The following is a 1,153,433-nucleotide window of genomic DNA, read 5'->3' on the forward strand; positions in this document are numbered from 1 at the left end:
CAGAAGTCATGGCCATTCTTAATGCCAGGCCATTGATTCCAGTGTCAACTGACTCTGACAATCCTTCAATATTGACACCTGCAATGATTCTCACTCAAAAGATAACTCCAGTGACAGCGCCTCCAGGTGACTTTGATCATAAGGTTCTTCACAAAAATCAGTGGAAACAAGTGCAGTGTCTGGCAGAGAGCTTCTGGAAACGTTGGAGACAGGAGTATCTGGTGACTCTCCAGAAACGTCATAAGTGGACTGATGACAAGCCAAACATACAAGTAGATGATGTAGTTCTGATGAAAGACAATCAGGCTAAACGGAACGACTGGCCAATTGGACTTGTGGTAAAGACATTGCCTAGCAAAGACAACAAAGTCCGCAAGGTCGAAGTTAAAGTTGTAAGGCAAGGAACAACAAAAACCTTCATCAGACCCATCTCAGAGCTTGTTTTTCTTATGTCTAAGGACTCATAAAGTGATGGACATTCTGATACGTACTAATACTGTTTATAAATGTAATTAGTGATTGATTGTATATTTGTTTGGTTGATTAATCTTGGAGTAATTAAGATGTTGCTAGTGGTATAATAATATACCAGGCGAGGAGTGTTCCGCCCATCGGCGTTTAGTTCGTTTCCTAGTCGGACCCGTTTTGGTGACGGACCTAGTTTCGAGCCGAGCTACAGCGCTGAAATCACCTACGAGTCTGCGTCATTACAGAGTTTGGTCAAATCTTTGTCTGTAAGTAATTTTTCGTCAGAATTGTGGTTTCTGTATGATGCATATGTTTACATTTAAGTAATGTGTGTTATTACATTCGTGACTCTTATTAGTTTCATCGCGTAGGCTCTAGATTGAAGTCTTTTGTTTTCCGACTCACTGATTTATCTGCTCAACAACGAGCCGCGGTGCTTCGCCTCAGATTAATTAGTTGATTTATTTACATCTGTTGATTCATATAGATTATACAGGTAACAGTCTAGCAGATAGTTTGGTGTTACTGAGGATGTTTGTTTAATTTCTATGCAATAAGAACGTCTGTAGTTTATTGTGTAAAAAAGACAACAGACGTTACACTTTTGTAATGTTTATTTTCTGTTTACTCTTTCAGTCTTACAGACTTAAATGAGGAAAAAACTTGAGAAATAAAACTGAGGAAGAAAAAAGGCAACAAAAGATAAGACATCAATCCTCAACAAGATTTACGAAGTTTCTCTTCATTGCTGTTAACTATCTGTCTAGCCGTACAAATCAGACGTCGTACATGCGAGGGCAGAATAATGGTATTGAAGGCCGAGCTGAAGTCCACAAATAAGATCCTTGCGTAAGTCCCAGGTTTGTCAAGGTGTTGCAGAATGTAATGCAGTCCCATATTGACAGCGCCATCCACAGACCTGTTTGCTCTGTAGGCAAACTGAAGAGGATCCAGCAAGGGTCCAGTGATGTCCTTCAGGTAGGCAAGGACCAGTCGCTCAAATGACTTCATGACCACAGACATGAGTGCGACAGGTCTGTAGTCATTAAGTTCAGTGATTTTGGGCTTTTTGGGGACGGGAATGATGGTGGAGCGTTTGAAGCAGCAGGGAACTTCGCACAGCTCCAGAGATCTGTTGAAGATCTGTGTAAAGATGGGGGCCAGTTGGTCAGCACAGACTTTTAGACAGGCAGGTGAAATACCGTCTGGTCCTGATGCTTTCCTAGGTTTCTGTTTTCTGTTTTCTGAAGAACTGGTTCACATCCTCTACACAGACTTTAAACGCAGGTAAAATGGTGAGGGAGGGAGGGGGTTGCAGGGGGGGAAGGTGAATGTGTGGAGTGCAGATCAGAGCGGGTGCTGGGTGTCAGTCTGGCCTTTTCAAATCGTTAGTAAAACACATTCAGATCATCAGCCAGTGTTGATTCTCCACATACTGTGGGGGTGGTGTCTTGTACTTGGTGATGTTCCTTAGACCAGTCCATAATGACGCCGGATCGTTGGCTGAAAGCTCTCTTCTGAGTCCGAGTCCATAATCCATAATAACCAGTGAAAAAGTGAATTTCCTGTTGTTTCTCACATCAAAATCCAGCCACATGTGTTTAGAGCTTTTCTGGACTGTTTTGTCTTGTAAACGCTGCTTGATCTGTGCAGATTTCTCTCCTAATTCAGACCAGAACACTTTTTCACTGGAGGAAGCGTTATTATGGACTTGTATTTTAGTTAAAACATCTTAATGCTGGATGTGTTTGAGCTTTTGTCTTCTCCAGATGTTAACTGATGGACTGGAGTGGTGTGGATTATTGTGATGTTTTTATCAGCTGTTTGGACTCTCATTCTGACGGCACCCATTCACTGCAGAGCATCCATTGCTGAGACACTGATGCAGAGACACATCTCTACAAACCTGATGAACAAACACACTCATCCTGATCTCAGATGAACTGAGAATAAGCACATTTTTATCAAATTATAATTTTTTTGTGAAATATTCCTTTCATATAAGATATCCGAAAAAGTCATGAAACAGAAGTAGCTACAGATTTCTTTTGTTCCATGTTGTGAAGTGTAACGGATTTATTAGAGAAAAAAAAAAAAAAAACATAGACAGGAACTTGGTTCTATCCACCAGACTAAATGATTGGAAAAGTGATCATGAGCTCAAACTATATATAAAAAAAGCCTATGCATGGATGCATCATTCACAATAAGATCTATATGGAATTTCCATTATATGCCAACTTTAAGAACAATGCAAAATTATTAAACCATGTAAGTGCAGTAAAACTGAAGTGAAACTGGTTTCTCCACAGAAACACTCTGCTGCGGCTGACATCACTTCCTCTCTGTCAGAGGACCAGGTTCCCGAGGCGTTTCTGGTGATGGTGCTGATCCAGTTTGGCACCATGGTGGTGGACCGTGCGCTTTACCTGAGGAAGACCGTGATGGGGAAGGTCATCTTCCAGGTCATCCTGGTCTTCGGCATTCACTTCTGGATGTTCTTCATTCTCCCAGGAGTCACTGAGAGGTAAATGACTAATGATATCATTATTGATCCTGTTTAAAGGGATAGTTCACCCAGAAATGAAAATTCTGTCATTAATTACTCACCCTGATAAGGGTGAGATTAATCACTCTGAACCTGTAAGACCTTCGATCATCTTCGGAACACAAATTAAGATATTTTTTGATGAATTCCGAGAGCTCTCTGGCCCTGTATAGACAGCAAGGATCCTAACACGATCAAGGCTCAGAAACGTAGTAAGGAGATCGTTAACATAATCCATGTGACATCAGTGGTTCAACAGTAATTTTACGAAGCTACGAGAATTCTTTTTGTGCGCAAAGAACACAAAAATAATGACTTTATTCAACAATTTGTCCTCCACGTCACCCTATAGCGTCATTTTGGAGAGTATCACATACGTAAACAATGTATTCTGCGTATATATGTGGATATGCTGTTTACGTTGTTTACACTTTGATCTGAACGTAAACAACGTATCCATTTACATACATTATGTATTTGATACTCTTCAAAATGACGCTATAGGGTGACGCGCAGCAGATGAATTGTTGAATAAAGTCATTATTTTTGTGTTCTTTGCGCACAAAAATAATTCTCGTAGCTTCTTAAAATTACGGTTGAACCACAGGATGTCACATGGATTATTTTAACGATCTCCTTGCTACGTTTCTGAGCCTTGATCTTGTTAGGATCCTTGCTGTCTATGGGAGGGCCAGAGAGCTCTCGGAATTCATCAAAGAATATCTTAATATGTGTTCAGAAGATGATCGAAGGTCTTACGGGTTTGGAACGACATGAGGGTGAGTAATTAATGACCGCATTTTAATTTTTGGGTGAACTATCCCTTTAAAGAAGCTGGAGGTCATCTAACGTGTGATTGGATTTGATTTCCTAGGCGTTTCAGTCAGAACACAGTTGCCCAGCTCTGGTACTTTGTGAAGTGCATCTACTTTGGTCTGTCTGCCTATCAGATCCGCTGCGGTTACCCCACCCGCGTGCTGGGCAACTTCCTCACCAAGAGCTATAACTACGTCAATCTCTTCCTCTTCCAAGGGTAAGAAACAAAGCTGGACTCCATACGTTACAGTGTGTTCAGCCTCAGAGACTCTGATCCTGAGATTTACAACATATTACAGTCATTCTTCATGTGGAATATACATATACAACATTTGGAGCGAGTGTGTATAATACTTCTATTCATCAATGACGCATTATATTGCGCAAAAGTGACAGTAAAGACATTTATAATTTAGATTCGAAAAAAATGCTGTTCTTTTGAACTTTCTATTCATCTGTGAATCCTGAAACAATATTGAGCAGCACAACTGTGTTCAACATTGATAATAATCAGAAATGTTTCTTGAGTAAATCAGTATATTATAATGATTTCTGAAGATCATGTGACACTGAAGACTGGAGTAATGATGCTGGAAATACAGCTGCAGATCACAGAAATAAATTACAGTTTAACTCATATTCACATAGAAAACAGCTGTTTTATATTATAAAATTATGTTGTAATATTACTGTTTTTACTGTATAAATTCTATATTTAGGCAATTTTTTTATTAAATTTATTGAATATTTCTAAATGATAATGGTTAAATAGTTATTGTCAATTATATTGCACAAAAAGTAAAATAAAATCATGTCTGGTAATCAAGATTATTGTCATTTTATTTATTTGTTTATATATATTTTTTACATTAGAATTCTCAGAAATCATGATCATGAATAAAATACGATTTATTGTGCAGCCCTGTTTTCAGTCTTTTTAATATCGCTGATGTTTTTGTTCATAAAAGCCATAGGCCAACTAAGGCCATGTGTTACAGTGATTTTACCACGGTTAACAGGGTTTTAGGCACTCTGCTTTATATCATGTCTAGCACTTACCCATCATAAAATCACTGTAATGCACAGCCTCTTATTACTTTATGCCAAAGAATGCCTAGATTTGTCTAATTTTCTTTCAGTAATAGACTTAATGTGTATAATACATTTTAGTCCATACCATACTTGGTTTGTGGTGTGTCAGAAGCGCTGGAGTTCTGATGAGTTCATCTTTCTGACCGATGCTCAGGTTCCGGTTGGTGCCGTTCCTGACGGAGCTGCGGGCGGTGATGGACTGGGTTTGGACCGACACCACGCTCAGTCTGTCCAGCTGGATCTGTGTGGAGGACATCTACGCTCACATCTTTGTGCTCAAGTGCTGGAGGGAGTCGGAGAAAGTGAGACTTGCTTCCAATGCATCTGTCCATCAGTGGCTTGTCAAACCTGCATTCAGAGTCAAGTCAAGTCACCGTTATTTATATAGTGCTTTTTACAATGCAGATTGTCTCAAAGCAGTTTACAGTATTAACAGGGAAATAGTGTGTCGAAATAGTGTGTCGTTCTCCTCTGGCCAGACGAGACCAGCAGTTTAATTCTAGGCTGCAGCAAAGTCAGATTGTGCAGAGGACTCATCTGGTTCCCGTGGTCTGGTCCAGACTGGATGGGGTGGTTACGGTGTCCTCGGAATAAGGAAGAGACAGAGTAATATTATCGTAGATGCCATTCTTCTAACGATGTAACAAGTACATCGGGTGCTATGGGAAGTGTTCCCGGTTCCGGTTGACCTAATTAATGCAGCCTAACAATCTTTTAACGGATTTGAATAATAGAAGCGTATTAGTGTGTTATGTGTAAACCAGGTTAAAGAGATGGGTCTTTAATCTAGATTTAAACTGACAGAGTGTGTCTGCTTCCTGAACAGTGTTAGGTAGATTGTTCCAGAGTTTGGGTGCTAAATAGAAAAACGATCTCCCGCCCGCAGTTGATTTTGATATTCTAGGTATTGCTTTGAGATCGCAGTGGATGTGAAGGACTGTAATGTGATAAGAGCTCGCTCAAATACTGAGGTGCCAAACCATTCAGGGCTTTATAAGTAATTAACAAGATTTTAAAATCTATACGATGGTTGATAGGGAGCCAGTGCAGTGTTGACAGAACCGGGCTAATGTGGTCATACTTCCTGGTTCTAGTAAGGACTCTAGCTGCTGCTTTTGGGACCAACTGTAGTTTGTTTATTAAACGTGCAGAGCAACCACCCAATAAAGCATTACAATAATCTAACCTTGAGGTCATAAACACATGAATTAGCATTTCTGCATTTGACATGGGTCAAAATTTAGATCTGTTTTTGAGATGGAGAGATTGCTATCAAATAGCACACCAGGTTCCTAACTGATGACGAAGAACTGACAGAGCAGCCATCAAGTGTTAGACAGTGCTCTAGGTTATTACATGGAGGTTTTTGGTCCTATAATTAACTCTTTCAGAATTTAACAGTAAGAAATTACTAGTCATCCATTTTTTTTATATCAACTATGCATTCCGTGAGTTTTGCAATCAGGATTTACGGGGTGTTTGTGTGTTTTCAGAGGTATCCTCAGCCTCGAGGACAGAAGAAGAAGAAGGTGGTGAAGTATGGGATGGGAGGGATGATCGTGATGCTGCTCATCTGTATCGTCTGGTTTCCTCTGCTCTTCATGTCTCTGGTCAAATCTGTGGCTGGAGTCGTCAACAAACCACTAGATGTGTCTGTCACCATCACGCTGGGCGGCTTTCAGGTACGGCGATAAACTGCTGCTCATAGAGACATGTCTGCAAGAAGTCCACTCAGATCAGGGGAAAAATTAAAGCTAAAATGAAAACAACAGCAAAAAGTCATTACTTTAAATTATGGAAGCCCATTTCCATCACAGAAAATAAATAAATAAATAAAAAAGGAAATTTACAAAATATCTTCATGGAACATGATCTTAATATCCTAATGATTTTTGGCATAAAAGAAAAATCTATAATTATGACCCATACAATGTATTGTTGGCTATTGATACAAATATACCTGTGTTACTGATGACTGCTTTTGTGCTGCAGGGTCACATGTCTGTGTTTTGTCTGTGTTTTCTAGCCCATCTTCACAATGAGTGCACAGCAGAATCAGCTGAAGGACGTCACTGACAGAGATTTCATAAGCTTCATGAATTCATACAGACACATTCCTGTGAGTCACTCTCAGTGTGACGGTTTGGAGAAGCGTGTTGTTTTAGAAGCACGCCGCTCTTTAGAGCTTGTGTAATGTGTTAAGTGTAGTACAATCTCTTCCCAGAATGCACTGCAGTTCTTGGAGGCATATACGGCAGAGGACGTGACTGTGGCCGAGCTGGAAGGAAGCTCAAACTCTCTCTGGACCATCAGCCCACCCAGCAGGAAGAACCTGATGGACGTCTTGAGCAAAGAGGACCAGTTTCCTGTGACCATGTCCTGGAGCATCCAGAGGTACAGATCCAGTGCATCACCTGGGGGGATTGCATCCTAAAAGTGTACAAAAAGCTACAACCTATGCAAAAATCCCTTTATATATCCCAGTCAGGGGAAGATTGTGCGTACGTGGATCTCCAGCCCGTCTCCTCTCCGAAATCACCAGATATGGGGCTTACAACGCCTAGTTTTACTATGCATAACCTCATCTGCATATCATTATATGCATATTCCCATCCACGTGACACCATGTTTGACACCATGTTTAACACCAAAACATTAAGGAAATATGAGATATGGACTATAATGCCATTTGTGCCATAAACATTTATTTTTATTGCCAAAAAATATCCAGTATCCTTATGTTTTATAATAAATATATGAAAATATTCATAAAAACAAAATGGTTTAAAATAGTTCTCAGATATATTTTAGAATAGAGTTGATCTCATTCTCACGCTTGGTCTAGAACAGGGTTCCTCAAATCAATCTGCTGCAGAGTTTAGCTCCAACCCTGATCAATCTCACCTACCTGTGATTGATCCTGAAGACTCTGATTAGCAGCTCAGGTGAGTTTGATTAGGGCTAAACTCTGCAGGAGTGGGCCAGATTTGAGGATCCCTGGTCTAGAATGCCCATACAGTGCAGACATATTTACACCAAGTTTATTTTTTATAGTAATATTACAACATAATTTTACAATGTAAAACAGCTGTTTCTATGTGAATATGTGTTAAACAGTAATTTATTTCTGTGATGTGCAGCTGTATTTTCAGCATCATTACTCCAGTCTTCAGTGTCACATGATCTTCAGAAATCATAATAATATACTGATTTGCTCGAGAAACATTTCTGATTATCAATGTTGAACACAGTTGTGCTGCACAATATTTTTGTGGAAACCGTCATGCATTTTATTTTTCAGGATTCACAGAAAGTTCAAAAGAACAGCATTTATTTGAGAGACAACTTTTGCAACATTATAAATGTCTTTACTGGCACTTTTGATCAATTTAATGCATCCATGATGAATAAAAGTATGAATTAAAAATATTAATAAAAAAACTTTTTGATTAGTAGTGTATATTAGAAAACCATAATCATGTCCAAAAAATCATGGTAATGGTCATTTCTTCTAGTGCAGTTCTCAGGTACATCGCAGTTTCATCTTTAAACACTAAATACATCCCATAATACTTCTCTCTCGTGCAGGAATCTGAGTCTGGGAGCAAAGGCTGAGTTTGCAATGGACAAACACATCACATATCTGGACATGAACACTAGACAAGAGCTGATAGCGTTACTCAATGGAACCAGAAATAAACCTGTGTAAGTACAAATTCAACATATAAATCTTGCATTACATACATGAACATGGACCATATTAATGCTTATATTTATGGTCCATGTTCTCATTTACAGGGTCATAGAGAAAGTATTTCCCTGCTTCATTCGAGCACCGAGTGACTCAAACGCCAAACCAGTAGATCAGCTTTATACAGGTAATGCAGAATCAATATGACTTTTCTCCATGAATACTGACGCCACCTGTAACTCATCTCATCAATCCCTCTGTGCCAGATGAGGGTTATAAGAGCATTCTGCTGGACTTGGAGAGGTCTCACAACGGCAGTGAAGACATTCAGGAGTGGTGGATTGTGGACCAGCCATCGGCAGGGAAGATCCACATGAGATCCGAGCTAAAGCTGGAGAAGAAGAGAGAGGCAGGACTGCAGCTGTATGTCTTCAGTGATAAAGTCAGTCCTCCCAGCCTGGGCTTCCTCGCAGGTTACGGGTGAGTCATGGGATACCATCCCAAACATCTCTGAGCATGCAGTTAAATCATCACGTATTTTTGTAAAATGACAGATTTTGTGGTTGTACCACATTGACCATATTATGCAATGTTAGATGTGCAGTTGTCATGCATTACAAAAAAAAATGGAGAAAACTTGTCAGACTTTCATAAGACACAAAAATGATATACAGAAATGACAAACAATAGGTGGGATTAGTATTCAGGTACAAAATAGTCTTCACTGTATATTTTAAATATAGATTGATCCTTAGTAAAGCTAAAGTGAATCAGTCAAGATCAGTGAGTGATTTGCTTTGTCTTTTGTTGTTTGATTAAAGTGCCCCTATTATGGGTTATGAAAGGTTCATGTTTTGGGAGTCCACAACAACAGGTGCATGCAAGGTCAAAAAACACTTTCATTGTCTTATAATATGCATTTATTTTTATCTTATTTGCTCAACGAATCCCAAACGATTCACTCAACGATTCATTTTTCCAAATCCCTCCTTTGCAGTGATTGGTCTCATTTTCATTTCATTGTGAGTGCAGTGCTGCTTTGTGTACAGCGTTACCAGGAAAACGGCTATTTTTACAATGTTGTAATGATTTTCAAAAATCCATAATAGGGACACTAACATTAAACATGAGAGAAAACATCCTGCAAAGTTTTAAATCTGAAAGTGCACCGTGTATAAATGTATTGTCTCTCAAAAGAAAGAGTCGACTCTGAATCATTGAAACGAGTCGTTTTTAAAACTAATCCCAAGCCATGTTGACCTCAACATCAAACATTAGCATATTGCCGCCCACTTGAACCTTTCATTACCCATAATAGAGGCACTTTAATGACAGACAGCATCAGGATTATTAGGCTGCTGTCACTTTAAGACCTATCGCACAGATCCAAAATACTTTCCGTAGCTGTCTACATTCACTTACAGTCTACGGTTTTTATGTGAACACTCGCCAAAACACATTTTTACTCAAGTGCGTGATTACACGCATCAGTCAGCGCATTGAGGTTTTTTTTGTGGTTTGACTTTTGAACATGAAGCATTGTATTATTTTCTCATTCATGCATGTTTATCTCACTAACATATCAATAACTTTTTACAATTATTTTGTGGTTAAATGGCCATTTATGCAGGATTCCAAAAAAAAGTGATATTGTTGATTATCATAAGACTTGATAGATTCCTTGGATCATTCCGATACCAATTATGCCATAATCGGACAAACTTTGGCCACCATTTTTGAAAACCTACTTTTTCGAACTCCTAGACCATTTCTCATATTTTCACCAAATTCGAGTCCGATCATCTTCAGACCATGCCAGCAAAAACCTATAGATTTAGTCAATAGATGAATTGGTTCTCATTTACCGCATCAATGAATTTGATGGCATGATGCCAAGCTGCATCTGAGACCACATCAATTCAGTAACTGGACCTATTGGTCAAAAATGATAAACCATTAAATCAGATCACTAGTCATTGATGATTTTTCACCATTTTGACTAAAATAATCTCAAAATGTATCTAATTACTTGTTTTGGTTGGTGTTGTGCTTCCTGCCATGCTTGGGTCCTCATTTTGTCTTGGCCGCTTAAAGGATAAATTCACTTCCAGAATCAAAATGACAATTTATTCATCCAACATATTCATGTCTTTTTCTTCTGTCGCAAAGAAATTCAGTTTTTTTGAGGAAAACATTCCAGGATTTTTCTCCATATAGTGGACTTCAATGGAGCTTCAAAAGGCTTTACACTAAAAAGTGGATTTTGTTTAGAAAATTACCGCTCGTTTCATTAGATAAGACCCTTATTCCTGCATTAAAACGGCATTTTGGACTTTCAAATTGATGGCCAGCATTGAAGTCCACTATACAGACAGAGATCCTGGAATGTTTTCCTCAAAAAAACTTCCCTTACTCACTCCCATGTCATCCAAAAAATTACCTGCTGCTTGTTGATTTTGTGCTGTGTTTTGCAATCTCGGATGCAGTCACAAGTAACGCCTCACTGTGTCTCTTGCAGTATCATGGGGCTCTACGCATCCGTGGTGCTGGTGATTGGGAAATTCGTCCGCGAGTTCTTCAGCGGCATCTCGCACTCCATCATGTTCGAAGAGCTTCCATGCGTCGACCGCATCCTCAAACTCTGCACCGACATCTTCCTCGTGCGGGAAACCGGCGAGCTGGAGCTGGAGGAGGACCTGTACGCCAAACTCATCTTCCTTTACCGCTCGCCAGAGACCATGATCAAATGGACGAGGGAGAAGACCAAATGAGCCTGCTGGGATTGTCGGAAACCCAGAGATCCCAAAGAAGGATGCGCTTCTCGCAGGAAGGCGACGTTAAGACTGTGAGACAGAGACAAACTCGTCGCGAGAGGGTCGACTGCCAGTACAATGTGACCTACAGGTGAAACAGCTGTACCAAAGAGCCCTGATTCAGAAGCTGCCACCTGTCTGTCTGGAGATTGGTTAGTCTCGTATTGTGCAATATGCTGTCCTGGTAGCTGGCTGTAAACTTGAACAAAGGAGACGGTGACTGAACACTGGCCACTTTTTTCTTCAGAGAAACCTGGACCCAGAAGTGCTTGGGTTTGTAAGACTACGTAACATTGAAATCATGATCTATCCTCGCTTGATCTTTAGGCTTGAACGGAGGACTGAAGGGTTCTCAGGAAGAGTATACGCTCATCAGGATATCACTTTACTGACACGTCGGTGGGATTGTGGATCAATATCATGAGCATAAAGCACATTCTGGAAACCAACTATTGTCTTGTCCATCTACCTGTTGCACTTTTAGTTTTTGTTAAATGCATTTCAATGACCATTTTGTATGCATAATCTACAGAAACTCAGAACTAAAATATGCAAAGATCACAGATTCTCTTTATTCAGTAGTGTTGTGAAACCATGCAAATCCTTCTCCATTAAAACACAAAATAAACTAAGATTGAGTTTCTCGTGTTCAGATAATCTTAAGGTATTTCATGCATTTATAAACAGCATGCTGCTTCATTTTCTCATGATGCTCCATATGACAAGACTAAGCTGAGTGGAATAAGTTTAAACAATATTGAAGCTACAAACACAATGTACAGTAAATACATTCCCTCTTTTGGTAAGGCAGGCACTGTTATTTAATTTCCAGCATATAGAATATATGTAGTATAATTTAAAACAATGACTTGTGTAGTATTCCAGCACTACTCAATGTTTGAAATACTGTAATATAAAGATTCACCCACAGAAGGTCCCACTGAACCGTAACGCTGTTTGGGTTTTTGAAGCTCGTTTCCACCATGCTATTATTTTTTAATCTCACAATTTGGACTTTTTTTTCCCTTTGCAATTTGAATCTCTTTTAGTAGTTGTTTATTTGACTAATTTTTCATGGAATTCTGAGTTTAAATCACATTTCTGACATTTTTTCCCTTCAGAATTCTAAATTTTACATCTTGCCATTCTGCTATTCTCTGTTCTTTGGTTTTGTTTTTTTAAAGGCATTTGAGACTATTGCACAATTCAGACGTTTTTTCTTGCAATTGCAAGTTTATACCTCAAGGTTCAGACTTTTCTTCTCAGAACTGCAAGTTTCTCTCAATTCTGCATTAAAATCTTGCAATTCTGCATTTGTCTTCGTTTCTTTAGAAGAAAGAGCTGAATTGTGAGATAAAGTCTCAATTACCTTTATCAATCACACGGCAGAAACAAGCTTCCATATGGGTTTGCCTGAAAACACTTCAGAAAACAAATTGACATTTTAGCACGAGGTTTGGAAGGCAAACCTAAATAAATCTGCAAACTTAGAGGATTATGTTTCATAAACATGCTGCTTACATGTGAGGCCTAGCATGGGTGCCGTAAAGAAGCTTTTCTTCTCCAGATGACTTCTCTCTCCTTACCAGTTCTGACAGCTTCTTGAAACGCAAACCCCTCCAGTACAGGGATATAATGTTTAGGGCTCATGCTTGCACCTTCATGGAGGAGTCTGAAGCAGCAGATGAGGAATATGTTTGGTAGAGCTTTAACAGAGGCCTCCAGCATACTCATCCTCCTCTTCCTCCGGCGGCGCGGCTCCAGAATCTCCGCTGGCAGCGGTGGCTTTCTTCTTCTTCCCTCCTCCAGGCACTATCAGGCTGATGGCAAGCTTTGCATACTGGAGAACAGGCGAGATGACACATCAGTGAGCAACAATGCTGAATGAAAACCAGCTTCTGTCAGCGAGTCGTTATGAAATCGGTATGGCATTGATTTCAGTCATGAGCACATTAACAGTTTGTGTTTACACATCAGACCTGTTTATTATTCAGCATGCACTCGGTCTGCCCTGATGACTGACTGAAGCATGTGAACTTAACTAGCTAATATGAAAGAGATCATTCACAGACTGACGTCTCATGATACAAAAGCACAACAATCTGTTTATTTCTAATGGCTGAAATGATGAATTATGACTGACATTATAGAGGGACTGAAAGGAAATAAACTACTGAAGGGTGGAAAACTGGAGACGAGGTGCAACAGACTCTCTCTACACTACTGTAATATGCAAATGACTTTGAGGTCATACCTGCCAAATTCTTGAAAGGGTGAGTGAAACAAATAGGAGATAATGAAAAGATTAGAAAGATTGAACAATGTCGATTTTAACCCTGAAAAAAACAAAAATAAAAAAACTGACTAAAAACAGTAATTATAAGGTAACTGTGCTCTGATAGAATTAATAATAATTAGTGCCGATTAATCGGAAGCAAAAGCTCACAATTGAGCAGCGTTTGAAAAAAAAAAAAAAAAAAAAAGATATTTGTGGCTGTAGTGTCTTGCCTTTAATGTGTTTACTTGATGTAATTTTTTTCAATACAAATAAATAAAGCTACAATTAATCGCATCCGAAATACTGTGTGTATTGTGTATATTTATTATGCTGTATGTGTGTGTCTTTTATATATACATATGTTGTGAAAATGTTTACATATAAATTACATTAATATAACTATATACACATGCAAATACATCATATATAAATACAAACATGCATGTATATAGTTAAGAAAAATGTGTTACATTTATATATTAAATATATTTATATATGCATAATAAACATACACAGCACACACACATAATATGTAAACAAACACTTATTTTGGATGTGATTAATCATTTGACAGCACTAATAATAATAAAAATGTAATAACCTTAGTTTGTGATTTTTTTTTTTCAATACAAATAAATAAAGTCACATTAAAGGCAAGACACTACAGCCACAAAAATATATATATATTTATATTTTTTTTCAAACGCTGCTCGATTGTGAGCTTTTGCTTCCATGACATGTTTTCTTTCAGACTAGTGCAAAATCATCCAAAATACAGAAGCATTTATTTCATTAAAATTGATCTATTTGCTTCTGTGGATTTCAGTTTCAATAAATCTCTTTAACAGCGTTTTCTCAAAATGAATCAAATATACACTTACATACCAAAATTGACCAGTTATCGTTCTATATTCTTAAGGTTTTTACAGAGGGATGTGTTCATGTCATTCGCCTGGTTTTATTATTGCACTTTTATCTATTTGCATCTGTAGATATCTTTTTTTTTTTTACCTATCAATATTGATGGGTTTCACTGAGGGGTTGTTCATATATTATACTATATATCATATCATATATATCCTGATTTATAGAACATTTTATAAAAAAAAATAAAATAAAAAAAAAAGTAGTGAATTTTTTTTTTTTTTCTGTCTGTTTACAGTATTTTCTGATTCATTGAATAATAAAAATAGAAATCCAAAATCACCTCTGTAAAACCTTTTAATATATCAACAAAATTAAACTACTATCATCAAACTGACTTCATCCAATCTTCAGATTTCTATTCTGGAAATGTATGCAAATTAGTGCATTTATAATTAAACAATGCCTCATTTGCAAATACAACTTTTCAGAAAACGGGTAATATAAAACAATTGCCTTATTGTGTTGTGATTAATGAGCTGGAGAAAATGCAATGAAATGTAGGAGTTAATGTCGAGCCTGTAGTGACTTGCCTTATAAAACACACAGCAGATATTGTCGTCTCTGATTTAGCTCAAATTAAGTTACATTAAATGAAGCCTCTCAGAAAGGTTTAACTAGATTTGGGACCAAATATAGGTTACAAGTTATTTGCCTTTAATAAAATAAATATACAATTTTTCTATTAATGCATTAACTTTGGCACCTTAAGAGGTCATTTTAATATTTTATCTAATGAATAACAGGTTCTGCCTCTAAAGAAGAATTTGTGCCTTTGCAACTTAAAAAAAAAAAAGAAGCACATTATTCATATTCAATGTATTCTAGTCATGGAAACTGATGAAAATGGCACATGCTGGGCGACTCACGTCGTTGTCCATGTATCTGAGCAGCGGTGAAGTGCAGACGCGAGACACCTGTTCCTCGTCCTGCTCATCGTAACCCTGCAGAAGCTGCTCCATGGCCAAGCAGTCTTCGCTCCCGCTGAATCCTGGGATACTGTAGCTCTCCCGCACACACCGGTCTGCCGCCACATAGTCTCCTCTGTGCAGATGCACCAGCACTTGTGCGATGGTTTTCTGAGCACAAACACAGGACACAGTCATGTGTGGTAATGCACCTGTGACCGCAAGGCTTTTACAGCTCAGTAATAATGACGCACCTTGAAACACGTCGGATAATTCTCGATTTCCTTATACATGTTCTTCTCCTTCTGAAGGGACACAGCAGCTTCGTCAAACCTGTAATGAGCATCATTCATCTTGTATTAAACTAATTACATTTACTCATTTAGCAGATGCTTTTATCCAAAGAGACTAACAAACGAGGACAACAGAAGCAATCAAAATCAGCAAGAGTGCAAGTGTAAGAGGGTAAAGCTTTTTTAAATAAATAAAACAAAACAAGTAGATAAAACAGAAATATAATAGTGTTAGAGGCCCAAGTGTAGAATGAACACAGTTTAACTACAAATTACATTTTAGTACAAAACCAAGTCAAATCAATGCATCACATGAACAACAATCACATGAACAAGAATCTAGTCTAATTCACTCAGAACATGCTTTTCACTGATATTAAATAAAAAAAAAAAAAAACTAACACTAGCTTTTCTACTCTTTTTGTATTCTATGTACAATTAACAAAAGCAAAAAAGGCCTCTAACACTAGCTGCTTCTTTTTCTATTCTATCCGTTTTCTGTATATTTATTATATAATAACAAATAAAAACCCTTGCTATGTGTGGTGTGTTAAGCTGAGACTTATAGCACTTGCGTATCATTCGATTGCTTCCATTGTCTTCATTTGGAAGTTGCTTTGGATAAAAGCGTCTGCTAAATGACTAAATGTAAGAGACAAGTTGTTTATCTTTATTACTATTATTGTTTTTAATACAAACTAGATGACTGATTAAAATGAAAATTCAAGTAAGAATAAAGCAGCAATTACTTCTGTTGTCTAACAAGCAGTCTGGAGGCTTTGCCCACGAGCTCCACAGCTTGCCGCAGGCGCTCCTCGTTCTGATAAACAGAAAACGACAGGAATGTTAGCTTGTAGCTGGTCATAATGTGTGCGGTGTTTGCTGGAGCCGTCACAAACCTCGAACACTCCTGCTGCCTGCTGGTACAGATTGACTGCTTTCGCCAAATCCAGAGGTTCAATCAACCTGCAACCAACAAGATCAAGGGCTCGTTAACCTCCTACAGCTCTCACATCTGCTCTGACGCTGAAGCAGACAGTGTTCAGCAGTAACTACTCCGTACAAAAATAGTTAAAGGCAACCAGCTTCAGCACATTTTTTAATTTTCTCAACTTTTTGTTGTATAAACTTAACACAACCAGTTGAGAAAACTCAAATCTGCTGAAACTGGATGTCTTAAATGTTTAAGTTTGTTTAAATTTTTTTGTGGTTATATGTAACGGAATTATGTCATTTAATTACAAGATAAATGTAATTGTAATCAATTACAGTAACTGATAAAAAAGTGTGTACTTAAATAACAGTTACTTATGAAAATGTTAAGAATTACAAAAGGGGTTACATCTGAATTGGATTCACATACAGGTTTAACTGATTTCTTTCAACACTGACTGCTCTAAAATAAGAGACACCAGTATTTCAGGAGTTTAGGACACACGCTTACTCAACTCTTTTATTTCCTGTTTGGATTCATGTATCTGCTTTAGCTTAGAAAAAAACAAGTTGATCTTAAAAAAATAGTGTTAGATGCCAGTGTTTCCGGTCATAACTATGCAAAGATTTGATTTCAAAAATATTACATAGCTATTAAACTATTTCTTGGGTAACACTTTATTTTAAGGTGTCCTTGTTATACATATTACATGTACTTACTATTATAATAACAATTCATTATGTATAATTACATGCGAGTAACCCTAGTAATCCCTATACCTGCTTTACAGGTTTTAAAAATGACTTAACAGTTAAAAACATTAGAAATTTAGAAAATTGATTCAAAAAGTAATCAGTTGCATTAATAAAAGTAATAAAATAATTGCACTTCTTATTGCTTTTTAAATAGGGTAACTTGTAAATTACTTTAAATAGGGTAACTTGTAATCTGTAACCCATTACATTTCCAAAGTAACCTTCCCAACACTGTAAGCAGGTTTGTGAAGCACACACTTTCCGGCTCGGTCGAGGGCCATGGCGGCGGTGTCTGGGGTGCCGTTCTCCACGTACATCACGCTGGCCTTCTCTATGTACTGAATAGCCTCAGGCAGCCTCTGCATGTCCTGTGATAGAACAGCAAACACACACACACACATCTCAATCTTTACTCCCTCTCATGTCATTTCAAACAAATATACATGCCTTAACGACTTGAAGAAAATGCTCTGCTATTGTAAAGTTTGGTGCATAGTGCTGGGTAGATCAGTTATAAATTGTATTTATTTTCTGATTTATGATGAGGAAAATTGCAAATAGTAACCTAATCTATTAAATTACACATTTTAGACTACTTTGATTACTTTTGACCTAACTTGTTTATTACACTGATTTGAATAGAATAATCTTGCACCATATTGATATAAAAATACAAAGAGAAAGAACATATACTCATTTGTTTGTTATCAATAACGAAGTGCAAAAACAATGTTGGGGTTTCCCAAATTGGGTTCGTAAGTTATTAAAGCTAATAATTCATTAAATCATAATGTAAAATGCTTAGTTATATAATTTATAAGTATTAATATAATGACGATATAAATAATATTAAATTATGCAAAATTATGAACAGCATACTATTTTTTTTTTAAATATATATATATATATATATATATATATGCGCTGTCAAACGATTAAACGCATCCAAAATAAAAGGGTTTACATACATACATATATATATATATATATATATATATATATATATATATATATAAATAAATATAAATACACACACATTCAGCATATATTTTGACCATATTTACATGTATATACATTGATAAATTTATATTTTATATAAAAAATATTTTATATACAAGCATAACATTTCTCTTAAATGTATTAAGCATGTGTTTGTATATACACATTATAAATATACACAGTACACATACATATATTATGTAAACAAAAACTGTCTAGATCCTTCTATTCTGAATAACTTCCATCCCATTTCTGTTTTGCCATTTGTCTCAAAGGTTTTAGAAAAAAAAAAAAAAAAAAAGAAAAAAAAAAGTGACCAACTGCAGTTCTTTCTAAATCGTAACTGTATTTCAGAAATGTTTCAATCTGGTTTGAAATCTGCTCATAGTACAGAAATGTTAAATGACATCCTTTAGCTACCGACTCCGGTGATTCTGTGGTCCTGGTTCGTTTAGATTTATCAGCAGCATTTGATAATGTGGACCACTCTATTCTGATTTCCAGATAAGAGTCAGACGTGGGCCTAAAAGGTACGGTCCTTAAGTGGTTTCAGTCATTTTTATCTGACAGAAATTGTGTGTCAAATTGGGTAACTTCTCTTCCCCTGTTGCTCATCTCACCTGTGGCCTACCTCAAGGCTCAATATTGGCACCCTTTTTTTTTTTCCTGTACATGCATCCTCTGGGTTCCACTCTAAGAAGGCATGGGGTGTCTTTTACTTTAAATCTGGCTAGGTCAAAACATTTTAACATTAAATAAAAGGTAAAACAGAGGTGATTGTTTTCAGTCCTACTGATCATTCTCAGGCTACCACCCTAGATCTGGGCATCTAATCGGCCTTCAGATCTTCTTGTGTGCGAAATCTGGGCATCCATTTTGATAAGTCATTAAAATTGGATAAACATCTCTCTTCTGTAATTGGTTCCAGTTTTTAACCAACTCCGCTTGCTGTCTAAAATCAAACACTTTTTAAATGTTACAACTTTAGAGATGGCTGTCCACGCTTTTATTACTTCACGCTTAGATTACTGCAACTCACTATATTGCAAGTATACAAACATCTCATGATGGGTAGAGGCAAAGAGCTGTCCCAAGACCTTCGCAACAAGATTGTTGTGCTTCATAAAATGGTAGTGGTTACAGACGGATTTCACAACTCCTAAATATTCCTGTAAGCACCGTTGGGTCCATTATACGCAAATATAAAGAGAAAACTCCACCATCAACCTGCCACGCAAAGGAGCTCCTCGAAAGATTTCTGATCAGGGAGTCAGAAGGTTAATCAGAAGAGTAATCCAAGAGCCAAGGACCACTCGGAAAGAGCTACAGAGAGACTTGGAAGCAGCAGGTACAGGTGTCACAGAAAACTATAGGCAATGCACTCCACCGCCACGGCATCCATGCACGCTGACCTCGGAAGGATCCATTTTTGAAGAAAAGGCATGTTGAAGCTCATTTGATGTTTGCTACAAAACATTTGGACAACCCTGTGAATTACTGGGAGAATGTAGTCTGGTCAGACGAGACAAAGATTGAACTTTTTGGCAATAATACCATACGCCATGTTTGGAGGAGAAATGGCTCTGTGTATGACCCTAAACATACCATACCAACAGTGAAGTTTGGAGGTGGAAGCATCATGGTATGGGGCTGTTTATCTTCTCATGGTACTGGCAGAATCCATGTTATTGAAGGGAAGATGAACGGAGCCATGTACCGGGAAATTCTTGAGGTGAATCTGTTACCATCCGCCAGTATGAGGAGGATGAGACACGGATGGACATTCCAGCAGGACAATGATCCAAAACATACTGCTGAGGAGACTCGGTCAGGAGGCCCAGTCAGTCACCAGACTTAAACCCAATAGAGAATTTATGGAAGGAACTGAAGATCAAGATTCACAAGAGAGCCCCGTGGAACATTCAAGATTTGAAGACCGTCTGTTTAGAAGAATAGACCAGAATCCCACCTGCGCTGTGAACGATTAGTTTGTTCATACAGGAAGGGTCTTGAAGCTGTTATTGCAAATATTCAATATTTTTTAATCTGTGTAGATTTCTTGAGTTAATACCAACATCTGGTCAAAATTTCATGTGAATTGCTGCACTGGAAATGGGTTTAATAAACAATTAGTTCAAGTGTTGAATACTTATTTCCCCCACTGTGTGTGTGTGTGTGTGTGTGTGTGTGTGTGTATATATGTACACACACATATGTATATATAGGGGGGTGGGGGGATAAATTTTAGTCAACAGCAAATTTGAATGATTGAAATGCAATTTGATCTCCAGAATCTCTTAAGAAACAATCAACCATCACTCACTTTCAGCATCATTCCTGCCTGCTCGAAGGCCCTGCATACAAACACTTACGATTATAACAGAGCAAATTCATACAAAAACAATGATCTGCACAATTAATAACCAGATATCTGCAATCAAATGAATATACTGACTTGGCAGCATGAAAGAGACTGGACAGTGAGTCAAGGATAAAGAGAGTGACATGTTCAGATGAAATGAATGCAGATGAATAATGCAGAGGATACGATCTGTGTTGGCTGTGGGCCTCTGCTTCCTGCAGATAAGCCTCTTTCGCCTGCTCCAGCTGCTTGGCGTTCTTGAAGGCGACAGCTGGAGAAGAGCAGATGATCAGAAAGCATCATCATGAGCTCAGATCAGAGGACATAAAGAGCTGGACTCACCTGCTTTAGCATATTCTGATGCAGCACTGTCATAATCAGGCTTCCACTTCATAAAGCTGGTCTTTAAACTGAATTCAATCAGATTCACATCGTATTATACCGTCACTATCTAAACATTTCATTCCAGCATGGATTAGAACTGAACATTTACGCATTCCTCCATTATTAAAGTGTGTTGTCGTGTATATAATCTTCATAAATAGGTTTTAATGATCATTTTTCGATGAGCTGGAGGATCGTTTAAACAGTCAGTTTATATAAGCAGTACTTACTATTTCTCAGCTTTAGCGATGTGCTCGTGAGCTTCGTTGATTTTTTGCGCCATTGTGTTAAATAATAATCCCTTTTATCATGAGCGACTAAGAGAAATATATATAAACAATAAAGAGTCGGTTTGTTGCGGATCAAACCGTGTTGTTATCACCTGATGATGACGTTCACTTCCGGGTCATCTGCGCACGTCACCTTGCTCTCTATCCGCCTTTATTCTATATTTATGCAAAGAAATTTTAATTATATGCTATCTTTAAAACGTGTTATTTGTACTTATTCACACAAAAGTAAAATTATGTCGTTAACATTTACATTTCGCAAGGTAATTATTATATTCATAAACAGAAATGTGCGAAATGCATACCAAAGTGTCTATTTTAAGCGAAGTCTCTAATGCATATTAATAACAAAAAGAGTCTCATACTGAACATTTCATGGAGATTTTTATTTTTTGAATATGTCCTAAGGAAAAAGAAAACGTTTGTTAAAAACTATTGTTTAGTTGTTTCCGTTTTGTATTCATTTAATATATTTTTATTTTATTGACTTATTTTTCTCCTCTTAAACAGTGTTCTACAGTTTAAGATTGCTCTTATATTTTGTGTTCAATAATTCTTTGTTAATAATAATAAAGAGCTCGAAACTGTGTTTCTGTCGAGGTGTTCGCAGAAGACTTTTATGTGACGCAGTCCATCCAACAACAAACCACTTTAAAGCATTCTCCAGCTGTGATTGGCTGTTCATTCTGACCGTTGAGAAAAGTAACAGTTACCACGTGACTGCTTCCGCTCATCATAACCGAGTCGGACCATCTTCAACAGCTAATTAACATTCGGAAACTGATGAATGAAATTAACCATTATTATTAAGATTATGACAGCTGACCAATGACTTGTTTTTGCTGCATTACAAGACCACATTATATTATAAACGCTCTACAAACAGCATTTAAATTAATATTTTGTCAAACACAACTAGACACATTTAGTGAAAAACTAGGTTTACATTATTCTTCACTTAACTATTTTCTGAATCATGGTTTTTAGATCGAGCAGCTGATACATGTACACTTATAAACATATTAGATTAGAGATGTACATGAAACACAAATATACAAATAATTAAAAAACCAGTACATATTACATGGTTGGCATTTCTTTAATAAACATTTGCCAAAGGAAAAAAACCCATCATACAAAAAAGACATTGCTCATCATCTGGTGGTCTGCTGAGGAACACAGCTCTGATCCGTTCACTCCTTCAGTAGATTCACCAGCTCACCCCAGAAGTGCTGCCAGTCTCTCTGGACTCCCTCCAGGCAATTTACCCCCGCGACAGAGCCCATAATTACTGAACCATTAGAAAGGAAGAAAAAACCCAAAACAACTGACCAAATAAGGGAAAGAAGAAGTAAAAAGAAAACGACTTCCATTACTGGTCATGTACGTGTGCAGATACAGCACAATCCTCCAGCTCACCTTCGCTTGTTTCCATCTACTTTATTCAGTAGTGCAAAACATCATAATACTAGTCTGTCCTTACGCAGTTAAAGCAGACGCTAAGCTCATTAAAACACTTACCCTAGCACGGCAAGTGCACTCAAAAAAGGTACAGTTTTAATTTAAAAGACAGCAGTAGAATAGATTACAAAAATCAATCGGAGGGGAAACGAAAACAGCTCTATGAAATGGTATGAGCGGGAAATGCAAAAAATTCCCATCCCAACAGTTCGTCCCTCCAAGCTGTTCCTCGGGTTACTTAGAAATCTTACAAATCGAGTTCTGAGACTCTTAGTGCTGGTCGAGGGCAACTGCGTGCGTCTTTTAGACTGATGATACTCGGCCGACTTTGAGCAGTTTTGCTTGGGCGCTTTCCCTTGAGAACAGGTAGCACATTTCTATCTGGATACTTTAGATCAGTCGTGGTCTCACCTGGGTGCCCCTTGAGAGCAACATTAGAGGGATAGTTCACCCAAACCATTAATTACTCACCTTCATGTCGTTCCAAACCCGTAAGACCTTCGATCATCTTCAGAACACAAGATATTGTTGATGAAATCCGAGAGCTCTCTGACCTTGCATAGACTGCAACGCAACTGAAATGATCCCAGATCCAGAAACATAGCAATAAAACAGTCCATGTGACTGAACCTCAATTTTGCGAAGCTACGAGAATACTTTTTGTGCGCAAAGAAAAGAATAATAGCATGTATGCGCTTTATCCTGAACAAACAATGCTGATTAATGTTGATTATGTTCTGGGGTATTCTCAAAAATGTTCGAAGATGAGATAAGATTATTTTAGTTTTCTTTGCGCGCAAAAAAAAAGTATTCTCGTTGCTTTGCAAGACTGAAGTTCAGCCACTGATGTCACATGGACTGTTTTATTGCTATGTGGGTTTGGGAACATTTCATTTGCATTGCTGTCTATGGAGGGTCAGAGAGCTCACGGAGTTCATCAAAAATATCTTAATATGTGTTCCGAAGATGAACGAAGGTCTTACGGGTTTGGAACGACACGAGGGGGAGTAATTAATGACAGTATTTTCATTTTTGGGTGAACTATCCCTTTAACCGAAGTTGCCCGGTAACATTGCTCAAAAAATTCCCTCGTGTATCATCAGCTGTAGTCTTCCTTTTCTGAGGCGTCTGGAAGTTCGTCGGGATCAAATCAAAAAGGGAGTCCTCTGCCCCGAAGCGCGGCCGTGTTCACGTGGGGAACGTACCCGAGCGGAAGGGATTGGGATGGAGAAGTCCAGGCTTGGCCCGGAGGGGGAATGGAGGGGGGCGGAGGTCCGCTGTGATTGTACTCGAAGCGATGGTCCTTGTCTCCGCTGAACACCGCGCCAGCTCCGTGAGCGAAGGCCTCCGGGCCGAGAGGCGGCATCATGTGGCCGAGGTAGCTGTCTGCGAAGCCGAAAGGCGGCGGGGGGCGGCTGAAGTCCGGCTCCGGGGGTCTGGGAGCTTCTCCTGGGGCTGCGGAGGACGGAAGAGCCGGATTGGTCTCGGGGGCCTGCCGGTAGTCCAGGTCTGCACAGGGAGGCGGTTCTGGAGGCTCTGGGGGTCTCTGGTCTGGCGGGAGAATGGAGAGAGGCTCTAGAGGTCTGGAGGACGAGCCGCCGACTTCAGCTACTGTGAATAACACAACCACAGACGTTTATCAGGGGCTGCAGCACAAATCACATACTTTCCTGCTGTATAGTAGGCGAGGAGCAGTATGCATTACATTTACACTGGTGGCCAAAATGATTAGATCACTAGTATTTCCAGCAGCTAAAAATGGTTTTAAGTCAGTTATTTCATTTCGATTAATTGTGCAGCTCTAGTTAAGACATTACCTGGAGATACAGGGCTGGGCTCTGGTGGCGGCTCCGGTGCGTTTGAGACGCTGCCCTCTGCCCCCTCGAACCCCATGACCTCTCCCGCCGCTCCTTGCTGGACTTTAAGGAGCTGAGCGAGGAGCATGGTGACGGCGGTCTGCGTGGCTGCGGCCGAGGCCTCTCCGTCGCTCTTGCCCAGCGGCTGCGGGGAGGGAGGCGAAGGCGGCTTGGGCATGGGTGGTGTTCGGGGCGGCTGAGGGGGTTTGGAGACTTTGGGGAGCGGAGGCGGCTCCGGGGGTCTGTCAGACTCCAGCGGCCCAGGAGGCAAAGCCTGCGTCAGCTGCTGAAGCGTCTCCGGGTTCATCTTCGAACCCATGGTCTGGGCGAACTGGGCCGATCCCACCGGAGCACTTTTGGACTGCAGGAGGTTCAGAAGCACAGCCAGCTGTTCTTGAGTCAGTTGTGAGTTTGGAGCTTTGGAGTCTAAAAGAAAGAGACAAGTGAAGATTGAATGGTTTTCTCATTACCAAGTGAAACCTGAACTGACTCAACAAAGAGAAACAGGCTGGGTCAACATTAAACTTAAGCAGTTTAAACTGGTTTAAAAGTCCAAAAGTCCGTTTCCATGTCTGCAACAAGACAAATACTAGCTTAAGGCTGGACTATACTACACTAGTGATGTCCGGTTCATGAACTTTGTTCTGAACTGGTTTCTTTTTGGAGAACTGGATGAACCACGTCACCAAATCAGACTGTAGCAGTAGTAATGTATTTTATGTAATGTTATGTCAGCATCTTCGGCTATTTTCAAGGCAAAAACTATAAAAAAAAATACAAGAATAACAAATACAATAAAAACCAGCAAAAATTATACTAAACTCTTTAAGCGAGTTCACTTCATAAGAGTTTTCTACATGCATTAAAAGCTGGACAGAATATTTGCCAGAAAGGGGAATCTTGCAAAACATGCATCGAGTAGGGTCTTCACCTTTAGGCAAAAATGCATGACATTTACATATAGTCATTTGGCATGAGTCAGTCTTGTATCCAAAATCGTACTGAACGGTTAAGTTACTCAATCAAAACTCACTTTCAGCCGTACCTGACAGTCTCTCAGACATGAAATGAGCCACAATACCAGTGCATATGATCCCATGATGCCGTTTGCTTTAGAGATGTAAAACTTCCATGCTTCTAATCATTATTTGGTGCTTCAATAATATAGAATAGAATAACAGAAATGCATATACATTATATAACTGCGTGATTACTTTAATGAATTGCTTTTTTTAACAGTTCATTGAAAAAAGAAGTTGCTCACAGAAAAGGATCTGACTTCTCATCACTACACGACTTGTGCCACAATTTAAAATCTGCGTTAATTAACCAAACAATCCAAGAGCCAGTCTCCAGGCTTGGGTCAGGCAGCGTTGACAGATGTGTGTAATGCATGATGGCCACAGACTGATTCTGTAGCTTCAGACTATGATTCCACACAGTCAGAGGATAATCAACGACTTATATTTTGAGCTGATTTTAGAACACACTGTTTCCATTTGTCATGCATCTGCTAATGAGGCATGTTTCTGAAGGAGTTTTTGGATTTGGAACGAACAAAAAGGTTGCTACTGTGTTATCCTCAGTCATTTAGCTTATGACTCCCAGTTTTTCTGTCTAACGGTTTACTATGTCAGCAGGTGAATGATGCCTAGTGTCAGATTTACCAGTGCAAACCCTCTTATGGCGTTAAAGAACTACTGTGAGGATTTAAAGACACGCAGTGAAACATTAGCGATGAAAAGGCTAACACTAATACAGTTTTGCGGCTGACCTTATAGCAAATGCATTTGTTGTTTTTTCCTTTCGTTTTAAAGCCATACCATCTTCTATGGCTACATTCATTGCCAGGTTTAGTTACTCAAAAAAAACAATCATTTTTTTCTAAAAACCCTTCAGACTAACCTTTTATTTACTTGGCTAAAAACCTTTTTAAACAGAATAAAACAGACTCCTCAAAAGGGCAGAAGAATCACATTCTCAATGGACAGTGGATTATGACAAGATTTTTATTTTTCCTTTCAGATGCAACATTTATGGGAGGAGAGTATTTAAATTAATCATGCAAGGTGATTTACAAAAGAGTATCTGGTGCATGTCTAGAATGTGTGACAGACACAAAACGAGCAACAATAGGAGGATGTGGGTTCCTCGAGTGTTTGTGCTGATGTTCTTACCCAGCAGGGCTGCAGCGGCGGCAGCACTCGGCCCTTTGTGTGTCCCGGCGGCTGGGAAGCCCTGTGGCGTGTTGCTGCGGCTGTCGTCCAGACCCAGCTCCTTCCGAGGGGCTTTGGGAGCGGTCAGCTCTTCCGGCATCTGCTTCTGCCGGCGCCGTTTCTTACTCCACAATTCATGGCAGTCCTGCCACAGAGGCAGACTAGAAAGAGAAGAAACAGAGGCGGTATCAGATCACAGCACAGAGAATCAGGTGAAAAACTCTCATCTTAGCTGCTCGCATAAAATTCAAGGCATTGATGTTTGCCTTCAAAACCACCTCTGGCTCTGCACCGCTTTACCTAAATTCACTGCTTCAGACTTATGTGCCTCTAGAAGCTTGTGTTCCACACGTGAACGGCTCTTTATTGTTCATCCCAAAGAGGCACAAATCACTTTTACATTGAATGTTCCCTCCTGCTCAACTCAATCCCAGCAGTCTTTAGCCATCTTCAAGAATCAGCTTAAAACACATCTCTTCCATCTTTATTTGACCCTTTAACTCTATTAAAGCACTCTATTCTAATTCTATTCTTTAAAAAAAAAAACTTGCCCCTTTTACACTTGCACTATTAATTTACTGCTTGTTTTCATTAAAAAAATAAAATAAACACTAACACTAGGTTTTCTATTGTTTTTGGATTCTATTTCTTTTCATTTATTGTACAATTAACATTAGCAAAAAGGCCTCTAACACTAGCTTCTCTATTCTATCGGTTTTCTTTTTATTATACAATTAAAAACAAATAACCCGTTGCTATGTGTAGTGTGTTAAACTAACAGACTTGTTATAGCACTTCCATATCATTGTTCTGTTGTTGATTCTGATTGCTTCTATTGTCCTCATTTGTAAGTCGTTTTGGATAAAAGCATCTGCTAAATGACTAAATGTAATCTAATCATGTTTGTTTGTTTAAATCGCCATCTAAGAAAAGTTAAGCATAGACTAAATTGCCTGGACTTAAAAAAACAAAAAACAAAACACGTTTAAGTTTAGTTTATTATTGTTTTAAAGTGTTTTATTTACTATTTTTAAATAATAATAATAATAATAATTAAAATAAATTTAACTGCAACTTTTCCTATATAATAATAATTATTATTATTATTGTTTTTAAAAAGTTAAAAGCAACTGCAAGTTTATATCTCACAATTAAGACTTTTTCCCGAAGAATTCTGAGTTGCTTATAATATCTTGCCGTTTTTTCCCCCCCGCCATGGAATATAAAAATGAATGAAAATAATTCTGGTATAAATGGAAAACAATTGGAAAAGTAAAAGTTAATGATAAAAGCAAAAGCAACAAAATGTCATACTCGGGTGGGGGCATCTTGGCTGGGTCCACGTCTTTGAGGAAGTCACTTCTGAGAGCTTGTTCTGCAGTGCAGCGTTTGCTCGGGTCCAACGCAAGCATATGGTCGAACAAATCCAGGGCCGTCAGAGGAATACTGAAACATTACAATGAACAGACACTGCTAAAGATATCACTGACACTTATAGCACTTAAAGTTAACTAGAGAATACATGTTCCTTTACGCCTCTAATGCGTCCTTCAACCATATCATATTGACAAATTAAATGCATATGAACACCAACATTACCACTGCAAATTAGAAGTTCATTCATTTGAAAAAATCATGGGGGAAGCAAATAAGTTATGAAGAACAGCCTTAAATCTCGCCCCAAAATACAATACTTCTATTGTCTTCCCACCAAAAATAACAAGCTCATATCACAATTACAACACAACTCAGATAAAAACTTCCCGGGAGGACTCGAAGGCAACATAAGAGTCAAATAAAACAAACTCATATCCATATACAGCCTATACCAGTGTTTCTGCAGGCTTTATGATCATTTGTAAGACCAAGTAAAGACAATAAGGAATAAATTGAATGGAACACAATATTCAATACGGTCTCTAAATGCAAATGTATCAGCAACACTGAAGTTTGTAAAAGCAGCAGATATCCATTACTTTTTAATTCATTTTACAAAAATACAACTACTGCATCACACAGCAAAGAAACTGATGTTCTTATTAGTACCTTTGGCTTGTCTTCCAGATCAAATGTCTAAAGATTCTTAAATTAAGGTACATTTAATTCAGAAGCAAAATGACAAAAAAGAAGTCTTGTTTTATGAGAAATTGATCAAAATTAGTTTGAAAACAAGAATGTGTCAATGGCCTCAGAAAAATCAACTTAATACAAAGTTTTCATTCCCCATTGACAGACATTTATTCCTGTTTTAAGCATAAATTCACTTCATTTTGTTCAGTTTCTCAGAAAAAAAGACCATATTTAATTTGCATCTTAATTTAAGGATGTTTAGATATTTTAATTGAATATTGAATATCTGAAAAAATACTAGTGCTGTCAAAACAATTAATTGCATCCAAAATAACAGTTTGCATGTACTGTGTATATTTACTATGCACATAAATACACATGCATGTATATATTTCAGAAAAAATTACTTTTATATATTAAATATATTTATATTTCATATAATTTATATGAATATATACATGTAAACATTTTCAAAATATATGCTGTATGTGTGCGTGTTTCATATACACACACACACACATACAGAGTACACACATTATGTAAACTTTTTATTTTGGATGTGATTAATCACAATTAATCGTTTGACAGCACTATAAATTACAGGGCAGTTTTTGCAGTGCATGCAACATTTAAAGCCGAGATTTAAAAGACTTTCTGCTCTGATACAAGACCTTTTTGGCCTTACTTGTGAAAGGATGAGTTTAAGACTTTAAGACCTTTTTAAAACCCGCAGAAACCCTGTATTATTAATTTAACCCTTTGTAGTCATGAGCTGCAACGCCTTTTAAAACAGACTAAACTGGTTCCATTCATTTCTGATTACTCACAAAGCAAACTCTTCCCTTAACCTCCGCCTGTACTGTTTCTTTGGTTTCATGGTGTTGAAGTAGGGCAGCTTGATCACGTCTGGCCACACAGCGGGACAAGGGCTGCCACAGATACGACTGGATTGGACACAGATATATAGGTCAGCTGACTGCAAAACGGGAACATCCAGACAGGATCTCCAACCACACGTGGACAGTTTTTCTTACCTTATGAGCTCGAGCTGCGCCAGCTCCTGGTTGGCCTGAAAGATGGGCTTCTTTGTGAAAAGCTCTCCCAGAATGCACCTGTGTGACATGGAGGGTTTAAACACCTTGAGGAGGTGGAATCTGGAGTGATTTCTCTATTAATAGCACAGCGTTTCCTCACCCGCAGCTCCACATGTCGATGGCGGGCGTGTACCGCTCTTCTCCCAGCAGCAGCTCGGGCGGCCGGTACCACAGAGTGATCACTTTATTGGTGTACGGCCGACTGGAGAACGAATGCACAGGACAAGTTAGAGTCTGCTCAGATTACACAAATCATAACTGCTTGCTGAATCAAGTCAGGACGTTCTGTGGCTTCACAAATGGAGGTACGTACCTCTCTTCAGAGTTATACAGACGAGCCAATCCAAAATCTGCCAGCTTGATCTGACCCCTGCAGGACAGCACACATTCACACAATCAGATGATAGATTTGCCATCATGTGAAAGTTTGGAACACAATGATTTGTGAACCTGGACCACAAAACCAGTCATAAGGGTCATTTTTTTTGCAATTGAGATGTATGCATCATCTGAAATCTGAATAAATAATCTTTCCATTGATGTATGGTTTGTTATGATAGGACAATATTTGACTGAGATACAACTATTTGAAAATCTGGAATCTGAGGGTGCAAAAAAAATATAAATATTGAGAAAATCACCTTTAAAGTTGTTCAAATGAAGTTCTTAGCAATGCATATTACTAATCAAAAATTAAGTTTTGATATATTTACAGTAGGAAATTTACAAAATATCTTCATGGAACATGATCTTTACTTAATATCGTAATAATTTTTGGCATAAAAGAAAGATATATCATTTTGAGCCATGCAATGTATTGTTGGCGATTGCTCCAAATATACCTGTGTTACTCATTCATGACTGCTTTTGTGCTGCAGGGTCACATTTGGAATGATGGTGGTGTATTTCCTCATTCATATCTGAGGGTGATGTTACCATACTTAAGCCCATCTTTAAAAGAACCTAGACCACTTTAAGTGGACCAAAAAGCGAAAGAACCCAGATCGCTTTGCATTCAACCCATTTCTGGCTTTAAAAGCGAACTCGGTTTAGTTACATTAGTTACCAGGTCTCAGTCCACTTTCCATTCACACCCTTGTTTTTAGATTCTGCACTGTTATACAGTTTGCGAAATTCCACTGGAAAAATACAGTCATTTGACTAGAAATCCATGCAACTGGGAGAATAGCCAGAGGGTGAAAGATTTCCTCAGGGAGATTTTGCTCGTGTTCAAGTTGGTCATGTGATTATTGCTTTGACCAACAGCAGACAGTGACTTCTGTGTGAAATAGTCATAAGCGGCACTATAATTCACTCTTGTGTTGAAAACACGAAAACGCAAGGTTATGAGATGAGAGTTGAGTGCCGCTTCGTGTGCGTGACTTTGCAAAAGCCAACGTCAAACATGTCCATCAAGTGCATGTTTCCACAGAGAAACCAATGGAAAAGCAGTGCAGTGGAATGCAAAGAACAACTACTGTATGTTTGATATCTTCTTTCATTTACTGTTAATAATCACCTACTGCTGGTGTTATACTTTTAGTCATTTTGAATATGACTGAGTTGACATCTACACTTAGAAACATTTAAGATTATATTTTTTGCCATATCACCCAATCATAGTAGAAAGGTAAAATCAAACTTTTAAATTAGTGTTACATGACTACAGAAAAATAGAGAAATAGAGCTGTGGCATTTCCTTTTGCCAAAAAGATATTACAACTCCAATGACCACAATGCACTGGGCTTGACAGTAACTCAATATCAATATATAATCGCAATATCATTAGTTTTTTCAATAACGGTGATATGATTTTTAAACATTTCCGATATTTCATTATATATTACCAGCGTTTCCCACACATTGACTTATTTGTGGCAGCCATAATAATCAACACTGATTGCCACAAATAGATTTTCCAAAAGGCTCTGTCAGTTTGACTTCATTGAATAAACATGAGCACTGCACATTTCAAAATCAAAACATGGCTCGAATGTTTTATATGAATGTCTCTGAAGAGAACCGACTGTCTTCAGAAACGTTTCGATGGCGTTATCATTTTATCTGATAAATCTGCGTTCACGAGCGCAGCGCTGCTGTACAGCCGTCATCAGGAAAACCACTGTTTCTGCCGCTCCAAAAGCGCCTCCTGCTGGCAGAGAATGAATCTGCATTTTCAATAAGCCTGTCTCCAGCAACATGTGTTTTTGTTGTTGCTCACTCTTTTTTGTGTTTTCTGCATCAACTCTGAGCACTTTTCATATTCTGTATCCTGGCTGAAGCACTTTTATTGTTTAAAGTTAAAGATACTGATATTAATAAGGTGAGTCTGAAGCTGATGATACACTTTTTGAGCAATTTTGCCATCAAGGGGCAACCAGGAGAGACACAGGGCCCACGACTGATCTAAAGGATCCAGATAGAAATGTGTTACCCATTCTCAATAGGAAAGTGCCCAAGCAACAGTTAAAAAAGTTGCCCCGCGTATCATCAGTCTGAGAGGTTTATGTTTGTTTGTCCATGATTTTTTTGTATGAAGGCTAAATACAAATAAAATGTGAACATTTATTTGTACTATTTTCAAAATATGATATAGTTTTAGAGGAGGAGGTTTCATAGACTTGGCAAATTCATTTTTCAGAAGTTTGTAGGAACAGACATCTGTTGTTGGTGTTCTTTTGAGGCTTTTTAATATTGTTCATATCGATATCGGAACTATCGTATCGACTGAAATTAAGAAATATATTGTGATATAATTTTTTTTCCAAATTGTACAGCCCTATACATCCCTTATTCTGTTAACTTCAAAAAACTAGAATAATCACTTTAGCTACTCCTGTGCCATTATTTTCTCTGCATGGAAAATTGGGTTTATTTTAAAGGGGTCCGGGTTCATCTCACTCACATTTAAGCCGAAATTCTTGTGAAATGATCCCAGACGCTGAAAACAAACCCAATAAGAAACACTGTGACTCTGGTGTGCACTGACTTGTTATTGAGCAGGATGTTGGAGCACTTGATGTCTCTGTGCAGGAAGTTCTTCTTGTGGCAGTAATCCAGTCCTTCCAGCAGCTGCCTCATAAAAGACTTGATGTGGCTCTCGTTGAAGTGCACAAGGCCCGACTCCAGCAGGCCCATCAGATCGTGGTCCATGTACTCAAACACCAGGTAAAACGCCCCTGTGAGATGAAAACACAATTATCACACCAACACAGCGAGGAGAAACTCTGAGAGCCAAAGGATGGGTCATTTCCATGCGATACCTTTGTCGTTCTTGAAGTCTAAAGCGTCCTCCTTGTCAGTGACTATCTCCTTCATGTTGATGATACTCTTGTGGTTGAGCTGCCGCAAGATCTTGATCTCCCTGATGGCTGTGATAGGAAAGCCCTCCTTTTCGTTGTCCAAACGGACCTTCTTAAGGGCCACCAACTCAGCTGAATAAGCAAAACCAGAAAGATAAATTAGCTGCATTAAGTGATTAATGGCCTCAGAATGCATTCGCATTCAAATTAAGGTACTTCAGCACAGACTAGAGGTGTACCCAGGACTGTTTTTTCAGTCCCACTTCCGCGAGGTTATATTCCGCACCCACCCGCTCCCTCTTTGTTCACCCGCTGTCCGCTTAGAATCATTTTCTTCCCAACCCGACCATTCCCGCTAAATTTAGATCTCATTTACAGAATCTCACATTTAAATTTCCACTACTAAAAGAAGGAGAGATAGGCTAACAAGTGTAGTCTGCGCAAAATTGTATTTATTTTATTCGTCTTGTCAAGAGTGTTGAATTTATTAAGTCTTAATTCTTAAGAAAGACACAAAATTCGTTTAACATTTTGCTGCCAACACAGTATGAAAACAAGTGTCAGAGAAAATAAAATTGTACAAAAATTATTCCTTATTTTTATTCGTCTTGTCAGGATACAATTAATTGAACATTTACAACACAATAGGAAAAAGTGTCGCAGAGAAAGATAAAATTAAATGAATACGACATCTGTCCTTTAAAATTATAGGCTAAGCAAAATATACACAAAACCGAGTTGAACGTCCTTCAAGGACAGCTGCTCCATCTTTATTCTGCTCTGTCCCTCATCACAACCTGCCTGTTCTGTCTGAGGGCCGTATATTCACCACCGGTACAGCCAGCTCTGAGGACCATCATGCAGATGCTGCGCGTACAGACCCAACAAATAAACAAAGCACTGGTTCTTGCATGCAGCGCGTGCATAACAGTCCTGAGTGCAGGCTGTACCAGTGCTCAATAAGAATAAAGCACAGATATGCTGTTCTGAAAGGACAACAGGATATTGTTAGACCGCCCGCTCCTGTTCAAATAACACCAGAGTAACCAACCGCTACTGCGTTTTATTCAAGAATTTAATCTGGTGGCCAAAATGATAAAAACACTAGTATTTGCAGCAGCTAAAAATGGTTTTAAGTCAGTTATTTCTATCTTTTGCTGTAGTGTGTCAGTATGAAAGATCAGTTTACATTTCCAAACATTAATTTTGCCATTAACTGTAATAATCCAGTGAGATTTTTGAGATCTGATCTGATCATCATCAGTCTGTCTGGAATGACATGAAGAAACAGAACAAACTGAGACTAAATCCAGAAGAACTGTGTCTCCAAGACGCTTCAAGAAACCTCCTGCAAAGCTCCTGAGAAACTCTGCTCAAGTGCACCGAGGACAAAAGCTGCTTTAAACACAGAGGATGCTCACAACAAATATTGATTTAGTTAATAGAAGTTAATTGATAAAAGAAAATCTATTTTTGACAGCATCCTCATTTTACAGCATTTTTACACAAGTGCCTAACTTTTAACAGCTCTGTAGCTTTGCAGGAGGTTTCTTGAAGCGTCTTGGAGACACAGTTCTTCTGGATTTAGTCTCAGTTTGTTCTGTTTCTTCATGTCATTCCAGACAGACTGATGATGATCAGATCTCTGAGTGGAGCACAAAAATCTCACTGGATTATTACAATTAAGGGTGAAATGAATGTTTGGAAATGTAAACTGATATTTCCTACTGACACACTACAACAAAAGATAGAAATAACTGACTTAAAACCATTTTTTAGCTGCTGGAAATACTAGTGTTAATAGTGGTTTGAGAACATCTTACCAGTGTCTTTGTCCTTGGCTTTGTACACCTGTCCATAAGTACCTTCTCCAGTGATCCCAATGATTTCAAACTTGTCAACGCACCGCTTTCCCCAGTCTATCTCCGTCTCCTTGATCTCTCCGAAGCGTGGACCACATATTCTGCAATGCAACAACAGATGATGTTTAATGTTGCTAACTTGAGTAGATGTTGCAGGAGGGATTGTTTGACTACATACTTTGGTCTCTTCCGCGGGGTGGCCGTCTTTTTGTCATCAGGCGGGCTGTGGGGCGAACCAGGGGCGATGCCCGGGAGCTCTGGAGGAAGAGGGAGGTCTGCGAGGAGGTGACGGGCTTTCCTTTGGGGTTTCTTCTTCCCTGTGATCGCTGAAGACTCCTTCAAGATACTGGTGATGCCAAAAAGAAGCCATCAGTGGAACCATTAAAAAAAAAAAAAAGCACAATCCAACAAAGTGTGAATCCAAGGTTTCTGCAGGTCCTTAAAAGTCTTCATGAATTCTTCCACAAATTAAGACCTTAAAAAGGCCATGAATCAGAGCAGAAGGTCATGGCATTATATGCCACATGCACTGCAAAAAAGGAATATCCTCCACAGTATTTTTGTCTTGTTTTCCAGTACAAATATATCTGAACATCCTTCACTCAAGATACATGTACTTGAGAAGTAAAATGAAGATAGCTGGTGTCTTGTTTTCTGAGGAATTGAACAAAACTAAGTGTGCTTAAAACAAGAACAAATATCTGTCAATGAGCTATGAAAATGAAACGTTGAATATCTGAGCCCGTTGGCAGATATTTGTTTTTGTTTTATTAATAAACTCACTACATTTTGATCTGTTTCTGAGAAAACAAAACTTCTAACAATTTTGCTCCTCAATTTGTCTTGATTTAAGAATCTTTAGACATTTGCTCTGGAAAACAAGAAAAAATACAGAGAACGGACAGCAATTTTTCAGCAGTCTGGTCAGAAGATATAGTAAAAGTTATTTCCATGTTTTAGTTATGCTGCTTCTTTGTAAAATGAATTAAAGGAAAGTTGTTAGAAGCTGTATTTTCAAACTGTTGCTAATACAACTCATTTTCAGCTCAATCGTTCACATTTCCAGAATACACTGAACTCAATGAACACCATCTCTATCTATCCACTTTATCTTTCCCCTTGAATTGTCTTCACTTGGTCTTAAAGAGGTCTTTAAAAAATTCTTAAATTGACCTTCATAAAACCTGCAGAAGCCCTGGTGAACTAGAAAGCAATGAGAAATATTCAGATGCAGTGCACTCAAAGATCAACGTTGAAAACAAACCTGTCGCTTCCATCCAGATGATCCAGGTTGTTGGCTGCCAGTAGAAGAGAGGCTACAGCTGGAGCAGCTGCTTTCTCTCGGTCCTTGTCTTTAACCTGCATGGACTGTCCTCCTTTCTTTTTATCCTCCTTTACCTTGGCTTCTCTGCTAGTCTGTGAGGTGTCTGAGCTCCTCTTGGCGGGTCGATCCACAGGAGACTGCGGCTGACTGGACACTGGGGTTCTGGGGCCTTTCTCGGACACAGGCGGCGGTGAGGGAGGCCTGGTCTTCTTGGCTGTGTGGTTGGTGACGGGGGTGGGCTGGGGAGCGTTGGAGGACGACGAGGAGCCCTTGGTCGGGGTAGAGGCATTGCTGGAGTTTTTGACGCGGGCTGCTTCGGCGGCCTTGGCTTTCTTCTGCTTGCTGAGCTCGGCGGCCAGGCTGCTCTTCAGGGTCAGAGAGCTGGGGGACAGACTGGAGGGCCGGCTCCGGGACCGTGAGTGCCTATGACGGCTGCGTGAGCGAGAATGACGCGAGGACTGGAACGGGCTCCTGCTGCGGGACTTTCCCGGCCGCCTGAGAGCAACAGCAGAATTAATTCATGTCAGGGTTCCAACATTTTCCATTTCAAAATGCCATACTCAAATTCCCAAACCTCTCGGACCATATTTAACAAATGGTTCATAGTGCATTATATGTGTCCCTGGAGCACAGAAGCAGTCATGAGTAGCACAGGTATATTTGTAGCAATAGCCAACAATACATTGTATGGGTCAAAATTATACATTTTTCTTTTATGCCAAAAATCATCAGGATATTAAGATCATGTTCCATGAAGATATTTTGTAAAATTCCTACTGTGTATATAATTTTAATTAAATTGTGATTAGTAATATGCATTGCCAAGAACTTCATTTGAACAACTTCAAAGGTGATTTTCTCAATATTTAGATTTTGCACCCACAGATTCCAGATTTTCAAATAGTCGCATCTCTGCCAAATATTTATGTATAAATCTCCATTTTAAAAAAATGAACCCTTATGACTGGATTTGTGGTCCAGTGTCACATATTTGGTATATAGTACAGTCATCTAATTATTATTTTTTTTTCCCATTGATTTTCTCTACGTGACATTAACATACACTTTTACATGCACACAAGAAACTTTTTTTGCATGCGTACACATTACAGTTTCTGTTTTTATATAACCTGTTTCCTTTGTGCATCACTGCCATCTTACTATAAATAAAACGAGCGCATGGATGCACATGAATTAATGGAAATCTACTTGCTCAAAATTTGGCTTTTATTATGACAGTACCTCTAATATCAAGGCCTAATGTCCAATTTAACAGATCCTCCGTGGCGGCACAGAAACTGACACGAAATGGACTGATGGCATAAAAATTGCCAAGTTCAAGGATTTATAAAAAAAAAGTCTGGTTTTTGAACAAATCTCTTGAAAGAATGATTCAATGACAAATGCACATCTTTTAACAGTCACTTGTTGCCACCTGCTGGCATAAATGTAATCAATTCAATCTTTATTTGAAGCTTCAAGTTACTTTTAATTGATTGATTGATTTATTTATTTAATCTATTTCGTTTGCTACCGTAGACATTAGTGTTTTCATCTGAACTGCAAACTTTTATCCCAGTACTTTTATTATAATTTAAATATTAGATGTGATTGTACTCGTCAAAGGTGTAATACATGTCAAATAATCATTTAGGCATAAGATTGCGTCGGTGTTTGAATCAAGAGCAGTCTTAATTAATCATGCAGCTCTAACTGACAGCCAATCAGAATCCTCCCGACTCCAGCATCTTGTGGCAAACACCAGAAATGCAGCGTACATTTATGCATCATTTATGCCTCACATATGCACAAACTGCATCATATTAGACATCACTGGCTGTCGTGTCTTAACCGTGCAAAACGCAGGAGGTTTGAAAACGTGGGAATGGAATTTGAGATCTAAGCGGAAGGGACTTTTTTTCTACAATAATGATTTAAGTGATGAAGTATATCAAGCAACAGATCACTGACAGCACTGCTATCGCCGGATATTGAGAAATCTGAATGAGAATGACTGATATCTGATGCTTTGTTGTTGCAAACCGAAGCCATTGTGAAAACCCCTTCACTTTGGTCTGTTCCCCACACACTGACAATATGGTCAGTGAGTCTTACTGACTCATTTCATGAATCTAAGTTTACTATATTTGGAGCTTGAAAGCCTGTGTTTACTGCGTGTTCATTTTAAAAATCAAATTTTGTGTTTTGCAGTAGAAAGCCATATACTCCCTACCATTTAAAAGTCTGAAATCGGACAGTTTTTTTTAATTAATACTTTTATGGAAGAATGCATTAAATTGATTAAAAGTGACAAAAGAAAAGTCTTAATTACTATTTCAAATTAATAATGTTCTGTAGAACTTTGTATTCATCAAAGAATACCAGTTACTATTAGAATATTGTGCAGCACAACTGTGTTCAACATTGATAATAATCAGAAATGTTTGTTGAGCAGTAAATCAGTATATTATTATGATTTCTGAAGATCATGTGACACTGAAGACTGCAGTAATGATGCTGGAAATACAGCTGCAGATCACAGAAATACATTACACTTTAACAGAGATTCACATAAGACAGTGATTTTAAACTTAAATTGATTTGAATATATTTCACAGTTCTTGCTTTAATCTTGATCAAATAAATGCAGCTTTGGTGAGCAGTAGAGACGTCTTACAAAAACACCAATCTCACAGACCCCAAACCTCTGAAGGGTAGTGTGTGTGTTCTGATCAACATGAGGGTGGGTAAATGTCAAAATATCATTTTTGGGTTTCCTATTGATTCAATGAAGAATAAAAAACAAGTGGCAAATACTGTGCATATCGCAGTGCTACACCCATCAGTCGCTCAAGATGGAAAACATTAGACACGATGGTTTCTTTAATCAAAGACAATACTCAACACACAGATCAGATAAACGTGGGTTTCCTGTACTTATGAAACCACTTACCGAAGGCTTTTTCCTTGTTACAATACTAGTTGCATTTAAGTGATCTGAGAGTCATTAATCAATAAACGGAGAGATAGAACTAAATGCTTAATAACTTGGCTGCTTATATAGCCTCTTAAGACCCGAGAAAAAAGGTTTAGAGCATTAAAAATTCTGTAAACTTTTTTTTTTTTTTAAATGATATTTCATTCATAAGTTATGCTATGTCTAGGACTAATAGACATTATTAAAATAAACAGACATGAATGAACATGTATATGCAAAACATTAGATTTTTTTTTTAAATCACCAATACATTTTTAGTTTAAATGTATTTTTTTTTACCAAACTTTGTATAAAGATGATTCTCAACTATGTTATAACAGAATGATTTGATATACCATTTTTCTTTCTGCAAAATGTGTGTAAAATGGCCATAAATGGGTTTTCTCCTTATATACAATGCAAATCTAATTTGCATATTAATGTGTTTTTGGGGCAACATGTATTGAAAAAAGAAGTTTAATAATGGGAGTAATAATTGACAAGATTTTCATAATATATAATATTTCATAGAATATTGAAATATAATTTATTTCCCTATTCATTTGTTATGTCTCCCAAAACCCGTAATAAACTTGCTTTTAGTCCCGGTGTCCTCATATCAGGACATGTATGAAATCAACGTCCTGTTTCCTAACAGAAAGTCATATTTTGATTTGAAACCCCATAACATTTTCCTGAGATGATGATTAATGACACACAGTTTAAAAATGAGACAGATTTAAATGATTACAAAATATTACCATATTTCCATAAGAGTGTCACTAAATTAATATCAGACATATTTGAAGACCAAGGAGAGGGAGTCTCCAATCAAACATCCAATCGTTTGGTATCTCTGAAAAGCCCTGAATGTGCTCTGTACAGGACATCCAGACTTACAACTGTGGCATGTATCGTCTAAAGGTTAAAACGTATATTTAATCGCCAAACGGGATTTGAAAAAGAATCGCACATGTGCCATGCCTTCATCCAAAACAGCATTTAATGCTGAAACACTTGTAGACTTTACTATTAACAAACATGAACGGGAAATAATCCAGTTTATGATCACTGTCTGTGCTATTTGGTTGTGCAATCATCTGACAGCAGATGAAGCCACATAATGACGGAGTCAGCCAATGAAAATATATAATTTGCTTCTCAAACCGAGATCACACTCATGTTTATAATTACAACCATCATCACGTCTAATTCTGCCTGAGCCAGTTATAAAACTGACTTATGACGCACAGTTTTAAACTCATAAGGTAGAAAGCAGATGCTAACGTCACAAAGTCTAAAGCTTCAATGTCCAGCGTGTTGCTCAAGCCTCGGGCAGCACCCTGCCGTTATAAAGCCTGCGATTCACGTGAGCTCAAGCACCACGGCACACGTGTCTGCCTCGTTCTTCATCACAGCGTGTGGAAAGAGTCAACAGAGGGTGGAAACACTACTTTAAGGTCAAACAGATCCAATCAAAATGTCTTCTACACTTTTGTGCTGACTATAACTAAAATAGTAGAAACAAATAAATGGTCTTCATAAAGTCCACAACAGTCAGAAAACAGCACTTCTACTGATATACTCATTTCAGATGTTATATTCAATTTGATTTAATTACACATTTTATAGGCCTCCCGGTTTCAAATTTAGAAAAACAATGTGCAAATCATACAAAACAAAAACAACTATATACAGTTTAATGTACTTCTGGGAATGCATTTGCATCTGACAAAGAAAAGCAACAATCACAAGCTGTTATAAAAGCACAATAATATCCTTCTTATAGTTTCAGCCAATTAATAAAAGCATGGTATGGGATACAGCTTCTACCAAAACACCACTTGTATTACAGTTTGTTAACCTACTATTGTAGTAGTAATGGATATTTAACAGTTTAATTACCTTTATTTTAAATATATTTATTAACGTAGTGGCAGTAAATAAGTTTACCATGGTATGGATGTGTAATGTAATCCTTATACAAAAATAAATATATAAAGACAAATATATCTCAAATAAAATAGAAGTCACTAATACAATAATTATAATCTGCATTTACAACATTTACTTAAATTCATTTACATTGATTAGCAAAAAAATAATGCCATTTATTAAATTTTTTTTTTTTTTTGATAAATCACTGATACAGTCCATCCGTAAACATCAAGCTTGTTTCATTTGTATAATGTCTGCTATTGTTAAGTCTTCTGCCATTTCAAGAGCAGCCCAGAAGGAAATCATCACGGTTTGTGTTCAGGATAAAGCTGATTATGTTGATTACATTCTGGGATACTCTTCAAAACGGCGGAACTCTGGGAAAAGCATTATTGAATAAATAATTTTATTATTGTTTTCTTTGCCACAAAAAGTATTCTCTTAGTTTCACATGGACTGTTTTAATGATGTCCTAACTATGTTTCTGGACCGAGGTAGGACCCTTGCTGTCTATACTGGGTCAGAAAGCTCTCAGATTTCATCAAAAATATATTCATTTGTGTTCCGAGAAATTAACAAAGGTCTTACGGGTTTGGAACGACATGAGGGTGAGTAATTAATGGCAGAATTTTCATATAAAATATAAATTTCAAATATAAAAGAACACAAGGTCGACTGATATCGGAGTGTTTTTGACCGCCGATTGGAAATATATCCAAGATATATATTATATGAGTTAGCCAGACTATACATTTGAAATCATTTGAAAATGAATTAAAAGTAAATGTGTAAAAAACATTTATACCTTAAGATGACAAAGTATTTCACAAATAAATAAAATATTTAATAAAAATACAAAAGGAAGTAAACTGTAACCAACAGGGCAGTAGGTATTCGGGGATCATAGTTTTTTCAAATAAAGCCAAGGTAACACTTATTTTACACACAGCACAGTAAAAAGACATCTTCAAAGTAAAAGCCAAACTAAAAACCGATGCCGATATTTGAAAAACGCCAAATATCGGCCGATATATCGGCCCACCACTAAACAAGAGCACGGATGCACTCGGCCGCTTCCTTACCTGGCGTCTGGACTGGGGCTCGGGGACTTCCTGTAGGGGCTCCTGGAGCGGGGGACCTCGCTCTGCTCGTAGGGACTGTGTGACCGGCGCCAGTACGGGCTGCTCGGGGACCGCTTCCTCTTACTGGAGTACGAGCTCGGAGACTTCGACACGTTATAGGCACCGTACAGCTCCGAATCCCGAGAGTAGCAGGTGGAGCTCGGAGACAGCCTCTTAGCGGGGCTCCTCCTGGAGATGAACGGGTAGTTAGTGTTCGGAGACTGGTATCCGTAGGAATACGCCGTCGCGAAGGGACTAACGTTATCCGCCGCCTTGAAGCTCGGGCTGCTCTTCCAGTAGTCGTCACGGTAAGCTTGCGGCGGTTCCCTGTACGCGGAAGGAGGGTCCTTCTCGGATTTGGACTTGCTTTTCAGCTGCTTTGACTCTTTTTTGTCCGCTTGGGCCGCGGAGGAAGGCTTCCTGCCGTTACTGTCGTGATTTCTCACGCCGCCGCGGGACTTGAGCACCGAGTCCCGTTCTCGGTTGGACCGGTTCCTCTTCATCTGCTTCTCGTCTCTCCTCCGAGAGGAGTCGTCGTGCTCGCTTCTGCCCGGGGTGAAGTCCTGGAGCTCGGCTTCGCTCACGGACGGCGTGCCGGTTCTGGGTGACGGGCTACCGGAGAATCGCTCGGACTGCGAGCTCACGTCGTCGTACTCCACTAAAGTCCGAACATCCCCGTCGTAAACCAGCGCCTGCTGCTGCTTCTCCCAGCCGTGCTTGTGCTTCTTTCTCCGGGAGGAGGAGGACGAGGACCGCTGCTTCTCCCGGTGCCGCTCGCGGCGGCTCTTGCTCCGCTTCGCCTCCCTCTGACTCCTCTGTGACGGCGGGCTTCTCCCCCGGCCCTCGCGGGGAACGATCTCTGGGTTCGGCATCTAATATCGCTCTCGTCTCAGTCCCCGGTGCTAAACAAAGCACAGCATCTGAAGCGCGCTTTAAGCGCTATTATAGCACAGCTAGCGTCTGTGTTCCCATCCAGATCGCATTCACTCATCCCACATCAACCGGAGAAATCCCGAAAAAGCCTCGGAGAAGTCAATAAAAGCTTCGGGTTGTGATCCAGTTCCGCGCATATGATGAAGAGAGAGTTAGCCAGACTATGCTAACTTAGCAGATCCGCCTCACAACAGCCGTTAAATCCGCTCCATGGCTCGGGTAGCGCGGTCCTCCCGGTGACGAGTTAAAAACGGCTCGTTTTCTGCGCCTGGAGGGGTTTCCAGGGGGAAGATCCCATCGAAAACGATAGTTAAATCCACACACACTTAAGCGGGGCTCAAACTTCTTGTCGCCTCTCACACCGACTCACTAACAAGGAAGTAGCACGCATGCAGATCAGCGCGGAGTTCAGCTCGGCAGATTCAACACGATGCAGAAAATCATAAATTCCGTTTAGTCCGGAGAGATGCATTTACGTGGCATCTTGTGTCTAAATCGCATCTCAATAAAAATACGAAATAAATCAGCTGGTTATGGGACTGAATTAAGCAGTGATCATTCAAAGCACGAAAACAAAAGTAGCGAATCGAGCGCACTGTGCCGCCAGAAGGCCTTTGCTCTCCGAGGCCTTCAATCAGAGAAGATTTGCACTTATTAACTCCTAAACCTGGTAAACAGCAGAGGGCGCCACCACGTGTCTCCTTTTGTACCTGCGAGGCTTTTGTGTGCATGCAACAGATGAGAAAAGAAAGTTTATCATTCTGTGTTAAAGTACGTGTTGGTGGTTGATCTCGCGCACTGTATGTTTATATTGTTCATCAGTCTCTTGTAAAACAGTGCTTTTCCTTCGGTCTCTGCTGCATAAAAGGCCAGATGATGTTGTAATTGAAATAAACCTGAAACGTTACTCAACATTTGCTGATTAGAAGGAAACCCTGTCATTGATAAGCAGTCACTGCAATAAAGCGATTTTATATATTAAGAGTTTTGCAGGTCAAGACATTAATGATTTTCAGTAAAAAAGTCAATGCAATACAGGATATGATTTTAATGAGCATTAACAATAGTTCATAATTAAATAAACATCACACACAAGTTAATAATTCATATAAAAAGCAATGCAGGAAAAAATAACACTTAGAGAAAACATACTTTCAAAACAAGTAACAGACCATAATAAAAAGGAAACAAAATCAAATTACAAAAATTAGATTGCATTTCATTATTTTTTTAAATTTAGAACTGATTTAAATTCTTTAATTTAGACAAATTAATAATGACTAATGCCTAATTACTGCATATTTAAAGACGTAAAACTAACTGAATGAACTGATATTTCCATTAACTATGGTTACCATTTCATATTTCATAAGGATTGTTGTTAATAAACCAAAATAACCTGACCTCAGTTCTGCGAGACCAAATATTTTTATAAGAGCACAAATGATGTTGTAATTTATTATTTATTTAAATCATTTAATTGAGACGATTTCTTTCTCGCAGCCAGTTATACTGTGATTACCATTTCATGGTTTAAAAAGGGTTTTACTAACAATACAACAAAAGCAAACTGGACCACAAACTGTTATCAAAGCACAAATAATGTTGTCTTTTTTCATTTATTCAAATCATTTGATTTAGACTATTTCATTTCTGTCGCTTCCAAATATTACCTTTATAGTCAGAAATGCAGGAACCGTGAACTTAAATGCAGATCATTACTTTATAATATAGGTTATAATATAATATTATAATATAGGTTTATAAATACTACAGACAACTGAAATAGCTATATATTCTCTATACTTTATTTTGTAATTATAATTGTGTATTTTTATAACAGAACAACCTTCCCTTTAAAATACACATAAATCCAGGACACACACACACACACACACACAGCCCATGCTGCACACTGCACACACGCACACGCACACACACACACACACACACACACACACACACACAGCCCATGCTGCACACTGCACACACACACACACACACAGCCCATAATGCACACTGCACACACACACACAGCCCATGCTGCACACTGTACACACACACACACACACACACACACAGCAGATATAGCGCCATGAACAGGCAGGAACACAGCTGTGTTTGCTACTAAAGCCACGGCCTCAGTGAGATACACTATCAGTCACATCACAGGAGGCTTTGTCTTCATCTGCTCACAGTAAACTACATGTTGGCTCCTCAGAAGAGTCATTTTTGCTGTAGATCATTAGTGAAGATCATTGTGCGATGACAAATAAGAGAACTGATCACTATCCCATGCTGGAACCACCATCATTTATTCATTTATTTTTAAATGTTGCAATTAAATTTAAGTGATAGACTTATGTTTGCTCCCCCTTCAAGTTTCTAGAAGAGCTTTGAAAGTCATTTCTAAAACAGTACGCCTTCACTTCCATTTCACAAGAATGACTGCTTATGATTAACTAGATTATCTGGCATATATCATTTTTTTCTTTCTACTAAAATACAATAATACAGAAGCTTGCTTTTAAAAATGTTAATTCTTCAGATTTTTATTATTCCTGAGGATTTCAAGATATAAACCTGGAATTTTGAGTTTACATCACGTATGTTTTTAACCACAAAATAAACCAATTTAAAACAGGGGGGGGGTATCTCACAATTCTGAGAAAAATTGTGAGAGAATTGTGAGAAAAAGTTAAAAAGTCAAAATGACTTTTTATTTATAAATATGGCTGAAACAGGCTTCCATACAATACTGAGGTATAATGAAGATAAATAACATTCTCGTGAAGAATAAAGCACATTTAAATTAGAAAAATTTATTTTTTTTTAAATGGCTGAAATAAGCTTTCACATTAACAGTACATATATAAAAAAGCAGGATGAAAAAAAAACAGTCACTTGATTGATATACATTAAAATGATTACGACTGGAACCATGGGGCAGGAGCGCACAAGCCGTCCATATCCATATGTTTTGGAGTTTCACATCACATATGAAAAGCATACGATTGTCATCATACTCCGCAGCACAACTAACATGCCACTGACGTCCATCGAGAGCCTCTGTCCTGTTCTTCTAGCTGCCGCTCTGATTCTGAAAGTCAGACACTAAAGGAACCGGACTCAGTAAGAATGGGTGAGTGTCACATTCACAATGGACATCAAGGCATCAGGAAGTCAAGCACACTAAACCACTGCAGCCAGAGGAACTTCCTGTTCGCCCACTGCTTCTGACAAGTTGCTTGGATTAAGGAATTGAAAAAAAAAAAAACAGTAACTGGTTACTGGTGTAACACAAATCTCATCGCTTGTTAGTGTACTGCAGGTTTTTTATGCATAATTATTTGCTTAGCCACAAACCAACAAATAAATTGACATGTTTTTTTTTTTTTAACAGTGCATCATTTCCCATAAAGCTTGTCTTTTTTTTTCTTTAAGGCCTGTTAATAAGCTCCACTTGTGTGTTTTCAGTTTTTAAAGACCCCTCAAGTCAATAAAGTGTTTTGTAATTTAAGTAAATGGAGTCATCCAGCACCGTTAAAGTAATAACTCACTCATTTCAGCTTTAAGGCTAGAGACCCTGCTAAAGAAGACTTCTTTACACCGGTATTAACATGCTTTTCAGGTGATCCAAACATAAATGTAAAACCCTTGTTTTAGTAAGTTTTTTTAAGGAAATCAGTACTTTTATTCATGAAGGATGCATTAAAGTGATCAAAACTGACAGTAAAGACATTTAAATGTCTATTTCGCATAAATGCTGTTCTTTTGAACTTTATTCATCTGTGAATCCTGAAAAATAAAATGTATCACGGTTTCCACAAAAATATTGAGCAGCACGACTGTGTTCAACATTGATAATAATCAGAAATGTTTGTTGATCAGTAAATCAGTATATTATTATGATTTCTGAAGATCATGTGACACTGAAGACTGGAGTAATGATGCTGGAAATACAGCTGCAGATCACAGAAATAAATTACATTTTAATATATATTCACACAGAAAATTTGATTTGAAATTGTAATAATATTTCACAATTTTTTATCAAATAAATTCAACCTTGGTGAGCAGAAGAGACTTCTTTGAAAAACATTAAAACAATCTTACTGACCCCAAAGTGATTGAATCACAAAATATTTCTGGCACCTTTGTTCAGCGGTGTTTAGTTTGGATCACCCAAGACTGATGTTAAAACCAGGTAGAGATGTGTCCATTATAATAGAAGGGGCAAGTGAGGAGGCCTGAGAACTCATCCAACAAATCTGACATGAACAAAATAAAATAAAAAGTGCTCAAATCTCTTGCACAGGAAGTTTTCATATGCAAGTCCACAGACCAATAGTGTCCTGTGCTTTCAGACAACATTAGTGATTTGACACTGAGAGTCACTCTACTGCATGAATCTATGAAATCACCTGTATCAGCCTTCATCTAATCTGACACACAAACACCAGGAAACATCGCAGATGAGGATTAGTTGGCAAAAATATACAACGTACAGGTACATATGCAAAAGGAGGAGAGTTAATGATCACAGACACTATAAAATGCAACATCTTTCACGGATCCGCTTGGCCAGACTTTTTCTCTTCTTCTTTCCGTTCTTTTCCTTGCTGTCCTCCATCTTCCTCGCGCGAATTTCCCTCATGAGGTCAAAGAACACCTGCAATCAAGACACTATAGCATCTTGGAAAATGTATCACTTTAATACAAGCAATTTAGAATTGAATTATCAATGAAAAAATGAATTTGAAGTCAACATTAAATGCTCTTTCCATCACATTTCCAAGTGAAACAGGATCCAGGGTTCCCACTCCTTCATGAAGACCAGATTCAAAGACTTTAAGAACCATTTATTTTATATCAAGCACCTATCAAATTCACACCCCAGCATATGTAGCGTCACGAAAGACCTTACAGTACTTAATATTTCACTTAACATTTACATTACACATTTCAAGAGTAATAATGTTTTGAATGTGTAGGTTTCATAAATTAAGACCGTTTTGAGCAGTCGTGATCATAATTTAATGAAATCCGTTTAAGTCAATGCTGGTAATATTCAAATACAATTTCTAAAATATTGATCAAATATGCATCAAAATGGTTTTGCTGTAGTTCTTGTACAAGATTTAAATTTGAAAGAATTTAGCTATTTAAATTAATAAAAAGTGGTTAAATGTTGTAATAACACGGTAAAACCAGTTAACATTAAAAATTTGCACAGAGACGTTACTCATTAATAAATAAAGTCAAGTCAAAATTATTGTGTAAATCACTTATTATTGTAAATCCCATTTTTTCATCTTTGACCTCGAGGAATGCAGCTGCTCAAAACTTCAATATTTTTTGAACATTTTAAACCTTGTAAATCTACAAATCTGCAACAAAAAAAATTATATAGAAAAGAAAAAAGAAAAAATAGGACTTTCTATTTGCTTTTAAGCTGGAAAGCTTTTCACTAAACTGTTTTTCTTATTTTTCCAAGTTCTTCATGTTCTCCTTAGCTCCATGTCGCAGTAAGTTTTGGGAGCTCATTTTTAGTCCATCTCCTATCCTGAAAAGTCTGTCTTGCAGAGATTGACTACAAATGAGCTCCTAAGACTTACTGGCAGCTTCTGGAAGATAGATTCTTCAAACGGTGGATGTGGCGCTGGTCTTCCAAGAGTCTCCCTCAACTTATCTGTCTATAAAGCCTTTACAAAATGAGTCTTCATGTATTTCACAACACTTCAGCATGTTATTCTTATTAAGTGAGGGTCATTTTTTACCCAAGCAAAGTCTCTGAGAACCTGACACATTGCAGTTCTGGAAAATGATGGTGCTGGAGACTATTTCCTGATGGTTTCACACCTAATTCTTTTGCAGTTAACATGCGTCTTTTCTACTCCACCTGTTTTTATCTGACCCCGCTGACCCAATGAGCATTTCGCTGACCAATGGTCAAGCCTTAACTTTGCAATTTCTGTATTGCATTAGTTTTGAATATTTCTCACGGGGATTTAATAATTTTTGACTTTTCAGTTCAAATCTTTTTGTCTTATTTCATCTGTAAAAGAAAACCTGCCTATTAATATGAGGAGTTTTACACTTCCAGCCTTCATGGACAATTATATATCACTTATAAATGATTAAATACAAAATGAATAGTAGCTATTAAGATAGATGTGGTTTGGAATTGGTAAAATGTGCTTGGAAAAAAAAATCTGATCAGAATATCAACGTGCGTAATAATTAGGCTGTAAAGATGTGCTCACTTTACACAGAGTGCGCGATCGCAAAACCGAAAGTGAACTGCGAGAGCTCATTCAAATGCGATTTCAGTACCCCACAACATATTGATAGCGCAAATATGTGGGGGCCTTGAATCCATATGTCTGAAATGCAAGAAGCGTGGGAACCCTGAGGATCTTGAATGAGAGTAAGATGGATTTGTGACGTCACCCAACATGGAAGTTGTTTTACCGACAGAACAAATTTAGACTGATAAATCATTACAGAAGACATTTTTTAGCTTAAAATACTGTGCACTGATTAAATGTGTACAATAGTGCCAATATTGTTTTCATGTTGCCTTGATAACACTTATAGTTTACCAAAAACAGAAAATGTGCTCATCCTCAGGCCATCCCAGATCAGGATGAGTTTGTTGACGAGGAAGCGTTATTATGGATTATAGACTCGTATTTTAGTTAAAAACATCTTAATGCTGGATGTGTTTCATCTTTTGTGTTCTCCAGATGTTAACTGATGGACTGGAGTGGTGTGGATTATTGTGATGTTTTTATCAGCTGTTTGGACTCTCATTCTGACGGCACCCATTCACTGCAGAGCATCCATTGCTGAGACACTGATGCAGAGACACATTTCTACAGATCTCATCTATATCTTGGATGAGCTAATATATATTGTTTTTAATTTTAATATCTTTTAAATATATATTGTTTTATTAAACATATAGCAATTGAAGCCCAAAAAAGTAGACAAGTAGGTTAAGAATGCATCCTTAAAACCCTTTAGAGAACAGGATGTAGTTTCAATAGCATTTAGACAGTAGCTGCCAACCTCTACACTAGTAAACTATCCATTCAGGCTTACAGATCTGGTTTTGAAGTACTGACCTTGTCTACGTTGGCGCGGGTTTTAGCAGACGTCTCCACGTAGCAGACGCCCCACTGATCCGCTCTGGCTTTGGCCTCGTCGGCGCTCACCTGTCTCCTGTCCTCCAGATCAGACTTATTTCCCACCAACAGGAAGGGGACGTTCTCGTCTTCCTTCACCCGCAGAATCTGCTCTCTGAGTGAGAGATTATCGTTAAGTAGGGGTGTAACGGTACACGTATTCGTACCGGAAGTGTTCGGTACGCATGTGTACCCAACAAATCATTATATTTGACTTTACCTGATAGTGATGTCTTAATTATTTAATGTATACGTTTAAATAAATATTTTATGAAACAAGTTATGACTCTGTAATTGATTATATTTCAACAACAAATAGAAATTGTATAATTTAGAAGTTAATTTAAAAAGAATTTACATATTTGCATACATTTTTGAATTTTTTATTTGAGTGTTGATTATTATAGTTAAAAATAAATAGTACTTGAATTTAAGTTTGTCTGTTAACTGTAACCTTATAGAAGGGCTCCCTATAGTTTAGACTTTAGAATTGTAATAATAATTGAATTTATTTAAAGAAAGTGCAATTTGTTCAGTAAACTATTGTTAAATTTAAAAGAAAAAAGCTATTTATATTTAGTTTTTTTTCCTCCTGCAGTAAAAAATAATAATAATTATAATATAAATAAGAATGCCTTCACAAAAATGTTTTTGCATTTAAACTTTAACCAAATAACTATTTAGAGTGTCATTACTAAATAAATAAATAAACCAGTAGACTAGTCACTCATTGGAAACTACCATAATCAAGCACTGTGGCCAAACCCTAATACAATTAGACAAAAAACATCAGGGCATAAATAAGATCCTCAATTAAAGAGCAACAGTTTAAGTCTACAATCAATGCAGCTCTTTGAAATAAGCTCAGCGCTGTAAATCACCTGAAATCAGCAGTCGCTGCAAAAGACTCTAATTCAGTGATGGAGAAGACGCAGAGGAAGCCCTCGCCGCTGCGGAAGTAGTTATCCCGGATAGCAGCATAGTCCTCCTGACCGGCCGTGTCCAGAATATCTATCTGCACCTCCTCGCCGTCCAGAACCACCTTCTTCCTGTAGCTGTCAGCTTTCGTGGGCTCGTAGTCTTCCACAAACTGAGCAGAAGAAGGTGGGAGATGTAGAAAGTGTTTGCATGTGAACAAATATTGATATACATATGCTGATTGGGATTTATTTAACACATTTATGACCTTTAACCGATAAAAAAAAAAAAAAAAAAAACTTCCATAGGGCCTAATAACAACTAAAATATTTAATATATATTATATAATCTAAAATAAAACAAAACATGTAACATTTATTTCTTATACATTATAATCAGTGTTATTTTAGTCTTATTGAGGTGCTACTATAGACTTTTCACTTTAATTTTAGTTAGTAGCAATTTTTATACAGATTGTTTTTATTCATTTATTTTAGTACATCAAGTTAAAGTACATGATAAAGTATTTGATTTTAGTTTATATTTATTACATTTTATTAAATCAAGTAACACTTTTTTTAATCATTTTAGTTTCTGTATTATTTAACTCTAACAACCCTGATTATAACATAATACAAATATTTAAAAGATATCTTTTTTACACCTCAACATCTGTTGTTTTTAACTGAAGAAAATATAGTTCTTGAAACCTCTGAAGTCACAAACTGAATTGTGGTTTATTTAAAATCAATTCTCCCAGTTTCTATAAAAACAATTTAAAATCAAGCAGCTTTGTCATAATTACAGTAGAAATACTGGGAATTTTCACATTTCTGTTTTGTGTTCCCAATTGATCCAAAAGCAAAATGAGGAAAATTCCATAAGTGTTTCTATGACTTTCTAAAATAAGAAAAAACTAAAATATATATTGAGGCATTGATTACAACTGTCAGAAGAGAGAAAGATGTGAAAATGGTCTATATCATGCTAGTTAGAGCTCCCAAATACAGTTCTCAAACTAGCTAGGAACATTCAAGCTTTATTGAGCTACAGCCTGCTTTAACCAGGCTTAACCAAGATGCAAAGGTTGATGCTCCTGGTCTGCAGCTGATATATTGCCATCTGGACCAGCTATCAACTGTAGAAAACCTGCTATCATTTTCCATAACAGCAAACTACAACACTGACATGAACAAATTACATTTGTGACCCTGGATCACATAAGGGTCAATTTTTTGAAATTGAGATTTATGCATCATCTGAAAGCAGAATAAATAATCTTTCCATTGATGTATGGTTTGTTATGATGCAACTATTAGAAAATCTGGAATCTGAGGGAGCAAAAAAATCTAAATATTGAGAAAATCTCCTTTAAAGTTGTTCAAATTAAGTTCTTAGCAATGCATATTACTAATCAAAAATGTGTTTTTATATATTTAGGGTAGGAAATTTACAAAATATCTTCATGGAACACGATCTTTACTTAATATCCTAATGATTTTTGGCATAAAAGAAGAATGGATCATTTTGACCCATACAATGTATTGTTGGCTATTGCTACAAATATACCCCAGCGACTTAAGACTGCGTTTGTGCTCCAGGGTCACATATTAGCATTATTATGACTTCTGCAGGGGAAAATCATTTTAGTAATGTGTGGAAGGCATCCTCACCTCATCGTACATGAACTGCAAAGTTAAAGCGGACTTTCCCACGCCGCCGCTCCCGACCATGATCACCTTGTGAAGAGCCAGCGAGTTCTGGCCCTTGGGCTTGGCTGCTGCCATGATAAGGATTGCTGCGGGGCCGGACCGGGAGGAGAGCTGGGAGGTTCGTGGGTCGGGGAGGCTGTGAAGATGCTGAAGGGCAGTTTGCTCCAGAGAAGATCATGTACTGCTCGTGTGTACCTGGATGAGATGAAGAAAAAAGGTTCACATCTCTTTCTGTAATATTCTACTGATGCTTAGCCAAACTTATCACTGCCGTTCACTTAAAACTACTTGCTTATGTTCTCCTGACTAACCTAACGCTTTCAGAGTCAAGCGATTTAAGACATTAACAGTGACAGATGAACTCCATGCATTTCTGTGCGTCTGGGTCAGTGTTGTTATTGTTAGCTAACACCAAAACTAATAAATATTGATTTTGTTCATTGAAATAAAACAATATGTGGTGAAAAACATAGAAAAGTTGCCTTGGCAACTAACCGAAACAAAACAAGGGGAAGTACTAATTTTAATAAAAATTAAATGTAAATAAATTAGAAATATAAAAAAAATAAAAAATAAAATAAAAAAGACAAAAGCACATAATAAAATTACTAAAACTTAAACTAAAATGAAAATTAGAAGTTGCCTAAATAAAATAAGCTGAAGGTGAAGTACTAATTACTGAAATAAAAGGAATAGAAAATATTATTTAAAAAACAGAAATAATATAAAATAGGAGTACAACAAATACACAGTACACATTACAAAATGACTAAAACTTAAAACTAAAATTAGAAATAATGCCTTTGCCTGCTTTAGCTTATTTTGAGTAAGTTGCAAAGTACTAATATTATAAAACATAAATAGAATATATATAGAAAGTATATAAATAAATATATATATATATATATATATATATATATATATATAAAATGACAAAAGCACACAACAAAATGACTAAAACTTCAACTAAAAGTAAATAAATACTGAAAATGTAAGTAATAAAAGCTAATAATTCAAAATATCAACATATGCTATAATAGTATATAAACAATACTAAAATAACAGAAGTCTGGGTGGGGTTACAAGTGACTGACGGCTAACATCTGAAATACATCACAGCAAAACAATCCTGAAGCTGGATCCTCAGGTTACACATCACTCCCAGTAACATCAGCTAGATGCGTTTCTGTTGCTTTAAAGGTCCAGAAGCATCAGTTCTACAGAGAATACACAGAGACGACTCCCAGACGAAGACATCCATAACACTAGTGACCTAAAGCTGATCCGAGCAAAGCATTGAATGATTCATAACAGGCGGTGTAATATGAGTCTGTGTGTGTACATCAGTACATATGAGCATATTATATATGTGTGTGTGTGTGTGTGTGTATCATGTACAGTGACAGGCCAGGGCTGGGTCTGCTCAACACAACAGCTTCCACATTCAGTCACAGTCTGCAGGTTCAGTACAGTACACACAGAAAGACGTGGGAGATATGATAATATATGACTGATTTCACCTCACTACTCACGGGTCATGTTTCTTGGCACACTGTAATCCAATGATTATTTTGAATATGAACAATGATGCTATTCTTTATGAGTGCTAGTCTATGGGAATAATGCAATTTCATTGTGTATACCATAGTATTAGCATCTGTTATTATGCTATCAGTACTTTTTGTAAGAGTCATTTGTACTGTCTGCTCTCTCTCTCTCACACACACACACACACACACACACACACACACACACACACACACACACACACACACACGTTCATTAGCTTTCATCTATTAGCACCCGGTCTGGATTTAATATGATAACGCCTTCGGCTGCATATGCTCCTCGGCTCAGTGCTAGATCTTACCGGTGTGTGTGTTCGGTCAGCTGACGGTAATCCAGAGACACAAGGACTGAGGAGATTCCTCTTCCCGGATCTCTGTCTGTCTCTCCCGTTACTGCAGCCTCCACATCCCGAACAATGTCATCAGATCCGGACCTAATGTGCTCTCAAACCGCACTTCCGTCAGTATTTACCGCGACTGAAGCCGGTCTCCGTGATCTCAGTCAGCTCTGGGTGTGTGTCGCGGATGATGATCCCGGTAGACGGACGGGTCACGTGGATCCGCCTCTGTTTTCCACGCGAGCGGCTGTCTGCGCATGCGCACTCCCTCCAGCCTCAAGTAGCGCTGATTCAGGCGGGAATGTATTACCTTGGAAGGCGTTTGTCTTTCAAACACATTAAAATGCGCAAATTCACCAACTTTTTTGTCATCTGATGCTCTTTCTCCTAATATGTTTTAATTTGAAGTACCATGAGATTTTAAAATATTTATCTTAATAATGAAGTACCACATTTGCATGTTCATGGTTCTCTGATGTTGATTATGGTCACATGCACGTAGGCCTACGTTTTTGTTTTTTTTCTCAGCGTTTTATTTTGATTCATTATTTGTTTTAATTTAACATTTTAATTATTAGCTTTTCATTAAACTCATAATCCCCCTGCAGTTCCTTCCCAAACCTTGGGGAAACCTTGACGTAATATAATATTTAATGCACTTCATGTTGATAAAAACAAATGGAATATATTATTCGTTGTATTTTTATATAAGTATGATACAAGACGAGAGCAAAGCTCCTGTGGTGAGACGATGTGCTTATAATATTGTGCAAAAGAGTCTGAAATACATGAACAGCTTTGACATTCTTATAAAAATCTCTTTTTTGTTTTCCACGAAGGAAAGACTGTTATACAGGTGTGGAATGACATGAGGCTGAGTAAATGACACGCATTGTTTATACTACTTAAATCCACATTGCACATCAACCCATATGGAAGAGGTCAAGTCTGGGTCAATTATTGCACCTTAAGTCCAAACTTAAGTCTCACAGACATCAGCCTCAGATTCTTGCCATGATGTGCGTGCACAAGCTTCCAAATCTATTCCAGATGTGTAGCTTAAGACCGTTGCGGATTGCATAAATCAGTGCCAGAATAATATGCAAACAGCAGGTCACTCTCCAGAAAGCTGATTAAAGGGGTCATATGACGTTGCTAAAAAGAACATTATTCTGTGTATTTGGTGTAATGCAATGCGGTTAAAGGTTCAAAAACACATTATTTTCCACATACTGTACAGTATTGTTGCTCCTCTATGGCCCGCCTTTCTGAAACACTACGATTTTTTTACAAAGATGTGTGTTGGTTGGAAAGTCACTGCAGGATATGCTTGGGGTTATATTTTTGTCTCAGAACATCATTCCTCAGTGCTTTCAGCATTTCAACACAGTATTGTTGTGGTGAAACAAGCAGGTGAGGAGTATTTTTCTTTATAGGAGAAAACAAAAGGAGACGGCAGAGTCTGTGAGCCAATCGCACAATGTCTTCAGAAGATCAACGAGGCGCTCAATGGTGAGGATGTCCTTGAATTCAACTCTAACACAGTTCTGTGAATAAAATGTGTTTTTCTCTCTCTTATATTTCATGGTGGTATGTGTTTTGTCTGTAGTGTCTTCCTTGACGGCAATGGTGTCCAGACTAGAGATGATTGCCAAGCAAAGAGGGTTTGAACTTTTCCTACACACAGATATTGCACTTAGATTGCGATATTCAATATTTTTTTTTATGCACAAAATGAAAATTAATCTATTTTCTAAATGCATGTTATTCATCTTTTTGTGAATGCTTGATCCATGCATGATTCAGTGTGTTTTTTTATTGAGCTTGTAATTTTTAATCATAGCTATCCAACAACTAATGGATTGAATCAAGTCTTTGTCCTACATTTTGTTTGTGCAATTTAACAATGTTAAACCAAGTATAATTTTAAAGTAGTTGTGGTTTGTTTTTGTTTTTATTTTTTTAAATGGATTTTATTTATTTTGTCTCGCCCAAAAATCACCACAGTTGCTGGCATGGTGTTAAAAAAACAAACGACAAACACTGGGACGTACTTCACCATACAAAAGAAAAGATCTGTCGTTAATTGTTACATTGGGACTTTAAGCTGTCTACCTGGAGATGAAGTCAGAACTAACTTGTACAACCAATAGAAAAAGTGTGGATTATCCTGGAAAACCTGTTTGAACACAGTCATTATTTTTGCATTTCTGCGCAGTGCAGCTGACATAAACTACGCCTTTAAAGCTGTGCTGAACTAATCGTTCATCAGAAGTTTCAGTATTTTAGTATTTTTTCAGACTGTGTATTGACATAGACATCCTTTTTTGCGTTCCTCACAATTTAATACTTTGTCAATATTTTAAAACCTTGGATGAGTTTCAGATTTCATTGCTGTTCCCTCTGTGCAGCTGCCTCTTTTCATTTAAGCTGACAGACTCCTGGTTTTTGTAGATTGGGGTCACATATGAGCCCCACAGAGACGGTGTGCTACCTGACAGCAGACCTGTTTTACATCGAGGTGGTGCTGCTGCCGGGGGGAAGAGTGGAAGATGTGAGGATGGCCCATCACGGCGAAGCTCCTGCGGTGAGAAGATGTGCGTATAATATTGTGGAAAAGAGTCTGTGAAATGCATTAACATGGTTTGGTTTTGTTTGTAGGCCAGCTCATCACTCCTCCAGTTGTTGAGGTGAATTAAAATGTTGGAGTTGGAGTAAAATGGTTATCGTATTCCCGCAGGATGAAGAAATTTCAAGAGTTCTCTCGAAAGTTGGATGATCTTGCTTCTTTTTCACAACATCCCAGAAGACAGGTATTGCCTTCTGGTATCTGATTAATTAATCGTGATTAATTGCATCCAAAATAAAAGTTTTTGTAATATGTGATTATACTGTGTATATTTATGTGTGTGTATATATAATTCACAGACATGCATGTATACATTTAATAAAAATGTTGTTTATATATTAAATATATTTATATATAAATTATATACATGTAAATATTTTCTATGCATATACTGTATCTGTGTCTATATAAATGCATAATAAAAATATGCAGTACACACACACACACATGTACATAAAAGCGTTAATTTTGTATGTGATTAATCATTGCCCAGCACTAATTATGAGGTTATGGTTTATACTGCTCGTATATTTCTGTAACGATGAGTGTTCTCTGCCAGTGATGTCAAGAATAAAATCTACGCCTCTCTTCGGCACCTGGAAACCGATCTCAATTCAAAATATCCCATTTAGGTGTGGGAAACTAGCACTAACACCATACATGTTTCTCAAGATGAAAGTCTGTTATCATATAATGCACTGAACGTCTCCTCTAGGTCTTTGAGAGAAAGTGCTCTTCATGTTGACCTCATGAACGGTAGGATTGGGAACGTCCAGCCAGGCAAAGAGGGTATGCAAGAGAAACGGCGTCAGATCAGCATGTTTAATGTGAAATATTAAACTGTTCTCTAATGTCTCCTTCCTCACAGGAACTCCAATGACAGTCGAGTACTACATTAGTCCATTAGATGTTCTCATGGGGTTGTCAGACACCGGTATTAAAACAGTAGGCACATAACTTCTAATCCACTATTTTTGTATTTATATATTGTTACAATTATATTTATAATTATGTACAATATATATTGTTACAATATTGTTAGTTTTTGAATTGGCTTTTTTCGCAAGGTTTCTTTAAACTTTTTAGTTTAAGTATTAGTCATTTTTTGTACATTGTAATTTTATTAGTTTTTTTTTCCCCCTTTCAGTTTTAGTAATTTTAGTTGCCATTTCATTTCTGTTAGTTGCCAAGACAGCATTTTCGTGTGTGTGTGTGTGTGTGTGTGTGTGAGAGAGAGAGAGTGTGCATGTTTATGTGGTTTATGAGGACACAAATGTGTATAATGACATGGGTATGACAGAGGTATTACAATATGAAGGTGGTTTATGAGGACACTGCCTATGTCCCCGTAATTCAAAAGGCTTAAAAAACATACTAAATGGTGTTTTTTTGAAAATCTAAAAATGCACAAAGTCTCCTGTGAGGGCTAAGTTTAGGTGTAGGGTTGGTGTAGGGCAATAGCACACACAGTTTGTTCAGTATAAAAACCATTACGCCTATGGAGAGTCCCCATAAACCACAAAAAACAACATGAGTGTGTGTGTGTGTGTGTGTGTGTTCAAATTATTAATTGCATCCAAAATAAGTTTTTGTTAACATAATCTATGCATGTGTGCTGTGTACAGTATATTTATTATGCACGTAAGTACACATATGTGCATGTATATATTTCAGAAAAATAGGTTGTTTATATAATATTTATTTATAATATAAATGATATAAATATGGACATTTAAATACATGTATATATTTTTCAAAATACTGTATGTGTGTGCATTTATATATACATAATATACACAGAACACACATTATGCAAACAAAAACATTTATTTTGGATGAGATTAATCACGATTAATCATTTGAACACACACACACACATATATATATATATATATATAATAAAATATTTAAAAAATATTTTTTTCATTTTACTAAACAGGTCTGAGTCCAATCAGATAACTAAAATACCCAGTGGCATCAGTTTTACTTATTTTAGTACATTAAGTTAAACTTCATTAAAATGAGAAGTTGAAAAAAGTACTATATTCTAGATATTTATTTTTTCAGTTAATATTTAATTTAATTATTTTTTTTTTTTTTGTGGTTTTAATTTTGGTCTCTAACTAAAATAACCCTGAGCCTTCTGCTTTGATGTGTTTTGTATTGAATATAGGTGAGGTTAGTGGTGGGCAGATTGCTCTGGTGACAGTGGGAAGCAGTGACGCCTCTCACAGCTGCAGAGGGAATCGCTGATCTCTTGTCCACCTCAGGTCGACTCTCTCAGGTGAGTACTGGACTGTTTCATACCAGTCTTTAGAAACTGTGATTTTAAATTGTGTTGGTGACGGATTTGTGCTGCTAACACAAAAGTTGCAGGCTCAAATAGAGACTGAAAAGGAAATGGGAAGCAGTTGTGCCCTGAACAAATGCTTTTGACCCTTCACAATTCCCCTTAACACCAGTCTAGCTCTAGAGAGAAGAATGAATGGTGCAATATTGATTTTTCTGACCCTTATTATACCAGCCAAGATTAAATCTTCTTCTTTTTTTCTTCTGTGCTGTAGGTTTCCAGTGTTTCAGCCGCTCACTGAATCCTGCTCTGAATTGCTCCCTGCCACCTTTCTTCTAGAACTACAGCCGCCGTTACCCGTGCTTATTTCCTTCATAGACAAAATGGGCAGCGTGCATCATACGTTGAGACATTATGGTTGAACTATATCATGTACCGATGCCAAGTAACCGGTCTCTAAACATTACTCAGATCGAGTTATAGCTGAGAAACCCCAGCAGGTGGAGCCTCTACCTCAACTTCTCATGAAGACCAAGAGCTCCTGGACCGAAGGGGTTCAGTTTGTTGTGGTCTGTGAAGTCATGTAAACAACTATGTTTCCCATGATAATTACATATAGTGCAATGAGAGATTACGGGATAATCAAAAGTTTTGTTTGTTTCATTACTAGCTACTGTACATTATTTGAACTGTACTTGTCATTCTTTGCTGCTAGATGTTTATTTTGGGAACGCAAAAGCAGACGTTCATTAACTTGCTCCTCTCTGTTTCGGTCTTATTTACCTTGGTTACTGTCTTTAATGTTTCTCGGCCATTGCCTGTCTCCGAGTACCACAGTTATGTGTTCCCTGGGGCCGAATGGGGCCGAGAGTCCTGGAAAGGAGCCTTAATTCACACAGTCCCCTTCACGCACCCCGGCCACGTCCCTGCCTTACTGGATCTCCTTCGCCATCAGTCTGCCATCAATGTCCTGCTGGCAAGCTGCTTCAGTGACCACAGCCACCACATAGGTTATTAATACAGCTTATTCATGCATTCAGCTGGCAGTAGACTGGCAGCACATTCTCTGACTCAATTGCCGTAATTTAAGATGGAGCTTTTGCCATCTCACTTTTCATAAACTGTAGATGCTGGCTTGCTGTATGACCTGAGATGTGAGATCCTTCCAGAATCGGACCACTGCCTTTCTGTTACATTCAGCCTCGATGATAACATCCACCTGGCTGTTCGTAAGGACCATTACACACTATATTAAAAAATATGCATTATGTGCAGCAGATTATGCTTCACATTCACTATTAAGCAAATTCATTGCATGCTGTCTGAAATGTTTTGCATCATATTTTGGCACATCTGGAATGCTGTGGAAGCTAGTCAGCATATGTACAATATGAAAATGTAATTTTCTGTGCTAGTTCAGGTGACGGTGGTGGACTTGCATCAGATGAGCTGCAGACTTCTGATGCCTGATTTTGTGGATCATAAATTGGACAACTACATATCCAGGGTCCTTATGCGGTGCGTCCAACATCTTGCATCACTATTGCACATGCTCACTACTTAGGATGTAATTTTTGCATTTGATAACTATTCTGTTAACCATATCAACAACAAACTCAAACCTTAAAGGGTTAGTTCATGCAAAAATGAAAATTTAATCTAGATTCATAAGACGTTTGAGAAACAAATGAAGATATTTCAAAGAGATTTCCGTTCCTCAGTTGAAAGTCAATTCAGCCAAAACTTTAACGTCGTAAAGGAAATCCAAATGAATTGTTTAATCCAGGTCTTCTGAAGAGACATGGGCACTTTATATAAGCAGATTTATTTTGGGCTTTTTTCACATACAAACATTGTGCACTGATCATAGTGCCTCTGAAAAACTTTGAACAAGTTTGAACAAAAAGGAACTTTTTTTTTAACAAAAGTCTTGGGTTTGAAACAACTTGAAGGTGAACATGATGGCAGTTTTATCTGTGAGCTATCCCTTTAAATAAAAAGAGGTTATGGACCGACGTAACCCTCTGAAAGCCCTGCAGATTTCCACAGAATTTAAGCACACTCCTGTTTGCAGAGTCCAGACCTTCCATGTTTACTAAATATTTAGCTTTCACCTTCCTGTAAGTGTGTAGTGCTCTCAGATTTTATGTTCTCTCAGATATTCTGCAGATTTTTACCCCAAAATGCCCAGAAATTGTTAATGATTCAAAGCGAGCCTTGTCCCAGACTGCTGGTTGTTCTCTGGAAACTCCCTCTGTTCATGAATCATCCTTCACCCATTTGATTTTCTGTCCAGATGCATGTCCATTCCCATCACGATGAGGGCCATACGCAGGAAAGTGGCACCTCCCTCCTTACCTGCAGCCGACCCAGAGTCCTCTTCTGCACTGATGGAGATCACTGATCAGTCTGTTCCTGAAATCATCAGCACCTTCTGCCTCCGTCTCCCTTGAGGCCGCTGAGGATGACAGCATGGCTTCTCCTCCTCCAGGCTACTATCTTATGTCTGTTGCTGACCCAGCGGCTGATAATGTGAATACAGATGCAACCAGTGGACTTTCTGCAGAGCTTCTCTAGTGCGACGAGAGATTTTACTACAGAGAGTTTTAAGAGATTTCTTGCACTATTTTAGACTAATCTTAAATAAATCATTAAATAAAAAATTAACCTAAAAATAAGTGTTATCTTAAAAGCTTATAGAAAGCGATTTTATCTGACTACAAGAAATCAGAGCTGTTCCTGGTCATATTGTGCATGATTGATCATGCACTTGTTGCATTTATTTTAAAGAGGAAAAAATACTTGTTTCATTATTCACTGAATCACAGAATAGTCTTTATTACTAAACAAACTGCAAAATGCAGCATTTTTAAAGCAGCTGGCTAGTGGTTGTCTATGGGACACCCTTAGTATTTCTGTCAGGGTCCAAAATTAATGTGTAAAAATCCGCTTTGGCAAGTATTTGCGCTTGGCAAAATAATGCTTTAGATTCTCCCTGTGGTTTTCCAGCAAAAGAGCCTATTTTATCTGTTAACTCATTCCTACAATTTAAATCTGCTTGTACGGTGTGGTCCATAGATGTTATTGTCATTTCAATGCTTGAGCTGCACAGTGAATTAATCTAATTGTATAAAATAAAACAATTAATACATGTAGCTTCAAGGAACTTCTCCGTATGATAATGTGAAGCACATGCAAAGCATCCAAGTTCAGTTAATACATTGACAACTCAAATAAGTGTCCTAATAATGTAATGCATTACATTACTAGTTACTTGAAAAAGTAATCTGATTTCATAACTCTCTTTATTTGTAATGCATTACCCCCAACATGTGATGTGATGACTGACACATTGTGACAGGTTTTTTTTTTTTTTTTATGTTATGTTATGTTACTGTTATAAGGGTATAAAGCTATTAATAAAAGTTGCAGCAATAATAACTGATGCATTACTACAAATGCTAACTTTGGGGAGCCTGAAGCATGAACCTGGCTTTCTGCTTCTGGTCAAATTTCTCTTCAAAACTGGATGTTTTTTGTTGACTTTAATGATTTGAACCCCATCCTCCAAAAGGAAGAAAGCTTTAATATGACTAAAGGTCAGATACTGAAGTTGCAACATCTGAGGTTTTAAAGTTCTCTCCAAATCTCAGGTTTCACAGCCATTTTCCAAACCACATTTTGAGCAGCTGGCTCAAGGCTTTCTTCCTGTTGTTTTGCTATCACATCTGCACATGTGTGTCTGTGTGTGCCAGCCTGCATCAGTAGAGCCCCAGAGACAGGAAGTAGATAGCGTTCTTAGGTTGCAGAGCGTTTGGCTGTAAAGGCTTTCTCTGGCTTGGCATTTGACCTCAGTCCAGACAGCCAACAGACCGCTGATTGGTACCATGCAAGCCAAACAGACCAGTCAAAAGTAGACGCTAAAAGTTCTCTCAAACTCTGTTTCAAGAAAAATAACTTTTGTGCAACTCAGCATGATTTACAAACTCTGCTGTTTGATAGATGGAAAATAAATTAATCCATAATTAACAACAGCCATTTGGTATTTAGAAAGATCTTTATAAAACTGTGTGGTCCGAACATGTCATTAGTCCCAGAATGAAGTCGTAAGATCTTCAGCATGAGTCTATTCACCTTGATAAAGAGAGAGATGTTGATGTGTCCACCCATTCAGGGCCACCAGCACAAAAACACTCAGCACTTGCAAACAATAAGGAACTCTGTGTTGTCGCTACAACATAAAGGTCACAGGCGTTTACTAATTGATGGGAGTTTCATGGAAGTAATTCCTAGACTAGAAAACCCTTGTGTATGATTCCTGTTTTGTTCAGAGTAAAAGGCTTCCGTTAATAGTCCCAAATGGCTTTATTCTGCACAGGAAGCCTAACTAACAATAGAACACACAGTAAGGATGCAGACTAGCTTGGTTCAAAAGGAAACATGTTGTGCCACTGATATTAATATATTATTTTATTAATGGCCCCTCGAGTATAACACAATTCTGAAATGCAGCAATACTCAATTCAGTTTATTAATCCAAATAGTTTATAAAGTGACAAACGTGCTCGCAGATGCATCTGCATGTCTTTGTCTATTGGATTATTGTCTTTCAACTTGGACTACATTCTCACAGAACTACTAATTTTACTCTTCTAAACCATTCTGGCAATGCATTTTCATCAGATTTCAGTGAACATGAAGTCAGTTTCCCACGAGTTCTCACGTGGCAGAACCTTGATGACCGCAAAGCACATGTGTCCCTGGAGCACAGGAGCAGTCATCAGTAGCACAGGTATATTTAGCCAACAATACATTGTATGGGTCAAAATTATACATTTCTCTTTTATGGCAAAAATCATTAGGATATTAAGTAAAGATCATGTTCCATGAAGATATTTAGTAAATTTCCTAACATAAATATATCAAAACTTAATTTTTGATTAGTAATATGCATTGCTAAGAACTTCATTTGAACAACTTTAAAGGAGATTTTCTCAATATTTAGATTTTTTTGCACCCTCAGATTCCAGATTTTCAAATAGTTGTATCTCAGACAAATATTGTCCGATCCATACATCAATGGAAAGATTAATTATTCAGATTATGTATAAACCTCAATTTCATAAAATTGACCCTTATGACTGCTTTATTATATGTGAACCTGGACCACTGGTTTTGTGGTCCAGGTTCACATATAATAAAGCAAAGGCATTCATCAGGCATTCAAAAAGGTCTAAAATTTGTGTCGAAAGTCTTGAAAAAAAAGTCATGAAAAATAATGAGATTTATTGGAAGTTGCATTCTTAAACTTTAAAACATTGCTAAGACATTTATGCATAACATCGGCATATTGTGTCATTTTCTTTATTTGGTCTTAAAAACAAGTCTCGAGTGCTACTTGCGTATCTATAGGCTTTTATTATTTCCTATGCCCGAAACACTATAGAGAGAGTGTGTGGTTGCTGGATGCTCAGGAGGGTCTCTTTAAAGATGGTCCAGCCCCTCGCAGTGCAAGTGAGTTCATGGTCAGTTTCTCGCAGCTTCTCTACAATAATGCTCATTTTCTCAGCTTCTGCTCGTTCTGCTTTCCGTTATAAAGAAGACGCTGTCTGTTCCCAGAATGGAGCTATATTTTGTGCGCATGAGGACTTATTTCGTGTGATCTCACTGCTTTAGGTTTGCTATCGTGAGGAGAGACTATGTGTTCTTCAGGATGGGTGCGAACAATGGCAAACAGTGTGGAAGTGAAGGTACGTGATCTCCAACACCTAAAACACTTCACTTTCAGTACAAATGCTGCTTTTTAGTAACTGGCGTGGACTTTTAGTTGTCGGAATAATGATACGGAGCTGCCTGGAAGAGTTCTGATGATGTGGAAATGTTTGTTTTGGGCAGCTTTGTTGGTTTTAAATATTTGTAAAGTATTCACGAATAAATGGTAGCCTAAGGTGCACTAAGAGCGAAATCGTGCTGTTGAAGATAAAGTAGGCTGATTTTAGTAACACTCATAAAGGTAGGCTATTAAAACAAAACTCATCCTGAGAGCACTTGTCTCTGTAAGGCGCTGTAAAACAGCAGAAAATAGCCTATTTCTTCCAGTTGGGTGTTTTTGGGGGCGTGGTTGCCTGGAAAACGTGCGTCAATCGATAGTAAACCACGCCCACAACAATATATCGACCACGCCCACTTCAACTAGAAAGATACAGACCACACCCACTACACTAAAAAAAAGTTTAGCAACTTAAAATTAAGGCAACCAGCTTCAGCAGATTTTTGAGTTCTCTCAATTTATTTTTGTAGGATATTCTCAACTTTTTGTTTTATAAACTTAAAATAACAAATTGAGAAAACTCAAAAATCTGCTGAAGCTGGTTGCCATAATTTTAAGTTGCTAAACTTTTTGTGTGTGTGTAGTGGGTGTGGTCTGTATCTTTCTAGTTGCGGTGGGCGTGGTCACTTAATTTTAAGTTAACTTTGTTTTTTTACAGTGTGGTTAATACATGCAATAACACCTCTGTGACAGATACAACACGAACAAGGCATTCCCTCCTTTGCCAGTTGTCTTGGATTTAAGTCTATTTAATAATGAAACTTTGTAGTACCCTACTTTTACAGTTTTTGAAGCCAAAACTTGGTTCTTCCAACAAGACTCTTATTTTAAATTGCTAACATCTTTCTGTTAAGGATTTTTGTACAGTTAGTAGCACTGCTAGTTTTATTTCATATTTTGAACCCTTTTTTATTTAATATATTCTGTTTTCATCTTAGATCTTTCATCTGGCATATTAGATAAAGCTTTAGTAATTTTGTTGTTTTTTGCCTTTTTTTATTCGATTTTTGATGTCTATGTAGTTTCTATAATTTAGTTTTTAGATTTTAATACATCAAGTTAAGCTAAATGAAACTGAGAAATGTTTCCTTGGCAACTAGCTGAAATTAAATAAGTTTGTTTTTTAAACATTTTATTTATTTGAAATAATATTTGTATGGTTTAGTTAATGCCTGGGTTAGCATCTGCTGCTTTTGACAAGTGATCATGACACATATTCTGAGTGCCCATGAAGCAAATAAGCTTCTACTACTGGGACGAATGGAAATGCAAACAGATAACTTTTTCCAGGTATTGTAGTCTTCCTAATCATGGGAAATAAAGGGAATAATCGAGAATCATGTTTGGTAACAGTAATCATGTGTGTAACCACAGAATAGTGTTTGTGCAGTTCTGATCCCAGAAGTAACAGCTGATCTTTACAAACAGTCTTGAGCTCCTCCACCCCTGTATAATGGAGCTGTGCAGATGTGTGTACTTTATGTAGTTTTGAGTAAAACTCAACACTTGTGGGTGTGTGAAACTGCTCAAAGTCAGCTCTCTCTGGCTTTGTTTACATCTGCCATTTATATTAGTCTTGTGTGATTTGATCAGAAGCGGTCATCACTGTGTCACCACTTGTGGATTGATTTAGTGTGCAGGATGTCTGATTACCTCACCATAACCCTAACAACTCAAGCTGTATATAAATTGAATAAATCTCTTGTTTTAACTGAGATCAGCACCTGTGCTGTGTCTCTCTAATTGTAATAGACCACCAGTTAATGGATCTACAACTGCGTCTCTATGCTCCCTCTACACATGTGTGTGCCTTCAACACGCTTGTTTTTTTTAAAGAGTGTGAAGCAGTTACTATGGAAACGTAATTTGATAAAAAAGTAATTTGTTACTTTTTCATCTCACAATTCTGACTTTCTCACAATTGAAAGTTATGCACTTGCAATTCTGACTTTTTTCCTCTGAAATGTGTTTTTATCTCACAGTTTTGATTTATAAACTTGCAATTGTGCATTATTATCTGGCAATTCTGAGAAATGTTAAATTGTGAAATGTAAACACAAATTAGTGAGATATGAACTCAGAATTGTGAAACATAAAGACAAACAATTCAGAGAAGATAAAAAAGTAATAATTGCGAGAAATAAACATCAGAATTGTGGAATAAAAAGTCAGAATTGTGAGTTTATATCTCCCGATTCAGATTTTTTCTCGTACTTGAGAGAGATAAACTCACAATTCTGTGAAAAAAGTCTGAATTGTGAGAAATAAACTTGCAATTGTGAGAAAAATAAAATAAAATAACCCTTTTGATTCCACCAGTGCCAGAAACAGGCTTCCATAAATGACAGAAATATGAGTTCAAATACACAGTGGGGTTTTTTTTTCAGACCACTATGATCTAAGCAGGTGCAAAGTATTTTTGTTAAACAGATCATATTTATGCTAGTACAACTGGCTACATTTTTACTCAAAATGAACTTCTTGCTCACTGAACTGTTTAAACACAATATCTGTTTCCTGCAACTGTACAGAATGTCATAAGGTATTAGTGCAACAGCACAAATGTCAAGATGATATTGCTTAACCGATATCATTCTGGCTCTGTAACACTTTTTACTGCATATGAAATGCACAGATATGCCTTATGCATCTGGGAGTCTGCAAACTGTTCTTAAGTTTGACCCCGATTTTGAATTTCTCTTCAGGCCTGGCAAAATTCTCCTTGTGTTTTGCATAAGCACAGGACAGGAAACATATGAAAGCTTTTGAGAAGTTGTTTTCCAGACCAGAAAACAATTATGTCTCCGTTCAGCCTTGGCTCTTTTGAAAACTCAGTTTCTGCAGCAGCTCATGGTGATTTCAGCTCAGTGGGAGAGTCAAGCGACATGTTCATTAAACTCCCTCACCATCACCCTCTGGAATCAGCAGATGAATATGTATCCCTGTCATTTAGGATAATTACATATCCTTAAGAAAGGCCTGAAGTAGTGAGCCTCCACTGATCTTTGACCACTGAAACACACCTGGAGAAGGACATGGACATGGCACAACTATGATATATTATAACCCAAATACAGCCATTCCAAACAATATTTTGCTGTAAAACAGTAAAAACAAGCTTCCCCCTAAAATGTGTTCACCCTCAGGCCATCTGATATGTAGATGAGTTTGTTTCTTCATCAGGTTTGTAGAAATGTGTCTCTGCATCAGTGTCTCAGCAATGGATGCTCTGCAGTGAATGGGTGCCGTCAGAATGAGAGTCCAAACAGCTGATAAAAACATCACAATAATCCACACCACTCCAGTCCATCAGTTAACATCTGGAGAAGACCAAATCTGCGCGTTAGCTGCATTTTTGGGTGAATTATTCTTTTAAAAGCCATAAACTATGTGGCATCCAAAAATGATTTGGATAAAATCAGCTGTACTATTACCATCGTTTGTTTGCAGATGCTACTTTGATATTTTGCTTTGCATTCGTGTCCATATGTGTTTTGTGCCACTGGGCAGATTGTCTTTTATAAATGCAGAGCCTGTATTGTCTGTGAATGGGTATAAATCAAGGCAAATGTGGGAATGTGTGCTTAGGACAGTCCTTTTCATTTAGTCTCCATCTGGAATACTTAGGAGGATTTGAAATTTCCATCATGGAGGAAAAGAGCTCTAATATGACTTATGGATTAGGGTCATTGGATCAAAAGCAGGACTGGCCACTCAGGCCATGAGTGATGGGCCGTTTGTGAAAATTCGAAGGAAATCTCCTTTGTCATTTCTCCCTTTACGTGATGGGAAATGGCTGTGCTCGGGATGGCAAGCGACTGACAGCTTAATGATTCAGATTTATTTTCGGAGTGAAGCAGAGCTCTTTTCTTCCTAGTTTAGTAGGAGAAAGTTGAGACTTTTGGATTTTCCAGCCGTCATTTTTACAGGTCAGAGTTCAGTTCAAGTTCAGCACCCGTCCAAACGCAAAGACGGATCTCAAATCAATGATCTGGTAGTCTTAAAGGACGATTACACTGAGAATTATTAAATTGCTGTACTGTTGGTTGCTAGTTGCCGTTTCAGCTGAATCTCACTGTATCTATCAGGTGACGGATCTTGTAAACTTTAATGTGTTCTCTCTCGCCCACTGGAAGTTGTCTTGTAGCATTCTCATCTGCATATTTAAAGACTACAGATACAATTTTGGTAAATGATGAATGTTCATAACTTGTTCACACAAATTAGGTGGGTCATTCTCAAAATACGGTGAGAATCATGCATTACATTAGTCATGAAAAATATCTCGTCTTAACTTAATGAACAGTATATAAAATATTTTAATAAAAAATATGAAATGGTTTGGCCCTACATTGTTTTGCATTTATTTATTGTTTGTTTGTTTTACAGGGTTGAGCATTAGTGCAAGGTCCAACAATTGTGCGTTTTTTTTTTATTATAAAGGTTCATTTAAATCACTGTTTATTGTTTAAATGAAAGATTTTGATTTAAAAAAATTATATTGTACTGATTTTAATTTGCTCAGTGTGTTTTGAGATGATACTGAAAATATTATATGAGAATTTGCAACTAGTGTTACTATGGCTACTAAATCTTCAATTTATAAAATAAAATAGTTATGAAATAATTGTAAAATAAGTGTAAATGCCTGATAAAGTCAATGGAACTGAGAGTTTTAATACTTTTTGGAAACTGAGATAGTGTACAGGACATATATATATATATATATATATATATATATATATATATATATATATATAAATACACACACACACTGGACCACATAACCAGTCATGAAGGTACATTTTTTGAAATTAGGATTTATACATCATTTGAATAAACAAGCTTTCTTAAAATATTAAAGTCTTAAAATCAACATTTTGAGAATGACCAATCTCTGCATTAATCTTTGTGCTGAAATTGCAAATCTGTCATCATATCGTATATCATATCATACTTTATACATTTTAGGCCCCGTTTGTATGCCATACATAATTTTTCGGTACTGAGTTGATAAAATTGCCTGTAAAACAGTATAAAAGCAGATCTTTCAGCAAATATCTGTGGTTTTAGCTCTTGATTCTGAGTAAGAACACTGCTGTGTCTCTTTTAACAGCAAAGTAATACAGTTTCATCATCCATTTTGATTAAACTGAAGACTTTAAGCTTTGTGAAAGCTTTGCCTAGCAACATCATAATAACAGCGCCTGTATCTGGTCGTAATTCAAGGCGTGCAAAGCACATGGGGTCCACTTGACGGATGAGTCACATGAAGCAGATGTTCTGGCTCACTGATGTCACTGCAACACGTCGTCACGCTGCGTTCAGTGCAGCTCACGTTATTCTGCTGCTTTTCCGTCGTGACCGAGGTGATAAGAGTTCATTGAGTCATTCAATGCATCAGCGGTAATCTGACAGCTTGTTTGAAAGACCTTCACACAACAGCTTTCCAGGGTGGATGTATGTTGGCAACATGTAAAGGGGCGTTCACACACAAAGCGATTCGCAACGACCAACAATACAGCAACTCGGTGACCTCTTTATATGTGTGAAAAGAGCGTTAGAGAGTGTGTTTATTCCTGTGTGCATGTGTGTTAAGAGAAACTTGTGTACAGAGGGAACGGTGTTTGTAGGATGAAGGCTGTGCTCTGCTCGCATGGAGCTGCTTGTGGTTCACGTTTATGACCTGACAGAGGATGACGTGCCATAAACCAACCCTGCCAAATTAACACACACACTCACATCTTCTGCTACAGAAAGCTAGAGCTTATCCAAGGACTTCAACTTCTTAATGGCTTGCTTAATGTTGTCAAATGAAATATGGCTAAGAATGAGTCTGATATTCATCACATTATGCAATTAAAATTGGTTTTACCGGAAAGGCTAAGCTGGGGTGTGCTTTCCGTGCAAAACCCACTGCTTAAAGCTACAGTCTGTAACTTTTTTTGGTTAAAAATGATCCAGTGTAACAATATTAATAATTTGCACGGTTTGATGTGATATGAGCTAACCATATCACCGTTTTAAGATTTAATCACTATTGGTAGCGCGATTTATTGTAATGTTTTTCCTCAGTTGGTCAGAACAAAAGTGGCAGATTGTTACTTACTTAATATATATTTGGGTCATATAATCCAAGATGTAGGCTAGAATCTGTGATTCCTAGTACAGTAACCACACCGGTGCAGTGACTGACAGCCACACATACACCTCAAAACATTAGTTTCATCTGTGCTGGAGCATTACAACCCACGTAATGAAGATAATTGTGCAAATAACTGCAATTGCAGGTTTCAAACAGAGATGGCGACAAAGAGGTAAAACTTACGGACTGCAGCTTTAACTACCATAACACAATTCATTATTGAAGAAGTTAACTAGCTAGTCATGACTATTACTAGAAATCATAGCAAGTAGGTCCCACATCCATTGGTTTAATAATGACATCTCGCTCGTCTAATAACTTCTGCGTATTAATCTGTTCAAGACTGAATTAATGTCAGATTATTGGTGTAAATAGCAAACTAGAAGTACTAGTGCTCATTTCGAAAATGTGCACTCTTAAATTTGCATATATTGTTACTTTTGGATGGAAACCTTGCATGACTCACTACTTTTGAGGAATTGAGAAAATCCCTGTGTTTTAAGTAAGTCAGTAAGTGCACTGCATTATGTTTTTATCAGCTTACAGGTTACACAGTGTCTTGTAGCTGTGTGGGTGCTCAGTTTTCCTGTCGTTGAATACATTTAGACAAAATCTCATGTTAAAAAGATGAAGTGCTATGGAAAGGTTTGACAGCAATTGCTAGACTTAGACATTCTTCTCCTCTCCTCAAAATACACAAAACAGCCTTTACAGACAAAGTGTTTCTTGAGTAAAGAAAACACTGTATTCATTTAAGCAACCAGTTATTTAATGTCCATGCATCACAAACAAGCACAAGCCATCTCCAAACTGTGTGGTACTGTGTGGTCATTCAAGATGGAGGCAGGGTGGAGATGAGGTTTTCTGATAGTCACAAGATCTTTTTAATACTTTTCATAGGATAAATATCTGTAAAACTGACAGACAGATAAATAGAGTGACGAAACAGCATTGACTGATGAAAAAAATGTCAAAATGTGAGGTTTCTGCCTGACAATGACGATATATAATGAAAGATATAGATTGTACTGCATGTTGGCTTGCTTAGTTTGCTCAAGAGCGTGAAGTTCACGTTTACTAACAAGAAACTACACTTCTAACCCCAGATCGAGGGTTGTAATTCAACCACAAAAAATTGAGAAGCTGTTTGGAAATGTATGTTTGAATTATGATTTCAGGAAACACAGAATCATTGAACTATGTTGGAATCAATGCAATTTGCCAAAAATTGGCAATATGAAAAATATTAAAGACTCATGTAAAAACAGAAATCCACTACTGTAGCTTGTCAGAACCTAAATATATATATAAAACATGTGACAAATTGAATAATACCCTTCTATTTTTATTATTTCTATTGTTTTAGGAATCAGTTTGACACATATGTTCAAAATGAGCACAGACGCTAAATGAATACTTGGAGTGATTATTTGCACACTAAGGTGTATATCTCACAGTATTTGTACTTGGTGCAAGTAGTATTTATTGCTATTTGTACTTTGCGTTTTTTTATGTCTGGTTCACCAACTCACAATTATTTTCAGTGCTGCAACAGTCTAGTAATTAAGATCCAAAAAGCAGTGGATTTGCCTTGGATGATTCAGAAGACATATTTATGTGTTTGACAAGGCTTTCTGTTATTTAACTGACTCGAGTGGCAAGTTGGTGTAAACCTATGGGACAGTCGGTTTGACCCCAAGACAAAAGTTGTAACGTCCACGTTTCAAAACTTTGCATGCAGCAATATTTCGATCAGTTTGTGAACACAACAAGGGGTTGAGTTTTGCTGGTGAATAGCATGGCTATGATGGTCTATACCAGCTAGGCCGGCACCAAACAAGCACTTACTCGTGCCAGCCAACATGGAAATTCATGCAGTTCAGGCACTTAACACTGGCTTGTTCCTGCGAATAGGGAACCATAATCTTAAGGGTGGTGGTAGTGTTGTTGATTTATGTCTGTATCTCCGTTCCAGGCTGTGAATGACCACACTTTTATTACAACACCAATCCAACATTCAGATCCACACATTTGAACTAATGTACAACTATTGAACTTATTCGCCCTCTTAAAAAACCCCAAGCTGTCATGAATGGTCTCCGCTCTTTCTCTTGCACAGTGGCCAAATATGTCCTAATGTATAGATAAATCAGTCTTGGAGGATCTTAGCGAAACTGCAAACTCTGGCAGTGTTGGAGATACTAAAGTAATTTCTTCCATCTATTGTTCCAGTCACGGATATTGTCTTGGCAGGAAGATGTAAACCGAAGGGTTTTGCTCAGCTTCAGTGCGTTCCTGATGAGCACTGAGTAATGAGTTCCTCTCGAAATCTTTAATCATGAAAACCTCAGACCTCACTTTGGATTTGGAACAAGAGGAGTTTCCTTGCTTTCGGTAATGGTTCAGCAAGTGAATAAGTGATGGGGCCAAAATGTCCGATCGTACTTTTATTGCATCTGTTATAATATTGACTTACAGTGGGAATCGTTGCACCCCACCCTTCTGTGAAACTGCACACCAGCTGGCCGATGGAGCTGACCGTACAGATCTCGAATGCACACAGTCAAGTATGAGCTCGACAACACTGTATTCACAAAATGTTATTTCCTTCTTCCCTTCTGTCCCAGGCAAGGGTAGCTCCAGTATCTCCTCCGATGTGAGCTCCAGCACTGATCATACGCCCACCAAAGCTCCCAAGAATGTGGCTACCAGTGAAGGTAAACCATCTGGTCTTCATTATGAGCCAAAATGCCTGCTTAACTCCCATTCGCCCTTCCTTTCTGCCCTCTCTCTCTCTCTCTCTCTCTTTATGAAATGCTTAACTTTTAGGAGCGAACTCATGTGCTCGTAGGATAACCTGGAAATTGAAAACAAACTTGACATTCCCATCAGAGCGAACTCGTGGGCCGTTTGTCTTGTGAGCGAGCGGAGAGGAAAAATCCCCAGGGCAGGTTAATATCTGGATATTAGCTGCAGGACCGCAGAGCGTGTGTGGCTGTTTTTCTTAGAGGCTCTCTTGAAATTAGGAAAACATCACTGAGATGTTGTTACATTAGGGTGGTGTGGATTACACCCTTTGCATCCCTGTGCTGTACTGTAAAAACAGCTAATAAAAAAGACAGTAAATCTGTTAATCCCAGTTTCGCTTGGCTTATGCATCATAGCTTCTCATGTTCTACAGGACCTCCCCCGCAGATATATTCCACATATTAGATTACTTCACTGTTGTTTTGTAACATGATAGGACTAACGATTACGGCGTTCCTTTTGTGTTCCTTTCCATTACGGCTAACTATTTGATCCGTGTTGTTATATTTATCAGTGCATGTTTAAACAAACTCGTTCATTTATTGGCTCCATAGCCTTTTTAGTTTCATTAGCGTAAATCTTGTCTGCAAAAAGCTTGTAAATATTTTTACTGTGGCGTGGGATCTCCGTCTGAGAACTGAGCTCCACCATCATCTCGCCGCCAACCGCATACGTATGTTGACGAAACGTTTATGCAACGTGTTTTTGTCTCTGGACTATATAATGCTTTACACAATTTACTCCAAGCTCAAGCTTGATTTCACACGTCATAGCATTACAAAACGTGTCAGAGACTGACTGATAATGCAGTGCATAAACCGTCTTCATCTACGGTCTGTTCTCATTTACATATCAATTAGAAAAGAAAAGTGCTGAGCACGTTACTGTCAACATAGCTAGGTCAATAGTTAACGTTTCTTCAACTGTCACCAAGTTTATAGATACATGTAGTTAAAGTTAGAAGTTCATACCTAGCTGTTAACTTATTTTACTAGCTAAGGTAGTTAAACTTTTGACATGTTTGTAGCTAGTGAAATGAGATAAACTGTTTTTATTTTTTACAGCTAATTAAGTTAATTAAACTGTTTACATGTTTATAGCTAGTTAAGGTTAGTCAAACGGTCTTGTTTTTATAGCTAGTTAAAGTTAAACTGTCTACATTTAGTTAAACTTTCAACATGTTTATAGCTTGTGAAATTAGTTCAACTGTCAACAAGACTATAAAGCAAGTAAAAGTTAGCTTAACTGTTTTCTTGTATATAGTTTATATTTAAGTTAATTAAACTATTAATTTAGTTAAACTTTCGACCTGTTTATAGCTAGTGAACTGTTGTTAAGCTAAATAAAATAATGCAAATGTCAATTTATTAAGATTAAAGTTCAACTGTCAACAAAATGACAGTTAAAGTTAGTTATTCTGCCTTCATGTTTGTAGCTAGTTAAAGTTAGTTAACCGGTCTATTATTATTAGTTAAACTATCAACATGTTTATAAAGTTAATAAAACTATTGACATGTTCATAGCTAGTTAAGGTTCAGTAAGCTAAATTTAAATACCTACCGTAATAATATCATGTATCATGTGTTTTAAGAGCACACACATTTGAAAGGGACTCTATCGCCCTCTTGAGTACAGGAGGTTCCTTACAGGTTTTTTAAAGAGTGTGTTTGCAGGCATTTAGACTAATTTACATGAATCTGTTTTTATTTTCATACTGCGTTGAGATGCGTGCTTAAATCTGACATTTAGTTTTAAAGTCAGTATGTGGTTGGGCTGCACCACAGCTCCCTGGAAAGCTGTTTTCCAGGTTGGCACTGTTCTTGTTTCGCTGTTGTACCCACCCTACTCGAGCTTCATGCCAGGGAAGTCGGGTCCAACTCCATATTGTCCCCAAATGGGGCATCTGGTGTGTGTGAAACAGAGCGAGCCAGGTGCTAATAGAGTGCGACCCGTGATTATGGTTGTAGTCGTAGTATTTCACAGTTTCTTGGCTCAGACAGGTGGAATAATGAATATCAACAAACATTTCACTAAGCAACGCCTGGCATTAACGAGGGCGACATAGTGTGCGTGTAAAGCTGTGGTTCAGTGAGGGTAACTTAAACATGAGGGAAATTAAAATGAGGTTAAAGTCAATATTAAAAGCTATGATTAGATGTTTAAGCTGTGTGAAAAACTTGGAAACTCTTGTCCCCTAAACTTAACAAAGAAATAATGTGATCACATAAAAAAAGTTGAAATGTTACGCACACGGCACTGGCCTTTATACATGATAGGGAGCCAGAGAGGGAACTAAGGTATAGTTGCTAAGGAACTAGCCGCTGTTTAAAGTCAACATGAAGCAGCATTCGCATGTGAAGATTTTACAAGTGAATATTCAAGAAGATAAAAAAGGGTGGAACTTTGATTAGGTTGTAAAAAGATGGGTGTCATCAAAAAAAGTCAACATGAAATCAAAACTGAGCTTATTTTCCTGTTTAAGCATTAATCACATTAGCAAAAAAAAAAAAAAGATTTAATTTTTTTTTTTTTATATTTAATTGTATTATTATGTAGCGTATCGAAAACAAATATCCTGAATATTTAGCTCAGAATAAATTAATTTAGCAGTAAAATTCTTCAGTTAGAGCCTATAATCATTCTCATTTATGGTAAAGTATCTTTTGTTGTCTTTGGTGAATCTATATACACAAACACTCACACACAATGTAAAGACCTTGAATCCCTCTATATTTATGCCTTCAGGGAAGGATGGAATCCACTTGTGTGGGACGGTGCTTTCCACAGAATAACAAACACATGCGAGTGTGTCTGAAATGTCAGGATATTTCATATTATCAGTCAGGAGACTGTTTGGCCATGTGTGCTTTCTCCAAGAATGGATATGCCACAAACACACATAATGCCTGGACCAATGACAAACTCTTGGCATTGTGAATGTCCAACTTATACACAGTGGGAAATCATATATGTGTATGTTGTGAAGGCAGTTCACCATATTTTTTCATTAATTGAGACAGAACTTGCTTTTATGGGTTCTATTAAAAACATAATAAATATAAATCCCATGATTGCATTATATTTAAACAAGATCCCACGGTAGTACAGGGTCTAAAATAAACACAAAAGAAAAACACACAAAAAAGGATTAATATATGCATATTTTAATGCAATTATACCAAACACAATTTCATGTCTGCAAATGGTTAATAATGCCCAGCTGAGCTTAACAGGGAACATATTGTGCTCTAAGCAGTATCACTTTCTTCTCTATTTATCATTGAACACTGACTGGCTTTCCAAACTGTGGGAAAGTCTCGACCCAAACCATTAAAATGCTGAGAATGTCTTGTGCCAACCATCCTACCATCACTCATATAGTTCTGGCCTCAAGGTCCATCAGTTTTGGACCTTGATGAATGTAAGAAGGATGATGCTCCTTACTGGTTGATTTTGAAACACTGAGTGCTTCTCAGATCCAGTGCTGTCGAGGTTTGGTAGCGAACACACATTTTAAACACCTGCAGCCTTCATCTGTTTTCCACAATCTCTGAGGCATCTGGTTGTTCAGCTGGAAAGAGGAACAGTAGATAGACCACCCTCGCTCATCTGAACTTCAGCGGATATTTGAGAGTTTATTTCAAAGAACACCATGACGCTAATAAAACCTCTTTGAGCCTACAAAAGATAATGCTCAATGGAACATCTCAACTATCTTCCCATTATATGGAAAACACTTAAAAGTGGGACAATTTTCTAGTGGCGCACAGTGCTTTGCCATCTTAAAAGGAGTCTCCTGTCTCTGTTTTTCAAGAGAAATACAACACAGATTTCTCAGCTTACGAATAGCTCAATTTAGCTCCTTACAAATGGTCAATATGAGAGAGAATTTGACGAGGTGCTTAGCTAAAGTAGTTAAAATGCTCACAAGTCCACATTCCTTATTTGGGATGTGGTTCAAAATATACACTATAAGTTCAGGCCTGGCCTAGGCATGGTTGTCCGTGGATAGTTTTCTTTGGCTCGCCGTGTGTTTGAGGTGTGGTTTCACTACAGATTGTTCAAGGACGAATAAGAGCTGTTAGCACAGGAGGATTATTAACCCACTTTGTGGTGCCACTTGGTCGGGAATTAAACATATTTTTCTACCTCTTTCAAAGAGTCGTATTGAAGTTTTCTTTTTAAAGACTTTAATGTACTATGTAAATATACTGTGAATTTCAGAATTGAACATTTCCTCCCTAGTCCAACAGGACCATTTATCAGAGATTCGGCTCAGTCACAGATTAATAGGCTACAGCTAGTCCTAAAAAACACAAGAAGATTCTGTATTTCTTATCTAGAGTAAGATATATTGAAATGTCGTCAAATTTTCTTATTTCACATGCCAAGAGTGCTTTACATGAGGTACTAAAAATGAAAAGGTTCAATTTCAAGGGTCAGACCCTAGGAAAAAAGTAATATATTTAAAATACATCTATTTCATACCAAGTATATGTTTAGTTGGACTTCTGGTCTACTTTCACACAATTAAAGTGCATTAAGCACATAATTAGTCAATTTAGCAGATTTTAGTATACCAAAAGTACAACTGCAAGGTATTTTTATTAAGTACATAAATATTAAAATGTAGTTGTAGTGTACTTGGCATGAAATAAATGTATTTCAAATACATTTTATTATATTTATTTTTCACTGGTGGGGGAGAGACAATATGAAATAAAATCTGAGAGAGTTAAAACTTTCAAACTTTGAAAACTATGTCAAACTTAAAGCTTTTAAAACTAATTCAAATTGAACTTAACTCTTAAAGCTTTTTAAACTGCTGTCTAAAAATCAACATAGAGTTTGCCCTCACAAACCTTTTATTCAATAATAATTTTTTTATTATTACATATAATAGTTACATATATTGAGTGGTCCAGTACATTTATAGTGTTCCGATTATTTCCATTTGTTACTGTAGTGATCATCTTTTACTGTTACTCTGTGTAACTTACACACAGGGAGCAAAGCGTAAATCCTTCCATATATTGGAATTTCCTTAGAACAAGTTTATCTGAAATAGACGGACGTTCCCTTCCTCAGACAAATGCATGGAGGAATTCCCAGCAGGACTCATCAGCAGCCTCCTCCTGTGCTGCTTCTGCAGGAGTGATATGTGGACTCGTGTTTCTATCTCTCTGTCCACACTGTGAGGTCAACGGAGGTGAAGTTTAACAGTCCGAGGTCTGCAGTATTCAAGCGTTCTCTCTCCTCAAGGGCTCCTGTCATTAACAGTTATTTGTAAACCTCTAGATTACTAACATTCCCTCTTCATATTTTTCTCATCATACAGAATTGCACAATGTGTGAGGTGTCATTGTCAATCTTCTCGTGTGCAGATAATAGAAGCATGAGTGGAAATTTGTTATACTGGGCTTCAGAGACCTGTACTAAGAAGTAATGGGGTTTTAAGTGAAGCCAAGTGACAGCACTGATTACTGATGGCTAGCACTAAATAACAGCAGATTGGACAGATCAGCCCAAGTAAAACCTATTAATCAATTTCTCCCGAATCAGACCGACTGCATTGCCAAAGACTTTCGGCCTATTGCATAAAGAGAGACGTGGGAGAGTACGGCAGATTTATTTAGCTGTGGATTAAACGGTACAATACCACAGTCAAATGTCGTAACTTAAACCTGGCGTGCAAGAGTGTGCGGTTTATGCAGAAGCAGTTTGGTATATCTATTTCTTTGGGACATTTCCTTCATAGATCATTGGGAACTGGCTACAGCGTTCTATGATGCAAACAATTATGGAATCTATCTTCCGATGGTTTGTTGCTTATATTTCAAATGCTAATGTCTTCAAAAACAGTTAAATGACAATGTTCTCATTCAAACAAAATTTTAATAAAAGCATGTGTATCTGTTTTGTTTGTAGTGGACCAGCATGATTAATGCAAATGTGATATTGCTTTAATATAGCAGTTCAATAAACAAGAAGTTAATATTGAGTAACTTACAATTTTGGACACAAAATACATCTTTCTCCATCAACGAAAATGGGTTTTAATGCATGATCAAATCAAGTGAATTATTCAACGACTCACAGAGACAGTTGCTGAATTTGGAACCACATACTTGCATACTACTCGTAATATTTTTGCCATATCATTATATGGCAGAAATAGTAAGAGTACAGTAGTATGCAGGTCCGAATTCAGCAAATCATTTATTTTGTTCCTGAACGAATCAGTGGTATTAAATGAATCAGTTGAGTCAATGATGACAGTCAATTGTCTCCACCTACTGGCGTAATGCTTAAAAATGTCTTGCACATATTCAAGATACCCTGCTAATAATTAATACATCAAATATAAAACTAGGCTTGAAGGTAATGTTTAGTCTGTAGCCTTACTAGCCGAACTTGTCTAATGTTTCTTGTTTAAATCTGATTTGTTTGTATGAAGAACAACAGTTATAACATATATTTAATTATACTCTTTTTGATGTTATCTATAAATGTGTGCTGCTATATTTGTACTGTAGTTGCATTTTTTTTGTGGAACAATTTCTATGTGTGCATTCTTAAGATCTGTTTCTGTCGAATTGACCCTAACAAACTCAACTTCATAACTCAAATTCTACAAACTTTAATCTTTAAACAAAGATTAAATGTGTTCATGTGCATGAATGAATGAGCCTGCCATGTGGGTAATTAATCTGGCATGAAAAACCGTTCACTAGCGACTATCCTGAGCAGTCGCATGAAAGGAAATAGATGGGGAAAAAATTCAGCTTTGGGATTTTAAGAGTTCTCCAATAAATATCTGTCACTGGCAAAACATCTACTATAATAGAAAGAAATATTAGCTCAGCATACCGTAATATAAGCACCTTTTTTGTAGTCCTCTTAATTTGCTTCTGATGGACTACAGGTGTTGCTGATACAATTTCTCCACCTATGTATGTCTACATTAATCCGGATACTGTAACGGGGTGAACGAGACGTGAGACGTGCGGATCCATTTGCAAGGCTTTTATTCAGAGATGTGGTCATAAACACAGGCTGGGTCAAAACATCGGTAAACAAGTATGGCAAGGGCAAGACACAGAGTAATCCTAGGGCAAGCGTGGGTATTTGATTGGCGAACGATATCCAGAGGGTTTGAGAAGAGGGGTAGTCCGATAACTTGAGCAATAATCCAAACAAGGTATAAACAGAGTCTGAACGGCGAGACAAGGGTTAATCCAAGGTACACGCGCAGGAATCAAGAAACGTGGCTATAAACAAAACCTAAATTTAGACTTAGAAAACATGGAAAGGCTCCGTAATGTAGCGATCTCTAGAAGAGCGATAAACACTAGACAGTACTGGAACTAAACAAACACAGACTAGCCAGGCAAAGCAGCTACCACTAGGAGAGTGATAAATGCAGAATAATACTCGGCGATCTGTGAAAGGAAGTCCATGGTATAAGTAGGGTGTGTGATTGTGTGATAGTTCTCATGTGTGAGCGTGTGATTGAGACAGCTGGGTGTACTTAGTGCAATCAGCTGTGTATGTGGAATCAGTGCAATGGATGATGGGAAATGCAGTCCGGTGTAATGCGAGGTGTGAGAGTCAATATGATGGAGAGACGACCTCTTGTGGCAGTCGGACAAAAGACCACGAACCGGATTCGTGACATTTGAAAACTGTATTTCTGTTTTAAAACACACTAGCGTTTTCAAGCATTTTCCAAAAGTTTCTCATCCACACTGAAACATCAGAAAGCATTAAATTTGTGTACATGCTTAAGCCTCAAAAAAGCTCACTGAGACGACACAGACTGAACAGACATGATCCGTTTTAATGCAATTTTATTTAGGAAAATAACTCCTCATTCACTGACGCGTCTCGGTCACACTCACTCACGATTGTATGTCTTATCGCAACGGCCCTCATCATGTTTTGCCGCAAACAGCAATCACGAGTAAATTTTCTGTCATCTTTGCAGGACTGTGATATGAAGTGTACAAATGAACACATCTTTCGCAATAGTGAATAGTGAAAGTGAATAGCCCCTAACAGGCAGATATCTATTGGTGCAATATGTGTCACATGAATAAACATGCATTATTGTTTTCAAAAGCCTCTGTTTTCACAGTACACACTACAATAAGAAAAAAAGTGTTTTCAAATTTATCCACTTCAAAAATCTCCATTTTCCTTGACAAAAACTTTGCCTCTGTGTGGACGGAAGGCCAAAACTGAGAGAAAAAGATGCGTTTATAAGTGTGGACAAGGCCCTAGACTCATGACCAAGTTGTTTTCATTTCCTGACATGCGCACAGGGTAAACCCAATTGCTTAATTATATGTTATTGGGTAGAGCAATCCACAATTTTAAGAAATTTGTGATAATTCCCTGCTTTATTGCACCAAGCAATTTCAAACTTAAAAGGATACACAACCTTGTGTTGTTCCAGACCTGTATGACTTACTTTCTTCTGCAGAACACAAAAGAATATATTTTGAGGAACATCAGAGTCCAAACAACATTGAAATCCATTGTATGGATAAACACACTGAGACATGTTCTACAGAAGTGAGAATGTCATATTGGTTTGGAATGAGTAAATGATGTCAGAACGTTCATTTTTGAGTGAATCAATCTCCAGACAGCCGTTAGCTGTCAAGTTTGTATTATGAATGCACTGGGCAATGAAACGTAAAGGCTTCATTCAGTCAAATTTGTGGTTTTGGCTCTCGTGCACCTGGTTCAGTCAAGAATCGAACCTTATGTTCTCTGTTTCACCTAGACCTGGAGTTGTGTTTGGGCTCTTCAAAGGAGGCACCCTGTTGGTATGAACTTCTCAATCATTAAAAACACAACTGTAAAAATATGTAACTCCTTTCCCTCTGATTGAATCATCACACGAGCAGGAGCTGGGTTTTGACGGAGCCAAGTTTTGGTAGAACTTCACGAGGCCTTACCCTTTCACAACGTATGATTCAACACCTCTCCGTAGAGGAACGCAATTTTAACTGTGAGGTTCCTAAACAACAAACTTTTACGATGTGCTTGAGGATAATAGTTCATGGAATGTTGGAGCGTGGCTTTCTCTCTGGTTAAACCGGAATCTACGGACCGAATCTGGACAACATAGCATTACCTCATCAATCCCTCTCTTTCCAAATCAGAGGGCTTAGTCAGTCAGCCCTCCAGATGTCCATGACCACATTACAGCAGTTGCCACAATTTGCTTCTTGTCATAACTATATAGTGCAGGGGGCCTTCCCAGAACATCTTGCAACCCATTATGACTGTTTGTCTGTGATTTGTGTGATCTGCGAGTGTTTAACTGTGTCTGCTGTGCACATGTCTGGTAGATGTCATTAAGTTTCAATCTTTAATATTCCAGGCAAGTTGCTCAATAACTTTTGATAGCCTGTATTTCAAGGTGCTAAATGATACTGCAGTGCCATGATGGAACTCGGATGGAGCTTGAGATGTTAAACCAATGATTAGGTGTAAAATGGACCAGATCTGCTGGACTGGGTCTTGAATGGTGAAATACAGCTTGGGAGGGATGTAAAACATAATAGTCTGGCAGTAGTGTTGCTTTTGCCCTTATATTTCTGCTGCATGTAAAGATCTATGAGCTGTGGAGAGGAGAATGGGATGGATTGAATGTCCTTGCAGCAGATTTTGTAGGCCTTGGAGGATGGAGGAGGTCCTTTGGGTATTTTTGTTTTTCTTGGTGAACTCTCCAGAAGGAGGACAAGCCCTGCTCGCACATGCTCAGTAAAGACCCATTTCCCCTAGAGTCTCCTCTATTGAGGATTTGAAGGGAGATGCTGACTGTGTTTCAGTGAGGCCTTCATTGAAGACCTTTTTCCATGTTTCTGTCTCAACATCCAATTATTAGCTCATACTTATAGAAGTCCTCAAATCATGCAACTTGTTAAGATGACGTGCTATTTCTTCTCTAAGTAAATAAATTGTGCCAGGTGTACAATATAATTGGCAGAAAAATCCCATAGACTTGCATTGAAGACCTGGATATCCTAGAGACTTGAGTGAGGACCAACAGAACACCTTAAAAACTGCATAGCAACACTACAGCAGCTCCTTAAAGGGGTCATGAACTGCCTTTGTTTTGTTTAGTTTTTTTGTACTGTTCTCTGAGGTCCACTTATAATGTTATCAAGATTTTTGCATCAAAAAACATCGTAATTTAGAAGTAATAGGCTAGTAGTAGGTTTTTAACCCCCTCATCAGAATGCTCTGTGTGAATAGGCGTGGAGGATTGTAGACTCAGAAGTAAACGCCCACTGATATGACTGGCTAACCATTGTGTATGATTGACAGCGTACATTCCTCATAGATGGATGCTGCTGTGATTTTGATCAAAAACCCCCAAAAAAGTCAATACATATCAAACGATCCGTTTAACAGACAAAGCAATAGAGATCACATAATGAAAACAGTTACTCACACTCACAGTTACGGCAAAACGTGTTGCGATATTACTGTTGGATCCTATATAGTCTCACAGCATTGTCTTTTAGTTTCAATCTTTCTGAAAATTCGGCACCAAATTGTGCCTTGTTTGTAAACGAATCCACGGTAAAATGAAGTGAACAAAGGGCCTAGGTTCTTACTGATGTTATCTGGAACTTCATTAAAAATAAAGTTCATCCACTCTTTCCTAACATTGGGATCAGAAGGATTGCAATGCAAAGAACGCTTTCCACAACTTGGCACTGCACAGCGTCTTGTTGTCTTCAGAGCATCTTTATCGTTTGGTTTCTGCACAGACCTGCACATTCACCTCTCTTGTAAACACTATATGGGTGGGGCTAACAAGCCGTGATGTAGAATCGGTGGGCGGGGCTAAACAGGCTGCGATGTAGAAGCAGGTGTTGATCTTCTTCTGTGGAGGTGGTGTTTATCCACGCTATTACATCATAGAGTAGAACATTCCACAAGCTGTCGTTTTCGCAGACTGGCTTCAATAAAAACTGTCTTTAGACTAACAAGAAAGTTTTGAGTTCTGAAACTTATAGGATGTTTTTATAGTACAATGACCTCTTATATGTCAAAAGATGTCAGTCCATGACCCCTTTAAGGCCTGTTCACATCAAGACAAAAATTTGGTGAGGAAATTCACTCTGAAAACTGGCCAACCAAAAGGATTTGCACTTTATTGCCCAGAGCTGCTACTGCTACTGAAAACTGTGACTTGTGGCGTTCACAAACAGACTGTTTTGCTAAATGACAGTGAATAGCAGAGGAAGAATCTAGAACCGGCGCTCTTGTTTCTATACTCTTGCTTCTGTATTTGGTGTTGTTTAATAGCGAAATACAAAAATCTGAATGGCTGTTTGAAAACATGTAAATACTGTTTGACTCCCTTTTTTCTCTGCAATGAGAAAGTTGTGCAGGATTGCTTTGTTTACCAGAGTAACTGGGGTAAACACTGTAGTAGTTTTTTTTCTATCAGCGCCACCTACTGTCAGAGAGTGAATTAGCATTTTCATTAAGTCTGTCTGATGTTTTTTAACTCATTGGCCTGAATGAGTGAAAATCAAATTAAACTTATGTGACTAACATTTGTGTTTGTATGAACTGGCCTTTACTTTCATATTGGCAGTTTTTTTGTTTTATTTATTTATTTTTATTTTTTGCATGTTCCTGCTTGTTATGAACCAACAACAAGTGGTATTAGCTTTCTTCGAGGCACTTACAATGGAAATTGATGGGGCCAAATATTTAAAGCTTATCACTTTTAATTAATTTTAAAACAGACTGTCCTCCTCCTATAGGTCATTTGTCCAAGCAGCTTATTATTATGACCTATATTTATGTTTTAAAGTTAAGCACCCTCTAGCTAGTGTAAACATAATGACAGTGTCATCAAATAAGGTATGACTGTTGTTACCAATGATAATGCAGGTTCATTTAAATGCAGTCTGTGGACTTTTTTACCCACCATTTTCCTATTTCCGATTCACAACATTTACATTTATGCATTAGGCAGATGCGTTGGAAACCAATTTACAGTGGGTTCCCTAGTATCAAACCCATGATTGTTGTACTGCTATAATGCAATGCTCTTCTTGCACTATAATGCTGATAAATGTGCAGAATGCATGAATAAGAACGTTTCTGTGGCATGTCCTGCTGTCGGTAGGGGCACTAATTTAGTAAACGCTCCTATAGGTTGAATTTCAGGGAAGTGACAAACGTTGTTTGGGTGGGAGGACATTTTGTAATAGCACTTACATTAAACATACTTGACCAGTAAAGCAGTTTTAATCATAATTACAGTCATTTTGAGTTATAGAGTTTTAGGCGACAAAGATGTAAAACTAGATATAACTTTAAGCAGAGTAAGTGATGTTTTCACACTAAAATCATCTTAACGCATTGTTTACGTGTTTTGGCTATACTATTAAAACGGACCCCATTCACTTCACTTGTAAGTGCTTCATTGTAACCTAGATTTTTATTTTGGTAATCAACATTTTGCCAGAAGTGCTATTGATTAAGTTTAACTTGTACTGAACCCAGGAATATTCCTTTAATGAGTTAATTTACTGTAGAAACCATTTTAAATCACTGCTACACCTACCATTTATGTCCCAGACAATGTACTTCCCTCATTTTGAATAAGCGGCGTGTCTTAGCCAATATCAATTGAGTACAGAATAGTAGAGTGTTTCTCACACTCTATGAACAGCTTTCATTTGGCAGCACTGCACATGTGGAAAGATCTGATGGAAAGGAGCTCATCAAAAAAGCACTTGAACGGCGCTGCTGATGTGGATCGTGTGCATTAAGCTACTGGCAGTGAAACACCGGCTGCCCTTCACACACTTGAGTCATCTTGGCTCCAGAGCTTTAACTCATCACCAGACTCCCTGAAGAATAACTTAACTGATATTTTACTGCTGCCTGGACCTTGGGAAATTAGTTTTGTAGAGCCAAATTTAGCCTCCCCCACTCTCTCTCCTTCATCATCTGCATTTTTTAATAATTACCACTGACTTGTTCTGTTCCCTGCTCTATCATTCAGTTCTGCCGTCCTGTATTTCCTCACAGTGGGTGCAGGTGATAAGTTTCACAGAGAGTGTATTTAGTGCTGTTTGCGAAGGCTAGAATCACTATTATTATTGGTCACATTTAAGGTTCGAGGTTTGTTATTTGCTAACCTTAGGTATTAAACCTCATCTTAATCTGCCCACACTGTTTGTGATACTGACATGATTGATAGGAGAAGTCTTCGGTTGCTTTTCTAAGCAGTCAGATCAGTAGTTTTCGCCTGGAGGACAATAAAAAGGCTTATTTAGATGACTTGAGATGAGATCAGGAGCTGGATTTACAAAAATCTTCTTAGGAAAGAAGTGAATTTGTTCCTTAAGAGAAACGTTTGAACATCTTTATTTATTCATTCATTTATTATTGCTATTATTTGTTTCAAATTTGAAAAAGAAAACGAGAGGCTTTGGTGTTTTAAATAGTTATTTATAACCTTTTTTTAAATCTGCCTTTTATTTTTTAACACTTGTGCTGTGCTGAGAATTCTCAAAAATCTTTTAAAATCGCTTGTAAATCTCTTGTTATGCTATTATTACCATATATCGTATTCAGTTTTTTTTTACCAACTTGTGTTCTTTCAATTAGCACAGGTTTTGTGTTTCTTTTTGGAGCAGATTGATCATAGGCCTCATTGATCTGAGCTTACGCACTTCAGTTTTTAAGTGAAAAAACATTATTTGTGGATAATTTTGGCAATCTTCGGTCAAAAACCGAGGCCTATGATTGATCTGCTTCAAAAAGAAACACAAAATCTTTACAAATTGATAAAAAGCTTGACTCCAAGATTTGGTAGTAAAATAGCTTAAAAAGAGGCAATTCTTTGTAAACAGTTATGTTTGACTGGGAGCACCACAAGTGTCATAAAGTGGGGGAAATCCTTAAAAAAAGTCGTTATACTCTGCGTGAACAAAGTTAGTAAGTTTTAGTCCAATGTGATAACACTAAATAGCATTTTTGGGGAAAAGAAAATCCTTTCCAGATCAAACTGACATGTAGCACATGAATGTTTTGTGAATTTGGCTCCAGATTATCATTGAGACTTGGAATGGACTAATTAAACTTGGGCCAATAATCAACCAGAAATGTGTTAAAACATTCAGAGCACCTGATTTTGTAACGCAGGCCGTAAGTCTTCATCCCATTACTGTTCAGTTGCTGTTCCATTCAAGAACACGCAAGTGCAACGATGTTAATTATCTTCAGCACTGAAGGCACGCGTCAATGATCACTTCTTTTAAACCTTTTGATCGGTGCTGTTTTGTCCATCACTGGGGAATATGTTCAGCCAAAAGCCCTCGCTGTGGTTTCCCACTTGAAATGCTTGAGCTTTGCTTTGTCCAAGCTGAAGACCAGATGGTTAACATGTTTCTCTGATATCTCATGCCTGTGGATTCCTCCACCATATGCAGACTTTGGCAGTTCACATCAAGGCCAGTCAGCTGGAAGAGATACGAGTCTTATTATACATCTTATTAAACAGCTTGGAAAAAGTTGAGAAATTGGCCAAGTGTGAAACATCATACGTGCTTCCGAAAACTGGCCTACAGATGAGCAGTTTATAGTCAGATAGCATTGTACCAGGTTACTTCCCATAATGATTTACTGTGCTAAACATATAACACTTTTTCCAGGCCTGAAAGATGTTTTGTCTGAATGGTTTTGGCTGTTCCTCTGTGTTTTGTCTAGCGTGTGTGTATTTGTTTTAGTTCTAAGTTTAGTCTACGGTTGGCAATTGGAATTGAACAGATAGTCCGGCTTTGATTACGATTCCAAATCCAACTCTGTGAGTAAAGTTGATCTTCTTTCTGGCCTCTAGGCTTTGGATCAAACAGGAGAAAGAATGTGAGGCCAGCCACAATTCAATTGAAATTCATTTGGAAAAATGGACGTTATTAACTCTGCCTGCTTGGCTTTATATGGAACATTCCTTTGATCAGTGACACGTGTAATTATAGCTTATTAACTGCTTATTTGCTATCAACAGCTAGCAGTGGATCTTGTTTTCAGAGGCTTGTATTTATTAAGAACTGTAAGAAAGGTTGCAAAACTATTAATTTCTTTGTTCCAGTGTAGCTTGAGTGTTGAGAGTTAAATGCACTAATATGCTATTAACCCAAGCAGTTCTCTCTCGTTCTTACTGTATGTAGATGTACGATTCATTCAAGCAAATCAGTTCTTTTAGATAATTCATGTAAATGAACAGACTCAAAAATGATTCATCTATATGCAAAAGTCACTGCACTTTAGGTCTTATTTGTATCTTATTTTTTATAGCAAAATATTTAGTTATTACTGTTTTGTCTAATTAACGGCATTAGAATTAATAAATTCATTGTAGTGAAAGAATTAGTTTGGATGCACTGAATTGTCTTGTAGTTAAACGGTCTGTTTTTTACTGTTTTCCATTCAAATATGTTCAGTATACAATAATATATACAATAAGGTTAGTTATATAAATTATAATAGTTTGTATTAGTTGTATTTACCAAATTATTAATTTAGTTGTGTACATATACCATGTTTTATTAGTTTATTAATACAATTAAAATAAATAAAAAGTAATTATTTTATTAATAATTGGTTTTACTGTAATGCTGCAATATTCTATATTGCAAATTTTGCATGTTAAGCAGACCAGTTATTGTTAACAAAATCTTTTTTTATTAATTGAAATAAATGGATGTTCAGTAAAATATAAATGTTAAATGAAAACCTAAAAAAAAAAAAAAGCTGGCTCTGATTCTAACTGAAATAAAAAAGGTTTGTGTTGAAGTGCACTACTACAATTACTAAAACTAAAATAAAAATTAGTCTCAGTAAAGAAGATAAAATGACAAAAGCAGTATTACTCAAATGTGAAAATTATAATGAATACTGAAAATATAAAAATCAAGCTATTTCAAATTCTACAATAGTATATAAATAATACCAAAATAATACTGGAACAGACTGTTAATACACTCAAAGTCTGTTCAAAAAGGTACTAATATACACCCTTTAGGAGTAAATAAAGAACTAAAGTGTACCTTTTGAAAAGGTAGGCTTTTATACCTTTATTTTATAAGGATGTATTTCATAAGGAGTTCCCTCTATAGGCAACTTTAAAGAGCAAACAGATCAAGTAAACTTTCATATATAAAGAACTGATTTAAATGTCATTGTGGCATGACAGACGTGTGTTGAATTGCCTAAATGACCCGCGGCGTAAGAGCGCCAGAGCGCTGTGCATTATGTCTCACGCTGGGTTTCAAGAAAGCGGTTCATTTAGCATCAGCGCTCCACGGTCAGCCCGAATTAGCTTGGGGTCAATACATTGCCTAAACATAGGACACATCCATAAACACTGGATTCTGGCCGAAGTCTGCTCCATTATTTATGGAGTGCTTGAATAAACACATGGGCTTGTGGGACCAATGGTCATCATCATTTTTGTTTTGTACAGGAATCCCAAGTATGAAAGCCAGTGCTCTGCTGAATAGAGCCAGGGCTTTGAGTGGTTTGGATATTTGATGGGCAGTTTGATAATGACCCATTACACCACAGCGGGAACCAAACCTCCCGGGACTCGTTCCAGCTGTGTGCACCAAATCCATAGATGCTGACTGTATTGCACGCTATGTGTCCCTAGGGAACCACAATATGAATGGACCACCCAGAACCGCCGGATTGGTTGCAGAGCAAAGCAGGGGATCTAGCAGTGAATTCCCTCGGTGCCGTTCTCGAATGCTTAATCTTTCACGGTGTTTTCCTCTTTAAGCCTGAAGCTGATTGACTCTGTGAGCCGCTGCTGCTTGTGGCCGCTCAGAAAGCCTGTACTGAAGGTCACAGGAGGAGTAATTCAGAGCCCTTTCTGTAAAACCTGTTTACTCGGTCTGTCAACTTGTCCTGCAGAGGATTTTTAGTGCCGTTGCACAATCAAAACAGGCCCTGGTTTAATATATTGATACTATGCAAACAGCTCGGCCTGAGTGTATTTATAGAGGAAAAGTGGGAGCCGTTCCACAAATACCACAGTTGTCACAGACGCAGTACTGGAATAGCAATCATAAGAAACGAATGCATCAGCATCATTGTGCCAGCTGTTACAGTCTCCATTTATTCAGACTTTCCAAAAGAAACATGTTAATATGAACTAATAGATGAGACACTGGAATAGATTATGATAGTCATCATGTTAAAACAGATGCTATATTAGGAATTTTAAGGTGGAGTGTGTGCTGCAATCTCAGTATATGTCACAGGAGGCGCTGTAGTCAGCTTTAGTCTGTATTGTCTTCCTCTATGGTCAGCAGAAACCACTGCTATAAAGCAGCTCATCTGTGCATCTTTTTATCTCGGTGGACTGAAAAGAAGAACTGGATCGGAGGAGGTTTCCTCATCAAAGAAGGCGGAGCCACAGAGCCACACCCACCTATTACATAATCACCACAGACCAATGGGAGGTTGAAGGTGTATATATATACTGGCCGGAGCACACTTTTACATAAAGTTTGCTGTTTTGAACTGTCAAAACAAACTCCAAACAAACTTTGTTTTGGCCTGAATTTGTTGGAAATTATATCACACCGATTTATTCTCATTCAAGTATATTCAAGCCTTCCCGAAAATATATATTCAATAAATATTAAGCTACAATATTTAATGTATACTGAAATGTTACAGAAGAATATATTGTGTTAATATATTACAATATATATAATATTACATAAAGAATTGCTACTTTTCATATTTAGATTTTTTTTTACTTATATGTTAATTATACAGTTGTGCTCATAAATGTACATGCCCCATGCAGAATATGCAAAATGTTAATAATTTTAACAAAATCTTGAAAATTGCATGTTATTGTTTATTTGATACTGTCCTGTATAAGCTATTTCACTTAACAGATGCTTATTTATTCTCCACAAGACAAAATAATAACTGAATTCATAAAAATGACCCCGTTCAAAAGTTTACATACCTCTTAATAATCTGTGTTGTTTCCTGTTGTAAACTTTTTGAATTGGATGAACAGGGTAAATTGTACTTATTTTGTCTTCTGGGAAACATTTAAGTATTTATGTAGCTTCTTAAGTGCAAAACCAAATGAAAAAAATATGATCTTTAAACAAAATAAGAAAAATTTACACATAATCATCCTGTTCAAAAGTTTACACCCCCCCCCCCCAGCTCTTAATGCATTGAGTTGCCTTCTTGAGCATCAGTACGTTTATTTATTCATTATAAATGTATTAATTTATTAATTTTGTAGATATCCCGATGATGTGAATTATTTTGGCCATGATAATCGTGTAGTGAAAAGGTGATGTTGTCGCAGCCCTAAGTCTGACCACGAAACTCCTATTTGGCCTAGAAAAGTCATAAAGTGAGCAAGCATAGTACTTTTTGCTTTTGGCATGGCATTTAGGGGTGAAATAGATAGAAAACAGAAAGCATTACATCTGCATACTGTGTTTCTGGCCTATGTGGCCTCGTTGGACTGGCAGAGAGGAACACTTTAAACTGGACGAGGCATAATGGATTGAGTCTGTGATCTGAACCCAGTTTGTTTTTATTTATCTTGGATCAGTCTCGTAATGGTGTGGCCCCGGCTGAGTGTGTGTCTCTGTGAGGGTCTGGAGGGGTTTCGTGTAGCTGTCTTCTGTCAGGCCGAAGACATTTAGCTCTCTCGAGAGTGAGAGTCTGTGTATGTCATCATGACCTGGCCGTGAGTCAAACTGATCTCAGGTCAAGTCTGGAATACAAATCTCCTCGACTTACTGCACTTGCAAATACACACACACGCAAAAACTACAGTAACACACAAATCTGCACAGCAGAGGGCTCTCACATGAAGAAGAAGGGAAAGGAGTCTGTCTGTCCCTGAACATGCTGTAAATCACTGTCGGATGACAGTCATGTGGATGACCACTGTCTGGAGCAAAAGCATTCAAAACAAAATTAAAGTCATAATGTAATTCATCTGAAGACTAGCCCTCGGTACACTGAACTCGACTTTTATTATAACCGATGGCATCTGATTCGCAGAACCAAAGTCAATAAGATGCCCTAAAATAACCAATGTACTGTATGGGTCAATGCCATGACACTCCCCTGGATCCATTCATTAAAATGCATTAAGAAAAGTAAGTCATATGTACACTAAGTTCAATGCACCTTTTGTGTGATGAAGGTGCTTTAAATGTCAGATTTTTAAAAAAACTCAAAAACAGTGATTTTAAGAGCAACCAATTCAGCGCAAAGCTGTTTACATTCACAGCGATGTAAAACCTGTTCATCATTAAAACCAGCAGATGCATTAAAAGAAGCAGTATTAACACTCTTCTCAACACAGCTTCAATCTTTAAACGTCCCCCATACGGGCCACCATATGTAACCATCGGCTTTATCGGCCGAATTACATGGATTTTATTTTTTATTTTTCATTGTACTTACATTTCTTGCCTGGTTTCTTTCAATACATTGCTGGTGGCTTCCTGTGATAGTGCCACATTCATAATCATTGAGCTTTTTGCTCCGATCCTTGTACTGTAAATGTTTGTGTAAGGAGTCTGTGTGGCTGTACATTGGATTTTAGGCTCCTGTTGGTGCATGTAGCTAAAGTAGCCACATCTGTAAATTAGAAATGGAGGTTCACATACTTTTGGCCATATAATGTGTATTAAATTCTTCTTGCAGCGCTTCATCTGGAACAAAAAATATACACCGAAGACTGTTAATGTAGCGTTTATAAATACAATCTTGCATGCAAAAAAATGGCTTGCAGAGGAAAATTCTGCTTGGACTAATCCATCATGTCAGTGGGCTCTGAGCCACCTAAGCTCCTTCCTAAAGAAAATTTCCTGTAGAGAAAGCATCATTTCACATAAACCCTCACTTCCTCAGAAGAACCATCCTGAAGCTTAGCACAGAGCTATTAATCGAGATTTTAGGGACGGGAATCCATGAATCCTAAAGACAGCCTTTGGAAATGTTTTGCTCCCATTCTCTCATCCTTTGTGCTCATTCTTGTGGAGGAGGCTTGACAAGGACGTGAAATAGAGAGCAAGGGAAGACAAGAGCTTAATATAAACTGTATTTCCCCTTAATATTTCTCCTCATTATCTTTCAGTTTATGACTGGCCTATGAACCAGTTTCCTAAATGGAAATGTACACAGTAAAACTGTTCAGCCCCACACTGACCTAAGGAGAAAAGATTGTAATTAATCATAAGTTAATGGAGAGACATCATTTAAGTGCTACTTTGTGATTTATAATTTATATAACATATTATATTGCTATTTATTTACGTATAATATGTGCTCCCTTTGAATCTATGTGGAATGAATAAACAATGAATTTAAACCAAGTACAGTCACATTAGTGACACGCATTAGTCACTTTCACAATTGCATGACTTCCTATTGAAATTACTGGATTTTCTCCATGAAAATTCAATCAAAAATGCAAATTCTGTCATCATTTACTCACCTTCGTGTTGTTTTATACATGGATTTCTTTCTTCTGTTGAACATAAAAGAAGATATTTTGAACAAAACTGTTGACGGCAGCCATTGACTTCCATAGTATGAGGAAAAAAATACCGTCAACCCCTTAATTACCAACATAGTAGTCAGCTTTAGAGTAAAAACAGTCATTTTGCATTATGAATGTGTGATGTTTCATTTGGTCTAGAAACATCCTAACATCTTGTCAATCCAAGTTGAAAAAAAAAGTAAAAAATTGTGGTTGATGTTGCTTTTGAGAGGGTCATATGTCATGTTGGAAATATTATTAAAGAAGCTTTGCAGAAGTTTATACAAAGCAATTACAGCACATTGAGTCTAAGGAATCAAACCCAGGACTTTAGTGTTGGTTGTGACTTGTTTTATAGCTCAACATTTTGAGCTAAACCTTTTTAGTTAGTAGTTTGTGTCAAATAGAAAACAAAACTACATGCAAAGCAGCGCAGGGCAATCCACGGTTATGATGAGATCTAGCAGAGGACTCTAAAGCTATCTACCGTGCCACACAGACTCCCTCTTGATCTTTTACAAATCAGTGAAACATCTGCGAAGAATGCAAGCTTCACCATTAATGCAGACTCAAGCGTGGCAAGCCCTTCAAGTGCATTTGAGATAAACTTGACACTTTTATCAGCGTCCAATAACGAGACAGTTTTGAGAACAAAGAGCCTGAGAGCGTCGCTTGAGTTAACACCATTTGTGCTAAACCTGTGTCTCAAACCAGCTGATGGCTTCCATATTTGAGATCCTTTGAGCTTCTAGACATTTATTGCATCATCAGATTCTCTCCTAACAAGAATCAGGTTCTCTTTTACCTTTATACAATAACTTACATTCATTTAAATGTTTATTTTGAGTAAAAGACAATTCTTCTGTGAGAATACTTTGGTCGTTCTCAAATCTGACACGCATTTGCTTTAGATTTGAATCTCATTGACTTTTAATGTTTTTCAAGAAGTCTCTTCTGCTCACCAAGCCTGCATTTATTTGATCCAAAGTGCAGCAAAAACAGAAATATTGTGAAATATTTTGACTATTTAAATTTTTAAATAACTGTTTTCTATTTCAATAAATTTTCAAAAGTAATTTATTAGTGTGATTTCAAAGCTGAATTTTTAAAGTCATTACTTTACATGATCCTTCTTATCATTAATAATTCAATCATTAATCACAAAAAAAATATATATATTATTATTATGTTGAGTAGATTTTTTTCAGGTTTCTTTGATGAATAGAAAGTTAAGAAGAACAGCGTTTATCTGAAACAGAAATCTTTTGTAACATTATAAATGTCTTTATCATTACTTTTGAACAATTTGAAGCATCCTTGCTAAATGAAAGTATTAATTTCTATAAAACAAAAATAAATTACACTGACGTCAAGCTTTTGAATGGCATAGTGTATAATGTTACAAAACTTTTTATTTCAGATAAATGCTGATCTTTGGATCTTTTCTGTTCATCAAAGAATCCTGAAAAAAACTGTTTTAAATATTGATAATAATAATAATAATAATAAATGTTTGTTGAGCAGTAAATCAGTATATTAGAATGATTTCTGAAGATCATGTGACACTGAAGACTGGAGTAATAATGCTGAAAATACAGCTGCAGATCACAGAAATAAATAAAAAATATTTCACAATATTACTGCTTTTGCTGCATTTTGGATCAAATAAATGCAGGCTTATTGGCGAGAAGAAGAGAACAAAAAATCTTACTGTTCAAAAAGCTTGGACTGGTAGTGTAACTGAGATAAAGACACGTGATTTTTCTTTTTCTTTCAGATTCGGACCTAAGCATGAGGACGCTTAGCACTCCTAGTCCCGCTCTCATTCTGAAGTCAAACCCTCCTCAAACAGTCCCAAACGGCCATGAAACATCTTCTACGTCTTTTAACGTCACTGGCGAAACAGTGGCGCTGGTTCACCCGCCTCCAGGCACTCACTCACGGCCTTCCAAAGTCCCTCCCACCGCCCTCATCGATGCCCTGCCCGATCCCGTGTTATTACAGGTCCTGTCTTACCTGTGCACCCCTCAGCTGTGCCGCTGCGCTCGAGTCAGCCGCCGCTGGTATAACCTGGCCTGGGACCCGCGGCTCTGGAGCACCATCCGTCTGACCGGAGAGCTGCTGAGCACTGACCGGGCCCTCAAAGTGCTCACCCATCGCTTGTGTCAGGACACTCCCAACGTCTGTCTGACCCTGGAGACGCTGGTGGCCAGTGGCTGCCGGAGGCTGTCTGATCGAGGGCTGCGTGTGGTCGCTCAGCGCTGTCCAGAACTACGGCGTTTGGAGGTCGCAGGCTGCTATAATGTGTCCAACGAAGCAGTGTTTGATGTGGTATCCCAGTGTCCCAATCTGGAACATCTAGACGTATCAGGTAATATTGACAGACTTTGCAGTTGAGTGAATCTCGTAAAACCTGTCAAAAACATTTGAAAAAAGAAAATAATTCACTCCTGTTGAAAAAAGGTAATTAGAAAAAAATAAAGCCTATTTCAAGACCTTTAAAAAAAAAAATCATCATTAAAAAAAATGCATCATTAAATAAATTATGATTTAAAAAATTTGTTGTGGCAATTTTGGCTTTTCAGCAGGGCATTTACATTATGGTAATGAGAAATTGTGTTCAAATAAAAATCCATGGTCCTTAATTTATATTAGTTTTGTCTTTTGATTTTGGGGTGAAACATGACCCCTGAATATTTCTTTGCGTGAATGTCATGACATTTGTCAAGAATATGTGATAAGAAAATATTTTATTCCAATTAAAAGGGAAAATTAGAAATGACATTTTATAAGAAAATTAAGCCTACTTTAGGACCTTTATTTTACCATATTTATTAAAATTAATTTTAATTCTCTTAGTGACAAATGTTGATATATTATGTCAGTATTCATTATATATAATGTATTTTATAATATGTAATGTATGTGCATCATTAAATAATTATGGTTTTGAAAAGGGGTTGTGGGAACTTTGGCTTTTCAGCAGGGAATTTATATTACAGTAATGAGAATTGGGAACTTCATTAGAGTTTAGAGTTTAACTATATATATATATATATATAAAATGGTAATGAGAATTCGGGTGAAAATTTAAATGAAAAAAAATGGCACAGTGCAAACAAACAAACAAAAAATAAATGAAACGTAATGCAAATTATATTTGTTTTTTTGACTTTGGAGTGAAATATGACCTCTAAACATTTCTTGATGAGATTCACCCAGTTGCATGTTTATTTATTTTTAGTAAATCTCATACTTAAGGTGAGATATTATATACTGTACCACTATGCCTCGCATTGTTGTAGATGTCCATGAGATTTTTAAGATTCACAGAATTCTAAGTATTGCACCACAGGTGCATTTATTGTATGTTTATTTATCATATGCATTTGCACGGCACATCCATTACCTGGTCAACGAGTAAAACATGCTATGTCTTGATTATTTTCAAGAGCTTTTGTGATGAATTAGCTGCCATTAAGCATCAGAAAGCCATGGTTGGTTGCGGATTTATTCAGGGAGTAATTCAAAGTGGTGAAGTTTTTCTGGGAAGGCTGGGAAAAACATTATGGGATCTAGGAATCACTGCCAGTCTTTCAGTCTTTCTCTGGGGGAAGGTGAGGTCCGCTCAGTTTTGAAAGATGGACTGCTAACCTCAACCAAAGAGCAAGAGTCCGTCTGCTGAGTTCATCGTAGGAGTCACACACTGTACAGTTATTCATCACGCAGAGGGCACAGCATGCGTTCTGCTTTCCACAAGTAATACGCGCTTTGTTGCAAACGTTTCCTAAATTTCTTGCAGTTACATTTACTTTTAAAAGCAGGTGGTATAACTGTAATAGGAGCAAAAACAGATACTGCCTGGTTTTTGTTGCATATGAAGTTTCTGGGTTTTATTTCTTAATTATTTTAGTTGGCCTATATTCAGCATTTCATTCATTTACCTCGATTTGAAAACCTGATGTAGACTCTAAATTTCAGAATTTGAAAGTAATTTTATTAGACCGTTTTCCTGTTTCCCATGTGACTTTTCCTTTTTCTCAGTGGTCTCTGCAGTTCCAGTGCAGGATCTTGATTTATTGCTTGATAAAGGATCAAAACAACAGGAACTGATGCTCATACTAAGGCTTTTATATAAGACAGGACGAGTAAATAATGTTCCCCTGTATTAAAAGGTCAGTAGTTTAAACTGTCCAGTGGACAGAACACAGCTTATAGTTATAATTTGTATTCATTTAGCATAATAACCAGGGGTGCACATACGTTTTTCAGCCTGGAGCACCTGGAGATTTATTTTGTATTTTTATATTTATTTATATTGTGTCACCCATTAAATACAACTATACAAATTAATTAATAATAGTGATTATAATATTATTTCACTTTATTTTTAAATTTTTTTTTATAAAATAATAAACAAAATAATAAATTGATAATACTCTTATATTTGAAAATAAAAAGGGAATATTAAATAAAAATACAAATATTTTATAGTAGACCTAAAAATAAAATGCTAATATTTACTTATTTTTTAATGAATTTTCATCATTTTCAAACATAAAATCAGCAAGCTTTTATTTTGGTGGTTTGCCGGCAAGTAAGTATATGAGCTGCCAGGCTTAGCGCTTCTGATTGAAGAGTGTCTGTGAATGAAATGTCATTAAATCTTTTTCATCGTGCTTTGAAAATGGCGCGGATAGCCTAGATTGAAGGTTTAAGTTTGAATAGAAATCTTATACAGTATTACAGTTTGACAATGTAAAATGGTAATGTTCATGGAAACAGCTTGTCAACCATGTCGGTATGCAAATGAGCAGTCTGAACTTATTTACACAGCGCATTTTTTATTTTGGTCGCGCACCTGCGTACCGCTTATGTGCACCCCTGACTTCAAGCCTAGCAACATCTTAGCAGCCACCCAGAAATCTCTACCAAACAGCAATGCCCATTTATTTAATTTACCTGATGTCTATTATTTTTAATGTCATGAAATGTGAACATGAAACATGAAATGTAAATTGTTGTTTTTTTTCCCAATGCATCTTATTGCACTTATTTTGAACCAATCATCCATGCATGTTTCATTTAAAAAATAAAAAATAATCAAGTTTATATTTTTCAGTTATAATGTAACTCGATCTTTCAAAAAACAGTATGTTGGACTCCAATCAATGTTCGCTCAAACCCTGCCCCTTTCTGATAATCAACTGCAAAATTTCATTCAAGTTCTGCCTTCATCCAATCAACAGTCGATAGACAGAACCAAGTCCCTGTCATACATTTCTTCCTTTTCAATATTCCATTTCCCTTTAATATACAGTATGTATATTAAAGGCCAAATCCGAGGCCATGGTCCTCAGTCGGAAAAGGGTGGTTTGCCCACTTCAGGTTGGTGGAGAGTTCCTGCCTCAAGTGGAGGAGTTTAAGTATCTTGGGGTTTTGTTCACGAGTGAGGGAAGGATGGAACGGGAGATTGACAGACGGATCGGTGCATCTTCTGCAGTAATGCGGTCGATGTACCGGTCTGTCGTGGTGAAGAAAGAGCTGAGCCGCAAGGCGAAGCTCTCGATTTACCGGTCAATCTACGTTCCTACTCTCACCTATGGTCATGAGCTTTGGGTCATGACCGAAAGGACAAGATCCCGGATACAGGCGGCTGAAATGAGCTTTCTCCGCAGGGTGGCTGGGCGATCCCTTAGAGATAGGGTGAGAAGCTCGGTCACTCGGGAGGAGCTCAGAGTAGAGCCGCTGCTCCTTCACATTGAGAGGGGTCAGCTGAGGTGGCTCGGGCATCTGTTCCGGATGCCTCCTGGACGCCTTCCTGGGAAGGTGTTCCGGGCGCGTCCCACTGGGAGGAGACCCCGGGGAAGACCTAGGACATGCTGGAGAGACTATGTCTCCCGGCTGGCCTGGGAACGCCTCGGTGTCCCCCCGGAAGAGCTGGAGGAAGTGTCTAGGGAGAGGGAAGTCTGGGCATCTCTGCTTAGACTGCTGCCCCCGCGACCCGGCCCCGGATAAGCGGAAGAAGATGGATGGATGGATGGATATACAGTATGTCACAATATGGAAGAAAAGATCTGTCGCTACTCTGAACTCTATTCAAACTTTTTTTATTTGTCAAGCCAATTCATTTGTTAAGCCTTGACGTATCAAACACTGTTTCCGGATCCAAGACTCTAGTACATTTCAGTTGAAAATGTTTTATATTGGCACCCTTTCTGTTCAGACCTGCTATAACGGTAATGCGTGGGATCAGACTTAACAACCAGATATTCAAAGTTTGTCCTAAAGAGCTTAACCTTTCTATTCATGAACTGTGATTATGATAATATCTCCTCCTTTTTCCCAAGGCTGCCCTAAAGTGACCTGTATCAGCCTGACGGAGGAGGCGTCTCTACAGCTCACACCTCTACATGGACACCAGATCGGCCTGCAGTACCTGGACATGACAGACTGTGTATCACTGGAGGACGAAGGCTTGAGGACCATTGCATTTCATTGTCCGCGTCTCACACACCTCTACCTGCGGCGCTGCAGCCGGCTAACAGACGAGGCCCTGCGACAGCTAGCACTGCACTGCACCGCTTTACGTGAGCTTAGCCTCAGCGACTGCCATCTGATTGGAGACTTTGGCTTACGTGAGGTCGTTCGCCTGGAGGGTCGCTTACGCTATCTGAGCGTGGCGCATTGTATGCGCATAACAGACGTTGGACTGCGTTATGTAGCACGCTACTGTCCGCGGCTCCGCTACCTGAATGCGCGGGGATGCGAGGGGCTAACAGACCAAGGTTTGAGCCACTTAGCTCGCAACTGCCCCCGATTGCGGTCTGTAGATGTTGGACGCTGCCCGCTGGTGTCAGACGCTGGGTTGGAAGTGTTAGCACGTTGTTGTGAAGGGCTACGAAGGCTGAGTCTGAGGGGCTGTGAGAGTTTGACAGGGAGAGGGCTCATGGCGGTAGCAGCGGGATGTCCCGAGCTGCAGTTACTAAACGTACAAGAGTGTGAGGTGCCACCTGAGGCACTTCGACTGGTCCGACAGCACTGCAGACGCTGTGTAATCGAACACACCATACCTGCTTTCTACTGAGGGGACAGGTTGGGGACGCCAGAGGTGTCGACCTCTGAAAAACAGATGTTTATACTTTTTGCATTCCTACGACTGCCTGATGAGATTCAACAAGGTGGATGTGTCTCAAAACCTAGTGCAGGGGTGCTTAGTCCGGGGGTCACCAAACTTGATCCAAACTTGCCTCAACGCACCTGCCTGAAAGTTTCAAGTATACCTAGTAAGACAGTGATTAGCTGGTTCAGGTGTGTTTAATTAGGGTTGGAGCTAAACTCTGCAGGACACCGGCCCACCAGGACAGAGTCTGGTGACCCCTGACTTAAGGCCTTTCCACATTGAGCGCGATGAGAAAAAGCGAATGTTGCTTTCACACCGAGCGCGAAACGAATGTTTGCCTTCTGCTAATTCATGCCTGCACACTAGGGGACACCGACCAACAATGCATTTTTTCTTCATGTAGCGTATGCATCTCATGTGGTTTACATCGTCCGCTGCTCAATATACAGCATTAAATTAAGATAAATAACTTGTGTTTCTTCATCAGAAACACAAAATATCCATAATGCTTACAAGAATGCATCTGAAATAATTAGAGGTACAATTAGCATCAAGCTACATTGAAAATGTATGCAATTATTAATGTTTTTGCTCAAAACCCACTTTATATCATCATCGAGTGCTTGTAACAGCTTCCGATTGTGATCTAAAATGGATTTTGATTCTATAATAGGCAGACATGCACTCTTTGCATGTTTTATAATGGACTGATCGCTTGCCATGTGTCATAAACATCCTTTATTGTTAAAATAAATACCACGAGCTGCACAAAAACACATACACCGTGAACACACACCCGGAGCAGTGGGCAGCCATTTATGCTGCGGCGCCCGGGGAGCAGTTGGGGGTTCGGTGTCTTGCTCAAGGGCACCTCAGTCGTGGTATTGAGGGTGGAGAGAGCGCTGGACATTCACTCCCCCCTCCTACAATCCCTGCCGGCCCCTGGAGGCATACCAACAGTATGCATTTTGGCTGTCTCCCTTATCTGACCCATGAATTTCAGCTTGGGAAACACTAGTCTCCTGCCTACTCTGGGGTCTCAAACTTTGCTCCTAGTGGGGACACTTTTGTAAAGACCTTGATAAACTTGTTCAGATTTAATTTGTTTAATTTGGGTTGGAGCTAAACTCTGCTGGAAGGTGGCCCTCCAGGACCAGGATTGCACATCTCTGTCGTAGTGAGTTGACTTGCTGTATACTGCAATTCTGGGGCAACTCAGGTGTCAAATTCTGGTCATAAAGACCCATCTTCCTGCATAATCTAAACCTAAGACACCTGAACCAGTTAATAAAGTTCTATAAGATTACTAAGAAGCTCTGGACAGGTGTGCTGGAGCAGGTTGGAATTAAACTTCAGGATGGAGGCCCTACAGGAGCGAGGTTTGATATTAATGGACACATAAACAGAATCTTAAGCCTAACCTTGTAACTGATTGAAGATGGAATTTATAGGCAACAACATCAGTAGCAGTTACATGTCATGCATATAGTGCACTGCACATCAGACTGACACAACATTGGAAGTAGCATGTTAAATGAAGGTCCTTCGGTTTTGAGACACATCTAGTGCGTAATGTTGCTTCTTGCAGAGCTGTACCACACTCTTGTAATTAAAAAAACTACATGACATATAGCATAATATTTATCACATGAAAGAGATGCATTATTGTCACTGTACGTTACCAGTAAGCTGGTGTAGCCTAGGTGTCTGAACTATGTTTATTTGGATTGATTTATGTTTTGTTTTCTACAAAAGCTATTTAGCTGGTTGTCTATGTCCAGAGTCTGTCCATTACATGATTAAATGCAAACTTTAAAACTTTTAATAATATACTACTTGCTTTTTCCAAAGAAGTGGTGAATAAGATGAAATAATTTTCTTTTTTGGTGAACTATTCATTTAGTTATAAAATCTACTAGTTTTCTTCAGAAAACTGATTATCTGATTTCAAGAGACTGTCTTGGTTTAAAATATGGGCATTTGCACTTTAAAGGGCATTACTGACAATCTCAAAATAATCTAAAAGCCTTACGTCTTTTATTTGATATCCCAGATAACGCTAGTCAAGGGTTATATGAGATTTCTAAAGGTTTAATTTTGTGAAAGCAATATGTTGCTGCTAAAAACACTCAATAAAGGTCTACTTATTTGAAAGCAAATGTTTTCTTTCATTTGTTGTATCTATGAAGAATTAGGAAAGTGACAAGACATATGCAAACAAAGGAAGGTTCCTATGGACGATGTAGTGCAGTGAGTAGTGACATGACCCTTGGAAGAAAACCGCTTCCAAACAGGAATATTGAGGCATCCAGATGTCAGTTCTTTGAGAGATTAGCTTTGAATGAGATCTATCTTTAAGAAGATCCAAAGTCTAGCTTGTTAACACCAATGAGCTCAGTGACACAATGGATTTCCCCTAAATAAATCCTTAGCAAGAACCATCAACAGCTGTACCTAAGAATATCTCGAGTACCCTCATGATAAACATAATCATAACTTATTTCAGTTGTTAGTATGAATCACTACTATACAAACAAACAGATCATGAAATGGAAAAGATGAAATCAATTACTCAGCGAGATGGATGGATGGTAAATATGTGGTTGTTGTTGTTGCAGCTGAGTCACACAAAACCTCATTTTGCTTGCATGGATAGAAAAAAACAAAACAATTTGTATATTAAAAAGTGCAATAGACTACATAATGTAGTGTTGTCAGTGTGCATGGGTAGGAAAAAAAATATCCGTTTATATATTAAAAAGTAACGTGCTGACATGCCAGTGCTTGTTCATTAAAGAATAGTACAATAAGTAAGAGGCTGTATCTAATATAAAGCTAATCAATTCGCTGTCATGTGGTTTTTCCACGTGATCACATGGTCTGGTCTCCCAGTGTCATCTGTAAATAGAGGAAACAGCCTGAAACACAGCTTAGTGTGTTGTGTATATAGCTGCCAGCTATTGTTCTGTGGTTATAGTCTACAGTGTTATGGATGAATCGGGCAGTGCTGGTACAATAAGTCCACTCTCACTGATTCAGTGCTGATTGTGTTTCTGTCTCTCTCTATCACTGCAGTTTGTCCTAGGCAGCTGTTTATTATCTGCTGATGCCCTCTGTTGGTTAATGTCTGTTTCTGCACTTAATTTACTCTCATAATAGAGTACTTGTATACTGCTTCCATGTACAAGTATTTATATGTAAAACAACATACAGTGAGGGACTATAATTTGTTACATTGTTGTCATTAAACCTCTTTATGTGGCATGTTTATGTGCAACGAGTGGCAGTCTCAGAAATTAATATGGATATTTAGCATTTTTAATTCAAATTCTTATAAAAAATGCCAACTTTAGGTAATCCAGTCAACTAATGAGTAAGGAAAGAGATGTTAAAATTCATAAAAAAAAAAAAATCCATTCATAACACTCAGTCGTGCTCATGTGGGAAATAATGTTCTGTATAAAGAGTTTTGTCATTTTATTACATCTTAGAAAATCCTGCTGCATAGGATTTTCATAGAGCAAAAATGTATGCTATTCTGCATTAATAATAATAATAATAATAATAGCAATTAAATGACATTTTAATTCAGAAAAGCATGTTTTTTAATGTCCTATAATTCTTAGTGTTTTTGTTATAAGCACATGTATCAGTAACCCTAAAAAATGCTAACATAAACCTTTTTGATGTCTACTAAGTTTGAAAGAAAGACATGATCACAGTCTTTTAGATTTTGTTTTAATAAATAAATTCAAAATTGCAATATTGAGAAAGCCAGAAAAAGGCACTTAAAAAAGCTACTTAAGCTAGTAGATAGGGTGTTGTGGCAGGCCATCGTTTTATCCTCCTTCAGCTTGACATGTATTACGTTAAGCATTCCTGTAGATTTAAATGACTGCATCTCCTGATTACATTCAGTTAAAATAATTCAAATAAAGGGTTGTTGTACATTTGAGCATATGATATGAACATTTGAACACAAACTACACTCCAATTCCTCTTCTTTTTAATTTTTTTTCCAGATAATTGTCTTAACAACTGATTTTAAATATGCAAATTGCAACATTTTTTTTTTTCCTTTAAAATATACTAATTGAAAACATATTTGAAATCTGTAGGTATCAATAACTGTGCTCATTTCTAATGAGCGGTTTAAGGACATTTGGCTACAAACTACAGGATATCACCTGAATACACTGATACTCATCAAGAGCCACATAATAATTCAACAAATAATCCTTCATAACATAAAATACACAGACATTTTCAGCTGAACACAAGACATGTACCATAATGATTTTCTAAGAGCAACAATAAGTGGGAAATAAGTAGCAATCACTAAAATCTAAGATGTTTTTGGCATGTAATGCAAGATGCGTCTGACAGTAAATGAATATGCATAGATTATTAGCATATCAAACCAAACTTACATCAACCCCAAACATTAAAAAATAAAAATAATATATACTGGTCAGATAGTTTCTTATGCCAACATATGACTGATGAAGAAGTTTGAAAGCAGAAAGAACATGATAGAATATAAAAAAGAAATTCATATGATGATTTTAAATGGCATTTGATGAGTTTTTGCAATTTTTGGGGTGGGACTCAAGGATCCCTTTGCACCGCAACACTTGATGCAAAGGCACAAATATCTGTTCAGTTTGAAAAGAGCGAATGTGTGAATGTACACAGGGTTTAAAAGAAGAAAAACTGATGTAAATAAAAAGACTATACAAACTGTACACGTTTGCAAGGGACGAGAAGCAGCCAGTCCGTCATAAAATACTGCTACAAAGCTACAATACTGTTCTAAAAGAATGACATACAATGAGGAAAGTAAACTATTTCAAAGAAACTGAGGATATCTGCAAACCTATCCCTTCCAAAACATTCTCGCGAGTGATACCCATGTCCATTATTTGCCTTCATATTTGGGGTTGATCACAGTTGTGACGGCACTCTTGTAGATGGGGTTCTCTCCCTGAGAAACACACAAAAATCAGATTTTAAAACGAAGAAACTAATATAGAGCACAATTCAACTTCAGCGTCTCATCTCAATGCATTTACACCCCAAGAAAGTGCAATAAACCTTGAATTAAAGAGGTAACAATAAAAATCAACACATGCAGCTATATATTACTCATATATATTTTGATGAACATATTAATATCCGGTGAAGAAAACCAAATTATTAAGTGAAACGCTCATTAATTATGACACTGTCAAATGCTCATGCTGTAGCTGATTAGTGAGTTATACCATAAACACTTCACTTTATAAATATGTAAAGATTTAGTTTCAAGGATGGAATATTATATATATATATAACAAACAGTGGTCAGGTGGTCAGACACACACACACAGAGAAAAAAGGCCATGCAGAAAGAGGAGAGGTATACAAACTTATAGAGCCACAGCTTTACGTCCATAGTTTGGGTTCTTGAATTTATTAACAGGGCTCTTGTAAATCGGATTCTCTGTCTGAGAGTGGACAGGGACAGACAACAGAGCAACCACAGATGAAGCAACAGAAGAGCTCAAATTATGGACAACAAATGGAGAATAAAAAAGGATGGAGATCATAGAGAGATGGAAAGAAGATTTCATGAGCATCAAGGGAAAAGGAGCCAAAGCATGCATATGGAGTATAAATGAAGATGGAATAGAAGGTTTAACAAAAAAAATAACTGCATAAAACATAGTTAAACTCGGAAAAATAAATAAGGAGTCTTTTATCCTGTCATCTGCCACTAAAAACCTTGTATTTAAGTCTGTAGTTCAATTTCACTTTGATTAACTTAATTCAGAAATCAACTATTTCTTATAAATTATTATATAAAATTGAATAATGTATTAACAATGAATCTTATAAATTAGAATGCAAAATATTTAAGTAAATGTATCACTTTTTTTGATAAAGTTGCACTTTCTGTTCTAAACACATCCTAATCAGGTTTCAACAACGCTGAATAAATACCTTCAACACTGTCACACCGCACTCCCTTGTGTTTTTGAACTGCACTTGCCTAAGATTTCCCTTGTGAAACAAATACACTTCTGCATACGTTAGCCTATTTATTATGGCTAGTGTGAACTGAACGTAATATTTTCAGACACTGTCGAACAATGTTATTTGCAATTAAATGAAAATGTATTACAGATGAAATGTGTATTACATGCAATTAGTAAGTTTTTATATCTTTAATGTCATAATTATTTCTATTGCCTTTGAAATATGGTTAAGTGTACAAACATTAATGTTGAACTAAAATACTTCAAACACATTTCCATTGAAACATGAATGTCATGTATTTAAATATATTTGTAATTACATAGTTGTAATTTAGTACATGTAATATATATTAACCTTAAATATAATGTTGAATAATACTACAGTTAAAATTATAATTCAACTTATAAAATTATAATTAAAATCAAGTGTATTTCTTTAAAGCATGACTAAAAGATGATTAAAACAATGATTTAAAATGCACTTAAATTGTGCATTATTTGACATTATTACAAAAGTGCGTTAAACAGTCATGAAAGTGTCTCTATGTGGTCTTTTATTTCATTAAAATTATGTTATCTGCAAGTACAGATTTAAAAAATATACTTTTGGGAACTGAAGTACACCATGTTACAGGTTTTGTTGTTCCTTTCTGTTTTTGCAGGTTAATTGGATCCACCTGTTATCAGTCACCAACTGGATATTTAAGAGAGCTGGATCCTTTGTGAACACCATCCTGCATTTGAGCTTGGCTGGAGCTTTTATCAATTTGAGTTTAATTCTGTTAATTAGTGCTCATTCAGTACAATTAAGGGCATTTCTTTTTCACATGTGCACACAGATGTGCTCAGAAAGCGAGCCAGCAGAGGGCAGCAGTGCATCATCCTGACTGAATGACCGCAGCTGCCCAAGACACACCCAGAAAAACCAGGCCCTGAAAATCCAGAAGCCTTTGCTTTACTTCCACAGCTGCACTAAAATCCAGACGGCGCACTTGTAAAGAGGAAAACCACACTTCTGATGAAACAATCATGGAATTTTGGAAAGATTTTGGAAAAACTTCAAGTTTTAAAGCACGAGCTCAAATAAAAGATTTCTTGGTCACGTTTAAAAGCTTTATTTTCATACCGTGTCCCACTTGGCGTTCATCTTCTCCTTCTCAAACTTGGCGAACTCGCGGCGGTCGTGAATGATCATGAGCAGCTTCCAGATCAGGAGCAGAGCTAGACCAATCAGAACGATGCCTGTGACCACGCCCGCTACGATGGGAATGATGTCAGGACCCGCCGGACACTCTGCCAAACCAAGCACACATCACTTCAGTAAAGAGGTCATATGACCATGCTAAAAAAGATCATTAGTTTGTGTATTTGGTGTAATGTGATGTTTACGCAGTTTAAGGTTAAAAAAAACACATTGTTTTCCACAAACCATACATTGTTGCTCCTCTCTGTCCTGCCTTTCTGAGACGCATTGATTTTTAAAAAGCTCATCGTTCTGAGAAGCGCGGTGTGCTCTGATTGGCCAGATATCCGGTACGCTGTGATTGGCCGAATACCTCAAGCGTGTGACGGAAATGTTACGCCTCTTACCATATTTGGAAACACGCAGCGTCTCCACGACAACAATACTACAGCTTCAATACTACAGCTTATCTCTTTGGGTTTGAGACTTTAGTCTTTGCAACTTTACGGATCTTATATGTGACCCTGGAGCACAAAACCAGTCATAAGTAGCCAAAAATACATTATATGGGCCAAAATTATACATTTTTCTTTTATGCCAAAAATCATTAGGATATTAAGTAAAGATCATGTTCCATGAAGATATTTTATAAATTTCCTACCGTAAATATATCAAAACGTCATTTTTGATTAGTAATATGCATTGCTAAGAACTTCATTTGAACAAACTCCGATATTTAAACCATGGCTCTTCTTTGTGTTGATACGAAGCCTCACCTAAAGTCTCCACCACATGGACCTCCTTCTCCGTGTTGTTGACGGCGTAGGTGTAGTAGAACCAGCAGTCGTTGGCGTCTCTCTCCTTGCAGTGCATGAGGGGGAAGGCCTGCACCGGCTGAGGGAGTTTATCTCTGTCCTTCACCTTGATGAGGTTGAAGTAGCCACAGTCTCTCTCACAAGTGTCTTTCTTCTCTCCTGTGCCAAACGCCCGGCACTGCACGCACTCCCTGAGACAGAAAAGCACTGTTAACACCACGAGTTCAAGTGTGGATTGTGAAACTTAGGATGGTGGGGTTTTTTCCACACAGCTAAAGGCAGAGATATATAAACGGTAGCATTGCATTCCTTACAAGCTCTGCAAAGAAACAGGGCTGATATTGACAAATAATGACAACACTGGTCGGTAACACTTCATTTTAAGGTGTCCTTTTTACAGTATAATTATACATTTAAGTACACGGTAGGTAATATTAATTAACTACATGTACTTATTATATGGCTAGGGTTAGGATTAGGGTTTGGCTTAGGGTTACTTGCATGTAATTATGCATAATTTATTGTTATTATAATGTAACGTGTAACAAGGACACCTTAAAATAAAGTGTTACCAAAAACTCTACTAAATGTACCACAATAGTTGCCCATAGAGCAAATAATAACAATACAAAATAATAATGAATACAAATCTGAAAATATATTTTAAAATATTCAAAAACTGGCAAAACATTTGATCACATTGCAATCAATTACAGTTATTCACATTGAAAAAAAGGTATAAATTGTAATAATATTTCACCATATTGTGTTTTTATTTTTATTTGTTCATTTTTAACAAGTGAAATCACACTTTTACATATCTATGTTTACCCAACTAATATCTAAAGAGGTACATTTCTGTTTACATCAAAGGATATTTGTCATTCTTCACCCTAAAAATAAAAGAAATATGAAACTATTTTGAATTTTCTTTTTTTATTATGACTTTGACATTCTATCATCTTTAATATATGCTATAAATAATTGTTTGAATAAACTGAGTTTAGTTTATATATTTTAAAAAACATATTTTGCAAAATGTATGTTAAGATTGGGAATGTACTTTCTTACCACTTGCAATGCATTTTATAATATATTTTGGCATTTGAAGATTTAAACTAAAATATTTTAAATTTGAAAAAATATATTTCATAAGCTATGCTGTTTACACCATATATGACCCTGCAGCACAAAAGCAGTCATCAGTAGCACAGGTGTATTTGCAGCAATAGCCAACAATACATTGTATGGATCAAAATTATATATTTTTCTTTATGCCAAAAATCATTAGGATATTAAGATCATGTTCCATGAAGATATTTAGTAAATTTCTTACCATAAATTTCATTTTTGATTAGTAATATGCATTGCTAAGAACTTAATTTGAACAACTTTAAAGGTGATTTTCTCAATATTTTGATTTTTTTGCACCCTCAGATTCCAGATTTTCGTATAGTTGTATCTCAGACAAATATTGTCCAAACCATACATCAATGGAAACTTATTTATTAAGCTTTCAGGTGATGTATAAATCTAATTTTCAAAAAATTTACACTTAAGACTGGTTTTGTGGTCCATGGTCACATATATTATATCTAGAAGAAACATATATTTTGCTGTGTAAGTGGTAACCAGCATATGGTACGTTGTGCTACATTTCATCACTGAAGCGGTGCATGTACTGAATGTAGTTTATGTCACAGATGTGTGCATGTTCTCCACTGACTTGTGCTCAGTACAGACTCCGGGGCAGGTGGGGCAGATCTCACAGGTGGGCCCCTGGAACTTGGGGTCGGTGCACCTGCAGGTCCCGCACTCACAGATCCCCCGGCCGTTACAGATCTGCTTGTTGGAGGCCAAGCAGGTGGAGGTGTCCAGAGAGCAATCGCAGGCGCTTCCCGTGTAGTTAGCGTCACAGATACACACCCTGCACTCACAGTGGCCGTGCCCTGCAGGAAAAACACCACATTAGCTCATTTAATCACACATTTTTCTCAGACATGAAAATATCAAAATGATGTGTCATTAGTAACCCCTTGAAATAATAATATATATATTTTTTTAGGGGGGGTTATGGAAATGTGTGTGTTTTACAGGATCATGTGTATACTGAAATTAAATGATTTCCGCAGTCTTCAAAATTCTTATACACCCCAGCCCAGTTATTAACCCATTTTAAATGGTTTCATCACATTCTATGGTTACTATTATATATAAAAAACCTTATACAACACTGAATAGGTATACTAAGATAAAAAAAATAATAATTATTGATTGCTTGCATAAATTGCAGTGACTGCTCTAAAATATGAGACACCAGTGTTTCAGGACAGAATAGGACACATGTTTATTCGAAAACTGTTTTATTTCCTATTTGGGTTTATGTGTATGCTTTATTTTTTTAAGATGAACTGTTTTTCCAAGACCTTGTTAGATGCCAGTGTTTCTTGTCATGAATTGATTTCAAAAACAATATCATAGCTATAAACTATAATCTAAAAATCTAAACTATAAAACTAAATCTGTATTTAACGATCTCAAAGTAAAAAGAGGTGCTAAAGTCTGATTTTGTGGTGGCTGTGCTTTAAATTAAATGATTATAATCCTAATTCAAGTGATGAAGGATTTGGAAATCAGTGATGAGCTCTACTGTAAGGTGAACCCTGCCTGCTTTAAAAGTTTGAAAATGATTCACAGCTGAAAACATTAGAAATTTAGAAAAGTATTCAAAAAGTAACTACTACACTACTAAAATAGGGTAACTTGTAATTTGTAACCTCCAAAATAACCTTTCCAACACTGCCCACCGGTCACTAGCCATCAACATATTTACTCAGTATATGTCCACACTCAACAAAACTGAATAATTGTGAATTCATATATTAATACTAGACACCTTAAAGATCATGTGGACCAAAAATATATTTCTCTCTGCCCTTTCTGCACTGTCTCTGCGTGGGAGAGAACCAAAAAAGGGTGAATTGACACTGTCTATAAATACTATTTATGTCTTTTCAAATTAAAGAAGAGTCAAACCGTCATCTGATGTCTGTCTGATTATTGCATAAGAAACCACAACGCAGAAAACACCGGTTACATTTTTGGTCACTATTGTGACCGGTGGGATTAATAGGTTAACCACCTTCATCTGCTCATTTCAAACAGTCTTCCTCTGCTACCCAAGCTGCTTTTCTTCTATTAACGGTCTGTCGAGTGATGTATTGGTGATATGCATGGTCTAAAAAGAAACCAGCTTGCTGTTTGAGTACCTCCGCAGAGTTTATTATTGGAGCGGTCGCAGTTGAAGTTGTCACACTCGCAGAATTTGCCGCTGTAGCGTTCTTCGGGATTGTCCCTCTTCTTGCACTCGCAGGTGCCGCACACGCACTCGCCGTTATTGCTGCAGATGTCCGTGCTGTTGTCCTTGTGGCAGTTCTTGTCCAGGTCTTCAGTGGATACTTCGTCTTTTCGACATTCACACTGCCTGCCCACACGTCCCTTATTGCACCTGAGAGGACATGGAATACACAGCTCACATTTACTCACATAAAGTCTCTCGCTTATATGTTTATGGGTCAAAGACGAAAAGGGGTTTTCAAGCATCAAAACAATCAAAGTTTAATTCAGCTTTATTATATTTTCTGTGCATTAGAGACAGCAAGGATCCTAACTCGATCAAGGCTCAGAAAGGTAGCAAGGAGATTGTTAAAATAATCCATGTGACATGAGGGGTTCAAGGATCCTTTCTGTCTGTGGGGAGCTCTCGGAGTGCATCAAAAATATCTTAATTAGTGTTCCGAAGTTTTTTGGGTTTGGAATGACATGAGGGTGAGTAATTAATGACAGAATGTTAATTTTTGGGTGAACTATCCCTTTAAGCTGAGTATTTGCAATTTGCTTCACCTTCCAGGAAAACACATTAGATGTAATTTATTTGTGTTTTTCTGAGCAAACGCAGGAGTGTTATGTGGTCGGTCTCACCTGCAGGCTCCACACTCAAACGTCCCGTTGCCGTTATGACACATGTCACTGTTCTTGATGCCGTGTTTGTGGCATTCACACTCGCAGATGAAGTTGAGCAAGATCTCCACCTCCTCGGTGAAGCCCAGGGGCTTGATTTTAATGCTTTCAGGTTTGCCTTGTTTGGGGCAGCCTTGAGCCGTGATGTTAATGGTGAACGATACCTGGGAACACAGTGGAAACAGAAAACAACTCAGAAACGACAGGCTGGCGGTTTCTGCTGTGGATGACGGATGATGCATTTGTGTTGATGTGGCTTCACCTCGTCTCCGATGGAGATGTTAGAGCACCTCCTTCCGTTCTCTCCCTCGTTCACCACTCCGTTCTTACAGCGGGATTGATAGGTGATGGTCACTCCTTCAGGAAGCTTACTGTTCTCAAGGATCACCTCTGAGGAAAGAGACTGAGAGAAAACAGAAATCAGGCCAGTTCCTTTAAAGACGGCAGATATTTCTAAAGAAACTTCATCCACTCACATTGTAAGCATCAATAATGAGATTGATAACATTGCTGGAGTTTGCAGAAAGCGTCCCCACTGCAGACTTTGGGATCAGGTTTTTAAGTTCCTGTGGAAAGAGAAAAAAAACAAAAACAGAGAAAAACATCCATGGATCTTCAGCAAAGGGACTCGGGGTGTTTGTTTTACAACAGTCCTGTTAAACTGCAGGCAGGAACTAGAAATTATGACCTTGGCGTTCGGATCATTCCAAGCTGGGAAACTATTTTGGGCTCGTGGCTTTCCAAACACAGAGAAGTTGGATTCAATCTGTTCGGATGCCTGTGAGTCTTAGTCTCGCAGGGGTGAAATATTTAATATGGAATTTCATATTACAATTCATCCATTTGTAACACAATCTTGTCTCCAGCGTTGGCTCTTTCATTATATATATATACAGTGCTGCTTGAAAGCTTGTGAAAATGTGAATAATTTTAACTAAATAAGAGATATCATACAAAATGCATGTTATTTTTTATTTAGTACTGTCCTGAGTAAGATATTTTAGTTTACGTTTAGTCCACAAGACAAAAACGATTGCTGAAATTATTAAAATAACCCCATTCAAAAGTTTGTGAACCCTTGGTTCTTAATACTGTGTGTGGTTACATGGATGATCTATGGCTGTTTTTCTGTTTTGTGATAGTTGTTCATGAGTCCCTCGTTGGTCCTGAGCAGTTCTTCAGAATAATCCTCCAGCTCCTGCACATTCTTCAGTTCTCCAGAGTCTTTTGCATATTTGAACCCTTTCCAGCAGTGACTGTCTGATTTTGAGAACCATCTTTTCACACTGAGGGTAATTGAGGGACTCAAACACAAGTATTAAAAAGGTTCATTCATCGATGCTCCTGAAGGAAATTCTATGTACTGCCTTTCAGAAGCAACAGAATATTGCATATCTCCCGGAAGACAAATTAAGTACAATTTACCTTGATCTTCAAATTCAAAAACTTTTCACCCCCCGGCTCTTAATGCACCATATTTCTCCTTCTGGAGCATCAGTGAATGTTTGAACCTTTTTTAATAGTTGTTTTTGAGTGAAAAGATGGATCTCAAAATCATACAGTCACTGCTGGAAAGGGTTCAAATATGCAAAAGATGCTGGAAAACTGAAGAATGTGCAGGAACTGGAGGATTTTTCTGAAGAACGGTGCTCAGTTGAACTGTTATATATTTGAAAATATATATTTGATTTTATTCCTTTTTCAAATTTTTGGCTGTATGGGATGATTTGAGTACTCAGTCATGCAACAACATGTTATGTGCTTACATTTAATACTTTTATGATTTGTGAGCATTTATGATTGGTCCGAATCCAACAAGCACCACAAAGTTTCCTACGTTTAGACTAGTGTGGAAAAAGACTACAGGCCAGGTGGAAACTTTTACAAACTGGCCAAATAGAGAAAAAATCTCACAGGGAAAGAAACTACAGTTTCAGACAGAGACAAATATGACTTTTTGCTCAGACACACACACTGTTCCATATACATCATTACAATAATCATCTGCGGACCTACTTTGTAAACAGGCTGAAACTCCTCTGTGACTGCAAAGATGGTCTGGATGTTGTTTTCACTCAGTTTCTGAACCAGGTGGGCGATGGACGGGTAATCCTAGTCAGGAAAGGAAATGAAAGCTCTGCTAAATCTGTCAAACATCCCATAGTCTGCTCTGAAAATCACCTGAAGATATCTTATACGTACATAATAATGGCTCATGGTGTATATGTTGTTTTCTAAGTGGCATTTCCCATCATTGGGAAGCACGATTCCACCTAGTTTGCCATCACCGGCAAAATGGAAACCTGCGTCTGTGGAGAAAACTAACAAACGAGTGACGTTTCTCCAGCCGATGTGCTCCTGAGAGAGAGAGAGAAGAAAAGGACGACAGAGAAAAATGAGGCCAAGGAACACAAAGAGTGAACTGAAATTCAAAAAAAACAAATTACTGTAGCATTTCAATTCTTCCACTGAAAATAACCAAAAAGGGACACATATTCTCAGTGCATAGTAAATAAACGTCCTCAGTGATGTTGTTTTCCACTCACTCCACAGACAGCCACTTGCATGATGGCATCAAACCCCCCCTCAGGTGAGTCCAGGTTGCCAGATATCTGCTGATTTCCCACCAGAGTGTTGAACTGCGTCCCGTTGCTGGTGAGTTTCAGCACGTTCTTGTAGCTGAAGGGGCTGGTGCAGTTTTGGTCCCCTGTGCAGGGGTTCAGGAGCTTGGCTGGAGTCGTGCTGATATACGGCATCACCGTCTTCTCCACAAAAGAGCCGAAACCTATCCGGAAATGAGCAAAGCAGCATCTTAGCTTGAAATGCATGCCTGCTCTTATCTCCTTTGGCAGTGTGAGGAAAGTTTTGATTATGTCTTATTTAATTATAGGTTATAATAACGTAATATTCTAAGTCAAGGTTTTCGTAGCAGGTTAAAATGAGTCCATAGAAAGTAGACTTGTGTGTTTATTTACTCTGTTTCACAGGTTTTCAGCGTTTTATCAGTTTTTATCAGTGTTTATCAACAGTTGTCTTACTAACTAAACACACACTTAAAGGCCTCGCTGCAGTTTTCCACCAAAAGGAGTTTAACATTCGAAAGTGAAGAATTTAGTATTGTAACATGTTGTGAAAAATAAAATTATTATGATCTAATATTAATTTTCTAAAATACAATTGTATTACAATAGCATATATCTGTCTTCATTTTTTTACAATTAGTAAAATTATTATATTATATTAATTCTAAAATGTTGTTAGTGAAATGATTATCATATTGCAGTTCAAATTATAATCACAATATATGCCAAAATAATCACAATATTTTTTATGACCAAATTGTGCCCTATACTTTAAATAAATAATTTCAAAATAAAATAAAAGTTTTGTTTTGATTGGATAAGACTCTCACCTATTCTGAAATCTGAGGTGATCTTGGACATTTCCTTCATCAGACTAGTCCCTAGGTTCTTGACGTTCTCCAAGTCATCCTTCATGGAGTAGGACAGGTCCATCAGGTAGTACAGGTCTATGGGATAGTCTTCGGCCCTCTTGAACTTCAGTTTGATATTCTGAGGTTCCCCTACAGGAACAACACAAAAAATCCATTAGTATTCCCTAAATTACTTGGACAGATCGATAAAAAGCAACAAGGATTTCAGATTGTGAGTCGGCACCAGATCTGAGGTTGAGGCTGAGTTTCTGAGGCTGGATCTGAGTAATGTCCTCGGGCCGGAGTTTCTCTGCTCCTTTCTTGCGGTTGGTCACTGCTTTGTTCTTGAGGATCCTTTGGCTCCCGTGAGGGTTCTCGATCTTGGCGGCGGCGCAGCCTCTCTTTCTGAGCGACTCCAGCTCATCACAGCGCGCCGACGTCGGCTCTCCCTGCTTCAGAAACACCTGGTGGACAGTAAATATCACAGCTGTAATGCTTGTGTGTATTCAGCATGTCAGATTATTTGAAGATGTTGATGAAGCAGTGAACAACACAAATGCATTGTAAAAATTAAGTTAAAAAAAAGTTGTAGTTCTTTAATTTTTTTTTATTTAATTGCTACTTTTGTTGTTTCTTGTTTCCTTCAACATCTGTTTGTGATGAATCACCTTGGTTTATTTTTTTATGAGTATTATTACTTTAATATTGTAAAATATTATTGCAATTTAAAACAGCTGTTTTCTTTGTGAATATGTGTTAAACTATAATGTATTTCTGTGATCAAAGCTGTATTTCCAGCATCATTACTCCAGTCTTCAGTGTCACATGATTTTCAGAAATCATAATAATATACTGATTTACTGCTCAACAAACATTTCTGATTATTATTAATGTTGAAAACAGTTGTGCTGCTTAATATTTTTGTGGAAACTTGTCCTTGCTGAAATAAATGATTAATTTCTTTTAAAAAATGAATGGTTGTGTACATTTCTCATAGAAAACATTAAAGAAATGAAACACATCCTATAAAATTTAAAAACCATGAACTGTCAGAATTAATTTTTTATTTTTTTTGCAAATATTACAGAAACACTTTTTTTTTCTGAGAATGTCTAAAAAGAGAACATTCTATAGAATAATATCATCAGAGTTAATTAATCTAAAGAAATAACTGTGTTATGACAAATTGATATTTAAAATTCAGTCATGGAATACACTTAAAACTTTCAAATGAATTTAGTTATTTACATGATATTAACATAGTTAATAAGACAATATTAATATTATCCTCTCTGGTACCTGCAGTACTTGTTTGCAGGGTTATTATAGTTAGCTAAAACTGCAATTAAAATGATAAACAAATATTTCCATTACTTGAAATACAATTAACGTTAACTGAAAAAAAAAAAATACAAAAAAAAAACTATTTCAGCTAGTTGCCAAGACAACAGTTCTCATTTTATTTTAGTTTAACTTAATGTTCTAAAATAACAAAAACTGAAATGATAATAGTATCTCAATGACACTTGTTTGTGGACTTGATGATGCATGGAAACATCTCGATGCTTTATTGATGCTTGACATTTCTTATAAGGACTGCTATAAGGAATCTCAAGCATCACCGAGATGTTTCCATGCAGAAGCAGTTGGAATGAGGTTTCCTAGCATGAATGGAATGACAACATTCATCCGTCATTACTGTTTCCCGGCAAATCTGCCAAACCTATTAATATCTGATGTCTTAGTTTGAGTCATTTTGTTTGGCATTATGTCTGTTTGGTCCTGCAGCACCGGCAGGTTACTTAATATTAACCTCCTGTTTAGGGATATACTGTATAAAAACAATATCAGACTTATAATCATGCATCAGTACAGCTCTGATTAGTCAGCATGAAAATGAATGTAATTCTGCATTGATATATTGTGTCAATAAATGTGTTTGGAGGGTTAAAGAACAGATTGACCATGGTATTTGAATGCTACTCACTGCATCAGTGCACCATCCACATTTAGCCCCCACTTGTATGCATTCTCCACAGGATAAAGCGTTGGCTTTGATGCAGTCGTTGCCCTCTGCAGAACAGAAGAGACGGAGAGCATTTCACATCTACAGCTTCGATTCATTTCCATCACTCCGGCTCGTTGTAATTGGAGCCAGAGATGACTACTCTATGTTTTCCATTATGGATAATGCTCCGACCGCGCTGGGTGGAGCGAGCTCTGAGTAATGACTTCAGTATTTAACTGCTTGCTCTGAAGAGAGAACGATTAGTTATCCTCATGGAAACCCAGAGCTTATTAATTCTGACCGAGTCGGACGGAGTTACAGTCCACTGGACAGAAATACACTGAATTAGCATTAGAAACAACAGCGATCTGAGAGTTCATCACATTACCTTGCTGTGCGCTGCTGCAACAAATCATCCCTAATAATGTTGATATGAAAAGTAGCTTCAGGTCCATCTACAACAAAAACACAACAAATATAAGCAGTGGATTCACTTTCAAAACCAGCAGTAGGCTAACAGTATAAACTGTTGTATAGAAATATATGGTTATAAATATATGATTTAACTTGACTGAATCAACCTGAAATCATTGGACTATATGACAATAACAAAAAAAGGGGTAAAATGAAAAAAGTAGACCCTTAGGATATCTGTGACACGGTTTCACTGTTTACAGAGCATTACCATGGTTTTTGGAGATAATGTTAATACCTTGTTTTATTTTCTTTCTTTTTTCTACATGCTAATACCATGGTATTTTTATAAATATGTTTCACTACTATATAAATAGCATTCATGACTATAACAATCAATGATGAGTACTTAATGCTTTTGATATAATGCATTGTTGGAGAAACGTCATAGCTGTTTCTCGAAAACACTGGAACACATCCAACTACAACTGATGTTAATGAGGCAGTGCAGTGATTACTTCTGTTAATTAATCAGTTTGAGGTGAAGATTGTTGCTGTAAATTACATACATGGCACCTGAGGACTGCTTCCATATTTTTGTTTTCTGTTATTTTGCAGGTTTTCTTACATCACTCCAGGGTTTCCCGGTGGTACTAGACTGCAAATGCATATGCACTTTAATTCTATTAACAAATTAAAAGACATAGAATGAAATGTGTATATGCATTACATGTTAGCTTGCTTATTTGCTCAAGTGCATGATCTATTTAAGTCCACATGTCACACTAACAAGAAACCAGAGTTTGAGAGCTTTAGTTCAACCACAGAACTTTGCAATTTTTTTTTTTTTATGTTCTTGGAACTTTGTATTCAGGAATTACTAAATCTTTGAACTATGTTGGTAACTATATAACTTAATATAACATAACTCACGAAATCACGTATTGTTTGAGTTTTCTGCTTTTGGTTCAGTGTTAATCAATTAGTCCCTCTTGTTCCTAATGTTCTCTCTCGTTTGTCTTGTGTATGTATACTGCTAGTTTTGTTCAGTTCTTTGTCTGTTTTCATCAGAGTACATTTACCAGTTGCAACTCCCCTTGTCTTCACAACCTCACTAGCTATGTTTCCATTCAAATTGCGAATTTAACTTAACAGAATGCACAAAATTGGAATATGGCATAAAAATAAAGCACTGTTTCCATCCAGTAAGACAAAGAGACCAAAATAGTCACTCACTGATAAACTGGTGCCAAATATCACTAAGAAAAAGGTAATTTGCTGCAGTAGGACAAGTCACTGTGGGTCTTTTTTCATAGAAAATAAATTGCTTGCATCTCAGAGCATGCAGGTGAAATGCAATAAATGTGGTCATGTTTTATCTTGCTTTCAGTTATGTTATGCCGTCCCATTGTACAAAGTCACATTACTTTTTTAATGTGCATTGAGGAATTTATTCAGTAAATGTGTTTCCATCTAGTTTATGTGCAAGTTTTCTCATCGGATAAAAAATGCATCCATCTCAGTTGAGCACATACATTTTTTTATGTGAATTTTTTTAATTTATGCCCATCTCGGTGTTTCATGCAGCTTTTTTATGGCATATTCCAGAATGTACATATAAATAGGTTTTACTGCTCATATTTTCAGAATGATGACCTTGAGTTCACTGGAGGTCATAAACCTTCATCACCCAACAGAGCTCATCTATTCTCAGCTCCTGCAAGAGGAACCGCTGGGCTGATTTAAATACCGCCTCTCAGATGCCATTCCTGGGTAAGAGTAACCATCATTCACCGCTCAGAAATAGTGCTGACTCCTTTAGGCAAAGGGTGCTACTCGAGCGGACAAACAATATCTTTAAAAACTCAACTCAGTAGAATACTGGAGAAGTACACTGTAAATAAATAAATAAATGAATGAATGAACAAGTATTAGGAAAAATACAGACCAGCTGTAGAATAAACATTTTATTATTTTCTATTTATTTTATTATATTTTTTAAATATTTTTGTCATTGTGACTTATTTTTATAAACAAACAAATTAATAAAGTATTAGGAAAAATACAAACCAGCTGAAGAATACATATTTTATATTTATTTTAGTATATATTTTAAATATTTGTCATTGCAACGTATGTGTTTTTTACCATGTGTATTTTGTCCAAGGATATGTGACCCTGGACCACAAAACCAGTCATAAGTTTCAATGTTTGAAAAGCTGAATAAATAATGTTTCCATTGATGTATAGTTTGTTATGATCGGACAATATTTGGCTGAGATACAACTATTTGAAAATCTGGAATCTGAGGATGCAAAAAAATCTAAATATTGAGAAAATCTCCTTTAAAGTTGTTCAAATGAAGTTCTTAGCAATGCATATTACTAATCAAAAATGAAGTTTTAATATATTTACGGTAGGAAATTTACAAAATATCTTCATGAAGCATGATCTTTACTTAATATCCTAATGATTTTTGGCATAAAAGTAAAATGTATAATTTTGACCCATACAATGTATTTTTGGCTATTGCTACAAATATACCCCAGCGACTTAAGTGTAACTGGCTTGATGCAAGACATGTCTGATCCCACTACCTCTGCATTCCACATTACGTCAATGGCAGTACCAAAGAAATCACAAATATAACCAGTGCTGGAAATAAAAAAACACCCTTCTGCTCATGTGGGGCGTCCAGGGTGAGGCTGAAATGGCTTTTACTTCCTTGCTGAATGTAATGCATGTGGTTTCCATTAAACTCAATGGGCTGAGATGAGGTGGCTTAGAGGAATTCCTTTCTTTAAACGCTAAAGCGAGCCACTGTGGGAACTGTGGCAGCCCAGATTAAATCACAAGTAACTTGGTAACACCTCTGAAAGTTGTTAGGCTGTTGTAACTCTCGTGTAATTCAGTCAGTGAGTTAATAAGTGTGTGTGCATGTGAAGAAACGGTTCCTCTCAGTGTGCTGTTTATACACCCAGTGTGCAGACAGCATGTCGGGCAGAGCGACCAGATTAGACCGCATGTCTCTGAGCGTTTAGCTCTGTGAGGTCACACGAAACTCTTCCCGTTACACTGACTGCAAGGGTACGTTTACATGACAACGATGTGCTAAAAACGGAAAGGTTTTTCCTTTGCATTTTGAAAAGTTTTGCATACAGATGGGATCCCCATTCAGACGGATCTGTGAAAACGCTGTATTACGCATGCCAGGCCAGTAGTTTGGCGATACCACTTTGTAAAGAAACACTATACGCAAGCACATAATATGCACACACATGATGTTACAGTTTTCATAAATTCACGTTGTTATAGTTTACAAAGAGAATATAACCATATCTTTTTAAAAAGAAATAAAAACTTGCACATTGAAACCCATTTTCAAAAGTGCGTTGCAGGCCCCCAAAGCACTGTTGTCATGTAAATGAACGGCCAAAAGGCATAACATTTTGTTAAAAGTGGTGTTGTGTAAACACCCCCTAAATGACAAAAATTCTAGTATTTTCTTATTTTTTTACACAAAACATGCCTTTAAAGGGCATATATTTCAATAAACAGCAGGTTCCCATTGTGACAACTAGCCCCAGAGTGTCCTTTAATACAAATATAAAGTGTGCATAAGCCTTATTCTGTTCTCTAATTTTATTTTATTTTATTTTTTTACTAATTCAATGTCAAAGAGTCAGTTAAGTCAATACTTATTTTTCATTCATTCAGCCCAGGTTAGTTTAATATTATTGATACACTATTGTAGTTTTTACTTACATTGTGATGTAGGTTTTATTTGTATATTGTTTCGTTTTTAGTGATTTTGTTATGTGCTTTTGTCATTTTTATTAGTTTTTTTTAATGTAATATTTATACTTTATTTCAGCTTTATTTCAATTAAACAAAAATGTTTTAACAGTTTTAGTGTTGGGTAACAACAATAACCCTGATCCAGCCAAGAAAAACACATGTTGGTTCCTAATTAAGAGTGTGAACATAACACAACTTGTAAAATACCATATAGGTGTAACTAAAAAAAATAAATAATAATAATAACATGGCCATTGCTCTGTTTCTGTTCAATGAGGTTTCAACTCTGGACTCAGGAATGCTGGGGGAGGCTAAACAGAGAGCATCATGGGAATGATATTGCTATCTCCACAAAGCTCTGGTAAAAACTGTGGTCCAAGACACAGATAGTGCCACAACAAGACTCAGCTGTTGCTGAAAGTTTGTTCTTATTTACCAGAAGTCAACTTTCTTCTGATCCTACTGTAATTTTCTTTAGCTTATGAAGATAGCACAAAGATAAACGCAAAAGCGAATAATAAAAAAACACTCAAGAGCGACAAAAAGGAGCAAAGAGAAGAACAGGAAAGGGCGGCCGTTCTCTCCAGGACACTGAAAGCGCACCTCCAGTCCAGAACGAAACTTGCGTGGAAAGCAGAAACACCTCTTTCTTCTCGGCTCTCTTCCCTGTCTTTTCCATTCTGGACTGGGAATGAGGGATCAGAACTAATGCCCACGAATGCCCCATTCAACCTCTGTCCTGAAACAAGGCCCAAACACAACCATGAGATAATGTCCCTTTAAAACACGGGAGCGTGTAATGAGCTCCAGGTTTAACAATCCGCCTGCAGCACTGAAGAAAGTCTGCTTGAGAAAGACTGCTTCTGTTGCTCATTTAAAGATTTATTTTTGGTCTTCTCAAGCACTCGGAAATCTGCTTCTAAAGAGAAGCAGATTTATACAAATTATATATTTAGGGGCCAAGCACCGAAGGTGCGTAGGCACCTATTGTAACCGTTAGATTTCTTCTTATTATTCTTCTTCAGCTCTTGAGTCTATGGCAGCCCATAGAACCGCTTGCGGGAAAGTTGTACAATTTGGCACACTGATAGATGATAGTGCCAATAGTAACCACAGCAAATTTGGAGTCTCTAACTCGAACTCTCTAGCGCCACCACTTGTCCAAAATTTCATGCTAAGTCCAACAATATCCAATTTTCCCATGTCAGCTATTTTGGGCGTCGGCCATGTTGAATTTTGTAGTAAAATGCTATATTTTACGAAAGCATTGACGTATCGTTAAGAAACTTGGTATGGATCATCAACACGATGCCCTGAAGGAGCCTGAGAAGTTTCGAGGCAGCGCCACCTAGTGGTAAAATCAAATATTCACATGCTTATAACTTTGGGTGGGGTTGACTTATTTTCACGGGAGTTACTTTCTTAGACTCCTGAATCCTTGCCGAGTCCAACGATAATCAAACTTGCTAGATTTTGGCTCATGGTTTGTACTACGTTGCATTTTAACGCTTAAAAAACATTTGCCAATATCTTAGAAACTGTTACTCCTATCGACACGAAACCACCATAGAACATTCTGAAACATAGCGTCCTGATTGAACACTCCAGCCCAATTGCCAAAATGTTGATAGTAAGTGGCACAAAAATGCAAACAAAGTCAACAGTCAGTAATTTTTCATCTACTCATATACAAATATGTCTATAACTCCAAAACAAAATGAGATATTTTCATCAAATTAGAAACACATATGTATGGGCACACTCTAAGGACACATAAAAAAAAATGGTGGGAGTGTGCCTCTTGGTGGCGCTATCATTGAACAAAACATGAAATTGCTATTGACTATAATAAAGTATTATGATATAAAATGCTATATTTTACGAATGCATTGGTGTACCATTACAAAACTTTATATGTACTATGGAGACCGTGACCTGAAAGTACTCAAAAAGGCTTGAGACAGTGCCACCTTGTGGTTAAAAGTTACTATGAAATGTCAAATAAATGCTAATAGCGTTCTGTGAATTTTGCCAATTGTAATGAGACTGGTATTAATAGATTCCTTGGGTCATGCTGAGAACAGTCATACCAATGTTGCTATAGTCAGCCAAACGTCCTCTCTGCCCTTTTTATTTTATTTAAAAAACATACTTTTTCGAACTCCTCCTAGACCTTTGGTCCGATTTTCAAAAACATCGAATCATATCATCTTCAGACCATGTAGACAAAAAGTTATGGATTTTGTGTTGATAGACTAAACAGTTTTCCCATACCACAACAACGAATTTGAGGCATGATGCCAAAATGACACTTGAGGCCGTATCTCTGCAATGCTTTGGCATATTGACACCAAACCTTGTGTGTGCCATTGTCACCTCACACCGAACACACCACATCGATTTGATAACGGTGCCACCTGTTGGTCAAAAGTGAAAAGTCATTCAATTGCATTACTAGTAGTTTTAAATGATTTTTCGGGCATTTGGACTATAATAATCTTAAAATGCCTTAAATGACTAATTTCTGCAGTTGGTCTAATGCTCCGTGCTATGCTTAGCTCCTCATTTTGCCGCTGATGTGCTTGGCCCCGTCATTGCTGCTTGCAGCTATATTTTATATATTGTTACTGTTTTTCTATACTACTGTTTTCCTACATATGCCCATGGACTCAAACTCATGCAGGATGGCTCTTCCCTTGTTAAAGAGAAATGCATTTTAGCATCTTTTAAAAAAATAGTAGTTATTACAGAAATAATATACTTGGGAATATACAGTACTAAGTGAATGTAATGTTTTTAGACCTTTAAATGCATGTTAATTGCAATTAAATGAATATTTATCATAGATGAAATGTATATTAAATGCAATTACCTGAACTTTAGAGTGCTTTTTGTCCCATTTAAATACATTTTCATGTGTAATTTTATTACTTTTATTAATCTAAGAAATATGGTTAAATTGTAATACAGTATGGGTTATATATTACATGTTGTTAATTAATATTATTCACTAAGTCGTGGCCTAGTGGTTAGAGAGTTGGACTCGTGATCCAAAGGTTGCGGGTTCGAGTCTCCGGCCGGCAGGAATTGTAGGTGGGGGGAGGGAATGTCCAGCGCTCTCTCCACCCTCAATACCACGACTGAGGTGCCCTTGAGCAAGGCACCGAACCCCCAACTGCTCCCCGGGCGCTGCAGCATAAAATGGCTGCCCACTGCTCCGGGTGTATGTTCACGGTGTGTGTGTGTTCACTGCTGTGTGTGTGCACGCGTGATGGGTTAAATGCAGAGCACGAATTCCGAGTATGGGTCACCATACTTGGCTGAATGTCACTTCACCTCACTACTTAAATGTACACAATTTATGACAAGGACACCATAAAATAAAGTGTAACTCTACAGCATAATTATACAAATAAGTACTGAGCATTATTATTTAACAACATGTATTTACAGCATTAGGGTTAGGGCTTGTTTTATGGTTAATTGCTTGTAATTATGAATAATTTACTATTATTATTACTATAGTAAGTACATGTAGCATGAAACAGGGGCACTTTGAAATGAAGTACCGAAACTTGTGTATGTATTTAAATAATGTATAATCATGCATTTAAATAAATTTTTAATTACACATCTGAAATGATATAATATTGAATAACTCACTACAGTTAAAAAAAAAAAAACATTATAATCAAGTACATTACATGAGTCTAGTATGTTAGTCAACACATTAAAATGAAATCTCAACAAAAGTTTGTAATATTATCAGCAAGGGTAGTTTAAAAAAATATATATACTTAGATATAGATATCTGAGGCCCTACTTTTGCTGAAACATGACTATTTCAGTTTTCTTGTGAATACAATAGATTACATGCATGCTGTAAACCAATATTAATAACCACACACCAATATTTTAAGTCAAAGAGGTTCGGTTGACAAAAACTTTGAGAATCCCTGCTGTAAACAATGCATTTGCAAAACTGACCTTACGCTTGACTTTCAAACAACAAAATCGATTGTGAATATTGTTAAATATCTAAAAGTAACGTTCTTTCTATAAGATGGACCTTTAGGGGAATATTGACCATGCTAATGGTCGAGTTCAAGCCCATCCTTCACAGTCATACTGGATCAATACCACTTTCTGCTGTACTGGACATTACTTAGACAACCACAATTCAACAACGACACAAATAGAACAAGATGTATGTAATCACCAAGCAGCAGAGAGACACCAGCACAAGAAACAAAGAGAGATCATTCATTGTGCAGGCTACTACTAAAAGCAACTCTGTTTTTACATTTCCAAATATAATGTGATCATCCTTTACTCATACAAATGTAAACAACATGATGATACGGTTTTTTGGCCATTGCTAAAAGTGTTCAGTGAGGTTTTATTTTAGTATGCTGCTACATGGTTCTGGGTGTTACTGTCACAAGTCAGTATGATAAGGCTTGGGATTTTTCTCATTCTGTCATTTTGAGTTAACACCTCTAAGAATAGCTAATCAGTAGCACTACAGAAACTGCCTGCAATGTTCTTATACTCGAGCTCAAGCAACTGGCTTGATGCTAAAAGTCATACAAATATAAATATCTGCCATTTCTGCAAAGTTACATTACATTGCATCTTAAATATTTTCCAACATGTCTAGTGGGTGGTAATAAAAGCACTGCAGTTTTATCCAAAACAGATGTGAAATGGTTTATTACACTGGTTGTTGTACATTTTGTGGCAGTTTGGAAAAGAAATGTCAGGTAAGTGGTGCTATAATTTGTATTGTGCCTGAAAACAATGTACTTTCTACACTAAAGCTGACATAATAAATGTATGCATAATTACATGATACATGTAACCAATAGTGTTAACTTAAACAAATGTGAAATAATGCATTTGCTGAAGCAACCATGTCACTTTAGCTTGTTTTTAAGTCTTTAAGCTGTTTTTTTATTACTTGTGATTCAAGGACGTTGCATGTGCAATGCTGTACCAGGTGAGCTATTGAGCAGGTTTACTACATCAGAAAACCTGGTTATGAGATGCAAACTTCAAAATGTATTAGTTTATAAGTCATGTACTATGGTAAAATTGTCATAAAATAGTATTGTGCAAGGAACCACGTGAAAATAAGTCTTTATTAATTAATAATCTGCCATTGTATTCATAATTTGTGAAAAAAGGAACTGTGTGAAATGCCACATGTTTTTTTATTTGATCCCTTTTGGAGTTTTTCAAAAATGTAGGTATAGGCATGTTTTTTCCAATGATCTTGGGTTGAATATATGGTTAAACTCATCTAGCTTGGTTCCACCCTCAGCCCAACCTCTTCATTTTCATCTTCTCCACCCTCTGTAGTCAACCACAAACTCTACCATCCTCCTAAAAAAACATTGCAGGAATCCCTAAGATGTTTGACCAGAATAAAGGCTTCTCCGCTAGTATCAATCAAATGCACCCCAAATGAATCAAATTGAAGGCTGGGTGAGAGTTAGACTTCTATAAAAGCTTGCACACATATAATGCACTGACTACACTGAGCATGATATATTACGCCTCTGAGACCTGAAGCTGGCAGTACAGGGTTCAGGGCCATCGTAATGTTACTGCTTCTGCCTGACTAGTCCCTTTTAACCGTTGTGTTGTCTTTACAGGAATCACTCCTATATCACACCGGAAACCATGCAGTTTGGCAAACAGCCAGAAACCCCTCGCAGTGAAGCCCTGCCCATGAAAACCAAACCACCAGGACCTTTGTCATACCTACCATATATATATATATATATATATACATACCACAAAACCAGTCATGAGGGTCTGTTTTTCGAAATTGAGATTTATGCATCATCTGAAGCTGAATAAATAATCTTTCCATGTATGTATGGTTTGTTAGGAGAGGACAATACTTGGCCGATTTTTTGATTGCAAAAAAATCTAAATACTGAGAAAATGGAACATGATCTTTACTTAATAACCTAATGATTTTTGGTATAAAAGAAAAATTAATAATGTTGACCAATACAATGTATTTTTAGCTATTGCTACATATGTATGTATGTATGTATGTATATATATATATATATATATATATATATATATATATATATCCATACATACATACATACACACACACATATATACAAGCAGTTGGCATTGAACATATATGAATACGTTTAATTGAGAAATGTGCAATAAATTAACAAATGAACAATTTTATGTGCTGTTTCTCTTTCATAGTGAATCCCCTTCAGGTTCGAACTGATCTGACTCATATTCCACCAGGTCGATGCATCGCCGAGGACAATCACATGATTTAAGTGGTTGGAAAATGACGCAGTCACATGCTCATCTATCATTTTTATTATTGAATATGAATGAATAATTCACTGTAATGGAGGGGCTGACTCAGAGGACAATAACACTTCTGAACAAAACCTTTCAGTTGTACAAGGGTAAAGCAGTTCAGTGCCAAGCCAACAGGTTACAGCGGTACAGTTAAACTTAGTTTTAATTAACTGTGTCAACACTGAACTACAATCTGTCTAACATTTATTAATGTAGGTTAATGTTTATTGCTAAATACTATTGTTCATTTCAAATTTATGAATTTATTGTTTATCCATAGTTTCTTGCATTAACTAGCGTTAAGCTACAGACCCTGGTTGTAAAATGTCACTATTACAGGCGTAGCAGAGCTGTCAGTGTCTCGGTAGATCGGGAGGCTTATAATAGTTTAGAGGAAATGGACGGTTTTATCTAAGATCTGTATTGGTCTCTTGGTCAGTCTAATTTTGGGCAGTAAAACAAAACTGAACAAGTAAGGTGGTCGTTATCACAAATCATAAACCAACAGGAGATGAGGACTGTGACATGAAACATATACATACACGTCACACACATTATCTATCTTGTGACACAGCTAAACAGGATACAAGATGTAGAAGATGAAAGATGCAGGGAATTGGTTTCCTGGGACAACAGTAATAACTCATTTTTATTTATTTATTTAAGTATTTCAAAACTGGAGACTGAACCTCTGACTAAAACTTATGGACCTACATTTTCATACCATAGACAATAAAATGTACAGTATTCATGTAATGACAGCAAAACTTATACGTATTTGCAAATGCACAAATTTAGCAAGTCCTTATTTTTTTTTAATCAAATATTTAACTCAATTGCAAATAATTGGTTGAAATCAATGTTGTTGACTATCACGAAGATTATGTTTTCATTCGGCTTTATTAAATTCAGTTTACTCATTTACTGAAATTGAAATTATATCACTTAATTCTGTTCAGTCTTCTGGTGCAAACTTGTTTCAAAGGATTACATGGTAAACAAGACTACACTTTAAAGCCTTAAAATGAATAAAAATTCTGTAATCATTTAACTATAATTATGTAATATTTTATTGCAGTTTTCTGAATGTGTTATAACTCAAAAAATGACCATGAAATTTGCCCAAAAGGCAACATTAAAGGATCATAAACAATCTTTTATTCTTACACTGTAATCCAAATCCACATGAAGCCATCAAGTTTTTATTCAACGATCTTCATCTACAACCTCAGTAGCAACTCTAAATCATGCAATCTTCAAAAATTATATATTTGTCGCCTCAAGAATTGTTATGACCAATGTATGTCATCACATGATTTTTGGTTCTCATGGGACATGTCATATTTCATATTTCAGGTGGATATTGTATGTATCTATATAATGGTGCATGGTTACAAATTATTGCCACTGTACATTTTTTCTGCCTATTAGGTTTTTTACATTTATACCTACAAAACTGTGAAAATGTAGCAATATAAATATAATTGTGATGTAAAGGTTTTGTAAATATTTAATATTTCTACTGTTTACTTTTTAGATGCTGTCATTCCTTCCATATTTTAGGTTTCAGCATCCATCACAATATACATAAAATTTATTAATTAATTCCAAAAGTATGTTTGTGTAACTGGTTACATATAAATACCTATGTATAAACAATGAGACTAGACTGAATAATTCTATATGCAATGCAGCATTCTCCATACAGGAACTTTCTAAGTACAAAAGCCCTATCTTGTTGTTCGGAGATTGATTTCTTTCCAGTCATTTTCAATGTGAGATGAATGACTTCCAGTGACATTAAACCGATCTGAAAGTAGTTCACATGAGGGCATATGAATTAAGATTAACCTTCCTGTTTGGTGAGAATTTATCTCAGATGAGGAAGAATATAATGTCTCACTTTGTAACTGGTTTTCTTTTTTTTAGCAGATGTGTCCCAATGGTTCTGCATTTCTACCCACAGCTGTACAACACCAGCTGTTCACTGTGCACAATGGATTCAAAACTTTCCCAAACTAATGTTACTACAGGCCATCTACTTACCCAAAGACCGACCTTAACAAACCTATTCATGCTCATTTTAAAAGTAAGAATTACGGTACACCTTAAAATTTAAGCTGAATGATGTAGCTGCTAACATATGGAAATATTTAGCATATAAGCATTTACTGCAAGCACTTCGTGTTCTATTCCCTTCACTCAGCATTTTTACCCATGACAGACTGGCAAGAAGAGAGTTGAGAGACCAGCTACACAATACTGCATAGACCACATGCCACTGCAGGTCAATTTCAAGCTAATTTACTGTGTGACCTCCGCTGGCTCACATGAATACTGCTTACATTGTACACCGGCAAAGAAAGGTTCTTTCACATTGGCTGACCGGTAAGAGCAATGAGAACCAAGAGCAGACGGCTCGAAGGAAATAGGGAGGGGACAAAAAGTAGATCAGATTAGACAGGGTCCTGTTTTCCAGACCAACATCAAACAAGAGATTTTACCAGTGGAACTGAGATAGACACATTCTGAGCTCCTTTATCACAACATGAAAACATACATTTGAGAACAGAGTTTAAAAGAAATGTGCCCACAGTCACAGATTGCAATCCTTTATAAGCCAAAATACAAGCATTAATGAATACCGAAGAGGAATTATCTGAAAAGCCAAATGTAAAGAAATGTAAAGCCAAAGAAAATTTGAGTTCCTCCAATCATGTGTGTTTCAAGATTTAAGTCTGACATCTTTACAACAACCCTACAATAAAGAATCAGACACTGAGAACAACATGCAACCTTTGTGAGAGGAAGACATTTTTAGGCAGCACAATATGGTCTACAAGAAGAAACAATATCAGAAAATGGGTAGAGAAACTAAAGTGTATTAGTAACGGGAAAAAAAATTTGTATTTCATGAAAGATAATTATCCACCCTTTCCTCATGAGCCTACAGCATTTTAAATGATGGGAGGCACTTCTGGTTTGGTCCTGAAACAAATCACTTTAATTCATAAGGGAGCGCTACAAATAATCCTTTTCTGTCAGTTTGACTGAATGAGCTGTTCATTGTCCTTCATGTTTTATTTTCAGAAGTCAGGAAAATATTGCAACTCTTGGTAATTTAATGTGACGTAATATAACAAGAATATCTATGGCAAGAGCTCTTTTCAGTCTGCTGAAACCAGCGGCGGACTGGCCATCTGGAGCACGATGAGCACCGGGAGTTTTCCCGGTGGGCCACTGTACAATGTGGGTCGGCCCATCGTGTAAATATAAAGAATGGATTATAGTAAATGTATGTAGCCTATATCCATCCATCGGCCCAGGTGAATGGACCACGCAGCCCATTTGAGTTAACCGCAGCGGCTCAAAAGCGCTCGCCAGTGTCAAAATGTTTTAGCCAATCAAATCGAAGAAGACTGTTCACACTTCACAGAAGCTGAGCTGAGCTGCCCGGCTGCAGCATTTGATGTGAGCTGAGGTAAGATGTAGGATAAACATGATGAGACAATTTAGCAATATTTGCCAATTGTTTTCAAAAAAATGTTAAACGACAGACATTTATTTTCAGGGATGCAAAGTACTACTGGCCTTTTCGAATTTCTCAGATTTAATGCCATTTGCATTATTTGCCACAGTGTACAGAAACATTAACGTAGCCATTTTCAGCCGACATAAGATAACAGTGAATTTTTGTATATAGTTATATTTCTTACGTAATTTCACGTGTCTAATTGTTTTTTTTAAAAACTATGAAAAAAAACTCAAATTCTCAAACTTACTCTAGAACAACGTAAATCTGCAGACTTTCGCTTTCAAGTGCCGTGATTAGGAAAGTTATTAATACGAAATTTTAATGTACATCTTTAATGGTTTAATGTTTAAATGTTTTTTTTTTCTGTAATCAAAGCTGAATTTTCAGCATCTAGGCCTACTCCAGTCTTCAGTGTCACATGATCCTTCAGAAGTCATTCTAATAAAATGATTTGATGCCCTGCTGATTTTGTACGTTTGCCCACTGACAAAGAAATGATTTTGGTTTATTTGAACAGTGAGAGACAGAATAACAACAAAACAATCCAGAAAAACGCATTTCAAAAAAGTTATGAATTGATTTGCATTTTAATGAGTCAAAAAAGTATTTGACCCCTTCGCAAAACATGACTTAGTACTTGGTGGCAAAACCCTTGTTGGCAATCACAGAGGTCAGAGGTGTTTTTTACTTGGCCAGCAGGTTTGCACACATTCAGTGTCTGTAAAGGCATCTCTCTCACTGACTACTTCGTCCCGATCAGATTCAAAATGGTCAAAACATGATCTACATATATATGATCTACATTTTCTCTGATCCTTCCATTTATGCCGATCGTCTTGTATTCGGACCTGTAAGACCCGAAAGTCCCATAACTCATTCAGGACATGCGCTAAGGCTTTCCTTACTGTAATATACCTAGAACACGGATTTCCGTAAAAACTCGTCAATGGCGGGGATGCGCTGTCTGTTAATTGACGAGATATCTCGTCAATGGCGGGGAAAGAGTTAATGTGCTTCTTCTTCAGCCACTCCTTTGTTGTAGCCGTGTGTTTTGGGTCATTGTCATGCCAGAATACCCATCCACGACCCATTTTTAATGCCCTGGCCCTGTCCATCATCCCTTTGATGCAGTGCAGTTGTCCTGTCCCTTTATCAGAAAAACACCCCCAAAGCATAATGTTTCTACCTCCATGTATGACGGTGGGGATGGTGTTCTTGAGGTCATTGGCAGCATTCCTCCTCCTCCAAACATGTTGAGTTGAGTTGATGCCAAAAAGCTTGATTTTGATCTCATCTGACCACAACACTTTCACCCAGTTCTGCTCTGAATCATTGGCAAACTTCAGACGGGCTGCACATGTACTTTCTTGAGCAGGGGGACCTTGCAGGCGCTGCAGGGTTTCAGTCCTTCACAGCGTAGTGTGTTACCAATTGTTTTCTTGGTGACTGGTCCCAGCTGCCTTGAGATCATTGACAAGATCCTCCCGTGTAGTTCTGGGCTGATTCCTTACCGTTCTCATGATCATTGAAACTCCTCGAGGTGAGATCTTGCATGGAGCCCCAGTCCGAGGGAGACTGACAATTATTTTGTGTTTCTTCCATTTGCGAATAATCGCACCAACTGTTGTCACCTTCTCACCAAGCTGCTTGGCGATGGTCCTGTAGCCCATTCCAGCCTTGTGTAGCTCTACAATCTTGTCCCTGACATCCTTGGACAGCTCTTTGGTCTTGGCCATGCTGGAGAGTTTGGAATCTGATTGATTGATTGCTTCTGTGGACAGATGTCTTTTATACAGGAAACAACCTGAGACTCCCTTTAAGAGAGAGCTCCTAATCTCAGCTCCTTACCTGTATAAAAGACACCTGGGAGCCAGAAATCTTGCTGATTGATAGGGGATCAAATACTTATTTCACTCATTAAAATGAAAAATCGTTTTTTGGGATTGTTTTGTTGTTGTTATTCTGTCACTCACTGTTCAAATAAACCTACCATCAAATACCCCCCCCCCCCCCAATTTGCTACTTGATTATTTTCAATTATTATTTGTGCTCAGTTATTAATAATTGTTCTTGTTATTATCAATATTGAAAACTGTTTTTGTTTTTTAATATTTTTGAGGAAACTGTGACATTAACTTTTTCAGGATTATTTGTTGAATACAAAGTTAAAGAACAGCATTTTTATACATAAATAATTTGTAATAAGTATATCTTTGTTGTCAATTAAATCAATTTAATGCAACCTTGTTGAATAAAAGTATTGATTTTTTAAAATCTTACTCCAGACTGAATGGTGATGTATCACATTTTCCACAAAAATATGAAGCAGCACAACTGTTTTCAACATTGACAATCAGAAATGTTTCTCGAGCAAATCAGTATATTATTATGATTTCTGAAGATCATGTGACACTGAAGTCCGGAATAATGATGCTGAAAATACAGCTGCAGATCACAGAAATAAATTATTATTTTTTCTATATATTTGCAATATATATAAAATTGTATAAATACAAAATTGATAAAAATACAAAATATAAAATATATAAATATATAAAAATAAAATTATATAAATGTAAAATTGCTCTGTTGGCTGTGGAGTCAAGACATTTGCAGATATTATTAAAAGATGAATATGAGACAAAACTACATAATGTCACATTTTATTATTAGCCGTTTCAACACATGTTTTACCAAATAAAAAGAACAGCACTTTTAGAGTCCATCCCTCTATCTGATGTGAGCATAAGTATTGGGACAGTTGAACATAAGGCAGATATAAAAGATTAAAAGCTATTATTTAGTTGCAGATCTCTTGCACACAATCACAGCAGTGAGTCTGTGACCCATAGACATCACCAGACTCTTGCTCTCATCCTTTGAAATACTTTTCCCAGCCTTTAATGCAGACAATTCCAATTGTTGCTTGTTTTGGGGAGTTTCTGCCTTTACTCTCCTCTCCAGCTGCTGAAATTCATGTTCAATCTGATTTAAATCTGGAGATTGACTTGGGCAATCTAACACTTTCCATTTCTTTGCTCTTATAAATTCCTTGACTGAACTGCAGGGTGTTTTGGGTCATTGTCCTGATGCAATATGAAGCACTTCCCAATGAATCTGGTGGCATTTTCTTGAATATTGGTAGGCAAGATGGTTTTGTCCCCTTCCAAATTCATTCTGCTGCTGTCATCATACATTAAGTCATCAGTAAAGTTGAGAGGGCCTGTTCCAGAGGCAGCCATGCATGCCCATGCCATGACACCACCTCCACCATTTTAGTTTATCTTTTGGACATTCCTTTGGAATTATTGCACTCATATCAACAAGTTATCACCCCTTAGTTATTCTAAATCGAAATGAACTTTGCTTCATAGTAATGCCGCTCCTGCACCGCCCACCACCTGAGCGGCGCCAATAGGCTACTCTCAGAGCCGATTCTCCCTATATATGCAGAATACGCAAGCTGCGTAGGGCCCCCGAAACAACTGGGGGTCCCCTTGCTTGCAAAGATGTTTTAGTTTCTTTTTTGAATTTGGCCAGCGGTTATGAAAACATGAATAATCATTTCTTTAAATGTGGTGCGCTGTCACCCTCTCTACGTAAAAATCAGTCAAATCATGTAATATGAATGTGGTACAGTCTCTTGCTCAAGACTAAAAAAAAAAAAAAAAACGAGCTGAAAGTGTACCAAGCCGCAAAAGAGATACTGTTTCTCGAGCGTTTTCCGTGAGCGCGTTTCATCCGTTCTTTCAGAGGATGGAGAGTAAGGTTGACCACTTGGTTGACCCACTTAAGTGATTACCAGCTTGCATCAGTTGCTTTTATAGTGTGCACCTATACTCTAAAAATAACGGTTATTTTATAGCAACATTTTTTAGTGTTTGGGTAGTTTTTGTGTAACGCAGCTCCTATAGGACAGTCGCAACAACCCAGCGTTTGTGTTTGCAATGAGTGCGAGCAGATATATATTCTCTTCGGGTGAGAGCAGTTGTCAGTGCTGCTGACTTATTTCTTTGGCCAAATATAGGTTTGTTTCATTTAATCTATAAAAATGTAAACCATTTTATTTTATGCAAAGCCAAGTCACCTAAACGATCTTTTTGCGACTATTAAATGTTTTATTTTTCCTTCTAAAATGCTTGTTAAACGAGTTTAAATGGAAGTTGTATAGCCTAAACGGTAAAATATATTGTATTAAGAACTGTAGGCATATTTGACGAAAATAAAGGCATTTAGGCAATAAAGAAAGAAAGAATATATAAAAAAAAAAAAAAAAAATAAATGAAAAACTACAACAAAGCGAAACCAACAGCACCTAAATAAAATAATCAAAAACAATCGTTTTCTAATCAATCTCAGCATGCTTTAATTTTGTGTTGCTAGTGGTTTGCGTCAATAAACTTAAAATGTCTTTGGGCTGCGCTCTGGAAGTGTGCTGTTAATTAGCTAAACTTTAATTACTAAAACTTAAATTAAAACGGAAATTAAATTGTATAAAAACTATAGGCTAGAAAACTGTTCACAAAATAAAAAATTAAAACAAAACTGAAATTTATAGGGAAAACTGAAAGCAATATTATTTTAAAAATGAATTTAAAAATGCAAAACTATAATAACCCTGACCCAAACGTCTTTCATTGGAGAAAGGGGATGAGATGATTGGAATTCGGAGGTGCCGGTGTAGTGCTGAATTCTGACCCCTGCCAGATTATTACCCCCCTATTGTTAGGTTTAGGGTTAGGTGTGGGGGAGGAGTTAGGATTAGGGGTGGGGTTAGGATTAAGCAATCAGGTAGCGATTTCAACGAGGGGGGTAATAATTTGGCAGGGAGTCGAAAATAGGCACAACACCGGATCCGTACCGGGTTTGTTCAGATTAAGCCCTGAGTACTAATAGCTGTACAGTACACACACCAGCTGTTTTGCGCTGCTCACCGGGAATTTTGCGCTGGCCCTGGTTGCTGGTGGTTTCCAAACTCTTGATTTCTCCATGCCCTTTGTTCTAACTGACTTCCTCTTTTCTTTTAGCATCCAAATTGCTTGCTTTTCTCTCAAAGTCAGCTCCCTCGTCTTCATCCTGGTTTGTGTGTATCATCATCGAATGCAGGATTCAGAATACAGAAGTAATGTATATAACTGATACGACACATTCCCTGCTTTTAATATCTGAAGAATTAATGCAGCAGGACACAGCTGATCACTTAGAAAGACCTGTGAGGCAACTGCTCCAATACTTATGCTCACATCAGATAGAGGGATGAACTCTAAAAGTGCTGAACTTCTTAGCTGCTAAAACATCTGTGTAATAATAAACTGTGACATTCTGTAGTTTTGTCTCATATTCATCTTTTAATCATATTTGTAAATGTCTTGACTCCACAGCCAACAGAGCAATTTTGTCTTTACTGTTCCAATACTTTTGGAGGGCACTGTATATATAAACTCTTGTCAAGCAATTGAAAGGCACAATAAAAACAGTCCACATTCTGCACATTCCAAAATATTATTTACAAATTGGCATATACACAAGGAAAGACAAATTATAATGTAAAGAAGTATGACAGTCATTCATTAATGTTAATGATAATATATATATATATATATATATATATATATATATATATATATATATATATTTTTTTTTTATTTTTTTTATTTCTGTATTGTTTGATATTTGTATATTAAGTGGTGTTAAAAATAGCTCTAATAAGCTCTAATGGTGGGTTTATGGAGTGGTGGGCTGCTCTGTGCAAAAGTCCAGGGCCATGTTGAAAGTAATTCGTAATGCTTTTACACTTTTAAATGTTGGATGGTTGAAGAGTGAGTAATCTCACCTCATTGTACTCAGTTTATTATTGTGTTCATAGAGCAAAACTTTTACTGATTACTTACTGTTTAGTGGAAGCTACTTCCATTATTCATGCAAAGCGTCATGGGGTGAAGGAAAAAGGTGGACATTGGTTTAGAATAACATAACTAAACAATGACAGAATTTACTTTTTTTTTTTAATCCTTTAATCTGTATTTTATATTTTTTGAATCCATGGATTCAGGGCCAAAGCCTGGTTCACAACGACTGCCAAACAAGGTCTGGAAAACAATGACTGGATCCGTTCCTATGAATATTTTTACTAAGATCAGAACTGACAAGAGTGCTTGAATAAGACTAACACTAAAGCATTATTATCTACATCCTACACAAGAAATGCACCAATGGAAAGTTTGGACACACATTCGACAAAATGTATGCTTTGCATGATCTTCAAAGAGCTTTTGATCTAAAGTATATATATGAAATGAGTTTTGTAGAAAAATAAGCATATGAATTTTAACATGTTGGACCAGACATGTGTCCAGCATGAATCAAAACGCCAACACTTTCCTTTGCATTTGCACTTAAGCTTCACAAGAAAAACTAACCACTAATTTAAAGTTAGAATCATGAGTGATACCTTCATATGCAAAACTATTTTAAATAACCAACAAAGCAGAAACACATCACAGGATTGTGTATTCATTCTCAGAGATGACACAACTGCTCAGCACTTATCTGTCAAAAGGAGTCGCTGGTTAAAGGTCCAACAATTCATTTTTTTCTGTCTAGCAGTTGTTGTGAAGGTCAGAGGTCACGTACTGTCAGCGAACAGATGCTACTGACCACACATCTGATTTATTCCACCTACACTGAGTCTTACGCCATTTACTTGATTAAAAAAGCTCCTCTGCTGTCAGACGCAAGGTTGTTCTAAAGGACAGAGTAGCCAGACGTCCTCTTTAGATTAAATAAGGATGTCACTGCATCCAATGAATCAATGCAGACTGTTTCCTGGAGTATTGACGTTTCAAAGGAACATGTCAGCTTTAGGAAGCAGACTTGCTTCGGTCATATTTGAGAAACTGATTGTAGACAAACCATGACAGATATCTTTTGTGTGTGTTTCTCTCACTCATGTTCTCCATTTGTGTCCAATATGAACCCTAGTTATACAGTAAAAGGAGAAACGTCTGTAGATACAGTATACAGTCATTCTGTACAGTATAGTTAGTCCAGATAAACACCATGGGCTGTGTTTAAATACTGGATAGTGGCTAGATGCATTTACCTAAGAAAACAGATGAGCAAATCCATTACATAGTCATGTAAGCTATTAAGCTCAAAGTACTTCTTTTTGTTTATTTCTCATTTCATTGCTTATTTATACAATGCCTATGATTTGAAAACTAATTCTACGATTTTTCAAAGTCCAAATAAAGTTCTGGTCACACTTTATTTTGAGGACCAATTCTTACAATAAACAAAACATTAACTATGACTTTTACCTCAATAAAATCTTAATTTGCTGCTTATTAATAGTAAGGTAGTTGTTAAGTTTGGGTATTGGGTATGATTAGGCATGTAGAATATGTGCTTTATAAGTACTAATAAACAGTCAATATGTTAATAATAGGCATGCTAATAAGCAACTATAGTGAGAATTGTTTAAGTAGAAAAGTGTTACCCAAGTTCAACATGAAACCTACCGCTTGAGCTCTAGATTTGATTGTAAAATGACACTTTCGATGTTATATGTGTCCCTGGAGCACAAAACCCACAAAAAAGTCGCTGGGGTATATTTGTAGCAATAGCCAAAAACACATTGTATGGGTCACAATGATGATTTTCTTTATGCCAAAAATCATTAAGACATTAAGTAAAGATCATGTTCCTTGAAGATATTTTAGCTACCGTAAATAGCACCGTAATACAACATAATTATTGATTAGTAATATGCATTGCTAAGAACTTCATTTGAACAACTTTAAAGGAGATTTTCTCAATATTTATATATTTTTTGCTCCCTCAGATTCCAGATTTCCAAATAGTTGTATCTCAGCCAAATATTGTCCTATCATAACAAACCATACATCAATGGAAAGATGATTTATTCAGCTTCCAGATCTAAATTTTTATGACTGGTTTTGTGGTCCAGGGTCACACATATGTCATAGTTCTTTTTTTTTTTTTTTTTATTTAGTCTTGGATTAAGAAATACAAATGTGGAAATTAAATACTACTACTACTAATAATAATAATCCGTATTAAAAATAAAAATAAATAATAATAACCACTTTAAATAACCCTCGACTCACAAAATGCTAATAAAGATTATTCTCCCAAGCCAGAAGTGTAACTTAGACGTGCTGCTTTCATATTGATATAAAAAACAGATGGAACATGAAACAAAACAACAGAAAAAGTGTCCTTCGAACCTTTCCCCCCAGTTGTGTGCTAGAAATCCCCAAACAAGTAAACAGCCAGTGATAGGGTGTCTGTGAAAGGCTTTAGGAGTAACCTAACAGAAGATGCTTTTATAAAGCTCCTAAAATATCTGCGAGACGCCACACATTTCACTCACGTCTGATTTAAACACCACTTTACCATGTTCTGTACAAGAAAACCCCGATGAAAATGCGTCCTTTCATTCAGACGGTAACTTTACCTTATGGCTTTTATTACTAGTTTTCTCTCTTCACTTTCGAAGCCTCATAGGGGTCTTTTGTCAACGTGTATCCTTCAGTTTCTCTTTAACCCTTAAAGAGCTGCTCTTAAATCCTTCGGTCAAAACAAATCACGCCAAACAATCCATTCTGCGTCCATCTGCTGTGAAATGAACTACTCCTCAAAGTCCGCGTTTATCGTCGACGTGTTTGCGCTGAGAGAAGAGCTGATGAAAAACTATGAGGTCAGCAGACGCTCACACAGGCCCCGCCCCTACAGGAAATACCTCCTGACGTCATCCGCTCTGCCTTATGACGTCACGAGCCCTCTCAGTCCAACACTCAATAAAAAGTACTTTTTTCTTTAAGTAGGCCTACTAAATAACTCAAAGAAAGTTCAAACGATTAGATTATGAATGAGAATGCTGTTTGTTTGGTTATTAAAGTGTAATCCCTATATTTTATGAATTGTTATTATTTAATTTTATTGATATTTGTTGTAAAAAAAATGCATAAGATGAGAAGGTACACATTTGAAGTAAATATGTTGGCTACATGCTATTTTCAAAGGAGATAAAAAAAATGGATTGATTGATTAATTTCCCTGTTAAGACCACTTGATTCAGAAACAAGTAGTTATACTGATCAGTGTTATTTTAGTATTAATGATAATATGGTAATGATACTACTGATATTAATATAGTTTTTATTAATATTTTGAATCAGTGTTTTTATTTTTTATCATTTTGATTTTAGTTAGAAAGTTTTAGTAATTTTGTTGTGTGTTTTTGTCACAATTCTATATATATATATATATATATATATATATATATATATATATATATATATATAATAAAATTATAAATACTATTTTATATTATAATTATAATATATATATATATATATATATATATATATAGCATAATAATTATATATATATGTATAGCCTAATAATTTTATATATATATATATATATATATATCACAGGTTGCCACTGGAGTCCTCCTCCACTCCTCCATGATGACATCACGGAGCTGGTGGATGTCAGAGACCTTGTGCTCCTCCACCTTCCGTTTGAGGATGCCCCACAGATGCTCAACAGGCTTTAGGTCTGGAGACATGCTTGGCCAGTCCATCACCTTTACCCTCAGCTTCTTTAGCAAGGCAGTGGTCGTCTTGGAGGTCTGTTTGGGGTCGTTATCATGTTGGAATACTGCCCTGCGGCCCAGTCTCTGCTTCAGTATGTCACAGTACATGTTGGCATTCATGGTTCCCTCAATGAACTGTAGCTCCCCAGTGCCGGCAGCACTCATGCAGCCCCAGACCATGACACTCCCACCACCGTGCCTGACTGTAGGCAAGACACACTTGTCTCTGTACTCCTCACCTGGTTACCGCCACACACGCTTGACACCATCTGAACCAAATAAGATTATCTTGGTCTCATCAGACCACAGGACATGGTTCCAGTAATCCATGTCCTTAGTCTGTTTGTCTTCAGCAAACTGTTTGCGGGGTTTCTTGTGCATCATCTTTAGAAGAGGCTTCCTTCTGGGATGACAGCCATGCAGACCAATTTGATGCAGTGTGCGGCGTATGGTCTGAGCACTGACAGGCTGACCCCCCACCCCTTCAACCTCTGCAGTAATGCTGGCAGCACTCATACGTCTATTTCCCAAACACAACCTCTGGATATGACACTGAGCACGTGCACTCAACTTCTTTGGTTGACCATGGCGAAACCGCTGTATGGTCTTGGCCACTGTGCTGCAGCTCAGTTTCAGGGTCTTGGCAATCTTCTTATAGCCTACGCCATCTTTATGTAGAGCAACAATTGCTTTTTAGATCTTCAGAGAGTTCTTTGCCATGAGGTGCCATGTTGAACTTCCAGTGACCAGTATGAGAGAGTGAGAGCGATAACACCAAATTTAACACACCTGCTCCCCATTCACACCTGAGACCTTGTAACACTAACGAGTCACATGACACCGGGGAGAGAAAATGGCTAATTGGGCCCAATTTGGACATTTTCACTTAGAGGTGTACTCACTTTTGTTGACAGCGGTTTAGGCATTAATGGCTGTGTGTTGTTATTTTGAGGGGACAGCAAATTTACACTGTTATACAAGCTGTACACTCACTACTGTACATTGTAGCAAAGTATAATTTCTGCAGTGTTGTCACATGAAAAGATATAATAAAATATTTACAAAAATGTGAGGGGTGTACTCACTTCTGTGAAATACTGTATGTAAATATATATATATAAATTCTATTTATCATTTTAGTTTTAGTTATTTTAGTTGTTGTTTTTTAGTAATTATTTGGTTATCATGCTAAAATAAAACATTTGTATATATTTTATTCTAGCAAACATCTTATTTCAAATTTAAATTTTAGTTTCCATTTAGTCATTCAGAAAGCTCACATGATTAAGGGAACTTTCTACTCTATTAAGTCAAAAGGAAATGTACTTGTCATCTATTAATATTAATAAGAAAATTAATTTATTTTCGGTCCAGTGGTGTTTTGAGGTCTCTCATGTTTCTGGGAGACATTCTACAGTTCTTCAGCCCTGAGTGGTAAATTAAAATAATATATATATATATTTTTATAATATTATACTAGTAATATGATAAATTAATTTGATTAAAATGACTAATATTGTACTGTATGTTGAAGTGTATTAATGTTCCTCCAACCGCTGTAACAATAGTATCACTCTGACTTCAATAACATGTCTTGTCTTTTTTATTATAACTGTATTAATGGTACAGTTTTAGCATCTATACAGGTTTTTTTTTATTTATTTTTTTTACACCAAATAAGAAAACGTTGATTCATATTGGTATATGAGTTTTGAAGGACACTGCTAAAACTGACTCTCTATAAAAATATATCTTTAAATAAAGTATAACTTCTAAAGAAAAGGGAATAAAGAAGAGAAGTGAAAGTCTAAGGGAGAGAACTGACACAGAGAGAGATATTAAAAAATCTGGTTTGAAACCAGGATTCATGTTGAAAGTATTGGGTGGCTGCATTATTAAAAGGAATGATGGAAAATGATCCTGTATTGTGTGCAAAAAACAGACCCAGAAAACCTTGGTTGCTATGATTACATAAGCAGAAGAAAAAGAGACGCCCAAAAGAGGCAATGCAGCTTTCGCAATGAACTCCTGCCGGAATACTGAAATACTTCACAGTCTGCTGTGCATCAGATAGAAACGGAGTAAAAATGTTGCAGGTTTTAAGATGAAATACCATATTAATGTGTATTATTTGGACTGATAGTTATACATTTAAATCATATATATACACTGCCCCCCAAAAATTTGGAAACGCCCTAGAAAAGTGGGATTTTGGACAATATTGGCATGAATCCTTTTTAATTTGTGATAATTTTGCACTGATAAGGGACAACACAAACTACGAAAACATGTTTTATTACATAAACAGTTTATACATAGAAAAAAGTAAAATTTTCGATTAATCAAAATATATATGTATATATTGCCATTATTATGTTTTATATATATATATATATATATATATATATATATATATTAAATTGTCAGGCAGAATAAACTGAAATAACTTTGTTTTAGATTTTAGGACCAATAGGGTCTTACTATCACATGGCTGATATAATAAATCGTCTTTTATTCAACTTTTTTACAAGTAGGGTCTAACACATTTTTAGATGAAATTCTTCACTGACCTAGTTTACCATAGTACAAGATACAGCAGCTCAATAACATATTTATCATCTATTGTGTGTCTATAATGATGTTATAAATTCAAGATACTAGAGCTTTTGAGGGTTATTGTGTTATTGCGAATACAACACTGTCCTCTAGTGTTGATTAATGCGAGTTACATGATCATCAGTCTTAGAAAGTATATGAAAATTATTACTTTTATTAGAATATTATTCTGGTTCTGTTACATATTAAACATATTAAATATGTGACAATGGTGTTTTTTTTTTAATGAAGTAAGCATTTTTAAATGCCCTTATATTTAGACATAAAAAAGTCAGATATTAAGCTTAAATAGGCCTAAATAAATCATCATCATCATCAAAACCACCAAAACCTTGGAATGATATAGGTCTACCTTAAAACAACAGATGTCATTTTAAGTAAAATTACTTATGTAGGGCCTGAATCTAATTTTGTATTCATATTTTGCACCATTTACGAAAGTATTTTTTTATTTTAAACAAAAATATTTTTTGAGCCAATTCCAAGGTAATAGATCTATCTATCTATTTTGTTTATGATCTATATTGATTGATTTACTTTAAAACTAAATGATTTAGCTAAATGTGCATGAAAAAACTTTGAGGAAATACATATTTTTCCCATGCTTCTGTGTGTGTGTGTCTGTTTGTTGCCCCTGAGCAAAGAACTAATAGATTTCAGAGCAAAGCTTGTGTAACCAGCTATATATGTTTTTTTTTTTATTAAAGCTGTTTTAACTGAAAGAATGCATTGAATTGCATCTTGACTGTCTTCATGTTGTATATCTCAGCGATTGGTTTTGTTTTGGTCGATAAACTGGAGCCTTGAGGAGCTGCTGTGTGATGAAAGAGAGCTTGTGTTTAATGCTGGATTCACCTGCAGGCGTCTGCTTCAGTCTCACACACAAAGAAACGCTTTGGAGAGTTTCAGAACACAGGCTGGGTCAGCTGGCACAAACACGGTATGATCTGAGTCAAATATCAAATCACACAAATGTGTTTCTGATGGTGTTTATGTCAATAAATAGCAGTTTCTCACTGTGGCAACTTACCCTTGTGAAAAAGAAGTACACTTTAACATAATAAGTAATATACTTTAAAAGAATGTACTTAAGTACAAACTGAATGTAATTAAATCATTAAATCTGGAATCTGAGGGTGCAAAAAAATCTAAATATTAAGAAAATCGCCTTTAAAGTTGTTAAAAATGAAGTTTTAATATATTTACGGTAGAAAATTTACAAAATATATTCATGGAACATGATTAATATCCTAATGATTTTGGGCATAAAAGAAAAATTTATAATTTTGACCCATACAGTGTATTTTTGGCTATTACTACAAAAAAAACCCAGCGACTTATGAATTTAGGTATTGGGTGAATTAAGAGATCTTAATAATATGATCATACAGAATAAGGCATTACTATGTGCTCTACAAGTACTAATAAACAGCCAATATGCTAGTAAAATGCATGCTGATAAGTTACTAGTTAATAGTGAGAATCGGTTTCTAAACTAATGCATTGCCATTTTCAGTAATATACTTCAGTATAGCTTTTTAAAAATATACTTTTAAGATTTGAAGTTGACTACAAGTGCACATTCAATACAATTAAGTGCACTTTTCCCCCCACAAGGGACTCTAAATAGTGTGATGCCCTGCTAAAATAACAAGCATGTTCGTTAAACTGTGTCTTTTTCCTATCAGTAAAATGCTCAAAAGCATTTTAAAGGCATGTGTCTACACAGTAATTAACTTTCAGCCCTGAGAAATATTTACTGGAGTTCTTCAGTGATTACATATGCTCGTTATTACTTGAATTAATAAGCTGTAATATAACTAATCAAATAAATACAGAGTAAGTTCACAGACATTGCTATCAGATTCCCTGTAGTTTGTGCTTGTTAGAAACATACTGAAATTGCTGGTGGATGATGGACACTTGTGTGCCTCATTTGAATACATTCAGTTCTTCTTTTGCCCTCAAAAACATGAAAAGTGTACATTTATATTATGTAAATATGTCAAAAGGACACTTTAAACACTGGCTAGTGCTTCTCTTGTCATCAGGTTGCTCCTGTCTTTACACCTGCATGCTCTTTGCACGTCATTCTGATTAAAATCTATAGCTAAAAAAATGAACAAAAGAAAAATAACTTTTTCTTTTCAGAACACATTTATTGGAGCTGAATCTTTGGAATGTCATTTGATCTGATTTGATCAGAGACAGAGCAGATGTGGAGGAGATTTTCTTTCGTGATGCAGATGTTCGAATACAAAACATTGATATCCATTTTAAGGCCTTGCTGTTTGTTTTTATTCATTTTTTTCCTTCCTACAACAGCAACGTACAGAGGCAGTATTGAAAATAAAAGTTTTCTTTGCTTCCGCATCTTCTTGTAAAAAAAAGAAAAAGCAAAAAATCAGCACAAAATTTCAACGACAGTACAAAAACCAAAAGATAACCGGGATCAGGTAAATGGGAGCTTTACTATAGGAAATCTGTATACCTTTTTCAATAATGAAAACATCTCGATAATTGACCATTTCAGAATCGTATTACATATTCTGAAACTATAGGCTATTAAAAAAATGAACACTGTCTTTTTTATTTCAGTTGTCTTTTTTACAAATGAATGCTATAAACACATAAACTTCATCAAATATATTGATCAGTGCAACATTGTTTCTTTTTCGTTAATGCTACAGTATGCTTTCTCACAGCATCCCGACTGAAGCCAGTCGCCTTTATACAGCTTCAGCTGACACACATGTAGCATCGACACGAGGAGTCATGTCTTCGGAAACTACCGGAAAGAAACGGGAAAAACTAAGTGTTCGCCACAGTATACAGCACAGTACATGAACATACCGAGAAACCTGTAGAAAACATTAGTATTGTCAGCAGTGAAGCCCTGTTATCGGTTAAACTACGTGTGTACGGCATTGCTAAAATCAGACCCATCCAGCAGTCCAGAACCCAACGACGATGAGATGAGATGAGATGAGATGGTCTCCAGACGTCTCGTGAGAATGGGTTGTTGCGATTGGACCCTGCGGTTTGAGGCAACAGTCCTTTGGTACAGACACAAGGCCAATGCCAGAATGTGTGAGAATAGCACCACTCTTAAAATGAGAGCTTTATTCAAGACCACATGCATTCAAGCTCCACGGACGGTGAAAGAAGCGCTTTGATGAAACCCCAAATCAAAGCAATCAAGGCAATGATGATCAATTATGTCTTCTCTTTTTTTTGGTATGCTGGATAAACAGACATTCTGAATGTGATTATAGAGGATATGATGATTACAAATCTGTAATCCAGGTGAATAAAACTCAGCTGAGCCACTGCGGACGCCTATGAAATGCATTGTTTTGACATTGTTTTCAACATCTGTTTTGAACAAGGGCTGCATCTTTTGGGAGCGTAGCAAAATAACCAAACAGGACGGAAAAAGCACACGTTTCACTTTCACAAAACAGTCAGACGATTGTATTTACAACATACAACCCAAGAAAAAAGGGAAACTGCAGCTTTCTTTTTTGTCCTTTTACTCGTTTCTTTGAAAAGGGCATTAAAATATATTAAAACTTATGTACAATATGCAGGATTTGTCAACATTAAAGCGCTATGAATTTACCGGGATTTGTTTTGCAGATTCGATCGGGAACTAAAGGGTTGAAAACACCAAGAAAACAACAGAGGAGGCCAAAAAAAGATGTACCAAAGGCACTGACTGAACCATACCCAGAATGCAACAGGGCTGGATGATTTCCACCCCCTTTGATCCTTGCCCTACCATGGGGTATTTACCTTCCCTTGGCCATATATGGTTCATTTGTTTTTTTGTTGTTGTTTTTTTACACACATCTCCTTAAAGCGCAAAACAATCTTTTAAAATAAAAATAAATGATTTTTTTTCCTCCTACCAAAAAAAAAAAAAAAAAAGATAAATACTTTATAACATTATTATATATTGGTCTCAACACCAGCATCCGATTGTAAAAATGATCAACCCAAAAAAATAATAAAAAATAAAAATAATAATTTCAATCATCTGTACATATTTTTATTTTTCATTTTGTTTTGTTTTTTTTTCCTTGTATGCAATGTTTTGTACACAGTGTCCCCTACTGGTAGGTTCCGTTCACTGCAGCTCCTGAGAAAAGCATGGCTCAGTCCCAGACCTCCTCCTCCCATTGGTTCGCTGAACCACAGAGCCTTGTCCTCCTCTAACCGGATGGCATCGGCAGTCCGTTTTAGCCCCGCCCTCCCTGAGGAGAGGTTCCCTCTCATTGGTCGGCGCCTCACGCTTCTGAGTACGTGTTCTGTGAGTTGAGCTTGTCCTTCTTTAACTTGACACCGTCCACCAGCTCAAAGTTATAGTTTTCCAGGGCGGATAAGTTCCTGTCGGACATGCCGCTGTGGGAGCAGGCGCAGTAGAGGACCACGCCGCAGATGGCGCCGAGGAAGACCCCCAGCGCGCTCATGGCGATGATGGTGATGAGGATGGGGTCCAGCGTCTTTAGCATGTTTCCAGCACCACTGATCTCGTGGTTCTCCACAATCTCTGGGAAGTCTGTGATGTCCACGACTGGAAGAGAACAGATCAGCAAGCCTGTTTTAGATATTGCTTTTGGATTTTATGCAGTCAAACCAAACATTTTTTGATATTTTTTACTAGTGGGTGCCCCTGTTGAAAAAAACAGCACATGCTGGTTAGGTATGTTTTAAAGCATGGCTGCTGGTTTGTGCTGGTTTAAGCTGGTTCATAGCTGGAAATGTGCTGGTCCTAAGCAACTAGCTCCTGCTCAGGACCAGTTTTAAAGCAGCACATGACCAGCTAAAAACCAGGTTAAACCAGCACAAACCAGCAGTCATGCTTCAAAACATACCTAACCAGCATGTGCTGTTTTTTTTCAACAGGGGCAGGGCACTATAGTTCATTTATGTAAGTGAGGATAGCAAAATAAAATGAACTGTGACATATTATATCTCAAACGTCTTCATACAATGGACTACCAATACAATTTGGATGCATTATATTTGAGAAAGCCACTTACTGATTTCATTGAAGTTGTCTTCAGGTAGAATTGGCTCTGCTGGGACATCTGGGTCTATAAAAGGGCAACATAAAACAGTCAGGAAATGTACATAATTCAATATTTTCATCTAAGTCAGTGCTTCTTAACCAGAGGCCTCAGCATGCTAGGGCCACAATATGGCTTAAAATTATTTAAAATGAGACAAACCAAACTTTAAAATCCACAACATCTAAAAATCAAACTATAGGTTAAAATCATATTTGTAATTTTAATTTGTTCCCTGCCATTATATTTAAGGACCAAGGTTGTCATGATCTTGGATATATGAGATAATTTTTAAAAAGTGATTTCTAGAAGTAAAAGAAACCAATAAGTAATGTATTTTTTAATTTTTTTTAATCATTAATATTTTTAAATATTTTCTAAATATTGTATTGGGAAGAAATAGCTATTTAGGAGTAAAATGAAATAAATTATAATAACATAATATATATATAGAGTGTAAACCCAGTTATTGAAGTAAGACAATTCTGGAATTTTGAAATGTAATTATTTTAATGATTGATAAATAGTTATTCAAATATTTTAATATATAGATCTTCAGCGTAGCACCATATTTAATATCTGACAGGAATGAAAACGAGGCTGTGAGTGGTTGAAGTACTGTACATAAAAAAATAAAAATAAAAACTCTATAAAACTGTTAAAAGTTAGGAGTTGTGAAAATGATCTAGGACTTTCTACAGTGTGCACCAGTGTGCAAATGTATGTTTGTCCTTCACAGCCTCATTTTCATTCATATTCACTTCAATATGGCGTCTAACCGGACTTGTGTCAGTAAATAACAATTGTTAAAAAATGAGCAGCTTTGTCATTACAGCAGCAGTAGCAGAAATATCCCAAACCACAGGATGTATGACACAGTCTTAATTCATCTCAGTGTATTTTGCACTATAATGGGTTCACTGACTCACCCTTGCAGTCGGCCATGTTCAGATTGTCTAAGATCTTGATGTCATCCACAGCAATGTCTCCCCAACTCTTCCTCTCCACTACGCTTTCAATTACCACCTGAAATAAAGACAAACACCAACATTAAATGTGAACTATTTGTGACCCTGGAGCACAAAAGCAGTCATGAGTAACACAGGTATATTTGTAGAAATAGCCAACAATACATTGTATGGGTCAAAATTAGACATTTTTCTTTTATGCCAAAAATCATTAGTTTATTAAGTAAAAATCATGTTCCATGAAGATATTTTGTAAATTTCCCACCGTAAATATATCAAAACTTCATTTTTGATTAGTAATATACATTGCTAAGAACTTCATTTGGACAACTTTAAAGGTGATTTTCTCAATATTTAGATTTTTTTGCTCCCTCAGATTCCAGATTTTCAAATATTGTCCTATCCTAACAACCCATACATCAATGGAAAGCTTATTTATTCAGTAATGATGTATAATTTCAAAAATCAAATTTAAAAAGCTGACCCTTATGACTGGTTTTGTGGTCCATGGTCACATATTTAAAATGCAATCAATGTAAATCATAACACATATACACTTATCTCCTTCTTTCAGTACCTGGTAGGGTTTATTGGAGTGGGGTATGAGCACGCGGCCCTCCCTCCATCGGTTGCCTTGATGACCGCTGACCGTCCAGAGCAGGACATCAGCTAATCCCTGGCTGCTTTCTTTGCGCTGTTTAATGTGTAGCGTGCCGATGTGAGAGCCAAACATGTGATACCAGAAGGACAAGCACAGGTCCGAGTCCTGGCCCGACACGGATGGACTCACTAACCGAGCCACTTCTGTTTCCTGAGCACCTGTTGCCAGTGTGTAGATGAAGTTCCCTGATCCGCCTACAGCAGACGGAGAGAAACCATGTGAGCTTCAGATGTTTCACACTTTCCGTGCTGTGAGGCCAACGGGTACAGTGTTTTTTTTTCTTACCAGTGTGGTCCATGTTTGGGCCGGTGTTTAGAGTCGGCGTGCCGCTGGACTGGATCTGCCACCTGAAACCGCTGTCCTCTGACATCCAGCCACAGAATGAAGGATCACTGGCCCAGCCAAAGTCACAGGCAAACCACAGGAACGCTACAGAGAGAACACACAGGGAAAGATTATTAACATATGCACTATTATATTTCATATTACTAAAGCAGTGACACACACAGAATATTATTTTAGAATTATTACTTTTTATATTTAATAATAATACTAATATTACTATGATATTATTTATATTAATGCATTTTAATATAGAACAATATATATTACATGATGGGGGAAAAAAAAGCGCACCACCATTCAAAGGTTTGGCTTGGAAAGATTTTTTAATGTCTCTTGTCCTCACCAAAGCTGCATTTATTTGATTAAAAATACACTAATATAGTGAAATGTTATTACAATTTAAGATAACTATTTTCTATGTGAATATGTGTTAAACTGTAATTTATTTCTGTGATCTGCAGCTGTATTTTCAGCATCATTACTGCAGTCTTCAGTGTCACATGATCTTCAGAAATCATTATAATATACTGATTTACTGCTCAACAAACATTTATGATTATTATCAATGTTGATTATTATCAACAGTTGTGCTGCACAATATTTATGTGGAAACAAGTATATATATATATTTTTCAGGCTTCTTTAACGAATAGAAAGCCCCAAAAAAACAGCATTTATTTGAACACTCTCAGAGCTGTCACTGGGATGATACCTTTTCGAAATGTACTTTTGGTACCTTATTTACTCCTAAAAGCTGCATATTGTTACCCTGAATGTTCATATTAATATCTAAAGAGTATATATTAGTGCCTTTGTAAATTCTTAAAAAAAAAAAAAAATTAATGACCCCAATTTTCTAACGCAAAAACAGATAACTAATTAATCTCAATCAAACTGCAGTCGGGTTATTTTGATTAAAAAAGAACTAACAAATACAGCTAACTAACACAATAAAAACATGATAACATAATTAAAAAAACAAACATGATTTTTGAAAAATAAAAAATCTGTTTTTGCAAATAAACTCTTCATATGATAACATTTGAATGTTTTGAAGCTACTATGTGATTGATTGGACTCCACAAATCTCCAAACTACATGTTTTATATCTACTGTCCACTTGATGGCAATAAAGAGTTATTTTAAAAGCAGAAAACACCATCATTTAAGCATGAGCATTTCCAAATCCATTCCAAATTCTGTCGTGCCTAAGCCAAATCCACATTTATACACCATATATAACTAGATCTTGAGCGAGAATACAGAGCACACGAAACAATGAAGCTTTGAAACTGAGATTGACATGAAAGAAGGAGGGAGGGATTTAACAATGTTAGATTGAGTGAGAGATAGAAAGCCAAAGAGAGAGAAAGCATGAAGAGCAGAGGGAATTGAGACAGACAGAAAAGCAGAAGCACGTCTAGGATGTCAGCTACTCCGGTGCCTGCACAGACTCAGCGCTGCTTTTCTAGACAGTTTAATAAAGCCAAGCGCTCCGCTCCCTTAATAATGCCAGGATTCTCCATGAGTTTCGCAGGGTATTTGCTCACTGAATGCAAAGGAAAGAATTTCCCATTAAAAGCCGCAGCTCAGGCATGCAGCCATTGCTGCTTCAAAAAATGCCAGTTTCCAATTAAAAGTTATTCCTTCTTTTCCATCTTTAAATGGATTGGGGCTGTCGCAGTGGAGGACAGTGCAAGGATACGTTTCACCGCAGTCCAGAACGTTCTACCAGTTTTGAATACTTGTCATAGCAAATAAACCACATCCAATAATAGAAAGCGCACACATCTACTCAATGTTAAGCAGCCAAGACCACACACACAAGGACACATGCTTATTAGGACCTTCAATCTATTCAGTTGTGTTGCTGTTTTGCTGTTGTGATGAGACTCAGACAGGGCCAAACAGACACACACACACACACACACACATACTGGCTAATTAGACAAGGTCAGTTAAGGGGCATTTCTCATTTGCCCATTAGTGAGCAGTCTTGAATGGCTAATCAGTCATTACGCTGAATTAGGGACTCTTTATAGATTTTCACAAGAACACTTCAGAAACGAGATTACATACTCATCTATGAGTTTACACACTTATAATCAAATGGCCTCAACAACCAAACAGAGAACTAAGAAAACATACATATTTCTGTAAAAACGGCAAAAATGTTCATGTTTTTCTGAAGAAAATTGTTTACTGGCCCTCATCAAATACAGTACATCATTTTTTGTTTCTGTTGTTCAGAAAAACAGGTAATCCTGCATGAAACTCAACAAATATTTGAAATGTGTCCATTATTCGGGGAAATGAGCTACAATTGTCTTACTTCGAGTTGTCTGTGCACATTGAACTGGGATAGGAGAAAGTATGCTAACACTGCAAAAATGACACGCCGCACCTTTAAGGGAGTATGCATTAGCACAATCCTCGATACTTAAATAAATTACAGATAGAATTAGAGGTAAGTACCTTTCTCACCTGGAACGGTGCTCGTCTCTGTGGTCGTCTCTGGCGCAGCGGTTCCACCTGTAGTGTGGACACAGAGAAGGCCATTAGATGAAAAGTTAAAGTAAGACACTGGCTAATATTTTATTTGGATATTATCAGGAGGTAAGGATCTGACTGTGCTAATTCCCCTCTTTGTATTTGCTTAGCATTTTTAAAACGAGCTTTGCCGGATGAGACATGCAAATACATTTCTGTTCATGTGGAACCTTTACTTTAAGCGTTTAGCAGAGGGGAGCGTAATTCTGAGCAACACACACTCTGTGAGACTGCACTGAAGTGAACACAGGAGATTAGAGGCAGAATTTATAATGTAGTGTTAGTATTAGCAGCTGGAGAGCAGAAGAAATTTTAATAGTTAAACGTGAATACCAAGGTAAGTGCAAGCTAGGTTGGAATGGAGTATTATTAGTAGTAGTATTATTAGGAGTAGTATTATATTGCTTTTTTTTGTTCTTGCTGGCAGAGGCTATTTACACTAACGCCACCCACCAGTAGGGGATTGGGCTAGTCAACACTACAAAAGATGATTGTATAACATCAGCTCAAGTGGCGTAGACTGGAAAAGCATGTGCAAAAGTCATTTTTCACATGATCAACCTGGGTTCGAATCTGCATTTTGCCAACCTTTTTTTTTTATTTTTTATATCACATCGGAAAGACATTTATTTTCAATAAAAATGAAGGAAATAATCGAAACATTGAAAATAAAGTATTGGGTAGGGTTAGGGTAGGTGTAAGTAGGGCTTATATTATCCCAGTAAGGTGGCATCTATTTAATAATTTGAATTAAAATTAGACAAATCACTGCAGATTAGCGTCACGCAAATGAGGGATTCAGAAAAATGAATCGTTGAGTGAAACGTTTGGGAGTCGTTGAGCAAATAAGGTAAAAATAAATGCATATTATAAGACAATGAAAGTGTTTTTTGACATGTCCACCTGTTGTTGGGGACTCCCAAAACCAAAATATGAACCTTTCATAACCCATAATAGGGGCACTATAAATTCGGCTTACTACACAGTATATCCTGTATACTGCTCACAATTTTTAAATGTATTGTATGTGAAGCAGTATGTAGTATTCAATGATAATGGACTATTTAAACTGTACTGTAATATGCTACAATGTTATGACATGACCTTGCAGTTTTACATTAGTGCGAGGCATTACCATCTCAGAACTAAATACAGTAAATTTGCATTTTTAATCCAATTTTGTATAAAACGATCTTAACTTTTGGCAGTCCACAAAGTAGAAGTTGAGATTGCATTTGATATCGCTTGCCGTTCATTCATCACTGTCTGGCTTTTGTAATGAAATGGAAGGTCAAGTGGAACGCATTTGGCAAATGTAGTAGGTTATTTCAGTATTAGATGCATGCAGAACATTTGCATACCATGCACAGTATGCTGTTGTAGTAATATGGTAAGTGTGGTTATATGCAAAGAGATTTGGGGTCATAGTGTGAGGAGTGATTAGTATTAGCATTCCCAAAAAAAGGCGATTTTTGCTGATTTTTTCGGAAGCGAGGGAGGCAGTTAGTCTAGTGGGATTAGCATAGCAAAAGGTGCAAGATGCAGTAAGTAAGGGTGCAGTCTCTGCAGGCGGGTGTTAGCACCTGTCTGGTCGTAGTCATCACCTGTTCCACTATGGCAGTTGGCCTGGTCATCATCACACTCGTCCGATGGTGTTGTGGAGGAAGCGGCTGTAGTAGGGGGCACTGTGGGAACTAGAGTGAGAGAGTCAGAGATAGAGAGAAAAAGATACTCATTCATTAAAATACAAACTGTGACACAGCTTTCACAAAATAAAGTGACAAGTGATGAATCCCCTTGCTTCCCAAAAACCATGGGTACATTTTCATCATTTGTAAAGGTGATTACTGTAAGTCCAAAACCATGTACTACTATTTTTTTGTACGTCCTTCCACAAATCATCTTAATGATTATGCTCTTTCTGTAGTCTTTCCAAGTCTGTAGCCCTTTGATACGGGCCTGTGCGTGACTCTGGCTGCAGGGTTGAGGAAGTTATGCTCCACCCTGGGCCGGTACAGCTCGCTGAAACTGCTGTGTCCTCTCATTATGGCTGCCTGTGCCCCTTTGGATGTGGCCTTTGCCTACATCTGCCTAAAGCCCTTTGTTTACTCTGAGCTTGTAATGAGCTGCCCTTAAGCCTGTAGGGCTTTCCCGGGATAGAAGGAGAGGAAAAAATGAGCAGGGAGGGAGAAGGGGAAACAGGAGCTGTAGTGGAAGTTGCGCGGGTGAACTGAGGGTATTTTAAAGAGAGTCTCTAAAGCAGAGGGGTCACAGCATGGTCACCGTGCCGGCTCTGGACAGCATTGTTGATCGCATCGCACACTCCTGCTAGGACTTAGCGCCCTGCTGTTAGGAATGCATATGGGTTTACTTGTTTGATTTTGAGGGTTTAGCTAAGACAGAGACAGAAATGGGGTGCATTTAAATACACAGTGTTAGACTGCATGTGCTGGCATTAAAAGTGAAAACAAGCATTATCATCCGACTAAAGCTCCCGGTGGGATGCTGTGGCTTACACAAGTCTCACAGTCGCTCAGAAATACAATATGTAAATCCACTTAACGCTGCCTCAACAGAAAACACACACACACCCCATCAGAGCTAAACTAATTCAGAAAGAAAGACAGAGGGGAAGACATCAAGGACCTTTCCGTAATCCTTCAAGGCAGGTGGACCAAAGATTATCTCCAGCTGTGAGAGGCCCTGTTACTTAGGAGTGTCATAGACCCCTGGTTTTCTGGGTTGGAGACATCCTTTGATGCCGCATCTGCGGGACAAGTAATTATGAAGAAAGCTAAGCCGTACCCTATCCTGTCCTCTTGAGTGGAGAAGTCCAAATTCAATCAAATAGCATCTGTACTATAAGACCACACACTTGAGGACCTTCAAACTCCTTTTAGATCAAAGGTCTATAATTTTGTTTGTCTTTTGTTCACTTGCTTTGGACAATATGTCTTTGGCTTGCTGCATGATTGCCCATTATGTGTATGAATCGCTGTTACTTTGAAAACGATTGATGGAATAAGCAACACGCTACACTAGCCTAAAGTTACACTATTTTGAAAACAGCAGAGCAACTTTTAATGTGACTGAAAATGTAGTTAAAGGGATCGTTCACCCAAAAATGAAAATTCTGTCATTAAATATTCACCCTCATTTAAGACCTTCATTCATCTCACATGGACAATTTTATGTCCTTTCTCTGTTTCTGGGCATTAAATGTTGTAGTTCCCTTGCTGTCTATGGGAGGGTCAGAAAGCTCTCGGATTTCATCAAAAATATCTTAATTAAGTTACGAAGATGAAGGAAGGTCTTACGGGTTTGGAACGACATGAGAGCGAGTAATTAATGACAGAATTAAAATTTTTGGGTGAACTATCCATTTATGTCAGTAGCGTTCCTACTTGAGTGCTCCTCGGTAGTGGTATGAATGTGGGGTTATGTGTGTGTCTGTGAATGAGTTTTCAAATTACCTTCCATTTCACAGCCCAGGAGTTCCAATCTAAGTCCCATCCCAGCAGGAGTGGCTCTGTCTGGGTACACCCTAACAAAGCGTGTCAATATAGGCGCCACTGTCCTCAATGCTGGCGTGTCATAGTTCAAATTCCCCTCAAATATCTGCCAAGAACAATGACAATAGTTAGCAGTCAAGCAGAGAAAGAGAACTTGGAAAGACAAAAATGGAAAAAGATAAAAGGTGAAAGCATTATTAAGAGTATCCCAAAGTTCATCTGACAGGGAAAGCAAAGAACAGAGCTTTAATGAAAGAGAACGAGTGAGAGGGCACGCAGCTCACAACTTTCTTAACTCGGGCACTGCTGTATTTCTAATGCAACAAAGCACTAGAGAAAAGAAAGTCTTCAATTTTACTTCTGACATTGTACGGCTGAGCTAGCGCAAAAAAAAAGAAAAGCTGCGGGCTAACACTGTAGTCTATGACAGCAGGATGCACAGGCTTTCAAAAGCATCTGCCTTTGACTTCACACTTCTGAAGCCTTAAAACCCAGACACAAGGTACAGACAGAAAAAAGATAGGAAAAGCGAAAAGATACTCGCCAGAGGTAACAAAGGTACAGAACAAGACAAGAAGTCAAGAAAGAACATTAATGGCCATCAGAGCTAATGTGTCTCCTTTTGTCCTTCAAACTAAGGTAGAGATATAAGGGTTTTAAAAGGGGCCTTCTAGGATTGATATTCCAATCCAGCTTTTTGATAGGGGATAAGGCACATAGTCTATGGTCTACAAAAAAGTCACGCATTTCATGTATTTCACGTTCTGTTTAATTTCTTTTGAAATTTGTCTGTTTTCACTATGATTGCAAATGAACATTATACTGCTTTTTTGTTTTGGTATTATGATTGTTTTTAGGATTAAGATCATTAGTAGTATTGTTGAATGCATTTGGGATGTTTCCCCAATATTGTGCTCACGGCATTAGTCTAATTATTATCATTCTGCACTCTGTCCATCTAAAAGGCTTCGGGAAGAATACATTATAGCTCCATGTTCAACTTTCACATTTCCTAAAATCAGGCTAAACAAATCTCAGACTAGCACTTAAGAACCTATAGTGATTCAAAACTATTCTAAATGTACATCCAGTTTATGTCTAACTACCTTCCAGCTTGCCTATATCTTACCTTGGGCTTGTTGCCAGTTGCATCCATCACCATTTTCCAGTCAGATCCATTGTTGCTGTAGCCCAGCCGAAACTTCTTCATGAATACCTTGTTATCACGGTGTTTGCCTCCCTGGATGATCAACCCTCGGACCAGTTTCTCCTCACCCAGATCTATCTGCAGCCACTCATCCGCATACGGCTGGGGCTGCGGCAACAACGTCCATCCCGAACGGCTGGTCAGCAGACGGGCATTCTCTGACACCCAGGTGCGCTCGGTGTGGGACGAAACTGTGATCTGAGAGTCTGCGATAAGGCCTGAGACCATTCCCAACATTCCGGAACATGGGTACTCTGTTGAAGGACAAAGAGAGTATTAGATTCAAGGAGTTTCGAACCCTTTACTAGTGACTATCCTGAGAAGTGACATGAAAATCAGCAGACAGAGAAAAATATATTTGCAGTCAAATGTACTGGCCATCAAATGAGAAAGATAATTTTGGACCAAGATTGTGTAGTTTTTATCACCCACCAGCAGGGGCTAACAGGGCCATGCTAACCAGCCAAACCCTGATCCCTTGGTTAGACTGTTGTCTAACCTGCCACTGCTGTGACAAAACAAATGTACTATTATTTGTCATGCCAATAAAACACATGGACGCCAAGAAAGAGAGGGTTGTTTGAGAACATACTGGAAGAGTTGAATGATAATTGAGGGACGTGTCTACGAAAGATTAGGTTAGCTGTGAGTGGCTGAGTCTGAGAGGAAGAGAAAGAAAGGAGAATAAAAAAATTATGCTGGCTGATAAACCTGGTAGAAAAGGTCACATCTCAGTGAGCTAGGAAACATTCTTACCAACAACCTAAAGAAGTCACGGGCCATAAAGAGGCAGAACAAAGAGAGAAGGAAAGACATTCTTTGCACAGGAAAGACAGATGAAGTGGACAGAAGAGATAAGAAACCTCTTGTTCTCTTTGTTTCTCTCTCTCCATCTTCCTTTCACCACTGACCTTGTGCATTAACTCCTCTGCCTCTTTTTCTCAAGCTACCTAATTAAAACCATTCTCTAGTGTATCTACCTTTCATTTCTGAACAGTTTCTCGCTTTTATTCTCAATTCTGCTCCACTCCTCTCAGGGAAGACGTGGCCTAATGTTTAGAGAGTCAGACTCGTAATCCAAAGGTTGCGGGTTCGAGTCTCCGGTCCGACAGGGATTGTAGGTGGGGGGAGTGAATGTCCAGCGCTCTCTCCACCCTCAATACCATGACTGAGGTGCCCTTGAGCAAGGCACCGAACCCCAACTGCTCCCCGGGCGCCACAGCATAAATGGCTGCCCACTGCTCCGGGTGTGTGTTCACTGCTGTGTGTGTTCACTGCTGTGTGTGTGTTCACTGCTGTGTGTGTGCACGTTGGATGGGTTAAATGCAGAGCACGAATTCCGAGTATGGGTCACCATACTTGGCAGTATGTCACTTCACTTCTTACCTTCCTTTTGTTTTTAATATGCTTTCTTATTCACCTTCCTCAAATCTATCCCTTCATCCATTTTGTAATCTGTCTTGATCTCTCCAAACTGACTTCCTTTGTTCCAGCGTTGATAATAGGATTTTTCACGCTTTGCAACTTGTAGGCAAAGGCAGGTTGAGTTTGATGGAGATTATCAGACATGCAGCACTGACCGACTGACTGTGAGTTGCTTGTCACGACTTCCGTACCTTCTCCGATGCAGAGGGATTTGTGACCTGCCAGCGATACCATAATCTATGATCAGCACCCGTGGAGCAGGAAAGCGTCAGAGACAATCTTGGACTAGTCACAGATGAACCTAATGTCCCATGAAATACCACCAGAACAGTTTTCATTCACAACAGTGCCTTTGTACTGATGTAGGGAACTTCCTCTGTAGTTTTGAAATGGAAAGAGCACTTGTCTGTGACCCCCTTCAAAAACTGCAGAGAATCCAAATGTGAGTTCCAGTCTCCTAAAACAACAAATGCTTGTGACTTTGATTTTTCCAGTGTTTGTTTATAGATGTACAGATGGAGTTGGGTTTATTGTAACCCTGCCAAATTTGGAAAATGTCTCTGCGTGTAATTTTTGCTATATGCGTGCCAAATTGTTTTGGGACCTGAATGAAAAAGATCTCCACTGAGGTGGTTGGACCTCAAAGTTTGGAAGTCAACCAAGTTTATTTTCAATCCACTGGCTGGCACTGTCATCAGGACCTGTTTATGGGTCTCAGATGGGGATGCATGGTAGAAGCTCCTGGTGTGGTAGACCCTGACAGACACACCCTGAGGGTGGACTGGTCCATGTGTGTTGCGTGTTTCGTCTGTTGGTTTGGTCTGTGCACAGCACATAAAGGCTGGATGACCACACACACACAGATGGTTTTATTTACAAACAGCGGGAGGAAGTTTATTAATGGACGTGTGGATGTGGAAAGCCTATGAGACCTGAACTGTGCACAAGACCACCTCCTAACTGCCAGCAGGCATCCTCTTTTGGCAGTGTCAAGGTACAGTGCTTACAAACACAGTGCCCAGGAATAGAGTTTGCAGCAGTACCTTGATAAAACTGATATGCACCTTGGTGAAGTGGTATCTGTTGGTACTACCATGGTACTTTTAATACTTACCATGGTAATGAATGGTTATCATATTGGTACAAGTACATGGCCTGAGTATATGCCTTGGTGCGACCATGGTAAAATGGCAATATTATCACTTGATAATACTTTGGTACCTTGATAATAGTACTTGTACCTTGCTGCTAAAATGATAGTGTTTCTGTGGTACTCATCAGGTACTTTCAACGTTTTTGGACATGTACCAAGATATTCTTGGTAGTAACATGGTAAATGTGCAAAAAAGTGTCAAAGTATATCCTCAAAACATGTTTAACCTTGTCCAAAAAACATACAGTAGTAATACCATGGTACTCGTTAGTAAGATTCTTGGCCGCATCATCACAAGGGAGCCCGATGCACACTGATGATGTCACTGGGAGGCCTCCGCTCTTGTGATGTGTTTAGAATGCAGTCTGTACACCCATCCAAAACACGACTGCAACAGCTGCGCTCCAGAACTGCGGTGAACCGCACACATACACACACACAAATATACAACCAGTGCTAAATCTGTGTACACACACAGATTCTAAAAATAAGCCCCTATGCATGTTGAACTTAAAGCTGATAAAAGGCGCATGATGGCAAACACACTTGCCCTCCTCCTACACATATGAGGAAATGTTCTCAGTGGGGAGGCGCTGATGATATGAAAGCCTTTGCAATCAAAGCTCTGTAGGGTGGAGCCATGCCAAAACATGCAGATGAGTATGCAAATGAAGACAGGGCCAGCTGGGCCTGACTGCGGCCGGTGGGTGTAGATCTCGCCGTGTGCAATAGCATGTGCAATATGTATATCTGTGTGTGTGTGAGAGAGAGGCTGAGAGGATAGAACTCAGTGGAGGAGGGTAGAGGCAGAATTGGGGTAGAAGTGGAGAGGTTGCAGCAGCAGCCGTGCATGCTGTGCACGGCATTCATTTTGAATGAAGTACATCCAAACGTGGGGAAACATGAATACACGGTCCTTTTCGTTGACGTGAACACTTGGCTATAACGCAATAGCTCCTCCAATATTGCACATGCACGGTTCGCACATGGCTTTCAGAGGCATGAATAAACACTTCTCCATACGCCTGCCTCCAAAGCAAGCAAATCGTAAACCATTTAATTGAAAGATCATGATGGAGTGGTGTGTTGACAAAACACTGCTTCTGAATCTGAATTAACACTCTGCTTCTAAACATTTTTGATGTATGCCAGTTGTGCCGTTGACAGATTGTGTTGGAACCAACCTGAGATTTTGCATCCATACACCTCGAAGCGCAGGGCGATGCCGGCTTCCCAGGAGTAGGGTCGGATCCGGAGGTATCGCGTCAACGTGGGCTTGGGGAACATGGCTTTCGCTACATCAGTAGGGTTGGTGTTGCCTTGGAAAATCTGACAAACGAAGAACAAACACATTAATTATTAACATGGTTTGTTTAGGCGAGCCACCAAGGACAGACCTTTGAGGCCTGCGACTCACCTAACACTGAGAGAAACAGAGAGATATAACAGGAATGTGTTTCGATCAGTGGCTTGAAATGTGACAACCTAAATAGAGCCTGAATTAGATTATCTCTGGAGCCAACTGGATAGCAATACAAAGGCCACTTTGTGATGTCAGAGTCTGGGTTACAACTAGTGCTGAATGTTTTTGACGCTTCAGTTACACAATGGTTTCTGTTGTTGCAACAGACATAGCGATGAATCAGATTGTGTTATGTCCATATGCGCTGATTCTTGCTGACAGCTAGCACATGTTCTCTGTGAAGGGAGGCTCTGGAAATGTGTCGAAGGAAGACGCAATTGTTACAAGAAAGACAAATTAAAGCAAAGGCAACATGGTGTTCATAGTATCTTGTTTCACAGGTCACTATGTAAAGGTCAACAGGTTTTTAAGTACATCTTGAAAGAGCTCTCTATTACTTCCTAAGTTTCTGATTTTTTTTCTGAACTGGGAGGAGAGTTAAGAATGAATTGCACTTGCTGGTTTAGCACCTGATTTACTAAAATAATTATGTAAATTTGAATGCTATTGACTTCTGACATGTTGGGTAAAAAGCCCATAAATTATGTAAGATTGTGTCCTCAGTGATCAAAATTTTCAATACACAATTCTTAATAAGAATTTACAATTATTTTACAGTTGTTTGAGCATTGTTGTCTTTTATTCAGGATCCTTACAGATATTACTTCAAAGGAACAATCAGGCATTGCTAAAGGGTGCCCAAACCCACAGTCTTAATTCTTGTCAATGTTCCTTGTTACATACATATTCTATATTTATTTTAATCGCTTAAAAAACCCTATTAATCATTTTGCTGTTGCCACCAAGCAAGCAACAGGTCAATCTAGACCACTTGCTACAGTGATTTTACCCAGGTAAAGGGGGTTAGCCCTCTAAGAATGTTAAAATCCCTGCAATGCACAGCCTCTTTGTCAGCATACTGCTTTAATATCAGTACGTTCAACACAATTCTAAACTAGACGAGATCAAACTGTAGGCTGTACAGGATGGCCAAGTGTTGCTAAGCCCCAGTCAGGGCATACAGCCATCCGTCTATCCCAGAATCCATGCTGCTAATCGTGTCCCTGGGCACTACTTGTCAAAACGTGTGTGTCTGGGAGGGAGACACATGAGGAGCCATCCACTATCTTTAAATGTCACGCCAATGCTCTGCTCTACTGCTCTAAGCAGTAAAAAGGCTTTCCTTTGTGCAACAACCCCGCAGCCGAACTGCTGTTTCAGCAGTCTGTAAATGGGCCCTCACCTCACAAAAGCACTTTAGAGCCAGGCAGACAGAAACAAGGCACCGCACCTTAAAAATGCAAGCTCTAAAAAGAGAACAGTGTACTTTAGTTGAGGGTCGACACAGAAATTGGGCCTTTGGGTATATTTAAGCTCATTGTTACTTCCAGGCATGAAGATGTGTACATACATAGACAGACAGACAGACACACACACACACACACACACACACACATACACATACATAAGTGTCTAATTGGCTTGCTGAGCTTGACAGGTCTATTTCAAAACTTATATTGTTAGAGTCTGCCAAGCAGACATAAACATGCATATGAGCGCATCTTGCACTCACAAATGAGTAAAACAAAATAATAAACTTCATACACTGGAAGTATCTCAAAATCTACGAAGCTGCCTACAGGGAGGTAAATCTTGGTTGAGGTAAATCTCACAATGCCCAGTTCACATTTCTGACAAAAATCAGGTGAAAATTAAAATGAAATTGCATTTTGCAAGACAAGTTGTTTTAGAATAATTTCAGATTTTCATTGTGACTATTCTAATGAATTAAAAAAGTAATAAAGTAATTAAAATATATCATGTTTTTTTTCACATTCCAGCTGATTTGTTTCTTGAAATTATGAAATTCCTGTAATAATTTAAATTTGGGGAGAAAAGGTAAAAAAAAAAAAAATTTTTTAAATTTGTTTTTATTTTTCTGATTTGGCATAAAATATGATCTGGACATGTTCTTGACAGGTTTTATGAGGTTCATTCAAATGCTTTTCATTTTTCAACTTGTCTTGCCTATATGATCCACAAAATGCTGTCTGGGTAGGTAGCTCACTAGGTTTTAAGACAGAGCCCATGTGTCAAATGTAATAGGCACGTCTTCCTGCAGTTAACTTTTCTGTGCTGAGGGACATATCTCACCCGATGGCTAATCGATCAGCTTCTCCTCGGTCCTCATTCAATCCTTCACGAGCGCAAGTGCATCCAACCAGCTGCTCAAACACTCTAAACCTGGTAAACCTTCTCCTTCTCTCACTCTCTCCATTTGCCACTCTCTGTTTATTAACTCTTTTGTTCTTCCTTTCAAGGAAAAAAGCCCTACCACAAATGTTGACATCATTCCTTAAAGGGAAAAAAGAAAATCAGTCACACTACTGTGGTGGCTTTGGAGTTGGAGTTTAAGAGTCTTTTAAGAGGCTGGATTAACATACCACACTGGGCACATAATGGAGTCAGAGAAACACAAGCCCTGCAGAACACATGAGCGTTGCATTCCCGTCTGGATCTGAAGCATGGATTGGTGTAACGGAGGCACACAGTGACAGTGCTACAATACAGGAAGGTGTTTACAGGGCTTCCTGCCAAGGAGTTCTGGAAATGTACCTAGTTACAGATTACTTCCATGTTAGGCTGAGAAAATAAAAGCTTCTTTATCGTTTAGCGGAAAGTGATCTGTACGAAACCAAACTTGATCTTCTACCAGGACTGTCTAACACTATTTCATTGTTATATGAAAATATAACATTTAACTGTTAACGGAATGTTCCAGGTTTAAAACAAGTTAGGCTTTATCAACCACAGAAAAGGCTTTCGACTTGTTGCCTAGTTTAAAAAACAAAACAAATAAAAACTGTGTTTATACTGGACATCTACTGTATAGGTCAAGGCATTTCAGAGAGTTAAAAAGCATAAATGTGCACGCTGTATTTTTGTTAAAGTTCTTATAGCAATTCTTCCATATGGCTTTTTGTTTCTGAGACCTGACATGCTAACATTGGTTAAATCAGTGGTTCTCAACGAGTTTCAAGATTACTTAAAATGATTTGAAATCCAAAGCCAAAAAAACAAATAAATAAATACATACATATCTTAATTGACCCCCTCAACAGGTTTGATTGATTGATTGATTGAATCATGGTTCCCACTGTCTTGGAAAACCAGGATATATGAAAACTGTAATTTGCAAACCAGGAAAAGTCATGTAAATCAATAACTTCTTGACATTTTAAATACATTATGTTATGCCAAGCTCTAAAATATTTTATTGGGTAAAAATTGACAGTGAACACATCTTTTAAAAATCCAATCCAGTAAATCATGATCAGAAATCATAGGGCTTTGAATATTGTTGTGGACAATGGTGGATCTTGAAGTCAAAAAGGTTGAAAAGCTCTGGGTTAAATCAGAAAAGGGATGCATTGCATCTTTAAGAAGGATCATGAAAGGAAGCAAATAAGTCACCTTCTGTTTTGAGCCATCCTTAATAGTTATCCAGTCTTCTCCATTTGAGCTTACATCCACCTTGTAGGACTTCACATAGTATTTCTTGCTGGTCTCTTGAGAGATGGCTCCCTGTGTGCCGATCGCCGAGACAATGCGCAGGAATCCAAGATCAACCTGAGGAGAGACGGAACAATATTACTCCTATATTACTCCGAACAGAGGGAGTATCACTTTAAAAGTGGCTTATCGGGTGTCACATATTGAGCTCATAAGACCCCAGGTGAATATTAGAATGAAAGATTAATTTTAATGAATCCCAATTTAATAAAGCATATTCGATGTGACGATTTAATTTCCTGAATGGGAGACAAGAGCTTATTGGATGAGGAAGGATATTTAACTTCAAGAGACTGTGTCGGGGAGAACAAAAATCGTTTGAAAGGAAACGTGTATTTCAGATGTGTGCCGTATTGAAAAATGAATGCTTCATAAAGAAGTCATGAGTTGTGATGTCATTCCCGTGAGTGTGTCTGAGAGAGGCGGTCAGGAGAGTGTGGTCAGGGGTTACTGGAAGAGAAAACACTGTGGACAGAGATGTGTGTGATTTGGTCAATTCCAGGATTATCGGAGCTGTAATACAGAGGATAGGACGTGTGTGTGTGTGTGTGTGTGTGTGTGTGTGTGTGGGGGGGGGGGGGGGTTATCTCATTTAATATCTCATTTTTGTTATGCAAAAGAAAAAAAAAGGAGAAAATGGAGATCTTTGAGTAGGATTCAGCCATTCGCTTCCACAGCATACTGAGCAAATGGACAGTGAAAAGTGCCAAGCAGAGGTTTCTGGAGAAATGCTTTAGTGCTCGGGGAGGCTAAAAATCCTGTCATAATCTGAAACTGATGGCATCCCATACAACATTTTCAAAAAATGTCACTGGTTAACCAACATTTACAGAAGTGCTAAGACAATGTCAGCGGCACATAAGCGTCAGAGCTAAAACTAGCTAAAAATGAAGGATAACATCCATGTAGTGGATCTGTTGTAGATACTCTAATCACCAATACCAGATTTTCATTAAATATCATATTCATTTTGTACTCAACATGAACTAACATAATGGTTTTGCTAGTCTCAAACTCATTTATCTTAGAAGAGCTAATTGCAAACTCTGTCTGTTCCCTATTGTGCAGCATAACTCAGTTCAATGATATTAACAATATAAGGTCTTTGTTTCTGAAGTCTGCTGAATGAGTGCTGATCTGATCTGGCTGTGCTAAAATATACATGGCAGGAAGATAAGAGAGCTGTGGAACAGCCAGCAATTTGAGATCAGAAAGCTTGGCTGGAGAAGAGACAGTCTGGATCAGTTTCCCTCACACCAGCTGATCACAGATCAGAACTAATGAGCGCCTCGTGATTTATTAACCACTTTCTGCTTCAGAAAGACAAAGAGAGGGAAAAAAGGGTAAAAGAAACTAGAGCAATAAGAAACTGAAGAAAAAAGCGAGCAATTCCAATACATTTTACTACAGTAATCCTTCATATACTGTATATAAGCCTTACAGTTTTCCCAAAGAAAATATATTTCCTTATATATTAATGATCAATATATTCAATTATTCAATGCACGTTGAAAATATATAGAATAACAAGTTCAAACTCCCTCGTCTTCATCCTGGTTTGTGTGTGTCATCATCGAATGCAGGATTCAGAATACAGAAGTAATGGATATAACTTATACGACACATTCCCTGCTTTTAATATCTGAAGAATTAATGCAACAGGACACAGCTGATCACTTAGAAAGACCTGTGAGGCAACTGCTCCAATACTTATGCTCACATCAGATAGAGGGATGAACTCTAAAAGTGCTGAACTTCTTAGCTGCTAAAACATCTGTGTTGAATCACCCAATAATAAAATGCGACATTCTGTAGTTTTGTCTCATATTCATCTTTTAATCATATTTGTAAATGTCTTGACTCCACAGCAATTTTGTCTTTACTGTTCCAATACTTTTGGAGGGCACTGTATATTTATTGGATATGTATTATTTTATATTTTTCAGTATTACAACCAGTAAAATATGAATTTCTACAAAAATTGTGATTGTTTCAAACAGGTTTCCTAAATACTCTCCCTGTCTGCCATTGGCCGACATATAAGTTAATTCTGCTTTAAACCATTCACACCATTGGTTAAGCTGTTGCTATGCTGGTCAAGATTCTTCAACAAACAAAGCAATGTTTTAAATGCAACACAGAATCACAAAGTGTATACTTTCCAGAGAAATGAACCTACGAATGACTTACTTAAGCTGTCTCTGCTTATTAAACTAGGATAGGAAATAATATTTTAACAACAAGAAGAAAAAAAAAAATCACACACTTCACCTTTAAAAGCAAACAGTACAAACAGGAGATTAAGGGAAAGCCCCAGTTCCTCATGGGAACTCCCAGGCTGAGAAACTCCACTTTCTGTTCAGAAAACAAGCCATTCCAAAAGTGTATCACACTTCCTTATAAGGAGACAGGCCAGACTTGGCTGTGGGCATTTCATCTGAAAAATCATGACCACAGAAGCAAAAACAATGATGAATATTTTTACAGTTGAAACCACACAGACATTTGAATTGACATTTGAGGATATTTAATTTATTTTTTATTTAATTCATTATTTGACAGGGACAATAGACAGTCAGGAAACCCAGAATTAGCTACAGAGCTAAATTTCATCTGCTGTCCTTTGGCAGGAAAATACAAAAATTATTGGCAAATCTGACGTTGCTAAATTATTATATTAGTCACTAGTGTGACTATGCAGTTTTATAACGGTCAAGCCAATTTAAAGTCTGTTGCAACCACTGTGAGAAAGAGTTCAAACTGGAATCCATACGTCTCCAGAGGAAAATGTGTCCTCAAGCCAGCTGACTCTGCAAATCATATTCTCTGCTTGTTATTTTGAATTCTTCTCTATTTTTTTATTGGATGTTGCATTTTGTTTAAGTGTCTGAATATATCCTACTCAGTAGACTAATAAAATAATGCAGTTCTCATTATATCACATCCTACGATCTAAAATGTGAAATTAAATAAAAAAACATTTCGTGAATTTATCCTGCTGGCAAGAACCCAAATGTAACTACGTTTTCATAATTATGTCATGGGAAAGTCTGGTATGTTGAAATTTGTTAATTTTGCACAGAGTCCATCTATGAAGTATGGACCTCAGCCTAATTTTTCAGAGCTAATTAAATTTACAAAGAGTGTGTGTTTTTATTACACCAGAGCCTGTGTGTGTGTTGAAAGGGACAGTTCTTGCCTTGCCCTTGGCCTGCATGGAAGGAAGTGGCAGAAATCTAGTGCAAAACTCACTGAAGCTTCTCGTGCTAATTGCGTTGAATTAAACAAGCGTCAAACATGTCTGCCTGTTTCCTAAAGCTGTGACAGTTGTGTTCATCCTAGCATGGGCTTGTTATGGTGTTTGGTGGCTGTTTATTTTGCTTTGTGTGCTTGTAGGAAGTTGATTACACAGGATTTTTTTCAGTGTTTTTCTTAAAAAAATTAGTTGTTTGCATTTCTTTGTTTTCTGGTCTGCAAAAATAAAGCATTGTGCAATAACATTATTCTCTATTCTGTCTATTTTCCTGTCTCTTTCATCCTTGTCTTGCATATTAGTGGACAACAAAAATCCACAAATTGGTCAATCATTAAAACCACAACTGCTCTTGTGTATCTAAGGCTCAAACACCATCTGGTGCAGGTTAGCCAGGAGGAACTAAGACGTTGAGCAGACAGATGCGCGACGGCCCAGTCAATGCAAACACAAATGTGGGACGGCAGGTTTCGCAGGGCAAAGTTCTACTTCATCCATCAAACCGCGGCTTCCTCCCACCATCCCATCCCACGACACCTGGTTGCTCCGAAAGCTCCTCTAAAATTCCATTAACCACAGGTATAATTAATTCACATTTTCATGAAAATTGTATTACTGCCAGCTGAGAGATCTATAGGCTCCTCGAAGACCTCACATTCATCACCCAATTTACCTAGTGGAATTAGCTGGAGTTATTTTTAGAACTTTTTTATCATTTTTAAAATTATGCATGTGCCTGAACGGTGATCATGTGCTTTTCTTTTCTTAACTTAATCTAATAGGTGGATGGTTTGAAAGTGTAAATAATAGAAATAATATAGAGAAAATAATATAATTTTTATCATAGCTGAGGAGATGAACCCTGACCTAACAAAAAAACAAGAGCTCCTTTCTTTCAACCACCTGTGATATAATGGTCACTTTTAACAATCCAATCAGTTACAGACTAAGTCCAACCCAGTTTTTTATTCTCATTAAATACACTGTTTCACTTGGAAACCTATCACATTATGTGTGTAAAATATGTTACGAAAGTTGCTTCATTTGATATGCTGTATGGTTAAATTTTGGAGAAAATTAGCCAGTTTTATTATAGTAAAAGTGTAGCAACCATGTTTTTTGTCAGACTCATTACCATTTGTATAACCACAGTTCAACTACAAATACCATGGTTAAACTATGGGTAGTGCAAAAAAAAATAAAAAAATTATTAAGTAAATAAATAAATACATAAATGAATATATAAAAATTGTTAATTTGCGGTTACCATGGTTTAACTACAATTTTATTTATAGTAAAACCATGGTTAATTTTCACGAGGGAACAATGGTCATACAACTATATTTCCAGTATGGTATGAGACAGGTCTGTTAACACGATGTTCAAGTCATGTTTTGTTGATATTAAACACAATAAGACAACAATAAGCTCACCGATGACAAAAGAACATCCTTTCCATCTTAGAAATGGATTTCCTCTGACATGAATTTAGCATAAATTCTATATTGCAAGCCTTTGGACCTCTTTCACATTAGCAGAAGAGCTTAATGTATCCAACATACACCTGGATCCATATTTAATTGCGAAAATTATATCAAAGAAGATATTTTAAATGCTTCAAGCTAATTACATGAAGGCACTGAAGATGGTTTAAACTCTAAGTCATAAGAATGTACCTAGCGCAGGTGTGATGCTAGCAGGGTGGCCTAGCTTGACACCAGCTCTGCAGGCTTTGTCAGTAGAGACTCTCATGTTAATTACAGTACCACTGTCTAATTACTAATCAGCTGGCAGGAGAACAGCACCCGTCTCAAAATAGCAGCAGCTAATCCTTTAATTGAAGAGAGAAAAAAATCTAAGCTAAACAATGGAGAGCGGACATAGCTGCATCTAGATGACCATCGCTAATGGAAAGCATATGTGGATAGGCAAACAGGATATGGCCAAGTGCGTTGTTTCTGGAGTGACATTTCACCCCTAAGTCTCCCTTATTCTGGCTCTTTCCCTCGTTACATTCAACTTTCCTTGATGAATATACAGACTAAGAGGAATGTTTTTCTCAGAGGAAGTCTGCAATTAGTGCCTGCTTGATGGCGCTGGAACTCCGACCTGTTTTTGTAGCAAAATGGGTCGGCGACTTAAGACAGTGGCACAGGGGATAAGAATAAGAGGGTGGGGTGGAGTCTCAATCATTGTTTCCATCTACGACCCTGGCACATTCCCTCCTCACCTCCATCAATCAAGCTGACGGCTTCCCGTTGAACTGGCCGACACAAAACCTGGTTGGCACGCTACAGTTTCAGACTTGAAAACATCGTCTTTATTGTTTTGAACATACTGACCTCTTGTCAGAGATGTTTTAATGAACAAAATGAAGGTAAACATCCTCTCCAGTGATGTGAAGCAGAAAAGCCCTCGCATCCCTGTGAATCAAGCCCTGATCAAAGCATTTAGCAGAACAGCAGGACAGACGTATGCAGCAGGTTTATAAATGAACCGCTGTGTATTCCAAGCACCACCGCATAAACGCAAGGGCCTGATGCGTTTCGGTAGACCTGAGGATGAGAATGATTGTGAGGCTGAGATTAATGAAACAGAACATGATCTATAATGAGCAACTTCTATTCAACCATTAGGACCGAGACAGGGGCTTTCAACTATTGACAGTTGACTTTTTCCCAGATCAAAATGCATAATTCATAAAAGTGCTTTGATGCTCCTGGAGTGGATGAGCGTGCATTTATTGCATTACATGCAATACGCCACATGCTGCATTGATGTCTACCAAAACAGGATCTGTTCTTTGTTATGCCAAGCTCTCCACGGGACTGAAAATCTGCCGTCCATAAGAACCTTCGCAGCGACTTTTGTTTTAGGGTACGATCTTCTATAAATCGGAAGTCTTTCCTTGAGAGAGAGTCGAAATGTGTTGTACAGATGTAGGTATCTCGGCTAGTCACGCTTTAACACGGTCTTCCGATTGAAACCAGACCGTATCCATAAACACAATACACTGGAAGTTTTCAAAACCAGATCCCCGTGTTCTGTAAGACTTGGGCCCTTCTTTCATTCATCATACGTCTGATAAAGACCTTAACAGGCATTTGGTTTTTTTAGTATGACAAAAACCCTTGTAAACGGACAAGCCTCTGTAGCTCACTGGCTTAGCTCAAGATCTCCTGACCCTCGACTAATTATCAGGAGTGGCAAGCTGGGAGCATTAGACCCTGAATCTAATTTGAAGCCGCATTAAGATGCATGACAAACGCTGTCTTTTTGACACCTTCTGGGTAGAAAAAAAACCTGCAAGAAATGGGGATTTTTAACAAGGAAGTACCGGGCCTCTATGAATAATATAAATGTCGGCTGTAAATTACATTCGAGAGTGTAAATGTAATAAATAATGAACTGATAATATGCGTTGGAGGACACAGGAGCGAGTTGTGCGTGCCAAGTGGACTGCGCCATTAGATGGAGAAATACTGTTGTGGTGGGTCATGTTGCTTAATGGAAGCGAAATGAAGAATTCCACTCTTTTAATAACGCTTGTTATAATTAAACTCCTCCACAAGTGCCCGGCACGAGAGAGAGAATGAGCGCAGGATGTCTCCAAATTATAAATCATTCATCCTCGGCAGGGTTCCGCCTTTGTTCCCTTGGAAACAGATGTGCGGGGTTCAACTTTGACATCTGATTGGCGGAAAGGGATTTACAGGGGCACGGTACATGGGGGCTGAAACAGAATATGTTTGATTTGCTGAAATTTCTTCCACCAAAAAGAGTACCCTTCCTCTAATCAATACCCTTTAGAGAATTCCAGGCGGCTGCAAAATTGGGCTCTCTTCAGCTCGATAATGCACTGTGGGAGGCGAGTCATTTAGGGTTTCATTAATATCTGAAATGACTAAACAAGTTCAGCAAGCCAAGAGGGTGAACAGTTGCAAACTCTACTTAATTATCCTGAATAAAATATGAAGTGGCAACTGTGAAATGATGTGGAACCGATTGGTTTGGGTGCTAGAAGATAAATTTTCTCTGATCTTTTAGACTCATTTAAGTCACATAAGTGGAATGTTTCTTTTTCTGAAAACTTCTCATTAGTTGGATATGAGATAAAAGCACAACGGCATGTCAAAACCGCATGTCAAACACTGATAAATATACTGTCATCTTATGAACATGAGAATCCTTGACTTAAAGTGATAGCCTGTAAAATGAGAAGAGGCTAATTATTGACTGCTTCTCAAAGAACATCCTGGAAGAGTGTTAGGATAGTTCATTGTGCTCTGTACAACAGTCCCGATCAATACCATATTGACAGAGACTGGTAATCTATAAGCATAATGAGTCCATCTAAACAAAGGAGAACTTTGAATTACTATGATCAAAAGCACTGGAGAAATCGGCAACAGTTACAATCGTCAACTCAATCAGACTCTATATTGTATCTTCAGGGCTCTACTTGTGGAATTTCTTCCTAAATCGTGGGTCAGAATTTGTAGCCAATGGGGGAGAACTTGTCTCCAGTTCCTCAGGAAATGCGTACATCTCGCTTTTACATCGAAAGGAAGAATTAAACATTGTGGTTCCTCTTCTCTGCTAAGTTGAGGCACCTTCCTCTAATTCAATTAGTTTCTGGTTTAGAACACAGACAATATTTTGACAGCAATAAGGAAAATATGCTTAACAGACCTCCCCTAGCAAATACTTGGCTTTGGGTCACGTCTGTTATTGGCCTCCTGAGGAGTCTCTCTGGCCCAAACTGGCCCAGTCAGGCAAAGATTATAAAACAAGTCTGAGTTTTGAGGGTACCCTTGAGGTTTGGGTCACAGAAAAGCCTCTAAGTGCAAGAAAAGGCCTGCAGAGGTGCTGCGATGTTTGTGTAATCAACACAATGACTCCTGCCAAGAGTTTTTCACAGATTCATGCGACTGAAATAGACACACGCAAATAATCTGTTGTCCATGCCACTGTCCTTGTGTGTGGCCACATTCCTTAGAATAAGTTTCAGGTTTCTTATTGTCTCTCGGACATTAAGATCATGTTAGATACACCCAGATGCATCTCATAGACAGTCTTTGTTAAGGTTACAAACATCTGTTGGCCAGGACGACTCACTGGGGCCAGAGCGAACCAGTTCATTTGGGTTTTAACATTCCATGGCTTTCAACCAAAGGGCAAAATTCAACAGATGTTGCTGCTGGTCTTCAAAAAAGTGCCAGTGGCAAAAGCATGCTGATCGAAGTTGAAGTCGAACTCAGCTAGAGAAAGTTTCTAACTCAAAGACCATAAAAATGTGTAAGGGGGGTTTCAAACTTTTCGTCTGTAGACTCAACTTCTCTATTCTTCAAAAATATCACAGAAGTTTCTATTCTCTGCCAAGGACAAATCCCTCCATTGCTCATTCATAATAGACTGCTATCTTCAGTATACGCTTGTAAATCGTACAGTACCTGGATCCATTCTTTGTTTGAGTCCTCCGCAGGGGTCCAACCGTTCTCAGGGTTGGTGAGTCTAGATCGTTCTGGAGACCAGCTGGGGTTGTACTGGGATGAGGCCATAATTTGGTCGGAATGGATTTCCCCAGTTTCCATACCCAAAGGCTCGATGCAGTCAAAGTCTGAGGAAAGCACAGAGAAAAAATGGGGCAGGGGAGTCATTAAAATGTCATTTCATGAGCTAAATAAAGAATACATCAGATCACGACCCAAACTAAGGCCTTCCTCTCGGGAATGGGCCACTCTGAGGCAAAGTACCATAGGTTTCCATCTCTTAGCACCAGAATAAAACATCTGCACTTTTCTTTCCCACAGTTTAATGGAAGCACTGTGGAAAGTGTACCACATTAAGACGCAAACCTTTATTCATAAAACATTCAGTTTAAGCTCTTAAGTCCATGCAGCGAGAGAAGTCTTGAGGTTCATAAAAGAAGTGCCTTCTGAAGGTGCACAGTTAAATGGCACACGGGAAGTCCATTTCCCTAGCATCAGCATTTGGAGGAATGTAAAGTCAGAGATGCCTCTAGCATGACTGTGTTTTCAGATGAAAGGAAAGCAGGTTGTACATCACTCCTCATGCCATGCCACCCAGGATAAGGGCATTGCTGATTGTTTTGTGACATTATGGGGCAGTCGTCTCGAGGCATGCTAGCTGTGTGTCTGAGACGAGCAAAGTTCATGCTTTGACCCACAAGGGTCTTTTTCCAGACGCTTCGGCACAGAATTTAGGACTCAAGACAGTGAAGGATGGGGAAATGTTGAGGCTGAGGTGGGAGACATGCTAATTTATTTACAACAGGTCACACACTCCAAACAAACACAGTTTTAAATGTAAGAAAATGCATGTTGAAACAGGGTGAGCTCGTATTCCCTAATATAACAGCGAAAGGTTCAACGGGTCAGATAGACACATAAACAAACAACACAGCCCAAACATCCAGGCCTAAACACACGTAGCAGATGGATAAAGCATGTGTGTTAGATAGACAGTAGTTTTATTTGTTTATTCACACTGAGCCATACGCGCAATTCTGAAAACCTAGTGATCTGCCAAATGTTTGCTACTGTCTAAGAAACTTATTTTTGTACAAATTGTAAGGCAGCATTGCATTTATTCTTTGTAAAGTAACCAATCACAGAATGCATTTTGAAAAATAATCAGAGAGTTTAATTGTCTATATAACTGTACATTTATTTCAGGATGGAAGAGTATCAATACTATTTTATCCAATATTCTTACAAAAATATACCAGAGTAACAATTAGTGTTGCTTTCATCAACGAAAATTATGACTAAATATCGTCGTCAACAAACCTTTATCACGTGACGAAAACGAGACGAGATGCAATGTAAATGCTGGTCATGTGACGATGACGATAACTAAATATATAATGCAATATTGTTGACGAATAAAATCGAGACTAAATGTGGTTTAGAAAATAAAAACTATGCTAAAATGTCTCTTCATTTTCAAACGAAAATAAACGAAAACATGTCTCGTTTAGTCGTGTTATTATTATTATTTTGCAGTATTTCTGTTTCCGGTGTCTCACTTCAGGTCGCACTGCGCAGACGCAGACGACGTCACTTCCTCAAGCCCCACTCGCGGCATTATTTAGAAGACGACAACAAAGTTAAGTCTGACACAGAGAAAGGGACCGATGGCCGGCCAGCCGGGGTTCGTCTTTGGGAGATGTGTGTGTACTTCTAACATGTTTGGTTGGTAAAATAAATGTTGTAAATTCAAATCAGAGCATCTTCCGTGTCTGGAATGGATGTATTCTTGAGTCTATAAGGTAACAATAATATAATAACCTTGTTTGAAATGGGTTTGGCTAAAAGAAAATTTTGGTTTCGTCTATGCTACTAGGTACTTATACTATATTGACTGGGTTAAATAGAATTGTATTACTAAAAAGAGACTAAAATACAATTTTCATTGACTAAAACTAGACTAAATGTCATCAGTTTTCGTCGACTAAAACTAGACGAAAATAGTCATGGATAATTCTGACTAAAACTAGACTAAATGTCATCAGTTTTCGTCGACTAAAACTAGACTAGACTAAAAAGAGTGTGAACGTGACTAAAACTAATAAAACTAAAATGACAGCTTCACACAAAGACTAGACTAAAACTAAAATTAAAACAGGCTGCAAAAACAACACTAGTAACAATAGATGTTTTCAAAATATCAACATATTGTAGAAATTTGTAAAAGTATTTTTTGTGCGCATTAAAAAAAAATCACTTAATTAGCTTAGCAACTCGTGCTAACATTAAACTCAAAATCAAAAGTGATTATTGAGTCTTATGTGCTTCTCATGGATTTCTCTCTTTTACCCTTGAAACCTCAGCTCAACTTAATCTTAACATTACTCATTCTCTTTTGTTCTGTTTTATCTCTCTATCTCTTCAAGCCATCTATCCACTTTCCACCCTTTCATTCTTTAGAACAATGACTGAAAACAACCAGATCTCTCGTCTGATTACATCTGGCATCCGTCACTGTTCGGTCTGACTCGGCAGAGACCATAAATCTATGATGGTTCACTGACAAAATCCTTCGCATAAAGACTTATTGCCAATGGCGATCTCCTTCCTTCCTGCAAAGCACAATATACTGGTAAACATGTCGAACTGCGAGAGAAGCTGCCACAGAATGTAAATTTATGGAGCCAATAAATAATTGATAGACTGCGACTGTTCGGCAAAGCCCCTGCTGAGAACACACTGAATGTATTCTTGAGCATGAGCTGGGATGGCAGAGATGTAGTACACACCTTGATGTATTCTAAGAGCTCAAGCTGAAATATAACATGGTACACCAGTTCACAACATTAATGGCAATATGCACTTTATGATATATACAATATGTATCGACCTTAAACTGGTATGAGCTGCAATTATACTGGACATTTGTGTTGAATCACAAGCACCACTACTTGTCATGTTGAACAGGTATGTTCTCAAGGGTAGGTGACATAGGTGAGAAAGACAGATAAAGGAGGAGTAAGAAAGTGTCTAAGGATAGATTTGAATGCATAGCGTGATTGCAGGTGAGGGTTGGTGGTGTGTTCTGAAATTAAATGTTTAGTTGGAGCATCTCTTAAATTGGGGTGAAGAGGTGAACCCTCTGGGTGAGCTGGTTTGGAAAAAAAGAGTAAACCAATCCCCATAAAGCAGGGCAGATGGGTCATGACTCTTAATACAATCACTTAATGAAAGAGAAACACAGCTGAGCGGGACGTGGTGATTTAATAACTTCCCATGTCATATCATGTGGTATTTGCATGTGAATGTGGGTACACATCTGTATATGGGTTTATACCCCAATCAACAGGGTGTGTTTCAATAACTTTGGCTAAAAACATTCTCAAAATAAAGTTCTCATAATGCCCTTTAACCTATATTTTCATAGAGATCATAGATATCAAAGATATCATAGTTCACAAATTTAGTTGTGTTTTTTTTTCAGCTTATACTAACTAAAGCTTGACGTTTTTTAATAGTTATTATTATATTTTAGTAATTTCTAGAGGTTTTTGAAGTAATTTTGTTTTGCCTGCCTTCATTCATCTTCTAAAACTGATAGAAATTCCAAATCTCATAGAACAGGCCTCTATCACTTATGGAGCACCAATTGTGTTTATTGTGCAAGTTCAATGGTTCGCAGTATAACAATTTGACATTTTTTCGCAAGACAAGTTTATGTAAAGTTTGTGTTTATTGAACACAAGATTGGCATGCTGAAATATTTAATCGCACAACATTACTGGTTGTGTGATCTTAACATGGTGATCCATGTTATGCACAATAAACAACCTCTTCTAGGATGCTGATATGACTGGATACAATTTAGTATGCATTTCATGAATTATTTCATACTTTAAACATTGCAGTATTGACTTACCGTCCGGGACTGTCCTTTCCAGCACAGTAAAATTAGCTGAGAATCCCTCTTTTGCAATAGCACTGTCTGTGTTGATTGTCAAAGCCAAGATTCCAGTGTAGGATATGATACGTCCTGGAGTATTTTGTCCACAGTATCTGCCAATGTATGGACCAACTGTGGAAAGAGACAAAGATAGAGGAAAGAGAGGCTTGATTAGATGGGTTTAATAATCTACTATTCAAGCCATTCTATCACAGCTGTAGTGTATGAACGTCAAGGACAGAGTGATTGGTTGACCTTGTATAACTGCATTGACTTGACAAAACATTCTCTCTACACCTTGTTGTTGATGGAAATGAAAAGGGCAGTGTCTGTTTTGTATGCGTCTATGACCTTGGGTTTGTTTTCAGTGGCGACCATAAATTCCTGCACTTATTGTTCGTTCCAGGGCCACTTTAATGTGACTTCCCAGAAGCCACTTTAAAAGAAAAAACGAGTAGGAGTTGGAGGGGACAAGAAGGAAGGAACCGAACACAACTAAGGCTGTAAATTAAGAGGTATGCAGTACATTCAGATGATAGAATAAATGCTTTGAAGCTGTATTGAAAAATAACTTTTCATACTATATGCACAAGTCTTTCCAGGTTAAGGCCACTTTTAAACTTTGGTTTAAGCAAACTTGTACCATGGTAGATTGCGGTGCTAGAATGTAAAGGCAAGTTTTTTGGCAACAGACAACCAATTATAAATGGCCCCAGTGCTTGCCTTATTAATTATGCATGAGCTTTGTACAGCCGCGGAAACTTAAATTACACTGAAATTACACATTTTTGTGCAGTTTTTGCACACAGTCAAAAAAAATACAAATAAAAAAATTAACCTCGTAAAAATGCAAATAGCAAGATTAATACAAGGTTTACAAATATACATGAAATCTCAAAACCTGAGGAAAAGGACTACTTACTGACCCAATGCAAAATAAGAACCATACAAAATATTAAAGATCTGGGATTATGTTAAAATTTACCACAAATTACTGAAATATTGGCTTAAGAAGAAACTGTGATTGGCTCTTTGAGAAGATGCCCATTACAGTTCAAGAGATTAAACAGATCTGCCAGCTTTGTGTGTGTGTGTGATTATATAAAACAGATCTATGGGTTTACACGAATCTTAATCTTCATAAGAATTCATAGAAACAGGTGCATCCAAGTGTGCATAAATGTGTGCGCTTGTGTGTTGAGACAGCTCTGGGTGTGGTGAACCATCCGGATTATCTGCATGACTCAACAGAGCTATGAAATTTTAAAGAGCCTCTCCATGAACCCATCCAGCATGTCTGTTCTGGTGGAGGAGGAGGGGGCTTTATAAACCTCTGCCAGGCTGTGACTGCCTCAAAGTGGCGGCCAGTGGGTGATGGAGGGGTGGGCTGAGGGCTCGAAGTCATAGAGGCTTCTGTCTCATGCATCGCAGCCTTTCCACACTAATGGACTTATTGATTGGTGTGGCTCCACAGGTAATGCAGCTAGTGTCTGAACCGTAGAGACGAGTTACACAGAGGCCCTAAGGCACCAGGGCCTTCCCTTTAAAGTCTTGTCTTCAACCTCCCTATTGGCTCTTTCTCTGTCGCCGTGCACTTGTGGGACACCTTTTTTATTGTAGATTTTTCAAGAGAGGCTGTTGGGTCTAAAATAAAGTATGCAACCTTTATCCCAAAGTTCTACTTTCCTCAGGCCTACATGGATTTTGGATTCACAAAAGGCTCTGTAGGTTTAGTATCGAAACTGTAGGATAGCATCATGCACAAAGTTGTACACACCCCTCACTTCTAGAGCTTGCTTAAGACACCAATAAGAGTGCAGCATTCTCAGCACTTTTTAAAGAAATAGTTCACCCAGAAATGAAAATTCTGTCAGCCTTAATCATAATTAACTTGTTCCAAAGCTGCATACTGTTGCCGTGGAACACGAAACAAAAATTAACGAAACCTCAAATAAACAAACAGCATAGGACTTTCTGCTGATTTCCTTCAAAATCCTTCCAGAAAATTCCACAAATTTCGATGATTGCAAATTCTGTCCGGACCTGCCCACCAAAGACTTTCAAAAACAAAAATATGTAAGCAGATTTCCTTTCATCATAATTGCGACAATAGATTCACAACGTATCCTCGGACGAATGCTGAAACTAATTATAAAAATTTTAACTGATGAGGAAGCTCAAAAGGCTCGGTCTCAGATCAAAGGTGTCATTTGTTCACGGCTTCTCTCTTCCGTCAAGACAGAAAAAAGTCGATAATGAAGCTGAATAAGACCTCTGGTCCTCGCAGACTTCCTTCCCGCTTTGAGCTAAAATCTTCCTGTTGGGCTTCTGGGTGTGTATATGCAGTTCAAATACACACGCACAAATAAAAACTGTAATTATCTTGGAGAACAAAATATTTCTGGTGTTATGACAACAGTCTACATTCCAGAGTCCCTCACCCCGAACTGTCCGAGACAAACCAGTCTAATGTCCAGAGAGAACAGCTATTAACGGGATAAAGAGCTCTTACTAACATGTTCTCAAATACTCTTATACATCACATTTGTGGATGTAAGAGTATGTGTGCGAGTCCAAATACCTTATCGACACTTGGCCATGGCTAGGAGAGGTTAGTTTTGCTTGTGAAACACAGCAAATGGATTGAGGTCAGGCGTCTGTTCTGCCCTAGAGATCAATCATACGGCATTGTTATTTAGTCATAGCATCTGGCTTATCTGTTAAAGGCCGTTTCCAGAAAGCCAAATATGAGACCCTCCCAATTACTTTTGCTCTGACCACTGTTTAGTTTCATTTTCCAGACTGCCTTCTTAAGTATTGAACTGTGTTATATTGCAATGTATGCATCTTGTTAAGGAAAGGTTTGCTATTACTTTTCTATATGATCAGATTTACAATATTGAAATAAACCGGTGCCTGTTACTGTGGCAGTATGCTCAAAGGAATGACATTGTACTTTATTTAAGGTTCATAAGCAGTACCTTAAGGGTACATATTACTACTCTAAGGTCCTAATATGCACATTTTAAAGGTAGATGAGTCACAAAGTTGACCCTTCAAGGGTCCTGCCGTGACAAGCTGTTGTATCCCTAAAGGTACAATTTTTGAAAACATTTTTGACAGCGTAGAAAAATCCCCTCCCAATCACCTAGTACATTGTGTTGGTGTGGTTTGCATAGGAAACTCACGTTTTCTTCAGAAAATGTAAACTCTATTTTACATTGTAAAGATCTAGTATACATACATTTATAATACATACAGTTATTTGATGTCATGTCATGATTGTGTAGATTGAAGTTTATTGTTGCTGGTCCTTTGAAGTGTGAGTATTTGAGAAACAATGTGCAAACATTATCCACTAAATGATCTTTTGTTTCAAACATTCATATTTTCCTGTTTGGAGCAACAGATCTCTCCAATGACTCACCTCCAGGGAAGCCGTCCCAAATCTCCAGGCGGTCGTAGCGGCAGAACACTCCAGTGGGTGGCTGCGTGTCTGGCTCCAGCTCAAAGCTCTCGAACTCCAGAACGATCTCCGACATCTTGGGAGCAAAGATCATGAACGTGCAATCCAGGTTGTTGGGGTACTTCTCTGGAAAACCCGGCGACTTGATGACTCCGCCGCTGGAGGTGAAGTTCCTGGAACATTCTGGACCTGAGGTGGACACCGAGAGGAAGGAAAAAGTTAGGATTTTTTGTTTGTTCACTGAGGCAGATGGAGTAGGGGAAAAAAAAAACATTGAAGAAAGAACATGGTGGTCTGTGTTGTTTTGCTCGATGATTGCATGCTTTATGGGCCGTGGTGGAGGCCCACCCTGCTCGGGATATGGCTGCTGCCTGATTTCTTGGGTGTGTGGGCTAATGATGAAGACGAAAGGAGACCAAAAAGAAAGTAAAAGCGCATATGAGCCTGTACTTATTAAATGTTTCATATGCACTCTCTGCTGTATGGTTGGTGCTTAAAACAACACAATTAAGAAATAGCAAAATATGCTCATCATGCTTTATAAAACTCCCTTCCTCCACCCTTTAGAAATGCACACGCACACTTTTATATCAGCAAGTCAAAACATTTACCCAGAACTCCCTGGTGGACTAGTTTGTTGATGCAGTGTGTTGTTGAAGTTCACACATATATCACTACTTTGCACTTACACGACGGTCGCTCAGCTAAAGCTGTTGTGTGATGAATAGGCTCAGAGCTCTAAGAGTAAATACTCGCTTGTAACAGAGTGATGCATATAGGATCACCTCTGGATCATCAACACTGAAATGTCAACATTACGTTAGCACTGCACCTAATGTAGTGTGGAATCTCGTGGTTATTACTGCGGGTACAAAAGTTTAAAGATCATGAACCAGAACAGAGATGACAAATAATTATGTCACTGTGGCTAAAAACCAAACCCATATAACTTACTTCTTAAAGCGGAAGACAAAAGGGCAAGTCTTGAAGAATTGTCAAACTGCTTTCTTGCGCAAAAATTGGATGGGGACCAGGGTGCATCATTAAAGTGGTCTGTACACCTTCTGTTCTAAATAATCTTCTGAAGCCACAGATCAAAACTGAACTCATTGCTCATTGAAAACCTCTCACTTTTTTGTTCTATGAAAGAAAGAAAGTTAAATGGGGTTTGACAAAATGGAACATAAATAATATCAGAATTTTATTTTTAGGTGAACTACTCCTTTTTAAATATTATAAAAGGACAGTCTAACAAACAGCTCTCCAAAGGATGGAAGAATGGTTGAAAAAAAAAGAAATTTTCCGCAGCTTTAAGGGATGTTGAAGAGCATTTTCTGTTATTTTGGAAACTTGGGTGCATAATTTAATGTCATCAAAAACTCTACTAAAAAAAACCTGTTAACTGCTTCTTTTTATCTTTCTTTTTTATTTCTTTCCCATTTTTCCTGTGCTCTAAACTAAATGACCAGCACAGGAATTTGAAGCTAAAGTGAGTTGACATTTAGTGCACTATTGGTTGGTTTTTGAACAGCAGGACATAAATTCCACACTTTTAGTCCTTTCACAGAGCTTTACAATTCCAGACATTTTATATTACATTTTCTATCATAAATAAGAAAAAAAACAAGTTGTTGCAGTCAGTGAATGTGACCTTCCCAAACTCTACAGGCTTCAATTCTAATCTACTGAAACCTAGGGTGTCAGCAATTACACATGAGGAGGTGTCACACGGACAGGACAGGGTAATTGCACAAACACTTTGGGGTTTAGGGTTGAAAGCTGCCAGTTGAATGGTCAGCAATCAATGTCTCTGAAACTTTCCAAGTTGAAATAAAAGTTACTAGGCTTAGCAGACTCATAAAGAAATTCAAAGGAACTATTTGATGATGGAGCCAAAAACTTTCAACTTTCATCTTTAGTTTTTAACAGTTGCATAAGTTCCAGCAACAGCAGATAGACACACTCACTTCTGTAGACTATTCTTAAGATAATCTTCTGACAGAGGAAACAATTCTGTGGCTGTTCCACGGGCAAGAAGGAATTGTATTTTCCTTTCGCAAGATAAGAGCACATTTCCTCTTCACCAATTCTCACTCTATTTATTTATGCTATAACATTATCTTTTTAGCAAAACAAACCATAACATACTCGAAGCAAGACCATGAAAGCAAATGCATTGAATTCCGAAATATGTCAGAATCCATTTCGATGTTGCATCGACAGCATTGCCACAAAGGGACACAATAGTGGATATTACTGCTCAGTTTTCTTTTTAGTTATTTAAGTTTAGGTGGAGCAACAATCTGGAAAAATCTGTTCGAGTTAAAGTTTGCTAAACTGTCAAAACAGTAGCTAGCGAGCTAGCTATCTGAAATTTGAAGGTCGTTCCACTGAATACTAATGCAAGAATACATTAAGTATTGTTTACAACGTGTTATTGGCACACTTATGTAGTTTTAGTGCCTCTCTGTGGATGACTTGAATATAGAGGGTGAAATAAAATAGAGAATTGTTGGTCCATTAACTGTGTAGCTTCACGGCTCTTGACTGTGACTGGCTTTGTAAAGCTTCACTGCTGTTTACAGATTGTGGTGGGATTCTTTGTGTATATGTGTGTGCGTTTGTGATTATGTGCGTCTCATATGGATTCAGAGACATGTCGCTATTGACGCTAACCACAAATGCTTAAAACCTCCACACATTCCCATGTCTCTTGCTTTGTTTCTGCAGTTATTTGCAAGTAGTTGGGAAAAAAACTTTACAAGAGAAAGTCTGGGGCAAACTGAGATGAGAAACGGGAGGGAGCTTCAAGCCTGTAAACTCAAGCCAAACAAATAAAGAGCCATCCAGCTTTCTCTCTCGGTTTCTTCCAGCTCACAGCCACAAATACTTTCAAGTCGCTCTGAACTAAATTTACACTTAAACACCAGAATTTATGAGAGAGTAGTGAAGTGGTATTGAAAAAACACAGGCTTGATTCATAGCAGCTAAGCGCTAATTCTGACATTAACGGCTAGCTTTTGTACGATTTATTTTGCTTTTCCGCACTAACGTATATGCACAGGGCTTATCTTTTCAATGCAGTCAAGTGGCTGAAGGCTTCGCCTCTGTGGAATATGCTATTTATTTAACAGGCCAGAGGCAATGCTTGTTAAAAAGATTGCTTGCAGGTCTCCCCTTAGTGCAAACAAACCCAGCAAAGTGTCATAGATTTAATCCTCATGTTCTGTTGAGATTTAACTTTACTGTTGTTACGTTTGGGGACCCAGAGACCTCAGTGATGTATATCTAACAATACAACATGTCTAAACATTGCCGTCATTTAGAAATTAACCTTTTATCTTTAGTTCTGACATAATCAAAACCAGACATTACTTAAGCTGTATCCCTCTGTTTTAGACATTATATCTGAATCAGTGTTGTTTTTGTAAATTAAAACTGCTATACACTACAGTTTCTGTTCATTTAAATAAAGTTGGAATTCTATATACAGTATATATGCCTTGAAACTAACCGAAATAAAATAAGTTTAGGTACTAAACTACTTAGGTACTAAAATGACTCAAACTAAAAATCTAAAGAAAAAATATTTAAAATAATATTAACACTATTAAAAATGTCAAAAGCACATAAGACATTATTTAAATATTATTTTTAATTAATTTAAATAAATACTATAATAGTATTAAATTAAACTAAAACACTCGTATTTGTATCCAATCTTGTAAATGCTAATATTTTTTGTAGTTTGTGAGCTACACTGCACACAGTATTGAAAACATGAGCTGACACAGCTATGGTAACACTTAGAGATCTATATTACTAGATCCCTTGGCATACGACAAAGTTTGTGTAACACTGAAGCAGAAATTAAATGGCTGGAGGTGTTCTGGGTCTAGTGAGCTAATCACTGTTGTTTATATTCCATATATCTGCAGAGAGAATAATTAATCTGGACACACGCATACACACACCTTTCCTTGCCGTTGGCCCCTGTGGCTACGCTAAGACAGGTTAATGGGTGCGATGAGAGTTTGAGAAGCAAAATTTGGCCACACTTTCCAACAAACATTAATCTGGAGCTAATCTAACAGCTGTGGGGTTACCCTGAACACACAAACACGCACACTTACAATCTAAAGTTGCTGATACATCATTTAGCCAGCACGGCTGATGGTTCCCCCTGAGAATGAGAACGGGCAATGCACAGAAAGACAGTTTCTGCCTTGGGTTTCATTAACTCTGAGTGTTAATGTAGGGGGGTTTATTTAGAAGACGGGCTTGTAGAATGACATGCTTGCCGTGCCAGATGTGACCTATGCCACTGGCCTGTAAAAAGCAACTAAACTTGTAAAAGACAACTAAACTGGACACAATGAACAAGCTGCCTTCATCACGCAATCCTTGCCCTACTGTGTTGACACAGGTGCCATCGTAAAGACGTTCAGATAACATCTCAATGATGAATGGCCTAGCTAGACATGAGTTAGTGATGATGATGCAGACTTTCGGCATGACTAGAGCTATTTCAGTACACACATGGGTTCATTGGAAAAATGTGCCTCTATCTACATTTCACTCCAAAAGCATACCTATATAGGGGTAAACGTACCTATTAAGCTCACCAAAATCGACATTGAGACATTTTTAGTGCACAAGATTTTGGTTTCGGTACAAAAAGTTGTTAAAATAAAATATTAATCTCTCACAATCTCACACAATATTTAATTTTAAAAGACAAAAGAATTTCAATTAAGATATACATAATTAAATGCAAAAAGTCTGGCTGTGCTTAATGGGTACATTTGTGTACCCATTAAGCACATCCCTGCTCCCATTAAGCTCACATCATGTTTTATTAAAAATTTGTGTTTATTTTAAAAAAGCTTTTTAAAGAATAATTGAAAAATGTTTTATTTGAAGTCAATCAAAATAAAAAAACAAAAAAAATACACAAAACACTAAAATCAAGCAATAGGGCATTCAGTTTGATCAGTTATATATTCATAGTGAAATGTCATTTAAGCACACTGCAACATCAAGACTAGTCCATGTTCAGCTAAATAACACATTCAAAAATTAAATAAAACACACCAATAAAACATTGCATTCAATGGGATGAACACAGAAACAAAGCGCACATTTCTGTGTGAGTTTGTTGTGATCGGAAGGGATTTAAAGTCTGCTAGTGTGTGATCCTCAGTCATTTAGTGTGTGATGGCCAGTTTTCCTTTTAAAAATTTGTTCAGATTTTAATAGTCATGTAGTGTATTCCAGCCTTTAGTTGCTTTTTTCCTGGACATATATGACAGGTTTCTGATGGACAACATGCCTCTTTCATCTTTGGGCATAAACTACAGTTATGTCTCAATTTTTATCATCTTAAAGCTGTTAAAATAAGTTATTAGACATTTTATAAAAATTAACTTAAAGTGATAACCATCAGTTAATATTTAAAGTCTGTTTATGAAGTATTTACATAGATGGTTAATGTGGAAGAGCTTAAGGAGAGCACACTGAGCTTAATTGGAGCAGCAACAATTTTTAATAAATTTCATGAAATATTTATTAAAATGACAAGCTCCTCTTATGATGAAAAAGCTTATGAGGAGTTACTCGAGGTGGTTACTCAGCCAGTCGATCGATTACATCTAGACTGGCCGCAGGAGCAAGAGACCCCCAAATGCTCAAAGTTAGACGACAGATATCTGTCGGGTGGCCGGGGGGAGGGGCCTCAGCGACGGTCTCTCCCCTTCTTCGGTGATCTCCATGACGAGGTAACCCATTCATGGAACAAACCGTATTCGTCCCGTGTTTTTGTGCCATCGATGTCGATCTACTCGACTATCGTTGATGCAAAGGCACGAGGCTATATGATGATGCCCCAGATTGAAGAGACGCTCGCGGGCTATCTCTCTCCTGGGAGCTCATCATCATTAAAGAAGTTCGCCTTCTGGCCTATTTGGCAACGCCGTTAACATCATCGCCACTAGGTTCCGGGAGGCAAAACGCTAGGAGGAGGCGTTTGTGAGGTTTCTTCCCCGCCGTGCTCAAGAGTAGGGACCGTCGGCCACCCGGTCCCGACCAGATCTGGTTCCTTTTAGGCGTGAAGCACAAAAAGAGAGTGTGGCGAGCCGAGCACCCCCTCGTAGAGAATGGGGTGCGGCTCGCTGCGCTTCACAGTCCGCCTCAAAGAGACCGGAACTGAGGAGCATCATCTCCTCCAAGAAAAAGTCCTGAGCCTTGCGCGAAAAGTTCCAACAGAGAATAAAGACTCCTTCCTGGCACCCTCAGGAGGCCGTTGTTCAATCTCCGTCGCCACTGGTGTTTTCGTCTCCAGCGAAATGTTACGTGTTCGGTTGCTTCCTGCCACGTTTCAGGACACCGCACATCTAACATCCCCCCCATCAAAGCGAAGTGTCAAAACTAGTGCCCCTTTCAGAGAAGCTGGCAGCGTGAAAGCTACTGCCAAATATCTCTCCGTGGGTAGAAAGGACTTTAGAGAAAGGCTACAGGATTCAGTTTGCATATCGGCCTCCGCGTTTCAACGGCGTGGTCTCCACTTCCGTGAAACCGGAACGAGTGTATTTGTTGACACAGGAATTGCAAGCTCTGCTGGACAAAGGGGCCATAGAACATGTTCCCCTGCCAGACAGAGAGTCAGGCTATTACAGCCGGTATTTTCTGGTTCCTAAGAAAGATCGGGGGTTGCGTCCAATTTTAGATCTTCGCGGGTTGAACCGCTACCTCAGAACTTACAAGTTCAAAATGTTGACAATCAAGATGATTGTGTCTCAGCTCCAATCGGGGGATTGGTTCGTGACAATCGATCTCAAGGACGCATATTTTCACGTAGAAATATTGCCACAACACAGGACGTTCCTGAGGTTCGCTTTCGGGGGCGAAGCTTACCAGTATCGGGTTCTTCTATTCGGCCTAGTTTTGTCACCCCGCACGTACACAAAATGCATGGATGCAGCACTGGCTCCTCTGCGACTCCAGGGCATCCGCATTTTAAATTACATAGACGACTGGCTGATTCTGGCACAGTCACAAGAGTTTGCGCTTCGACATCGAGATGTCGTCCTAGCTCATCTCAAATCTCTGGGGTTGAGACTCAACGCCAAGAAAAGCGTTCTCTCTCCTGCTCAGAGGACATCGTACTTGGGGGTTGTATGGGATTCAATCACGATGCAGGCACAGCTGTCTCCGGCACGCGTCGAATCCATTCTAAACGCCCTAAAGAACATCAAGCTAGGTCCTTCGGGGGCTGAGGTTCAGGAGTGGCTGGAGCTGTCTTGGCGGGCTGCTGAGTTGGCGCAGACTTGGGGCGACCAGCAGCAGCAGACGAGCTGGAGCGTTTCGGGAGGAAGTGCCGCATCGCCTGAGACGACTTCTGAGCCTCCGTAAATCGCTCTGCAAAGCCCTCCACAGCCGGCCCGAACAGGCTGTTGGCTGAAACTGGAGCATTGAGGAAGGGGACCTTATCAGCCTCCTTCATCTCCGTCAGCGTGAGCCACAGATGATGTTCCAATACTAACGCTTGTCCAGCCGCCGAGTAGGCGCGTCCAGCGAGTGCAGATGTAGCTCTGCACGGCTTGGACGGATGGTTTGCCCTCGCCTTCCATCCGATGGCCGAGGGCGGGCAGAGATGCGTGGCCACGGACTCATCCAGAGGGGGCAGGTGCTCGTATCCCTTCTCTTCGGCGCCGTAAACGGAGGTGAGGGCGGAGGAAGCAGAAGATCTGATGCGACACGAGTAGGGGGCGCGCCACAATTTAGTGAGCTCTTCGTGGACTTCTGGAAAGAAGGGGGAAGAGCGTTGGCGGAGGGCCTGCTGGCGCCCCAGGAGAATCCACTCATCCAGCCTAATACGAGATGGCTCCTCAGGCGGAGACCACTCGAGCCCAAGCTCACATAATCTGGGCATCCGAGCTGTCAGTTTATTCAAACATTGACTTTGAATTGGCAATCAATTGTTGAAGCTACAGTATTAAGGTGTGCTGACCCAAAAATCTTTTAAAAACCTGGGCCAAGTTTAAACAAGTAACCAGGCGTCACAGCTGGCAAAGGGGCATGTCTGACTTTGACATGTATATATTGCCATTATTATGTTTTATTGCTGGTCTTCAATGATAATGTCGTTACTTTAATGTATTTGCACCAAAATATAATAAGGATTTATGCTGGTATCGTCCAAAACCACACTTGACAGGGGTGTTTCCAAACTTTTGGAGGGCAGTGTATATGACTTTTCTGATGTAGAAAACTTGCTCTGTAGCGCACCCGGTACAGCATTGCACTTGAAATATGGAGTACTTGTGTAAGTCCCGTGAAACACGTGGCATGGTTGCTTCAGAAAATGTTTTTATCTTATGTTAATGTATATATTAATTTCAAATGCAAGTATTTGATTTCTGAGCTGATGTGAACTTTGCCAGATTCACACTAATCTATTTCATATAAAACTAAAAAGTCTTAGACTATTAAAGCCACTCTGAAAGTGATGCGAGAAATGCAAGAACCAATGTAATATCATTTTGCATTAGCATGTTTTCTCAATGAACCTGGGTTGGATGCACAAGAAGAGCTCCTGTTTACCTGAAAAGAGAAAGACCTAAATCTGTTTCAAAAGATCAATAAAATCTGCAACAGTAACATACAGTTTGATTTTCATTCCTACAGCTGCCATAAGCTGTTCATCTTTCTATTAGTGGTGCATCTCATATGGAAACCCGTTTTCACAAGGTAAATGCAACATTATCTCTCACCTGTAATTTCTTATTTATTCTCACAGTTACCTTTTGTTTTTTACTCAGAGGTGGAAACAGGCTTCCACAGTCCCCTCCTTCTACACTGACTCTGAGCAAGGATAAATTACTTCTCCATCCTTCTATCCCCCACGCCTTCCACCCCACTTGCAAAACATCAGCTTCGCTTCTCACTTGATGTGGCTCTGAAAATTGCAGAGCTGTTAACTAAAAACGCATGTCTCCTTCAACCCTAAGAAAGGCCATTTTTGGGAAGCCATGGCAAGGCAGGATGACATGATAACTACAGACTCCCCTTCTTTACAGATGGGATACACAAGTTTCTAAAAATCATCTAAAAGCCCCTTGTTAAGGATGGTGTAAGGGAACTCTGAGAGAAAGAACATGGTGTCTGTGAAACCATAGCGGTCTGAAAGCCCCCTGAGGACAGCTCTTCGTTAGATATCCATGCTGTCCAGTGTGGGTTAGGGCTAGGGTCAGGCTTGATTGCATTCATAGATAGCTGTGGTGGAGAGATTCTCATCTCTTATCTTTCCTGCTGTGTGTGTGTGTGTGTAGCTCCCAGGCTTTCTCGCCCTCTCTTCACCTCATCTTCTCTCCCTCACTTTCTTTGTCACCTTCACACTTTTTTCCTGAATAGATTCTTCTCTACTTTTGTGTTCTCTGTTTATTCTCTCTTTCTCTTGTAGTCTTCACATTAGCTCTCTACTCTCTACCCCTCCTCTTTACTTGTCTATTATTCTTTATATGCATTCCAAAAGAAGAAATATTACATATTAAAGCTTGGGAGCATTTTGCTACTCTGCTACTCCATCCGTCTTTGTTTTGCATTACTGTAACCAAAAATATCTATCTATCTATCTATCTATCTATCTATCTATCTATCTATCTATCTATCTATCTATCTATCTATCTATCTATCTATCTATCTATCTATCTATCTATCTATCTATCTGTCTGTCTGTCTGTCTGTCTGTCTGTCTGTCTGTCTGTCTGTCTGTCTGTCTGTCTGTCTATCTATCTATCTATCTATCTATCTATCTATCTATCTATCTATCTATCTATCTATCTGCTGTTGCTGGCATTATATAAAAGCACTAAGCCACTCAATATGCATGTTAAAGTGATTTAACCACAGTTAAGTGGTGTTCTTAAGGACAGAACAGAGTAAAATCACTGTAACACATTGCATTGCATCTCTCGTTGCTAATTGCTCTAAAAGCATATATAAGCAGCTAAAGTTGAAGATGCCTGTTCTGAAATCAGTCTAGCCATCTGAGAGTTCTATAAAACTCACAAAATACACTGTGTACCTTTAATTAGACATTCTGCTGTACTGCTGCTTCTAGCGATTCAGCCCACACGCTGTGGATGTGTGTGAAACCTGCTCTAATCCACAGCTTACCTCTCCAAATGTAGCAGCAGCAGCTTGAAATGAGTATAATCTCATTTTAAGCGGTGTTACATTCTTATAATCATCCCACATTTGAATAGCTGCACACCTGTTTCAACACCTGTGTGTAATCATTACTTTTACTTGTATGTCATAAACACACTGATCAGACTGTGTTGACAAGGCTTTCAAATCAGTTTCCCTTTCTTTATTCACCATCCGTCACTCTTCCTATTGCTTTTCACATTCTTCCCTTTGCTTTCTCACTGTCCTTCTCTGTCTTTAATTGATAAGGCTGACGTACGCTCTCCAGAGTTTGTGTAGTCACAGCAAATTCCCATGTCCTGGACTGCAAACAACAGTATTTTTTGTTTACATGGGATCCCGTGGCCCACCCATGCTGATAAACTAAGAGGGTTTTCTGGAGGAACACACCCAGCGCGGGGGCGCCCATTCTGGCCGAGAGCGTCTGCTCGACCCCTTGACTGCACAGAGTCGATATGTTTCAGACGTCTTTGCTCTCTCCAGAGGAACCTTATTTCCAATCAGACACATCAAGAAGATGAGTTTAAGAAAACCAGCACTGAGATAATGGAATACTGTGGGAGACTTATTGATGTTATTGATGAGCCAAAGTGTGTGGAGGTGCAACAGGGGGGATGGGAACCCAGAGGAACATCTATTGCTCCAGGGCTGCTCTTTTATAACTCAGGAGTTCTCAACTGCGTTCTGTGAAATATCAACTTTGTCTCGGATTTTTCTCCTGAAAGTATAATAAATAATAAAAATATCAATTAAAATATGTTAATATATGTTAATATATGAAGAGTTCATTTGCAAAAACAGATAACTCTGTTTTTAACAATTTTCAAAAATCATGTTCTTTCATCGTGCATTCCAATTAATCTCAATGAAACTGCAGTTGGGTTATTTTGATTAGGTAAAAAAATAACTAAAAAAATACAGCACAACTAACACAATAAAAACACGATAACATGATAAAAAAAGATTTTTAAAAAAAAAAATGGCAAAAACTCTTCACATGAATAAATTAAGAAATATAATTTATCATATACACTAACATTCAAAGGTTTGGGGTCCGTTTTTTATACTTTATTCAGCAGTGATGCATAAAATTAATCAACAATTGGAAATGTTTTCTTTCTACGCATCAAAGAATCCTGAAAATTATGTTGAACTGTGTTCAGCATTGATAACAATCAGAAATGTTTCTTGAGCAGCAAATCAGCATATTAGAATGATTTCTGAAGATCATGTGACACTGAAGATTGCTTTGATCACAGAAATACATTACAGTTTAACAGATATTCACAAAGAAAACAGCTATTTTAAAATGTAACAATACTTCACATTATTACTGTTTTTACTGTATTTATCATGCTTTTTAACACAGTTTGTGATATTATTGACATTTCTATAAAAGTCTGTCACTTTATAATCTCATTGATGTCTAGGAATTTGTGATTTTTCTTTTCTATGGGAATAACTACACACAAACGGACAATAAAGATTAAAATAACCCCCCCCTGGATCATCCATCTCACCATGAGGTCACACTCGGGATAGCCCAGGGTCAGTATTTGTGTGCTGCACCTGTCCGAGGTTATGCAAACACGCTTTCTCTCTCACTTTCTCTGAGTCTCTAGCCCTACCTCAAACACAGGAAACAGATCTGAACAACAGGAAATTTCTGCTTATTGCCGTGACATCTCCAGATAAGACCAACGGTCCCTCAGTGTGTATCTGTGTGTGTCTCTGTAGGCCAGACAATGCCAGAACGAGAGACCCTGAAGGTCTACAAGTCCACGTTATCAACTGATCTTTTCTCCTCCAGCAGCTCTCCCACCGGGACTGACAAAAAGAAAACAGAAAGTGCTCTCCCTCGCTTACATCTCTCCTTATATGGTTGTTGTGCTCTCTTACAGTAAATCCCTACATTGCATGTATCCTTCTTATTATAAAACGATAGTTATGGCTCTAAAATCCACGATGGGGCTGTTGTAGCTTATATTCACCTATCACTTCGTTTTTTTTCTACTCACCCGTTTTGAAGATCTCGTAGCGGATGGAGAAGCCAGCGCCATGAGTCTCGTAGTCAGACACAAACTTGATGAAGAGCTGGTTCCCAGAGGACACCACAGGAGAGGGAGCAATCTTCCCACAATACTTCCCGACCAGCTGGCCACTCTCATCCACTCCATCTCTCACTTCCACATAGTCATATCTGCACAGAGAGAGAAACACAATGATCAGTTCAAATAAACATTAACACTGTGCACTTTGTACAGTTTTTAGAAAGTTGGTTCATTCAGTTTGTTTCAATGAAAAGGTTCTGAATATTATTACTTGCATTTTAAATATTGTAAATATTTTTGCTTAAAAAAATGATTTTTTGAAAACAGTGACTAGGTAGTGAATGTCTGCACGTGATAAAATTTTTATAATTTTGTCAATCACACAAATATCAACATCTTAGCTACAAACAAACACATGCACAATAAACTGGTTCAAAACAATCATTAAATCTTATATTTAGGTAGTGTTCCTAGACTGTTCCTGTGTGGCATTTTATGCAGTTTGTGAGGAAAATAACAACTATTTTGATTAATTATATATACTGTTTCAAGGAATTTGTTTCAGTTAAACGCAATAAAAAAAAAAAAAAAAAAAAAAATATATATATATATATATATATATATATATATATAAAATTATTTTTTATAATTTTTTTTTTATTATTATATTGATTCAGTCAATATAACATAACAGTATAACAATAATTTCACTGGGAATTAGTAGCCAGCTTTGTGTGTGATTTGCCCTGGTAAAATGATAAATACAAAGAGGTAAGCACAAACACATCTTAAGTGCCAAGGGGACACACTGTAAACCTTACTAGCCATACTAACACACACACACATACACACACACACACACACACACACACACAAACACAAACACATGCATGCTCCAGTTCTCTTCAAAATAGAATTTCAACCCTAAAGCTATTGGCTTGTGCCGCCACATAATTGAGTTGGCGACAGTTTGGAAGACTGTTGCACAAACGGCAGCACGTGCACACACAAAAACCCAGGTGCACACACACACACGCGCTAATATTGTGTCTGTAATACAAGACGAGAGTGGGTGGGTGGTCCTGCCTCAGCCAGCGAGCGAGGTGGGATGAAACACTAAAGCTGATGTGAATTCTACACTGTTTTAAGTCTGTTTGGACAATACGCTCCACATTCTGATATAATAATGCCGAATTTCAATTGGGGGTAGGCTCAGCGTGGAATATGATTGACAGCAGGGTCTTGTTTCCATGGCGTTTAATCACCCCTGACACTCTTAACTGCGGGAACGATGGGAGGAAAGGAGAGCAAAGCATCATGGGGAGTAGAACGTTCTATTTCTTTTCAAAGAATTGCAGTTTGGTTTCTCCAAGCTTATTAGGGATGCATAATATAAATCTTGCTTGTACATAATATAATTTCATTATCTTGAGAGGAGTATTGAAATACTAATATTCATACTGCATATATACATTATTAATCTACACATTAGCCTAGATATGCATCAGAAGAACTCCCCGCTCAAGAAAATGGTCTATTCCACCTGCCACACATTATGGGAGGAAATGTGTGAAAATTTAACGAAGGTTTTGCAGACAGCAGAATGTGTGTCTGTGTGTTAGTGTGTCCAGGGGGTTTTGGGAGGCGTTAAAATTGGGGCGCGTCTCATACTGTGCATTCAGTGATATAAAGGTTGGTTTGTTTCACACCGTTGGGGGTGGCATGATACCGTATGTGCTCGAATGGAAGGGACGGAATATGAGAAGCGTGCCGCTCTCTGAAATTGGGTCCCATGAGGGGGCGGTAATGTAGAGATGACTTCACCCGTGTCTCTCCGCTTGGCTGGCCTGATAGAAGAGGCCTAGAACTCCATCAGTCACAGCAGAAGAGAGTGCCACTGCCTTAACGCTACATATAGACTGAAAATATGTTTAAACTGACAGGTAAAGAAAGTCTAAACACTCTGCAAAAATGCCACACAACTTACTGTACTGTCACGTAAATATTCGAATGATGAAATCATGTGCATTTATTAAAAAATAGGAAAAATAGAGCACCCTTGTAGACCCTTATGATTGTTTGTGTATGCTATTAAGTAAAGAAAAAGCAGATATTTTAACCTTCTGGAAAAGGTAAGGTTAGTTCTTGTTAATTGTTTGATTTGTATTGCATTTTTTAAATTTGTCAGTGACCTAAATATCAACATAATACAAATAAAATCATGTGCAAACACATAAACAGAACCGCTACTCTTTTCAGACAGCCTTTGCTGCTCACATGACGTTTGCAGAGCAATGACCTCACTCTATTTGGCTTGGGTCTACTGTTTTATGCTTGGTGCCATTTTTTTTTACGTCGTTCTGTTTTTCATTCCCTGCCCTCTTCCTCTTAAGGCCAGCTGTGGAAACAGCGCTCCTGCACCCACACAAACAAGCTCTGTTCTCCTCTTCTCCTTTATCAGTCTGAGCAGGAGACCTCAGTCTACCTTCAGCCCCATCATGGTACATTTACACAGGAATGCAGCCAATGCACTTACACTTTTACTCACTGCCTTTACGGCACAGTGGCCATAAAAAGCAGTCATTAACTCTCCCAAAGACTTCTTTTGTTTTCTGTCATCATTCTGGCTTGCCTAGTATTCTGGTGAGCTTGACTTACTTAAGTTAGGTCAAATGATGCTCTGAGAGACTGTTTTGTTACGATAAGAGGGGAAGATGAAGAGAAGAAACGCTTAGAGTGATGGTTATGCTGATCGTCAACAACATTTTGGCGCAGTTTGGACATAGACCCGTGTATTCAAGTCTAAACATGTTTTTAGAGCAACATCCTTTGTCCTCAAATAAACATAGACTTACCCGATCACTAAAACCCAGAAGGAAATCATTGTTTGGTGAGAATCTTATTCAAGGCCCCACCCTTAACTCTAAAAGAAGAATCTGATTGGTTGATAGGATGGTTGTTCTTGACATAGACATTACTTTCCTTTCTGGTGCCAGAAAAACTTGATATTTAGGCCTCAAATTATGCATGTCTTCCCATTTGCGACAGGTTTCATTACACTCTCTTCACAGCCATAATAAGAAGTTGTGGCCTTTTGCTGAGACTACACTAATTACCCAACAGTCAGTATATGGAATTATGTTATCAAAGCATGCACTTAAAAGTGTAAGGTGACATTCGGGAGAGGGCCTTTGTTTAGGATGGGTTAGGACTGAGATTAAAACTTTCTTTTTGATTTTAGGCCTTGATTTATTGCTACACTCTAAAAAAATGATGGGTTAAATACGACACGGTGCTGAGTGAAATATGAACAAACTCAGCGATTAGGTTGTTTTGACCCAGCAGTTGGGTTAACCCAGCACTGTTTAACCCAACCTTCTGGGTAGTAACCGAACCGCTGGGTGAAAACAACCCAGTTGCTGGGTTTGTCCATATTTTACCCAGCACTGGGTTATATTTAACCCAGCAGTTTTTAAAGTGTAGGGTAAGGATTGGTTTATATTTGTTTGATAGGGATGTTATTCTAGTTTCAACAAGTATATTGCTTCAGCAACATGCCATACTTGAGTAAAATGCATTCCTATTACAGACAGATGTGTGGCCAAGTTGCTGTAAAATGCTAACCAAATTCACTCTTTTAAAAAAGGGAGTGCACTTTGTTGTAAGTCAGAGATTGGTTTGAATACAACTTGCAAAGATGTTTTGGTGCGGTAATGTGTGAAACTCTTTGACAGGAGCATCCGAGCTCAAGATGGAGAGCATCAGTCTTGTTCAGATCTGTCTGTTCTGCTCTCCCTTTCCTCTTTCAGCAGGTAATTTCTCCCTGCTCTTATGGCTTGCTGAATGATACCTCCACCTAGAGACACACACACATGCAAGCACAGATTTTCTCTCTACTTTAAATCCCACCTAGGTAAACCCAAGCGTGACCAGACCTTTGAAAAATTGATGCAAGCGTTATCCAGCAAATATTTGGGGATTTAAGAAGTCGTTTCCTCCTCAGTGGTGCCGTGAGAATCAAAGGTGTGTTATCGGATTTCAGCAGTCTGTCACATAATCACAGTCACCGTTGCACAACCATAGTCACAGCGGAGGTAACATTATACTGTACTACAAGCTCTCCTCAAGACATCCTTTTCGCTGAGGCTTTGAAAAACAGCAGGCTTCTCCTGCCTTGCACATAAAGTCTTAGCACATTCGGAAATCTTGTTTATGGCATTTTTTAGTCAAGCGCGGCACTTGTTCCCTAACACAGATGGACCTTGTAAAGCTGGAGTGGGAGGTATTAGAATAAGATGCAGATGGAACTGCAGTAGTCGCCTCAAGGCCAGTGCTGCTCACGAAAAAAAAAAAAAATCTTTAAGCATTCTAGCCACATTCTCATTTCTGTTTTTAAAGACTACTCAGTACAGGCTGTGCACAGTTTCATACCATTCCACAAGCTCAGAGGATCCTGAGTGCCAACTTGGCCCTGCTAATCATCTGCAGGGCATTATGGGATTGACTGCAGAGGCCATTTTGCATTTGGAGAAATACTTTTTTCCCAGAGAGGTCTGTGTAGAACAGTATTCGCTAATCTATTTCTTTGGGAACTTGCAGGGGTCTGTAACTGCAAAATGGAATTCGCCGTTAACAGATCAAGAAAAAACAGCAGGGACCGATTTTAAAATGGAGTTTGGACCCTGAAGCCATGAAAAGAGGTGTAAAGCATTCTCATCAAGTATAGAGTCCCAATTTCTCAGACCAGACACCTCTCCACCCGCCCCAGGTCTTAAACCACCTCCTCGCTCCTCCCGGTTTCTGCCTGCTTCATTTTACGACCCCAGAAGAGACAGCGGACAGATTGTTTTTAATGCATTCCCCTCCTCTCGCTGTCTATCTTTGCCCTCTTCAACTGTTCAAAATATTTTGGCCTATACCAATGGACTGTTGTTAGGGATTGTGAACCTTCATGAAGTCTCTGAGGCCCCTTCACATACACACACACACACACCATAATAGTGGTGAAAATAGCCTGCGAATCCAAAGGGGAAATTAAAACAAAAAGAATGAATCTAATTCTCAGAGACCTTCACTTCGCTGCCTTGCAATGTTAACAGACAATCCTGTCCTCAGGGATAGTAATGGCTACGCAATCCAGAATGGTCAGAAGGGAAAGGTAGCTCTTATTTGCATGTCTGGGGTTAAAACAATCAACCACAAGCTAACAATTTATCACAGACTCAGGGTTTGATAGTGTCTGTTACCTACACCCCCCCTAAGCATTCACAGAAACAAAATATGACCAAGATGACGCCAATATCTGGCATGGTTTACAATAGAGCAGAAAACTTTATCTATCACTATAGGGAAAGATTAGGTTCGACGTGCCCTTTTCAAAACAATCACTCCTTTCTTATCTCATCCTTTGAGATGGAGATGGCTGAGAGGATATACAATTCATCGTTGTCCTCAAGAAAGTGTAAACAATAAAGCTGTACGCTGTTGAGGGACTCTGACCCAAACATCATGTGCAAAAAAACACCAACAAACTGTTACATAGATGCCCAAGCCGAACAAGGTTAACATTTCAACGAAGGAAGCTGGATTTTTTTCTATTTTAAACATCAAACCTTTAGGGGACAAGATAGCAGCTCGCTCACCATAACTGTCTACTGTTCTCCATAGTATGTGACAAGAGTTAACCAAGCCTACTGTAATGGGCTCCTGCAGCCGCTAGCTGCGTTTGGAACGATAATAACCTCACTGCTGTCGCTCAAAATGTTGGCGAGACAGACCAGAGGTTGGGACCAGAGTCTGTTACAACAGTACAGAGAATGAAAACACTCCCTGATGGAGTTATTAGCTTACATGCGACTGTTGCAGCGTGTAGAGGGAGGGACCATGACTTGAGGCTATGGCTAAGAAGTTAGCCCTGAGTTTTATGATAACTGAGTAACGACTTAGTGGTGCTTTTGTTTATTTTTTTACTATATCTTTTGACTGGATGAAACAAGTTCTGTTGAGAATGACATTCTTTTTTTGTCTCAAAAGAAGACAGTGCGGTATATGCAAAGAAAAATGAGAACTAAATCTTGGTATGAAAGTACCTTTACATAATGCACGTGTGCTGTTGACCTCCTGAACTGTTTCCAAATTCTTGCCAACATCAGAATTAAAAAAAAAAAAAAAAAAAAAAAAAAATCCAGGTGCAAATAATGCCTATCCAAATTCCACCTTTCATCCTTCATGCCTAAACCCAAGTGATTAGAGAAGCACCATTTAATAATGGGTAGCACAGAGTGCATGTGGTGTAGGGCTGGCAAAGGGTGTGGACATGTCAAGCGGTTCAGTACTTTTCAATTCCATGAGAGTAAATTACTCCAACCCAGCCCCAGTGTCCACAATTGTAGAGAGGTCTTAAGCATTATGCTTAATCTTTTTGAGACATATTTTTAGATGCTAATCAATTCTGAATGGGTGCAGTGCAGGACACCATGCTGCATGCTTTCATAAACGGCAATTATGATTAACATTGATGGATTTAGCGTGTCCGCTTTCATTAGCACTGCTAATTAGGCTGTTCAGAGAGACACAGATTCCCAACAATCACATTAATGAATTCCAGTATTTTGAGGGAATTATTGTGCATTGCACTACTAGCAGTTTCTCTACAGTCTTTAATATTAGGCAAATAACCAGATGAAAGAGGTAGCAGTAAAGGCTGAGAAAGTATACCATAAGGTACAAGATTGCTCTTGCAATTTCCACTCTTGAGTGCAATCACATTTGACTACCGTTAGCAAGCTTTCCATTTTTTGTTTACACCTCTGAGAAATGTACTTGTTCTTCCTTTTAACCAAATCCAAACTTGTTGGACATTCATTTTTGTCAGGGAAAAGTAAAGTGGGCCACAAGACAAAGAGGACACTGTGCTACCACTCCATTATTAATTCTCCTCTACAACAGTGCTCGTCAGCAAACAATTATGTTTCCCCTCATTCCATCATCTGTCATTATCCATTAAAGCAATTTTGCTGGAAAACAGAAAGCTTTATGGGTTAGAATTCGAAGAAACACAGAAGGCATATTAGACCATAAAATGCCCTCATTTAGAATCTAACATCCTGTTCTCGTTGGAGGAAGGAGCAAGAGCAATTAATTAGAGTTCTGCCCAGGGGGCAAAATGGCTAATATGCATTTACTGATTAAGTGAAACACATACACTAAGCGAGCCACAGAACAGACCTCGGTTAGGCTACATCACAGTGCCACACTTCTTCGTTAATGTAGAATTCCCAAATGATCCAATAACACAGCTGAAGGAGCTTGAGGAAGTTTAGTCTTCAACCAGTATAGGGCAGGATGGATATCTGTGTATCATCCACTGAAAGGATATGATGAGGAACTGCACTAAACTGGCTTAACTTTACCTCAGAGATTTAACCTGAGTGTAGCAATGACATGGTGGAGGAAGCTGCTGCAAAGCTACTGCAGTTCAGGAAAAATAAGTTATTAAATTTGCTAGAGCTAAACGATGTTGAAATTTAACTGTGGAATTTTACAAAATGTATAACCATACAGCTAAGGCAGTACTTAAACTGTGGGTACACCCAGTCAACCGGTGTTTCCCACCTTTGTGCTGCTGCTGATTCTGCAGTGGTAGAAGGTGAAGTGAGCCTCCTCTAATGAGGACTAAATTCATTCCTATTATTTGCAGAGAGAATCGGGGTCAGCTTTAAGGTAATACCTTTTGCTATGCTAATTACAATACTAATTATTTGGAGATATATAACAAGATCCCACAGGCTAAAATGTCTGACCCATGTCACTAGTCCAACAGCAAAAAAGAAAAAGAACAGACAATTATTATAGATGTTTATCTAAGTGCGTTATTCAATAAAATAACCCACAAATCCAATTTGGCATAGCCATAAACTGATGACAAGGATATGACCTAGTGACTTTCAGAGTAGGGTTAAAATCAGACACAAATGACAACTGTGCATGTACAGTATGAGATAATGAGCTTTTGTAAAGAAAACAACCATTATTAAACTCTCTGGCCCAATTGCATCCAGCAGTCTAATACATACTCTCAAATGAATAATTAACATAATACTTAGGGAGGTCAACTAGAGGTAAACCAGTGGGTGGCATCCATGAGTGAAAGAGAGAGGTAGACAGAAAGAGACAGATTGAGAAAGTGTTACAGGCTCATGGATGAGAGCATGAGGTCCCCCAGGTCTACGTCCTGGGTCACTTGATGTTTTCCCCTAATGTCTCGTGTTTCTTTCAGAGGAAAACTGTGCTTATATCTGCACTGGGAGTAATTCAATTAACTTGCTTTCCTTGCGTTTCTTGCCCCCTCTCCTCTCCTTCACCCCCCCCCCCCCCCCCCTTCCTCCAGGCTTGTACAATGTAGACAGCAGATGGGGGCAGGGAATGGATACAAAGTGCTGCCTTTGACCAAGTCAGCATTATATCTCATGGGAACAGTGTCATGGTCAACAGTGAGACAAGGAATTTGGACACACACACACACCCTTTAGATGCCGATTCTTGATTACATAAGAGGAAGGAGAACAAAAGATAATTCTTTGCTTTGTCAAATCTCTGACATTTGTTTCAACATCTCACAATTAGTTTCCTTACTATTTCTGTGTCCTTATTCATTATCACATACATTCTCACTTTATCTCCTTCCTTTCCGTTATCTTCAAAAAGGAAAGCAAGTTCCTAGAATTACACACTCCAGAGGGCACACACTGAGACAGCCAGGTGGTGTGTTGTTTTCTTTCCATTGCAATTCCGGTGCATTCTGCTGTGGCCCGGGCAATGTGCTTGTGTCAAAGTGTGTGTACGCATATGTGTGGTGTCTTGTCGCGCGGCAGTTTGATCAAAGTGCTGATGCCAAAGTTTGGAGGGCAAAATGACCTCTCTATTCACAAACCCACGCTGCTGCTGCCAACTTTGAGACCTTGTGAAAGATAATTAGCTCAGTATGCATGCTATGACCAGCAGACCTGCTGGAAACTGGAGGAGAGGAAAGGAAAGGAGGGACTGACAGACTTAAGCTGGCATCAAGGCTGAAACATTACGAGACCACGAACATCCCACCAAGGGGTTGATTTAAAAAAAGGTCAGTTTGCAGCTTTTGAGACATGTGCTATTTAATTGCGAATTATAGTGTGAGAAAAGTACCACATTCGCACACCAACAAACCCCCTAAAACGAACACTAACCTGCTGAAAGACAAGACCAAGAGAAAAGCAAACAAAAGGGGCGGGCGAGCGGCATGTGATCTGCCTCAGCTCAATCAGAGAGCCTTTGCCCCATTCATCACTGTCTCTTTCCAGCCATCAAACTCACTACCAACACTGTCGCAGTGAAAACAAAGACGGACGGCCCTCGGCTGCACTCAAACTGGAGCAAACAAATAAGAATGAGGTGAAAGTTAAGTTCTTGAAACAAGATCTCACAGCCTAAATTTACAACAAATAACACAACAAAGCTGAAAAACTCAATTTGCCATCTTATCGTTGGGCCCAAGTGTAGCTGAACCTTGTCAAACCTAAATCCCCATCCAACTGGTCCCTTAAGCTCAGAGCAGTGTGGGCTGAACCATAGCTGGGCAGGAGCCCCATCAATCAAAAATAAAGGGCCATTTGCGGCTACGGCAGCAAACTAAACAAGGCCAGCATGTGCAGACATGGTGCATTAGCTCTCCAACAGGACCACATCAATTAAAGCTTAGGCCCTTCTGATGTTCTCTAGGGGAGCTTAAAAAACCAGGTTGTCTCGAATCAAATCTTTAACCAATCTTGCTGAGAACCTCAACTCTTGGTTCTTAAGCAGTGGTAATTTCCCCTCATTCACTCTCTCTCTCTCTCTCTGTTTCCCATAAGTTCTCAGATTCCATATATGGGCCTCTGAATGGAAACATCTTTCCCTATTGCTAATGAGCTTCATCTAAACAAAATTAGGGATTTATGTTCCACTGCAACTTTACATGTGTAATGCAGCAGCTCAGATATGAAGAAGTTTTTCTTTTTGTAGATGATTCCTTTTTCCTGCGCTGTCGTATTTCATATTGCCATTGCTAAATAACAAAGATATATTTCACACTTAAGGTTACATTTTATAAGACAAAATATTTATGCCCATGCATGCAAGATAAGTCATCAATATGTGTGGCTTTTAAGACTTTCAATTTAATTTTTTAGGTGTGCGCTAACATACTGTACATATGGCCTCAGAACTATCTGACATTACCTGAATGCCAAGTGGTGTTCGACAACAGTATTCCTTTACAACAGGCTTTCTTACCTACTTTTTAACATATCACAAAGTAATATCTTCACATCTTAATGCAGTGGTGAAATGAACAAATTGTTCTTTAATCATGCAACTTGTAAAGCTCTACTGAAGAACATCTGAGCTGGAACAAAACTGAAATTAGCAACAAGATTTACTCAGCTGATATACTCATGGTTCACAGCAGAAAACAGAAACTTCCATATTGGGAAACCTGTTCTGTGTGGAAAGCTGAATAAACCTTTGTCAGATTCTCTTTAGAATCTTCATCATTCCTCTGTTAGTGGGAGAATTTTGAGATTTGCTTCTGTGCTTTTCTGAAGCAAGGGTGGAGGTTTGCTACAACTTTGTTAATTCCTAATTCATTTTGGTTACTCCTTCTTCTGAGCACCATTTATCCAACTATAACTTTTTCATCCTGTCCGCCCTTCCGCCTCCTCCTCTTCATCTACTCACTTTCTAACACTCTCTTCCTTTTCTTCCCCACTTCCCTACTTCATCACTCTCTCCTCCCCTCATAGATAAGCTCACGCTGAACGGCGAAGTGCCTAGGTTTTCTGAGAGAGAGACAAAGAGCGAGAGAACGAGGAGGACATGAATCAAGCCAGTGACAGAACAGCAGGGAGGACAGCAGATGTCACTGAGAGAGAGAGCTTTTCAATCAGCCTGTCCTTCCAACACTCGGGCCAAGGTGAGGCGCTTTAGCAGCGGAAAACCCCTTGCCCTGACACACACATGCAGAAAGATTCCCACCGCTTTAATCTTTCTCATTAGCCGGACCACTTTACAACCTCAAGTTCCTCAGTGTCATGCGAGAGGGTTAGAGGGCCAAGGAGAAAATGAGGTGATGAAATGCATGCCAAAGAGTGAAAATGACTGTGGAAAATACAGAACAACAACAATTGTTTCAGAAATATAAAATGAATGTGGAAAGCACTGCTACTGGACATACAATGCAACATTGTTGAGGTCTCCTCTAAAAGGCCTTTTTCAATTAGATGGCCTAATAATGACTGTTTACAAACAGGTTTTACCAAAATACGTCATTGGTCGATCCAATAAATAGCCACATCCCAAACTCTCGTCATTGGTTAAACTGTTGCTATGTTAGACTGGTCAGGATTCTCAAACAAACAGCAATGTTTTGAAAGCACCACAAAGCCAGAAGGCAATCAAACTTCAGGAGAGAAATTACATATATCATCTTTTTAGAGCTCAGTTTTTCTCAACAGTATGTGGGCATTATTGTGTATGTTTTTCAATGTTTATGCCTCATTCTCCATCTGGACTGGCTTTAGTAACACCACCTCACGCTTGTTCCATATGACAGCTGCTGCCTCCTTTCCCTGTACCCAGAATCCAGCGCAGAGCCAGAACAAATGTGATTTAGAAGCAGTCTAGAGACAAGAAACAACCTCCCAACACAGCAAACTGCTCAGCGCGGTAGCGAAAGCCCCTGCTTTACAGTCTGCTTTCTATCTGCTCGGCGACACAAAGCACATCAACCGTAAAGGAAAAAAATGCCATCTTTGTGAAATGAAACAGGAGTGGTACACCTGTTTTAGGAACACTGAGTTCGACTCTCTGCGTCTGTGCCTGGCCCAGCGCTGCTTTTGATCCTATGATTCCTTCCCTGACCCTCCCTGAGAATAGATCGCTGTGCTTATGTTTGTTAACAGGGGCCATAAGTATTTAAAACAATCTCTGTCAGCCCAAGCCTCCTCCACAGCCCAGAGGTCAAAGAATTCCCTGCCTTTAAAAACCCTCATCGTTGAGGATGAAAGGAGGTCCGTTGCATTCCATACTTCTTTGGTTTTCCCTTCCGTGACAACTGCTGATGAATGTTCATGCCATACGGCTCTCTCTGTGTTTATTCGTTGTGGAGGAGTGGAGAGGGCCAGCGTTGGGTGTCTGGAAGAAGCAGGGAGAGTAACGGCCATCCCAGCCTGGCTATAGAACCTCTCAGTGGGGGAGAGGAGACCCACGGGACCCCTGCTTCACTGGAGCCCATGCAAACAATGGATCAAGACCCTGCCTGAGTATAAAGGCCGTGTTGATATTTAAACACCGGTGAGGTCTACCGTTTTACCCTTTCTCTTTTCGCCTCGGTTTGTCGGCCACAACATTATTTTACATCAACAGCAGGGCCTCTGAGCAAATGAATGGTAGCAGAGCCATTGAGTGTGTTTCTATATGAAATAAACCCATAGCTAAATCAAAAGCATCTACTGTTAGAGTCTCCATGACTAATCAGTTTTGTCTTAGTCTCCGAGCAACACAGATACAGGATGTGTGGTTTGTTTGGCCAGCCAAGAGTGTATTTGCTCTCTCTGCAGGACATGTGGCACTTTGTGGGCTGACCCAGCAGGGCGGCGCTGAAGGTTGGTCACTGTAAAGCTGTGCTTTCAGTCTTAGGGTTAGCCAAGGGCCTTCTAGTGGCCTCCTTTGGGACCAATATTGTGCAAGAATTCTCTCAATGTCATCTTGACTATTCACAAGAGCAAACACATGCACAAATCTAAACCGACCGGCCATTGTTGTGCATTCTCTGACTAGGTACAAAGAATATTACTTCAAGCAGTAAAGCTTATCTCTTTTGAGAGCAAAGCTACACTCTGTCCTTTGCCACGTTTCAACAATTCCTCCATCCAATGCATCCCCTCACCGCGTCAAGACAGGAATGTAACAATCGGGAGGAAATGTTTCCAGTTTTTGTTTGGTCAGCGGATTGGGGCGCATCAATGATTCATAGTGCTGTCAGAGGAATGTGTTATCAGGAGAGGATGGCCTCTGACACAACACAGTACACACACACAGAGAGACACACACTATGACCTCACTGAAGTCCATCTGCTTTAATAACAGTAAATACACCAGTGTGACAATCTACAATGCTGTCATCCCTTTTTTTCTTTTTCTTTTTTTTCTTAAAAAATGTGCAGTCCGGCCAGGTCATTTGATCAAACTGGAAAATAAATAAATTCATATATGTAAATATATATTTTTTAAATAAAAATAATAAATGATATTTATCTATATACACAATCAAAAGTAAATTTTAAAAAATCCTCTCTCAATCTGTTCATTTGTTCCAGTCACAAACAAAACCTTCCAGAGATCATCATACACGTGCAACACCCAGTGTTGACTCGGATCCGGCAGATGTTTTTTTTTCACAAGTGGACATGAAGCATTTCTTGTTTGCTTTGTTGATAACGGACATGTTATGCTGAGCATGTGCGTTCCATTTGTTGCTAATTAGATTGCGAGCGGCGCACTGAAGCGTGTGTTGTAGCTTCCCTCGCTCGGCAGTCCATCTGATAAAGAAGCCATTTCGGCCATCAACAGTTTCCATTATGCAAGAGGCCCTTAATGTGTGTCCATCTGAATCTGGGAGTCAAGAAAACACCCCCTAATCTGCAGAAACCAGATCCACCAAACAGATGTCTATCTGGTCTCCGAACTGAATTAGCAATAGAGGTGGTGGGGAGTCAAATCTCTGTGGCTCATAACTTTCGGCCAATCGCAACCGAAATTACTAAACAACTTTAAATTTGTTTGAATGGCTGTTCTCCACAGCAATTTAAAATGATAGATTGAAGTGGAGAGATTATAGAGTGGCACTGAATGCAAGTGAATGGCATATGTTGCCTTGGGGGGAAATACAACCGCAGCACGTTTTAAGGAGGGGAAGAAAGCCCTGAAGCAGAGTTTTAGCAGAAAACGCAGTGCTGAGGGCACGAGTGTGTCTTCAAGTTAGCACTTAACATAACTTGTACTGCTATTTTATGAACCATGACCACATGCAAAGGCATAATGCAAAACCAAATTATACAAAAATCATTTCGGAGTTACGCATGAAGCCAAAAAATTACTGCAAACTCAAAAAAAGCAAAGCACAAAATCACATTTGCAATCCACTTATATTGCTCATTAGGTGGTTGCATGGGCTGAAAATAAGAGGAACTAGTGATGACAGACAAAAATAAAAGTTGTTTTAGGAGTGGAGCAAGCTAATATATTTTAATAGATCATTTTAAAGACATTTGGATTAAAGAGCACTAGTGAATCAGTGGGGGGGGGGAGCTGGTATCCAGTGCAAAAATTACAAACAGTCGGAAGCACTCGATAATCCTCAATTGTTTTCCCTACAACTTCATAATCCTAAACAGTTCCCAGCACACTTTAAAGAGCTCATGTTAAACTCGTTTCTATCCTCTGACTGCCTCGGGAGCTAAACGTGCAATTCTTTAACTTGGCTTGTTCGAACACAGGCAAACCATTGCTGGATAATTTCATTAGGAGGGCTCATTATGTCCTCACCATGTGTCTATCCACACTCCATTCACTCTAAGTATCCCCTGGTTGGGTATTTGTGAGTGTGTGCGTATCTGTGACCGGAGGGGGGTCTGGTCGTTTCTGGGCAGCGAAACCTGAACTCTCAGAAGAGACCCCCTATGAGCAGACAGCGCGGGGTCATCTGGGGCTGTAAATCTCTGTAGGGTTACAGAACCATAAAAAGGTAAAGATCCTGATAAACGGTGCCATTAATACGAGGCATTCAGCGAACACAAAGGACTCCAGGCGGAAGACTATCTGGGTGGAGGGGATACAGTAACAGAGTCGGCCACACTCTGACAGTACAATGACGTCCCTCAGACCCGCCAGCACAAACAAAGGAAACAGACGGAACGAGAAGGAGAAAGAGAGGAGCAAGAGAGGACTGGACTCAGTGGAAACAAGCTGCAGCAACCAAACCACGTGTCAACTGTTGAATCATGAAGTAAAAATAAAAAAAACTAGCTGTCAATACTTTATTGTTTCATCTTTCGGCATGACAGATCTGCCAGCACAATGTGTAGAGGAAACTCCAACACGAACAAAAGTTGACTTAAATTGTGTTATTTTTAACACATTTACACAAACATCAAAAAATGCTTTTGGAAAACCTTAAGGAAATCAGCACTAACAGAAACCAAGCACACATGAGGCTCTCTGCTCCACACCAGCTCAAAGTCTTGCAGATGCTTAAGCAGTGCCAGCAGGTGGCGCACCTCCACACTAAATAGTGAACACTGAACACTTACTTGCACTCTCTGTCTTCCAGGTCAAAGTGTGGGTTGAAGTTGATCAAAATCCTCTGGTTCGGTCCTGGAGCTGTAATCACCCATGTGCATTTCTGAGATGGGTAGTAAGACACCGGATAACCGGGTGAAGTGAGGTAATTTGCGCTAGTGATTCTGATATTGTCCCCACATTTGTCTGAAAGAAAAGCATAGAAAACTTTGATTCATGCTGTACATCTGGTCACCAATATACACTATGTTGTGTTTTGGATGATTGTCCCCAGTATGGGACCAGGTCCTTCTGATCAACCAGCTGCTCAATCCGAGTTTCACATGTTGGCTTACAACCAACAATGCACAGCTACAGTGAATACACAGAGTACTTACACTGATAAGAAAATGAAAACAGTTCTAACATGATTTTCCACGGCCCAAATGCATTCCATGTTCATTGTGACACTGTCTTGAATGGTTTATTTTTGAACACCTAATACAATAACACTACTGTATAGTTTGACATAAGAATGACTATGCCGTTTCTCTCCAAGCATTCACTAAAACAGAGAAATTCTCCTCTAGTCATTTCTGACCCATTTCTAAGCACTAAATACAGGCTTGATATTTTCGCCTACATTTAATGTCATTATGTGGGAGGGAAGCATGACCTTTGTCTCCCCCATATTTTATTTATTTGCTCTTTCAACCACTCCACAGCTGATCAACACTGAATTTCATCATATTCATCAAAAACAAACAAACTTAAGGAGCACCGCATGGCTCACAGTCTAACGGAGATGTTTACATATAAACACCAACTTTATATTTAATAAACACCAACACATTCAGACAGGAAATATGAAAGGGCTTCAATGTAAAACTGCCAGCATAAAATATATGTAATTATGCCAAAGCTACTAAAGTTATTTAAGTGTAAAGAATTATTTCAGGCAAACTGTTTAAAATTTGGTCTAGTAAAGTATAATGCATTAAAAAGTGCAAAAAATGACTTTATTTGTGATTTTATCGTTAGAGGCTTTTTTGTTGAGGTTAATATTGTTGAGAGCGATTCATGACCCTATAATCAGTCTTAAAAACACAGAATTTGTTATGATCAATCATTATTTTAATTCATAAATGTACATTATACGCATGATTATCTACACATGAGCTCATAAAAACTTAAGTGACAAAACCACATGCAAGTGACCCCATGCAATTTCGCTTGAAGCTTTCTAGACTTTATTCCTGACAGACATGATACACATTATGTGACTTTATGTGAATTAGCAAAACACGCGGACGAGTGCGCAAACAGGACTGAAAACTGCATGACTAATTACAATAAAACATCTACAATGGCCTAGTAAATAATACTTTTCCCAAAGTTTATAAATATTGTTAAACCTTTATTTAACTAAACTTATTCACGACAATGGGGCAAAATTATTATTTTTAATTGCAGTTCGTAACATCAGACCCGTAATATTACAGTTAGGCGTCATATTCCCTGAAATAATGTTAAAATCTAGTCTCCCAAATTTGGCCGAGATTAGAGTCAGTAACACAAAACTTCTTAGACGGACAGAAAACTTTATGTAGCACTCTATAATAACTTTTTTAATAACACATTATTAATAAAAATAACATAATACTCAACTAATGCGTAGTTAATCTATATTAAAATATGAATACAGTATTTATGAAAATATAGGTTACATTAGATTTTGAAATATTTGAAAGCACGTTAACGTTGCTTTCATCTTTTAAGAAATATAACGCAATACGCTATAATTTTTCATTATAATAAATGTAAAATAATAATATAATGTAAAATAATATATTTTATAAATATTCGCCATTTGCTAAACATTAATATTATTATTTGAAGTTATTATAAAATATATCTACCACGTGAACACATTTGACCACAATCAGTGCGTTTGTTGTACAGCGCAGAAACAACCACAACCGAATATCGGAGCGGTTACAACGATCTGGCCATGCGGTGTCCGAGACAGGCGGCAGGTGAGAGCAGGTGGCCAGGCTAATGTCGAAACCCCTCATTTTTAGGCTTTCCCCATCTAATCCCAAGAAAAGTCATTTAACACCCCGGTGACTGAGTTTCAGTTGACACTCACCATTTTTGAAAGCACTGACTATGAGAAAGATTCCCGTAAAGAGGATCAACACTAATCCACAATGCATCCTCGATTCCTTGAGTTCTGCGTGTGAAAATAATATAAATTTGAAAAATGAAGAAAAAATAAAATCCTTAAATAGTCGTACAGGGGTAATTCCTCTCGTTCGGAAGGAAGGAAACCAAAAGAAGGCGTAAAAGGGTCTGAGAGCTGTGGAAATGCGGGGTTTTGTGCGTCTTCAGGTCGCTTGCATCCTGCCATTCAGCTCCGGTTTCCTCTGCGATCTCCCAGCCGCGCTCCTCTCTCCTTTGCCATTTCCTTCAGCCTGTTAAAGAATGACAGAAAACACGTTGCAGCTCCGCGAAATAGACGCGCAAACGGGCGTAATCCTGTGCGTAAAGTGGGCGAGGGAGATCGCGTGTAGCTAGAGTTTGGCTAAAAGTGGCTTGGATACGCGAATCAGCCTCCGCGTAGTAACCCGGCGTTCTGCTTAGTCTCAAAATCTGAGTGAGGAACACAAACATCTGGCGATTGGCTTTGCCATAACAGCGTCTTAAACAAGGGATACACCCCCTAAATTACGCTTCTCTTCTTCCTAGAGTTTGTTGCTCTGCCGTGTGCCAGACGCGCAGGGGATTCTTATTGGTTTGATTACACATATGCAAAGCCCGACCTATATGGAGCCCAACCTCTCGTATAAAAGAGCCCAGAGACCTCGGTGAGACACTGTCCAGCCCTCGCGCGCCGTGGAAGTGTGGCACGGGTGCTGTTGTCCTCTATATCAAGCGACGAGTGAACTTGCTGACCAAAATAAATAACTACATTCAATACAATAACACCAGACACTTTTAGCTCTCAAAATGAGAAAAGCACAAAGCCGCTGTGTATATTTCGCATACGGAAACCGTTTCAAATAAAGCACAAAACTGTAAAACTGCCTTTTATTTGATCGATATTGCTTCTCATTTGAATCTTTTCTATCTTAACTATAGGCTATTATTTTAGTATGCATTTTCATGTCTTTGCGTAGCCTATTTGTACACATGCATGCAAACACAAAACGGAAGACGAAACGAACATTATAGTCACCACCAGCATGAATACATGCAGATGTATTATTATTCTTATAGTTGTTACAATGCAATCCAGAACTTCGTTCAATATTGCACAAATCTGATTGATAGGAGGATGTATTATACAAATATGGGAATATGTCCATATAGCGGCAACCTGCTTTTTTCCTTTAAGGGTTTATCACACTGAAATCTGTTGCAACCACGTCTTGTTACGCTGCATGGTGCCTTAAAACGCGCGTTTCATCCATAAATGCAAACACGGGCACTGAGCGAGGGGACTTGCGCGTTACGCAGCAGCAGTAGCCTATGCTATGCATAGATAAGTTGCATGGTCGCATCGATTTCGTTTTCGTGCACAACGGTGTCCTCGTTTTGTCACTTCAACCGAATCCTTTCTGCTTAGACAAACAATCAGCACTTGCCTACAAGCTGTCAAATCCGTTAACGTCCCGTAGCCTATACAGTACGATCCGGTGACCGCGATCGCCCAGCCCGTAATGTTCTGCTGCGCTACAGTCCCCTCAAATCCATAAACATCAGCTTCGGAGCCGATCGCGTCGCCCTCTCCAAATACGAGTCAGTCCTCATTTCCAACTCCGCTTGTATCCTTCATTTGGCTCTGCAGCAACCAGCCACCGCGAGGAATCACTGAGAGCAGTAGCCTATAGAGTCAGGCTGAAATCTTCCAGTGAACGTGCAGTCATCCACAGAGCTCGATACCAAGGGACGGGTCCGGAGAGAAGGCAGAAAGCGCGCTTCATTCTTGAGGAATCTCAGAGAAGTTGCCTCATGCCCATCTTAATTGTTCCACGAGACTAGCAGTCAACTGAAGGAACATTTCTCGCAAAACAACCCTAAATCACAATCATTTGCAGATCATATCACAACAAAGCCTGGAGTTCACATTAAAATGCATTTTGTTTGATATTTCATGCCTTTCTGAACCATTAGCAAAAGTGGACCATCAAGAAGTTGTATGACAGATTGCCCTTATCAGGAGATAATCAAATGTAACAGTCATTCATAATTGTCACAAGGGTCTTTGTGATTCTGAGCGAGCACATGATGGAAGATCCACCCTACAAATGATTTTATAAACTAGCTTTTTTAAATGATTATTGGATTACAAAAGGATTATTTTGTTGAAAAACCACATTTAGGTTACTTTCTTGCGAGGGTTTGTTTTAACCACCATCTCATCTTAACATGTGGTGGGACACCTGTAAAGGCTTAAGATCCCGAATTTATATATATATATATATATATATATATATATATATATATATATTGTTTTTCTTTTATCATAAACTATATGATGATCAAATGGACTCGGTGGAAACTTTGAAGGAGCTGGTTAGAGAAGGTAGACCTTATAACAAACCAGATCAAACTTTCCAATTTAAGTTAAAATAAGTTTTACTTCAATGTTTTGAAGTTTCAATTTGTCTTAGTTCTTTATTTTACAGTCAGTCGTAAGGATTATGGTAGACAGTGATTTTACCCCATAGCCCAGGCTTTTATATAATTGTTTAAGTGATAGTGTTACAACATTGCGCGCTCTCTCCTACATTATATATTAATTTTTACAGTGGCAGCATTACATTACGGATTCAGAACAGAATATTATCTGACGCTATTCACCTGTGCTCATATCAGGGAAATGAAAGTAACTTTGATCAACTGCAAGCTTTATTTATTTATTTTGTAAACTACAAACTTTGTGACTGACAAGTCGATTTAAACTTCTCTTTTTGATTCTATTAAATAGCATCCTATAAAAATTCATTGAATCGGATTTTATATTTTCCACTAGCTAAATCTAGAAGCTCAATCAGAAGTTTTCAAACGCTGGGAAAATATCTCGTGTGATATGTGGGGCTTTGTTGCGCGAATTCTTCGCACTCCGGGGTCAGTGTTTTCATTTGAGACGCCTGAGAGACACATGCCTTCCTGACGGCCCCCGACCGCAACATATAACACACAAGCGGGCTCCACCTCGCAGAGGATGAGGGACCCGGGCTGCTGGACGGAGGCTCAAGCCGCTCAGCTATGCTTTGTCCGGAGGACCAGCACAAGCAGCGACGCACTACTGTGGGGAAGGGCTTAGCTTATGAATATTAACTAGGTCACGCTGACGTTGCTTGGTAACCGCTCTGGAGCGTCCAGTCACGTATTCTAATTAATATTTATAAGTCAATACCTTCAACATTGCAAGGCTATGGTCGAGGAGCAATACTAGTGTACTTCTTACTGCATCTGTGCCACGTACAGAACTATAGAAGCCAATTTCTACCACATTAGGAAAAAAATATATCCATGCTTTGGTAAATCACAATTAGGATATAAAAAGTTAAATTAATGAGATATGTCAAAATTATGAGATACTAAGTCATAATTATGAGATAAAGGTCAAAATTATGGGTTAGGAAGCCACAATTAAAGATGTTAAAAAGTAATTTTATGAGATAAAAAGAAGAAATCATGGATTAGAAAATAGATATTAATTCATAATTAGATGAAAAGTTAAAATTATCAGTCAAGGTCACAATTTCAAGATGCTAATTCATGATTATAAGATAAATTATGGGTTGGAAATATATTTTTAAGATATTAGGTCAACATTATGAGATAAAAAGTTAAAATTATGGGTTAAAAAGTCATTAAGATTCTAAGTCACAATTATGAGCTAAAATGAAATTATGGGTTAGAAAGAAAAAAACAATTAAGTTTTCAGTCAAAATTATGAATATTAAAAGTTTAAATTATGGTTAAAAATAATAATATGCTAAATCATAATTATGATATAAAACTCAGAATTATGGGTTAGAAAGCCAAGATTTCAAGATGTTAAAAAGCCTTTTTATGAAATAAAAAGTAGAAATTATGTATTAGAAAATGTGAAGATATTAATTGAACACAATCACAAGATGAAAAGTATATCAGTCAAGGTCACAATTTCAAGATGCTAATTCATGATATTATAAGATGGATTAGAAAGACATTTTTAAGATATTAAGTCAAAATTATGAGATAAAAAAGACAAGATGGAATAGAATATGGAATAGAAAATGGAATAGAAAAAAAATAAGTATTCAGTCAAAATTATGAATATTACAAGTTTAAATTATGGTTAAAAGTCATAATTATGAGATAAACGTGAAATTATGAGATAAAAATGATTTGAAAATGATCCATGAAAGAGTGCATGTTATGCATTAATAAACAGTAATATCAAACAGCAGTGCGCTACACTGTCGCATCACCTCAATAAGACCTAAAAGAATTTCGTTATCGTTTGATGTTTGGCAGAAGTGTTGACCTCACTGGTTACGCATTACAAAGATCACATGTGGCTACATTTTTCCAGTTCATTGACCTATTGTTGTTCTACAGAAAGGAAGTGTAAATGCATTGCTCAGCATATGCTAATCAGGCACCACTGAAGGGAACTCAGATGTTATAAACAAATCTACTTCCATTGTGATTGCGTCAGGGTCATATTGACTATCTCGTGAATGCATTCTTTGCAGAAACCCAACATGCATTTAAGTGGGAAAACACACAGTATGTCCATTTAGTCCATTTTCTGATAAGATTTAGAAGAGCACTCCAATTTAAGCATTCCACACCCAGGCTTCAACAACGATCTGTTTCTTAAACAAAAGCACCTCATCAGTTTATGACCAATCACTATTAGGAATCTCTGCCACTTCTGCGGATGGTACAGGAGGAGGGAGAGCGAGGCAGCCTTTCTATAAAATTGTATTTGACTAGACTCTATTCTCTAGGGGGTAATAAGGCTCTATAACAATGAGAATGAGTAATTTCACAGAGTATAAGGCTGCCATATCTAAAATGGTGGTGGTTTTGCAGGAACAATGGAGAGTCCATTTAACAAATTTGTTCTTTCCTGTCCTGAGTTATCTTTCATACATTCCTGAGGAATAATTAGCAGCGAACAAAAGCACACATTCCATTTGTCTGAGTGCATTTGGGCTCAGTTAATGCATCTTTTCTTTCATTTCACAAGTAACCACTCGAAAGGCAAAAATAGGCATTCATTTGATTATTACGAACCTAGTATTAATTTTGCATATTAATTGAGAGTGTGGCAATATATTTGGGAAAAGCTGGCATTACCACAAAACGGCCACCCAATTTGAAACGTTACTAGTTTTCTGAATTCAACCTCTTAATAAGTCATGATAATTTTAGCCTCGTCTCTAAATGAGAGGGTGTGTCGATTCTCATATCTCTTCTGCCAATGCTGAAGCCACATGAAAGACTTGGTTTGTTTATTTTTTGAGGTTTTGGGCCGCTATTGCTAATAAAATAGCATTTACCGCATAAAGTCTCTAATGTTCACTTACATCTGGGATGAAACGCTGCCATAAAAGCTAATATAAGTGACTGTCAGACGGCATTGGCATGAACTGGATCTGCATGCATGACCTCTGGGTATTCACAAATGTTACAATTTTAGACAAACTTTCATAAAATTTCAAAAGACCACAGTCACTCTTGCTACAATAAAACAGTGGTAACGGTAAATATTCGAAATGCTTTTTACACTGTTTGAAGCTGATCCAATAACTATAGCATTTTGCAGAAACTAGGTTACCACGGGAAGGGCAATTGCTTCAGATATCATACTGAGATTATGTTTGACTTTTTGACTTGTAAATTTTGCACCAAAGGCCATTTATATGTCTACGCATGTTGTTAAAGTAATTATGCATCCAAAATACCAGTCAGAATCTAGTTTTAAGTTTTAGTTACACTTTTGGCAGCTGTAGGTGATTATTTGCCTCAGAACACTTCACACACACATAGACGTGCACACAATAAAAGTTTTTGTTTACATAATAAATATACAAAGCACACACACATATATTATGAAAGCAAAAAACTTTTATTTTGGATGCAATTAATCGCGATTAATCGTTTGAAAACACTATTCTTAATAAGCAGGTTGTATTAAAATGTACGAATGAGATTGTGTGAATTCAGGGAATCATAAAATTGTTACAAAAGGATATTGTACTATAGTTACAGCTTAAACTGCGGCATGTCTCCAGGAAATATCAGAATCATTTTCTTCCAAGTCCTGTGCACTTTATTTGATTCTAAATACATTTCTGTGAGAGGTTTGTTTATATGTGCGTGTCTATGTGATCTGAGAAAGGCAAACATCCCCAAAACTCATTTAATATCACAAACTTTCAAGAGCAATTTTAAGGCCCCGTGCTTCATCAGAGCTATCAGTAAAATCCACACAGTGGCTGCTGTTCCCTTTCATCCTTTCAGCTTTTTGCTCTTAGCGTACATGCAAAGTCTACTGAGAATCCCTTGATTAGAAACAAGAAGAAAAAAAAACTTCCAGAGTCTATTGATCCACTGGGACCCCGACAGATCAAGACGAAGAGCGGTGCTCACAAAATCAGGGCATCCTGAGAGAAAAACAGCCGAAATGAAGGGAAGCGTGAGCAGAATCTGCTTTGTTTTACACCGCAGAACAGTGCCATTGTCATAGTATTGCAGCAACAAGGAGCTTCCTATGTATCTCACAAAGGAATAAATGTAAAAGATACACGTTTCACTGCAGTAATGCTTCTCAAATACTGTCTCAAATGACCCGAATTTGTGATGGAGTTTGTCGGCAACATGCAAACTTTGATGCCTAATGAAATGATTCATTCTGAAAGGAATGATCAGCGCTCAAAGGATCCATCCGAGGATTACACTGCAGACGCTTCACCCTTCCTTTAATTGGATTGCCGACACAGCAAGTCAAAACCTCACATGAAATGGAGACTTCTTTCATTGCACCACATTTCAGCATACTTGTCGACATTTTCTGCATATGAAAAGAGGCAGACGGCATGAAATATTCCAGTCACACATCCATATGCAAGAGCTAAAACTCAAAAGGAACTTCATAAATATCGGAAAGCGAGAGCTGCACCTGACAGAAGACTCTGAGAGAAATGTTCTGTTGGTGGATTTGTGCTGAGATGAAGCAGTATCTGCTCAGATTGAGTGAATGTCTGGGTTTTTGTTGCAAATCCGTCCCACTCGGAGTATGAAGCATCACTTTTGTGAGCATCGGCCTTTGAACGTTTCCCTCGTGGCGGAGACAGAGTCAGGCTGCAAATGAGACGGATCCCCTTTTGATCTTTCTTCAAGTGAGAAAGAAATGGGTATGATATTTGGAAATAGACAAACTCAACTTATCTCCTTCACTATGTAAAAGAAGTCTTCTTGGCTTCATATTAGACTAAGACCCAGACCAATACCAGACCCTTTAAGAAGAGCCAGACCAGTGCAATAATTTAAGGCCCATACATTTACATTTATGCATTTAGCAGATGCCTTTATCCAAAGCGACAAATGAGGCAACATTAACTTGAAAAGCGCTGCACTACAAAGTCTTACAATTGATATGACAGACAGAGACAGATATCACCTAACAGATATGAAAGACAGAGCTACAATAATGAAAGAATAGTTTTTTTTTAATCTTTTTAAATAAAATAGTTCAGTGTTTTAGGACTGAGAAGATAAGTGTTTGTGGAAGAGGTGTATCTTTAGACCTTTAAATATACATAAAAAAGTGTGTACTGAATAAATACTGTAAATTATTAATGATCATATATAAATATAAAATAATATAAAATACATTATCAAGTGTGTTCAGTATGCATTTCTAAATATATTTTACATAAATATATATATATATATATATCTGTGTGTGTGTGTAAAATCGCAAGAACAAAATATAATAATAATAATAATAATAACAAGTATTATTGTGGTAAATTAAGACACATCGCACCATTTCTGATACCAATAATATTTGATATTAAAATAAATTTGGTGTTTAAACATGCTTTTAAGTTTAAAGACAATGAGTAATGAGACCCAGAGCACGTTTATGCAGACTTGAGTGATTTTAATCCAAAGATCAGAAGTGACTAATGAAAGCATGCACAACTCCCATTGTCTCAAGTCAGCATGTGTTTGGTCAATAATTATCACAACAGGTGGCAATGCTTGGACCCCCTGCTGACCACATCTTACGGGACGGTGAGACGGGGGTCTGCTGGAGACCAGCTCACAGCCGACACAGAGACAGCAGTCTCCGACATAGAGCACAGGAAAGCCCCTACAACAGAGGCACAGCTCAGATAGTGAAGATTAACAGATACAGGAGAGATTAGAGCCTGGAATATGAGAACAAGAGCCCCTCCACCGCGGGTGTGTAAGGACCAGCCGGAGCACAAACTGTTACACTTGTGTGTGTGTGTGTGTGTGGGTGTGGGGGGGGTGTTAAGGTCAAAGGTATCAGGCTAATGTTTGATCTCTTCCTGTTGGGCTATGTCAAAGGGTCATGTGACTCAGCCACTGTTTTAGTATGAGATCACTTACATGAGATGGAAAGATAGCTTGATGAAATCATGGGTTCTTTGTGTGTGTGTTTGTGTGTGTGTGTGTGTGTGTTTCTGTGTGTGTGTTTCTGTGTGTGTGTATTGAGTAAAACAGAGGTAAATGTGATTTAAAGTTGACCTCCAACATAGAAAGAAAGAAAGAAAGAAAGAAAGAAAGAAAGAAAGAAAGAAAGAAAGAAAGAATTGTATGCAATAGACAATAATGATTTAAATTTTTTTATTAAAAAGTACATAATATAAATTGGGTTTTGAAGTGTACTGATAGTATACTTTCCCCTGGTTTCACAGACAAGGCTTAAACCTAGTTCTAGACTAAAATGTAAGTCTGAGCTGTTTCAACTGAAATAAACTTGCTCTGACTGATCTTAAAATATACCAGTGCCTTTGTTTTGTCTCAAGATGCACCCCAGTAATGTTTTTTTTTCTAAGCATGTTTATAAAAATTACTTAAATGTCCTAATTGAACTATGGCCTAATCCTGGTTTAGTCAAAGCCCTGTCTGTGAAGCCGGGCCTTTATAACTTAAACTACTTTTATATATACATTTTAAATCATATACTCTATTTTATTTTACAATTTTAAATATATATAAATAATTTATATTAACTGATTTATTTATATTTAAATACATTTATATGTATTTATTAACTTATTTATTTATATTTAATTTTACATTTACTTTTATTATTTATATTAATTTATTATTTAAATGTATAATTTCATAACACACACACATATATACATATACATATATATATATAAATAAATAATACATGTAAATTTAATTTAGTTTGAGCATTATTACAATTTAAAATAATATTTATAAACTGTAATTTATTTCTGTGATCAAAGCTGTATTTTCAGCATCATTACTCCAGTCTTCAGTGTCACATGATCTTCAGAAATCATAATAATATACTGATTTACTGCTCAAGAAACATTTCTGATTATTATCAATGTTGAAAACAGTTGTGCTGCACAATATTTTTGTGGAAACCGTGATATTTTTATTTCCTTTCATAAATAGAAAGTTCAAAAGCAGAACATTATAAAAGTCTTTACTGTCAATTTTGATCAATTTAATGCATCCTTACTAAATAAAAGTATTAATTTCTTAAAAAAAAAACAAAAACAAACAAACAAACAGATATTGACCAAAAATTGTTAGTTCATTAAGACTAAAATGTAAGATATTTAAGTTTATTCACTGAAAATATTTCCTTGCTTCGTACTTTATATTTTATGGTGTATCAAGACGCATCTCACAAATTCTGATGTCAATAATATCTGATACTCAAATAACTTTGGGTCAAATATGGCACATTTGAACGGCAAACGTGAGCGTCAACAGGACGACTTGAAGCTTTGACAGCCCTAAAAACACACAAAATAAGCTGTTCATCAAACAGCATCTCTGCCAGTGTGTCTACAGTTCCTGTCACAGCGGACTGTGAGAAAATACAAACGCCCTGAAAAATAAGACAACCAGATAGACAAATAAAGAGGGGCGGACCCTCCTGTCACTGCGGCCGAGCTCTCACACACAAACACAGGTTATCAGAAAACCCAGCGAGTCCTCAGAGAGCCGGCGCTTCTATCTTCCTCCGTCTGTTTGTTGTCTTAAGGCCGGTGCAGATTGGATGTCACAGCGTAATGTCAGAGCGGTTGAGGTTTGAATATGTTTCAGCCGTCTGTCTATTATTTCTCAGCCTCGCTTGACTTCCCACACAGATGACTTTGCAATACTAATAAGGGTGTCTTTAAAAAGAGAGTCAACTAAGGTTGAGGAGAACAAGAGAGAGAGTCAGAGATGCTTCAAACGAGTGAGCAAAAATAAAAGACGGAGAAAAAAATAGAGGCGGGTGGAATAAGTCTGATTAGGGCTAAAGGTCACTCAATTGGTGTGATTTACATAGTGAAGGCCCTCCGGCTTATTTCTCAGCTGTTTCTGTCTATGTTCTGTTTGACTGATTCATTCCCGCACAGAAAGCCAACACACTCTGGCCCCCGTACAAAAGCAACAGCTCCTTCTGCCATCCCCTCGTCAAATTTTATGCCCAATTATGAGACTTGTGACAAGTGAGGGTGTTTTACAAAAGCCCAAGTGGATTAGGAGGAGCCACGTCGCTGTCTTCAAAGGGAAGCCATATGGTCTGAGAAATTGGTACAAGGTCTTGGTGAGCTTCTGTCAAAGCACTTCTTGGCATTGAGACTATCAGTTTTGCTTCCAACAGTATAGGCTTACATTATAATAGCTCAGACACTGTGTTCAAGGCTCTGTCCCAAATGGCGCACTTGCTTGTTTTGTCCTTTCAGAACAAGACAGTAGGACGTCCCATTTGTAATTTTATGGTTCAGAAGGGTGCTCCTTTACATCTACAGTGTGCCCTTTTGCGAAACACAAGACCACTAGCCAGCAGTCTCTGTGTCACTGCGTCTGTCACGGTTCATGGGTCTGTGTGTTCATCTTGCTTCGTGTGTATGTACGTATCACTCAGTAGCTACAGCTGGCTGGTTAATCAGAGCGCACCAGCTGCAGCTCGTTGCGCTGCCTATATCAGGCTGGCGTGTTTAGTGTGTGTTGTCGGTTCGTTAATGTTGTCTCGTTTCTTGTCAGCCCTCCGGGTTCCTGCTTCACGATCCACCTGCACTGGACTATTCTGCACTCACCTGGGATTTACCCGCACAGAGTTGGATACTCTTCACGATTCTACAACGGATTGTCTGTTCCTGGTTGTTACTAAATAAACCATTTGCACTCGCTCTTGGATTCTCGACTCATCCTTGTGACAGAACGAACCGACCTATTATGGATCCAGCGAGTGCGGCGGAACTAAGAGACTTTCTGGCTAGCAACAACACCCGCATGGAGCGCCAGGAAGAGCAAATGATCGCCACGGGGCGTGCGGTCCAGGCCCTGGTTACCCAGGTTTCTGAGTTAACTACTCAGTTTCAGCGTTTGAAGGTGGAAACCGCTTCGGTTCAGCAACCGCTCCCGTCTAACCCTCCTGTTCTTGTGGATCAGCCTGTCCGTCCAGCCGAACCTCGTCTCCCATCTCCAGCCTTTTATTCCGGGGAGCCCCAGTTATGTCGTCCTTTCCTGGCTAAATGCTCGCTCTATATTTCCCTCCAACCTTCATCATTTCCCACTGAGGAATCTAAGGTGGCTTTTGTTATCACGCTGCTCTCAGGACGGGCAGCTAGTTGGGGAACTACCGTGTGGGAGCAGAAGCTTCCGTGCTGCTGTTCTTTCCAGGCATTTTCTCAGGAGCTTAAGAAGGTGTTTGATCGCGCTGCCTCGGGCAGAGAAGCAGCGCGACTGCTCGCGGAGTTACGTCAAGGGGAACGCACCGTAACCGATTACTCCATTGAATTTCGCACGTTGGCTGCGGAGAGTGGCTGGAATTCGGAAGCTCAATGGGACATGTTCTTATTTGGGCTTTCTGATGCCGTGAAGGACGAGATATATGCATCGGATTTACCCACCGGCGTGGATAAAATCATTGATCTGGCCATTCGGGTGGATACCAGGTTGCGGAGGCGGGGCCAGCAGACATTCCGGGGACCTTCGGTCTTTCCACACGGGCACTTTTCATCACTCCCTGATGAGTCTGTATTTTCTCCTCTAGATCCAGAGCCCATGCAGATGGGCAGATCTCGTCTGTCACCGCAGGAGAGGCAGAGACGCAGGGAAAGGGGTCTGTGTTTATATTGTGGTGCTGCCGGTCACATCGCCCTACAATGTCCAGTAAAAGCCAGTGCCCGCCAGTAGGTAAGAGGTTACTGACGGGTGGAATTTCATTTAACAGATCCTCTTTTTCAGCCACTCATCTTCCGGTAAAGCTGAAGATGCAGTCTTGGACTCATGATTGTGAGGCTTTAGTGGACTCGGGAGCAGAGGGTAATTTTTTAGACATTGGTCTTGCCCACAGCCTCAAGATACCTGTGATGGCGCTCTCTCAACCTATCTCTGTGGTAGCGCTTAATGGCCAATCCTTACCTTCAGTCACACATGCTACTGCCCCTTTAAGACTCATTACCTCTGGACAACACTCAGAGAAAATTGACTTTCTCCTGACTGACACTCCCGCTGCTCCTGTGGTCCTGGGACACCCCTGGCTCAAGCTCCATAATCCCCACATAAACTGGGGCAAAGATGCTATTCTCGCTTGGAGTGATTATTGTCATTCTTCCTGTTTGTTGTCTGCATGTTCTCCTGTGTCTGGTTCTGTGTTTCAGGATGAACATACGGACCTGTCTAACGTGCCATGTGAGTACCTCGACCTGAAGGGAGTGTTTAGTAAGTCTCGGGCCGCTTCTCTACCTCCGCATCGTCCCTATGACTGTGCTATAGATTTATTACCAGGGACGTCTCCGCCTAAGGGCAAGTTATATTCGCTTTCCACTCCGGAAAGGGAGGCTATGGAGAAATATATTTCTGATTCTCTAGCAGCCAAGATCATCCGTCCCTCTTCTTCTCCAGCTGGTGCGGGTTTCTTTTTCGTGAAAAAGAAGGACGGTTCTCTCCGTCCCTGTATTGACTATCGGGGGTTGAACGACATCACGGTTAAGAATACTTATCCTTTGCCGTTGATGTCGTCGGCTTTCGAGCGTCTGCAGGGGGCGTCATTTTTTACGAAATTGGATCTCCGCAACGCTTATCATTTGGTTCGCATAAGAGAGGGGGATGAATGGAAAACTGCTTTTAATACCCCCAGGGGGCACTTCGAATATCGGGTTCTTCCTTTCGGTCTGTCTAACGCCCCCGCGGTTTTTCAAGCACTCGTCAACGATGTGCTGAGAGATATGGTAGATCAGTTCATTTATGTCTACCTGGATGACATACTGATATTTTCTCATTCTCTCCAGGAACATGTTCAGCACGTCAGGCGAGTGCTTCAGAGGCTGTTAGAGAATGGGCTTTTTGTCAAGGCGGAGAAATGCGTTTTTCATGCACAGTCTGTTCCCTTTTTGGGATACATCGTCTCGGCTGAGGGGGTGCGCATGGATTCCGACAAGGTTCAGGCTGTGGTAAATTGGCCAACCCCAGATTCCCGCAAGGCCCTGCAGAGGTTTCTGGGCTTTGCCAATTTCTATCGGCGTTTCATTCGCAATTTCAGCCAGCTAGCCGCCCCTTTGACTGCCTTAACCTCTACCAAGACTGCCTTCAGGTGGACCAGTGCAGCAGAAGCTGCATTCTCTAAACTCAGAAGCTGCTTCGTTTCAGCCCCCATCCTTGTTGCCCCTGATCCGTCCCGGCAGTTTGTGGTGGAGGTTGACGCGTCAGAGGTGGGGGTTGGTGCGGTTCTATCCCAGCGCTCCCTCGCAGACGGCAAGGTGCATCCTTGCGCGTATTTTTCTCATCGTTTGTCTTCCGCCGAGAGTAATTATGACATTGGTAACAGAGAGTTGCTGGCAGTCAAGCTGGCCTTGGAAGAATGGCGTCATTGGTTGGAAGGTTCGGGGGTTCCTTTTGTCGTTTGGACCGACCACAAGAATCTTGAATACATCAAGTCGGCCAAAAGGTTAAGTTCTAGGCAGGCCCGGTGGGCTCTTTTTTTCGGTCGATTTGATTTTTCTATTTCTTACCGTCCTGGATCTAAGAACATCAAGCCAGATGCGTTATCCCGTATTTTTGATCATTCAGAGCGCCCGTCTTTTTCTGAGCCCATTGTACCGCAGAGGGTTTTTATTTCTGCGGTCACCTGGGAAATCGAGTCGAAGGTCCGCACGGCCTCTCAAGGGGTAACGCCCCCGCCCGGATGCCCACCGGGTCGTTTGTTTGTGCCAGAGAGATTAAGGTCCGAAGTTATCCGATGGGGTCATTGTTCCAAGGTAGCCTGTCATCCTGGAGTTAATCGTACCATGTTTCTCGTTAAACAACGGTTCTGGTGGCCAGGTATGGCTCGTGACATTCGCCTTTTTGTTTTGGCTTGCTCAGTCTGTGCTGTTTCTAAGTCTTCCAATCGACCCCCTGCTGGACTCCTTCAGCCGTTGTTAGTTCCTTCGAGACCCTGGTCCCACATTTCGCTAGATTTTGTTTCGGGCCTCCCCCCCTCTCAAGGTAACACGGTGGTTTTTGACCGTGGTGGACCGGTTCTCGAAGGCAACCCATTTCATTCCTCTGCCCAAATTACCCTCTGCCAGAGAAACAGCGGTTGCTGTCATTGACCACGTTTTTCGCATACATGGCCTCCCGATGGATGTGGTTTCTGACAGGGGGCCTCAGTTTGTTTCCAAATTTTGGAGAGAGTTTTGTAAATTGTTGGGGGCGACTGTTAGTCTTTCTTCTGGTTTTCATCCTCAGAGTAACGGTCAGACGGAGAGGGCCAACCAGGATTTAGAACGAATGTTGCGATGTTTGGCTTCTCAGAATCCCTCCTCTTGGAACCAGCAACTCTCATGGGTTGAGTACGCACATAACTCGTTACCAGTTTCTGCTACGGGCCTATCTCCGTTTGAGTGTAGTTTAGGGTACCAGCCACCTCTTTTTCCGAGTATGGAGTCCGAAGTCGCGGTTCCCTCTGCCCACGCCTTTGTCCAGAGGTGCCGCCGCACCTGGAGCAGGGCCAGACAGACCCTCCTCCGGGTGGGGACGCGCACCAAGGTGCAGGCCGATCGCCACCGGTCGAAACCTCCCGTTTACGTCGTGGGTCAAAAAGTGTGGCTTTCTTCTAAAAATATTCCTCTCCGATCCGTCAGTAATAAGCTTGCTCCCAAATTTATTGGCCCCTTTACTGTCACTAAGATTATTAGTCCGGTGGCAGTCCGCCTCAAACTTCCTCCGGCGTACAGGAGAATTCATCCGGTGTTTCATGTATCCAAATTAAAACCCGTTTTTCATTCTACCATTAACCCGCCTGTCCCGGTTCCTCCCCCGCCGCGTCTCGTAGATGGGGAACCAGCTTATTCGGTAAAACGTATTCTGGACTCGAGGCGGAGGGGACGAGGTTTTCAGTACTTGGTGGACTGGGAAGGTTACGGTCCTGAGGAGAGAAGTTGGGTTCCTGCTGGAGACATACTGGATCACTCTCTCATTGACGAATTCAATCGCCAGGTAGGTTCTCCTGGGAGCGCCAGGGGGTGCTCCTAGGGGAAGGGGTACTGTCACGGTTCATGGGTCTGTGTGTTCATCTTGCTTCGTGTGTATGTACGTATCACTCAGTAGCTACAGCTGGCTGGTTAATCAGAGCGCACCAGCTGCAGCTCGTTGCGCTGCCTATATCAGGCTGGCGTGTTTAGTGTGTGTTGTCGGTTCGTTAATGTTGTCTCGTTTCTTGTCAGCCCTCCGGGTTCCTGCTTCACGATCCACCTGCACTGGACTATTCTGCACTCACCTGGGATTTACCCGCACAGAGTTGGATACTCTTCACGATTCTACAACGGATTGTCTGTTCCTGGTTGTTACTAAATAAACCATTTGCACTCGCTCTTGGATTCTCGACTCATCCTTGTGACAGCGTCAAGCTGTTAGGGCTGACAAGTCGTTTGGAACGGGGCCTAAAGAAGCATTCACATTGACAGCGATTGGCAGCGACAACCAGAAATATTTGTTTTTAAATAGAGTTCAAATTTTGAGGAGTCGTGAGTGACAGTAATCGTTGCTGATGTGACAAATGAGCAGCAGTGCGATTCAGAATTTGGGTTAATGACATGACTCTCATTTCTTTCTTTTAGTTTATTATAATAAGTTAGTTATAAAAAAACTTAAAACTGCAATGAATTCAATGCACCTCTTCTATGATGGGAATGTTTTTAGTTTCTGAATTAAAATTAATTTTGGTATTTTTGGTGACAGATGTCTTAATGAAAAAAAAAAAAACTCTCAAAATTCTCAATTACAGTATACTCTCATGACTGTGTTTCAAAGTGTCTAAAAATATCAGAAAATATATATTTTTTATGACAAGGCAAGGTTAGTTCAGGCTGTAATATGGTGTGACTCTCCAAACACTAAATGATATTTATGAAATAACAATTTATGATATTTGTAAAAAAAGCAAAAGATACTTTGAAAAGTACACCACTGTTCAACAGTTTGGGTGAGACTTAATGCTTTTGAAAGAAGTATCTTATGGTTTCTAGGCTGCATTTATTTAATCAGAAATACAGTAATATTGTAAAATATTATTACAATCTAAAATAGTTGTTTTCTAAGTGAATATGTGTTAAAGTGTAATTTATTTCTGTGATCTGCAGCTGTATTTCCAGCATCATTACTCCAGTCTTCAGTGTCACGTGATCTTCAGAAATCATAATAATATACTGATTTACTGCTCAACAAACATTTCTGATTATTATCAATGCTGAACACAGTTGTGCTGCACAATATTTTGGAAACTGTGATACATTTTATTTTTCAGGATTCACAGATGAATAGAAAGTTCAAAAGAACAGCATTCATTTGAAATATAAATTGTAACATTTTTATTTTTACTTCTAATCAATTTCATGTGTCCTTGCTGAATAAAAGTATTGTTATTTAAAAAAAAGGAACCCAAACGTTTGAATGGTATGTTTTCAGGATGATTTTAAGGCGTAAGAAAACTATAACATTACTTTACTTGAAGGTTACATGACATGACATTTTCAGTCATTAACTGGTTTTACAAAAAACATACAAAAACAATATGAATAGAAACATTACTATGTTTTTAAATAATTGTTTCCTCTTCTTTATCATGGACACTCTTGTCACTCAACTAACGGTGGAAGTCCATACAGTGTAGCTCAAGTAATTCACTGCTTGTTACAGTCAAATATCATTGAGTTGGAGCACCAAGTATTAACAAAACTCCAGTAACTTTGCAACCTGCAGTGACTTAATTGTTATCCACCTCAGAGTGAGAATACCATAAAAGGTGTAATGTACAAAGAGGCGTCTGGCTGTTATGTTCATCTTAAAGGAGTGAATGATTGACACAGTGATGCATTTGACCCTTTCTGACCCCATTTGTTTTGCCCATTGTTCTCTGATTCAGTGATACATCTCTGTCTGTGTTATCTGTCTAGACCTGCATTCCACTAAAGTGCGTGTGTGTGTAGTGTTGACTTTGTAGGGATCTCTGAGACAGTGGCCTTGTTAACGATACATTACCTTTTCCATGAGAGATACTCGGAATCGACGCCACGTCGCATCAAGACACAAATGACGATAAATGTGACCCTTTGTTTTGCAGATCAGCCCATGTCACGGTCATCTCAGAGAAACGCAGCTGTGACAGTCTCTTAATTTGTCTTTCTCCTCATCGTTTGTACTCCGGTCATTGAATGACCCACCAAACATGGCTTTTATTGATTACTTATCGCACGGCCCCTGACAGTGACACATGGCACCACCGCTATCATTCTGGCAAAAGGAAAACACAACTTACGGTAATGTATGTCTTACATATGTCTGATGAGCTGCGGACGAGCGTGATGGATGTGCTGACCTCCATTATGGATAAACTGAAGGCTGCTCTGGTTGATGAGAGCTTGTTGCGTTTCATGAGGACATATGTGAATGTACATTTGTCATCCTTGAACTCCAATGTATTTGAATGACATTAGTCATTTTGAAATAATAATGGTAAAATCTGTAGTAATATTTGATAAAATTAAATATTAGGGGAATAGGCATGTTGGTCACATACCGTTATAATTACCAGTGATCGCGAAGGCAATATTGTTCAAACAACCCAGGCCAACACATGGTTTTCTCCCCCCCAAAAATAAAATTCACTAAAGGATACTTAAGAAAGCATGGAAGCAGAATGTCTGAGAAACTGTCTTAGTTACCTCTTTTTTTCCATGTTACTGGAACATATTGTAAATGAAACTTGAACACATTACTTAAGGGTAAACATAGCCACGCAAGTTTGTTTTCTTAAGATGGATGTCAGAGAACACTGTTTTGATAGAAATGCCATGCTGAATCCTTTGTTTTAAAAAAGTCCCACTTTGCTTTTATAAGCTAAATTACCTGCTAATCATTCGGACAGTGCTTTGGACCTACTCTGACAGACAATTTCTGCACAATAACAACTGAAACTGAGATAAAATGAACGAGAGTCTTTAAACCTCGTTTGGCTTTGAGAAACGGTGGATGTTGTGCTTGGCACAATTAAAAATGGCATTTGGGATACTGACACTGGAATGAAACGGTGGAAACCCAAATGTCAGCTGGCCGCAGTCGCCTGGCGCGGAGCGATTCTGAGAGAGAAGTTGTTGGGATTCTCTAGCGGCTGCATTTATTCAGTCAGCTTATCTGCTGGACATTTCACTCTGACACCGCCACGGACCAGACTGGGACCCGACTGAGAGAGGGCTTTTGTTATTGTCAGCCTTCCAGGGACCGGGCCCTGCTTATCTCCTGCCCGACGGTGCAAAAATAAACTCGCTGTCAGAAATTTGCGCCAGCGGAGAACCAGTGGGAGAGACGAGACCTTCAAGACAGTGTCTTCCCTGGAATTGAAGTCGAAAGGTCATGAGATTTTCGGCCAAGCTATAAATGCATAATTTGTTTCAGATGTAACCTTACTGGTGTAATGCAGCCTACAGTCATTATGCCTTTAGTGTGAAATGAATATCTATGTGTTTGAGGAGAGGAATCCAGAATTATTTGCTTCTGTAAAAAAAAAAAAAAAACATTTTGACAGACCGAGACTGACAGAATGAATAATATTTGTGCTTTTACTGTCCTTAAATTGCTTCCCAATCAAAAGTCCGGCTATCCTACTGTTCTTTTAGGTGCTATTAGTATGGAAACTTTATGCTGAAACATTATTTTAAGAGGCTACCAAATTCAGCTGACAGATTTTTAAAGTAATTGTTTTGGAAATATGTTTGAAAGACTTGAAATGTCCCATAATGGAGGGATGGGAACATTTGAACAACCCAAATTATGTTTTTGTTTCTTTGTTTGTTTTTTCTCAACTGGATTTAACGCATACTTTTATATGAATTACATTTATATAACAAAATAAACTAAATAGCTATAAAGTCACAGAATAAACAAATACTGTTGACAGATAAAATTAAATTATTTTCAAATATACAAAATATATTTGCTAAAAGTAAAAAAACAAACAAAACAAAACAACAACAACAACATAAAATTATATAAATATATTTTCTATCAATATAAATTTTTTTGGCCTTATATATATATATATTTTGCATGCTTTATATACTGTAATGTTCTGAATGAATGAAGGATTAGTGCCCCTGAAATACATTTTAAATATATATTTTAGTATATGAAGTTTGAAATTAAATATATTTTCAATTTCAAATATATATTTAATTAAGCTTCACTCTTTAAGAGATACATTTAGTACAAATTTTATATATATTTTATCCATTTTGTTATTTTATGTATTAATTTTACACAATATTTTCTCTGCTAGTTTTTACCTTGTGTTCTTTACAGAAGCTAATGTTTGCCTGACAGACTAAAGCGTTTGAAAACACAAACACTAGATCCACTGCAAAACCACAAATGAGTTTTGAAAGATAGATAGCATTCGCTAATTGAGTGTGAAAGTCTCTCACCCGACAGTTTGCAGTGAAGTTTTACTCCTTGCGAGTCCTGTTCACGGCATGCCGCGCTACGCTCTTACAGCTTACAGCGAATTACCATGTGCTGTCATAATTACTGTACATGATGAAAATCACCCAGAGCTGCTGGAAACACGTCTCAGGCAGACTGGCAGATTCCATATACAAAATAAGTGAAAAATAGCAGATGCGGAGCCTCTGGAAACTGAATTCACTCAGAGCTCAGAAAGCACCCTGCTGGAAAATCCACCCAAAACTGGGTCAAAACTGGGCCAACAGGTTGATTAGCTGGAATAACAGCTCGTAGACATGATTTCAAGCTAATAGACTGCCATGAACCAACAACAAATCAGCAACCATATTCCAAAAGGCAGACTAAACACCTTTAAGAGCTATCATTCATTTATATACCACTACTGTCACGAATTGCAAAAATAATGACAAACAGCTTTCCCAAACTCCTTTATGAGCTGGTTTTCATCACAATAACTCAAGTTCATGCATGCAACAGCTCAGATATTATAAGAGTGTGTAAGTACATGTGTGTTTGACAGGGTTTGATTGTAGACTGACTGTCTCACTCGTCCTCCCCGTCAGACCGCATGACTCTGAGAGCGAGACGCTATCAGAGGACCTCCATAAAGTGCGATGCTCACTGCTGAAAGAAGCAGATCAAGAGGGGAGGTGGAGGGAGAAGCGGATGGGAGGTTAGGGTGGAGGTTGAGGGATGCTAAAGCGATGAAGGATAAGTGCGTTATATATTTTCTAACATTTTGCTTAGGTAACATTCTTTTAAAAAAGCTGATAGCAAGTATTAATTTACATTTCAGCATTATTACATTTTGCTTAAGGGACAAATGTACATGTTACATCGATGATAGAAGGCATTTGTGGGTCATTGTCAAAAAAATATTGACTTTCTTTAGTTAACTCTGAAGTTTCTTCCCAAAAAGATGACTGTAAGTATTTATTTACATTTTGGCATTATTATAATACACAAAATATGTTTGCTCTATGTCATTATTTCACAATCATCACAATTCATATTAAAGATTTCCAAAAATGGCAACGTCTAATTATGACTAATTATACATTACACAATACATATATATTTTTAAAACAAAAATAAGCTAGCATCAAACTTTATAACACATATATATATATATATATATATATATATATATATATATATATAGAATATTATTTATATTTAATATGAATATATAATAAAATATATATAATAAAATAATAAAAATGTAATAATGATAAAGCAACTTACAATACCCACATTTGATTTTTTCTTTCTCTGAACTTTGCCCCTGGAACTACTTGTTTTTTTATATATATATGTAGTAGTTTTTAACACATAAGAAATAACCTAAAATGGTTATTTTAGATTATTAATGACTTATTTTGCTTTACATACTGAGATGACCGAACACCTGAGAAGAGATGACTCCAACCCCCCAGAAGACCTCAGAAGATGCTAACCCTGGAACAACATATAAAACTACCAAATTTGGATTAATCGCAATGTTTAATCACAAAATTTAATTGCAACGTATAATCATTGCAGTTAATAGTGTTCACCGACTGTTTGATTACGTGTTATTTGTAACTAACTGCATGATTCTTACTGTATATTTCTGCCATAGTCACCACTAATAACCTACTCCTGAATATAATATAGAAACTTAACATTTTGTGTAAAGCTGCTTTGCAACTATTTCTATTGTGAAAAACACTATACAAATAATCTAGAACTGAACTCAATGGAATTTAACATATTTGTTCACATAAATAATTATTATTTTTTTTTCACTAACATGGATACAAGCAGGCACACACACACAAACATACACACACACACACACACACACACACACATGTTGGGTTTCCATGTTTTATGGGGACATCCCATAGGCGTAATGGTTTTTATACTGTACAATCTGTATGTGCTATTGCCCTACACCAACCCTACACCTAAACTTAGCCCTCACAGGAAACATGCTGCATTTTTAGATTTTCAAAAAACTTTATGCTGTATGATTTATAAGCTTGTTTCCTCATGGGGACCAAAAAATGTCCCCACAAGATTAAGATTTACTGGTATTACTATCCTTGTGGGGACATTTGGTCCCCAGGACGTGATGAATACCAGGTGCACACACACACACACACACACACACACACACACTCACACACACACAGACACACACACACACACACACACACTGTATTAAAAATAAATAAGTAAATAAATAAATTTCAGTAATATGGATACAGGTACAGTTAGGAAAATAAACAAATAATTTTTAGTAACAGATCAAATATATTTTATATATTGTTATTCAAATATACTTATTTTGCATCATCATCATCATCAACAACAATATAATAATAATAATAATAATGTGCACTTGACTGTATTGACTAAATATCTAGGCAGAAGAAAAGGAAAGCCAATCAAGAGTGTGTATGATTGCATGCCAAGATTCCTTCATTTGATCCGCTCTCTTTATTAAGTCTCTGTTTCCATATACTGTTTTCTTATTGGATTCCCCTGCGTGCGCTGAGAGCTGCACAATAACATGATCTCTCACTCAGTTTAAATGCCACAGAGCAATAATGACTTTCCACAAACACATTTTAAATATCACGTCTTCCTTTCAATACCATAATAAAGTGCAGCAGAGTGATCTTCTGCTCGATGGACGCAGAGCCAAATCAAACAGATATGATCTATATTTATTTACATAGGCTAAGCTTGGGAAAGGAATCTGGGGAAAATATGAAGAAACTAATTTAATTTAATTTCAGAGACAATTTAATTTTTTCGTTGGCAACATAAGATGTTCATTACAAGACAGAAAAAGAAAGAAAAAGTGTGTTCAGCACTAGGTTATGTGTTTCAATCAGTTCCATGTGAAAAATCTTTCTATGTAGCTGGTAAGTAAATAAATCCTTCAAAGTGCATTTTAAATATATGTTGTGAACAGTTAAGCAGTAAACATACTTTTACTTTCAACATTCATATGCCAAAATATATTTAAATGTATTTCAGGGGCAATAAAATAATTTCCAATCTTAGTTTAGATTTAGGCTTTTTCTTTTTCTCCAAACGTCATATGTGTTCACATGTGTTATAGACAACAAATCAAATTCTTAAAATGTGTCATGAATGTATTTTCTCAGGTTGAAATATATGGAAGGCAAACAATATTTGACAGTTTTTTAAACTGCTTCCACACAATCTGTCCTTGTCACACAGTTTCTGAAAGCTGAGACTCAAACAGCAGAAGCACACACCAGATCTACAAAACCAGACACTAATTCTCAGCCTTTGACTGTTTTCAGTTTTCAATTGCATAAAACATTTTTTGCAAAACACAACACACAATTCTCTATGTAGCACACACAAATCTAACAGGAATTAATATTATGGCAAAGGTGTTCGCAAATGTTTGCTTTTGAGACGTGTTTTTGAAATTATGTGAGGCATTTTGCATTTTCTGTGTGCAATTCTTAGTTTTGTGTGTTAAGTTTTGAAAAAAGGAGGCAAAGTTTTGAAAACGTGTGCAAGCAATTAAAAAAAAACAATTGTAAATGCTCTTAAAATATACCAAAAATATATTGTTAGAAAATATTTACATAAATATATTTTAAAACATGTTTTTGGTCATTAAAATATAGAGTATTTAAAAAATATACGGGACAGTTTTCCCCTACTCTACAGAAGCAATTAGACACATTTTCACCCCCAGATAAGATGACAGGAGTTTGAAGCGTAGCAGTCATGGATGAACTCATATCTGCTAGTGACAGATTTAGCAATGCGAGCTGATTAGCTTTGTTTACTCGTGCCGTATCTGTCCCGTCTCTGAGCCCGGTCTGTGTTCTTATCTCAGTCTGTTCTCAGCTTCTGTGAGGAGGCCGGCGGCTCTATCTTGTTCTCGTAAACATGTTGTAACGTGTTCCTCATCACACCGTCCCTAGTTAATGGTTAATGGAGGGCTGGGAGAGCCCCTCAGGACGCTATTAGCCGAACCCCAGTCACAGATACATTCCTGCAGCCTCTGGGAGAGAGATCTGGCTTTTTATGGCGATAGGAGGGCAGATCCGTCATAACCCGGCCTGGGAAAGTGCCAGGAGAAAGAATTGACACGGTAACAGACCGACTTAACGCATACTTTACAACTGAAACCCCCACTGTGTGCTGTTTTAAGATGAATACTTTGGTATGAGTGAGCAAATGTAGTACAGTACAAAAATGTGGAAAGACACAAACCGGCACACTTTACCATGATTATATATTTGTTAAAGGTTTTTAGTTAGACACAGCATAAAATCTAATCCCCCTAACCATGGTAAAATCACTGTAATGCATGGCCTCTTCTGACTTATAAAATAGTGAGGCAGTGTATTACAGTGAATTTACCTTATCTCACAAGTTTTTGGCAGAAAACCTGTTTGCATTGTTAGACTTTCCGATAAACATCATTTACTATTTTAATTTTTTTTTTTTTTCCCTAGTGGGCAATGCAGGCACACACACACACACACACACACACATAAATGCACACATTTTTTAAATAAATAAAATATTTATAAAATATTTAAATGTTTAAACTGAGATTTACCTTTAACAGGGTGTGAAAATAAATAAATAAATAAATAAATAATACTGTTATACTAATGCACTTTCTAATGAATCCGTTGAACAAATCAGCAAATCAGACTAAATCTCTGAATAATGGACTGAATTATTCAGGCAACTCTCTTCCTCGTTAAATGAACTCTACACGTTCTTAGGCCCAGTCGTACAGTTCTCAAGTAACTTTGTGCATTAGTATAGAATTCTGTTGGTGTGTGTAAACAACATTTGTAAATCAGCTATTTTACACTAAAAGTTATACGGTCAGAAACGTCTATTTAATTTTTAGAAAATTAAGGGCATGGGCGAGGAAGTCTGTTCAATAAACCTATTCTGCTGTCTATTATCTAACAAATCTCACAAGATTATTCCTTGATGACATGCTTCTAGTCTTCCCAGTGTTGTGGTGCTGGGAAAACTAGAGTATCACGCAGAAATGAATCACGCACATATGTAGTGTGTGTGTGTGTGTGTGGAGCGGGCGACGGATGGATGAGGAGGTGGGGTCTCATCACTCCAACTATTCCCATTTGCTTCTGCAACACAAATGACACCCTGCCGGCAACTTCATGATTACGTCAATTTGTTTGTCTTTGTTTTGATGAGCCCAGCACACACACACACACACACACACACACACACACACACACACAAACACACACACACACACACACACACATACACACGATGTCATCATGAGCCGCAGCCTGTGGCAGACTCAATCTATCAGCGCTCTGGGGGAATATTGGTGTCTCACTGTTCTTCTAGAAGAATCCGTCGTTCTTCTTTCTCCTGAATATATGCAAGCAATAAATACGACTGTAAATATTTTGGCACGTTTATGTTACTTTATAAGTAAAGGAGTAGCTCAGCCAACAATGTAACTCAGGAAATATCTTCTTTCATCTTTGACTGCTTATTAATTATTGAACAATTTTAAACACCAAATTTCATAGTGAGAACCACTGATGTCTCTTGTGACTGTGTGTCAAGCTCAATAAATATCTTATAATTTAACCTTTTTATGACATGGCAAGGTTAGTTAATGTTTTCAAGTGTAATGTGATGCAACTTCCCAAAAACATGAAAAAGTTCAGCATCATTACTCCAGTCTTCAGTGTCACATGATCTTCAGAAATCATAATAATATGCTGATTTACTCAAGAAACATTTCTGATTATTATCAATGTTGAAAACAGTTATGCTGCTCAATATTTTTGTGGAAACCATCACACTTTTAATTTTTCAGGATTATTTGATGAATGGAAATGTCAGAAGAACAGCATTTATTTAAAATAGAAATATTTTGTAACATTATAAATGCCTTTACTGTCACTTTTGATCAATTTAATGTTTTTGATGAACAAAATATATATGTATAATTTTAAAAAGTCATTGCAACATCACACAAATACTGTACATCATATAAAATATTATTTTTATTTCTGTCCTCTGTTAATCCAAATTGATGTTTTCCATAAAGTCAAATCACTGTTTCCACTTAGCAGACGTTACTGATGTAATTGTGTTTCTCTGGTGCCTTGATGTGGAGCGAATTACTGCCGCTTTGCATCTGATGCAATTTTCTCATGGACTGCTCAGTAAAGCTGAGGAGGAACCGCTTGTCTGACCTCTCAGTGCACTCCAGAGATGCTCTCCTGCTCAGTGACAGCCCAGGGTTCACCACGGTATGCTCAGCATCCAATCAACCAGCAGCTAAAGCCGCTTCACACACTCGAGAGAGAGAGAGAAAACAGCTATCATGAATCTTGTGGAGCCATAACATTTGTGTGCGTAATGCGATGTGCCACTTTGAATGGGACGCATCTGTTGACTCCTCTGGGAAGTGTCGCAGGGAGAGAAATGCACGCTTGATTACAGAATACATCTAAAGCTCGGGCCTCTCATCTCGCTCTGTCTCGCACAAAACACGTATGCAGATGTGCTCTCTGATTTATCTCTATGACTTCTGTTTTATCATTGGCACTGGAAGGAAAAGTGATCAAAACTGAAACATTTGTCATCATCTGTATCTTTCTTCTGAGGAACACAAAAAGAGATGTTTTAAATTATGTTTATGATGTTTTTTTTCATAAAGTAAAAATGAAATTGAAATATTAAAAAGCATCACACAATTAGTCTATATAACTCACTGTACTCCGATTTCTGTCATACATGCTGTTATACATGCTTTGATGTCAATGGCATCATGCTCTTGTGATAAATAAATGTATGAATATGCACTTGTAGTGTACTTCGAATCTTAAAAGTACATTAAAAAACTGTACTTAAAGATAAGAAAATATTATAATATAAGGTCACTTAAGTGTATTTAAAGACTTTTTCTTAACCAACTTAAGTACACTTTTATAGTAATGACAAAATAAACATTTTACTTTTAAACTTTTGGCATGCTTTAGTACACTCGTTCAGATAATTTATTTAATATAAATTTAAATTTATTTTAATTCATTTAATATGATTTTACATTCTTGTACACACATAAACAAACAAACAAACAAATAAATAAATAACATTCAACAAATAAAAATTACTTTTAGTTCACACTTCAGCACTTTTTTGAAGTATACTTCTTTTTCACCAGAGATTTGAGGACCATGTTAGAAAGATTTATAGCATAAATAACAACTTAAAGGCTTCGGAGGATGTTCTTAATATGAGAACATTTTATAACACTTATGATTTTTATTTTATTTTATTTTTTATTTTTTTTAGATGAGCAGCATCGTTTTCACTGTATGGAAAAGAACAGCGTGAACATTGTTCAGAATCTCTCCTTTTGTGTTCCACGAAAGAAAGGATGGATGGATTTGATGTGACATGAGGACGAGTAAATGATGACAGAATTGTCATTTGGGCTTCAGAAGACCTAGAACATTGTGCACTAGATACATTGACTGCTTTTGTGGTGCTTTCTGTCAATTTTTGTGCTTGATCGCATCTTTTTCCATTCACTTTTATTGTATAGAAAAGCATAAATAATCTTTCACCCATTCTCTTTCGTTTTTGAAGACAGAAAGTCATATGGGTTTGGAACAACATGAGGGTGAGTAAATAATGACAAATTCAAATGTAAATCTCTTTAAAACAAACTTTGGCTTTCATGATGAACTTGGCCAGTTTACTCATAACGCTATCTATAAGACAATATTATTCTCTGCATTCGGATATAAAGAATTAATTCAGACAGAGAACAGAATAATTCCCTCTTTTGTATTGCCTCCCCGTGTTTCTCTCAGCCGGGTGAGGTGGTGTTTTGATGGAGATAATTTCTCTCGCCCCTGGAGGCCCGTGCTGTTGTGTTGTGGCATTAGGCATGAATTGTGGTTCGTTCCAGCAGATTATTAAAATTCTTAATCTCTTCTTCTTTCGCCGCCTCCCATTCAAATGGGCTCGGATCGTCTGTTAATGTGCAATTCATTTCAACTTATTTCTCTCCTGTTCTCGAGAAATATCACTGGGACTTCAAATCATTTGAATAAGAGGGATCTAAATTTGTATGTCTTTGTTTCTTTTGGCCTTTTTTTTGGCTTTTACCTGCGACTTCAAAAAGGAAGGTGAACGCTTCAACTTGTCTAATTTAAAGTCTCTGTGACTTCCACTAATAATCCTGTATAGAACATTACTGGTCATTTTCTGCCTGGATATTACCCTCTAAAACCCAATGTAATGTGTGATTCAAAATGAGAGTAAAACACCTGTGAAAATTCCTTTATATTAACACAGTACTTTAGGCCCTATTTGTATAGACTTGTTTAGACTTTAAACAAACAAACATAAATAAATAAATAAAAATCTGTAGAAAAAGGGATAATATCCGTAAATTACCAGTACATTTTGTGTTAAATTGACAGACATTTACTTCAATCCCAAACACTACCAAATGCAATGCATAATTACAAATATGGGTAAATACCTAAAAAAAAAAAAAATACAAATCAACATGGAATATTCCTTCATGATAACACATTGCACCTCAATGGCAGCAGAAGTGTTTTGCAATTCAACATGAACACAATCAGAAAACAGAACAACAGCTGTCACTGGAGTAGAATCTTTTCAAAAGGTACACCTCTGTATCTTATTTACTGCTTAAAATGCACATTAGTACCTTAAAACGTATATATTAGTACTTTTTGAAAGTGCACTACCTAACAATGTTTTTTAAGTATATAGTCGTTAAAGACACCTAATATAAAGTGGGACCAAATATTTTTTACAGTGTAAGGAAGCAGCCAGAGCACAATTGCAATGCGCTAGAAAGCACCATTCACACCTTAACATCATGACGACAACGTCTGCACAGACAAAAAACACTAGCATTCTTTAGAAAATGTACAAATCTTGTTTCGTTTGCTTGGTCCAAGCTTTGACCAGGTTTTTAATTATACTGTCATTGAGGAGCAGTTGAAAGACACTTTGCGAAGCCGACCAGATAAAAATGTTGTGTCAAGAGTTTTTAATAATCAGGAGCCCATCTGTGGCAGTCTCCAGCAGCTGTGAGCCGAGACCTGACACACACACACACACACACACACACACACACACACACACACACACACACACACACACACACACCTGCCTCCACTGCATCACATTCTTCTCATTCTTCTTCTCAGATCTGAGTTTCTTGCTAATGTTGTCCAGGTTTGGCCATGGACTTCAGAAATACCATTTTCTTGAAGGTAACTGGATATCTGAAGTTCTTCATTCTCCATTCTCCCACTGAAAACCCATGATGGGTCAGTATATTAGGGATCAATTCTCTCCGCTCCAGATTAACCCTTGACCTCCATTTGCAAAGCCTCGAGGACTTCCTCAGCATAAGGTAAAGGTGTCACATGAGGTGATAATGTGGATCTCTATGCAGACTGGAGTACGAGCAGCACGCTTGTTCCCAGCTATCACGAGTTTGGACAAAGACAGCGCTTGTCTCAGAAGAGTTTTTAATGCACTGCAGGGATTTGACTCCTCTGCAGAAAGCTGCTTTAGGAGGTGTTCAGCGACATCCTGAAGTCTTTAGCCGAGCACAGTTATCTTCTGGAAACAGTCATGAGTTTAAAGCCGGCTAATCCTGACTTTGATTAGCATTCTCCTCTGTTTCACTCCTCACCTGCCCTCTGTGCAGCATCTGTCCCCACCAAACACTCACTGACTCTCAACAACACGTCTTCAGCTCACTAACTCATGCTTCCAGTTTGGCCTGTTCATTAAATAAAGAAAAAATGAAAATCTGTCTGTCTGTTTGTCTGTCTCTGGACCTGTTTCACATGCTATATAAGTATAATTTAGTGCTGTCAGATCAATTAATCGTGATTGTTTACATAATATACTGTGTACATTTACAGTATATGTGTATATAAACATGCACACACATACGTATATTATTTACATATATTTCTTAAATATATAATATAGTTTGTATTATACATAAAATTAGCTTTAAGTTTAAATTTTAGTTTTCATTTTAGTTTCATTTCAGTAATTTTATTATGAGCTTTTGAAATTTGTACTATTTTATTTTATTACTTGGGTTTACATTAGTTTATTTATTTATGCTTGATTTAGCTTCAACTTGATTATAGTTTTTGACAAGAAAGCATTTCTACATTTCATTTATTGTACTTTTTGCATAATATTTATATTTTATTTTATTTCATTTCAGTTTTATTTCAATTAACAAAAACATTTATAAATAGTTTCAGGTTCAGTTAATAATAACAATCCTGTTTTGAACTGGAAACTGCTAAAGCTGGTGGAGAGGAGTAAAATTATCTAATTAACAAATATTTTGCTCTATTCACAATATTATTCAATTATATTTTGTGTAAAGAGCCTATTGTCCTGTATCTGAATTTGGTTGTCTGAATTCTCTCAGTGCTACAACCGCTTTCAAAATCTTCAATTTCTTCATGGCATCAAAGATCCACAACAGCAGAACAGTCCTGTATTTTCAGGAGGTGTGGAGGTTATTCGCTCCCCTGAGCTTGGAAATATTTTTTCTTCATTGGCATGACAATACGCACAAAAGAAACAATTATTCCATATCTCCCTATTGAAAATGACTTTCCATGCGTTAGCTAATTAACCACATCCAGCAGGTATTAATGAGTGCTTTGTTAAGCGCTATTACAGTGTTGCCACACTAGTGGCTCTTCACTCGATGAAGAGCTGCTGGCTTTATATCAGAGTAATGGAGCCAATCATTGCAGAATCTGTGAAGTTCTTTAGTGTATTGGTTACAGTCTCTCTTTTAGACAAAGGGCTGGTTAGATATGCTCAAATACAACGACAGATTGTACAATATATCCCATAATACCAGCCTGCTTCAGCGGCGCTGTCTATTTGTCTCTTTGGCTTAAAGGTAATCAGGTATGATGGAGCTGGCGTTGAGACGCAGAGCGGGACAGAAGCAAAACACAGAGGAAATTGGCTCATCTAAAGAGCATGTTCACATGATTACATGATTACCCGATGTGTCCTTGTATCTGTTTGTCATTTGGAAGGAGAGGCAAATCATCAAAGTGGGCTGATTTAGTAGTCATAGCCTCTCTATGAGATTGTTCATCCTCCAGGCCATAGACTGATCTCAGAGATACTCGCAGAAAAATACATTTGTTGCTGTCAAATATATTCTCCTTGAGATGGAAGTTTAGCTAATGTATATTTATTTGTTGTGTATTACAAGACAAATCCAGCATTTTTTTTTTCTGGTTTTCTCCAAAACTATCATGAACAAAAGGCAGCATTTATGTGATCAAAAATACAATTAAATTGTGAAATGTTGTTACAATTTGAAATAACTGTGTTCTATGTGAATATCTGTTAAAATGTAATTTATTCCTATGATCAAAGGTGACTTTTCAGCATCATTACTCCAATCTTCAGTGTCACACGATCCTTCAGAAATCACTCTAATATGCTGATTTACTGCTGCTAAAAAAAAAAAAAAAATCTGATTATTATCAATGTTAGAAACAGTTGTGCTGCAAAATATTTTTGCAGAAACCAAGATTTTATTTTTCAGGACTCACAGATGAATAGAAAGTTCTAAAGAACAGCATTTATTTGAAATAGAAATGTATATTTAGATATAATTCTATAAATGTAAATAAAAAGCTGTAATGCTCAAAGCAAGAAGTAAAATAAACCTTTCAGACATGCATTGTTGGAAATATATTTACACTACCAGTACAATAATAATAATAATAATAATAATATATATATATCCATCCTGTTTGTAACATTCTGTTTATTGTTAATTTAACCTCTACAGGTTAATGGAGCTTCTGTGAAGTAACAATAATATCTTCATCCATATTCATATTCATTCATTGACTTATCAAACTCTCTCTGGAACCCCACAAAGAAACCATTTACTTTTCGTAAAACACATAAAAGTACAAGAGCAATTGAACCAATTAACTTCACTTCCAGAGCTATTGTCTGTTGAACTCTGGCACATTGTGTTCACTGTGCCTTTGGATAGCATTTAACTGCACATTAGTGCAGCTTTTGATTCCTGCAGATTCACACAGGGAGTGTAACAATGTGGATTTGTTGTGGTTACCATGGAGACGATCATAGACCAATGAATTCATATGGCATCATCTCGTGTGATGCTGTACTGACAAACAGAGCATCCTGAATCATCGCTGTTTAGGGCACTAGAAAACAGATGGTGTCTGATTCAGTGGGAGGACCTCAGTCCCTCCTACAACTGTGAGAAGCCAGTGCTGCAGTAATAGTGCTGAGGAATGAGCCGGAAATATCTCACTGTCCCACACAAGAGACACAGACTGTTAACTAATACCCTAGTGAAAAAAAGAAACCTGCCTGATTTTACTGCTTGTGCACTTGTAGAGTACTTCAAATCTTAAAAAAAAGGAAAAAGCGCACTTGTAGTTAATATAAAATTAATTAATGAAATAAAAGAAAAAAATAAATAAAACATTGAAATATGTGGCATTTTAAAAAGTACATTTTTTGAAGTAGAAAGACTGAAATAGTGTTTTCTTGTAACAAGTACTGTATTAATCTTTAAAACACTAAAATATCATTATTTATGTACTAAATTGCAACTTTATCATCACACATGTGTACTTTTAAAACATTTAAAAACCTGACATACTGTCAGATTTTGTCTGGCTGTGTCTCGTGTTCCCCCTCCTCTCGTGCCCATGTTTGGTCTTCCTGTTCCTGTCCTCGTTCCATGTATTTATCAGTTCATTAGTTCCAGGTGTGTTGTTAATTATCTAGTTTAGTCTGTCCTATATAAGCCCTGTGTTTCCTTTCCTCTGTGTCCAGTCTAATCGTCATTCAAGTGCTTGTCTTACCTGTGCTCCACGGTTCCTGAAGTTGGTCATTAAAGGATATGCTTTGGTGAAGAACTCCTTGTCGCCTCATTCCCTTCCTCCGACACACATTCAAGTGCCCGCTTCTCCCGAGCGCCCTCAAGTGCCCGCTCCTCCTCAATGGCCCCCAGAGGGGAATTTCCCCAAGAAATTTTGTTTTGGGGGGGCCATATGGTCACGGCCTGTGTGGCCAGGCCAAGGGCCAAGGCCACGGAGTTCCCGGATCCGCCTTGGCCTCCCGAGTCTCCAGTCCCGCCATGGCCGCCCGAGTCTCCTGTCCCGCCATGGCCTCCCGAGTATCCTGTCCCGCCATGGCCTCCCGAGTCTCCAGTCCCGCCATGGCCTCCCGAGTCTCCTGTCCCGCCATGGCCTCCCGAGTCTCCAGTCCCGCCATGGCCTCCCGAGTCTCCAGTCCCGCCGTGGCCGCCCGAGTCTCCTGTCCCGCCATGGCCTCCCGAGTCTCCTGTCCCGCCATGGCCTCCCGAGTCTCCAGTCCCGCCGTGGCCGCCCGAGTCTCCTGTCCCGCCATGGCCTCCCGAGTCTCCAGTCCCGCCGTGGCCGCCCGAGTCTCCTGTCCCGCCATGGCCTCCCGAGTCTCCTGTCCTGCCATGGCCTCCCGAGTCTCCAGTCCCGCCGTGGCCGCCCGAGTCTCCTGTCCCGCCATGGCCTCCCGAGTCTCCTGTCCCACCATGGCCTCCCGAGTCTCCTGTCTCGCCATGGCCTCATGAGTCCCCAGATCCACCGTGGCCGCCGAACTCCCCTGATCCGCCATGGCCGCCAAACTCCCCTGATCTGCCATGGCCGCCGAACTCCCCTGTGCCGCCATGGCTCCCGGTACGGTAGCCCTGCCCCCTGATCCCTGGAGGCCTCCAGAGCGCCTTCCGGAGGGGGGCGTAATGTCAGATGTTGTCTCGCTGTGTCTAGTGTTCCCCCTCCTCTCGTGCCCATGTTTGGTCTTCCTGTTCCTGTCCTCGTTCCATGTATTTATCAGTTCATTAGTTCCAGGTGTGTTGTTAATTATCTAGTTTAGTCTGTCCTATATAAGCCCTGTGTTTCCCTTCCTCTGTGTCTGGTCTAATCGTCATTCAAGTGTTTGTCTTACCTGTGCTCCATGTTTCCTGAAGTTGGTCATTAAAGGATATGCTTTGGTGAAGAACTCCTTGTCGCCTCATTCCCTTCCTCCGACGTAATGTGACACATACAAGTTTCAATAGTAATTACATTACATTTTAGTTTACCATAAATGATGTACATTTAACAATACGTCAACCATATTTCAAAGACAATAGATGCAATTATGAAATTGCATACTATTTACCCTCCTTAAGTGGATGAAAAAGATACTTTTAAGTTCAAATAAGTGCATTGAATATGAATTTAAACTATAATACATTTTAATTTAATTGTAAATGACATTCAACATTCAGTTCTTCAGTATATTATTTTAAAGCATATTATTTATGTAATAAGTAATGATAAACACATTAAACATGTAATGTTCTTCTTTTCCACATATGCAGTGCATTCAAAGATTGTCATTTGTTTATTTTCATTATTTTTAAACCCACATGATTTTGTTTCTTCTGTGGAACACAAACTAAAATATTTTGAAGCATATTCACGCAACATTTTTTGTTATTACCAGCGAATATAGAGGATCAGGCTCTAAAATGGACAAAGAAAAGCATTGTCCTGTAGCTCGAGTAGTAGAGCTTGCAACAAAAGGCCAGGGTTTCGATTCCTAGAAAATGCATAGAGAATGTAAATGCTTTGGAAAATGCATTAATGTAAGAATCAGAGTGAAGTCAATATTTAATGACTCTTTTCCTTCCCTATTCTAATTTTCTTTTTTTGTGTATACTATTACTTTAAAAGGGAGAAAAAAGATGAATAGACGGCACAGTTATCCTGTATAAGCGGTGAAAAGCAAAGAGTTGGAAAGGCTCGACTCTATTCATATCAGCGGTGGAGTAAGAGACAGATGAGCTTTGAAAGAATGTTTGTCCTTCAAAACTTTCACTCCCAAAACTAATAATTACAGCTCGACAAAACACCTGCTATCTCTCTTTCATTTCTCCAGCTTCTTCAGAAAACACTTTTAATTAAACCTTCCCAATGTTTAATAAGTTCAACACAGGCACAAGACCACAAATCACCTCAGATAAGATTACATTCTGGCAGTTACAGTCCTGAAAAACCAGCTTAAATCCGTCTACTGGGGTTCTCTGGTCTCTCAGCTCTGGTCAAGCTGACAAAAAAGTGAAACTCCTTCAAAAACAGCAAACCGGCCTAACCAACCAGGCTCAAGACCAGCTCAGACTGGCTTAAGGTTTTTTTTGTTTGTTTATTTTTTTAGCAGGGTATCCACTAAATTTAGTTTAATATGCTGGCAACGACGCATAGGAGGGAGTCTCTACTTTCTGAAAACATCCCAGATGGGGTTTTGAGTGTTTTTATGTAACGTATGGAAGGGAAAGTGTTGCGAGGCCTGTGTTTTTTCTTTCAGCTGTTGAAAGTCTGCATTAAAAGAGCAATAAATCACCAGAGATTGTTTCTCACCTCAAGGAAACTCTTGCTATTTCCAGCACTTTTTTTTTTTTTTAGATTTTCTGGCAAAAAATTCTATTGGGTGGTGCCTTTTTATTGTTCCTATACGCTTCCTCTGAAATTGGGAAAGAATCCCCCTTGGCCATTTTGATAAAAGGGAAAGAGCTCTATAGCTTTCCATATCTTCATTTCTTAGATCAATGTGCTTGTTTAGATATAGATCACACAAGAGGACGGTTTAATTTAGTTGGATTGTGTTTTCTTCCTTCCTCCCCTCAGCCGTGTTTCTTCTTCTCCTGAAAAGCAAATGCGTTTGAGCTGATTTGAAGAGTGTATTTTGACAATGAGGACTGATAAATATGAGGCGTCACATCTCACGTCTTTGAATAGATGTGTGAGAATCTCCATTGGAGTTGTCATATTCATCTTAAAACAGCTCTGTCCTCTGTGTATCCCTGCCGATGCTATCTGGAACAGAACAAATGCGCTTCCCTGTTTTATTTCAGCGTGGGCTTTCATCTGTGCCTGGTCTTATCTGAGCACAGAGAGGAAAATGGGAAGTGTTGTGACATTTATCTTACTGCGTATGTCTTCTCTCTTTATCTCTGCTGTGGAGATACTGTACTGTAAGTGTTTAGAACAGCAGAAAAAATGAAGATGGAAATAAGATGCAGGCCCGCGGAGGCTAAAGTTTCTTCAGTGATGCTCTAAATGAGATGTATGCACACAAAAGCAAGCGTGTCATCTTGTTGTGTTGTTTCTGAAACATATGGATTGATTATAGCTTCTGGTGGTAGCTTGTTTTGCGTGGTTTCTAACTAATCAAAGCTGATTTATGCGGTTGATCAGATGGACTTCCAGCAGGGTCCAAAGAGGTCTATAATGGTGCATTTAATGCTGGCAACAAGTGCACCTGGGAAACTCATACCTCCAAGTTGGGCGCTATTGTGGTAAGTCATGCATTTAATATGGAAACATAACAGGGAAGTGACAAAAAAAAAAAAAAAAAAAAGTTGTGAGCAGTAAACCCAAATAACATCACATCTATTCAAAATGATGAGAAATGTTAATTTCTATCACTTATTTGTGACCCTGGACCACAAAATCAGTCTTAAGTAGCACAGGTATATTTGTAGCAATAGCCAACAATACATTGTATGGGTCAAAATTATCGATGTTTCTTTTATGTCAGAAATCATTAGGATATTAAGTAAAGATCATGTTCCATGGAGATATTTAGCAAATTTTCTACCATATATATATATAAAAAATTTATTTCTGATCAGTAATATGGATTGCTAAGAACTTCATTTGGACAAATTTAAAAGCGATTTTCTCAATATTTTTTTGCACCCTGATATTCCAGATTTTCAATTTGCTACAGACTTAATTTCTGCTCATGGATCTCCATATATACACTGATCAGCCACAACATTAAACCCACTGACAGGTGAAGTGAATAGCACTGATTATGTCATTACAATGGCACCTGTAAAAGAGTGGGATATATTAGTCCACAAGTGCATAATCAGTTCTTGAATTTCAGGTGTTCAGTGAAAAGATCTGAGTGACTTTGACAAGGGCCAAATAGTCATGGCTAGATGACTTGGTCAGAACATTGCATTGCAGGTAAAAGTACCACCGAAAGTGCCTACAATGGACACATGAGCATCAGAACTGGACAATGGAGCAATGGAAGAAAGTTGCCTGGTCAGATGAATCATGCCTTCTTTTAAATCATTTGGATGGGCGTGTGTGCTTCATTTACTTGGGGAAGACATGGCAGCAGGATGCACCTTGTGAAGAAAGCAGGCTGACAGAAGTAGTGTTATGCTCTGAGCAATGCTCAGCTGGGAAACCCTGGGAACTGGCATTCACGTGGAAGGTACTTTGACACGTACCACCTACCTAAAGATTGTTGCAGACCATGTTCACCCATTCATTCCAATGGTGTTTCCTGATGCCAGTGGATAATACAGGATAATGCATCCTGCCACACAGACGAAACTGTGTGGCAGGAAAAGTTTCTTTTCTGAACTCTACAGTGCAGCTCCTGGCTGTATTGCCCCGGGCTTCATGATGAAAGCTAACGAATGGAGTCACTAAATCTCTTTTCTATTGCACATTTACACACTACAGGCTCTTGGAACAGCTGTAAAGTGTAACTGAAAATAAATAAATAAAGATAAATTTGATGCATGCCACAGTTTGGGTCGAGGACAATTCCTAAATCTTTTTGATTGAATTCAGACGGCGCTAGAAAGAGGCTGTGCATTACTGGAGACATTTAGAGTAGCGGATGGTAGGCCCCATGCAGTGTCTGGAGCACAACGTCAAGCTTTGCTTTGAAGACTGGAAGAAAAACAGGATGATTTGATAACAAGAGAAGCGACTGGGGAAAGAAAGAGTAAGGAGTAAAGTGGGAACATAACACGGCGTTCACATAAAGGAGATTGCTGGTTGGAGGGATGTAGTGTTCTTTCATGAGATATTTATCATGATGTCTTTGGATTCAACATAAAAAAAAACGGCTGAATTAGCATAGCCAACAACATTCATCTTGTTGTCATTTCCCCAAAGTCCAAAAACTCTGGTTTGAGCTTTCTAAAATAAATAGCTTAGTCACCCATTGCTTTTGATAAGTTTGAGTGGATCCGTCCTTTTAGTTTAAGTGTTTTATTTAAAAAAAATAAATAAATTCCATTAAGGGCTTCTGGTTGTGTCATACCTTTTTCGAGTGCTGAGAAACACTTTAGCTATGAGGTAAATCATGGAAACCGTTCTCTGAGTGTCACTGTTGAGTCACTTCAGGATGTTTTCTTGGAATCAAAGGAACATGATTTTCATGAGAACTCGCTGAACTCATGATCAATAGAAACAAAAGCCTCGTGGCTTCCTGACTTATTGCTAATGTCAAAGAAAATGTCATAAAAGGTCTAAAAAATGGAACAAACATACTGTTTTAATGAAATGAACAGCGAAACAAATAGCCTGTAAGACGCTGTCCGTTTATATGGAGAGGCTAACGATATTGATGGGCCTTATCAGAGAGACAGAAGACAGTCTAATATATAGCGAAAATGTCATCAGTCCAATCAGCACTGCCATCTACTCGACTAACACTGACTGACAGCTCGAGAATTAATTGTACTCTGTGTCAGAGCCTCATCTGCCCATGAGTGCATTGATACAGCATGTTTATTCCTCTCGGTCTCTAGCTGATAACATACAGAACTGCTGGAGCTACAATTCAGTGACTGTCTTCACTGATGAAGCTGATCGGATAAGAGGTGAAACTTCTTCAACAGACCAGCCTTATACACCATGAATATCGATACGTTGAGTAATTTTTTAAATTTTTAATGCCAATTAAGGAACCCCAAATATGACGACCAGCCTGCCAAGGACGCTTCATATAATATAAAGGCAGCTGCATATTTTAAGACCTATTTGCATTGTGTGAAGGAAAAACAGTAAGTGTAATATTATAAAGGAAGGAACTGGTGTCCCTCAAGGCTCTGTTTTGGCCCATATTTTATTTATTATTTATCTACTACCACTTGGTCACATTTTTAGGAAATATGGCATCAGTTTTCACTGCTATGCTGACGACACCCAGCTTTATTTGTCTTCTAAGCCAAATTATACCCTTCTTTCTTCCTCTCTTTTAGGTTACTTAGAATAGATTCAATCCTGGTTTTCACGTGATTTTCTTAAGCTAAATACTGACAAAACAGGAGTTCTCCTTGTTAGTACAAAATCTAACTTGTCAAAATCCAATAGCTTTTCTCTTTCTGTTGATAACGCTATAATCTCCCCCATCTACTCAGGTTAAAATTCTGGGTGTCGTCCTTGATAGTACTTTATCTTTTGAAAAGCATGTGAACAATACTACTCGGTCTGCGTATTTCCATTTATGGAACAGTCATCTTCTTCCATTTCTCACACCAAATTCAACAGCTATTCTTGTACATGCTCTAGTTACTTCATGCATTGACTATTGTAACTCCCTTCTCTTTGGGCTACCCCATAAACTTCTTCATAAACTTCAATTGGTCCAGAATTCAGCTGCTCGTATAATTACTAGAACCTCTTCCTCCGAGCATATCATGTAACACTGAAGACTGGAGTAATGATGCTGAAAATACAGATTTGTTCACAGAAATAAATTACATTAACAAATTCGCACAGAAAATAATATTTCACAATATTACTGTTTTTACTGTATTTATCATCAAATAAATGCAGCCTTAATGAGCATAAAAAACAACAACAAAAAATAAAAAAAATCACACTATCCCATATTTTTTAATGGTATTGTAAAAGTTTGTTTATTCATTATATAGGTAATTTATTATTATTATTATTATTATTATTATTAATTTATTCATTTATTTACTAATTTTTGCAGTTTGAAGTAATATTTTTTTAATATTGATATATACATAATATTTATGATTTAGAATATATTTGAATCCTGCTGAAGACCTGCTTAATCACCAACACTTTCTTTGTTTACCAGCAACACCACAAAGACTATGCTGGTTGACCAGCTTCACTAACTGGTTAATTTGCCAGACCAGCAGCAAATGTTCACTAATCGGCATAAACTATCCAAGACCACCAAAGACATTTTAGCAATTCACTTTATCTGTTATTTGAAGCTTAACATTGAATACAGTGTTTGCAACACACTGGAGCTTACTGGGATTTCTAGTATAGAAACCATAGTTACATTAATCAAAGCATGATAATAAGGAACTGTGCATAGTTTTACCATTGGTTACTATGGTCTTTGTACAAATACCACAGTTGAACTATGGTTGCTATGTAAGAAAAATGGCACGTTTTCATAATGAGATAAGAAAACCTTCAAAGACTTCAGTAATTAGCATGTTAACTAGTGTGAGGCTGCGCTGGTCCATCGGAGGTTGCGGGTTCCTGGTGAGGAGCTTTTGTCTGAGATGATTGGCAGCTGCAGCAGGGCAGCAGATGGCTGGGCGGAAGTCCAGGGTGGAAGTCCAGGGCACAGGAGACAAGATACCTTGTGTCGCCCTGAGCACCTGTGGCCCATTAGAGGCAGGCAGAAAAGGACATGGCCTGTGCCTCCTACAGCTCTGCAGTCCTTGTTCCACATCATCACAGCCACTGCAGAGACATGAGAGAGGGCTGTTAGAGAAGCACACCTGCGGCTGTGTGCACTTGTGTTTGATAAGGATTTGAGCATGACCTTCCACCAGAAAAAACTACAGCATTCCTGCTCACTGTCATATGTTCTGTGTGAGTTCTGGATGCTGGTAGGCTGGTGTTCCTAGCAGGTTTCTTCAACAGCTTCACCGTGCAACATTTTTTGCTGATGACCAACAATGCTACACGCTTAAAAATAAAGGTGCTTAAAAGGTTTTTCACAGCGATGCCATAGAAGAACCATTCAGTCAAAGATTCTTTAAAGAACCATCTCTTTCTTACATTTTTATAATCTGAAGAACCTTCTTTCACCACAAATAACCTTTTGTGAAACTGAAAGGTTCTTTATGGAACCATTTAGACAAAAAAGTTTCTTCTATGGCACCGTGAAGCACCTTTATTTTTAAGAGTGTATGCATAACCAGCACTAAACCAACTCAGACCAGCATAAAGGTTTATGTTCTATCCTGTTTATTTTAGTAAAAACAGTCTGATTTTATTAGTACTCAAACATAACTTATTTTTGTAAAATATTTTGTACTTTTGGATATACACTAAAATTTACAATATGGACATACTGACAAACATACACGTATTTAGCTATGCACAACTTTAGCTTCTACATTTATATTGCAAATATAATCATATAGTTACATTTTTTACTATTATTTAGATATTTCTGAGCCTAAACTTTACAGTGAGAACTATTTTAATGCATAGTAATACAGAGAATACAGAAATGTTTTTTGAATTAATTAAATGATGAATGATTTTTAATTCATTTTAAGATGCTAAAGTTTACACCTGTAAAAGGTAACACTTTATTGTAGAGTCTCTTAACTAGTTGCTTATTAGCATGCATATTGCTAGAATATTAGCCATTTAGTAGTAGTAATTAAGCACATATTAATGCTTTATTCTACATTGCTACATCTCCTTAAAATTTACAATGTATATTTAAGAGAAAAATACTGTAAAAAAAAAAACAGCAAAATTAATTTTTCAAAGGTAATTGACCTTTTCAAACAAGGTAAAAAAAAAAAGAAAAAAAAGAAAAGAAAAAAAATCGTGCAAATGTGTGTAAATTTAGTATAAAACACTTTTTTTTTTTTTTTTTTTTTTTTTACAATTTTTAGGAAAGGTGGAAAGGACGTGACGTGTGGCGATGTATGGTGACCCATATCTGCAATTTTAACCCATCCAAGTGCACACACACAGCAATGAGTAGTGAACAAAGACACACACACACACACACACACACACTGTGAACACACACCCGGAGCAGTGGGCAGCCATTTTATGCTGCGTTTATGGAGCAGTTGGGGGTTTGGTGCCTTGCTCAAGGGTCTCACCTCAGTCGTGGTATTGAGGTTGGAGAGAGCGCTGGACATTCACTCCCCCTGCCTTAAATCCCTACCAGACCCCCTGCACGACTGCATCCGGGTTATTATAGGTAAAAATTAGTGTATTAAAAAAAAAAAAACCTTAGAAAGACATTCCCATATTTTTACAGTGTGATGAAATCCTTCAAATCTAGTTGAATATGGCACCAGAAAATTGACAGTAAATAAAATAATTATTTTGTCAAATTAGGTAAATGTTAAATAAATGTGATTGCATTGAACATATTTATTAATTAATCTTATTGATTACATACTATAATATCAACCTATTAATTTCACCAATTCAAAATTCTATGTACCTATAATTGTGTAATAAGTTGTTTCTATAGTTGTTCATATGTAAAATGCTTCTGGTTTAGATGCTGTAAGTACATTAATGTTCGCTGCAAATGCACGGAAAAGTAAATACAAACACCTATGATCACATTGTACAATAACAATGTAATAACTTTTGCAGCCCCTTAAACATTAACAGGCACAAGCCATCATGTGCCTTTCTCTCTGAAAGCTTCACTGTTACCTGCCTATAAGTGTAAGATGGTCTAATCACAACTTGAGGTCAGGGTCTGTCCATGAACATCAAATCCAGCCCCAAATGCAAGTCACTCTCAACAACACGTTCAGCAGGCTTTTTACTGCACTGTTCTCATTCCCCTATAGACATCGAAGAGTTTGTGAGTGTAGATGTGTGTAACTGGCTCTTCAAATGGCGCATAATGACAGAGTATCTCCTTGCGTGTGCCATGTGGCCTTACAGCCTCTCTCCTCTCGCCTTGATGGAGTTGCGGGTGTCTGACCGAGGGCAGAGCAGCATGGCACAAAGGAGATCGATAATGGAGCAGTTGCATTACTCCTGTTGAACTCCCTCTGCATCACACATTTTATTCAGTTCATCCCTTGAGGACCTGCAGTGTCTGACCTTATACCAGGAAGAAGGACATGTGGATTGCAGGCATTTGAAAGACAGAGAGGAAGAGGATGACAGAGAGAATGTGTCAAAGAAACAGGTCGGCTCATAAATTCTAGATTTAAAGGAATAGTTCACCCCAAAATTTTGTCATGTCACTCCAAACATAGCTAGTATCTCACTTCTGTGAAAGACAAAATGAGATGTTTGGCAGAATGTCCAAGCTGCTATTTTTCAAATCATTTTTCAAATAGTGATTTATACTGCTAAGCTCAAAAAAAGGACAGAAACACAATCAAAGGGCAATAAAAGTGATCGCCATGACTTGTGCACTATATTTCAAATCTACTGAAGTCATATGTTAACTTTGTGCCATAAACAGTCCATAATTTAAGTCAAATGGTGACATTTCTGCGAAATAATATGTTGGTTCTTGCATGATTCGCAAAAATGTCATAGTGAAATGTCCAGTGAGCGGCACAAAAAGCCACTTCAGTTTTAACCCGAAACAGATGAAGGTGAATCTGGCAACTTCAGTTCAGAAATGAAATGTCCAGTGAGTGATGCTAAAAGGTTAATGCTCTATCGCATTTGTACGTAAATGACGTAGCGCCAACACAAAACCTTATCCTAACCCTGTTTAGGCATGTGCTGATTTGTTAACGTGTTTTGAGTTTGAGCTCCATCAAGTTGTTTCTTTATCGTCTATTTTCTATCTTAAAAACAATTTTATACACTATAATTTTTGTTTCTATAATGTGTGAATATATCCCCTATAGCATTCTAAAACAAAACCAATCAGAGCGCCTTGTTATCACTAGTTTTATTTTGATTTCTCGAGTCTGCTATTAGCTTATAGCCCGTTAGCATCGGCAGCGTGGCTGCCGCTAATCTCGCTTACATTGCTAATACTCTATTCACACACATTACCATTGTTTCACTGTTACTTGCTTTAAATGGTGGATTTGTGTCTACCTTTGAGTGCAGGGGAGGACACATTCGAGCTGCATTCGGTGCAGCTGGAGCTGGAGGCCGTGGAGAAGCAGATCTGCGACCTGGTGGAGAAGCAGGCCCAGCTGAGAGAGCGGAGAGCCGCGCTGGAAACATCCCGGGCTGATGCTCACAAGTTACAAATTTACAACTAGACGGATGCACTGTTACGTCCTCTAAAGTCAAAAATCTGGGTGTTATATTAGACAGCAACTTGTCCTTTGAAAATCATATTTCCCATGTTACAAAAACAACATTCTTCCATCTTAGAAACATTGCCAAGCTTCGAAACATGCTTCCTGTTTCTGATGCAGAAAAGCTAGTTCATGCATTCATGACCTCTAGACTGGACTATTGTAATGCACTGCTAGCTGGTTGTCCTGCATCTTCAATAAACAAGCTACAGATAGTCCAAATGCAGCGGCTAGAGTCCTTACCAGGTCAAGAAAATATATGATCATATTACCCCCAATTTTACAGTCTCTGCACTGGCTACCTATTCAGTTCTGTATCATTCATCATCAAAATATTATTACTTGCCTTTAAGGCCCTAAATGGTTTAGCTCCTGCGTACCTAACTCGTCTTCTATCACGCTACAATCCAACCCACTCTCTAAGGTCGCAAAACTCTGGACTCTTGGTAGTACCTAGGATAGCAAAGTCCACTAAAGGAGGTAGAGCTTTTTCACATTTGGCTCCCAAACTCTGGAATAGCCTTCCTGATAACGTTCGGGGTTCAGACACACTCTCTCTGTTTAAATCTAGATTAAAGACACATCTCTTTAGCCAAGCATTCACATAATGCATCTTATAATCTTGTACTGCAGTTATATGTGATCAAATGTACATTATTATTATCTTTAGCTTGGGTTGAACAAATCATTTTTGCTTAGATGGAACAGCAGCTACGCTAATTATGTCTCTATTGGTTTCTCTGTTGATTAACATCCCGTGGTAACTAGGAATTACAGAAGCTTCAGTCTGGATCCAACCCTTAAATGATCTGAGACGACCTCAGAGGATGCCAACGCTCAGACAACATACAGAATTACCAAATTTTGCATAAGTTAAATATATTAAGGTTCTGCAATATATAAATATATTGTGGAAACTTAAATTCCTGTAGAGCTGCTTTGCAACGATTTGTAAAAAGCGCTATACAAATAAACTTGAACTTGAACTTGTTTACAAAAGCAAACTCTTACCCAAGTGCTCTACATCGCAAGTGCAATTCTGTACCGGGAGCTCATAACATAGTATTGGGTAAGGAACTGTGTGAAAATAAGTCTTTATTAATCAATAATCTGCCCTGTTATCAAAATGTGTTGCTTGATTCTAACAAACATGATCAAATTACATAAATGTGATTTGAGGGCAGCGGGAGTAAATGATTACAACATTTTATTTTTTTGGTGAAGTTATACTTTCAATTCAACCAAAATAGGATATTTTGATTACACAGATTTAAAGTGCTATGGTCAGTAAAGTTACATTAACTCTTTTATGGTCTTTTAATATCCAAGTATAGCTTTCCACAGATGTTGTGGTGCTGAGGAACTGTCTTCCATCATGTAGACATAAGGAGAGGATGAAGGATTCAGTCAGTTTGGCAGTACATCACAGAGGAGGGCCAGTATGCCATAACGTTGGGCCACTAAACATGGGAGTAATAAAGGAAACCATTGCTTCTTATTAGGGCCTCTGTGAGATGACTGTGGTTCCTCTATCCTCTTCGAAAATGAGAAAAACTAGTGATGGATGAACCTGTGTTGTTACTCAGTGAGAGAAAGAGAAATATAAGCCATGTTTGAAACTGAGAGCAGCCAAGTTACTGCCTTGCTGCCCAGTCAGGCAGCATTTTTGTAAGAAGGTTTGTTCCAGAAAACTAGTTTTCAGGCACCATAACATTCATCCGGTGATTTAAAACAAATTCAAGTAAGTTTTACAGAAATATTTCAGGTTCAGTACAAGTTAAGCTCAATTAATAGTACTTGTGGCATATTGCTGATAATCACAAAAACATGTTTCCTCTTATACCTAATTTTTTGTTTTAAAAGCAAAAACCTTGGCACTTACAATGGAATGAGGCCAATCCATAAAAGTTAAAATAATTTCAATAGTACAAGAAAGTTCAATATGCATGTTAACATGATTTTAGTGAAAAAAGACCTTTTCTTTGATTTAAACAGGTTTACAGCTCATATACACCAGTTTTAACAGAATTAATGTAAGTGATTTTATAAAGTTGTAACATTCACCTTTTCTTTTATATTCAGAATCAGAATCAGAATGAGCTTTATTGGCCAGGTATGTTTACACATACAAGGAATTTGTTGTAGTGACAGAAGCTCCACAGTGAAACAGAAAGACAGTAACAGGACAGGACACAGATAATAAAAGAATAACAACAATTAATCAAAAGGCAATGTACAAAGCAGCAGAAACACAATTCTCTACAAATTGGAGACAATTCTCTACACATTCACTTCCATTGCAAGATGCATTTTAAGTGTATTTTTTATTTATTTATTTATTGGTGGCTTCTTTTGTGTTTGTTAAAAAAATAAACTACAACAACAACAAGGGACAAGCTGAATTTATATATGTTTGTGGTCATCAACATTGTCACTGTTGCTGTGCAACAATGCTGTTGATTGAGCTCAACTCAAGGCTATTTCTTTAATCAAGGGAATATTTAATGACTACAATGCTTATTTCTAGGTAAAAATTAATCATAAGTTTTAAAAATTGTGATTAAATATTCTATTCAATATTTCCATCAATTGCAGAACCCCTCACAAAGGAATGCCTCCTATATTTTTAAAGAGAGAAGTTATTATATAGAGCTTTGGAATTTGCTGTTTTTGTTGTCTGTCTCACTTAAATTGAAATGATCTGTGTAAAATTAACCCTCCACACATACAGTTTCCGATATTATACAGCAATGCATTTTGGCTCCTCTACTTTTATTCCATGACAGATGATGACACGCGTGTCAAATCCCTCATCATAAATGTGGATGTCTTTTCACAGATAAAATGTGGTTTTATTGTATTCCAGTATGCATTTCAGCTCTGTGAAGTTATTGCATACATGAAAGAGTTTGCAAAAAAATCCTGCGATCTCACTTTCCAAAGGCTGAGTAGCCTATAAGCAATTTATTTACAGATGAAGGATAAAGAATGCAGAGGAGCATGAGACAGAGCATGAACTTCAGACGCTTCGCTTTGGCGTGTTTGATTAAAGGTAACCTGGAGGAGCTCTACTGCGTCTTAAAGGTCCTCCAGAGGTCTTTCCTTTCATCTGCATGCAGATAAACAAAAGACGTCGGCGCATCTACATTCGGAGGTTAAGTGTGTGCTTCCCTGCCCTTGATCTGAGACAGACGTATTCGTGTATCTGCATTTAACAATGTGTTTATATGTGGGTGTTAGTTCACGATTCAGGGGAGAATTTTGAAACATGCTGAATGCATTATGAAAGGCTCTAGGGAGCTACTTGAGGATTTTATGGGAGATATCGAATGCACTGTTGGCAATATTTCAGTGTTTTAACTTTCAAGGTCCATATGTTTGGAGCGTGTCTACAAGTTATTTATTTCCTGGTAAAAATAACTATATTGTTGTACGACTGGCATTTTTAATTCATTAAAACAGTCAAAATCAATATACAGAGTCTGATTGACAATCTGCAGGAAAACTAGACAGTTTCCTGAAGAAATTATGAGTGCTGTTTGTCTATGCAAAATTCACCACAATAATCCAAAGATGCGAAATGTGGTTTTAGAGCATTTTTACAACGTTGTAAGTGATTATTTATTGCCTCAAGTCAAAAGAGTCTTATTAGTCATGTCAATATCCCAAAATGTGAGAAACAAGTTGTAAGTCAAAGTTTACAAATACAAACGCTAGAACTGAGTAATTTGCATTTGCATTGCATTTTTCTTGTTAGTAGACTAGTATATGCACCAAAAAAAAAAAAGTATTCAATTTTTTTTTTTTTTGATAAAATTGCTTTGAAGGCACGATCAATGAGTTCCACTCGTTTACTTATTACTCTTGTTATACATTTATTTATTGTGTGGAAATAATTTATACAGCAAAGTTGCTTTTTTCCCTGCCAAATCTGATTGTGTCAAATCAAGCAGTACTTTGATCAGTCCTTAATTGGTGAAAAGAGCGAAAACAGGAACTGTATTTGGGCTTTGTGAATGCAGCAGACATATGGGGCCCAGATTTATTTGAATTCTTTCCTTTATGCATGCTTAATTGGCAGAGGAGAAATGGCTAATTAATGCCGGTGGAGTGATTAAGGACACAAGGGCTACAGCTTTCAACCTGTCAATTAAAAAAAGCCCAGCCATCAGCCGTCTCCTGACACAATGGCAGCGACTGGCAGGAATATTCCTCCGCTGGTTAAAACAGCCTGCGGCTTTCACAGACTGATATGTGTCAATGTAATGATAGTTTATGAGAAATTGAGTTTGTGCTGACACATGTTAAAGGATATTACATCAAACTAACTGAGAAAGCACTTAATTTCTGTCTGTTTGTGGAGTTTATTTATGTACTCTTGAAGATACGGCAGTAGACTCAAATCAGGCCTATTCGTATTTCACTATTTGTCAAATGAAGAAGAAATGAAATTGAGAAAAATGGAACATCTGATGCTCAGAACGATGCACCTGATTGCACCTGAGACCAGAAAAGGAGGCTGAAAGAAATTTTCTTATAAATGGATCCTTGGGGCACAAGCAGGTTTTTATGTGATAAGGAAGATTGATCTTGACAGTCTGGTCCTGTTCCAAATGGGACCTCAAGCTCCTACAGGTCCTTCTCTGGCTACACACTTTGGTGATGTACAGTAATGCCACAAAGAACGTTGGGTAGATGTTCACTGTTGATCCAGCATCAGAACAGGCATTCTAATGTAATGCCCAAATCCATTAGTCAATGTGTTGGGAAAATTTTAAATGTAAGTACGGCAAAAATATAATAACATTCTAGATATGTTTTCCACAAACACTTATTGCAGTTCATATCCCTTTTACATTTAGTAAAGATTTTGTGAATTAGTGATCTCATTTATACGTTTTCATGTGATCTGTTTCTGTTTAGGTTTAGGGTCAGGTCTGGACCTTCAAGGGATATTTTACCCCAAAATGAAAATTTGCTGTGAAGTTACTCATCCTCAGGCCATCCAAGATGTAGGTGACTTTTTTTTCTTCAGTTGAAGAGTAAAGAAGATTTTTAGCTGAAACCGTGGTCCTTGGATTCATAAAATACAAGTCAACGGCTGCCCGTCTTTGTGTCTTATGAAGCAAAACGAAGGTATTAATTTTGTGTTGCCATATGTTTTTTTTTTTTTTTCTCAACTCTAAACGTGCCGGTAGCCATTGACTTGCATTTGAATTTTCATTACTGATGAAGAAAGTCACCTACATCTTGGATGGCCTGAGGGTGAGGAAATTAATAGCACATTTTTGGATGAACTAACCATTTCATGCTTACTTAAATTCTACACTATTGTATACCAAATCTTATGAATTTGACAAAATCTAAAATATTTCTGTTTTCTCATGAGATTGGTTTGTTTTCCAAATAGTTTTTTTCTAAAGGAAGAAAATGAAGACTTATAATAATTTGTGGTTTATGTTATGTTATTATGCAAATGAATCATTGAACCAATTAATTGAAACGGACAGTCTGAAAATGAATCAGGCTTCTCATTTCTCCATTTTAATGAGGTTTAAATAAGATGCTATTACAAAAAAACAAACAAAAAACAAACAAACACTGCATTTGTTTTATGAATGAGGTCCGTGAGTTATTCACACCACTGATATATTAAAGCGCTCTAACGAATAATACACCACCATCATTCAAACGTTTCGAGTCAGTAAGACTTTTAACATATTTTTGTATGTAATCTCTTCTGCTCTCTGAGGCTGCATGCATTTATTTGATTAAAATACAGTCAAAACAGTAATATTGTGAAATATTACTGCAATTTTAAATAACTGTTTTTATTTTAATACATTTTAAAATGTAATTTATTCCAGAATTTTCAGCGGACATTACTTTAGCCTTCAGTGTCACACAAGCCTTCAGAAATCATTGTAATATGATGATTTAGTGCTGACAAAAGATTTATTTTTATTATTAATGTTAATGTTAACTAATATGTGACCCTGGACCACAAAACAAGTCATAAGGGTCAATTTTGAGAAATTGAGAATTATACATTAAATGAATAATAAGCTGAATAAATAAGATTTCCATTGATGTATGGTTTATTAGGACAATATTTGTCTGAGATACAACTATTTGAAAATCTGGAATCGGAGCGTGCAAAAAAATCTAAATATTGAGAAAATCTCCTTTAAAGTTGTCCAAACGAAGTTCTTTGCTATGCATATTACTCATCAAAAATTACGTTTTGATATATTTACGGTAGGAAATTTACACAATATCTTCCTGGAACATAATCTTTGCTTAATATCCTAATGATTTTTGGCATAAAAGAAAAATATATATATATATATATATAAATAAATAAATGGTGTATAGTTGTTTCTGCACAATCCATTAGGATATAATATTTTAATGCACAGATCAACATAATATATTATGTTACATTATATCACATATGAAAATACATATAAATGTATATACACTTAATAAATCTGATCATTATCTTGATTTTTATTCTGCATTTAACAGTCCACATAAACCGCCCAGTGTAGAAGGGCACATAACTCAGCGGTGGCCAGCGTGACCCGTCTGTCTAGCAGCAGCTCCAGCACACTTTCAAGAGCATTCTGCTCCTTCCTGGTTTCCATGGCAACCCAGCGAGAAGGATGGTGTACTTTACAGCGGGATGCTTCTGCACAGAAAGGCTTGTTTACTGGCAGCGAGGGCCACTATATTTCACCGGCGTGTGTGTTAACGCCCTCTCTCATTCGCTCTCCTCACATCTGTGGAGATGGACCACGATAATTACAGTCTCCATGGCAATGTCATTATGATTTTTTTTTCTCCGCTCTGTTTTTGGAATTGAACATTTGTAGTTATGACTATTATCTTCAACAGGGCATCTGCCTTCATGTGCCCTCAAATGTAATTTCCACATAGGCAAGGACATCAGAAAATAACATCTGTCGAGCAATTTGCATTCTGTTTGTATTTTTCTCATTGGTTATTTATTTTCCTATGAATTGTGTTTAATGGATTGCTGGCTGTATTCATAATGGATGTGGTTCTCTGAAAACATCAGTTCAGATGGTTATATGATGCTTGCTTGTGTACACCTATATTGTTAGTTTCAGACGCTGGCATTAAATACGCAAACTAGTGTTTTTTTTTATTTTTATTGTTCAAACTGTTCTAAGATGTTCCAATATGATAATATGATAATATTTTACGATAACAACAATAGGCAATAACAATAGGCACATTTGTGTCTATTTTTATACTTCAATTAAATATCTTAAACCTCGATTAAAAGGATAGTTCAGCCAAAAATGACAATTCTGAAATCAGATATTTCTCAGAATATCGTGTTTTTGGTTGAACTATCCCTTTAAGTCTCTTGTGGTAAAAAAGATCAACTTCTAAACAACCCAGTGTTCCTCAGGGCAGCCTGACTCTGTGGGAAATAAATCCAGGCTTGTGTGCACGTCAGATTTCAGTGCTGATTACAACTTATGTTCAACACTCAGTCAAACAGGAGTTTCCTTTGACCACAGCAGAAACAAAAAGTAAACATTAAAAATGGCAGCTTGTTTAAAACAACAAAATATCCTTAGTTGTACTGAATCACTCTGAATACATCATCTGAGTGCAGTGCTGTTAGGACTTGATGACCTGATCTAGCCTGAGAGATTTAGCCAAAGGACTGAAAGATGAATCTAAGTATAAACAGTAACACTTCAGTTTAGGGACACTTATTAGCATGCATATTACTAGCATGTTGGCTGATCATTAGTATTTATAAAGCACATATCAAAGCCCTATTCTCATTGACCATATTCTACATCCCTTAATCCTTAATCCCATACCTTTACAATTACCTTCCTAACTCTTAATCAGCAGCAAATTAGGTCTTAGTTAAAGTCAAAAGTCATAGTTAATAGTTAGTTAATAGTGAGAATTGGTCCCTAAACTAAAGTGTGACTGTACATATTCCTATGGAAGCTTCTTTACACCACATAATGAATTATATAAATGGAAAACAAAGAAAGAAAGAAAGAAAGAAAGAAAGAAAGAATGAATAAATAAATAAATAAAATGAAAGATAATTGTGATTTTTATCTCACAATAATGACTTTTTTATATATATAAACTTGCAAGTACAAGAAAAAATATCAGAATTGCAAGACGTATATTTTTTTCTTCACATTTGCAAGCTTAAATCTTGTAATTCTGTATTTTTTCACGCAATTGCCTGTTGAAATCAAACAATTCTGACTTCTTTTATCACAATTTTGTGATATGAACTCAATTACGAGTTATAAAGTCCAATCCTTAAGGAAATAAAACTGAGGTTTGTCACGCACACTCGCAATGAGTTTATCACGCAATCTGAAAAAAAAGTAACAACTGTGAGTTTAAATCATGCAAAGTCAGATTTTTTTTTTTTTTTTCAATTCAGTGGCAGAAATAACCTTCCATATATTCCTGACCGGGGCTAGCACTATGAATGTTTGTCTGTTGTGAGTGGACACTGCGAGGGCTATTTGACTTTGTGAACTTTTGAACCCTGCACAAGGGGCAAAGGGGAAATGTAGACACAATAGCTCTGTTTGTTTGTAGCACTTCAAGCTAATGTTTAGTCTATTTAGCCTTTCGGGTGTCTTTGGAAGCACATCTGCTTTGGGTGCTTTGGCTGTGATCAAACAGTCAAGGAAGCATCTTTCATTCAATTCATAGTCATCTAGATTCATTAAACTACGGAACCCGAAAGCTTTTGATGTTTGACTGAATAAGGAAATAAAAAAAATAAATAAAATAAAATCTAAAATCTTTTGAATGTGTAATTACATTAATTTGCACCAAGTGGCCGGTAATGACATATTTTGATTCAGCAGCAAACAATTTACAAGCAGTAGTGTTATTAAAAAGCACTTTTCCCCCAAACAGCCAGGTGTTTCTCTGCCCGTGTCCTGCCTTGACCTTGGGTGGGACCGTTTTACACCTAAACCCGTTTCTTTTGTCTCCCTAAAAAATGGTACCAATTAATGGATGGCTGGGATTGGAGGGTTATTTTTACGGATGAGGGACAAACAGGAGGAAGAGGAGAAAGGAAAGAAAGAAAGAGGACATTTTGAAAGAAGCCACAGGGGTGAGGATTGAAAGTGGAGAATGTCCCAGAAGGTCAGGGATAATTAGAGACACTTTAAGACTCAATGCACAGCCCCCAGAGGACGGACACACACTCTAACAAAGACACGCTCACACACGCACATATCAAAGCTCTCGAGACAGGCCTACAAATGGACCCGGAGTGCACCACTCTCTAGCATTTATTTTGGCAAGAACATATGACACCTGGGGTATATATGATGTCACTTAGGAAACAATACTAACTAGTGCACCTAGACAATAAAAATATTAAATATGTCCCTTATTTACATACATACATACTTATTTTTATTTTTTTTGGTAACACTTTAGTATATGGACCAGTTCTCACAATTAACTAGTTGATTACTAGCATGCCTATTAATAACACATTAGAAGTTTATTAGTACTTCTAAAGCAAAGCACATCTTCTGCATGATCATAGTCTGCGTCCCTAATCCTACCCAATACCTAAACTTAACAACTACCTTACTAACAATTAATAAGCAGCAAAGTATGAGTTTATAGAGGGAAAGTCATAGTTAATGGTTTGTTAATAGTGAGAATTGGACCTTAAAATAAAGTGTGACCTTTTAATATTTTAGCTATATCACCCTGTAATATTCACTAGAACAGAATTCCCATTACCATACAGCCCAGTTTTGAGCATTTTCTTATATCACTCCCAGAAATACATGAATTGCACTGTATAAACCTAAGTTATAATAATTTGTCTTCCTACAAGGACTAATATTTCTTCACTCAGCCAAAGCTGAACACAAACAATAATGTATCCCTGAGGTCTTGACAGAATGTTTTTTTTTGCTACACATTTAATTACGTACAGAAAGTAATTTTTTATTTTTTATTTTTTTCCTGAAATCCTATTAGCGTGATTGCTTGCAGCTTGGCATGCTACAACTGTCATGACAGACCTTTCCATTAATGAGTGTGATCTTAGCAGAAAGACTGAAAGTAACACAGCCATGGGCATTAGCACCTTAATAGGGTCCAAATGTCAGGAATGATAGCAACCAGCTCGGTAACTGCATTGGGTTTTATATTGTTTATTTATGCGTGTGAAAATTAATTAACCAACTCAAGGAGACATGCCACATTAGGTGAGCCAGTAAAACTTAAATACTGTTCAGAATCAGTCTGACATTTTGACATTTCATTTTATGATCAAAAAGCCTCACCTTGCATTAAAAAAAAATCACTCTTTTTTTGTTTTGTTTCGTACTTTTTGCCTTGTCATTCAGTGTTAAGGGACCGTCCAGGCCTCAGGTTGGCAAGCTAACACAGTTACACAGTTAAACACGTCTTGAATGAACCCAGCAGACATGGGTTATTCTGCAGCCTGCCAGTCAAACGGTGACCGTGACATATCCATTAGACAAGTAATGCCATTGCTCTCAGAATCTGATGTGATCCGGCACGAGTCGACACCCCAGACAGCCCTACAATCTCATCATGTGTCCGCTGCGCCGACAGGAGCAAATCTGCAGGGAGTGCACCCGAGCAACTCTCCCAGTTACCGGGTAAATTTGTTAACTGTAATCTTCCCTCATCACACGAGTGATGAACATCCAGGCAATAGAATGTGACACAGGGTCACTGTGGCAACCTGCATCCTGTTTTCAAGGTTATGGAAACTTGAACAAAACGACATCGCTCTGGGATCCGCAGAGACTGGATATTAAGTTCTGTTTTTGTTGTTTTGTATGTTTCGCAGGTCAGTTTATAGCAGTTAATGAGCTCTCTGACATTAAGTTGCCAGGGACAAACATCCAGGCCAGTGCGGCCAACTTGCACTATGTAAGTGCATGGATCATTGTATGTAATTGCCAAGACTTATTTAATTTAAGATTAGCGTTTTGCATGTAAAAGCAACGGCACATGGCATGCAAATATCAACTAAATGTCACATTCATTAGGCAATGAATAAATCCCTGCGTTTGGTGCCCCCAAAGCCAGCCAGCTACACATGCACACATTTGCAAACACACACTCAACCTAGGTCTCTCCAACAAACAGTTTTGGGTTTCAATTAGTATTCTCCCTCCAGAGGTCCATTTGTGAATGCATTATGCAACCACATCGAGTTTTATATTAATGTATGTGTGGGCGTATGTGAGTTGCATTTAATAGACATTGATATCTTTAATCAACATTGATCTGTAGAAGTGCCATTATTATGGGATGTTGATTCTAAACGGGACTGCAATCACTGTTATATATACATCCCACGCAACATACTAATATATTATATTTTACACATAGGGTTGAGTCAGAATGGCCCAGTTAACAAAAATTTGTTCTAACTCCCATTAAGTTAATGAAAACATTTTTGAACGTTCTCCAGTTTTTTAAAACGTTATTTTGATTATGCAAATGTTAAGAGAACATTCCATTTTATATTCTTTTCAAACATTTGAATGTTCTCTGTCACACTTTATTTTAAGGTCCAATTCTCACTATTAATAAACCATTAACTATGACTTTTGCCTCAAACTCCTAATTTGCTGCTTATTAAGAGTTAAAGTAGATGTTAAGTTTATGTATTGGGTAGGATTAGGGATGTAGAATATTGTCATCCAGAATATGTGCTTTATAAACACAAATTAACACGTAATATAGTGTTACCATATGTTTATTAGTACTCTTTATTAGCACATATTAATGCCTTATGCATAACCATATTTTAGATAATTTAATCTTACCCAATACCTAAACTTAACAACTACCTTACTAACTATTAAGCAACAAATGAAGAGTTTGAGGCAAAACTTGTGGTTAATATTGAGAACTGGAATTTAAGATGAAGTGTGGGCAACGTTGGTTTAAAACTTTGAGAGAACGTTCCTTGTTAGCTGGGGATCATCCAACAAGACTGAGAGTTAAGTGAGTGAATTTATCTAGATGTCTTTAATAATTCTGTTTGCTTTGAAGGGAATGAATTAAAAGACAACTTCTCTGAGAGGGTTTTAGCCTCTGACAGTTGAAGGTTAGCCTACTAAACCGTCTCTAAGAAGTTTCTTCCATGTTGTTGTTAGTCCTTTTAGATTTCCAATCATTTAGTCCGTTTAAATCCCATCCTTCTTCAAGCGAGTGCCACATCTCAAAATCCAATCCACATCTGATGCATAGAACTAAGCCGCCATCCTACATTTTCCCCCATTACACTCAGATGTACATCTCATTATGGAAAATACTACTTCCATTTCATTTTGACTAGTACCATTGCAGTTTAAACTTCAACATATCTTGATGCATAGTCTGTATATCTTGAGGATAGTTGTGTCCATCACTAGAGTGTGTGAAGTTTTGCATATCTATGGTACATTCAAACTGTATGACAATATGAACTCAATGACCCCTCCCTGTCTTCGATTTCACCTCATAGTGATCACAACATGTCATCGTAAAACATTTCCTGCATTGACAGCACTCTGTTTCCTGAAACAATCTTCCCTTCCTTCCTCCTTTCCTCCCAGGAGGACCACGGGTGGCTAGGCACCACACCTATGTTTACCTCACCACCTCCTGCTCCTAGCCTTGGCCTTGACCTTTCCCCCCCAGGTGCCTGTCTTGTGCCGAGAAGGAGTGACGGTGTTATGGACCCCTTTCTGGGTCCTCTGAGTGCTGGCAATTAGTTAAACAGAATCCCGAAGGCTGCCAAAGCCATCTGTTCCAACAGGGGGACAAAGAGGGGGTCTCACACCTTTTAATGGGCCTAAAGTGTTCGCCTGCCGCAATTAGTCCATGCACCACATGAGGCTGGAGATGCCGTACTGGGCTCGGCGTGAGGAAGGGTTTGTGAGGGGAGGAGAGTTTACATCACGTTTATCTCACTCCATGTCTAAAGATTAAAACTGCAAAGCCAGTCACATGGGGCGATTGTTGGTTTACTGCTAACATGTTTGCTATCTCACAATCTGAAATTTGTCCAACTTAAACCTGCTGCACCGGAGAAGGACTGGTAGTCATAAGCAAATGTGGCATTTTATCCAGAATAATCTTACTTGGAAGCTTCAGAATATAAATAATTTCTGTGGTCCGATGCTTGACCGAAAGATCTGAAGTTTGAGATCAAGTGCCATCTGTCTCTCCATTTGCAAGTCCTATAGAGTGCTGCAGGTACAGTGTGGTGTAACTTTGTAGGCCATAAAGGAATTTGGTGTCACCCTAGTGTCACTCTCAGACGTGACGTCCACGCATAAGGCACATAAAACGGAAATCACTTAATTGGTTAAATTCTATAGGATTGCTGGGTCGATGTGTCATGTTCTTTAACCCAGTGGGCACCTTGGTATCAATTTGTCATCAAATATTAGTCAGGACTTGATCAAGATGCTGTAACATCATTTTAAATTCAGTTTGGACAGCAATTTCTTCCAGGGGTAATTTGGTGAAATCAGAAAGTTAATCCCACACTGAAATTGGTTTAATGTAAGTCAACATGTTTGACGTTCAGTTTACATCAAATCAATGTCATGCCAAGTTTTTGATGTCAGTTTAATTTGCATATTTGACCAGTTTTTTTTTTTTTTTTTTTTTTAACGTCAGTTTTCAACATCAGTTGCCCATGGTCTGCTTAGAAACAAAGCTGTTGTGGTGCAAAACCCCTTGATGGAAGAAGAAAGCCATCGTGTTTATAAAGGTGACAATGATCACTTATCAACTAAATGCTGGATTTTCAAAAGTGTGTCAAGCTCTGCGTCACTGTTGCAGTAAACTTGCACAATGTTCCTGAATGAATTATTGGTCTGTTATTGTAGAAACATGGAGCCAACTGTGATTGGTTACTTTATATGTTGGTCAGAGGGTCTTTTGGGCAGTCCTTGGCCAACGAAAGCTACAATGGAGATCAGATCTTCTGCTTTCAAAACTAGTGGGGTTCCCTGGGTTCCCTCTACAAAAATGCATTAGGATTGTTTCTATTTTACAATTTAATTTGTTCAGCGCCATAGGATCAGCTTATGCCATACCGACCGTTAGGTTTAGGGGTGGACCTTCATGCTTTTTTTTTTTTTTCTAAAAATCATATTAACATTGTATAAATTCATAAGCAATCACCACCTCATAGTTATGTTTCTCACAATATCAGGTTGGATTTTTCCATTGGCTTTTTGGATTACAGCAGAAAATAAACTCAAAATAATTATTTTGCTTTTTGTTCATCAAGATAATCTTCACAAATTAACATCAATTTTGAAGCCTAAATACATTCACCAGAAGAAAAAAAGCTAACGGTAGGCTGTAAACGAACTACACCACGGTCATATGATTTGACGGACACATAAGCAAAATTTGTTCAATTTAAACACTTTTATAGTAGAAAAAAAATTAAATCATGAGTGAGGTATTTTATGTCATAGAATAAAACATCAAAATATATTGAACTTGTGTTAACCACAGACTTTTTTATCAGGCATTTAACCAAACACCTGTTACAAAAAACAAACGAACAATAAAACCGGATGGAGTCCAGCTCTGGAAGCTCCAAAACACTCTAAAGATCAAACATTGATGTACTGCAGATATTTGGAAATCTAAGCAATTCTCGCCGCTCACCATTCTCCAATAAAGTTTTTGGACATTGATAGGTGCTCTTTTATATGCTAATGACATTAATTAGGGGGCGTTTACAAGGCAGAGACCTGAAACCATTCAGCTGTGCACCATTTCAAGATCATTTGTGACCCTGGACCACAAAACCAGTCATAAGGGTCAATTTTTCGAAATTGAGATTTATACGTCATCTGAAAGCTGAATAAATAAGCTTTCCATTGATGTATGGTTTGTTATGATAGGACAATATTTGTCTGAGATACAACTATTTGAAAATCTGGAATCTGAGGGTAAAAAAAAATCTAAATATTGAGAAAATCTCCTTTAAAGTTGTCCAAATGAATTTCACACTTAGCAATGCATATTACTAATCAAAAATTAAGTTTTTATATATTTACAGTAGGACATTTACAAAATATCTTCATGGAACATGATCTTTACTTAATATCCTAATCATGTTTGGCATAAAAGAAAAATCTATAATTTTGACCCATACAATGTATTGTTGGCTATTGCTATAAATATACCCCAGCGACTTAAGACTGGTTTTGTGGTCCAGGCTCACATTTATGCTTTATAGATTCCACTTCTAGAAGAGAGGTACGCAGGTTTTTTGTGTATATGTGTCGCGGTCCTACTCCACCCGCTCCGAGCGGGATTGGAACCGCGGTCTCCGGCGTGGGAGGCGGGCGCTCTAACAAGGAGGCTAAAGGCCACGACCTCTAGCGTCAGTCGCTAGAGCGCCACTTGAGATCGGGGAGTGAGGTTTAACCTGCACAGCACTTACCCGCTGGCCTCTGCTACATATGTTAGTTTCTCTGAATCTCATGCACATACATCTGAAAATAGATCTTGGCTGTAAGATGTTTTCTACGCAACAGTTTATAAATGAAGCCTGGGCTTTTATAGGAATAACTTATGCAGCACATACTATAAACCTTCAGATTTCAAAACTTTTTAACTTTTTTTTTTTTAACTAAAGTAAAAAGGCTCAATTCAACTATGAAGGGAGAGCAAACCTAGTGCTCGGAGATCCCAACATTTTTAGTTTAACAACACAATATGAGGCAGGAATATCCTTTTATTTCACGAGACATGATGTGTGATAATAAAAGCCACGTGACAAACATCCCATAATCCTGGCCTTGGCATTCCATCAACAAGATTGGTCGAGGATTGGATGGAGGAGCTACAGAGAGGAACGTCGTGATTATTGCTGATGAGAGAGAGGCTTGGTATTGATCAGCGTTCGAGTGCTGGTCATGGTCCATCATGAGAGCGCACTGGCTGGGATTGAACATGGTTAGGCTGGTACGGTATTTCTAATAAAGAGACCTTTTCATTGTTAACCACCCCTGAAGAGCGGTACTTACACTTGATTTGATTCTGGACCCGAGGATACTGATACAAACTCTACAGCATGTAGCAGAAAAATCAATGGTACTGTGGACCTCATATAAGATGAAGAGGGGGAAAATAATGTAATGGGATGATAAATTAATGAAAGGAGTCTGCAGTATGTTTTGAACTTTGAGGTAATATTCAGACGGGTTCCTTCCTCAACTAACCTTTTATATGGAGGATATTTTCCGACTGTACACTGTACAGCCATCAGAGAGTCTATACAAAATCTGAACACCTAAGCAAAAGTTGTTCTGGGAGTAAAACTACCTAAAGGGCAGAGAAATGTCGATTCGGTGTTGAGGATGTTGATGGTGTTTAGTTTAAAGGTGAAAATAAAAAAAAAAATGGCAGCTTTCTGCTTCCAAGGTCTTTGCTTGCTCTAAATTCCAAAATTCCACATTGACCAGAAATCTCAGTCCTCAGTTATGGGTTGGCAGGATTCTGACAAATGGGTCAGATAATATCTAAAATAATCTTGGCGTTAAATTCTGTAAGCATTTTCTCATAATGTATCCCTCAATCTCAAATTGATCTGGGCGCTATATCAGGGTCTCTGGCTCACACGTCTGTTTGCACACCGTACGCCTACCTTGAGGTGATGGGTTCGAAAGAGGCCGGCATTGACGCATGGGCCTGGTGTGAAATGAAACCGTTTGGTTGGGATTAGAATTCTGGTTGAAACAAATAAACTGCTAATTATTTTTATGCAAAGGATGATATGTTTCATCTATATCACTTACAAAATCACACTAAAGCTAGAATAGTGGAAATGCTACAAGTGAATTTAGAAATCACTACATTAAATCTGCTGTAGAAACATTAAATCTGCTGTAGAAACAAGTATATTGTTTGCTGTTAGCATTAGTAAAATAATAGTAAATAAAAGTACTCAGGATGATTTATTTATTTATTTTTATTTCAGAACATTTTTTACGTAATTTTATGTTCCCTTTTAAACATTGCTTGCAAATCTCTCATTATGTCGTATAGTAATCATTGGATTCAATCTTTTAATTAACTTTTTTTTTTTTCAACTAGAACAGGTTTTTTTGTGTGTCTTTCTGGAGCTGATTGATCATAGCCCTCATTGTCTGAGCTTATGCACCTCAGTCAAAAAAAAAAAAAAAAATATATATATATATTATTTGTGAATTTATTCACAAAACAATAATAATGAATGAATGAATGAATTAATTAATGTGCATAAGCTCAAATCACCTGTGCCAATTGAAAGAAAACTAGTCTGAGATTGAGTTCAATATTTAGTATTAATATAGCATAACAAGAAATGTATAAGCTGTACATTTTTGAGCACCAAAAGTTTCACAAGGTGGGGAAAAGAAATCCCCCCAAAAGTACAAACAATAACTAAATTGCTGTGGGGAGTTGTTATAGTGTTTGTGAGCAAAGCCATTAAGCTTTAGGCCCACACAATAGGATTAACTAGTATTTTTGTGAAATTTTGTGAATTTTTGTCTCTGTGTCAAAATGACCAGAACACAACAGGAGGGTTAATAAAAGTTGTATCTTTCAAGAGAACAATTTTTATGCACAAATGCAAACAGTTCTATTAGTATTGCATGCCCTCAGCTCTTAAAGGGAAAGTGCACTTCAGGAAATAGTGCTCATTAAGGGTTAAATCTTTAGTCTATTGCTGTCTGTGCAATAGTTCTGTATGATAATCAAAATTTAAAAATACGCAGTAAAACAACTGAACATTTGAGCTATTTGTTTAATAATAAATAAATCCATTCTCTCCTCTGAAGAATGCGTAGTAATGCAAGCTTTCGTTCGGATGGTCTCGCTGCATTTTCAGTGAGATGTGGGCGAATACATTGTGCTTGTTCACACTCTCTCAGCGTACAGGCTGTAGTTTCATGCGATTTTTCTTATGCACAGTTTTTGGCAAGATTCAGCCTACTTTGTATTTGTCAGCAAAATCTTCAATAAACCTTCCAAGGGAGTTGGCATGCCTCCACTGAAATAGCATCCTCATCTGTTATGACATAAGGAAACATATCTGCATGTCAATACTCATCCTGAGTGTTATGATATTTCTGATGGTGTTTCACTTTACAGAGTCAGTCGCTGGAGGGTATATTGAATAAGAGCACTAGTAAGGGGTCAGTATTGCCTTATGAGAACAGATCTGTAATGAATAATGTCTATGATTCCCAGAGCAGTGAAGATTTTAGATAAGAATCTAAGAATAAATTTATCTTGACATACGTTGGCCAAAAACACAGTCCCATATGACCCCTCCTGGTTATAGCATTCCACACTGAAAACATCATTCTTACTGCACAGGGAAAAGCGATTGTGCTCCTCGATAGGAGGGCAATAGAAAGGGAGAACGGAGGAGAGAAATGGAGAAGAAAAGACTGGCTGGCACCCCTTTGCGCTCTCTCCTCCTCACCCCATATCTCACCAAATGGCTCCTCCAAACATTGTCCTTTCACAGACTAATAATAGTTCAGTGTTCAATTCTCCAGCCTCTTTGGAAGGAGAGAGGGAGACAAAAAGAGCGAGAGATAGCGGTGATGATGGTCTACAAGCATAGGGATGATACATCTTGAGGAGGGGGTAACACAGGAAATAATTTGGCCCCCATCTTGAGGATCACACAGTGAATTGTGGGGCCAGGATCCTGGAGAGCTGGTGAGGGGGGCTGGTGGAGGAGCTGAATGCATTTCACTCTTTATGCTGTTTATCAGGATGGGACAGAATGATACAGCTGTACTAAATAACACACAATTGTGCTGCTTCAAATCTCGCGAGCTGCCAAGCCAGACAGCATTTTAAAACATCACAAGTACACGAAGGCTTTTAAAAAGCCTCTCTTTAGTCATTTTCCAATGTCACGTTTCATACAAAATAAGAACTGGGATTTGCTATCTCACATGGCAACTGAATGCTTGCATTTGATCTGTGACAGTAATTATAATATTTGATATATACACACACATATTTATATAACTTAGTTTTTCTTTTTGTATTTTCAGTTTTCTTTTTATATTTTGTATTTTTAATATTCATATTTGTATTTTTTATTGGTATTGCTGTTTTAGTTGATCAAATACATACATACATACATATATATATATATATATATATATATATATATATATATATATATATATATATATATATATATATATATATATATATATATATATATATATATATATATATGCATATACATATTATTATAATTATTATTAAGTATAAAAAAAAGCTTATTTTTTTCAATGTGCAGAAGCTAAATTATGCATTCTATTTGCTTAAACCCCTCCTCAAAAAAACTGTATTTTAACACGACGAGGTCCATCGTCCTGAAGTCAATGGGTTTTTTGAATGAGCTTTTGATAAACGGATTTGGCCTGATGTCTGCAATGGAGGGCTCAGAGAGACTATTCTACTCGAGCTCCGATAGCCCTCCTATACACAGAAGGATAAATAAAATAAATATGCATAAAGGAGGAGATGGGGAGGTGGAGGGATGCCGAAAGAACTATCAACAGAAGTGGTAAGAGGCTGTTTTTATACTCTGATATTAATTGGAAGATTAGATGGGCGTACTCCTACTTTTTACCTCAGACTATTGTATTTAGGCTTCAAAATTAATACATTTGAAGATTATCATGATGAGGAAAATGTGTAAGAATCATAAAAATATGTTCATTAGAGTAATTATTTTCTGCACAATCCAAAGGCCAATGGCAAAACCCTTTTTTTTTAGCTTTCTGTTGAGGGAACCAGGGTGATGCAAACATTCGAGTTGACCTGCAAAAATGCTAAATCCTGGCATGCTCTATAGCAATACAGGGGATATTTAAATAATGAGACAGGCAGATACTTAATTTTCTACTTTATATTCAAAAAAGGACCTTGGTAAACACAGATGAAATGTGACATAGTAGGGCATCTGAATGAGAAATGAGTATATCAAACATGTAGAGCAGATGGAACTAGAGAAAGAGCGAATGGGACGCTCAGGACCTCCCATGTTCCCTCTGTGTGAAAGAATGCTCATCCAATAACTGCTCTCACTTCAGCATTCTTTCTCACTTTATTGCACTTGCAATCCAAGACAAACAGTGATAAAGCCAAGGTAACCATAGATACGTCCAATGCCCCCTCTTCTCTTTCTTTTTCTCCAACACCTTCAGAATTTTCCTGCCAGTGAGTGTTTTTTTTTCTCTCTCTCATTTTCTACAGCTCTTCAAGGTCATTGAAACATAGGGTGCTGTAGGATGGAATTCAGTGCCTATTTCTTATTTTGTTTCTTGGAAAGAACTTTTGGTTTTAACATAATATCTGGGCACACGACACATTTGGTGTAGTAGTTAGTGGCGCTTCCTACGGCAAACATCAATGGTAAGTTTAATACCTAGAGTTAGAACAAAACTTTAGCATAAGCATTAAACTTTATTCGTGTCTGCATGTGTGTGAGCCACGCATTAATGACTCAAATCATGCATTTCATTGAGGACAGGTGTGCGGTTATTTTTATAAGATGCCCAACTAATGATTTCCTTGTTGGATGATTAAACAGTGACTTACACTGCTATTTAAAAGTTTGGGGTCTGTAATATTTTTAATGCTTTAGAATGCAAGCTCACCAAGGCTGCATTTAATTGATCACAAATACAACAAAAACATCAATATTGTGAAATATTATTCAAGTTTAAAATAACTGTTTTCAAAGGAAGCCCCTTTCCTCCACAGAATAAAAAAATAAAAAAGGTTAATTGCGACTTTTTATCTCACAATTCAAACTTTTTATCAGAACTGCATGAATTAAACTTGCAATTGCGAGTTATAATAAGTCAGAATTGTGCGACAAAAACTCGCAATGGCAAGAAATAAAGCCGGAATTGTGAGATATACAGTTGCAATTTTGATTGATATACAGTTGCAAACCATCCAGAACACCCTAGTAACTGCATAGCAACATACTAAAGTGCTTTTGCAACGACTCACAACCCTTTAGCATTGCAGTAGCTTTTATTTGAGCAATATAAAATGCGGTATATAAAATTATAGTTTTGGTTTGTAAGTCAGCGGAATTGTCAAAGCCACATCTTCAAGGTACTTATTATGAAATATGACATTTACGTTCATAAAACACACAAACGCTACATCATTAGCTCAGTAACCTATCGTGTCTTGTAAATAACAGCTTTATCTTGACAGCTGTGTGTTTGTACGGCACGCTCCGGCGTTTTATCATGTGAAGGGGACGTTTCTTAAGCACTTAAGCGTAGGGGACATGCCTGGATGATTGACAGACTAAAGTAGAGCCTCATGCGGTGTTTTTTTAACTTGGCATTATTCCTGTTGCAGGGGTCAAAGGTCATCACCCAAAGGAAACACAAAGCTCTTTCTTTGAGTGCACATTCCTGCAGTCATTTATTTAGAATATACCTGTGGAGGCCAGAATATTGTGTCTAAAAATCCAACATTTGGAGAAGGTGAGTGAGAAAGAAAGAGAGAAATGAAAGCTTGCTCTGTGGAGACTGAAGGTCAAAGGTCAAGTCGTACCCTAAGGAGATACACGACAAGGATGTGATGTGTTTTCACTCACCGCCCCACGTTCAGCTGCCCTTTCTGAAGGTTTTGCCCTAACTAATTTTGGGGTAAGGGTTAGCCATGTCTGCCAAAGGTCTAGATGACTTTAGCACCAGAGGTCAACAGTGTTTCCCGTGAGGTCTTGGGTATTACAAAGCAATAAAGTTGTCGGTTTTCTGGAGGGAGAACTCACTCCAACAGCATGCATTATGCTCCCCTCTGCCATGATGAAAATCAAAACATAACCATATCTGCACTCAGATGAGAACGTTTTCAAAACAGCCCTTGTTTTCTAGTTTCGAGTTTCAGAGGGTGGTGACAGAACATGTCTCGACCGTGAAGCACGAAAGAGGTCCGTTAGATGTGAATAAACACTTCAATCTGAACATGACTGGGCTTGCTGGCTTTTGTTGGTATGGATTATTTGTGCTTAATTTCATCCAAAATGGTTTCCAGCATAATACGCCGATAAGCTGAAAGAATCAACAGCCTAAACAGCTGAAACACAATTCTGGAGGTGTCAAGCGCTGCTATGCAGACTGAATTTTGAGAGTCCTCGGACATGAGATAAATAAAATACTATTTTTACATTTTCTAAAGAAAATATGAGAGAGGCTTGCCTGGGAAACATGATGCTGGATGTTGGTTGCTAGGGTGTTCAAGTCTCTAAATGATTCAACTCTCTAGAAATGGTTAAGTCTAAGGGTTAATTCATTTTTTTTCGTTTTGCAATGTGAAAACTGTACGCTCCCATACAGGGGAGTGAAGAGAAAAAATAAAAATAAAAATCTGGCCAAAAATATATTTGAAATATATAAATATTGTAACCAGAAAAGTTCAATGAAATATATTTTTGAAATCAAAAATATTGATTTTGACATTCATATTCCAAAATATACCTCAACATGTATTTCAGAGGCAAGCAAGAGAAAATACATTTTCAAAATTATAGTAGCTTACATTAGGGTTCATGTAATTTTATTTAATTGTATTTCATTGAACTTCACTGCTTACAACATATATCCTCTATGGGGGTGTAGAATACCTTGCAAAATGATGAAATTAAATTAATGTGGATGTAATAGCCTACTAGAGATCAAAACTTAATTCATAATGACTTGATGTTTATTTTTCTTCATATGCACACACACACACACACACACACACACACACACATATATATATATATATATATATATATATATATGTATATATATGTGTAAATATACTTTGAAAAATAATTTCACACATTACACATAAAAAAATTACTTTTTTCCCCCTTTCTTTTTGCCATACGGGCCTTTATATAAGTAATAACATACTTGAAAACCTGCATGACTTGAGAACAAACGCTGCTGCAGGTTGAATTATATGCTGAGGTTTAATACTCTGATGCAAATGTGTAAAATAGTAAGTATGCACAATTATAACAGTGATATTTGCCTTGCATACTTAGCAAGCACCACTAATTATAAAGTTGTCAAACATTTAACTATTCATCTTTGCAGTTGGTTAAAGTCCTGCTGATTTTAACTGGAATTCTAAGTATATTTACTACTTGGCTGCATTTTTAAAAGCAAAATCTAAGCATTATTGAGTAATTGATCTCTTTGTCATTAGCTATGCAAGGAGGACAAGAAATACCTCCCACATCTTTAATTCAAACAAGCTCTTTGAGGCCGACATAAATGATCTAAACAAACAATCTGATTGCCTTTCTTTCAACACAACATGCAATCGCTTCAGAATTAGTTATGGAGAAATGGGTGTTGCTTTTACTGTCAATCTTGAAAAGATTTGCACTTCTTGGAATGGCTGTATCATAACTTATCTTTCCCCCAAAAAAGAGATTTGAGAATGTGTATTTACAACCTGAACCAGTATCTAAAATCTCTACATCAGTTATCTTCATTCCTATCTTCCACTTGATGTGCTGCAGTCATCTAGCTATGATGTTTTGGGGAGTATGAACATGTTTCATCACAGTCCTGAATGCTCTGCTTCGTGTGAAATGATTTGTACCCAGGGACAAAATTAACCCTCGCCAAGCACCAAATGTGGCATTAGTGAGTAACGAGTGTTTGATTTGGAGAGGTTTGCTTAAAATATGGTGCAACTCTCTAGTGTTTCTAAAGTACAAATGTCATGAGCAGTCAGGAGATCTGTGATCACGTTTCAAATGAAGGGAAGACTATACACATTACACATACTGATAGCAATATTGACTATTTGATCTCTTCCCAAAGTTTGGGATCTGGACTCTGTGAACATTGTCCTGACCTAACTGTGGGTGGTATTTGGCCTACATGTAGAGCATATTTGACACCTTCACATTCCCAGCATTATCAATCAGTGCAGGTTTATTGAATCTGATCACAAAGATGGAAACATCTGTTGTTGGTTAGACTGAGTGGTAGATAGCTTGCAGTGTGCTTTAACCAAGTGATCTGCAGTTAAATGCAGCTGGCTGATACTAAAAATCCCATTCTGAAGTGACATTCGTACATTCGGCGAATTTTCACAGATGAAATCCAGTTATTTCAATAGGAACTGCAGATTCACCACTTTGACCAACAGAAAGCTGCTTAGACTGCAAAGACTTCTTTGTGAGCTCTGCTTCATGCATTGCTTCTCTACTGACAGTGGAGCTTTTTGGGTTGCAGAATTTCACTATTGTAGCTAAACCTTAATGCAATGAACTGTTTCACTCTCTGCATGCATTCTTTGAAATATTTGTTTCTTAAGCGCAGTTGCACAAGATGAGAGGCTTTTGAAATTCACACATCTAACAACTTGCAAAGGATGTGTTTTACCACATGCAAATTTGGTTTTAAACAGTTGCAAAACATGAATATAGAAGTTTACTGAATTTCCAGTGGGATGAAATTCATTTCAGCATGACTCTATTGGGATTTATTAGATAATACAATTAGAGACATTAAATACATATTGAGGAACGTTGAAATCACAATGTTTGTGAAAAACATCAGTGCACAAACATCAAAGCTGAAAGTCAAAGATTGTGTTGTTTAATTCCAAAAGGATAAAACATAAAAAAAGAGAAAGTCTCCCTTCAGCGACTCTGGGAAACAGTTCATACACACCAGCCGTTAAGGGTTACTCACAATGCATACTGAGTTCCTGAGCTGGCATTAATGGCCATGTAAAATTTAATGAGGCACTAAAACTTTATACTGTTATTAACAGAGGGAAATACATTATTATATGACTATCATGCAAGGCTACAACTATTTGCATTTAAAATAAGCAGTTTAATAGTCCACCAGAGTACATGAACACCCTTCTATGGCTCTACAATAATCACAGATTTGTCTGGACATCGTATCACTAGAGCCCACACAGTATCTGCATTTTGTCACATTTTATGTGCTGATTGTGGGAAAAAATATAAACAGAATCGACTTAAACTTGGTCAAATATGTCAAACAGACCATACATTACTTACATTTTCACTAGCTGAAAGCATGATAAAAATAGCATGACTATCAATTTATTTGAATTCATCCTAAATTTTACTGTATTTTTAAATGCATTTTTGAAGGAATTTTACAATTCCATTGGGTTCACCGGTTAAGATACTCATGTGAAAAGTGTACTTGAAAACTTATATATATATATATATATATATATATATATATATATTAGTAAATAATACGTATATTGTTGTACTGTAAAGTACACTTCTTTTGATGTGTTGACAACTAACATACTAAAACTCATGTAAAGCACTAGATTTTAATTTAAACTGGGTGAGTGTTATTCAATATTACATATACAGTTAATATATTTTAAATGTACTAAATTACAATATCAAAACTGTGTGTAATTATGTAAATATATTTATATACACAACATGCAAGTTTCAATACAAATGACATCACAGAGAAATATTTGTTAATACATTCAGCAGTACACTTAAACTGTATTTTAAAATTACATAAAAATACATATTTAAGTCCTGCCGAAGTTCATCTAATAAAATTTTATATAAATGATAATACATTTTCTACATAAAGCTATATAAACTATACAATTTTATTTAATTAAAATTAAGCATCTTAAACTATATATTTAGTTCTCATTTAAGTATATTATTTCTGTAATAAGTGCTTGTTTTATAGGTATGCTAAAGTGTACTTCTTTTTCTTTAGGATATACCTTAAGTGCACTTTTGAGGGGCCTTTTTACATGTAGACTTATAGTGATACTTAAGAATTATGTGAGGTTTAAGACACTTATGCCAGAATTACATTCATTGCATTAAGGGTGGGGATGTGTATGATTTTGTGAATAACAGATATTTAATTAGATGAAAGTCTGCCAAACTTTATGTAGGCTGAGATGTTGTACTGGGTTCAATATTAGCTCGTGTATCTCCTCATAACCACATTGAACAAGACACTGGCAACAAGACAAGTCTGTACATGTCCAGTTAAATATCTGCTCTCCTGACAGCGTGTACTGCGACCTTGTGGTAATGTTTTTAAAGTGATGAATTAGATCGGGGAAATATGATGACAGCATCAAACACTCACACAAGACTTTGACACCTCAGTTGCTCAACTTGGTCATTTATCACTGTATCTTGTTGTCTCTAAAGCAACATAACTTTTACATATAGTTTTGTCAGATAAGAGACACTAGCATGTTTCCACAGGCCACATCCATGTTTACATTTACATTTATTCATTTAGCTGACGCTTTTATCCAAAGCGACTTACAATTGCTATATATGTCAGAGGTCGCACGCCTCTGGAGCAACTAGGGGTTAAGTGTCTTGCTCAGGGACACATTGGTGTCTCACAGTGGATTCGAACCCGGGTCTCTCACACCAAAGGCATGTGTCTTATCCACTGCGCCATCACCACCCCATGTTTGAACTCACACGCTCACTGAAGACCATCTAGCGCAGATGTAAATAACATTCATATTCAGTTGACCTAAGACCAACAGTTTTGCTGACTTGTTAGTGAATGTCTAAGAAGTGATTGTTCTCTATCCGTGCGTCTCATAATCAGCAGCTTACGTGCGAGTTTGCGGAGGACACACCAATCAGCAAACGCTGCGTTTCTTACATAATCCGACATGTTTCAAAAGCCAGAAATTGCTGATGAGGCTTGCATATAGAATAAAAATAACAAAGAGATTTTCCGGCCTGTTCTTGAAGTTTGCTACCTATTGTATGTGTGAATTCTTGACAGCCTGTAATTTCCCTTTGCTGTGTTTTTAAGCTCAAATTTACACTGCATCAGCAATCTGATGACAAGCCTTCTGTTATTCTATGTAGATGAGTTGTGAAGCAGCAAGACCTTTGTTTAAAAAGAGCCTTTATTGCTTCTTTTGTTTTGGTTTGTAATACTTCACAGTTTACATGACACTTTACATTTCAAGGCAGATTTCATGTTGGATTTCCACTTTTTATTTTACACCTTCCACAATCCTACATGACAGACGGTTTGGAAAATGGTTGTATGGATGTCTTATGTTTACATTTTAATTTATTGATTGGAACACATAATGAACAATGTAATTATTTCATCATACACACTGTTCTGATAAGGTAAACATAGTGAATACACATTTTGCCAAAATTATGATCGAAACTGAGTTTCGTTGTCTGTGATTTGTCTTGTGACAGATGGGTTTGACTCTATGCTCATACAGAGAAAAATTATATTTGTGTGAACATTTATATTAAATTAATATAAAAATAATTTTTATTTTCAGTGTTTAAGTTACTATGGCCTATGTTTTGCTTTTATTGGGCAGTAGTGGAATCCAAAAACCCACTTATAATAATAAATATAATAAAACAACATCATTTTTATATATATATATATATATATATATATATATATATATTCATTATATAATAACAAAATTATGTTCAAAATTTGGTTTCGAGACTGCAATTTATCTTGTGACAGATGGTTTGGCTATATGCTCATATTCAGAGAAAATAGAGCATGAAAACCATCAGATTAAACAAACTTGAAGAATTAAACAGAGAGAATTAAAAAGTTTCTAATGTCATATTTTTCTCAGTTTCGGAGTTAATTTGCATTGCTCTGCTTTTATAGGTCAGTTGTGGAATCCAAAAAGACATTTTGAATTAAAATGTATTTATTTATATAAATTATATATATATATATATATATATATATATATATATATATATATATATTTGACAGTCTATATATTTAATGTGGTCTTTTATATTCATCATATTTATATCCTTTCATAACAATGTAGGCATGGAAATATGGAAATAAGAGAAGCATGAATGTCTGATGTTAATAAAAAAGCAAGATATGGATATCATTAATGCAAAAATGATTTCACATTAAATTGGTCATGACATTATATTTGTACTGAGGAACATTTCCTCATGACCTCAACACTTAGGAAGTGAGTCTTCCGCTCGAGCCATTCAATTCTTCACATCACATCTGTTTGGTCTTGTGCAACTCTAATAGAACCTTCTAGCCTCTGGCCGTAAAGTCTCACTTCCTCTACTGTCATTTATCAGCTTTTGTTCTCCATTCAGTTCTTTAGCCCCATTGAAGCATCTAAACCAGCTGAGCTCTTGCATTTAGCCAAAGGTGAAGACCAGAATGAAAAATCACTTATGAGATGTCTTTGATCTATCAAACATTTCTACAAGACAGAAATGAGTTGCCCTAGTCTCCTTCTCCTGAGAAAAGGGGCCAATATTTCCCATCAAATTCTCAAGATTATGTGATCTAATATTGCCCATATGTCCTGGCCGGGGTTTCTAAATTGGCTAAAATGGTCAAAGCAATGCAAATACATGTACATATAATATATGAGGGCCGTAGAGCATGTCAATAGGAAAACAAAGCCAAAACCTAGACATTTTTGGCAATTTAGAAATCCCAGTCAGGACATGTCTGCAAAAAAAAAGAGGATGTATGGTTACCATGCAGTAAATGAAAGCTTTGCTGTCCACATTGATTTGAGTGAGCTCTACATTCCTAATGCAAGGCAACATTTTAATTATAATACACATATCCATTCACCACACTCGCTAATTTTATCTTTATTTTCTCATTTCTAATTTGCACATACTTGACCTGTACATACATAGTTGTCTATATTATATATTGTGTTTTTGCTGCTTTGCCTATTTGGATATTTGTATATTATTCCTTTATTATCTGTGTCCTGTCCTGTTGCTGTCTCTCTGTTGCACTGTGGAGCTTATTCTGATAAAGCTCATTCTGATTCTGATTCTGATTCTTTTTGTCTCCAAAGGAATTTTAAGAGAAAGATCTGAGACAATGTTGTTATTTAACTGCGAACTCTATCACATCTCTATGAATGAGCAAGAAAATATTCATCTCAGAACCAAAAACCAGTTCATATGCACCTGGCAATGACGACATGTCTTAGCAAATCTGTAGACAGACTCAAACTGGTTTGTGATGGATCATGCATGTGTAACTGGGTTGCTTTTTATCATATCCTGTGAGAGATTGTTCTAGGGCATTAAATCACTGTGGCAACATGTTTTGCATGTGATAAGCTTTTGTAATTCATGAGGTTTGCAAATGGTCTGAAAGCAGAGAGAATAATTCTTGTGATGTCAACACAATTTTTCAAAATCCATTTTTATGTCTCAACTGCAAGGATGTTGTAAGCCACATGTCACCCATCTAAGTAAATCGTCTTTAAGCCGCTGTATTTTTTGCATGCTTTTTTGTGTACCTGCTACCTGACAGATATCATTGAAATTTGTGTCCTGAGAAATAGAATTAGGCTCTGTGACAGACCAAGATTCTGCAAACACCCAAACTAATATAAAGAATTGACAGAATAGGCTTCTTTGAACTTAGGCCAGTAAACAACCACCTAAAACTCTCTGGAAACCACCTAGCAACCAATGAGTCCACCTTTTCTACTGCATAGCAATACTCATCATCATGGCGGCGACTTTTGCAGAGGCCTCACTCACATTTTTGTTCAGAAAGTCGTATTATTTTTTGCAATTATGTTTAGTGGAACTACTGGCACAAAAACAAACCATGTTCATTGGAAATAAGTGACACTGCCTACATTTCTGCAAAACCTCAAATACATTGCACAGGTATGGATACATTTCACTGCACTTTTCAGACTACATATCTACAACAGGCACTATGAACTATATAACTTTTTATTTTTCCATTGTAAATGTGAATTTATTAAACAGCATGTCTTTATGAAAAAAGACCCTACACTAAGCATAACTAATAACGGCCTTTGAGCTCTTTTGTGAAGTCTCGTGACCTGTGTTTGCAATACTTTGCATTGCAAGTGCAATACTGCACCAGGTGCACTACCGAGCAACTTTACTGCTGGTTAAAGTCAATATGGTAAACGTATTTTGATGTCATAACATAGTATTGTGCAAGGAATCACATAAAAATAAGCATTTATTAATTGATAATCTGATCTAGTAGTCATTATTTTTGTGAAAAGGAACGTTGTTGGTGGTTTATTGCCACTAGTTATATAAAGACTTAAAGGTGCAGGCTTATTTGAATTAAGCCAGTAAATAACTAGCTAAAACACCCTGGAAACCACCTGTCAATTGCTTAGACCACCTTGACAACCACAACATCATGGTGATGACTTTTGCAGGGCCCACTCACATTTTCTTTAGAAAGTAAACATTTTAGCTTCATCCTATGAGGCTTTGAGCTATTTTATGAAGTGTCATGACTTGCTTTTCACAGGACTTGTACACAAGAGCTTTGCATTGCAAGTGCAATGCTGTACCAGGTGCGCTACCGAGCAACTTTACTAACTCACAAAAGTCATATGTATGGAGCTAGTTATGTGGTGCAAATGTAAAAATGTATTATATTACAAATCATGCTCTGTTAAAAGTGTTATATTGTGCAAGGAATCACACAACAATATGCCTTTATTGATCGATAATCTGCCCCGTAATCATAATTTGTGTTATAAATAAGTTTATTTCAACTAGACTCTGCAGTGATATATATGTACAAGTGTGTTTTGGCAGTTTTGTAGAGATGTACTCATGTATTTCCAAAGGGTGTGCACAAAAATCTCCTACAACAACCACTGTAGCACTATCTATATGTCTTCCAGAGTTTTGCATCATATTCTATAGACTCTATTCTAGCAGTGGCAGGAAGTCAGTCGGTGGCCAAGGGGAAGTAACCCAGTTGCAGTCATCACAGCCGAGCTCATTATGTAACGCTCAGAGACCCACTGCAGTGACACATTAACCTTACAATCCTATTTTGGTTCACGGCCCTTTGTCTGCACGTCTGATTACATTTTAAATGCAGCTACAGAGGCAACACGTTTCCTCCATGTTGCTACTATTAGATTACAGCCCCATGAAGCATTAATGCAACATTACAGCAATGTGCTAATGAAGGTGTGTTGTCCCGTGAGGGCTTCCATAAGCAACTAGAGATGACAGAAAATAAATAAGTATACTATAGGCAAGTAGGAACACAGAACGACAGGATAATGCTTTGTTTAAATGAATCCCGGGACCAGTATGCACAAGGAGAGCAGAATATCCAGACAAACTCATATATTGTATGAGTTTAAAATCTCTTTATGAGAAAGTTAATATTGTGTGTAATACTGAGAATACTATCAAGACTGCCAGCTTTGTGTTATTTGCAGCCTCTATTAAATTCAAAGAGTGCTTGTAATAATGTTTCATGATGTGAATTTCAATGGCTGAATCCTAATTTGCATACTTCAAATGCACACCACAAGTAGCCTATGTACTTCCCTGGTGATAAGAAAGTAGTATGCAATAAGAAAGTATTCCAGTGTTGTCTTTAGCAATTTATTACATTTATGAGGATATTTTATGAATAAATAGATTAATTGAAAAAGTAATAATTTATTATTAAATAAATAATTGAATATATATATTGTTTTTTTATTTAATTTTTACATTGATTTAATATTGATTCACTTAATATTGGTACATTATTTTTTTATATTTATATGAAATTAATATTTTAATATCTGTTTTGAATGACAATTATGAGATTGATGATGTGATGAGGGGTCCCGGGCCCTGTGAATTTAACCAACGGCCCTGTTGGGATCCACTCATCACAGTCTTGCATATGATTTAGGCTAGTTTGTGAATTGGGACTTGACTGATGTTGCACAAAATCAAGATTTTATCTAATTTGAAATGCATGGCCTGCTCTGCTCCCCAACTAAGCTAAGATTGGTTCCAACTTCAAGCGACACCCACGGATCAATCAAGAGTCTGTATTTACTTACACTTCTAAGGAACCGCAGGTGTATTTTCATCCACGTAATCTGTGCATCAACAGGCGCGCCTGCCTGCGGAGAAAAAACAGAAGCCAACCCACCTGAGAGAGTTCTTCTCATTTCCATCGGCCAAATTAAACAGCGACTGCCAACATAACAACTCTGGACAAGTTCTGTAGCGCACAATACGGCGGGACGAGTCCCCACCTGTTTCCTTAGATGAATTCATGAATGTTTCAAAAGAATGCTAATAAGCGTGACCAACAAACAACTGTCTTCTCGACAAAATGACATTATCAAAAGATGCCGGCCGTAGTCGTAATTAAAAGGCACTGTACGCGGAGTCAAACGAGAAGAGACAAGCTGTTTCGTCTCTCGCGGAGGAGAAAAAGGCCTCCCTTTTCTTTTGTCGCCTTGCTCTCTTTCAAGGAGACAAGCGAGGGAGTCGGGTAGATCTCCTTTTTCGCAGTTTTCTGCCTCAGATGAAAGACTCAAAGCCTCGCGTTATCGCAAACACACACATTCAGTTTGGCAATCTACCGTTACAGACGTACGGGCAAATATTTCTCGCTTGGCTCCTGCTTCCCTTTTCTCTTGCTCTCTTTCTCTCTTCCAACTTTACCCTTTCTTTTCCACAACACATCCTCCTGTTCTTGTTTTTTAAATGAATAGTTCACCCAAAAATGAAAAATCTATCATTTATTCATGGTCATGTTGATCCAAAACCGTTTTTTTCTTCTGTGTGGAACACAATACGAGACATTATAGATATTCATATTAACGACATTTGCTGTGCTTCTACTTGAATTTCTTCACACAGAGCTATCATATGACTTCTGAACACTTCTGAAATCAGCACATAAGTCACATCACCCACAAATCAGTTTACAAGTTTGGAACAACATAAAAGTTAGTAAATAGGTCTATGGCAGGTTAATTAAATGTTAATTAACCTGTCATAACCTGTTTTTATCAGAAGGAAGATTAATTCAGGTTGTACATTTTCATGTGGTGCAACTCAGGGTTATTATAGTTTAACTAAAACTGAAACTAAACAAAAAAATACTTGAAAATTATACACACACAAAACAAACATAAAAAAGGACAAGAAAATTAATAAAACTAACTAAAATTAAAATTAAAACTGAAAATATAAAATCAAAAACTGATGTAATGTAATAAATGTAAGTAAATCAATTAAATTGCAGGTCTTACGTAAATTAAAAAACAATCAAACAAATAAATAATCATTATCACAAAAAAAATAATTATGACATGTAATCTGACATGTACGTATGTACAAAGTAATTGGGCTAAATAATGAGTTTTATCTTTTCTAGAGCTGCTTTACAGCTGAAATTGAATTTGTTTCATAAATGATTAATTTTACACATTAACACTTATGATAACACATCATTTGTATTGATGTGAAACTGCTTTGAAACAATCTGCATTGTATAAAGCATAAATGTGAACTGACTTGACATACAAGAAAAGTGTTATTTTATTACTTAATGGCTAAAAATATAGCATTCTTAGAGTAATTAGATGTTAGATTTCTTTGAAAATGTGTATATTTTCATCAAAACAAAATTCACACTTTTTTTCCATTTTCTTTTCAGGGACACATTCAGATTTTATTTTAAATTGTATTTATTTATTTATTTTTATTTTATTTATGTATTTATTTTTGATAAGCTGTTCCTTTAAATGTTTGATTTTCTCTTTCTTTCAGACATGGTGTGAATAAAGCACACATTCCTCTGTGTTTCATAGGAGGTCTCAGAGTCAACACGGCCTTCCTTAGAAAGGCATCCTGGAATTCCACTCATCCAACAGCCATTCCTTCAATTCCTTCCTGTCATTCAACGCAGCAGACATTTCCTCTCATTTATATTTTGATTTTATTAGTTTGCACATTGGAGATGATCCTTGACCTGACAGATGTCCTTTGTGTCTTTAATGAAAGAGAATTTTTCCCACATGACTCCATTGAGTCCTTAATGAATGTCAGAGATATCTGAAGGAATGTAGTCCTTGTTTGGGCAGATGATAATGGAGATATAGGCCAAAGTGAGTTATCTGAATTGCATATATTAATTACAGATTGATGGTTGGTGAACGAGCTGCTCCATAATGACCTCCCAAGGGCTCCTTATGGAAATTCTGCAGTCCTTACAAAAACAACATTAGATCTTGGATCCTCTGGGTCTTACACACTATAATACCGCATAAGCATCCTTGGTAAACAAGCCTCTGAATATTCACGCTTGGTCAAGCGAGTTTGCTTATCAAACTTTGGATTGGGAGCAATGCAGGGTCTTTGATTATTTATGAGGGTATAGTCATGGTGAAGAGAGAAAACACATAAATTAAGGCATCATATTATTATTATTAAGATACTGTACCTGAGTGGTTTTGTTGGTTTGCGCAGTTATGTTATTTCTGTGAATGGTTATTACATTTATATCAGAGCAAGCAAGCAAGCAATCAATAAATCAATCAATTAATCAATAAATACAATTATACATATACCATTTATTCATGTTTGTTTTTATTATATTATGCAAATTATTTTGTATTGATTGAATTGCAATATTTGGCCAAAACAGTGGTTGATATTTGTGTATGTTACCGTTTACACTTGTGCCATTTCATATTTTGTATAGCCTATATTAGTATATGTATACTATACTAATGTATGTTTAGTCCATGTGTACACTGGTCATGGCTCAAGACACCACATCTAAGAATGCAAAGATATACTTGTGTTCATTCTGGACTTTTGCATTTGCATTTTATTGTCTCTTCAAACTGTTTCCAAGCAAAGCCTCTTACAAGAAACTGCATATTTTGTCAGCAGGTAGCAAACGGTATACTTGTGCAGAACGGCATCACATGCTGAGAGCATGAAATTCACTTCTAAACATGGTGCGAAAATTTATCAGAAGAACTGTCGACTTCCAAGCGACACAACTGAACCGAGACTCCAATTCCTTGCTTGATTTAACTATGACCTTCAAGCTGACAATGGCTGTCGTGACAAAAAAACAAACGGAAAGCTTCACCCCGGTCCGAGTTTGATTACACGAGTGATTTGTGGGAGCTGTTTTTCATATAAGTGGATGCAGATGTTGGCGGGAGAAGTATTGGCTGGAATTATCAGTCCATTGTAGCATCTGATGACAGAGTAGGGATCTAATCAATACCAACTCCACGTCAGTCTCCATCAGTCGACGCTGAGCGGTAGCACTCACTAGCACAAGGACCGTTTTCTCTTGATTGTGATCAGGACTCGACTCACACCCAGTCTGAAATACGGCTCTCCAATTAAACAACCCAAATGTGCTCACTTCACTGTCTCATCCTATCAATATCAGCAATCAATGGCCGTGACAGCACTAATTATTCGAGAACGATTTTATCACGCCACTGAGAGAGTTGTAAATGAGAGAGTATAAATCATTCAGAGAGATAAAAATACACCGTTTGCCTGAAATATCTGCTTAGTTACTGTTTGTAGCAGGATCATCAAGAGTGACACGAGGTCAAGTTCATTTTCCATGTTTATTGTGAAAATGTAATTTTTATTCACTCTTCAAACCACCATGTAATCATTAACAAGTTTTTGCATTGCAAGTCAGTTCAAATTACATCAAATATAATTTGTTACTATGCATATATGGGGAAAAAAATCACGGACTAACTGAATTCACAACCTAAATTTAATCAGTCAATATATTTTCTGGCAGGAAGTGAAATTGATTTTGGCTTCTAGAACAGGAACACACACACACTCGTACCAACACTGCAGTCTACTGTAGGATACTGTCCGTCTACCTTACTCATGAACGAATCCTTACAGTTTTGCAGAAAACTTTTGTATGACCACTTGAAATATAGTGCATGACCACTTTTATGATATTATTTGGTGCTTTTATGGAGTTTGACAGCCCCATCCCCTCTTTTTTCATTGTACTGAAAAGAGCTGCCAGGATATTCACCTAAAAATTCACCTTTTATGCTCCACACAAACAATAAAGTCATTCAAGACTAGATCAACATGAGGGAGATCTATCTCCTGTGAGCTTTGTTTGTGTGTCCTTTTTCTTTACTATGCCTCTGTAAAGCACTGTGAATTATTATTGTGTGAAAACTGATATTAAAGCTATTAAAAAAAGGTATTTGCGACTTTTTAAACTCACACAAATTCTGCATTGCAAGATATCAATTCAGAACTGAAAGAAATAAACTTAGAACTGAAGACACAAATGTAGAAATACAACATTTAAATGCTGATTTGCAAGATATAAACTCAACTGCAAGAAAAAAGTCAATATTGTGAGATAAAAAGTTGCTATTACTTTTTTTTTTTATTCCACAGTGGAAACATAAAAACAGAATTGCAAGAAAGACACAAAAATGCAAGATATAAATGCAGAATTACAAGAAAGTCAGAATTCTGTCTTTATATCCCACAATTCTGAGGAAAAACTAAAGACAAAACAAAACAAAAAAAAAGGGACTGTTTATTAGAGAAAATAAACTCACATGCTTGAATTGTTATTTAGCTAACAGTATTTGACAGCAAGTACAAACTGGCTCTGCTGACTTGAAACTGAAGTATGTAAGTTTTGCATCACTAGCACATTTTTGCAGCAGAGTTGCTAAAATAATGACTGTTTTCAAACAGGTTTCTGAAACACTCACGCTATCAGCCATTGGTTGGACAAAACAGAAAGCCCCGCCCCAGTTACATGCCATTGGTTAAATTGTTGCTATGTTAGGCTGGTCGGGATTATCAAACAAATAGCAATGTTTTGGATATGTCACAGAGCCACAGTGTATAGCCACACACTATCTACTATCTATTAGAGTAGTACTAAGAAAAACAACAACAATGCACAATACACAAATCACCTTTAGGGACTAATGTACAGACACACTGAGAGCTTGTTATATACAGGCAATGTGAAGGCTTGTTAGCCATGTTTACAGCTGTAGTTATGCAAATTACTGTGTTCTCTTATTTATGGTTTGTAACTGTGGTTTTTCTTGAGTTTGGTATGCAAGACCACACACACACACACACACACACACAGCCTAAGGGACTGAGATACAATTGATATTCACAGCATAAAACTGGAAGGATGTCATTAGCGAATGGCTTTTGAATAGTACACTTCTACTTCTACTGCCCACATATTTCAGTGTACATCTATGTGAATAAGTGGATAAATAATTCAGCTTACCCAGGCAACACTTCCTTGAGGACACCATACAGCAGAAAGCGAGGTGATATCGGCCCGATCCATGGGCTACAACACTGTACTGTAACACAACCACTCAGCTGTGAATAATGAAGATGAAAGAGCTTCGCTGGAAGTTTGCGGTTGATGAAACTTTGATACTAGCTGTTTAGTAGTCTGTGATGAAGTCCAAGTGCACAAAGAGAAGTCATTAAAAACATATAACACTTAACAGCTGATATTGCTTACTACTTGTTTTCTAATCAGCCATTATTCTGCCTTCATAATTGATAGATTTGCAAACATTTTGTTGTGTTTGTGTTCATGAAAGAAGTCAAGCAGTGAAAGCTCTAGATGTTAAATTCAGATTTCACGTCATAAAATGTGAATTTGAAGCACTATTGTGCCGTGTTGAGGCCACCATAGAAGATCTGCTTGGTTGGATGAGCATCAGCGTGTCGGTTTGACGTCACTCTTCACTTACTTCACGTCTGCTGTAGCCACTCATTACGTGGGCTGTACTCTGTTTATCAAGTGATGTTTGTTGTAAGTTCAATACCAATTTTAGCTCCGTTTCAGAACCTCACTGTTCAGTGCAAACGGATCCACTGCAAATAATCATATAATTTACTTTGACAGGATGAGTCATTAAAGTGTGTGTTTGCAGATCATTGGGTTTTTCTGTTTTGTTATGCAAACATATTATATATGGACATATGTTATGTACATATATTACATATCCATATATAAAATATATTGTCATATGAAGTAAAAACCCATTAAAAACTGTCAAATGCATTAGCATATATATTAACACATATCCAGCTCATGTAAATATGTATGTTTAAATATGTGTAATACATTTTAGGACAAGTATATTCATCCTGCCAATACAATAAATATAAAGAGATAGTCAAGGAATTTAAAGAAGAAGAAGAATATATATACACACACACACATAGAATATATAATAAAACATTAATGTACATACAGTTTTTTTTGGTATGATGCTTTGATAAATGCACATACATACCATACATAAATAAAATATATAAAATCATCATATACTATAGATATTATTATCATACGTACATATACAAATTTGCTTATTAATAGTTAGTAAGGTAGTTGTTAAGTTTAGGTATTAGGTAGAATAAGGTCATGTAGAATAAGGCATTAATATGTGCTTAATTACTACTAATAAATGGCTAATATTCTGGTAATATGCATGCTAATAAGCAACTAGTTATGAGACCTTAAAATAAAGTGTTACCACAAATTTTACTAACAGGGTTTATATATGTTATAAATGTATATCTTCATCTACCCATAATGTACATATGTGAATTTTGTATATTCCCTTATAGGTACATATACTGTATATGGCAATATCTTACTCTTATATTTGGCAGTATATGCCATATATTGCATTAATGTATGGGTCAGTCTGAAAAAGACAACAGACAGTGTGCTTTTGAGATTTGTTCACTCATTTTGATCAACAATTTCTGATTATTTCACAAATTATTTCACTGGATTACACATGGAATCTCACCTTTTGTTGCTTCTAATCCCTGTTAAGATCTATTACATGGTGGGTTTGTAAAATAAAGGCAGCAAGTAACGATAAGCATTCTAAATGATCTGTCTATGTTTTTAAAACTGAAAATGACAGAAATGCTACAGTAATGCATCTTCTCTAGCACTATGTAAAAGCCTTATTTGTGTCACAGTCACCAGTTGAACCGCACTGCATTTCCCAGCATCCCTCTTGCCACTCACCTGCACTCCATCATAATCACTCACACCTGACCTCCATCAGGGAATCCTCCTCACCTGTTGCCACTAATCAAGCTCCCTATAAGACTGCACTCAATCCATACCCTCATTGTCTGGTCTCGAGGTTACAAGCTCTTCGTCTGTCTTATCACTTACCTGCTGGATCCATGTGGTTCTGTGGACATCTTCCTCCAGTTGATTCTACTAAAGGGAATGATAAGGACGATTGATTCCTCAGTTTATTGAGCTTCATTGAAATCTGAGTTATTGCACTTACATGTTGAGGTTGCCTTCAGTTTGATTAATAAAGAAGCTCTTACCTTACTCATCCTTGTATGTGTGACAATTTGGAATATTAAGTGCAACAAAATATGTATTTGTGCATGTCCAAAGTAATTCAACATAAGCAATTTAAGTAGTTGAAAATTGAAGTGACTGCAAGTAATTTTGCAGCAAGAACTTTTTACCGAATATAAATAACAAATGCAACATCCGTCTCGCGTTCTATGTTTTGCAGTTCATTCATCTTCAGTTTTTCCAGATGAAAATAATATTGTTTCTCACAGACTGTATATATGGATATATTTCTGAATATAAAACCTTTTTTATAAAGTACAAGAATAATCAAATTCATGTGCATGTAAACATAATCAGATGCAAACTGTACAAACTGAAAAGTACTTTAGTAAAGGAAGCCGTTGATGACATCTGCACAGAACTGTATTTCACATGTTTCTAACTGAACACACGCTTTCCTGTCTGCCTGTCTTCTTTCCATCCATGCAGTACCACTTAAAGCACGCCTATCCTCTCTCATCCCTCATTTGTATCTCCTCACAGCCTGCCTTTTATTATCCGTGCCTGGAAATATCAGATCATAGGAACGCTCAATTACGGAAGACACTTTATTGTGGTTGAGACTTTGGCCTGACTAAACCTGCATTCCTGCATGCCCATACTAACTACATCATTGCCCCCCCCCCCCCCTCTTTCTCTCTGTTTTCTCCCTCTATTTCTCTATCAGACCAAATTTCCGGATAGAAAACACTATCATGACAACCCTTCAACCGTGAGACGTTGTGGTCACACAGACTGTGTGCTGCTCGTGGCAATCTGTTTCCAATGATCCACACTTATCAGATGACTTTAGTTTGCTCATATGCCTTGCATTTTCCCATCTCTGAACACAATCTGGCACTCGGTGGGGCACACATCTGTACTGTCAGTGATTCTGCTTTGTTGGTGCAACTCTTAAAAGTATTTAAAAATAGTTCACCCAAACGTGACCTCAGCCTCATGTCATTCCATATGACTTTCTTCTTTCTATGAAACACAGAAAATGTATTTTGAATGTTTTTGACTATACAGAGAAAGTCAATGAGATCTGATACAACACTGGACCAAAATGACTTTCACTGGGTGGACTGACTGACTGAATAAAAGCAAACACAAAAAAAAAAAAAAACTTTTTTTAAAACAAAAAAAGGGTGGAATTTTTTATAATTTTTATGGTAACCAAACAGTTGATGGTAACCATTGACTCCCATATGGATGTCAATGGCTATCGTCAACAGAAGAAAGAAACTCATACAGGTTTGGAACAACATGTGAGTAAATGATGGCAATTTTCACTTTTAGGCGAACTGCCTCTTTAATGAAATAAAAGGCCACTTAAGTGTAACTAAAGGCAGTTCACTTTCTCTGTTTCTTAACACACTTAAAGGGTTAGTTCACCCTAAAATTAAAATTAGTCCAAGTTTTACTCACCCTTGAGGCATCCTAGGTGTTTATGACTTCCTCCTTTCAGATGAATCCAATCAAGATTCAAGATCAATTCAAGATTTTTATTTGTCACATACACAATTATACAGAGTATAACCAGCAGTGAAATGTAGGTCAGGTCCGCTCCAAGGACAGTGCAATTATATAGAATACAAAAGCACTGAATGTAACTAAATATTAAGAAAAAGAAAAGTAGAAAAAATAAAAGAATAAAAAAAAAAAAATATATATATATATATATATATATATATATATATATATATATGTGCAGCGCATGCATGCGTCAGTCTCGCAAAAACTTTTGTACAGCTAAGAGTGAACACTACCACCAGATTGATTTTGTTAGTGAGAATATTTTTGAATATAACTCCGATTGGATTCATCTGAAAGAATAAAGTCATATACACCTAGGATGCCTCGAGGGTGAGTAAAACATGGACTAATTTGAATTTTTTTGGTGAACTAACCCTTTAAGAACACTTTTAAAAAGTGCACTTTGCATTAATTTAAAGGATTTTATAGGACATTCTAAATCGGTGTTTTAATATGTTGTCATGCTTTAAAGATGTACACTTATTTTTATGTGTTGAATGGCATACTAAAGCATATGTAAAGTACTTGATTATCATTTTAACTGTAGTGTTATTCAGTAAAAATTCATATATTTTAAATGTGCTAAATTGCAACTTCATCATTAAAAATGTGTAATGCAAATATATTTAAAAAAAACAAAACATTTTATTTGTTCAAAAATGTCAGTTCAGTTAAAACATATTTCAAAGACAATATAAGTAATTATGAAATGACAAAGATGTACTTCAAATTCTACTTAAGTGGATCAAAAAGCACTTAAGCATTTAATATTACATTATAATATAGCACTATAATAAATTTACATTAAATATATTTATTTCTGTAGTAGTACTCTCTTTAAAAGTGTACTTGTATTAAAAGATGTCACCTGAGAAGTGCTGTTTGTGTGCTAAATTGATTTGGAACACTTTAAAATCATGTCATTTATGAGGTTCTGTATCTGTGATTTTGCTATTCTGTATGCAGAACAACACAAAGCATCTTCTGAAACAGAGCTCAACAACAGAGAGAGTCAATGCAAGCGTATTTATGCTCACAACTTCTGCAAACTTTCATATCTGGGTCACTGGGAACTTATTAACTTAATAAACACCGAATTGATTAAAAATAACTTAAACAACAAATCAACAAAATAACAAAAATAATGTATTAATTAACTTGTCAGAATGAAAAATAAACAGAAAGGGATTCGGCGGCGGTCCCAGATGACTCCAAACCACATTCCAGCATCAAAGGAGAGAGCGGAAAAAAAGAGGCACGATGGCAGACTTGAGTTTCTGGGTTACAAATTAACAATGTAAATATCTTTGCTGTTAGCAATTATACATGCTTCCATCTGTGCATCAGGCCTTTCCTCCCGCTCTCTGTAGTTCTCATCATGTGCAGGGTCCAGACCTCTCGCTCACAGGAGTTACAGTTCGTTCTGCTCATAGAGAAGGCGAGGAGAGCGGCTCTTCTGTGTCATTAAACTTGTTTGGCTAATTCAACGAGCTAGGCTAATGAGAAATTCTAATTAATATTCTCATTAGGTTTTTTTATATAATTGCCAGCACCCTCTGATTATGGAGCAGGAGGGTATCACACACGACACAGGCACAGTAGATAGCAGATAAAGATTACTGTAATGTTCAGCCGCTAAACAAGTTCAGCTATCGTGCTAATTACAATATGCTTTGATGATAAATACATGCCTTCAGTCGACTCATTAAGCTCCACGGCGGATTATTTCACGACCTGCGCAACGGAACTGTGTGCATTTGTTTATGCATATTTACTGTTTGTTTGTGGGAAGGGAGGATATTTACAGCAAGCAGGAACACAAAATGTGTTTATAATAATAAAAAAATTATAATAAATACTAAACTAAAACCAAAATGAAATTGTACTTAAGTCCCACTTAAGTAGTTTCGTACTTCTATACTCTTTGAAAGACAGGTAAAGTGTACTGACAAGCATTTATGGTAACTACAATACACTTTAATGCAATTTCTATTGTGTGCCATGTATTTAAATATATTTAATCACTATTACATAATGGCGAACGTTTCCATTTAGTACATTGAAAATTAAAAAAAAATATAAACAAACTACAAACTACTGTTAAAACTACAATCAAGCATGTGATTTAGTATGTTAAATCAACACATTAAAACGTTTTAAAACTTCATAAAAGATTATTAAAACATGATTTAAAGTGCTGTTTTTTTAAAAGTGTACTTAAGTGTGTTAAACAGTCATGCAAGTATTCCTCTTTAAATATACGAGGCCTACTTTTCATTAATATTATATTATCTGCAAATACAGTTCTTAAAAATATAGACTCGAAAAACATTGCAAATTCACATTCAATACAATTAAGTACACTTTTTCACATTTACATATATACGGAGCAGGATGTTAGAGCGCTGGGATTTGACTTTGGGATGGGTGTCATGTCAATCATCACGGCTACGGAAGAGAAAGCTTTTATCACTTGTTGCTTTGTTCCAGTAAGTCTGATTCGGTTTGTTCAAATCCCTAACCTTAAATATAAGAAACTCTATTAGTTACCCTTGTCTAATTAAAAGCATTTTTTCTGAGCTAAAAGAATGAATGTGAGAGGAAAATTGTGCCTTGAGTAAGAGTGAGATAATGAGACTGGAGTGTGTCAGCGGTGAAAGGCCTTCCTCTCCCGTTCCCCTCTGAGCTGACACTTGATTGACAGCTGACGGCAGCAGGGGTCCAGCCTGCAGGAATGAGTCTGGACACAAAGAGCCCATTCCTGGCCGAGAAAGAAAGTGTGTATTGATCATGCGCATGGGAGTTACTCGTGGTTGGCCATTAGATCACATCGGTTTAGACAGAAAAGAGTTAGGCCGGTACGGTATTTTTTTAATAAAGAGACCTTTTCACTGTTAACCACCCCTGAAGAGCGGTTCTTACACTTCATTTGATTCTGGACCCGAGGATATTGATGCAATCTCTGCAGCATGGAGCGGAAAACTCATGACACTGCTCATAAATAAATAGCAAAATTCTCATGTGGATCTTGGAAAAAATAAATAAATAAATAAATGCAGGAAAAAAATGTCTACTTGTTACTTGCCATTCTTGGTAAATAATTTGACTATTTACTAGCCATTTCTGAGCAAAAATGATTTCAAGTAATTTTTTACAGCATTTTCCAGAATAGATCTCAATCATCTCTCAAACTATGCTCCAGTGTTATTATTATTTATAAACTTTTATAGTATATAACAGTACAGTGCTTATTATAAAATGTTTAGTTTTCATTTTTATTTTGAGTTTTATGAATGCTATGTGCTTTTGCCATTTTCTTTCTTTCTTTCTTTCTTTCTTTCTTTCTTTCTTTCTTTCTTTCTTTCTATTTGAATATTAAGCTTTTTAGCAGTAATATTTTTAATATTTTTTTATTGTACATTTGCATTGCTACACTTAGATTTCAATAAGATGTTTTCAATGATTTCAAAATTAAACAAACAAACACTTAAAATTTACTGTAATGAATCAGCAGCTGTGGTTGCCAGAATTTTATTGTAAACATTATGGTAGCAACATTTAAGGCTAAACAAATTTGAAGCAAAGTTATTAAATGAAACATAACTGAGACCTCCATTACAAAAATAAACTAGAGAACAACTAGAGAACAAAAAAATATCCTATGGATTTGGATTCAAAATCAATAAAACAAATATCTAACTTGTATTGTGCCACATGCATTAACTTTTACTCACCAACAACAATTTTTGCCTCAATTATGGGCTTAATCGGTGTCAGGATTAGTGTTTTTCTTATTTTTTAATAAGCTGATTATTTAAGTTTCTCGTTCGGGAATGAGAGAGAAATTGACCCAAATTTAAAACACCATCGAAAGATATATGCATAAATAAATAATGGCAAAAAAATTAACTTTGCCACATTAATGATGATCCAGATCACTTCTTAGTGATTCATTCTGAGCAAATGCAAGATCTCATCCAAACTGCCCACACAGCACCAAGCACTGCTTGCGTTTTCACTGCAGAGAAAATTCATGACTCGCAGCTGAGCAAACTCAGTCAAATGACAGGCTGTCAGGTCACGCCTGACGCCTGCCAACCCCATGCCCAAATGTGCCATTTCCAAATGGTACAAGTGATACCACGGCCTGCTCCTTGGTGCTCCGATAACGGCAGTAGCATGGGTTCATCATCAACTCCCCATACCCCGCTCCAGACCTCCTCCGGCTGTGTGTATGCGTGGAGCTTCATCATACAGTCAGCGAAAAACAGATGGGCACTACGCACTTCATCTGGACACCGGGGAGTCGCAGGCACCCTGATAACACCCATGGAAGAGAGCCAAGCTTGGGCTCCGCTCCTCTGAGAAACGGCCTGAGCTTGTGCTGAAGAGAGCAGTTGCTTTGTTTGTATTAAAGATTAAGTTCAAATTTTTAATTGCTTTTTTGTGCAAGAAGGTTCGATCTGTGGTGGTAATGGCACAGTGGATAAGACACATGCCTTTGGTGTGAGAGGGTGTGAGAGACCCGGGTTCGAATCCACTGTGAGACACCAATGTGTCCCTGAGCAAGACACTTAACCCCTAGATGCTCCAGAGGCGTGCGACCTCTGACATATATATAGCAATTGTAAGTCGCTTTGGATAAAAGCGTCAGCTAAATGAATAAATGTAAATGTAAATCTCAGAGCTGTCATTAGTCTGATTTTACAGCCAAAATAAACTCTATGTAGACAATAAACTGTGAGCCGAGCCACTTGTATTGAACAGGGCTCAAAGCACGGTCTGCATTTTTTGTCTGCAACTCTAAATATTTTGTCCATTTGCATTCCCTGTGATCCAATCCTGTGTTAAATTTGTCTGCTGCTTTGTAGTTGCACAGCATACAAATAAATGAGTGTATTTTGGGGAACTGTATATTTTTCTTGCTTATAGTTATAATCCGTTGAAGGTTGCGTTAGGTTATCTTTCCTCTATGCTGCAAAGCTGTCCCTTCAAATGCATTTTGCTGCTTTCTTACGTGCCGATTGTGCGTGTGTTTTCTGTTTATCTGGTCCGGTGTGTCAGTTTGTTACAGAGGCAAGCTGTTCTGCATTTGCCCTAATACACAGTGCATAAATATTGGATTAAATAAACAAATCCAGGGGCTAAGGGGATGAATGGTATCAGAAAGTGGGCCTCTGGAGCCAGGAGGAACGCTACGGTTGTACGGTTGTCGCAAGCTTGGCACATGAAAAGAAAACGAGGGAGAAAAGAGAAGGAAAAGAGGGAGAGAAATGAAATGGCGGCTAATCCCCCGTAGCGTTATCTCTCAGGTGTTTTGAAAGCTTTGCCATGTGGAAACTTTGAAACCAGGCCAAGCTTTCATCTGGAGTCTAGGGTGATAGTCTCTTTCTCTCTGTCTGTCCGCCAGAGAGAATCCCGCAACACACTTGGCAATGACCTCAAATAACATTCATGCACTTATAGAAGAGCTCATCTTCATAAGAAAACAGTGAAACAATCAGCCTTTAACAGCTCATTAAGAGTAAAACCGCCTACCAATTATTGACCCACTCTGTAATCCACATATTTGCAGTATTCACTCAGTCATGCATATGCCTCACAATGAGCAGTTTTGAATATGTAATATTGAAGCAGTAGAACACAAGAGGGAGTGAGTTATCACAGCTGATGTCATCGCTGTGATTTCATCAAAGAAAAATGATTAAAGGTGCCATAGAATGGAAAACTGTATTTACCTTGGCATGGTTAAATAATAACAGTTCTGTACATGGATATGACATACTGTAAGCCTCAAACCCCATTGCTTCCTCCTTCTTATGTAAATCTTGTGAATAAAAAAGACCACTGAAAAATAGGCGAATCAGAACATAACACCGACTGTGACGTAACAGTTGGGATCACTACGCCGCCAACATTTGCATATACCTGCCCATGTTCTAGGCCAGCGGCCAGCAGAACCGTCAGACGTTCTGCAGGTATTGTAAAGAAACAAGCGAGGACAACAGCGAAAATGGCAGATAATGGAAATAAATAGGCGTGTTTCCATTACTCTTCAAATTGCGCAAATTGAAATTGCGTATTGAAAATACGCCTAATGGAAACGCATCAATTTCGCGAAAAAGCCCATACATCGCAAAAAAGTTTTTACGCTCGCATGAGGTGGTTTTTCAGGCAATGCAAAAAAGGAATAATTCGCAAAAGTGCAATGGAAATGTTTTTTTCGCATTTACAGGTCACATGGCGTATGTAAATTGTCATATGATCATTCTTCAATGTTCTGTAACCTACAAGAAACACTTAATACGTGTCCGCTCTCAAGTATAAGGGGCTTTGCCTGCCATTCATGCTTAGACAATTTACACTGCACACATCTGCGGCGCAGTGTCACCAGAGTTGATTTCAGCCACTCTAGTCTATGCTTGTGTTTATATGAGCCTCACCGCGCACGTTTCTGAAGCAGCTCTCCATGCTGCCTTTGTAAAGATACATGCACACGCCTCCTTTGATTAAATATAGCCAAAATCCGTCAAAGTCCCATCAAACTCAGTTGCCATGACTTATCGCGAGAGGAAAAACAAATAACATGTTCTAATAAAATAACGTGAACCACTAAAGGTACATGGTTAGCTCCTTGCTAGCGGTAGCCTGTTACATTACAGTACATAAGATTTCACTTACCACATAAACAGAGTAAAGAGAGATGACTGAGGATGATGGCGAATGATCTACAGATCCTGAGCACCACTGTCACGCATTTCTGAACTTGTAAGATGTGTGCTAAGTACTGCCGCTCCATAGTATAAACAGAGTTCGTGCAATCGTGAATCTCGAAAGCGAAAGTGAAACTATAACGTGATCAACCGATCGTTCAAAAGCAGTTTCAATGCCCCGCGTATTAATAGCGGCTCCCTGATGTCCGCATATTATATACAGTATAATTACCCAACGATATAACTGCGAGAGAAAGTACTGAAATATATATTTTCCTCCCTGTGTTTCCTTCTTGCTGTGAGCTACTGAAATGAGCAGCACTGTGAAACAGCCAATCAGAGCAGAGCTCAACATTGAGCTGCACTGTGAAACAGCCAATCAGAGCAGAGCTCATTATTATTCATGACCCTTCCAAATAAGCCGATAACAGACCATTTCATTCTAGGGAGAAATCCTAGGGTTGTAAATGGACATGTATAACCGTTTCTGGAGATTTTTTGCCGTTACCTAAGCCACATACCTTCTATGTAGATATCAGAGAACAATTTAAAATATTGTATCAATGCATTCTATGGCACCTTTAAAGATATTCTCAAAAATACACAGCCTGAGTATTCTTTTCTTCTAAAACAATTCATAAAATAAAGCATTTTTGTCTTGTATCTACAATTCCTTAAACACGTAGTTTCCCACACAAGCTGTTAGCATGAATTTTGTGTAAAAAATCTTTACCAATTTGGTGTAAAATTACATCCAATTTTACAATTTAGTTACAGTGACAACACAATGCTGTAAACCCTAAAATGAATGGAAAAAACCTCACTACTCAAATAATATTAAAGTTTTAACATTAAATCTCCAATGTCTGCTTAGAAATGCTCGACAAATTGGCCCAATTTACTTAACTTTGTTTGTTTAGAGCTTAGTTTGTATTGATTCAGACTGTTTGCACTGTCAGCAATTTATAATGACAAAGTGACCAGAAGTCATTCATTTTCAACAAGAGTGACAGAGACCATCAGCAATCCAACAAAGTTCAACTTCATGCAACTATAAATGGGCTATTGATCCACCAACTGATCCAACAGTAGTATTAACTTCTAGAAACTATTCAGTAGTTCGACCTGTAGCAATTGAATTGTCAACGTGAATGCCTAGAAAATGCCAGCTTAAAATTTTATTTTTTTTGCCACTCTGACTGACCGCTGAATATGTGTGGATTTAGCCTAACAGTAAATGTCAGCACATCCGGTTGGTGACCTGAGCTCCTGTGCTTCGTAAGCTTTGTTCTAGCAGCGAGTGGGGTGAGTAATTGTGTTAGATGGTGGGCTTCTGTGCAGGAATCGGTGGAGTGCCATTGTGCATCAGGTCTGAGAGAGCACTGAAAGAGAGCTGACAGTCTCACCCCAGGATAACTGAATGCCTCTTCCCTCTGAAATGACTCTAATGCTCCACAGAGAGAAAGAGACAGAGCCACTGGCCTGGTTTGTCAGCTTGGATGACCTTTCATTGGGCTCGCCAATTTACATTTTCAATGTGTATCATCATCTCTCTCTCATCTCTTTCAATTCTTACATATCATTTTATTTGTAGCAGCAAGGTGCCCCAAGGGGAAATGTTCAGCCCTATGTCATTCCCACTAACGCTTAGATGGGGTGGTGAATAAACCTGGTTATTTAAGCTATATCATGCAAGTAAAAGTGCTGTACTGAATATAAGCATGGCAGTGGAGTGGTTCGACAGCAATTTACCCTTGCCTGCTGAAAACAATGTAATCACTCTAGGTTTTTGCCTACAGAGCAAACAGGTCTGTGGATGATGCAGTCAACATGGGACTGAACTTCATCCTGCAGCATCTGGACAGACCTGGGACTTATGTGAGGATCCTGTTTGTGGACTTCAGCTCCACTTTTAACACCATCATCACAGAAACCCTTCAGAACAAACTAACCCAGCTCTCCATCCCCACCTCTGTCTGTCAGTGGATCAACAGCTTCCTGACAGACAGACAGCAGTTAGTAAAGCTTGGTAAATTCACATCCAGCACTCGTACCATCAGCACTGGAGCTCCTCAGGGCTGCGTACTCTCCCCACTGCTCTTCTCCCTCTACACCAACGACTGCACATCTAAAGACCCCTCTGTCAAGCTCCTGAAGTTTGCAGATGACACCACACTGATCAGCCGCATCCAGGACGGTGACGAGTCTGCTTACAGACAGGAGGTTAAGGAGCTTGCTGTCTGGTGCAGTCTTAACAACCTGGAGCTTAACATACTCAAAACTGTGAAGATGATTGTGGACTTCAGGAGAAACCCCCCTGATCTTCCCCCACTCACCATCACGAACAGCACTGTGACTGCAGTGGAGTCATTCAGATCCCTGGGCACCACCATCTCCTAGGACCTGAAGTGGGATATTCACATAGACTCCATTGTCAGATAGGCCCAGCAGAGGTTGTACTTTCTTCGCCAGCTGAGTTAGTTCAACCTGCCACAGGACTTACTGAAACAGTTCTACTCCGCCATCATTGAATCCATCTTCTGCACTTCAATAATAGTCTGGTTCAGCTCATCTACCAAATCTGACCTCAGAAGACTACGGAGGTTAGTCCGGACTGCTGAGCGAATCATTGGTACAACCCTCCTCCCTCTCCAAGAGCTGTACTTATCCAGAGTGAGCAAAAGGGCTGGTAAAATCCCTCTGGACCCCTCACATCCAGCACACTCCCTCTTTGAACTGTTACCGTCTGGTCGACGCTACAGAGCTCTGAGCACCAGAATGACCAGACAAAGAAACAGTTTCTTCCCTCAGACAATCCATCTCATGAACACTCAACAATAAATGTGGAACACACAACTATAATACATTATCCATTCACCACACTCGCTAATTTTATTTTTATTTTCTAATTTCTAATTTGCACATACTTGACCTGTACATACATAGTTGTCTATATTATATATTGTATTTTTGCTGCTTTGCCTATTTGGATATTTGTATATTATTCCTTTATTATCTGTGTCCTGTCCTGTTGCTGTCTTTCTGTGGCACTGTGGAGCTTCTGTCACTACAACAAATTCCTTGTATGTGTAAACTTACCTGGCCAATAAAGCTCATTCTGATTCTGATTCTGATTCTTATGCGTAGCAGGCTAGTAGTTGGCGATGTAAAGAAACACTACACGTCTGTGCACATTCCTGTCGAATGAACACATAATGCACATGCACATGACTTCGGCATTTTGAAAAGTTGGCATTTTTGTAGTTTACACAGGGATGTTAACGGCATCATTTTCGAAAACTTGCATGTTGAAACCCATTTTCAAAAGTTTGCATTTTCAGAACCCCAAAACACCATTTTTGTGTAAATTAATGGCCAAAATGTACAAAAAGTTTCAGTTTTTAGTTGAAAGCAGTATCGTGAAAATCAACTTTACCAGTTTCTTTAGTTACTTTACCAGCAATTAGCTCTTTTAATTAGAAGGCGGGACTTATTCCGCTATATGCATTGCACTTTCTCCTATTCTTAATAATGTCAGTGAACCATCTTGGTGTATATATAAACCCCACTCGGAGCTCCAGGCAACACCACACTTCCACTCGCATACTTTGGTCTGGAATGCAGTGAACAAAGAAAATATGTGAAACAAACAGTGAAGAGTCTTAAATATCGGGACTAAATATCAGCACTCTTGGAACGCCTCTCAGACAATCACATAAGTGCTAACTGTTGCATCATACCTTTCCACCGTAATCACCTAGAACCTAACCTTTATATTCCCCAATCATTTTTACAATACATAAAATATAAATGTATTGTTTATTAGGCACTGGGGCCTAATTCAGGCCTGGTTCTTTCCAAGTATATTTACTTTTGGGGTTGGGTTGCGCAAAGGGTCTTGAAAAATTAGGTCTGGCAACAAAAACTAGACCAGGAAGCCCGAGGTCCTGGAACTACCCCAAACAGCTGGCTATCAGGTGTCCATCATGTTTAACAGTGGACTAGGACAGTATCGAGTGGCACTCCCTGGTTTGAAGACAGTGTTTTATTAGATCTGTGTGTTGAGGCGTCTCCAGCTGCCCGTGTAGAACAGCTCCTGCGGGGCCTTCGAGGTTAAACCCCCTCTTGATTAATCACACAAATGTCCCTCTACATGCAACATTGGTCATCGTGTTCCATATTTTCAAATGGTAATGGGAGCAATCGTTTAAGGCGCAGCACTGGGTGCCATCAGTTAAGCGAGCCAGACGAGTAATGGCCGCGACTGTGGAGAAACACAGATCTTAGTGTATGTTTCAGCCGCAAGTATGAATTCAGGTGGCTTCGTTTTTAGGGTGTATAAATCACAAAGAGTTCAAATTTAGCTTCGAGGGGTTGACGAGCATGTGATGTGTATTTGATGACTCTGTGTGAAGCTTCAAGGGAGAAAAGCCCTGTCGTGTGGCAGAGGGATGTCCTCTCTCTCTGGTACCATTAGCCGACACCGCTCACCATCTGCTCTAGCTCGTTCAGATGCTGTACAGCAATGCCTTCCCAAGTAAGCGCTAAGTCACTGTGACACCATACAACTCCCACATTAGATCACATGAAAGACGGAAGAGAGAGAGAAAGAGAAAAAGACCTGGCAACCTGCCCCCGCAAGCTACCTTCTGTAGCTACTCCACTACCTGCGGCCCCTGGTGAATTATGGGAAATCTGTGAGGCCAAATGAGATTCTCCATTTCAGCGACTTAATTTATTGGCCAAATCCGTCAGCCCTCAACCAATCACAGAACACCTAAAACATACAAAGACCTAAGCTGTGCCAGAGAGAGTAGAAAGAGGAGGAGATGAGCCAGTTGTAGAAAAATGAATGAGCATTTGCAGCACTCAACCTGACGGCTATAGGAATGGATGTTTTCTTTTTCGATTTGATGAAGGCATTGTTTGGTATTTTGGTCTGCCACATTGACAGAACTTCTTTTTAGCCTGATTTGAGCTAAAGGAGCTACATATAGCTACAGTGTATTGTATAATTTCTATACTATTATAGCATATGTGTGTGTGTTTTGAATTAGTTTTTTTTTTTTTTGTATTTTAGTTTTTCATTTTTTTATGTTTAAATTTGAATAAATTAGTTATTTTATTGTTATTTCTATATTTATATTTAGCTTTTTTCAGTTTTAGTTGCAGACATTTTTGTATTATTAATTGTTTTCAGTTATATGGAATTCAAATCAAAGTCAGTTAAATATAATTGAAGTTGAAATGACAGCTAATGTGATTATATTTAAAAATTTAAGCAACTGAGCTTTTATTTTATTAAATTTATTTTATTTTTATTTTTTGAAAATCACTGCCTAGACACATTGTCAAAATGGCTGCCAAGTGAACCAACTTATGCTAAGCTTATGCTAACTGTCACACCATCGAGTCTCTTGTCACACTTTTGAATCACTCGTCAAAAATCGCCCATTTGATTGAGTTTATTTTTTGAGATTTATATGGCCTGGAGAAATCCAACCCATGAATCAGAGTGCAGAGTTGCAAAGACCATTGAAAAATCAAGGCATCTGCAGCAAGCTAATCCCTAGCCTTCTTTTGGAAGGACCAGAGTCTCCTTAGGGCCTGCTGAATAACATCCAAGTTTATCAGGGAGAGGGACTCGACGCAGAGGCTGAGGAGAAGCAAATATGGGCAGTGTGGAGGAGATTGCCATCAGGACAGAGAAAAGAGATAAGTCCTGCACGACAGAGCCGGCGCCAGGGCACCTTTATCAGGGAGGCATTTAAATTTCTAGGGGGGGCACAAATCACATTGTGTGTGTGTGTGTGTGTGGGGGGGGGATTGCACGCTGTGTGTCATTGTCTCGGTGGGAGTGGGGGGTCGATTGCACAGAGCGTGCAATCTGTGATCGCGTACAGTTGCTGACGCTCGCTAAAGCGTGCAATCGCTTTCTCATGTGCGCTGTTTTATCGGTACTTTCGCTTTCAAAATGGATCACGTTCAGCAAGGAGGGGAGAGGATGGAAAGTGGGGGGGCACAGTAACTCGTTTGGGGGGGCACGGCCTGCGAGTGCCCCCCCTAACCCTAACCCTGCTGCATGAGAAGCCAGATAAGAGTGATTGGATGGGTGTGGGAGAGACAGAGGGGTCAGGTATGTTTGGGGATGGGACGCGTCACATAAGGTGATGATATTTGAGACCTGGAAAAGGTTAGTGAAGCTTGAGAAGGAGTGTATATCATTGTATATAAGTATAAGAGTATATGCTTAAATTAAAGCATACTGATGACGAAAAGACAATATAAAACAATGCAATACACTTTTGAAAAGAAAAATGAGTAATGAATATAACGGTTTCCTATAATCCAAGGATAGTTAATAATGTGTGGTACAATGTGAGCTGCAGCCTGTAATTTAAAGTGCTTTACTGGTGGGTCAGTTAACCCAAACACATCCCATAATCAGATACTTAACATAAATGTACTATTACAGCTTAAATCTGCACAAAATGATGCAAAGGTTGTGAAATGTTTAGTTGCTAAAATTGTTTTTGTCTAATAAAATTAAATGCCATTTTAGATTTAAATTGTCTAAAATGAATAAATACAACAAAACTGACTAAAATTTTAAGGAAATTTTGTAAAAGACAAAAACTTTGTCTAAAACTAAAAACTGTAAAAATTAAAACATCCTAGCAATTGTTTAGAGTGTGTGTGTGTGTGTGTGTGTGTGTGTGTATACACACACACACACACACACACACACAATTTAAAGGAATAAAAACTAAAAAAAATATTAAAACTAAACACTGTAATAAATAAATGAGTAAATAAAATAAAAATCTAAAAATAAAAGTTGTAAAAAGTAACAATACCAAGCAAACGTTTAGAATACCCTAGCAACCACTAAGAAAAGGTAAAAAGGTAACTCAACTCTCCTGTCTTGCACAAGGAAATCAGTTAAGTTTATCAGTCAGTGCAGCAGCAGAGGACTGACAGTCTGGTAACACAACCAGGTACAGATATTGCATTTGAAAATATTGCAAAAACTCCCAAAGCAGAAGCATCCCTCTGGATTCCCCCTCTCCCCTCATGCACTCCCTCAGACTCTCTCACTCTCTTGTTCTCCATCGTTATTGCCCTATTTTTTCCTTTCACTGTCTGCCGGTGGTGGTGAATGTCAGAGAAAGAGCCTGTTGCTCTTGTCATCTGTCAGCAGGACTGCTTCACTCCTTATCACTCTCTCCTGACTCAGGACCAGTGCAGCGGCCAGCAGCAGGCCAGGCTCCTCTTCCTAAAAATAAATCAGCTGTTGTGCTGGCGGGTTTGGATGTAGAGTAGCAATACAGAAATACTGAATGGAGAGCAAGACAACCCAGAAACAGTCATTTCACACTTTGCAAAATATATTTTGCTTGTGCATTTGGCATTTATCCACAGCAAGTGAAGGCATTTTTCTCCTATACTCTTAAAATAAAAGGTTCCTTACTAGCATTGATGGTTCGATGAAGAACCTTTAACACATATGGAAACTTTCCATTCCACAAAATGTTATTTATAGTAGAAAAAATTGTAACACTTTATTTTAGGGTCTCTTAACTAATTTCTTATTAGCATGCATATTACTAGAATATTAGCCATTTATTAGTGCTAATTAAGCACATATTAATGCCTTATGACCTTACATGACCTTATTCTACATCCCTAATCCAATACCTAAATACCTAAACTTAACAACTACCTTACTAAGGTAAGTGTTTAATAAGTGTTTCCTATTCTAAAGTGTTACCGAAAAAAAATGACATAAACTAAAATAAACACCATTTTGGAGCCATTATTTTTTAAGTGTTGGAAAAAAAAAGATTTCTAATATTTTCAAGAGATATCCCATTAATGTCATAAACTGTGCTCAGATTCACACACACACACACACACACATATATATATATATATTATTTTTTATTTATTTATTTATTTTGTTTTGATTTATGCAATGAAAGTAGTATCCAGTGTTGTTTTGGACCCCGTTGAATTTCACTGCATGAAAACAGTTATAACAGTAAATATAAACAGTATATTAATCGTAAATACATATTTTTGTATTATGTATGTATATATATATATATATATATATATATATATATATATATATATATATATATATATATATATATATATATATATCTTCTTTTATTTGATCTTAAAAGAAACATTTTTTTTCCTTAGTTTGAAAAACATTTTTAAAAAAATCTAAATAATTTTTATTGTATTTATTTTTTACTTTAAAGAACCTTAAAAAGGTTCCATGGATGTTAAAGTTTCTTTATGGAACCATCAATGCCCCCCAACAACACGAGGGTGTGTAAATGGTGACAGCAATTTCATAATTAGGTAAACTGTTCTTTTAAAATGAATGTAACAGTCCATCTGAGCTATGAAAGACAAACATTCAAGCAATAAATTGTCCTCGGGTTTGAGTTAATCTAATTCGTGAAGTTGATTACTAGACAGCACTTCTTCAAATGCTATATCTCTCACTTTCTCATATATGTAAGTACTCAAGACGATGCATTCACTCCATGTAAAGCGCTCCTTCAGGAAACTACTCTTACAGAATTACTCACTCTAATCCAAACACAACTCTGAAAATCTCAGCGCGCTGTGAAAACCTGCTGTGAACTCTCTCGGGCTGCAAGGAGGTACAAACCCGTGGCAAGCGGCGTGCCGAAATGAGAAACTGATCTACGTGACACTTCTTCATTCTCACAGCCACCATGGGATGAACAGGCAAAGAGAGGAACAACAGAAATTACATGAAAGAGCACAGCTCAAGTGGAGAATAAAGGACGAGGCACAGCTGCCAGTTGACAAATCTGATAAGAAAAGCCTCAGAGAACACACTGAGAAACCAAACATGCATTTAGCTCTACAAAGATGCTCCCCAGTCATTCTCCAAAACTATCTGCCCAAATCAGCAGCGCAGATGAGTCTCCGTGAGCGAAGACAGGCGTTAGGGGGAATTTACTGGATGGAGCCACAGATAGCAGTGTTCACTAGCACAGTTACCAATTTTGTGGGTCAGTTCTGAATGTTAGGTTGTGAAATACAGAGCCCCTGGCTTTGCATTTTGACACTCAAGGTACCCCTTTAGCATCACTTTTCGACGTGGAGGGTACTCCATTGCTTTCAGTTGTTTGCCTTAATTTAATGATTTGCATGAATTTGTAAAAGTAAAAATGATCTTATATAAATTTCTGTGTATAAATGACCTTTTTTAACAGAAATTTCTGTTTTCACTGGAGCACATAACCCCACCCCTTCCTTAAACCAACCCACTTCTGAACAATATAAAACGTGTAACAGGCAAGTAAAAGTACAGTCACGGGTATTTATTGCAAAAACGCGTATGCAATAATGGCAATATTATAACCCGATACAGTATATAATTTAATCATGACGAAAAAAAATTTCCAATGCCTTTTGCATCTGCATATTGACGCCAAGGGTTTCTTATTTAAAGGAATGGAGGAAAAATTACGCTAAAGGGGTACCCTGGGTGTTAAAAAAATGACACCAAAGGATCCTGACCAAGCGTCAATATGTGACGAGTTGGGAGTGAGAATGTGTCGGAAAAGTAGAAAAAAAATAAAATCAGATTGGTCTTTTTATTGATACACTGAATACATTTTTTTATTGCACTGAATAAATTATTTATAATTACTGTGTCTGCCATGTTGGACGTACTTTTTCCACAATTTATGGCAATGCATTATGGGATTTCCTCAATGGGGAAGGATAGATTTGATGCTGCTTTAGAATTTAGACAAAATATCTCAGAATACAGAATTAAGCACGGTGAAGTCCTGTGTGATTTTAGTATGATTTTACTGTGGACAAGTGGTCATTTTAGCCATGTCGTTGAAGCTTATGTTTGGAATTCCTTCATTTCTTCCTCGTTTCTGAATTGTAACAGCTGCATAACAAAGTCCTTTCCCTCTGATCTGAATGTCGGTTTTCATCTTTAGCTTTAATTGTATCTTTTGTAATGCTATGCCAAATGCTATGGCCTTATCAAACACATAGAGCAGAGTATTTATAGAGCAGTCAAGTAGGTTCTTTTTTTTATGTCCTCCACTTCCTCAGCTCCCAAAGCAAGGCCTCTCTTATGTTCTCATCTGTTTTGCATTGGATTGAGTGTGGCATTTTGGTCACGTGTAATTCCAGCTCGACTGATACAGACTGTCTAAAGCTGCTCGATGTGATTGTTTCTCTCTCTGCTGGATCAGGCAGATTTGGTTTAATCAACTCATCCTGGTCTGACGTTCCCATGGAGTCGCACTGGAGAGCGGGCCAGGTGCTGTGATTCGCAGTCTTATTTATTAGCCAGACTTGATCAGTATTGAAATTTATTCTGCTGCCACAGCTGCTCTTCCCACAGCCACTTCAGCGAAGAGTCCCAGAGCAGCGCTCCTTTCTCTCCTCTTCCTCTTCCTCCTCCTGCTCCTGCTCTCTCCCTCCCGTCTCTCTCCTCCTCTTGGCTCTCCTTCTCTCCTCCTCCTCATTTTCTTTCCTCCACCCTCACTTTCCTCAGCTGCTAGACATGCTTTCTCACGCACTGGCTAGTCAAACTTTTGTCTGTGATTCGTTTTAGAAAGCAGGACAAACTCTTTTAAGAACAAATGATCAACAATTGTCTCATTTATATCTTTAAATTTCTCCTAAGATACATGCTCCCTCAGTTTTATTTATATTTTATGTATTCATTTTCTTTAAATAATGACTGAATGCATATATCAGTGACTGGCAGTAAAAAAAAAAAAAATAATTAAGTTGAATGAATGAATGAATGAATGAAATACACTGACCACTAGCAATACATCAATTTCGGATGGACTACACTGAACTAATAAATATCCTTACAATTTAAGCATCACTCTTACAGTTTAATCAATACCATACTAACATACTAATAAAGTGAATTATATTTAATGACCACATGACTAGCGTTAAGTAACTAGATAATATTTATCATATTAATTTATTAACCACCCTCATTTCACTCAAAACTCATATGATCACAAGGGACAACTGTTAAGTTCAGTGCAACTGTACTTACTTACAAAATAAAACCGAGCAAAACAAAACAAAATAAAACATTGAATAAAAATAATGAATCAAGTGAAGTTGCATTTGAACATGACAGCCATCCCTGGAACGGGTTTTTTTGAAAAAATAAGTTTTGAATGGTATGAGGGTGGTAATGAATGTACATATGGTACATATTAAAAATGTCAAAATAACTTACCTGCCTATACAAATTGCATGATGTGTGTAGTTATGAGTTGTACAATGAATTTTGAGAATACAGCAAAATTGAAAAGTATCTTCTTTTTTTTTTACTGCTATGCTTAGTTAATTGTGACTTTATCTCACAATTCAGTTTACATCTCACAATTCTGATCTTTTTTTCCTACAATTTTGAGAACTATAAATTTAGAATAATGAGGATAAATAGGATAAAATAGTAAAAATAGGAAGGGAGCAAAGTTAACAAAAATACAGTGTAATGGGAACTGATGGTCATCTCGCTCTCTTGAGTTTCTTTTCACTTTTCACTACTATGTCATATTCTCATTTCTGACATTTCTGATGTCACACTGTGTGCCAAGACCTCCATTTCTGAGTTTGCACCTTTCACACCTCCACGTCCCACAATTCAATCTGTTAGTTCACTCCCTCACACTTCCTCTCACCGCTCCCTCGTATTTACAGCCGTCATCTCTCGCTGTCTTTCTTTGTTCCTCGTTTCTCTTTTGTCTCTCGGCTCACTCACTGATTCTTCCGCTCACACGTTTGCCATTACAATCGAACCTCACGCTTTTCAAAGAGAACATCAATGAGACTGATGCAATCCTCACACAGCGTGTCAGAATCACCCTCTTAAACCAAATTAATCAACAACGGAAGATACCTGCGCTGTCATCGAAACATGTGGAAATCAAAGCCGTCTGTTGTTCAGCCAAGCGACAGCGTTTGAGGTTGAATCTTCTAAATGGCAAAGAGAAGGACCGTCCCTTCGATCTCGCTTTGAGAAGAAGATGCATGATTCAAAATAAAGCAGATGTAGATGCAGGCATATGGTTTGCAGGTGTACATCGATGCCTAACTAGAGAGTTTTAGCTGGAGGCCTGCCAGTTTGTGAGACTTCAAGAGACTAAATACTGTCAAAATAAGCTACCATCTCATCAGCGCCGGCATTGAGGCCGCTAACCATGTTTGGCTTCTCTCTGCCACAACATCCTTTCATCCATTGTAAGTGGCAACAAAAGACCCAATTCTGTTGTCATCTTTGTGGGAGAGGAGGCTATGAATGAAAACGAACCACTATGAGAGCAAAATCCCTCATATCGTATTTCGGCTCCTGAGAACGGCTGACAAATGATTACATCAACCTACCAGCATCGTGGAGCATGAAAAACGCCCGTCATATTATTTTGCCTTATTACGGTGCAGCTCCTCGGTGCTCAGGCTGTTTCTGATCCAAACTATTCTGTGGCTTCAGCTGAGAAAATACAGCGGCCCGGCCAAAATAAGCAACGCTTGCCTGCTTTTCAGCACCGCTGGCTGGAACTGACAGTCAGAGACCCTGCCCATGGAAAACATCAGGAGAGAAATGAAAGAGGAGATCTTAATGTGTAACTCACAGTTCAGAACATTTCCCTCTTATTTCCTCTTCCATTTATAATTTTTAGCGTCCAGATATACACATGCATAAAAAGGGTGAGTTTTGTGGTCCCAAAGTCATTAAAATAAAAATTTAATAAAATAAAATATGCAATTTTATAAAATAATCCAAAAAATAATGGCATTTCTGTAGTAAATGTACATTTTTCTAGTAATTTTGTGCCTAGAGCTTAAGTGGAGAATAGGCAAAGAATCTGTATCCAGGATATATTTCAAAATAAAAAGGAAAGAAACCATATTTGACTTCCCTGCGAGAAACGCCAGTGCTTGAGAAGCAACAAGAGTTTGAAAAATATTTTTGTCAGAGTCTATTTACACTGTGTGCAAATAGCCGACCTTGTGACCTTAAGGCTATTTTTTCACCTTCAGCCACCTCACACAATTTACCTTTAGTACTAACAGCATATCACCTCTATTCACATTTTGTGTGTTTAACATCTTTTTACTATTTGCATTTAGTGAAAACAAGATGCTATTTCAACCTGGGCATAAACAGCATTTACTATAGATGTTAAATAGATCAATCACAAATCAATATGCAAATAAATGCAAAGGGGAAAACAACCAGGATTAGTATGCAAATTTTATGATATCGCCACTATTATTTACATGTTTGTTGCTGAACATTCTACCAATATGAATAAATGGGTGCTTTTCAAACTATAAAGTGTAAAGCTGTGAAAATGTGAAAACATGTCACATCTAAGACTGTAGTCATCTGTAGGTTAAAGGGTTTAAAGACAAATTAATTGAACAAAAATGTGCTTATCTTGCAAGCACTGTAATTACATTTTGCTTAAAGAAAGTCATTATATATCTCGCCAGTGCTGTAGTGTTTTTAATTTATCTCAAAATAATAATGTATTATTGGGGAAAAAGTATGAAAATGTAACGAGAAGCATATTTGAAAATAAAAGATGTATAATATATACACACAAAATTTACACACAATTGTTGAAATATTTAAATGAACTGTTAAACACATAATTAAATTTGACATTTTATTTCACAATTCAGATTTTTTTTCTCATACTTCTGACTTCTTTTCTCAGAACTTTTATTTTATTTTATTTTATTTTATTTTATTTTATTTTATTTTATTTTATTTTATTTTATTTTATTTTATTTTATTTATTCATTCATTCATTTATTTTTTGGTGAAATATGACCAGGATACGTTTTTATGAAATTTACCGGAAGATTCTCTTTTTTTTATTTTAAATCACACTCTCTTTTTGATACACCCACACGGACACACTCGCGTTTAAACATTTTCATGTGATTAGCTGTCTGCTGAGTGGCTGTCGAGGCAGAAGTAAAGTGTATTAATTATTGCCGCACGTGTTTGGAATTATTCCCTTAATTGAATCCAGACAATTATCATGACAATATACGCCTCATAATACAGGTATCATTACATGTTCTCAGTGTAGTGATAGATATGCTATTGAATTGCTTCCATTCATTTACAGGCTTTAGCTTAATATATTGGAACTGCAGAGCAATTCCTTCAAGAGTCTGATAAACTGAACTCCCATAAACCCGCGGCGCTCAAACCCAAACCGGGCCATCCGTCATAACACTCCCGCCAGTTCTGAGGGGGAAAAGTAAATACAAATTTAAAGAATGCCACATTGTTTGATGTGGTATTGGCTTCTAACTTAAATTAATTGGATGTTTTGTGCTTTTTCAACCTTATTCATCAAAACTTATGTTTCATGTGAGACCAGATCCAAGAGAACAGCCTTGAAAGACCCGCACACACTAACCGGGCCAAACCTACCCAATTTTGCAGCTATCATTTGACAACGACTGGGCCAAATTATCATAGCTCTATTATGATGTTAGCGCCGTCATATTCTTTTTCCCCATTTTGTAAATGGAAGTAGCTGCTTTCATGTTGACCTTGCCACCATCAATTGATTCCGTCGTTTTGGGCCCAGGTCTGCCAGGGGTTGTCTGCTTTTATTAGTGCGCTTGTTGCGAGATGAGGGCCGGAACCAGACAAGCATGACACTCAGCAGCGTGAGGTAATTCCTCCCAGCTTTTCTGAAACTCAGCTAATGGCCTTTGACAGCTTCTCAGAACGGGAAATGCAAATGAACAGGGATGTTTCCACACGCTCTGGCCAGTGACATCAAAGAGAAATCGTGGTAATACTGGAACGAGATGAGAGGAAATGTGCATGGACGGTGAACTTCAGGGTCTTCAGGGGATGAAAGGAAGAAGTAGGCCAGAGAAGAGATTGGAACACCAGCAGACCTTTACAAAAATGATTTAATATGGTGGTACTAAGGTATAGTGGAGACTTTAAATAATGCTATATGATACTTTGATAAATAAAAGGTTACTGAATTATTGCCATACTGTATATCATTGCTATTTACATGATACTTAAAATAACTCCATGTTATTAACTGTGTGTGTGTGTGCGATTTTAACATTAAAAGACTGTAGAAATGTAATGTTAAAGGCTATTAATTGGTTATGTATCTGTTTTATCACCCGCATTATTATGGTGGTCATCTGTATTTTTTAATTTTTTCAATTATTGTGTGGCACCATGTCCAAAAGTGCAAACTTTTCATTCTGTCAAATGTTACCACTATATAACACACCATGGCCCCATTTGAATGATTTTGCAGCATGATATTACAAAACTCTTCATCTTGTGGCACCAAGGATGTACGATTAGAGATTACCTGGAGAAAGGTCTTTTTTTTTAATCAAATGTCTGATTCATTTTCATTTGTATGAAAGTCTTTCAACAGCAGGAAACGCAAAAGGCTTTTCACACACACACTCACTCATCCTCTTACACCTGTACACACACAGCTGCTCACAGAGCCCAGGTGCACAAATAATCAATCAACCCAATCTAAAAACTAAACACACTTTATATGTGACAGGTTAATAGTTTGCAATTAAACAATGTTTAGTGTTTAGGAACAAGTCATTGGATGTGTTCAGACTGTTCAGCTGCTTTTACTATTGCTGCAGTATAGAGTATAGTACATATCCGACATTATGCAAACTTTCTGTATGCATAGAATACATGGTTGGCATATTATATCTGCTAAGATAAGCAATATGCAATGCTGAAAACTGTGCAGTATAGTGTATTCAACAATGCAATATGCTTGATTTAATTTAAAGTCAAGCCAAAAATTATTCAGACACCAGCTATAATTGTTGATATCTTTTTACTAGTGGAACTATAGGACACTATAATTCATTTATGTACGCGAGGATAGCAAAATAAAGTAAACTGTGACATATTCACCCAAAAATTCTTCATACAGTGGACTTCCAGTAAAACTGATAAAAATGTATTCAGACAACTGATCATTTTAATTGCTAATGCAACCTTTTTACACCACAGACTGAACAAAATGAAGCATTGCTTGATAATTGGCTTACCTAAATTGGTGATATCTAATTGTGCTCTTTTCAACATAATTCATTACATACCTTTCTATCAAAGTTATCTGACATTATCAAGATGAATTTGTACTGACACAGTTTAACTCTAAAGTTCTTGTCATATTTTATTACCATTTTCTAATCTAAACTATAGCCAATAAACCGTGATAATGTGAGAAATGTTGAAGGTGGATTTTGGTTTGACTGTATTTCCAGTAATAAGAATAAATCAGTACATTTTAGACATTAATATTAAAAGCTGAATTCACACTAGCATACTAGTATAATATTCTCTCTTAGAAACTGTATTAGTTTACCAAGTTTTACTCTTCTGAGTGGCTGTTTGCACACATGAAGCTTTGTTTTGATAGCAGCAGCTAGTTTTTTTTATAAATTCAACAGTGAATCTGGCATAAAAAACAAGTAGCTGAAATTTCAGCCTCTCAAAACAACAAATATTTTATGCACTTTCAACTTATCATTTGTGTAGCTCTCTGCCAGCGCTGGACTCTCTCTGGAGCTTATCGACTGACTATGACTGTGACTTTGGCTGGATTTGTTGCCCAACATTTCCAATTTGTTCACACTACACAGTTTTTGGACCATACACTCCAACCCACCTGCCCACTGTTATTTCAAGAATTTTCACAATGGCCATGTGCCGCCCTTGTGCAATTTTTAAAGCATTTATGCCCAATTACAGAAATGCAAAGGGCTGGGAACTAAGTATCTTCGACCCCTTTACGGCCAGTGATATTAAAGTGAGCTATTGAGGAACAATGCAAAACACATTTGCAAATTAATATGCCATAATGCATTTTACGGTATAGACCCAATGGAGTCTCTCTTTAGTGGCTTTTGAGTGGACACCCTTAATGATTAATTCAAAACAACTAAAAATGCATAGAATGCAATTTCAACAGCACAAGAACATTCCATTAACCGAAAAATTCTCTTTTTGAGCTAAACGGCCACAAGATCCAAAGCAAGGTCCCTTGAGTAGTTCTAGCACTGTAAAAACATTATGGGTTTGCCCCGAAATGGGGCAATTACTTCACAAGTCAGCTAACACTCCAGACTGGGCCAACATCATTCGGACAATCAGTACAAGCTTCTATTGCACTTGCCTTCAAAAAGCTTATAAAACAATATCATTCTGACAAATGGCATGCTGGTATTCATAACAAATGTCTCTAAAAGGTTAATTTAATGCTAGTTTTGCATCAGTCAATTTATGTGCAGGACTTTGTTTTGTTATGTAACTCTATTGAGATATTTTTCATTTTGGGTTGAGGTAACATGCTTGCTACGCATGAAAGCCAGTCATTGTCGAGGAAAGACTCAATATCTGCTTTGCTTTGCCATGCTCTCTTTTGCACTGCTACTTCTTTACCCCATTCCCTTCATATTGGGTTGTTTTGTGAGATTGTTTTAAGTTCCACTCCATTACCATCCCACCCGCTCACATCTTCAAGCGAACACGCAATGAACCCCCAACAGGAAATCCATTGAAAACCTCCAGCTGAGCTCTTCCTGAAAGAACGGGCTGATACAGCCATCAAAAACCCTTCAGCTGAGCTGTGGTGCAATGATATCGTTTGTGGTTTCTATTGAGTCTTGAAACTCATGGGTGATGCAAGTTTGAATCCAGATGTGTCCCAATTTTGAAAAAGTTTTAAATACACCTAATTGTTTCATAATCTCCTTTTAAATGTGACATTTCAAATGGAATGTTAATTATCGTTTTACTCAAGCCCCAATAGTAATTATACTTGTAATTATAGACCGTCATTGTTTTTTTGAAGCTTTTAAAAGGAATAGTTCACCACCAACACTACCACCACAAATAAATAAATAAATGATGCAAATGTACTCATCCTCAGGTCTTCCAAGATCAGGATGAGTTTGTTTCTTCATCAGGTTTGTAGAAATGTGTCTCTGCATCAGTGTCTCAGCAATGGATGCTCTGCAGTGAATGGGTGCCGTCAGAATGAGAGTCCAGACAGCTGATAAAAACATCACAATAATCCACACCACTCCAGTCCATCAGTAAACATCTGGAGAAGACAAAAGCTCAAACACATCCAGCATTAAGATGTTTTAACTAAAATACTAGTCCATAATTCATAATAACACTTGCTCCAGTGAAAAAGTACTATGGTCTGAATCAAGAGAGAAATCTGCACAGATCAAGCTTTATCTTGAGGAGACAAAAGCTGTGTGTTTGTAAGAAACAAAACCTTCATTAAGATGTTTTACCAGTCCATAATCCATAACACTTCCTGAATCCTGGATGAATCTTAACAACAAGAGTCTAAAACTGATAATAAAGACGAATCAGTCTGAAACACATATGAACTTCATTAATTTTATATAAAATAGTCTTAGCTTGACATTTATATATAACCATGTCCTATTGTATGTAGAAATCTCACTCTGTTATGTCAAAGCGGACATTCAGATTCAAATATTTGAGTGGGTTTTTAGAGAAAACTGTTCATTTCAACCACGCTTTCTGTAAGGTCTGGTCGAATGGAAAAGAAAAAGCAACTTATTCCTCACAATAATGATATCATCCAGTAATCTTTCAACCTATTCCTAACGGTGTGAAATGTCTATTTTCTATAATGTTTTCATCACACACGTGTTTTTCTGTATCATATAGTTGCTAAAGTGGGCAAAATGGGCTACCACATTTAGCAGGTCTTGACAACACACATTAAATAGCTAGTTCACCCTAATTTACTCACCCTCATGTTGTTCCTGTGAGACTATCTTTGGAGAGACATAGATGACTACAGAATTAAACTTTTTGGGTGAACTGTGCCTTTAAGAACTTGCTTTCGTCCAACTGTTTTCAAACAGGTTTCCTGAACACTCCCGCTGTTCTCGTTGGTCAGAAACACAGATAGCCCCGCCCCCACACTCACACCATTGGTTGAGCTGTTGCTGGGTCAAACAAACAGAATAAGCTTTCATAGCACCACAAAGTCACAATGTTTGGAGAAATAAACCTAATAATAGCTTGCTTCTAAAATCCCTGGAGATTAATCAAGTATAGAAGAAATAATTATGTATTTTAACATAAAGCAATAAAAAATACACACTTCACCAGTTCAATCATAGGTAGCCATGATCTGTGCCTCACTCTCATGAGTTATATGAGGACAAACATGTACACAAACCTCACAAAGACTCTAAGTACTGGTCACACAACAACACAATCTTATGAATGCAGCCTCGAGATTCTCTGCGATTCCACATTCATTTGGACTTTGCTTACATGTGAGACCGCGCTCACCCAGTGCTGCGGGGGTCATCGTCTGTCCAGCAGAGAAATCTTTTGCCAAACAGATGCCACGCTCGTGGCTTTGAGAGGGGGACACGGTCGGTCAGTGGCTGCAGGTGCTGAGACCAGCTGTGTCCCTCCAAATCACTCCAACTGGAGATGCTTGTGAGGTTTGGAGGATTGCTTATCACTGAAATAAACACTCAATATGAAGTCTGAGAGGCAAAACAAACCTGAGGCGCACACAACAAGAGAATCAGACACCAGCTGTGTTTCTGGCTGGAATGGGTTAAGATGTAGTAATATATCATTTGTTCATTTTTTAACCTTAATTATTTTAAGGGCAGGGGATTAAAGAGGAATTTAGAAAGAACTGACAGCAACTTTTTGTAGAAAGGCTTTTTAACATCCTAACAGTAACCAACAGTTAGCAATGCCTTCTGAAATTATAATTGTAAAACAATTATCACACTCCGGTATTATTATTATTTTTTTATCATTGTCAATGTGCCAGTGTTATTTTAGTATAACTCAATTATATTTTAAAGATATTATATTTTAATTTATATTAATATTTTGAATTTATTTTTATATTTGTAATTTTGAATTTTTATGAATTCTGTCATGTTTGTAATTTTTACTTTTTTGTATATACCATTATTATTATTATTATTATTTAGTATTATTTTTCTTAGTTATTATTAGTGCTGTCAAATGATTAATCGTGATTAAATTGCATTCAAAATAACAGTTTTTGTTTACATAATATATGTGTGTTCTGTGTATATTTATTATGTATATTTAAAGACACACACATACAGCATATATTTCGAAAATATTTACATGTATATATTTATATTCATATAAATTATATAATATATAAATATATTTCATATATAAGCGTAACATATTTTTCTTAAATATATACATGCATGTGTGTGTATTTATATATACATGATAAATATACACAGTATACACACATATATTATGTAAACAAAAACTTTTATTTTGGATGCGATTAATCGTTTGACAGCACTAGTTATTTTACATCAAGTTAAACAATTAAAATGAGATCGATTGCCTTGGCAAGTAGCTGAAATAAGTTAAATTTTTTATGTTTTATTATTATTTTATCTATATTTATTTTCAAATAACATTTATTTTATTTTAGGTAACGCAAATTAGTTTTTACGGATTTATTTTTCATTAACTATAATAAATATGTACTGTACACATGCAGATTAACATCTTTAGCCATTGCGTCTTTCCAGCATCTTTCGCCTTGAGAGTTCAGGTTTGAAAAAACAAATAGTTTTAACTTTTAAAAATGCTTGTCATGTTTTGTCCAGCTATTTTTGAATGCAAAAATGCATCTTTTTTCTATACTCCTACAAAAATCACAATCTTAACCAAAGTAGTGGCATATTTTCTTACATAACGTGACATATAATAGATTATCAGGGGAAAAAAAATGCAGGCTGGGACTGTTGTTCTGTCCATCGGTTGTTGATTGGATGGATGTAGATCTTGAGGTCAATTTTAAGAAAGGGGCAGGTTTAAATTAATTAAATAACTGGAGAACTCTGTCTTTTGCATTGGACAATCCAGTTATGACTACAAATTGATTACAAATAAAACCTGCAACATAATACAAGGCTTCCTCAACACCAGTCTGTTCAAACAGCCCACAGACTAGAAGCTCTTTGAACATCGCTAGTTTATAGTTTCTCTTCCATTTCTCAACATACAAGGACATCATACATTTCCAATTCAAAAAAGGGGGTCACGTTCATGGAGCAACTGTAAGAGGTTCTGTAAAGGGGCACGTGGTCCAAGCTAAAGATGGGATAATTAGGCCGTCTGTGCTGTATGTTCAAGACCACAGCCAATTACACAGACACGGCCAAGAGAGGCAGAGAGGAGGATGATTAGAGAGCACAGGACAACACAGAAATCTCTGAAAAACATGGCAGTAATCACACAGGCTGGAATCACAGCGGTATGTCATCTGTGCTCATCTGAAGATGCCTCTCCACACAGACAATCAGCTCTGCATTAAGAGGGACCGACCTCTACAGCGGGACTCGCTTCTGCGTCACCAAGGCAACTAATTTGATCCGTAAATAAACAGCTGAGGACTCGGATCATTTATTTTATTTATTTATTTATTTATTTTTAAAGCAGACTCTGTCAGAATATCATAATGGCTTACAGAGGAAATTATTATTATTATTGTTGTTATTATTAACATGTTAAAAATGTTTACAATATTTAAGAAATGTTATCAGGACTTTTTGTCCCTTGTAAAAAGGAAGCACAGTACATTTTTAGAATACATTAAAAAAAGAGAACTTAATACAGAAACAATACACTTTAATTGCAAAATATATATATTATAGTTTAAATGTATATTAAGTGTGTGTGTGTGTGTGTGTGTGTGTGTTTTGACCCACTTAAGTAGGACTTGATTACATCTTTATATGCAATTTCTGAATTTATTTCTATCGTCTAAATATTATTAAAGTGTACTGTTGAATTTACAGACAAGCATTTATGCTAAACTAATATACACTTTAATGTCATTTCTACTGAAACTGGTATGCAATGTATTTTATTACCTTTTTTTTTTTTAAAGTAACAAAGTTGTCATGTAGTGCATTTAATATTAACTTTAAATTAATATCAAATAACACACTACATTTACAATTATAATAGTACTTTACATGTGCTTTACTATGTTAGTCAACACCTCTGCTTTAAAGTATGACAAAAGATTATATTATATCATATTATACTATAGTATATTATATTATATATTAATGATTATAATTTAGCTTAAAGTAAAACATAATACTTTACTTAATTACGTAATTATTACAAAAATACATTTTAGTCGCCTTTTCCATTATTATATTATCTGTATTTATTTATTTATTTATGTTTGTTTGTACATTTTTTGTTCTGTTTTGAAGCCCATATACAGTATAACCTACATGTAAAATTACATTCTTTAAAGTTTTGTTTCTTTGCTATTCTTCAACCAGTTTTCATTTAGATAAGTGCAGATAAGAATGACAGGAACTGATGGGCAAAAGGGGCATCACTCACATGAGCAGCACAGATCTAGATGAGCTCTAGACCATGTTTTCTCTCCTCCTAATCTTACAGGAACAGCTGAAATCCACATCCAGGGGCTGTAAATCCAACCAAATAAAAATAACAGTGTACAGACATAATCTCACTGGAGTATTATGTGAATTAAAACTCCAAATTGGCAATAAAATCTGTCAGCTGAAGTCCTTTAGCAGATCTGTGTTCTCAGTCTGTGAGATTAGTGAGAGGAAGTTAATACCAGACCACCGGCTCACACACAAGACCATGAACACTCATTGTATGTCTGGTTACACGAACACCTGCTGGACTGAAGTGCTCTGAAAGCCTCATAAGAGTGTCTTAATGGTTTCCTCCACATTTTTGGCATGTCATTTACAGTGGAAAAATGAAAAAAAGTGTACAAAAAAGTAGTGATTAACCTTTCACATGTGAAACGTACATTTTCTCCTTTGTATTTTTTCATTTCAGCTGCATAACTATAATTATCTCAATTATTTTTAATTTTTTTCGTCTCAGATTCTCAAGAAAAACATTTCATATATACCTAGTACCATGTTATTACCATCTGAAAAAATCACTGTACCATTTATTGAGTTCATGATGAGCAATAGAATTAGTAATGCTTACCTTGATAACTACGAGTTCAAATTATCAGCATGTTATTTTTCTTCTCAAATCTCTTTCTGTTGCTTGAGGTATGAGGTGAATGAGTTAATCTAAGATGGCGCCGCAGATGGCAGCTATTGTGCATTGCTCTTCTACTGTTTTTGTTTGTTTTTCCTGTTTTTTGTTACTCAAATACGATCAGTTTTACCAGGGATGATCTGCTGAACATTCGGCAGAACACAACACAAAATCTTTTACCGGATTTTGACTATTCGGACGCTTTGCTGGACATTGTAGTTGGTGGAGCCGTAGCTCTGGTCAAACGCTTCAGGAGGATTTCGAATGCTGTTACCTAGCATCCATCTGGCGAATCTCAACAAAACGGATGAACTCCTTCTGCTCTCCCGGACAAACAAGGATTTTTCTAACTCTGCTGCTCTGTGTTTCACAGAAACCTGGCTAAATGGCGACATACAGGACAGCGTACTACATCTGGCTAACTTCCAGCCGATCAGAGCAGATCGCAACGCGGAACCACTGGGGAAATCGCGCGGCGGCGGGACGTGCTTTTACATCAATGAGAGGTGGTGTACAGATGTAACTGTGTTAAAGAAGATGTGCTGTTCAGATCTAGAAACGTTCTTCATTAACTGCAAGCCGTTCTATTCGCCGCGGGAGTTCTGCTCGTTCATTCTCGTGAGTGTCTACATTCCACCGCAAGCGCACGTGAGCACAGCTCTACAGAAACTCACTGATCTGATCACAGAGATTGAGCAACAACACCCGGACTCTCTTTTAATCATTCAAATCTCTCCCGCGAACTGCCAAAATACAGACAGCACATCACATGTCCCACCAGAGACAGTAATATACTGGATCACTGTTACACAGCTATAAAGGACTCATATCACTCGATTCCACGAGCAGCTTTAGGACTTTCTGATCACTGTTTGGTTTCTCCCCCCACTCACCATCATGAACAGCACTGTAACAACAGTGGAGTCATTCAGATTCCTGGGCACCACCATCTCTCAGGACCTGAAGTGGGACAATCACATTGACTCTATTGTGAAAAAGGCCCAGCAGAGGCTGTACTTTCTTCACCAGCTGAGGATGTTCAACCTGCCACAGGACTTACTGAAACAGTTCTACTCTGCCATCATTGAATCCATCCTCTGCACCTCAATAACTGTCTGGTTCAGCTCAGCTACCAAATCTGACCTCAGAAGACTACGGAGGGTAGTCCGGACTGCTGAGCGAATCATTGGTACAACCCTCCCCACTCTCCAAGAACTGTACTTATCCAGAGTGAGCAAAAGGGCTGGTAAAATCACTCTGGACCCCTTACATCCAGCACACTCCCTCTTTGAACTGTTACCGTCTGATCGACGTTACAGAGCTCTGAGCACCAGAACGACCAGACACAGGAACAGTTTCTTCCCTCAGGCAATCCATCTCATAAACACAGAACACACAACTCTTTTATTTATTCACCACACTTGCCTAGTTTTTTATTTATCATTTTTTTTCATTTCAAATTTGCACATATCAGACCTATACACACACAATTGTTTATTATATATTGTGTTTTTGCTGTTTTGTACATTGCTTATTTGGATATTTGTATTATTCTTTATTACCTGTGTCCTGTCCTGTTGCTGTCTCTCTGTTGCACTGTGGAGCTTCTGTCACTATAACAAATTCATCGTATGTGTAAACATACTTGGCCAATAAAGCTCATTCTGATTCTGATTCTGATTAATTCTTGTTCCCTCTGCCTGATTTTTCTCATATGGCTCTATACTTCATCTCATAATTACGGCCGTAAACCCACCTTCTCTCTCTGGGACGTCTGACGTTACTCGAGTGAGTATGAGAGCTGGCCGGATTTAAAAGTGTGAAAAAAGTGTTACACTCTAAAGGAAAAAGTATAAAATGGGCTGGAAAACACATGAATCAAAACAGCAGAGCATGATAATATGGAATTGATAAAACATCTGGCTTGGAAAGCAGAGAGGAAGTGGTTTGTTCAGACAGGTGCACATGCTAATGCTAAAAACAAAACTTGAGCCAAAACATTCAAAACAGACCTCACTTCACTACAGATCAACAGAGTTATTCAATGTTAAATGAAAATTATCCTCCCCTTTTAAACATCTACAACGGTAGTACCATGGGATTCTTTGAATTACCTTTGAATACATACCAGATTTGTAAACCATTCAAACATACATAGGCCTACAATACAAAAGGTCATTGTTTGAAATGCCAGCTACAGATAATTGTATTTCATTTAAGTACATTATTATTCAATATAATACAATTTATATATATATTCAATTATACCCTGTAAAAAAGGAAAAAAATGAAATAAAATAAAAAATACTAGCAATTTCTGCCCTTTTTTTTCAACACAGATACATTAAATTGATCAAAAGTGACAGTCTTTTGAATATTATATTCATCAAAAAATATTATGCAGCACAGCTGTTTTCAACATTGATAATAATCAGAAATGTTTGTTGAGCAGTAAATCAGTATATTATTATGATTTCTGAAGATCATGTGACACTGAAGACTGGAGTAATGATGCTGAAAATACAGCTTTTATTCACAGAAATAAATTACAGTTTAACACATATTCACATAGAAAACAGCTGTTTGAAATTGTAATAATATTTCACAGTTTTACTGTTTTTTTTCATCAAATACATGCAGCCTAGGATTGGAAAAGGGTCATTTACTTTACTAATGTAATTTACTAAAATAAATGTACTTGATATGCAGATGTATAGTCAATAAGAGATATATTTTAGTTTTCAGTAAAAATACTGTGGATTTGGCCAATTCAATGCAAATAATTCTTCAGTTCTGAATTTTACACCACACTGGTAAACACTAAAGTATGAATAAGGTTATAATTCAGTCGCATGGTATATTTCTCATGTCATTACTGTACAGTCACACCATTAGCCGAGATCTGTCGATGAAGAACTGTATGCTTGTATCAACCTACACAAGCCTTGCGTCTCTTTTTAAGCAGCCTGAATTAGCATTCCAACAAAGAGATAAAAAAGTAAATAAATAAAGCGTTGCGGCCTGTCTCTGTTTCCAATACTGAGATTCTGACAGCCCTCATGTCTGATTTTAATATGAAATACAGGCTTTGACATGATAAGAGCAAGAGATCTTCAGAAATTGGCCTCAGACTTTGCAGTCTGTACTCTCCAGACAAACCGTGCATAATGGCCTGTATGTTTTCCATATATTATACACTCACAGGTATTAGAACAATGATGTTTACTCACGAGTGCCAAGAACAGTAAATGCCACTGGCCTCTGCAGTGCTTCTGTAATATGAGGCTTGTTTTGTGTAAAGCAAAGCAGGATGATGAATTCAGAAACATAAACCTGATTTACTGTGGCAGCAGTGTTTGCAAAAAACAAACTTAGCTTGAGTGTGTGAGGTCACTTTAATGTACTTCAGGCTTTTAAACTTAAATATGGCTTGTAAACTTAATGTCCTGTCTGGAAAAATTGCACTAGAGCTGTGCTAACTTTGTAATTTGTGAAGAGGAAAGAAGGAAGCTTTTGAAAAGTTACAGCTTTACATGTGTACTCACTGTTTTTGTAACCTTTAAATAATGTTATAATTATGACAAGAAAACTGGATATTTAAACAATTTAGACACACAATTTAGACAACGTTTTTATAACGTAAATTTGTTACCTGAGTTTGATGTTAACTTTTGAATCTCTGCCTTTCATTATCATACCATATAGGTGTACAGTATATCCAGGTGGTCTGAGTGATTCATTCATGAATGAGACTGACCCAATGATCTGGATCCAGTGATTCTCGGGGTTAGTCATTTTATAATTGAGATTAATAAAGATGGTCAGCAAAAAACAAATTAGATTTTGGCCTGTTAGGCTATCAAATGACTTAAGAAGACTTGGAATATGTCATAGAAATCTATTGAACAATGTTATGATATTTTATGCTGCTTTTGCAATTCTGCTGAAGCTCAAACTCTCCAGTTCACATCCATTGCTACTTCATGGACAACAGTGATTGGGACATTGTTTAAAATGTACAAGCAAGTCATATGGGTTGTCATTGGCAAGTCATATGTTCTTATTGGTAACTAAAACTAAAGCTGAAATAAAATAAAATATAAATATTAGATTCAAGAAAAAAAAAGTAAAAAATGAAAATTACAAAGTTGCCTCGACAACTAACTGAAATAAAATAAGCCGAATTTGAAGTCATGAAATTACTGAAAATTAAAACTTAATTAAATAAAAATGAAAGCTAAATAAAATCACAAAATAAAATTAAGCCTGACTAGAATTCAAATGAAAACTGAACATCTAAAAATAAAAGCTAATTAAAAATATTATTAAACACAATTATAGTATATAAATAAAACAATATAAAATGAAGCTTCATTAAGGTAATTAAAATTAACTTTAAAATGAACTTTAACTTTAAACAAGTTGCATTTGGATTTATGCTTAAAACAATATAAATCAATTAGTTAGCACAATTTCAGAAAGTATGGTTATTTTACATTTTTACTCAAAAGTCTTTTGAGGCAACTGTTCCTTTAATAGTGGCTATTTGCAAACGGACTGACTGCCAGAAACAGTTCTTTAGTGGACTCTGAAGCCCTTGTGATGGTCCAGACCTGTGTATAAATATAAGCTAACTGTCAATCGGTGACTCTAGATGTCTTTGAAGCGTCCTGCTTGGAATTAGCGATAAGCTATTTTGACGGATGGGTTTCAGCTCTGTCCTTGTAGTTACACAGGTGTTCAAATTCCAGCCTCCCCACAGAGCAGAAGCGCGGGTTATGGATTTAGCGGGCTGACACTCGGTATAAATGCCCCGCTAACAAATGCTAATCTTGTTTGAGGAGCTATGTGAAACTGGGCCGGTACTAAGAGATAGAGTGCCTGTCTTTCACTAGACACCTCAGCTTTCGTTCCAAAGGCAGATAGTCGCATGCAACACATGCTAGATATTAATAGACACGCGGGTGACAGGTACACGTCACTGCCACTAGTGGCTTGATGAACAGCTATGGTGTTATGGCAAAACTGACACTGGCATGCTGACACTTTCCAGTGTTTGTACACAGTCATGAACTCTGCTTATTTCCATCTGTCATATTCTGTTGGCTACTTACAAATAAAGAGTGCATTTATTTACATAGGTTCCTATGATTTCCGGGATGAGGAAAACACGGACGGAATCGCAAAATCCAGTCATAAAAATGGAATTTACTGTATAATGCGGAATCTCACAGAAGTTGTCAAATTTGGAATGAATAAATCAGAAGTCAGTAAACTTAAATCAAATGGCGATATGGACTAGTCTGTGAATATTAAACTGCAAAAATACTATTTTACTATGAATCCTGCATGTTCTGTGTGTCTCAGTGTATGACTGGCACAAATGTGTGGTTTCCCCTACTTAAGCATGCATGAGGACATAAATACATGAATAATATCTCCAGAACTGCTCTGAGTGCCCCTTCATAAACAGTTTACATTTTATCTGAGAAAAACTACTGCCATATCATACACACAAACACACACACTAACAAAACTCATAGCAAAACATAGCAACACGTCAAAATTGTGACAGAAATATCTATTGTAAAGTAGAATGTACATCTTACTACTACTAATAATAATTGTATTATTATTAAAACTTTATTTTTAAGGAATATTAGACAAATATTCTTTCATGTTTTAATTTTAACAGTAAACACGTTTTGCAGCACTTTTTATACAAATAAATAAATGAATACAGGGTTTTGTTTAATTTTCATTTATTGAAAGATAAATTGTTTTATGCCATCATTTGATTACCAGAAAATAACAATGATGATGATGAAAATAAATAATTTGAGAAAAAAATATAACGTATTTCACAGGGCCCTAATAAAATGCTTTTTAATTAATACATTTTATTTAATCATTAAAAGAGAGTCTGGAACAATTAAAATGGGGAAAATGGAGTTTGGATGAATGAATGAATGAATAATTTGGGGAAATAAAATGGATTTCAAAGTGCCTTATTTACATCACTGTCACTGTATGGAAATGCTATAACTAAGTTAAGTCTTTACAAACTCAAACATCCTCACAGGTGTTAAGACAATAGGCTGTTGAATCTGAGACCTTTAGGAGGCTTGAGGAGCAGATGTTCTCCTATTGTTCCTCTGCATTATGACGTCCACAAACCCGAGTAAGGGTCTGCCATCAGCCCACTAATGGGGCAATGCTTTCAACACGTCACATAAACTTTCATTAGCAGGGCCTCTTGGTCCAGCCACGAGCCACTTCTTAGTTCAATTAAAAGCATTACTGCATTGAATGCTCAAAGAGTCCAAGCATGTCGTGAAAGTTGGGCGTCTGGAACCATTCCTGCGATTTGATTAGGAAGGAGATGGCCAGGAAACGTGATACGCCATCTCATATCCATCGCAAGACAAAAAAGGATGCGAAGCAGCTGGTTCAGAGTCATAAATTACAATTATTGTTTTGCCAGAAAGATTTGAGCAAGCCACTTAGCGTCTTTCAGTGCGTCCATATGGTGAGATTAGCTGGCCAGCGTTGTTCAGGAGCTACTTTTGGAGAAATTGCATTATGGCAGGAGGGAAAGTTTTGTGGTGATGTGGTCCAGGATGAAGGCTGGATGAAGCTTGATAAACATCACAAGACCTCGGATTCCACCACTGTCCATCTTCCTGCTGAAACGTCACAGTGGCAGGTTTGGTTTTGTCAGGGTTGTTAAACTTCTTTGTTTCCTTAATGCCTTTCTCATCTTCCCGAAGTGTGAAATTCAAGGATTTTCTCATCCAAACACCCCTGGCACATTGAGTCTTTGGGGTCACAGTTTGCTTCTCTCGCATACATCAGATTGTGTTTTAAGTCATTAATTTACCATGTAAATGGGTAAGTATTATCTGGTATGACCTTCAGAGAAACAAATCATTCAGCAGTTAACCATTTTCAGTGATAAAGCAAACCAATTTCATTACATTTCAGCAAAAGTTGTCCATTTGGATTTTAAGTCACCACTCGCAGATAATCTACCTCTCTGCCAAAACTCTGGAATCCATTTAGAACAGAGTTGAGAATGTCTAATAAATCTCAGTTCTCTTCCTGAATCTTAAACAGGATGCAGAATTGTGTAAAAGTAAAACTGAATTTATTTTTTACTAGAAAAGCAAGACAAAAGTCAAGACTTTGAATTTTAGCTTGACAAAGCCTTGTTCCCAGCTAACAAAAACATGTGTGTTTAGTATTTCAGTTATGAAATTGTTATTTCTAAATGTTCTCTGAATGTTCAAAATGTCAAGTTTTTTTTAAATATTATTATTATTATTATTATTATTTGTTTTTTTTTCTTGGTTATGCAAATAGCAGGGAAACATTCCATTTGATCATTTTGCAAAAATTATGGGAATGCTACTTTTGAATGTTCTCTAAACATTCTAAAAGAAGTTGTAACATTTAAAAAAAAAATGATAGATGAACATCCAACTAAAAAGTTCCTGAAAAGAAAAATAATATATATTTTTTTAGTTTTTTGTGAAGGGAAATTGTTGGCATGACAATTATCCCTCATTGATTAAGATTAGCTGTCAACAATTTGCAATTGTGTCTATATAAGTGTGGTGTTGCCTTTTTGCCTCATGAGCAATGAAGAAAGCATGGGCTGAAACGTCTGCTCTCTGGTCTGGTTTTAATACATTTTGCACTTTTGCATTTGAAAAATAAATAATTGGATTTCTGTTAGACCTTTTTTTTTGCAGTGTGTGGACAAATTTAGCTACCTATTGGACTAAACACTTTCTTTCTTTTTTTTTTGTTCTACGCACCTGAGAACCTTTATTTTGTTTTTCCAGAGTGCACACAATTCCTACTTTATAAGAAAAATAGGAAACATGTTTCTTATTTAGGTACAGTGCTCTCTTTGGTATTCACTTGATTCAGTAAAGACATACATTTTTATGTTTGCCTAGTTCTGTAGATATTCCTGTCTGAATAAGTCCTACAAGTAACTTCGCAGGCATCCATGTCTGGATTTAATGCACACATCTCCGGTGTCCTGGCCAAATTCCCTCCACTGGCCCTTGTCTATCATGGCCTCCTAATAATCCCTATACACTTGATTGGCTCAATGACTCTCTCTCCTCTCCACCTGTAGCTGGTGTGTGGTGAGCGCACTGGCGCCGTTGTCCTGTGGCTGCCGTCGCATCATCCAAGTGGATGCTGCACACTGGTGGTGGTTGAGGAGAGACCCCCCCCACATGATTGTAAAGCGCTTTGGGTGTACAGCAATACACAATAAAGCGCTATATAAATGCATCATTCATTCATTCATCTCGTTGCATTGGGAGATGCCAATCATTCATGAAATTTCTTGGCTTGTTCCTTTGAACTAATGATAAATAAAAAATGGTAGGAGGACTCAAGTCCCACTTGAGCTGTCTACACATGCTCCAGGTTTTGTAATTTGCAATTAGCCAAAGTGTCCAAGTCTTAATTTGATTCCAGCCAAACTCAATTGGCAACTCATCCTCTTCCAGACTTTCCCCATCTAAAATGACGCTTTTGAGATAGCAAGAACCAAATGAGCACAAAAACAAATCCTTTTACAGCATGACAGAGAATGTCTCAGTGAAACGAAACCCTCGCATGTGTCCTAGACTAGGAATCCTGATTCCGCCACTGAAATAAAAAAAGAATAAAAAAAAAAAGTTAATTGTGACTTTTTGTCTCACATTTCACTTCAATTTTTTTATCTTTCTGCTATTGCTAATTTATATCACGGTTTTGAATCTTCTCAGAACTGTGAGAAATAAACTCAAAATTCTCAAAATTCAATTCTCGAAGTCCAGTTCTGACTTTACAACTCGCAATTGCTTGTTCAGAAGATATAAACTCACAATTGTGAGAAAAAAAAGTCAGCATTTTGAGATAAAGTCACGGTTACCTTTTTTTTTCACTTTTTATTCAGCAGGGCAAATGGGCTTCCATACCAGACAGTAAAAAAAAAAAATGCAAAGAAATTTTAAGGAAGTGGCGGTTAAATGAGGATGGAAACCTCTGAAGCAGCTCAGTTATGAGTTTGTGGAAAGAAATAGGCCTGTTTGTCGTCTGGTTGACTCATCCATTCACACAAAAACATACACAAGACACGATTGTCTCTAATGTGACCAGAAACCAGAGAAAAGTGGGTTTTGGGTTGATATTACTGGAATATCAGTAGACAACAGGTTGTTTTCTTGTCTGTGGTTCTGCTTTAGAGAACCGCTCGTGAGCGAGTGTAATGTAACGTGACCAGAAACCAGACCTCAGACCTACAGTAGGTCACAACCACTTATGAGTGTTTCTCCAGAGAAGAACCACAGACAGAGAGTCTATTGTCAGCTTCTGTTCTAAGAAAATCAGTCCACAATCACAGCACACTTTCCACTTCTTATAATGTTTTTAAAACAATAAAAAGCTTGCATTTAAATGTATGTGTGGTTAAAGACAAGTAGTACTTTCATATTCTGGCTGCAGTGAAACTAGGCATGTGTTCATGCATCTAAGTCAGTTGGCCATCCTCAATACAAAGGTCTACCTGCAGCTACGCAGCTGTTATTGAAATAACTACGTAGCCAGACAAAGGTTTTTTGAATATTAACTATGCCAACTAAACCTCAAAAACTGATGATACTGAAATATGAAGCACCAAACACTTTTCCACCACCAGACTATATCAACATGTTAAAAACCACTCATCTAACATCTTAGCAACCGCATTGCAACGCCTTGCCAAGCATTTAGGAGTCCATTTATCCAGTACATTGTAAGATGTGAATATACATTTTTCAGCATGTTTTCACTGGGACTTGAACTCCATATTTGCATTACTGGCGTCATGCTCTGCTTGAGCTACAGAAATGAGGAATGCACAGTCAGGGACCACTTTAAAATATAAAAATCTAGTTATTCTCTTCTACAGAGCCATGCATAAACATGCACACTTCCATCAAACATCCGGCTATTTCATTAAACATTATATTTCAGCATGGCCACCTGGCCAAATGAGTCTGCTCTGAGCAGTGGGAATTCACAAGAAGACCAATTATAAAGTTGGCATTCATGCAGAGCATAGGTGAGACGCTCCAAGACTTCAACACACTGCCTCACACACCACAGTCTCCATATCTGTGAGTTTCACCTTAACACAATTGACAACCCACAGTTTTTATGTCCAGCCCTCAGATCTGAGCTCTGTAATGGATTTAGTAGGTTTATTCCTAGTTTAGTCCAGTTTTGTTGATGGCTAGAGACCAGAAGCTGTTTGATTCTGATGTGTCACTGAGATGATATATTGACTTCTCACCTTGAGAGATGTTCAGATGAAACAAGCGAAATCACATCAAACACATCACCATAGCAACAAATGCAGAGCACTGTAACACATTCACCTCAAGCATGCATCCCTGAAATAATGTTATTCAAAATACAGCTGAAGTGTTTGTCTGATGGACGCAATGAGAAACACATACGAGATATGATGCAAACATGAACACATGACATTATGCTTCCAAATGAATGTACTCATGCTTTATCTACAGTGTTTTACATATAATGTGCACATTTACTGTGAATTTTCTGTCATGGAATTTAACGATGAATATGCACTACCTTTCAAAAGTTTTTTATTTTTTTTATTTTTTTTTTAATGTTTTTTAAAGAAGTATCTTTCGCTCTCCAGTGCTGCATTTATTTGATCAAAATACAGTAAAAACTGTAATATTGTGAAATACCATTGTAATTTCAAATAGCAGTTTTCTATGTGAATATCTGTTCAAATGTAATTTATTTCTGTATTTTCAGCATCATTACTCCAGTCTTCAGTGTCACATGATCTTCAGAAATCATTCTAATATACTGATTTGCTGCTCAACAAACATTTCTGATTATTATCACTGATGAAAACAGTTGTGCTGTTGAATATTTTTGTGGAAACTGATTTTAATTTTAATTTTCCCAATATATATAAATGTCTGTACCATCTGGAATGGAATGTATGGAAGCCCGTTTCCACCATGGAAAATTACAAAGGTAATTGTGACTTTTTAGCTTGGAATTTAGATGTTTTTTGTTGTTGTTTTTATTTATTTATTTATTTTTTTGCATAACTATGAAAAAAAAGGATACCAATTTTAAGTTCATAGATATGTTGTTGTGAGAAATATAGTCAGAATTGTAAGAAAAAAAAAAGCAAGAAGCTTGTGAAAACAAACTTCTGATGAATTATTTTCATTTGTTAATTTTGGTTATTAATTTGTTGATTTAATTTTGAATTCTTTTTAGTACTATTTGACCAAATTGAACAAGCAGATAACGAGATCATATGAACACATTGTTGCATGCTACAGTTAAATAATGCATTGGTGGTATTACTTTTAATACTGAAATAGTACACAGTATGCAGTATATGGTGTTAGCTAGTATTCTTGCTTGGGTAACAGGTGTTGGCATGTACACAGTAGCTCACAGCACAAATCCAGCCAAGCAGCATCCATTGATTGCTGTGATTAATTAGATGACAGCTGTCAGGGCTCAGGCTCCCCTCTCAGCCTCTGAAAATAAAATATAACTGCTCCAGGAGAGCAAAAAAAGAGTGAACATGTTTATGTTTGTCCAGGAGAGAGTGAAATGAAGGCAAAAAATCAATGTATGTAAAAACAAAACACATACTCCCTTCAATTTCTGTATTCAAAAGAACAGCAGCGCTCCCAATTAATGATATCTCTCCTTTCCTCTCCTCCAGTCTGCGGTTTCTCTGTTCTTTGACCTGAAGGCAGCTCACAAACTGATAAATGAGCTCTAAGCCCGAATCAATTGATACAACAACGGCAAAGCAGCTTGCTTGGATGGTTATCGTAACACAGTACAGAGTTGTTTTTATGAGATATTGCATCTCCACTCTAGGTCAATGAAACCCGCCGGTGCTTCGTTTGACTGGATTAATCTTTGCTTCGAAAAACTGATCATTGGGAGATGACAATGTATATCAACGTTAAGATCTGTGGCTCATACGGAAGCTCATTGCCGACAAAAGTTATTTTTTTAGATGGCGCGATGGCATACAGAAAAGGCAGTAGACAGTTCTAATCAAATGTAATAGTATTCGCTGTTGTATGTATAATGTACATGTAATGCTTATAAATATAAGTATGACATCAGATTGTTTTCACCAGGACTTGAATTGGAAAACCTAAATTCACCAACTCAATTTAAAATAAATAAAGAAAAAATAATAATAAAATAAAGAAAAATATTCAATGCAATTAAATAAATAAATAATTCACCGCAAAATGATTTGATTAATTAAATTTTTTTTATTTTCAGTTTGACTTAAATTCTTTAAAAAAATTATTATTGCTATTTCAAAACCCAGTAAACCCCAGAAGCTGCAGACACATGGATATTTATGGTTTCAGGGTGTTAATTGTGGACAGGTGCTTTCAGTCGAACCGTACAAACAGCCTGGTTCCAGCCCTCTTTCCTTGAACTGTAGTAGCATTGCTCCTTCCAAAATCTGGATTAATGTTGTCCGTAATTAATTATGACTTTATTTGTTGAAACACAACAACAAAGTCACTCTTGCTTTGTTTCTCTGATTATATGGTGTGTAATTCCTGGATGCGTCAAGGCCTGCAGTCATTGGTTTTCATTATTTTAAAATGACAGTGGCGACACAGTATTATTGAAATAAGGACTGTGAACACGGCAAGGACATTTAGTTATTATTCTTGCATTGAATTTCATTCTGACAAAAGTTCAGCTATTAAAATGAAACATGCATTGTGCCTTTGCTTTCATAAAAGTATTTTGAGAAGGAAAACGACGTATGTGCTGTACCTTCGAGAACTGCAGTTCATTGCCATGACACTGTTTACTCAATATGCGCTGAATGGAAATGAGAAAGTGTGCTTTCATCTTCGTTTTGAGGTTAAGAGTAAAACGATGCACAGTATAAACCATAATTTGCAGTCAATACAAAATATTCACTTATAACAAACACTTTGAATGCCTTTCTTTTCTATGAAGTCAAAATGATGTTAATTTCTTTTTAGCTACTTCTTGATTTCACAGTAAACATGCATTCTTTCTGAATAAATTACAAGACGTTGCTTTGCTAAAGATACAAGGTCTAATAAGCAAAAATAAATAATAGACCCTTTTCACAGACTATGATGATGCATATATTCAGTTATTAACTTTAATATATATATATATATATATATATATATAAGTTTAGTGTACATTTATAACACTATACATGTGTTTTCTTACATTGGTATCTTAGAACTTATAGAAATGATCATAGAAATGCTTTCTTGATAGTTTTAGATGATAACTGTAACCATAAACCCATTAATAATCTTTCTAATAGGCTTAAATCAGGTTAGATGCCATATTGAATTTAACATGGATGAAAATGAGTCTGTAAAGGACAGACTTACAGTCGTACAATAGCACACATTGTATAAAGCTCCTAGATCACGTCATTGGATCCATTTAGGAATTTCTCCATCGTTGTTTTGACCAGAGACATTAAACTAAGGTCTGTTCTACAAGAATAGGTAAGTCCACACGACAACAGTAACGATACTGACACAGAAGAAACAATATAGTTGGAATCACTTTTTAGTTTCCAGCAGATGAACAATAAAAAGTTGATATATTTGTATAACGCTTTTTATGATACAAATCGTTGCAAAACAGTGGGAATATATAATATTTATATATTGCAGGACCTTAATATATTTAATCCCGTGGCAGAAACAGAGAAACAAATGTGTTTCTCTGGAAACACATTTGATATTATCGAACTATTGTTCTATAATATCTTATTATTATAGAACAATAGTTCTGCCCGGACGATAACACGGAGCCATATAACTAATATCAGTAATACGCAGCATGCACGATACAAGGAAATGATCAGTAACATCGTCACTTGAGGTACGATATCTATATCGGTAAGATCAATTCCATGCGATATAATTAAATCTAGCGTATGATTAAAACGATGAGTGGGCCCGGTGACGTTTTGCTGGACTCCAAAAGAGTTTATTAGGTCAGTAAACGCAAGTCCTAACGCATCATTTGTATTATCAACGTGAATGTTAAAATCTCCGACAATTAGCTGTTTATCAACATTAACCAATAGATCTGAGAGGAAATCTGCAAATGCTTTTAGGAAATCTGTATATGGCCCTGGCGGTCTATACACAGTAGCCAGAGCAAGAGATAGGAGAGATTTCTTTTGCATATCTAACAGTGTAACATTAAGCAGAAGTATTTCGAATGAGTTAAACCTCCTGTATCCTGTTTTCTGAGTAACATTGAGAATATCACTATATATTGCCACGACCAGTCTGACGGGGCTCATGTTTATAACAGTAGCTTGGTGGAGTAGACTCATTTAGACCAAGCCAGGTTTCAGTCAGGCAGAGTACATCAAAATTATTATCTGTGATCATTTCATTTCCAATAACTGCTTTGGATGCGAGTGATCTAATACTTAGGAGCCCAAGCTTTAAAAATGGTTTTTGTTCATTTATTTCTTCATTTATTTTTGTTCATTTTTCTGGTTTAATCACGATCAGATTTTTTCTAGATCATGCATTAAATTTATATTTTGACCTCGCTATTTGGGGAACATACATAGTCTTTACAGATTGGACAATGCGAGTACTTCTATCTTTTAAGTGGGTAGAACAAAAGTCATCATAGCAGTTATTTGAGAATTGGCTTACTAGTCAGATGGAGCGTAGCGTCCTGGAGATGACAGGAGTTCCGCTCCATCATCCACTTCCTCTCCGCCTGTGCATAGAAACACACGGAGTAGAGGTGGTGGGAGTGTTAGCAGCGTGCTGTATACTTACCCCGGACATGTGAGCATCAGCCCGGGATGTTTCCAGCGCCGCTCTCCGCTCTCTCAGCTGGGCCTGCTTCTCCACCAGGTCGCGGATCTGCTTCTCCACAGCCTCCAGCTGCACCGAATGCAGCTCAAATCTGTCCTCACCTGCACTCAAAGGTAGACACAAATCCACCATTTAAGCAAGTAACAGTGAAACAATGGTAATGTGTGTGAATAGAGTATTAGCAATTATCAAAAACATTGATAGCCAATCAGAATCTACTTGACATTAAAGAGCTTGATGATTTAAAGCGGCAGATGCTAAAATAGTTGAGACCAGAACACTATCGTCCATTGGTGTGGATGCTAATTGTTATCTTTTTAGTTATCCTTCTTGGTGTGAATCATTTCTGCAGTCAATAAGCATAAAATACACCCCCAAAAAACATACTTCATGTGTGCACACAGAAACAAACCATCCTCCCTTACTCATCTCTCTCTACAGTCATTGTTCTATTCATAGTCAGAAGGCTGATTCCAAACACGTAACCTAAACCACCCACCCTCGGCTCCTAGTCTAACGACGCCAACTTCAACACGTAAGATGCTTTACTGTGTAGAACAAGCACAAAATAGCGACATCCCCGCTGCTAAACTGCATGCAGGGATGCTCTCCTGACATGACAGCTATCCCCCACAGTCTATTAAACATATCCTTAAAATCAGAGACGCTTTTCTTCAACCACGTCCCGTCATTCCAGAGAACAAAGGGACTCAGTGCTTGTCCTTCCACCGGAACATGAAAAGAAGAGCTGGCGATTATCCCTCTTACTCCATTCATGTTTCGCATTATATTGGTGCATTAGAATGCACCTCAAAAGACACTTTATCTGTGTAATAAGGCACGTTGAATGAGAGATTGCCCCCTCTCCTCCTCTCATTTCATTATTCATGAAAGCGTCTCTTCAGTTCTTCCAGGTCACTCGCAATTTATTTCATCCAACCCATGGATAACGCAGAAAAAGACGTTTGTTGGCAGGAAAATGGCCTCCCGTTTCTGATAGTTATCAGGATTAGCGTATTCATTAAGCTCTACTGGAGCAAAGGTGGTTCCTGTTTGGGGAGGATGACCCTCGGTTAGTCATTGACTAGAAAAGCGCTTATCCTTTTTTAAATGTCACTTATCATTAAAGACGGAATCGCACAATGGGAATCCACACCAGCGATGAGAGTCAAAGAGGAATGGCAGACAACAAAGGGGACAAGAAGCCTGTCTGCGCCTCTGATGCTAATTCGACCTCACCAAGAAAACAAGGGTGGAAAGAAGAAAAAACGAGAGAAATACGTATCAACACAAAGATTTATCTCGCACCGGTCTAATCTCGTCCTCGAGCGCTACTTCTAATCAGTTTCAAGGCGCCCCAAGATGCTTTCTTTCTTTCTAATATATATATATATATATATATATACACACACATTATTATTTTTATTTTTTTTCACTTTCCTACAATACAAATGATTTGTGTTGGGCTGTGAAGGGCATCGCATCAACTACACTGACACAAACATTAAAGCGGGCACGTTTTGCATTCCCCCTTTAACGGAAGTTTAAGTTGGAAATCCATCCAGAGAATTATGATAAGTAGTTCCCATTGGCTCAATAGATTGCAACAGGAGCCAATCACGAAGCAGGAGAAGAAAGAAGACCAGTAGTTATGTCAAGCCTGATATATTGTATGAATGGCAATTACCTCAATCACTTCCTTTTTACATAAAACCATGAAGCCAATATAAATGTGCTTCACGGCTATTTGTTAGTAATCTGGCTTCTGTTCGTTTGCTCATTACCGGTGCTCACTAAGCTGCAGCACCGCTATGGCTTATACTTAAAAGGATATTTTGTCAAAAGAAAAAAATTAAAATTTCATTATTTACTCACCCTCATGCCATTCCAAGCCTGTATGACTTCTGCTAAACACAAAATAAGATATTCCAATGAACGTTGGGTCCCAAATAACATTAGAACCCACTGATCCATTGCATGCTGAAAACAATCTGCAGATTAAAATAAATAAATAAATAAATAAAATAAGGTGAGTAAATGATGAATTAATGAAAATGTTTTTTTTTTTTTTTTTTTGTTAACTATGACTTTAAGGTTATCAATTTAAGAAAAATAAATAAAAATAAAACTATAAAATATGATAACCAACCTACAATTAAATAGCTACTTTTAAAATTAAGTTTAAGTGAGACATAAAAAAATAAGTCGCAGTTCTGTGAAATAAATGTAAATAATTGCCACAACTGTGAGATATAAAGCTGCAGTGTTTTGTGCATTTATTATTATTAAATTTTATTTCGAACAAAACACAAATATATATATATATATAAAATGTATATACATTGTATGTACACACACATACATGCACATATATACATATAAACAACAAATTATTACCAAATTAAAGAAAGACGTTATACATAAAGTGTCCGAAAAGGAGTGGGATGAAGCAAAAGCTTATTTATAAGAAGGCTTTGCTCATGCCACAATAAAGAAGTCTAAAATGGATGTCCTTTATTTACACAGCTATGGAAAAATAATTGTGATTTATTTTCAGAGATGGCAAAGGTACACACATCCTTTGCTCAAGTAGAAGTACAGATACTCATGTTAAAATATACTCTGGTAAAAGTAGAAGTACTGACTACCCTTTTTTACTCAAGTTAAAGTAAAGAAGTATGGACTCTGAGATTTACTTAAGTAAAAAGTACCCATTAATACTGCCTGTTTAGTGTCACTTTGAGACTGGTCCTCATGACATACTGACACATTAATACAAAAAAAAAAAAAACTTGCATTTAAAATTTTGTTAGATAATGAATGAATGTTTCAAGCCTGAACAACCTCCATGTAGAACAGGGCAGGACTGGAACAAAATTTCAGGCCGAGAAATCTCTTTTTTACTAATTTTCTTGTATCGGTCACTTTTCCCATCAACCATCTACTGTTATGAACAGAACTGTCTCCACATTGTTGCAAAACAACCACCTCATTGTATTCTGTTTGCAATGACATAACTTTATTTTAGTTCAATTTAAAGTATCACATTATGACCATGTGTTGTTTTATTTAAAAAAGACTTAAAATATTATAGATATAACAAAATTATATTTACTTTGCAACCATCATAACAACCGCTTAGAACAACTTAGAGCAATATAAAGCAAAGCCCTGACAACCACCCTGAACTTTGGACACATATATCCAATGCTTTCGACAAAGACAGTTCTATACTCTTGAAAATCATTAAAATCTACCTCATGTTAAATCTACCTCATGGTCTTGGGAGTGTGACTCATAACGAACCCTCTTCATAAATCGCCTGAAGAAAAAGCCTCTGATGATGTTGTAACCTTTAAAATCTGCAGAAACACACAGCGCTTCTTGTCTGAGAGGTCCAGTGTGTCTTTAAGGATGCCCTGGACAAGAGTATTTGAGGTTTTTGGCCTTGAACGACTGTCTGTGCTGCATCAGCTTGGCACCTGATCGTCTCCATCCAACAGAAAGCAGTCAAGGTGAACCACGCCACACGAGCTCCCAATTAACCCTCTCTGCTCGCAGGGCCCCTCTCAAACATTTATCACACCGTTTCAATTAAAGCGGCTTAATAAAATGATTAAATAATCATTTTCATCAGCTGGGGTTTAATGGAACTATATATTCTTGTTAGACAGGACACGGCTGCGGCGAACGCATGGCAAGCGTGTCATGCGGCGAGGCGATTGGGATGTTTGGTTGTGGCAAAATGCAAATTGGGGAAATTACCGTGAGGTGAGAAGACGAGGAAAACCACAGGGAATGGAAATGACTTTGTCTATGGTCCGGCTGGCATCTCCGAAGACCTGCGCGAGACCCATTTAATGTCACTCACATGTGCAGACAGGATGAACGTGTGCTGACAGAGGCAGGAGGAGAGGAGGCTACGCTTCAGCAAGCACTGAGCCGTGAAAGGAGAACCGTGCCACTGTTTGTTTGTCGGGGGATGGGCGGCGCTGGTTAGGCAGTCGATTAGATGACGGGTGGGGAACCCTTCATAAGTGGGTTAAAATTAGAAATATTACTCCTCATTGAGTTTTATGGTGCCCCTGGTGGGTCGTTCATCACGCTTTGCCCCCTGACCATATCAACCGATAATTGATATTAAAGAGGCGCTACTAATCGAAGGCTTTTACCGATCAGCCCTTGATTCGCCCGCTCAGTGAGGCCTGCCACGGGCAGCTGATAGCTTTAGGGACTGGGGGTCATTATTTTTGCCCTATTATCCTAGTCAATGCCCCCCTCCTCTGCAATTACTCAGTGCTCCTGAACGCCCTCGCTTCATTCAGCTGCCATCCAAATCACTAGTGTTGGGAGGTGGTGCTGTACTGACAAGCATCAGACTAGATCTTGTTTGAATCTGGGTTTTCAATTCCTCCCCAAAATTCCATCGACACTTAGACAGATGGCTCTTTAATATTTACCCAGAAGCATCTATCTATCTATCTATCTATCTATCTATCTATCTATCTATCTATCTATCTATCTATCTATCTATCTATCTATCTATCTATCTATCTATCTATCTATCAAAAAAAGGATGGTATATAATTTGTGGATGGTATATGTTTTTTTTTTTTTGCTTAATATGTACTTTGTATTTATTTCTATCTATCTTAGAAATTAGTTATTTTAATGCAGGAATGCATTCAAATTATCTTAAAGTAATGTTATAGTAACAACATGTATAATGTTACGAAATATTTCTGTTTCAATTAAATGCTGTTCTTTTGAACTTTCTATTCATAAAATTGAATTGAATCTTTAAAACATAAATGTATCATGGTTTCCACAAACATATTCAGCAGCACAGCTGTTTTCAACATTGATAATAATCAGAAATGTTTCTTGAGCAGTAAATCAGTATATTATTATGATTTCTGAAGATCATGTGACACTGAAGACTGGAGTAATGATGCTGAAAATTCAGCTTTGATCACACCAATGAAATTAACATTTATTTATCATTTTTGACCGACACTTTAATTATTTTAAACATAAAAAAAAAACTGGACTTTTAAGGATGGTGTATAAAGTTAGCCTATTAATGTTTAGCTTAATTTGCACTTGTGGTTGTGAAGGTCTGTGTCATGAAAGTTATTCAGTGAATTAAATTGAGTGGAATTTTTCATCAAATCCAAACCCCTTCATTTTTGGATCTTTCACAGAACACCAGCTGCTCCACAAATAAGTAATGAAATTCCGACACTCGCATCCAAAAATGTATTTTCAAAGTTTGGAAAGCATCGAGGGCCTGGTGTGTGCCGTTTCAGTCTGATCCTGGGATGCGTGAGAGGTGAGATCTTCCCCGTAGCGCTCTGCAGTATCCGTGCTCCACTCTTCCTGCATGGATTTTTAGGGGAAACCAGGTGGTGGGCTTCTCTGGGTGAGATGCTGTTTGTTCAGGCAGGCTGACAGTCTCTCCTGAGAGCCCATTGCGTATCTGAGTCAGACCAGAGAGGAGGTGGAGTGATTGGAATGAAAAAAAGAAAGATTCAGGTGGCATGGTGTCACTTGGGGTGGCCACATAATGAAAGAAAACGTGCCGTCCTCCATCTGCAATGCCCAGGATGTTTTATTCACAATAGCGTGTGCATGTGTGCGAGTGCAGATTCATCCCAACGGGTGGTTTGATAGCACCCATTTTGCTATTGTGTGTGAATATGGCTGCAGCTTTCTTTGGAACAGGATTGTGCTTTATAAATTGAATTTACACATCTTCAATATGGCCATTGTCATGAGTGAGGCCTTGGTGCATTAGTATGAATTACTCAATAACCTTTTTATCACACAATCCCAAGCAAGCGCTGCGAGGTGAATGACTGCTTTAAAGGTGCACCTTTTAAATGCTTTATCGCTTTACTGATAAAAACATAAATGGGTTGGAATTCTGTGGAATTTGAAATTTCTATTTTTGTTCTCATCCGCCTCCGGGCCAATGATTTATCCCACACCAGCTCCTGGTATCCACACCTGACAATTAATTGCCAGTTGCACAACAAACCCGTTATCGCTATTCATTTTAAAGTGCTTTATGTCCCTGTCACTGTGATCGCATGCAGGTTTATACGTTTTTGCTTTGTCCGATCACCAAAGTGTAAGTAGGATCCTCTCCTGTCTGATTAACAGGGCATAAATATACTCGTGCATGAGCAATATGTTCTCCTGATTCATCATTACATGAGTCACATTGAAAGGCCAGTGCTGATGATCACTCCTGCACTGCATATTGTGCTTTTCTCATTGCACAGTTTCCTGTAAGACATTTTTTAATCTCGATTTGTGCAGACGAATAGCATCTCATATGTGCTATCAGATGCTATTTCGAGGATTTGGAGACAGATTTCCATTGCTAATATTTTGGCTTCATCTTACATCATATGTTAAACCAATCTTCTAGTTGTCACCCTGGAAAAGCATGAACAAAAACTAGAGTAGAGTTTCTGTTGAGAGCCTTCGAACCATTCCTTACATCACAAATAGGGCTAGCGAATTGGCTCAAATTATTTATTACATGCGATCAAAAATATTCAACCCCCTTGACCTGCAAGACATTTTGTTACCGAAAACATTATTTCATGAAAACAGTTTAACAACATCATCAGTAAACTATTATAGACAGTTTATTAGTAGGATTTTTGACTGATCCTGAAATTGTAAAGTTGAAAAAATGGCTCTGAACATTCATGCACAAAATTATTCACCCCCCCAAAAGTCAAATTTGTGGAAGAATCTTTTCTTTATAACCTCCCATTAACACTTCCCGTAAGTGCTTTAGAAGCTTCTGAGACCTATCGCAATCTAGACCCATTCAGAAAAGCTTTCAGTTCATAAACTTTGGTTTTTATTTTTCTACTGCTTTCTTGAAATTTCACCAAATATTTTCAGTGGAATTTAAATCTGAGGACTGAACAGGCCACTCAAGAACATTCTACCACCGATCCCTGAACAAGCTTTAGTAGATTTGGATGTGTACTTCGAGATGGCTGTCCTGTAGGAAAGTCCATTGATCAGCAAGCTTCAGTCTCTTCACCAAAGGCATCACAATCTTTGCCAAAATGGCCTGATACTTTAAAGAAACTGTGATGCACTTCATATAGTCAAGAATTCAACTTCCTGCAACAGTAAAGCACCCCCTAACAAGACAAGTCTACTTCAGCGTTTGACCATGGGAATAATGTTTTTCTGCTTATAAGCCTTGTCTATTGTGGACCAGGTATACTGGTGATACATGGGTCCAAAAAGTTCCACTTGAATCACATCACTCCATAAAACATTCTTCCAGAACTCCACCAATTATTTTAAGCATATTCAAGTCGGCCTTTTATGTTATTCTTGTTATTTGGCTAGGTGTCCTGACATGGCCAAGAATTTGTCAAAATTAGATATTCACAACCAACAGTTGCTTCACATAAATAAAGGAGCTCCTGAGAGCTCTCCAAACAAAAACCAAGAACAAAAAGAGCATTTAATATCTTAGAAAGTGCAATGAAGTCATTCATCTTTCCGTTGCACTCTCTTTCTCTGGCTGAGATTTCCCAGTGGTCGGCAGCTTGATGAAGTGCCAGCTTCCCTGCCCATTACTCCGAGCGCTGGCCAACCGTCTGCACGTATGAGTGTCCTCATCTGTCAGATAGCAACGCTCAGGCCTCCTGTACACCTGCATTAACATGCGATTTCAGTGATCAGATCACAATAGGATTGCACTTGAACACATTGAGAGCCAGGTGCAAATGCATCCAATCTCTTTACGATCACTTTGGAGGAGCATTAGATTGCAATCCAGATATGAAGCGCATTAAAACCAGGTGTAAAGGAGTCTGGCTTCTCAAGGTCAGATGGTCTTCTGTAAGTACAGGTGATCCAGAAAGCCTGGTTTCATTGCAGATCTTGCTACTGACTAACTTGCTCTTCTTTCATAATCAATAGAGTGAGTCAGCTATATTACATAGAGTTATGGATTCTGAACATATATTAAATTCATCCATTGTTTACGGATGTCACTTTAAATCCTAATGAATTATGTTTTAGTTTTAAAGTGATCTTTTCTGTGAGCTTCAGGTATGTAGTACGTGATCAGGAATATTTTACCTTTTAATGCAAAGCGATCAATTTCAATAAAGTATGTCAAGGCTCAGAGTGTATTAGAGAGAATATTCTGCCAGGGTTTTTGTTTCTTTTTGTCTTTGTTGGCTCTCCCAGAAGCTGTACTCAGAGGTAATATCATTAGTTCCTGGCAACAGTTTGTTGTAACATGCTTGAAAAGAAATGAAGATTAGTGCAATGTTTGGACTCAACTGCTCTTAGCATTGATATGAGTCAGTCGTCTTCTTCAGCTCTCATTGTAAAGGTTCACACCTGTTCAAGACACTCCCATGCCTGAAGCATCCAGCACAATACAGTACTGTCTAATGATGCATAATTCTTTAATGACTATTTTCAGACAAAAGACACAATACTATAGAAACAGGAGAAGGCCAACATTCCAGTTCAAGAACGGCAAGTCAAAATCTTTTATTTCTGCTTTGAAGACTAGTACTGTTTACAGCTGTATATGATTATGAACTTGTGTTTACACAATATTGATGTGTGTATATATGAAAAAAAAGAAAATTCAATATATATTGGAAGTATGGAAGTGATGATGATGATTGACCAAAAAAAGTAAATAAATATAATCATAACTGAAACAATAAGATGTACTGGTATTTTTTGAGCATCATTTTAAAATGGTACAAATGCAAACCAAAATACATTTGAAACATTGCAACACATGTTAAAAATATAAATGTATTCCACCAAAAGCGACACCTCAGCATGTAGGCCTTTTAAAGCAGGGGATAACAGGCTATTGAAAGTCTCCTTTCTGACTTGGCCAAAGACAGTGTAGAGTTATATAGTGGCCAATAAAATTCTTGCAAGCTATTGGTCAGCATTCCAGTTTATCTCAATGGTAGTTGCTCGGCTGACACATCTAGACTGAACCGAGACACGGAGATTTGGAAGCAGTGTTAGTCCTCTATACTGAGCAAGACACAGATTTGCTTGCACTTTTAGTTCTGTCTTATGTCAGAGCCTGTGAGAGCTGCATTAACGTGCCTCTCTGAGGGTTTTGAGTGATGAGAAACTCTTCTCCAGCACTTCAAAGTATGATTTAATGGAATTAGCCGGTCAATAGTTAAGAGGCTGGGGAGCGAAATGTCAACAGATCTCATCAACAGAGAAAGAGTGAGGAAAGAACTGAGAAACAAGGGGACGTTACATAATCTATTACATTAAGACTGTGGGTTAGTTCATCCTCTGACTTTCATTTGACTGCCTGACAGTGCCTGAGAGAGCGCTCGTAATTAAAAAGGGTTTTGTTCGCCCCTTCTCTGCGGTATTGTACATCCGACGCTGCTAACACAATCACAATCCTAGACGATTGCCCCTAAGTACACAATGTTCAACTGTGGGGAAAAATGAGTTGATAGATGTGATTCTTTTTCAAAGGAATGTGAGAAGAGGGAAAGGTTGAGTTGTTTGTGCTTTGATAGCTTTGTTTTGCAGCAGGAGTTCTTGAGTTCAAGAGAACTGGTGGAAATCAAAGAATCTCAGTCACTTTCATCGCAAATTCTTTTGCAGATATATTCATGGATAATACTCGAGGACAAAATTAACATTCGACACACCGCAAATGTGAGGGAAATAGTCTTTGGCCAGTAAATAAAAGAGTTACAGCTGGTCTGTAACATTGTTTGTTGCTTTTTAAATCTGATAAGTCAAACTAATCAAAATCAAAATACATAAACGCTCAAAGAAATGTAAAACACATTTGTATTTCTGACTTTTACCTCAAATTTTACCACCAAGTGAATTTATGAGAAACCAAATTGTATTTATTATTTCCAAGACATTGCATGCTCGTAGTTTATTTCGCACTTTGATATGAAATGATATACACAGGCTACAGCGCACACCGGCGCCTTTGAGGTGCAATTGAAGAGCACGCTAGGAGACCAGTACCGTTTCCGTGTAATGCGGTAGCCATGGATTCTATTTACACTATGTTAAAATAGCAAGATTTTCTGCTATTTATACTACTTATTGCAAATAGTGGCAATTATCTGTACCTCAGTATTGTAGTATTTTATAAAACAGTACGCAATAATAATGTATTGAGTGTAAATTATAGTTTTAATCAGTAGCAGCTCCTGGCCGTAAATTTAGGTGGGGCAGATTATTTTGTAAACTTTATATTCTGATCTCTGAACACAACATTTTGGCAGAGATGTCCTTGCGTTATCCTGTGGGTGGTAATATTGATTGACAGGCTCGAAGTAATGTTAAATGCATAAAATTCTGCATAATAATTGCCTTAATATAGTATTGTTGATTTAGAATGTTACTGTCACACTTCACCAGGGAGCAAGAAACGAGGAATGCACATATCACGAAACTTTAATAGCCCAACAAGACACACCTGGAGCAAATTAACACAATCAGACTGGGGAGAAACTGGGTCACAGGGAGCACATGGGGAGAAAAACCCACACAAAACAGTCCATAATCCTGACAGTTACAAGTTGTGGAGCAATTCGGGCGAGGAAAGAAGATCATGTCCATTCACAGAATAAACAAAACAAACACAACCGAACCATATAAAGGCTATTCATGTGAGCACATTTAACGGGGATTTAACATATACCCTACTTTGTTAATTTGATCCATTTTTCCACACAGAAAAACAAACAAATAAACAGACATGACAACTAGTTACTGACCTGATGCAGACACAGCTGAAGCGGATTGATATCGTCTTGCTGGAGCAAGGATCACGTAAGGTAACGTTAATGTGAAAATAAGTGGGGCAGTCTCAAATCTGCCCCAATGGCTCTCAATTAGAGCGCGCTGCAGTTCACCTTTTCACCACAGATTTACTTTGCAAAATTGTGGGGCGCTGTTGAGCTCGGGAGGTCTCAGGCACTGTCTGCCCCACTTAGTATCATGTATACATGCCTGCTAAAGCTATGCGCAGGATTTTAATATATACTGCTTACTTTTATGGCTTAGAATAGTATAGAAAATCCGAAAAAATATTTGTTGCAGAATGCTGAACACATTTACAATTTATCATTGATTCAGTTTATATAGAGGTCTATGTTTTGGATGAATATTTTGGTGGGGCTCTACCCCACCTGCCCATATAGATGAGCCGCGCCTGGTTTTAATTCAAATTATTAAATAGATGCCACCTTATTGGGACAATAAAGCCTACACCTATCCTAACCCTACCTGATACTTTTATTTTCAACTTTTTGATTATGTCCTTAATTTTTATTGAAAATAAATGCCTTTCTGATGCAATATGAGATTTGAAAAGGGAGAATAGTTAGGTTAGGCAAAAGGTGAGCTCGAACTCGAGTAGATCGCATCAAAAAGCACGCCATCTATGCCTGAAAGCAATACTGCATGAGCGTCTTTTTTTAGTGTTGACTATCCAAATCACACGTTAGTGGGCGGAGTTAAATAGCCTTTGCCAACAAGGCGGGCTATTTTACACTTAGTGCTATTTTACACTTAGTGCTATTTTACACTTAGTGTTCCGATACACACACACAATTTTCTATCGTTTATAATATATATCAATAAAGATTTATTTAATTCATTTTGCACCCTGTCAATGTTATATTCTGCAATGAAATCCATCAGTAATCATAGTAAAACAATTAAGAATTATGACATTGTTTGTCATCAAACACACTGCATTATTACAGTATTACTTTGAAACACGACTCTTTGTAACTGAATGTATAGCCATTTAAATAAAAAACATCTGTTTCAGTCTGGAAAACGAACGACTGTCTGTTTTTTCCTTTAATTAGATATGATGTCTTAATCTACGTACAATGGCCCTTTACTGCAATTATAGTGTATTTTACAGAGACCAAACAGAAGGTAGAAAATTCCCTCAATGCCTGTTGACTCTGACGGAAAGCTCATTAAAGACAGCGCAAATCTGTCGTTTTTAAGTAAGACTTTTCCTCAGGCCCCTTGAGGACAGTAGCGCTGTAATTCATCACAGCCACTAATTATACAAGCTTTAAGTCAAAGGGAAATAAAAAAAAGAGGAAAAGAGTATCACAACGGAAGTGAACGGATGAAAGAAGCATATGGCGGGAACTGAGACTGCTGCCGTATGATTAGAAAGCAGGTTTCTCTCGCAAGGAGGAACGAGAAACTGAGCTATTTCTGCTCTCTGTTCCTGCTTCCAAGAACATGTGTATCTTTAGAAATGAGACATAAAAGCTTCGAACCTGAGACAGCGTTTAACCCCGCTTGATTTTTCGAATTTCATCAACTTCTTTTTCTCAATCACAGTGACGAACTTGATTGTTTTCTGCCAGAGAGGCAGCAGTTGTCATGGAAACAGAGTTTGGCGCGCGAGGATTATTCACAGGTCATGATGTCAATGACGCAGGGAGTCGAATGATAAACAAGTGATAGTATTGTTATTGTAGTCGTCGATGGGTGCGAGGCTCACAGACACATTTACATACCAGGACGACGAATTTAGCGAAGAGTAAACCGCTAAACAAGCTGCCTGCTAAAATAAAAGGTGAAGCACTCTTTGTTCTTCTTCAAATGAGGCTTTAACGCTCTGGTGCCTGTTTCACAATGCACACAAACTGTGATATGCATGCACACAGTGACTGCGCGTGGCCTGATACTTGTTTAAAAAGCAATCTTGTGGAAAAATCATCTAGCTTATTAGTTAAATGAATGAAAAATGAGTCGGGTTTATTCCATACGCAGGTCGATACGCACTTGATATAAACGTGAGCTCTCATGCATACCGCACCTGCAGACGGGACCTTATTATTGGAGAGGAGCTGGTGAGCCCATCAAAACAGCGTTTAGGTGACAAAAAAAAACATTTCTCAGCTGAGAGATTTTCATTTTCAGCATGAAGTCACACAGTGCCGTCCTATTAATTAATATCCAAATTGTTTATTTGGGCTATGCAAAAGTTACCTCTAATTATGCAATTAAATACACAAATTTCTATGAGGCTCATGAAAATGTTCAACACGACTTTTAGACACTATTAAATTTTGATACTGTTGAACTTGGTCTGATATTTATTATTCACAAACTATACAGCAAATTAGGGGGGATGATTGCAACTCTCCTCTAACCACAAATAGGAATAATTACTTAAAAGTTCTGGAATCACTGCTTAAATTAGTTGAAATGCAGTGGAAAAAAGAAAGACTAGATTGCTAACACACTATAACTGATTCATTTGGCCCAATTTTCCAAACCATTCATACAGTTCTTAAAACAAAGACACGTTTCTCAAAACTTTTAACACATTTCATATGTTTGCACACACGTTCCAATCTGCTCAGTGTTTTCTGTAAAACTCTACACAAAAGCGCCATCATTTTGCACAGCTTTAACCATGTTCTCATTCAGAAAACACAAACACACAATATAATTAACTCAAGCATCAAAAATGAACTCAAACAGCACACATTTATCCCTCTGTGAACATTAAGTAGCAAAACAGATGACACACAAGTCAGAATCTCAGGATGATATGCACAAGAGCACAAGTGATTGTGTGTTTTGGAAAATGAATCCTGGTAGTGGGAGACAAAGAGGAATAGGAGGAGAAAAGAAAAATGAAGGGGATGAGATACTGATGAAATACAAAACACTATAGTTGACCATGTTCTTCTGCATGGACTGACCATGAGGGACGATGGCCTACAGGCTCAGCTACAGGGTTTCAATATTACTTACCCATACAATATAATTACAGTACATAGCAGCAGTACTTCAGATGAGAGAACGTTCATTATTCTGTGTACAGTAAATAATGTAGCACATGCTGTACACCCTCAAACTCATTACTGTTGAATTGATTTGTAGCCAAGTAGTCCTTACATGTACTCTGTTTTTGCAGAACTGAGAGATGACTGTCCAGGGGAGGCAGATAAATCTTTTTTCAGAAGACTAAGAAACTGCTATAACAAATAAGGATACTATCAATACTGTAATGCAATTTTGCTGAGGATGCTGAATGAATGAATAAATTAATTAATTTATTTATTTACAGTAACTGACAGTGTATTCCAGTGTGTGTTTACTGTATATTCTGTTGTTTGGTCTTTGACCTTTTCTCTTCTAGTGCTTTTCATCTACTGTAAGATCCCTTTGCAGTCATGTAATGAAAGTAAACTTTTATTGAAATCTATTGCTGAATTTTACTGTATCAGCACCCCTTTATTTATGACATATACTGTAACAGACACTGACTAGCAAAAGGATTCCTGTTTCCCAAAAGCAGGTTTTGAATTGAATTGAATTGTTCTCTTGGCAGGAACGTAGTCTGAGTATTTGACAGGTTTGTGTGTCATCTGAGGCCAAAGTTTGAGCCTGACAAAAGAGAACATGTTTTTGACTAAACTATTTGATTTTGACCTGGAAGTTTGAAGTTTGCACAAGTTAGTGTTTAATTTTGAGATTGTGTTTATAGTTGTGAGAAAATGGTGAATTGTTTCATGAATTGTGTGTTAGCAATCAAGAAAAACTGTAATAAAAACTATAATAGTAACTGATCGTGAGTGCCTCGGTATAATCCAGTTTTGGGCTATTTTTAAAGAAAAGAAGAGGCAAGAACAAATGATAGATTTGTGGTAGTTAACTTTGTCACAAAAACTATTCGACTGAACGGTCCTGTGAATTCTTCCTTTAAAGTCTGCTGTGACGTGTACACAGAAACAGTCTAGCTGCTGACAGAGCTCTCAACAGGAGCACAGCCAGACATGCGCTGATATCAGAAAAGTGTGAGTTATCAGCACCAAAAGAGTAAGAAAACTACAGCTGCTGATTGTGGAAAATGAGCCAGGTGTTCCAGCAATGCACAAGATTACAATAGGCTACAGTTATATTAGTGTTAACTCATACACAGTCCTTAATATAAAGCCCTTTGTCCACATCCACAGTCTTCAGTTTGGCTGAACGTGTGTGTGTGTGTGTGTGTGTGTGTGTGTGTGATGAATACAGAGTCTCACGTTTCTCTTTGTCAGCGGACAAAGTGCTCCAAGTAGCTGTTTCGATCACTTTGCTCTAAGTCAACAGAGCCCAATGAGATCTGTCAACATCTTCATTACCTGAGTAAGGTGAAGCACTGCATCCACTTATAACACAATGACTCGGGCTGCAATGTTCTCTTCACCTGAGCTGCTGAAACTGCACATCCACTTGTATTTATGTTTGCTCTGAACACCCCTCACCAAAGTCCTTTATAAAGCAAGTCAACGCCCTCCGGGGAGCCAATCCCAGTCATATGAGAAAACCTTAACATTTGCTTGAATGGGGTAGAGAAACAAAAAAAGCAACTCTGCTTATGTTTTAATGACACGTTAAATACGTAATATAATGTGATACAGCAAAAACTTTTTATTTTAAATCTTAAATTTTGCCTTAACTGAAAAAAAAAGTAAATGTGACATTACCATTACTTAATGTATTTAATGAATATATTTATTTAAATTAAATGTTCGACTATTGATCGTTTTCTGTAATTGTTGTTAATAAATTATAAACGAAAAGAGTATGATACTTTGCAGTTTAGGACTGTAAAATGTTAAATATGATGGCTTTTATAAATAATTTCAATGGATAAATAATTACTGATTTAATCCTCAGAAATTATATATGTACACTGCAAAACCTGCGGACACACACACAAATAAACTTAGTATTTTTGTCTGGTTTTCAAAGTACAAATGGGTAGCTGACAAATAAAAATTGGACTGTGTCCTATGGGGTGACATAGCAAAAATGTAGAAAAAAAAAAAAAAAAAAAAACTTAACATACAAATAACATGAGAAAAATGTATCTTAACAAATAACAAATAGCATGAGAGAGGTTTATCTTCAATGTTAGAGATTTTTTTTTTTTACATTTTTGCTGTTTTTTTTACATTTTTTTAGGACACATTGATACGTCGACTACCCATATATCTAAAAGTTTTTGAATTAATATAAATCTGAATTGAAAAGCAAAATAAATGGCTTATTTTGCTCAATACAAGCAAATGTTTTTGCTTAAAACAAGAAGAAGAAAAAATCTGCCAATGGGGCAAGAAAAGCCATCATAATTCAATGAGAAAATCAGATTATTTTTCTTCCCCTATTGGCAGATAGTTTTCTAATTTTAGGTAAAAATCCACTTGATTGTGATTCATTTTTCAGAAAACAAAACTTAATATCTAAAGTCATAATGCTTCTCATGGAAAAGTGTCTTTAGAATTAATAATGTTTATATATTTGTAAAGGAAAAGGAGACAAAAATTCAGAGTTTCCCATTATACAGCTTCATTTATGTGCCAGTCATATGAAGTTATAATATTCCCAAGGTCTTGCCTTCAATTCCCAGGGCATGTGCAAACTGATAAAATTTCTACAGCTTGAATGAAATATAAGTTGCTTTTTTATAAAAGCATCTACCAAATGTGCAAATGAAGCCGTGGTATTCAATTTGTGCACTTTACCCTTGGTTGATTAGCAGATATGTAGCATTATACACAGCCATGACTTTTGTGGAGAGGGAAAAAATTATATTTGTAGTAAAATATAGTGGAGTGGAAAGATCTCTCAAAATGAAGTCTTTGTCATTTCAGTATAACTTACAAGGCCACAATAGACCTTTTACTCTAACCCTCCATTTGCAAAGCCTACAATAATTATAAAGTCCTCAATTACTGAACAGTAAGAAATGTAAACATTTATTCATTTTCTCAATGCATTTAATCAGCACGCAAACCTGGCACTTAACTGCAGCCCTGGTGTGACATTATCTCAAACAATTGAGAGGTGAGAAAAAGACATATGCATTCTCTCAGGTTTGGCTGAAAATTAATGACATAACACAAGGAAGGTGGGGAATGTGGGATGGGGGTTGGGTGTCTGCGTTTCTCAAGGTACAAACTCATTATTTAGCATTTAAAGCACTTCTCTCAGTCTCGTTTTATCTACTGTTTCCTCATATGAGTGGGGGTTGTGTGAACATTTATTAAAACATGGCAATGCTCTCAGGGCCATTGTAATCACTCAGTGCCTGCCTCTGTTTATGTACATTATCAGCTCACTTTAGCTCTGTTCCAAAACATAGCGAGCTGGTTTACTGTCTACTAACAGCAGACAGCTTCCTAACAATAATATGATCTTATAAAGAACACTCTTCTTGGGCAAGGACACTATGTGCTATACAAATACACAAAAAAAAAAAAAAATGGTTTTGTGCCACTGTTCGTTTTACTCAGATATTTTTTTTTTTAAACAACTCAAATATATTTAATTTTCCTCCAAAACACGATTGTATTGTGTTTAATTAACAAACTGTTTAATTTTCCATTTTACTTAATTATCAATCGTTAAACTAACGTAAAGTGTTTAATTTTGCCATTTAAAAAATACTCTGGTGTGTCATTCAGTTACTTTTTGACCAATAATGTAATTTATCCCTCCTGGATGCAATTTAAGAGAAGACACACCCGAACCTTAGCCAAAGAGTATCTTCTATACTCTTTGCCTGAGCGGCGTTTGGATGAATATGTAAATATAATTGTGCGCTTTCCTCTCAGTAATGAAATAAACACAAGAACTGACAGCGGGGAGAAAACAGCAGTTAAAATGCATCTGATTACAACGATTTGGATGTCTGATGAGCTCTAAAGTACAGTACTCCAGTAAAGTCCAGTCGCATCATGTTTATTAATATAATGTTAGTACTTTATGCAATAGCCTTAATTCAAGCGGCTTTACGGTATTAACCATGTCAGTGTTGCTTTCAGTTAGAATTACAGCTTGATTTTCTGTTATAAAGCTGCTCTCCAGTGTGGAGCTAGCTAATGATAAAATATTTTTAAATGTATTTATTATTAAATTTATGTATTAATCTTTGTTAATGTTGGTTAGTAAAAATACAGTTGTTCACTGTTTATTCATGTTGGTTCACAGTGCATTTACCAGTGCATTTTGTGTTCAACAGAAGAAACAAATGCATACAGGATTGGAGCGACCTGAGGGAGAGCAAATGATGACGGAATTTAAATTTTTGGGTGAACTGCCCCTTTACTTATTTGTTTCCAAACAATGTGTTTAATGCTGCTGTTAAATAGAATAGAACAACTCTCTCTCTCTATTCAGTTAGCTTTACTGGCATTGCAAAAGCACATTTTTTTGCAAAAGCATGCAGAGGAGAAGAGAACATATACAACAGTGTAATTTGGAACAATACATCAATTGAAATAACATTTGAACAAGTAATATTAAAAGAATGACATTACAATATATAGATACATATATGATATAGTAAAGGTTGTGTAAAAAGATGATTTATGTATTTAACTAATAGACTGAATAACTGAAATCAATATTATCTACAGTCATGTGGTTGGTTTGGTGTGAGTTAGCCATATATTTACTGGATATTGGTTTCTTGGCTGTGGCTGTCCCTCAGGAGTTGGCAGGCTGCTATAGATCTTGCCGCTATATTTGCACATTCAGATTTTTCACCAAGAATGAAGGTGAGTTTTTCAGTTGGGGTGCAATTATTAAATTGGGGAAATATTTAGTTTATTTTGGGATAGTAGTGGTTTCTGATGTTTAGGTACTTTGGGCACTCTGTGAGGAAGTGCAGCTCTGTTTCGATCTCTCCCAGACTCCAGTGGGAGCAGATTCTCTCCTCACAGGAGAGCCATATCTGTCTGCGCCGGCTCGTCTCTACGGCCAGACTGTTCTCGCTGAGTCTGTGCATAGTCAATGTTTTCCTGAGTTTCACATCAGTCACTGTGCTCAGGTAGCTTGCCATGGTGTACTCTCAATTTAGTGCCGAATAACACTCTAATTTGTGTTGGTTTTTGTTGGTGTTTGTCCAATGGGTGATGTACTTGTGTTTCTCTGTGTTGATCTGTGTGGGCCGAATGATTGAGAGTGTGTGTGAGTCCTGAGTCAGTCTCAGCACTAGCTGAAGGAGGGGACTCTTTGTGGGGTTCAGCTCTTGGTGTTTTATGGCTTTATAATGGTATGTGCTGGAGTCGCTTGTTTTTAGGTGTTTCCAGAATTGCATGGCTCTTTTTTGAATGTTTAGAAGGAGAGGGTATTGGCCTAATTCTGCTCTGCATCCATTGTTTGGTGTTTTTCTTTGGACTTTCTTTTACAAAAATCTAGATGTAGAGTTTCAATTGGATGTTTTTCCCAATTTACAAAGTCATGTTTTATAGACAGACCCCACACCTCACAATTGGCATATATAATACAATTGGTTCAATTACTGCTTTGAAAAGTTTGAGCCAGATTTGGATTGGGATGTCAATTTTAATTTATCTTTTTATGGCTTAGAAAGCCCTTTGAGCTTTCTCTGAGATCCTTCACAGCCAAAATAAAGTTACCTGTTCAGCTGATTTTTAGGCGTATGTTTTTGTGTTTTCAATGGTTCTGTGTGATCGTGTGAATGTGTGTGTTAGTCCCTGAGGTCTGGAGCATTTCTGGAAGATCATGACTTTAGTTTTTTGGGGGTTGACAGTCAGGGCCCAGGTCTGACAGTAATCCTCCAGCAGATTCAGGCTGTCCTGAAGCCCCTCTTTAGTGGGCGACAGGAGAACCAGGTCATCTGCGTAAAGAAGACACTTTATTTCTGTGTCATGTAGCGTGAGACCTTGAGTAGGAGACTGCTCTAGTGTATTAGCCAATTGATTGATGTAAATGTTGAAGAGGGTGGGATTTAAACTACATCCCTGTCTCACTCCACGTCTCTGAGGAAAATATTCTGTTCTTTTGTTCTTTTTGTTTCACATTGACTGGTTGTGTACATTGTTTTGATCAAATCATAGAATTTCCCCCCTATTCCTCTGTTAATTAGTTTCAGATATAATCCATCATGCCAGACAGAGTCAAATGCTTTCTTGAAATCTATCAAACAAGCAAAATCATTTATTTTGTTTTGATGTACATATTTATCAATTAGTGTTTGTAGTGTAAAAATGTGATCAGCAGTTTGACATTTACTCAAGGCATTATGTTTCATAAGGAATTCTAACAGTCTTGAGTTTAAGATGCTACAGAAACCCTTCCCCAGGTTACTGTTCACACAGATGCCTCAGTAGTTGTTGTCAGTGGCGGAGCCAGAGCCAACAACTTTTTTCAAACCCCATCATTTTATTTGCTACTCGCGGTTGCTGATGCTGATTTAAAAAAAATAAAAATTGTGTTCGCCGGCAGGTGCGCAGTTTTCAAACGGACGAGCAGAGGACGAGGGATGGTTGCATGCAAGATACCAAACTTCACCGAAGATTAAGAAAACATAAGTACGTTTTTAAGGTTTAGCATCAGGGTTGTTTGCCCCGAATACATTAATACACGCATATACAGTACCATGCCGTGTGTACGTTACAGTATACAAATGTTCTAGCTAATGTAGTGACAGGCCACAGCTGTCAGTGTTCAGCGAGCTAACAATTGGAAGGTAGGGCGCTATTACGCATCTCCTGAATGAGTAGGCTAACGTTACCTCCAGATCAAAACGCAGGCAAAGAAGAGCAGAAACAAGCGATATCATAATGCGATCACTATAGGACTGTGAAGCTTTATGGGTGTAGGGTGTTGATGGACTCGATCTATTGTGTTTTGATCATCATTCTGAATCTGATCTAGATAGTCTTTGATAAAAATGCGATTTTCTCAGCTTTTTGCTCATGTTGCTTTTTATGAAACTTTATCAAAAGTGTTGATAAAAAAGGATGCACGAAGCTAGAATAAAACAGATTTTTTTTTTTAAAGCACAGGATCTGTTCTTTCTTTTGATATGTTCAGATATTCATACAAAAAAATATTCTGGGGTGCCATGCAATTGTGAAAATTACCAAAAACGCTAATGGTGGCTGACAATTATTATTTTTTTATGCTGGTGAGAAATAGTTAAGATAAAAATGTTGGTAATTGGATGATGATTAGAATATGATTGGAATCATATTTTCAATGTGTCATATTTTTGAAAAGGGTCAATTAAAAAAGAAAGGGAGTGATATCAGAGTTCTTTTTAAAGAAGCACAAACAGGCAGATCAGGTGCAAACAGACCCCAGCCCTTGCATCACCACCAAAACTGTGGTTACCAACATGCTTTAAAATATCTTCTTTTGTGTTCCGCAGAAGAAGGTCATACAGATGTGGACCTTTAAAATGTTGGTTCATGTGTGTTCTTGTTGATGTCTGTGGCATTTATATTGTGATTATACATTAATGGTTCTTGTGTTATAAATAGATGCATCAAAGGAGGACACAGATACCTCTGGTTCTGAGCAATACAGTGAACCAGAGCTGCCAGGAGATGTCATGGAGCCCCTTCCAACTGCATCTAGCACCAGATTTGCTGTTCCAAAAGGACCAGTAAGCCAGACCTTTACTTTAAACTACACAGTTTAGTTAGCAGCTGTTAGTATCTAATCTTGTGGATCCCTTAATTATACATTTCCATTGAGATTTGGCACATTATTTAACATTATATTATTATAATATTATTTATTTAGCATTTTAGACATCTCTAGATCCAGAGAAGAAGGTCCAGTACAGCCATGTTTAAAAACATTTCCCAGAACTCAGCGTGGTACTAGGAAAAGGGCTTTCAACAGCTCCTGGTATAAGGACAATTCATGGCTTGAATAGTCTGTGAATCAAGATTCAGTTTATTGTTTTGCCTGTAGGCATTTTTCTCTGCCCAATACACCTGAATCTGCCTTCACTTCCCAGTCAGGATTTTGTAACTGGAAAAAAGCGCTGTTTAAAGATGCTGGGTTTAAGCTCCATTCAAAGACAGAGCATCATATAAATGCTATGTATGCCTGGAATCAGCATAAATGGGCTGTTAACAGCAACTCGTCGATGTTAGATCTCATAAATGAGGACAGGAAAAAGAAAGTGGAGGAAAACCGTACCTACATTAAAACAATTGCCGATGTGCTACTATTAACTGCCACTCAAAATATAGCACAGAGAGGTCATCGTGAGTCTTATGACTCTGACAACAAAGGCAATTTTTTGACAATCTTGGAAGAAATAGCAAAGCATGACCCTCTCATTAAGAAAAGCCTTAATGCATTTGGCAATGCTAAGTACACAAGCCACCAAATCCAGAACGAAGTTCTTGAGGGGTTAGCTGAGATGGTACAAAGTGAAATAATCAGTGAAGTAAAAGAAAGTTAACTTTTTTGCTCTTCTGCAGAAGGTTTATAACTTTGTATCAGGCTCGTACGTTCATCTCCAGTGGCTTGAAGTTCAGAAAGAGCTGTATCCACAGAAGCAGCCCAGGGAATTACAGAGACGTACAGATGTAAGGTGGGCATGCAGATACATGGCATGCCGTAATCTGAGGGAAAGGCTTCCAGCAGTTCTGAAAGTGCTACAGGAAATAGCAGATGAAAAGAGTGGTGATAGATCAGTGGAGGCAAGGGGAATTCTTTCTCAGATAGACGTACATTTCATTGGGCTTTTGGTTACCTTCTGTAAAGTGCTTGGTGATGCTAAATGTCTTTCTGATATACTCCAATCAAGTTCTCTTGACCTATCAAGGGCTGTGGATCTAGTAGGTGCCCTTACAGACACATTACAGAACTACAGAAGTGAGGATGCATTTGGAAAGCTATGGAAAGAGGTTGAAGAGATTGTAGAGCACTGCAAAATAACTGTACAAACAGTGTGTAAAAGACAACCTAAAACAAGCTTAAGATTTTGTGACTCATTGATGATGACCACTGTAGGACATAAAAATAGTGACCAAAGTGATGGCGAGAGCTTCCAAAGAGCTATATTTTATCAGGTACTTGACAGTATCACAGCTGAACTGCAGAAGAATTGTGAGATAATGCAAGGGGTCCAGTCTCTCAACCCAAAGAGTACAACATTCTTGAATGAGGAGCCTCTGTTTGCCTTTGCTCAGATATACGAGTCAGATTTAGAGGACCTCAAACATGAGGTTCATCAAACCAAGCGGCTTCTTGATAGGAGAGAGAAAAGTGGAAGTGACAGACCGTCAACTCTCCTTGACTTTGTTGTGTTTCTAGAACCTTATAAAGAGGTCTTTCATGAGCTATTTCGACTTTGTAAGATTTCTGTTGTTACACCAGTCAGCACAGCTTTAAAACTGATTAAACCCACCTTAGGACAACAACGGCTGATGACAGGTTAATTCACATCAGAATTCTCAGTGTTGAGTCAAGGAGGGCACGCTCCCTCAACATGGATGAGTTCGTGAAACATTGTGCCAGTTCTCATCAGAACCGCAGAATTATGTTGTATTAAATCTTCCTAGGATAAGATTTGATATTGATGGGCGCTAAAATTGTTACAATTTTTCAAGTACATGTCTGCTTGATGTCTATATAATTATATAATTAAAACTTTTTTTTTTTTTTTTTTTAAATGTGAGTTTTTTTGTAAATAAACGCAGCAGTTCAGAACAGACACATGTTACTGTATCTTATCTCCTTGGTGCTTCAGCTTTGTTTTCTGCAAATATTTTGGATGTTCAACACTTATAGACACAAACAGAGTGACCCAATTCCTTCCACTGTGTGGTGTGTGTGCGTGTGTGTGTGTGTACCCCCGAAAGTAGCAGTGGCCACCCCCTGGCCACCCCATGTATAAAACTCTAGTTCTGCCACTGGTTGTTGGGGTCTAGTTTGTCTCCGTTCTTGTGAATGGGGCTGATGAGGCCCTGGTTCCAGATCTCAGGGAAGAACCCTACACACAGAACATCATTGAAGAGTTTCAGGATGGCCAGTTTAAAGCTTTACTCTGTGTGTTTCAGCAACTCGTTCAGGATGCCGTCAACAAGAAAGCCTTGGGCTCGAGGACCTGTAATTTGACTTCCAATTCTTTCATTGTTATGGGGAAATCTAAAGGGTTTTGGTTTGTTTTGATTGATTTTTCCAAGATGTCTAGTTTTTTAATTATTTCGTTTTGATCAGAGTTTTGAATTTTAGTTGAGCTATATTATTTTTGGAAGTGATTCTTCCATAACTCGCCATCTTGTATAGCCAGATCTTCTTGATTTTCTCTCTCTCTGTCTCTCTTAAATTCAATTCAATTCAATTCAAAATTGTTTCATTGGCATGACTGTGAATGATACAATATTGCCAAAGTGTAGTATGCATGTACAAAAAGATTAAATAATAATATAATAACAATAATAATAATAAAATTAACATTGCATTAATAGAATGGGACTATTATAACATCTTAGAAGAACAATGTGTTTAATGCTGCTGTTAAATAGAATAGAACAACTCTCTCTCTCTCTCTCTCTCTCACTCACTCTCTCACACACACACACACACACACACACACACAATTTTTTTAGATGTCAAGAGGTTTATGAATGGGACTAAAGCTATAAAATTGCCTCCTCTGATTGCAGCTGTTAAAGAAAATAAACAATATCCATCTCGCTGAAGAAATTCATTAAAGAATGCCGTAAATCGACACTATAAAAATAAACTCACATTCATTACATAACTTCAGGACCCCCATCAAGACTCCCCATGAGGTACAGCTCACATGATAGCTGTCTCTGTAAGAGCCTGTTCAAAAGGAACAACGGAAAAACAGTGCAGATTTACAGTATATCGGTGTTATAATAAGTCATATTGCAATACATTCACACGTTTATGCTGTTTCGTGCAACTAAAATTCCCCTACATCGTCCAGCAATTTCTCGCGCTATAAATCTGAGGGGATTTGATGTGTAACACAGAAATGTCAAATCAATATAATCAGAGAGAGTTTAAATGAGTAGATCACACTGACACAGATCTTTCATCTGCAGTTCTCTGTGACAACTCCAAATGATTCATATTTAATAGCCCATCCATTTCACTCTTCAAAGGCTTGTCACTGGCTTCACAAGTGGCATGCAAATCATCTCACTCCTGGGTTTTATAACAAGCTCTCCAACAGAGTATCTCTCCATCGCAGATATAATCTAATCACCCTCTCATACAGAGATTCATTCAACGTAAATGTGGACTGGTCCCTTTTATAAATGTTATCTTTTGGAAACGGGGCGGGTGAGATCTGGCAGTCAAGGTGAAGCTGGAGTCTCTGGTTTGTTTATAGAGGTGGGTGATGTGTGCAGCGTTGCCAGATTCTCTCACAGCCGCGGCAGGAGTCTCACAGTGACTCGCTGTTGTGTCTGGATTTTGGCCATCTCAAACTTTCCGAGTGGAGGATGGAGCGATCTACACTGGAGGTGACTGACGTCATGCTGTGTCGCATGTCACACTAGAAGGATCAAACCAGCATGCTAACAATGAACTAACTCACCTTGAATGGGAATAATATATGATATTTCTATTGCATATAGACTGGTGATCCATGCAGGGTGTTTCCCTGCCTTCAGCCTGAGATGCTGGGATGGGTCCTCATAGGACAACTGAGATGGAGAATGGATGGATGGGTATGGATATTGCATATAGATGTGATTTAAAACAAAAGATGATGTAAACTTGTAGGTCTGAGGACGGAAACATCAAACCTGTTATAATTTTTTTTTTTTACAATCAATCAATACAAATTATGGGAGGGGGGTGCCTTGCTATTGATGAATCAACCTGAGTAAATGTGAACAGAAAAAGTGTATTTCTCTTTAAATGTAAATAAAACAATTTTCTTTCAGTATGACTGGCTTTGTCTGTGAACTGGGTCTCTGTCCATTATAACTGGAGTGATCTACTTGTGTTGTGCTGTGTCCTGCCACAAATACATTCACTGCAGACCTGGCATATCTTTCTCACTGACAAATGCGGAAGCACAGATTGAAAGTCGCCCAACTTCCATGTAACCCAGGCTGATTTTGGAGATAACATTGGCACCTATGTGACATATGCGCCTCAACAGGTCTGAGTCCATGTAAACCGATATCAGTAATCCTCGCTTATAATTCATCTCTCCTCAGTCCAGTCGGCAGTCCATAAATATAGTGTCACTGCAGGAGTAAATAATGCATTATCTGCTGCTGCCATCTCAGGAACAGAATGCAGCCGTCCATCTGTTCATTTCAGTGGAGGTCATTGTAAATGTACAAAGAGGAACAGGATTATGGCAAACTGCTGTGACCCGCTTACCTCCTAAATAACTCTATTTTGCCATCACAGGATATAGATTGGTTACTTAATAAGGGAAGTTCCCTATTCTTCCTCTCTCTCTCTTGCCTTGCTAGAAACGTCAACTTATGTTTTTGTCATCTGAATGTTCTGTAAATCATGGGGAAGCGAAAGCCTAAAAACAAAGTTCATTCAGTAAATGAAACACAGATGGTTTTAATATTGCATCTTGTAGCACTTGTTCTGCACGTTTTCAGTAAAATATTTGTATAACAGAACATGTATAGAGAGAGAACAGCATTTATTTTGAACATTGAATATTTTGTAACAATACAAATGCCTTTAATGTCATTAAATCATTTTTTGGCAATTTTTTATAGTTAATGAATTATACAATATTACAACAAAATTAAAACATGAATGCTTCCCTTAATCTGCCATTTATGAAAACTATGTTCCTGTTCAAATTTTTACTTCAAATGTTTATTACAGTTATACAGTAAAAAAAAAAACTAATATATATATATATATATGTGTATGTATGTAATTTTTTTCAGGATTCTTCTATGAATGGAAAGTTGAAAAAAAAATGCATTTATTTGAATTATTGTTTTTTTTTATTTTGTTTTTGTTTATTTATCAATATAAATGTCTTTACTGCCACTTCATCAATTCAATGTACCCTTACTTAAAAGTAATAAAATAATCTAAGTCTAATAAAATAAAAAATAAATAAAAGTATTAATGTTTTCTTAATGACCCCAAACTTTTGAACGGTAGTGTTTGTCAGTGTTATTTAGTTGTTAACTTGATAGTTTGTACACAAATACGTTGTTAGTCACTTCAGTTTGAAAAGCATAATTCACAAAAAATGAGTGTAAGTGTTGAACTAGGTGCTTGAAATTAATATACAAAACCAAACGTAATTGAGTTTTGACTGACTGAGATCTGGCTGTGACAACTTCCACACGTCTAATCCGAGTAACACTCCATAAATATGACAAATTATAAACATAAGACTCCTCACACAAACACTTTGCACACATACGTCGCTCACACAACAATCCTGAAATACCAAGGATGGCGAGAGTCTCCTGCAGGTGTGTGGAGCTCAAACACAAATTCATCACATAGGAAGAAGCGTGAACAATCGGGCAAGATGTGGGGAGAGTGGAGCTGGAATGACTTGCGCTCCAGCTGTGAGGAGGTCAGACAACTTTTAATTCTGCAACCAGTGGAGGAGGAACACACGCAGGCCTCCATCCAGTTCCACATCTCCAGCATATATTCATTTACCGTGAATTACCTTGGAACACCCCCCTGGAATGTCTGCTAATAGTATTGACATTGGCTGGGAACTGAGCAAAAATCATTTAACACAGTTCTACTTTACAGGCCAGACCCTTTCTGCACAAAAATAAAAAAGGGTAGTATGGTAACGAATTGAAGCTGAAATATATTTTAGCCTGCTGCAGAGTGATATGTCACGTGTCCCAAATATTAAAGCTTTTAAATTTCCAGAAAGGCAGAGGTTGCAGGTAAATGTGGAGCGTCCCAAGGAGACGAACTGATATATGAGCTCTTGAACCACTGTCCTATGCTGAAATAATTTCACAATAAAAAAGGTATAGATAATGAAATGCATTATGTAGTTTCACATTATCCATTTTAATTGTATAATTTTAAAGGGTGATTGGTATATTATTTTAATGTTAAAATACGTTCTTATTTCCCAGTTTTATATGCAGAAACAGCCATACATCATTCATAGATTGAATTTGTTGTTGTTATTGTTTTTCTTCACAGCAAAATCAAAATCAATGTTCCACACTTACAGTACCTGCCCAATTGAAGTTTGAAGTGTATTTATTTTACTGCTTAGCAATACTGAGATTGAATTATAGCAGAAAGTACATTGAAAGATAAAATAAGAATACTAATAAAATAAATGATGTACATTTGCACACACATACGTCTATCCATACTTAAGCAAAATATACATCCATTCACTCACATAAAGATAAGAGTTATGAAACATACAAATGCAAATGCAGAAACGACCCTAAGCATCAACATTGCATGCATTGAACAGTCTTATGCCAAGTCTGTCTCCCTTAGCCATGTATGTACATTAACCAAAGCATTTGTGGTGCTGTGTTTAGGCAGATAAGCATACTGATTGTTGCCTTCTTTCAGAACTGTTGGCATAGTTTCCTTCAACACAAACCTCTCTTGTATTTTACCGATATGGGTATTAAAAATCTCCACTTTTTTTCTCAATATCCTCAGCTTCATACATATGGGACCGATCTGTAATGGCCATACACGGAGTAAGGGCTTGTCTTCCTTCTTTGCTAACATGTCGACCCACTGTATATTCCCTCTTCTTAATGCATGTTTTAACCAATGGAACCATCAACACTGTGCAGTGATCACTTGAACCAACTGGAGCAAGCACACTTGGAACACTGTAGTTGGTATCAAGATTCGTTATGATCAAGTCTAAGGTAGCCTTTCCTCTGGTGTTTTCCTTAACAAGCTGTTTAAGATCTGGATGACAGCTAATGATAGACTTGATAGGTAGTTGATTAAAGTCTCCACAAAGGATTATGCCAGCTTGAGGTGATTTCACCTTTACTGCATCTATAGTGCTGATAAGATAATCTATAGCTTCTTGACGCAGTTCTTTGTCGTTTGCCCAATGTGGCTGATAGAATAATTCAATAACAAGGGACAAGACTGCTCTGGGAAGTAACCTTGGTCTTAGTTTTATCCACATGTATTCTATATTTTCTTTCTCCAATTCAACACATCTTCTTTTGTAGAGATTACTGGATACATAGATAGCTAGGCCACCTCCTCTCAGTTTTGTGCTTGAAACGCTATCTTTCCTAAATAGTTCATAACCATCAATATCCAGGGTTTCATCTGGGATATTTCCATGTGCCCATGTTTCTGTGACACAACCAATCTCGACATCCTTTGTTCTCAACAAAAGTTCAAACTCATCTTTCTTATTAATGAGTGATCGAGGACTACATAACAACAGATGTGGTAGATCATAGGCAGTTATATCCTTGGATGTTGTTACTTCTATTAGATTATTCTCATTTAGTTTTTTGGGTTTTATATTGTGTGTCCCAAGAGGCCTGTGTCCAATAACAGTGCGAATCAGTCTTTGTTTACCTTGTCCACCTCTGACTCCTCTTGTCTTTTTTTTTCCTCCAACACAAAATTTGGTTTTCCACGAGCTTTGAGATGGCAAATATGAGGCACATTCCCTGAGAGTCCGTAAAAAATAAGTTGTTTATGTCACTCTCTTTGTTGTCTCCATTCCAAGTTGGTGCATGACAGACACTCCATTAAAAATAAAGGTCCAATAAAAGTTCAATCATAAAAATAGATTCGTAATAAAATGTATTGTTATTATCTAAAACCAAAGCTCCATAAAAAAATATATGATGGCAGATATTAAGTTTGATTTTTGATAGATTGTACTCCCGGTTAAAAGAAACAACAAAGGCAGGCAGCCATCTTGGGCGCCAGATCCCAGATGTTTAGTGAATGCTGATCGTGTGATAAGAAACCAATTAATGGTTTTTTAAGCTGATAATTTTTTTTTAACGAATTGATTTTTGATCAATATTTGCATTTTGTTATACAAACAGTCTAAATGCACTCCTTCTTCTTCTTTCGGAGTTTTATGGCGGTTGGCAAACCAGCTCAAATGCACTCCTTGTTGAGAAACTTGACTGTTATAGCACAGCTCCACCAATGGCAGGAGATTGGGGGCGGGGTTATCACATCATCCAGCCAATGGTAAGGTGGGGGGAGTGTTCAGGAAACCTGTTTGAATATAGTCATTATTTTTGCAGTTCAGTTTTGTGATGCTGGCTATATTATAGGTATAAAAAGAGTCTACGGCATTATAAGAGTATTGTAAAAAAATGTTTCAAAGCATCAGAATACAATTGTGTGAAAGATCTGAGTAACTATTTAAACAATTCTTGGATAAATGTGTAAAGGGCCACCTTGGAGACAAGTCTTTAGAAACGCAAGTCACACAAGAATCTGAGGCATTTCTGGACTAAACACTTCCTTCTTGTTATCTCCAGGTTTAGTTACTCTACAAAAATTACCTGTCACATTCTGTAGAGTTTGTATAAAATAATTTTAAACAATCTTCAACAGAAATTGTATCCACACCTGCCAGGTTTGGCTGCCAATTGTTCTGGCCATGAAACTGGATTCTGTAATATATCATTGAAATTATATTTTGCCACTCCAATGACAAAGGAATTATCTAGTGGAGTGTCCTTGAATCAAAGTTAACAGCGCAGAGTATCGTTTTCATCATATACAAAATTAGAGGCTGTTTACATGACCCAGTTTTCAACTAAAAATGGGGATAATTTATGTGTTTTGGGTGTTAAACACGACAGTGGGGCCCATTTGAAAATGGGTTTCAAAGTGCATGTTTTAAAAAAAACAAAGCCATTATTGTCTTTGTGTAAGCTGTAAAAAAATATCTTTAAAAGTGATGATGTCCTGCATCAATGCACATGTGGTAACACTTTATTTTAGGGTCTCTTAACTAGTTGCTTATTAGCATGAATATTACTAGAATATTAGCCATTTATCAGTACTAAGTAAGCACATATTAATGCCTTATTCTACATACTTAATCCTACCCAATACCTAAACGTATCTACCTTACTAACTATGAATAAACAGCAAATTAGGAATTTATTGAGAGAAAACGTTGTAGTTAATAGTGAATAAGTGTTCCCTATTCTAAAGTGTTACCGCACATGTATTACATGTTTAGTCTATAGGCAAATACATGCATAATACAGCATTTATAGTCAATTTCGTGGCTCCAAGTGAGTGGGGAGTGTTTTGACAATGTTGTCTGTACATGAAACTGCAAAAATGTCAAAGAAAAACTGTTTTTAGTACACTGTTGTCATGTAAATGTACCATTTTTCAGTGTCCTGGTATTTTAACTCATGCATTACTGTACAGTTCTTAAACACTTAACAGCTAACTGACCTGTAGCTCTACCTAATTTACTCTCCAAAGCCAAAACTCACACTTTTCTCTTAACAAGTGTTAATTTTAAACCTTTACATTTATATGATATTATCCAGCCCACACAGAACATGCAACGTTTCTGCATTTTCTGCACTGATTTTGTAAATGCTTACATATGTTAAAATGTGTTAATGAATCAAATTAGACTAAATGTACCATAATCGAACATGCAAGGGGACATGGGGCGCATAGAACTGTGTTTCCAATTCTGCGGCACGCGGAAAGCTATACGTGGGCGCAGATTTCATTTCTTGCTGGCCATAACTCCATCTGCTCCTCCTGTGAGAAGCTATGGTGTGACTCAAAGGTTGTTTGCCACCATGGGTGATTAACAACACAGAAATGCAATTACACTAATGTTTGTTGTCCATGTACTCACTTTACGCTCAAACGCTCCAGCAACGTGGGCATAGTTCACTGTATCTGGCAGCAACAGTAGCGACTGTCTACGAGTTTCCGATAAATCTGCATGGCTGCCACCCAACATCCATAAAAACCCTTCACTTCTTTTAATTGCAAGTGCCGGGAACAAGCGTGGCATAATTCCTCTTTTGTCAAAACTTTCTTTGTCCTTTTCTTGCGATTCTCACAGGAAACTACTGATACTCCTCCAAAGCAGTGAGCGCTAAAGGTAAGAGACCTGAATAAATCATAGTTGTTTCTCATGAGGAAACAAGCCTAGACCCTCTCTTCAGTCAGCGACAGCCTTTGAACTAATCCTTGCAGACCTACGACTGATTATTTATTCATTTGTTTGTTTCAACAGTACTCTCATTATTGTACCCACATCGGCCTGCGAACATAAGCAAAAAGCTGTCGTTCTATGACTGTCTCGCCCTTTCTCTCTGCACACATCGGTTTCAGTGCCTTGTGAAAAGTGGGGAAAATCCTAGTATGACACATGTTGGAAAAAGAAACCTTTCAAATTATGAGGGCAAATGAATAATGTACGCTCTCATCCTGAGCATTATCGAGTTCAATGCATTGTATCTGTGCCAGTGGCTTATTACTGGCTTAAGATGACTGGGAAGGCATATTGTGCGGGATTTGTTACTGGAACACAGGCTGAGCTCTCAATGGCTCTGATTGAGAACATGAAGTCTGCAGGCTGCCCCTTAAAAATGTTTTTATAAGGAAAGGGCAGAGCAGATAAGAGAAAGACACAGCATCGCTGATGAATAAGACCTTCATTTGGAGAGTGGAGAAGATAGCATCGCTGCTTCTTGGAAGATGGCTGTACTTCTGGGAAGAGGGAGGGCAGCAGGAGCTCTTTTATAATAGAATACTTCTCTGAGTCCCGCTTCCCTCGCACAGCAGTAAAAGGCTTAAATTGGTCAGTCCTTTCTGATCAGTAGAACTGAAATTTGATTCAGACGGACTTCCAGAGCAAACAAACAAACAGCTGGAAGTGAGCCGCGAGCTACGCCACATGATTGAACGGGTACATATGAGGTAAAAGACGACGTTCCCACCTAGGCATTAAATATTCTCACTAAACCTGAAATGCAATACCACCCAAGTGGACTTACTGTGTTGCTGCCAAACGCACAGACGGGTCTTTCCAGGTTTAGAAATGTGAGAGAGTAGGATCCAGCCAAACGCACTGATTGGTCTTGAGATGATGCATAATCAGCTTCACTGCAAATGATCCTCTGAATTTCTAATGGAAATCAGAGAAGCTGATAGAGATCTTGCTACTTTTCTGTGCCCAGCCATGCTTTTGTTGAAACGAAACATTAAGGTAATTCAATAATACCCAACAGAAAGACAATAACCCAAGCATATTTTCTAATCTGATATTACACTTAGGTTTGCACATTAAATCTCTCTCTCTCTTCTTTCCCCCCCCCCAAAATGCCCCAATCTTAATTTTAAGTGGTTTGGAAAATGGATAAATGTGTGAACTAATATTGAAAATTAGACAAACCGAACAGGTATTTTGAAATGCAAAACATTAAATGTCTCTTATGGGTAAATACTTTTGGATAAGCCAATGAAGAGACAAAATGTAATAAAGTTTAGTTAAAATGAACTTTGGACATCTGGGAAATATGCAATATTTTTATTAAGGCGTTTTATCACCATTTAGCTTTAATACAGCTTCCAGCCTTTTTAGAGTAGATTCATACAACTTTTCAATAGTCTCCAGTTGAATGTTTTCTGTGAAAACATCTGCCAGTTGTTTCAGAGATGATGGAAGAGAGAATTGGCTTCTCTCTCTCTTTTCTCCAAATCTGCCCACAGTGGTTTGATAATATCATCATCCAGTCTGTCTGGAATGACATGAAGAATCGCAACAAATGAGACAGACTAAATCCAGAAGAACTGTGGCAACATCTCCAAGACGCTTCAAGAAACCTACCTTAGCTGGTGAAAATACTAGTGTTCTAATAATTTTGGCTACCACTGTATATTCACATAGACATTTTTTTTATGCAGCTCAATTCGGTGTAGAAAAGCAGAAAAACAGTCTATGTTTAGACAGGTTCTATAGTAATGACCATAAATGACTGCTGTCTGCATTCGAACAAATCACGACACTCCCATACTGGCCTGAGGACAGCAGTCATTTCCATTGTGTTAGATTCTCATGTTCATAAAGAGCATATCTTGGAATGAAACTGCAATTATACTACGTTCATATGTTTGGCAGAATAGCAGAGTCTTGCTCCGTGGCGTGCTGTGTCATAAATCAAACGGCTCTTAATTATGGGAGCTGAATGAGTTGACAGAGGCCTGATGTGGCCTGATCTGTATTTTCGATACTGCCTGGCACTTTTATAGCGACTAATAATGGAAAACTCACTCGGAGTGGGGAGGAGAGATTCGGGTGGCCTAACAAGAGCTGGCGATGGCATTGACAGTTCTGACCACAATCAGTCTTCAGGCGCTAGGAAGCTTTTAATGTGTTTAACACACCTCCCAGCTTCGAAGCTCAGTGTGTGTATATTCCTGCATTAAAAGTGATTGCGCTGCCAGCAGAAATGAACAGTTTTCTTTGGTCATTAGAGGTTTGGTGTGAAAAATGGTACAACGTTAGCACTAGCTTATTCAGTGAGGAAGCATTTAGCACCACTGGATGCTTATTTGGGTTGCTCTGCGTATTGACGATAAGCCTACGCGATCATGCATGCAAGGCATGATAAACATGCCTTTGAAAAGCTCCCGGTGACACTAGCTAAGCTAATCTCTGTGATTATAGCGGTATCCATTACATGCTGCTACTTGAAAAAGCAGTTCAGGGTGTGCTCTTTTTTGTGTTGACAAAGACCAGCCTCAATTGCAAAGAAATATTGTGGTGGAGGTGCTAAAGACAAGTCTCAAATACCTCCTGGCTTGGGCTAGCATCAAACTAATAAGCAACGGGTTAATGATACGCACCTCTCTAATCAACAAGCGACCTTCTGTAGAACGTAATGACAGCCTGAGGGTATTGCATGCACCCTCGATGCCCTGACATGTTTACTTGATCTCCAAAACAGACGTCTTTTGTAGCAAGTGGAGGCGAGACCCAGTGGAGACTACAAAATGGCTCTAGAAGCCAAAGACTGGCTGCCACACTATCAAACCCAATGAATAAAAAAGATGCAGCACCGTTTTAGAAGGAGGCCAGAATCATCATTTGAGAGTGTATAAATATATATAGAAATCAGCAGAGGTTTTCTAATACGTTCAACATGGCCAACATCTGGATTGGGCACATTTGATGCATTGCTTGTAGGAGGGCAGCAACTTCAGTGGCTTTTGATTGTGGGTGGACATTTCTGGAAGACCTCACAGCCGAGGGGTTGTTTAATTTCTCATTTGCTGTTAATCCATCATCTCTTACAGCTCGCTGCCTGCTGATTGGTCCAGTTACCGTAGTGCAGGGACTACAGAATAGTGTAAATTTGTGTTTGTCTTTGTGCCAGAGAAAACAAACACTTCCTCGGAGAACGTGTGTGAGCTGTGGAAAACCGGAGACTGATCACACCCGGGAGAACGACTGCTGCGTGCCTGGAGCCGAAGAACTGTGTGTTCAGATAATATTGGAAAATATTGGTATTTCTGACTAATTCTATGTGCTTCTGTGACTGCTAAATATAGGACTAGGAGATTTTATGAAATAAAATACAATAATTAGTCAAGCGCTGTTATCTTAAATTGGTTTAATTGCTTTCAGGCATTCAGAGAGTTTATACTGTACTTTTGTTGTGGAAAAAAGATCATAATATCCAAGGTGATATAATTCATATTCATAGGTAGAGCGCACACAGATTTTCATGCACAAATGTGGAAATGCACAATGTCAACTTTTGTGCAGTGTCTTGGATGTAAGTCATCATCTAGCAGTAAATGGAGAAAGAACATTTTTAATAAACAAAATCTAGATGGAAGAAATATTCATAGTCAATTGCACTCTTTGTGTGCCTGAATTTACTATTCGTTCAATTTAATTAGTTTATGCATGTATGTGTGTACGCACGCGTGTGTGTGTGTGTGTTGTTGTTGTTCCCTGCGGCTGCCCCCGCTCCCGCGCTGCAGCAGCAGCCTCCACCCAAGCGGTGCCGTGGAGCCACTCGTAAGCGGGGTCCCCAGCCCATCCAGGCCCCTGCCAGAGGGGCAGCAAAGCCAAGAGCAAGAGGCCCTAGGACGGGCGACCCGGAGATGGTTGGGACTGCTCTTCAGGAGACGGTGACTGCACCTCTCCTTCCCCCGGAGGAGGGCCGGGTGGTAAATCCTTTGTCCCCTTTTCTTTCTGTTCCGCCCAAATTTTCAATAAAAGAGCAGTTTCTATCATCTCCGGGTTCGAAGAGGGCTCGGAGAGTAGTGGGAGTAGCAAAACCTCTCCAATCTCGTCCATCTCTTCTATCGCCAGCGGACAGCCTCGCACAGTTCGAGATGGGCACCCAAACCTCTCCTGCACCCCCTGTCCGACCGTGGAACCAGGTAAGTGTTGCACAGCACACACAGACCCCGCTATGGGCCGCCTCCAAAAGAGAGCCCCTGAGCCACGTCCCTGCGTTCCACCTCGCTGCCCCACTGCGGGTACGCCTACGGTCCCCTTGGTCCCACTTGTGTGGTCTCTGCGAGTCTGGTTAGCGCTCCCCAGTCCATCTCGCTGGCTCATTCGGACCATCAGGCTCGGCTATGCGATTCAGCTCGCCCCGCGTCCCCCCAAGTTCAGAGGTGTCCACTTCAGTGAAAGCTGTTGATGCCCATGTCTTGCGTGCAGAGATCGTAGTGCTACTGGCGAAGGATATGATAGAGCCGGTCCCTCCAGCCGATATGAGGTCAGGGTTGTACAGCCCTTACTTCATTGTACCCAAGAGAAGAGGTGGGTTACGACCGATCTTGGACCTGCGAGTTTTGAATCGGAGCCTTCACAAGCTACCGTTCAGAATGCTCACGCAGAAACGCATTTTCGAGTGCATCCGTCCCCGAGATTGGTTCACAGCGATCGACCTGAAGGACGCGTACATTCATGTCTCGATTCTTCCTCGACACAGGCCGTTTCTGCGATTTGCGTTCGAGGGTCGAGCATATCAGTACAAGGTCCTGCCCTTCGGGCTGGCCCTGTCTCCCCACGTCTTCACGAAAGTCATGGAAGGAGCCCTTGTTCCCATGAGAGAACAGGGCATTCACATCTCGACGACTGGCTCATTCTTGCTCAGTCTCGGGAGCAGTCTCGAGAGCGAACACAGGGATTTGGTGCTCAGTCACCTCAGCCAGTTGGGCCTTCAGGTCAACTGGGAAAAGAGCAAACTCGCCCCAGTGCAGAGGATCTCTTTTCTCGGTATGGAGTTGGATTCGGTCGAACAGTCAGCACGCCTCACAGAGGAACGTGTTCAGTTGGTACTGAACTGCCTGAATGCATTCAGGGGCAGGACAGCGGTCCCACTGAAACTTTTTCAGAGGCTCCTGGAACATATGCCAGCCGCAGCGGCAGTAACCCCGCTCGGTTTGCTTCATATGAGACCGCTTCAGCACTGGCTGTGTCGTCGACACAGTTGCTGGACCCCACTGATGCTGCCGCTTTACCTGTTCGGCTCCTCAGCGAAAACCTGAAGATGCAACGCACCTGCTGCTCATTATATACCCGCGCTGCGAGGTGAGCAGCTGCTGCATATGATTGCATGCCAATGTGCATTGGCTCGTTTAGTTACACTCGAAGCAGATTGGCCTCTCTAGCGAGATTCCTATTCGTCGGTCAGTCCGACGTACGTCTCCGTTCCCTCCTTCAGCGAACGAGGGATACCTATGTAACCGAGATGTTGTTCATACCTAAAAGGGTTTGCGATTCAAAAAATAAAATAAAATAACTGTACTATTAGGGGTAAAACATTTTACTACTGGTGCAGTTCCCTTAAAGGCACAACTTTGTACCTCATTTACTCCTAAAAGGTGCACCCTCATATTGTACTCTAAATGTATTAATATGCACTCTGTATTAGTAGATAAGACACAAAGTTGTCCCTTTAAGCTTTTGTAATGTGTATTTTTTGTACATTTCTTCTCATAATGTACTTTGTCCGAAAAATGCAACAAATGCCTCTCAAATACATACAGCTGTACATCTAGCTGTTTTTACCAGTGCCATTGAGATGCATAACAGTCACGCACCTCAGGTATCATAGACCTCCTTGGTACAAACATCTACGAATTCTAATGAGATCACGCTGAGTATCAGACAGAGAAGTGGACCGGTGCCAACCTATAAACTTTATCTACTGGCATATCAAAGACAGATTTACCACAGCTGTAATATCACAGTATGGGGTTCACAATGTCCACTTCCCATCAGACTCTTCCACAAACATATTGAGGAGCACATGCACTCTTAAAACATTACCATATTAAAGTTACAATCACAGGGAAAGAAGTGGCTGGAAAAGCAGATGGTCGCGTTTTAAGCAGCTGATATTATGCAAACCGTGACCTGAGGCTTGCCCCCATTTACTTCTCTTTAATTGGCAGACGAGTGTGTTGTGCCAGACAACCAGGTGGCAAGGTAACGCTCCTGCATGTTACATCCAAAGAGAGAATTATACATTTATTTATTTCTCCTCAACCTCTCATAAAACAGGCTGCTCTTATGCACACTAAGCGCTCTGTTGATCATGATTTATTTAGAGAGTAGACAGACGACAAACCTCCCTTTTATGCGAACCATCATAATCTTAGATAATTAGCTGTAAACCATCAGAATGAATTAAAGGTCAACTTGTAAATGCTGCACATGCAAAATTATATATTATTTAATATTAATGATAGTGAAACAACTGACAGTACTTTTAAGTTATTTTTAACGATTACAAATGCTACCAGGTTATAAACTGTTTATACCAGGCTAAACTGTTATAATTAGAGCTCTGTTTGAATGAAATTAATTGCATGATATGCAGATTAATTTATCAAATAAATCACACTTAACTGCATATCAAAATTTACTTTTAATCAAAGGCCCCTGATGATGATAATTCAGACATTAATTATTGCAGACAATACATTTTCAATATATTGTTAGATTGAATGTATTCCATTTTGAATAATAATATTAATACTGAATTTATATATATATATATATATATAACATATATATGTATGTTCCATGTCAATAATGTTCCCTAACTCTGGCTACAAATCTGTCGGTCGTGAGGGTAAAAAAGGACTAATAAGGAATACAACAGACTATTTTTAGCAAATTTGTTCATGCTCACCAAGGTAACCTGGACTGCTACCTAGCATGCACAATGAATAAGAAGCAACAACCCAGCACTTTGAGCCATTGATTAACTCTGATTCACCCGGCAGTGTGCTACACTAATAGCAGCATACCATCTCAATGACCTTTAGCCCACAGAAGCCTTTTCAGGTCAAAGAGAAACCATTTTCCTTCAGAAATTGATCACATCTGATGAAAGACCCACTTCAAAAAGGAAAAGGTTCAAAAATTAAGCATCAGATGGGAAATTAAGTCCAGTTCTTTGGCGTATGCTAAATTAAGACTTTTCCTTTTGAAGAATTCCATTTCCTTGCATGATGAAATATGCTCCTCATCACTGAGTAACATGTTATCAATAGTGAGCTTCCTGAAACTTCTGAAGATACTTCATCAATCATCTGGAGACTGTCTTGGTCCCTGGAAATGAGTGGATTGAATCTTGGCACAATTTCATAAAAATGTTCTGAAGCTACTGCCAAATATATAACATGCAACATCTGCATAAATGTTGCCATTTCTTTTAATTTTCCAGCTTCTTCTTCTCATAAATCATAATTATGGCATGTTGTTTGGTTTTATACAGTACAAGGTGCTTCAACGATTATAGGCTACTATGGTATTTACTATGGTATTTATGGTAAATGCATAAGTAATAGTTCTGTACCATGGAATATTTTAACATACTTTGGTGTGTCCATCTGATACCATCTGTATACTATAATTCTGCCACTATTTTGAAGATTAAAAGGAAAAGTCGCCCAAAACTGAAGATTCATGTACTCTCCCTATGTCATAGCACTGTAAAGAAAAGAAAAAAAAAAGAAGAAACACTCTGTACCACGGTGTATTTTGACATACTTTGGTGTGTTCATCTGATACCATCAGTATATTATAATATTTTGAACATTTAAAGTCGACTAAAAATGAAAATTCCCTTACTTTCTTCATACTTTTGTCATAGCACTGTAAAAAAATTATATGAACAAGTCATGGCAGCTTAGGTTTTTATATTTACTTTAACTCACCAAAAGTTGAGCAATTTTAACTTTTTTTATAGGTTGTATGAAATTCAACTTTAAGTCAGTTTAATGTAAATTAAGTTGAAATAACTTATACCACCAATTCTGATTATACTTAATTTAAGGCAGCAACTGAACAGTTTTGAAGTAGAAGAGATTAATGAATTCCTTCATGAACTATATATGCAGTATTTTGGCAGATTCTTTGGAACAGACAATAGAATAACATCCTAAATATTTCAGAGCACAACCTGCCAAGTGTCATTTCCACATCTAGCGACCTCCAGACTCCACCCGGCAGCGACAACTCAGAACATAAAAGAGTCATTCAGATGTCAGGCGCATGCTAAGAAAGCACTGCACAGGCAGTGTGGTTGTGTGAGTTAGCAGGGGATCTGGATACGGAGGGCATGTGAGCATGCCTTGTTTCTGACACGTTTTCACCTCTCCCAGGGCCTCCGGCAGTAAACACTTTAAATAAATGATGCCTTCTGAGATTCTCATTGGCTGCTTCATCGGCTGATTATTGCCACTCGCTATGCTAGCTTGTTTATTTATTTCCTGCTAAAGGTGAGACAATAAGTTCCGCCTGCTTTCTGGAATTTACTTGTAATGAAAAGGTCCTTGGCAGCTGATTAAAGTGTTTAATTTAAGCATTAACGTAATCATAAATAGTGCAGAGGGATTCATAAGACAATATAGCTTTCAGCATAAAATTGCAACATGGGAATTTATGATCTTGTGTAATTTTGATAACTTTGTGGCATATGGTCAAATAACTCAATAAGAAATCATCTTGCTAGCGGTGCTTGTTAAAGGCATGAATCAGTTACTTTATGGTTAGTGGTTTTCATGGATGTTTTTCAGAAAATGCGAAAAATCTAGTTTACATTGGATGCTGAATTGTAAAAGGTACATTGGGTTTCCTGATGTTTCCTGGTAAAGAGCTTGATGAGTGTTTCTGAAGAGCATCAGGACACTGTGTTTCTATCTATTCATGGAATTTGTACTGCACTTTTTTAAATGTTTTAGATGACTCAGCGCCATTGATTCCCTCTATTTTCATTAAAAAATGCCTGCAAAATCCAATTTTGCCTGCTCCTCAAAATGAAATTATAAAATTAAGCCAAGCATTAGCACCAGTTCGTAAACCCATTTCCCTCCTTGCCTCAACTTAATTGCTGATGGGCTCCATGCATTTTCAGCCATTTAGGTAGAAACAAATTTGGCAATAAACTCTGTGAATAAGAAGGAATACACATTACTATGTGCAATAAACCCATGTTGTTTTCCCCCAAAGGGAAATGAAACAGGGTAAACAAACAATAACTCAGAGGGAAAAAGTGAAGAACTGTGGGACAGCAGAATTCATAACCATGAATTCAGCTGAAAGCTTTCCGTCATAACCCTGTTGAGTCAACGGGCCCCTACAGGCATGGTCCATATTAAGAATTTTTTTTTTTTTTCTCCAGAGAGCTTATTCTTCATAAGAGGCGCAGCACTCCAGAGAGAACAAACCACATGAGACAGGAAGTGTTGAGACACCTACTATGCCTGCAATTAATCCCCTGAGCCACTGATTCAATCTGTTGTCGCCCTCCAATATAATACAATCAGAGAGCATTGAAAACATATAAACACTCTGGTTTACTCTAGGACAGCGGTGTGGATTTGTTTCATACAATATGTGTCAAGTGTGCAAAAAGCAAGGAAGCAAGGTAAAGTGAGTTTGGGTGTTATTCCCTTACAAAACAATATAGTGTTCTGGCAAACTTCTTGCCAGAAATTTAACTTAAACTTTGATTTGCAGCAGGTATAACAAACTTTAGGTGACCAGTATATCTAATTTTTGTTCACTTGTGCTTCATATTAATTCATATTCATGTTAAAATCACAAATCTGTAATATGTGTAATTACAATATATAAAGTTTAAATACAAATTACATTTAAAGTATTTTTTTTTACCATAAATGCTTGTCAGTACATTTTGCAGTACTTTAAATACAAAGACAATAGAAATCGTTATAAATTTACATATAAAGATGTACTTAAGTCCTACTCATGTGTTTCAAAAAAAGCACTTTTAACTTCAACGAATTGCATTTAATATACATTTAAACTAACACATTTCCATTTAACTGCATTCAACATGCAATTAAGAGTTTACATTACACTCATGTGCACTTAAGCACATTCTTTAAAAAAAATATTTTTTCTGTAATAAGTAGCCTACTCTTTTTAGTTATGCTAAAGTGTACTTTTACACACAAGCATGTCTTATTCAACCTCATGTTGTTCCAAACCCGTGGATCTGTTATTGTGTTCAGTGGTACACAATTGTGCATTTTAGATTCAGGGCCTCACATTTCAGGCAGGTTCGTTTCCATCTCCTGACTGGCTCGTGATGTTAATAAACTGGCAGATCTAGCACACTCTCTCACCAAAAAGATGGATGCAGATGTAGCTTGGCTAGCTCCTCTTCTCTGATTAGATTGTGTTTGAGGTCTCAGGTCTGCGTGTGCCTGCAGAAAGCAATATCAGAGGACATGATGTGATGCACAGACAGACACACACTCCATATTTAATCTTATTGTGTTTTAGAATGTTAAATTTCATATTTAAATGGACAGATTTACATACAATAATTTTCCAAAAGCGGGGGCATATAGTCTGAAAGGTTTCAAACTGGGCATGCACTCTTTGTTGAAATGACTGCAACCCCCATTTACAACACAATACAACAAAATCTACCTTTGACTACACTGAATATTAAATCAAATGATGTGGAACCCTTCCTGACCTTTTCATATCCCGACAGACTACTAACTAACTTTGCAATACACTGGAAAGTATTTATTTTAATGAATCTTCACGGCATGCCTCTTGTAATTATTCGGTTGTTAGCCCAACTCGCTTCATTGTTCATGCAGACTTTAAGGTCAACAACCTTATTAAAGGTACCGACTAATTTGAATAAGACCGTAATTATTGTAGAGAAAAAGAATTCAATTAAAACACCAACTCAGAGGACAATAAATAATTTTCCCCTGACAAGAATTGAAAGTTTATTTGCCAGGCAATTCGGCAGTTAAAATCATAATTGCTTTTAAAATATTCAGAGCATGGCACTCAATACGTCTAATAAACCATTCAAGATTAACTAAATTAATACACAAACAACATGCCAGTTTCTGCCTGCTTAATGCAATTGTTTCACTCTAAAAATACAGTACTGTTCTCTCTCCGTGCGTAAAATTTATGAGGATATTCAAAAAACAAATAAGGTGAGACAGGTTGCAGATATTTTAAGGTTCATTTCAAAGCACAACACGACACATGCTGTGCATACATAATGTGCGTGATAAGGAAGCCGTAGCGCCGAAGGGATTGAGAAAGAGAAGCTTAGACTAAGGAAAAGTGGTTGAGCTGCTCTCCTCTCTCTCTCCTACTGTCTGCCTGCAACCGATCCTGCCCTCTTTCTCCTTGACAGTAAGTCCCTGGCACCTAGTCAGCACACTGCCATCCCAGACAGAAAGAGAGAGAGACCGAGGAGGAGCAGACAGTCCTGTTATTATCTGTCGTGTCTTCCCACCACCTCCCACACTTCTCCTCCTCCTCCTCCCTCCATCCCTGCCTATTTACTCCCCTCATTGTAGCAGGTTAAAGCGAGAGCCGTAATCTTCAACCACCCAGCCAGTCTGTCCCCGGCTTCAAAGGGAAGGTCCAGATAGGTCTGGGATAGAGCTGGGCTATCTGCTAACTTTCTCCCGTCAGCCTAAGGAGATAATCATTTCAATCCTGCCTGGGAGAAACGTTTTAATAATGCTGTAAAGGTGACGTCTGCCCACCTTATCGGGAGAGGCATATGCATCGAAAGGAGGGTACGGGCACAAAGCTGGCCAAAAATACAGAGAGAAAGAAGAGTAAACTGATAAATAGCCTTGTTCTGTCTTGGTGGGATATTTTGTCAGTCCTCTGTCATGTGTGTAATGTGTTCCTGCCTCTTGTTTCCATATTTGGTTTGTTTCCTGTCCTTGTTTAATGTGATTATTAGTTCATTCTTGTCCAGCTGTGTTTGTCTCATTATCTATGATTATCCTGTGTATTTATAGTCCTGTCTGTTCAGTTTGATTTTGTCTGGTCTACTCGTTACTGCCCGGTGTTCCTGTCTGTGTCAGGCTTGCCTTGTCTTGCCCTGCCCTGCCCTGCCTTGTTTGGAGTCATTAAAGACTGTTATTTTGAGTTTACTCCTCGTCTGTGTGTTCCTGTATCGTCCTTGCTGTGTGCACCGTAACATATTTGTGATATTAAAATGTTTTGTATTTTAAATAGTTGACAACCAGGAATTGTGTCTCTTTCTTCTCAAATCAGTATGAGCTTCCATGCTTGTTAGTACTTCTTAAAAGTGGTCTAGATTAGGTGAGAGTAAAACTTGAACTTGGTTAACCATCATGGTTATACTCTTAAAAATAAAGGTTCTTTATTGGCATCAATGGTTCTATGAAGAACCTTGAAAATCAATGGAACCTTTAAAATCCAGAATAGGTTATTTATAGTTGAACAAAGGTTCTTTAGATTTTTAAAATGTTCTTCTTTTAGGAACCATTCACTGAAAGGTTCTTTTGGGAACCAAAACACCAAAAGAAAAACACTCTTTTGGAACCTTTAATTTTAAGTGTAGGGTGACCAAATGTCTGGGTTTTGGCTTTGTTTTCTTGTTGACTACACTAAGTAATGTTATACTTACATGTCAACTAACTCTCATTAGACTATGAGTAGATTATCTGCTTCTCTTTATTGTATCTGCTAATTATTTATTGTGATGCTCTCCCAACAAGACTATACGTTTGCAAGTACGTCAACTTATTTGAACCCAAACCCTCAATTCTTAACCCTAACTCAAGTAATACTATAATAACACTCTAAAGAGAGTTAGTAGGCATGTAGGTGCAACATTACTTATAGTCAACAGAATGTGTTATATGGAACCATCAAAATAAAGTGAAACTGGACATCTTGCTGGTTAACCTGGTTAAGAAGGCTTGTGGGCACACCAGTGTACAATTACATCTTACACCAGCGCAATCCCTTTTCAGCAAAAACTACTGTCAAGAAAAAATTTTGTGAATACAGTTAGTTTTGCATCTGACCTTATTGCATACACATTTATAGAAATGTCCCTTTTAGATGCAAAATTTATGAAAGGGTATTTAATTAAATCACACAAAATCCGTTCTTGATAGATTGCGTTGGTTATTATAGAAATGAGCTGGCTGTGTCTGTGTTCTTTAATTAGTGCATTGCTAGTAGATCACCTGCAGAAACTTATATATATATATATATATATATATATCCAGTAATTATGAGTGGCCATGGACAAGCCTTGGACAATTAGTAGCCAAAAGGACTGTAAATCCTGTTTTTATGCAATGCAACTCCAGGCTCTCTTATTATATGCAAGGACAGTTCCTTTGCAGCAACCTGGGGTTAAATGCCTTTCCCAAGAGCACAGTGGTGACTGGCACTCATTACCAGACTTAAGCTTTACCCACTTCATCACGCCACCCTGAAACGTCTCTGAATACCACAGCAAGGATGATTCATGGTGACTTTCCTTCCTGATATGCCACAGTGACCGCAAGACGTTCAGTAGCCATAAATACCTTCAGTGCATGACACATCCGCACCTGCAGAACCCTGTGTGTGCCTTTCATGTTCTGAGATAGATGGACACAGCAATCCTGCATTTCAAAGGCTCGTCCAGAAAGCTTTACACACGACCTATACGAGGGGTCGCGGGTCACGGGCTTGATGTATCATAGGAGCTGCTGCCATTTTATTTCTGTGAAGTTATGAGTCTTTTTCATTCTAGGCCAGAAAGAGAAGTTGAAGGTGACGGTCGAGGCATTTCTCAACCTCTACAAAATGACTTCATGCGCTTTGTTCTTTCTCCGAGATTGACCACATGGATTGAACTCTGTCCAAAACATTCTATTCCAAAGTGGAAAAATAGTTTGCACTGGAAGCAACCAAGACTCAGGGTAACTTGGACATAAATGCGTACACTTATGTCATTTTCACACTAGAGCTTTTGCTGCGGACCACTGTCAGATGTTTACACTTTTGTAAAGTGTAAAAGCTGTTTTCTGAAGAAGTGAAACTCTCTGTCATGTCCAAAAGACACAAGAGCTGTTCCCTTTGTATTAAGCCTAAAACATAAAACAGTGATAGTTCACATCAACCAGTACTCCAAACACAATTACTAGCTGATAACAGCTATCAGAGATGTCAACATAATGATGAACCACAGCAAAAAGCAAAACTTTTATGGTCTTCTTTTTTTGGTTCAAGTGAAAGCAGGGTGGTGTGTCAGAGAGACACACAAAGATATATACTGATTATTGAAACCAGGTGAAAGAAAGGACAAAGCAGATGTGTCTGAAAACTATCAGTGCAGACACTGAGTCAAGTGCCACAAGCCACTTGCTACATCGTTCCTGTAGTAAAGCAAAGCGCTATAACACCAAGGTCTTGGGTTTGATTCCCAGGGAATGCATGAAGTGATAAAACTTAAAACTTAAAAAAAACACATTTTTGAACAAATTCAAGCCAAATCGAAGTTCATTTTGAGTCTCTGGACTTCAAAACAGCTTATGTTTACTTAGCTGGTAAACCTCTTTGAACTCCCATTGGTCCATGGCCATTATGTAACAGATAGGTGTGGCTCTGTGGCTCTGCCTACTTTCACATGGAAATGTTCTCCAGTTCATTTCTTCTGTTCAGTCCACCGACATAAGACGTTCGTGAGTAAAAACATCAACACGCTAAAAAGTTGCTTTATAGTAGAAACTGAAGTTGCAATTTTAATTGAAAGGGAGGCTGACACTGTTTTTTATATACAAACATGTTCTGTCTTGATTTGACTGGAGTGCAGAATTGCACAGATAACTTCGCTATGATCAGATGCTTTCTGAACCACTGTTTTCTCAATACAGTCTTTTTTTTTTTTGTGTGAACAATTTTTATTTATTTTTTTCATTTAAAGGCAAACTCAAATACATGAAAAGAAAACAAATAACACATGAATACAAAAACTACACATCAAAGAGAAGAAATAAGATAGTAGAAGACCAGATAGTTGTAATGGACAATGGTCTGCATGATTGTTCGAGGAGAAAAGAGCAAACAACTGAAGCAGAAACAACATAATTATCAGTGGGGAGAATTACTTTTCACAAGGGATGTACAGGCAATTCTGTCAGCATTATCATCATTTCTGTCCAAAATGAAAACATTTAAATCTCTTCAAACAGTTATCAAAACACCCCTAGGAGAGAGAGCGGGAGAAATAGAGTATGTGCTTTACATACATAATAAAACGGAATTTTGTGGCAAAACATGGAAATGATCTGTAATTTTTATCCCATTGCTTACTATATTTATGTTTTTGGCCAGTGTCTTGTTGGTTTTTGTTGTATTGCTGTTGTAAGACCTTTTGAAATAACTGAAATCATTTGGCGAATTCATACAGAACTGTAATGTGGTCGAGAGCTGCCTGGAACTACTTTCGCCATGCGTTTCCCTGAAAATAATTGCACACCTTAGAACGTTCATTAGCCAATCAGAATCAAGCATTCAACGGCCCCGTAGTATAATGTCTAATAAGTGAACTGAACAAATTTATACCACTGCAAATTAATTAACTCAAGTCTGCCTTTAAAAACCCATTAACATAAAGAAAACCCACCCCATAAAACTTTACAGACTGGGGTGAAAACCCCAGGCTGGTGCCCTCCCCTGTCTTAATCAGTGACAGTAACATGACAGCCAGTACCATTCTTTAGAACACCGCCTTTAGCCCTATTGTAATAGAACAGAATAACTTCGAATTCACACAAGCAATAAAGTGGGGTTAAAAAAAAGAGCATGTATACTCTCTATAACAAGGAAACAAACATAAAATATAGCTGCAAGCAGCGATGACGGGCCCAAGCCGTCAGTGCATACGCCACCCCGGTGGCATCGATAAAACGGTGCCCAGCGAGCACACACATCACAGTAACCCTCTGGCAGTTTGGTTTTAAGGGATACGGCAATTAAAGGGTTAATCCAAACCATCAACTCTGTGAAACACACACACACAGAACAACATATAAAACTTTATAACTTTGTAACACTTTACAATAAGGTTTCAGTTTTTAACATTAACTATATTAATTAACATGAACAATAAGTATCTAGTATTTATGGTACCACTTTCTATGAAGCCCGTATTTATAACACGTAATAAAGGTATTCTTAAGGCATTATAATGAATGCATAATGCATTATAAATAACATAAGTAACTCTGCAGTTACATATCAACTAGCAGTCATGAGAGTATTAGTAGTGCGTCTGATGAATATACTGTATGCTAACACTTTATTTTGATGGTTCCTCAACAGACAAACTGAGTATAGGATACTTTGCAAGTATGTGAATATTCTACCTACCCTACCTAAGTCTACTAATAGAAATAGTTTTATATAAACATCCATGCACTCAAGAAATGTCGTAAGGTATTTATAGGCAGCTACAAATGATTTGTTCTCGAGCATATATATAATGTTTAATAATTGTATTTTTCATACTTTATTAATGATCAATTTAACATTTCTAACATTTAAAAAATTCTTTATTAACATATATTCCTGTTGTAAGTCATGATTAAGTCAGGTAGTTATAAAACATTTAGCAGTTGCCAGCCATCTATTTGTGTGAGCTCATCTAAAGTGAGGACTATTTATACCTTATAAAGCATTTACAAAGCAGATTTAAAGGCTCATTTATCTTCCAAACAGAAAAGTTAAACACAACACAGAGGGATACTGTAACGGGGCGAACAAGACGTGAGACATGCGGATCCATGTGCTAACTTTTATTTATAAACATAGTCAAGACACAGCCAAATAGATATGGCATGGACAAGACACAAGATAGATCCGGGCAAGCGTGGGTCGACGATCGGCGAACAATATCCAATAGGGCAAGGCAGAGAGATAATCCAGGTACACAAGCAATAATCCAAACGAGATGCAAACAGGGTCCAAACGGTAAGGCAAAGGGTGAATCCAGGAAACAGGGGCAGATATCAAAACACTAGAAAAGGCAAGGCAAGGCTATAATCACTGAGAGGGCTCTGTAGAGTAGCTATTGCTAGGATATACGAGAACAATACTCGGCATCTAGCAAAAGGAAGCCCATGGTTTATAAAGCCTGAGTGATTAGTGTGAACAGTGAAGTAGTGAAGTGCAAGAGTCCATGCAGTGAGTGGGTGACCTCTGGTGGTGATTAACCGAAAATGCATGGACCAGATTCATGCCAGATACAGAACACAGAAATATTTTTTCACGATGCAAAAAATGAAAACTTTACACTTGATAAAAAAAAGAAAACTAAACCTCTGCAATTTCATTGAAAAAAGCAAATAAATACAAATTAAAGTGTACAGTTGTACAGTTTCATTTTTTGCATCTTGAAAAAATATTTCTGTTCTGTTTCCCTCTGTGTTGTGTTTGTTTATTTTTTCTGTTAGGAAGATGACTGAGCCTTTAAATCTCCTTTGTTATAGATATGCCTAATAAATAAAGAACAAGCCATTTATAGCTGTATTTAAAAACTGCTTACTAATGACTATTAATGTTGCCACAATGCTTTATAAAGGATGAACTATTTACTAATGTTTACCTAATGATTCATAGCATGCAGTTATTATAAAGTGTTACCATATAATGTATTATAATTGTTATGATTATTCATGAGATTTTATAACACATTATAAGGTTTTTTATAATCCATTATACATTCACTATAATGCCTTAAGAATACCCTTATAATGTATTATAAATACGGGCTTCATAGAAAGTGTTACCGTATTTATTAGTGTTAGTTAATATTCAAAACTGAAACATTATTAAGATTTAAAGTTTTATCTGTTAACATTAGTTAATGCACTGTGAATTAACAAACATTTTGATTAACTAACATCAACAAACATTAATAAATTCTGTGAAAATATATTTTTCATTGGTAGTTCACGTTAGTTAATGCATTTACTAATGTTAAGAAATGAGACCTTATTATAAAGTGTTATCAAAATCTTTAATGATTTATAAGCATTTTTTAACAATTTATTTTTCCATGAACTAACATTAATAATTTTTACTAATACAAATAAATGAAGTAAAAATGTATTGTTCATCCTTAATGTTATTTGTGAATTAACCAATGTTAAAAAACTATATTATTTAACTGTTGTTAGTTAACATCAACAATAATGATATACCATTTATTAATGTTAATTAATATTAAGTCCAAAATGTATTGAAGTGAAGTGACATTCAGCCAAGTATGGTGACCCATACTCGGAATTCGTGCTCTGCATTTAACCCATCCAACGTGCACACACACAGCAGTGAACACACACACAGCAGTGAACACACACACACCGTGAACACACACCCGGCGCAGTGGGCAGCCATTTATGCTGCGGCGCCCGGGGAGCAGTTGGGGGTTCGGTGCCTTGCTCAAGGGCACCTCAGTCGTGGTATTGAGGGTGGAGAGAGCGCTGGACATTCACTCCCCCCACCTACAATCCCTGCCGGCCTGAGACTCGAACCCGCAACCTTCGGATTACAAGTCCGACTCTCTAACCATTAGGCCACGACTTCCCCAATTTATTAATTTGTGTTAGTAAAAATTATTAATGTTAGTTAATGGAAAAATTATTGCTGTGTGTATTAATACATTATTAAAATGTAAAGTTGTATCTTTTGAACATGACTATTTTTCTAACATTAAAAAGATTAATAAATGCTTAAAAAAAATTGTTCTTTGTTAGTTCATGCTATCATTGAAGAATTAACATGCTGTAAAAATATATTTTTCATTGTTAGTTCACGTTAGGTAATGCATTTCCTAATGTTAAGAAATGAGACCTTATTATAAAGTGTTATCAAAATCTTTAATGATTTATAAGCATTTTTTAAAGATTTAAAAAAACAGACACTCTCTCTCTCTTTCTCTCTCTCACCCACTGCCTCAATCCACACAGTCACTCACACAGTCACACCCACCCCACCCCACCCCCACCCCTCACTCAGTAGCAGGCTGGCAGGATCTCTCACTCAGCAGCATTATATCAACTCTCTGATAGTTTTTAAATTTTCTCCTCTGCATAGTGTATTGTAAATTCATGAAATTAATCACATATCCTCAGACTGTATTGTTCTGTGTATGTAATTTTTTATGAAGTGTTTGGAAGCTGCTCTTAAAAGATAAAAAAAAATAAAAAATTCTCTTTTTTACTGTAACTTTAATAAATTGCCATTAAATCATCGTTCAAGATATCCTAAATCCGTCCGCAATTTAGCATCTTCAGTATTTTGGCATCATGAGAAAAAATGTTTGGTGTGATTTACGTGTTTCTGCTTTGAGGAGTATGAATTTGTTTACAGCCCGTTTTAAAAAAAAACCCACATTAAAATAAATATAGCCGACGTCCTGTTGGTCGTAGCTAATGACTGTAAATTAGAAAGTTGTCCGGATTAATAAGAACAATTTATGTACCGAGTTTGGTGTCTGTAGCTAAAACTAACCCCCCCATTTTTGACAAAAGGTGGCGCTATAGAGTGCCTCTTCCACGCCCGTTTATGAGCTTTTTCCAGTGTCTAACTATCATTAATACTGATATGTGTGTTGAGTTTCATGACATTCTAAACATGTTATCTGCCTCAAAATCACCAAAAACGAATTTTCAACTTTGACACGTTGCCATGGCAACATACTTTTAGATATCAATATTCCCTCCACAGTTTTACATCGGCCGTGTTTTGACATTATTCTGGTGAAGTTTGAAGCAAATCGAGTAAAAATAAGATGCTGAATTCAAAGCATTTTGAAAACGACACACTTCCTGCAGCCAGTTGGTGGCGCTATAACTTTCAGTCATAATAGTCACATCTATCCGATCGACATCATACAACGAACAAATCACTTAAGTTTGATCAACATCATACAATGTATGTGGACGTTATTAGGCATTTCCTGGGTCTCATTTTTCGCCATAACTTCATCGCCTCGCCACGGGCAAACCGTTCGACATATCAAAAATATCTTCGCAATTTAGCGTCCCCAATGTCCTGAGATCATGTTCACCGAGTTTGGTGGCAATCGTATGGAAATCCTCAGAGGAGTATATCAAATTCCAGAGCATGCGCTTTTTAAACAGCCCTGAATAGCCGACTTCCTGTTGGGCGGAGCCTAAGACATGCTGCGCGGAAGTTGTTCGGCTCAATGAGTTCTATATGTGTACCGAGTTTCATATGAATACGTGCAAGTATGTGTGAGCTATACATCACGTTTTCTGACAATTTTCCAGGGGGCGCCGTAGAGCCCCTGTGCCACGCCCGGGTCCCAGCCTCAGCGGCGTCCTAATGGCCGCAGGTTCCAATGTGCGTGCCAATTTTCAAGAGTTTTCGGGCACGTTAAGGCCCCCAAAAGTGCCTGGATGATTGAAAAAAAAAAAAAAAAAAAAAAATCCTTAGGGGAACAATAGGGCCCTGCGCCTTACTGGCTTGGGCCCTAATAATTGCATCATGTATACTGAAAACTGTACATTAGTGATACCAAGTTTCCTAGCTTACATAAAGAAACTGCCAGTAGCCGATTGTCACATGAAGTTCTAGATCAGTAAATCAGAAGTCGAGTCACTCGATAATATCAAACCCTTATGCCACGTCCATCCCAGGAGAATGAGGAGCGGGAATGGAGCTCAGAAATTGAGTGCATTAGTTTGGTCTCATCGTGTTTCATGACGATCTTCAGCATAGCTGGATACTGAAGAAACATCTGCAGACCTGCCTCTTTCAATTCCTTCCATATTGAACTGAAGGAACTCCGCTTCTTTGCTGTCACGGGAGAGAAGTCGGGGAAAAAGCTCAACATCGCACCGTCATTAGCTTTTTTGTTGTTGTAGCGTAACAGTTTGAAGAAGAACACTCGCGGTTTGGAGTGATCCGTTTGAGCTCTGGAGTAAACTCAATGCGCACATTCGATCTCAATATCTCTGCCCGCAAGTGATGGAATCCAGATCGGCAGCGACCGTTTCAGAAAGCCAATTGGGAATCCTTCTCGGCCCCTTCAGGTAGACCCAGCAGCCGGAGCTTACTGCGTCTGCTGCGGACCTGTAAATCGGTCACCTGCTGCTCGAGGGCATCTAGACGGCCAGTGTGTTCGCCAATCACTTTTTTCTGCTCTGTCTGTTACCCAATTAAAAATCAACATTAGAGCATATATTCTGGATTGTAGTTATGTGAGAGGTGAATTCGGTGCGCATTGCTGCTAATTCAGCCTTCAAAATGTCCTCAAATCGCTTTATAGTGATCGCCGTATTATCTTCCATGTCAGCTCGGCCTGCCGCGGCCGCTGGTTTTGTTGTCGTCTTACTTGGCGAGGATGATGGTGAAAGATAAGAGAGTTTCCGACTGTGTGACATCTCCAGATAACCGACAAACGAGAAAACTACCCCAAATGTAAGAAAAGAAGATGAACAACAGTAAAAGACGGGTTATATACAGAACTCAGCTAATGTGCGACTTGGCTCATGAAAGCATCACATGATCCCCCCGCAGTCATTTTTGATGTGCATTTATTTTGTTATTGAGAGGAAAGCATGCACTATATATTCATATATTCACCTAAATGTCACTCTCAGTAGCGTCGGGATGTTTACTAACAGTAAACAGGTTTGGGGCCTTTAGTGTAGACATCGTATTTTTGTATTATTTATTTTTCCATGAACATAACCCTGTAACATGTTACTTTACTTCCAATAAATAAAGAAGTCTGTTAAAATTAAATTGTAACCCCAATGGTGCCGTTTAAGCACCGTATTTTGTATATCTATAGTATTGCACATCAATTCACACTACCTTTTTTTCATAAGTTACTAGAATCTCTCACCAACAGAATGAGATAAGACACGCTTGGGTTATCAATTCAGTTTCCAGCTAAGCAAGCCTCAGCAGCAACAGCATATGTCAGACCCTTAAACACAATGAGACAAAGGAAAATATTATTCTAAATAATGCGGACAGAAACCTAGCAGGTATGTCTCGCTAACCATACAGTTAACTAGCCAACAAAACCAAATTTGAGAATGATTTTGAAGCGCACACTGATCCACACACACATTTTCAGTGTCTATTGACTGTGATGGAACCACCTACCATGAAGCAATTCTGCAGCCGTGTGTTTTCTAACTCAAGGACAGAGCGAGCTCTAACGGCATGCTGGGGAGGAATTACAAGGCCTGGCAACAGAGAATGAAAAAGTCACATTTTTTTCTAAGACCCTAGCCATTTTATAACATTTTTTTTCATTTTTTTTGTGTTGTTTAGTAAAGATTTTCTTTGTGTTTGTGAGAAAATTATACATTGAACTGCAGATCTAGTATCTCAACCCTGGATGTTCTCCTCAGGGTGACAGATGGAGTCTCTAACTCATCTATTCATCCTCCCACACATGTAATAAACACTGAAATGTTGTCATTGGATACCTGAAGACACTGATTATCAATGTAGTGTACATGCATTCCTTCAAATAGATTGTGTTGAATTTCTTTTCTAAATCCTGTCAATAAAACCATGCGCTGAATTATCGGTTCTCTGTGTTTTGCAGAGTAGCTTTATATTGGTAATGAATTAAAAAAAAAATCACATTAAATATCCAAATGAGTAATTCACAGATAATGAGGTGTGAAATAAATATTGAATGCTTGAGTCATCCACAACCAGCATCTCTGCGAGTGCCAATTTCCATACGACGCGTAAACATATGAGGTCGAGACAGCACATATGTGATAGAATTTGACGAGGTTAATGTTTCTATGGCACTTAAACGTTATTACTTTTCTGCTTTTAATCACCATTTCAGTTTGTTTTTGTAAGCTGAAGGACAAGTTGGAATTATTTAAGGTACTTTACATTTATGTTCATGCAATTGGCAGACACTTTTAACCAAAGCTATGCATTTTGTCAGTTCATGCATTACCTGGGAAATAAACCAATGACTTTGCTGTTGCTAGTGCCAAGTTGTACATTTTGCGCTGTAGAGTCCTAAAACCTGAAAATGAGTAAGCATTTTTAAGATACAAATTCCCATGTTTTTTAATGGATATTTGGTTACAAAAGGCGGCTGCTAACAAGTATTTAAATGGTACCACAGAAGTTGTCATGAACATTAACCATCATCACCCTGAACTCGTCTACTTATTACTCTCTTTCACAGCCTCACTGTGTTTATATTCACACTCATGCAAACTATTACAGTACTAGGTTGGTATGCATTGGCAGATAAGCAAATAAGTAATGCAACTTTAAAATTTGAAAATGTATTACTAAAAAATGTATTACGAAAACGTGTTGCGACAAGGACAAATCACAGGTATCACACACTGGATGCGTCATGTTCAATTCAAGTGGTGGCCCAAAAACTGTTTATTTAGTCTGGTTAACAATTGCATAAAAATGATTAGCTGAACATAAACTAATGCAAATAGATGGTAACAATCATGACATTAAACATTTGGGTTGGACTTGTGTGTATTTCTATCACATTGTTTTAACCGGTTGTTCAAGATTCAAGATTTTTACTGCTGAGATTTGTCGGCAAACTGTTCTCCACTAATGCAGCATCTAGTCAACAAATTAATTACGTCATAATGACATGAAAACATGTAGTGTTTTGTGTTGTATATGTATGGTTTTGCTGTCTGTTTTAAATCTGCATCTGAATTGTCAGTCAACCTTTACAAACCATTGTAACTCAAACTTTCAGAGATTATTTATTAATTTATTATTTTTCAAATATAGTGTAAAGGAGTTGTAGGGAGGTTAATGGTGACGACGTTGAAGTGGTGACTGTGGTGTAGTTAGTTTATAGCCTACGTTTAGCTTTTTACTTCTGGTGATTCTATTTATACTTCAACATTCATAAAAGTTGAGCATGATGAATCATACAATTTTGCTATTCAAAGTGCTTGTTTTCTGCAATAATCTAAAAGCCAGTGGAGAATTCCTACTGGGTTTTTGTTGACTGTCAGCTTCCGGGTTGGCATGTAAAAATCATTGCTACTTGTTTTATACATGCAACATTCCTTTAGGTTCTGTTGATCAATCATGCAAGACTCGAAGCATGTTTTGAAATATACAGGTACTTTTCAAAAAATTAGCATATTGTGATAAAGTTCATTATTTTCTGTAATGTACTGATAAACATTAGACTTTCATATATTTTAGATTCATTACAACACAACTGAAGTAGTTCAAGCCTTTTATTGTTTTAATATTGATGATTTTGGCATACAGCTCATGAAAACCCAAAATTCCTATCTCAAAAAATTAGCATATTTCATCCGACCAATAAAAGAAAAGTGTTTTTAATACAAAAAAAAAAAAAAAAGTCAACCTTCAAATAATTATGTTCAGTTATGCACTCAATACTTGGTCGGGAATCCTTTTGCAGAAATGACTGCTTCAATGCGGCGTGGCATGGAGGCAATCAGCCTGTGGCACTGCTGAGGTGTTATGGAGGCCCAGGATGCTTCGATAGCGGCCTTAAGCTCATCCAGAGTGTTGGGTCTTGCGTCTCTCAACTTTCTCTTCACAATATCCCACAGATTCTCTATGGGGTTCAGGTCAGGAGAGTTGGCAGGCCAATTGAGCACAGTAATACCATGGTCAGTAAACCATTTACCAGTGGTTTTGGCACTGTGAGCAGGTGCCAGGTCGTGCTGAAAAATGAAATCTTCATCTCCATAAAGCTTTTCAGCAGATGGAAGCATGAAGTGCTCCAAAATCTCCTGATAGCTAGCTGCATTGACCCTGCCCTTGATAAAACACAGTGGACCAACACCAGCATCACTGGCTGTGGGTACTTGACACTGGACTTCAGGCATTTTGGCATTTCCCTCTCCCCAGTCTTACTCTAGACTCTGGCACCTTGATTTCCGAATGACATGCAAAATTTGCTTTCATCCGAAAAAAGTACTTTGGACCACTGAGCAACAGTCCAGTGCTGCTTCTCTGTAGCCCAGGTCAGGCGCTTCTGCCGCTGTTTCTGGTTCAAAAGTGGCTTGACCTGGGGAATGCGGCACCTGTAGCCCATTTCCTGCACACGCCTGTACACGGTGGCTCTGGATGTTTCTACTCCAGACTCAGTCCACTGCTTCCGCAAGTCCCCCAAGGTCTGGAATCGGTCCTTCTCCACAATCTTCCTCAGGGTCCGGTCACCTCTTCTCGTTGTGCTGCGTTTTCTGCCACACTTTTTCCTTCCCACAGACTTCCCACTGAGGTGCCTTGATACAGCACTCTGGGAACAGCCTATTCGTTCAGAAATTTCTTTCTGTGTCTTACCCTCTTGCTTGAGGGTGTCAATGATGGCCTTCTGGACAGCAGTCAGGTCGGCAGTCTTACCCATGATTGCGGTTTTGAGTAATGAACCAGGCTGGGAGTTTTTAAAAGCCTCAGGAATCTTTTGCAGGTGTTTAGAGTTAATTAGTTGATTCAGATGATTAGGTTAATAGCTCGTTTAGAGAACCTTTTCATGATATGCTAATTTTTTGAGATAGGAATTTTGGGTTTTCATGAGCTGTATGCCAAAATCATCAATATTAAAACAATAAAAGGCTTGAACTACTTCAGTTGTGTTGTAATGAATCTAAAATATATGAAAGTCTAATGTTTATCAGTACATTACAGAAAATAATGAACTTTATCACAATATGCTAATTTTTTGAAAAGGACCTGTATATAGCAAACATGACAGTATAGGGTAAAGTTGAAGAGCCACCTGGTTGGTGAGAGATGTTCATTTTGGAAGCAGCTATCCAGGACGTGATGTCAAACACTGTGTGAGCCTCGGGCCTGCGTTGTCCTTGCATGAGCCCTCAGTATGAGAGGGATATAGAGGAATATTTTTATTTAATACATGACAATTTCCTATTTTATCCCCATATTGTGGGACTGGAACAGGATCTGAGCAGGTCTCTGCATACGTTGAACCCTCTGGAAGCACTCTAGAGGAATTTTCCTTCCACATCAGAGATTGCCGGGATAAGCTTGTGAACTGTTGGATTTCCTCATCTCTCGCAATCATCTCTGCATCTCTGCTAAAAATACGAGGCTGGAAATAACCAGCCATTTTCAGTCAGAGAACAAATGTCGTGAAGATGGCTATTTATCAGAGAAGATGGAAGATGATGAAAATAACTGCTTATTGAAAATTATTTCTTTTTCAACGCAAGGCTCCTGATGATTAGTTTTATTTTGTTCCTAGCTCCAGGAGTCATCATCTTGTTCTTTTTTTTTTTTAGAAATGAATTTTTATATGCCTCTCTAAGGTTTATGTGAGAAAACCTCTCCCTAAATTATCATTTTGATAGCTCTCAGTTTAGTAAAATCCATCTCCATAATCTCTCTCTCTCACGCTGATGGATACAGCAGTCAGCAGCGGCGGGATGGAGGATATAGCTCAGCCAGCCTCCGTTAAGCCTCTTGTGAAAACTTCCGCTCTTTCCAGCCATTCCTGCTCCTTAACCCCTCCTCCAAGCAACCTTCTGGCTGATGCTGTGGTCACCATCCTCGCCTGCAGCCCAGAGCTCATCGCTTCCCATCCCAATTCACCCAACCCTTTAATCCCTGCAAAATCCCATGGTGAAATGGAACCGGAAAAACCACCAGTCAGCCGTCTTTCCTAGCAAATCCTCCTCTGCTCTTCCTCTTCTTCGCAGCCCCTGGCCAACCGTAGAGGAGACGTAACGGAGAAACTCTTGAGTGACAGCGATGCTCCTTGCACCTCCTCATTTAAACACCAACGATGAGGGCGATGTGTCTGTGGGGTGCTGGAAAAACATGTCTATCGCCTCCCTTCTGGGCTCCAGGGCCCCATAATTACATTTTCACAGGCATGTGAGCAGCTTTCTGTCGACGCGTCAATCAGATTTTGATGGAATCCGCAAGAGGACAAATCATAGCCGAGGGAGGCCTGTGTCCTTGAGTTTAGATACAGTCCATATCTGAGGGAAATGTGGCTTAATGATGTTTAAGGGAATAGTTCATTGAAAAATGCATTCACCCTTATGTCGTTCCAAACCTGTATGACTTCTGTCGAACACAAAAGAAGATATTCTGAAGAATGTTCATGCTGCTCTTTTGCTTACAGTGAGAAAATCGAGAAATCCTCAAAAAGCCATCTTAATACAATGCATGGCCTGTAAGTATTTCAAAACCATAAAAATAGCTTTGTGTGAAGACCAGACCAAAATTTAAATCGGTTTTCATTAAAAATCGTTCCTTCCGCCACGGTTTCAAATCATGATGTTACTTAAGCCAGGACTCTTTTTGCAGGTCTCTGTATTTTGTGCTCAGTATTAAATGCCACGCACCAGCAGTCCTCCTCCCAGAACATCTCCCGGGACTCTCCTTTGCATGTTTCACAGACGGTAGACTCCCTTTACATGCTTAACGAAGCTACAGAATGTGTTTGGAATGTCAATGCATGGTCCCGGGGCTTTGAACATGTCACATTCTCTCAGATGCCGTGCAATATTCTATCAGTCATATCATGGAATATTGCATGCAGTGAGCTCACATGGTACATGACGCATTTGAAGTGATATTTCCGCTGTGTATTTATTGCATTAAGCCGCAATACAGAATCAATACAATGTCAGACAAAATAAATTACGGGGGATCAGGGGTGTTTTTGCTACCAGTAAATAAGAATAATATTTATTTTGATGTCATGGTATCCTATAGGGAAACTTTCACACATGTTAAAATGTTCCATATGTTTCATATCCGATCTTTCTGCACAGTTCACTGCACATGTACACATGTAAAAACATGCAAGCTCAAACCCTTACCGATGCTTTTTATTTCATTTCCTGTCTTGGGTCTGTGTTCATATGTATCGAGGTAAAGAGCTAAATATTTCTAGTAGGCGGGTTTATTTGGGTGAGGGATTGACACTGTGAAATTGCATGCAGTAGTGAGAATGAGAGCTCACTTAAGGGTGCCAGAAACAGAGATGTGGGAGAGGGTGGGGCCGGGGACCGAGAGCCAGGGGCCACTGAGGTGTGACTGGGTCCTGCCATGCCATCAAAACCAGTGCCAGAAAATACTAACAATATTACACAATGCTGCTGAGACGAGTGATGCACTAAAACCACTGTTGTTTACAATTATAGTGGCTAGTTAAATGTGTAAACATTCTAAGTCTATATTTGGATTAGTCTATCTATTTATTTAGAATTTAAAAACCCAGCAAACCTTTTTTTGGGGGGTGGGGAGGCGGGTTGCTTGCATGTGCTAACTGAATGAAGAGTCGTATATTTTCTAAAGATTTAAAGATCCAAAAACTTTATATTTAATTAAGGTGCCATACACAAACAAATAAATAAATCATTCGAACACATTGGAATTGCAAGACAAAAAAATCAGAATTGCAAAATATAATCTCAGAATTGTTTTATATACATCTTGCAATTGCAAGAAAAAAGTTGGAATTATGAAATAAAAACTTGCTATTACTTTTTTATTATTATTCTGTGGCAGAAAAAAAAAATATAATGAAAAAATCTAAATTATGAGTTATACACTTAGAATTGTGAGAAGTCAGAAATCTGATTTTAAAACTAAATTTTCAAAATGGTAAAAAATAAAAATAAAAAATAAAAGAATTGCCAAAATAAATGAATAACAAAAAACTGCAAATAAAAACTTTACAGCAAATGATGTAATTTAGCAATAATAAAAACAAATAATAATAATAATAATAATCACTATATTATATGGTGATTACAGTGATTCAAAATAAAGTACATAATTAATATAACGATATAATATAATAATATAAAATACCTGACAAATTATACATTTTCAATTGACCTTTTCCATGTCCACAGGCATCTAAGATCAGACATTGCTCAGTTTTACTCTAGCTCAATTTTTGCTCCACAGCACTAATGCTTTTCCATTTTATTCTTGAGTCTTCTTCTCATTTTTGCCACCTTTGTGCTGTTTCATTTAGGGGTCGGACCCTTTCTGTGAGGGACGTGATTGCAGCCCATGCTGAAGTGCTCTGGGATCACCTAATGAATTGTCACCCGGTTTAACATGAAATCATATGAAAGTGAACCCAGAGGCCATTAAAGCACTTTATGTGAATCTAGTGCCTTCAACCCAACAGTTCCACAGCAATCCATTCATCTTTGTTTTGAAGAAGCAGTTCTCTCTCTCTCTCTCTCTCTCGAGGCTGAGCCCTAAAGCCTGTTCATGGCTGCTGAAATGCAGAGGACACTCAAACTCTTTATCACAGTCTTATTTAATTATTAGTCTTCAGATGAAGTAGCAGATGGGTGCAATTTCCTAATTGGATTTATGTAACTGTCTAATCAAAATTGAATCGCTCAGTGATACGCCGCATGCACGACCTTCACGTCAACTTCGTTATATCTGCAGCACTAACTGATGAGCTATTAACTGAAAAGCTAATACTTTTTTCCTCCACTTGCCCTCAAAAAATGGTTAGAACTAGCAGGAGATGATGTGCTATCCGAATTATCTTTGTTTTATGTAACACTTTTAAAGTCGGTATACACTGAACAATGGAAACGAACAATGTGTTTTTAGTGATTGAATTAGCTTGCACAAAAAAAAAAAAAAAAAAAACAGTGCTCGTGCCGTGAGATGCAATAAAACAATGATTGTCAAATAGATTGCTTTGGATTATTGAATGGACAAATGTTTGGGGTCGGAAAGATTTTTGTTGCTTTTGAAAGAAACCTCTTGATAGTGATTAATTTTATTAAGTGATCAGAAAATATTATTTAATTGACTGATATCGCCAATTTCAATATATTTTAATTTGCTTCTATGTATAAATTCTAAATGAACGAAAATTCCATGTGGGAGGAACTCACAAAGAACATTCGCATTAATGAGTGAGTATTACACTCGAAACGTGATTTCATGCATCCGGTGCAAACTAAATTATTAAAGGAGATAAAAGAATGAAACGCCACAATTATTATCCCGTTAGCACTCTCCTGTCTCCTGAGGCAATCATCTGTAATTTTCATGCCAAAAATAAATAAATAAACAAAACATTACCAAACATGGTTGTTGTCCCAAGCAGCAACCTGAAATCACAGATGCATTTGAGATATGAGTAATAGGCAGATGAGATATATTTCCTCCCATCAGAACCTGTCATTATTTTCCTTCACGGCGCACAAGATGATGGTGTAGCATCAACTCTGCTGATGAAGTCCCTGAGAGCTTTATGATTTATATCATACAATTATATCGCTTTGCAGGCACATCTCCCTCGCTGAAAATCAAATTGCTTGCTTACAGACATTACACAACTGATGTTAATATTATTAAATTTTTCTAAACATAAACTTGCATCAGTTTTAATGGCTCATATAGTTGACGCACACCTCAGCTGTAGGAGTTTATTAACTCTGTTTGTGTAGCTCGTGCCTTGAACAGCATTATTGATTGTGTACCATGCAAAAGAGAAACAGGTAAACTCCATCCGTCACCCAGCGATGGCTAGTAACACGCATCTATTTATTGATTCTGGAAGAGCAATCAAATGGGAAGAGTATTGCATTGAACAGTTTGCCTGGCCGGAAATGTTAGGGCTGTATATGACGGCTTGACAGTTTAATCGACTGATTATTCCAGAGGAGTTGTTTTTAAAGCGGCGTGGTCAATCCTCACAGCGCCGTCGGTCGAAGCTTAATGGGTCAAGACTTGGGAAACAGATTAAATTACATGCTGGCGACATTGTGGCTCTCATAACAGCTGTCATAATTCATCTCATATCCATTATAACCAATCAGATTGCTAACTTGTGAAATTTATGGATGGATTTATAGAGCTAGTGAGCGTTATTGATTACCAGCAAACACTGAACGTATCAAATGTAGCATAAAAGCCCAAAATTAATATTTATCTGTAATTTGAAAGTCAGACGTACTTCAAGTCAATACTTAAACGTAAAAAACAAGATCTACCAAAAAGGTGCTGACACTATTCACTCCCCGCATTGAGAGAGGTGAAACTGTACTGCTATTGACTACTGAAAGGTACGGTGACAACACCACTCTCTGATTTGTTATACGAGCCTGTAATCAATAATTGTACAAAATATGATGCTCTACAAAATGCAATTTCCAAGTCAACAAGATTATCTCATTGTGAATGATTGAGATTGGGTTCTTTTCAACCACGCAACACACTTATCTCTGCAGTCGGGTTTCAAACGGAGACCCAGTTCTATTGGTTTAAACAAAGGGTGGTGCTCACACATGCATGCAATGTGAATGATACCAGTACAAAACACTGTAACAGTTTCCTGAGGTTCTATTCACAAACATTGATCTACAGCGCCAAGCACAACTGAGGTAAATGACTTTATAAGATGATAGTTTTTAGTGAATCAAAAGAATACAGTGCAACCAGAGTCACTTTTACTATGTTTGCTTCACTTAAAATAAACCCTGGCGCAATTGCTCTGTTTGTGCAATTCGTTTGAATACGTGTGATCTATCTGGTGCGCACCAAACACTTGCAAACGAATTCTTGTGCAGTTCGAATGAAATATGAACGCAAGGATCAAGCACACTAAAAAGGCTAAAATGTTTAATAGCACTTGTTTTTTTTTTTCTTCTTGTAATAGTCGCAATGCTTTCCATTACAGGTGTCTGAACCACATCTCTTTGTTTGTTTGTATGACAGAGGAATTCCTGCTGCTTCGACAGATTTCATAAGCTCTTCACAGATTTTGAGCTGTTAAAAGTATCATCATATTTACACACATTAGCCCCGCACACAGCATTGTTTTGGATGTTCAGCAAGTTTCGTCACAAAAATATATGTCATAAGTCTTAAGTTCGGTTTTAAAAATGACAGCGACCCAGGACCAAATGCATCATTTCCTTTTTGTTCCGGACCAAAAGAACTACGTGTGTGAAAGAAGTGTGAACACACCCTTAGTGAATCAAACTACAACCAACGGTGAGACCTAAATCACTGTAGTCACTGACTGGCTGTTCAGATGAGTTTTGCCAGAAATATGTTTGTAAAAGAATATAAAATATAATTTTATCTGAATTTACAGCAGCCATTACGGTTTTCAGTGTCACATTTTTCAGAAATCATTCTAATATGCTGATTAGCTCAGTTATTATTAATGATCAATGGATGTTATATTTATCAATGTTTGAAATTGTTTAGTTTTTGTTTACTCCTTTAATTGATTGATTGATTGATTGATTGAAACCATGCAACATTTTTTCCAGGATTCTTAGATGAACACAAAGTTAAAAATAACAGTATTTATTTGAAATTGATTATTTTATTTATTTATTTATTTTTGGGATTATAAATGTATTTACTGTCACTTTTGAGGAATTTATTGCAAAAAAATTGTTCAGTATTGTTGTTTAAAATATTAAAACTATCAGTTTTTGAACAGCATTCAGGCCATCATAAATAAATAAATAATCAATCTTTTGGTAATTAATTAGCATTTCTTTTTTCCAAATAATAAAATGTTAATATAAGTTTTTTTGCATTATAAATGTCTTTACTGTCACTTTTGAAGGATTTATTGCAATTTATTATCAATTTTTACTATTGCTGTTTAATGTATTAAAATTCAGCAAAATTTAAAAGAACAGCATTCATGCCATCATAAATAAATAAAAAAAAAAAAATCAATCTTTTGGTAATTAATTTGCATTTCTGTTTTCCAAATAATAAAATGTTAGTGTAAGTGTAAAAAAAAAAGAAAAAAAAGAAAAGAAAGAACCAGAGCCAGAACCAGAACCATTAGTATGTGTACGATTCCCATCCCAACTCTGTATTGAGCGTTTCAAAGAGCAGCATGTCAGTCATCCATCTCCCCATCAGCAGCCGCTCCGCCTCCGGCACCCGAGATGGAGGACAGGTGCGGTGAGGTCACTGCCTTAATGTTTTCATTCCCAGTACCTCCATCTTTGGTTCTGGGACTCCCCAGTTCCTCATTTCCCATTATAAGCTCTCGCGTTCTCGCTGGAGCTCCTACATTCTTCCATCCGTCGTCTCTCCTTCCATCACACGCGGGTCAGGCCACAGGTCCCATATAACGGAGCGGAGCCGCTCTTGCAGCGTGCGCCTGCGCTCTGTGTGAAGTTATTGTGTGGAGATCTGTTCTCCCTGAGGGACAGTCGCACAATTTACTTTACTCAACGCACACCTTATTGTATCATACTGTGGCCCTGCACAATCAAGAGAGAGGTCAAGCTCTTGGTCACACAAACGTTCATACAAACACCCAAAAATACGACTGTAGGCCATTTATTTTATGCCATGCTCCACATGAAGTCAGAAAAGAGTACTCTAGGAGGAGTTGAAATTGCCAACCTCAAAGCATTCAGTCAATCAGATGTCATGGACAAAAAGAAGCAAAACAAGACGGTGCCATGACTCACAAAAGACAATTTCATTTAGGGATCCACTGATGCACAACCACTTCTTCTAAATATCACATCTTTCCGTTTGCTTTTAACTTTCTCATAATGACTTTCTCCCCAGGCATGTGAGTGGCTTCTATCTTGGAAATAGTGCATCTCGCTGGTGATGCATCTCGCTGAAGTGATTTTGGAGGTCATTCCAATTGTTATTGAGCAAGAGGTGGATAAGATTTAGGAGTTTTAATAGGGGTGTGGCTTTGTGATTAGGTTTATGTCATACATTCATGTACAAATTTTCACAATTTCGCCGTCTTGTTCAAATTATTACGACTTCTCATGGGATCAGGTTCGCTCAAATAAACAGATTAATGTTTGAGTCTGTGTTTACAATTCCTGGGAATTCAGCCAATGATTACATGGGATACAGACACGCATACACCCTTCCACTTTAATATGGACACAATAGTTGAAGTGAACGTGAAACGGCATTCACAGCCCATTTCATTTCTATGTACGGAAGACCGTTTTTGCCACCAAATAAATATAAAAAAGGAAATTGTGACTTTTTACCTCACAATGCTGACTTTTTTTATTTCTCGCTTATACTGACGAGCTTATATCTCATAATTCTTTTCTTTTTTTCTCAGAACTGTGAGATATGATCTCACAATTGTGAGTTTCAAACTCAGAACTGTGGTATATAAGTTCGCAACTGCAAGAAATAAAGTCAGAATTGCGGGATTTAAACGTACAATTCTGGGAGAAAAGTCAGTCGTTTTTCTCTCAGAATAGACTTTATTACTCGTAATTGTGAGAAAAAAGTTTTCCTTTTCTTAGAATTGTTCAATATGCTGTACACTCTCAATTGCATGATATAGCCTAAACTTACAGTCATGAGAAATAGTCAGAACTGCAAGATGTAAAAGTCAATTCTGACTTTTTTCTTGCAATTGCGAGTTATAAAACCCAATTCTGAGAAAAAAATACAGAACTGAGAGTTTATATCTCACAATTCTGACCTCATAACTCGCAATTGTTTAATATAAAATAAGAATTGTGACATATAAATAGGCAATTGTGAGAAAAAAAGTCAGAATTGTGTGGGGAAAAATAAAGAATTGAGAGACATAAACTCCCAGTTGGGAAAAAAAGTTCATATATCGCAATGCACAATTGCAACTTAATATAATGAAATTCTGACTTATGAGTTTATATCTACAAAAGTCAGAATTCTGGGATTACTGTAATAAGTCACAATTTACCATTTGTTATTAGGTGGCAAAAATGGGATGTATTTCAGAGAGAAAAAGCATATTCAACAAGCAATGGAATTGATTGGATGGTAAAAACTTGAAGGGCTTGGTAAAAACAAAAATTAGCACGCCATCAAGACACCGATGTAATGGTAGCAGCGACAGATCTTTCTTCTGAATTGTGCTGTATATCCAAGTAATACAGATTAAAGAAAAAAAGGCGGTTCTGGTTCTATCCATTGGTTGCATATCTTAAAGTGATTTGCAGAGGATTGTAATAAAGGGGCAGGATTTATTAAACTTTTTTGAAAGGAGAAAAAAAAAGATGTTTAAATATCATGCATGCACCAATGAACTGAGGGAAAAAAAATGCTAAAACAAAAGGAGAGGAATTAATTTTCATAGCATTTGACAAACTTACATATGCTTGAGCAAATCTTTCTCCTCTAACCTCTCTGTTCTGCCCCAGTGAACAAGACCTCCTAAAACCAAGACTACACCAGATCTTTACAAAAACTCAAAGGATTAATTTAACACCAGTCTGAGATAGCAGACAGCAACAAGAGAGCAAATGTCTCTTTGGTTAGATTAATTGCTCAGTCATTCCAGGAAGACTCAGATTATGGGATTTCCCAACATGAAGATTTTCTTCAGAGGAGCTTTGGTTGATCTTTTTATTCCTTCACTCTGGCAGTGACATGGATATGCCTTCACGTCTACTTGCATACATAAATGCATAAATACCCCGACTTCAATAGTGGCAAGCTTTATTTCCAAAGACAGGTGGGATAGAAAGAGATATTTGTAAAATTAATGCCAAAAGGATTCACTTAATTGTTAAACCTTACATTAATAAACAGCTACATCTGAGAAGTGACAAGAAGAGTATTGGACTGGATAAGCATTTAATTAAAGAAAACTCAAGACATCTTTCGCATTTAGCTGAATAAATAAGTGTGTGCATGTTTTGAAATGTGTCAGGTTTCCAACACAATTTAATATTACTTTGTGTACAGTGTCTACAAACTTTAATTAAAGAGAATAATCTAATTACCAACCGCATGAAATGAGAATAATTGCGAGCAAATATTCTGTTGATCAATTTTATTTCTTGATAAGATGTGAGAAACAAGAATTCCCTCAATGCGAGAGGGAGATTACTACGAGAACAAAACATGCTGCCAATTTTGCATTCATTCTTTTGTTGTTTAGCGCAGTTCAAAGAAAGAATTTCCATTTCAAAAGAGTTTGAAATGTGCGTTACACCACGTCCAGACAACAACACAAAGCACTGTTTTATTCAACACATTGAAGACAGCCATAAGTTAAAATAAGGAAAATGGGCTGTGTGATAAAAAGCCAAGGCTGTTTGGGGGAAAAATGTACATATATTAAATTAAATCTGAAATGTAACCCTTGGAAAAAGTGTCAGTTCGAATGAAAGTCTATCCACACGTGTGGCCAATCACAAATCTCTGTTTGTGGTCAGAAAGACTTGAGTGGGATATTAGCATAGGAGAGCCAAATACCTCAGAGGTTTTGTGGACAAAAAGTCGGTTATTTCAAAATCCAAACTCATTTTGTTTTATTTAGTTTTTCCATTTGTTCTAATGGCCATTGATCCAGTCTTGCGTCAAACCTGCCGTTATTGTATACCCATACGCTTCCAGAAACCAGCTGTACTTATGCTAAACAGAAAAATCATCTTTATTGGGTCAGAATGATTTCATAGCTTTTGAGGACATCGGTGATTACACATCCTGAAGAACAAAGATGTAGGGGTTTATGGGAAACCCCAAAGGGGAATTTCACCGTTAGCCAAAAGCCAGCGCCAAACAAGCTGTCTGCCTGACAAAACAGGTCAAGACCAGAAAGAAAAAAAATAGCTCCATCCATTGAAGCCCTGATATAAATTCATTACAGGCTAACTGGAATATGGATCACATCTACATTTGAGAGCATATGAAAAACACTGATGAAATACCTTTGAAAAACACAGGATGAAATACCTTTTAGGAAGCTTATACATGCATACAATAAATAAAAGGTATTTCAATTATGTAGCTCAAGAAATTCTGGGGCAAATTCATTAAACAGATTGTGTGTGTGCATGTGTATGTGTGTGTAAAAAACCTGCATTTCATTCACTAACCATGCACAATCCAGTTAAACCAGAAGTTAAATGTGCTAAAATAATAAATCATAGGTTTTTTTTTTCCGTGCTAACACACCTCTTTTCTGTTTAAATTGGACTCGAGTGAATGTATATAGGTGTATGGATGATGAAAAATCAGGCATATAACAAGACAGATGGTGCAGTGCAACACACTTAAGAATGTATCACTTAGCATTTAGCATTTTATAAATGTCCAAAGTATACTTCAGTTCTGACACTTAACACACATACGCATAAAGTTGAAGCATAGCCTTTCAAATTATACTTCACTGGATAACGCAGGTGGGGACGGTTATCACAGATTTATTTTAAAAAAAAAGTCTTTGTTTAAACTAGAGTTGTGTGTATCTTTTAAATGAAGTTCCTAAACGTAAGTTAGGGAGGACCGAGCCCATATAATCTTTCAATCAACAGCCAGAGTATATAAACAGCTGCTTACCTCTCTCCAGTCTCAGCTGTTCCATCATGCCTCCACCTCCCCAATCTCCACCTTCTTCTTAGTCCCTGGGGGGTATATCAGACCTCGAGTTGAAGCTGCTTCATCAAGCCCCTCATCAGTGGACAGTAAGCCAAATAAGTTTACTCTATTTCCTAATGATTATATGGGCAAACAAACTCATTAATCTATCGTTGTTCATCTGTTGCCCATCAAATAATGGGTCAAAAAATTGTTACAGTAAATGCATTATGCTGATAATGAAATTTACATCACATGCACTATAGGCCTACCCTAATGCAGTGCTTCCCAAACCTGTCCTGGAGGACCCCCTGCCCTGCACATTTTGTATGCCACCCTTATCAGAAACACCCAATTAATGTCTTGCAGCCTCTACTAATGAGCTGAAGTTGAATCAGGTGTGTTAGATAAGGGAGACATACAAAATGCGCAGGGCTAGGGGTCCTCCACGACAGGTTTGGGAAGCACTGCCCTAATGTATGCATGTATATAAAAAAATAAAAACTTTCGGCTTTAAGGTGAAATATATAGTTTGGAACTTGTGTCACCTCGCATAATTACAAAATAAAGCATAATTTCAAACAACCTTTGCAAATGATCCTCCGATACCACACTTTGTATAAGGTATAATATAAACCTAATATAATGTACTTACATCAAAAAATAAGTACAGTGTACTTACTGTGGACATATTGTATTTCAAAACACTTTTGCTGCTATTGAGGTGGGATATGGGTGAGGTTAGGGACAGGTTTGGTGGTATGGGTAGGTTTAAGGGTGGGTTAAGGTGTAAGGGATGGGTCAACAGTGTAATTATAAAATGTAATTACTGAAATTAATTACAGATATAATTACATATAGGTATTTTTAAATATATAAGTACAATGTAAAATCATGTACACAATAAGTGCATTGTATGAAATTATTAATTTCAATAAGTACATAGTAGTTAAGGCCACCGTGGGACCCAAAAACATTTTTTTTTTTTTTAAGCATTTAGCTTACCTGTCAAAAAGAAACTCTGCAAGTTTGGTGTCTCGATTGATACTCAAGCATTCTATCACATTCCTTCATCTTGTAAAAACACAGCCAGTGTTTACTCTTGGTTTACCCCATTGTGTATCTCTTTGCATATTTTGCAAGTCTTCGAATTTTGGTTTGCACTTCTATTACTGAATCTCTTTTTTTATTCCTCATGTAATGCGCCACCCAGCTAAACACCCTCTGGCTCAGCCGGCTACAGTAGCCACGCCCCTAACTCTCTCTATTGGTTGAGCTGGAAAGAGACTGAGCTAAATGGACCACTCTAAAAAAATTTGATGGCGCCTGGGAAGCTCAATAAATCATGGGAGAAATACACCCATGAATGACATACTTATAGTAGTCAATGAACAATTCACTTTTAAGAGAATGTATTTTAATATTTAAAATCTTACAAACTTCACCTTTAAGGTGCATATGATGTAGTGGTGCTGTACAGTGGTCCCAGTAAAGTATGAAGCGTTGTTTGTCAAATGAACATGGTGGCATGAGTTTGTGGACCACTTGGGTCCATCTGCTTTTTGCCTCTGGTTTACAGAGACTGCCTGAGACCCATAGATGTCTGGGGTGGACAGATATATAACTAGGCCAGGAGTGAGGCTGAACACAGAGGTTAAAATCAGTGACATTTTGCTACAATTTCACAGTGCATTTGGGCAGGAACGAGCTCCAATCCTTATCTATGCGATGCAGCCCACATGTGTGGAGTCTTTCTCTCTGCGGACTGACTGGCAGTCTTCACACCCTCCTTTATAAAGTTCATTGAGTACGACCTCTTCTTCTCACCCTTGCTTCTGCACACCCTCAGAGAAACACACATGAGTTTACCCTCACGTGAAGCCTTATTTGAGTGGGATGGAATGGTTAAAGGATGTAACCTTACGCAGATGGAAACCACTTCCGTCCTTCACATCTTCACAGCAAGGCCCTGAACAGGTTCAAACCATTACAGGTGACTCTCGTCAGGACCTATGACCTCAAAAGCGAGGAATCATTGAGAAAAGATGGGGTGGGTAGACAAACCAAAGGAAAACAAGAAAGCGAGTGAGGAACATGTGGGTCATTAGCGTGTACCAGTGCATCTGCTTTTCATATCAGCACACTTGCACTACGACCAAAGGAGCCTCTGAGGAGACCTCAGGTTAAGACCACAGAATATACATGTGAAATCAAATCCTCATATTGACAGCACCGGTCTGCTATTGATTCTGGAGACCACAGAGGTTTATGGGATGTTATGGGGCCGGTGTGGAAAGGCGTTTTAGACTCACCACATAAACACTACGGTGTGAATAACGACAGAGAATCTTGCAGTCCCAGACACGTTTACGGGCCCCGCGAGGTCACCAACCTCTTACTGCACGCTCCGTTAAAAAGCTGGAATCGAGAGGGATATTACGCCACATGCAGAGAATACTGTAGAACGATTTAAGTGAAACAGCATATAACCATGGCAACATGCAGATTTGTGCTGCTTTGTTGTTTTGTTGTTGAACTCGTGCTGCACAATGGAATATCATTTCATACCGAAGCAATATGCATGCTGTATGTAGTGATGAAAGAATCCAGGGAGACACATTGTCATGTGAGATTAAACAATTGTTGTGCATTCCTCAAGATAGATAGATTATTAGATAATTCATTATTAGATAATTCAGATGCCACTCAGCATTAGTTTGGCAGTGAGTATGAACTGATACAATTTATTGATAGACCTTCTATAATTTCAAGGGGGAAATAAATACATAAATAAACATCCATACATGTATAAAAAATAAAATAAATATCTATATATTTTTTTTCTTTCAGTTACTTAAGTAACAGAGTTTAACTGAATCTTCACCGTGTAACAAATTGAAGAAATGGAAAGACATAATTTGCTTGTTTCTTCATAGTGCTATAGAAAGGGCACAAATAATGACATATTCCCAGGATAAGAATTTTTATAGTGGGACAATCATGCAGCAACGGCTGCACAAAAAACGTTTGGATGTTTTCCGTAATTCAGGTACGTTTCTATTTGTCCCCCCAACAATGAATTGGATTTTAACTCAACACAGAGGTGCGGTGTGGCGTGGGTTCACTCAGAGGGGAGGATTTGAGTTCAGACTCAATACACGACCACTCTGAGGTTCAGGCACGGGGCCGCTGTGACTAGGTAAGTGTTGTGCCAATCTACACCTGAACCCCACATAGAGTGACCCTGCTGAGCCGGGACAGGTTATGCTCCCCGTTTCTGTGTTTCACTGGCGTTTGCCTACCCCACTTCCCTGCTGCTTTCCTTCAAGTTTTCTTGACATGACCCATGTCTATCTTTAGACGCACACACACACACATACACCCCCTCTACAGGCTCAAACAGATGGATCTTTTCAATAGGCCTCCCTTTTTCCAGCAGAACAACTCTTGGCAATTTCTCTGAGAAACAGGGTGAGAGCCAACATTCCCAAAGCCACTCTCATCCGGACCTGAACTTCATAAATTCCAGCATTGTCTTTATCTCCATCAAAGGCATTACACTTCCCATTAGAGCACTTGCCAGCCATGTCACAACCAACATTAAAATGATATATGGGATCAGAAATAGATTCAACCGAGGGAGGAAAACGGATGCATATTTCTTCCGATTTCTTTTTCTGTTCTCTTCCACACCTAAAATGTGCTCGCCATACCAGGAGAACAAAGGTTAAAATTCTCTCCTGCTTGGCATCCGGCATTTTTCTGTTATCTTTGACACTGAAACTCAAAGTTTGCCAAATAGATCATCAATCACTCTTTTTCATGTTTGCCTTTTTGCAGAATTTCAAACCAAAGGACAGTTTCATAATCTCCACAGAATGCGATGAAATATTATAGAGATATTTGGGTCAGTGACACAATGCTCATTATTTTGTCCATATCTAGCCTGCATTCATTAAAACATTAAAGCTACACCGTACAGTTATTTATTTATTCATTTTTTAATGAACACAATTTAAATAATGAGTGAGTACATAATAAAAAATAAACATTTTCCAAATCATGTTTTTGCCTTACCCTACAACACTTTTCTAAGTCTATAATGATTAATTATCATTTAGAGTTGCCTGGCCCTGGACAGATTTCCCCGGAAACTTCATACTTTTTTGCCTACTAATAATACACCCTAAAAGTGAGTACTCTTTTTGTGATGAAAAACTAGATACTTCTGAGTGTGCATCAGAAGAGTAGGCAGGTTTTGGGACATACTACCAGGCCATAAAATCGCATAATTATATGCATTCTGTAAACTGGCCTGTCAATCATCACTCTGTCACATTTAACATCCCGGTAACACTTTACAATAAGGTTCTTTAGTTAACATTAGTTAACTACATCGGTTAACATGAACTAACATTGAACCACACTTCTACAGCATTTATTCATCTTAGTTAATGCTAATTTCAGCATGTACTAATGCATACTAATAATATACTAATGCATGCACTGTGAACTAACATGAACTATCAATGAACAACTGTATTTTTATTAACTAACATTAACAGAGATTAATAAATACTGTAATAAATATATTGTTCATTGTTTGTTCATGTTAGTTAATACATTAACTAATGTAAACAAATGGCACCTTATTGCAAAGTGTTACCAAAGTGTTATCCCCATACACACTCCACGTGTTATTAAATTAAATTTACACATTCAAATAATGATTTCCTACCATATTGGAGAGAGACGGGGGGAAAAAAGGATGGGCCAGTCGTTGGTCTTTTATGTGGATTATACTTTTTTTTCTTCATAATGATGCATTTAAGGGTTAATGGCTAAACCTTTCTACTGGTTATAAAGTATCTTCTTATTTGTAGGATCCACACTTGTAAAACTCACCTGTAATGGTAGACCATGCAAGGACTTTTGGCATGCTTTTTCCAACATACTATACTTGCAAATACACTTACTCTAGTCTCACATACTATTTAGGGTGGATGTTATGCACATGGGGTGCAGGGATGGTGTGTTTTTACGTATTAACGCAACCTACACTACACTTTTTATGCAAAACTGTTTTTATCTATTATGAGCAATCAGATGACTCTTCATAATGTCAAACAGCCGCTCCACCAACACTGGCGCACCTCAGGGATGTGTTCTCTCCCCACTGCTCCTCTCCTTGTACACCCAAGACTGCACCTCTAAAGACCCCTCTGTCAAGCTCCTAAAGTTCACAGACGACACCACACTGATCGACTTCATCCAGGACGGCGACGAGTCTGCTTACAGACAGGAGGTTGACCAGCTGGCTGTCTGGTGCAGTCACAACAACCTGGAGCTCAACATGCTCAAAACAGTGGAGATGATCATTGACTTCAGGAGAAACCCACCTGCACTCCCCCCACTCACCATCATAGACAGCACTGTGACTGCAATGGAGTCATTCAGATTCCTGGGATCCATCATCTCTTAGGACCTGAATTGGGACACTCACATTGACTGTGAAAAAGGCCCAACAAAGGCTGTACTTCCTTCGCCAGCTGAGGAAGTTTAACCTGCCACAGGAGCTGCTGAAACAATTCTACTCAGCTGTCATCAAGTCTGTCCTGTGCACTTCAGTAACTGTCTGGTTTGGCTCAGCTACAAACTCAGGGAACAGAAGATTACAGAGAATGGTTCGGACTGCGGAGAGGATTATTAGTGCTCCCCTGCCCACCCTCCAAGAACTGTATACATCCAGAGTGAGGAAAAGGGCTCAGAAAATCACTCTGGATCCCTCACATCCAAGCCATCGCCTTTTTGAAATTTTGCCATCTGGTCGGCGCTACAGAGCCCCAATTACCAAGACAGCCAGGCACAAGAACAGATTCTTCCCCCAGGCAATCTACCTTATGAACAGTTAAATTTTCCCCAAATTATGCAATAAAAATATGCAATAACCTTATTAATTTGTTACCACCTCCATCCTAGTACATCCCTGCATCTCATTCTATTCTATTCCATTCTATCATCTATAGCACAACTATACATACAATTTATTTATTTTTCAATTTATTTTTCAATTTTTGTCTATTTATATTTACTTATGTGCATTTTTTATTCTCATCTTATTTTCATTGTGTGTGTGTTGTTGTTATCTCTGTGTACTGGAAGCTTATGCCACTAAAACTAATTCTTTTTATTCGCAAGTATACTTGGCAATACAGCTCTTTCTGATTCTGACCAAATACAATTTATTTCTTAACATGTAAAACATTAAATTAGCACCAACTACTGAATGCACTTGCATTGACATTAATTTCAATTAATTGGTGTAACTGTAATAATCATATAATATCTCATTAAAAATGTATATAAAGTTATTTACAATAATTTATTACTTAAAATTGTTGTAAATTATTAACTTTGAAAAATCAAAACCAACATTTAATAAATAAATCATTAATTGCATAGTGTTTCAGACATTTAAAATGGTAACATGGTAAAATTATATATTTTGACAAAATCAAAGTTTTTGCCAAATCAAGGTCGGTTTTTGTTTGTTTTTCCAAATAATAATAATAACCAGTAAAGTAGCTGTGATAAAATGTTTTTCCTTCTTCTCCTTAGTAAAAGGTATTACAGTTAAAGCATGCTCATCACAAATTCCATTTTAAAATAATAATAATATTAATAATAATAATAATAATAATAATAAACAATAATAAAATGATTATACAGTGGTGTGAAAAAATTGTTGGCCCCCTTCCTTATTTTTTTTATTTTTTTGCATGTTTGTCACACTTTGTTTCAGATCATCAAACTAATTTAAATATTAATCTAAGATAACACAAATAAACACAACATGCAGTTTTTAAATGAAGGTTTTTTTTTATGAAGGTAAAACAAAATCCAAACCCACATAGCCCTGTGTGAAAAAGTGCTTGCCCCCCCCCCCCCCCTTTGTTAAAACATAACTGTGGTTTATCACACCTGAGTTCAGTTTCTCTAGCCACACCCAGGCCTGATTACTGCCACACCTGTTCGCAATCAAGAAATCACCTAAATAGGACCAGCCTGACAAAGTGAAGTAGACCAAAAGATCCTCAAAAGCTACACATGTTGAGATCCAAAGAAATTCAGGAACAAATGAGAAAGAAAGTAATTGAGATCTATCAGTCTGGAAAATATTATAAAGCCATTTTTAAAGCTTTGGGACTCCAGCAAACCACTGTGAGAGCCATTATCCACAAATGGAGAAAACATGGAACAGTGGTGAACCTTCCCAGGAGTGGCCGGCCGACCAACCAAAATTATCCCAAGAGCACAGCGACGACTCATCCAAGAGATCACAAAAGACCCCACAACAACATCTAAAGAACTGCAGGCCTCACTTGCCTCAGTTAAGTTCAGTGTTCATGACTCCACCATAAAAAAGAGACTGGGCAAAAATGGCCTGCATGGCAGAGTTCCAAGACGAAAACCGCTGCTGAGCAAAAAGAACATAAAGGCTTGTCTCAGTTTTGCCAGAAAACATCTTGATGATCCCCAAGACTTTTGGGAAAATACTCTGTGGACTGACGAGACAAAAGTTGAAATTTTTGGCAGGTGTGTGTCTCATTACATCTGGCGTAAAAGTAACACAGCATTTCAGAAAAAGAACATCATACCAACAGTAAAATATGGTGGTGGTAGTGTGATGGTCTGGGGCTGTTTTGCTGCTTCAGGACCTGGAAGACTTGCTGTGATAAATGGAACCATGAATTCAGCTGTCTACCAAAAAATCCTGAAGGACAATGTCCGGCCATCTGTTCGTGTCCTCAAGCTGAAGCGAGCTTGGGTTCTGCAGCAGGACAATGATCCAAAACACACCAGCAAATCCACCTCTGAATGGGTGAAGAAAAACAAAATGAAGACTTTGGAGTGGCCTAGTCAAAGTCCTGACCTGAATCCTATTCAGATGCTGTGGCATGACCTTAAAAAGGCGGTTCATGCTCAAACCCTCCAATGTTGCTGAATTACAACAATTCTGCCAAGATGAGTGGGCCAAAACTCCTCCACAGCGCTGTAACAGACTCATTGCAAGTTATCACAAACGCTTGATTGCAGTTGTTGCTGTTAAGGGTGGCCCAACCAGTTATTAGGTTTAGGGGGCAAGCACTTTTTCACACAGGGCCATGTGGGTTTGGATTTTGTTTTCCCTTCATAATAAAAAACTTCATTCAAAAACTGCATGTTGTGTTTACTTGTATCTTTGATTAATATTTAAATTTGTTTGATGATCTGAAACCTTAAAGTGTGACAAACATGCTAAAGAATCAATATGCAAATCAAAATCCAACACATTTTTTCACACCACTGTATATTAAAATATTACATTCATTTTACTTGATGGTTAAGCACTCAGTCTTTTAAAATAAAGGCAAACAAAAGCATTTACTGTAAACAGAATGGAGAAACTTTTTATTGAATATAGATTTGATATGTACAGAGAAGCTTTGTGTATATTTTGACACATCAGGTAAAAACTTTGTGTAAAAACCATTTTCACTGTGCATACAGGAATCAAATACCATAGTACCTACGACGTACATAGACAACAAAATGTCATACAAATACATTAAAATGTGCAGATTAATCTTTGCTTTCTTTTAATGATTAAAACAAATGCTGTATGATCAGAGAAAGACAAAGGAATACAATAATTTCATTTTAAAAATATATGCATTTGGCGACACGTTAAACTTTTAACATACAAAAACATCCCTCTTCACAGGCACTTCCCATCAAAACGTCTCATGTATACAATGTGATATAAAATAGTAGATAAGCAGCCAGCACCAAAAAAATAAAAATACAGCTGCTGTTCTGGAAATGTCTATTTGTAGATACAATATTAGAAGCACATCGTGTTGTACCACAGAACCCAGAACAATTTTGGGAGGAAGTACCGAAGTCAAAGAAGATTAGAGCAGATATACTGAACATTTTCCACAATGAATGGAGCCGAGACAGAGCGAGACGCCAGGAAGAAACTCGGAGGAAAGTACATCGGTCAATAGGCCTGTCTTTCCCTTTTGTGAGAGCTTATTGAGCTCTTTTAGCTTTAGCTCTGAAAAATATGGCCAAGTGTTTCATGTGCCTGCCAAGATACAGTTCATAGACAAGAGAGAGTAATGTTACAGGCACTGGTGATACACAATCCCACACACACGTATCAAAAAACATACAGCACACATAAGTCGCATGAAGTTTGTTAGAATGATTTGGATTTTTGAATGACTAGTTAAAAGCCAGCTGGATTTAAAGGGATAGTCGTGGAAAAATGTACTTTTTATCATTCATGATGATGATGTTTTGAAGAATGGAAACAGACAGTGGCAAGCTGAAAAAAAAGTACATAGTCCAATTTTATCGTAGATAAACATGATTTTCATTACTAGGTGAACTGCTCCTTTCTGGACTGTATCCGTGGCTACTGCGGCATGAGCTGTAACCTGAGCTTTGTTGTGTTATAGTGGAACATGCGAATGAGCAACTGCCCATTAACCTGTGCGATAAAACACTAAAGTGCTGAACAGAACTAGTTGAGCCGCTGAAACCAAAGACAGTTTGTATGAAGGCAAAGGTCAGAGTCACACCCACACTTACAGGGTATAAATGAAACACACACACACAAGCACACTGCCTGGAAGCCACACGTATACAGTCTTGATAGGAAGCATTGAAGTTAACATGTTCCTGGTGTTATTATGCAACATCCAAAAAAAAAAAAAAAAAAGGTTACATCGTCTTTCATCAGAATGTAAAACATGCTCCACTTTTAAAATGATTTTCCATTTTGGATGACATCATCAATCCCTCTTATTTTTAAGCCCCTCCCCTCCAACCACTTGTCATAGAATACATTTTCACAATCACACAGATTCCTGATGAAGAAAATTTTGTTTGATCTCATTAGCTATGTTTCCATCCAAAATCGCCAAATTAACTTATGCACAAAATTAGAATATCGCATGAAACATTTGAAAATTTAACACTGCTTACATCAATGAAAGTTTCTGCAACCAGGGAAGCTTACATAATAAATGACTTGCGTCTCAGAGCACACAGACAAAATGCAATAACAAATGTCATGATGCTATCTTGCGTAGGGATACCTGATGTTTTAGAACACAATCATGTGAGGCACTTTCAGCGGTTATTATTCCAAATCATTTTGATGACAAGAGTTTGGTTCAGGCATTTCAGAATGACTAAAACAACATTTGAGATGGTATGTGATGAGAACGATGTGCTGGTTAGTTTAGTCATGCAATCACATGCACTGTTGAGACAAAGCCACATTCATTTTTTGAAGTGCACTGCATAATTTATTCGTTAAATGTGTTTCCATCTTAGTTTATGAGCATATCTTCTTATCGGATAAAGAAATTATACCCTTTTTATGTGCATATTTAGAATTTATGCACATCTTGGTGTTTCCATCCAGAAACACCATTATTTATGCGATATTCCAAAATTCCCATACAAATAGGTGGATGAAATCATAGTTATTGAATAACATCGCTTCATGTTGACTTAAAAGGTACAGTATGTAATTTATATTTCTACTAGTAGCACCAAATCAAAATATTTGCTCTTTTGGAAGTATTTTAAACAAGTTTAAACAAAAGAGAATTTACTAATTCCTGAATTTCTGTACATTTACAGTACATGTACCATCTTAGTAGTGGAGGAACAGAGGCCACTAACTCAAGGAAAAAGCAGAAGAATCAATTATGAAGTGGGTGGAGATGGGAGGCGACACATGAGGAGCAATTGAGAAGTATGATGGGTTAATGGGGGTTTCCATAGCAGACAGTTGGAGGGTTGTGGGGTCATAACCTTTCTGCACTCTATTAGCTGAGTTCAGCTACACTGCTGAAGTACATGGCCTTAAAACACACTCGCACTGAACACATACTGTGCACCTACACCCACAAAACTCTCATTAGTGTAATGCATCAAAATGCTCATTCTCAGTGAAAACAATGCAGATATATTTAAATTGTAAAATATCTATACAAGTCGTGGGAACAATTTTTTGCAACAATCAATGCATCTACAAAAACAAATAAAAAAATCTTTATAGACTTAGAAGCAAGCTTCATTTTATAGCTAAATATTGCATTTTTTTCTTTTGATTTTGTGGTGAAATATGACCTAGACATGTTTCTGACAGGTGTAGTGAAATTTACCCACCTACTTGTTTTTCTCAGCACACTTGACAAAAACAAGATATGTAGGTCAGAATATGGTGGAAACAACCATGTAGAAAAGCCTCAGGCGACTGTCATGTGATTGTCAAGAGTACCTAGTGCCACAACGTCAATGAATTCAACAAACACATACACATTTGTCAAAAGCAGGAATGGGAGATGGATAGTTGACAAAGCTCTTCAGTGTGTACAAAGACTCCATGCTCTAGAGTAAAAAAACGACAACTTGGCAACCCTCAGAAAAACCTCCTAAACCAGTTACCCAGAATCCTCCATGTAGTTTCCATGTTATAGCCCTGTCTCTCTCCATTCAATATTATTGCTGTCATACAGTTTTTCCTACAGTTTTGATCTCTCGTCTCAGGAGTAGAAGGGGCGGCCCTTCTCAGGGGTCTGTAGACGGTTGAGACGGGCGAGTTGAGTGGGCGAGGGTGGCACGTCTTGTCGGTAGGGGCCTTTGGGTGGAGCAGGAACAGGGTTTTGGCTTGAGGTTGGTGTCTCCTCCATAGTAGGTAGCTTGGTTTTAGCCTCCTGCTCCTTTCGTCTCTGTTCCTGTCTCAGGAGCTCTTGGGTCTCGAGGAGGACGCGAGCGTTCAGGCCCGTGGCGGCGGTGCCCAGGTAGCCGTTGGTAGTACGGGATCCCTGGTAGCTGGAGTACCGCGGATTCTCTTTGGCAGACTGAAAGACTTCGCCGGGAGGATAGATTTTATCCCAAGAGTCTTGAGACACGGTGCTAGGGTTTTTACGTGGTTGTCTGTGAGGAGAAGAAAAAGAAGGTTAACACTTTATTTTGATGGTCACTTTTGAACATTCTGTTGACAATAAGTAACTTTGCACTAGTGCTGTCAAACGATTAATCGTGATTAATCGCATCCAAAATAAAGGTTTTTGTTTACATAATATACTGTATGTGTGTGTACAGTGTATATTTTTGCATATATAAATACATAGACACATACAGTATAAATATTTAAAATATGTACATGTACAGTATATATTCATATAATTTATATTATATAAACATTTTTAATATATAAACGTATAATTTTTCTTAAATATATACATGCATGTGTGTGTATTTATATATGCATAATAAATATACACAGTACACTGTTACATGTTCTGTTTTAGTTGTTTTGCCATGTCTTCCGTTGATCCAGTTTCCCTGATTAGTTAATTAGCTTCACACCTGTTTCTGTTCTTCCTTGATTACGTTCAGTTTGTCTGCTATTGTATGCGTTACACCATTCCGGTCGTCTTGCGTAAAGCTTATTGTTTGATATACCTGCCTGCCTTGTCCTGTTTTGCCTTCTTGGGAGCTCATGTAACATACATACACTATATTATGTAAACAAAAACTTTTCTTTAGGATGCGATTTAATCTTGATTAATCGTTTGACAGCACTAGTAAAATCTAGACCCGAGAGTAGGCTCTTTTGACCTGGTCTAGTAAGTAACCATCTAGAAACCATACAGTAAAGTATACCGCAGACAGCCTGAAAATTAAGGCCAAAATCAACCTGGTCTCATGGCATAAACGTACCTGGCTTGAGGCACTTTTTAGCGAAACAGTTTTTACGTACCTTACTGCACGTTTCACCGCAGTTTCTCAAGAGAAATGTCTACTGAGTGGCGCTAAAACATGGGTTCAATACGTAAACCCTGGCACGTTATTATTATGTTGATAGAGGTACGTATTGCTCTGTTTTTATTACATTGCCTTAGTATGTATTGCAGCGGTTCAGAATTCAAATATCTAGGGACCATTGCTAAAAATGAATGCTCTATTGTGTTGGAAATATACCTATGCCTACACCAAACCCTAAAACTACCCGATAGTGTTGACAAATGCAAAACTGATATAAAAATGCATTTGTTGATGCAACCATGCTATTTGAACTTCCTTATATGCAGATTTGAACTGTTTTGTCGAACCGGAGCTCTTCACCTCTCAAGTACGTCTTCGTACTCCACGAGCTACCGAACAAACCTACTGTCTATGAAAACCCATAGATATGAAACTGGATATGTGTGATGCTAACGTTCAAAAGGATCAGTTTCCAAATCTCCCAGCATATTAATATTGTTTTGAAGTCATAACATGATATTCTTCAAGTAATTGTGAGAAAATTATGCTTTATTAATCGAAGCTCTGTAAATTTGTGTGAAAAGGAATAAAAGGCGTCTGAGTTTTACTGCCTACTACCTTTACTACTTATTGGTACGTATTTCACATCTCGCTTAAAAGTGCCCCCAGGTACGTTTATGCCATGAGACCACGTAGGCCAAAATATTTTGATTGTCCCCTTGTGGCTGGCTGCAGTATATGTCATAAACCCTGCCCTCTCTATGTAAACGAATTGGATGTCAGCTAAACAAAAAAAAATCAAATTTCCCTTCAAATAAATTTTACCCAAAGATGGTTTCTGTCATTTTAGGAAGTTCTTATTATGCTGGTGTTTTCAAGTGTGTGTTTTTGTAATAAGTGTGGTTTTATTTGATGCTATAAAAACAGTGTGTGGCATCACGATTGTGTGCTCACGATCAGTTTGTGAAAGTTTTGGGACATTTTGGCTTAGTTTTTCTACAGTGGAATGAAATAGAGACATATCAACTTTTTTACAGTCTATAGTAAAATCTATGGTAACAACCACCTACAACACGCTATAGCATTTGGTGGCATGTTGTCCAAGAAAAGCACCAGTCATGTGTGTTCTCCAGAAAGTGTAAAAATCTAGTTCAGTGCTGCACAAAAAGAGTTAAACACTGTTTGAGACCAGTTAGCGTACTTAACATCAAGAAAGGAAATAACAGGTTCCTTCAATGGCCAATCAACTACTAGACATCTGACAGACCACCAACGTCAGATCCCTTTCTTGCCTAAAGGAACGAGGGAAGAAATATCCAACCTACAAATTTCTTTGTCAACGTGGTGGCCATTGTGAGGGGTGTCCACTCAGACTGTGTCCATCTTCTCTCTGCTCTGTTATTAGGATCCATTAAGTGGGAATGTGAATGTGCCACATCCCATCGCCTCATGGCTAAATGAAGCCCCACTCACACCTCAATGGCTTTGCACACTTAAAAGCATGCGTGTAAATGTGTACGCGCACACTTCTTTTGGGATTCACACAAGAAAGTAGTGCTTTCAAAAGAAGGCACACAATGCTGTAGTATTGTCCAGAATTCAGAAAGCGGTGGTGAAATAAGGGGTGTTTACATTTTTTATCACTAGAATGATGCTAGGGGTGATTGCTAGGTGGTTGTTTACTTGCCCAAATCTAAAAAAGCCCACATGTCTATATTATTACGGACCTTAGAAATGGGTTGGGTCACTTTTTCAATATAAGTCACCAGTTTTATTGATCGCAAGGTGACAATTGTAAATTTGATTGCTAAGAAAAGTAATAGCACACCTCTCCTCAACAAGCCACACAATTTGAGGCATAATTTGTGTTTGTCCCCGAAAGAGTATACAACAAATTACACAGAAAAATTTAATACTTATGCTTTGAAGTTTAGAACAAACCCCTAAGGTTTAGTATGAACAAATATAATAGTCATTTTGGCCTAGCAAAGCAACACTGTAGTTTCATGCACTATGGGTCATATTGTTTGGATAATAAATAAAAAATCAGTGGGGTTTGAAAAGGAATACAGATTACATTCCTGACCAATTGTGTGAAGCATATCATTTAAAGTCAAAGGCCATGAACATAGTATTTTCAAATGCGTAGAAGGTGAAATTGAGTGGATGCCAATAAAACTGTGTTGATTACAGTACATTGTTGTATTTCATACAAAGAGCAGATCCCAGCAGAACACAGAAAAACTGAGAGAAACACATGGCACTTCTCACAAGAGGCAATGGTGTTAGGTAAAATCTTCTTGCTCTTACAGTGACATCTGCACACTTGTTATTGAAACTATTGAGAAAATGGTGACTAATTATCACCTTGAAACACATCTTATATTTCTAAAAGACAGCTAGAAACTTCATTACAACATTAACAAATCAATATTAATTAAATAGATACAATACATTTTTATAACTCTTATTAAAGTAGTTAGTTCCGGTCCTGGATGATGACACCATCAATGTACCATCCTGAGATAAGATACTCAATATATCTGGATTTTTTCATGCCATATTGTGAATATAGTCAAGGCTAAAGGCTGTTTTTACCTACTGCATGATATGTAGTATATGTTAATATGTAGAGACAACTATAAATGAAACATTTGTATATTAAATTCCTTAAAAAAATTGAAAACACAGTGGCGCTATCAAAACACTGCTTCTAATGTTTGAGAATCCCGACCAGCCAAACATAGCAACAGCTCAACCAGTGGTGTGATTTTGTGGCGGGGCTTTCTGTCTGTTCAACCTATAGCAGACGGTGAGATTATTTGTGAAACCTGTTTAAAAACTGTCATTATTAAGTTTCATGCCATATTGTGAATATAGTCAAGGCTAAAGACAGTTGTTAGCTACTGCACAACAGTGAAATGTGTCATATTTTTAAGTTTAAATTACACCTATTTCAAGTTAATAAATAGATATAACTATAAGTAAAACATTTGAAATATTTGAAATCCCGACCAGCCCAACATAGCAACAACTCAACCAATGGCATGAGTGTGGGGCGGGGCTTTCTGTCTCTTCGGCCAATAGCAGATGTGGAGACTATTTGGGAAACCTTTTGGAAAACAGTCATTATTTTTGTAATTCTGATGCCAGTGGTGCAAAAACGGCACACTTCACATGTAGATAAAATTATGTGAAACGATAAGCATATCTCTATGGTAATGTCATATCACAACACAGCTAAAAACATTAATGACAGAAGTATTTTACTCATATATATTTATTTATTTGGTCTCACTTTATATAAGGTGCCCTTAGTTACTATGTACTTGCATTTAAATTAATCATTTGGTACAATGCATTTATTGTGTACATACATGTTCTTACATCATACTTATATTTTGTAAAATATCTATATGTAATTACATCTGTAATTAATTTCTGTAATTACACTGTTGACCCAGCCCTTCAACCTACCCATACTACCAAACCTGTCCCTAACCTCACCCATATCCCACTTCAATAGCAGAAAAAGTGTCTTGCAATACAATATGAACACAGTAAGTACACTGTACTTATTTTTTGATGCAAGTACATAGTTGTAGTTAAGGCCACTTAATATAAAGTGTGACCATATATATATATATATATTTGTAAGAGCTAGTGTTATTGAGTATCTGAGAAACAGCTGGTGTGCATCACAGTTTATCAAAAGGACAACAGCTATGCACACAGAACAATATTATCTCAACACCTTGAGTAATGTTTTCTATTTGTTAACAGGAAGCAGAACGAGAAGCTGGAACGCGGGACCTGTCTCTTATCTCTGTGAGTGTTGCCGTATTATAACGTGCAGCTGTTGCGCTCTGTTTCACATGACTTCTATTACTCCAATCAGCATACACTTCGCTTATCTGCCATTTTATGTTCCTCCCTTTCTTTCTCTGTAATCCACCTCTCAAAAAAGAATCCCTTCATTAGCCAAGTGCTAAATCTGAATCTACAGTGTAAACACATAGTTGGATCCCTGTTAAAGCTTGCTTATAATCCACAGTCTGTCCATGCGTCTGTTGATTAATCCACGTTGCGTTATGATTGGTGGAGGGACGGCGTTCCAGTAAGTCCTTACATTACTAATGAGTGTGTATCTCTGCCAGGTCCTCCAGAGGACAAGGGTCATTTCACACCAGCTTGACCCTGCTTGACCGACGGTATGAGATTATGAGTGGAATGCACATCAAAGGGCCGCTGTCCGTGCAGAGTTTCCCCAGGGAAAGTGTCAAAGCTCCGGCAGGAACCAGTCGGCGGATTCCTCGTAAAGCCGGTGTTTTCGTCTGAAGTTCGCTCAATATAGACAGTGACCCTGACGATGCTTAAGGCAGTGAGAAATAGAGGAAGCTGATTGGTTCAATTGATTAACTGTCATTATGTCCACATAGTGTGGAGTATTGAATGTCAACCTCTCTATCGACTCTAGGACTTCCTCTACTGTCTTGGGAAAGAGAAGGGAAAAAACGATGGACGAATCTGGGTTTTCTGATGCAAGGCCCCCCTCTGTTCTGCGGTGTGCACTGGGCTTTGTCATTGCTTGAGGGGGGACTAATTCTGTAATTGTACATATATCCTGGTTACACCATTCCCAAAGCCAATAAAAACAAGCGCCATGCATGTAGGTTAGACCGCACAGACTGTAGACATTTCCCAATAATTCCAGTTCAGAATACCCACATAACACAATCTTATACTTAGGCAAATTGAATGGCATTAAAATAAAAATAACATGTATTTATGTTAATTTATGTACTGTTAAGACTCAGGGTTATAGACTTGAACAAATGCTAAACATAAGCAATAAAGATTAAATGCATTTTTTTGGACTTCTTACCTCTTATCCCATTTAAAATACAATGCAAATTACAATTTTTTTGCTTATAAATTTTTTTACCTATGTTCTCCTAACACCCATTAATTAATTCAATAAATAAATAAATACACTTAAATTATTAAATCATTTAATGTTATGTAATTAAAAATAGTATTTTATTTTTCTGTACTCTGTACATTACTCCGGTCTTCAGTGTGACATCCTTCAGAAATGATTACAATATGCTGGTTTCTTTTCTTTTTTTCTTATTATTCTTATTGTTTTCCAAGATTCTTTGATGAACAAAATATCTGAAGAATAGCATTTAATGCATTCTTGGTGAATAAAAATATCAATACATCATTATATTATTAAAAAAAAAAGACCCCAAACTTTGACAATAGCAAAATAAGCTTATTTTTTTCTGTTATTACACTGTTTAAACTTCTGCATGAAACTTGCAGTTTGTACTTTAAATTGAGCAGTTTTTTTAAGAAGTGTGATCACAAATTTAATAAAGTGATCAGATTCACAATTTTTTGCTTGGCTGACAAAACGGGAGAATGTTTTCAGAGACTTGGCTTCAATGTCAGCCTTCAAGATTTATTTTGTGGCTAACAGACCACCTTAGCAGAATCTTGGCAACACCCTTGCACTGTGAAGGTGACTTTTTAGCTGGTACGTTTTCAACAGAAAGCTTAAAAATGCAGTTTTTCCTGCTGTGCTGTAAATAAATATACTGAAATATTGAGTGAAACTTTATCAGCAGTGCCTGCAGTTCCCCACCCCTGTCAGTTAAGTATGTAAAGCTCTAATGCAGGATTTTTTCTTCTCTTGTCTGTTGGCTGGATGCTTTGCATGAACTGAAGCAGATTAAGAAGATACCAATGCCTGCAAGTAGAAATGCTGATATCAAACTCAGCCCGCAGGCAACATTCTAAGCTTTATTGACATTTATGACAAATATGCAAAGAGGAGGGGAAGAAAAAAGAGAGAAAGTGAAGAAAGCAGATAAAACAGATGAGGAACGGGGCCGATATCCATCCGAAAAAGGGGGGCCCTATAGACTGCGGTTGCCAAGATAAACTTCCCTCAACAAACAGGTTCTCGGGCTGATCTTTATTAGGTTTAGGAGGGGCATGTGAGCATGAAGACAGACGCTGTTGCTGTTCTGAAAGCTTAGAGCAAAGACAGAACCGACCACATGACAATGGGATGACTTCAGCGGAGAAATGCCACTGAGGTCAGACAGAGTGTGAGAGACGTGGAAATAAGATTGCACGCATATTTGGGTTATGGCTGATTTATTAGCATGAATTTATTAAAGTATTACTTTTCATTGCTTTGCTCTAGGCGATCCGGCAACTTATGTACTCTTGTTTAGGATTTATTACTTGAATATAAGGAATACCTTTACAAAATGTAACAGGGAATTATTATTATGACATCATCATAACGGTATGATTTTTTCTGTATTATTTACATGGTACAGCAAGGTCAATGTCTCGCAAAAAAGACATTAAAATTATGCAAGTTAATAATAATAACAAAACTATTATTATTATTTATTATTATTATAAAATGAATGTACATATGCTAATAAATTTTTATTTTATTTTATTTAAAACTACTTTTTACTTTTCCAAAGGTTATGCACAAAAAAGGGCTTCAGGGCAAATATTGTTAATTTAGTGTTATTGTGAGAGACAATGTGTGGTTGACAGATCTGAGAATCTGAGATATTTTGTGCAGTGATGTCTCTGTGTGGCTTCTCTTACCGCGGTAAGGAGTTGTATTGCCTCTGGGCTTGAGTGAAAGCGTCTCTGTCCTCTCTCTGTTTCTGCATTTGGTCCTCCACAGAAACCGAGTGCCGCCCCGTCGGTGTATAAGAACCCGTGTTGGTCTGAAATATGAAAATACATTTTCCAGTTACACACAAATATTATACCAACAGTATAAAGCCTTTTAAAATAGTGTGTTTGACAGAAAAGAAAAGTCATTCAGGCAGAGCAAATGACAATGCTTTTACGAAATACAGGCTTTTCTATATATTCGTTAATGATGCGTTTAGTCACTGATTATGTATAGGAAGGTGTTACACTATATGTTTGCACTGACCGAGCTAACAAGTGTACAAAATTTAACAAGCGCAGCATAATTTTACAATTCACGGTCAGGTGGGGGTTTTATAATTGTTGAGGGGCACTTGATCACTACCGATTCTTCCAACAGCGCAAGGTGTGCTAATGAGAAACGTGACTACCACACCCGAACGCAATTAGCCTCGAGTGCACTTGTGCTACAAACTGCTGACATCGCAAAAATGACAAATGCTGCATTAATGCGGCGAGGCGAACGTTTCAACGATTCACAAGATGGGAAAAACAAAATAATTAAACATTACGGCTATGGTTTAACTGCAAACTGGAGAATCAGGCAATTTTATCCATGTCTGATGAAGGCCGAGCAAAATCCCTTCTGAGACACACTTTAATAGCTAAAGGCCTGGTAAATTTCTTCGCTGGCAACATATTAAGCCAAAAACAGAGAAAAGGAAATGCTTTTATTGCGAGCTAGAAGCAACAATGAAGTAATTATTCACAGTGAGATATTTTAATGAGATTTGGACAGAGAGGAAACTGCAGCAAGCAAAAATCAGGTAGGTAGGTGTGTGTGTGTGTGTGTGTGTGTGTGCGCTCTGATATGCCACTAGCCCCATATAAACTATAGATAAATATGGTTGTCAATCCTTTTCTGTACACACACACACACAATCTCACTTTCAAATTCTGACTTTTACCTAAAAATAAATTAAATCATCAAATACCAGTAGCAAAACAATAAAATTACACAGTACTAATTTAATCTCATTTTAATTTAATTGCTGTTCTACCCTGCATGTAGAGCCTGATAATTTAAAGTTCATCTGCAATCCTTATAAAACACATGAAAGCATGACATTTTCATGAGATCTCCAGACAGCACATGCCACTTGCTTCCATTAATCACACAGAAATTATAATTTTTTTCCCCCCTCTTTTTCAGACACAGAACAAATACAACAATACGAAGCCCACCTGAACAAACAAAAAGTGGCCTGATAGAGAGACAGACATAATTATGAAAAATTGACCACATCAATTCTGAGCAAGTAAGCATGAAACAGCTGGACGGCGAGGAGAACTTGCCGGTCCCAGACTTCCAAATCATGTATAATTGTTACGATTACCGTGCGGCATGACCCGTAGCCTTTAATATCAAAGACGAGTTGGGCTTGCGGTGCACAGGGGGGGGTCAAACACCCACACACGCTCCATGTGCAACAATGTTTACTGCACTATATGCTCAACCACTTCCAGAAACCTGCTCCGACATATGGAGTTAATTTTAGAACTGATGCACTTGACTGGGTGAGTGCAGGAAAAAAAAGAGATAAAGAAAGGACATAAAGCAGGAGGGGAAAATAAGAGAGGGAATGGAAAATGAGTATGTCATTCTGGAAAAATGTATCATAATTAGCAAGTTATGACAACACTAAGGTGTATGTGTCTCAAATTAAAACAAAGGACAGGAAAATATACAGAAAATTTGAAAGTGAAACAATAAAAAGTGAAAGCTATAGCAGTGTTGCCAAGTCCATGATTTTCTCATGAAATTGGGCTACTTTTGTACAGTTGCCGCAGGTTTTTTTAGTCCACGGGTTGAAGTGAAGCTCCCCAAAAATGATTTTAATAGTCAATTTCTCCTGCAACCCAGTTGGTCTAGTTTTGAGTACCATTGAGCTGGTTTTGTTATGCAGACCTGGCAACTCTGAGCTATATAGACACATCATTCCACTCATCCCTTAGAAACTTCACTTTTCTGCTTGAGTGCTTGTACACCGAGGAAGGTTCATCTAAAGTATTTAAACCCAGAAACCTCTAGCAAGGCTCTAGTAATGACTTAGAACACCTTAACAGCATAGAAACTTGCCAATAGGACTTAGAACACTTTAGAAATCGCCTACCAACACATTAGAAACCATCCAAAATACCTTACAACAGCATAACAACACTCTCATAACTACTTAGCAACACATTAGAAACCATCTAAAACAGTACAAGAAAACCCCAAAAACATTACAACACCCTAACAACATTCAGAGCACCTTAATTATCACATAGCATCAGTTTAGCAATCTCCTACCCTAGCAACTGCACAGCGACACAATAAAACACCCTAGTGACCACTCAGCAACGCTCATGCAACCACCAAGAACACCCTAACACCAGCAAAGTAATGCATTAACAACACTGAGAACACCCTAATAATCACCTAGTAACCACCTGGCAACATCCTAGCAACCACCTAGGACACTCTAACAACAGCAAAGCAATGCAATAAAACTCTTAGAAGAAAGTAATAATCACTTAGCAACACCTTAGCAACAATCCAAAACACCATAACAACAGCACAGCAACCACCTCAGAAAAAAAACAGCAAGCACTAACAACACTGAATAACATCCTCATAACTACATAGTAACCCCCTAGCAACATCCTAATAACCACTTAGAAAACCTTCAGAAACCTGCTAGTAACTGCATAGTAATCCACTAAACCACACAGAATACCATAATAATCCCCTAGCAACACCGTAGATATCTCCCAGAACTCCATAAACATGACCAAGAAACAGTTCAAAAACCTCAAAAGACAAAAAAAAAAACATAGTAACACAAAAAGACCCACAACACCCTAATAACAACCTAGCAACACTTTCATAATCTCCCAGAATACCCTAGCAACTGCACAATAAAATGCTAAAATACCTAGAACACCCTAATAATGACATAGCAACATCTTAGAAACCAACTCAATCCACATTAACTGCAATTAACACACTAAAACAGCCAGAACACCTGAGAAACCTCACAGAAGACCCTAGCAACTGTATTAAGGACGCCTTAAAATAAAGTGTGACCACCAGTTTAGAGAAAGCTTTGAATTATCAACCTGATATTTAAATATAATTTTTTTTGCAGCAGCATCTCAGACCTAAAACAAGTATAAAGCATTAAATGTGCGAGTTCAGCTCAACATTCAGAACAGATATAGTCCCCACATCCCCTGTAGGTAATCTCAGTTTTATCATCTAGTTCTAAATCTGGTGAACATGAAGGGATATATAACAGTAGGAAGGCAATCAACGTATATTTCACTGGAGGGACACTAATCTCGAGCTGCAGTGGATTTATCTACCCACTGTAGGCTCATTATCGTGTTGTGTACTTCTTTTCGCCTACATGCAGCCATTGTTCCCTGAGCTTACGGTGTGTTCCTGCAGCATTGAGAGATAACCTCGTCCAACCATTGGCTGCAGAGGGTCGACTGTACAAAGACACGAGTTCTCTGATTCCACACTGTGGAAATAACGCCTGGTTTCATAATCAAAGAAAACAGGCTGGTTACTCTGAATCCTGAAATCAATGGCATTCTTTCCAGTTATGAAGGCTGCCTGAATGCTTGCTAGTACTGAGGTCCTTGTAAAAGCGGGGAAAAGCACGTAAATACGGGCCTAATGAAAGCATTTGTGCGCGCGTGTGATCCAGGCACCGACATAAAACTTCCGTCCCTTGTGTGGCCTCCAATCGTCTTAACAAAAGATTGATTTTTATTGGTTGAGACAGGGCGGCAAGCCTCTGGAAGGAACATGCTCTTTATGACAAACATCTGGAAAAGCCCCTTTGAAAGTCATAGTGAGAAACGCTGGGCGTGATATACAACGGAAGCATAACAAGACACGTCTAATTGTCTATTTACCGGTCGAGGTCTGTGACAGGTTCTGGCCACGGGGCGATTATCAGCGATCTGGGTTGGCAGCTCGTCGTCGCACATAAAAACCTGATGACGGGTTTCTTTCAGTCCTCGGGGGAATTGTGAACGCTGAGAACACACCTTAATCACTGTCCTAATGTGCGCCTCGTGCTGTCAGAACTCATGCTGGGTTTGAAGGATTATCTGGGGTGTACTTACCCATTTTTCTTCATAAAGAAATGAGAGGCGTTTGATGTAAAGTTGGGAGTTTTGCCACATAGCTACATATTTAAAAGGCAATCAATCATTGTTTCATGCCATTTTGATTTTCTGTTGCACTTGAGGGATACTTCTGAATGGTATTTATAATCAAAGCTATAAATAACAGCCGGCAGGCTTTCAAATGCTAAAGAAACCTCCAAAACGTGCTGAGTACCTGTAGCTAGTTCGTCATACAAATGTTAATTAGATAATTGCTTTTCATAGCCATAAAAAAAAATACTGTGCAAAAGGCAAAATTGTACAGTGATGGCATCAAATGATAATAGCATACCATGATACTGTATGATTATCATATACCACTGTATTTAAAAAGTACTTTAAATAAAAATTCAGAATACCACAGTATTACCATGTTATTTGTGAAAGAAATCAAACAAACAAACACAGCATTATTGGAATAAACGTGGTATAAAATGTTGCATTACTCATTTGATGTTGAATAAGTTTTCGGTTGTGACACCAAAAAAAATCACCCCAAAAAAATTCTAGATGCTCTCAGAGAAGCTTTGTTGTGACAGTTTTATAACGTCATTATATCAAGCTTATGGCAGCAGGATCAACAAGACTGTTATGGCTACAAATGCCTCCCTTGCGCTCTCTTACCCTGCTTAACCATCATTCTCTCAACCTGCTGCTACGATTGACGGCTGTATATTTCTACAAGTCAACAGGACCACAGCGCTCGTGGGCCCTCTCAGACCCTAAATCAATGTCAAGCCTGTTTGCATTCACTTTGACGTAGTGTGTGTGATTTTAATGCAATCCAGGGATAAAACACCTGGACCACCTGATTCTTTGGGATGTGAAAACTTAGCAGTTTTTAGCAGAACCGTAACCACCGTAGACATTGGGATTTGAATACGTAGTTACATTCCTACCACACACCTCTCCACTATTGTTTGACACAAGCTTTTAGTGCTGCAATAACCATTTATTGGTTGTGTCGGCCCAACATGCCATACAATACACAACACTTCAGCCGGAGCAATTTTAGCATGATTTTTCCCACCTTTTCAAAGCTAGAATGAGTTTTCCCACACAAAAAACTACCACCAACATGTGCCTGTATTTCAACATCCCCTTGATACAACTTGGGTCCAGCAACGATGCCGTCGAAAAAAGTCATGCTTGACATATAATCCGCAGTCTTGAGGAAATTCACCCTGAAAGACTCAAAGGCATTCCCTGGGTCCCACCTAACATGTTTTGTTATTTGAAACCAGTCCTGTTCAAACTGAGAAGCCGACCCGTCAGCCGTTAATACAGTAGCCTTGAGACACTCGAGGGAGGGAGCGTACTCCATTACGGGAAATGTCTCTAGTCTTTAAACAATGTAAAATATAACAAGCAATTAGGTGGCTTCTAGCTTAACTCCTCTGGTTCGGCACTGTGCAAACAACAGGGCTTTTACTTCCTGTACTAGAAGCCCAGACAATGTGACACCATCAGGTACCAAGAGAGGTTTTGATTCATTCATACTGCAAACAGACTAGCTAAGGCTATGTCAAATAAAACCTAGTGCATGTTTCTAAAGTCTAAGTATAAAAGCCGTTGCTCAGGAGACCATGTGTACTGCTGAAGTGAAACACTCACTTGAGATTTACCTGCTGTCACAACTGGGTAAAAATTAACTGTTATTAAGTATATTTATTAAATATCTTTCATTGGCAGTGATTAAAAACCCATGCACAGACAGATCCGACTTATTTCAATAGACTTGGGGCTGAGCACTTTTGATTTGAGCCAGTAAACAACCACCTAGCAACATTTTAGCAACCATCTAGCAAACCCCTCCAGCACACCTTCGAAATCACTCATAACACCCTAGCAAATACCCAGCAAACCTTCAAAATTATTCAGAACACCTTAGCAACCACTCAGAATATGCTTCCATTACATTTCAGGTTTCCATTACAGATTTGCAATATGTTTATAAATGTTGATAAAAAAAACCTATTGAGAATTGATGGCGTTTCCATTGTCTGATGTTATGCGGCTAAAACGTAATTTTTCCCTCTCACAATAAGTCAAAGCAACGAATGTTGTTAGGTTTATGTATATCTCAGCTACCGCACTAACCATTATTTTTAATCGAATGAGACATATGCGTGTATGTTTAATACAGCAGCGTGGAGGGCCGATTCTGGGACGCTTCTGAAACGTGCCGTGGCGCAGCTGGTATAAACCAAAGCATTGAGTAGAGTGGCTGCGATCAGCTCCTGTTGCCGTCTTGGAGCTGTAATGCAGTGTAAATAAGGAGTTATATAAGCATTAATGGCAAGGAAAGCCCTTTATACATGAGAGCAGCCACGTATAAGGTATTTCATGGAGGTTATAGTACATTAAAGGATGATCATGTGAATTTTACGTATGCTAGGTTGCCTATAAAAGTGATCTATAAAAACTGTTTCCATTGTATTTTTGCGATATATTGCTTTTCTTAATTGCCCTTTTTTGTGTTTCTATTAGCCGTATTTTCAATTCGCACAATTTAAAGAGTAATGGAATGCGGCAAGTGATTTTGCAACGACTAGCACCACTCACATTTCATTAAAGTTCTAGATTTTTGCAGTTCCATTTGCTGCCACTAGTGGTACATAAATTACGTGCTTCAAGCGATTGCATTTTCATTATGCATCCATCTTTAATCTTTCTGTCTAAGATGCAGATTTTTTTTCTCTGCCCTGATCTGAGTGAAACAGAACATTAATGCATTAATTGAGTTTAACACATTCTAATCTCTGTAGAGCTATTCAAGACCTGAGACGAAAATGGAGACCAAATATGTGTCAGAGAAGACAGGGTCAGAGAGCTGACCTCTAATTTAGGAAATGGCTCTATTCCTTGAGGTAATTAGGCTGTCATATTTTAAAATCCTCCTCCATACCCTTAACAGGAAGTCATAGGACAGGCCACCATGTCTGGCTCAGGCCATTACAGAGAAATGAACTTTGACCCCTTGCAGCTTCTTTCCCAGCCTCTTGAGCAGTGTATATTATTTTAACTTGCTGATAAAGATAAAATAACGGCTAGCCTCTAACCCCAGTTAATAAAATGAAGCACTGACTTTCAAGGACACAATGTTAAAACACATTCACCTCTGTGCAGACCTAACAAATACAAGCAAGTTTGGGGGCAAATAAACTGTGAGATGCATTTGTGATATGCAAGCTTACAACAAATGCACTATTTTCCCCCACCTCACAGAACAAACACCATTCATGCATTATCTGAGATCCTTGACAATATCTCATAATACGTCACCCTTTGCCCTGAACACCAAACACCAGGGCTGACTTAAAAGCTGTGACTCATTTGGGAGAGTTTACATTTGCTGGCCACATACATCATTGACATTGGCTCATTTCAGAAAAGTAACCATTACATTCCAAAGAAAGAAATTACAGTACATTTATGTTTTATAATGGTCACTTTCTGAGATGAGAGACCCTCGATGATGTATGCAGCCGACAAATGCAACCTCCGGGGGGTGAAGCCTACATAATGAGATGGGAGAGCTAAAGTGTTTCTTTTGCAGAGGTGCATGCTGGGAAGCTTTAAGGGTCAGGGCAAGGGTGCACATGCTAAGCTGAGGTTTATCCAGTAGTCTTGCACACTCACCCTCTGTTGTTGTTGAAAGCTGTAGGATCGACGGCGGTCATCAGGTTCTTCCTCCTGCTTGGCCTGCTGGAACTCATGTCGTAGACGCTGTATCCGGTCATGGTTGCTGTGTGCCAGTCGGCTGCTATAGAGGAGAGAGGAAAAAACAATCATAATCCTCATTTTATGACATGATCGACATGAGAAGATCAAAGACCAGATGGTACACTACAGGTGATAGCACTTGAATAAGTTACAGTACAGCTCCAATGCTTATAAGAATACAGCTTGTTTCCTGAATCAATAGCACAAGCATCATTTGAGCCCATGTGCCCCTATCCATTTTGCTAAATTACACGTACGGACACAGTCCATTACTTTTTCCACATTTGGCTCGCGCTCGCCGGCATCTTGAGAACATGAAACGGACCAAACGTTTCCGCAAAGGACTCCCCAGTGAACCATGGCCAATGATACATGTCCCTCCTACGACAGAGAGTCAAAGGCCCACAGCTCAGCCCCTTGCCCCTTTAGAGAACTCAGAGAGACTCATTTGCATTCCTTTCATTAAGAGCTGGGGAAAGTGACCGTCAATAGGAATCAATACGCCTCGTCCCGCTAATCAAGCCCCGCTTTTTATCTACTCCACCACACGGGCTGCTGGTGACAAACCCCTCATTATGATACAGCATCCTGTCTGATAATATGGCTAATTTATACAGAGAGCGAGCGAGGGAGAACTGAGGAAGGAAATCTGCAAAAAAGGGGTGAAAAAAACTCATTGAGAACACAAAGACGTAAAACATTAAGCTTGCAAAAATATGGAACACCGAGAAAAAAAAAAGAACAGCATACGGATCGGCAATTCAGCATACGGATGAATTACAGAGATGTCATCTCTGTGGGGAGCTGATACAGGTGGCTAAGCCTCCATTGACGCTGATAACTTATTTAAGATGAGATGTCTGGTCTAAATGTGCTCATAATTGTAGATCGCAAGCAGGAACAGCCCACTGACTGAAATGGCCACTCCGACACATTGCCAATCACCCTTCATTAAAACTGCAGCTAAATGGCCTGCCATAAAAACCAAATGGAGCCGAATGAGAATCGTATGAGTGGTGATGACTGAACATCCTTGTTCTGTTGTTCCATGCAGCCATTAGAATCAATTGTATTAGCTTTACTTCATTTAACGCCCCACTCCTATATTCATATGTGGTGGTGGAAGAGCTCGAAGACCATCAAATGCATTTGCAAGGCGGAGAAAATGGAAGTGTTGTAAATTAAGCAAATCATTGAGGCGTATGCTGTGTGCATTTACAGGCAGGTAATCTACTTGCTTTTTAAGGAACCAAATCTTAAATGTGTCCATTAAAATAGTGTACTCACCATTACCAAGTAGAATAATCCACTAAAACAGGCACAAAAAAGCGTTTCAAATAAATTTTTTAAAAGTGAGATGCTTTTTAAATGCCATTTGATAACTTATCATAAAATGTGCAAAGTGTATCATCTTCATCCACTGACATTTACTGACATTTTAGCAAAAGTAGAAACTTGAAAAAAAAAAAAAGCTGTTCTCAAAGAAACGTCAAGCGGATGAAGGCTAAATGAAGCTAAGGATGATACATTTTGAAGAAACTGCATGCGAGACATGTCTTTGCTGTCTTGTATACTTCAAATATTATCTGAGTGTGTGTGAAGAGATTCAATTGCAGTAATCGTAGACATTTGTCATAGACAAAGTTTGTAGACTTTTGATGACCACTCTCAGCTGCAACTTCCACACAAAGCACTCAAAGCCTGAGAAAAATAAACAAATCACTCGGCCATTACCGCACATCTGTGAGGGGAAATTAATTTGGCCATTAGCTCCTGTAAACGTGTGATTACACATTAGCATCGGGTGGCAATGCGCCTGGTGTCTATGCTTGCGGCAAGAGAAACGCTAACAAGCTTTGAGCAGTACAGAGGAAACTGGCAAACAAAGCTTTGGTAGAAAGAACAATAGACAGTATATCTGCAGATAAATACGCTCTAGTCTTATTCATGACACTGTTTTTCATTAGGAACTAATGAATAGTTTAGATGTAAACTATCTGCAGTAGCATGTAACAGGCATGGCTAACAAAGATTTAGCCGTATGATTGGATTATAGCTTGTTTTTCAGGAGACGGTGGACTCCAGTCTTGACACTAAACCATCATTCTACACTCCTATTAAAGCCTGTGTTGTATCTATTCCCTTCTTTATCCATTAGGAGATGAACAGGGATGGTTCCATTAGCTTAATCCTCCTGCCTAGGAACAGTCTTGCTCTGAATCCTCTGACTCCAAAACAAACAGCAGAGATTTGGTCATAAATGCCTAAGCGAGACCTTGGAAAGGTTAAAGCGACCATAAGCTGAGTCACTCATTTCGGTAACCAGCTGAGGCTTGTGATCAACCCATTAAACAAACCAAATGACCAACCTCCAAAGATGTTCCATTGTGTTTAAAGAGGTCCATTTAGAAAATGAAAAGTGAACTTTTACAACCACAGATGTGGACAAGACCACTATGAGTCATACAGAAATAAGGAAATTACAAGATTGGCAAACAATTAAAACAGGGAATTGTTGTAGAGGAACCTAGCTGAACCAGATCAAATCGGTATACTCATGAAATGAGGTTCAAATCACATAATGCTATTAGATGAACTAGAGAACTTAAGACCACATAAGCAGCAGTTCAATTACAATTGGTGTCTTTTGGCAATCTGGTATGAAATTTCTGCAAAAGTGGCACTGAAAAATTAGCAGTTGGAATCGTAAAAGAGTACGCATGTGCATTAAGTGATGGCGGCCGCCCATCTCGTTTACTCTCCCTATTCAATCCTCACTTACAAAAGAACACCAATCTTTCTATCTGTTCGGTGGAGTCCATGAACACTCCAACATCACCGCGCATGATTAGTCTCAGCGCATACTTGACATCAGGTGTCTTGAGGGTTATAAATACCTCCAGGCATGCATCAACGTCAGCCACGGGGCCCAGCTAAACAAGACCTCACAAAGACCGGCAGAATTTGCATCAAAGCGGCAACAATTAGAACAAATGCACCCATAAGCCAAACAATGGAGGTGGGCGAGGAGGCGGTAGAGTATGAGGGGAGGATGATGAGGGATCGCTTTCCCCAGCCTCGTGTTTATGCATCAGATTAAAGGTCAGGCAGTATGCAACTTGAAGCCGGCTTAAAGTACGGGCCCATGTTATTTGAGAGATAGCGCACAGTCAAGCCTCTCCTCCTGGAGACGTCTTCATGTTTATTTCCATCTCTCCTCCCTAAAGAGAGATTCAAGGGGGAAACGGTCTGACAGTAAAGCAATTAAAGGCAGAGGAAGATAAAATATCCATATGCCACCGCATTTAACAAGCCAGCAGTTTCATTCTCCCAATACAATGAGACTCATTCAATATCTGTCTGTGTGTTCTGACTGAAAGGTCAGTTTGTGATTGTCCGCACCCGGTTTGCTCGGCCTTTCCCCCTCCTTTTCTTGTTCGTTGTATTCATTTCTTGTCTACGCACACCCTTTCCTGTTCACGTCTCTCTCTCAATATGCTGAATAACACCTTTTGCCTGTTTACTTTCCGGCCCCAGAAAGCAATTTCTCTGAAGACAGAAGGTTATTGTTGCAGATTAAAGGCTCTGAATCGAGTGTGATGCATGGGTAGCACTGACATCAGAGGCATCTGACTAAACAGGGCTCCTCACCTGTTCTTGCTCAGAGAAAACTTGAGGTGGCAGTACCGAGATTATGCCTCGTTAAAACCATAACGGAAGGAGGGAAGCAAAGAAACCAAAGAGGCAGAACCCTACTGGGAGACATCAAGTGAAGCGATCCAAGTTATTACCATGTGCTTTATGGATACAGTGCTCGCAGATTGGCAGAGTGATCTGGTCTAGAAGTAGAATGTGGAATGCTATGGGAATGGAAAATATGAATGAATCTAATATTAAGTCTGATGTTGTAAATCTTTCGCTTATAAACTCTGCCGAGAACCACCTGGGATGCTGACATATGACTGTGCTTGTTTCTTTGTGTGTCTTATCTTTGGGTTGGTCATGATGCACTGGAAAATCCAATAAAAAGATAATTTACTCGCTCTCATAAAATTTCAATCCTGTGTGATATTCATTCTTCTGTGGGCAATTTTTTAAAATAAAATAAAATGCAGTGGGGTCTATTGTTGTTGAGACCAACAGCAGGGTGAATAAACAATGACGGAATTTGACTTACTTTCAACATGGTTTGAACATGTTTTAGCTGGTCAGTAGGTGGTCCAAGCTAGTCTAGATAGGGCAGATGGACTACCAGCTGGTTTGGACCTGGAAGACCACTTTGGTCAACCTGATTTATAACTGGTCCAAGCTGGTCATTTATTGTCATTAACTGATTAAATGGACTAGTAGTCCTGGTTTGAACCCGGTAAAGCATTTTGGTGAATCTAAACCACCTTCAACCAATCAATTAACAGTTACCATGTTTAAAAAACACTACCTGTCATCACTTTTTCCCATCAAGGATCTCTGGTCCTATCTCCAATGTGAACTTGACGCAAACTTGTGGTCTTGTGGACTTGAGATGGCTGATGCTTGTCTGTCAAATTTGCAAGAATGTAACATCCTGTTGACATTTTATGTTGGATAACAGTGCCTAAGGCCTTAAAGCGGCATTTGGGACAGGGTCTACATCTCAGCGTCTGGATTTAGATATGCTGCAGCCATTCTACTCTTATCAAACAGTGATAAATTCAACTTTACATATTTTCAACAAAACAGAGTGAGAGAGAGGAATACACATTGTTGATTCCGAGTCTCTGCTGAATACCCAATTCCTTTTATAAGATTGATATTCTGTCAGACTATCTGGTTTCTTTCCATGTCCTCCAAATCTTCATAGGAGATATGAGAGATGAAAAGAAGGGTTTGCTGGTGCCCTCAGTCATATTGCATCAACTCAAAGCTTAAGTCATATTAATTCTATACCCCTGCGGACTCAATTCCCTTCAAAGACTGTCATATCTATCAGCTCCCTTCATAGATCAGTACAGACGGCATGGACAGATTAAATCAGAATTACTGCTGGTCATTTTCAGGGATAAAACGAAAGTTAGCTTTTTATCATTCATCTATAAAGGAAATCAATGCACATCACACAATCTGCAATAAAACACAACAGGGCCCAGGCGGACTCAACAACAGATTGTGAACGTAACTTTCTTTGGTCCGCTGAGTTTGAAGCCGTTTTATTCTTCACACATTTGTGTTAATGCAATCTCTATCTTCATCATTCTTCTGAGTTTTCCTTTCTTCATCATTGCCTGCTTGCCTTTGTCTCATTTATCTCTTTTAAATTCCCACAGCTCTTCCTTTTCCTCTTGATCGCTTATCCATTATAGCTGGTGTGGTGCTTTCTTTCATTTTATTGCACTGTGAGGCCTGGCAGTGAATCAAAGTTTGACCAGTTCACGTTCTCGTACTGAATGAGTGACAGGTGCAGTTTGACAAAGGGGGTGATAATGCTGCAGGCTTAGGGGTCTCTAACTTCACCCACGTTTCCCCTGACTGATGTACGGCTGTGCCCCCGACAACCCCATGTCCTCTGCCAAGTGCCCTGCTCCCAGAGGGGTGCCGCTACCTAATAAGCAGCCCTGCTGCGGATGAGAGACGTGCTTTTGTTCCTGTTTCCCCCGTTCCTGTTTCTCTCTGTAGCCTCCAGTGCTCCTTTCAGAGATACAAACAGCGTGACAAAGAAGCGGGCTGGCCCGATTAGAGAGGCTGGAGATTCATGTATGTATGGCGTAGGGGCCCTTAAGTGCGCGGCGGGGTTCCTGATCAGTGCGCTTGGACCCCTACTGGGAAGTCTGAGGTGGAGCCCTGGTTTCTTTCCGTATGTGAGCACCTACACACACCTTAGATGTGGAGGGCTTCTGTGAGGAATAAAGAGGAGATAATAAAAGCACAATGAGGCGGCAAAGAAATCTTTCATTTCTAAAATGTGCACAGACAAATTCTCAACCAAGCGTTCTTCACATATATAACTGAGGATGTTCAAAACTGCCACGACTGTGAGACACTGACAGAGACAACACATTTGGTTTCACTGTTCTCGCCGACATGCCCTCTCAGTCTCTTTTCAGTTTGAGGGTGAGACTAAATCTTGCACCTGTTCCTCAGTGTGAGAAAGTTCTTTAGTCTGGCTAACATTCAAACGCAAATCACACAGGCAAGCAGACAATGGCAACTGCTGAGAGTAAAACTTCACCGGGTTTCGTGTCTTAACACTTATTTTGCATAGTAACACTTAACCTGCGGCTGAATTATTTAGTACTTGAACTCGAAAAACAACAATCCTGGAGTGTTGTGCATGATTGCTACAGTTGGCGTTTGCTTACTGGTCCAAGTCAAAGGTGCTCACCCTCAAGTCTCTATAGCTTCATTCCCTGCTGCAATGCAAGTCTATGGGCGTGAAAACTAGATGTGGAAATCACAACTAGAATATCACAATAGACAAGCAATAGCACTCTATTCCTTAACAATCCACATGATTTGATGTGTCAAGTCTGTAGCACAAATGGGATGAATTACATTCAAAGTTAATTACATGGTGTTAGGAATTTGTTCAAACTATACATTTTCTCAGGTTGCACTTGATTCTTTTTGGTCGTATGCCATTAGTGTTGACCAGCACAACAAAGAATGAATTCTTCAAAGCAACCTCCCTTTTAATTTTTTTAAAAGTTGCTGAAACACAACATTCACTAGAAACTTCTAAAGGCATCAACATCTGAAACAAGCATAAAGTGCCACACAAATGTGAAGAAAAGGCCAGACAGAAGGAGAAACTTCAAATGGGTTTCAAAAAAAGTAACATAACAACAGGAAAATGCCGATTCCAACACAATGCATTCCCATCCGCCTAAACTGGCAGTCCAACTTGTGCTATAAAGCCTTGGTCTCCACACCAGAACAGCTGTCAGTAATTAGTAGTGATGATTACAAAAGCTCTCTCATTGGTGTAGATAGCAGATCGTGCCCTGGCCAATTTAATTGCGATTACTTCCTGTTATAGCTGTTGGCCACACCCACCAGGTCTTGCCAACACTGAACCAACAAAACATGTAATATCAGTATTTCCTAATTCACTATGCTGTCTCACGAGGAACACTCTAAAACTTGACAGTCGGCCAAAATATTGGAGAAGCACCACTTTAATCTGAAGATGTTCCGGTAAACAGAGGTATTTGTCTACAGCAACACCAGACCTTTATCAATTATTAAATCCAATCCATCATACTCCTGCGGGGGCTCGGCAATCTTACACATTTATGGTCAGTAAAACCAAAAAAACAAGCTCCCTCATAGACAATAATGTATAATGACTTCAATCCATAAAACATTAGGCTATCTATGTGAAACACAAAGAAAGCATAATTTTATGACATAAATGCATAACTAGATTTTTCAAATTATCTGAAGTACAACTGTATACAACTAATTCATTTGAACTTTTTTTAGGAATCCATCGCTTGCTGTCTTTTTTCAAACATGCTAATGAGAAACCCCAAACCTGAGAGATGTTGATCTCAGGTTAAACCTCAAAAGAAGTTTGCGTCTTATAATGTAGTTCTGGGAAGTGAGCATTAGGGCAGTGGTTTGACTGGCAGCTGCAGACTCCATAAAAAGAAAGATGAACTTTGAAGTTAAGGCCGTTAATCCAGTATCATTGATTGGTTGCTGCTTCGAATCTGAGAGAGTGGCAGAGAGCTTGCCTAGGCTGTTCAATGTATTCAGGGCCTGATACACGTGTCTAAGACCTCACAACCCTTCAGTCTGCCTTCACCGAGGTCTCAATATGCCACTCTAGTTCATTAATCTCAGTCACTGCTGCAGGTGGGGAGGGACACGACTAATGATTCAGACACCGTTAATGACTGCATATTTCAACTGACTTTGAAGGACACATCTCACAATGAATTTAAAACGCCAGCCATTATTGTAATTAGATGGCAAATTAACAACTATATTTCAATGTTTTCTTTTAATTCAGAAAGATCTTGGTGGTTTCAGTTCTCCTGAATGACAAGTGGATAAATACTGCAAATCTTGATGGAGACAGACTATATAGATAAACTCTGTGACCAGTTCATTTAGACTTCCAAGTGGATCTGAACAGGAGCCTATTCATAGTGTTTCTAACAGGAACAAAATTAGCACCTTAGAAGGAGAATGTAATGCATTAGTCTTTGAAAGCCACCATGGTGGGGTAGAAACCAGGAATAAGAGAGGACCGCAGGTTCTGCACCTCCTCAAATATAAACATGTTACAAGAAAAGAGTGAAAGAGTAAATGGACACATCATGGCATCATCATTTTGAGAGCCATGTGACCATCCCAATACAGCTGCTCAGCTTCTTCTCACAACTGCAACCGATGACAACAGCAGCAAGACTCCAGTCTCTAGAAGAGGCGACATGGTCACTTAAACCACTGCAGACTCCAGCTGTTCCTCTCCGGCTCATCTAAATTCCATCGGCCACTAACTGAGGAGTCACATTTGGATAGACACTCTAGCAAACCGAGAGAGGGAACCAAGCTTTTCTTCTAGAGAAACTTATCCGGACCACATCACAGGTAAAAGAACAAGAGAAAAATACTGAACGGAAAGATGTGGAAAACACAGCCTACATGAACAAAGAGAGTGATTGTTCTAATGCATGAACTAATTTATGCCCTTTTTTTACATAAATACAAGCACGCATCACCCATTTCAAAGTGGTAGTATTTCACTGGTGTTGAAAACTCTAAGTACCTTTTCGCTTTAGATTTACACCCATCTGACATCAGTTGAGCAGCGGCGGGTGCAGATGGGAGGTCATATTTCATCCCGGCCGACACGCACCATAATCAGGCTGCAGTTGGCAATTAGGTTGCACTTAATGCAAATGGATCGACTAGAAAATCAGCATGTGAATGGGCACTAGCCATCCGCTAGCACTAGCTTATTACACACACCGTTGACCTCACTCTCAAAAGCCCCTCTCCAGATGAGCTAACAGACGCCAGGGCACCAACCCATCGCGGGGAGGTGGAGATCGGGTTTCAGAGGTGGGTAACTCGGGGTCCTCACCGACATCGCGCAGCGGCGTATTATTTGACATCTGTTGTACGAGTTAGCTGTGTGATTGAATCTGTGAAAGGGATTATCTGGCCGATCTATTGTCAGTCATTCCTGAAGCATGATTCCTGGCGGTTTACGTTTCATGGCTTCTTCAGAATATGCAGGACAGATTAAATACACAAAAAGTTCATGCATTAGGTTGAAAAAACACAGAAGGAATCAGAGCTAATGCTAACACATTTGAAATGTTAATGGTCGTATATACCAGCATGTGTTAGTAAATTATTCACATTTTTTCCATCAATTTTTCTCATCTTTTGCTATTTGTTTTTCCACCTTTCCCAAGTACCGTGTCCTCATTAATAAACTAAGAAAAAAGGATGCCAAGCTGGAACCATCTACTCAGTGTCACTTTATGCCATAACAATATTGATATAAAGGAGCATTAAGAATAATTAAAGAGCTTGTTTTTTGTTTTTGTTTTTCATCTTAAATGCAGAGTCTTTACAAGAAATGCATGTATGTTTATTTATTTGTACCAGAACAAATATAAATATTGAAAATATGCATACATGTGCCTTGGATAATTAAATTATTGTAATCAGAGCTGTTAATAAAATAAAATGAAATAAAATAAAATAAAAATTTTACTTCAATCATTAAAATGGACAAAATTAAATTAATATGACATGACTAATTGTCAATAATGACTTTTTGTTTTTAAATGTCAACCAAAACAAATATAAAGATAGAAAATATACAAATATGTACCATTAGGATAAATTATTTATTATAATCAGAAAATCAGAAATGATGATAAGTGATTATTTTAAATAAAAATAAAATTCACTGAAGTCAGAGTAAAATAGACAAAATCAAATGAATGACAATGACAAAAAAATATATAAATAATAATAATAATAATAAAATTACCTCGAAAGTATGTGAATGTATTTTGTTTCTGTGTGTGTCCAACCCAGTTATCCACAATATTGAATGAGAGCCTTAAGCCCCTTATGGGACCCCTCACAAGGGGTCATGGGTCATGACCTTTAGTAATGGCCATGCTACTGATGAACAAAAAAAGCTCTGACACGGGCCATCATTTCAATTAAGTTTTCAATGTTGTGTAATAATCAATGCAAGGTCAGTAGGTTGGCATATGCAGACAGATGGCACGTAAAACAGACAGAACCCTCTTTTCTCAAAGCTAAACAAAATCAATTCATCTTCACAATCTTTCATTTTATGGACTTCCAATCCACATTCCTAAATCCAGTTGCTGCTTTCCCAAGCAATGTCGCTCAGTGACAGGAAGCGATTGTGTTTTGAATGGTCACTTCATGGGCGTTTGGCATCTGACGGCATATATGAAGAACCCAATAACTGACAGGTGGGATGGATAAAGATGGATGATTGAAGCGAAGAGAGCGGACAGAGAGAAAATGAGAGATTTAGACATCATATTGACGACCAATCCGCTGGGCTATACATATGTTAATGAGCTCACCCTAAATGACCCCGGTATTCGAATCACAATTAACTGCTGACTGTGGCATAGTGCAAGTCCTGTCATTGTAATGATCTATGGTTGCAAGAGGCTCTCAGTCTTAATGAAGACACATTATAGGTTCAACCTAAGAGGTCTTTTGAGAACACAACCAAAAGGCCATCGCAGTTCTGCACGTGCACATCCAGAAGAAACTATCAGCCATCAATCAAGCATAGGATGTGAGACAAAGGGACGGCTAAATGAAGCCACAACGGCACTATATAAAACATACTCTCATTTCATACTAAATACTCTTCAATGTTGATTCAAAACACAAGAAAAAGCAAAGATAGAGCAGTGGGGGGCTAAGAGATTACCGGGATGAATATTAAATTATGTATTATGATGGGTATGTGTTTATTTGTCTTTAAATTGATTAGTTAATTTTTATATTATATGGCTTAATTTATAATGTGTTGGCTATTATGATGTATTTATTTGCAATGTTTGGTATTGTTTGGTGATGCAGCAGTTCCTCTGTTAAAGACAAAACAAAAAATAAAAAAACAAATGATGTGACACTAAATTATCATATGACTTTTTAAAATGGTTGTAGGTTAAGTAAATAAATACATGTCGATATTTAAAAATAAAAATATTAAAAATAATTTTAAAATTTATGGGAATTAAATTCAGTTAAAAACTGTGACACTAAAGTACCATACTATTGTTTTTAAATGTTTGTAGAGAAAAGTGAATGAATGAATATTTTATGTAGGAAGGAACAAACTAACTAACTATCTGTCTAGTATAATGGTATGCAATGTATACTCTACTCAACAGTACAACCTTTAACATGCATGGAACCTTCTTTAGGGAACCAAAAATGGTTCTTCTATTGCATCACTGCAAAATCCCCCTTTGGGAACTTTTAATTTTAAGAGCGTGTGCTAGAATTCTATTCCAAATCTAAACTTTGCAGTTTTTAAGAGAATCATGGCATTTATATTCTTGATTATCAGACATGAAAGGGTTGCGTTTATAGATATGACATTCAGAGTAATTGGAGTTATGGATATAGTCTCCAGATCGAGAGTGAAAGCGATACAAAAGGAAATAATGGGAAAGTGTCACAGGAAACTTGTAAACCTGGAGCGACTGCTGATTAACCAGCTTCAGACTGTTCAGCAGAAAGGATTAGCCAGCTATTAGTAAAAGACACCTGTTATGACGCTCGTGTCTTTGTATAAAGCGCTTGCAATGGTCTGATCATTGTGATGTAACAAGATTTTGAGGAGCTTTTCAAAGAGCCATACAATGCATGCCAAATACGCTCAAATCAGAGGTCAGTGAAGCTAACTGCCAGAACAGCTCAGTCAATGAGACTGAGAAGATGGCCGACAGCCAACATCTGTTTCTCAACACGGACGGCCAAAAAAAACACCCACCACCAAAAGGCCTGAGAAACTTTCAAAATACCCATTTAAGCCGCAATACCAAAGTTGTTTCTGCCAAAGCCGAAGGATTAGAGGTTTGTAACTCTAGAAGCCTAGCGGGCCGCTGGAACATGCAGATATCTGACGAGAGTTTCCACACTTTTCATCGACGGGCTTAATGAGGGTGACAGGGTGCAAGAGAACGAGCCGTCCGACTGTCATCGTCTGAGATGGAAGCGTTTTCGCTGCAGGTGCTTTATGCGCAGCGACTGAAGGAAAGCGAAGAAAAAAAGCGAGGATGAAGTTATCTGAACGAGGATCCCAATGTAATCTCTACTAATCCTTCACCCATAGTCTCACCACAGCTGAATAAAGAGAAACTCCAGCTATTCCCTCAGGTTACCAGACAAGCGCATTCTGAAGTTCTCTTTAATTACGGTTCTACACTTTTCAACTCAACCCGGTTACTCAACAGCGATGATGAGAGCAGAAAACTTCTGGCGCGCTTTACAGTCTCGAGCAGTCCTACTTTCTGTGCAGAAACAGCTTCTTCTATCCCTGGAGGATCTTTCGTATTCTCTCTGTGTTGCTCTCTTTTCATCTCTTTCTCTTCGGTTATGTAACGGCACCCCATACTTCTCGGATTTGCTTGCTTTCTTACTTGAGCAGTGAGTCTGCATGCATGCATTTTACAAAACCGCCAACAAAATGCAAACATAATGTGTTTAATTTGTCCCTAACAATGCATGTTTCCAGAGTTAAATAATACTTCTCCTAAAATTTGGATCAAACTAACCTTTTAGGTAAACACTTTATTTTGATAGTGCACTTTAGACATTCTACTAACTAGAAGTAACCTTGCAACTACATGTCAACTAGCAGCCATGAGAGTATTAGTAGTTTGTCTGCTTAATATCTGCTGTAGAACTGTTTTTGCCCATATAATACATTTCAGTCACACTTTATTTTAAGGCCCAATTCTTGCTATTAACAAACCATTAACTATGACATTTGCCTCAATAAATTCCTAATTTGCTGGTTATTAATAATTAGTAAGGTAGTTGTTAAGTTTAGGTATTGGGTAGAATATGGTCATGCAGAATATCTGCTTTATAAGTACTAATAAACAGCCAATATTTTATTAATAGGCATGCTAGTAATCAACTAGGCAGAATTGGTCCCTATACTAAAGTGTTACCTACGTTTCAGTGTGGCCAATGTTGTTTTAGACACAACTGATTTTAATTGGACAAAAAACACTGAATAACTTCTTTAGCATGCGAAAATAATAGTAAGAGATTTGGAACAACACAAGCAGGAGTGAAATTAAATTTTTGGATGAAGTAATACAAGTAATGTGGAGGGGAAAAAAGGAAACCAACAAACAGTGAAATGCCTTGTCAATAATTGAGGTCACAGTCAAAACATTATGCAAATACATGAACAAACGCTTCTAGCATTGCTCAATTTCCACATAGAAATGGTTTAAAAATGGGACCGTGTGGTTGCGGTTTCCTTGCCAAGAATTTGGATACTGGCTTAAAGCTTGTAAATTTAGCATTTCGCTCCAGCATTCGTGTAAATAAAGTGTCTGAAAGAGAACAGTCACTCCTCAGGTTGAGCTCAACAGCGATGTGAGTGATAAGACAAAAACAGCAGATTAAAGTCGCTCAGTCAGTCTGTGACTCCCACAGACCCAGACAAGCTGAGGAGGATTAAACCAGTCGTTGATACTCTGACGCTTCACAAACAAAGACCAAACAACTGTGAGTCCCTTCCAGATGGCCAGTAAATGACCATGTGAAAACACTCAACAAACACACACTGCGGGGGTATTTGGGAACATGGGCATGTGTGAGAGGCTTTTAATTAAACCCACTGTTTACTAAATACCATTAGCCACCCAATACAATAGGACGAGTTTATTGGTAATGGCAAACCTACTTGGTTACCAGATCTCATTCAGGTGTGATTGGCAGTTAAGCCAGGTGAGAGATGAGACACATGCCCTGCAGCTAATCTAGTGGTGTAACTGTGGTAACTGGATACTGGTAGTTTTAGGGTGACTCTAATGAAGGGTCAATGGTCCAAAACACCTGGAGGGAAGATGGTGTTAACTCGGAAGGGGAGGAATCCCATTGTGGGGTGCGTTTCAGAAAAGCATCGTTAGCTAACTATGGTGGTAAGTCCCATTGAACTCTATTGGTAACGACGTAACTTGCGACCATAGTTGCTTTTGGGAAACGCACCCCTGTATCGTTTTATCTACTCCAGTTTTGTTTATTGGCAAGATGTGCAATTTTTCTGTTTTCATGTCATGAATTTGTCCTATATGTTAAGAGGAGTAGCCGTTTGTAAAGCCGAATCAAACAACACATACACTACCGTTCAAAAGTCTGAGGTCGGTAAGATTTGTTTTGGTCATATTTTGAAAGTCTTTTATGCTCAACAAGGCTGCATCTATTTTATAAAATACAGTAAAAACAGTAATATTGTGAAATATTATAACAATTTAAAATAACAGTTTTATGTGTGAATATGTGTTCAAATGTAATTGATTGCTGTGATCAAAGCTGAATTTTCAGCATCATTACTTCAGTGTCACATGATTATTCAGAAATCACTCTAATATACTGATTTGCTGCTCAAGAAACATTTCTGATTATTATCCATGTTGAAAACAGTTGCTTTATGTGTTTTTTCTGGAAACTGTGATGCATTTTATTTTTCAAGATTTTTTTATGAATAAAAAACTTCAGAAGAACAGCATTTATTTGAAACAAATATTTTGTAATATTATAAATGTTGTCACTATATGCAACAATTAATAGTCGTAATAGCATTCAGATTATTAGGAAATGGTGGGTCATTGGGCGGGAAAAGAATCTGAACCAGACTCAAACTTGTTAGCATGTGCTAACCACTATGTTAAGTTTTTATCAAAATTTTCCCCCAGTAAATCTTTTCTTTATGTTAACAGGAGCTTTCACTTTGACTTTGTTGTCCTCTCTTTTCAAAACAAATTAAACGATTGCACATTTCCTCTTCGTCCAGCAATTATCACTCAAACAAATTGAGCCCATTCTGTCATTGCGTCCTGACATCTTTAAACAATGACCGTGTTTACATCACAGTACAAATTATTATTAATCGCCGAAGTCAGACCACCATACCATATTATACATATGAAACAGCTCAAGAAAAACAAAACAGGCCTGTTACACATTCATATCTCGTGTCAAAGGTTGACACAAACAGACCGTATATTATGCATATGCGTAAGAACGTCTAAATATAGCTTTTCTTTTGATCATCGCTGTTCACATTAATTGTCAAGTCTACAGAGCTTCAAACCTCTGACGAATTGAACCAGATCCACCGTAAATACTGTATATAGAGTCTTCTTCTCCAGTTTTCATTTTCCTTCCTTTCCTTCTTTTCCACATTCAGAAAATTCAAAGTGACTGATGAGACTTCCAAGGTAATAGTTTTCATTTCATGCTTTCAGGTCTGTGGTTTGGGAGGCCAGCCAAGCTCAGATAAATCATATTTGGCTTAAATTAAAAGCCATTATCACCTTTAAACAGCCTGCCTGGCGGTCCCCGACACAGGTTGAGGTGAACTTCACAGCGCCTGACCGCTTCCCTGTAGGGCTGATACGACTGAGGAACAGGTCTCGGGTCAGTTCAGCCAATGAGCTTAGTGTACACAAGAGTCACAAATGTGAGTCAACACGGCCGCAAGGCGACAGAGATAGGGAAAGTTCAGTTCAAATGCTTTCACATAATGACCTTCCTTTTGTTTATATTCTTCATACGTTCTTAATATGAGATGTTAATTCAAATTAATCAAATAAAAGTTGTTTTGTCTTCTTAATCTTTAAAAATCATTAGAATTTGCTACATATCTTATTCTACAATTACATTTAGCAGACATATTTATCCAAAGTGACTATGATATACATTTTATCAGTTATTGCTTTCCCTGGGAATCAAACTAACAACCATATTTGGGAATCAAACCCATGACCTTCCCAGGGATTCGAACCCTTGACCATCCCTGGGATACAAACCCATGGCAATCCCTAGGAATCAAACTCAAGAACTTCCCTGGGATTTGAACCCATGACAATCCCTGGGAATCAAACACAATAACTTTCCTGGGATTCAAACCCATGACAATCCCTGGGAATCAAACACAATAACTTTCCTGGGATTCAAACCCATGGAAATCCCTAGGAATCAAACACAATAACTTTCCTGGGATTCAAACCCATGACAATCCCTGGGAATCAAACACAATAACTTTCCTGGGATTCAAACCCATGACAATCCCTGGGAATCAAACACAATAACTTTCCTGGGATTCAAACCCATGACAATCCCTGGGAATCAAACTCAAGAACTTCCCTGGGATTTGAACCCATGACAATCCCTGGGAATCAAACACAATAACTTTCCTGGGATTCAAACCCATGACAATCCCTGGGAATCAAACACAATAACTTTCCTGGGATTCAAACCCATGACAATCCCTGGGAATCAAACACAATAACTTTCCTGGGATTCAAACCCATGACAATCCCTGGGAATCAAACACAATAACTTTCCTGGGATTCAAACCCATGACAATCCCTGGGAATCAAACACAATAACTTTCCTGGGATTCAAACCCATGACAATCCCTGGGAATCAAACTCAAGAACTTCCCTGGGATTTGAACCCATGACAATCCCTGGGAATCAAACACAATAACTTTCCTGGGATTCAAACCCATGACAATCCCTGGGAATCAAACACAATAACTTTCCTGGGATTCAAACCCATGGAAATCCCTAGGAATCAAACTCAAGAACTTCCCTGGGATTTGAACCCATGACATTTCCTGGGATTCAAACTTGGCAATTGGCTGAAATAAAAGTTTTTATATTTTATTTCAGTTAATGTTTATTTTATTTCAAGTAACTAATATGTTTTTAATGGTTTTAATTATTAGTTTCAGCTTCAGATTTAGTTAACTATAATAACACTGAATGGAAGTAACAATAGATATTTTCTTTTGTATTGTGATGCACTTCAGTGTAACAAATTATCAGAAAAGAAAAAAAGCAGCAAGAAAATCAAACACATGAATGAATTAATTCATAACACATTTATAACTTAGTGAGAATTTAAAGAATATTTTACACGGGGAAAAATAAGAGTGAACTAGAAAAGTCATAACTGTCTGAATGGCCATTTAAATCAAACTCCAACGAGGAAAAGAAATCTAGAGATGTCAAAATCATCACTGGAGAGTTCGTTTTGAAATCTCCCTTTTTTAAATTGCTTTCTTCATTACTCTTCCTCTTCTTCTATATACATATGCCAAATCACTAGCAAACACATTTATGAACGAATTACTGGGAAAATCCACCTCTGGCATTTGTAGAGGATTGGGAGCGATGTAAACGCCCCACATTTACACATGAGGAGGAATCAATTAAAATCCTCCACTTCAATTAAACTAAAGATAGAGCGACAATAAAAGTGATTAATCGCACACATTATTGTTCTGCTGGTTATATAATGTGCACGTGCGGGTGAGTATGTTTGCGTGTCTTTAGAAGAATCACAGATTTGTGGCTCTTCTGGGGGTTGTTGGGTTTTATCGTTATGTATCCCCTGACTATTGAAGCATTGGAAGCCCGTGATTTCAATTCTGGCAAGTGTGATTTCTCTAACATATGTCTATATTTGCACATAGCCGTTATGATATCCCCCCTGAGAGCTGGAAAATCTGTAAAATAGCGTGTGCCGCTTAATGCAGTGTGGATGCATGTGATTTTTCGACTCTGATACCGCCGGTTCAGTAACGACATTCAGAGACTTACAGTAATAGGCTAAATGAAGTGACACTGTGAAACGGCACTTAGAAAAATGAATAGCGGCGATTCGTCCCTGCTGTTCTGCAGCCTCAACATTATCTCTGACAGGTCGGAAAGAGGTGAGAGGCTCCAGTCTGCACTCACTAAATAACCATAAACCGTAATAGATCAAATTATTACTGATAGCACAGGGCTGGTGGATAAGGTCACTTCAGAGCTGCTTGTGCTGTCATTCTGTCAATCACAGGAAGGCTGCAAAGATTAATAAATAGTGAATAATGACTATTATGACATGTCTAAAGTCAATATCATAAGCTCATTGCCAGTGGATGTTGGTTTGTATTATATAGCCAAAACCAGTAGTGCCATACAATGTCAAGGAAAAACTACCTAAAATGATAAATATGGTAAAATATGTAATGCGTGTATGTATGTATTTATTTATTTATTGTTTGTTTGTTTGTGTAAAATTCTATGAATATTTTATCTGTACCTTGATATTTTACTGTCAAAGAGATATTATTGTTTTTATAGTTTTTATTTTATTTATAAATTTTATTAATAATTTAATTTTTATATTTTCTGTTTTCATTTTAATTCAAGTTAAAGTTTTAGTCATTTTGTTGTGTGTTTTTGTCATTTTGTATTTTTATTTTATTGCACAGTATTTATTTATTTCCAGTTTTAGTTATTTTAGCAGATTGTCAAAATAAAACAAAATAAGAGATGTTGCCTTGGGAACTAGCTGAAATAAAGTAAATTTATGGTTTACTTTTAGTTTATTTTAGTTTATTAATAATTTTTATTGTATTTATTTTTATAGCTTTTAATCAATATTTTTCATTAGTTTTATATTTTCTGTTTTTATTAGCTTTTAGTATCTTTGTTGTGTTTTTTTTGTCATTTTTTTTATAATTTTTAATGCCTATATACAGTAGTTTTAGGTTTACTAAACTATAATAATCCTGGTCTGTATTGCTTACTCTAAAAATATTAACTGTATTTTAATAAAAGAATAAAGTAAAAAATACTGTAGCTATGTATATCATTTTCAGAAGACCTCTAGAATATTAATTATATATGGTAATATTATATATAAAATAGTTATGTTTTATTGTTTTAAACAAATGTCGCAAAGACCCCAAGAAAGTTTTCTTGCTTGTGTCGATGTATTCCAACAGGAATTTGTCCAGCAAATAGAGGGCCATATAGACAAACAGACATGAACTAAAAGTCAAAACTTTTGATTTCATGATGCCTTTAAACTAATTTATTTCAATGTAGAAAATCAAGTCCTGGGTTTTTTGACTGAAACTATCTCTGGTCAATTTGCTACAGCTGAGTTTTTCTTACATCTCCGTCATGTTTGCATGGCATTAAGATCAGTATCTGGTCTCGCGCACATTAAATCCTCATATCACACGCTTTTTTATTCTCATGTGAGCTCCGGGGCCTCCGCAGATTACAAGGTTGATGGGAAACAAAGTAATTTATATATAAGCTAATATATCGAGATAGCCAACTTCCCTTTTAATTAAATTAAATTGCATTAAACACCTTGGCTGAGGAAGAGCGAGGTGAAAAAAAAAGCTTTCTGGTCTTCATTGAGACGTGAAAGCGAGGTTCGGTCGTAGGATTAACGATCGGCGTTAAAAGAGAACGACTTTCACACTGTCATCTGTTCCAAAGTCACAGTGAAGAAGGACATTGTGTGAGCGCACGGAGACTGGAGAGGCCTTGAGCGCTGCGGAGGTGGCACAACCATATTGTTTTCTGGGCTTTTCCACCACCCCACAACACAGAGCGAGCATTCATAGCCGACTGAACGGCCGTTGAACACCCTTCAAATAAAGAGCGAGTCAAATAAATCGCCCTCTGAATGGAGATAAAAGAAGCAGTGGGCAGTAACGCTCTGATTTATGTATTCTTGCGAGGGTTGCCTCACTGCTATGGCTACGAGAGCCGAGGTCACATGGGACGGGTGAGGGGTGTGACAAATGGATATTTAACCTCTCGTTGCCCAATATTTCCCAGCGGCCTCAGCAGATGTGGCGCGATGCTGCGTCAGTGCTTTATTGGAGGCTAATTTGGATCCGCGTAGCTAAACAGAGCGTTAGTGCTCCCATTGGAGCATCTTCAACTGTTGTAATAAGTGTCATAGTAATTTTAAAAAATGCAATAGCACAAACAAATATCTTGCTCTGAGTTACAGTTGAACTCTTGAAACCTACTTTGCATATGTTGTGTGCACTATCTAGGGATCTTGCTGGCTGTATTGTTCCTGCCATATGGAATCTGTTTCTGACCCCGTCAGTCACCCAGCTGCCACTAACCAGACAATAATTATGATCCCAATTACTCAGCTAAACATCCCCCGCTCTGGGTAATGACTCTGCAGCGGGGGAGGGGCTAAACAGACTGAGAACAATAACGCTTCATCTGCTGTGTGTAATAACATCTTCAGACCAAAATGTTATGAATGTATTGCATGAGATTTAATATCTCAGATACACTACAGTTTAAAAGTTTTAGGTCAGTTAGATATGTAATATTTTTGAAAGTCTCTTCTGCTCACCAAAGCTGCATTTATTTGATCGAAAAACAACAGTAAAATTGTGAAATAATATTATAATTTAAAATAACTGTTTATGTTTTGAATATATAGTAAAATATAATTTATTTCTGTGATCAAAGCTGTATTTTCAGCATCATTACGCCAGTCTTCAGAGTCACGTGATATTCAGAAATCATTCTAATATACTGATTTACTGCTCAAGAAACATTTATGATTATTATTAACATTGAACACAGTTGTGCTGCCCAATATTTTTGTGGAAACTGTGATACATTTTCAGGATTCACAGATGAATAGAAAGTTCAAAAGAACAGCATTTATTTGAAAGAGAGAGATTTTTCGATATATATTTACTGTCACCTTTGATCAATTTAAAGCATCCTTAAAAGTAACAATTTCTTTAAAACTGTATGTTTCTTGTAGGTATGTTACTTTGTCTCAGATGGTTTTCCTACATTCTCTTTCTTTTTAATTCCTATAAAATTAAAGCGGATGTCATAACTCTATAAGAATTTGATGAGAAATGTTTGCGATCATTTTAAAATCTCAGACTGACTGCAAACGTTTGTATCTTTGCAAATTTGAGGACCCTTTGAGACTTTGTTGAAATCTCATTTGAAATTCAGGAGAGGAGGCCGAGATTACAGGGATCTGAATGACAGAAAGAAAAAAAGAGAAAAAGCAAGTGTCTTCATTTAATCTCGCTGGTGTCTAAGAACCCAAAGGGATATTAAATAGATCTTCGTTTGTGATTTTTTCTTTCTGTTGGAAGGTGAATATAAGCCATTGACATGCGGAAAGGCTTTGAAATCTCGCTGATTTCTGTCTTTTGTATGGAATGGAAATGACAGAACTTTATCTGTACTACAGTACAATTAAATCAGCGGTGTTAAACGAACTCCAACCGAGTTAAATGTACTCCCACAGAGTTCAATTAAGTCACATTTTGAGTTAATTTAACAGCAGAGCTTTTTCTTTGTCAAGGAGGAGTGCACTCTCAGATCAGAGGAATGATGGAGGTTAAGCAGTCGAGCTCCTCGGGGGACGGAGGAAGTAAAGCAGGTGGCTGGAGGAAAGACACGGCGGGAGGCAGGTGACGGTGTCGACTGTCAACACCTGCCTGATGCTCTGAGAGGTGCGGGACGTCTCTGGAATAACATACAGCTGAGGAAATTAATTGAAATACACGTGAGCTTTCCAGTAAAGAACACAAGAAATGATGTCAAAGCTCTTACAGGTTTATAAAAACTCTGTTCCAGCAAGAATAAAATAAACTGCATCAAATATGATTGCAAAAATCACTCCTACTGCAAGCTGCACTTCAGTCAAACAGATAGTCCCGCCCCCAAACTCACGCCATTGGCTGAGCCAGAGTCCAGTTTGTTAATGTCTATCTGCACTAAATGTGTAAATAGTACATCATGTGACACAGTCATGCACAGCCAGACACAACATTTCATAATAACAACAGTTTTCTATCTGATTTAGGCCATGAATACTTAGATTGTTTCTCAAAAAAAAAAAGAAAAACAAATTCTAATGGGAGTGGGCTCACTTGCGTTTGTGTATCTATTTTTAAATAAATAATTACAGTCTTCATGAGCAGGAGAGACTTATACAAAAATAAAAATAAAAATCTTACCAACCTCAAACTTTGAATGGTAGTGTACAACTAAAAAATACTGAGCAATTATAAATAGTTGAAAATATGGGTAGTGTATCAAATTTGACACAATAGCCAAAAAAAAAAAAAAAACTTCAGAATCAGCTTTTAAAAAGAGGGGCAACAAAGCACAGAGACCAGATGTTGGGCGACATGGGCATCTGTCCCACAAACCCTCAGCAAGCAGACGGCAGCATGACAAGAGCACAGCATCAAAGGCACACAAATCACACAGGATGGTCTCGGGCCAAGCATGCGTCTAACAAGAGGCTGCTAGAGAATGGGCTGCACTAAGACAGCCGAGACGTCATTTAATCCCCATAATGCATCACTGCAGCACACACAAGACCTGCACATCACCTTTTTTAACAGTGTGTTGTTTCTGCCTCCGCTCTGCAGAGCATCTCGCTCCGGTTTCATACCCATAAACCCCTGCGGTTTGTGTCATCTGTACCGCACATTAATGTGTCATGAGGCTCACGCTCCAGAGGCGCTAGTTATCAGAAACACACTCACGCACACACACACACGAGAAACTGCAGGCGGAATCACACTCACAAACTGTGCCTTCCTCGAGACGAGTAACATTATAACAGACACGCACACAAACCGCCGCTGACATGATGATTATTAAAACTCTACCAAACTCCAAGATTACCTCTCTTATTTCTCCATTTCCTATCGTTTTCCTCCTAATGGGCGGGGGGGCGCGGGAAATGTGAGGCGCACACCAATCTCCTTTCCCTGAAGATTCAGTCTTTCCAAGTGCAGAATGTTCCTTCAGGCTGTTTTGCACAAATCCGTTTTATAAAACTGCTGCTTTTTTGTCTTATTTTTTCCTTTTGTGTAGTATTGCCATAAGGCACAGTGAGGGAATGAGGGTGAGAAATATCACATCATGCAACGAAAAAATATAAAATAATCTCTTTCGGCGGGCTGCATTCCAGGTAATGAAGTTTGCAAAGCATGAAGGCGGCACAAAAAAATATTGCAGTAAAAGGAGGGTGAAACACAGACATCTACCCTCGTGGGTTAGAGGCTTTCCCTTTTTGCCAATGCTTTTGAAAGCACAATAGAGAGGAAACGAAGGAATTGGAGAGGGACAAAACAAAGGCATTCGATTCTGCATTTCCCACATGAGCACCAAGACGCAATCTCTTGCTATAGCACACAGACATAATTTCAGGGCTCTTTCTGTCTGTCAGGGCTGCACTGCATCAAATATGACTAGCAAGTAGGCCAGTTTCATACATTGTGTCTCACAAGTGAGCCCTGTTTTTTAGAAAATAAAGGGGATTTAATATTACAATTAAAACATTGAAGACATATTTTATGATTATTCCTTAAAAATAAGGTTTTAATCATTTTAGTAGGCTATTATGTACATTCTACTGAATAATAGGAATATATTTCTGCCTACAATGTCTGCAATTGAAACATGAACTTTTATTTTGACGGGTTGCCGTGAATACCTTTAGATTTCTGTGTGTATATGATATGAGGATAGTTTTACTCAAATGAAACGGTCAAATGCTCATGAAGTGACTCTCAGAGCAGTTCTGGAGATGTTGTTCATGTAGTTATGTCCTCATTAGTGAGGCGGCAGACGTTAATATCACTGCAAGCCTCACGCGTGCTTCTGTATGAGTAGCAAACAAAACCGTGCATATGCGCCATACATTAACACAGAGACAGGCAGAAGTCATATTTGAATAGTCGTTTTGCGGCTTAATATTGACAAATACTAGTGGGAGTGGGCTCACTTGTGTGTGAGGGTACGTTTGTGTACCTGTTTTTATATACCGGTGGGGACTTAAACCTGAATACACACAGACTCATGGGGACTTATGTCATGGTGAGGACCTAAATTGAGGTACCCACGGGTAAACAAGCTTATAAATCACACAGAATTAAGTTTTTTGAAAATATAAAAATGCAAAAAGTCTCCTGTGAGGGCTAAGTTTAGGCGTAGGGCTGGTGTAGGGCAAAATAATATACGGTCTGTAAAAAGCATTATGCCTATGGAAGTCCCCACAAGGATAGTGAAACAAATGTGTGTGTGTGTGTGTGTCTGTGTGTGTGCGTGTGCATCGGGGCGGAGCTCCGCTGTGCGCATACAGAGTGCGCGAATGTAATGTAACATTAGAGACAGAAATAACATGACGTCATGTAAATAAGACAGATAACGTAAGGGTATTTAGTTTGTTTAATAAAAGAACAAGGTAGACCTGTTCTATTGTAAAGGTAACTTTAAATGACTGTTGTGATCTGCTGCTATAGAGAAAATAAAATAAAATTAAATTAAATTAAATTGACCTTAAAGGGGGGCGGGGGTGTCGTTGGGAGGGTGGGCCGCCCTCCTCAGATAATGGCAGGGGAAACACTGAAGTGAGAAATTTTAATTCTTTTTGCACAAAATTAGCTAATTTCAAATTTGATTCCTGCTACAGGTCTCAAAACAGTTGGGACGGGGGCATGTTTACCATGGTGTAGCATCTCCTCTTCTTTTTAAAACAGTTTGAAGACGTCTGAGCATCGAGGTTAAGAGTTTCTGGAGTTTTGGTGTTGGAATTTGGTTTCCAGCTGCTGAAGAGTTTGTGGTCTTCTTTGATGTATTTTACATTTAGTCATTTTTTAGTTCAAAGATGTGCCAAATTTTCTCTATAGGTGAAAGATCTGGACTGCTGGCAGGCCAATTCAGCAACCGGACTCTTCTACTACGAAGCCATGCTGTTGTAATAGCTGCAGTTTGTGGTTTTGCATTGTCCTGCTGAAATACACAAGGCCTTCCCTGAAATAGATGTCGTCTGGAGGGGAGCATATGTTGCTCTAAAACCTTTATATACCTTTCAGCATTCATAGTGCCTTCCAAAACATGCAAGCTGCCCATATCGTATGCACTTATGCACCCCCATACCATCAGAGATGCTGTTTTTTTAACTGAACGTTGATAACACGCTGGAAGGTCTCGCCTCCTCTTTAGCCCGGAGGACACGGCATCCGTGATTTCCAACAAGAATGCCAAATATGGACACATCTGACCATAGAACACTTTTCCACTTTGAAACAGTCCATTTTAAATGAGCCTTGGCCCACATGACACAATGGTGCTTCTAGATCATGTTCACATATGGCTTCCTTTTTGCATGATAGAGCTTTAGTAGGCATCTGCAGAAGGCATGGCGGATCGTGTTTACCGACTGGTTTCTGGAAGTATTCCTGGGCCCATTTAGTAATCTCAATGACAGAATAATGCCGATGAGTGATGCAATGTAGTCTATTTTATATATATATATATATATATATATATATATATATATATATATATATATATATATATATATATATATATATGTAGCAGAGGCCAGCGGGCAAGTGCTGTGCAGGTTAAACCTCACTCCCCAACCTCAAGTGGCGCTCTAGCGACTGACGCTAGAGGCCGTGGCCTTTAGCCTCCTTGTTAGAGCGCCCGCCTCCCACGCCGGAGACCGCGGGTCCAATCCCGCTCGGAACGGTGCGAGTAGGACCGCAACATATATATATATATATATATATATATATATATATATATATATATATATATATATATATATATATACATATATATATATATATATATACATATATATAAGTATAGTAGTTATGTAAAAAAAATATTGCGATTCAGCTGTAAAAAAATACAAAAAGTAATAAATATATCGAGGTTGAGTTTCAGTCATGTCTTTCATTAGAAGCACTTTTTGACCGCATGAAATCTGCACTGTAAATCGAAATGTATTTAATCTCTTCTTCCTGGAATTTGCTATTTTCATGCACAAATGAGTAAAAAGAAAAGTTCCACTATTCTTTAAAGGAAGAATATGAAGTAGCAATAATAACAGTGACAGCTGCTAATGGAAGTGTGCCATGGATTTGAGAAGATTAGCCCGGCTGAGTTAAATTCCGACTCCTCAAGCAAGACTTTCCTTCATTACAGAGGCAAACTCCTGTTTTATTTTATTCTACAAATTTGATTGGCATGCAGAGCAGAGATTGGAGCATGGTGGGCCAATTTGAGTAAAATTTCCTCCAGTATGTCGGGACAAAGACACAGTTGGAGGCATCAGGTGAAGTGAAATTCTAGCCTGTGCTTTCCCCTCAGTGTTCATTACTCTGCCATTGTTAATGCACCGCAAGTGTTCAGGAAACTTTTGTTGGAAACGGCGTGTTCTCGAAGCTGGCATGCAAAAAACAAGATAATAGGGCTACTGGGAAGATTCAGAAATACTAGAATACGAAACACTGACACTGATTCTGTGTCTTCAGGAGGAGTGATGGTTCAGTGTGTATTTAGGTGGGATTGACGTGAGACACACACTCGGCACAAACAGGCACAGAAACACTGGGTTAGCCACAGACTCGTGTCTATAAAGAGTTCAGTTCACAGTTGCTGAGAAATAAGTTCATTATTCCTCCTTCCCATGTTTCTCACTCTGTGTTTGACATTTTGTCTCACGTGCACAGGTTGGTTCTTCAGTGTGGAACAGTATGGCATTGGAGTTACAGCTGTTTCTACTGCAGGTGAGAAAATATGCAGAATATAATTCTAGTGATAAGTCAACATAAAATAACTTTTGCAAGCCATTTTTCTTAAACATTGTGAACTATTTCCAAGAAACAAAATGGTAAATGAGAAAAATGAAGGGCAGGACTGGACTTTATTCATCAGGAATTAATAAATTCATACAAAGTGAGGATTTCATGCATGGTGGCTGGAGGGTTATTATTATTATTTGAATCACTTTTATCAAAAATAAACAGCAAGGCACCAAAACATTATGATAAAAATGTCAACTAAGCTTACCAGACATTAACATATACCTTATGGGGGAAAAATAAACTGAAATAAAATCAATTAATACAATACAATGCAATAAAATAAATACATTAACTAGAATATTTAATTTATTCAAAATTCCAAGCCATTCTAACCAATTTCCAGTAAATTCATTTTTTTTTTAGTAATTTAAACAGATTAGTAATGCACAACATGGCCAGGACAGTCAATTTCGATTGTATGTTGATTTGTATGGTCATATCATGTAAAACAAGATTTTAGTTTTGCATTTTATTTTTACCTGCTTTCTTGTATTATTATTTCACTGTCATTTTATTTTCTTGCAGATGAGTGCCTGGTAAAATTCTGATATATAAATTACTGTTTGATGACAGCATGATTTCCTGAAAGAAGACTCTTCTGCCCACTAAGGCTACAATTACTTGATCAAAAATCAGTAAAATTGTGAAATATTATTGCATTTCAATATAACTGTTTACTATGTGAATATATTGTATATCGTTACTCCAGTCTTCAGAAATCATTCTAATATGCTTCTAATTTGCTGATTTGCTACTCAAGAAATATTTCTGATTATTATCAATGTTGAAAACAGCTGTGCTGCACAATATTTTTGTGAAAATTAACATATTCAAATCTTAAAGATAAACTGAAAAAAAAATCAATCTGAATCTACAGAATATTCTGTCTCAAATTAAATGTCAGAGTGCAAATGTGCACACACACACACACACACACACACACACACAGGCAGTTTCATTTTTCAAACCCCGACTCTCTCTCTTTATCTCTTTCCTCTTTCAAGTGTTGTTCCCCAGCATTCTGTGGCTTGTGAGCACAAAGGACTACAAAAAATCCCAGTTGCTAAAGTGTTAACTACAGACAATACCATTAAAGATCAATAAATGCTAAGCAGGTTAGAGACAACACAAATCACACATTTCAAAACTATCGATGTCACAGCCGCACAAGGCAAAGCGGAATTACATGGAATGCCATTATGCCCTGTAATTCATCACAATTGGAGGTCTTTAGATAATTAGAAGCATTGATTGGTCGGAGAGCTCGCATGCAAATAGCCGGTCCATAGCGAAATGGAGATGGAGTAAATCATGTGTTAAAATAATACACCACAGTGAGACGACAGTAAACATTGATTGATAATTATTTGTACTATCCCATCTGGGGCAGAGGGAAAGGGGCTTCTATTACAGTGTAGAAAATCAATGAAATTGGAATACGCCTGTGAAATGATGCTGGCCATCTCTTTCTGTTTTTTTTAAGTCTGCCTTAAAGGGGCCATGAACTTGACTGGTCTGCAGAAAGCCAAGTCCTGATCCCAGCTGAACTCCTCTGGTGTGACTTTATATGCAGACCTTGAGCCAAAAACTCATCACCAAACACCAATGACTAGTACATAAGGGTACTGTCATTTTAGACACGTCTAAAACTGTTGCAACAGAGATGGAAATACATTTTTTAAATACATGAATTATGTTTCCATCTTTGTTGTCACAGTTTTGTTAGTGCCTTTTTCTGTTCTAAAGAAGGGGGTGTCCCAACACTTTTGTCCTTATAGTGTCTGTACAAGTCATTGGTGTTTGGTGATGAGTTTTTGGTTCAAGGTCTGCATTTAAAGTCACACCAGAGGTGTTCAGCTGGGATCAGGACTTGGCTTTCTGCAGACCAGTCAAGTTCTTCCACACTGACTCAATCAATCATGTCTTTTTGAACCGTGTCTTATACACCGAGGCACTGTCATGTTAGAATAGAAAAGGGTCCTGTCCAAACTGTTGCTATAAAATTAGAAGCACACAATTCCCTAGAATATCATTATATGCTTTAACATTAGTCATTTCCATGAGTACAAATCTTAAAGTAGTCAAACATGTTCATTAGAAGGGATGACCCAATACTTTTGACAATATAGTGTATATATATGTGTTTTCTCTGCAGCATCATGGGTAATGTAGTTTTTCCATCAGAGATTACTCTGTTAAGCATGATTATTTAAAACATACATTAAAATAATGTGAACTGATTGCTTCAACAAAAGCATATACCATTGATTAACAACCTCCGAGCTTACAGTAAGCCTGTCTTTGAAGGTTTGTAAGTTATTGTTAAAAATCAGTTTCCCTATGGAGAAAATGAGTGGCAGTTTTACTTCCGTGGAACCCAACTGTTGCTGTTTGTGGGCAAATATATTTGCATATGACTGCCTCCACAGCAAAACCTCAATGAATAGTGATACACTAACACATCATCTCATTTAGTTAAAAATTATGTGAATCATATAAATGATACCATATTTTCAATTCAAAACAGCAAAATCACTGTAGTTTGCATCACTGGCTATTACTATCTTCATTTGACATTTCTATCGTAAAACAGTTGCTCATCTTTTATCTTACCTTGCTCTCTTTCAATGTTAAACTGACGCTTCGTGCTGGAATTCGTGCTCTGCTTCTGTGAACTTCGATTTGTTTGGGCATCTTACTCATTTTGACATTGACGAGCACTGTTAGACCAGACAGGCCTAAAAATGTAACTTTTAAACCATTTTTCCCATCATCCTAACAGCAAACAGAGCGCTGAGTAATGGAGTGCAGCAGATCACTGCAAGAATATCAAATACCGGGGGAACAATTTGTCCATTTCTGAATATAGGGGAAAATTGTCACCCATAATGTCTCTGGTGGTTACAGCCCTGATTTAATGATTAGGCTTGCTCTCATCTGAGAGAGCCCGTAACACAACCACATGTCTTTACAAAACTGACAGAAAATTACTTTCCTTTCAGAGAACGAGGAAAAAATTGACCTCTGCTCCTCTGATGTCTGTGGCAGATCTATAATACCTCGCCTTTGTCTGCCGTCTTCGCCGCGCCAAATACCTTTCTGCGCATTTACGAGGTCACATATTTTGTGTGTGAGGGCATGAAATGAAATCCAAGCCAAACCGAGTTGATGTCTCCAAAGATAATCTAAACAGATTCAGACAAAGCCGTGGCGAGACGGATGGACAGAGGGACGGCTGTGTGTGGCGGTTTAAAGAGTGGCAGAAGAGAAATAAAGCGGGAGACACACTGTTGGATGAGGCGGGTCGCTGGCCTGTGAAAGCCTCCGCTGAAGCGTGAGAGGTTAGGGGGCATTTAGAGGGGTTTAAGCAAAGCTCTTCGGCTCTTGTTCAATCTAATGTCTTCTGGAGGACGGAGGGTTTGGTGATAGGAGGAAATACAGATATGAAGAGGGAGAAAGACGGTAATGGCTGTAAGACGCGCATGGAGGTTCTCACACATGGTTGGACTTTCTGTCAGTGTGACGCGTCTGAACCCGCTGAACTGTGGACCGAGGGCATCGCGCTAAAGTCATGACGTCACACACAGCACCAAAAATGTTGAATTAGTTGCATTCTTACATACTTGGCATTGCTCTCTGCTTCATTTTGGCCTTGCATGCAAAATCAATTCAATGGGTTTTGCATTTTACTTTACAGCAGAAAAATGCACTTGATTGCGCGAAGTAATGTGTGCACGTGTAGAGCTATATTTGTGCTTGTGTTTGATTGAGTGAGAAATCAATGGTACAGCATCCATTAAGAGGAGTTTGTCATGATGTCATCACTGCACCTTACTTCACATACTATCTGTTCTAAACAGTCAGCAAGATTGGAATTAACGTGGCCCAAATCATCAAAAATGCTAACAGGGTCCAAATGGTGTATTAATACTGGTAAAATGATATTTAAATAAAAAAAATTATAATAATTATCTGTACTGTGTTAGACTAACCAAGACTTGTAATAGCACTTGCACGTTGTTGCTCTTTTGTTGGTTTTTGATTGCTTCTTTTGTCCTCATTTGTAAATCGCTTTGGATAAGAGCGTCTGCTAAATGACTAAATAAATAAAATAAAATACTGTTTAGGTAAATTATAAGTTTAACACAATCCATGACAAAAAAAAAAAAAAAAAAAAAGCTTATGATGCAACTTTATGATGTGGCAATTTGACTCAATTTGTCTTTTAAAGCAGAAAGACTGAAATAGTACTCTCTTGTTAAACATAATGCATATCTTTGTTTTATTTATTTATTAAAGGGGTCATATGATGCGATTTCAAGTTATCCTTTCTCTTTGGAGTGTTGCAAGCTGTTTGTGCATAGATAAGATTCCTAAAGTTGAAAAGACTAAAGTCTCAAACCCAAAGAGATATTCTTTATCAAAGTGAAGACTCTGCCACGCAGCTCATTTAAACACACCCCCACATGTCTACGTCACTGTGTGGGAAGATTTGCATAACACCGCCCAAACGTACACGCAATGAAAGAAGGTGGAACTATTATTCTCGCTGTAGTGTTGTTGCTGCTGCCGTCACCATGTCCTGGAGACACACTTTTATTCACTTTTATTCTGTGTTTCGTTGTGAAAGCCAAAGTACTTTGTTTGGGCTTCCAAAAGAGGACACAACTAGAAATCAGTGGTTCAGTTGTGTTTACAACACTGTTCCAGAACAGTTCAACCCAAATATTAGAGTGTGTGCAGCGCATTTTACAGAGGACTGTTTCCTGAACCTGGGAGAGTAACGTTAGCTTACAATGCCAGCTGTGCACAAAGGCTGTTTCTATAAAGTGGGGCAATTCCAACTTTGCAAGGACAGTCTGGCGCTTCTGACTCTCAGCCTGTAAGTATGTTTTCTTATTTACAGAATTTGCCACTGACTATTCAAACAGGAGTTTTGAGCAGTGTAGAGTAGAGCTTGTTGTTTGTTGTTTCTCTGATCACAAATGCAGACATGGTAATATTTAGGTGACGCGTAAAAAGACAGTATAAATCATTATATTAATGTCCCCACAGGATGCAACAAATGACTCGTTTATAATGGGTTTTATTGTTTTTGTCTTATAAATTATATATTTAGTACAAACTATAAATACAGCATTGAATTTGGGATGCAGTCAGCGAAGTCATAAAATATAAGACCAAAGTTGTGAAAGGCCATGAAAGGCCACGAAGCGGCCCTAGAAATTATTGTTGCTATGGTATTTATGTATACATTTTTTATAATTATGTTTGATTACCAACAGAATACTTAATTTAAAATTTTAGGAACTGACAAATTGCGTTATGCTGCAGTCATATGACACATCAGAGAGCTTTCAGTCGCTGTGGGAATCCAAGTGGACATGTAGAGACATTAAAGCAGATCACAGAAGCGTTCCTCATGACTTATGTTAACTATCAAACTGTTAGCAAAGCTCTCTGGACATGCTGACAATTAGAGGCGTATTAGAGCTCATTTCAGCTCGTTGAGTCTAATCACACACTAAAACAGTCTGAAGGTCGCACCGCAATCACAGATTCAGGGATCAGGACGCTCTGCTTTACATCAGCCTGCTTTTGCTAAATCAAACCAACAGTTTAGGGATGTATCTTTAATAATCTGAAATTTAGCCCGCTGAGCCAGAAAAGGCCTTTATTTTCTCCAGACCTGATGGCTGTCAGTGGTTTTATGGTGTTAGCGCTGTAGGTAAGGTGAAGACACACACACACACACACACACACACACATATATATACAAACACACTGCTGTGTCAAGATCTGAGCACAGACACAAATGCAAAAACATGAATATTTAATAATGATTTTAATGTGCTTTTAATTTGGCTATTAAAGTGTCTCTGATTTCCACTTAAGTAGAAAAAATATGACATTGCAGTAAGTTTAATTGAACATTATTAATACAGGTTATTTTAGTATGTTTTATAAGAAAATACAGCTTCAGCCTTTCTTATTTAAAAATGTCATGTTTAATTCAATATTTTACTTGCAATTTCAGAGTAAAAATTGTTTAAAAAGTAAAAATAAGAAGTTAATATTTTATATTATATGTTGAGTGTATATTTGTGGGTATAAAATGCATGATTTTATTATCTTAAATATGAACTTATTGTTCTTTTAAATGAGTCTTTTCAGTTAATTATTTGAATCAGTTAGTCCTTATTAATTGTAATTTCACGCAAAAAGTAACCAGTACAATTATTTAAAAAAAAAATCTGTTGTGTTCTTTTTGTTTGTTGTATTAATTTTTCACATTTCAGTATTTTGCATGTTTTTTTTCTTTGTTTTTTTTAATAGCAATTCACTAGCAATGTTATATTTAAGTTAATGTTTTATATTATATATTGTAGTTTAATATTACATATTGTATTGTTTTTGCATTAAATATTTTGAATCCAGTTGATTGAATTTATTTGAATCAATTAGTCATAATAATCATAATCATAATAATAAATACCTTTAAAGAATTTCAAAGCTTTTTTTTTTTGGAAAACATAACGTTAACAGACATGCATGTTTTGTCTGTCACACCGCTCCTTTCCTGAAACATTTCAACAATCTTACTTTGGGTCTCAATATGAGAACAATTTTCCCCATCAGCTTTAAATGTGTTTCTCTGTTTCCTGCAGAACCGTCTCAACTACTTCCTGTGTGTTTTTCCATTTCCTCAAGGCTAAACTTAAATGTGTCTGACAGGTAGATATTAGTTATGCTTGTTTGTACTAAAATACATAAATACTGCCATCCAAAAGTTTGGGATCTATCTATCTGTCTGTCTGTCTGTCTGTCTGTCTGTCTGTCTGTCTGTCTGTCTGTCTGTCTGTCTGTCTGTCTGTCTGTCTGTCTATCTATCTATCTATCTATCTATCTATGTCTGTCTGTCTGTCTGTCTGTCTGTCTGTCTGTCTGTCTGTCTATCTATCTATCTATCTATCTATCTATCTATCTATCTATGTCTGTCTGTCTGTCTGTCTGTCTGTCTGTCTGTCTGTCTGTCTGTCTGTCTGTCTGTCTGTCTGTCTGTCTGTCTGTCTGTCTATCTATCTATCTATCTATCTATCTATCTATCTATCTGTCTATCTATCTATCTATCTATCTATCTATCTATCTATCTATCTATCTATCTATCTATCTATCTATCTATCTATGTCTGTCTGTCTGTCTGTCTGTCTGTGTTAATATTATCATTATTATTATTACAGTGTATTAATTTTTGCCAAAACATTTTTATACAGTCCATGAAAATTTGCACGTAGTGACTTTACATGTTGATGCAAATTGTGATTTAACTAAAACAGACTATTTGAACTTTACACACACACACACACACACACACACACACACACACACACATATATATTTGTAAAATTCTAATGTTCTAATTTTACTTCTAATGTAATTTCTGTCTAAATGAGAAAGATGTAAGAAACTTAATAGGCAAATAAAAAGCACAATAAAGCCTTGTTTATATAAAAACATTATTTTTTTATTTATTTTGTGTATATGTGCTCATTTCAAATTTCCAGTGCTACATGCAACATTTGTATTGTATTAACAAATGCAGCAACTACAGTATTTTAATGAAAACAATGGTAACTGTGTTAAAAACCAAGCTTTTTCTGTTTTCTTTACAGGTTTATGTGCAAAATGCTCTTCAGCTAAAATCTGCGGTCAGGAACTCGAGCTGAGACTGGAAGCCAAATCTCAGGAAGGTTATTAAAGCGCTTTAACTGTGGGCAGGCTTTAAGACGGCCTTCAACCTGAGGACAGGTTAGATGGAAGTGTCAGAATTCCATGATGGAACTTCAAAGACGTGTGTGCAGAACGAGAGAGACCGGCTTAACCTTATCTCCATCTCAACACAGCTCTATGCTGCCGTAATCAAGCCTGCAGGACCCCGGAGCCCCGGCGGAAAGCTGGCTAAACTGTTATTGTATCCGGTCAGACCTGGCCAGACGAAACGCACAGGAAACCACACTGAACCCAGATCAATAGACATGTCAACAGATAATCTCATTCTCCTCATCTCCCCTGGCCGCTCCTCACACACACACACATGTTCACATCCAGTACACTTTTAGACGTTCTGTGATGTAAAACCAACTTTTCATTTCATTAATGATATGAACATTCAATAACCCTAACTTTTCATTAAGGAGGTTAAGCTGGAGGTGGCCAAAGAATGACATTAATACAAACAAAACTGAAATGACTGAAAATACCTCGGCTTTTTAAATTTCAACAAACAGCAGAAAAGAAAACCAAAAATCAACCAGACATTTTCAAAGTTTTGCACAGAGTCTGATTCTCAGCATTATTTGAGGTGGAAAGAGAAATGCTTATTTCATTCTGTATGAAACTGCAAAAATTTCATTATTTGCCCTCAGAAAAAATAAAATAAAATAAAAAAAGATTTAGAATTTTCTAATAAAGATTTCAAATTCCTTCTCTTGGGCTTTTAAAGTTAGATTTGTTATAAAACCCAAAGCTGAGTAGTGAACCAAAATAAATAAGTAAAATTCAATTAAATAAAATCAACTCAAAATATTAAATAAATTATTAATTAATTAATCAATTAATAAAAAACAAATTAATCAAAAAAAAAAAAAAAAAAAAGAGCAAAAAGGAAAACGCATAGCACTGGTATGAAACTCAAACTGATGTTCCAAATATTCAAGTGTTTATTTGGACTTTATTGTCTTGTTCCAAATGTGTTTTGTCCATGTTAGACAATTTTAGAATATTGCCATTTAAAAAAGATGATAATAGTAAAATAAATAAATAAAATACATTAGCACAAAGAACAAAGGAAAATGCAGAGCGCTGGTGAAACTCAAACTCAAACTAATGTTACAAGGATTAGTGTTTATTTATTTATTTTTTACTTTATTGCAAATCCCTTTTGTCCATATTAGACAATACTGCCATTTATAGAGATTATAGAATGACATTAAAGCTAGTTTTTGTTTGTTTGTATTTTCAGTCATTTTCATTTTTTTTATAACAAATCTTAAAAGACATCAGCTCTTTAATTTCAAAAAGAGCAAAAAGCAAAACGCAGAGGTATGAAACTCAAACTGATGTTCCAGATATTAAAGTGTTTATTTGGACTTTATTGCTTCATTCCAAGCCTCTTTTTTCCACATTAGACAATTTTCGAATATTTAAATATGTGGTGATATTAGCACCCAGTTTAAATACAAATACAGCTACTAAATAAATAAATAAATAAATAAAAAACTAGCAGAAATGTTCAATAGATTGTTGCACACAGTCTGATTTTCAGTGTTATTTGAGGTGGAATGAGAAATGCTTATTTCATGATTTATTCTTCTATTGCATTATTCCTTCAGAAAGAAAAAAAAAAACAGCTTTAGCATTTTCTAATAAAGATTTCAAATTCCTTCTCTTAGCCATTAAATTACTAAAAGTATTTTCTTTTCTTGTTATAAAACTCAAAGCCAAGCAGTAAACAAATTTCAATCATTTGTCTTTTTTTCCCTTGACATCATTTTAGTTCATATTTTTAAATGTTTTTCTACAAGCAAGTAGATCAAATTGCCAGTTATTTTTTTGCACGCTTGTCTTTGTGAATTAATTCAAATAAAATAAGAATCCCTGTTGTTTGAAGAATTCTGTATTATAAACGGAGGCTAATCTTTGACTTCAGAGCTCTGGTAAATGAAAAGATCGTATCTGCTCTCTCATAGCTATTAAAATGAAAATGACATTGAATACAAACTGGCTTGTCTGCAGTGTTAAACAGGAACTGCTTGTCGCATGAGCAGAGCGTTAAAAAAATCAACTCAAAAGACTTTGAAAGACTACAATTAAATGCAAATGTTCCCTGCCAGCAAACAGGGTTTCAACAAGACTTTAGTCTTGAAAATAGACTTTCTGTTATGAAACAAGACTGATGATTTCAGCTAACAGAACTGAAAAATTTAAAAAATCTGCTGAGTTAGATGAAGCATTTGTGTGAAATAGTTTGGCCATTAGGGGAAACAGGCTTTGAAAACTTCAGCTTGAAACTAGAGCTCTGAGTGCATTCATTTACAGTATCACAGTCATCTGATAGTTCTCAATAAAATAAATAAATCATAATCATCTGCTTATATGCATGAATATGTGTCATCTGAGAGCAGGATAAAGAGAAGAAAAACAAACTAAATTGATCACAGTCTCAGATGTAAATACAAGTCCAGGGGCATTTCTTCTACATTTCATCACAAACAAGCTGAGCGATGAAATTTGTCACAGAAAATATATTTTTCTAGAGAGAGAAAGAATATAAGCATAGGCTTAAGAGCTTATAAGCATAATTATTATTATTGTTGTTGTTGCTATTATCATTATTAGTAGTACTAGTAGTATAGTTCAGATTTATTTCTATATTTTAAAGAACCTTGGTGGACCAAAATAATATAACACTTATTTATAATAACAATTAATTTAAAAAGTTTCTTAACACCACATGACAGATTTGTAGTCTGTGAGGAAAATGTAAAAACCTGTGTGTGTGTGTGTGTGTGTGTGTGTGTGTGGGGCCAGTCTCTCTCTTTTCCCTCTGGGCAGTACAACTGAATAAATGTGTCCGTTTTCATAAGCTCAGGTCTGATTTATTGAGCGAGGCCAATGACATGACCAACTTTCATTTATTAGCTCTGTGACTCCCGATCTATACACACCTAAAGGCATGTGTCTCTCTCTCACTCACACACACACACACATGCACGCACACACAGGGCAGCTGCTCTGACTATGAGACACGCTGTATCTCTCAGGAGTGTGTTACTCATTTAATATTGTCTCAGCAAAACGACAAACAGGCGGTTTAGTTTAGGTGGAGCGGTGAGATCTGGGTGGGAAATACTCCAGGCTATGAGATCTCGACCATCACAGAGTGATAGATGAGCTGAGAGAGAGGAATGATGGGTAAATAGTGTCTGAACTGGGCTGTGAAGTCCATTAGCAGAATGATCATTAGAATTAGTATAAACAGGGCCACTGTGATGTTATAGTCTACCATAATTAAAGAAACAGCTCAACATCTATTGTGTATGATAGCTTGGTGTGAGGAACGGTGTCACTAGACCTTTTGACTAGATGTAAACTCAGAATTGCAATTCTGTCTTTTTGTTTCCACCACGGCATAAAAAAAATAAAAAAAACTGTAATTGTGACTTCTTACCTCACAATTCTGACTTTATTTCTCACAATTGCAAGTTCATATCGCACTCGTCTTCTCTTCTCAGAATTGTGAGTTTCTCTCACAATTCTGACATCTGAATGTTTTCTACGTTTATATCTAGCAATTCTGTATCCATATCTAGCAATAAAATTGTATATAAAAGTATAATTGTGAGAAACTCAGAAGTCTGAATAACCTACAATCCATTGTATGAATGTCTTGTATTCAGTGATGATCAGCTCTTTATTGCAGATGCAGCTTGTAAATGACCATATATCCATTACAGCATTAGTTTTTCTCGATTGCTAAAACACTATAACCAGGCTTTTGAACTAAAATTTCAAAACCATAACGCCATTTTTCAAAAAGCGCACCTATTTCCCTAAACTATGAACACTGCTCCCCTGCCAAAACTCTACACAAATCCCTTCATTTCTCAGCACTTACACCATGTGATCATTTAGAAAGCTCTAGCATTCAATATTGTTCACTCAAGTGCACAGTTTGAGCTCAATTAGCACACAATTACCCAAGTGGAAACACTAGGAGTCAAAATGTATCACACACCAATCAGAGCCTTCGATGGATAAATAAAAGGGCCAAAGTCAGTTCACAGTTTTTCAGTTTTCTCAGATCAGAAATGAAATTCTCAAAACTACATGTTCAACCTCCACATCATCTAGTCACTTTTGCACATCATAAAACGTTTCTCATTCACGCGACTGATTATGTACATTTGTCTGCCGTTTCCTACATCATCAGTTACTATTGTCATCATGTTGCTGAAAATCTATTATATAGTTCTCTGTGCTATAGTCTTACTCCTCAAAACCTCAGGTCATTAGTTCATTGATAGGCCATTAAATGCAACATGGTTAATCTAGTTGTCATAAACTGTCAAGCATATTTTCTACACATTTGTGACCCTGGACCACAAAACCAGTCATAAGTGTAATTCTTTTTTTAAATTGAGATCTCTACATCATCTGAGATCTGAATAAATAATCTTTCCATTGATGTATGGTTTGTTATTATTGGACAATATTTGGCTGAGATACAACTATTTGAAAATCTGGAATCTGAGGGTGCAAAAAAAATCTAAATATTGAGAAAATCACCTTTAAAGTTGTTCAAATGAAGTTCTTAGCTATGCATATTATTGATAAAAAATTAAGTTTTGATATATTTACGGTAAGAAATTCACTAAATATCTTCATGGAACATGATCATTACTTAATAACCCAATGATTTTTGGCATAACAGAAAAATTTATAATTTTGACCCATATTTTTGGCTGTTGCTACAAATAAACCTGTGCTACTCATGACTGGTTTTGTGCTCCAGGAGAAATGAAGGAAGAGGAAGAGGAGGAGCTGGAGAGAGAATACAGAGAGGAAGAGGAGGAGGAGAAAGAGGAAGAGGAGGAGGGGCAAGGGCAAGAAGACAAACGGTCTCATATATTTTAGTTGATGCGTGTCAGGGTTGGATCAGGCATGTGAGAGGATTTTACCCCCGCTGCCTGGCCAGGGCCAATATAGCCTGTGATATTGACGAGGTTCTTTGGCCTGTCCCAGACCAAAGACGGGATGCTGGGGCAGAATAATTAGCCTTGTTTTTGTTTGCTGTATTGTACTGTACTCTACAGTACATTAAATTAAGGAATAAAACACTTGGGGTGTACCACAAGCAACACTTATTAAGGGTTTTTATAGTATTGTTTTGAATTGATCTCATCAGTGTGTAAGACTGTGTTGTAGTGTGTGTGTTTTTGAGTATATGTGTGTCATGTCTGAGAGCAAAGTTTGGTTTTTCAGCAAGATTGAGTTGTTTTGAATGGAGAGCTTCATTTCGACGGAATATAGGAAATTTGGGAAATTGAGTTAGAGGTTATGGATTCGTGTTTAGAGTTTCACTGATGAAAAAGAGGCACAATTTCAAGAAATGTGCTTAAGCAATCGAGAAAAACGGTAAACAAGAATATCCAAATATGTGACAGCAGTACTGCTGAAAGGCTAGAAACAGCCTTGGAAATTGTTATTCAATGAAAATCTTCATGTTTCACCAAATCTGCTTGAAGTGTATCTTTTCCTATTTGATGTTGTTGTATGGAAAGAAGCAGCACAAATATTCAGCTGAACATTCTGTGTGCTTCACGGAAGAGAGAAAGCCATATAGCTTTGGAATGACAAGGTGAAGGTGAGACATAATTTGAATTTTTTTGGGTGAACTATGTCTTTAATTTTTTTCATGTTTGTGTTATACGAGTTAAAGGAGAGAGACGTGAGAATTAATTTTTGACACATTTGCAAGGATCTGCAGAAGGAAAGGGAGACAGGTCACAAAACAGCTTGGCAGAACTCAAGCTGTGCCTGCTCTGATTGGCAGAGGTCTGGCTCCTGCTCCTGGGTGCCCGGGCACTGCTGGAGAACAGGTTCAAAGAACCAGATGTCATATGGGGGGAAAAAAATCTGCCTAATTTATGCATGAAGACAAACACACCACACTTCCTGTCTCGAAATGATCATTCTGCGTCTTCTCATGTCCTCCTCACACCTCTACGGTTCTGCTGCAGCGTTCAGGTAACATGCTGGAGATGTCTGAAGCACGTTTTACCTTTTCATTGTTCCCATCACGCTCCGTTGATCACATTATGTTTCCGCCGGCATGCCACACTAAATCGGGTGACTGGGCTCCTACCACAAAGACGGAGTGTGGAGCAGAGCACCCTCGCCTCCCGCGGGACCGAACCCTCGCGTGTTACGCCTAACGAGGAAATCCAAACATAACCAACCTCATTAATTTCTCCTATCAAAAGCTCCTCGCCTGCCGAACGCAGGTGCTCCAAAGTCTTCTGCTCCTCGTGGAAGATCAAAACCGGCTCGGCTGATTGATAGCAAACACTAGAGGAATGCCAGTGACTATATAAGAACAGAGGAGACATTGGCACAGTGATGAAAGCGACTGGGAAAGAAGTACGAGAGGCCGTGATGCTATCAATAGTGCCAGATCAACAGATGCATGCTGGGAGAAAGCACATCCTGGGAAAAAAAAAAAAAAGCAAAACAAAATAACAAAAAAAGCAAAGCAAAGCGAAAAAGTGAAAGCAAAGCAAAACAAAGTGAAGTGAAATGCAAGGAAATTTTTCAATAAAGCTGTTTTACTGTTCATTTATATTACAGTTTTTCTCGATTGGTTTGGCTCATTTCTTGAAACCGAGATGACATTCTCAAAACCATAAGGTCATTTGGCCAAACAGTCTTACAGTTCTGCTCAACATTATAGCTCACTAGCAAAATCAAATATCTTTCCCCAAACTCTTCTTCCATGCTTCAAAAGCAGATTCCTTTCCCATATAAAAGGTCAGTACAGTCAAAATAGCACAGATCCTTCTCAATTGCCTTGGCACATGTGCATTCATTTAGTGCTTTTGTCAAAATAACCTGGATGGTTTAGCACAACACCATGGATCCCCTGCAAAAGCTCATCTCTCTCCCAAAACAGTTTATCCATGTGTCAAAACTAAATATCATTCTCATATAAATAGTCAATGCCCCCAAAATGCATTATACCTTTGGCATTGTTTAAGCACTGCAAGTCAAAATGCTTAGACGTTTTGTCACTGAGGCACAGGTCTAGCAACAGAATACCACTATGAATAAAACTAAAAGATTTTACAGTAAAATCAGCCTCCAATAAACCACTCATACTCAAGGAAACTGTAAACATTTTTATTCGTACAAAGAAATGTTAACATTAGAGAACATACTGTGAAAAGAAAACATATACAGGATTCTGTAAATGTGAACAGTTATAAACACAAACAAAAAACAAAAAAAACACAAAAAAACTCTAGCCTTCCATACTGTAAATAAAGTTTCAGAACTATAGTACAGTAATATTTTCAGTGGTCGCCATTGTCACCCTCTCTTTCCTGGCCACCATCCTCATCCTCCTGGCCATCGACGCGCTGCTCTCTGTTAGGCCATAAATTCTCATCCACATCGCAACGGATATTTTCTCTTGCGATGCAGCGAGGGAAGAAACGGCGTGAATGTCTCAACCATCCCCTACATTGATCCCCTGTGATGTCCTCACATGCAGCATCCATTGCATGCAGCAGGGCCCTCTGGTCTTGAGCCTGATGCTCATACACCCTCCACCTCCAAGCTGAAAAAAACTCCTCAATTGGATTTAGGAAAGGAGAGTAAGGTGGAAGAAACTCCATTAGCATCCGGGGATGGGTGGTGAACCAGGTTCTGATGCGTGGGCCACGGTGGAAGTTCACATTATCCCACACAATGACATAATGTGGTAGCTGAGGTCCTTCTTCACCTCTCTCATTTTCCGGGATCAGATCAGTATAAAGGTGGTCCAAAAAATTTAGGAGCTTTTGTGTATTGTAGGGCCCTAAACTGGGAATGTGTGTGGCCACACCTCTTTCTGATATAGCGGCACACATTGTTATATTTGCTCCTCGCTGGCCTGGGACATCCACAGTGGCTCGGTGGCCAATGATGTTACGGCCACGCCTTCGACCTTTGGCCAGGTTGAAGCCAGCTTCATCAACCAACACTAGGATGTGAGGGGTTTCGTTGCCTTCTAATGCCATTATTCTCTACAATAGAATAAAAATAAATCTAATCAGTCAAGTAGAGACAGATACTGCAGGGAGGATCTAAAGTACTGTAAAAAGAGGGAGTGAAAAACTGAAGACAATTTCTAGGCAAAATGCTCTAGTCACACAAAGCTGGATTCTGAAGGTAAAAAGGATAAAGCAAAACAAAAAAAAGTGGTAACCATGTCTTACTGTAATAGTGTTACAATGATAGACAACCAGTAGTTGACTTACATGCACATACTGGTACCGCAGCTCTTTCACTCTGTCAGAGTTTCTCTCAAATGGTACCCTGTAAATCTGTTTCATGGTCATCTGATGTTTCTTCAATACCCGGTCTATTGTGGAGATGCTGATAGAGTTTATATTTTGGAACATTACATTGTCTAGAAGGATTGCATTACGAATCTGTCTCAGTGTGATGGCATTATTTGCAATGACCATGTGCATATTTCTCGTTCTTGTTGTTCATTTAGAAGTTTTCTTCTGCCACCCACTTGAGGCTGTCGTCCAATCCTAGACATACAAGTCAAAGGTCAACACTGTAAATTTGTTACAAAATGAGTTACCAATGTAATTGTACTGCTGTTTTATGGTACTAAAAGTGTGATGCACTGCACAGTGACTGGAATACTATTCACAGTATTTTCTCCATTTTTTTTTCTTTGTCATTTTTATAGTATCATATAATATCACATGAAGATATTACAGTACTCTAGGCCTACACACACACCAACACTGAATAGTTCAATAGAATAGTTCTGTACCTGTTTTCCCTGCGAAAGGTTTGGATGATGGAGGAGACTGTAGACCGAGGCACATTAGGCTGCACTCGGCGACCTGCCTCTGCCATTGTGAGGCGATGGTTTATAACGTGGTCAATAAGGGTGGCCCGGATTTCATCTGGGACATCATGGTGCCTCCGTGCTCCTCGGCCTCTTCCCCCTATTCCTCCACGCATTCTCACTCCTCCTCTTCCTCTTCTTCTTCCTCCTCTTCCTCGAGCAGGAAGTTGCTGTTGTACTTGGCGAGGTGCTTCCATGTTCACACTGCAAATGAAACTGGCCCCGGGCCAAGCTCTGTCTATATACTTTTGGCAGCAGTCATAATCATAGACAACACCTGTCAGGTAACTAAACAAACTGTTTGATTAGTCATCTGAGATGTGGGAAACTGCTCCTTCGTTAGTTCTAATTTGACCTGATTGATTGTCAAGTACTGTCATAAATTTATCAAATGTTCCAAGAAATTCTTTCATGGTATTATATCTTTGACTAATTTTGACAGTTGAACAGACAATTGTGCATATGATGACTTACACAATGAAACCATGCTGATATGTTTTGGAGAGAGTAACCATTTCACTGAAAAATCAACTAATCAGTTTAGATCAGCAAGATCTATTTATTTGGAAAATGTGCTAAATGTGGGCTCATTGTGCTAACTGTAGCTACTTGTACATAATCATTTGAAAAAAAGCACAGAGTCACTTGAGACATGTACTAAAGCATTTGCAATTTGATAAAACCAATGAAAAATGACATTCTGTTGTGAACAATTGCAAGGTGGTTTGGAGATTTGTCCATGTTATTTTGAGAATGTCATCTCGGTTTCAAGAAATGAGCCAAACCAATCGAGAAAAACTGTAACACGCACACACACAAAAAAACCTATTGCCTGCCAAATCAGTCATATGGTACAACCAAATAAACAGAACCAGAACATATATCATAGTCAGGAGCTCTAACGGCCCTCATGATTGTTTGTCAAGGTCAATAAGTCCTAAAATATTCGATTTGACATTTTTATGACAAGGCAAGATCAGTTCAGGTTGTAAAATGTCATGTAGTGCAATTCATCAAAAACATTATATTTATGAATTAATAATATACTTGAAAATATATTTTAAAAGATTTGAATAATGATTAAGATGTGTACACTCACATATAAAGTGGCTGGGTGACTGTTTGATGAAAGCATATCCTGAAAAGAACTAAGGCTTCCCATGTTAATGTTGGACAATAAATGAGCTACACAAGCAGACTTACCTGAGACTTTACACAACCTTACGGTTTACCAGCCTCATTAACCACAACTTCACACTTTAACCCACATAAAAGGTGGCTGGGAAAGCAATGTCGACAACCTCGAATTACATGATGGGAACTACTTAAGCAGGTCTCTGGGTTGTAGACGAGTTCAATGAATCAATGAGTTTCTTGTTTTTGCTAACATGGCATTCCCTCTTTTCCCTCTTTTTGCAATTGTCCGACAAGGAACTTTTGTTTTGCTCTGACACATCTGAACTGATTACGATGTAAACTGACATCTGTGACACCGATGACATACAGCAGAGGCCATAACCATACTCAAACAAACAACGTGCCGACTAATGGCACGTTTAATGTGCGTCAAACCACTTCTGAGGCCGTCTTCAATGCCATATCCTCACACAACAGAAGCTTTGCTTGAGGTCGCGAACACTTGAGGCCATAAATCCCCTCCTTCTGAATGACCGCTCTTCTTACAGCGCTCACACAGAGCAGCTTTTGTGTTCTCATAACAGCAGTGGACGTCGGGTATCAAAGTCCCTCCCTGACCCTGATACGTCCCCCTCATCATCTCCTCAGACACAAAGCGAACCCTTCAGATTCACCGCCGCTCATGCTGATGATGTCACAGTCGGAGGATCTCTGGTGGAAGCTGATTGGCCGAGGTCCCAGCAGCCATACTGTCGAGAGACACAGTCTTGGAGGGTTTCTGCTCATTGCCTGAAGAATAGACAGGGAACTATAAATAGCCCAGTGAAAGGGAATGGAGGACGGAGAGATGAAAGATGTGAGACCGCGTCTACATGGGAGGAATTGCAACGTGTGAGGTTATTGTTGGCAAAGCTGTCACACAGGAAGTGGAAAGGGCCTTTCGGTCTTAGATGGCCTTGTTGAATGAACTAAAGATGATTAGTTCTGCTCTGTTTTTCACAGGGGTTAACAATTTTTTGGAACCAGAAGCGTAGGCTGAATTTTCTATTGGAAGAAGCAAAAACAGAAAAAATAAGGGTGGTCCAACAGGATATGGATAGATCACCCAAAAATGATCATAAAAATCTTTAAAGTAAAGAAACAGTAAAGAAAGATTTTTAGCTGAAACCCTGGTCCTTGGTGATGCATAAAATGCACAGAATAGAATAGAATAGAATAGAATAGAATAGAGGCTGGTTGCATTAACAATTCAGCCTGTGTTTTTGGTCTTATATCATTCCACTGACAATAAATGGTTACCATATTCATATACCATGGTATTTACATGGTGCTCTAGACTATTTCAATGAATCCAGAAAATATATAATACTATAATCCACTATAATACTATGCTTTTTCTATGTAAGCACATAGATTTTGGTGCTCCAGAAGAACATTCCAGATGTTATCAGGTTTCTGTTGCTGACTACAAATGCACTGCCATAAATATATTGTATCTCTACATGTCTGAGCACAGTGATCAAAACTGATGGAGGATGAAAAGATGAAGTTTAAATCCAGCCAAGATTACGCCACAGCTTATCTCTCTCTTATCTATGCATCAGCTCACACTGCCAGAAAAATAGAAGGAGAAAGACAGATAGAGAAACAAAACACGCTGAGGTAAAAAGTGTTTGCTTTACTAAAATCAACAAAATAGAGAAACTGAGAAAAGCCCTGGTCCTGCTCATCTATGACTGATCAATTCCAAACATCTGTTTCATCCCACACTGCAAGAAAAAAAAAACAGCAATACAAGAAAAATGAAGGACTTAAGACAGTTGGGACAAGAGGAGGAGAAAGGAGAGAATGTCATGTGATTCAGTTGATACCAAATACCCCACAAAAATGTGTTCAGCTTTGCGCACACACACACACACACACACACACACACAGAGAGAGAGAGAGAGAGAGAGAGAGAGAGTTCCGTTCTGGCATCACCTCCATCTATCTGATCCTGATTCAATCCGATATAAAGCCCTCCTCGCCTATGAAACCTCAGCAGAATTTCATCCTCTAAACACACTCGCTCTTCAGCTAGTCCATAAAACCCAGCTCCTCGCTGACTACAGCTACTACCCCAAAACCATTATTAAAAAAATTGACAAAAATCGAAAGGACACTCATGATGAATCTCTAAAAATACATTTTGACCTTCAAAATAAACGACCTAGGTTACGTATGTAACCCAGGTTCCCTAAGGGAACGAGAGCTGCGTCCGAAGACGCTATGGGAACGCTCTCAGCGTCATTCCGCTCTGAATATCATATGTAATCAGTCCAAATAGAAGGGCGAAGCGTCACGGGCGGGGTGACGTCACGGCCAGGAAGTATATAAGCACGTGAGGCGGCGCCCGCGTCAGCTCCATGTCATGAAGCAAGCGCTGGCAGAGATGCCGGAAGTATGGCTGCGAGACGCAGCTCTCGTTCCCTTAGGGAACCTGGGTTACATACGTAACCTAGGTCGTTCCCTTTCAGGAACGTCGAGCTGCGTCCGAAGACGCTATGGGAACGCTATACCAACGCCTCCATACTGACAAGTCCCTGTCTGTGTCAGGACAAAAAGGACAGAGGAGCCTGGAGTGGCTCGGACATCAAGGTTGTAAAACCTCGCAAAGGTCAGGGGCGTGGACCATCCAGCAGCGTCGCAGATGTCCCGTATTGGGACACCTGCCCAAAGGGCCTTTGAGGCCGCCATACCTCTAGTTGAGTGCGCTCTGGCTCCCAGCGGATGGGCAAGCCCAGAGGCCTCGTAAGCAAGATTAACAGCATCCACAATCCACCTACTAAGAGTGGGCTTCGTAGCAGGAAGACCCCCCTTAGGCGGACCATAGCATACCAGCAACTGGTCCGACTTTCTCCACAGGGCAGCTCTCGTCCGCCAAATCAGCCTGTGAGTCCCACGAGCGCAGCCGCCACTCTGCCTAGGCAAAAGCGGGGCCAGCACCACGCGGGGAGCTCACAAAGGCTCCCTTATCGAAGAGAGCCCTCCGAGTGCGAAGTGTACTCTCACAGTGCGGGCAGTCAGCTCCCTCGAGAGCCGCTGCCGCGCGCTCCGCACTCGGGTAGATCACGCACAGATCATGTGTGTCCCCACTGGTAATGTAACACAGGCAGAGGACTAGCACACCATCTGAAACGTGATCTAGGATCGCCCCCTGTTTTGGTCTTAGCTTTAGGGATGTCTACTTTCTTTTCTCAGGACATACAACACTAAATAAGACTCACAAAACAGATATGGACTGACAACACACAGAGCGCTTGCTGAATGACAGAAAGCTGACGCGGGAGCCGCCTCACGTGCTTATATACTTCCTGGCCGTGACGTCACCCCGCCCGTGACGCTTCACCCTTCTATTTGGACTGATTACATATGATATTCAGAGCGGAATGACGCTGAGAGCGTTCCCATAGCGTCTTCGGACGCAGCTCGACGTTCCTGAAAGGGAACTCCAATGCTACTCAACCCTAAACAGAACCACTAAATTGGCCAATTATGTATTGATTAAACCATTTAAAGAAAGACAAATCCTCTCCAAATACAGTTGAAGTAACCATGATTTAGAAATGGAGAGAGGAAGACACAGACAAACATGGACAGAGCAAGAGCAGATGATCTGTAGACACTGTGATCTACAGCAAATAGAGGACGAGAAACACTTTCTGCTGATTTGTCCTAAATATCACAATGTGAGGGAAACATTTCTCCCCAGATTTGAAGCCCTGATCCCATCATTTACTGCATCATTTCCCATCAACAACTTAGTGATACTGAGAAAATGCCCTTTTTACTTGGAGAAGATGATAACACAGCCGCACCAGCTCCTAAATATGTATTAACCATTCACAATGTTAGATGTTAGACATGATTAACTTACTTTATATTTTCATTTATTTAGATGGATTTTATTTATTATTATTTATGTTGTTATTTATGTTGTTGTTGTTGTTATATATATATATATATATATATATATACATATGTTAATGCTTTGGCAACATTGTGTTACACAGTCATGCTAATAAAGCTGAATTTAATTAATTGAGAGAGAGAGAGATTTCTCCTCAGTAACAAACTCTGAAACACCACTCAAACTCTTTCTGCTCTCTCCTCCTTGTTCAGCTCTGCTCCAGGACGTCCCACACCTGGAGACCACATGGATTAACACTCTCTCCCTCCATCCTTCTCTTTCTCACCCCTCCAACAGCATCTGTTCGGTGAGAAGTGTCTGTCTGTTTAGAGTCAGCATCAGCCTGCTCTCATATGAGCCTGGGTTTCTGAAGCGCGGCCTTGTTTCCTCTTATCAGTCATGTTTATGTCTCTGTCTGCTACAGCTCAGGCCGCTCACCTGGTCAGGGCCATTAAACATGGCGAGGGGACGCATGTGATTGATTGACAGATGTTTTGATAAGGCCGGTCACAGGGTTGTGTTGTGTGTAAATAACAGCAAGGCTGAGGTCTGTGTTTGACAGAGAGGCCAGGTCAACACCAGCTGCCCTTGTGAGGCAAACCTGGAGTGATATAAAGCTGCTCAAAACTACCACCATCCACCGTATCTGCTGGGTCTGCATTATACCAAAATGGGAGAAATTAAGAAACCCTATTCTATTGTATTCCATTGTGGTAAAATACTGTTGGTTGATATATTTATTTATTTTACGATGGTAATGAATATGGTAAGAAAACAGTGGCATGGTATATCAAAATGTCATATGATAGTTATTGTTGTCAGTATTATACCTTTTAGCGACATCTAATATTAATATAAATATTTATATCTCATCTATGTGTTGTGTGTGTTTTCTTATTAATTTTAACAATAATATTGTTTTTGTGACCTCTAATATTGTATTCCTAAATCTATATTTGGAATGTCATAATGTAAATTACATAAAATATGGAAAATTATAGTACCGTTATTGTATCATGGTATTACCAAGGTAATGTTGCACCTTCCAAACAATATTGTGGTGGTCTCACAAGGTAATACTATGGTCATTTGAAATGGTAGTCCATGGTGCTTTGTGTAAAATAAATAAATATATACATATATGTTTTAATATTTAAACAAATAGTTAAATATTAAATTAAATACTTAAATACATAAATGAAATATTTTATAAATATTTTTAAATTATGTTAATGTAAATAAAAAAAATATATATAATATTAAAATAAATATAAACAATATAATTTTTTTAATCAAGTAAATAAATACATAATTAATTAATTGGATAAATACATGTAAATACAAATAATTATTTTAAAATATAATAAAAATATAATACTACTATATAATTTATTTAAATAAAAAGAAATAAATAAGCAAGCAAGTAAATGAACAAACAAAGTATGCCATAGTACAATAAGGTCAAGACCAAGGTACTATACTGTGGTACTAAAATTCATATAGTATATACACGGTACTCCAAGGTACCGTATTTTTCAAGATTTACCGCTCCAGATGACTATAAAACATGGTCAAACCAGAATAAAACTAGGGTATAAGTGTGAAATTACCCTGGTGTTCAAGGAAAATAGTATAATTTACAAACCAAAGTACCTGCAGTTCATCCTGTAAGGCACATGTAGCCTATCACTATTCACAATCTCACTTCCTTAAAGTATTGTAGCGTCACCGTAAAGGTCAGCTCTATGTGACACATTATCATCAGTTTATAATTGCTGCATATAATGCAATTATAATGTCATTTTAATATATCAGGAGAATTATTGAGATCATCACCCTTCATTTCAGACCAATATCATCAACTTTTTTGTGTCTTGATCGTCTAAGACGTTAAAGAACTAGCTTCCGCGGCCTGATCGTTCGACAACAGGTTTAATTATATTAACCCACCGTGAGGAAAACACTGGGACGGCGTATCACTCTCGAACATAGAGATAAGATGGGACAGGAGCGATACACCTTCAGGCTAATTAGCCTTGATTCATCAGCTCACGGTGACGAAAAGGGATAATTGATTTCCGAATTAATAATAGAGCTGCAGATGAGATGCTTGCCTCGGTTTCTTTAGCAGGCGCCGCCGCGTCTGTCTCGCTCTTTCTCTTTCCCTCTCATGATAGGTATGATAGCATCACTCGCATAATAATGACCGGAGAGACTCAGAGATGAACACGCATCTGAAACCAGCCTAGAGGTACACACAAACTATATCTCTGCTTCCAAAGACAACGAGGGAACTCCTGAATGAGCGAGTCTATTAAATAAGTGTATTAAAGTTAACAATCACAACTTTCACAACATCAGAACTTTCATGTGATGCACTTATGAGTCTTCATTGAATTTGGAATTGACTTGCTAATGAAAAATGGGCATTTCATACTGTCATGCATGCCAGAAGAGCAGCTGCCATTATATTTTATAAGCTGTTCTATTCATAAGTTATTATATTTTATAGAGAAATTACAAATATATTGGAGTAATGTGCATCAATAACACCAGGAATGTGCAATAAAGGAATAGTTCATTTAAAAATGACAGTTCTGTAATTATTTACTTGCAGTAAGCAATATTTGAAAAAGGCTTTTGACCACAGTGTCGGCCGAGTCCCAAAACACACTTGTAGCCAATCAGCAGTAAGGGGGCATGTCTAGTAATGATAGAGAGAAGAGAGCGCTCAATCTGAGTGCACAGACGGATATTAGCAGATCATCTATAGATAGAGAGAAATGGCAGATGAAAAACGAGCAAAATATCAGAGGAACAAATCCCATTCTAAAGCCATTTTCTGTTAAATATATAGAAATATTTTGAAAGACATGCATTTTGTATTTCAAATGGCAGTTCATACTGAAATCTGTGATGCTCAAATAAATAAATAAATGAATGAATAAATAAATATTTTTATTTTATATTTTACATTTTATTTTTATTCTATTTTATTTTTGTATTATTATTATTAACACTAAATATTGTTCAACACATTATATTGATATTATATCAATATATTAATTGCATTAATTCGTTGTAATAATACTATCAACTTAAAATATTATGAATAAATACAATTGCATATTCATCTTTGATATTATATTTATTTTTCAAATTATTAGGTATTATTAGTTCATAGTGGCAGTTCATGCTCCCATATAAGTTAGAAAAAAAATATTATTCTACATACATTATATTAATAATATATAAATATATTATATTGCATACATTAATATATTAATACTATAAACTTAAAAATATTATATATTTTTTTTATATTATAAACTTCTAAAATAAAATAATCATAGACTTGTATATATTTTATTATATTTGTATTAATCCTGTCAAATGAGTAATCGCGATTAATCACATCCAAAATAAAAGTTTTTGTTTACATAATGTGTGTATACTGTGTATGTTTATTATGTTTATATAAATGCAAACACATGCATGTATATATTTAAGAAAAAATGTTATGTTTATATATTAAATATATTTAGATATAATATAAAATATAATAATATGAATATATAAATGTAAATATTTTCAAAATATATCCTATGTGTGTGTGTATTTATATATACATAATAAATATACACAGCACACATACATATATAAATGTAAACAAAACTTTTATTTTGGATGCGATTCATCGTTTGACAGCACTAATTTGTATTATTTTATACTAACTGTGGTTGTAGATTTTTTTCAAAATGTTTAGTGAATATACGCAAATAGTTCAACTGTGATTTCATGCTGACTTTAAACCAAACTTTTCCCATCAAGTGAGGTTCATGAGGGAAGACGTTTAGGAAAGTAAATCTAGGCGGTTTCTCCATCAGAGCGCACACAGCCTCCTCCAGGCGCTGCAAACATTCGCCTACGCCAAACTGCCTGTCAGACAAACATTAAAATACCCCAAATCTCCACCACACCTCCACCCTTCCTGCTGCGACGGGCCAGACTCGCTCTGGAGGAGCTCAGCGTTTGATCAAAGAGCCGAGTCTCAGGTGAAACTCCTATTTACCCACGGAGAGAGAGCGAGAAATATAAAAATCAGCATGTGATTGCTCTTTACTGATCGCTCGCTCACTCGCTCCTCCTTCTCTCCGTCTCTGACCTGGTTTCAAACGGCCCAAGGGAGACGGGATCCCATTCCCAAATATCCTGCCACAAATTCCCTGCCAAACCTGGTTGATAGCAATAAAACGCAATAGAAAAGGGGAGAAAATCATGTTTGATTTATAAATTGCAAATGAAACAACATTGAAACAAATTCTTCTCGTTTTCTCTTATTCTTTGATATTGAGGTCATCACTCTTGTGTATGAGACGTTATAGGCGCATCACGGCTTGTTTGTGTCGAATCAAAGTGGTGCGCTCTTTTGTCTGAACGCTCGGACCAGATCTCAGACGCGCAGATCGAATGACGAAAGCGCTCCTTCATGCAGATGGAGAGACGTCTTCTTTATGATGTGGCCTAATGTATATGACTGCGCGCCATTATAAAGCTATTAAAAAAGCTTAGCTTCATGCGGCTTCCTCCATTCATCAAAAAAGCAATATTGTTAGAGCGATGTGTTTTGTTGCCAAGGGAATCTCTTTGTGAGAGATCTCATTTGTCAGGATTCCCGTAACAGGTCGAGATGCATTTCAAGCAGGTGCTGGAGCCGATTTCACTCCAGGTGCCAGGAGAAAACGCCCAGCTCTTCTTTCAACATCGCGCCAATGGATTTTCGCCATTTCTTGAAGTCAGCGTGACCCTGTTTACTTCCCTAATGCACATTCCTGCTCTTTGATTCAATGGTGAATATTTTACTGAAAGGGAATATGAGCGCATTTGCAGTTGCCTTTCAGCAACTTGTGATAGCTTGCTGTGTTGGTTTTTGGCTGAAGTCACCAAACTATTATTTTTTCTCAATGAACACAGACTTTGATTTGACCCACAATACAAAAATGAGATGTCGGAAATACTGGTAAACCTAAGATTGATTGATTGATTGATTGATTACAGTTTTTCTCGATTGCTTAAACACATTTCTTGAAACTATGCCTCGTATTCTCAAAACACGAATCCATAACTTATTTCCCCAAACTTCCTATATTCAGGTCAAAATTAAGCTCAAAACAACTCAATCTTGCTGAAAAACCAAACTTTGCTCTCAGACACGACACACAAACAGTCAAAAACACACACACTACAGAACAGTTTTACACACCGATGAGATCAATTCAAAACAATACTATAAAAACCTAGTTATCGTGTCGGTAATTTGGCCAAGGCCACCAAAATATAAAGTATTTTAGTTGTTTTTTCACCATGACTGTAGAAAACTGTGTAGTATTACCTGAGGCAAACTATGGCAACAGTTTAGATGCCAGTTACTGTAGGCCTACTGCACATATATCCATTTCAAAAGTACAAATTTACACATTACTGTATGTGGGATATTGATTGAAAGAGACTGTTTGAATTATTGAGGATATGGTTGATCTACCAATATTTAGCTGCACACTTAAGCCGTTGTAAGGCCATGATTTACAACATGGTCCACAATAGTGGCCCTAATTTCATCTGATATGCACCTCTGTCCTTGGCCTCTTCTGCCTCTTCCTCTGTTTTGCCTGTGTACCCTTCCACCATGCATTCTTCTCGGCTGTTGACCCTGATCGTTGTCTGGATGTTCATCCATCGTCAGAACTCTTGTGTTGTCCTCTGTCTATATGCTTTCCAACTGAAGATTGATGAGATGCAGCTATTTCAGAGAACTGGTTTACGTATAATTGGTTGATCTATATTCTCTTCATTCGTGAGAGTCAAGATTCACTTGCACAATTCATGGCAAATTTACAAAAAGTCTAATAGAAATGTGTAGAAAATATGTTTGACAGTTTATGACAACTAGATTAACCATTTTGCATTTAATGACGATGAACTAATGACTAGATGTTTTGAGGGGTAAGACAATAGCACAGAGAACTATACATTTTGAGCAACATGACAATAGCAACTGATAATGAAGGAAACCGCAGAGAAATCTACATAATCAGTTGCATGAATGTACCAGAGCAATCACAACTTGTTCAAAAGAATGAGAAACTTTTTATGATGTGCACAAGTGTGGAGGTTGAACAAGTAGTTTTGAGAAGTTCATTTATGATCTGAGAAATGCACAAAAGCCACTGAGAAACACTGTAAGCTGACTTTAGCCCTTTATCCATCGAAGGCTCTGATTGGTGTGTGATACATTTTGACTCCTAGTGTTTCCACTTGGGTAATTGTGTGCTAATTGAGCTCAAACTGTGCACTTGAGTGAACAATATTGAATGCTAGAGCTTTCTAAATGATCACATGGTGTAAGTGCTGAGAAATGAAGGGATTTGTGTTTTGCAGTAACAGTTCACCAAATCTGACTCGTGTGTTAAAGCAGGGGAATAGTGTTTATAGTTGAGCTAAATGGGTGTGCTTTTTTAAATATTTTTATATTTTAATATTTTTATAGTGTTTTAGCAATCGTGAAAAACTGCGATTGATGGATGTATTTTTGAATACCCTCAGAAGACAACTGAGAAACTGACATAAAATGCATCATTTGTATTTATTTATATAATTCCAAAATAAATGTATTACATTTAGGATCTGTTCAGCTTTTTATTATTATTATTATTTTTTATTATTATTTATTGTAATAACAATTATTATTATTATTATTATGTTGTTTTTGTTGTTTACTGAGAAATGCGTAATTGATGAAAATGATAAATCACGATTTATTAATTAATCACTATTTATTATTATATTATTATTATTATTATTATTATTAAATAAATAAATAAATAATCTATCAAGCTGTGCTTTTTGGTAAATTATTTTAAATCCAAATATCCTAAAAACTGCACCCAGATTTCAAATACAATCAGCTGATTTATTAAAACACGTCACGATAGCCCACTCATTCAGTCATTTATGAACTAAATACATGATGTTACAGACACTCTATGAGAACGCTGCTTCATGTTGCCTTTGCAAACGACGGTGTGATGTTTGTGTGTGCAGCGGGTTCAGATGAATAAGTTTAAAGCTGGAAACCCTTCAGAGAGCGAGCGATCACCAGGGAGCTCTTATCACAGAGAGGAGCGCAGAGCTTTCCTGGCCTGTAATGAGCCTCCCTCACACTGCACATCTGCCAGCACAGCCAATCCCACGAGATCATGCAGTGATTGACAGCTCCTCAGGGCTCCTCCCGCTTCAGCGCTGTCTCAATACAGAGATGCAGAGAGATGAAAGAGATATACGCGAGGTAGGAGACGAGGTAGGCGAGATGCAAAACAGAGGCATGCAGAGAGCATTCTGGGAGAATTTAGCTAGCTTTCTACTGACATTGATTAATATTTAAAATCTGTCATTTAAAATCCACCATGAATGGATCTGTTTCACTGCCATCAGATACACTTGGTTTTTGTAAATGTAACATTTCTCTCCCAACAACAGGATCCACAAATAATTTGTTTCCACACCTAGCTACTAGCTGGAGTAAAATTAACAGGCAAAAATAATTCTTACCAGCCATGAAATGCATTTTGCTGTATCCTTTTATTATTATTATTATTGTTGTTTACTGAGAAACATATTATTATTAAAATAATAATCAATAACAACCAACCCCATATATTCCCATTATAGTGTATGTGTATATATATATATATATATATATGTATATACACAATCAGCTGAAGTGAGTGCAGAATGAGACGGGCGGCTGAGAAAGGGATAGTGATGGAGAGGATGACTGAACATCACTCCATCTTTCTGCCCGAGGCCCAGTGAGAGGCCGACTCCCCCGGGCACCGAGAGTGCTCCTCTGCCCCGTCTGCCAGCCAACACCCACAGGACTGACTTTGATGAAGGGCACAGCTTCTCCTAACCACTTAATTGATGTAGGCAGAGGAAGACAAATAGAGTTATTAACAGGGTTTGAATGAGCCGAAACGATCCGAACGGCTTCAAAACTATTGTTTGTCAATCCAATCCATCCATACATGCTCCAGTCCGGTTTTTATAATCACTCCAGAATCACTACTAGATTTTAGGTTAACTCACATCAAAAACCCAATTTAACCCCTGGTTATTACAGAGATCTCATTTCTCAGATCAATAATATGAGAAACGGGTGTGAATATCTCACCGAAAACCCTTTTAACTGTGTTTATTACGAATGCAGCGCTAGCTCTTTCATCTCTTTGTAAACAGCGCTGCTTCTTCGCTCTTACTCCTCCTCTTCCTCAGCCGCTCTCCCTCTCCGGTCTCTTTGAATAAGCTGATTAAATGAGTGTGATTTGGTGAGCGGAGGTCTGGGCAGCGGCGGTGCTGGAGCTCGGGCCCCTCCGCATGAATATTAAGTGTGTGTGTGGGATTTGTGTCTGGGGTCTGAAATTGGAAATCACAAGTTTGACTAATCAGCTCTGAGCTTCTCTTTCAGTCTGCCTGTGCACTCGGAGGAAAGAAGGAGTAGACTGAGAGAGAGAGAAACAGAGCAGGCTGTGATGGAGTCTGTCGTTTTATAAGCAGAAAATACAGAAGTTGGGTGCTGTGAAAAGCAGCACACCTCTGGAGAGAGGTCATGGGAAGGGGCGGCTCTGAGACAGAAACGCTGGGATTGGTCAGTTCAGAACATTACAATATTTCCCATGATACACTGCACGATAAAACTGACCGGGATGATCCGGGGGGAGCCCAGCCATGGTCCTAAAAAACTTTAGTGATCACTGTTTTGGTGGAAAAACAGCTTGACTAACATTATATGAGGGTCTCAGGGAAATAAATAAATAAAATATTTATATTACATAGTAACCCTTCAGATATCATAATGCATAATGCAAAAATAAAATAAAATAAATAGCATGACAGCATGATAGTTTTGGCACTTGATTTATAACATAAGCATACCATAAAATATATAATTAATAAGTACAGCAAATGTATTATGTATAATATTATGTATTGAGTATTATGTACAGTATACTGTAATAAGGTGGGTACTGTATAATATTGGGTCTTAAAATAATTGTTCATAAAACCAGCATGCATAATTATAATAATAATAAAAGTGTATATAGTGTAAATTGATCAATTTAAGTGCTCAATGTTTTGGTGAAATAATAATAATAAAAAAATTAAAATAGCCTGACTAACGTTACATGAGGTTCTCAAAAGAAAAAAAAAGGAAAGAAAACAAACGAACAGACAGGAACCTTTAAATTATTGTTTGCCAAAAATGCATGTATAATTTTTATAATCTAAGGCAAAAATTATTTTAGATGGAAAACAATCCAATATGTATGGTGAAGCAATAAGTATGCTGAAAATATAAAATATATATATAATATTGATTTGATATCAATTGCTAATAAAAAATGCATTCATATGTTATGATGATTAGGAAAAAATAAAATAGTTTAGTGTAAAGTGATCAATTTAAGTGATCACTGTTTTGTTTTTGGTAAATAAATAAATACACAGTAACCTTTAAATTATTATTTGCAAAAAATGCATGCACAATTAAATATCTTCATAAAAACTGCATGCATAATTATAATAATTATAAATAAATAAAATTGAAATAGTGTAAAGCACGTCACACTGCTATCACCGCTGCGGAATGATGTCAGCTGCCCATATGATTCAACTATCAACGTTTTATTGAGTCCAATTATGATGACGGGCTGGAAAGTGTTGGAAATTAATCTCACATATGACCCAAAGTTTAAGGGCTGGTTATTACTGCCAAAGCCTGGGAGACACATTAGCTTTAATATCAAAAGCCTTTTTACATGTCAGCGATGGAGAAAACATTTTGAACGCTCTGGAATGTTCTAATAGTGCTTTCCAAGCACATTCGAAATCATCTGAAGTTCGATATTTGCCCACACACCGAGACAAACCCACACACACACGATTCAATCAGTCTGGAGAAAGACAAAGCATCGCTTGCGCTAACAAAGAGCCACAACTCATGAATATCATAACGGGGAGCCTTCGTCCTCGTCTTCACACTCGCTGTGTCTAAAGCTTTACAGGTAGCATCTCAAACAGCGCTCGGCTCATCATGCATTTATTCATTGTCTGCCGGGACAGATTATGAGTGAAATTGAAAAATGCGAGAGGAATAAAAGAGCAACAGTGTGTGTGTGTTTTTCAGTCAAAGACCACCTGTACTGCCATCAGCCCTGAGAGAGAGGCTCTTTATTGTTACCTGTGCTCAAACACAAAAGAAACACTGCGGCCCAACAGCGTCTCTCTCTCCTCCTAAACACATTTTACTGTAGCGGGTAACTCATTTTAAGATTTCTACCAAACTCCACAATGCATCTAACATCTGGACCGTTACATATTTCTGAGTGAAACACAATATTCAATGGGACATACAACTGGATGGGATTTTTGTATTTTTTATGCTGACAACTAAATTAATGGGACAACATAATATATTATTATAAACATAATATAATTATTTTTCATATAATAAGTTATTATAACAATAAGCATTACTTTTTACAGCATTTATGTATCTCAAAGTTAATTCATGCATGTTCTACATATTTCAATTTCTACAAATTGACTACTATATTAGTATATATATATATATATATATATATATATATATATATATATATATATTATTACAATTTAAAATAGCAGTTTTCTATGTGAATCTATGTTAAAGCAGCCTTGTTAAATAAAATATTAATTAAAACAATTTAGAAGTAATGAATTTAGAAATATAATAAAAAATACAAAAGTTTGGGTCAATAAGATTTTTTTTATTTATTTACAGTAATTAACATTAACCTATAAATGCAGGTTTTTTTTTTTGTCTATTTATTAATTAATTCAAGCATTACCTGATGTTATAAAATTAAACCTTACTGTAAAGTACACTGTAAAAAGTAATAAGTTGACTTAACTTAAAAAAAAATTGAGGAAACCCCTTGCCTTAAATTGTTTTAAGTAAATAATAATTAAAATTGAACCTAACAATTTACTTAATTGTTTTAATTATTATTTATTTGATAATTTTAAGGCAAGGGTAGCAAACTCAATTTTTTTAATTAAGTCAACTTATGACTTTTTACAGTGTATTACAAATATTTTAATATATCATACAATTAGTTAATTTGTTGTTTCAAAGGGGAGAATATGTATTATTTTCCTTAATTTTATTATTTATTTTATTGTATTGTTTGTACTGATCAGTCATCACGCACAATATGTTCCAAAACAAACCCTCCACAAGCACAATTTCTCAAAGTTACTTTTTAGGGTAAGTTCAACACAACAATAATGTAGTAAAAATAGAGAAGTTTTCTCTATTTCTCGATTTTTTTCAAAGCTTGCACTTTGAAATCCGTTTGCGTTTTCAAAACGCCGTTGCTGTATAAATGAATAGCCGAAACACAAAAAGTTGATATTTTTAATGGAAAACAGTGTCGTGTAATTTCGAAAAGTGTCAGAATGCGATTCAGTGTATTGTGTATGTGTGCTAGAGTATCAGTGTAAACCATCTACAGTCAGTTTTCTCTTTCAGGAGCTACTTCCAACAGTTTAAAGACAATCATGCCAGGTGAACACACCTGAGAATCAGCACCCAAAAACTCACGGCTCAGTGCACAAACGTCAGCTGACGTCTCTGACCGGCTGTAAAAGCGGATGGTTTAATTGGCACTGTGAGCAACAGTAAAACACAGCTATTAACACAGCAGAAAACAAAGCAGAAATTAGCATGTGGAGGGTTTATAATGACAGACGGCCCCCCGTGGCTCTTAATGCTCCATCATAATATTGCACATAGGCCTGTTCTCTTGTCTGTTCTGCTTTTATCCGGGACAGACAGCGCTTCAGTAATGATTAGGCCTGTATGTGTATGAACATGAGTCGACTATCTTTGAGGTTGATGGGAGGAAAATATTTTCCAATGTTACTGCCTGAGGATTTGCAAGAGGTTCAGGTCAGTCGAGAGCAATTCGGTTAGCTTGATTTCATTAGAGCGCTGCTGTTATTAGCTCTCCCGTCCCATAAACAAATCGCCAGAGACTGAAATCATAACATTTCTGCTAGAAAACAAGCTTTTTTTCTTTCATTTCCAAATTTAGTGCTTAGACCTACTTGTAGACCTCTGGCGTCGACAGCAGATAACATCACTTGGCCATCTTAGGTTGATTTTGTTAACCCACTAACGTGACTTTTTACTTAATTGGTGCCACAATCACATGTTTACTAGGCATTTCAGTGGAGCCTCCGGTTGAACTCGTCGTCTCGACCCAATTCCCCGATGGAGATGTCTTTTTTGCAGACCAGGGTCAGAAATTAACTTTTCCATTAAGGGGCAATTATTTTTTTACCTTCCTAAAGGGCAATTTTTATAATTACCTCATCAACCATTAAATGTATGGATGTTTTTCCAGTCATTATTAAATATATTTGGAATCAGGTTGTAGCAATACAGAATTAATACCTGACATTGATGAATCTATAAACTGCCCCAATAGTATAAAACTGTCCTGATATTTTAATATCAATTACAAAGTGATAAAATAAAGCATATTCATTTATCTGTTGGACCTTTTGAGCAATTGCTTCACCGCCACCATCACTTATTCTGGTACATTTAGCATCCGGCTCATATTGGGGATATGTTAATTTCAAAACATTTTCATCATAATCAATGTTTTATTCGCCTATATATATATATATTAAAATAATTTTTTTTCATACTGCACTTCAAATCCATTAAAATTTATTGACATATCACTTAAGACTAACTGATATAAATTTATAATTAAACTTTATTTGGAGTATTTCTTTAATGCACAATGCACATTTCTTAACTGTATGTATTTTAATATCACTATTCATAAGGATTGTATGATCACTGTATCATATCAGTAGTTAATGGAAGATATTTAAAGTGCACCTGAAGTATACTAGTAATAGTTCCACTTTAGCAAAATCAAATATACTTCAGAATATCTTTAGCTGGATTTATGCACCACTTCCACACAATTAAAAGAGCATTAAAGACAAAATTAGTTGTTCCAATTTAGCAGACTTGAAGTATACCAGTTTAGCCACAGCCATGTCACCCTGCAGCCCAAGACCGGTTGCCCACTGAAGCTAAGCAGGGTTGAGCCTGGTCAGTACCTGGATGGGAGACCTCCTGTGAAAACTAGGTTGCTGTTGGAAGAGGTGTTAGTGAGGCCAGCAGGGGGTGCTCACCCTGCAGTCTGTGTGGGTCCTAACGCCCCGGTATAGTGACGGGGACACTATACTGTCAAAAAGCACCGTCTTTCGGATGAGACGTTAAACCGAGGCCCTGACTCTCTGTGGTCATTACAAATCCCTTGGCACTTCTCGTAAAGAGTAGGGGTGTAACCCCGGTGTCCTGGCCAAATTCCCTCTACTGGCCCTTGTCTATCATGGCCTCCTAATAATCCCCATCCACTTGATTGGCTCTATGACTTTCTCTCTCCTCTCCACCTGTAGCTGGTGTGTGGTGAGCGCACTGGCGCCGTTGTACTGTGGCTGCCGTCGCATCATCCAAGTGGATGCTGCACACTGGTGGTGGTTGAGGAGAGACCCCCCCACATGATTGTAAAGCGCTTTGGGTGTACAGCAATACACAATAAAGCGCTATATAAATGCATCATTCATTCATTCATTCATTCAAAAGTAAGTTGCAGGATATTTTTATTAAGCACATAAATATGTAAATGTATTTGTAGTATACTTAGCACAAAATAAATGCATTTCAAATACATTTTAGTATATACAGAAAGCCAATAGCAACACCCTAACAACCATCAAGCTTTCACAGCTGCTTCAAACTTTCATGCTAGGCTTTCTCAAGGCAGCCTGAAGTTTGTCTTGACGAACCTTTTTATCTCGGTAAACCTGAGGGGCATTTTTGCCCCAAGCCCCTGTTAAATTTCTGACCCTGTTAAACTTAGTGCTTGACTAGACATTGGAAAGCTCAGTCTATCTTTGTTTTGTAGGAATCAACAGCAGCATCTCAAATGAGGTCTTCTGAGGAGAGTTTGCCAACCGCCAAGAGACAACAAATATATGAACTCTCCAAAAGGAGCATAATAACACCGAATCCCAGTACTACAAATATATCCATAGAGACTTATCCCTTCATGACTGAAACACAAACTCTTCCTCATCCCGAAGCCAAAGCTGTTGGCAAACAAATGGAACCATTACACTCTTGACAAAAGCCGTTCTGCCTAGCAGTCGCAATCATTTGTAAGTGGCGATAAATCCGTCTCTTTCCTCCCAAATTCCGCCGGTGCTTTAATCAGCTGAGAAACATGTTCTTTCTCACTCCTCTGATTCTACAAGCTCGCACCCTTTGAATTCCAATGGGAGTTCTGCGTGATCCGATTTGCAGCTGTGGGTTTGTCCAGAATAAGGGATTTGATTGACAATGCCGTGAAACAATGAGAGAAAGCTGAGATACGCTTCAAAATAGCACACTAATTCCATTCGCTCAGAAGAAGAACTCAAGCCGCTTGGTACAGCGGTGGGCAAGGTAAATTTAATTAAGCCCCGATAAACAGCCAGTGGGTTTCAGATTTGAATGAATAAACTCGTCCAAAACAACTAGACCTAACTATGAGATCGACCCAGATCACTTAACCCTATATTGCATATACGTTACACTTATTTTCAGTATTTAATACATGGTTAACAAGGGAAAATGTATATAATAAAAATAAATAAATGAATAAATACATTAAAAATAATAAACATTTTAACAAAATAATGTAATCAATTTACCATTTTACAAATATATTTCATGTTGTCTATAGAATTCGACAACAACAATCTTGATTTAATTTATGAATTGTCACGGAACTCAGCATTATTATCGATTCATAAAAAACAGATCTGGAATTATCCAATTCTCTCTCTCTCTTCAAAAGTCTTTGTGGTTAGTTTGAATCCTTTCATGCGTTCTAGGGTTAAATTAGCTTAAATGAAGAAATCGGAAACTCAACTTCAGGTAATTTCCTTAGGTTCTCGTGAAAGGCTAAATCAATCAGTGCAGTTTGGTTCTTTTCCCTTTGAAACCTGAAGCAACCACTTACAGCCATTTGTTTATGGTAGACCTCCAGTGTCGTCCAAATTAGATTATGTAGATACAAAAATATCCATTTCTAACTCATCCATCTGCAGGGCAGATGCAGCTTGTGTAACCGAGTCTATTACTAATGGAAAGAAATAGCGAGCGGGCCTCACCTGTCTGTTTGCACCTTGTCAAAAGACCTCGATGGAGCCAGCAGTGTGTGTGTGTTTGGACTGACAGAGAGAACAGAGAGAGTTGGCATACATTTCTATATTTTGCATGAGAACTAGCTAAATTCTAGCCAAGTTCTGTGCAACTTCAGCCAGTTTGTGAAGAGCTACGTCTCACTCGGTTTGTCCCTTCCCAGCCCAGAGCCCGGGGCCCGGGGTCACCTTCACAAATCCACACCTGCCAAGAATGGAGGTGCCTGGCGGAGGGGGCCGGACGACAAAGATGCCAGCGGGACAATGAGGGCCAAATCACACAGGGTAACATGCCACAAGAGTGAGAGACTGAGAGAAACCATACAATAGAGACAGACGACAAAAGGATAAAGATCCCTTTAGTGCATATACGTATACTAGGGATGTGCGTCTCATGACTCAGGCCGATACGATACGCATCTTGATGCATAGCCAACTAAACGATACATTAAAGATACATATGAAGCAGGTACCAATGCAATGGAGAAAATATGATCACTTTTCATGCCTCAAGGCCTGTTTCATAAGACAAGTTAACCAAATAAGCCAGGCTTATTTCATTCAGTCTGACTCATTGTCAAATGGTGGCATAAAGCAAATTTAACATAGGCCTAGATCAAGCTTAGTCACTGTGGCAACGTATGCTGGGAAACTAATCTGGTCTAAAGCCGGCTAACTGTCTGAGCTTCATAACACTGGCCAATAGGAACACAATGATATTACCACTGACTCACATACCATTATTTGACTTTTTTCTTTTTTTTTTTTTTTACAGTTTCTTACCATGCAGCCTTTCTCTCTGGTTTCATGACAGCTGTAACTTTTATAGTTTGCAGAACAGATAGCAGATCATTAGAACATTACAATCTAAAATTGCTATTAAAAGCATTAAAATAACTGAATTAAAAGTTAAAATCACTGAACTTAAAATGAAAATAAATGAAAGAAAATGACTATATTTTAACTGCTATAGGAAACACATATTAACTCATTTGAGTTTAGCAAATAGTGCTGTACTAGCTTACATTTGATTTACCTTTTACAATAGTCCTTTAGAGTCACTGCTATCATAAAAAATACACTTATATGTAGGTTTACAATTCTACAAAATACACATTTAATGTCCAACAACAAATATTTTATCAAAATGTATATTTTACTCAGAATTATTGCGCTCCGTCTGTTTAGCAGCGCTCGTTGCTCTCGCGTGCCTTGCCCACTCCTGACAGCAATATGGATATGTTTGCATGACTTTCTAACATTTACAGATGAAAAATATACCTGTGACACGTCAGTTATGCACTGAGGAAAACACAACGTCTCAAATTGCATTAAACAGCACAGATATATTCGCTGTTTGCCATGAAGGATCGATTTGATCCATGATCGACATCAAGGTCTGCTTAAGAATAAGCATGCACAAATAAGTGAGATTGTGTGGATTTAATCTGTCGTTTATGGAACCGCTTTAGCCCCGATTGATTTGTTAGGTTATTTCAAGTCAGGTTTTGGACTTTAATCCCTGCTTTTCCTCGGGTCTCAGTGCTGTTGTGATTCGTCATATTCACGCGCAGCGGTGATGAGAGAGCACGCTTGAGACACAGTTTAGAGAGGAGAAATCAGTCACAGATTATTAGTCACCTTCTAAATAATAAACGTATAGCACATCCACAAGTAATTATATATAAATAAATCGGTTTTTACATATGCAAATATGTTAGAAATGATGCATCGCGATATAAATACCAACTTGTAGCCGATGCACCGAGCGAATCAGGGAATCTTCCCATCCCTAATACATACATACATTTTTATAATCATTTGCATTTATAACTTTGTTTATAATATAATTATTATTAATATTATATGTAATATATATATATATATATATATATATATATATATATATATATATATATATATATACACACACACACACACACACACTGTACATAACATTTAATAAAATGCCACAGGGAAGGAGAAAAACACTTATTTGTGATCATTTATTAAGATAAATCATTGCAACAGTGTTTGAATAAATATTTAGTACTACTATACTATACTATACTGGTGTTTTAAAAATTATACCTCAATATTTTTGATAAAACTGAAAATATTCCTTGATATTTGTGCATGTTTGCAAGAAGTTCAATTAAAAACAACAAATAGAACTAATTTGAATAATGTTAAATATTGTATAATATTACAAAATATTCAATAATATTGTTTATTTTTCATAATAAAAGTATAACATTTATGACAATTGTTATAGAAATATAAATGCATATATAAATATAATTTTAATTTAAAATACTATTAAATATAATTTAATATTAAATAACACAATAAATTGCCACAGTAAGTGCTATGAACATTTTTGATTCATTAACACAACTAACTGAATCAGTGTTTTGAATCAGTTCCAAAAAACTTACTTGAGCAACTAAGATACAAATCAAACTTTCAAATATGTATTTTTCATACTAATTAGATATGGTATTAAAATATATTTTAGCACATAAATAACTATGCAACTAGATTGTTTTTCTTTACATTTTATGCCATGCATAATCCATACTGTATATGACCCAGCCTGAAACTATGAAACATGACTTCAGCACACAGCACACAGATTCCCTAACAGACAAGAAACTAAGAAAAACACAAGTCTACAAATGTGAAACAGGGAGAAAGCAGCTCTGACAATATCAAACAAACAAGAATAAGATCTGCAGAGAGCAGCCGGTGGATGAGCAGAGAAAGAGAGGGAATAGATAAGACAGCAGGAGAGAGAGAGAGAGGGGGAATACTGGAGGAAATCTCAGATCCTCCATCACACTCCTGCTCTCCCAATCACATTTATTACCGCCGCTATTTCTGGGGAGGTGTTCGGGACGGGAGAATGAGAGCCTGGATGTTATGCTAGCTGAGGGATCCGTGATTACGTTAGCCAATCGGGTTATCCATCATATGAAAACTGGCGAGACGATCTCAAACATACAGTAGACGACAGAAAATAGAAAGAAGCGCCGGTGACCCAGAAAAGGCCATTACGGAGAGATATCTAATATCTAAGCACAGTCTCTCTCTCGCAGACATATGAGTGTGCATTCGTCATGGAGTCACGCAGGGTTAAAGATGTGATCTTTTTGCCATCAGGAATCGAATAAATTCCTCTCTTGATCCTATTTGCTTTTATAACGTCCCGAGGCAAGAAGAAAAAACTCGTCTTAGCTTCTTGGGCACAGTTAATTGCATTTTAGCCATTATTTGTACCACAAATGATGCAATTTTATTGGCTGCTTTATTAAAAATGCTCTTATTGTCTAAAATAGGCATTCGTCATTATAGTTCACTTCCTGAGAACTAAAAAACTGTTTTTATTTTAGTTTTTCAAGATTGCTGCTTTCATTGACAAAGGCTGTGTTCAGAATAAAGTACTAGTATGTACTGCATACTGCATACTATAAAACAAAAAAGAGTACAATTTTTGCAACAATACTCATTTTAAAATGTAGTATGCTACGTTGTCACATGACCTGATTACAAACATGATCAGTTCCATGAGTGGTGACTTAGAAAAATAATTAAAAAAAAGCTTATTAATGGTTATTGTGCATATTGAATTTAATTTTGTATAAACTATATAAAAATCATACAATATCATTAAATTTTATATAATAATAATAATTATTATTTATTTGTAAATTTGTAAACAAATATTTATACGATATAATTACATCAAATTTATGTTATATGGATATACGTATAACTATTATTATTAGTATTACATTTATAAATGACAATTAAGAAAATGTCATGTTCAGTTTAAGTATAGTTATATTTAGAAGAAGAATCCCATTCAGTTCTATGAGTGGTGTCTTGGTGTTTTTAATAATTTAATGTTTTACTTTACTGTATTTTATCTAATAAATACTTTATATATATATATATATATGCATAATGATGGTAATGCCATGAGAGAGTGCTGTAAAGATTCAATGATTAATTTGAATAAATCATCAGAAATAAGTATTCCAGTCAAACTATATATAGAGTCTGAAGCTCGTTGTCGTTAGATCGTTGTCAAGTGAGTTACCAAGTGAAGAGCACATTAATAATTCCTGCACTTATATCTACCGCCATGTCTGTCTTTGTCCAAAGCAAACAGTGTTAATAGAGCGTAGAATTAGTTTTAAAATGAGTGTAAACTCATTGGAGCTGTGTGTAATCAGCAGTGCTTCTGTTTGGCCTCTGCAGCCGCAGATGAAGTGAGTGTTTGCTGGGACTGAATGTGGGACGATTATATTTCATCTGGCAGAGCCACACAATGCACGCAAGCTTTCATCTTCCTGCTGCAAGTTCATTAAAGCGTCTTTCAGCGTCTGGTTTGAGACACACAGATCAAACACACTGTACACGCCTCTGGTTTGGTGTGTTTGCATACGTGTGAGATGAGCCCCGTTCCTCGCAGCCTGTTTGCTTTCCTAAATGAATGTAATGGTGCAAACGGAGGGGAAATTGCTCGCCTCTCGTTCCATCTCATCCCGTCCATCCCAGAGAGGCCTCCCACTAAAAAATTCAACTGGACCTGTCAGATAATTCACTGGCTTTTCGCCTCCAAGTCTCCACAGACTATCAGCACACACAGCATATGATAAGGCGACACACACACACACACACACACACACACACAAAGCTGTGTTAACACCACTGTATTATCACTACAGCACAGCAGCAGACACACACTCATGAAATGAGCCCATACGACTGAATATGTGTGTGTTTGTTTCCACACAACAAAAACTAAATTTTCTTAAGTAAAAAATCGTTTCCCAGTAAAATATATATTTTTAAAGTAAAATCAATAAAAATGCCCCCCCCCCATGATTTATGTATAAATGATATATTATTTGATTCATTAAATTCGAAATGATTAAAAAAAAAGAATTAAAATAATTATTAAAAAAATCCCTGAAATCAATTAAAAAACTTTTGCTCATGATTTAAGCATAATTCATAATAAATTATATTTGATGTATGAAATTAAGAATTCATTCAACAATAAGAATATAAAAACATCTTTAAAATATTATTTTTAAATCTGAATATATATATCTATATATATATATATATATATATATATATATATATATATTCAGATTTACCTATAAATGTGTTGAAAAAAGAAATGCATGACAAAGAAAACATAACCTTTCACACCTCCGCCAGGTATGAGACATAACTTAATCCTTATTATTCTTTTGTTTTTGTTTTTCAGCCATTATCAGCCTTTATACTGGCAATAAAACGTTTGCCAAGCCACATCTCTTCAATCCCAGCACACATTTACCCAACTATTATCAAAAGCATTTCTAAATAAATACAACAAAACATTTTCTTGCGACCTTACATGAAGTATTATGACAAAATGCATTATGAAGAAGAATTGGACTGTTCTGCAGGTGCATTAGAGCTAATATTAGCATCATTCTACATAAGACTGTAGATGAGATTATTAGTACACTTTTACTCAGCACTCACTTTAAACCACCATCGAGTGTTTGTTATAACTTCCTTTTGCAATCACGTGTATATATACACTTTGGGCGGCCGCGGTACATTATAAAAGTAGCCCAAAAAACTGCAACCCATGGCTCTGTAATTTTTCCCGTGACTGTATTTTCAAAATAGCCCAATTGTGCGGGAAAACCGCAACCCTGGCAACACTGGTTCACTGTACTCTTATCACATATGAGTATACATATCTCTCGCTCTCTCTCTCTGCGTTCGCTTCACTTTCGTCTAGCTAAAAATGAATGCTCTATTGTGTTGGAAATATGCCTATGCCTACACCAAACCCAACCCTAAATCTACCCGATAGTGTTGACAAATGCAAAACTGATATAAAAATGCATTTGTTGATGCAACCATGCTATTTGAACTTCCTTATATGCAGATTTGAACTGTTTTGTCGAACCGGAGCTCTTCACCTCTCAAGTACGTCTTCGTACTCCACGAGCTACCGAACAAACCTACTGTCTATGAAAACCCATAGATATGAAACTGGATATGTGTGATGCTAACGTTCAAAAGGATCAGTTTCCAAATCTCCCAGCATATTAATATTGTTTTGAAGTTATAACATGATATTCTTCAAGTAATTGTGAGAAAATTATGCTTTATTAATCGAAGCTCTGTAAATTTGTGTGAAAAGGAATAAAAGGCGTCTGAGTTTTACTGCCTCTAGTGTTCATTTCTTATGGAAACTGCAGTGATATGTACTTATTGGTACGTATTTTGCGTCTCGCTAAAAAGTGCCCCCAGGTACGTTTATGCCATGAGACCAGGTAGGTACTTTTCATGATTTAAGCATAAATTATAATATATTATTTGATTTATTAAATTAATAAACTTAAAAATTAAGACATATAAATGCCATCCCTTGACTTTTTGTATGTTTTCACTGAAAAAGTACTTAAAAAAGGTGTAACAAATATAAAGAGGACAACACAGCTCTAGAAGCATCTTTCTTTCTCTTGTTTTATTGCTACCAACAGACTCGGTATGAGCTGCATCTCAGCGGGAAGCGTCCGTAAGCGAGCAGAGGAAGCAATAAGCGGCGTATCTGCCAAACGTTTTGCTGCTGATGTAAGCAGCTGAAATTACCGTAATCAAACGCAGCGCCATTAAGACTGTGTGCTTGAGACATATATGAGATTTTACTTTCCCTTGGGCTTAATGAAAGAACAGAGTAAACATTCACGCACACCGACATATGCAGCACTTCATCTATTTACACATCAATTATTAACAAAGAGTATTTAAACAAGTGCGCTCCAGCGATATAATGGTACTCTAATTGATTTAAGCAGAGAAAAAAACGACAATAAATCAAATAAAATCACCACCGCGATTAAGATGAGTTTGTAGTTGTACATTAATTAAGGTGAATGTATGCTGTAATGCAGCAGAGCTGTGGCTGCGTTATTGAGTAAGGAAATCTCATAATCACATTAGTAATGGAGAAGAAAATGTGCCTTTATGACAGAACGATAAAACATCAGAGAGAAAGTGACGTCTGCACTTACAGTACACTGGATACAGGTTTCTGATGGATTCAGACGCCTCTCATTTCATCCAACATGTTCCCCGTCTATTAAACACTTTATTATTGAATAGTTTGCGTATTTGATAATCCAGTTAGTAATCAGTAACATCACAACGGTCAAAAAAAAAAAAAAAAAATCACAATCCAGTTCACTACAGTAAAATAATGTATTTGGTTCATATTTGAAACAAACAAACAAATAAATAAATAGAAACATTTCATTTCAGCATTTTTGTGCCATTTTAATTTAGTTAAATTTAACTAAATTAATTATAGTGACTAAAAACTATACTGACAATAAAAAAAATATATATATATTATATATATAATATATTATACCATTTTATGATCATTTTATGAAAGACAACAAAATTGACAGAAAACACACAAGAAAATTACTAACTTTAACTGTAGTTATAACTGTTTAAAATTAATCTGAAAATATAAAGTATCTAAATAAAATCGAATTCTTAATATTAAGTATACCAATGGTACTAATATAACACCATTTTCTTTTTTAATAAATAAACCAATCAATCAATCGATCAATCAATAAATCAATAAATCAATAAATAAATTAGTTTACTTCCAAAATATGAGAGAGACTTTAAATTATTTTTGAATTCAAAAATATAAAAATAAAATAACATAACATCAAATAAAATAAGGTGCAGACTCCCTATTCGGTCTAGTAATGAAAGTCGGGCAGCGTCAGCAGATCTGAGACAGTAACGCAGCAGGATCAGTGTGAAAGAGTCAGCACAGAAACCTGAAGAGCTCTCGTCTTCTGGGATTATGACCTTCCAATTATCATTCCCACAAGCCCAAAGAAGGTACAAAATAAAGAAGGTAAAAGGAAAAAGCACAAAACCAGCAGCTGCTAAAATTTTATCAACAGCAATTGAGCTACTTGCATTTCATAATCCAACTGAAGCGGAGCGCAGCGTCAGGACGGACTGGATTTAGAGGAGGAGAGGTGAAGAGAGACCATGCTCTCCTCTCGCTCTCATCTCGTCTCACCTTGACTTGCAGCAGCTTAGAGGATCTCGCTCTAATGGGAGCAGCCGTCAATCAAACCATGTGCATCAAAGAGGTGACAGTTTGTTTCACGCTCCTGAAATATCATTCTGCGTGACACCGACAGCTCAGAGCTCTCCACTCCATACACAACTCCAGCACAGCTTCTGTCTGAACACACAGGTCCTACAGTCCTGGCCCCCTGGAGAGCTTCATACTGAATCACGGCCGTCGTTCTGCGACGATTCACTTAAAACCGAGAGCTACAAGGCTAAGCTAACCAGATGCTAAGACAATAGACTTTAACTCAACACAAAGAATAAGGCCAGAAATACAGTACATTCACAATAATGACAAGATTCAATGCAATTCTAATTTAAGGCGTCATGCTTTGATTCTAAAATGATTCCTGTCTTTTGCACATCCTGTGATTGTCCGGTTAGGTTCAACTATGCTCATATTTAAAGATTCAGATCACACAAACAAACAACCCCACGCAACAGGGTTATTATCAGTAATGGAAACAATTAGATTTTCATAAACTGGCGTGAAAATTATTTTAAAATAAACAAACAAAACAAACAAAAAAAAAGGTCAAACAAAACAGAACAAAACATTAATAAGACTAACTACAATTAAATTGAAAAAATAAAATGCAATTCAAATTACTAACTAAAACTATAATATTAAAGCAATGATACTAGAATAACCCTATAGTCAAAGATCTTAAAAATAAATAAATAAATAATAGAACTAAATGCACAAAAATAAAATGAAAGCATAAATAAATAAAAATATTCACTGTTTATAAATTATATTACTTAGCACATTAACATTAGCAGCCCAAAACAAACAAAAAATCAAAATAAAATGAATAAAAATCAAAACCTAGATAACAATAGAATAAATATAAATTAAAAAAATTATAATAACAAAACTAACATTTAAAATGTGACAATAAAAACCAAACCTAAAGAAATCATTAGATAAAGATGAAGTCTCTCTTTTAACACACATTACAGGTTTTACTGAAAATAATTGGTGCATTTTAATACAAATAGTATTTTTGTTTTTTGATAAAACAAAAATTAGGTAACCTTTTAATTCACTCTCTTTTTTATTTAAGGATCTAATAAATTTAAGGCTGACGTCTTATATTTCAACCACTTGCCGTATCATTCCACGACCCAATTAACGTGTAATAAAAAAAAAAAAAGTCGTGACGTATTGTCAAGTATGGTGACCCATACTCGAAATTGGTGCTCTGCGTTTAACCCATCCAAGTGCACACACACAGCAGTGAGTAGTGAACAAATGCGCACGCACACACACACACACACACACACACAGCAGTGAACACACACACACCGTGAACACACACCCGGAGCAGTGGGCAGCCATTTATGCTGCGGCGCCCGGGGAGCAGTTGGGGGTTCGGTGTCTTGCTCAAGGGCACCTCAGTCATGGTATTGAGGGTGGAGAGAGCGCTGGACATTCACTCCCCCACCTACAATCCCTGCCGGCCCGAGACTCGAACCCACAACCTTCGGATTACAAATCCAGCTCTCTAACCATTAGGCCACGACTTCCATGCATGATGCATGAATCAAATCTTTTTCCCAACCCGATTTAAAAAGCAGAAGAGACACTTCTGTAAGTTTTGTTGGCTGAGAGGTGGACGCCCAAGTACAGCATATTGAACGGCTGTGCTTCCATCCCTAATAACTTTGTTTGAGCTGGTATCAGATTGATCTGAAATGTAGCGTGACTCAGGACTGTGAGATGTGAGGCTCATTCACAGATCCTGAACCCGCTTCAACTGCCTCTCATTCGTTCAGAGGGGACCGATCAAACCCCGCTAATAAAGCAGGAGAATCTGGATAATGGAGCCTGGCTTTGGAGTGACTGTAAAACAGACGAGAGCGGTGTGTTCACTGGCCCCGGCCCGTCTTACAAACCTTTTACAGGCCAGAGAGCTGCGACTCTCCACGCTTTACTGCCGCTCTGACCTTCGACTGGGACGCTGTTAAAGGCAGACGAACCGGACCCAGACATTTGGTAATTGTCTGATTGTATTTATTCAGCTGCAGAACGGTGAGATAAAGAGGTTTTTCTGTTTCCGCTGAGGGTTTTCGCCTGAACGTCCTCTTCTATTGATGCATTTTTGGCCACGAAGAGAAACATAAAAAGGCTTTTATTGACTTTATAGACACGGGTTGTTGCTGTGTCGACAAGAAGTAGATGAAATCACATGCAAATGTTCCCAATCCCAGGCTACTGATGGGTGAGATGCAAGAGGTTGAATTTTGCCCACAAGCCCTCTGTATGTATGTATTTTTTTAGAATGTATAATAATATATTTTGATAATATAAAAAAAATATATTATGAAAATATATAATACAATTGATTACTTTCAGTATCCAATATCGTCATATTTTATCCTAAATAAATAAATCCATACTGTACAAACATACATATTATTTGATCTATCTTTTTTCACTGCATGCAACACGCTTCAGCTTGTATACCATGGCAGCACCACAATTTTTCATCACTGAAGCCTGTATCCAATAGACTCCACCGCACTATAAACAGCATCCAACATCATCATGGCGTCACCTTTTTAATACCAATAAATCAATGGCATGTCTATTGGCTGTGGCTAATGCACTTGGAGGCCTTGACCAGGCCAACAAAACGGATATTTATTTGAACATGCTGGAAAATTAACGACGCATTCCTTCAATGCATTCCCTCTTTCTTTTTCCATGCAACAAGCCTGAAAAGGCACACAGGTCACATGGAAGTCAGGCAGATGTGTGGCCGCCACCAGAGTGATTGGTGATGGTATATAAAGATAGCTGGGAAGAGAGAGTGAGTTCCCAAACTCAAATCTCCAGTAAACAGCAATGAAGGAGGAGGAGGGCTGTGTTACGCCAGTCGCAGATTTAGCCTGCGGCGTGTGAGAAATCCTCTGCTCGAGGCCACAGCGCACAACATCGCCTCGTGTGCTCTGAACTCATCGACTGACTGACAAACTCAGACCGCATCTCAAGAGCTTTGAGCTGTGAGATGCTGCCTGTGAATTGTTCGTGGGACAGAAGTGTTATGAGGCTTCAGGCTGCTTCTCACTGCTCAGACAAATGCAAACAGGGTTAACAGTGATCCAACAAACAGCACAGCCACTGGAGTCAGTGTTTGTTAACTTTCGTTGAGGGAGCGCCAACATGCCTGAAGATCTGAAGATGATCTTTTGAAGAAGATTCATGACATTCTAGCACATACTCAATAAATGTAAACAACAATAACAACAACAATAATAATAATAATAATAGGTTATAGTAAAGGTTATAATAAATAATAATAAAGGTTAATTGTGGTTGATTTTACTTTATAGTATTACATAGTATTACAGAATTTCAAATTATTACTTTGAGTATCTGATAATAAAATACTCTCATGGAAACATATTAGCGGCAATTTTCACCCCAAAATTAAATTACATTAAATTAAATTAATAATAAAGCTAATTTGTGGTTGATTTTACCTTATTATTAGTATTGTAGTATTGTAAAATGAATTACTTTGACTATCTGAAAGTAAAATAATTTCATGGAAACATATCCATGTCTAATTCCCCCCTAAACATTTAAATAAATTAATAAATTAATAATAATAATAAATTATAAATGTAAGCTATGGTTGATTTGACCTTATTGTTATCATTGTATTATGATAATGAAATATATTATCTGATAATAAAATAAATAAAGTTTAAACAAACAAATAAATAAATGATTTGTTTTCTCCCCCTAGTGCTATGCCTAACGGACAAGAAAAAAAAAAAGATGAAAAAATGCTAAAATAATGTCAGAATATTAAACAGAGTATTATATATTTCTTTTGATTTTGGGAAAATAAATGAAATATGCCTTTTTTTGTTTTCTGTTTTAAACAAGATTCTCTTCCGTGGATACAGGCCTCAGTGGGCGGCTGTGATTGACAGAATTTGAACAGACCCTCGCTGAGCTTTATCCACTTCCTGTTCTGTGCACTTTAGACAGGAAATCCTCCTCTCCAATGTTATCTACAAAGAGATGAAATCTAGTTTCCTCTGTGACGCTTCTTTAAGAGAATAAACACTTAAACTTCCAAGAAAACAAAAACTTTTTCCTCTCTTCCTAATGAGCTAAAGTTGACGCTCGCTCAAGGACTGTTTATTCCAGGAGCCTGACACTATGAAACTTCTATTAGCTTTCATTTAGAAATGCAAATGTTTGTTTGGGCTTTGTTTTGATTCACGGAGGGAGTCGGGCCTTTCAAATGGAGTGATGCAACTGTCTAGAATGTGAATGCATTACGCCGTTCACGCAGATTACAGCCCTCGCACCCAAACGCCAATGAAAGTGTGCAATTTATTCCAGAAGCGCGACAACAAATATTACAACGTATTTCACAAAGGCTTGCTTCTAAGTGATATGCAAAGCAGTGTGAAGCTCCAAACTCACTATTTAAAATATACGCAGGATGATTTGCATGTAATCAGATGTCAAGCAGGTGCGTTTGCGAAAAGGCTTTTAACTCTGCTTTCTGAAATAAGCATTTTATTTTTTATTTTAAAAGGTGAGAAGATTCAGTAAACTATACTCTTTAAGACCTTCCATAGGTTTAAGACCTTCCATATGCAACTTATAGTTTAATAAACGTGTTTATTATTTCACGCTGGAGAGCAAAGAGTTCAAATGAGTATATCTGAAGAGGAACAACAAGCTAGGAATATGTTATAATTTAGATAATCTTAATGTCACAGACTGTGCTGAAAATATTTGTGGGTATTTAGCTGATTAATAAACAGAAAATGGGCAGGAATTCATTACAGTATTTGATCAAGGGGTTTTGGTTGTAAGATGTTGTTAGCTCAGATTTCGTTTCAGTAATGTGATATGAATTTCACACATTTCTAATTTCTCTCTAAATGCATCTTCTGGGGTATTTGTATATGTGTGTCTTTTCTTATTTTCAGACAGAACAGCTGAACATGAAAAGCCTGTATCATCAGCCATATATGAAACATTTATATGAATCCTGAAGGACAGAGAAAGGCATTTGTTTTCAAGCAGCAAAGTTTGACATTTACTACATCAGGACACTCTGGAGTGAAAGATGCGGAGCAGAAAAGTCGGTAATAACATCTACCAGTGTCATAAAACAAGCATTTCCACATCGCTTTTTTATTTTCTCTTGTATTTGATTGTTCTCTTTGTCTAAACAAAACAACAAACTATACTCGGCTACTAACATAAAGCTATACTCATAAAAAATCTGATGCATTCTGTGCAGATTTTTTGACAGGTGTTGTACCTGTATGTTTAATAACACATTGCATTGGGTTGTGTTTTATGGTTGAAGGAAATATCCTTAAATGTAATGGAGAATGTACCAGTAGTTTTCTGCCAAGACATTATCCTTTTTTCCATTTTTTTTTTTTTTTGCAGATGATGATGATGATGATGATGATTAACTAAACAGTTACTGAATAATTATTCAGACTTATAATTCATACTTATAATGTATTCAGGGTCTGAATACTTAGGACCATGTGATATTTCAGTTTTTCTTTTTTAATAAATCTGCAAAAATGTCAACAATTCTGTGTTTTTCTGTCAATATGGGGTGCTGTGTGTACATTAATGAGGAAAACAAATTAACTTAAATGATTTTAGCAAATGGCTGCAATATAACAAAGAGTGAAAAATTTAAGGGGGTCTGAATACTTTCCGTACCCACTGTACATTTCAAATAATGCATAATATTTAACAAGATTATTATTATTATTATTACTCTTATTATTAATTACAATCGAAGAGTTGCCTCGTAATCGTAACCTCCTCATATTCACACTGCGGCCGAATGGCGGGGTGTCAGCGGCCGGTGGGAACGCTCCTGCTGGGACAACAGCAGTTGGTAACGTAATAATCCCCGTCCCACTGCATCCTGGGAAAGGTCACACAGCCTGAGTGACACCTGTCAATCACTGCCTCTGCTTCACGCCACTGACGAGCCAATTATCCGCCGCAGTAATAAACCCACAGAGAGTAATTACTGTTTAAGACAGAGACACGCTGGCCTTTAGTAGAATTTCCATAACTAACCGCTAACTATTTAATAATCGCTAGAGGAACAGAGCAATCGCGGCGGTTCTTCAATGTGAATACAAAGTGACTTTCCCTTAGTTTTCATACACTGATGGATGTTTATTGGTGAATTTGTCATAAATCCCGTAAAACAAGCCATGAATCTGGAAGCTGGAGAACAGTGACAGCACAAAATGAGGCGTTTTGGAATATATACTGCTCCTGTATCTCAGAAAATACTCTCATTTCACCTCAACAAATGTAGGTCAATCCTCTGCATCAGATATTCAGTATCAGTAAAACACCAGAACGCTGACATCAACAGAGAAGATAAAAGACACTGAAACAACTTCTCAACTCTAACTGAAGACACAAACTTCTGCAACTTTTAGTCCATGTCTGCATGCTTTGATGCCATGCTAGTAAACTTCTAAAAGATGACAACTTTTTAGCACAATCGTTCTCAAAAAGAAGAAGAAGAAATAAAGATTAATCCTATCCTCAGTTGCATATGCATTTCAATCTTCCTAAACATTAACACCACCAACTAGTTGCTTTAACAAATAGAAAATCATGGTTCTGTGGACCTTTAATGCAAACCAAAGACTAAAGGATGTTGGGAGTACATTCCACAAGATTTGTTTGTCTACTTGAGTATAAAGTCCTGTTTTAATGTTGCATGGTTCCTTTTACACTCCAGACACAAATGACTATTACTGTTTCTGAAGCATCTATTTCGTAAAACAGAGACCATATATTAACACTAAACCGTTTGAACTTTCAAAAGATGTATCATTTATTGACATTAATAATATTTTTAGACAGTAGCCTATAGTGTTAAATGTAAACAAAGTGACCCAAACTTCCTGTTTCTCCTTGTGAAAAACAAGTGTGCTTAACTGTATTAAAAGTGTACTTTTAGTGTACTTCAAAACTAAAAAGTATATAAAATTAAAAATACTTATATGGTATAATACTAATAAACTGAAAGGTCACGTAAGTGTATTTAAAGAGACACTTGACTGTGTTTACCACACTTAAGTATACTTTCAAAAACGGTTCTAAGAATGTGAAATTAAAAGTCTTAGTAGTGCATTTTAAATCATTGTTTTAATAATAATGTAAAGTAATTCTTTTGATGTGTTGGCTAAATCACACCTGCAGTGTGTTATTCAATATTACATATAAAGTTTGTATATTTTAAATGTACTAAATAGCAATTTCATCATTACACGTATATTACAAATATATTTAATGCATGATATACAAGTTTCTAAATAAATGACATTTATAGTTTAGTATAGCATAAATGCTTATCAGCACATACAGCAGTACATTTTATGTTTTTTTTTTTTTTTCAAAAGCACTCTAAAGTTCTGCTAATTGCAGCAGTTTCTAGTATAAAGTTGACTTTTCTTTTCCTTAAAAACCCAGATGAATTCTGTGCACGTTGAGGGTGAATCTGACATGATCCGTGATAATAAAGGAGCCTGCTGGTTATTAAATTTTCCCATCCAGAGAATTATCAATGATTTACCTGTGCTATAAAAGCAGCCGCTGGGACTCAGGTGAGAAATCTGATAACACTGTTTGTTTGACTTTCATTTTTTTTTCACACTGCAAAGGGTGGATGAAAACAGCTTTTCATTTTCCAAACTTTCAGACACAAACAAACATAAAAGAAGAACATCTTCTATCAGAGAGGTCTTCAGAGAAACTTCTTTTTTCTCAGCACAATAAAAGAAACTTCAAAAGTGTTGGTGCGCTTCACCCTATCCAACCTTACAAAATGAAAAATATTTGACAGTGAGAAAACACACTTTAGCTTGCATTATGCAAAGCTTCGGAAACACACAGCCAAGGATGCGTCTTTCAAGTCAAGAACATGTCAAGGCATGTCATTGTCCTGTTACATCAGCCAAGTATTACTTAACCGCTCTGAAAAACACTCAAAATCTCAGGAATAAAGCAGCCTGTGCATCACGTCACGACGATTCTGAAGAAAGTGAAGCTGTGAGCTCTTACCTGTCTGCAGATGTTGGGCGTCCGTTGCGGGGCTTGTTGACTTGTGCGTAGAGAGCCTCTAAAGGCAAGGCCTGGTCTCTGGGGCTCTGCGGATGCTCTGGACCGGGGTTATGGCTCAGGTCCATGCTGCTGTCCAGCGACGAGTCCAGAGAGCCGATCCCGGCGTAGGTGTGCTCCTCGTCGGAGCTGAAGTTTCGGTTGATGTCCTGGATCTCAGCGTAGTCTCGCTCTCTGGCCTGTCGCTCTCGGAGCTCCCTGGTCTTCGCTTGAATTCTACAGACACAAAACATCATTTGAGGTTTAGATGTGTAGTGCACACTCAAGTTCAATTTCAACATCTCTCTTTTCACATTGGAGTTTTTGGATCCATACTATCATATATTCATGTCATTAATGCCAGTACCACCACAGGCACTAGTGCCAGCTGTTCAATATTGTAAATAAGTGTTTTATTTGTGTGTAACATCAACACTGTCATTGAACTGAATTATATAAACGCTGAACTGACTTTAGCTTGTCTTATATTAAGTTTATTTTTCCTGTTTATTACTGTGAAGCTGCATTGAAACTCTCTGTTTTGTATAAAGCACTATATAAATAAAGGTGGTTTGACATGACTTTTGTGAATATAATAAATCATTCAAAGATGCACAATTAGAACTAATACATACATAGAGTACATCTCTTTTATAATTAATATTTTGGTTTGTTTGACTATAAAAAAAAAAATCACAATTATTCAAAATAGAAGGTACAGCAATTTGGATGATCTAAAAGGATCATCCAAATTACACCACCTTCTATTTTGAATATATATATATATATATATATATATATATATATATATATATATATATATATATTTTTTTTTTTTTTTTTTTTTTTTTTAGTGAAGCAGTAAAAAATATAATAAAAATATAATAAACTTGTAAAGACTTGTTTGTTAAATCAAACAGGAAATTATATCATATAAGGTGTTTTAAAATATGCTTTAATATATCTGATAATATGGCAAGTTAGGCAAAGTTGGTCACGGCACATTTTCAAACTCTCAGTTTGACCCCGTACTCTAGTGTGAAAATGCCTTATGGGTTACACCTCGGGATTCATTTCCACCTTTGGGTTTCTGCCCTCAAAAGCACCATCAAAAGCAATAGCAGTTGTATAACAATATATAACATTTATTACAGCCATGAAGAGCCAAAGCTTTTATGTGCAAACGCAACGAATTGTAAGACAGACCTCTTGGTCTTGTTGAGACTCCCTACTGCACGGAGAATCCCTGAGCTCAGGACCCCTGCCGGCATCACGGGCTGCTAAACGCCTGCCAAGCCTGCTTTATTCCTAGAAGCCTTTCACTACTACTGGAGTCCTCTAAAAGGAAAAGGAAGTGAGACCGCTGAGGCCCCGTTCATTCGAGCCTCTACTTCTAAATCGCTCATGGTAAAGGTTGCGGCCCCTTCCTTGAAGAAGCTTGTCAATGCACAGATCCCCTAAAACAGCCAGTGGGGAACCTACCCAAGAAGAAGGGAGTGATTTCTTCTTCACATCACTCTGATCTTCCGCCAACCGCCTCTTTCTGTCTTCCCTCTTTCTCAGGAGTTTTTCAAAGGCCAGGCCTGGTGGTCTGAACTGAATGAGTCTTTTTGTGTCTAATAGACCACATGTGTCGTTGTAAGTGCTGTTAAGGGAAAGGAGATCCTCAGGAATGGGAACGGTGGTGGAATAAGAGAAAAGGCTGGTGCGGACAGGGGAAAGCCTCCTGTAGGGTGACCTCTGTTTTTGGTACCCACCCATCTCATCAGATCCAGATGGGCTCTGGGACTCCAGGGATGCCCCATCACAAAAAAACTGAGCATTTTTAAGTATTTAAGTGCCCTACCTCCTCACCACCCCAGGTCAGAGTTGACCTCTCACCCCTGACATCTATCTGTCAGTTGTTTGATTGACAGCAGTCCCGGGCCAAGAAGTGATGTTGGATTTTCCCAGCGAGACTGAATGTTTCCACGCTTTCTCATAAGTGCGATCTAATTTACCAACAATGAGCGTTTTCTCTCTGTCACAGGCTAATGCAATTACAATGCCACCGACTCTCTCTCTCTCTCCCTCTCTGCATCCCGCTTGAGGAAATCCAATTGGCTATGTTAGAATTGTGCGCATTTATGACTCACGGTAATAGTCTGGGAAACACTTGGAAATCAACATCAGCATTTTTTCATATGTGTGTGTGTGTGTTTGTGTGCATTGTGGGAGTTTTAATTTCCCCTTCTGTTTTCATCCTACCTTATGGTTCATCGGGTTCATCACTTGAACTGTAAGGATGCACCGATATATCGGCTGATAATCGGTATTGGCCAATAAAAGCTTCTTCCGATTATATGCTGTTAGTCAAAGTGTGTCAGACTGCAACTCATACTGTGTGTAAAGAAAATGCCTCTCGTGTTGACTTTAGGGCTGTCAAAGTTAACGTGATTATAACGCATTAGCACAATCGCAGTTAAAAAATAGCAGAGCGCAGGTTCTGTTTGACCATATGAATTACTCATAGGTTAAGGGTTGCCAGGTATGCACATTTTCCCTTCACCAAACATTATTTGTAGCGCGGCTCCCATCAGTCAGTCGCAAACAGCTTTGTGTTTTGTTACTGCTGATTAGAAAAAAAGTCTCAGCTCTCAAGTTCGGTTCATTAAATGTGGCGTGACAGATCACTGTGGCACTTCAGTTCAAGTGCAAGTGTCTTCAAATTTAACACAAGTTGTTGTGCAAAATAAACACGGATGAACGTCAGAGGTTGTTGAAAGATACAGTACAACTTACTGAAACGTATTATGTCTTAAATAGTTGTATAACCACGGAAAGACGTTAATAAAACAGAATGTGAACAACATGTCACATAACATTTACCTCAAGATATTACCAGTGTTCACAGCTGGTTAGTTAGCTACTAAAAAACTCTAGAGAGAAGTTTATGTACTGCCATTTATATGTATTTTGCTTACAAACATTTCATTTTGATTTGAGTGTGATTATTATATCAGAATATAAACTGCAGTTGAATATACAGTGATAGTTTGGGGTCTGATGTTAAAGTGCCCCTATTATGGGTTATGAAAGGTTCATATTTTGATTTTGGGAGTCCCCAACAACAGGCTGACATGCATGCAAGGTCAAAAAACACTTTCTTTTTCTTATAATATGCATTTATATTTACCTTATTTGCTCAACGACTCTAACTAAAAATAACTATTAATTTTTTCAAATCCCTCCTTTGCATGATACTAATCTGCTGTGATTGCTCGATTTCATTTAAAGCAGTGTTTGTTAACTTTTAATGCTCCACAAGTGGCACCTAGTGGCAAAGAATGAATTTGCATTTTCATTCAGACCAACGAGAAAATCAAGTTTTCCCAGGTCTGCGGGCAATATGCTAATGTTTCATTTTGACGTCAACATGAAACGACTTGGGATTCGTTTTAAAAACGACTCGTTTCAATGATTCGACTCTTTCTTTTGAGAGACAATAACTTTATACATGGTGCACTTTCAGATTTAAAACTTTGCAGGATGTTTTCATTCACTTAGAGCTGTGTTACACACTGCCTGAAAGATAATTTTCAAAAATCTATAATAGTTATATAATTATAGCCTCTAATATTATAGTAATGTACCAAATGAGAGGGTTTCCTATATAGTTTTGCAATTAAATTTCACAATTAATTACAAAGAACTGGCAAGTAACACTGAATTAAACATGACATTTTGAAGTAGAAAAAAACAAAAAAAACAAACAGAAAAAGTTTATTTATTTTAAAATATACTGTAATGATCCGTTTTATTTACATTTTTCATATTTTGTACAAATGTATGAGTATCAGTAGATGTCATTCTGAATACTCAGCTATTGGAGAAATGTAGTATCGGTGCATCTCTAGTTACAAGTTGTTTCTTTCATATTTGAAGGTTGATATCTTGTGCTGGCGAGGCCGCTGTCCACTTAAAAACTGATGTCACCTCGCTGCCAGTAAAAACCGTGTTATGAAAAGTTACGGAAACTCAATAGGAGGACGAGGCCTCCGGCGCTGTGCCTGTAATGGCCAAATCAAATCTGCGAGAGCGCTATCTGTGTTTGAATGAGGTAATGAGCACACTGAAGTACAGGTCCAGTGTAACCTGCCCCCTGGAGTACCAGACTGAAACTCATTTAGTGCGGTGGCCTGGGGAGGAGAAGTGCACATGTGGCTCTGTGTACGACAGAAGGTTAACTTCAGGTTGAAAACCAGCACGATGAAGACACTGGTCTGGCCTATGAGATTCATTTAACACCCTATCCTATAACCATCCACGATGAAAAATCATTGCAAGGCAAGGCATTTTGTTTGGTTTCTATTTTTATTGTAGCTCACTGGTAGATCCATCAAAAGTGTTACTACTACTACTACACAGTTAATATTTTGAAATATCTATTATTTTTATGTTTTCAGTTTTTATTTATATTTTAGTTTATGTGCAATTTTTATTTTATTTTTATTTCTAATTACATTTTCTTGAGTTTGTTATATTTTTAAATGAAAATTAAATTTCAGTTACTGTGTCTAACATGTTTTTTATTGATATAATATTACATAAGATTATATATGGAAATCAATGTGTCTAATTTTCCTTTAAGTTATTGCTTTTCATGTACTATTTATATTTTATTTTATTTCAGCTTTATTTAAATTACCAAAAACATTTTTTTTTCATGGATTTAGTTGCTGATTGTGAACAATGAAGAACAATAAATAGTTACAATTAGTAATATTAATGATTAAAATAATACAATGTAAAGTTCATTATAACTGTAGTTTATATTAGTAATGTAATGTAGAAACTTGTCATGTGCTTCTCTGAAATATACATTGATTCTGACAGGATGAGGCACTTGTGAAGCCAGATTCATAGCCTACTTTGTATAATAAACAAATTAAATGTAATTATTTATAATTTTGTGACTTCATGCAGCACTTTCACTTTCCACGAGGACAGGAAAAAATGACTTTGCACTCAAAACTTGACATGAATTAGTTTGACATTATGAGCATTATGGTGTATCAGTATCTCTGTCTGTGTGTGTGTGTGTGTGTGTGTGTGCATGCATTGAACTATGACCATAACCGTGTGTGTCTGTGCCTCAACTTCTAGCTAAACCTGTTTTGAATTCCCTCTTCCACCTTTAGTTCATTACACAATTAATGGTCCAGTGTGGTGTTAATGCAGGACACAGAAATAGCTGCACTGAGCACATTATTCCTGCTCTCGTTTCCCATTCCTGCTTTCTCGCTCTCTCTGCTTTCTCTTCAGTGCTCATTTATTGCAGTTCTTTTTGTCACAGCTTTTGTCTTTTAACAGAAACATTATGGAAATATATTCAGTGTTTCATTTTTCTAAATTTTTGCTCATTTTACTCCTACTAAAATGTCACATGATTTTAGTCGAAGAAAATAACTTTTTAGTTAATGTTAATGAGCGAAATAACTAAAATGTCAAACTGTAACAGGCCAATCTATAACCAAATTTTGGAAGAATACATTTGGGGGCCTTTTTGAAATGTTGAAAACATTTAATAATCATCTAGAGTTCATATAGAGATGATCAACACAAAATACAACACATGGACACCTTATCTCCTCGAATAACACATTGGCATACTGAAGTATTAGCTAGTTTATAATGTAAGTGACTGGTTTGTGAATTCTATATTCTTAGGATAGTCTTTAATATCTATATTCCGTTTATTAGAGACCTTCACCTCATATGCCTTTTCAGCAAATTTAAAGATCACATAATTGCTAAATTCCAAGAAAAAGGCTCCAACAACGCCTGTGATGAACTTCCTGATGCATCATTCACAAAGTCACATGACAAGCACACGGAAGACTGATACTAAAATTATAAAAGTGGAAGAGAAGAGAGAAAACATCAAAATATTGGCAAGAGGGAGGAAAAACTCACCAGTGAGCTGCGATAAAACAACAAAGAGAGAGCAAATCCCTCTTAGTGACTTTCTGGGCTCAAAGCTAATTAGTGTAGATTGCTACTATATGCATGTGTATGTGTGTGTGTGTGTGTGTGTGTGTGTGTGTGTGTGTGTGTATGTGTGTGTCTGCAGGGAGGCAGAAGAGGCACAGCAGAAAGAAAGATAATAATGTTGTGTTTGTCTGTCAGGATATATTTAGATGTAACTCCATCTACATGTCGTTATCTTTACCAGAGCAAGAAAAAGTTAGTGTTAAACTAATGAAGAGTTTGATGCTGTGATTAGATCACATCTGTCCAGAGTGTCAACGTGTGTGTGTGTGTGTGTGTGAGGGAGGCGTTATGGCAACATATGGGTCGTCATGGCAAATCCGGGGTTGTCTCTAGGAAACAAGCGAATGCAGAGAAGCAAAACTCATAATTCAAAAACAGCTCATTAGATGCGATCCATCCATACAGTAATGCCATGCAGGATGATTTATTTAAGTTTATCAGAGCTGAAATGCATCCAAATGCCAAGATGCTGTCAAGCGTGCGGTATGCGCTCCGTCCCGCGGGGTCAAAGTGGACGTTTCAGGGAGGAAATTAGTCATTGATCACAGCCTGATATAAACACAAGATAAGGACTGAGAGATTTATGAACTTCTTTGAAGAATGTACAAGGTTTTGCTCTGTGAGTAAGAGATGGAGGAGAAGTTTGGAAGTGAAGCGAAATGTTTTGAAGCGAAGCAGGAAAGATCACACTCCGGTCCGCCTGCAGTCCTTCCTCTCCTCGCTGAATAAATCACACTGTTTATCTTATGACACCGCCAAATTCCAGACAGACGCAGCCAAAGCACTCCCTCCATATGTCTAACAATGTTTAATTCAGGTTAGAGAGAGAGTGAGATGTTCACATCGATGGCCGCCAGGCAGATCTTGGGCTGGTAGCTTTTAAGTGTAAATAAGGTAACATGCCAGTAATCATCTGTGTTACTTGTATTTTTAACATCGCTTCTCGACGCTTACAACTTATCTATGCAATTGTTATGCAGGCGATAACGTCCTCAGCCTCCAACCGCATACATGCATAGCTGTTAGAGGAATATAAATGTAATTACAAACATAATCTGGTCCACAATCAGTCCTGAGATCTGCCTTTGAACTCTGGAAGCTAATTGGTCCAGTCAAGCGGTGAACTGTTACAAAAGGCTTCACAAGATAATGAGCTCATTTGACAAAGCAGAACGACAATGCTAATTATTTTGTAACAAAATTACCGCCACAATGCGAGGGGAAAGATCAGCTGTGGTTACGAGTAACACGCATTAATGCATCAAAAAATTAAATTTATGGAAAGCCGAATGATATCCAGTGTAACATGAGATGAAACATAAAACACAAACATTGATGTGGGGTTGTGAAAGGTTGATGACAAAAAGTTTGGGAAACACTGTATATGGTAGGTCTTTTGGCTTGGAAAGTTGGCGCTGAAGTGCGTTCCAAATGTTATTTTCAATCCCCTTCCCTGTGAACCTTCAAAGCTGATGCTAAGGGCTAAAAGAAAGAGGAAGCTAGCTGAGATATCCACTGTTGATTATAACACTGCCTTTAAAGTCTATCAGGAACCCAAACAATCCGGGGGAAGCGTCGCTGGAGAGTGGAAAGGAAGTCAGGAAGACAGAGCAGAAACAGAGGTGCGCTAATCACTGATTAGCCACTAATGGAGCAAAGAAGATAAACTAACAGCCATGCTAATCTACTTCAATGAAGAATCTGGATAGGATGAGTTTACCAGGTTCTCATAATGTTTTCATTGGGCATTTTTGCAGTGTGTATAAAGTCTGATCAGCCAAGTGTAAATACACAGAGGAGGATGAAAGAGACTGATGTATCTTTTTGCTGGTGTGGTGATTTGGTGCCCACACACTCCTTCCCATGCACATGCTATAAATGTCCCCCTGCCATGGTGGTCCGCTCAGTCAAGTTACATATGGTGGACAGGACTGCAACCATGCAACAGGCATAAACAAGGCCTCATAATGGTCACCGTGTTCCTGCAGAAATGCAGGCGGGAGCTCCAGGCTCTGCTGATGCCCTTGATGAGGGATGAAAAATTTGGTGTGTTGAGGACTAACGAAGGATGGGAGGCAGTTGGGGGGGGCCACGCAGCTGCTTACAATTTACTCAATTGTGACAAAAACAAATGCCACTGATGGCAACACTTCATCAACTTCACTCCAAATCACGCCTGCGAAGAGCAGTGCTGCTTCTGAGCAGTTTTGCATATTTTTACCCCATAATTCTTTTCCTATATGTGATACAGTGGCTCCCAAAAAGCCATTTTTTAAAAATGTATTGCAATTACTTATAACCAGCTGGTCTCAAGGTCATCTGGTCCTCATGTTCACAGATGTGCCCTAGCACAGTAACCACGTTACACTAGTGATTGACAATCAATCTACTCTTATTTTATTTCAAACCTAATTTTGTCCTTGAAAAAGTGTGCTTGTGCTATTTGTCATTTAAAATAAATGGCACCTGGTTTGATATTTTGATATCTAGTGCAATGGCATTCATACATTTTAAGAGTGCAAATGCTTTTTGGGGACACTGTATGTATGCATATAGTTGAACACAAAAACAAAATGAAAATTCTTCCAAATATGACTTCTTTGTTCAATGGAACATAAACTGGCAACATATACTGTAGGTTCATTGGAAAACAGTGCCTCTACTGGGCCTACATTTTAGCAAAACCTCAAAAACATACCAAAACATGCAATTGTACACTGGAATGAACACTAGCGGCAGTAAAACTAACAACTTTTATTCCTTTTCAGATTATTGATTAATAAAGACTTGTTTTCACACAGTTCCTTGCTAAATACTATGGTATGAGCTCAAAACACTTTTACTGTAGTGCATGGTTTGTAAGATAATACCTTTGATGTTTGCATCACATAACCAGAGCCATATGTAAACTTGCTCAGTAGCGCACCCGGTACTGCACTGCGCCTGCGATATAGAGCACTTAGATATGAGTTCCGTAAAACACAAGTCATGATAAAAGAGCTCAAAGACTTGAAGAAGCCAAACAAGATGACATGGCTGCTTGAGCAAATGTGTTTTTATCTCAAGTTTGCTTTTGTTAACAATATCGGTTAGGTTTATCGTAGGGTTTAGTGTAGGTGCTACATTATTTTCGAATGTGCCACCCACCAGACATTTGTGACCCTGGACCACAAAACCAGCCATAAGGGTCAATTTTTTGAAAATTGAGATTTATACATCATCTGAAAGCTGAATAAATAAGCTTTCCATTGAAGAATGTTATGAAATGACAATATTTGGTCGAGATACAACTATTTGAAAATCTGGAATCTGAGGAAGCAAAAAAATCAAAATATTGAGAAAATCTCCTTTAAAGTTGTCCAAATGAAGTTCTTAGCTACGCATATTACTAATCAAAAATTAAGTTTTGATATATACAAATTACAAAATATCTTCATGGAACATGATCTTTACTTAACGTCCTAATGATTTTTGGCATAAAAGAAAAATCAATAATTTTCACACATACAATGTATTTTTGGCTATTGCTACAAATATACCCCAGCGACTTAAGACTGTTTTTTTGGTCCAGGGTCACATTTCATTTCTGAACTGACGTGATATGTAAAACAAACAACTTTCACATTCATCTGTTTCTGGGAAAATTTCACGAATTTAGCACTGGACATTTGACTTAGAAAGCGCTACAAAACGTGGAAGATGCAACGTAATATATATGTATATATATATATATATATATTAGGGGTGGCACGGTTCGCGGAAAAAAACCGAACCGCACGGTTCTCCACACACGGTTCGGCACGCGCTAGGACCGCGGTTCAACTGAATTCTGACAACGCATGTGGTTTGTTATAAATAACACGTAAAACAAATAGGGTTCGGCTAATGTATGTTTCTGTTAATGGATGCGCATTCTGGCTTCCCAGTACATTATAACAACAGCGATGAGAAAAAAAATAAATAAATAAGTGGACAAATCATTCACTCTTGTTCAATGCGAGTGCCGTATGCTGGAATATGAGCATTTATTCCGTCATCACCCGGGTGCTGATAGCGCGCGCACAGGTGAGACCTGAACAGCACACGTTGATATCGGTGTTTAGACTAAAGTCATGTAAGCTTTGCCAGCTCAAATATTTAAGAGCCAGAGGACGCGAGGACGCGAGCTCGCGCGCGCAGTGAGAAGATTTGTGCGTGCGTTCATCAGAAGCGCACAAACCTGCGCCTCAGAACGCGCGCAAATATGAAGCTTGTGTTTTAATGGATAAATTCACACAAAATTCTGTCAAAATGCCCGTCTTGGTAAGTATCCTATAGCAGACATAGCCGGCTGGGCGTACAGTATCAGTGCTTTCTCTTAAAGTGACAGTTAATATTAAATAAACAGCAACAACAAAGAAATCACTCACTGCTCTTGATTGAATCGCTTTTGTAACTTTAATAAAGAGTAATCTTTAATTTATACAGTCAAATATGCAATGCTGTTTTACCTTTGATTACTTTAATCATACTTCAATTTCTGTACCTAAAAAAAACCCTGAAAATCACTGATTATTTTATTTGTATCTTTACTCTATTGTATTTTTATTTGTGCTGTTGCTTGTAGTTAAAGGTCTGCTTTTATTTGTGTACACTCACAATGAAAACAAAACAGATTTTATATAACATGTAATAATATTTAGCATTTTCACATCAAAATAAAAGAAACTGAGCAAAGTAGATGTCTTTTTTTTCCCTGTTGTACCGAAATTGTATCGAACCGTGACCCCCGAACCGAGGTACGTACCGAACCGTGACATCTGTGTACCGTGCCACCCCTAATATATATATATATATATTATTTTTTTTTTCCAGAAAATTCTGACACAGGCACAGTTTTGTTCCAATGAGCTTGTAAATGGGGCTCAGAAAAAGACAAATAAGGATGCCATATATACATCAAGCATGTGCATATTCAATTAAGATGCATTTAACATTTTCACACAGCTTGTAATCAAACAAAATGCGCCAAGTTTGAATAGTTGGAGGTAGAAAGTTTGTAGAACAGAGGAGATTCAGATATTTAGCATAGAAAAAGGACTATTCTTCATCAACAGCTGTTTTGCTTCAAATTTGACAATATACCACTAAACCTTCATATTGTGCTCAAATCATTTTGACCTGGAGAGGATTTTCTTTTTCCCAAAAATGATAGTTTATGTTATAGCATTGGACTAAAACTTACTGACTTTGCTCACACAGGGTTTAACAACTTCCCCAAAAATCAATCAGAAAGTGAAAAAATATTTGTATTTTTTTTCCTTGGAACTGATTGACCGTAGGCCTCATTGTGTTTTTTTTTCTTCACTCAAAACTGAGGTGGATAAGCTCAGATCAATAAGGCCTACGATCAATCAGCTCCAAGCCGAAGAAATATAAAACCTGTGAAAACGGAAAGAAAACGAGTTAACACAAATATATTCAACCCAAGATTTGGTGATAATATAGCAAAATGAGAGATTTACAAACAAGACCGATTATTTTTGACTGGGAACACCAAATTAGGTAAAAGATTTTCAGCACAGAGCAAGGGTTGCATCATACCAACTACTTTTATGGTGATGTTTGGTCTTTTTCTGAGTTTTTTGGAGAACCAGTGGTCAATATGATTTTTGCAGAGCAGCAAATCTACTTTGTGCTCCACAGACAAAGTTTTTTTGATGTTGAGGAAATGATGACATAATTTATACATTTGGGTGAAGTACTACTTTAATATCATGCCTGTCAAGGCTAAAACTAACAGCAGAAAATTATTCTGGAAGAATTAAGTCATCCAGTTTACATATGCCAGCTATAAAGCCAGAGCTTCTGAGTCATAGATGAATTTCATAAACATCCTTGAGGGTCAGGTGCGCTAAAAAGCAGGCTGTGCCCTCCCTGCCAGAAATAGATAGGCTAATGGTGGCACGTTATGAAAATTAATCTAGCCAACCTTTACGCTGCCTTCTGCTTCTGCATCACTAAAAGCCCCTGTCAAAACGTCAAGTCGAATTAACGATCGGTCGTGTCAGGAGAGGGCCGGCTTTGGCCGCGGCCCATCTCGCATCCTCTTCTTCCCGTAGCCCCGCGGCTTGTTTTAGCGCTGCTGGATACATCACCTCCAATAGCCATCAGCGGCACCTATCACCTGATCTATAATTTCATAAGTGTGTAGAAATGGCCTTGTCCCTGCGCCGCATATAATCAATCAAAGCCCCTGCTCGTGCACATATATGCGCTCACACACACACACACACACACACACACACGACTGTCTAACCTGCGTGTAATAACACCCCTAAAAATAAGGCTGTAATTGATTTTCCTAGCTGTCATTCTCCCTGGTGAGAGAGTTTGAATATCGCATCACCACGTGGCGGCCGGGTAGATTATTATTATAACAGACCGATTTCCCTCAAGGATTCTTGCTATCAACTCAAGGAAAACAGCAGAGGTGAGAAAAGGAAAAAGAAAGATAACCAGAAAAAACAAGAGCAGCGTATAGTAACTAAACAATACCGAAAAGGGCAATGTGGGAAATATGAAAACCTTCCAAAAACAAATACGGACAAAACGCGAGCAGGGTTTAGCAAACGCCGTGCAGCCGGCCAACACTTATCTCCCGACGTTCCTGCCGCTTTTCCTGCCTCTGAGGGCCCGAGGTGGTAGACGTATAAGAGCGGGGCCCTGGAAAGCCTGCTGTCTTTGGGGCAGAGCTGGCAATGTGTTGGGCTCGCAGCCAAAGCCTGATTCCCAGCCCACGGTGGAGTGTGTCAGAGACAAGACAAGCGCTTAGAACTGCAGTTCAGACGTTGCTTTAAGTGGACGCAGGCTTATTGTCATCGCAGGGCCTGAGCCATGCTTCTGCCAAAGACGGGATTGTGCCTATTGTTACATTTCAATTATGCAGCATCATCAACAGAGGCTTGACAGCAAAGTTTGTTTGTTTCGTGGCTGTATGGTGTGAAGGCCGGTCCAAACACACATTTTAAGGGCTTTTTTTTACATATACAGTGTATTGGCTGAAAGTGATGTCCAGCCTAGGAAAATGAATCTTTGCCCTTTATGCAAACATTTTATTATTAAGGTTTTCATAAGCATATTGCATGGTTGTGCTGGGAGCGTAAAACTAATGTACCAGTTGTTTCATTTGTAATAATGTGAAGAAACAAATTCTGCCATATAAATAAATAAATAAATAAATACATTAAAGAATAAACATGCACATCACACATTAAACTTATTGAGTACAGCCCTGGAAAATGGCTTCTGTGATGAAAAACAAGGAGAATCAATGAAATATTAAATATAATTTTGTATGATTGTTGCTTTTCTCACATTTTGTACATAATAAAATAATATATAGTTTAGAAGAAAAAAAATGTATTAGAATTTAAAAGAGCTCTTTTCTATGTGAATATATTTTCAAATATAAATTTATTAATTCAAATAATTCAAATTTTCATTATCATTACTTCAGTCTTCAGTGTCACATGATCCTTCAGAAATCATTCAAATACACTGATTTGCTGCTCAAGAAAGATTTCTGATTATTATCAGTATTGAAAACAGTTGTGCTAATTCATATTCATTTGATATATAAACCCATATTTCTATTTAAAATTGCTGCTCTGCTGTTACCCATCTTTGTGAGAGGAAAAGGACATCTGCCAATAAGTAATATTGCTAATAATTTGAGAGACAGGAGGCCAAAATGACAGTAACTAAAATAGAGAAGAAAAAAAAACCCATCCCTTTCATTCAGTCCCTCAATAAGGGCCTCCATTTAGTCCGCAGCCCAAAAGAACCTCCATTATCAGGTCCGTTCCTTCCGTTCAAAAGCACAAAAGAAACAAACAATCCATACGTGATCAATTTAATGTACTGTTATAAAAGCTCTCAACCGTTTACAGCAATGACATCTAAGAGCTTTCCCAGAACTTTTACCTCCCCGGACCCCATTTACTTAATTAGACAGTTTGCTAATTTCCCGGGCAGCGGTGGTTAATTGAGAGGCTTTTTACGCGGATCGGGATGCAGCCGCTCACCTCTCCTGCTCCAGCCTCATTCTCTGCATCTCCTCCTCGCTGGCCTGAGTTTCCTCCATCTTGCTCTTGCTGGACCCCTTCCGCTCCATCTTGTCCCCTTGCCTCTCATCTTTGCGGTTTTTGCCGAACCTGCGGCAGCGGAGACAGAGTGTGGGATGAATTCAGACAGACTGCTTGTGTTTAAGGTGGTTAGAGGAGTAAAGCGTTCTCTCTTTTCAATTAGAGCACTGGAATACCTAAAGGAAATTCAACTGTCAGAACATTTGACATCAAGGAGAGGAATGGCCAGGTATGACAACACATCCCTTCACATTTCCACAAAAAGAATGCAATATAAAAAGTATCATCTTATCTTATCTTAAATAACACTACTTTATGCATTTAAATAAAGTTGCACTGAAAACGTCTGTCAATAATAAAACAGGAAATTGAGCCACAGTGCAGCTTTATGGAATCAATTCCCACTTATTTCACCAGTAAAAAATAAACAAATAAATCCATCCATCCATCTGCTGTTTGTCTGTCTGTCTGTTTATCAGGGTTACAATGAGGCATTTATAATGGAAGCGAATGGGACCGATTTGTAAATGTTAAAACACTCACTGTTTCACAATGTGTATGTAAGCATAATTTTATTGAAGGAAAAATCTAATAAAATAAGAATATACGTAAGTGGTGATTCTGCCTCATCTGAAATGCCCTGTGTTTGTTTTGAAGTGAGGGGAACTAAAATACAATTTGTTATAATGTTTGCAAATGTTTTTTCATTTATCAGTATTTTACATCAATTTCAAATGTTAAAAAAAAAGCTAATTATAATCCAATATGACTAATCCATGTGTTTTTGTTTGTTTGTTTTTTTCCCCTCGACACTGCAATTTTGATCCGGACTTATTTATTTTTTTTTTATTTTTTTACCTTAATAAAATTGGCTCCATTCATTTCCATTGTGAGGGGTTAGTTAAAATACTTTTAAAAATATATATTTTATTTTATTTTGGCAATCAACATTCAGGCATGATCACGATCATGATCATTAGCTAAACTTTGGCAAAATTTCACAGCCAAAGAAGGTCCATGTTCAAGCACTGCTTACTTAGGGTTCATGAACTCTTACCCTGGTTGGCAGTAACTTTAAGGAATTAACAGGAAGTGAGTAAGCAGAGCTTCAGAGATAAAGTTTTGTGCATAGGCCTATATATATGTGTGTGTTATCAGTCCCCAAAGACATTACCCAACCGACTTCCTCAACCATTGTCCCTTCCTGATTCAAATCTTAAATCGTTGCACTGTCCAGCTTTTGGACAGGATGTGGTACAGACGGGCTTCTCAGTCAATGGAACAACACCGTGTCATTATCAACAGCTGCCTTTGGGACCCGAAGACTCCGAGGCATGTCTGTGATGTCATTTCCTGTGCACATTAGTAGCTTTGGCTGGAGGGAAGATTCGGATTTTGGTCCGTCTTCCAGTCAAAGCAAGACTCCTAACATACGTTTCCAATAATTCTCAGAGAGTTTTATGCATGTACAGAATTACTGGGGGCGATAATCACATTTTGTACAAATAAAGCAATAACAGAGAGTGTGCAAATCCGTGTGGCGACAATATGAATGAGTGTCTCCAATAAAACCACATTTCCATTCGATGAAAGTAATCATTTTCATTGACTAAGTTGCTTTCTCACGACGCCTCCATTCAAGTACGAATGTGCATTGATCATGAAAATCATTTGATTACCAAACAAAAAACTCACTTCAATAGTCAGCGAATGGATGTGTGATGGCACATGCCCTCCATTTCCCCAAAATCCCATTTCTACAGCAAACTAACCACCGTAACTCCATGTTTATTTTCTTAACTCTCTCGCCAAGGTTCACCGGAGACCACGAGAACACAAACGTTCCCCCCAGACTCAAGAGAATTACCTCAGACGGTTGATGTAGAGCCACCGGACTGAATATATTCAAGAAATGGGAAACCCTTTTCCCCAAATATGTTTATTGTTCTACTTTCCATGGGCTGCTCCGGCGCTCTAAAGACCTTCGGTCAAGCACAGGATTGTGGGAGATATTCTCTTTTGGTTGCATAAGCTTTGAAAAGCCAAACTCTCGGATACTGTACATTACCTGATTAATTAATCAACAAATGGCCCGGGTCTAGGCGTAAAAGTCCACCGCACGCATGCTAATATCAGCGAGGCTCGATCTATCACTGCTCTCGCTGACAGCCTGCCGTACATCTCAAGGACTTTTTCATTAACTCTCCTTAAATAATCTTCCTTTTCAGCACGTCCCTTCTTAAAACCACACGTGGAGAGATACGCCGAGGATTTCAGAAATTAATCTATTTCAAACTTGGCTTGACGTCAGTGATATTAGGGGGAGAGGCAAATCTGGATATAATTCGATTATGAATATGGATTTAAAAATGGAAATTTTGGATATTTACACACTGTAAAAAAACTATTTCTGCAGTTTGTTATCCCTAATTAAAATTCAACATTAGAATAAGTAATAATGTGTTGGTTCAACTTAAAAAAAAATTTTAATGTTCATGATTGAGATAAAATTATGAGTTTAGTTGTTATTGTTAAATAAAATGACTAAAACTTTGTTCATTGAAATAAAGCTAAAATAATAATAATAACTAAAACTTGAAAAAAAGGAATAGAAATGTTGCATTGACAAATAACTGAAATAAAATAAGTCAAAGCACTAAAATTACTAAAACTAAAACTGACAAAAATAAATGAAAGCTAAATAAAAATACAAAAAAACAAGAACTAATAAAAATATAAATCACTTAAAATTATGAAAACTTTAAATTAAATAAAAACTGAAAACATATCTAAAAATATTAATAAATATTAGAATAGCATATAAATAATACTAACATAACAATGCCTTCAAACCATCTACTGAGACGCTCTTTGTTAAGTTGAGTTTGGTTGTGTTTATATATTCTATAAGCCAAAATCCCCAGTTATCTGACACTTTAGGATCTGAAGAATCAGAATCTGTTTTTGCTGCACATGGACATCTGAAATGAACAGGACTCTTCTGTGATCTGTGCGGCCAGAGCAAACGATCTGAACAATCACTAATAGCTTCAGCAGTATTTTCTCGTCTATGCTACACAGAAACAGAACAAGCTACATGGCAGAGACATAATTAAGTGGTAAATGAATCAGAGACAGCACAATACACGGAGACAATGTTCTCTGTCCTTTTGTTCTCCAGCTGAATGAGCTTGAACCAGTGCTATTGGTTTTGGCTGGCGCTGTGTTGGCAGAGCTGGCAGTGAGACGGGCCTTCAGCGGGTCACAGTCAATGTCACCCGTAATAACGCCAGAATCTGGACTCAGCGGTAGGTGAACAGTCTATTTGTGGAGAAGTTTAAAAGCTGTTTGCTCGAGCCCTCGGGTCAGATTACCACTCACTCACAGGATCCCACCGATCGCACAGGATATAGCGCTCAAATATACAGCCACAAATCCAGCACTTTTACAAACTTACAAGGCCTTAATATCCACATACTGTACCAATGACCTAGCAACTTCCCACAACACCTTAACAACCATTTTTCGAATTGAGGGATAATGCTGGAGGATGGCATCCCCCTGGTTGAAAAAAAAATGACAAAGCATCCCCTCGGTAAAACCACCATCCCACATTAGATTAATAATGTGTATTATGTAAAATTTATCATGCAAATAAAATATTAAAATTCTCTACTTATGATAATTCACGAACTAAATAGTGGCGATTGGCCAAATAAAAATATGTAGGCTTAATATAACAAGCTGCTCACAAGCGGAAGCAAGTTTTTATTTTATGCCAAAAATCATTAGGATATTAAGATCATGTTCCATGAAGATATTTAGTAAATTTACTACCATAAATATATCAAAACTTCATTTTTCATTAGTAATATGCATTGCTAAGAACTTCATTTGAACAACTTTAAAGGTGATTTTCTCAATATTTAGATTTTTTTGCACCCTCAGATTCCAGATTTTCAAATAGTTGTATCTCAGACAAATATTGTCCGATCCATAAATCAATGGAAAGATTATTTATTCAGCTTTCGGGTGATGTATAAATCTCAATTTTGTAAAATTGACACTTATGACTGTTTTTGTGGTCCAGGGTCACATATGTTATTGTGCTGTCTGCGTAACTATGAGGGATTGAGAGACGATAGCAGAGCTGACATTAGCCTATCGAGTCATCGACTTTGCAAAAACCAAACAAAAACACTTGAGAGTCTTGAGAGTCCAAAAGCATTCACTGCGCGATGAAGCCTATTAGAATACAGTTAGAACGCCCTTATAATTCATAATTCAAGCAATGAAAGAAAAAATACCAATGTACTGTATGAGTTTATGTTTTTATATTCATTGCACAAGCAATGTACTTTTCTGAATATCAGCAGCACATGTGTGCAATCACAAATGTGCTATTAATTTTATACAACAGTTACAGTGCATAGCAACTTCCTTCCTTGAATGAATCAGTTTTTGAACGAATCGAGTGAGCCAGTGATTCAACCATCCATTCAGTTTCTAATTGAATCAGCCACTTTGAATGAATCGTTTGATTTGAATGATTCAATAAATCATTTAGTAAAACAGGGACTTACTGACAGCTGCTGGCGGTATTATTGTCATCATTATTTATCATGACAGACCTAAACCAGCCAAGGTGCCAACAACTACAAAAACACATTTAGCAAAATATTGACCAAAACTCCTCCATTTCAGGCCCCAGACGGAAAAAAGCTTATAAATAATAGTCATTTAATAAGGCTAATTTTTCATTAATTTTGTAATCATTATGTAAAATTACCTACAGGACCACCCCTGCCCTGCCTTTTTGTGAGTAGGATTGTATGGCATTCTCACACACACACGCACACACACATACACACACACGGCCACTGACTTCATCATAAAGTGTGGTCTCCAGTATCCAGAGCACAAAAGTACAGTTTAATGGGCCATCACTAAGCATCTCTCCCCTCTGCTCCTCTGACAGCCGTGAGTAATGAGCACCTAAACACCTGCCGGCTTCAAACACACTCACACACACACACACACGCCTGTGCATGAGAGAGAAAGAGAGGGGACACTCCACATCACACACACAGAGACAGACACACACACACACACACACAGTTACACGCGCACGTTTGTTTTTCTATCACGGCAGGACCTCCCATACACTTCTGCTGCTTAAACCAAACACATTATAATTACTACACCCTTCCCTACAGCTTCTGGCATTTCTTACATGTGAACTACGACATTTGCTATGTTCCAAACAGCACAGGAATAGTGTATTTACACACTACTCATCCTATTTTTGTACTATGTAGTAAGCATGATATGCAAATTTAGTAGGTCAAACAGGTATTCGACACAGAAAGTCTGTATACTGTGGGCTCTCCTTGAGTTTCCATTATCAAGAAACTGATTTTAACTGATCTCCTTGACTCATTAGTTGACTGAACTACCAATACGTTAGACATCTGTGACCCTGGAGCACAAAAGCAGTCATAAGTAGCACAGCTATATTTGTAGCAATAGCCAACAATACACTGGCTCAATGGGTCTATGGGAAAAATTATCCATTTTTCTTTTATGACAAAAATCATCAAGACATTAAGTAAAGATCATGTTCCATGAAGATATTTTGTAAATTTCCTACCGTGAATATATAAAAACTTAATTTGTGATTAGTAATATGCATTGCTAAGAACTTTATAGGCGATTTTTGCTCCCTCAGATTCCAGATTTTGAAATAGTTGTATCTCAACCAAATATTGTCCGATCCTAACAACCATACATCAATGGAAAGATTATTTATTCAGCATTTATGAAAAATTAGACAAAAACTAAATTTAGACTGAATAAAATTGGTGTAGAAATTATTTTCAATCAAATTTTGCAAGTAATTACAAAGAAAATAGTAAGCAACACAATTTATTAAATGTAAAATTTGAATTAGAATGATTGGAAATGTATTTTCTTGTAGAAGACTTTCATTCACAACATTTTTTTTTTAAATTCATATATACACTTGCATTCAAAAGTTTGGATTTTTTTAATGCTTTCAAAAGAAGGCTGCATTTATTTGTTCAAAAACACAGTAAAGACAGTACTATTGTGAAATATTATTACAATTTCAAACAGCTGTTTTCTCTGTGAATATCTATTAAACTGTAATTTATTTCTGTGATCTGCAGCTGTATTTTCAGCATCATTACTCGTCTTCAGTGTCACATGATCTTCAGAAATCATAATAATATACTGATTTACTGCTCAACAAACATTTCTGATTATTATCAATGTTGAACACAGTTGTGCTACTTCATATTTTTGTGGAAACCATCATACATTTTATATTTTGAAGATTATTTGATAAATAGAAAGTTGAAAAGAACCATTTTTTTAAATAGAAACCTTTTTCAACATTATAAATGTCATTTGTGATCAATTTAATGCACCCTTGCTGAATAAATGCATTAATTTCTAAAAATACATAAATAAATAAATTAATTAATTTAATGAAATTAAACTTATTGAACCCAAAATTTTTAATAGTATTGCATGTATTTTTCTCAAAATATTATATATAAAAAATAAAAAAGTACACAAACTGAAACCATGTTTCTCACAGCACAATACTCCATTCTGCACAGTATCCGTGTATTCTGTTCTAATCCTACAGTATCTATTATTTAGTCATGCTATGTTGCTGTTTCCACACTGGGAGCACGAGGAAGGTCCACACAATGGAGGTTTTCTCAGTTTCTACTATTTTCTGTTTCCACAAGGTTAGCCAAAGGACCATATGTACACAATCACACTCCAATTACACCCTCAGCACAGAATCAGAGATTCTCAATCAAGGCCTCGTACTGGAGTCACTGCACCCGTCACAGCACGAGCCAATCGAGCTTTAATACTCAACAAAATGTGAGTTTACCCAAAGGACCATGCTATTATACTCAACAGCCCACGTCTGCGGCGGAATAATGCCATCTCCTCAATCACTCGTTCATCTCTGTCACCAGCGCTGTCAAAGCTAGCATTTGACCACACAAAGCAATGCATTACAATGGCCTGTTTACACTACAGAGACGTGACACGGGACGCGGGACGCATGTGTCTACAGCAATTTATGTATCGCATTCCCAACCCAGTCTGCTGTGTGAGGACCTTTCATGTGAAAATATGCACTTGATATTGTAGACTAAAAATTATTTTATTAAAAAAGGGTTCAAAAGAAAAAAACAAATATTGACATTGATTTTTACTTCAAATAATTTATTCATTTATCTAAAAAAACTGCAACTTAAAAAGAAAGCAATTTAATGCATTAAATTGTTGTATCAATTATTTTATTTTAAATAACTAATTGTATTTAAATGATTAAAAACAGCAAGATGGATAAAAAGAAAATTTAAATGCATTATTTAGTGTGATCATTTTATTTTTAATTATTTATTTAAATAATTAAAAAACAACAAGTTAAAAAAAGAAAAAAGTAATGCATTGAATAACTGGGATTAATTACTTTATTTTAAATAATTTATTTTATTTGTTCATTTTAGCAGGTTAAAAATGTAAATTTTAATGCATTAATTTAGTGTGATTCATTATTTTTTAATAATTATTTCATTTAAATGATTACAGCCAGTTAATAAAGAAAAAGATGTAATGCTTTAAAATGTTCTGATTCATTTTAATTTTAAATAAAGCATTTCATTTAAAAAAACAGCTTATTAAATTTGATTTTAATTTAATGTAGTGTGATTAATAGTTTAATTTTAACTATTGAATTTTATTTAAATTATTTAAAAGTGATAAAACAGCAAGGTAAATAAGCATGTAAATATGTACATAAACATGCCTTTTTCCCCTAAAATCAGGGCAGTTCAAGCTTGACAGACCTAAAAAATTGCCTTTTTATTTATTTATTTATTTATTGTTCTCCCAGTATTGGTGTAAGCTCATTTAACCAGCTTCACGATGGAAACATCAGCTTCCATTCACTGCTGTCAGTGACATGGTTTATATTCTGATTTACGTGGATGATACCTCAGCTGTATTGATTTAGAGAGCAGTAATGTACTACAACGGCTCCAGCAGACCCACATTATTGTGTCTAAAAGACAAGAGGTCTGACGTTACGGTCGTAGACGGACAGACGGACCTGAACCCTGACGCTCTAAACAACAGGACAGGACTCTGTCTTCTTAATGTGTCCTGTTTGGCCTTTATAGCAATGGCTGAAACTGCCGGTAATGCTCAGAGGTAAGTTGTGTTCCCAAACACTTTAAGCAGTGAATGCCATAAGAGTCTTGCTTTCTATGTTGCTCCTACAGTAAGTGAGCGGGTCGTTAAGCAGCTAAAGAGCAGCAGGTCAGACGAAATGGTGTCCGGTAATACGACGAGCCAGTCTCTCTATAACAGGGCTACCATGAAGAAATGAAGCATACCATCAGTCTGAGAGTGTTACCATCACTATCGCTCCTTCCAACTACAGCATCTACAATGGCATAAGACAATACACCTTTATATTAAAAGGGGACAGATATTCAAAAAATAAAAAACTAATGATAACGAATCCAATACTTTTGCTAATTTTGGGGTACAGAATCCAAAAATAGTGTCTGTTTTGCTCAATCGTGTCAAAATATGATGCATTTCGTAGCATTTTTTGCTTTTGACAAATCATTTGTGCATTCTCTCTTAATCAGCAGAAAAACACCACAAACACGTGATTCCTGTCTTTTCCTGAGCAGAAATCAATTCTCACACCATTTATACCTGTATGATGACTTTATTTTATACCTAATCCTGATTTTGAGGATAAAATTATGGTCAGTGACAGAAGAAAATGCAAACGTGAGCCGGATGTTTTCTGCTGCATCTGTGGGTGTTTCCCTGCATCCAAACAGAAAAAAACATGTTTTGTGAAAAAATATATATATATTTTTTTTTTTCAGTTGGTGGCAATTTTACTGCATTAAGTTATTGGGAATAATTTTATTTTAAATAATTTATTTAATGTAAATTTTTGAATAAAAAAACTACATGATAAAGTTTTTATTAAAAAGAATTTATGATATAATCACTTTTTGTCTTTTTGTCTTTCTTTTCGCAAAATATTTCAGCAAAAAAAAAAGTTTAAGTTATAGAGTTGTTTAACAACAATAATAATAAAGGCAATAACAATGATAGTAATAATAATAATAATAATATACATGGTAGAAAATGCAGCTAATTTTTTGGATTTAATTTTTTTGAATGTCTGAATGTCCATAATGCATTCAGACATTTTTGTTTTTAAGATATATATATATATATATATTATTTTTTTTTTTTTTTTTTTTAAATGTATTTATTTATTTTATTTTATTTTTTTCTCTATGTCAATTGTCATTAGGTCTTAATTCATAGATGACATTCACCCAGACATATAGTTTCACAGAAAATAAAATCTTCAGTTGTTCTGGTGCGCCTTCCATTTTAAACAGCCCTTCAGAGCAAAAGCCGGGGCTGTTCTGCTCCTACGGCGAAGCCCGGACAGCCGCATGTAATTTTAAAATCTCCTTGTTAGGGTGGAGAAGAAGAGAAAGCTGGATCTGTCCGCTCCTCCTGTTCCTCGTGTTCTAGTGGCAACTGGAGGATGTTCACTCAAAGGCAAAGAAAGGCAGAAATCACAGCCAGCATTTTAAAGACGGCTGGTAATATCTAATTAGGAGGAGAGAGACAAAATGAATAAAGGAAAGTGCATGAGTATCAAGTGCCTCTCCAAATTTCCCTAGCCTTCAGTACTTAGCCCATGTTAATGGGAACATCATTATTTTACGCCCGAGTCACTACACCGCCGCCGTTGCCCAGGCGACAAGCTCTGTTGTTTATAGCGATGTTATGTACCAAAGCTGGCGATTATGCCAGTCCCCACGGACCTCATTATCCCTGACCTCTAACGCCACACCGCCATCCACTGACAAACCCAGCGTCACAGGAGGTGCAAAAAAAGATGACGCTTTTTAACGGCAAATGAAGACATTGCAGCCTTGAGGCTCCTCCTTGGCAAAGAAGATGTAGGATTGACAGACACTCTGGATCACACACACTCAAGCGTCATTCCTCAAGAAGGATGTCGAATAGAAAAAGCGAGTTGGCATCCAAGCATCGTTATTTCTGTGGTCTGAATTAGAAAAAAAAAAAGGCAAATTAAAATCTTGGTTCACAGGGTTAACTGTGAAGGGCACTTGATGAATATATTCATGATATCACTGCTGGAATCCGGAGGGGGTTGCAATAGAAAAGTTATTTTACACATCCTCTGTGTGTGTACATGTGTATGGACATCATAAATATATGCAGCTTTAACCAATTTACAGGAATCCCTAGAGGCCAAATAGACTGAAGGGATATTGGTCACAGAAAAGGAGAACAAAACTGTTCCAAGAGGAAATACCATTGTTTGCAAGGCAGCAAAACAAGAGAGACGTGAAACACATGTAGGCTACAGATTTTGGTTACCAAGGACACTGGTCAAATATATACATTTTTGGCGTACGATATAATTTTTATTACAGAATATCATGACTGGCCAATCAGAAGCAAGTGTTCCAGAGTTGTGTAAAAATAAATAAAATATGAAAAATATGTAAAATGCATTGGTTTTCTTTCTTGCATTTATTTTACAACTTTTTTTTCAATCACAATTTGGTATGCAATTATCAGAACTATGTAATCATTGTTGGTTGGACTGTTTAGGTAAGCTTGTTTTCCGGCACGGAAATATAAATAAATAAAGGTATTTACAACTTTTTTATTTCACAATTCTGACTTTCTCACAATTGTGAGTTTACATCTCACAACTTGTACATTCCTTCTCTAAATTGCAACATTACATCTCGCAATTGAAAGTTATAAACTTATAATTGTGAGTTAACATCTCACAAATCGGACTTATCATCTCAGAATTGCTACTTTGCAGCTTGCAATTTCAACGTATAAACTCACAACTGCACATTTATCTCTCTTAATTCTGAGAAAAAAGTTAGAACTGGTAGCTGTAAGCTCAACACTGCAAGATGTAAACTCACAATTGTGAAATATAAACTTATAATTTTCAAACTCAACATTGCAAGAAAAAAGTCTGGATTGCGAGATAAAAACTCATGACACATTTATTTTTTTATCCTGTGGCAAAAACAGGTTTCCATAATTGTTGTTTGAAAACAAAATAGTGCTGACTGTACTTGAATTGATTAATCGCATCCAAAATAAAAGTTTGTGTTTATGTTATTTGTGTGTCTGTACTTTGTGTGTGTGTGTGTGTGTGTGTGTATTAATATATAGTGACACACACACACACACACACACACATAATGTCAACACAAACTTTTATTTTGGATGTGATTAATCACGATTAATCGCTTTGACAGCACTAAAACAAAACAAGTTGTATCTTCGATTATGTATATTCAAGCTTGAAAAACAACCACAATTTGGTATCCAAATATATTCAAGAGGGAAAACTGACTGCAATTTACAAAAAAAATGATTAGAACAATGTCATCATTATCTTTTACAAGTGGAAAAACAACAACTCCAGCAGTATGTTGTAGTATGTACAGTATGTTCAAGCTGAATTAATTGAAGAAATCAAGACCAGTCGGAAGGAATTCAAAGGGCTGCTGCTTTGCAAATACTGCAATAATGATATGCCATAGAGCATATGAGATTCAAACCGCATTAGCAAAAAGCAAAAGTGATCAAACATGGAAGCTTGTGGGAAGTGCATGTGTTGAATGTCATGGAGGGAACCGTACGGCACTGTCAGCTACTCTGAAAGAGTCATTAGCTTTTGCACTGCATAGAGACAGAACATGATTTTAACATATCGTTAGGCTTCTCAACCCTTCTCTCTCATGCATTCTCTCTCATCTCTGCAACTCGTTTGGATCTGACACCTACTGTAACCCAGCATATTTCACACATGCCTGTGTTAGCAAGAAACAGGCAAAAGACAACAGTTTAATGTTCCCTATACATCATCATGAGAAATCTCTAAAGAGTGTGATAACAATGACCAATAATCCATATTACAATTGCTCTTTTTTTCATCCAAAACACAAAATTTAAAAATCTACTTTGGTTCTGTAATATAAGCACATTGTGATCCAGTAAGAGCAAAAAAAATCTACTCATGTCTATATTCTTATTCAATAAGAATACAGGCATTTTGTTTTTGGAAAGAGTGTGTTTGTGTGATAAATGTGTCTAAATTAGTTGGGTGAGATCGCAGTAGCACCCTATGTGACATATACAATACTTCCTGTGTGACCTCAGAAAGCGGAGACAATCCATGACATGAACACAAGACAGAGGAAAGGAAACAGAAGAAAGCTCCCACAGGAGTAATGTGCCAGCGTGTGTGACCCAGATATGCCACCTCACAGTGCATACTCAATGGGACAGTCTGATCACAGACTCACACACACACACACACACACAGCCTCGGGGCAAGACAGGTGGAGGAAGGGTTGCTTACCTCTGAATCACATTTTAATGATGGGTCATGCCTGTGCCTCTAAATACAGCATGTTTCATTGCATATAACTGTGAAAAAAAATATTTTGTGCCCAGGAAATATGTAGTGCAATTATATGTAAATTTAGTTATGTATGAGCACGAGACGACAACAACAGCAAAATAGTTGAATATATGAACAAAAAATAGCTGTAGTAGTATGGTGGCCATTACTTGCATGCATGCCGTTTTTCTCCTTTTTGCAACCTTGTACAATCACCAAACCATCAGCGTCTTTCTTTTCTTTTTCCCCTCCCTCCCTCACTTCTGTCCTGTCCTTTCCAGCCCTTTCTTTTCATCATCTCCCTAGTGCCATAGAAATGCCCAATTACAACCTCCTGAAGACAAACGAGTTCAACAACTAGTACTTAAGGCATCATCAGCCTGGGAACAACAGAAGAGAGGAGGGGGAAAAAGGAAAGGAATCTGTCATTTACCGTGGAATCGAAAACATGTACCTGACAGGAAAGATTGAATGGCGAGTTTGATCGTAATTGCCTTCCTTTGAAAGAAATGATAAATAGCTTTCACACTGATGATTTGATACCAATCAGAGTGGAATTATATGTATCTTCTTTATTCATTTTTCATCACACGAAGCACTAAAAATGGTCTGAGAATGACAGAAGAGGAGAGACAACAAAATTAAATGTGGAGAAGAAAAGAGTAAGAAATGAAGATGCTTAAGAACCCATTATTGCCCATGTTATTCAAAATGACAGCACACACACATCTAGTGCTCTAAACCAAACAACCAACCAATCACCTAAAAAAATATTAAAACAACCTCATAATGTCTAGTCTATGAGGATATATAATTTTGTGGATATCTGTGATGGCTTTAAGTCCGTTCCAGAGGCACACCAACAGTATATATTTTTGGATGTCTCCTTTATCTGCCTAAATAGAAACAAACCAAGAGTACACACCTGATTCAAGTCATCAGCTTGTTCCTAAGTACAGTGTTGGGAAACATTGCCTTAAGATGTATTGAACCCTTAAATATCCCCTTAAAGGAACAAATCGCCCAAAAAATACAAATTTGCTGAAAATGTGCTCACTCTCAGGCCATCCAAGATGTAGATGAGCTTGTTTCTTCATCAGATTTGGAGAAATGTAGCATTGCATCACTGTCTCAGCAATGGATGCTCTGCAGTGAATGGGTGCCGTCAGAATCAGTTGATAAAAACATCACAATTATCCACAAGTAATCCACTCCACTCCAGTCCATCAGTTAACATCTGGAGAAGACAAAAGCTGCTTGGTTTGTAATAAACAAATCCATCATTCAGACATTTTAACTGTTGCTTCCGTCTAAAACACGGGTCATCTGTCCATAATTTAGCTTTTTCTAGTAAAAATGTTGTCTTTTCTGAATCAGGAGAAAAATCTGCACAAATCTAGCACTGTATACAAGGAAAACAGTTCAAAACAAATCTGTGGGTGGATTTTGATGTGAGAGGACAACAGGGGAAGGACTTTTTCACTGAAGGAAGCATTATTAAGGATAATGAACTCATATTTTGGCCAGAAGGTTTGAAGTTACAACGTCTCAATGGATTTATCTCTTACAAACATTTGACTTCACAAGACATCAATTGCCTTGACTGGACTGTAGTGGTGTGGATTACTTGTGGATTATTGTGATGTTTTTATCAGCTGTTTGGACTCTCATTCTGACGGCACCCATTCACTGCAAATCTGATGAAGAAACAAACTCCTCCACATCTTGGATGGCCTGAGGGTGAGTAAATGTTCAGCAAATTTACCCCTGGTTTACCAACTAAACTGAAACTACAAGTCACCAGTCCTTTTCCCAACACTGCGATACAAGGACTCCCAACTACCTTCAGGAGGGCAGGTCTGTCATCTCCCTTAGTGTCATGTCGTTCTTGCTGTAGAATAGATGCCCTCATCTGTCTTGTCTCTGAAACCTGAGACTCTAGCGTGAGTCTGGATGCAGGTGGTAAAGCCTCAGAGAGTACAGTCAGCAGTCTTTGTGCTAAGTGTGTGGCTCTTTGCCAAGTTCACAACAGATATCCACCCATCTATAGGTAACAAGTGGAAAAGTTTGGCTATTCTTATAGCCAACAGTACCTCCTTCAAGGCTGGGTTGTGTAGCAATAGATCTTCTTTTGGCCAGAACCCCAAATTTAGTTCCAAAGAAAAGTTACTTTTCATGGTTGCAGCCTTGATCTGTAGAACAATGTTAGTCCTGCCAAAGCAAGTGTTTCAATATTCATTACAGACAAATGATGATCCCGTCCCAGCTCCCATTAAAAGTCCAATTAATATTTTCCCCAAAAAAGATGGCAGCCCTGAATTAAATCTTGATTATCTCTCTGAGGAAATCCTTGAATATTACTGCGCTCCCATATAACCGTTCACAACTCAATTTTGCAATCCCTGCATAAGATTACAACAGGTCTCCAGGATTTCAAAAGTTGTATTACTTTTCTTAGCGGTGTCAGAACTTTCTGTTGGCAAATCTTGGGAAGGGATCTCATCCAAACACTTTCCTGCAACACCTCAGCATGATCCACACCAACATCACCATCTGTCCCAGGAAATCAGCCAAAGCAGATCTGCTATAGGACTATCAATGTACTTTTGTTCAGCCAGTCTAATACTTCAACCTTTGTTTGAAGGTTTTGTAACATTTCACTTCTGCTCTTGGTGTCTAAAGTTCTCTGCAGAATATAGAAGGAGCAGACATCTATTACCCCTTTTCCACCAAAGCAGTTCCAGGTGCTAGTTCAGAGCCAGTGCTATAGCTGGTTCTTAGTTAGTTCGACTGGCGAGCCCTTTAAGAACCGGTTGCTTTTCCACAGGCTAGAGAGCCAATATAGAGCCAGGGCTTACGTCACTGAATACGTTTCATGTTTCGGATCACTAGCGCGGCACAACAGGCATCTGTACAAAGCATCAGCACCACGCAGATCGATCGATCGGCACACAACACACTAAAGCACCGCAAGAGCGATCCAAAATCATAAAGAGCCGTCTGCTTTCCAGTCACTCCCGCAGCACCCCGATATGCCTGCGGTCCGCACAGCGCCGATCTATCCCGAACAAGCCTAAACAAATTATCAGCAATGGGGGACGTTGCGTTGCTATTGATGTTCATGGCTTTGCGAACCTACATCGGCATCCAAACACGGTGAATGAAACGTGTTAGCGTTTAGCTGCTATTTCAAATATGGCGGTCCAAGTTTCTGTTCGTCTTGTTGGTCACAGTAACCCCAGCCCCTGACGCAAGTGGTTCTTTTTTCTAGCCCAGCAATATTTTGGTGCTACTTACGAACCGCTTTTCCTGGTTCGGAGCTGGTGCTTTGGATGTCGAAAAACAAAGAACCAGTTTGAAACTAGGCTCTGGCTCCGAACCAGCACTGGAACTGCCTTGGTGGAAAAGGGGTATATGTCTCCTGATCTCCTAACGAGAACACAATTTGCCATCTCTTCTCAGATGAAGCTCCGTGGATGTGTTTAGCCTCTACCTCTTGCAAGTTGTTTATTGTAAGAAAAGCAATACCTAACTCAAACCAACTTAACGTTGAATAAACCTTAAATTCGAACTATCCAAGACTTATTACAAGTTCACACGAAATGAAGGTAAAATCTCATAGCAAGGTGTCAATAAGAACATTATCAGGGTGTAATAAACAATAATCAGTTTGAGATCTATCTCATAACAGGATGGAATCCTGTAAAATATCTAGAAGAAAGAAAGAATATAAACTGCAAGTGAGGCTTTCACCTTGTTAGCATCTCTTTCGCAACCCTTTCTCACTGCATGAATATGTTCCTTGAGTCAAAACTACTTGACAACATAATTTCCATGTCCACATCAACACATTTATCAAAGCTCTGAAGGGAAAATGTCCAACCTCAAGACTCTTTCATTCCTTTACGGAGTACAGATTTCAACTGCTGGCACATTCAACTACTGTTTATTATCTAGTGTATCATTCCCTCATCAGCAACCTCTGACACCGCATCTGCCTCGTCATCTCGCTCCCCTCCTGATATTATTCCCTCTACTGTTTTGTAATTCTCTGACTCCCTCTCAGTGTCTCATTACTGTCATCCCTATAGTTGGGCTCTTTTCTGCCAATTTTATTTACATTATCTCCACTTACTTTATCTTAACTGTTCAACTCCCCCACATTCATATCCACTTCCTTACTTTGGCTCGGTGTCTGAGGTTGTGGCCTTTCACTGCTCCATCTGCTGTAATTTTGTGGTTGTGTAATTACCATTCGGATTGCTATATTCCTCTTCAAGCGGACAAGATATCTGTTTATGACGCAAGTCGCAACATCGGAAACACTGAAAGCTCTCGGTTCACAAAACTCTCCTGGTAATTAACATGGAAAGACACCATTAAGGTTTCATTAGACGCGCTCAGAAACACACATACTTGTCTTGTGAATGAAAGGACATGTTCAAGTGCAGCACTTTTGCATCTCGCTAATGGAGTGTTTTTGACAGTGCTTGCAATCTCTCATGAAATGTTATGCTATCCATCACAAGTTGAGAGTACAAAGACATCTTATTGGCACTTCACTGCAGTAACTCAAGATAAATATTCTCCTTCATTTGATGCCCTTCCATTCCCATGAATGTACCTCATACTCAGTGGTCACTTGCTCATCTCCCTAAATTGTTAAATGGCTAGTGTTATCAGACTTGTTATCAGGGTCTGCAAGCTGAAACTCTAATAATTTGTTCTTTCTGGCTTCGTCTTACGCCGTCTCTAGATCCCGTCCTCCATTTGTCTGATAAAAGCTCTCACAATGCTCTTCACAAGCTGTCTTGTTAAGATTATCATCGTCCCGAGGGACGCAGTTCACACAGCAAAAAGTGCCGTGCTTTTACGCTGATCAAAACAAAGTAACTCTCAATGTAACTTCAGCAGATCAGAGCTCTTAGAAAAGCAGCAGTCTGTTGATCACAGCAATAATTGTGTTTTAGGCTCTTATTCAAACCTGAGAGCAAATATGCCTGAACAAACCCTGTGATATTCAAGTCCTGCTTCTCTGACAAAGCCTTTACAAATTTGAGAGATAGACAGGTGTTTGGTTTCAACTTTGTCCAGATTTATATTCCTTATATTCCCTCTCTTAGTACCTTGTTGACACAAAGGGACTGGAAACCGGATGCAATGACACGATAGCTCCAAATGCAATTGCACCTGGTGGTTCTGTGATGGGCAGCCAGTGGTGTATGATCGCTTATATGAGGTTTGAACAGAGCGGGCCTCTCACTGAACTAGGGCTGCAACAACTAATCGATAAAATCGATTATTATCGATTATGAAAATCATCGACAACGATTCTCATTATCGATTAATCGGGTCTGCCCAAAGTGCACGTCCAACTTCAGCTGGTTAGTCAAATTACGGCACTGAATAATGCATTTCTATGGACAAAATGCATCTAAAAATAGTGGAGGAAACAGAATGAGATTCTGCCGGAGAAGCACGTGATCCAAGCTGCCCAAAACATGATAATTCTTTATTTTAAGCTTTAAGTTAATGCATAAGAGTAATGGCTTGCCCTGTCAGGCGCTTTGACAGATGCGTGTGCGTCCTCAGCGCAAAAACGTTCAGTTTACGGTCATATCCTTATCTATAAATGCCACAAATTCACGCGAGCATATCCATTTTTGCATAAAGGTCCGTCCTGACAGTCTGTGTTAAGTTTAAAATACCGAATGAGCGCCGGCGCGGCGGGCACGCGCACGCGCGTCAGACGGACAGAACACAGTAGAGAGGGAGACAATTAATAGGCTTTTCAGCGCAAACATATCCATTGTGCTGAATTATCTGTTGTTGAAAGTTAATTTAAGGTTTAAAATAAATTAAAATATTTTATGAGAGTAGGAACTTTAAAGGGATAACAGTGTGTAATTGTCTGTCTGAATATAAACATGAGACGCTCCATAACGGCCTTTTACAGGATAAAGAAATGACGAGGTGACTGTGATCAAAGTAGTTCCTGCAGAACATTACTCTTACCTGTTGGTTAACACTGAGTTTGTGTTTTTATTCGTCTTTATTATTATCTTTATTATTTTAATTTTTAATAGAGGTTTAAACTATATTCAATTTTTACAATGCTTAACAAATTTATGTAAGTTTTTTAACAATGTGTTTATGTAAGGTTTGTGCCACTGCTGCTCTAAAGTAACAGTATTGGTGATAACCAAAATCATTTTTCGGCTTTCTGTACTGGTTAGTACTCCAATATGTGTAAGCTCTTTAGTAACAGTAGTAGGCTATTTTTAATGCTATAATATCATTATTGCTGTTATCTATGAAAGAAAACCAGAGCACTTATTTTTTCTTGTATTTTTTATTTGAGTATTTTTTTTTTCGCGATACCCAATTGCAGTCAAAAAGTACATAAACAATACCAGGAAGAATGCAAGCTGTTATGAGGCCATTTTTTATTATTATGTCTAATAAATGACAATAACATTTTTAAATTTAAACAAATTTTTGACAAATTTCTAAAATATGTTTTCTCTTTATTATGATAAGTGGTCTAATAAATTAAGCACTGTATGTTTTCATAGCATTCAGTTGTCACGTTTGTTTGAAGGACATTGGGCAGAATGTGGAATAGTGTTTTTTTTGGTCAATATTTTTTTAATCCGATTAATCGATTAATCGAAAGAATAATCGGCCAACTAATCGATTATCAAAATAATCGTTAGTTGCAGCCCTACACTGAACTTCTTGGCTAAATCTCTCATTTCAAAATGCACAATGATGAGCAATCACCCCATGAGTGGCATAATGCATGCTTAATAAAAGCTTCTAAATTAAATTTCAATCATATGTAATGGGAATCTCTGTTATATCAATTACTTTATTTATTTGATTGGGTCTCCGAGAGCTCATCTTCTGGAAGGCGGCTCTGGTTATACCCCAGTGCACCCTGCTGTGAGCGGAGGCTGTTTGATTGGCAGGTGGATAATGGAATGGGGGGGGGGGTAGAGGTGAGAATATCTCCCTCCGTGACCCCTGAAGGAAGCCTGTCGATGAATCAGTTCAGACCACCACGGCCAGGACTATTTTAAGAGAGATATGATATTTACACAGCCCTGTGTTAAGCCTGCTGAGGGACGGTCTCACTTCTTTTGTTTTAATTTCTTTTCATTTCAGGAGGTCATGACACAAACAACACCCCTGTCATATCGAGGAAACAGATGGGTGACACCACCCGAGGTTCTGGCATTTTGACAAGTGATCACTTTGCAATATCTCAAGTCCTCTGTGTCTCACTTCCTGTTCGCTGTCACACTCCTTAAAGGTGAAGTGGTCAATTATTTGATTATGTTGCAGGGAACTATTTGGTTGGCAGCTAGTTATGCAGAAATGATGATACTGACAAAGTATAAATGCTTGATACTTTTACGCATTTAGCAGACACTTTTTACTGCCTTAAAAAACAGGAAATTTTAGATTTTACTTTACTTTGGATTTTAATCAAAATATAAGAAAAAAAAACACTGCAGCATATTAATAATGAACAAACAATGTTTTAGGAGAAGAAAAATCTAGTCAGAATGTGTAAGTCACAATGAATGTGCAGCTTCTGTAACAGCACACTACAACACGCCTAAAAAGACAATATTGTATTACAATAGCATAGCCATTTTATTTTAGTAGTGCATATTTTGACAAGGACTATAAGTATTTTTGGTAAATTGTAATAAGTTGAAATAATTATATAAAATATTTTAATATTTGGTTTATCAACTTTTTCAACTTAAATTTTAATCAGAATAAGATTAAGATCTTGACCTTAATTAACCCTCTGAAGAGCTACTATTTTTGACTGAAAATGTTCACTTTTTTTTTTTTACTTCTTACTTCATAAGTATAGCACAGAACTTGATACACACACACACACACGCATAAACACACACACACACACACACACACACACACAATTATGGACATGACTCAAAAAAGTTAAATGGTCCTGCTTTTCATTTATTTATTTATTTTAGCCTTCTAGCTATTTTCTCACAGTTGTAGAGTAAAAAATGCTTTGGAAAATACTTATTTCATATAAAATTTGAAAAAAGTTTTTTGTGCATTTTTCATAACAATATTTTTTAAACTTCTATAACGTTTTATTTTTAGCAGGTAACAGGTAATAAACAGATTACAACTAATGCATAAATATATTTTTGTGCTATAAAATACCATAAAATACAAAATTAACTAATATATAGTACATTTCATAAAAAAAAAAAAACAATCTGTAATTTTTGACCACAAGAGGAGTACCAGAGGGTTAAATTAAATTTGTGAAAAGACATCAAAGGACCTAAACCAAAAACTGTGTACAATTTAACACAGTTTGTGTCCTTTCAGAAATATCTAGACTAACAACTGCAGATATTATGACCATTTTCCACAGCTCACATCAATCAAAGTTTCAGTCATTACATACGGCAGCTTCATTTATCTGTGACTGAGGTTGATTATGGTGAATGTAACTGGTGTGTTGTTCTCCAGTGTTTCCATAATTACCTCTTCATGGTAAAGAGTTCTGTGTTTACGTTAAACTAATGAGTGAGAACGTACTACTTTGGAACAATTTGAGGGATCTGGCTGTGCAAATGGAAAAGCATATAAACGCCTACATCATGCATCTAAGCCCTATGTACTGAAAGGTCCCATTACCCACAATCCTCCCCAGCAACATGTGCACTCAACAAGGGAAAATAAAGATGGTTGGGGGGAGGCATCTGCGCTCTTCCCCCTTCGGGTCCCTGAGGCCTGCTGTCGCTCCAGGCTGGAGGTCGTGATGGGAGTTCAGGATGGTGCTACATGGAGGTTTGAAGGTCAGTGAAGGGGGAAGGGTCTGTGGGGTGTGGATGGAGTAATTCAATGTTAGAGGGCATCAGGATTAGCAATTGCATCCTATTAATAGTGTCCACTAATGCAAGCCGTAGAGGCATGTCTGCCCCTGAGCCAAAGTTGCCGTGACCAGTCGCGTGAAAACAGGAGTGGTTTTCTTTATCTCTAACACTCCTCCATGTGCCCCAGTTCACTCTGATGCACTCATTTATGTCTTTTACTTCTGCTTCCATCCCTTATTTCTCCACTCTTCCAGCACATACTACTCAAGCCGGCCATATCTTTGATTATGTTCAAATTCATGTGCAATTAATTCACAATTAATGTGATGAATTAATTGGCACATTGTGTAATTAATTAGAAAAAAAATTAAATAATTTTAACATCAAATATATTTATTTTTAAGATAATAAATAACACAATATTAATTTATATATGAATAAAATATATTAATTTGAGTTTGGAATAATATGAAGGGTGAGCTTTCCTTTTAATGTCACACAGAGATCAGGTGCAGTGAGCCGCCTGACATGCTAACATGTGGACACATCAACAGGCCTTTACCGTTAGGAGCTGATATTAAAGGCCGGGTCAAAGAGAATGTCAGACACGTTTATGGTGCATGTATGATAAAGCCTGTAGGACAAGTGAAGATGAGTGGCATCTAACCCCTTTCAGGTCATTTGTTGAATGCTTGCACGCATGTCGCAGTTCATGACCTATTCATTCGATCCATGTGCAGACAGCATGACATCTAACACCCATAGATATAAAGCTGCCTCACGCACCAGTAAGATTTACATCAAGAGCTGCCATTAAGCTACAGTAATAACATCAAGCACGCTGCTGTCAGATTGCTCAGCTGTTTGCTAAGGCATTGGTAAGCGCTTGTTTGGGTGTTCTGGGTGGTTAGCTATTGGCCCAAAACAGTTCACCATTAAATCTATATGATATTATGGTCCTGGCCTCTAGATACAGCAAAACCCTTTGAAAAAACCCTAACCCATGAGTATAATAATAATAATAATAATGTATTAATTTGGAAGCAAATTTTATAAATACTATAACGTTTTTACAAGTGAATTCTATAGCACTTTTTGACAAGTGAAACAAACAAATAAATAAACAAATAATGATATGGCGAATAAAGTAAATTATATACTTTAAATTAATTTTGAAGCTTAATTGAGAATGAATACAAGAAAACTTTTTCTTAAAGTGAAATAAATCAACAAACAAATAATAATAAAAAACAACAATATGGTGAATTAAATAAATAATAATAATAAAAAAAAATTAATAATAATAAAGCGAGATTTTGAACCTTTAAGAGTGAATTCCAGAACACTTTTGACAACTAAAACAAATGAATAAACACAATAACAAACAAATAAATCTGCAATGATATGGTGAATGAAGTAAATTATAGAACTTTTTAATTAAATTAAATTTAGCACCTTTATTGAGAGTGTATTCTAGAACCTAAAAAAAAATCTAGAAAATGTATTCTACAACCTTTATTTGGTGAGTGAATTCTAGGACACTGGATTCTACAACTAAAAAAAAAGATTTAGTTCAATTGTGCTGCCTCCACTTTCCTGGTCATTCATTCAGCTGTTTAGTATTTCTGGATTAGGGATTTCTCTATCGTTCTTCTTTGATCACCTCATCTCTCTCTTCTCCTCTCTTCCTCCCTCTGTCTTTCAGCTCTGATTTTAATGCTCTTCCAATCAGTGTGTCCATTAAGCGCAGAGCTCATCAGTGCACGTTTACTCACGCATGCAGATGAGCTCCAATTGCAGTGTATTGCAAACGCCTCAGAAACCTCTTGTGTGTGTGTGTGTGTGTGTGTGTGTGTGCTCCATCCTGAGATGGAAGAGATAAAAACGTGAAGGGCTACAGTTAAATGGGCCTTGAGAGACTGCAGAGGAGTGTGTATTGAGGAAGTGAATCTGTATATGTGTGAACAAAAACACAATAATAGAGAAGAGGAGTTGAATGTCAGTAATCCATATTCTCCTGGCAAGTTGTGTGTATGAGCGTGTGTGTGTGTGTGTATGTGTGTGTATGTGTGTGAGTGAGTGATCTCCTCAGTGATGGGAGTTTCTGATGGCTCTCAGAGGAGGGGTAGATGTAATGAGAGTGAAGGAGGATGCTGCTGCGCTGCGTGAGCGTCTCCGCTGGGGTCCAGACCTGCGTTTCAGTTCTTAATGAACATTCACAAGCCTTCCCACTCCCTCACTAAATGCATATACATTTCCACCTCTGACTCCTCTGCTATTGAGTTAATTTGACCTCCTTCCATCTATAATTGTTGGTGGGTTTGCTAAGTAGACAATATATTACTATTCCTCCTATTAGAGTTACAGCTTTGAACATAATCATACGCTTAAGTATTAAATTTTGACATGTCACTTGTCAGCTTATGGAAAACTGCATTATTAGTTATTGATTAGGATTGCATTGATAGAGGGACCTGGGCTATATATAGCCACCAGAATTATCCCAAACTTGACCAGAAATGAGAAATCTGAAAGAACAGATTGCATGGATGATGTAAATGCAGCTGTTTTCAATGCAAATGTTAATTCTTACATTAGGCTACAGTCTTGTTTGACTTATAACTTTCCCTAGAATCAGAAATTGATTAAATTTGGTATGCATCCTCGCATGGCCTAGACAATCCGTGTGTACCAAATTTTGTGAACTTTGGATTTTGCGTTAACAGGATACAAGTCAATTTAGTCATTATGTGCAACTCCTGAAAATGTTATTGGCTCAAATCTGTGATTTAACAAATCAAAATTCTTTTGACAACTTTTTGTCAAGGTCGTCTATAGATGATATACGCCAATTTTCACACAAGTTGGATGAACAGCAAGGAAAGACTTCAAAAATCGAGCCCATATGGTTCCTGAGACATGGAGAAATATACAAATATAGAACTTTTCACTGTTTTCACCTGTTGGCAACTCCCAAAAAATGGAACACAACCTCTTCTGGGACAATTTTAGGATAAAAAAAAAAAAAAGAAGAATAAAAACAAAAAGAAAAATAATTAGAAGAATAAAACCAGAAATAGGGTTCCAAGAGCCGAGAGCAGGGGTTGTGAAAGCTGCCAGCAGTGTGTGATGAAACACCTGAAGCTCATTCTGCCTCATCACTGAAGCTGTAAATCTCCTTTGGGCCAGCATGCACTAAGCATGGACCAGGTGTTCTCAAGGTCTCAATACGACAAGAGTCTGAACAGCCTGAGTGTGATGAGTACACCACAACCTTGGGTGACCTCCAACAATGTCCAGCATTACAGCATGTATACCATGCGCTTCAGCTCTAAAGCAACATGTGATGAATAGTGGACGTGGTTAACAGCCAGCGTTGATTGGTGGGGAGCATTACTTTCAAAAAATGCAGGGCTACAATATTGTTTTTTTTTGTTTTTTTTCTACAAATATTTTGTCACTACAAATAACATCTACAACAGTATTACACGCTCTCAGAACTACAACACCCATTATGCTCAGACATATTATAACTCCTATAAAGGTAAGGTGACATTAGCAACATTTCCCGTGCAAAACTATTAATTGTCAATAGCATTGAGATTTATAAATAACAGCTCAGTGTTCAGTCAGTTTCAAACCAAGCAGCTTTTCTGTTGGTCAGAATGGCACATTTGCATGTCCAACTTGAACACGAGCAAAATCTGTGTGATTAATTTTTTCGCTATTTGTATTCGACTGGATTTCACTCACAAAATTTCACTGAGCAAAGGTAAATGTGCCTGTAAGTAAAAAATGAGAATGTGGGACTGGATTTCTATTTGTTAGTATTAAACTTCAACATGCTACTTGACATGCTACACCTAAAATTAAGGTGGTTGTTTTGCCAGGCAAGTATCACTAACATTAAACAAACAAATAAAATAACAAATGTCTTTCTATAAGTAACAATTGTGTTTTGTTTTTCAAAATGGGACATGGGTATTTGCCAGTAAATAAATTAAGCAGAAAAGTAATGCAACACATTTCTACTAAATGAAGTAAAAACGCACATATCTACATGTTGCAGCTTATTGTGAACGATTCATCCATGTGTGGTGTGGTGATGTATGTCAGACTTCTTCAATCAATCAATGGACTACAAACTCGCATACATTTTTGAGTGAAAAACCAATATCTCAAAATCCAATGAACAACCCATTGGATAGAACCAATTCCTCACCCTACAAACGATAATCTGAAGCACTTGAAATGTACGTCACAATACTGAAGACAAAGCTCTGTCTGTACTTCCATTTCATCACAACTCTGACATGCTGAAAATTTGATTAGTACCGAAAGTATGCAACATGCGTTAATCATAACGTTACACCAACAATTGTACCCCCACTACTAAACACTGATTAAAATCAATGCATAAGTCCTCACACTCCTATTGCTAATTAATTAATCAAATTCAACTCAAAACACGGGCTACAACCTAACATGTCATTATGGACTAGTAATTGTCCGTTGCATTCATTTTACAGGACAAAAGAGTGCTGGAGTGGTGGAGCACGAATCAAGGGGCACTAACCCTTTAGTGCTCCTGAAACATGACCTGGAAACACTTGTCGTTTTTATTGTTCATTATGGAACAGCATGCAATGCACTATGCTAACTAATCCCATTACGCTAATCCGCCTCAAAACAACGTATTGTGCAGATAAGAGTGTGGATAATTTATGCAGGATTCAAATGAGCACCAAATCATAATAATTAATGGAGGCCCCAGCTTAATTAGCCTGGCATTGGGAAACGCTTCCTGCGTTCTCAACCAAATGGATGCACGACCCGTTATTTCAAAGAGCCCAGAGGGGCAGGAGACAAGGGAAGCACCTTTTCATGATAGCAGCCCCCAAAAGTGTGTTATCTGTACCTGACTCGTCCCTCTGGAGGAGCTTTGCGAGGAGAAGCAGAGTAAATGTTAATCCTCCAGATGGATTTATTTTCAAAATTAACCGATTCTGCATTTGCCTCGACCTCTTTGTAGGGTGAAGTTGGCGGCGAAATTTCGCAAATCAGTCACAGTTGGGGTGACATTTAACTAGGCAACAAAGCTGTTTACAGGAACACAGAAGCTACATGTTTGCTGCCTTGCACATTAATGTGAATATTTCAGAAAAGTTTCCAGTCCAGCAATTACCAGTGATGAATATAAGCAGGAAACCTATGCATCGATGAATAAAACATTCCCTTATTAAAAATAACCTCCATGTAAACTGCCTCTGGCATCAACAAATCATAGCAAGAGTGTGGGTCAAGGTAAAATAAAATAGAAAAGAAAAGAATATTTAATTAAATATAGCAAAATTTATAGTGAATTATATAACAGTAGTTCAACTGAAACCACAGTTGAAGTATGTGGTTAATAATAATAATAATAATAATAATAATAACAACAACAATTAAATGAAGGTGGTTGTTTTGCCAGGTAAGTATTACTAACATTTTCAGTAAAGTAAAGTCATTTATAGTGACTTATTTAACAGTAGTTTAACTGAAACTACAGCTGAACATTTTCAGTTCAGTTCAGTTCAATTCAATTCAATGCAATAAAATAAAATAAAATAAACCAGGGAGTTCCAAATACTTGTCACGTTACATCAGCACTAGATGAAAAAAAGTGATTTGGGCACATAAGGCCATTCACTCTACCTGAACATGTCGCCCAGGCCCTTCAGCACGCCTTTCTTGGCTTTGCTCTTGTCTTTCTTGTCCTTCCCTCCTCGCTCCTTCTTCTTGTCCTCTTTGCTGCGTCCTCCGTTCAGCTGTTTCTCGGTGTTGGAGGGTGGGAGGGTGAGGTCCGTGGCTGTGGAAATGGAGTCGCGGCCTGATCGTGAGCTCTCCTCTGTATCTTCTTCCACTGAGATGGTAGAGAGAGACAAACTAACATGAATGTTGAACTCAGACTACATGTAAATCACTGCAAGCTCTTAAGAAAGAGCAACAATTAATCACACCAGGTTAGGTTTGCTAAATAAAACCAAAAACAACAAACTAGCAACCATAATAATAATAATAATAATAATAGCCAGACAAGTACCACTAACATTTTCTATAAATAATACAATTAAAAATATAAAATTAAACAAATAAATTTAAATAAAATGTCTAGCAATTTGTGCAACTGGAGCTCAACTGATACCATAGTTTCACTGATAAGGAATTTGTGCTAATGTAGTATCTCAAAGCAGAAACACTCAACGGTCTGACTTCTTTAAACATTGACTTAATGAGACATCATCTTCGAGTCCAACCATATCTAACTGAGGCTCATGAGCTCCTCATCTTGCCTGACTCTCTTTTCATTTTTCCTCAGCAGAGTTTTACCTCAGAGGTTGCTCAATCTGAAGGAACCCCATTATCTTTTTGCTTCTACAGGGTCACATCTTCCCACCACAGTTCGGCGGTCTCAAATTCAGTTACTCAGGAGCAGTGAAGGAAGCCTATTAGCGTTATTCCTCACTGACCCAATAAAACTAACAGAGAAAGTGAACTTAGAAGTTCAAAAGGCTAAAGTGCACCAGAAGAAGCCCGTCTTCTGTTCACCTCACCGCTCTGAGCGAAGTATCTGCAGTACCACATCTATAGCCTGTCTCAACTACTGCAGTTTTTTGACCATCGATTACTGTATAATAGTTTCTCCTGCTGAAGCCGAGGTCTAGACCTCATGCAGTCAGAATATAAAAGCCCTGGTGTTTGACTGTATGCTTTGATTGTATAGAAAAGAGCAGACTGAATGTGTTGTGTTGGGGGCAACGCATTACAAGGAAAGCAAGTAACGTATTGTGATTACTTTTTTTCAAGCAACTAGTAAAGTAACACATTATTTTTTAAATTTACAAGAAAATATCTTTTTCATATTTTCCCATGTATTGACTGACGGCTCTCCGGTTGTCATGTTGAGAGAAATCGGGAGTCAGTGCAGAGGAGTTGTGTGCGCTGTGTGAACATGATCTTACTGTAGATCTAGACTAAATGTGAGCATGCATTTACTCATCTAACTCGTGCAAAAAAACATTCAGTATTCCTCAAAATTAATAAAAATTGGAACTCAGAATATTACACAAACCTGCCATATTTAAATGTTAAAACAAAGATATCATTTATGTATTGAATGCCATTTATTTACCAATATCTTTTCTGCTGAATTTCAATAAGTTAATTCAACCATACTAATAAGCAAAAAATTACCTTAGATAAGCATAACAACTGTTTTTTATTGCTAAAGTTTTGATTTTTTATAGCAAAGACAAACAAGTCCAGCCCAGATTTAAAAAAAAAGTAATGCAAAAGTAACACAAAAGTAATATAACACATTACTTTCCATAAAAAGTAACACAATTAGTTGCTTTTTACGGGAGTAACGCAATATTGTAACACATTATTTTTAAAAGTAACTTTCCATAACACTGCTGAGTGTGCTTCAGAATAACTCTTTTTGTGTTCCAGGTTTTGTGTTTGGCGAATATTTCAGAAAGAATTGCTTTGCTGACAGAGTATTTTATCACGTCACCACACTATTAAGATGTTTACTTGGAAGACAAAGAGTTCATCTCTTCTAATGGACAAGCCGAAGGAGGATCATATTCTCAGAGCACTCTTAACATCTGATAGCCCATGAATTTTGTAACGCTGATTTTATGGATTCCAGTCAATGGGATGATGTGTTTCATTAATGATATATTAATGCAAGTACTTTGATGCTGTTTTGGAAAAGCGAAGCGACTCTCTGTGGGAACATTTTATTTTGAAGTATCGTTTGCAATGCTAAATCATTCTCCACCACCTATCTTCGTGATACGTCGCATATCAGTATAATCATAAGGGACCGCAGCTGGCTGATATTGCTCATTTCCATTTCAGCAAGCATCTGATTACAGCTACTGTCTCCATTCCTGATGGTCTGGACGTGATTAATTTGTCACTAATTGTAAGTTTAAAAACGCTCAGAAAGGAGGAAAAAATTAGAGGGCACTAAAAGCAAAGTGCTTTTGAAAAGAGCGATGTAACGGGGGAGATGTGGCGCTGGAGACAGATGCCTCTGTAATTAGTGCTTATTAATAACCAACAAATCTCTGACGTGAGTGAGAACTGGAAGAAAGGCCTCATGAAAGCGAGACGGATATTTCAGGGTTTAACGCTCCTTTTGTTTTATTCACTAACAGTGTTTTCTGTCATTCTGCCATCTACTGAAACAATATCCGATGGATCAGCATAAGACAAGGAGTTTGTAAAATCATTGCACTGAACAATTATAGAATTCTTTTTTTAATAAATCCAAACCTTTTTCAGCTCAGGAGACGATAATAATGCTAACAAGGTTTAGTTGGATATCATTTTCATCCCTTTTTTGTCTCGCCGGCTGCTTATCTGATGGCTGAGAGCAAAGGCGACCAAGCTCAGATGCATTCAGCAATTAAAACTAGCCTGAAATTAGTCATTGTGGACATTTCTACATCTTTTCATGCTGTCATAGAAATGATTCTGGATAGTCTGAGTATCAACGAATGTTCAAATATTTAATTCTTGCCTTCAGAATGATTGAATCTCAGGAGACCCAAAGAAAAATAATAGGTAACTTTAGACATTCTACTGACTAGAAATAACTCAAGTCATCTTGGAAATAACTTTCGTTAAGCCCAGAGTTGGCGGAGCGTCGGTAAGAAAACATGTCGGATGCAATGGATGAAATTATTAAAAGCATTATTTTTTGTCATTTACAATACAACTATATTGTTGCATCGAGGAAAAAAAAAAGAAGAAAATATTGTACAATTATGAACTTTCATTAACTGAAATATAGAGTTTAAAAATATTACGATTAAGATTTTTTTTGAAGAAAGGGTGCATCCATAACTTTCGCCGACCAGAGTGATATAAACACACCTGACATTGAAATAATGAATTGTCAACTCGTAAATACAAACTTCCAAGCAGGTGGAAGTTGGCTACATTTCAACTAGCAGTCATTACCATTAGAGCATTAGTAAACTGTCTGCTTAATATCTGCCAACACTTTATTTTGTTGGTCCGCCAACACATTTTACTGACTATAAGTAACTTGCAACTATGTATACACTATAAAATCCTGGGTTATTTTTTTTAACCCAAATGCTGGGTTGAGCCTTTTGGATCTTTTTTTTGGGGGGGTTATTTTTTTATAATGTTTGGGTTGTTTTTGGGTTGTGAGTTATTTATCACGGATATTTTGCATCCTCTTCAGGAGAGAACATTTTAAGTGTCATCGAATTGATGCATTTCTTCAGAAAAATACAGTTTTGTGTACAATTTTATTTTATCCATCAAATTGTTACTGTGCTGTATATTGTTTGTCAATTTTATGCAGCGCAACATACAGGTGCGCGGTGTGAATCACCTAAACGAATGTCGTGTCGGTCTTTCTGCGTGATGGAAAAGTCTGATGCTTTGCATGAAATAAACTATTTTATTCATAAAGATACAAAATATAAATACTTTGGATGTTAAAATATGTCCTCAGAGTTGTTTACTGTAACCCAACCCAGATTGGGTTGTTTTTAACCCAGTGTTTTATACCGACTTATTCCACTAACCCTAACCTAAGAGTCTACTAATACTTTAATGAGAATTAGTTTACATGTAGCTGCAAATTAATGAGAGTTAGTTGACAAGTAGTTGCAAAATTATTTCATTTATTATCACATGTGGACGAGAGAGACACATTCCTATTTGCACCTGCTGTTTTAATTTGTCTTTCAACCACTTTCCTGATTTCTTTGTGGGATCGACCAAAAACACATCTTAATAGCAGGTGAAAACAGGTCCATAGTTAGTAGAATGTCTAAAGTGGACTATTGAAATAAAGTGCAACCAATAACACAGGGAAGAATGCTTCTCATTTATAAACATCCCTATTAACTTGAAAAAGCAGATTCATGCCTATAGAGTTGCAGTAAATACAGCAGTGATTTCACAGATCAATGGCCTTTTCATAAAAAGGGTTATCACAGTAAGTTACAGTTCTACTAATTGTTGACTGAAATGTAAAAAGAAATGAATTACGGTAATTAACGGGAAATTTCAGCTACACAGGACTGAGTGGTAAATGTTTTGACATCGCAATCAAAAGGCATCATTAGTCGTCTCCTTTTGACGTGCCACGGTATTCATTTCTGCTTTAGAACGCCGATCACTTCTAATGGAGTCTTGAAATTGGCACTCTGGCTAAAAACCCGGTGGGAAAAAGAGCCGAGTGCATTTAAGTCTGATATTTAAAAACATAAAACACAACGAAACACAGCCCAACTCATTTTCCACAGCTGGATATCTCCCAGTGACACATTTTTCCTCGGGTGATGCCAAATTCACATTTTATGTAAATAAAAGTGTCTGTGTGGAAAGAAAAAGCCTGCCCTTATCTGTCAACTTTTGACTATTAACCTCAGTGACAGGCACAGGCAGGTTCCTCTTATCTAAATTGAAAAACAGAGTTATTTGAATATTGGAAGACGAGAAATGCAATATGCTTCTACCGCTGAATCTCACGCATTTGCCCTCTATTGCTCCGCCGAAGAGATAAGACAGTATTTAGCCCAATGTGGACATAGCTTACAAGAACAAAGCGATTGAGGGAAATAATTTGACTCTTTTGAAAAAAATTCTGCTTGCTTTTAATGGAATCTTTTAATGGAGAACAAAGGGATGGCGTGATTTTTCCCCCGGCAGGTGTTATTAAATAGACAGTATAGACTGTCGGACAGACTCATTCGGAAAAAAAAACAGCACTAGGGACTAACACTGTATTACTGACCTCAGATCGCAAACCGTGTGAAACTATATGTTTTATCACTTCCAGTTAAAAAATGCAGTACTTGTCAAAAGTTTGGAAACATTATGATTTTTAAATGTTTTTAATGAAGTCTCTTCTGCTCACCAAAGCCTATGTTTAGAACATTTGAACAAACATTTGAATGGTAGCATATCATGGTTTTTGCATAAAAATGGTTTTCAGCATTGATAATAATCATAAATGTTTCTTGAGCAGCAAGGAGGATCATGTGACACTGAAGACTGGAGTAATGATGCTGAAAATTCACCTTTGATCACAGGAAAAAAATCAATTTGACAATTTATTAACATAGAAAATAGTTATTTTAAATTGTAATAACATTTCACAATATTACTGTTTTAAAAACCATAATGCTTCCAAACGTTTGACAAGTACTGTGTACATATTTTAATTTGAATCCTTGCTTATTATGCAAGAAACCTTTGCAATAAAATATTTTAAAATGGGTTAATAAATTAAACAATCTAAAATATGAAAAGAATACAAATCACTGCTGCAAGCAATCAATGAACCATAAAAATGAACCCAAACGCATTTAGTAAATCACTGAGTCCGCGAACACTGAGAAATACCCATTTAAAACCCAGGTCCCATTAGAGAAAAATGCCCAGCGAGGACGTCTGGAAATTCATTTGGTCATGGGCGAAATGAATAGTGAAAGTTATACACATGCTTATTGACTGTTTATTTCCTTTCGGGTCTTTGAGGGAAGGCCTGACCTACTTACAGCAGGAGGATCTCTTCTGCTATTCTAATCTCCAGAATAACACAAGACGTCCTCATGAGACCCGCTGCCTTGTTTCTCTACTGAGCGCTGTCTATAAAGTCAACCTCAATTGGCGGGCGTCTCGTAATATTCTGGGCCAGTCATTGTGCGAGACAACTGATGAAATTGGCATTGATATTGTGTCAGATCGCCTTTACTGTGCCTGCGCAATTATGGTAATAGCTGTGATTACATGAGTTGCCATTTTCAATATAAAAAGAAAACAGGAGGTTAAGAAAGCAGATGACGAGGCACAGGCCGGACTAAATAATGATCAGACTAGACTGTTGCGTTCACATACACAAGTGTTTTTTGTTCATGCAAAACTCACCGCCATAATGTTCTGCAGCATTTTATGTGCTGTTTGCTAGACTACAAGTAACACAATGCTTTAAGTCATAATCTGTGTGTTTTTAATGCATATGTTTACCTTGCTTTACATCAAAACTAGGCTGTAATTTTAGCACAACTGTGGCAACCGGCCCCTAATTCATTTCGAGATTAATACAAAAAATGAGGACCTTGAATGATTCACTGTGAGTCTGGTAATGCAAATGTGAAATTGAAGATGTATCATAAATTATTTTGACTGACTCATTAAAGGAACGAAAAAAGGTTCATAAGAATCTGACAAATCAGACAACTCAGCTTGCACCACGTTTGTTGCCGCACAGAAATCACTCGAACAAGACTGAGATTATGTTGCCATGCAGCTTCCAATGGTTGCTATGGTGTTACCAGAGTATTTAGGGTGATTTTTTTTTGCTGTTTCTTACTGGGCCAAGTAAAGAGCATTACTGCATCCCAGTTCGCCTACTTACACTGTTCTAATAGTATGTACTCTTTTTGTGAAGAAAAAGTACATGTGAGTGTGTAGCAGAATACACACCTGACAATCATCGTCACAATTAAAATCCTCCATATTTAGTTTCATTTAATTTCCTATCATATTGGAGAACAAATCCCCAAAAAATGTGAAAACATTGCGCTCAACCAATATTTAGGGTGCGTAGATCGGTAACAAACTTCAAATGAAAAAAGCAGGATCTGCACACACTCATAAACTTAATGTTTTTAGATTTGTATTGTACAAAAAGCACAAATTGATCATCACACATTCCGGCACTAGGCCTTCCTCTGTACATTTTTTCTCAATACTTCCACAAAAAGAGTTTTTGGAGTTTGTTTATTTGTTTGGATGTATTGATTAGGGATTTTTAGTCTTTTAAACGCACATGTAATGAGAGTTTCCACCTGATGATCATTAGTCCCAACACTTCCTTTTAAAACAGGGGGGCCTAACCCTGTTCCTGGCGATCGACTGTCCTGCAAAGTTTAGCTCCAACTCTAATCAAACACACCTGCCTTTAATTTTCATGCGATCCTGAAGACCTTAATTAGTTGCTTCAGGTGTGTTCGATTAGAGTTGGAGTTAGGTTAGATACTGAAACAAAAACGTTTTTCCTTTGCATTTTTTTAAACGTTTCATGTATAGACGTAAATATTGTCAAAACGAACCCCGTTCACACGGATCAGCGAAAACGATTAAAATCGCTGTATTATGCATGCCAGGCCAGTAGATGGCGATGTCACTTTGTAAAGAAACACTACGCACCTGCGCACATACCTACAGACCAAACATGTCATATGCATGATATCACCGTTTTCACAAATTCACGTTTTTGTAGATTACACGGAAACGATAATGGCATCGTTTTCAAAAACTTCCACTTTGAAACCTGTTTTCAAAAGTTTGCTGTTGTCGTGTAAATTTACGACCAAAACACATAACATTTTTGATGTTTTAAGTTGAAAATAGTGTCATGTAAACGCCCCCTAAATCTCTCTACTTATCCGTCGGCCTCACACATCCACCATGTTTGTAGTTTTTTAACACTTTTATTTGTGTTTGTAGTTCTAATCGAATCCGCTTCCAATACACAATGGGTTGTGGCCAATTATTAGCCACTGCACTTCGGATTTTCAAAGGAAATAGTAAACCATCCCTGATACTCATTTCAACATACATAAATATTTAAACTCATGATATCTTAGTCTCTAGATATAATTCAAATCTCTCCTTCAATATAAATCTACATGATTTTTCTCCAATACTTACACGTCTCCATCCCCTCGTCATCTTCATCGGGGTCGACTATGGCCACACCTGGCTTGTCGTAAGACTTGTCGATGGCCGCCCGGAAGCTCTCATTGCAGCCCCGCCCCCTGATGATTTTGGGGCGTGGCCTGTGGAACGAGTCTCCGTTGAGCGTCGCCTCTGCAACAGCTGTCTGGAGGCTCTCCAAGGAACTCGACTTCTTCAAACCCAACGACGGTCCCACATCTCGCGTTGAGTTGCCTTGGGGTGGAGAAAGAGAGAGATAGAGTAAAGAAAACATGCCAGAAAGAGAAGAAAAAATAGGCTGTCTCACTTTTTTCCGCAATAAATCCTTCTCTCCAAATTCACTTCTATAATTTACATCCCTCGCTGAAGACAAATGTGCATATCGGGGTTACGTTTATCTGCAGATGGAGGGTGAAAAAAGTGTGCTAAAATAATATGGAATATAAATGGCTCCACTGGATGCAAAGTGAGGTGTCAGACAGATTATCCGTCTTGCATCCGTCACATTTTTAACTCGAGGTCATTTTTGCCTCTTTTTCCCCAATGTGTATGTGTGTGTGTGCGAGACGGTGAGGGAAAGAGCGCATAACTCCTTTCTGTAGTTTAAGGCACTGATGGATGGCCCAAATATGAGGCCCATTATCTTCCCTGTGTGGTCGTGGGAGGAGGTGGAGGAGAGGATGTGGAGAACAAGAGGGAGGAAGAGCAAAAGCTTGTAGACTAAACATGCTTTGAGACTCAGCCCGTTCAGATCCTAGCCGAAACTCCCTCAACTCGTCTGCTTAATGACCTTTTCATGCATTTAATCCACTTGTTTCTCGTTAAGGGTTCCTCACAAAGACACAGCAGGCCCACACTTCAAACATGCACCAGTACGGAGACAACATTAATCCTGCTTATGGAATCCTGTAGAGGAGGAATTCTAGAAATGCCTCAATGGGAGCGAATGGGCTTGGCTGCCCGGGTCAGGGATTTGCATGTATGTGTGTGCAGAGCACAAAATGAACACCACATGGGAGTAAAAAGTGGCTTTGGAGAGCGAGAAAAAAAAATGTCTCCTTTCCTTGGAACATAACATGGTTTAAATGGAAATAGATTTTTTTTTCTGTGTATTTATTTAAACATTTATTAAGTATCTTTTTTAAATCTCTTAATTTAAAAGGGAAATTTGGTGTAGAAGTAACTAAAACATGTTTAATGAGTAAATTAAAATTCAATGTATTCTTTAACCTATTGTGTAATGCAATATAATTATCTCATCTTATTATGATGCTACACAAACACTTGCACTGATTGAGAAAAATACAAGAAAAACAATAAAATAATATAAAATAAAAACTAAAATAAAAATGTCACACACATCACAAGTTTGGAATAATTAAGATATTTTGTTTATGTTTTTGAAAGAAGTCTCACCAAGGCTGCATTTATTTGATCAAAAATGTGGTAAAATCACCAATATTGTGAAATATTATTACAATTTGAATGAACTGTTTTCTATTGTAATATATGTATGTTAAACTGTGATTGATCAAATCTGTATTTCCAGCATCATTACTCCAGTCTTCAGTGTCACATGATCTTCAGAAATTATTATAATATACTGATTTACTGATCAACAAACATTTCTGATTATTATCAATGTTGAATGTTGTTTTGTTTGTTTATTGCTCATTAAAAGTATAATAAACAGCATTTCTTTGAAAAACAAAATAAAACAACCAAAATAAAATAAAAGCAGTGAACCTTACTGACCCCAAAGTTTTGAACTGTAATTTTAAAAATACACTTTCATGGCCAGTATAATATTAACTAAAATACTAAATATTGACAATTAAATATTTATGGCGAGTAAACATTCTCAATTCATGTTCAGCTGACTCATGCGGTACAAAGCTAATTTTGGATCCCATGTACGTGTGAATTCGTGCTTTGAGTGTGTGTGTGTGTGTGTGTGTGTGTGTGTGTGTGTGTAACCGTGCAAGCCATTTGGAACAGACTCTGAAACAGTTGCCAAGTACAAAAAATTATCTAAGCCACCTGCATGATTGGATAAAATAGTCTGTGTACCTCTATCAATAAACCTTGATAAATGCCAGCATGCACTGCTGCTTTACACACAGGCGTACACAATAGTTTCAGTGATATATGATACTGCTGCACAGCACATAAAATCTCTCAGATGAACTCTAGATGATGCATTAATGTGAGTCCAGCTGTGTGCATCTCACTGAAATGTATAGCGCAACGGGTCGGCGAGCACATGCTCTAACACAATTAGCATGCAAATGATATATAAACAAACGTTAACCAACAGCAGCGCTACAGTTCTCGAGAGCGTAGCCGAGGCTGCCGTTTCTGTTTGCTGGTGTAGCGTAAACGCGTCGTTTCTCGCTCGAAGACCATCACGTCAGATATTGATGGAAAATGTGTCAGCTGTGATGCTGAAAATACAGCCCTCAAACTCTAGCGTTTAGCGGTTCTCCCGCTTGGACAGCTGTAATTATTTTTCCAATGGCTGCTGTTCTGTGTTTAGATTTGGCTAGTGAGGTGAGACTCGGGCACTGGCTGCTCATTCTGTCAGTGAACGCCTGTTTAAGGGCCTCAAGAGCAGCGACCCCGAACCCAGGGTCAGCAGTGAGGATTGGTTTGAAAATATGGGTCAATGAAATATAAGAGTGCTCATTAAGAAAAAAAAATGTTTGTTTTATTAATATTATTAAAAATACATTATTATTATTATTAAAAAACATGAATTCATGTTGGTTTCATATGGTTTTGAAAAACATTAAAAAAATTATAATGATTTAATGCTTCTAAAAATTTTATGTGGAATAATCATAACATAAAAAAATAAATAAAAATAAAACGTGGGTGTACGCATTTTTTACATAATATAATATGATATAAATAATAACATAATTTATATTTGAAATATATAAGGTGTGTGTAACATTTATTTATTTATTTCACCAGATGACATTTTAGCTAAACTTGTCATGTCATAAAGATAATTTTAGAGAATTACTCAACTAATTTTTTGCATGCTGGTCATACCGCATGACTTGGACTTGGCAAAATATCTTTACATATTTTTTCATATAAAAATATATTTATTTATATGTTTTATTATTATTATTATTATTTTATGATATTAGGACAATTTTATCACCCTAAAATTATAAAAATAAACAAACTCTGAAAAGAAAAATATGCTCATGGTAGAAGATGTGCATTCAAGTCATTGCATGAATTAATTACATATAGAGCATATATATATATAGAGAGAGTATATATCTTTTTTTTATTTATTTGAATTGTTTTTAATTTTATTTATTTACTTTTTGATACTTTTTAACTTTAAACTTATTAAATTAAACTGATCAGTTAAAGTACACAAAAATAGCCTCACATCACTAACTCATATAGAGATTACAGATGCAAACAGAGCTGCAATCAGTGACGCAGGTTCAGGCACATTTAGGATCTCGAGAACTTCCTGGAATTGATGTTTGCCATTTCAGTAGACCTTAAAAACTGGTTTTCTATATATACGTGAACGTCACATATGGTGGCACTCTGTGTAAACATAGCTGTCTTTCAGTCTCTCTCATTCTCGTTCCTCCTCTCAGATGATGCGTTGAGCTGGACCCGATGCTTTGGTCTTTCTCCTAAAAACATCTTCCCTCCATCTACAGCACGCTGAGATTTCTGACTGCTTTCAGACGCTAAATGGAGCGTTTCTGCCGGCCGCGGAGCTCACAGCCCATCTTCAGCAGGAGAGACGTGAAGCAAAACAGCCATTAGCTTAGCAAAATAAACCTCCAACATCATAAGAAAACAATTAGAAATCCATTGCCTCCGTCTGAAAGACGAATGCTTTAAACATTGTTCTAAACATCAGTATAAGAGGACTGAACGCTTAGAAATGATTCCAGGTGATTTGAGGTAGTAAACCAAACCAGAGCCGACACTGTTAGCATTCGTTCACAGCTGTTAGCAGCTTCTGAAGCCAGGGATGCTTTATAACCCTCCTGATCCTTTAACCAAACAAACCAGCGCTGCAGAAGCTACTGATTAACCTAACCAGTGCCAAACCGGTGACTGACCTCATCCAGAACAAAAAACTGAACCATACTGAGCTGGCCAGAGACTTGCTTTCTCGATATTCATGAAATCTTTCATTTTCAGGAACAGTAAGTCACCCCAAACACAGACGGACACATGAATGACTTTTTGAGGGACATTTAAGACTCAGCAAACTGAAACTGTGTCTGTCGGTGTGAGATTTCAAAAAGTTCATTCAAAACTGACAATTCTGCTATAATTTGTCGTTCCGAATCCATGTGACAGTGTTTCCTTTGTGGAACACAAACATAATGACAATAATTAAGGTTGGGATTTGTTAAGCTCCAAAATAAATAAATAAATAACAATGAATAGTTACAAAAAACATATAATAGTAATATAAACAATATAATAGTAATATAAAAACAACTAAGATTTATATAAATTTGGGGTCTGTCAACTCCAAAAATAATAAAAAACCTTAAAATAACAATAATATATAGCGTAACACAAGTATCTATGCAAGTATCATAATTATATAAAAATAAACAGTGTTGAAAATGAATTAGCACCGGGGCTTCAAAAAACAAACAAAAAAAACACTAAGATTTTTTTTTTTATAATTTAATGTAAAAAAAATATAAATTAACAGTGAAATTGAACAAGCACTAGGGCTATGAAGCTCCAAATATGATGGGAAAAAAACAGCATGCAAGTACCATAAGAACACGTAAAATAACAATATAAAAATAATGCTTGTAAAATGATAACGTAAATGCAAAATAGCATAAAAATAAAGTGAAAACGAATGAGGACTGGGGCTGTCAAGCTCCAAAAATGATTTAAAAAAGCACCATAAATGTACCATACGAATAATTAAAATAACCTAAAAGAAAAATATCATTAGTAAAAGTATAATACAATTGTCATATTATTATAAAATTATTAATTAAAATAAATGAGGACAGGGGTATCAAGCTCAAAAAATACCCCAAAATACTCAAAAAGTACCATAAAAAGGTAAAATAACTTAATATATTAAATTAATATTAGTAAAAGTATAATACAAGTATGATTTTTATGTAAAAATAACTAAGCGGAAATAAATGACAAAAAGCACAATAAAACGATCTATGGGACTTTGCACAGTGCTCCTGATTTTGCTGAAGCAAGTCTATCCAAGTTTTGTGTGAGGAACAGACTGAAATTGTATTTTTTTAGAAAGAAAATCACCTTTTCTGCTCCACAGTAGTCAGTCAGTCATGCAGAATGACAAAATATGTATTTCAGACTAAACCTTATTAATAAAGGCCTCAGACACCAGTTCTCATGTCCACCTGTGTACTAATGCAGACCATCTCATCCCACTTCAGCTCTCCTCTCTGATGAGGCACGCTGTATCTGTGTCTGTCTCTGTTTGTTATTAACAGAAATGAAAAAGGAAAGAATCCAATACGTCTGGCACGCATGTGAACTAATATCTTGTCCCATATGCTGGAGAAGCTCTTTAATCAGCAAGCTCCTCATAGCATGTGAACACGAGGCTTTCAGAGCTTTACACACAAATCTGCTACAGTGAAGAGCAGGACTGGTGCACGGCAAACACTGCCGGATCCAGCAGATAAAACTCACACAAATGACATCAGCATCGCTCTCAGTCCTGGAACAATCAAACCGCACAGCACTGAATCTCCTCTGAGCAAAACACGGCACGGCTCATAATTGTGTTTTGTTTCTTTTTTATCACCAAGAAGGATTTTGACGTGCAACCCTCACCGGATCAAACGGCTGTGATTCTTATCACGTCACATACACTAGTGTTATTTTCATGATCTCACTGCATTTTTTATCTACTATTTTTCATCTAGGTGAGAAAAAGTGCAGTAATAGTGGAGTCTAGATGGTAATACATATCATGGTACTGAATGACTTTCATATTCATATAGCATTCATAAAGCACCATGGTACTGGTATTTTTGCGAGTACCATGCAAATACCATGGTAAGTGAGTTTCAGTATCATGTACAGCACAAAAAACACATAAATATTAGTGCTGTCAAACGATTAATCACATCCAAAATAAACGTTTTTGTTTACATAATATATGTGTGTATACTGTGTATATTTATTATGTATATATAAATACACTCAGCATATATTTTATATATCAGCATATAAACACATACAGCATATATTTTGGAAATATTTACATGCATATTTCTATAGTTATATTCTTATATTTTATATTAAAAATAAATATATTTAATATATAAACATAACATATTTTTCTTAACAGCACACACACATTATGTAAACAAAATGTTTTATTTTGGATGCAATTAATCGTTTGACAGTACTAATATATATATAGATATATAATTGACTTTTCTTAAATTATAAGATGGCACATTACAAAAATACATGGAATAAGACCCCCCCCCCCCCCCCCCAGCATGCATTGAACCGATTAAATAATTACAAACATTTTAAATAAGCTGAACTTTTTATTTTACTCTATATTTCTATGATGCTGAAAACTCAGCTTCAGGAATACATTACATTTTTACAATATATTCACATAAGACCATTGTTTTAAATAATATTGATCAAATAGTACAGTTTTGATTGTATTTTAATCAAATAAACAGTCTTGGTGAGCAGAAGAGATTATACTGATCCTAAAATGTAAAAAAAGATGTGTATAACACACTTACTTAACAAATATTACCTTGGTATCGCTATAGTATACTAAAATAAATAAAAATCATTATACCATGGTACTTTAAGTGGATGCAGCGAGACATAACAACTGTGAAGATACAGCTATATCATAAAGTGCCTTTAATTATTGAACCCTCAAAGGCACCTCGAGCACTTGAGCAGTAATGAACACAGCTAAATGAAAGCAGTGTTCCAGCGGTGGACGATGCTGTGACCGTGCTATTGTTAAGATATCTTCATGAGTGATACTTGAAGAAACACAAGCCAGCGTTTGCGTATGAAAGCGCCATCCATTGCATGTAATTTATTCAGCCATTTGTAATTTTATGCATCAACTTAAAAGGGTTATTAGGTTAAAAATAGCTCCGCGGCGGCCAAGGAGGTTTCGTTCTGCTGTGTCCAGGAAGACTGCAGGAGTCTCGGGGTTAGATCCCCCTCCATTCCCGCCTGTCCAGGTTGTCCCTCGCTCCTCTACATCTGTCATAATTAACCTCTAAAGCCGCGAGCCAATCAGTCAAGACACTTTCATCTGTCTCATCAGCGTAATGATATCAGTGATGCTCAGAATCTGCTGAGTCACTTCCACATTTCTGCTCAGTCAGAGTCTGACATCACTCACTGCCACTTTGAAGGTTGTAAGCAAAGATGTCTTGGATGTTGTGACTTTATGTTAGCCGCTCTCCGTGTTTGAGGTTTATTAGGTGATGAGAAGCCTGAGCTCAGGCTGGAGCTCTGGTAATAAAAGGAAAGGTGAGCACTGTAGTTTCACAGCGCAAAAATATCAACCGCTCAATCACAGACTCACATTACAGCCCTTCATGGTAGAAAACAGCTTCTGGTGGTGTTTCATAACAGTTTTATCATATGAACACCAACAGCCCTAACACTGAACCTCAAGTACACTCTTCATCGCCACCACACCATTAATGTGTTCCTTCAGACGCATATTATACATGGCATTATTATTCATATTTTTATTTAATTTTATATTATGATTATTTAATGTGAATTCATTTAATTAATGTGCTATTATTTTGAATAATAATATTTTGACTTAGTATCTTCTTCTTTCTTTGTTATTAAGACAACTGAGCTTGCTTGTCTCAGTAAGTCTGAGTGAAAACAACAACATTAACTGAAATAAAATATTTATTAATTTACTAATTTGTTTATATTGAGTGATTGATTTCAAGTAGTTTCCAAGACAACATTTCTTATTTTACCTTAATTTAACTTGATCTACTAAAATAACCAAAACTAATATATATATAAAATAAATGAAATCATTACAAATGTTTTCAACTAAAAGAAAACAGAAAATATAAATATAAAAGCTAAGGTAACACTTTATTTTAAGGTGTCCGTTACACATTATATGTACTTACTATTATAACTACAATTAATTATGCATAATTACATGCAAGTAACCCTAACCCTAACCCTATACAGTAGTAAGTACATGTATAGTCAATTAATATTACTCGGTATTTAAATGCATAATTACACTGTAACAAGGACACATTAAAATAAAGTGTAACCAAAACTAATTCAAAATAATGGTAACACTTTACAAAAAGATTCTGTTTGTTAACATTAATTATCAATGGGGAAAAACACATCTAATTAATTTATCAATCTAAGCAAATATTAATTTCAACATTTACTAATACATTACTAAAATCAAAAGCTGTATCTGATAATATTATTTATTAGAGCCAAGATGAATTAAGTAACAGTTGTATTTTTATTAACAAACATTAATATGTACTGTAACAAATGCACTGCTCATTGTTAGTTAAAATTAATTAATGCATTAACCAGCATTAACCAATGGAACCTTATTGTAATGTATTAGCAAAATATTAATGAAAACTATATAATAGCATCTCAGTGAAACTAAAACAACACAAACAAACACACTATCATTTTACACTGTTTAATAATAAGTTATGACTGACAGCTAAAAACACTCTGCCCCAATGGAAGATGCTTAAGCACACTTTTACTAGAAAAATAGGTTGCGAACTGTAGAAACAGTGAAAGCAAGTAGACAATATAAGTAAGAAGTGTTTGAGTAAAGGAAGATGTCCAGCCATGACTAATATGTAGATCCTATTTAAACGTGCATATATTTAACATGCAAATCCTCAATACATTGCATTTTCTTTCAAGGATATCTCATTTAATGGAAATAAAAAGGGTTGTGAATAGTACTCCATGTTGACTTTAACACAGAAAAGCTTAGACTTTTCTGACAGAATGAATTTTGGACATAACATGCCTCTGAACCTCCATACATCTCCCAGCATGACTATGTGCTCCCTGCGCTGTAACTGAAACTCTCTGCTCCAGACGCCTGACATTGATGGATTAATTGCAGTAAGCCAAAGCAGCCCGTCTGACTTTGAAGAAAACACAATTTCAGCAATCTCTCCTCACACACACACACACACATACACGCATGCGTACATACATATACACCTTTGTTTCTTTCCCCACTCCAACAGCCCTCGGCATAATTAATGTTTTGTTCCATCAAAGTCCCTCAAGAACTGGCAGCGCACTTCGCTTTCCAAAAAAGTTGTTGCCAAAACGTCTATTTAACACCATGGCATTTCATTTCAATGGAAAAAAAAAAAGCAACACCCTCTCTGATTTGATGGCAATTACTTCAAATGACTTCCTTAACGAGCACAACGCACACAGTAGTTTAGTTAGATTGATTACTAACAGTTAACAGCAGATAGGAGAGTCATGAAGTCAAGGGGGGGGGGGGGGGGGGGGGGGGGGGCGTTTGGAAGGGGTTTTCCAAGCGCAGATTAAACTTGTTGCTGGACTCATTTCCACCATCACCGGTGGTCTCGTGTCATTCATTTGTCCTTCTAAGAATACTGCGGCTCTGTTCCAAAACCTAGCGAGTCGCCTTGCTGTCTACTGCCTACATAGGGAGTATCTTAATAATAATGGAATCTCATCTTCAAAATCACTACTCATTCTAAAAGAGTTTGATGTTAGCATGTTGCTAAGCTAAAAACAAATACATACTCGGTAAAAGTGACTATTTTTTTATTAGATCAATTCTTAAAGCAATGCTATCTGTGGGTAGTTGACAAATAAAAATTGAACTGTGTATGGTGTGACAGCAAAAATGTAGAAAAACAAAAAAACAAAACTTAAATAACACGAGAAAAATGTATTTTCATTCTTAGAGTCACAAATAGCATGAGAGAGGTTTATCTTCAATGTTAAGGGTTTTTTTTTACATTTTTGCTGTCACACCATAGGACTACCCATATACTATTCAGTATACATGAAACAACGCTAGTCTGTTTCTCAACTGATTTTACATTAGCATGTTGCTTATCTAAAATCAATTAAATATTGGGTAAAATTGGCAATTTTTAATTACATCAATCAAAATTAACAACGTTTTCTATACTATTCAGTATATAATGAATTGATTGAAATACCCCATAACTTAACCAACTACAGTTTAACCATGGTATTTGTAATAAAGGAGGATCATATATATTTATAATATCATAATAGCACTTAAATATTTAACAGCACATAAACACTGGGAAAAGTAGGGCTTTATATTGAGAATAGTCAACTATTAAGGATCTATTATAGTCAACTGTTTTTTTTTTCACTATACTCCCAGTGCATTCTGGGAATATTTCTTGCATGAAAGGATACACACAATGCTTTAGATTTTAAACAAAGTGTAGTAAATATGGCGGCAACATAATGCAGCTGCTGACTGCTTTACTAGGTTTTGAAACAGCTCTAGAGATTTATCTGAAAAAGTGATCTTTTCAAACACCATTAGAAGTCCACCAAAACATCAGCGTGCCCAGACACACAGAGATCCGGAGCGTGTATGAGGTTAGTGTCCCTTACCTTCTGTCCACTCTGTGCAGGGAGTGAGGTTAAACTCGCCGGCTACTGTTAGGGAGGCATAAACAATTATGACTGGTTAATTCAAGACATTCCCAGACCCATGCAACTCATTCCATTACAGATGTTACTTGACATTTCCAAAGGCCAAACCGAGAGGCATGCAAATCACTCTGTGAAAGGGAGACGAGACGTGAGACACAGACAGATGGTCAAAGTGGGAAAACCCATGAGATGCTGAGAGAGAAGGACAGAACTGAATGAATTATCATGCCATAACATTCAAAAGCATTGGGCAGATATATGTGTTAAGAGGTTTTAGCTCCATCTACCAGGTGTCAGCTATTCCTTTTTGTCCCTCTCGGTCTTATCACACACAGGGTAGAAACTATGAAGTCTGTTTTTTTATTTTCTGTAATTTCCTCCATGTTTGGCTCTCAAATCTGTCTTTAGACTGTTACTGGAGATTGTCTTCCTCTAAAAGCCTGAGAGGAGCAAAAATATATACTCAACCTGAAGGCAGAAATGGCATTTGAAGAAAATGACTCATCAGAACAAAGCACAGGAATTGAATTGAATTGAAAAGTGCTTCTAATGAGCAGAGAGGAGAGGGCTTTAAATGGTGCTCGTTTGAAACGGACAGTAATGTCCTGCTCTAAACGCATTTCATTTATTTATTTAAAACTGGGGAAGAAATAAGCAAATTTCTCAGACTTTCTCATATTCTGTTAAAGGCAGCTATTTATCAATCTGTCTACCAATCAATCTGTCTATCTATCTATCTATCTATCTATCTATCTATCTATCTATCTATCTATCTATCTATCTATCTATCTATCTATCTATCTATCTATCTATCTATCTATTTTTATCTATTTGAACATTCATTACAATTTTTGGGTCTGTAAGATATTTTAATGATTTTATGAAGTCTTTAGTCTATTACTTTATTTAGTAATATAATGGTATATTTTAAAATAACTGTTTTCTATTTGAATATATTGTAAACTGTAATTTATTTCTGTGATCTGCAGCTGTATTTTCAGCATCATTACTCCAGTCTTCAGTGTCACATGATCTTCAGAAATCATAATAATATGCTGATTTGCTGCTCAAGAAACCTTTATTATTATTATCAATGTATATATTTGCAGAAATAGAATCATTTCTAATGTAGTTCATCACATTAAGTATGGACATCATCCCATAAAAGTCGGAAAACTTTTGCGTCTCAATTTTGAGTAGTATGTTCTTAAATACTAACTACCTTCAGTTTGTGCCATCTTTAACCCTTTAAGTATCCAAAACACTGTATATTTGTGGTTAGTGTGTACAGTACTGTATGCGTGTGACATCTGAACACCGAAACTGATGCACGTGATACACCTCAACTCTCATATCCAGAGTCTAACTCTGTTAAAGCTCGATGAGGCACTGAAATGGGTCTTATCTGCTGCCAAAAGACATTCCCTTCTCTCTTTTTCTGTGCTATATCACCTTCCACTCATTTCACTTTTGCAAGAGGGAGAGGTGTCTCGAGAGTCTAGTCTGGTGTTGAGCGAGCGCGGCTTGGTCCGGTCTCAGGAGGCGCTGGTCTTGATGTTGTCTAAGGGTAAAGAGAGGAGGAGGAGGATGAAAGCGATGTTTTATCTCCTCCGATTAGCTGTGCGGCCATGCGGCAGAAGCTCTGCGTCTCCTGAGACGGGCCGCTTTGCTCTCAACAACCCTGACCTGTCCTTGAGTCCCTCAAACCCACCTCAGAAGGCCTACTCTGAGAGATGAGTGATAAATACGTTAGTTAGGAGAGAACGGGATGCAAAAAGTCAGTTTTAGCCATCATTTTTAATGTTTAGCAACTCTCTGTGCTCTTTTAAGTTTGGTGAAGTCTTTACTGTGTCTGATGCTGTTAGCTTTAATGTCAAGCTGCGCTCGCATTCGCACCCCGGCTGCTGGATTGCAAAGCAACAGGAAGCAGCAAGGCAGGGCACAGGAAGTGGTTTGGGGAGTGCTAGTGTTGAGCGTGAGGTTACCTAGGTCCATACTCTTCGACTTGTGACTCTTGATGATCTCCAGTTGAGAGGCATCGCTGTACTGTTTGGTCCGCTTTTCTGACATGCTCTGCCGGCCGAACCCTTCCCTCTGAAACGAGCCGTCCATATCTGCGTCTGAACCGAGTATGCTGAAAGACAGGAGAAATATGAGCTTTCGTTTTATTATTTATTATACAATTAGATTGAAATTACTGAAATATTATTATATTAAATGGTCAACATAAAATTAATCAAGGAACGTACATACACACATAAAAATCAATCAATCAACCCTGTCTTTTTTAATGAAAATATTAGCATGAAAAAACCTGCATGATAACAATAATCATAATATTTGTATATTTATACTGCTAAAATATTATTATAGCAATTGACTGATAAAGAAAAATAAATAAATAAACAAACAAACAAACAAATAAATAGCCTGCCATTGTTTTTATTTTATAGTGTTAATAATAATAATAATAATAACCTTTATTTTTGTTCTCACTGAAAAATGTTGGTAACCTGCATAATTAACAACAATATCTTCTTTTTATTATAGAATTTGATTGCTATTACTAAAGTATTAATATAATAAATTATTTATCAAGAAACATTAAAAAAACAAACAAAATGGAAATAGATTTGAAGACAGATTGGCATGAGATTAACACACGGCAGAGTTTTAGCAGTTTTCTCCTTCAGTCCACATCAGACTCAGCTCTACTCCAGCAAACTCTGTCCAGTAGCTCAGTTTAAAGCACACTGGTCCTCCAGCCTTGCGGCGACTGTGTCTAAACAATAAACAAGTCCTTGGATCAGACCTCCATCACTCCCTACAGTCACAGCAGCTCCCAAACCCACCGACAGAAGCATCCCCTCAGTGCAACAGGAGGACAAACACATGAATGATGCATTATGCCTTCCTACTTCATAACAAACACACACTCTGTGTCCCTGGGAGAAAATAAGGACATAATGCATCTCAGACATGAGATCTGGATACTGAAAGCAAGTGTTTCCAAACAGAATATAGACAGAAACGGAGTAAAAAGCAGCAAGGACAGCATAGACGGACTGGATGACATGGAGGCCAAATGTAGAGATGCAGAGACTCACAACAGGACTGACAGAATGTTACACTAATGACCAGAGAAAACACACTGAGACTTTACCAACTTACTGAAAGACTCCTGCAATCTGCCCTGAAATACACTTTGGGTTTGAGCAACCTTCCTTTATTGATGTAAATACACAGACACCACCAGTCAACACAAACTGACTGACTGTAGAGCTGTATATCTTTACGATATCTTAAGCAGAGTTTTAAAATACACTTGAGACTCAAGGTTCTCACTCACGATTCCCTCATCAGAAACAAACAGAGGTATGCAGAGATGCCACAGCTTTCCTTGGGATTATAAAATCCATTCGCTGCCCTTGTTCCTGTGAGCCTCCCACTTACAAACATCACGCACATCACATAAAACCTTTCCTTTTGTCCCCACGTTCCTCCTTAGTGTTTGAAGTCACGAATGCTTTCACTCGGAGTGAGTTTCTTGCCATTCACAATTCTCCGCAGAGCGACAGGAGCTCTGATGCAAATCTGAACTTTGAGAACAGCATGAGAGCAAAACAAGCTGTGAAGGATCCAAACGAAGTTCAGAGTAAAGAGACTGGATATGAGCGCAGTAACCGCTCTGGCCTCAGTACTTAAGACTGCTGTGATGTAAAGCGTTTGCTCCACATGTAGATGTGTAGGATGTGTTTTATTAGCGAGGGCAGACGGGTGTGTTGTTGGTATTGATCCTAATCTTATAATGCTTTATTAGATGCATGCCGTCTAGCAGATATCGACTGGATGAACGTAAACGGAGCGAGAGACAGAGCGCTCACCCTATACTTTAGACACTCAATTCTATCCAAATTCTCTTGTAATTATTGCTGTTCTCTCTCTTCTAGCATATTAAACATTGCAACTCATACACACTGGTCTAAAGGTCTGATATACTTCATGTGAAACGAAAGACAAGAACAAATAAGAGCTGACCAAAACAGAGTTCATTTGGAGTTTGAAACATTTTTCTGGATAAGTTTGCAGTAGCTGGTAAACACCCTCATACTCCCATTGGTCTGAGATGATTATGTAAAAAGTGGGTGTGGCTCTGTGGCTCCGCCTTCTTTGATGTGGAAATCTTCTCTGGTTCATTTCTTCTGTTTAGTCCGTCAATGTCAAACGTCCATGAGTGAAAACATGAACAAGCTGATTTACAGTAGAAACTGAAGTTATAATGTTAATTGAACATGACACTGTTTTGCCATGTTTAATACTGTAAAGCTGCTTGCTTTAAAGCAGTCTATTGTATAAAGTGCTATAAATAAAAGTGATGTGACTTAATGCTTGGAGTACCAAACTGCAAACATGCTGCAAACATCTGCATTGCTGTGATCAGATGCTTTCTTAACTGCTGTTTTCGCACCACTTCCATGTTTGTGTTTAATATGTTAAAGAGCGGAAAGTGTGCAGCACATAATTACATATTTTGTCAATCAAGTGAATCAAAGCAGTGTGTATATAGTATATTGCTGCAAAGATATTTTACATTTCTTTTTCTCCTTTATTTTAATTTTATGGTGTTTAATTTAATTTAATTTTTGTATTATTTATTTTAAAGAAAGAGTTCAGCCAGAAATGTTGTCCATTTCACTTTTGTTATTCCGTGGAACACAAAGTAATGCATTTACAACAAATTTGAAAAACTAAATCAAATTTCACTAACCAAGGGATGGAAAAGTTATAAAATTGCCATAATTGTAATCCATGCAACTTGTGCTTAATATTGCAACTCTTCAGGGGCCATATGATAACTTTGTGTGAGTTTCTATCAATAATACTTTTAGTTTATTTTTCTATGACTTTATTTAATTTTATCTACCATTATGTTAAATAAGTTGACAGCACTTTCGTTTTAATAAAAGCCTGGATATTCTGAAAAAAGACAAAAAGAACATAAAAGCACCATAATGGTAGATAAAATTAAATTAAATTAAATTCGTATTACTGTAATGCAAAAAAGTTTGAGGAGAAGAGTGCTCAATCATTAAAATAATATTAGGATTAAAAAAAAAAATCTTAAAACAATTAAGCTTTGTTTTCTTTATTGCATTTCTGAAAGAAATCAAGTCACTTTAGAACAACATACAGCCTTCTGAGATGAATCTGAAGTCCAGGATGGTGGAGACTCCAGAGGGTGGAGTGTGAAGCACATCTGGGAGGTGTTCAGCACACACACAATGAGCTCGAGGAAGCAGCAATGTGTTGAACATGCAGAAACAACAGCGCACCGCTGTGCAGTCTTAATATTCATATCCAACAGGGATCCATTAGCATTTGGAGAGAGGGGAATGTGTAATTAAAACAGTCGAGCAACATATCAACACACATGAGATATGACTTCATTCGCCTTTATGAGACACTGTACACCGACACATGCAGTTCTGTGCATCTCAGCTGTGTGCAAACACAAACTACTAATGCATACAAATGAACTTCTTAACTCAAGTTAAATCACAAAAAGTCTCTCTGTCAGCTATGATGCAGACCTGAGACACTCCATTCCACTCCATCTCACTCAATTAGGCCATTAGAGACACATCCAATTAACTCTGGCCAGACTGCATCTCTGCTAATAACAAGAAGCAACTGCCTTTAAACACACAACACCAAAACCAAAGACAGAACTGCTGGAAACTAAAGAACAGAAGTCTGAAATGAAAATATTTGCTGTATGATTTGTCGGTTGTGGATTAAATTCAGTCCTAATTAGGCAAAATTAAGTATCATTGAGATACTATTGTAGTTGCTATTATTACTATAAATTAGTTTTTATTTGAAAATGTTACCTATTCATTTTACTTTTAGTTGAAGTTATAGTGTATAGTCTATATATACTGTAAAAATAAATAAACAAATGAATGCATGAGTAATAAATAAATAAATACATATCACAAAGAAGAAAAAGAATATTACTTCAAAATTCCATGTTAATTTAATGCTACTTGCTATTTCTTTATTATTGTTTGTTAAAGTTACTAGCAATTACTGAGTGAAAATAGTTTTTCGTCTTTTTTTCCAGTATTTTTAGTTATTTTAGTAACTAAATGAAAATGAAAAATTAGATGTGTTGCTTTGGCAACTAGCTAAATGTAATTTTATTTTATATTTTAAATTCATTTTATTTATAAGATTTTATTATATTTAACATTTTACTTAAGATTCGTTCGTTCGTTCGTTCGTTCGTTCGTTCGTTCGTTCGTTCGTTCATTCATTCATTCATTCATTCATTCATTCATTCATTCATTCATTCATCCATTCATCCATCCAGTCATAGTTAAAGTATTGAATCAAAGGTCAAAGCCAGGCAAAGAGGTAAAATGTTGAGTCACATTATATATGCTATTACAGAGAGCTAAAGTATTTTAAATGAATGCCTGTGACCATGAAATGAAGAAGATGTAATGAAAATAAAATAAAATGAAATGAAGAGACCAATTACATTTTTTTAATTATTATTGTATTCGTGTGCACACACAACAAATTCCAATGTATTATACTGTACGGGTCATTAAGAGGATGAGTGACATTCAGAGCTGTTAAGGTGAAGCTGATGTAAGTTCACCTGTGACCACACATCAGCTGAATTCTATATTAATGCACAAAGAAACTACTGCATTGCTTAGCAACTATAAACAGCCTATAGTAAAGCTTCATTCTTTACTGAACATCTGTTTTTTTCTTTTCATATGGAAAGCCATGTACTAGCTATCTAAAACGCACTGCAAAGTTATTTATATGTGCACATGTGTGTGCAAAATCTAATTTATTTTAACGTGTCTTTGTTTTGATTGCACAGCGTACAGAACAAATACAGAATAATATTCATTAACAACATGCACTTACTATAGGACTAGGGTTTGGTTTAATGTTAGTTCTTGTAATTATGAATAATTTGCTGTTACTACTATAGTAAATACCTGTAACAAGAACACATTAAAGTGATTTCCTAATTTCTTATTTTTAGTTCAGTGGAGAAATATTGCATGGTCCAGGTTATGTTCTTGACAATGTTCGTGAGATTCATCACCAAAATCATCCCATGGTCAAATGACTGTAATGCATGGCGACTTATCGCTCTACCTGCATTCATGAACACACCTCCAGCAAACATTAGACTTTATTTAATGATCGTTATTACACTGCATGTACACTGGAATGGCTGCTTGTGGTTCAGCTCTAACTAGGTCACTTTATTAATGTTTGTAGTTTGGCCCTGCTAAAGAGCCATTTATCTTGAGAGGAGCCCTACTAATGTGTTAATGAGAGATACGCTTCTGTGTGTGAACCCAGAAAACTGCTGTGAGACGCCATCCTTCACGACAGACAGAGAGAAAGAAAGAAAGAAAGAAAGAAAGAAAGAAAGCCATATGTATGCTTATGTTTATAAGTAAAAGTGCAGTAATTCTAATGTGGTTTCTCAAATCATGATCAGCAATCACAATTTTTATTTAGAGAAAAAGAAAAGAAAAAGAAAAGAAGACAGGACAGGGATTAAAAAAAATAATCCCTAAGATTATAAATAAATAAGAGTGTTCTAGAATACACACTATATACATTTTAGTCAGTATCCCACAATGCAATGTCTCTGACTTTATTTTTTATTTGCAATGTGGCAAATGAACCATAAGCAATATCTGTTGTGATTTTTATTTTATCAGTGTGTGATGTTCCTGTGATTGTGCCCTCCAGTGGCCGAGTAACATCTGGATTCTTACATGTGTACTGTATGAATGTACAGCTGAGGCGATTAATCAGTGAGAGATATGCATGTGTGTCTTCTGCTAAATTAATTTTGTCATAAATCTGCATGAGAGTATAAAACAGAGAAAAGACAGTGGTGTGCTTATAAGGCCTCTTAGACATGAATAATTCAGACTAACCCGAGGCAGTGCTGTATCGCACACTTCTGCCAAGTCTCTCTGTGTTTGTGTGTGTGTGTGTGTGTGTGAGAGAATGACAGCACTGCTATGGCTTCAATCCATGATGACAAAAACGTGACATCACAGACAAAACACACACAACATACAGTAAGTAAATTAATTCATTAAAAGAGAGAGAGAGAGAGAGAGAGAGAGAGAGAGAGAGAGAGAGAGAGAGAGAGAGAGAGAGAGGAGAGAGAATGAGACTGGACCTGAAAGGTTTTGTGGGAAAGTGTGCAGAGAGACTTTTCTCATGGGACTGAGAGAGAGATTGAAAGTGGACAAAAATGAATTGCTCAAGTCACTTGCTTTAGGAGCCTCTTTTAGCCTAAGGAGCGTGAACTGGGACTAAAACACACACACACACACACACACACACACACACACACACACTCACACACACATTCACAAGGCAATGAGCTACTGTATTCAGGACTGAACAGCACCAAACAGCTAAACGGTTCCCACAGTGGCCAATAAAGCATTCACACACAGGTAGAGTCTGCAGCATCTGAATGAATGATGAATAATGAGCAGGAGGAAAGAAACAAAAACGAGGTCTAGTGTAACAAATACAGCTTTTCCACAAAAGAAAGACAGAAAGAAATGCATCAATTAATGAATGTATGAATAAAATGTTATATAATAATAATAATACTTTATCAATAATAAATAATAGTAATTTATCAACCATTTCCGTCAAATTAAGTCAAGTCAGTCACACTTGAAACTAATTTGTCACTTTTTCATATTAAGAGGGATTTAATACAATGCATATCCTTACTGTAATTAATAAAAATACTACCATACTAGCATATGAAAAATATTAGAGTTTGAATATGAACAACAATTTTTCTGTGCTATCTGATCATATTAACAGAATGTATTATATATTTATAACTGCAGGTAGATCCACGCACTTATGTTATTTAAAAAAAAAAGAAAGAAAGACAAAGAAAAATGTCCAGACTGTGCTGAGCTGCATAGACCAGATGCATTATTAAACACACATATACAAGACATGATCTCCAAACACTGATGGTGCTCGTGCTGGGACGGGACAGCTGTCACCAACACCACAAACACCTCACCACAAGCACTTATCCAGCAGCGCTGTGTGCAAACATAACGGCTGTGACAGACCAGATATCACAAAACATCATCTGAGCTCAATCAATGCACTCTGAATCACTACAGCATTTAATTACCCATTCAAAATGACTCTGCGCTCACTGTTTGTGCTTCAAAGAAACATTTTAGGGTTCAAAATCAGGTTTTGTTTTTGTAGTTTTGATGGGTTGATGTATTAGGTGAGGCGAGATGGCCGGTTGGTTTATTTATTTAGTGTCTATATAGTTTTTACTATTTTTATCTCAGTTTTAGTTTATGTTCAACAGCAAGTTAAACTAAATGAAAAAAAAAAAGTTTCCTTAGGCAACTCCTTGGCAGAAATAAGGTACGTTTTTTAGTACTTAATTTCAGTTAATGTTTATTTTGTTACAAGTAAGATTTATTTATTTATTTTTATGTTTTATCTATTTATTTTGTATTATTTACTTATTATTTATTAATATTTTGTATTAATTATTTATTTTATTTATTATTTATTTACTTATTTACCTTACTTATTTTATTTAAGTTAACTATAATAACCCTGCTTATTAAGTACAATAATATAAACCATATTTTATTATTTTTTAATATTACATTTTATTTAGAAAAAAATATTTTATTAATTTATATTTACTTTTATGTGTGAGTGTGTGTGTGTACATATATATCTCTACAGAACAAAAATAATAAATCAATATATTTAATTGTTAATTATAACATTATTTTATTATTTGTGTTTAATGGGAAACTTTTATTTCAAAAATGTCCAAAAATAAGGTCTCAACAGAGCAAGCTGCACAAAGTGACCCACTTTTAATAGGATACTGATATGACTGAAGTCTTCATTTAATGTGAATTTTCCAAACTTACGATTGTGATTACTTCTTTATCTGCAGAAATATTACTGAGTGCACCTAAACCGATCGAAATATGTGATATACTTAATTCAACCCATTAATGTCCCGATGATTCTGCGGTAGGTGATAACGTTACCTTTCGTCCTGTATCTGGACATCTGTGGGCCAGGATCCTGGCATTTCTGTCACAAATCCCATGTCATCGTGGGAGCTGGATGATGATTGGTCAGACAAGCGGGCAGGAAGAACAGGTGGCCTATCATCTTCAATGATGACTGTGTCGTCCTGGGGCATATTCACAGTGGGGGACAGCTGGTAGTGACCTGAGACAGAAGGAGCATGTCAACATTACGCTGGAAAAACCCACAACTGTTTCTGAGATCAGACAAACTGGCTTTAAACGACCACAAAAAGGTGACTCAAATCCACTCGAAAAATGTAGGAAGTAAGGTGTACACTCAGATATGACCAAACTGTCCCATATAAACATTTATGTACTGCAAAAGCAACAATTACATTTGTGTCTGAAACCAAAACACAGGTAGAAAAAAAGTCACTTACTGTAAATCAACAATCCCTAAAAATACACAAAGCAGACGGAGCGTAAACGAAGATGTTTGAGCAGAACAAAAAGCACATGTTCACAATTAAAATGAGGCATTTCCATCCAAACATGAACTCCTGGAGTTCCGCTGTGTTTCGTTCAAAGTACATGTATTTCAACGACAAGTCATTTTGTAACTTTAGCAGCTTAAGAGCAATCAAATGTAATTGCTCCTAGACGAAAAAATAACCCTGGCGTCCACCCAGCAAAAATAATACTGAGATTGAGTTTCTGCTTAGCCCAGACAACAAAATACTTGAGCAGAAATAAATGAGTGTTTATGTGTTTTGAGTCGTTACGCCAAGTGCGCAGCGTCTGAAACGTGCAGCTTTAGCATGTGATAACTATTAATGAACACTTCAAGATTGGTTGTATGTTAAACATAGGTCACGTAGGGATTTTACCTAAAACAAATTGTAATTCAGGAGAGGTCAGACTCTAAAATTTAATTAAACATTAAATTAAATTAAATTAAATTAAATTAAATTAAATTAAATTAAATTAAATTAAATTAAATTAAATTAAATTAAATTAAATTAAATTAAATTAAATTAAATTAAATTAAAAAATAAGATCAGTTTAATAAAATAAACTAAAACAAAATATAAAGTAAACTAATCTAAACTAAAATAATAAAATAAAATCATTGTGTACTATCATGTATGTTTTTGATTAAAATAAACTAAAATACAATAATTAAAAAATAAAATATTAATAAAAAAAATTATTCAAATAAAAAATAAATAAATAAAGATAAATTAATATATATCATATAAAAATATTAATTAAACTAAACTAATAGTTGTGTCCCATCATGCATGATTTTAATAAAAATAAATAAATAAATGAATAAAATAGTTTACCTCATTTTGCACCATCATGCATGCTCATCATGCAATTCTTATTTTTGACTGTCATTAGACACTGTAGCCTAGTGGTTAAATATCTTGACTGCTGATAGTTCATAACCTTTAGGGCAGATCACTAAATCACAAAAGCATTGTGTCCTTGAGGAAATCAACTTTAGATCACTCCATAAGAGCGGTTTCTGTTAATAAGTATATGTCATTTTGGATTAATCATCACCAAAATGACAAATCTGTAATTAGTAGAGTCCATTAGAGAAGCTTTGTCATGTTAATTTAGTGCACTGGCATCAAAGCGTACATGGTAAAAGGCCTCGTGTGTGTGAATGCATACACAGTCCTGAACGGAAAATGAACAGCATGAATCTTCAGGAAGTGAACAGAACTACAGCGCTGACCTGACTCAGCTTAACTTAGACTAATCAGACATTAAACATTCTGCTGCGCTAAACTTTCATCCTGTACACATGACAAAACATTTACAAATATTTACAAAGCTCAGCTTGAGGAACTTGAGGATGAGCAGCGTTTTAATTTGAGACGAGACATTTAAAGCCCGTTTCCAGCATCGCAGGGGTGAGATATGAAATCCGAGATCAAGAAACTATAAGGAGTTTCATTTGATTTCATCAACACGACTGACGAAACATTTAGAAAATGCAAAGCACTGGTGGCTCTGGAGCTCTCAAGGTCGCCTGGACGTTTACAAGAGGCCTTGATGCTCCTGGAGCACAAGAGCCCCACTGGAGATCCACGAGAGGTTCCAGACCCCAGAGCTTCCATCTCTGAGCAATCACCCATAATGCTGGAGAAGCAGTTACCGAGCGGTTGCATCAGCGTATCAAAGACAGTCTCTCTCCGCAGTAAAGCCACACTGAGCAGTGGGTCAGGAAATAAGGGAAACTTCTGTCACTGGTGTGCAGATACTGTACCGGCATACAAATGAATGCATGTGTGTGCGCAACTGTGAGAACTTGAATTTCACACTAACTGAGGCGAGAAGACATTTATACATGTGTGCACACCAATATATTCATAGAAACATATGCACAGTCACGCTCAATAGCAGAAACTGCAAAAAAACAAAAAAAAAACAGCCAAATCCCAACACATGACTGCAATAACAAATACAAAAACCTGAGGAGAAAACTGTCGGATACCACTGGGCCAATGTAAAAAAACAAACAAAAAAATAATTAATTAAAAAAAATCTTTACATAATATATGAGTGTAGACATCTTAATCTACTTGTAATAATCATTTATTTTATTAATTAATAATCATTATTTTCAAAAACATTTTCATATATATATATATATATATATATATATATATATATATATATATATATATATATATATATATATATATATATATTTCAATGATTTTTTTAAACAAATATTATGCTGTATTAATTATAAATATCAATGTTTTTGCTTTTTTTCTGCATATTTCTGCAAGTGCACAATTTTTCCAAATACTGATTTTTTTTTTCCAAGTAATAACACAAAACTAAGTCAAACTACTTTGAAGAAACTTAACTGAGTGAATAATTAAAATATATTTTTTGTTTCTTCATCATGATATCAGGACAGTACTATATCGGCTTGACATTTTCACTTCATGCCTCAAAAAAAAAATAATAATTCAGAAAAATTCAGAAACTTAAAAACAAAAAAAAAACTTCATGGTCAATTAATAAATGTAATTTAAATTCAAAAATGTACTTTTTTCAAATGAATTACTTCACAATTAAAATTCCCGATGAAGGTCATGAGACCGAAACGTCATTAATAAATATTTTGATACTTTTTGCATAGATAGTGTGCAGGATTTGTTTTTTTTCAAATGAATTAAAAAATTATTAACAAATCTGACCCTATAGCATATTACATTTCCAGAAACTGGCAGTGACCAAAATTAAATCCACGTGAAAAAAGAAATAAAACTAAATAAAGATAGGATCCATACACTTAAAAGTGGCAGGCTGTCCATGCAAGGTCATTTTTTTTCTCATGCAGAACATGGTTTTAATTGGCTTTACTGCTGAATACAGTCATGTTCTTACATTAAATGAGGCCTTTCCTACAGGTTTTTTGACACAAGTGCTGACCTCCTCATACAAGGAGAGTTACTCTTGGCTATGCTAAATGGCATAAAGACACCTATAGAAATAGCCACTGTGACACTGTGAAAAGGTGAAAGTCTTTAACATGGAAGATGAAAACGCTGCGATCACAATTCTGCTGGGGTTGACTAATTGGCCAACCGTTTTATTGAGATTATATCCCCCGTCCAGCCACTTACACTCATGATTTCATGGTGAATCATAAAATTCTGCCTAAAAACGGACCTCTTAATTGCAGGACAAGAAAAATAGTGAAGGCATACTTGGCTTATTATACATTAGTCTCCGAGAAGAGAACAGGAAATCGGTAACAGAGGAGTACAGAATTTCAATCGCCTGATTTCTAATGATTTTTGAAGGCACAATGAGGTACCTGCTCAGTAAGGAGTACCAAAAAATCTCTGCAGGATGTTCTTGAGAATGCTTTGTTCTGGTGGGAAGGTGTTACTGACTGACAAATCCTGCTGACATCTTCTCAGCACCTTGTCTGGATCCATTATCTGAAGTGTGGATGAGAGTGGAGGCGCGATATGAAGAGTCGGGTGGGTTAAAAGTAAGACTAATTGTCGCCGTCTTAGTGCTGATGTGGCCCCTACGGTGCAAAAGTAACTTTATTATCCGCTTTAACAACCTCAAGAAACACACTGCTCCTCTAGAATCGTTTACGACAATATGTAACTTCATATAACGCAACCTAAACAGGATGCATTTTGTCTCAAACCGGATGACCGAAGCAAAAACAAAAGACTGGTGCTTTACCCAAAAGAGCTTTCCTTACCAAACACATCATGCTTTTGTTTAATCGTGAAGATTGCTTGCATCCCGAGGACATTTGATTCAGGTCATTTGAGGATCAAGGCTATCATGTGCGGTCTTTCCCAGACCGTTGGGTCTCATGAAGAAACTGTTTGTGTTTGTAACTGTCTCTTCTCTTTAATCTGCACTGAATTCTGCTTGCAGGTTGCTGATGGCATGGTGGTGGGCTACTGTTGTTCTGTCATGCTGCGATCAAACGACCCCTCGCAGGGTCTCTCTTGCTATAACAAATAGACCCCCCATGCTTGTTTGCTGGGCCTTGAATCAAGAGATTGTGGGAATGGACTGATTGGCGTACAGAGCAGCATTGGCCCCCCAAATCAGGGTTTGAACAAATAAACTTGAATTAAATCAGTTCCTCGATGGTGCATCCAGAATGACAGAGGGCAACAGATTTCCAGAATGCTCAACAGAGGGGAGCTGACTTTGAAGAATCAGTCATCAGAGGACCATAAAGGCTATCCTGCTCCTAATTGTATTTCTTGTACATCAAGTGCAAATAAAGCAGAGTCAAACCTTAAAATAAAGCAACTCTAAGCTGCAACATACTGTTGGCTCATTTGAAATGCATGCCTTTAAATACATTTCTGCAGAATAAAAAAAATAAAAAGTACCTATACATACGAATCACTGCAGTTTGCAGTTGAAATGAACACTAGAGGCAGTAAAACGCCAACAACTTTTATTCCTTTTCACACAAAGTATGATTTGCATGCTGCAAGATTTGAAAACTGTCACTTTTGAACGTGTCGTCACATATACAGCTTCATATGCATGAGTTTTCTAACTCCGTAGGTTTGCTTGGTAGCTCATGCAATACGGCATTGCACTCGAATGATGAAGTTCTCAACAACACTCCTCGGATATTTGAATCATGAACCACCGTAATACATACCCGAAGCAGCGTAATACAAACACAGCAATACATTCCTATATTCCTTGATATTCGATCTAAGATGGCGCCGCAGATGGCAGCTATTGTACATTGCTCTTCAGTGTTTGTACTGTTTTTGTTTGTTTTTCCTGTTTTTTGTTACTCAAATATGATCAGTTTTACCAGGGATGACCTGCTGAACATTCGGCAGAACACACCACAAAATCTTTTACTGGATTTTGACTATTCGGACATTTTGAACGGATGAACTCCTCCTGCTCTCCCGGACAAACAAGGATTTTTCTAACTCTGCTGCTCTGTGTTTCACGGAAACCTGGCTAAATGGCGACATACAGGACAGCGTACTACATCTGCCTAATTTCCAGCTGATCAGAGCAGATCGGGACGCGGAACCACTGGGGAAATCGCGCAGCGGCAGGACGTGCTTTTACATCAATGAGAGGTGGTGTACAGATGTAACTGTGTTAAAGAAGATGTGCTGTTCAGACCTAGAAACGTTCTTCATTAACTGCAAGCTGTTCTATTCGCCGCGGGAGTTCTGCTCGTTCATTCTCGTGAGTGTCTACATTCCACCGCAAGCGCACGTGAGCACAGCTTTACAGAAACTCACTGATCTGATCACAGAGATTGAGCAACAACACCCGGACTCTTTTTTAATCATTCAAATCTCTCCCGCGAACTGCCAAAATACAGACAGCACATCACATGTTCCACCAGAGACAGTAATATACTGGATCACTGTTACACAGCTATAAAGGACGCTTATCACTCGATTCCACGAGCAGCTTTAGGACTTTCTGATCACTGTTTGGTTAATCTTATTCCGTCCTACAGGCAGAAACTTAAATATGCAAAACTTGTATTAAGAACTTTTAAAAGATGGACTAATGAAACAGAGCGGGATTTACAAGCCTGTTTCTCTCTCACTGATTGGACTGTTTTTGAAAATGCTGCCAACGATCTGGACGAGGTCACAGAGACTGTAACTTCATATATCAGTTTCTGTGAGGATATGTGCATTCCTACCAGGACTCATCTAACTTACAACAACGACAAACCATGGTTCACTGCAAAAATCAGACAGCTCCGTCAGGCCAAAAAAGATGCTCACAGAAAGGGGGATAAAGTCTTGTATAAACAGGCCAAATACACATTGGAAATGGAGATCAGAGTGGCAAAGAGGAATTGTTCTGACAAGCTAAGGAACAAATTCTCTTCCAGTGATCCTGCTTCAGTGTGGAAAGGTATGAAAGATATCACCAGTTACAAGTCACCATCCCCCAGTGCTCTGGAGAATCAACAACTGGCAGACAATTTGAATGTCTTTTACTGTAGGTTTGAAAAAACAACCCACACCCGCCCTGAACACCTCTCCACACAACCATTAACACCTCCAGCAACCCCCCTCTCCCCCACAACTACAATTCAAATCAGTGAAGATGACGTGTGCCAGGTCTTCAGAAAGAACAAAAGAAGGAAAGCACCAGGCCCAGACGGTGTGTCACCAGCCTGTCTGAAAATCTGTGCTGATCAGCTGGCCCCCATCTTCACACAGATCTTCAACAGATCACTGGAGCTGTGCAAAGTCCCCTCATGCTTCAAACGCTCCACCATCATCCCCGTCCCAAAGAAACCCAAAGTTACTGGACTTAATGGCTACAGACCTGTGGCTCTAAAGTCTGTGGCCATGAAATCATTTGAAAGACTGGTTTTGGCTTATCTAAAGGACATCACTGGACCCTTACTGGACCCCCTGCAGTTTGCCTACAGAGCAAACAGGTCTGTGGATGATGCTGTCAATATGGGACTGAACTTCATCCTGCATCATCTGGACCGACCAGGGACTTATGTGAGGATCCTGTTTGCTTTTAACACCATCATCACGGACACCCTTCAGAATAAACTGACACAGCTCTCCATCCCCACCTCCGTCTGGCAGTGGATCAACAGCTTCCTGACAGGCAGACAGCAGTTAGTAAAGCTTGGTAAATTCACATCCAGCACCCGCACAATCAGCACTGGAGCTCCTCAGGGCTGCGTTCTCTCCCCACTGCTCTTCTCCCTGTACACCAACGACTGCACATCTAAAGACCCCTCTGTCAAGCTCCTGAAGTTTGCAGATGACACAACACTGATCGGCCTCATTCAGGATGGTGACGAGTCTGCTTACAGATGGGAGGTTAAGGAGCTGGCTGTCTGGTGCAGTCTTAACAACCTGGAGCTGAACACACTCAAAACTGTGGAGATGATCGTGGACTTCAGGAGAAACCCCCCTGCACTCCCCCCACTCACCATCATGAACAGCACTGTAACAACAGTGGAGTGATTAAGATCTGGTCGACGCTACAGAGCTCTGTACACCAGAACGACCAGACACAGAAATAGTTTCTTCCCTCAGGCAGTCCATCTCATGAACACTTGACAATAAAACGTGGAACACACAACTCTATTATTTATTCACCACACTTGCTTAGTTTTTTTATCTAATTTTTTTCATTTCAAATTTGCACATATCAGACCTGTACACACATAATTGTCTATATTATATATTGTGTTTTTGCTGTTTTGTACATTGCCTATTTGGATATTTGTATTATTCTTTATTATCTGTGTCCTGTCCTGTTGCACTGTGGAGATTCTGTCACTATAACAAATTCCTTGTATGTGTAATCATACTTGGCCAATAAACCTCATTCTGATTCTGATTCTATTCACGTAACAAAAACGTGTCAGGGTCACATTGAACCCATGTTTTAGCGCCAGTCACTGGATGCTTACCTTTGAAACTGCCACAAAACGTACAGTAAGGTACGTAATAATGGTGTTGCATGTATGTCGAATGAGCCTGGGTTGCTAAGCTGCTAATACAAGTAAAATGTAGCTGAAGAAACTGGTTGGCCATCATGGTTTTTCTAGTGAAGCTGGTTGAACATGGTGGTCTTGATGGTCGAGCTAGTTGACCTTGGGACAAAACCAGCATGGCAGCATCCAGAACATGACATGTGCCAATCACCAGAATAGTTTTCAAGATGGATGAGCTTCATAAGGACCAAAATGTATCTTTATCCCACATTTTGAGCACAAATTGAAAGGTAATGCCATTGGACTTCTGCAAGCAGATGGAAAATAATTAGCAAGCTCATACAGGCCAAGTTACCAGTTTCATTTATTTAGCTTATAGTGAGGAAAAGCTTTTGATGAGTTGGTACATTGAGTTTAGGTTTTTTCAAGAACGTCTAAATAAGGTCATTTGAAATCTGGGCTTCACCGAACAGGCTTGTGGGAACATAAAGGTTTCAGTTTCCTTCAGTCACTGAAAAAAAACATAATTCAACTTTGTGTAATCCAGTAATCCAAAAAATCCAAAAAAATGAAAGAAATAGGCCAACATGTGGTATTAATCACAACCTCACATGTATTTAGGAACAAAGTCATCAACAATCAGTTAAAATTTTCCCAGAAGCGGGGGAGGGAGTGAAAGCCAAGTGTTTGTCATGAATGTCCATCTATAGTGACTTGCTGTGGTCAGGGGAAATCCAGAGGGTCATCATTGAAATAAGGGTCTTTGATGCAGTATGTTTTTTAAAATAAATCTTGCAAAAGTACAGAGCACAATTGACATTGTATTGCATCATATGTGTTGGCAACATTAGCGCAGTCACATTTGATTTGAGTTAGGTTATTTGAGAATGGTCTTATACTGTAAACACAGGAAATCATGAAAGGAATAGCCTCAGCCATTAAAACAACAAAGCTCTGCATCAACTCCCTGCCAAAATAATACTAATTTAAAAAAATAAATGATTTGCTGGTTTAAGCTGGTTTTAGGTGTTTTTAGTTTAGCTGATCTCCCAGCCTGCCCATAACCCAGAGCCGGCGCCAGGGCACCTCCATCGGGGGGGACTTTTAAATTTGTTAACGGGGGGGGGGGGGGGGGTTGAGTTGGTGGGAGAATTGCCCGCTCTGTGTGTCATTGTCTTACCGGGGGGGGGGGGGGTTGGTGGAAGAATTGCACGCTCTGTGTGTCATTGTCTCTGACGCTGTTGCTGATGCTCGCTAAAGCGTGCAATGGCTTTCTTATGTGCGCTGTTTTATCGGTACTTTCGCTTTCAAAATCGATCGCGTTCAGCAAGGAGGGGAGAGGATGGAAAGTGGGGGGGCACAGTAACTCGTTTGGGGGGGCACGGCCCGCGAGTGCCCCCACTTGGCGCCGGCCCTGCCATAACCCCTCTAAAACCAGTGAAAAATATCAATACAACCACTTTGGAAGTTGCCAGAAGGTTGCAGGTTCCAAAGCCACAATACTGTATGTTCCATGAATTATCGTTAGTGTGACAATTCAGACACTTAACCTTGTGTTGGTTGACAACATTAGCAAACTTGTACAGTGGTTCAACCAGTAGAGAATAGTACTAGCTTCGTCAAATTCACAGGTTCGATTCCCTCGGAAAGCAGGGACTGATAAAAATGTCTACCTTGATATCAATGTACTGTAAGTCGCTTCGGACAAAAGCATGTGTCAAAACCCACATTATGTTATATGAATTATCACTACTGTGACAATTCAGATACTTTATCTCTTAGCTAATTAGTCTTAACCATACGTTGCTTTGGTTAACAAAATTCAACACTGGGCAATGAGAAGGTCATGGGTTCGATCCCCAGGAAAATGCAATAACTTATAAAATAGGTTCCTTGAATACAATGTAGGTTGCTTCAGATGAAAACATAAATCTGCCAAATGCATAAATGTCAATTACAGTACACCCCTGATTCATTAGGCTTGTATTATACTGGATATCATTTAGACTTGATCATTAAAGTTATTACCGTAGACCCTCTTTAAACTAAAAACAATAAAACTGTGAGAGAAAAGTAGACTCCCTAAGTAGCTTCCTCTGTCTTAATGAGACAACTGAGCTAGTTTGTCTTTCACAAATTTTGACAGTTCAGGGGCAATCACACAAACATGCTCTGAGAAAGACCTAACTGAAATCCAGATGGGATGTTTAACAAAGCATCCTTTGTTTGGATGAATTGAAGCACAGCATTAGCTCAAGAAGTATGAAATATCACCCACAAGTGAATACACTATAATTTGTAAGCAAAATCTTACTTCACTTACCCTGGTTTTATAATCACTGCTGTATTGCACAACAAGAAAAGTAAAAAATCAGCTTTCACAAAGTCATGACCTGAAAAGTTTTCCTTTACACAAATTATAGCAAAAAAAAAAAAAAAAACTCCTTTCCCCTTTCAAAAGCATTAAACACAGCAAACCATTAAATACTGCTAAAAGCTAAACTGCTCCAAAAATAGTGTTCTTGGCCAGACTGCAATCTTGTATTTAGGCCCCGTCCCAACTAGCGCACTTGATGTAGATTTGAGGTCTTGTGTTCCTTGCTGCACGTGCATATATATATATATATATATATTTTTTTTTTTTTATTATTATTAATTATTTGCATTTATATATAGTCAAATTAAAATACCCAATCCAAGTACGGGTCAGGGGGATTCAATTTATTATGTAATTTTTTTTTTAATCATGTTATTGTTTTATAACTAATTGCAGTGAATTAATGTGTTAATTGACAGGCCTATTATGTACACATGCATTGTTTTTGTGTGTGTGTAATACTCCAGAGTTCGTGTCCCAGAGCAGTGTATGGCACAGCAATATCACAGGTCACAGGTGGCCACAGCCACCAGAGCAGGTCTTCTTGTTGTGCGAGTGATTGGGTCTCTCTGTGGTCACTCTATAAATCTGTTATCTCCCATCAACCCTCCCACTGTTAGCATTACAGCTCTCATTATCCTGTAGTCTTCATCAGCAGATTAATACAGCGAGTGTGTTAATCTGACAGGCGCAGACAAACCAATTAAGGGAAGCCGAGGGAGGCTGAGGAGGCGCTGTTAGCGTGATGCAATTCCCAGCATATCTTTGTCATTCTAGTTCTGGTACAGTGCCATTCACAAGAGAGCAGAGATCCATGGAGAAACATTCCTTGAGGAAAAGAAGGTCACAACATCGAGATTCATGCAGGGAAGTGATGAAAGAGTCAAATACTAAAAGCCCAACTTCTTGGCTGATGTATCTATGTCTGTTTATAGATTATATGTCTGCCCCAACTATAGACTGAGCAATACAGCCAATCGGCTTTGGCGAGGATATGAAATTTGGTTTGTCAAAAGTTTGGTGTCCCTTTATTTTTTTTTTTAAAGAAATCAATAATTTTATTCAGCAAGGGCACTTTAAATTACAGTACAGATATTTATAATATTACAAAATATTTCTGTTTCAAATAAATACTGTTCTTTTGAACTTTCTACACATCAAAGAATCCTAAAAATGATCCTAACACTGAAGAAATGGAGCATATATTTCAAAAACATACTGACCCCAAAGTACTTAACATTGGTTAATAATAATAATTTGGGAAATAATATAATCACAATATAAACTGCTATAATTATTTTAATAGATTTTATTTTCGTCCTTTTAAACAATTTTTATTTTTTTTAATCAATCGGAGTCAAATAAAATTAGAATTAAAATGAGTGTAAAGCGATAAACGGAATTAAATCCACTGAACTGCATATTTTACCATCAGAAGTTTAGCTAGAAAGTCCATAGTGTTAAAACACTCATGGTGTTGGGCTAACAAAATGACAATGTTAGAAAGAAAACGACGATTGATCTTTTAGTTTGAATATGCTGCTGCAACTGACTTGCTTTTTACACAGTTTGCTGCAAAAACACAATAATTACCAAGGCACATTTATATATATATATATATATATACCCCCTTCTAATGAACATGTTTGACTACTTTAGTAATTTCTATGAGTACAAATCTTAATGTTAAAGCATATAATAATATTCTAGGGAATTGTGTGCTTCTAATTTTATAGCAACAGTTTGGACAGGACCCTTTTCTATTCTAACATGACAGTGTCTCTGTGTATAAGACACGGTTCAAAAAGACATGATTGATTGAGTCAGTGTGGAAGAACTTGACTGGTCTGCAGAAAGTAGTCAAACATGTTCATTAGAATACTTTTGGCAATATAGTGTATATATATATATATATATATATATAAAATGCTCGTGTAAAATAAAGTGAGAAAACACCTGTTTAAAACATTAATGGCCTGTAAATGTTGCAAAATTGTCCAGCCATTAAGAAGTGAAGTGAATTTTCACATTTACTTTGCAAAGTTGTTCCTCCACACTCTTCAGCTCCTGATGCTGACCACGCATAACCACCATAAAACCCTTCCATCCCTTCGTTCTGTCCATTCTTTCATTAACAGGTTCTTTGCAAAACAGCACGTCCAGACGTAAGCGAAGGAATCTCAATTTGCCACACAGTGTGACTTTCCTCTACCGGCTTAACTTTCAATTTGGACAAAATAGTGCTCACAGTGAGCACGAATGCTAATGCACCTCACGTCAAAGAAATTACTGTCAAGAACTTGATTATTTTTTGTACTTTTCTTAAAATAACTACTCCTTTAAACAGTCTATCCCTCCGAGTCTTGGCCAAAAGAACCAGGAAAAGAGAGATGGAAAAAGAAGAAAACGCTCATTTGATTCAGCCCAAGACGTGTATCAGCCACCTGCTGCATTATACCTTGACAAGTAGCCTGTGTAGTAGCGGCTTGAGAGAGACGGATTCACACTGCCAGTTAGATTGATGTGAGGCTGAGTGTATATGCTACATCTTCACACAGTTTCACAGCCGCCAACCCTTCCCACTGACAGCCACCGACAGCGCCGCCAATCAATCTGACTGACGGCGACTGCGGCCAATCAATGTGATGGCACTATACTGTCAGATTAATAGCCCCGCCCATCACTCTGCCTCACAGGCATGCTCTTATGTCTTTATATTAGAACAGATACTAAACAGAAAGTGCATTAAGATAAAATATTACAAGATTATATTTCACGATTCATTCATTTACAACCTAATGTATCTGTGGTAGAACAAACATCAGAGACGGCACATGAACAAACCAGTTTAACTTTGAAGCAGTTACGTTTAATCACTAATTCAGCTGAAAAGACAAGCAACATTAGCTTTACTGTTAATTAGTTTTATGTTTGAGGAATAAAAAGTCTAAAGAAGATAATTAGCACTGTGATATATGAGATTCCAAAGCATTTTCCTCATGTCGGCATCTCCTTCAGATGAATCAATTTTGTTGTAGCATTCCACATATTTGGATAAAAGTGCCTGTCAAGTGACTAAAAGTACTTTCAATATTAATATTAAACATATACAACAACTGTCATAACACAGCTGCTATTGCAAGCCGAATCACTAGCCAAACTATAACACTATAACATACAATACTGACGTATTTTCAGCATTTAAATGTACAATAATGATGCACTGACGACACCTAAAACGTAAGTTATTTACATATGAACAAGTTACAAATGCAGTCTTATGAACATTGAATTTGTGGCATTAATTGTATTATTATTGTATTCAGTTGTCATATCACTGGCATTATGTTTTCAATTGCATTATTAAATTGCTTACTTATTTACTTAAGAAATTATAACATTTTGTTCTATTCTGTGTGATTTCTGCTGCCAAAGTGTTTCGAAGAATACACAATGTTCACCAAGACTAAACCCTTAAAGAGTGAACATTTCCGCAATCGTTTAACCATTACTTTTCATGTAATATTTACTTTTAATGTTTGCCGTGGAACACAAAAGGTGTTTTCTCCGACATGCTGTGACTGACAATAGAACCAAAAAAAAAAAAGAACCAAAAACGCAACATAATTACAAAAGGAATCAATTTAGTTTGATTCAATTTAGGTTTAGAGGTAGGAGTGGGATTAGCGACTATAAAATCTTTTTAATGCTATTTTGTTACTAAATTGGTCATTTCCCTGCATATTTCAGTCTATTACATTTTATATTTTTTTTTTATTCGCTATAAAATGGGTAGAGGTTTAGGTTTGGGGGTAGGTTAAGGGGTCTAACAATCTTAATCGCTTATAGATAATATGATAAAAATGCATTGACACAAATATCTTAATGATATACACTGCCCTCCAAAAGATTGGAACCGCCCTAGAAAACTGGGGTTTTGGACAATATTGGCATGAATCCTTTTTAATTTGTGATCATTTTGCACTGATAAGGGACAACACAAACTACGAAAACGTATTTTATTACATAAACAGTTTATACATTGAAAAAATTTTTTTTTTTGATTAATCAAAATATCCAGCATTAGCAGTTATTACAGCTCTGCATAATCTGGGCATCAGAGCTGTCAGTTTATTCAAACATTGACTTTGAATTGGCAATCAGTTGTTGAAGCTACAGTATTAAGGTGTGCTGACCCAGAAATCTTTTAAAAACCTGGGCCAAGTTTAAACAAGTAACCAGGCACCACAGCTGGCAAAGGGGCATGTCTGACTTTGACGTGTATATATTGCCATTATTATGTTTTATTGCTGGTCTTCAATGATAATGTCAAGTTACTTTAATGTATTTGCACCAAAAAATAATAAGGATTTATGCTGATATCGTCCAAAACCACACTTTGCCAGGGGTGTTTCCAAACTATTGGAGGGCAGTGTAAAAGATTCGTAAACATTTTACGTTTTTTAGCTAAAATATGTAGCAATTTGTACGTTTTAAACGTTGAAACAAGTCCAAATTGTACGTTTCAGCATCAATAAAAACATACAAAATTGTATGTTTTGTGCTTGTAAATGTTATGTACTAATACCTACATATAAACAATGAGACCAGGCTGGGTATAGCACTAGTACAATTGTAGCTGAATTACACAACTTATTGCTAACTGAAAGCTGACCAAAACCCCAAATCAAATCACTAGCCAATCCACTAATTAAATTCAAAGCTAAACTACTACTCAAAATCATAGATGAATCACAAGCTATATTGCTAGCTAAAAGCTAACCCTATCTGAAAACGTTACTTCTGAATGTTCTCTTAAAATTCAAAAAGTCCCAATTTTTAAATGCAAATAAATAATAAAAACAATGTCCAACTAAAATGTTTCAGAAAAACGCTCCATGAAGGATGTATAAATAATGTGCTAATGTTTTGATAATGTTATTAAAGACCCAAATAACTTTACACAGACATTATATTCTAAGGTTCCTGGATGAAGGTTTGTTCATAACTTTAAGAGAACATTGCCAGAACGAAGGCTTCCTGTTAGCTGGGCTGTTAGCCAAAATCACACGGACATACACACTTCACAGAGCTTATAAATGTCACAAATGATGACCTCAAAATTACCACTCTCACAAAATACCGTGGTGTTCATTTAATCCATAACGTTATAATGTTATTATGTATTATACATGTTAATCCAAAATATGGCTTATTTTTCTCATTTTATTGATTTTTTGCCCTGTTCAAAGGTACTTTAAATGATTTCCGGGAGTAGTCTAAATGACTACTTCACGCTAAAATATTCTGCCACTATGATTACCTCAAGTGCACAAGGCATTCACTACTTTAATGACTGTCATTCAGAGATAGATTCATTCAGAATATTCCTCAAAATGTCTCTCTATGGGCAGAATATGGTTAGTGAGTCTCCAAGAGGCACCAGTCACAGAAACTTCGTTTTACACAAAGTACTATTAATGCACCCATATAAGCCATTTTTTGGAGCGAGCCTTGGCCACAGTGCCTATTTACACTGTTTAATGGGGCTAACCTTTCCCGTCACACACTTTAGAGGTACTTCTCTCTGGAAATCAACAGTTGTGAAGGGCAAATTCAAATTGGTACACCCCCTCCCCTTAAATGAAAGGAAAAAGTCCATCTGTGTGTCACTTTAACTGTGTTTAACGTGTAAGTGAAGTGACATACTGCCAAGTATGGTTACCCATACTCGGAATTCGTGCTCTGCATTTAACCCATCCAACGTGCGCACACACAGCAGTGAACACACACACACAGCAGTGAACACACACACACCGTGAACACACACCCGGAGCAGTGGGCAGCCATTTATGCTGCGGCGCCCGGGGAGCAGTTGGGGGTTTGGTGTCTTGCTCAAGGGCACCTCAGTCGTGGTATTGAGGGTGGAGAGAGTGCTGGGCATTCACTCCCCCCACCTACAATCCCTGCCAGCCCGAGACTCGAACCCACAACCTTTGGATTACGAGTCACTAAGAGCAAATTGAATTTACAAGGCAACAATAATCCAACATCTACTGCATGGTATACTTTCCTTTATCTAGTCTTTTTTTTTTTAAATAAGAAATATTCTACCATTATGTCCATGAGCTTCTCTCCTTGTTGAACTTTATCTAGTCACATAAATTTTACCCATCATCTACCAGTTTATATTTATAGCATTTTAGTCCTCTGAGTTTTCTCTCATTTCAGTCTGTTTTCAAGCTTTAAAGTTTCATTCCTCATCCTGGCCTGTCATAACAGGCATGCGAGACGACATTATCTCGCTAACCTTGTAGCTCAAACCCTGCCATGTCTGCTCCTTCCTGAGTGACAGCAAATATGTCTGAAATGAGTTGTGGCTGCTGAAGACTATTCTCCTGACAGTGATGCAGCACGCTTTGTCAGTCAGGTCTCCACCTTGGTCCTTTAGAAAACGACCTCTGACAAACGCGACAGAGTCCATACATTAAGGTCCGTCCTCATATCCTACAGTGCGTAAAGTTACGTGACAGACATTCTGTCATTCAGAATGTCAGCAATGGGCTATTTAATGTGTGATGTGTTATTGTTGCATTTTTCACATTTTTACAAACAAAAATAATGTGTCATGCAAGTTACAGACAAGTGGTGAAACAATCCTCAGGAGCACGGTGCAAGTTTATGAGATATATGACAATGTGTCAGGCCTACAAAAGCTGAAGCGTGCCATCTTCCCTCAGCTAAACTTTCTCAAACTTTTGCCTTTTTACTTTCCTCCGGAGTAGATGTACAGCTAAACTCTCTGAAGTGCTGCATTTTGAGAAGTTTTAGAGTTTCTCTGCACTGGCGCTGGGTTTTTGAAAGAAAGTGTCGATGCATACATTGGTGCAAACCAACTAGGACAGAATGAGAAGTGAAGACAAAAAGGAAAAAAAAAGAAAGAAAAAAGGTAAAAGACTGATAATAAATAAACCAATAAATAACTGCAATAATCAGAATCAGAATCAGAATGAGCTTTATTGGCCAAGTATGTTTACACATACAAGGAATTTGTTGTAGTAACAGAAACTCCACAGTGCAACAGAAGGACAGCAACAGGACAGGACACAGATAATAAAAACTAAATAACAACAAATAGCCAATAACCAATGTACAAAGCAGCAAAAAAAAAAAAAAAAAAAAATGTATATATATATATAATATAGACAACTATGTATGTACAGGTCAAGTATGTGCAATTTAGAAATTAGAAATGAGAAAAATAAAAATGAAATAAGTGAGTGTGGTGAATGGATAATGTATTAGTTGTGTGTTCCACGTTTATTGTTGAGTGTTCATGAGATGTATTGACTGAGTAAATAAATAAATAATCATTTTAAATATTAATATGTATCCCTGATATTGATATTTAATAAACGTTTTTGTCATTGACTCCAATTCCCCGTACCTGTGGCTGATTTCACTCACAGGTGTTTCCCATTGACTCTGACCTATTTAAGCTGTTCCCTCAGTTACCTCATTGCGAAGTCTTGTCTTGCCATGCAAACATTTCCAAGCGTTTCCTGCATGTATGATTCCCTGTGTATGACCTGGACTGTTTACTGGACTCTGATTCTCTGCTGCCTGCTTATTCTGATTCAACCTGCCTTGTTATTCGATTATCCTGTGTGTTTGCCACCAGCCCTGATCTTCAGCCTGAACTCTGACTTTGATTCTGCCCTACCTACGTTGTGTTCGAAGCTCGTGATTGAACTCTGCCTGTTTGATTTGCATTCTGTTTTAATAAAGCTGCACATGGATGCTAAAGTCACTGACTCCTCGTTACAGTTTTATTATTATAAACAAAATAAACTTTTAATAATAAATGCATTTCTAAAATATTGAAGCTAATGAGTATCATTGTTATCGATAATAAAATAATACCTTTTTTTTTTAAGCACCGGCAACAACAATAATAATTATTATTATTCTATTTAAATATATATAATTTTATTTATTTTTTTAATAGTAAGTTTCACCAATACATTGCTTAATAAAGACATATTAAGTGTTGGTGGTAGTAGTAGCAATAATAGTAATCATTTAATTAAAATAATTTAATAAAACCATCATTTACCGTCCATACTGTCAACAAAAATAATAAAATGGGGCCAAAACAAAGAATAATGATTAAAAAAGGTAGAGGGCTTAGCAGGTGCAATCGGCCATCAAACGCCTTTGTGCTGAATGAGAAGTCATTGACTTACTCATCGTCACACTGTGATGTGAATGCATTTAGTATACAAGGTCAGAACAGGAGGATGGAGAAGAAATCGAGGGGTGAAAGAAAAGCAGGGGGATGAGGAGGAGGAAGAAGAGGGTTTGCGTCAGGTACTAAAGAGCTTATTGTTCAAGATTGTTCGATTGTGAAATGACAAGCATGACGGTGAAAGGATTGGTCTGCCGATTCCAATTGTCTGGCAGGACTAGAACTAGAGCGGAGTTTGAGAGAAATCAGGACTGACTTGAAAGAGTCATGCTGGATGAGACACGGGGCTTGAAAATGACATTAACCCCCATTTACAAAACCGCAGGAGCATGCTGAGTCTGGCTGGGCTGAGCCTGCGTGTGTCCGGCTGCTCATTCATCTGTGCATTTAAACCGTATGTGTCAGGTGGAAACAGGTGGAAATGGAAACAGAAGGTCAGGACATATACTGACAGCGCGTGTGCATACATAGTCTTGCAGAGCATAAAAATGACTATGACTTCAAAGCACATGTGAATTGTCCCTTTTTCTTTTAATGAAATAATTCATAATTCACCAGATATAGCCCTTTGAGCAAACAGGTGAGCTCAAGGACATCTAGTTAACCAGGCCGTGTGTCTAACAAAGTATGTTTCCCTGCATTTTTAAATATTGTATTTTGTGTTCAACAGAAGAAATAAAGTCATACAGGTGTGGGACTACCTGTAAAAAGACCAACTATCCCTTAAACACATGAAAAAAATAAAATAAAATGTTATAAACATCACTATCTTTGCCAAATCAATTATATCCTCTTGGAGCCACCTGGAAACTACCAGCAGACTGATAAGTCATTTACAAACTAGATAAAAAATAAAAATTAGAGTTAGCTGATTTGAGAAAGCTCTGGCCATTTTTGTGTGAAATGACAGGGCTATTTGAGTGTTTTTCTTAACTTACCCATCATTCTACCCATCATGGGAGGTCGTGGGGTGTGGTTGTCATCCAGGCTCTCTCCGGGACACAGCGACTGAGAGATCCGTCGCTCATGTTCGTCTTGTGGAGAGTTCAAAGGTACAGGCGGGCTACCTGGAGCCTCCTGGGAAGGAAAGAAAAAAAAATACACTTCTTTATACTGGCTTACTTTTTAATCTTTCCGCTGCTACTTTTATTGAGCCTTTATAGAAAAGTGTTTCTTGCTGTAAGCACAAATGTCTCTAAATTTTGTCATATGTAACAAAAACCACAGAACAAGTAGTATAAATTAATTTCTAACCCCACTAGTTTTGAACAATGAAGACAGTTGTTGCACAGCTTGTAGAGTACATCTTCAGTGTCTCATCCCCAGGCACTAATGGTAACAGTAGTTACTGTGCTCTTTTGACTAGGCTAGTGAGTGTGGTCTGATCTCAAGTCCTTTGTGAGCTCTTATGTCCTTAGCATTATACATTTCCCTCATGGTAAGTCTGATCGTGAGAAGGTTGCACTTTCTCCCAAAGGAACTACTCCTGAAGGAGGCTGTGTTGAGATGAGGGTCTGTAATATTCCTCTCCCATTCTTACCACCTGGGTTCTGGCAACTAAGAAGACCAAGGTCCAAGGTCTGTTTTTAAACACAGCTCATGGCAACAAGCCTCAAGGGAACTTTGGGAATGCTTACAGTGAAGCAAGGTATTTTATGTGCTTCAGCATGTGATTGAGTGGTTGCTAGGGTGTTGTCAATAGTTGCCAAGCATTTTCTTTCTCGCCCAAGTCATCCATCATTCTACTTATCCACCCATTCATTAACTAAAAACAAGCCTATCGCAAGACATCTGGTAGGGGGGGCACCTGGGGTGGCCAGCCAAATTTCAGGGGGGGGGCGGTGCCACCCCTGGCCACCACGTAGACACGCCCCTGCCCAGGTGTGTAAATTAGGGAGACATGCAAAATGTGCAGAGCTGTGGGTCCCCAGGAACAAGTTTGAAAACCACTGATCTACTCATCCCTCTATTCATCCTTGCTTCCATCCATCCATCCATCCACCCAATCATCTATCCATCATCATTCTACCCATCCATCCACTTATCCATCATCATTTGATTTATAGTCCACCGGGAAAACATTACAAGTCTGACAGCTTAGAAATGTAGACTCACAATTTTATGTTTGTAACACAAATGGTACAGGGCACATTATGCATCAAGGTTAAATACTTGTCGGGTAGAGGTTTGTGCACATCTCTAACTTAAATGTTAGTAGTAATAACAGTGATTACTACATTCCCAATCATGTTAGTAGTAATAACAGTGATTACTACATTCCCAATCAAACACATAAGACAGTAGTTCTGACTATGAGAAAATACAAGTGCCTAAGAGTCAACTAGAGTCAAGTAGAGAGAGAGTTGCTGGTAAACCAATGATTTGAGGTGAGATGAACGTCATGCTCTGATTAGCTAAGGATGGGGTATGAGATATTAGTTAACGATCAGGTAAGCTGTGTGTGCCCGGATCCTCTCTGTGTTATTTTCCCATGCATACCAGAGGAGACATACTGTATGGAGGAATGAGTCTGATGTCTTCTGATCAATAGCAACCAAAAATTATTTTGAGAATCCAGATTCATCCTGGACAGCAGGATGCAGATCACACAAGACATATCTTACTCAATCTGCTCAGGACGTCTGTGGCGCTGCGGTGGGGACAGCAAATTCTGTATTCGGGAGGGAAACTATCAGACTGTTTAATATAGATGAGATGTTTAATGAAGTCTACAGCTGCTGACTTATCTCGCTGGGCCTGATAAAACAGCACGCATAGAAGGGGTCAACGCAATTACAACTTCATCCGACGCAAGTGCAACGGGCAGCCTGAAAATAAACCGCTCAGCCTGACTCTCCTCAATTAGCTTTTCATTACAAAACCAGGATTTGTTTTATGAACCTTTGTTGAAGTCTGACAGTCATGACAGAATGAGAGGAAGATAAAAACGAGATGAGGAAGTATTTCTTAAAGAAATTAGAGGGTGATTGGTTGAAATGATCTGCTTGTTGGAGACACAGATCTTTTACGGCACAGTGTTTGGGAGGGAAGGGAGGTGAACAGTTATATAATAAACCCATTTATTCTGCCTACTCCAGGCGTAATCTCACCTAATCTAGTGTTTACTCAAACAGGATTAGCCATGTGTATTAAAACACCCCCATCTAGTCTGTCTTCCTGTGAGGCTGTGATTGGCAGTCTGCATGGCTAGTTTGTCCTGCATCTGTCATTCTACCTATCCATCCATCAAACCTCCACCATCATTTTACCTATTCATCCATCCATCTGTCCATCCATTCAGCATTTTACCTATCCTTCTATCCTTCCACCCAGCCTTCTACCCATCCACCCATCCATCAGTCTACCTATACACCTATCATTTTACATATCCATCCATATATCTATCCATCCATCAACCATTCTATCTATCCATCTATCCATCATTATACATATCCATTATACCTACCATCATCCATCCATCCATCATTCTACCAACCTATCCATCCATCCATCCACCGTTCTACCTATCATTCTACCTATACATCTATCTACCCATCCATCCATCATTCTACCTACCTACCTATCCATCCATCTATCTGTCCATCACTCTATCTAACCTTCCAACCATCGATCCATATAACTATCCATCATTCTACCTATCCATCCAATCATCATCCGTCCATCCATCCCTCTATCATTTTATCTATCCTTCCTTTCATCCATCCATCCATCCATCCATCCACCTATACACCAATCATTTCACATATCAATCTATCATTCTACCTATCCATCTATCCATCATTATACCTATCCATTATATCTACAATTATTCATCCATCCATCCATCATTCTACCTACCTATCCATCCAACAATTTTCTGTCCGTCCATCCATCCTTTTAACAATTCATCCATCCATCCATCCATGCATCTTTCTACATATCATTCTACCTATCCATCTATCCATCTGTCAGGATTATGGACTGTTTTGTGTGTTTTGCTCCCCATGTGTTCTGTGACCCAGTTTCTCCCTCATGTTGATTGTTTAATTTGATTCCAGGTGTGTCTCCTTAGGGTTCCCTCGTTATCCTGTCTTTAAAAGCCCCAGTCCTTTCAGTTAGTGTTTGTCGGTCCTTGAATTGTCTTCCCAGCCTGTGATCTGTGTTACCTTCTGGATATTAAAGACTCTAATTGTGAATTCTCTGTTTCCTCGTCTCCTCGTTCCCTTGCTCCGTGTTCCCTGAGAGAACCGTGACAGAAGGACCAACCGAATACAGTTACCTCTACGTCTACCCTCCGTTTTGTTTCCGTGTTTTACCCAGTGTTTTTGTTTCCATTGTCCCCCATAGATCCCCTTGTCCGGACCGAATTCCTCCTCCTCCTGCTGGGGCAGGGGGACCGATCTCTGGAGGACCATACGCGACTGGTCCTGTTGTTAGCTAACGTCACCAGCTACCCGGACGACGCGCTACTACAACACCGCGTGCAGAGCGCTGTTGTCCGAAGATGGTCCTCGAGAGGATTTCGCTGCCTTCGTGGAGTGGACTCTGGTGAGAAACGGATCGCCCCTCACAGTCTCTCATGAGGATGATCTCGCCACTCCAGACCCAGAGCCCAGCCCACCATCTCCCTGCAGAGCGGAGCATCAGCCCGAGCCCACCGATGACGGAGAGCCATTCCCCGCTACGATCAACGAGCCAGTGCCAAGCCGAGCAACTGAGCGGAAGATCGTTCAAGAAGTTGAGCCCAACAGGTCAGATCAGGTCAGATCAGGTGCGAGAGCCGGCGTCAGAGCCCACCCTGAGGGAGCCAGCCGTGGACAGTGTGAGCGCGGAGTGGAGCTTCGCCCCCTGCAATGTGGCTGAGGGTGAGCTGATTATACATCTGGGATTACTGGACATGGAGGGGGATCTGATGGACATGGAGGGGGATCTGATAGACTGGGAGACTGATCTGGAGATCGAACTGCCCCCTCTCCTCTCTCCGTCATCCTCGCGGGTCCCATCCAGCCCTCCTTCGTCTCTGGTTCCCTTGTCCAGCCCTGAGGGGGCTCCCGATTCTCCAGTGCCCACTCCTCGAATATGCCCTCCATTGCCCGCTCCTCTAAAATGTCCACCCTCTTCTGCCTCCTCCACCGCTGTCGTCTGGCAGCCCCTCTGCTCTCCCTCAGCCCACCATCTTTACGGTGCGCGCCCCGTGGGACTGCCATCCTCCAGCGTCGCCAGAGTTGGAGTGTCCCTCTCACCTCTGCCTCCAGCCTCCGAGGCCCGGACTCCGCCTCGGCCCGTTGACCCAGCGGCTCCAGCTCGGCTCCTAGCTCCCTCGCCTCCACCATCACCCGTCGATCCACCAGCTCCACTGGGCTCCCTCGTCCCTCTGGCTCAGCCTTGGTCGCCATCGCCTCTGGACTCTTCTCCTCTGACTGCGCGTCGTCGCTCCGTCCCACCGGCTCCTTCCTGCCGCCAGCTCCACCTTGGTCCTCAGTCGCTCCGGCTCCGCCGCAGATCTCCGGATCTCCGCCTCGGTCACCAGAGCCCTCGGCTCCACCCTGGCCCCCGAATCCTCGGCATCCCCCTGGCTCGTTGGCTCTCTGCCTCGGCCTCCTCTTCCACCTGCTCCGCCACCGGAAGGAGGCCATTCCTCCTCCATGGCTCCTCCCTCCCTCGGCTCCACCGTGGGCCACCGTCAGGGTTGCGGCCTGGGTCCAGCTGTGCTCCTCCTGCTCCAGGTCCCTCCTGTCTCTTCCCTGGCTCCTCCCTCCTTCATCGCCCCCCTGGTCTTTGTCTGCCGGACCCCTCCTGGGTGTCTGTCCTCCTCCTGAGCCGCCTCCTAAGTTCCCACCCGCCCCTCCCCTTTGAATGTTTCTACGGTCCGAGGACGCACCTTCCGGGAGGGGGCGTAATGTCAGGATTATTCCCCATGTGTTCTGTGACCCAGTTTCTCCCTCATGTTGATTGTTTAATTTGATTCCAGGTGTGTCACCTTAGTTCCCTCGTTATCCTGTCTTTAAAAGCCCCAGTCCTTTTAGTTAGTGTTTGTCGGTCCTTGAATTGTCTTCCCTGCCTGTGATCTGTGTTACCTTCTGGATATTAGAGACTCTAATTGTGAATTCTCAGTGTTTCCTCGTCTCCTCTTTCCCTTGCTCCGTGTTCCCTGAGAGAACCGTGACACCATCATTATACCTATCCATTACATCTACCTTTATTCATCCATCCATCCATCCATCATTCTACCTACCTATCCATCCAGCCATTGTCTGTCTGTCTGTCCATCCATCCTTTTAGCAATACATCCATCCATCCATCCATGCATCCCTCTACCTATCATTCTACCTATCCATCTTTCTATTTATCTATACATCCTTCCTCCTACCCATTCATCCATCCATCCATCTACCTATCCATCACATTCTACCTATCCATCCATCAATCATTCTACTAGTATATCCTTCAGAAAATACACACACACACACAGACACACAAAAAAAAAAAAATTGTTATGGAATAAATGCAACAATTGAGCACTGGTCTTTTTCATATTTTGCCTTAACCATGATAAAATCACTATTATACACAACCGTGTATTCATATTTTACATTAAAACACATTTGAGAAAATCCTCTCTGACCTTGGATGGCAGTGAGAATCTCCTTGTCTACATAGCAGCATCATATAATCATTCTAATCCTTTCTCTAACACACACACACACACATATTTCCAGACTGGGCTGGCCTCCTGATGCTGTTTATGAGGTCTTAATCCAGCGCCCCTCTCCCCCTCTCGGTCTGTAATTACAGGTCTTAAGCTGTCACATGCAGCCTCTGCTCTGTCCAGCTCTCTCTAGAGACCCAGACAGCCTCATTAGCCCTCTATATCACATCTCTCCAATCCCATTCTCTCCCTCTCCTGGCATTCATTTGCCCGACTGTATAGAGAGCAGATGAACCCCTTTCTATGGTAGATCTGTTGTCCTCTCCCACACATTTCAGTCTATTTTTCAAGTGGATTATGATGGCTACAAGCGCCCGAGGCTGTGCAGCTGTGGGTTGAACTGCTCAAATTTACCCTGTGAATACTGTGCTTTTGAACCAGTGACAATTTATTATGTGTCCCCATAATGGGTGAATTAATTCTCTCAGTGGTGAGAGTAAAGGTCTCTGCACACTGAGTCCGAAATTTTCGTCTGAAAGTTTCACACGTTAAAAATAAGTACAACCTCCCATTGTTTGCACACTGCCTCCGAAACGTTCGTCCGGCAAAGTTTTATTTTTTTTTCGATTTTCTGCGTTTTCACATCTGTAGCATGCATTTTGATATGAAAGGATGGGGAATACGAAAAAAAGGGAAAAACGCATGCGAAAATTTTGGACTCAGTGTGCAATGGCCTTAAGGGCACTGAATGGGTACAACTGCTTTAGTCAAAGGAGCCAAATTCTACACATTTAAAGTCCACATATAATACAGCATTAGTCAAGGTTCCTTGAATCCAAAAAATTGCAATTTAGTTTTCCCTGACCATTTAGCATTAAAAAGGCAGTTTTTTTGTTACTGTACCTCTAGGACTTCTTTATGTAAGTGACCTTTATTGTGATTGGCTAAACTAAGTCACCTGTGTGGGACCATTGCTTGAATACTAGACATATGCTGATATATAAATACAGGCCGTCACATGATAAAGCACCCATTCTTGAGGCATCTACAGCATGACCGGAGGGAGAGGGATATGAACAGATCAAAATTAGTTGTTCATTAAAAGTATCAAATTTTTGTCCAATTTCAGATACATACATTTATAATGTTTACATAATGACATACATAATATTTATAGATTTTATAGATTCACAGGACAATGGCACCAGTGCGCATATAATAAACATAACATATTTAAATATCAACATTTTTATTTTATTGTATTATTTATATATTATGTTTTGTAGGGAAAAGAGTTTGGAAATACATCAGTTTAGTTAAGTTATTATTATTATTATTACTACTACTTATTGAACTGCATTTAAAAAAATTTTTAACATTTTTACCGACAACAAAGAGCAAATGAAAGTTACGCTGATCTCTTCGGTACACAACTGTCTCTGTTCACCTTGAGAAGTGTGAGTGAGTCAGATTGAGTGGCTGTCATGACACCTAATCTGCACAATGCCACTGTGCTTTAGTACACTGCCCTTTCATTCAATCAATTACTTTCTCAGGTGCATCAATTGAGTTTCCCTGCTGAGTTATAAGTGGATTACAGAGAGCGTCTTCATTCGGAGCCGGGCTTCTGCTCCCTGGACAGCTCCAGTCAAACAAACCTGCTTGTCCACACACCCAGCCTTTCCTATTTCCAATTTCTTTGTGGCACAAAACTACATTTCCCATGATGCCTCTGTCATCCTCATGAATCCCAGTCACAGTGATATGACATCAGTAAGTCACCGTGAGCTCAAGTCATAGCGGTCCATCAGAGAGTAAATAAACTAATGAAGTACAGATCCAGAAGTCCTTCTCTTATTGCCTTAGCGCGTGTGGATGCGTCCCATCATGACCCACTTCGCCCCATGGAGCGGCAGTCTGGCTCAACGCTAATAAAACCATAATTTAGCAGTCAGGCTGATTGATAGCTCTCTCAAGACACAATCGATCAGACCCTCATTTCAGCAGGATGGTTTTCTGTAGCCAGCATGGCACTTCCTTCCTGATGTCAGCTCTCATGAACGTCATGTGGACACAAACCACATGGGCTGTTTTTATGCACAGGAGGCACTTTAGCAGTAAAAAAAAAAAAATCAAGATACACTGTTTTTCATAATTGGGGATGAAGTTTGATAAGAATGCTAATGAACTAGAGTCTAAAGTTGCAATTACTAAAGCAGAGAGTATTTATTTTGGCACTCATTAACAGATTACAGAACTGAAAAATTACTTCTTGAAGGGACAGTTCACCCAAAAATGAAAATTTTGTAAACGTTTACTCGCCCTCAAGTATTTCCAAACCTCTATGAATGTCTTTGTTCAGCTGAACACAAAGGAAGATATTCTGAAGAATGTGGGAAACAGAGCAGTTCTGGGACAGCATCGACTTCCATAGTATTTTTTTTCCTATTATGGAAGTCAATGGTGCCCCAAAACAGCCTAGTTACAAACTTTCTTCAAAATATCTTCCTATGTGTTTGGCAGAACAAAGAAATTCATACAGGTTTTGAGGGTGAGTAAATGATGACAGAATTTTCATTTTTGGTTGAACTATCCCTTTAATGTGTTTTTAAATGGATATTTTTGCTGGACTAAACAGAACTAAACATTATTAAAACAAGATACATTTATATTTGAAACCGCACTGATACTAACAGTTTAATACAGCCATATTGTATCTTAAGTATAAAAGTATACTTTGTCTTAATGTACTGGCAGAGTTTTCACTTATTTACACAGAATAATAAAAAAAAGTTGCAGAAAATGTGCTCAACCTCTGGCCTTGCAAGATTAGGATGAGTTTGTTTCTTCATCAGATTTGGAGAAATGTAGCATTCCATCAGTGTCTCAGCAATGGATGCTCTGCAGTGAATGGGTGCCATCAGAATGAGAGTCCAAACAGCTGATATAAACATCACAATAATCAGTTAACATCTTGTGAAGCCAAAAGCTGTGTGTTTGTAAGAAACAAATCCATCATTAAGACATGCTTTACTTAAAATTATTGCTTCTGGCCAAATATTATTAATTCATAATGCTTCCTCCAGTGAAAAAGTCCATTTCCTGGTTTCTCTCACATAAAAATCCACCCACATATTTGTTTAGAGCTGTTTTGGCTTGTAAAGGGTGCTTGATCTGTGCAGATTTCGCTTCAAATTCAGACCAGATTACTTTTTCAATAGAGAAAGCAGTATCATGGATTATAGACTTGTATTTTAGCAATTACTAAAGTTTTGAAATTAAAACAACTTTGTTTCTTACAAACACACAACTTTTGGTTGTTCAAGATATTAACTGACGGACTGGAGTGGTGTGGATTATTGTGATGTTTTGATCAGCTGTTTGGACTCTCATTCTGACGGCACCCATTCACCACAGAGCATCCACTGGTGAGCAAGTGATCTAGTGCTAAATTTCTCGAAATCTGATGAAGAAACAGACTCATCTACATCTCGGATGGCCTTAGGTTGAGCACATTTTCAGCAAATTTACATTTTTGGTTAAAATAAAAGGGGCAAAAATCAGCCAGCTCAGTGACAAAAAGTGTTTATATATTAAAAAAAAAACACATCCAACAGCAAGAATTCTGCAGCGATGCTTCTCAAGCACATTTATGTAAGTAAATGTATCTACCAGGTGCAAAATAGTGTCTCAGCTCGGTTACGCAGCAAAAACGCTGTCCGTATAAAAGCACAACGCAAGCATGTCGTTGCTTTGCTCACTCACTTCTTGTTCAAATAGTGTAAACCAGGCTTCAGTTGCTGTGCTATACTCTACATTTATCTCTCTTTCATTGGCTGGCATTTAGAGCAGACCGCATCAAACATCTACCAGTTACTGTACACCTCCACGGAGAGTAATCTACAAAGCTCTTTGCTCTTATAAACTCCTTGACTGAACTGCAGGGTGTTTTGGGTCATTGTCCTGATGCAATATAAAGCACTTCCCAATGAATCTGGTGGCATGTTCTTGAATATTGGTAGGCAAGATGGTTTTGTACCCTTCCAAATTCATTCTGCTTCTGTCATCATACATTAAGTCATCAGTAAAGTTGACATGTTTGCTTCCCATTACTTAGATAAAGGTTCATCTTTGTCTCATCGGTCCATAAACACAGTTCCAAAACTCTTCTGGCTCACATTTGTGCTTTTTTGCAAACTCTACTCTTGTCTTTCTATGTTTGGTGCTGGTCAGAGGTTTGCATCTTGCTGTGTAGCATCTGTAATTCTGTGTCAAAGTCTCCTGAGGACAGTAGATTGTCAGCTTTCTGGAAGTTGTTGCTGATTTTACAGACACGTTTTTTAGGGTTCATTTTCACAGCTTTTATGATTTGTCTGTCATCAACTACTGTTGTTTTCTCAGCCGATCAGGTAGTTGTTGGTTGCTGGTGTTGCTGGTGGTTTCCAAACTCTTGATTTCTCCATGCTCTTTGTTTTTGCTAGAGCTCTAATTGACTTCCTCTTTTCTTTTAGCATCCAAATCACTTGCTTTTCTCTCAAAGTCTGCTCCCTCGTCTTCATCCTGGTTTGTGTGTGTCATCATCGAATGCAAGATTCAGAATACAGAAGTAATGGATATAACTGATACGACACATTCCCTGCTTTTAATATCTGAAGAATTAATGCAGCAGGACACAGCTGATCACTTAGAAAGACCTGAGAGGCAACTGCTCCAATACTTATGCTCACATCAGATAGAGGGATGAACTCTAAAAGTGCTGAACTTCTTAGCTGGTAAAACATCTGTGTTGAATCACCCAATAATAAAATGTGACATTCTGTAGTTTTGTCTCATATTCATCTTTTAATCATATTTGCAAATGTCTTGACTCCACAGCCAACAGAGCAATTTTCTCTTTACTGTTCCAATACTTTTGGAGGGCACTGTATATATATATATATATATATACATATACATATACACAGTTGAAGTCAAAACTTTACATACACCTTTCAGAATCTGCAAAATGTTAATTATTTTACCAAAATAAGAGGGATCATACAAAATGCATGTTATTGTTTATTTAGTACTGACCTGAATAAGATATTTCACATAAAAGATGTTTACATATAGTCCACAAGAGAAAATAATAGCTGAATTAATAAAAATGGCCCCGTTCAAAAGTTTGCATCCCCTTGATTCTTAATTCTGTGTTGTTAGCTGAACGATCCAAAGCTGTTTTTTTTTGTTTAGTGATAGTTGCTCATGAGTCCCTTGTTTGTCCTGTACAGTTAAACTGCCTGCTGTTCTTCAGAAAAACCCTTCAGCTCCCACACATTCTGTGGTTTTCCAGCATTTGTGTGTATTTGAACCCTTTCCAACAATGACTGTATGATTCTGAGATCCATCTTTTCACACTGAGGACAACTGAGGGACTCATTTGCAACTCTTACAGAAGATTCAAACGCTCTCTGATGCTCCAGAAGGAAAAACCATGCATTAAGAGAACCTTTGAACAGAATGAAGATGAGTAAATTTTTCTTGTTTTGCCTAAATATCATATTTTTTTAATTTAGTACTGCCTTTCAGAAGCTACAGAAGATAGTTACATGTTTTCCAGAAGACAAATTAAGTTAAATTTACCTTGATCTTCAAATTCAAAAAGTTTTCACCCCCGTCTCTTAATGCATGCTTAAAAGCTCAGTTACTCTGTTACATCTCTGTTACTGTTGACTTACAAAAATTATAAATAATGTATAAATACAAAAACTATAAATAACATAATAAAAAGCTAAATAAAATGTTTTAGCTCAATGCTATTTTTGCATTGCTAGTTCCTGACTGAAGCGTAATGACAGCGCTGTGTCACAGACGAACACAAGCCAGTTTAACAGCACACTAGAGGCGCGGGAAAACTAATTGGACACACTCAATCTGGGGGAAATGTATTAATTTCTCATTTCAATAATCCAGCACTGATAGGCTCAGATGCCGACCTTTATGAAGAGCAGCATACGCTTCCTATTACTCACAATCCTCAGAGGCTGTCTTTGAACACTCTGGTGAACTTTGATAACTTCATACGAAACATTTATAATAGTATAGTATAGAATAAGTGCGTTAAATACTGAAAGCTCCATTTCTGCTTAAAGTTTACTAAAATAAATATTGTTTTTGTCCCATAATTTTACTACAACAGCGGTAAATCTCAAAGTAGAGCAACCTGATAAGTTTTAAAGTATTTTAAGAAATTAATTGAATTCAAATGACTGCAAGACTTTTAATTGCCTGGGAACTTATGAACTTATATTAATAGAAAGCGAAAGCCATCGATTGGAATCGCCGCCTCTCTGAAGCTCAGCCTCAATTATTGAACTGAAGAAGAAAATGCAATGACCAATAATACATCACATCATTATCTGGGTCACGACAATCCCTTATGAAGAACATCACTGCTTCAATTACCAAAGGCAGTCTGAGAGATAGTCGAGATTCTCCCCTTCACTTCTCAATCTGAAACCCATTTCAGACAAGAGCGTTTCACTCAAGTCAGCGGCTGATTATTAAACCCTTCATTTACAGTTGGAGCCTGACAAAAATCAGGTCACTCTCTCCATGACAGGCCTTTCCCAGATCCATCGACGAGCCCAAAGAGAAAGTGCCTTCAGTCAGAAGCTCAAACTGTACAACTTTAAATCATGAAATGCCGTCCTAGACAGCATTTCAAAGCTGCTCGAGATACAAATGCTGCTCCAAAAGGTTGGAAGAAATAATGCTCTTAAATCTCAAGATGTATCATATGAATCTGAAGACAGCTATAGCCTCATCTCATTAGTATTCGTACATAAAGTTTAGATGTATAGTTTTATAGACAGTGACAGCAACTAACATATAAAAGTATTTACTGTATGTACGCTCAGATTTAGAAACATCAAAAAAAACTTTATATTTCTACAGAAATGTCTATTTAATATATATATATATATATACATCTATTTCAGTTTTAGACACTTTATTACCTCAAAATAAACCTGTTTTATCACCTGTTTCAGCAAGGTTTTATCTTCTATTTAATTTTTAGCTTTATTTCAATTAAGTCTATTTTTTAAGTGTTTGTTTTAGTTAACAATACAAGCACTACTCCAAGTGTGAGTATATTTGTACGATTTTTTTATTTCAATGCATGTGTCTATATTAAGTAATAATTACATGATTCTAAAATTGGAAAGTTTAGACATTGGCAAAACTCAAAATGAGTTGAATATAGCACCAGAAACTTCACAGAACAGAATAAAGAAAAGTTAAATGTGATGACACTGAGCATTTTTAATTATTAACTTAAATACAGTTAAATACAATGAAATCAAAGTATTAATCCAGTAAATTCAATATTTTAAAAGGATTCGTGAAACATGTGCTTCTAATGTGTTCGTACATTTCAGATGTATATGTTTATCATCAATCCAAACATATAAAAATGTATTTTCAGTAGAACCACACTTTACATATGAATACCTGCTATTACTAATAAGCAAATGAACGATGTATTTTGGAACAGAGCTTTTGATTGACAGTGTAGGACATCGATTCACATTCAGGACTAGAGACATAATGTGCTTCTCCCAAACATAATTCCACACACACACACACACACACACAGGCCAGTGGACAGTGATGGATCTTATTCATTTTAATGCTGGCCTCTGTTTTCCAGCATTTGCTGTATGACAGTAGCAAAGCGCCAGCTGTCAGAGAAAGCAGCGCCGCACAATCTCTGATTCCTTCAGTGGCCCCTGCAATCTCTCACTATCCATCATTCTCCTCTTCTTTCAACTTTCACTACTCTTTTTTCTTATTTCAGCTTTCCCTCTCTCTGAATGCCATATCAAAGCACAATTTATGGTGTATGTTGGTACACAGCGGGAGCCCGGCTGTACTTCAAAGTTGGATGAAAAGGATGAAAGCAACTGTCCTCATCTTTGTTTGAAAGACAGATAAGAGCGACCTTGAGCCCAGGCGCTCCTGAAGGCGACGGGTGACCTTGGTTGGGACGAGAGAGAGAGGATGGATGGGACGTGTGTGTGTGAGGGGGACAGAAGTCAGCGTGAGGTCTGCTGCTCTCAAACAGGTCCAATCAACTCCACACTGCCGCTAATAAAGGCTGATCTGAGCGCAGCAGTGTGCTCTTGGTGTGTGTCGCGGGTTTCTCTGTGTGCATCCGTGAATGATTACAAAATACGTTGTATTTTAGTCAGCTTGTGAGTTTGCAGGAAGAGACAGACTTGGTACAAAAGGTACTACTATTTCTTCTCTCTGTTGTGCTGTCTTCACTGGATGCACGCAAATACAAATACAGCACGAGCGGTGCAGTCAGATTCACCAACAAACAAGGCTGCCTACATATGACTAAAGGCTTTGATGAATAGCAATGTGTAAGATGAGTTTTAATGTGTTTTCTAACCCCGAATAATTTTTTTTAGACTTATTTTATAATGTTTCACATTCCTATCACATCAAGCTTTTACACAGGACACTTTTTACTAGTCGGATTTAACAGTGAATTGTCCTGAAGTGAGTGGCAGTCAGCTGAAAATATTTTACAATAAATGATTATTATTATTTAGATTTTTTTCCTACACAATGTATGTTTGACATGAATAAAACATTGTAATTATTATTGCTACTTCCATATATATATACACTACCATTCAAAAGTCTGAGGTCAGTAACTCTGTTTATTTATTTATTTTTAGTTAATTTTATTTTATTTGAAAGAAATTCTTATTTTTATTCGGCAAGGATATATTAAATTGTAAAGACATTTAAAATGTTACAAAATATTTTTATTTCAAATAAATGCTTTTCATTGAACTTTCTGTTCATAAAAAAATCCTGAAAAAAAAATGAAGCAACACAACTGTTTCCAACATTGACAATAATCAGAAATAATCAAATTAGCACATTGGAGTGATTTCTGAAGGATCATGTGACACTGAAGACTGGAGGAATGATGCTGAAAATTAAGCTTTGATCACAGGAATAAATTACAGTTTACAATGTATTGAAATAGTTTAAATTTGAATAATATTTCACAATACTACTGTTTTTACTGTATTTTTGATTAAATAAATGCAGATTTGGCGAGCAGAAGATGTGGTTGAAAAAATCCAATGGATAAACCAATTAGAGAGTTTCTGGATTGTTCTCCTTCCAAAACGTGCTTCAGCACAAATCTGATCAATGTCTAAAATTGTGCCGCTTCATCATAAATTCAAACATTTCTCATCAAATAGTGCAAATGATCTGAGCTACAGGATCCACTTTCATTTTATAGCGCTGTACTCTTACTGAAAGCCATCCATTGCCTTGTTACTGTCTATTTTTATTTCTCCCAATAAATTAAGAAAAAAAACATCCGAGACTAAGCTGATATCTAAAAGAACCATAAAGGAGACTCTATTAAGTCCCTTGAGCTCTGAAAGAGCAAGCTCTGAGCAAAGACACCCTCCTCTGGGAAACATCCTCTCGACTCGAAGCGAGACGCCAGTCGTCTCATTTCCATAAGCAGCCATCATTCTGAATTTCATCTCCTCCTAACGCAGTGCCTTCAAAGCGCCTGTCGTATATTCTTTAGAAAGATAAGTGTTAGATTACACTTTCAGATGTTATGACTCTGTGCGGGCAAAAAAAAGAGTGAAACATAAACACACATCCAAAGGATTGCATTGGGGAAAGAGGGGGGATGGAAAAGACGGCATTTGAAGTTGATATTTGATATTTCATACTGCCATCTGTTATCAGTATAAATCAGCATGAGCATTTCAGCGGTCAAATTGCTTTCGATCGCAATCCCCCGTGTCACTTTCTCTCACACTCTCCGTCTCCTGTGTCTGTCTGATAAGAACTAGTCACTTTAATTCACTTTTTCTGCAGTCAAACTTCCCCGTCCGCACACACTACTCAGCCCAGTCTGTCTGCTCAGACAGCCGCTCCCTTCATCTTTATGAAGGATGAAAGTCATTTCATCAGAATTTAAGGGCCTGCGCTGAACTATTGGAAAACTTGGTACTGTATCTGGTTGCCATTTTAGTGCAAGTCTCTCAAATCACCATCAGCACTCTCACATCTGTAAAACCAACGCTTGTGGTTCCTTACGTCATGCAGAGTTCAATCTTTCAATTTATGGCACACTATTTTTCCCAGCATTTTGACAAAACATACTTTTCAAATTCATCCTTCGGCTTTCATCCAAATTTGGGTCAGATTATCGTCAGGTCGTGTTGGGCAAATATTAATAAAACTTTTTTTTAATACACCAAACCATTCACATGCAACGAATCCAAACAAATATGTTAGTTCGAGAGGATGCAAAATCAGGAAGACTGAATCTTTGGAACTGTATTGAAATGAAAACCTCTCGGTATCATTGCTACAGTACCCTTAACACACAAGCAGTTTGGAGACACACTTTGGTATAATTGGGCCTAAACTCAAGCTTCTTGTCCTCCTACATTCCTGATGTTTGAATGATTGCTGAATAACAATGATCAATTTCCCAAGTTTCATGATTTGTCACTCTGAATAAGTCTGATAACATTTAGTGAGGTTAATGCTTAATTTGGGCTAATTTGAGGAAATTATTCTACACATTTTATAGGAAAAAGCATTTCTCATGCTGGCATGTTTTTGCAGAAATATCCTTCAACAGACAGACACAAGTTGTTTCTAGTAAAATGAAAGCAACAAAAACAAGAGACAAAAACTAGTACACCCCTGTGAAAAATAAATTCTTTATACTGATTTGCATATTAATTAACTGCAATATTAAATTGAATTATCTGAACTTTAGAGTGATCTTATGTCCCACTTTAAGTACATTGTACATGTCATTTCATAATTATTTCTATTGTCTTTGAAATATGGTTAAAGTGTACTAACAAATGTAGGGTAAACTAAAATATACTGTACTTTAATGTCATGTCTATTGACACTTGTGTCGCATATTTCAATATTTTTGTAATTACACATTTGTAATGATGAATTTGGAATTTAGTAAACTTAAAATATATTAACATTACAATTAATACTAAGTAACTACCTGTTTAATCAAGTACTTTACATGTGCTTTAGTATATTAGTCAACACATCAAAGTCAGTGTACTTCTTTAAAGTACGACAAACAATTATTCAAACTATTAGTTAAAATGTACTTTAAATGTAAAACTTTTAATTTGGCATGAGTAGAACGTGCATGAAAGTGTATTTCTAAGTACACTCGAGTGGCCTTTTGTTTCATTAATATTCTATTATCTGTAAGTACAGTTATTAGAAATGTTCTTTTAGATCACATTCAATTCAATTAAGCACACTTCTTTTTCCCAAGGGCATGTTTGGGAATTCAAACCACAGTTTAGAGCCAAATAATAGGATGTAAACACAGATCTGTGGTTACTGTGCGTTACAGACAGTGGATACTGACCTCTCCCCTCCCTGCGACCCGCCGGGCCACGATCAGCTGAATCATGCCTCTCTTGTTGCCCTCGATGGACATGGACTTGCGGAGGGTCTCCATCGCTTCCTGATTGGTTTTCTCCAGTAGAGACTCTCCATTAACCGCTATCAGCTGGTCATTTATCCTCAGCCGCCCATCCTGTGATTGCACAAGCAAGAACATATTAAAAGTTATGAACATTAAAACAAGTATGAGTGATGAGTCCCGTAGCCAATCAGAGAGCTGCTCCTCACCTTGCAGGCGGCTCCTCCAGTGATTATGGACTTGACGAAAATGCCCAGGTCAGCATGGCTCTCTTTAGATCTGTTGCCCTTGACGCTGACCCCTAACCCGGCCGATCCCGAGTCATTGAGAGGGATTTCAAACGTCATAAACTCCTGCGTTCCATCCGGGGTCAAAATTAAGTCATCTTGCTCTTTCTAAAGAGATAAAGAGTAGGTCAAATGATATTAGTTAAACATAGAAAGTGTATTTTTTTTTTTTTTCAATATTAAAATATTTTTTCACAATTTAATATGCATCTAAAAATAAGCCACTCATTCTACCAATGCATATGAACACTGTGTCTGTAGTGTTTTCCAAAGCAACTCAATCAGCCCAGCATAGCAACAGTTTAACCAATGGCATGAGTTTGGGGCGGGGCTTTCTGTCTGTTTGACCAATGACAGGCAGGGAAAGTATGGAAGCTTGTTTCCATCATGGTATTAAAAAAAAAAAAGGTAATTGTGTCTTTTTCTCTCACAATTTAAACTTTATTATCGCAATTCTGAGTTATATAAAAAAAAAAAACAATTGTGAAAAAACTTGTTTTGTTTCCATCATAGAATATTTTTTTTCCTCAAAATTCTGACTTTTTTATTTTTTCCCCCTAAATTGCAAGTTTGCAACCCCTACATTTTGCAGATCCATTTTGTGACATACATGGTGTATAAAATAACATACCTCAGCTTTAATAAAAAAACAAAAGTGCATAAAGCTAAACATAACAAAAGGAATCAAATAAAAACAAAATTCTTTAAAAAAAATAGTTTTGTCACTTTATAAAGGAAGGATGCTCACAGTAGTTAAATATGATAAGTTTTAAACCATAATTTCGGCATATTTTCTGCCAAGGGAGGCAAACTAAAAATATTAATCAAAAACATCATTAACAGGACAGCATCCACTCAGCAGGTGCTAACACAGATCTCTATAGTAACCATTGTAAACGTCCTGTTTAATGAGTCATGCACTGAAAAACATGATACATTGAATTTACTCATTTTTTTTAAGGTAAGTGGTTGCAATCAATTTATTTGAGCTACATTTAAATAAATTGTACTGAAAGTTAGTCAACTAAATTTGATTATTTAAATGTAGCTAAAATAAATTGATTGCAACCACTTACCTTAAAAAAAAAAAGAGTAAATTCAATGTATCATGTTTTTCAGTGCATGACTCATTAAACAGGACGTTTACAATGGTTACTATGGAGATCTGTGTTAGCACCCGCTGAGTGGATGCTGTCCTGTGTTGACAATCGAATCACAGCGCAGAGTCAAACCTATCATATATAGGCACCTGATGGAGTAAAATACAGAAATACATTTTCATATCACTATATATCTTTTTGGACATATTTCAACCTAGTAGATCATCTTGGTCACAGCTGACCAGCAAAAATCCAGCTACTGTGTTCCAAAATGAGCTTTTTTCCAGCAGGGAAGTCATTAAAAGGTGATTCACTGGGGAAAAATCCACTCTGTATAACAGTTTTATACAAAGCAAAGGTAAAGTGTTTTAAGAAAGGTTCAGCACACACACACACAGAGAGCTGAAGAATGCCAGGTGCTTGGCTTTAGTCCAGCTGCTGAGAGCAAAGAGGCTGGAGACGAGTTATAGAGATTCAGCCAAGCATTCAGGTGAGGCCCCTATCTCTCCTTCCTTTCATAATACACCTCACACACACACCATCATCATCCCATGCACGAGCAGTTGCTATGGCAACGCAGGTGTCTCTCAGCAGACAACAGCAGCTCTCAGGTTGAGAACCAACATCCAGGTGAAGACGGCGGGAATAACACACACGGCGGCGTCATCCGCGGGCGCTAACGCAGCGTTCACGCGTGTGATTTTCACCCAGTCATTTAGTTCCTGTCACACCGTCAACAAGAACGCAAAAAGACCACAGTCTTTCAGACTGACACAATGAAGAGCCTTTCATCGGCTCGCTCTCATTCCCCTAGAGAGGCCCGGCGGCCGGAACTGATATGCATTATGGATAGAAACATGAAAAAGACATCTTTCTGAGTTTTACTCCAATTCTCGCCTTTGACAGATAACACAGTTTTGTTGGTTGTTCCGTGGCAACCGAGAAATAACATGTCAAGCACTTGAAGGAGTTTCCAGAGCTGTCGGTAAAGACACAGAGCCTCATCAATTACAGTTTTATTTTGCTGGGCGGGTTATTTAGAGGAGTTCAGATATATAATAATCAGAGACTGTACTTATGCTTGTGGAAATTACAACACTGTGTTTCTAAAAGAATGTGCAGTGATACATCGAAAGGAATAAAAAAAGTTCCAGATTATATCCATCAATCAATCACTCAAAAGTGAAACTGATAGACAACATCCACAAATGATCAAATTCAGTTATCTATCAGCCTTGTCATAACCAAACAGCGAAAACAACCAAACGAATAACTGACGATTCAGACCATTTTAAAACACTTTTAACATTTTCTTAAGAAACGTGTGTGCTGCTTGTCTGTCCGAAAAATGCCATGGCAAAGCAAGAGTGTAAGTTTATTAAGACTTGGAATTGATAAAAAGAAAGCAAAATAAAACAAAGCAAAGCAAAGAAAGTGAAAAAAACAAACAAACAAAAAACTAAGCAAAGAAAGCCAAATAAAGCAAAGCAAAACAAAACAAAGCAAAGAAAGCAAAACAAAGCAAAGATAAACAAAAAAAAAAACAATGCAAACAAAGCAAAGGAAAACAAAGCAAAGATAAACAAAGAAAAGAAAGCAAGAAAGCAAAGAAAGCAAAACAAAACAAAGCAAAGAAAGCAACAAAGCAAAACAAAACGGAAGTAAATGAACAAACAAGAATGAACAAAAGACTAATCATTAAAAAATCTATAAAACAAAAGAAACAACTAAAGAAAAAAGGAAACAATTAATGAGCAAACTAATCTGTTTGCGAAAATAAACAAGTTTCCTCACTGAGTTGCACGAATTTAGATATTATTCATGTCAGTAGCATAATATGGGGCAAACTTAACTAATTGTACTTACTTTGATACTCAAAGCAAAGTAGAGCAAAGTAAATGATCTACAAGTCTGAAAACACTCTAAAGGTGTGATCAAATTAGCAAAATTTTGGAAAAAGTTTGATTGTCTTTTGTCAATAGGGCATTGATGTATGAAGCACAGTTCAGACAAAAGTCACCTTTAAATTAAACGGCTTTCTGTTCTCCACTCAACAAGGTGAATTTGAGTTACCAACTTGAACCCATTGCAAAATCTGCATGCAGAAATCTTTCACCTTAAAACAAAACTCCTGAGCTCTACCATGAAGCTTCAGTATGCCACGTAATATTGAAAGAAGCACTGTACCTGCGCTACAGGTGGCTTAAAACCACATGTCTTGGTCACACTGAGTCTAGGTTCAAGGATCCCCAAGCTGTGAGTCTGAAAAGCTAAACAGCTCCAATTCTCTGGCCCCAAAGTCACTGTGAATTTTGATAATATGCAACAGCTTGTTTGAAGGTCTGAAATTGTGTTACAAACAGCTGGTTCATTTTCACAAGCCTTCACAACACTGTACATTTCTTTCACACAGTGACAGAGGAAAAACGCATGACTTTATAAAAGGTGCATCCAGCTCAACCTGGCCCATTGTGCTCGGGAGTAATTAATTCATTCATAAGCTGACTGGATGGTGTGCATTCATTACAAGCTTTTGTTTCCAGAGTGAGCTTGAATTATACTGTCAGTGCACAGACAATGAAGAGAACAGCCCATGAGAGATAAGACAGTGTCTGAAAACAGAGAAAAAAGAGCAGACGTCTAGCATTCACTCTTATACTCCACTGGGACTTTCAGACAGATTATACAGAAATAAAACAAGAAAGAAAGCAAAATTATGAGTGAATGAATGAATGAAAGAAACAAAGAACAAACAAACGTTCTAAAAAATAAATAAAAATATCCCAACTTATGAAATAAACATACTTTCAACAGAACAGGCTTCCATGCTTTTATCTGTCTGTATGACTGTATGGCCACCTTTCTTTCTTTTTCTTTCTTTCTTTCTCTTTCTTTCTTTCTTTCTTTCTTAAATTTACATTTTAATTTATTTCTTCTCCCGTCCTTAATCCCTTTTCACTCTATTGTTTTGTTTGTTCTATTTTGTGTGTTTGTTTTTGTTACTTGTTTTTTTTTCTTCCAGTTTGTTTGATGTTTTTTTTTTTCACTGATTTGTTTTTTCATTCTTTTAGCTAATTGTTCATTTTGAGGGTGTTTTTGGTTTGTTTGTTCATCAATGCATTCTCTCTTTAGTCTCTCTTTTAAAAAATAAAAAATGTAATTGTGACTTTATATCTCACAATTATGACTATTTTTCTCAGAATTATGAGACATAAACTTGCAATTGTAAGTAATAAAGTCAGAAAGATACTGTATAAATGCCCAAGTCAGAATTGTGAGATATAAACTCATAATTGCAAGGAAAATATCAGAATTATTATTTATTTTATTTTTTTCAGTAGCAGAAAAGGGCTTCCATACGAAACAGAACAAAAGTAAAAATGTAACAAAAATCATACATTTATGAAATAAACACACTTTCAAAAGAAAAATAATAATGAACAAGCAAACATAGAAAATCAAAGGAAAAACACCCTCAGAATAAACAAATAACAACAAGAAACTGAAGATAAAACAAACAAGCTGAAGGACAAACAAAAGACTAAGCAAGTAACAAAAATGAAAAAGAATAAACAATTTAACAAACAAACAAAAGAAAGAATAAACGACATATCAGAGAGAAGGAAGAAATGAAGGAAGTAAAAGGAAGAATTTAACAAGTAAATGTTGCTCTCCAGACAAGAAAGAAAGGAAGAACTAAAAGTTAAAAGCAAGCAAACCAAAAACAAAAGAAAACAGACAAAATACAAATAACAAAAAGAAAGAATGAACAAACAAATCAGTGAAAGCAGGAAAAGAGGAAATAGTAACAAAAAATGCAATGACCAAACTTGAGAAAAAATAAACAATGTAATGGAGAGAGGGAGGGAAATGAAAATATACATATTGCTCTTTAGCTTCAAACTGCTGTCGAGGTTTGAAACAATTAGCATGGCTGAAACTTTCTCGCCCGAATGGGGCAACGACATAAAGGTCACTGGAAATGAATTTAAGAGGCTAAAAGAAATCAGTCAAGTATGTAATTGCAAAGAAGGCCTGTGCATGATAAGTATAGAAACATGAAATTTCTCATCACTGTTTCTTTGGCCCGCCACCTTCTGATAAAGACTGCATATTAAACACCTCCGACTAATGCACATTCAAGACTTTCAGGTACAATTAGACCTGAAGACCCGAGAAAGAGAGAGAGAGGAGATTAGATGAGACAGTCAAAGCTTCGAGAGGAAGCGAGGGGCGAAAGAACTGTCACAGCTCAGCACCTAAAGCGAAGGTGACACGAAGAGCCGGAGAATGAAGTCAAACACCTCATTTATACATATTTTCACAAGGAACCAAATCTCAATACAAGGTCAAAAGAATAAAGTGAAAAATGTCAGCAACATTGCAGGGCTGCATAATAATGGTTAAACAGTTGATTATGATTATTCGGCTCAAAAATACAATCATGATTCTTCTCATTTTATTTCATGAAAGACTGTTATTTGAGCAAAATCTTGCATTAAGCTATGAATAAATTATAAACTTTAACATAACAATTTTCTGTAAAGCTGCTTTGACGTGTATTGTAAAAAGCGCTATAAAATGAATTTAAATGGACTTATGAATGACTATATCAGCTTAGCACACTGTGCAGGTTGTATTTTAAAATTGATCATGCAAAGTGCTCAGAGTTAAGATCAAAGACAGTAAAAGTAACGAGAAATTAAATGCAGATTAAATAATCGAATAAACATATCTAGCTCAAATAATCTAAATAAGATTCAAAGCATACAATAAACAAAATTATTTATTTTATTTTTTTTGAAGGCCGTTAATGGGAATTCTGTAGCTGACGGCTGTGATTAGATGGAAAAAATAGGGAAAGTTTCATTCCTTTTGGGTGGGTTTTGCATTGGCATTGGGCTGGAATATTGTCTGGGACCTGGCAACCCTGCATATTGCAGAGAGTGCGTCTGTGCATGGTTGCCAAGTTGGGAAGATTAAACCACTGATCAGAAACTGTATCGATTTATGAAAAATGCACTGATTGGAGGATTTAAACTCTTAAAATCTTATGCTTAATAAATCAATATCAGCAGAAATCCTGATATTTATTAAAATACGATGCATCCTACAGCCCACTGCCTTCAGTGTGCTGATCTTATTTTGATTATACTTAATAAGCTGACAATATGCCTACAGAGGAAGTTATGTTTTATAACAGGTCAATATTTGATCATTACCAGCTCTGTGTTGTACATATAAACGCGTATGTGCTACAAGGATGACAATGCGTTGAGACCTAACTGTGCTTGACTACACCACATGCTCTCAGCAAGCTCTGCCTGTCCCAAAACTACTCTAAACTAACTTGTTTACCAGTGCTGTACAGTGACAGAGCAGCGGCCGCTCCATATGAACAGCTAGGCTAATTGCTGTCACAGCTGAGAGAAAATGTGCTAAACAAAAACAGGTGGCAGCTCAAAACTGTTTTGTGAAACGAAAAAAAAAAAAAAAATGCTAGCAGAACACTATTGTCTTCCAATGCACTTTGCGACATTAGGCTTAATTATGGAAGTGCTTGGCTTTCCCAATCTGCAGCCGCGCAAACTGGCACATTTTAAATGTGGCCCATAAAAGCGCTCGTGAAAGGAACGGCTGCTCATCTGCAAACTGTGGGGAAAAGAGAGGGAGAGAAGGGGAGAAAAACAAGGGAACGATTTCAGGGGAGTAAAAAGGGTTCGAACAAGCAATTGAACTTAAGCGTGCCAGTCTGGCTAATGGAGACGGGTAAGGTAATTTTCACAGTAGGGATGCCAGGCATAGTGCTTAAAAAGAGAGAGCGACTCCTCATGCTCGACTATCCTAAAAAAATGGGCTCGGGATGAAGAGGAGATTGGGATGAGCGGTTAATGGATGTCGCATTTGCAGCTTGGCAGGTTTTCTGACCTGCTATGTCAAAAACTGGGTTTATTCGGATACCTTCAAGACATATGCATCTGTTTTGAATTCTGATTGTAGTTTCAGACTTTAAAACATGCCTGATTTTCATGCATTGCCTGTCTAGGGAAAAAAAAAACAACTAAAGAACAAGCAAACAAAAAGAAAGAAAGAAAGAAAGAAAGAAAGAAAGAAAGAAAGAAAGAAAGAAAGAAAGAAAGAAAGAAAGAAAGAAAGAAGAATTTAAATATAAAATTTGCTCTCAAAATTTCACAATCAATCATATTAATTAGTATATTTAACACATGTTTGTAATTATTTTGATTATTTATATTATTTGATGTGGAGAACAAACAAACAGAATAATGGTGCAAATTCATAAAATAATGTGTCACTTTTGTGTCAGTTATTTTACCTAAATCATTCTGAATAAGTATATTATACAAACCTTATTCAGAACTTTCAAAGACTTTCAAAGAGTTTTTTTTTCTTTTCTTTTCTCAATGAATAATAACAGTGACTGCTTTAAGGGTCTTACAGTACTACATTTTCTCGGCAGGTGTGAGAGTGCCAAGGTCCTAGTGAATGTGATAATTCATTCGCCATTAAAAAAACCCGAAAGACTGCCAAGTTACAAATAGATCCTGATAGCTATCTTGGCTCAGAAACAGCTCCGTTCCCATGGTACAGAGCCCATTTTGCCGTCACGACATCTCTGTTGAAAAGCTCTGGCCAACAGCTGCAAGGACAGCGACAGGACCGCAGGTCTCACATACGCAGAAGCTGTGGAGAATTACCTCACTGCCACTATGACAAAGGCTTAAAGGCATTACAGAACTTTGAAAGAAATATTTTTATATCATATCCACTTTTAGAGACCCAACATGAGCTCCTGAATAAAGAGGAAACTTCATCTGAACGTTTGGTCATCTTCTTAATAATCTTCTTAAAGAATCTGTGTGTGGAGAAGGACAGGATGCGGTCAGGGTTATGACAGATGAAACCAACGGGCTGTAATTTGGGACAAAAACGTGGAGACACACCCATTAAATAAGAAAGGGGCTAATTATCTTAATCAAGCGGGATGCCCTCCTGCCCAAGCTCACTTCCTCCACCGACCGTTGCTATGGAAACAGTCAAATGGGTTGATAACACAACAGATCTGGACATCAAATGACACGCCAAACTCACATAAGAGCGTCATTTGTGCTTCAGGGGCGGCTCATCAGCAATCAGCACAGAACAACACCTGTCTGCAATCAACACATCCATCTACGAAACAGTCCACCAGGTTTAAAATCACAGCTCTGGCAATTATTACAAACCTGGGCAGAGCTGTGGAAACGACATACAGTTCAAAAACTTTCATTTAAAAGAACTTCTCCCCCAAAATCTGTACATTTGATGACAATATACTCACTTTCAGGCTGCCCAAGATCAGGATGAGTTTCTTTCTTCATCAGATTTGGAGAAAAGTAGCATTGCATCACTGTCTCAGCAATGGATCCTCTGCAGTGGATGGGTGCCGTCAGAATGAGAGTCCAAACAGCTGATAAAACATCACAATAATACACAAGTAATCCACACCACTACAGTCCATCAGCTAACATCTTGTGAACCAAAAGGCTGCATGTTTATAATAAACAAATTAATCTTTAAGACATTTTTAATTTTAATTTCAAACTGTCGTTTCTGGATTAAATACAAGTCCATAATCCATCATAATGTTCCTTCCAGTGATCAAGTATTCTTGTCTCTCACATCAAAATCCACTCACATATTTGTTTAGAGCTGTTTTGGCTTGTAAACAGTGTTTGATCTTTGCAGATTTCTCTCCTGATTCAGAAAAGTACGCTTTTTTTTTACTGGAAGAAAATGGATTGTGGACTCGTATTTTACCCAGAAGCAACCATTTGAGATTAAAATTAAAAATGTTTGAATAATGGATTTGTTTCTTACAAACACACAGCTTTTGGCTTCTTAAGATGTTAACCGATGGACTGGAGTGGTGTGGATTATTGTGATGTTTTCATCAGCTGTTTGGACTCTCATTCTGACGGCACCCATTCACTGCAGAGCATCCATTGCTGAGCAAGTGATGAAATGTTACATTACTGTATAAAAACTGTACACCATGCTGTACACTATGACATCATGATATTTGCACAATTTTAATTTGCCTTATTTTGTTTACCTGCTTGCATACTTAATGGATATTGTTGTCTTTCTTGCACTTTTATCTTTATAAATGCAATTAAATCAAGAATGGAAGAGAATTCAAGTATTTTAAATGCATTTCAAGTTAAGCTTCTTTTAACTTGACAATCACTGAGCGAAACGCAAAACAGTGAGATGCACTGCAACAATCAAAAATGTCCATCTAACATTTGCATTTAGAGCAACGTAAAAAATATAGTGTAGATGGACACAGCATTTGTATACAACATAGTAGTCCATTAGTTCTTAAAAACAGTAGGTAGTATGCCAGTAACACACCAATGCTGTCTGTGTTTTAAGGCTACCTGTGAATGATTGCTATAGCTCTCGGGCAATCAGAGGCACTTGTTGAACACGAACAAACATACTTCCTTCTTCCCACAGCTTACAAAAGAGCTCTCTCAACAATTCCCATCAAAATATCCAGCAATCTCTAATTTAACAACTCTAGTCTAGTCTCTAGTGTTCAGGTAACATGCTGATTTGATTTCTTCCCCCTTTGAGTTACTAAACTTTCCCACATCCAGTGAACAGATTAAAAGCAAATATGGATGCATGGGGAAATAAATGTCGATGACCTTTCTATTGGCACTAGAAAAGAAGAGTGTGCAAGTGGGAATATACAAAGTGATTCTGAGAAATGAAGATATTATCTGCTGTGAATAATTGCAACCATTTGAGAAGAAACAAAAGTTGGATTGTTGTTGTCGTTTCCTAACAATTTAACATTCACAAAATCCTTCCAAACCACATTTAAAAATAGAAACGCTCTTCAGTGAGAGAAATTGGAACAAAACAGGAAATGAGCAACAATATCTCAATAACAATAACTTGCATAGTTCTGAAACAAGTTCAGAAAAAAAACAACTGATTTTCAGATGACTGGCAAAACGGGCATCACTAGCAGGATATCAAGCCAACTCATCAGCCGTATTAAAATAGAACCTGTCACACATTTGTCTGGATCTGGCCTCAATAGACACCATAAATCCAACTGTCAGTATACATCGGCGTTCAAATTAATTGCGCAATTAAGATTCTCTTAGCTTGGCAGATCCAGCCTCTAATGGATCCGTGAAAAGTCTGAACTGGTCATGAAGAGGAATTTAATGTAGTGTTTAATTACTGTTCTGTGCCGAGCTGAAACGAGTTTCCCGTACACCCTGTCATCTGGACCGTTCTGGGAGATTTTGGATTGGACTGGCGCAGCCAAGAGCATTGACGAGTTGCAGTTATTGTATGTTTGAACAAGGCAACAGTCATGAGCATCAACTCCAGCTTGGAGAGAGCTCCAATTGACTACAGATGGGTGTATTATTTGAACGTGAATACAAAAAGCTCATCGTCATTCATAGGGCTATTTTCAGTGAAGCTGAGCCATAAAATGATGAATATGAAATAGTTTCAAGAGTACAAAAAAGCTTTGAGATCAAGTTTTCCAAACAAACCAACTCAAAACTTGCTCTAAATTTCATTCATATCTGTCAAGTTTTCCATGAAAGAATTCAACAGGGTCAATGGAGACTTCCTGCAGTCAAGACTAGGGCTGTGCATTTTGGTAATTTGGGTTTATCAAGTGCTCTACCGATAAATCAGCCGCAAGTATTTGGGGTGAGCCATGAGTGCACCATTTTATATTGCCAATCTATGTACAATAGCATTAGATAGAGAATTAAGATTTTGTGAAAGGTTGAACTGTGAAAATGCCTCAAGAACCATGTTTTCTATTCCATTCCTTGCAATTAGTTACATTCCATCTACTAGGGATGTGCATAACTACATATTTTCAATATCAACTAGTTGGATGTTTGCCTAAACCAGGGGTGCCCAGCCCTGTTCCTGGAGATCTACTTTCCTGCAGAATCCAGCTCCAACCCTGATCAAGCACAACTGAACCAACTAATTAGGATCTGAAGGAGCGCTTGATAATTACAGACAGGTGTGTTTGATCAGGCTTGGAACTGAACTCTGCAGGAAGGTAGATCTCCAGGAACAGGGCTGGGCACCCCTGGCCTAAACAAAGCCCACCTCACTAGTCAATTAGTTGAGTGTTGGATTACTAGTCTAGTAGTTAACCATGGCACATCCCCACAATCTAGCTGCTTTCAAATGCAAGAATATGACTATTAAGCACAAAGGAAGTCACAATGTACAGTGTACATTCTGGGTTAACAAAAAATAAGTAAGTAAATAAATAAAGCAAGCACAAAAACAAAATAGAATCAAATCAAAAAGCAAAGCAAAGCAAAACAAAACAAAGGAAAGCAAATAAAACAAAACAGAGCAAAGCAAAGCAACAGCAAAACCAAAACAAAAGCAAATCCGAACAAGGCAACCCCATGTGTCCATCCCTACTCAAGACGCTACCAGTTACTTGACTCAACATGCAAATGTCAATCAACACACCTTCATCTTTAGCTGAAGCTTTGGAGGTAATTCCTATTCACTCTTATTCCTTTGTTTCCTTCTACCTGGGGTTACTGATGATTTCACAATAAGTTATTTATTTTACGGAGGGAAGGAGGTGATATACAATCTCTGCTTATCGCTCTGGCTTAGCAGCGGTTGCAAACACATGTATCTTCTGAGCGTTCTCAGCAGTGCCCACTGGGAGATCAAAAGGAACGATAAATTGTGGCCAGTGCAGACCAGACAGCCGGCAGAAGAGCTCAGTGGGCTTTTTGTTTACACGATGGAATTGCTTGTGTGTGTGTTGTGTTGTTCTAATGCTCTCACGCCACCGCTGGCCACATTAGTGTGCCGGATAATTGCGTTTTCTGACATGAATAATTCAGCAGCAGGGTGTTTGTCAGGCCTCGGAGTGTGTGTCTCACCGAAGTGGCAAGGTAAGATTTCATCAAGTGCAGGATGTCTGTCAAAACACGTTTGCTCCCTTGCAGCTGTTGTCAGTTCTCTTTTTTCCCGTCTTTTCTCCACCGTGGAGTTTTTGATGGCTCCCCGAGATGCCTATCACATCTCTCATTCTTTCCCTGTCTCTCCATCTTCTGGCCTATCCGTCTCCCGCTGAGTCGCGCTCCCTCCCTCTCCTCCCAGATCCTCCCACTTTCATCATTTCTCCTATTCCTTCACCCGCACTGACTATCCAACGCTCCTCTGACATCACTTTTTTCAGTTCTGAAGCACAAATGAATGGTTTATATTCAAGGCTCTCTTCCAATTTCTGAAATAAACAAACCTGATGCAAATGTTAAGATGGCAAGGTGCTCCATAGTCTCAGACGTCACTGCCGTAGAGCGCCAACAGACTGTTTGAGGCCAATTTTATGCATGCGGCACACATAATGAAGCACTTGCACAATCCAATCTGATTAGCTTTACACAAATCCTGAGCATTTGTGTATACAGGAGTTTATTGAACTGCAGAAAACAAAGCCCTATTTACAAGTTTTCAGACTTCTTCAATGGCCCACTTCCAAAGATGAACGTGTTGATAGATTTGCCAACTTGTTCTCACTCCCAACTCGTCACATATTGACGCTTGCTCAGGATCCCTTGGCGTCACAAACACATTGGGTACCCTTTAAGCGCAATTTTTTCAATGTGCAGATTACTCCATTACCTATTATTTGCCTTGTTCGTCATTTCCAGACGCACTTAATTCTCTGCATGCATTTATAAAAGTAAGCACCTAACCACAACCACAAAAATAATTCTCAAAAATATGTAACTCGTAACAGGGCAGATAAAAGTACAGTCACAGAAATGTATTGCAAAACTAACCAGAAAACAGTATTAGTATTATAATCAACTGATGTTATATTCCAAGTCTTATGAAGCCATACAATATCTTAATGTGAGGAACAGATTGAAACTAAAGGCTTTAATCGCTCATGTGGAATTGTTGATGTGTTTGTGATTTGAACATTAAGGCTGGGGACGATGATAATTTTTCATTCATAATTCCTCATGCAAATTATTCATTTGGCTTCAGAAGTCCTTGAATGTTTGTCATTTTTTAATAAATTGTGACTATATTTGCATACGTCTGTTATATCCTTTGTTTTATATTGACAAATGGTAAGGTTTACGGGTAGCGGTTGGGTTAGGTGCTCAATCTAAATGGAGTAATTGGTGTAATGTAAGTTATGCAACTAAAATTACTGTAGATTTTTAAATTGAAAATTATACTGTATGTCATAATGGAATTATACCCCAATATATGATTTCTTGACAATATATTTCCAATGCCCTGTCTGTGTATTGATGTCAAAAGTATCTATTTGAAAGACCTAGAGTACCCTGCATGATGCTAAAGGGTTACACGGTGCATTAAAAAGTGATGCAGAGGTAAAGAGAACTGGTCCCCCATCTGAGCCTGGCTTCTCCCAGGGTTTTTTTCTCCATTTCTGTCACCTGATGGAGTTTGGATTCCTTGCCACTGTCGCCTTTTGGCTTGCTTAGTTGGGGTCTGAAAAACACTTAGCTTTCAGTAATTTATCGAAATGACCACAGTGACACCATCAGATGAGAATAAAACTTGATATCAGTCGAGGTACATCACATCGGCACTAGGTGGGAAAGGAAGGGTTGTAATCTGTACAGCAAGGACTTCACTAAGACTGACCCAGAAAGGGTCAAATTTGTCAGCGAGCCTCAATCTACCTGTCAGGAGTAGCAAACCAAGTAACAACTCAGTTGTTTAAAGATCAGTAATCTCGTGAGTATCTGACACTGACCATGACACAAAGCACTTTGAGTGCCACGTGACCTATAATTGCACTCAACTAACACCAGCCCCTCAGCCACACTCCAAGGACAGCGCTTCATCGATTCTGTCTCAACATTCTCTTTGGAGTTCACTGAACATGCCCATGGTGCGGCCTCCTTCTCTCACTTCTCTTTCTCTTTTTCTCTAAAGGGCGAGGGCCGGCCGGGGGCATCAAAGCTCATTTTTCTGCGGCTCCCTCAGGACCAGACTTCGGCTGTGAGCAAAGGTTAAAGCTGACGCCCCTATCAATAAGTCACTGCCTCTGCCAGCCTGCATTTGACGTTCGCGCTTTCGTAAAATGTCTGCAATTCCCTCGATGCCTCAGAGGCTAATCGCATGCGTGCAGACAAATGAAAATAAATAAATAAGATCCCTCAGCATATTAGCGGTTAGCATTGCTTGTTTTTATGTCCTGTTTCATAAAAAGGGCTCAGTTCTGTTACTTTCTCTACTGATGTCATTATAATAATTTGACGTTAATTGCATTGTGTATTCGAATATCATAAAGCATAGACTAAGTACTTTGCTGTGTTGGTTTATTAGACTGTAACCTGTCACTGTGGCAGAGTGTGTCACTCAGTCTTTTGATTTAGAACTTCCCCGATGATGCATTAATAGTCTGGCACTGTGATTGGCTCACATGACAACGTTCCCATAGCATCATATTAAACCACCACGCTCTCTCTCCCTCACGCAGACCTACAAAATAGCATCAATAACCCTCCGCTGTCCTCTCTCTCTCCACTTTATTTGCAATAACTGTCAGCAGTAGAGCAATGCGTTTGTAATTTGATTTTTATGAACATACTTGTATGGATTATTGAGATCCTTTAATGCCTGAATGGGGTGCATTGAAAAGCCGAAGCCTCCTGAATGTTAATGTGACAATAAGAGTAATGAAGCGTCCAACAGTTTATCTCTTCCCTCGCTTTCTCTCTTCCCACCCCTGTCGTTCTGATGTCTTAAACTCCAAATTTTAAGGGGGAGTTGATGAGAAACGAGGTGGAGCGGGAGACTTGGTGAAACTGTGTCTTCATGATGGTGTCTTTAATCAAATCTTGCCGGAGCCAGAGAAAGGAAGTCAAACCTCATCTTCACCCGCTCTCAATCACCCCAAGCTTAAATAAGTCCAAAATCAATCAGCCTGCGTTTGAACTCGCTTGCGGGGATGTGTTTTTCAAGCCTCTATGAAGATGCCGCACATCAAAACATGCTGGACTCTTCAATAGGTTCGGGTGTGTACTTTATGGTATTTGGTATCCTTTTAAGATAAATAGCAGATTCCTTAACACTCTACAACTGGGTGACAAAGACATAGTCCAACCCAGTCCTGTGGTGACTTCTCTGAAAAACTATGTTGTGAAACTTTCAAAATGGAAAGTCTAAAAGCATGTTCAATTTGATCTAAAATAGAAAAACATGAATCTGGCTATGTTTTATTATGTTGGTCGTTGTATCCATCATGGCATTTCAGAAATGAACCATTCTGTAAGTTGCGCTAAGTGAACCCCCCCCCCCCCCCCCCCCCCCCCAAAAAAAAAAACCCCATAGAACCAACACTAAAATGTTAAGCAAATGTGAGATAAAAATGCATTTGCTGAAGCAACAGTGGCTTCTTAGCTTATTTCTACAAGTCTTTAAGGCTCTTAAAGACTTATTGTGATTCGTGTTTAATGCAACTAGTAAGTGCAATGCTGTACCGGGTGCGCTACAGAGCAAGTTTACTACATTAGAAAAACAATATATATGGAACTGGTTATGCAATGAAAACTTCTAATTGTATTAGTTTACAAATCATGTGCTATGCTAAAAATGTTTTGTGGTCATAACATAGTATTGTGCAAGGAACTGCATGAAATTAAGTCATCATCAATTGAAAATCTGCTGCTGTAATCATAATTTGCATGAAAAAGAATAAAAGTTGTCTGTGTTTTACTGCCACTAGTGTTCATTTCAGCTGGAAACTGCAGTGAAATGTGTGTAGGCCTGTAAGTAAGTTTTTGGATTTTTGCAAAAATGTAGATAGAGGCACATTTTTGCAATTAGCCTGTCTTGACATAGTCCTACTGAAAGCACACGATGTTGACTGAGTCTGTATTGCAATTCTGATAGGAGACATAGTTACCTTCAAAATCAGGTAGCTAGTAGCTAACAATTTAATTATCTTTAACTAGCTATAAACATATGGACAATAACTAACTTGCTCAGCATGATTCTCTCCTTGATCTAAAAGGGCTACAACTGACTGTAGAAGAAAACCATTAGCTCTCACTATGGTCAGCTTATGAATGCAACGCATGCTTGTGGTGCATTCAAATTTGTCTTCGGATGCATTTTGCAACAAATCAAACTTGCATAGCTAGAAGCATTCATATATCAGGGTTTAGACTTCAAAAAAACCTGCCTGTTATCAACACTGCTAAGTGCAAAGGAGGAATGTACCTGATGCTCTTAACAACAGATCATTGAGAACCTTCAGCACTGACTGAATACAGAAGCATCTTTATGGAATGTTGACCAAGAAAAAAAAAAAAATCTGCATACAAATGTCAAGGCAGCCCGGAGTGCATCTGCACTCCTGAATTATCTATTATGGAAATAATAATGACTTCAAAATGAGTTAAGGCGGGTGGCAGATGCCTCTATGGCACACATGTGACCTAAATAGGCCCGAGAGTCAGGGAAAGAGTTGAAGAGGCCATTTCATGGTGCTATATGAACTCTGTGTGATATCGAGAGACCATTTATGGCTATTGTTAAGCCATTTTAAGATGGTTGCACATTTAGGTGTGTGTGTGGGAGTTTGAGTGTGTGACTCACCACTTCGCGGGGCAGGAAAGTGTCCTCTTGTCTGACGATGAGAAGACCTACAGTGCCTCCCATAGGAGTCGAGCGCAACAGAGCCACAACCTCCTCCTGAGTCTTACCATTCAGATCCACTCCGTTAACCTACACCCACACAACACAGAAAACATCACAAACATGAAGATCTGACAGCAAAAGGCAACAAATCCGTTTTCATCAATGTATTTTTCACCATTTTTTTATTTTGTAAACCAAACACAAAAATTTCCAAAACATTTTTTTATATACTGTATATATATATAGAGACACACACACACTATAATGGTCTCTATGTTTTTCATCCGGTATATATAATTTGTTTTATTTTAGTTTTTTTCAACTAACATAAACAATTCTTAAAACTATTTTTTAGCATATATAATATATTTTAGCAAATATAACACATAATATTCATATTATCAGAAAACATATAGTGTATACTGTGTGTGTGCATATATATATATATATACACACACACAATCATTGGTTGATTGGTAGAACAGGTTTGAGCATCATATTAAAAAGCTTGACCTGTGTAAATGTGGCGCTGCTGTCAAATATGACGTTACAGAGTCATCTGAAAGCGTGTTTCATGAAGCAACAAATAAAACCTGAATTATATTCCGTGTAATTATATCCGATCAAGCATTACAATTAATTGCAGTGCATCATTGTGACCATGACAACAGGAAGTACTGTCCTGATATTTCTATGGCAACATAAAGGCAAGGGGTGAAACGAAAGCACTCTGAAAGGCCTCGACTCCATTAAAGCGATGAATCAGGGATTGTTAAGCCAAATGGATGACGTTCTGGCTCCACGGTAGCATCTGGCATGTGAGCCTGCAGGTGTCCTGCTCCATTTCTAAATGAAATGGCCATTGTTGATTGGCTGTCACTGTAAATCAGCCATCAGCTTGAGTTCTTTTTGTCCATTCTCTTTTATTAACATCATTTACTTTCCCAAACTAAAAAGGAAAGTGCTTCTCACAGGGGAGAGAGGAAAACAATGGACATCTTGCCTCCGATAGACCAAGCAGAAGGGACTAAAGGGGGAAATCCTCCGGAAAACAAGTCGTTGGATCTTTTGTATGACACGCAAGATGTTTGTTGGGTTTTTAATATAAGAAAAGCATGAGAAAAGCTGTATATGGTGCTGAATGTAGAGGAAGCTGTGAACAGGAAGAGGAAGTGAATGCCGTGTGATGTGACTCGTCGCTCTCAACAGCCTCCAGGTTTTCTCACCTCGAGCAGCCGGTCTCCGGCCTTCAGACGGCCGTCCTGGATGGCGGCTCCACGCGGGAGGATGTTCTTCACATATATGGGGGCGGAAGCACCAATCGGGACGTCTCTGGAGGTGATGCTGAAACCCAAGCCCTCCGGACCTGCAACACCAAAATAACAAACAATACATGTGTAAATGAGCCGTAGAGTCTGTCTGTAGACCAAACAATGACAGTCTGGGAGGATAACCTGACCTTCTTAGCTTGAAAAATGTCACTTTTTTTACACCACGTTTTTATATTTATTTATTATTATTATTATTCTCTATATTTAATTTTATTTAAACTTTTCTTGAAAATGTTTTTTTTAAGAACTTTCAAAAAGGCTTCTATTTTTGTATTTTCAGTTTTCATTTTCACTTCATGTTAGTTTTAGTTTTATTAGTTTTGTTATGTATAATATTATGTTTTTTGTTTGTTTGTTTGTTTTTCACAAGATTTGGAATATCTCCTAGTTGGAAAGACTTTTTTCTGTTTCCATTTTAGTTTGATTTAGTAATTTTGTTATGTTTTTCTTTTTAAGATTTTTTTTATGTTTAGTTTTTAGATTTTTTTTTTGTTTGTTTGTTTTTTTTAGTTTTCAATTTAATGTTAGTTTAGGTTTTAGTAACTTTGTAATGTGATTTTGTAATTTTTATAAATTAATTTAGATTATTTTTTTATTTTAGTTATATCATATAGCCATATAAAATAAACATCAATATAAAAATAAATGTAATAATTTAAGTGTTTTAAATTTGTATTGGATTTATATCTTTCTTTATCTTAAACACTCTTATATACTCAGAAATGTTTTTCTGAGAAAGGCTGCATTTTTCTTAATTAAAAATGCTAAATATTATTACCGTTTCAAATAGCTGTTTTCTACATAAATGCATTGCAAAACATCATTTATTTCTGTGATCAAATGTGTATTTTCAGCATCATTACTCCAGTCTTCAGTGTCACATGATCTTCAGAAATCATTCTAATATACTGATTTACTGCTCAACAAACATTTCTGATTATTATCAATGTTGAGAAAAGTTGTGCCGCCCAATATTTTTTGTGGAAATTGTGATGCATTTTATTATTATTTTTAATTATTTGATGAATAGAAAGTTCGAAAGAACAGCATTTGTTTATAACAGAAATTATTTGTAACATTTTAAATGCCTTTACTGTCACTTTTGATCAATTTCCTTGCTGAATAAAAGTATTCATATCAAACGTGTTGCAAACGTTTCATGAATTCTATATTTGACACGGATTGCATATCGTCCGCAGTAAAATTACAGTCCTGCTCAAGTCTACTGTATCTAATAACTAATCTGAAATCCATCAGATGGATATTTTTGTCTTTTAAGGTTATAGAGGAAAAAAACAGTGTTCCATGACCGCCTGTGTGCACAAATACAAATTACACAGGCAAAGCCCAAGCATATGGCAACACAGGCCACCCTAATTAAACGTTTCAAACCCATCTGTGTGCACGGCATAACTGCAGCGTGACTTCAGATTTAGCCTCGTTCGTTTCAGCGACACACGCTTTACAAATCTAGCGGGCCCAAAACATGACATGCTCGGGTCGTCACGCCAGCTCCTCCACAACGCACGCTGCAGACATTTGCTTTTCCTCATTCAGAAGCAGGCCAACTCCCTTCAAACACAGGCTTTGAAGGGTCTTGATGTGCACATGCATCAGGCAAATTGAGCTTTACAGCTCGCCACAGACGTTAGTAAATCCTGGAAAATGTAGTTAGGGGCTCAGACGCGGGATATGCACAGCAGTTTGCTCCCTGTCCACAAAATGACCTTTTTGGGAGTGCCAAATGAATACGAACAGGCAGATGCAGGAGAAGCGCAGAGAAAGAGTAATGGTCGGGACTCACAGGGATCAGTAAGGTTGACCTTATCATCCCAACAATGGCTGTAATGGTAAAAGAAAAGGCAGTGGGGGAGATAGAGAGACTGATAGGCCGGACACATATTTTTATCTGGAGACACATTTGTAGCCCTCAGGACTGTCTGCGTTCACTTATATCATATCTGGGATACATCGTGTTCATGGGTTGTGCCCGAAAAGCACTTTTTCAACAGGTTAAATGCAATATTCCAGCATCAAAGCAAGTTATGCTCAATAAAACAACACTTGTGGCATAACAACACAAATTTAGTTCAGCTTGTGCCTCTTTTTGTTAATAACGAAAATGAGGGACTTAAGACTTTTCAAATTTTCACAAGCAAAATCCATTCATTTCAACAGAAATCGGCGCAATATGGAACTTCACATGGTTTAAGTTAGTCATGTTGACAGAAAGCTGCTTGGTTTAAAAGTGGTTTCTTCTCTTCATACAGGAGACACACTAATAACACTAGACAATGGACATTTTTTGCCCATGAAATTTCAACAAAATGTGGCTAAAGTAATCACACCTTTACAGGAGAAGTGAATGGGGCTGATTTGTAAATATTAAAATGCTGTTTCAATATTACAGCCGCAAGATGAAAGCAATATGCATATTAGTGTGACTTCAGTGGTTAAACTTTTTTAATTTTTAAGTTATATTCAACTTTCCACCTTTTTTTTTCTAAGACATGTCAGAAATTATAAAGACTAAAAATTATGATTTAAACAACTTTACAAAAATAAACACATTTACCAGAAGAATTAATGCAATATTTTTTTAATAAGCTTTACATTTCTGCTACTCTGAAAATTGACCCTACTCATTTCCATTACGTGACATTTTTAAATATATATTTCCAATTTGTAAACATTAAAATAGTATCAGTAATAGTAATAGTTTCAATAGTAAAATAAAAAAATTGCCATGACATCATGCCATAAACCCTAAATTACTAAGAAATATATAATTTAAATCAACTTAAATAGCATGTTTAAAACAAGTTTAATAGAATAATTAACGCAAGTCATTTTATAAATTTATTAGCTTCATATTTCTTCATCTCCATTAATTCACTTCCATTGTATGTGCCATTTTTAATCATTAAAATACTATTTCCAATTTGTAAACATTAAAATACAGTTTCAACAGCGCAGCTACAAGATGTAAACAATATGCGTGTTAGTATGATTTTAGTGTAAAAAAAAAAGTTGATTAACGTTTTCTGTGTAGTTATATTCTATTTTACTTTTTTACTATGGCATCATCATGTCATACACCCCAAACTACTAAACAAGCAAACAACTTTACAACTTAAATAACACACAAGTTTCACAGAAACGTTTAATACTCATAAGCTGCATACTCCAAAACTGTATTTCTCTCAAAGCTTTATGTTTGTTAAGGTGCTGGGGTAAATGTTCCAAGACGTATTGCCAGAGCCAGGAGAAGTGAAGCCAGACTCAATAACCGAAACCCCACCTGATGCCTCCTATTAGATAATTACTACAATCAAACTTTCGGCCATTAGGACATTCAGTTGTTAACTGATTACAATCAAGTAATTACAGTGACAGAACACAAATAGCCCCGCACTAATTAATCACGGATGTGGCACGGCCTCTACTCAGATATTTTGTTTTTCCTTTTGGATTATGTGAGAGAACGATAATAAAAATGTTGTCTTTTTAACTGTGCCAAAGTCTTAAAGCTAAAAAAAAGTAAGGCAGTACAGAAAATTACAGCTTGAGGAAGAAATTAGGAAAATGTTCTCTGCAATCCATTAATTTATAAGGGATTGAGAGAGAAAGAGGGAGGAAAAGACAAATGAGAGAGAACGGTGTGGTCTTAGACCTCTTAAAATACTATTTTAAGAGGTCTATCACAACCAAAAAAAAGAAAAAGATAAATGGACTAATGGAAGGAGGAGGAAGACTCTTTAAATGAGTGAAGCTCCAGTGGGAGAACAGAAGACCCTACATCCACACGGTGGAGAAATATATCATATTTGTCTTATTTTCCATTAAAATATCTGAATACTGTAAAAACAGGATAAAAGTACCTTTTTTCCCCTGTGAAAAAAAGGTTAAGATCATCCCCTTTTGACCAACCAACACAGACAGACAGACAGACAGACAGACAGACAGACAGACAGACAGACAGACAGACAGACAGACAGATAGATAGATAGATAGATAGATAGATAGATAGATAGATAGATAGATAGATAGATAGATAGATAGATAGATAGAAAGAATGTATTATTATTATAATCATTATTATTCAACTATATTTAATATGGTAATAGAATTAACATGTAACCCAGGAACACAACTTGAAGCATTTAAATTCAACGAGAAAATAATTGGAAAAAGCAGGAGGTAGATCTCAAAAAAAAAAAAAAGCTTAGGAGGCATAATATGATATTTTTTTACATTACATTTTGACTGATGTGTTTAAAAAAGTCTATAAAAGCACAAAGTTTGAGCTATTCAGCGCTACAGTCACTTGAGTATAAACAGCATTAGATGCATTATTTTATTTCAGCAGTGCACCTGTCACTGAATCAAACTTGAATTTGATATAAAGACAACATTGTTTTTCATAAATCTAGAAGTTGTTTTTTTTTATTTGTTGCTAGTAAAGTGCCCAGAGCACATAAATCTCTCAGCTGGCACCGACGAACTGAAGGCAAGCTGAGAGAGCTCTGATGGACCGAACAGGCTCGACGAGGGTCAATAGTTCCAAAACTGACTGGAAACAGGAGGAGACGGAGAGCATCCCGGGCAGAGAGCAAGCCTTCGGTGTTTGTTAGAGCGTGTGCTGGTAAACGCTGAAGGATCTGCTGGATGTAGCCTGTAACACACTCAGCTCAGTCCAGCACGCGTGCCAGAACCACAGCACTCAACATCTGCTGCTTGTTCATTCTCTGTCCCTCTCTACATCCCTGCCAGTCACAGAAGATGGACTGATACTGAAGAGTGTTTGGATTCAGGGCTCCTGCATGCACTAGTGTTTTCCAGAGAGGTCTGCTAGTCAGGGGTGTGTCCCAATTTACATACTACCCACCCTACATAGTAAACAAGATTAGAATATGTGTGTCCTGAATACTATGAGGTTTACGTTAAAAACAGTATGCCAGATGGTGTAGTGTGTGGTAAATCTCTGCATATTTATGCATGCTTTCATAGGTAATATTACCCACAACCCCTTGAACTACAGAAGAGTTTGTGACAAGATTTTGAATTAATTTAGTTTAGAAAAGCGACAAAGACTGAGAGTCTGAAGCTATCACAGCTGTTTTTAAATATTTTAACCTAAAATTTAACTGGATGCATGCTAATGGAATATAAAATAAAATAAATAAATAAAATAAAATCATAGATAAAAAAAAAAAAGTAAATGGGAGATGTTGCCTTGGTAACTAACTGAAATTAAAAAAATATATATATAAAAAATATAAAATTATAAAAATATCTTATACATGCACAGACAGCTACATAACACATTAAAAAAATGTATTGCATTATATGACCCCTTTAAAACATAAGCCATTATTCCATTTAATTAAGATTTAAACTATAATGCATTTTCATTTAATGGCCATTAACATGCAATTAAGTGTCTGAAAACATTACATTCAGTTGACACTTAAGTATATTATTTCTGTAATAACTACTGTTTTTGAAAACTATGTCAAAGTGTACTTATTTTTCACTAACTAGGATGCATCCCAGTACTACGACAATACTAGATACTGGAAGGACAGTCAGTTGAATTCTCTTCTATAAATATCACAGCCCAAAAAGACCACAAACACACATTATGCTGTTAAGTAACACCTAAGAGACACTCCAGCATGCGACAGCTAAAAACTCCCTCTTTCACCCATGCTTGTCTTTTCAATTAAAGGCTAGCCCTCCCCAACCCACTCCATATTTCACACCACACTGAAGCCCGGCCCATTTGTTGTCAGGATTTAATTGTGTCTATTCCGCTCGCTCTCCTGCTGCGTCAACCTAATAGATGCCAATGCGACAAGCTCGCTGACAAAGAAACTTCTTTTTGCTCTTTCATTTAAACAAGCCGGAGCGTGTGATTACGCCATCTCTGAAACCAGGACAGGGTGACAGAGGGGAGGGAGAACAGCATAAGAGAAACACAAAGTTTCGTGGCTTGACGTTCTAGCGTTTTCTTTCAAAAGCCACCGCTAGTCGAGATTAGAGGCGCTGCTGCATGTGCAGTTATAGATATTCCTTCGACGTCTTGGTTTATACATAATCATGCATGCGTTTGTGTCTGTTTGTGGTATCTCTGATAGACATTTCCAGTTGTCCCGCGGTGTGAAATGCTGAGACGCGACTGCCGTGCAGAACAAATGGGATTTGGAGCCGTACGTGAGTCTGAGAGGAAGCTGCATCCGCACTTCCTGACAACAGCAGATAGAGTCCTTTGAAGTACTAACTGCATTAGTTACACAATGCTAGTCGCTACAGCGGAAAAGATACACCGCCGTTCGCACAGATAGCATCAGCTATTAAAACAGCAGAAAATAGAGGCAACTTCAGAGGAAAACAAACAAATAAATAAGTAAATGCATGCATGCTTTATGTTATTTTTATTGCAAGGGCGTTTCGATGAATAAGGCAACAAGGCGTCTCGTGTGAGTGCATTTCTTGCATATACAGTGGCGAAAAGCATTTGACATCAGAGTCTTAAGGTCTTAAGGATTTGCTTATTTTACTTAAAACAGATCTTAATGTGATGCCATAAAATGACATTCTAGAGAATTGTGTGCTTCTGAATTTGTTCCAGTATGATCATTATTAAAATCAATGGTTTGAAATTAAAAGTTCAACATGCATGAGTGTGGCTTCACATTCTATTTGCCATATCAGTGTTGCTGTTGTTTACTAAAACAAAAACTAGTGATTAAAATAATGCTATGCATAATGCCAGAAATAATGCTTAATAATAAGTTGAAGTACTAAAATGATTAAAACTGAAATTGAAATAACAATAAAAGAAAGCTAAATACAATAGTAATAAATAAAATGTAATACATTTAATAAATGAAAAACATAAAATTACTAAAACTTAAATTATAATGAAAAGAGAAATTTTACAAAATATCATAAACATATTAATAAAAAATATTAATACTGTAAAAATACATAAACAATACTAAAATACCATGCATTTAACTTGTTTTCCAGACCAACAAAATTACACACAAGTTATTTATTTGTTTGATTCTTTGTTTAAAATATCTTTTTCAGAGAAAAATGAATGTTTTACTTGGCCTTTGTTTGTTTTTCTAATATTTTGTTTAATTAAATGTTGCTTTCAGCTACTGTAGCAGTAAGACACATTTTCCCACATTTATATTAATTCTATAAAACACTGCAGATTTGTACAAGTCCACAAATAGCATCTGGTCCGACCCATCAGCGCTCTACCAAATCTGACACTTTGGGATATTTCACTTAACTAGGTAAATGCACTCATACAAGAGCTCATGTAACCTTGAAGCGCTGCGAGTCAGTGTGATGAGACTTGTGTAACCATACCTTTCCTCAGCTGGACGCTGAACTTGCGGCCGATCTTTTTAGAGTAGCCCACGGAGGAGGCAGCACTGGTGGGTCTGGAGGGCTGGATGGGGCCCAGCAGGGTCTTGTTTGATGGGATTGCTAGGTGCGGTAACGTGGGATAGCCCAGGGTGGATTCGGCTTTGGACATTCTCCGCGGGCTGTAGTCCACACCTCCTCCCACCAGACTGGCCCTGTCCTCGTGGCCCAGAGCGGCCTGAAGACCCAGCTCGTTCTGAGACAGCAGCTCGTATTGGGCTTTCTTCACCGCTGGAACCACATGGAACAGGATGAGTGGAGAACGCATAGCCTGTCTGAACAAATTCTGGGCCCTGAGGGGAGACACACACACACACACGTCTCAGTAAGGATGTATCTCGTTGTCAATTACTGAACAGGCTCATCCTAAGTACTGGGGTTGTTAAAAGCAAAAGAGGTCAAAAGGTCGGCTTGCTTAATCGCTGGCTAATTGTACTAGTACAGTTGGAAACAAGGTTAATTCACATTATCTGCCATTTCCATAATCGCAAAGCCTTTGGGAGGAAGCACTGAAACGTATTAGAGGCAGGAAGCGGGATCTGTTTTCATAAGTGTGCCACATGGAGGACAAAAACTGCAGTCCATCAGACCTACAAGACAAAGGAACACTAAAAAACCTGGATTAGTTTAAATCAATCAATCAATCAATCAATGAAGTGATGATGTATATGATGGAGTGGTTTAGAAGTAACTGATGCATATTAGAAACAAACGCTCTTTATTTATAGTATACATTTATTTTTTTAAAGGAATAGTTCATGTAAAATTAATTCATTTATTTATATTCTTTATTTACTCAAAAAACTACATAAAGATATTCTGAAATGAGTACATATACTATATATAACTTAGACAGTCCAGCTCAAAAAGTCTTTTCTGCTCACCAAGGCTGCATTTATTAAACAGTAAAACTATTTAAAATAACTGTATTTTAATAATAAAATGTAACTTATTCCTTTGGTCAAAGCTGAATTTCCAGCATCATTGCTCATCATGTAATATCATATACTTTACTATCACTTTTAACCATCCTTGTTGAAATAAAATAAAATAATTAAATTGCATTACATTAAACACAACCAAACAAACCAAATTTTAATTTATTCATCATTGTGATGCATCTTGAAATAGCAAGTATTAAATTATACAAGCGAGATCGAAAACCATGGCAAAAGCAGAAGATTTTTAGTGAATAATAATTTACATTTCAGTCTGTTCCTCACATAAAGCAATCATATGACTTATATGACAGCACACTTGAAATGACTTAAAATACATTGCACCAATTGTATGCTTTTTGTCAGTTTTGGAGATTGGAAGCTGGAGTTTAAAGCAACATGAACATGAGTAAACAATGCCAGATTCTTCATTTTTTGGTGAACTATTCATATAAAAAACCGACAAGCACATCGGGACTGAAGGTTAATGCTGATATTTTGCATATACTGTAGATAGTTTAATCCAGAAAACAGCAGAGGAACACGAGCTCCGCAGTCATGTACGCAGCTGTGTACTCCTTTAACATAAAAACCAGTGAGTTATTTCCATCTCAATAAACTCTTCATTAGATCAACCTCTGAGTCTAGAGAGCAAACAGCGCCTCACTTTAGGGACGCCCATCTATTTTTATGCAAATGTAGCCCCGCCCGCCTCCAAACGAACGAGCAGATGAGCGAAGCGGTGACACGCGGCTAATCACGCGACTCCCTCTGTCTGATTGAATAATAAATTACATTGCGTTAGATCAACCGCTGATAAATATTTACCCATGCAAACAATCCAATAAGATTAGAATATCGTTATGAATTATAACTCCACATGGAGCACAATCAAGAAACAGAGGGAGCGAGAGAGAGCGAGATAAAGAAAACATCGCCTGTATGAATCCAGCAGCTGTGAGAGAGAAAAAGACGACGACGCAGATGCAGATTAAAATGTTACTCTCTTGTGAATTGACTTTGCATGGAAACCGCAAGTTTGTTTACAGATAACTAATATACCGAACACCCCGAGGGATGCCAATATATACCAAGAACAAAAGGCCCTAATATCTAATATGTATTACACTCACATTATCGACCCGATGTGTATGTAATTCACAAGGTCGTGTTTAATCCTTGACCCGTTGGGTTCGTGTATTTGTACGAGCGGCGAAAGCTCGCACGCATATATGGTCTCATGCAAAAATATAGCCATGCAATTAAAACATAATAATGCTTTGGGACACTGGGGAAATTAACTTGTGGTGTTGGGTTTGTGTAAGCGGACTGAATGATGTATGTAAATTAGTTTTAGATGAGATTATGAATTATCCCGCAGCTGTGCCCTTTCTGTGCCCTGTGACGAACCCCAGCCATTCATTCTCCTGTTGCAGCAGAGTTTGCTCTCATCTTGCCACGCACAATCATCTGGAGCAAGCCCAGCCATTCAAGACTGGCCCAAAGGAAGCTCTTGATGATAAATGTGGAAGGAAACTCTACCGACAAGCAATATTCTTATCTTTTCTCTTTCTTGGAGTTGTTTTTAGGACCCTATGAAATATTATTTCCCAAATTCTGATTTTTTTTTTTTTTTTTTTTTGCATGTTTTCCCTGCTTTTATTTTTCTGGACCACTTTTTTCCATTGTAATTTTTCTGGACTCTGTTTTAATGGTTCAATTAAATTGCATTAATCGAAAAGCATGTCTAATTAATTGAAATCATGAAACGTACACAATTTACCAGCAACTTATTAAAAGCAAAAAAATAAAAAATTAAGGCCATATGAAATACACTTAATTTTTTTCTCTAATTCTGTTTTATTTTTCACCAAATTCTGTTCTGTTTTCCATTAGTTTTCTGGATTCAATTTTAATGGTTTCATTAAATTGGAATAATCAAAAGCATGTCTAAATAAATTATTTTATTTGAAAAAAAAAATTATATATATATTTTTTTTTGTGTGTGTTTACATTTGTCTGGTAAATCAATTCTGGTATATATTTATTTTCTGGTAAATATTCCTTGAAAATAATGTTTTAATAATAATTTTATTATTGTGATATGGCGATAGTTTTTCTCAAAAGAAAACGTTCATGAAGTGAGTAGTTCTAGAGATTATATTCACGTGTTTGTGTGCTCATATATTGAGGCGGCAGAGGCTGAAAACAGTGAGCGTCACGTGTGCTTCAGTATGAGTGTAGTAAACAAAACTGACACTAGTCCATATTGCACGTTGATTTAAGTTTGCTACTTTTGATTTATTCATCCAAAATGTGGCAAATTCCGTGACATTCCACGTTATACAGCAAGTTCCATTTTCAGTACCAGATTCCGCGATACTATCCACGTTTTTCGCATCACGGAAATCATAGGGCCCTATGTTTCTTTGTTTTGTTTTGTTTTGTTCTTTTTACAAATTTCTCAAATACAGCAGATCATATGTGAGCTGACAGATATATTGGATAAGGTTTGTCGTGATATGCCTTACAGCCAGAGGTGAGTAGAAAATATGTACTTTTAAGAGTAGATGGGTAATTTTACACCAGACTCAGCCTCAGACCACTGAATGTCTGATGCATAAGATGGAGAAAACACACAAAATGAGAAACACCTGATTGGTTGAATTCTACAGGACTTCTGGGACTCCTTATGACTGAAGATGAAGTTCTTGAATGAAGGATTTATTGGTCTGTTATTGTAGACATTAACTTTATATCTGTACGCCGCTAAACATGATGCTGAACAAAAGAGACTGTTATTGGTTGCTTTACATGTCAATCCTTGACCAATGAAAGCTGCAACAGGGTCCAGACCTTCTGAAGCTCTAGCTAAGTGAGATTCATTTTACACTTACTTGAGTTCATTTGTACTGACAGAAAATGACTTGTATTACATTAAATTGGGTTAAGTTGCTTTGTTACTTTATTTTAATGCATTAAATGCTAATAAATGAGTAGATTATTTCAACAGCACTTTCTCTTTGTACTAGGGCATGAGTGTTTCGCAAATGAATCAATTCTCTTCAAAAAAATCAAAAACACCCATACCTTAAATGTTTTGGTTCAGAAGATTTTAGAAATAATAACACAATTAAATCAATCATCTATTAAATATATAAATAAGTGCTGTCAAATGATTAATCGTATCCAAAATAAAAGTTTTTGTTTACATAATATATGTGTGTACTGTGTATATTTATTATGTATATATAAATACACACACATGCATGTGTATATTTCAGGAAAATGTTATGTTTATATATTAAATATATTTATTTATTTATTTAATATAAATATAAACATGTAAATATTTTCTAAATATATACTGTATGTGTATGTATTTATATTATATTATGCAAATAAAAACTTTTATTTTGGATGCGATTAATCGCAATTAATCATTTGACAGCACTAAAATAAATCTAGCTGATAGTGATTTTAACTCTTTCCTCACCCGTGTTTTTTTTTTTAGCCACCCCAGCATTTTGATAATTTTCATAAAACTTTTCATGGCCCTCAGAAAATGTTTTTGTATGAATATCTGAGCATGCAATATGTCAAAAGAAAGAAAAATGGGATTGCTCTGGATGGGATTCTGAACGATCGATCGCTTCCATCAATACCACCAGAGCGTGCTCAGTCCTAAACCACTTCCTGGGTCGACCATTCATTTGGTAACATTAGTCAGTTTTGATTTATATATTGTTTAATGATCACGTTATTTTACATATGCATCCGCTTACACAAGCAATCGATTGTTTCTGTTTCTTCTTCATCTTGTTTCTAGACATGCAATACTCTTTCAGAAGATGTGTAATAGCACCTCCAATCACATAAAAGAGAAAACACCGCCAATGTGGGAAAGAGTTAATGTCTGATTGTGGGTGGACATAAGTTCATATATTCAATAATGACAGACAGGTTTTTGCAGGTTAATTCAAATAAATAGACATTTTGAACAGAGGAGGAAGTTTTGAGCTATAAAAGTTCAAGTTGAATAGATTATCACACTGCATGAACCTTCAAGGAATTCAAGACAGATTTGTAATCAACCTCACAATAACCTCTACTTCTGCAACTGATCCACGGACAACTTCTGTAAACTTTAAACAGAGATGTTTTGCTTTGTTTAGTTCGAGAGAGATGAGATGAAAGGCTGATGGCAAGACTTTCAAAGCTCTGAGGAAAAGTGAAAGCTCATGAAAGTGTGGAAAGGACAGAGGTTGAAAGGATAAAGCATAAAGACGTCTCTGCGTCTCCTCCAGAGAGGGGCTTACTGTTCGAATCGGATGTTGCGCAGGTCTGCGTTATTAATCCGGACGATACAGTCGTTCTCCTGGAACAAAGCCTCCTGCTCCGCCTTCCCGCCCCTCTCCAGCCTCTTCACTAACAAACCAAGCGTCCTGGAACAGTCACAGCAAACATTAGTGACATTGAGCTCCGTCTCAGCACTGTTCCCAGATCAGACACACCACACATTACTGTCAGAGCCTGACACAGACGCACAGCTTCAACCATGAGCTAGCCAAGCACGCACAGTTAGCTTCCATTTAATGGCACTATGCAATTAAAATCAATGGATTTTAAATATAATGCAAGCTGTACATGCTGTTTTGAGGGTATTGTGAGGAATCAGAGGCCCCTGATACAATCATGTACTATGGTGAACACAGCTTCCACAAAAATGCCCGTTTTCATTATTATTATTATTATTATGTTGCTGTTGTTATTATTATATTTAATGAAACACACACACACACACATAAATTCAAATTATTAAATGACCATTTATTATAATTATTATTATTATTATACACACCAGTAGTTACTACTCTTACAGAAAATATGGTATTTTTTATAAAGCTTCTCCTTCAAGCAGGTTTTGTCATTTCTATAAGTTGTCCATCATCAACAACAACAACAATAATAATAATAATAATAATAACAATTATATTAATAAATCAAGTTTCCAGTGTTTTTTGTATTAAGAAAAAAAAATAGTAGCATTATTTTGGTGGAAACTATGGTGATCATAGTAAAAACGTAAAACTAAAAACCCTATATTTACAATCACATACAAGAAAGCAAACCTGTGTGTCCTCTGCATCCTGTTATGAAAAGATTAGACCGTCAAGAACATATATATTTCATATTCAAAAAGGATTAAATAAAGGATAAGAGTTAGTGATAGACAGCGCCGTGTCACCTTTATCAAATCTAGAAAGAAGCAAAAAAGAAAACACATCCCATTGATCTTGAACTTTTGAAACGTTTCCAGCTCCTAGCAGCTTTCTTTCAACTCAATACATCAAAAAGGACTTTCTGACTTAAGCTGACTTTGGCCATATGGATTTTTTGGCACCGTTCTCAGACCTGTGTTGGTTTCAGATCCAGAGCGCTGCGGCCCCTAATCAACAAACCCTGAGACGCAATCATGTGAAATACAGCGTCGCATTTGATGGGTTTAAAAAGCAGAGGAGATCCTGATATAAATAGAGCTTATGAACTCTTACCACTCCCCGAGGCCTGAGTCTGTTACATCAGCAATCTTCAACAGCAAACTTTCACTTAAACAATACATTAATAATAACAAAGTTTAGGAGCATATGTGTGTGTGTGTGTGTGTGTGCTGATGGCAGCAGGCAGGAAACAGATCCTTAGATGCACAAACAGCAGAACCTGACTTATACAGGTGATGTGAGGGAAAGAACAAATAAGGTATAAATACTTTGAGTCTGCTGAGAAACAGACAGATGGACGAATGAATGCGTAGCTCAAACTCTGCTTTACGGTGTAGTGGACAGCTGTGATTGGTTTGGCTGTGGTGAGTGTATGGTGTGGTCTTGTGAAGTAATTACACAGCTTGCACTTTGTCTTCATGATCTTGATGTAAAGCAGCTGTGGGGAAGAGCGAGGATTAGTTCAGCTCCCACCGGACTGATGGACAATCTGTAGACGCTCATTAGTCATTAGTTTAAGACAGAGACTCTAGGTGCGGTCACACTAAACTTAATGTGTGCAAAACGAGTTCAAAACACGCAACAAATATGGCCGACAGGATGTGCTCTTTAGTTCTGTTGTGAATTAAAATCAACTATAAATGATAAACATTAATACCAAGTAATGAGGATGCAAGATATATCATTAACCTACAGTATAATACATCAATGTTAATTAATTAGCTTATCTTTATTTATTTATTCACTTAAAGTTTGATCTTTTAAAATCCTAGAAATGTAATAATGCTGTTAAATGACCTTGATATAATTATGCTTTTTGCACTGTGCACTATATTGAAGTGATGCCATTTACTTGTAGCATTTAAATTTATTTTTTTTTTTTCTAGTGTTGGGTTTTAGTTTTTAGTGTCACATTTTTAATTTATTTTATAGTTTTGTTTATTTACATTTACATTACATTTATGCATTTAGCAGACGCTTTTATCCAAAGCGACTTACATTGCATTCAAGTTACAGTTTTTACATTTTATCAGCTCTTGCTTTCCCCGGGAATCGAACCCATGACCTTGGCGTTGCTAGCACCATACTCTACTATATGAGCTACAGGAAAGCTATTTATTTAGACAAATAATCTATTTTGATGAAATTTTGGTCATTTAATTTAATTTTGGTTATCATTCACAATGTGAAATCGCATCTTCAAACGAATTTCAATTCTTCATATTGTACTGTACAACCTGTAATGCTTAGAATGGTCAAATTAACATTAGTTTTTAGTCATGAGATGAAATTTATTATCAACTCATTCCTAATTAAATCATTACTTACTATGTTATCTGTGACAAGTTCGATTTTGTCCAGTTATCGATTATCAATCATAACGTTAAATTAAATCTGTAAATGAATTTCGATTTTTCAAATTGTAGAATTTGCAAGATTATTATATCTCAGTACTGGCAGAGTATTTATTCAAAAGTACGCGTTTTCCAATCAAAGTAAGGACCTTTCGGCTGGAATATAAGTATTCGAACTGGTATTTAGCCTATGCAACCCATTAAGTCTCCCTTAGTATATCACTTGACAATGCAGTGTAAACGAAATTTCAGAAATATACAGCATTTGTACATTTCATTTCCATATGCATGTGTGTATATATACATATATATATATATATATATATATATATATATATATATATATATACACTCATACATACTGTATTATATATGATTATATAAGTCATGCATCTGAACCAACATTTTAGTTATATTGAGTGAAACCAGACTTGTACAGTCATCTGGCTCTTTCTGAATGGTTTTAGCATAAGCAGAGTGGCCCAGAAGACTCAGTGAGAAGGAGACCACCTGTTCTTATCCACTGTCTTTAATTGAATAACAGTGCAGTCAGGATCCATTTACGCCGAGCAATTAGACCCTGCCTTGTTTGCGGTGAACGCTGGTCATGTGATGTGATCTCGTTACTGAAGTCGTGTTTGCACAGGACTCCGCGTCGAAGTAATTTTCTGAGATGGCACGCGCCTCACGCTGTTGGCAGAGAGAAGACGCTGGTCATTTCAGAAGCTGACACTCTGAGCCCTTGCCGTCACCTCCGTGCCCTCTATCAAGATGCTAATGAGTTAACATTCAACACCTCCCACCAATCACACGAGACGAGCTGATGAAGTCGTTACAGACGTGTTGCTGTGGAAGTGTGCCATTGTGTTTGGGTGAATATAATTGACAGTTCTGATTAGTTATTAACTAAAGTATCAGGTGTGTGACAATTTACAAGCCTGAGATTCATTCAAGGACAAGACAAGGACAAATTACTACAGAATGTGAGCAGAAAAAATGTGGCAATTTCTGAAAAGATGCATGCACTCATACTTTCATTTCATACTTTCTTATGTTTATAGCAGGCTGTGCAATAAATGTTATAGAATTATTAATAATAATAATACTACATTTCATTTAAAAATAAAATAATTTTTAAATATCCAATTACTAATATATATAAATGATATTTAAAATAATAATAATAATAACAATAATAATAATAATTCAAGTTTATTTACAAATAATAGTAATAATTATATTATTGTTATTATTATTAACAATAATTTGTAAATAAACTTTACTTCCCCAATAACTAATATTTAAAAATATATATTGTCAACACTGACACAATAACAACAACAACAACAAAATATTGTTATTATTAATAACAATAATTTGTAAATAAACAGAACATTATTATTATTATTATTATTATTGTTGTTGTTGTTGAATTTAGTGTGGCTATCCAATGAAACTTAAGATCAACCATCAACCAGTTTTTTCTTCTTTCATAAACCAGCATCAAATTAGGTCTGAAAACGGTGCACTTTTACTGCATATAAACAGCTCTCTGCAAATCCCTTTATAGTCGTCATTGACTTGATTAGAACACTTTTTCATTCATTTGCACCTTCCTTTTATCAGTTTGCATTTCTTACCACAGCTGACCTTGGATCTTGTGAATGACCAATAATATGGATGAGCTTTTAGTAAGATTGGGTGAAGCAGTTTAGACGAATTGACTTGGCCGGATTGAGGCTTTTCCTATTGCAATATAGCTACCTAATTTATTCGCCGCCACGCCCCGCGTCCCCTTTGTCCTTCTGGAGGGGAGCAGAGAGTTCAGCAGTGTCCCATTCTGTTCTTTCTGTGGCCTTATACAGAATCTGAGCTTCTGTAGCTTTGCTGTCATTATTCAGCTGGAGAATGTGGTTATAGAAGTCCCACTCGAGAGAGAGCCATACTGTCAATACGTCCTTGAGGAATGATGGAAAACCAGTTTAAATGGATGGTACATGCTGAGGAATAAAAGTGAACTTCTGCCTAGACACCTTGAGGGAAACTTCTCGAGATATGAGAGAAATCTGAAGGATGCAGAGGACACAACTGAGGATTACAGGCAAGAGCTTCTTGAAAACACAACAGGCCAGTCTTAAAGGAAGAGTTCATCCAAAAATGAAAATTTACTGTTAATTTGCTCACCCTCAGGTCATCTAAGATGTAGATGACTTTTTTCTTCAACAGAACTACAAAGAAGATATTTAGCAGAAACCGTGGTCCTTGGTGATTCATTAAATGCAAGTCAATGGATTACAGGTAATAATGCTCTAAAAAATGTTCAGTTTCTTGCACAGACCAATCGTTTCACTTCATAAGAAAATGTATTGCCAGGAGACACAGGGATTAATTGTGTGTTGCCTGTGTATGCTTTTTTGACTCTAAAAGTGCTGGTAGCCATTGACTTGCACTTTATGAATCACCAATGAGCATAGTTTCAGCTTAAAATATTCTGTACTTTTCTACTGAAGACAAAAGTCACCTATGATCTTGGATGGCCTGAGTTAGAATACATTAACAGCAAATTTTCATTTTTGGGTAAACTATCCCTTTAAGAACAACACTGCAAGGAAGGAAAAGATTTAAAAAACACAGTCTATGGAATGAGTTGACAAGAATAAAATGAATTCAGTGAAGACAATGTAGCTTTGTAGAGCCTTACCTTCTATCTCTGGCACTGAAAGGCACCACGTGGATTCCTAGCGGCCCACCGACATTGGACACCTCAACCAGCTTCAACATTTCACTAGGGACATTGACAAATGAGGGCAATGAGAGGAGAAACAAAACAGAAGAACCAAGTAAACAAAGAAAAGGCAATACATAAAAAGTTTTGAGCATGACAGAGCAGCTATGAGCTGGAAGCTAAGGCTAGTTTAGATCCAGCCCAGCATGAGTCCATATATAACCCCAGGGGCCATTAAGACACACGGGTCGATGGAGGACTCAAACAGACACTTCAATTAAGTGATTAGGATCAGATTGAGGCCTGCAGTGGGCCGGTTCTGGGTTTTTAACAGTCAGGGAGTGCACACTACACCTGTGAGAGAGAAACATGTGGCCAGAACGCATGGGATACAGAGAGGACAACAAACATCAGGAAAAAAGATGAGCACATGAAGTGATGAGGTGCTGCGGTCTGTTAAATTGCTATCTTTTCCAGATAGTTGAAGGCTAGATCACCCAAAAATTTATTTGTACAATAATAAATAAAACTGAAAACAAAACATTACTAAAATGGTAACTGAAATGAAAATTAAAATGAAAAAATAAAAATAAAAACAGTAGAATATTAGTAAATAGTAATACTATCACAATTATATATATAAAAAAAAACTTCTGCCATTGGGCAGCAAAAAATGATAGCTCCGCCCCAAACTCTTGCCATTGGTTGAGCTGTTGCTATGCTGGGCTGGACGAATTCTCAAACAAACAGCTGTTTTGAATATATCACAGAGAGACACACTTTGTAATTAATCTATAAATGTTACTTAAGCTGTTATAAAATGAAAAATAAAGACTTCAATCTGTTCCTTAATACATTTCTGATTACTTCAAATATATCATATTGTTGGTTGTGTGAACTCCTTTTAAAATATTTTTTTTTGTTGCTTGACAGCCAGTGATCACAGTTTTTCAATGCATGGGAAAAAGCAGCCTGTACATTTTCCTAAATATCTAATTTTGTGGTCAGTTTTTTTTTTTCCTGAGTGAACTCCCTGAGATGATTTGTTAGCTTTTGTTAGTTGTGAGAAAGACAGAACGTGAATCCCGAATCATTTTTGGTATTCCTGTGAGGACTCACTCGAGTGAAGCTGATTCCACACAGGAATCTGCTCTTCCCACCGGCTCTATCCTGCCGTTCTTCCCGTTGCCTGCTCTCTCCTCGTCTTCTTCTTCTTCTTCTTCTTCTTCTTCCTGTGGAGCACCAAAGAAAAATGCCGTGAGTCAACGGTTCTGCCTCAGCCGATCTCTGGCTCTCTCTAATCGAATTAAGCGACAGATGAGCTGCTGTTTTAAATCAGGGTGACTGTGAGAGAACGGCCGTGACATCAGAGCGATGGCTGTAATCGATTATTCATATTCAATCAATCAGTCTGGGCTCGGGCCGCGCTCAGGTCTGCTGCTAAAAAAATAATAATTAAATACTGCTACTAAAAAATATATTTATCGTTACTAAAACTTTAAGTAAAATTAAAACATTCAAAATATTAATAAAAAATAGAACACTATCTCAATAATAATAATAAAATAACACTGCAAATATCAAAATGGCCAGGCTGTCCTATAGCATACTGTGAACATGCATAACCAAGATTTTATAGCTTTGCATGAGAATAAGACACCACTATTCATATACCTATATGATTAAACTATATATTCAATAAAGCAAACAAACAAACATTAATGCATATGTAAAAGGGCCCAAAGATTAACAAAAGCCCCTTAATCAAGTTTATCCAATGACAACTGAATATATTCCACACATTAATTCCACTCGAACCTTTGGCTGTGGATCATTTCCAAAGCCAAGTGAGTGTCTAGACACGGGCGAGAATTTGCAATGGTTTGTTAGCCACGGATATTAATATCCCAGCGGTCTCACCCTTAACCTTCCCCACTCACCAAAATGTCAAGCACATCTAAATAAGCGCTTCTCCGTCTTTATATGGAAATGCATTCAGTCTTTTCAGACAGTCACCCTCCACCACACGCATCCGCCAGTCTGAAGAGGATGACTGAGTCCTATTTTCATCTGTCTGTATTTTGTTATTGTTGTAGAGGTTAAAGAATGAGTGGAGGTTATGAAAATTTTATTAGCAAACCTGGGAAAAAGCGGCAGCAGGTCTGTTACCTTATTCTGGTGAAAATGAGTCAATTGCCTCTCCAAACACAGTCAATGGTTTCGCTACTCGCCACCCAATACAATGATTTTTCTGCTGAAATGCGCGAGTTGGTGTGGAAGAGCTCTTAATTATATTTGATCCAGAATATTCAATCAAACCTTCTCACCCACAGCACTGAATTAAGAATTATTGCATCAATTTGAGTCAGATTTCCTCATTTACAGGTGTATACATCTCACTGATTTTTAGTCTGTATATCTGAAATTTGATATCTGATATATTAGCATGACGGTATAATAGTTTTAAAAAAGCCATGTTTAACCCCAAAATAAAAAGAAAAGTTACATGCTTTTAAAAAAATATATTTATTTTTATTTTTTGCATTGCATTGTTTACCCCCAATTTCACTGTATATTCATTGCGAACTTCACTGCCATTTCAACTTAGTATATTTGAATATTAAATTCTATGATTATTGTAGGTTAAATGTTGTTTTGTCCTTATTCCCTATGTTTTCCCTCATTGGTCCTGTCTTGTCATGTTTAAACTACAAAATGATCCAGGACTTCTACTGATGTCCCCTAAACATGACATCTTTGTCACTGACTATTATTACAAAAACATGAAAAATAAATAAATATATTGAGTATTGGTGAAGTGAAAGTTTCATGAGACATGCAGCTGTGCTGGAGTGTCTCCATTCAGCTGTGAATTCTGCTGTCTGCAGCCAGAGAATGAGCTTATTAGCAATGAGAGATAAACTGGAGCGGCGAGGGCCGTCACATCGGACCCTGAGAGTCGGTGCAGGCGGGTGAGGAGAGCAGAGAACGGTCCCTGCCACAAAGTCACTCGCACACAACACAAAGTGTCACTTTTCCTGTGCTGGCGGCGGTAATGACGGACGAGGCTGGATGCCAGAGACACTCCATTGTCCGGTTCTGAACACCTGCCTGACGCCAGCTCCAATGAAAACTCCTGCATCAGCCCACCACAGGGGGAAAAGGTCATTTACTGGGCATCCCAGAGGAGAAGATGGACATCAGCCGTAAGGGATGAATCCACCGCTTCATTCGGGTGCTTTAGGGCTCTGCTGATATGTGAGTGTTTGTGTGCGTTTGTGAGTTGGGTGAAGGCCAGAAGCCACTCAATGCAGCAGTTACAGGAAGCCAGAGGTTACAAAGCTGGCGATTAGACAGACAGTGCATTAGATTATTGTTCCTGGCAGATGCAGGAGGTCGGTCACATTGAGAGACTGCTGGCTTGTGAGGAGCTGGAGGGAGAAAGTTTTCCAGAGGGAATTCAGACTATAGGAGGTAACGGGTGATATATCCAGAATGCTGGATGAAATCCAAACAGAGGCCTACCGATGCCTCGCTGGAGGGCTTGAAGGTCACGTCTGTGGAGACAACCAGCGTCTGACCTCCAGATCAACCAGATAAAATCAGGAAGGTGATGGTGGTGTGACATGACAGTTAGTGACAGGAGTAGAGGTTTGGCCTCTACCATTGTGTCTAAGGTCGAATTTACACACAGAGAGCGCAAGAGTTTGTATATTGCTACCTCAGTCACAGCCTCAGTTCATCTGATGCATGCTAGGGGTGTAACAGTCAACAAAAAAAGATGTGTCGGTATGTACCTTAGTTTTGAGTGGTTTACTGAACAAATTGTGAAGCTGTCTTTAAAAAAAATCTATTTGAATTACATTTTCTCACATTATCTCAATTACAATATGATTACATTATCTACTTGCACATTACTATAATATTAAAGGTTGCAATCAACAACAGAGTCCAAATGATTAAATTCAACTGCTATTTATATTTAGATAGAATAATAAGAAAATGCAACTTCTAAATTGTAAAATTAAGTTTCTACTTCAATTTTTCTAGTAATCACTGACACGATGGATGACATAACTTGTTTTTGAGAATTTTCTAATAAAATGAACAAATCACAAAGTTTTATTCATGCATCAACTGAAATAGCATAGACTTAAAGATCAATCTTGGGATTTAAGAATCGATACGGATTCATTAAAATAAAGATACACAAAACTATGAGTTTCAAATTAGGTTAAGCACGTGCATTGAGTAAAACAATGTTGTATTTTTTCAGTACACCTGCATACCGAACCGAAAGAGCGTACCAAAAGGTTTTGGTATAAATACAAGTATCGTTACACCACTAATATACACAGAACAGAAAAACAGCAATTCCAGTTTCCAATCTAAGGTTAACACAATATGCACCCTATACCGGAAGAAAATAAAATGTAAAGTAAAAAACTTTATGAAGTTTTTGTTTTTCACAGCTGGATTTGGCAACCATTAAAGTTTTATTTATCTCTTAGTAGCAAGTTAAATACATATTCAAGTGCAAAAGTGCATATTTCATTTAGTTTTTTTGTGATAATAAGTAATAATAAGCTTCAAAGTGGAACTTTATGTGAGACTGCTACAAAAGCAAACACAATTATTTTCCATTATCCTCACCAATGTTCTCAGGAATAGATGGAATCTGGAGCGAGAATATCTTCAAATCTATACGCAAACATACAGCTTTGCGTTTTTAACCCAGAACTGACCGAAGGCCTATTTTCTTGTCCAGCGTAAAGTGCGGGAAATGTGTCATAAAGAAAATATAAGGAAGCGGGCAATTTGTACAGAGTCTCTCAAACAATGACTATCCAAATATTTACCATGTCCAATAATAGTGACCTCACTCAAGTTCCTGACAATGTACAAAAGTTGGTAATTACCTCCAGCGAAACACGCCCAAAAAACAACACGGAAAAAGCCAAACATAACAAATTAGACCGGCGTACGAAATACTACAGCTGTTCAAAACTTCTCATGTCTGGTTGGAGAAACTAGTGACCCTTACGAGGAGCCGTTGTGGTCAGAAGGTGATACTTAACTGAAACCCAATGAGTTTGTTTGATGTGGAGAATTTAAGACAATAAAGAAATGGAAAAATCAAGGTTCAAGAGCCAAAGCGTACTCAAAAAGTAGGCGTTGCCCAAAAAAATGGAAATGAAAGGCCCTACTGCGGGCGCCACAATGCACCATTATAGTACGTCTGTCCCTCAGAGGCATCTCTTATTACCTCAATTAGACATTTAAAAGAATTAGACTGATTTAATTGAACGTGACTTCACATCTTTCTCTCAAACACAGGGTCATCTCATCCCACCGTTAAAGAAAATCTCCATTACAACAGTCAATGGATCACACTACTCATCATTTTCGAGACGCTTATTTGTATTTGTGTTGGGGAAACAAACGCTAAAAGGACCTAAATGATGACTAAAGTCATTACCGGACATAAAGCTGACCCACTACTGTAATCTACTTATACGAACACTACCCCAGTGCGCTTGGTTTGTGCTACTGTTTATTTGGAGTGTCAAATGAAAAAATATAGCCCATTTGGTATAGACATTTCATACACTTATCATGTCACAGGGGATATTAACAGGCGACTGTGAAATCCATTAATGCACGCCTGTAATCAGGCCTCGTAATACATCTGTCATCTTGCACATTGATTAAATCTTAGATTAACTTGTTTTTCATCCGAGTATTTTTCACGTCCTCGATACGGATAAAAGAATCTACCCATCAATACAAACAAACATCAACAAAGCAACAAAGAGAAGCAATAATTGCAAAAATTAATCTTTATTTCTCATTGTTTAAAAGAAAGACTTGTTGACTGGAAGTAAATCAAATTTAATTGATTTTTTACTACAAAGCACTGTGACCAGCGTTGGGGAAACTTACTTTTAAAAGTAAAACATTAAAATATTGTGTTACTCCCTAAAAAAGTAACTAATAGCATTACTTAGTTACTTTTAATGGAAAGTGATTCATTACGTTACTTTTATGTTGCTTTTTCCTCATTTATGCTGGGCTTGCTTGTTTGTTTTTAAAATAGAAAGTTATAATTTTTGGAAAGTTACTTTTAAAAGTAAAGCATTACAATATTGCATTACTCTCTAAAAAGTAACTATTTGTGTTATTTGTTTTAGTGGAAAGTAATGTATTAGGTTACTTTTTTTCACCTGGGCTACTTGTTTGTTTTTAATATTTAAAAGTTATATTTTGGGGGAAATGTAAAAGCCATTTTACACCAAAAGTGAAATTCTGGTGAAAATGATGAAAGTAATTCTACATTTTCAGCTATTTTTTCTTCAGCTTAGGATGATTCATTGAATTGGATCATTGAAGGTCAGCAGCAAAGACATTGGTTAATAAAATGGGATCAAATACATAAAGTATATTTGTGTTATTTAACATTTAATTATTGCAGGTTTGCATTTGACTTTATACATTTTGAGGAATACTGAATCTGTTTTTGTGCGAGTGAGATGAGTAAATGCATTTAGTTTAGAACTACAGTAAGCAACATGTTCACACAACACCTCTGCACTTACTCCCGATTTCTCTCAACATGGCAACCGGAGAGCTGTCAGTCAATACGTGAAAAAACAAAGTAACTGGCATTACTTATTTCAAAAATTCAGATATTTTCTTGTAAATTAAAAATTAAAGTATTTTTTTGCATAACTTTACTAGTTACTTGACAAAAGTAATCTGATTACATAACTCACATTCCAAAACATGGTATTATCACATAATAGGCGAATAATTATATACCGGGGTTTGTTTGTTTTTGTGACAGCAGTGTGATTCTCAACAGCCTCAGCCTCTGTAATATGACATATATATCAGCTGCAGCATCTCTCCAGCAATTATTATTTGTCTCCTGTGGAAATCGGCTCAGCTGTTTGGCGAGAGATGAGAGCAGTGTCGGAGGCCTGTCAGTTGTGTGTCAGACTCTCGGGTGCACCTCTGCTGAGCGAGGCGGTAATATTTCTAAGTTTTGAGCCCATGTTCAGACACTTTCATATTCCCCTGTAATGGCACCTGTGGGTCAAGAATGAGACTTCAAAGAGAGCCGTACTCGTTCTGGGGCAGTAAGGAGTGAGTCAGCTTATCTAACGCTTTTATTTCAGACAAAACAAGCTCGGCACATGAAAAAAAGTGTTTATATAATGTTTATAGGTATATGGATGCATGTGTGTTTATGTGAGTGTAATACACACACACACATGTATATCAGTTTGCGCGTGCGTGTGTGTGTGTGTGTTGTACTCACATAAACATACACATGTATCCATATACCTATAAACATTATAAAAACATTGTCTGTGTTAACATTGTCAGTATTTAAATTGTGAGTGTTAAGAATAACTAAACAAAAAGCACAAAAGAAAACACAAAAAGAAAAGAAAAAAGAAAATAAAAGAAAAAAAAAGAAAGATAAAAAACAAAGCCAAACAAAACATACTTGGCAACCAGTTCAAGTTCAACTTGAACTTGAACTTGAACTATATCTGAACGCTCATAAACAAATCAGGCAGCAGTTGAAACCTGGCATCTTGTAATCCAATGAGCAAAGTTTTATTTCCGCCACTGCATTTCAGCTCTTATTTCCCCTCGCTTAAATCAACAAAGACACCAGCGCCTTTAAACCTGTCTCCCCTTTGTTTTTTAAGACACCGCTAATGGTGTATAAAAGTTTGGCTCGGCCGAGGAGTACTTTGATCAAATTAAAGGCAAACAGGTTCTTAATGCTATTAAGTAAATTAAATCAGATACGTGAGCTAATTCACATTTGTCTAGATCAAGGAGAGCAGAAGTTCGCCAGAGTGACCCGCAGTGGGACACGGGACAAAATGTCAATGTCCCTCTCTCTCTCTCTCTCGCTCTCCCACTCAGTCACCGAATGCATCTGTACCGAATACATCATCTGTCAGTTGTGATTTCATACACGCACAGGCATATCTATCAATGCCACGGCACGCTTCGGTAGGGCTGCAGTATCGTTAAATTGCACATTTATTAAATTAGGTCAGCTAATTATGAGGGTTTAAATCAATAATTTAGTCAATAATAAAACCTAAAGCAGGCAGTGCCTTTAACTGGCATGCCTTCATCAATAACCACAGGCAGGAATACTTTCTCATATCCCACACCGAGGTTTAAGAGCGCATGAATTATTGAAAATCAAGTTATCACTGCCTGCATTTGTCTGGAGCCACTTTTGAAGTGATTTGCTGGTTTAGTCAGAGTTGTTCTCTTTGTGAGGATGTCCACTGATAACAATATCGCAAGACCATAAGAATATTCCCAATATTCAGCTGAGTGACCGATATCAGTTTAATGTATAAATCATTTATTAATCCATTATATATACACTCAAATTAATAATAATAATAATAATAATAATAATAATAAATTATGCAATACGTATTTATTATTTTTTAAACAATTATTTCAATTATTTTAAATAATTGGTAATTATTTATAAATAATAAGCAATTATTTAAAAATATTTGAAATAATTGTTTAAAATAATAAATACAAACACTCCACACACAATAAATTATTAATAAATTAATAAATTAGCATCTGTATAATTAATTATTATTTTAAATTGTTTAACATAACATTTAAAGTATTTATTTATTTAGCAGTACTTTACATCCATATAGTATGGTATTTAAATAGTATTTCTAACATAGCATGCTATTATTCTTGGTAGAGTTATGGTAGAAAATTGCATTATCACAGTACCATGTCAAAAAAATCAATTTTCATTTCATTTCATCATCAATACCATGGTACAGTAAAACTAAACCCATGTGACAAGTTAGACCGAAGCACATTCTCCTGATATAGAAACAGCTACAGTACCTCTGAAATGCCCTGAGCTGCACATCTCGCATACTCATGACTGCTTTTCCATGATTAATCATAATTTAGAGGTGATTAAGAGGGAGGATCGTCCCACTAACTCCGTATGGAGCTATTAATCTGGCTCTAAGCCATGAAGGTCATTGAGCATATGTGTGATTACAAAAAGCAACAAAAACCTGAGCTCATAAAGACATTAGCAGAGATTGTGGAATAAAGTGGAAACAGAACGGCAATTCCATGAGTACTCCAGAGAATGATTTCACAAATGCTGAAACACACCAGTTCTTTTTAAGAGGTATATAACACCTGGAGAGAACTGGCCATTGGCATCCACATATACATCTCAACGCCGATGTAAAGTCGGCCATTTCTGCTCAGCCACGTTGTTTTAAACTTCATGTTGTGTTCTGGTCATTTTGACCTGGAGAGGATTTTCCTTTTCCTGAAAATGCTGGTTAATGTTATCAGATTGGACTAAAACTTATTGACTTTGCTCACACAGGATATAACAACTTCCACCAAAAAAACTGGTTATTTTTATACGTTTAGGTCTTTTAGGTAGCTACAACAGTATGCAAAGTTTATTCAGTGTCTAATGTGAGTTTTAATATCATTTTTGTGTGACCTTTCTAGCCACAATAGTAATTTCCCTCGGATTGTGAAAAATAGGTTAAAGGAAACATGAACATTAAAACTGTAAACTCAATGTGAACAAACAAGTGTATTCCATGACAAAGATGGTAACAGTCACTCATTATGTACTTTTAATAATGTTAAAATGATTTAATATTTCTGAATTAGATTATGTACTTCTCCAGTATATTGTGAGTGCAGTGCGCTTGCAGATTACGACATGGTGCTCCCAGTCAAAGAATGACCTAAAAAAAAAGTAAAAAATGGTTATAAATTTCTCATTATGCTATATTATCACCAAAATACTGGATTCAATCTTTTTTTATAAACTTTCAATTGGCACTGATTCCAGACAAAAACTGATGTGCATAAATTCAGATCAATGATCAATCGGTTACAAAAAGAAAGACACAACCTGTTCTAATAGAAAGAAAACCTAGTTTTTATTTTTATTTTTTTTAAGAAACAAGTAGATAGAATAGAAAAAAGAAAGCTAGTGTTAGTTTTTTCAAGAAAAGCTAGCAGTTAGAGAATAAATATGCAATTGATAGAGGGTCAAGTGTGTTTGTGTTTTTTTCTTTTTTTTTTTTTTTTATAAAAAGAAGACAGATACATAAAATATAATTAGAATTGAGAGTGTTCGAGTTAGAGGGTCACATAAAGATGGAAGAGATGTGTTTTTAGCCGTTTCTTGAAGATGGTTAAGGATTCAGCTGTTCAGATTGAGCTGGGCAGGTCATTCCACCAGATGGGAACAGTTTATGAAAAAGTCTGTGAAAGTGATTTTGTGCCTCTTTGGGATGGCACAATAATGCATCGTTCACTTGCAGAACGCAAGCTTCTAGAGGGCACAGCAGTCTGAAGTACTGACTTTAGGTAAAGGGGTGCAGAGCCAGAGGTGGTTTTGTAGGCAAACATTAATGCCTTGAACTTTATGCGAGCAGCTATTGGTAGCCAATGCAAATTGATGAATAGAGGTGTGACGTGCGTTCTTTTCGGCTCATTAAAGATTAATCTTGCAGCGGCATGTTAGACTAATTGTAGAGGCTTGATGGAATTGGCCAAGAGAGCATTTCAATAGTCAAGTCTGGACAGAACAATAGCTTGAACAAGGAGTTGTGTTGCATGTTCCGAGAGAAAGGGCCCGATCTTCCTAATATTGTATAAAGCAAATGTGCAGAACCGGGTAGTTTTAGCAATGTGGTCTGAGAAATTCAGCTTATCATCAATCACAACTCCAAGGTTTCTGGCTGTTTTTGAAGGAGTTATGGTAGATGAGCCTAACTGGAAGGTGAAATTGTGATGAAGCGATGGGTTTGCTGAAACTACAAGCAGTTCTGTCTTAGCTAGGTTGAGTTGAAGGTAATGGTCCTTCATCCAGCAAGAAATGTCTGTTAGACATAGTGAGATGCGAGCAGCTATCGTCGAATCATCAGGATGGAATGAGAGGTAGAGTTGAGTGTCATCAGCATAACAGTGATATGAAAATCCATGTTTCTGAATGACAGAACCTAGTGATGACATGTAGACAGAGAATTGGTCCAAGAACTGAGCCCTGAGGCATCCCAGTAGCTAGATGTTGTGACTTGGATACCTCACTCTCCAAGATACCTTGAAGGACCTATCTGAGAGGTAAGACTCAAACCGCTAGAGTGCGGTTCCTGAGATGCCCTTTCTCAATAGGGTTGACAGGAGGATCTGGTGGTTGACTGTATCAAAATCAGAGGACAGTTCCAGCAAGATAAGTAATGAAGACTTGGAAGCCGCTCTTGCAAGATATACAGTATATGATATATAAATATAAATATAGAGTGGACTATACATTTAATCAGTTTGTGCGTCATACTGTCCAGTGAATCATTTTGAACAAATTGAGGTTGATGAAGCTAATTTTGGTAGATTAACACAAAGTATTTGATTAGTCTAATTGTTTGCAGCCCTATGCAGTCACTGGCACTATAATCTATTGTTTTCCAGAGCTTAAGGGTTTGTGTGTGGTCTACAGTCTATTCCTTTCTTCTGGAGCTCTGGAGGCGGGATCAGAGGAGGCCGTTGGATGTGTCTGTTTCCCTGGACTCAATGAGACAAGTTAATTGATGGGAAGTACAGCTGGCAGCATCTGAATCCAATGCATGACAGCGAGGGAACATGGATATTAATTCCTTTGAGCAAATGGCCAAAACATAGCTATTACCAAGCTCAATATAATAAGTTTTCTTTTAAACTTTCAGCCCATTTCTGTGTTCAAACTGCAAGAAAAAAGGGCAATGAACATCAGCATTTGCTGCGTTTCCTGACATATGTTGGCAAAACTCAGCAAGGATACTATTATTCTTTAGGTATTGTTTCAATCAGTGTGGGAAGTCATGTCGACGATGTTCCCTTCTCTTACAAAAACGCCATGATACTGCTAACCTTCTTATCCAAATGTTTGCACCCACTTGGCAACTCGGTTCACTTCCTGTGCAGCTCGGTCTGTACAGGAAGTCTGCTCATTCGAGTGTCACCACTTCATAGGAAGAATCTTTTAAGTGCCAAGTTCATTGGCTATATTGTGAAGCCGGGCCAACAATTGACCTATCGGTAAGCCCCTCCCTTCAAACGCAGACTAGCCAATGGCAGTCAAGTATCAGTTGCATGGGGAGCGGAACTCGGACATCTTTAGGTTTCAGCGCCATAGAGAAACATTGGAAGATCTTAAAAGAGTCTTTTAAAAGTCTTTGAAGCGCACCGGAATTCATATGAAGCATAAAACAATAACTCAAAGTACCACAGCAGGTCCAGAAAGAAGTCAGCCATAAAGTGAAACACCATGAAGACTATTAAATCTACACAAACTAGGAAAGAAATGAGTACTAAATGATGTTATAATAATTTATAACACTATAAATGACAAAACAATACAACTGTTTTATGAACAACGCAATTCATATCAGGTTCGATGTAGTTTCTGTTAAGTTCACACACAGTGTCATTGTTACGGGATTTAGTGGTTGTGGTAAAAATAAACAAAGTATCACGAGAACGAATTAGCATCAACACACTTTCCTTTAATGAACGTTACATAACATTAAATAACATTCAACTCAGGAAAAGACAAAGGGAGAACTGAGGACTTATAAAGGAATAAGAACAAAAGAGCAAACAAGATGATTAATACAATACAGGTGAAAGGAATAAACGATGATTAACTAAACTAGGACAGGAAAAACCAAATAAGGGCAAACAGGAACTAAACGGAAACCAACACGCGACAGTCATCAGATGCCTGTAAATATTTTTTTTAGACTTGCAAGTTTTTCCTAACATTTCCATTTGTGTTCCCCAGAAGACATACTGTCAAACGGTTTCTTGTGTGAATTTTCATTTTTGGTTGAATTAACTAATAATTATTAATAAATAATTGTGTTTATTTAATTATTTTAAAATACAATGTGTATTCCATCAACATACAAATATTATACTATTTTTTTTTTTTTTTTTTTTTTTAATACATCTGCATGACATACTAATCATTGCAGTTCATGGCTTTTCAGTTGGTGCTTGAGGAACAGATGGTTTAGCTGTCAATCATTTTACAGTACTGAACTGTAACCATTACAATATTTATCATACCAACAGACCAGGTGTACCATCGCTGTACCATTTAATTTATTTTGTTTATTGCATTTTTTTTAATTATTTTTTGTAAGCATGTCAAAGGCCTCACATTTTGCTGTCTGCATCAAATTGCATTGACTAAAGTGATATGATATGCAAAAAAAAGGATATTAAATTCAAATAAAGTGTCTACTTTCATGTGTTAAAATAACTTTTGTAAAAACCAAATGTCAAAATATGGGTGAAATAATTTTCCATCATTATTCAATATAACATACATGTCTATGTAAAAATGAAACAGAATTATTCTGTATTCTTATTCTGTACTTACTAAAAATATATTAAGGAAAAAGTGATCCTTCTAAATTGTATTGTTTTATATGATTAAAAAATGTCTTTTTGATAAATGGGTAAATAGTTGTTTGAAGGACAGCAGTAAAAAAAATGGCAAATAACTAAAATGACGATTAATTAGTATTTTATAGTGCTGCACTGCGATCCTTAAATAGAGTGTTTTAATTTCATCTAATGATTCTTGTCCTAAATATGCCAACAATATTTTTTGGCATTTAAACTATATTGTTATACTGAATGGTATCTTCTATAAATCACGGTAAAAACGTATGATAGTCATGTATGATGTGATATATGATATGATGATTTTTTTATGAATTTATGTATGTATGTGTGTATGTATTTATTTTTTTACTCCAAAAAAATATAGTTTTGATGTCATCAATATCCCAATATTAATGGTTTAGTCATCAAATATATTTTTCATGGCAGACTTTTATTTTGAAATAACGACTGATTATTGTTATTCATGACTTTTAATCTGGCGCTTGAGGGACAGCTGGTTCGGCTTTCAATCATTTCACAGCACTGAACACTGGCAAAGGCCTCATACTGGTGGGAACGAAGTCTTCATCGAAAATAACACCATGTGATGCACAATTTACTTTTGAACAGCATCTAGCGATGCATATTCATCCCTGCATTCATTACGCTTCACCTGTGGACAGCCAGGTTATGGAACTGAGGGAATCCCCACTCTATGGAAACAAGTAAGCCCACCATGCGGTCCTCGTCCTGCAGAGATCAATTTGTGAGTGATTTCATTTCCCACAGAAAGAAATAAGCAGACAGACCTTCCACTCAGCCTGCATCGGCATTTCACTCCTTTCTGTCAATTCGTAGATGGCCACTGCAGACCTGCATTCAGAAACGGCTCCTTCTGCTTTTCTTCGCCACTCATGCAAATCAAATGCTTTTCTCTTTTCTCTAAATGAGCAGAAGGACTCCTCCTGGCCTTCATTCACAGAAGTAGAGCTGTTTACAGTTGGCCATATTCCTATGGCAACTTAAAAGCATTACGCTCTAATGGAAGCAATAAAAGAACGAAAGCGGCCTGTTGGTACGATGGACACGGACACTGTGGAGAGGACTCATTTGAGACAAATGACTTGAAGCAAAGGAGACACTCGCATTATAAACTGGAACCGAGAGTAGAAAACAGCAAAAAATAAATAAAAAAAATCACATAAATAGGAATGAATTATTCAGGAAGGCTGGGAAATCGGATACTGACAGTCTCCAAAGTCTATCTTCCACCTCATCGCGTAGCTGTCATCCAAATAAATGGCGCTAGAGCATTTAGTCTAATAGGTGTGGAAGAATACAGCCCTCTTAGCTTTCAAAAATGTGTGAATTTTTTAAGACCTCTCGCTATTTTCGTAAACGCGTCTTCCCTCAATTACCCCCATTTTCTGGGTATTTAATCGCGTCCAGGTGTGGATCGCTTGGCTGGAGAGAGAGCAAGAAAGGGGACGCCACTTAACGCCAAAATTGTCTTTTAAAGGAAGTTGTCTGTTACAAAGGCAAAACCTTTGATGGATGTTAGCGCTTTTCAAGCATGGCTAACTCCCGCAGTCCATCAACAACCGAGCTTGGATCAAGTCCAGTCTATTTGTGGAGAATTGCCTTGTTTTACTTTCATTCACAGTTTGTTGCACCATAGTCATTTACATGGCCTCTGACAGATCTAATATGAGCACTGGAGTAGCGTAACCCCACATCTTGACTTGCCTCGCAGCTTTCGTACGCCTCTTCATACGGTTCCCCACCTCGGATGTGCCCTTAGTGAAACAGCAGTTTTCACCACAGTGAGGTTCCAAATTCCCCAAAGTCATTATTGTCTCCTGCTAAGTTGCCCCAGTCTGCTAGGATTTGTGGGTAATGAGCTGGCAACCGGGCCTAGGCTCAATTATTCTCACTGAGGGAGTGATTTCTCACTCTGTAGAGCAGAGCACAAAGTGCACTCACTAATTCTAATCAGGACATAACACACTCATAATCACCCGTGTGGAAATAAAAGAGTGGCTGAAAAGAAAGAGAGAACGTAAATAACGGTGAAATATGGACAGGGTTGCCATGTTGTGGAGGACAGACTCATGATTACAGGTAAAGGAAGATGTGCTTTGTGTTTTGTCAGCATGACCGGTGCAAAAAGTTTCACACCATGTCAAAGATAGGCCTAGATAAGCATCCTTTATTGATCCCTGAGGGAAATTCTGCATCATTGCATAAAAACATGACCTGATTAGACTTAGACAATGTTGTTCAGTCAGAACTTTGAATATAGATAGAGAAGGTAGAAAAGAGGATTGATATAAAAAGTGTGAGTCGAGATGTCATTCATGAAACGCAATTCGGCGGTTGTCAAAATGTTTTACTTTTGGGTTTGTACAAGTAGAAACTCCTAATGAACTACTGTACCAGAAGTCTGATCATGTGACTTTCACTGTCACTCTCATTGGTAGTTGCCGCATTTCATTGCTGCTCATTGCATAAAGTTTCTCAACTTTGTTGCATCGCCAATGATCACCGTTACTCTTGTTGCCTAAAATTGTGTTGCCTAAATTTTTTAGCCTAAATCTATTGCTCTCCTGCTACAAATTGCTTTCCTTTACAAAGGAAGTTTGGAAAAACTATGTTTATGCTGAGACAGAGAAAGACGCAGAAGCAAATTATATCTTGGACTAGAAAGTGGAAAAATGGATAGAGACAGACATGTACAAAAGCAACAACAGCAGTCATATCTTCAGACTCGTCTCTTTCTCCGCTACCATGCTTTGTGGTGAAAGTAAATTCTTGTAAGGAACCCCAAAATGCCTCTTTCTCATGTACAAATGAGATAAGAGACGTGCATCTAGACTCGCCAGAGAGCTCAGTCCACTTCTAAAGAGAGAGAAATTCTGACTGAATGCGTCCGGACTGAGCGAAAAAGAAAATAAATTGTGCTTCTCTGGATTGCAGTGAGCACAAAAGGTGCAAAATGCATAGCCAATATCTGTAAAAGCTTGCATCTTAATATAGCTTTCCTTTGGCTGTTCTATTCAGAGCCAAGCAATTGTTCTGGGAGTTCAGACAGACCAAAGAACTTTCCAGACTGTTTTGATCCATTAGAAATGCGAATGTCAGAGAGAAAGTTCCCAAATGGCTGTGTCTGGTGGTCTATTATGATGTAAGACATTCATTTATGCAACCAGAATTAGGACACAAAACAGTCTGGAATAAATCTGCATTACACATACTAGTAGGACATATAGGGGACAACTCCAGGAGTAACCTGATAGAGTTAGCAACTTTCCAGTTCCCCGCCTTAAGCTTTAATACAACACCACTCCAGATTGGTGATTTGGAAGCTGACCCTTTTTAAGTGTCCGAATAATTATCTGAAATGAAACAGATCACCTACAATTATTTAACAAGTCCAAGTAAGTCAAGCAACGCCCTTGACCAGCTCCACTAAATCCCAGGCAGGAGCAGAAACAAAGGAACTGTGTTATGACATCATCACCACACTTCTAACCTGATGCACATACTAAAATGACACAAAGACTTCCCAGCTGCGATAAAGAGGTAAAGAAAACAGCGTGTTCTCAGTTATCACCACAGAGGTACATGGGAACAAAGGTCACCTTCTACACGTATCTGTTCTGGGTCACTACGGTGAGGACAGCTGCAGAATAGATGGTGTAGACTTGCAATGAGAAATTCTGAAAGTTCATTTTTGTCATTAATTACTCAACCTCGTGTCGTTCCAAACCCATAAGACACAAATTAAGATATTTTTGATGAAATCCAAGAGCCTTCTGATCCTCCATAGGCATCAATGCAACAACCATGTTCAAGGCCAAGAAAGGTAGTCAGGACATTGTTAATAGTCTATATGACGTGTGGTTCAACCTTAATTTTATGAAGCTACGAGAATACTTTTTGTGCACAAAGGAAACAAAAATAACAACATTATTCAACAATTTCTTCTCTTCTGTTCCAGTCTTCGACGCACGTTCACAAGAGTACCACGGCGCATGTCTATGGAGGGTCAGAAAGCTCTCGGATTTCATCTAAAATACTTTAATTTGTGTTCCGAAAATGAGCAAAGGTCTTACAGGTTTGGAACGACATGAGGGTGAGTCATTTCTGACAGAATTTTCATTTTTTGGTGAACTATCCCTTTAAAGTAGCAGTTGGTTTTATCCAGGCTCATTTACCCGGCTGACCAACTGGACGAGTGGCTATTCAGAGACAAAAACAGGCCACACAAGTTTAAGGAAGTTAAGCTAGTTTATGGAACAAGGGAGCTGGTTTGCTGCTAGTCTAATCTTGACCAATTCCAGTCAGCTAGGGCTACCACCAAATGTGTTCAAATTCTCAGCCACAACCTCAAACTGGTTTCTAGGAAGGTTCTGTCACTTGCTTCCAGTTGGAGTAGCATGAAAAGGTCATGTTTGGGCCAGTGGTAGCAGGTTAATGGATAAGAATGGTTTCAGTTCGCTAAGTGCTCTCCACAGGACAAGCCTGGATGCGTTGTGAGGAAAGCTTTTCAGAAAGGTCGAATGGTGTCAGCTGTGGGCCTGGGGAACGTGAGGAGCCCAAGACATTAGATTAAGGGGTTAAAGGTCAGACTTAATGTCTACTTCACCAACCTGTCCCTCAGAGATTAGCTGAACTCCGCTATGAGTCTCACTGACACCTAGACCGTCACATTCAACAGCTCTTAAACTCAAAGACAGGAGACGAAGGGGTGAAATTGTACTTGAATGTGTGTTTAAGAGAGTCGGTGTGCCAGAGAAGAAATTAAAGCTAGATCAACAGGTGCTTCAGCTCAGCAATACTGAATAAAGCTTTAACTAATGTGTTGGCGATGGGCCTCGTTTGGAAATCTCTGAAGCACTTTGCAATGAAGCTTCATAGGAAAGTGCAAAAGAAATGTGTTTTATTTGTTTACATGGATAAATGGAAGCCAAATGAGTGCGAGGGACGAAGCCAGCAGGCAGGAACAAGGCAGATAGTTAATTACGGTAGGCTGAGCTTAGCAGTGTCTCAGGTTGCATTGTCTGGGTTTCTTTGTAGGAGCTGCTCTCTGGTGGGCTGCCATTTGCACTGTGAATAATCACAGTGTGTGTGTGTGTGTGTGTGGTATAATGGGAGAGGCCTTTCAAAGGAGCCAAGGGAAAGAGGGTTTCTTCTATCTGCCCTTTTTTCTTTGTTTCTTTCCTCCTGGATGAGGGTTCAAACAGTGAGATCAGAGCAGCACCTACAGGCCAGGTTTGCTATGCTTGCGGCGAGAATGCATGTGTGTTACTGTTGCACACACACACGGTGAGAGGCAGCACATATGAGAAGGAGGGAAAAAGTAACAACAAAGAATGTGAAACCTTCCGAGGGGGCGGAAGAATCCCTCATCTTGTCTACAGAAATTGGCGAGAGGGAACAGATGAATGAGAAGGGAGAGGATTCATTTTTCGAAAAGAGTGGAAACAAAACCTGTGGAGGACGAGCAGAAAACAAGACAGAGTGTGAGAACGCAGAATCCTCCAGCCACAAAACCAATCCACTATTCCTCTGTCAGGAAGATGAAACGCAGAGGCACTCTGTACTGTTTCAGCAGGATGTGAGGCAAATCTATACCTCAGACTCTCCGGTATCCTTCTGTATTGAGGGAAAAGAGAGTTTTGATGAAGGGTGGTTTGCTGTTTGGGCAGTAAATACAGCAATTAATTAGCTTCTGTAGAAGTGGAGTAACCCTAACGATTACTCCCAGTATGTGCCACGGACATGAATGATACTTTCCCTGTTTCATTTACCAAGACTGTGGAAGCCTGCCACAGTTTCATAATGAACCAGATTTTTTTTTACACTTCTCATAATAACATAAAAGATCTCTAGCATTGTTTTTGCACCATTGTTTTTGTCAAAATGGTTATCATTCGAACTAAAAACGTAAACTCAATGTCTTAGGGTGCTGCATGTTTCAGAGTGAAGCGAGGCGCCGTGTTCTTTTACACGTGAGCAGATCCAATGTTTTCAACGTTTTTTGAGTTTAATGTGCATTAGGGAATGCAACATGTGCCAGTTGCAGTTATTTTCACATTTTCACATAATTTCACTAGCTAGTGAAAAAAAAGCTTGATGGTTTAGCACTTACTATTAAGACATAAGTATTGTAGTTTTGTACTGTGGAAAAATATATTAAAATACTCAAAAAAATGTATTTTCTTTTCTCTTCTTCTTTTTCTTCTTATTATTTTACAAAGCAGTTGCATTACAATAGTACAATATTTCAAATCAATGCAAAGTCTTTTTTTTTGTTTGGTCACTGAAAGAGGTCTGAGCTCTTAATATTATGCTCAAAGTCCACCAGATTGATGCATTTGTAAAATGTACAACATTTTTATTTTGTTACACTTTATTTTAAGGTGTCCTTGTTACAGTGTAGTTATACATTATGTATAGAGTAATATTAATTAACTGCATGTACTTACTATATGGTTAGGGTTAGGAATCGGGTTTGGCTTAGGGTCACTTGCATGTAATTATGCAAAATGTATTGTTATTATAATAGTAAGTACATGTAACGTGTAACAAGGACACAAATAAAGTGTTACCTAATCAGTAACAGTATCAGTAAAAGCATTTTCCGCCCAACAGCAGTGTTGTCATTATGTCTGAGTAAATGTAAACATAATGGTTGAGAACATAAGAATGCATTTTCTGGAAAATATTGCATTCAGTTCTAACATCTTGAGTATTAACATCTGATAGACATCATAAATGAGTTAATTGACATGCATTATTTATCATATATGTTTTGTAAACATCTGTTAATGTCTTTCTAACAGGGAGTGCTTCAGTGATGTATTGCAGATATTCAAACACTTCACAAATTGAAATATGCCCATGCTGGGAGCTGATGATTAATTTCTAATGCTGCATATCTAAAACCTGTCCCATTAAATACCAAATTTCTTCAGGTGCACTCTGCTGGTTTTGCTCATTATACCCATTCAGCGTTTTTCACGTTCAAAACTGAATTTCAACAGCAACTTGACGTTAGTAACCTCCATTACCTGAGAAATGTCTCTACCTAGACTGATCTTACACAATGATGGACCAAAGAAAACCACAAAAGCTCATATAAGAAGTTCTGAAGACATTTTTACAACACAAAAAACTAAATTACAGCTTAATAACACCTTGTCCACTTTCATTACATAGAAATGGCTAGTAGAAAATTGCACTTAATAATAAAGCATTGATTTGCCGGCCACTTGCAGTTCTTCTGAGAAAGAGTAATTCTTGAACAATTTCTAATTTATTACACAAAAATGGCATTCTATCTCCATAATCCAACTCAAAAGTCCAGCTAAAGTGTAATATTGGTCATGTACAGAGCTTCATTCTGGGTTAACATAATTCACAATATCTTATAGTGTGGTATGAATAAAATGAACAGACATTGAAGCTGTATTTCCACTCTTGAATAAAAATGCAAACATTCATTGATGAAATCCTCAAATCCAGTCTCTCTTATTCCAGAATAAGGAGACATCATGACCTTGCCGCACTTTGCATTACCCGCAAATCCACAGCTGAAGCCTCACGCTGCCCTCTTCCTGCCCAGATGGGTCATCTCTAATTCATCACTAGGGAGAGGAACGTTTTAAAAATGAAAAAGGAAATGCCATTCTAACAATCCCCAATGGAAAGACACAGCAGCACCTCGCTGTTAGAGCACCAGGTGGGAATGTGAGAGACCGACACGTCAGGATGCAATTAAAAACATCAGGATCAAACCTGTAACACAATCTGAGGTTCTAGTGTAATATACATCATTACAATCATGCTGACGCAAAGCAAGCACTGCTTTGTGAAAGACAGCAAAGCTTTCACTGAGTGTTGGAACAGAACGTCCTTTTCAGGTGACCGTGCGAAGTGCTCTCGTAGGTTTGCTTCACTGCTGTGGTGTCTTTAGAGAGGTCGACTCAAGTGGGTGAGAGCACCAGCACAGTTGGGCTGTTTGAATCAACATTGAGTCTTAAAATGCATTTCTTCCGCCTCTCAAGCTGTTGAACATTCAACTAAATGGAAGGCTGAAAACACTCAGACATTCCTTACCTCTACACAACTGTTCCTTTCAGAGAAAGGTGACGGCCTGTGCTGTGTCTATAAGGACAGAGTGTTGTATCTATGACGTAATCATCAAATCTTGTAGAGTTTAAAAAAATAAATAAAATAAAACACAGGCAGCAACAGCAACTCCATGTGGCATATTCTGCACAAAAACTAACACGAGAGAGACATGACTCAACAAACTCTATGAACAATTACTTCTACATTTAGCCTCAGTGACCAACGCAATTTTCGTTGAAGTGCAGTATATGTAAATTGTACGAAAATGAAACAAAATTAATAAATTGAAACATTAAATAAATAATAATAAAAACAACATAAAAATCAATTAATTACCACAACAAGACAAGGTAATACTGATACAGCTAAATGTAGGCCCATTAAAACATCTAGAAATGTTTTATTATAGTATACTAAAATATTTACTGTAAATAATAATGTATATAATATACTAGGTCTGTCCAATAATGGTTAAGCTGATGTCTTGAATGTCTTCCTTGCCTGTGCTACGTGTGTGTCCTGCCTGTTCTACCCCTTCGTATGGATTATTAAAGACTATTGTTTCTGTTTACTCCTGTGTCTCCTCGTTCCTCACAGTAGTGAATTGAAACAGAAGACCCCACCCGTTTTTTCCCGTTTTTGAAAGTCTTTTGTATTCCTGGTTCTCCCCGCGGCCATGGAAATAGCCGTGTTTTCTTCTCCACCCTTGCCCGCCGAGATCTCCCATTCGTAAAGTACGCCCGAGAATTCTGCGAGCTGCCCACGACGACATCACTGGACGACACCACCATCAATTCTCTGTTCTGGCCCCAATCCAGAACCAGCCCGAAGTGAAGCCTGCCAGCCGTTCCGCAGTCATTCCCCTAATTTCCCCCAATATTTTTTTTTTGGGGGGGGCTATAGGGGTCCGGCCATAGGGGCCAGCCCAAGGGTCGAGGCCGGCATTGCCTGTTCCTCCATGGTGCCCAAGCTCCCTGTTCCGCCATGGCCCCCTGAGTTCCCTACTCCGCCATGGCACCCTGGACTACCTGATCCGTCCTGGAGGTATTCCCCGTGTCCCTGTCCTGCACCAGCCTCCAGGGCGGATCAGGTAGTATTGTTACGGGGCGGGACACGCCTTACGGGAGGGGGGAGTAATGTCACATCCATTGGACTGTTTATGTTGTGTTTTCCTCCCCATGTGCTCCATGACCTAGTTTCTCCCTCTCTGTGATTGTGTTCATTGATTCAGGTGTGTCTCATTTATCCCTCGTTTAGTTTAGCATTTATAGTGTGTTCTGCCCCATGTTTCCTTGTCGGGGCTTGAATGTCTTCCTTGCCTACGCTATGTGTGTGTCCTGCCTGTTCTACCCCTTCTTATGGATTATTAAAGACTATTGTTATTGTTTACACCTGCGTCTCCTCGTTCCTCGTTCTTCACAGTAGCGAATCGTGACAATATATCACAATTACTAATCACGACTTTTGTCATTTTTATTTCATCTGAATTACTGACTGTATTACAGTATTTGAACGTAATATCTCAATAGAGACTGCTAAACACCATTTGCCAGTGTTTTGCCACATTTTCCACATTACACATTTGTCAGTGTTTTCAGCTCATTAGAGCTTTTTCAGTAATGTGTACATGCCAGGTTGGGAGCCATGGTTGCCAGGTTGGGAAGATTAAGGAACCACTAGGCAAATATATAATTCTTTGAAAATAAATAAATTAATACATTTTACCGGAACCACAATCTGGGAAAGCTTGTGGAGTCTAGTAACCAATGCAAGATAAAGTCAAATAACAATGAAAAGTTGATGAATATGCATAAACCAAGAGAAGCAAAAATTGTTATCATGATGAAAATACCATTTACCACACAGCACTATAATATAAAAAATATAATATAATAATAATAATAATATAATTGTGCTCGACAGAGTAAAAAAATTACAAAGAGTTTCCTACTATCAGTTTGCTATGGAAAAAGATTATACCAGAGATTTTAGCAGAAATATGTAGGCAATACGTAGGTATAAGACAACAATTCAAAACTACAACACAAATGTTTCTTACACATAAATATTGAATAACATGGAAACATAATTAATATACTGTCATGTATTTCAGATAAATTAACAGTTATTTAATGACTGACACTGAGTACCCTGTTAACTTTGTTGCATCATTCACTTTTAATTCTGAGGCCTCATTCTTCCCCGTTCACAGTTTCCAAAGTGAAGAGGGAATATTATTTAAAAGTTTTCTGTTTCAAGTATGGTAGTGTCTATTCATCGAGTTACACTGTTTAATGATGCTTTTCATAGAAAAGAGGAGAAAGACTGGGAGAAAGCAACTAAAAGTGATTCAAATGAAAGAAAAGTCTCCTGACGAGTTGTTAAAAATGCATACTTTGGCATGCCTGACATGGTAAATAAAGAGAAAATAGCCAAGCTTAATTAAGTAGCTTACTCAAGGTCTATAAAAAAAGCCACAACATTATGCAAATAGAATGGAGGCAATATCGAACTGAGGCGGTTGTGAAGAGGAAGGCAACTAAACAATTAGAGCCAATAAAAGTAAAGTGGAAATGAAAGATTAAATGGATATTTAAGATGGCAATAAAGACATAATTGCTGAGAACTTTGTGATGAGCCAGTAGAGGCAACTATCATACTATGAGACAGACTGAGTGAATATAAAACATGATTATTGTAAACATATTCATATGACATATCTTTACAGTAATAAACTAAAGAGGTATTCACAAGCTGCATTTGCAGTCATTGATTCAAATCAGTTTGATTCATTGACTCAAACCACATAGATTCATACTAATTTACTTTAGTATAATAAAAAAAAAAAAAATTCATTTGTCTTCTTCTTCATGTCATTCCAAATCAGCATGACAACATTTTTTGGTGGAAAATAATTTAAATCACATCTAACTAAAGAGTTATTCACAAGCTGCACTCACAGTCATTTATTTAAACCAGTTTAATTCATAAAAAATGTTCATTAGTATAATTTGAAATATAAAATTCATTTCTCTCCTTCATATCATTCCAAATCAGCGATGACAATATTTTAGGTGAAAAATCATTAAAATCACATAATTAAAATACATTTACAATACAATACTACCAAATCGTTACTAAAAAAGGGAGGTGAAATATTAGCGACACTAAGTGTGTTTGTGTGTGTGTGTGCATGTTTATGTGGTTTATGAGGACACACATTTGTATAATGACATGGGTATGACAGAGGTATTACAATATGAAGGTGGTTTATGAGGACACTGCCTATGTCCCCGTAATTCAAAAGGCTTAAAAAAAACATACTAAATGGTGTTTTTTTGAAAATCTAAAAATGCACAAAGTCTCCTGTGAGGGCTAAGTTTAGGTGTAGGGTTGGTGTAGGGCAATAGCACACACAGTTTGTTCAGTATAAAAACCATTACGCCTATGGAGAGTCCCCATAAACCACAAAAACCAACGTGTGTGTGTGTGTGTGTGTGTATGTGTTAATGTGCTTGAATAGCAACAGAAGCTCTGCATCTGTCTTGAGATCTCTCTGTCACTTCAAATAACCACTTCCTGCTAAGAGAGAAAATGAGTGGATTGGGGATGGAAAACAGGCAAGGAGAAATGAGAAAAAAGGGCAGAGGTGCTACAATGGCATAGCTTGAGAAAGAGAAAGAGAGAGAAAGCAAGCAAGAAGCGAGCAATGCGGGGCGGGCAACAGACTGGAGGGTCAGGCTAAGCTGTAATAGACTGAAGCTCAAATGAATGAGTCTGTCAGGTTGAGCCCAGGCCTTGACTGACTGCTCCTTTCAACCCGCCAGCAACCCAACATCCAACCTGGAGGCTCCTCCATGCAAGACGACTTCCCTAATGATGATGCACGACTCTCTGTGCCACGGGCCCTTGAGGTGGTGGTGGGGGGGGGTTTCTTTGTGAGCCAAATCAAGCTTCTGGGGAATGAGAAGCCGCGACCACCTGAATTGCAAACAAGCAGATGAAACTTCTGTCGCAGTCTTTTTAATGGGCCAAAGAAAGAAAAGTGTGGGGGAAAGAGTGAAATGGATGCTGGCGGTTCGAGAAAATTGATTGTGAATTACCCGCAGCACACCGGGCGCCTCAAACATCTCAATCTCCTTCCTCACCTCTTTCTTTTATTTTTCTCCTCTGAGTGAGAGGGAGAGGAATTCGAAACACCTCCCACACTCCTTTAGACGGTTTCACCGATACATTGACAAAAGAGCTGGATTTCAAAGACACTCAGCATCCACGTCTATGGAGACCGTGGCCCTCGTTTTATAAGGTTAGTGAAATCCTCATCCAACAGTGTCGTTTTATAGTATTTTTTTTTACTGTGTGCTATATTCAATAATCTCCCCTTGACTCCTGAATCCACTTTTAACTCAAACAAAAATCCCCAATAAAAACAAAACTGCACACGTTTATAGATCAGCGCAGTTTACTAGAGTTAAGAGGCACTTAGGAGCTGGGTATATGCGGATGAGATCTTGAAAAGTACCTGTTCTTGACGCTCAAGCCATCGGTCCACCATGGGATGGTTGGCGCTGAGGGAGGAGCGGGCGTTTTCTCTCTGAAACTGGGTGGCCCAGGGGACAACATCACGAGGCAGGCTGCGGTACGCTTCCAGACCTCTACCCTGGAAAACACAATGAAGGTGATGAAAAAGTAAGTTTACACCTGGTTTCTTCACCCAAAAATGAACATTCTGTCATCATTTACTCACCCTCATTAGAAAAAAAAACATTATAACACTTCAACAAAGGCTCACTGGAAAAAAAACATGCCTCTACCTACATTTTGGCAAAACAATTCACTATATGTGACCCTGGACCACAAAACCAGTCGCTGGGGTATATTTGTAGCAATAGCCAAAAATACATTGTATGGGTCAAAATGATTGATTTTTCTTTTTTGCAAAACATCATTAGGATATTAAGTAAAGATCATGTTCCATGAAGATATTTTGTAAATGCCCTACTGTAAATATATCAAAACTTAATTTTTGATTAGTAATTATTTTATTATTACCTTATTACTGTTTTTGTGGTCCAAGGTCACATATTTTCCAGTTGAAATGAACACAAACAACTTTAATTCCCATGCAAATGATGCGAAATGGGGCAGATTATCGATTAATATACACTTATTTTCACATGGTTCCTTGCACAATACTATGTTATGACCTAAAACACTTTTACCATAGTGCATGATTTGTAAACAAATACATTTTCATGTTTGCATCACATAACCAGCTCCATATATATGCCTTCTGTGAAATAGTAAAATTGCTTGGTAGCCCACCCGGTACAGCATTACATTTGCATTGTACTCAAATACGGATCCTGTGAAACATAAATCACTAGAAGCAAAATAAAATGGTATGGTAGCTACAGCATGTGTTTTTATCTCACAATTGCTTTTGTTAACACTATTGGTTAGGTTTATGGTAGGGTTTAGTCCATTATTTTCAAAAGTGATAGAGCATTAACCTTTTAGCTCTGCTTATAGGACATTTAATTTCTGAAACGCTGCAATATATACTGTTCAACAACCATTGCTGCTTTCATGTTCATTAGTTTCTGTGAAAACAGAACACCCCTTTAGCACCACTCACTGGACATTTTACATTTAAAGTGCTGTAAAATATGCAAGAAGCAACTTAATTTTGCAGAAATGTCACCAGAAGCATTTTTTTTTTGTTCCAATGACATTGTGTTGACTTACTTTCTCCTGTGGGACACAAATGAAGCACATTGTGATCCAAACAACATTTGCCCAATAGACTTTTGTTATATGGGCAAAACAAAAATTTTTCCCCCTTTTTTAAAGCAAGACATTAATTTAGGAATTAAAAAAGCTTAGTTATTACACCAATTTGGTTTTAATAACACTGATACTAATTTACTTAAATTTGTAGTGTATAATACTGTTATACCTTACTGAAACTGTTCTCCAGATTAGAGTCACTGTGTGTACAAGGGAAGCTCATCTTGGATCTGAGCCCCACAATGATATCATTCAGGCCACCTAAATTTAGAGGGCACACTAATTTCATTTCTCACTAATAAGGAGCTCCCTTGCAAGCTACTAATTCACACCGTTTTTCTAATGTTACGCTGCATGTTTTCACAGAGGTGAAATCAAACAATGGCTCAAGTCAAATCTCAATTTGAAGAGTTTTTTTTAGAGCAAACCTGAAACAGGTTATCCTGTGACACAGGGGGGCTTTAGCCTAGAAAGCCTACTGAGCGCCATTGCTCTTGACTAAAGACCTAGTCTGAGGAATGAGGAAGAAGAATAAGAGTTTCCAGTTATAGCATGAGCCAGTTCATAATTCGACACCAGACAAAAGTGGTTCCATACAGTGAAGTGATTTTGATGTTCCTGCATGGTAAAATGATCTATATAGGTAATTCTGACATTAAACAGCAGGATAAAGATGAGGAGGAAGAGACACAGCAAGGAACGTGAAGACCAACAGGTCAAAGGCCCAAAGCACGGTGAAGAATTTATAAGGTCAGCCTTATGAATCAAGACTTCCCATGAAGCATGTTGTAGTGATTGAGGCATTTGCCTACCTTGGCAAAGCATCCAAATGCAGCAGGAGGCATACAGGTTTCTACAAGTTCAGGAAGAGATACTGAGAGACAGATGTTACGCTCCATATGAGAAAATGTCCATGAAGGCCAAACATTACTTCATAAAAACATGGCACAGGTTACATTCCGGCCAATATGGAGGATCTAATCTTAGATTTCATTCTAGGAATCAATGACATGAATAACAATTTTGTTAAAAATATTACAAATATTTGTAAAATAAAAAAAAAAAAATGTGGTGTGACCAACATACAGGTGGGAAAACACTGTAAACAGGAAATGACATCATAGAGACTTCTGCAGACCCTAATGACTGTCTGGTTAAGAAGTCAATAAGTTTCTTAAAATATCAGATGGTTTGCCTTTATTTCACAGCAAGGATAGCTCAGGTTGTTAAATGTCATGTAGTCAAAGCTTAAAAAATAATACATGATATTTGCAAAAATAAACAACCTAACCTTAAATTCTTTCTTTATTTAATTAATTAATTCTACTTTTACTTTGATGGTTACACCACATCTCATTTAAGCTGAAATTGTTTGAAATGATACATGAATACAGAGAACAATTCTAAGAACTTGGCTTATGCATTTAACATTTTATATTTAAAAGAGTTTTTTTTTTTTTTTTTTGCTTTAATTTATTTTGGACAGTCATTGACCCACAGACCAGCAAGTCTTGACTAAATTATTATTATTATTTAAATTTGTATTTGTTTAAATCAGGAGATTCAAAAGTTTAAATATATACAGGAAGAGCCATGGAGTTTTGGAGTGCAGTTCTCTGCATATATAAGCCTGAAGGCAAAATGAAGGCAAAATAATACAATTCTCCTCAGCGCCTGCTATTCTTACTTCAAGGTGAGCTAACACCTTTATGTTCATTTCACCAATTCACTGGTACTAAAATAGAGCGCATTTATATTCAATGCCGCTTATCGTCATCTGACAGTATCAACCAAAAACAGACCTTCCAAGCACCTCAAGCTTTTCTCATGACATCCCAAAAACAACAATCAAGAAATAAATGATCTGCAGAACGAAAGGTAAAAATAACAGCGTAATTCTTCTGCTCTGCTAAAATGAGAGTGTGGTGTTTGGATTATGGAAGAAACCGACAAGCAAAGTGCTTTTAAACAGGATTACTAGTGAATGCCATGAGATGCGCTAATCTCATCGCGGGTTGCGGTGTCACATTCTGAGTACTCCATCTTTTCTCGCTCCCTCCCCTTTCCTCTTCTTTTAATTTGGAATATTGCTGTTTCAAAGCACTGAAGGCTTGTCATTGCTGCAAAAGAGCAGCCATTTTGCAAAGATAATTGGCCTCTTTTTCATTGGCTGCCCCAGGGAAGCTAGGGAGGAAAACACAGAATGTGCCTCTTTTTGATTCATTTAAAGCCAAAGGCACTGACCATCGCAATGAGGCCCGAGTCAAGAGGGAAGCAACAAACAAAGGACACAGATCCCATTCTTCTAACAGCGAAGACGTATGGTTCCATAACCAAGAGAGTTCCAGGTCAACAACAAACAGTGACAACAGGCATTGAGAGATTCTCAAGATGAATGAGACGGGGCAAAGGGAAGTCACTTCTTACAAGCTGCCCTAAAAATGCTCCAATTGGTGCTTCAGTTTGTGAAAACATAATGGAAAAATAATGTCCTCATAAGAATTTGCAGAAGTACAGAAACAAATCTAAATGTATCAAATTAAAGTAGTTATGAACACTGCAATGAAAAAGTTTGGATGGATGGATGGATGGATGGATGGATGGATGAGCAGAATGATGGGTGGATGGATGGATGGATGGATGGATGGATGGATGGATGGATGGATGGATGAGCAGAATAATGGATGGATGGATGGATGAGCAGAATGATGGGTGGGTGGATGGATGGATGGGTAGAAAAAAATTATGTATGGATGGATAAGTAGAAAAATGGATGCAAAGACGGATGGATCGATGGATATGCAGACTGATGGTTGGGGGGGTGGATGGATGGATGGTTGGATGGGTAGGAAAAACGATGTATGGATGGATACATAGAACAATGGATGGAAAGATGGATGGATGATGGATGTATAGGTAGAACAATGGATGAATAGATGGATGGATGGATAGATATTACTCCTCATTTCTTGAGGTAATTCACTTAAGAAATTAGAAATGTGATATGTGTGCGTGTGTGTGTGTGTAAAAATAAAAATGTAAAAAAATGGCTGAATGATACTGTGATAGTAAGAACTGACCTTTTGCTCTAGGCTGTTGGTTCCGCTGATGTTGCTGACTTTCAGAAAGCCTGCTGTGGTGGACCAGCGAGTGGGGTTCGTACGAGACGGTTCCTCTGGCTGCAGCTGGGCTTCGGGCAGGCCAGCCAGAGCCGGGTCACTGCTGCGGCGTACATGCAAGGGCATGTCTGAAACAGAGAGAAGAGAGAGATCTTGTTAACAGCATATTTTCTCACTTTCTTCACTACGGTACAGTAAGACATCCTTCACACATGGCCACAGATAACAAACACAGCAATTCAGCTGATTTTCCTCGATTTCCTACAGAAAGGCCCTTTTCAGTCCCACAAAAGTGTGACAGGGACACAGTAGTACATTTCTGTCTGACACAAAGCCAGTTCCTTTGTGTCTTGCAAAGAAAGGTGGTGGCAATAGGACCATTTAGCTGGGCTTGTTCTGTGACACGCACGCACCACACACGCTTTTGAAAGAGATGGGAGAGGAGAGCCAGAGGTGTCCCTGTGCTGCAGCGCTGTAATGGGTTTGAACTGCAGGGCAGGTGGGGGGGGATTAGTCAGATACCAGCTCACACTTCCTGTCTCACACAGCTCAGATCGCCGCCGCTCTGGATTCGAGGGTTCTGTGCTTGTGGTCGTCTACAGAGTAGACTTATTTCTACACCTTTTTATACATTTTGATAGCAGCCTCTACATTTAAAGCATTACATATTAAAAATGTCTGATAACAAAAGACAATGAAAAAAATGAAAACTCTTTCACCTTCAAGTCATTTCTCGATTTGTTTTATACTGTGTAATACAAAAAGTGAATTTCTGAAAAATATCCTGCTACACTTGTCAATATAATGAGAGTACAGTAAGTAAATATATTCTTAAAGGTCAACTATCCCTTTAAGAATACCGTCATAATACATTATTCATGTTTCATATAAAGTGCTCCAATTTATGACCATCATACAACATTTTAAACCACTTCAGAGTAAATTAGCCACAGTCAGTGGCACATTAGACCTGAGGGAAAAAATAAACACCCCCAGGAAATCTTTCCCTGACAGAGCATATTTGTTTCCCTTGTTAGGCTCTGTACCATGCGTTAGCTATAGCAGTGCAAAAGTAAAGTGTTCACCTGTCATCTGCAGTAGCGTCTGAGTGTCGACAGGCAGATTTACTGTTAGTGTCTTGCTACATGGCAGAAACTCTGAGCACTCTGAGCAGTGGAAATTTCTCAGCTCTCTGGTCTCTGGGTTTATGACTCGTTACGGGTGTATGTGGTACATCCATAATTATGCAAATGTCCCAGCAACCACCTGTCATCCCTCGACAACGTCCTGCCGCAGCATATGCCCATATTGCGACTACCATCTGATACCGTGCACATGCATATGCAGCTCACAGGAAGTCCCAATTTTACAGACGTAGATGTTTCGGTCAGGCTACAGCTCACCACATGCAGTCTCAATGAAAACAGAACCGTGAAATCTGAATAGCTTGAGGCCGTACAAAAACACTCCGCAGACCAAGGGAGGCCCTATTATTCAATTACGAACTGAACTCAATAATGATTTTAAATACACTTCCTTTTGTCAGTGGTCAGTTCACATTCTGTTCATGGCTCTAATGATGAGGCCCCTCAGTCGAAGTGTAACTGTATAACTCTAACCTATGTCTGGGATTACATTCAATAATTAGATTAAAGCCAAGATGGCTGAAAACTCACAGAGATGGGTCTCAAGAAAAAATAAAAGATCAAATGACATCCAAATACATCGTTTTAGTCTCCGTAAAATTAAATTACATATTACTAACGTCAAACAAGCAATAACAAGAAGTGACATACGGATTGCAGATAATGGGAGCGGGAACTAATAGGGCTTTCAGAGAAGCAAAAAACTAAATCAAAAACAATGTTTTATTGAATGCGACATGGTTGTTGAAGTCAGCCGGATCGCATCTGATCAGCAACATCAGGAATCTGTGCAGAAGTGTAAGGGAAGCCAAAAGATGTCAGTGGAAAGTCAGGAAATGGTGGGAAATGCTCCAATCTTCAACAAATATGTTAAATCATGTAGATGATCAAGCCTGAACGAATCCATGTGGAACCTCATATTTTTCGGTCCAATATTTGGTTCATTTTCTTTTTTTAGTATCCCAACATTTCTAATTTGAACACATATGCGATTTTAAGCAGCGGATTTCTTTGAATATATTCAGAGAGCAGGTGGTTGCTCATCTGATGCATGTGTTCATATTCTTGTTTGATTTCGTTAAGAACCTAATCACAAAATCTTTGAAGGGAATTAAACCACATGCTAGTCTGCAACATGTCGCATTATTATACTAATTTGGATAAATGCTTTTCATTTCCCCGCTTGCTCATGATTTCCTGCTAAATTAGTCTTCAACTATTCACATGCAAAGACAAAAATATCTGTGTCTTAAGCCAAAACTTTGTAATTCAATTCCTGTATCAATACACAAACCATCTGAAGCATCCAGAAACTTTCTCATGCTCAAACAAATGATACTCGGGTGGAAATCACATGAGTTTAAAATATCTCTGCATATTTTAACATGAGAATATTTCTGCATATTTTTAAACAATGAGGGCATGGATTGCAGAAAGCATGTGACGCTGCTTTCACAATATTGCTTTTGTTGAACAGCCCATCTAGTGAGTACACACAGAGGACACACAACCCCGTTTTATCCCTTTCTCGCACCACTCCAGCCAATATGGGCTCCTAATGTGTGATCGGATTAGCTTTCCTCCACCAGAAATTGGCTTCCTCTGCGTTTAATAACCAAGACGACCACTTAAAGGCCTGTACCCATCGATCTCAGGTGTGTTAGGGGTATGGCCAGGGCCTCTAATGAGACCAAGGACCAATTTCAGCTCTCCATGGAGGATTATGAACAGAGGGGGAAACACAGGCCTGCAAACAAGCTAGACACCAAAGATGGAGTTAAACTCACACCCTCTCAGACATCATATTTACATCTCTAATCCATCGCCTCACGTTGAGGGCCACGCGGTGGAGATTTGTGGATTAGTCTGTAATTAAGAGAGAATATTCACTGGTTTCTCTATACAAAGCCATGATTCACAATTCTCAAAATCGATGAGATGGCACTCTCTTGAAACGTAGATAAGACTCTGAGATACGTTATCTTTTGCATCGGAAGACACCCACAATATCATCTCCAACTTTAACTCGTTCCTCTATAAACCTTGTGTTTTCCGCTTCGCTGAGTTGGCACTAATAACATGCAATTTACTTCTGACTTTTCAAACACATGGCTCTCTAATATATTACTTACTGCTTCCAATCATTTAAATTGCCCGTGTGTCCATTTTGTCCTTGCGGGCCAGTTACCTGCCAAAGGAAAGTGTCCCTGACTGGCTGCCAGTAGTGGGTAATGGAGAGGACGGGGAACGCTGAGGAATACTGATAAGGCTGTGGACGAGGAGGCAGTGATGAGCTGAAATAGGTAGGCCGAGGCTGTAATTCCAGTTTCATCTCCCCCCCCCTTCTGTCACCTTTCATATGCTGCTAATGAAATGATTGGCCAAAGCAGGCATAATTTTACAGATTTCTTTGAATATTACAAATACGACCTTGGTTTTCTGATGGATAAATATTCCGTGTTTCATGGACTGACCAGCGTCTGAATGGTTTGTGGGCCGAGGAGTCTAATTGAAGCGGTTGAGTTAATAAAATATGAAATAATGTCTTTGCTGGAACTCTTTTTAAAGAGTCAAGTGTCACCAGAGCATCCATATTGATATCTCTGGAGGTTTTGGCAGGGACCTCTTTCAACTATATCTCAACCTACATTTGCATTTGCCACCAGGGTACAAAAAGTCTTCCTAAAAGAGGTAGCTTGGCTTTCAAGTTGGGGAAAATAGCCTGGAAAATGTTCAAAAAGGAATATCTTGGAATTGGTTTAAAAAGGAAGCGACATCAGATGACTGTCGCCTGCTGATCGGTAGGGCAACTCTCAATTTAGAAGCGGCTAATCTTGAGTAGATCTCAATGAGGCTGGGATTCGGTTTTTGTATACGCTGTGGGTTTTTCTCTCTTGGGAAGAAAGTAGGAGGACTGTAGGGACATGCTGGGAGGATTCTGAGGCAGAGCGAGCGTCCTGCTTGAGTGCTGGAGCATTACGAATGGGCAGTGTCCGTGCAGTTCGCCACGCTGGAACGTGAAAGGTTTCAGGCTGTAAACAGACGGGTGAAAGACATGATAAGGAATGAAGAGTGAAAAAAAAATGTCTGACTATGAATGTGAAAGATAAGGGAATTCAAGGACAGAGAAAGATACTGAAGCCATCTGCAACTTCCGGAAACACCTGTCACAATTCACCCTTTGTGAAGCCGCTATAGCCACTAACATTTACCCTCATCAAGGAGGGATGACTAAATGGCAAATGAATAGCTACCCACACACAGGGATGCACAAAATACCAGTATCATATCAGTTATTAGTCAATGTTAGAGATTTGTTGTATTTATAACAGCCGATACTGGATATTTAATTGTACATGCTGATTTATTTTAGGTTTACATTTAGATTACATTTGCCATCATTTAACCCGCATTCAAAAATGAATCTTTAAGCCTGTGAAGCATACTGTTTAATATTAAAAATTTCTAAGGTCTTTACATGCTCACACTTTGCTACAAAAAAGAAAAACTGTTGCACATAATCTACTACATGACTTCTGTCATCTGATTGATAGTTTATTCTTTCTTAGCAAGTAAAAGGCCTTTTAGTATAACTATAAAAACATTCCCCTACAGGCTTTTATGTAAGTAGTTTGCTATAGTGGTATAAAAATCTCACTGATTTACATTACAATCATCAGAATACAAGATATCATTACAAGATATTATTATTTTTGGTCATATAAAATATGATTTTTGCTGAGTAAAATTGAGGTGTTTTTTCTTCCTTCAAGTCTGAGCTCCATATTCTCACTATAACATACTATATGAGACATAAAATGTAGCAAATATGATAAAAGAAATATGTACCTGTATGTGTTATATATTGTGTCTAAAGGTAAAATAAAATAAATAACTAAAAAAATACTTTTTGTCTGGCTATTATTTCTCATGCCAGTCTTTAAAATGTTAAATAGTACAAATAAATAATAAAAAAATCATTAAATAATAAAATAAATAAAATTCATACTTCATTCAGTATATTATAATGTTGTGATGCCTACATTCTTGTGTAACATTTAAAATGATGATGATGATTATTGTTGTTGTTGTTATTTTTATTGTTTATTTAGACAAAATAGATTAGAATTTTAGTAATTTAATGGTTATCGCCATCACATGAAAATATTGTCTTATTGGTATCGGTCAGAATTTTACGAGGTGTTGCACCTCTTGGTGCATTCATTATAGGAAGCCCAAGGCTTTGGTGTTGCTGTACATAATCATTCCTGATATTCTTTCTTAATTCAACAAGTAGTAAGTGTTTGGGACAGACTTTGGAGAGCTGGACGATTAAATACTGTCTAGTCACACAAGTTTAAATATTAAATTAAGTTCAAAATAGATCCAGAAATTCAGGGTCACATCCCAATTAGAAATACACATTTACACAAGTCTAAATGCAAACTAATCTAAAAAAGACGACTTGACGTGTAATATATGTTTTATAAACCTACTAAATCAAAGTCGGACATAAATCAACATATACTTTCCGTACAGTCATAAAAAGAAACAGTAATGCTTTCTCTGGCTCTCTGAAGGGCAACAAACACTCAGCATAAATGTTAACTACACTAAGCGTGCGGGGAGGATCTGAGGAGTATAGCATTAAACTGAAATGCGTCTGGTGGAGTTACTGCTTCCAGACGGGTGGATTTTCTGGATGAGAAAGACCAAAGAAGGAGGCATGGAGACATGGACAGATATAACCATCAGACAAACAAGGATAAAGTGGAAAATGTACGTATGAAATGAAAGGGATAGGGAAAAGGTCTGGAAACTCAAGCCTGGATTTCATGAAATGAATCCTGACTCATCTGGGTCGACGTTTCCCACATGCTGGGGACAGCAATCAGAGAAGCACAAGGGAGAGCAATTAACTCAACACCGAGCGGCAACACCCCAGTGTCACCAGCAGGCTAGAGGAGAAGAGTGAGAGCAGAAGTCCCTGGAGGAGCGCTAATCAGCTAACCAAACATTTCTGCTGAGCTATAAGCAGCACTGCTCCCATAATGTAAATACCATGAAAGCATTCTCTCAATGCTACAGTGACCTGGGGTGCGTTTCCCAAAAGCAAATATGGTCGCAAGTTATGTCGTTACCAATAGAGTTCAATGGGACTTACTACCATAGTTAGCTAACGATACTTTTGGGAAACGCACCCCTGGACGGAACTTTTGATATAGTATAGTATGTTCACTTTGTTTCAAGATAGATGGAATGAAATGCATTTCAAAGGAATTGGGAATTGATTGGATAATGAAAAGTAGATGTTGTGTACCATAACAAAGCCAGACTAAATGAAAAAATTGCTAAAAAAAAACAAACAAAACAAAACAAAAAAACGCCCAAATATCTACTTTAAATCAGCTACCTTTTAAAAGTTTAGGGTCTTTTTTTTTGTAATTAATAAATAGTTGTTTTTCTTTTCTTTTTTTTTCTTTTTTTTTTTACAAGGACACATTAAATTGATAGTGAGAGTAAAGACATTTAATTCAATTTCAAATAAATGCTGTTTTTCTGTTAATCAAATAATCCAGAAAATGCATTAATTTATATGTATTTATTTTGAATGCATGTATGCATTTCTTTCCTATTATATTAAAATACAAAAAGGTCATTTTTAAATTGCAAATTTCACAATATTACTATTTTTACTGTATTTTCTATTAAATAGATGCAGCCTAGGTGAGTGTTACGGGATTTAGTGGTTGCAGTAAAAATAAACAAAGGATCACGAGAACGAAGTAGCATCAACACACTTTCCTTTAATGAACGTTACATAACATTAAATAACATTAAACTCAGGAAAAGACAAAGGGAGAACTGAGGACTTATAAAGGAACAAGAACAAAAGAGCAAACAAGATGATTAATACAAAACAGGTGAAAGGAATAAACGATGATTAACTAAACTAGGACAGGAAAAACCAAATAAGGGCAAACAGGAACTAAATGGAAACCAACACGTGACAGATATCGCGGGGCGGGATCAGGGGATTCCGGAAACCATGGCGGGACAGGAGACTTGGGGAGCCATGGCGGGACAGGAGACTCGGGAGGCCATGGCGGGACAGGAGACTCGGGAGGCCATGGCGGGACAGGAGACTCGGGAGGCCATGGTGGGACTGGAGACTCGGGAGGCCATGGCGGGACAGGAGACTCGGGAGGCCATGGCGGGAATGGAGACTCGGGAGGCCATGGCGGGACAGGAGACTCGGGAGGCCATGGCGGGACAGGAGACTCGGGAGGCCATGGCGGGACAGGAGACTCGGGAGGCCATGGCGGGAATGGAGACTCGGTAGGCCATGACGGATCCGGGGACTCGGGAGGCCATGTCGGATCCGGGAGCTCCGTGGACTTGGCCCTTGGCCTGGCCACACAGGCCGTGACTATATGGCCCCTCCAAACATTTTCTTGGGGAAGTTCCCTTCTGGGAGCCATTGAGGAGTGGGCACTTGAGGACGCTCTGGAGGAGCGGGCACTTTTTCTTAATATTTGTATTCTATCTAATTGCACTGTCCTTGGAGCGGACCTGACCTACATTTCACTGCTGGTTATACTCTGTATAATGGTGTATGTGACAAATAAAAATCTTGAATCTTGGATCTTGAATAAGGGCAAACAGGAACTAAACGGAAACCAACACGTGACAGTGAGATTAAGAGACTTATTTCAATAACATTAAAAAATACAATTATCCAAATAATATTATTGAAGTGCAGGTCATGGCACATGGGGTTATTTCAAGTTAATTAGGACTTTTTTTTAATTAGGAATTTACATAAATTCACCCTATATAAGGAAAATACAGAAAATACAATACTTCAGAATGATATTTTGGTCAACATTATGGAAATGTGTCAGTCTTAAAAAAATATTAAGAAGCACAACTAGTTTCAAAAGGTATTTTAAAATGTAAACTGTAAATCAACATTTCAAACTATAATATATTTCACAGCATTATTGTTTTAATGTATTTTTGATCAAATAAATGTAGCCTTGGTGAGCTTGTTTCAAAAGCAGTAAAAACTCTAATTTGGTTAGCATTATCCAATAGCCCACACAACCTAAGTGAGATCATTGTAAAAGGAAAGTTGTTGATGCTCCAAACATATTTGCAATTCCATTTGGTGCCACTAGTGGTGCAGAAACCAGTAAGCTGAGTGGAGAATGACCAGCCGAAGGTGAAGAATTATGGGGCGAAAGGGCCTGGAAAAGGTCACCTCTGGTCAGATGAGTGGGTGCAAGTGTTTATCTGTGACAGAAACATCATTAAACATGAAGAAAAACTACTCAAAGATAAGCACAGGCTTCACTTTTCCCACTGCCCACAATACTATGCACAACTGCATCAAATAATGATGTTGTCTTCAACACGGTCCAAAACACCCATTTGTAACTTTCCCAACTCCACCTTTTATTGTGCAGCACAGCATCTCAAACGCTGCCTGAAGATGCTGCATGACCATGGGGTCCGTCCTTGTGGTCTGATTAGTTATTGAAGTTATTGAACTGAAGACCCAATTAGAATAATCCCTTCTTCTCGGTGTTAGTCAGAACCACATGTTTGGACGCACCGAGGAGAACAGAGAAACAATGAAAGAGGGAGAGGTGGGAAATTCCAACTGTACTGCTGACAAATGAAAATCCACAGAGGAAGAGTACGAATAACAAAGACAAATGTTAAGTTCAGACACACAGACGTTAGTTTAATGAGCAGATGTTGTAATTTGGAAGGAGATAATGTTTCAGTCTGTTCTGAGATTTCACCCTTGAAGTTCCTTTTGGAAATAGTATTTTAGCCAGTATTTGGAGCATGAAAGAGCAGTGAAAAGGGAAAAATGGGAAATACTGCATGATGGGAATATGTCACCGTTTAGCATAAAATATTGCATAAAACAAAAAGGGCAGCTTTTTGCTAACCAGCTAGTTAAAGCAACATTTAATTATTAACATTTATTTTCAACATACTGTATATGGACAGCATCTGAGGGTCCACTTGGACTTACTAATGTAAAAACAATTGAGAAACATGTTTACAGTAATGAACGTCTAGCAGGCAAGTGGAGCAGAAAGTTTAAAAGCAACACTGTTAAAAGCATTTATATTAATTATTAAAGCAAAATAAAATAAAAAACTGTTATTTGAATAGTCCAGTTGTATAAAATGCATTTTGTTGAGGAGAGACTGTGATCAGAGCTTGGTGATGTCCAATCTGCATAGACCTTTGCTCCATTAAAACCAAGGCTATCTAACAGTCAAGCACAGCTAGAGAATCCTATGCATGAGTTCATATAGACTAAAACTGATCATACTAATAGAACAGTTAGTATAACTGTGAAATATTCCTTTAATACAATAATAATAATAAAGTATAATAATGCAATATTCTCCTAAAAATGAAGTGAGAAGATACATGTAGAAGGAGCTCTGAAGTTCCACTCTTAAAAATAAAGGTTCTCTCTTGGCATTGATGGTTCTATGATGAACCTTTAACATCCATGGAACTTTCCATTCCACAAAATGTTCTTTATAGTTGAAAAAAGCTATTTACACTAAGAAAAACATGGTTCCTTTAAGAACTGCTCACTGAAAGGTTCTTTTGGAAGCCAAAAATTGTTCTTCTATGGCATCGCTGCGAAAACCCTCTTTTGGAACCCTAATTTTTAAAAGTCTATCCAGCTTCTTTTTTTTTTTTTTACAATGCAAAAGTAAGCAGTTTTCTGTGAATGTGTGAGACTTCAGATTCTTCAGCCAGAAATAACGAGAAGAATATCAAAGTCCAGTAAAAGGTCAAAATGCTTGCGCTACAAGCCAGTGTGTTTACAACTGGTTTAACAAACAGTGTGCGGGTTCAAGCAGCATAACAAGCTGTTTTGTACAGCTAAAAATAACTGGAAGTGAATGACAGGAAGCCAGACATTTTCCCGTTTTTACAGGAGAAATCAGGTGGATAGAGGAGATAGAATAACTGTGAAATACAATAGTATAATACTATTATAATATAGCCTAGTATAATAATACAATATTCATCTAAAAGAACTGAGAAACTGCATGTACAAGGCACTCTGAAGTTTCATTACACTCTTAAAAATAAAGGTTGCTTATTGCCATCTATTGTTCCATAAAGAACTTATAAAGGGGACTATTATGCAAAAATCACTTTTATAAGGTATTTGAGCACAGTTGTTTGGCCGCAGTGTGTGAAAACACCCAGCCTGTAATGGTACAAATCCACCCACTCATTTTTTTATAATCTAAAAAAAATCATAGTCTCTCAGAATGAGCTGTTTCAGATTCTCCCTCTGTTCACGTCACCGAGGGGAGAAAGTCTCACCCATTAGTGATGCTGCCCTATAGACACAGCCCTGAGTGAGAATAGCAGCTGAGGACACTGTGGTTAAGTTTCATTGTCTAAGGAAATGTCCTGGAAAAAATACGTGTAGGGATCAATACCAATGCTTCGTGTGTGAACTTCAGCTCCAGACAAAGTAAGTTTCATGCGTTTGTTTTCCAAATTGCCATTCTGAAAGAGCTTCTTGGCACTCTGTAAGGCTAATAATGCTAAAGCTACCATTGTCTCTGTCTGTTTTCACTGATGCTGCCCATGAATGATCGTGAATAGGAATGTGGTAGTTAAAAGTTGTTGAGCTCATAATCACTAGTGGGTCTTATAAAGTTTGTGATAGCATGCCATGCACCATGAGACCAGCTATGTTGTTATTTTTATCGTGCTGTGCTCCCCATCTGTGTAATTCATAAACGCGAATTTATTCTGCACAGTACAATCAGATGACTAACTTTTAAACAGAGTATGTTTTCTGTAAAGATAGCAGGCTTGTACGAATCGTGGAATGTTTATTTGCAAAGGCTAGCACTGCTAATGGAGCAGGAGCTCTTGAAGCTCCGTCCTCTTCTCCGGAAGCTCATTTACATTATAAGCAACCTACTCCAACTCAAAGCGTTTTGGCTCATACCTTAAAAGCGGCAATTTTAACAAGCTATAAAAAATTATCTGTCGGGTATTTTGTGCTAAAACTTCCCATACACACTCTGGGGATATCAGAGACTTATTTTACATCTTGTAAAAAGGAGCATAATAGGTTCCCTTTAAAATCAGTGGAACCTTTCTATTGGTTCTTTATAGTGGGAAAAAAAAAAATATTTAGATTTTCAAAATGTTCTTCACACTAAGAAAAACATGGTTCTTTTAAGACTCTGTCTTCTTTTGAGAAGCAAAAATGATTATTTTATGGCATCAACGCAAAAAGCGTCTCTTGGAACCCTGAAATCTACAGTAGAAAAAGGCTCTTTAGATTATTAAAATAATCTTAAGTAAAACTGTTTTTTTTTTTTTTTTTTTGGTTTTTAACAAAAATTGATAACTGCTCACTTGAAGGTTCTTTTGGGACTCCAAAATGGTTCTTCTATTGCATTGCTGCGAAAAGCCCCTTTATTTTTAAGAGAGTAGCTGTGTTTTGTTGTTAGAAATCAAGTGAAATACTTGTAATGGACCAATCAATGGCAATGATCTGTGTTATAATCACACCAGCTGCCAACAGACAATAGATCCTGCTGAGGACAGAAAAATCCTTGTACATTTTTGATACCATTTATGCCCCCAAATGCCATCTAATTGACTTTAAACTTTAAAGTAAGTCAGTATAAATTAAAATTAGTGTATTTTAGTGAATTCACTGAAATACCAACTATATCCATAATGCACATGATCTTAGAGAAGAATTGAAGTATCTGTCACACTTTATTCACTAAATTCAACACTATTTTTATTCAAACCACATCTTCCAGCATCAACAATCATGACTAAAACTTCACACAAAAAACTTCAGAAGCTCAAAAAGACAATATTTTCCTCATTTCGTAAAGTAAACGCTAGTGGCAAATACATTTTTGCTCCTCAGAGAGTGACGGCGAGGGGAAAAAAGCCTTAAATCAACACAAAACTAAATACATTGTGTTTGCACAGGAGTTCCTCTTCATACATTATTTCAACTGACAGGCACACATTTCTGCCAGAATGCAGTATTATGCTCTTCCGGTTTCAGCAAAGGAGAAACTTAAGCAGCGTGACTTGTCAAAACTATGAACATTGTTGAATCAATTCAGCTTTCACATGCAGTCTTGAATCCAGTGTGCACATCGACAAAAATAATAACTGCAGAATGGTCAAGGGAAAATGTTTCCTCAAGATCAAAGCAACGATTCACGAGCCAAAAAAAGCACTCGCCTTAATGATCTGTTGGCCCCATTGTTTTTTTTTTCTTAAACGTATCAGTAAAGATCTGGCCATAGGGAGAGTTCACCTATGATAGAGTGCTATAATAAGACGGGAGGGTTAGCAAGAAGTCTAAAACAAACAGCACTTAAGAGTTTCCCGGGCGAGACATCGACTCCCAGGAAATTCCAGCGAGATCCTTATGGTCTTTCTCATCTGCAGCGGCTGCTTTATCTTATGAGGCTGACAATACGTGGGTTGAGTCACCTACTCTCAAAATTTCTCTCTCTCTAGCTGTCAACTTAATTTGCAAGAGATAGAGCGTTTCAATTAGCAAGACATTTTTCAAAAGCAAGGTCGATGATCTCTAGAGTCCCGCTCTTCTCAAATGTGAATATATGCCTCTTTTTTGCCTTTATTCGACATGATGTTGTGCTCTCAACACGTGACATCCCATCGGCCCTCATTGTTTCCCGACTTGGCGTAGGTGGCGTGTGGTTAGCGAGGGAAACACAGCCTCCAGACATGAATCCAAAAACATCATTCCTGAGACTCAGTGATGCCAGTATGAGCCCGAGGCTATGGCCGCCCAGACTCAACTACGCATGCAAATCAACCCTCCAATTTACTAACACTTGACAAGACAAGCAATGATATGTGACTGCTAGCCCACGCTAAGGACGCTTATACACCAGAGGATGCTCTGACAGGGAGCTTGACTAAAATAAATGCATAAGATCTTTGGTAAAAGATGAGTTGGTATGGAATCAAGTGAGCTGGACTTCAGAAAGCACAACTGGACAACACAGACGCCGCATAAAGAGGAGGGAGACCTTCCACCGTGTTATCAGCGTTCAGTTCAAAAGCCAGCATCTCTGATGGTATGGGGGTGCATAAGTGCATACGGTATGGGCATCTTGCATGTTTTGGAATGCACTATTAATGCTGAAAGGTATATAAAGTATTTCAGCACAATGCAAAACCACATATTGCAGCTATTACAATAGCATGGCTTCGCAGTAGACAGTTGTGGACAGTGTCCTTGAAACAAAAAGGTTGAGAAACACCGATCTGGAAAGTAGAACACTTCCAGCTCTCAGCAAAATCTCAAAACACCTTAAGAGATGCGGCTGCCCATATTTAGACTTGGACACGGACCATTTCCATTTAATCTGAATGTGTTAAGAGGCTAATATATCATTTTAATGGCAGGACTTGCATTCAAAAGCACAGAAAGACAGAAACAAAGTTTGGGAACTGGCAGAGTCAATTTCCTGTGATGCATATCCAAGCGAGGCTGAATAGAGAACGGAGTGTACCGCAATCTAATCACAGATCATTAGCAGATTAATGAGAGTCTGATTAAGCCGATCCCCGGTTCTGACCCTCATACGACTAGAAAAAAAAGACAAAATATGTAGAAAACTTTCAAAGAGCAGAGGAGACATGTTCACTATAAACTCTAATGAACTCCAGAGTTTTGACTTCTGATGCTTGTGCGTCTTTTTCTCAACACACAAGCACAAATTATGTGGGTGTTTTATTCTGACAGCACCATGGGAATCGGCAGAACGAAAGCGATCCCGCCTTAGTTTGCATTCACAAAGTTGATCCCACTGAAGTGAACGTTGCTTTGTAGTCAGCCTTTGAATTAAGGGCTTGAAATGTACCATGCCCGATGAATGCAGATGACTGGGTGACATTGCTAATGATCCACCACGTGTCTCTACTGAAGAGCTGAGCCACGTGGCTAACAGACTGCTGCTTTCTTTCGCAGGAGTTGACTTGAGCATGCTAGCGCTGAGGAGGACGAGGGAAAGGAGAAGCCGGAGGTGGAAACATGCACTGATACCTCGATCGATGTTTTGAGCAAGAGAAACAATCAATGAAAACATCAAGAGTGTTTGCAAGGTTAGAGCAGACGGTCCCGCAAAACAACGTTGGATCTGACCACAGCAATGCTTCAAAAACAATCAAATCAGACAAAACAAGACTGTTATCATCTAAGGAGGCCGAAGAAAACCCGTGTTGTTTACCTGTGCAAAAATCAACTATCTGGGTCATTGTGCGGGTGTTTGCTTGTCAAGACAAATGTATTTATATTGCACTTTTCATAATAGAGTGTAACAGTGGCTGTTGACTTTTTTCAGAGGCGATGCTTCTGGAAGTAATTATTCCATTAATTTTTCCTGGATTTTAAAAAAGTCTTCATTTAACTGCTGTGAGCCATGAACCAAACCAACCAGCTACAAGGAGAATCACAACAGTACAAACTTTGATTGGAAGCAAAGGTTTTTGAAAACTGGACAAAAGACAAAGGTACTAAACAAAGGTACCTACTGCAATCCCATGAACCATTGCGAATGACAATCAAATTAAAAATGAGAAATATACAACTATCCATTCTACAACCCGAATTCCAGAAAAGGTAGGATGTTTTCTTTTTTAATTTGAATAAAATAAAAACTAAAAGGCTTTCAAATCACATGAGCCAATATTTTATTTACAATAGAACATAGATAACATAAAAAATGTTTAAACTGAGAAATTTTTTAATTTTATGCACAAAATGCACAAAATTTTATGCTCATTTCGAATTTGATGCCTCCTACAGGTCTCAAAATGCTGAAGAGTTTGTGGTCATCTTTGACGTATTTTTCATTTAATGTTGCGCCAAATATTCTCTATAGGTGAAAGATCTGGACTGCTGGCAGACCAATTCAGCAACCGGACTCCTCTACTACGAAGCCATGCTGTTGTAATAGCTGCAGTATGTGGGTTTGCATTGTCCTGCTGAAATACACAAGGCCTTCCCTGAAATGGACTTCGTCTGGAGGGGAGCATATGTTACTCTAAAATATGTTACTTTATATACCTTTCAGCATTCATAGTGCCTTCCAAAACATGAATAGCTTCCCATATGCACTTATGCACCCCCATACCATCAGAGATGCTGGCTTTTGAACTGAACGCTGATAACAAGCCGGAAGGTCTCCCTCCTCTTTAGCCCGGAGGACACGGCGTCCGTGAATTCCAACAAGAATGTCAAATTTGGACTCTTCTGACCATAGAACACTTTTCCACTTTGAAACGGCCCATTTTAGATGAGGCTTGGCACACAGGACACGACGGCGCTTCTGGACCATGTTCACATTTGGCTTCCTTTTTGCATGATAGAGCTTTAGTTGGCATCTGCAGATGGCACGGCGGATTGTGTTTACCCACAGTGGTTTCTGGAAGTATTCCTGGGCCCATTTAGTAATGTCAATGACAGAATCATGCCGAGGAGTGATGCAGTGTCGTCCGAGGGCCCGAAGACCACGGGCATTCAACAAGGGTCTTCGGCCTTGTCCCTTACGCACAGAGAGTTCTCCAGTTTATCTGAAACTTTTGTTAATTTGACATTGAGGAATGTTGTTTACGTACTCTTTCACAGAATGGAGAGCCTCTGCCCATCATTACTTCTGAGAGACTCTGCCTCTCTAAGACATCCCTTTTATGTTAAAGACCTGATGTCAATTAACTTAATTAGTTGCTAGATGTTCTGCCAGGTGAATCTTTTCAAAATGTCTTGCTTTTTTAGCCTTTTGTTGCTCCCGTCCGAACTTTTTTTGAGACCTGTGGCAGGCAACAAGTTTTAAATGAGCTCATTTAGTGGATAAAAGTGTAAAATTTCTCCATTTAAACATTTATGTTATCTATGTTCTATTGTGAATAAAGTATTGGCTCATGTGATTTGAATGTCTTTTTAGTTTTCATTTTATTCAAATTTAAAAAACATCCCAACATTTCTGGAATTTGGGTTGTAAGTTGTTGATTGTATAAATTAAGTTTATTGCAAAATATGCATATATATACAAATGTGTCAGTGTTTTGAGTGCATGGGGAAACCGTCTTGATTACTCAGTTGCAGTGCTTTATGCGAGTGGGTGGAGCTTTGTGCTCATTGCGAGTCTGATTGGTGTATTTTTTCTCTGCAGCATTATGGGTAATGTAGTTTTAACCAGGAATCCCACTGTAAAACATAAGTTGAAATAATGCAAACTGATTGCCTCAGAGCTCACACTAAGTCTGTCTTTAAAGGTTTATAAGTTATCGTTAAAAATAAATTTCCCTATGGAGAAAAACACCACAGTTTCAAAGCACCACAGTACAGATTACAATCTGGTACTATCATGATACCATTATGGCATTTATAAACCCAAAAATCAAACAAACTTCACTGGTGTACAAAACTTGTTCCCAAAGGATGTTTTTGTCACACCTCATTAATAAATGTTTCCCCGTGTTTTACTGTGTAAATGCTTACAACTATCAGCCATAATAAGCTTTAGATTAAACTGTGGCACTTTTATAGCTCTGTGACTAATAGTTTGAATTAGGTAAGCTTTCCGCCCACTCCAGTGTCAAGGCTAAACCGGGGTCTCTGTCGCTCCCCGCGCGTTCATTTGTGTTAGTGTCGCTAATTGAGCAGGGTGGCGTGATGAAGAGAGGACACAGCTAATAAACCACTGTTACAACGCGCTAACAAAAAGGCACTTCAATGACAAAGAGCAAAAAGTCACTTGCCACAGGCACGCAGCTTGATTTTAGCAGGGTAGTTTCAGGGCATTTTGGCGTCTGGTTGGAGGTCCGTTTGGCATGCTTGAGGGCTAGCCTGATTAGCATGAGGAAACGTGATGGTTGGATCTTAAGAGAAACTTTCACAATCACAAAAAACAAAACAAAACAGATGGGCAATCAAACACATTCGGCCATGCATATCAGTGCACTGATTCTGCTCTTGTTATTAAAAGAACGAAAGATGATGTCAAACCTTTGGACCAAAACAACAAAGAAGAGAGTGAGGCTCAGCGAGAGAGAGTGAAAAGTGGTGAAATTAGGTGATGTGACAATTAGCAGTACAAGCCAGGGTTATTGTAGTTAATTAAAACGAAAACTGAAAATAAAGCTACAGATAAATAAAACTATAAAAAACTGTATTGCTACCTAAAATAAAATTGAAGATATATATATAAAAAAAATTAAAAAAATAAAAACTTCAGCCAAGGCAACATTTCTCATTTCATTTAACTTGATGTTGATGTACTGAAATAACAAAACTGAAAAAAAAAAAAATTATTAATTATTTTTTTAATAATTTCTACTTTTTACGTTTTAAGTTTTTAAAAATACCGAAATAGCTCTCTGAAATTGTGTAACATTTTCTCATTTAGGGTCATGAACATGCCTGCAAAGCGTGTACTCTTTGATGTGGTGTGGAATGCACATACAAAACTTCTATTTTAAGATTATGATGTTACCCGGGTCAATTTGACATATTTCATTGTTAAAGGCAACTGCACAGACCCAAAATATAACCAATGCATTTTGTTATTTTAGTTTCTAAACTACCCTCTGAGGGTGTTTAAATGTATGCATTTGACTTAAACTGCATTTTTCATGGTATTTTTTCTAATGTAAGAGAAGTATCACATCCGAACATTATGCATCATGGACATACTTTAGTTTTTACTAAACCTTGCAACCGATCAGACCATAAAGCAACATCCTAATAGCACACAACACCCCAGGATCACAACATGAACAACTGACAATGTCTTCAGATAATGCAAACATCTAGCTAGAATGTGAAATGCTACTCTTTCATTAATAATAATGGCATTGTGTGGAGTGCTCATGTCCTCCTAATTACTTCTACCAGACCACAGCAACAGGAAGCGAGCGAGGGACGTGTCCCAGCGGCCAGCCACAAAACAAATTGATTATATAAACGTTGGCCTGCCCGCAGGTGTCTGCACTTTTCACCGCAGGCAATCTCCTAATGGCTGAGGATCCGGCGTGTCATCGCCGTCACTGCATTTATATCCCCTACCCCTCACGAGATTGCAGCGGCCGACAGGCTGGAACCTCCCCGTGGATTGTCTCTGGGGGAATATAGCAATGGACAAACATAAAAAAAACATCTCTGAGGTTTTATTACTAAACAGCAGGGCGCCGCAGACCAGGAGGGTCATTTACTGTACGTCCTTTTTCAAAACTGCTCTATTTTATCATGCTTTCTACCTGGTGTGTGTGAAACAGAAGGGGGCCTTTTAAAGGTAAAGTTCACTCAAAAATACAAATTATGTGGTTATAAACCAACATGACTTTCTTTCTTCTGTGGAACACAAGCAATATACTTCACAGAATGTTTGTGCTCTTCTTTTCCACACGAAATATAGCAAAATAACACCATAAAATGTCCCTTTCATGTATAGAAACTTTGTCACAATCAGTCACAGTCACAAGACATGAAAACTGACGGTATTTGGCCTTAATAATATCAAAGCTGGGGCAAACATGTCAACAGAGAAGCTTAAGAGACTTCTATCAAAAGCATTAAAATACCTTACTAACCAAAAACGTTTGAATGGTTGTGTATTGCACACAGATGCAAATACAGATGGAGATTTACAGAGAAAATGGCTGAAATGTTAAAATCAAATGATATCCCTATTAATTTTCATTACTTGCAATTCAGCAATGTGAACATTTCACCCAACATTTATTTCTGACTTCTCATAATAAGTAACATCAAAATAAATGCAAAGATGGCAGAATTCAAATTTTTCTGTGAACCTTTCCTTTCAGCATCTTGTTGCATGAGATGGTTACATAAGCAACAAACAACTAAAAAGCGGTCTGCCCAAGTGCATGATGGGATGCACGGAGCGAGAGCAGACTCAGTAATGAGGGAGAATGAAGGCGCTGGTGAGAAGGATACAGGGGCTGCTGTGGAGATTTACTGAAGCTAAGCTAAAGAGATCCAGGCCGTGCGATGGAGAGAGGCCGCATGTCAGCCGGCGAGCCCCAGGGTAGAGCACCTGAGCGCAGCACACTCCCCTGCTAATGAGTGCTTGCCTCTCTGAGCCCACCAGGGACGTCCCCCGCTCCACACGCGCTCCACATCTCCCTGCACACTACAAACACTTTATAAATATCAGCCAGCGCTCCGAAAATAAATCAGACAGACCAATAGCGGCGCACCATCATTAGGATTCAACACCAGCCGATGGTGTCGTAACGCTTTAAAGTTTTCTTTCTTTCTCTCGACTTTTTGCAAGATTATGCTTCGGTGTCAGGCAAGTCAGACGGACGCCTGATTCTGTATAATTACAAGCAAATTACATTCATTACCATAATTTACATCTCATCACCAATCCAATTATTAGTTGCCCTGACCTCTGCTGAAAGATTTTTTTTAAATAATCAAACGTAGGGGAAGAGTTCTCGTTCCCTCTTCTCTTACTTTGAAGAAGAACAATCAATGCAAATTCAGAAAGACTAAAAATCTGAATGTCTGTGATTATATGCTTCAGCAGCCAAACTCAAGGACCGTCGCGCCGCTGCCGTAGCTATGATTTTGTGTTATTGCTGGAGTAATATGCTCATCTCCCTTCTCCTGAGGTCCCGGCATGATTTTGGCATATAGAATATGGCATATCAGTAATCTTGGCATGGTAAATGGAAAGCTGATAAGTCCTGTGTTGTAAAATGCTCTAAAATGATAAAAACACATATATATATATATATTCTTGTAAATGCAATGTAAATGCAATTTTTAAATCATAATGTAAATGTAAAATGAACTAATAAAGGTAAAACCATAATTAAAATAGATTTTTTTTTTTGTGTGCATTCGTTTCATTATAATGTAAATTCATACAAATTTTAAGCTTAATTCTTGATGTGCACAGACCCAAAATAGGATACAAAGAGAAGTAATGTTCCAAAACCTAATGCACTATCCTGCTGCTTTTAAGCAAGTACCAATCATGGAAAGTTACTTAAATGTTTCTTTTTCAAAAGTTCATTCCGATTGCACAATATTCCAATAAGACTATTTCCCACACCAAATACTGGGTGAAAAATTCCTTCTTAATTAGCTAAAACCACACTGAATGTAATATATATATTTTGTTGTTTGTTAAGTTGCATTCTGGGATTGAAGGATACATACTGAATCTGGTCAAACTGAAGTGCATGATGCATGAGGACGGAGCAGCCTTGGTGTTTGGAGTGCTGTTTTGGTTGGCAGCTCAATATGTTTTGGGTTTGTTTGTGTCAGTATCGACTAAAACTAGGTGAACATAATGTTCTTATACACGGGTCAAAAACAAGATATAGATATATATACATAGAAAGCATGTTAAATGCAAGTAAAGTGTCTACTTTAATGTTTCAAATAACTTTTGGGAAAAAAAGTCAAAATATGGGTGAAATTAAGTGAAATGATATGGGTGAAATGATTCCATCATCATTCAGCGTAACAGACATATTTATGTAAAATGAAACATACTTATTCTGACCAGCACTTATTGAAATATATAAAAGAATAGGCCTAAGTGATCATACTACACTTTATTCTATTTAAATGATTCTTGCTGCTAATGGGTAAAACCTAGTTGTTTGAAGGATCATGGCAAAGATTTCTAAAGATATAAAATGACACTTACTGTAATTAGTATTTTGTGGGCTGCACTGTTATCCTTAAATAGAGTTTTTTAATGTCATTTAATGATTCTTGATCTAAATATGCCTGACAATATATTTTGGTATATGAGCAATTGTTGTTGTTGTTTTTTTCTGTAAATCATGATAAAAGTGTATAATACTCACAATATAAAATATTGCGATACACTGTATATATTACAATATAAATGTATAATGCAATACAAACATAATATATTATTATTTATCAATAATAATAATCCCAACAGAGCATTCATTCTATATGCTGCAAATTTTATATAAATATATAAAACATATAGGCCTAATAACTGATTTGTGTGAACTGATTTTGCTGTCTGTTTATTCTAGTTGATAGAACTCAGTACAACACATGGAACATGTGCACAGGATCATCTGCGGTGTATTTTGGTGTAATGTTGTACAATGTTTTTCTCAAACACACACACAAATTCCTGCCAGCAGCGGTCATATGTTCTGCTTTAATTCACACAACAGGTGTGCTCGACTTCAGATCTCCCTCAGCAGAAGCTTAGAAAGCACAACAATAAATAAAATCAGTGGTTCAAATAGACAATAGAAGAGCCTGGTAACATGGGAACACAATCACCTGTAGTACTATCAGTGTGTGTGCTCTGGAAAGACACCATGCAGGACAGAAATAGAGGTGGTTTTCTTGGAGAGTAACACATGGATCAGTTCACTATTGCTCCTCTTCTGCTAACATCATGTTTCTATGCACACCACATCATAATATTAGAAACACATCCACATTCTCCAAAGCTTTATTCTTTATTCAATCACAAAATCAGGGCTAACTAATATATATTCAAATGAGGCTGTATGATGTGAACTCTTGAGTGTGTGTGGATCAGGCCGAATCAGAGCTGTCACAGTTAATCAGAGCTGTAACCTCTCTTCTCTCCACACCTGACTGAGTGTGTCTCGCTGTTCTCTAGCAGCGCTTCCCTTGACGATTTCACCTGCCCACTCAACCCCGCCTTCCTGTCAAGGTCAGTCCCCATACGTCCAGTGTCAAACACAACTTTAACAGAGCACACACTGTGCTCTATGAGCCCACACACCTCCTCTCCTCAGACAGCAGACCACTGACTGAACTACAGTTTATAAAGAAACAAGCTGATTTGTGACAAGGCAAGATTCAGGATAGTTTTTCACAACTTTTACTACTGACGGTGGTTCACAGCAAGCAAACAAACCAAATATGAGAGCAGCCTAAATGTGTCTTAACTCAAATCAGAATCTTGAAAATTAGAAACAAAATCAATACACTGACGAATAGAAGGATCAAATAAGAATTGAGAATCAGCAGATTCAAAATCAGAAACAACATCCACAGACTGATGATTAGAATTATCAAATCAGAATCAGTACTTTCAAAGTCAGAAGATTTAGATTCAGAACAGTTATAATCAATTGATTCAAAATCATTAGGAAAAACGACAGATTGACAGTCAGAAGAATCAAATCAGAAGATTCAGATTTAGGACAATGAGAATCAGTAGATTCAAAGTCGGTATCAAAATCAGCAAACTGACAATCAGAGCAAACAAATCAGAATCAGTACTTTCAAAATCAGAAGAATCAAATATTCAGAATCAGAATCAAAACCAGCAGACTGGCGAGCAGAAGAATCAAATCAGAAACAGAAATTTCAAAAACTGAAGATTAAGATTCCAAAAAAATCTGAATTACTATTCAAATCAGAAAGATTCAGAACGACAAAAATCAGTAGATTTAAAACCAGAATCAAATCAGAGTAAGTACTGTAAAAAACAGAATCAAAATATTCAACCTCAATAAAATTCAAATCCAATGCTTCAATTCAATCAAATAAAACCACAATGCTTTATCCTTATCATGTTCTCATTCGGTGAGGATCGTGGGTATTTGCTGATGGAAATGTGTCTAGATAGGACATAATGTAATAGAGTTTGAATGGGACAGTGACTCACTGGTCCTGAGGGTGGATGGGGTGACCTCGATCTCACTGGTGGTCTGGTAGGGCTGGAATGCTGACAGGTTGCTGGAGTTGAGCTCCCCCGTGCTGAAGAGCTCTGGACTCTGGGTGCCTGTGGAGCTGGCGCTGGTGCCGTCTCCGCCATGATGAGGGTCCTGCTCCTCGTACACCGCCACCAGCTAAAGACAGACAAACAATTATGTTAATCACACTGCTTGATCTATTTGATATAACAATGTGTAAATACCCTACGATGGACCACCTTCCTATAAAATAATGCAACTAGAAATGTTTATGTATACAGAAGATATTTACTCTTTGGAAAAACAAAATTGTGATCAATCTCACGATTTATGACCAGTTTCTCTCCTTTTTTTACTATTTTTATTTTTTATAAGATACCAAAGCCTGCAACCCAAGAATTAGTCATCAAGAAACACAACTCTATCAATATTCATTTCATAGCTCTATACTGTGTGCTGTATGTCATGTATGTGCCTCTGTTTATTTAAAGGGATAGTTCACCCAAAAGTGAAAATTATGTCTTCATTTACCCACTACTTGAGGGTGTCAAGTAGTTCCAAACCTGTTATGAGTTTCTTTGTTCTGCTGAACACAAAGGAAGATATTTTGAAGAAAGTTTGTAACTAGGCTGTTTTGGGGCACCATTGACTTCCATAATAGGAAAAAAAATACTATGGAAGTCAATGGTGCCCCAGAACTGCTCTGTTTCCCACATTCTTCAGAATCTTTGTGTTCAGCAGAACAAAGACATTCCTACAGGTTTGGAACTATTGAGGGTGAGTAAATGATGACAGAATTTTCACTTTTGGGTGAACTGTCGCTTTAAGCACATTTAAGAATAAATCAAACATCTGATAGTCTCCAGAGCTATGAAAGAGCAACCTGTGAGCAATAATATTCTTCTGGGTCGACTCCTATTCTGAGAGAAAGTGAGAAATTATGATTTATACTAAGATACATTTGAAAAGAATAGTTTTATTAAATGGTGAGCACATGCACTATGGAAAAAATGGTTCGAAGGCCCCCCCCCCCCCCCCCCCCCCTGCACTGCATAATGCTTCAAAAAGGAGAAAATTGCATAGAGGAGTTAGCGGGGAGGTTAATTCATCAGCTTTTGTCCTGATTTCTGCCGACATTAACGGTTCGCACATCCACCAGAATAAATGGAACCAGCAAGTCACATGCAAGCCAACACAGAGACGCTATTGTGTGAAGCAGTTTGCGTCTGTTGATTTGTAAATGCTGGTGCTCTATGGTTTACATTTTCCTATTTACTCCTCGCTAGCAGGCAGAACTGTGACCAGGAGCCCAGTTAAATTTCTCTCTACTGTCTTTCTCGCTCAAATGGTTTATGATCAGTCTAATTTAAAGTGACCCCTCATTTGTTTCTTTGGCCCAATTAAAGCATGTCAAATAAATGCCCTTAAGACAACGATGCAGCCACTGCACTGACAGACTGCTTATCACCATGACCACTGCTCGTCTCGCTAGAGACTGCCTTTCAGAGCCCCTTTTGGCTCTAAATATGTCTCCTTGCATAGATCGTGTTAGGAAAGAAAGAGAACTAAACGTTGAGAAAATATCGTCCAAAAATAATCCTAATAATATTTAGCATCTGAATAGCTGTACATTCTTGTCACAAATCTCTTGAATGACAGTTCTTGATGTTTAGATGCATGTCTGTTTGCTAATTGTGTGGCTCAGTCGTTTTCCGCACACAGTCCTCAGTTGGAGAGTCACTTCAGCCTGCACTCGTAATCAAACGGGGTATTTGTTTATAAATCACACAGTATTTATGGGGACTTAAGAGGCCCGTCTTTAGACCTAAATGCACTGAAGCTCCATGAATAGCCAGTAAACTGCAGTTTTAGCTCAAGAGTCCTCGCGGGGGGGAAATTGACAAAAACACTGCTTTTGAGAGGGTCACCATGTCCATTTCTGTACAGTGGCTTCAGGTGACCACAGGAAGATCTGAAAACTATTCTGTTCAAAATCAAAAGAATAAAATTCAGGATCAGTTTCAAAACCAGAAACAATATTGAGAGATACAGAATCAGAAGAACTGGAATCGCAATTATACAATTCAAAATCAGCAGACTGAAAAAACCGACAAAATTGAAATCAGTAGTTTTAAAATCAAAATCAGCAGTTTCAGAAGTAGGGATCAGTGCTGGGTACGTTACTTTCAAAAAGGAATTAATTACAGTTACTAATTACTTAATCAATATTGTATTTAAATTACTTTACTAATTAGTCTGAAAAGTAACAGTTACTCAGTAAGTAACTTAATTATTCAAATCGCTAATTAGGCTACAGTGCCCTCCATAAGTATTGAAACAGTAAAGAGAAAATTGCTCTGTTGGCTGTGGAGTCAAGACATTTACAAATATGATTAAAAGATGAATATGAGACAAAACTACAGAATGTCACATTTTATTATTGGGTGATTCAACACATAGATGTTTTGAAAATAGAAAGGCAAGATTAGAGTTTGCAAAAAAGCACAAAGGTGAGCCAGAAGAGTTTTGGAGCTGTGTTTATGGACCGATGAGACAACCCAACACTGGTAGGGATGGATGGATCAATAAATCAATCAATAAATCATCATATAAATAAAAAATCCGGAGAATCAGAATCAGTATACATAGATTTAAATCAAAATAAATGCTTTAAGTAGATTAAGAATCAGAATCAGAATCAATATCAGTAGAATCAGAATCAAAAGAATTGTAATCAGTAGACTGAGAATCTGAAGAATCTGAATCAGAAAATTAAAAATTGTTTCAAAATTGGAATCAGTGGATAAAAAAATTAATCAGTAGTAGATCACTCCTTTTAAAATCAGTACATTAAGTAAGCCAAAGAATCAGGACACATAGATTAGATAGATTTGTTCATAATAAATACTTTAAGTAGATGCAGAATCAGTCATTTTAATTTCGGAATCAATATCAGTAGATTCTAAATCAGAAGAATTGTAATCAGAAACATACACAATTCAATATCAGTAGACTGAGAATCAGAAGAATCTTAATGAGAAAAGTAGATTAAACTACTAGTAGATTTAGAACTAAAAAACATAACTTCATTAAAATCAATATATTGAGATTTTTAATAATCATAATACATTAAAAACAGAAAGAAAATACATAAATAAATAAATCTTTAGAAACAGATTCAGAATCAAATTTTACCTTGCTGTACTTGTATATACACAAATGTGCTCATTAATCATTTCATGGTGTGTACTAATAATTAGCATACTAAGGCCCGGTTTCACAGACAGGTCTTAAACTAAACCAGGATTAGGTCATGGTTCAATTAGGACATTTAAGTAATTTTTATAAACGTACTTAGAAAAAAACATTACTGGTGTGCATCTTGAGGCAAAATAAAGGCACTGATATATTTTAAGATCAGTCAGAGCAAGTTTCTTTCAGTTGAAACAGCTCAGACTTAGATTTTAGTCTAGGACTAGGCTTAAGCCTTGTCTGTGAAACCGGGGGTTAATCAAACACATAAGTGAAGACTTTAGTTGAAACTGCTGGAACTCAAAACTCACTTAACAGTCTAAACCACCACTAAACCACCTTTTATTACTAGCATATACAGAAAAAAGTCCAGCATATGCCTCACATCCATGACTGTCATCGTTATCCTTTTAGAGAAAAGCATAAGCAAAACAGAAATGACAGTAAAATAAAGTTTCATGTGACCTTCTCTGAAAAACAGCTCCAGTCTGAGGCAAAGAGATTGCAGGGTTTCAGAAGCATCCACAGGCCTGTTATCTTAAGTGCACAAATTGTTCAAGAGCTGTTTTTGTGCTACAGGCCCAGTTCAGTTCTGCTCTATCACAAATGTGCAATACAATACTTCAATTTCCATCCTTAGTTGTTGTTTCTGTATATGGACATAAGAAGATAAGAATGGACGTGCCAGAAACAGACACTGTTTGTCTGCACTTGTTTTGAAATGCTAATGATGATGGTTACAAATAAACCATTGACAAATATGGGATGACGGATCAGTTTCATGTTTTGGTGCGAGACGTTTGTGACAGGAAACCAGAAATGTAAATAAATGCTAGGCTAAAATGTTGGGCGACAGCCAATCCCTGTGAGGTGACATCCATCATTAACAAGTCATAAAGTTTCTGGTGGATTCAGAATTATAATCATGTTGTTACATATTACCATATTTATTTCACATTTTTAAAGGCAGTTTGGATGCTCTTATACCTTACACAGTAAACCCTAATATGTTAACACAACTCAACAGTTTTAAGGTAATTATGCAGATCATAATACTATAATCTTGAAGTTTTGTAACAATTCCACGTCTTTTAACCACAGGCTCTGCTCTTCAAAACTGCAACATAACAGGAATCCTTATAAATCTCAACATAACAGAACATTAAACACCAATACAATACAACTCTCCCTATATTAATATTGTGCAAAAACACACTAAATAAAACTTAATTTCAACATTTATTCTCTTTATACAGTTGGGCTGTCACAATTTTATTATTATTATTATTATCAACATTGCAATTTTGACTTTAATCACAGTTTTGGCACTTTACTAATCACATTTTACATTCCTAAATGCATAAAAACACCTTTTACAAACCTATTGCAAGTGTTTTACTGAAAGAAAATATTAAATACAATTTTAAAAATCATCTAATATGTGTAATATGTGTTCTTTTTTGTTTGTTTTGTGAAGGCCTTTTGTGGAGGTTAATCAAGCCAATAAGAGACTATTAACTTATTAACAAATGTGTCATTAAAATGTCAACAAATGTATCAGGTAAAAAACAAAAACAAAACAAAAATGCATAGACACAGGTTCACGAACTCACTATGATCGCCCCCTAGTGGCGAACTACTGAAATTTTGAAAAGGTCTTGAAAATGTTACGATATAACGAAGCCCCGCTTACTGATTTCCCATGACTTTTGTGGATTGATACACGCTCCGAATCACTGATTTGAAACAAATGATTTGCAAATTTTTCACGAAGCAGCACTTCAAAATCATCCATCACTAGAACATTTCACTTTTGTCTGGTTATGAGCAATAAAAATCTCTTTAATAGTTGCATAATCTCTGAACCACGAAAGAGCTCGTCAACATGGGCGTCTATTATTGTTGCCGTCTTCAGTATTTTATTGTGTTTGTCGCATTTGTTTTTCATTTGTAAACCAATGGATCGAGTCACTGTTGCCACCTTGTGGACAAACTGATTAGTAAAATACACACAAAAACCGAAGTATACTTCAGGATTTAGTCACAACTAACAAGTCCTATAATGCACGCTGCAGGGTCATCCATTCATTATCAGAGTGTACAGGAAGAGGAAAACCCAAGGAAAGAAATGAGGTGAATCTTCCCAATGCCTTTCATGTCTTTCCCCTTTGATCTCGAGGCTTCCGCGGTGGGAAGTGTCAGGTGATTACAGCAGGACTGTGTGGATCTGTTCCATTAACTTTGACAGTCAAGATATCGTGTGATCTTTCCAGGATCGACGAGGACATTGTGATCGGCAACTATAGGATGAATCAGAAGTCGACATCGACATGTAATGGAGACAACTAGACATTAGCATAAGCAGAACACCGTCGTGAACTTCAAAAGCCTTTTTGGAGCAGGATGGATCTCGTTCAATTGCTATCGAGCAAGTCATTTTGACCTTAATAGCTGCGACGGCGAACAAGATAAAACCGAGACATTCCCGCGGCTATGCCTACAATTACGACACAGATCTTCAAATGACTCTCCCGAGCCGCCAATTTCCTCTGAGCAGACCTGCTGAGGATTAATAAAGTTTTATTCCTCATCAAATTCTCACCTCCAAACTACATTTCAATGGGAGCATGGCAGGGATTTTTATGCCTGAACCATGAAAGTGGCCCGGCCGAGCCTCTGGCGGTAGTATCACACACAACCAGAGAAAGCTCAAAGTAACTCACCTCAACTTGATTAGCCGCCGCAGCTCAATAGACTGGCTTGCGGGGGAAATGTCCAACTGGTCGGATAAACAAGCGGTCAAAGTTTCATCAGCTGTCAGGGTTTTTTACTTTGTAAGTGAATCCACACGGAGCTCAAGGCTGTGGGATTAATGAAAGTGAATCATTTGTGTGAAACCTCTACTAAACTCCTCTGGGCTATAAAAAGGAGTCTTACAGCGCAAAAAACTCTGTGAACTCATCACCGGCTAAAAAAAAGAAATGTTTTAGACTTGAGAAATCTGAATCAAGTGAAATAAAGTAAACAAACTACAAACACGGCAGCACCACGACGTATCAAAGGGCTTCAACGTGAAGCAACGTCCAAGCTTTTGGCCTCTGGCAACTCAATTAAAGTTAGTTAATATTTTATTAGAATTTATGGATGAAAGTAAAAATATTTATTACCAAGACGGTAGAAAGTAAAGGGGATTTTGAATTAAATAATTGCGTACACTTCAGTAATGCAGCTATTCCACAGCAGAAACAGAAACAGTTTTGAAGTAGCTCACGTTTGAAAGTCTCTAAAATCAACAAAATGCAAAGCATGCTGAGTGTGTAGAACGAGGCCAGCTCATGAATGCCATTCGGTTACAAACAACAAAACACATCTGCTCGCAAAACAATCATCCGCATCGCATATTCATTTGCACCAACCTCCTAAACTCCATCGGATAACAGCATCGCCAGGCGCTTTAGACTTGCCAGGAATTCAAGGGTGGTTAATTTAATGGGCTTCTAATCGAAAATTGTCAATGGGAATTGAAGTTCAGTCCAAATGGACGGTCATCAAAGAACATATGGTGTGCACTGTTCAGCCAAAGGCCTTATGTTAGTTGTTTGCAGCAAATTGCAACAGGTTTTAACCAGGTTTATTTCTATTATGCAAAAGGCTCTAAAATCACTTCTTTTTCATTTGCCCAGCATTTATTTCACCAATTACGGATAAAACTGGACATTAAGGAAACAACACAAAGCACTTTTGTAAAAGATGAGAGTATGAATGAAAACGGACAAAATGAACTTATCAACCAAAGCATCCAACTTTTACTACTTACGGAAATTGCTTCCAAACTAGCATGACATTTCTGTTCTTTCACAGTAAAATGCCAGCAGAAATGTAACAATGAGCGGGTTATATGATGGAACATACAATTTATGACTCTACAACCAGTGTCAACCTCTTGAAATGATGCCATAGCGTTTATACTGCAGTGAGAAAGCTCAACAGCAAGAAGTGAACTATAGTCTACTCTGCTTACTGTCATGAGCTCGTTGTAGACTTTGTTGACTATAAAGAGAACAATTTAGTTTTGACACTTCACACTATTTTACAACATCTTAAACCTTGGCTTTTCCACTTATATTTATGATGCTCTGAAACTTTAGTGTTAAAATGTAAAGAAGAAAAAAAGAGCTGTTTTGGTATGCATCACTGGAATGACATGTGATAAACTGTCTGGAGTGACATGAAGAAACAGAACAGACTGAGACAGACTAAATCCAGAAGAACTGTGGCAATGTCTCGAAGATGCTTCAAAAGCTACAGAACTGTTAAAAGTTTTAGGCACTTGTGTAAAAGAAATGCTGTAAAATGAGGATGCTGTCAAAAAAGAAGTCATAAATAGATTTTCTTTATCGATTAACTTCTATTAACTAAATTAAATCAACATTTGTTGTGAGAATCCTTTGCATTTAAAGCCTTTGCCCTCGGTACTGTTACATGTCTGTGTCTTCCCGTGACCTAGTTTTGCCAGTTCTGTTTAATTAGTCATTGAGTTCACCTGTCGAGCCCTCGTTATCTGCACTATATTAGTTCCTGTCCTTTGAGTTTGTCGGTTATTGTTGATGTCTACATGTTTGTGCAGCCTGCTTCTAAGATTTCCTTGTATCCTCTCCTTGGATTATTATTAAATGTTTGAATTTAGATATTTCTCCTTCGTCTTGCGCCTTCCTCAGCACAACTCGTAACAGGTGCACTTGCGCATAGTTTTTCAGGGAGCTTTGCAGGTAGCTTTCTTGAAGCATTCTGGAGATGTTGCCACAGTTCTTCTGGATTTAGTCTGTCTCAGTTTGTTCTGTTTCTTCATGTCACTCCAGACAGACTGGATGATGACCAGATCTCTGATTAGAGCACTGGCTGTTTTCAGACAAAAATCTCACTGGATTATTACAATTAATGGCAAAATGAATGTTTGGAAATGTAAACTGACACTACAGCAAAAGATAGAAATAACTGAATTAAAACCATGTTTTAGCTGCTGAAAATACTAGTGCTCTAATACCTGTGTGTGTGTGTCTTGTGATATTAAACACTACTATGCTGCAAAAACCTTTTATATAAAGTAGTAAGTCAAAGTTGTAAGTAACGCTCACCCTGAGTTTAATGTTTTCTGAAGGTTTTTTTTTTTCTCTTCACAGAACTACTAAACCAACCAAATAAATGTGTATTTATGTATTTTGTTCACTGGTTTATAATATAGTATTATACAAAACCATGAAAAATATATTGCTTTATTAAGAATTAATATTATATATATTAGTCATATGTACTATATAAAATATCAGTCATACCACTAAAATACCATTACCATGGTATTTGCATGGTACCTTCTAAAACGTATCATGGTATTTCCATTACCATCATTTGTCTAAAAACTGCAATACCATGGTACCATCATGTCAAATCAAATATATAGTTATACCAGGGTACATGGTAAGGAATATGTTTCTTGGTCTCTCTCTCTACTGTCTAAGAGAAAATGCTGAGCATTTGTCATCATTTAGTTGCAAGGGCATCCATAAAGGACTGATATTTCATTTACTTTCCTCCTCTGAAAGGTTACACACCATCCCGGTACCGTCCCATTTCATTTTAGCCTCAGATTCTCCTGCCTATCTCCACTCCGTCCATAAATCAAACATCCATCAAACGATCTTACACCATTCGTCAGTGACACTCCAAACAAGAAGTGAGACAAGAATAAGGTTTTCTCTCACGCTTTTTGTAGAATAACTCCTGTTATGTAAGAGATCCTGTTAAGTCGGGAGAAGCAGAAACTTTAAGGTCACGCAATAAAGTCTCAGTTGAAGGTCTTTGAGGCGAGGCTTGGGCCCGTTTCTGTCACGCTTTACTGAACTTTTCTCATCACACTTCAGCCTTTGAATATTTCATTGTTTTATCTATCCATTATTTCGGTAGCCCAGGCCTTCCTCATGCTGAGTGCTTAAACCTGTTCTGCTTCTCATTAACAACATCCAATATTCAGACAATAAGTCCAACCCTCTCGCTCCAAATCCCCCTTGTGTCTCACCTTAATACATATTTCAAAAGCGCTGCCACATGGGGAACATTCACAGCGTTCCTGCGCCTGGTTGGGAACCTGACGATAGCACCGAAATTAGCTCGAAACGAGGCAGCGTGATAACACTTGAAAGCTAAATGTAGCCTAATTCCGATGACAAAACTAAAAACTGATGCAGTCTGTTGACCTCTATTCGCCGAGACAGATATGGTGAGACAGGGACTTTTTGCACCTGAAAGTGATGATGAAAAGAAAAATAGAGCGAGTTAGCTGAGGAGGTGGGGAAGGCGGTGTGAAAATACACGGCGCAAGCAAAGTTTAAACAGATTAGAGACTCATCCTTTCAAATCCACTTGGCCGAGATTTTCTGCGCTGGCCTTTGAAGTTTCTCTTGAGCTGCGCGAGTCGGGGGAAATGAATTCATTCGCCGTTTTACGCCTGTGTTGCTGCTACCTACACAGTGCTGACAGAATGTAAAAATTCCAATAAGCTTTGCTCCCCTTCTCCGCGTTAATGAAATAAACCCTGGGCCATCTGCGTTACTGTTATACGGCCCAGAAGGGAAGCGCAGCACGGTTTCAGCCTTGTTAGACCTTTCGCTTCGATGTGAGGATTTGAGAAAGTCAGGTCAACAACAAAAGAAGTCTAAACAATTACAGAGGGATGTAGAGCTCATAATGTCATATGGATCATGCTCGGAGTGCTGAACATAATGCTGACATTCAAACAAGTTCAAAAGAAGAAAAACATTGATAATGCTAACAGAAAAGCTGAAATGGAGTTATGTACCATACGCATACTTTTTATGTAGTTTAGATAAACAATAGTTCAGATTAAAAAAATGAATACCCTTTATATAGACTATTTAAATATGCAAGTTCCCAGAGAGGTTTTTAATGTGAAAATGGTCTAGAACAACACATTGTCAGTCCTGTTACAGCAGAATGAACTGTTTTTGAAGTTTGTGTCATTACTGTAAAGCTGCTTTGAAACAATCTGCATAAATTGCCATTAAAAATAAAGGTCACTTGACTAAAGATAAGCCAATAAAAAGTCAACACTTTGAATTAAAAAAATTAAACAACTAAACTAGTCAACCTCACCAATCAAACAGTTAGCAGCTGGATGACTAGTAGACCATTGTGACCCATTTTTAGCCATAACCATCATAGAAATTGAAAGATAAAATCTCTCACACACACACACACACGTTATGTTTCCATGTTTTATGGGGACATTCAATATGTTTTTATACTGTACAAACTTATTTTCTATCACCCTACACCAAATCTACACCTAAACCCACCCCTCACAGAAAACTTTCTGGAGTTTTAGATTTTCAAAAAACTTCATTCTGTATGATTTCTAAGACTGTTTCCTCATGGGGACCTAAATAACAGATTAACTGGTATTACTATTATTGTGGGGACATTTGGTCCCCGTAACATGATAAACACCAGGTACACACATACACACACACACACACACACACACACACACACACACACATATATATGAAAGGACACAAATATTAAAATAAATGTACTACTGTAAATGTAAAAAACTTCCCTCTTAGCTCTTGAGAGAAAACAACTTAAAATACAATTTATACACAATTTATTTGAAAAAGAAAATAATTGAAAGACGCTGAAAGAAAATGTAATTTCAATTAGACATTTGACAAATTCTAAGTTATAGTTATTGTTCATATATAACTTTGACTATGTAAACAAAAAGCAAAAACTTTTTTTCTTAGCTTTTGAGGGTAATTTAACACAATGCCAAAACCCCTTAAAGTCTTACTGGCAGAAGTTCTACTTTTTAATTTGAATAACAAATTAAACTGTACTCATTAAAAAAAGTGCACTATATAAAACTTTGGGGTCAGTAACATGTTTAATGAAAGAAGTCTTTTCTGCTCACCAAGGCCATTTATTTGATTAAAAATTGAGTAAGAACAGTAATTTATTGAAATATTACAATTTAAAATAAATTTTCTATTTGAAAAAAATTGATGGATGGATCAATGTTTTGTACTTTTGTTTTGTGGTCAACATCATAACAATCAGAAAACGACCTGATATATCCAACATGGACAACACAGAAACATTTGGAGCCAGTTTTAAGTGGATTTTGCAAGAATGTTAAAAAGTTACATTAAATTCAATATGCAGGCCCAATCGATCCTGGCACGACACGCACGATGTGATCCGAGTGAAAGTTTTTAATAACACGATACTCTGTTTACATGAAATGAACTGCTTGCACAAGTGCCAACAGACTCTCTGTTAGTTAACTGAACTCTTGTTTATGATCCTCTATTGATTCACTCAGTGTCCCGATTTATCTTGCTGTCTAAATATAGTTTCCAAAAGCACTTTCACATGTCATTCGTGCCAAGCGCCTTTAGGAAATGAAATAAATCAAATCAGTTTGCCTACAGCGGCTCCTCAGCATGCACTCCTCCTGTTTCTTCTCTCCGCTTTATTCGCATTCAAACAGCGGCATCCACGTCTCCTTTCAAACACGCGGCCCTCTATTGTGTGTATTAGTATTCCTGAGTTCAAACGCCGGCATTATAAGAACTAATATAAAAAAGTGCTCGTCAGAAGATGTGCCCTTCAATCCTTCATTGGATATGCACAAAATCCATGAGGAAAGTAATTAAAATCAGCATCTAGGGACGAAGCAGCTGCTGAGGGAGAGAAAGAAGATGGAAAAGAGGAAGAAAGAGCACTTCAAACGGCTCAGGCCCCCCAGTTACAGCACTATTACTCATCCGAGCGCATGTCCTTGACACACGAGCGCGGATCACACATTCGCTCGGCCTCGTGCTGAAGGCTGACGGGCTCTCGGTGTGCCACTGACTCAGATCAGCAGCGGCCCCAACACCCATGACAGTTTGACACGGAGCGTGTGTGAATGGATCTCAGTGAATAAGGGCTTCAGCTAGATGGGCAAAACTGCTAGTCGGTGGGCTTCACATTGGAAGTGTTCAAAAACAGCTAGACGGAGCGCAGTGGAACGGAAAAGGAAGTAGCAGTCTTGAGATACATTATAAAACACTAGGTTTTGTGTAGAGCACTCTTAAAAATAAAGGTGCTTCACGATGCCATAAAGAACCTTTTTTGTCTAAATGGTTCCACAAAGAACTTTTAACATCTGAAGAACCTTTCTGTTTCACAAAAGCTTCTTTGTGGCGATCTTCAGATTATAAAAAGATAAGAAAGAGATGGTTCTTGACTGAACGGTTCTTTGTGGAACCAAAAATGGTTCTTCTATGGCATCTCTGTGACGAACCTTTTAAGCAGCTTTATTTTTAAGAGTGAGGGCATGTGCTGAATGTTTCGTCATCATCATATTACCTGTATTGCACAAGCACAGCTTGATTTTTCTAACTGCTTGTACTGTGCATTGCTCTTTTGCATTAATTACTTTATCCACAAGGTGGCAACACTGGCCCGACTCGTTAATTCGCTGTCGAAAAAACACAAGAAACTGAACAACGACAACAAACGACTGGAGATGCAACAACAGATGCCCACGTTGACAAGCACTTGTGCAGTTCAGAGATACACGCAACTCTAGTTTAAGCACCAACATAGAGCTCATAACTTCTGCAGAGAATTAGTGCAGACACCGGACAAAAAAATCATTTATTATTATTTAGAATTGATCATTTATATATGTATAATTTATTGTACAAATTTTCTGAAATCTAAAAGACAGTTCAAGGACACTAGAAAGTCAACACTTAAAAAACTAAAATCAACATCACTAATCAAATAGTTATTAGTTGGACAACAAGAAGACCACTGTGAGCCATTTATAGCCGTTATGAGCTATTTATTTTAAAACTTTTTTAAAAAGTTTTCTTCTACTCACCAGGGCCGCATTTAGTTGATCAAAAATAAAGTAAACAGTAATACTGTGAAATATTAAAAACAGTTTACAATAGCTGTTTTATATGCGAATATATTTTAAACTGTAATGTATTTCTGTGATGCGCAGCTGTATTTCCAGCATCATTACTCCAGTCTTCAGTGTCACATGATCTTCAGAAATCATTCTAATATACTGATTTACTGCTCAACAAACATTTATCATTATTATGTTGAAAACTATGATACTTTTTTTCAGCATTCTTTAATTTAACAAAGTTCAATAGAGAAGAATTTATTTAAAACATAAATCTTGTGTAACATTATAAATGTCTTTACTGGCACTTTTGATCAATTTAATAAAACGGTTACACTTTATTTCGATCGTCCACTTTAGACATTCGACTAACTATAAGTAACTTTATAACCACATGTCAACTAATTCTCATTAATGTGCAACTACATGTCTACTAGCTCTCAGTAGGGTAGGTTTAGGGTTAGTAGAATAAGTTGACGTATACTTGCAAAGTTTCTAATAGTCAGTATGTTGTATGTTGTGGACCCATAAAAATAAAGTGTTAGCAGATATTAATCAGACAGTCTACTAATACTCTAATGACTGCTAGTTGACATGGAGTTGCAAAGTTACTTATTTAATGTCTAAAGTGGACTATCGAAATAAAGTGTTACCAATAAAAGAAAGTGACACTGTAGGCTGCTGAAACAAAAATAAATGACGTTTTAAATATTTGCAGTTATTTAAAATTGTAATAACATTTCTCAATATTACTGCTTGTATGGTATTTTTCATCAAATACATGATGAAACCTTTCAAAAACATAAAAAAAAAACTTTTGACCATATACATTTTCTAGTGCTTTCTCACTTTAATACCGGAATGAAATTGTAAAGAGCTTTTGTTTATAATTTAGCAAGAGTATTCAGTTTCAATAGTACTAAAGTAAGTCAGGTGTATAAACCATAATCACTTTACAAACCTGCGTCTTCTAGTGTTTTTCACAAGGTGAAAGTTCAAAATATATAAGTATCTACAATCTGAATTAGCACTGGAGTAAAAAAAAAAAACTTGAACATGAAATATTTTTCCACACAATGGATAAGTTCATATATAGCTTCACCATCACCCATTATCATGCAGTCCCGAGACGCTCATATTTAACCTTGAGTGAATGAATAGCGCTCTTCCCAGAGTCTCTCATCACACACAGGCAAACTGCCAGAGATACGCTCGGCCTTTGAATCTAACTCTCTCGCAGTCTAATAAATTCAGGCTGGGGTTGAGGTGTGCGTCCCGTTGTCTGTGAAACACAGCAGACCGGCCTTGTTCGGTAACGTGAATCGCAGGAACTGAAGAAAAACAGACAGGCTTGGTTTCCACACAGATGCATAAGTGAGCCATTATCTTGAATGGCTTTCATCCAGGCCAAAAAAAGGGCAAATATCCATCCAGATGGGTCATTTTGCATTCGTATGAGAGAAAAAACTAGGGACGTGTTGGGTTGTAGACTATAAAAATGACAATAAGCCATTTGGTATTTGGATAACGTCACACCTGGAGTGGCCAAAAGCAGTGGTTTCCATCTGAAGAAGGTCAGCAGGGGTGAAAACAGACAGACACGAAGAAGATAGCGTCCGTCTTCAGATCTGACCTCTATTACCGAGAGGGAGACGAGAGAGTCTGATTGTGTGGAGGCACTGAAAATGACCATAATCATCAAAACCACCAAGTGCTACAGGACATTTCATGAACATCTCTTCACTGCCCCTCGACTGTCCCCTGACCATCAACGACCGTAACAGAGAGCCAGAAAACCAGGGTGGAAGATCTGGAGAGAAACTAGGCAGACAAATGAAGCACTGATGGAGGAAAAGGTCAGGAAGAGAAAGTAGAAAAAACCCAATCGAACAGGATTAGGTTTATATGGCGAACCGAGGGAATGGAATAATTACTAGATCTTCACCGTGATTCTAATCCTGTCCTAATCAGTCGTATCAGTAATTATTCACTCACTTTTCACATATTGCACACTCCTGTGCTGGTAAAGATCACTGTAAGATGATAAAATGCCCTGAAAATAAGGTAATAGTATTCCTGTGTGAACTGATTTCTGGTAAGAGTCTGTTAATCTGGCGTGTCCAGCCTCAACATGTCTCAGGTTCTCCAAGTGTCTCGTGTAGATGCTGGTCAGTGAGAGGACAACAGAGAATAAGATGATTATTATGGAAAATGCTGTTGGGTATGAACTAAAGGACGTATTTTTTTCTGTATTTCATTCAATTTGAGTACTTTGTTGAAAGATGATGCATGTTAAAAAACATTGAACCTGACACCACAGATCATTTAAAAGAATATTCACTGAAATTATTTTTATATTGATATTTATAATGGCATTCGTCATCCATGTAAAATATCATGTTCCTTTTTATTTTACATGGAAAATATAAATTTTAGGAAATTTTTAAACACGGCTTTAAAATAAAGGTCAAAACGACATATTATGATTTTTTAATTTTTGTTTTATTTATATATTTATTTTCCTTTTGAGAAAAAAAGTCTCTTTTTTTTTTTTTTTTTAAAGGGTTTTGATTTTTTTTTTCCCTTTCTACTGTTGCCAAATATATTCAAAACATTTTATATAATAATGCTTACTAAAACATATATTCAGAAGTTCAGGGTCAGTAAGATTTTATTAAAATAAATTAATACTTTTTTCAGCAAGGACAAATTACATTGATCAAACGTGACAGTAAAGACATTTGAACTTTCTATTCATTCAACTCAAGAATCCTAAAAAATAACGTTTCCATAACGGTTTCCAACATTAATAACAATCAGCATATTATAATGATTTCTGAAGGATCACTGAAGGCTTGAGTAATGATACTGAAAATTCAGGAATAATTTACTTTTTAAAATATATTAAAATAGGAATCTGTCATTTTGAATTAATAATAATATTTAATAATATCCCATGCAAATAAGTCTAAAGACAAACAAGAGGAGCAAAGGCTGCAGTGTTGTCTTCCTCTCCTCAGTTATGGCAGATTGAGAGATGCTGGCTGATATGTTTACCTGCACCATTCCCCCTGGTGGCCTATGAGCCCCACACACACACACACACACACACACACATACACACCATCACAAAGATCCAGGTCTGGTTGTCTGGGCCGAGAGATGGCCTCAAGGGAAACCCCTGTCATTACCCGACATCTGCAGCCAGAAACTCCACTGGGAGAGAATATATGAGGAAGAGAAAGAGCAAGAGAGAGCGCTTTCCACAGGCCACGTATCTGTCCTCACATTATATTCTTAAATGCTTCTGCCTGTTTGACTTCAACAGAATCTAGACAAACTGCGTGTTTCTAAAGTAGCGTCCTGTACTTCATTAGTATATATACCACATATTTTGTTATATTGTAAATTGACAATATATTCATAATTGTGATATAAAACTCAACTATTGCAATGATTTAGCTATTAAGATTTATAAAGAGTGAGTCATTAGACTAGTTTCTATTTTGTATTTTTTTTTACGTAACAGTTTTCGTCAAGTTCTAGAATATAATTTCTGTGAATCACTTCAAACTTTTTCAGTGAATCAGTTCAAAATCTGATTCAATTTGTTTGTGTCAACAGTGAGCGAGTGAGAATTTAGAAGTGAATCTCTGGTGTGAATCATCTTATTAACAATATATATTTATTCATGATACTGGAACCAAATGTCATTCGCCATCAGTACTTCTTGAAATAATAATAATAAAAAAAATACAGGTTTTAGATTGCTGGCCCTATATAAAGTTCAGACAGCTTGATTCAACCATTTTCCCTTACAGTGTTACAGTACTGTGTTTCTCTTATTTACTACTACAATATGACACTCTAAAACTTTCTTAAGCCAAAGTAAACACTGAAGCAACTCGAGAAGATGTGTACGTGAAGACTGAGGTTTAGCTAGAAGGAATCAATTTGTTTTATAGGAGCCACACAGGGGCAAAAAAGTTTCACAAACATGAAACGAGTAGGAAACAGACAATACAAGCGACTCGGTGCAAAAACAGACAGCACTGACTGCAAAAACAGCACAGCATGGACTATAGTCACTGAAAAAGCACGGAGAATACAATAATATGGGCAAAAAAGCAAAAAGTAGTAGATGAGCTACTTGTTTTCCATGATAAAGTGGGAGACATGGTCCTAAACCACACTTAAAGGAATAGTTTAAGTAGCCATCAGAGATTTAGATGAGTTTGTTTCTTCATCAGATTTGGAGAAATGTGTCATTGCATCACTTGCTCAGCAGTGGATCCTCTGCAGTGAATGGGTGCCGTCAGAATGAGAATCAAATATCTGATAAAAACATAATAATCCACACCACTCCAGCGCATGAATTAACATTTGAGAAGACAAAAGCAGAAGCAAATCCATCATTAAGACGTTTTTAACTTCAAACCATTGCTTCCAGTTAAAATACATACAATATAAAGTCCATAATCCATAATGTTCCTTCCTCCCGTGAAAAAGCAATCTTGTCTGAATCAGAAGATAAATCTGCACAGATCGAGCAGCATTTAAAAGTGAAAATGGTCTAAAACAGGATGCATTTGTGAGAAAGTGATGTAATGCTAAATTTCTCCAAATGTTGTGATGAAGAAAGAAACTCATCTACATCTTGAGTTTGCACAAGTTTGGCAAATTTCATTTGTGGGTGAATTATTCCTGTAAATGTCACTGCATTTAACACAGAATATCAAACCATGTGGCATTTTCAAAGAAATTATGCTAAACCTTCAAAACTTTTCTGAGCAATTTTTGCAATTTAACTTTTTTTTAATTGCATTTAAGAGGTAAGAAAATTACTTAAAACATGCTTGTGCTGCAAAATAAATGTCATTTTGTCTGAAATGGTGTTATCTAACAAACAAATTCATACATTTTTAAGTGTGCCTTAAGTGCAAATATGTTTTGTGGCCATCAGCAACACACAACCGCTGCTTTCCATAGAAATGTAAGACGCCTTCCTGTTATGACTCTGGCTCGATGTGCTTTGGCGCTGGGCTTTGAGCTCAGCCGTGGGTCTGTGGCCCTGCAGTGATTATGAACATGACTGTCAGTGCCTCTCGCCTGCCACAAGTGTCATAACAGCCCTCGATGTGCGTGACACAGCACTGGCTCACCACCTCTGACACACTCCTAACGCACTGACTCTCTGTCAGGCTGTCTGTCTGCGCTCTACCCATCTGTCTGCTTCTGAGGAGCGGTGGAGAGGCGGCACGGGGCTTTAGTCTCAGGCTTGAAGTGCCATGACACCTCAGTTGCATGGTTTCACTTCAGAACATTCAGTGAACATTCTCAGAATATTCTGTGTGTCTGGAGAGGTGACAGTGAAGTAAGACTGTTGTAAAAAAGGATATTTTCTAACTGGACATGATTTACTAGAGGAGATTTGAAATGATATTTGCACTGACATGCATCACTTGTGAAAACAACAATGTAGACAATGTTTGTGGGTCAGAGGATCAAATAACTGTGAGTGGTCCATTAAAAATGGCTTAAAAAGTATAAAATGGCTTAATAAAATCTATAAAATAGCATTTCAACTCTGAAAGTAAATTGTATTGTATAAAATTATTTTATTACAAATATTGCCTTTTATTATATATATATATATATATATATATATATATAATGTGTATATAGATATTGCATTCTTTCATTCATGTTCTTGACATCTGCCAAAACAAACATTTCAGCTAGACAAACTTTCAGTACATGCAATGCTGTTTTAGTATTTGCCATAAAGCTATTATGAAATCTTCTTTCAAAATTCTTCTTCACAAGCTCTCTGTGTTGAGTGAAAATTAAGTTCAGCTGGTTCTCAGTAGCTTTTTCCCCAACCGGAGAGTCTTTCATATGCATCTTGTGCCCTCTAGTGCCCCTCTGAAACATGGTACCTCTTCCTCTCTCAGCGTCCCACCCAGAGCCCACCAATGCTGTAGAGTACAGAGGAATAAAAAGAAGCAAAGCACCATCCTGGGATAGCACTGTTGCCAGGTAAACAAGAAGTAGACGCAGCACACAATAGCAAGCTGAGGCGAGATCTCCCGCCGAAAGATCACACGCACAGGATGTGCACAATCACGCCTGACAAAATCAAACGTGGAGAGCGCAAGACAAAGAGAAAAAAAAAAACAAGAGGAGCGCTTTTCAATCTTTAATTATCTGAATTTGTGGCGTGTTGAGAGGGGAGGGGACAGACTCGAGGAGGCCCCACTCGTGCAAGGGGGAATTCACACAGGGAGCATGACAGCACTGTAATAACCTCAATTATTCAGAATTAGGCCAGTATTGATTTACTGCTGGATCGGCTTACTGAATCTCGCCTCTCAGACATGGAGAGGGTGGGTGGCTTGGTGCTCCGTGTCCCAGGGAGCGAGATCTCCTCGGGCAGGGTGGTGGAGGAGGGTCGGTGGCTCAGTGTGGAGGGTTTGGATCACGGGGTGAAGACGTGTAATTAAACATTCTCCTTATCAAGCCCGTGATGGATGAAGCAGTCTGGGATTGCAGGCCTGAACCTGTCTTTCTCGCCAAATTTCTCTCTCTCACACACACACACACACACTCAGTGACCTTCACAGTGGTGTTGACTCTGAAGAGGAAGCAGTGGCATACCTGTAGATGATGGTATCTAGCTAGCTTGACCAAGATGGTATACTAGGTCATAACAAGGTCCACCAACTAGGTAAATGTGATTCTGCGAAGGTAAAGGGACTTGTACATCATTTATATAAACCTATGACGTCCCTTTGGATTTAGGTCTAGTTAGTGGTTAGTGTTAGGTTTGGGGTTTGGGGCAGAGGTGTGCAATCCTGCTCCTGGAGGTCCGTCTTCCACCAGAGATTAGCTCCAGCCCTAATTAAACACACTTGAATCAACTAATCAAGGTCTTCAGGAAAACTAGAAACTTACAGGGAGGTGCCGTGAAGATAAACTTTGCAGGAAAGAGGCTCTGCAGAAGTAGGATTGGAAATCTATGGGTTAGGGTTAGGCCTATTAGGCAGTGTTCATTTCGTTAACTAAAACTATGATGAAAAATTATGTTTGTCGACAAAAATTTTTTGCAATGACTGAAATGAGATGATGACGAAATGACAATAAGGTCAATAAACAATAACTGTGTCTAAAGTTACATTCAATATCTTTAGCGATAAAAGACGGGACCCCAAATCATTGTTTCTCTGTTCTCAGCCCGATGCTTTGCTTAATTTTTGCAATCTGGCAACCACATATGCACATGCTCCCTCTTCATTGCGGAAGAGCCGACGATGATCTGAAAACACCAATAAACAATGAAAGTGTTATTTAGCCAGTGCATGTTCTGTCATGAGATCTCGACTACTTTGTTTGTGATTGTGGTTGCTGAATAAATGCACCAACCGCTGTTGTTTTAATAGAGAAACATTATTGCAATTTGGCATTATTGGAATTGCTATTAGGGATTTCACTGTTAAAATATTATTTTTTTTTCTACTTTTCATAATGTAGACAGAGAGTGTGCATATGTAAGTCTTAGATATTAATTTATATATTAAATAGCCTATAATAAATCAGTACTCTAGATGAGGTCAAATAAATCATGTGTATGAGTCCATGTGTTTTGTGCTTACTGGTGAAAGTGCAGTACCTAAAATGTAAAACTAAATTTCTCATTGGGATTATAAATTTAAGATAAAAATATTTTTTGTCAGTTTAACCATTATACAGCATGACAAAAAAGTTTCATTGACTAAAACTAGACTAAAATGCTCAGACATTTAGTCGACTAAACAAAAACAGGAAAAGGTTGACTAAATATGACAAAAAAGTACATTTGACACAGGACTAAAACAAAATCAAAAATGACTGACAAAATTAACACTAGTTCCAAGACCAACAAAAGGTCCAGGAACATGCCTGACTTGACACAGGCCTCCCCACCAAGTAGCCCAGCGGATCAACCATCTGATCAACCAAAAATGACCAGTTTGGGCCAGCTATAACCTATATAAATCCAGCTACCACCTTCAATTTTTCCCGCAGCAGGGTTCTCACGATCAGACCTCCCTTGTGGGGACAAAACAAACATATGTGTTTCTCACAGAGCACGAGGTTGCCATGCAAGATATGAAAACCCGACGACAATTTAAATGAATCATGTCTGGGTCAAGGGCCGCGTGTTCTGGATATAGCTCTGCCCTTCTGCCCTGTCCAGAGCCAAATATCATCTGATACGATGGTAGAAAAACACTCCTGGCCTCATCTCCGACCACTTTAGTATCCTTAGAGTACTTGTTTCCAAGAGAACAACAACAGCAAAATGGTTGTGTGTGTGTGTTTTGCAATAGCAAGCAGTTTGGCTAATCTAATTAGTTTGGAAATGAATCCAAAATAGCACTGGAGGACCCCAATGAGATCAGTGAATGAGCTCATGTTTAAGCCGACACTATCCCTCTGTACACAAGGCTCTGTGACATGACAAAACTTCTATTATTGTGCAATTAACACAATATTCAGACTGACATGTTCTCGGTGACTTACTGAGCCAGCGAATACAGCCAAGTCTAGTATCTAATGGATGCACAAACAAGATCTATTTCCCACCTTTGGCGCCAATGTCATATCAAGGCAGTTGTTGCTGAGGAAAAACTTCAAAACTCCATTTTGCAGAGTGCTTTTTATCTTCCCTATAGCCTTCAAATATATGTCTTAAGCGGAGAGAATACCTGACCCTGGTAAACCTGCCGTGTTTCCTCTCATGTCCAGACAGCAGGCCTCACATTGCCTTCTTTGAAGCATCTCCTTGGCTCGACCTTGTGAGGAAAGCTGAGCAGGACTGCTCGGCCTGTGGCGGGGAAAGAGGGGGGCTGTAAGAACCTGGCATACTGCAGCTGTCGGCTGCCTGCACAACGCCTCCTAATCAGTGCTAATTGGCACTCCTGATGACAGGCTTGGGTTGGTGCCGGGAACAGGGAGAAAGTATTGCTGTCGGCCCGCCTACAAGTGTGCTGCCCCTGGGCCAAGGTTCAGCCATTTGAATACTAAGTTTCACTGTGCTTAATGTGCATCTGCATGTACATCAAAAATGGCTTATCTCAATTTTAGCTTCATGAGTTTGGAGAAATGTGCATTTGTTCGTATCTCCTGTGATGGTATGGTATGAGCCAAAAGACTTGGCATGACTCTCCCAAGACTAAAACTGTGGAGTTTGATGCTATAAACCTGTTACTGCTTCCTTTCAAAGCAGCCCATTACAACAACATTTAACCTCACAGTATATCAATCTTTCAATAAAGTAGCTAAGACTCTTGGGTTTTTATTGAGGTATTTGTAAAGCCTTTCAAGAGAGGATCCTTGAGATGGCATTCCCGTAATATACGAGAAATAACTTCTGGTGGAAGCCTCATACGTCAAGCATCTAGACCACAAATATACAGTCCAAGACCACAGAACAACAATCAATCTGCTCTCGGTTTCAAAACAGACAAACAAAACCAAGCTACAGTAAAGCCAAGTTCACACTACACGACTTTATACGTCGGCAGATCGCTGTGCCGTTCAGACTACATGACTTGATTGTCTGTCTTTTAGTCGTTGTGGTGTTCACACTACATGACTCTATTTAAATGATCCGCAACCAGGGGTTACACACTACAGGAGCTGACAACAACTCTGTCACCCAACGACTTGATTCAGTCCCTAAACCACCTTTTGTTATGAAAACACGCGAGAATTGACCGTTCGCAAAGAGCTTGATTGACAGGCGATCAGAAAGCCGCTGTTATCCGCCATCTTGCCCGACAGCTACAGCCAGTCTTCATAGAAATACATGTTAAAATGGAGTGAAAAAGACCACCTGCATTGAAACTTGTTCAATATAACTAAATATAAAAATGTGCGGAGGGTTAAGCTGTGCTGTTGTTGGCTGCCACGGTAACGGCGATAAGCTAAGGTATTCCTTTAAATACTTGTTTTGGTACCAGAAAATCTGTCATGTCCGGCAATGTATGCATTGCTTGCAGCGCTTAAGTTTAATTCTGAGTGTTAAATAATAAAATAATGTTAAAATGTCATCATTCTGTGGACACAATCCCATGAATATATATTTTATATATGAAAAATACATCATGCATATCACATTTGTGGATTCAGAATAACTGTTATACTTTCTAATTGTGTTTATTCTACAAATTAAACACTTAATATACTAGGTTTAAAATGGAATAGTCCTTTTATATGTAATATAAACAGTTAAAACAGTTAAAACAATTTCCACGGTTTCTTTCCATAAGGGTATGAGCAATTAACAAACATCATAGGAGCTAATATACTTCCCTCACTATGAATGACTGCAGAAAAAAGTCGGATTATTGCATCACACCAGCACTCTTGAAAGGTGTCCACATTTCAAAAACATCAACAGCGGTCTCACATCGCTCAGCTCGCTCTGGCACCAGGGACAGTCGAGCTTCTTCATGCTTTCAACTCCATTAAAGCCTGGAGAGACATTCAGACGTCTGAACTGCCAAACAATGTAGCACAGGTGCCAAAATAAGCTCCTCATTCAAGCCCCGAGAGTTGGGAAACTTTGCACGAAGCCTTCGCGAGTTAATTGTGCGAGTGTTGTGTCTGTAATGAGCTTCTCGGCTGAAATCTCATAGTTCATCTCTTATGCAATCAAACACAGCTGGTGTGGAATCAAATTGTGAGATGCACACACACAAAAAAAAACACAATCAAAAGATAAAGGCAGAGGGAATAATGGAGCTCCACAGCCCATGACGAGCGAGATAAAGGAAGAATGCCTGGTGCTCACACCACAGGCCCACAATACACGCCAACCTGCGCCATCACCGGAGACCGAGACGTGGACACCTCCATGCAGAACACAGCATTCCCTTCCACAAATGAGCCATGTCGAGGGAGCCAAAATGTCAGCTCTGCGGCAGGTGGACGCTGATCTGCTTTGCAACACACCTTGGCAGCAAAGGAGGCAGCAGAGACGGAGAGGTAGTACACAAACAGGATAATCTCCTCCTTCAGATGGCATGTAAGCTGAACGCTTATGAAACATAATCGGCGGATTTTCGACCACTCAAACAGTTGCCGTTTCTAAGAAAAAATGGATGTCGTTTAAAAGAAAAAAGGATGCAAGTTCGTTTACAAGAGCACTGCACAATTGCTGCCTCAAAAACACAGTGTAAAACCGGGTCAGAGTTGAGTTTCAGTGCAATGCACCATAATCGGTTCCCCCTTACAGCCCAATTGCGAGGGGCACGGTGAAGATAGCTGGTGATTAAAGATACGGCTGTGAATCTTTGCCCTGCTGTTTTATAGTAATTGTACGGTCAAGTATCTATTCGAGTGGCTGGCTGAAACCAGAAGTAGCCAGAGGGGCAGAAATGGTCTTTGAAGATGTGGCTCATAAGAAAAGCTGACAGCCTTCAAGTGCTGCTCTTTGAAGGTAAAATGATGACTGACACATGATCCAAAAGACCTTCTTAGAGCCGACACATTCGCTGAGCCTCCGAGACCCTTAGTGCTCCCATCTGAAAGTGAGGCAGTCCAGAGCCCTGTTTTTCGGAGGGATACCAGGACTTCCGTTAAAACAGAGTCCGACATTCTAATTCCCTCATTTTCTCAAAAAAAAAAAAAAAAAAAAACCCTTTTAAGATCAAATGCCATTCACTCTCTCCCAGACTGCAAACACCTTGCTAAACAGCACTGGACGGTTTCTCTGGTGCAAGTAACTTCAGACTTGTACACTGTACGCTATCATTGATTTGTTATATAATTCTGTTATAGAGATTACAGAATTAATCTTTTGGAGAATGAGCACATTCATTGTTCATGGGACGCTTTGTAAACTACTATGACTGACTTGGTCAACTGGAGAACAATTAGGGCCAGTTTTACTAACAGCGTGCGTCGGCGCAAACCGTCTTTTGGCGTTAAAATAGTACAGTCAGGATTTACGTAAGATGCGCAGTGAAGAATTAGCGCTGAAATGGCGTGGACACAGTTATTTTTGCGCCTGGCCTTATTGAATATGCATTTGTAGGAGCTTCCCTTTCAGACGCAAACATTATGGGAGGAGAGTATTAAAATGAATCTCGCAACGTGATTTACTAATGTCTGCGCTCGTCACTGGTATTTGTGCCATTATTTAATGTGCAAAAAAGCATGTCTAAAAGCAGGTGGTAATTTGCGCTGCTCTTGGTATTGTGCTGGTCATTATGGAAATGATCTGGATGCATCTGTTCTTTGATGTGCACATTGTTAGTAAATCACACGCAGAATTTTCCCATCCCATCTGTGCTTTTATGGAATTGCAATCTAATGCTTATTTGCCCTATTTAGTAAATCTGGCCCTTGGTCTGCACTCTAACCCAAGAATTTTGATACTGAAACCTTTTTAAAAAAAATACTATTTCCTGTTCAGAGACACAATTTAGTCAAGTGGTTTAGTCGATTCTCTGGAACTCATTCTCTAGAGCAGGGATTTCCTCAATCGTTGATACCAAGCACCCCTAACTGTGTTAGCGTGGATAAACTATGTTGTCCTCAAAGTTTCAGACTCTCTGCCTGTGTATTGTCTGAACTGGCCACTCTTTTCCAGATATTGCTAAATCTCCTTTCCATAAGGAATCCGGAGAACACAAGAACCATTGTTTTCATTCCTTGGTGAAATGCTCAGAGAAATGGAGTTACACGGCTGCCATTATTGTGAGATTTATGAATAGGCTGTTATGAATTAATTGTGAGACTGGGGTCTGCATCGGAGGAAGGTGAACAGGACCCCCCCCCCCCCCCCCCCCCCCCCCCCACACACACACACACACACACACATACACTGGGGGCTCAGGCTTAGAGTCACCTGATGGACAATGTAGGACAGGTCAACCTAAATAGGCTTTGACAGCTCCTGGGCTTTTTTATGGAAAACATAAAGCAAGCTAACTGTCCTGGTCTGGTTTGTCCCCATTAGCAGTCTCTCAAACCAATTAACACCTAAGCAGCCATTCAGGCTCAATTCCAGATATATGCTAACAATTACACGAGGCCACACTGGACAGGAAGAACCATAAGAATGTGAATTATGGGGTTTTGCTAAGCAACTAAAAGCTATCTTTGAGCTATTTGGTCCAAAAGCTTCCTGATTCCTTATTCTAAAAGGATACTTACTGGAAGTCCACACATAAACAAAAGGAAACCAGACCATAGATGACTACCATGGCCAGATGTAGAGTCCTTTATAGAATTTTAAAGTGGGCTGTTTACACGGCGGCTGCCGTTAGGTGATTAGCATTTGTTTTGTTCGGTTAAGGGACCCATGGGAAAAGTGTGGCACGGGTGCGTTATGATCCATCGCCACGCCTCCACCAGATTGTCGCCCCATGTGGTTGGCGCCAGCGGTTTGGCTTCGAGCTTTAAGCCGACATTCCCAGCATCGCCCTCTTCAGTGCAAAAACATGCACGTGGCATTTGCCGTTCATTAAAACAACCTGTAAATGAGATCGCCGCTGACTTCAGTCTGACCGCCGACATAGATCAAAACGATATTTGCGCATAACAAAGGCGGCTAGGCACTCCGCAACGCAATGGGACGCCAGTACCGACACGCTTCAGAAGTATGCTACCTCAAACACTTGCTATGAGAGTAAAAAGAATGTTTTTGTTAACAAACAACTACAAATAAACACATGCTTGAGGCGCGTTTTCCTCAGGACACAACGTACATCTTACAGTTGTATACGTGCCTGTAAATGTTACAAATTTGTGTACGTATTTATATGTTGCATGAGATGCAAGATATAAACTCTTGGAATTGTGAGTTTAAGTCTCACAGTTAGGACTTTTCTTCTCAAAACTGCAAGTTTATATCTCACAATTATGTGTTTATATCTTGCGATTTTTCTTAGAATTGCAAAAGTCAGAATTGTGAAATATAACACAGAATTACGAGAAAAAAGTCAAAATTATCAAACAGAAATCAAATGACTTAGTTTTATGTTTAATAAATATTTTAATTTTAAATTTTTTTACCCCGTGGCAAAAAAAAAAAAAAACGTCCATAGATGTATGTTTTACTGCTGGTTGTAGCAATATAGACATACTTTTTTTTTTTTTTTTTTTTTTTTTTTTTTTTTAAGGCAGACATCGTTTTTTCAGTAAACCACAGTTAAATAAATAAACATAAGTTTAAAGTAATAAATTTAGAGCCAATAATGTCAAGGATTGCCCCACTGAAGCTAAACATACTGTAATATTGCAACTTTTTGTGTGTGCACTTGCTTGGCCATTTGTAGTTGATAAACAGGAAAGTGGGTCCAGCTGAATTGAAATGATCATTTGTTGGATTGGTATAATAAAGGTTATTATACCGCGGCAGCGGTCGCGGCAGTCGTCGTGTGAAGCCCTCTTAGTGTGAAGACCAAAGAGTGTAAAGACCATCGACTCTACCGTGCGACTCCACCGGGCAGGGACACCGGCAAGGGATAGTAGTAGCTTTTTATTTAATTTTTTCATTGATATGTTTATTATTGAAATGTTGTTGTTATATGCATGTGTTAATTTTATTTAATTTCTTTATTTTCTTAAATATGTGGGTAGATAGTATTTATAGAGTTGTAACTTTTTAGTTTTAGTTACTTTTTCTTATTTGTAAGTCGCTTTGGACAAAAGCGTCTGCTAAATGACAAAAGTAAAAAAGTAAAGAGTGTAAAGACCATCGACTCTACCGTGCGACTCCACCGGGCAGGGACACCGGCAAGGGATAGTAGTAGCTTTTTATTTAATTTTTTCATTGATATGTTTATTATTGAAATGTTGTTGTTATATGCATGTGTTAATTTTATTTAATTTCTTTATTTTCTTAAATATGTGGGTAGATAGTATTTATAGAGTTGTAACTTTTTAGTTTTAGTTACTTTTTCTTATTTGTAAGTCGCTTTGGACAAAAGCGTCTGCTAAATGACAAAAGTAAAGTAAGTAAAAGTAACTTGTAAATGTGCAAAATGACGTGAATGCATAATTTACATGAAAGTCAGAAAGTTTGTCACTTAAAAAATTTTTGAATATTTTTGTTTTGTCATTATGACAAAATGACAGTCTACATTTAAAATATATATTTTTTGTTAAATAAAAAACAGATAAATATCTTTGAAATATAGACTGTCATTTTGAAATAAATAAATATTGCAAGGAACTGCGAGAAGACACGTCTGGTCAAATTGGACAATGACAGAGGGACTGGCGTTCAAGCCCTTCATTACAAACAGGATAAACAAAAATCTATGGAGGCTGGTCTGCGAGAGCGCTGCTCATAGATCAAGTGGAAAAGTGACAGTTAGCTTAGCGTTCAAAACACAGGGCCAGCACCTCGGTCCTCTCTTAGGAGGCCTAAATTATTCACGTCAAGCTAGGGATGAAGTGAAGTACACAACTTTAAGTATATAATGCAGTCAGGAGGGCTATCGATCAACTAATTAATTGATTTATGCAGAAAGTAATCGACTACCAAATGATCCATTTGGGTAGCTCATTAGCTACAATGCATTATTCATACCTGAACTTATTCAAAGAAGGCCGTCATTGTGTTTCCAAGCACTGGGGAAATCTGCTATGAGCGCGTTTATGAAACAGAACTGTGGTCTAGCCCGTGGCTTTGAAATCTTTCCTTTCATAGGGAGTTTTCTTTGATTCAAACAATACAGAAGATTGCTCACGTGATTTCTTCATCTGCAAATACCCACCTGTACAAGTTTTTGAAAATAAAACATCCTTAGTATTCCTGCCCTCATGCCCAATGCAAACTAACCCTGTTTGTCTACTCGTTCAGGCCCAGGGGAAGGCTGATGTTCTGTGTGCCCTTGTCTTCATCGCTCTGGCTTTCAAATCAGACTGCTGTTTGTTCTTTTCAAATACAAAGAGGCTATTTATGCAACAGCGTCCCAGGAGATAATGCTGGTTAAATAACAGAAATCTGTCTGAGAAAGGGCCCTTTTTTGCGTGGGAACATAAAGTCTGGCCTGCAAGTTAACAGCAAAGTCACAGTGATATGTGCGATGAATACACCCACATGCTGACACACCGCTCTCTCATGGCCGCTGGCCTCAAGTTGCAGCACAGCTGGCCCAACTTGGACCGAACGACAGAGTCTCCAACCAATCCGTCGACTGATGTTCAACAGAGAAAAAAAAAAAAACTTGGCAATTTCTTTGGCCTTGTTTCTTTTACGGTAAGCTCAACGATTGTAATGGAAACCAGGGAAAAAGTTTTTTGGAGGGTTTTACAAACGTATAGTTTTTAATTACAGTTAGAAATGACAAAGATCTAATCAATATGTTAAATATTTATCGTATACCAAATTAGTATATTAAGATAATATTATAATAATATAAAAAAATCCAACAAAGCCTGCCAAGAACATGTCTGGGTCGTAAGAAATAAGAAATGAATTTTACTTCAAAATAAAATTAAGATCTGCATATCACCTCAAACATTAATGCAATGCATAGTGTTTTGCTTTTCAGATTTAAATCCCATAGATAGTTAGTTTCACACATTACTATGATGTATAAATAATTTACTATTTCCTTTTTAAAATATTGAAAATAAAATAGCATTATTTTGGGATGAGATTTAAATCCTTTTTAAATAAAACTAATAACAATTTTAAATAGGTAATAATAATTATCATTACAAGTACATGTTTATCAATCTAAAACAGTATTTAAAAACATTTAAACTACTGATTTATAATAATAATAATAATAATGCATATTACTTTATGTATAAATAACTAACTTAATTTAAAATATATATAAAAATACAGCATATTTCAGGAGATTTTAATAGTAAGTTGTCATGCTGTGAAAGTAATATTTGACAAGAGGCTCACAAAAATTTCCGGCACAAATGAAGTGAATTTAGACTTGTAAAGTCTAATTATTTTATATTTTTATAAACTGATACTTTTTATATTATATAGCTGAAATGTACAGATTTTGGTACATCCCTAATAGATTGATTATTCTTCAAACACACTGTTATGGACAAGAAAAACTGAACAGAAAAAGGGGTTAAACTATTGCAAAACCATACTGTATGTAAACCATTAGCTCTGAGTTATTATACAGGTTTGTTAACACATGGTACATCTACTCAAAATGATGTCATTTAGCAGGAACAGACAGATGGTGAAGGCCAAGAAGGGAATGAATAAGCTTTAAAAAGATTGCTGGTTAAGATGTTTAAATAAACGATGGCCGAGAGCATGTTTTAGTCGAATCACACAGTTCACACTGCAACTACAGCTTTCATTAGACCTGGACTGAAAAAAGAAAATAAAAATGGTAATATGTTCTCTTGGCTACCGATAGAGAGGAAAGAGAAATGATCTACAGTGAAGAAAACAATACAGAGGAATACTTTCCCTCATGTTACACACTGTACGAAGAAAGAAATGGAACAACCTTGATGCTTCATCACTGCTGAAAGCGGAGCAGGTCTGCTTTAATCTCTCGTCTGACTCGACGAAGCTGAAAGACTTTATTCATTAAATAAACCAGAGGAGCAGAAGTTCTTTGAGTCTGTTGTGCTGCTGTTTTTACGCGTGGAAGCGCTGAGGATTTAATGCTGTAACACTCTATAAAATCTGGTTCTCTGACACTTTTCCAGAACGTTTATGGATGGCTGGAACGTGCTTTTGAGTGGTTAATTAAAGCTTCCAGCAGGCTCGTTCTCGTTCCACGCAGGTTACAAGAAAACAAACATGGCAGAGAGACAAATGCTGCTTTTTTTTCTTTCATGTAGATATGCATTCAGTTTAATCTTTCACTATAATAGACAAACGATGAATCTAACAAAACCTACCAAAAACATGACCGGGTCATATTTTACTACAAAATCTAAAGAAATAAGAAATTATTGTACTGCTTTTGAGTTTTAAATACCACAGTAGTTACTAATAACTACAAGATTATTTATTTATTTACTCATTTATTTACTTGCTGTTTTTAAAATAACATTAATTTGGGGGTAGATTTCAACCACTCGTAATAATAATTATAAATAATTTTACTACAATACTACATATGTTATGTAAAAAAGGAATTTATTTATATATGTATGCATGCATTTGTTTATTTGGTTGTTTGTTTGTTTAACTGCATGCATACTGCTATTATATATAAATAATGAACTAATTTAAAATATTTAAAATAATATTATTGATATATTATTGATTTTAATCCTATAGTAAATAATCACAGTTCTAAGTAGATTTTTATTACTGTACTCTATCTATCTATCTATCTATCTATAATAATAATAATAATAAATTTTATAGTTTTAAAAATATGTAAAATAAATCATTATTTGGGGGTGGGGGGGTCAGAAAATAAATAATAAATACAGTCCAGAAAATAATGTCACAATGCAAAAAATAAATAAATAAATAATAATAATACAAAACAATATACAATACAATTAAATTAAACCTAAAATTTGTAATTCAATTCCTGAGAAACCGCTCGAATGCGAATTTCCCGTGTCGCCTTCACCCAGCCTGCTGCTTCCTGACGATTACGATCTGAAGTCCCGTTTCTCGTGGTCAATGGGTCAGAGAGTTACTAATGGGGGTCCTGACAGACAGGCCAGGGGATGTAAAGAATCCCAAGAGAAACATCGTGCCTCTTTAATTGGGGTGCTTGGGAAAATAAATGACGGATTATGACCTATAAATGGGAATTTATGTGCCCATTATACCTGCTGCTGATCTGCTCGGAAATGGTAACGGTCTAATTAGCTATGCATTTGCCGGCCGTGTCCTAACCTCCTAATTACACCTCTTTCTGAACTTGCCTCATTCCCATACATACACACACTGGTGTTTTCTCTCGCCCAATTAAGCCGTCTGCAGCTTTATTTAGCGATACGGTAGAGTCCAAAAAGTGTTACGTCTAAGCCGTATTTCAAAACTATGTGAGACTCGCCTTGTGGAAAATCTCAGAGAGGCTTTATGAAAGCAGAATCTCATTAGAAAGATGTAGATCCAGCAGGAACTTTAGATATTAAATGCACTTGCATGTACTTTAACGTAACAAGGGAGGAATAGAAAAGATCATCGCTCGCTCTGGAGTCGGTGTAATATCAGCCGCATTGATTGGCCTGATCAAGGCTTCGGAGACAGACTCAAATATTTGCACAAGGAGCTGACGTTAACGCTCTGATACGAAGAAATTGTTAGCAGTGGCCTGAAGAGAAATGAGGAAATCCTGGTTCTACAGCTTTACTCATCAGGGCTGATTTACTGCTAGAGCTGGACGTTCTGGAGCGAGACGAGAAGACAACCATCACCTCCTCACCAGGAGTCACTCATTAAAACAAAGATTTCAGTTCTAAGTTCACAGAATCTGAACGAGTGTTTATTTTGCAGTTAATGAAGGAAAAGTATTGTACTATACTGTACTGCAGGCTGAATTCAGTTTAAATGGGGAACTTTTAGACCTGGGCCTGTATTCACAAAACATTGTATGCTATGACTAAGAGTTCTCCTAAATAGCAGTAAAAGTTTTTAGCTAAGAGTTTTCTCTTAAAACCACAAAGCTGCCGAGACAAACTTTTACTAAGAGATGTTTTAAGCTGAGAATAAGGGCGGGGTTGACCTTGTTGCTATGGATGATGTCAGCATGCTTACTAACCATGCACACTGTGATTGGCTGATAGGGGAGGGGAGGGGTCTCTGTCAGAGATAGATTCCTAGAAATATTGTAGAAACAACATTATGTTGCCATATTCAAACAAAGGTTTAAAAATGCAGGCTAAGCGCACTAATTAAACCAGTATATGTTCAGCTAAATGTCAGCCTCTTGCATGTATGCTTCTCGTAGCGGATATGCATATAAACAGCTTTTTATTTAACAAAGTAGAATCATCATGGTTGATAGTAAGACATGCAAACGTAAAAGAAAACCAAACTGGATGCAAGAACACCTGCTACTCCTTGCCCAAATGGTTAATGAAAAGGATATAATCAAAGGACAATTTGGAGTTGGGATGACCTCCAAACCCTAAAGGTGATACCTTTTTAAAAGCTCATTATCGTCAAATGTTTCTAAAATGTTTGTATTCTGAGGCAGATTGCCAGAAACAGCCATTTTAGGATGGTCTTGAGTCCTCTTCACTACTCCTAACGCTTCACAGATTTAGGAGCTAGTTTTAGCCTTAAGATGTTTCGTGAATACGGGCCCTGATTTCTACCAAACACTGACATTACTGTAAGTATTAAAATCAAAGAAATGAGAACATTAGACTTTTTAAAAGCAAAGTCTTTTAGGTGAACATGTTATCTATAACATTGCCCTATATGATAGACAGACAGACAGACAGATCATCTATATATTCCTCCTGACATCAGCTCACACAACAGTCTGATATAATTAATGTTGAAAAGAGAGCCTTCAAGGAACATTAAGCTTCCGTCACCTCACCACAAATGAAAGGAGAACTGAGAGTAAGAAGACATCAAACGCACAAATCACTGAGACAGCACGGATTCCCTCTCTGTCATATGGAAAATGAAATTGCCTTCTAATATATAGGAAGCTTTAGAAATCTGAGAGCATACTGTATATCAGCATATGGTTCACCCCATAGGAAAGCGCCATCACAAATGAGATCGCTTTAATCTTTTGATTGTTTCTCAAAGAACAATGAGGTTAAATGGAGAGCAAATTGAGAGCATATTTTGTGCTACAACCTCCTGCTTATCATATTATCCAAAATAAATAAATAAAAGGAAAAGCTACTTTATATAGATTATAAAACACTAAATAATAATAATAATAATAATACAAATTTTGTGCTAAAGCCTCCTCACCCCCCTCAAAAAATACAAATTAATGCTATAAATGTATAAATGTTTACTGAACATTTGCATATAAATATACATATAAATAAATAAATAAATTATAAATAGTAAAATATTAAATCTCAAATTTCCTCCAAGCAACTGTTCAATAAACAATACAGAGAACCTATTGTATTATTATAAAAAGACAAAATGTCGTTAACCAAACAATACACTAAATATGTTACTAATATTAATAAGACCCATCAACACAATATTAAACACCCAATTAGGTAGAAACATGGGATATCTAATCAAAATATAATCTTAGAAATTTCTCTCTCCCAAGGCCAAATTATTAGAGTTACCTTACTCACATTAATGTCATAGCTCTGGACTCATTTGTGTTTGTATTTCTCCTAAAGAAGGTTTTCTGACACAAAATGATTAATTCAAAACATAAGTGAGAAAACATGTTCAAGTTTGTTGAGCAATGAAAACCCAGCATAAAGAGCGGGTTACTGAGCCAGTCAGCTGCTCTCCTGACGTCTGCGCCCGTCTGACCCAAAACTTGTCTGGTGTCAAAGGTCACAGGCTTAAAACCACTTTGTTCCTTCCTGTACTTTCACTTTCTACACTGACACTTCAACTTCTCCCGGTTTAATTGGCGTTGAGTTCCCGCAGCACACAGGGCATCCATTGTAACGGCCAGCTGAGAATACGGTTAAGAGTCTTACTTCAGGAAACTTCACAGCTAGACATTTCCCAAGCACTTTCTTGAAACGCTCCATAACTCTAACCCTCGGCCACAGAACGGTCCTAGAGTGAAACCTAACGCTTGCTGTGTCGGACGTTAATGAGGCTGACCCCCCAAACGCTCGGCCCGCTGAACCCACACACGTCTGTCCGTCACATCAACCTCAACACAGGTCTGCATCTGCTCATTTACTCAAACATACATCATGAGAATGCAATTCATGCATACAACTACTGTACTATAATGAACCTGTGCTGTTTTGTTTGTTTTATTTCTGATTTATAACATTTTCTGCATAAAATCAAAAATGTCAGGGTGGTACAACTATCCTAATAAGAATGAAATTATTATTATTATTATTATTATTGTTGTTGTTATTATTACTATTACTATTATTATTTCCCCCCTTTTAAGTAATTCAACATGATCTTTAAATTCTTAGAGAAAAAAAACTAAACAACAGAACTGAAACAAATTATGTTATTTTAATCATTTTATGATATCCACCAAATTTAAGTGGTGCAAATGAACCATATTTCATCTTAATTCATCCTAATTATAATAAAATAAAATAATAAAATAAAATTTAATTAACATACTTCAGATATAAAAAATCTTATTTTTAGGACCATTACTCTGAATTAGTGCTCTGCATTTAATCCAAGTGTACACTCAGTAGTGAACATACACCCGGAGCAGTGTGCAGCCAACGCTGCGGCGCCCGGGGAGCAGTTGGGGGTTCGGTGTCTTGCTCAAGGGTCTCACCTCAGTCGTGGTATTGAGGGTGGAGAGAGCGCTGGTTATTCACTCCCCCCACCTACAATCCCTGCCGGACCTGAGACTCGAACCCATGACCTTCGGGTTACAAGTCCAGCTCTCTATCCATTAGGCCACGACTGCCCCAATTTTACAAAATAAAATAAAATAAGATAAGATTAAATTAAATTAAAAACATACTTCAGATTTTTAAAAAAAAAGAAGATATTAAAGCCTATTTTTAGGACCATTTTGACATTAATTTCAATATATTAATCAATTAATAACTATTTACTATTTATAATCGTTTACCATACAAAACCAAGATAAACACAAAGAGTACCTTATAAGATAACTAAGATCAAATTTTTTAAAGATTTTCCCTTCTATCATAAACACTTTTGCATTCACAGACTGAGTTCTGGCCCATATCCACCCGTCAAACACAGTCCTGTCTAATTAGTCTATTAGCGATGCGCAGTGATGAATTTCGGTGTCCTAACCCATGCGTCTCAGCTTCTGAATGTTGACAGAGCTCTGGATTCAAAGCCATGTATAAATTATATATGGCACACATTTGTATTGCCTTGTACCCATTTAAACTGTCAACACTGGTAAACCTCCAGTAATGAGTTTGCTTGTCAATGTGCCATTTTCAAGTTCCCAATAACCACCGCAGCGCCATACAACCAAAAAAAACACACACCCCGCCGCGGTTTCATTTAATTTTGTGCGCATAACAAGGGTTTGACAAGCATAAAAACAAATCTTCCTTGATTAATAGGCCTGCGTGGTCAACATGGTCAACCATTACAATCATCATAAAACCACCATAAAGCATGCATTACATAAACACATTATTACATACAGCTCAGGCATCAATCATCAGCTCTATTACGCATGTTTGGCATCAGTCATATCAGAAAAAAATTATTTAATGAACAGCTGACTGTAAACCCGCTATTATTAATCAATCTACTGTATATGAGCTTCCTGATTGGATCCTCATCCATATTAACAAATCAGCCTCATAAAACTGAAACGTAGATCTGCGATATATCACTCCACAGAAGTGACGACCTCAGTGTCAAATCTACCAGCCAGACCGATGAGGATACCGACGTCTTTCTCTCACTACAGACAGACAAGGCCACATCTGATGATCTAATAATACAGAGAGCATCCAGCAGAGCAAACTCTTCATGTATCAGTGCAGAAAACAGTCTGTGTGGCTGGAGATCAACAATAATACAGCAAAAGATGTGGTTTTTAATTTGCATTTGTATCATTGTAACTGGCATACTGTTCACACACACACACACACACACACACACACACCACACATGTTTGTTTCTGTGAACTGTGGGGACTTTCCATAGACTTCTATTACTTTTATACTGACCAAACGATATTTTTTTTATCCCCTAACCCAACCCTAAACCTACCCCTTACAGAAAACCTGTTTGCAGACCAATGTCAAACATTTCAGGTATTACTATGCTTGTGGGGACATTTGGTTGTGACATTGTCTTCCAGACTTCTAAGAAAAATAAGCCACATACAAATCACTCTCTGACCACTGAAACCTTTGTTCAGAGCCTAATAGAAACTATGCAAAGAAAAACACACAAAGTTCATGATCGCATATGCCAGGGGCTTTCAGACTGAGATCTGGGAATGCAAGAGTATGTGCAGAAAAGTAGAAAAATATTTGACAAAAAGGATGTTTAGGGCTGTCAAAGTTAACATGTAAACTTGAAATATTTTGTGTTAGAATATGGAATATTTGAATGCACTGGTTTAAAATAATATTTATTGATAAAAGTTATTTAAATAACAACAAAAATATTGTGCAGCACAACTTTTTTCAACATAATAATGATAAATGTTTGTTGAGCAGTAAATCAGTATATTATAATGATTTCTGAAGATCATATGACACTGAAGACTGCAGTAATGATGCTGAAAATACAGCGGCGCATCACAGGAATAAATTACAGTTTAACACATGTTCACATAGAAAACAGCTGTTTAAATTCTCAATAATATTTCAAATTTTGAGTGTTTTTTAAATCAAATAAATGCCGCCTTGGTGAGCAGAAGAAACTTTTTTCAAAACATTAAAAAACATTTACAGGCCCTAAATTCTATTTATATGAATTATATTTTAGGGATGGGTCCATTGCAAGGGGATCATCGTGCATGTTTTAAAGTCCTTGGCACAAAAAGAATTGAGGAAAATGAAGAACGCAAGCGCTAATGTGCATCATCAGTAATGTAATGAACTCTTACCTGATGAGAGCAGCAGCACAGAGACGACACACGCAGACACACAGACAGCAGCACATAAAAAACAGAAAGAGACAAGAAATGAGTCAAACAAACAGTCTGTCAGACTTTGCTTCAGTTTCACAGTCCAAAGATGCTGCTTTTCATGCCACACTGATCGCCTGCTTTATCGATTAATTCTCCATCAATATTTAATGTGATAAAAGAGTGTGTGGACTTCACTATGGTGAGGTCAAATTAAGGGTCACCGGAGCCAGAATCCAGTGGCGTGAATCAAAACGCAGGCGCAGGGTTCATGTGGAGGAAACGTTGCTTAGGAACAGAGCGCTACAGCTTCACCTTCGGTTCATTCACCATCCGCCTCTAGTGCTGTGCTAATTGTGATCTGAGGATGCCGTAAATAATTCCAAATACAGAAAATAATGAATCAGAAGAGAAATCTCTGACTAGTGTCACAAAGAAATCAGGTAAATGAGTTTGTCATTTATAGCGGTGGATATCAGCATGTTTAAATTATACTTGATCCCCCCCAAAAACAAAATAAGTAGGCTATAACGAATGAAAATATGTTTTTTCTTTTACATTTTACATTTTCATTATCATTTCTTACACAATATTTTTTATTTAATTATTAACTGTTTAGTGGAATTGTTTACTTATTTTGCAATTGAAGTAATAAGAATGAGGTGGACATGATTCATAGAGATTGTTTTTTCTTTTGTTTTGTTTAATTAATGCCACAATTCGATGGTCCTGGCTTTGTTATAAATAAAATAAAATATCAAAAAATAGTTTATGACATTTTCTATGACAACTAATTACTTTTCTTTCCATTTAATTAGCATTTCTTGCATTTTAAGTTTAATAACTATTTACAGGATTTGTTTTTCATTAATGAGAATGTTTCACTGAAATTAAGAATTGTTTAATTAAAATTTATGAAATTTTCACAATTTGACAATTGATTACATTTTCAGTTTTCATCTTTTCTTACACAACATTTTAATAAATAAATAAGGATTTACTGTTGTTGTTTTCATTTAGTAATGAAAATTAGGCATATTTTTATTATAATTTGATGGTCTTAAAATAGGCTTATAGGCTTTGTGTGTTTGTGTATATACTGTAAATATTCACATACACACACACACAAACACACATACATATATACACTTATATTTATTCATTTTGAAGTGTGGCACATGCATGTTCCTGACAGCTTACATAAGCAGACACATGCATCCTGTATAACATGCTGCTCTCGCTCTGGTTTCTTTATCAGTGAAGGATGCAGCTCGCTGGCAGTGTTCACAATGAGCCAGCATCCGCTCCTCTGTTCTGGGATGCTGCATTGTGATGGAGCCACGAATACAAATCAGAGAGAGCTGGAGAGAGACGCCGCAAACAGGTGAGAGGAATATTTCAGACGCCACACCATCCTCACCAACATCAAGCACAGAAATAAACACCGCCTCTGGGATTAGCTCATCACAAGTGCTACGATAAAAATTACACCACAAGTGTAGACCTGTTTGTCCATTTTTTCAAGCTTTTTTTTTTTTAATGGTACAGATAATATGCATTTTAATAACTATTTTAATAATAAACATGTTCACTCTTTTTCAATATTTTATATTATTTTTGTATTTATTTTTTATATATTTTAAATGAAAATTGGGTGAAATAAGTATTCATTTAATTTCTGCAATTTTATGTGCATCCAATTTACATCATATCAGCACCAAATACTAGTAATTATATGGTACTTCAAAAGAATAACTTGGCATTACGATGGTACTATGTGTAAACATCACAGTGCAAATGTACACTTTGGTTAGTGTAAAAAGAAAACACCAAAAAAAAGTGGATAGTAAAGTAAAATAAAAATAGAATTTTTCATTGAATTAATAAAAATGAGGTGGGCATGCTTAAAATATATACTTTAAATTGTTTTATTAAAATTAATGCCATAATTGTGGTCTTACAACAGGTTTGTGAATGAATGAATGAATGAATCTATCTTTTTTTAGTGCATCCCACTTGCATCATATTGGCATTATATCAGCACCAATTACCATAAAGTTGACGACTAGTAATTATATGGTACTTCAAAAGAATAACCTGGTATTACCATGGTACTTTGTGTAAGCATTGTAGTACAAGAGTCCAATTTTTGTATGCGTAAAAAGAAAACTAAAAAAAAAAGTGGATCTTCAGGAGCCAGATTAAACGCTGCAGTCATGATGTGTATAGATAGATATGTTTCATAAAGCACCAAAGCAAGCGTACGAAACACAGTCACATGCGGAGGAGGCTGTCGCTTTCAAACGGTGTAATTACTACATTCCTGAGGATGCGTAATATCCAAATAAACACATCTCCAAACAAAAAACAAATTAACGGGAGGAATTGGAAATTATGTTAATTCCGTAATGGTTCTTGTGTGTATCTCGAGGCTGCAGCATTTGCATACAGTAAGAGGAGGGCAAAACGAAGCGTTCGTTTGAGAAAATCACGTCAACAGAAGCCCTCCAGACACTGACAACACCGCACACACCATATTTAAGATCATTTTGCGGTTGCCATGGCAAAGATGCTAATAAGGCGCTTTAAAACAGCGTGAAGTGAAATGAGTATGGCCTCACAAGCCATATATATGCTAATGACGAACCCGGAAGCACAGCAGCCTCAGACAAACAGGAGATGATCTGCTTCTTTAAAAATGCACTTTTAAACTACCAACATTGAAAGGTCTGACACTTAACAAAGCCAAACATGTTGCTTATGTTCTTTATGATATTATATAAGAGAATTCTAAACGGATCTGTACAATTAAAGAAGAGTTCAAACTGTTTATATATATTCATAAAGGCTTATAAGGAGGTACTCTTGCATAAAAAGTACATTTTTGGACATATATAGCCTATACATTATATATATATTACATGTTATCATCATTTTCATTATTAATATATATAAACATTATAATAAATTTTTTAATTATGTTTATTTTGCTGATTTTATTTTTAGACATCGTACCACATAGTAACAACACATTGGTTTTAATATTTATTTTTATTTTTTTTATTGAAAATATGTAAATATTAAAAGAATATTACAGATGAACATTAAAAACCATTCATTGTTATTATACTAAAACAAATTATATTCATATTATGTCATTATTATTTTTCTGATTTCACTTTTGGACATGGTACCTCATGGTAACAACATTAATTTTCTTTCTTTTTGTTTTTAGATTTAAAATATTTAAATTAATATCTTAGATATGAACACACATATATATTTACTAAAATGTATGTATTAATATTGTGTTTATTATTTGCTGATTTCTCTGCCTGGCTGATATATTGGTGTATCTCTATATTAAATACCAATTATATATTATAAAATACAGTAATAAGTTTCACAGTATGTGCCAAACTACCACAGCATTACCTGACACCATCACTGGTGGGTTAGAGCTTTAGTTTTTATTTGTTCACTACAGAAAGTAATGTAAAAGTGTATGTGTCATACTATTTATCACCACATCAATTATTTATTGTTTGCATTTTAATTGCGAAATGCGAAACAATTATTTATTGTTTCGCATTTTAATTAAGCTATTTATTTATTATAGACTTCCCAAATTAATAATACATTAGAATCTGTTTAATCACAACAGCTCATTGGTGTTGAGTTTGGCTCCATGTATTCTGCAATACAGCATCTAAACATCAATAACAGTGCTCTGAAATGCAGGATAATAGCCAGTATAACTCTTCATTATAGAGTGGGAAAATAAATGATAAGCATTCTGACACATTAGCGTTCATCTTTAATCCAGAGACACCCACATGGTGCTCTACAGGGGCCCGGCAGGGGTCATTTCCCTCGCAGTATTTCCCTCGATGAGCACAGGGGCTTCACCAAGGAGCTGAGCTCATTTTAAGATAATTGCTCATGTTCTCCCTCAAGTCTTATCAGAGGAGGGGAAAAAATACATTTTATGGAAAAATATTCTGAGTGCTTTGTGATCCCAAAGCATTTGTTCAATCAATACTCAGGTCATTATTATAGACTAAAAGATACTGCGTTGCTTAGTTTGAAGACTGCTTGTAAAAATGTCATTCTGATTTAGGTTTGCTTTGGGAAACAGACTGCACAAAGAAGGAATTAGCAGAACCCTTGTGCATTAATATGCAATTTTGTCTTCAAAACATAACTACATTTAAAGCTTCTAGATTTGCTTAGAAGTTTAGGAGAAATCCAGGTGGGATTATCCAGTATCAAATAATTTGTCTAACTTCAATAAAACATGAGTTGCCAGTTTTCCCAACAGAAGAGATGAGCACAAAGGAGTAGAACAGAACATGAGGGTCTACAGATATTGGCAAGCACAGTAATGCATCAGAACACAAGCACCCCATTAGAGGTCAAGATCTCATCTACCCGACAAAACTGAATCTGAAATACAAAATAGGAAAATTTATAATTACCATAGATCCCCTGAAAATTCTCGCTGATACTGACAATAATTATTTTCATAAAAAGACTGATTAATGGTCAATATTCAAATTATGACCAATACCAATAAGCCAATATTTTTTATTACTATGACTGTTGCCCATTAACCAAAAAATGGCTGATATTTTAATTCTGACCGATACAGATAAGCCAATAACTATTTTTATATTATAACAGTTAACCAATAAATGGCCAATATTCAATTTCAGACTAATAATGACAAGCAAATAATCTTTTTTTTATGCTGGCAGATACCAACAGACTAATAATCATTTTCATACTATGAGCATTAACCGATATGGCCGAACGGCCAATATTCAAATTCTGACTGATACTGACAAGCCAATAATCACTTTTATACTATGTCCGTTAACCAATAAATGGCCGATAATCAAAACGAGCGAAGCATTGTTTTTTGGCACTTCAGATCGGTTCTACTCTATGAACCGTCACATACTGTAATACAACCGAATGCCCAATAAAGCTGTTCACATTTACATATTTTCTGTTGTCATACATAAAACAAGTATAAATAGTAAACACGACCCATTAATAATACATAACCCTGAATCACTCTCACTATACTCCTTCAATCCTGATTTATAATCGCAACATCGTCTGATAAAATCAATATACATCTAACTTACACTAAAAAGCAACTATATGCAGTGGTTTTGGCTATATTACTGTTTTGCGTCTGAGTAATAAACTATGCGCATATTAACAGACAAATTATGTTCATATTTAAAAGTCCAAACAGTCAGTAAGCGACAAGTGCTTGTAAACGCTGTTTTGTAAATGATTTATTGATGAGTCTGCTGCTTTAAGGCAAACTGAAAGCGCTGCTTCTCTGCCGCTCGCTGCTCAGAACAGACGCCGAGAGGCGACACTGCGCCGGGAGAGAGACCTCGCGCTTGTGGGGCAGTACTGGAGACATCTTCCAACTGAATGATAAGGTTTTTTTTGTTGTTTTTTTTTTAAAGTCGCTAGGTTTGTTAGTATGTACCCGTTATGGGAAAAAAGCCGCCAAAGGGGTCTGAAAGTTACTAAATATTGTTCTATCGCTCGTGTGTGTGAGACGCGGGAGCTGATGGCAGCGGTCCGACCAGGTAAAGTCTATGTGTGGGAAACACTGACCGTATCCAGACACAATATTTTAAACTAACCATTCGGAGACGTCCTGCTGTAGCCGCTGAGCTGCAACTTCTTCATACGGTGCTTCTCCATCCGGATCAGATTCTGGGTCAAACTGAAAAGCTTGAAGGACTGCGTGTCTACGAGGCATTGCGATACATCCACTGTCAACATTAGTGCATGGTACCGTGGCGCAAGCTGCAGGACACACACCCACCCTCCACCTTGCCCCGCCTCTCTCCTCATCATTAGCATTTAAAGCTACAGACACAGAAATGGCTCGTCCTAAGGAAAGCTCATTGTGGGACTGGCTCGTAGTGGCTGAAATTCTGCACCAAGGCTGAATATCGGGAACGAGACTTCAGATACAGTACTAGGGACCACTTAGGCCTATATAAAAGCATCCAAAAAACAGCATGTCATGGGACCTTTAAGTGATAAATGGTCGTTATTCAAATTCTGGCAGTTACCGATAAACCAATAATCATTTTCATACGATGACTGTTAAATGTCCGATATTCAAATTATGTCTACTAGCCACTAATTATTTTCATACTATAACTAATAACCGATATTCAAACTCTGGTCGATACCAATAAGCTGCTAATTATTTTCTTATTATGACTGATGACCAATAAATACATACTAAAAAACACATCTCAAAATAGATATGGAACCGATATACTGTGCATCCCTAACAATCAGTACCTCTGAATGGAGCCAATATAAATAAATTGATGTTCACAGTGGTGTTGATTTACTCTCAGCATCATGGGATGAGCAGGGATGTCTTGGATTCCACCCCCAACAAGAGTAAGTCACAGGTCAGACAGTGGCCAGCTGCGTTTGAGCAGCCAATAAGCCTGATGTCACTGTCGCTTATATCAGCAGGCTCTCTGCGGGCCTGACATTGACCAGCATTCCTGAAATATGGGGTGGGATGGCAGGAGGGAGACAGTGTGGTCACATGAATTGATCCACAACAGAAGCTGTCACAGTCATATCCTTAAGCGCTGTACGTAAACGGCACTAGAGAGAGTTGATTTGCAGCATACTAGCTACTTAAAGAGAGCAATCCGTCCGGGGTGATGAGGTGTTTCAACACAGATGCTCAAGCTGTAAGTAAATCAAAGGGGTAAATAGGGTTTAATGCTAGTTCAAGGGTGATTCTTGCCTTTTGTGCTGCTTGTGTATCGGAGAGATAAAATGACCCAATTCTATTCGCTTTCCGATTTAAAAGCAGCAGCATATGAAATATTCTAGCTGGAGGTGGTTATAGCATACATTAAGCTTTAAACGATATGAAAACACGAAACGGCTGAGAGCGCTAATGGTACATGAAGTGCTGCTTGATACAAAGGTGTTGAGTTTGGATAGAGCAAATAATATGAGGTGATTCAGTCAGATTGTGCAAGAGCGTTTCCAAGGCCCCGGCATTTTCCTTGAGATATTGATCAGCGTGTGTTTCTACTGGGTGGCCCTGGGACATACACACACAATGGGAGTTTGATTGCTGTGAGCAGGCTTGTAAAAGAGAGAAATTAAAAGAAAAGACTGAGAATGAGGGAATGAGACAGACTAAAAGACAACGGGCCACGAGGTGACAGGGCATTTTTGGAGCGGCAGAAAATTCAATTAAATGCCACACAAGCATAAAGCAGTCAAGCTGTCAGTGGACAGAGCATCAGTGGACAACACCATCAATCTAGAGCGGGGTGAGTGACCCCTTTCCTAACACCAGACAGAAATTAAAGGAAAAGTTCACTCAGAAATGAAAACTGTCATTATTTACACACTCTCATGTCGTTCCAAACCCGTATGACTTTCTTTCTTCTCTGGAAAACAAACATTCGTCCTTCCATCAACATTACGCTGCTCTTTTCCATACAAAGAAAGAACACAGTGACCAGGAAAAAAGGTCAAGCTTCAAAAAAATGAAGCAGTCAATCAACAAAAAGCAGATATCTAGCAGATCTCGAGCTATGTGAGTTTTTAACTTCCATACCACCATATTTGCACATTTTTTTTAACTCGCATACATATAAATATGGTGTGAATAATTAAAATACAGCTGAAATAAAATACAAACTGATTTAAGTATAAATGGAGGTACTGAAATTACTATTAAAAATAAATAAATAATAATAATTGATGCCACATTTTAATGTACGCGAGAGAAATGAGCTACAGCATATACAGATATTTTTAGAAAAATACTAGGGGTGCTCCGATTGATCGGCTACCGATCACTATCGGCCGCTAATCGCTTTGGGATGTTTGATCGGCAGTCCCTATAAAGGCCGATCTCAAAAAAATGATCTCAAGCTGATGCAGCGGCACCGTCTCAATCTCTGTCCAGCGCAAGTGAAATAATTATAATGCTGAAGGTGAGGTACAATTCATATTTCTTCATTAAATAATTTATAAAGTAATTTGAAAATTTTCTGTGAGACATAATTTCACAAACAGCGTGAGTAAATCACAGCACGCTCTCTCTCTCTTTCTCTCTCAAAATGTGCAAATGGCTTCAAATCACATTGCGTCTGCGCTATAAGTGAGCTGCATGCTGCACAGTCGACACAGGAATTGTTGCTTTCTCAATCAAGGCAGTCTTGCATCGTCACGTTTATAAATTGCATTTCTTTTTTATTTCTTGCCAGTGTTTAAACCATTGAGCGCTCACACGCTCTCCTGGAGACTGTAAACTAATGCACACTCGCAACGCACACACATAACGAGGTTCACATTACTGCATTTGAAGTGTGTATGCGGTGCGTATTTTTTTCACGCTCATGTTAACGGTTTAAAGCGTTCACACTGCACATGGTTGCGGTCCGGCGGTGTGTTCCAGGAGCAGTGCAGAGATCGTTTCCTCACCGAGTCTACAGTATTTTTGCTGCGCTGCACGCGCTGAATTAAAGTGACAGAGCATCGTTTGCAGTAAACATGAACATAGATTGACACGAAAATGTAGTAATTACACCATAAATGCATATAATTAAAGTCTACTGTGTTTTACAGTCAACACATAGGCTATGGCTTTTTGGCTAGGTTTAAAGGAAAAGAGTACTTTTAGATAAACAAGGCAATAATAGATGGCACTCGTGGAGGTAGGAAAACAATGTTCTTTACGAACCGCAGGATTGCTTGTAATAAAGATTGAAATGCAAAAGAAAAAGCAGTAGAGCAGACTATTTCTGTCAATGGTAAGTTTTCATTTAGAATGTTTTTGATAATGTAAGTAGTTTGCTTGAGCAATTTATTATATAAATCTAGAAGTAAATGCAAAAGTAAAAAGCATTGAATAATGTGTTTCTTATATTGGTTGCATTTAAACACGTCTATGAAAGATTGTATTACTGTACTGTGTTAAAAAATAATCACAATGGCGAAAAAGCATTTTAAGAAACAATGTTTGGATTTTAAATCAATATCAGTAATGGATAAATGTTGTGTTTGTAAACAGCCACAGATCAGGAGCGGACTCCTGTGTGAAAGCGCAGTCTGTAAATGATAAAAAGAAGGCTTTAAATCTTTAAAAGCATGAAAAAAATGCTTTGATCGGAGCACCCCTAAAAAAATTCAGGTTTGTTCTGTTACAATATGGCTTCAAATGACTTGGAATATATCAAATGAATCATATAAACTATGGTCTTTTATAGTGCTTTTACAACCATTTCCGAAGCTTGAAAGCTCCTGTTTACTGTATACTTCCACTGAAGGTAGAGAGCAGCGAGAACATTCTTCAAAACCTTCAAAATCGTGAAAATTAATCTCTTTTTGTGCTGCGCAGAGTAAAATGCCATTGAAAGAAACACACTCTAGTAAAGCAGAACATTCTTTTAAACATTCCAGTCTTTTAAAAGCAGGGAAAGCATTAAATATACTCGCCATCATTTCAATTCAAATGGTTTTTCAAAAGGCGTCCGCATACAAGACTTTACAGCAACAGCATCAATAACAAGCCTGTTTGATTAACATGCTCCAAAATAAAACTACTGTCAAATAACTGACAGACTAGGTTTTTTTCTTTTTTCTTCACACAACAAGTTAATCTGGGAACACATAAAAGCAGTGGTTTGCGAGTAAGTTATAAAATCGATCCCTTCTCTTAACCGTGGCACAAAAACAGACAGAATCCACTCGCTATTAGCCTTCGCCTAGCATAACATTAGCTTGTTTCATCCAGACTGCATTTACAACACTGACAGAGAGCAGTGAAAGGACTGCACCCCTCTATCCACAGCGATCAATCCGTTATGAGCAGCTAGCGTGCGGCGGTGGGCTCTTTCAAAAGGTAAACAGACTGAATAATTTCTCTGCCAATTACCAAGACAGTGGAGAGGGCCCAGACAAGAGCGAACATTGACAAATGCAGCCCGCCGCTCAATTTTCCCACCAAATCACCCTCCGTACCTGACACTAAGACAATAAGAAACCCTAATGGGTATTTATGCCGTCCCTGACATTTATTTCAGGGGCCCTTCACTGGTCAACATTGATTCTCCAAAGCCTATTGAAATTAGGCTGTTTGCCGCTTCATGTGGCGCACTCCATTTTTCCTGTCCTGTCAAGCCGACCAGAAAGAACAAATGGGATAAGAGAGCAGGAGACAGAATAAAGAATAAAGAGCAAGAGGTACGGCCAAACATTGACGATGCTTTTGACTCGAATCGCTGAAAGTGCACGTAAATGAAGCAGTGGAGATGCTGCCACGTTTACATACTGAAAGAAAATTATTTCAGATATGTTTCTCTCAGACAATGGAGAGCTTCTCAAAAGACCCCAGAGCGGAAAAAAACCTTCAAACCTCAACAACCTCTCAAACTGTGCTCCGATACATCTCTTAATAAGAAATCAAACATTTGTCGGTATATTCTCCTATTACCAAATTATCTGAGCTGTGACAAAAAAAATGTATAGCTCTATATTATTATTTGTACCAAATTTCAAAATTATTTTATTCAGCAAAGATGTGAGTTAATTGATCAAAACAGTAAATATCGTTACTGTCTTTATAGAACAGCAAAGACATTTATAATGGTTTCTATTTCAAATAAATGCTGTTCTTTTTTAACTTTCTATTCATCATAGAATCTTGAAAAATAAAATGCATCATTGTTCCCACAGAAATATTAATCAGCACAACTGTTTTCAACATTGATAATAATCAGAAATGTTTCTTGAGCAGTAAATCAGTATATTAGAATGATTTCTGAAGATCATGTGACACTGAAGACTGGAGTAATGATGCTGAAAATACAGCTTTGCATCACAGAAATAAATTACAGTTTAATAGATATTCACACAGAAAACAGTTATGTTAAATTGTAATAATATTTCACAATATTACTGTTGTTTTACTTCTATTTTTGAATTGGCAAGCATAAACTTTCAAAACATAAAAAATAAATAAATAAAAATAAATAATAAACCAACTAAATAAAAAAATAAATAAAAGATTCTCACAAACTGTTGAGAGTCACTGTTATCGCAAAACTTTTTATATTTTAAACTTTATCTCACATTTACCTTTCTGAATCAATGGCACTGTGTAACATATTGTAATGCTTTATAAACGCCCCATAACTCGCTGCAGGCAACATCTGAACACTTCAGAAATGGCTTCTCATTCAGATCTTCCCAAACAACCTGCTGCTACTGAACTTAAGCTAATGCTAATTAAGCAAGTTGAGAGAACATCAGCAGAACCTCAGCTCCTCCAGTCACAGCACATTGACCAGAGACTGAAGCGTACTGTACATCTGCCGTCCTTTACGTCCTTCTACTGTCTCTCACTTCTCTTCCTCTGGGACAACAGCTGCCGAAGCAGATGACGGGATTTAACGCTTCATTATAGTCCCATGCTGAAAAGATTCCGGAGGAGGAAACCATGTGAGAGACACAAAGGGAGAGCGAAAGGAAGAGAAATGAAATGTATGTGAGGAAAGCGAGAGGATGATCGCTGGAGCTGCCCGCTATGGCATCATGGGTAATGGAGGAGAGCTCTGGAGGCCGGGACAGAGGTCCTAAACCTGCCTGATGAGGTGCAGATTAAAAGAGATGGAGGGAGAGAGAAAATGAAAAAGGGAACTCCCAGAGGAGAGATGTCCAGATTTATCCAGATGTCACTGTACCACCTGCTTCCCCCAAAACTGAGAGAGAGAGAGAGAGAGAGAGAGAGACTGAGAGAGAGAGAGAGAGAGAGAGAGAGAGAGAGAGCGAGAGAGAGAGAAGAGAGAGAGAGAGAGAGAGAGAGAGAGAGAGAGAGAGAGAGAGAGAGAGAGAGAGAGAGCGAGAGAGAGAGATAGAGAGAGAGAGAGAGAATCACATTCCACCACACTGCTGGAATATCTGCTGCATAAGAAAAATAAAAATGAATGACAAAAAAACTAAAGTCCATTTAATTCTTGGGTTCACATAAGTACCTTCCATTCATAAATGAATGGAAATAAATAAATTCTGTGAATATTAAAAATTTTCTGGAATATTTAAGATTTTTCACAACACAACACCACAAAGCATTGTCTTTAAATGTAATTTTGCATGCACTGTTTTATACTAAAGTAGGTTAACTAACTATTTTATTGTTAAGGTTGCAGTAAAATATAAAAAACAATGAATATTCCAGGTTTTCTGACATATTTTAGATTATGTACAACACAATGTTGCATGCACTGCAAATCTAAATTAAATTAAATTTTAGTTTCTTAATAACAGAAATTGTTCAGCCCTTTTGCTCCTTAATACATTATTTAGAGGTTATTATCTTTCTACGGTATGAATATGTGAATAATAATACCAAAATGGCTATATGGTGAAGGGTGCTTCACTTTGCAAATGGATAAATCTTGTTTCGCCTCTTTCCCGTTCACTGCTATCATTTGTGACCTGTGCTTTATTCGGTGGGCCTATTTATTGCTTTCACCCAGAGTGCACCAGTGTGTCTCCCTTTCTATCTGCAGGGCATGAAAGAAGAAGGTGTGCCAGACCTGAGTAAAAGCGGCACATTTTAATGGTCTTCATGATAAATGTAACACTGAGAGCAGAGAACATCGTGCTGTTGCTCAGGAACGCTCTCCTTCCTGGAGGCCGTGATGCAGAAGACCTTTATCAAACAGTTCAAATGACTTCCAGTGGATGGTTTGCTGCTGAGTACTGCACAAGTTTTCAGTGAATAGTCTAGATTTTCTTGGATTTTCCTTTTGGTGATATGCATTTTCTTTTGGTTGGGGTTAAAAAAAACAACAGAAAAATAAAATAAATAATAATAAAATAAATACTTAAGACATCAAAAAACAACGTGCAAAAAAACTAAATGCAAAACAAAACAATTAAAATAAATAAACAACAAAATAAAAAAAGTTTCTTAAAATCTCAACAACAAAACAAAATGCCAAACAAAAAAAAACATGCAAACTAATAAAGTACGAAACAAAACAAAAAAATAAATAAATAAATACAACAAAATAAAATGTTTTCTTAAAATATCAAAATTAAGCACAAAACAAAAACAAATACAATTAAAATTAAATTAATTTAAATAAATCAAACAAATAAAAAAATAATAAATAATGCTAATAAAATATGTTTTCCTAACCCTAAAACAAGGCCCCTCATGTTAGTGGTGTGACCTCAGTGGCATCTGACCCTGTTAATCAGCAGTTGACAGACTGAAAGCGAATACAGGCCGTCTGTCGGCACACTGGCTTTAATAGCAGGCAATCGGAGAGACTCTGGGGAGAGTTTGCCTGTGCTTTTATGGGCCGGTTAGTTCTACCCTAGAAAAACAGTAGTGAGACACGACTGAGCTCAGTTCACACGACCCAGAGACCCGCTCCAGCCGAACAGCTTTCAGAAACAAAATACAGAGAATAAACTATAAAATCCTGGGCTGGAAAGCTTTAAGCTAATGATAAGACAGCATAGCAGAATACTAGAGACTCTTAGACGCTAGAAACCAGTAGAAACCTTAACCTACTTTAGCACGATTACAGCAAAGATGTTTATTTTGAAGAGCAAACGACATAAAGCACATCTTCACTTCTAGAGCAAATGAAGATTGCACAGCACATGCCACATGGAACTTAATGATTAGAGGAAAATCTATTTTATACGATGGCCGAGAGAGCAAAACACGCTGCAACTTCAGAAAACACATGCAAATAGAAAAAGCACCAGCAAATCAAGAAAACACCTAATGGCCACATGTGTAATACATACATACATTAGAAACACACACACACACACACATCAGTGTATACACAAGCCAACCCCCATCGCTGTTTCTTTTTAAAGGAACACAGAAACAAATTTCAGAGTTAAATGTACTATGCTGCATTGTTATGAACTAAAATAAGAAAATAGTACAAAGAGATAACAGAAAAAAAAGACACAAACATCTCAAAAAAGAGATAAAGAACTTCCTCCATTCATTAAAAAAAACATAAATCTAATGTTTTGTTGTTGTTGTTTTGTTTAAAATGCTTAAAAATATGGCTGATGATGATGATTTGTCCCTTGACATTTTAGATAAAGAGTGTAGTAATTTATCTTGTTTTAAGGATGTTTATGTATATTTGTACTAGAAAACAAGACAAATGTTCAAAAATAAAATTATTTGTATAGCTGTAGTGCTGTGATTACAATAAAATATAGCAATACAATCAAATTGTATAATTATTTAAAAGTAAATGGCAACAAACCAATAAGAATTTTATGACACTTCAACCAAACTATATGGTACTTAACTGAAAATAGTAAAAACTTTATTTAACTTCTTTTTAAGTTCCACATATGAATATTAATTAAAAACGACTTTCCGTTAATTATTCCCCCAAAGCCACTAGGAGTTGCTACAGAAAGTGAAAAGTAAAACAAGTCCAAACAAAATAAAACAAAAACCATGAAACAAACAAACCAGACGGAAAAAAAACCACAAACTAAACATAAAAATAAAATAGTAAAATAGAATATCAAATATTTAATAATTTTGCACTACTGCGGTTACTGACACCACACCTTCTTTCTTTGCGTGAACATTTGGGCGGCATTATGCAGATATTTCCACATCGTGACGTAGACATGTGGGGGTGTGTTTGAATGGGCCGTTTAGCCCGGTCTGGATCAGCCTTCTCTTTTAGATGGAATAAATCCTTTTGTGGGAGACTTTGAGCTTTGTAACTCTGCAGATCTTGCACAAACAGCTACATAACACACTAAAGAAAAGGAAAAGGCATATATAACCCCTTTAAACACTTAAGAATATTACTTGAAAATATAGTCATTAGTCATTATCTGAATGCTGTAAGATCTTATTTGATCACAGCGTGACCTTTGCGCTTGATGTCGGGAAACAGACAGCGAAGATTTGTCTTGTGTCTATCGGAGAACAAGCCAAACGTATGGTTCTCTCTGTAGGCTTTTAGACGCACCTTTTCTTTGAAAACTCAATAAACGCTGACCTTTCCAACAACGCTTCTGGGTAAACAACAAAACAGAAACCATCTGAAAGCAGGGTAAGAAACAGTACGACTCTGTGTGTGTGTTTGTGTACAAGGGCGAATGTGTTGAGCAAGTACTAAATTACAGTCTCGCTAACGCTGGGATTCGCCTCAGAAAGCCTTGGAGACGCTCTCCTGCTCCTCATATTGAGACAGCTCTGAACACATTGCTGAGAAAGCAGCATCTTATTTTCCACAAAGCCCCCAGAAATACATATCGGTCTCCTGATATGACTCGCTCGCTGTTCATAAGCCTGTACAACATGATTATGAAAGTTATATTATGATCATCTGAAACAGTTTCCTGTATCAAGTACAAACACTGTTAGCTGACATCAATATAGCAGAACACTTGAGGCACTTTTCATGAATGGGGCACAAATTGGTGTCCCATTGCAATAAAGGCACACATTCCATGTCTTCTGGTGAGAGAAATATTAGATATGTTTGATAAACTGCTATATACAATGGGGGGGGGGGGGGGGGGGGGGTTATTATGTCCTTTCCCACCTCACTGGTCTTGACCGTCTCAATTACATACAATAACTGTTTGAACTTTGATTTAAGCTATTATTCAAGTCATTGTAGAAGAAGAAAAAAATAATAATTATTAAATCATTTAAATTAACAACATTTTAACATACTGCATGCTGTTAATTATCAACACAATCTAAAAATATATATAAAAAAACATTAAGATCATTTCTTCAATTTTACAACAAAATCTACTGTTAACTGTATTTGTCAAGCTCAGATATTATTATCAAAAACATTATTTTCTTTAATATATGAGAAATATAAATTCATCAGTAAAATAAATCAAACCTAATAATTTTTTTAATTATTCAACATGTTTATTTTTATTTTATTTTACTTAATTCGTAAATGGTAACATTTCACAATAATGTCTCATTAATTAATGTTAGTTAATAACTTACGAAGTACAATAAAATATTTGTACAGTATTTATTAATGTTAGTTAAGAAAAATAGAACTTTTCATTTTTAGTTAATGTATATATAATACATATATAATATTTGAGTTGAATAATGTATTAGTAATATATAATGAATTAAAATGTTGAAATAAACATTCACTAAGATTATTTGATTTAACCATTTTTGTAACAGAGTTGCAGGGTTTACATACATGCATACACACACACACACACACACACACACACACACACACACACACACATGTAAAGAGCGTGCAATATTGAGAGTAGGTCAAGTGGCTATTTCTACAGACTTTTGTTGAGAAGGAACACAAAAGTTTCCCCAGCCTTATATTTCCAGCACAAACAATGTTTCTACAATGTCCTCCTGACAGGATTGTCTAAAACTTCCATCAATCTCTGGGTTCTGAAGGGGTCCTTTATCTGTAACCCAAAGCGGAGAAACACTCCTCACAGGAAATCCTGTAAATGTGCAAAACACAGACGCCTGACAGCCTGTAATGCACTGCTGGAATGGACTTCTGTCACACAAATAATGGGAAACAACACACGCTATTCTTTGTGCTGGTTACTCTGTATGTCTCTGTCACGTTGTTGCTGTATTTCTCATTTCTGCAGGAATCTTGTAAAGCAACTAGCTTACAAAGTGAAGGTAGTGAAAACTACCACAGATGATGACAAAGTTCATTTTGAAGTCTCCTGAGCTCTGAAAGCACAACCTCTCTGTAGTCTAGTACATCTAAAAGCTTGGATAGGAACCAACGCTATGGCTTAATAACTAGTAACTAGTAGTTAAACATGTCTATGAGAAAAACAGATGAAAGGAAAGGCTGGGAGAGTGGTTCAAACATGCTCTTCTTCTTGTTGTTGGTGCCCAAATAACTAAAAACGGGCATTGAGGAAATCTGGATCCACTACAAGGGTCTGCGGTACACAATGTGCACTCGTCTCAAGAAAGACATGAAGGTCATTTTACAAAGAAATCATGAAGGATAGCTATCATTTGTGTAGATCCACATATTTCAAGGAGACCTTCAATAATTCATGCCTCCGGGTCTGTTCAAGCCCTGAAGATGTCCAATTATCTACTGTTTGTTACGAGAGCACTTGTAATGTATATATAGCATAACATAATAATGTGGCCTTCATGCACCATTTCCAAATATCCCAATGTGACCTCGTGAGTATTCATATGTATTTTACGTAAAGTGTGCTTCTACAAGCACAGTTATAGACACTAAAATGTACAATATTGACATATTAGCAGCACCTAAAATGTAAATCATGTTTGTATCAGCGGCTTTACAGAAGCACAATGTGTTTATGAATCTCTATTTAATCTAATACTGAATTTATGTTGCATTAAAATTGTTTTCAGCTGCATTTATTTAACTCAACTGACTCATTTACTTCACTTGAAATGATAACCTTTCATGATTTTAAGTGCAAACTCATTTCAAAGGTATGCATCATCTTCAAAACTTTAAAATGAATGCATTTCTGTAATTGTTTAACCATTATTTAATGTAATATTTATTTAGTTTTCCGTGGCACATAAATGGCTGTTATCAATATGCTGTGATTCAGAAATTGACCATAAAATACACCAAAAATTAAACATAAAAGGACCATAAAATTAACCTATTTGTTAGCTTTTTCTTTATAATGTACTGTATATATTTTTAGACTTTTAATTGTATGATGTGACTAAAATGGTCACTTTACACTGTTCTGCCTGTTATATTTGATATTTTATTGTTTTTATTGGTTATGTTTAGGTTTGGGGGTAGGGTTAAGGGATTTATCTAAAATATATCAATAAAATGGTTTTAAAAATATGCCAATATATTTTTGATTTGTAAATACCTTACATGTGTAAATGTAAATACATAATTTTAGACTTTAGATGTTGCAAGCTAAAATTGAACAAATTCAGAAATATCGTCTCACCTTATTTTATTTTATTTTAATTTCATTTTATTTTATTTTTTTATTTCCTTCCCCATTATTTCCACAAATTGTCATGTAAAAAATAAATAAACAAACAAACAATAAACTGCCTGACTTTTTAGAACAAAACCATGCATAAACAGACACGTGTACCGCAGTATGAGAAGAGACTTGCAGCATTCCCTATCTGACAGGTGCAGGCATCCATGTGAGAGACAGACATGCCATCTCTCAACGGGCCAGAGGAAAGCACGAGAGAGAGAATGAGAGTTTTACAATCGGCTGCCACAGAGAGTCTGTGTGAATGCTAAACAGGCCTGTGGTACCTCAGAAACATGCAGAGAGACACTGCTGAAGAATCACGCTGGACTGTGTCACAAAAACACACATTCACAGACTTCACACGCCAGTGTTCTTAAAGGAACCTTATTCAATGGCTATAGCATATTTTTAGTTTTTAGTTTCTTGTACCAAAGAACAGTCATGGATACTGCATGGTGCAGTAGGTGTGGAGCTGTGACCAATCATAATTTAGTTAGTAAAAAGCATTTTCCTACATTTTAGTACCATTTACCCCCTCTCTTTAACTTAACAGATGTTTTGCTAACTTTATGTAAATAACTTCTGTTTATTAGCTAATCCATGCGCATTACTTCACACTGTTGATTATCAAGGCAGGTCAAGTTGCTAAATATGCAATATGCACTGAAATAAAGATCAATTAGAATCCTTTTTAAAAATAAATAAATAAATAAATAAATAAAGTAGGCTATTCATGAGTCAGTTTCCTCAAAAGTACAAATACTGTGTTGCTTTCAAAACTTTGCAGTTTGGATGTCCCAACCAAACCTGTCATTTTAAGGCAGAACTAGAACCATATGCTTGTCGAACCGATGAAAGATGTATTCAAAAGCCATTAATACAAGACATTGTTCAAGTAAAATAAAAATAAATGAAACATTTAAAATAATAATGTCATTGTTTTCCATTTCACTTCGTGACACTATTGGTGCAGAAAATGTAAGCAAACCAAACCAAATCAAAGCAAAAGCAAAGCAAAGCAAAGCAAAAACCACAAAAAACACAAAGCAAAAAAGTGAAAACAAAAAAGTAAAACAAAAGCTCCAATCCAAAAATTACTTCCAAAACTGTTGTGGGGAAGAAGAAAAAAAAAATCTCCAAACAATCCTAAGAGACTTATTTCTGACTTATTTTCTGATTTTCCAAAAAATTGGCATGGAAGAAGTATGCTTTGTGAAGTATTGCTGTTATTTCAAGGCCATCCTGCCAAACCCCACCAAAGCGACTGCAGGCTCAGCATGTGGTCTCTCAGCGTACATTACACTAATGGTCAAAGGAGATGTCAAGACCTTAAATTCATCTCCCAAAATGCACAGAGAGGAGCCTCTGAACACAATAGGATGTGTGTTCTCCTTAAATCAAAAGAATTGCTTTATACACAGTGGGGTTCTCATGTCAAAGGGGGCCAGGCTTCCCGGTCACCTGAGGGCCGCGTGGAATCCTGCCTGGATCAGTCGTCAAGGTGATGGAGCTTTATTAAAAAGAGCTGGTGTTATTAAAACAGGTCTTATTGGATGCACCGCCGTGGGAGGAGAGAAGAGGTGTGACCCCGGTCTTTGTCTCAAACTGCCTTCATTAATCATGCAACTTTGTGTGTGCGCACGGATTAGTATTCATGCAAACACTGAGGGTCACTGTAAACAGTGATTGCAGACGGCTGGATGTTGATTGATCGTATCTCATTGTGAATGTAATTTTTGTGCTAATTAACTGGAGTGATAAGGATTTAATCTAAATATTTATAGACTGTCTGTGTGTGTGTGTGTGTGTCTCTGTGTGTGTGTGTGTGCACGTTTTTGTGACAAATGAGGACATAAATTTGTATAATAACACAGGTATAACACAGGTATTACAAGGTGAAGGTGACTTTTCAGGACGTCGCCCCATGTACCCACTTTTCAAAACGCTTATAAATCATACAGAGTGAGTTTTTTGGGGGAAAGTAGAAATGCAGAAAGTCTCCTGTGAGGGCTAAGTTTAGGTGTAGGACAATAGCACATACAGTTTGTACAGTATAAAAACCATTAGGCCTATGGGATGTCCCCACTTTTCACAAAAGCAAACGTACGTGTGTATGTGATATTGTGTGTTGCTGCACCTGCATCTCATGAATGCACTCATGTAACTGCTTTCATGTGTGCGTTTATGAACATTCCATATGAGTGCGTTTAAAAGGGAACTGAGTTCAGATTCCAGACTATATGAATTCCCTAAATATTCCTGACTGTTTAGCCAGATGAGAATCACAGCACTGCCACTTCCTCCTGCCACAGCTCCTTTGTGCTCTATGCTGACCTCTTTACCAGTCTAATTCCCTGCCCTGGGGTCCAGAACGTGAGGTGCATGTCCGCAATACATAACCTTCACCACAGGGGGCAACAGCATGCAAACACTTTCCGCAACCCCCGACAGGGGACAGAGAGTAGGCGGATGCTGATTCTAATTAACACAGACTGAACAATACAGGGATGCCATGGGGCAGCGGTGCTTTAAAAACGTCCTCATTTAACCTGAGGTTACACTTTAATAAAATTAAAGTTGCAAACTAACAACCATGTTAACTATTGCAACTCAAAACTCGGCAACACTGGTTTAGTGTTGGTGCACAATGAATCATTGGCAGGCACAAAACAATGCATTTAGTGAAGACAGAAAATTATGCAAAGTAAAAAAATGGTAATGGGATGGGGCATAAAAGTTAACAATGCAATGCATCGATTAAAAAAAAGTGTGCACTGGATACAAGTTGGCATTTGAATTATGATGCATCATTTCTAATATATTTGCATTGGCAAAAAACTATTTATTTAAATATAATTATTAGTCGATGCGCTATACTTTTATTATTTAGAAAGTGACCAATTATTTGTGACCAATATTTTATATGTAGATTGATTTCTCCTCTCTAAACTGTTTCTCAAGAACGTTCTCTCATCACCACTGCCTCTACATGAATATGACGTATCACAACACTATGGAGACCTAGGTGTGTCCTGAGAATATAGATTAAAACATGGCTAGCTGTCTGAAAAAAAGTATCTGTACCATATTGAATTGCATAGCATCATATTTTATTTTTCCATTGCATCGTATTGTATTGAATCGCATTGTGTTGAATCGAATTGAAATCGGATCGCATTGCAACAGTAGCTGCTTAATATTTATCTTTAATGTATCGTATCATATTGTCTATGCATCAAGATGCGTATCGCATCGGCCTCAGTTTTGGTAATGCACATCCCTACAGTGTATCATAACATTTTTTATGTTTATTGATGTGGAATTTTCCCATTTGATGCATCTGATTTCTGACCATCTGAAAATGTGAGGCCTTACTGGTCAGAAGTTAGCAATGCTGGCACTGGTTTTGCATGCATGGTCACGATTGCTCTGCATGTGTTTGATTGTCAAATTCTAGTCTTGTCTAAAATGCAAGTAGCATTTTAATGCACTTTTTCAAACACAAAGTTGCTGGCTAGAACTGGTTCAAACATTGAAGAAAACTTTATAGTCGCATATGTTTCTCTGCATGAGTGTGTGTGTAAAGTGCCAGAATGGACTGAACTGGTAATGAGCTTAATTGGCTTAACGGAGAACCAGATCAGTGATTGTGAACAGAACTCTCTCTCTCTCTTCCACTCATCTGATAGCACATTATCGGCCTCTCAATCTGTGTTCTCCCAGCAGCATGCAAACAGAGCCAGGCAATCTGGCAAGGGATATAGTTGTGTGTGTGTGTGTGTTTACATTTTCACTGGAAGGTGATATATCCATAGATAAATATATACCTTTAGTATGTAAAATACAACACAACAAGTTTGAGACTTATGAGTGCAAACAAAGAGAAAGGACAAATACTAGGAAGCACGCTAGGAAACCTCCTCAGACACACAAACACAGCTCTATTACAGCCTTAGAGCAAAGGAGGGATCTATTCATCCAGATAGCATTGCAAGACTGAGGCAATTTGTGCCCATTTGATGCGTAATGAGGTTCTTATCAGTAAGTGGCCAGAGAAATGGGGTGTAAAGTATAGCCTATTCAGCACAGACATAACGGTGTGGCCGTGAGCTCATCCCCAAACAACTACACCATAAACACACACGCAGCACAACAGGTTGAGAAGGAAAGTGGAAAAGCCAGACTCTAAAGATAACTGGTTTTATATGACTTCTATCTGGTCCAAACTGGTCACTTACACCCAACTAAATGGTTGATCAGCTGGACCATCTGCAACGGACCAGCTACCATCTTTCACAGCTGTAGCTTAAGCAGTAGAGAGTTGCGCTAACAAGACCAAGGTCAAGGATTCGATTCACAATGAATGCATGAACTCTTAAAATGGCCCTTTGAATAAAAGAATCTGCAAAATGAACAAAAACAAGAACTGCAAATCTTCCAAAAACCAGATTGAACATCTTAAAATTGAATAACTGGGCTTTCCCAGCAGGATGAAGTATGGAGTGAAGGGGAAGTGAAATAAAACAGGGCTGTTAAAAAATAAAGTTTCTAAAGAACATTTGAATAATAAAATTTGTAGACCTAGTAGAATGGAAAGATTCCATGGATGTTAAAGGGGGAAGTGGTGTGTGGCTAAGTATGGTGACCCATACTAACCCATGCGGCGCCCGGGGAGCAGTTGGGGGTCCGGTGCCTTGCTCAAGGGTCTCACCTCAGTCGTGGTATTGAGGGTGGAGAGAGTGTTGGTTATTCACTCCCCCACCTACAATCCCTGCCGGACCTGAGACTCGAACCCACAACTTTCGGGTTACAAGTCCAACTCTCTATCCACTAGGCCACGACTGCCCTGAGGTTTGAGGTTAAAGGTTCTTCATGGAACCATACATTCCACTAAAGATCCTATATTTTTAATAGTCAGTATTAGTAACTGAGTGGGCAGAGGAAAAGAAAGCTGGTGGTAAGTAGACTAGAAAAGGATCTATTTATATATCTACACCTCCTCCATCTTTCTAACTCGCACTGCACGTGTATGAGTACCGTGCTTCTTGCGACCCTTCGAGCGGAAACTCCCTGCACTCCCGCTGTTGCCCTCACAAGAAAAGCCAAGCGGGTTTGTGGCATCCTCCTGTTGCTCTCTTCAGTTCCCACACCTCTTACTGTCCTCCACCAGCCCTTGTCCTGTTTACCCACCGGCGGGGGGCACGCCTCCCTGCTCTTGACTGAGATAGAGATGAAAAGACGAAGAGACAGGACACAGAGAAGGAAAGCAGCAAGGTGTCTGACTCTTCCAAAGAAAGCCAACAAAGATGAAGAATTACTGATTCCATACTCGCCCAGCTATTCCGCAAAATAGCCCACAATATCATGGAGGGAGCTGACACTACAAAAGCTATGAATGGCCATACAATTTGTACCATTTATTTGAACCAAATAACATTCACAGCGCTGCCAAGTCAGTGAGAGCCACTTTGGCAGGAATCGATGGAGATACGTTTGGATCATCTTTACGAGCTCTCCAACGTGAGCAATCTGCCCCTGAAAATGCACCACTTCACTTGCGCAGCCATCAGTAAGACGGTTCCAGACAGAGCTAATGTTCACCTCGCTCCGAATAAAACCGCCTCTCTTGGAGCGAGACGAATTAGGCCTATGAATTCCCCATTTTTCAAACTGTTTTTGCAGCTTGCACAGCACAAACATATGAAATCATGCTAATAAAGAAATTATCCGGCCCACGTGTATATACGTCATGAGCACGGCGAGGGAGCGCCGTCATAAATTCTATGACAAGCAACTACAGGATGAGGCACTTAAGTGACCTCATCACCTGAGGTTATCGTAAAATTGAGCATCGCGGGATGTCAGGGCACCGTGCAGGAAGGTTATGGACTGTGGATCGACAGTCCATAGACAAGTCTTCTATCTAGAGAGGAACGAGAAGTTTATTGCATTACGTTACAGGCATTGCCTCACAGTTGCATGAATCCAGTGGCCTTTAGTTCGTAGATCAGGCATTGTCATTCGCTGTGAAATGAGTCCACTATAAAAGTCCATTAAAAAGAGTTATGTTTAATGACTTCACACCTTTCTCTTAGCCATCACACATTTGGACAAACGATGCCTTAATACTGAATGCCAGCCAAGAAAAAAAGTGGAATTATTGCCCAAGAGCATGTTAATATCAATACGTTTGACGTCAACCCTTTGATATTTTTAGGAAGCATGGATTTAGCATTTCTTAGTTGACTCATCGAGCCGAGCTGGTGAGCTGTGTCATTACGTTAGGATTGCGAAGATTTAACCACATAGAAACCCTTCCTCTGTAGTTCAACATCTTATACCGAAGCTTGTCGATCTAGAAAGTTGACTAATGCTTAGTGCACGATTAGCTTGATTAAGCTTCTGCCGGTGGTACAGTAAGATGCAATCCCTGAAAGAGGCATCACAGTCAGGAGATACAATGCCGGATTCACATAGAAGGAGGGAGCTGAACGGAGATGGGTACGCATTAAAACCCTGAGCCATACACGACTAGGCCGGAAAGCCTTTGATCCATATCCAAACTTCAATTCAGTAACTTGAAGACAACACGAAGCAAAGATTAGGCTAAAGACTGGAAAGAAGCTTTCAGACTCTGGAAAGTTCTGCGGGTATGTAGAGAAGAAGATACCTGAACGCATTCAGGCCGAGACACTTTGACAGCGGGACGGATGCATTAGGATGTCAGTTAACAGAAAAACCATCTGGAGGCCTGATAAAAGTGATTTGTATTTCCTCGGCGACCCAACAGAGAGTCAATAAAAGCAAGGGGTACTCTCCAAATCTGCAGAAGGACGATCCGCTGAGACTGGTCGATCAATTAGTCAAAACCAGACAATGGCTACCTTGGAGTTTTCCATCCATCGAGGCCAGCGCACACTCTTCCAAATACACACGCATGCCAGAATCCTGCTGGGATTAATGACATCAGTATGGATTCTGACCCCCTAGCGTGTGATGTTTCAGAAAAGGGATTACAGAACGAATGAAAATGAATCAGAAAACAGCTTGTACTCCGAAGACTATTAAAAAGGAGAGATTTAGCCGAATGGAAAAAAAGAGAATGAGAGACGAGAGAAAATCCCTTTGGTTTGTAGCCATTTCATGGATCATGCATCTGCTGAATGATTTGTTAAATGAGAATTAGGTGACGGGATTGAAAGACTCACATTGTCTCCCTCCCTTTCTCACTTTCTTTATCCCCAACCCATCCAGAAACGCACAGGAACGAGATATTCCGCAAGGCCTTGCGTTTGGGAAGGGAAATCATTGGTAAAAGTGGTCTGACCATAGGCCCTCATAGATCAAAAAGTCCAAGTACTATGTCCAATAGTCAACCTTGAACTTTCCAAGCTGAACTTAAGCTACTCAACGCACTTCTGTTCTCTGTAGGAGATACAGGGCCAAAAGGATGGGCTGCTCGGTTTAGGAGTTCAAAGCTATGGTTGGAAACACATACACATTCTTAATGGCTGGAGAATCAGAGTCATGCCCCAGAAAATATGATCTTTTAAAAAATAATGCGTGTCTGTCCATCACATTTATCCGTAGGGGGAGTCCGTGGATGATTAAAGATAGATCAAAGAGGTCTCTGTGTGAGAATATCAAGGATTATGTTCTCTGAAAAGGAATGTGTGGTGTGTGTGTTAGAGGTTTGGTGAAGTCTGTAGTCTTCTGCGTAAGGTGATTATGTGCATTGGATCCAGATGTATGCTACCATTAAACAAGTCAAAGGCGTGCACATGTTAGCAATGAAAACTGTTTAGTTGCAAGTAAAGATTGTTTTAGCTTATGAGCACATGTGCATTCACACACAAACACATAAATTGTTTTATCGTCAACACAAATGAACCTTTGCAACATGGGGGAAAAAACATACACAGATGCTGAGTTTGAGTGGTAGTCAGTTTTTGTTTGGGGAGTGTTTGATCACAGAAGTATAAAAAGAAGAGAAACCTCTGTCAAACACAGCTCAATTGAAATACCACAGTGCCCCCTTCTGCTCATATACTGAATTACATTCTCAAACACGGGCTGAAGGTGTCAGAGGTGTCCTATCTCCTCATATAAGGCTATTTTGTGAGTTTAGAAAAGCTTAGTAGTTCACAACAGAGTTTTGAATCTTGAGAATCAGTCAGTACATTCTTCAATGTTGATAACCAGAACTTTAACCGAAATAATATTTGATGACACTGAGAGAGAAGGTCTGTGTAATGCGGTTCATTAGTCTAAACGTTTAAAAAAGTTGTGTAAAAGTTGGTGGTGGACGAGGAGATACCCCCCCTTACTATGTAAAGCGCTTTGAGTGCCTAGAAAAGTGCTATATAAATGTAACAATTTATTATTATTATTATTAAACAATTCAAATACAGCGAATGCCCCAAGATAAACTGCTGATGGGATATTTTCCTAAATACTGGTTTATGACTAGTCTAGACTTTTTAGCAATTTAGCAATTGAAAAACCAATGAACAATGAACCAATTATCTAAATCAGAGATGTCCAAACAAGGGCCCATATATGTTGCCACTGGAGCATATCTACATTTCTAATCCATCTTTTTGTTTTAGCACTTTTGTGCTGTTTTTTGCACTGAAATTTAGAGAATATACTGGAAGTTAATTTGATAATCATATTTCAATGCAACATATAGACCTACTCTTGGCCCTCAGCCGTCAATCAAGTTTGATTTTTGGCCCATCGTATGGGCACATCTGATCTAAATGATGGGGAACATGTCTCCTAAATGTCTAAGGTGGTCATGGCCCAACTAGACCAGCACTTGGTCTCTGCAGAAGAGTCGGATCACTGGTATATGTTTGTTCAGTCAGATCACTGGTATACATGTTGTCCCTCAGATGGCAACAAGACTTTTGCTCCTCTAGGTTTCTGCCCCACCTTATCAGCAGAACACGCAATCAGGACGCTCTCCTGAGTTTTGGTTACCCTGGAGATACCATCCGTGAGGTTGCTTATAGACGACACCTCTTATAACAGAACCATTATGCCTAACAGCGTGATAGGTAGTGCCCCGACTGAGCAATACAAAACCACTTTATTTAGGCATGCGTTCGTGCGTGTGTGATGTGCATGGTGCCGCCTCGATCTTTATCTTTTGTTTTTGAAATCGGCAGCGTAATGATGCCATTCAGAGCCTGTTGACGGAGGAGAGGAAATGGCACATTTGAGGTCTTGCCGTTATCCTGCGTGTATTGTGAGAGAGCGATTCACTGCGAGTGATTACCTCAGTCGGGGTGGGTGTTTGAAATGGGACCCACTACTGTTTTAAACATATGTACTACGATAGCAAAAATGGATATGCACAATGCACACAATATGCAGATAGGTGTCTCTTCAAACACAGCTACTTTTATGTCCCATTTTTATGTTTTACTCTCTTTTTATTTTATTATTTGAAGGTCTGATTAAAACATTTTTAACCATGCTTCCATCACTTATTTTCAACTGCCCTTTATGCATTTCACCCTTCACCCAGACTTCGACTTCTGAAACATGAAAATCTAAAATAAAAAATTTATTTTCATATCACAATTTAAAATGCATCAAATATGCTATTTTTACTGTGCAATTTTTTTTTCATTAAAAAATTACAGTAATCCATTGGCTGTATTTTAGGGCTGTCAAAAAAAAAAGAATTTAGAATATTTGTCAAACTTAAAATAAAAATCCAAATTCGAAAGCAAAAACGTTGCATCTGAATTTTAGGTGTGTGTCAGGGTGCTTAGTGGCACACAAGATGCGATGACGATGTAAGTGTTGTTGCATTTTAATGCTTTTGTTAGCCTATCCGGTTGAATCCACTAGATGCAGCGCTGCTCCATTGTTCGTTCAAAATACTGCGGAAAAAGAGAATATCAATGCGGAGAAGATGTTGTTTACGGCAAAACTGAAACCAAGCCGTTTACACAGAACACATATTTATCGCATTTTCTAGAGGGACATCTATCACCGTAGCACTCGCATCTCGCACAAGAGAGATGCATGTTTAGAAAGCATGTAAAATTAATGTAAGTTCAACTTTTAAAAAACATGTCTCGAGACTTTATGGCATTTTTTCCCTATCCCACTGCATCTCATGTTTTTAAATGAAAAAGTGATTGGTTTTCGCTTTTCGGTCCTTTGTATTAAACTATACATGCATATATGATGCTGTTTTTTTCTAATTGTTTAAGCAACTTTTTCTTAAACATTTTTCAAAGATAGTCATGTTATTTTATTGAAGAAACGTGTATTAGTAATATTTTGCTCGATGCCCCCTCTTGTGGCCTCAGGAGAGAAGCCAAATATATATATATATATATATATATATATATATATATATATATATATATATATATATATATATATTATTGTTTTGCCCTCCTCCCAGACCTTGACTACTGCAATATGAAAGTATCTAAAAAAAAAAAATCAATTCATTCTATTATCATCATTATTATTATTATTATTATTATTATATTATTATAATATTGTTATTATGTGAGGATCCTGTTTGTGGACCCTACACTCCTCAGGACCAAACTAACCCAGCTCTCTGTCCCTAGCTCTATATGTCAGTGGATCACCAGCTTTCTGACAGAAAGGCGGCAGCTAGTGAGACTGGGGAAATTCATATCAAACAGCCGCTCCACCAACACTGGCGCACCTCAGGGATGTGTTCTCTCCCCACTGCTCTTCTCCCTGTACACCTGTACATACATATATACATACACACACACACATACACACACACACATATATATACACTGTATATATACTCCTGCGTTAAGTGCTTTTACCTTGGTAGAATCACAGCTATGCACAAACTTTCAAGAATAAACTGACACTAACACCATAACGCGAATTCCGAGTATGGGTCACCATACTTGGCAGTATGTCACTTCACTTCACTCACTTTATAACGCTATGCTTATGTACAGCAAATAGACAAATGCTGTTGTTCATGCACTGTAATCTCAACCACAGAATTTTATTAAACACAATATATAATTGGTAATGGGGTATAAATGACATTTGTTGGTTCAAAAAAATGGCACTTCAGAAATACATTGATAAAAAATGACAACAATTACACATTTATTAAAACTAGTGAGAGTATAAACATTTTGGAGGGACTTTGTTTTGTAAAAGCCCACAAGTAGCCATAGTTAATAGAAAGCCAGATATGACCTATTGATTTGGGTGTAAAAAAGGTGAAGAGGTGCATAAACAAAAAAAGAAAGACAACACAGACACATATTTCATTTGTCTCTATCTGCTTGAGCAAACTGGGAATGTGAACGCGGCGGTAAATATACAACACTTCCACCTGCCTGAGTTTAATCAGTGTGATGTCATTTAAGATGCATTCTGTGCGGCAATGAGTTTGCATCTTCCTCTCACACACACACACACACACACTCCTATGCACTTTCCACCCGTCACGCCTACCGTCGCTTCCACGCCGACAACAAGCCCAGAAATGCCAACGAGCGCATAAGGACTTTGATATTCAAATCAATGGCAAGGTAAAGTGAACACACACACAAACAAACCAGCACTCGGCTGTGAAACAACACAACAAGGGGACCGCACAGCAGTCTTCGGTCCCTTCTGAAACACGAACAGACCAAACTAATTAAAGTTCAGGTGACAAGTGCAAAACACCGCCGAGCTCCTGGCTTCTATGTGATCCAAACAATCTGGCACGCATCGTGACAAGCCGAGTAAAACCATGCGGGAGAAATACTCAAGGGTTCAAAAAGTAGCAACAACCAAGTTCGGCAGGCAAACAACAGCACAAGCAAGCAAACCAGGTTCATTCTTTAGTAAAGAACTAAGAGAAACTCAGTAAAGCGAGACAGTTATGTTTTCTTGACTGCTGCAACATTTGTATGTTGTTAAAAATACAGATAGCACGCTTTTAGTATGTTAGCACTTACGCACAAAAAAACTATTTTAGAAATGTAATACAAAATATGTACATTACTATATTTTTAAAATGTAATATATAAAATTTACATGAATGTATTATGTATGTAATGTATTTAATATTAATGTAATAATATGTAATTTATTCTTAATGTAATTTAATTTTTACAAAGAATATATAATATATACACACACTATATATATATATATATATATATATATATATATATATATATATATATATATATATATATATATATATATATATTTTTTTTTTTTTTTTTTGTTTTTTTTTTTTTTTAGGACTGAAAATAAGAGTTCAAAAGATTTTGACAAATCCTGGCAGATTTGTCAGCAAATGCATATAGAAATATGAGGCAAGGACGAGGCTGGCTGCTGTAGCAGCAGGTTACTGGGCAGATGTGGAGGTTCACACCGTTCACATCTTCTCTCAACTCCAGGGTCACGATGAGATCAGTGCTCAGGTCAAGGGCCCATTCGTCACTGTGGGGACAGAGGGGACATCGCAGAGGTCATACACCACCGAACTCCACAGGAAGACCAGAGGAGCTCTGGCCTACATCAACACACATCAGCCGGAGGCCTGTGAGGAGATCCACGGCAGACAGCAGGTACGAGTCAATGTGACACTAACGTCTAGGTTGAGAAAACTTGCCAAATCCACACAGCCAAATACATTCAGATGCCTAACTTTATGGATGAACTCAAGTTAAACAGGTACTTCCAGCTCTAAAATTTGACTGAATGAGCCATCAAACAGCAAAGCTGTATGCTGTTAAGCTGTAAAATAGCAACACACACACGTGTGACAGCATATCATCTTAAATAATATAATAATGAGTTGCTACGCTGATTGGCAAACATTAACACTGTTGTTAGGATAGTAAACAATATTACTTGGTGGAAGTGTTGTTAATACTAATAACAAAACCAAAACATTTTGTTGTATACATAAAAATATATATATAAATATAAAAAATAAAAATATTTTTATATATAAAAATATAAAGGAGTGAAATATTAAGCGTATTTATTGTGTAAAATCTATTTTTATTAGTCCTTCACAATCAACAATTTTGTGTTTTCAATCTATAATCTGCTTTAATTTATTAAAATTATGCCAAACGTATAAATACTCTGTAATAAATACTGTAATTTCTTTAAATTATGCAAAAATTTAAAAAGAAAGAAACATTTTTTATTTTTTTTTATTTTTTTATTACTCCTTCAGTTGTAGATGCATTTCCACCACAATCAACAATTTTGCCACTAAAGGTCTTTGCACACTGAGTATGAAATTCTCCCCCAAAATTTTCGCACGTTAAAAAATGAATACAACCTCACGTTGTGTCAATCACGTTTACACGCTGCCTCTGAAACTTTTGTCCGTCATAAAAATAAAAAAAATTCGGATCAGGTTCGATTTTCTGTGTTTTCGCATCCGTAGCAAGCATTTTGATAGGAAAAAATTACGAATACCAAAAAAAAAAAATTGTGTGCAAGGACCTTAAAACCTGATAATCCTGTTACTTTTTTTCCTACGGTAAAAAAAAAATCTAGGCCTATTTGCACAACCTCTCCTGCATGAACTGACATATCTGCATAATGCTATGCTTATGTACTGTAAACACAAATATTGTTGTTGGTACACCGTGAAATCCCAGAGAAAACACAGAGGGACTGTTGCCCCAGTGTTGGTCACAGTTGCATCACACAGTCGACAAGAGTCCGAGCCCAGAAACACGTTTCCACGCTCACACAGGGACTTAAGGAGCCGCTATACAACAACATTCAGCTCCAAGACTTCCTGAAGGCGTATGAGACGCGTACATTATATAATCAGGAAGAGGAAACAGAGAGGGGTGGACACACATGCAACACGGCGTTATGTGATTGCATTGTTCATAATATCCACTGCGGGTTTGACTCCAAATGAGTTCATTTAAAAATGACTCCCCCAGGGGTCCAAAGATGATGCACTGAGCTCCATAATACGCTTGATTTAATGAGCGTGGGTGAGCTGATAATTACTGCAGAATTTGCTCTAATGAATCAGATGGAGGGTGTGTCGGAACGCGCTGGGTTCTTTATCAAAGAGCGCTGCGGATGAGTTTTCCGAAAGACGCGTTCAATGAAAGCGTAGGGGTGAAGTGATTAAGCTTTAATGAAGGTTATGCTGTTTAAAACTGTCACCGCTAAGGTTTATAACAATGCAGAGAAGAATCAAGGTCTTTGTTGCCTTGTTGACTCTCAAAGGGCCTGTTTACAGCTACGATTAAAGGGATAGTTCACCGTCGCCATATACAAACCCTTGTGTTTTTGCTGGTCACTCTTTTCCAAGCAGTTACAATGAATGGAGATTGATGCCTTATAGGTTTATAAAAGGATGCAAAAGAACCATAAGCAGTCATACTATCTTATGGCTTCAGAAGAATACAGTACACGAGCTGACTACTTTAATGTCACTTTGATGCTTTTTTGATGCTTTTACATTTACATTTAGTCATTTAGCAGACACTTTTATCCAAAGCGACTTACAAATGAGGACAATAGAAGCAATCAAAACCAACAAAAGAGCAACAACATGCAAGTGCTATGACAAGTCTCGGTTAGCCTAACGCAGTACACGTAGCAAGGCTTTTTTTGTTTGTTTGTTTTTTAAAGAAAACAAGTAGATAGAATATAGAAAAAAAGAAACCTAGTGTTTTTTGTTTTTTTTTAAAGAAACAAGTAGATAGAATAGAAAAGCTAGCAGTCCAAGAACTGAGCCCTGAGGCATCCCAATAGCTAGACGTAGCGACTTGGATACCTTACCTCACCTCTCCAAGATACTTTGAAGGACCTATCTGAGAGGTAAGACTAAAACCACTAGAGTGTGGTTCCTTGAGATGCCCTTTCTCAATAGGGTTGACAGGAAGGATCTGGTGGTTGACTGTAACAAAAGGAGCGAACAGATCCAGTAAGATAAGTAATGAAGACTTGGAAGCCGCTCTTGCAAGTCTTAGGGCTTCAACAATTGAGAGCAAGGCAGTTTCGGTTGAATGTCCACTTCTGAAACCAGATTGGTTGCTGTCCAGTAGGTTGTTCTGTGTGAGAAAGGCAAAGACTTTTGCAATGAAAGGTAGAAGGGAAACCGGTCTATAGTTCCCTAAAAGAGTGGGTTTCTTCAAGCCTGTTTAAATGCTGAGGGAAAATCTCCAATGTAAAGGGATGTGTTAACGATGTGAGTGAGTGCAGGTACAACTGCAGGAGAAATGGCTTGAAGGAGATGAGATGGAATAGGATCAAGTGGACAGGTAGTAGGATTACTGGAAAGAATGAGTTTAGAGACTTCTGCCTCAGAGAGTGGAGAGAAGGATGTGAACGAGTGTATGTTTGCTGGTAAGATATGTTTGACCGTTTGTGGTGAGGAGAACTGTGTAGTGAGGTTTGTAACTTTATTAATGAAGAATGTGGCAAAGTCGTCAGCTGTTAGAGATGATGAAGGAGGGGGAGGAGGAGAACAAAGGGAAAAAAGTTTTAGTATGTCCATTTAGCAGTGGGGACATTAGCAGAGAAGTCAGAGAGAATTTCTCCTTTTTACATCCTTTTTCAAGTTTGCAAGCTCCGATCCTTCTTCATTTAATGCAACTAGCACAATTTCACAAAATCCATGTGTTCTCCATGTGACCAAATTTAATGAAGGGGAAGGTCTTCTGATTTCATGACTACATATATCAGTTCATCAATGTTTTAAAAAGCACAAACATCAAACAATTGAATAATAATTAAATATATGAATTAATTAATTAATTAATAAATATTTCATGAATTACCATGACTTTTTCCAGGCCTGAAAACCCCAAATTTTAACATTTTTATTTCCATATGTCTGTCTATGTATTACTCCATCACCATGATCTATCTCTACTATATCAAAATGTGAATTCATTCAAAAAAAAAAAATAATTTTAATAATGCATCAGTCAGGGTGTTTTCTATGCAAAAATTCCCTTCCAATGATCAAAACAGCCTCCATAAAACAGTAAAATCCTGAAAATGTGAAGCATTTTTCCTCTCAATTGTATATACTGTATAGTGATCAGACCACCAGAGATAAGGTGTAAAAGGGGCCAAATACACCACAAGAGATTCTGCCAAAGCTGGAAAGGGGTTGTTGCACTGCTCTTGGAGACTTCAGAAAAAAACTCTCCAGAGAACAAGAACAAGAGCTGTAATGGCTAGCATAAGGCCTCAGGGGCTCGAGGACTGAAAGCAAAATGTGTTCATTACGTTTGAACACCATTACAACACTCCAATCCAGTCTCTGTCTGTTCATAAATATTTGAGCAGAGCCTCTTTTAAAGAACTGTGATTTTGTTTTCCAACTGTCCCACACTTTTTGACCATTGAATTTCAATGGCTTTTGTGACTTTACCTGCCATCAATGATCAATAAATAAGGATTTTCAGAAATTATTAATATTCAAACCGATCTGCTAATGAATCATTCGGACTGAATTGTGAACCAGTTTAATGAATTCTTTATTCTTTATTTTAAAAGGGACAATGCACGTTAAGTGACATGAGCACTTCAGTCCATCGTGTAAAATGATTCACTCTAATAAAAAAAAATAATTCAATTTAATTAAATTAAAAATGTTAAATAAAATATAATAGAAAATAAAATAAAATAAAAATCCTGGCAACCCTTGCAAGCAATGCTACTCTACCAAAGGCCAACATTTCGGTGTAGACAAAAACTCTTATATTTTATAAATTACCACTTTTTTTCCAGGCCTGAAAAACAACTTTTAATATTTCCAGCTTCTCCATGATCATGGATTAGTTGGCCAACATGACCCATCTCTACTACAAAAAAAAGAACCATGAAAAAAATAAATAAGTCAGGTTGTTTTCTATGCAGAGACGCTCTTCCAATGATCAGAAACAGTCTCCATAAGCAGCACATTCAGTCTCCTCCCAGCTACAGGTAAACATGACAGCCCAGCGCAGACGCTTTCTGCATACAGAGGCAAACGTCAAACTCTGAGAGACGCAGGACTGCTGCACAGCGCAGCCGCTGTCAGACACAGCCGTCTCCCCTCCAGCCCCGTGCGGATCTTAGCATGACAGCGCACCAAACCACATCAACCCGCCTGCTTCACTCTCTTAAACACGTCTGGAATTAAAAATAGATCTGTGCGTTTCCAACAGGAGCAAACATACTTCTCAAACATACCGCTTTTTAAGATATACGGTATATGTCTATATGTTGTTTTTGTTTGTTTGTTTATTTTTCTGGAAACTCCAGGGAAAACATGGTATTTGTTATTTTAGTTTAAATTAAATGAATCAGAATTTTGCAGTGAATTTGTCAGTGTAAAAGTTTAAAGACATTTTAGATTTCTTAGCAACCTCAAAAAATAAATCAATTAATTAAAATAAAAAATGGCTGAAACTGAATATAAAAAAGTTAAATAAAATAACTACATGTTGTCATAAGAAAAACTCTTTAAATACAGTATAAATATAAAGTATATACCTCCAAAAATACGTAGAACGTTAATGGGTTTTTTTTTTTACATTTATTTCCATTTTTGTCATTTATTCCTGTGATCATGTATTTTCAGCATCATTACGCCAGTCTTCAGTGTCACATGATCTTCAGAAATCATTCTATGCTGATTAGCTTTTATTATCAATATTAAAACAGTTGTGCTGCTTCATATTTTTCCAGAACCCATAACACACATAAGACAAGATCTTTTTATATCAGTTTAATGTCTAAGTTAATACTTGTTCAAAGCTATCACTTTAGCAAAGTTTGTATTTTCTGCTTATTTTGAAAAATAAAAGAATTATTTTTTGTTCAATAAATATACTGTCATTAAAATATGTTAACATAAAAAAAATATATTTAAAAAAAAAAAAATATTAGATCAAGTAAGCACAGAATCAACTTTGCACTGCTGGACGCGATCGTGTCAAAGATCAGACAAATATACACCTGCATCTTGAAAAGCGAATGTTTTGGAAAATGCTAAGCCATGTTTTTGTGCCATCTAGTGGTTTAGATGAAAATGCCCTTCCTGCCGCAACCCAAACCTGATATATATATATAATTTATTTACATATCAATGTTTAATGCAAAGCTTACAAGGAGCATATTGAATGCAGACCCATTAATATATTAATATAGCCTAAATACTGTACCTTTAAGATCTTTGATTAGAAGGTGGTTTGTTGTAATGAAACCTATGCAAAACTATCGTCAAACTGAGTAAGCAACACAAAGTTCATAAGCAGTTTCCAAGCAACAGTTTAAACACAAAGATATGGTAAAGAGCGAGTGTTGCGCTCATGGACGAGCTGAGGGACAGCTTTGCATGCTAGAGTTCCTCCAGAGCTCTCTGACAGCCCAGATCAATAGCTGAGACTTCTGAGGCCTTGCAGGAGTTAGGCACAATTCATTTCCTGACTGGAGATCAATACCAGATTAGAGAGAAGCAGAGGCCCCGTCCTCAACACTGCCTCTCAGCTCCGCTTCTTTATATCCTTCTGTCTCTCACTTCAAATGTCATTGGTAGATCCACTCCCTGCGCTCTTTTTCTCTTCTCTGCTGCTTTTTTCTTGCATCTCTCCCCTAGTAAAAAAGAAAGCAGAGCGATATGAAGAGCAGGAGAGGAGAGCATAGGGAGCGTGCTTCAGATGATCAGAGGGAGGTGAGCAGCTGTGCGCCGTGCGCCGGAGCCCGAGAGCCGCGTTCAGAGCCCCAGCCGTGTTTTGACATGCAATCAGATCAGTTTTCATCTCAGGCTTTAGCACTGCCGTGACCGAACTGCGCAAGCAGCGACTGTGTGCACTTCCTCAGCAGAGTCCTGAAGAGAGGCTAAGTTACACGAGTAGCCATGAAGCTTTCTTGCTCAGCAAGATTCTCTTCAAAGTCTTGCTGCATCACTTGAGAAAAAACTACAGGTTGTGATGTACTTCAAGAGGAATCAGAGAACAAACTGGTGTAATGTGACTTCTAACAAAAACGTTCAGTTGGAGTTTGTTTCTGGAGTTCAAAAGCTTGTCAAAGCACAAGCAACGGGAAGCATTCTCACAACTTACACTGTTTTTTTTTTTTTTTTTAAAGTTAGGACAAAACGTTTTAAAGTAATGTTTATGGAATGTTATTATATACAATCCCATAACATTGAGAGACAATGTTCTTAAGAAAACATTCTCAGAGCATAGTTACAATGTTAGTTGCACTTTTTGAACATTCTAAAAAATGTTTTTTGCAACATTTAAATAACATTGTAATCAAGACAAGATTTACATCTTGAAAAATGTACATATTAACATTCATACAAATAACTGTTCAAATAATGTTATTTTTTGGTATATATAAAATTAGTAGAATGGTCAAGAAACATTTAAAGCACCTTTAAATAGCGTTTTAAGCATGACAAGAAAACATTTTAGAAACATTTCAACACAACATTCTCACATTTTTATAACCTAAATGTGTTACCTGGAAACCTGTGTGTTTTTAATAAACAAATCAACCACTAGGACATTTTTAACTTCAAATTGTTGTTTCCAGCTAAAATGCAAGTCCATAATCCATAATAACACTTCATCCAGTGAAAATGTTGTCTTGTCTGAATCAGGAGAGAAATCTGCACAGATCAAACACCATTTACAAGCAAAAACAGATGTAAACAAATATATGAAAATATATTTTGCTGTGAGAAAAAACAGGAGATGGACTTTTTCACTGGAGGAAGTGTTATTATGGATAACAGATTAACTGATGGACTGGAGTGGTGTGGATTATTGTGATGTTTTTATCAGCTGTTTGGACTCTCATTCTGACGGCACCCATTCACTGCAGAGCATCCACTACTGAGACACTGATACAGTGACACATTTCTCCAAACCTGATGAAGAAACAAATTTATCCTAATCTTGAATGGCCTGGGGGTGAGTATATTTTCAGCAATTTTTTTTCATTATACTTTTTCCATTTTTTATTAACATTTTGAATTTTTTTATTAGCTACTGTGTATAATTTATTTATTTTTCAGAACAGAAGCTCTGGACCATGACCTTGTTACTCATATATGACATAAATTAATCCCAAAAAATTCAAAATGGATCATTTGGAGATAGGTGATAAGGAGTCGGAGCACTGTGTAAATCTCAGATGTTTGTGTGTAATTGTGATTGGGTGCAGGTCTGCTGATGAGGGGAATGTCTGTCTCTAAAAGTCACTCACAGTACGGCTCTGACAGCTGGGGTTTACTCAACAGATTAAAGGAAGGAAGACAGGAAGTGTCTGAAGGCCTAAGAAGCAGAGTGTCTGGATTGCTGCAGAGTTCTCAGAGACAAGTGCTATCGTACGCTCTTCCCAGAAACTCCTGAGAGTCAGACTGTTAGACATGGAGGTTGATCTAAAATGATATAAAAATGCTTAATATCGGCGCCGATAATCGGTCGACCCCTAGTGTATGCGAGTGTGTGTAAATTTAGAGTAAATTCCTGATGTTGTTTTTTCACAGTAATTTTTACAGTAGTAAAGCAGCATTTTATTACAATTAATTACACAGTGAAGGGGAACAGGAAATAACTTTCAACTTTCACCACTATCAGTTTTTGAAAGTTGTTCTATATATATACACACATAAAAATATATAAAAATACATACACACACATACATAACCATTCAGGTTTTTGAAAGTGTCTTATGCCCACCACGACCGCATTTATTTGATCAAAAATACAGTAAAAACTGTAAAATTGTGAAAAAAATACAATTTAAAATAACTTAATATACTGTATATAATTTTAAATCATTAAAATATAATTATTGTTGTGTCATATGATCCTTCATAAATCACTCTAATATGCTGATTCGCTGCTCAATATAAATATTTATTTATATATTTATTTATTTACTTACATATTTACATATTTATTTTCATTTTCCCTTCATTCATTCATACCTGATGCTGATAAAGCTTTTACCAGTTACATAAAAAGTAGGCCTTTTAATAATAGAATAAATAATACCTTTAGGTATTTCTAAATTAATGCACACACCTATAAATAAACCAATTGTAATGGGTGAAAATTTAATTAGTAAACCAAATGAGCATGTTCCCTCAAGTGCAACCTAAATGCATAAATTTCACAGTCAAAATCAAAATAAACAATTTTATTGCAATAATTTTGCTGCTTACTCTCATAAAATCATGGCCATTTTTCGTTGTGTGGTTGTTATCAGAGTTGAGGCATGTGCTAAGAGCAGAGGCTGAGCTGACCGATCCACAGAAAGCTCTTAATGGTGAGCGGGGTGAAGATGGGCGGCAGCAGTTAGATCAGTTACCGTCGCCCGTGGCGGGAGGGTCGTCTCTGAGGGCGTATGAGGACAAAGTGCTTCTCTCGCTCTCTCTTCCTCTCCGCTCTAATAAGACTCGGATCTCTCTGGGGAAAGCGAATGGAGTGGGGTGAGGGACGGTGGCCCGAGCCGAGGAGGGGGGTGAAATGGTCTGGGTTTGACGTTTGGGATGAGGGGGGCGGATCTGGGCTGGTTTGGATCTGTCAACAGCACACTGACAGATCAGCATTAGCACTGAAGTGCAGGGCTTGTCATGTTGTTTCTCTTCAAGCGCTCAAACACACACGCATACACACTGCGAAACACACATACCCATATGCTAACGCGGTCACATGCCACTGAACCATCTCGAAAATGAGATGGAGCTCAAATAAGTTCAGAGATTCATTATACAGCCAATCTCAGTCAAACACACTCAATATAAGCCCTTGATTCAGGCCAATTCTCCAGGAGCGCGCGCCGGTGCCGTTTCTGCATGAGTGCTTCTCATTCTCCCCGCGCTGAATATGAAATCTGCTGAGAGCTCAGATCAAGCACATTAGGTTATATTGCCCTTAACTCTGACCTTGTGCTATCTTTCATTTGCAAGAATGTTGTAGCCACATAAAGCATCATGCTCAGCACTAAATATCGACCACAGCAGGCTTAAACGCTTTATGGGAATTGCGAAAACTGACTACGTTAAACGCTAAATGATATTACTATGATACCATTCTTAGCTGTTATCAGAATTCACCGGCAAATCATGAAAGCTAAATGCTAACACGTAGCTGCTAATGGTTTCATCTTCACAATCAACATTTTTTTGCCACAAAGTGATAAGATTGTCATTCATTTTCAAAGGGATTCGGTGAACTGTGTCACATTAATGTGTCACACAGGGGAAGTCGTGGCCTAATGGTTAGAGAGTCGGACTCGTAATCGAAAGGTTGCGAGTTCGAGCCCCCGGCCGGCAGGGATTGTAGGTGGGGGGGAGTGAATGTCCAGCGCTCTCTCCACCCTCAATACCACGACTGAGGTGCCCTTGAGCAAGGCACCGAACCCCCAATTGCTCCCCGGGTGTGTGTTCACGGTGTGTGTGTGTGTGTGTGCATTTGTTCACTACTCACTGCTGTGTGTGTGCACTTGGATGGGTTAAACGCAGAGCACCAATTTCGAGTATGGGTCACCATACTTGACAATACGTCACGACTTTTATTAATGCATGTATGAAATTTTTTTTACTAATCCCTGTGCAGCACTTTGGTGCAAATCTCTGTTGTTTAAATAGTGCTACAGAAATAAATAAACTAAACTGGATAAATTGAGAATCACCTTTTTTGACTCAAATACACTGAAAAAAATTATTAATTGAATTTACCACATTTTTAAGTGTTAAGTGGTTACTGGACTCCTAGCTTAGCAAACACTGAGGCTGTATCCGAAATCGTCCCCTATACCCTCAAATAGTGCACTATTTGAGGGGACAGCCATTTTAAGTGGTGTTCGAAACCATAGTGGATGTTCTCGAGTGCACTCATTCAATCCCACAATGCACCGCAAAAACGAGTGTACAAGCGATGTACACTCAACGGCTAGAGAATCCCCAGAATGCACTGAGAGAGTCGCGCGCCGAATGAATTCCCGCGTCTCACCAGAAGATGGCGCCCGCAGCTGAATCATCCATCCATTAATTTTAGAAGCGCTCGTCCACAGCGTAATACAACACAGGTACAAATTAATTGTAAATTGACTACTAGGGATTAGACATAATTTCCGTGACTGAGTTCTAGATAAATCCTTCAATCTTACTACTGGAGCTGCTGTATCAAATTATTATTTAACAGGAAGCAAACTATGCAAAAGCGGCAGTCCTTCCGGTGCACTTAGTGTCCGAATTCACTCACTCGTTTTCATTCACTCCTTCAAGTGAACTATATGAGTGGACTAATGTAGGGAATAGTGAATGAAGGTATAGGGGGCGATTTCGGATACAGCCTGAGAATGAAGAAAATGGTGAGAAGTGGTGAGAAGACAAAACTGAGGTAATAAAAATAACAAATAGGCCTACATTGCTTTAATTAAACACAACTGTGTACAGGTTCCTAATTTAAGATGTTATTCTGCATATATTTTAATTGGCAGTGACAGTCTAGCGCTGCAGTCACGCTAGTTTTGTTTGTGTCCAAAGGACAAACAGAAGCAAAGCAGCGACAGAAAGGGGGTGAAAGTGAGCTTCTAGCCACAAACAGCGTCTCGCTCGTCTACAGACAGCTTTTAAATTTGGCAGCGTGACCTACATCTGCCCCGACAGAGCACGAATGCTAAACTGAGTAAGAGATATTAGAGCTAAATCATTTTAGAAAGCGCTTAGGGCGCTAACCTCTCTATTAGCACTGAAACTCAAGTGTGTCACACAGGAACACATCGCAGCAACGCACACATCCTTACAAGGACCTTTAATGCTATTTTAGTTGTGTGCTTTACAGTCACAGTAAAAGTCTGGTATGTGGTACAAGACAAAATGGACTTCTGTTCCACAGAAGAAAATCATACACCTACAAAATAACATTAAAGAAAATAAACTGTAAAAAAATATATAGTACCGTATTGACCCGAATATAAGACGATGTTTTGTTCTTTGAAATACATCTGAAAAAACATGGTCGTCTAATATTCAGGGTCAATAATACACCCACAACAACAGGTGGTGCCAAATATGCTTAAAACGAGCATGCCATGAAGTAATGTAATGTGTGTGGTGATGTTAGAGCATCGCAAATGAAAACAAAAGAAAAAGAAAAGCTTACAGCGGCATGAGTCGAGACTGTCATGTAAGCCTGATGGGAACAAGCTTCCTCTGTAAGGGACTTTAAAATGTAAGACAGAACCCAGATTTAAAGGCTACAGTAAGATTTCACTTCTACTGATAATGAAATTTTGGTAGGCTACTATGAGATGGATAGCCTAATTGTTATATAATTCAGATGGGCTACCTGTTATTTGTATGGTATATCAAAAAGTGCAGGCCTATATTGGACCAGTATTCACCATTCATTCAAAACAAAAATTAAAATAGGAAAAGAAAATAATAAAACACAAGCTTTGGTTTTCCAAAAGGTACATCTTGAAAAAGGGGGGTCGTCTTATATTCAGGTCAATACGGTAATTTTTCAGTCCCTTTAACCCCTTGTCTGTATAATTATGTACTGATTTATTTTCTCAGACGTTTACAGAAGGTCACAACATTGGCTAATAAATCTGTAATTATTGCCCTGTGCACATTATAATCTAATAATACACTGTCAAAAATTCCCATATTAAAAGCTGTTAGATTTTGTTCCTGGTAAAGGCTCTCGCTATCCCAACCCTTCGTTCTCTCTTCGCCAACAAAAACTATTTTTTGGCCCTGTTTCTTTCGAATATTTCTCACACGCAGCAACTGTTGTGACGGCAGCGATGGAGACCATCAAGTTCTGACCTTTCGAAAAACTCACAAACTAGCCAGTAAGTCAGAATTTAACTTAATCATGTAGCAATATAAATCACTGAGTGTCATTCAAAATAGGTTAGAAGTCAAATAATTAATTAATTTAAATGTATTAATATTTTTTATATAATTGTAATGCTGTCATAAAGTGCAACACTACAAGAACTAACCCTGCAATTGAGGGTTTGTAGTACAGATTGTCATATAACTGGATAAGTAATTAATAAAATAATAGTATTTGTATTTATTGTGTGTTTTTATTAGAACTCAACCAGGAGAACCGAATGCAAGTTTACTAAGTCAGTGCCTAAAGAGCTATTAACATTACCCAGCAGCCCACACACCCTACGTGACATCAACACAAAAGGAGCCTCGTCATGGGAAGATCAGGTCGTTATATCTAAACGAATCGCCCACAATAAGACCAGGAATGTTTATCAATAAAATAAACGGGGTCAATTTTGATTTCATGTTGACCGCATGTGCAGACATCTACTGTAAACAAGATAACACAACTGGAGAAGCACTGCCCCCATGAGGACAGAGCGGGTATTACATAAACACACCCACTTCAGTCATTTTGCCAATGGATTTAATATCTCCATTTTCTCTGAAGAACTCCATAACCAAGCATTAGATGGGAATCAGGTGTCCAAACAATATGCGTCTTATTTAGTAAGTATTAATTAGCTCATGTGTCTTTGGTGTGGGTGGATGGATGTGTGGGTGGGTGTTTGTTTCTAAGCCCTCCTGCACTTCAGGGCGATTGGGAGACTCCAGCAGGGGGTCTAGGCCTGTCACCTCTGTTTTAGAGCACCCTTAGAGCCTGACCTCATTCTGCCTGTCTGAGCGTATCTGCATGTGTGTGTGTGTGTGTGTGTGTGTGTGTGTGTGTGTGTGTGTGTGGCTTCCACTATTTCCAGGCGAGCCGTTGCTAATAGGCTGTTTGGCAGAGTGTTTTATTACCAGAGCACTATCAGAGCTGACAGCTGTCAGCTGAGACAAACATCTCTGCCTGACTGTACGTGTGTGTGTGTGTGTGTGTGTGTGTGTGTGTGTGTGTTTCACCAGAATTCAGTGATTGCACCAAATGCCCCAGAGATAAAGACACTGGAGCTAGTGAGCAGATTTGGCATCATGAACAGTTCAGAAACCCTGCTGGAAAGAGCTGACAGCAGGAGAAACGTCAACTGGATGTCTGCGACACTTTAGAGGCTAATTCAGTAGATTTTAACCTTGAAAACCAAAGTTTTTCTGACGTTTTGTTGTTTTAAGAGTTTGGTTCTTCTGGTATTGTGCTGGAGAAGGGATAGTAATGAAATTTAAGTAAGGAACGTACTTAAAGGGTTAGTTCACCTTTAGTTGCTGGTCCCCATACTTGCATAGTGTTGTTGTTTTTATTTTTTCCATACTATGGAAGTCAATGGGGACCAGCAACTGAAGGGGAACTTTCTCTTTAAATATAAATCTGAATGGTGTGTCCAGTGACTTTATTCAAGTGAGCAGTGACAACTACCAATACAACAGCACACACAACCTTAGTCATTTGTAGCTGACTTTTTTAACATTAAAAGGATGTTCCAAGAACATTTTTCTTCAAATATTTCATCCAAACATTATGAGAAAGTTCATTAAATATTAACATTTCAAGACTGTTATCAGAACATTTGAACAATTCCATCAATGTCACAAGAATGATCCATTCACTAAAATGTTCAAAACATTTCATTCTAACATTTACATAACTTTTAACATTAACTGAAAGGATGTTTTTCTATGAACATTTCCACCCAACTATTTTGATGTTAATCAAATATTAATATAACATTTTTCTTAGAATGTTGTTTTAAGAATTCTTTTTGTTTTCCAACATGGAAAGTTTAAGAATGCTTCATCATAACCTTTACATAACGCAAGTAAACGTTCCGGTTATGTGTCATTCTAGTGTAAAAAAGATGTTCTAAGAATGTTTTTCTAAGAACATATTCTCCCAACATCATAAGAATGTTCCACAAATGTTGTCCTAAAGACATTCACCAATGTTATAAGAACATTCACCAATTCTATGAATTGCATAATCTTTATTTATTTAACCTCAAATATGCTCTGAATGGTCAGGATTGCATCGTGCAGCATTTTGGTTTCAGTGTGGACATGGAAAATTGCTGGAAACTTATTGCATCACACATTCATTTATTATCTTTTTTTTTTTTAAACATCTTAAAAACAGACAGCAAGCTCATGTTGTGAATTATAAGCACATCACTCAATAAAACAGATCTTTAAAAATCTTCAGTCTTCATGTTTCATCAGTCCAGTGTTACTAAAACTATTAAAATAGCTGAAATAAAATCAAATATAAATACTGGATGAAAAATGTAAATTAATTTAAAATGCTGCCTTGGCTACTAACTAACATAAGCTGAAGTGCCAAAATTACTAAAACTAAAATTAAAGCTATATATACACACACACACACACACACACACTGCCCAATAGTTTGGAAACACCCCTGGCAAAGTGTGGTTTTGGATGATATCAGCATGAATCCTTATTATTTTTTGGTGCAAATTCATTTAAGTAACGACATTATCATTGAAGACCAGCAATAAAACATAATAATGGCAATATATACACGTCAAAGTCAGACATGCCCCTTTGCCAGCTGTGATGCCTGGTTACTGGTTTAAACTTGGCCCAGGTTTCTAAAAGATATTTGGGTCAGCACACCCGGGACTGAAAACTTTTGAACAGAATGAAGATGTCCAAATTTTTCTTATTTTGTAGAAATATATATTTTTTTCCATTTAGTTCTGCCCTTCGGAAGCAACAGAAGCTACTTGCATGTTTCCTGGAAGACAAATTAAGTACAATTTACCTTGATGTTCAAATTCAAAAAGTTTTCACCCCCGGCTCTTAATGCATCGTGTTTCCTTCAGGAGCATCAGTGAATGTTTGAACATTTTTTAATTGTTGTGTTTGAGTCCCTCAATCATCCTCAGCGTGAAAAGGTGGATCTCAAAATCATACAGTTACTGCTGGAAAGGGTTCAAATATGCAAAAGATGCTGGAAAACTGAAGATTCTGCAGGACCTGGAGGATTTTTCTGAAGAACAGTGCTCAGTTGAACTGTTCAGAACAAACAAGGGACTCATGAACAACCATCACAAAACAAAAAAAACAGTCGTAGATCATCCAGGTAACCACACACAGTATTAAGAACCAAGGGTTCACAAACTTTTGAATGTGGTTATTTTAATAATTTCAGCTATTTTTTTTTGTCTTGTGGACTATATGTAAACATCTTTTATGGAAAATATCTTACTCAGGACAGTACTAAATAAAAAATAACATGCATTTTGTATGATCTCTCTTATTTTGGTAAAATTATTCACATTTTCACAGATTCTGCAAGGGGTTCCCAAACTTTCGCATGCAACTGTGTGTATGTATATATATATATAAATAAAATGACATAAGCACATGAGAAAATTACTTAAACTAAAATTACAGATAATATAAAAATAAAAGCCAATTCAAAATATTAATAAATAATATAATACTATAATGTTAAACATTGGTGGATAACTAGTTCTAACAGAGCATAAATTAATAAATTAGCATGCAGAGATAGAAACACAAACTATCAAAAGCAAATTAGACTATATAGATATATTAATGATCAAAAATATACCATGATAACAGTTTTCACCAAAACTGAATAGATAGTTAGTCAGTCGTTGGTGGTGTTCACTAAAGTTTGGCCAGAGACGATGACTTCCATCATAAATTCTTGTAACGGGAGTGAAATGTTAAAGCTCTACACCCAGACTCTGAACACCGAGTCAAACAAGTGCAGCCCAGCAGAGAAACACTTAACACACCCTCAAGGTTAAAAAGTGAGACTGAACGCACATTTCATTCAGTCTTTGTCTGTTTCTTTCTGTCTTCTAGCACTTTGTCCTCACTTGTATCTCTATATTCTTCACAGTAGCCTTGAAACTGAAGTGAGAAGTGCTTTGAAAAGAAGAGACAGAGTGAAGGAAAGGGGTTGAAAGAGGGAGGAGGGAGAGAGAGAGTAAGGTCATGTATCGACTCTGATTGTGAGGCGCCAGTCTCCGCATTGATCAGAGAGTGCGCTGTATTGACTAAATGACAAATGAGATGAACAAGCCTCTCCTCTGAAGACTCGACCCTCTGAAGAGCTCACCTAACACTCTGTATCTGTGTGTGTGTGTGTGTGTGTGTGTGTGTGTTTATTCTGAATGGACTCCTCTTGCTCTCATGAGCAAAGGCTAGATAGTCTAGCTTTCATTCCCACACACACACACACACACACACTGGCCAGTTAGATGGAGGCAACAGTTAGCAGTCCATTTAGAAACTGTCAGATTTACCTGGCAGTATCTGATGCTCTGTTGCCACGGTGATGGATCTTGCTTTCGCTCTGTGCAACCAATCAGAAATCTAATGTAGATGTCAGAACACTATGATCATGCATGTCAATAATAACCTCAGACTACAGAACAAAGCCCCCGATGTTATTTCAGAGTTCATACTGCCATCTAGTGACTGCTTAATACATGTGTGTGTCCATGTATTGAATGGGGATAGTCTACCATAAAATATAAAATCATGTCATCATGTATTCTCTTATTTCATTGCAAATCTGTATGACTTTTGCTTTTTTGAACACGGAAGCTTTTATTTTGATATATAATGAAAGCAGATGGGGACTGGAGTGGTCCAGCTCTAAAAATGGCCAAAAAAAGCACAGGAAAGTAGTTCATAAGACTACATTTCAAGTTGTTTTAAACCATGTAATACTGTAGCAATGTTTGTGAAACAGACAAATAATGGCACTTTTTATTTTGTTTTGGAGTCTAACCGCTCCAGTCCCCATCCACTTTCATTGTGAGAGGAAAAAGCAGCTTTGACATTCTACTAAACTTCTTGTTCCATGTTCTTTGTATGAAGAAAGTCATTTGGTTTGGGGGAAAGAATAAATAAATAAATAAAATAAGATGTTTAGCAAAACGTGAAAGCTATTTTCCATATAATGAAAGTGGATGGGGACTGGAGCGGTCATGTTTCAAAAAACAACTAAAAAGCACCATAAAGTAGTTAATACGACTTGTGCACTATATTTCAAGGTTTTTCTAAAGACATAATAGCAAGTTTTGTGAAACAGACAAATGACGGTACTTTTTAGGTTGTTTTTGGAGTCTAACCGCTCCAGTCCCCATCCACTTTCATTGTGAGAGGAAAAAGCAGCTTTGACATTCTACTAAACTTCTTGTTCTGTGTTCTTTGTTTGAAGAAATTCACTTGGTTTGACATGACCAAATGATCACACAGTTTTCTACACAAAAGAAGATATTTTGAAGAATTTTTTTGTTTATTTGTTTACTTTCCACAGGTTATGAACAACGTGAGGGTAAGTAAAGGTCTGTTCACACCAAAGACAACAACTATAACGATAACAACAAAGATATAGTTTTAAAAAATTGAAGTTTTCAAGGATAGCAAAGTCCACGCCACAACTATAACCATAATGACACAGAAACACTATAGCTGAATTTATTTTCTAAACGTTATTTTCCGGCCAATGAAGAGCAAGCTTTTAAAGCTGTGTGCACTTAACAAAACATCATCGCGTGTTGGTGTGGATGCTAACATAGTTCTCATTAGAGTTAACTTTATAGCTCTTGTTCTTGGCGCAAACAGGCCTTAAATAATGACAGAATGTTATTTTTGAGTGAACTATCCCTTTAAAAGCTCTGTTACAGTACACAGAACCTCATATAAGACGACTGTATTTGTGCTGCATGCTCGTACACATGGGAATGCCTATGGCTGACTGTGTGTATGTGTGTGTGTGTGTGTGCATGAGTGTCCCTTCACATCTGCCATATCTGCTGACCCCTGCTGTGTGTTGCTGTAGGTCAGGCTCTCGTCACGCGTCTGATGATATATGTACAGTAACAGTAACCCCTCGGCACTCTGGGAGCTCTGCTGAGGAAACTCTGACACGCATCTGAGAGGGAGGACTGTAAGTGTGACACCTGTGCTAACCAGTAACCAGGACGTCCAAACGTGTGCCTAAAAACATAATCAATGACACATATACAGTCAAACCAAAATTTATTCAGATATATTTGACATTCATTTTTTATCCATAATTTTAGATTAAAAATATATATGCATTATGATGAAAATATTGATAATTTTATTAGATTATATTATTAGCAATTATTTTATTATAATAACAATGCATGAAATAAACATACCAAATTAGTTTATATAATTGTAAATATGTATTACTATTTTGGTTTATTTACACTTACATCTAAACAATTTTATATATAACCACTAACAATGCATGAAAAAAAACATGCAACATGAGTTTATTTACTATTCTTTATTGATTTTAATACTGTCGTGTTTATTTATACTTACACTTTTTATTTTTCTTGAATATAAACATTACATGTCATTGATTAAAATGAATATAAATTAGTCAATAAATTATAAAAATGTTAATATTTCATTTTCATGCTGTACATTTATGTTATAAATAGTTAAAAAGGTTTAAATACATCAATGTCATTTACATAATACAGAAATGATTAAATAACATTATATTTTTGTGCATACGTTACACATTTTCATAAAGGTTTCTAACCACTAGAGGTCAGCACTTTCATTTCTAAATCACAAGAGTGACTTTAAGTGCATCACATGATAAAAACAATAAACAGCCAGCTGCACAGACAAGGAGACAGAAAACTTCACATCTGATCTGTTTCACTTAGATTCCAGATTTGTGAGAAATACCCATTCGACGCAGTTTCCCCTTGAATGTATCTGATGAATCCACAATCCAGCAGCGATGCCTTTCACAGCATGAGAGCTTATGCATGTATGTTTGCAGGTGGCATCTATAGTTATTATACAGGGGGACATGTTTTATAGCCAGATCATGCCTCTATTCATCCTCAACAAAACACGTCACATGACACAGGACTCTCTCTTATCACCACGACAACACATAATGGCCACTTCACAAAGCAATCGGGTGAGAAATCCAATTTCTCCAAATTACTGTCTTACCCACTCCAGCCACAGATAAAGCGTGTCTGTGTCCCTGTCATAAAACGCTTCATTACCTTCCAGGAACACACGAGTGGAAGCCCAGACAGAAAGACAGGTGATTATACAGCATGGCCAACATCAAGTTATAAAAGAGCAAAATCAGGTGGATGAGAAAGTCACAGCACAGCTCTGCCCTAAACGAGCTGCAGGATTTGAAGTAGGCTAGTTTATTCATATCTGTAGCAAAAAAAAAAAATGTTATGTGTCCAAGTTTATTGCTTAGGGGTTTGGTCAGAAAACTATGGAAGTCTAAAGGCAATTGTGACTTTATATCTCACAAATCTGACTTTTCCTCACAATTCTGGACTGTTTTTCCCTTCAGAATTATAAGATATAAACTCAAAATTATAAGAAAAAAGTCTGAATTGAGAGGTGAACTCAAAACTGCAAGTTTTAAACTTGGAACTGTGGAAGAAAACATGCATCCTGAGTTTATATCTCGCAATTCTGACATGTTTTATAAGAATTGCAAGTTTATAAAAAATGTCAGAATTGTTAAATAAAGTAGCAATTACCTTTTTGTTTTTTTTATTCTGTGGTGGAAATAGGCTTCCATACAAAACTAACCCTAAATATGAACGGTAATAATAGAGACGCTCCCTTCAAATGTTAATAAAATGTGCAGAAGGAGCATGTGTGTGTCGTTTGGCTGACAGATCCCAGGAAAGCGAGGCCAGACGCCCATGTTTGAAGCACTGTGACTCATCGCGGGTGATAAATCATAGCGAATTTATGACACCGGACTGGCACACAGCCATGCTTTACCCCCCCACACACACACACACACACACACACAGCAGTGTTATGGGGAGCTGAATTATGACAGGGAATTATTATCCTCATTATAATCATCATCATGACTGATAATCATCCCTCTCAGAAAATAACTGACAGATACTGGATTTTCATTAAAAGCCAGACATCTAAATTCATCTTGAATGGGATATGGGCCATACTTCATGTTAAAAAGCATTTTGTGCTATTTTTAAAATCACTTAGAGTTGAAGCTTTCACTCACAAAAAGTATTATTAGCATTGTGCAGCGACGGTATCCGACTGCAATGCTATTCTATGGTTCTTCAAATAATTTAACTTCAAATTATTTAGCAATGATGCATTAAATTGATTAAAAATGACAGTAAAGTCATTTATAATGTAAAAAATATATATTTCAAATAAATGCAGTTTTTTTTTTTTTTTCTATTCATCAAAGAATCCTGAAAAACAATCAAATGTATCAGTTTTCACAAAAAAAGGAAGCAGCGCAACTGTTTTTAACATTGATAATAATCATAAATGTTTGTTGAGCAGCAAATCAGTATATTATTATGATTTCTGAAGATCATGTGACACTGAAGACTGGAGTAATGATGCTGAAAATACAGCTGCAGATCACAGAAATAAATTACAGCTTAACAGATATTCACATAGAAAAAAGTTATTTTAAATTGTAATAATATTTCTATTGTATTTATATGATAATTTTTGTATTTATAATTTGTATTTATACAATAAATAATTTTATTGTATCTTTCATCAAATAAATGCAGCCTTGGTGAGCAGAAGAGGCATTTTTAAAAAATGTGAATACATTTAAAAATATTCAACAGAATATATAAAAAAGATAAGCATATAAATTAAACTTCAAAATTACCTTAATTATCAATTACACTCTTTATTTTAAAATGTATGGTATTGCAAATGGAGGTTACACTCTTAAAAAGATCCAAAGTCTCTATCTCAGGATGGTCAAAAGACTAACAGTTCCCATCAGCCACACAGGTTACATTAGTGCAGTGCAGTTCTGACCCATTCAATGACATTCAGTCAAGCTGAGGGTTTCCTGATAAATCACAGAGCGCTGCCCTGCTAAACCTCTCATTCATCTGAGCTCAGAGAGCCGCCTGATTGATTTAACACAATTACAGCAGCGATGAGCAGTGAGAAACCAGCCTGCTGGAGAACATCAGAAAGTTTCTGTTTCAAGATGAACGGAGTTACAAAGTCATGATGAACAAAAACATGTTCATGTGTCATGTGACAGACTGCTAATACACACTTAGCATGGATTTTTCAGTACAGCAAAGACAGTACAGCATGCATGCACAAAATTGTAATGCTTGACCAATGAACTGCAAGTGTGCAGTCTCGTTGTGCATATTTAACATACTTAATAAAGGAATGGTTCACCTAAAAATGAAAATTTGCTGAAATGTACTAACCCCCTCAGGCCATCCAAGATCAGGATGAGTTTGTTTCTTCATCAGGTTTGTATAAATGTGTCTCTGCATCACTGTTTCAGCAATGGATGCTCTGCAGTGAATGGGTGCCGTCAGAATGAGAGTCCAAACAGCTGATAAAAACATCACAATAATCCACACCACTCCAGTCCATCAGTTAATGTCTTGTTAAGCAAAAAACTGTGTTTGTAAGAAACAAATCCATCATAAAGACGTTTTAACTTCACACAGTTGCTTCCATACATGAGTCCATAATAATGCTTCGTCCAGTGAAAAATCGTCTGTTCTGAATCAGGAGAGAAATATGCACAGATCAAGCACCATTTACAAAAAAAACACGCACCTTTTCACTTCAAAAGATATTAATTGATGAATTATTTGTGGATTATTGTGATGTTTTTATCAGCTGTTTGGACTCTCATTCTGACGGCACCCATTCACTGCAGAGCATCCATTGCTGAGACACTGATGCAGAGACACATTTCTACAAACCTGATGAAGAAACAAACTACATCTTGGATGGCCTGCGGGTGAGGACATTTTCAGCAAATTTAGTTTTTTGGATTAACTATTTCTTTAATTATGACAGACAGAACACAAAATCACACCAATGACAGAAGTTTTTGCATCAGTGCATTTGCGTAGGCTGTTTCAGGCCTTAAAGACAAACTGTAAATTTAACGATGAAAATGCATCACAAAGCATGAAACAATAAAAATGCTTTAGGCATTCGGTGTTTGTGATTGTGTGCAGATGTGTTTTGGACGCTTCTTCAAAGAACAAAAACACAATGTATTATTCAGCTGAACATTTCAAAGGTTTCAAGTATAAATTTTCAGCACGTCCTGACACATATTTGATCCGGCTTGTGTGACGGCAAAGAGCAGGAGACGGTGTTGAGAGACGGCTACAGGAAATGAACACACATACGAGAACAGAGGGTCCTTTAAAATGGAGGCATAACCAGTAAAACTAGCTACTAGCTAGAGAACTAGAAAAACTGGATATTAGTAATCAGCATGCACTGCTACACATGAGCAAACACACACACACACCAAACTACTTCCTAGTCAAAACATTATGGAATTTCAGTTAGAATTTCAGACATAATTAAAAAAAAACAGACAGAGATCAAAAAGATGCATATGGGTTTATCAATATGAATCAAATTATTTATTTATTATTTTATTGATTTATTTTTATTTACTTATTTATTATTTTTGTTTTTAGATTCTTGTTGGTGCATCATGATTTATGACTTTTCAAGTTAATTTTAACCATTCAGATTCCTTAAGATTTTCATTAGCGATTATATTTACTTTGAGGAAGATATATTTTGGGAATAATACTCACCAAGGCTGTATTTATTTGATCAAAAATGCATTAAAAACAAAACAAATCTGAAATATTATTACAATTTAATATACTTGTTTTCTGGTTGAATATAATTTAAAATGTAATTTATTTCTGTGATCTGCAGCTGTATTTTCAGCATCATTACTGCAGTCTTCAGTGTCACATGATCTTCAGAAATCATAATAATATACTGATTTACTGCTCAACAAACATTTCTGATTATTCTAATATTATCAATGTTAAAAATGTTGGGGGGGGGGGTCCAATGGTGTTTTGTTTTGTTAAGGGTTCTTTAATAGACTGTTCAAAATAATAGCTTTTATTTAAAATATATATATATATATTTATTTATTTATACAGTTTTGTTGCATGATATTGGATTTAGCCGATATCAGATATGCCAATATTTTTCAAATATTTTTGGTAGATACCGATACCAATACCGATATATTTCCTTTTTGTTTGGAACCAGCACCAAGTCTCTGCTGTGCAGAAATTATAAGCAAAATATTTTTAATTTTGGTTAGTTTTTAACAAGAACCTATTTGTTAGAATTCACCCTGAGCACATGCAAGTTAATGTATTCCTCATCAGTAAGACATATCGGCATAATGTTTCATATCGGGCCGATGCTGATATTTACATTTAAAGCTATTAAAGGCCGATTCCAATATCAGTCCGATAATATCGTGCATCCCTAGTTTTGTTTTTTGGTATAAATCTAGTGAATGTTTTATGATGCAACCAAGTCAGCACTAACCAGCATAAACTAAACCAGAACTTAACTCTGGTCTTTCAGCAGCCCTATATAATAACTATACTATATTCATCATTCATCACATCTGACGTGCAAGGCCAAAGCATGAGCAGGCAGGAATGCGGGCAGACAGTCTGGAGGGGCTTACGGTGACATGATGACACCTGGTAAAACATTCACCCGTCCAGAACCAGCCACTAACTGAAGGCCCTGCAGGATGAGTGAGCGAGCGGTAGCCCGTCGAGTCCATAAACACACAGACTTCCTAAAGCGCCGCAGCAGCACACACATATTTCACAGGCTCTAAACAGCCTCTCAGGGCTTAAGCAGCTTCCATGAGGATTGCATAAATCTATTTCCACATGAAGACGACAGACTGGGACGTCCTGAGACAAGCACTGCAACTTAGGGCACTGAACTCTGACGTCAAACTGACTTTAAACTAGAAATGACTAGCAATAAGCTGATGTTATGGCCAAAAAAGGATAAATGGCTGACATTAAAATTCACTATTTTGTTTACAGTAAACAAATTAGAAACACTAAAACGGCTGAAGAAAACATTTTAATGAACGGTTTAATATTTGAATATATTAATTTTTTGATTTTCTAAAGATACATTTAACAGTATTTTATCCCTGTAATGATTGTTGTATCATATTTAATCCACAATTGCGAAGCCCTCTAGGCTAAATGATCAACATGATCAAAATTGCTGTTAAAGCTATTTCACTCAATCTACTACACGCCTTCTGTTGTCTATACGGTTTTAGCAAGTAAAAGACCTTTTAGTGTAATTGTACAAACATCCACCTTCAGCTCATGCTTCACTGCAATTTTTGTTATGAAATCTGAAATTTGTATAAAGTAAACACAAGAAAAACTTTGATATTGTTAGTACAAAATTTCAACATAAACACTTAATAGACTGAAACAACTTAGGTTTACTTGATTATCCAGACATCATAATGTGAATATTAAATACGATCATCAGGCTTTTGAGGAACATTTCTTTGTTCATCTTTCAATTATTGCTGTATTGCACTGCAATATATGCTTTAACTATAAAGCATTTGAATATCATCTTACTAAGAGAACACAGAGAACATAAAAAAGCCTTATTGTTCACTCAACCACACAAGGCCAAATACATACACCGTACCCTGAACATCTGACATAAACTCAAAGACGCAAAGCTACTTAATCTAAGTACACCGTATACACAGCGTATAGCAGAAATACTATTCAAATCTAATCCTCAGAAATGCATGACAGCAAGAGCACGGCACGCTGTGAAACCTCAGAGGACCCAAAAGCAGTGAATGGAAAAATCTAGAAGGGTACAGGAGAGGAAAACAGTGAGAAAGAGAGATACAAAATAAAAAGAAAGAAAAAAACAACAACAAAGGAGATGATGCAAGATGGAAGAATGGATGCATGTGGCAGTGAAATGTTGTCTGTAGAAGTAAGAAATGCTAACAAAGCCGGGCGGATTGAAAGTGTGGAGAGGACGTGGAGGGTGTGAAGAGGGAGGAAGGTGTTACGTGGCTCTCGGAGGAATCGCACACAGCAGGGCCACAGATGCAGACGTCTGACTGACTCCTGATGTTTCCATGGCACCCGCGAATAAAAAGCTCAGCACTCCCAAGATGAGCAGCAGCTCTCAAGAGACACGAACCTGTACGCTTTCCTGACTCTACAACCGCAGCGCAGCAGCCGAGCATTTACCCAAACAAAGAACAACACAGCGCAACGGATTCTGATTTCTGTCTGCAAGCATAGCGGTCATGTCCTTTTGGATGCAAAATCCATAGTGTTTTCATAGAACATGAGTAAAAAAAAATAAAAATAAATAAACATAATAAACAATTATAAATATACATATATATGCATAAAAAAACATATTACATATGTGACCCTGGAGCACAAAAGCAGTCTTAAGTCGCTGGGGTATATTTATAGCAATAGCCAACAATACATTGTATGGGTCCAAATTATAGATTTTACTTTTATGCCAAAAATCATTAGGATATTAAGTAAAGATCATGCTCCATGAAGATATTTTGTAAATTTCCTACCGTAAATATATAAAAACTTAATTTTTGATTAGTAATATGCATTGATAAGAATTAAATATTCATTTGGACAAATTTAAAGGCGATTTTCTCAATATTCAGATTTTTTTTGCACCCTCAGATTCCAGATTTTTAGCCAAATATTGTCCTGTCCTAACAAACCATACATCAATGGAAAGCTTATTTATTCAGCTTTCAGATGATGTATAAATCACAATTTCAAAAAATTTACCCTTATGGCTGGTTTTGTGCTCCAGGGTCACATATATGTATTTTTTTTTAAATTCTCTGTTTTATGATGCGAGTATATATATATATATATATATATATATATATATATATATATATATATATATATGATGAAAAACACTAAAAATTTATATATTGTGAAATATTATTATAATTTAAAATAACTGCTTTCTATATGAATATATGCTAAAATTGTACTTATTTCTGTGATGCGCAGCTGTATTTTCAGCATCATTACTCCAGTCTTCAGTGTCACATGATCTTCAGAAATCATAATAATATACTGATTTACTCAAGAAACATTTCTGATGCGTTGTGAACAGTTGTGCTACTTCATATTTTTGTAGAATTTAGGATATTTTGATGAATAGAAAGTTCAAAGGCAGCATTTGTTTGAATTATAAATATTTTTGTAACATTTTATAATATTTTTGATCAATTTAATGCATCGTTGCATTCATTTTGTTGTCAACTCTCTTATGTACCATGTCACTTAAATGAGATATGAATATGCCAATCATTCATTACCATAGTATCATCATTTGACACCACCACTGTACCTCTTGTTGGTGCTGTTAAAATACATTTAATACATGTGTCATACGGGGTGTAGTATAACAGTTATTTCTTCCTTCATGTATCAATAACGATATCCTCTGCTCTCAAAGTCAAACACCAACTTACAAAGCTGAAGCTAATTAGCTTCATAATATGGGTTGGACCGAGCAGACACAATGCAAGTGCAGCCAGACCGTGCCGTTTACTAATTGAGCAAACATGGATTAGCAACGGCGGTCATGCCGAGAGGACGATTATAAATCACCAGGAACAAAAGCGGCTCTAGCCAGAGAGATGTCACCAGAGCCCAGCTGGAATGGACGGCTAATTAGCTTGCTGGCTAAACACAATTTATCAGGGCTTGATAACATTAGCAGCAACGCTCATGAACAAACTACAGCTATAAACACACCAGAGGGACGAATCTCTTAAGTGGAACTGAGATTAGCCATTATTCACCGTGAGAGTCAGGGTCACACAAGAGCAATGACTCCGGCAGAGGTAAACTTCCCACATTCCTCTGCCCTGACGGAATCATGATGCTTTTCCTGGATGATTCCTTGAGGAAAAAGACATTTATTTAGCATGAGGTGGTCCGAAACTGGCGAGTCAAACTGAAAAATCGTTACAAACGCTGACCAATGAGGTTAGTCACACAGACTCACACTGTCAATGACATTTTACCAAAACACAAAAACCAAAACTAAAGTAATAATATTGAATGAATTTGATAACCAAGAAGGTGTTTCATATCAAAAGAAAGAAAGCACAAAGCCTATTGCGACTGCTAGATAACAGGTGCACTAATGCTTAGTGAAGTTTTGTTCAAAATGAAAACAGCATAGACCTAAAGATCTTGGTTCATCAAAATGAGGATCAGCAAAACTCAAATTAATTTCCAGTCAAATAGTCTCAGTTGTTGTCATTTCAATGCATCACTAGTAATATAACTACAATAGCAGACTCAACATTCCTGGCCATTCCCAAGCTTCGTGAAATGAAATCGATACACATCCAGATGTGATAACCACTATAACAAAGTCAGAAAAACAGAGGCCCAACAGCGAGGTGTATAACACTCTTCCTCTCGCACCCCTCGGCTAAACGGATCTGGAATTAATGTGGAATACCTTTATATCTACCTTCATCATGAACACTCACTCTTGTTATTTAAAATAATTGTTGATTTTGTGTTCTGGGGGGATTTTCAAGTCAAAATGTAAACAGACATGAACAAGACATTCAATAAGCCACCAAAATACCAGTTACACATCTGTCAAGTCAAATCGGCTTATAGACAAAAATCTACTAGCGCAAACAGTTACAAAACTCAAAAAGTGCATGCAATTATACAAGACCTCAGAAATAAGTCAAAATATCTTAAAGGGGTCATATGGCGTTGCTAAAAAGAATATTATTCTGTGTATTTGGTGTAATGCAATGTGTTTATGCGGTTTAAGGTTAAAAAACACATTATTTTTCACATACTGTACAGTATTGTTGCTCCTCTATGCCCTGCCTTTCTGAAACGCGTCGATTTTTACTAAGCTCATCGTTCTGAGAAGTGAGGCGTGCTCTGATTGGCCAGCTATCCAATGCGTTGTGATTGGCCGAATACCTCAAGCGTGAGATGGAAATGTTACGCCCCCTCACCGTATTATGATGCCGTGTCCCGGCACGACGAGACAAAAACAATAAAACCCATTATAAACAAGTAATTTGTTGCATCAAGTGGGGACATAATTAATGAATATAATGACTTATACTGTCTTTTTACGTGTCGCCTAAATATTACCATGTCTGCATTTGTGATCAGAGAAACGACAAACAACAAGCTCTGCTCAAAACTCGCGTTTGAATCGTCAGTAGCAGAAACATACTTACAGGCTGAGAGTCAGAAGCGCCAGACTGTCCTTGCAAAGTTGGAATTGCCCCACTTTATAGAAACAGCCTTTGTGCACAGCTAGCATTGTAGGTTACTCTTCCAGCTTCAGGAAAAAGGCTAGTCCTCCGTAAAATGCGCTGCACACACTCTAATATTTGGGTTGAACTGTTCTGGAACAGTGTTGTAAACACAACTGAACCACTGATTTCTAGTTGTGTGCTCTTTTGGAAGCCCAAACAAAGTACTTTCGCTTTCCCAACGAAACACAGCGTCTCCAGGACATGGTGCCGGCGGCAGCAACAATACCACAGCAAGAATAAAAATCACTCCTTCTTTCTTTGCGTAAACATTTGGGTGGTTTATGCGTTATGACATAGACATGTGGGGGCATGTTTGAATGAGCCATTTTAGGAGGAAGTGGTCGAGTCTTAACTTTTATAAAGAATATCTCTTTGCTTTTGAGACTTTAGTCTTTGCAACTTCAGGGATCTTATTTATGCACAAACAGTTTGTAACACTCTAAAGAGAAAGGAAAACTTGATATCGCATCATATTACCCCTTTAATGGTTTTGGCATTGTTTTCGGTTTATTCATCACACTAGAAATGAAAGTTCAGGTTGAGCACATTAGAGATCAGCGTCTCCACTAAAAAAGTAAATATTAATGCAGACTTTTGACATACCCTGTCTTTGTCGTCGGCCACATCACACAGCACGTCATCCAGGTCCAAAATGCCTCCGTCTCCATGTTCTAACCGATTCACCTGTATCCAGTAGCCTGGGTCCTAAGAGAGGAGAAGTGAACAGACAGAGTAACAATGAGGCAATTTGTGTCACATTTTGACAAACAGACATTCAAATGTAGATCACTTAAAATATACATAACATCCTGTCAGTAAAAAAGGTGAAAGTAAAGAAACTGTCAGGGTTCCTGTCAAGACTGAGAAATATTTAGTACAGTATTGAATGAAATGCAGGGCTTATTTAACTAAGTATCAATACAAACAAAGATATTCAGCCATGCCTGTCTGAGCATCCAAATAACATCAACAGGCAGTATTTGTATTATTTCTCTGTACTTGACTATGTGTCCTGACTGAACTCGGCTCATCTGAACCGCTGTAATCTCATAACTGGGCACAGCTGAGCAACCCACAGTCAGCTTGGCATCCACAGACCCTGGCAGAGCTTCAAAGCGCTGATGACGAAGATGAAAATGGGGAAAATTGGGGTCGCACACTGATGGAATGCAAATCTCTGCCGACCACGTTACTGACTGCCAGTCTATGTAGGCCATTTGACCAGAGTAATGAGTGATTTCCAGATTTATGTGCCTTCTCAACTCTATCTGTCTACAGAATCTCTTTTTTCATCCATAATCCAATGCATTTCCAAGTAAAACTGGATATTCTGTCAGAAAAAAAAAAAAAATCATAATTTTTGGCACTACACGATTTAATCCATAGAGAACTAACTGGATCATGGAGAGTCTCTATAATATACATCAAATGTTTGAAAGGGGTTCCTAGTGATATCAGGCAAGAAGAAAAGCCATTTTAGATGCAGAGCAAGATAGGACATTTTGATAATCAATTCCAAAGACTTGGAACTACTAACTTCTTGGGGGCAGTCGTGGCCTAATGGATAGAGAGCTGGACTTGTAACCCGAAGGTTGTGGGTTCGAGTCTCAGGTCTGGCAGTGATTGTAGGTGGGGGAGTGAATAACCAGCGCTCTCTCCACCCTCAATACCACGACTGAGGTGAGACCCTTGAGCAAGGCACCGAACCCCCAACTGCTCCCCGGGCGCCGCAGCATTGGCTGCCCACTGCTCTGAGTGTATGTTCACTACTGAGTGTACACTTGGGTTAAATGCAGAGCACAAATTCTGAGTATGGGTCACCATACTTGGCCACACACCACTTCCCTTTCTTGTACAGATGCATAGATAAATTGTGCAAAATAAGATCAGGAACATTTAAGAAAGCAAATAAATAGGTATTTTTAAAGTAAAATTAATTTTGAAATAGTGAAAACGAGCATGCACAATTAAATAATCCAAAACAGCCAATATTGCTAAATTAAGAAGAAAAAAAAAAACCTTCAATATTGATAATTAACCAATATGGTACCAAAAAACTGTGCATCCATGATGTTATCCCCCCCCCCCCCCCTTCTAGTATTTCTCCTAAAGAACGATAAGGATAAATGTAAATATTCAGCATTTTCAGAAAATTTTATCCATCCTAATACTTCATCCTCAAAAAACATCTGCTAAACTTAAATGTGAACTCATTCATGGAACATTATCTGAAACAAATGTCAACAAGTTCATCCAACTTTTAACAGAGTTAATCTGGAAGACATTTTCTGGCCACAAACCCAGAACAAGATTCAGCAAATATTTGAACAAATTCGCTGCCGAGACGACATGCGCCGCTGGACAGCGTTTCATACTCCCACATTCACCAGGGTCATTAAAACCCCAGCGACTAACATGCGGATTTAAGATCAATGGACCCGATAATCACCAAAGGATGGATGGAAATGGAGATGAAATGAGAGGGAAAGGCGTGTTGGCCAGTGTGGAGGGACGTCTGGGCATAATTATTGTTGAAGGAGGGTTTGCAGGGATAGACCAGGCCTCACACACTTGATTTGAGAACAGAACTGTGTGCAAAGAGAAAAGAAGACATTGTCCCTCTCCAGTGCGAGGGAGGGATGTTGAAGATAAAGGATGCAAAATGAAAGCATGAAGGGCACAAAGAGAGCGAGAGAGAGACACGTCTGGCCTAAGCTACAGGACAGTGAAGTGTGTCATGATCACACACGAACCTGCAAACTTAAAACATGACATGCTGATATCACAGACTGTCAGTACACTATCAAAACTAGAACATTACAGCAGTGTTGGATATAATGCATTTAAGTTATGCTTTAATGGGTTGCAATAAAGGAGTTACAAGTGGAGCGTGGCACCACCAAGACCAATGACATGGGTTCAACACACCTGCTAATAATACAGTACGTACACATTTAAATTGCTTTAGAAGATTCTGTTAGTTGAACAAATGTAAAGTTTTTTAGGTAATGTGTTACACTTAGCATTTATCTATTATCAGCCGCTCGTGTCAAAAGAGGAGGTTGGTGTGTCTGAGACGTGATGATGGATGAAGAAAACATTACAGAATGATGTGAGATTTCAGTAGAAAGGGATCCTAATGCATTTACGTAGTGTGTTACAACAGAGGGAGGTTACAAGTAACACTATTGGCATTTAGTTAACTGGTAGACATGGGTACAGATCCCTGGACACACATGCTGATAAAATAAACACCTTAAAGTCAATTTAGGTGTGCAATTTAGGTCATAGTTTCTGCCAAATAAATAAATGTTACATGAATGTTTTACAGTTAGCATGCGTCTATCGACAGCCGCTCATGTGTCCCAAGATGAGGTATGAAAAATATTCTGGAGGCCAGAGACATGATGATGGATGTAGAAAACATTTCAGGATGGTGTGAGACCAAAGTAGAAAGGGACGTCAATGCATTTAAGTAATCTGTTACAAGGAGGGGGTTACAAGTAACTATTTTTTTTTTTAGTTTTACATAGCTTTACTGTTAAAGCATGGCACAACAAATACCAATGATATGGGTTCAAATCCTGGGAAACACACATGCTGATAAAACATACAACTTTAGGTCACTTTGGACAGACGTTTCTGCCAAATAAATGAATGTTACATGAATGTTTTTAAGTAATGTGTTACAGTTAGCATGCGTCTATCAACAGCTGCTCATGTATTCCAAGAGGAGGATGGCGCGCCAGAGATGTGAAGGTGGATGGAGATAACATTACAGAATGATGTGTGATCAGAGTAGACAGGGACACCAATGCATTTAAGTGACATTGTAATTTGTTACAATAAGGGGGTTACAAGTAACACTATTGTTTGTAGTTCATGTAACTCAACTGGTACAGCATGGCACCACCAACACCAATAACATGGCTTCAATTCTCAGGAAAAACACATGCTGATAAAACATACATTTGAATGTATGAATGACAATATCATGTTTCCTTTTAAAGTAATGCATTACAATTAGCATGCATTACTTTCATTTACTTTTAATTCATTTACTGACACTTGCGGTCCAAAATTAACAATTGGCAACCACCAAACTAGAATAAAAAATACTTAAAACAATTAATTTCTTGGCATATGTATTTTCCTAATCTTAACACATAAAGGAGTAAAGCAGGTTTGTTAAAATATTATAAACATCTAAAAATGTACCAAATCATGTGGTTTGTGCAGAAACATGCTGTGGGGAATAAAAGAGAGAGAGATGCAGATACTCATAATGACTGGATGTCAAGAGCTTTTTATGACAAGACAAATATTGTAAAATGTCATTAAATGTTTATCTTTGACACTGTTGTTTAACCACTCTTGCCAAAAATAACGCTACCAAAATGTGACAGGTGAAGCTTGTGTAAGAAACTCGTTCTAAGATATGATGATCTGCAAGCCATGCCTAAAGCTCCATTCTGAGAATGCAAACATGACAGTTATTAATATAACACTTTTATAAGCAACATTCCTCCTCACTGACACACTGCACAAACATTTATTTGTCCACCGTAAACGCATCTATTATCAGCCGCTCACGTGTCCCAAGAGGAGGTCAGAGACATGAAGATGGATGGAGATAACATTCCAGGATGGTGTGAGATCAGAGCAGACAGGGACGCCTTTGTCAGCACATCATTTATAACTCGATGAAGCAATACAACCAGGTCTGAATCACAACAGCGAACAAATCCAGACTTCAACTAAACCAACTAAGAGCAACTCGGACCTCATCCATCTCCATCTGAGGGGAGGAAAGAGTGAATCAAAAAACGAAAAAGAAACAATGTCCACAACCAGCTGCAGAGCTTGTTCAAATATAGTTCTTTTCATAAGCGCCGTCCCAATGATTTCATTTTTTCTTTCAGGTGCGGATGGGCTCTAAGCAATCGTAAGTTCTGAAGATGCCCGCAGACAGCCGCTGCATTCTCGAACCCGCAAACTTTTCACCAAGGAAGTGAATGACACAATAGAGATGAACGCTCAATGAAAGCATTATGGCTCAACAAAGCACAGGATCTTTACAAATCATTCCAGAACCAAACCACAAGCTTTATCTTTGCACAATCAGGGCTGTTGGGCAACATGTCATGACACTTTCGATGGCTGTAAAGCACCTACTGTATCAAAGACCTATTGTGAGGAGCACACCCGAGGCAAGAGCCATGCAAGAGAGACGCTTTATCCTGAAGAAACGTGTAAATATAGCCTGCTAGTTTAAATATACCTTTTTTTTCAAAACTGCATGTTTGATGAGCTGGGAAAATGTAATAAATATCTACAGTGGGATTCAAAAGTCGCCTCGATTTTTTTTTCCATGTTAAAATTAACTAAATTAAAAGAAACAAATAGCCAATTAAAAAAAAAAAAAAAAAATACACAGTAATTTTAATAAATATTTTAGAAATATATATTTAAATTGACGAAAAAAAAACTCTTTTTTTAATTCAGCAATTTGTAATTTATAATGAAAAAAAAAAACTAAATTTTAAAAATAAAAAACAAAAATGCCAAATAAACACAGTCTCATGAAGCCCACTTTATATGTTGAGGAAAAGTAAATGTACTTTGTTTTCCGGATTAGTCACATTACATCATTTTCTCCAGTAGCAAGGATCTCAATCTTTACAACACAAGACATCTGTAAACTGACTGAGTACAAGATGACACTTGTTCTTATTCTTTGAGAATGATAAGCACTCTATTTGTGCACTTGATCTGTTATTGTTCAGGCATCCATCATTATAATGTAAGCTGAAAAAATGGTTTAAAATGAACGTCTATCAAAAATTATATGCATATTGCTATTATCTGTAAATTCTTCCAAAGAAATAAGATTTATTTATTGTTTGTTTGTGGGGGGTGGAGGGTATAAAAGCTTGTTTCCACCACAGAATTTAAAAAAAAAATTGCAATTTTTTAAATTTCATAATTCAGATTTTTCCTCTCGCCATTCGAGTTTAGCCAATATCTCACATCTCTTACTCTTTCGCTAGCAATTTTAAGTTTATATAAAGCTGGCATTGTAGTAACCTACATTCCTTTTTTATTTTTTATTCAGTGGCAGAAACAAGCTTCCATAGAAAACAGCATGAATAAAATGCAAATGTCACGACACACTCTGGAGAAGGGAACCACAGATGCTAAGAACTCCTTGAATTACATCAGATCTTTATTTCCCAAACTCAGGGATCACTGGAGACACCGAGAAACATGGAATGATGATAAGACCAGACATAGAGGCAGGGAAACACAGGGCTTATGAAGGGGAGACTTAACTAGATAATTAATAACACAGGGCTGGGGACATCTACTAATCAAACAAAACGGGGACAGGAACAAAACCAAATAAGGGCATAAGGAAACACAGGGAGCACGTGGAAAGACACCGGGACACAAAGTCTGACAGCAAAATTACATTCAAAGACACTGAGATCCGCACACTTCCTGGGAATTTTTGCTTTCCTAGTTGTTGAACTTGTATGACCGCTGGTTTGTCTGAAGTTGAATAGTTGGCCACCACAGCAATCTAAATCATTATTCATAACCACCAAAATTATTCATAATTACTTGTTAACTGTAAAAACTGTCAGTTGACCTAAACATGCTCCATTTGGTAGCAAAATGAAGAATCAAGAAATAACAAGAAACATTTAAAATGACTGAAATCAACCAGACAAGTCGTTTACACCAATAAAGTGATTCCTATGCGTCTAAAAAACTGTGCAATTCCACGTTCTACTTCATACAAATTAGGGCAGGTCCAATCAACCACAACTGATGTTATTAATTATTATTTAACAAATATAATTACTATTATTGTTTCCACCCTAATAATCTGGAGCTAAGAGAACATTGTGTGGTTGTGGTTTACCTTTAAATCTATCAAACCACTGGGACAACATGACACACAGAGCTCGACTCTGAAACGCTCTAATCAAAACTTTAAAAAGCGTTGATAGGCATATGCTTCCAAAGGCCTAGCACTCATTAACAGCCAATAATCATGCATGTAATGGCATGTCTGAGAGCACGTGTACACCAGCATGATTAAGTGACAATGCTGGCACAGAGACAACCTCAGCTTTCACAGGGCGGAAGACACTTTAATAAAGACGCAGGTCTGAAGGGACAGATACGATGCAGACTTCACTGTGAAGGCGGCGGACACCTCGGTGTTCCCTAAGGCTCGGCTGCCATGTCGAGACTCACCCGCTGCTTACTGCAGAATGAGACAACAGTCTGATTCTAGATTCATGGGTAAACAGCACTCGATGTCCTGCCATAGAGGAACTGAATAGAGAGATTTAGGAGAAAAGTGTGGCCTTCAAAAGCTGTCATTGCTCAATCATTTCTTGAGGTCAGACATCTGTCTTGAAAAGTCAGTGAAGATTGATCCACTTCACTAAGAATCATCATACGAGTTCATTTCATAAACGGAGGCGACCTGGGTTAAGTCAAAGCAAAATAAAACTTTTATGTATTTTCATTGTATGGAAAGATGTGGGTCAAAGATGAGGAAAAGTGAATTTATATACACTGAAAGCATATAAATACAAGTAAAGTATCTATTTTAATGTTTCAAATAACTTTTGAAAATAAAATTGTCAAAATCTGGGTGAAATAATGTTCCATTGTCATTCAGCGTAACATATTTCAGTCCTGACAACTCTCTGAAGATTTTAGCAATATGACAGTGTTAATGTATTTGGTCTTGGCGGAATAGATCTGCTACACTGCTGCTGTTGCTGTAGTTGTAGATTATTGCTGCTGCTGCAAGCAAGTACAGGAACTTGCCACTGCCAATGCATACAGCGATATGGTGCCATGAGTATTTAAGACATACTCATATAGACATATAGCAGATCTATACAGGTGGAGCTGGGGAAGGTGGAGGGCTTCAGAGATACTCTGAAAGCACGCTGCAGGAATCTCAGTGAATACTAGCCAGCCATATAAATGCAAGGCAGTAAGCTCATTGGCTGCATATGCAGCATGAACCAATCAGCTTGTGCCAAGTCATTTAACTCTCTGAATATCATCAGTTACGTTAACAACCCGTCAGCCTGCGCCATCTAGAGTTTCATGACTGAACTATATTATTTATGTAAAAATGAAACAACATACTTATTCTAGCATGTATTTTTTAAAATATATAAAAGAATAAGCGATCATACTGAATTTTATTATATTTTAAATGATTAAAAATATCTTGCTGACAAATGGGTAAAAGTTAGTGGTTTGAAGGATAGTGGCAAAGATTGGTAAAGATTTAGCATTATGGTAAAAAAAATATATATTAAAGCCATTATTGTTTTGCTTGAAAAATAAATAAATAACAAACATAAAGGACACACTTAAATGTTAAAAAAATGTAAATAAATAAACCCACATTAAACATTGTTTTGATGCTTGAAAACTCCTTTTTAAAGCACTAACCGAAGTGATAAATGTCTGCTGCAATAGTTAATTTGAAAATAAATGTTTTTAGTAAATGTGTCTTTTGTCTTATTGAATCATAATTGTTGCATTGTAATTGTATTGTATAACTTTATTGTCCACCTAAGTGGAAAACCGTCTTTGGCTCACCAGCACAACAAAATGAACAACAACATAGTAAAATACAAACACAATCGTTATTAATCATGTTACATATATTACATAAAAGAGGATAGAAAGATACAGTACATGCCTTACATACTGTTTGATTAAACACGTGCTGAATTAATGATTTTAATTGCATTTGGGATAAAGGACCTCTTAAACATGTTTTTATTGACTAGTGGAAGTCTATAACCTCTACCTGACTTCAAGAGCTCAAACAGTCTGAAAAGAGGATGAGAATTATCTGCAAACCACACAGAAATATTCAAACTCAGTAACGAGTCTCCTTTTCTCTAGCTTTATTTTATTCAAACTTCTTTCTAGCACCACTTCATGTGAAGGACATGTACTCTATATTTGGATTGGAATCTCATTTGAGATGGCAGAATACATAATGAAGAGCGCACTTCGTAGGGCACTTACGGTCGAATGAAACACACCGACTGCCTACATTTTACCTTGACTGAACATGCAGAGGAGTTTGAAGAAAAGATTTCCAACAAGTACAAGTAGGCTGGAACACAGTATTCTGATAAGGCCCATTCACTTACACAAGAGAAGGCAGCACAACAGATGTTTGTCATTATTATTATTCAACCAACACGACTGAATCACACCGTCGATCCTCTGAAACACCCAGACACTCTCCATTTCTGTTGAATTTGTTTAAACTGGATTCATCATATTGTGACAAGGCCCATAAAAAAACAATAAACCCCAGTCACTGACCTCATGAAACTGGGCTTCGTTTAACAGAAGAGTTCATAGAGGACACAAGGAAAGCTGAAGGAGAGGGAAATGGCAATTAGACTCCAAGTTTATGAGAAAAGAATGAAGAGGGGAGGAAAGCGATTGAGGTAAGCCTTGGGTCTTAGCCTCAGCCTACAAAGTGTTTGCCAAAGGCTCTCGCGGGGCACAAGCCAACATCACGCTAGCTGTACTGGCTCAGAGACGAAGACACCGGATCCAAAACCTCTGAGCCACTGCAAACACCAAGATGAAGTATCTGCCATGACACAAGCTTCAATATATTACAAGTTCATCTCTGAAATAACAGGAGAGGAACAGGTAACATGGGAGTCCTGAGGTGACCTTCATTGTAATAACAGTTTTTTGCTCATTTCAGTGAACTCTCTAATATTTACAAGCTGGTTAGTGTTGGTTTGTTGCTTGCCATGCATAGCCATGCTATTCACTAACCAAAATGGTCTTTCTGGTGAAGCTGGTCGACCAAAGAACTCTTGCTAAGCTAAGAACGGTTTATTAATGTTCACATTCTTGAGCTGAAATCAGCCAATTAGCATTGCCATGACATCACTTTTCTGCATCTCTAGAGTTATAAGTCACATGACATTTACACCTCAGGTGATTGGCTCAAACCAACCTGGTTGCAGAACTGACCACCCATGGCAAACGTGGTAGACACCAAATTTAACACCGCAGTTCTTGATGCCCAATTCTGATTTGTTGACTTCTGATGACCAGCTTGCAACTTCTTTTAAAAGTTACACATATCCGATATATGCATTTACACTACACACTTAGCAAAACAAGCCAGGGTAGCTGTACTGACAGGTTGCCAGGTCTGCGAAACAAAACCAACACAACTGCTATTCAAAACTAGCCCAAAATTAGCCAAATCATGTTTTTCCGCTTTTTTTCCCCCCTCCAGCTGGGGTCCACCTTCATCAAAATAGCGGGGGATAGTGATCGCTTTAAACTGCGGACTAAAAAACAACCCATGGCAACAATGTAAAAACAAAGTAAAATTGCAGACTTGGCAACACTGCAAAAAAAAAAAAAAAAAAAAAAAAAAAAAAAAAAAACGCCGTCAATCGCCACTGGCACATGATGTACGACTTGCATTGACAGGAAAATATCTGATCTGTCAATTTACATGTCAGACACAAATTCACAGTGATATTCACACATTCATAAATTAATATCAGACTTGATATCCGATCTGCGCCACATAGGAAGGAAAAAATTTGAATTGAGTCACTTGAACCATGTAATGTAAATATGGCCTTATAAGGGTTCATGTGACAGCCAGGAAACTGCCACTGAAATTAATGTGAATAGTAACTAATAGCTTTCTCTAGGTATTACACCTCCTTCAGGGTTAAACCAGCATCTAAACATGAGTTGGTCATCAGCTATGTGGGTTTCTTCAGTATTTTCAGCAGTGGGTTTGGACTGTGCGGTTTTTGTCCCGAGAGAAGTGGTTGTGTAATGTATGATGTCATGTTTTGATAACCGAAACACTACTTGAGCGCTGAGCCAGCGTGAAGCACAGAGAGTCCCACAACAGGCCATGTGCATGTAGACAGGATCCTGAGATAATCAAGCAAGCAATGAATACTTAAAATCACACAAGGATCCAATTGAATAAGCCTATAATGATACGTAATTAAAGCAATTAAGGCATTAGAGATGAGAGGTTTCTGTCTGTGGTCTAAACACAGAACGGATCGGGGTGAGGGTAGACTGTGTGCATATAGAGCGTTTTAGAGGGGGTTCAGGAAAGACAAAGAAAGGTGACCGAGTGCCCATCCTAAAGAAATGTAAAGAGCACAGCTGTGAAGGTCAGTAAATCACAACTGAAATCAGCCATATTCATCTGCTGTGTGTTTTTACTTATGGGGACAAATCTGCTGTTAGGGAAATTAGAAGACTTTCATAAATTGAAATGTTAATAAAATATATCGTATTTTTTTTTCATTTTTTTTAAGTCATTATAGCTTTAGTGTTGTAGTCATGACAAATTTACACTGCAAAGATAAGGAAATGTAAATATTTATATAATAACAACATAAGTTTACGTTTCATTTAGGTAAGTAAATGTGTGCATGAAAGAGCAGAGGAGGCTGAAAAGTTGACGAGTGTATGTGTAATACAACACTTGTTCGAAATTTTAATAAAATGACAATAGATAATGCAGTTTTTGTATCTCATGTACATATGCGCTATTTTAATAAGTTCCGGCAAAAGTACACAACCAGAATTAAGGATATCTATGATACAACATTTTTTTTTATATCTGTACAGCCCCAACCTTTTACTACAGTGAGCCTAAAAAAATAATACCAAACAAAACAACAAAAAACACAAACCTAAAAAAACAAAATAGCACTAAATTAAATAAAAAAAGCATAACAAACTAAAACAAAAACACACAACAAAAAGAAAAAACAAAGAAAAAAACTAAACATACCAAAAAACAACAAACAAAACAAAAAAGAAAACCAAAAGAAAAACAAAGAAAAAAACTAAAACACCAAACAAGTAGTAAGAAAAACACAAACAAAAACACCAAACAAAACAAAATATTAAAACAAAAACAAAACAATTTAAAGCAGCTAGACAGCACCACTGCCCAACACAAAGTGAAATTAAGGCATAGTTTGTGAACTCTAATTTGGCCATGTAGACATTGCATGGCATCCTTCCAGGAGTGTGCAGTCAAGAAACCTAATTAATGTGTTCTGCCATGTTTATTTAGCTTTGTCTGCTAATATTAACTTCGCTGGTTCTGTACGGTGGGCAGTCGGCCAGCTTTCCTTCCAGCAGCACAGATATCTGTGTTTCACAGCAGTCTTAAACAGTGGGAGCTCCATTCATTGGCTGTACTGTAACCCCACAACAGCTAAGACGGGGTGGGCTAACGTAACAAAGACCAGAGAGCATGACTGGGGAAAAGTCATTACAGCCTGTGTGGAGTCAGCGGCCCATTCAGGAAGTAGGGAGGGATTCTCTGCATCAGGTTGCAAAGTTGTGAACCCACAGCTGACGAGTGAACGCTTCACCGATTTAACCCTAGCATTAGCACAAGCCCACGAAAAGAGTCACGCAGAAGAAACATATTTAGACTATTTAAACGGCATACTAACAATGCATTAGCAGTGCTAATATGGGGGATTCATCCATTGGGGGTATTTTTGGCAACAAATTAACCATGGTTTTGCTAAACCAACCATAGTTTAACCATGGTATTTGTAGTAAAACTGAGGTTCTGCAAATGTTAATCAATCAATCAATAATAATAAAAAAAAGTGATTAATGGACTTTTACTATAATAAAATCATGGTTAATTTTAGTAAGGCTAGGCAATAGCCTAATCCTAAATATATATGTATAATCATGTTCTATTCTGTTTTAATTCACTTTCTAAATGTTTTTAATTTCCTTGTTTTTATTGTAGTAATTATTTTGTAAAGAATATTTTAACTCCTTTTATGTAAAACACTTTGAATTACCATTGTGTAAATGTGAATTGTGCTATATAAATAAACTTGCCTTGCCTCAAATACACACAATTAAAAAAAATACTTTCACACTTTTCTAATAATTTGAGAAAAATTGTCAATTTGCTTCATGACTGGAAATGACTCCATTAAAAAACATTTAATATATCATATTTAAATGTTCTACAGTATGATATAATTATAAACATTTTTAGATTAATTTTCAAACTTTTGTGCAGTCAATTATATACATAATATACTTATTTTACTTTTTTTTTTATAAAAGTACGTTTTTTATTTTACGTTTTAATATTTTTGATTAATTTTCATATTTTAGGAAAGAAAATTACTTTGGGTTTGGGGCAATCATTAAAATAATAATAATAACATCTTTAAAAATAAAAAAGCTTTAAAGTAGTAAAAAAATAAATTATACAAACATTTCATCAGTTATTTTATTATGATTTTTTATTATTATTATTTCTAGGTACATTTTCATATTTTATGGGGAAAGTGTGTTTGGGACAACCAATAAAATAATATACATAATAGGCTTTTTAAAAAGTAAAAAATTATATTAATAATTCATACATATACTTTATTTAAATAAATATATAATTATAATTTGAATAATCAAATCTCTGGTACACGAAAGTGCCTGTGTTTGAAGAGCACCCAAACACAAATCATCTTCACCTGCTTCACACACAAGTATGATTGTTTAAGTGCACAAATTAGTTTCAAACAAACCATTAACCTCGGCTGTGATTGCTCGATTGAAGTCGGCTACTGGATATGGCAGTCAACCAATCAAACGGCAGACTAAACATCAGTTTAGCAAATTGTACATCAGGACTTCAGCGAAGGAGATTCAAGATTTGGCACGTTCAAGAAACAGGTCCTGCACCACCACACGGCTTCAACACGCAGCAGTCAGCACTATCTCTCAGTGCATTGTTTATTATTTCATAACTACGAGTTATGCATGCCAGATGGAGGCTCAGACGACGCCAAGTGAAACATAAGGCTGCGTGTCGGTATCACAAAACACTGCAAATGGAACGCAACCAGGATGTGGACATATGGCACGATGCAAACTCAGACAAACGGTAAACTGTGCTAATGTTATGGTGTGTAGAAATCATTAGAAGGTCTGAGGTGCTGAGAGAAGACATTAAAACGCTCTGCGTGGAGCAGATTAGAATGGAAAAAGCAGTCTGCGGTTAATTACCGCTACATTTACAGTAAACCGTGACCACAGACGAGGCCTTAATCATAACTGATGTGTTATGTGTTCGCACTGTATCTTACTTTCTTTCACCCGTATATATATATATCAGGTTTGTTTTTCTTCTCTCATCCCAACCCTGTTACTTGGCTTTCAGCAATGACATCATTTATTTATCTAGAAAACATGCCTCTCTTTTCAGAGAATAGTGGTTTAGCTTGGGCTGGGTTCACTAAATTGATTCTTTTAAGGTTTGGTAATGAAATGCTTGCCTTGTCAAGAATAAGTGTGTTACATTATATAAAGAGAAGCTTTTCTTTGCTAAAGCCAGGGTTTGTCGTTTTCTAACATCACTGTCTTTGTTCAAGAGACTCATGCATGCAGAAGCTAAATTACATGCATCAGAGACTCGTTTTACAAGTAAATACAAAAAATAAATAAAAATAAATGCGCTTTACATTCTTGTTGTGAAGCACCTTTTTAGCTCTTTAATATTTAGAAAAATTAATATGCTTGTGTTTTGTTGAAGTATAATTTAGAAATATGTGCTCTGACCATACAATTTGCAGAAAGAGAAAGCTGAAAAGGTTTAATGTGTTACAAATAAATCAAGCATAAAGCTTGAGATATTATTTTAACCTGGTGAAATGTAAATGACACGGGGCACAAAACTATTCGTTTTTTTAAATCCATCTAATTGGACCATAGAACGGGACTCTCAAAGCCTTGACATCCGGGTATCCAGGAGATAAGTCAGTCATTTCGAGTAAAATCACAGGCTTCACTTATCCCGTGCGAATGCACCACACGAAATTCAGATGTGGGGGGGTGATTTCAAAATCACACATGGTCCCCAGATAATATTAATCCCGTGCGAATAGGGCTAAAGACTATGGGAAAACACAGGACTTGTAAAGGAAAGGAAAATCAAATGAGGAAGAACAGAAACAGGTGAGTAGGAATTAAATACAGCTGGACGCTGATCATCAAAATGGGGACAGGAACAAACTCGTGACGGGCACCCTGGAGGATACTGGAGAGGCCTCCAGGGCGGAATAGGAGTCTCAGGCGGCCATGACGGGTCAGGGGTCTCGGGAGGCGCAGGCACTGGAGGGCACTCTGGGATATGGGAGCCGTATCCAGGAGCTCTGGGTTTGAGGGAGCCACGAACAGCGGCAGTCTTGCATTGGTCGCGGACGGTGGCCTTGAGTTCCCCACGCACGGCGGCCTTGACTTCGCTGCGAAAGGCGGTTTGGGTGATCCGCGAACGGCGGGCTTGGGTGAGCGTGAGCGACGACTTCCATGCCGCGGAGAGGGCAAAAAGGCAAACAAAAAACTTGAAAAACGGCGAAAAGAAAACAGGGAGAAAGGCGCCACTCACTTCTTTTGTAGGTCTTCTGTTCTGTCAGGGTGCGCGGGGACCAAAAGAGCGAAGGAGATGGGGAGTTCTTCAGAATACAAATCTTTTAATTGAACCATCAACTTAGGAAGATATTTAACAGAAGACAACGGCTATGGGAAAACACAGGACTTATAAAGGAAAGGAAATCAAACGAGGAAGAACAGAAACGGGTGTGGTAGAAATCAAGCACAGCTGGGAGGAATCATAATCGAAGAACCTAATGGGAACAGGAAAAACCATTATGGACATGGAAACACCTAGGGAACAAGACACACATGACAGATGGTGTGTACAAAAATAACATTTGTATTCCATTTCAACTATTCCATTCACACGCTTCTATTCTTAACTTAATTTAAATTATGCTCCTTAAATTCAACTTTAATTATTACTCCAATCTGTCCAATCTTAACTTTAAACATTTTTTTAGATGCCACAATAACCCAGCACTTATAAAATTCAGTCTCTGTCTTTGTTACTAAATAGTTCTAAGTTTTCATTGTGTAACCATGACCTTGAACTGCATTATAAGCAAGCATGCCAACATTTCAGTCTGTAGTGAATTGATAGCATCGCAGAAGGCTAAATTAGTGTCCTTCGTCTTCAAATAGGAGGACTGGTTGAATACAGTGCGAGAGGATGAAGGAATGTCTCTTGGGTATCAAAGAAAACAAAATGAAAGCCATTATGGCATTAAACACGGCTGAGAGCCGCTGGCAGTGTGGGATGTAGAGCAGCAGGCTCATATTTGTTACCCACTAGACGTCTACAGATGTGACTGCGCTAAGAGCTTGAATAAGAAGCCCTGACGGAGCCGAACAAATTATGTCTCACTTAATGCAAAGTGTGAAAGTGCGCGATTGAAGATGCTTTTGCATGCAGGTGAACTGAAATGTGCTGAGGGCTAAATTGGTTTGACAACGTCGTCCTCTAAGGCCAGATTAAGCTCTGAGAGTTAAAATAAAGTGCCTCTGAATGAGGTGAATGTCAGCCACATATACACATACATTCACAAAACACACATATGAATCGCATTGACTTAACAGTAGGTGTCTGCCAAAGAAATCCAGGCACAGATCCAACATTCACAAGTCTGAGCTCAGGATGGAGCAGACGAGAGGATAGGTGTAACAGTAAAACCAGAAAAACAACAGAAAAGGCGAAAATCAAGCGAAATGCTGTGAAACGAGGCGAAACTTTGAACATTATTTTGATGTAGCTACATTAAAGTTAATAACATGAACTGATGTATAATGGGGTTGCAAGCTATTGGGGTTGCGTTATTTTTTATTACTGTTTTTTTATTTAATCACATTTAATTGAAAAATAAAAAGTGATTAAATAAAAAAATAACGTTTCTGATGTGGGTCAGTAACACAAAATATATAGGCTAACATAAAAAAAAATTAAATCTCATTTAAAACAAGTTCTTTGCAATGTAATATTTGTATTCAGAATCAGAATCAGAATCAGAATGAGCTTTATTGGCCAAGTATGTTTACACATACAAGGAATTTGTTGTAGTGACAGAAGCTCCACAGTGCAACGGAAGGACAGTAACAGGACAGGACACAGGTAATGAAACAAAATAACAGGAAATAGCCAATGACCAATGTACAAGCAGCAAAAAAAAAAAAAAAGAAATACACAATATATAATATATAATATAGGCGACTATGTATGTACAGGTCAAGTATGTGCAAATTAGAAATGAGAAAATAAAATAAGTGAGTGTGGTGAATGGATAATGTATTAGTTGTGTGTTTTACGTTTATTTATTGAGTGTTCATGAGATGCATTGACTGAGGGAAGAAACTGTTCCTGTGTCTGGTCGTTCTGGTGCTCAGAGCTCTGTAGCGTCGACCAGATGGTAAAAGTTCAAAGAGGTTGTGTGCTGGATGTGAGGGGTCCAGAGTGATTTTACCAGCCTTTTTGCTCACTCTGGATGAGTACAGTTCTTGGAGAGTGGGGAGGGTTGTACCAATGATTCGCTCAGCAGTCCGGACTACTCTCCGTAGTCTTCTGAGGTCAGATTTGGTAGCTGAGCTGAACCAGACAGTTATTGACATGCAGATGACTGTGGCAGGTTGAACTTCCTCAGCTGGCGAAGAAAGTACAACCTCTGCTGGGCCTTCCTGACAATGGAGTCAATGTGAATATCCCACTTCAGGTCCTGAGAGATGGTGGTGCCCAGGAATCTGAATGACTCCACTGCAGTCACGGTGCTGTTCATGATGGTGAGAGGGGGGAGAGCAGGGGGGTTTCTCCTGAAGTCCACGATCATCTCCACCATTTTGAGTGTGTTAAGCTCCAGGTTGTTGAGACTGCACCAGACAGCCAGCTCCTTAACCTCCTGTCTGTAAGCAGACTCGTCACCGTCCTGGATGAGGCCGATCAGTGTGGTGTCATCTGCGAACTTCAGGAGCTTGACAGAGGGGTGTTTAGATGTGCAGTCGTTGGTGTAGAGGGAGAAGAGCAGTGGGGAGAGTACGCAGCCCTGAGGAGCTCCAGTGCTGATTCACGTTAGTCTCGTGGTATTAAAACAATTTTTTTTAAATGTAATAAATTTAATTTAAAGAATTAAATGTCATGTGGTGTAACCATCAAATAACAACTTATAACATATTTTCCTCATCTTAAAGGTCCCATGACATGCTGTTTTTTGGATGCTTTTATATAGGCCTAGGTGGTCCCTAGTACTGTATCTGAAGTCTCGTTCCCAAAATTCAGCCTTGGTGCACAATTTCAGCCACTACGAGCCAGTCCCACAATGAGCTTTCCTTAGGACGAGCCATTTCTGTGTCTGTAGCTTTAAATGCTAATGATGAGGAGAGAGGCGGGGCAAGGTGGAGGGTGGGTGTGTAGCCTTAACCAGCTTGCCGCCACGGTACCATGCGCTAATGTTGACAGTGGATGTATCGCAATGCCTCGTAGACACGCAGTCGTTCAAGCTTTTCAGTTTGACCCAGAATCTGATCCGGATGGAGAAGCACCGGATGAAGAAGTTGCAGCTCAGCGGCTACAGCAGGACGTCTCCGAATGGTTAGTTTAAAATATTGTGTCTGGATACGGTCAGTGTTTCCCACACATAGACTTTACCTGGTCGGACCGCAACAATATCCACCGCCCGCTGCCATCAGCTCCCGCGTCTCACACACACGAGCGATAGAACAATATTTAGTAACTTTCAGACCCTTTTGACGCAAAACAGTAATATAGCCAAAACCACTGCATATAGTTGCTTTTTAGTGTAAGTTAGATGTATATTGATTTTATCAGACGATGTTGCGATTATAAATCAGGATTTAAGGAGTATAGTGAGAGTGATTCAGGGTTATGTATTATTAATGGGTCGTGTTTACTATTTATACTTGTTTTATGTATGACAACAGAAAATATGTAAATGTGAACAGCTTTATTGGGCATTCAGTTGTATTACAGTATGTGACGGTTCATAGAGTAGAACCGATCTGAAGTGCCGAAAAACAATGCTTCGCTCGTTTGCAAGCCATGATGTCTCTCGCTCTCCTCGCACGGGCGTAGCTCATTTTCTCATGGGCGGGCAAAGCAGAGAAAGGGGAGGTAACCTTTCCCCATATGACGACATAAAGGGAAGATTCCAGATTGAGCCATCTGAGCTTTCATTTTCTCAAAGGCGAAGCAGGATATCCAGGGCTCGGGTTACACCTATCGCCATTTCTAGCCACTAGGCAGGCTAGGGGAACTCATATTAATGTGAAAAAACCTCATAAAGTGACATTTTCATGTCATGGGACCTTTAAATCAATGCAAGTGTGCACATATTCATCACTGTTTTCAAAAAGTGTTATTTTAATCATTCAAAAATATCATTAGATATTTGGGTAGTTGCACCACATGACATTTTACAAGAAAAATATCAAATTATTATTATTATTATTATTAATAATAATCATATTATTGAATGGGACATTTAATAATATTTAGTTAGGGTCTGCTGTTTTGTTTTGTTTTTCCTGCATGTTGGATGCACCATATAACTTGGGCAAAAGTTTCTGAAACATTAATAAGCAGCAAAGGAGTTTTTAAAAATATTTTCCCCAAAGTAATAATACTAACAGAATAAGCCAAACTACTCAATTTAATTTTCTTCTCAAGAAGATGTACCACCCTAAAATTTACGTAATGCCCTCTAAAATTAACAAAATGTATTTTAATTTAATTAAAAACATGCTCATCATAGAATAGGTGTATTCAAGTAATTGCATGTATAAATTGCTTTTTAATGTAGTTCTAAATAAATGAATAGGGGCCTAGATCTGCCCCAAAAAAAGAATGTCACATCGTTTTCTAATTTACTAATAAAGACTATATTGTATCATATGTTCGTGTTTCCTTCTTTCATAAGAGGTGTATGACCACCTAAGTAGACAAACTGAGCTGCAGCAATATAACCTAAACTTGTTGAACCAGTATTTGATTGTGTGAGCTGAAAACCTCTATTTGCCAGTGACAGCAACAAAAGCACAGAGAATCAGACTCAGTGTGTGTCTGTGAGGAGGAGGAGAAAGGTAATAAAAGACCATTTTTCCCATGGGGCCTCGTAAATCGCAGCTCTGGATGTGTCCAATGAAACAAACAAAGCAAGTGCACTTCACGATCCACTTCAAAGGCAACATCTGGCTAAAAAGACAAATGAAAGTGACAGCATTTGAGCTACTGGAGGTGGCAAAATGCACAAAATCTGATAAATATTTCAAGAGATAAATCATTTTTATGGTAGCGCCATGAAACATACAACACATCCTGTCTCTACAGCTTAACTTATTAAATGTTAAACAGGTGTTTGCATGAACACATTTTGGTCAATCTAAATGAATTCAATTATTTTTGTATGAACAGAAATATTAGAAAATATTTAGCAAATATTCAGTCTCCTCCACTGATCAGGAAGACAGAAAGACGTACATCTACACTGCACATACACAGAAGGTCATTTTAAATCTGAAAACAGTAGGATTCAAGTGTTTACATGATTATTTTTTTCTGCTGATTGTCATTTTTTTCAGGTCTACACAACACTTTCCAATGCAATCAAAATTTCATTCAGATCAAGCTCAATCACTTGAGGTGTGTGCATGCATGAATGCTTTTCAAACCCTCATTTATTAAAGATGCAGTGAAAAATTAGCAATGGAAATGCATTAACAGTTATTTTTGGAGCTGACATTATTGCATATGCAGTTGTAGGAGTTTCCCTTTCAGATGCTAAATTTATGGAAGAAGAATTTTTAAATAAATAATGCAATATGATTCGCAGGTTTGCGGTAGTCGATTTACTGGTATCTGTGCCATTATTTCACACTCAAAAAGCCATTAACACATGTTGTGCTTGACATGACTGTGACTGTTTGCGCTGCTCTTGGTAGATTGTGTTGATCATTATGGAAATGCACTGGATAAATCTGTGTTCTTTAAATCAGTAGTCAGTAGATCATCACCTGCAGAATTTTACACTCCCATCAGTGCTTTTATGGGATTTGCTCTCACGTAAATTTGCTCTGTTCAGTAAATCTAGTCTTAAATTTAATATAATTTAAGTTGAAATGCCTTGAACAGCATCTGGTTACACTTAAAAAACTCAACTGAATTAAGCCCTGTTCACACCAAGAACAATAACTATAAAGATAACGATATTAGTGTCCACACCAGCGGACGATAACGTCTGTTTATTCTCAGCACGTGTGCATCTGCCGCTTTAAATTCTCCAGCTCGCTACAGCAGGTTGGATTCTGATTGGCTGTCAATGTTTGTATCGTTCATCAGCTTCGTTCTGAAAGTGATTCCAGTGATATTGTTTCTCTGAGCCTTTATTGTTATAGTTGTGGTGTAGACTCTGCTATTCTTTAATATTGAGAATGATTTTTAGAATTGTAGTACTGTAGGTGGAAATTTAGCAAATGAACTGGGTGCATTTAACAATAGCTACTTTTATATATCAATGTCGTTTACATTTTTTTTTTTTAAACGGAAACTTTTTATGGCCGTTTATTTACACGACAATGGCTTTTTAGGAAAATGCAAACCTTTGAAAACAGGTTTCAAAGTGCAAGTTCTTGAAAATCAACCAGTTGTCATCTCAATGTAAACTTCAAAAATGTGAATTTGTGAAACAGTGACGTCATGCACATGCATGTTTTGAGTTCCGTGTATAGGCCTTTCCATTTTTAGTACAGTCACTGTCGTGTCAACGTACCCTTAGTCTATGCAACCGTCAGCTGGTGATGCAATCAGAAGTAAAACCACAGAGTCAATGCACAGATTTTTTTAAAGCAGCCTGCAGCAGTGATATTTTTTGCATTACAAAACCTCCGTTTCCCTCTGACTTAGTCACACTCTACATGCCACATAACGTTAGCAAGAACTCCAGACGCCCTTGAGCTCTGACTGGCACATGTTCACAGACCGCCATCAGATTTCACCTGTCAGATCTACCGTCTGTCTATCCCCATAAAAGACACGACTGAAACGCTGCCATCCGGAACCAACCTCACTGACCCCTATCCTGACATATTTATAAGCTAATATCTCTTGACAGGTCAGCGTTCAACCAGAATTTCCTGGACGCAGGAGTGGAGCCTCAACAATCTGACAAGAGCAATTCCCATGAAACTTGCAACAGAAGTTTTCTGCCATTTTTGAAGATCATATCAGTATTTTGGACACAGATCCTGCCATAAATGAAGTCTCTCAGCGGAGCGTTGAGAAGCTTTCCACAGCCCGTTTCCTTCGATTCTGACAAAATCTAATGCCACTTTTCAGATACTCTAGATTAGACAGGCCTGAACGGATATTTGGAAGCGTCTTATTTACCTGTCAGATGGCCAAAATGCATTTTGTCAACATGACTACGCAAGATTATGAACGCAACAGTCTATTAGACAACAGTTGATTGACATCATACACAATGAAGGTGTAAAGTTTGGCATGGCGTTGAACTGAGATACTGCACAAATATAATATACACAAGCTAAAGCTTGTGCCTTGGTGAGTGAACAATAAAAGTGATTTGACTTGAATATCTTGGAACGACTGATTATGTTGTGACTGGCAGCAGCTGATATCAATCATAATCACCATTAGAGCTGTGTGACAGTGTGTGAGTACAGAGCTCATGAACTGTGTACGTCTCACGCTCATCTGTAATTACACACTCTTCTGGTAATCTCACACTTTCAAACACACCCTTAAGGGACGCTCACACTACACTTATTCTATTGACTTCCATTCATACGCATTCAAAAGAGAGAGACAGGAAACGGAAGCTCTTACAGATTTCTTATGCAGAATTGTGTTTTCTAAAAAGATGCCAGAGAGCGTGATGTTATATTACAACCGCTGCAGCGTCCGTAGAAATTTTGCATGCTCAAAGTCTAATGTGATCGATTGTGGCTTTACAAATTTCCTAGAACATGATGCACCAACAAACAAACACACACAAAAAGTAAGTCATCTCTGAATCATCTCATTACCAATGAAAAAAACTGTCATTTCTTTCAGACAAAGAGAAACCAGTAGAACTGCAGAAACAATCATACGAGACGTACTGAAATTTAACGATTCAGCTCAACAAATTCTATGCATTTAAACAAATGTCTAATATTTCATTTATATGACGTTTATACATTTATAGTGAAATTTATATTCACATTTTATAAACCAATCGATACCAGACAAAATCAATTCTTAACTTACATTTTCTCAAAAAACAGGTTGTGAATGTGATTTTATTTTGACATTAATGCTGCTCTAAGCCTGTAAATCTGAAATAAATCTAAATAATAATCTGATAATAATCAGTTTCTTGAGCAGTAAATCAGTATATTAGACTGATTTCTGAAGATCATGTGACACTGAAGACTGGAGTAATGATGCTGAAAATACAGCTGCAGATCACAGACATAAATTACAGTTTGCAATGTATTGACATAAAATATGCATATTTTAAATTGTAATAATATTTCATAATCTTTCTATTTTTACTGTATTTTTTATCAAATACATAAAGACTCTTTAAAAATATATTTTTTGAATGGTAGGACATATTTAAAAAGTCAAATGCTATCCTCCTTATTCCATATTTAAGATTTGATCTGCTAACAAAAAGGTACTATAGTATACTGGCAGTATTTGACTTTCAGAGATGTTTTAATAGCATAGTAAGATTTATTTGTTCTGTTTATATGCACACATTCAAACTGTCCATTTCAAAGAACGTATTCCAAGCACTAATTAAAAAATTAGATATATAGTCCTACTTGAAATGAGTATTTAATGCATCAACCCATCCCGGTTTATTTGCCAGAATCACCTTCAAAAAGCTTTTCAAATACCAAGGAAATCACATCTTGACAGCCGTTTCCATTCGGCCTCAAATACAAACAGCTTTACCAACAAAAGCTTGAAAAAAGCCATTTTTTTTGCGGCATTCTAGCACAGATCTGGCATTTCTTTGACTGTGGCCATTAGTGTCGGCGGTGTGACAGATGAGAAACCCAATCCAACACAGTCCAGGACCACCGGCGAACGACAGGAGCGACGCTGAATGTGTGTGAGGAAGAGAGAGGTCAGTGATGGTCATTGGCAGCGCTGCAGGCTGTGAGTAAGAGCATGGTACAGCCGTAGGATGATGTGCATCGTGCCAGGCTGTCAGAGCAGATAGAGCCGCTCGTCTCAAGCACACAAAGCACTGTGTCTGGGGCTCCAGACCTCCCTACAGCAGCTGGCAGAGCATGAGGGACACACACACTCTCACTGATGCAGGGTGGCACAGAGTGTGTGTGTGTGTGTGTGTGTGTGTGTGTGTGTCAAGGCGGGTGTATTGAACAGTACAAGTTCAGGCAAAAAGTTCTAGAAACACTCTAACTGGAGAAGTGAAAATTGTTTTGCAGTCTGTAAATTTCGCATTTCTGACCTTAAAGCATCAGCCTCATTAATTCATTATACATTAAGAAAACACACACTCACACACACACACACACACACACACACACACACACACATATATATATATATATATACAGTATATATATATAAAAAAATGTATCAAAATTTCCATAAAAATATAACAGCAATGTTTTCAACATTGATAACAATCAGAAATCACAGTAATACATTACATCTTACTGTATATTCACATAGGAAACTTATTTTAAACTGTAATAATATTTCACAATATTTCAGATTTTACTGTATTTTTTGCCAAATAAATGCAGGTGCATATAGGCATAAATAAATAAATAAATACAAATAAAATATATATATATATATATATATATATAATAGTATGATATATTTTGTTATATAAACACAAAACAATAATATTTATTATTATTATATATATATTAATAATTCATTTAAAATAATAATATTTAAAATAATCATTAAAATTTAACTCATATCAAGGGACATTTAAACGAACTGAATCAGACACAATGACGTCTGAAAGGTCTGTAATGCTTGACAGTGTCAGCCGTGTGTGAGTCCAGGTGTCATGTTAAAAACCTTCACAATGTAAAGTTTGGGTCAGTGTGTCAAACAAACAGGTATTTCACCATAATAAAGATATCAGGAAATCCAATACTCTTGTGTAACTGAAGAATTCCAGGAGAGAAAACAACTCACTTACACCTGCCTGTCAACTCATTTCTCTTCAAGCTCTTTTACACACACACACACACACACACACACACACACACTCACACACACAAACATACCTAGATAATAAAATCTGTAAAATAGCATAAATGCACCATTTTAATCATGTAGTTCCTCTTTTAAGCAAATACTAAAGCTATAGATCTGAATCTGGATGAACATAAGAAATACAAATATAAATGTATCTGCTTTTGTTCTTGAGTTTTCAGGCTGTGTGTGATGTAGCTGCAGCCTGTAATACATGTTCTTCAACCGTTTGGAGTGATTACCGCACGTATGGCTTTCTCATCATATCGTGACTTATATGACAGCTCGATTAATATACTTTTGGTGGAAATCCAGTAACCCGACCTTCATGCCATGCATTTTGCGTGTAAATTGAGGACAGAAGAGGTGAGGAAACCGGTTCCTGCTTCACAGATGACTGGCAGAAAAACGTGTGTGTTGACGGAGAGAGAGGATATATGTCATTTTGTGGGAGTGTAAAGACAGAAGCAGCAGGTCTGGACTGGTGCACAAACTCACTGGTGCTCTGACACGAAATATAAGATGTGTTTAGGGCTGCAGAACTAATTATTGAGCTGATGTGATTAAAGTTGAATGTTTTTTTAAAGCACTGCATTAAAATCTGCTCGTGATGCATTAAAACAGTCTATTTAAGTGTTGTTTTGCAGAAGTTGAGCACTGAAACCAATCGCAGAAACATCTGCTGAGATCAATGGCAATTTAGAGGTGTTTAAATCAGTCTATGAGCATGTCAATAATGATAATCAGTCCTAATGAGCAAGAAGTCAGAGACAAAGATGCTTGTTTTATGTTTCAAGTCTGTTCGTGGTGACACTAAAAGCTCCATGGGGATTTTTTCTTTTCTTTTTATATATTCTGCCTTTCAAAACCTTTTGAAATAAATTAATGCTTCTATTCAGCAAGGATGCATCAACTTGATCATATATTTATAATGTTACAAAATATGTTAATTTTAAATAAATGCTGTTTTTAACTTTTTATTCATCGAATAATCCTGAAAAAAATGTTTCCACAAAAATATGAAGCGGTCATCGCTGATAACAATCAGCAGTAAATCAGTATATTAGAATGATTTCTGAAGATCATGTGACACTGAAGACTGGAGTAATGATGCTGAAAATACAGATTTGATCACAGAAATAAATTATAGTTTAACACATATTCACATAGAAAACAATTATTTGAAATTGGAATAATATTTCACAAAATTACTGTTTTTACTGTATTTTTATCAAATAAATGAAGCCTTGGTGAACAGAAGAGACTTCTTTCAAAAATATTTATAAATTGTTTTTAAATAGTTTAGGAATACATTTTTCATTTACAATTAGGAATATGATACACGGCACAAAATTAGCATTTGAAAAAATTAATAATTGTGATAACGTCAACAGAAATAATTGACAAGTGCTATATTTTATCATAATTGTGCAGCCCTGTTTATGTATAATCTCTCTATTCTCGTTCAAAAACAGCGCTGAAGAATGTTTGAGGTCTATCTGGACCTAATCGTAGGAAATTATGACTCGTCTCCAGTGTAGCGCTCCTTCAGGCCTTATGACACAGGGAGGGAACGGCGATCACTTCTGCATGACACAGTCATGCTATCAGGCGCCAGCGAAAGAGAAATAAAAAACCTGTTTTGTCAAAGCAATAACTCTCTCTTAAGCACTAAAAAGGGAGCAAAACAAAAGGAAGGATTTTTGCTTCTCTCTTACTAAAGAAAAGGAAGGATATCTTTGATAGCGATTCATTATCAAATGTTGTAACGGTGTTGTTCGGTAAATCCATCAGCTACTGTGTCAGGACAGTGAATGGGCGCTTTACACACCGCAGCAGGAAATAAAAAATCACTCGTGTAATCATTACATTATTGTTTTACTAGCACATCATCTTCAGTGATTCACTGAGTTGGCTCACTGCTGTGAATGTGGGTTAGAGATGTGCAGAGGCTTGTAAACACCTCCCTGATGCTGAATCTACATCACCGCTGGTCAATCTTCAGAGCCACAGCAAAAGAAATCATACTGTGCCTGAGTTTACCTTCCGTTTTGAATGTAAAGCAGTAAAAAGACTGTATACAGAGTCCAACAGCCTGATTCTGAAGCAAATGATTCTAATGAACGGTTATGTTTAGTGAATCAAAAAACTATAGCTCAACCAGTTTTGCCTGATTCACATGTTTGACTCTTAGAAATGGTTCTTTTTAGTGAATGAAAAACATACAGTACAGCACAACCTGTCTAACTTGATTCTTATGAAGCAGCTCTTTTAATAAACAGTTAAACGAGATGAGTTACTGCTTTAGATCAGCCTGAAACACTGTTTTGTGTAATACAGCATTAGCAGAGAATGCATTTCTATCATATATTAGCAACATAGACATCATATCTGAAATATACCCAGATGAATCCGAATCAAATCGAACTGAAATGGAATTGAATAAAGTAAATCAGAAAATCTGAAAGATGTTAAAGGTTCATCATGGATCCATGGATGCTGATAAAGAACCTTTGGGTTCCCCGCAAAAGATAAGATGAAACACTGACAGATGCACTTGCTCTGTCGCGCTCATCATCAGAAATAGAGAGAGATAAACTTAAGGAGCTCAGCCATATTTATTGTACACAGGCCGATGTGTCCAGTCTAGCCAGTGAGAGTCTGTGTTATTCTTAATAACATCCACAATCCTCCTCATCTTCTTTCATCTGCTATCAGTGCCGAGATGTTCTCAGAGCTCTCACAGCAGAGCAGACATCAGTTAACGTTCTCCACGGCCAATCAGATTCTCACTTCAGGGAATACAACCTGGAGAAACAGCAGAACCGCTTCTGAAGCATCAGCATGCTGGGATTTTGCTCTTTAAACATTTCTCACTTTAAAAAACATGCTGGAATGAAAAAAAAGCTTGTTGTTTTGTTGTTGGCTTTGTCCATTCATAAGTACACCAAGTTCATTTATTTTCCATTCATAACAGTACAACCAGGTATCTGAATGTAATGTGTAATCATAACATGACGAGCTGGGATCTGGCACGCAGAGATGTTTTCAGGTCAGGTTCTGGTCAGTGCAATGCAAACAAACACACGTACACAGTGATAAAGCATTCATCTTTCAGACGTCTCTGCACATTACTGAATGTCTGAACATGTTACTAGCAAATTGCATCCATATATTTGTTTTCAAATTAAAGGCATAACTGGGTGTTCCTTCAACTACAGGCATTTTATGGCCCAAGGGAATTGTTTTTTTAGTTTTTTTTTTTTTTTTTCATAACAGATTGCAATAAAACTGTCTTGTTCCAGTCTGTTATGGTTTATTTTTATTACTTTCAGTATTAGTATTGTTTTCTACAGTAGTACTAAAGTACAGTAAGTTGTTCTAGTCTAAACATAAAATGAAATAAACTACTTTGATATTTATTGCATGACAATTGTATCAATCTTTCTTTTTCCCCTAACCAACAATAAAGTTTGCAAAAGTTGGTACGCTGTGTACAAAAAAAAAAAAACAACTACACATTATTTGTGTGAATAATGTAAAAATATGTGTAATTTCCAATCAAGCTGTAATTATGAAAAAATCTGCAAAAAATGTGAAAATATTAAGGATACATAAAATGCTAGCTATACAAAAAAAAATACATGAATAAATAAATAAATCAGATTTTGTATTTCAGATACATAACATGCAAGTTATAAAAAATGGTGCACAATATATTTTTATTGTGTCATTTTATGTATGTAAATATGTAACTTTGTGTTTTGAATATATGAAATGCTAGCTATGAAATAAATTAATTTATTATTTTATTTTGCATTTAGGATACATAACATGCAAGCTACATATAAAAAACTGTGCATAATATATTTTTATTGGTTGTCATTTCCAAACAAGTTGTAATTAATGCAAATTATGCAAAAGGTTTAGAATGCAATGCTTTATTTATTTATTTATTTCCATTACTGTGGAACTTTTCTAATGGACACATTACATAAACTTGTGAGTTAAAGTGTGTTTTTAAATGCAAACAGAGTTGCAAGTGCCAACAGTTAAAGAAACAGGTTGCTGAAAGGACCAACCTGCTCTGAATGTAAAGCTGTTTAGATCCTCCAGAATCCAAACATCTCTCAGAGCCGGTGGAATACTTGAGCTTCATTAGCACACATGTGAAAACGGGAGAGACGCCCATGGAAAAGCCTTCATTTGACCTCATTTAATAACGGGTGTGCAAACAAAGCGTCTAATAGAAACACAGCATGATGCTGACTATTCTCTCCATGTTTCTGTTGAATCACTTCATTACAACAACAACAACAACTATCAGCCAGGAAGAAAAATGAGCTATAAAGTAAAAACGAGGTAAAGTCTTGCCTGTGTGGTGCACATAAACCACAGAAATGAGCAGAATTTGGGAGAATAACAACCAGACTTTGGCTAACAGCTACACAGTCCTTAACTTGACCCAATAACAATGATTTCATTTGCTGAGCAAACAGAATTCAGATCAGTGGAAAACTATCAGCGTGTGAGGAGAGAAAGAGTGAACAATGGCACTGATGAGAAACCAATATGAGCCGGCTGGAGATGATTTTCAGCGGACTGTAAACAGTATTAATCTGTTTCATTACTCCAGGGATCCATCAGCTACGCATGAAAACAGAGCCTACAGAAACAATACACTTGACACTCGTCCCAAACCACCATCCAGCTAAGCATGGCTAATCAGTCCTTTACACCAGCTACTGTCGCTCATGGATGGATGGATCAGTGTTGCTACTGGTAACTAAAACTACAAGCAAGTGAAATAAAAAATAAAATGAGCTTGAAATAAGTTGAGGTTTATGTGCTAAAATTATTACCCCCAAAAAACTTAAATTAAAAATATTAATTAATAAATAAATAATAATATATAAATTGCACTAAAAACACTGAGATAGATATATGTATGCATGCAAAGAAATTCTAAATAATTGCAAAAAAATGTGTTGTTAATGTACTCATATTTGTGATTTAATATAATATTATAATTGATATAAAATATTAAAATCAATTACTTTATTTTATTTAATAAATGTGTATTTAGTATCTGATTCAGGTACATGGAGGACCTGTTTTTTTTACTAAAATGATTATAATTATTAAATTACTAATTATCATTAGTAAATTTATTTAGTTTAAACATGGTAGTCTGCTATAAGTAATAATATTTTTTTATTAAATTAAAGACAATAATTAGCATTCTAAAATAAATTTAATATTGACAAATATTCCAATTAATTTTATAATTATTTTGTTAAATATTTAAAATTTAATAAAAAAAAAAAAATCATGGACACTCCACTATTTCAGTAACATATTATATTATTTAATTAAATAAAAAAATAATTGTCATTAATAAATTAAATAAATTATCATCATAATATAATAAAAAAAAAACTATATTACTACACCAATATTAAGTTATATGGCCGAGTGCTGACAGACACATGAACTCCTGAAGCCTGTTTATTACATAATCAGAGTCATTAACTTCCATTGCTTGTAAATGAACACAGGAAGTGGATTCTGGGATACTGACTATTGAAAAGTTGTGGCCTTGAGCTCATTCTTGAAATAGCATCATAGGTGAGAGTGAATGAGCGGTAAATTCTCTGAACTCTTCAGATGCACAGGAGCCTCAAATCATCAATAATGTCAAACTCTAGCGCAGCTCAGCGTAGACTCAAGAACATCCCCAGATGAAATATGCTTCAACTTACTTTAATAACATAAGCATAACTATGATGTAAGACTTTCCTGGAAGCGAGAAACCTCCAGCGACATTTGTATGTAGAATAAACAGACAAAAGTGCTGCCATAACTCACACTGTCATCATAATAAATACCACACACACACACACACTCATCAGTTCACGATTAACAGAGGTGTTACGACACTTATTTACATTTCCCACAATCCATTAGCGGCTTGCCACTGTGGGACTCCATATATGCAAATGAGCGCAGATGAACACTTAAAGGGACAGTTCACGCACAAATCTAAATCCTGTCATTAAATATTCAACGTCACGTCGTTCCAAAGCCATAAGACTTTTGTTCATGGATCCTCAAACCCCTGAGGTTTCCACTGACCATATTTGATGTGCTGCAAGGTTTATATATGAATAAAAGCCTAAATCAAATCTGTTCATCATATAAAGCGATTGTGTCTCTTCAGAAGTCTTAGGTTAAACCGCTTGATTCAAATGGATTGCTTTTATGATGTCTTTATGAACTTTTTGAAGCATTCAAATTTTGGTGGAGTCGACTTTGGTGCAACAGTATCTCTCAGGTTTCATTAAAAATATGAATAACGAGGGTCAGAGATTTATGTCAAAGACTAAATAGTGGTTTAGTTAGTAATACATTTTTAGCTCAATTTTATTATTTATATTCATATTAGTATTTGTTTATGTACATTTGGTAACAAGGTTGAATGTGCAAGTCAATTCTGATTTATTTTATTATTCATTTAATGCATGTATCATATCTGTTAGAATCAGACTTTAGGATTTTAGACTTTAGAGTCTAAATATGATCTGCAAGCTCAACTTGTTTCTGGTCACCGTTTTTATTCAAATGTTAAACAAATACGCTACTTTACTCAGCAATCAGTCAAGCTCTAATTGCATGAAGGCAGAATCTACAGAAGTGACTAACTAAACAGTTCATTTAAAGTAATTGCATCATTACCGCATGGCTATGAAAACAGAACAAAGTACAACAAAAGGAAGCTGATTTAACTGAAAAGAGCAACGAGCAAGCAATGACTTCACATGCACCTTTATATCTGTTACTGACCACATGAACACACTTACCGCGGCAAATACGGCTTTCAGTTTGCAAATCCCAAAGCTGTTACGTTCTTATGTCTTAATACAAAACAAACTCTGCCAGACCACTAAAGCACACAATGACACGGAGAAGAAAACAGACTAAAAAAAAGTAAGAACATAACAGTGAAACTACAACAAACTTCCACAGTGAACACCAAAATAGGGAAAAAATACACATTTCACTTTTACATAACAAATGGCCAAACAAAAATAAGAGTAAAAACTAAAAGTATACTCAACATACTAAGAAAATAAATAGTCTTGGTGAACAGAAGAGACTTTAAAAAAGTTTTAAAAGTCTAACTGAACCCAAACTTTTGAATAGTAGCTAATATTATATATATATATATATATATATATATATATATATATATATATATATATATATATATATATATATAAAATGTATCTTATGAAATAAATAAATATAACCTTTTTAATAAGTACAAGTAAGAATTATCCTTAAAAATAACATTAATTAAAATATTGAATATTAAAAATTTAATTAAAATTGATTTTTTTAACATGACAGTGATTCATTTGTGGTACAAAGATAAACAAAGGTTATTGATCTCAAAAAGGTCAACAGTGGTTAATAAGCTCTAATCCTCCCTTTCAATCAACCGACCTTTCACCCGAGGAAGCAGTTATTCAAGAAAGCTGGAAGACGGAGGTGAGCAGTGAAACAGGGTTTCCTAAAGGAAAAACAGCTCCGAACTGCACCTCTGAGCGCAGGTTAAGCTGTTGACAATATGAAGTGAAATCACACCCACATGGGCTCGTCCGACAAGCTGGAACAGAACTGGTGAAATATTTCAATTCTGCTGCGACACGTTCACATCGTCCCTGCTGCAGGCGCAGAGCTGTCGTTTCAACACACTTCATGTTGCAACTCCTCAGAAACATAGCAACTGCATGTTGGAGGCCCGAAACGCCAGAGAAAAACACATTTCCATATATCAATTCCAGGATTCTGACTGTTTAGCAAACAAAGTAGCAATAGTTTTCTTGGAGATTTTGCTGAAAATACCTGGATTTGTTGATTATTTGCTTAGACGGCTCCTGAAACCTTATTTGCAATAGTGCAGCATTGTGATTAATTTCTTGCCTTGCCAAGTTGAGACCGCACAGATGTGTTTACAAGCGTGTAAAGTAGCGTGCGAGTCTGTAACCTCCTCAATACAATCAAATGATGTCAAATATAGCTGAAATGTTTAAGGGATGGATCCTGCGATAAGTCCATCTGTTATATTGTCACATGCAGTTTGTTGATGAGAGGTCTGCTGTTGCAGATTGAGCTCGTGTTGTTTGTTTGTCATAAAACAAGCAAAAATATCCTGAAGACTTCAAGACTCAATAGGCTGGTGAGCAAACATCCCAGAATACCCTAGCAACCATCCACAACACAATAGCAACTTTTACAGTTTGCACCACTGAATAGTGTTTTATTTTACATGTTGGAATGAATAATTAGAATATAGGCCTACATTACAATATAAATTTATTAGAAAGAGTACATTATTATTTATGGGCCTAAAAACAAGATGCAAACAATCAGAATATTATACCTGGTGGGGAGTGAGTGCCCAATGTAAACATGACACATATGCCATTACCTATATTGTACTGTGGTGCAGTCATGGAGGCCCTTCATAAAGCAGAGGTCAACTGCCTGCTCTGCCTATAGTTAGAGGTGACATTCAGTGCAGTCCTGTATCATAAAACGTATCGTATCATGACTCATTTTTATACTAAAGCTTCTAACACTGTATAAAAGGTAAAGATTGTTTAGAACTCTTTCTAAATATAGCTTTCCTGCTCCATCACTATTAGTCGACAGCAAGTGGAAAAGCAGGTTTGTGGGATATGATCTATGTGGAAAGAGCAAACCGTAATAAAAGTCATCAAATTTGGGCCTCACAGTGCAGTCTATAGCGAACGCCTTACTGATGACACTTGACAAGCATATATGTATTTTTCTACTAGACTAAAGGATGGAGGGAGGTATTATAGGAGTCTTCACTCTGTCTGGTGGTTTCTTCATGAATCACAACTTCTTGTTTATGAAGCCAAGTATTATTGGCACTTTCCATAAGTAGGGTATAACGTCCTTCAACAACGTGTCAGTGAAAGCTGGTGACTAACTTTCAGAAAAGGCTACTTGTTCATCTCGAGAAAGAACTAAATACTATTGCTTTTTTAAGAATTTAACACTTTTATTCAGAAAATATGATCAAAAGTGACACTAAATACATTTCTAATGTTATTGAAGATTTCTATTTCAAATAAATGCTGTTTTCTTTTGACCTTTTCATCAGAGAATCCTGAAAAACACAGTTTCCACAAACGTATTGTGCAGCACATCTGTTTTCAACATTGATAATAATCAGAAATGTTTCCTGATCAGATCAGCATATTAGGATGATTTGACACTGGAGTAATGATGCTGCTTTGATCACAGAAATCAAGTACATTTTAACAGCTATTCACACTGAATGATTTGCTATTTTACTGTTGTTACTGTATTTTTATCAAATAAATGCAGCCTTGATGAGCATAAGTGACTTTCAAGAACATTTTTAAAAATTTGACTGAACACAAACTACTGAACCATAATATACAGTATATAAAAAATATTTTATATAAAAATACATAAAACTTTTTTAAACATTAAAAAGAGTAATACATACAAGGAACAATTTTTTATTTAATTTATTTTATAAATTATTTATTAATTTTTATTTAATTTATTTAATTTAACTAAATTACTAGCGTACATAAAAACAACAACAAAAAATGTATATAAAAATACACAACTTTTTTTAAATGTTAGAGTAATAAGTCCAAGAAACGATATTTAATTTCATTAAAATGAAAATTAAATGACTACTTTATATAAAATACATCAAACTTTTAAAAAAAATGTTAGAAAGAGTAATAAGTAACTTTTTTTTTTTATTTAATTTAAAAATTTAATTAAACTAAATTACTAGCTGGGACCAGTGGCTTGTAATTACCGATGAACTTCTAGCTCACTATTAATATTTATATTAAGGCGAGACACTACAGGTGAATAGGGTAAAATTTTTAACTAGCAGATATCACCATGAAACTTTCCCAGTTGATTACCTACATTAAGATGAGAAAAAAATGTATTACAAAGTTTCTGTAATTTTATGTTTAAATATGCAAATTAGGCATTATCTAATTAAATATGCACTAATTTGCGTATATTTTAAAAAACGAAATCTCAGAATTGGATAAAGCCAGGTTCAAAATTCTTTTTTCATTGTGTTCACATATTAGATGGGAAAAAAATTACAGAGGGATTTATGGATATCTACTTTTGTTATCCTGTAAATCAGAATATACTGTCAATAGCCTTAAAAAATGTATTTTCGCCATGTTTTTTGGAATAAAATGTTATATAAATCAGGCTAGGAATAATATATTTACAAATCCCTCTGTAATTGTCTTCATAATATAACTAGGTACAAGACTGGAAAGTTTGGTGTATATAGGTGCTACTGAAGTGGAGATTTCGGACTTGGAGTATGAGAGAAAAGTCATTTTGAGAAAACGGGCTTTAAAGATTTATATTGTAAAAATCCACACATTTTTATATGAAAACATTGCTAACAAGCAAAACAACTGGCCAAGTAAATGTTTATAACAATGTAGACCATGAACAATGACAACTGAATAAAACAACATTGCCAAATAAGACCTTCAACTAACCACAGAGAACCACAAATACAGACACAAACTTATCATCAGAACTGCAACTCTAGTCATCTATGTCCATCGGAACACAAAGTTCACGCTTGAGGGTTGAAAGCCTAGCTATCCATGCCTGCACCATATGTAGGCCCCTCACCTCTCTCTTGCTGATGCCTTTTCAGCTTTTTAGCTGTGCTCAGAGTCTTTCTGCAATGTTTTACACTCTCAGACTGGATGGATTCGGCTTTTGTGATCCTCAGCATGTCGGTTTCCCTGATGGTGGTGACGGTAACGACAGTGCTTTCCAGCCAAAGCTTATCCATAATGGCAAGCATGGCAGAGGCCCCCTCATTAAAAGTGTGATGATCCCAATCCCATAGTGTGATGTGAACCCTCTTTTCTGCCAAGTGCCATCAAAAGACACACTGATATTTATCACCGCATCTGCATCCTCTCTCAGCAACTCTGCCACATCTGCATCAATATCTGCATAGGCCTGCCTGACCTGCTCCCTGGTCCTGTGAAGTGACTCAAGACCTCTCTCAATTTATGCCACTAAAATGAAATGTGTATTGTATCAATAACTGTTCATTTGTTTTGTTTTTATAGATACAGCACACAGAAATCTGTACTGTAAAAGTAAAACTGACCACCGCAACACAACATAATGAATGAGATGTCACTTTATTCTATTCTTATAAATCTTATAAATAAATAAATATTTCATCCATACAAAACAAATATTGTTACAGTAAGGTTATGTTACAAGGTGGTAACAGCCACACGTATTGGGCTATTTCTGACATTAGAAATTCTAAACCTCCCATCGACAGCTTACGTTCAGATGCGCTTCCCGAGGGCATTTCACTGGGTAATCCATCACTAATTTTCCTTTTCCCCCTTGCAAGTGACAACTGCTGTACTCTTTTCGATGATTGACGCGAAGTCATTTTCATTAATTCACTCAAAAGATCCCGCGGAAAGCTTAACCAAACAAGGAAGCGTCAAAGCATACCATGTCATGTGACGATTCTGAACGAATCACGTTGTCAGAAATTGTCTTCAGCCAATGAGATTGCGCATTTAGAGTTAAATCCCCTCTTTTACTTTCACGATTGGTTGCTGATAAAAAGCAAATGACCATATTTGGATCCGACAGCATTGTAGAGAAGAGAGAGAGCTTTCCAGCAGTATATGTGATGACTGGGTACAGGCACAGATCGCGGAGCAGCATGTTGATTTAGAACGCCAACTTTTGTTGAATTTATGAGAAATCTACAGACGCAAACAGACAAAGTGCAGTAAAATAAAGACCTAAATGTGTATTTCGGACTTTTTTTCACCACAAGTCTAAAAGAAGACATGTTATTGAAGACAAATATCCAAAAATCTCAAAATTGACCAATAAAAAAAAAACGATGTTTTTGCCTGCCGTGTCTCGCCTTAATATTACTATTTGTTTGATGCTGAATTTGGTAACAGGGTTGAATAATAGTGGTTGACCAATATATCGCCGAGGCCAATATACTACTTTTTTTTTATTATCAGCCAACATATACATATATATATGTATGTATGTATGTATGTATATATATATATATATGTGTGTGTGTATATATTTTTCTCGGGTGATTTTTTTTTCTTTCTGTTTGGCCGATATTTCTCTTCTGGCAAATATTTTATTTTGACCGCTCTAAATAAATGACTATTTTACATATTTATTTTTTATCTTTTTTTCACATTATATATAATTTATATAATCTTTCAATGAGAGAGTTTGAAAACATATCGGCCATTGACCACCCTGCTCTCTAAGATATCGGCTATCAAAAAGATAAATATCGGTCAACCACTATTGAAGAGTTAATTCAGTAATTTGTAAATATTTATTCAACAGTGAAATGAAGAAAAAGGAATAGATGATTAAAGGACTGTTGTTGTTTTTAAAGGAATGGGACGCCAATTTGTACCTTGCTAATGAAAAGTGCTGGTTTGTATGACAGCAACTCTTTCTTAGCAGTGACCCCCGTCCCTCACACGAGAGTATAACGAGAAGAGGAAACAATGAATCAAAATCAAACATCACTGAGAGGTCCAAAGGAGAGCGAGGTCTAACTCATGTACACGGAAAACTGTACGGATTTGGAAAAAGGAATCAGTGTTTGATGAATAGTACTGGGATTGTTGGGATTAGAACTCAAATGGTGCGAAGGCCTTGGAAAGGCAGCCAGAGGGACGAGTCCCAGCGCAGCACTGCATTGTGGGATCTGCCGAAGCCTTTGCTATGCTAACCCCCCCGAGAGTTTCTCAGTTACTCAGTATGTCATGTATTTACATTCCACAGGATAACAGTGGAAAAGCCGAATGCTGTCAAATAAACACGTGAATGGCATCTGTTGATGAGTCACCACGGTTAACACAGTCAGCAGGAGTGGGCGGGGCCAGAGTGAGCAGGGGGCGGGGCACAGAGGAGACCTCAGATAGGCCATGCTGCTGTGAAAGTTATTTGAGCACCTAAAATAAGCTCCTGACCATTTCATGTCCATTATTTACATCTCTACACTTCCTCTGTTTATGGAGCCCATGCCGAAGAAAGCACATGGGAAAGAGATGGGCAGTTTCATCAATTGCAGTAACCTTAAATTCCCAAACAAATTACTTTTATGAACAGATTAATTTTAGTCCGATTTCACAGTTAAAGGAATAGTTCACCCAAAACTGAAAATTTGCTCAAAATGTATTCATCCTGGGGCCATTTGAGATGTAGATGAGTTTATTGCTTCATCAGGTTTGTAGAAATGTGTCTCTGCATCAGTGTCTCAGCATTGGATGCTCTGCAGTGAATGGGTGCCGTCAGAATGAGAGTCCATACAGCTGATAAAAACATCACAATAATCCACACCACTCAATATACGATTATCCATAATAACACTTCCTCCAGTAAAAAAGTGTTCTGGTCTGAATCAGGAGAGAAATCTGCACAGATCAAGTAGCGATTACAAGCCAAAACAGCTCTAAACAAATATGTGGCTGGATTTTGATGTGAGAGACAACAGGAGATGCACTTTATTTTGGATTATGGACTATTATGATCGAAAGCAACAGTTTAATTAATAATTTAATACTCAGCTTTTGTCTTCTCCAGATGTTAACTGATGGACTGGAGTGGTGTGGATTGTTGTGATGTTTTTATCAGCTGTTTACACTCTCATTCTGACGGCACCCATTCACTGCAGAGCATCCATTGCTGAGACACTGATGCAGAGACACATTTCTACAAACCTGATGAAGAAACAAACTCATCTACATCTCGGATGACCTGAGCGTGAGCACATTTTCAGCAAATTTTCATTTTTGGGTGGACTATTCCTTTAATGACTTTTATTAATCGATTCTTTTTAGTGAATCATTTGTGGTTCAAATAGCGGCATGCATTGATAATACTAAAAGAAAAACAAACATTTTTAGTGTTTTATTTAATATATAGTATCACATTAATGCCATCTCTGTGCTGCATGAAGAAGTCACTTTTTGCAAGAATTAAATTAAAAGGTATTTCTAATGTTATATTAAAAACAATCCAGTTACTTTTACCAATATTCCTTCCTCAAAAGTATAAGAATCAATAATGGAACTAATAATATTACATTCAATAAGATTCTAATCATGTGTACAAGAATCTCTAATGAACAAAAATCGATCCAAATCATTCTAATCCAGTATAACAGTTCCGAATAAAGACCGGTTCTTCATGATTTCTGACAACTTTGTAACTGAAACCGCAACACTTTGTGCATCTGAAGAGAATCATTAACCTACCAAAGCTTATCTATGCCAACAAAGCAATCGAAATGCCTTCAGGAGACCAGCAGCTGTCTGCTGATTGGCTCCTGTTCCCGCCAAATTATGCCGCGGCTCCAGTTTGACAGACTTTGCTCAAACTACTTCATACCCATTGATCGCCTGTCACCGAACCAAGGCCACTTTGGCTTTTCAGTGCTACTCATTAAAGCGAGTTGTGTTTGTCATGAAGCTCTAACAATGGCACGCTCAGTAAAACACACACACAAACATTCAGAGGATCAATACCAGCCAGCTCGCATCAAAGCACAGTGTTTCTGTGTGATAAATGAGTCACAAAATAAACTGTGACTCAAGGTTACTTCTGATATCCTAAACTGTTTTTCTTTCATTCAAATACCCTTTTATAAAGTGGAACAAACACAACTGAAATGCTGTCATAATTGTGGGAGGCAGGATTATGTCTATCTGTTGGATCTATTTTTGAACATGTGTCCAATTTGTATTAGAAATGATATCAAATATAAAGAGATTATTCAGGAGGCGGATTATACGCCTGAATAAAACACATTGGCTAAAACTGTAATCTCTATAAACAAATCCTGAAATAATCCACCACAGCATGTTAAATCCTTTATCTCTGCTCATGTGCTGTTCCCATATGCAGCGTCTAACATCGAGAGGCTAATCGGTTGATCTGATCATCTGGTTATTAAGATCTTCAAGCAGTGATTGGCACCAGTACACTAATCTACTGGGATTAGTTGATGCTTTGTTACTTTCCTTGACAAAAGACAGGGCACAGGTAAGAGATGTAAAATATTTGCACTGCAAATTATAATCATGGAAGCATTGCACAAAAAAAAAAACAATTAAACAGAACAAATAACAAGCCAAACAAAATAATAAAAACAAAACAAATGAAAGAAAACATAACAAAAACAAAACCACAACACAAAACAAAAATAAAAACTAATCAAATAAAAAACAAAGCAAAGATAATAAAACAAAAGCAAACATAAAACACAAAACAAAAATAAATAAAACAGCACAAAGCAAAAAATAGCAAACAAAAGAAAACAACTAAATAAAAAATAAACTAATTTAAAACAAAACAAAAATAAAGAAACAAAACAAAAACACAAATGAAACACCACAAAACAAAAAATAAACGTACACAAACAAAAATAAAACAGGTTACCTTGTATAGGCCTACAGTATTTTAATTCTACTTTTGTGGTAATTTTGCAAAAAATATTATGCCCACTATCGCAATTAATGTCATTCTCATATATCCTTGCATATGGAAAATGTAAATTGTCCTCACAGTATGCATACAAAACCGCATAAATATTTTGGGTATGATAGCAAACTGAACTATTTCTCTGACGTATACAGTTAGAGGTGAAATATGATATGAAGGTCATTCATAAAATCTGCACATTTTTGCATGAATAAATCTGACAGCTGAGAAAGATTCCTCACAATAGCGTTTAACAAACACTCAGCGTGACCAAGTGTGCAGAACAGCTGCAGATGTGTGCTGTTTCGGTGTTCTGCATGAAGAAAAACAATACAAGTTTCAGACACGTTCCTCTATTCTCCAGGAAGAGTTTAAAATCACTTCAGACAGATCTGAACTCATTCAAGTCAAAAAGACTTGATTCAACAGATGTGCATGTTTAGGGCACCAGAACCATACTGGCATTTCTTGGTGTCGACAGGAATATGTGCACTACTACATTTATCATGTCAATAATGTCTTTGTAGTGAAATGATCACATAGCTGTTTGAAATGCCTTTCGGTTATGTAATTGCTCGCAGTAGTTTTGGAGGCACGTACACTGTGGTCTCATTGATACTGTCTGTACTTGCAGCTTCCCAGTAAATTCCCCTGAGGATATCGAGAGATTGCCTGGTAAACAGTATAGTTCTGGTCATATTTGTCCCAGCAAACCATCATTTTACACTGAGCAGTAGTTATGGCTTATGCTAGTATTTAGTATTTAGTATATACCTCCTCAGTTCACACCCACTGTACCTTTCACATTAGAGCCACACAATATAACTATATTTTTTAGGCTTTTTAAACTATCTACATTTACACTTAACCATTTAGCAGACACTTTTAATAAAACAATTAGACCAACAAAAGTGTAATCATATGTAAGTGCTGCATGTATCAAGTGTTCTAGTATTGCAAGTGTTACATAATGTTTAAACATTTAATACATAAGAGATATTTTTATACACATATCATATTTGATCTATAGAATAATTTCAAAAGCTTGGAAAATATAACATACAATCTTAAATCACGAATTTTTTATTTTTTATTTTTTTTTACTAGCTATTTATCATGTGTAAAAATATATTTTATGCATTTAATATTACAATATCATGCATTTATTTTTATATATTGTTACTAGAAGATTTCATGAAAAAAAAAAAGTAAAACATTTTTTTTTGCCGTTTTCCACAACATTTTTCATTAAATAAATGAAGAATGGCATTTAATAACTTTCAATTATATGGACAATATAACAAAATAATAAAACAGCAATATTAACGTTATTACTAAAATATTTTTTGTTTGTTTGTTTTTTGCTAAAAACACTTTAACATGAAAAACATCATGCAGAGAGCTCCATTAATGTTTTTAGTAATGATGCCAAATTTATTATATATAAAAAAATATTTTATGTATTTAATATTACAATGTCATGCATTTATTTTTTCCATTCTATTGTTACCAGGAGATTTCATGAAAACAAGAGAGTAAGAGAAAAAAAAGCCATGTTTTCCACAACATTTTTCATTAAATTAAAAGAAAACAGAATGGTATTAAATAAATGTCAATGATATGGCCATTGCAACTAAACAATAAAAAATGCTCAAATGTTATTATTACTTACTATTTTTCTTTTACAAAAACATTTTAACATGAAAAACGTCACGCAGCCAGTTCCATTAACACTTTTGAGAAATTATGCCAATAGTTGTTGAATCAGAGCTTTGAAATAATTAACTGAAACAGACACAGATTCACAGAAACTAATAACATATATATTTACATTACTGCTGTCAAACGATTAAAGTTTGTGTTTGCATAATATATGTGTGTGTACTGTGTATGTTTATTATGTGTGTATATAAATACAAACACATGCATGTATATATTTAGGAAAAATATGTTATGTTTATATTTTAAATATATTTATATATAATATAAGAATATAAATGTGCATACATGTAAATATTTTCTAAATATATACTATGTGTGTACATTTATATAAACATAATAAATATACACAGTATACACACATATATTATGCAAACAAAAACTTTTATTTTGGATGTGATTAATCACGATTAATCATTTGACAGCACTAATTTACATATTTGCCAGTCAAAACTAATATTTTTCCCAGTATTTGCTAGTCGAAGCAACCTTTTGGAAACTCAGCAAGGATTTTATTTTTATTCATTTATTGTTTGTTTGTTTGTTTTGTTTTGTATGCAGCCAACAGAAACAATATATTGTGCAAATTCACTACACCACCCAGCCCTCCATCAAAAACTCTGTTCCCATCCTACCATTATCTCTTTATCCTCCCTAAACCCGCATCCTTCTGTTACGTCCACCTACTCTTTCCACTTACTTTCCTCTTACTGGTTGCTAAAGGTGAAAGTGAGACGGAAGGTGATAATTAGTCGTCGGGGAAACTCTGTCAAGAGAAGCTGGGATGAGTGATGTGGGTTTTCTTCTGAACAAATGGAGCATTATAATGCTACGGGGCGAACGCAGACGGGGCAGCACTATGAGGCCCTCCGCTAACAGAGCAGCAGGGGGTCCGTCACGCCTGTCCAGTACAACACATCCACAGACCACACACAGAGACCATGAATGCATTTACACTAGTGCTGCACAATTAAACTAAATTAAATCTGAAATTAAAGCACGGTTCTGTGATCAGTAGTAAATCTCCATCCGAATGCCAGAGGGTGCTCTCACACAGAAGAAACCCAGGAAATCCCTACAGCCGTAGCTGAATAAACAGAAGATTGAACTGCTTTCATTGATTCAATGTGACTAATAAACACACGACTACGACAATATGTGGTTTATCTGAGTTCATCTTATTATAATGAAGTATATAACAATGCAATGCTAATTGACATAGCCTTTATCGCTGCTTAGAATACTACGAAATATGTTTTGTGCTTTATTCTGTGTAAGAAGCCACATCATCTCACAGAAGTATTTATTTCAAACACTCGACTGATGTTGTGAATCATTTTAATACTCTCTTCCCATAATTTTTGCATCTGAAAGGGATACACCTACAAATGCATATTCAATAAGGTCAGGTGCAAAAATAACTGTGTCCACACCTAATTCTTCACTGCGCGTCTAAATCCTGATTGTACTATTTTAATGTCAAAAGATAGTTTGCGCTGACGCACACTGTTAGTAAATCTTGCCCTAATTGTGGTATTTTCCTGTGATTTCAGAAGGAGCAGCATTTACTACACAGAGCTGTAGTTCACTGAGAAGCTACACAAACAGCTTTCATAATCACGTGATCAAATCGGTCTGAATCCATAGCTTGTCAGTGAACTATGGCTCTGTGTAGTAAATGCTCCTCCATCTGAAAGCATGTGATGGAAATTTACTACTGATCACAGAACCGGCTTTGATAATCGCATTCAATTAATCGTGCAGCACTAATTTCACAGATGCTTACATATGAATATGGATCATATCAATGATATTTAAAGGGATAGTTTACTCAAAAAATTATTTACTTATCCCTACTTTGTTCCAAACCCATAAGCTGTTGTTTTTTTAATAGAAAAGTTGACAGTCGCTATACAGTTATGAATGACCTGTCTGAATGACTTCATCTGAATGAAGTCTGTAATCTGGTGCAAAAAGGGAGTAAATCTCTCTTTGAATGTCTTGAGAGTTAAGGCTTTATTCAGACCTATACTCCCTTCATCTGGTTTGCTTGTATCGACAAATGACCGAACAATACTCACCGCGCTAACTCCCAGACATCACACCCATCGTCGCCGCTGAAAGACTGGGATTGACACAAATCTGCGCATTTACAGATGGATAAGAAAGTAATTCTCGGGAAAGCAGTCAAGAAATATTTCAGACATCTAAATCATAAGATATGAATAAAATGTTCTTTATGTTCTTTAAGAATGACACTGAAGTAGCGACAGATCTTTTCTTCAGTATTGTGGTGTACATCTGAGAGAAATCTCCGTCGTTTGTTGATTGAATGGAGGCAGATCTGAATGCAAGCTTACAGTCAATTGTAAGAAAGGGTTTAAGCAGATAAAATGATTGAAGAAGTCTGGCATGAGAGAAATCTGTCTGACATTTAAAAATGAATGACAATAAATGCATAAGTCAAGTCAAATGACATGCATCTGGAAACTAGACTGATAAATTTGTCCATTTCATGACAACCTTTTCTTTTTTTTCTTCTTTTTTTGTGATTTTAGTGGTGATTGCTTGATTGCTTGATTGATACCAGCATCTATGGCAACCAACTCACATCAATATAACATTATGCGAAACGTTTCATCTCAGCGTTTCATAAAAATATGAGATTATTCCTGATGAAAAAAACATCCTTTAGGAAACCTTTACAAAAGTTGCCTAGTAGCATTTAACGCAGTACATACCAACAAAATATGCTGTATAGACAGAAGGGTTTGACCCCAAAACAAATTAATAAATTAAGCGTTTTTCATTCATTTGCATTTACTTTCAGCAATTTTTTGGAAACCTCATCATTACAAACTCACACAATATATCTCACAATTCTGAAAAAAGACAGATATAAGATATAAGTCAGATATAAACTCGCAATTTTGATTACAAAAAAGTCAGAATTGCAAGAAAAAAAGTCAGAATTGCGAGTTTATAACATGCAGTTCTGAGTAAAAACAAGTAAGAATTGCGAGATGTAAACTCACAAACCAAAGAAAAAAAGTCCGAATTGTGAGATAAATAATAAAAAGTCAGTTCTAGAGGACTTCTGTCATTCCAGTCCATCTTAAACAGAAAAGTCCACATTTATGTGACTTTTAGTCTCAACATGTTTGGTTTTACTTGCGTAACAATACACAGAAATAAAACTTCTTCGACGACGTGATCTTGCAGACTGATCTGTCTTGGCTTTATTTAAGAGTGTCTCTAATGTGCTCCTTGAAAGCAGATGAAAGGTTTTACTCCATTTATTAGTCATTCAACATAATAAACGCCTCCTCTTATAGACATACTGTACCTCCTTCATTCAAGTTCCTACAAGCAAAATGAGCTCCCGTTATTTTCAGACGGTTTGCTTCTACAGAATGTCAGAAAAAGGACAAATAAATTGCCCGTAAAAAGCATTTGGACACTTAAGTCCTTAAAAATGCCATTGCGTTTGAAAACAAAATATGAGAGTGTCATCTGAGCACTACCTTTACTTTTCTGAGCCATTCCTGCAGTGACTTTTAAGGCACAGGTTATTTCAGAAACGAAGGTCCCACTACAAAGAAGCCTCTAAAGGAAGGTTTTCCGATCTGAAGGTCAACGTTTGTCTGCAATTATTGCATTTCCCTCTCGCTAATAGACATCCAGATGCCTGCGGGTCTCATAAACACAATGTATGGTTTTGTGTAGACCTGTGCTTAATTACAGCTGCAGGATGAAGCAGCGGGGCTGATGTCTGACCCGTCACGTGTGCTGCTGTTATCATGAAGGTCAAAGCAATGCAACTGATTCAACCTCGAGCAGTCAAATCTCATCAAGTCACAATTAGCAGCTATTTTCAATTAGTGTTTCGGCACCTCTGCTTTACAGGCATCATGTCTGTTTCAAGAATTTTCTAGCAATTTCAGAGCTGTTTATTCATCTCAGCCTTTTTTATAGAGCTTTTCAGGCAGTTACTGAACAGCACTGCATAGTGAGTGAATCTCAGAAAAACCGTCAAGAACGTGCCGGATCAGACTTCAGCCCCAAATGACACCGCTGCCCAGATAGGGTTTTAGTAAAGTTGCCTATGCAGTAGAAACACAATTTGTGTGCTACATGACTGGAGAAAACCAACAAAAAGGGCTGTGGTGAAGTAGATGTAGAAAAACTGCAAAACCCATAATGCACTGGGTTCAGTCAGAATAATGCAAAAATGCATAAGTATGATCTGTAGTTTTTAAATAAGCCCTGGAGCCAAAAAAAAAAGACTTTTGCAGAATAATTAGGAATATCTTGCAGGCAACATGACAAAAAATACACATTGTTTATTCACTCTGTAACAATACAAAGCTTGAAAATTAGTGAATGTACCCTTTAAAAGAAAGCTAAATACATATGAGTTTCTAAAGAAAGGCTATTTTTAGTACATTTTTTAACTGTTCCATTATTGTTCATTTTTTACATTTTTATCTCAATGTTGCAAATATTACCATATTGCAATAAAAATTCAAATTTGCATTATTATTATGGAAAAAAAAAATATATTTTGTATTATTTTTATAACCATAATCCAAACAAATTATCATTCTAATTACTATAATGCAAAAAAACAAAAATACTACAGTCAAAGTTAATATGTAAATAGATGCAATTAATTATGTACATTTTTGCTTTTATCCAAAGAAACTCACAAATCAGTAACATCAAAAATGTGTCATTAAATAATATGTTATTTAATGTATTTTTTTTATAATTACACAAAAGCCTATTATGGGCACTTAAACATTTTAATCAATTCATAGTCCTAATTTACATAATTTGTTGTGTATCTACTGTCTACAATTTATGCTAATAACAAAACAAAAAATGGCCCTCGTTCTTGACAGGCTCTTGAGATTCACCTTAATCGTTATTCCTCACCTCACTCATGGAAAATGAACATTTTCTAATTAACAAGGTTGAAATACATTGAAAACAGCATCATTGTCCCATAACAGCAAAAGAGAGACAAAACTCAACAATCAAACAAATGAATAGGCTCATCTACTACAAACATCTTTCATCTTCCATCTCAAGACTGCTGTCTGCAGCCACTTCCTGCAAACTGGATTCATATCGACTCGAGGGAAAGTCAATGGAAAGGCTGCAGACAGCAGTCTTACAGCGGAGGAGGAAAAGTTTGAGCATCCCGAAGAAAGCCTATTTATTAGGGTTATTGATGAAGAGCTAGGGTTCTCTCAGCAGAGTCACATCTCCCTATAGATCACATGCTAATTCAGCCTTCTCACACTCCCGCTTACGCAGCAGATCGCTGATCCATCCTCAGAATGAAGTGTGCTCTGGAGTGAGCATCCAGCACTCTGCTGGGAAAACCTACACGCGTTTGGATCAATAGGCCGCCGCCATCATTCTGCTGAGGCAGAGGTACAGGGTGTGCCTGCTAAGCCATACAAGCATGGGTGTGTGCCATGTATGTTGAATCCAAGTCTTTGCTGTTTGCAAGGACAGCCTGTTTATGAAAAGAATGAAAATGCAAAGGGAACGACTCAGGATGCACACTCTTCGAGTGTTGAGTTGCAACGTGAGGGCTCTTCAAGTTGATGCAGCTAAAGTTTCATGCTCTGCTGTAAGAGTGACTGACCTTCGTGCACTGCTGAGGTTTCTAGACTTACCTGCCTGCAAAATACAGTCTTCATTCAGTTTTATCGAATGGATTTGTGGAGTTGAAAGTGTACATTTTTCCATTGTTAGCATCACTGAACTATATAGGGCACAAAGCATAACCGTCTAATTCTGTGAACTGAATGAATTATGAGACAAAACACAGTATTTCATAACAAAATGCAATAAGATAGTAGCACAGCCTCATGTTGTAAAGAAAAGCACTTGGTCTGCAAATTCCAAACTTAAAACCAAATTTCCAAATTTTGCGTATAAAATGTTTTTCCATTTTGTTAATGGTGGTGAATGTATCTTTTATTTCATGCACAACAGAAAACAAATTTATGCACCCAGCATGTCACATATTCTCAAAAAATCGACTGTTAATTTCACAGTTAAAACCATAATATTAATTTCGTAAACAATGGAAAACAAATTTGTTAACAAAATGCACCCAGGACATCACAAAATGCGTCCAACCACAAAATGTTCACTTGTCATAAAAAGGAATGCACGTTTTGTGAAAAATTCAACATTAATTTAGCAAAAAAAACATAACATTAATTTCGTAAATAATTTAATGTCCAATTCATAAACAAAACTAATTTGTGAAGAAAACACTCTCAGAATGTAACAAAATGCTACAAAATGTCTACAAAATGTTCATTTAAAAAAAATAAAACTGAATTTATTTCATAAACAACAGAAAAGTATTTTAAGAACAAAATATACCCAGCATGGCACAAAATGCTTTTCGTTCACAAAATGGACAAAAATATTCATGAAAGGGGTTGTCTATATCACAAATCATATTTAGTCCAAATTATTTCATGATTCGTTATTAATGCATTTCATCCACAAAATGCACGTCATCCACAAAATGCACATTCTGTGAAGAACATAAGCATGTAATTTACTGCATTTTTGTCATCAAATAGGCCTACTGCATTTCATATGTATTTCATTCAGACCACAGACTGGATACACCTGACTGATACCCCATAAAACAGAGCTTTGAAAAAAGTGATTGTTTTCCCCAAACGCTAAGCTTATCTGCAATTGGTCAGCCAAACATTCAGCCCCGCCTCCAACTCTGACCATTGGTTGAGCCATCGCTATATCAGACAGGCTGGGATGTTTACACAAACAGAAAATGTTTTGAAAGTGTTTACAATTTTAAGGAAAATCAGCCTATGAACGAATGACTTTTAATTATCCCTAAGCTGAGATAGAAAAAGTTTTTTAACATTGGAAAAAAATGCACAAATGTGTGGAAGAGTTCTTGCAAAAAGCAAAAATCTTTTGTCATACAAAAAAAAAATCCAGCCAATCCAATCACAAGAAAGCAAGGAGCAAACTCAATTTTCCATACTCAAGAAACACTCTGTAAAAGAGAAATCCTGGCAATATCAGTGTTGGTTCACCAAACTATTCAAGGCCTGTAGAACAGAAGTGCTTGGACGTGATGCCAATATTAACAGCAGATTGTTGAGATCTGGGCAGGAATAATAGCACTGATGCCAACTCAAGACACGCAGGAACCGAATGCCCATTTACAACAACAATACAGCCTGTAGCTATGCAGCATCTACACGTCTACTGACAAAAATCAACATATTAATAATTAATCAGCTAGACCTCACTGAGCTGGAACGCATACAAGTTCCTTTACAGCACTCGAATTTTCATTTTTTTTTCCAAGATCTGCAACTTAAGTGGTAACATTTTCTCAAAGCTTCTCAATAACTACATGATGAGGATAAATCGTTTTACTCACAAGCATGCACATGAAGCTTGAGCCAAAGTCAACAATGCATTTAAGTTCTTATTACTACAAATCCTGAATCACGTGGTGTACAGAAAGCCGATCTGGAAGTTAATTTGTCCAGTTTATGAATTCAAAACACATTCATACTACAGCCAGTGCACAGCTGCCAACTCTTTTAGTGGCAAAGAGTTTACCTTCAGTTTTATGACCACCACTGAGAAAACATTTGGTAACTGTTCAAGTTTTTTTGTCTGAATATCCACTGGCTTTCTGACCAAATGTGTTGGGTCTGACCAATGAATTTCCATTACTTATAAGATAAGGACTGAAATGAATCACCAAAAAACAATGTGTTCATAAACTGAACATCACCATGGCTGGCAAACAAGTTTTACTCTACACATACTCTCAAGTGTAAGTTTGATAGCTGTGTTTTGGGATATAGTAGATGGTGTGCACCATCTCGGACCTCCATCAGTAACAGCTGTTATTACCAGTTTAGTGGAGTCAGGTTGGTTTTTTGAACATAGTAACCGGTCGACCAGCTACACCGTTGGATTTTCCAATTTGGGACTAGATTCTGATGTAATTCCATGACTTTTCCAGACCTGGAAAACAGCAAATGTCCTACTTCCAGCAGGTTTTTCATGATCATCGAATCCCTGTCAATCAACACTTGGAAGGTCATTAACCACTGAGCCACACAACCCGTTATAATAACATATAAAGGTATAGAAAGCGCCATTCATTATGAATGTTTAGGAGTAAACAGTCAAATAATGTACACTGAGTAGGTTGCATGTGTGGATCCAGGCTTCAGCTTGTGCTGTTTCCAGTCCTCGCCCTCCACCCGTGCCTCTGAAGTTCTTCCTACGCTCTCGGTTTACTTGCAAACACTGTAATGCATTTTACTGTAACATACGAGCGTTATAGACATGTCTGTCCTCTCTGGAGGAGTTTCGAAGCCGAACGCACGCGCGCGCAGAAGTTGCAACAATTTAACAAACAACCCTTTGTGACGTAACCAACACAAACGCGAAATCTACTAACTAACCTCTGACTCGGACCTTTCACCGACGGTCTCTTCCCTTTCTTTCCTATCTTTCTTTCATTCCTTCTCCACAAAAAGCGCCATGTTGAGAGCAGCAGTGGAGTTGACGCTGTTTTTCCTCAAAAAAACACTAGACTTACCTTGGCTATGGCTTTTTTATATCTCATTGTCGCTTGCTGAATAAGACTGTGTATTTTGATATCCCCATCCCCACAGGGAACGACCACCCGCGTCCTTCCAAAACACACTGTCACTTTCATATTCGGCCGATATTCCCAGAGACTCCGCGGGGAAGCGCTGGAAGTGTTGAAGTCTTCAGGAACAATCAGTGAGCCACGGCAGCATTGTATCCGTTCAGGTAGAAAGCGGGATAAATCCTCATGTTGAGCTCCTCAGGTGGGACTGGACCACCTGTTCGGCGCGTTATCTCTCGTCTGGCCGTGTGTCGTGGGCTGGGCTTCCACACACACTCTCTCTCTCTCTCTCTCTCTCCGACACTCACACTGACTCACTGCTGTTTCTGTTTCAAGTGTGCTCCTCGTGTATTCCGTCAGGGACGACTGGCTGCTTCAGCTTAGAGACTCGTTGAGTGCTGCTATATTCTTCACTTGCTATAGTAGTTACTAACATTCGCTACCTATAATCTTCAATTATACACCACTATATTCAAGATGTAGGCTAATACATATTTTGAGCTGCAGAAAACTCTTACAAATATAGGTTCCTTGTTGCTAATGAAGGTTCTATGATGATCCTTGAAACTTTTCATTACACAAAAGGTTCTTTAGAGTAGAAAAGGTCGCTTTAGATTTTTAAAATATCTTAAAACTAAAAAAAAAGTTATTTTAGGAACTGATTTCTGAAAGGAATCAAAAATGGTTCTTCTATGATATCACTGTGAAAACACCTTTTTGGAATCTTGTTTTTAAGACTATGTGCTTTACTCCTGCGGTGGGCAAAAATGGGACATCAGGTTAAAAAAAATATATAATAATAATAATAATACTTTAATCATTTTGCCTGACTTCATCAGTGGATAATGTTTCAAGATCTAGAACATAGATCCTGGATTTATCTCATTAATAAATCTATGTAAGGAATACATATGGCCTGCACAACTTTTTATGATGAAATGGTTAATTAATAATTTAATAACTATTTAATTATTTATGGGGGTCTATATCCCATTTAAGCTTATGTAGCCTGGACATTTCCTGTCTGACTGTAAATGAGATTATGTGTGGTAGTTTCTGGTCTGATAACACTGGTTTATGTGCTTTCTAGTCTGGCCATGCCAGTCATTTATGAACATTAGCTGGACTGGACGATGGATATGAATCATATGATGGACTTCCAGCTGTTGGCAGATCTTGATCACTCTGGTTTAGAGCTAAACCACCTCGAGTCGGTAATAAACCATCTGTCATGTTTCAAAAAACATGTTCCAAGTTTGTAAGACATTTAAAAAAAAAAAGACAAAATAACTTTCTAACTTTTGCCACTTTTCAGAAGCAAGCAGAAATGTGCTATTAACATAGAAGGCATGAATCTTAAAACATACTGTATGTTAATGTGTGTGTGTGTAAAATAAACATTTAAAAAATAATAAATCTTCCACTTTTTGCTGTTAATCATGAGCAAGAGAAAGGGAGAAATACCGATAGCAGGTGCATTAGGTTAAATGTTATTTGTTTGCAGCCTCAATTTAAGTAGAAGGACAGCAAATGGCATAAAACAAATGTGGTAGTTGTTTCCATGGAGACAAACATCTGGATTGACAGATTTCTGCTGGATTGGGTCTGTCTAGCCACATAAAGACGCATCAAAACCATGCTTCTAGATACATGTTCAATGTTCAGACATTGTGCACCACTGAGATATTCAGTTAGAGATTTTACTTTGCATTTTAACAGAATCATTATTTCCTTAAAAACTCCTTTCTTATGATTTCTGATTTGTATAATGCACAACGCCCCCTTGTGGTAGAAAAAGATGCTTTATCTGAAAGTATCTGCTCTTCACTTGTAATGAAGCTGTATTACTTTCTGTGACTCCACATCTGTGAATCTGCTAAATGTCAGGCTTATGTAAGATGATGTATATTATACAGAAATGTTTTGCTGATGACACACACATACTGTAGACATGTTGATTTGGTCAGGAACCTCCATGTGGGTCTCATTAGGAGCAGATCCTCAGTTAGGAGGAGCTGAGAGTGAACAGACTGCTGCTGACTGAGATTTGCTTACAAAGAATCCCGATATAGCAAAACCCACAGACGTCCTGCAGTCCTTGGTGCGCTGGTTTACAAAAATGGGTAACACTTTATTTTAAGGTGTCCTTGTTACACATGTTACAAGTACTTACTATTATAATAACAATAAATTATGCATAATTACATGCAACACGTAACCCTAACCATATAGTCAGTACATGTAGTTAATGTTACTCAGTCAGTACTTAAATGTATAATTACATTGTAACAAGGACACCTTAAATTAAAGGGCAACCCAAAAATGTAGTACTTGTAATTAGATTCTATTATGTTTTATAATCAGATTACAGTTCATTTTTTTATAGATTACAAATTATTTACAGAAAGGCAGTAAATTATAATTTATGAATTCTTTTTTCTCTTTTATTCTACTGTGTCATATTGTTTAGCTTTGAATATTTACAATATGTGAATATTCAAAATGTAATGTACGTTCATTTGCGGTCCATGCTTCTGAATTTGGGGACAACAACACCTGTCAGGCAGCTACAGTATATTATGTATGAGACAATAAAGTTCCTAAACACTTGTGATGTATAACTGATGAAAATATTTAAAACTGGAAGTCTTTGACCATGTCGTTGCTGTTTCATATTTATTAATATTTCATGTGATGCAGAGATTCACTAATATGTCAGCCCAACCCCTTTGACCTTATATATGTACTTGAAGCCCCCCTGAGATTTAATAAAGGTAATATTTCAATAAATTAATTACACATTTGCATGTTCTCTGGTGTTGCTGAGTGGTGACATTGCCATGCATGTAAACAAATAAAATATTTCAAAAGTAAACATGTTTTTTTTTTTTCATTTACTCCAGTGTGGGAAGCATTGGAGTAAAGTCATGTTTAATGCATTTCATGATGTTAATGAGAAATTAGATTTTTTCCCTCTATTTTTTGTATACTTATAATCACATTTAAATATAAACAAGTGAAGTCAAAAGTAATCTGACAAGAAAGTCAGAATGCATTGCCTAAAATTAATAATCAACAGTAGATTAAATTACTAACATTTTCATCATGTAATTAGTAATCAGTAACTGACTACAATTTGTAATTAATCTACCCTGTACTGCTCATAAATATGATATTTCTGACATGATTTCAATGCACCATTAGAAGAATGCTTTGGTCACCTTTAATACTGACTGATGATGAATTCATTCTTAAAACATTTACGAAAAAGTTTTTTTTTTTTTTTAATTGTTTATTTGACAAGCAGCAGAATCATGTTTGTCAATTCATATTTGTTTTTTATATCTTGAAAGTAAATGCAATTATCAGTATACCGGTTTTATTACAATAGTTCTTTGACTTTGATACATTAAAAAAGAATACACACAACAACTGCAACGTGAGAAAAGAAAGTGTGGTTGTTTTTCGGCCGTTTCTCAAACACCTCACCCGTTTTGCTCTATGTGATGCATTTCATTCACTCTCTTTCTCTTGTACGATTATGTCTAAAAATGTATTATCCTTTTACGCTCGAGTAGGCATTTTCTTTTTTCATAGACGCACTGGGCGTGGCACTGGTGATGTAAACAGCATAAAATCAGAAGGGGGCGGGATGGGGGTGCTTTAGATGACTGTCCAGCTACTCGGAGGCCCTTTTTAACAAAGATGGAGGCACAGAGTCCCGATTCGATCCGATGGTTGAGTGCCAGAGCCAGCCAGAGCCGAAAATAAAAGACATGTTTACCGTTCACGCTTAACGGCATTTTTTTGTTTATTTTCTTTCATTAAATTAATATGTTTTTATGCGACATAGCTGTATTCGTCCGCAGAGCTCTGGCTTCTCTCGATGTACTGCTTGTCGATAAGAACCTCGATGCACTTCTTGATCATGCTGATACTCGGGTTGAATCTCGCTTTGGATTGGTTGATTACCTGCAAGAATAAGAACACACAAACAACATTAGGCTGCTTATATTGAGGATAGCACACACTCATATCGCTGTTATCTTTTCTGCAGTATATTATAGTATTGCAGTACATATCATTTCTGCAGAATATAAGACATGTGAGAAGATACACGTAATAATGCTAAAAATTCAACTTTGCATCACAGGAATAAATTACATTTGACCATATATTCAAATAGAAAATAGTTATTTCAAATAGTAATATTATTTCACAATATCACTGTTTTTATTGTATATGAAATAAATCCAGCTTTGAGCAGAAAATACTTCATTAAAAATGTATTTTATAATGTTTCATCAATGTTTCTATGACAATTACTATACAGTATGATCATTTCTGTATTACTACATTTACTTAAATGAACATTTCCAGTCCTGGATGCTGATTGGGCAATACAGTGATATATGGATATATATGTGTGCGTGTGTGTATATACACACATATATATTTATTTATTTTTGCTAATATATATATATATATATATATATATATATATATATATATATATATATATATATATATATATATATAGTAAAAATAAATAAAATGTAGTTAATTGTATAATTAAAAAGAAACTGTAATAATGTCATATTCTGTAAATATGAACTTCCACAGATCCCCAGAACCCATCTTGGGGCTCCACTTTGTTTTGTTTTTGTCGTTCTTGAGAAATGATAAGTCTTGTCACGACTGACCCAGAAACTAAGGATTTTACTTTTTCAGCAAAGCTTGTGAACAGATTAAAGTTGCAGACTTTGAAATCCATATTTCCACAGTAAGATCAGCCTTCCTATAAGATAAAAAAGCAAGGCAAACCTGCCTCGACTGCACCACTGTGTTCTTGATTTACTGTATATATATATTACAATGAATAAATGAATGCTGGACAGGATAAACTGTTATTTAATAAACCAAAAAATTGAAAGGTTGAGCGCTGCCATTGTTATGAGCCGTTTTCTGGCTGAAGATGTGTTTGTGCTTGATGCTGTTTGTTCCAAAGCAATGAGAAGCACATGGACTAACCACACACAGTCACACAAACACTGGACAGCTGCAGCGCCAGCAGAAACTCACAGCTCATAATCAAATCTATTTCATAATTCACACCTGCGTTTGTCCTTCCATTTACGAAAAGAAGAAATGAGTAAATGTTTTGACTAATCTGACCAATTTATTTTGATCAAATTACTTGTGGTTTTGTATGGAGTAATGCTTTACATTTAGTTATGAAAGCCTGTTTAAGCCACAGCATAGAAAAAGGCAATTGTGACTTTTTATCTCACAATTCATACTTTTGAAAAATAAAAATAAAAAGTCAGAATTGCAAGTTTTGAGTTAAGATCTCGCAATTCTGACCTTTTTTTGGTGAAAACAAGTTTCTATATTTAGTTGAGCACCTGGAGAACACTTGTGGAATATGAGACTATTATTTCAAACTCATGTTTCTGATTTCCCCATATAGTTAAAAACATCATTGGTGCAATGCACTATGAAAATACTGAACAGGATGAAACAGTAGAAGAACAACATTAGCATGTAAAATTTGTAATTATAATGAAAAATTCAGGTCAACTTTGAACAACGTTGAAATAGATCGCAAAAAAAAAAAATGGTTAAGAATACATATCATAAATAAAATAATGAAGAAAATAAAAGACGTCATATATATATATATCAAAAATATATCATGTTTTAACAATTTTTTGTTTGCATTGTGACTTTATTTTAAGAAAATAACACATTTTCCCACAAATTATCATTATTGTAATATAATAATTATTTTATTAATAATAATATTAAAAAAGATTCGCAAGTAAACATCATTGTAGTATTTCAATTTAATTTCCTGTATGCGGATTTTAAGCAAATCTGGTCAGAAACAATGACTTTTGGCACATTTTTCCTCTCGTATACTGCAAAGATCTTTAATGATCCCAAAACAGGCTTCTTTTTCTTTATGAAAAATCAGTGAAAAATATATTTTTCTTTTAATTTTGGGGTAAAATATGACTCGGATCACCCATGTGCCCCATTCCCTCTTCATTCACTGTTCACTGTTCAGCTTGTCTGTGACTATAGGGGGAAAACAGTGTGAGTTTAGTGCCAAATGTGTGTGTGAGAGCAGTAAAAACCGTATCCATCACAGTTTTTTTGTGTAACAGGCCGTGTTGGCGGGCCGTCTGGTCCTCAGACGTGTTCTGACAGCAGTCTCTGTCAAAGTCTCTCATTCCTGACATTTCAGTGCTCTTATCTGCACGGGCTAGAATTTGCTTCTCCACGTCTGATTACTTGTGCACAGAGTCTGATTTCTGTGTCAGGTACCACACACACACTCCTTGCTTAAGCGTCTGAAGCCACAAATTAAGCTTTGAAACTGAAAGGTTGCAGCATTAGCAGAGGAGAACCTGTCATCTCACCTCCTGTATGAGGGCGTTGTGTCTCAAGACTTTCCTGGCTTTCATAATCCTCACTATAGCAGCCTGTAAATACATTTTCCTGTCTTCATCCACGGCACTCCTCGTCTGTTCCAGCTCCTGACACACACAAATAACACCACAGCGTTTACGGATTTGTGGGATTTTATAGATTAATTTGAATGTAACGTTTTGCCACAATTAATATGTTCACAGTCCTGAATAAAACCCTAAAATTAGACAAATGCACTGACCTAAGAAACATTTAGCATTTGTCTTATTATTAGAGCGGTCAAATGATTAATCGCGATTAATCACATCCAAAATAGAAGTTTTTGTTTGCATAATATGTGTGCGTGTACTGTGTATATTTATTATGTTTATATAATACACTCACATACAGTATGTTTTGAAAATATTTACATGTATATATTTATATTCATATAATTTATATTATATATAAATATATTTTATATATAAACATAACATGTTTTTCTGAAATATATACATGTGTGTGTGTGTGTGTATTTATATAAACATAATAAATATACACAGTACACACACATATATTATGCAAACAAAAACTTCTATTTTGGATGCAATTAATTAGCTCTACTTATTTTATATTACTTCTATATATATGTGACCCTGGAGCACAAATGCAGTCGCTGGGGTATATTTGTAGCAATAGCTAACAATACAAAGTCAAAATTATTGATTTTTCTTTTATGTCAAAAATCATTAGGATATTAAGTAAAGATCATGTTTCATGAAGATATTTTGTAAATCTCCTACTGTAAATATATCAAAACTTTTTGATTAGTAATATGCATTGCTAAGAACTTCATTTGAACAACTTTAAAGGCGATTTTCTCAATATTTAGATTTTTTTGCACCCTCAGATTCCAGTTTTTCAGCCAAATATTGTTCGATCCTAACAAACCATGCATCAATGGAAAGATTATTTATTCAGCTTTCAGATGATGTATAAATCTCAATTTCAAAAACTTGATCCTTATGTCTGGTTTTGTGGTCCAGGGTCACATATAGGATACGTTTAAGACAAGTTTGTACAATATTTGCCTTTATATTTCAGGCATCTTTCCTGCAAAGATATTTTGAACTTATTTTCATGCGTGCTGCACTTGGAATAGATCTTTAACCAGATTTTGCATGTTTTGAATGAAGAGAGTGTTACTTGAATGATGTTATAGTTATGTAAAGTTAACCATTAACGGTTAAAAAAAAATAATTGAAATGGTTTTCTTGAATTGGTCCAACAAAATGAGACTCTGTACCTGTGGCGTGTCCTTCTGCATCGATGTTGTGATCTTGAACTTTGTTCTTTTACTGGTGAAACTCATAATTAGGGAAAACGTGGATTCGGCTTCGATCTCCTCCTGGAGGAAAGGAGAAAGTGGGAGTATAGTTATGATAAATCAATTAACCGTTTGATTAAAAGTCAAGCCACAGATGAAGCTGATTGCCGCGCTGATCTCAGACTTACTTTCTGCGAGTCGTGGCTGATCATCTTGACGTCCAGCAGGGATTTAATGGTCTTCTGGAGCTCCTTCTCGTTCATCTGCGTGCTGTCCTGCAGTTCTTTGTAGCTCACGGTCTCGCTGCTGTTAAACGCCAGCAGAACGGCCATCTGATAGGTGGTCACCACCGCCACATAGGGCTTGGACAGATAATTCATCTTTACCTCGCCTGACAGGAACAAGAAGCAGTGTTGTTAAAAAAAAATTAATAAATACAAATTAAATATTTGATTAAAAAACAAATTAAATGAAAATTAGATGTTGCTTTCACCCTTTCTCTGGCCATTATAATTAAATAGGCTGTTTTTGCAACTGCCCCTTTAAGACTTCATTACGTAAATGTTATTATTAGCTTATCATTTTGCATGTAAAATGAGCAGCAAAATCCTTTTATATAAACGTGAGCAGTCTTATGTTAATGTTTTTCCAAATGTGTCCCTGCAGCACAAAAGCAGTCATGAGCAGCACAGGTATATTTGTAGCAATAGCCAAAAATACATTGTATGGGTCAAATTTATTGATTTTTTTAATTATAATATCATGTTCCATGAAGATATTTTGTAAATTTCTTACTGTAAATATATCCACACTTCATTTTTGATTAGTAATATGCATTGCTAAGAACTTCATTTGATCAACTTTAAAGGAGATTTTCTCAGTATTTTGATTTTTTTGCTCCCTCAGATTCCAGATTTTCTAATAGTTATATATCGGCAAAATATCGTTCGATCCTAACAAACCATACATCAATGGAAAGATTATTTATTCAGCTTTCAGATGATGTATAAATCTTAATTTTGAAAAATTTACCCTTATGACTGGTTTTGTGGTCCAGGGTCACATATGTGATTAATACCAATTAATTAGATCAGCATATCCTGCAAGTAATTTGATTTAAAAAAATAAATAAAAAATCTATATACACACACACACACACACACACACGCACCTAGTATTTACATATATCAGTTTGCCAGCATTGTAGGAAACAATGCATCAAATAATACAATACTGGTGTTATCAATCAATGCTGATTAATTTTAATAGGCAGTTTGAGAATCAGAAAAGGTGGTGATCAGAAGTTATAAAAAAAAAAAAAAAAGATTTTATTGACCTTCATCTTCCAGATGTACGCTATCGTTCAAACGTTTGGGGTCAGTAATATACATTTTTAGAAGTTAATACTTTCATTGAGCTTTGCCATCACATGAATACATTTTAAAATACATTAAAATATAAAACAGTTATTTTAAATTGTTATAATTTTTTAAATAGCAATATGTCCAAATAAATGCAGGAAAAAATGCAAAAACAAAAAGCTGCAAAAACATATCAAATAAAAAACAAAACAAAACCAATCTTATGGAGGCCAAACTTTCTAAGTGTGGTGTATGTCTCTGTATGACCGACTTTACCTGTGCAGAGATAATGCAGCCAGGTCAACTTCCTTCCGCTGAAGTGCTGGTTATAAAACAACTCAAACTGCAGAAAGAAGACATCAGTTAAATCAGCATCACCTACTTTCATAATAAAATGAAAGAGGATTTTACATGTTCAGCTCTCAGTACAAGGAGGAAGCTTTGCTCTTGCCCCTAATCATGACAGATCGTGTTTTGGAGCTTACTGACAAGGCAGCTTACCATTTGTACACTTTTCTCCAGCTCCTGCGGGATGGCAAACGTAGAAGAGGGAACATGTGTGAGAGGCCATGCGCCTGCCTGAAACACATACAAGCACATGTCAACTCACAACCCAGCGCATATCCAACATGCACAATAGTCATATTCCACATTATTGTAGCTTTCCACTTATGACCATTTTTCACCCTTGCATTGACCCTTTTATATGTCAATGACCTCTGTTATGCCTGGCTTACAAGTTTGCATCGAAATGAGTAGCAAAATCCCTTGATATAAATGTGGACAGTCATATTTAATTAGTTTTATAATTTAATAAATGACTTAATTACTGAAATAATTACTATATTATTGATAGTATTGTAATTATTTGCATGTGTGCATTTACATTTAATTGTAATACTAATAATAACGCTAACCCTAGATATATAAAAATGTATGCATATAATTATTATGACATAACATTAAGAAGTTTAAAATTCTTAACGTTTAAACTATGTATCAGCATACAATGTAATTTATTTGACTATATGATTTGATTTTTTGCCTGTTTTATAAACTGCAAATCTGACCACTTACAAAAATAACAACACACACTTCTCAATATAGCATTCATATCCATAGCACAAACGTTTGAGACGCTATGTGGAAAAATAATTATCAATGATTGAAATAATATTTAAAAATAATTTAATAAAACACACATATACATACCTATATACACATATACATATATACATGTATAATAATTAATGAAATATTTCCTTCTCTCTTACCTGTAATACATAAATCTGGAAGCTGATGCCCAGGTCCACAACGCTTTCCTGGGTTTTGATAAAGTTGTTGAATTTGTTGTTGAGGTCGGTGCTGACGCTCATGTCAGTGTACATTCTGTGCAGTTTGCTCGTGAATTCATAGCCACACGCTTGCTGCAAGGCAAAGGACAGGGGAGGGAAACGAGAGCGAGAAACACAATGAAAGGTCTGCTAGCTTTAATCACACGAACCCCTTCATCAGTCCCATCCGTGGTTTCACATTATGACAAAGCTGTGGCGCCCACAGCGAGCGAACACTTGATTATGGAGGACGAGTCACATCTGTGAACATTTTTACACACTTTTCAAGAAAGACGACTGTGTGAGAGACTTGCTTTACCTTCAGTTTGTTGATCATGGCTTCCTCTGAGTCCATGGATAATGAAAGTCCATGTATTAACCTCTTTGCAAGCATTCTGGCGTAAAACTAAGAATAAACAACAATTAAAGAGAGAAAAACAAGGAATTAGAAAGTACTGCCCACAAAATACTGAAAACACCACCCATACCAGACATGAAAATGTAAAAACAAAAAAAAACAAAAAAAAATCAGGAAAGAAGATGAGTAACATTTGATGACAAACATTGATTTTGGCTTGACAAAGCCTAGCCTGGAAGTATAAAAATAGTTTAACAGCTTAAAGTTTGAAGGTTTTTATGTCAGCTAGACAGAACGCAAGTCAATACAAAATCTCAGTCAGACCACTTCAGACCCCATCTGACCTCATAAACCAGTTCTGCCACCAATAAACCTTTACATGATTTCATTTTTTTAGCAAGTTCAGAATTTGTTGTTTTAACATGTTAACATGCTGCTAGAATTTAGCACATTGCACACAATGTTATCATGTTTTAGCAATGTTGTTTTAACATATTAGAATTTTTCCACCATGTTTTAAAATGTTTCTAACATGTTTTCCACATTTTTATTTTAAAACATGCTGCTAACATATTTTAGCACTGCTAAAACGTTTAACACATTGCTAGAATAATGCTAACGTTAATACATCGTTACAATATTTTACCATGTTTTTAGCATTTAGCTTTAGCATTTTCTTAATCTGTTAATGTTTTACATGTTAATAACATGCTGCTCACGTTTTAACACACTGCTAAAATATTTCAGCATTTTGCTAACGTTTTAACATGTTAGCATTCTGCTAGAAAGTTTTAGCACACTGATAGCACAAGAATGCTAACATGTTTTAACATATTGTTACAATGTTTTACCATGTTACTAGGATATTTCTAGCTAGCATGGTTCAACACGTTGTTAGCCTATTGCTTGTAAGTTTTAAAACATTGCTACCACAACAATGCTTACATGTTTTAACATATTGTTAACATGTTTTAGCATGTTATAACACATGCTAACATTTTAACACTTTTGTTAATGTTTTAACATGTTAACATATTATAGCCTACACATTATTATACTGTTCTATCGTATACACATTTTTACTCCTAACATGTTTTAATACACTGCTAGCATTCTGTTAACATGTTAAGTGTTTTAAGACGTTTAAAAGTTTAAAACATGCTATAATGGGAGGGACATATGAAAATGTTTGGCCGATAGCTTTTAGCTTGCATCCCAAAACCAAGCTAAAGCTAAAGACGTGGACACAACCCCGCTAAAGTCAGCCTGCAAACCAGCTACGACCAGCTAAAACCAGCCAACCAGTTTAGACTGGTTTCAGCTGTTTTGGCTTTTTTTGGTTACCTGTTCTCATTCTACTATACCTGTAGATAAATCAAGCCATGGCCTCACCTTCTGAAACACATCTTTGTCATCAATGTATTTGAAGACCGTGATGAAGCTGGTCAGTTTGTCCTCAACTTCATTCTCCGTCATTCCTTTTGCAGATTTCTTCAACAGATTGTCACAGTACTTAGCCAGCTGTGCCACAGCACGAGAAACACCGGCAAAGAGAAAAAGGAGTGTTAATGTTCTGACTGTATGTGTTCATTAGGTTCATTCAGAGTTTTAGGCTTCCTGATCTAAAGTTGACCATATAAATAGGATAAATAGTGATTACACACCAGCTCAGGCGCTTTGCAGATGGATTTGGGCTCTCTGTAGTTCACTACTGAAGTCAAGGCCTGGAAGCGGAATGAGCAATAAAATCACAAACCACAAACACAAGTGTTTCTACATGCACTCTGATCCCAGATACCCCCTACTGGACTAAAGGGAGAAGTTGGTAAGGTGGGGATATGCGGTTGCTTAGTATATGTATAATATAATATAATATAATGTTGTATTATATTACATAGAAACAATACGAATGCAATTATGGACATTTTTAAAAAGTATTGATGTTTTACTATCATTATGCTATTTAATATATCGCATTGCATATTAATGATTTCTATAACTGCATTTGTATTATTTCAATGTAATTATGTTTTTAGTTATAATAACTATGTTTCTAGTTAAATTTTATTTGAATACATTCCATAATTACATATGTAATATATCAAAGTATTGATGTCTTTATTATCACTATGTTAGTTATTGTATTACATTAGCTAGTAATAATTCCCATAACTACATTTGTATCGTTTCAAAGTATTGATGTTTTTACTATCATTATATAATTTATATTACTTTACATTGGCTGCCCACTGCTCAGGGTGTATGTTCCCTACTGTGTGTACACTTGCATGGGTTAAATGCAGAGCACTAATTCAGAGTATGAGTCACCATACTTGGCCACACACCCCTTTCCCTTTCCCCTTTACATTATACTATATATAATTGCATTGGTGTTATTTGAAAAATATTTAAGTTTTTATTATCATTATATATTATATTATGTTAAAAAATTATAATTGCACATATTTCAAAATACTGATGTTTTTACGATCATTCTGAAATATGGAAAAGAGTAATACTTTAAATACTTAAAAAAATTAAAGGAACAGTTTTTAATCAGAGTATAGCATCAAGTCAGTTAAACTCCTGGGATATTGATCTGGTCAGTTAAGTAGCAGAGGGAGTTGTTAATCAGTTTCAGCTGCTTTGGTGTTAATGAAATTAACAACAGGTGCACTAGATGGGCAACAATGAGACAACGCCCAAAATAGGAATGGTTTTACAGGTGGAGGCCACTGACATTTTTTTCCCTACTCATCTTTTCTGACTGTTTTTCACTAGTTTTGCATTTGGCTAGAGTCAGTGTCACTACTGGTAGCGTGAGGTGATACCTGGACCCTACAGAGGTTGCACAGGCAGTCCAAATCCTCCAGGATGGCACATCAATACGTGCCATCCCAAGAAGTTTTGCTGTCTCCCAGCTCAGTCTCAAGAGCATAGAGGAGATTCCAGGAACCAGGCCGTTACTCAAGGAGAGCTGGACAGGGCCGTAGAAGGCCCTTAACCCATCAGCAGGACCGGTATCTGCTCCTTTGTGCAAGGAGGAACAATATGAGCACTGCCAGAGCCATACAAAATGACCTCCAGCAGGCCACTGGTGTGAATGTCTCTGACCAAACAATCAGAAACACACTTCATGAGGGTGGCCTGAGGGCCCAACTCTAGGCCTCTAGTGGGCCCGGTCCTCACTGCCCGGCACCGTGGAGCTCGATTGGCATTTGTCACTGAACACCAAAATTGGCAGGTCCCTGTGCTTTTCACAGATGAGGGCAGGTTCACCCTGAGCACATGTGACAGACATGAAAGGGTCTGGAGAATCCGTGGAGAATGTTATGCTGCCTATAACATTGTTCAGCATGACCTGTGGTGGGTCAGTGATGGTTTGGGGAGGCATATCCATGGAGGGATGCACAGACCTCTACAGGCTAGACAATTGCACCCAGACTGCCATTAGGTATCGGGATGAAATCCTTGGACCCACTGTCAGACCCTAAACTGGTGCAGTGGGTCCTGGGTTCCTCCTGGTGCACGATTATGCCTGGCCTCATGCGGTGAGAGTATGCAGGCAGTTCCTGGAGGATGAAGGAATTGATACCATTGAATGGGTTCACGCTCGCCTGACATAAATCCAATAAAACGCCTCTGGGACATTGTGTTTCGGTCCATCCGATGCCGCCAGGTTGCACCTCAAACTGTCCAGGAGCTCAGTGATGCCCTGGTCCAGATCTGTGAGGAAATACCCCAGGACACCATCCGTCGTCTCATTAGCAGCATGCCTCAACATTGTCAGGCAAGTGGGGGCCATACAAACTACTGAGTGCCATTTAGAGTTTGACTAGCCGGCTGCATCATTTTTTCACATTGATTTTCAGGGTGTCTTTTAATTCAGCCCTCTGTAGGTTGATAATTTTCATTTCCATCAAGCGATGCGTCTTCCTATTGTTCCTAACACATTACCCAGTCCATACCATTAGAGATATCCAGCATGATATTTTTCCCCATTGAGATCTGATGTGTTTGAGATTAAAATGTTCCTTTAATTTTTTTGAGCAGTGTATAATGAGTAAATGTGTCTAAATGTTTGCTTGGTACTGTATATACACTTGCAAATCCTTTATAAACTGCGTTGAAATGTAAGTGTACCTTATCAAGCGCACTCATGAAGTGTTGGTCCCCATTCAACACTGTGTTAATCAACTGGACAAATTTACTATGAACCTCCAACACCGACTCCACAAACTGGGTTGGCATCTGCAGGACAAAGATCAGAGGTAAACATCTGAGTGCACTGCAATTAATGCTATATACAAATAATTATGTACATAAAGCTGTTTTATTTAGCTATACATCATTTTTAGACACTTACGTGTTCCTGAGAGAGGTTACTGGTGGCTCTGAGACCCTCATCGTGGATGTGGACCTGGAGCTCTTGGATCATGTGAGGTAAGCCGCTGGACACGGCCCGCAGTAGCGTGTACATATTCGCCATATCTAAAACCAAACAAACCATCAGGACGTCCTACAGTTATAACATGCCAACTGAGACACATACGTACAAACATAAATCCATAAGCCGGAAGTAAAGGATATAAGTGTAACTAAAGTGCTGACCGTCTCTCTTTTCCTGTTTGATGATATTTTGACACTCTCCGTGCAGGAACTGCAGGTGATCGGCCACCATCCTCTGCTGACATTCATGGATGACTTTCGCGTAAGAGCTGGGGTGCAGATACTTCCGACATCTCACCTCCTCGTCTTTCAACCGGCCTAAAACCTGCAGAATCAGAGAACATCAGCCACTTGCCAGCAGAGTAAATTAGGCATCCTTTAGATCACACAATATCAAACAGCAAAATGCGAAATAGACTGAATGATCAAAAAGTCAGAAACATGTTTGCGTAATCGTTCCAAATGCAAAAGATGGTGATTGACAGGTTATGCAGTATCTCACCTTCTCCATATACTGGGAGCAGTTGGACTCCTGCAGTAGATTGGAGGCTTCCTGTTTGTAATACTCTCCGGTTTTTGTCAGGAACGGCCCCTCAAAGATTTCCTGATAAAACTGGGTAAAGGGAAAAAGACAGTGTGGCCTTCAAATGAGATGCATGATTGCTGATACACAAACCCAAAGCATGGAAATATGTACACAAACGTTTGCGGTCTGTAAGATGTTTTTGAAAAAGTCTCTAATGCTCACCAAGGCTGCATTTATGAGATAAAAAAATACAGTAAAAACAGTAATACTTCGAAATACGATTACCATTTAAAATAGCTGTTTTCTATGTGAATATCTGTTCAACTGTAATGTATTGTTGTGATCAAAGCTGTATTTTCAGCATAATTTCTCCAGTCTTCAGTGTCACATGATCTTCAGAAATCATTATAATGCTGATTTGCTGCATAAGAAACATTTCTGATTATTATCAATGTTGAAAACAGTTGCACTGCTTCATATTTTTGTGGAAAATGAGTTGCAATCTTTTGCAGCATTAGAAACGTTTTTACTGTCACTTTTGATCATGATGCATGCTTGCTGAATTAAAAATATTACTTTTTCTTTAAAAAAGAAATCTGATTCAAACTATGGAACAGGAGTGTACTAGTAGTGTATTTTATTTACATAAAATATTACTGAAGTTTCGTGATTGCACAAACTAACAAAAAACTAAATAGGTTAATTACACATTAAAAAGTACCTAAATAGAGACACTCACCTTTAGAGGAAACTTTTTCTTGTACTGTTCAACATGAACAAAGGAGTTGATAACCCCATGGATTACCTTCTGATTTGGGTCCTCCCCACATCGGTCGCTATGGAAACAACATTGAAACTGAATAAATCTGCAAATGTATCCTCAAACCATGTACACTGGAATATAATCAATACAACTGAACTTGGGTGGCCAGGCAACCATAGCAAGTCAATGTGCCACAGATAATCAATTATTTTTAGTAAAGTAAATGCTTTTTCAGTAATACACAAAAGAAACAAGCAAATTCATAATTTAAGCAATTAAAATATCCAATATTGTTTGAAAATAAAAAAATACAAAAAGTACAATTTTTGTGTTTAATTTTGTGTTATCTTTTTAATTACATTTTTATTATCGGTTTTATTGAAATTAATAAAAGTGTTTTGGATTAAAGTATTTAACCTGAAAACACTCCTCCTTTTAAAGTTGAACTTACTTCTTGATCTCTTTCAGAAGCATCCCGATCAGCATCGGCTGAAGGGGCTCAATCATTAACTTCCGCCACATGTCAAGTGCGAGCTAAAAACAACAAAAAAATACTTACAAACCATTATACTGTTTATGAAAGTACAAACACAATTTGAAATGTGCATAGCTTTATATATAGCATAGGTTTACATAAAAAAAAAAGTTCACATGCCACCAGCTTGTGTCATAAGATACCATGCATACCTCTCCGATCTCCATTAAGGGCTCATTCATATCCACTCCTCCATATCCATACTGCAGGTCTGCTTCGGTCAGCTTGTTCTTCTTAATAAACTGTGTGTTAAGGTACCTGCGGGAAATTCATGAAAACACTCATTAAAGAAAATCAGTTGCTATTATCTTATAAGTGCGTGTGTTGATGCACAATAAAGTCACGGCTGACGTCAGTTCAATAGCTGCTTGTTTTCACAGCTGACCAAGAGCAGCGGGACAGTGATGGGGTTCAGTCCAGCATGATGAAATCAAGCAGAAAGTGACCAAAGCCCTTGGCGAGGCCGAGGTCTGCGTGCCAGAGAAACAATACCTTGTGCACTCAGAGTAGTGCATGAGAGCGAACCGTCAGAACCAGTAATAATAAAATGTATGATTTCAAGTGACAAATAAAATATTGTCCCTAAGTGTTGTGTAATATCCCTCACCACAATCAGTCAACCAACAATATTAAAGTCTAGTGACTGTTTGTCCACAATGGCATTCTAATGCACTCTTACCTAGAATGTATTATGCATACTGTGCACAGCATGCACAGAATAACCGGATTACCTACTATTACATTTGCCAAAATGTGCAGAATACAACAGACACACTTCAGGGAATACTGTATCCCACGGTGCAGTTCCTCATGAACCAAAAGCAACATGAACTGTGATTTCAATCTCTCTTTAGTGGCATATTTGTTTGTTCCATCAAAAGTTCACACAATTTTACACAAAACTAGATTATGGACTGCAAAACTACTCTATTACTATAAGTATTTAACTCTAATATGACAACTAGATTGAGCTACCACTCAAATGTTTGGGATCACTAAGACTTTTTTAAAGAATATTTTTTTTTTTTAAAGAAATTAAACTGAACAAAATTGACATTAAAAAACATTTATCAAATTTACAAACGCAAATCAGTATATGAGAATGATTTCTGAAGATCATGTGACACTGAAGACTGGAGTAATGATGCTGAAAATACAGCTTTACATCACAGGAATATATGACTTTTTAAAATATATTTAACTAGAAAAGTGATATTTTAAATTGCAATAATATTTCACAATATTAACGTTTTACTGTTTTTTTCCTTCATTAAATAAATGCAGGCTTTGTGAGCAGAATAGACCTCTTTCAAAAAATTTAAACGTTTTACAGACCCCAAACGTTTGCACGGTAGTGTGTACTAAATACTAATGTACTATCCCCCAGTTTCACAGACAGGGCATAAGCCTAGTCCTAGACTAAAATATAAGTCTGAGCCGTTTCAAATTAAATAAACTTGCACTGACTGATCTTAAAATATCTTTGTTTTGTTTCAAGATGCACCCCAGTAATGTTAAAAAGTAATAAAAAATTACTTAAATGTTGTCCTAATTGAACTATGGCCTAATCCTGGTTTAGTCTAAGCCCTGTCTGTGAAAACCCAAGAAAGTGTTAAATTAAGGTTAAACAAAATATCAATCATCTAATTATTTGATATCCACTCAATCATGACAGAAACACTTTCAGGCTATTCTTAAATAAGCTCAATTAAAAGTGAACTAGCCGTAGCAAACAGAATTGCAAATTCTGCAGGTTTTCCAAATAATCCTCGTGAACTCCTCATGTATAGTTGTCTCTGCACATTAAAGGGACAATTCGCCCAAAAATGAACGTTCTGTCATCATTTACTCATCAAGCTGTTGAGTTTCTTTCTTCTGTTGAACACAAAAGAAGATATTTTGAAGAATGTTGGCAACCAAACAGTTTTGGTTCCCATTGACTTCCACAGTATTTTTTCCAAACTCCTCGGTTAACAACATTCTTCAAAATATCTTCTTTTGTGTTCAACAGAAGAAAGAAACTCAACAGCTTGATGAGTAAATGACAGAACGTTCATTTTTGGATGAACTACCCCTTTAAACTTGGCAAGGAGTATCTAAACTTACCTGTATAAGCAATCCATGTACTCCGCACCTTTGCTGTATTCCTCCCAGTATCTGTGATACATCACCAGAACCTTCTCCTCTGACTCCAGGACTCTCTGTAAGACACACAATGCAATGACGCACCATATCCACAGTTAAACTACGATGACACTGACCGGAGCCACGAGCATCTTACCTTGAACAACTGACGGACGTGATTTTCCAGAAACACCTTTGTCTCAGTGTACAGTCTTTCCCCTAGAGGCTCTGGATACGCAACACACAGCGCATAAATGTCACTAAAACTCACGTTAAGGAAATGTTAATGCAGGATACACTACTGTTCAAAAGTTTGAGGTCAAGAAGATGCCATGACAACTTAAATTTTAAAAGAACTCAAATTTAAAAGAACTGATTTCTTATTTATTTCTGTGATGCGCAGTAATGATGATTTCAGCATCATTACTCCAGTCTTCAGTGTCACATGATCTTCAGAAATCATTATAATATACTGATTTGCTGCTCAAGAAACATTTCTGATTATTAACTTCACTATAATGATTCTCTGATGAATAGAAAGTTCAAAAGAACAGCATTTATTTGAAAAAGAACCTTCTGTAATATTAAATGTGTTTATTGTCACTTTTGATTACTTTAATGCATCCTTGCTGAGTATTAATTTCTTTTAAAATCTTATTGACCCCAAATTTCTGAGTAGTGATGTACATATAAAGCAGAAAGAAACGAAAGCAAAACAAATATGCCTTTGCTCACTCATAAAAAGTTTTTTTTTTTTAAATCTGATTACAAGAAACAGGAAAAAAAAGGGGAAAAAGAGGAAGCAACAGTTTCATCATCTAAACCAGGACAGATGTGTCTCTACTAGAGCTGGATTCAGCTCAGTGCAGGATACGAGAAGCGGTCGTTCCATGTTGCTCTCTCCACGTAATCAAGCATCACCACCGCTCTGATTGTCGTCAGGAGCTTGTTCCACGTCTCATCGAAATCCACCACCCGTGGTTTTAAGGACATGGTGCGTGGCTTCGGCTTTAACTGGGGGAAGAAGACATGAAAACACGGGTGACAACCAATTCAGTACAGCATTAGTGTTGTTATTATTAACAATAAAAATTGAAACAACCCCAAAATAAATTGTAATAAGTTGATGTCGACGTACTAAATGTACTAAAAGTAAAACTGAAATCAATTAAAAACTAAACTAATGAGAAAAGCACATAACAAAAGAAATTACCAAAACTTAAACTAAAATAATGTGCGTATGTGTGTGTGGATGGATGTAAATATAATAAATAAATAAATAAATCAAAACAAATCAAAAATCAAAACAAATCAAAAATGTAATACAGCTTTAAAAAAAAAAATTATAATTCTCCATACATTAAATTGGGTTTAATTGTATTTTTTCCTAAGCAAAAATGAATGGCTATCATAAACAAACAGAACCCACCAAAATATCTTGTCAGGTATATTTAGATCAAGAATCATTAAATGACATTAAAAGGCTCCATTTAAGGATCACAGTGCAGCCCACAAAATACTAATGAATTGTAATTTAAAATCTTTGCCACTGTCCTGCAAACAACTATGTTTTACCCATCTGTCCAGTAGCCCCTCGCTGCAGAACAAAGAGCCAAGGGGGCGGGGTTGGATCCACATTCAGGAGGTAGAGACGGGTAGGTTTAGGGGTGGGGATGGGTAGGTTTAGGGTTAGAGTTAGGGTTAGGGTTAGGGGTGGGGATGGGTGGGTTTAGGGATCAGGGGGTGGAGACGGGTAGGTTCAGGTATATTTAAGGTGGGAGGAGATGGATTTAGACCACACCCCCTGGATCTTGTGCTCTGCAGTGAGGACCATCTCCATCTGTCAGCAAGACAATGATTTTCAATCATTTAAAATAGAATAAAATTTAGTATGATAATTTTCTCTTTTCTTTTATACACTTTTTTCTTTTAATATTAAGTATGTTGTTTAATTTTTACATAAATATATCTGTAACTATTCAAAGGACGATTGAATATTATTTCACTCATATTTTGACATTTTATTTTCACAAAAGTTATTTGAAACTTTAAAGTAGACACTTTACTCGTGTTTTATATACTTTCCATGCATATAAATTCCCTTTTGTACATTTTATTTGATGCAGACACCAAAAGGGGATGCCTCATCCGTGACCCATACACATTAATAGCATATAAATAACACAGAATCCATTATTTGCAAGACTTCTGTGAGTTGAACTGCATGGAGAAGTAAATGCATTTTATAGAGATTACTTCCCTGTGTGAAATTCAAGTAAACAATGAGTACAACTTTTTGATTTCTGCCATATGGTCTTATTTTCTATACATGGTATAAGTGTATTTTATATAAACCTCCCCGTTCTCAATATTTCAGCACTGGTATCTCCCGATGAAAACCCCACAACACTTGTGTATATGCTTCTACACTAAACACCACAAACAATCAGAAATTAACTATTAGAGTAACTCATTCTCATCATAAAGACAGATCAACTTACTTCACAGGTTCATAATCTCAGTGTCAACATCCAGCATAGCTGTCAAACCACATCCAAGTATAAATATCACCTCATTTACACAGAAATGTCTCCATAATCGGTCAAAGCCAATGAGTTTAACGTTACATCTCCAACAAACCCACATCTCAAATACTGGATCTAAAGTAGAGTCACCCCCAAACTGCAGAGGCCTAGTTACTCATATCCCTGACATATGACATGAAAGCAGAGTCTGCTGGTTATTATAAGCACAGGTGATGAAGAAGAGCCGTGTATTGAGGTAAACAAACACACAGGCGCGTGTTTACAGCAGATCGTGTGTGTTTGTGACAGAAATGCAGTGTTGTGGAGCAGAAGCTAACGTCTTGTGCTAACAGCAGCGCTGCTCATTCACACACACACACCTGAGATTGAGAAAGCCCTGCTGAGCTGCGAGTCTCTGGCGGTCCGCAGGCTCGGATGTGCCGGGTCTGGCTGTGCTGTCCGCGGGTCACTGTGTCGCGGCTGCGGGGCTGAAGTCAAGCTGTCTCTCTCTCTCACTCTACACCTCTGCCATTGCCTCTCGCGGACTGCACCACTGCGTCAGCTGGAGGGGTGGACGAGGGCGCTTAAAGATGGAGAGAGTCATTAGAACCTTTAATCTACGTGAGACGCTTAAGATAGGTTTATTTCAGAATGCATATAGATATTATGTATAAATGGGGTATGTTGTGCATAACATGAGTGATAATTATGTATCGCAGCTTTTACCGGACTCCCCCTTTTATTTGTGGTATGACCGAGAAGTACGGCAGCTGTTGGCGGACATTAGTCGTGACAGAAGAGGTGTGAGATGAGATGGCAATATGAACTCGATTTTAGAGAGATTTAGCCATTCTGACTCCTCCTAATGATGCCAGGTCCTTAATGGTTGCATTAACGATCATTGTAGTACTTTTTCAGAAAGAAAAATGTTCTATAAATACTTGCTTTTTGCATTTACTCTAGTCATCAAATCTGTGGCCAAGTTTCCAACTAAACAAAGATCCTATAACGAACCAGAAATCAATTTAAAAAGAAATCACAGAACCAGTTGTCATATTACTGAAGACAACATGCTAGAAAAAGTAAAGAAATCAGATAATGTTTGGGCTGCAGGTGCTCTGTATGATTACTTACGCTTACAATTTTGCTTTATTATTCATACCACAGAACTAACAAAATGTGTTCTTACAGAAATATTAAATATATATAAATATATATGTGTGTGTGTGTGTGTGTGTGTGTGTGTGTGTGTGGATATTTATTGTAAAATTGTCTTTTTGATTTACAACCCAGCTTCCGAAAAAGTTGGGACATTTTTTAAATTTGAATAAAATGCAAACTAAAATAATTTTTACATGGACAGCAGTCTATTTAATCATGTCTTGCAACTAGTCAGAAAAGTTTTTACATTTTTACATTGGGATATATTAAAGTTAAATTAACATTGAACCATTTATTTTACTTCTTCATATCTTAATATTTAAGAACCATTTTTAAAAGGACCACCTTAACTTTTTTATTAGGTTAGGTACATATTACTTCATTACTGAATGTTAAACTTATAAATGAAGGACTATATATTTAGCAATAAATTAACACCTGACAATGATGCCTAATGTGTGTGTTGATATAAACACCTAATTCAGCAATACTAACATTATTCATGAATTATTTTGGTATTTTATTGACAAATTGTGTCTTTTATTATCGCAAACTACATTGTTTACATAAGCATGTGAGCTATAGAAGTATAACATCATAGTTAATCATAATGGGCCACATCCCAAAATATATCAGCCTAGTAAACAATGATAAATAATATAATGCATCTAAATTCTTTTTTTAACTTTCTGTCAAAAGTGTATAAAGATAGTGTTTGCCTAATTTTGTGTGAATCATACAGACAGCCTCGGAGGACTTTGAAAAGTACGTTTTGTCAAAAAAACTCAAACCTTGACTCATGGTATTCATGTGGATGCTACCGCACTAGAAACAGCATCTAAAGATGGCAGCGGGATAATTCACCCTGACACAAATTGTTCAGGAATGGTTTGAAGAACACTGTGCAAAATTGCACTTTTAGGAGTACAAGTACAGCTGTTTGCTACTGGGGCAGTACCCTCAAAGGGACACCTTTTACCTGCTTTACCCTGAAAGGGTGCATATTACATTTAACAGATGCTTTATCCAAAGCGACTTACAAATGAGGACAATAGAAGCAATTAAAACCAACAAAAGAGCAATGATATGTAAGTGCTGTGATACGTCTCAGTTAGTCTAATGCAGCATGCAATTTTTGGAGAGAGTCAGGCAGGTCATTCCACCAGGAGGGAACATTTAATGTAAAAAGTCTGTGAAAGGGATTTTGTGCCTCTTTGGGATGGCACAATAATGTGCCGTTTACTTGCAGAACGCAAGCTTCTAGAGGCACATAAGTCTGAAGTAGTGAATTTAGGTAAAGGGGTGCAGAGCCAGTGCTGGTTTTGTAGGTAAACATTAATGCCTTGAATTTTATGCGAGCAGCTATTGGTAGCCATGCGTTCTTTCTTCTCAACTTATTTTTTAGGAAATTTCTCAACTTTTTGTTGTATAAACTTAAAACAAGAAGTTTATTTTTTTACTGTTTTTTTTTTGTGTACTATTATGAGCCCTTTAGGAGGTAAAGAAAATAGGTAAAGAAAAATGGTACAAAAATATGTAGTGGTAATTTTCTGCCAGGACATAAATTTTACTGACTACTATACAATGAAGTGCAAAATTCAAAATAAAGGTAAAACACAAATTCCTTCATTAATACGGTACACTGCAGGACTTAAAGGATCTGCTTCTGATGTCTTGGTCTAGTGGAGTCCATGCCTTGACGCATCTGAGCTGTTTTTGCAGCACAAGAGGGACCAACATGATTTTACAGACAGGTTTAATGCTGTTGCTGATTAGTGTAGCTATATGTATAGTGCTATGTTATTATTACCATATTACGATTAGCAAGCTGACTAAGACCAAAACTTGGACATCAAGTTGAAGGTGTGGGTCATCTGTGAAGTCGGGCCAGAAAAGGGAGCAACTGGATCAACATCCCCTAAAATATGACAATGATAACCTTTCATGTTTATAATGCATGTCTCTCATATCTCCACTTGACTTACGGATATTTGTTTATATCAAGGTCTTAAGAGCACCAGCACACCAACAGTGTCAATGTCTCATAATAAATTATTTTAGGAATAGCCTTTAAATTTCTCTGAGTGTTGCACTCTCAAAACACAAAATGTATCAACATATCTGTAACGGGCCGAACAAGACGTGAGACGTGCGGATCCAAGTGCAAGCTTTTATTTACAGGCATGGTCGAACAAACAGCAAGGGTGAAGAGACCCAGAACTGAGGCAAAGCCGGCAGAGCAGGGCACCAAGGCAAAGCAGACGGGACTAGAGCCCACCAGGGCGGAGCAGATGACCACCAGAACCAAACTGAAGACCACCACGGCAGAGCAGAAAACCACCACGGCGGAGTAGAGACCCCTGGCAGAGACTGGGACCTAGGGGGAACCGAGACACAAGAGACAAGCAGAGCATATGTGGTCTCAAGGACCGAGGCAGGGAACACAAGTTCATTTAAGGATTCCATGGCAGTGATAAGTTTAACGGGACAGATATGAGGTGCATTTATAGTTTCTGAGTTCATGACAGGCAGGGTTAAGCGTTCACAAACAGCCTCTAGAGGCACAACGCAACAGTCAGGAAGATCACACATAACCCCCTCAGTTGTGACTGATGGGACTGGTAATTCACAACCAGCCTCCTCGGCTGACTCAGGGCAGGACAACAGTTTATAGGCTGTGACATGGGTAAATAGACGGCCTCCATAGCCGTGACAGGACAGGATGAGGATTCATAGGTTGTTACCACTGACACCTCTGAAGGTTCTGCAGCAGATGCCACCACCTCTGGAGGTTCTACAATGGTAACATCAGGGAACAGGTAGAGTTCATTAACAGGACAGGTACAGTGCATCAGCCGCCACATCTGAAGACATAATAGTGGCCACCGTTACCTCTGGGAGTTCTATGGTGGTGTATGCAGCTCAAACACAACATAAAGTGATCCCAACCATGGAAAGCGCTTCGGACAGGGGAATTAGTGCAGGAACAGGAGGCGGAAAATGAGCTGGTTTGGGGATACCAGATGCATGTGCAGACATCAGTGGTGCATCCTTCACACTGGACACCATACTAGGATACCGAAAGACTGACCCTGAATATCTGGGTGTGACAGACAGAACGTGACGTGGTTCTGGATGGTTAGCGGAGACGTGGTGAGACTCTGGCAGATCAGCTGTGAGGTGACTTGATTCATGACGATCACCGGTGACTTGGCTTGACTCTTTAACATCAACTGTGACTTGACGTGGTTCATTAACATCGACTGTGACCTTACTTGATTTATGAATGGCAGTAATGACGTGACCGGTGGTTGTGACCGCCATTTTGTGAGTGCGCTCTGGTGCCGTCACCGTTTCAGTCATAGATGCGGTGTCGCGATCCTCATCCGCAACACCCACAGTGAATAGTGAGCCAACAGTCAACAAAGCAAAATCCAAAAAAACACTCAGTGACGAATGCAGACCCTCGCGTCTAAGCTGAGATTGCAATGATTAATGCCATCACAAAAAATCTCAATCAAGATAATGTCAGGTAAATCAGAATAATGAGCGATGGCTAAAAACTCTCTAATATGGTTCTCCAGTGAGTGTGGGCCTTGTTTAAGGGCAAACAATAGTCTTGTAGTGTCCATACCTAACAAATGTCCGTCTGAAAAGTTGCTGGATCCTTGTGTGGCCGAGTATTCTGTAACGGGGCGAACAAGACGTGAGACGTGTGGATCCAAGTGCAAACTTTTATTTACAGGCATGTTCGAACAAACAGCAAACAGGTATAGAGAGGGCAAAACAGACGTGAAACAGGCGTGGTCGGTGATCGGCGTACAATATCCAAGGGGCTTGACAGAAGGGGTAATCCAGGTACGAGAGCAATAATCCAATCGAGCTGCAAACAGAGTCCGAATGGCAAGGCAAAAGGGTAAATCCAGAAAACATGGGCAGGAGTCAAAACACAAGAGAACACACAAGTTAAAGCAAGGCATGACTATGACTACGTAGAGTAGCTATCGCTATGAGAGTGATAAACGCAATACAATACTCGGCAGAGAGGAAGAGGAAGTCCATGGTTTATGTAGGGTGTGTGATCAGTGCAATCAGCTGTGTGTGTGGTCAGTGCAATGGATGATGGGAATTGTAGTCTGAGGTGGCGTGCAACAGTTAGTGTAGTGCAAGAGTCCCTGTGGTGAGTGGGTGACCTCTGGTGGTGAGTTAACGGAAGTTCATGGCCAGGATTCGTGACAATATCAAACCACCAAAAAACAAATAATTCTAGACATTTTTAACAATAATAATAAATAAATAACTTAATCTTTCTGAGGCAACTTTTAAAAATGACTTTTTAGATTATAGTGTAGTTGTGGCCCATCACATAAACAATACTTTATCATAATTTCAAACGTATAACTATTATAGTTTTATGATTGAAACCCTTTGAAATTGTTTAAAAAAATTGTAATTTCAAATAAATGCTTCTTGTTTGATTTATTTGTTATAATATGTAATGGCATTTAGGTCTAAACTGTACTTTTTTAAGACCTGTGGTATGTTTGTGGCAAGATTAAAATGAACGTTGCATGTAAAAAAGCGTATTATAAAAATATTTGCATGGTCTAATTGTTTTGTTTTTGTTTTTTAATTCCGCGATGGACCTTTATTTTGCAAAATGAAAACACCTCCGGTCATTTCCGGGTTGTCCGTCCGTGTGGACGTGCATGATAACTGTGTGATGAGACAGGAAAGGTGAGGCTTTAACAGCTGTGTCTCAGTGTTGTGGCGCAGCTAATGTTTATTTTCTCTTTCATCTGCATGAATAACAGCTAATGCACCTTTTACTGCGTGTTGACATGTAACTACATCGAGATGCATCTAAAGGAGGTGTGTTCAGCCTCCAGCTTTGATTTTATTATCATGAAGACATACATAATATAATAATTACACCTAGATATAGATTGTTTAGAGTATTGCCATCTCTTTGAACATGAACCATGCTAATACCACATGATAATGATAGTTATTTAATGCCATAGTGTTTTACCTTTTATACCATCACTGTACCAGAGTACATACTTGGTACTTATGATAAAGATACAAGAATGTGTATTTTCTCTAGATTTTGAGTAAGACATGGATCTGAAGTCATACAGTGATCTGGAGGAGGCGGGTGTGTTTGCATCAGCTGGAGCACAGGAGTCTGATTCAGGAGAAGATCTGCACCCATCAGGAGCTTCCTGTGAGCCGGGTCAGAATGCACGAGTTAAAAATGCATTGCTTTATATTAACCTGAACATTTAGATACTGTACCACCTTGTTGTGAAAAGTGCAAACTGACCTTGACTCTGACTTCAGTTGGATAACCTATAGTAATAACTGCATTCCTCTTTTATTTACTTTACTACACTGCAACTTCACAGCTACAATATGTGACCCTGGACCACAAAACCAGTCATAAGGGTACATTTTGCTAAATTATTGATGTATGGTTTGTTAGGAAAAGACAATATTTGGCAATATCTGGAATCTGAGGGTGCAAAAAAAAAAAAAAAATCAAAATACTGAGAAAATCACCTTTAAAGTTGTCCAAATTAAGTTCTTAGCAATGCATATTACTAATAAAAAATGAAGTTTTAATATATTCACAGTAGGACATTTTCAAAATATCTTCATGGAACATGATCTTTGCATAATATCCTAATGATTTTTTTGGCCAATAATTTTGACCCATACAGTGTATTTTTGGCTATTGCTACAAATATACCCCATCCACTTAAGACTGGTTTTGTGCTCCAGGGTCTCATGTGTCATCAGAAACTCTCTTATTGTTTAGCTGCCAAATATACTAAACGCATGTATATATTTGTTGAGAGAGACAACTAAACATTGTTGTTTTCCTTTCAAATGTCTCCACAGATGACCACGCAAAGAGCCTTTCTGCCAGAGCGAAGCCTTTCCAGTGCTCTCAGTGTGGGAAGGGTTTTTCCCGTATACAGCATCTGTCCGAACACGTCCGGATTCACACAGGAGAGAGGCCTTTTGAGTGCTTGGTGTGTGGAAAGACTTTCACCCGGGAAAGAGACCTCAAGACCCATCAGATCGTCCATACGGATGCGAAAGCCTTTCACTGCACCATCTGTGTTAAAAACTTCGCCCTGTTATCCTCCTTGAGAAGACATCTGCGTGCATTTCATCAAGGTACAATATGTTGCTATGCAGTGAATAGGACTAAAGACGTCGGTCATGGAGTATTTTTAGGCCCAAAATGAAGTGGACTGTCCAGATTTTTCATGAATACGGGCCCAGATTTTCAAATATTGTCCAATCCTAACAATCCATACATCAATGGAAAGCTTATTTATTCAGCTTCAGATTATGTATAAATCTCAATTTCGAAAAATTTTGTGGTCCAGGGTCACATATAAACACAGAAATCAGTGCTTAAGGAGAGTTCACATAATGACAATTTGCTAAAAATATATTTAGAGGAGTTTGATTCTTTATTGGAACAGATTTGTTGAGAGAAATGTGTCATTCCAGCACTTGCTCAGCAAAGGATGCTCTGCAGTGAATGGGTGCCGTCAGAATAAGAGTCCAAACAGATGATAAAAACATCACAATCTGTATAATATACATACTATAAATTAAGTTAATAATACATCAATTACATTTGTAATAAATCCATCATTAAGACATTAACTTCAAACTTGCTTTTTGCTAAAATATAATCCATAATATTACTTTCTCCAGTGAAATTTCATATCATCTGAATCAGGAGATAAATATGAACTGATCAAGCACCGTTTACAAGCCAAAACAGCTCTAAACAAATATGTGGGTGAATTTTGAAGTGACAGAAAACAAAGGATGGACTTTTTCACTGGTGGAAGCCATATTATAGATTAGGGACTTGTATATTGGGATGGTTTAAAAGTTAAAAACATCTTAATGATGGATTTATTTCTTAAAAACATGCAGCCATTAATTGGTGGATTGGAGTGGTGTGGTGATTACTTGTGGATTATTGTGATGTTTTTATCAGCTGTTTGAACTTTCATTCTGACGGCACCCATTCACTGCAGAGCATCCATTGATGAGCAAGTGATGCAATGCTACATTTCTCCAAATCTGTTCTGATAAAGAGACAAACTGAAACTGAAAAAGTGAAACTAAGTATTCTCTCTTTTTGCAGGTCAAGATGTTAGTACGGAGGGTAAGTGCTTAATTTGTGTCGAATGTGGGAAAAATTTTGCGTGTCAGCTGGAGGAACATGAGCTAACACACACAGGAGAGATTTCCCACCGCTGCCCCGACTGCGTCAACAGCGTCGCACATCTATCCAGTCTCACATCTCCAGAAAACACCTTCTCTGAATCTGAGGACACAAACCATTTGGACGCTCATGACAGTGAGAGGCCTTGCAGTTCTGTGGCCTCTGAAGATCTGCACAAGCACTTAGAAACCAATGCACTTAAGGACAATAGTGAATCTCACTCTCTGAAACTTACAGATAATACAGAGAGTGATGAACCCAATGAAAACATTCCCCAAAGTCAAGAGGAGGAGGCTGAGAGAGCTCCATCTCCTTCATCTGAGCTCGCTCACGACTCGGCACATTCTGCTGTAAAGGGTGAGTCTAATAATTACAAAACCTTACCATTGCACTCATAGTTTCTACCAGAATACCATATCCCAGAAATCTCAACAGAGGTTCAAAATCACACTTTACATACCACATTGTGTAATTTTCTCCTCCCAGGCATTGAAACACTGAATCCTCTTCCAGAGGAGGAGTTTGCAGCTCACCAGCAAGCGTGTGAGGAAAACAAGCCGCATCAGTGCAATCACTGTGGAAAGAGATTTCATAAGCAAGCGAAGCTTCGGATCCATCTGCGCGTTCACACCGGAGAGAAGCCGTACCAGTGCTCCCAGTGCGGGAAATACTTCAGCCAAGCAGTAAACCTCAGAAAACACCACCGCACTCATCATACGGAGGAGAGACCATACCACTGCACACTCTGCGACCGGAGGTTTTCTCTCTCCTTCTCGCTGATAAAACATCAACGTGTCGCTCATCCAGGTGAGATCAGAAATTGCGTTTTTCAATAAAGCTGAGGAGAAATTGCAGAGCCCCCAAAATATGGATGTCAAACAGTTCTCTAAATTTGACCCCTTGGAGGTTATTTTGTTGCGTCATCTATTCAGAAGTTACCAAAATCAGGGTTTTTCCAAACCTTTTGATGCCTCGGGCCCCCAAAAATGATGGGACCCCCTTCCTGAAATGTAAAGGAATTTATTCTGTAAAAAATATATATAAAATACTTAGTTTCTTTTCTGTTGCTTTTTATTTGATAGTAGAATAAAATAAATATATTATGGAAATTATTATTAGCATTAGTCATATTTTCAGTAGTTTTAAATTACCCCCCCCCCCCCCCCCAATATTCAAAGACCCTTGACTTTTCCAGTCGTCTGTGATAATGATTACAGATAAGGCTTTTTAGAAATATTTATACATATTTGTATATAATATACATGTATAATAAATATATAAGTTTAAAATATTTATATTCAGTTGTCATATATAAAACAAATATTTTAGTGCATAACTAGAAAACCGTATTTATAAAAAAAAAAAATGCCCATAGCATTTTAATATTTTATTAATTTACTTTTCAAGGTCAATAAAGCACGCTTTTAAAATTAGGCTACCTCATATTTAGGATTTCTAAGACTGTGAATCCTGGTTCTTTAAAGAAAAACAACAGTTCACTCAAAATAAAATCTTATTATATGCTTATTTTGTCTTATTTAAAATCATTATTATCTAACCTCCTTGAAGCTTGCTAAGAACCTGCTGCTCAGTTTGCAAACCATTTTGTTTAAATCACCAACAGCATTGCTACAAATTGTTTGGTTTGATGTTATCAATTTCATATATTATTGATAATACTCATTTCTTTTAACAGAACATTTGAGTGTTGCTGAAAGAAATCGCTTTACCTGTCCATACTGTGGAAAAATATTCGGACGACGTCAAGATATGGAGCAACATAAGCGCATTCACACTGGAGAGAGACCGTTCCGCTGCACCGTGTGCAACAAAAGCTTCAGGCAGCGCTCGGTGTTGATCGTGCATCGGAAAATTCACACCGGAGAAAAGCCTTTCGAATGTTTCATATGCTTCAGACGGTTTTATGGTTCAGGAGATCTGAAGACACACATGGGAACTCATACTGGCGTGAGACCTCACAGTTGTCCTTTGTGCTCCAAAAGCTTCCCTCGGCCCAGCAGCCTGCAAGCACACATGCAATCCCATCTGAACAAGCTGCAGGAAGGAGATGCTGTGACTGCTGGAGCTGATATGGAGCTTATTCCTGAAGAACTAGATGACATGGAAGGAGTCTGTGGTGTTTCTGCTTCATCGCAGCTATCAGCAGTGCTTTCTGGAAACCTTGGAGCTTCTGAAGACAGTATGATTTTTAGCTGTTTATTTATGGTTAGGTTATTTGTGTCTATAATAAGCACGTCACATAATATTGCCTTAATATATTTTTTCAGATATGAGCACAGGGGAGCGTCTATCAGAGACTGAGACGAGATTCAGTCCATCAGTGAATCAAGACCATGATGCTGATCAGAGTTCCAGCTCAGAGCTGACAGATCATCAGAAGCCATATCATTGTGCCATATGCAGTAAAACCTTCTCTCTCGCAATTTCCCTGAAAAGACATCAACTCATATTTCATCCAGGTAGGATAGAACTGCATGCATTAATTGCAAAATTAGTATTTATTTTCCTAAATGAAGATATACCATTGCATTGTTCCACCTTAAAGAGTTCATCCTCACCTTTATTCCAAACATCTGCTGAAAACAAACAAAGATATTTTGAAGAATGTGGGTAACCAAACAGTTTCTGGTCCCCACTGACTTCAATATTTTTCCCCCATACTAAGGAAGTCAATGGGGACCAGCAACTGTTTGCTTATCAAAATTATATGTCGGGATGGTAACAAGGTATATTGATATTTCTACAAATATAGAGTCATAGTTATTTGATTCCTATAATAACTAGTAACAGGGTTGACATTAATTATATGATAAATAGGCAAACAAACTGGTCCTTGGAACTGAAAGAGTTTATTAGAAACCAAATGTAATGTTGATAACTCAGAGAATATGCAAATATTCAATAATCATTTGTTTACTATACAAAATCCTGGTAACAGGGTTGGCTTTTTAATAATTGATGAAGAATATTTGTCTTTTTTATCTTGAGTACACATTCTAAAAGGATAGTTTTACAAAACTATACAAAATTGAAGAAAATCAATGAAGAAAATTATTTCTTTGTAGAGTTCACTTCCTGAAAGGATTAAGAAGTGTTTTCTGTAATACTACAGTATTGTAACAGGGGTGAGTGATGATGGTAACAGGGTCGATGGATAACCTGCTGTTTCAATCACGTTCTCAATTTAACTTTTATTTGATAATGGTTTTGTTAATATGGATTCTTCTTTGTAATTTTAACAGATCAGCATGTTGACAAAGAGGGGAAGTGCTTCCCCTGCTCTTATTGCGGAAGGAAGTTTGGTCGACGCCAAGGCTTGTTACAGCATGAGCGAATTCACACAGGTGAAAGACCCTTCAACTGTCCCACCTGTAACAAAAGCTTTCGTCAGAGATCGGCTCTGGTTGTGCATATTAAAACACACACAGGAGAGAGGTCTTTCCTGTGCTTTGTGTGCAATAAGAGCTTTTATACCCCAGGAGACTTGAAGAAACATCTGGAAATTCACACAGGAGTGAGGCCACACAACTGCCCTGTGTGCTTCAAGGGGTTTGGGCGTCCCAGTTTCCTCCGAGCTCACATGCGAATTCATGAAAGTAAGTTTGAAATGGCATTCCTGAAAAACTGACCTTCCAAGCTTTCTTTCTTTGTACATTTCTCATGTTTTTAATGATTTCCAGAAGCTTCAACTAAGAAGCAAAGTGGACTGGAGAAACCAACAAGTGCTCCAAAAGTCGATGTGCAGGAGAAGCCATTTGAATGCACTCATTGTGGGAAGAGATTCAGTCAGCATTGTATGTTAAAAATTCACCAGCGGATTCACACAGGAGAGAGACCTTACAAGTGCTCTCAGTGTGGCCTGAGTTTTCGCTGGAGGAGAAACCTGATAGCCCACCAGAGCGGCCACCCGGGCGAAAACCCTCTCCAGTGTTCAATGTGTGATGAAACATTCGTCTCTGAAGCAAGTCTGAAAAAACATCAAGATGCGTTTCATTCAGGTAAGAAATTATGAGATGGCTTGGTATATGAACCGTGCATGCCATGAAAAAGCATCGTTTACACATTTTAATGCTTTGAAATAAAGCATAAATCCTATAAATATTTGGTAACACTTTATTTTAGGGTCTCTTAATTAGTTGCTTATTAGCATGCATATTAGTAGTAATTAAGCACATATAAATGCCTTATACTACATCCCTAGTCCTACCCAATACCTAAACTTAACAATTACCTTTCTAACTATTAATAAGCAGCAAATTAGGAATTTATTGAGAGAAAAGTCGTAGTTAATAATGAATGTTTCCTATTCTAAAGTGTTACCAAATATTTCTTACCAAGAGATGCATGTATTATATATTATGTTAAAAATAACTAGATTTATTTTATTTTTTTCTGTCAAGTTGAAGCCACGAAAAAACTGAATAAATGCCTGACAATAAATTTAGGATTGAAGTAACCATTTTCTTTAGTAGACAATTGGTTTCTTTTTTATTTAATTAACAAACAAAAACTAAATTGGAGATTATACTGTAATTCATGTATTTCCATTTAGATATTCCTAATGTTCCAACTGTCCAGATGACCTGTTTGGCAAAATCAATATTTTTCAGATTTGGGGCTATGCAAGTGTTAATTTTGGACCCTTGGCAAACAATATAAACTCTAATCGCAATCAAAGGACATAATGCGTCACATGCTCAATTTTTTTGACAAAGTGTGATCAGTGGTCGTATATAATACATTTTTTAAAATTTATTTTCTATAATGTTTTATTTGATTTATTAATATTTTATATTATATTTACGCATTTCAGGGGTCTCTCATACATGCAGTTTGTGTTTGAAGACATTTACCCAAGCAGCTGGCCTCAGAAAACACGTTCGGTATGTTCACGAAGGCGAGCGACCGCACAAATGCTCCGAGTGCGGGAGAGGATTCGTCAAACTTTGCGACCTCGCGCGTCACCAGCGCCGCCATCATTACGACCGGGGCGACCAACTCTTTCAGTGCTCGCAGTGTGAGCGAAGCTTCAGTCATCCCAGCAGTCTGGTTCTGCACCGACGGACACACACCGAAGAAAAGCACGAGTGCCCTCAGTGCGATAAGATTTTCAGTCAGGCGGGACACCTGAAGGTCCACCTGCGGACTCACACCAAAGAGAACAAACCGAAATTCGAGTGCCCTGAATGTGGGAAGTGTTTTGGCCAAGCTAAAGATTTGGTGGTTCATCAGAGGGTTCACACCGGAGAAAAGCCGTACCAGTGCCCACAGTGCAAGAAGAGCTATCGACAGTTTGCGCATTTGTCCGTACATCTGCGAAGTCACACGGGGGAGAAACCTTACCAGTGCCCCAAATGTCTCAAATTCTTCGCTCATTCATCATCCATGAAAAAACACCTGCGTGTAATGCATGCAGGTACCGTACGGGATAGTTCATCCAGAAATGAAAATTCTGTCTGTACGACTTTCTGTTTCCCGTCTAATTTAAACTGAATGTTTTATAGAGGGGAAAGATGTACGCGTACCAAAGGAAGTTGTGAAGGTCACTGTTGGCGTCGGCCCATCGAACACAACAGTAGAAGTTAAGCAAGAACCAGAGTCTGGTGATGAATACGGTAAGTATCACTGAGGTTATTTTAAACACCAAATCTTCAAAATGATGTGTATTTTGCTAACTTCTCTCACATCTTGAATAGGTGAGGGAAAATGTAGCTTCCAGCTTCTCCTTCAAAACCAAAGAAATGTGTCATCGTAAAGATGGCACAAACTTATGGGTATTGCAAGGAACGCCAGCCTTTTCAGCATTGATGTTTTCATATGAACAGCCTATTGTTGTATTTGTTGGGCTCTTTTATTTGATTATAAACAGGACTGATCTGCATGAGCAAACACTTCATTTCAATAAAGTTTTCCTTTGTGCTTTGGAACTAAACGCTACATCATGCACTCACGAATACCCACTTTTCAAAAATGATTGGTGTACAATACAAAATCCTGGTAACAGGGTTGATTTTTTTTAATAATGATGAAGAATATTTGTCTTCGGAGAGTTCACTTCCTGAAAAGGACGAAGTATGGTAACAGGGTTGAAGCTTAACCAATTTCAGTGACTTTTTTTGTATTCAACTTGTATGTTACAATTTGCACTCATAGTTACAATATGAAAAATAAATAAATAAATTGCATGTGGATATGTGACAATAACACACACAGAACATGTCTAATTATTGCTTCTCGCAATATAACTACACTGGTATGTTTTTGCAGAATGTCAAGTGAAATCTGAAGAAAACTGCTTTGCTATGATGGATGATGTGAAGGCTGTTACAGTCTCTTCAGCTCCTTCCAGCCCATTATCATCTGTGGCTTTTAAAGATGAAAAATGAATGTGGATGGAAACTAGGGTTTCTCACCAACAGTCTGCCAAACTTCAGCGTGCATAGAAGAACCTGCAGCATCAACTAGATTACTGATGACAAAAAACATTAAGTAGAATTGCATTCTACATTTACTCCAGAAGCTGGTCTCCATCCATGAAGACTCCAGCCTCCTTAATTGGAAAGGTGATCAACAAGAATCCCCACCACAGCATGGACTGTGAGGTTTAGTTGAGCAGGGAACCACATAACATCTTCCTTTTTAAGGAAAACAGATCGCTATTAGTGCTCCTGATCAGAACTATCCAATCTGAAGTACTTTCTGGAGGCTTCAAACATGATCTACATATTTTTAGACTTTTTTTTTGTGATATACGCAAACTTTTGCCAGATAGAAGATCTTAAATTCATACTGGAGAGAAGCGTTGATATTTGGCACCTACCTTTAGCAAACTTCATTAGAGAAATGTCCATCCCTCAGACTGGCTAAATCTTGTGGAATGAACATGCAAATAGGACACTGATATAATAGAGGATCCTTTGATTCTGCTCCTGGAGGGCCGGTGTCCTGCAGAGTTTAGCTCCAACTCTAATCAAACACACCTGCCTGTAACTTTCTAGTGATCTTGAAGACATTGATTAGCTTCTTCAGGTGTGTTTGATTAGGTCAACTCTGCAGGACACTGGCCCTGCAGGACCGAAGTTGTCCATCCCTGCTCTAGGAGGAGAATTGAATAACCCAGATTCGTTCCTGTATAATTGTTACAAACAGTCCCTCATTCAAACTGTGCGTTTGTCTTCCTACACATTACCTGCCCTTTACATTTTCATCAGTTAAATAACTCAAAGCTGCATTTAAAACACTTTACGGTTTTGAATCCATTCCACAGATTTTTCCCCTAAAGTCAGTGTTGAAAATGTAATCTGCATCTGCTTAGGAGCCATGCAAACATACGTCCATCAACTAATTTCACTAATATTATGTTGTTACTGCAACCATCAAAGTTTTTGTAATCATTTATTTATTGTATGACATCTCATAATAGATGTAAATTAAATTACTTGAATGTTTAGTCTGAAAAAGCTAACATTTTCCCTATTTTGTCTGCCTGTTTCTGGTTATTTACATAATGGTGTAGTTACAGCATCTTCCAGCAGGAACACTGAAGCCAACCAGCCAATCCTTAACCCTTGCTGACACCTGTTGGTGTGGATTCATCATCACAGAACAATTCTGGGAGCAGTCCCAATACAAACAAATGCATACTGGCATACTACTCAAGCCATTTCTGCCATAGAAAGATACGGTAAAAATGTATAGTCTGCGAAATCAGCACCTGTGTCCGAATATGCTTACCCCTCTACTATACAGTATGTGAAAATGGCACACAGTATTCGTAAAAAAACCTTTTACAGGGATTCTGAAGTAGGTATTCAATGGAAGTTCATTCCTCATCAAATGTAGTACCTACACAGACTGTGTGAGTTTGGACACACATAGTGTCAACAGCGGTTGATACAAATGTATAGACCTTCATTGCTTGGCAAAAACATTACCAAGCCCATTATAATTGCAGACTGCAGAACACAAACATATGCATTAAAAGTGGCATATTGCCTTCGGGAGAAAATAAGAAAAAAATCCTGCCACACCTTTCATTTAATATATCTTTATTGCTTGAATAGTTTTGATACAGAACAGGTTACATTTCTGATTCTGAAGCACTCATTCGAAGAACAAGAGTAGTGTACCAAAAATGTTCTGGTGATTCTGGTTCCATTCAAGTCCAGTAGAATTATTTTTGGGGATGTAGCAGCGACACAAAGCTCCCTTTTACATCAGTCAGCATGTCAAACAGTGACAGGTCTCCATTCCTCTGCATTTTTCCAAAGAGACAGGGAGGATTTAAAAAAATTAACACAAACAGGGAAAAAGGAGAACATATCTTGTAGAAAACCCATGAGTGGAATGTGGATTTGATAACTCCACCCTGTTCATTTGAATTCACAGTCAAGTGCTAAAAAAGTAGTGATTGACGATTCAACATATTCAGAAATCATAGGTGAAGAGAATTTTTTGTTGCAAGAAAAGTGACGATTTGAGAAAGCATTTTGTATGAACCCTGAGAGTGAGACAGAGCGGGGCGGCAGGTGGGGCGAAACTGAAAAGAAAAAACAATAACTGAACAACACAAAAGGTTATCATGCAAAACTACCCTACAGATTCACCCATAGCCGAATAGTAAATTTCACAGTTTTATATGCAAAATAATATATAAATGAAAACAACTTGTATCTCTCTGTCAAACTGAAATAATCATTATAATAATATAATAAAGATAACAGAAACAGGCCACACATTCTAAAAAAAAAAAAATGCATACAAAGATCTACATAAAGCTTTCAGATCAAAAGTGATTATTATCATCATCATCATCAAGGACCCAGATCAAAGCTGGGATGCTAAGTATTGAATATGAATCATTTTTATGCAGCATAATTTTGTTAATACATGGCTTCTCCACATTTACTTCTTCATCCGCACTGGGTCATAATAAATACATTAAAAACAGTCTGTGAGCATTCTTACCAGGAAACCAATCACTTCTGCACACAACCAACACAAAACACACTCACATGAACCCAGGAAAAGACATCGGGAGAAGCAGAAGTCCCGGAATACACAGATAAGAGAAAGCGATTGCAATTGCATTCAAGTTCATCCAATACTACAAGTTTCGTGCCTGAGCAGAGATGTTAGATCTTCACCACTAGGGGGCGCACACAACCCGATATCCAATCAGGGGCAAACTCTCTCCTCATCCCCACTATTGGTTCAATATTCCTTTTCCTTGTTTGCGTCCTGTCATCGCACTTCGGAGCGTGCTGATCAACAGGCATCCGTTTGGGTAAACGGCTGCTCCAGGAAATCCAGAGACCTATAATCGAAGATGCTTACCAGTCCACACAATTTCATACAGTCTCCATGCCCTTTGAGGTTTGCTTTGTTTGTGTCTGAGGTTTCTTTACAACACTAGTTCATAAAACTGAGAGGTTAAAGAGATCCAACACTACGAAAGAACATGTGATTGACATGGGGTCCTCCTAGTTGAGTAGCGCTACAGGACGACATCCCGGCAGGAGGCAGCAGGGCGACAGGGTTCAAGTACACCATGAATTCTAGTTCGTGAGCCCGGCAGAAAGTGAGACACCTGCCTAAATGCTCACACGAAAGAGTAAGGCTTAAAAAGTGATTCTTTTGGAAGACGGTAACCCTGGACACAGGTACACATTTCATCGTATTTTTGTCAAGTACATCAGATTCATAACTCATGGGCTTCCTGTAATTCCTCATTGTGTTTGCTTTTTTTATTTTTGTATTCTTAAGTAGCTGAGACAGGGCTTTATGGACATAATTCAAGAGCCTGTAAATCTAAAAACATTGCCTTCCCTCATTAAAAACCATCCTTTTGTGTCAAAAAAATGGAACACTAATGCTAACTAATGACATTGACACAATCAGCACAGCTGGACATTCATCACCTGTTTTGGGCAAACATTGCCCATATATTTTATGCGACAGCTGCTGAACATCTTTCTGAGGATGACCCTCAGATTTTTTGCTTGGCCGTTTCCCCAAAACATCTTTACACGACGCACCACCCAGAATAACAGAGCTCTGTTATAAAACAATTACACCGGAGGCCTCTGTCATTAAAGGAATTACACAAAATGGGAAACTGGCAAATTAAAGAGGACAAACAGCAACGAAGAAGCCCTATGGAGAACAAGTCGATTTGCGTATTCCAGTTATGCACTTGGGTGCAAGCCTCTCAGTAGAAACATGTCCTCTTGTTAATCTCAGCCATCGCTGGATAAGGATATAAACTTGCTTTTCATAAGACGGTCTCTGAACTGTACAATACGATATGCAAATTTGTTCATATATTGCTTAAAGTAGCTCTCTCAGGATTACACACACAAAAAAGATCATTGTAAAATACTATAAAAATCAACTTTCGATCATGATAAATGCTGATAAAGATATAGCAAAAAAAGTAGAAAGGCACTTGGAAAGAGTCATTGCTTCTTTTTTCTCAATGCAATGTACTTTTGTTATATGGCACTGCTTCTTGTTGCAGCACATTTCACCACAAGATAAGAAACTTGGAAAGAGTCGCTCTTCACTCCACGCCAAGCAGTGGCGGCTCGGGGGTGGGCAAAATTTGCTCAGTAGTGGGCTTGGTGTGGATCTCCAGTAAGCCTTGGATGAATCCCTCCGATGGCTCCAAGTCAGATGCGGTGGGTGAATCCGATGCTCGTTTCTCTGCTGGAGGTTCTTTGGGTGTCTCTGTTGCTGATGCAGGTCCTTTCTTGGAGGTTAGTTTAAACTCTTCAGTTTCCACAGAGGGTACACAATCCTCCTCTTTCTCCTGTGAGGTTGGTTCCCCCTTCACAATGTCTGTTAATTCACTTTCGTTCTCAGACGGAGGATTGGTGCTGGTGGGTGTGCACTCGCCTTCGCTAGCCGAACGTCCGCTGAAGCCGTCTTCGTCTGGTCCACCTGGGACCCCACAAGTCGAACCATCGCTATCCACTCCACGGAGTTTCTGATGGATTCGCTGATGTCGGACCAAACTGTGCTTGAGGGTGAAAGTGCGCTCACATGTCTGGCACTTGTAAGGCCTCTCACCTAGTAGAAACAAGTCATTAAAAACATTCAGCTTTTAATACAAAACAAGAGCTCTATGTTTTGATGATCTAACTATGTTTTGATGATCTAACTAATCGTTAGTCGACCAGAAGAGGCTTGGTCAACCAAAATGTTATTAGTCGCAGAGGAAGTCACGCAGTTCGTGATGGACAGATAATCATTCATCGACCTCAAATACGGCTTATCATCTGAAATATGTAAGTATGAGTAACTTTAACATTAGATTGAGCGGCCATGTAATGTAGAAAAATGTGCGCTATAGTGTCTGTGTGGTGTGTAGAAGCTCAATAGTAGCGCTCACTGCAGGACAGATGGAGGCGCCGGTGCGCTCACTTGCTCTTAAAATACTTCCTCATTTTTGGTCATACAGATAAAAGTAATACATTTTTCAAATCTGTAAAGACTCCACGTTTATTTGTGTGCACTCACAATAACAACAAAACGTGCTTTTGTAAAATAATGAAAGCAAACAGGATGCTCTTTCTGCCGTCTCAGTCTGAGACTTCAGCGCAAAACTCTGTGTATATCTTTGCCTTACAGATATTAAAAATATATCTATAGAGAGTGAAATGTCTACTTTCAAATGAACCAATTTAAATGGAAAACAAATATTCTCAGATTATGTAATCTGTATAAAACATGTCGTGTCCACTACTGCGGAGATGACGAGTCAGTGTCGCCGACTTCATTTCTTAAGGCGAAAACAAAGAAAGCACTAGTTTATCAAATTATTAAAATGTTAATACAGTCTCCTTACTGTTTTTCACTGACACGTTCATAATCATTACTTCTGCCGGTGCACTGTGGCAAGCTTTATGCGTGTACTTGAGCACTTTTTAGGCTATGTAGGCAATTAAAGGCTCATTATAATGATTTAAATGGTTTATTAATAAACGTGCGATTAGTCGACTAATGCTTAAAATTCAACCAGAAAAATCCATAGTCGAGGGCAGCCCTAGTTTTTAGAATTGTCATTTTTTTTTTTTATTATGCAAACAAACATGCTATTTACAGGTGACAAATCAGATACAGAGTAACCAGGGTCAACAAAACATACATGACAGCCAACATGGTTTGTGTGAGTATGAGTGTGTGTGTGTGTGTGTGTGTGTGTGTGTGTGTGTGTGTGTGTGTGACTGGGTGTTGGGTTTGGAAGTATACTAAACAAAATAATCAAAATAATCATAATTTAGAATTGTCATTACCTGTGTGAGAGCGCATGTGTCTGGTGAGGTCCTGAAGGCTCCAGAAACGTTTATTGCATATACTGCACACCTTTTTCCTCTTGTCTGGCTTGCTGCCAGGTTCTTCAGTCTCTCCCTCAGCACTCTTTAGTTCAGTTGGAGCTCCCTCTTCATCACTCCTGTCCTCTTTATCCTCCTCAGATCCGCTCTCCACCACACTGCCCATTCCCTCGATCTCTGCTGTGCTCTTCCTTATACTCTCCACCTCTTCCTCTGTAACCTCTTTCTTATTTTCACAAGGCACAATTGGATCATCAGATTTCGTGAGGCTTTGTTCAGGTCCATTAGTGGAGTCTGATGCTACATCCAGCTGGTGAGCTTTCTCATGTCTGGTCAAGGTGGCAGCATAGCGGAAGCTCTTCTTGCAACTCTTGCAGGTCAATTTGGACTCCTCCTGAGGTGTTGCTTTGTCAGACACGTCGCTATCTGCTGCAGGGGAGGACTGCGGCTGGTCTTTCTCAGTGATCTTGAAATCCTTTGGCTTGGAAACAAAGGTCAAGTCAAGGGTATTATTGCTATGGGAATCGCTATCCTCTTGTTCGGGGTCATTGTGCTTCAAAGACTCGAGGGCTGCTGGGTCATCCTCTTCTTTGTGAGGAAGAGGCTCTACCACGGCTGCCTCTGTCAGCTTAGCTGGTGAAGGTTTCTCAGCATCAGATGCTACAGGTTTCTCAGGGTCTGATTTTGTGAGATCCATTGCCTCACTCACAAGAAGCTCAGTCTCAGATGTGCTCTCTGAAATATACATGGACTCATTCAATTTTAGGTAATCTCTATCAGATAAAGAAATACTTGGTCTAAAATACATAAGCAATTCAAAGTTTCTATTATACATTATTTTTGATACCTGCACTCTCTGGTGAGCCTTCCTCTGCTTCCTTATGCTTGGGTATTGCACCATTGCGTCTAAGCACTCTGTTGGAAACGCCATGTTTGCGTAAAAGATGTCGCTCACAGTTGGACTTGGTCGAGAAGAAGGCATCACACTGGGGACAAGGATATGGCTTCTGACCTTTTAAAGGAATACAAAATAAAATCAGGAAAATAAATTGCACATATTATGAGGGGTAAAACAAAAGGTGTACATCAACACTGTAAAACTTTACATACAACTCTCACCTGTGTGTGTTAACATGTGGCGCTGAAGCGAGCTGGCCCAAGGGAAAACTCTCGGACAAAAGGGGCAAGTCATCTTTTGCACAGAATTTGAGTATGCATTCTTCTTTCCTTTGGACTGTTGGGGTTGAACACTGTGCTGGGCTGGCAAGTGTTTCTCATTTTTCACCTCTTTCTCGTCACTAGCACCTGGCTGCTGCTCGCCTTTCCTTGACAACTCAATTGTGTTGGTCTGAAGATAGGCGCTGAACTTGTTGGCATCAGTGGTTGCCAACATCCTCTCAACACTAGCGAACTCCCCACTAGACTCCAAATCAATACTTGGATCTGTGGCATTCATCATAGGTTTCTCTTTCGCTGTGCTGTTGTTAGGCCTTTTCCTGGACCTCTTCCTTGAGCTCTCTAGTGAGAGCTCTTCTGTCAAAATATCTGGTGATTCTTGCTTGCCTTGTGTGTCAGAATCAGCCTGAAGACTGTTAGTGTTGTCCCGTTTAAGAAGGTCAGGCGCGCCAGAAACTGAGGAAATTATCTGAGCAATGGATGCTAATGGAGGAAGCTCCTTCACAGCAGCAGAGGAAGGTTTAGGAAGCAGGGGCTTTAAACGCAAGAGCCTTCCTGTAGCATTAGTGCTACCAGTAAGGGAGGACAATGCAACAGGGACCTGGTAGCATCCAAGAGGTTGAGACTTCTCATCAATGGACTTCTCGGCCTGAAGAGCTTGTGCAAGTATGCTAATGGATGACTGTTCTTTCTTAACCTCTCTTAGCAATGTGGCCTCAATGTCTTGTTTAAGCTTCTTCACAGGATTCTTAGGAATAGAGAGGTCAATTGGTTCCATGCTAGAGTCATAAGAGACAGGTTCAATTTTGATCCCAGGAGATCCACTCACACTTCCAGCACTGCTGCCCCCACGGCTTTTGTTAGAGAAGTCCAGAGGTTGATCCATATCTACATTGTAAAAGCTAAGGTCCTCAACTTTGATAGGCTGCACTACAGTACAAGGAGACAGCCCATTGAGAGGAGATGGATTTGGGCTATTTTGGGTTGATGCAGCTAGAAGAGTGATTATGTGGTCTTCAATATCCTGCTCTTGGACCTCTGGATGTTGTTTTAGAAGGTGATGGATACAGTTACGCTTAGCAAGGAAAGCTGCTCCACAACGCTTGCACTCAAATGGCTTTCGCTGGCAGCCATTGTGCGTGCGCAAGTGAATCTGCAGGGCTCTGAAAGTCTTTAAGTCCTCGCCGCAGAAGCGGCAGGTAGTTTCACTAGTTCCAGCCTGCTCCAGTACGTCTGCTGTGGACGTGGACGAGGTAACATACTTGATGTTTTTCTCAATTTCCTTGCGATTGCTTTTCATGTGCTTTTTGCGAAGATGTCGCTCACAATTAGCCTTGATAGTAAATGGATAATGACAGAGCCGGCAGACATAGGGACGCTCACCACTATGTGTTCTCAAATGACGGATCAGCGTTGCCTTGTCTGGAGCAACATAGTCGCAGATATTGCATTGGTGGGGTAGGATGCCCAAATGATATCGCATATGTGCCTGCAGTACACCAGAAAATGCAAAGACTTCGTCACAAAATCGGCAGGGGTATGAGCCCTTTTGAGATGTTCCCTTCTTTCCAGTAGTCTCTTCTAACTTGCCGTTCTCCTGTTTGATATGTCTTTCATCCATGTCCATTGGGGTATGGGCATCTCCCATGCAGTCAGCCTCCATTTGTATCCTCTCTGCCGAAGCGTGGTTGTTGGCAGAAGAGGATGAGGAAGATGGGGAGAGGTCCCGAACTGTCTTGAGAGGATGGCTGGCAGGGGGTGGGAGGCTAGGGCTGATACAGCCCAGAGAAGCTTGCTGGGTGTTCAATAGGGGTGGTGGAGTTGAAGCTACCATACTGGTTCTGGGAGCCACCAAGGGCTTTGGCTTGAGTGGAGGCATCTGCTTGTAGCCCGACTGCACGGCACTACAAGGCGCCTTGGATAAGGGTGGGAGAGTGATCTGGTTAGGAGCAGCGGTAGCTACTTTAATTATTTGCTGTATGTCAGCGAGTTCCATGTTGGATTCACCACAAACTGGCTTCACTACCATACCACCATCTGGTTGCACCAGAAAACCAGTCTGGAAGGGTTGAAGGGACAGCAGTTTGAGAGCCTCTTGATGGGACAGACCATGAAGAGTAGTTGGGTCTACAAGAGACAGGTTAACCCCTCCAACAAGGTCATCCTCCTGAGGTACAGAGGACTGATTCTGCTCCACGTGGATAACCCGAATGCTATCTAGCTTGGCCTGCTGGACATCCTCTTCTGAGGGGACAGGCTTAACCTGAGAGATGTGCTGCAAGCCCAGGGAGTCCATGAAGCTACTTTTCTCAGGAGTGGGAGGCTCATCTTTCATAATTAAGGGTGATGTTGTCTCTTGGGTGCCACTGGAAGTCTCATGCAAGGCTTTGTGCAAGTTCAGAGCCGAGCTGAGAGGGAATGCCTTATCGCATGTGTCACATACAAAGCGATGGAATTTGCCAGTACATCGCCGAAGGTTGGTTTCACACCAAATCTGTGGGTTAAAATAAAATTGAAACTTAAAACTCTCAGATATTACAGACAATAAAGAGCTTTTACATATTGTGATCAAGCACAGAAAATTTGACCATGGCTGTTACCTGGGCAATTTGTGGGAACTTCTGGCATGAAAAGTCAATGAAAGCCAGATCATTAAAGCCAAGAGGGATGGATGGGTTGTTCTGAATAAAGGGTCGTCCATTGGGGTCTGTGGGTAGCTGCTTATGGGTAGCTGCATTGTGACGGAGCAAACTTCGGTGTGTCCGGAACGAGATGCAGCATAAATCACATCTAGGAATAAAAATACTAATGTGAGGTGACGATTTCAAGATCACACACACGTTATGAAGGAATCAATCCACATGTTATATATGCAAATATGAGACGCATTGCTCAAAAATAAATACAGCATCCAATCTACTGTGTGTTGTGGAGACATCCGCACAGGAAAATAGAGCTGGGATTTCCTAAGTGAATTAACTAAGAGCTGGAAAGTTGATGATAACCACACCCTTGCCTACAATGGCACTCTTTCTGTGTTTGTAGGGTGCTGCATAAGACAGCTGGCTAATGTCTGTGACGCTGTGCATTGGTCTTGTCACATGCCCTGCCCCTGATCATGGTGACGACGTGTCCATAGGGATCGTAAGCTGCTTTTATCTCAGTAGACAAAGACAATGCAATGTAAGGCAGAGCATAGCAGCACATTCACCTGAGAAGCATAATGCCTTGAAGTGATAATAGGTTTAGGACCAATGCTTGAGAATGGTTTAAGTTTTGCATGAGAAAGCCATGAGAAGCAAAATTTAGCTTGACTGTTACAAAGAGTTCGAGCACTGCTACCTATAATTATACTAAGCACTAACCATTCTCTGTCCAGGATGCTGTTGTTTCTATTGGCTATTCTGCTGTGGCTTCAAACGTGGTTCATCCAATCAGATTTCAGTGTCGGAACTTCATTTTTATTATAGCATGTATGGATGGGAGTGTCCGGCTTACTGGGAAGGGCTGTTTGGGTAAGACAGATAACACGTCTGTATCTTGAAAATAATTCCTGGGTCTTTTTGTATGTGTGTAGTTGTTTTGCTGCTTTTAGAACTCTTCAGAGTGGAACCCAATTCACAGCAGTCTAGATCCTCTTAACTAGCACTCTTAGCTCTTGTGATTACACAGGATTAGTGCTAAATTTGCAGTACTTCCATACAACAATAATGCTGCTCTGAAACACAATCAGACAGGCTCTGCCAACTTCCTTCTCCCAGAGCCATGCCGTACAGCTATCCATTAACTAGAGGAGGTACCCATCGGTTGGGTGACTTTAGAGGAATATTCTGCAGTCTGACGTCTCCAGGGATACAGCCACAATCTTACACACATGCATGCACACACACACTACTAAAGAGATGTCCTGCAGAATGCATCTTCCTGAAGTCTCCTCCTGTGTCTCATTAAATCCCCCCCAGCCACACAACCTCTGTGGTCCCTCCCCCCTCCATTTTTCTCCTCTTTCCTCTTCGTGCCACTCCCTTGCCCTAAGCCTGGGGGCCACATGCGGGGGGGAAGGGAAGAACCTCTTAGGCCTCTCAGGAGTGGGAGGGGGACATGTCGACAGGATTACAGTCATGTAGGTATGATCATTCTCAGCCAATAACGTTTGAGCAAAACAAACACAGTTCCAAGGTCGATAAGATAAAAGATTTCTATCTGAACCAACCAAATGTGTTTTTAACATGCACCACAATATAAAAGGCAAATCCCACTGAAACAAAATCCCTTTGCATAGTTTGTAAGCAAGAGGAGTTGCCCCGTCTGTATTCGGATATGTTAAATTACGAGTGTTCCAGCACAAAGCATGCCACTATATCTCCCGGCAACTGCAGGGATCCAGCCTAAAGCTTCAGCTACTGGCGTCTCCCTGCAATACAACTCACACCTCGAACAAAGGGACAACATTCCTGTCTGAGCTTAATGGACAGCTATAATATACTGAACAGAAAACTGAGTGTAGGAAGGGCCAGAACTGTTCCATTATCAAACCCTAGACTTTGTTACTAAGCCTGGCGGTCCTGAATTAAACTCATGCGTCTCTTGTGTTTGTGTTACATAATCACATTGTTTTTGGAAGCAATTTTCAATTAATTTAATCTACTGATGTATGGGTTTGTACCTCAGTGTAGTGTCAGGATGGGTCTCCATGTGGGCATCAAATTCGTTTCTGCAGGTGAGGGTCTTGAAGCAGATAGGACAGGTTAAGACTTCTTCCTGTCCTTTGTTCAAACTCTGCTCATCTACAATGCTATCCTCTTTGACCTGCAGCACACAGGTCACTGTCAGCCATTTGTAGCCCAATTTTGAGAGCACCTCTTGGGGCACTGGGTAAGACAGTGGAACTACACTTACCTTTTTGCTGGTTGTCTCCTCGGTCTTCTCAATGTCTTCATCGTGGCTTAGTTTGCGTTTGGCTGTAGAGGTACGTCGTCGTTTAGGTGGAGACCGAGTCGGACTGTTGGGGATGGAGCTGGCAGAGTCCTTCTCGTGGATCTTCATGTGTCTGAAAACAGACAATAGAGTGTGCTTTAAAACTGCATTTTGTGCATTTACAAACAAGCGAGCATCACAAATGATTCTGTTCTCTGCAAAACGCCTGGGCACTACAGGGTTAATGGTTATGGAAGGAAGGAGTTTCCTGGTAAGGAGTTGCATCTTGAGGACATTTACAGATGCCTCCCACTTGTTTGATGGATGAGCAGCTCATGAATAATATTCTAGAAATTAGGGTAAAGGTACCCTGTTAATCCCATTGGGAGCCAACAGAAAGGACTGTAATGGGAAGATACTAATGGTCTGGAAACTCATGCAATTATCCCACAGCCTCTATATGTGCATATGCGAGTCTAAGATGGCTGGTAGAGATCAACGGAAAAGAGAGTGGTAATGTTGCATGGAGAGGGCCAGAAGTTGATCCTCTGTTATCCAGAGAGATCTTGAGGAAACCAGTCAAGACAAGTAGGAATTGGAGGCCTAATAAAGATGAATGTTAAACTCAAGTAAAAGTTTCAAACCTGCTGTTCCCAAAAAATATCACTCACACTATACCTATATGACCAAAAAAAAAAGTATATTAATTGTCAATCAAAGTTTACATTTTAAATGAAACAAGTCTGCTGGATGAATCCAGGAAGGGCTCTAACTGAGGTTTATATCTGTGGACCTATAAAAGTTTATCTCATAAAAGTGTACATGCATGTGCAAGTGTTAAAAAGGTCAGACATCCCATGGTCTTTCAGGTCTCAGTTTTCACTCTGCAGTCAGTGGTTTATTAATAGCAGGCAGTATGTTGGACACTTGTGTGAGGACCTGACAGGCTGTTATATCTCTCTGCTCTGGACTCTGACCTTGCCTCTGACCAATCACAGAAAACCAGCACTGCCAAGTCAGCAAACTCTGATTGGATGGAAATCATCACCACAGTAACCTCATATAGGATGATAGCTTATCCTCTGAAAAATACTAATTAGTTGATTATTGCTAGTACTTGAATATGACTGAATCTGAATCATGCAGATGTCTTTTAATTGATTTAAATTGTAATGTGGCAGTAATGTTTTTTCTAACTGCACTAGACTGAAGTTTCCTGTCCTTGAATGAAGGATGTCAGTATGGACATTTAACGAGCAGCCTGGCTAATCTGTAAAGGATCATAAAACTTGTTGATGCATAAACAGGTTCATTCCATCCAATCCAAGCATTCCGTCGTGCTCCCTAAGAGCACAGACAGAGGGCACTGTGGTGTCAGAAAGTCTCCTCTCTTCCAAGCAATGTCATAGCAAGGGCACCCCCTGCAAACCTGTGGCTGTTCAGTGGTGTAACTAACACCTAAAGAGTTAAAGTAAATAAAAGCAGCCAATCAGAACGCACACTGACTTTCCTCTGTGAAGTTGTGATCTTTCTCCATGGCAGCAGTGACTCCCTCCTCCTCACAGCCCCAATCTTACCATGTGATGCTTTGGCATAAGATGGCTGCCTCTTTGTCAACTACATGGACAGCTTCCTTGGACATGCATGAGGCCTCAAAACTGTCAGTCAGCTCAATATTTCTATCAGGTTTCATTTCTAGAATAGAGAAAATCTTGACATTTTTAGGAAAAACTATGCGTGAACTCAATTTAGCCAGATACTGAAATGTACATTATTTTTACATTAATTAAATTATGCATGTACATCATCCTGCACTGATCATGCAAATGATGTAAAGACATAAGATGACAAAACTGGGTGAAAAAAAAAAAAAAATCCCATAACTTTAGGAGAGTCAAGGAGTCAAGCCATGTCTAGAGACCAGACCAGAATATAGAAACTGTGCTCAACTTGGTCCAACACACTGTAGAAGGGCCAATAGTTGAAAACAAGACTTGTACTGTTGTTTAAAAGCATACAGATTGTTCAGCAAACAAAACATCTTTCCAGAATGTCATAAAACAGTCTTGACTTTTGAGAGTTACATGTGATTCAAGATCACCTAGGGCCCTATTATTTCTGTGATGTGGAAAATGTGGGCTGAATCACCAACGACATCAAAAAACATTTACCAGAATTACTTAGCAGAAAAATGTAAATACACGGGATAGTATTTCTGGAAAAAATAAATAAATATATATATATATATATATATATATATATTTAAATATAAAATCAATTCATTAAAGATGCTTTTGATTATTACAATTTAATGAATCAAAATTAAAATGGAATCCAGAAAAATTATGGAAAACACAGTATTTGGTAAAAATAAATAAATAAAACTGAATTTGGGAAAAAAAAGTAAAACATTTCATAGGGCCATAAAAATTAAACTTTTGTTAAACTTTTAATAAATTGCTATTAAATTGTGTAAGTTTCATGATTTCAATTAATTAGACATTTTTGATTAATAAAAATGTAATTTAATCATTAAAACAAAGTCTAGAAAAATTTAAATGGACAAAACAACAACAACAACAACTGAATTTGAGAAAAAAATTAAATCGATTTCATAGGACCCTAAAGAACACCCTAGTAACCACTATTAGTAAAACTATACTCATACAGAAACTTTGGAAAAGATGAGATGCTATCAGGACAGTAACAGCTGATGTAGTAAAACCAGATTCCCTTCACATCCGTCTCAGCCGCACATTCCATGCAAATCAAACTTAGTGTAGTATTTCCAATTCCACCCTAATTCCACTTTACTTCTGCTTGCTACCAGATAACTGCAATTTAAATAGCGCTTATGCAAGGGGCCCTTAAGAGCAGTCCACACACACTGATGCCCCATAATATGCACTTCACCATCAACCTTTGCAAACTTGGGAGGAAGTTCATGTTTACCCCCTCCATCAGCAAGACCTGCGGGCAGAAGATACCATGACCAAAATGGGGGAGGTGCTTTAAAGTCACTCTTCGCTTCCTGCAAAGCGCTCTCTCCTTAAACAAAAGCAAAGGCTACAGAGCTGACGAACCCCAGCAGTTGCACATGTATGAACACCAACATACACAAACAAACCAATGCCTTTTCATTTATCTTTGTGGTGCACTCATCCTCTGGGCAACTCTTCAGCGCAGGCGAAGGCAGGGTGAGGCCTGAGGGATGTAATCAACCAACAAGCTTTCACTTCTCTAAAAAAGCCCAACACACATCTCCGAACAGTTCAACTTCTCAAATGATGCTTGTACAAACGGATGTGGACATCAGATGTAATGGAACATTCTGCACTGTCTGTGCTACAGATATAAAATAAACCTCTAATGTACTCTCAGAATCTGGGGTGAACTTTTTTTGACAACCAACCATTTAAAACACCTTAGCTGCCACATAAAACACCTTAGCAACCCTAGAACACCATAGCAACCTCTTTAATTATCTTAGCAATTCCAGAAAACCATTACAACCACTTAGACTCTTGCACCTGCATAGCAATGCATTAGCAACCACTCAAAACACCTTAGCAACTGCACAGAAATGGACTAGAAACCACGTAAACACCGTAGCAACTCCATAGCAACATCCTGGCAACCACCCAGAACACCCACGGTGGCACCACTCACATTTATTAATGAATTTAATATCTAGTGACCACTCGGATCTGCTTAAATTTTGATCAGCATGAAAGCCACAATGAAATGACTGCATATGACTCATTTTGCATGCTCACAAACAAATATTTATTAAATCCACCAAGATACAAAGTCAGCGATAAGCTTAGGATTACTGCTCATTCAGTAGTGAAACAGAAGTTCTGACGATACATCAGGGCGGACGGACGTGCGGCTCCTGCACATCTCCCTTCCCTTAAACAGCAGTGAGTAACAGTACGTGTGTGTGATTTATCACAGCATTTCAGACAAGTTGAGTTTGAATACTCAATGGTTCACAAAGGTGTGCATGTATGAAATCATACACTCAATCCTTAGTCAAAATAACAATTTGATAATTACACTTTATTAGCTGAAAGAGAGCATTAAATCAGAACTGACTTTATAAAGCAATGCACAATTCATAAATATGGATTAAATAAAAAAAAGCTTTAAAAATTTTATTGTAAAAAAAAGTTATTACCTTTAATCAAAAAGCAATAACTTGCTGCACCTCTGAAAAGAACTGTGCAACATAACCAAGACCTCGTGGGTGTAAATAAAGTCTAAAGTCAAAAACGTTCATACTGTCAAAATCTAATTTTAGTCCCACTGAATCGTCCATTTTCCTTAATTCATCACATTATGGAAGTTAAATGTTTGCATGCTGTCTTGAGAATCAGTTCTGTTGTGCAAATCAAAATCTTCAACCTAAGTGACACATTTTTTCTCCAGATTGCAAATCATTTTGTTTGAAAACCCTGACTGACCTGTGCATGTTACCATTGGTGGTGAAAGTCTGATGGCACACAGAGCAGTTGTAGGGTCTCTCTCCGCTGTGCACTAGCATGTGACGATCCAGAGAGCTAGCTGAGCTCAGAGACTTCCCGCAGATACTGCAAGAGTGGTCCGGAGTCCCACTATCACTATTGTGCTGCAGAGAAGACATTTGGGTCAGCTCAATAAGTTCATTAACATTACAGACCAAGCTCTGAAATATATCGTCTCGTCTAAGTGGCTTCTGAAAATGCTTGGACAGATGGTACTTGACTTTCTGCCATCTTTGCTAACTTGTACACAGACTTTAAGAAGTCAACAGGTATGGAGGGTAGGTTACCTGGCGGATGTGCATGGTGAGCTGGTGTTGGGTCTGAAAGCTCTTATCGCACAGTGGACAGATGATACACCCGCTGTCATCTTTGGCTTCCTGAAACAAATATGAGATGAAATGTAGTTAGAAATTTCTACAGCATACACAGAGCACTGTATTATAATATGTGGCAAAAGCTTGTGTTCAAAAAGGTTTTGGCGAGGATAAAACTTTGACATCTTGTTGGCACAAAAGCTGTTTTTGCACACCAGAGTGCACTTAAAAACATTTTAAAAGCGCGTATATATATATATATATATATATATATATATATATATATATATATATATATATATATATATATATATGATAAGAGTTTGTTTTGTCAATTTTTGCCTTATTTTATTGAACTTTATTATTTTGTTAACTACCATTAAAAATTTTGGGGATATTTCATGTTTTAAAAAAATCTCTGCTGCTCATCGTGGCTGCATTTATTTGATCAAAAATCCAATTAAAAAACCCAATAATATTGTGAAATATTACAATTTAAAATAGCTGTTTTTTATTGTAATAGATTTTAAATTGTAATTTATTCCTGTGATGCGCCGCTGAATTTTCAGCATCATTACTCCAGTCTTCAGTGTCACATGATCTTCAGAAATCATTCTAATATACTGATTTACTGCTCAACAAACATTTATGATTATTATCAATGTTGAAAACAGTTGTGCTGCTTAATTTTTTTGTGGAAACAGTGATACTTTTTTCAGGATTCTTTGATGAATTCAAGTTCAAAAGAACAGCATTTATTTGAAATAGAACTCCTTTGTAACATTATAAAATGTCTTTACTGTCACTTTTGATCAATTTAATGATTCCTTGCTGAATAAAAGTATACAAAAAAACTCATACTGACTGCAAACGTTTGAACAGTAGTGTAGATAAGCCTCAAAGCTCATGAAATAAAAGCCACAAAACATTAGAAAAAAATAAATAAAAATAAAATATTACATTCAAGAATAAACCATTTTTGTATTAATTTTTATGGTTATCACTCTGAGTCACACTTTGAAGGAAGCGTGGGTAAAAACCCATATGCAGGAGGCAGGGAATGAGGCCTTGTCTTCCAACCTTGAATTTCTTGTCAGAACATGTTGTATGTGTGAGATACTGAGCTAAATTCACTCTGTTAAGTAAACACTTGCTCAACCCCAGGAACTACACCAGTCTCTCCTGCACGACCACAGAGCACAAAAACTCTACTGTTACACACATACCACTGCAAGACAGTTCACTTTTTTTCTGCATGAATGCAGGTTTTTTTAATACAGGCCACAATCGTGAATCTGAAGATTGTCTGTTTAGTGTTTTTAAATCAATTAAATTCCCTCCTCCTGCAGTTATGTTTTGTTTTGAAGTTTGAGTATTTCAAGAAGAGCATCTTAACAGAGCGAGAACTGTTTCCTCTTTCTCCTTGAGTGGAAATCTGTGTAAACCGACACCACACACACACTGTCTTCCTCTCGCTGCTGGTGACAGTACGTCAGATCATTAAAGGGATAGTTCGCCCAAAAATGAAAATTCTGTCATAATTTACTCAGCCTTGAGTTGTTCCAAACCTGCATGTGTTTCTTTCTTCAGTTTCTGGTCCCCACAACTTTCATTTTTGCGCGAACTGTCTCTTTAACTGTAAGCAGCACTGTTCAGTGAGACCAGTTCCTGTTGTAACGGATCTGATGCAGTCACATGACAGAATGCCTTGTATGCTTACTCATATGATGTCATAAAATAAATGCGTAGCTATCTCATAATATAAAGGGGAAAAAAAGAGAAGGCGCATGAGTCATCACAAATCCAGCACTAAATAGACGCCCATGTGATCTACTAACACACAAGCGGTTAAACTAGACTAGAGTCTTCAAAAACATCTCTAGGAAGAGAAGAGCACTTCCTTTTCCTCTGGTGGCATGCTGGCGTAGGGCTTGTTTTCCTTCTGTGACTCTCTTGGCTTCAGTTCAGGACCAGCAAGCGCCAACTGCTCAAGCTGACCGTATTTACCATTCTGCATGTTATGAGGGGAAGTGTCACTCACAGACAACGTTTGCTTTTTGACCTTAATTGGCAATGACAGTTTCGTTATACAAGGAAGTCCCATTCATTTCATCGCCATCGTCATACTGACCTGTTTAAAAAAAAAGTCTATAGGTCATAAAATTGGTTTAATACACTTACTACACACTACCATTCAACTGTTTGGGGTCTGTAAGAAAATAATACTTTTATTTATTAAGAATATATTAGATTGGTCAAAAATGGTGGTAAAGATTTCTATTTCAAATAAGTACTGTTCATTGCTATTCTTCCTAAAAATCACAAAATGTGAAGCAGCACAAGTGTTTTCAACACTGATAATCAAATGTTTCTTGAGCAGCAAATCAGCATATTAGAATGATTTCTGAAGGATCATGTGACACTCGAGTAATGATGCTGAAAATCCAGCTTTGATCATAGTAATAAATTACATTTTAAAATATATTATGAAAGAAAAGTGTTAAAATATTTCACAATATTACTGTTTTTATTGCATAGATTTCATCAAACAAATGCAGCCTTGAACACAAGAACACATCTTTTCAAAAGTACTAACTTTTTATTTTTATGCTTTTTGAAAGTCAATTTCCTTGAATGATTCAAAAAGTGGATGTAAATGCTGTAAGGCATTTTTCTGTTTTTTTTTCACCGTTACAATTCATGGTGCACCTGAGCAAACACCTGTTAGCAATTTTTCTTTTTTACTGGTTTTGTCTGAACCTGTTTGTGTTCAGCAGTACCTGTCTGCAGTGTTCTGTACTTTGGCGCGTCTCTTTATTCCCAGTTAATCCAGTAAATTACACAATGCACTGTAAGCTTCTTTACTTTTCCTCAAAAGGAGCGAAAGAGGCCTGAGAACTAGACTATACAGCCTCTCCAGTTGAAACTGCTTACTGGCTAAAACATCCCACACTCAAATTTCTATTCTGCTCTTTAGATATAACTCATGTCCTTCGATGCAAGTCTATGAGATTTTATACCTAATATCCTACAGGCAAAATTAAAACAGGTTTTTTTAAACGTGGGAGGAACATATTTAAGTGGGGTGGATGGTTTGGATCCAAAACTTCAGAGACTTCAGAGACTAAACTTCCCCTCAGAGTTCCACAGGAGTGTTAAGGGGTTAAAAGCGACACCTGTTGCCCCACACCGTAGTGTTAAGGGATGACTTGCATGCTCTAATGGGAGCCATGTGATGCAGCCGGGTGAACAAAAGGTGGATTGAGATGCCAGAAGACCATTTGTCACTTTCCGTTTTAAAAGCAGGATGCTGCATCCATAAAGTCCTTCCCACCTGCACTACTTTCTAACAACAAAAACACATGAATAAAAGCAGCAGCTATTCATTATTTAGAGCTGCATCCCAGTTAACTTTAACCTTACATGTTAGTGTACAAGATTAGAATTGGTGTTACATTAAAACAGTATGCAAAATCTGCCTACTATACATGACAGATTTTAAATGCATTAAATCATTTAAAAAATAAATTTTAAGGTCATTAATATAGCTAGAAGTTACACAACTTGATTGTGTGCAATGCAATTTTATGAAGTGGTAACAAGCCACAACACAATGTTGGACTGTCTGGTTACGTGCTTAAAAATATAAACTTCCTCATCAGCAGCAAACTTTTGTATAATAAAAGTATGTGAATTGGAACGCATCCAGGGACACTGCCATGGCTCGTCTGATTGGTTTATTTGTGGACTGAGTCAGTATGAGTGTGTGTTGAGATTATGAATCAGTGTGAGACATTTCATTCTCAGAATTTGGATCATAAATATATTTTGTGTTTTATAACCACATAGTTCTTGTTTCCAACTGCAAAATGACATCAACACTGTCTCTGCTGCACAAAATACGGAAACATCTTCTGCGTTTTACTTTTACTTTACATATATAAATTTGAATAGCAGGTTTATGCATGTAAATCCATGTATATATTCACTAATATCACATTTATCAAGTATGCATGTGATTTTCACTCTTATTCTGCGTAACCTCTTACCTGGTTCTTTCTTCCACTGCGGGTGGTGCTGGGGCTTTTGACGGACACCTTACTGGGCGTGGTGTGGGTGGAGTCTACGCTGCCGTTAAGCTGAGCTGCTTTCATCACAGTGCTCATCATGGAGTTAATGGAAGACAGGTCCACCCCATCGGCTACCTCCATCTCTCCGTCTAATCTATTCTGTCCGTTCTCCCATTCATTTGCTTCCTCCTCTACACTGGTAGAACTCTCTGTGGATGTTTTGATTTCTTTGTATTATTTTAATGAATGATAGAATGAGAGGTAGAAATATTGATGGATAGAATGATACATGGGTAGAAAGACGAATGGATCTATAGATCAATAGATAGAATGATAGACACAACAAATGATAAATAGATGGGTAGAGCAAAATATAGAAGTAACGATGGACAGAGATTGATAGTGACAGATGGATGGGGATGGATGGATGGATGGATATATGGATGGATATATGGATAGATATGGATGGATGGATGGATGGATATATGGATAGATATGGATGGATGGATATATGGATATATGGATGGATATATGGATGGATGGATATATGGATAGATATGAATAGATATGGATGGATGGATGGATATATGGACGGATATGGATGAATGGATGGATATATGGATAGATATGGATGGATGGATGGATGGATATATGGACAGATATGGATATATGGATGGATGGATGGATGGATATATGGACAGATATGGATATATGGATGGATGGATGGATGGATATATGGATAGATATGGATATATGGATGATGGATGGATGGATGGATATGGATGGATGGATGGATATATGGATAGATATGGATGGATGGATGGATATATGGATAGATATGGATGGATGGATGGATGGATGGATGGATGGATGGATGGATGGATATATGGACAGATATGGATATATGGATGGATGGATGGATATATGGATAGATATGGATGGATGGATATGGATGAATGGATGGATAGAGTAAAAGAGTGATAATGAATGACAGATGAATAGAAAGAATGATGGATCGATAGATCAGTAGATAGAACAATAAACAAAACAATGATGGACAGAATGATGAATAGAACAATAGATGATAGAAAGATAGATTGACTGATCGACCAATAGATAGAACTATCGATAGGATGATAGATGGATAGAAGAAACGACAGATATAAAGATAGAGCAATGGAACAGACAATGGATGGATGGAAAGAGTGAAAGAAAGACCAACAAACTAAGTGATATATAAAATGACCTATAGGACAACTGATGGATAATAGATGGATAGCATGAATAAAAGATAGAAAGATGATGGATGGAGCTATAGATGGATAGAACTAACAATGGATCAATAGATAGATAGACAGACAGATTTCTACCTGTGTGTGTTGTTTGTGTTTCTGTGGGGGCGGGGCTCTGGCGCTCATCGCTTTGCTCCGCCTCCTCCCTAGTAAGGGTGCAATTTGCAGATTCTGTTCTCGTCTCCTCTGTCGAATTTTCCATAACTATGGAGAAAAAAGAAAAGAAAAAAAGGTTAGGCAAATAAACCAAGGATGATTTGAGTGCACTGGAAGAACAGCTTGTATCTTCTGGTAACTTGACATTCAGAAAACAGCCAGTTAGAGAACAGCTTCCTTCCTTCTAAAGCATCTGGGGGCTAAAACGAGCGAGTACACTATACAGAGTACTTGGTACAGTCAGTGGAACATAACGTGTGTTCTCTAGATGAGGCACAGTACACACATTCTCTCTGTGCTTTATGGCTCCAGCACCTGTCTGGAGAGCACAAGTGAGGAAGCGTGTCCACAAGCGCATGTCCAACGCAAGTGTGTAAGAGTCATCATTAAACAAAGTGTGATGCCATAGCCAACTATGAAGTTTCATTCTATATTCTCTTTCTAGCAAAGGTTAAGAAAAAAAACAGATCTGATTGGCTGAAACAACTGGCAACATCATAAGCCATGATTGGTTTCATCCAATTTCTGGACAACTACAGATGACCACACAGGAAAATCTCTGCTTTGGTGGGCGCCGGCATGGCAGATGGCTGTAGATACTAATCTGGATGAGCAGGGGGGTCTAAGCGCTACTTTTAAGAGGGGAAGGTCATAAGGGTTTCATTCCTGAGGGGATGATGGGAGATGCTCGAGGTGCAGCAACCTAAAAAGCAACACTCTAAGTGTTGGTTGTGATTTAATAAGTGTGCTAATGACTAAAAGAGATTGATAATGTGTTAAAAGGAGGGAGGGAGAATTGGAACAGTTGTCAAGAGGAAGGACGGGAGAGATTTGGGAGGGGAAAAAGATGGAGAAAAGAACGATATTCTCTCTTTGCTAATTGCCGTTTCCCATCCGCAGCCACACAGGAAGCTTCTCTGCAGTCTGGGCCACTTCCTCTTTTGGAGAGAGGATAAGGGAATGTGTGTCTGGGTGTGTGACGAGGCTGTTGGACAACAGGATCTGCAGCTGGCTGGACCATAACAACATGGTAGATATGATCAGGGGGGCCAACAAGAGACTTCACATACGCCTTGTAGCCAAATGGAGGTAAACCAAATTCCTCCTGAAACAGCCTGCTAGCCAAGTACTGAATGCACTCGATTAGACACGTACAACTACAGCTGAATGTGGACAGTCCTTGCTCCACAAAATAACTAAAGAGGGGGTTGACAAGCACATTCAATTCACTTTAGTGACAACAAAAAATACCAAATTAAGAAATTATATCATAGAGAGGACCTCTGCAGACCCTGTGGCCTGTACAGTAGGAGAAAAACGGTAAATGAATAACAGTAGTATGTCTGAATGCATAGTTTTCTTAAAAACAATAGATGAATGGATACCCTAGTGAAAATATATATACTAAAATGTATTTGAAATACATTTATTTTGTGCTTAGTATATTACAAATGCATTTACATCTTTTTTTTTTTTTTTTTACTAGGGTAGGATGGCCAACTGCTTCTGAAGTGACATCTGATGGACACTTTACAATCCCATGAGGCCACAGGAGAGGATTTAAGAATGGCAGTGAAGTGACAACTAATACTGGTAGGTCACATGACACTAGGCCTATTTACACTTGGCCACTTCAAGCATTTTCTGTGAAAAGACCAGGTTTAAATGAGTACAAAGCGTAAAATAGGCCCAATGACAACATGGCGGAAGTAGTAAATCCAGATTTCATTCATACTACACACATTCATGCTATACAGAACAAACATTTTCACAAGTTTGTTCCAATGTAATACTTACTCATGTGATTCCAGACAAACCATGTGTCTCAAAGTCATTGGTTCTCTTAATTAAATATCATATAATTTAGCATTTTTGACAAAGCAATTGAGTTCAGGTTGTAAAATATCAAATGGTCACTAAAAACAACACACACTTGTTTCGCTATCCTTGTGGGGACTTCCATCGGCGTAATGCTTTTTGTACTGTACAGACCGTATATTCTATTGCCCTACACCAACCCTACGCCTAAACTTAGCCCTCACAGGAGACTTTTTGCATTTTTTGATTTTCAAAAAACTTCATTCTGTGTGATTTATAAGCTTGTTTACCCATGGGGACCTCAATTTAGATCCCCACAGTGACACAAGTCCCCATGAGTCTGTGTGTATTCAGGTTTAAGTCCCCACCGGTATATAAAAACAGGTACACATACACACACAAACACGTTTGTTTCTGTGAATTGTGGGGCTTTTTCATAGACTTCTATTACTTTTATACTGAACAAAATATATTTTTTATCCCTAACTCTAAACTTACCCCTTAAAGAAAACCTGTTTGCATTGTTACACTTTCAGATAAACATCATTTACTATTTTTCATTTCATTTCATTTACCACAATGTTAAAAATGTCAGGTTTTACTATCTTTGGAGGGACATTTGGTTCCCACAATGTAGCATAAACAAGTACACACACAAACACTTTTTGATGTTTATGATGTGTAAAAAAAAAAGAAAAAAAAAGAAAAAGCTTACCATTTTTTTCCCCTACTCAATAGTTACACCACACGAGTTTTAAAACTAGAATTTCATCAGTTTCCCCATGTTTTTTGTTAGTTTAAATGCAAAACTTTTACAAAGATAAAAGGCATCATCTTACGGAAGCCATAAATAAACATCTCATCAAAGCTCTCATTAGTCAAGATAAGGCCGCTCCTCTGATAGGATGTTTGCATGATGGGCGGGGCGTTTTTGCAGGAAAATGAACAGTTGATGAATGTGGTGGGAAACAAACTAGTACAATGAAGAGAAAACCAGAAAGATGCTGAAAATAAGACGTGGACGTTGAGAAAAGGGAGGGGAGGGAAAACCTGTATTCGGGTGTGGAAAGTCCAGTAAGAGTTCTGTTGATGATTAGAGGTAGAAAGACAAGGGATTACACAACAGCAGGGCAGGTTTCGAGTTGTGCAAGGATTTGGGGTGGGGGTTTGGGGCGAGAGAGAGCTGTACTTGTCATAAGATTCTCGCTCTCTTGCCGGGAGAGATAGTGGGGGTGGAGGGAGTTGGGGGGCTGCTGTTACTACATCTGTTCCCACCCATCACTCTCACTTTCCTGCACACACACACACACACGACAGAAAGAGCTTCTTGCACATCCTTTTTAAAACGAGTCAAACAAAAGACAAACGGTGTGAAGCAGAGGTGATTTTGTGAGACTATGAAGAGAATATGTTATGGTCATGTTGGCGTGTGCGTTCGTGTATGACCGTATGTGAGCTTTTTGAGCATTTGTGTGTCAGTCAGAAGCACACAAGAGTGGAAAAGTCCTCACACGGTGCCAAACCGAGCAAACAAGAATGCCTCTGCTGCTCCCTCTCTCTCTCCATCTTGTTTCGTCTTCCATCTGTCTCACTGCTTTATCCTACATAAACATCTTCAAATATCCTCTAAAATAATTGAAATTGTGAATGCTTACCTTTGAAAAGTTACAGAAAACAAACAAAAATGGTAGAAAATATTTTTTAAATGCTAATAAAATTAGTAGTATTAACACTAAACTGACTGTATTTCTTTGCAACCAAAAAATGTTTCACAACAGGGTGTCAGTTGGAAAAAGCCACTAGCTTTACCCACTGGAAAATCTTAAACGAGGCATATAAAATATGGTCACACTTTATTCTCGCTATTAACAAACCATTAACTATGACTTTTGCCTCAATAAACTCCTAATTTGCTGATTATTATAATTTAGTAAGGTAGTTGTTAAGTTTAGGTATTGGGTATGATTATGGATGTAGAATATGGTCATGTAGAATATGTACTTTATAAGTAATAATAAACACCCAAAAAGTTAATAATAGGCATGCTAATAAGCATCTAGTTAATAGGTTCTTATACTAAAGTATTACCTAAAATATTGACTAAACTAGGCATTCAAATGATTATAGCTATTCGTGCAAGTGTGCATTTATGCAGGCCTTGCATTGCATTGATGCTAGCTAATATATTAATTTTTGACACTATTAAATTCAAATCAAATCAGTCTAAACCAGACTTTTTCAAACAACAGCTGTAAAATAAGCTAAAACAAATAAAAATCAAGGTATCTCTTATTTTGATTCACCCCAAATTTCTGTCATTTTACTATTTAATTTTAATATTACTTATAATTAATTTAGTTATTTATTTTAATCTATGAACACTACTAAATTCTTTAAATAAATAAATAAAGAGCAGAGAGCCACTGGTTTAACATTTAGGCCAACACATTCGTGATGCTACACAAATGACCAATCAGTGCAAGAAAAAGTTGGTTTCAGCACGACATTTTGAATTAACTATCAATGGTTTGTCCTTCCATCTACTTTACCATGAGACACAAATATGATACTGCCAAGTCCAAATAACACCTGACTATTTATTAGAGAAGGATTCCTAATCTAAATTTACCTTAAAACTTGGGCCTGAAGCCAAAGCATCCACTCTAGCCACAAAGCTGCCAACGTACAATTTAGTCAAAAACCTTGGCAACCTTGTAAGATACCGACAGTTCTAGCTTACATTTGGTAGGAGCTCATATTAAAGTAATTGGCCTGGCTTCCGGGATGCACATGACCGAGTCGGGTGGGTTGGGCCTGCGAGGATGGCTGTCAGACAATAGCTCCGAGCCAAACTGCCAAAAGTGACACATGCACTTCAAAAGCAAACAGATACGGAGCGACCCTAGTGCCGATTCTCAGTTACCTGGTGGGAAGAGGTCTTGAATGGCTTTTATAAAGGGAAAGGAGAGGATAAAAATATAAAATGTTCTTCCTGAGTGAGAGATGGTTTGAAAAAGGGACTAGTTTGCTTTGTGGTTAAACTGAGAATAGGTCTGCAACGAGGCAAGGGGGTTGTGACCGCAGTAAATCCAGTGGCCATATGTTGGCTGTTTATTACAGCCTCTAGTGTCTTCCTTGACATCACAGCGCTCAAAAGGAAACAGGAGAAACCCAGAGTCTCACGTGTGAAATAAGTATCAGCTAACACGTATAAATGAGGCGGTAGAGGAAGCTACAACGCCTGTACGCTTACTTCCCAAAGTTCTTGTTGTAAAAGAAGAGTTTCATAGTAGCCGTTCTCATCTCTTCTCCCTACCAATCATATGTTTGAGTGACTGAGTGACTGGGACCATTCCTCCACCCTTCCACGCTCACAAATGACAAAGTCAGTGCATTCAGTCAGTTTATGGACTCGTGTGCAGTTTGCCAGCTTGAACTTTTCACGTTACGTCTCTCTAACTCTCTGAGGGCAAAGATCAGGGTATGAGTAGAGCACTGTGTTTACAAAGACCAAGAGAAAGGGGATTGGTCTGGGGCCAAACTAGGACAGAGTGGAAGGAATATTAACTAGTACTCCCTCACTTACTCACGTAAATCACACAATGGAAAGTCATTCGCCCTAGAGTTGACTGTTGGGTATTACATCAGTGATGGCTCAGAGGGGAATAAGCTTCTGAACTTTACGTAATGGCCTGCTGAACCTGCATTGTGCTCGAGGGCAAAACACAACAGGACGTTATAAACCGCATTTAAAGTCAAATGAAACATCGTGAGGCACAACATTCTCCTCGGTAGCATGTATCACCTATGAAAATCCCCGCAATCAACCAAATCCTGTAACCTGATCCACAAGAACGGTGAGTTTCCAAAACAATTAAAAGCACAAATTAAGCGACAAAATGTGAGATGTGTCCTGTTAAAGTTGGTATGAATGGACCTTGCGATTGGATTGTAGACAGTGTTGTTTGGTAGCTGCTGTTTGTAGGGCTGAAATATTGATCCAACACTGCCAGTCAAACAGGTTTATAACAGATGCACTTTTAGGCAAATTAATAAATGGATGGAGAGCAGCGAAAGGCAACAATGTAGAATGAAGGGATCTATACACTTGTTTTAAGCCACGGTCACCCTAGACTTTTAGCATGCAAAATTTCCTCGGATGCTGCAACAGTCGACATGGTCTGCAGCGTCTTTTCAAAACTTAAATTCAATGCATAAATAATAATACATGTAAAAACTTACAATCTAATCCACTTTCCTGCAGCGCTGCCGTTTTAAATATATGTTCTTTTAATTCAGTTACGAGGTCATGCTGTGACGTATCAATCTGCTGTTGTTCACCAAGTTTGACCTTTGGAACACAGCAAAATCCAAAACTTTTCGCATGGCCTTGTGTTTCCGGTCTGAAGCATTCGCATGCGTATGAATGGAAGGAAAAGTGCAGTGTGACCCTTTATGTTTGTCACCAGGTTTCCAATTAAGATTAACAAGACTTATATTTTCTTCCCTTTTGGTTCGATATGAGTCCCTATTAGAATATTTAGCGTTGCTTTGTTTTTAAAGTAGCAGAAAAATGTGTTTTGCAAAGCCTTTTCCATAATTTACTGATGAAAGTCAATAAATGACAGAAAATACACAATTAATGAGACCTCTGGTCCTGTGTGCTTCATTGCAGTATGTTGTGACGAATCTCCATCTGTTTGGAGGACATGTTCTGGTTTAGAGAGGATGGGTTTCTGGCATTTTTCAGACAAGTGAAGGTGTTACAGAGGGTAAACTGAACTATTGTACAACGTATTTAAACCATCATGATTCTACAATTAGTTCCATGTGACCTAAACAGCCTAATCTAGGAGTGTGAGAAAAACAGACCTCTTATTAAATACTTCCTCTATAAAATCAGTTCAATGCACCAAGAGCAGAACAGAAACGGATATGCTAAGCAAAAAATATAAAATCGGGTGGCTGAGCACTAACACATGCATCAGCAGCGTCTATGAAGTCAACGGACTTTTTTCAATCTAAAACTAGCTTTTTATGGTCTTACTAAGAATAATTCTCCAACACTGTAAATCTCAGTTGTTTAGTGTAATGTTTACCACAATCTGAAGTCTTTTCGTGCGGCTGTTGTTTATAGTGAAATCCCGGTATCTCCTTCATCTGTGCAGCAACTCAAACAGGTTTTTGGTGGATGACAGACTGCCTCACCTCACTAAGAGGCCTCAGGCCCACACAACCATGCGTCATCACCACCAGCTCAACGTCCCAAACACCAGAGTAAAACAACGTATTGTACCACGATGGTAGAGTCTCACAGAGCAGAAAAGGCGACATCTTTTGGTTGATTTGAGTGCGTTACTGACATTATCTTGGCGACATCTAATGCATTTTGTTATCATTGTTACATGCCCTGCCGGTGTGTGATAAATGGTTGGGTCCTGTTCCGTGACTTAACAGATGTGCCACAAGTCTGAGCATGGGAGTCTGCAGGCACTCGAAAGAGCGGCTTGAGCAACAGGCCATGACTCATAGGAGCACACAGAGTCAGTTATCTGAAAACTAAACATGCTCCTATGAATAGATGTCAGTTTGAGCACATCCAAAGTAACAATCTAACAGCCCTAAGAATTTCATTCCATATTGGTGCAACAAAGAGAATAATAAAATTGTGGGAGCAGATGAATGGCAGTCAAAGGCTGCTTAATTCTGTAATTCTGCTGTATTTTGTGTAAAAGAATGTCTGTCTTTTAGGAGCATCATACTTTCACCTAGATAACACAGCTGTTTTACAGAAGAGAATGACCTTTGACCCTGCTACCTGAGAACACTTCAGAACGAGAAATGGAAAAGTAGCTAACTCTCATTTAGACTCAACTAAGAGATGAATGACAAATACACTGAACAGAACAGAACATTAGTTAATGCAACAGTTAAAGTGAAATAATGAACAATATTTTTACAGAATGTATCAATCTTGGTAAATGTGACGTTAATATAAGTTTAACATTTTTCAAATTATACGTGGTATAAAATAAACCAAATGTGGACAAACATTATTATAATTTACCAATGTATATAATAAATTAACCTACATTAATAAATGCTAAAAAAATTAGTACCTGTGCATTAACTAATGTTATCAAATTTTAAGTTCATTTTGTTGATGCTTTACAAAAAGGAATCTTTTGTTAACTTTAGTTAAATGTATAACAAACTAAACTAGCCTTGTGTGTGTCACCACAATGGTAGTTTCTATCTTTATCTTTGACGGTTTTTCATCATCAACGCCTGTACTGATGACACAATTTAAGTCAACTTACATTTAGTTTTAAGTCTAGCCTTAGTCTGGTATTTTGTCTTTACATCAATTCGCATTCTTTTTGGTCAAAGCAACAAACACAAATACATTTTTCAGATTCCTTCCTGCATCTTGATGCAAAGTCATTCCATAACCGCCCTACCTGAACTGAAAACGTCTCGTGTTTTCCGCACAAGAGTCTTAAAACAAGACAACGCAACACTGACAGATCCCAGCTTCATGCAGCGGACGTTAGCATGTATATGAACTGCATGCGACGTCTGAAGAGCTGAAAGCAGATTAAAAGTTCAAGCTTAAAGGTTCCTGTGCAAAATAATAAACTGTGACTTGACAAATAGTAGATTCGAACATCTGTTTTGTTTACCTAAGTCGTTATCAAAAAGATCCAAAGCCCATTAAGCTGCATACATGGCTAGCTTTACTGTTTTTCCAGTAATAGGCCGCATGCACACTGCAAAGGAGTGGAAGAGCTGAATTTGATGAATGACAGAGCAGAGGAATGCGAGCCAAGGATGTGTGGCATACTATGAAGTATGAGTTTGGCTGTGACTGTAAAACAGCGAAGATGAACAGACATGTGGATGAAAAGATGAAATAAAGAAGGAGAGATAAAACTCAAAGTTTCAGGTGAAACTTGTGGGCGGGACTTGATAAGCAGGCCAGTCATCCATGCTGCATGTGCAAACAGTGAGGATGCTCACGCGGACAGGCAGCCTCAGCTCGGCTCGGACCGGACGGTGAGGTATATTTACCCGTCCTCAGACGAGGTTGTGCTATTCTGCTGCTGTTCGGAGGTTGAAGAGGGACCGCAGTGCACCTCGTGTGTCAGCAACCACTGCTCACACTGCAGGGAGACCACAAACAGGGAGTTTAATATGCATGCCTATGAACACACACACACACACACACTTTCTTTCAGGATGAGACTTTTGACCTTGAAATCTGTTATAAAGTAATAAAAGCATTGCACAACCTGCTGTGTTGAATCATAGCCCTATGAAACGAGCCATTCTTACAGACAATCTCAATCTCAGTGGCTGGAGTTTGACCTGCAGTCATGGTACATCAAAAAGGCTGCTTTGAATCAAGACACTTTAGTAGTTCAAGTTCTAGAAATCGCCCTTGATATGTTTGTTTAGAAAATACTTCAGCCCGGTTAAAACAATATACAGCACAAATTAGTCAGTTGCTGTAAATGTTTGAGTATTACTTCTATTTTGGCTATATGGCCAGTGTGGTACTATCATTCTTACAATGATTCAATCAAAAAGACTCACAAACTCTGAACCTACCGGTTTGTATTATTCTAACAAATCCTTCACTGAATCACTCAGAGAAGTTACTGAATCAACATCTGACTCACTTTCTGACTTTCAGAGATACATATTTTATAGGTTTGTGAAATAAAATTTCTTATAGGTTTATGTTAAATATTTTCACATTTTCAAAATCATTTTTCCATAAAAAGTGTATGTATGTATATATGTATGTATGATATAACACTACCATTTGAAGGTTTGGGGGTCCATTTTGAAAAGAAATCAATACTTTACCTTTCATGGATTCAATTGAATGAATCCATGCTAAATAAAAGACATTTATAATGTTACAAAATAATTTTATTTCAAATAAATACTTTTCTTTCTATTTCCAATGTTCTACCCACCAAAGAATTCGGAGACAGACAGATAGATAGTTAGATGACATTATTATATTATTAATAAAACTAATAAAAAATGTTTGACCCCTGCTTTTGAATGGTAGTGTATATATTGTTGTCTAGAATTCTTAAGAATATTGCAAAAATACACTTTTGCTTATACAGCCCATTTCTATTTACTTGTATGTGATAATACCATCAGCTATTACTAAGAGTAGACCAGAGTAGACTTTTTTTAAACTAGCAGCTGCTAAAAATATAAAAAGGAAAATAAAATAAAATAAACCCAACTAAGAGCAGACTAGACTACATTTACATTTATGTATTTAGCAGACGCTTTTATCCAAAGCGACTTACATTGCATTCAAGTTACAGTTCTTACATTTTATCAGCTCTTTTTAACTTGCAGCTGCTAAAAATATAAATAGAAAACTTGCTAAATTACTTATTTGTTAGAAGACTAGTATTTTATAATAGTATAGTTATAATATTTCTGACATTACGTAATGTTTAAACAAATTCTGCTGGTTTTTACCAAAAACAAGCACAGGAAAACTCTGCATGTCTAGGCCTGCTCCCAATAAACACAATAAGGAGTTATTTAGCATCATTTGTTGCATCACTAATCAGTGATTGGCCCGTTTAACGTCTGTTAGCCGTCCGCAGACAGGATAGATGGAGGGATACAGAGATGCACAGACGAAGAGGAGAGACTTACGTAGCTTTATCCTCTTTGTGCAGGAGCTTTTCAAAAGAGAGGAGACATGCAGAAGGGGTGATGGAGCGTGAGTCTTTAAATTAGAGAGAGGGAGAGGGGGACGTAACTGACTGAAGACAGATGACCATAAAAAGTTCACAGGAAACTTTGCCATTGGTGGTGGGGGATGGAGACAAGATGGAGAGACAAGCGAAGGAGTTGTCAGAGGAGAGATGTGAGAGAGATGGAGGATTGGATGAGAGAGACAAGACAGAGATTATCAGATTAGTGGCTGGTAAGACTGCCTAATTGAGAGGCAAAGAGGCAGGTATAATGGCCTGGGTGGAGGAGACATTTTAGGTTGCTGTGGTCTTTAGCCACGCTAGAGTGTGTGTGTGTGTGTGTGTGTGTGTGTGTGTGGATTTTAAGCTCTGCCCCCGTCAAACACACCCAGCTTGCGTGTCTTCTCCCATGTTACACTGCTCTGATGATGATGACAGGATACTGACTGTATTCAGAGACTGTTATTGGCTTTGGTGTGAATCGCACAGTAGTCAGAGAACAGCAGAAAACAAAAGGAGAGACAAAGTGAGGAATACATCAGCAAACGAGCAGGCCAGATTGGTTTTACACAGCCAGCATCCCTGATGCATTATCAGTGTGATTTAACAAGTGTTTTTTTTTAAGAAAAAAAAAAAAAATAGCACTCTGTAATAGAGATTCCATTCACATCTTCTAATGCACATTTTAGCATAAAATTGCAAATTGGCATGTAAACCAAGTTTATGGTAACACATTTACCAAATACACTACTGTTGAAAAGTTTAGGGTCAGTATGATTAAAAAAAACAAAAAAAAAAACACATTACTACTTTGATCAGTTTTATGCAAGGATTCATAAAACTGATCGAAAGTGACAGTAAATAATTTTATAAGTTTACAAAATTTCCTATTTTAAAGAAATGCTCATCTTTTGGACTTTATATTCAGAGAACCCTGCAAAACTGTATCACAAAAATATGAAGCAGCACAAACGGTTTTCAACATCGATAATAATAAATGTTTCTTGAGCAGCAAATAAGCATATTAGAATGATTTCTGTGAAAAAAAAAAAAAAATTAAAAAATTCAGATTTTCCATCAGGAAATCCATCAGATTTTCCATTTGCTATAGTTTCGACTAAGTGAATGCAGCCTTGGTGATCAGAAGAGACATTAAGAAAAAAAAAAAAAAAAACTCCCCAACGGTAGTGTAGATTCATATACATATTAAAATAGTCATGTGATTTTGTCACAGCATTGTGATCCTCTTTTATCAGGGTGCAGTTACACAATATTTCATAGAAATATTCATGTTTAAACTCCATTAACGAAGGCCTAAACAACGCATTTGTAGATATATTTGTAAATTAAGTTGCTCAAGCAAGTGGAAACACATTTAAACACAGCATATAGCCTACGTTGTGTTAGGCTATCACAAATATTTTAAATTAAAACCACTGACAGGAACTGACGTGGCTTTTACATTTAAATCTTTACATTTAAAGCTAAATTTGATTTCAAATCCAAATCCTAAAAGTGCACTTTTCTTTATGTTTTAAACCTAGCAAAAAAGCCTGTGAAACACAGCAGACTTTAATTATATCTATGTATTGTGAAATTACTACATTTCCATGTCAATTCATGTTCATTTTTACCGTGAACAAAGCACTGTCACTTTAATTCAGCGCATGCAGCGCAGCTAAAATTGACTCGGTGCGGAAACGATCGCTGCACTGCTGCAGACGCACTGCTCCTGGAACACACTGCCGGACCGCAACCGCATGCAGTGTGAACGCTTTAATCCATTAACATGTGTGCAGAAAAAAATACGCACCGCAAACAGAGTATGGGTGAAACAGGCGTTAATTTGCTATCACACTCATTCATTACTGAAGTGCAAAAGTTATGCCACTAAGTTTAATGCTGTGGTTTATTCAAATCTATAGCCTTGAGTTTGAGCACCAGTAATAGTGAGACTTTTTCAAACACAACTAATTAGATGAGTCACTAGATTCAGACTTCAACAAATAGTTAGTTAAAAAAAAAGTTAAAGCAGTCACAAAAAAATAGAGAGATGCCCTGCAATGAATTAACTGCTGCAAATTACATTTCATTCTTTCGTGCCAGGAAACAGTTTAATTTAGGCTAAATTTATGTTTAATGAGTGCAGGTATTGGCTACATCCATTTTTGGGTTAAATCTGTTTGTGTGCACACACTATGTGATTACCTCCGCCTCCATGTGTGAGTATGAGCACTGTGTGTGTGCGTGTGTTTGTGTGTGTGTGAGAAAGAATGCTACTGCTCTGTTTCAGGGCTGGATGACAGGCACGGACAAGTGCAGGAACCGACGTGTTTGAGAGCAGTTGGCGCGCTGAGATAGCGCTGCTTTCTGCCTAGCACATCACCCCTCAATATCAGTTTCAATAGTGAGAGGCCAAGATAAAAAACCTGTGAAAGACAGACAGGAGATGGGACCTGATGCAAAGAGAGGAAGGTATAGAGTTGGGAAAGGGTTGAAAAAAAACTGATGAGTGAGAGGAGAATGCTAGGTGGTGCAGATAAAGAGAGAGGTGAGAATCTGGACAAACGGGACAGGCCAGTTTGCTCGTTTGCTGCTTGAAAGAACGCACAGAGTTAACTGCTCACTCCCTGGCTTGTTTGCTTTGTTTCTACTAAACACCAGAGACACTGAGGGGGAGAGAGGGGGCGGAGGACGGGAGTTAACAGAACCTGCACCACCCTGAGGTCTCATTTCCTTATCAATGCAAACCGTACACCCTACAAGACATAAACACACAGCAGGGCTGATACTAATTACTGCAGTAAGACTATGCCACAAAAGACAATCATTTGACACCAAGTCCTACTTGAACAAACATTCTACAGAATTTTTTTTTTGTCTTTTTTTGGTGGAGTTTGCAAGCATTCCCATCAGAAGCGGGCCTACTGTTAATAATGTAGGCCATCCCATTATATACTTAAAATGCATTCTTACTCTAATGAGGCGTAATTGACCTCCAGTACTCAAGTGGGCGATCTGTGCCATTAAACTGAACGTGTCGACTACAGTAGGGCTACACGATATATTGCATGCGATTGTCATGCGCATCTCGTCAGTAAAGCTGGTTCTGTGATTAGTAATAAATCTCCATCACGTGCTTTCAGATGGAGCTGCATTTAATACACAGAGCCGTAGTTCACTGACAAGCTATGCAATTCGTGCTCATAATCGCAGGTGCTCATAATCCCTAGACTACAGTATTCCCATCAGAAGCAGGCCTTAGGCCAGAACACAGTCACGTGGAGATGTAAATGCATAGCCAACACAATGCAATAATGCTGTTTCCCATTATATACTTAACATACATTCTTACTCTACTGCAGCATAATTGACCTCCAGGACTCAAGGGGGCAGTCTGTGCCATTAAACTGACTGTGTTTATTGTAAGATTCCTAAATAATAACAGTTTAACTATCTTCAAACAATTGTCTTCAAATGGTTAAGCCTTGACTCAAAAAGCAAAATCATAGAAGACAATTTGTACTAATGTTTGTTACAGCGCCCCTTGTGACAACATTGAGAATGCAACACATACTTGCTTCAAAGAATGCAAAGGCACTACTATGATAATAAAGTTTGAAAAACACAATGGTACTATCATGCTTCCATGTCCAAAGAAACATGGAAATGCCAAAAATATGGTACATTTCTAGTACAAGTGGGGGGTGAAAGCACCCCTCAGGAAGTTTCTCAATCATTCAGCAGAAGTGCCGGCAATGCAACCAAAAGCAAAGACATAGCGAATTGAAATAATCTGACCAGCCATTGTGTGGCAACATGTGGAAACTCCAGCGAGGTTTGAGTTCCTTTTACAGATGATGGTTTATATTTGAGCAGAACAGAGAATAGCATTTGCCCATCAAATCAAAGAAGGCAAAAGCAGACACGTCATCAGCCCCAGTTATTTTCTCAGCAGCTTAATTCCTTATTCATGATTTTCTGCTTCCCAGACAAATCAAAGGAGCAACTTTCGCTTCAGCTTTGAATGCAATGAGGGGTTCTGCAATGAAGCTGTGGCATCAGTCTGTGTGATCGACTGTTTTACTCTTAAACATCATTCAACACCTGAGTCAAGCATACATCATAACAGGCAACATGCTAAACTGCGCAGGAAGTGGCTTTCGTTTCCAAATCAACCCTGGCTGCTTCGCCTTGGGGCGAGCTTGCTTCATGCAAACAAGCTCTGTATCTGTGCGAGCATCTCAGATGCACTAAAAATGTTTCAAAGCCTCCAAATCATAAAACATGTTGCCTTTTCTTGCTCAATGGTATTAAGACAGGTCCTTTAAGGGTTGCAAGGATACACTAGAAGATTTGGTGCACATGTGTTCTTTGGATGTTTTAAGGGGGTTGGGGGACCTCTAGTCCCAGCTGTGGTGTAGGCTCGGTAGTTCCTGGCTCTTCAGAGGTTAAGAGATGATGTAAACAAGCATGCAAATTGAGGGGTCCTTGGCAACGGAAGACTCAGCTGTCAAGCCTCACAGGTGCCTGCGACAGGGACAAGTCTTAGACCCTTCGTTCTTGCAGACGGCAGGCCTTTATTTGGGTCTAAAGGACACATATGGTGCCTCGGATTGGCCAGACTTCACAGTGGGGTACTGCAAGAGCAGTCGATTGATCACATGAGCGAGGTCTGAGGACAGGACTGCCTCGTATTCAGGCTCATCTCCATATCCATGCAAATATGCATGGGCGGAAAGAGAAAAACTGCATTCTCTCACAAAAGAGAGGCTGGGTTTACTAAGATAGAGTTCTTGTAAACGAAGACAGACGCTGGCTCATGCCCGGTTTCTGTGGAGAGCGGTGGTGTGAGTTACAGAGGAGTGCAGAAGCAGGGTCCATGCTGACAGATCAGTGTGCCATTGACAGCTGCCTGGAAAAAGCATACACTGTCCACCCTCATTACAGATGGCGTGTGTGTGCACAACCACTCTCAAAGAATATCGCTGTCCCCACCAATCCATCCAAGACAGGGAAGCCATTTTAGAACGCTTCCTTGAAGGAGAAACAAGAGCCGTGAATGAGAAGAATCACAATGATGCAAGACTACATGGGGACGTTCATCCCAGGCTTACTCTGGTTAAACAGTGCGTGAGGTGTAGAGGACTGGGTGAAAGGAGGATCTGCGCATCTAATCTCCTTCCCTTCTGTTGTTCTTGTTGTTTTGATCGCTCCTTTATTTAGCAGACATGTTCCTGCAGGAAGACGAAGAGATCTTTCCCTTGTCCGACTTGCTAAGATGCCATTCTCTCTGACTGGCTTTGACTGCTATTCGTGGATATGAAGACATCTGCTTTGTGCAACCGCAACATTTTTTTAATTTGAGTGATTAAAGGTCTGGATTTTGTACTCAACAGTACAAGTTTTTTTTCTTCAATTTTGTTTCATATGTGCAAAACTGGAACTTTTGATTCATCCGTGGAAAAAGAATCCTCTTGGGAAGCAGTCACATGGGAATTCCTCCTATCTCCCGCCCATTTCCCCCCAATTCCCCCCTCTCTCGGCAGAGCTGGTGGCAGCTTTTATGGCAGAAAGGATGCACTGGGCCCATGCCGTTCTCCTTTGACAGTTGTCTATCTGTGCAACAAATGGAACATTCATCGAGGGGCAGCAGTGACAGCTCGGCTCCATAAATCCAGAGGCACACAGAGGGCTTTCCAAACCTCACTGTGTACATGGCTCACATCAGTGACTAGAACAACTAAATTAGGTTTGGGTCCTGTAGATGTACAACTCACATCTACCATTGTTCAACTATTCTTTGAACATCATTGGTGATAAAGGATGCATCAACAACTGGAGGCAAAAAAAGAATGTTCAAAGCATGCCTAAAGCTGACTTTGAGTTCAATTAATTCAGAATTCAAAGTGACTCAGGTAAAGAGGCGGGAACATCCAATTTAAAACACATCAAGTCTCTAAAAATCTACTTTCCGAAGGTTTCGAAAAACATACTATTATCAACAAATGTATTAATTTAATATCATGTGGCGTAACCACCAAGTAAAAATTAAAAAGTAAAAATCTTTTTTGGGTATTGAGCACTTTCGTCGGCATGAATGCACGTATTTTTATTTTAAATGAATCTAAAAATCCGCAGAATGACTGAAGGTTTGGCTTATAAAGTGGTGTTAGCCAAACTGTGCTTTGCAATAAAAGTATAGAGATGCTTCCGATAACTCTTTTATGCACTGTTGAGGTATAGGTGTGGCTGCCGGTTTCATGAAGTAGACTCTAAATTCACTGTACACCTGAGAACACAAAGAGACAAGGAGTAGGAAGAGGAGGAGGTGTGTGGGGGTACCTCCAGGCTTTTTTCAGTCCTGTTAAACCAGCAAGCTCCTACAAGCCATCCTGAAAAAGAGGCCCACGATGCTGTGCACACACATCCTGAAATTGATCTGAGTGAATGCACTATTACTGCAAAGGGATTCCCTCGCAATAGCACGAAGCGGCATTCAAAGTAGAGCTGCACGATTGTTGCTAAAACTTGAATCACGATTTTTCTCCATGGGAATTGAGATCACGATTCTCTTACACGATTCTCATTTTTTCAACCAAAATGTATTGCACTCAAGTACAACCCCCCCCCCCCCCCCCCCCCAAAAAAAAAGCCCACAGGACATTCAGTATAATAAAGTGCTGGAGTAACAAAAACTTGTCTCTTTTCTTTATTTTAGACCGCTTAAAGTGAATAATTTTAAAGCTTTAAGTTGTTGAACATAAGAGAACATTAACAATAATAAATAAAAATATTCACATTCACACGGGGCGTCGGCGTCAACGCCTCTCGTTTACTTTGAATGGAGTGACGTCAAGCGTTGCCAAACTGAATTGTGGGTCCCTCGTGTCGCTTCACTGGCATTGCACGCGGCAGAAGTTGAAAACTTTTCATTTCAGTGCTTCTCAAGCACAGTCGCCAGAAATTTGAGGAAATTACAGCATTTTTTGCCATTTTAACGCTTAGTTTATCTCTCGGAAATCTGACCAGTATTTGTATTCTATGAAACGCGTTATAGTTAATGTTTATTTTTAGATAATAGGCAGTATATGCTATATTTGCAGTTAGATAACGTGAGAAACACCTTAATAGTGATCATAACCAGATGCTAGTTGATGCTAGTTGTTTTACATCTTTCTGTAATCTTTCTCTCCCTGAAGGAAGTTGAATTAACCCCATTTATTTCAGTATCTTTGGAGCATTTTCACTGGTAAGTTGATGAAATAACTCCTTTTTAAAATATTTTAACGCCTTAGCTGGCCTATTCTTGAATAGTAATTAATAGTGGTATTTTCATGTCGTCAGGTTTAATAATGTTTATCGTTAGATAATAGCTAGTGAGACTATTAGATTTTCATTATATTATTATAGATACACTAGCTACAATAACTAAACTAGTTATCATAACTGTATTAAAATGTGAATAATAGATGACCATAGATGAAGAAATATATATTAATACAATAACACATTTTACATACTAATTAGATTTCTTATACTCTTTAAATAAGCATAATTTATTTCATCATTAGTCTGCACATCCACAGGAATAAGTGTAACACAAAAACACACAAAGTCATGCCTCAAGTCTCCAATCTTTATTAAGCAGTTTACACTATTTATACTTTGCATACAAAGAAATGTAACCGCCTTATCCTGTTTTGCATTGTACTATGTTTTTACTCCTCCATAGTTAAACAAGAAAAACCCATTAATATTATTTCCATTAAACTCCACAGACAAACGTTGTTACTTTGTTGTTGTCTGACCCGATTAATCCCATTCAAACCTATGGACAGCGCGGAGCTGTTTGGAACTATTGAGAGCTCCATGAATCACGTGACCGCGCGGCGGCGAGATCAAAGCGTGTCGCAACTGTTTCTCAACGGCAGCATGATCTGAATGCAGGGAAATACACGGAAGTGAATCGCCGTCATTTAGAAATGAGATCGCATTTATGTATGAATCGAGATCGCGTTTTTTTTTTTCGATTAATCGTGCAGCCCTAATTCAAAGCGAACAAAATTGCAAAAACCAACATCATTATCATTCTGAAAAAGTTGTGCAAACAAATTTAAAACACATTCTGTAGAGCATTTTAGTTCTACCAAAGTCAGAACAATTTGAGTCACTGTAAATAATGTGCTAGCCAGTCAGGTTTTGAGGCTGGCGAGCTGCCACGTGGGTTCTCCATCATTTATTTGGAAGACTAAGAGTAGGAAAACCACTGGAGGGGTGTTTGACAGAACTAGGCAGATATGCCTCTTACGGCATGCTATAATAGAGCTCTTTGTGAAGCCAAGAAGAATACAGCCTTCATTGAGCTGATGCTGAGAACATCTCGCTGTGGCTCATACGTGAACACATAAACAGACATGCAGTGACCATGCATGATTTGTGGCTGTCAAGGCTGCCTTTTCCCCTCCCCTGAAGAAGAAGCTTGTTGGGTGAGAAAATCTAAAGCAAGATTTGTGAATACGCTTACTGGACCCAGTTCTGACAGCGATGTTATTGTCAGTCACTGTGCACTACCTCACTCTCTCTTCTTTCACTTAATCGCTCTATCATTTCTGCACCTCCCCTCCGGCCCCCTTTTGGCTCCTGTTACAATGTTACATGGCCTAAACTCTAAAGCAAGGATGCAGGCTAAAGTACAAGGCCAAAACATCAGCCAACTGGTGCTGTGACGGCCGTCAGCCACCCACACTTTTAAGGCTCTGCCCCCAAAAGCCAACCCATGTGACTCCCTTCGGCCAATCGCGCCCCGGGTTGCCAGCTGTTTGCTATTGCCATTCGCCTGAGTGACAACCAGGCCGGCAGTTGCAGCAGGGGTCATCCATCACACTCCAGTGTGTGCTGACGCGCTGGGCTTCTCGGCTGAGCCGAAACGACTCCCTAGCATCACATCACGTACGGCCCCCCTCCCCTGCCTGAAATAAGAGTCACATTGTTTTTTCCCTTTCGTACTGCTCCAGAGTTGCTGTGCAGGGCTGTCTCTACATAGGCGGCTGCCTGAGGACACGCTCCTACAAGGGAGCGATTCATCTAGAATGGGGGGGTGGAGGCGCTGGAACTTCATAGGAGAATTTGCTGGCCCGAGAGCGTTAAAGTCACAATTCTTTCCCTAAATGTGGCAGCTTGGTGTTTAGCATCAGGCTGACCATCCTACAAAAGGCTGTAGAGGCCGTCTACAAAGAAAGAACGAGCCAAAAGCGAGAACTTGATGTGAGAGTATTCAATTCATTCAATGCATGTTGCTGTAATCACCAAATGCCATTCCATACAAGAAAAAGGGTCAATTAAGCTTTGAAACTGAATTGATTGAAATGAAAGCTTTGTTACACCTATATTTTAGCTAGCCATCATACAATGTGATCATTTATCATAACTCTACAAACTCTGCAATTATATTTTATAGTACTTATATAGTCTATTTTACACAGACTTTTGTGGTTTAGTTATAGTGAATGACATTTCACAATCAGACTTAATCTGATTTTTACTGTAATGCTGGTGAAAATGACTATTAGGCTGAATATCATGTAATTTGGAGCTCCAACCCTTCTACGTTATCCATTTAAATACTTTAATTCTAACAAAGTATCTCAATACGTACATTTAAACGATTATGTAAAACTCAAAAGACTCAATTTGGGAGTAAAGTACACAAATGCACAATGTTATCCAGTAGACATCACAGCATGCTGCTATTCATGCTTGTATTGTCCTTTAAGTGTCAATTAGCTTGAAACCACCTTTAAATGACGAATCTGAATGACATCAGCCGGTACAGAAATGAAAGAAAGTACACAAGCCAGGCAGCAGTCAAAGGACGGACCGTGGTCATTACAGACCAATCTCTTTTGTAATTCCATGACAGTCTGTAGAGGCGTTAGGGCACCAGCATTTCGGCTGCAGGGCAGCAAAGGCCTCATTTACATCTCTATAGGCCCCTTAATGTTTGCCCACACATTGATAAAAGAGGGTCCCATCAGATGTAAGGCGGCACCAGAGTGGGTACAGACTGGTGGGTGGGTGACAGCCCTCAACATTGTGAGGTCCTGAAAGGATAATAGGGGTTAAAACATGCAGAAAGTGGCAATTACAAGTTTCAAATAAAGGCGAGCAGGCTTAGCCGAAACAGTCACATGACTCAACAATGGAAAAAGTTCTGGTTTCCTCCACTGATTTTGAGCTCTAAACACTTTTTTCTTGGTGCGAGGTTCTTAGAGCACGACCTGATTAAGTATTTAATATTTACCACTAACAAAAGAGCCAGATTAGCAGAACTGAGGAGAACTTTTCCTGTCTGCTTTCAGTCTGGCAAAGATTGAAACCATTTACTTCACTAGTTCTGATGAACAATTAAATGTAGCACAATAGTTATCATAATTATGAGAACCTGAAAAAACATCCAGTATCCACCGTTTCCTGTTCTGCAGAGGTTTAACAGACTCACACACAGCCTTGTGGGATAGGCCATTTCCTTAGCAAGCCATGAAACACAGACCCACGGCTCAGAAGTGACCAATCATCATCCTGACATCATTAGGCAAGGCTTTAAATGAAGTAACACCTGAAATGTGGGAACAAACCTATGGGGATCTAAAAGCCAGAACAACACAAAAGTGCAACAAATCTTGTGAGATTAATAAAAGTTTTTTTTTGTCAATTTCTTTGTAACTTTCTTTATAACTTATCAGCAGCCCACTGACTTTGTTCAAAAATTATGACAGAATGAAATGAGCGCAATCTTGGAGAAGACAATACAGGGACACTACCCACTTTATGACTAGTTACGCAACATTGATTGAGACAAAACAGACGTGTTGCACATCAAACACCAAGGGCGCATGAAGGACCTTTCATTCAAATGAGGAGGCTTTAAGCTTTTGAGCTTGATGTGCTGAAGATTATGACTGTCATTAAATATCTGCATGAGATTCAAAAGATTTATGTAATTCCTAAACTCATCAATTTCAACTTGCACAACCACAAAATACAGGCTAGTAGTGACCATAACCCGTGAGGATGAGCAAAGCAGCCATTTTGTCAGAGCCCTGACGTGCATTTTGTAAAGTCTGTACTTTCATACGGACCCTTGATCTTGTCTTCCCATGAGCCAATCAACAGCCTGGTTATCATCTTTGCTCTCTGATTAAGTTTATTATTGCCTCTGCTCTACTTTTCCCCAAGCACTTGGTAACAAAGTTCACAAGTGGAATCCTAACTCCCTGGTTAATGATAACACTCCTTGGACAGACAAGTTTTGTGAGGTGCTAGATGGATGGGTGGAAACTAGATGAAAGAAGTAGATGTGTTCACATGGTTTTCTGATGACTAACTCTAATGAAGATGCTTTGTAATGTGGAAGTTACCACTCATCCGCTCTTATAATCTCATTGACAGGCACAGACAGGTCAGATTATACTGCATTCACACAAACAGTTGTTTGGAGGCACACAGCGAAATCCAACCAGCTATTGCCCAGGAGAAAAATTCTGCCAATTTTTCTAGACTGTGTTTTAATGGTTAAATTAAATTATTCATCAAAAAGCATGGTCTAAATTTAACAGAAATTTATTGAAAGTAAAAAAAAAAAAACATTAAGGCCCTATGAAAAGTTTTTCTTTTCTCAAATTCAGTTTTATATTATTTATTTATTTACCAAATACTTTGTTTTTCATTATTTTTCTGGATTCCATTTTAATGGTTTCATTAACTTGTAATAATCCAAGCCATCTCCAATTAATTTATTAATTATTTTATTTATTTGTTCCAGAAATACTGTGTTGTGTATTTACATTTACAGTATATTCTGGTCATTTTTTTCTGGTAAATATTCCCTAAAAATGTATGTTTTAATAATTATTATTAGTATTAATACTATCATTACATTAAGTAATATATTTGTCACAGTTTCTTCAAGTTAAGCAAACTTTTATTTTGGCAGGTTGCTGTTAAGACCTATATGCTGTTTGCATATAATATGACAATAGCTTTTCTCAAAAGAAATGGTAAAATGCTCATGAAGTGACTCTCAGAGAAGTTCTTGAGATTATGTTCATGTGTTCTTGTACTCATATATTGAGGCGGCAGAGACTGTAAACACTGCAAGTGTCACAGGTGCTTCAGTATGCCTGTAGTAAACGAAAACGTGTGTCTGCGCCATTCATTCACACAGAGACACACAGAACACAGGATTACTATTTAAATGTATTTTGTGGCTTAATATTCACAGACACTAGTCCATATTGTGTTGTCATTTAACTGTCCTGAACTACTTTTGATTTATCAGTCCAAAATTTTGCAGGTTCTGTGACGTTCCGCATTATACAGTAAATTCAGTTTTTATGACAGGATTCCGCGATTCCAGCCGCATTTTCCCATTGCGGAAATCATAGGGCCCTACAATAAGTCTGGTTCACAAATTATGAGAGATGGTTTTGGTGAGTGAATCTCATGAAAAACTCTCAAGAAATGTTTAGGTTATGTTTCAGCCCCAAAGCAAAAGAAAGTTAGCTAATTGAAAGCGAAATGAAAATTTAGCCTAAAGTAGGACAACGTAATGGTCCTAAAACAGGTTTTTGTTTCCTTATTCTTGGTGTGAAATTCATTCAAGTAGATACTAACTTTTACATTCTTGATTTGTACTCATGGTTTTTAACACGTCTTCAGGGTGGGTCCCTCAGAAATATCCAAGCATGTAGGCTTGCTGTGAAATAGGTGTTGAAGGAAGGCAGCGTTTCTGTCTGCTCATTGTGTACACAGCCCCTGATGGGAAAGGCCAGGTTTCAGGAGAAGAAAGAATCATGCTTGCTGTCTTTTGTGGCGTCTCCTCAGGGGCGCGTCAGCAGAGCCTGTCCCATTGACTCCTTGTTTCCCATGGGAGCTAGACGGTGTACCATTAACCCCAGACCAGCGAGGCAGACACACCTTTACCTTTCACCTGGCCATTTGAATTCGCAGCCCAAAATTGGGCTGGAGCGCCCTAGACCTCTCTAACCCAACCCCCTCACACATCACGTCAGCCGGCTCCATCACAAAGACGCATTTATTTTGGAAACAGTAGCCAGCATATCAGCATCTCCTATCTTTTCTAATGCTGATGTCCCTAAACAGAAGGAGCGTGGCCTGGTGTCATTTCAAAATGGCTGAGCTGTCATCGAGGAGTGTGATGACTCTGTCAAGGTTTGAGACGGATTCTGGGAGTTTTTACTAAGTGGACCAGGTGTGGAATCAGGAAGAGATCTTCAGTATCATTGCTGGCTTAATAACACTGACACGCATCTTAGTCAGACAGTCCTGACTGGAAACGTCTGGTGGAAATGTTGGTTTTAAAGTCAAATATGACCAACCGTTTTGTCTAAACTTGCAGGTGCAAGACTAGTTTTATTAAAGAAAGTGTGAACCAGGAATGCTGGTGGAGTTTTAAAGCCTTGAGTTCTTCCTCCCTTCCTTGACTTCCCTCACTCCCCGTGTCTCCGCCTCCATCCCAAGCCCAGTCCAGTAATCTCATCCTCCCTTCCCCCCTGCACTCATAGCAGCTGTGCAAAGGGATGCTCTCAGGTGGAGGCCCATGTGTTTGCACAAGAGGTTGCAAGAAGGTGTGTCTCTAACTTCTTTACGAGCCTGAGGTTCAGCAGGACTAGGGGCATGCGCTCCAGTCTCTGTGGATACGAGGTGTGTCCTGTGTTTGCAGAACAAACAACAGTACTTTTTCAGCTCATGAGCGGAGATGGCAGGACATTGTGTGTGTGTGTGTGTGTGTGTGTGTGTGGATGTGGGGCGGATGCGGTTGGGTATGTGTACGGTTCGGTTTTGAAGAAGGGGGTGACCGGGAAGGTTGTTATGCACTTGAATTATCTGTTTCTTATCCATCACTGCATAAACAGCTACAGGGAAGCTTGATTACTTGAGTTCAACATGGAGGGACTTCAAATATAAACCATGGATGGACTGAAAACAAAGCACAACTTTCAATACAACACATGGCACTGCACTTTAGTGAAAAAAAGTGCAAAACTCACTGCTATGCCAGAGTGTTGTTATGAGATGGCTAGTCGTGATGCATTGAAATTATTTTTTAACAAACCAAAACTGAAGTTTTCATTTTGACAAAAAATGAAAATAAGGTTTGGGTAATTAAGTAATAGGATAATTTGTATAATTGTAGTGCATTCAGTCAAAATGCATCTTCACAAATGTGCTAATTAAATACTGATTTTGGAAAAATCTGTATTTAATCCGCTTCAAAACTATTTCAAATGAACTTTTTATATATATATATATATATATATATATATATATATATATATATATATATATATATATATATATATTTCAGCCACAAAATTTACTAGGTGTTTTAGGTTTTTTCCCATGATACTGTCTGCTAATAATTCCACATTTCATGTCACAAGACTTAAAGCAGGGAGTTTTAAACCAGGGCTAAACAAGGTTTAAGGATTTTAAATTAATGAACATGTTAAAGAGATTGATTTTAATGTTTAATGCAAACACACAAAGAATGTATCTGCTTGTCAAGTCTAACATCATGCGTATCAGTTTCTCTGTTGCTGTAAATTCTGTAATCCTGATTTTAGAAAAAATGCTCATATTTTGCAAAATATTTTATATATTCAAGATCATATTTTTATAAATTACTTTAGTACAATGACAATACAAATTAAACTTTAACATTAACAATATTTTGTCTTAATGATAATCACACTCAATTTTTATCTTCGGAGCCACACAAAAATAACAAAGACCATAAGCAGATCTGCTCAACATGTGGACAACATGTCATGTTTGCCGAGCTGCATCCCAGGATTACATCTTCTTCCAGCATGCACTGCGGCCGCCAGGTAACATGTCATTAGGGCAGCTCATCCTTGCGGTTTATATTTGTTACCCGTCGAGTGGCAGGGTGGCAGACCAGCTGAGCAGACGGGAGCAAACAACCACCTCTTGGCTTTCGATTAGCGCCTGACATAAGAACACCAGATTTGCACTGTTTACACAAAGGCCTGTCTGCATGTCCTCAAACGCGTCAGACGCAGAATATGCGACGAAGCTACCCTTTTTGGGACGCACGGCGTCACAACTCCAGCTCAAGACGTCGAGTAGTGCAACTGTATCCTTTGCACGCTCTCTCCCTCACACGTAATCAGACAGAAACTGGTTGTGCGATGCTGCTGGCCTCTTTTTTTCTTTCTGCAACCACTCACGTCTTGTCTGTTCCACCCTTTCTTCCCTCCCTCCCTCCCTCTTTTTCTCTCCCGGCCAGCTCCACTAAGCAACAAGTGCTGCCTGTGAGTACCACCCTTCCCCCTCGTCCCAGCCTCCAGAAGCTATCGCAAATCCTGCGAGCAACTGCCAGCTGACAAAACTGTTTAGTCAGCAAGAGAGAGGCAGGCAGGCAGGGAGGGAGGGAAAGAGAGTGAGCTTCAGGCTTGAGAGAGCAAACGAGAGCGGAGACAGAAAACGAGCCGTACATCAGTCGGCCTACACTTCAGATTTAGTTTAAACACTTATCTTGAGGAAACAACAAGTAAGAGAGATATAAAAAAAAAGTTATAAAAACGAAGCCAGCGCTGTCAAAGCCACAAGTAGGTCTACACTGCAAAAAAAATAGAGGCTTATCTTAGATATTTTTACTGGAAACAAGAGAAAAATACTAAAAAATCTTAAATTATGATGCATTTACTACATAACAAAAATGGCGTAAGATATTTAGTCTTGTTTCCAAGGCAAAAAACTAAATTATCGCAGTAAATGCATCTTAATTTAAGAATTTTTAGATATTTTGACTAGAAACAAGACAAAAATACTAAGATAAGCCTTTTTTTTTTTGCAGTGTATCCGTCGAGCTGTCTGAATCTCAGAGAGGGAAAACAGCCATGCGACTAACTCACTATTGTTCGAACACTTCCTTCATCTCTTCCCCCTCCACCTCAGAGAAGAGGCAAGTATCACTTCCTCTTTCCTCTCCTTTTCTCAGCTTGCTAGAGCTCAATTTTTTCCTTCCCTGCCCTGTCCTCTCCTCCATTGTGACATTCTTTCACATCGGTGATAGCCGTTGGGTTAGACTTTGAACTCTTAGCAAATACCAACATTATTGCTGGTTAGAGCGGCTCGGGGGAGAAGTGGGGAAAGGTGATAAGACGGGCCGCAGTAACAGGGCTTCAGAGGTGTTCATTGAGCCTTATGGCCCATTAGCCTGATGACTAGTTAACATGGCAGATGATTGGGTCAGTGCTCTGATGAAAGGTTCTTAACAATCCTGCAGCGTTTAAAAGCATGATAAACAATCACTTTAATGAAGCTTTTCGATAAAAGCTATTGAACAATAAATCTAGATTCAAATTAGACTTACAGTATAGAACACATTAGCCTCGTTCAGACTGTCAGTGCAAATCCGTTTTTGTGCATATCTGATCTAGACGACTGACTGTCCACAGTGTATTGCAACTGTTCATATCTGAATTGCGTGTCCAGAAGCATTCTTTCATTTTATGTAATGTGCGTTGGTTTCTATGGCAATGCCATTCTGTTCTTATGCCTGCGCTAAAAACAACAACAACAGCAATACAGTTTGCACTTTTTTGATTAACCGCATTCAAAATGATGCAGTACTATGTACTTATGCACTATTTTTGTCATCAATAACCCCTTCGTGACGTAATTAAATCTGCGACAGTTGAGTTCAGTCCAACTTCGTTTTTCACACTTTAGTGTATCATCAGGGTACTCACACTATTTATACTACAAAATATCATATAATAGTGCATGACAACATGATGCCGTCGCGCTGTATTATACTTCGTCTTATGAGGCATCGGCAGAAGTATTAGCAGTATATTGTCTTTTTCTGCTTGACTTTGACTTTGCAACAACACAAGCTTGTTCTGCAAAGACATTCAGCATGTTTTCTACAAAAAGTCTGATGAAATTTTACGTGGTGTTAGAATGTGAAAAAGCTATGCTAAATTCGATCTGACCGGTCAGACTGAAACGGATTTCCAGGAATGCGATTTGAATAGTATTCCAAAACATATATGAATGCAGCTCGAAACGGATTTCATGTAGTTTGCTGTTGTTCAGACTATCTAAATATGATCGGATTTCATTTGGATTTGCATAAAAACGGATTTGGGCTGACAGTCTGAACTAGGCTATTGTTATGCGTTTGCCAGAGTGTTCTGTCTTTGCAGAACTCAACGGGTCCATCTTTTAATCTAAGTCCATGGGATCTTTTTATTGTCAGTTAGATAAAAAACTCACCTCAACAGGCCGCATGAGTGGATGCCTCACAAAGTATACAAGATCAATAATTATGGTTTTGAAAAACCAAAATAGTGATGCTTACATTGACATTAATGAGACACTTTTATCCAAAGCAACTTACAAACGATTCATACCCTTGCCTTAGCAAGCATTTATTAGATCAGTAAAGCATTACAGTTGTTCTAAACTAAATCTATCGCAACTGCTAGTTCTTCAGCAGCTTCACTGTTTCTGAACCAAACATGTTTTTCATGTTTTCACAGCCAAAGATAAATGCTGCCTGTGTGGGCCATGACAACTCCTGCAATAACAGAGAGGATTGGTTAAATTTTTGAGGTTAAGCCTTCCATCCCATATATGACACATCTAGGCTGTTAACAATAATGAGCCACGGTGAGAAGGCAGAGCAGCATTCATGAAATGTCTGCATTCTTCTTTTGCATTGCATTAACAAACAGTAGGCAATGAGGGACTTCAAGCAGGGCAACCACAAATATAGCTGAGGCTAAAGTGTCAGCACCCAACACTATTCTAGTGCAGACCACCAGACAGAAGCGAGCCTGTGTCACTCTGAAATAAACCAATCGTTTTAATAAAACACCAGTTACTCTGTGTGCTAATAAAATCAACAAACCCCTACAACAATTAAACCCACAACTCCGCATCTCTAACTAATTGCTGCCATTCTTGAATGAGATGGTCTATTTGAATATCCAGTTCTTTTGTGTGACGTTAATTACAACAGAATCCTAATATTTATGGGTAAACGCCAAATTTGTAGAAACAACTGCAAATACACCTTAGGGGTCTTTCTCCTCCATCTATCACTCCATCCAAGCTGTTCCCCCGCTGTGTTCCTGTCTCCGCTATATGCCTTACGGAGGGATGGAATATAATCTTATCTAAAAAAGACAGGCTAAATATAGCTTGGGAGCCAAAGGGCCAACCCATCATGCCCTAGGGCCAAAAGCAGGTCCCTCTCCATCAGGTTGCACATTTTCAAGGTCTCATTTAGACTTCAATAGCATTAGTAACCAATAAAACCACTAAAAAGTGCAGCAAAACATCTTGAATAAATGAATGAAGAATGCATAAACCAGATCCAGCTGCCTAACATTAGTACTCAAAAAGGTATAACAAGATTTGATATTTCAGATGCACCTTATGCAACTGAATCTGGGATCAATTATTCACAAGGCATTTCAAGTAGTATGGTCAATCGAAGATATAAAATAAAATAAAAAGAAATGTAAATCTGAGTGATGCAAAGCAGAGCTGTAAAGTGTTTATCATTTGGCAGACACAACCGAGGCCTGCTGTCTAGGTATCTTGGGGATTACTATAATGAATTTAGATAATGTCAATACCCAGGACACTCACCGAGACCCGAGGGAGGGTGATATACTTTTAATTAGCACTAGAAAAAACCCCAAGAGGGACTGGACACCAGATTTTCAAGTGTCTGAGAATGTATGAACAATGCATACAGTATGAAACATCTAAATGCATTTAAAACACCAAACGCATTAAAAAAAAAAATCACATTGGTTTCTATTCACTGTAGCCAAACTAGAATCTGAAAACTTCCCTGAGAGTTCAGCATCGGTGTCTGCTTCCTTTGGGGTTTAATTCGCTATATACCACATGTAAAAACACTAGACACTTCAAAAACTCCATTAGCACAGCTCCAAGAACAAAAAATTGGGTGTTTGTTTGACTACATGCTTTTGAATCTCTAGAATGTGCCTTTAAAAATAAAAATGAGAGTGAACTTTCCTATTAGCCTTAGCCAAAGAGGAAACAAACAAAACTACATGGAAACATCCTCCTTCTTTAGCCACAACATCATCAAGCTGATCCTTTAAGACAGGCTGCAAGGCCTCCGTATGGTCCTACTCATAACATCTCCAGTCTCTGCCAAACTTCATAAGACATCACTGATTTAAGAGAAAAGCACAGAAAATGTGCTTAGTGGTCCAGCTAAATACATCAGGTGGGGCTTTTATTTTAAGGGATTGCATAAGATCTTATATTTAGAGATGGAGAGAGGCATGATGTCCGTGTAGTGATAGTGATTGCTGCAGCTCGAGACTCTGCTCGTCTCCAGTGTTGAATTTCGTAATGGAATGTGAACTGCTCATCCGGATCCGTCCTCTCCTCCCTGGCAAGAGGAAACTTCTTTATTTGCCACGACCCCAAAACTAGTTTAGGTCATCGAATGTGATTGGTCGAGCAGTACTGGGACTTTGCATTACTTGAACCAGTCCACTCCAGGCTAGAGTATGCAAGCGGTGCGAAGTGGAATGGGTTTTTTGAAAGTCGGAGATGTTTCACTGGAGGAGTGCACAATGGAAAACCTGGAGCGGAGCTGGAGACAAGAGATTAAAGAAACCTCTGTTGCTCACAATACGCTGTTCCAGACAGTCTTTTTGTTTGCGTGTTACTCGGTGACGCTCAAAACTAGATGCTTTGGCTTAGTTTTGGAACTATTGCTGCCTTAGGAAACTCGTTCCTTTGAATATTGTGTTTGTTTTTATGACATATCACGAATTCAAGAAGGAAACATAACCTGGAAGTAGTCTAAACAAAAAAATTATATTGTGAACAATAAACCTAAATAACTATATTCAAAAATCATTTGTACCAACTTATCCATGGTACCACAACTAAATGTGAAGAAACGGTGAAAGTTGAGTGATAAACACCAATAGCTCCAGACTTGCTTTCCGCTTACTGATCTCTATTTATAGATACATTATATTATTTATACATTTCTGCAATGTCAAATCAACACACACCTTCCAAGATCACAACTAGTTTCAAACACGACTTGTCTTCAGTCATTATGATAATTTTCAGACATAAGGGACATAAAAAAATATATCCACAAACTAATCTATTTGTCTGAAATGTAAGTCACTTGTTATTAGTCATGCAATATCATGCATAAACAATGCTGTTGCAGTATTTTATCGATGATTCCCTGAGGCCTTGTGCCTACCCTTGCTTAAATACTAATAAGCAAGATACTTTCGACTACATAACCACAGGAAAAGCATCTCAAAAGCATACGGACACGAAATTGAATTTGCCACGTTTACCTCCGTCTGTCCTCAGTTTCTGCTTCACCGAGGAGGGGCGGAACACTAATGCCTAGCAACCATGATCTAATCATCATCCATTCCTTCACTTCACAACCACACAGCTTTTAATAAAACTTACAGAAACAACATATACACTCTTCACTTTGACATTTTAACAAGTCCTAAACCAGCGATTAAACAATGTGACAGAATCACAAAACGCTTTCGACGATCAAACCAACCGTCGTTACTTTACTCGAATTACCTCAGCAACTACCTGAACGGGTTCGCCATCAAAAATAGGCCATGCTTAAGAGATAAACAAACTTTGTGACGCAACAGGTTGTTGTCGAACTAGACCAAACGAACAAAAAAGCAAACAAAACGAAGTATACACATAAAAAACGACCGTTTCTATAGTCGATAGCGATCGAAGTGATGCTCCGCGGCGCGTTAGCTTAACGCTAGCTAACACCAGCAGACTTTGAACCCCATCACCGCTTCAAACTACTTCCATAAAACTTATAAAAGTTAGTAAAGATAACCACAAAGTTGTGTGCGCACAAACACAGCGATGTCTTAAAGAAACGGCGTTGTTTGGAGCAGGTTTGGGCATCAGGTCTCTCGCACAACGAGGAAGCTGAAGTTGGAAAAAAGTCTCCTCTTAACTTTCCAACGCGAAGTTACGCCAAAAAACATCAAATAAACGCACAAAACCAAAACAACAGGTCCAAGAGAGAGTGTTTAGGAGAGCAGAGTAACTTACGTTTGACTTTGTTGGGGTTGGGTTGCTTTCGCCGAGACATGATGATGATGATGAAGATGATGAGCTGAGGAGAGAGAAGGAAGAAAAAACAGAAAGAAGCTGCAAAAGTTGTTCCGGAGAGGAATCAAAATGGCGTTTGTAAAAGATGAGCAAAGTTCGTCAACTTTGAGTTTGAGTTCCCCACTCTCCCAAATCCCCCACGCCGAGATGCTTTAGGGAGGAGAGACGCTTGTTTCGCTTTCCTCCCACTGCTCTCTCTCTCTCTCCTCTAAAGCTGATCAGCGACACGGAGGATCACGTGCTGCTCTGCTCTAGTCTCCAAGGGGACGCGTGTTACTGAAGCTGCAGCCACACACAAGCATCTCACACACACACACACACACACACACACACAACTGCATCTTATCTGGGCTGGAAGACGCAGGACACTCGTTTGTCGAAACTATGCAAAGTAATTAACAAAGAAACAACAATGGGATGTAAAATGAAGTTAAAAAAGGAAATGTAAATAGTAGTAGATATAAATCTAGACAAACTACCTGCATTAACATTCTCCCATAGGGTTCACAAAAATAATTAAATAATCAGTAATTAAAATATAATAATATTAAGCTAAGTAGATAAAATACTATTATTATTATTGAAAATCAAATGAAAATAATAATCATAGTCAATAATAAAATATGGTTATTAAATTATTATTGTTAAATAAAATGAAAAACAATAGTTAATCTTGGAAAATTATAATTATCTGTAATAATAAAATATAAGCAATCTAAATTATTATTTTTGTTGTTATTGATATAAAATGAAAATTAAGAATTTATTTGAAAATGAACAATAATTTGTTACATGACAACATTAATTAAAAACGGTAAATAAATAAAATATAAAGAATGCAAATTAGCATTTTTTAGATGCACTTGTATAAGCTGATATTTTATAGTTAAAATACTAAATATACAGTAAATGAAAAATAAAAGAAGTGAAGTTAGTGTTAAAGGTGATTAATAAAACTTTAAGAACATACATTAAGACATTTTTCGGTTTGGCATGCAACAGGTTGTACTGAGAAATAACTGTCAATTAACTTCAGATGGCAAAAGAAATATTGCATGATGATTGAATTTTGCATGGTTTTATGAACTGTAAGTTTTTGTCTGTTGTTAAAGCTGTGAATTCCTCGTGGTGCATGATATTAGTACCTCCCCGTCCAGCTCAGGCTGATTAGACTGGCCAAACCTGCCCCTGCAACACGCAGCAAGCATCTTTCCATTGTGATACTGGATATTATAATTGATCCACTACTGAGAACTTTATCATTATTCAATTCTGATCAATTACTACACAAACCTCCAGCTGTGCTCATATTAAACAAAAAAACACTGTTCGGCATTTCCATAGTGGCTTTTCCCTCTAGTTTTGAATGTATCTGTTAAAGACGTCTTGTAGTCACTATATGGGTCAATAAATAACTTGTTTAAGCGGTTTATCATTTCCTCCCAAAGTCTGCATGGTTGTTGAGTGATGCAAGTCATGCATCTTTGCAAAACACCACCAAAAGTGAAATAACTTTCAAAAATGTTAATTAGCAAATTAAAGCAATGGTTTGTTTCTTTCATTATCATGCAAACTACACCTACGGGTTATACGGCGGGTTTAAAGCGCGTTCTGGAAGGCCCACAAATCTACTCGGTGCACAAGTAAGACAAGATGCAGCGAGACCTCCATCTCCAAACTAGCCGAAACTTGAGAGTGATGTTATTTATTGACCGTTACCTAGGCTTCCAAATGCAACCCTGTTGCTAGGGAACAACCTTTCACAGCAACAAAAGGTTTCCTTTATCCTCTGTGAACGAGCCTGAAAGAATACCTCAGCAGCGGCGTGGTCTGAGCCATCCCACAATGCACTGCAGGCCGCTCCATCACAACACACTGCGTAATATGTTAGATTAGCTGTCAGTGAATCAAAATGCTGCTATTTCCACAATCTAAAAATGAAAACATCTTAATCAGACCATTAGGGAAACTCCTGGACAAACGATGGATGGCAGGACGAAACAACATGCTGAACTTCACATGCTCGCGAATTACAAAACGTGCTTGATTAAAGAAAATTTTGCACATGGATTTAGAGCGATAACTGTCCAAATGTGGCAAAACCAACAAATTTAAGGCAGCTCTTAAATAAGCACATGGCATAGGTTGCATTTGTCAGTTCCAGCAGACTCTTTAGCTTCTTCAAAGATACGGATGGTTGGAGAAGAAGTGAAAAAGCAGGTTTGCCATGGTGATGGATGATTCTTGGCTAACAGTCGTTTGTCCCGCTGCTCCCTTTTTGTTGCTGTATTTGGTTACTGTGGGCCTGAGGAATTAATTCAGTTATCTGTTTATAAATAAACAACATTAATGATGTACTGAACTGATATATTATATATTTGTGCATTTATCAGCCATTGAAACATCTGTGGTTCCTCCTCATTGTAATACAAATAACCTTTGCTAAGACTGTTTGAAGATTCACGACATTGTTGATCCTGTTAATATAGCAAACTATCGTATTGCATTGCTAAAAACAAAAAATATAGGCCTACTTATTAAACATAATCTTACCAGTTGTTGTTACTAACATTCCCGTTAAGTTATGAAAATTTTATTTCTGAAATGTTCCCTAAACGTTCAATACTAAAAAAATTCAATGTTTTTTCTTGGTTATGTGAATGTTAAGGAAACGTTCCATTTTATAATTTTGAAAACATTACGAGAATGTTACTTTTGAATGTTCTCTGAACATTCTGAAACAAGTAACATAAAAACATCAGATGAACATCAAACATAAACTATATATTTTTTAACTATATGCATTTCTTTAAAGGGCTCAAAACTTATTAATGCTAATGCTAGCTTTGACCACATGCAATAAAAGCCTCACTTTGTATTACGAATCAGAACAGATGATGAAACAGCTGGTCTTTCAAGCACAGAATGAACTAAATTAATTTCCTAAACTGGGCTATTTTCATTTTCTCAGAAAGTTAAACTTTTACTGAAGTACAAGCATGTGATGTATAGCTCGGAATGATTATGCAATGCTTTTTCGGGGCTTTTGTGATGGAAGTTCTGGTCTGTATGCAGCGAAATGAGTAAGTAAATGTATTTGAAATAGGGAAGGAGGCAGATCTAATCTCTGAGGACGTGAGAAGACACTGGCATACGGACACTTCAACCAGACCTGCCTGTTTAATATTTGATATGTACATTAGGCCTGTATGCATGTCTCTAGATGATCAGGTCTCATCTCTCCAAATGAATGGAAGGTATGTGATGAATGTATATGCAGTCATTATGAATGGGCAAAAACTTTGTATTTAGTTGTGTTGCTTGCAATTAAATATGGTGTCTAATAGCTTGTGCAATTGAAAAAAGTTCCACTTTTCACTTCTTCCTTCAGTAGGCCGATATTAACTTTCGACACATTCTTGGGACAAAATCTAAAAATCTAAAATAATATGACAAACAGCACGATTTGTAAAGATCCTCAGCAGTGCTGTGAGCGAGAGAGGATGGGAGTGAAGCAGAGGAGCACTGATCAGAAGAGTTAAAGGCTCTATCTACTGGTGACAGTCAGGACTGCGCTGGAATATTTACTGTGTCTTATTTTAGCATCACTGAGATACTATAATACTTTGTATTCATATTTTGAATCGTTCAAAAAATATTTGTAGTTTTAATTTGAATGTTTAAGGTTTTATTAAAAAGGTGTTTTTTATTATTATAAAGCATTCCATTTTTTATTCATTTTAAATTTCAGGTTTAGTTGAAATTATATTTAGTTGCATTTTACTACATCAAGTTAAACTAAATGTAAATGACAAATGTTGCCTTTGAAACTAACTGAAATAAAAAGTTTTATTATTATTATTATTTTATATACTGTAAAGGGATAGTTCACCCACAAATGAACATATCATCATTTACAACCAGTATGAATTTCTTTCTTCTGTTGAATGCAAAAGAAAATATTTTGATAACCAAGCAGTTGCTGGTAGCCACTGAATTTCATAGTATATATATATATGTATGTTTAATATATAATATATGTATATTTAGTTTTACTGAACTATATTAACCCTTAAGTGAAGCACTGAGTTAAATGACCCTTGAACTATTGATATTTGTAAACATTGTGCAAAACAAATGAAGGCAAAGTGCTACTGATGACAAAGCCTTACAACTGTTTAAGAATATTTATTTTTTATATTTAATATTGCGACCTATGCAGCTCAAGTTAATTGTTTAACATGTCGACTATATAAATCAGAGGCTCTCTGGCAGTGGTGTGAGTTTGGGCCGTTTGGCTAATTTCAAGTCTCCTAAAAGATAGAATTAAATCATATTTTTGAGGAAATTACAGCTTTTTGGGAAATGAAACAATAAAGATATGTGATGATATTTACCTTGATGTTTCTTTATTTTATTCACAGATACCGTCTCATACTGTATGCTTTTCACTAAAAGTGTCCTCCATAATTTTCAGGAGAAAAAATAAATAAATATATTATTTGTGACTTTTTTTTTCCAAACACTGAAATAATTTTCCCAAAAGAAATATTGAAATTTGTATTTTTTCACTCCTTTTTTGTAATAATTCTCTTTTCTCTCTCTCTCTCTCTCGCTCTTTTTTACTTCTTTGTGTTTGTATTTTATTATTTAATGGATTTTAATGAATCAATAAATCAAAAATCACACACGCTGACATTTACTCAGTAGTTCCCATAACTGTACAAACACCAATTAGTCTCTCATAGAGGAACAACACAAATAACTTAAACATTCCTTTGCTGAAATGCAGTAATATAAGAATAACATCTGAGTTCAACACTATGTAATATGATTACCACAGTGTAATACATTTTACAGTTGCTCTCAGCTGAAGAACAGGTCCTCTGCTCTTAAATTAAGGATCAATGAAAGCTGAGAGTTGCATTCACACAGGCAATCAGGAAGCCATCTTGATTTATTGCACGTAGTTTAAGATCAAAATCAGCCTGTGAAAAAACACAAGACATATTGCAAATAATGGCCATGTTCGTTTTCAAAGTAACATGCTGTTTAAATGGAATACACAAATCAAACCTTTAGAGGAAGATCTATTTTTGACTTAAATGATGACTCGACGGTGATGATTTCTGGAGAAATCAAAATTGAACGCATTATTCCTAATAATGGCATATTGCAATCTATTTATAATAAAACTGTCAAAGGTGACCAATATCGTTCTACGCTCACTCACCTCCTCTCCTGCTTCCACAAAACTTGAAACGTGGGAAATGAGGAAGACAGAGGGGGTCGTCCCGTTTCAAGATTGTGTGATGATTTAGCCACAGCTCAGATGAGGAATAAAGCTCATCGATGGACTGCCCTGTGGAAAACACACGCTTACTGCCTGACGGCTTCATGTCATTTATCTGAAACGTGATATTAATGTGCAAAGACGAAAACTCACTCAGAATCAAGGCCAATCTGATTTTTATAAGATCGGTTAATCTCTCAGGGCAAGGCAGGAAAGTTAAACCTACATCCTGCAAAGGGTCTGAGACAATGAAATGGAAAAATCAAAGCAATTCACTAAACATTTTAAAATGAAAATGAAAGATAAACCGACACAAACGCAGAAAACACACACTACTGTTCAAAAGCTTAGGGTCAGTATAGGAAAAAAGGAAGTCTCTTCTGTTTACCAAGGCTGCATTTATTCCATCAAAAATACAGCAATAATATTGTGAAATATTATTATATTTTCAAATAACTGTTTTCTATGTGAATACATTGTAAAGTATAATTAATTTATGTGATGAAATCTGAATTTTCAGCATCATTACTGCAGTCTTCAGTGTCACATGATCTTCAGAAATCATAATAATATACTGATTTACTGCTCAACAAACATTTCTGATTATTATCAATGTTGAACACAGTTGTGCTGCTCAATAGTTTTGTGGAAATTGTGATACATTCAATTTTTCAGGATTCTTTGCTGAATATAAAGTTCAAAGGAACAGCATTTATTAGAAAAAGACATTTTTTGGAACATATAAATGTCTTAACAGTCACTTTGAATTCATTTAATATCTCCACAGTGAATAAAAGTATTAATTTCCTAAAACATATGTTTTACTGACCCCAAGCTGTTGAACAGTAGTGTATGTCACACTGATCTCACCGCAGCTCCTGTAGGTCACCGTAATTCTTTCAGAGTCACAGACTGTGTGAACCGGCCACTGGGGATCCTGAGAGTGAACCCGACTCATCTGAACCATGATCAGAATCAGAACCAACAACATACTGACACACAGTCGTGTCTTCATAGCTTGCAGGTCGCTTTAGATCGAGTCTGACTAGCGTAGGTGAAATACGTGCTGGAACAATGTCAGCACGTCACACGTTTCACTTCCCATCTTCATGTCAATACATCTATTTAACATGCGCTAGAGCTATTTCCTAATTTCCAATAAAACACGATATAATTATGTAAACTGTATTTGTAATAGTTCCTAAATGATTACACTCTGTAAGAACAGCATTTTATATGCCCTGACCTCTAGTTTGATGCAGAGTTTAACAGTTCATCTAAAAAGCATCGCAATTAAATCATTCATCTAAAAATTTCCAACTTCTCTTTTCATTTTAGTACTTTCTGTAATGAAATTAAAATATATAATATTTCAGAGTTTCATTTTCCATGTCATTCTGGTTTGTTAGTCTGTCTCACAATTAAAATTTTTATTTTTTATTTATTTATTTTAAATGAACTTTTTCAGAAATAATGAATAGGTATAAAAGCAAATTCATTCTCTTCTTTTTCAGATACAGCATTGTTTAGCACTGTTTATGCTGGTAGTATCAGTATCACTTTTTTCTTTTATGAGGATCATAAAGTTTGTCACAAGTTTGAAGATTATATGGATAAAAATGTAACACCAACCAGCTATACATCATCCTTCATAACTATTAAGGTTTTATCTGCCGAATGGCCACTTTTTGTCCTGCTTATGAAAAGAAAGAGGCCTTAGAGTTCATAGACCTACAATTGATCCGTGACTAAAAATACATCTTTCCATTAAGGGGCAATATTTGCTCCCTTAAAATGTTTTCTATGGTCATTTTTAGCATAAAAATTAAGCCCCCCCCCCCCCCCCCCCCCTACACTATTGCTTGTGTGACAGTGATTAGGAAGAGCTTTTTACCTTTCTTAGGTTGACATGCTCGACAGATTTTAAATCAAGAGCCTTGGTTTACTACTAATTTGACTGGTTCATAGAGCCTCTGTTCTCAACTTCCAAAAAAAACCCCAAAAACGTGTCCCTTTTAGACTTGCACTTTCCATTTACTAATGTCTTTTTTTCTTAAAAAAACTAAACAAAATTAACACTATCTTTTCTAATCGTTTTGTATTCTGTCTGTTTTCTTTTTATTTATTATGCAATTAAATTTTTTTTGCTACATGTAGGGTACTGCATCAAGATAACTGAGACTTGTTATAGAACTTGCATATTATTGCACTTTTGTTGATTTTGATTGCTTCCATTGTCCACATTTGTAAGTTGCTTTGGATAAAAGCGTTTGCTAAATGACTAAATGTAAATATAAACTTCATTTGGTGCAAAAACATCTTAAAAGCCTGTGCTGTTTATTTAGGCTGTCCTGGGTCATTTGATATCACCCTGTTGAAAAAAACAGCATATGCTGGTTAGGTATGCTCTGAAGCATGGCAGCTGGTACTTAGCTGGTCCTAAGCAACTAGCTCCTGCTCAGGACCAGCTCATATCCAGCTCATAACCAGCTCAGGACCAAATAAGGACCAGCTTAAACCAGCTCAAACCAGCTGCCATGCTTCAAAACATACCTAACCAGCATATGCTGTTTTTTTCAACAGGGTAGAGGGCAGGCAAAACTAAACTGTGTTGTGTTCTGGATTCTTGGAGCTACAGTTTAAAAACACAGTTGATTTCAATAACACAAGAGCTCTCAATTGACACTTGTGAGACTTAGCAAAGCCCTTCAGTTAATTGATTATTCAACAGACTCAGGACACCAAACATCCTATGGACATGTGCGCCAAACAATAGTGTTTTGATTGATTTGGGAAGGAGTGGAAAATGTGGTACTCTCCAAAATGATTAAGATTTTAGGAGTCATTCATGTGTGGAAAACGACGGCTGCACAGCTGTTCCTCCATCTTGGCTAAGCTTTTAATGTTGTTACAGAAATGGTGAAGCTGATTGATTGGTTCTTGTCACATGACCTGTGGTAGGCTTGCAGCATTGTGAAAAGTTGTGATATTTTCATCTTATTTTTATGTCTTATCATATTTCCATGCAACAAAATCAGTGACTTGCATCCGAGTCAACGAGATGGAGGGAAGTTAAATATTGAAGGGCATTAAAAAGAGAAGTAGAACAGAGCTATGATGGTTTCTGCTGGCTTGTGTCACATTGCTTGCATCTGGTGTAGACAGGGTTTCAGTTCCTTTAGCAATAACTCAGTGACATCTGCTTTATGGGAGTTGCACTACAAATAATATTTGGTTGAGTTTTATTTATTATTAGTCCTTATCTTAGTTACAATTTTCCAAACTTACATTTACAATTGCACAAAGAGCTTTGTAAAAGCAATAAATGTTTGTTGCTGCTATACATTATAACTTATCAACAGATGACTGGATCTCCCCGGGTTGGCAAGGAAGTCACAGTCAGTGTTGATTTCCAGAATCCCTATTATTTCTCCTGCAAAAGGTTCAGCTCCGCATTGATGGACCTGGTCTGATAACAACCAAACTGAAACGTTACAGGTAAACTTTATATTTATTTCACATTGGCAGGTGAAATAAAGCAAACGCAAATAGATGTTGCAATAACTACTACACCATATCCATAAACACCTCCAGACATATACGAAGACAAATACAGTATTTCTTTTTTTGTGCATATAGGCCTACACTATATACATTAACTTATTTAATTCATTTTTCTGTGTGACACCTGTTTATGTTGCGGTCATGAATGAGCATACAGAGAAAACTAAACACACCTTTTGGCTGAATTCTCTAAATATTTAGTCTCTTTTGTGTGTGTTTCCACTTGCAGCCAGATATTACCTGGTGCCTCAGTGAACTATAAAGTGTCACTGTTCCCTCGATCTCTGGGGAAGAAGGTGCTGATGGCGTGTCTAGACTGCCCTCTACTGAGACATGTCACCAATCAGCTGGAACTTGAAGTAGTGCAAGACTACAGTGTGAATGGGAACAATATAGAGAAAAGACAGGGAAAGTGGAACTGAAGAGAAAACACAATCGCAGAGTTCCCTGCACCATTGCTTTGCTTTCCTAAGCAAATATGTTTTTGCCAAGAATTAAATAATTAAATGCTACATCTCAAATTCCTCCTGATCACCAAACTGAATTTAAAAGAATAGTTTGCTCAAAAATGATGCAGACTCTCAATTTTTCCAAACCTTTATGACTTTCTTTGTTCAACAGATATTTTGAAAAACAGAACAGAAATGTATGTAAGGTTTGGACAACATGGGGGTGAGTTAATGATGACAGAATTTTAGTTTTTGGCAGAACTATCCCTTTAAATCAGCTAGTCTTAGAACTATGATAAATAATGACATCCATGATCTGCAACATAGCTAGCTTGAGTTTTTTTCTCCAATGTATTGTTGTTGGATTACTGTAACTCTCTCTATCTCGGGATTTCTAAATCTTCCATCGCTCGTCTCCAATTAGTTCAAAACGCTGCTGCTAAATTCCTCAAAGGACAACGTAAATTTGATTCTGTTACTCCTATTCTGAAATCGTTACATTGGTTACCTGTGCATTTTAGAATTGAGTTCAAAATTCTTCTCTATGTTTTTAAATCTATAAATAATCTGGCACCGAGCTATTTATCTGACCACCTTTATCTTTACAACCCTACTCCAAGTCTGAGGTCTGATAGAGTCTTTGCGGTTGCTGGTCCTAGGTTGTGGAACAGCCTTCCAGCCTATATCAGATCGGCACAGTCTAACGTTTTTAAATCATCTCTTAAAACCTATCTTTTTTCCTTGGCTTTTAATTCACTGTGAATTTATGGTATGAATCTGTGGGCTATATCTTGTGTTTTATGTCTTTGTTTGTGCAGCACTTTGGTCAGCTGTGCTTGCTGTTTTTATATGTGCTATATAAATAAAACAAACTTGAACTTGAATGTATTGTACCGTTGCCTAACAATGTACCAGTTCTTCAGCTGATAAAACGTACAGGAAACCATTATTTCTAAATGGTTTTAATGGTTTGTAATTTTGTCATTTGTAGTGGAAACCATTAGAATTTCTGTGATGGATTCTATTTTTCTTTTCTAGCACAGGGTTTGGTGGTCAGTGTGTAAATGTATGTTTATGTTCACATTACTTTTGTATGAAGACATCTACATTGGCAAAAGTCAATTACATGAATTTTAAAATGTAAATATTGCGAAATAAATGCTTAATTGACCATTTGCATGGAGTGCTATTTAGAGCTTCCGGATAAAGATAAGCCAGCTCGTAATCTTCCGGAGAAGCTCATATGTGCTATATATACACGTATAGACTCTCACAGAAACCTCTCCTGCCTCATTCTTATCAGAAACTGAGAAACAAAATAATTGCAATGATAGCTGAATTAACATACAGTTTCATGTTATTAAAGAACATATAATTTTATATGCAGAGTCTGGTAATCCCAGGAAAGTACTCAGACAATGCTGACGACACTATTGTAACCGTTTAGGTGGTTTGGTTAATCTCTTAAACAACATTGTAATGGTATTCTTGATAATCAATATCTTACGTTCATAGCCATGAACACATTTTTAAAATCTTTTAAAATGCCTTTATTATTTCTCAACTCTTCATTCGTACAGTGAAATTCACTTTATTAAAGGTTCACTTTTCATTCATGAAGATGACATGAAGAAATGTGCCAAAAACTTGGCGAAAAATAAAGACTTTTCAAGATTAAAATGACATTACCGTTATAACCAGCAGAGGATCACTCATTGGCTGCAGCTGCCATTTCAACTAAATATTATAAAATAAATATTATAACAAATTTTAGTACTTTATTGCACTAAAGTGTAACGTGTAGCAAGTGCAGGAAGTCACAAATCCTATAATGCTGAATTATTTAAATACCTATATAGTTAAATACAAATTAAATAAGTTGGTATAACAATTAAATAATGCATTCAATATTTTGAAATACTGTAGATTTAATTTAATAACTACATCCTTTAAGTTTTATCCAACACAGACTTGCTGCTGTTGTTTTGTTAGTCTGAATTTAGTCTGAATCCAGTGGCAGGCCGTGCATTTCACACCTAGATGAATTCCTACATGAATTAATCCACTTCTTAATACCATTATAATGATGCCAAGGCTATAGAAACCATAATTAGTACACAGAAATGCAGTGCAACAGGGCATTGCATCACAGAAAATATACGCTACTGGAAGCAGCACAACCAAGAGAAAAGCTATGAAATGAAGAGAATAGACTATTGTAAATAATTTAATACACATTCAAGGAAAAATATGTTAAAACTAAGTCAGTGATTCTGATAGTGTTTAGGCCAGCAGAGAAGGCTTTGCTGGCTCTGACGGCCCACCACTGTCTGAATCACTTAATGCACAGCTCCATTTTGACATCGGCTCGTCAGATGATTCATTTGGTTACCACTGTCAATCATAGCAATGATTCTTGGCATTATTTAACAGATTCACTCGTGTAAATTTTACACTTGCGTTTGTCATTCCTGAAACGGTATACAGGGACGAGATCAGGGCCTTTCTGACAGAGCATGCTGCACAACTTCTTGTCCAGGCCCTTGTCATTTCTAGGCTGGACTACTGCAATGCTCTTCTGGCTGGACTTCCATCAAGCACAATCAAACCTCTACAAATGATTCAGAAAGCAGCGGCACGACTGGTCTTCAAAGAGCCCATAAGAGCCCATGCTACACCTCTCTTAATGACACTGATGCTTGCATATAGAACAACCACAGGTTCAGCACCCGCCTACTTCCACTCACTTCTACAAATCTACATTCCCTCCAGAAGTCTGAGATCCGCTAGTGAGCGACTCCTAGTGGTACCATCACAGAGAGGCTCAAAATTACTCTCCAGAACATTCTCGTTCACCATTTCCGGCTGGTGGAATGATCTTCCCACCCCTATCCCTGTCAATCTTCAAGCAACAACTGAAAACTCATCTCTTTCGACACTACTTGACTTCAGGTGTCAAGTATGCTCAGGTGTGTTTGATTAGGGTTAGAGCTAAACTTTGCAGGATTGGGCCAAATTTGAGGATCCCTGACATAATCTGTTACACCAAATACACAAAATAATGATCTTTAAAAATAGCATCATATGACCCCTTTAAATATTTTATCTACGTGCACATCATGTGGGTATTAACTGACATAGGAGAACTGTGAATATGCAAATGTGTTTTTAAAGTACTGAACTATTGATTAGGGATAGTTCACCCCAAAAAAAAGAAATTACACCATAATTTACTTACCATCAAGCCATCCTGGGTGCATGTGACTTTGTTCTTTCAAATGAAAAAATACTCTACACAGCTCCGGGGGGTTAATAAAAGCCTTCTGAAGCAAAGTGATGCATTTAAGAAAAACATTCATATTTAAAACTGTAATCTCTAACTTTTGCTAACTGTCATACGCGTGCTCACGAGAGAGTGGCGTTCCAGCAGATGATGTAGGGTGTAAGGGCGTAGCGTAAACTCCGGTGAGAAGTGATGATCGTGAAAGCAAAGAGGAGCGAACGAAACAAAACACTGGTCACAAATCAGAAGCACAAAACAAGGATTTGTAAAGAAAAATGTCAGAGGATTTAGATATAAGACAAGAGGAGACTGGTTTTCATTTGATGTAAACAAAACTTGGTTCTCATGAGATGCTACGCCTACGTCATCCGCTGGAACGCCACTCTTGTGAATGTGTGTATGACAGTTAGAGGAAGCTAGATATTAGTTTATAAAGTTTTAAATATGGATATTTGTCTTACAAAAATGCATCGAGCCGTGTAGTGTACTTTATGATGGATGGATGCACTTTTTTAGCTTTCAAAATCTCAACCCCCATTTACTGCCATTATAAAGCTGGGAAGAGCCAGGATATTTTTTAATATAACTCTGATTGTATTTTTGTTTTTTTTAACAGAATGCTATTTATCTACAGTGTAATAGCCTACTGTATAAGACATTTACACACTACTGCTGTCATATTTATGACCTGGTAGTTACGGTTTAAAGGACTGTATTTTTATGTTTCATAAGCTGTGCCCATTAAGCAAACAGTGAAAACGGATTTGAATCTGGGTCTAATCAGGATTGTTTTCCCTTGAGCTGATTAACCGTATCCCATGTGTTGCTTCATTTGCAGCTGTTCATTTATCGGTTTTGTTGATGATTTGAAACGTTCATCAGCATTTGTTATTCAAAGCTTATTCAATTAATTATTGCAAGAGTTATATTTACTGAAACAATCTTTGTGTTTTTTGCTCCACTAGGGTGCAGGCTTGCATTTACCCTAAACGCTCATGGTATAATTGCTCGTTTCAATCTATGATTTGTCTCTCAGACATTTGTTGTTGTCTCAATCCGTATTCACAGGTTCTGCCAAGTTTCAGACAGCCAAGAAGAAGTGGAATTGCTAAATTGAGCTTTGACCTGTACAAACTGAACCCAAAGGATTTTCTGGGCTGTCTCACTGTTAAAGCCACACTCTATGAAATATACACACTCTCATATGACATCAAGTGCACCAGAGCCAAGTACTTTCTCAAGTAAGCGATTCACAAAAAAGATTTCCTATTGCCAGGCTGCAGTGTGAATTATATTAATGCATGTCTGGACAATCGTATAAGCAATAAGCATATACAGATGGATCTAACTATTAGTGAAAATGCTTCTATTCTTCTTTCATCATTCAATACAGATGTTTTTCCCATTGAAAATTATGTACTTCAAAGAGCAATCTGGGATTACACCATGGCATGGAAAGTGTCCCTTGTTGTTCATGTACTAACATGACTCTGAAAGGTCTCTTTTTTTTCCTTCAGGTCTTTATTGTGGTGTTTCATGTACATGGCCAAACTGGCGGGTCAGGTTCTCCTGTGTGGCTCCACATACGTGCTGCGGTATATTGGGGATGAGGAATCCTCTAGCTAAACGTCACGTCAGCTGGTGACAGATCGAAATAGTGGAAAGAAATGAATACTGCACTCATGTTTAGTTTTTGCTTAGACAAATATAAATATATTTCTGTCCTTGGTACATTATGTTTTATGTGGCTTATTTCTAAAATTAAATGTATATGTACTGTGAATAAAAAAACTGAATATTTTGCATGTCATCTTTTATCAGACTTGAATTTCTTGTGTGACTGCATTTTTAAAAGACTTTATCTGAGTTACTTATCCATCAAAATGAAACTTCCAAAAGTCAAATTATGCAAGCACATTTCCGTATTGGAATAATAATAATTCAGAATTCAGAGATTTTTATTTATTTTAATTTTTTATGTGTGTTTTTTGTTCTGTGGCAGAAACAGGCGTCCTAAAAAATAAACCCTAAAGATCCAGTTTCAATGCAAAAAATGGAAGAAATCAAGCTCATATCTTAAAGACAGAAAGACAGAGTGCTGGAAAGGTAAAATATAAGTAGTCTGCAAAGTATGAATGTCTAGACTTTCTTTTAAAACATCATCAGATTTAGATTACACACATGTTACTCTGAACTGTAGAGAGTAGAACGTATATTACTGTATTTATAGAGCAGAATACATTATTTTTTTTGCAAAGTAGGCTTAATGCAGAATCTGTGACAGTGGCTAAAAGAGAGAAATGATAGCACACTTGTGATTGTGCAGCTGATATGTCATTCAAGTTCCCACCAATCGAGGCAGAGGCAGAGTGAAAGCTGAAGATGTGTGTCAGACTGAACTCACAGCAGAACCAGAGCTCATTCAGAGGAGCATCACACCTACAACAATGAGGGAGATCGTCCACATTCAAGCCGGACAATGCGGCAATCAGATCGGAACAAAGGTTCTTATGCGTCTTTTTAAAACTTTACATTTTGCATTATCAAAAACCATTTATTTTAACTTTGATGAATGGATACATTTTGGGGGGGGAAAGTACCTGATTATAATGATTTTCAGTGATGCCAGTTCTCTAACACGCTTATACTGATTCTACAGCAAGAAACACATTCTTTTTTAGTGAATGCGAAGCATAGAGTGCGACCAGTTTAGTTCGACTCTCAATCAGATTCATATGATCCGGTTCTTTTCTGTCAATCAAAGCGTACTGTGTCGGTTGATTCCCGATCGTTAGTGATGGCAAAATATTTCGACTCTTAAGATCCGGTTCTTTTGTGAATTTCTTTTTTGTAAAAAGTCATCTCAATATTTAAGAGGCCTCGCAACCAGAATACGAATCCCATGGCCACGTTTGATGATACTTAGTGTCCTCAAATGATCAACGCTTGAGTCATGACAGGCAACAATCGGCTACATTTGAAGCGCGCATCAGCTGCATGAGTGTGTCGAGATGCGTTCTGCTGAGAATATGAACCGCTTTATCACACAGTTCAGTTTGGGGAAACTGTCTGAATGACATCTAAACTAACGCAAAACAACTGTGACACATCTAGTTCTGGGAAGTCATCAGCGACGAGCACGGTATCGATCCAGCCGGCAACTATGTTGGTGACTCAAGCCTGCAGCTTGACAGAATTAATGTATACTACAACGAGGCGTCCTGTAAGTATGCATGAACCAGTGTGTGTGAGCATGAACCAGTGTGCGTGAGCATGAACCAGTGTGCGTGTGCATGAACCAGTGTGCGTGTGCATGAACCAGTGTGCGTGTGCATGAACCAGTGTGCGTGTGCATGAACCAGTGTGTGTGAGCATGAACCAGTGTGCGTGAGCATGAACCAGTGTGCGTGTGCATGAACCAGTGTGCGTGTGCATGAACCAGTGTGCGTGTGCATGAACCAGTGTGTGTGAGCATGAACCAGTGTGCGTGAGCATGAACCAGTGTGCGTGTGCATGAACCAGTGTGCGTGAGCATGAACCAGTGTGCGTGTGCATGAACCAGTGTGTGTGTGCATGAACCAATGAGCTTGTCTCTCCCCCTCACAAACTCACAATGACCTTAAACGTTTGAACGATGTAGTCAGCTAACAGGAATCTCCTGGACTTCACTAGCATAATGTTTTATTAAATGATTTACATAAATGAATGAAAATAAATAGGAGTTGAATTATAAATTATACATTGATTTATCACTAAACAAGTCATTTCTACAAGTAATTTAATTCATTTTAGTGATAAAGTTTCACTGAATAACTTTTACAGTACTAAAAGGTTTAAATATTTTTGTGTGTGTTCAGCTCATAAGTATGTTCCCAGAGCTGTGCTGGTGGACCTGGAGCCTGGAACGATGGACAGTGTTCGTTCTGGGGCATTCGGACAGCTCTTTCGACCAGACAACTTCATCTTTGGTACTGTGTCAACATGTCAAACTCTCATTTTTTTCAACTAGCCTACTTATTACTTGTTGGACTGTTATAGCTTCAGGCTAAATAATGTATAAAGAACAAATATAATAACGAGTTTTCTTAGAACACTTGCTTTTATTCCGTCAAATAAAAATTTGTATTGAATTAATTGAAATTATTCTGCAATTCTTCAATAGTAATGATACCATAAGATTCATAAATAAAATAAATTTTTCTGTTACATTTTGTTTTGAAAGTGTATTTTGAAGTCAGATTCTGTTTGAAACCGATTTCATGCAAACATAATATTAAATAGCACTACGGTAGTTCATAGGTTGTTTCTTTGTCTGTAGGCATCAACCTAATTTTCCACAGTGCTGCTGAACAGAAAAACAGGCTACAGTCAAGTCCTTAATATCTATATCAGTTATACATAGCATGAATAGCAATAATCAGTAAGATTTTTGTTTGAAAGTAACATCTACACATTTTTTATTGTTACTATCGTTACTGTTACTATACATTGTTACGACTTTTATATAATAAAAGAAGAAATTAATATATTTATTTAGCAAGGATGGATTAAATTGATCCAAAGTGACAGTTAAGACATTTGTAATTTTTCTGAAAGTTTATATTTCAATTAAATGCTCTTCATTAAAAACGACTGCTCCCAGAAAAAAACTTTTTTTTCTAATACTGACAATAAGAACAATAATCAATAATTGAGCATCAATATTCAATATTAAAATAAGAATTCTTCAAAAACAACATAAAAAAAAAATCTTATTCTATTTTTTTATTCCAACTTTTTACCCGTAGTGTAGATCATGAGATATAAATATAGTGTCCAAACAAATGGCTGGTTGTATATATAAAACAAGCACAATATATGATCTGCCCACTTTCAAAACTAGTGTGGACAGCTTTTATTTTCAAATGAGGAAATAGACACTTATGAAAATACTCATATTTTGAACACAATGCGTATGGAATGCATCCCAAGAATGAACATAGATGTCACGTAGGCTATGGCTATGATGAAAGCTGCACAATTGCTACACGGCTCCCTATAGCCAGTTGCTAAAAAGATTATATTTTGTTTTGAATGCAAACCAATCTTCTTGTATTGCATTGCTTTTGCAGGACAGACAGGTGCAGGAAACAACTGGGCCAAGGGCCACTACACGGAAGGAGCCGAGCTGGTGGACTCCGTCCTGGATGTGGTCAGGAAGGAGTGTGAGCACTGCGACTGTCTGCAGGGTTTCCAGCTCACACACTCCCTCGGCGGAGGAACCGGATCGGGAATGGGGACTCTTCTGATCAGCAAAATCCGAGAGGAGTATCCAGACCGCATCATGAACACCTTCAGCGTCATGCCTTCACCCAAAGTGTCCGACACGGTGGTGGAGCCCTACAACGCCACGCTCTCGGTGCATCAGCTGGTGGAAAACACCGACGAAACCTACTGCATCGATAACGAGGCGCTGTATGATATCTGCTTCCGCACGCTCAAGCTCACCACACCTACGTATGGGGATCTCAATCACATAGTGTCGGCGACTATGAGCGGCGTCACCACTTCGTTACGGTTCCCCGGCCAGCTGAACGCAGATCTGCGCAAGCTAGCGGTCAACATGGTGCCTTTCCCTCGCCTTCACTTCTTCATGCCCGGCTTCGCGCCGTTGACCGCAAGAGGAAGTCAGCAGTATCGTGCACTCACCGTGCCTGAACTCACCCAGCAGATGTTTGACGCCAAGAACATGATGGCCGCTTGCGACCCAAGGCATGGGCGATACCTCACGGTGGCCACCGTTTTCCGTGGCCCCATGTCTATGAAGGAAGTTGACGAGCAGATGTTGGCCATTCAGAACAAGAACAGCAGCTATTTCGTCGAGTGGATCCCCAACAACGTTAAAGTCGCAGTGTGCGACATCCCACCCAGGGGACTTAAGATGGCCTCCACTTTTATCGGCAACAGCACCGCCATCCAGGAGCTCTTTAAGCGCATTTCTGAGCAGTTCTCGGCCATGTTCAAACGTAAAGCCTTCCTGCATTGGTTCACTGGAGAGGGAATGGATGAGATGGAGTTCACCGAGGCTGAGAGCAATATGAATGACCTGGTGTCGGAGTATCAGCAGTACCAGGAGGCTACGGCCAACGATGGTGAGGAAGCATTTGAGGATGATGAGGAAGAGGTGAACGAGTGAACGGCAGATGCATTTTTGCAGATTGTTTTCTGTTGCTTTTTGATTTTTACATTTTTACGTGGATAACTGAAGTCCTAGTAAACAAATTGTGCTTGCAATAAATGCATTTTGATGACCACATACATTTGTACTAAGTGAATATTCTTGGTTTTTATTATTATTATTATATACACTTGGAGTTTATTAATTTATTAATGGTGCTACACTGTAAAAAAAATAAAAATTGGGCAAACTTAAAAGTTTAAGCCAACCAGCTTCAGCAGAGTTTTAAGTTTATACAACAAAAAGTTGAGAAATTTCCGAAAAAATATATTTTTTTACAGTGTATTAATAAACAGTATTGACCTTTGAATCAAATGATTAATTAAACACCACTTAAAAATGTAAATAAGTTAATATATTAATATATTATAGTTACTTAATTGTATTGAATGTGCACTTAGTGTACTTTAAATCTTAAAAGTATTTTTACAGTAAAAACTGTTTTTTACAGCAAAAGGCTGTACTTGCAGATAATGTAATATAATTTAAATAAAAGCCCAGCAAAGTGTAATCAAAGAGAGTACACTTTCATGACTGTTTTGTAACACACTTAAGTACACTTTTAAAAGTTTGACTTTAAAATACATTTTAAACCATTATGTTTTATTAAACTTTTTTCATGCTTTAAAGAATGAAAATAAACTTATTTTCATTTGTTGACTAACTTACTAAAGCACATGTAAATTACTTAAATATTTTATTATAATATCTTATTTGATATTACAATTAAAGTTAATATATTTTAAATGCATTCAATTGCAGCTTTATCATTACAAATGTGGAATTATCAAGTTTCAATAGAAATCAATACAAATTTTAGTGTCTGAAATGCTTGTCAGTATATTTGCTGGAACTTAAACGATATTTCAAAGGCAATAGAATTATGACATTATATATACAGTAAAGATGTACTTAAGTCCTGCTTAATTGGGTCAAAAAAAGCACTCTAAAAGTAGCTTGATTTTATTTAATATCAATTTGAAGTATACATACATTTTCATTCAATTACAGTTAACATGCAGTTTAGTGTCTGAAAACATTAAGTTCACACTTATTATTTCAAATTATGTTATTTACGTAATAAAAAAAAGTAAGCTAAAGTGTTTTTCTTTCAAGAGTTGGAGCAAATAATGTTTAATATTATATAATGTTGAACATAAATAAATGTTCCTTAAAAAGGTACAAAATCTATCATTGCACAGTACGTTTTCAAAAGGTACACCTTTATACTCTAATTACCACTAAATATTATAAATAAGTGTGCATTTTGATACATATCACTATACACTCTAAAAAATGCTGGGTTAAATACACAGCGCTGGGTAAAATATGGATGAACCCAGCGAATGGGTTGAATGGGTTGTTTTGACCCAGCGGTTGGGTTACTGCCCAGAAGGTTGGGTTAAACATTTAACTATTAGTTGAAAACAACCCAGCATGTGGTCTGTCCAATATTTACCCAGCACTGGGTTGTATTTAAACCCAGCATTTTTTAGAGTGTACCTAAAGTGTACATATTAGTACCTTTTTAAAGGATACCATCCCAGCAACAGCTTTTGTACGTTTTTTTTTTCTGAGAGTGTAGTCAGAGCATTTGACTTGATCTAAAATCCTATGGAGGATAGGTGAGGTTAGAGCCAGTCTTTCTGAATAACACAAGCTTTGTTCATATCTGCTTGTGTCTCGTAACACACAGGCTCTTGTTCCAGCCTTGGACGCAATATTGCTCACTCAACCTTCTATTATTCTGAACAGCTGCTGAGCAAGCCGTTCTACACTTAGCAGCATGTAACTAACAATAGAGGAGGTCCAGTCTCGAAACAACTATTTAGAGCCCAGTATTAACAAACACAAAGGGCTTTCAGCTGGATATTGTGTACCATCAGACGTAAACTCTGTAATAGGAGTGATTTACAAAAGCTTTTCAAATTTGAATTTTAATCCTGATCTCTGGACTCGGAGCGTGTATAGAATTTAAAGTTGAGAAGCCATTTGGGGACAAAAGGAATTGTTAAATAAATTAGTCCTCCATAAAATGAAAAGAAAATTAAATGAATTAAATAAAAAATAAAGGAAATGGAAAAAGTAATAATAAAATAAAAGTCAAATAAAATGTAATAATTTATAAAGCTAAACGTTAATATTAACTATACAATTCTTAATTACATTTAATAACTAAACATTCTGTAAATGGATAAATTATGTAATACTATTTTAAAAATAAAATGTCAGGTAAAATGTCAAATATTTTGTCAGGGTGCAAATCGATTTATTTATAGTTTTATTTCCAAGTTATTTAAATATTAAATAAGTAAAAAGTACATTTTTAACTGTAAAATAAATGATCTTTGTATGCACATTTTATTGTCAGTTTGCAAAGTGATTTATTTCTATTTTTATTTTTGAATAATTCATTCCCATCTTCCCATTTTGGTGATTTCTCTTTGCTAAATATTTTTAACATTTTAAACAGCATTAATTAAATAATTACTTCTCATTTGTACAGTATATCTCTCCTAGTTCCCCATAACTTGCTAACAAGTCTAAAGGAGTGATACCTCCTCTTAACAAAAAACACAAGAGGTCCATGTGTGAGATATTTTGAAATATGAAATGGTTATTCGCAGGATCACGGAAGGCTGCTGGACGCAGTGGTTTAGAAGTCTTACTTTGGTATGTTTAACAGCTGCAGTCGACCCAGCTGAGAGGAAAGTGGGTCAGAGTGTCTCGCTCACATTTCCGTAAGAACCAAAACACTGAAACACTTACGACTGGGAGGATAGTTATGTGTGATTGGCAGTTAATGTGCTCTGTATTCCCTGTGCATGTTGGAAGATCCAACAGTTTTTAGCTCCAGTATCACTAACTCACTGTCAAAGCACGCGGGAGTCTGTCACAGCATGCCCAATAAGGCTTCGTAAATGTATCTGGAATCTACTGGAGTCTCATTTGTTTAAACCAACTGGTCATCCTCAGATATATTCGATGTCGATGCTTATCCTAGAGATGGGTGCAAAGTAACACTAACTATGCAAAGTGTCTGCTTAAAATGAATGGTTAGAAAATATATATAGCTCCTGTGCCTAAACATTTATATAACATCATGAACATGGTGCTGGACTGGCACAGATTCATGTCTCCAAATGAATTGCCGTCTGCAGACTTATTTCACTTGGGGTCATATTCATGGCTCTTTTCAAATTGTTTATACAAGAGCAAACCGGATCTGTTAGATCATTCCTTATAGCTACAACACGGCAAACTAAACACACTCCAGACTCTTCTATTCATGTCATTCATCCTAGTCCCTTATATATGAGCATTACACAGATAACAGCGTGTTTTGTTATTCAGAGAGCCATATTTTAGTGAGCATAGATCAAACTTTTGCATCCAGTTATGAGAATGTGTTTTCTCTGGATGTTTGAGCTTCATTTCAGTCGGTCACCATCCTTAATTCATATTTCATATCATTGTGTGTTATTTTTAATGCAAATGTGTTGCAACGGGGGTTACAATAAAACAAAAATGGTTGTGAATATAGGATAAGTTAAAAATTAAAAGTGGAAATTATGAATTACTCTAACTCTCCTTATAAAAAATACATGGATCTCCAAGTAAAATATTAGGACTCAAACACAACTTAAGAGCTGCTTAATCAGTCTCGAAAACTAGGGTTGATCTATGTAAAATTCCTCTAAAAGATGCATTGCACAACACTGACCTCATCTGGAGAGCACCAGAACACGCAAAGGTCGACTTGACTATATGGACTTTGATGTGGTTGCTTAGTAAAAATAGTCAGTAACATTTTACTTAAAGCCTTTATGTGTAATGCATTAATTATAATGCATTGTACAATCTCATGAATAATCTCATGAACACTTATCAATTAATTGTCACACTATGCATTTTAACTATAATTATAATGCATTATACCCTTTAATAACCTGTTATAATGCATTATATAAAGACTTTATGTAAAGTGTTACCAAGTAATCCAACTCGAAGCTTTATCCATCTGTTTTCTTAAGTAAACCATATGTGACCCTGGACCACAAAACCAATCGTAAGGGTCAATTTTATGAAATTGAGATCTATACATCATCTGAAAGCTGAATAAATTCCATTGATGTATGGTTTGTTAGGATTGGACAATATTTGGCTGAGATACAACTATTTGAAAATCTGGAATCTGAGGGTGCAAAACAATCTAAATATTGAGAAAATCTCCTTTAAAGTTGTCCAAATTAAGTTCTTAACAATGCATATTACTAATCAGAAATTCAATTTTTATATATTTACAGTAGGAGATTTACAAAATATATTCATGGAACATGATCTTTACTTAATATCCTAATGATTTTTGGCATAAAATAAAAATCTATAATTTTGACCCATACAATGTATTTTTGGTTATTGCTACAAATATACTCCAGCGACTTAAGACTGCTTTTGTGCTCCAGGGTCACATATGACGTACATTATTCGAGTGTGTGTGATTCTCCTCAATGCAAATGATTATAATTGCAGATTCACTAAGCACTATTCATATTTACCCTAAACCTTTACCATAAGCTTCAAATATGTTTACACGATCATTACATTTATTCACTGACCAGTTCTTTCCGCATCATGTTTAAGACATAAATTACCATATGCACCATGATACTGTGCAGTTCACTGAATTTTTGAATCCGATGATATTTTCCTACTTAAAGCACTAGTGTTCACATGTATTTCCAACCATAGATTATTTCCCTGCTGTTTAAATCAACAGAATCCCTCACAGAAAGTGTAATGGATTTATAGTTATGTGGGTCTCTGCCAGTAATTTACCGTCTATTGGTGGCATGTTAAATCCACTAAATACTAATGGAATATGGCACATTATTGTACAGGGTTGCCAGGTCTGTGTAGCAAAACCAGCCCAAAGACAGATCAAATATAGGCCAAAACAAGCCCAGTGGCCCTATGCAAATATCAAAACTCAACATATGCCATGCCAATACCTAACATAAATGTTTTACCGTCACTTATGCATTATTCCAAGCAGTAATCACACACAGTCTGTTTTCATTAAGGAGGTCAAAAGACCTCTCCCTCACAAAACTCATAATCTAGCAGTTTTATAATTGGTAGAATGTTAAATATGTCAGTACACTCATTTCAGTCAATGACAATTTATGCAATATGTCAAATCTTTAAACTGCAGAAAAGAAATCAACCCGGGCTAACAGTTTACGTAGCCTAATTCCATGGGCAAACTGCAAACTTGGCAACACTGCTACTTGAACCCATTAGGTCAGGGGTCATCAAACTTGATCCCGGAGGGCCGGTGTCCTGCAGAGTTTAGCTCCAACTTGCCTCAACACACCTGCCTGGTTTCAAATATACCTAGAATGAACTTGATTAGCTGCTTCAGGTGTGTTTAATTAGGGTTGGAGCTAAACTCTGCAGGATACCAACCCTCCAGGACTGAACTTGGTGACCCCTGCATTAGGTAATGATTTTATTGTTTAACAGTTGATGATTTGTAATGTTTGTAATGGAATTTATACTTCTGTGATATAGTTTCAATTGTGTTTTCATCAGGCTTATTTTGGCAGAAAACAGCATGCTTACATCTACTATTTTGCTCTATTTTGTTACATAAAGGTACATATTAGTACCCAAATGGTATAAGGTTACCACTCCGCAGAGAGCTTTTGTACCTTTTTTGGAGTACACCACCCTAAAGAGACAGACTTTGTTGACAATATCTTAAATAAATTTTTCGTATCCTATAAACATGTGATTTCATGTTATTATACTAAGGATCATTATTCAAATGACACATTTCATTTTCATGTAAAATCCATATTCACAAATGCAAAGTTACACAGTTCATGATGTGGATGGCCAATGAAAGTAAGGCTTTAATGACGAGTGGCCCTCAGTGGCTTTATAAAGTTAAATGGATCTGCTTCCATCTAGTGGATTTTCAGATTATAAGGTACAACGGGGCTAAAGACAAACCTTAAGGGAAGAATGTTTTTTGTTTAATAAATATTCTGTAATTAAAATTATTTTAAAAATACAACAAAATGTGTTTTAAAAAATAAATATTTTGAAACATTGGAATAAGATACTATAATATTTGAATATGGCTTTACAGTAGTAGTAATAATAAGTATATTTTATATGATATGATTTAAATATAATGGTTTTATTATAAAATGGTGATTATCTCTAGATTAAACATCCAACTTGATATTATAAATAATATTAACTAGGCCTATTTGAATCTATGTCATGTCAAAGTCAGACAGCTATTTATTATTACCTCAATTATTGTGTCTTTAGCCCCAACAGTGTTTTTTTTTTTTTTTTTTACCTCAAATATCAAACCTTAAAATATTCTTTGGTTATTGAACAAAATGACGATTTAATTACCTTACAAAACAAAAATAATTAACAAGACCATTGTCTCAAAACATCCCATTTGCAACATAAATCTTATAAAAACACTTAAATATACTTATTAGCAGAATCAAATTTGGGTTGCTGCTTGTGATGAAGTCACTGATCAGTCAAAATCGTGAAACAGGAATGTTTAAGAGAAAAAATGGAATGTTTAAGAAAGAGTTGTGGAAAGTGTTTTGCGGCATCTACTGGAGAACAAAATTAAATGCGCCTTTAACCCTTGTGAGACATTATCCACGCTGTTCCCTACCTCTTCCCTACACATTTAGTCATCATTTACTCACTCTCATGTTATTTCATTCATAAACTCACAAGTTTGGACCAGGGCTGTCAACCTCCAAAAAACTTTGAACCATTATGACCCTCCGGTTAGGAAGCACTCACCTATCTGGTATATCACTTATTATTTTGTCATTGTTCTCACACAAGAAAACTGATATCCGTGTATGTGGTTTTTCAAGGAAACTAAGTAGTGTGATCAGAAAGAGCAGGACTAGTCTTCATATGCCTGTGCTCAGCTGGCAAAACCAGTCAGACTGTAGTCTCAAACTCATCAAAAGTCAACAAGCAACAACAGCGTATCCAAGTGACTCCTGCAGAAATGTACTCAAGTAAAAGTAAAAGTACACCATTTTTAAACTACTCAAAAAAGTACAATTACTGATAAAAAACTACTTAATTACTGTAACGTGAGTATTTGTAATTCGTTACTTCACACCCCTGGGCGTCTATGACCTTCATGCCTGGAAACAGATATCTGGATGGAACAGTGGAGGTATGTGCAGGTTGATACATAAGAACTAAGTTAATATCTCTTTCATTGAATGACAGTTTGTTTTTATTCTGCTTCTGGTATCTTACTTGAAATTAAACATAACTGGGAACTGAATCACTTATTGTTTTTTAAACTCACTGTTAAACTTCAGTGAAACACAAAAGAAGTTATTTAGAAAATGTCTCAGTGAAAGTCCAAAGTTGTTTTGAATGCATTCTTTACAATATCACGGATGGCTTATTTGCAATTGTGCAGAAAACGCAATGTCTGTTGTATGTGTGCCTGGCAGATGCACTTTTACTACAGAGAGTCTGGAAAACTGCCCTGTGATCCTCAAGTGTCATGGGTCTGTGATAGTGGTGACTGCGGCGATCTCACATACACAGAACCTGCCAGTCTGAGCATCACATGACCACCAATGTCAGTGGTGATGAACCCTTCACACTGAGGTAAGTTCAATGAAATCATGTCTTCCATTGAGCATTTTTTACTTGGACAGTCACGCTTAATATGTCCCTCTTTCCCACACTTGTAACATCTCCATGAGCTGGATCTGTCAGCTTTCACTGCCTTAGAATTGGATTGCATATCACCGCGAACTTGCGTTGACATCGCTGATGCGCCACCGGATGCAGTACCACTGGACATACCACTGCCATAGTTACCATCAGCAGACTCTCGCTTTTGTTCTTCATTTATTAATGCTTGCTGAACAAATTGCAGTGTTAAATTGTCCAACTTAGTTTCCAGTGCAGTGACAATTGTAGCATAGCTTGATGGCAAACTACCCAGCAGTGTTACAATTTGATCCTCCTCTTCAATTACAGCACCTATTGCTCCTAGCTGGTCAGTTAGTTCTTTCATTCGTTTCAAATGTTCAGTTATGCTGGATCTGAAGTATTTTTTCTTCAGAAATAACTTGTTTGCAAGAGTGTCTCTCTCAAAATGTCCTTTCAGCGTGTCCCACGCTTCTTTAGGGGTCTTACAGCTTGTTATCAGATACAATTGGGCTGTACTCACATTCAGCACCAACACAGAAAACACTTTTTCTTTACATTTTTCGAATTCTGCCCTTGTCTGTGCATTTGCTCCCTCTGGCATATTGTCAGTCTCCACCACCATGCCCCAAAGTCTTTTGCTTTCATCAAATGTTCCATTTGAAATTTCCAGGTTGCCCAGTTCTCTGGCCCGCTCAGCTTTTCAATAAACAGTCTATCCTCCATTGTGAATTCCACAATACTGTCTATATCACACAAAAAAATCCTGTGTAAAAAAACAACACCTTTTTAGCAAAGATCTGGGCCCATAACCTGTTGAAGTTTCACGTGATTTTTTTATTGTCACGACTGAAAAGAAAAGGAAGTAGGAATTAAACAGAACTGCAGCGACACCCAATGTCGTCAGTACAACAGTGACACCTATTGGCAAATTACTATATTACAACAATCGTTTTGAATAAAGTATAAAAAGTAAGTAACTTATGGTTCCATTGAACAAACTTAGTAAAATTTATCAAACAATATAATGCATACGCATTACATCAAAGCCTACAGAGGACTCAAATGGCCCGACAATCGTCTACTTGTCACTGTGCAATCTAATCCCCATTCGGCTAAACAACTCTTAATTCAAATGTCCACTTAATCTTTATGTATCTTCTATCTTTATGATAGAAATGCTGCAACAATAAGTTCTAATCGATCGATCAGCTCTGCATAACTCCCCGTTTTCTTCTCGACAAATTCTCTCACAATAGTAGGACATCGATCAGGCAATCCATTTGATAAAATCATGGGTCTCAGCGCCTGGCTATCAAAAGTCGACATTACCTCCGCTTCCAAAGCCATGCCTATCCATACAGATTCATGGCATTTATTTGGGCTACGCTAGCGCAGCAAATCCTATTTTGTCGTATGCTTAACTTTCGAACGCAAGCAACACCAAGATTTTTGGCGTGTTATCAGAAACAGTTTATTGGATTTGTCTACATTTGCACAAGTAATCCTCATTGCGTCTTTCCTTTTAGCTGAGTCAAATAATCCTGAGTATTGAACGCTAAACGCTACAACAGCCTCTCGGTCAAGCAACCTTGGCCCTTTAGTCGGTCTACCGGCGAGGCTCAACCATCCGATGCAGTGAGTATTCACCTCCGGTCGGATGCCGCAAGAACCTCCCGGCCAGACAATCCCAACATTTTCCATCCCACGGTCGGCAAGGCTTACCCGTCCGACGCCGTGAGTATTGACCTCCAGTCGGACGTCGGCAAGAGCCTCCCGACCACAAAACTTTACCCTTCCGTCTTGCGTTCGGCGAGGCTTACCCATCCAACGCCGCGAGTATTGATCTCCCGTCGAATGTCGGCGAGAGCCTCCCGGTCGAGCAACCTTGCTTCTCATGCCGACTACCAGCTAAGCTTATCCATCCGATGCTGCGAGTATTGAACTCCTGTCGAACGCGTCAAGAACCTTCCGAAGATGGTTTTCTTTCAACGACCGGCGAGGCTTACCTGTCCGACACCGTGAGTATTGACCTCCCGTCGGATGCTGGCGAGAGCCTCCCGGTCGAGCAAACCTGTCTGGCGCCGTGAGTATCGAACCCCCGTCGAACGCTTCAACAGCCGTCCGGTCAAGCAATCTTGGCTTTTCAGTCTGCCTACCGGCGAGGCTTAACCATCCGATGCAGCGAGTTTTGATCTCCCGTCGAATGCGACAAGAGCCTTCAGAATACGTTTCTCTTTCAGCTACCGGTGATACTTACCCGCTCGCTCTGCGAGTATCGAATGCTATCCGATGCAGCGAGTTTTGATCTCCCATTGGATGCCGCGAGAGCCTCCCGGCCAGACAACCTTACCTTTTCCATCCTACGGCCGGCGAGGCTTACCCATCCAACGCTGTGAGCATCGATCTCCAGTCGGATGTCGGCGAGAGCCTCCTGACCACTCATCTTTACCCTTGTCTTACCTGTCCGATGCCGTGAGTCTTGATCTCCCATTGGACACCGGTGAGAGCCTCCTGGCCAGAAAACCTTACCTTTCCAAGTCCCACGCTCAGCGAGGCTTACCCGTCCGACACAGCGAGTCTTGATCACCCAACCTTACCTCCCAACCAAACCACACATCTTTTTCCCCCGCCTGGTGAGGCTTACCCATTCGAGCCCTCCCAGTCCGGTTTTCCTTTTCTCCCTACCAGCCCGGCGAGACTTACCCGTCTGATGAAATGAGTCTTGATCTCACGTCAGATGTCGGCGAGAGTTCTCCCGGCTGGGCTCCTATACTTGACGCCAACAAGCAAGGCTCATCCATCCGATACCGTGAGTCTTGATCTCCCGTCGGATGTTGCGAGAGTCCTCCTTGTTGGACGTCCCAAACTCTTTTTACCTGTCAGGCCGATAGGACCCACTCGTCCGACGTCCGGAGTATTGATCTCCAGTCGGAGGCTTCATGGGTGCTCTCGGTCAGCTGGGTTCAGGCCATTCCTGAGCCCGGAGCCCTTTCCCAGGACAGCACGCCAACTACGCATTACTATACTCGCCCAAATACGCATTCACTTGCTCGTGCTAAATGTATGTAAGTGTGAACTCGTGAAATTTTGTCATTTCTCGGCAGGAATGTAGAACATGTCCATGTTAATCATGTTCTCACACAAGAAAACTGATATCCGTGTATGTGGTTTTTCAAGGAAACCAAGTAGTATGATCAGAAAGAGCAGAACTATTCTTCATATGATTGTGCTCAGCTGGCAAAACCAGTCAGACTGTAGAAGGAAGAAGAAAATGTCCATGTAGTTGTCTGTGTTCATCGCACGTCTCATAAGTGAGTGGAAATTTACCGAACGTGGTACTTTGCTGGAGTTAACACTGTACGCAATACCTGCAACCTCACACCAAATTGATTTGACGAAAGTCACGAGACCGATTACTATCTCTCTATCCAATCACATTAATGGATAAAAATAAAATTAAAATAAGCATGTAACGACCACAAACGTAGGAAAATAGCGGCGTAAAAGTACCAATACATCACTTCAAATGTACTCAATTTTTAAACTACTCAAAAGTACAATTACTGATAAACTACTGTACATTAACATTACTGTAACGTAATGTACTGTACTGTACCCTGGGCGTCTATGACCTTCATGCCTGGAAACAGATATCTGGATGGAACAGTGGAGGTATGTGCAGGTTGATACATTAGAACTAAGTTAATATCTATTTCATTGAATGACAGTTTGTTTTTGTTCTGATTCTGGTATCTTACTTGAAATTAGACATAACTGGGAACTGAATCACTTATTGTTTTTTAAACTCACTGTTAAACTTCAGTGAAACACAAAATAAGTTATTTAGAAAATGTCTCAGTGAAAGTCCAAAGTTGTTTTGAATGCATTCTTTATAATATCACGGATGGCTTATTTGCAATTGTGCAGAAAAAGCAATGTCTGTTGTATGTGTGCCTGGCAGATGCACTTTTACTACAGAGAGTCTGGCAAACTGCCCTGTGATCCTCAAGTGTCATGGGTCTGTGATAGTGGTGACTGCGGCGATCTCACATACACAGAACCTGACATAACGGATCAGGACCACTCGGGTCAGATCCTCCGGTGCCAGTCTGAGCGTCACATGACCACCAATGTCAGTGGTGATGAACCCTTCACACTGAGGTAAGCTCAATGAAATCATGTCTTCCATTGTGCCAGAAGTACACTTTATTATGTTTTTTTAAAAGATTATTTACTAATATACTTTATTAGATCTAGATGTATGTAATGTTTTCAGAAACTAAATTGACACTGTAAAAAGTTGTAAACTGTGATTGTGACCTTAAAGAGCTATTTCAACCTTATTTTACCTATAAAATGTAGTTTTGTTTTTATAAATGTATATTTAGAATGATTGTGACAATTTCTTTGACTTGAATAAAACCAATTAATTTAGATATTACCATTTTATGTTACAGCTTTTGTCAATGTGGTTGAAGAGTACTGTACTTTTTGGACCCACTTAAGCAGGACGTCAATGCATCTTTTATTTCTAATTTCTAATGTTTAGAAATATGCTTGAAGCGTACTGCTGAATGTACTGAACAGCATTTATGGTAAACTAAAATGTACTTTAATGTAATTTCTATTGAAAATGGGCAAGTAGTTAAATATACTTGCAATTACTCCTTACTAATAGCAATAAAGTTGTAACAGTCATGCGAAGGCAGATGAAGCCAACGGAGAAATTCCAATAATCTTGATTTAATCATAAATTCAAGTAGCTCAGAAAGGTATCACACAACCAAACAAAGTAGAACAGACAAAAGCTAAGGGAGAACTGAGGGTTTAAGTAGGGGAGCAAACGAATGAATTAACGAGTTAATTAATCAAACACATGTGAACAGAATGACAATTAGGAGGCTAACGAAAACTAGGTCAAACTCAAAACTAAACAGAACATACACGTGACAAGTTAGTGCGATATTCACTTTAAATGTAATATAGAATAACACACTATCAAATATGTACTTCTTTAAAACGTTTTAAGTGTACTTAAAGAAGGTATGAAAGTGAAGATTTGAAGTATACTACAAATGCCCATTCAAAACAATTTAGAACACTTTTTGTCTTCGTGAGTTGCTTTTTCATTAATTTAAATTCATACTCAAAATGTTTATATTGACAACATCTTAAATGTTTATAAATGTTAATATTTGTGAATTAAATAACTGATACTCTGTCTGAGAATAATTTTTAATAGTAATTTTCTTATAGAGCTATTTCTACCTTATTTTACCCATAAAATGTGCCCCATCATGCCGTTGATGTTATGGGGACCCCTTCAGTGTGAACGGTGTCTGAAGCACCTGTGAAAACACACCAGTTTTATTGTGAGCGTTTCTCTTTAAGGTTTCTCCGTTGCCGTCTGGCTCTAGATGAGAGTCAGACATCAAGGGGATCGCAGATAAAGTTAGCAGAGGAATTTGAGAAGGGTGTTTCCCTTTCTCAGGTTTTAGGCAAGGCAAGGCAAGGCAAGGCAAGTTTATTTATATAGCACATTTCATACACAGTGGTAATTCAAAGTGCTTTACATAAAAGAAAGTGAAATAGACATTAAAAATCAATAAAAACATGGAAATAAAAATAATAAAAACAAGGAATTTTAAAATGATATAGAAATTGATTTAAAATAAATTTAAAGAAAATGATTATACTTAAAATTCATTGCAGTCAGTTCGGACATATAGCACAGTGCTCATTCAACAAATGCACAGTTAAACAGATGAGTTTTGAGTCTTGATTTAAATGTGGCTAATGTTTTAGCACATCTGATCTCTTCTGGAAGCTGGTTCCAACTGCGGGCCGCATAATAGCTAAAAGCGGACTCCCCTTGTTTTGTCTGAACCCTTGGTATTTCTAACTGACTCGATCCTAATGATCTGAGTGGTCTGTTCGGTTTATATTCAGTGAGCATATCAGCAATATATTTAGGTCCTGGGCCATTGAGTGACTTATAAACGAGTAAAAGTACTTTAAAATCAATCCTAAATGTAACTGGAAGCCAGTGTAAGAACCTGAGGACTGGTGTGATATGCTCAGATTTTCTGGTTCTAGTCAGAATCCTGGCAGCAGCATTCTGGATGAGCTGCAGTTGTCTAATGGTCTTCTTGGGAAGGCCGGTGAGGAGACCATTACAGTAATCCACCCTGCTGGTGATAAAGGCATGAACAAGTTTCTCCAAGTCTTGACTGGAAACAAAACATCTAATTCTTGCAATGTTTTTGAGATGATAGTATGCTGATTTAGTTACTGCTTTGACATGACTACTGAAACTAAGGTCTGTCTCCAGAATCACCCCAAGATTTCTGACTTGATTTTTAGTTGTTTGACCCCTAGAGTCAAGGTATGCATCCACCTTGAGAACTTAATCTTTGTTTCCAAATGCAATGACTTCAGTTTTCTCCTTGTTTAACTGAAGAAAGTTCTGGCACATCCAACTGTTAATTTCATCAATGCAGAGGGAGTCAATGGGGCTGTAGTCATTTGGAGATAAGGCTAGATAAATCTGGGTATCATCAGCATAGCTGTGATAGGCAATTTGGTTCTTCCTCATTATCTGACTTAGTGGGAGCATATACAGGCTAAACAAGAGCGGTGCAAGAACTGAGCCTTGTGGGACTCCACATGTCATGGCCGTCCACTTAGACTTATGCTCTCCTATACTCATATAATAACCTCTCCCTTCTAAGTATGACCTGAACCATTTGAGTGCCATCCTAGAAAGCCCGACCCAGTTTTCCAGTCTCTCTAGAAGTATGTTATGATCGACAGTGTAAAACGCAGCACTAAGATCTAGTAGTACCAGCACTGATATTTTGCCAGAATCAGAATTGAAGCGAATATCATTTATTATCTTAATGAGTGCTGTCTCTGTGCTGTGATGAAAATTGATGAAAACCAGATTGAAAATTGTCCAGGTATCCATTTGAGTTTAAGTAGTTGTTCAGCTGATTAAAAACTACCTTTTCAATAATCTTACCTATGAAAGGAAGATTTGATATGGGTCTATAGTTGCTCAACATGGTGTTATCGAGATTGCGCTTTTTCAGAAAGGGCTTAACAACTGCAGTTTTAATGGAGTTTGGAAAAGTCCCAGAAAGAAGTGAGGCATTCACTACTTCTAAGAGATCAGCTTCTAAACAGTTAAGCACATTTTTGAAAAAGGATGTGGGAAGTGTGTCAAGATAGCAGGTTGAAGATTTAAGGTGCTGTACTATTTCTTCCAAAATTTTGTTATAAATTTTTTTTAAAACACACATAGTCACTTCTTTTTGAAATTGCGATCGAATCTGTGTGACCTCTGCATAACTTGAGGATGTGCCAATTTCCTTTCTGATATTATTGATCTTCTCAGAAAAGAAGGAAGCAAACTCATTGCATTTGCTGTCGGAGAGCATTTCACTGGGAATCTGACTTGGGGGGTTTGTCAGTCTCTCAACAGTCGCAAAAAGAGTGTGAGTGTTGTTTAAGTTACTGTTTATAAGATTTGAAAAGAAAGTCTGTCTAGCTGTGGCTAGTTCCACATTGAAAGCATGAAGGCTGTCCTTATAGATGCTATAGTGAATTTCGAGTTTCGTCTTCCGCCACATCCGCTCAGCTTTTCTGCATTGTCTTTTCATGCTCTGAACTGCTGTTTATTTTCGCCAAAGTGATTTTTGTCTGCCAGTCTTCTTGCTGACCTTTATCGGAGCAAAATCATCAATAACATTCTTAACTTTTGAGTTAAATGTCTCCAGGAGAAGATCAACAGGGTCTGCAGAAATTCAAAAGACAAATACTGACCAAATGACATTTGCTTGCACTGATAAACATCTTTAAACAGAGCAGCTACACCTCCACCTCTCTTAAAAACAGTCCTGCAGACACTTATAAAATTAAAGTTAGGAGGGGTTGTTTCATTGAGGACTGTTGCACTGCAGCTGTCTTCTAACCATGTTTCATTTAGAAACATAAAATGCAGGTTGTTTGTGGTTATTAAATTGTTTATCAGAAATGATTTATTTTTAAGTGAGCGAATGTTTAAAAATGCTAACTTGATGGAATTACATTTTGTCTCTACAGCAATCTTAGATTGATGCATTATAGGCCGCAGGTTAGATGGGTCAGCCATACGGCTTGAGAAGGCCTTAGACTTTCTATCGCGTGATAAAACAGAAATAGAGGAGGCTACAGGCACACTGGGTTCCCGCTTTTTCTGTAAACATTTGTGAATGTTGTGGCTAATATAGCGGGGACCCGACACATATCACTGAGAGCTGTTATCAGTTGTTTTTGGTTCACCTACACCAGATGGAGAGGGGTTTGGGCCCTGGCGTTGTGGCAGCGGCCGGAGAGCTCTTGCAGGAGGAGGAGGGAGGGCTGGGCCTGCAGTCTTTGGTGGTTGTGGGGCCCGCCGTTTTTTAGTTGATATCTGGGGGCTTGCAGCGAAAGAGTGGGAGAGTTTGGTCCCAGCATACACCAGTTCCTCCATTTTCTGTGAGAATCTTAGAAGTGGAGATGCTGGGGAGAGGGATAGTGTATCTGGTGAGCAGGGCTCTGGCTCTGGTGTTTCCGGTGGCTGTGGGATGTTGTCCTGGCTTCCCTGGCTGTTTTCCAGAAAGTCGTCCTTGGGTGCTGAGTCTTGGAGCTGTTGTAATACGTCATAGTCTGCATGTGATGAGCTCTGTGGGCAGGGCTCAGCTGGGATGTCCATGAGCAGTGCTTGTTGTGGCTGCGTGGTGTTATCAGTATCCTTGTGGGATGTGTCAACCACATGTTGACTCAAAAGCTGACATGAAGTCCTGTGGTCACTCATATTCTGTCCAGGTGTGTGTGTGCCATTCAGGCCGAGTAGATTGGCACACACCGCTGAAGGATGATGGAGGGAGAAATAGATATTGTCCTTTAGCACTCTTGCACCGAGTCTGTTTGGGTGGAGGCCATCCAGTTTAAACAGTTGTCTGTGGCCCCAGAAAAGATTGAAGTTGTCGATGAAGTTGACTCCTTTTATACTGCAGGTTCTTTGTAGCCATGTATTTAGCCCAAGCAACCATGAAAAGATGTTAGTTCCCCTTGCTGGAAGTGGTCCACTGATGAGCGACTGAACTTCAAGACTTTGAAGAGTTTCAAAGAGTTCACTGAAATCCTTCTTAAGGAGTTCTGACTGCATCCCACATGGATGATGACTTGATTTGCAGTCTTGTGCTTCATCAGAATGTTCCGAAGTTCTTTGTTCACATCAGAGACGGTTGCTTGAGGAAAGCAGTATGTAGTTGTAGTCCTGCTACTGATGTTTCTGATAATAGCGTCACCCACTATCAGAGTCCTGGGCTCGGCTGCGCTCTGAGCTGATTCGATCCGTGTTTAGTCACATTTGCGGATTCCTCACCCACATTCATTAATGCTTCAAATCTGTTCTCAAGATGTATAGGGGGTGGTAGGATACCAGTGTTTACAAGTCTTGTCATAGCCGTATCTGGGGTAGAGGATGCTACGGCAGCAATATGAGATACTCGTGATAATCTGATGTCTCGATTGCCTTTGGGTCTCGCTCCCTGTTTGTGCCATCGATTTGTCTGTCGATCTGTTTCGGCATTTTCCTCTACACTTTGTATAAACTGTTGAGATTCACTAGATTCACAGGACTCACCGGCTGTATGCTGAGGGGGTCCATCTGCTGTGTGTTCCGCCTGTTTTGGAAGTCCAGCAAGTAACTTTGTTTCAAGAACCACAATCCTTTGTAGAAGTCTGTGGCAGTTTCTGCAGCAAATAGATTCCACGAGAGGCATTTTATCTTGTCTGTTTGAATGTAGACAGCTGTGTTTTTCCGTCTCTGGAATGTAAACTGCTTGGAAAGAGTCTTAATTTTCCCCAAAAAATGTGTTGTCTGAGCACTGTGCTAATCTGCTGAAGTTAAAATCTTAGAGAGATCTGAGAAAAGTGCAAAAATAGGGAGCAAAGCGCAGAGCAAGAGCTTCCGAACAGTAGTAAAGCCGGAAGCAAAAATCACTTACTTCAATATTATCTCATTTCGGATCTGGAAGCCCGAACTGTGACCTCTTTTTTCTATCAGACTTAGAATCCATTACTGGTCAGGTCTAACTCTGAGGGAGTAGCTGTGGTCAGTGTGGAAGGGGACGGAATGTGTCATCGTTCATTCTATGGCTGCCATGATTAAGCAGAGAAACATCTGTGGCTCAGTCTCTCTTCAATCAGGGAAAAAGACAAGGTCTGTCTCCTTAATGCCCCAATTATGCCTCCTAGCCTCTTTGGCAGTGCTGTTGTAGAGTCCTGCACGGGTCCTGTTTGGTAAACCGGCACCCGCAGTATTAACAGAACACCCGATCTGGTATCTGATAACAGCACCAATTTCATTCCATACCCAACCCGACCTGACCCGTTTGACATAAAGAGTGCAACCCAAACCGCACTCATATTAAATACATCAGGAAGGCAAAAATAAAATAACTCCTGGGCATCGTTGCTATTATCTTAAACGTGTTGTAATCACAGACACAATGGCAACTTAATAATTTCAATAATAGTATTTACACTGTAAGACTTAGTGGGTACCTGCCCGAGTGCAGGACACTGGTAGAGAGGTTTCAGGAGGCTAAGAGACAATCGATGGGTTTCCAGAAATACATTTCTCTCCACGTCCAAAGCCCATCCCCTTTCGGAGGATTCTGGGATGCAAGAGTTGTTAGGTTAGTAGATTCCCCAGTTCAATACATTCGGTTGTTTTCTGCAAACAAACCACACCAGAGCTCAGAGCAAACTCTTTCTCCCATCAAACATGTTGAGAGTGAGATTGTGATTCCTGTCTTTGTGCATGGCAGTATATGGCCTTTGCCTAGATCCTGCATGTCTCTTTAAATGCAAATGAGCTGCTGCTCCCCACCCCCTTTTCCAGAATAGGGCTGTACCTCAGATATTCTGCCAAAAAATATCTATTTGTTGTTGATTATCTTGTCTATCATGCTAAAATCATGACTTTTACACCATATAAGTTTTAAATTCAGTTTTAAACTTCGCAAACATCAGAAGCAAATGCTCAGAAAGCAGCTGTCACACGGCATATGAGCACTGAACCAAGTTCTCTTTCATGTCTTATTGCTCTTAAACTGTCAAATGCACACAAGTTTGTTAAAAACACACGAGTTACCAAAATAGTAATTTATGTCTTTGAAGGTAAACAGCTGGGAAAGAAATCACATGTTTATATTCTGTGTGGCAGCAGCATAATATACAGTAAATAAATTAATAAATCCACTGCTCTCTTGTCTCCTCTGAGGCTGGGACTCTAAATAGTGTTCTATGCTTGTATGTACAGCCAAAGACAGAACAGTTAGCATGGTTTTCTTGTGTTAGAACTGGTACACCGTTGTCACTTGCGACAACAAAATTATGGTGCTGTGGGTGGAAACGTGCAGATTAAGGGGCAGTAATATTATAATAAGATCCCCTTTCTATATCACAGGGAAGCAAAATCTGACAGGCAAATTTTTTCACAAGCTTTCAGAGAAAGGCTTACCAACGACGATTCTACAACGAGTATCTTCTGTTAGGATTAGGGTGGCCATATGTACCATTCATACGGGACACGTCCTGGCCAGGATTTTAATATTGCCTAAAACAGTAGTTTGACCAATAACATGCAGGTATTGTACATAATCGACCAATCGTGGCACTACGCGTGAGAAGGTGAGATCTACAGAGAACAATCAAAGCAATACAAATGTGAACGTGTTTGTTCATTCGTTTTACTTGAAGCGTCACTGCGCACTGTTCAAATGAGACACCAAGGTAGGCGCGAGAGCGATTCGAAAGCATAAGGAGCCGTCTGGTCTGCTCTCTATAGCATATCTCATGAATGTCACAAAACGATCGACCTGAACAGTGCAAACAGCCAAAACCTGGATATTTTAGGCCATATAGAAATCCTGGCAAGAACATGTCCTGTAAAAATAGCCCACATGGTCACCCTAGTTAGGTTGAATTTCTAGTGTATACAAACTGAAGCAGATTGCAGAGTGTGGTGTACTTGGCTGCTTTAGTCCACCCACTGTCTGTCTCGTATCCACAGCAAATCAAGGCTGGATGTCACAGTGCAGTTGTGGCAGTTCCTTTGTAGGCTGCTTCTTAAAGCTCCCAACCATTTCAAGTGGAGGACCTGTGGGGCCTGCCTGCTTTATGCAGATGCCCTTTAAAGGTATTGACAATGTGCCATGCTTCATCATATAACCACAGCTAACTAATAAATTTGGCACGTTTTCACATGTGCTTCAGACACCGGTAACACTAAAGGGGTTCCCATAGCATCAACTCAATGACGCAGCAACTCATTCTCATCTCAGGGAACTGATTTACATACGTAAACTGAGAAGTTTAAATTGTATATTTGAATGAAACTAGGTCATTTAGATGTTACTATTTTTAGGTTACCACTTGTTGATATACAGTATACCTATACAAATTATATGCTACTTTATTTACAGCTACTGATACTACTGTGATAAAATTGTTTAAATATAAAATGGTGCAATAAAGAAATGTTTTATGATTTAAAGTCTTTCAGAGAGTTTTAAGCTCTTTCTGGTTGCTGCTGGGCTAATAATGTTCATGATGTCCACGAATGGATGCTGCGGAGTCTTGTTGACACAAGACGATGTTCAGACACTCGCACTACAAACAGGTCGCCTGTTTCAGCAACAATACCAAACATAAGGTGTGTGCTTTTGAAAACGACTATTTTTCCCTGGACTCTATAGACTTTAGCCATAGCTGTCTGGAATTCTTTATTCTGAGTGTTCTACTGCAGTCAAAAATATTTATGAGCTCCAAAGTGTGCAGCATATTTCACCATTGTCTACAGCAACATATTGCAGCTATAATATTGCTTCAACTATCAATAAAATAATTTTCTTTGATCTTTCTTCAGGGTTCCTCAGGGTTCCCCACTTTTCAGACTCTTCACCTGCTGGTCCATGATCCAGATGGGGATGATGTGAGATGCAAGTGTCCATCTTGCCATCAACACCCTAAAATACATCTTGAGGAGGTTACATTTTCTAATGATACACTCCCATTAAAAATAAAAAATCAAATTCAGATTAAAGAGGCAAATGAACTTTACCTTTGCAATTTAAATAGACTATTAAATATTATAGATCACAAAAATGTTGAATATTAAAAATATAAAAATGTTGAATATAAAAATATTAACCTACTATTTCATTCATTAGTGAAAAGTATAGATAAAAACATATCCCTTTAAATATTAACTCTTTTAGCCAGTATTTGTGTGTGCTGTGCATTTTTTGTGCTTGTTGGAGTAACACATTGTAAGTTTATTTACACATATTAACAGCAAATTAGAAAATGCTACCAGACCTGTGACCCATTTTGGTTCATTCGAGTATCATGACCGACTAGTTGAGAATCACTGACTTAAAGTGATAGATCACCCAAAAATGAAAATTATGTCATTAATTACTCACCCTCATGTTGTTCCAAACTTGCAAGACCTTTGTTTATCTTTTGAACACAAATTAAGATGTTTTTGATTACAACTCGAACTCCGGAAATGTTGGGACGTTTTTTTCAATTTGAATAAAATGAAAACTAAAAGAATTTCAAATCACATGAGCCAATATTTTATTCACAATAGAACATAGATATCATAAATGTTTAAACAATTTTATGCACAAAATGAACTTATTTCAAATTTGATGCCTGCTACAGGTCTCAAAATAGTTGGGACGGGAGCATGTTTACCATGGTGTAGCATCTCTTCTTTTCAAAACAGTTTAAAAACATCTGGGAATCGAGGTTATGAGTTTCTGGAGTTTTGGTGTTGGAATGTGGTCCCATTCTTGCATAATATAGGTTTCCAGCTGCTGAAGAGTTTGTGGTCGTCTTTGACGTATTTTTCGGCGTCTGTGATTTCCAATAAGAATGTCAAATTTGTACTCGTCTGACAATAGAACACTTTTCCACTTTGAAACAGTCCATTTTAAATGAGCCTTGGCCCACAGCCACGACGCTGCTTCTGGACCATGTTCACATATGGCTTCCTTTTTGCATGATCTTTAGTTGGCATCTGCAGATGGCACGGCGGATTGTGTTTACCGACAGTGTTTTCTGGAAGTATTCCTGGGCCCATTTAGTAATGTCAATGACAGAATAATGCTGATGTGTGATGCAGTGTCGTCTGAGGGCCCTAAGACCATGGGCATCCAACAAAGGTCTTCGGACTTGTCCCTTAAGTACAGAGATTTCTCCAGTTTCTCTGAATCTTTTGATGATATTATGCACTCTAGATGATGAGATTTGCAAGGCCTTTGCAATTTGACATTGAGGAACATTGTTTTTAAAGTATTCCACAATCTTTTTATGCACTTTCACAGATTGGAGAGCCTCTGCCCATATTTACTTCTGAGAGACTCTGCTGACTCTCTAAGACATCCCTTTTATAGCTAATCATGTTACATACCTGATGTCAATTAACTTAATTAGTTGCTAGATGTTCTCCCAGCTAAATCTTTTCAAAATTTCTTGCTTTTTCAGCCCTTTGTTGCCCCCGTGCCAACTTTTTTGAGACCTGTAGCAGGCATCAAATTTGAAATGAGCTCATTTAGTGGATAAAAGTGGAAAATTTCTCAGATTAAACATTTGTTATGTTTTCTATGTTCTATTGTGAATAAAATATTGGCTAATGTGATTTGAAAGTCTTTTAGTTTTAAATTTATTCAAATTAAAAACGTCCCAACACTCTCAGACCCCTAATGTCACATGGACTATTTTACCCGTGTCCTTGCTATGTTTCTGGACCTGGGGACATTGCAGTTGTGTTGCTATGGAGGGTCTGAGAGCTCTCAGAATTAATCATAAATATCTTAATTTGTGTTACAAAGATGAATGAAGGTCTTAGGGGCTTGGAACGACATGAGGGTAAGTAATTAATGGCAATTTTTGGGTGAACTAACCCTTTAAATACATAATTACTTAAATTACCTTTTGTTCTTTTCCGACAGAAATGCAGAACATGTTGTCCATGAATAATCTTTATCATTGACCCACATCAGAGAATTACAGTAACATTTAAACTGATATTGTTCAATATTTGTGTGGGGTGAGACTCACCGTGAATGACCTTTGACAAACCTGCTGCTTACAATGTTTCCCATGTCTCTTAGTTTAGTTTATTTTCAATGTTAATTTTTCAGTGCACAAAATGTGTGATATTATATTTTTGTATCTAGGACTCATGCACCATGAGTAGTAATGGCACACTGGATGTGGGACTGCATGTTTTTGAGTTTACACTGGAGGATTATCCTGTAACAAACATCACTGTGATGAATGGCAATGGGATCTCCTCTGTCAGAAACCCTTATAATCAGACTGCCGACGCTAACCCAACTCCACTCAGTCAAGTGCCTCTGCAGTTCGTAGTTGAAAGTGAGTGAGAATCATGTAGATGTAGGTTTCTTCTAAATTCTGTCCCCTATTGTCCTCAACAATATTTGAAGGTCTGACACACTGTAGTTTCTATAAATTAAGTATTAGGATTCCAGAAGGTTTAAGTGCACAACGTTTTTTTAAGATTCCCATGCACCCTTTTGAACCAATTAATTTACACTTCCAATAATTTAAATAAAAAATATTGGCTTGAAAACTTGGCTTAACTATAATAACAATAATAATAATAATAATAATAATAATAAATAAAGCCCATGGAATTTCAAGATTATATTAATTTAGTAGAGTTTTCCAAGCACTTTTAAAATTAGGCTTCCTCATATATCCTGCTTTTTCTGAGTCTGTGAATTAAAATAATAAATACATAGTAAAATATCTGGATGTTTACTATGTACATATGTTTTTAAAGCTTAATTTTGCTTTTCTTGTAGCTTAGTCTCTGCCTACATAAAAAATTAAAGGTCTGTCATTTACTCCCTTTCATGTTGTTCAGAAGCCATATTTTTAGCCATGTTTTAAAATAAAATAATTTCTAGCAGAACACAAAAGAAAATATTTTGAAAGAATAGAATAATACTCAGTGGGGTCTAGTATTGTTATGCATTTCACTGTATGGATGAAAACAATTCAAACATCTAACCCAGGCTCATTGGAATATCCTTCTGGAACCATTTGTACCCACAGCCATGTTTCTTCATGACACTGTCATACTTAATAAACACGCATCTGCAATGGAAGAAAAAATTATAGCTTAAATCCTGTCTTGTGGATATGTCATCTGAAAAAGTGCAGAAAATGTTCCCGAAGCAATGCATTTCAGGTTCTGCAGAAATGTAGGCAGAGTCACGCATTTTCAAAGAGACAAACCTCTTTTGCATTCCGCTGAAAAAACATCATATGCCTTTTGAAAAAATCTTTTTTGAATAACATGAAATACATGATAAAATGTTTGAAAGCAATTCATAATTAGCCATATAATATAATATATTGACATATATATATTATATTTCATCACATGTCAAAGTTGCTGTCAAAGACTATAGTGTATGAATAAGGTTTTGGTAGTTATTTTCATGTATTGTGTAGCTCCAACTCACCACAGTTTTGTGCATTTACAACATTTTATCCCGTTTCCACTGTTTTGTAGTCTAAACATCAGTCCACAGTTGTGCACCCGGGGTGAACAGGCCAAGTTTACTGACACCAACTCCCTTACATGGAGATGTTCAATACGCAGCTGTGGGACGTGCTCACACTATCACCCTCCGTGCCCAGAGCTTGGTCCACAGGTCTGAAATATGCATTATTTAAAATAATTTAACGGAGTGTCTATTTACACTAAGTGCAAATAGCCCATCTTGTTGGCAAAGGCTATTTACACTAACTCCGCCCACTAACGTGTGATTGGATTAGTCAACAATAAAAAAAGCAGCTAGTTCATCATCAGTTTCAGTGGCGTAGATGGTAAGGCGCATGCTTTTTGACGCGATCGACCCGAGTTCGAGCCCACCTTTTGCCAAACATTTTTTTCCCCTTTTCAAATCTCATATCGCATCAGAAAGGCATTTATTTTCAATAAAAATGAAGGAAATAATCAAAAACTTGAAAATAAAGTATCGGGTAGGGTTAGGGTAGGTGTAGGGAGGGCTTTATTGTCCCAATAAGGTGCCACTATTTGCAATAAGTAGTATAAATAGCAGAAAATCTTGCTATTTTAACATAGTGTAAATAGAATCCATTGCTATTTGCACTTAGTGTAAATAGCGTCTATCGCTATTTACACTTAGTGCAAATAGCCGCTGCCAAAAAAATATGCTATTTGCACTTGGTGTAAATAGCCGCTGCCATAATGTTATGGTTCTTAATTGTGGTCACATTACCTACACTTTAATATCAAGCGGAAATGTTGAAGGAAACGTGTACGACAAATAAAATGTGCACATCGTCATCAGCTATCTGAACAAGAGCTCTAGATGTGGTGGCGTAAGAAAGACGTAATTTAAAACAACATTTACAAAAATATACCCAGAAGATCATGAGTGGGTTTCCTGTATTCATATGATAATTTTCTTAGTGACTTGGACTTGAGTTACAAAGGGAGCACACAAAAAAAATTCTTGATATTTTGTGTCTGTAGCCTTTTCAAGATTGTGTACAACCTCAAACTTTACTGAATGCGCAGCTTTGAGCACAATGTTTAGATGTGATTCAGCTGTAAGTGTAAAACAGCATGCCTTAATTTTCGTGTCGATACTTAATGGGGTCTCACATCAAATAGATGGATAATTGTCCTAAAAAAAAGACTTTGGCAAACACTCTCAAGAAATATTTCTTAATTTTTCTTTATTTCTATAAACACTGAATGCTGATGGCTCTCAGAGAAAAGGCCTCACCTACAGTACAGTCATGGTAATGACATATACAGTCCAACAAACAAAATGTGAGCCGCGTCATCCATAATCCTGATCGTCTGACTTAGTAAAATGTCAGTCACAATAGATCAAGAGGATGATTTCTGTATCCTGTATGCATTATAGCAATTTTTCTTAAATGATGTACACACTTTTGCATTTCGTACTTCAATGATTTCTTGTTAATTCGTTTGATAGTTCCTATGTAAAGATTATGTTTGAATTCTTTCTATAACCTTTACAAAAGCATGGGACATCACAGTTCTCAAAATATGTTTGCATTACATCAAATAAATATGACAGAAGTGGAGAAACAAGATGTTTAGCCCATGCACACATTGTAGATGCTTATGTACACCAGAGATGTTGCTTTATTTGAGTCAAAGAAGATAGCGATAATGACTGATGACATTCTTTAATGTTTAATGTCATTGTGTTGAAAAAGATTCTGTGAACAATCACCTCAAGGGAAATAATTTGAAATGGAGGTTTGTCAAAATAATAAAAAGTTCAGTCAAGTGTTCAATAATTTTCTTAAGTATGTGCTTGTCATGCTCTCTTTCCCATGCAAGGATTAGCATGAACTTGCAGAGGAGTCTTAAAACAAATACGGCCAAACAAAAGAAATGTGAATTGTGTAATCTGCTATCTGAGCAAGACGACTAAATCCTGTGGAGTAATAAAAAATATAGTTTACAAATCCACGTTTAATAAACTTTCACAATTGTTTGTGAAAGAGCTTTTCTGAATTCTATATGCAATATAAACATTTTCTTGTCTTGCTATACTCTCTTTCTTAGTGATTTTGTCTCTTGAATGTACGAAAGGTTATGGATGAAATTTATCAATAATTTTTGTGTGGAAATTTTAACATGCTCAAACTTAAATGAATGTGCAGCTTTCAGTGCAATAGTTTTAAGGGTAAAATGTTGATGCTTCATGTGTTCGCACATCGTGGACAGACACAAAGTTGCACTAAAATAAATATCTCAAAGAGAAAAGACTGTTACTTAATTTCTTGCCTAAAAGAAATTGTCTTTGCCTAAAAACATACACAGTCCAACAAACAAATTGTGAACGGCCATATGAAATCTTGATAATATGACTAAAACTGGTGTAACATGGTGTAAGAAAAATATAATTTACCAAAGATTGTGATTCTTAGATGCGGCACATCCATAACAAAATCTGTTGGCATGCAAAATTACTCATAAATGTTTTAGCACAGCTATTTACACACATAGTATGAGAAGTGTACATTGTATCACTTGCCATAGAAAATTCATTACCAGTTTATTAGGATCAAAAAGATTTGACGATAATAGTTGAAACATCCTTGTACATCTCTTTCATGTTGAAAACACAGATGCTGGCGCTTTAATTGCGGCACCCAGTTAACTTCCATTGAGAACATTTATCATAAGCGCTGTCTGGGCAGGGCAAGAAACATCATCAAGGATGCCTCTCACCCTAACCATGGACTTTTCACCCTCCTTCCATCCGGCAGGCGTTACAGGTGCCTACGCTCTCGCACCAGTAGGCTCAGGAAGAGCTTCTTCCCCGAAGCTGTGACACGTCTGAACGCCACACCACTAATCTAACTCCTGCACCTGCTTATTATTACTGCACTGGTCACAGTACTTTACACACATGCATTTGCACTACTCATATTTTGCACATTGTTAAAGCTATTACAATATAAACTGTCTAAAGTTGTTACTGCACAAAGCACAGTAAACCATTTCTATAAAATATTGCACTACTGTTATTTTTCATAGAATACATTGTTCTATCAATACTTGCACACACTCATCCAGCTGTATTTATTTATTTATTACCACTGTTCTCACGTCTCTGCTGTTCATAATGTGTATATATAATCCCACATTGCTCTGTTCATAATGTACATACAATCCCTACATTGCATTCCTATTTATATTCTGTATATACTCTGCTCAATACTGTATATAGCAATTCCACTGTACATTCTGTAAATCATATCTTCATTTACTCTGCACTTATATGTATATAAAACACTATATTCTTGCACTTCTGGTTAGATGCTAACTGCATTTCATTAGCTCTGTACTTGTACTCTGCATAAATGACAATAAAGTTGAATCTAATCTAATCTAATCTAATCTTTAATCTTTTAGTAAAACATTTCAAATGACATGATACCTACAAAATAGTCAAATAGTCAAAATGTACAAGTTTTGTGTAAATAATAACTAATTTGAAACGTAGGTCTGTCAAATGAGAAATGTTCAGTCATACATTTCAGAAACTTTTCTGAAGTAAAAAATTATGTGTTTGTCACAAACACGTCCAAAGACTTTTCTACCCATGTGAGAAAAGCACTTGGATGCATTAGCATCAGGCTATTTTAAAGAAATTAAAGAATAAAACTAAAGTTTCATTTAAAGCCAATAGACAGCATGATTTGCTTTAGTGACACACAATGTGGTTAAAACTTTTTAAACATGTTTAAAACTGTAGGTGTAATTATTTTACTAGTTTTAAGTGAAATGTATATTTTTCTTTTACAGTACACATATATCTACAGGCTAGATTAAAATGAAAACATTTCTTAAATAACAACAAAAAAGTAAACACAACATATACAATTTTGCTCATATTTAAAATTGAGCTTACTCAGATTTGTGTGTGTGTGTGTGTGTGTGGCTCAGGTATACCCTACGTTATGGGGGATAAAGATGGCAATATCCAAAATCTTTGTCCTTGTGGGGACATTTTTTTTTTGTCCTCATGAGGAAACAAGCTTATAAATGATACAGAATGTAGTTTTCTGAAAATCTTAAAACGCACAAAGTTTTCTGTAAGGGGTAGGTTTATGTGTAAGGTCGGTGTAGGGTGATGGAAAATACAGTTTGTACAGTATAAAAACCATTACGTGTATGTGTGTGTGTGTGTGTGTGTGTGAGAGAGAGAGAGAGACCAAATAATCAGCCAAAGTGTTGATTATTTGTCTAAAGCAGGGCTTATTTAAAATGCTTATTTGTTTGTCTTGTCATATCCTGTAATGTACTTTGATTTCTTTTAAACTATATTATTCAGCACAATGGTCAACCATTGTTGTTTTATTGTGCTTTATAAATAAATTGAACTGAACTGAACTAAAGCATGATTCTGTGCACATCTATATGAGATGGATGTTGTAAAGCCATTAACACAAGCACATAAAGGATATCCATTGACAGTTAGACACCTTCACTGTTACAAGGAAATTAATAGGGTGGGTGGTCTGAAAAGTTGGTGGTTTGAATAATTTTTAACTTAAGACTGCTTCTCATAAGTTTATCTATTCAACCTACAGATTAGGTTGTTCTGATCCTACAGAGGTGTTAGCATACACACATAGAGATGATAAAGAAAAACATGCCCGGACATAGCACCTTTTTTCAGAGGTGGATGTAGACGCGCCGGTAGGAACAAATTGGTGACTAGGCATTAACATATACCAATCAGATCAAAAACAACATTGATCCTGTTAAGGTGTCAATATGCACCCTTTGCCCCCCCCCACTATTTTTCCACAATCAGGAAGAACCCGACACCTCCAGACTGGAAGCTAGCTACAGCTCAGGAAGGAACACCATAAAACCCCATGGTGAGAGATAAAAACATCATAAATCCACTCATAAATCCATCAAAAGTCAAATCTAACATCTATTTTGATCTTTGATTTACACACCTTACTGCCATGTCAGTCAGGGGTGACAGGACCCTGTGACGTGACAGTCAGGGTGACAGAGAGGGTCACATAGCTATAAATCAGGGGCCTAAAATCCACCCAGGTACACATCTGACATATGATAACCTGTCGATCAACGCTGACAGGGATCATAAATTTGTCATAAACGTCATAAATCACCAAAATGACACAAAGTATAGGTTAGAACTACTCACAACAACGACCAAAATGTGTATGGTGTGAGTTCTGCACTAGTGAAATAAAGGACTAAATCAAGTTACAAGTTAATGTTATCATTTTTATGGGTAACACTCTCTGTCAGCTTCGCCCCAGTGGTCTCTATATTTGCTGGCTACACCATGGCTACATTACCCTTCATGGGGGTTGACTCTGCACCACAGTTCAGACCCACCACTGCTCCACGATACAAGCCTACCTCTGCCTGTTTTTGCAGTGTGTCTGGAACCACTCTTTTTGAAAGGAGAATATGTAACGTTGGTTTTGGGTTTTGTTTCATGTAACCTGCTGTCAGTAAGTTGTTTGTTCATGGTTCATGTTCATGTCTGTACCAGTCTTGTCAAGTCACGTTTAAGTCTGTTAAAGTCAAGTCATCATCTGGTTTTGTATATTTTGTATGTGTTTGACACTTGCAAATAAACTACACATGGGTTCATCAGACTGCTTGCCCTCAGTGGACTCATTAGTTATATCTTGTAACATGATGATAAATCACTTCATAAATCTAGCAACAATTAGTGAGGCTTATACTTAAAAGAAGAAAAAAAAAATTCTAATTTTCATATTCAGTTAACAATTTAAGATATATTATCTAAAAAAAAAGAGACTACTGACAGGGAACAATCAATTATTAATGTTGTAGTATTTATGAGAATGGAAAATCTTCCTGGTGTATGACTTAATGTTGTAACAATGCTGCAGTAGCTGCAGGACTGGAAAGTACAGTCACATTGTTTAGACTATAGACTAATTAACCAACTGTATGCCCTTAGACTCAATGTATTGTGTATGTCTCATAAGAAGTGTATGTCATCCTCATTACATGCATTCCACTTGCCAAAACTATGCTAAAATATATCATTCAAATAAGTACACTATGGTGGTTGAGGAGACAGCAATATCTGTAATCTGTAATATCTGTAAACGGTACAAAACAATTAAATTTAGAATGGCGTTTGCATGTTGCTAAGATAACAACACAAAACTTGAATAAGGTTCAAGATTCAAGATTTTTATTTGTCACATACACAATTATGCAGAGTATAACCAGCAGTGAAATGTAGGTCAGGTCCGCTCCAAGGACAGTGCAATTGTATAGAATACAAATATTAAGAAAAAGAAAAGTAGAAAAAATAAAAGAATAAAATAAAATAAAAGATAAAAAATATAAATATAAATGTGCAGGTCAGTATGTTGTTGACATAAATAGTAATATAACAGGAATGTGCAAAAACGTTGTACAGGGTATTTAAATAGCAGCAATATAGGTAGAAACAATTATGAATAGCTTATTGATATATTGATATTAACATGGAGTCAGGTGAATAAAAAAAGATGATATATTGATATTAACATGGAATAAGGTGAATAAAAACGAGCACATATTTTGGGAAAATTTTATATTCCATTAGATTAATTTTCTAAAGGATTCATCTGATTTTACCTTTGAACTTGATTTATACTTCCATCATGTTGCTGTTTACTGCTTGGCATAGCCTTTGCCACATAAATGTGTCTATGATGCCTTCAAATAATGTTTAATTTGTTCTGTTTTGGAACAGAGATAATGTCTGTCTCGAAACTGTAGTTTTGCAATGAGGGACTCAAGCGCAGAAATTATTTATTCAAACGAAGTGGAAAGAAAACAGGGCTACACTTTATTTCGATAGTCCACTTTAGACATGCTACTAACTATAAATAACTTTTTAACTACATGTCAACTACTTCTCATTAAATTGCAACTACATATCTACTAACTCTCAGAGTTGACTGTTAGGGTAGGTTTAGGGTTAGTAGAATAAGTTGAGATATACTTCTAATAGTCAGTATGTTGTATGTTGTGGACCCATCAAAATAAAGTGTTAGAAGATATTAAACAGACAGTCTACTAATACTCTAATGACTGCTAGTTGACATGTAGTTGCAAAGTTACTTACTGTTAGTAGAATGTCTAAAGTGGACTATCGAAGTAAAGTGTTACCGAAAACAGTAAATTTCACATATTGTAATAGATATATTAAGAGTGACAAACATACAGCGTTGAGTTTAAATTACATATTCCATCCAACTATCCATTTTCCAAGCTGCATCTCAGGCCAAAGGCTGAGAAACGGCTGGACAGATAGTCCAACACATAGGCTAACAGACATGTTCAGACCTATGGACAACTCAGATTTCAATTCACCCATCCTGCATGTCTTTGGATTGTAGCCTAGCCAAACCTCGTTTAATCCTTGCTCAATTATATAATATCAATAAGTTTCAGAGATAGATGTCTTCTTTCAGCACAGAAGACACCACCTCATTTTAAAGTACAAAGTATTGTAAGGAAATTCTAATAAATAGAAATATAGGTTACACTTTATTTTAAGGTGTCCTTGTTACAGTGTAATTATACATTTAAGTACTGCGTAATATTAATTAACTACACTTGCTATGTGGTTACTTGCATGCAATTATGCATTATTCCACTTCATAATGAGTTAATAAATTGTTATTATTATTATTAATAAGTGCATGTAACACATGTAACAACCTTATAATATATAGTGTTACCTAAATATTCCCAGTTTGGAACAATTACAAAAGCCCCATTCAGATGGTTATTGGTTTTCATGGGAACTTCTGTAAAAATAAATTAGCATGGCTTCTCTTGATAAAACTGAAGCGTTTGGATGGTGATTTATTTACAGTGAGTTTTGTGATCCTATGAACCCAAAAGACATTGCTTAAGAAATCAGTCACTTGTTTAATGCCTATTTAAATATACTATTTAACGGGTTAGCTCACCCAAAAATAAAAATTAGCCCATGTTTTACTCACCCTCAAAGTATTCTAGGTATATATGACTTTCTTGTTTCAGACAAATCCAATCAGAGTTTTATTGAAAATTATCCTTGTTCTTCCAAGTGTTAGAATGGCAGTATGCATGTGTGAGGCACATTTGATTATGGATGGTTGCACTTTATTTGACTACTTTTGGACTGTTGAAAAAAAATAAAAAATAAAACACCTACATACGGCCATTCTAACTTGGAACAGCAAAGATCATTTTTAATATAATTCTGATTGGGTTTGTCTGAAACAAGTCATATACAGGTGCATCTCAGAAAATTAGAAAATGGTGAAAAAGTTCTTTTTTTCTTGTAACATTTGAAGTGAAACTTTCATATATTTTAGATTCATTACATGTAAAGTAAAACACTTCAAAGGTTTTTTTTGTTTTAATTTTGATGATTAGTACTTACAGCTAATGAAAGTCAAAAATCAGTATCTCAAAATATTAGAATATTTCCTAAGATCAATCAAAAAAAGGATTTGCAAAAATGAAAAGTTCAAGTTCTTTAAAGTATGTTCATTTATGCACTCAATACTTGGTCAGAGCTCCTTTAGCACAAACTCCAGCATCAGTGAGGAATGGCATGGAAGCGATCAGCCTGTGGCACTATTGAGCTTTCAGCTCGTCTGGATTGTTGGATCGACTGTTTCTCATCTTTCTCTTGAAAATATCCCATAGATTCCATATGGGGTTCAGGTCAGGCATGTTGGATGGCCAATCAAGCACAGTAATATCATGGCCAGCAAAGCACTTGGAAGTGGTTTTGGCAGTGTGGGCAGGTGCTAAAGTCCTGCTGGAAAAGGAAATCAGCATCTCCATGAAGCTTGTCAGCAGCTAGAAGCATAAAGTGCTCTAAAATCTCCTGGTAGACAGCTGCATTGACTTTGGACTTGATAAAACACAATGGACCAACACCAGCAGACGTCACGGCACCCCAAATCATCCCTGACTTCAGAAACTTCACACTGGACTTCAAGCAGCTTGGATTCTGTGTCTCCAGACTCCAGGGGCCGGATTCACGAAACATTCTTAAGAAGAGATTTCTTCTTAACTGCCATTTTCTTCTTATTTTTTAACTTAAGAAAAAAGTTAAGAATATTTTGTATTCCCAAACATTCTTCTTAAGAATATTCTTATCTTTTTTCTTAAGATTGTTCTTAAGACAAAAATGAAGAAGAATTCAAATTCTTGAAAAGAATCTTCTTAAAAATCATCGTAAATAACTTCTTAAATTTAGGACAGCCCCAGACTTGTCTTAAATCCAAAACAGTAAGAATTATTTAATGAATTTATTGGGTTATTTCAAAATAATTGTTATATTTAAGCATTACAACAACGTTAGCTACATATAGCCTAATACATAGTATGACTATTAATAGCGATGCGCGAGTTTTCTGAAGCGACAGTGATGACTGATAATGTAAACAATGATCGGTCATGATTAGCCTGTGTGTGACACTACTGTTTGCTAACTTCAAAACTCAGTAGCAACTCTACAAAAACGAGTAAGATAGGTAACTTTAACTGGACGCTATTATTTTAGCTTATAAATACGACATAATCTTTGGCAGTATGCAGCGCATATGACTGTGTAATGCGGATACACATACCGGAAACGTTCACTCGGATGAGAGCAAAAACACAGCCCAGCACTACAAAACTGAATGAAACAGATCGCTGCGGCTTGAGACAGGCTGTTCAAAAACATGCCGCATTAAAAATGTAAAACTGACCGCCAGTCAAAATTGCGACAAAAAAAAGTGTGCGTGCTTACTATGATTATTAGGGTAATCTGCAGGAAGCGTAAAAAGACAATAAAGAGTTTAGACTGTCATTTTCTTCTTAAGAAAAAAATTAAGATGTTCTTAAGAATATATTTGAGAACTTATTAAGAATTTTTCAAGAATTGCACTTAAGAACATTCTTACGAACTTCGTATAATTTATCTTAAGAAATTTCTTAACTTATTTCTTAAGAAGATTTTCGTGAATCCGGCCCCAGACCTTGATTTTCAAATTAAATGCAAAATTTACTTTCATCAGAAAAGAGGACTTTGGACCACTGAGCAACAGTCCAGTTCTTTTTCTCCACAGCCCAACTTCTGACGGTGTTTCTGTTTGAGAAGTGGCTTGGTAGCCCTTTTCCTGAAGATGTCTGAGCGTGGTAACTCTTGATGCATTGACTCCAGCTTCAGTCCACTCCTTGTGAAGCTGTCCCAAGTGTTTGAATCAGCTTTGCTTGACAGTATTCTCAAGCTTGCGGTCATCCCTGTTGCTTGTGCACCTTTTCCTACCCAATTTCTTCCTTCCAGTCAACTTTGTATTTAATATGCTTTGATACAGCACTCTGTAAACAGCCACAGCTTTCAGTAATGACCCTCCGTGACTTACCCTCTTTGTGGAGGGTGTCAGTGATCGTCTTCTGGATCATTGCCAAGTCAGGAGTGTTCCCCATTATTGTGGTTTCAAAGAACAAGAGATTTATACTGTATGGATCGCCATTTATTGAAAGTCAAATGTAAGTATTCGAATATTTTGAGATACTGATTTTTGACTTTCATTAGCTGTAAGCTCTAATCATCAAAATGAAAAAAATAAAAAACTTTTTAAGTGTTTTATTTTACATGTAATGAATCTAAAATATATATCTAAAATATATAAGTTTCACGTTTTGAAATAAGTTACAAGAAAATAACTTTTTCACCATATTCAAATTTTCTGAGATGCACCTGTACAGAAGAACATATACATATTCTTCTGTACATATACAGAAGAAAGTCATATACACCTCGGATGTCTTGAGGGTGAGTAAAATATGGGCTAATTTTCATTTTTGGTTGAACTAACCCTTCTTATAACTCCTCTTATTTACATACATTTTTTCTTCTTCCTAACTCCCACTCAACGTAGTGGAGGGGTGACATTTATTCTTGTAAACTGTTTCCAGCATTTCAGTAATAAAAGTGTCCATGTTTTAAATGCATGCACATTACCATGAATGCAACGGTTACTGTATGGTGCTTGACAGTGGTCAAAAAGGATTTATAAAACTGACTTTTGGATTGACCCCCTTCTTGTGAATTGAGAGATGTGGATTCAGACGGCAATTCAATTATTACACGACCTTGGTGTATGTCAAAAACAGTGATGTGTCATGACCTGAAGAGCAACTTTTACTTGACAAACCAATCTGTCCGAGTTAGAGTGGGTTCTGACAGAAAATGATCTAAGATTCTGTGAAAGAGATGAGGAAGGAATGGATAAATTGCAGTTCCAACCACATATCTGTCAACTATTTTCACTTACAAAACCGCAGAAACACCATCTGAGAGAGGTTTTAATTTACTTGAGTATGTCAAGCATTCATGTAACTTTCACACAACTTGAGACTCTTCAGACCAAACAATCACTGAGAGCAATGGTACATCTAAGTGGAACGAAGGCATCTCTAGAGACTTTTTAAACATTTTGAAACATGAAAACTGTAACAAGCAACTAAATAGTCAATAACTGTTTTTCTAACCAGCTTTTCCCCTTTTCATTGAAAATAAAGAACTGACTTAAAAGAATGAATAATTCACGAATGATTGGCATCACTAGAGTTCAGTTAACCGAAATACAGGACACACGTAATAAAAGCAAACCAACACTAAAAAAAATACAAAAGACATTTTTTTTATATTCGTTTTGAGGAAAAATAATGCAGGCACTGGACTAGGATCAACTTTGTTGAGCACTTGTGTTGAGTGCCTGTGTTTGTGCACGCTATCAAATAAAGTATACTATCAATTTGTGCACACTATCAAATAAAATATGTGTTCATAGTGACATGAGTGTGTTAGGCTGTGTGCATACAATAAGCATTTGAATAACAAAGACATGACACTAGAACATTTCCAAGAACAAAAATACACACAAGCACATCAAAACCGTCACAAAACCTGTTACAGCGATTTCCTTGTTTGCTGGAAGCAAAAACTAAAAGTTTACATAGTGGTGAGTGACATGGATTCAAAGGTTACTGAGAAAAAATGAATCATGAGAACAACCTTGCATTCATGTGGCAAAACACCTGCAGAAAGAAAACAATTAAAATGCAGTTACTGCACTATAATGGCTTTAAAAAAAATTAAAAAATAAACATAAAATAAAAAAAGAAATTTGTGTTATGTTATTCTTTATTTTATTAAATTATTTTATTTTCATGATTACAAACAAGACGGCCAGTGTTTAACTTTTCTAAGTAAAAAAATGAAATGGAATATATGCATTGCATGTCAAAATAACTTTTTTTAAATTTCTAAAGAATTTTCCTAAATCATGAGAAGCGCAGCCTGGCTTTGGAACAATTTACAGACAAAAGCTAAATGGTTTTTCCTATGATCTGTGTTTTTCTCTTCTTTTCTTTTCTTTTCTTTTCTTTTTGAAATTACAGTTATTTTACAAAGCAGTTATTCAGTATCTAAAAATCTCTGAATTTAAATTTAGTTATCTTTTTGCATATGCAAGCAATTTGAAAATTCTATTTTATTTTAGAATTTCAGTATTACCTATCAATAATGTTTTAAAGCATAATTTAATTCATTTGACCTTTTATATACAAAAGTGTTACATAAAATAACGATGACTGAATAAGAGGAAATGTGGCACAGATAAAATTAATGGAGTGTCTATTTACACTAAGTACCAATAGCCCAGCCCTTTTCAAATCTCATATCGCATCGGAAAGGCATTTATTTTCAATAAAAATGAAGGAAATAATCAAAAAGTTGAAAAGTATCGGGTATCGGGTAGGGTTAGGGTAGGTGTAGGGAGGGCTTTATTGTCCCAATAAGGTGGCATCCATTAAATAGCCTAATTTGTCAAACAAGTCCCTCTTCTCCAGGCCATAGATGATGCGTGTATTGACATCACAGGGGGAGACCAATGTCAGGCCTGTATTTGCCATGCCAGAAGATTCATTATGAAATGGATGAGAACCTGTGGCCAAATCCACAAGACAGGGTTTATAAAAATTTAGAAGTACAGTGACATACAGTACATACATTTTACTGTATGTCTACTGTAGTTCTTTTCTTACAGTAACTTTTTTTATCTAATTTCTTTTTTTCATTTAATTTTTTTTAAACCTGTTGTGAGTTCATTATTTCATCAATATTTTTTTTTTTTTTTTAATGATTCCAGTGTCTGTACTTTTGTCTCTAGTCTATTACAATGATGTATGAATGTGTAGAACCATAATGAAAGCTGCATCATGTGTTTTGAACAACTATATAATGATTGTACTAAAAACTACACAGTGAAACTATGGGTATCTGGGTGATATAAAATAATGTTCCTATGATATTTATAATAAATAAATAAATGATATAATAAATAAGTTTTTTTTTTAACCAATGCTTCTGCAAATGCACAGTTTTTTAAAGATATGAATGCAATATTCAAAGTTTTGAACATTGGACAGCCTGTGTTACAAATAATGACTGTTTTGAGTTTTGTGTCTAAAGTTTTGAACAATGACATGAAGGTTCTGTTATTAGTGCAAAAATTACTGTAAAAAACTGTAAGACTTTATTTGATGATATAATGCATAAATACACATAAAAATACACACACACACAAAAAAAAAAAGAACAAGCATGTCTTTGCCTGAAAGCACCAGATATGCATTTTCAAAGAACAAATTCCTAGACTTACCGACAAGTATTTTTCCTATATTCCTTTGCTTTCTGTATAGTCTAGAATTGAAGTTTGCCTACGAATGACCCCTTTAGGAATACTTGACCTTTAAATGTTGATTGACTGGTTTGAACATTTGAATGACTGGAAATACATAATTTTTTGAATCTCTACTTTCATATTCGTACCATTTTTTTTCATAAAAGATTGACAAGTGACACTCTTATCAGAGTTTCTTGAATTTGACCAATAGGAAGACGTCAGTAGCAGTAATACTATGTAATAAAGCGCTGCACATTTTCTATACCATAAACCATGGTCATAAATGATCTAAATCATTGAAGAAACCAGATTTCATAAAGTCAGTTTAATATAATTTAGGCATTGATATGTGTATTAATAGGTGTAATAAAACTAAACAGATGCTCACTGAAAAACAAACACACATTTACATGTTTTTATTCACTGTCGCATGCTAACTAAACCATGAAAAACATTTGTGTTAGCTGAAATAAAATAAAATAAAATATAAATATTAGAGAAAACACTTAACTAAACTAAAATTAGAAATGTCGCCTTGGAAAGTACCTCACTTTCAACTTAAGTCGAGGCACTAAAATTATTAGTGGAAATTAAAAATAAAATAAAAAAAAACTAAACTGGGAAAAAAATAAACACTTCATTGTATGAAATCAAAATATGATCTCAAAATCACAAACTTAGCTCAAAGCATCTAACAGATGTACAGAGATGTTATGAAACTATAAAACAACAGCATGCCAATCATTCTTGTTGCAGGAGTGGATGAAGGATATCACTTTGTTTCCTTTACTGGAAGATTTTATTGTAAATGTCACTTTTTTTTTTTTTTTTTTAGATGACTTCCTTCATCAGGTCCTTTAAAAGGGAAGCCCTTGTCAGATCTCATTCACAAGCATCATCATGTCTGCTCTTCTCTCAGCTCTGCTGCTGCTGGCATCCACAGCCTCAGCCTCACACTACTATGGAGGAACCATGACCTTCGACCCAAGAAAGAATCCTGATGGATCCTATGGGGTGAGACCTTTATTATATTTCTTAAATTATGGGCAATTTTTATGAGCATTCTTATTCAAATTAACTAAAACTATATATACCTATATGTAGACAGTATATACACTACCGGTCAAAGGTTTTAATGTTTTTGAAATAAGTTTCTTATGCTTTTTAAAGTAAAGTCGTGACGTATTGTCAAGTATGGTGACCCATACTCGAAATTGGTGCTCTGCGTTTAACCCATCCAAGTGCACACACACAGCAGTGAGTAGTGAACAAATGCACACACACACACACACACACCGTGAACACACACCCGGAGCAGTGGGCAGCCATGCTGCAGCGCCCGGGGAGCAATTGGGGGTTCGGTGCCTTGCTCAAGGGCACCTCAGTCGTGGTATTGAGGGTGGAGCGAGCGCTGGACATTCCCTCCCCCCACCTACACTTCCTGCCGGCCGGGGGCTCGAACTCGCAACCTTTTGATTACGAGTCCGACTCTCTAACCATTAGGCCACGACTTCCCCCAAAAAGATGGAGCGCTTCACGGATTTGCGTGTCATCCTTTCGCAGGGGCCATGCTAATCTTCTCTGTATCGATCCAATTTTAGTATATGTGCCGCCGTATGCTGACCACGGCTGCATTTATTTGATAAAAATACAGTAAAAACTAATATTGTGAAATATTGCAATATTGTAATATATTTTAAAACTTTATATTAATGTGATGCAAAGCTGAATTTTCAGCCACATGATCCTTCAGAAATCATAATAATGTGCTGATTTGCTATTCAAGAAACATTTCTGATTATTATCAATGTTGAAAACAGTTGTGCTGCACAATATTTTGTGGAAACCATGATTTTTTTTTTTTATCTATCTTGCATTAAATCTTTTTATCAATTGTCTTAAAGTCGGCATGAAATCAAAATGGACTTTATTTACTTTACTATCGCACATTACTAGTCTTGATGTTAACAAGTAATCCGTGCAACTTAGTGTTTTGGTAATCTTTAATCAAAATCTGAACATTTACTTCCGCTCTGGAATGGCATTCCTTTTTTGATAACGTCAGTTTGACGGCTTGGGCAGAAAACATGAAATATTATTAATATTAAACACACCCCTCTGACTGTTAAGTTTCTATGAGTGAGAGACAGAGAGGAGCAGCGCTAAAATAAAACCCTGCCCTCTATTTAATATTCCGTTTCTGCTGGAAATAAGTCACTGCACTGAAATAAAGTCGGCAGCAAAGTCGGCAGCAACTTCCGGTTCACACTTTAAGATTGTAATTATCATGGCATCTGCCGTTTTTCCTCCCATTTAGGTGGTTCTGAATTTGATTGTGTGGGTCAGAATTGATTTGGGTGGGTGGGTGAGTGAGTGGGCAAAATTTGGGCTGGTTTGTGATCAGTTTGGCAGTTTTCAAACATTTACATATTATATGCTAATTGGTTTACAAACATATACCCAAGTGTGTATGTACTCCATTCTATCAGTCATCATGACGTAATGAAACACACACACACCCACTGCAAAGTCAACTGTTGGTGCTGATGCCGACAAGCACACACTCGTAGCCAATCAAGATTCCAGAATGTGGATGATAATCGTATTGATGAAGGAGCAATTAAGGATCTCAGGGGTGTTGTAGCAGACATTGAATGGCAGTAATATGATTTCTAGGCTTTTCAGACTGTAGCTATGCCAACTTTATTTTGAGAAATTACTTACATCTGTATTTTTTCAGGTGGATATCCGCTTCAAGGAGGCTTATCATAGCTGTGATACAGGTGACTACTGGGGTTGCAGGTCTGGAAATTGTGGCAGTAGAAACACTTATGTGAGTGGTCGTGTGGACAACAGTCCCAATGGTGGTAGCTGGTGCCAGACTGAGGGAGTGATGAAAAGAACCGTCTCCAACAACAGCCCATTTCAGCTGCAGTAAGCACAATTATTCAGAGGAATACCACTAATCTAATTCACTATAATCTAATAGAGCTGTATACAAATAATTTATTACAAATGAAATTAATGTGTCAACAGCAAAAGTAGTTGCTGCTGGATCTTTAACAAAGTCTCAAATAATGGAAACTGGAGACTTCTCACCCATATTGATCTTGGAGAAAGATCTGACACCTCTAGACCCAACAGATCTCCAGTCGTCACTGCACTTCCCATTGTTAGGTAATTACATCCTAAAATCCTTATGAACTCCATTAATCTACACTGTTCAGCATTCATTATTTAACCAATATATGACAATTATATCACTGTAATCATTTTTTAAATGTTTTATTTTTTAATATTATATATTTTAAATATTTTAATTATTTATCTTGCTTCCTTTTTCATTATTATTAGTAACAGCAGAAGTAGCATAGCAAAAAATATTTTTTCTTTTATTCTTTCTTTTGTTCTTTTTTCTTTCTTTCTTTCTTTCTTTCTTTCTTTCTTTCTTTCTTTCTTTCTTTCCTATTTATTTATGCATTTATTTGTCTTACATTTTTTCTTCAAGATATATAAATGTAGTTCATTCAGGACCACTCTGGCAGTAAAAATATGATTTATTGATTACACACAATATTTGGTTTGGCAGTATGGTTCTGTATGGGGGTTCAGCAAAAAACAATATGTAATTATTAGCTGCCTGTAATGAACCCCCGGAACCATCAGCATGACATCAAGATAATGAAAGTAGGACTGCTTGGGAAGCTTGTCTTGTTGCAGCGATCTGAAAGAGAAGAAAAGAAAAACAACGAAAAGCCAAGGTGCAGGATATAATATATGGAAAAGTATACTGATTAGTTGGGTGGGAGGGAGGGTTGAATGCAAGCTTGACTAAGCTGGAGGTGAGTGATAGTGCCACGTTTAGATTAGATTAGATTCAACTTTATTGTCATTGCACATGTGGGTACAAGGCAACGAAATACAATAGAGAAGAAGAATACAGCATAACATGAGGAAGGAGAGGAGAAAAAAATAATCCCCATACTATGCTCCTACGGGAGTACAGTGTGAGAACAGGAAAAACACCTCAACAAAAAAAGCACAATCAATACAGAGACTCAGGGCTTGCAAGAGAGAGAGAGAGAGAGAGGGGGGGGTAATCCAGCTCAGACGAGCAGCCATCCGGACCTGCAGCCGCTCAGCGCTAATCACAGACCCGCTTGTCAGAGTGGCGGTACAACGCGGCAAAGGCGTTGGATGGGGGTTTGGGAGGTGAATGCATATCTGTATATATGTGCGTATGTGTGTGTGTATGTGAGTTTGTGTATTTGTAGGCCTGGAGATCCGCCACGCTGGTATTCAAAACAAGTTGTCTCAGTCCGCAGATTGTGATAGCGACACAGCAATTGCCATGGAAACGGCCTTGATCGGAACCCAGACGAAGTCGACAATCACCAGTTGTCTCTGGGAGGGGTCAGGAAGCAAGAGCGTCTCACTGCAGTGCTCTTCCGGGGGGTTGTTTTCAGCACGGCCTTGTCCAAGGCAGTTCTGGTTGTTTAGGGAAGCCGAAAGAAGATAAGATTGCAATTGTTTGGTCTTGGTGCGAGCAGCTGCATACCAATTTCACAGCTACTCTCTTTGTCCATTCTGGTCTCCAAATCCATCAATTTTTCTCAGCAAAAATTGTGAGCTTCTCCGTGATGGAATCCATATTGCAGTTGATAGTTTCAGTCTCAGTGCTGACCGCTCTGCCCACTGCTTCAATCATGACGGGCAGCCTTGTGAGGCTTTGGACAGCTGTTCCCGTCTTCTGAATTATCTGATAACCCAGGGCAAAGCCTAATCCAATCAGCAGAAAACCCGTTATCATGGTTCCGAATAGGTAGATGTCTTCAATGTCCTCCACAGAAAGAGCCGCCAGACACACGACCCGCCATCTCTCCCATGCGTCCATCGTGTAGCCAGTAGCGAACGTTCCACCAGGACAATTGGGCTCCCCCGAACCCAATATGGTGTCAATTGCGTTGAGAGACCAGTTGATCAAATCCATGATTTTTCGGTTTGGAGAGCAGTGCAGAAGAGTCTCTCAGTGTCAGACAATAGACAAGACGAGAAGCAAGCAGGGAAGATAAGGGGAGGCGAGGAGAGGAGAGGAGAGGAAAAAGCGTCCGCCTTCGCTGAGAGCCAAATGAGAATATATACACGTACCTGAGATAGGAGAGTTGCTGGGATTGGAGGGATCTGAACAGCTGATAGTCAGCTGTTGCGGAGCTCTGCCTATGTGGCGTGCCTGAACTAACACTTGCTCTAGATTTTCATTTACCTTAATTTTTTTTCTTATTGATTATGATCAATAAAAGGAGTAAAACTCACTTTTGGACCAGTTGGTGTAAAGTAAAAGCAAAAACATTTTAGAAAAGTATAAATGTTTCTTGATTACCCAAGTACTTCTTGGAATCTGTTTACCTAAACAAATTTCAAGATGACTATTTTGGATTTGTTCCAGAGTTCCTCAGAACTGCGCCAGGAACTACAATCTTCTGTCCTGTGATCCAGATAAAGACAATGTCAGGTGCAGATATGGACTTTTCTCTGAAAATGAGTGTGGAATGTGCAACCAACATGCAGGATTCACTTTGGACCAGGTGAGGAATAATGTACAATCATGATTGTAATGTCATGTATGTTGACAACAGTGTTCCTTTCATTCTTCCACATGTTCTTGGCTAATTTTTCATTTCCTTTCTTTTTTTTCCCCCAGAGTACCTGTACTCTGTCATATTCCAATGCTTCAACAGATGTTTATGCATTTGAGCTGGTCATGGAGGACTATCCCACCCAGGACATTACTCTAAACTACACTGCCATGGCTGCTGCGATCAGATCTCCCTTCAATAATGTATCCTCCAATACACCATTGAGCAAAATTCCTCTCCAGTTTTCTTTACAAGGTACCATTCAGTGCTAAAATCAATCTATTAAATGCGATGTTCTGCCACAACATTTATATTATGTTTTGGTTTTAGTGGAGGCTCCTGCACCATCTTGCACTGAGGGGGAATATCTACCTCAGTTCCTCCACCCAACACCTCATCATGGAGAACATCTACAGGCTCGTGTCAAGCAAGAGCTAGAGATCAGAATTAAGGCTACTGCAACCTTCTCAAGGTATGATGGAAAAGTCTAGTTTAGATTAGTTTAGCCTCAGCCAGCTCCAACACACTTGACTGGTAGTTTCTAGTGACCTTGATTAGGTTCCAAGGTTTAATTAAGCCTGGAGCTAAACGCTCCTGGGACGTGGCCCTCCAGGAACAGGTCTGGAGAATCCTGGACAAGACCAAACTAGATATTACCTAGATCTTAAACTAGAACTAGCAAGACTGAAGCTGACTTCAAAAAAAAAAAAAAAAAAAGTTATATATATATATATATATATATATATATATATATATATATAGAAATTGAATTGAAATTGAAATATACTTTATTAGAAATTTGTAGTGGACTCCATAGCCAGCATTTCGTCAGAACCTGATACATTAAAAAATAAAAATAGTATATATAAAGTATATGCAATATATACAATTTTGTTTGCTCATATAAAAAATTAGCAAATAACACAAACAAATGCTCCTAACCAAACAGGTAGAATCTAATAAAGTATGTCCAATATTTGTGAATATCAGTGAAATGAACAGAATTTAACCCTTTGAAATACATGCATCATTAACAGCAAAAACAAGTCAAATCAAGAAAACAAACAAACAAAAAAAGCCCAGTGTAAGCAATCTGAATAAGCAACGCAACTTTTTGGGTTGACAAAAAATGTGTAATTCGTGTTCAAAACATAAGCAACAATAATGCTTTATGCTTTCCTCAAGAAGAAGAGAGTTGGGTCAACTCATACTTATATCACTTTGGCATAGTGATCAGCAGGAAGAAGTGCCATAAAAAAACTCCTATTTTTATTTTTATTTTTATTTTTTTCAGGATCACTGATGTGGTCTTTAGTGGACCTCTGAACAGCACGAAGGAGACCACCACTACTGGGGAGTATGTGATCAACTGGACACCAACATCAGAGAATTATGGCCAACATTTTCCAGTTTGCTTCACTGCAGAGGGACAAAATGGGTATGATTACACAACTAGATTAATTCAATAAAACAAGCCATATCAAATGAAGGTGCAGTAATTAATTCTTCATTTTTTAGGTCTAGGAACTATCAATCTGAGATGAGGTGTGTAATTGTTGTGGTGGAGGCTGAAGGTAATTACAGTGTTCGTTGAAATTCATCTTACCATTAGTTTTGATGTTTTATTTCAAAACCAGGATCATTGTAAATATGTGACTCCGCCTACATTTCTGCAAAACCTTTTTTTCATTGTAGATGTGTGTTTATTAAACAGTGTCATGAATAAAACATACCCAATAAAAAAAACTAAAAACAAACAAAAAAAATGTAACCAATATTGATAACAAAGCAAATGTAAGATGAAGACACATTTGCTGAAGACACCATGCCATGATAGCTTCTACACGTCTTTGAGCTCTTTTGTGGAGTGTTGTGATTCGTGTTTCATGGGTCTTGCACCTGAACACTTCACATTGCAAGTGCAGTGCTATAACGGGTGGGCTACTGAGCAAGTTTACAACAGCTAAAATGCCAAACATGGAGCTGGTTAGGAGATACAAATGTCAAAGTCTATTAGTTTACAAATCATGCACTATGGTAAAAGTGTTTTGAGGTAATAACATAGTATTTTGCAAGGAACCATGTAAAAATAAGGCTTTTATTCATCAATAATCTGCCCCGTAATCATATTTTGTGTGAACAGGAACAAAAGTTGTTGGTGTATTACTGCAACTAGGGTTAATTTCACATTAGGTGAAATGTATGTACAGCTATTTACATACATATTTACAGAAATGTCAGCAGAGTAACATATTTCCAATGAGCCTGGGTTGTTTAATTCTTTAATACCTCTCTAGTGTTCTTCAAGAAAAAAAATAAGTTTATGCATCTGCATTCTTATGATTGTTCTTTATGTCTTCAAGGTCCAAGAGCACATGTGACTTGCACTAAGGACACAATGTCAGTGTCAATAGAAAGAGCCACTATTTCAGATATTCATGGAGATCACTTGCGGCTGAACAACAATGCTTCCTGTCCAGTTTCTTCCAATAGCACACATGTGTTTACAACTTTCTCTCTAAATGAATGTGGTACTCAAATGGAAGTAAGGAGTTTAATGAGTTTTAATAAACCTAAATGACAATAAAAACATTCACTGCATCTAAACTACTTTTATACTTTGTAGGAGACTGATGAACATCTCTTTTTCAAGAACACAATTGTTACCTATGATAATCCAAACCACATCATAACCAGGAAAAATGTATTTGAAATTGAAGTTATGTGCAAGTACCAGAAAAAGAGCAGCATCACCACAAGGTTTGATGCTCACAGACCAGCCATCAACATCACAGAGAGAGGCTTCGGCTCATTCAGCTACCAGTTTGAGTTTTATCAGTCTGGTAGTTTCAGAAACATAAGAAATCCCAGCAGCTACCCACTGGAGTACAAAGTTGGAGAAAAGATCTACATGGAAATCGCCCCTGTCAATGTCCTGCAAAACACTGAGGTCTTCCTTGAGTCCTGTGTAGCTACACCCTATGATAATCCCAATTATCCCATCTCTTATCCTATCATCAGAAATGGGTAAGAATCCAAAATCACTAAAATCAATAAAGGCATATTTTTTACACAATGACATTTCCATTTAGGTCAGGTTTATGTGTGGCAGGGAAACACATAGTTGGATTAGTCTACTTAACGTGTGGTCATATTCCAAATTAAGTCAGTACCATTTCTTGCCAAGTTGCAGTTGAGCAACAAAGACATCAAGTGTTGTGCAAAATCCGATTAATCTTGGATGAACCTCATGAATCTTAATGAGAACTTGTTTGTATTGCTTGAATATATCTGTACACCTTCATCTTATAAATTGTCCAAATTAAACAGTACTTCAATGCAGGAGTATAATATAATATAGTATATGTTAACTTGAAGGGCTAATTGAATAGCATGTTAAATCAAAACACACAAATATACAAAATATATCTAAAACGACCATTTCTTGTTATTGGTCAATATATTTAATTAGATGTAAATAAATCTTTAATAAGACTACATCTAATCATCAAATGATATTGTAGGATGCAGAACCTAATATAAATGTACTGTGTCCAATGAAATGCTTTGACAGCAGTGTTGTTTTCCAAAAAATTAATCCAGTCCAATTTTCAATGTATGTCAGATGCGGGGTTGATGAAACCGTTTACATCTACACAAGTCACCAGCCCAATGTCAAGTTCAGTATGGATGCCTTTAAATTTATTGGACAATATGACCAGGTAAAAAGGACAACAAAAAAAGTAAATTTACTGGAATAGTACATTTATTTATTATTTATTTTTTTAATTGTCACTCCTTTTGTCTCTAGGTGTTCATAAGCTGCTCAATTATCCTGTGTCAAGCCAACAATCCCAACACACGCTGTGCTCAGGGCTGCACTAATGGCACGCAGGTCGCACCATCCTCACACGTTCACAAAAGAGAAGCTGGCATCCAGTCTGGAAGCCACTTCATCTCCCAGGGACCGCTGCGGTTGAGGAGGAGTGCATCGCTTACAGGTATGTAATGTCTTGGTCGTTTATGCAGACTTTGCAATCAAAAGATGAGGATTTAAATGCCAATGTCCCTTATTTGTTTACAGAGACCATCAGCCCAAGCTTGAACCTGAATCTTGTTTTTGTGGCTGGATGTGTCGTAGCAGTAGTTGCCTTGGTGTGTGGAATGATGGTCTACAAATCCAGGGGATCAAAGATCAACTACCAACTTCTGAAATCAGATGAGATTTGATCGGATCAGTTTGAACTACAATCGGATGATGGCAAACATCTAATTAACATATTTTGGTGGGATGCATTTCTATGGTTTCTGAAAAATAAGACTTTTTTTTTTTTGGTTTGGAAATATTATAAACAAAAACATCTGTTCTTTCTTTTCTGCATGGATAATGGTCTCTTTGGGAACTCTTTGCAGTGTTTGCATGCATATAGCAAAATTAAACATGCACTTATTAACATTTGTAAACAATTAATTAATTTGCCAATTTTGTTTAAATAAAGGGTTGTTGAAATGAATACATCCTTGATTAAATTGAACATGTGTGTAATAATATAGTAATTAATATGTCCTCCATAACTTTAAATATACTGCTTTGGCCCTTCTTGAGGATGTTAAGATTAAGGTTGTAAGATAAAGTGTTAATGTTGGGTGTAATACTGATCCACATAAGGTTTTTCACCATTGGAGAAATGGGATAGTCATTGCCATGTTGAAAAAATGCCCAACTATTGCAAGCAGGGCTCGCTGCAGTCCACAAGATCCAGGGGGCGTGGTTGGATCCACATCTAGGGGGTGGAGATGGGTAGGTTTAGGGGTGGAGACGGGGTGGGTTTAGGGATCAGGAGGTGGAGATGGGTAGGTTTAGGTATATGTAATGTGGGAGGAGTTGGATCTGGATCTAACCACGCCCCCTGGATATTGTGGGTTGCAGCGAGACGCTCCTCAACTATTGTGTTCTTCTGTGCATATTGGCCAATAGGTGGCGGTGGTAGTTGGTACTACACTGTAAAATAAATTCAAGCGGTTTCAATTAATTATTATTTAGTAACTAGTTCCACAGAAAGTTTATGTTCAGTCAATGTGTTATCTGAATTGTTGTTTATTAGTTGGCTCAATCTCTACTGAACTAGTTTTATAGTCCATTCAACTTAAAATGTTTTAATTGGTCAAACATATAGAAAACTACAGCAAGTTATGTCAATTAAAATGTAATCATTTACTCCATGTTTTTTATATGTTACCTCAACTAAGATTTATTATTTGGGCATCATAAGAAATTGCTGGGGAACTACATAAATATATGTTTTTATAGTTTAACAAAATTATTAAAAATGATTAATGGTGTTATCAATCACTAAAAACACACATTACAACACATAATAGCCTTGATTTAATAACAATCTTTATAATATTTGTTATACAGACTAAATATACAGGCTTAAAGAAAAAAGAGTCACCTACATCTTGGATGGCCTGACAGTCTGTAAATTAACAGCAAAGTTTCATTTTTGGTGAACTATCCCTTTAAAGCTCCAGTTGACAAACATTACATCTGTAATACAACTGCAAAATTCAGTTTAAACTTTGCTTAATGAACTAAGAAAAAACTAAACAAGCTAAACAAAATGTTAGCAAACAAATATTTACAAATATTACTACTGTTCACAATTACATCTTTAAAATGAGGCAGAGGTAAAAAAAATAATAAGTTACAGTATATAAAATCAATAAACTATAGCATGCATTAATCTTGGTAAATGTTCATCTGCTAATACAGTTTTAAAATTTCAAATGTTATACATTAACAATGTATTAAGAACAAACATAAATTAACAATAAACATTATTATTAAGCTATTAGTATTAAGCTATATTGTTCATTGTTAGTTTTTTTTATATGCTACAAAGTGACCCTTATTTTAAAGTATTACCTTTTTAATTTAAAATTCCTCATGCACAAATCAAATAATTAAACTCCTGTAAGTAAAATACAATAAAACTACTGTGAAAGTGTTTCAGCAAGCATTGCATTATTGCTGTAGTAGCAGACGCAGTAAACAGTTCTCTTCCTGTTTATATAACCATAACTGTCACGAATCCTGGCTTGCACTTCCACTCATTCACCACCAGAGGTCACCCGTTCACCACATGGACTTTTCACACTACACAGCACACTGGACTCAATTTCCCACAATCCATTGCACTGACGACTTGCACAGCTGTTCACTATTTCGCCCACACCTGATCACCATTTCACAATCACCATCACTCTATTTAAGCCTGGGACTTGCTCTTGCTCACCGCCGAGTATTGTTAGCCCGTCTACCTTACGAAGCGTTTTCTAGTCCTAGTTTTCCGAGTCTTGCCTTGTTTATCTTGCCGTGTCTGACCCTGCCCGTGTTTATTGGATTATCTCTCTGCCTTGCCCTGTCTGGATATTGTACGCCGATCGTCGACCCTCGCTTGTTCCACGGATTGCTCTGTCTTGCCTCTGCCATACCTGTTTGCTGTCTCCTGACCCTGCCTGTCTTGACCATGTTTTATAATAAAGCCTTGCGAATGGATCCGCACGTCTCACGTCTCGTCAACCCCGTAACAGAATACTCGGCCACACAAGGATCCAGCGGCTTTTCAAGAGGACATTGGCCAGGTATGGACTGTGCACGACTGTTATTAACCCTCGAGCAGGGCTCGCGACCGCTCGAGGATTATATTCAGGAGTACTTAGACCTCGCCTATTTTTCTGATCTGCCGGACTACGCACTTATTGACTTTTTTTGTGAAGGCATTAATCAGCCGCTCCGGTCAAGGTTAATCCGCGAGGGTCCCCGTTCATCTCTCAGTCAATTTATGGACTATGCTTTACTGTGTGTGGGCTCCTCTTTTACTGTGGGTGTCGCGGAGGAACGCGACACCTCACTCACTCACAAAATGGCGGCAGCAACAGCACCCCTTCACGTCGCTGCCAAGCCAGAGTCTGCTCACGTCATGCCTGCCAAGCCAGAGTCTGCTCACGTCGTCGCTGTCAAGCCAGAGTCTGCTCACGTCGTCGCTGTCAAGCCAGAGTCTGCTCACGTCGTCGCTGTCAAGCCAGAGTCTGCTCACGTCGTCGCTGTCAAGCCAGAGTCTGCTCACGTCGTCGCTGTCAAGCCAGAGTCTGCTCACGTCGTCGCTGTCAAGCCAGAGTCTGCTCACGTCGTCGCTGTCAAGCCAGAGTCTGCTCACGTCGTCGCTGTCAAGCCAGAGTCTGCTCACGTCGTCGCTGTCAAGCCAGAGTCTGCTCACGTCGTCGCTGTCAAGCCAGAGTCACACCACGTCTCAGTGCTCCAGCCAGAGTCACACCACGTCTCAGTGCTCCAGCCAGAGTCACACCACGTCTCAGTGCTCCAGCCAGAGTCACACCACGTCTCAGTGCTCCAGCCAGAGTCACACCACGTCTCAGTGCTCCAGCCAGAGTCACACCACGTCTCAGTGCTCCAGCCAGAGTCACACCACGTCTCAGTGCTCCAGCCAGAGTCACACCACGTCTCAGTGCTCCAGCCAGAGTCACACCACGTCTCAGTGCTCCAGCCAGAGTCACTTCACGCCTCAGCTCCTCAGCCAGAGTCTGTTACCACAGATTCAAGGTCAGTCCTTCGAGTGCTGATATCCAGTGTGATGGACCCACCACTGATGTCAGTGCGAGTAGCTGGCATTCCCAGGGCCTCAACCCTGTCTGTTACAGAGACTGTTCCCCTGACCTCAGTACTTCCCGTTATGGCGGTTGCCATTTTGAGTGTGTGGGCTGCACACTGTGCTCCTGAGGCCTCTCCTGTCCACGAGTGTGCTGCTGAGGCCTCTACTGTCCACGAGTCTGCTCCAGTGCCTCCAGAGGTGGCGGCTTCCGCTGCAGAACCTCCCGAAGTGGTGGCACCTACTCCTGAACTTCCTGTCTGCCCTGTCACGGCCACGGAGGCCGTTCCTGACCTCATGGTCTGCCCTGTCACGGCCATGGAGGCCGTTCCTGACGTCACTGTCTACCCTGTCACGGCCACGGAGGCCGTTCCTGACCTCATGGTCTGCCCTGTCATGGCCATGGAGGCCATTCCTGAACTTACGGTCTGCCCTGTCACGGCCACGGAGGCCGTTCTTGAACTCACTGTCTGCCCCGTCACGGCCATGGAGGCCGTTCCTGAACTCACTGTCTGCCCCGTCACGGCCATGGAGACCGTTCCTGAACTCACTGTCTGCCCTGTCACGGCCAAGGAGACAGTTTCTGAACTCACTGTCTGCCCTGTCACGGTCATGAAGGCCGCCCCTGAACTCACTGTCTGTCCTGTCACGGCCAAAGAGGCCGTCTGTGAGCTCACGCCCTGTCCTGTCACGGCCAAGGAGGCCGTCTGTGAGCTCACGCCCTGTCCTGTCACGGCCAAAGAGGCCGCCTGTGAACTCACGCCCTGTCCTGTCACGGCCAAAGAGGCCGTCTGTGAACTCACGCCCTGTCCTGTCACGGCCAAAGAGGCCGTCTGTGAACTCACGCCCTGCCCTGTCACGGCCAAGGAGGCCGTCTGTGAATCCTCGTCCTGGCCAATCACGGCCATGGAGGCCGTCTGTGAACCTTCGACCTGCCCGGTCACGGCTCCTGTGACCATGGGGACTCTCTCTGTGTTGTCTGTCTCTGTTCTCCCTGTGGTGTCTGTCTCTGTTCTCCCCAGATCCCTGATCCTGCCATGGCTTCCTGACCAGTCCGCTTTACCGTGGAGATACTATGCCCAGTCTACGCCACACTGGTGGGCTCCGGCTCCGTCTACTCTGCCGTGGTGGTCAGCTGTCTGGCTCTGGGGGTCTCCTGCTCCGCCCAGGTGGAATCTGGTCCCGTCCTGCCCTGCAACAAGGACTCTCTCAGTGTTGTCTGTCCCTGCTCTCTCGGTGTTGTCTGTCCTTATTCTGCCCAGATCCCAGTCTCCGTCACGGGTTCCTGCCCTGTCTGCCTCCCTGTGGTGGTCCTCTGCCCTGCCATGGTGGTCTTCTGCTCGGGTCTGGTGGTTGTCTGCCCCGCCGTGGTGGTCTTATGCTTGGGTCTGGTGGTCATCTGCTCCGCCCTGGTGGGCTCTGGTCTCGCCTGCTCCGCCCTGGTGGGCTCCCGTGCTGTCTGCTCCGCCCTGGTGGGCCTCTGCTCTGTCGGTCCTGACCTGTTCTCTGGCTCCGCCCTGGTTTTCTGCTCTGCCGGTTCTGCCTCTATCCCCGGTCTTCCCACGTCCTCAAGGACCTGGCCCTCCGTCCCTCCCCCTGCTCCGCCTCCGCGCCACCGCCCTCCTGGATTGTTTAGGAGCATCTGGAAGCTGCTCCTTGGGGGGGGGCTATGTCACGAATCCTGGCTTGCACTTCCACTCATTCACCACCAGAGGTCACCCGTTCACCACATGGACTTTTCACACTACACAGCACACTGGACTCAATTTCCCACAATCCATTGCACTGACGACTTGCACAGCTGTTCACTATTTCGCCCACACCTGATCACCATTTCACAATCACCATCACTCTATTTAAGCCTGGGACTTGCTCTTGCTCACCGCCGAGTATTGTTAGCCCGTCTACCTTACGAAGCGTTTTCTAGTCCTAGTTTTCCGAGTCTTGCCTTGTTTATCTTGCCGTGTCTGACCCTGCCCGTGTTTATTGGATTATCTCTCTGCCTTGCCCTGTCTGGATATTGTACGCCGATCGTCGACCCTCGCTTGTTCCACGGATTGCTCTGTCTTGCCTCTGCCATACCTGTTTGCTGTCTCCTGACCCTGCCTGTCTTGACCATGTTTTATAATAAAGCCTTGCGAATGGATCCGCACGTCTCACGTCTCGTCAACCCCGTAACAATAACTCACTTTTAACAAACAGTCCTGTTATTTCTGGAATTCAGACAAGCTGTAGCTTTAGCGTGACCCCTGAATGGTGCATACTACATTGAATGTACATATTAGTAGTTTAAGAAACATATTAAGGATATCGACCCAGTGATAGTTTTGTACTTTTTCTAATAGACTATCCTGAGATTGCAGGTCTAGTTTTGAAGTTAACCACTCAGACAACAATGATTTCTCTGTGCCATATTAAAGGGTGAGCTCTGGTTGTGTGTTGATGTGGTGCTGTAGGTCTGTGTCGTCGGTGCAGACGTCTTTAAAGTCTAAAGTCGGTGCAGAAGTCTACAAAATTTAATGCAGCCTTGCTGAATTTATTAATTTCTTTCTTTCACACAAATTTTATTGACTCAACGGAATGATAGTGTATTTGAATTTATTATTATTATTATTATTTGAGTTTAAAAATTTTTCACAATTTTAAACAATTTTCACTAAGAAATTGCTAGTAAATTTTATGAATAACTACAAAAAATGGCAAGTAACCGAGTAGAAAGTAGAAAGACTGAAATGTCTTGCAAAATGTACTCTAATAATCGTTGTTTTATTTACAATTCATTAAACCATTTTTTTTAGACTTGCCGATCCAGAAAATCAGATTTTCATTTATTTTGCAGTCATGGAAAACATGCAATATCAAATGATTCAAAAATATGAAAGAGTCTTAGTAATGCGCAATAGTAAAATATTAAAATTCATGGAAATATGCAATGTGAATATATGCATTCTTGAAATATTTTGCTGTTCTCTGTGCATTTGTTTGTTCACTGAGTTTCATTCAGATCTTACTGGAGATACATAAATGAATTAATATAGCCTACTAAATATAATCGTTTGTACCAATTGCACGGCTTGGTACCTGACATACAAAGTTATATGGAGTTCTAACATCTCTCTGCAGGTGGCTAGTTCTTTCTTGATAACGTGTCAGTTCTTCACACTTGTGCTGGAGGATGATGGGACGGTGGTGGACTCTGAGGCTTTTTTTAAATCTCTGCCTACTAATACAGCATTCATGGTCCTGGAGAAAGGGGAAGCTTGGACCCCCAATAAACTGGTACAGCAGTTATATGCATTTTTAATTATAATTTAACAAAATCTTATTTAAAAAAAAAAGTTATCTTCATTATCTGCATTATATTCAGCAAGACAAAAATTGATCGTAGCGTTAGTTTTGGCAGGTCTTGTTAGTTAAGCTCACATCAGCTGACTCTCGGCTGATCCCCATCTACCTATAGGAATACGACACCTATCTAAGCATCCATATATAAGGTCGTCAGTATTATCAGCAGTTTTCACATTGCTCTATAGCTAATGAAATGGCGAATTCGGCAGGCAAACATCATGATCATCATCATCACAAGAAGCTCTGCTGTTTTCGGAGAGAATCGTAAGCTGTATCTTTCTTTATAAACCTAATTAAAATGAAGACTCTTTGGAGATGTGAATGATGCAATACTACACTATAGGCTCTCAAGATTAAAATGAGATTGGCCGAAACCGTGTTTTATGTCCTCTTTAACCTAGTCAAGTTGCCTTTATTTTTTAGTAGGCTACTTACAGCACAGATTCAAGCATCAGAAAATAATGACCATGGTGCAAACTGAATCATTTCTGCTGCGGCGCAGCTCCAAGAGAAATGGTAAACGGTTGTTGTTCAGTGAAGTCGTCTACTCCGAAACCTTGGCTGCTGACATGCTGCTTTTCAGCCAATGACTTCGCAGGCAGCGTTTGTTCATGAAGGTCATGAATTTCATTACAGTTTCATGACATGAAACTGATATCGGACAAGCTTTTGAAGCAGCTTAACAGTTTAATGATATAGAACGAGCTTGTTGATAACCAAGCAGTTATTTAATTTCTTAATACTGATTACTCTCTAGAAATGACTTTAGACACCATCTTTATTTTGCTCAACCACACAGGATTGTGGGCAGCGAAGTATACATCTATTCTGCTTTTAATTATCGACCAAATGAAGGTATCTCAGGAGGCAGGAAGTAAGGCTAATATTGGATTCGACATGTCTTGATGCCTTCTTTCCTCGAAATGTGTCTTTCACATTTTTCAGTTTCGAATGCAGCCTTCATTTCAGCATCGATTCTGCTCTGGTATCAGACATGCTTGTTCTGTCTAGTCATTTTGGGAACATGCTTGTTCTTAAGCTCCTGGTTGTATTGGGAATAAGCTTTTTCTTGGTTATAGCTGTATTGTCGGGAACACGCTTGTGCCAGAGCTATCTGGCTGTTATTGGAACATGCTTGTTCTAACAGCTGTAGTTGTATTAGGAACATGCTTGTTCTTAAGATGCCTGGTCATTTTTGGAACATGCTTGTTCCCAAGCAATCCAGTCGTTATTTGTAAAATGCTTGTTCTTAAAGCTGTACTTGAATTGGAAACAATGTTTTTCAGTACCGCTGCTCCCTATACACAGAGTACACAGTTTGTGTAGGGCCCCAACTCCCAGGAGGGCACCATCCCAGTTGCTCAAAAAAACAAACAACAACAACAAAAAAGTGACGCGCCATTCCTGCATCCGCGCCCACTCGCACCTCATCAACATTACATGTTATAAATGCCTGTAAAGGTAGCCAAAGGCCTGGTAATTGCTGTTGTTACACTTACAGGACGAACATATCTTTGTTTAATAGGCCTATTGACCAAACATTTAATTCAAATATCCACTTAAAGGGGACCTAACATGCACTGTTTCACCTAATCTCTTATTAATCTAGAGTACCTATAGAGTAGTACTGCAACCTTCATATCTCCAAAAAGTCTTTAGTTTTGTCATATTAATAAAAGAAAGATACAGCTTTGCGAATTTCTCCGGAAAAAGCCGAGCTCCTGGAGGTGTGCCGTGTGGGCGGAGCTAAAGAGTGACGAGCACTTGCACCGATCGCCAACAGAACAGAGACAGTTGATGTCGTTTCCCTTATCGTCTGCAGTTCTGAATCAGGACCGGATCTTTTATAGCTGGGACTGCTCCATCTTTCAGTATTAAACGATGTGCAAATCCAGCATCGAACTGGGCCTTGTTTATAAAACCTTCGTCAACAAAACACTTGAGAAACTCCATTGCTGCCCCGGAAAAACAAACTATATCCACTGTTCACATAACGGTGGTTCCTCTTCAGGAACTCGAGCTGCGTCAAACAACGCTTTGGGGAACGCCTACAGCTTAACCGGCTCTGAATACCAATCAAATCTGTCCAGAAATGGGAAGGGACGTCACGGGCGAGGTGACGTAATGACCAGCTGGTATAAAAGCACGTGCGGGGAAACCGGCATCAGCTTTCTGTCATTCAGCTAAGCGCTCTGTGTCTTGTGAGTCCTATTTACCGTTGTTTGTCTGTTTGTAAACATGTCAAAGCGAAGTGGGAAAAGGAGTGAGGCGCAATACGGGCTGTGTGTTCCTCCGTGCAAACGTTATTTGTGTGCGGAGGATACACACAGTCTGTGTTTGCTTTACTTTGGAGCGAGGCATGCGGAGGCAGCCCTCGAGGAGGCTGACTGTCCGCACTGCGAGGGTTTTCCTCTGCGTGTGCTTCGCTCCCGAAAGGCTCTTTTCTCCGGAGAGGGCTCTTTCACTAGCGTTCCCCGCGGCACTGACCCGCTTCCGCTGAGGCGGAGCGGAGACGCCGTTCGTGAGGTTCGCAACGGGATCTGGCAGAGGGATCGGAGACGAGCGAGTCTCTTTCTCCATCCGCACCTGATGGATCCCGCGACCGCTCCCTGAGTCCGGAAGCACGCGTGGCAGTTTCTTCCCCTCGGGCAGCGGCATCGGCGCTTCTCGCGTCTTCCTCCGAGAAGGTTGACATGGGAGGCGTCGAGCATGTTGCACCCACTCTGTCGTCCCATATGAGGAGCCTGTGGAGTGTTTTGTCATACCGCAGAGAGGGTTATACTGCGTTCTCTGCGGTTTCAGACTCACCTCCACATCTGAGCCTGCCCTTTTTTTCCCCGACCTCCACACTGAGGTGTCGAGGTTGTAGGGAAAATATTTCGGCCCGCCTCTTCGTCCCCTCGTTCTGTTACTTCGGTAGTGTGATGGGGACGAGTGAGAGCGGTTACAGAGCGATGCCGCGGGTGGAACAGACGCTTGCGAGCTATCTGTCCCCTGACGCTGCGTCGTCTCTGAAGGCAAGGGGTACGCGACAGCGGGTCGGGCTGGCTTATGTCTGCACATCATGGTGGCATGCCAGGCTGACCTGCTCAAGGAGTTGGATGAGGGCAGGGGATTAGTGCGGAGCACATCCGTGAACTCCGCAAAACCGCTGATTTGTCTCTCTGCGCCGCCAGGGAGACCGTCAAGGCGATCTATGGCAGTCCTGGTGGCGGCGGAGAGGCATCTTTGGTTGACCCTGTTGGATTTATGGAAAACCGTGACAGGGCCTTCCTTCTGGACGCCCCACTTTGCCGTCTGGCCTATTTTGGTTCGGGAGGCAGGAGGCGGCGTACCAGCGGTTTCTCTGTGAGTGGGATCAGGGCTTATGAGGGTAGCCCTCGCTGGGGTAGAGCGACGATCGCTCATCCCCCCAGCGCCCTCAGGAGATCGTTCTGCCAACCCTGCCACCTATGGTGCTTCAGGGCGCAGCGGTCTCCAGCGAGCGCATATCTCAGTCTCTTCCGCCCGGTATCGTAGCGGAGCTGAGATGCTCGCCACCCCTTCGGGGGTCTCTGGAGCAGCTAGTTCGGCCGTTCCCTGCCGGGGTTCTGCTTCAGGGCACCGAACTAGCCGCTCCGGGTTACACCAGAGGCCAGTCTCGAGAGACTGGTTCCCTTAGTAGACTATTTCGCAGCGTGGATACTACTGCCAAATGTGTCTCGATGGGTCCTGCGCACTGTAGAGAGAGGCTACAGAATCCAGTTTGATTCTCGTCCGCCTCAATTCAATGGGGTGAATTCCACGTTGTGGGCCCCGAGCAGGCTCTGGTAATGGAACAAGAGGTAGATACTCTCTTAAGGAAAGATGCCATCGAGGTGGGTCTTCCTTCCGAAGAGAGTCCGGGTACTACAGCCGGTACTTCATAGTTCCAAGGAGGATGGAGGTTTGCGTCCCTTTTTTAGATCTGCATCAATTGAACCGCTCAGTCTGCAAGACTGAAGTTCAAGATGCTCAGGTAAGTACTCAGATCAAGTCCGAGGACTGGTCTGATAGCAGGTAAGTATCTCAGATCAAGTCCGAGGACTGGTTTGACACGTAGATCTAAAAGACGCATACTTCCATGTCTCCGTCCTTCCCACTCACAGGAAGTTCCTGAGGTTTGCTTTTGGGGGCTAAAGCTTACCAATATCGGGTACTTCCCTTCGGCCTAGCGCTCTGACCCCACACTTTTACGAGTGTGTGGGCGCCCGCATACTCAATTACATCGACCTTTGGTTGATTCTCGCTCTATCAGAGCGGAGGGCGGCTCAACATTGAGGTGTTGTTCTCGCTCACTTAAAAGTGTTGGGGTTAAGACTGAACCCCAAGGAAAGTATGCTTTCTCCATTACAGAGAACCACTTATCTGGGGGTGGTGGGGATTTGACCACGGTGCAGGCACGTATGTCTCCTGCTCGGATCGAGTCAATCCTCACGAAAGTCAGGAGGGTGAAAGAAGGCCAGTCACTCACTGTCAAGCAGTTTCAGATACTGCTGGGTCTGGTGGCAGCTGCGTCCAACGGGATACCTTTTGGCCTGCTGTACATGAGACCCCTACAGTGATGGCTCAAGACCAAGGGGTTCTCCCCGAGGGGAAATCCACTTCGCATGATCAAGGTCACGCGGCAGTGCCTACGTGCCTTGGACATGTGGAGACAACCTTGGTTCTTGTCCCAGGGCATGGTGTTGGAAGCTCCTTGGCGCCGCGTACGCTAGCGACGGACGCATCCCTCACCGGTTGGGGAGCGGTCATGAGTGGCCACCCTGCCCACGGTCGGTGTAGGGGTCATCATCTCGCCTGACACATCAACAGGCTCGAGATGCTGGCCGTGTTTCAGGTTCTGAAATACTTCTCCTAGACCTAAGAGGTTGCCATGTGTTAGTTCGCACAGACAAAACATCGGTGGTCTCTTATAGCAACCACCAAGGAGGTCTGCGGTTCGCGCTCCCTGTACAGGCTGGCACACCAGATCCTTGTGTGGGCTATGAGGCCGAGCTCTCCTGGTTGGTCGAGCTGGCATTGCTCCCCTCAACTTTGAGGGTCACCTTTGAGCATGCCGCTCCCTTCTGAGTGTCTGAGTTCCCTCTCATGCAGAGAGTTAAGTGCTCCGCTCTCCAGAGCTCTGCCTTGGTAGAGCTAGCATTGCTCCCCTCACTATGAGGTCACCTACGAGCATGCTGCTCCCTCCTGGCTCTCCTGCTGGTCGAGCTGGCACTGTTCCCCTCAACTTAGAGGGTCACCTTGAGCATGCCGCTCCCTTCTGAGCATCTGAGTTAGTATCTCAATGGGGAGCAGACACCCTGTCGAGGCAGGGGCTGTTATCCGGGGAATGAATGCTTCACACCGAGGTGGTGAAGCAGATCTAGAGAGTGTTTTGCCAGGCTCAGGTGGACCTCTTCGCTACTCAGGCAGCGCAATGTCCCCTCTGGTACGCTCTACGTCATCCAGCTCCGAGGGGCTGGATGCCGTGGTACAGACGTGGCCGAGGCTTCGTCTTTATGCCTTTCCCCCAATTGCTCTGCTCCCCGGAGTTCTGGAGAGAGTGTGCCGGGACGGACACCGGCTGCTATTGGTAGCCCCGTTCTGGCTGGGCCGAGTATGGTTCTCGGACCTGATTTTCCTCCTCGACGGCTCCCCATGGGAGATTCCAGTCAGGAGGGATCTCCTCTCACAGGCAGCAGGCACCCTTGTGCACCCCTGCCTGGAGTTATAGAAGCTGTGGGTGTGGCCCCTGAGGGGACACAGCTGATAGCTTCTGGTCTCTCAACTGAGGTTGTTGAGACCATTCTCCAGTCCAGAGCTCCCTCTACGAGGAAACTGTATGCCCTGAAGTGGAGACCCATGTCTATGAAGGAAGTTGACGAGCAGATGTTGGCCATTCAGAACAAGAACAGCAGCTATTTCGTTGAGTGGATCCCCAACAACGTTAAAGTCGCGGTGTGTGACATCCCACCCAGGAGACTTAAGATGGCCTTCACTTTTATCGGAAACAGCACCGCCATCCAGGAGCTCTTTAAGCGCATTTCTGAGCAGTTCTCGGCCATGTTCAAATGCAAAGCCTTCCTGCATTGGTTCACCAGAGAGGGAATGGATGAGATGGAGTTCACCGAGGCTGAGAGCAATATGAATGACCTGGTGTCGGAGTATCAGCAGTACCAGGAGGCTAAGGCCAACGATGGTGAGGAAGCATTTGAGGATGATGAGGAAGAGGTGAACGAGTGAACGGCAGATGCATTTTTGCAGATTCTTTTCTGTTGTTTTTTTATTTTTACATTTTTACGTGGATAACTGAAGTCCTAGTAAACAAATTGTGCTTGCAATAAATGCATTTTGATGACCACATACATTTGTACTAAGTGAATATTCTTGGTTTTTATTATTATTATTATTATTATTATTATATACACTTGGAGTTTATTAATTTATTAATGGTGCTACACTGTAAAAAAATAAAAATTGGGCAAACTTAAAAGTTTAAGCCAACCAGCTTCAGCAGAGTTTTAAGTTTATACAACAAAAAGTTGAGAAATTTCCTAAAAAATATATTTTTTTACAGTGTATTAATAAACAGTATTGACCTTTGAATCAAATTATTAATTAAACACCACTTAAAAATGTAAATAAGTTAATATATTATAGTTATAGTTTGTATTGAATGTGCACTTAGTGTACTTTAAATCTTAAAAGTATTTTTACAGTAAAAACAGTTTTTTACAGCAAAAGGCTGTACTTGCAGATAATGTAATATAATTTAAATAAAAGCCCAGCAAAGTGTAATCAAAGAGAGTACACTTTCATGACTGTTTTGTAACACACTTAAGTACACTTTTAAAAAGTTTGACTTTAAAATACATTTTAAACCATTATGTTTTACTAAACTTTTTTCATGCTTTAAAGAATGAAACTTATAAGAAAGAATAAACTTATTTTCATGTGTTGACTAACATACCAAAGCACATGTAAATTACTTAAATATTTTATTATAATATCTTATTTGATATTACAATTAAAGTTAATATATTTTAAATGCATTCAATTGCAGCTTTATCATTACAAATGTGGAATTATCAAGTTTCAATAGAAATCGATACAAATTTTAGTGTCTCAAATGCTTGTCAGTATATTTGCTCGAACTTAAACGATATTTCAAAGGCAATAGAATTATGACATTATATATACAGTAAAGATGTACTTAAGTCCTGCTTAATTGGGTAACAAAAAGCACAAAAAGGTTACTTTTATTTAATATCAATTTGAAGTATACATACATTTTCATTCAATTACAGTTAACATGCAGTTTAATGGCTGAAAACATTAAGTTCACACTTATTATTTCAATAATATAATATTATTCAATTAATATTCTTTCAAATTATATTATTTACGTAATAAAAAAAGTAAGCTAAAGTGTTTTTCTTTCAAGAGTTGGAGCAAATAATGTTTAATATTATATAATGTTGAACATAAATGTTCCTTAAAAAGGTACAAAATCTATCACTGCACAGTACGTTTTCAAAAGGTACACCTTTATACTCTAATTACCACTAAATATTATAAATAAGTGTGCATTTTGATACATATCACTATACACTCTAAAAAATGCTGGGTTAAATACACAGCGCTGGGTAAAATATGGATGAACCCAGCGAATGGGTTGAATGGGTTGTTTTGACCCAGCGGTTGGGTTACTGCCCAGAAGGTTGGGTTAAACATTTAACTATTAGTTGAAAACAACCCAGCATGTGGTCTGTCCAATATTTACCCAGCACTGGGTTGTATTTAAACCCAGCATTTTTTAGAGTGTACCTATTAGTACCTTTTTAAAGGATACCATCCCAGCAACAGCGTTTGTAAGTTTTTTTTTTTTTTTCTGAGAGTGTAGTCAGAGCATTTGACTTGATCTAAAATCCTATGGAGGATAGGTGAGTTTAGAGCCAGTCTTTCTGAATAAAACAAGCTTTGTTCATATCTGCTTGTGTCTCGTAACACACAGGCTCTTGTTCCAGCCTTGGACGCAATATTGCTCACTCAACCTTCTATTATTCTGAACAGCTGCTGAGCAAGCCGTTCTACACTTAGCAGCATGTAACTAACAATAGAGGAGGTCCAGTCTCGAAACAACTATTTAGAGCCCAGTATTAACAAACACAAAGGGCTTTCAGCTGGATATTGTGTACCATCAGACGTAAACTCTGTAATAGGAGTGATTTACAAAAGCTTTTCAAATTTGAATTTTAATCCTGATCTCTGGACTCGGAGCGTGTATAGAATTTAAAGTTGAGAAGCCATTTGGGGACAAAAGGAACTGTTAAATAAATTAGTCCTCCATGAAATGAAAAGAAAATTAAATGAATTAAATTGAAATAAAATAAAATAAAATAAAGGAAATGGAAAAAGATAAAATAAAATGTAATAATTTATAAAGCTAAACGTTAATATTAACTATACAATTCTTAATTACATTTAATAACTAAACATTCTGTAAATGGATAAATTCTGTAATACTATTTTAAAAATAAAATGTCAGGTAAAAATAGTTTTATTTCCAAGTTATTTAAATATTAAATAAGTAAAAAGTACATTTTTAACTGTAAAATAAATTATCTTTGTATGTACATTTTATTGTCAGTTTGAAAAGTGATTTATTTCTATTTTAATTTTTGAATAATTCATTCCCATCTTCCCCTTGGTGATTTCTCTTTGCTAAATATTTTTAACATTTTAAACAGCATTAATTAAATAATTACTTCTCATTTGTACAGTATATCTCTCCTAGTTCCCCATAACTTGCTAACAAGTCTAAAGGAGTGATATAGCCTCTTAACAAAAAACACAAGAGGTCCATGTGTGAGATATTTTGAAATATGAAATGGTTATTCGCAGGATCACGGAAGGCTGCTGGACGCAGTGGTTTAGAAGTCTTACTTTGGTATGTTTAACAGCTGCAGTCGACCCAGCTGAGAGGAAAGTGGGTCAGAGTGTCTCGCTCACATTTCCGTAAGAACCAAAACACTGAAACACTTACGACTGGGAGGATAGTTATGTGTGATTGGCAGTTAATGTGCTCTGTATTCCCTGTGCATGTTGGAAGATCCAACAGTTTTTAGCTCCAGTATCACTAACTCACTGTCAAAGCACGCGGGAGTCTGTCACAGCATGCCCAATAAGGCTTCGTAAATGTATCTGGAATCTACTGGAGTCTCATTTGTTTAAACCAACTGGTCATCCTCAGATATATTCGATGTCGATGCTTATCCTAGAGATGGGTGCAAAGTAACACTAACTATGCAAAGTGTCTGCTTAAAATGAATGGTTAGAAAATATATATAGCTCCTGTGCCTAAACATTTATATAACATCATGAACATGGTGCTGGACTGGCACAGATTCATGTCTCCAAATGAATTGCCGTCTGCAGACTTATTTCACTTGGGGTCATATTCATGGCTCTTTTCAAATTGTTTATACAAGAGCAAACCGGATCTGTTAGATCATTCCTTATAGCTACAACACGGCAAACTAAACACACTCCAGACTCTTCTATTCATGTCATTCATCCTAGTCCCTTATATATGAGCATTACACAGATAACAGTGTGTTTTGTTATTCAGAGAGACATATTTTAGTGAGCATAGATCAAACTTTTGCATCCAGTTATGAGAATGTGTCTTCTCTGGATTTTTGAGCTTCATTTCAGTTGGTCACCATCCTTAATTCATATTTCATATCATTGTGTGTTATTTTCAATGCAAATATGTTGCAAAGGGTGTTACAATAAAACAAAAATGGTTGTGAATATGGGAGAAGTTAAAAATTAAAAGTTGAAATTATGAATTACTCTAACTCTCCTTATAAAAAAATACATGGATCTCCATGTAAAATATTAGGACTCAAACACAACTTAAGAGCTGCTTAATCAGACTCGAAAACTAGGGTTGATCTATGTAAAAATCCTCTAAAAGATGCATTACACAACACTGACCTCATCTGGAGAGCACCAGAACACGCAAAGGTCGACTTGACTATATGGACTTTGATGTGGTTGCTTAGTAAAAATAGTCTGTAACATTTTACTTAAAGCCTTTATGTGTAATGCATTATTTTAATGCATTGTACAATCTCATGAATAATCTCACAAACACTTATCAATTAATTGTCACACTATGCATTTTAACTATAATTATAATGCATTATACCCTTTAATAACCTGTTATAATGCATTATATAAAGACTTTATGTAAAGTGTTACCAAGTAATCCAACTCGAAGCTTTATCCATCTGTTTTCTTAAGTAAACCATATGTGACCCTGGACCACAAAACCAGTCGTAAGGATCAATTTTATGAAATTGAGATCTATACATCATCTGAAAGCTGAATAAATTCCATTGATGTATGGTTTGTTGGGATTGGACAATATTTGGCTGAGATACAACTATTTGAAAATCTGGAATCTGAGGGTGCAAAACAATCTAAATATTGAGAAAATCTCCTTTAAAGTTGTCCAAATGAAGTTCTTAGCAATGCATATTACTAATCAGAAATTCAATTTTTATATATTTACAGTAGGAGATTTACAAAATACAAAATATCTTCATGGAACATGATCTTTACTTAATATCCTAATGATTTTTGGCATAAAAGGAAAATCAATAATTTTGACCCATAAAATGTATTGTTGGCTATTGCTACAAATATACCCCAGCGACTTAAGACTGCTTTTGTGCTCCAGGGTCACATATGACGTACATTATTCGAGTGTGTGTGATTCTCCTCAATGCAAATGATTATAATTGCAGATTCACTAAGCACTATTCATATATACCCTAAACCTTTACCATAAGCTTCAAATATGTTTACACGAGCATTACATTTATTCACTGACCAGTTCTTTCCGCATCATGTTTAAGACATAAATTACCATATGCACCATGATACTGTGCAGTTCACTGAATTTTTGAATCTGATGATATTTTCCTACTTAAAGCACTAGTGTTCACATGTATTTCAACCATAGATTATTTCCCTGCTGTTTAAATCAACAGAATCCCTCACAGAAAGTGTAATGGATTTATAGTTATGTGGGTCTCTGCCAGTAATTTACCGTCTATTGGTGGCATGTTAAATCCTCTAAATACTAATGGAATATGGCACATTATTGTACAGGGTTGCCAGGTCTGTGTAACAAAACCAGCCCAAAGACAGATCAAATATAGGCCAAAACAAGCCCAGTGGCCCTATGCAAATATCAAAACTCAACATATGCCATGCCAATACCTAACATAAATGTTTTACCATCACTTATGCATTATTCCAAGCAGTAATCACACACAGTCTGTTTTCATTAAGGAGCTCAAAAGACCTCTCCCTCACAAAACTCATAATCTAGCAGTTTTATAATTGGTAGAATGTTAAATATGTCAGTACACTCATTTCAGTCAATGACAATTTATGCAATATGTCAAATCTTTAAACTGCAGAAAAGAAATCAACCCGGGCTAACAGTTTACGTAGCCTAATTCCATGGGCAAACTGCAAACTTGGCAACACTGCTACTTGAACCCATTAGGTCAGGGGTCATCAAACTTGATCCCGGAGGGCCGGTGTCCTGCAGAGTTAACTCCAACTTGCCTCAACACACCTGCCTGGTTTCAAATATACCTAGTATGAACTTGATTAGCTGCTTCAGGTGTGTTTAATTAGGGTTGGAGCTAAACTCTGCAGGATACCAACCCTCCAGGACTGAACTTGGTGACCCCTGCATTAGGTAATGATTTTATTGTTTAACAGTTGATGATTTGTAATGTTTGTAATGGAATTTATACTTCTGTGATATAGTTTCAATTGTGTTTTCAGCAGGCTTATTTTGGCAGAAAACAGCATGTTTACATCTACTATTTTGCTCTATTTTGTTACATAAAGGTACATATTAGTACCCAAATGGTATAAGGTTACCACTCCGCAGAGAGCTTTTGTACCTTTTTTGGAGTACACCACCCTAAAGAGACAGACTTTGTTGACAATATCTTAAATACATTTTTCTTATCCTATAAACATGTGATTTCATGTTATTATACTAAGGATCATTATTCAAATGACACTGGATTCATCATCAATTTTATTTAATTTTCATATTCACAAATGCAAAGTTACACAGTTCATGATGTGGATGGCCAATGAAAGTAAGGCTTTAATGACGAGTGGCCCTCAGTGGCTTTATAAAGTTAAATGGATCTGCTTCCATCTAGTGGATTTTCAGATTATAAGGTACAACGGGGCTAAAGACAAACCTTAAGGGAAGAATGTTTTTTGTTTAATAAATATTCTGTAATTAAAATTATTTTAAAAATACAAGAAAATGTGTTTTAAAAAATAAATATTTTGAAACATTGGAATAAGATACTATAATATTTGAATATGGCTTTACAGTAGTAGTAATAATAAGTATATTTTATATGATATGATTTAAATATAATGGTTTTATTATAAAATGGTGATTATCTCTAGATTAAACATCCAACTTGATATTATAAATAATATTAACTAGGCCTATTTGAATCTATGTCAAAGTCAGACAGCTATTTATTAATACCTCAATTATTGTGTCTTTAGCCCCAACAGTGTTTTTTTTTTTCTTTTTTTTTTTACCTCAAATATCAAACCTTAAAATATGCTTTGGTTATTGAAACAAATGACGATTTAATTACCTTACAAAACAAAAATAATTAACAAGACCATTGTCTCAAAACATCCCATTTGTAACATAAATCTTATAAAAACACTTAAATATACTTATTAGCAGAATCAAATTTGCGTTGCTGCTTGTGATGAAGTCACTGATCAGTCAAATTCGTGAAACAGGAATGTTTAAGAGAAAAAATTGAATGTTTAAGAAAGAGTTGCGGCATCTACTGGAGAACAAAATTAAATGTGCCTTTAACCCTTGTGAGACATTATCCACGCTGTTCCCTACCTCTCTCTCTTAAAGGAAAGCCAAGGTTTACACTAAAATACACATTTAGTCATCATTTACTCACTCTCATGTCATTTCATTCATAAACTCACAAGTTTGGAAAAGGGCTGTCAACCTCCAAAAAACTTTGAACCATTATGACCCTCCACTTATTATTTTGTCATTTCTCGGCAGGAATGTAGAACATGTTGTCCATGTTAATCATGTTCTCACACAAGAAAACTGATATCCGTGTATGTGGTTTTTCAAGGAAACTAAGTAGTGTGATCAGAAAGAGCAGGACTAGTCTTCATATGATTGTGCTCAGCTGGCAAAACCAGTCAGACTGTAGAAGGAAGAAGAAAATGTCCATGTAGTTGTCTGTGTTTACTGCAATACTCACAGAGCCGTTTCATCAGTCACTATGGCACATGCTGCGCTACTGCTGCTCATCAGCTTGAGCATTTCTGTGGGTCCAGGCGTAAGTTTCTATGGGGCGTCTATGACCTTCATGCCTGGAAACAGATATCTGGATGGAACAGTGGAGGTATGTGCAGGTTAATACATAAGAACTAAGTTAATATCTCTTTCATTGAATGACAGTTTGTTTTTGTTCTGCTTCTGGTATCTTACTTGAAATTAAACATAACTGGGAACTGAATCACTTATTGTTTTTTAAACTCACTGTTAAACTTCAGTGAAACACAAAAGAAGTTATTTAGAAAATGTCTCAGTGAAAGTCCAAAGTAGTTTTGAATGCATTCTTTATAATATCACGGATGGCTTATTTGCAATTGTGCAGAAAAAGCAATGTCTGTTGTATGTGTGCCTGGCAGATGCACTTTTACTACAGAGAGTCTGGCAAACTGCCCTGTGATCCTCAAGTGTCATGGGTCTGTGATAGTGGTGACTGCGGCGATCTCACATACACAGAACCTGACATAACGGATCAGGACCACTCGGGTCAGATCCTCTGGTGCCAGTCTGAGCGTCACATGACCACCAATGTCAGTGGTGATGAACCCTTCACACTGAGGTAAGCTCAATGAAATCATGTCTTCCATTGTGCCAGAAGTACACTTTAGTATGTTTTTTAAAAGATTATTTACTAATATACTTTATTAGATCTAGATGTGTGTATGTAATGTTTTCAGAAACTAAATTGACACAAAAAGTTGTAAACTGTAATTGTGACCTTAAAGAGCTATTTCAACCTTATTTTACCTATAAAATGTAGTTTTTATAAATAAATGTATATTTAGGATGATTATGGGACAATTTCTTTGACTTGAATAAAACCAATTAATTTAGATATTACCATTTTATGTTACAGCTTTTGTCAATGTGGTTGAAGAGTACTGTACTTTTTGGACCCACTTAAGCAGGACGTCAATACATCTTTTATTTGTAATTTCTAATGTTTAGAAATATGGTTGAAGCGTACTGCTGAATAGCATTTATGGTAAACTAAAGTGTACTTTAATGTAATTTCTATTGAAAATGGGCAAGTAGTTAAATATACTTGCAATTACTCCTTAGTAATAGCAATAAAGTTGTAACAGTCGTGCGAAGGCAGATGAAGCCAACGGAGAAATTCCAATAATCTTGATTTAATCATAAATTCAAATAGCTCAGAAAGGTATCACACAACCAAACAAAGTAGAACAGACAAAAGCTAAGGGAGAACTGAGGGTTTAAGTAGGGGAGCAAACGAATGAATTAACGAGTTAATTAATCAAACACATGTGAACAGAATGACAATTAGGAGGCTAACGAAAACTAGGTCAAACTCAAAACTAAACAGAACATACACGTGACAAGTTAGTGCGATATTCACTTTAAATGTAATATAGAATAACACACTATCAAACATGTACTTCTTTAAAACGTTTTAAAAGTGTACTTAAGGCGAGACACTACAGGTGAATAGGGTAAAAATTTTAACTAGCAGATATCACCATGAAACTTTCCCAGTTGATTACCTACATTAAGATGAGAAAAAAATGTATTACAAAGTTTCTGTAATTTTATGTTTAAATATGCAAATTAGGCATTATCTAATTAAATATGCGCTAATTTGCATATATTTAAAAAAACGAAATCTCAGAATTGGATAAAGCCAGGTTCAAAATTATTTTTTCATTGTGTTCACATATTAGATGGGAAAAAAATTACAGAGGGATTTATGGATATCTACTTTTGTTATCCTGTAAATCAGAATATACTGTCAATAGCCTTAAAAAATTTATTTTCGCCATGTTTTTTGGAATAAAATGTTATATAAATCAGGATAGGAATAATATATTTACAAATCCCTCTGTAATTGTCTTCATAATATAACTAGGTACAAGACTGGAAGGTTTGGTGTATATAGGTGCTACTGAAGTGGAGATTTCGGACTTGGAGTATGAGAAAAAAGTCATTTTGAGAAAACGGGCTTTAAAGATTTATATTGTAAAAATCCACACATTTTTATATGAAAACATTGCTAACAAGCAAAACAACTGGCCAAGTAATTGTTTATAACAATGTAGACCATGAACAATGACAACTGAATAAAACAACATTGCCAAATAAGACCTTCAACTAACCACAGAGAACCACAAATACAGACACAAACTTATCATCAGAACTGCAACTCTAGTCATCTATGTCCATCGGAACACAAAGTTCACCCATGAGGGTTGAAAGCCTAGCTCTCCATGCCTGCACCATATGTAGGCCCCTCACCCCTCTCTTGCTGATGCCTTTTCAGCTTTTTAGCTGTGCTCAGAGTCTTTCTGCAACGTTTTACACTCTCAGAAGGTATGAAAGTGAAGATTTGAAGTAATAACTGATACTCTGAGAATAATTTTTAATAGTAATTTTGTTATAGAGCTATTTCTACCTTATTTTACCCATAAAATGTGCCCCATCATGCCGTTGATGTTATGGGGACCCCTTCAGTGTGAACGGTGTCTGAAGCACCTGTGAAAACACACCAGTTTTATTGTGAGCGTTTCTCTTTAAGGTTTCTCCATTGCCGTCTGGCTCTAGATGAGAGTCAGACATCATGGGGATCGCAGATAAAGTTAGCAGAGGAATTTGAGAAGGGTGTTTCCCTTTCTCAGGTTTTAATCAGTTACTTCAATATTATCTCATTTCGGATCTGGAAGCCCGAACTGTGACCTCTTTTTTCTATCAGACTTAGAATCCATTACTGGTCAGGTCTAACTCCGAGGGAGTAGCTGTGGTCAGTGTGGAAGGGGACGGAATGTGTCATCGTTCATTCTATGGCTGCCATGATTAAGCAGAGAAACATCTGTGGCTCAGTCTCTCTTCAATCAGGGAAAAAGACAAAGTCTGTCTCCTTGATGCCCCAATTATGCCTCCTAGCCTCTTTGGCAGTGCTGTTGTAGAGAGCAGAGTCCTGCACGGGTCCTGTTTGGTAAACCGGCACCCGCAGTATTAACAGAACACCCGATCTGGTATCTGATAACAGCACCAATTGCATTCCATACCCAACCCGACCTGACCCGTTTGACATAAAGAGTGCAACCCAAACCGCACTCATATTAAATACATCAGGTAGGCAAAAATAAAATAACTCCTGGGCATCGTTGCTATTATCTTAAACATGTTGTAATCACAGACACAAAGGCAACTTAATAATTTCAATAATAGTATTTACACTGTAAGACTTAGTGGGTACCTGCCCGAGTGCAGGACACTGGCAGAGAGGTTTCAGGAGGCTAAGAGACAATCGATGGGTTTCCAGAAATACATTTCTCTCCACGTCCAAAGCCCATCCCCTTTCAGAGGATTCTGGGATGCAAGAGTTGTTAGGTTAGTAGATTCCCCAGTTCAATACATTCAGTTGTTTTCTGCAAACAAACCACACCAGAGCTCAGAGCAAACTCTTTCTCCCATCAAACATGTTGAGGGTGAGATTGCGATTCCTGTCTTTGTGCATGGCAGTATATGGCCTTTGCCTAGATCCTGCATGTCTCTTTAAATGCAAATGAGCTGCTGCTCCCCACCCCCTTTTCCAGAATAGGGCTGTACCTCAGATATTCTGCCCAAAAATATCTATTTGGTTTTGATTATCATGCCTATCATGCTAAAATCATGCCTTTTACACCATATAAGTTTTAAATTCAGATTTAAACTTTGCAAACATCAGAAACAAATGTTCAGAAAGCAGCTGTCACACGGCATATGAGCACTGAACCAAGTTCTCTTTCATGTCTTATTGCTTATAAACTGTCAAATGCACACAAGTTTATGTTAAAAACACACAAGTTACCAAAATAGTCATTTATGTCTGTGAAGGTAAACAGCTGGGAGAGAAATCACATATTTATATTAGATCTGTGTGGCAGCAGCATATATACAGTAAATAAATTAATAAATTCACTGCTCTCTTGTCTCCTCTGAGGCTGGGACTCTAAATAGTGTTCTGTGCTTGTATGTACAGCCAAAGACAGAACAGTTAGCATGGTTTTCTTGTGTTAGAACTGGTACACCGTTGTCACTTGCGACAACAAAGTGATGGTGCTATGGGTAGAAACGAGCAGATTAAGGGGCAGTAATATTATAATAAGATCCCCTTTCTATATCACAGGGAAGCAAAATCTGACAGGCTAATTTTTTCACAAGCTTGCAGAGAAAGGCTTACCAACACCCCTGTACCCCCCCCCCCCCCACCCACCCACACCCACACCCACACCCACACCCCCCCAAAAAATACCGGGTTGGTCTTTTTCACATTTTCTGGGTTGGTAGATGGACCAGGGACCACCATTATAGCACTTAGACACGTAAAATGTCCGATTTTCATGATATGTCATGAACAATCAAAGTGATGCAAATATGTGCACGTGTTTGTTCATTTGTTTTACTTGAAGCGTCACTGCAAACTGTTTCAAATGAGACACCAAGGTAGGCGCGAGAGCGATTCGAAAGCATAAGGAGCCGTCTGGTCTGCTCTCTATAGCATATCTCATGAATGTCACACAACGATTGACCTGAACAGTGCAAACAGCCAAAACCTGGATATTTTAGGCCATATAGAAATCCTGGCAAGAACATGTCCCGTAAAAATAGCCCGCATGGTCACCCTAGTTAGGATGAGTGTGGTGTACTTGGCTGCTTTAGTCCACCCACTGTCTGTCTCGTATCCCCAGCAATTCAAGGCTGGATGTCACGGTGCAGTTGTGGCAGTTCCTTTGTTGGCTGCTTCTTAAAGCTCCCAACCATTTCAAGTGGAGGACCTGTGGGGCCTGCCTGCTTTATGCAGATGCAGTTTTCACATGTGCTTCAGACACCGGTAACACTAAAGGGGTTCCCATAGCATCAACTCAATGACGCAGCAACTCATTCTCATCTCAGGGAACTGATTTACATACGTAAACTGAGAAGTTTAAATTGTATATTTGAATGAAACTAGGTCATTTAGATGTTACTATTTTTAGGTTACCACTTGTTGATATACAGTATACCTATACAAATTATATGCTAATTTATTTACAGCTACTGATACTACTGTGATAAAATTGTTTAAATATAAAATGGTGTAATAAAGAAATGTTTTATCATTTAAACTCTTTCAGAGGGTCTGGTTGCTGCTGGGCTAATAATGTTCATGATGTCCGCGATTGGATGCTTCGGAGTCTTGTTGACACAAGACAACGTTCAGACACTCGCACTACAAACAGGTCGCCTGTTTCAGCAACAATACCAAACATAAGGTGTGTGCTTTTGAAAACGACTATTTTTCCCTGGACTCTATAGACTTTAGCCATAGCTGTCTGGAATTCTTGATTCTGAGTGTTCTACTGCAGTCAAAAATATTTATGAGCTCCAAAGTGTGCAGCATATTTCACCATTGTCTACAGCAACATATTGCAGCTATAGGTTGCTTCAACTATCAATAAAATGATTGTCTTTGATCTTTCTTCAGGGTTCCTCAGAACTGTTTTCAGACTCTTCACCTGCTGGTCCATGATCCAGATGGGGATGATGTGAGATGCAAGTGTCTATCTTGCCATCAACACCCTAAAATACATCTTGAGGAGGTTACATTTTCTAATGATACACTCCCATAAAAATAAAATAAAAATCTAATTCAGATTAAAGAGGCAAATGAACTTTACCTTTGCAATTTAAATAGACTATTAAATATTATGGATCACATAAATGTTGAATATTAAAAATATAAAAATGTTGAATATAAAAATATTAACCTACTATTTCATTCATTAGTGAAAAGTATAGATAAAAACATATCCCTTTAAATAGTAACTCTTTTAGCCAGTATTTGTGTGTGCTGTGCATTTTTTGTGCTTGTTGGAGTAACACATTGTAAGTTTATTTACACATATTAACAACAAATCAGAAAATGCTACCAGACCTGTGACCCATTTTGGTTCATTCGAGTATCATGACCGACTAGTTGAGAATCACTGACTTAAAGTGATAGATCACCCAAAAATGAAAATTATGTCATTAATTACTCACCCTCATCTTGTTCCAAACCTGTAAGACCTTTGTTTATCTTTGGAACACAAATTAAGATGTTTTTGATTACAACTCGAACTCCGGAAATGTTGGGCCTTTTTTTTTAAATTTGAATAAAATGAAAACTAAAACAATTTCAAATCACATGAGCTAATATTTTATTCACAATAGAACATAGATAACAAATGTTTAAACTGAGAAATTTTACAATTTTATGCACAAAATGAATTTATTTCAAATTTGATGCCTGCTACAGGTCTCAAAATAGTTGGGACGGGAGCATGTTTACCATGGTGTAGCATCTCTTCTTTTCAAAACAGTTTGAAAACATCTGGGCATCGAGGTTATGAGTTTCTGGAGTTTTGGTGTTGGAATGTGGTCCCATTCTTGCCTGACATAGGTTTCCAGCTGCTGAAGAGTTTGTGGTCGTCTTTGACGTATTTTTCGGCGTCTGTGATTTCCAATAAGAATGTCTAATTTGGACTCGTCTGACAATAGAACACTTTTCCACTTTTAAACAGTCCATTTTAAATGAGCCTTGGCCCACAGGACACGACGCTGCTTCTGGACCATGTTCACATATGGCTTCCTTTTTGCATGATAGAGATTTAGTTGGCATCTGCAGATGTCACGGTGGATTGTGTTTACCGACAGTGGTTTCTGGAAGTATTCCTGGGCCCATTTAGTAATGTCAATGACAGAATAATGCTGATGTGTGATGCAGTATCGTCTGAGGGCCTGAAGACCATGGGCATCCAACAAAGGTCTTCGGACTTGTCCCTTACGCACAGAGATTTCTCCAGTTTCTCTGAATCTTTTGATGATATTATGCACTGTAGATGATGAGATTTGCAAGGCCTTTGCAATTTGACATTGAGGAACATTATTTTTAAAGTATTCCACAATCTTTTTATGCACTTTCACAGATTGGAGAGCCTCTGCCCATCTTTACTTCTGAGAGACCCTGCTGACTCTCTAAGACATCCCTTTTATAGCTAATCATGTTACATACCTGATGTCAATTAACTTAATTAGTTGCTAGATGTTCTCCCAGCTAAATCTTTTCAAAATTTCTTGCTTTTTCAGCCCTTTGTTGCCCCCGTGCCAACTTTTTTGAGACCTGTAGCAGGCATCAAATTTGAAATGAGCTCATTTAGTGGATAAAAGTGCAAAATTTCTCAGATTAAACATTTGTTATGTTTTCTATGTTCTATTGTAAATAAAATATTGGCTCATGTGATTTGAAAGTCTTTTAGTTTTAAATTTATTCAAATTAAAAACGTCCCAACACTCTCAGACCCCTGATGTCCCATGGACTATTTTACCCGTGTCCTTGCTATGTTTCTGGACCTGGGGACATTGCAATTGTGTTGCTGTCTATGGAGGGTCTGAGAGCTCTCATATTTAATCATAAATATCTTAATTTGTGTTACAAAGATGAATGAAGGTTTTAGGGGCTTGGAACGACATGAGGGTAAGTAGTTAATGGCAGAATTTTGGGGTGAACTAACCCTTTAAATACTTAATTACTTAAATTACCTTTTTTTGTTATTTTCCGACAGAAATGCAGAACATGTTGTCCATGAATAATCTTAATCTTTATCATTGACCCACATCAGAGAAATACAGTAACATTTAAACTGATATTGTTCAATATTTGTGTGGGGTGTGACTCACCGTGAATGACCTTTGACAAACCTGCTGCTTACAATGTTTCCCATGTCTTTTAGTTTAGTTTATTTTCAATGTTAATTTTTCAGTGCAAAAAATGTGTGATATTATATTTTTGTATCTAGGACTCATGCACCATGAGTAGTAATGGCACACTGGATGTGGGACTGCATGTTTTTGAGTTTACACTGGAGGATTATCCTGTATCAAACATCACTGTGATGAATGGGAATGGGATCTCCTCTGTCAGAAACCCTTATAATCAGACTGTCGACGCTAACCCAACTCCACTCAGTCAAGTGCCTCTGCAGTTCGTAATTGAAAGTGAGTGAGAATCATGTAGATCACTGGTTTCTTCTAAATTCTGTCCCCTATTGTCCTCAACAATATTTGAAGGCCTGACACACTGTAGTTTCTATAAATTAAGTATTAGGTTTCCAGAAGTTTTAAGTGCACAAGATTCCCATGCACTCTTTTGAACCAATTAATTTACACTTCCAATAATTTAAGTAAAACTTATTGCCTTGAAAACTTGTCTTAACTATAATAATACTAATAATAATAATAATAATAAATAAAGCCCATGGAATTTCAAGATTATATTAATTTAGTAGATTTTTCCAGGCACTTTTAAAATTAGGCTTCCTCATATATCCTGTTTTTTCTGAGTCTGTGAATTAAAATAATAAATATATCGTAAAATATCTGGATGTTTACTATGTACATATGTTTTTAAAGCTTAATTTTGCTTTTCTTGTAGCTTATTCTCTGCCTACATAAAAAAAAATTAAAGGTCTGTCATCATTTACTCCCTTTCGTGTTGTTCAAAAGCCCTATTTTTAGCCATGTTTTAAAATAAAATCATTTCTAGCAGAACACAAAAGAAAATATTTTGAAAGAATAGAATAATACTCAGTGGGGTCTAGTATGGTTATGAATTTCACTGTATGGATGAAAACAATTCAAACATCTAACCCAGGCTCATTGGAATATCCTTCTAGAACCATTTGTACCCACAGCCATGTTTCTTCATGACACTGTCATACTTAATAAACACGCATCTGCAAAGGAAGAAAAAATTATAGCTTAAAGCCTGTCTTGTGGATATGTCATCTGAAAATGTGCAGAAAATGTTCCCGAAGCAATGCATTTCAGGTTCTGCAGAAATGTAGGCAGAGTCACGCATTTTCAAAGAGACAAACCTCTTTTGCATTCCGCTGAAAAAACATCATATGCCTTTTGAAAAAATCTTTTTTGAATAACATGAAATACATGATAAAATGTTTGAAAGCAATTCATAATTAGCCATATAATATAATGTGATGAAATATAATATATATGTCAATATATGTCAAAGTTGCTGTCAAAGACTATAGTGTTTGAATAAGGTTTTGTTAGTTATTTTCATGTATTGTGTAGCTCCAACTCACCACAGTTTTGTGCATTTACAACATTTTATCCCATTTCCACTGTTTTGTAGTCCAAACATCAGTCCACAGTTGTGCACCCGGAGTGAACAGGCCAAGTTTACTGACACCAACTCCCTTACACGGAGATGTTCAATACGCAGCTGTGGGACGTGCTCACACTATCACCCTCCGTGCCCAGAGCTTGGTCCACAGGTCTGAAATATGCATTATTCAAAAATAATTTAAACAAATTTATGCACAATTTTACTGAATAGAGGGCAAGTTGTTAATGTAAACAGGTGGCTTTTCTATAAAATCAGGAGGTCTATCAGATGCAGGCCCAGTTCTGTGGGTTTCAACAAAAGCAACCTCACTTGAAAATGTAATAATAGCATGACAAAATGGATTTGGCAAACGTTCCAGTGCATATTTGTGTTTGCACTAGAGAGCATCAAAGGCTTCAATTTACAACAAGTGTTTGCCAATCATAGACATGTCTGTTGATTTCTTGAATGCAATGGACAATCAGATGTGTTTAAATCAGTCAGAATCCACTTAATAGCACTCAAAACACCAGAACACCAAAGAATGCAGCATAAGCATATATACTCCATTCAAACTTCAAATAAAAAATTTAGGTTCATGCTGCTGAGATTACCAATGGCCATATACACGCTACAAAGTTACAGAAGCGACATCCGCATTTAAATACAGGATTTACTTTTGAAATGACGAACAATGATAACCATATCAATGGACAGGACAAAATTATATGTCAAAATAGATGTACATTAAGTGATGTAATAGTAATATATATCAAAAATTTAAAAGTAATAACTTAAATCTTGTAATCTTGTACTGCTAAATAAAGCTGTTGAAATGCTCAGTGAAACTAGATAAAGCTGTCTGACTTGCACACTTGGTCATTTTAGTTTCAGCCAACAGGTTTGCATGTTCCAGTTACTTAGTAAACGTTATCTAACCTTTCTGTCACTCTTGTGTAGTATCTTGGATTTCCAGGTCAGTGGACCATGGAATATGTCAACAATCTTGAGAAACACAAGTCAAGGAATTACTGAGGCAACACTAACCTGGACACCCCAAGAATCTGACCTGCATCATCATGTACCCGTGTGTTTTGCTGCAGAGACACTTCAGAGGTAAAGTGAGTTTTGTCCTTAAGCTTATTTGGAATTCATGATATGATTTTTTACATGACCTGTCATTTGTCTTTTTCTCCCTAATTAGTCAGTCAGAGATGAGGTGCATTGTGATCATTGTGGAAAAATCAAGAGTTCTCTCAGGTAAAAAAAAAAAAAAGGTTTCTTAGACAGTTGCTCATTTTCACAGCTTCTGTCATTTATTTTGTATTGTGTAATATGTAGTTCAGTCATTAAACTATAGATCTAGGTAATTTAAATGCAATTTGCTAGCCATCTCATTACTTAATACATGGGACAAGCTGAATGGCCTATGATTGTTCATCTGAAACCCTCCACCTCCCCAGCACCACCTGTGTAGGTCTGCTACCAGGTGTGTTTATGCCTACCAGCAGCATATCTTACAGCTTGTCTGTGTATCTATTAGTAGTAGCAAATCCATACTTGCTCTACAGCAGCATTCAGAGAACAAGCCCACTAAGACCCAGTAAATTAACATCATATTCATTAACATGCAACTGTTAAAATAAATATTGCCAGTTTTTCAAGGAGATTATTCCCCAATTAATCCCCACTCCATTTTTATGATTTGGATTTTTCTTCTTGTTTGTACATTGATAATACCTTGCTATTTTTATTGTTGTTATCATGTTTTATTAAGATTAATCAATAAATGAATCACATCTCTCAAGGTGAAGCAGATGTCTTCTGTGAGAATAACAGTATCAGCATTGCAGTAAGCAAAGCCTCCATGAAGGGGATTGATCAAAATTGGCTCCAACTGAGAGATCCTACCTGTTCTCTAACTTCCAATGACACCCATATCCTAGGCACCATGTCCCTCAACACCTGTGGTACCACGATGGAGGTACAAAAACCAATGTCTTTGTTCTCCAATCTAAAAACAATATTTGCTAGTACCCAATAAGTAATTTTAACAGTCAGCCGCATAATATTATATATATCTGTTTTCTTTTTCTGCCTGATCTTTTTACACACTTGCTTCTTCAACACCAATCAGGACTCAGGAGACTTCTTGGTCTTCAAAAACGAGATCAATTCTTTTGAAAACCCCGATGAAGTGATCACCAGACGCAGTCAAGTTAAAATAGGCTTCTCCTGCCAATACCCCAAAGTGGCCAGTGTTTCTAACCACTACATCAACAAGAAGTCTGACTACATCTTCACTGAATCCAGCTTTGGCACTTTTAGTTACTCGTTTGATATTTTTACTAACAATAATTTCAGCAGTCGGGTAGATCCCAGTCTGTATCCACTGGAGATAAAGTTGATGGATTTGCTCTACATGGGTATTGCAGCTCATTCTGCTCTTCCTGAGGTCCGGCTCTTTGTGGAGTCTTGCAGGGCCACTCCAGAAGACAACCCATACAGTGCCCTATTTTATGATATCATCAAAGAAGGGTGAGACTACTAAAAACCTTATAAATCTTCTATATCTGTTCCACATCAATAATATTACAGTATGTGGGAAAAAAAAAGATTTAGCCTATATCTGTAGCATTTCACTGGATAGCTCCGCCCACAGTGAAACCTCATACATGCAAAATCCACATACATTACTAGTCAACAGACTGGAATAATGAATATTTTTTTAGGTTGTTGAAAAGTCCAACACATATTATGGTGACTTTCTTCCTTCCTTTCTTCCTTAATTTTTTTTAACCTATTAAATAATTGTAATATTGTAATATATTCATTACTCAATGTTACTGTAAATTTTACACACACAGACACACACACAAATGTGATATTTCAGTTTTTTATTTTTAATAAATTTACAGACATTTCTAAAATTCTGTATTCACTTTGTCATTATTAGTGTAGATTAGTGAGATTTTTTTATTGTAATATCAGGCTGCAATATAAAATGGAAAAACATGAAGGGTGTCTGAAAACTTTCTGAATGCACTATATATAATGTGCAGTAACTTTAATTACATTATTTGCATTTCTCATAAAAGATGCAAATAAATGACAAGGAAAGCAACAATGGGACAAAGAAGTTCAATGAATAATTTACAGAATGTTCTCTCCTTCTTTCCACTGACTTTGTGTTGAAGGACAAAAGATCAGTCACATGACTGTGGAACTTTCAGGACTGTCAAGTTTCTCAGATCATTAACTGTAATCTACAGTTTAAGATCTGTCGCTTACAGATTTCCAATCACAGATTTCTGCATATAGTACACATTCAGGATAAGACATATGAATAACTTGTTCATGTAATCTCTCTGTGTATCATAAACATAAATAAATTATTGAGGGTAACTTAAAACTGAAGTCATGTGTTGAATGTGTACTTACAGGTGTATTATGGATGACACAGTTGACGTTTATCAAAGTGATTCAAGAACGTATGACTTTGGGATACAGGCTTTCAAGTTCACAGGCGGCTACAATGAGGTATTCAATTCAATTCAATTGCAAGTTTATTTGTATAGCGCTATTTAAGATACAAATCGTTGCAAAACAGCTTTACAGGAAATTAAGTTTCTACAATATACTAATATATTGTAGAAACTTAAAGTCGGCATGAAACGGAAGCAATTGTTTTTTTTCTCTACGGTGACGTCTATCCAAGTGAAACGGCATCTGAAATGAGAGGGCGGGACTTGATTTTGTCCTTCGAGAATTGATTGGATCATTGGAAGTTGGGGCGTTGCTTACAAAATGGAGGCAGATCTAAATGCCAGTTTGCAGTTAGTTGTGGGGGGATTTCTCTCCACTGGATTCACCGCCGACACCCTAGCATGAAGATTTTTTTTTATTTATTAAGGATGATGGCGACGAGGACGATCAACGGCACAAAACATGACTAACAGCACGCGTGCACACGAGAAAGAGACTGCCTGAATGACTGAACTCGTCCTCCATATTCATAAATAAAATGGTTTGTTTTGCTAATATACGTTCAATTTTTAAGGGTAGTGTACTACCCCTGGCTCATGTCAGCATGGTCAATGCATTTATTTCTATAAACTGAAGCATCAGCAGCTTTTCCCATGTCGTTTATCCCAGCGTTTACCCCTTACGTCACTAGCTCCGCCCTAGCGCCATTAATCGTGACCGGAAAAGAAGATGAGTCGTTTTGAGGGGGAGGGGAGGTTAACATTTTTTATTAAAGATTACAAAGGCACATGCATATTAATAAAATAATGAAGTGCACGGATAAATTATTTATAATAAACACTAGTATTAAAAAATCTGAATTTTCCATTTTGATTTCATGCTGACTTTAATATATTTAACTTATGGCAAAATTTGGTAATTCTGTATGTTGTCTGAGCGTTGGCATCTTCTGAGGTCCTCTGAGGGGTTGGCATCATCTCTTCTCAGGTGTTTGGTCATCTCAGATCATTTAAATGTTGGATCCAGACTGAAGCTTCTGTAATTCCTAGTTACCACGAGATATTAATTCCATGGCAGAAACAGAGAAACAATAGAGACATAATTAGCGTAGCTGCTGTTCCATCCAAGCAAAAATTATTTGTTGCAGTTGCATTTTGGACTACCTGTAGGTTTTTTTACTGAAGATGCAGGGCAACCAGCTAGCAGGGCATTACAATAGTCCAATCTAGAGGTCATGAATGCATGAACTAGCTTTTCTGCATCAGAAAGAGGTAGCATGTTTCGAAGCTTGGCAATGTTTCTAAGAAGGAAGAATGCTGTTTTTGTAACATTGGAAATATTATTTTCAAAAGACAAGTTGCTGTCTAATATAATACCCAGATTTTTGACTGTAGAGGAAGTAATAGTACATCTGTCTAGTTGCAAATTGTAATTCAAGAGATTCTGTGTACTGTTTTTTGGTCCAACAAGTAATATCTCGGTCTTATCTGAATTTAATAGGAGAAAATTATTGGTCATCCAATCTTTTACATTTTTAACACACTCTGTTAGCTTAGATAATTTATAGGTTCTCTGAGTGGAACAATGGCTGCCTCCGTGACTTTCGTAAAGATGCGAGGCGACAGGGACAGCCTGAATGGTAGGACCTTGTACTGTTATGCTCGACCCTCGAACGTAAACCGTAGGAACGGCCTGTGTCGAGGGAGAATCGAGACATGAAAGTACTCGTCCTTCAGGTCGATCGCTGCAAACCAATCTTGGGGACGGATGCACTCGAAAATGCGTTTTTGCATTAACAGCTTGAACAGGAGCTTGTGCAGAGCCAGGTTCAAGGTTCCAAAGTCCAAGATTGGCCATAACCCACCACCTTTCTTGGGCACAACGAAGTAGGGGCTGTAAAACCTTGCCTTCATATTGGCTGGAGGGACCAGCTCGATCGCGTCCTTCGCCAGGAGGACTTCGATCTCTTTCAGTAGGTGAAGTGGATGCCCCTGAATTTGGGGAGACGACGGGTGAACTGAATCACATAGCCGAGACTGATGGTGCAGATGAGCCAGCGAGACGGGCTGGGGAGCGCTAGGGTGGGGCAGAGGGTGTGAGAGAAGGCCTGACGGCATCCTTGAACCACACACCACTGACTGCCGGCGAAGAGAGAAGGGGAAGGGAATGGCAAGGTGTTTGCAACACGTCGCACACTGCCAACCGTGCCCTCTTGTGACCCAGAGATAGAGGAAATTGTTCTCTTTTTGAAAATGTGGGTACGGAACAAAAACAAAAGGAAACAAAAGATTCTCCATCCGGCCCTCCTCCGGGGGAGGGAGTGAAATGGACACCATCTCCCGAAGAACAGATCCTCCCACCTCTGGGTCGCCCGTCTCAGGGCCGCTTACCTTACGCTTGCCGCCTGGTTTGGCGGGGGCCTGGACGGGCTGGGCGTTCCCCTTGCGGCCGGCCACCTGCCGCCTAGGTAGAGGCTGCTACTTAGGCTGAGCAGGGGCGGAGGAGGACACAGGGGAGCGCCCTCAGCAACCAGCAGATGGAGGTACTGCAGCCGACGACTGGGTGGAGGCAGCAGCTGTTCGTCGGGGCAAGACAACCAGCTTAATCAGCTCAATCAGTCCGTCGCTGTATGCACTTCCTGCATACCCCCTGCGTCGGAATTACCCTCGTGCAGTTCCTTGAGCGCTTTGGACTGGTAGACCTGCAGGAGCGCCATGGCATGCAGGGCGGAAGCGGCTTCTCCACAAGATGTGTAAGCCTTGCCCGCCAGGACGAGAACTTACACGCTCGGGAGGGGAGACGTGGATTATCCCGCGGATTACCCTGACTGGTTTCGGGCAGAAAAAGGTGCCGTCCACGATTTAGTCACTTCCTCATGCGGTTCCGGAAAGAAAGGTACTGGGGCGGAGCGCTGAGAACCAGCACGGGCCACCCCAAGAAACCAATCGTCCAGCCGTGAGGGCTCAGGACACGGTGGAGGGTTCCACTCGAGCCTGACGCTCGCGGCGGCCTGGGAAAGCATAGCAGCCATCTCTGGGTCAGACTCAGGTAACGCTGCCACACCTGAAGGGGGCAGCGCAGCCGAATCTTCATCCCCGGAGGATATGCGCTCACCATCCGATACAGCGATCGACGAGGCGGATAAGCACGCCCTCTTGGCAACTTGACTGGTTGCAGTGTCATGGAGGAATGAGGAGCCCGAGGAGGTTGACTCGGCGGGGTATTCCTCACTGTAACCCTCAGGTCACCTAGGTTATTAACCAAAGTAGGCTTCTTCTGAGCTGGCCCAAAAGAAGGACTAGATCGGGGAAAATACGAAGGGGCTCCAGTCTCCTCAAGATACTGGAGTCTCGACCTTAACACTGAGATGGTCATGTTCCCGCAGTCAGAACATGTACCATCCATGAGTGCCACCTCAGTGTGTGCAAGACCCAAACACGTGAGGCAGTAGACATGACCATCACCGGGGGGCAGGTAGCGACCGCATCCAGTAGCACATGGTCTGAATGACATCTTGAAAAAAGATGCAGGGTCAAACCTTGGGAATTTTTAGGAATTTGCTCTCTACTGGTGCTGAAACACCGTTGAAACTGCGGCTACACAACAGTACAATAGTGTAAGCCTGTTGTGAGCACTCACACTCGTTGAAGACGCAACTCTCAGCTGTATAAACAGCGATCTCGTTGAAGGCGCCCTCTCCACGAGCTGTGAGAACAGCCGTTTTTGCTCTCTCGTGACATCGCGACCAACACTGTCAGCGCCGTCACACCCGCACCAGACACGCAGAGGCTCCTTCCCAAATGAGCAGCTCATCTTCCACCACTTCCGAAGAAGAAAGAAACACACACGCAGGAGCAGCACATGTGTTCGGCTCCGAAGCGAAAAGCAAATTTGCGACGCACCTGCTGCTCATTAAATACTCGTGCTGTAGCATAGAGCAGCTGTTGCAATTATCGCATGCCAATGTGCATTGGCTTGTTTTCTTACATTCAAATTAGATTGGTCTCCCAAAGTGATCCCCAATTCGTCGGTCAGTTCCGATGTACGTCGAACGTGACCGACTGAAAGGGAACATTTAACTGCAATGCACTCAAATTCTGTTGACAGGTGTTCATTACCTGCTCTGTCATTCTGTGCGCGGAAGGAAGTTCAAACTCAAGATGTGCCCAAGGCTGCCTCCAAGAACACGCACGCAAACGCAGACGAGATGTGAGCAAAGAAACTGCCAGGCATTACATCATGCAGGGTCCGTTCCGTGTAGCGAGACAAACTCAGCATTCTGCAGCAGGTATGTTAGTAACATCTAAAAAAAATTAATGATTCTGCATCATGATTGTTCTCATAATCACATGTTTATTCATCTTCAGAAAATGGTGGTTCACTTCATATCAGCGCAGGCACCGGGGTCTTCGCTGGACTCTTCATAGTCTCCATTGTGGTGCTGGTGGGACTGTTGTTGTATAATGCCAAAAAAACAAGAGCATCTGACCGCATGTATCTGATGTCCAACTTCTGAATTATTTTTTTTTTCATTATAGATAGTTAAATGATTTTTTTATTTTATTTTCTATTTCTTATCTATCTTATTCAATTTGATTTTGTTGGTAAAACCTGCATTACATTGTGACAGACATTGTACATTTCCTAAGGTTGCACATACATCAAGTGCTTATGTTTTAGATTTTGTGTGTCTCAGATTCTGTCCAAAGGTAAAGACCTGTACAGGCAATTTACATGAGAAAATGAATAGTCTAGAACAATAAATAGCAGATTAGCAGCATATTTACCTTTGAATATTACCTAGTATTATTGTCATTATATTGTCTTTTTTTCTTTTCTACCCTTATTCTCTTCACTTACGGAAGGTTAAACATTGATGAGGGATCATCTAGTAACTTGGTGTTTAAATAATCATGGTGACTGTGAGGTGGTGCATATGTATGTACTGTATGTATATGTATTTACATAGACTGCCGCAAACAACTGGTACCTCAGTGAAAATTGTACTCTATCAATAGTAAAAGAATAAAGTAAAATGAAAAGTAAAAAAAAGGCACTCTGTTACAAAAAGAATATATGATCAACAGTTTCATGGAGTCAGATTCACTTTTGTCTTCCAATTACTGGTCTAGATAAGTGGGCGTTGGCCCAATAATTATGGTGACCCCGACATGATCTTATATTTTTGTAATTCTGACCTAAATACACCTAATATAAAGACAAATATGCTTTTATGCTGTCATTCCCTGCTAATAGTATATAAACATACTAACCCTGTCAGACTCCGTAGTTTCTCCATAAGACATATAAATAGCACTATAACATCACACAGTTTAACAAAAGGACATCTGTTGTGGCCTAAAATTGTTGTACCAAATCATTAATCATTATATGAAAAGATTATATCATTATATGTAGACAATGGAGATCAATGATTGACAAATTGTTTAGAACAACTATCACAGGACATTCAATTCAGCTGCTCAAGACATCTGAAAAGAAAGGTGGGACAAAAAAAGGCAAAAATGTTGAAGGAATGAAGTAAAAGTGGTTTTATCAGAATTTCCAGGAACAACATCATACTGCACTGTATACATCATAAGCATCAAGCTTATTAAAAGAAACTTCCTTCTGTAAAATGTCATGACACAAGTGAGATTTACTGTATTATTAAGTCCTTACAGATGTGCTGTACACATTGACTTGCTACTGTACTACTTTATTGTTTTTCTGAAATCTATTTAATTCCTTGCTACTTACTAGTCAGCGTCAGAGTTTATTAATATAGCACCATTTATACAGCCACAGCTGACCAATGACCAAAAGCATCATAAAACATTAATACAAAACAGACATCGTTCCTGAAAGACATGACCAACAAATTACTGATTATCAAAGGCAAGTGAATAAAAATACGTTTTTTGGTAGCAAAATTTGCAGCAAAGGTGCAGAACTAATCTGAAATGGCAGACTATTGCATAGTTTAGAACCAAATATGACCCCCATATAGAAGACTTTATCCCCCCTGATGGATGTCAAAACTAAATGTGGAACTATTTGCTAAACAAACTATTTGCTAAAATAACCATAACATTAACAGCACCGCTGGCTGAAATACAAGTGCGCGGTTTAGTCCATCAGATGCGCATAAAAGTTTCATGTTACTATAACAAACACTGTGTGTTTTCTTCCAGAATCATCATTGGCTGGTAGAAATGCAAAAAATAGGTTACGTAAAAGTTTTTAACCAGTTAACCTTCACCCCCATTTGGGGCCTCGCAGGTAAAATTAAAAGATAAGGTAAAGGTGTGAATAATTACATTTTAGACACATTGTCAGTAATTTTGCCAATGAAAATAAAGCTCTCGGAGAACTATTGAGAACTGTTGGAGAACTGTGCATCTTTGATCAGTACACAGCTGTGTTTCATTAATAAATACAGTCTTAAAAGTGTCATTTTGTATTGAGGTATTCAAGTGCCGTAACAGGAAAGAACAAAAATCATGAGCTTAATTTAGAAAAAGCTAAATGTTATATCATGTGTTAGATATATTAAAGTGACAAACATATTGGGATACATAATGACCGGTTGAATTTAAATTGCCTACTTCATCCAATCATCCATTTTCCAAGCTGCTTCTCGAGCTGAAGGCTGGGAAACGTCCTGGGCAGATAGACAGCCCATCAGAGTGATTAACACACACATCCATAGATACAGTACATTCAGATCTATGGACAATTCAGTGTCTTCAATTTACACATCCCGCATGTCTTTGGAGTCAAGCCAAACTTTGTTAAACTTAAGTTAGCTTAAGCATATTTTCTCTGAAATATAATTGTTTAATAAGTCTTTTTTCAGCACAGAGAGACCACCTCATTTTAAAGCAAGTACAAAATATTTAGGAAATTACAATCAATAGTGAAGAAATGAAGATATTCCAAATTTGGAAAGAGCTACAAAAGACCTATTCAGATGTTTATTGTTTCTCTTGGGGATGTCTATAGAAATAAATCTGCATGGCTCATCAGTTATAAAACTCATGCGTTCCATTTATTTAGAGTAGTGAGTTTGTGACTCTATGAAGCAAGAACACATTGCTCACATAGTCAGTCACATGTTTAACATTTACACAAATATTTAACAATATTTAATAGTCTTTCATTTTATCTCTCTAAATAATGAATGTCGTTTTAAAAATGCGGAAATTGGCAGAAATAAGTTAATGCAACCTTTTATTTACATAAGGTAAATATTTTACCTTTATTTGTCCTTTATTTGTGTTGTAAGCCCTAATTTATGTAAATGCACATAAAACATATTTACAAATTTTATTGCATACCTGTTACTGCCATAATCATGACCCATTTCAGAGATTTACATGATTTTATTTTACTTTTTTTCTTCATAACAACTCTCACTCACTATAGTAGAAAGATAACATAGTATTAGTCTTGTAAATAGTTTCCAGCATTTCAGTAAGTGTTCATATTTAAATGTGCGCACATTACCGTGAGGTGCAAAAATTACAGTACGATCCAAAAATGATTTATAAACTGACTTTTGGATTGATCCCTTCTTGTGAACTCAGAGATGTAGATTCAGATGGCAATAAAACTACCACATAACTTCTGTGTTCGTCAAAAACAGTGATGAATCATAACCTGAAGAGCAGCTCATACTTGACCAGCCAGTCTTTCAGAGTTAAAGGAGTCATCGGATGCGACATGCACTTAAACAGCACATTTCCAAATTAGCACATAAATTCCATTAAGCCCTTAGCTGTCAAAGATGCCAGCAACTGCCCTAGATTAATAATGTTTCATTTTAACAGCCTGTTGAAACATCACACTCTTACTTGATCTGGACAAACTGTGCATCAGTAGAAAGATTAAAGACTCTAGCTTCGAAATTTGACCACTGTTTTGATAAAACAATTTTGCAGTGACAGTAATTTATGTCAGGAGTGCAAAATAATAAATCTGTATTTTTGAAATAGAAATTCACGATTCATTCATATTCAGTTACATCAGCAGCAGTTTATTTGTTTACATAGCTTCACTAAACAGCATCAATAAGGGCTTATAGTCCAAAGATGCATATACATACACAGAGAAATATAGATATATTTACTCATGTTGACTTCATATTTATTCAGACAGTATCACAATTTATATTCATTTTCCTCTGATTTAGGCTATTTCATTAGCATTAGGACTTCCCAGTGTCAGCTTTGTGAACATATGTTGATTATGTATCTAGTAAGAAAGACTCATGAGCAGGAACCTTTTTATTTTGGGTATGTCATTTGTGTCTCCATGCTTAAAATGTGTGTGTGCGTGGGGGGGGGGCTTAAAAAGACGGGCTAACGATTAAATGTGTTCTTACCACATTCAGTGCGTCTTGAATTTATATTTTCTGTCTGCTCTGGCAGCTTCGAGTAGGGCCTTCTCAAGTCTGTAGAACTCCTGCCAGGTGTAGCATGTTTAGCATGTAGTTTTGTTTACTAGGATGAGAGTTGCTGAAATCGCGTTTGGTCTCGTACTGTATCGTGTATCTTGTCAGTGTGTGCACTTGCTTGGCCATTTGTAGTTGATAAACAGGAAAGTGGGTTCAAGCGCCAGCAGAAGGCAGTGTAATGAAGTGGTCTTTAAGAGAAGCAGTCTATCAGCGGAAGTTTAAAATCAGCTCGTAAGTGTATTTACTTGTCTCAGTGTTTAGCGCATTTGCCGTTGCTAGGAAACGCTTATTTTGTTTACTAGGATGAGAGTTGCTGAAATCGCGTTTGGTCTCGTACTGTATCGTGTATCTTGTCAGTGTGTGCACTTGCTTGGCCATTTGTAGTTGATAAACAGGAAAGTGGGTCCAGCTGAATTGAAATGATCATTTGTTAGATTGGTATAATGAAGGTTATTATACCGCGGCAGCGGTCGCGGCAGTCGTCGTGTGAAGCCCTCTTAGTGTGAAGACCAAAGAGTGTAAAGACCATCGACTCTACCGTGCGACTCCACCGGGCAGGGACACCGGCAAGGGATAGTAGTAGCTTTTTATTTAATTTTTTCATTGATATGTTTATTATTGAAATGTTGTTGTTATATGCATGTGTTAATTTTATTTAATTTCTTTATTTTCTTAAATATGTGGGTAGATAGTATTTATAGAGTTGTAACTTTTTAGTTTTAGTTACTTTTTCTTATTTGTAAGTCGCTTTGGACAAAAGCGTCTGCTAAATGACAAAAGTAAGTAAGTAAGTAAGTAAAGTGTAGCACGGTTCCTTGTCTCTGTCCACGCAGCCGTCATCAGAGAACACCCTTTCCACGAATGCGTTGGTGACAGGAATGCTCAAAGCCAAAGATGCCAGGGCTGTTGTGTTTGGGGCACTAATGTGCTTCAGCAGAGCTGTCCACTTTGATGCAACAGGATTTGTTGTTGCTGCGATTTCCTTTACGCGTGGCAAAAGAACACAGAATTCAACATACAGCTGGTTCATGTCCAGTTTCAAGCTCATTTTTAATGCTTCAGCTGCGCCACGGAGGTTTTGGAAGCTAAATTCCTGTTTGATAGCCAGGCATGAGATGAGCTTTCGGTAGTTGCCATCAGTGAACTCAAACCACTTGTTTAGGTAAGCAAGCGCTCTTTGATAGAACATAAGAAAGTCCTGCTCTATAACAGCGGCCTGTGCGGAAGGAAACTGTTTCAAGAGAGTGCTTGTCTCCAATCCAAAGAATCTATCCTTTTCCCTTTGAGCGAGTTTCAATTTAAGATCGTTCATCAACTCCAAAAGCTCACACACAGTTGTCTTGTCTCCCTCAATGTTAAGTACGGCGTCGAAAAAAACTTTGAGGCTATTTTGCAAAAACATCAGGTATGCCTGGAGTTCACAGGGCACGTCCTCTCCATCCTCGCCATTTGTGAGCAATTTCCAAATTGCTGATGGACAGCGCTCTTCTCCAAGAGATAAAAACTGCTTTTGACAGCTGGCCCGGAGTCGTGTAGGCACTTACCTATACGGTAAACCTTGCTTCACATTATGGAAGTCACTTCAGCTGCTGTGATTTTATTTAGGTTGCTATCTTTTGTTGGAGAGAAAAAAACTTGTCAAGCTAGCATTAACATTTTTTTGGTGTGCATTTCTCTTGTGAGTTTCCCCATCTCCATGCCTCCTTACATCCCCCTCACCTCCATGTGTGATGGTGAAACTTCGGTAACATACACAGCACTCTCTTTTTTTAGGGTCATCTGTAACTGGTTTTAACCATGTGTATTTTTTCTCCCATTCTTTATTATAAGAACAAAGTCACTTTTTCTTCTCTAGAGCTCCCGATAGATAATTTTTTTCTGTTGCCAGCTTCTCTCTCTTGTTTTCCCGCTCTGGCGCTACCATCACGCTGCCCATGTTCAGTGTTTTCTAATTATTTATTATTATTTAATTTTTTTTAATCTAGGAATTGTAATTTAAAGAATATGAAAAATGTTACAGAAACAATACTAATAAAAAATAAAACAGACAAAAATTGAAATGCGGGACACTGCTTATGACTCGCGGGACAAAGTCCCATTCCAGGACTGCCCCCGCAAAATGCGGAATGGGTGGTCACCCTACTGGACTGGTGTCTTACCTTAGACCCGCCCATGAGCTGTCATCAGTCCACCATTTTTTCGATGCCAGAGCAGATGTAGACAAGAATGTCTCCTAAGCGATTAAGGTATTTTGTTGTTGGATGTAATTATGAACATAGCAGTCGTCATTTACTCCCGACATCTGAGCCGCTGAAGATGCAGTGGATTACCTTTGTGTCTGAAGGCAATGTGTCCCCAATCTACCTAAATGCGTCTATGTTCGCGCGAATCATTTGTGATCCAGCTTCACCTCCAGAAGAAGTGAGTGTAAGGTTTTTTTTAACTCTCTGGGGTCAATGGTCTCGCCGGCGAGAAAAGCTCTTTTTTTTTCTTATCAGTGCAAAAGACACTAAAAATAGTCTGTTGATTTGGGTCACACAAATAAGTGTTATACATCAATCGAAACTGTTAAGTGTCTATTTTTATTTGCATACACTCACAATAACAACAAAACTTTGTGGTTTTGGAAAATAAAGAAAACAAACTTTCACTTCGCGTAGAACTGCCACTAGGTGTCGCCAAACCTATACAACGTGGAGCAGAACAAATATTCTGTGATAAAGTAATCCGTATGAAACCAACAAGTGGTTCAGTCTTTCCCGTCTAACTCATTAGGTGTGTTCGATTTGAAGCGGCGCTGAGCAGAATGATCAGTGCATGACATCAAAGTACCGCGAGAGCGATAAGAGAGCAGACGGATCCTATGTTTTCGAATAGATCTCGCGGTACTTTGATGTCATACACTGATCATTGCTCGCAGCACCGCTTCAAGTCGAACACACCTCTTATCTCTAATGCAATCCTGCCCCATCGCAGCTTACGCCGTTCATATGTAAATATCCACGTGAGACACATGCGCATGCAAACGCCCAATCGAAACAAAGTGTGAGGACATCGCGGCTACTGTTAGTTTCTGGAAGAAGACTGAGAGGAATAAGGCCGAATTTCCCTCAAAAGAAGAACAAGATTTCATCCAGTAGAGGAGATAAATCTGATGAGAAAGTAATGATTCTTTTTTGCATTAGTTAACGTGTTTTTGTGACTTAAAGGGGCTATGTGTAGGTTTTACTTAAAAAAATCTTTAAGATAGAGTTTTCATTTGTCCATTTATGAGCCAACCATAATGTAATAGGAAGAATGACACCTTGACTGTCCAACACGGTTGCCTCTATCAGCCTGTAGGCTCAGTTGTGTCTGGAGGAGTTGGGTCCGAATTGGCGCGGAAATTCACAAAATGTGACGTCATGCGCGTTCTCGTCTACAGCGGCAATCGCTAGCGGTAGTGTTTGAAATGGACTCTGCGGACGGAAAGAAGCGACCAGCCTCCAGCATAGCCCAGACACCCACGGAAACTCCTGGTAAGCTTAAAAAAAAAAAAGCCTTATCTAGTGTGCACCGAGAACATGAATGAGACTGGCTGCAGTTCCTCTAACGGCCACTGGTGTCAGTTACAAACTGTTACAAACTTCAGAACTTACGCAGTGCTAAACTTGAACACGTTTACTAGTTGGGTTGTTCCCAAACTACAACATGATGAATGCTACACATTTAAGAATGTTTAGACCATGTTATTATTAATACTCTGTTCACAAATAGATTTTAATAGCGTACTAAACAATAATAATTAGATTCTCAGATATAAAATATCCTTTTTTTATAGCACAAAGCATAAGTGAGTCTATGGCTACAAAACCTACAGATGCTCCTGATATTAACATGCTCACATATGTTTTTTTATTTTATTTTATTGAATCAGATACCTGCACCACAGATGAATCCTGATGACTTTCTTCAAACTGTTTTCCTACTACATTGATATTCTATGGTAAAACAAGCTCCTTGACTACTGATTATGTTTTTGTCTTCTTGAGTCCATGGAAAGAAGCAGAAACACTTAAATAACACACGTAAATATCAGGTATGATTTACTTGTTTCACTTGTTGAACAGAATCTGTTGAAGGAATGACTCAAAGTTTGTTCACGTCTCTGTGGTTAGAAACAAATACTTTGTTACCTTACTTAAGTAGAATTTTTGGGTATCTATACTTTACTGGAGTAATTCTTTATCAGCCAACTTTTTACTTCTACTCCTTACATTTTCACGCAATTATCTGTACTTTCTACTCCTTATATTTTAAAAATAGCCTCGTTACTCCTATTTCATTTCGGCTTGTTTTCATTCCGGCTTGTCATTGTTAAAAAAAACCCCAAAAAAAACCTATCCAGATAAATCGCGCCATCCGGATAGAGTGAATTTGATTGTGGTTGGATGAGAAGTATAAACATATACCATTCCGACTCCCTATTGGTTTTTACGCGATCCATCGCACCTGCACATGACACAAATCATGTCACACTCCAGCAAGTGTTGGGGTTGTTACTCAAAAAAGATTATTTCTTAAAAGTTATTATTTTTCCACTACTGGCTCATTTATCTTCGTCCTCCACAAATTAAGCTACAGTAGGTAGTTCGGTAGAGAGACGTTTGAATAAATTAGTGTTTGCGATTGACAACGCGATTGACAATGTTGTGATAAGGCTATACTAATTTTGTAACTCGTTACCCCCAACACTGGACATAGCAGACGTATGTAGCCAAGTACAAAGATGTCCGTGGCAGAGACTCAAGAAGAGAACTCGAGCGAAATGTCCCAACCAAGCGCCATTCATTCATTTTGACAGCACCAATGTTTATTGTATGTTAAGTCTGTAAAGAGAACTCGTACTGGAACTTATTGGACTTTTTATTATTCTCATCAACTTCACTGAACATTCACATCACTGAACTGCGTGAAGACATTCTAGCGTCAAGGTCATTGTTCGTTCCAAACTCTTAAAGTGACTAGCGCTCTTTATCTCTTACTGATGTAACAAACACATGACTAATTAACCACCAGATTATAAGTCCAACTAAACATGCAACAGTATATAGACAACCATACAAGGCTAATTGTTACTAAGCTTGCCCTGGGTACACCAGTTTTCTTGTCCGTTGCCCTCACAGATTCCTGCAGCTAAGCTTGGATGTACATTTACATTCCAGTAAAAGTTATTGATGACATGCCTCTGAAGTTTGACTTTTTGCACCATTACAATACTTATAGGCAACCAGTCATCATATCTTCCGCTCCATGACACACGTTAATGCTCAGTAGTACACATATATGGTTTTTTAATGTATTTACATTGTACAAAAATGCGTTAATTTTCAATGGGCATATATGCGGCTGAAACAGGTAGCCTAGTGCATCCCAAATTTTTCAACATTAACATTTTAATATAACATTATAGTCATTATGGCCTTTAGAAAAATGCTTTTTGAGGAGGTGGGGTAGCGCACAATAGGCACCTGTGGCACGGCCTAAGCTTTTGTCCTTAATGGCATTTTTTTTCCTTCCATTACTTTTACTTTTATACTTTAAGTAGTTTTTAAACCAGTATTTTTACACTTTTACTTGAGTAAAAAGTTTGAGTTGATACTTCAACTTCTACAGAAGTCTTTTTAAACCCTAGTATCTATACTTCTACTTGAGTAATGAATGTGAATACTTTTGACACCAGTGCAATAATGTGACTTTGAAACTTCATTATGTATGTTTTGATTACACTGTTGTAAATAAAATACAAATAATTAAAAAAAACATTTTTTTTCAATCTCCTCACATTCTGTCTTACCTTCCTCAAAGTCACAGCCACACATATGGGCCATTAGGGAAGGGTCCTTTGTCTCTCAGGTGAGTATCACTTAATATTTAAAGCCATTGCCACTCCCTCGCATATAGGTTTTCGATCACAAAACATGTCTTTAACAATTAAAGTAAGCAAGATGATTTTCACATCATTTTGCCATGAATATTCTGTCCTACGAGACGGACTACTCAAAAGTCTTGTTCAGAACTATTCAGTGTGTGTTTTATGGCCTTATTTCAGCTAAATCTTTCCCCCAAAACTTACTAACAATTCATAATCTTTTTTTTCTAAAAAATGTCGTCAAGCCAAGGCACCTTTATTTATGTAGAGCTTTTAACAATACAAATTGTGTCAAAGCAACTGCACAATATCAAAATAGGAAAATAGTGTGTCAATATTGTAAAATTACAAGATTAAACGCTCAATTTTCAGTTAAAGGCATTTCATTATTGAATTCAGTGATGGCATCGTCCAGTTCAGTTCAGTTTAAATAGTATCTGTGCAATCAGGTCGACGATATTGCTGTAAATGAAGTGTCCCCAACTAAGCAAGCCAGAGGCGACAGCGGCAAGGAACCAAAACTCCATCGGTGACAGAATGGAGAACAAAACCTTATAAAGCAGGCTCAGTTGGGGGACCAGTTCTCCTCTGGCCAGACGAACCAGCAGTTTGTTCCAACTGCAGCAAAGTCCGATTGTAAGGGCTCAACTGGTTCCAGTGGTCTTTTCCTGATGGCTATCTAGGTGGCGGGGTCCTTACTGGGGATCTGTCTCTGGGGCTCATCTAGGTGTCCTGGTCTCCGCTGACGTTCAGGGCTGTAGAGGTCGTCTCTAGGTGCTGATCCACCATCTGATCTGGATACAGACTGGATCGGGTGGCTACGGTGACCTCGGAATAAGAAAGAAACAGACTAATATGAAACAGAGGTCACCTTCGCCGCTTTGTTCCGCCAGTCCGACAGGCGGGTCTGTGACCGGCGCTGAGAATAGCTGCTGGACCGGATGGCTGTTTGTAGGAGCTGGATTACCCCCCACCTGTTGCAAGTCGTGTGTCTATGGTGTATTGATTATGTGCTTTTGTTGCTGGGGTGTTTTTTCTGTTCTCACACTGTACTCCCATAGGAGCATAGTCTGGGGGTTATTTTTTTTCTCCCCTCCTTCCTCATGTTTAAGCTGTATTTCTTCCTCAATTCCCTGTCTTCCTGTCCTGTCCACCCCCCCGTCATAAAGTAAGTAAAGTAAAGTCGTGACGTATTGTCAAGTATGGTGACCCATACTCGAAATTGGTGCTCTGCGTTTAACCCATCCAAGTGCACACACACAGCAGTGAGTAGTGAACAAATGCACACACACACACACACACCGTGAACACACACCCGGAGCAGTGGGCAGCCATGCTGCAGCGCCCAGGGAGCAGTTGGGGGTTCGGTGCCTTGCTCAAGGGCACCTCAGTCGTGGTATTGAGGGTGGTATGTATGTATGTATGTGATATTGTATTGTATGTATGTTTGTGTATGTATGGACAGGTTGATGGCTAATTTCGCTGGTACTTGTGACTAGTGACAATAAAGGGCTACTAATACTACTACTACTACTAATATTAGCGTAGATGTCAATCTTGTTACGATGTAACAAGTACATTGTGTGTTATGGGAAGGATTCCCGGTTCCGGTTGACCTAATTAATGCAGCCTAACAATCCTTTAACGGATTTTAATATTAGAAGCGTATTAGTTTGTTATGTGTACACCAGTTTAAAGAGATGGGTCTTTAATCTAGATTTAAACTGACTGAGTGTGTCTGCCTCCTGAACAGTGTTAGGTAGATTGTTCCAGAGTTTGGGTGCTAAATAGAAAAAGGATCTGCCGCCCGCAGTTGATTTTCAAATGGCCAGAGTTTTGAGAACGTAATAAACGTGGAGGACTATAATGCGATAAGAGCTCGCTCAAGTACTGAGAAGCTAGACTATTCAGTGCTTTATAAGTAATAAACAAGATTTTAAAATCTATACAATGTTTAATAGGGAGCCAGTGCAAAGTTGACAGAACCGGGCTAATGTGGTCATACTTCCTGGTTCTAGTAAGAACTCTAACTGCTGCATTTTGAACCATTTGTAGTTTGTTTATTAAGCATGCAGATCAACCGCCCAATATTGCATTACAATAATCTAACCTTGAGGTCATAAACGCATGAATTCACATTTCGGCATTTGACACTGAGAGCATAGGTCTCAGTTTAGATATTTTTAAGATGAAAAAAAGCAGTTTTACAAATGCTAGAAACGTGGCTGTCATAACATATACAGGTGCATCTCAATAAATGAGAATGTCGTGGAAAAGTTCATTTATTTCAGTAATTCAACTCAAATTGTGAAACTCGTGTATTAAATAAATTCAATGCACACAGACTGAAGTAGTTTAAGTCTTTGGTTCTTTTAATTGTGACGATTTAGTCTCACATTTAACAAAAACCCACCAATTCACTATCTCAACAAATTAGAGTACTTCATAAGACCAATAAAAAAAACATTTTTAGTGAATTGTTGGCCTTCTGGAAAGTATGTTCATTTACTGAATATGTACTCAATACTTGGTAGGGGCTCCTTTTGCTTTAATTACTGCCTCAATTCGGCATGGCATGGAGGTGATCAGTTTGTGGCACTGCTCAGGTGTAATGGAAGCCCAGGTTGCTTTGATAATGGCCTTTAGGTCATCTGCATTGTTGGGTCTGGTGTCTCTCATCTTCCTCTTGACAATACCCCATAGATACTCTATGGGGTTCAGGTCAGGCGAGTTTGCTGGCCAATCAAGCACAGTAACACCATGGTCACTGAACCAGCTTTTGGTACCTTTGGCAGTGTGGGCAGGTGCCAAGTCCTGCTGGAAAATGAAATCAGCATTTCCATAAATCTTGTCAGTAGAAGGAAGCATGAAGTGCTCTAAAATTTCCTGGTAGATGGCTGCGTTGACTGTGGACTTCAGAAAACACAGTGGACCAACACCAGCAAACGACATGGCAGCCCAAATCATCACTCACTGTGGAAACTTCACACCGGACTTCAAGCAACATGGATTCTGTGCTTCTCCACTCTTCCTCCAGACTCTGGGACCTTGATTTCCAAATGAAATGCAAAATTTACTTTCATTTGAAAAGAGGACTTTGGACCACTGAATAACAGTCCAGTTCTTTTTCTCCACAGCCCAGGTAAGACGCTTCTGACGTTGTCTCTGGTTCAGATGTAGCTTTTATAGCCCTTTTCCTGAAGACGTCTGAGCGTGGTGACTCTTGATGCACTGACTCCAACTTCAGTCCACTCCTTGTGAAGCTCTCACAACTGTTTGAATCAGCTTTGCTGGACAGTATTCTCAAGCTTGCAGTCATCCCTTTTGCTTGTGCACCTTTTCCTACCCAAATTCTTCCTTCCAGTCAACTTTGCATTTAATATGCTTTGATTCAGCACTCTGTAAACAGCCACACCTTTCAGTAATGACCCTCTGTGACTTACCTTCTTTGTGGAGGGCTGTTCGTCTTCTGGATCATTGCCAAGTTTGCAGTCTTCTCCATTATTGTGGTTTCAAAGAACAAGAGATACCCAAAATTTATACTGTAGGGATGGTCATTAATTGAAACTCAAATGTAAATCCTCTAATATTTTGAGATACTGATTTTTGACTTTCATGAGCTGTAAGCGCTAATCATCAAAATTAAAATAAAAAACTTGAAATGTTGTACTTTACATGCAATGAATCTAAAATATATGAAAGTTTCACTTTTTGAAATAACTTACAAGAAAAAATTAACTTTTTAACGACATTCTAATTTATTGAAATGCACCTGTACATCAATCTTGCTCACATATTATTATAGCACAGTTTGTGCTGAACACACAAAATGCATGTTGGCCAATAGTATAAGTAGCTGAAATAAGCACAAATGTCAGGGCATGTCAAAACATCTCAAGGGCCCCAAAATCAACTCAGACCCCAGAGGGTTAATGAATCTTTGCAAATCGCCTTTCCTAATAATGTGGTAGTTAGTAAGTTTCATGATGAATGCAGCTACAGTTTACCGTCTCTCAGAGAGCAGCTCGGAAGAGAAGGGTGGGGTGAGCAGAGCTCATTTGCATTTAAAGCGACATGCAATAAAACGGCTTGCTGTAGACAGAGCTGTTTTTGACAGGGTAAAAACGGTGTTGTTTTACACTACCATTGAGTAATTGTAACCAAACTACAGACTTTTCATTAAGACCCTAAATAATCATATCAACTTGTGGAAAATGGGCATAACTCCTTTAAAGCTGTTCTGACAGGAATCAGCCAAGATGATGAGTAAGGAATATAAATTTCAAAATGTCAATGTGTTCATGTTAAAAATTCAGAGAGAAGTTTTAATTTTCTTGAGTATGTCTAGTGTAACCGGTTCTACTCCACCCGCTCCGAGCGGGATTCGAGTCGCGGTCTCCAGCGTGGGAGGCGGGCGCTCTAACAAGGAGGCTAAAGACCACGGCCTCTAGCGTCAGTCACCAGAGCGCCTCTTTTTGAGATCAGGGGAGTGAGGTTTACACGCACCAGCACTTACTTGCCTACATCTGTTACAGTAGCATTCATGTAACTTTCCCACGTCTATAGGACTTGAGACTCTTCAGACCAAACAATCAGTGAGTGCAACGGTACGGAACCAAGGTGTCTCTAAATGCTATTTAAATGTCCTAAAAAATTCAAATTGTAAAGAGCAACTAAATTGTCAAAGGCCATTGTGCAAACCCATTTGGTCCTGTTTCACTGAAAATAAAGAAACTGAAAAGAATGAAGATGAATAATTGGTCAACCAAAATATAGGACACATAAGATAAACACAAACAAATACAAATAAATTTTTTATAGCTTTTGGAGAGAAATAATTCAAACACAGGACTGGGATAAACTTTCTAAGTACACGTGTTTGTGCACACTGTCAAGTATACTTTGAACGGCAATGTGTTAGGTTGTGTGCATATAAGCATCTCTCGAATAACAAAGACATTAAACTAAGACATTTACCAGAACAAAAATATACACAAGCACATAAAAAGCCTCACCAAACCTGTTACAGTTATCTCCTTGTTTCCTGAAAGCAAAACTAAATTTACATGGTGGTGAGTGAAATGCATTTAAACATTCATGAGAACGAAAAAAATTGATCATCAGAACAATCTTGCATTCATGCAGTACAACACCCGCATCGCAGATAAAGGAAATATTCCCAGTGAACCTCCACCATGTTTGACTGTGTTCTTTTCTTTGAAGGCCTCATTTATTTTTCTGTAAACAGTGCCATGATGTCCTTTACCAAAAAGCTCTACTTTTGTCTCATCTGTCCACAGTACATTCTCCCAGAAGGATTGTGGTTTTGTCACATACGTTTTGGCAAACTCCAGTCTTGTTTTTTTATGCCTTTGTGTCAGCAGTGGTGTCCCCCTGGGTCTCCTACCATAGCGTCCCTTTTCATTCAAATGGCGACGGATAGTGCGAGCTGACACTGTTGTACCCGGTGTCTGCAGATCAGCTTGAATTTGTTTGGAAGTTAATCGGGGGTTCTTTATCCACCATTCGAACAAGCTTTTTTTTTTGTCATTTTTCATTAATTTTGCTCTTCCGTCCACGTCCAGGGAGGTTAGCTACAGTGCCATGGGCTGTAAACCTCTTGATGATATTGCACACAGTTGACACAGGAACATTAAGATCTCTGGAGATGGACTTGTAGCCTTGAGATTGTCCATGTTTTTCCACAATTTTTTTCTCTCAAATACACAGACAACTCTTTACACTTCTTTCTTTTTTCCATGCTCAGTGTGACACACAACACAAAGACTGAATCAACTTTTCTCCATTTTAACTGGTTGAAAATGTGAATACTATATTGCCCACACCTGTTACTTGCCACAGGTGTGTCTAAATACAAATTACAGGAGCATCACATGCCTGAAAAGCAATTATTTCTTACAATTTTGACAAGGTGGAAATAATTTTGTCCAGTTCATTCTGAGTTCTGTGAAATTTTATCAAGTGTGACTTTTCTTTTCTGTTTTTTTTTTATGTTGTTGCAGTGCAAACAAAAATAATAAGCACGTGAATACCAAATAAAAATTTGCAATTGGAACAATTTTCTGAGAGAAGTGTTGCATTTTCTGACAGAACTACAAGGGTGCCGATATTTTTGGCCATGACTGTGTATATATATATATATATATATATATATATATATATATATATATATATATATATATATATATATATTTATACACACACACACATATATTAATTTTATTTAATTGTTTTAATTCCAACAAGGCAGCCAGTGTCTAATTTCCTAAGTCATATGGAGCTGCTGGGATTTTATGATACATGCATTAAATGTCATTAAATGTCAATATAATTTTCGTATCAACTCTTAACTTTTTATATATACAAGCAATTAAAAAAAATCTATTTTGTTTTATTTATTTTATAACTTCAGTATTACTTTTCACATAAAGACATTCTTTTCACAACACTATAAGGACTGTCATATAACCTTCAGTGAGATTTTTAAGTGTTTTATACAATAGTACAATAGTATAAAAAGGCAAGCAGATACGTTTTTTTGAAGTCTGTTTGTTCTAAAGCCTGTGGTAAATCTGTGTTATCATTTATCATTTTATCTTCAGTGTTTGTGTTACACCCTCGTTCCAGTTAGTAGAACTGCCAGATTATGGGTTTCAAATATCATGTAATTCGATCCTCACACGTAACAGTGGCATACAGTTTGGATGAAATTATCAGCTAAAAGTCTAAGAGTAATAGTATACTGTCACAAAAGCAGTCTAAAATCCTTGTTATATACCTCAAAAACTCTGACAAACCTGCTAAACCCAAAGTAATTAGAAGAAGTAGACGAGGAAACAAACTAAGCATCTATAATGGCAAAGGAGCAGCAATCAATCATATAAGCCAAGGTTTCAACATGCAAACTTTCCACCAGCTCTTTACTACATTTAAGACCGTATTTGATGATATAATGTATAAACATAATAATAAATATACAACACACACATACATAGACACATTCAAACCTTTTGACAAATTCTGCAAACCCTGCATGTCTTTGGATTGTATATCAGCAACAATTTCATGGTGTCAGATAAACACATACTTTTGTCTTCTAACTATTGGTCTAAATGAGTAGGTATTGACCCAATAACTATGGTAATCCCAACATGATCTAATTAGGGCCCAAGCCAGTAAGGCGCAGGGCCCTATTGTTCTTCTAAGGATTATTATTAGGGCCCAAGCCAGTAAGGCGCAGGGCCCTATTGTTCTTCTAAGGATTATTATTATTAGGGCCCAAGCCAGTAAGGCGCAGGGCCCTATTGTTCTTCTAAGGATTATTATTTTTTTTATTATTTTTTATTTCGACTATCCGGGTACTTTTGGGGGCCTTAACGTGCCCGAAAACTCTTGAAAATTGGCACGCACATTGGAACCTGCGGCCATTAGGACGCCACAGACGCTGGGACCCGGGCGTGGCACAGGGGCTCTACGGCGCCCCCTGGAAGATTGTCAAAAAGCTTGATGTATAGCTCACACATACTTGCACGTATTCATATGAAACTCGGTACACATATAGAACTCATTGAGCCGAACAACTTTCACGCTGCATGTCTTAGGCTCCGCCCAACAGGAAGTCGGCTATTCAGGGCTGTTTAAAAAGCACATGCTCTGGAATTTGATATACTCCTCTGAGGATTTCCATACGATTGCCACCAAACTCGGTGAACATGATCTCAAGACATTGGGGACGCTAAATTGCGAAGATATTTTTGATATGTCGAACGGTTTGCCCGTGGCGAGGCGATGAAGTTATGGCGAAAAATGAGACCCAGGAAATGCCTAATAACGTCCACATACATTGTATGATGTAGATCAAACTTCAGTGGTTTGTTCGTTGTATGATGCCGATCGGATAGATGTGACTATTATGACTGAAAGTTATAGCGCCACCAACTGGCTGCAGGAAGTGTGTCGTTTTCAAAATGCTTTGAATTCAGCATCTTATTTTTACTCGATTTGCTTCAAACTTCACCAGAATAATGTCAAAACACGGCCGATGTAAAACTGTGAAGGGAATATTGATATCTAAAATTATGTTGCCATGGCAACGTGTCAAAGTTGAAAATTCGTTTCTGGTGATTTTGAGGCAGATAACATGTTTAGAATGTCATGAAACTCAACACACATATCAGTATTAATGATAGTTAGACACTGGAAAAAGCTCATAAACGGGCGTGGAAGAGGCACTCTATAGCGCCACCTTTTGTCAAAAATGGGGGGGTTAGTTTTAGCTACAGACACCAAACTCGGTACATAAATTGTTCTTATTAATCCGGACAACTTTCTAATTTACAGTCATTAGCTACGACCAACAGGAAGTCGGCTATATTTATTTTAAAGTGGGTTTTTTTTTAAAACAGGCTGTAAACAAATTCATACTCCTCCAAACAGAAACACGTAAATCACACCAAACATTTTTTCTCATGATGCCAAAATACTGAAGATGCTAAATTGCGGACGGATTTAGGATATCTTGAACGATGATTTAATGGCAATTTATTAAAGTTACTGTAAAAAATAGATTTTTTTTTTTTTTTTATCTTTTAAGAGCAGCTTCCAAACACTTCATAAAAAATTACATGCACATAACAATACAGTCTGAGGATATGTGATTAATTTCATGAATTTACAATACACTATGGAGAGCAGAAAATTAAAAAACTATCAGAGAGTTATTAAACTGCTGAGTGAGAGCTCCTGCCAGTCTGCCTCTGATTGAGGGGTGGGGGTGGGGTGGGCTGTCAGTGACTGTGTGGATTGAGGCAGTGGGTGAGAGAGAGAAAGAGAGAGAGAGGGTCTGTTTTTTAAAATCTTAAAAAAATGCTTATAAATCATTAAAGATTTTTATAACACTTTATAATAAGGTCTCATTTCTTAACATTAGGAAATGCATTAATTAACTGAACTAACAATGAAAAATATATTTTTACAGCATGTTAATTCTTCCATGATAGTATGAACTAACAAAGAACAATTTTTTTTAAAGCATTTATTAATCTTTTTAATGTTAGAAAAATAGTCATGTTCAAAAGATAAACTTTAAAATTTAATAATATATTAACACATTTTGGAATTAATATTGATCAATATTAAATGGTATATAATTATTAATGATTATATATATATATATATATATATATATAATGATAGCTACAGACACCAAACTCGGTACATAAATTGTTCTTATTAATCCGGACAACTTTCTAATTTACAGTCATTAGCTACGACCAACAGGAAGTCGGCTATATTTATTTTAATGTGGGTTTTTTTTTTTTTAAACGCGCTGTAAACAAATTCATACTCCTCCAATCAGAAACACGGAAATCACACCAAATATTTTTTCTCACGATGCCAAAATACTGAAGATGCTAATTGCAGACAGATTTAGGATATCTTGAACTGCGTTTTAATGGCAATTTATTAAAGTTACAGTAAAAAAGAGAAAACTTTTTTTTTTTTTTTCTTTTAAGAGCAGCTTCCAAACACTTCATAAAAAATTACATACACAGAACAAGACAGTCTGAGGATATGTGATTAATTCATGAATTTACAATACACTATGCGGAGGAGAACATTTTAAAACTATCAGAGATCTCCTGTCTCTGTGCTTCTAATGTGTGCGGTAGGTGACTGGGTGGGTGACTGACTGTGTGAGTTCAGTGAGTGTGGAGGGGGAGAGAGAGAGAGAGGGGGTCTGTTTAAACATCTCAATAAAATCCTTAAAAAATGCTTATAAAGCATTAAAGGTTTTGATAACACTTTATAATTAAGTCTCATTTGTTAACAGTAGGGAAGGCATTAATTAACATGAACTAACAATGAAAAATATATTTTTTACAGCATGTTAATTCTTCATTGATAGTATGAACTTACAATGAACTAACAATGAACAAAATATTTGTAATATTAGAAAAATAGTCATGTTCAAAAGATAAAACATTAAAATGTAATAATATATTAACACATTTTGGAATTGATTTTGATCAACATTAAATGGTATATATTTATTAATGATGTAAATTAACAACAGTTAAATAATGTTGTTTTTTAACATTGGTTAATTCACAAATAACATTAAATATTAACAATATATTTTTTACTTTATTCATTTGTGTTAGAAAAAATTATTAATGTTAGTTAATGGAAAAATAAATCATTAAAAAATGCTTATAAATCATTAAAACCTTTGGTAACTATAATAATTTCTCATTTGTTAGCATTTGTAAATGCATTAACTAACATGAACTACCAATGAAAAATATATTTTCACAGAATTTAAAGTTTTATATGTTGTTCTGTGTGTGTGTGTGTTTCACAGAGTTGATGGTTTGGATTAACCCTTTAATTGCCGTATCCCTTAAAACCAAACTGCCAGAGGGTTACTGTGATGCGTGTGCTCGCTGGGCACCGTTTTATCGATGCCACCGGGGTGGCGTATGCTGACGGCTTGGGCCCGTCATCGCTGCTTGCAGCTATATTTTTTTTTTTTTTTTTTTTTTTTTATTTCAATCATCCGGGCACTTTTGGGGGCCTTAACGTGCCCGAAAACTCTCGAAAATTGGCACGCACGTTGGAACCTGCGGCCATTAGGACGCCGCTGAGGCTGGGACCCGGGCGTGGCACAGGGGCTCTACGGCGCCCCCTGGAAAATTGTCAGAAAGCTTGATGTATAGCTCACACATACTTGCACGTATTCATATGAAACTCGGTACACATATAGAACTCATTGAGCCGAACAACTTCCGCGCAGCATGTCATAGGCTCCGCCCAACAGGAAGTCGGCTATTCAGGGCTGTTTAAAAAGCGCATGCTCTGGAATTTGATATACTCCTCTGAGGATTTCCATACGATTGCCACCAAACTAGGTGAACATGATCTCAAGACATTGGGGACGCTAAATTGCGAAGATATTTTTGATATGTCGAACGGTTTGCCCGTGGCGAGGCGATGAAGTTATGGCGAAAAATGAGACCCAGGAAATGCCTAATAACGTCCACATACATTGTATGATGTATATCAAACTTCAGTGATTTGTTCGTTGTATGATGCCGATCGGATAGATGTGACTATTATGACTGAAAGTTATAGCGCCACCAACTGGCTGCAGGAAGTGTGTCGTTTTCAAAATGCTTTGAATTCAGCATCTTCTTTTACCTCGATTTGCTTCAAACTTCACCAGAATAATGTCAAAACACGGCCGATGTAAAACTGTGAAGGGAATATTGATATCTAAAATTATGTTGCCATGGCAACGTGTCAAAGTTGAAAATTCGTTTCTGGTGATTTTGAGGCAGATAACATGTTTAGAATGTCATGAAACTCAACACACATATCAGTATTAATGATAGTTAGACACTGGAAAAAGCTCATAAACGGGCGTGGAAGAGACACTCTATAGCGCCACCTTTTGTCAAAAATGAGGGGGTTAGTTTTAGCTACAGACACCAAACTCGGTACATAAATTGTTCTTATTAATCCGGACAATTTTCTAATTTACAGTCATTAGCTACGACCAACAGGAAGTCGGCTATATTTATTTTAATGTGGGTTTTTTTTAAAAACGGGCTGTAAACAAATTAATACTCCTCCAAGCAGAAACACGGAAATCACACCAAACATTTTTTATCATGATGCCAAAATACTGAAGATGCTAAATTGCGGACGGATTTAGGATATCTTGAACGATGATTTAATGGCAATTTATTAAAGTTACAGTAAAAAAGATAATTTTTTTTTTTTTTTATCTTTTAAGAGCAGCTTCCAAACACTTCATAAAAAATTACATACACAGAACAATACAGTCTGAGGATATGTGATTAATTTCATGAATTTACAATACACTATGCTTAGGAGAAAATTTAAAAACTATCAGAGAGCTCTTAGACTGCTTCTGAGTGAGAGATCCCTGTCAGCCTGCAGCTGAGTGAGGGGTGGGGTGGGGTGGGGTGTGAGTGACTGTGTGAGTGACTGTGTGGATTGAGGAGCTGGGTGAGAGAGAGAAAGAGAGAGAGGGTCTGTTTTTTAAAATCTTTAAAAAATGCTTATAAATCATTAAATAAGGTCTCAATTCTTAACATTAGGAAATGCATTAATTAACGTGAACTAACAATGAAAAATATATTTTTACATCATGTTAATTCTTCCATGATAGTATGAACTAACAAAGAACAATTTTTTTAAAGCATTTATTAATCTTTTTAATGTTAGAAAAATAGTCATGTTCAAAAGATAAACTTTCAAATGTAATAATATATTAACACATTTTGGAATTAATATTGATCAACATTAAATGGTATATAATTATTAATGTTTATATATATATAATGATAGCTACAGACACCAAACTCGGTACATAAATTGTTCTTATTAATCCGGACAACTTTCTAATTTACAGTCATTAGCTACGACCAACAGGAAGTCGGCTATATTTATTTTAATGTGGGTTTTGTTTTTAAACAGGCTGTAAACAAATTCATGCTCCTCCAAACAGAAACACGGAAATCACACCAAACATTTTTTCTTATGATGCCAAAATACTGAAGATGCTAAATTGCGGACGGATTTAGGATATCTTGAACGATGATTTAATGGCAATTTATTAAAGTTACAGTAAAAAAGAGAAAACTTTTCTTTTCTTTTTTTCTTTTAAGAGCAGCTTCCAAACACTTCATAAAAAATTACATACACAGAACAATACAGTCTGAGGATATGTGATTAATTTCATGAATTTACAATACACTATGCGGAGGAGAAAATTTAAAAACTATCAGAGTTCTCCTGTCTCTGTGCTTCTAATGTTTGCGGTAGGTGACTGGGTGGGTGACTGACTGTGTGAGTTCAGTGAGTGTGGAGGGGGAGAGAGAGAGGGAGAGAGAGAGAGGGTCTGTTTAAACATCTCAATAAAATCCTTAAAAAATGCTTATAAAGCATTAAAGGTTTTGATAACACTTTATAATTAAGTCTCATTTGTTAACAGTAGGGAATGCATTAATTAACATGAACTAACAATGAAATATATTTTTTACAGCATGTTAATTCTTCATTGATAGTATGAACTTACAATGAACTAACAATGAACAAAATATTTTTTATATTAGAAAAATAGTCATGTTCAAAAGATAAAACTTTAAAATTTAATAATATATTAACACATTTTGGAATTGATTTTGATCAACATTAAATGGTATATATTTATTAATGATGTAAATTAACAACAGTTAAATAATGTTGTTTTTTAACATTGGTTAATTCACAAATAACATTAAATATTAACAATATATTTTTTACTTTATTAATTTGTGTTAGAAAAAATTATTCATGTTAGTTAATGGAAAAATAAATCATTAAAAAATGCTTATAAATCATTAAAAGCTTTGGTAACTATAATAATTTCTCATTTGTTAGCATTAGTAAATGCATTAACTAACATCAACTACCAATGAAAAATATATTTTCACAGAACTTAAAGTTTTATATGTTCTGTGTGTGTGTGTTTCACAGAGTTGATGGTTTGGATTAACCCTTTAATTGCCGTATCCCTTAAAACCAAACTGCCAGAGGGTTACTGTGATGCTTGTGCTCGCTGGGCACCGTTTTATCGATGCCACCGGGGTGGCATATGCTGACGGCTTGGGCCCGTCATCGCTGCTCGCAGCTATATTTATTTTTTTTTTTTTTTATTTTTTTTTTTATTTCAATCATCCGGGCACTTTTGGGGGCCTTAACGTGCCCGAAAACTCTCGAAAATCGGCACGCACATTGGAACCTGCGGCCATTAGGACGCCGCTGAGGCTGGGACCCGGGCGTGGCACAGGGGCTCTACGGCGCCCCCTGGAAAATTGTCAGAAAACACGATGTATAGCTCACACATACTTGCACGTATTCATATGAAACTCGGTACACATATAGAACTCATTGAGCCGAACAACTTCCGCGCAGCATGTCTTAGGCTCCGCCCAACAGGAAGTCGGCTATTCAGGGCTGTTTAAAAAGCGCATGCTCTGGAATTTGATATACTCCTCTGAGGATTTCCATACGATTGCCACCAAACTAGGTGAACATGATCTCAAGACATTGGGGACGCTAAATTGCGAAGATATTTTTGATATGTCGAACGGTTTGCCCGTGGCGAGGCGATGAAGTTATGGCGAAAAATGAGACCCAGGAAATGCCTAATAACGTCCACATACATTGTATGATGTAGATCAAACTCCAGTGGTTTGTTCGTTGTATGATGCCGATCGGATAGATGTGACTATTATGACTGAAAGTTATAGCGCCACCAACTGGCTGCAGGAAGTGTGTCGTTTTCAAAATGCTTTGAATTCAGCATCTTATTTTTACTCGATTTGCTTCAAACTTCACCAGAATAATGTCAAAACACGGCCGATGTAAAACTGTGAAGGGAATATTGATATCTAAAATTATGTTGCCATGGCAACGTGTCAAAGTTGAAAATTCGTTTCTGGTGATTTTGAGGCAGATAACATGTTTAGAATGTCATGAAACTCAACACACATATGAGTATTAATGATAGTTAGACACTGGAAAAAGCTCATAAACGGGCGTGGAAGAGGCACTCTATAGCGCCACCTTTTGTCAAAAATGAGGGGGTTAGTTTTAGCTACAGACCCCAAACTCGGTACATAAATTGTTCTAATTAATCCGGACAACTTTCTAATTTACAGTCATTAGCTACGACCAACAGGAAGTCGGCTATATTTATTTTAATGTGGGTTTTTTTTAAAAACGGGCTGTAAACAAATTAATACTCCTCCAAGCAGAAACACGGAAATCACACCAAACATTTTTTATCATGATGCCAAAATACTGAAGATGCTAAATTGCGGACGGATTTAGGATATCTTGAACGATGATTTAATGGCAATTTATTAAAGTTACAGTAAAAAAGATATATATATTTTTTTTTATCTTTTAAGAGCAGCTTCCAAACACTTCATAAAAAATTACATACACAGAACAATACAGTCTGAGGATATGTGATTAATTTCATGAATTTACAATACACTATGCAGAGGAGAAAATTAAAAAACTATCAGAGCTGCTTTTGAGTTAGAGCTCCCTGCCAGCCTGCCTCTGAGTGAGAGGTCCTGTCAGCCTGCAGCTGAGTGAGGGGTGGGGTGGGGGTGGGGTGTGAGTGACTGTGTGAGTGACTGTGTGGATTGAGGCAGTGGGTGAGAGAGAGAAAGAGAGAGAGGGTCTGTTTTTTAAAATCTTTAAAAAATGCTTATAAATCATTAAAGATTTTGATAACACTTTATAATAAGGTCTCAATTCTTAACATTAGGAAATGCATTAATTAACGTGAACTAACAATGAAAAATATATTTTTACAGCATGTTAATTCTTCCATGATAGTATGAACTAACAAAGAACAATTTTTTTAAAGCATTTATTAATCTTTTTAATGTTAGAAAAATAGTCATGTTCAAAAGATAAACTTTAAAATTTAATAATATATAAACACATTTTGGATTAATATTGATCAACATTAAATGGTATATAATTATTAATGATTATATATATATAATGATAGCTACAGACACCAAACTCGGTACATAAATTGTTCTTATTAATCCGGACAACTTTCTAATTTACAGTCATTAGCTACGACCAACAGGAAATCGGCAATTTTTTTTAATGTGTTTTTTTTTTTTTTAAACGGGCTGTAAACAAATTCATACTCCTTCAAGCAGAAACCAAAAATTCACACCAAACATTTTTTCACATGCTTCCAAGATACTGAAGATGCTTCATTGCGGACCGATTTAGGATATCTTGAACGGTGATTTAATGGCAATTTATTAAAGTTACAGTAAAAAAGAACACTTTTTTTTTTTTTATCTTTAAAGAGCAGCTTCCAAACACTTCATAAAAAATTACATACACAGAACAAGACCGTCTGAGGATATGTGATTAATTTCATGAATTTACAATACACTATGGAGAGCAGAAAATTAAAACTATCAGAGATCTGCTGTCACTGCGCTCCTAATGTGTGCGGTGGGTGACTGACTGTGTGAGTTCAGTGAGTGTGGAGGGGGAGAGAGAGAGAGAGAGAGGGTCTGTTTAAACTTCTCAATAAAATCCTTAAAAAATGCTTATAAAGCATTAAAGGTTTTGATAACACTTTATAATTAAGTCTCATTTGTTAACAGTAGGGAATGCATTAATTAACATGAACTAACAATGAAAAATATATTTTTTACAGCATGTTAATTCTTCATTGATAGTATGAACTTACAATGAACTAACAATGAACAAAATATTTTTAATATTAGAAAAATAGTCATGTTCAAAAGATAAAACTTTAAAATGTAATAATATATTAACACATTTTGGAATTGATTTTGATCAACATTAAATGGTATATATTTATTAATGATGTTAACTAACAACAGTTAAATAATGTTGTTTTTTAACATTGGTGAATGCACAAATAACATTAAATATTAACAATATATTTTTTACTTTATTCATTTGTGTTAGAAAAAATTATTCATGTTAGTTAATGGAAAAATAAATCATTAAAACCTTTGGTAACTATAATAATTTCTCATTTGTTAGCATTAGTAAATGCATTAACTAACATCAACTACCAATGAAAAATATATTTTCACAGAATTTAAAGTTTTATATGTTGTTCTGTGTGTGTGTGTTTCACAGAGTTGATGGTTTGGATTAACCCTTTAATTGCCATATCCCTTAAAACCAAACTGCCAGAGGGTTACTGTGATGCTTGTGCTCGCTGGGCACCGTTTTATCGATGCCACCGGGGTGGCGTATGCTGACGGCTTGGGCCCGTCATCGCTGCTCGCAGCTATATTTTTTTTTTTATTTTTATTTTTTTATTTTTTTTATTTCAATCATCCGGGCACTTTTGGGGGCCTTAACGTGCCCGAAAACTCTTGAAAATTGGCACGCACATTGGAACCTGCGGCCATTAGGACGCCGCTGAGGCTGGGACCCGGGCGTGGCACAGGGGCTCTACGGCGCCCCCTGGAAAATTGTCAGAAAACTTGATGTATAGCTCACACATACTTGCACGTATTCATATGAAACTCGGTACACATATAGAACTCATTGAGCCGAACAACTTCCGTGCAGCATGTCTTAGGCTCCGCCCAACAGGAAGTCGGCTATTCAGGGCTGTTTAAAAAGCGCATGCTCTGGAATTTGATATACTCCTCTGAGGATTTCCATACGATTGCCACCAAACTCGGTGAACATGATCTCAAGACATTGGGGACGCTAAATTGCGAAGATATTTTTGATATGTCGAACGGTTTGCCCGTGGCGAGGCGATGAAGTTATGGCGAAAAATGAGACCCAGGAAATGCCTAATAACGTCCACATACATTGTATGATGTAGATCAAACTTCAGTGATTTGTTCGTTGTATGATGCCGATCGGATAGATGTGACTATTATGACTGAAAGTTATAGCGCCACCAACTGGCTGCAGGAAGTGTGTCGTTTTCAAAATGCTTTGAATTCAGCATCTTATTTTTACTCGATTTGCTTCAAACTTCACCAGAATAATGTCAAAACACGGCCGATGTAAAACTGTGAAGGGAATATTGATATCTAAAATTGTGTTGCCATGGCAACGTGTCAAAGTTGAAAATTCGTTTCTGGTGATTTTGAGGCAGATAACATGTTTAGAATGTCATGAAACTCAACACACATATGAGTATTAATGATAGTTAGACACTGGAAAAAGCTCATAAACGGGCGTGGAAGAGGCACTCTATAGCGCCACCTTTTGTCAAAAATGGGGGGGTTAGTTTTAGCTACAGACACCAAACTCGGTACATAAATTGTTCTTATTAATCCGGACAACTTTCTAATTTACAGTCATTAGCTACGACCAACAGGACGTCGGCTATATTTATTTTAATGTGGGTTTTTTTTTTAAACGGGCTGTAAACAAATTCATACTCCTCCAAACAGAAACACGGAAATCACACCAAACATTTTTTCTCATGATGCCAAAATACTGATGATGCTAAATTGCGGACGGATTTAGGATATCTTGAACGATGATTTAATGGAAATTTATTAAAGTTACAGTAAAAAAGATAATTTTTTTTTTTTTTTTATCTTTTAAGAGCAGCTTCCAAACACTTCATAAAAAATTACATACACAGAACAATACAGTCTGACGATATGTGATTAATTTCATGAATTTACAATACACTATGCGGAGGAGAAAATTTAAAAACTATCAGATCTGCTTTTGAGTGAGAGCTCCCTGCCAGCCTGCCTCTGAGTGAGAGCTCCCTGTCACTGCTGCTGAGTGAGGGGTGGGGTGGGGTGTGAGTGACTGTGTGAGTGACTGTGTGGATTGAGTGTGGATTGAGCCAGTGGGTGAGAGAGAGAAAGAGAGAGAGGGTCTGTTTTTTAAAATCTTAAAAAAATGCTTATAAATCATTAAAGATTTTGATAACACTTTATAATAAGGTCTCATTTCTTAACATTAGGAAATGCATTAATTAACGTGAACTAACTGCTTATTACTGCACTGGTCACAGTACTTTAAACACATGCATTTGCACTACTCATATTTTGCACAGACTGCACATCGTTCAAGTCATTACACTATAAACTGTTTAAAGTTGTTACTGTACAAGCACAGTAAACTATTTCTATAAAATATTGCACTACTGCTATTTTGCATAGAATACATTGTTCTATCAATACTTTGCACACTCATCCAGCTGTATTTATTTATTACCACTGTTCTCACGTTTCTGCTGTTCATAATGTGTATATATAATCTGTAATCTATATAATCTACATTGCTCTGTTCATAATGTACATACAATCCCTACATTGCATTCCTATTTTATATTCTGTATATACTCTGCTCAATACTGTATATAGCAATTCCACTGTATATTCTGTAAATCATATCTTCACTTACTCTGCACTTATATGTATATAAAACACTATATTCTTGCACTTCTGGTTAGATGCTAACTGCATTTCATTAGCTCTGTACTTGTACTCTGCATAAATGACAATAAAGTTGAATCTAATCTAATCTAATCTAATCTAACAATGAAAAATATATTTTTACAGCATGTTAATTCTTCCATGATAGTATGAAATAACAAAGAGCAATTTTTTTTAAAGCATTTATTAATCTTTTTAATGTTAGAAAAATAGTCATGTTCAAAAGATAAACTTTAAAATTTAATAATATATTAACACATTTTGGAATTAATATTGATCAACATTAAATGGAATATAATTATTAATTTGTATATATATATATATATATATATATATATGATAGCTACAGACACCAAACTCGGTATATAAATTGTTCTTATTAATCCGGACAACTTTCTAATTTACAGTCATTAGCTACGACCAACAGGAAGTCGGCTATATTTATTTTAATGTGTGTTTTTTTTTTTTAAACGGGCTGTAAACAAATTCATACTCCTCCAATCAGAAACACGGAAATCACACCAAACATTTTTTTGTCATGATGCCAAAATACTGATGATGCTAAATTGCGGACGGATTTAGGATATCTTGAACGATGATTTAATGGAAATTTATTAAAGTTACAGTAAAAAAGAACACTTTTTTTTTTTTTATCTTTTAAGAGCAGCTTCCAAACACTTCATAAAAAATTACATACACAGAACAAGACAGTCTGAGGATATGTGATTATTTCATGAATTTACAATACACTATGGCGAAAAGAAAATTTTCAAACTTATCAGAGTTCTCCTGTCTCTGTGCTTCTAATGTGTGTGGTGGGTGACTGGCTGTGTGAGTTTAGTGAGTGTGGAGGGGGAGGGGGAGAGAAAGAGAGAGAGAGAGAGGGTCTGTTTAAACTTCTCAATAAAATCCTTAAAAAATGCTTATAAAGCATTAAAGGTTTTGATAACACTTTATAATAAGGTCTCATTTCTTAACATTAGGAAATGCATTAATTAACGTGAACTAACAATGAAAAATATATTTTTACAGCATGTTAATTCTTCCAGGATAGTATGAACTAACAAAGAACAATTTTTTTTAAAGCATTTATTAATCTTTTTAATGTTAGAAAAATAGTCATGTTCAAAAGATAAACTTTAAAATTTAATAATATATTAACACATTTTGGAATTAATATTGATCAACATTAAAGGGTATATAATTATTAATGTTTATATATATATATATATATAATGATAGCTACAGACACCAAACTCGGTACATAAATTGTTCTTATTAATCCGGACAACTTTCTAATTTACAGTCATTAGCTACGACCAACAGGAAGTCGGCTATATTTATTTTAATGTGGGTTTTTTTTAAACAGGCTGTAAACAAATTCATACTCCTTCAAGCAGAAACACAGAAATCACACCAAACATTTTTTCTCATGATGCCAAAATACTGAAGATGCTAAATTGTGGACGGATTTAGGATATCTTGAACGATGATTTAATGGAAATTTATTAAAGTTACAGAAAAAAGAGAACTTTTTTTTTTTTTCTTTTAAGAGCAGCTTCCAAACACTTCATAAAAAATTACATGCACAGAACAATACAGTCTGAGGTTATGTGATTAATTTCATGAATTTACAATACACTATGCAGAGGAGAAAATTTTCAAACTTATCAGAGTTCTCCTGTCTCTGTGCTTCTAATGTTTGCGGTAGGTGACTGGGTGGGTGACTGACTGTGTGAGTTCAGTGAGTGTGGAGGGGGAGAGAGAGAGAGATAGAGAGATAGAGAGAGAGAGAGGGTCTGTTTAAACTTCTCAATAAAATCCTTAAAAAATGCTTATAAAGCATTAAAGGTTTTGATAACACTTTATAATTAAGTCTCATTTGTTAACAGTAGGGAATGCATTAATTAACATGAACTAACAATGAAAAATATATATTTTACAGCATGTTAATTCTTCATTGATAGTATGAACTTACAACGAACTAACAATGAACAAAATATTTTTAATATTAGAAAAATAGTCATGTTCAAAAGATAAAACTTTAAAATTTAATAATATATTAACACATTTTGGAATTGATTTTGATCAACATTAAATGGTATATATTTATTAATGATGTAAATTAACAACAGTTAAATAATGTTGTTTTTTAACATTGGTTAATTCACAAATAACATTAAATATTAACAATATATTTTTTACTTTATTCATTTGTGTTAGAAAAAATTATTCATGTTAGTTAATGGAAAAATAAATCATTAAAACCTTTGGTAACTATAATAATTTCTCATTTGTTAGCATTAGTAAATGCATTAACTAACATCAACTACCAATGAAAAATATATTTTCACAGAATTTAAAGTTTTATATGTTGTTCTGTGTGTGTGTGTGTTTCACAAAGTTGATGGTTTGGATTAACCCTTTAATTGCCGTATCCCTTAAAACCAAACTGCCAGAGGGTTACTGTAATGCTTGTGCTCGCTGGGCACCGTTTTATCGATGCCACCGGGGTGGCGTATGCTGACGGCTTGGGCCCGTCATCGCTGCTCGCAGCTATATTATTTTGATTGTTTTTTTTTTCTTTTTATTCACCCAATCAGTTCTCAAAGATAACAATCCACCTAATATACAGATAGATGTGCTTTTATGCCATCATCCCCCATTAATACTGTTGTCTGTAGTGAGTTTGTTCTCTTTTCACTTCAGTGATTTATAGATTAATTTAAGAATAATAAATAAGCAGACTTTTACCTAAAACAAGCATTTTGCGGGACAGTCCTGAAATGGGACGCTTTGTCCCACGAGTCACAAGCAGTGTCCCGCATTTCAATTTTTGTCCGTTTTATTTTTTATTAGTATTGTTTCTGTATTTTCTTCATATTCCTTTAAATTATAATTCCAAAATTTAAAATAATAATAATAAAAATAATTAGAAAACACTGAACATGGGCAGCTTGACAGTAGCGCCAGAGCGGGAAAACACAGAGAGAGAAAAAAAAAGCCGGCAACAGAAAAAATGGATCTATCGGGAGCTCCAGAGAAGAAAAAGCGACTTTGTTCTTATAATAAAGAATGGGAGAAAAAATAAACCGCTGCTGATGTAACTGAATATGAAAGCATCGAGAATTTCTATTTCAAACATGACACATACAGATTTATTATTTTGTACTCCTGACATAAATTATGGACACTGCAACAATGTTTTATCAAAACAGTGGTCAAATAAAATGTCCGACAGCTAACGTTAAGGGCTTAATGGAATTTATGTGCTTATTTGGAAATGTGATTTTAAGGCTTAGATTATTTTTATTTTCACTTTATATTTAGATTGAATAGGTCTAGTACAATAGCACCTGTGCCAAACTGAGTGAGGTACGTTCACGACTTCACAGTGCCATCATTGACTTTTTATAACGTTTATTAGCGATTTAAAGCATGTTATAATCACTGCAAGAAGATATGTTGTTTAAAATCATAATTTATTTACATGGAATAATATAGTAAGTTATCTCTCCCTTGTGTCCCGCATTGTCCCACAAAATCATGTCGGCCATCCTGCAACAGAGCAATAGCCAGGTGGTCACCCTAACAGGACAGGACACAGATAATAAAAGAATAATATCCAAATATGCAATGTACAGCAGCAAAAACACAATATATAATATAGACAACTATGTATGTACAGGTCAAGTATGTGCAAATTAGAAATGAGAAAATAAAAATAAAATAATTGAGTTTGGTGAATGGATAATGTATTATAGTTGTGTGTTCCACGTTTATTTTTGAGTGTTCATGAGATGGATTGCCTGAGGGAAGAAACTGTTCCTGTGTCTGGTCGTTCTGGTGCTCAGAGCTCTGTAGGGTCGACCTGACGGTAACAGTTCAAGGGAGTGTGCTGGATGTGAGGGGTCCAGAGTGATTTTACCAGCCCTTTTGCTCACTCTGGATAAGCACAGCTCTTGGAGAGTGGGGAGGGTTGTACCAATGATTCGCTCAGCAGTACGGACTACTCTCCGTAGTCTTCTGAGGTCGGATTTGGTAGCTGAGCTGAACCAGACAGTTATTGAAGTGCAGAGGATGGATTCAATGATGGCGGAGTAGAACTGTTTCAGCAGCTCCTGTGGCAGGTTGAACTTCCTCTGCTGGCGAAGAAAGTACAACCTCTGCTGGGCCTTTCTGGCAATGAAGTCTATGTGAATATCCCACTTCAGGTCCTGAGAGATGGTAGTGCCCAGGAATCTGAATGACTCCACTGCATTCACAGTGCTGTTCATGATGGTGAGTGGGGGGAGAGCAGGGGGGTTTCTCCTGAACCTGAAGTCCATGATCATCTCCACAGTTTTGAGCGAATATATATATATATATATATATATATATATATATATATATATATATATATATACTTATTTATTTATTTAAAGTCTGTCTAAAGTTAACAGACTGTTTATTACAGTGACGTTGAATTAATTACCCGTATACTGAGTGTGGTAAAGCAATAGATTTGTTTTTATATTTCTGCAATCTACTTTAGTTTGTGTAATTTGTTACTGACTTTCATAATAATGTTTACACCAGGCTTATTTGTTAGTGATTTTTGTGATTTGTCATAATTATAACTTGCTTACAAGGCTGGAAGTTCAACAAATCAGTCAATATACTACTGTGATTGTAGTTGTTAAATAAAAATGTCATTCATATCAATTCATGCATCACCTAATTTCATCATAACATACAGGCCTGGCCTACAGAAAATAACATTTATGTTTAATCTATCTAATATTGTGCTGGTCATACTATACAATGATTTACATATTAAATTGCGATCGCAATATTGGTAAAAAAAAAAAAAAAAAGGTTATTTTCCGAAATAGTTCAGCCCTAACTTAAAGTATATATTCCCAGTGTGGTGAGTAATTGCATTTCGTTGCCCTGTACCTTACATGTGCAATGACAATAAAGTTGAATCTAATCTAATCTAATTCTTGTATTAAGTGTATAGATAGTTTTCTGAGGTATCGCTATGTAGATTGCTATTTGCGATTAGCGGTTAACAGTTAATATTATACATTTGTGTTTGCTGTTTGTGGAGACATATGTTGTTTTATTATGTTACTTGTTAAATATTCGTGCAACATGTTGCATTTAGTTAGTAAACAAAGTTTAACGTAAGTCTGTGACACGAGAGATTGTTCTAGAAATCCGTACATGTGATAATGCTTAATGTGATATGTGAAACATTACTAAATGTTAATTGTGAACTGTTTTGTTTTTACAGTTTGACTGCACATATGCACATATAAATGTACACAAATTCTAAACTACTAGTAAATCACAACAATGACCAAAATGTGTACGGTGTGAGTTCTGCACTAGTGGAATAAAGGACAAAATCAAGTTCCAAGTTAATGTTATCATTTTATGGGTAATATTAAAGTCAAACACAAGGAAGAAAGAAAATTAATAACAACATGGATTAAGAAACAGAAGAAAGTTCTACCCCAGATCAAAGGTGTCTCAAATGTCAACGTGGAGGTGCAAAGGCTGCTGTGACACGCTTGATGACACAGATTACAACAGCTATGAACTGTAATCAGCCCAAAGAGGTAGAGATGAAACTTGCTGCTTTGGATGAAGCTGTTATGCGGTTTCGTGAGATTCATGACAGTTACCATAAAACTTGAAGATGATGATGACCTTGATGGTTCTAAGGGCTATTTAACATCAGTCCTGCGGGATGTGCAAGACTTGCAGCACACAGTCTTAACCTGGCTTGAAGACTTTAAGCAATCAATGGAATCGTCTGATGCATCAAACTTCCAAGAGGAACAGCAAATGCTTGATGAAGCTGATAAACTGCAAATGTCTCCTGTAGACCAATTATCTACCCAGATTCAAGAGCTCCAGAATCTGATACAGAAAGAAAATAAAGAGTTCTCTGTGCTTTTAGCTCAACAAGAAGAACGTCTGCATGCAGAGTTTAAACTACAACTTCAGCAAGCTGAATTTGAAATGGATGGACTAAAAGGCTTACCGGAACTCAAAGATGCTGAGATGGAGGAAAACTGACGGAAGGCTGAGTTAACGACAATAAACAAAGATTTCTCAGCCACCTGTTGACATCATAAAGTTCGATGGAGAACCCTTAAAGTACTGGCAGTTCATCAGATTGTTCTCCTCAATGATTGACAAAGAGACAGTGCCGGATCAATAGAAACTCACTCGACTGCATCAGTACACTGTCGGCCAAGCTAGAGATGCCATCTCACATTGCTTGTACAACCCTGACTCTAGCCTGGGCTATGCAGAAGCCATGGCTATTCTGAAAAGACGTTTTGGCAATCCATTTGCAAAATCACAAGCATGGGTTGCTCAATCAAGGCAAGGCAAGGCAAGTTTATTCATATAGCACATTTCATACACAGTGGTAATTCAAAGTGCTTTACATAAAAGGAAGGGAGATAGTCATTAAAAATAATAAAAACAAAAAATTAAAAAAATTAAAATAATCACAACAATAAAAACGTCTCAGGTTACATATGTAACCATGGTTCCCTGAGAATGGGGAACGAGACACTGCGTCCTCTAGGGGTTGCTATGGGGAATGGAATACCCACGCCACCATGCTGCGGGGAGTGCAAGCCAAGCACTAAGTACCAACTCTGCCCTGCTAAGGGAGTTGCCCCTGGGATGGTACAACGGCTGTCAGTGACATTATCCCCTTCGGCCAAAGGCCTGAGCTGCATACCCCAGAACTTACCTGTTAGGGGCCAGGAATCCTGGACCCAGGGTAGAGCTCAAAGGCTTGGAATCAGAAGAAGAGATTGCTTTAAGGGGATACGACCAAGCGCCTAGGATAGTAACTAGTAGTAATGTAATAGTAAAATCTTGGCCTGTCACCCAGGGGCTACTGCTTGCTATGCAAGAACTCGCTGAAGGAACTGTCTCAACAGATCCTTGGTAACAACACCCTGTTCAAGTAGTATCGCTGGGGATACATAGGTAGAGTGGGGCCCAAGGTAAAACTGGAGCCTGACCGACTCAAAGAATGGGCATGAAGCCACAGCGCGTAACCCATACCGTACAGGATTTTGGAAAGACCGCAAAACACTTGGTGTGCGATCTTACCACAACGTGGCTTTCAGAAAGTGCACACAGATTAGCGTGAGCACTTACCATAACGTGGATTTGTAAACACCGTCTTTTCAGATGCTCGGAAGGGAGCAGCATGCTCATAGGTGACCCTCTATGCTGAGGGAGCAAAGCTAGCTCTACCATGGTAGAGCTCAGGAGAGCTGAGAACTTAACTCTCAGCATGAGAGGGAACTCAGACGCTCAGAAGGGAGCGGCATGCTCATAGGTGACCCTCTAAGTTGAGGGGAGCAATGCTAGCTCGACCAACAAGGAGAGCAACTTAACAGGGAGGCAGAGAGAGGCCTAACAACCTGAAGTTGCTGACTCACAGAGCTGAAATTCTGTTCAGATGCTTGGGAGGGAGCAGCATGCTCATAGGTGACCCTCTAAGGTGAGGGGAGCAATGCCAGCTCGACCAACAAGGAGAGCAATGGAAGGGAGAAGCATGCTCATAGGTGACCCTCTATAGTGAGGGGAGCAATGCTAGCTATACCATGGCAGAGCTCTGGAGAGCGGAGAACTTATCTCTCAGCATGAGAGGGAACTCAGACGCTCAGAAGGGAGCCGTATGCTCATAGGTGACCCTCTAAGGTGAGGGGAGTTATGCCAGCTCGACCAACAAGGAGAGCTCGGAAGGGAGCAGCATGCTCATAGGTGACCCTCTATAGTGAGGGGAGCAATGCTAGCTCGACTAACAAGGAAAGCAACCTAACAGGGAGGCATAGAGAGGCCTAACAACCTGAGGCTGCTGAAATAAGGGAGCGGCATGCTCATAGGTGACCCTCTATAGTGAGGGGAGCAATGCTAGCTCGACCAACAAGGAGAGCACATCAGACACCCAGAAGGGAGCGGCATACTCATAGGTGACCCTCTAAGGCAGGGTTCCTCAAATCTTTCCCTGGAGGTCCAATCTGCAGCAGAGGTTAGCTCCAACCCTGATCAAACTCACCTAGCTGCGATTTTCTAATGATCTTGAAGACTCTGATTAGCATGCTCAGGTGTGTTTGATTAGGGTTAGAGCTAAACTCTGCAGGAATGGTCCAGATTTGGGGATCCCTGCTCTAAGGTGAGGGGAGCAACGCCAGCTCGACCAGCCAGGAGAGCATAGGGTGCAAGAAGGGAGCAGCATGCTCATAGGTGACCCTCTATAGTGAGAGGAGCAATGCTAGCTCGACCAACAAGGAGAGCACATCAGACTCCCAGAAGGGAGTGGCATGCTCATAGGTGACCCACTAAGGTGAGGGGAACAATGCCACCTCAACCAGCCAGGAGAGCATAGGGTGCAGGAAGGGAGCAGCATGCTCATAGGTGACCCACTAAGGTGAGGGGAGCAATGCTAGCTCTACCATGACAGACTCGGAGAAGCGGAGAACTTAACTCTCAGCATGAGAGGGAACTCGGAGTCTCAGAAGGGAGCGGCATGCTCAAAGGTGACCCTCTATGGTGAGGGAAGCAAAGCTAGCCGACCACTTGCCTGAAAAACTCCAGAAAAGCTGCCACAATAGTGTTTACTTGCACCCTAGCACAGGGGCTCAGGGAGATTGCTCATTAAAAATTCCCGGAAGGGGAGCGGTCCCTGAGCTAGCACATAGATATCCTCAGATAGCCATGCACCTTTCTCAAAGGAGGTGTCCCTATGCCAAGAACTGATGTTAAAAAACTTGCAGGTCCAGGCATTGCAGTGCTGGAGACCTGATGACCAAGGAGGCTCCCACAGAATCCTACGACTGGGCCACACGATCCAGGGGTATGAGGCCGGAAACAAGGCTCTCATCCTAGCCTGGATCTAGTATCGATGAGTGAGGTCATCACTGCACTGATTCGAAGGCAAGAGGTGAAAACACACAAAACGACAGGTCACAGAAACTGCAAAGAATGGCTAACAATACCAGTGATTTCTTTTTTGTAAAACTGGATCGTACTCACCCATCCATGGTTCCTGCGCATGAGATCAGTCCCGGAGGTGAAGTCCGAAGAGTCGGGTCCAGACCATCAGTAAGGTAGTTTCTATGAAACATAAAACTTAACCAAAACAGTCCAGCATAGAGACTGCAATGTTTTTAAATGCAGGTTACTAGGTTCCCACCTAACCTCGGTCAAGTGGAATTAACCTGTTAACGTTTACCAGAGCGACGGCGCACTGAAGCATTTGTTTCCCCACTAGTTTAATGTTTATGAATGAATTTAATGTGAAAGAATATCATTAATCTTGACAAACTATATATCATTCTGAAGGTCTAAGCCTCAAGCATCGACGACAGATCGCTGTTTTTCGATGGAAAGCTTATAAGGAATGTATTTGCTACATTTGTGTAAGCAGCACACATCAAAACAGGCAGAATAAAAAAGCAGTACCTACCAGATTCATTGTAATAACGAGTCACAAACGCGTCCACTGCTGAAATCCCAGTTTACTTAGACAGGTAAGGGTTCACAGAACAAAATCCCAGTGAGCACTTTTAGTCCAGCGAAACAATAACGTTGTCATAAGGATGAATATTCCTTTGTTTACTTTTAATTTCTTCTGGAGAGTTATTGTTCGCGTCCGTTATGGTATAAATTACGCTCAAAAACAGTGTCTTGGTGGTAAAAAACAACACGGTGTTATAGCATACAGTTTTACAAACAGAATGAGACCATCCACGGGAAAAAAAGTCTCAGAAAGGCGGAATATAGTTTATTTGAATTTGGCGCTCTCTCCTGCCAGCCGTGACGCATGCTGTGACGCAGCTGTCATCTGAAGACGAAGAAAAGAATGACGTATTTTCCCGGCAACTCTTTATACTGTGGTCGCGCCGATAGTGACATCATAGGCTGTCGCCGACCAACATGTGGTGTTTTTGTATGTATGCTTCAGACACGGGTCAGGCTGACGGCATTCCCCCTAGCAACCCCTAGAGGACGCAGTTCTAAGTTCCCTCGAAAGGTAACAATGATATAAAAATTTATTTAAAATTAATTTAAAACAGTTAAGAATAGAAGGGGATTATACACAGTGAAGTCAGTTCGGACCAGTGTTAATTTCGTCGACGACGACGAAAAATATTCGTCAACGAACCTTTTTTCTGTGACGTTGACAAGCTAAAACTAATATCTGATGATAAAAACTATGACGAAATTTATGCCACATCTTCGTTAACAAGATGAGACGGGACTAAAATGTTATTTGAGGACTACCGGACATTCAAAATACATCCTATAGGCTAAGTTAACTGTCTTGTCTTTCAAAATGTGTATCTCTGTCATTGGATAAGGTGCGTTTGCATGGCAGCCGCAGTGGACGGATAGGCTACCAAAACGCGAACTAGCGATCTGAAACAATGGCCCCAGCACCCGAAGGGTTAGGGAGTGGGTGACCAGACGTCCCATTTTTCCCGGGAGTCACAATTCATTGTCGATTCACTTAAAGTTAGTGAAGGTGCAATAGGCGGAAACGCGCTGATAGAAGTGCGCTCTCTCGCGCACGCTCCACTTCTTCAGTTCTCATACAGCGCGCGATCAGTTCTCAGTGCTCAAATACACACACAGCAGTCCAAATGTCTCTCATGTAGAGTATCTCACGGAAATACAGTCCGTTATGGTTTAAGTGAGCTTAAACAGGTGGGTGAAAACTGAATGTATGTCAGTAGGCTATTACATGCATACCTTCCGTCTTAAATGGACAGCATTCCTAATTATCTGTGTCACAAATGTTAACCAACAAAAGATGTTAAATAAATGTATACTTGTTAAGTAAACCTACTGTATCTGAAAAATACCAGTTTTTCCAAATTCAATCCTTGATTCAAATTTCTCATAACTAAGCTTAATTGATTTGGTCTAAAGAGAGAAGAATTGATGACTGTTTTTGTTTGAATACTACATATAAAATAGCTACCAAAATAAATGTTGGTAACTGCAGTTTGACTAAAAGTAATGACTAAAAGTTGACAAAAATGCATTGACTTTTCGTCGACTAAAACTAGACTAAAACTATGAAAGACTCAAATGACTAAAATGTGACTAAGACTATTAGGCTTTTTCGTCTCAAGATAAAGACTAAGACTAAATCAAAAATGCCTGCCAAAATTAACACTGGTTCGGACGTAGCACAGTGCTCATTCAACAAATGCACAGCTAAACAGATGAGTTCTGAGTCTGGATTTAAATGTGGCTAATGTTGTAGCACATCTGATCTCTTCTGGAAGCTGGTTCCAACTGCGGGCGGCATAATAGCTAAAAGCGGACTCGCCTTGTTTTGTGTTAACCCTTGGTATTTCTAACTGACTCGATCCTAATGATCTGAGTGGTCTGTTAGGTTTATATTCAGTGAGCATATCTGCAATGTATTTAGGTCCTAGGCCATTGAGTGATTTATAAACGAGTAAATCGAGATAGAAAATCAATCCTAAATGTAACTGGAAGCCAGTGTAAGGACCTGAGGACTGGTGTGATATGCTCAGATTTTCTGGTTCTAGTCAGAATCCTGGCAGCAGCGTTCTGGATGAGCTGCAGCTGTCTAATGGTCTTCTTGACTGGAAACAGTTCTGATAACAGTTGATAACAGTTTTGTGAACTCTTCAACAAAGGCTGGAGAGTATTTTGGAGGCCTGTAAATAATGATAAACAGAATGCATGGAGCATCTTTCAGCACAATACCTAGATATTTTTCTTAATTTTGTTGGACAATTTGTTGGACAGTCGTACAATACATTTCACTACATGTCGTACTACGTATGTATATGTATGTGACAAATAAAATTTGAATTTGAATTTGATATTCAAAAGACAAATACCGGCCAAATGACACTTGCTTGCATTGATAAACACCTCTAAATATAACAGCTACACCTCCACCTCTCCTAACAGTCCTGCAGACACTTATAAAATTAAAGTTAGGAGGGGCTGTTTCATTGAGGACTGTTGCACTGCAGCTGCCTTCAAGCCACGTTTCATTTAGAAACATAAAATCCAGGTTGTTTGTGGTTATTAAATCAATGATCAGAAATGATTTATTTTTTAGTGAACGAATGTTTAAAAATGCTAACTTGATGGAATTACATTTTGTCTCTACAGCAATCTTAGATTGATGCATTATAGGCCGCAGATTAGATGGGTCAGCCGTACGGCTTGAGAAGGCCTTAGACTTTCTATCACGTGATAAAACAGAAATAGAGAAGGCTACAGTCACACTGGGTTCCCGCTTGTTCTGTAAACATTTGTGAATGTTGCTGCTAATATAGCGGGGACCCGACATATATCACTGAGAGCTGTTATCAGTTGTTTTTGGTTCACCTACAGCCAATGGAGGAAGGTTTGGGCCCTGGCATTGGGGCAGCGGTCAGAGAGCTCTCACAGGAGGAGAAGGGAGAGCTGGGCCTGCAGTCTTTGGTGGTTGTGGGGCCCGCCGTTTTTTAGTTGATATCTGGGGACTTGCAGCGAAAGAGTGGGAGAGTTTGGTCCTAGCATACATCAGTTCCTCGATTTTCTGTGAGAAGCTTAGAAGTGGAGATGCTGGAGAGAGGAATAATGTGTCTAGTGAGATGGGCTCTGGCGTTTCCGGTGGCTGTGATATGTTGTCCTGGCTTCCCTGGCTTTTTTCCAGAAAGTTGTCCTTGGGTGCTGAGTCTTGGAGCTGTTGTAGTACGTCACAGTCAGTCTGTGATGAGCTCTGTGGGCAGGGCTCAGCCGGGATAGTTTCCATGAGGAAAGCTTGTTTTGGCTGCATGGCGTTATCAATGTCCTTGTGGGATGTGTCAACCACATGATGACTCTGAAGCTGATATAAAGTCCTGTGGTCAATCATACTGTGTCCAGGTGTGTGTGTGCCATTGAGACCGAGTGGATTGGCACACACCACTGAAGGATGACGGATGGAGAAATAGATGTTGTCCTTTAGCACTCTTGCACCAAGTTTGTTTGGGTGGAGGCCATCCAGTTTAAACAGTTGGCTATGTCCCCAGAAAATATTGAAGTTGTCGATGAAGTTGAAACCTTTTGTACTGCAGGTTCTTTTTAGCCATGTATTCAGCCCAAGCACCCATGAAAACATGTTAGTTCCCGTGGGAGTGGTCCACTGATGAACGACTGAACTTCAAGACTTTGAAGTGTTTCAAAGAGTTCATTGAAATCCTTCTTAAGGAGTTCTGACTGCTCTTTCCGAATATCATTCTTCCCCACATGGATGATGACTCGATTTGTTCACATCAGAGACAGTTGCTTGAGGAAAGCAGCATGTAGTTGTAGTCCTGCTTCTGATGTTTCTGATAATAGTCACCCACTATCAGAGTCCTGGGCTCGGCTGCACTCTGAGCTGAATGCCGCTGTCTGCTTGACTTCGAGTGCCTGTTAGTAGCAATGTCAGCTGCTGGCTGATTCGATCCATGTTTTGTCACATTTGGGGATTCCTCACCCACATTCATTAATGCTTCAAATCTGTTCTCAAGATGTATAGGGGGTTGTAGAATGCCAGTGTTTACAAGTCTTGTCATAGCCGTATCTGGGGTAGAGGATGCTACGGCAGGAATACGAGATACTCGTGACAATCACGAGTGCCTTTGGGTCTCGCTCCCTGTTTGTGCCATCGATTAGTCTGTCGATCAGTTTCAGCTTGTTCCTCTACACTTGGTATAAACTGTTGAGGTACACTAGATTCACAGGACTCACCGGCTGTATGCTGAGGGGGTCCGTGATGACCGCCTGCTGTGTGTTCCGCCTGTTTTGGAAGTCCAGCAAGTAACTTTGTTTCATGAACCACAATCCTTTGTAGTAGTCTGTGGCAGTTCATGCAGCAAGTAGATTCCACGAGAGGAATTTTCTCTCGTCTGTTTGAATGTAGACAGCTGTGTTTTCCCGTCTCTGAAATGTAAGCTGCTGGCAGTGGGAGGCAAAGAGTCTTCTTTTTCCAAAAACTGTGTTGTTTGAGCACTGTGCTGATCTGCTGAAGTTAAAATCTTAGAGAAATCTGAAAAAAGTACATAAATAGAGAGCAAAGCGCAGAGCAATAAGCAGAAGTGTCCGAACATTACCGAAGCCAGAAGCGTGATCACAAAGAAATTAAAGACAACAAGCAGTTGCAAAATTTTGCAGACATTCTGTGTAGCTGTCGAGACACTCTAAAGGCAAAGAAGTGTGAGGATGAGCTGAATGGTGGACGCACTTAGCTACAGATTGTGGAATAGCTGCCTGAAGACATAAAGAAAAGATGGCTCACAATAAATTATAAGATTATCAAATCTGGATGTTTACCAAAGTTGGACGACGTAGTCAGTCTTGATGAATCTGAAGCCACTAAGAGAGCTGATCTTATCTTTGGGATTCTTCTCACACCTGCCAGTCGAAATTATCCAGCGAGTTCTAAATCAAATGCTATGTCAAGATTCAATAAAAGGCAGACATTCGCAACAGTGTCGGTTACTAATGAATCCACCACATTGTCCACACCAAAGACAACATCAAGATTTAAGTGTCCAAAGTGCACTGACGGACACTTCCTGAACCAGCATCAAGCCTTCAGAGCTTTGTCTGTTCAAGAGCGTTTGGCCTTTGTTCAGCGAAAGCAACTCTGCCTGAACTGCTTTATGAAGGGTCATCGCAACACAATCTGTTCTCGCAGCTGGGTATGCAAGGTGCCCGGATGTGGGAAACAGCACAACAGTTGGCTACACTCTGCCATCGTAGCTTCTAAAAACAACAAAAGCCAATCTACTAATCAAGCTACTGAAGATGAGCCAGCTGTCGAACCGCCACAAGCCATTCCAGCACATGCCACCAGAAAATGCATTGAAGTCAGTCAAAAAAAGATTGCACTTCCCATTCTGCCTGTAGTGGTTTCAGACAGACACAAACAATTCTCTATGAATGTCTTTGCTTTGCTTGACAGTGGCTCCAATGGGACCTTTGCTTCTAAGAAGATAGTTCATTCTCTTAAGCTAGAGTCACGTAAAATGAACATTAAACTGAAAACCATGGAGACCAAAAATATCAATGTAGTCACCCTAGCAGTGGATCTATGAGTTGAAGATGCCCAACAAAGGACCTCTTACCTGATGAAGTGAGTGCTCTGTCGGGATCACCTTAACATAAGTCTAGACAATCTAGTCACACAGCATGTGTTCCAGTGGCCGCATCTGAGGGAAATTGCAGATGAACTCAGTTTACCTGATGTTGATCTAGCCGATGAAGTTCACCTGCTGATAGGTCTAGACCAACCAGACATACTTGCTCCTCGTGAGACACGCTGTGGTGAGTCAGGTGAGCCTTACGCAATTGACTGGCCTGGGGTGGACACTCCATGGACCAGTAGCTGACGGTTCAACATCTATCTCTGCCAATTTCATTCAAACTGACCACTCTCTACAACAATCTGTTGAAAGATTTTGGAAACTGGATGATCCGGTGCATGTGAACAATGATTCATTGTCAGTAATTGACGAGCAAGTTGTGGATCTATGGAACAAGCAATCAGTTAAAGAAGATGGTCACTACACACTACCAATCCCTTTCAAAGAACATCCACCACGACTGCCTAATAACTATACAATGGCCAAACATCGATCAGACCTTCTAGGAAAGAGGCTAAAGAAAGATCTGACTTTGTGTCACAAGTATACAAAAGGAATAAGAGACTCTTTGCTGAAAGGATATGCAGAAGAGGTCGTTGACATTAACAAAGAAGATGGTTGCATGTGGTACCTGCCACATCATCCAGTGCTTCGCTTCCTGTGGTGGGAAGATAACCCAGACAAACCACCTAAGCATTATCGTATGATGGCTCATCTGTTTGGAGGTGTCTGGAGTCCTAGTGCTGCCAATTTTGCCTTACAATGAGTGGTGGAGGACAATCATGGAAACTTCTCGGGCAACACAGTGGAAATGGTGAAGCAAAATTTCTACTGCCATTAAACTTGCTTCCGAACTCCGGGAACTGCTCATCTGTGGAGGCTTTAGATTAACCAAGTGGTTAAGCAATTCTAAGGAAGTGATGAAATCAATACCAGCTGATGATTGGGCAAAATCGTTACATGAGGTAAACCTTGACCAAGAGGATTTTCTATTTGAACGAACACTGTGCGTCCTTTGGGATGTAGAATGAGATTGCTTCACATTTCAAGTCAAGTCAGTGAACAAGCCTGTAACAAAGAGAGAAGAATTGAGTTCCATCTATGATCCTTTAGGATTCGCAAGCCCTTTCGTGCTCAAAGCTAAAGCAATCTTTCCAGAGTTGTGATGCATGAAAGTCGACTGGGACGAGGAGTTACCGGTGGACATAGCAGCACAATGGAACAGATGGTTGAACGACTTGCCTCTGTTGTCAGCACTGACAATTCCAAGATGCCTTATGGTGCGTTCACACCAGATGCGAATGAAGCGTTAAGAATGAGTGATTTGCATGTTAAGTCAATGCAAAGACGCGAATAGACATCCTGCGGCACGATTCGCGCTAATGACGCGGCGCGAAATGATCGTTTGACGTGTGATTAAAAAAGTGAAAAATCTTATCTTTGGCGGATATTCGCGCCGCGTTAACCAATCAGGAGCTTGCTCTAGTAGTGACGTGATTAGGAGCGGAGACAGAAATCCAAAACAACAATAGAGGACAAAATCATTGTCGCTGTATTTGGATAACCAGAGCTGTACGATAGACCAAAAATTACCTGTCAGATTTACCCAAAACGAATTATATCTTATGTTTATCCACTACAGAGATATCAGAGCCAGCGGCAAATGCCAGAAGGACTAGCCAGGGTTATGCTCCTCTCTTCGGGATACTGAGCGCCCGGTGATCGCCTGGAGCTCACGGCTCCGAAATCGGCGAAGCACATTTTCAAATAGGCGCTGTTTTTATAAATAAACCGCAGATTTGAGTTTTAAACAACTACATTCTCGGCTGAAATTCGCGCGTCCAGTGTTTCCATAGCACATAAAGTGCAACTACCCTCTCAACAAAATCCATGTCAGCCATTTCGCAACGAGACTGGAGCCGCCTGACAGAAGCCCCTCCCATGACACGAATTTGCGTCTGTTGTGAAGTGAATTTCACGCGCGAATGAAGTGAGTAAACTCAAAATGTTCAAGCGTCCAACTACGCGTGAATAGCGCGATTTATTCGCGCAAGTCGCGTCTGGTGTGAATGCACTGTTAGACCAACATCCACTAGTTGTTTGTTACCAACCCAGCTCCATCACTTTTCCGATGCTTCAGAACTGGCTTATGGTGCTGTTTCATACATCAGGATAGGTGACACCTGCAGGCTGGTGATGTCAAAGGCCAGAACTGCTCCAATCAAGCCAGTTAGTATACCACGACTGGAGCAACTAGCAGCAGTAGTTGCTACAGAGCTGGATCAGCATATCAAGTACCACTTGGAGATTCCAACTGAAAGGACTTTCTTTTGGACAGACAGTACTATTGTACTTCAGTACATCAACAACAAGCATTGTCGTTTCAAGACGTTTGTCGCTAACCGTATTTGAAAAAATACATGAGCGTTCCATGCCAGTGGAGATACATTGACTCCGCTTTGAACCCTGCGGATGATGTCTCTCGAGGAATGAATATGGATGAGATTTTGTCAAGTGAACAATGGGTATCTGGTCCGTACTTTCTATAACTTGAGGAGGAACACTGACCTGCTCAACCAATCATAAATGATTTGCCAGAGGAAGCAGAGATCAAACGAGCTAAAGAAGTCTATGCAGCTAGCATAAAACCAAATCAAGTGATGAAAAATGCAGTGGACAGACTATTGGAATGATACTCCAGCTGGTATTGATTGAAAAGGCTACTGCTATCCTGTTGCGTGTAAAGGCTTTGTTATGCAAGAAAGCAAGTGTGCATCTTTCCGACCGCATCACTGTTTGTGAGCTCCAACAAGCAGAGTTAGCCATTCTCGACTACATACAAATGGCATCTTGTGGATCTTCTCAAGCCAAACCCAGTTCCCTTCTCAAGCTTAAACCCTTTGAGGATGAAAACAACCAACTCCGTATGGGAGGCAAATGTCTTTTGGTGCAGATGGCTCAAGGAGTATTTACCTGCATTGCAACAATGCCAAAAATGGCTACAACCAAAGCAGAATCTTCAAGTAGGAGATCTCGTGATCATTCTGCATGAAAATACACCATGCAATCATTGGCCGTTATGTCTAATTACTCAAGTATATACAGGTGCAGATGGACTGGTGCATACTGTGGAAGTGAAAACACAGGCGGGATTCTTCAACCATCCTGCAGACAAAATCTGCCTCCTAGAAGCCAATCTTCCCAGTTGACTCTTCTCAGTTAAACTAACTTAATTGAGACATCAGGTTTGAATGACCTATTTGGTTCATTGGGGCCGGGATGAACGTTTTTTCAGTTGGCTCATGTGTTCGCTAGATAGAAAAAAAAGGCTGATAGAGAAAAGCCATGTTGTTCTCATGCTTAAGCTTGCTGAACTTCTATAACAATTCCAGATTGAATCTATGATTTAAAGTATATATTCCCAGCGTGGTGAGTAATTCTTCTATTAAGTTTATAGATAGTTTTCTGAGGTATCGCTATGTAGATCGCTATTTGTGATTATAGCGCCTAAACGGTTAATAATATATGCTTGTTTGTTGTTTGTGGAGACATATGTTGTTTTATTATTTTATTTGTTAAATATTCATGCAATATGTTGCAGTTAGTTAGTTAGTAAACAAAGTTTTAACGTAAGTCTATGACATGAGAGATTGTTCTAGAAATCCGTATATCACGTGATAATGCTTAATGTGATATGTGAAACATTACTAAATGTTAATTGTGAACTGTTTTGTTTTTACAGTTTGACTGCACGCATGCACATGTATGTACACACATTCTAAACTACAAGTAAACCACAACAACGACCAAAATGTGTATGGTGTGAGTTCTGCACTAGTGAAATAAAGGACAAAATCAAGTTCCAAGTTAATGTTATCATTTTTATGGGTAACACTCTCTGTCAGCTTCGCCCCAGTGGTCTCTATATTTGCTGGCTACACCATGGCTACATTACCCTTCAAGGGGGTTGACTCTGCACCACAGTTCAGACCCACCACTGCTCCACGATACAAGCCTACCTCTGCCTGTTTTTGCAGTGTGTCTGGAACCACTCTTTTTGAAAGGAGAATTTGTAACGTTGGTTTTGGGTTTTGTTTCATGTAACCTGCTGTCAGTAAGTTGTTTGTTCATGGTTCATGTTCATGTCTGTACCAGTCTTGTCAAGTCAAGTTTAAGTCTGTTAAAGTCAAGTCATCATCTGGTTTTGTATATTTTGTATGTGTTTGACACTTGCAAATAAACTACACATGGGTTCATCAGACTGCTTGCCCTCAGTGGACTCATTAGTTATATCTTGTAACATGATGATAAATCACTTCATAAATCTAGCAACAATTAGTGAGGCTTATACTTAAAAGAAGAAAAAAAAAAGCCAATGGGGTTAAAATGTGGGCTAATTTTCATATTCAGTTAACAATTTAAGATATATTATCTAAAAAAAAGAGACTACTGTCAGGGAACAATCAATTATTAATGTTGTAGTATTTATGAGAATGGAAAATCTTCCTGGTGTATGACTTAATGTTGTAACAATGCTGCAGTAGCTGCAGGACTGGAAAGTACAGTCACATTCTTTAAACTTTAGACTAATTAGCCAACTGTATGCCCTTAGACTCAATGTATTGTGTATGTCATAAGAAGTGTATGTCATCCTCATTACATGCATTCCACTTGCCAAAACTATGCTAAAAGATATCATTCAAATAAGTACACTATGGTGGTTGAGGAGACAGCAATATCTCACATGTGTAAACAGTACAAAATAATTAAATTTAGAATGGCGTTAGCATGTTGCTAAGATAACAACACAAAAACTTGAATAAGGTGATTAAAAATGAGCACACATTTTGGGAAAAATTAATTTTCCATTAGATTAATTTTCTAAAGGATACATCTAATTTTACCTTTGAACTTGATTTATACTTCCATCATGTTGCTGTTTACTGCTTGGCATAGCCTTTGCCTCATAAATGTGTCTATGATGCCTTCAAATAATGTTTAATTTGTTATGTTTTGGAACAGAGATAATGTCTGTCTCGAAATTGTAGTTTTGTAATGAGGGACTCAAGCGCAGAAATTATTTATTCAAACAAAGTGGAAAGAAAACAGTAAAGAATAAAAACCTAGTGCTAAATTTCACATATTGTAATAGATATATTAAGAGTGACAAACATACAGCGTTGAGTTTAAATTACATATTCCATCCAACTATCCATTTTCCAAGCTGCATCTCAGGCCAAAGGCTGAGAAACGGCTGGACAGATAGTCCAACACATAGGCTAACAGACATGTTCAGACCTATGGACAACTCAGATTTCAATTCACCCATCCTGCATGTCTTTGGATTGTAGCCTAGCCAAACCTCGTTTAATCCTTGCTCAATTATATAATTTCAATAAGTTTCAGAGATAGATGTCTTCTTTCAGCACAGAAGACACCACCTCATTTTAAAGCAAGTACAAAGTATTGTAAGGAAATTCTAATAAATAGAAATATAGATGGTTTCTATATTCTATATTTCTATATTCCCATTATTGTTTTTCATGGGAACCTCTGTAAAAATAAATTAGCATGGCTTCTCTTGATAAAACTGAAGCGTTTGGATGGTGATTTATTTACAGTGAGTTTTGTGATCCTATGAACTCAAAAGACATTGCTTAAGAAATCAGTCACTTGTTTAATGTCTATTTAAATATACTATATAACGGGTTAGCTCACCCAAAAATTTTTATTAGCCCATGTTTTACTCACCCTCAAAGCATCCTAGGTGTATATGACTTTCTTGTTTCAGACAAACCCAATCAGAGTTATATTAAAGATTATCTTTGCTCTTCCAAGTGTTAGAATGGCAGTATAAAAACAAAAAAACAAAAAAAAACTTTTGAAGTGTTTTACTTTACATGTAATGAATATAAAATATATGAAAGTTTCACTTTTTGAAATAAGTTACAAGACAAAAATAACTTTTTCACCATATTCAAATTTTCTGAGATGCACCTGTACAGAAGAACATATACATATTATTCTGTACATATACAGAAGAAAGTCATATACACCTCGGATGCCTTGAGGGTGAGTAAAATATGGGCTAATTTTCATTTTTGGTTGAACTAACCCTTCAATAATCGGAGAATTAACATGTTATGGCTTTTTAGCTGTCCAAATGGTGGATCTCATACAAAAATAAATAAATCAATAAGAATAATGCAACCTCTTATTTACATATTTTCTTTCTTCATAACAACTCCCACTCGATGTAGTGGCGTGGTGACATTTATTCTTGTAAACTGTTTCCAGCATTTCAGTAATAAAAGTGTCCATGTTTTAAATGCATGCACATTACCATGAATGCAACGGTTACTGTATGGTGCTTGACAGTGGTCAAAAAGGATTTATAAAACTGACTTTTGGATTGACTCCCTTCTTGTGAATTGAGAGATGTGGATTCAGATGGCAATTAAATTATTACACGACCTTGGTGTATGTCAAAAACAGTGATGTGTCATGACCTGAAGAGCAACTTTTACTTGACAAACCAGTCTGTCCGAGTAAGAGTGGGTTCTGACAGAAAATGATCTAAGATTCTGTGAAAGAGATGAGGAAGGAATGGATAAATTGCAGTTCCAATCACATATCTGTCAACTATTTTCACTTACAAAACTGCACAAAAACCATCAACAGAGGCACACATAGGGCATTTAAAAAATACTCAAAAAAAATCTAAACTTCAATACATGCTCTTGTTAAAAGTTCTGAGAGAAGTTTTAATTTACTTGAGTATGTCTAGCATGCATGTAACTTTCACACAACTTGAGACTTGAGACCAAACAATCACTGAGAGCAATGGTACATCTAAGTGGAACGAAGGCATCTTTAAATACTTTTTAAACATTTTGAAACATGAAAACTGTAACAAGCAACTAAATAGTCAATAACTGTTTTGCTAACCAGCTTTTCTCCTTTTCATTGAAAATAAAGAACTGACTCAAAAGAATGAATAAATCACGAATGATTGGCATCACTAGAGTTCAGTTAACCGAAATACAGGACACACGTAATAAAAGCAAACAAGCACAAAAAAATACAAAGACATTTTTTTTTATATTCCTTTTGAGGAAAAATAATGCAGGCACTGGACTAGGATCAACTTTGTTGAGCACTTGTGTTGAGTGCCTGTGTTTGTGCACGCTATCAAATAAAGTATACAATCAATTTGTGCACACTATCAAATAAAGCACACTATCAAATAAAATATGTGTTCATAGTGACATGAGTGTTTTAGGCTGTGTGCATACAATAAGCATTTGAATAACATGAATAACAAAGATATGACACTAGAACATTTCCGAGAACAAAAATACACACAAGCACATCAAAACCGTCACAAAACCTGTTACAGCGATTTCCTCGTTTGCTGGAAGCAAAAACTAAAAGTTTACATAGTGGTGAGTGACATGGATTCAAAGGTTAATGAGAAAAAATGAATCATGAGAACAACCTTGCATTCCTGTGGTAAAACACCTGCAGAAATAAAACAATTCAAATGCAGTTACTGCACTATAATGGCTACTGCATTATAATGGCTTTAAAACAAAATAAAAATTGTGTTATGTTATTTTTTATTTTATTAAATCATTTTATTTTTCATGCTTACAAACAAGACGGCCTGTGTTTAACTTTTGTAAGTAAAAAAAAATTAAATGGAATATACAGTGGCGTAAAAAGTGCTGGCCCCCTTCCTGATTTTTTATTCTTTTGCATGTTTGTCACACGTTAATGTTTCAGATCATCAAACAAATTTAAATATTAATCAAAGATAACACAAGTAAACACAACATGCAATTTTTGAATTAAGTTTTTTATTATGAAGGGAAAACAAAATCCAAACCCACATGGCCCTGTGTGAAAAAGTGCTTGCCCCCTAAACCTAATAACTGGTTGGGCCACCCTTAGCAGCAACAACTGCAATCAAGCGTTTTGTGATAACTTGCAATGAGTCTGTTACAGCGCTGTGGAGGAATTTTGGCTTATTCATCTTGGCAGAATTTTTGAGCATGAACCGCATTTTTAAGGTCATGGCACAGCATCTCAATAGGATTCAGGTCAGGACTTTGACTAGGCCACTCCAAAGTCTTAATTTTGTTTTTCTTCAGCCATTCAGAGGTGGATTTGCTGGTGTGTTTCGGATCATTGTCCTGCTGCAGAACCCAAGTTTGCTTCAGCTTGAGGTCACCAACTGATGGCCGGACATTGTCCTTCAGGATTTTTTGGTAGACAGCTGAATTCATGTTCCATTTATCACAGCAAGTCTTCCAGGTCCTGAAGCAGCAAAACAGCCCCAGACCATCACACTACCACCACCATATTTTACTGTTGGTATGATGTTCTTTTTCTGAAATGCTGTGTTACTTTTACGCCAGATGTAATGTGGCACACACCTTCCAAAAAGTTCAACTTTTGTCTCGTCAGTCCACGGAGTATTTTCCTAAAAGTCTTGAGGATCATCAATATGTTTTCTGGCAAAACTGAGACGAGCCTTTGTTCTTTTTGCTCAGCAGCGGTTTTCGTCTTGGAACTGTGCCATGCAGGCCATTTTTGCCCATTCTCTTTCTTATGGTGGAGTCATGAACACTGAACTTAACTGAGGCAAGTGAGGCCTGCAGTTCTTTAGATGTTGTTGTGGGGTCTTTTGTGACCTCTTGGATGAGTCGTCGCTGCGCTTTTGGGGTAATTTTGGTCTGCCGGCCACTCCTGGGAAGGTTCACCACTGTTCCATGTTTTCGCCATTTGTGGATAATGGCTCTCACTGTGGTTCGCTGGAGTCCCAAAGCTCTAGAAATGGCTTTATAACCTTTTCCAGACTGATATATCGCAATTACTTTCTCATTTGTTCCTGAATTTCTTTGGATCTCAACATGTGTAGCTTTTGAGGATCTTTTGGTCTACTTCACTTTGTCAGGCAGGTCCTAATTAAGTGATTTCTTGATTGTGAACAGGTGTGGCAGTAATCAGGCCTGGGTGTGGCTAGAGAAACTGAACTCAGGTGTGATAAACCACAGTTATGTTCTAACACACAGGGCAAACACTTTTTCACACAGGACCATGTGGGTTTGGATTTTGTTTTCCCCTTCATAAAACCCTTCATTTAAAAACTGCATGTTGTGTTTACTTGTGTTATCTTTGATTAATATTTAAATTTGTTTGATCTGAAACATTAACATGTGACAAACATGCAAAAAAAAAAAAAAGAAAATCAGGAAGGGGTCCAACACTTTCACACCACTGTATGCATTGCATGTCAAAATAACTTTTAATTTCTAAAGAATTTTCCTAAATCATGAGAAGCGCAGCCTGTGTTTGGAACAATTTACAGATAAAAGCTAAATGTTTTTTCCTGTGATCTGTGTTTTTCTTTTCATTTTGAAATTACAGTTATTTTACAGAGCAGTTATTCAGCATCTAACAATCTCTGAATTTAAACTTTAGTTATCTTTTTTGCATATGCAAGCAATTTGAAAATTCTATTTTAGAATTTCAGTATTATCCTATCAATAATGTTTTAAAGCATAATTTAACTTATATCACTAAGTTTCAGAGATAGATGTGTTTCAGCACAGAAGACACCACCTCATTTTAAAGCAGGTACAAAGTATTGTAAGGAAATTCTAATAAATAGAAATATAGGTTACACTTTATTTTACGGTGTCCTTGTTATAGTGCAATTATACATTTAAGTACGGAGTAATATTAACTAACTACACTTACTATGTGGTTAGGATTAGGGTTACTTGCATGCAATTATGCATTATTTCACTTCATAATTGTTATAATAATAAGTACATGTAACAAGGACACCTTATAATATATAGTGTTACCAAAATATTCCCAGTTTGGAATAAGTTACAAAAGCCCCATTCAGATGGTTGTTTTTCATGGGAACTTCTGTAAAAATAAATTAGCATGGCTTCTCAGTGATAAAACTGAAGCGTTTGGATGGTGATTTGTTTACAGTGAGTTTTGTGATCCTTTGAACCCAAAAGACATTGATGGAGAAATCAGTCACTTGTTTAATGTCTATTTAAATATGCTATTTAATGGGTTAGCTCACCCAAAAACTAAAATTAGCCTATGTTTTACTCACCCTCAAAGCATCCTAGGTGTATATGACTCTTGTTTTAGACGAATCCAATCGGTTTTAGAGAAGCATACTCAGACAGATGGTTAGAATACAACAGGTGAGTTTTATTGCAATCGGTGGAGTCAGCGGTTAGCTGATGGAGGCAAGTAACAAGTTCAATGAACAGGTATAGTAGTACGATGAGGGTGATAAGGAATATCCTTTGCTTTCACAGGAACTCGTGGATAGGGGAGACGGAGCACACACACACACCTCACAATCCCGGACAGGGGAGACAAACTCGTGGAGATCCTTGGAGACACAGACGATGGAGTAGAGCTGGGAAGAACACGCTGGAGATGAGACAGGAGGCAAGTAGGAGATCAAGGTAAGTACACAGGTAAGTAGCTGTAGTAGCATCAGTCCACTTCGAAAGGAAACGAGATCGGACAATGAGCTGGTGTGAGGTGTGTATTCCAGCTGACCACCACGGCGCTGGGAGTCAAAGATCTCCTTGTCCTTGTAGGTGGTACCGTCCTCCAGAATCAAAGGAAGAGGGGGTTCCTCTGTCGGGCCAGGCTCTGTGGAGAAACAGGAGAGTGGTAAGGCTTGAGTAAAGAAACGTGGAAAGGAGGATGAATTCTGTACTGAGGAGTTTCAACAGGTAGGTGACCGGGTTGATCTGTTTGGTGATGGTGAAGGGGCCAACATATCTAGGACTTAACTTCTTGCAGGGCAGGCGCATACGGATGTCCCTTGTTGACAGCCAGACCTTCTGTCCAGGTGGGAGCTTCGGATCTTCGAAGGTCTGCTGTCATCTTACGCCTGCGCACTGCCCGCTGTAGATGATGGCGAGTAGAGTCCCAGATTCTCTCGCTCTCTCGGAACCAGTAGTCGATGGATGGGACATCGGATGGTTCTCCGGACCAGGGAAATAGAGGAGGCTGTTAACCAAGTACACACTGGAAGGGAGGGAGTCCAGTGGATGGCTGGTGAAGAGAGTTCTCTGCGTACTCGGCCCAGCCCAGGAACTGGTTCCAAGGGTTCTGGTGGCTATGGCAGAAGGTTCGGCGGAAGCGCCCAATTTCCTGGATCTTCCTCTCCGTCTGCCCGTTTGACTGGGGGTGGTATCCCGACCTAGGGGAGTGAAAAAGGCCTTCCATACCTTGGAGATAAATTGTGGTCCTCGATCAGAGTCAATGTCTTCAGGGATCCCATAATAACGGAAGATGAATAACGGAAGATTAAACAAGCATAGCCATCTCCATGGCTGTGGGTAGACCCTTGAGGGGTAACAGACGACAGGATTTAGAGAATCGATCAATGACAACAAAGACACAGGTATTACCATCAAAAGCCGGTAGATCAGTGATGAAATCAACTCCTAGGTGTGACCAAGGTCGGTTGGGAATGGGCAGCGGGAGGAGTTTGTCCAATGGCAAATAGCGTGGGCTCTTGGAAACGGCACAGTCCGAGCAGCCCTGCACGAACCTTCTCACATCCCTGGCCATATTGGGCCACTAGAAGTGATCTTTCAGCAACGAGAGAGTGCCGTTGGCCTCAGGGTGGCCAGTGCCCAGAGATGTATGCACAGAGTGAATGAGTGGAGTGCGTCATGCTCTGGTGATGTATTGCAAACCTGGTGGGCAGCCCGGCAGAGTAGGTGTGGAGACATTGGAGGGGGTGTCTGACTCGGGATTCCACTGGATGGGGCTGATGATGACTTCCTTTGGAATGATGGGTTCTGGTTCCTCACAGACCTCTTCTGGGGAATAGAGGCGGGAGAGTGCATCTGCCCTCACATTCTTGGGACTGGGACGATAGGAGATGGTAAAGTTGAAGCGGGTGAAAAATTAAGTCTTTTAGCGTCACACAGATATTGGAGGTTCTTATGGTCTGTGAGGACGATGAATGGATGATGTGCACCCTCCAACCAATAGTTTGATGGCTAGAAGTTCTCTGTTGCCGATGTCGTAGTTCATCTCCGCCGGGCTGAGTTTGCGTGAGAAGGCGCATGGATGGAGTTTGGCTGGAGTCTCCTGCTGCTGAGACAAGACTACTCCTACTTCGGAGGTAGAAGCGTCTACTGATACTAGGAAGGGCTTCTCAGGATCGGGATGGATGAGGAGTGGAGCACTGGTGAAGGCTTCCTTGAGGTTTTCGAAGGCTTCAGTGGCGGCAGGTGTCCAGGACAGAGACTTGGGCTTGTTCTTCAAGAGGTTGGGGAGCGGGCTGGTGATGATGCTGTAGTCATGTACGAGTCTTCTTTAGAAGTTGGAGAATCCTAGAAAGCGTTGTAGTTCCTTGATGGTAGAAGGAGTTGGCCAGGTCTTAATGGCTTCCACCTTCCTCTCATCCATCCGGATACCACCGCTGTCAATGTTGTATCCAAGGAACTGCACTGAGGGTTGATGAAGGAACATTTTTCCGCCTTGAGAAACAGTTGGAATTCCCCCAGGCGTTTCAGGACCTCCGCAACGTGGTGGCGATGTTCGGCCATGCTCCGGGAGTAGATGAGAATGTCATCAATGTAGACGAGGACGAATCGATTGAGAAACTCCCGGAGAACCTCATGCATGAAGTCTTGGAATATGGAGGGGGCGTTGACTAATCCAGGGGTTTTCAAACTGTGGGTCGCAGAGTGGGACAAAGTGGGTCGCACAAAGCCACTTGGAGGCAGCTAAATGACACACACAGTTTGTTCCTAGGGCTGGATGATATACAAAGATTAATTACGAATTGCGATATTGCTTAGTGCGATTTTCGAATGGCAAAGGCTGGGATTTAAAACATGCGTTGCGTGTTTTGAAGCGGGGGCGCACACGAGTTGTAATAACATTGAGGGTCTCAGAGTGATGGTTCATTATTAAAATGCTCGTCCGCATTGAGAAGAAACTCGCTCACTTCACTGCGCTGTGTTCTGCATGAGATTGCATACACTGGAAAATTCAAATGTTGCGAAAACTGTTTCAGGTAGGTATGTTCATTCATTTCTATTGTCTGTTTGAACTCGGCACTAAAGCCCTGCATTTGGGCCCGGCGGCCCAGAATGTTTTTACGCCTCTAGGGCCGAGTTTCGGGACAATTTTCACGTCATAGTTCAGACTCGGGTTGGGCCTCGGGCCTGCTTTAGGCTTCTCCTTATTTTTAGATTTTAGACATCCATCAATTAGTAGCTTAATGAAAAAAAATTGCCACGCTGGTGGAAACATGAGTCCGTGCTACTGTGACTGTCAAGAGTGGCTCGACGGTGTTTAGTGTCCCGCAGCAGCAGCACTAGCGAGTGACGTCAGCGCAGCTGAAGAGTTCTGCGTTCAAAGACACACAATAAAGCTTGCCGAAAAGCCCCAGCAAAAGTAACTACCATGAATGTGTCCGGGGGAAATAGTAAGGAGATATTTGAATTTACTAATAAACTAGTGTTTTTTGTGTCAATGTCGCAAAGATGAAGATCCTGATTCGCCATCTCCTCATTAGACACGGCTGCAGAGAGAAGTGCATCTTCATGGATTGATTATAATGAAAGTTTTTGTTTTCGATTTGATTTATTTTGTTAAGTAGTAATTAAAAAATTTCTATAGATACATTTATCATGTCTGTGAGGCATGTATTTGCTGACTTTCGGTTCATTTTTGTGAAGCGCTCCTGTTCAAGACGAGACGGCAGAAAGCGCATCATTGTTTTCTATTTTATAAAAGCAGACGTTTTGTTGAGATTGAGTGCATACAAATAAAAGGTAAACCCTTTACAGTTCCGATTGATACATTACTCTTATGAGAAAAAAAATTTAAAAGGCGTATTTCAAGTCATTTCTATTGAAAAAAAAAAAAAAAAGCAATTGATTGCGCTGGTGCCTCCATGTCCTGCACTTTAGCTTTGACTCTTCGCGCAAACTAATGGTACAGCGCACATTTATCTAGGTTTAACGTTTAAACATTGATATATGCTTGAACTGTTTTAGTATATCTATAGATTTTATTTTAGGCAAGTTGTGATGATTTGAGAAGGCTAAATTGATCAAACATGCGCTATGATCGGCCCGCTGGCCACTTGGTCATTACTTTAAGAAAGAAGAAAAACTTAGGCCTATTTAACGAACAAAAAATGCTCCAAACGTTTTTCTAAATTGACTTATACGAAACGAAATAAAATCACTTTGCCATTACATACAAAACTGAACTATTTTAATAGCTGAAACATGAGCCGTTTTGGGAGAAGGAAAAAAAAAAAAGACGGGCTCGGGTCTGACTCGGGCCAGTAATTCTGACAAGCTGTCGGGCTGGGCTAGGGCCTGAGTGTCTCGGGACAGGGCCTAAATTTGAGGCCGGTGCAGGGCTCTACTCGGTGCTGTAGCCTATACTGGCACACTGGTGGTGGTTGAGGAGAGACCCCCCACATGATTGTAAAGCGCTTTGGGTGTACAGCAATACACAATAAAAGCGCTATATAAATGCATCATTCATTCATTCATTTTTCCGAGAGATGTAAAGAGTTTGTTATTTTCATTCTTCCTTATGCATTTAATCCATAAACTGTCTTTTAAAAGCATTTCACATGTAACGGGTTGAGCAGGGCACAAATGCGGGGTTAATTAACACTATACAAACATTTCCATATGCTAGCATAACAGAATTTACAAAATTTCCTATTATTTCCTTGCCATATCACTACCTATAGAGAAAAAAAAAATGTGCCAAATTTAAAAAAATCTTTTGAAGATATAGCTGAACTTTATTCAACCATTGCAAAATTAAATTTCATCTCGGTTTTTAGTGTTTATTTAAAAAGTGTTGGGTTTGTGAAGGCATTTTCTGCGCTGAACCCCGCGATGAGTTTAACAATACTCGCAGCGCAGATTACAGTTTATAGCCGCAGAGTGAGCGCGTTTCAAGGTTTTATGGACATATTTCATAGACTCATTATCGTCTGTAAATGAAGAAATGAAAACGTAAATATTAGTAGTGTAACGCTGGTGCCAATATGTCTGATCAACCCCTCGACGAAACAAAAGGCCCTCCTGAAAATTAACACTTGAACTATCTCCTGCAGATGTAAAAGGAACTTCAGAGATGCAGCACACAGTGCAGCTCACACTTCACACACACTATTTCCCCTTCACCCCCCTCCTCCTCCTCACCTAAAATACACTGAAAACCTATGCAATGTTATGTATGCACAAGAAGTAACTATACATGTTTGATATCATTTAAAGTGTCCCTGTGCGCCTGATAAAATGGTCTCATTCTCCCAACCATAATGAAAAGCTAAAATAAGTTATAAAATATGAGAAAAGTCATGTGTCTCTTAAAAAGGTGTTCTCCTCCCCCAGATCCCCCATTCAGACTATACCTCCTGTATGTAAAACAAGAACCCTTTCAAGTACAAATTCTGATCTCACGGTGTGAATCCCTCAACAGGGAACCAAATTGTAATTATAAAGACAGACGCCACCATTTGGTAAGAATATTGAATTAGCTGGGTATATAAGGAAAAGGTGCAAAAACGTTCGGGGAGTCTGTAAGTTGACTTCCCACACAAATGCTGTGTGTAGTTTTGTTGACAGGTAATAATTCCTACAAATTCCTCTATTTCTGAATTGTTGTTATGACATGTTCAACTGATGATTTTATTCTTATGAATTGGATTTTGAATTATTGCTTCATTACCTGATCAATAAATTGTAAACGTTTGATTGTATTCTGACCGATTCTGAGATCTGTTTTCCCAAGTAGATTATCGGATTCGTATATTTCCACAAGTTTGCGTCAGAGTTTAGTGACGACTAATACCCGATACCTAGATTCAAGTGTGCTTGGATTAGGAGACGAGTAAGTTTCTGTCTAGAATCAGCAGATGCTGTTTGATCAGCCTAGATCTGAATGCGTCGATGCCACGAGCTTGGCCAAACAAAGCCATTTTGAAGAAAGGTAAAGTTGATCGACTTATGTCTTTAAATGGTGGTCAAAAAGAAAACTCTACTAAAGTAGACGATTGAATTAAGTTCCTGAGGGGCATCCAAGGGGGCTAAGTATTACATATCTTTGATTGTGCACGTGGGAATACGGCAAATCTCAGATATTTAGCCAAATACCTCTGTTTTGGGTCATTGGAACTTACAAAATTGTGCCGGAGACCTGGTGAGGAACTCGAAGCGATATAGTTTCCTGATCTAAGCGGGTAAAGTATAATCAGAGTTTAACAGAACAATCAAACATTCGTTCACTTTAATGATGCACAGATATCATTAAAACCTTTTCATTTATGGAGTCAGATGAAACAACGAGTTATTACATGTGAAAGAAATATATTGCATTTAATCTTGTTGTGTTGCTAAAAGGAAAGACAAGCAATACGCAGAGAGACCTTCCTCGTATTATTGGAAACCTCCATTGGACCAATAGACGAGCCTTACAGTAGTGAAATTTTACAGTGGTACTATCAAATAAAATGGCTATTTTTCTTAAATACTTAATTTCTGCCATATGCTTTTAATTAAGATTAAGCTTATAGTAATGTCAATTGTTTTTCATCTCAAATATGTTGGCGAGTCTTGAAATAGATTCTACTTGTCTAGGTGGGTTGTGGAATGGAAAAGTTTGGGAACCCCTGGACTAATCTATATGGCATCACCCGATACTCGTAGTGGCCAGTAGGGGTAACGAAGGCAGTCTTCCACTCGTCCCCCTCGCTTATCCGGATGAGGTTATACGTGCTGCGGAGGTACAACTTGAGAGAAGACAGTGGCTCCGCAGAGCTGTTCGAGTGCCGCTGGCACAAGAGGAAGAGGATAACAAATTGACGGTGATCTTATTGAGTGCCCGGTAATCAATACAAAACCGCAAGCCTCCGTCCTTCTTTGCCACGAAGAAAAAGCTTGAAGCAGCAAGGGACGTTGAAGGGCAGATGTAACATTGTTGAAGAGCCTCTTCAATATACAGGTACTGGTCATAAAATTAGAATATCATGAAAAAGTTGATTTATTTCAGTAATACCATTCAAAAAGTGAAACTTGTATATTAGATTCATTCATTACACACAGACTGATATATTTCAAATGTTTATTTCCTTTAATTTTGATGATTATAACTGACAACTAATGAAAGTCCCAAATTCAGTATCTCAGAAAATTTGAATATTGTGAAAATGTTCAATATTGAAGACACCTGGTGCCACACTCTAATCAGCTAATGAACTCAAAACACCTGCAAAAGCCTTTAAATGTTCTCTCAGTCTAGTTCTGTAGGCCACACAATCATGGGGAAGACTGCTGACTTGACAGTTGTCCAAAAGACGACCATTGACACCTTGCACAAGGAGGGCAAGACACAAAAGGTCATTGCTAAAGAGGCTGGCTGTTCACAGAGCTGTGTCCAATCACATTAATAGAGAGGCGAAGGGAAGGACAAGATGTGGTAGAAAAAAGTGTACAAGCAATAGGGATAACCGCACCCTGGAGAGGATTGTGAAACAAAATCCATTCAAAAATGTGGGGGAGATTCACAAAGAGTGGACTGCAGCTGGAGTCAGTGCTTCAAGAATCACCACGCACAGACGTATGCAAGACATGGGTTTCAGCTGTCACATTCCTTGTGTCAAGCCACTCTTGAACAAGAGACAGCGTCAGAAGCGTCTTGCCTGGACTGCTGCTGAGTGGTCCAAAGTTATGTTCTCTGATGAAAGTAAATTTTGCATTTCCTTTGGAAATCAAGGTCTCAGAGTCTGGAGGAAGAGATGACAGGCACATAATCCACGTTGCTTGAGGTCCAGTGTAAAGTTTCCACAGTCATTGATGGTTTGGGGTGCCATGTCATCTGCTGCTGTTGGTCCATTGTGTTTTCTGAGGTCCAAGGTCAACGCAGCCGTCTACCAGGAAGTTTTAGAGCACTTCATGCTTCCTGCTGCTGACCAACTTTATGGAGATGCAGATTTAATTTTCCAACAGGACTTGGTACCTGCACACACTGCCAAAGCTACCAATACCTGGTTTAAGGACCATGGTATCCCTGTTCTTGATTGGCCAGCAAACTCGCCTTAACCCCATAGAAAACCTATGGGGTATTGTGAAGAGGAAGATGCAATACGCCAGACCCAACAATTCAGAAGAGCTGAAGGCCACTATCAGAGCAACATGGGCTCTCATAACACCTGAGCAGTGCCACAGACTGATCGACTCCATGCCACGCCGCATTGCTGCAGTAACCCAGGCCAAAGGAGCCCCAACTAAATATTGAGTGCTGTACATGCTCTTACTTTTCATGTTCATACTTTTCAGTTGGCCAACATTTCTAAAAATATATTTTTTTGCATTGGTCTTAATTGATATTCAAATTTTCTGATATACTGAATTTGGGACTTTCATTAGTTGTCGATTATAATCATCAAAATTAAAGGAAATAAACATTTGAAATATATCAGTCTGTGTGTAATAAATGAATCTAATATACAAGTTTCACTATTGAATGGTATTACTGAAATAAATAAACTTTTTCATGATATTCTAATTTTATGACCAGCACCTGCACTTCTCCATGGGCTTCTGTTCAGGAAGTGAGAGTGGGTAAATTCTTCCACGGGACACTGACTCACCCGGTAACAGGTCTATGGTGTAGTCCCATGGCCAGTGCAGAGGTAGCTGGGAGGCTCTCTTCGGACAGAACACGTCGCTGAAGGGGGCGTAGCAAGCTGGAATATCAACTGACAGTTTCTCCTTTGGGCTCTCGATGGAGGTCGAGTTGATGGTCAGCGTCAGAGGGGAACGTGCCGATGGTCTGGGAAGATGAGGGAAACAGTCAGGAAAGCATTTGTTGCCCCACTTCTGAACCTCACCAGTACGCCATGGGATGACGGGATCATGTTGCACGAACCAAGGGCGCCCAAGAATGATCTCAGCGGTGGATCCCTCCAGAACCAGGAGATGGATGGATTCCTCATGCAACTGATCAACTTGAAGGTGAATGGGACCCGTACTGTATTTGATGCGTCTATGACTGAGGGGTTTTCCTGTTATCAACTGAACTTGGTAGGTGGTTGCTGTGATTGGGAGATGAGCTGGCTGCAGAGGCTCCCAGAGATTAAATTCCCGGCTGACCCGGAATCGAGGAGGACATGTACTGGAACACAGGCATTAGAGGCAGTAAGGATTACTATGGCAGTGAGAGGCTGCATATTAGCCACAACTGACTTAACACTCACCAAAGGTCGAGGAGGACGAATTGGGCATGTGGATATTACATGCCTGCCAGCACAGCAGTACAAACACAGGCCTTGGGTCAGCCGCCTCTGCCGCTCAGTGGAAGAAAGGCAGGTTAGGTCAACTTGCATGGGTTTGTGGCCTGGTTCTGGAGTGCTGAGAGTCGCTGGGTGGCGAAGAAATGCAGAGCTGGGAGAATTTTGGGATTCCAAGAAGCAAGATTGCATACGGTTAGCACACCTGATGGAGAGTTGGATGAATCTCTCCAAGTCATGGGAGTCATCATATGCAGAGAGCGGCAGCCGCACTCTTGGTTCCAGTCGCTGCCGATAGGTGGTAATGAGCGAGCGCTCATTACCACCTATGTATACAGAAGAAAGTCATATACACCTCGGATGCCTTGAGGGTGAGTAAAATATGGGCTAATTTTCATTTTTGGTTGAACTAACCCTTCAATAATCGGAAAATTAACATGTTATGGCTTTTTAGCTGTCCAAATGTTGGATCTCATACGAAAATATATAAATAAATAAGAATAACGCAACCTCTTATTTACATACGTTTTTTTTTCTTTCTTCATAACAACTCCCACTCGATGTAGTGGCGTGGTGACATTTATTCTTGTAAACTGTTTCCAGCATTTCAGTAATAAAAGTGTCCATGTTTTAAATGCATGCACATTACCATGAATGCAACGGTTACTGTATGGTGCTTGACAGTGGTCAAAAAGGATTTATAAAACTGACTTTTGGATTGACTCCCTTCTTGTGAATTGAGAGATGTGGATTCAGATGGCAATTCAATTATTACACGACCTTGGTGTATGTCAAAAACAGTGATGTGCCATGACCTGAAGAGCAGCTTTTACTTGACAAACCAATCTGTCCGAGTTAGAGTGGGTTCTGACAGAAAATGATCTAAGATTCTGTGAAAGAGATGAGGAAGGAATGGATAAATTGCAGTTCCAATCACATATCTGTCAACTATTTTCACTTACAAAACCGCACAAAAACCATCAACAGACAGAGGCACACATAGGGCATTTAAAAAATCTAAAAAAAAAAAAATAATAATCTAAACTTCAATACATGCTCTTGTTAAAAGTTCTGAGAGAAGTTTTAATTTACTTGAGTATGTCAAGCATGCATGTAACTTTCACACAACTTGAGACTCCAAACAATCACTGAGAGCAATGGTACATCTAAGTGGAACGAAGGCATCTCTAGAGACTTTTTAAACATTTTGAAACATGAAAACTGTAACAAGCAACTAAATAGTCAATAACTGTTTTGCTAACCAGCTTTTCCCATTTTCATTGAAAATAAAGAACTGACTCAAAAGAATGAATAAAACACGAATGATTGGCATCACTAGAGTTCAGTTAACCGAAATACAGGACACACATAATAAAAGCAAAAAATAAAAGCATTTTTTAATATTCCTTTTGAGGAAAAATAATGCAGGCACATCAACTTTGTTGAGCACTTGTGTTGAGTGCCTGTGTTTGTGCACGCTATCAAATAAAGTATACAATCAATTTGTGCACACTATCAAATAAAGCACACTATCAAATAAAATATGTGTTCATAGTGACATGAGTGTTTTAGGCTGTGTGCATACAATAAGCATTTGAATAACATGAATAACAAAGACATGACACTAGAACATTTCCGAGAACAAAAATACACACAAGCACATCAAAACCGTCACAAAACCTGTTACAGCGATTTCCTCGTTTGCTGGAAGCAAAAACTAAAAGTTTACATAGTGGTGAGTGACATGGATTCAAAGGTTACTGAGAAAAAATGAATCATGAGAACAACCTTGCATTCATGTGGTAAAACACCTGCAGAAATAAAACAATTAAAATGCAGTTACTGCACTATAATGGCTACTGCATTATAATGGCTTTAAAACAAAATAAAAATTGTGTTATGTTATTTTTTATTTTATTAAATCATTTAATTTTTTATGCTTACAAAAGTTAAACACAGGCCATCTTGTTTGTAAGTAAAAAATTGAAATGGAATATATGCATTGCATGTCAAAATAACATTTTAAAAATTTCTAAAGAATTTTCCTAAATCATGAGAAGCGCAGCCTGGCTTTGGAACAATTTACAGACAAAAGCTAAATGGTTTTTCCTGTGATCTGTGTTTTTCTCTTCTTTTCTTTTCTTTTCTTTTCTTTTTTCTTTTCTTTTCTTTTTGAAATTACAGTTATTTTACAAAGCAGTTATTCAGTATCTAAAACTCTCTGAATTTAAATTTAGTTATCTTTTTGCATATGCAAGCAATGTGAAAATTCTATTTTATTTTAGAATTTCAGTATTACCTATCAATAATGTTTTAAAGCATAATTTAATTCATTTGACCTTTTACATACAAAAGTGTTACATAAAATAACGATGACTGAATAAGAGGAAATGTGGCACAGATAAAATTAATGGAGTGTCTATTTACACTAAGTACCAATAGCCCAGCCTTGTTGGTAAAGGCTATTTACACTAACTCCCACTTTTTTTCTCCCTTTTCAAATCTCATATCGCATCGGAAAGGCATTTATTTTCAATAAAAATGAAGGAAATAATCAATAAGTTGAAAAGTATCGGGTATAGGGTAGGGAGGGCTTTATTGTCCCAATAAGGTGGCATCCATTAAATAGCCTAGTTTGTCAAACAAGTCCCTCTTCTCCAGGCCATAGATGATGCGTGTATTGACATCACAGGGGGAGACCAATGTCAGGCCTGTATTTGCCATGCCAGAAGATTCATTATGAAATGGATGAGAACCTGTGGCCAAATCCACAAGACAGGGTTTATAAAAACTTAGAAGTACAGTGACATACAGTACATACATTTTACTGTATGTCTACTGTAGTTCTTTTCTTACAGTAACTTTTTTTCATTTAATTTTTTTTAAACCTGTTGTGAGTTGATTATTTCATCAATAATTTTACATTTTTGTTTAATGATTCCAGTGTCTGTACTTTTCTCTCTAGTCTATTACAATGATGTATGAATGTGTAGAACCATAATGACAGCTGCATCATGTGTTTTGAACAACTATATTTAATGATTGTACTAAAAACTACACAGTGAAACTATGGGTATCTTGTGTATGGGTGATATAAAATAATGTTCCTATGATATTTATAATAAATAAATAAATTATATAATAAACGAGGGTTTTTTTAACCAATGCTTCTGCAAATGCACAGTTTTTTAAAGATATGAATGCAATATTCAAAGTTTTGAACATTGGACAGCCTGTGTTACAAATAATGACTGTTCCAAAGAACAACTTCCTAGACTTACCGACAAGTATTTTTCCTATATTCCTTTGCTTTCTGTATAGTCTAGAATTGAAGTTTGCCTACGAATGACCCCTTTAGGAATACTTGACCTTTAAATGTTGAATGACTGGTTTGAACCTTTGAATGACTGGAATTACATCATTTTTTGAATCTCTACTTTCATATTCGTACCATTTATTTTCATAAGATTGACAAGTGACACTCTTATCAGAGTTTCTTGAATTTGACCAATAGGAAGACGTCAGTAGCAGTAATACTATGTAATAAAGTGCTGCACATTTTCTATACCATAAACCATGGTCATAAATGATCTAAATCATTGAAGAAACCAGATTTCATAAAGTCAGTTTAATATAATTTAGGCATTGATATGTGTATTAATAGGTGGAATAAATGTATTAATAGGTGTAATAAAACTAAACAGATGCTCACTGAAAAACAAACACACATTTACATGTTTTTATTCACTGTAGCATGTTAACTAAAACCATGAAAAACATTTGTGATAGCTGAAATAAAATAAAATATAAATATTAGAGAAAACACTTAACTAAACTAAAATTAGAAATGTTGCCTTGGAAAGTACCTCACTTTCAACTTAAGTCGAGGCACTAAAATTATTAGTGGAAATTAAAAATAAAATAAAAAACAAACTAAACTGGGAAAAAAAGAAACACTTCATTGTATGAAATCAAAATATGATCTCAAAATCACAAACTTAGCTCAAAGCATCTAACAGATGTACAGAGATGTTATGAAACTATAAAACAACAGCATGCCAATCATTCTTGTTGCAGGAGTGGATGAAGGATATCATTTTGTTTCCTTTACTGGAAGATTTTATTGTAAATGTCACTTTTTTTTTTTTTTTTTTTAGATGACTTCCTTCATCAGGTCCTTTAAAAGGGAAGCCCTTGTCAGATCTCATTCACAAGCATCATCATGTCTGCTCTTCTCTCAGCTCTGCTGCTGCTGGCATCCACAGCCTCAGCCTCACACTACTATGGAGGAACAATGACCTTCGACCCAAGAAAGAATCCTGATGGATCCTATGGGGTGAGACCTTTATTATATTTCTTCAATTATGGGCAATTTTTATGAGCATTCTTATTAAAATTAACTAAAACTATATATACCTATATGTAGACAGTATATACACTACCGGGCAAAGGTTTTAATGTTTTTGAAATAAGTTTCTTATGCTGACCACGGCTGCATTTATTTGATAAAAATACAGTAAAAACTAATATTGTGAAATATTGCAATATTGTAATATATTTTAAAAATGTATATTAATGTGATGCAAAGCTGAATTTTCAGCCCCGTGATCCTTCAGAAATCATAATAATGTGCTGATTTGCTATTCAAGAAACATTTCTGATTATTATCAATGTTGAAAACAGTTGTGCTGCACAATATTTTGTGGAAACCATGATTTTTTTTTTTTTATCTATCTTGCATTAAATTTTTTGGATTAAATCTTGCATTAAATCTTTTTATCAATTGTCTTAAAGTCGGCATGAAATCAAAATGGACTTTATTTACTTTACTATCGCACATTACTAGTCTTGATGTTAACAAGTAATCCGTGCAACTTAATCCGCTGAAAAAAATAGTGTTTTGGTAATCTTTAATCAAAATCTGAACATTTACTTCCGCTCTGGAATGGCATTCCTTTTTTGATAACATCAGTTTAACGGCTTGGGCAGAAAATATGAAATATTATTAATATTAAACACACCCCTCTGACCGTTAAGTTTCTATGAGTGAGAGACAGAGAGGAGCAGCGCTAAAATAAAACCCTGCCCTCTATTTAATATTCCGTTTCTGCTGGAAATAAGTCACTACACTGAAATAAAGTCGGCAGCAACTTCCGGTTCACCCAGACTTTAAGATGGTAATCTGCTGTTTTTCCACCCATTTAGGTGGTTCTGAATTTGATTGTGTGGGTCAGAATTGATTTGGGTGGGTGAATGAGTGGGAAAAAGTTTGGCAGTTTTCAAACATTTACATATTATATGCTAATTGGTTTACAAACAAATACCCAAGTGTGTATGTAGTCCATTCTATCAGTCATCATGACGTTATAAAACACACACACACACCCACTGCAAAGTCAACTGTTGGTGCTGATACCGACAAGCACACACTCGTAGCCAATCAAGATTCCAGAATGTGGATGATAATCTTATTGATGAAGGAGCAATTAAGGATCTCAGGGGTGTTGTAGCAGACATTGAATGACAGTAATATGATTTACTGTCTTTTCAGACTGTAGCTATGCCAACTTTATTTTGAGAAATTACTTACATCTGTATTTTTTCAGGTGGATATCCGCTTCAAGGAGGCTTATCATAGCTGTGATACAGGTGACTACTGGGGTTGCAGGTCTGGAAATTGTGGCAATAAAAACACTTATGTGAGTGGTCGTGTGGACAACAGTCCCAATGGTGGTAGCTGGTGCCAGACTGAGGGAGTGATGAAAAGAACCGTCTCCAACAACAGCCCATTTCAGCTGCAGTAAGCACAATTATTCAGAGGAATACCACTAATCTAATTCACTATAATCTAATAGAGCTGTATACAAATAATTTATTACAAATGAAATTAATGTGTCAACAGCAAAAGTAGTTGCTGCTGGATCTTTAACAAAGTCTCAAATAGTGGAAACTGGAGACTTCTCACCCATATTGATCTTGGAGAAAGATCTGACACCTCTAGACCCAACAGATCTCCAGTCGTCACTGCACTTCCCATTGTTAGGTAATTACATCCTAAAATCCTTATGAACTCCATTAATCTACACTGTTCAGCATTCATTATTTAACCAATATATGACAATTATATCACTGTAATCATTTTTTAAATGTTTTATTTTTTATATTATATATTTTAAATATTTTCATTATTTATCTTGCTTCCATTTTCATTATTATTAGTAACAGCAGAAGTAGCATAGCAAAAAATATTTTTTCTTTTATTCTTTCTTTCTTTCTTTCCTATTTATTTATGCATTTATTTGTCTTACATTTTTTCTTCAAGATATATAAATGTAGTTCATTCAGGACCACTCTGGCAGTAAAAATATGATTTATTGATTACACACAATATTTGGTTTGGCGGTATGGTTCTGTATGGGGGTTCAGCAAAAAACAATATGTAATTATTAGCTACCTGTAATGAACCCCCGGAACCATCAGCATGACATCAAGATAATGAAAGTAGGACTGCTTGGGAAGCTTGTTTTGTTGCAGCGATCTGAAAGAGAAGAAAAGAAAAACCACGAAAAGCCAAGGTGCAGGACATAATATATGGAAAAGTATACTGATTAGTTGGGTGGGAGGGAGGGTTGAATGCAAGCTTGACTAAGCTGGAGGTGAGTGATAGTGCCACATATATATATACACGTACCTGAGATAGGAGAGTTGCTGGGATTGGAGGGATCTGAACAGCTGATAGTCAGCTGTTGCGGAGCTCTGCCTATGTGGCGTGCCTGAACTAACACTTGCTCTAGATTTTCATTTACCTTAATTTTTTTTCTTATTGATTATGATCAATAAAAGGAGTAAAACTCACTTTAGGACCAGTTGGTGTAAAGTAAAACCAAAAACATTTTAGAAAAGTATAAATGTTTCTTGATTACCCAAGTACTTCTTGGAATCTGTTTACCTAAACAAATTTCAAGATGACTATTTTGGATTTGTTCCAGAGTTCCTCAGAACTGCGCCAGGAACTACAATCTTCTGTCCTGTGATCCAGATAAAGACAAGGTCAGGTGCAGATATGGACTTTTCTCTGAAAATGAGTGTGGAATGTGCAACCAACATGCAGGATTCAGTTTGGACCAGGTGAGGAATAATGTACAATCATGATTGTAATGTCATGTATGTTGACAACAGTGTTCCTTTCATTCTTCCACATGTTCTTGGCTCACTGAGTTGCTACTGACTGTACAAATATTAGTAAATTTTTCATTTCCTTTCTCCCCCCCCCCCCAGAGTACCTGTACTCTGTCATATTCCAGTGCTTCAACAGGTGTTTATGCATTTGAGCTGGTCATGGAGGACTATCCCACCCAGGACATTACTCTAAACTACACTGCCATGGCTGCTTCGATCAGATCTCCCTTCAATAATGTATCCTCCAATACACCATTGAGCAAAATTCCTCTCCAGTTTTCTTTACAAGGTACCATTCAGTGCTAAAATCAGTCTATTAAATGTGATGTTCTGCCACAACATTTATATTATGTTTTGGTTTTAGTGGAGGCTCCTGCACCATCTTGCACTGAGGGGGAATATCTACCTCAGTTCCTCCACCCAACACCTCATCATGGAGAACATCTACAGGCTCGTGTCAAGCAAGAGCTAGAGATCAGAATTAAGGCTACTGCAGCCTTCTCAAGGTATGATGGAAAAGTCTAGTTTAGATTAGTTTAGCCTCAGCCAGCTCCAACACACTTGACTGGTAGTTTCTAGTGACCTTGATTAGGTTCCAAGGTTTAATTAAGCCTGGAGCTAAACGCTCCTGGGACGTGGCCCTCCAGGAACAGGTCTGGAGAATCCTGGACAAGACCAAACTAGAACTAGCAAGACTGAAGCTGACTTCAAAAATTTATTTTTTTTATATATATATAGAAATTGAATTGAAATTGAAATATACTTTATTAGAAATTTGTAGTGGACTCCATAGCCATCATTTCATTAGAACCTGATACATTAAAAATAAAAATAGTATATATAAAGTATATGCAATATATATATATATATATATATATATATATATATACACACACACACACACACACACACATACAAATAAGGCACAATTTTGTTTGCTCATATAAAAAATGAGCAAATAACACAAACAAATGCTCCTAACCAAACAGGTAGAATCTAATAAAGTATGTCCAATATTTGTGAATATCAGTGAAATTAACAGAATTTAACCCTTTGAAACACATGCATCATTAACAGCAAAAACAAGTCAAATCAAGAAAACAAACAAACAAAAAAAGCCCAGTGTAAGCAATCTGAATAAGCAACGCAATTAGTACAACAATCTAACTTTTTGGGTTGACAGCCGAAAATGTGTAATTCGTGTTCAAAACATAAGCAACAATAATGCTTTATGCTTTCCTCAAGAAGAAGAGAGTTGGGTCAACTCATACTTATGTCACTTTGGCATAGTGATCAGCAGGAAGAAGTGCCATAAAAAACTCCTATTTTTATTTTTTTCAGGATCACTGATGTGGTCTTTAGTGGACCTCTGAACAGCACGAAGGAGACCACCACTACTGGGGAGTATGTGATCAACTGGACACCAACATCAGAGAATTATGGCCAACATTTTCCAATTTGCTTCACTGCAGAGGGACAAAATGGGTATGATTACACAACTAGATTAATTCAATAAAACAAGCCATATCAAATGAAGGTGCAGTAATTAATTCTTCATTTTTTAGGTCTAGGAACTATCAATCTGAGATGAGGTGTGTAATTGTTGTGGTGGAGGCTGAAGGTAATTACAGTGTTCGTTGAAATTCATCTTACCATTAGTTTTGATGTTTTATTTCAAAACCAGGATCATTGTAAATATGTGACTCCGCCTACATTTCTGCAAAACCTTTTTTCATTGTAGATGTGTGTTTATTAAACAGCACAGTGTCATGAATAAAACATACCCAATCAAAAAAAAAAAAACTAAAAAAAACTAAAAACAAAAAAAAAAAATGTAACCAATATTGATAACAAAAGCAAATGTAAGATGAAGACACATTTGCTGAAGACACCATGCCATGATAGCTTCTACAAGTCTTTGAGCTCTTTTGTGGAGTGTTGTGATTCGTGTTTCATGGGTCTTGCACCTGAACACTTCACATTGCAAGTGCAGTGCTATAACGGGTGGGCTACTGAGCAAGTTTACAACAGCTGAAATGCCAAACATGGAGCTGGTTAGGAGATACAAATGTCAAAGTCTATTAGTTTACAAATCATGCACTATGGTAAAAGTGTTTTGAGGTAATAACATAGTATTTTGCAAGGAACCATGTAAAAATAAGGCTTTTATTCATCAATAATCTGCCCCGTAATCATATTTTGTGTGAACAGGAACAAAAGTTGTTGGTGTATTAATGCAACTAGGGTTCATTTCACATTTGGTGAAATGTATGTACAGCTATTTACATACATATTTACAGAAATGTCAGCAGAGTAACATATTTCCAATGAGCCTGGGTTGTTTAATTCTTTAATACCTCTCTAGTGTTCTTCAAGAAAAAAAATAAGTTTATGCATCTGCATTCTTATGATTGTTCTTTATGTCTTCAAGGTCCAAGAGCACATGTGACTTGCACTAAGGACACAATGTCAGTGTCAATAGAAAGAGCCACTATTTCAGATATTCATGGAGATCACTTGCGGCTGAACAACAATGCTTCCTGTCCAGTTTCTTCCAATAGCACACATGTGTTTACAACTTTCTCTCTAAATGGATGTGGTACTCAAATGGAAGTAAGGAGTTTAATGAGTTTTAATAAACCTAAATGACAATAAAAACATTCACTGCATCTAAACTACTTTTATACTTTGTAGGAGACTGATGAACATCTCTTTTTCAAGAACACAATTGTTACCTATGATAATCCAAACCACATCATAACCAGGAAAAATGTATTTGAAATTGAAGTTATGTGCAAGTACCAGAAAAAGAGCAGCATCACCACAAGGTTTGATGCTCACAGACCAGCCATCAACATCACAGAGAGAGGCTTCGGCTCATTCAGCTACCAGTTTGAGTTTTATCAGTCTGGTAGTTTCAGAAACATAAGAAATCCCAGCAGCTACCCACTGGAGTACAAAGTTGGAGAAAAGATCTACATGGAAATCGCCCCTGTCAATGTCCTGCAAAACACTGAGGTCTTCCTTGAGTCCTGTGTAGCTACACCCTATGATAATCCCAATTATCCCATCTCTTATCCTATCATCAGAAATGGGTAAGAATCCAAAATCACTAAAATCAATAAAGGCATATTTTTTACACAATGTCATTTCCATTTAGGTCAGGTTTATGTGTGGCAGGGAAACACATAGTTGGATTAGTCTACTTAATGTGTGGTCATATTCCAAATTAAGTCAGTACCATTTCTTGCCAAGTTGCAGTTGAGCAACAAAGACATCAAGTGTTGTGCAAAATCCGATTAATCTTGGATGAACCTCATGAATCTTAATGAGAACTTGTTTGTATTGCTTGAATATATCTGTACACCTTCATCTTATAAATTGTCCAAATTAAACAGTACTTCAATGCAGGAGTATAATATAATATAGTATATGTTAACTTGATGGGCTAATTGAATAGCATGTTAAATCAAAACACACAAATATACAAAATATATCTAAAACGACCATTTCTTGTTATTGGTCAATATATTTAATTAGATGTAAATAAATCTTTAATAAGACTACATCTAATCATCAAATGATATTGTAGGATGCAGAACCTAATATAAATGTACTGTGTCCAATGAAATGCTTTGACAGCAGTGTTGTTTTCCAAAAAATTAATCCAGTCCAATTTTCAATGTACGTCAGATGCGGGGTTGATGAAACCGTTTACATCTACACAAGTCACCAGCCCAATGTCAAGTTCAGTATGGATGCCTTTAAATTTATTGGACAATATGACCAGGTAAAAAGGGCAACAACAACAAAGTAATTTTACTGGAATAGTAAATGTTTTTTTGTTTGTTTGTTTTTTTAATTGTCACTCCTTTTCTCTCTAGGTGTTCATAAGCTGCTCAATTATCCTGTGTCAAGCCAACAATCCCAACACACGCTGTGCTCAGGGCTGCACTAATGGCACGCAGGTCGCACCATCCTCACACGTTCACAAAAGAGAAGCTGGCATCCAGTCCGGAAGCCACTTCATCTCCCAGGGACCGCTGCGGTTGAGGAGGAGTGCATCGCTTACGGGTATGTAATGTCTTGGTCGTTTATGCAGACTTTGCAATCAAAAGATGAGGATTTAAATGCTAATGTCCCTTATTTGTTTACAGAGACCATCAGCCCAAGCTTGAACCTGAATCTTGTTTTTGTGGCTGGATGTGTCGTAGCAGTAGTTGCCTTGGTGTGTGGAATGATGGTCTACAAATCCAGGGGATCAAAGATCAACTACCAACTTCTGAAATCAGATGAGATTTGATCGGATCAGTTTGAACTACAATCGGATGATGGCAAACATCTAATTAACATATTTTGCATTTCTATGGTTTCTGAAAAATAAGACTTTTTTTTTTTTTTTTGGTTTGGAAATATTATAACAAAAACATCTGTTCTTTCTTTTCTGCATGGATAATGGTCTCTTTGGGAACTCTTTGCAGTGTTTGCATGCATATAGCAAAATTAAACATGCACTTAATAAAAACTGTTAAAAATAAATTAATTTGCCAATTTTGTTTAAATAAAGGGTTGTTGAAATGAATACATCCTTGATTAAATTGAACATATGTGTAATAATATAGTAATTAATGTGTCCTCCATAACTTTAAGTATACTGATTTGGCCCTTTTTGAGGATGTTAAGGTTAAGGTTGTAAGATAAAGTGTTAATGTTGGGTGTAATACTGATCCACATAAGAGATCAGGGGGTGGAGATTGGTAGGTTTAGGGGTGGAGACGGGGTGGGTTTAGGGATCAGGGGGTGGAGATGGGTAGGTTTAGGTATATGTAATGTGGGAGGAGTTGGATCTGGATCTAACCACGCCCCCTGGATATTGTGGGTTGCAGCGAGACGCTCCTCAACTATTGCGTTCTTCTGTGCATATTGGCCAATAGGTAGCGGTGGTAGTTGGTACTCAACTAAGATTTATTATTTGGGCATCATAAGAAATTGCTGGGGAACTACATAAACATATTTTTATAGTTTAACAAAATTATTAAAAATGATTAATGGTGTTATCAATCATTAAAAACACACATTACAACACATAATAGCCTTTATTTAATAACAATCTCCATTTATAACATTTGTTATACAGACTAAATATACAGGCTTAAAGAAAAAAGAGTCACCTACATCTTGGATGGCCTGACAGTCTGTAAATTAACAGCAAAGTTTCATTTTTGGTGAACTATCCCTTTAAAGCTCCAGTTGACAAACATTACATCTGTAATACAACCGCAAAATTCAGTTTAAACTTTGCTTAATGAACTAAGAAAAAACTAAACAAGCTAAACAAAATGTTAGCAAACAAATATTTACAAATATGACTACTGTTCACAATTACATCTTTAAAATGAGGCAGAGGTAAAACAAAAATGAACAATAAGTTACAGTATATAAAATCAAGTCAAGTCACCTTTATTTACAACAACAATAAAAACAGCAAGATATTATCAATGCACTAACAAGAACAACAATCCAAATCATAACAATGGGGTGGGGATTATTTAGGGAATAATCTGCTTGAAAAACTGACAACAATTATTTAAACAGCTTATATTAATGAATATGACATTGTTAACGCACTTGGTCTTTTTGACTAGATCTATGCATGCTGCAAGTCCAGATTTGCTACTACTAACAGATAACACAGACATGCTGCTGCCAGAATGTAAGATATGCTGCTGATGCATGAATAGGCATAAATACTTCTATTAGCAGGTCTAGACAGGTGGTGCTGTGGGAGGTGGGGGGTTTCCAAGGAGCAATTACAGGCCATTTGGCTTGTGTAATGTATTAAATTATGAGATTGCTAGCAAACTGCATGTGAAGGACCTAGATCTAGAGTTTTATGACTTAACTAGATATATCACAATACAAAATCAATGACAGAAACTGGGAAAATGAGCAACTGTTTAGATTTAAGATTTGTATATATATATATTAGGGCTGGGACTTTAACGCGTTAATTTAGATTAATTAATTACACAAAAATAACGCGTTAAATTTTTTTAACGCATTTTAATCGCACTTATTTTTGCACCGCGGAACGTTTCTCACTGGATGAGTTTCGGCGGACCGATTATACTGGAGCACCAACGAACGGACTTGCGTTCTCGTGGAGACCGGTCTTGCCAAGCTTCCTTGGAAGAACGAACTCGGAAGGACGCGAGAACACAGAACGCACACTTATGAGAACTGAGATGTACTGCGTTCCTGCTTAACTGACCGCATAGTCTCAGCATAAGCAGCGGCCATTGAACAATATTACAAAATGTCATAACTTATTAAAACATTTCATACTAATATATATATATATATATATATTACTTTCATATAATTGTATTGTTTTATTTTACAGCGTTATATGTTTTATTGTTAAGATTCATTTTAATATGCCAATAAAAATACAGACTTTCTCCGGGTCTTATAACTTTATTAAAATTAACCAAAATAAAACGATAAATGTTTACTTTCAACTTCAAGAGCCGTCAAGTATTTGAGAGAGCGAGTTTAAAGCTTACAGGCTTCCGTACACCGGCCGCCCACAGCGTTTTCTGGGATTTCTAACGGCTCGATTCTCTCAAGTCTGCAAAGTCTGCACTCGATGCATCCTCAATTTCAAGAACATATCCGGGCACTTTCATGCATCCTCTGTACTTGCGTTCTTGAGAATTGGAACTGAACTTCGACGGTTAATGATGACGTAGAACGAGAACACAAGGACGCAAGATCGCTGAAGAACGCATATTGAGAAACAGCCAAAAACAAACCACAGTGAACATGGACAAAGAAGCTGATGAGACTGCTTTGGTTGGCCCTGTGGATGGGAAATTTAAAAATCCATATGAAAAAACTTACTTCTCACTGTTCTCAGGTCAAATATTTATATGCGATTAAAATGCGATTAATTTCGATTAATTAATTACAAAGCCTCTAATTAATTAGATTAATTTTTTTAATCGAGTCCCGGCCCTAATATATATATATATATACACACACATACAGGTGCTGGTCATAAAATTAGAATATCATGAAAAAGTTGATTTATTTCAGTAATACCATTCAAAAAGTGAAACTTGTATATTAGATTCATTCATTACACACAGACTGATATATTTCAAACGTTTATTTCCTTTAATTTTGATGATTATAACTGACAACTAATGAAAGTCCCAAATTCAGGATCTCAGAAAATTAGAATATCAATTAAGACCAATGCAAAAAGAATGATTTTTAGAAATGTTGGCCAACTGAAAAGTATGAACATGAAAAGTAAGAGCATGTACAGCACTCAATATTTAGCTGGGGCTCCTTTGGCCTGGATTACTGCAGCAATGCGGCGTGGCATGGAGTCGATCAGTCTGTGGCACTGCTCAGGTGTTATGAGAGCCCATGTTGCTCTGATAGTGGCCTTCAGCTCTTCTGAATTGTTGGGTCTGGCGTATTGCATCTTCCTCTTCACAATACCCCATAGGTTTTCTATGGGGTTAAGGTCAGGCGAGTTTGCTGGCCAATCAAGAACAGGGATACCATGGTCCTTAAACCAGGTACTGGTAGCTTTGGCAGTGTGTGCAGGTGCCAAGTCCTGTTGGAAAATTAAATCTGCATCTCCATAAAGTTGGTCAGCAGCAGGAAGCATGAAGTGCTCTAAAACTTCCTGGTAGACGGCTGCGTTGACCTTGGACCTCAGAAAACACAATGGACCAACACCAGCAGATGACATGGCACCCCAAACCATCAATGACTGTGGAAACTTTACACTGGACCTCAAGCAACATGGATTATGTGCCTCTCATCTCTTCCTCCAGACTCTGGGACCTTGATTTCCAAAGGAAATGCAAAATTTACTTTCAACAGAGAACATAACTTTGGACCACTCAGCAGCAGTCCAGTCAAGACGCTTCTGACGCTGTCTCTTGTTCAAGAGTGGCTTGACACAAGGAATGCGACAGCTGAAACCCATGTCTTGCATACGTCTGTGCGTGGTGGTTCTTGAAGCACTGACTCCAGCTGCAGTCCACTCTTTGTGAATCTCCCCCACATTTTTGAATGGGTTTTTTTTCACAATCCTCTCCAGGGTGCGGTTATCCCTGTTGCTTGTACACTTTTTTCTACCACATCTTGTCCTTCCCTTCGCCTCTCTATTAATGTGCTTGGACACAGCTCTGTGAACAGCCAGCCTCTTTAGCAATGACCTTTTGTGTCTTGCCCTCCTTGTGCAAGGTGTCAATGGTCGTCTTTTGGACAACTGTCAAGTCAGCAGTCTTCCCCATGATTGTGTAGCCTACAGAACTAGACTGAGAGACCATTTAAAGGCTTTTGCAGGTGTTTTGAGTTCATTAGCTGATTAGAGTGTGGCACCAGGGGTCTTCAATATTGAACATTTTCACAATATTCAAATTTTCTGAGATACTGAATTTGGGACTTTCATTAGTTTCATTATTAGTTATAATCATCAAAATTAAAGGAAATAAACATTTGAAATATATCAGTCTGTGTGTAATGAATGAATCTAATATACAAGTTTCACTTTTTGAATGGTATTACTGAAATAAATCAACTTTTTCATGATATTCTAATTTTATGACCAGCACCTATATATATATATATATATATATATATATATATATATATATATATATATATATATATATATATATATATATATATATATATATAATTAATTGCTTATTTAGGCTACATCTTGTTTGCTTTTTTATAATGAGAGGATTTGTGAGCATGTAACTCAGCACTGAACAATAACTCTGGTGTTCTAGTCTTTTGAGTGCTAGTAAGTGAGTTCTGACTAATTTAAACACCTCTGATTGGTCATTGCATTCAAGAAATCAACAAACATGTCTATGATTGGCTACAATGCTGCAACAATTGTTGTAAACCTTTGATGCTCTCTAGAGTGCAAACACAAATACATACTGGAGCATTTGCCAAATCATGCTATTATTACATTTTCAACTGAGGTTGCTTTTGTTGAAACCCACAGAAGTGGGCCTGCATCTGATAGACCTCCTGAATTTTTACAAGTGTCACCTGTTTACGATAACGACTTGCCCTCTGTTCAATAAAGTTGTGCCTGAATTGGTTTAGTTTCCCAGCAGGCACACAACAGGCACACAACATCATAAGACGTTGATATTTGGTTAAATTTCAGTTGCGACGTTGGGTGAGCAAAATTCAATGTAAATTCAACATCTAATGTCAATGTTAAATTGATGTCCAATACCGACGTCAGCTGATGTTGAGATTTTGTTGTTTTTAGGTTGTGTAACCAAAATCCAACGTTAAGTCAACGTCAACCCGATTTTCATTTTCAACCAAAATGCAACATCTGTCTGACGTCATGTCCAACGTCAACCTGATGTCACATAGACGTGCCTGCTGGGTTAGTTTTGAACAATGCATATTTCAGACCTGTTGCCCAAGCTCTGGGCACGGAGGGTGATAGTGTGAACACGTCCCACAGCTGCGTATTGAACATCTCCATGTAAGGGAGTTGGCGTCAGTAAATTTGGCCTGTTCACCCCGGGTGCACAACCGTGGACTGATGTTTGGACTACAAAACAGTGGAAACGGGATAAAATGTTGTAAATGCACAGAACTGTGGTGAGTTGGAGCTACACAATACATGAAAACTACTACCAAATCCTTATTCATACACTACTTGTCTTTGACAGCAACTTTTGGCACTGCATGGGTCTATTAATTGTATTTTACATTACATGGCTAATTATGAATTGCTTTCAATGGTGAAACATTATTTTATATTACGTATCATCTCATGTTGTTCAAAAGGCATGATTTTTTTCAAATAACGTGTTTTTTTCAGAAAAATGCAAATAGAAAAGTTAAAATAAGTTTTAAATACTAAACCTCAAGATATTTTTATTCATTTTTCTAGTTAAGCCAAGTTCTTAAATAGATTTGTGTGTGTGTGTTTCTTAACCTTAATCTTCCAGTAAATCACAGACGACTGGAAGTGTAAATTAATTGGTTTAAAAGAGTGCATGGGAACCTTGAAAAATTTTCAGCACTTAAACTTCTGGAATGCTAATACTTAATTTACAGAAACTACAGTGTGCCAGGCCTTCAAATATTGTTGTGGACAACAGGGGACAGAATTTAAAAGGGTGAAAACCAGTGATGTACAGGATTCTCACTCACTTTCAACTACAGACTGCAGAGGTACTTGACTGAGTGCAGTTAGGTCAGCGTTGACTGTCTGATTATAAGGGTAGCATGAACTCCAAAACATGCAGTCCCATGTCCAGTGTGCCATTACTACTCAAGGTGCACAAGTCCTAGATGCAAAAAAAATTATATCACATTTTGTGCATTGAAAAATGTACCATTTAAGTTTTTTGTTTGCATGTTATTACCCCCACACCTAGCTATTGAACACACTGGATTATATAGATATGATTAAATTATTATTTAAAATATTATTGTAAAATATCAAGGGTGGACCAGCACATGACGGTGTGGATACATAATGCACAACACACAAATGACAAAATTAAACATTTATTCAACAATGACAGGGTGGACATTTTGAGCTTCCGTTAGCATATTAGCCTACAACAAACTGTGACTAGCTAAATATTTAATCTGGTCGTTGAAGAGAATTTGGTATATTTAAACTTACATATTTCGAAAATACTGTATTCTAATCACTTCTGGCATATTTTATGCAGACAAGGTGGAGATGTTAAGCTTGGGAAAAGCAAGTAAGCAAACTCATATGAAGAAAATTTATCAATTGAAGTGTCACCAATTTATTCACCTAAGTGGTTGAAATTCCCACCACCGAAGAGACAAAAAATCTGTTGTCCTGATGTCACTAAAGGGGATGGCCTTTTCTTAAATGGGCGGATTTCCCAACGCCATTTTGGAGAATATCCACTGGATGCAAACTGCGTATGCCGTTCTGTGTCAGCCGCAACACAAGGATATGTTTTCTACATGTAATTACGCTTTGATTTGAATGAAAACAGCGTATCCTTGCGGTGCGGCTGACACAGAACAGCATACGCAGTTTGCATCCAGCGGATATTCTCCAAAATGGCGCTACGGTGATGTGGAGAGACTCAGAGGAGACAAATTGTTATTTTTATTTTCTTTGCCTACAAAAAGGATTCTCGTCACTTCATAAAATTCAGCTTGAACCACTGATGGCAGATGGACTATTCTAACGATGTCCTTCATACTTTTCTGGGCCTTGACAGTGTTCACTACTTGGCAGTCAATGAGACCAAAATATCTTTAATTGTGTTCCGAAGACGAACAAAGCTTTTACGGGTTTGGAACGACCTGGGGGTAAGTGTTTAATGACTATGAATAATGATTAATGAATAATGAATCATTTTCATTTTGGAGTGGAGTAACCCTTTAAGCTCAAAATAGTCAGCCCAAGCTTTTCCATTCTGTAGCTGTTTTGAACAGAAGCATGAACACTATAGACACTTTCAATTTAATTTATAATATTAAAAAGAGTTGAACTAAGAGATTGAACACAACACAATACTAATTATGAACAAAACCAAAGGAACATATGTGGAGAAGCTCAGTGTATATAGTTTATATTCATAGAGGTATTTGTTGCTGTATCAGTAATCCTCCTAGTTCAAATAACAGACTGAGCTATATTCTTAAAACAAAGACTTAAAAATGTCTTCAGAAATGAGTAAAGAAATAGATAGTAGATGCTGAAGCTTCTTCAAAACATCACCAGAAAACCCCTGAAAGGAGTGAAGATAGTCATGTCAGCAACATGTAAGTGACATCTAGCAGACCCTTAGTTGCCATGCAGCATCATAAATCCTGCAATTTTTAGTTTGTTTGTTTTGCCATTTAAAAAAAAAAATAGTACATTTATAACACTATACTTTTTATATTACCATTGCAACTAATACAGCGACTGTGGGAGTGATGGTAAATTTGACATTCTCTTTTCTGACTGCTGTTATCAATCTCTCTATTTTTTTCCTCTTTTTAAAAGTTGTGAAGACACAATTGAGTTTTTCTTTTGCTCTTTGAGCAAATGAGAACACAAAAATTATATTTGATGTAGTTTACCACTATAGATGTTTATCCAACTATGACAACTTTCTCTTCTGGGGTCGAAGCTCGCACAGGTGCTACTTTTATTTGAGTATAGTCATAATAAGAACAAAACAATATGCTTTTAAAAAATAGAGAAAATAAACAGGGTGTGTTCTCCGCCGGCTCTGTCTCTGTCACCTCTCTTCAAAGACACGTAAATAAAACAACATGAATCTCCGCGAATACTCGCCTCAAATACATGAGAAATATATGTATAGACAGCTTGAAATGTCTACTTTTAAATTAAGTAAGTCACGTCCAAAACAAATATTCTCTGTTAATGTAATGCGTATGAAACCAACGCAATGTCCAGTTTTCCCGTCTCGACTCATTATATCTAATGCGGTCACACCCACCCGCCGTAAACAAACAAGGTCATCCCGGCTACTTTCTGTTTCTGGAAGAAGATCTTCTGAGAGAAATAACCCAAAATTAAAAAAAATAAAAATAAATTTATTCAGAGCACATAAACAATATACACTATGAAAATGCCAGGTTCAAAAGCTTGGAGTATATATATATACAAATTAAAACTTTTATTTAGCACACAAGTGATGATAAAGACATGGATCATGTTACAAACGATGCTGTTCTTCTGAACTTTCTATTCATCCAAAAAAAAAAAAAATAAATAAAAATTAAATATTCCTCTCAGCTCTTTTCAACATAATTATAATAATAATAATAATAATAATAATAAAAGTTGTTGTTTTTTTTGAGCAGTAAATCAGAATATTAGAATGATTTCTGAAGGATCATGTGACTGGAGTAATGATGCTGAAAAGTCAGCTTTGATTGATCCTAACAAAATGTTTAGCTGCACTCGCAAGTGAATCTCAAGTTATTTTGCATGATAGCTAAATATATTCTTAATAAACTATAAACAAAAAATATACACATTTATTTTGTCCTCATTTTCTTTCTTGTAACTCTTCCCTCTCAGTCATATACCTGACTGAATGGCTCATTATGAAGCTCATTATGAATATGGCCTTTGTCTTCTCAGGTGTGAATGTGAAGGTTGACGCCTTCTCGCATAGACTCCTACTCAAAAAGTGACTTAGAAAATTTAAAATCAATATATTGTTTTCTGTGAGCAAGTAAACAAGATGATTTTCACATTATTTTGAAGCAAGAACTCTAGATTACAAGGTCCAGTTCTCAAAAGTCTTGTGAACAAATTCAGTATGAGTTTTATGGCCTTATCTCAGTGACTTTTAGTTTTTCACTAACCACGCATAAACATTGCTTTCTCAAAAACACAATCATGTACATACTGTAAATGCTGCTAACATATTATTGTAGCCCACTTTATTAGACTTTAGCCATTTATATGTTTATAAGCAACTGAAAAAAACACAAATGTCAGAGCATGTCAAAACTTCTCCAGGCCCCCAAAACACCCCAGAGGGTTAAGTCCATCACCGAGGAGGGTGAGAATATATTTCTAATATTTTTAATACTTAGGGTTAGGATTGTCCCCTCAAATGCATAAATAGCATCCTTGTGCTTTATATTGACGTCATTTTAACAGTGCCATAGAACCACAAGATGGCAGGATTACACTTTCTTTGCGTAAAAAAGTCAATTTGCTTTATCTGTGAACTCCAAAGTTGTGTTGTTTATATATTTCTCAGAGCATAATTATCCCTTTACATACAATACTATAGATCAGGGTAGGCAACATCGGTCCTGGAGTGCCACTGTCCTGTAGAGTTTAGCTCCAGCCCTAATCAAACACACCTGAACAAGCTAATCAAGGTCTTCAGGATTACTAGGGCTACAGGCAGGTGAGGCTTTTTTCAGGGTTGGAGCTAAATTCTGCAGGACATCGGCACTCCAGGACCGACATTGCCTACCCCTGCATAAATAAATGCTTTAATTCAGCAAGGATGCATTAAATTGATCAAAGTAAATAAATGCTGTTATTTCTGTTTTGTATTTCTTTCTATCCATCAAAGAAAAAAAGGTCATGGTTTCCACAAATGTTTGAAGGAGCGTAACTGATTCCATCATTAATAATAATCATAAATGTTTGTTGAGCAGCAAATCAGTATATTAGGATGATTTCTGAAGGATCATGAGACACTGAAGACTGGAGTAATGATGCTGAAAATTCAGCTTTGATCACAGAAATAATTTACATTTTTATAAAATATTCAAATAGAAAACAGTTATTTTAAATTGTAATAATATTTGAAAATATTACTGTTTTTACTATTCAAATAATGCAGCCTTGATGAACATAAGATACTTTCTAAAACATAAAAAAATCTGTGGATTTAACAACTTAACTATTGTATTTCCTAATGACCTCATACGAGCCCTTAAGCAAGACCCTCAAGGTGAAAACAAATACAACTCCATGTGCAAACAATGTGCTCATTCAGCACTTCACGAACTATGAGAAAGCGCAGGAGATCTCAAGAGTATCGGTGATTTTCTGATAGCATTAATACGTTTGAAGACAGAATCCCTCACAGAGTGCACAAGGCTATCTAATTGGCAATTAAAGTAACCCGAGAAACTGGTCTCCGACGCATCGAGGTTTAAAGAAACAACCATAAAACAGATGAACGATTCTCGCTCTTGGCCAGAAAGCACTTTCTTTTATGAGGCGAGCGATTAGGGATTCTGTTCACCTGCAGCTGCTCCTGCAGGCTCTTGCAATCGAAGGAAAAAAAACGACCGCTGAGATTCCCACCGCTGCTGTTAGTGGCAGAACTGCAAGCTCAGCCCTTGAGCAAATCAAATATGTGGGCATTATCACCGTGGGAGAATCCATCCCTAATCAAATAACCAGTAATACTGCTACACGCCGGCCTCTTGTTTTGTTTGCAGTGCTTAGAATACAAACAGATTTCAAGTGAAGTAATGCGAGGGTCCGCGTCTGGCACAAGAGACGGCTCTGGCACTGTGCGCCGTCAGGAAAGGCCCGGCTGCCTTGGAAACAGAGAAGAAGGCGACCCAAAGGAGGAAAGCACTCAAGAAGGGGGCGGGAGGCAGAAGGAAAAAAGGTGGAGTGTTGTATGAAGAGAGAGAGAGCGAGTGAGAGGGAATAGAGAGCCAGAGGCAGAGTGAAAACACATTGGAGCCTATAGAAAGAGTCAACGTGAGAGTAAGTGAATGAGGCAGAGCGAGTCCGGCCTCGACTCTGAGGCGTTCTTCACACTCCGCCGCTCGCCTCGCTCATTCACAAAAAACAAACGCAGGAAGGCGGAGAGGAAACCGAGAGAGAGATCTGCTCCGCGTAACAGGAGGCAGTGCAGCAGAGGAGCGCCCCGAGGAGCCGTCAGGAGGAGGTTAACCGCAAACGCCGACCCTGAGCGACAGCAGAGAGGCACACATCCTCAACAGCGCCACAGATGCCACAGACTCCCACATCCTTGAGAGGAAAGCAAAGGGCTCCTGCCGAAGGGGGTCCCGACAGATGTGGCGGTCCCTGCGCGGGGCCCTCAGGTGTCTGGGGGTGAAGGTGTGCCGGAGGAGCGCTCTGCTGGTCGTCCTGCTGTGGTTGGCCTCCTGGCTCTTCCTCAATGGCCTGGTGTTCGTGCACAGGAACATGTTCTCTGACTTCTGCACTGACGACAAGAGCAAAGAGATCCTGCAGAGGGTGGTAAGGCTAACTTTTGTCAGCGTTCAAATCAGTATTTTGAAAAAAAGTCTACTTTCTGGATATCACAAAAGGTCTGGATATCAACTTGTCAGTCTTGCCTAACCTGAAGAGAGAGCAAATACATAAAAAAATATATATATATATTTGCAATTGTTTAGTGTAAAATGTTGAGGGAAGACACCACAGCTGAATAGGATAACTAGTTTAACTATTAAATCTCAACATAATTTCCTTAGTTGATTCATCTGAAACGTCATGTTTAGATGAAGGCTTTATCTAATTAACTATGCACTCATTTGCATACATTTCCAGAATTTGAACATTGGATATTTTTTTGACATATTAGAGTTTAAGGATTTTATAGACGGCCTTTTGGATTCTTCTGTTTATCATTCCTTAAACTGTGAATGGCCAGGAAGTAAAATCACCATGTTTTAGGAATAAAATGTTTTATTAAAATTGTGTCATACATGAACTAAAACTAAACTATGAAACTAAGATAAAATATTTTCATTTCTTGAAATAAATATTAACTTAAAAAATATTAATACAAACTCAACTGTACTAAAAAAAACGCTGGAATGAAATATAAATTCTCTGTAAAAACCTTCAGAATATTTTTTTTTTGTATTTGTTGTATGCAGAAGCTTTCAAAGTAAACTTACAGGCTTTAAAGATATGTATTATAATTAAAAACTTCAGATGCAATGTAATAAAATAAACACGAGCACAAGAGCTGATAAAATGTAAAAACTGTAACTTGAATGCAATGTAAGTCACTTTGGATAAAAGCGTCTGTTAAATGCATAAATGTAAATGCTTTCTTTAGACTATTCTTTGCACTAGAAGCGAAATAAATCTCAAAGCTGACCAGTGCGTGAAAACAAAAACACAACAAAAAACACAGGTTTGCTTGTAGTATTTTGCCTTAAAACTTCCAATATACTTAAGTACTTTTACAACAGATCAATAGGCTAATTTTTCAAAATATAATTCAATACAATCAGCAAATCAACTGTCCTGTCACAGTTGTAGCGATACCTATTTTCCACCAAATGACACACAAAGCATTTTGTAGAATTACTCCGTCAAGCCTTGAATCATAGGTACCAGCAGTAACGGGCCTCTATTAAAGGCTTAAGCTTTGCTCCTCGGGGGAAACCTAAAGCTCTTTTTGAGCCACTGGATTATGTGATGTCAAGTGAGTGCTGAAAGAACATTTTGTTTGTTGCCACATTGGGAACCGCAAAATCCTGGTGGCCTTTAAACGGGGACTAGAAGATGATTACTGGTGTCAATGAGTTGGAAAGTTTTTGCACGCAAACTATCATTACTAAAACTAAATGTGTTGGCATGAGCAGAGATTCAGCTATTTTATTGATTTATTTTTATTGAATTATCAGAATGCAGTTAAAATACTGAACAAATATTGTTAGTTGGACAAAAAACTACACACACACACACACATCTGCATATATATATATATATATAGGATTATTGGAGTATGTTTATATACACACACACACAATTTTAAGGCAACCAGCTTCAGCAGATTTTTGAGTTCTCAACTTGTTGTTTCAGAGAGAACTCAAAAATCTGCTGAAGCTGGTTGCCTTAAAATTTTAAGTTGGCTCAACTTTTATTTTTTTTTACTGTGTAGTTTTATACATCTAAATTAATACATGTATCAGTCTAGTTCATTTTAAATAATGCTTTTGAAGTAACTTTGACTGATGCAATCAGCAAACATGAAATTGAGTGAATTGCATTTTTTGCTCCTGTAATATCTAAGATCATGACACAAAAGTCATCTAATTCTTAATATTTGGGCAGGCTAAGATAGATATTATATTGAATTCAACAGCTGCAAGCCGATGGAATGCTGCTGTGTGCCAATACTGTGCAAATGATGACTGGGTGGTGATAGTAACTATGACGTGTGTGTCATTTTGGCAATGAGGATGAAGTGAAAATAGACTGGCTGCTGGAATTGTTGGGTCGTAGTCAATTTGAAATTGTCAGGGATGTTTAGTGAGAATAGTTTGGTTCAGGAATCACAGTTCGAGGCTCTATAGGGAGTTCTGGACAATGAGTTAATTCCACAGAATTGTTTGTGTTTTACTTTTGTGTTATTTTCTTTAAATAGCTGATAGCCTCTTATTATCTACACAGTCAAAAGGTACAATGTAATGTACAAAGTATTTTTTTTGAAAATGTAAATAAAACAAATATTATTGGTGTATTTTTACAAGACAAACAATGAAAAATAGAGATGTGCATACATCAAGATACTTGACATGTTTAATTTTTATTTAGTTTTTCTCACTGGATGCGTGTTTGGTGCTACTCTATTTCATCTAGCACTTTTTACAAGAAAATATTCTTTACGTTTTTTTCTACCTTTCTAAATGTTCATGTTTAATTCAATGTGTAGCTTGTCATTTCTTTGTTATTATTTGTGAAATTTACTACCAATTTCTGAGTTTCAAAGTAAATCCTGTACTTTTTTGCTACATTTGGACTTTTATTACTCAACAATATTCAGAAATATAAGATGATAAACATTTTTGGAACTCCTCTCACATTAATTCTATATCATCCATTATTTTACAAGGAGGAAAAAGCTGTCAGCTGTAGGATGCCAAAATGTTGTTTACATTCATTCATTTAGTAGATGCTTTTATCCAGAGCGGCTTACAAATGAGAATAATACAAACGTTTGAGTTTTGATTTGTTTATGCTGTACTCTGTGTCTAATTTTCCACTGAATTGTCTTATTAGCGCAGTTCAAAAGCACAGAAATGTTCTCATAATTCACATCAGATGTTTATTTGGAAATGCTGCAGAATCAAATCCAACCATAAATTGTCAGCTTGTTTCCTCTTTTGACCACAAACCTTGTTTTAAACACTTACGTAAAACAGAAATAGTGATGTTTATTTGCCACGAGTGTGACGATTGATAGGTGAATCAATAATTTAACGCTTTAATTAACGCTTCCATAAACTGTTTCATTGCGGGAAGTCGTGGCCTAATGGTTAGAGAGTCGGACTCGTAATCCAAAGGTTGCGGGTTCGAGTCTCGGGCCGGCAGGGATTGTAGGTGGGGGGAGTGAATGTCCAGCGCTCTCTCCACCCTCAATACCACGACTGAGGTGCCCTTGAGCAAGGCACCGAACCCCCAACTGCTCCCCGGGCGCCGCAGCATGCAGCTGCCCACTGCTCTGTGTGTTCACTGCTGTGTGTGTGTTCACTGCTGTGTGTGTGTGTGTTCACTGCTGTGTGTGTGCACGTTGGATGGGTTAAATGCAGAGCACGAATTCCGAGTATGGGTCACCATACTTGGCCGTATGTCACTTCACTCACTCACTTTAATTGAGACCAAAACCATTCCTGGAGGTTTTAGTTATGATAACGCAATTTACCCATCATTCATGCCTTATTTGTAACAGTTCATCTCCAAAACACAAAAGCCTTTTTCTCAGATGATGAATTGTAAAAGCAGTCTGATAATCTGCCAAACGGTTAGCATTTCTAAGGGCTTCAGCATTGTAATAAACAGCGGCGAGTGGTGCACGTGCACACAATAAACTGTTTCTAGTTTCTGGCAGCATGTGGCTGAGCAGCTTTGAGCAGATACTCTTTGAACTACACGAGACCTTTTTTAATCAGCGGTACCATCTGTCACCTGTGCAGCCAGGCCTATGTATAATAGAATTGTTGGCATGAGTTCATGAAATGAACCTAACTGTTCTTGTAGTGGTGCTCTGCTCTAGACTCTCCATACAGTTTCATGCTTTGTTTATACTCTAATGTGAAGGTTAAGCACAGATGGTCTTCCATGCGGTGGGTAGACATGGTCCACTGACTTGATGGACTTTCATGCACAGATCATTGTTTGGTAGTACGATTAATGCTTCGGATGTGTAATTTTGATAGTTTCAAGATAAGAAATCGTATTGTTGGAGACCAAATAGTCATTCGGAAATACACAGCCGTATATAAGGGCCAAAAAGGCTGCATTTATTTGATTAGAAATACAGTTAAAACTGTAATATTGTGAAATGCCTATTACACTTTAAAATACCTGTTTTTATTTGAATATACTGTAAAATACTGTCAAATTTATTTCTGTGTTGCAAAGCTGTATTTTCAGCATCATTACTCCAGTCTTCAGTGTCACATGATCTTCAGAAATCATTATAATATACTGATTTGCTGCTCAAGAAACATTTCTGATTATTATCAATGTTGAACACAGTTGTGCTGCTCAATATTTTGGTAAAAACTGTGATGCATTATGTTTGGCATTATTTGATGAGTTCAAAATAGCAGCATTTGTTCGAAATAAAACGGTTACTTTTGATCGATTTAATGCATCCTTGCCAAATAAAATCATTAAAACATTAAAACAATATCTAACCCTAAACTTTTGAAAGGTAGAATATATAATGTAAAACACTGACTTCATACATTCACTAAAAAAACAAAACCCCTCCAAAACACAGATTAAAAATGGCTCAGAATTTTTTTTTTTGAGCATTCATTTGTTTGCAGATGCCAGCTGATTTAATATTTTTGTGTATAATAAAATGCAATCTTTTTAAATGGAGCTTTTAGGGGTCGCTGTGTGTGTTTATTGGCATAGAAGAGTATACTGGCGGACAATAGGCCCTTTTCTCGTTTTGTATCCTAGTTTTAGTGAGTTTCTTGTAAAGTGAAAATGATGGAGTGATCCAGAGCAGCCTATGCAGACATTCTTGGCATGCCGGGACTGGCCAGCGCTCAGGCCAGATGGCAATACAGCCTGTGGGCAACAGAAATAGACTGCTATTCTCTGGGGCCTAATGTTTAATCATTACCTTACATGCTCAGAAGCATAAAGAAAATATTGTTTCCCTCTTATTTCATGTC

At 37.7% G+C, this 1,153,433-nt stretch overlaps 16 protein-coding genes and 1 pseudogene across 30 annotated transcripts in view; 8 read left to right on the top strand and 9 right to left on the bottom strand.

Moving 5' to 3' along the window:
- The window catches only part of piezo2a (piezo-type mechanosensitive ion channel component 2a), a 139,830-nt gene extending 127,747 nt beyond the window's left edge, over positions 1-12,083 (top strand). The window contains exons 44-53 of the mRNA XM_079409605.1: positions 2,781-2,995; positions 3,891-4,049; positions 5,079-5,226; positions 6,418-6,606; positions 6,951-7,043; positions 7,149-7,318; positions 8,513-8,629; positions 8,723-8,802; positions 8,882-9,095; positions 11,134-12,083. Of these exons, the coding sequence (XP_079265731.1) occupies positions 2,781-2,995; positions 3,891-4,049; positions 5,079-5,226; positions 6,418-6,606; positions 6,951-7,043; positions 7,149-7,318; positions 8,513-8,629; positions 8,723-8,802; positions 8,882-9,095; positions 11,134-11,386 (1,638 nt within the window). The 3' untranslated portion in view covers positions 11,387-12,083. The remainder of the gene's footprint in view (positions 1-2,780; positions 2,996-3,890; positions 4,050-5,078; positions 5,227-6,417; positions 6,607-6,950; positions 7,044-7,148; positions 7,319-8,512; positions 8,630-8,722; positions 8,803-8,881; positions 9,096-11,133) is intronic.
- Positions 11,972-21,681, bottom strand: napga (N-ethylmaleimide-sensitive factor attachment protein, gamma a). 3 transcript variants are annotated; one of them, XM_079409607.1, is made up of 11 exons: positions 21,496-21,673; positions 21,224-21,291; positions 21,068-21,152; positions 20,975-20,992; positions 20,843-20,873; positions 17,779-17,888; positions 16,731-16,797; positions 16,581-16,651; positions 15,793-15,871; positions 15,500-15,709; positions 11,980-13,268 (listed from the first exon to the last, which is right to left on the bottom strand). In XM_079409607.1, exons 1-11 carry the CDS (start codon positions 21,546-21,548, stop codon positions 13,137-13,139), a joined length of 924 nt encoding a protein of 307 aa, XP_079265733.1. In that variant the 5' UTR covers positions 21,549-21,673; the 3' UTR covers positions 11,980-13,136. The 3 variants fall into 3 exon arrangements, with proteins under 3 accessions (XP_079265734.1, XP_079265732.1, XP_079265733.1); XM_079409608.1 differs by lacking the exon at positions 20,975-20,992 and having other exon boundaries at positions 11,972-13,268; positions 20,843-20,886; positions 21,496-21,681; XM_079409606.1 differs by having other exon boundaries at positions 11,978-13,268; positions 20,975-21,152; positions 21,496-21,679.
- Positions 21,682-22,619: 938 nt separating this feature from the next.
- cdk13 (cyclin dependent kinase 13) lies at positions 22,620-44,089 on the bottom strand. Its single transcript, XM_079409436.1, has 14 exons — positions 42,739-44,089; positions 36,682-37,236; positions 35,596-35,763; positions 35,379-35,518; positions 33,517-33,687; positions 33,243-33,432; positions 30,566-30,622; positions 30,353-30,454; positions 30,193-30,270; positions 29,986-30,102; positions 28,403-28,534; positions 27,050-27,249; positions 24,834-25,298; positions 22,620-24,627 (listed from the first exon to the last, which is right to left on the bottom strand). Exons 1-14 carry the CDS (start codon positions 43,647-43,649, stop codon positions 24,167-24,169), a joined length of 3,747 nt encoding a protein of 1,248 aa, XP_079265562.1. The 5' UTR covers positions 43,650-44,089; the 3' UTR covers positions 22,620-24,166.
- Positions 44,090-46,239: 2,150 nt separating this feature from the next.
- Positions 46,240-55,705, bottom strand: ralaa (v-ral simian leukemia viral oncogene homolog Aa (ras related)). Of its 2 annotated transcripts, none has more exons than XM_079408696.1 (5): positions 55,401-55,705; positions 53,492-53,725; positions 51,782-51,990; positions 50,841-51,015; positions 46,240-48,382 (listed from the first exon to the last, which is right to left on the bottom strand). In XM_079408696.1, the coding sequence occupies exons 2-5, from the start codon at positions 53,603-53,605 to the stop codon at positions 48,260-48,262; spliced, it is 621 nt and encodes a 206-aa protein (XP_079264822.1). In that variant the 5' UTR covers positions 53,606-53,725; positions 55,401-55,705; the 3' UTR covers positions 46,240-48,259. The 2 variants fall into 2 exon arrangements, with proteins under 2 accessions (XP_079264822.1, XP_079264823.1); XM_079408697.1 differs by having other exon boundaries at positions 46,513-48,382; positions 53,492-53,677; positions 55,401-55,481.
- Positions 55,706-56,149: 444 nt separating this feature from the next.
- On the top strand, positions 56,150-62,808 carry LOC306865004 (mediator of RNA polymerase II transcription subunit 1-like; annotated as a pseudogene). The gene is made up of 16 exons: positions 56,150-56,179; positions 56,873-56,948; positions 57,046-57,100; positions 57,891-58,023; positions 58,098-58,126; positions 58,177-58,249; positions 58,625-58,699; positions 58,781-58,854; positions 58,934-58,999; positions 60,239-60,349; positions 60,630-60,772; positions 60,827-60,924; positions 61,071-61,365; positions 61,483-61,584; positions 61,771-61,873; positions 62,652-62,808. The product of its transcript is annotated as a mediator of RNA polymerase II transcription subunit 1-like (transcript).
- Positions 62,809-65,852: 3,044 nt separating this feature from the next.
- On the top strand, positions 65,853-105,007 carry LOC306864601 (F-box/LRR-repeat protein 7). Its single transcript, XM_079408714.1, has 4 exons — positions 65,853-66,105; positions 74,958-75,047; positions 97,512-98,105; positions 102,085-105,007. The coding sequence occupies exons 1-4, from the start codon at positions 66,069-66,071 to the stop codon at positions 102,819-102,821; spliced, it is 1,458 nt and encodes a 485-aa protein (XP_079264840.1). The 5' UTR covers positions 65,853-66,068; the 3' UTR covers positions 102,822-105,007.
- A 1,312-nt stretch (positions 105,008-106,319) lies between these two features.
- On the bottom strand, positions 106,320-143,175 carry LOC306864600 (integrin beta-1-like). Of its 2 annotated transcripts, XM_079408712.1 has the most exons (17): positions 142,908-143,144; positions 120,722-120,788; positions 120,313-120,398; positions 118,570-118,789; positions 118,305-118,475; positions 117,439-117,677; positions 117,095-117,250; positions 116,909-117,004; positions 115,369-115,458; positions 115,155-115,295; positions 114,854-115,056; positions 114,142-114,380; positions 112,599-112,821; positions 110,834-111,063; positions 110,001-110,167; positions 108,266-108,343; positions 106,579-107,841 (listed from the first exon to the last, which is right to left on the bottom strand). In XM_079408712.1, the coding sequence occupies exons 2-16, from the start codon at positions 120,786-120,788 to the stop codon at positions 108,266-108,268; spliced, it is 2,406 nt and encodes an 801-aa protein (XP_079264838.1). In that variant the 5' UTR covers positions 142,908-143,144; the 3' UTR covers positions 106,579-107,841. The 2 variants fall into 2 exon arrangements, with proteins under 2 accessions (XP_079264839.1, XP_079264838.1); XM_079408713.1 differs by lacking the exon at positions 108,266-108,343 and having other exon boundaries at positions 106,320-107,841; positions 142,908-143,175.
- Positions 143,176-148,817: 5,642 nt separating this feature from the next.
- Positions 148,818-215,219, bottom strand: LOC306865213 (neuropilin-1a-like). 4 transcript variants are annotated; one of them, XM_079409684.1, is made up of 17 exons: positions 214,512-215,219; positions 212,395-212,569; positions 196,979-197,160; positions 184,713-184,940; positions 181,262-181,417; positions 177,304-177,470; positions 168,499-168,654; positions 164,747-164,891; positions 160,907-161,238; positions 159,739-159,883; positions 157,870-157,959; positions 156,200-156,247; positions 153,656-153,799; positions 153,287-153,564; positions 152,671-152,767; positions 151,715-151,768; positions 148,818-151,245 (listed from the first exon to the last, which is right to left on the bottom strand). In XM_079409684.1, exons 1-17 carry the CDS (start codon positions 214,576-214,578, stop codon positions 150,959-150,961), a joined length of 2,751 nt encoding a protein of 916 aa, XP_079265810.1. In that variant the 5' UTR covers positions 214,579-215,219; the 3' UTR covers positions 148,818-150,958. The 4 variants fall into 4 exon arrangements, with proteins under 4 accessions (XP_079265810.1, XP_079265809.1, XP_079265808.1 ...); XM_079409683.1 differs by having other exon boundaries at positions 156,191-156,247; positions 214,512-215,123; XM_079409682.1 differs by having other exon boundaries at positions 157,849-157,959; positions 214,512-215,123.
- A 207,295-nt stretch (positions 215,220-422,514) lies between these two features.
- On the bottom strand, positions 422,515-867,518 carry pard3aa (par-3 family cell polarity regulator alpha, a). 2 transcript variants are annotated; one of them, XM_079409544.1, is made up of 24 exons: positions 867,132-867,518; positions 816,481-816,582; positions 718,639-718,822; positions 695,691-695,857; positions 691,343-691,480; positions 666,304-666,416; positions 665,161-665,244; positions 659,923-660,048; positions 654,609-654,958; positions 647,115-647,254; positions 645,847-645,975; positions 628,985-629,170; positions 628,719-628,889; positions 611,550-611,688; positions 592,012-592,198; positions 583,867-584,015; positions 581,840-581,884; positions 571,142-571,381; positions 563,081-563,288; positions 535,877-536,005; positions 521,742-522,014; positions 441,488-441,611; positions 433,568-433,692; positions 422,515-426,091 (listed from the first exon to the last, which is right to left on the bottom strand). In XM_079409544.1, exons 1-24 carry the CDS (start codon positions 867,249-867,251, stop codon positions 425,698-425,700), a joined length of 4,023 nt encoding a protein of 1,340 aa, XP_079265670.1. In that variant the 5' UTR covers positions 867,252-867,518; the 3' UTR covers positions 422,515-425,697. The 2 variants fall into 2 exon arrangements, with proteins under 2 accessions (XP_079265670.1, XP_079265671.1); XM_079409545.1 differs by lacking the exon at positions 581,840-581,884.
- A 2,558-nt stretch (positions 867,519-870,076) lies between these two features.
- Positions 870,077-889,456, bottom strand: LOC306865135 (cullin-2-like). The gene is made up of 21 exons (XM_079409536.1): positions 889,282-889,456; positions 887,251-887,390; positions 886,534-886,636; positions 886,359-886,453; positions 884,405-884,510; positions 884,169-884,251; positions 883,694-883,790; positions 882,931-883,041; positions 882,591-882,753; positions 882,346-882,470; positions 882,123-882,230; positions 879,644-879,703; positions 879,372-879,500; positions 877,941-878,027; positions 877,562-877,714; positions 876,789-876,866; positions 876,564-876,630; positions 875,115-875,317; positions 874,906-875,007; positions 873,611-873,727; positions 870,077-871,157 (listed from the first exon to the last, which is right to left on the bottom strand). Exons 2-21 carry the CDS (start codon positions 887,367-887,369, stop codon positions 871,026-871,028), a joined length of 2,238 nt encoding a protein of 745 aa, XP_079265662.1. The 5' UTR covers positions 887,370-887,390; positions 889,282-889,456; the 3' UTR covers positions 870,077-871,025.
- Positions 889,457-894,724: 5,268 nt separating this feature from the next.
- On the top strand, positions 894,725-904,820 carry znf271 (zinc finger protein 271). 2 transcript variants are annotated; one of them, XM_079409431.1, is made up of 12 exons: positions 894,725-894,799; positions 895,170-895,298; positions 895,967-896,248; positions 897,243-897,680; positions 897,810-898,130; positions 899,020-899,523; positions 899,612-899,803; positions 900,587-900,940; positions 901,025-901,342; positions 902,158-902,760; positions 902,849-902,959; positions 903,612-904,820. In XM_079409431.1, the coding sequence occupies exons 2-12, from the start codon at positions 895,184-895,186 to the stop codon at positions 903,728-903,730; spliced, it is 3,357 nt and encodes a 1,118-aa protein (XP_079265557.1). In that variant the 5' UTR covers positions 894,725-894,799; positions 895,170-895,183; the 3' UTR covers positions 903,731-904,820. The 2 variants fall into 2 exon arrangements, with proteins under 2 accessions (XP_079265557.1, XP_079265558.1); XM_079409432.1 differs by lacking the exon at positions 903,612-904,820 and adding an exon at positions 903,041-903,557.
- Positions 904,821-905,378: 558 nt separating this feature from the next.
- Positions 905,379-958,177, bottom strand: rreb1a (ras responsive element binding protein 1a). 4 transcript variants are annotated; one of them, XM_079409428.1, is made up of 13 exons: positions 957,870-958,177; positions 935,020-935,111; positions 926,053-926,178; positions 924,662-924,891; positions 920,586-920,675; positions 920,239-920,402; positions 915,755-915,905; positions 915,522-915,664; positions 913,456-913,645; positions 910,799-913,349; positions 910,527-910,691; positions 909,641-910,414; positions 905,379-908,414 (listed from the first exon to the last, which is right to left on the bottom strand). In XM_079409428.1, exons 3-13 carry the CDS (start codon positions 926,174-926,176, stop codon positions 907,906-907,908), a joined length of 5,091 nt encoding a protein of 1,696 aa, XP_079265554.1. In that variant the 5' UTR covers positions 926,177-926,178; positions 935,020-935,111; positions 957,870-958,177; the 3' UTR covers positions 905,379-907,905. The 4 variants fall into 4 exon arrangements, with proteins under 4 accessions (XP_079265554.1, XP_079265553.1, XP_079265555.1 ...); XM_079409427.1 differs by lacking the exon at positions 935,020-935,111 and having other exon boundaries at positions 957,870-958,139; XM_079409429.1 differs by lacking the exons at positions 924,662-924,891; positions 935,020-935,111 and having other exon boundaries at positions 957,870-958,139.
- A 4,140-nt stretch (positions 958,178-962,317) lies between these two features.
- On the bottom strand, positions 962,318-964,295 carry LOC306864734 (lymphocyte antigen 86-like). The gene is made up of 5 exons (XM_079408933.1): positions 964,093-964,295; positions 963,376-963,462; positions 963,163-963,291; positions 963,006-963,058; positions 962,318-962,917 (listed from the first exon to the last, which is right to left on the bottom strand). Exons 1-5 carry the CDS (start codon positions 964,235-964,237, stop codon positions 962,834-962,836), a joined length of 498 nt encoding a protein of 165 aa, XP_079265059.1. The 5' UTR covers positions 964,238-964,295; the 3' UTR covers positions 962,318-962,833.
- Positions 964,296-972,931: 8,636 nt separating this feature from the next.
- On the top strand, positions 972,932-976,812 carry LOC306865060 (tubulin beta-5 chain). The gene is made up of 4 exons (XM_079409415.1): positions 972,932-973,022; positions 973,633-973,741; positions 974,376-974,486; positions 975,630-976,812. The coding sequence occupies exons 1-4, from the start codon at positions 972,966-972,968 to the stop codon at positions 976,691-976,693; spliced, it is 1,341 nt and encodes a 446-aa protein (XP_079265541.1). The 5' UTR covers positions 972,932-972,965; the 3' UTR covers positions 976,694-976,812.
- A 67,945-nt stretch (positions 976,813-1,044,757) lies between these two features.
- LOC306865094 (uncharacterized protein) lies at positions 1,044,758-1,064,086 on the top strand. Of its 2 annotated transcripts, none has more exons than XR_013783837.1 (13): positions 1,044,758-1,045,072; positions 1,045,362-1,045,561; positions 1,050,117-1,050,254; positions 1,050,467-1,050,581; positions 1,052,820-1,053,018; positions 1,054,175-1,054,316; positions 1,055,108-1,055,263; positions 1,055,352-1,055,407; positions 1,055,956-1,056,131; positions 1,056,285-1,056,685; positions 1,057,591-1,057,687; positions 1,061,778-1,061,921; positions 1,062,001-1,063,267. XR_013783837.1 is itself a non-coding variant. In XM_079409462.1 (13 exons), exons 1-13 carry the CDS (start codon positions 1,044,950-1,044,952, stop codon positions 1,062,147-1,062,149), a joined length of 2,133 nt encoding a protein of 710 aa, XP_079265588.1. In that variant the 5' UTR covers positions 1,044,758-1,044,949; the 3' UTR covers positions 1,062,150-1,064,086. The 2 variants fall into 2 exon arrangements, 1 of the variants encoding a protein (XP_079265588.1); XM_079409462.1 differs by having other exon boundaries at positions 1,061,741-1,061,921; positions 1,062,001-1,064,086.
- Positions 1,064,087-1,129,765: 65,679 nt separating this feature from the next.
- Positions 1,129,766-1,137,823, top strand: LOC306864894 (uncharacterized protein). The gene is made up of 13 exons (XM_079409178.1): positions 1,129,766-1,129,899; positions 1,131,170-1,131,363; positions 1,131,466-1,131,606; positions 1,132,553-1,132,691; positions 1,132,842-1,133,031; positions 1,133,107-1,133,248; positions 1,134,084-1,134,227; positions 1,134,308-1,134,363; positions 1,135,174-1,135,355; positions 1,135,437-1,135,837; positions 1,136,436-1,136,532; positions 1,136,627-1,136,816; positions 1,136,900-1,137,823. Exons 1-13 carry the CDS (start codon positions 1,129,786-1,129,788, stop codon positions 1,137,043-1,137,045), a joined length of 2,136 nt encoding a protein of 711 aa, XP_079265304.1. The 5' UTR covers positions 1,129,766-1,129,785; the 3' UTR covers positions 1,137,046-1,137,823.
- Positions 1,137,824-1,147,942: 10,119 nt separating this feature from the next.
- Positions 1,147,943-1,153,433, top strand: part of LOC306864692 (divergent protein kinase domain 1C-like) — an 18,479-nt gene continuing 12,988 nt past the window's right edge. The window contains exon 1 of the mRNA XM_079408854.1: positions 1,147,943-1,148,520. Coding sequence (XP_079264980.1) covers positions 1,148,335-1,148,520 — 186 coding nt within the window. The 5' untranslated portion in view covers positions 1,147,943-1,148,334. The remainder of the gene's footprint in view (positions 1,148,521-1,153,433) is intronic.

The sequence above is a fragment of the Barbus barbus genome (genome assembly GCF_936440315.1).
Source record: "Barbus barbus genome assembly, chromosome: 46".
Taxonomy (NCBI): Eukaryota; Metazoa; Chordata; class Actinopteri; order Cypriniformes; family Cyprinidae; genus Barbus; species Barbus barbus.

Excerpts from the sequence above, each read along its gene's own strand:
- LOC306864734 (XM_079408933.1), bottom strand. The coding sequence starts at position 964,237 with ATGAAGACACGACTGTGTGTCAGTATGTTGTTGGTTCTGATTCTGATC. Across the intron at positions 963,292-963,375 it reads CAGATTGGCCTTGATTCTGA|GGCAGTCCATCGATGAGCTT; the intron begins GTGAGTTTTCGT and ends TGTTTTCCACAG. Across the intron at positions 962,918-963,005 it reads AAATAGATCTTCCTCTAAAG|GCTGATTTTGATCTTAAACT; the intron begins GTTTGATTTGTG and ends GTTTTTTCACAG.
- pard3aa (XM_079409544.1), bottom strand. The coding sequence starts at position 867,251 with ATGAAAGTGACAGTGTGTTTTGGAAGGACGCGGGTGGTCGTTCCCTGT. Across the intron at positions 654,959-659,922 it reads CGCAACATCCGATTCGAACA|GGCCCAGAATTTGTTCAGAC; the intron begins GTAAGCCCCTCT and ends GTCTCCCCTCAG. Across the intron at positions 629,171-645,846 it reads CTTTCCTGCCCCGCGAAGTG|AAAGAGCAAGATGACTTAAT; the intron begins GTGAGTCACACA and ends TTATCTCTTTAG.
- LOC306865060 (XM_079409415.1), top strand. The coding sequence starts at position 972,966 with ATGAGGGAGATCGTCCACATTCAAGCCGGACAATGCGGCAATCAGATC. Across the intron at positions 973,023-973,632 it reads GCAATCAGATCGGAACAAAG|TTCTGGGAAGTCATCAGCGA; the intron begins GTTCTTATGCGT and ends TGACACATCTAG. Across the intron at positions 973,742-974,375 it reads ATACTACAACGAGGCGTCCT|CTCATAAGTATGTTCCCAGA; the intron begins GTAAGTATGCAT and ends GTGTGTGTTCAG.
- LOC306864600 (XM_079408712.1), bottom strand. The coding sequence starts at position 120,788 with ATGGACCTGAAGCTACTTTTCATATCAACATTATTAGGGATGATTTGT. Across the intron at positions 120,399-120,721 it reads TTGCAGCAGCGCACAGCAAG|AGGGCAACGACTGCATCAAA; the intron begins GTAATGTGATGA and ends TCTGTTCTGCAG. Across the intron at positions 110,168-110,833 it reads CCATGTGGTGGAGACTTTAG|AGTGTCCGGCGGGTCCTGAC; the intron begins GTGAGGCTTCGT and ends TTGGTTTGGCAG.
- LOC306865135 (XM_079409536.1), bottom strand. The coding sequence starts at position 887,369 with ATGTCCTTAAAACCACGGGTGGTGGATTTCGATGAGACGTGGAACAAG. Across the intron at positions 884,252-884,404 it reads CCTTAATGGAGATCGGAGAG|CTCGCACTTGACATGTGGCG; the intron begins GTATGCATGGTA and ends TGTTGTTTTTAG. Across the intron at positions 883,042-883,693 it reads AGAAAAAGTTTCCTCTAAAG|TTTTATCAGGAAATCTTTGA; the intron begins GTGAGTGTCTCT and ends CCCTTTACCCAG.
- znf271 (XM_079409431.1), top strand. The coding sequence starts at position 895,184 with ATGGATCTGAAGTCATACAGTGATCTGGAGGAGGCGGGTGTGTTTGCA. Across the intron at positions 895,299-895,966 it reads AGGAGCTTCCTGTGAGCCGG|ATGACCACGCAAAGAGCCTT; the intron begins GTCAGAATGCAC and ends ATGTCTCCACAG. Across the intron at positions 898,131-899,019 it reads TCAACGTGTCGCTCATCCAG|AACATTTGAGTGTTGCTGAA; the intron begins GTGAGATCAGAA and ends TTCTTTTAACAG.
- LOC306864894 (XM_079409178.1), top strand. The coding sequence starts at position 1,129,786 with ATGTCTGCTCTTCTCTCAGCTCTGCTGCTGCTGGCATCCACAGCCTCA. Across the intron at positions 1,135,838-1,136,435 it reads TATCCTATCATCAGAAATGG|ATGCGGGGTTGATGAAACCG; the intron begins GTAAGAATCCAA and ends AATGTACGTCAG. Across the intron at positions 1,136,817-1,136,899 it reads GAGGAGTGCATCGCTTACGG|AGACCATCAGCCCAAGCTTG; the intron begins GTATGTAATGTC and ends ATTTGTTTACAG.
- LOC306865094 (XM_079409462.1), top strand. The coding sequence starts at position 1,044,950 with ATGGCACATGCTGCGCTACTGCTGCTCATCAGCTTGAGCATTTCTGTG. Across the intron at positions 1,053,019-1,054,174 it reads TCTGCAGTTCGTAATTGAAA|TCCAAACATCAGTCCACAGT; the intron begins GTGAGTGAGAAT and ends ACTGTTTTGTAG. Across the intron at positions 1,061,922-1,062,000 it reads AACTCAGCATTCTGCAGCAG|AAAATGGTGGTTCACTTCAT; the intron begins GTATGTTAGTAA and ends ATTCATCTTCAG.
- LOC306864601 (XM_079408714.1), top strand. The coding sequence starts at position 66,069 with ATGGGTGCGAACAATGGCAAACAGTGTGGAAGTGAAG. Across the intron at positions 75,048-97,511 it reads GAATGTGGCTACCAGTGAAG|ATTCGGACCTAAGCATGAGG; the intron begins GTAAACCATCTG and ends TTTTTCTTTCAG. Across the intron at positions 98,106-102,084 it reads GGAACATCTAGACGTATCAG|GCTGCCCTAAAGTGACCTGT; the intron begins GTAATATTGACA and ends CTTTTTCCCAAG.
- cdk13 (XM_079409436.1), bottom strand. The coding sequence starts at position 43,649 with ATGCCGAACCCAGAGATCGTTCCCCGCGAGGGCCGGGGGAGAAGCCCG. Across the intron at positions 30,455-30,565 it reads CTGTATAACTCTGAAGAGAG|TCGGCCGTACACCAATAAAG; the intron begins GTACGTACCTCC and ends TTCGTTCTCCAG. Across the intron at positions 30,271-30,352 it reads ATCGACATGTGGAGCTGCGG|GTGCATTCTGGGAGAGCTTT; the intron begins GTGAGGAAACGC and ends CATGTCACACAG.
- LOC306865213 (XM_079409681.1), bottom strand. The coding sequence starts at position 214,578 with ATGCATTGTGGATTAGTGTTGATCCTCTTTACGGGAATCTTTCTCATA. Across the intron at positions 177,471-181,261 it reads GGAAAGGACAGTCCCGGACG|ACTTTGACTGCATCGAGCCT; the intron begins GTAAGTCAATAC and ends TGCTTTCCTCAG. Across the intron at positions 152,768-153,286 it reads ACTCCAATAAACCCTACCAG|GTGGTAATTGAAAGCGTAGT; the intron begins GTACTGAAAGAA and ends TCTTTATTTCAG.
- ralaa (XM_079408696.1), bottom strand. The coding sequence starts at position 53,605 with ATGGCAGCAGCCAAGCCCAAGGGCCAGAACTCGCTGGCTCTTCACAAG. Across the intron at positions 51,991-53,491 it reads TGCAGTTCATGTACGATGAG|TTTGTGGAAGACTACGAGCC; the intron begins GTGAGGATGCCT and ends TCTTCTGCTCAG. Across the intron at positions 48,383-50,840 it reads CCCGCGCCAACGTAGACAAG|GTGTTCTTTGACCTCATGAG; the intron begins GTCAGTACTTCA and ends TCTTGATTGCAG.
- napga (XM_079409606.1), bottom strand. The coding sequence starts at position 21,548 with ATGGCGCAAAAAATCAACGAAGCTCACGAGCACATCGCTAAAGCTGAG. Across the intron at positions 16,798-17,778 it reads GCCCTCGACCGAGCCGGAAA|GTTGATTGAACCTCTGGATT; the intron begins GTGTGTGCTTCA and ends TGTTGGTTGCAG. Across the intron at positions 15,710-15,792 it reads ATTATCCGACGTGTTTCAAG|AAAACCATCGCACAAGTGCT; the intron begins GTGCGTCATTAT and ends GTTTGTGCTCAG.
- rreb1a (XM_079409427.1), bottom strand. The coding sequence starts at position 957,909 with ATGTCTCGGCGAAAGCAACCCAACCCCAACAAAGTCAAAC. Across the intron at positions 920,403-920,585 it reads TCACCATGCACATCCGCCAG|CACAATAGTGATAGTGGGAC; the intron begins GTAACCTACCCT and ends TCTTCTCTGCAG. Across the intron at positions 915,906-920,238 it reads ACCAATGGTAACATGCACAG|ACACATGAAGATCCACGAGA; the intron begins GTCAGTCAGGGT and ends GTCTGTTTTCAG.